The 1,133,151-nt window shown below is 53.5% G+C and overlaps 15 protein-coding genes, 1 long non-coding RNA gene, 3 other non-coding genes and 8 pseudogenes across 43 annotated transcripts; 15 read left to right on the top strand and 12 right to left on the bottom strand.

The window, feature by feature from the left end:
* The first annotated feature begins 163,714 nt into the window (after positions 1–163,714).
* On the top strand, positions 163,715–164,302 carry LOC101430192 (sorting nexin-7 pseudogene; annotated as a pseudogene).
* Positions 164,303–164,469: 167 nt separating this feature from the next.
* LOC139436145 (sorting nexin-7 pseudogene) lies at positions 164,470–165,371 on the top strand (annotated as a pseudogene).
* A 13,942-nt stretch (positions 165,372–179,313) lies between these two features.
* SLBP (stem-loop histone mRNA binding protein) lies at positions 179,314–190,410 on the bottom strand. 6 transcript variants are annotated; one of them, XM_058301666.2, is made up of 8 exons: positions 190,228–190,410; positions 189,922–190,137; positions 187,670–187,774; positions 184,659–184,718; positions 184,223–184,360; positions 183,622–183,771; positions 182,313–182,394; positions 179,314–180,185 (listed from the first exon to the last, which is right to left on the bottom strand). In XM_058301666.2, exons 1-8 carry the CDS (start codon positions 190,269–190,271, stop codon positions 180,069–180,071), a joined length of 912 nt encoding a protein of 303 aa, XP_058157649.1. In that variant the 5' UTR covers positions 190,272–190,410; the 3' UTR covers positions 179,314–180,068. The 6 variants fall into 6 exon arrangements, with proteins under 6 accessions (XP_058157649.1, XP_058157665.1, XP_004455881.1 ...); XM_058301682.2 differs by having other exon boundaries at positions 184,244–184,360; XM_004455824.4 differs by having other exon boundaries at positions 189,997–190,137.
* Positions 190,411–193,571: 3,161 nt separating this feature from the next.
* On the bottom strand, positions 193,572–197,901 carry TMEM129 (transmembrane protein 129, E3 ubiquitin ligase). Its single transcript, XM_058301660.2, has 4 exons — positions 197,593–197,901; positions 195,603–196,077; positions 195,010–195,169; positions 193,572–194,935 (listed from the first exon to the last, which is right to left on the bottom strand). Exons 1-4 carry the CDS (start codon positions 197,795–197,797, stop codon positions 194,687–194,689), a joined length of 1,089 nt encoding a protein of 362 aa, XP_058157643.1. The 5' UTR covers positions 197,798–197,901; the 3' UTR covers positions 193,572–194,686.
* A 471-nt stretch (positions 197,902–198,372) lies between these two features.
* On the top strand, positions 198,373–214,598 carry TACC3 (transforming acidic coiled-coil containing protein 3). 2 transcript variants are annotated; one of them, XM_058301642.2, is made up of 16 exons: positions 198,373–198,479; positions 200,263–200,425; positions 200,564–200,706; positions 206,404–207,372; positions 207,910–207,985; positions 208,123–208,225; positions 210,868–210,920; positions 211,271–211,398; positions 211,605–211,692; positions 211,816–211,920; positions 212,645–212,721; positions 212,804–212,847; positions 213,605–213,765; positions 214,041–214,147; positions 214,233–214,353; positions 214,424–214,598. In XM_058301642.2, the coding sequence occupies exons 2-16, from the start codon at positions 200,264–200,266 to the stop codon at positions 214,487–214,489; spliced, it is 2,403 nt and encodes an 800-aa protein (XP_058157625.1). In that variant the 5' UTR covers positions 198,373–198,479; position 200,263; the 3' UTR covers positions 214,490–214,598. The 2 variants fall into 2 exon arrangements, with proteins under 2 accessions (XP_058157625.1, XP_071073711.1); XM_071217610.1 differs by lacking the exon at positions 198,373–198,479 and adding an exon at positions 198,863–198,947.
* Positions 214,599–259,067: 44,469 nt separating this feature from the next.
* On the top strand, positions 259,068–276,284 carry FGFR3 (fibroblast growth factor receptor 3). Of its 12 annotated transcripts, XM_058301580.2 has the most exons (18): positions 259,068–259,195; positions 259,538–259,743; positions 264,727–264,996; positions 265,178–265,231; positions 266,768–266,940; positions 267,601–267,724; positions 269,417–269,607; positions 270,395–270,545; positions 271,673–271,863; positions 272,125–272,273; positions 272,497–272,618; positions 272,716–272,826; positions 273,317–273,507; positions 273,617–273,739; positions 273,944–274,014; positions 274,203–274,340; positions 274,423–274,528; positions 274,635–276,284. In XM_058301580.2, the coding sequence occupies exons 2-18, from the start codon at positions 259,635–259,637 to the stop codon at positions 274,779–274,781; spliced, it is 2,421 nt and encodes an 806-aa protein (XP_058157563.1). In that variant the 5' UTR covers positions 259,068–259,195; positions 259,538–259,634; the 3' UTR covers positions 274,782–276,284. The 12 variants fall into 12 exon arrangements, with proteins under 12 accessions (XP_058157563.1, XP_058157594.1, XP_058157591.1 ...); XM_058301611.2 differs by lacking the exons at positions 259,068–259,195; positions 270,395–270,545 and adding an exon at positions 271,133–271,277 and having other exon boundaries at positions 259,541–259,743; positions 266,771–266,940; positions 272,128–272,273; XM_058301608.2 differs by lacking the exons at positions 259,068–259,195; positions 270,395–270,545 and adding an exon at positions 271,133–271,277 and having other exon boundaries at positions 259,541–259,743; positions 266,771–266,940.
* Positions 276,285–280,047: 3,763 nt separating this feature from the next.
* Positions 280,048–344,861, bottom strand: LETM1 (leucine zipper and EF-hand containing transmembrane protein 1). 3 transcript variants are annotated; one of them, XM_071217581.1, is made up of 14 exons: positions 344,691–344,861; positions 337,967–338,023; positions 312,738–313,188; positions 308,506–308,649; positions 307,795–307,932; positions 306,162–306,365; positions 292,928–293,047; positions 291,359–291,490; positions 290,766–290,909; positions 290,221–290,355; positions 286,646–286,780; positions 283,198–283,379; positions 282,698–282,836; positions 280,048–281,790 (listed from the first exon to the last, which is right to left on the bottom strand). In XM_071217581.1, exons 3-14 carry the CDS (start codon positions 312,789–312,791, stop codon positions 281,641–281,643), a joined length of 1,677 nt encoding a protein of 558 aa, XP_071073682.1. In that variant the 5' UTR covers positions 312,792–313,188; positions 337,967–338,023; positions 344,691–344,861; the 3' UTR covers positions 280,048–281,640. The 3 variants fall into 3 exon arrangements, with proteins under 3 accessions (XP_071073682.1, XP_058157551.1, XP_058157553.1); XM_058301568.1 differs by lacking the exon at positions 344,691–344,861 and adding an exon at positions 344,258–344,547 and having other exon boundaries at positions 337,967–338,027; XM_058301570.2 differs by lacking the exon at positions 344,691–344,861 and adding an exon at positions 344,258–344,547 and having other exon boundaries at positions 290,221–290,352; positions 337,967–338,027.
* Positions 301,106–301,841, top strand: LOC139438721 (protein SGT1 homolog pseudogene; annotated as a pseudogene).
* Positions 344,862–353,296: 8,435 nt separating the features above from the next.
* On the top strand, positions 353,297–357,418 carry LOC131279844 (cofilin-1 pseudogene; annotated as a pseudogene).
* A 16,040-nt stretch (positions 357,419–373,458) lies between these two features.
* Positions 373,459–462,704, top strand: NSD2 (nuclear receptor binding SET domain protein 2). Of its 2 annotated transcripts, none has more exons than XM_058301535.1 (22): positions 373,459–373,524; positions 392,410–393,033; positions 395,298–395,460; positions 406,120–406,286; positions 406,751–407,230; positions 415,891–416,035; positions 418,186–418,304; positions 420,385–420,466; positions 422,601–422,725; positions 432,393–432,524; positions 433,096–433,219; positions 434,018–434,215; positions 434,945–435,124; positions 435,311–435,467; positions 435,609–435,814; positions 436,798–436,901; positions 438,147–438,416; positions 439,205–439,321; positions 458,245–458,386; positions 458,496–458,602; positions 458,967–459,171; positions 460,095–462,704. In XM_058301535.1, the coding sequence occupies exons 2-22, from the start codon at positions 392,497–392,499 to the stop codon at positions 460,358–460,360; spliced, it is 4,026 nt and encodes a 1,341-aa protein (XP_058157518.1). In that variant the 5' UTR covers positions 373,459–373,524; positions 392,410–392,496; the 3' UTR covers positions 460,361–462,704. The 2 variants fall into 2 exon arrangements, with proteins under 2 accessions (XP_058157518.1, XP_058157531.1); XM_058301548.2 differs by lacking the exon at positions 373,459–373,524 and having other exon boundaries at positions 392,410–392,553; positions 392,663–393,033.
* Positions 439,450–443,942, top strand: LOC139438718 (methyl-CpG-binding domain protein 2-like; annotated as a pseudogene).
* LOC111764487 (small Cajal body-specific RNA 23) lies at positions 458,023–458,146 on the top strand. The gene has a single exon (XR_002797079.1). It is a non-coding gene; the product is annotated as a small Cajal body-specific RNA 23 (non-coding RNA).
* A 178-nt stretch (positions 462,705–462,882) lies between the features above and the next one.
* Positions 462,883–491,200, bottom strand: NELFA (negative elongation factor complex member A). Its single transcript, XM_058301553.2, has 11 exons — positions 490,749–491,200; positions 469,299–469,470; positions 468,646–468,807; positions 467,750–467,839; positions 466,119–466,249; positions 465,975–466,044; positions 465,670–465,758; positions 464,916–465,024; positions 464,447–464,715; positions 463,843–463,942; positions 462,883–463,752 (listed from the first exon to the last, which is right to left on the bottom strand). Exons 1-11 carry the CDS (start codon positions 490,956–490,958, stop codon positions 463,568–463,570), a joined length of 1,587 nt encoding a protein of 528 aa, XP_058157536.1. The 5' UTR covers positions 490,959–491,200; the 3' UTR covers positions 462,883–463,567.
* A 47-nt stretch (positions 491,201–491,247) lies between these two features.
* Positions 491,248–495,801, top strand: LOC139439695 (uncharacterized). The gene is made up of 2 exons (XR_011649710.1): positions 491,248–491,541; positions 493,509–495,801. It is a non-coding gene; the product is annotated as an uncharacterized lncRNA (long non-coding RNA).
* A 5,376-nt stretch (positions 495,802–501,177) lies between these two features.
* NICOL1 (NELL2 interacting cell ontogeny regulator 1) lies at positions 501,178–503,205 on the top strand. The gene is made up of 4 exons (XM_058301563.2): positions 501,178–501,274; positions 501,586–501,724; positions 501,994–502,082; positions 503,099–503,205. Exons 2-4 carry the CDS (start codon positions 501,607–501,609, stop codon positions 503,162–503,164), a joined length of 273 nt encoding a protein of 90 aa, XP_058157546.1. The 5' UTR covers positions 501,178–501,274; positions 501,586–501,606; the 3' UTR covers positions 503,165–503,205.
* A 5,059-nt stretch (positions 503,206–508,264) lies between these two features.
* NAT8L (N-acetyltransferase 8 like) lies at positions 508,265–516,319 on the top strand. The gene is made up of 3 exons (XM_058301502.2): positions 508,265–508,921; positions 509,674–509,838; positions 511,918–516,319. The coding sequence occupies exons 1-3, from the start codon at positions 508,537–508,539 to the stop codon at positions 512,283–512,285; spliced, it is 918 nt and encodes a 305-aa protein (XP_058157485.1). The 5' UTR covers positions 508,265–508,536; the 3' UTR covers positions 512,286–516,319.
* A 2,412-nt stretch (positions 516,320–518,731) lies between these two features.
* Positions 518,732–785,363, bottom strand: POLN (DNA polymerase nu). The gene is made up of 24 exons (XM_058301524.1): positions 784,687–785,363; positions 768,035–768,114; positions 763,589–764,086; positions 761,488–761,687; positions 758,270–758,382; positions 752,901–753,058; positions 749,241–749,309; positions 747,797–747,857; positions 746,933–746,997; positions 731,153–731,236; positions 730,772–730,867; positions 698,422–698,478; positions 697,195–697,248; positions 696,649–696,714; positions 636,194–636,251; positions 635,182–635,259; positions 634,024–634,138; positions 573,500–573,582; positions 542,372–542,503; positions 528,630–528,740; positions 525,724–525,802; positions 520,519–520,586; positions 519,838–519,881; positions 518,732–519,029 (listed from the first exon to the last, which is right to left on the bottom strand). Exons 1-24 carry the CDS (start codon positions 784,820–784,822, stop codon positions 518,868–518,870), a joined length of 2,667 nt encoding a protein of 888 aa, XP_058157507.1. The 5' UTR covers positions 784,823–785,363; the 3' UTR covers positions 518,732–518,867.
* On the bottom strand, positions 538,031–538,108 carry TRNAG-ACC (transfer RNA glycine (anticodon ACC)). Its single transcript has one exon. It is a non-coding gene; the product is annotated as a tRNA-Gly (tRNA).
* On the top strand, positions 542,594–548,008 carry LOC139438716 (heterogeneous nuclear ribonucleoprotein A1-like; annotated as a pseudogene).
* Positions 785,364–785,470: 107 nt separating the features above from the next.
* Positions 785,471–800,219, bottom strand: HAUS3 (HAUS augmin like complex subunit 3). Of its 4 annotated transcripts, XM_012526188.4 has the most exons (6): positions 800,113–800,219; positions 799,601–799,657; positions 798,110–799,157; positions 796,655–797,091; positions 795,078–795,306; positions 785,471–786,436 (listed from the first exon to the last, which is right to left on the bottom strand). In XM_012526188.4, the coding sequence occupies exons 3-6, from the start codon at positions 799,016–799,018 to the stop codon at positions 786,203–786,205; spliced, it is 1,809 nt and encodes a 602-aa protein (XP_012381642.1). In that variant the 5' UTR covers positions 799,019–799,157; positions 799,601–799,657; positions 800,113–800,219; the 3' UTR covers positions 785,471–786,202. The 4 variants fall into 4 exon arrangements, with proteins under 4 accessions (XP_012381642.1, XP_023445326.1, XP_071073662.1 ...); XM_023589558.3 differs by having other exon boundaries at positions 798,110–799,657; XM_071217561.1 differs by lacking the exon at positions 799,601–799,657 and having other exon boundaries at positions 800,113–800,212.
* A 3,891-nt stretch (positions 800,220–804,110) lies between these two features.
* On the bottom strand, positions 804,111–816,415 carry MXD4 (MAX dimerization protein 4). Its single transcript, XM_058301509.1, has 6 exons — positions 816,157–816,415; positions 815,975–816,074; positions 813,156–813,185; positions 808,134–808,248; positions 807,265–807,427; positions 804,111–807,011 (listed from the first exon to the last, which is right to left on the bottom strand). The coding sequence occupies exons 1-6, from the start codon at positions 816,398–816,400 to the stop codon at positions 806,872–806,874; spliced, it is 792 nt and encodes a 263-aa protein (XP_058157492.1). The 5' UTR covers positions 816,401–816,415; the 3' UTR covers positions 804,111–806,871.
* Positions 816,416–822,347: 5,932 nt separating this feature from the next.
* ZFYVE28 (zinc finger FYVE-type containing 28) lies at positions 822,348–946,934 on the bottom strand. 2 transcript variants are annotated; one of them, XM_058301470.2, is made up of 13 exons: positions 946,842–946,934; positions 898,982–899,122; positions 897,105–897,242; positions 887,035–887,237; positions 885,689–885,778; positions 882,453–882,542; positions 864,607–864,708; positions 854,579–855,595; positions 829,241–829,410; positions 828,715–828,831; positions 825,928–826,032; positions 823,984–824,087; positions 822,348–823,579 (listed from the first exon to the last, which is right to left on the bottom strand). In XM_058301470.2, exons 1-13 carry the CDS (start codon positions 946,878–946,880, stop codon positions 823,448–823,450), a joined length of 2,448 nt encoding a protein of 815 aa, XP_058157453.1. In that variant the 5' UTR covers positions 946,881–946,934; the 3' UTR covers positions 822,348–823,447. The 2 variants fall into 2 exon arrangements, 1 of the variants encoding a protein (XP_058157453.1); XR_011649702.1 differs by having other exon boundaries at positions 823,478–823,579; positions 823,984–824,136.
* Positions 909,360–916,237, bottom strand: LOC139438712 (putative monooxygenase p33MONOX pseudogene; annotated as a pseudogene).
* A 479-nt stretch (positions 946,935–947,413) lies between the features above and the next one.
* On the top strand, positions 947,414–1,004,863 carry CFAP99 (cilia and flagella associated protein 99). Its single transcript, XM_058301460.2, has 16 exons — positions 947,414–947,519; positions 956,313–956,436; positions 961,771–961,915; positions 961,988–962,082; positions 976,656–976,768; positions 977,877–978,054; positions 981,355–981,435; positions 981,726–981,800; positions 982,358–982,429; positions 982,599–982,687; positions 983,382–983,586; positions 1,000,013–1,000,154; positions 1,000,407–1,000,558; positions 1,001,110–1,001,315; positions 1,003,605–1,003,758; positions 1,003,873–1,004,863. Exons 2-16 carry the CDS (start codon positions 956,326–956,328, stop codon positions 1,003,969–1,003,971), a joined length of 1,917 nt encoding a protein of 638 aa, XP_058157443.1. The 5' UTR covers positions 947,414–947,519; positions 956,313–956,325; the 3' UTR covers positions 1,003,972–1,004,863.
* TRNAG-CCC (transfer RNA glycine (anticodon CCC)) lies at positions 951,291–951,362 on the bottom strand. Its single transcript has one exon. It is a non-coding gene; the product is annotated as a tRNA-Gly (tRNA).
* A 2,648-nt stretch (positions 1,004,864–1,007,511) lies between the features above and the next one.
* RNF4 (ring finger protein 4) lies at positions 1,007,512–1,042,088 on the top strand. The gene is made up of 9 exons (XM_012521054.4): positions 1,007,512–1,007,631; positions 1,011,056–1,011,148; positions 1,020,717–1,020,876; positions 1,028,329–1,028,443; positions 1,030,261–1,030,340; positions 1,038,102–1,038,111; positions 1,038,573–1,038,726; positions 1,039,311–1,039,359; positions 1,039,855–1,042,088. Exons 3-9 carry the CDS (start codon positions 1,020,868–1,020,870, stop codon positions 1,040,002–1,040,004), a joined length of 567 nt encoding a protein of 188 aa, XP_012376508.1. The 5' UTR covers positions 1,007,512–1,007,631; positions 1,011,056–1,011,148; positions 1,020,717–1,020,867; the 3' UTR covers positions 1,040,005–1,042,088.
* On the bottom strand, positions 1,027,079–1,028,004 carry LOC139438709 (vacuolar protein sorting-associated protein 33A pseudogene; annotated as a pseudogene).
* Positions 1,042,089–1,133,151: the final 91,063 nt, after the last annotated feature.

The following is a 1,133,151-nucleotide window of genomic DNA, read 5'->3' as shown; positions in this document are numbered from 1 at the left end:
ACAGGCGTGGACTGATTTAGTGGTCGGAGCCCCGCGCCCCTCCCGCCCGCCGCGGCCCCAGGGACGCGCCAGGCTTATTATGGGATGGGGTGGGTGGAGGGGGTGGGCGAGACGGGGGCGGGGCAGCGCCGCAGGGCTGGGGCCCAAGGACCAAGCCCCCCCCCCCAGGCACCGTCCTCGGACTGGCACGGCCCCGGCCTGGGGCTTCTGTTCCTGGGCCTCAGTTTCTCTGTCTGTAAAGTGGGGTGCCCAGCCCGGCCCCAAGCCCCCGGCCCTGCCCTGGCGCCTCTTCTCCGCGGGTGGTGGTAAGAAGACAGCGGCAGCCAGGAGGCAGCTGCCCGTCACTTGGGGTTTCGATGTTCACCCGGATTTCGGTCCACTTCTCGTCAGCCGCGGCATGGGCGTGCCTCAGTTTCCCTAGTGGGAAATCCATGGGCCCGGGTCCCTGGGGGTGGGGGGCAGCCGGGACCCGGCCCCCTCCTGGGCCGGCCTTGCTCCGAGTGGGGGGCGCCCCACGCCAGGGCCAGGGTGGCGCTGCTGGACGCCACGCGCAGGACAGCCCTGCCTCGCGGTGACTGGGGGCTCGGCGGAGGAGCCGCCGTCCCCGAGGCTCGGGTGAGGGTCCCTGGGCCTCAGAGGGGCGCCCAGGCCAGGGGCCAGGGAGGGGGTCCGGCCCCGCCCCGCCCCGCCTGTTGCCGCCCGTGACGGATGCGGTGTTTTTTGTTTGTTTTCGCAATCAGGATGAGCGCGCGTTAATATATATTAAATGGTGACAGATAGGGGTCCGGGCGGCCAGCCTGATGCGGCATTTGTCTTTGAGGAAGCGGAGATTGATAACGCGCGGGCGGCGTGAAAAATCAGGCCGAAGCCGCGGGGCCGTCCCCGGGCGCAGCCCACCCTCCCGCCGCCAGGTGCGCAGGCCACACAGGCGGCCCCTGGCCCCGCCGCCCGCCCTGCTCTCCCACCTGCGCCCGGCCCCCCATCAGGCCGTGTGTCCCGCGGGCTCTGGGCCATGCTGGCGATGGCAGCCTGGCCGGGGCCACCACGCCGGCCGCAACCCCCAGTCCCCAAGGTCACTTCCGGGGTGGGGGCGGGCCGGGGGGCGGCAGTCCCAGAAAGCTCCTCCTCCCGGCTGGCCAGCCCGGCGCCCCCTCTTCAGCCTCAGAGGAGGGGGGCCCCTGCCGCGTGGGCACAGGTGCTGCCGCGGCCCCTGCCCCTGCCCTGCCCCTGCCCTGCCCCTGCCCTGCCCCTGCCCCTGCCCCTGCCCTGCCCCTGCCCTGCCCGTGCCCTGCCCCCACCCCCGCCCCTGCCTCGCCCCCGCCCCCATCCCTGCCCCTGCCCCTGCCCTGCCCTGCCCGTGCCCTGCCCCTGCCCCTACCCTGCCCCTGCCCTGCCCCTACCCCTGCCCTGCCCCTGCTCTGCCCTAGCCCCTGCCCTGCCCCTGCCCCTGCCCTGCCCCTGCCCTGCCCTGCCCGTGCCCTGCCCCTGCCCTGCCCCTGCCCTGCCCTGCCCCCACCCCCGCCCCTGCCTCGCCCCTGCCCCCGTCCCTGCCCCTGCTCCTGCCCTGCCCCTGCCCTGCCCCTGCCCTGCCCTGCCCGTGCCCTGCCCCTGCCCTGCCCTGCCCTGCCCTGCCCGTGCCCTGCCCCCACCCCCGCCCCTGCCTCGCCCCCGCCCCCGTCCCTGCCCCTGCCCCTGCCCTGCCCCTGCCGCTGCCCTGCCCCTGCCCCTGCCCTGCCCCTGCCCCTGCCCCTGCCCTGCCCCTGCCCCTGCCCTGCCCCTGCCCCGCCCCTGCCCCGCCCCTGCCCCTGCCCTGCCCCTGCCGCTGCCCTGCCCCTGCCCCTGCCCCTGCCCCTGCCCTGCCCCTGCCCCTGCCCTGCCCCTGCCGCTGCCCTGCCCCTGCCCCTGCCCCTGCCCTGCCCTTGCCCCTGCCCCTGCCCTGCCCCTGCCCTGCCCCTGCCCCTGCCCTGCCCGTGCCCCTGCCCTGCCCCTGCCGCTGCCCTGCCCGTGCCCTGCCCCTGCCCTGCCCTGCCCGTGCCCTGCCCCCACCCCCGCCCCTGCCTCGCCCCTGCCCCCGTCCCTGCCCCTGCCCTGCCCCTGCCGCTGCCCCTGCCCCTGCCCTGCCCTGCCCGTGCCCTGCCCCCACCCCCGCCCCTGCCTCGCCCCTGCCCCCGTCCCTGCCCCTGCCCTGCCCCTGCCGCTGCCCCTGCCCTGCCCCTGCCCTGCCCTGCCCGTGCCCTGCCCCTGCCCCTGCCCTGCCCCTGCCCTGCCCCTGCCGCTGCCCCTGCCCCTGCCCCTGCCTCGCCCCTGCCCTGCCCCTGCCCTGCCCTGCCCGTGCCCTGCCCCTGCCCCTGCCCTGCCCCTGCCCTGCCCCTGCCCTGCCCTGCCCGTGCCCTGCCCCTGCCCTGCCCTGCCCCCACCCCCGCCCCTGCCTCGCCCCTGCCCCCATCCCTGCCCCTGTCCTGCCCCTGCCGCTGCCCCTGCCCTGCCCCTGCCCTGCCCCTGCCCCTGCCCCTGCCCTGCCCCTGCCCCTGCCCCTGCCCTGCCCTGCCCCTGCCCTGCCCCTGCCCTGCCCCTGCCCCCACCCCCGCCCCTGCCTCGCCCCTGCCCCCGTCCCTGCCCCTACCCTGCCCCTACCCCTGCCCTGCCCCTGCCCCTGCCCTGCCCCTACCCCTGCCCTGCCCCTGCCCCTGCCCCTGCCCTGCCCCTGCCCTGCCCTGCCCCTGCCCCTGCCCTGCCCCTGCCCTGCCCCTGCCCCTGCCCCTGCCCCTGCCCTGCCCCTGCCCTGCCCCGCCCCTGCCCCTGCCCTGCCCTGCCCCTGCCCCTGCCCTGCCCCTGCCCTGCCCCTGCCCTGCCCCTGCCCCTGCTCCTGCCCTGCCCCTGCCCTGCCCTGCCCCTGCCCCTGCCCTGCCCCTGCCCCTGCCCTGCCCTGTCCCTGCCCCTGCCCCTGCCCCTGCCCCTGCCCCTGCCCCTGCCCTGCCCCTGCCCCAGCCCTGCCCCTGCCCAGCCCTGCCCTGCCCTGCCCCTGCCCCTGGCCCTGCCCCTGCCCCTGGCCCTGCCCCTGCCCCTGGCCCTGGTGAGGCTCATGTCCACACAGGAAGGCCAAGCCCAGGTCGGCGGCGGGGAGAGCCGCGGGGTGCAGCGCAGCCACGCTGTGCCACCTCCTGTCCCTCCTGCCCTGAGCCCTGGGCCCCGGACTCTGCATTTGGGGGGCAGTGTCCACTCCCCACGTAGGCCCCACGTCCCTCCGCCAGCCAGAGCAGCACCGAGACCCCCGCCGCGTCCTCATCCCCGTGGCGTCCTCAGCCTTGCTTGGAGAACAGCCAGCCCCCACGTCCATGTGTCCATCTGCCGTCCGGGCCCCCCTGCGGCTCCCCCCTCGGGGGCCAGGGCGCCCCTTCAGTCCTCGTTCCACAGAGGCTGGTTGAGCTCAGGCCGCTCACCACCTGGGTGGAGACACAGCACGCTGCTCCAAGGGCGCTTCCGGGGGGTGCAGACATGGAGCAGGTGGGGGCAGAGACGGGCAGGGGCACCACCGGGGGAGGGGGCTCGGGGGGGAAGAGCCACCCCCAGCCCAGGCGGAGGAGGGGTGGGGCCACCGGGAGAGCTGGGAGGGCCGAGCTTCCTGTGGAGAGGCCCGTGTGCAAAGGTCCTGGGGCAGCTCGGGGCGGGGGGCGACGCGGGAGCACGAGGCTGGGCGGGGAGCAGCGAGGGCCTCCAACAGGAAGTGAGGGGACCCCACGTGGGCGGGGAGGCGTCCGTCCATGGGGCTGCCGTGGGGGCCGCGGGGGCTGCTGCAACTGGGCGGGGCTCCCTGGAAACAAACCACAGGGGCAAGCACTTAGCCCCCAGACTCAGCCACGGCAGGGGGCTGGCGCTGGCCGCGTGGGGCCGGGCGCCCTCGGGGACGGCCGTGGGTGGGCACCAGGAGGTGCCGAGGAGGCCCTCGGCCAGCCGACACCGAGGGCTGGATTCGAAACGCCGCAGACGGGGTCCCGGGAAGCTGCCCGGTGGCTCTGCGCCCGCACAGGCTTCGGCCAGCGCCCCAGGACAGGGCGCCCCAGGCCCCGGAGCCGCGGCCGGGCAGGGGTGGGCGTCGGCGTTAGAGACCCCCGAGTACACGCACTCAGGGTCTGCCAGTGCTGGGGCAGGGGTGTGCTGGGGGCTGGACTGGCCCAAGCCCTGTCGTCCAGGTCGTCCCACAGGAAGGCTCCTGAGCACGGGGGACGAGGGGTCCGCGGGGGCCGGGGGTGCCCCGAGCAGCTTTGCAGAGGAGGTGGCGGGGGCTCGGCAGGCAGAGTGCAGCGCCGCGTCGAGCGGGGGCTGGCCGGGGGCCGCGGGGGGCTGGGGCAGTGCTTCGAGCCCTGGACACGAGCCCCGGGTCTGCTCAGCCTGAGAGGTGGGTGCCCGGGCACCGAGCACGTGGCATCTGGGAGGCCCGGGGGCAGGCGGAGTGGCCGGAGCGTGGCCGGGGTCCTGCGGCCGGGGCAGGGGAGGCAGCGGCCTGGGCAGGCAGGGGCCTTGTCCCCCAGGGTGACCGTCCCCCATGCCGCTGCTTGTTTGTTTCGAGGTGCTCTTTCCTTATCAAGGACCTTCGCCTCGTTCCTCTCGGCTGTGCTGCCCCCTCCCCGGCCCTGTTGGGCTTTTTGAGGGGCGGGGGTGCTCTTGGCCGTTGAGAAACGCCCCGTGCCTCTGGCTTCTTCTGCGGTGTCTGGGTCGTGCCGCTCAGGTAAGTGCGTCCCTGAGCGGTCAGTTGTGGGCGGGGGCGGGGCTTCCACTGCACCCTCGCTGTCCTCGGCCGCCCTCCTGCCCAGCAGGGGCCTGGGTCTCCAGCCCCTCGCCCACTGCCCTGCCGACAGCCACGCCTCCTCCACGGTCCGGCGACACATCTCGGTGTCCCGCCCGCGGCCAGCGCCTCGGCCTTCCCCCACTGCCCCGGGCGCCACGGCCCGCAGGGTGCTGTCGGGGGGGCACTTTAGGGGGAACCGACGCCGAGGACCTGCAGCCCCGCCGCTCCTCGGGGCCCCTCTTCCTCGCCTGGGGCCGGCGCCCCCTGCCAGGCCTATTCCGGGGCCTGCGGCCTCTCTCGGTTGTTTTCTCCGACTGACCAGCCCGCGCGCCTGGCATCCGGCGCCCTTCCGGAGCCGTGACTGCCGGGCAGTTTGGCGTCCTCTGTGTCACAGCACCCCCTGCAGAGGATGGCCCCGTCCCCCCACTTCTCAGCACCTGCGCCCTGCGTTTTCTCTCGTCTGGTTGCTTGGGCGCTGCCCAGAGCGGCGCGCGGCGTCCCGGATGCACACCCGTGTGGCCTCTGCAGGCCTCGCACGCCGCCCTCGGGGCCCCGGGAGCACGTGTCGGGGCCGGGCATGGGGGGGGGGCCCTGGGAAGGCAGAGTCCGGGGGACTGAGGCGGTGGCCGGGGGCTCCGGGACGGGACCGCGGGATCGTGGCCGAGGGCCGGACGCGAGCAGGGGCGCCGGGAGCTTGGGGCGCCCCTCGTGCCTCGGCCGCTGGCGAGTGGGGGTCCCTGGGTCCTGCTCCCACCGGCACTGGCTGGGGGCGGCCGGCCTGGGGCGGGCCTGGCGCCTGGGCGCACTATATAAATGTAAATGTCCCTCCCTGCCCCGCACCAGCCGCGTTCAACGAGCCATCAGCGCCCGTCACTCCGATTCTTCACACTCTGCGTCTCTCTCCTGCGGGGGCACCGGCCGCCTCGGCCGCACGGCCAGCAGCTGGCGACGCTCAGCCGTGCAGAGGCGACAGGCCCACCCAGGGGCGCTGTGCGAGGGCGGCCGGCTCACGGGGGGGGGGGGGTGGGCAGCGGACGCGCTGCGCAAGTAGCCTGGGGGCGGCGCCCTGGGGAGGGACGGCTGTGTCGTGGGGGGCGCTGGGCCACTTCCCGGGCACCCCGCGCCCGGCGCCTCCTGCCGTTCCCGCCTCGTGGCCCCCCGTCCAGGCAGGAGCAGGGCAGGGCACAGCGCCCCTTTACGGGCGGGGACACCGAGGCTGGGGACCGAGGCCCTGGAGGAGGGGACGGCGGGAAGGGCAGTGCGTTCCCGCCTGGGACCCCGCTCTGGGGACCTAGAGGCCGATCCAGCCCCGCTGGCCCCCGGGGCCACCTGCTCCCCTCGCCCCCCGCCCCCTGGCGTGCCGCTCCCCCGTGCGCTCTGCTGCCACAAGTACCCCCTGCCCAGCGCCCCGCGTTACTGCCCACGCCTGCTGGGCCGCTCACTCCCCGGCTTCTGGAGGCCGGAGCCCCCGGTCAGGCCAGGAGGGAGGGATGGAGGAAGAGGAGCTCAGGCGGCCAGCGCCCGGGAAGGCTTGGGCAGGTGCCAGCAGGCCCCTGGCCCCGCGGCCGGGCAGCCCCGGGGAGGGCGTGTGTTTTCTCAGCGGCTTTACCGAAGTGTCATCGACAGACACCGAAATATGTATGCCTTCATGGGAGTGACATTTCTTTATGAAACCACAGCCCCAAACTAGGTAAAGACCATCTCGATCGCCCGCGCGCTCGCCTCTCTCACCCCCGTCCCTTCCATCCCCCCGACCCTGAGCAACCTCTGATCTACTTTTTGTCATTACAGATTATTTCCTAGAATTTTAGGCACATATACTTTTTCCCTCTGGCTTCCTTTACAATCATTTCAATATTCGCTCACATAACAATTGTTTGTTCTTTTTCAGTCCATTGTTTGGATGTCATACAATTCACTTATCCATTCACCTATTAATGGACGTTTGGGATCTTTCCAGTTTGGGGCTATGACAAATGCGCACTCCTGCGCAAGAGTCTGTGGACGTGTGCTTGCGTTTTCCCCGGTCAAGCGCTCGGAGTGGAGTGGCTGCGTCGCGCTAGATGTACCCTTGACTTTTTAATTAGCGTGCGGCTCTTTTCCAAGCGGCCGCACCGCCTAGACCCGCGCCGGCTGCGTAGCAGAGCTCAGCCCCTCGGCCGCCTTCGCACGTCTGGGTTTCTGCCGTTCTGCTGGGCGTGCGGCACGTCGTCACGGCGCTGCTGGGCATTGCCCTGGCGACGCCCTCCCCGTGCCTGCTTGCCGCCTGTGTACCTTGCTTGGTGGAGTGCGCCAATCTTTGGCCCTTTTTCTTTCTGAGGTACCGGGACGGGGGACTGAGCCCGGAGCCTCGTGTGTGGGAAGCCGGCCCTCAGCCACCGAGCCGCAGCGGCAGCCCTTCCGCCCGTTTTAAACGGGATCGCTGGTCTTTATTGAGTCTAAGACATCTTTTTTCCTGTGTGTTGTTGAATTGAGGTGTGAATCCGACACTAAAGTCACCCTTTTCAGGACCCTCACAAGGGGAGGCTCCAGCTGCACCCCGATGCCAGGACACCTTCCTCCGCCCCCCCGAGGGTGACCCCAGCCTCAGAGCCCTGCGCCCCGGCAGCCCGCGCCCTGCCTCCCGCCCCACGGGTGCGTCTCTTCTAGTTCACCTGGGGCGGCGCACGTGGCCTCTGTGCCTTCGCGCCACGTGCCAGGCTCGCGCCAGGCCGTCCTTCCTCCCCGAGGCTGAGTGATGCCAGCGCGGCGGGGCGCAGTGTCCCCCGCATCGCGGACGCGCGGGACCTGTGTGAGTCAGGGAGGGCGTCGGCGCCGCGGGCTGGACTGGCCACCAGCGAGCGGTGCGGGCCACAGGACCCCCAGACCACCCACCCCGCCCCGCGCCGCCCCGCACTACCGCAGCGCCGTCCTCTAGGCCGCCAGATGGGCGGCGCCCAGCACTCTTGCCCCTGGGAAATTGGCAGGGCCCCCCAGACCCCCAACTCGCAGCTCCCCCCCAGAACCCCAACCCTGCAGCCCCCCAGGCACCGCAGCGCCCGGCCCGCGTCAGCCGGTCCGGGAGGCGCCATCGAGCGCGATGCGCACAGTGGCTGGGCCTCGTCTGCACGGACCACCCGCCGGGAAGGAGCGCGTGTGCGGGCCAGGGCGGCTCCCCCGGGACCCCGAGCTGGGGGCGAGGCCTGGAGCCCGAGGCGGCTGCCAGCGGAAGGGAAGGGGGTGGGAGGCGGCTGCCTCGGGGCCACTGCCCCCCCCCTCCGCCAGACTCTCCTGGGCCTGGCCCCGCTCTCGGCAACGCCTGCGCCGCCCAGTTCCCAGGGCAGAGCCCAGCCCCGAGCAGGTGACAGGCGCCCGGGGTGTGCGGGGGTCCTGGGGGGTTCTGGGGGGGTCCTGGGGGCATCCCGGGCAGCCTCACGGGGGTCCTGGGCCCTCACGTGGGTCCTGGGTGGCCTCGGGGCACCTTCGGGGTGCGCTGCAGAGGCAGGGGAGCTCACTCACCAGAGCCGCCGGGTGGAGCGCGGGGAGGAGGCAGATGGAGTGGGGAGGGGGCTGGGAACGGGGCAACGGGGGCTGGGGGCATGAGGACAGGAGGAGGGGGAGAACATAAGGGGGTGGGGGGGATAGAGGGTGGCATGGGGGGCGGGGCGGGGGACGGGGGGAGGGCGGCTGGAGCGGAGCCCGCCCCCACCCAGCGGACCCCAGCCGCAGGCCTCCCTGCCGGGGCAGGGTCTGCGACTCCCACCTGGAGGCGGTGAGGGGGTGGGTGCAGCTCCTCGGGGACCCCTCCGCTGGGCCCTGGCGCAGCAGGCACCTGCCCGGCCGCCCACCCTCGGCCTGATTTATACGGCGTCTTGGCTGCAGGTCACTGGCCTCCAACGGCTGCGAAATCTAATTGCTCTCTGAAGGGAAAAAACACCCCAAATAACGCCGGTAATGCCAGCAAGCCGCGGCCTGCTGGGCTTCCCGGCGCCCAGGGCGGCCGCACGCGCGGAGCGGCGAGGGGGCTGCGGGCGAGGCCACCGCAGCTCTGCCAGGTCAGCCGGCACGGGCCAGCGCGGCCGGCTCTCGGGGGGCTCCGAGGTCAGGACCCTCCCCCCAGCGCCCCCTGGCCGGGCGGTTAATTGGAATAACAAAGTCGATACAGGCGGCCACAGGGGGACACAATCTTCGTTTGATCTCTCTCCTGGGCAGATTAATTAAGTGTTATCAATTAACAGCCCTTGCTCCAGGGGACGCGGGTGCCAGCGCTGTCGAGGGCTGTCCGGCCTCAGGGCCCCGTGGTGAGCCCGGGAACACCCAGGGATTTCCCTGGAGAGAGCAGGGAGGCGAGGGCCGCTGCAGAGCCAGAGCTGGGCTCACTGCTCCAGCCACACCCAGACGGGGACAGGGACCCGGCCTCTGCCCCAAGAGCCCCCCCCGGCTCCCGAGCCGGCACGCCGCCCTCAAGCGCGCCGTGTGGATTAAAGCCAGCGGGACAGAAGTCGGCAAGTAGGCACGGCCCCTCTAGCAGGGAGCTCAGACAGTGTCCCTGGGGGGCACAGCCGTCGGGCGGGGGCTCTGCAGGCCAGTGGTCCCACCCTGGGCCAGGACTCGCTGGCACCGGCTCCCCTCAGCCTCTGAGAAGGCGCCCCTCCGGGCAGGGCAGCAGAGAGGGCCGCCCGCGGGGACGGGGCTTCTCCGCGGGATCCCGCTCCCTGCCCTGGGCCAGGGCCGTGGCCGGGGCAGGTGTGTCTCTGCTCGGGCCGGAGGCCGCGGCCACCCCGAGGTGACCTCTTGGCCTGGAGTGGAGCGGGATGCCGAGTGCAGCGTCCAGCCGGGCGGCCGGGACCCTCGGTGAGTGGACAGAAGCAGAGCCGAGGGGCCAGCGGCGTGCAGCCCCATTGGGTGGTCCCACTTCTGCCAAGCCCCTACCCCCAGCCCCTGCCTCCACCTGCCCCCGTCACCCTCAGCATCTGTGGATGCCATTTTAAAACTAGGGTGCTGTGAGGGACAGCTGGCCTCATGCACCCCAGTGCTGACTTGGAGCCCTGGCTTGTGGCCCCCGTACGAAACCAGAGCACCATGTGGGGACCTGGGGGCGGGGCGAGGGTGGGGGCTGTGGCCACGTGGGCTCCTCGGGTCACACCCCGGGGCTCACGGGTGAGGCTGCGGGGGAAGCCTCCTGACCAGCCACTGTCCTGCTCTAGCTGGGTGGCCCTGTCCTTCCCCCTTGGGCCAAAGAGTCCTCCAGGCAGGATGAGCCTCGTGATGGACTGCTGTGGGTGGCCCCCAGGAAATTCTCTTTCTAACACTAATCCATTTCTGTGGGTGTGAGCCTCCTGTGTGCCGGAAGTTCCCATTGCGTTACCTCGGTTACAGGCCTCTGATTAGGGTGCCACAGTAAGGAGGGCAGGTCCTAATCCACTTACTGGAGTCCTTCATAAATGGGATGAAGACAGAGAGACAGGAGCTCAGAGAGGAACCCACAGAAGCTGGGAGAGAAACCCACAGGAGGAGCAGGCAGAAGCTGAACGCAACGGGGCCCAGAGGAGAAGGCAGAGACCGGCAGACGCCACCGTACGCCTTGCCACCGGAAAGAGGAGTTCAGGGTCACCCAGAGCCAGTCTTCAGGGAGGGAGCGTCGCCTGCTGACGCCTTGGCTTGGACACTTCTCTCAGCATTGGCACCGTGAGCTTCCAAGCCAATAAGCCCCATCATAAATGCCAACCCATTCCTGGCATAGTGCTTTAGGCAGGTTTTGGCAAACTAAAGCCATTGTTCTAAGCGTTGGAGAAGGTGGGAGACAGCTACCAGATGGAGCTGGACAAGACCTGAGCAAGTTGCTCCACCTCTCTGAATTCCAGCCTCTTCATCTTGCAGCGCTGTTTTGATTAGTGAGAGAGCAGATGTGAAGCAGTAAGACATGCCGATGGCCATGATGATGCTGGTGGTGATGGAAGGTGTGGCAGTGATGGTGGTGATGGTGATGATATGAGTGGTGGTGCTGATAGCCATGACGGAGGTGTTGGTGGTGATGGTGATGAAGATGGTGGTGGCAGTGGTGGTGGAGGTGATGGTGGTGGTGGTGATGATGGCGATAGTGATAGGGTGGAGATGGTGATATGAGTGGAGGTGATGGTGGAGGTGATTGTGGTGGTGATGGTGGTGGTGGTGGCGGTGGAGGTGATGGTAGTGATGATGGTGATGGTGATGATGACGGTGGTGATGGTGATGGTGGTGGTGGTGATGGTGATGATGATGGTGATGATGGTGGTGGAGGTGATGGTGGTGATGATGATGGTGATGGTGATGATGGTGATGATGGTGATGGTGATGATGATGATGGTGATGGTGGTGGAGGAGGTGGAGGTGATTGTGGTGGTGATGGTGATGATGGTGATGGTTATGGTGGTGATGGTGGCGGTGGAGGTGGAAGTGATGGCGGTGGAGGTGATGGAGGTGATGATGATGGTGGTGATGATGGCAATAGTGATAGGGTGGAGATGGTGATATGAGTGGAGGTGATGGTGGAGGTGATTGTGGTGGTGATGGTGATGATGGTGATGGTTATGGTGGTGATGGTGGTGGTAGTGGTGGAAGTGATGGTGGTGGAGGTGATGGTGATGATGAAGATGATGATGGTGATGGTGATGATGATGGTGATGATGGTGGTGATGGTGATGGTGGTGGTGGAAGTGGTGGTGGTGGAGGTGATGGAGGTGATGATGATGGTGGTGATGATGGTGATGGTGGTGGTGGTGGAGGTGGAGGTGATTGTGGTGATGATGGTGATGATGATGGTGATGATGGTGGTGGTGGTGATGGTGATGATGATGGTGATGATGGTGGTGATGATGGTGGTGGTGGTGATGGTGGTGATGGTGGTGATGATGGTGATGATGATGGTGATGATGGTGGTGGTGATGATGGTGATGGTGGTGGTGGAAGTGATGGCGGTGGAGGTGATGATGATGGTGGTGATGATGGTGATGGTGGTGGTGATGGTGATGGTGATGGTTATGGTGGTGATGGTGGTGGTAGTGGTGGAAGTGATGGTGGTGGAGGTGATGGTGATGATGAAGATGATGATGGTGATGGTGATGATGATGGTGATGATGGTGGTGATGGTGATGGTGGTGGTGGAAGTGGTGGTGGTGGAGGTGATGGAGGTGATGATGATGGTGGTGATGATGGTGATGGTGGTGGTGGTGGAGGTGGAGGTGATTGTGGTGATGATGGTGATGATGATGGTGATGATGGTGGTGGTGGTGATGGTGATGATGATGGTGATGATGGTGGTGATGATGGTGGTGGTGGTGATGGTGGTGATGGTGGTGATGATGGTGATGATGATGGTGATGATGGTGGTGGTGATGATGGTGATGGTGGTGGTGGAAGTGATGGCGGTGGAGGTGATGATGATGGTGGTGATGATGGTGATGGTGGTGGTGATGGTGATGGTGATGGTTATGGTGGTGATGGTGGTGGTAGTGGTGGAAGTGATGGTGGTGGAGGTGATGGTGATGATGAAGATGATGATGGTGATGGTGATGATGATGGTGATGATGGTGGTGATGGTGATGGTGGTGGTGGAAGTGGTGATGGTGGTGGTGGAAGTGGTGGTGGTGGTGGTGGTGATGGTGACGCTCTGTATTTAGTGACTGTCCGCCATCAGCATAGATTATTTTGCACGGTCTCTAGGGTCAGGCGTCTGAGCGCGGCCTCACTGGCTGCTCTGGCTCAGGGTCTCTTGAGAGGCTGCAGCCACGTTGCGTTTCACTGGCCGCGTCTCCAAGCTTGTCTGGGGGTGGATTTGCTTTCCAGGTTTCCCCCAGGCCTGCCCAGGGCTGAGGGCCTTTGTTACCGTCACCTTGGGCTTCTCCAGAGGCCGCCTGAGTGACTCCCCGTGGCAGCCACTTGCCCCTGAGCCAGTGGCTCGAGAGAGAGGAAGTGCCCGAGGCCGGCCGCGTCTGGCCAGAAGCTCCCTCAGAGGGGACGCCGGTTCCTTCTGCCGAGCTCTGCTCACCCGCAGCAAGTCGCCGTGGCCAGCCCCACCGAGAGGCAACCGGCGGGGACAGAACACCAGCAGGCGGTCCTGGGGGCGTCCCCACAGCGAGGGGCAGGCCGAGGAGGGGCACGGGGCGCCTCTTCCAGCCGGAGGCGGGCACGGGGGCCTGGCAGGGCTCGCGCTGGGCGCAGAAGCAGGACGGCCTCACCGGGCGGCCTGGCCGTGGCCTCCTGGGCGGGAGGGAGGGACTCCCTGGGGTTCGCGCAGGGCCTGGGGCAAGCATGGGGGGAGCAGGGGGCGGGGGCGCCAGCGCAGGGGGAGGGCAGACGCCGGGAGGGGGTCGGGCCGCCCCCTGGAACGGAGGGGACCCAGGCCCTGCCCCGGCGCCCCCAGTGCCGCGGTGATCAATCCCCCTAACGGCCTCCCACCTCCGCCGGCTTCTGAGGAATGAACGCGGGTCTCCATAACTTCCCCGGCGCTGCCCGCTGGGACAGTTCGTAATAAAATTGCTTCTAAAAACATATTTGCAAGTCGCCGCCACATTTTTTAAGCGGAACGCCGCCTCGCCGGGCTCTCCGTCTCCGTGATTAAGGAGCGACCTCCCTCCATACATCCCGCCTCCGCGTCTCAGCCGGGCCGGGAAACGCCGCCTCTGCGCCGCCTCCCTGAAAACGGGGTTTTGATGGGTGATCTACGGGGTTATCTGATGAATCCCCTCCCTGCAGCAGGGTGACAGGCGGGCTGTGGCGACACGGTGAGGGGTGGGTGGCCTGCGGGCACGTCCCATGCCAGGGCGGGGCCGGTGGGGCGGGGAGGGAGGGTGACTCCAGGAACGCTGGGGGGGGGTCCTGCCTGGGGTTACCTTGGGTCACCCACACCTGGGATAGGTGTGAAGAGTCACTGGGTGGGGTACCACCCCCGGCACCCCCACCGGGACCCCCTGCCTGGACCTCACCCCCTCCCCAGCTCAGGGAAATGGACAGCACTGGGCAGGGGGCAGGGGCGGGGAGCAGGGGGGGCAGGGACGGGACACGGCCAGGCATCCCCCCACCCAGGGAGCGGCAGCTTTGTGCCCAGGAGAGCCACTGTCTGCAAAACCCACGCGGCAGCACTGCAACCACCAGTCCCGCTTCAAGCTGGGGAAACTGAGGTCAGAGGGCCCCTGGGCTCTGCTCCCTGTCGATGGGCTCTCGAGGTTCCTGTCGGCCACCGGGAGAGAGAGAGCCCCCCGGCACAGCCCACGTGTCGCCCCTGGAATCTGCTCCTTGCATCAGCCCTGGGCGGGGGCGACCCTGCCCTTGGAGCAGGACGGGGAAGGGTCTCCACCTTTGCCACCCAGCAAGGGTCCCCAAACCCTGGGCAGCGCCAAGCACAGGGAGCAGCCCCTCCTCGGCCTCGCCGGCGCCCTGGGGTCTCGGGGCGTCACTGCTGTGAGTCCGGGTTGGGGGGGCGGCTGGGGCACCCGGCAGTATCCTGCCCCTCCCCCAGCGTGCCAAGCCCTGGGGTGCCAGCCCCCTCGGGCGCTGGGCCCCCTTCTCCCAGGGCCTGGCTGGTGGTCTGGGAACCGTGCAGCCGTCCTTGGCCTTTGGGTCTTCGCTCTTGGGACACCGGCCGCGCTGCCCGCGGTGCTTTGGGTTTGGCCGCGCCGCCCACTCGCCTTGCGGACCCTCCACTTCCCGAGGGATGAACCCCGTTCTTCAGAAACAGCTGCCCCACGGGGTGCCCCATGGGGTGCCCCACTGGGTGCCCCACGGCCGTCGTCGCCGCGCCTGGAGGCTCAAACCCGGGGGCGTGAAAGGCGGGCGGGGTCCCTCAGCCACAGCCCTGCGCGCCACGCGCTCCTGCGGGGGACGGGCTGGGGGCGCGCGCCCTGTGAGCCCCCCCAGGGGGCCATGCGAGGTCCAAAAGGTGGGGCAGACGGGGGCGCTGGGTCCCTGGCCCAGGCCGAGGGCGGGGAGGGGGCCAGGTGGTCAGGCTTGACTCTGGCCACTCGGCCTTGGGCGGGGGTCCCACGGCGCCTGATCGGCCAGAGCCTGTGAGCAGCCAGGCCAGCGTCGGCAGCCCGGCCCCCCACCGCGCACCCGACCCCTCAGTTGCACTGCGGGGTGCCCTGACCCCCGCCGTCCCTGAATGGGGGTGTCTCCTGCAGTTGGGGCACCGCAAACCCCCCAGCTGCCCGGTGTGTACACGCACACGAGGGTCCACGCGCGCGGGGCGTGAGCGCGCAGCCCTGGGCTCCAGGGAGCGTGTGGGTGGCGGTGGGCTGGTGGTCCCTGGCGGGGAGCAGGGTGAGCCCCCCTCCCCGACTGCGGGCCCGCGCCGCCCCCGCCCCCACGGGGTGGACCTGTGCAGGCCAATCCGTTTCCCCACGGGTCCGCGCCCCCCACTGTCACGGCCGCTCGCAGAAGCTCAGGTCTGCTTCACCGCTGAATGTGGGCAAGGGGCGCTGCCCAGGCAGGCGCGGGGGGGCGGGGGGCGCGATGGGGCCGCGCCGGCGACCCCGCCTTGTCACCCCGCGCCTTGTCACCCCGGGCTGCGCGCGCGGCTCGGCTGGGGCGCGGGAGGGTCTGCGGGAGCCCGGGGACCTCGGGCGGGCCCGGGGAGGAGTTCAGCCGAGGCGGCGCGTGAGGAGCGGGGCCGCTCCCCACGGGCAGGGGGCGCAGGGCGGGAGACCACTGTCCCCGCGGGGGGCGTGGCCTGGGAGGGCGGCCCGCCCAGCCCCTGTCCCCCTGCCCCTGGCCGAGCCATTCCTGCCTGCGCCCCTCCCTCCCGCGTCCCCGCGGGGCGGCCAGGCCGGGAGGTCCCGGCAGAGCCCCAGCCCCGGCGAGGTGGGCCCCTGCCCCACAGCCCCGCAGTCCCGCGGGCCGGGCCCCCCATCCTCCTTAGAGATATATTAATTATATTTCTCCCCGTTAATAGGCTGCTTACTTTATGACGTGGGGACACAAAAGTAAATTTTAAAATCAATTACACAATTACATATGTAGTAATAAGAGAGCACACAGCTAATCTCCGCCGGGTCAGGGACGCAGCCCTCCAGTAGCGCAGGTTTCATTAGGAAAGGCCATTATTGCCTTGAATTACAGAAATAACGGGAGTGGGTGTATTCAGCGAGAAGTAACAAATGAGGCTGCTCTAAGATAAGAGCGGCGCGGCGGCCGGCGGGAGCGCGCAGAGCGGGCGACATGGGGGTCAGCGCCCCCCGCCTGCGGCCCAGCGGGAATTAATTTTAGAGCTTCCTGGGGCTGGTGGCCGTGCGCGGGGGGGGGGGGGGGGGCGGTGCTGGCGACGCTCCCGTCCTGCGCCCTGGCCCCCCCCAGGCTGGGGGACGGCCGGCACCCCAGCTACCTGTCCTGGCACCCCAGGCTGCAGGGTCTCCTGCTCTTGGAGGTTTGGGAACCTCACCTCGGTCCTCGGCGGCCACTGCCTCTGCCGGGGGCTCCAGCAGCTCGGCCTTCCGAGGTCCGTCCAGGTGCTGGTGGCCCAGGAGCACAGATCGTGGTGCTGGTAAGGGGGACGCAGAGTGCGTAGGTGGCGGCTGACTGAGGCCCCCGCACAGGGCTCGGGCACTTCCTCGGCTCCCTCTGGGGTGGCCATTCACGTTCAGAAGAGAGCCGAGGTCAGGCTGGGGAGTACAGGCAGGTGGCCCAGGGGAGCGGGGTGGGGGCTGCCGGCACAGGGCAGCAGGAGGAACCGATGGCTCCGTGCTTGGCCTGCTGCAGCGGCAGAGGAGGGGCCCTGGTGGGACTGGGGCCTCCGGGCCAGAAGGACACAGCCAGGGGCTCTGGTGGGGTGAAGGGGTGGCAAGAGACGCCACCTTCAGGGAGCCTTCCCTGCCCCACCCTGTGAGTGGAGCAGGACATCGGGGTCAGTCCTAGGACCGGCTGCTGATTCCAGGAAGTTATTAAGCAGCCATGGAGAGCTGCACACAGATGTTGACCAGTGACTGCTGGCAGTGCGATTCAGCAGGCAATGCACCGATTGCCCCAGTGATCACTGCCCACAGTGCTCTGCAAAGGGGGGGGCTGCTCAGGATGGGGCAGGTGGCCGTCCCCAGGGCTGCATCCTCATTCCCCGAAGAAGTGGGTAGGGCAGGGGCATGGGTTGGCAGAGGAGACCAGCTGGGTCAGGGAAGGCCGAATGGATAGGCTCCAAGTGTGACCAGGACAGGGCTCAGCATGTGAGCAGATCAGTGCTCAGTGTGTGTCGGGATCAGGGCTCAGCATGTGTCAAGATCAGTGCTCAGTGTGTGATTAGGATCAGGGCTTAGTGTTTGAACAGATAAGTGTTCAGTGTGGGACCAGGATCATGGCTCAGTATATGACAGGATTAGGGCTCAGTGTGTGCCAGAATTAGGGCTCAGTGTATGACTAGGACTCAGTATGTGACAGGACTAGGGCTCAGTGTGTGACCAGGATCAGGGCTCAGCATGTGTCAGGATCAGTGCTGTGTGTGATCAGGATCAGGGCTCAGTATGTGCCAGGATCAGGACTTAGCGTGTGCCGGGATCAGGACTCAGCATGTGTCAAGATCAGTGTTCAGTGTGTGATCAGGATCAGGGCTCAGTCTGTGAGCAGATAAGTGTTCAATGTGGAACCAGGATCAGGGCTCAGTATATAACAGGGTTAGGGCTCAGTGTATGACTAGGACTCAGTATGTGACAGGACTAGGGCTCAGTGTGTGACCAGAATCAGGGCTCAGCATGTCAGGATCAGGGCTCAGCATGTGTTGAGGGTCAGGGTTCATCATGTGACCAGGGTCAGGGCTCAGTGAGTGACCAGAATCAGGACTCGGTTGTGACCAGGGCCAGGGCCCAGCTGTGAGCAGACCAAGGCTCAGTGTGTGCCCAGGGCAGGGCTTCGCCTGCGATCAGGTCAGGACTTGGTGTTTGCCGGGGGGCATCTGCCCTGCTGTGCTCCCTTGCCACGGCTCTGGGGTCCTCAGCCAGCTCGGGACGGTCAGCATGAGGTCTGGGACCGTCCCAGGCAGCGATGCAGCCAGTGCTCTTGGAGCCTGGAGATGGGTCAGCGTCCCGCTGGTCCTACCGGGTCCTGGGTGGGCCGCCCGGCTGCAGGAGCGACACCCCACACTGTGAGGGGCCTGGGGGCGGAAGGGGTCCAGGGGCACTGGACAGTGGGCAGGTGTCGGCACCCATGGGCCTCCCTGAGGAGTGGGCGGCAGGGGCACTGCAAGCCCGGCCCCGGGGTGTGGGAGTGGGTCCTGGCTGGGGCGGCCGACCCCAGCCGGCGCGGGGACCCACGGACACGGGGCTTTCCGCAGTCAGTGGGGACTCGGCCGCGCCCAGCCCGCGGGGCCTCCCCGCAGGCCGCGCCTCGCTCCAAGGGAGCCCCCCGGTGGCTGCCACGGCCCTGGCCAGCCCCGCCCCAGGCCCGCGGGGGTGACGGGGGAGGGGACGCCGAGCGTCGCGGGCGATGGGCAGCCGGGAGCCGCGGGACGGCGCGGGAGGGAGAGCAGCGCGGCGCTCCACGCGCCTTCCCGGCCGCCGGCCCCGCTGAGGGCGTCTGGGTCCCCGCGGAGGACGCGCGGCTGCGGTGCGAGGGGCCACGGCGGGGCGGGGAGGGCGCGGCGCGGCCCCTCTGCTCGCCCGCGGAGCCCTGCCCTCCCGGCCGCGCCTCCGCCGCGGCGCTATCACTCCATCACCCGGGAGATCACTTCCAAATTAAATTTTATGGTCCATTACTTACCCGCGCCGACACCAGTCTAATGGAATCTTAAATGGAACCGACTTGCTCTGCGTGGGGCCGGCCTCTCAGTTAAGACGTTATTTAGTTCTAATTATCAGATAATGAACTCAGGAAATTTAATTTTTAATATTTATATGTCAAAAGTCCATTGTGCTTTGGCTAGAGACTTTAAATTAAAAGTTAACGCAGGGCGAAAACAATCCGAGCAGGTCCCGCTCTCCCGCCCCAGGGCGGGGCCAGGGAAGCCCTACTGTGTGCCGCCCCCAGCTCCGCGGCTGCCCCCCAGAGACCCACAGGGGAAACCCGGGGGGCTGCCAGGGGGAGGGGGCGACTGCGGGGACCTAGAAGGAGGGCAGGCTTTGGCAATAGCGTGATGGACAGGAGGCAGAGGGACAGACGAGGGGACAGGGTGGGTGCGGGGCGAGGGGCTGCAGTGGGGGAGGGGTGGGGGTGGGGAGCAGACGGGCTGGGGGAGGGGCCTCTGGGCGGGGACACGACGGGGCGGGGCTCGGCGAGCTGGCGAGCAGGCTGGTGAGGCGTCTGGGAGGACAGCGGGGTGGGCAGGACCCCCGCCGCCCTGCCCCCGCCGGGGTGCCCTCCCTGCCGCAGGTGGGGGCGGCGCCGGGCGGGTGGGGCCCGCGGTGAGAAGGCGCCGAGCGCCCCCAGGACCACGTGGTCGAGGCCCGGGGCGGGCGGGGAGCCCCTCGCTGGGTGTAGCTGGTCAGAGGGAACGCGCGCCCTCGGCCGCCGGGAGCCCCTCGCCGCGCCCCAGCTGCGCCCGCCCCAGGCTGGCAGCGGCTTCCGGGGCGCCCACGGGCCGCGCGGACAAGGGCGCCCGGTTCGGCCCCGGGGGCAGGGGAGGGAGGGCGGGCGTCCTCGGGTCTCGGGGTCCCGGCCCGGCCGCCGCTGGGTCACTGTCGCCGCCGGACCTCCCACCCGGAGCTCAGCTTGACGCAGCACAGCGGTCGCGCGCTGGCAGAGTCGCGCCTCCGGGCGGGGCAGCCCGCGGCCTCCTCGTGGCCCGAGCCTGTGTGCGTGGGAGAGACGCGGGGGCCTGCGGGGGCGGCGGGAAAGCACCCCCCCCCCCCGGCCCCGGGAGCCCCCAGGCCCGGCAGGCCGCAGCCTCGCTGCCCCAGTGGGTCGCCTGCCGCTCAGAACCGGGCTCCCCTCCCTCCCCGCCCCCACCCATGCCCTCTTCCTTCCCAGCCTCCCACGCCCACCCTCGGCCTGCGGGCAGCCGGCTCCGCTTCCTGCTCCCCTGTGCCACGGGCTTTCCCGGGCTGCGAGCCCTGCAGCCCCTCAGCGCCCACGGCGGCTGCTCGCTGCCCCCTCCCCGCGTGCGCGGCCCCAGCCCACGCCCTCGGCAGCGGTTGGTTCCCTGGGCTACCCAGCTATGGCACTGGGGGCACGAGCCTGGCCCCTTCACCTTCACGTCACCGTCACAATGGAATGTGTTGTGTGTCTGCTGCAGGCTCATCTCCAGCTCGTTGTTCTTCCAGGATGTGCTGTCATCTGCCGGGAACTCAGCTTCCATGCTTTTAATCCTCCTTCAACAAGTTCGCAGGTGGACATCCTGATTGTTACTACTGCTTGTCTTTTTCCCAAAATCATAGTTCAATACAATTTCTCTAATTATCACAGCCAGGAACAAAAGAATAACTTGCATCCTTCTCATGTGAGACACAGACATGGTTGTAAAAGACCTTGGGGGATCTGGGGTGTAGATCCAGAACAGAGGATGTCAACAGGATAACAACAATGATGACAGCGACGATGATGATGATGGTGATGATAGTGATGATGACAACGGTGATGACAACAGTGAGGATGAAGATGATGATGGTGATGATAGTGACGACAACAATGATGATGGTGATGGGACAAGAGTGATGACAATGATAATGATGACAACAACAGTGATGATGAAGACGATGATGGTGGTGATGGGGACAATAGTGATGATGATGATAACAATGATGATGGTGAAGATGACAATGACGATCATGATGAGGACAGCAATGATGATGGTGATGATGAAGACGATGGTGATGACAGCAATGACAATGATGCTGATGACACCATCATGAGGACAGCAATGATGATGGTGATAATGGTGATGACAACAATGATGATGATGGGGACCATAGTGATGACAATGATGATGAGGATGATGGGGACAATAATGATGTTGACGATGATGGTGGTGATGGTGGTGATGATGGTGACAACAATGATGATGATGGTGATGATGACGATCATGATGAGGACAGCAATGATGTGATGACGATGGTGACGAAAGTGATGACAACAATGACAATGTTGATGACAACCATTATGATGAGGACAGCGATGATGGTGATGATGACGATGACAATAATGGTGATGATGGTGATGACAATGATGGTGATGACAACAGTGATGAAGATGGTGATGATGGTGATGACAATGATGGTGATGACAACAGTGATGAAGATGGTGATGACAACAATTACAATGATGCTGATGACACCATCATGATGAGGACAGCAAAGATGGTGATGACGATGACAGTAATGATGACAGTGGTGATGATGGTGATGACAATGACGATGATGCTGATGACAGCCATCATGATGAGGACAGCGATGATGGTGATGATGACGAAAATAATGGTGATGGTGATGATGACGATGACAATAATGGTGATGATGGTGATGACAATGATGGTGATGACAACAGTGATGAAGATGGTGATGATGGTGATGACAACAATTACAGTGATGCTGATGACACCATCATGATGAGGACAGCGATGATGATGGTGATGATGGTGATATGGCGGCAACGGTGATTCTTATCAATGCAAATCTTCAGGGGTCATGCTCCTGCCCAGAGAGCTGCCCGCGTGGGGGCTGCGCAGCCCTGCCCCTCTGCTGCCTCAGCAGGGCCAGTCCACGACAGCGTCTCCTGACACTGGTGAGGGGTGGCCTCGGCTCAGACGCCACGAGGCAGTGCTGGCACGGCCTGGTGAGCACGCTGGAGTTCCTTCTAGGCGGGGCCCGAAGGAGACCCCATCCCACCAGCGGCTCTTCCCGTGGCCCCTCCCATCTCCTGGCCGCCACCGGGCTGCTTTCTGTCTGTGGCTACAGGGCTGGACGTTTCCTCGAAGGGGACTCCTCCAGTAAACCCAAGGTCTGTCAGTTTTAATACAGCAGAGGAGAAACCCGAGCACATCTCAGAGGGCCACACGTTTGTGGGTAATGCGCGTCCTTGTTTTCCTCTGTCCAGCTGGCCCAGGGTTCTGCCCTCGCCACATGGAAGGTGGTGGCCCCAGACCTCCCACCTGCCCAGGCTCCCAGGTCCCCTCCGCAGACCCCGCCCAGCTCACCTGCAGCCTGCAGTTTCCAACCTGTCTGCACTGCCCGTGCTCTCCCAGCCCCCTGGGTGCTACCCCCTGTCCCCACCTGCTTCCCACCCACACCCACAGGTGACCCCCTGCCTCCCAGGGACTGGACTACTCCTTCCCCTTCTCCAAGGCCTGATCCTTCCAAGCCTGTCCTTTCCGGGGACCCTCTCTCTGCCAAAGCGGAGCCCCTGCTGAAGTCCTTAAGTCTCATCGCTGCTCTTCTGTCCGGCTGACGAGTACCTTGAACTTGCCCTGGCAGATCTACTGCGCTCCCACCTCCTGACTGGACCCAGGCTGCATGAGTCTCCAAACCTATTCAAGGTATTTCTAGAACACAAACAGAAAGGTGCGTCAAATGTGTGTGCTCCACTCCATCAGTCATCAGAAAACGAACTCCGCGTAACTGCCGCCAGGTCAAGAAACAGAGGGTCTCCAGCCCGCCTGGTGCTGCCGGCCGGCACTGCCTCTCCGTGTCCCTCTTCCCCGGGGAGCACCGTCAGTCCGCCCTGCCTGGTGCTGAGCTCGGTTGGGTGCCTGGCTGCTGGGACACACAATGCGTTTCGGGAGCTCGACCCTCCCCAGTGGCGTGCCCCGCGCCCAGTCTGCCCTAAGCGGGGCGCTTCCCCTGCCCACTCCCGCCACAGCGGCCACTCGGGCCCGAGCCGGAGCTGGGAGCACGCCCTGTGGTCGTGCGTAGCCGGGCATCGCGCATTTTCATCTGCAGCGTGTCTCCCCAAGTGGACATGCTGCAGGGAATCCCCCGCTGCTCCGCTGTGGCGTTCGGGGCATTTTCTAGTTTGGGCTGGTGGTGGGTTGAATCGTGCACTCTGGTTTGGGCCTGTCTTGGCCGGCTGCATCCTGGCGGGTGTGGACGAACACAGCAAATAGGACCTCTTCAAGGTGTCCCTTCTGTGAAGGGGTGGCCTCGCCAAACCAGGTTGGGTTTTTCTTTCTCTCTCCCCCCTGTCCCCCCCCCCGTTGCCTGCTCGCTGTGTTCATTTGCTGTGTGTTCTTGTGTCCGCTTGCTTATCAGGACGATGATGATGATGGTGATGACAATGATGGTGTCTCTTTTTTGTTGCGTCATCTTGCTGTGTCAGCTCTCCACGTGTGCGGCGCCATTCCTGGGCAGGCTGCACTTTCTTTCGCGCTGGGCGGCTCTCCTTACGGGGCACACTCCTTGCACGTGGGGCTCCCCTACACGGGGGACACCCCTGTGTGGCAGGGCACTCCTTGTGCGCATCAGCACTGCGCGTGGGTCAGCTCCACACGGGTCAGGAGGCCCGGGGTTTGAACCCTGGACCTCCCATGTGTAGGCAGACGCTCCAGTTGAGCCAAATCCGCTTCCCCAGGCTGGACTTCAATCAGGACGACTGGAATCCTTGGAAAGTGAGTGAAAGCAGGACAGAAGCCCCGGGGAGCTGCAGAGCCTGGAAATAGTGGAACCCGAGAGAGGAGACGACACTGATGCGTGCTCGACTGTGTGGCGGCAAAGCCAAGGCGCCCCAAAGCTTGCTGGCCAGGCAGAGACCCCAAATGGAGCAAGCCTTCACCCTCTGAAACTGCGGGCCAGCAAAGCCCTGCTGCTGAGCCTCCCGTCGTGTCAGCAGCCGGAAGCTGCCGCTCCCCCAGGACGCGCAGCCAAGACCCTCCTGGGCGCATCGACGTTGGTGAGCGCCGTGCGCCTGTCTGCTGGGGTGCATCTGGGGTGGACTTGTCGGTCGGCTTGCCACCCCCTATGCTGAGCTCTGTGGACATCGCCAAGTGGCTTTCTGAGGTGGTGGCTCCTGTCCCCACCCCCTTCAGCAGTGTGGGCCCCCAGCTCCTCTGCGAGCTGCAGCCGGCTCACACTGGCTGGCGAGGGACACAGCACTCGGGCTTTCCAGCTCCATGTTTGGTCACATGCGTAGCTTGAAACTGGCCATGGTGGGAGCATTTGCACCTGGGAAGTGGTCAGCACAGCACACCAGGGCTCTTCCCCCCCCTCAAAGAGCCAGTCCAGATACTCGCCAGCACCGTCCTGCTCCACAGCTTTGCTGGCCTTCGAAGTCTTTTTCACTTTGGTGAGTGCTGGAATCTCCCCGAGTGTGCAGAGATCTCCCTGAGTGTGCTGGGATCTCCCTGAGAGTGCAGAGATCTCCCCAAGTGTGCTGGGATCTCCCTGAGTGTGCAGAGATCTCCCTGAGTGTGCTGGGATCTCACTGAGTGTGCAGAGATCTCCCTGAGTGTGCTGGGATCTCCTTGAGTGTGCAGAGATCTCCGTGTGTGCTGGGATCTCCCTGTGTGTGCAGGGATCTCCCTCTGTGCAGAGATCTTCCTGAGTGTGCTGGGATCTCCGAGTGTGCAGAGATCTCCCTGTGTATGCTGGAATCTCCCTGGCTGTGCTGGAATCTCCGTGTGTGTGCTGGGATCTCCCTGAGTGTGCTGGGATCTCCCTGGGTGTGCTGGAATCTCCCTGGCTGTGCTGGAATCTCCCTGGCTGTGCTGGAATCTCCCTGGCTGTGCTGGAATCTCCCTGGCTGTGCTGGAATCTCCCTGAGTGTGCTGGAATCTCCCTGGCTGTGCTGGAATCTCCCTGGCTGTGCTGGAATCTCCCTGGCTGTGCTGGAATCTCCCTGGCTGTGCAGAGATCTCCCTGAGTGTGCTGGCATCTCCCTGCGGCTTCATTTGCTCCTCCTGCTCTCTAGAGCTGAGCATCTCTTTGTGTGCTTATGGCCATTACTGTCCCCGTTGGTGAAGGGTCCGCTCGGGGCCCTTGCCCATTTCCCACTCCACCTTGCCTTGCTCCGCAGGTGTGTCACCGTCTGTCCTGTGGATTCAGGCCTGAAGTTGACGACACACCCTCCGAGGCTTCATTAAAACGGTGGTTTTAATGAAGAAAAGGTCTGAATTTCTAGATTTGTTTTAGAGTTGTTAAGTATGTTTAAGAAATACTTTTCTACCCTAAGGCCATGAAGAGAGTTTCTGATGGGGTCGTTGCTTTATTCCATGTGGATTCCAGCTAGCTCAGCATCACCTAAGGACAATGCCATAAAAAATACGGCTCAGTTGAGTCTTTTTAAATTACTAATTTTACCTGGAATGCAAAAGGCTCTCCCAGTCTCAGCAAAGACTTATTCCGCCTTTTTGAGGTGAAAGTACATTATTCATTTTTAAACTTAGTTAACAAATAAAATTTCAAGCATAGATAAGTTGTAAAAATACTACTAAGAATTACCATAGATCCTTCCCCAGATTCCCCCAATGTTAGCATTTTACCTTATTCGTGTCTCTTTACATGTATCATTTTTTTCTGAATGTTTGAGAGTACGCTGCAGACACGTTGCCCTTATGCTGTTAAACACCCCAAAATGAGGACTTTCTCTTACGCAACCACAATGCAGTCATCCGAAGTAGAACTTTAAAGTCAGTCAAATCATCAGAGAGAGTAGAGACTTGAAATTTTGTCACTTTTCCCACTAATGTGAGATTATATAAAAAATACCCACACGCCCAGGCACCGTCAGAAATCTGTCCCTTCGTGCGAATATTGCCGGGCTCCGCGGCTGAGCGGGCGGTACGGGCAGCCACGCCGGCAGCAGGGAGCACCGCGGTGTATGTCCCCCGGGCGTGTGGACGGTCTCGGCTCTCGCGCGCTGCGCCCTGGGGAGGGTGGCCTCCTCCTGTGTCCCTGTCTCCTGCGAGCCTCCTGCTGTTGGAATCTTCTTTAAGAAATCACTGACCGTCACAGCTGGAGGTCAGCCTCCACCTTCTCAGCCCCTCTAAAAGCGGCCTTGGCGAGCCGGGGCGAGGGGCGCTCTGCGGCAGCTCGCACAGGGTGGGTCGAGCGGGAGGAAACCCCAATAAAAGCAGCGTGCCTAGGGGAAACGCCTGCTTCTCCCTGGGGTTTGAACCTGGGAGCCAGTCTGCTAAGGAGAAACCACCATGGCTGCAGCTCCTCCGCCCCAGAGCTTGACCCCCAGCGCTCTCCAGGAGGGTCCAGGGCGGGCAGCCAGGCCCCTGCGGGCGGCGTGAGCCGCGGGGCCCTCGAGAGACGGGCTCTTAAAAAAAATGACCCCGTCCTTTTAATTTCTATTTTCTTTTATTAATATGTGAGTACATGCATATGGCTTATAAATAAATATACTTTTATATTTAAAATGTATTTATGGGAAACGGACTTTGGCCCAGTGGTTAGGGCGTCCGTCTACCACGTGGGAGGCCCGCGATTCAAGCCCCGGGCTTCCTTGACCCGTGTGGAGCTGGCCCATGTGCAGTGCTGATGCGCGCAAGGAGTGCCCTGCCACACAGGGGTGTCCCCCGCGTAGGGGAGCCCCACGCGCAAGGAGTGCGCCCTGTAAGGAGAGCCGCCCAGCGCGAAAGAAAGAGCAGCCTGCCCAGGAATGGCGCCGCCCACACTTCCCGTGCCGCTGAGGACAACAGAAGCGGACAAAGAAACAAGACGCAGCAAAAAGACACAGAAGACAGACAACCAGGGGAGGGGAGGGGAATTAAATAAATAAAAATAAATCTTAAAAAAAAATAAAATAATAAAATAAAATGTATTTATGACTAACTTTCAGAATATGACTAAGAGTTCACAAGAAAAATAAAGTTACATCACTGTTTTGATAGTATGCTCCCCTGGATTAAAAAAAATGTTTATTGATTTTTAATTGTGGTAAAAGACACATAATATAAAAAGCATTTTAACTGTTTTAAGTGGACAATTCTGTGGCATTAAATCCACCGACAAGGTCGTGTGACTTTGACCATGACCTATTTCCAGGCCATTCTCGTCACCCCAAACCAGAACGCGCTCGCGCTTAGCCTATCAGCCCCTCCCCTCCCCGCTCCCCTGGGAACTCCTCGGCTTTCTGTCTCTGTGGATTTGCTTATTCCAAGTGTTTCATTTAAGCGCAATCCTGCATTTGTCCTTTCGTGTCCGGCTTATTTCCCTCACCATGGCGGGGTCAAGGTCACCCACGCTGTAGCAGGAAGCAGCACCTCGCTTCTTTTTAGGGCTGAGTAATAGCCCACATTTTGCCGACGCCTGCCTTCCTCTGCTGATGGGCCCTTGGGTTGCTTCCATCTCTTGGCCGCTGTGAGCAGTGTTGCCACAAGCCCTGGTGTGCAAGTGTCTCTCCGAGTCCCTGCTTTCAGGGTTGGGTGGAGACGGAGCAGCAGAATTGCTGGGTCAGGTAGAAATTCTATGTTTAACTTTCTGAGGAACTTCCAAACTGTTTTCCACAAAAGCTGCACCATCTTGCATCCCCACCGACAGTGTCCGAGAGCTCCTGAGTCTCCTCACCAACAGCTACTGGTTTTTTTTGTTTAGTTTTAAATAATCGCCACCCTTGGGGGTATGATATGGTATCTCATTGTAGCTTTCATGTGCATTTCCTGTAATGATGTTGAGCATCTTTTCACATGCTTATTGAGCCATTTGAATATCTTCTCTGAAGAAATGTGTATTCAAATCCTTTGTCCATTTTTAAATTTAACTTTTTGTTGTTGAATTGTGGGAGTTCTTTATATATTTGGATATTAAATCCTTATCAGATACCTGGTTTCCAAATTTTTTCTCCCATTTTGTAGGTTGTCTTTTCCTGTCTTGATAATGTCCTTTGATGCGCAAAAGTTTTTAATTTTGATGAAGGCCATTTTGCCTTTTTTTCCTCTTATATTACATGTGATTTTGGTGTAAAATCTAAAAATTCATTGCCTACCACAAGGTCTTGATGATATTTCCCTATGTTTTCTTGTACGCGTTTTATTGCATCTCTCTCTATTTTGGTGGCTGATCTATTATGAGTTGAGTTTTGCACCTGGTGAGAGGTAGGGGTTCACGTTCACTCTTCCACACGCGGATTTGCAGTTGTCACAGCCCCATTTGTTGAGGAGACTCTCCTTTCCCCATAGAAGGGACTTGGCAGCCTTGTCGAAAATCAAGTAGCCGTAGATCTGTGGGCGCATGTCTGAACTGTCAGTTCTACCCCACTGGTCTCTGTGTCTACCCTTTAGGCCACTGTTTTAAGCCCTGCAGTTTGTAATTAATAGAGGCGGCCCGAGTCCTCCAACTCTGTTCTTCTCTTCCAAGATTATTTTGGCTACGTGGGGATCCTTGCAATTCCATATGAAAATGAGCATCAGCCTTTTTGTTTCTGAAAAATAAGAAAAGTTGAACTCTTGCTAGGACTGCATTGATTTCAGAGCTTGCTTTAGGCAGAATTGACATCTTAGCATCATTGTCTGCCAAACCATGAACATGGGACACTGTGACAGTATGAAGCTGAATGGACCCCAGAAGGTGATACCCTTAAAGCTAACCCATTCCTGTGGGTGTGGCCCTATCGTAGGTAGCACTTTTGATGCGGTCACTTCACTTGAGGGCCCTTCGGTTGGGTTACTTCCGTAAGGCGTGGTCAGGGTGGGCCTTTATCCTCCTCCTGGAGTCCTGTATGTACGGGGTGTATACAGAGACAGAAGCAAAGAGAAAACCAAGGAGCGGACAGAGGAAGGCAGGGGCTGAAGCAGCAAAACCCAGAAGAGAAGGGAGAGCCCAGCGGGCGCCACCATACGCCTTGCCGTGTGGCAGAGGCGCCCAGGATGGCCCGCAGGCAGTCTGCAGGGAGAAAGCATCACCTGGTGACGCCTCGATTTGGACTTTTTCACACCTCTGAACGGTGAGTTTATAAGCTAATAAATTCCCATCGTAAAAGCCTACCCATTTCTGGTGTGTTGCATTTCTATGAAAACAGATGTCTTTCCATTTATTTAGGTCTGCTTAAATTTCTTCCGCAGTGTTTTATGTTTTCAGTGTATAGGTCTTTCACCTCTTTGGTTAAATATATTCCTAGAGGGAAGTGGACTTGGCCCAGTGGTTAGGGCGTCCGTCTACCACATGGGAGGTCCGTGGTTCAAACCCCGGGCCTCCTTGACCCATGTGGAGCTGGCCCACGTGCAGTGCTGATGCGCGCAAGGAGTGCCCTGCCACGCAAGGGTGTCCCCGCATAGGGGAGCCCCACGCGCAAGGAGTGCGCCCCGTAAGGAGAGCTGCCCAGCACGAAATAAAGTGCAGCCTGCCCAGGAATGGTGCCGCACACATGGAGAGCTGACGCAGCAAGATAATGCAACAAAAAGAAACCCAGATTCCCGTGCCGCTGACCACAACAGAAGTGGACAAAGAAGAACACGCAGCAAATAGACACAGAGAACAGACAACTGGCGTGGGGGGTGGGGAAGGGAAGGGGAGAGAAATAAATAAATCTTAAAAAATAAATAAATATATTCCTAGATATTTTATTCTTTTAGATGCATTTGTAAATGGAATTTTCTGTATTTCCTTTTCATATTATTAAACTTGTATATGGAAACCCTACTGACTTTTGTATATTTACCTTGTGTCCTACAACTTTGTTGGATTTGTTTATTAGTTCTAGTAGCTTCTTCTGTATTCTTGGGGATATTCTCTATATAGGATCATGTCATCTGAGAATAGGGATGATTTTACTTCTTCATTTCCAATTTGGATACCTTTTATTTACTTTTCCTGCCTAATTTCTCTGGTTAGAGCTTCCAGTGAAATGTTAGCCATGGTGACAGTAGCATCGTCGTCTTGTTCCTGATCTTGGGGGAAATATTTCAGTCTTTCACCATTGGATGTGATATTTGCTGTGCGTTTTTAATAAATGATCATTATCATGTTGAGAAATTTCCCTTCTATTCTTAGTTATCTGAGTGTTTTTTGTCATGAAAGGATGTTGAATTTTGTCAAATGCCTTTTCTGCATCAAGATGATTATGTGGTTTTATTCCCTTCATTCCATTAATGTGGTATATTATATTGATTGATTTTCTTATGTTGAACCAACCTTGCATTCCCGGAATATATCTCATTGGTCATGGTGTATAATCCTTTTAATATACTGTTGGATTTGGGTTGGTAGTATTTTGTTGAGTATTTTTGCATCTATATGCCTAAGGGATATTGTCTTATAACTTACTTGTACTATCTTTATCTGGCTTTGGTAGCGGGGTAATTCTGAGTTCATAAAATGAGTTAAGAAGTAATCCTTCCTCTCCTATTCCTGGGAGAGTTTGAGAAGGAGTGGTGGTAAATCTTTGAATGTTTGGTAGAATTCAGCAGTGAAGCCATCCAGTCCTGGACTTTTCTTTGTTGGGAGGTTTTTTGTTTTGATTATTCAATCAGCTTCTTTTTCTTATTAAAGGTCTGTTGAGATTTTATGTTTCTTCTTGGGTCAGATAAGGTAATTTATATATTTTTGGATTTCTCCATTTCATCTAGGTTTTCTAATTTGTTGGCATGTAATTGTTGATAGGTGTCCTCTTATAACCCTTTTTGTTTCCATAAGGTCAGTGGTAATGTCCCCACTTTCATTCCTGATTTTACTTATTTGTATATTCTTTCTCTTATGCTTTGTCCTTTTCTGGCTAATGATTTGTTGATTTTGTTCATCTTTTCTGACACCAACTTTTGGTTTTGTTGATTCTCTCTATTGGTTTTCTATTTCATTTATCTCTGCTTTAATCTTTACTATGACCTTCCATTAATTTGGGGTTTAGTTTGTTCTAGTTTCTTTAGGTGTGAAGTTAGATTTTTTATTGTGATCTTTTTTTTAAAAACTTTTATTTTATTTTTTTAAAGAAACCTTTTTGTAATGTAGTCATTTAGAGCTATATATTTCCCTCCGAGCACTGTCTTTGCTGCATTCCATAAGTTTTGGTATGTTGTGTTTTCATTTTCATTTGTTTCAAGATATTTCCTAATTTCCCTTACGATTTCTTCTTTGATCCATTGGGTTTTTAACAGTGTGGTGTTTAATTTCCACATATTTGATAAATTTTCCAGTTTTTCTTCTGTTACTGATTTCTAGCTTTATTCCACTGGGGCCCAAGAAGATACTTTATAGGATTTAAAAATATATTTTTAAAAATTTATTAAGATTTGATTTGTGGCCTAAGGTATGGTCTAGCAAGGAAAATGATCCACGTGTACTAGAGAAGATGTGTATTCTGCTGTTGTTAGGTGGAGTATTCTACATATGTCCATTAGGATCGATCAGTGAATAGTATTGCTCAAGTCCTCTATTTCCTTATTGATCTTCTGTTTAGATGTTCTATCAATTATTGACAGTGGTATATTGAAGTCTTCAACTATTATTGTGGAACTATCCAGTTCTACCTTCAGTTCTGCCCATTTTTTGCTTCATCTATTTTGGGGCTTTGTTTTAAGGTATAAAGATGTTTCTAATCATTCTGTCTTCTTGCTGGATTGAACCTTTTGTTTTACATGATATAATATCCCTCTTTTTCTTTTGTAATCTTTTTTACTTAAAGTCTGTTTCATCTGACAATAGTATAGCCACTCCAGCTCTCTTTTGATTAGTGTTTGCATGGATTATCTTTTTCTCCACTTTCACTTTCAACCTCTGTGTCTTTCTACCTGTGTGAATTTCTTGTATGACAGCACCTAGATAGACCATGCTTTTTCATCCAATCTGCAAATCCTGCCTTTTAATAGGGGAATTTAATCCACTGACATTTAAGATTATAACTGAGAAGGAATCATTTAATTCTGCCATTTAGCTATTTGTTTTCTGTATGTTTTATGTTTTTGTTCTGTAATTAATCCATTTTTGTCTTTGTATATTTAATGTTTTTTTGTAGTGTGCCATTCTGATATCCTTTCCTCTACATTTTCAGTTGCTTTCTTAGTGGTTACCTTTATAATTAACATTAACAAACATCTTAAACTACTAGCAACCTTGTTCAACTAGTACCAACTTACTTCCAGTAGCATACAAACTCTCTGCTCCTAGAAATCTGTCTCTCTCCATTTTTATTGTTACTGTCTCAGATTGTATCTTTTCCTTTTTTTTTTTTTTTTTGGAGGTACCGGGGATTCAACTCAGGACCTCATACATGGGAAGCAGGCGCTCAACAACTGAACTGCATCTGCTCCCCAGTGAGAACTGTTTTTTCATTTGTTTGTTTGTTTTTAAGAGGTGCCAGGGAATGAACCTGGAACCTCACACATGGCAAGCGGCTCTCCACCACTTGAGCTACATCTGCTCCCTCGGATTATATCTTTATCCATCGTATGCTCATTAACCTAGATCTTAAATATTACACATTTGCCTGTTAAGTCATGTGGGAAGACAAAGTAGTTACAAACCAAAGCACACAAATACAGGATTTTGTATTTATCTATGTAACTATTATTACTACTGTTCTTTGTTTCTTCTAGGGCTTCGACTTACTGTCTAGTGTCTTTTTATTTCAGCCTGTGGGGGCATTTTTGGGACTTGGAGTTGTCCTGAATGATATTGCAGGGACAGACGCAGGACATTATATATCCTGCCATAAACCACTGAATGGACCGGGGGAGAGTGTCAACTACAATATAAACTATAATCCATGCCATGTAGCAGTGCTCCAAAATGTACTCACCAAATGCAATGACCGTACCACACTAATGAAATAAGTTGTCGATGTGGGAGGAGTGGGGGGTGTGGGGAGTGGGGTATATGGGAACCTCTTACATTTTTTAATGTAACATTTTGTGTGATCTATGTATCTTTTTTAAAAAGATAACAAAAAATATGACGGGAAATAGAACATTAAAAAAACGAATACTCAACTTGGAAAAAAAACCCAAAACTCCAAATATCCCATCCCACTGTCTTCTGTACTCCATGGTTTCTTGAGAATTCCACTGTTAATTATATTGGGGAATCCATAGTATGAAACAAGTCATTTCTCTCTTTCTGCCTTCAAAAACCTCCCCCTTTGTCTCTGGAGTTTGACTTTGGACGTGACTTGGTGTAGCTCTTAGAGTCTATCCTGCTTGAAATTTGTTGGGTTTCCTGGAAGTGTCTATTCATGTCTTCATCCGATTTTGGAAGTTTTCTGCTGCTTTCTCCCTCATCCTCTGTGGCCAGGGACGTGCATGTTGTGGATACAATGGTGTCCCCAGGTTGCTCGGGCTCTGTTGCGGCTTCTCCACTCTGCTCCTCGCACTGATTAATTTCAATTCTTACCTTCAGGTTTGCTGATCTTCCCTCTGCTTGTTCAAATATGCTGTTGAATCTGTCTCGTGAGCTTTTCATGTCAATGACTGTACTTGACAGCTTCAAATGTTCTGTTTGGCTCCTTTTTAAAATTTCCCTGTTTTCATTTTGTGCAGGTGACATTGTCCTGATTTCCTTTATTTCTTTGGATGGATTCCTTTAGCTCATTGACCGTATCTGAGATGGGTGATTTAAAATCTTTGACTGCTAGCTCCAGTCTATGAGCTTCCTCATGGATGGTCGAATTCTTTTTTTCCTCGACTATGGGCTGTCCTTTCCTGTTTCTTCATATGTTTTTCCTCGACTATGGGCTGTCCTTTCCTGTTTCTTCATATGTTTTTCCTCGAGTATGGGCTGTCCTTTCCTGTTTCTTCATATGTTTTTCCTCAACTATGGGCTGTCCTTTCCTGTTTCTTCATATGTTTTTCCTCGACTATGGGCTGTCCTTTCCTGTTTCTTCATATGTTTTTCCTCGAGTATGGGCTGTCCTTTCCTGTTTCTTCATATGTTTTTCCTCGAGTATGGGCTGTCCTTTCCTGTTTCTTCATATGTTTTTCCTCGAGTATGGGCTATCCTTTCCTGTTTCTTCATATGTTTTTCCTCGAGTATGGGCTGTCCTTTCCTGTTTCTTCATATGCTTTTCCTCGAGTATGGGCTGTCCTTTCCTGTTTCTTCATATGTTTTGATTTTTTTTGTTGAGAACTGGATGGTCTGAGTATTGTGTTGTTACAACTGGAAATCTAAGTTCTCCCACTGCTAGGACTGCTGGGTTGCGGTGTTGTTGTATTGTTTTTGGGGGGGGGGAGTGGCTAGAGCCCTCAAGTTGTGACTTTTCCAAACTAGTTTTGCTCCCAAATGGGGAACTGAAAGAAGAAAGAGAAAAAAGGAGGGAGGGGCGAGCTCTTTGGGACTCCTTTCCTGCTGTGCCTGGGGGGCTTGGAACAACGGCCCTGAGACCCAGCCCCCCAGTGATGAAAAGGCCTCGCAGCAGCCGCGCCGCACCCCTGGGATTTGGAGGCGAGTCCTCCCAGCCCCTTGCCCCCCGCAGGCTCCCCAGGAGCTCAGGCTGCAGCCCCCACTGCTGCCCGCCTGGGGGGGGGCAGGACGGGGGCTGCTGCTGGAAGGTGACATTCACCAACCCTGACCGCGTTTCCAGCCTCTTCCTCCCTCTCCTCTCTGGATGCAGCAGTGTCCCTCTAGACTCCAAATTTCAGAACAATTGGTTCCGACAGCCCCTGACAGTGGCGCCGTGGTTTTGGTGGAGGCACTGACTCCGGAGCTTCCTGCCACGATCCTGCAGTCTTCAAAAGGCAGGTCCTGAGTCTCAGGCTGCGCTCCCGGGGCTGTGAGCTCGTGCGCCAAGGGGGCCTTCCGCAGACGTCGTCACGAGCCCGAGCGTGGCCAGGGGAGGCCACAAACCATCAGCTGGCACAGAAGACACGGAGAGCGCACCGTGATGGTGGCCGCCCGGGACAGATGGCGGGAGCCCAGCACTGACGCCCGGGCCCCTGGGACCTGCTCCGGGGGCTGGGGCCCAGGGTGCTGAACTGGCCGCGCCCCACCGCCCGTCGCCCCTGCCCGGCCCTGCAGAGGGAGGTGGGCCCAGAGCTCACGCATCCGTGTGACGTCGTGGCGCAGGTGTCCTCCACGGCGGGGGCAGGGCCTCCCCAGGCCAGGCCGAGCACCGGGACCCCAGGGCAGGTGAGATCTGGAGGGCAGTGCTGTCCGTGGCGAGGCGTGGGGGGCTCTAGTGTTCGTCCCGGGCGCCCTGTGGATCTGGGGGAGCCGCTGTGCGTGGGGGGCTCCCACGGAAGGAGCGTGGCGGGCACTGCGTCGGTCACGCAGGCGGCTCGGTCACAACCTTCTCTTGGCTGCATTTGCCCCCACACTGGGCTGGATAACGTCCCCCAAATTCATATCCACCTGCACCCTGTGAGGATGACGGACAGGAGAAGGCACTGCCGACGTGATGCGGTGATGACGTAACGTGGGATTGTGTCCTTGGGGAGGGGACACAGGCACACGGATGATGGCTGAGCGGCCAAGGGGCCAAGACCCAGTGTGCCACCACCAGCCAAGGCCAAGGCCGCCAGCTCCTCCCCGGCCCCTATGCCGCCCCCCCACACCCCTGCACCCACCCACCCCACCCGGCTTGCTCCGCCTCGTCCACTCTGAACCAGCGGCCTTTCGTGGCCGGCCCTGGCTGACCCTGCCCTGCCCTCACTTCTCCCGTGTTTATTGACGGGGTGGGGGTGCAGGCTCGGGTGGGCCTCCCCGGGCAGGCCGCGGGGCCAGGGCAACACTCCCCCCCCCCCACCAGCACAGGAGGGCTCCAGGGCCCCGCGTGCCTCACCTGCCCACTCGTGTTTGTGCTCTTAATTGCAATCAATGCGCAGAGAAGCGGTTCGAATCTGGCGTGACCGCAGCACCCGCGAGGGGGGAGTAACCGCGGGAGGATTCTGCAAGTGTGCGGCCGGGGCCAGCCGTCCCCAAATCACCGCCCCGGCCGCGCCGGCGTAAATCACCTCTCGTTGCCGCCACTGTCCGGTGGGCGGAGAGCGTGGCCTCCGTGCGGCCGCAGGGCTGGTGATGGATGCCCGCCCCGCAGAGTGGAGCCGCCAGCTGCGAGCGGGGACATAAACTTGGAGGGAGCGTGTCCTGCTGGTTTTAACTGGTCTAATTTACGGCGCACAAGCGGAGGAGCTGCGCGCCCGCCAAGTTTCTCCCCCCCACCTCCCAAGCCACGGCCGGGCCACACAGGCCTCGCCCCACGCCACGCGGGCCGCCGCCACCCCGACAGCTGCGGGGAAGAGGGCCGAGGCGAGGCGCGGCCGCCCGGAGGAAGGGAAGCCAGCTCTGCTCCCCGCCAGGCGTGATTTTAATTACAGGAACTTTCTCCCTGAGGCCGGGGCCTCGGGGCGCACCTCCGGGCCGAGTCCCGCGAAGGGGCGGCCGCTCTGCCCGCCAGAGGGCCGGTGGCCGGGGCACCCGCTTGTGGGCCTCCCTGACCCCTGTGGCACTGGGGGGCCCGCCGCCCCCACCTCATCACCTTGGACTGGGGTCCCACCGTGTGGGTAAGCCGAAGCCCCCGGGCCCCCCGCCCAGGGCTCTTCTGCATGGGGGGTCCTGGGGGTGGGGTGGGGAGAAGCAGAGCCTGCCAGGTGGGGACACGCCCCGGCTTAGGGGCAGCGCTGAGCTGGCCTGGCCCCTCCTCCAAGAAGATCCCCGACCTGTGCCCCTGACCGGGGTTCGCAGCTGCCTCCCCGGGGAAGCCAGGGCAGCCTCCACGGCTCCCGGGCCCCCGACTCAGAGCTCAGCAACGCCGCCCCTGCCCCCTCCCCGAGCGGAGCACCCCTGGGGAGCCGGACTTGCGGGGGCGATTGCGGCCTGGGGCCTGTGCCCGCTCCCCGGCACCCTGGCACGGGGTGGGGCGGCGCGCACTCAGCGCAATGTGAAGGGGCCGGCGGCGCTGTTGGGGAGGGGGAGGGGGAGAGGGAGGGGCCCCCGCCCCGCGCCGGGATGGGTGAGCCCCGTGGGAGGACACCCCAGAGTGGCAGCACGTGCCCGGCGTGCATCGTGAACGCGCGGTCGCCCACCCCCTGCGCCCGACGGGCCTGGAGCGGGGCAGCGGGTGTGCGCGTGCGGGAGCGAGCAGGCAGAGTACATGTGCACACGAGTGTGCCGGTCCACCTGCACGTGGGCGGCGTCTGTGTGTGCACCCACGTGGGGCTGGGCTGTACCTGGGGTCCGGCCTGGGAGCCCCCGGGCCGTCCCGCCCGCCCCCCCTTGAGCGCCGCGGGTGGGTGCCTGCACGTGGGCTCCCCGCTTTGGCGAAGCGCGTGAAGGACGCCAGGGGGGCAGGCCCAGCGCGTCCCCGCTCAGCCGCGGGAGAAACGGCCGCGAGCCCCGGGAGAGCCTCTCGGCGGCGGCGCCCGCAGCCCTGGCCGCCCGCAGCCCTGGCCGCCCTGCGATTTTTCACTGATGAATGAAGCTACCGGAGTCGGCTCCGTGTTGCTGCGCCTTCACCCGCAATAACTTTAAATCCCATTATGATCACCTCGTTTTACAACATGCTGTGGCCCTGGGATCAATATATCACGGAGCCGAGGGCCAGCCGCCAGCCGGCCTGGGCGCGCGGGGGAGGCGCACGGGGGGGGGGGGGGGGGGTAGGGGGGGGTAGGGGGGGTGGGGGGGGGCCGGGCCGAGCAGGGGCGCCAGAGGGGACCGGGCGGTGGGAGCCGGGGCGACCCGCAGCCAAGGCCCGCGAGGGCCGCCTGCGCCCCAGGGCTTCGCCTCTCACCTCGGGGAGGGGGCCCACCTTCCTCTAGCCGCCTGGCAGCCTCGAGGCCCATCTGCTTGCGGCAGTAGGGGTGCCCCAGCCCCTCCTGCCCGCCCCCACTGGGAGCTCGGCCACCCGCCCCCTGCCCACGCACCACGGGGGGGGGGGGGGGCGTGCACCGGGCCGCCAGCGCAGGGAGCAGAGCCTAGGGGGGACTGTGGGCGGCCCCTCCTCCACGGGCCCCTCTGGAAGCCCCCTGGGTGCCCACAGTGAGGGGCACGGAGGCAGCTTCGCTTTTGCTCAAAAACGCATGGAACAGCGATTTGGCCCCGTTTCTGCGCCCGGCCGCCGGGGCCTGGTGGTCAGGGGTCTGGGGAGTTGGGGTCCCTCGCCCCCATGCCCCCAGGGTGGGCTCAGAAAGGGGCCTCAGGGGTGTGGGGGCTGCAGTCCAGACAAGCCTGACCGTCCCTTCACCTGCGACCGGGAAACCGAGGGGACAGCGGCTCCAAACTCCAGTGACCTCTGCCGGACTCTGAGCCCAGGCCAGATGGCCGCGCTCCGCCTGCCCGCAGGAGGCAGCCTCGGGCCTGGGGCCGCGCCGGGCGCCAAGGGGGGCAAAGGCCCACCCACCGGCAGAGGCAGGCGGGGGCCAAGGTGGGGGAGGGGGCGGTGAGCCAGCAGCCTGGGTGGGCGGTGGGGGTCATTGCTGGGGAGAGGGCTGGTGGAGAGGGAGCTGCACCCCCGTGGGCTGGGCTGGCAGGAAGGGGCAGCAGGGGCCGGACCACCTGCCGGGCTGGGTCCCCGGCAGCCCCCCCCACGGCCCCACCCCCGCCCGTCCTCCTGGCCGGGCTGCACCCCTCGCCCTCCGCGGCCTCAGGCCTTTCCTGCCCCCCGGGCCCGGGCTTGGCAGTGCGTAGCTGTGGACACTTGGCGATGGCCAGGCGCATGGCGAAGGGCCTGGCATGTCTGCGTCCGGCTCCTGCAGCTGCCCCGGGCGTGCGCTCGTCCAGGATCCCACCAACTGGAGCCGCAGGGCGCCCCCCCACCCCATCCTCCCTGCCCTGAAGAGGGGCTGCTGCGTAAGCAAGTCCTGGGCTGAGGGGACGCGGGGAGAGTGCTGGACACCAGGGTGGTCTGCGGGAGGTGGACGTGGGTGGGGGGTAGGGGGAGGCTGGGAACAGGCAGCGTGAGGTGGGGGTGGCAGGTGGGAGATGGAGGGGGGAAACCTGTGGCGAGGGGGTTGAGGCGGGGGGAGGGGGGAAGGCCGAGGGAGGTGGGGGGAGGTGGGGAGCGTGGGGTCTGGGGCCTGGACAGCCGAGGGGTGGGGCAGTGGTGGCAGGAACAGGCCCCACAGCCCCCCGGGTTCCTAGGGGTTGGGGTCCACGTGCACGCCTGGGAGGGGCTGAGCCAGGGCGCGGAGGCCACCAGGCCGGCAGGGCGCTGGGGACCCTGGAGACCCTGGAGCGTGGGGCGCCCGGCCTGCGGCGGCCTGGGCCGGGGCAGGTGGGGGGTGGCGGCCTCTCCGGCCGTTCCCGGGCGGATGTCCTGGCGCTGCCGCCCCTGCCCGCGGCCGTCTTCCGTGATTTGGAAGTGTAGAAAATGGGATTACTCAGGAACAGATGTGCACAAAAGGGGTGAAATGGAATGTGCGCGCCGGCCGCCTGGCTTGATTACCTCTGACCGGCCCGCGCTGCCCGCGCCCCCCACCGCCCACGGCCAGGCCCAGCCTCCGCCGGCCTGAGTCCTCATTGAAATTGAATTGATATTTTGTAAACTTCATTTGTGCATAATGTGATCTGACAGGGACAAATGTGACGGGGAATTGTTTTCAAACCTCCTCCAAATGGAACTTATTACCGGGTAAACGCGCTCCCTTTGTCTCCGGCCGCGCGCCCAGCGCGGGGGCGCCGCGGCCTGAATATGTATCAGCCGCGGAGGTAATTGAATTGCGGGCCGGCGGGCGGGGCGGGCGCGGGGCGGTGGTCGGAGCCCCTCGAGGCGCCCGCGCCCGCGCGCCCGCGCCGGCTCAGATGGCTTCCACATTAATTTCCCCTCGCGGAGCGTCCCCGGGCGCGGGCTCAGATCCAGTTAGCGGGATTGATGAAAGTGGCAAAAGGATACGACACGTGCTGATTCCCCGCTTTCAGCTTCGATTAGCTCAGGCCGGCGGCGCTGCCGTCGGCGCCCCATTACCCGAGGACGGGCGCGGGCGCAGGGCGGGTGCTAACAGGTCGCCCCGGAGGGGCTGGGGCGCACCCTGCCCGCGGGGAGGCTCGGGAGCCGCCTGCACCCCGCGGCCCAGGGCCCTGCCCGCGCGCAACGCCGCGCCTGACCTCGTTGGTGGCGGCGGGATCTCAGCGCGGACCGTGGCCTCCCGGGGGCCTGGCTCCCCACTCGCTGCCGTGTGTCGCCGCAGCCTCTGCACGCTGGGAAGCAGAAGGCGCGTTGGCCCGGTTGACTCACGGGGAACCGCGCTGGGAGGTGGCCGGGAGTCCCACGCGGGCCCGGCCCACAGCGGAGCTGCCTCCCGGTGCGCCCACCCCCTCCCCGCCTGGTCCCCTCCACAGTCCACCGCGCTGCAGAGCGGACGACAGGCTGGCCTGGCCACGTCCCTGATGCACCTCCCAGGACAGAGCGGCCGAGGCTGCCCCTGAGCGGCAGGGGGCGTCCGGGGACACAGAAGGTGCGTGCCCGGGCCGGGGCGGCCTGCAGAGAGGGCAGCCCTGACAGGCCAGGAGCCTCGTCCTCCCACCAGCTGCCCGCAGGCAGCCGGCATCCCGCCGGGATCCCGCCTTCCCCGCAGGTGCAGCTGCAGCCCCAGGGGCCCTGAGGCTCTCGCGGGCAGGCGCTGCAGGGCGCCACCTCCCTGCTCCACGCACGGGCACCAGACGCCAGGGCGAGAATGGGTGCCATGAAATCACAGCTCTCCAGCAAGGACGCACTGGGCTCTGCAAGTCCCCCCCAATGCAGAGACGTCAGGGAGCAGCCAAGCGGAGTGCAGGAGGGCGAGTGGGACGAGCCCAGGAGGAGGCGTCCTGTCCCCCAACATCGTGTCCCGGGGGACTCCTCCCCCTGCAGTTTCCGGAATGCGGCTGGCTTTAGGGGTGATGAGCCCATGGTTGGGCCGGGGGTCCCCAAGGGAGGGGATGGGAAGGCCCGTCAGCAGGTGCTGGCCAGAAGGTCTGCAGGGGCCAGAGGGGACCCCGCTCCCTCCTTCAGACCAGCAGGGAGGGAGGGGCAGGGCAGGGCTGGGGGCAGGGGGCCGGGCCAGCTACCCTCGTCCCCTCTCGCCTCTCCCTGCCCTCTCCCATCCGAGTCACTGCAACAGCCTGTCTTCACTCATCAGCCTCCTCACCTGTCCACCTCACCTGTTAGCCTCCCCACCTGTCCACCTCACCTGTTGGCCTCCCCACCTGTCCACCCCCCCCCCCCCGTCGGCCTCCCCACCTGTCCTCACCTGTTGGCCTCCACACCTGGCTCCCATACAAGCCACACTTGGTTGTGCAACAGCCTGTGTGGATTTTCCAGAGTGGAGACCGCCAAGCCTGCCCCTGCCTGAGCCCGTCCTCACCTCCGGCCTCTCGCCCCGGCCACACCTTCTGGAACACAACGTGCCTTCTCAGGGCACACACCACGGCGCATGCTGTTTCCTCTTGCCTTTTCCTCCAACTGGCAATATTCATCTCTTAAGACTCAGCTTATATTGTCCTTCATAAACCCTTTTATTGTTATTTTATGCCACCAACCAAATTGGGATAAATATGGGCAAAATGGTGGCAATTTTGGGGTATGCCGCCACCTGTGGGAAAGCAGGGGTGATGCCAGCCTCAGGGTCATACGAAACCAGACACCTTTGTGCACAGGCCTGTCTCCACGCCCTCGCTGCCGCAGGGGCAGCCACGGGCCGGGGGTGGCGGCCAGCTCCCTCAGCAGGGGCGGGGCAGCCCTCAGCGCCCGCTTGGAGGCGTCTTGGAGAAGGTCGTGATTCACCAGCTTTGGTCTGTGCCTCCCTCAGGGCAGTCAGTGTGGGCAGGGGCTCAGCACCTCTGACTGGTGGCCTCCACCAGAATCTCCTGCCTAGAGGAGGACCCCCAAAAAAGCGGGGTCCGGTGGTGCAAGGCATGTTCACAGACATGGCTGTGTGTGCGTTAGACGCTGGCGTGAGCTAGGACTGCCCACCTGCACTCTCACCCCAAGGACAGCCCTGCCTCTGCGCGTTCTGGCTGGACAGGAATCACCTGGCAGGGAGGGCTGACTCCCACCCAGGCCCCAGCTGGGGAAGGGGTGGGCGGAAAGATGGATGGGTGGAGGGATGAGTGGATGGATGGGTGAGTGGATGAGTGGATGGATGGATGGGTGGAGGGATGGATAAGTGGATGGGTGGAGGGATGAATGGATGGATGGGTGGATGAGTGGATGGATGGGTGAGTGGATGAGTGGAGGGATGAGTGGAGGGACGGATGGGTGGATGAGTGGGTGGGTGGAAGGATGAGTGGAGGGATGGATGGTGGATAGATGAGTGGATGGATGAGTGGGTGGGTGGATCGTGGATGGATGGGTGAGTGAGTGGATGCATGGGTAGAGGGAGGAGTGGATAGGTGGATGGATGAGTGGGTGGATGGATGGGTGGAGGGATGAGTGGATGGATGAGTGGGTAGATGCACAGGTTGATGAATGGATGAATAGAATGATGAATGAGTAGATAAATATGGGGATGGATGGATGGATGGATGGATGGATGGATGGAAGAGAGAACAGCATAGTAGATAGATGGAAAGAAAGGTGAAAACCTGGGTGGATGGATGGCTGGGTGGATGGAGCGTTGGGAGCAGATGTCTGTAGAAGACTTGCACTTCCTAAGTGACCTCCCCCCAGGAGGAGCAGTGCCAGCCCTCCCGCTCCCCCACCGCAGCCTGCAGGGTATCCTCCCATCACGCTCTGCCGTCTCCTCTGCTGCCCTGAACACCCCTATCCTTGAAGGAGCACCACTCCTCCTGTGGACTGAGCAGGATGGCCCTGCAGAGGGACCCCCTTCTGGATGCCCCTCTGAGTGCGGACTCAGGCAAGGAGCAGGCTCTGCGGGCACCTGCCTGCCACCTGCCTGGCACTCCCTGGGCACTCCCTGGGCACCTCCCTGGGCACCTGTTGGGCTCAGTCCCTGCTCTTGCCGTGGCCGCTGCCTCCCACCCCCGCGTGGTCCATTCCCCGACAGCAGAGGCGTCTCTCAGAGCAGCCACATCATGCCGCTGTCAGAAACTGCTGCGGGCATACCCTGTCTGGCAGCGCGACCCCAGCCCCACGGCGTGCGTGGTCAGGGGGCTCAGGCTCTGTTGGAGCGAAGGTGTCATTGCCCCTTCGTCCTGTCTTACCCTGAGGGCCTGCGGTGCACGGGGGAGAGGCCGCAGGCTGCCAGGGGCCCGGGGGGCCCGCCGGCCCGGGGCTCCTTCCCACTGCCAGGGCCGTGAATCGTGGCCTGGGGGACGCTTGCACAGGCAGCCAGGCGGCCACCGTGCCCCAGAGCTGCAGGTACAGACACTTTGCCCCGAGAGAGGTGGCAAAGCGGGGAGCACAGCGAGCCCCCAGCAGCACTTAGACGCTTGTGGGGACGTCCTGGGGACACGCGGCACACCCTGGGGGGAGCAGCAGACTCAGCCAGAGAGGGGTATGGGGCAGGAGCATGCAGCATGGATGGGAAAGGGGCCTCGTGGAAAGTTCTAGCAGGGTCTGAGTTCAGCAGCAATGTCCTACCGTTGACTTCCTGTTCTTGATACATGAGGGAAGCGAGAGGAACATGTGGCAACGCTTTAGACTGCGTTTGAAATTAGTTCCAATTAACACTAATTTGTGTAAAATGAGTTCAAAATAAGCCTCTTTTGAAAGTTAAAAAGGCGTCTCTGTGGGCCTGTGATTCGCTTTCATTTCGACCATGGAAATGGGTGGAGAGGAGGGGAGGGTGTGTGGGTGGTGGGCACGGGGGCTGCCCTGGTCTGCGCAGGCGCCAGCGGACGTCCCCCGCGGCCTGTGAGCCCGCCGTGGGCTTAGCCCTGCAGGGGACCCCTTCAGGCCCAGAAGCACCGCCACGCGCCCAGCCCCAAGAGGGTGCCCGCAGGCAAGCCTGTGTCTTCTGTGGTTGCGTGAATGTCCTGCGGCTCGAGAGGTACAGTTTCACTTCCCGCGTAAGGGATGTAGCGTGAGCGACCCCCGCGCAGGGGCTCCCGGGCGCTGGCCGGCTCCTCGGGCAGGGGTCTCGCCCCACCCGGGCCCTGGCCTGGGGGCCCAGGCAGAGCTGCTTTGGGGATGAGGTTGCCTCGGGGCCAGACCCCGCCGGGAGCCGCCGTGTCATGCTGGTAACTTGGGGTCAAGCTGCAGGCCTGGGGGTGCCGGGCAGGGAGCACCACGGAAGAGCCCGGAGCCCCAGCGGCCACCCCGTGCTGCGGGCTCTTGGTGAAGGGGCGCAGACGTCCTCGCTGCCGGGGGAACTGCGCCCCGAGCTTTGTCCTCTCGACGGTGGCGACTTCCTGGCTCGGGGCGCGGAGCGGCCGTCCCCCAAGACGCCCCGTCCTGCGGGTGGAACAAGGACTCACTGAGCAGGGCCCCAACGAGGCTCCTGCGAGTCCCCCAAGCACGGAGCTCCTGGGGTGCCGCGTGGGGCTGCCTTCCACAGCCGCGCGGCCCCGACCCCCGGCTGGGGTCCTGCCCGCCGGGCCTTTCCGGGCCTCAGTTTCCCCATCGGGCAGGGCCGAGCAGGCGGCGGCTGTTTCCTGAGCCCCTTCCGTGGACAGGCACGGCCCTGGGGGCTGGAGCCATTGCACCCGACTCTGGGGGCGGGGCTGCTGTGGCCACAGGGACGGCAGGACAGGGCGCCTGCTGCGTGCCCAGCGCCCTGCGGGGACCGGAGGGCACGAGGGGCCCCGCCTCTGCCAAACCAGCAGCGACTGCGCCCCACGGCCCTGCCGGTGCCCGGTCTCCCCACTGCACCCCCAGCCTGCCCTCCCCCTGGAAACCTTCCCCAGAGCCGGGGTGGCCGGCCACCAGACCTAACCCCAAACCCGGGCCGAGGCGCCAGGCCCACGCCGCCGTGCCCAGCGCAGACGGGGCCCCCGGGCCTGCCGCCCACCCACGGGGCGGCCCCACCCAGCGTGGACGCGCGGAGGCAACTCGGCGTCAAAAGTTGCTCTTGAAGGCCCTTCTGGTTTTTCCATTTGTAGAGCAGAGCGAGGTTATAAATCAGAAAAGTATTTACGAAGACACGCAGCGCGCGATGACAGGTTGGAGTGGCCAGTGCGCCTCTGCGGCTATTTCATCTTCCACGCTAACTTAAACACGAGAAGAAAAGGCTTTCCAGCGCGGCCCGCGGCGCGCCGGGGAGATGGAGTGGGCTTTGCAATAATTCATGGACTTCTCACTTTCATTTTTTTGCCGCGGAGGAATTGCATCGTGCTGGTTAAGTGCGCCTGCGCCGCGCTGGTCCCCGTGCGTCCCGCGGGAACCGAGAGCCCGGGCTGGGGGCGCGGCCCAGAGTCCAGCCCCCGCGCCGCCCCCTGCCGGCCGCCGGGCGCGCTGCGGGCTGCGCGCCTCCCCGGCTCCGCGCCCGTCCTGGGGGGCCCTGGGGGGAGCGCAGGGCGCCAGGCCCAGGTGGGAAAAGAGGCCGCGAGGGGGCCTTTTCTAGGGGCGCCTGAGAGTCTCAGCTGCTGCTTCCGGAGCCCCTTGTGTCCACGGCGTGCGGCCGGGGGTGGAGTCGGCCCCCTCCAGCTTCGGGGCGCACACGTGACCCAAAGGAGAGGAGTGGGGTGCCCTCCAGGATTGGGGGAGCAATGCATGGGCTTGGGCGGGGGACGGTCCCCGGGGCGCGGTCGGGCCTGGGAGCAGGGCCGGTGGGTGCCGTCAGCTTCCGCCGGGGTTTCGTCACCCCTGGAGGTGTCTCAGCAGGTGCTGGGAATGGCCTGGGGACGGAGCTGGGGCTCAGACCCCGCCCCCGTGGGGCCAGCCCACGGCTGCAGCCGGATGGGGTCTCAGGGCCACCCTCACTGCAGACCCCAGGGGGTCGCCCCAGCGACAAGCGCCCCCGGCTCGGGGGTGGGGGCGGCCGAGCGTCCCTGGGGAGCCCTCGTGGTGGGAGCGCAAGGCCAGGCGGGGCCCGGCATGGGGGCAGGCGGGCGGCCGGAGGCAGCAGGGCGCGGCCGGGCAGCGGGAGGGGCCGCAGCGGCCACCTCGGTCTCCTCGCCAGGCCTCACGGGGGTCGGGGAAGGAATTCTGACAGGTGCTCTTTGAGGGGAGAGTATGACCGCAGGGGTGAACTCGGGAGAGCTGGCTTTCGGGGTGTCCGGCCAGGAAGGGTGATGCTTTTGGGGTGTCCGGCTAGGAAAGGTGATGGCTGGTGAGGCCCGTGGGCGGCGAGGGGTCCCAAGCTCAGGGAATCAACTCCGGGCATGGCACCCAGGCCACCGCCTCCAGAGAGCCCCCCTGCCTGCCCTGCTCTGAGCACCTCCAGCCTGGCTGCAGTCACTCTCTGCCTGTGTGACCATTTCTGTCCCCTCCAAGGCCGGGCCGCCTCAGGGACGTGCCCTCGGGACAAGGCTCTCCAGGGAATATTTGTGGAATGAATGGACAAGGAAAGGAGCGAAACCGGCCCCAGGACCCCTCTCTGCAGCGTCCTGCTCCACGGGGTCTCACCTGCCACGTGCCCGCCCAGCCCGCACCCCGAGGCGCCTTTCAAAGACCCCGGCTGGAGCAGCCCCCTGCAGACCCCACGGCGGGAGCAGAGAGACGCAGTAGACATGGGGCCAGCGCCGGAGAACCCGTGGCCTCCGTGCCGAGCGGGACCGCCTGCTGGACCAGGCGAGTTACACCCGTGCAGCCGCCCTCCTCAGTCCCAGGGACGGGGGGACCCTAGCCTTGTCCTCACTGGCCAGGCCCCCTGGGAAGGCCGGTCCTGGATGTGAGGCCGCTCCCCACCAAGGCACAAGCAGCTGCTTCAGGGCCGACGTCAGCCGTCCAGCCACGAAACCCCACGGAGGCCCGAGTGCGAGGCTGAGCCTAGCTCCCGGCTCGGGGACTTGGAGGGGGCTCCACCCTGGGGAAGGCTGGGAGGGCCCCAACCCGGAGGCCCCATGGAGAGCTTCCCAGGCCCCGCAGCCTCCGTTCCAGCCTGGAACCCCCAGGCCCAGCACCCCACGCTCGCCTGGCCAGCTGAGGGGCCCTCCGAGCCCCCCGGAGTCCGACCTCTCGTTTCTGCAGTGCGCTGCAGCGGCCGTCTCCCCGGAAGCTCCAGCGAGCCGCAGAGGTAATGACAGGCGCGGTGCTGAGCAGTGGGCCGGCCGCGCTGTGTTTCCTCCTTCCTCGCGGCGTCGGCGCGGGATGGAGATGCGGGGGCTCTCGGGTACCGCGCCGCTGGGCTGCCGTCTGCGCCACGGTGAGGGCCGCCACGCCGTGAGTCAGTGCCCGCCGCGCCATCCCTTTACACGAGGCGTCGGCCCAGAAAGGGCCCCGGCACCCACGCAGCTGGAAGCGGGCACCCGAAGGTGGCTGAGAGGCGAATCCCCAGGGAAGGGCCCCTCCCTCTGCCCCCGGGGTGTTATGGCCACAAGACTGGAGGGTGCAGATGTCCAGTGTAGCCCCAGCACCCGCTGATAGGGAAACTGAGGCAAGGGTGAGCCACTGCGAGGATGTGGGGGGAGCATGTCCAGCCCAGCCACGAGGGCCCCCGGGAAGTGAGGAGCCAGCAGGGTGATGATAGGGTACAGGACACGTGCCCCTGGCTAAACAGGGGAGGGGTGGGGAAAAGACGCCCGCCCTGCACAGCCCCTTGGCACCCCCAGGCCTGGCCGGCGCGGTCGGGGCAGGGCCCTCCCCGCCGGCCCGGGGTCCCTGCGCCCGCCCTGGAGGTCCCTGCGCCCGCCCTGGCGGCCGCGGCTCAGGAGCACAATGTGCCCGCGCTGTTCACAGAGGTCTTTATGGTTTGGAAATTTAAACACCGCGGAGCCGGCACTGAATTGGAAAGCAAAAGTCTCTAAGCTTGTACATCTTAGAGAAAAAAATTCAATTAAGTGGGATTTTAGCTGTTTCAATGCAATTGGCCTCTCCTTTTCAAGATAAGAGCTCGCCAGTGCAGGAACCTCCCGAGCCGCGAATATCCACTTCTACTAAACGCGTAATCCTCGCCCGCGACACAATACCCACTGCAGGAAATCAATGTATAGGCGAATCAATTTGAAAATATAAAATAAACTAATATATGAGTGGAAAATTGACTTCCTATGGATTAAAAGCAGCACAAATGGTAGAAAAACCTGGCTTTTAGCAGGAGGAAGGGGGGGCGTGGAGAGTGCCCGTGCAGGGGCTGCTGGGGACGGGGACGGCTGCGGAGCCCATTAGAGCGCGCTCGGGGCGGACGCGTGCTGCCGCGGCCAGGGACAGCCCGCGGCGCCTCCAGCCCTCGTGCCCTCGGCGGGGCCACCTCAGGGTCTCCTGGCCACGGCCGGCAGTTCCGTTCGGGTGTCCGCCCCGGGCAGGGCTGAGGATGGCGCATGCTGAGGGCTGACGCTCCACCCGGGCGGTGGCCGCGGCGACGGGCTGTTCCTCTTCTGTGTCGCCCCACCCCAGGGTCCAGAGCCTGGGAGACGCAACCCTGAGCCCTGTCCATGGGGGCAGGCCCGGCCAGCTGGCAGGGACCCAGGAGCGCCGGACGGAGGGACGGAGGGACGGAGGCCAGGCCAGAGCACGCATCCGGGGTGTTCCACGCGGCCGCCGGGCGCCCCACCCTGCAGCCTCCCACCACCCCGAGCTCACTGCTGCGGCCAAACTCTCGCCCTGCCCAGCCCTGGGCTCCCATTCTCCAACCCACCCCCAGCCCCCCACGGGCCAGCGCCTCCTGGCTGAGCACCCCGATCCACCCAGCCACCCACTGCCCCGCCTCCCCAACCCTCCCGTCCTCTGCTTTATCTCTCCAGCCCCTGCCCCCACCACCAGCCACAATCCACCCGTCCAGCCCCTGCCCCCCCACCCACAATCCACCCGTCCAGCCCCTGCCCCCCCCACCACCCACAAACCACCCGTCCAGCCCCTGCCCCCCCACCCACAATCCACCCGTCCAGCCCCTGCCCCCCCCACCCACAATCCACCCGTCCAGCCCCTGCCCCCCCCACCCACAATCCACCCGTCCAGCCCCTGCCCCCCCACCCACAATCCACCCGTCCAGCCCCTGCCCCCCCACCACCCACAATCCACCCGTCCAGCCCCTGCCCCCCCACCCACAATCCACCTGTTCAGCCCCTGCCCCCCCCCACAATCCACCCATCCAGCCCCTGCCCCCCACCACCCACCCACAATCCACCTGCCCACTCCGTCCGCCCCCGTCCGCCCACTGCCCACCTAGTCATCCTCTGCCCTCATCGCAAACCCCTCTGCCCACAGTCCCTCACTCCCCCACCAGCGCCTAGCCCCCCCACATACATCTGGCTGTGCTCAGTCCTCTGTTCTGCCCCCTGCCCCGACTCGCTCCCCACTCGCCTCCCAGGGAAGCCATTTCCTCCGTGTGCCCCGAGCCCCCAGGCTGAGCAGGCGTGCGCCGGACATCAGCCCCACACAAGCTCCCGGCTGTGCGCACAGCCCCTCCTGGGGAGCCCCACCCTCGGCCCCCCACGCACTCAGCACCCCGGGAGCTTGAGAGGACGCAAGGGGGGGCACCAGCACCCAAGTGCCCTTCGTGGCACAGGCCAGGGGCCGAGCGTTGTTCTAGCACCTTCCTGCATAGTAACTGACCACAGCCGAGCATTGTTCTAGCACCTTCCTGTGTACTAACTGACCATGGCCGAGCGTTTTTCTGGCATCTTCCTGCATAGTAACTGACCACGGCCGAGCGTTGCTCTGGCACCTCCCTGCGTGCTAGCCTGGGTGTGCCCACACACGGTGGCCACTCAGCACTACGGGCTGTGCCAGGCCTGTGGGCAAAGCAGATGGAGCCTGCCTTGCGCTCGATGTCCTGAGGGAGAAGGTGTCCACCCGGCTATCAGACGAGAAAGCCACTCCCCCCAGCCACAGCGTCCGTGGCGGCGACACGGCTGGGCAGGGGCACGTCCCCCAGAGGCTCCAGCGGGACCCTGGCCCTGACAGTGTCTGTGGGACGGGCCCTTCGCCCATTCTACCACGGAGCCAACCGAGGCCCCTGGACGCCGTGCGGTCGCCCAGGCCAGGCTCCCGGCTGACTACTCTGTCTCCCAGAGAAGGGAATTTGTTGGAAGCAGCGCAGGGCCCCGACCCCATCTGCAGGTGCGTTTCTGAGCCCGCGCCGCCTTCCCAGTGCCACCTGCTCCCTCTGCCCCGTCTCCCTCCGTGTGCGCTCCCGGCACCCCTGCACGGGGCCTCGGCCAGTCTCTCCCTGCAGACTGCCCCTGGGGGAGGCCACTGCCCACAGCCCCCGGGGGGCCTCGCCTCCATCCTGGTCACTGCCAAGCCTCGACTGTGCGTCCACAGCCGGGGAGGCCGAGGCAGGGCTGGTCAGCTGCAAGGGGCGGGGCTCGGGCCCCCAGGCCGGGCTGCCCTCCTCCCGCCCGTTTCCTGGCAGAGGAGGAAGTGACAGCAGCCCCCGGGCAGCCTCTGGCCAGCAGTGACCTCGGCAGCTGCTGCCTGCGCTGACCCTCGGGCCCCCTGGGTGGCTGGGGAAGCCACAGGAAAATAGCCTCAGCCACGGCGCGTGGCCATCCTCCCACGCGGCCCCCGCCACTCCCTGTGCCCCCAGGCGGACGGGCGCGGAGGGTGTCCCGGGGTGGGGGTCGCCCCCTGCAGGGCCCTGGAGGAGGGGTGGACACGGAGGGAGGGGTCGGGGTCGGCGCCACGCGGACAGAAGGTGAGGGTGGGGCCCCGAGAGGGTGGGGCGTGGGGCCGGGCCAGCCAGGCACCCGGGGCAGCCCCCCAGCACCCTCACCGCCGAGGACTGCGCCAGCCTGAAGGCCGCCCCAGGGCAGAGAGGACCCCCAGACGCCTCCCTCCGCACGAGCGCCGCGGCCCCGCGAGGGCACGGGCCAGGCAGGCGGCGGGGCGGGGGCTCCTGGGCTCGCGGGGAGACGGAGGGGCCCGGGCGCCGTGGGGGACTCAGGAGGGCCCCCCCATTCACGCCCACCCAGAGCCTGAGGATGGGGGTTTCACAGAAGCAGGGGCTCTGCGGAGGTGGCAGGTCAGGCACGGGCGGGAGCGCCCTGGACTGGGGGGTGGGCCAGGGGGGCTGCCTCTCCAGAAGAGGGGCGGGGGGGGCTGCAGCCGCCAGCCCAGGGATGCCCGGGCCCCCAGGGCCGGAGAGGCAGGAAGGAGCCTCCCGGGGCCTGAGAGCACTTCTGGGGCTCGAGGCCCCCGTCTGCGGGATTTGTCACGGCGGCCACAGCAACGACCCGCGCCCCAGCCGCTCGGGGTCCCGGGGCCCCGCCTCCCCACGGCCCCCACTGTCCACCCTGCACCCCGAGGCACGGCCACTCCCTCCTTCAGACTCCTCCTGCCGCAGACCCCTGCGCACCCCCTCCTCCAAGCAGCCTCCAGGGCTGCTCCAGCCCACGGCCTCTCTCCTCTCGGTCTCCATCTCTCCCTATCTCTCTTTATCTCTGCAACTCTGTCCCTCTGCATCTCTCTGTCTCTCTTTCCTCCCCCTCCCCTCTGTCTCCCCATCTCTCCCCGTCTCTCTCTGTCTCCCCATCTCTCTCTGTCTCTCCCCATCTCTCTCCGTCTCTCCTCCCTCTCCGTCTCTCCTCATCTCTCTCCATCTCTCCCCATCTCTCTCTCTTCTCCCCCTCCCCTCTGTCTCCCCATCTCTCCCTGTCTCTCTCTGTCTCCCCATCTCTCTCTGTCTCTCCCCCCCTCTCTTTTGTCTCCCCGTCTCTCTGTCTCTCCCCCCTCTCTCCATCTCTCCCCCCCTCTCCGTCTCTCCTCGTCTCTCTCCGTCTCTCCCCATCTCTCTCTTTCCTCCCCGTCCCCTCTGTCTCTCCGTCTCTCTCTCTGTCTCCCCGTCTCTCCCCGTCTCTGTCTCCCTCTCTCTCTCCAGCTGCTCTCCGGCCTCTGCCTCACCTTGCTCTCTTCTTGTTTCTCGTTGACCCTCCTCAGTCGAGTCCCGTATCCGGCTCCCCGCGGACCACCCGGCCCGGCTGGATGTGTGGGTCCAGGGAGCACACGGGGCCCCTGCGCAGCCTGGACGCGCGACAGGCTCGTGAGCGGAGCGCACCATTGGCATAATGCGGGGAGGCTGGACTGCGCACACCCGGCCGAGGGGAGTCGCGTGGCAGCACCGGCTCTGGGCTGCGCTGGGGCGTCGTTAGGCCCTCCCAGGCTATCGGGAAGGACGCCGCCGCGTAGGCAGTGGGCGGGAGAAGGACCGCAGGATTTACAAAGCGCCCGCTGTTCGCAGATGTGTGCACAATGCTGAGTGCCGGGGGCCTGGCGCGATCGGCACGTTACCTCCCCGGGAGGCCCAGGCCTGCGTGTTAACTAAGGCCCGCGCTTTAATTGGAAATGGAACGGACCAAATTGTAAATCGCTTTTCTGTCATCCGTCTCTGTCTGCGAGGCCAGCTCCAGCCGGGAGGGCGGGGAGGGCAGGCGCTGCCACCTGATGGACAGCTGGGGGGCCCTGAGCCGCCGTTGATCCCCGCCCCCCAGGCACACACACCCTCCCGGGGTCACGCGCACCCGCCTGGGGTCACGCGCACCCGCCCCCCGGGGCACGCTTACCCCACCCGGGGCACGCTCATCCCACCCAGGGCACACACACCCACCCCCCAGGGCACGCTCACCCACCCGGAGTGCATGCTCACCCGCCCGGGGCACGCTCATCCCATCCCCTGGGACACACACACCCTCCCGGGGCATGCTCACCCGCCCAGGGCACGCTCACCCCGTCCCCTGGGACACACACACCCACCCCCCGGAAGCATGCTCACCCGCCCGGGGCACGCGCACCTGCCCAGGGCACATGCACCCGCCCACGGGGCTGCCGGCCGAGGAAGCTCCGGCCTGAACTGGCGCAGCCCTGAGCCGTGCAATCGGCCCCTAAGTGGGCTTAAGGGGCCGGGGCCGCGCTGGCAGAACCGCGGCGTTACGGAAGGGGTCAGAGGCCTCTCTGACAAGCGAGCGCGCCTCGCGGGCCCTGCCTCGACCAGGCTATTAAAGCGGGGAGGGCAGGGGGGGCCGGGCAGTCGGGCGAGGCTGGCCCCGGGCGGCGTGAAGCCCCAACAAGCACCCGGGGGACCTGCCCGGCCTCAGCCCCGCTCACCTGGGGGTCCTCGTGCCTCAGCGCCGTCTCCGCCCCATCTCCAGGCGGCTCTGAGCCCCTCGGACCAGCTGGTTTGCGGGTGGGCAGCAAGCCCGGAGGGGCCTGCAGACGCTTCTCAGCGTCCCTGAGGGCCCGGGGTGCCCGGTCACCTTCTCCCCTAAAGGGGAGCAGCCTGTGGGGTGAGGACTGTGGGGGAGAAGAGGAAGGGGGAGAAGACAGTGAGGGGAGAAGATGGGGGAGAAGACTGGGGGGAAGAAGATGGGGGAGAAGACAAAGGGGGGAGAAGACGAAGGGGGAGAAGACTGAGGAGGGAGACTGTGGGGGGAGAAGACCAGTGGGGGGAGAAGACTGAGGGGGGAGAAGACTGGGAGGAGATCAGTGGGGGAGAAGACCAGTGGGCCCCCCCCAGTCTTCACCCCCACAGACGCCCAAGGAGGCCTGGGCAGTTCTGCCACCCGTGGTTGTGGCCAGTGGCTCTGGGTTGGACCCATCCGTGAACCATTCATCAATACACGTTTGCACCTTGGGTGTTCAGCTTGCACAGACCCCAGGCCCAAGGACCCAAGAGCCACGAGCGACCAACACTGCCAGTGACAGTGTGGACGCTGCAGAGCTCGCTCCTGGGGCAACGTTGTTCTTTTATTGGTTTGTTTCTTCCACCATGGCACAGCTTGCATGAGTGCACACAGGCGTAACATTAGAAGCTCACACTGTTGTCTTAAGTCCAGGGAGACCTTCTTGTGTCTTCTTGAGAGCTCAAGCTAGTCTTTCTCATCATCTCAGGACAGAGGTGGCTGGAGAGCAGACCCAAAATAGAATCCGTGCGTTTTAGAAACAGCATAATTCAAGGACCCAGCCTGGTAATGCTTGTGTGGGGAAAGGGGTGGGCCGTAAAGCGTGGGTGGAAACATTTGGGTGGATTCAGAGGAAGCTGAGGCACTCAGTGCCATCCCATCCCCGCACACTCCTGCCCAGACCTGGTCGGCCGTCCTGTGCTCAGGAAGGGGGGCGCCCACAGTGCCACCTGTCCCCCCTCTTTGCTCCCAGCCATGAAACTGGAGCCCCACACTCCAGAAGAACTGTCGTGATGTCTTCTCTGAGCCCCACAAAGGAGAGCAAGACTGTGCCGGCGGGGCCAGCAGGGAGGCAGGGAGAGGGGCAGTGGTTCTGAGGGCTTCTACACCTGATTACGTAGCACACCTGCCACATCTGGACTTAATTTCCATCTCCCAAGCAGCTGAGAGTGGCTCTAGCAGGGCTCTTGGACCCAGCAGTGGCCTCCTTTATAAGAAGAGAAGCTAAGATGCCAGGGCCTCCCTGCTATTCTGCAGAGAACAAAGTCCAACGCTAAGAGTGACTTGAGGGCAAGAGCACACAGAAGACAAGGAGCAGGTGAGGGCAAAAGTACACAGAAGACAAGGAGCAGATGAGGGCAAGGTACACAGAAGACAAGGAGCAAATGAGGGCAAGGTACACAGAAGATGAGGAGCAGGTGAGGGCAAAGTACACAGAAGTCAAGGAACAGGTGAGGGGAAGGGCACACAAAGACGAGGAGGATGTGGGAAATAGCTGCAGCCTTGCGAGGAGTGTCGGGCTGAGTCTGCTGGAACTTGCACCCTTTGTGTATGTGTCTGTTGTGGACACAGTTTTCCTTCCCATCCTTTCTCCCTTCCTACCGTTGATTCTTGTCTTAGTCTTCGGTTACCAGCTGTGCAGGTGGAGTCACGGCAGAAGAGATGCTCACATCCCACAGTGGTGGACGTGACAGGTGTGGGGTCTTGTGACTCCTGTCTTGGGCAGCAGGGCAGAGTACCTCATCCCCACGTCTGCCAGGCTGCTGTGACAATCCACCGAGGGGTGGTACAAACAAGCGTTTGCTGTCCCGTGGTTTTGGAGGCTGCAAGTCCAAGCTCAAGACAACAGCCATGCCGCACTCCCTCCGGGTCAGTGGCGCCCGGCCCAGCTCCCCCGGGTGCCCAGGCTCTGTCTCCCCCTCCCGCCCCTCCACCCGGTTACGCCAGGAAGGCAGACCCCGTGGGCGGGCCTGGGGGCGGGCGGGGGCCGGCCACGGTGGGGACCACAGGCCCTGGCGGGGCACGGCAGACGTGAGGAGGCTGTGATCGGGTGGGCGGCAAGGCAGCCGTGGTGGGCACCGTTGGTGAGCGCTGCGGTGCGCGTGGGCGTGAGAGGAAGCAGCGGCTCAGCTGGCCCACGGCATCAGCTGTGCCCGGAAGACAGGGGCCCCTCGCTGAGGTGGCAGAGGCTGGGGACAGGTGGGGGTGAGGGCAGCTGGATGCGGAGCGAGATGCCGGGGGACGGGCGGGGAGGTCCAGCGGAGGCAGGAACACGGAGGCAGCGCAGCCTTGCGCCGTCAGATGGGCGGGGTCGGGGCCTGCCGGGGCCTAGGGCGGAGTAGGTGCCAGCTCAGGAGGGGGCAGGCAGGGGGCACGGCCGGGAGGGGCCGGGGCCGGCGGAGCACGGACGCTCGCCCTGAGTGCCCGTCTTGGTTGTGTTCGTGGCCGTGTGTCTGCATGTCCATGTGTCTGTGTGTCCATGTGTCTGCGTGTACGTGTGTCTGTGTGATGCGTGTGTCCGTGTCTGTGTGTCCATGTGTCTGCACGTCCGTGTGTCTGTGTGTCTGTGTACGTGTGTCTGCATGTACATGTGTGTGTCTGTGTGTCCGTGTGATGCGTGTGTCTGTGTCTGCGTGTCCATGTGTCTTCGTGTCCATGTGTCTGTGTGTACATGTGTCTGTGTGTCCATGTGATGTGCGTGTCCGTGTCTGTGTGTCCATGTGACGTGCGTGTCCGTGTCTGTGTGTCCATGTGTCTGCGTGTCTGTGCATCTGCACGTATCTGTGTGTCAATGTGGGTCTGTGTGCCCTAAGGTCCATGTGTGTCTGTAGGTCTGTGTGTATCTGCATATGTTTGTGTGTCCCTGTCGTCTGTGGGTCTATGAGTCTGTACAGCCATGAGCCTGTAAGTCTGTGTCCGTGCATCTGTGTGTCTGTGTTTCTGTGTGTCCGTGCATCTGTGTGTGTCTGTGGTCTGTGTGTCTGTGTATCTGCGTGTGTCTGTATGTCCCTGTCATCCATGAGCCTGTAAGTCTGTGTCTTTGTGTCTGTGTGTCTGCATGTGTCCATGCGTCTGTGTGAATGTGTGTCTGTGCATCTGCATGTGTCTGTGTGTCCGTGTGTCTGTCTTTGTGTGGCTATGGCTGTGTGTCGTGTGTCTGTACATGGGTCTGTGTGTGTCCGTGTTTTCATGTCTGCATGTATCTGTGTGTTGGTGTGTGTCTGTGTGTCTGCAGGGTCCATGTGCCCATGTCTGTCTGCACGTATCTGTGTGTTCCTATGGTCTGTGTGTCTGTCTGTTGTTCCTGTGTGACCCTCTGACTCTAAGTCTGTCTCTGTGCCCCTTGTGTCCGAGGGTGTGAGGCCACGGGTCCGTGCGTCCATGCATGTCCGTGCCTGCGTCCTTTTGGGGGGTGGGGCTAGGGTGGGCAGCAGGGTCCGGCGGGTGGGCCCGGGGCACCCGGTCCTGAGGGCCTCGGGAGCCCTGAGGGGTGAGCAGGGCCAGGGCATGGCCGCCCAGCGCAGCGGGCTGGGGGCTGCGGTGGAGCCAGGCCCTGCCGCGCCCTCCCCCTCCCCGGGCCCGTCGCTCTGGGCGGGGCGGCGGGGGTCCCAGGGCACGGGGCGCCGGCGGGCGGGCTGCCCACGCGGTCCTGCCGGCCTCCCCGTCTCCTGCCGCCTGCCGGCCGGGGCGGCCTCCCGGCACCGAGGCTGCGTAACCGACTCACTGACCACCCCCGGGGTCAATTAATTAATTAGGGCGGCTGCGGAGGACAGTGGGCTGGCCCCGGACGGCCCCCGCGGCTTTATTAGTACATAAAACGAGTGTTTAAAACCCACACGGCGCGAGCACGCGGCGAGGCTTTTCATTAAACAAACCCATAAAATCACTTGCCTCATTATGTATTTCGCGACTCTGCCTTCGTGGCCCCCCCACCTGCCTCCCGCCTGGACCCCTTTAAGTGCCTATTTGAAATCAATTTCTCTAATAATGGACTTAATGAGCTCATCAATTAGGGCTGCCATAACGAAGCTAGCCGCGCTCTCCCGGTTATCAGTTAAACTCTGGAACTAATTTCCATGCTCCATCTATCACGGGACGGCTGCGACATTTGGCTGCTGCTCCGGGACGATAGGGAGACCTGCGGACCCCGTGAGAGGGCACCGGCGGGGCGCCCGCCCGGCGGCGCGTGCGTGAGCGGAACGCACGACAGCGCGGCTGGCCTGACCGCCGTGCCCCTGGACGCCCGCCCGACCTCCACGCGCCCCTTCCAGGACGCGCCCTTCCAGGATGCGCCGCAGGCCGCTGCCGGGAGCGACCCCTGTCCCGGGCCCCCGGGCCCCTGGCCTGGGCCGGCCGGCCAGGCAGGAGGGAGACCTGGGCCCTCTGGGGGCGGAGAGCCGGGCGGCAGGCGCTGGTTGCTGACCGCCCGTTCTTGGGGCACAGCCCGGGCTCCGCGGAGGCTCGGTCCACACCACGGATGGACAGACGGAAGGGCCTGTGCCTGCCCAGCTGGGGGGGCCCCCCGGGGGGAGGCTTGGTCATGCTGGGGCCCCGTGCCGGCCCCCACCGTGCACTCGCACCCTGTGCCGCCCCCCAGCTGGGCACCGCTGCCCCTGAGGGGGAGGGGACTTCCTCTTGGGCCGGGCGAGGTGTGGGAATGGGGCCCCCAGGGCCCCTGGGAAACCGCGGCGCAGAGCGTGCGTCACCCGCCCGAGCGGGAGGCAGGCCGGCTGCACGGCCACCTGCGGCCATCTCGGGGGGCGGCCGGGGTCCCCGCAGACACCCCAGGCTGGCTAGGCCCAGGATCCTGGGCTGACCACCCCCCCACTCCATCCAGGACCTCCGACTGAGCCAGCCCCCAGGACTCCCCGGGGCCATGCCCACCACCTCGGGGCTTATCTGGGCCTCCCACCCCCACCCCGGGGCCAGCACGGACCTGGGGGCCTCTCACAGGGGAAGCGCCATGTGGCAGGGGGACACAGGAGGGGGGCGGGGGCGGGGCAGGTGCCTCGGGAAGGAGCGCCAACCCCACACCCAGGCCCGGGGGGGTGCCCCGCATGGGGTTCTTGGCCCTGCCCCCCCCACCCCGAGGTCCACTGGGCAGGGTGGGGTTTGGGGCTCCCACGGGCGCCTGCCCAATGCTGGGGCTGGGGGCGGTCTCCCTGGCGCGAGTCGGTGCGTGTCGCCGCTTAGCCCGCTGCTCCGGGCGATCTGTCATCATCAGCCGGCGCCTCTCATTAGCGGGAAGCCATTAGAGGGGCTTTATCAGCCGCCGCGGGGCTGCCGGCACCCGGGGGCCCTCCCCGAGCCGCCCCCGCGTGCCCGGCATTGGGGCAGGTGGGCTCGGTGGGCCGGAACCGCCCCGCCCTTCTGCGGCTCTGGCTCTGAGCCCTCACCTGCGCTGGGCATGTGGGGTCCCGGTACCCCACCCTCCTTCATAGGACAAGGATTCATGTGTCCCCACTGGAAGTCCCCAGAGGCAGGGGCAGCAGGTGCACAGGGTGAGGTGATGGGAGGCCCCCAATGCTTGGCCTGTCAGCAGGGCAGGGGGCTGGTACGGGGGTGGGGCTGGCCTTGGGAGGCCATGGTCAGGGCCTGGCTTCTGCTGGGTGAGACGGGCCAGAGGGGCTCTGGGCAAGGAAGGAGGGGGTCTGGAGGGAGGAGGGGCACCTGCAGAGGAGGAGGGCGTCTGGAGAGAGGAGAGCACCTACAGGGGAGGAGTGCACCTGTGAAGGAGCAGCAGGGCCCAACGGCTTGCCAGCACCTCCCAGTGAGCACAGGAAAACCAGCATCCTCATCCATGCTGGCCACTCCCCAGCAGCACTGCCCCTCTTTGGCCACCATCTTACTGTGGAGGCAGAGCTGGGCAAGGGGGTGTCCCTGGTGGCTGGACTGCTGCCTGTACTGCACTCGCCAGAGACAAGGTGGCACTCTGATTTCCACGGGAGTTGAGATGGTGCCCTCAGGGGTCCTGGAGCACTGACTTCTGCTCCAGCCAGGCTCTGCCCCCAGTTCCTGGGCAGTGATGATGATGGATCCAGCTCTGCAAGGGCTCAGCTCCCAAATTTCACATAAGCTCCTTCCCCACATTGGGCTCATGCACAGAGACAACACGGCCAAACCCCGGGACCAGTTTCCCTGATTGTGAAATGGGAATGGTAAGAACACCAACCTCAGGATCATGAGGATGATGTGAGATGACCTAACGGCAGTGCCAGGTGCCATGCCTGGCACAGAGAAGACACTTGACGATTGGTGGTGGTGGTGGTCCAGATGGTGATGGTTATGGGGATGAGATAGTGATGGTGATGATGGTGATGATGATGGTGATTTTGGTGATGGTGATGATGATGATGGTGGTGATGGAGGTGATGGTGATGATGGAGGTGATGATGGTGATGGTGGTGGTGATGATGGTGATGGAGGTGATGGTGGTGATGATGGTGATGATGGTGATGGTGGTGGTGATGATGGTGATGGAGGTGATGTTGGTGATGGTGGTGATGATGGTGATGATGGTGATGGTGGTGGTGATGATGGTGATGGAGGTGATGGTGGTGATGATGATGGTGGCAGCGATGGTGGTGGTGATACTGGTGGTGATGGTGGTTCTGTCGCTGCTGCTCTGATGACAATGTTGATGCTGCCATGGAAGAGGTTAAAGCTCTGGAGTGCGGCTGCCCAGCCCATTCACGGCCTCATTGATAAAAGGCGGGGGAAGAATGGAGGCGTTGGTGAGCGGAAGGATGGATGAGCAGGTCAAGGCAGCTTCACCTGTGGTCAGAAGGAACCTGTAGGGCAGAAAGCCTGTGAGAAGGGGAGGGAGATGCCAGGTGGGGCTTGAGTCCCCCTCCTTAGGGGCAGGGAAGGCCTGTGGGTAAGCCAGGCCCTCCCCTGGGACAGCCTCCTGAGCAGGGGCCTCGGCCATGGGGGTCCCCACCGAGCCCCACGCATGTCCACCTCCCTGCTGACGCTGTGGACGTCAGGCTCTCGGCCCCGAGCCTCTCCCCAGCCCTGCCCCTACTCTCGCCTCCAGCCCTGGGCTCAGAGCACCCCACACCCAGCCTCACCTCCGAGGGGCGGGCCTGCCAGCCAGCAGCTTGTGGGGCCACCTTGCCCAGCCCCTCCACAGGGACCGCAGCTCCAGGGGCGGGGGCTCTCCAGAGGGGGGCACTCAGCCGATGGCGGGGGGCAGTGTCCTGGGGCTGTCCTTGCCACAGGCCGGGTGTGCATGCTGGGCCTTGCTCACCCTGCAAGGATTTGGGGCAGGAGTGACGCTGCGGTGACGCTGCAGTGACGCTGGGGTCAGAGTGAGCCACCTCACTCTGGTGCTGGGGGCCCCTGGAGACGAGCCCACCCCTGAGCTCACTCCTCTCAGCCTTCCTCCTGCTGCACCCCCTCCTCTGGGGGAGGATTGGGGTCCCCCCACCCTGCACCAGAGCCCCTGCCTGCCCCCTCCCATCGTTCCGGCCCCCACCCAGCCTGCCTCCCGGGAGCCCCAGGCCCACCTCCCAGCGAGCGGCCGAGCCCTCCGTGCTCCCCTCGGCATCTGCCCCAACCTGACTGAGGCCACCCCAGAGCCAGATCTGGGGGGCTGAGAGGCCCCCCCAATGCCCATCTGTGCTTGGGCCCAACCCCCAGCCCGAGGCCACACCTCGGAACCTTCTGGGCCAGGCGTCCTCTCTGCTCTTCAGTTCCATCCCCGGCCTGGGGCGGCAGGCGGGGAAGGGTCCACAGCCACTGAGGCCCCGGAGGGGACCCCCGCCCGTCTGCCCAGCCCTGGCAGTCACCACCCTCCGGGCCCCCCGGCCTGCTGGCTCGGCCCCTCCCCGGCCACGGTGGGGACGGACCCGCTGGCCTTGAGCGTGTGTCCAGCAGAGGGGCGGCCTGGGCAGGCCCAGCGGGCCCCGGCAGGGACAGGGTTAAGAGCGGGACGTCTGCGCCCCCTCCCTCCCCTCCTCTTTCCGTTTGAAATGGCTCCCTGGTTCCAGAATGACTCTGGCTTCCCTTCTTAATCTGTATTTTACGAGTGAGAAGCTTTGCATTATGCAAATCGTTAGATAGGAACAGGTGACATTTCAGCAAAGAACATGAGCGGGCGCCGGCCGCCGGGCGGGCTGCTGATTTAGACATTAGTATCTGTCACCCGGGCGGCGAGGGCGGCGGGCGGCGGGCTTCTTACACCTTAAGGTGGAAGCTGCACTGCGACAGCTCGGCCGGGCGCGCGCCCCTGCCCCCGGCCTGTCCAGCCGGCCCGTGCGCAAACGGCGGCAGGCGCCAGGCGCCACCCTCACACCAACACTCAGCTCCCGGGGCGCCCCCGGCAGCCCCCGGACAGGACCAGCGCAGCCCCGTTTTACAGATGAAGACACTGAGGCACAGAGAGGCGATGGGACAGGCCGGGACGCCCAGCGGGTGAACGGAGCAGATCCGGGGGGCTGGCGGGCCCTGGGGTCCTCGCCTCGTGCCCAGCGGGTCCTCTCCGCGGGCTGGCCCGCTCCCCGCTGCGGCCGCACAGCTCAAGGCACGGGCCCTGCCTGGCAGCCCCAGCCCTGCTCGGCCCGCGGTGCCGACACCTAGCCCCTCGCCCCGGGTGCACCTGCTCCTGCTCCCGCGGTGGTCCTGGGCGGCTGCGAGGGGCTCCCCGAGGCTGGGGGGTGCTCCTCAGCCCCCATGCAGACGCACCCACCTCGTGTCCGAGGAGCTGTCTGGGAGGAAATGGATGTGGCGGGGGGCCTGGCCGTGCCCTGGCGGCCGGCGCTCGCCGTCTCCTTGGCTCTGCTGGCAGGACGGACGTACGGAGCCTGGCACGCGGGAGCGGGGGAGTCCACGGCAGCCCCCTGGGCCAGAACCCCCAGCTCAGGCCAAGCAAACGTGGCCCTGGCGTCCACACGGCAGGTGCAGCCCATCACCGGCCCAGGGCGGGGGGGGGGGGGGGGGGGGGGGCCCAGTCCGGGCTGGGCAGGCGGTGGGCTGTGCCGGGAGTGGGGCTAGGCCAGTGGCTGGGGTGGGGGCTGCCCCCTGAGCCTGGGACCCCCCAGAGCTGCTTGGAAGCAGGTTCCACCTGAGCCCTGGCCTGCAGGAAACTGCAGAAGCCACAGGCCTGCTGACCTCAGGTGACCTGGAGGCCACAGGCCGCCCCAACCCCTCGTTCCCGGGGGGCAGATACTGCCCTGTCGCCAGCACCTCGTGTGGTTCGTCCAGGGGTCCCGGGGCCCCAGAAGTTTGGGTGGTGGGTGTCTGTCAGGGCAGGACGGGGTCACAGAATATAAGCAAGCACTCTTTCAACCGCTCCCTCCTCCCCAAAGCCAGCAGGGACCCCCGCCGCCCGGGTGGGGCAGGAAGGGGCGGTGTCTGCACCGCCCGGCCAAGGCCACGGGACAGGGCGTGCTGGGGCCCGGCCGTGCCCGATAGGGCAGCAATCGCGGGGCCGAGCCCCCGGGAGCCTCAACTCTCACGGCCGCCGGTGGGGCAGGGCGAGCACCGGCCGCAGCGCCTCGTGCCTGCCCCTTCCCGGGCGCCCGGCCCCAAGCCGGCTGAGGGCCCCAGGCGCCCCTGGCGCCCCACGCACGGCCCCGGCCCCCTCAGTGCGCTCGGGGCCCCGGAGCTGCCCCAGCCTCTCCTCGCGTCCTGCCCGTCTAATCCCCGTCCAGGCAGACGGCGTGGAGCCGCCCACGCCAGCCAGGCCGTGCGGGGCCCCGGGCCTCCACCCCAGCAGCGGGCTGGCCTCGAGCTCAGGGAGGGGGACGTGCTCCCCAGAGGGCAGCTCAGCCGACAGGGAAGGGCTGGGAATGTTCCAGAACATTCCAGCGAGGCCGGCCTGCGCAAAGCCAGGTACGGGAGGGGTGAAGAGGAGGCGGGGCGGCTGGGCGTGTGCTGGGGGGAGGGGCCGTGGCACGGGCAGGCCTCTGGGCCTTCACCCGCTGACCGCCAGTGCGCCCTGCAGGACCTCAGGGGCACCCCCAGCTCCCGACACCCTGAGACCCGGGGCCTGAGGAGGCGGGAAGTGGGGTCCGTGCACCTGGGGGGAGGGTGGGCCCCTCTCCAGCCGGGCCCAGGGTGGCCGCCGCGCCCGCTTTCTCACCTGGAACGGGCACAGACGTGGCCCCGACGCGATGTGGACGCAGCCTCGTCTCCGCTGGGGCGCACCCTGCCGGCTGGGGGCGGCGGCCCGGGTCTGCTCTGCGGAAGAGTGGCGGGGGCCCCTGGCCCCGGGAGGCGCCCCGGATGCGGGCAGCGGCAGTCCTTCTGCATCTCCTTCTGCAGTGACATTTAGGACGGAAAGGGGGCTGTGCCCGCTGACGGGGATGTCGGGGTTGAACTTGGCAGCGGAAAGGAGACGGCGTCCCTTCGGGAGGCCCTGCCCTCCCTCTGGCTCCCCTCCCACCCCGCCCGGGCCCCGCTGCCCGCTGCCCGCTGCCTTCAAGCGCGCCAGCCTGAGGCCGCAAAGGGCCCGGGGCCCTTGTAAATGGGGTCCTGCCGCGGGGGGCGTCGCAGAGGGAGCCGGCCCCCGGCTCAGGCGGGCAGGCCGGGGTGAGGGGTCTGCGTCGGGGACACCTCAGGCTCAGGCGACACCCACCAGACCCTCTGTGCACCGAGCAGGCCGGTGGGGCCGGGAGAACGCACGGGTTCAAGAACTGTGAAGAAAAGAGTGACGTGGCGGGGGCCGGTGGCCGGCTTTGAGACGAGGCCACCAGGCGAGAGGACGCGGGTGCAAATCCCGACTCTGCAGGCAAGCACTGCGCCTCCAAGCCCCAGCCCAGCCCCAGCTGCAGGCGCTTGCAGCAAAGGCCACCGCCGAGGCGTGGAGGGGGCCACACGGCCACCATGCGGGAGACACCATCGGGCAGGTGGGGGTCCTCGGGGGAAGACGCCCCTCCCCGCTCCCCTGTTTCAGCCAGGAGCTCGGCTGGCCACGGCCCCCAAGACGACCTGGGCTCGAGCCCTCCAGAACACACACGACACACACATGCACCAGCACACACGACACACACGTACACACTCGCATCTGCACACACTCGCGCTGGGCCGGGCTGCGCTCACCCTGCCTCTGGCTGGTGCGGCGTCTGTGAGTGGAAAGTGCGGCCCTGCCTTCCGCGGGGGTTCTGAGAGCTGGAGGCGGGCGTGCCGCAAGAGGTCAGCGTGCCAGGCAGGCAGGGAGCAGCAGAAGCTGAGGCGATGTGGCACAAAGGAGGGGGCAGGCGTGGAACGGGCAGACGTGGCACAGGTAGACATGCTGCGGGGAGATATGCTGCAAATAGACATGGCACAGGTAGATGTGTCAGAGGTAGACGTGGCGTGGGTAGACCAGGTGCAGGTAGATGTGGCGCAGGTAGACGTGGTAAGGTAGATGTGACACAGGCAGATGTACAACAGGTACATTTAGTCCAGGTAGACGTGGCACAGGTAGACAGGGCACAGGTAGACAAGGCACAGGTACACATGGTGCAGGTAGAGGTGCTGCAGGGACGTGGCAGGGTAGATGTGGCACAGGTACGCAGAGCGCAGGTAGACGTGGCACAGGTAGACAGGGCACAGGTAGACAAGGCACAGGTACGCAGAGCGCAGGTAGACGTGGCACAGGTAGACAGGTGTCCAGGAGGCAGCTGTGGAAGCCCAGGGGGCACGTTGGCCCCACAGCCCCTCTGCCCCCTCCACCGTCCGCCCACAAGGGAGCCGAGGGAAGCTTTTGGTTTTTGCCATCTTTTGGACGTTTTCTGCTGAGAGGACTTTCGATTGACACGAAGTCGTGAGGATGGCGCAGAGAGCCCCCGAGCCCGGCGCCCGCCCCCTCAGCTGAGCCCTCCTCACTGCGGCACGCCCGCCACAGCTGAGCGGCACCCCCGGTGCCCCCTCCTCACGCTGCGCCAGCCTCTGCCGGGACCCCCAGCTGCTCCCGCACGCCCCATCTGCAGGCCTGCCCAGGACCCCGCCACTGCCCGCTCCGGCACTGAGGGCCCTGGGCCCCGCGCCGCCCCTGCCACCTGGGGTCATCCTGTCGGCACGCCCCGGCCTCGCAGACGCCCAGCTCCCAGGCAGCCCGCGGGAAGGCGCGGCCCCCTCACCACGCCCCACAGCCCCGATTCCCGGGGGCTCTGCCAGCAGCCCCCGCATGCGCCGACCCTGGGCGCAGCCCGCGGGCCTCCCGGAGGGGCATCTGCACGCACGGCCAGGACGCCGCTATGGGGAGGACAGTGGCGACGCTTCTACCACCTCAAAGGCCCTTGGTCCCTGGGGCCTCGACACCAGCCGCCCCAGACCCCCTCGTGGTCAGCCACCCCCCGCCTCGGGCCGCCCTCTCGCTGCCTCCTCGCCGGGCGGGGCCCCTCGGGGACGCCGGCCAGCAACAGCGAGGGCAGCTACTGCTACTGGCGGCGGCCAAGCCGGCTCAGTTTGCACCAACGGAGGCGCGATGGGGGGGAGCAGGGACAGGGATTAGGGCTGAACGGGTGGGGGGACGGGGAGCAGCTGGGTGGTAGGTGGGGAGGGAAGGGCTACGCGGGTGGGGGTGGAGTGGGGAGTGGGGCGGTCGGGCAGACCTGGAGGGGCCCCGCCCGGGCGCGGCTGCTGCCCCCACACTTGCCGGGCGCTGCCTCGGAGTCTGGGCCCCCAGCCGCCCGTCCAGGCACGACGGCCGAGCCCCTGGCCGAGGACGGCGTTGCTCCCGCCTCGTCCCCGCCTACTCGACGTAAGAGGCTTGAGGCGCACAAGGGCCGCCCACCTCGCAGAGCGGCCACGGGGGCTCCAGGGCCACTCGGCGAGAGCAGCTGTTGATGGCAGAAAGAGCAGCTGGCCAGGCCTCCCCGGGGCACCTGTCCCTGGTCGCTGCCCCATCCCCCACCCCGCGTAGCGTCCGGCGCCCCGCCTGCCGGGCGGTGGGCGCACAGCTCCCCGTGGGGAGGCCGCGAGAGACGCTCAGACGGCCCCGGCCGGGCCAGGCGCTGGCACCAGTCAGGACCCTGAGCCTCTGCCACGCGGGTCGGATGCCGGCTGGCCGGGCGCCCCACATCCTCCTCCGTCCCCACCGAGCTGGGCCCTGACAGCCAAGGGGGCGGAGCCGGGCCAAGCAGGGCACCCAGCAGAACGTGAGGTGCTGCCGGGAGGGAGGGGCCAGGACCCGCCCCCCGGAAAGGTGGGTGGGCTCTGCCCGGCGGGCAGGGGTGTCCTGAGCGCGAGAGGACCGGGCACCAGGGGCCAAAGGGACCAGCTGCAGTTCCCTTCCCGGAGGTGAGGGACTGGTCAGGCCTGGCGGGTCTCACCGGCCCCCAGGGGTCCCGGCAGGGGAGGGAGGGCTGCCGTGGGCGAATTCCTGGCCCCCGCACCCCACACGGCGTGGCCCCGATTCCAAGTGGACCACTTCCCGCCCTTGCCCGAGAGCATCAGCCTGAGCTGGGGCCTGGGGGGAGCGAGCCAGGGCGATCCCAGCCGGAGCGGGCGCCGCAGCCGCCATGCCCGAGGGGCCCAGGGGGGGCGGCCAGCACCGGGGTGGGGCTGAGGGGGGGCCAGGCCCAGCGGCCCCGCCAAGTCCACCTTAAGGGGGCCAGGGGCCGGGGCACGGGCAGCGCATGCTAACACAGCACCCATCGGGAGCGCGCGGGACCCCGGCAGGTCCTGAGCCGTCGGAGCTGATGGCTGCAGGAGTCATAAAGATCCCATTTAATCTCGCGCCGATCTATCACGCCGACGTCTTCATCCTCTTTGTGCCCGGGTAATACGGGCTCATTACGGAAGCAAAACAGACCTGGCATGAAAAAGCGGCCGGTGACAGCATGATCAGTGGCAGCGGTAATCGGAGAGAATCGAGGGCTAAATTATTCCATAACCGTGATTTGAGGGGACAGCCCCAAGCACCCCCACAGCTGCCGCGCGGCCGCAGTGCGGCCTGATAAAACATCCTTCCCAATTTACGGGCCCGCGCTTGACTAATCCTGCGCGGCCGCGAGGGCTAATCACGCCATCAGCGCCGCCGAGCGGAGGCGCGGGCCGGGCGCAAATGAAAGGAGATGGGAAAACGACCCTCGCTGGAAATTACATCTGTAAATGAGCCGGAGTCGCGGCGCGGCGGGGCGGGAAGCTGCGGGGGTGGGGGGCACGCCGGGGGGCCGAGCCGTCACCCTCTGACCTGGTCCTGCGCGACCGGAGCCTCTGAGCCAGGACCACAGGGGGTGGGGCGGCCCTCAGAGTCTGGGGATCCGGGGTCCGGGGTCCGGGGTCTGGGGTGGCCAGAGGGAGCGGCCGGGGAGACTGGCAGCCGCTGCGGGGCGGGCTGCTCCGAGAACCCGGGCTCAGGGCGGGCAGGGGCCCCCGGCCACCCAGGAGGGGCCCCCCGCTGGCCCAAGCCGTGGCCCGAGAGCTGGAGCAGAGGTATGGGCAGGCTTTTATGTAAATCAAGGCCTAATTAGCCCCCGGCGCATTGGGGGAGAATATCATTTTTTTAATTACCGCCGGGCAGGTTCGTGACCGCCTGTTGTGGGGCCAATTACCATAAATCCCCTGGTAACAATTAACAAGGCCAGCGCGGCCTGCATGTATTTCCGATGTTATAATTATGCTCGGTGCTTGTTAATTGGCCTATCTGACTCTTTACTTTTTATGCCGCTCATCTGCTCATTACCGCAGCCATTTAATTCAATTAGCACCTTAATTAGACGAACAGCCTTGTCCAATGTCGGGCCTTGTCAGGGACCTGCTGGGTGAGCAGAGACAAACACGCCCGCCCTGGCAGCCAGGCGGCGGGAGGCCTGCGGGGGCCGGGGCTGGGGCTGGGGGCGCCGCCCGCGGGGTCACCCCGCCTCCCCCAGACCCGGCCAGCCCCGGGAACCGGAGGCCGCTGGGGGCAAGGCCAGCCCCCCCCCACCGGAGCCCCCTCCCCACCTTGACCTTGGAACCTTGGAGCATCTCCGCAGGCCAGTCCCTCCACCCACCCACCCCAGACGCAGCCCCCGGGCTGGCAGTGTCCGAGGCTGGGTGTTTTTGTGCCAGTCTATTGAAATCACGTTCCCTGCCTATTAATTCTCCTAATTAGAATTAAATGAAGCATGCTAAATTGCTAGATTAACCAATAATTAAGCAGCCACTGCACTAAAACCGGATGCCCCAGCAGCTGGCCGCCCTCCACCTCCTGCCCCAGGGGCCCGGGCCGGGCAGCGGGCAGCGGGCAGTGCGTGTGCGCAGGGCCTCTGGAGAGGGCAGGAGGAACGTTTCGGCGACAGGGACGCACGACTGACGCCCGCCCCGCGGGTGCACTCCGTCCTGGTGGGTCCCACTGCGGCGGGCACCCCAGACCCACTGTCCAGCCCGAGTGACGCTGACCTCGCGCCCCCACGAGGCTGGTGGGTCCCCCAGGGTGAGTATGGGTGAGTGTGCAGGGCAGTGAGGGTGTCTGCGTGTGTATGTGAGAGTGAGCACATAAGTGTGCAGGGTGTGTCAGTGTACATCAGGGTGTGAGACTGTAAGGGTGTTTGCACCAGTGTGCACGGTGGGGCACACTTGTATGGGTGTGCACAGGTGTAGTGTGTATTTGTGAGTGTGACTATGCACGTGTGGGTGTGCGAGTGTGACTAGGCGAGTGTGCATCTGAGTGGCACGAGCATGTCTCCGGGCGTGAACATACGTGTACTGTGGGATCTGTAAGTGTGAGCATGTATGTATGTGGGCGTGAATGTGAAAGTGTGACATGCACACAAGTGTGGGTAAGTGTGTGTGTGAGCATGGACATGTGGCGGGATGATCATGCGTGTACGTGAGTGAAGGTGAGGAAAACACGCATGTGCAGAGCGTGGGTTTAGCGTGAGCATGTGTGAGTGTAAGCCTATGTGGGCGTGTGTGCACAGATGTGCGGGTGTCTAAATGCTCATGAGTGTGTGAGTGTGAGCTGTAAGTGCACGGTTAGGGGGCGCGAGCCGCTGCGGGCCGTGAGCGGCCCACCTCCCCGGCCCTCCCCGGGAGTCGGGGGTCTGAGCCCAGCACGAGGGGGCAGTTGTGCCCGAGGTCGGCCGGGTGCCCCGCTTGCTCTGGGGACACCAGGGGCTCGGCTGTCCCCACTGCTGGCCCTCCTGGGACCTGGCGACAGGAGCAGACTGGAGACAGGCTCCCGGGAAGGAAGCCAGGGTTGGGGACTGGACGGGGGCTCTGGGGGGTCTGCAGGAGCGGGGAGGCCCGGGGGGCTGGCATCAGGGGGCCACCCTGCTGGGTGCCTGCGGACCCCAGGGGCGAGCGCCGTCCTCAGCGCCCTCCACCCAGGCCTGACCCTCAACCCCCTCCACGGGGCAGGGCGGGAGGGGGCGGGAGCAGGGAGGGGGCGCTGCTGAGGGAAGGCCCGCCCCTCGCCCCACACGCCCCCGCCATCCGCCCCCGGCCCTCACATCCCCGCCCGGGACGCCCCAGCCCCGCGCGCCCCTCCCCACATCCCCCCCAGCACGCCCCCCGCCGTCCTCTCCCGCCGGGCCCCGCACGCCCCCCCACGACCCCCCACGCCCCCTCCTCTCCGCGGCGCACCTCCCCCACGCAGCGGAGCCCCCAGCCCTGCCGGCCTCCCGACCTGCCCCCAGCCCCAGCCCCGCAGCCCCGCTCCGCTCTGCGCCCCCAGCGCCGCCACAGCCCCGGGAAGGGGCCGGCTCTCCCCACGGACCCTCCGGGCTCGCCCCGTGAGCCGCCTGCGGGCGAGGGCGCCGCTTCCTTCAGCCGCGCGCGTCCGCGCCCAGGAGCGGGTCCCCCCGCGGCGGCCCCGGCGGCAGGGGCTGCGCCCCGTCCCCACGCCCCCTCCCGCGGCCCCCGTTCCCGGGCGCCCTCCCACCGGGTCCGGCGCAGCGCCACGGCGGCAGGGAGCCCCCCGGTGGCCGCTGCTGGACCTTGCCAGGGCGGCCACCTGACACCCCCTCGGAGACAGCCCCTCCCCATCCCAGCCGCCCTAGAGCCCCCAAGGGCCCCCTAGGGGCGGGGCACCACGTGGGGCCAGCCCCACCCCCTCTGCCCAATCCCGGGGTCCTGGGTGGAGGCTTCCCGCTCAGCCTGCCGGGGTCCCCTCAGCCCCTGTAAAACCATACCAGGTGGCCCTCTGACCTGCTGAGACTGTGGGCAGGTTTCCTGACGCCCCTGTGCCTCAGTTTCCCCAGCTGTAAAGAGGGGGTGCCCCCTCCCAGGGCCGCTGTGAGGATCGATGAGGCTGGGATGGCCTGTGACCCGACCTCCGCGGACGCCCCGTCATGCTGCTGGCACCCAGGACGCCCCTGGCGGCCCCGACGTGGGCGTGCCCAGGAGGGTGGCGAGCGAGGACGGGGCGGGGGCGGGGGCGCGGGGGCGGGGGCGCAGGCGGGGGCCTGCCGTGGCCTTGGCTCGGCGCCCTCGTGGTCAAGCTCACGGGTCCTGGCCTCCTGGGGAGCCCCGGAGCCGCGCCCAGGTGCTAGGGCGGGTGGCGGGTGGCGGGTGGCAGCCGTGGACCCTGCCCCCGGGGGTCGGGGCGCCCCCAGCAGCGTAGAGCCGAGTGGGGGGCAGACTTGGGGGCCACCCCTTGCGGACCCTCTGCCCTCTCGCCGGCTTGGCCCCACCGCCCAGCATGGCAGCCCTGGGGCCACCTGTCCCCGAGGCAGGAGGCCCCTGGGCCTGGCCGTAAACCTCCCCTAACAGCCGCCTCCTGCAGCCGGGAGATACCGACTCCAGCAGGGACAATGGCACGAATAAAATAAAAATAAAAAAGTTAATTATCCTTTGTGTTTGTAATTTAATTAAAGATGCAGTAAAGTTTTACTGTTTTTCCAGGTGATGATGTTTAGAGCCCGAAAAGCTATTTGTGCTGGTGAGATTAAAGTGCATTTTAAAATGTTCCTCGAGTACTTTCACATTTGTTGATAGATTTTTAAATTAAACTTTAAATTGTAATCTAAATTACCTCCAACAATTCATGGTCCCTGTAATGAACTCCCACCGTTCCCGCTGTCATCTGTCGATGATGGAGTGTGAACGCACCCGGCTCGCGGGCCGCGGGCAGCGCCGGCACCCAGGACTGTGCCCGCCGCGCCGCACCGCGCCTGTGGGCAGCGCGCGAGGGCCCCCTCGGCCAGGGCTGCGGGGTCGGGCCTCTGTCGCGGTGAGGAGCCCGACCCCTCCCACCCACCACCCGGCACAGGGGAGAAAACGCATCAAGCCAGAAAGATCCAGAAGCCACAGGCCACCCGTGCCGCCAGAGGGTTTCAGGGGCCGTGAGGGCGGCTGGGACCAGAATCCAAGGCAGGGGCAGGCCTGGGCGACGGGGCCTGGGGAAGCGTGCCCGGCCGGGGCCAGCGAGCGCCCACCTGCCCCTGCCCGCCCCCTGCCCGCCCCCGCCACGCCCCACTGGCCCCTTACACCGAACCCGAGGCTTCGTGCAAAGGCCCAAGAGTGTTAAACGACGCTCGCCCGGGGGTTTTCATTTTTTCCAAACACACACTCCCGAGTCGGTAGTTTTTTTTTTTCAGGTTTCTTACCTGAATGTCCTTTTCCCCATGGCTCCACCACAGCGAGCCATGTTAGACGGCGCGCGTTTACGTCCGGGCAGGAGAGGCGGCTGTGCACCGCGGCGCGTGGAGGGCTGGCCTCCGTCGCCCCAGGAACGGGCGCTCACGCGGCGGCGGCACCTCCTGGCCCGCAGCGCAGCGCTTCGCCTTTCCTTGGGCAGCGGCACCCGGTGGTCAGGGCTGCGGGAAGCAGCGTGGCGGGCGGCGCAGCCTCCGGCCCCTGCCCGGGTGCCGCCCCGAGCCGGGGACAGCGACCACGGGGCCGTCGGGGCGGTGAGGGGCCGCCTGGGCTCCCAGCGACAGGCGATTGGAAACGACGCAGGGTTCCGAAATCGGGGGCAGGGACACAAACTGGGGGTGCAGCCACGGGAGCAGAGGCAGCGCCACGAGGGGCGAACTGCCCCCCAATGATACGGGCACGCCCCACACGGGGCCTGGGCCTTGGCCCCTGTGGCAGGGGGCGCTTTGTGGGGGAAGTCGGGGCAGTGAGGCGGGGGTCCCATGGAGAGGAGCCCCAGTGGGGGGAGCATGTGAAGATGCAGGGGCGGGGGGCCCCCGGGGCTGCGGGGATCCGGGCTGCCGCTGGGGAGCCCGTCCCCGCACACAGAACGCCAGCGTGTCTGGCAGCACCGTCCCCGCTGCCCTGCTGGGGCGTCTGGCCGAGGACACGGGCGCGCCGGGCACGAGGCCAGCTGCGGCTGCCAGACGCGGGGGCGCGCCGCGCAGAGCCTGCCGGCATTCGGGCTCCATTCGGCCGGTGTCCGCCCCCTGCCGCAGGGAGCCGCTCCTCTCTTCCTCCCCTCGTCCTGGAGGCCTCTGCTGAGCAGGCGGCTGGCCTCACCAGCAGGGCCCTGGCGTCCCCCGAGGCGGAGCCGGGCAGGCGCCTGCTCTGCTGCTCGGTGGCTGCCGCTCCTCGCGGCTCCCCACAGGAAGCGCCATCTCGCGCTGGCAGAAGGGAAGCACCTGGACTCCGGCCTCCCAGCCCAGCCGGCCACACGTCCCTGCTGACCTCCTCCGTGGGCAGGGGCATGGGGGCCCCAGGCAGCCCTGGGGGAGGGGCAGAGCTGGGGCCAGGCACAGGGGGGCCCTGGTAGACTGGGGGGGCTGGTACAGGCACAGGTGGGCTACTGGTAGACTGGGGGGCTGGAAACAGGCACGGGGGTCCTGGTAGCCTGGGGGACTGGGGACAGGCACATGGGGGGCCCTGGTAGACTGAGGAGCTGGGGACAAGTACATGGGGACCCCTGATAGACTAGGGGAGCTTCTAGAGTCACATGGGGGCCCCTGGTAGACTGGGGGGCTGGAGTCAGGCACAGGGAGATCCTGATAGGCTGGGGGGCTGGTACAGGCATGCGGGGACCCCTGGCAGCACTGGGGGTGGGGGAAGAGGGCTGGGTCTGTGCAGGGGCAGAGGGCCCTGGGCAAGTTGCCAAGTGGCCAGGGCCTCTGTTCCCAGTGGGACAGGAGCCCCCTGCGACACTGGGGGGGGGGACACGAAACAGCGGGGCCGGAGGGAGCCCGAGCCTGGCCAAGGCGCCGGCCGTCTGGAGCAGCCAACTCTGGGCCTGAGCCCGAGGCCCCAGGGTGAAAGGTGGGGCCGGCTGGACGGCCCCCGTGGGGCCGGAGACTCGCACTCAGGGTCCAGGCCAAGCCAGGCCAGGGAGGGGGATGGGGCCGGGAGGCCTGCAGGGCCGGAGGGGAAGGGGAGCTGGCCAGCGGTGCGGGCAGAGGCCGTGGACGGGGGCTCGGGTGGGCTCTGAGCCTGTGGACTTGTAAATTTTTCTTTCTTTGCGCTTGTAAATTTTTTAGTGGAAGCCCCAGTGCTGCAGGGCTGCTCCTCAGACTTGGAGGCCAGCCCGCCGCCCCCAGCCCCCCGAGGAACCCCACCCCTGCCCCTGCCCCCGCCCCTGGCCCTGCCCATTGCCCGCTTCACACTGCGAGGGTCCATCGGGGAGGGCAGTAACATGCCCCACAGTGCAGAGGCCGGCTGAGGACCCCAGTGACCCCAGAACCCCTTCTCCATCCCCTGCCCAGAGGGGGAGGGGTGCTCTGGTGCCGGCACCAGCAGGGTCGAGTCGGCTGAGCTGACCTCGAGGGACCCCGTGCTCCTCTTTCAAGGGTGCACTACCCTTGGGGCCAGCCCCCTGCCCCCCAGCCCACAGGCCTGGCCCCCACCCTCCTGCACACTCTGTGGCCCCCATCGTCCCGCTCAGCCTGGGGGAGCCCCGTGGCCAGGAGGTGGCCTCAGGGCCCTGCCTCTGCAGACACCACATCCCTTCGGGCCGGCCCCCGGCCCCATGGCCCCCGCACACCACGCCTCACCCCTTTTGCCCAGGGACAGAGCCCAAGGGTGGGTCCCCCAGAGTGGCCGAGCCCCTGAGGGAAGGAGGCCGAGAGACCGAGGGGACCGCACAAGGCATGCCCGTGGCTGGAGTAGACGCCCGTGGGCCCCACCCCCAGACCCAGCCGACGGCGCTCGGGGCCCTCGGTGCCCGCCTGCACCCGCCTGGACAGGATGTGCTCTCCCGAACATCCAGGGGCGGGACCTCCCTGCCGGCCAGCCTCCTGGACGCAGCCCCGCTGTCCCTGTGGCCGTCCTTCCCCCGAGGACGCCGCCGTGCTGCCCCGGGCCTGAGCCCCACGGCCGCAGTGCCGGGGACCCCGTGGGGGCCCAGGACGAGGCGTGGAGGCCTCCAAGGCTGCCAGACGCTGTCCCCCGCCACCGGCCGCCCTGGAGCGTCTCCGGGAGAGGACACTGCGTGGAGGGGCGTGCGGGGAGAGCCCCCGGTGAGGGGCCCCAGCACAGCCCCCGGTGTCCTGATGGGACCCGGCAGAGCCGCCCGCCCGCCCAGGGACACCCGAGGACCCTGCAGCCAGCTGGGCTGGGCGGCCCCCCAACAGCACACAGTCAGATGGCGGCGGCGCACTCAGGGCCGCAGGTCCAGGGCTCACCCAAGCCGCCCAAGCGGGTGCCAGGCCCCTCGCCCTCCGCCACACTCGGCCACGCGGAGGGAGAGGAAAAGGCTGGGCATAGTTGAAGGGGGGCTGTCGCCGAATACAGACAGTGGCCGTACAATAGACCCCCGCCCGGGGCAGCCCAAGGCAGCAGAGAGGAGAAATCCCCCAGCGGGCAGGGTTTTGGCCAAGGACCTGGTTGTCCACTTTGAGTGGAAAGAGAAGTGGCCCAAGGTCAGAGGTAAGTGGCCGTGGGCAGGGGAGGACGGCTTGACTGGGCGGTCAGGGGCATGGAAGGAAAGAGATGGAAGAGCAGGCCAGGGGGGTCCGGTGGACGCCCAGATGTGGACGTCACGTGGGGCGAGTCTTCTCTGCACGGAGACCCCGCCCTGCGGCCCCGAGCTAGCAAGTTGGCAGGGCGGCCTGGCCAGCGTCGGTGGCCTCAGCTGGCACGGGGCCTCACGGACAGAAGTGACTCCACTCACCGAGGCTGACCCAGCGACTGCCAGGGCCAGGTGGCCACCTGTGCCCGACAGGTGCAGCCCCCGCGGACGTCGACCAGCCACTGGCCCCCATGGACCCTACCTCACTGTGGATCTGAGCAGGGGACAGAAATCGCAAAGTGGTTTGAGCAAGGGACGTCCAAGGTAGAGAATTTAAACTACGATCCAGGTGTAGTCAGATGTCAGAGAACCCCGCATGCCCGCTTAGGCTGGGGGAAGTCCCGGGAAGGACAAACATGGAGGGAGGGGCCCCCCCAGGCCTGGCAGTCAGGCCCTTGCTGGAGAAGCGCGGGTGCTGCCCCCAGAGGGCGGGCAGCTGCCGGGCAAGCAGGAAGCAATCTTCAGGGCACAGTGAGCCCCAGCTGGCGGCCAGGTGTGCAGGCGTGCAGAGACGTCTGGGGCGCCAGTGGGAGACAAACCTTGGGGGGCTGCAAGGCCGAGGTGTGCAGGGAGGCGGGGGGCCGAGAGGTTGTCCAGGAAGTCCTGGCGCTCTCGTCCTGGTCGAGGACACCCGCGGAGCCACGTGCACGGGCTCGTGGCCTTCTGCAGCAGCCACGTGTGGCGCCATCTTGGACTGGGACTCTCTCCCGATGGTGCGGCCAACACTTCAACTCGGCTTCCCAAGAGACTCTGAGCCGGCAGTACTCAACGGAGCTGCCCCCAAACCCCGGTCCAAGGAAACCGAGACGAGCCGCTGTACCCTCCTACATTTGGGGTGATTCGTTAACGGGCAACGAACATCTGTGTCCCTGAGCCTTGCTGAGCTCTCTTAGAGGTCCTGGGGTTCATCTGCTGGTTCCGCTGGTTTTCCCTAGAAAGGTGTGTCAGCCAGAGGGTGCTGCGCACAATGCCAGAAACGGGTTAGTTTTTATAAAGGGGATTTAATTGGGGCAGGAGCTTACAGACACCAGGCCATAAAGCATCAGTTACTTCCCTCACTATTTCCACATTGTTGGAGCAAGACGGCTGCCAACGTCTGTGAGGGTTCAGGCTTCCTGGGTTCCTCTTTTCCCAGGTCTTCTTCTCTCTGGACTTAGGTTTCCTCTCTTCCTGGGGCTCCAGCTTAAGGCTTCAGCATCAAACTCCACCATCAAAACTCCAATATCAAAACCCTTTATAAAACCAACCCGTTTCTGGTATTTTGCATCAAGACCCCTTTGGCTGACTAATACAGAATTTGGTACTGAGGAGTGGGGAAGTGCTTTCACAATTACCGAAATGCTGGAACAGTTTTATACATGGTAAGGGGTATTTTTTGGAGAAATTGTAAGATGCTTGATGGAAAAGGCCTAGATCACTTTGAAGAGACTGTTGATAGCAACATGGATGCTAAAGAGACTTTTTATGATGCCTTAGAAGTAAATCGTGAAACTGTTACTGGAAACTGGAGGAAAGGTGATCCGTGTTTTGAAGTCACAGAGAACTTAGCAAGATTAACTCCTGGTGTTGTATGGAAGGCAGAATTTGAAAGTGGGGATCCTGGGCATTTAGCTGAAGAACTTTCCAAAGTAAACGCAGAGAATGTGGCTTGGCTTCTGCTTGCAGCTTATAGCAAAATGCTAGATGAGGGAGATATGCTGAGGACTGAACTGTTGGGCACAAAGAAAACAGAAACTGATTCTGGAAAGTCCAAGCCTCTGGAAAGCAAGCCCTGGAAAGAGGACCTGAGCCAGGAGAAGAGTATAGAGGAATAGAGATGGCTCCTTAGACACAGCAGAAACCCCAGGGAGAGAGACAGAGCCATTCACCTAATAGTCTACAGCTGACCTTGTGGAGGAAAGAGGGGAGCTGAGCCCAGAGGAACCCAGGAAGCCTGAGCCCTGGCAGACGTCGGCAGCCGTCTTGCTCCAACACGTGAAAATAGACTTTGGTGAGGGAAGTAACTTGTGCTTTATGGCCTGGTACCTGTAAGCTCCTACCCCAAATAAATACCCTTTATAAAGACCAACCAATTTCTGGTATTTTGCATCAGCACCCCTTTGGCTAACTAACACAGTAGGTAATCACAGCATCTGTGTATAATAAGTTTGTTCCCCCCTTTCCAATCCCATACCTATTTCTAATTTCTTGTCTTATCCATCCTTCAGGATCTTGGCACTCAGTTTCAGCAGAAGAGATGCTGTGTCCTTTTCTTATTCATGAGCTTTAGGGGAGGCTGTGTAAAGGTTTTCTAATAAGTGGTAATGTTTGCTGTCAGTTTTTAAATCAGTGTTCTTTGATCAAGTTAAGAAAATTTTTCTATTTCTAGTTTTCTGAGAGTCTAAATGATATATAGGCATCGAATTTATCAAATCTTTTTCCCATCTATTCAGATTATCATGTGATTCTTCTCCTTTAGTCCATTGTGAGGTGAATCACACTGATGGCTTTTCTTATGCTGAATGATCTTTGAATTCCTGAAATAAACACATTTGATAAATAGACTAGGATTTGGTTTTTGTGTGTGTGTGATTTTTTATTGAAAAGGCTTACAGTTGTCTTGTCCTTTCTTTTCTGATTTTGAAATCAGGGTATTAGTAGTCCATAAAATGTGCTACAGAACTTTCCCTTGTTTTCTATCCTCTGAATGAGTTTGCATAAGAAATAATTTCTCTTTCTTGAAGGTTTCAGTGGGGAATCATTTGTTTCCTATTTCAATTTATTTAATTGGTCTGTTTCAAGTTTTCTATTTATTTGGGTGTTAACTTTAGCATTTTATATTATTACAGAACTTTATTCATTTTATCTAGGTTTTCTGAATATACTGGTATACAGTCATTCATGATTTTTAAAATTATTTTTCATCCCTGGTATGCCTTCAGTTATTTTCAATTTTTCATTCGGTTCACTTTATTTGCTTCTTCCCTCCTTTACCATCAGTCTTGCCAGAGGTTTGCCTATTTTCATATATCTTCTCTGGCTTTTTTAATGTTAAAGATGTTCTTTGTTTCATTGATTTCTCTTCTTACCTTTTTTATTTTCATCTTGTTTCCTTATATTTATTCTTTAACTCTCTTTCTAGCCTCTTGAGTTGGATGCTTAGCTCACTGCTTTTCAAACTTTGTTTTCTGGTAAATATATTTAAAACCATATTTTTTCTCTAGATACTACTTTAAGTATAGCCTACAAATCTTGACAGCTTTAAGTGTTTTATAAGTGCCTTATGATTTTCTCTTAACCCAAGGATTATTTAATACTTAGGGATCTTTTCCTACCAAGACATCTGGAACTTTTTTCACTATTGTTTTTGTCACCTATTTCACTACATTACAGTCAGATAATATAGTCTATAAATATTTAATCATATAGTTCTCTTGGTAATTTTCTCAGTTGCAGTTTTGTGTATTTGAGACTACATTATTTAATACATATATTTATGATTAGTGTATTTTCTTGCTTCCTTATTTCTTTGAATCAGTGCCTAATAAACTTTGTCCCTTATGACTTTTTGGCCTTAATTCTATTTTGTCTGATAGAATTATTGCTCCGAATTTGGGGGAGTTATTTTCCTGATATCTTTTTTCCATTCCTTGATTTTTAATCTTTCTATATCCTTTTCTATAAACCGCATATTGCAGCATCTTGTTTCTCATCCAACCTGCAAGTCCCTGCTTTCAGACCAGCAAGTGTAACTCATTTACATTTATTGTACTCACTCTTATATTAGGCTTTGTTTGTGCCATCTTGTTCTGTGCTTTCTAATTTCTACGCTTTGTTTTTCTTTTCTCCTTTCCTGCCTCTCCAGGGCTGCGAAACCCTCCCCTCTCCCCTCCTTGCTCATGATTCTCCAGGCTGAGCAGCCTCCTTCCTGTCTCCATTCCTCACTCCCCCCGGCAGGCCGGCCCCTCCCTGGACACACTGTGGCCTCTGGATTCCAGGAGCGCCGCTCTTCCTGGAGAAGCCAGCCATCCCCACGCTCGCCAGGAAGGGAGCGGACAGAGTTCACCTGGCCATAGCAACGCTCCCCCGGTCAGCGCCTGCCGAGCCCCGTGAGCCCCAGGAGGGCAGAGGCTGGCTTCCCACGGCCCCCGTGGCCCCAGCACCGAGACTGCCGCACATCCAGGGGCTCAGGACTGCTCATCAGGCGCGAGTGCAGGGCCGAGGGGGTCCCCTCTCCTTTTGGACACGTGGCCTGGCCCGGGGGCCCGCACTGGCTGTGGCTGCCTCCGGGTGGGATTCGGGTCCACCCAGAGGCGGTCAGGAGGGGACTTAGCAGCGGGGGGACCCCGGAGGCCCCGAGCCGAGGGCCAGCTGAGCTCGGCCGAGGGTCCTGGCCACGTGCCCACCCCGCTGGGCAGCTGGCCAGGTAGGCTTCTGGGCGCAGGGCGGCAAGGGAAGACCGGACAGAAGGCGAGGCGGACGGACAAGCAGGTTGCTGGGCCGCGGGCGTGGTCCCTGCGCCCGCGCCGGGGTGATAAGTGGATGCTATTTTTAAAAGGGAGATGCTGCGAAGGCCCTTCCGATTTGTTTTCCGGGGGGTCTCGTCTGGGCTGCCGAGCCTCTGTGTTCACGCTACTCTCTGAGGAAGATAAACCGGCAAAGCTGAGCCCTGAGCCCACCTGATACCATCAGGCACTACAGGGGAAAAAATGCCGCGTAATATCTTGTGAAGGTTTTCTAAATTAAGACCAAACAGATGACCCACGCCCTATCGCTCCATCAGCCGCGTCGGACACGGCGCTCCCATCCATCAGCACGGACGCCGAGGCGTCCAGACGCCCTCCTGCCACGCGGCCAGGAGGGGTCCACGTGCAGGGGCAGGGGCGGTGGGGCCGAGGCCATACAGGCAGCCCTGGTCCACCCCGGGGCGAAGCAGGGGAGGAGCGCGCAGGCCGGGACCCCGGGGAGGGGGCTGCCGCCGTGCCCCGTCTTGAGCACCCGCTTGGGAGGGTCCTTGGGAACAGCCGGCGGTGGCGCCGCCCGCTACACCCCACACCAATGTCTGCCCCCTGGAAGACACCCCTGCGCGCGGTGGGCGCACCCCTGCTCCCACCCAGTGCGCCCGCTACGGGGCTCCGCGGTCAGAGGGACAGGGATGGCACTGGGGGCGGACGGGCAGGGCCACCGCTTTGAGGAGGGAGCAAGTCTGACCACAGGCTGGGAGCGGAGGGGCCTGGGGCCGGGGAGCCCCATGGAGGAAGCAGCTCAGGAAGGGTGGAGGGTCGTGGGCTGTAGGGGGTGGGGGCAGGGACAGGGAGGGGCAGGGGGCAGGGCACAGGTGGGGCAGGGGACAGGTGAGGCAGGGGACAGGTGAGGCAGGGGACAGGTGGGGCAGGGGGCAGGGGACAGAATGGAGCAGGGAGCAGGGGATGGGGCAGGGAGCAGGGGTGTGGGCAGGGGCAGGGGTGAGGCAGCCACCTGGCATTGGGCGGGCATAGAGCCTGGCTGTGTGCAGAGGAAGGAGGGAGCCCTCTCTGGGGGCCAGGGTCCACAGCCCACCCACCCTCACCCACTGCTGAGATGAGGGGTGGTCTCTGGGGCACCGGCCGCAAGTCCACACGGTGGCGAGGACGGGGCCTGAGCGGCTGTGCGGTCGACCCCAGGCCCCCGAGCAGTGTCCGGGCAGGAGCCCTGGGCTGGGCCGCCCTCCCTCCCCCGCGGGGACCCAAGTCCAGGCAGGAGATGGCTCCAGGCCCGGCTTGGCCTCCGCTCTCCTCACCCGGCACCCGAGACCCCCCCACCCCCCAGCCAGGCTTTCCCGTGTGCCTGGGGGCTTTGGGCCACAGGCCACGGTGACGGTGACTCCAGAAAGCACAAAACCCACCACTCGCTTCTGGGGCCTCCCGGAGTCCACCGCCAGGCCCAGCCACCCGCGCCCACCCCCACGGGCCCCGTGGGAGCCGCCGGCCGGGCGTCGGGGCTCCCTCCCGGGCTCAGCACCCAGGGCGCCGTGCCCACCCGCCCAACACGGAGGCGGGCAGCGCCGGCCGCACCCAGATGCCCTCCATCCACCCGCCCGCCCAGCAGGCCCCCTGTGCCTCCGTCCAGGGCAACCGCCCACCCTGGCTCCATGCAACACAAGGCCTGCCCGCCTCCCACCGCAGCCCCCCAGGGCCGGCAGCCCCGTGCCCGCCCCCCTGCACCGAGCCCGGCGCCCTGCGGAGGGTCTGCGCCCATCAGAAGAGCGGACAGGGGTCCTCGAGCAGAGCAGGAGGTGCGGCCGCGGGGTCAGGGGTCCGCCCGGGTCAGGGGCGGCGGCCGAGGCGCGCACCTGCAGCCAGGCGGCCGGGGGCCGGGCGGAGCCGTGGGGTGCCCCCCGCAGGGGCTGCTCCGGTGGCCGCTCGGCCGCGGGGGGCGCCCCTCGCCGTCCCGCCCGCTCGGCCTGGCTCCCCCGCGGTAGATCAATAGCTCCGGAAATCTGAAAAGAGCCCAAACAAAGAAGTGGGCTTGTAAGCACCGGCTCGTATCAGCTGATAAATGGCCCCCTCTTTAGGGGACTTATCTCCTCGGGACTTGCGGATGAGGGATGGCGTCATTTGTCCTGTTTGCTCGTCTGGCCCAGCCGAGCCGGATCTATTTAAAAGATAGTGAGATACCGTCGACAGCAGGAGACAGGGTAATTGCAGAGCGCCGGCCGGGGTATAAATTACTCGGCTCTAAGTGGTGAGTGGCCGCGCGCGCGAGGAGAAATTCCTGACAATTTACTTGTCCCTCTGCCCCGCCGCCTGCTTATCACAGGCCAGCAGAAGAGACGCGCTCCGGGTGAAAAAATTAAGTATTGATCAAATTAACAGTTTTTACTGATCTTTTTAAGGGAGAAAAGGAGGGCAACAATTAAATTTAGAACACAAAAGACGGGCAGGATAACTCCTGACCCCAGCGTGGCAAAATCTGTGACACCAACAAGCAGAAAATATAGTCTCGGGCAGGCTGTCGGTCCACCAGCGCCAACGTGACGCAGCGTGGGCAGGGCCAGCACCACGCGGCCGCCGCAGACCCGTCGGGACCAGGCTGGGAGCGGAGGGCCGGGTGCCAGGCAGGGGTGCCTCCGAGGGGGTCCCAGAGTGGCCCCCAGGCGGGTGAGCCGGGCAGGCCCCCAGCCCACAGGCCCCTGCTGGCTCAGCCCCTCCCCGGGGCAGACCCCCCGTTCCCCCTGCTCCGGGGCAGGCCTGGGTAAGGAGCAGGGCAGGGGGCCCTGCAGTGGCATGAAGGGTGAGGGTCAGGAGGGCTTCCTGGAGGCAGAGGCAGGCTGGCCAGAAGGGCAGGTGGACAAGGAGGCTCAAAGGGGAGAGGAGGAGAGGGGCCCGGCACTCACCCCTAGCCCTGAGGTCAGTGTGCACCCCCGCCTCCTCCCTGGGGTGCCCTGGGCACAGACACCAGCTGCTCCCGGCTTCAGTTTACCCTCGTGGGAAAGAGAGGATGATAGTGTCCCTCCCAGGGGCAGACGACAGATGCCCAGTGAGTCGCTCACCATCACCACCACCATCATCAGTATAGTCACTGTCATCATCATCATCGTCATCAATTTCATCATCCTCAGCCTCATCATCATTGTCACGGTCATCATCATCATTGTCACCATTGTCAGTGTCATCACCATCATCACCACCATCACCATCATCACCATCGTCATCATCACCATCATCACCACCATCATCATCGCCACCATCACCGTTGTCATCGTCATCACCATCAGCGTCAACCATCACCACCATCACCACCACCATTGTCATCATCATCTTCACCACCATCACCATAGTCATCGTCACCATCATCACCATCATCACCACCATCGTCATCACCACCACCACCATTGTCATCGTCATCACCATGATCGTCATCAACCATCACCATCCTCACCATCGTCATCATCGCCACCATCACCGTTGTCATTGTCATCATCACCACCATCATCGTCACCGCCATCATCATTGCCACCACCATCATCACCACCACCACCATTGTCATCGTCATCAACCATCACCACCATCACCATAGTCGTCACCACCATCACTGTCACCATCATCGTCACCACCATCGTCATCATCACCATCATCTTCACCATCATCATAGTTATCACCATCATCACCATCATCGTCATCAACCATCACCACTGTCACCATTGTCATTGCTGTCATTGTTGTCCTCATCATTATTTTAGGTCCTTTCCTCCATCACCTCAAACACCCAGTAATGTGTCTCCATGACCTAATAATGTTTAAAGACGCTTCAATTCTAGAAATTTCATATCTCCTTTGTAAGTGTCCAGGACAGCTGTCCGGGGGGAGGGAAGGCTTCGGTTTGGGGGAGAAAATCCATTCTTCCTGCAGACGTTGCTGCGCTCGATCTGGGCTGGCCCAGCCAGGGGAGGCTGCGCCCGCACCCAGCGCCAGGACCCGGCGTCGGAGCCGCCTCACTCCCTCCTGCCTGGCCCTTGCCACCTGCGCGCATTGCTCATGGGAGCTGGAAAAGTAGGTCAGTTCAGCAAGGGCCACCGAGGCACTGTGGGGCCGGCAGGGACAGGGGGCCAGCCAGACCACAGCGGGTCGGGGACGAGACACTGGGCACCCTCGGGGTGACAGGTGGGCGGGAGCTGCGGTCGGAGTGGGGGAAGACGCCAGCCACTGTGGTGCCGACATGGGCCCTCGGGCCCTCCGTGTGCCCGGCGCCCTGCAGTGGCCACGGGCGCAGGACAGCGTCCCCCAGTCCACTCCCTGGAGCGAGCCCTGCATGGGGAAGATGCAGCCAGGACCCATCCAGGGCCAGCAACACTCTTCCCGGTGCGTGCAGCAGCCTGAGGCCGCAGAGCGGGCACGGGGACCCTAGACTCGCAATTCAAAGAGGCCAGCCCCTCCCGCAGGCAAGTGGGTCACTCCCAGAAACTGGGTCTGGTCCCTACCAATCCTGCTGGTGGAAGGAGCACTGGACTTGGAGTCCAGAGAACTCCAGTTCCACTCCACACTGCAACTTTAACACCCTGAGAGGCCTCAGGTGGGTCCATCTGTGATCCACTTGGACCCTTTGTCTCTTCTTCTCCACTGGCCTTTCAAAAGAAGAGCCCTACTCCTGCAGCCCAGCCAGTCCATGGCCAGGCTGCTCCCCTGTAGCCCTGGTGCTGAGTGGGGGTGCCAAGGACTGGAGTGGGGCTCTTGGGTCACCACCGCCAGCCAACACAAGGCTGAGCTCACAGGACCATCTCCCGACGGGCGACCAGTGAGGGTCACAAGCCACGCAGCTCCACCCCCTCCCGTGGCCCGTCCCTGCTCCCAAGCCAGGCTAGAGGCTCCCACAATGACCGAGGGGCTCGGGGAGGTAGAGGCACCAACACCGGCCTCAGGGGTGCCCCGTCCTTGTGGCCTCAGCCCGGGGTCCCTCTGCGAGCGTGCCAGGCCCATGGCCGAGCCGTGGCCAGTGCTCCCAGGAAAGTGCTCCCAGAGCGGGCACGGCGCCCACCCACCCCTGCACACTCTCCACCCCCCAGCCCGAGACTGGCTTCCCTAAAGGGGCACCCCCAGAGCCCCCACCCCTCCCGCTGGCCCGGCCGGCCCGTGGTTGCTGAGCCGGGCACGGCTGCGTCCCCACCGAGAACCACCCGCCGGGCGCCCGGAGGCTCGGGGGGCCACGAGCGTGCTCGCGTGCGTCCGACCACGCCACCCCCCCAGACCCCGCCTCCTGCATCAGCGGGATGGGTGGTCCGTCCGTCCCCCTCTGCCTCTGGAAAGGGGGGTCCAGCCCAGCAGGGGAGGTGCTGGGGGGTCCAGGGCCCCAAGTCTGCCCGTGGCCGCCTGAAGGCCCCCCGCCAGGACTGGGGGTCCCAGGCAGCAGGGGGGCCGAGGCGGACCCCCGGGGGAGCTGGGTCTGCGCCCCGCATGCCCAGGCCTGTGCGTGGCAGGCAAGGACCCACGGCCCTGCAGGGACAGATGGACAGAGGCAGAGAGAGAAAGAGGCCGGGGGCTGCCGGAGCGCTGGGCGCGGGCGGCTCGTCCCTCAGCAGACGATTTTTAAGCGTGAAGAATTGCTGTCTCCGGATGCTTCTGGAACGGGGCGCCCCCACCCTGCGTTCAATGCCTTTTCTCTGCATAGTAATGTGTCTTTTAAAAAAAAAAGCCACTGATATATGTTACAAGAAGTGTATCTCTTTCACGGAGACAGAACATTTTAATTCCCCGACACCTTTTAGTGATTGCTTCAATTTCCGAAGATTTTGATAAAATCATGCGGCTTAAGAGCAGCAGGCCGGCGCGCTGGCGCGGGCAGCCGTAATGAAACGCTCGCGTTCCGCAGCCTCTTGTCTGACAGAGCCCAGCTCCGGGGCTCATAAACGCCGCGTGATAAATGTTGGAGCCGCGATTGTAAAAATATACTTGTAATTGGGTTAATATGCCTTAAAATACTACCCATCAGTTATCTTTCTCCTCCCTCTCTGCGGCGCGCGCAGGGGTGCACGCGGCCCCGCCAGCCCCTGCTCCCCGACCCCGTCCTCCAGCTCTGGCGGAGAACAGGAGCTCGGGGGGCTGTGGGGCACAGCCGGCCGCCCGGGACCCCGGCGGGCACAGGCCCGGGAAACCCACGCGGAGCTCGCAGGGCCGGGGCCTCAGCTGGAGTATCGGGGTGCTCTCGAGGCAACGGGGCTCCGGTGCCTCCCTCCCTGCCCCGTGCCGTGGGGCCACCCGCCGCGGCCCTGTCCACCCGCCCTCGGCCTCTGCCAGGTAGGAGCCCGGCAGGGGCTGGGGGGTGTGGTTGCAGGGGCCCTGCGTCCTTCCAAGGGGCTCGTCAGGCAGGGAGGGGGGAGGCACCGGTGAGGATGAGGCTTTCTGCTCAGGAATAGTTGAAGGAGGCGCACGGAAGCCGGAGCCGGGGGCTCAGGTGGGACCCCAGGATGTCCTCCAGGAGGGACCCCTGTACTCCAGGGTGAGGCCGCCGGGCTCAGCCCGCCCCCGCTCTGCCCTTCCGCTCCCCTTTGCCACCGTCCACGCTGGTGAAGTGGAGTCGGGAGGCAGCACGGGGCTCTCGCAGGGCTGAGCCCCTGGAAGGCACTCCCTGGGCATCCTCGGGACCAGGCCACAACCCGCCCCACCTGTGCCCTGCGCATGTGAGCGGAGTCGTTGATCAAATGGATGGATATGTGGATGGGTGGATGGGTGGGTGGGTGGATGGATGGGTGGATGGACGGGTGGGTGGGTGGATGGGTGGATGGACGGATGGGTGGGATGGACAGGTGGGTGAGTGGGTGGATGGATGGATATGTGGATGGATGGGTGGATGGATGGATGGATGGAAGGATGGGTGGATGGGTGGATGGATGAGGAGATGAATGGATTGGTGAATGGATGGATGGATGGGTGGGTGGATAGGTGGATGGATGAGTGGATGAATTAATGATGAGATGAATGGATGGGTGGGTGGATGGCTGGATTGCTGGATGGGTGGGTGGATGGGTGGGTGGGTGGATGGATGAGTGGGTGGATGGGTGGATGGGTGAATGAATGAGGGGATGGGTGGATGGGTAGATGGATTTGTGGATGGACGGGTGTATGCGTGGACTGATGTATGGACAAGTGGACAGGTGTATAGATGGGTGGATGAATGAATGGATGGGTGCATGGGTGGGTGGGTGGATGAATGGGTGAGAGGGTGGGTAGGTGGATGCAGGGTGGATGCATTGATGGATGGGTGGGTAGATAGGTGGATGGGTGGGTGGATGGGTGGATGGGTGGGTGGATGCGGGATGGACCAGTTGATGGATCGATGGGTGGGTGCTTATTCTATGTGAACATAGACACACAGGCACACCCACACCCACATCATAAACACACAAAGATGCCACATTCACACGTGTTTGCACTCACATGCCACTTGTACACAAATACACATTCATATACATGCACAGGCACCACACATGCTCCAACACCTGCCACCCACAGGAGAGCACTCACCCCCCGACGTGCACACTCACCCCTGACGTACACACTCACTCTGACGTGCACACTCACCCCCAGACATGCACACTCACCCCGATGTGCACACTCACCCAGACATGCACATTCACCCTGATGTGCACACTCACCCTGACATGCACACTCATCCTCAGACATGCACACTTACCCCAGACATGCACACTCACCCCTGACGTGCACACTCACCCCCAGGCAGAGGGCGGCAGGGACGGCGAGGGCCCTGGGGTGGTGGGGGGTGGGGGGCGGCACAGCAGCCACGGGCAGGAAGGCCTGGGAGTGCCCACGTGTGCACGTCGGCCTCGTGCGGCTGGACCAAAAGGGGAGCAGCCTTGGCTCAGACCCCCTGCCCCAGCGTCTGGCCCCAGGATGGACTCAGCAGTGCCCTCTGGGGAGAGGGGCCGTGCTGAGCAGGAGGCCCCGGGCCCCGATGCCCGGTGGGTCTGCGCCCCCCCTCCACCGGGGCGCCCCGGGGGGCCTCACCCCGCCAGCACCAGGCTCCCTGGCGGCCCAGCCTGCGGCCCCGGGATCCACTGTGGCTGCTGGGGACGCCCCCTTGCAGGGCCCATGGCCTGGCCCTCCGGGCGCCCCGTGGCCCTGAGCCTCGTAAGTCCCTCCGTGTGCTCCTCCCTCGTGTGCGCAGTGTAGGAGGGACTCAGTCCCTGGGGAACGAGGCGGGATTGGGCATAAGGACACACATGAGAACCCCCCCCCCTGCCTCCGAGCGACCCCAGTCCTGCCCTTGGGCCTCGCGGGTGGGGGAGGTGCAGGGGGGCCCAGGGCGCCCACGCCAGCAGAGGGAGGCCCCAAAGGCCCCAGCGCCCACGGGGCCACACCTGGGGGACCCAGGCTCCGTTCGCCTCCTCCGCTGCGTCCCCCCAGCTCCAGGCCCCCAGCCCGCCTCACCCAGGTGCCCCAGTCCATGCACGCGTCGCCCGCGAAGTCCTCCTTAGAGCACAGCTCGAGCCCTACGCGCTGCACCCGAGGGCCCGTGCCCACCCCACCCCCGGCCTGCCCACACTTGGCCCCGAGCCCCCCACCCAAACGCCTCAGGGTGCCAGGGACGCCCCCGGCTCCACCCCCGGGCCAGGCTCGCCCCCGGGCCGCAGCGCGGCACCTCCCAGCCGCGGGGGCCGCGAGTTGGTGAATTCCATCCTGCAGGGCCGTGCAGAGGGGCCCCCCAGGGCCCAGGCCGCGCTCCCAGAATTGCCGCTAAACGCGAGTCTGTTTAGGCGGCGCGGGAGCCGGGCAGGGCGGGGGCCACCGGGGGCTCGCTGTCAATTCCCAGGCCGGGGAGGGGCCGTCGGGGTCCCTCGCCCGCACAGAGGCTGCGGCAGATGAAATGGCATTCGCCTGCTTACGGGAAGAGTGATGGAACTTTAAATGAATCGCTGACCTTTCTGGAATGACAGGCGACCCGCGCATATCGGAGGTGGTGTCCGCAGCAGCCTCGAAAATTGCTGCCGCTGCCCGAAAATAAACAATAAGAGAGCAAATGTGCTTGGAAAGAATTGACTCGCTTCAGCACTGGGGGGGAGAGTGAATTATTTCAGGCCGCCAGTCAAAGCCTGTCGATGGCCCCCCTGCTGGCGGGCACGGCGAGGCCAGGCCGAGCACGGGGGCCCCGTGTCGGGCGCCGTGAGGCCGGATGCGGCCCCCACAGAGGGGGCGCGGGGAGCCCCCCTGCCCGGCTTGTCCCAGCTGCACAGACGGCGTCCTGCCAGCATGGGCTGCGCTGGTGCCTGCCCGGGGTGCAGTCCACCACGGCCGCCCGGGCCAGCCTCTGGGCCCCGCATCCCGCCACGTCCTGGGACTCAGGGCTCCCCGTTTTCCAGCTGGGACTGAGTTCCGGGCAGAGGCCTTGGCCCACGTCCCTGGAGGTGCCGAGTCAAGCCCGGCTCCCCAGGATTAGCGGGGAACGCGGGGCTGGAGAGGGCCCTCCTCGCGCCTCAGTTTCCTCGAGTAAAACCCAGGAGGCGCCCGGCCCTCACGGCACGGGGCTGCGGGGAGTCGGCGCCAGCAGACACCCTCGCAGGGTGCAGCAGTGTCACGCACCGGGAGGCGGTGGGCACAGGCTCAGGACCCTCGGGCATCTCCACCCGCAGCAGCCCCGGTGGGCGAGAGGGTCAGCTGCTCTGTAGGTGGGGAGGGGGCTAGGAGCACGGCGGGAGACAGTGGGCAGCGTCACAGCCAGGACCGTCCCACCCAGCACCCAGCACTGCCATACCCATCACTGTCACACCCAGCACTGTCACACTCAGCACCCAGCACCCAGCACCCAGCACCGTCACACTCAGCACCCAGCACCCAGCACCCAGCACTGTCACACTCAGCACCCAGCACCCAGCACCCAGCACTGTCACACCCATAGCCATCACATCCCACACCCAGCATCCAGGACTGTCACACCCAACACACATCACTATCACACTCAGCACCCAGCAGCATCACACCCAGCATCCATCACTGTCACACTTAGCACCCAGCACCCAGCACCATCACACCCAGCACCCAGCACCATCATACCCAGCACCTAGCATCCAGGATCATCACACCCAGCACCCAGGACCCAGCATCCAGGGTTTTCACACCCAGCACACAGGACCCAGGACTGCCACACTCAGCACCCAGCACCCAGCACTGTCACACCCAGTGCACAGCACCCAGGACCCAGCATCCAGGGTTTTCACACTTAGCACCCAGCACTGTCACACTCAGCACCCAGCACCATCACACTCAGCACCCAGGACCGTCACACCCACCATGCCCACCCAGCATGCCTGTCTCCCACAGGGTGCTGGGCCCGGCCTCCCTCCGCCCTAATGCCCACTGCTGGGCCCTGCGCAGGGCATGACATGCCAGGGCAGAGGGCGCCGCCTGCCACCAGGGGCATCGGGCCAGGTCATGGCCACGGCTCTCGGGTCAGGGTGCTGTGGGCTGCCACCCCCTCGCCACGGGGTTGCAGGCCCCCACATCCTCCACGGCACCCACGCAGCCTCTGTGACCTGCCAGGAGGAAACCAGACGCCGGGGGAGACCCCGACCCCGCGTGCCCAGGCCCAGTGGGGCCCATCAAGCCGCTGGGTGGTCCAAGTGGGGTCTCCCCGGCCCCGGCCACCCAGGCCTCCCCTCCAGACCCCGAGGGCTCCTCCCCCCAGGTAGCCCCCACACCCCCGGCCCTGAGCCGCGCGTGAGAGGAAAGCGGGCTGGGGGCTGCGCGTTCACAGCGCGACGGCGCGAAGCACTGATGTCCCCCCGCGTGCCTCGGGGCCCCCCTCCTCAGACCCCGAGGGTGGACGGCGTGAGCGCCAGGGAGGGCGCCGGCCGGGCCTGGGGTGCCCGAGGAGGGGGGTGGGTGCAGAGGGCGGGCTCGCCAGGGCGGAGGCAGCCACGGCCGGGAGCACGGCGTCCAGGAGGCGGGGAGGGGCTGCCCGCCGGCCCACGCTGGGAAGGGGGGGCCCTCGTGGGTCTGCGTTTCCTTCCTCGCCCCCTCAGCCTCTGGTCCCTCGTCGGCCCCTCCCCCCAGCTTCGGTCAACCCTCCCCGGACGCCGGAGGCTGAAGCCCCCATGCGGCCGCCCGGCCCCGGCTGAGCCCCCGCTCTGTCCTGCCCCCTCGCCCGTCTCCCCTCCACGTGCGCCCGTCCTGGCTTCCGGTTCCCGGGCCACGGAACAGCCCCAGCGCCGTGGCACCCACCAGGGCGTCGCCCGTGCTCAGGGCCAGCAGCCGGGGTCCGCGCACGGCGGGGCTGCTCCGGGTCTGGGGGGCGGCGCGGGGCGGGCAGCGGCGCCCAGGTGGGCTCGGCGCGGGTGTCCACTCGCACCTCGGGGGGCGTCGCTGGCTGACGGACACTCTGCCGGGGCCGCTGCCCGGAAGGCCCCGGGAGGCCCCTTGTGAAACCACAGGGTCCAGCAGCAGCGCTTCCCCGGCCGGCCTCAGGGGTCCCACGTCCACGGGGCGCCGGCCACCCCCTTGCAGGGGAGGGCGCGTGGACACTGGATCAGCGTCCTCCTCGTGCAAGCGAACACCATGCCACGGCGTGGCTGAGATGACGGGATTTACTCGTGCATGGTCTTGAGGCCGGGAGAACCCACAGGCCAGGCATCAGGGCGACACCTGCTCCCAGGGTGCTCTGGGACCGGTGACGCACTCTGCACGTGACGGCCTTGCCCTGCCCCTCCCTTCTTCCACATTCTAGTAACTTCCAGCGTCTGGCAGCTCCTGGCTCTCTCATGTCTGGATTTCGTTCTCTTATGAAGAACCCCAGTAGTGGAATTAAAACCACTCTGACTGGGTCTCACACACTTTAATTGAAGTCACCCCATCAAACGTCCCGCTGACGGGGAGCGGGCGTAGCTCAGGGGTTGAGGTCCCGGGTTCGATGCCTGGTAGCTCTTTTTTTTTCTTAATTAATGTATTTATTTTTAATGTTACATTAAAAAAATATGAGGTCCCCATATACCCCCCACCCCCCTCACCCCACTCCTCCCATAACAACAACCTCCTCTGTCATCATGGGACATTCATTGCACTTGGTGAATACATCTCTGAGCACTGCTGCACCTCATGGTCAATGGTCCACATTACAGTTTACACTCGCCCCCAGTCCACCCAGTGGGCCATGGGAGGACAGACAATGTCCAGTAACTGTCCCTGCAGCACCACCCAGGACAACTCCAAGTCCTGAAAATGCCCCCACATCCCATCTCTTCTTCCCATTCCCACCCTCAGCAGCTACCGTGGCCACTTTCTCCATCTCAGTGTTACATTTACTTCCATTACTAATCACATTAGTTCATGAATAGAATATCAGTAAGTCCACTCTAATCCATACTCTGTTCCTCCATCCTGTGGACCCTGGGATGGTGATGTCCACTCCACCCCTCTGTTGAGAGGGTGCCTCGACTCCACTTGGACGATGGATGCGATTCTCCTGTTTGCAGGTGTAGGCACTCTTGCCTCCCTGGCCGGTAGCTCTTAAAAACAGAAACAAACAAATGAAAAAACCAACTCTCATCGGGCAGCAGATGTGGCCCAGTGGCTGAGCACCTGCTTCCCACCTAAGAGGTCCTGGGTTCAATCCCTGCTACCTCCAAAAGGTCCTACTTACAGTGGGTCCCCACCCACAGGAACGGGTTAGAGCTAAGAATGTGCTTTTCTGGGGTCCACGCAGCCGCCAACCACCGCGCCCACTACGGCAGGGGTCAAGGCGCGTGGGAAGGAGGCGACGGCGACCGCGGCGCGGCCGTTCTGAAGCCGGGCGGGCCCAGGCCCCCGCCGCGGTTTGTCCCCGTCCTTCCCGGCGGCTCCTGACCCGGCACTTGGGCTCCTGGTTCAGCCTCTCGGTCACCCTTCTCTTTCCGTAACACGTCGCCCGTGTTGGCTACAAGCTTTCTCAACTTGCTTCCGCCCGTAGGGGTCCCAGCGCCTTTTCGTCCAGCTGGAAGCGGTGTCTTGTTTCTGAGCATTTATTGAGGTGTGAGGGACATTCCGCGAACTCCGGCGGCACTGGAATAGAACCGGGTCTCCTTTGCGCCATGTGACGAAAGCCACGACCACAGCTCTCTCAAGATAAACTCTTGGCTTAAGACAACCCCCTGTGTGGTACTTCTTTTAGCAGCTAGAAACTAAAACACAGAACACCGCGTTTGTTTATCCACTCACCTGCTGAAGCACACTTGGGTTAATTCCACCTTCTGGCAATTTTGAATAACGCTGACGTGAACGTTGGCGCACAGCATCCGTCCAAATCCTTGCTTTCAGCGCTTTTGGGTGTACACCTCGCAGTGAGATTACTGGGACGTTTGGTAATTCTACGTTTAATCTCCTGAGGAAACACCAAACTATCTTCCACAGCAGCTCCTCCGTTTTACATTCCCACCAACTAAGTAGAGGAGTTCCTATTTCTCCTCAACCTTGCCAACATTATTTTCATGTTTAAAAAATAATAGCCATTGAAGGGAGTGTGAAGTGGTATCTCCTTGTGGTTTCAATTTGCATTACTTTAATGGCTAATGACATTGACCATCTTTTCAAATACATGTTGATAATTTGAGTATGTCCTTCGAGAAATGTCTGTTCACGTTCTTTATCCATTTTTAAAATTGGGTTATTTGTCTTTTTGTTGTTGAATTATAAAAATTCCCTATATATTCTGGATATCAAACTCTTATAAGATATGTTTTCTCTCATTCTGTAGATTGTCTTTTCATTTTCTTGGTACTACCCTTTGATACACAAAAGTTCTTAATTTTTATGAAATCCGGGAAGCGAACTTGGCCCAGTGGTCAGGGCGTCCGTCTACCACATGGGAGGTCCACGGTTCAAACCCCGGGCCTCCTTGACCTGTGTGGAGCTGGCCCATGCGCAGTGCTGATGCGCACAAGGAGTGCCCTGCCACGCAGGGGTGTCCCCCTCACAGGGGAGCCCCACGTGCAAGGAGTGCGCCCCGTAAGGAGAGCCACCCAGCGCGAAAGAAAGTGCAGCCTGCCCAGGAATGGTGCCACACACATGGAGAGCTGACACAGCAAGATGACGCAACAAAAAGAAACACAGATTCCCAGTGCCGCTGACAACAACAGAAGCGGACAAATAAGATCACGCAGCAAATGGACAAAGAGAACAGACAACTGTGGGGGTGGGGAGAGGGGAGAGAAATAAATTTTAAAAAATAAATAAATCTTTTTAAAATTTTTAAGAAAGAATTTTCTTTCATTGCATGTGCTTTTGGTGTAAAATCTAAAATCCATTGGAATTACTCCATTGTTGCCTTATTTTACTAGTTGCCCTTTTTTTGTGTGTGGTGTATCATTTGATTCCCTTCTTTCCTTTCCTCTGTGTTTTTTTAGAATTTTCTTAGTGGTTATCACTATAATTACAATTAGCACCTTAAATTAAAAACAAACTGATTTGACTAGTACCAACTGAATTTCAGCGGTATACAAACTACTCCTATATATTTCCTTCCTTCCCACTTTATATTGTTATTAATTCCGATACATCTTTATACATTGTCTTCCAATTAACATAGATTTATAATCTGATTTTGCATATTTACCCTTTAAGTCGTATGGGGTAGGAGCTGTTACAAACCAAAAGTACAATAATTCAGGATTCTATATTTACCTATGTAGTTACTTTTACCAATGTTCCTTATTTCTTTGATGACTTTGAGTTACGGTATAGGGTCCTTTTATTTTAGCCTGAAGAACTCCCTTTAGCATTTCTTATAATGAACTCTTTCAGATTTTGTTTATCTGTAAGTGTCTCTTTTGTTTTTTAAAGATAATTTAGCCAGATAAATAGAATTCTTTGTTACAGTTTTTTTTTCTTTAAGGACTTTGGATATGCTGTTCCCCCGTCTTCTGTCCTCCATGGTTTCTGATGAGAAATCTGCTGTTAGTCTTACTGGGGATCCCTTGTATGTAACAAGTCACCTCTGCTGCCTTCAAAATCCTCTCTCGTGGGCGCTCTCTCTCTTTTCTTTCCTTCCTCTGGATTTTGGCAATTTTGCTATCATGTGAGTAGATGTGGATCTCTTGGAGCCCACTCTGCCTGGAATTCTTTGAGCTTCCTGGATGTGTGCACTCCTGCCTTTAATCTCCTTTGGGAGGTTTGGGGCCATTATTTCTTCAGCTACTTTTTCCGGCCCTTTCCCTCTCTCTTGTCCTTCTGTGACTCCAGTGATGCACAGACTGTACATCTGATGGTGTCCCACAGATGCCTTGGGCTCTGTTTGTTTTTCTTCGCTATTTTTTCCTTCTGCTCCTCACCTTAGTTAATTTCAATTTTCTCATCTTCAAGTTTACTGGTACTTTCCTCTGCCTGTTCAAATCTGCTGTGAACCCATCTAGTGAGTTTTACATTTTAATTACTGTGATTTGCAGCTCCAGAATTTCTTTTATTCCTTTTTATTATTTCCATCTATTTTTTGCGTGTTCAGACAATATTTTCCTAATTTCCTTTAGTTCTTTTTACATGGATTCATTTAGCTCACTGACCACACTTGAGACAGCTAATAGTGCCACTGTATGAGCTTCCTCAGACTGGTTTCTGGCAGATTATTTCTTCCCCGTGAATGGGCCCTCCTCTCCTGTTTCTGTGTTTCGTGATGTTTGTGGAGGACAGGAGAGTCTGAGCGTTGTGTTATACCTGTAAACCTGGGTCTCCCGCTCCTGGCACTGTTAAGGTTGCTGTTGTTGAGGGCTGGAGCTGTCAATTTGTGACTTTTCCAAACGATTTTTTTCCCAAACAGAGAATGTGAAGAGAAAAGAGAATATGCCTTGCCTCCTGAAGACTCCTCGGCTGCTTTTCCTGACGGGGAGGGCACGATACCCACCTCAGAGCCGGCCGTCAGCCGTCGGAAGTAGCTGACGACAAGCAGTGACCACCGACCAGACCTCTCCCCCCAGATTTTGGGGGACAAAGTGGGTCATGCCCACCCAGCACCCGCAAGAAGCCCCAGGAGCCGGTTCCAGCTCCCACTGCTGCCACCCCGAGGCCGGGAGAAAGGGGCTGGGCGCTGCCGCAGGAGGGGGATTCATGCATTCATAGCAACTTGCCAGCGTCTTCCTCTGGCGCTTCTCCGGATGCGACACACTGTCCCACTGGACCCCAGAGCTCCAAAGTCCCTGATTCAGACAGTCCCTGCCAGGTCATGTTCTCTGGTGGAGGGACTGGCCCCCGGAGTTCCCCATCCTGCCCTAGCCTCCTCTCCACTGCTGTAAGTTTGGCCGAGGTGGGAGCGGATGTAACTCAAGTGACTGAGCACCTGCTTCCCACGCACGAGGTCCCGGGTTCAATCCCCAGTACCTCCTAAAAACAAAACAAACAAATGAAAAAACAGCTCTCATCGGGGAGCGGCTGTAGCTCAGTGGCTGAGCGCCTGCCTCCCACATACAAGGTCCTGGGTTCAATTCCCAGTGTCTCTTAAAAAAAAAAGAATTGGCCACGGCCATGATGCCTTTGACCTGGGTCTCCAGACTTGAACCCCCTGAGCGTCAGCCTAAGACGCCACCGCCACCTGCACAGCACTGCCCCCGAGTGTCAGGTCAGCCAGGGGACCCCGGCACCCCCAAACCCACTTCTGCCCGCCCCTCGCCCCCGTCCACATCAGCCTCGTTCTCCGTCTTATCCTCGGTCCAATCAACGAAGTGTCTCCGGGGCAGGCTTGGCGGCCTCTCCCCGTCATCTGGCCACTGCCCCAGCACCCACCTCATCCCTGCAGCCGTGAGGGCCCATCCACGGACTTCCTGGAAATGCCGGCACCCCCACGAGAGCGGGGGGCCCGTGTGAGCCCCTCGGCCGTCCCCCGAGTCTCTGAGGCCCCACGTGCTTCGGCACGTTTCTAAGAGGGGAGAGACTGAAGCGTGGCCGTCAGGAGAGCGCGGTTAGCACCGGGGACCCTCGCCACGCAGCCTGGCCCCTCGGGCAGCCGCCTGCCCCAGCCACGTCTGCTGAGCCGCGCGGTCTACGTGTGACGCGTCGAGGCCTGGCTGAACGCCCTCCCACCACACGACCACCTCGGCCAGCCCCCGCACTCCGGCCACGTGGCCCCTGCGAGTCCCACACCTGTGTCCTGAGACCCCCTGGCCGCCCCCGTCCTGCTGACCTCAGGTCCAATGTGGCCGCCCGACCAGCCAGGGGGATCCCCCACCTCGGAACGTCCTTCTAGCAGCAGCTTTGACCTGAGCGTGTAGCTTGCTTGTTCCCACACCCTCTGCCCACCCCTGTCTGGGCGTCAGCCAGGGAGGGGCCTCGGCCTCTCACTCTGCTCTGCCCCGGGGGCCAGGCCGGCGGGCGCCCACCCCAGGGCAGGACGAGCCAGGCGTGCAGAGCTGGGGCGGCGCAGAGCAGCTGCTCCGGGAAGGCTCCAGCGTGGCATGAAGGATTCAGAGCACCCAGAGCGCACGTGAGACTCAGCGTCCACCAGGGAGAGGTCAGCGAGTGCCGCGCAGGACCCCGGGTGGACGGACGGATGGACAGACCGGCGTGCCAGCAGAGGGAGGGCCCTGGAGCCTGGCAGGCAGTGGGACTCGACCAGGGCACTCTGGTCAGGCGGAAAAGCAGGTGCAGATGTGAGCAGGGGTCCCCAGAGCTTCAGGGCTTGGCGGCCCCTCTGGGTCCTGTCCCAGGATTGAAATCCCACAAGGCAGGATTTGTATGGATGAGACCCCCAAGAGGGCACCCAGATCCCCACGAGGGCACCCAGACCCCCCACGAGGGCACCCAGACCCCCAGGAGGGCGCCCAGACCCCCCCACTAGGGCACCCAGACCCCACGAGGGCACCCAGACCCCCCAACTAGGGCACCCAGACCCCACAAGGGCACCCAGACCCCCACGAGGGCGCCCAGACCCCACGAGGGCACCCAGACCCCCAGGAGGGCGCCCAGACCCCCACAAGGGCACCCAGACCCCCCACGAGGGCACCCAGACCCCCCCACGAGGGCACCCAGACCCCACGAGGGTGCCCAGACCCCCACGAGGACACCCAGACCCCCACGAGGGTGCCCAGACCCCACGAGGGCACCCAGACCCCCCACGAGGGCACCCAGACCCCCCCATGAGGGCACCCAGACCCCACGAGGGTGCCCAGACCCCCCCATGAGGGCACCCAGACCCCATGAGGGCACCCAGACCCCACGAGGGTGCCCAGATCCCCCACGAGGGCGCCCAGACCCCCACAACAGCACCCAGACCCCACAAGGGCACCCAGACCCCACAAGGGCACCCAGACCCCCCCACGAGGGGACCCAGACCCCCCCATGAGGGCACCCAGACCCCACGAGGGTGCCCAGACCCCCCCACAAGGGCACCCAGACCCCCAGACCCCCACAAAGGCGCCCAGACCCCACGAGAGCACCCAGACCCCCAGACCCCCACGAGGGCACCCAGACCCCACGAGGGCACCCAGACCCCCCACGAGGGCACCCATACCCCCCCACGAGGGTGCCCAGACCCCCCCACGAGGGCACCCAGACCCCCAGACCCCCACGAGGGCGCCCAGACCCCACGAGGGTGCCCAGACCCCCCCACGAGGGAACCCAGGCCCCCCACGAGGGCACCCAGACCCCACGAGGTGCCCAGACCCCTCCACGAGGGCACCTAGACCCCCACAACAGCACCCAGACCCCACAAGGGCACCCAGACCCCCACAAGGGCGCCCAGACCCCCCCACGAGGGTGCCCGGGCACAGGGACAGAGGCCTCGGCACCACTCCAAGCCCAGCCTTCCAGGGTCAGGTGCAGGACGGTCCAAACGGGCACCTCCATGGGGTCCGGCCCGCCCCGGGCACCTCCATGGGGTCCGGCCCGCCCCGGCCACCCAGGACGTCGCAGAGGCCCTGCCCGGCCCTGCCCAGCCCTGCCCCCAGCACAGTCCTCTCCCTGCTCACCTGGCCAGGCAGGTGGGCCGACCACCCACCCTCGGCGCCCAGCAGCTCGGCCGTTCGTCGCCCTCTGGCCTCCACGGGCCGCTGCTCCTCGCCGGGGGAGGGCCAGTGGGACCTGCCCGAGCTGAGCACGACCCTCCCGTGAGCCCGCGGCTGATGGACCATCTGGGGCTGAGATCAATAGGGCTCCGCCCTCCATCCCCGGGGCCCCCTGTGCACGGGGACGCACGCCGCGAGGGCGCCGTGGGAGATGCGCGACCTTGGGGTGGCCCGGGGGGGCGGCGAGCGCTCCCGTCCTGCAGGTGCCGGCGGCCGAGCTCCAGGGCGCTCCTGTGGGCACCGGGCTGCCTTGGCCGTGACCTTGCCCCAGGGGTGGAAGCACCAGGAGGGCCTCGGGCCGCGCGCGGCTGACTGCCCACGCGCTGGTCCTTCAAACCTCGGGGACGGGGGCCTCGCCTCAGGGCGGGATCCTGCCAAGACCGCTGCCCCCGCCAACCCCGAACCCCATCCCCATCGGCCCGCGCCCCTTTGTCCCTCTTGGCCATTCCACACCCTCCCCAGGCCCTCCCTCCACAGCACTGAGACCACCAAGGGGCGTGGACAGATGCATCCTCCGAGGCTTTCCTGAGCTTGTGGCCACCTGAGACCCTTAGATCATCGTCACTGAGCTTCCTGCCCGCGCACCTTTCCTAACCGCGGCGCTGAGGATCCGGAGCCCCATCCGCCCAGCTCCTGGCCCCATCTTAGCTCGCCACAGCGCTGCCGATGCCAAGTACCGGGAACGGGTTTACAATGGGAACGGTATTAGGGGAGAAGCTTACGGTTCCGAGGCCATGCCAGGTCCAAATCAGGGCACCCTGGGAGCTGCTCTCTCACCAGGCAGCTTGGGTGGCCCCAGGGCCCTGCCACGTGGCGAGGCTAGATGGTGTGTCAGCTGGTCCCTCTGCTTTCCCCGAGCCCAGCTGAGGACAGCCAGGCCCACGGCTCCCGGCTCGGCCTGAGCTGCCCGAGGGCCCGGCCTCGGGGTCCCTGGTCCCCCACACGGCGGGTCGGGTGGTGGCTTCCCTTCTCAGCTGTCAGACCCCGTGAGCGGGTGGAGCCCCCCCTCAGGCCTCCTTGGGCATCCAGGCGAAGGCCCTGCACTGACCCAACCAAGTCCAGGAGCCCAGGCCCCGGGACCGACCAGCTCCCGAGCAGCCTATCCCGTTCACACGACCCAAACCCACCCCGGCCTCCGGACCTCCCGGAGGGAACAGGGCCCAGCCCGCGGCCTGCGGGCTCACGTGACGTGTGGCTCCCTCTGGGCCACCGCCTGGTCCATCTCCAGGGGCAGCGTCTCCAGGGGCAGCGTCTCCAGGGGCAGCGTCCCCACGTGCAGCGTCCCCAGGGGCAGCGTCCCCACGTGCAGCGTCCCCAGGGGCAGCGTCCCCACGTGCAGTGTCCCCAGGGGCAGTGTCCCCAGGGGCAGCGTCCCCACGTGCAGTGTCCCCAGGGTCAGCGTCCCCACGTGCAGCGTCCCCAGGGTCAGCGTCCCCACGTGCAGCGTCCCCAGGGGCAGCGTCCCCACGTGCAGTGTCCCCACGTGCAGCGTCCCCAGGGTCAGCGTCCCCAGGGGCAGCGTCCCCACGTGCAGCGTCCCCAGGGGCAGCGTCCCCACGTGCAGTGTCCCCAGGCGCAGCGTCCCCACGTGCAGCGTCCCCAGGGTCAGCGTCCCCACGTGCAGTGTCCCCAGGGGCAGTGTCCCCAGGGGCAGCGTCCCCACGTGCAGCGTCCCCAGGGGCAGCGTCCCCACGTGCAGCGTCCCCAGGGGCAGCGTCCCCACGTGCAGCGTCCCCAGGGGCAGCGTCCCCACGTGCAGTGTCCCCAGGGGCAGCGTCCCCACGTGCAGTGTCCCCACGTGCAGTGTCCCCACGTGCAGCGTCCCCAGGGGCAGCGTCTCCAGGGGCAGCGTCTCCAGGGGCAGTGTCCCCACGTGCAGTGTCCCCAGGGGCAGCGTCCCCACGTGCAGCGTCCCCAGGGTCAGCGTCCCCACGTGCAGTGTCCCCACGTGCAGTGTCCCCACGTGCAGCGTCCCCAGGGGCAGCGTCCCCACGTGCAGCGTCCCCAGGGTCAGCGTCCCCACGTGCAGTGTCCCCACGTGCAGCGTCCCCAGGGGCAGCGTCTCCAGGGGCAGCGTCTCCAGGGGCAGTGTCCCCACGTGCAGTGTCCCCAGGGTCAGCGTCCCCACGTGCAGTGTCCCCACGTGCAGTGTCCCCACGTGCAGCGTCCCCAGGGGCAGCGTCCCCACGTGCAGTGTCCCCAGGGGCAGCGTCTCCAGGGGCAGCGTCTCCAGGGGCAGCGTCCCCACGTGCAGCGTCCCCAGGGGCAGCGTCCCCACGTGCAGTGTCTCCAGGGGCAGCGTTTCCAGGGGCAGCGTCTCCAGGGGCAGCGTCCCCACGTGCAGCGTCCCCAGGGTCAGCGTCCCCACGTGCAGTGTCCCCACGTGCAGTGTCCCCCACGTGCAGCGTCCCCAGGGGCAGTGTCCCCACGTGCAGCGTCCCCAGGGGCAGCGTCCCCACGTGCAGCGTCCCCAGGGTCAGCGTCCCCACGTGCAGTGTCCCCACGTGCAGCGTCCCCAGGGGCAGCGTCTCCAGGGGCAGCGTCTCCAGGGGCAGTGTCCCCACGTGCAGTGTCCCCAGGGTCAGCGTCCCCACGTGCAGTGTCCCCACGTGCAGTGTCCCCACGTGCAGCGTCCCCAGGGGCAGCGTCCCCACGTGCAGTGTCCCCAGGGGCAGCGTCCCCACGTGCAGTGTCCCCAGGGGCAGCGTCTCCAGGGGCAGCGTCTCCAGGGGCAGCGTCCCCACGTGCAGCGTCCCCAGGGGCAGCGTCCCCACGTGCAGTGTCTCCAGGGGCAGCGTCTCCAGGGGCAGCGTCTCCAGGGGCAGCGTCCCCACGTGCAGCGTCCCCAGGGGCAGCGTCCCCACGTGCAGTGTCTCCAGGGGCAGCGTCTCCAGGGGCAGCGTCCCCACGTGCAGCGTCCCCAGGGGCAGCGTCCCCACGTGCAGTGTCCCCAGGGGCAGCGTCCCCACGTGCAGCGTCCCCAGGGGCAGCGTCTCCAGGGGCAGCGTACAGCGCAGGTGAGCAAAAAGGGAGCAAGTGGACAAGCAGACGAACGGACGAATGAATGCTGCGATGGACGAGCGGTGAGCGGCGACTGAAGGGCGACAGACCACCGAGCCCCACAGGAGGGGGTGAGCGCAGCTGAGCGCTCCAGCCATGGTTTCCAGGCAGCAGACCCCAGCCCAGGGCCGGGGGGGCCACGGGGAGCCGACAGAGCCCAGGGCAGGGCCTGGGACTGGGGGTCTGGGGGATGGAGGGGGACGGGGAAGGGGATGGGGTGCAGGAGGGGTAGGGAGGCCTATGGTGACAGTGGGGGGGGGTGGAGGTGGGCGTGGGCATGGGCGTGGGCAGTCCCCCAGATGGACAGGGCCTGTGGGGGGTCCAGCCTGAGGACCCCTCCCCAGGCTTGGCACATGGTCACAGGGCAAAGCGGAGGAGCTCGAGGTCAGCGAGGGTGCTGGGGGTGCTGGGGGTGCCTGGGGGTGCTGGGGTGCTGGGGGTGCTGGGGATGCTGGGGTGCTGGGGTGCTGGAGTGCTGGGGGTGCTGGGGGTGCCTGGGGGTGCTGCGGTGCTGGGAGTGCCTGGGGGTGCTGGGGGTGCTGGGGTGCTGGGGTGCTGGTGTGCTGGGGTGCCAGGCTGTCCTGGAGCAGCTGGGGCTGAGCCCCTGCCCCCGCTGTCCCCGCGGCTCCCGCCATCCTCTCCTCCTCCCCAGGTCAGCATCCCTGGAGATGGGCCTCCCTGCCCCCACCCAGAGCCTGCCCTGGGCGTGACCTTGCGGACCCCAGGCTGGACCCCAGGGGTGGCTGCGCCCGCAGACCCAGGCCCAAGCTGGAGCCAGAGGGGCGGTCTCCAGGGCCCCTCCCCAGCCTCTCTGCACCCCACTTCCCTGCATCCTGCACCACCCAGACCCCAGCCCTCAGCCTGTCCTGGGGGTGCCAGTGGGTGCTGGGGGTGCTGGGGGGCCCTGTGGATTCCTGGGGGTGCTGGGGAAGCCTGCGGGTGCCTGGGGGTGCTGGGGGTGCCTGGGGGTGCTGGGGTGCCGGGCTGTCCTGGAGCAGCTGGGGCTGAGCCCCTGCCCCACCCTGTCCCCACGGCTCCGTGTCCCCAAAGCTCCCGCCATCCTCTCCTCCTCCCCAGTTACCCCGGAGCAACCCCCTGCCCCTACCCCCCCCACAGCAGCTGCACCCAGCGCCCCTCCCTGACGGCCCAGAGCTCAGAGCCCTGCGCCAGGCTGCTCGGCAGGCGGGGGGCTCCGAGCCCACACCCCACAGTGCCACAGCCGTCCTCGGGGCTTGGAACCCGGCCGGGGGCCTCCTCTGGGAAATGGGGCGCAGAGCAGGACCCCCGGCAGCACACATGCACGCACTCGGCTGGTCCTCGGAGACCCTCCTGCTGTGGACACCGCCCCTCTCCCAGGAGCCCCGGGGCCCCCGCAGCTCTGCCCGCCTTCTCATTCCCAGAGACCTGCCCTCGGAAACGGGGTGCCGGCTGGCCGGGGGGACAGCCCCCCGGGCCTCTGCAGGGTGGGCCCTGGTGCTGGAGAAGGCGGGGCCTCCCTAGCCAGAGTCGCCCGAAGAGGCCCCCACGGGCTGGGAGCGGCCCCACCCGGGGGCTCAGCGCGGCGGGGGCCGGTGGGCTGGGGGTGCTGGCCCGGAGGTCCAGGGTCTCCGGGAGCCGTGAGGGGCCCCGGCCCGGCCTGCCAAGGCCCCCAGCACGCGGTGGGCCCGCGCCGAGGGCGATGACGCGGCCGAGCGCGCCCGACCCACCCGGGGGCTCCGGGCGTCGAGTCCCTTGACCCGTGCCGGGCCGGGAGGCGGTTTTATAGGCGCCATTGACCGGCCACATTGATCCCTGAGAATGTATCGCACAAATCATTTTGCACTAAACTGCGGAATCGATGAAGAAATCTCCCGGAAAATTTATATTAAAAGTCTCTGTTTGCCTAAATGAGTTCCCTGTGCCCCATATTGAATATTTGGCTGATGAATTGAATGGGTTTAAATTTGAACATTGCAGACCCATTAAAGAATGAATTCTTAAATCAAACCCTGCCATTTATGATTGAAATGAGATTTCCTCTGCGATGGACCAGCTACGATATAAATCAGCTGTGCGTTTTATACTGCACCATAAACAAGATATAATTCTTTTAAATACACAACAGGTGCCTTAAATCTCTTGATGCATCTTGTATTTATCTGACGGTGGAGTACGGTATTTCCGCCGGGTCGTGCAGGGGCCCTCGGCCGGCGCTGGCCGGTGAAGGTGAAAGCGCCCGGGGGTCCCACGCGGGGGGCTGGGCCTGCCGCTGCACTGGGCCGAGGCGCACAGGTGGGGCCAGGTGAGCCCAGGCCACCCGCGCCTGCAGCCGGGGGTCCGGCTGCCTAAGCTCAGGCCCCTCCCCGATGGCCGTGCACACTCATGCCTGCATGCACTGCCGCACACATGCACACACACCTCGCTCCGAGGCACGTTCACAACGGTTCCTCCGTGTGCACACACACACAAGCAAGCACACGCTTGCACCTACACCTAGGCACACACAGGTAGATGCACAAATGTAGGGGACAAACGCCTGCACCCCTTTATCTGCACAAGCATGCACATACATGTGGGCCACCCAGGTGTGCTAAATACACACACGTGAATGTGCTTACAAACGTGAACACACACACTGACACACACACAAGGCAGATGGCCAGACACACAGGTATTCACACATGTACACACATGTGCACCCACCCATACACAGCACAAACTTCTGTACATGTGTGTCCACACATGCACATGCCCACACAGGCAGGTGCACAAGTGTAGGCGTGTAAACACCTGCACGCATTCCCCTGCACAAACGTGTGCACCCGCGAGGACAGCACGCGCGTGATAATAGCCTTCCCGCCTGGACAGAGTCGGAACAGGCGCCCCTCCCCACCCAGCTGTCCCTGGCCAGCGCCCGCCTGGCCCCCTCCTGGCGACGTCCCAGGACTGTGGGCTCCCCCCACCTAACTTAGGTACTCCCCCACCCTGCGCCCCGCTCGAGGAAGAACCCTGGGTAGACCCTTGAAGGGTGACCCTCAGGGCCACCAGGTGGGCAGGGCCTCCCGGAGGCTTCCAGGGGGCGGCGTGGCGCCGAGCCCAGGGCGAGCGGTCTCACCACTCTGCTTTCCCGCCCCCGGGGGGGCGAGAAGGAGCCGCGCCCTCCACCCCGCCCGCCGTCCACCCCACGGGGGCTCGAGGCTCAAGGCTCTCAGCTGACCACCTTGGCTGAGGGGGCTCTGCCGGCCACCAGCAGCAGTGGGGTCTCCCCAAGGACGAAGCCTCAAGAGTCCAACCCCCACTGCAGTGACATCGGGGCCTGGAGGCGCCAAGAGGCAAACGGGCGCCGAGTGCGCAGACCCCAGCACCTCCTTCGGGCAGAGTGTCGTGCAGGAAAGGAAACCTGCCAGCTGGAGGTGACATCGGGTCCCAAGGAGCACAAACCACCTTTATGGACATAAAAAGGTGCTGTTTGACTCCTATCGATTGGACAAGGATTTGTCGTCCCACGGGAGCGGGTCTAGGGTAGGTGGGCTTAATTTTGTATCGAGTCAAACGTAATTGGCTTGACTGGCCATCTGGGTCACTGCTGTGACGGCTGAGTTAATGTGTCACCTTGGCCAGGCGGGGGTGCCCGGTGGGCTGGCAAGCCCTGGCCCGAGGACATTTCATGATTTGCTCTTCAGCCAGGTGGGTGCACCTGCGGCCGATGACATCCAGTCAAGGAGACTGCCTTCAGCAACGAGAGGCGGCTCATCCGGCCAGGCCAAGGCCTTGGAGGAGCAGGGGAGATCCCAGCAGGCAGGAGGGAGAACTCCCATCCCCACGCCGGCCAGCCAGCCTCCCCCGGGAATTCATCGAGGACCTTCGCCAGGGCCCCCGGCCTGTGGCCTGCCCCACGGGATTCTGTTTTCCCGTCCCCATGGCCATGGGAGCCCATTCCTCCTATAAATCTCATAATATTTACATTATATATGTACTGCCAGCTCTGTTTCCCTAGAGAACACTGACCAAAACAGATTTTGGAGAGTGGGTGCTGCTATCGCAAATCCCAAAATTGTGGAAACATCTTTGCAAACGGGTAGTGGGTAGCAGCTAGAGAACCGTGAGGTGCCTGATAGAAAAGACCTAGAGTGCTTCAAAGAGACTTTTGCTAGAAATATGGATGCTTAAGGCACTTCCAACCAGACTTAGAAGGAAATGATGAAAGTGCCGTTGGAAACTGGAGGAAAGGGTTGAAAGTGGCAGGGAACCTGGCAAAATGCGGTTCCGACGTCAGACAGAAGGCAGGACTGGCCATTCAGCCGAGGAGATTTCGAAGCTAAGCGTGGAAAGCGCAGCCTGGCTTCTCTGGGCAGTGTAGAGTAAAATGCAAGAGGAAGGGACAAGCTGGGACCCGAGCTCCTGAGCACAAAGAAACCAGAGGTGATGGTCTGGAAACTTCGGGGCCCTGCCCGGCGGGCTGGACCCTGTGAGGAGCCGCAAAGCCAGCGGGTTTTTTGTGAGATTTGTGTGAGCAGAAGCACTGCCAGCCTGGGCTGTGCGGGGCAGAAGAAGCTGAAGCCTGGCTCCCAGGGCAGAGCACGGAAGCGGGGGTCTGGACGGAAGGCGTCTCGTGGGCCAAGAGAGGGACCACCCACCAGGAAAGGGTGTGTGTGCCCCCGCGCTGGGAGGGCTGGACACTCCAACACGCTGTTCAGGAAGGGAGGCTTGGCAGGGGGGCCCTGTGCCCCGGGGTTTGCCGAGAGCCCGGCCCCTCTCCAAGGACTGGAGAATGGGGGGAGCCTTCCCCCGGGCCTGTGACGAGCAGGGCCACTGCCCGGGCACGTGGACAGCAGGTGCCTCCATCAGGCGCAGAGCACAAGGCACCCTTCTCTAATGACCGTCAGACCTTGAGATAAGGAGCTCGCCCACTGGGTGTGGGGGGCGTGGGGGCCCGCGGCCCTTTTTCCTTCCAGTACCCACTGTCCAGAACGGACACATTGATCTGACACCTGTCTCTCCTAGGTAGACTGGAAGCAGGTCACTTGTCCAGGTTTCCCAGGTCCACAGACAGCGGGGACGTGCCCAGTACAGATCACCTAGCACTGACTTGAGCGAGACTCTGTTTCTGAAATGACTTCAGGCTTTGGGGACATCGTGATGGAAGGCATGTATTTTGCACGTAGAAAGAACGTGTCTTTCTGGGGCACAGAGGGTGGAGTGTGGTGAACTGAAGCTGTGGGCACCCCACAGAAACACGCTCTTACACCCACCCGGGGTGAGCCCACGGTGTGAGGCCCTTTGGTGAGGCTCCTTCAGCTGGGGTGTGGCCCGGCCCGAGCAGGATGGGGCTTAGTGGGTTTGCTGGATCCGTAAGAAACAGTGAAACTCAGACACACGGAGAGAAAGCCGCAGGGGCGCAGACGCTGGCGGCCAGCAGGACCCCGAGAAGCAGCGCCTCGCAGAGGCCACCCCGCGCCCTGCCAGGTGCCCGGCTGAGGACCGAGGCTTGCCGGCAGCCAGGGTTTGGGGAGAAGCATGGCTTGAACGACACCTTGATTTGCACTTTTTCCCAGCCTTAACGGTGAGTGACTAAATTCCCATCTACCCAGACCCATTTCAGGGTATCTGCTTGGGGAGCCGAGGACAGGAAAACAGCTGCCCTGGGGGGAGTTCACATTTCAAAAGATGTCAAGAAACTCAAGAGCATTCAAAGAGGAAGTGAAAGTTTTGTTTTTGTGTTTGCTTTTATTTGTTTTGGTTTGGTTTGTTTGGCTCAGAGGGGCTCCCAGGGCTTTCTCTATACAATTTTATCAGTTTCCCCATTTTGGTCATTCCTCCATTACCTTACAGGGGCTTGACCAAAGATGTTGTTCACCCCTAAAAGTCTCTCGTGCGTCTTCGCGGATTTCACAGGCAGCTGAGGTTTTGTTTTGTTTTTTAAAGATTTATTTATTTATTTCTCTCCCCACCCCCGCTCCAGTTGTCTGTTCTCTGTGTCTATTTGCTGCATCTTCTTTTTGTCCACTTCTGTGGTTGTCAGCGGCACGGGAATCTGTGTTTCTTTTTGTTGCGTCATCTTGCTGTGTCAGCTCTCTGTGTGTGCGGCACCATTCCCGGGCAGGCTGCACTTTCTTTCGCGCTGGGTGGCTCTCCTTACGGGGCGCACTCCTTGCGCGTGGGGCTCCCCTACGCGGGGGACACCCCTGCGTGGCAGGGCACTCCTAGTGCGCATCAGCACTGCGCATGGGCCAGCTCCACACGGGTCAGGGAGGCCCGGGGTTTGAACCGTGGACCTCCCATGTGGTAGACGGACGCCCTAACCACTGGGCCAAGCCCGCTTCCCGGTAGCTGAGGTTTGAGATTTGTGTCGTCCCACTCGTGCTGCTTTGGTACCGTCTGTCATGTCACTTGTTGAGTGAGTGGCTGTGTAGTAGCATTTAAGAGTAGAGAGATCAGACGCGACTGAGGGATGGTACAAAGGTGGCTAAGAGGATAACAAAGGCCCCTACTAGGACATCTCTGAACCAAGGTCCCCGTGACTCTAGAAGTCAACCCCAAAGAGACTCGGCTCAGCGAGACGCAGGAGCCGTGTCCGCTGAGGTGGGGCTGCTCGGGCGTGGGCTTCAGCGCCCCTGCTCTTGGTGAACTTCCTCTTGACCGTCGCCTATGAACACCCAGCCCCGGGCCCCGCTAGTGCCCGCGCACCTCCTTAGAAAGCCAGAACATTCTCTAATGCTAATCGATTTCCTAAGTGATTCTGCAAATTCCACTACTACGTCAGCTAGCGAGCCGAGGGCCCGCCCGCGGTGCAGGACGCATTTCCCTAACTCTGAAGCTACCTTTCCCGATACCACCTAGTCTTACAGCGTAGCTCCCAACGGAGGAGATGCCTGCCCCGCGACGGGAGCAAAACCAAGAAAGAATGCCCCCTGAGTTCATGGGTTTTTCTTGACCCGTTTGCAGCCGTCTCTGGTCTGGCAATAGAGCTTTCATGAGTTTCTGTAGTGTGGGAAGAGGTCCCAAGAGCACTCATGTTCCTGATTTTCCCTTCTGGAACGTTATTGTAATTAGCCACTTGGGCAGGAGAATCACCACCGTCATCTCCATTGTTACCTGAGATCTCAGCTCCATTTAACCACAGCTTCCTTGGCCTGACTTCCAGCCCACCAGAAACCTGCACCTTGAGTGGGCTCGGCTCTTCTGTAATTAAAACGCGGGGATGCTCGAGGAAAACGGTGTCCCGACAGGGGTCTGGCCCCCCCAGTGGGCTCCTGGCTCTGAGAGGAACAGGAGACTTGCCCTCGAGAAGCCGGGTGTTTCTTAGGCCCCACAGGATGGCCATTCTTATCTGGTAGTTTCTAGTAAAAACCACCTTCCTTGGGTGAGAGAGTCCACGTTGTCATCGCCGTCTGGGCGGCTTGCAGGGCGCAGCCCGGGGTCATTCCAGAACGTGGATCTGCCTGCCTGGGGAGCCGACGGCGTTTCCTGTCGGGGCCAAGTCGACGGGTGCAGGGCAGGTATTACTAGAGGAATGACTGCCGTGGGACTCGGGTGGCACAGACCCCCCAGCTACCAGGACGGGTTTCGTCTGCTCTTTGGTGTTTTAGAAGGACAAAGCAATTGTGTCCAAGATGGGAACACACAGGGCAGAAACAGGTGACGAGGAGACTTGGCAGTGTCCTGGCGGAGGTGCAGTCACGGGGACGGGGCTGGGCAGGCACAGGGCACGGGTAAGACACCACGCAGGCAGAGGATGCAAAGGAGAGACTGGGGCTCAGATATGAACAGGAGAGACTGGGGCTCAGATAAGGCAGGCCAGGCGGGTCTCGACCCACGTCCGGGGCGTCTTCTACTGGTTCTGATGTCTTGGGCAGGAGCTGCCTGCTTCTGGGATCTTCGTCCAGCAGTCAGTACCCTGCGGTTTTACTGTTGCACTGTGGTCAGCAAGACTTGAGGCGCTCCTTTCCCCCCAGGCTCTCCAGCAGGCTTTTGCTGATGTCTCTCCCAGCACGGGAGGTCTCCAGGCTGACGGTCAGGTTGCGTGTGCTGCAGGGGAATCTCGTAAAAGGCAGCGGCAGTCCACGAATGGGGGACCTGGGCATGTGATTAGCCCCTTACAGTACTTAGCAATTTCACAGTGTAATAGGTTAGAGTCTGTGACAGTCTGATATTATTTATGAATTCCAAAAAGAGATATTGATTAGGTTTGTGAACTGCTCTGTTCCTCTGGGCATGATACCCTTTGATGGATTTAAATTCAAAAGCTTTATGTTTACTTGATTAAATCAAGACTAGGGCTTTGATTCGACCGCGTCGTTAGGGCATGCGGGGCTGCGTCCCCGTCCCCTTGGTGGGCTGTGTAAACAGACGCTCCATCAAGAACTCAGAAGTAGATACACAGAGGAAGCGAGACAGCTCACAGACACGGCGGGGGCCCCGGAGGAGGGACGAGCCACTCGCCTGAGAGTCCACAGCCGACCTTGCAGGAGCGCAGAGCAGCTGAGCCCGGAAAGAAACGAGCCCTGGGGAGAGAGACGCGCCCTGGGCCAGCCCGCAGCTGAGGTCGGAAGAAGCTGGACCCACGAAGCCTGAAGAGGAAGAGGAAGGCTGAGCCTCGCCGACGCCGCCCGCCGTCTTGCTTTGATACGTGGCCACAGGGTTTGGTAAGGAAGTGACCTTGAGCTGGATCTTCAGGGCCTTGCGACCGTCAGCTTCTACCCCAAATAAATGCCCTTTATAAAAGCCAGCTTCTGGGACTTCACATCCGCACCCTTTCGGCTGACTAATGAAGTCAACAAAGCAGAAGAAATAGAAGCCTCGGGGATCTCCCCACCGGCTCACAGGGCTCAGCCGGGCTTTCCGTGGGCTGGGTCTCACGGCCACCAAGGCAGGGGGAAGAACCCCAGGCCACGCTGGACGGAGGGTCCAGGGAGTGCCGCTCGCTCCTGTGTTAAGACGCCGTTTGTTGTTTGACCTCTCCTGACCTTGAGGGGGGTGGGCACAAGAGGCTTTGGGCTGGGGGTGCGCCTTGCTGGGTCCCTTCACTGGAGTTCCAGAACACTGGGAGCCTCCATCGCTCGCGAGAAGCGCAGGACCCCCGGGTGGGGAGAACGGAGCCGAGTAGCGTTTAGCTGCCGCCGGGCCTTGTAGACGTGTGCGGTGGCTGGAGGCTGTACGGACCCCAGAAAAGCATGCGTGTCGACCTCGTCCCTTCCCGCGGGGTGAGCCCGCCGGACGTGGGGCCGTCGCAGGAGGCTGCTCCAGTTAGGGGGGCCCAGCGTCGTCAGGCTGGTCTCAGTCCCATTGCCGGGGACCTTGGACCCCTGAGGCCGCCCACCCCCCAGCCCCAGGCTGCTGCAGGCCTCTGGGCAGGCTGGGGTCTCAGCCCCCTCGTCCCCCCGGGCCCTGCCGCCCACAGCTCTGGCTGCATTCCGGGCGCCGTGGCTCGGACGCTGAGAGCCGAGCTGCAGCGCGCAGGCAGCCCCAGCCCGCCCGCCCCCGTCCAGCAGCACCTCCCTCCAGGCTCCGGACTCTCCGCTCAGCCCTGCCCAGGCTGAGGATTCCCTGTACCCCGCCCCTCATCACCCCCACAACCCTCACTCAACAGGCTCCCCGCATCCGCTTCCGCCGCTGCAGCAACCACAGCTAGCTCCCCAAAACAGCCCAGAAGCGGGTCTGTTTAGAAGGAAAAGCCCCAGAGCCGGGCGGCTGTCCAGGCCTCTCCCAGGCATCAACAAGCCCTGCCTGATAAAAAGCCGTTCCAGGGAGCCAGAGAGCAGGAGCTGCAAGTCTGCGGAGGCCCAGGGCCCAGCTGGCACATGGCCTGACCCGAGATTCAGGTCTCCTGAGCATCCACCAACCCCAGCGCCAACCACAGGTTCCATAAAAGGACAGAGGAGGCCTGTGAGGAGAGGCCACATCTGAGTCCAAGTCAGGAACACAAACTCCAAAGTAGGGCCCGCTGGCAAGGCGCTGAGCTCCAGAGCCAGCTGCCATGAACGCAGGGCCTGGGTGTCTCCGAGCCCTCAGGAGCGCCTCTACCTGGGGTCATGTCTACTCTGACTGTCTCTGGGACCCTGCTGAGGCGTGCGTAAGCGACACCCTCTGATGACCTCCCGACTCCCAGGTCAGCTAAGAGGGAGGTGAGGATGGTCAACCCCCACACCAGGGAGCCGAGAGAGTCTACAGCTGCAAGCAGGAGAATCGCATCCATCAGCCATGTGGGACCTAAGCCCCCTCTCAACTTAGAGGTGGAGTGGACATTGCCATCCCAGAGTCCTCAGGCTAGAAGAATAAAATATGGATTACAGTGGACTTACTGGTGTTCTACTATAGAATTATTGTGACTCTAGCAATGGAAGAAATTATATCATTGATGTGGAGACAGTGGCCACAGGAGTTGCTGAAGGCAGGGAGAGGGAAAAAGAGGTGTGGTATTAGGACATTTTTGGGACTGGGAGTGGTCTTTGATATTGCAGGGACAGATGCAGGACATTATATATCCTGCCATAACCCCCTGAATGGGCTGGGAGAGAGCGTGAACTACGACATAAGCTATACTCCATGCAGTGCAGCAGTGCTCCCAACTGTCCTCATCAAATGCAATAAATGTGCCACGCTGATGGAAGAGGTTGTCGATGTGGGAGGAGCGGGGCTGGGGGTGGGGAGTGGGGTATATGGGAGCCTCTTACATTTTTGAATGTAACATTTTGTGTGACCTATCTTTTAAAAAAAAGATATTTTAAAAATGGGGGGAAAAGTTCAATATTTTTTAAAAAAGCTGTTCCAGGAAACTGAAAAGAAGGAAAGCTCCCTCCTCGACTCACAGGTGCCAAAATCAAAGCACAAGGAGAAGCAACGTGTCCTCGGATGTCCCCCAAGGACAGATGCACAGCTTCTAGAAGAAACCCACCAACCTGCAAGGGTGTTTCTGACCCTGTGCCTCGCCCAGAGGACGTTGGGTGTCCAGGGTGGCCCCCGCATCACGTGACTTCACCCCATGAAGAGCCCAGAGGAGAAGAGTCACAAGGATCCCAAAGACTCGCCTGTGTCCTGGATGAAGCTCAACGACTATTTGCGGTTTTCAAAACTCTCCCAAACTGGGGATGAAAAGGAGCTGGCTTATCGCGCTGGGAAACCGCAGCTGCATTCATCCCTCCTGCCGTGTGCGAAGACCGGGTGGACGCTGCGTGGACCGGTTTTGGAAACTGGTAAGAAAACGTCAGAGAACTGGCCAGCGTCGCAGTAGCGGCGAGAAAGGCAGCTCTGCGGGCGTGGCTCCCGTAGGAGGCCGGACACCTGCTCGCCGGCGGCCTCCCGGAGCGCTGGTGAAGGCGGGGCCGGAGTCCGAGCTCCACGGGGTCTGGACCGCGGCGCGGCAGGTGCCGTCGTGAGGATGTAGGAACGCTGGTGTCTGGGGAATGTGAGCACAGTGGTGTGGCCAGAGTACAGAGGCACAACTGCAGAGGGACCCCACGTGGGGGGGAGTCTTTGCCTCCTACTTCACCACCAAGTAGAGTCTATCTAAGCCTTACGGCATAGTCAGAATATTATTTTCTGGGAAGCGAATGTGGCTCAAGCAATTGGGCTCCCGTCGACCATACGAGAGGTCCAGGGTTCAATGCCCAGGGCCTCCTGGTGAAGGCGAGCTGGCCCGAGTGGAGAGCTGGCCTGTGCAGAGTGTCCCACACAGGAGTGCTGGCCCGAGCGGAGAGCTGGTGCAGCAAGATGACAAAAAGAGACACAGAGGAGAGACAAGAGACGCAGCAGACCAGGGAGCTGAGGTGGCGCATGAGAATGATCAACTCCCTCCCAGTCCAGAAGGTCACAGGATCAGTTCCCGGAGCCGCCTAATGAGAATACAACAGACACAGAAGAACACACAGCAAATGGACACAGAGAGCAGGCAACGGAGAGAGGGGGCAGAAATAAATTTTTTAAGTTAAAAAAAAGTCAGAGAACATACCAGAACAAATGAGCAAAACAGAGGTGGACACAGGAACCAGAGGCAGCTCTGAGCGGAGCGGGGGGCGCCAGGAAGCTGGCAGGAAGGGGGCAGGATGGCAGCCAATCCGGGGAGGCCGCGGGGCCTGGGGAGGTGGGAGCGCAGACCGGGCGCCACGGCCAGGCTCGAGGAGGGGTTGGCGGGCAAGGCCGAGCGGAAGCAGAGGGAGCTCCGGGGAGACCCTGGAAAGTGGAGCGCCCAAGGGAGGCAGGAAAAGCAGGAAACGGCCGGCACGTGAGCGGCAAGGCTCACTGTCCAGCGCGCTTTCAAATCCCCACGGGGGAGCAGGTGTGGCTCCAGCAGGTGAGCGCCCGCCTCCCACGGGGGAGGTGCGGCTCCTCGTGCCTCCAAGAGAAGAGGAGCAGGCGGTGAGAGCCACCTGGGGGGGAGTAATTAAGTAAATCTTAAACCACATCCGGCAAAGACACACAAAAGCTGTAGCGGGTGGGGGGCAAGCAGGCGAGGACAAGGTACGGGCCATGTTTTAGGGACCCCAGGTCTGGTCGCTTTGATAGAGCCCAAAGGGCGGGACTCGGCACCCGGCGAGGATACGAGGGGGCGTGGCCACTGGGGGCGTGGGCATTAGGGTGCGGCTAGGAGGGGTGTGGGCATTTGGGGGCGTGGCTACGCTGGGGCGTGGGCATGGGGGGCGTGGCTATGATGGGGCGTGGCCGTTAGGGGTGGATACGAGGGGCGTGGCCCTAGGGGGCGTGGCTACGATGGGGCGTGGGCATTGGGGGCGGGGCTACGATGGGGCGTGGGCGTTAGGGGGCGGGTACGAGGGGCGTGTCCCTAGGGGGCGTGGCTAGGAGGGGCGTGAGTATTTGGGGGCGTGGCTACGATGGGGCGTGGCCCTAGGGGGCGTGGCTACGATGGGGCGTGGGCGTTCGGGGTGGATACGAGGGGCGTGGCCCTAGGGGGCGTGGCTACGATGGGGCGTGGGCATTGGGGGCGGGGCCACGGTGGGGCGTGGCCCTAGGGGCGTGGCTACGGTGGGGCGTGGCCCTAGAGGCGTGGCTACGGTGGGGCGTGGGCGTTAGGGGTGGGCACGAGGCGTGGCCCTAGGGGGCGTGGCTACGATGGGCGTGGGCGTTAGGGGTGGGCACTAGGGGCGTGGCTACTAGGGGGTGTGGACAGGGGTGTGAGGGGGCGGGGCTACCAGGGGACCTTGGCAACGCCCTTTCGCAGGGGAGACACAGAGGGAAGATGAGATCAGCTGACAAAAGACGTGCAAAGCAAAATAAAATACAAAACAAAATATAAAGTTAAAACAGGGCTAAATAAAACAAAACATAAAATACGATAAAATCAAAAACACGAACTATGCCGTCCTCGGACTAATGATGACAAAGCCAGGGCAGCTGAGGGGAACCCTGGACTGAGCCGGGCCTGAGGCTGGACGCCGAGGGAGGCTTGCTGCGCCCCCACCCCCCTCCTGCCCTCCCCGCCCCCCCTGCTTCCCCCCTCCCCCCTCCTGCCTCCCTCCCCCTCCCTCCTGCCCTCCCTCCTCCTCCTCCTGCCTCCCCCCTCCCTCCTGCCCTCCCTCCTCTTGCCCCTCCCCTCCCTCCCCTCCCTCCTCTTGCCCCTCCCCTCCCTCCCCTCCCTCCTCTTGCCCCTCCCCTCCCTCCCCTCCCTCCTCTTGCCCCTCCCCTCCCTCCCCCTCCCTCCTGCCCTCCCTCCTCCTCCTCCAGCCTCCCCCCTCCCTCCTCCTCCTCCTGCCTCCCCCCTCCCTCCTGCCTCCCTCCCCCTCCCTCCTGCCCTCCCTCCTCCTCCTCCTGCCTCCCCCCTCCCTCCTGCCCTCCCTCCTCTTGCCCCTCCCCTCCCTCCCCCTCCCTCCTGCCCTCCCTCTCCCCGTCCTGCCTCCCTCCCCCTCCCTCCTGCCCTCCCTCCTCCTCCTCCTCCTGCCTCCCCCCTCCCTCCTGCCCTCCCTCCTCTTGCCCCTCCCCTCCCTCCCCTTCCTCCTCTTGCCCCTCCCCTCCCTCCCCCTCCCTCCTGCCCTCCCTCGCCCTCCCTCTCCCCCTCCTGCCTCCCTCCCCCTCCCTCCTGCCCTCCCCCCTCCTGCCCTCCATATCCCCCCTCCTGCGCGGGGAGGGGTCACATGCACCCGGGCCGTGGCCAAGTGCGCGGGAACCGGCCTCTCCCTGCTGGAGAAGGAGCCACCAGTGAGGCGGGGGCGGCCAGGGGTCTCCGCGGTGGTCCCCGGCCCCGGCCCGGATGCACTTCAGGCGCCGGCGAGGCCCCTCGCATCCCGGCCCACGAGTTCCAGGGCCGCTAGCTGTCCCCAGCCCGCTGTTTACTATTCAGCAGCCAAGTTTCCTATGTATAATCCTCGCGATGTCGCTGGTTTCCAAATTGCCTTTAATGATCCTTTTGTTTCCTCTTTGTGTCAGTGGTTACAGGGGAGAGAGAGATTAAATTTTAAAATGGCTGTGGAGCTGTTTTGGTTGTTTCAGCTTTTGTTATTGATCCCAGTGTTATTATATTGCAGTCAGAGAATATAAATGGTGTATCTTCTGTTTGAGGAATTTATTGAGATATTCTTCATGGACCATTAGGTATCTCTTTTTAATAAATGTCCCTTAAATGCTTAAAAATAAAAAGTCATCTGAATGTAGGGTAGGAAATTTGATACAAGTGCACATATATACATTAAATTATCTCTGAGAAATTTTATTCAAATCCTACTAATACACATTTGCTTTTATATGCCTGATCTGGTCAAAGCTTCCCACGAACAACTGTGTTCACATCAATGTTTTCTTCTATAACAGTTTTTTCTTTAATATACTTGGATGTTATATTGTTCGACGTGGCAGAGTTATAGCACTAATCTCTTCATTGTAGATTTGACCTCTTATCAGTATGCATTTATTCTTTCCCCATTTTAATGTATTTTTACTCTAATTATACTTGATTTATGGGCATTTTAAAAAAATAGATTCCGGACCCCCCCCAAAAGGCTCCCTCATCTGTTTGTTGTTTTTGCTTTTTGTCTGCTTATTGTCTGTTTTTTTCTTTAGGAGGCACCAGGAACCAAACCCAGGACCTCCCATGAGGGAGGCGGGTGCCCAACTGCTCGAGCCACATCCGCGCCCTGTGGGCATTTTTAATGCTCCTCTTCTCTCCTGAAGGTGCGTGAGGCTGGACTGAGCGGCTCGCCTCCACTCGCTGTGAGTGGACGTGATGGTGCGTGTGGCTTCCCACTGCACCTGCCCTTCCTCTCTCTTTCTCGCTCTCTCAGGTCCCCTGCCCTGGGGGAAGGCGGCCACCCCGGCGTGCAGCACTGTCATGCCAAGAGGCCACGAGGCAGGACAGCTCTGCAGCCCACGGCCGTGCGGGCAGACCCCCAGCCCCGGTTGAGCCTTCAGACGTGCAGCCAGCGCCTCGACCCTGGAGATCCAGAGCCGGAACCCCCTCCGCCACCCCAGAAACTGTGCAGCGAGGAATATTTATTCCTTTAAGCTGTAAATTTTGGAGTAATTTAATATACAGCAAAATATAACTAACACAGTTTGATATTATTATTTATACCATGTGGCCTTTTATGGCTCAACATTCATCTAAGACTTTCACTCTCCTTTAGATGTAATTAAGTTTTAGGGGTATCTGTCAGTTTAACAGCAGGAAACAGACAGTACCTCATGCACTAAGGAGAAGACTGTAAAGAGGGCATTTGCAAAGTCGAGGGTGGGCTAAGGGAACCAGCAAGGGTTGGCTCCGCGTGCTGGGAGGGAGGGCGTGGGGCGCTCCTCACGCCGTGCAGGGTGCAGGAGGGGCAAAGCTGGACCCGGGAGCAGCAGAGAAGACCCAGCAGAGTCTGTTCTGTGAGACAGAAGATGCTGCACCTTTGGACATGAGCACAGCCATTATGCCTTCCAAGAGGCGTTAACTCATTCACATTTATTGTAATGTGCAGTTTGCTCTCACTGCTACAATATTCTTCCATGCATCATGTTTTTATACTTGCTTCCTGGTCTCTTAGCTTCTGTGATTGACTTAAGAGTTGTGCTTTCTTCACTTTTTTCTTACTAGAGCTTTTTAAAGCAAACAGACATCCTGCTTTTTAAAAATCATATATTGATTATATTTACCTTAAAAACTATGAAACTTGAACTAAATTTCTCTGTGGATCGATTATTCTTGTTTTGATTCATCTCTCACAAAAATATCTTTGAGAAATTTTTTTGGGGGGGTTGCCAGGGAATGAACCCATGACCTCATACATGGGAAGCAGGTGCTCAACCACTGAGCTACAGCCACTCCCCTCTTCAAGGAATTTGTAAAGGCAGGGACATTGGGCGATATCCTCAGGGTCCTTTCACTGTAGAGAAGGTACTTCTCTATCTTACACACTAAGGAAAACTGCTCTACATAGAATTACTGAATTGTAACTTTTGTTTCAAAATCTTACAGCTTGTTGCTAAATGAAATATTTGTTTCTGTAGTGAATCCCAACTTGGGAGGAGCCTCTCAGTCGCCCCCAGGACCCCCGCTCTGGTGGCCACGCCCTCTGGAGCACGGACTCGACTTCCACCCACTTCTAAGGACTAGAATACGGCAGAAGAGATGGGCGGTTGTTCCAAGACCCGGCAGTCGGCGGCTGTGCTTCCGTCTCGGGCACGCTCTCCCTCTGGAGCCACTCACGCCGGGGTCACCCGTGGAGGGGCACAGGTGCGTGGGCTTGGCAGTGGGTCTCCCGAGGCTGCCGGCACCACGAGAGAGAGAGCTCGGGAGCGAGTCCCACCCCCTGCTGAGCTCTCAGGTGAGACCGAGGTACCAGCTGGCCGCTTGACGGTCCCTCGTGGGAGACCTCGAGCCAGACGCCTCCAGCCAAGGCCCTCAGAAATGTCTGCACATAACCTTTGGGGTAATTTGTGATGCAGCAAGGGATAACTAATACACCGAGAAATCTGCAAGGCAGCTACTAGAGTGAATAAATCTATCTGGCAATATCACAGGATTCAGGGCAAGAAGCAAAACTTGATTTTATATCTATAAACAGGAGCAAACAATTAGAAAATTGAAATTTTTAAAAATCTATTTTAAAAGGCATCAAAGATAGATAAGAACAAATTTAATAAAATGTCAGGGAAGCGGATGTGGCTCAACCGACGGGGCTCCCGTCTGCCATGTGGGAAGCCCTGGGTTTGCTTTCCAGGGCCTCCTTGTGAAGGCGAGCTGGCCTGCGCCCTGCGGAGAGCTGGCGCAGCAAGATAGCGCAACAAAGGGAGACAAGCAGACACAGAAGAACGCACAGAGAATGGATACAGAGAGCAGACAGCAAGCAAGCAGCAAGGGGCAGAGGGATAAATAAATTTAAAAAAAAAATCAAGGCCTCCACACTGATGGCTGAGTAAAATTAAATAAGACAGGTAAATGGAAATAGACCACATCCTTGGATTGGAAAAGTCGCTCGGGTGAAGACGATAGTTCTCCCTGATATGTTATACAGGGTTAATATAATCCTAATCAAAAGACAAACAGCCTTTTTATTTTTTAAAAACTTGCCATGTTGATTCTAAAACCTACACGAAAATCCAGAAAACCCAGGATAGCCTAAACGTTTTAAAGAGAAGAGCAGACGTGGAGGCCTGACACGACCTTTGTCAAGGCTTATCCTGAAGCTAGAGCAATCAAGAGAGTGGGACGGTGGCAGAAAGACAGATAAATGAACACAACAGATGCTCTAGAGACAGGCCCATGGGCGTTCAGCCCGTTTATTTTTACAAAGACACCCATGCTCTTCAATGGTGGAAGGGAAATATTTTTTAAAATTCGCACTGCAACAAGTTGACAAATTTATGGGGCCAAGGATGAACTCCAATTCCTACCTCATCTCATCCCCAAAATTAATTCAAGATGGAGCCCAGGCCTAAATCCAAAACTAAAATTATAAATCTTCCAGAAGAAACCTAAGAGAACAACTTCACGACTTTTAATCTCTTTAGAGGGAATACAAAAAACACCAAAGAACAAAACTGGTAATTAAAAGCTTCCTTTCCAGGTCACAGGATCGGTCCCCAGAGCTGCCTAAAGAGAAGACAAGCAGACACAGAAGAACACACGGCGAATGGACACAGAGAGCAGACAATAGGGGGGTGGGAGAGAAATAAATAAATCTTTAAAATAAATAAATAAAACCATCCTTCCCTAAAAATGAAGCCCTTATAAAATGAAAAGAAAAACCACAGACTTGGAGAAAATATTTACAATACATATAATCTGACAAAAACAAAAAACTCGTATCCAAAATATACACAGCATTCCTACAAACCAGTATCAAAAAGACCAAAGCAACTCAAAATATGAGCTGTGCACTTGAAAAGACCCTTGACTAAAGATGACCTACGAATGGCCAAGAACACGTGAAATTAAGAAGTGTCAACATCTTAGGTATGAGGGAAATAAAAATGAAAAGCACAATGACAATACATTTCAAACACACAAGAGTGGCTGAAATTTTTAAACAGTGGCAACGCTGAGCGCTGAGAAGTTTGCAGAGCTCCTGGAACTCTTGAATCCTTGCGGGAGTGTAAAATTGTACAATCACTTTAGGAAACTTTTGGAAGTTGCTTAAAAATGGATACCTACCATTCATAGGTAAATTTTACATGTGAACGTGTACCAGCCCACCGCCTATCCATTTCACTCCTCGGTAGTACCTGAGAGAAATGAAAACACGTCCGTAAAAACAGAGCTGTGCGAGGACGTTGGTCGCTCACCGCCGGGAGCAACGGGAGCATTCATCAGGGGGCGCGGGGGACGCGGGCGGGACGTGCCACCGACAGGCCCTGACCCGGCAGCAGGAAGGAGAGGCCGCTGCCCCCGCAGGAAGGGGCGGCCGCGAGCCCCCTGCCCAGCAGGGGAAGTCAGACGCAGGGGTGTGGAGAAGGAGACTCGAGGCGAGCTCTGGCGGGGAAGTGGGACAGCGTCGCCGCAGTGGCTTGAGCTGACTTGCTCCTGGTGTCCCGGGGAGCGACCGCTGCCAGGGCGCCTCCCGAAGGCGTTCTTTTGGGTGAAGCTCTGGCTGACAAGTGAGGCAGGCCTGAGTCTAGCTCCCCGGAGTCCCTCACAAGCAGAAGAATCCAGAAATAGAGAAAGATGCCAAGATGAGGAGCCGGAAGTCACCAGAACCCAAAGGCACCCGTGACGGGAAAGCCAGAGAACCCAGGGGTGCCACCAGCCAGCTCCCCAGCAGCCCCGAGGGGAGGCCAGCCTTCCAGCCTCCAAAAGCGCGGCGGTGTTTGTCGTAGCAGCTTTGGGAAACCGTGACGGCTGCACCTGGGGAGGGGCGTGGGGTAGGGGTTGACCCGGAAGGGGCTTGAGAGAACTTTCTGGGGGAATGGAAATAGTCTCTATTCTGATGGTGTGGTGGTTACAAGGCTATATGTACCTGTCAGAACTCATCAAATGGTAGGCTTGACATTCGTGCATTTCATGAAATGTAAATTTTACCTAAAAAATAAACGCCATTATCCCATGTCTTCTGGTGATGAGTACTGCCAAGAAGTCCAAAACCGGCCGCTTGCTACTCCTTTTTGGAAAGCCAGCTTCCACGCAAGACTGTGGAGTGAGCACATCCAATGACCACCGATGCCCACACCACCACCATTTCCCGACCCTAAAAAAGAAGGAAAAGTGTGAATGTGGCCAAGATTGCCAGCTCCTCACCAAAAGCATTTGAACGTCTTTCTACATGACCCTTGTATCTATTTGCATCCTCTTTTTATTCTGCCAGCCTTAGTAGAGGTTTGTCCAGTTAATTGATCTTATCAAAGAACCAGCTTTTTATTTCATTAATTTTCTCTATTTTTTCTGTTTTTGAGTTCCCTGATTTTTACTCTTATAATCACTATTTCCTCCCTACCACTTACTTTGGTTTATTTATTTCTTTTTATAGAATCTTGAGATGGGACCTTTGATTACCGATTTGAGAGCTTTCCTCATTTTTAATGCAAGCATTTAGTGCTATAAAGTTTCCTCTCTGCACTGCTTTTGCTGTGAACTACAAATTTCGTTATGTTGTATTTTCATTTTCATTGAGTTTGAAGTGTTGTTTTATCTCCCTTAAGGCTTCCTCTTTGACCCACGGCAAGTTTAAACGTGTGTGATGTAGTTCCAGATGTTTGGGAAACTCCCTGTCTTTCTGTTATTGAGCTCTAGTTTGATTCCATTCGGCCAAGAACACGCTCGCTCTGATTTCAATGCTTTTCCTTTGCTGAGGCTTGTTCCATGGCCCAGGATTCGGTCTGTCTCGGAATACCTTCCGCGGGTGCTTGAAAAGAATCCTGTTCTGCTGTCGGGCTCTACAGGTGTTGATTCGCTCTGTCGGGTGCTGACGTTTTTAGGTCTTCTACATCCTTGCTGATTTTCCATCTAGTTGTTCTATCGACTGCTGAGAGAGGGTCGTTGCAGTCTGCGATGATAACTGTGGCTCTTCTGTTTATCCCCTCAGTTCAATCAGCTTTTGGCACATATTTTGCAGCTCTGTTGTTTGGTGCATGCACATGTAGGATTGCTACGTCTTCTTGGTGAACTGGCCATTTTATCCTACATAATGTCCCTCTCTCTCGGTGATTTTCTCCGCTCCAAAGTCTACCTTACCTGACAGTAACATAGCCACTCATGCTGGTTGTTTGCCTGCCCTGTCTTATTCCATCCTTTCGCTTTCAACCTACATATATCACTACATTTGAAGTGATTTTGTTGTAGACAGAATTGAGTTATTTTTAATCCACTCTGCCAACCTCTGTCTTTTAACTGGCAAATTTAGAGAATTTGCATTTAATGCAATTATTGAAATGTTCAGCCTTAAGTCTGCCATTTTATTTTTTGGTGTGTTTGTTCTCTCTGTTTTTTATTTCTCTGTTTTCCTTTTGCTGCCTTCCTGTGGGTTACTGGAATATTCTTTAGAATGTTTTTAAAACAAATAAGTTCTATTGATACATATTAATAAAGCATACAATTCATCCAAAGTGTACAACCAATGGTATTTGCTATAATCACATAGTTGTGCATTCCTCACCTCAATCATCATTACAGCATTCTCATTATTGCAATAATAATAATAAACAAAAAACAAACTAACAAGAAAATTCTTCACCCCTCGATCTCTCTGCTTCCCCTGCTGTACATAGCTGCTATTAATATTTCTGGCTATTCTTGCACAATTATTTCTTTATTAAGCAGTTTATTGAGGTATATTCATATACCATATGATCTATCCAAAGTATATTTAGGGAAAGCAGTTATGGCTCAACTGATAGAGCGTCTGCCTACCAGATGGAGGGTCCAGGGTTCAATACCCAGGGCCTCCTGACCCGTGTGGCAAGCTGGCCCTTGTGCAGTGCTGCCACGTGCAAGGAGTGCTGTGCCACGCAGGGGTGTCCCCCGCATAGGGAGTGTGCCCTGCAAGGAGAGCCGCCCTGCGCAAAAAAAAAAAAGCACAGCCTGCCCATGAGTGGTGCCGCACACACACACAGAGAGTTGACACAGCAAGATGACACAAGAAAAGCAGCACAGTTTTGACAAGAATGTAAGCGAATACAGAAGAACACACAGCGAACGGACAGAGAGCAGACAACAGAGGGGATGGAGAGAGAAATAAATCAAATAAATCTTTTAAAAAAAGTATATTTAGAATTTTATTTGCCTCATCTATAGTGTTTTCAAATGTATCTCTTTGTATAGCTTTTTTAGTTGTTGCTCTAGGTGTACATCATTTCTCCATGGCTTAGCAGAGTCAACCCGTGTCAACCTTTTTCCAGTTTGAGACAAATGTAGAAACTCATCACCCTTTACATCCCTTTATCCTCCCCCATTTATCATTATCTCAAATATTTCCTTTATATTCATTGAGAATCTTACCAGAAAGCAGAATAATTTTTGCTTCAACTGACAAACATAATTTAGAAAGCTCAAGAGGGAAAATCTGTTGCACACGCCCTTGATTTGGCTTCCCACGTCCTCTCTTCCTCCCTCATGTCCTCCTTTTATTGTTTCCATCTCTTCAGGGAACCTCCTGTCTCCAGAGACACCGGAGGGCCCCAGGGGTTTGGGGCAGGGTGAAGCCTGCCCCCTCCCCACCCGCGTCCTCGGCAGAGAGGACAGGGTGCGGCCACCCCTGAGGCTGGACAGGGCACGTGGCCATCACCAGCCGGACCACCCGGCCCCCGCCAGCCTCACGAGCCGGCGCGCGTCCCAGGGCCAGCAGGTGCGCAGGTCGGGCCACACATCCGGGTGACGTCCCCGCAGCCCCGTAGTTACCTGAGGACACTGCGGCCTCGAGCCGCACCGCCGGCCCTGCGTGGAGCTCCCAGCGCTCCGGGACGCCTCCCAGCTTGGGGGCAGAGAGCAGAGAGGACGGGCGGGGGCAGCTCCGAGCCAGCCCTCCAGCCGACCCATCTCGAGTGGGCACTCTGCAGACTCCTTCCTGGGCCACCGGGCTCAGCTGGACCCCCTCACACCGCCCCACCCCGGGGAGGTGTCCCCTGCCGCCTCCTTCCCCGAGCCCCCGGCCAGCCCTGCCCACATGGGCCACAGGGCAGCCCCTCCCCCGGCCAGGCCCTGGTCTGGGAGTTGGACCCCGCCTGTGGCCACTCTGCTTCTCCAGCCAACTCCAGAGCCAGCTCTTGGGGTGTCCAAGAAGCCCCTCTCCCAGGCCAGAGGCCAGCAGGGGCCCAGGACACAGGCAGGCCCCCCACCTGCACACACCTTCCCCTCCTGAACCCTGGGGTGCTCCCGGGCCCTGCTGCCCTGCTCGGCGCTGGGAGGACAGTTCCCTGCTGGTCAGGGCACCAGGTCAGCCCTGTCCTGCAGATGGGGAAACTGAGGCACAGCCACACCCTGGATGGTGCGAGCCCTACAGCCTGACGCCCACCCCATGCCAAGGAGCACTTGGGCAGGGCAGGGGGCTGCAGAGGGGGCTGCCCCAGCTCATGCACTGCCCACCTGGCACCCCCACCACTAGCCGCGGACACAGGCCGGCTGCTCTGTGCTGACAGGCAGGTGTCCTGGCACCCCCAGACCCCCGGCCGATGGGGTGCCTCAGGCCGCCCAGAGCGCAGGGGTCCAGGCCCCTCCAGGGACCTTCGAGGCTGGACCACCGCCTCGCCAAGGCGGGGCCCGGGGATGTGGCCTGGGGACGCACGACCCTGGCGGTCATCAGCCGGGCAAGCCGGGGACTCCCGGGCCGCCCGCTCCCCGCGCCCCCCACGGCCGCCCCTGCCCGGTCCTGGGAGCCCCCGGCGGGCGGCGGCGGCGCCGGTGACCTTGTGATAACCCGGGCGCCATCCGTCAGCGGCCAGCGGCCAGGCTCCGGAGCGCGGCGGCAGCTCATCTGAATTCAAATTACCCCGGCGCGGCGGCGGCGGCGCCCATAACTCAGCGCCGAGGAGGAGCCGCCGGCCGCGGGCCGGCCACCATACATCCCCGGGGCGGCGGACAGCGCGCTAATGAAAATATCAATCAAAGGCCCCGCTGACTTAATGGTCAATTTAAATTAATTAATTGGGGAGGAGAAAAAAGTTGGGGAGGGCGGCGCAGAGGGGTGCCCTCACCGCCGGGCGGGAGGAGCCGGGTGCCTGGCGTGTCCGCGGCCGGAGGGAGGCAGGGCGCCCCTCCCTGCGCCTTCCGGGGGCCCGGGGCCGGCGGGCGCCCTCCTTGGCGGCTGGCCACGTGCCCACAGCCCGCTCTGCCCAGTGCCGCAGTCGCTGGCCCTCCCGTCCAGGGGGTGGCAGGTCCTGCGGGACACGGGGCTGGGTGGCAGACGGCAGGCCAAGGGCCCGCATCGCGTGTAACCGCTGCCCTCCGTCTGTGCCCCAGGCTGCTGACCAGGGCATGGCGGAGACCACGGACCCCCAGGCCCGGCCCGCCCTGCGGCCTCGCTGGAGGGCGCCCGCTGCCCCCGCCCCTGACTGCCTGGCATGGCAGGCAGTTACACACCCAGCCTGAGCAGCCGCCCGGTGTGGACAGCGTGGAGTGTGGTGCACACTCACACACGCCCATACGTTCACACGCACACCACATGTGTGTGCCACTTGCAGGTGCAGAAGCACACTCACAGGGCCACTCGTGCACACATGGGCCCATAGGTGCCCCTGCACACAAACCTGCACACTCACAGTGAGCACACATGCATGTCCCCTCAGTACATGCATTCACCTGTCCACTCACATATGTGCACACTCACACATGCATGCACAATCACATGGCACACATGTCCTCTGTGCTGCAGCCATTCAGATGCACACTTGCACATGTGCGTGCACATTCAGTGTGCACGCATACCCCCTTTGATGCAGGTATTCACGTGCACTCACCCACATGTGCATGCACGCTCACATGGTGCACATGCACATGTGTCCCCTTGGTGTGTCCGTGTGCACACTCACTGCACCCGCATGTACCCTCGGCGCATGCATTCACATGCACTCACCCACATGTGCACACTCACGTGTGCATGCATGCTCACATGTGTCCCCATGTGTCCATGTGCACACTCACTGCACACACATTCCCTCAGTACATGCATTCACATGCACTCACCCACATGTGCACCTCACGTGTGCATGCACGCTCACATGGTGCACATGTGCGTGTGTCCCCTTGGTGTGTCTGTGTGCACACTCACATGTGCACGCTCACTGCACACACGTTCCCTTGGTACATGCATTCACATGCAGCCACACGTGCACACTCACGTGTGCGTGCACACTCACACGGTGCACATGCACACGTGTCCCCTTGGTGCACACTCACTGCCCACACATGTCCCTCAGTGCAGGCATTCACGTGCACACTCACATGTGCACACACACAGTGCTCACACCCTCACGTGCTCATGCCCCGTGCGCCCTCTGCACCCACACCTCAGCTCTGCACACGCCAGCCTCTCTGCCCACCACCCTCTGTCCCCTGCCCGACTCCCGCCCACGCCACGAGCCTCCAACCAGGCGCCCCAGCGCAGGCACGGCGGCTGCGGGAGGCGTTTGCTCAGTGCGCAAACGGTGGGGCAGGAAGGAGCTGTCCTCACGGGACAGCAGGAGGTGGCCCTGGCTGAGGCTGGCGCAGGCTGAGGCCCCAAGTCAGGGGCAAGGTCCCCTGGACATGACAGTCCCAGCTGACCCCTGCACACCCCAGTGGGAGCAGAGGGGAGGGAGACCGAGGGCAGCTGCCACTCCCCGTGGACGAGATGGCGGGCCACGGGGTTGGCCCTCAGTGGCAGCAGGGGGCTGAGCACCCCAAGGGCCAGAAGTCCCCTTGAAACGCTTGTAAAGGCCATGACTCCCTGGCCACGCACTGGGCAGCGCCATGTTCCATTGGAGAGGCAGCTGCCAGGCTCCATGGGGCAGGGGGCAGGGCTGTAAAACAATGAGGAGACCGAGGGTCAGAGAGGGCCAGCCATGACCCGAAGGGCACCACACGACCACCCACCCCCCAAACCCAAATATGCGGGTCCAGGGACACCCAGGCCCCTGGTGGTGAGAACAAAGCCCGAGAGGAAGGGTGGTGGGGAGACCCAAGTGGGTGGCCAAGAGCTCCCTGCAGTCCAGGCCACTTCCACAGAGGTCACCCAGGCCCTCTGGGGCAGGGCGAATCCTCAAGCGCAAGGGCAGACCCCACGGCAAACAAGGAGGAGGGGAGTCCAGCGACCGGGTCGGGCACCGGCCCCAGGGCACCTCCCAGGTCAGCTCTGCTCCGCAGACTGTCACTGCTGCCCGCCGCTGGCCAGACACTCCCCACTGAGCAGGAACTGGCACGCAGCCTTCCCCAACGCCAGCCAGAAAGAATGGCCAAATGTCCAGGGTCTCAGCCATTGTGGTCAGGGGCCAGGGCCAGGTGGGGCCCCAGGTGACCCCCAGGTGGCTGCTGGTGGAGCCGCAGGTGAGCCCCAGGTGGAGCCCCACGTGATCCCCAGGTGAGCCGCAGGTGAGCCCCAGGTGATCCCCAGGTGAGCCACTGGTGGAGCTGCAGGTGGAGCCCCAGGTGAGCCCCAGGTGAGCCCCAGGTGAGCTGCTGGTGGAGCCGCAGGTGGAGCCCCAGGTGATCCCCAGGTGAGTCACTGGAGGAGCTGCAGGTGGAGCCCCAGGTGAGCCTCAGGTGAGCCCCAGGTGAGGCCCTGGAGGATGCCCAGGGGAAGCTCCCCTTGAGTGAAGCACTGAGGCCCGCCAGGTGGGGTGAGTGGTGTCTGGGCAGCCACCCCCCACGTCCAGAAGCAGGGCTGGCAATAGCATTACACACCCCAGCCTTTGCAGGTGCCTCTGCAGAGCTTCCTGGAGGGCTGGCCAGGCCCTCCTCACCCGCTCGCCTGGGGCTTGGCCGAGTGCCCTGACTTGGCCAGCAGGAAGCGGTGGACGTGCGGCAGAGGCCTCGGCGGGCTTGCTCGGTGCGGCTGCTGCTTGCACGGCTGTCTTGACTGAGAAGAGCCCACGAGCCACCGGCCTGGAGGGAGGGACCCAGCGTGACCCACGGCCCATCCCAAAACCAGCTGAGCGCAGGTGGCCCGCACCATATGCCCAGCCCCTAAGTGTTTGCTGTCACGGCCACGGAGACATTAGGGCTGCCCGCTACACGGCAGCATCGCAACAGAAACCTGACTGATACAAGCAGAGAGTCCCAGGAAACAGACTGGAGGCAGGCGCCTGGCTCCCGGGCAGGGGTAGAGCACCCCACGTCAAGAGGGTGCAGCTGGGGAGCCCAGGATTCTGAAAGGCAGCCCGGCCAAGCCGCCCAGCCGGAGCCCACCCGGCCTGCAGGAGAGGGGGTGGCTGAGCAGGTGACGGTTGAGGGCCGAGCCCCCTTGGCATTCAGCACGTGCCACCCGAGCCCGGGGGCAGGGCCGGGGACGCCGGCGGGGGTCGGGGGTGGGGGTGGGGGGCTGGGCTTGAGCACACACACCCGTCCTCAGCAGGGCCCCGGGGCGCCGTGTGGCAGGGGGTTCAGGAAGGGGGAGAGGGTCAGGGATATGGGGCAGGGCCGGGGGAGGGGGGCGTGGCGAGGGGGGGAGGTGGGGGGGGGGCCCTTCACAGCTCGCCTGGAGCGGGGAGGGGCGACACCTCGCCGGCACACAGACCCCAGGAGCAGAGCCTCTGCCCACCAGCCCCGGAGACCCCTCCCCCCAGGACCCCCCGGCCCCTGCGGGGTGGTCACAGCAAGCCCCCGCGGCGGCGGCCACCACGGGGCAGGCCGGGGCAGGGCTGCTCAGGGAGACGGGGTCCCTTCCTGCCCCAGGGCCGCCCTGGGCTCGCTCTGCTGGGGGCTTCCCTGGGACCAAGCGAGGCGAGCCCCCTCCCCGTGCCAGCAGGCGCCGCCCACCCGCCGGCAGCTGCTGCCTGCTGGACCCGGGCCCTGGCCCCGGCTGGGCCCCCCCGCGCCCTCCTGGCCTCCGCCGCCCAGGGCCGAGCTTTGCTGCCACCCAGCGGCCGCCGCGGGGAGCGCAGCGCGGAGCCCCGGCCGCTCCAGGCCGCTCCGGGCCGCGGGGTCCCGGCTGGGGAGGGGCAGCCCCGGGTGGGCCCCGCTGCAGCCCGCGCTGGGGGTCCTCGGAGGAGGCGGGGCCGGGGGTGCCAGCTCCTGCCCCCGAGGTCGGATGCCCGCCGGCTCCGCGCCAGCCGTGCACACGCGTCCAGGCCCCACTCAGGACCCTCTGCCGGCAGCCTGGGGGGCGCGGCGGCCCTGGGTGGGGGCCCGGGGCGCCGTGGGGCCGGCCCTCCCGCAGGCACTGGTGGGCGAGCGCGGACCCCGCGGGCAGAGGCGGCCTGGGGGGGCCGTGGGCTCGGGGCCAGGGAGGGGCTCGGGGGTTTGGGGCCCCCAGGGACGTGATTTAGGAGTCGCGGGGGCCGCGGCCAGCGGGGGCGGGGGGGGGGGCTGCGGGGCCGTCAGCGGGCAGCCCCGGGCCTGAGCCCCAGCCCCTCGCCCCCGCTGCGCCCCCGCTGCGCCCCCGCTGCGCCCCCGCTGCGCCCCCGCTGCGCCCCCGCTGCGCCCCCGCTGCGCCCCCGCTGCGCCCCCGCTGCGCCCCCCGCTGCGCCGTGACCCGGCCTAGCCCGTGCTCCCCGGAAGCGCCCTCCCACCCAGGCATGGGGAGCTCCGCCGGGGCCGCCCCCTCCCCAGCCAGCGCCGCCTCCGCCTATCGCAGCTGCTGCGCCCCCCCAGCCTCCGCTGCCCGCCCCGGGCCCCTCCCCCTCCCCCTCCCCCTCCCCCTCCCTCTCCCCCTCCCCCTCCCTCTCCCCCTCCTCCCGCATCTCCTCCCCTTCCCCCCTCCCCCCTCCTCCCCTCCTCTTCCTCCCCCCCCCAGGGCCTCCGCCGCCCACCCCGCCGAGTCTCAGTCCTCGGGCAGACGCTGTGGGGCTGCGCGGGGACCTCTGGAGCCACTGGGGCTCTGGGGGACCCCCCCCCCCCCCGCCCGCGCCTGGCCAGGGCTGGACCTGCCCCTTCCTCCAGGAGCAGCTTGAGGGGACACCGGTGCCTGCTTTAGGTCTGGGGGCCACGCTCACACTCACACACACTCAGACACACTCAGACACACTCAGCCACGCTCACACGTTCAGACACGCTCACACACTCAGCCATGCTCACACTTACACTCCGACACACTCAGCCATGCTCACACACGCGCACTCAGACACACTCAGACACACTCATGCTCACACACACTCAGACACACTCAGACACACTCAGCCACGCTCACACTCAGACACACTCAGACACACTCAAACATGCTCACGCTCACTCACACTCAGCCACACTCACACTTACATTCAGACATGCTCAGACACACTCAGCCACGCTCACACTTACACTCAGACACACTCAGCCATGCTCTCACACACGCACTCAGACACACAGACACAGCCACGCTCATGCTCACACACACTCAGACACACTCAGCCATGCTCACACACATGCACTCAGACGCCCTCAGACATGCTCACACACACTCACTCAGACACGCTCACACCCACAGACTCAGACACAATCGGCCATGCTCACACTCACACGCACTCACACTCAGCCATGCTCGCACTCAAACTCAGACACACTCAGCCACGCTCACGCTCACACTCAGCCACGCTCACACTCACACACTCAGACACACTCAGCCACGCTCACACTTACACTCGGACACGCTCAGACACGCTCACACACGCTCACTCAGCCACGCTCACACACAGACACACTCAGCCATGCTCACACACACTCAGCCATGCTCACACTCACACACTCAGACACACTCAGCCATGCTCACACACAGTCACTCAGCCACGGTCACACTCACACTTACACACACGCTCACACACACACTCCCCTGGACTCGCTCACACCCATGCACCGACGCTCCGGGCATCCCATCTGTGGGGCCCCTCCTGGACAGTGGGGTCACCTGTGGAAACCAGGCTGGCAGGGGGAGGTGGGCCCAGAGCTGCAGCCTCTCCAGAGAGGGGTGGGGGGACGCGGCGCTGCAAGCTGCTGGGTGGTGCCGGCCGCCGGCCCTCTGAGGCCTGGCCTGGGCCCGGCGCTGCCGTCCCGGACGGGTTCGCAGAATCTACGTGCTGAGAGGCAGCCCGGCACGCCCCCGCCCCAGCTTGGCCAGCCCCCTGCCTTAGGCTGCAGTGCGAGGGCAGGGGCAGGAGGGCCCCTGCCTGCAGGTGAGACCCGGCCCCGCCCTGCTCAGCACCCTCGCGGCCCCTTCCCCCCCAGGGCAGAGCTGGGTCTCAGCTGGACCAGCCAGCACCTCCTCAGCGCCACCCCTGCGCAAGCGCGGTGGGGTATTCCCACTGGAGCCCTGCCTGCGTGTGCACGTGTGACCCCCTGCCGTGCCCACGTGTGACCTGCTTGAGTGTGTACATGTCACCTGCCTGCTGTGCCCATGACCCGCCTGCGTGTGCACGTGTGACCCCCTGCTGTGCCCACGTGTGACCCACGTGTGACCTGCTTGAGTGTGTACGCGTCACCTGCCTGCTGTGCCCGTGACCCCCTGCTGTGCCCACGTGTGACCCCCTGCATGTGCCCACGTGTGGCCCCCTGCATGTGCCCGTGACCTTCCTGCTGTGCCCATGACCCGCCTGCTGTGCCCACGTGTGACCCCCTGCATGTGCCCGGGACCTTCCTGCTGTGCATGTGACCCGCCTGCGCTTGCCCGCCATGCCCAGGCACGTGTTCCGTGTGTGTCTGTGTGCTCTGAGTTCGCTCTGCCACGTGGCAGTTACATGGGGTGGTCACGCCACGAGGAGGGAACGTGGGGCCGGGCTGCTGGGGGCAGCCGAGGCTGAGCACGGACGCGGCGAGGGGAGGGGAGGCCGGCAAATGGGGGCCGGAAAGCTGCTCCAAGCCAAGGGGGCGGCGCGAGCGCAGGCCCCGGGCACTCGAGGGCACCGGCGGCGGGCGTTCCTGCCCTGGGCCCCCATCGTCACCGGCCCGGGCTGGCTCCAGGGTCTGGCCCTCGGGGCCCAGGCTGCCCCAGCACCACCCCCACAGCCCACGGGCCCCTCCTCCAAGTGTGCACCCCGAGCCCTGGAGGCCGCCGAGCAGCTGCCTGCCCCTGTGTCCCCAAGCCCAGGGCCCTCCACCCCTCCGGCCTGCCCCAGGAGTGACGGTCAGCGGGGGCCCGAGAGGCAGCCCCTCGGGCAGGGATGGAGGCCAGCGGGGGCCAGTCTCCTCCCTGCCCTGGCCCCAGCCCCGCGGCTGACCAGCTGGACCCCAGGACACCCTGAAAGCAGGGTACCCACCACGCCGCGTGGCACCCCACTTGGCGGGCGAGGTGGGAGGTGGGAGGTGGAGCACGTGCCCGGGGCCCGAGCCGGGGGCTGTCCTCTCCCGGTCCCCGGCCTCCCGTCCCCTCGCGGGCAGTGTCTCCTGGGCAGTCACCCGGCCTGCCCGCCCGCAGCGCCTCCGCGACAGCGGCTGGGCCTGGAGCCCCTGTGAGGCTGACACACGTCACCCACCGGGAGCTGGCCGGGGCCACCCACATGGGCCGGCACAGATGCTGGGCCCCAGGAGCTGGGGATGGGGCCGCCGGACCACAGCCACAGGCCAGTGCGGGGACCGACTGTGCCCGGGGAGAGAGGGGCCCAGCCGGGCCTGCTGGGCGGCCGCGCAGCCAGAGCGGCCGGGGCCCGCCCAGAAAGCGCCCGGTGCGGTGTGTGGCAAGCTCCCCCGTAGCAGGCCAAGGCGCCCGCGGCCTCCGGCCATCACACACCCCTGCCGCTGGGGACACAGCACAGAACTTACCGCCACGGTGGTGCTCTGATAAGTCTTACTGTGTAAACGCAGGCGGCGTGGGCGTGGGGGACGCGGAGGCAGGGGAGGTCCTGGGCAGGACTCAGCGGCCTGTGCTGCCCCCAAGGCAGGGTCAGGGGGGCCCCTCCCCACCGCCAGCCCTGCGGCTCCCATCCCCCAATGAGGCCAGAGCAAGCCCCAGGCCCGATCTCTGGGACCCGAGACCTCAGACCTGCTTCTCTTCCTGTTTCTAAAAGATTAATCGATTGATTTCTCCCCCCTATCTCCCTGCATTGTTTTTTGCACTTGCTGTCTGCTCTTTGTGTCCATTTGCTGTGTGTTCTTCTGTGTCTGCTTATCTTCTCTTTCAACATCTCCAGGAACCGATCCTGAGACCTTCCGGAGTGGGAGAGAGGGGATCATTCTCTTGTGCCACGTCAGCTCCCTGGCCGGCTGCGTCTCTTATCGTCTCTCCTCTGTGTCCCTTTTAGTGGCGTCATCTTGCTGCACAGCTCTCCGCTCCGGCCAGCTCGCCGCACAGGCCAGCTCGCCTTCACCAGGAGGTCCCGTGAATCAAACCCTGGACCTCCCATATGGCAGGCGGAAGCCCAGTCGCTTGAGCCACATCCGCTTCCCTAGAACCTGCTTTTAAAAACAGTGGAAGATCCATCAGCCATGTGGGATCTAAGCCCCTCTCGATTTAGAGGTGGAGTGGACATCGCCATCCCAGGGTCCACAGGATGGAGGAATAGAGTATGGATTAGAGTGGACTTACTGGTATTCTACTATAGAAATATTGAGACTCTAGCAATGGAAGAAATTATATCATTGATCTGGAGAAAGTGGCCACACGAGTTGCTGAAAGCAAAGAGAAGGAAGAAGAGATGTGATGTGGGGGCATTTTGGGGACTTGGAGTTGTCCTGAATGGTACTGCAGGGACAGATGCAGGACATTATATATCCTGCCATAACCCCCTGAATGGACTGGGAGGGAGTATAAACTACAACGTAAACTGTAATCCATGCTGTGGAGCAGTGCTCCAAGATGTGCTCGTCAAATGCAATGAATGTGCCACACTAATGAAAGAAGTTGTCGGTGTGGGAGGAGCGGGGAGTGTGGGGAGTGGAGTATATGGGAACCTCTTATATTTCTTTTTTTTTTTTGATATTTTTTTCCCAAATTCTACTCAATTTATTTTATATTTCTTATTGTAACATTTTGCATCATTTATGTATCTTTCTTTAAAAAGATAATAAAAAAAATTTTTAAGCACAAAAAATTTTTTAAAGAAACAGTGGAGGGAAGTGGGTGTGGCTCAACCAGTTGAGCACCCACCTCCCATGGGAGGTCTCCAGTTCGGTTCCCTGTTCTTCCTAAAGAAGACAAACAAACAACAAGCAGACAACAAGCAAAAACAATGAGCACAACAACGAGCAAAAACAAAATAGGAGCTAGAGAGCAGATTTGGCTCAAGTGGTTGGGTGCCTGCCTCCCACAAGGAAGGTCTTCCTAAGGAAAAAAAGCAAAACAGCAGAAGCCAGGCACAACAGGCTGTTTACATGGGATGCCCGAACAGGCAAGTCCACAGCCAGAACACAGCCTGGGGACACCGGGATCGGGGGGAGCTGGTGCCCATGGGACGGGGTCTCTTCCAGGGTGAAGAAATGTTTTGGACCAGACGGAGGTGAGGCTGCGAGCCTTGGGCACACACTGAGTGCCGCTGACACAGACTCTTCAAAATGGTTTACGTTACATGGATTTCAAGTCAATAAAAAAATATTTTTAAAAAGTTCAGATACAGAGCAAAGTACAAAGATCAATATCAAAATCATTAAGTTTCCTCCACACCAGCAATAAAAAGGATGTTTCCAATCAATGCCCGTAATGCTGGAGAAAACCATGGCGAGAGGAAGTTCCCTGCGGCTGCGCCGGCTCCACCGCACCTGCCCTGGGCTGCGTCTTCCTCGGCAGGCCAGGTGGGGACCTCAGCCCGCGCAGGTAAGTGCAGGTGCACCGGCCTGCGCGGCCTGCTCGCCCCGGGAGCGCTCACCTGCCCGGGCGCCGCTACGTGAGCCTCTCCAGGAGCAAGGACTGCACCCCCACCCCACACGGCTCTCCACGGGGTCTCGTCGCCCCACTTCACAGTGCAGGTGACCTCCAGGGGCCGGCGCCCAGCCCCGGCAGGTGCGGGACCCACCCTCCTGTGGGTCCAGGCTGGCGTCACGGCGCCTCACTTCTCGCCTGGCATTGCAGCCTCGTTTCCCCGAGTGTGTTCCTTGAGGGAGGGGGCTCAGCTCCCCCAGGCCAGCACGAGGCACACAGCGCGCCCACAAGAAGCGCCTCGGCCCCCCAAGGGGATGGCTGCTGCGAGGAAGGCGCCCCGAGGCCCCGCCTCCCGGGTTCCCGCCCTGGGTGCAGAGCGCGAGGTCGTCACTCCCAAGATGATGCTCGTTCTGGGGACGGCAGCTGCTGCGTCATGAGCGTTCCTACAGGAGGCCCGGAGCGCGGGGAGAGGGGTGAGGAGAGGAAATGCACAAATGGAGAGCAGTCCACCGGGGAGCACGGGGGAAACTGAAATGCCATAGCTGGAGGGTGACGGGAGAATAACGCCCTGTGGAGTTAAAGAAACAAGGAGACCACGGCCCGCGACAACAGGACATGGAAACCAAGAGGCAGCTCCGGAGTCCACGGGCCCCAAGGCTCTGCGGCCACTCAGGCGGGTGTAGATATTGACTCACTTTTTTAGATAAGTGAAGGGTGTACATTACAATCTCTAGGGCACCCATTTTAAAAGAGAAATAGAACTGACAACATCCCAATAGGAGAAGGAGTAAAAGGGCACAGAGTAACATGATAGAAATAATTATAATAAATGTAAACGGACTAAATGCTTGAGGTAAAAGCTGAAGACTCTCAGGTGGGATTACAAAAAGCGCTCTAGGCTGTTTACAAAACGCCTGATATATAAGAATACAGGGAGATTGAACATAGGATGGAAAAATATGTGTCTGATGACATATGCTTCTGGCTAAATATAGAAAGATGCCAAAGGCCTTTGCTCCTTTGGTAACAAGAAAACTCAGAAAAACTAAAACCATGTTTTTCTATGCTACCAGTGACGAGCAGTGGATACAAGGACACCTTGACAAAATGAACTCCAGAGCACAAAGGAGCCTTTCCCGGTGGGCAGAGGGTGGTAGCAGCTTTGATAGTAGGGGTGGCTTCTAGCTGGGGGCAGTGGATCTGCCATAGATAGAGACGTTTTGCAGGGATTGGGTGGATCAGCCAGGCTGGCAGAACTTCAGTAGTCTTTCATATGTGAAACTAGAGTCCCAGAGGGAAGGAGAGAGAGAATAGTACAGAAAAAAAAAAAAAAAAAAAATTAACCAAAGATAAAGAGAAAAAAATTAAAACCTTCCAGAAAAAGAAAAAAGAGAAAGACATATTACATTCAAGAATACAATTTTAAAAATTTTACTTCTGACTTCTCATTAAAAACTATGCCACCCAGAAGAAAGTAGAATCACTTCTCAGGAAGCAAATGACAAACAGTCTTCAAAATTGAAGGTGAAATGATTTTTCAGATAATCAAAGCTGAGCCAGTGGACCCCACTGCAGGGCAGCTCGACAGAGCCCTGGCCGAGAGTGCGTGACACCAGGAGGACCCAGGTCACCTGAAGGAACGAAGGGCACTGGGAACGGGAAACACGTAGTTAAAAAGAAAACAGAAGTGCAGACGCCAGGCAAAGACGAACAACAACAACAACAAAAGATGGCTTATCTTCATAACACTAGACAAAACGGAATGGAAGGCCAAAAAATGTTCCTGGAGACCAAGAGGTTCGACTCCTAATACCCAAGGTTTGATTCAACAGAGGACACAATCCTTCTAAACTAAAACTACAGAGCAACGCAGACACCAAGACAGCTACCCAGAATTCTGTTAGGTAGACAACAAAATAACTAAGGAGATAGAAGATGGGGAGTAAATCTAGATCTTACAGACATACATAGAAGCTACAGATAGCTTCAGAATATAGAATCTTCCCAAAGCACATTGGAATGTTTACAAAAAATGACTATATCTTGGACTGGAGTTTCCAACAAATTTCATACCATAATTTAGGCAAACTAGCATCCATAACAAAATAGAAAAAATTCCATGGGCAACAAATACTTACAATCTTACACAACTCAGGAGACGGTTACAAGGGGAACACTCCCCAATTCATTTTAAGAGACCAGAAAGACATTGTTAATCAAAACCTGAAAAAATATATATGTAAATCTTAGATATCTATGAGCAAGCCACATGTAGCAACATATAAAAATACATAAACCGGGAAACGGACTTTGGCCCAGTGGTTAGGGCGTCCGTCTACCATATGGGAGGTCCGCGGTTCAAACCCCGGGCCTCCTTGACCCGTGTGGAGCTGGCCATGCGCAGTGCTGATGTGCGCAAGGAGTGCCGTGCCACGGAAGGGTGTCCCCCGCGTGGGGGAGACCCACGCGCAAGGAGTGCGCCCCGTAAGGAGAGCCGCCCAGCGCGAAAAAGTGCAGCCTGCCCAGGAATGGCACCGCCCACACTTCTCATGCCGCTGACGACAACAGAAGCGGATAAAGAAACAAGACGCAGCAAATAGACACCAAGAACAGACAACCAGGGGAGGGGGGAAATTAAATAAATAAATAAATCTTTAAAAAAAAAAAAAATACATAAACCATAATCAATCTGGGTTTATCCCAGGCATGCAAAGTTTATTTAACAGTAGGAAAATCAATTAAAATCTAATTGGTTTTGGGAGGCACAAGTGGCTCGAGTGATTGGGCTTCTGCCTACCATATGGGTGGACCTGGGTTCAATCCCTGGGGCCTCCTGGTTAAAAAAAAAAAAAGAAAAAGCTTGCCACGCAGCAAGCCAGTGCCCACATGGAGAGCTGAGTGCCCGCTCGAGTGTCCGCGTGGTGAGCCAGTGCCTGCACAAGTGAGTCACGCAGCAAGATGACGACACAACAAAAGAGAGACAAGGGGAGAGTCAAGGTGAAGCACAGCAGAGACCAGGAACTGCGGTGGTGCAATTGACAGGGAACCTCTCTCCACATCAGAGGTCCCCAGGATCAAAACCCAGTGAGTCCTAGAGGATAGAAAATGAGAAAAGACAAAAAGAGAGATAGATACAGAAGATCACACAGTGAATGGACACAGACAACAAAAGCAGCAGGGAGGGGATGGGGGCAAATAACGTTTTAAAAAACAAATTGGTTTTCATGTACTACAAAAATGAAATAAAATACATCAAGGTCAGGTAAAATCAAGTAGTGCATTACATTAACAGATGAAGGGAGAAATAGCGATAGATGAATAAAAAGTGAAAGTCGCCCTCCCCAGTGACCACTCACGCTGGCACTAGGCCGCGCTGGGGCCGCGCAGATGCCCCGAGCCCCTCGGCCATCCCAGGCCAGGACGGGCAGCGCCGCGTCTCTCAAGGTCCCGCAGGCCCACGCAGAGCGGCACGCGGAGAAGGAGCAGAAGGCCCAGGATTTGGGAAGAAGCCGCAGCATTGTCATTTTCTGCAGATGATCTAAGAGTTGATGTTAAAAAGTGAAAAGCTTTTCTGCAGATAAAGTTAGGATTTCTGAGAGGGTGCAGCCTGGCTGCCAGATAGTAAATCAATGCATGAACATCAGGTGCGTTTCTACACCCCGGCAGCAAGCAGTGTGAAAACACAGGGAAACGTTATCTTCGAAAATGGAAAATAAATACCTGGGGACACGCAAGAACTCCACGACGGTCAGAGTGCGCCGCGGAGACGGGACGGAGGAAGCAGAAGTGGCCTCGGGCCATGAGCCGCCTCTGGGAGCCAGGAAAGATGAGCAGACCTTCAGGAAGCTTCCAGAAGGAGCGCGACGCGGCCCACGCCTCCATCTCGGACTTCTGACCGCCAGGCCCGACCGAGGACAAAGCCATGTTGTTTTGAGCCACGGGGCCGTGGGCTTCCACCGTGGACAGCGCACGTGGACGCATGGCTCACCACGACTGGCCGTCTCCCACCTACGGCCGCCCGCAGAGGGTGGCCGGGCGCCCGGGAGCCGCCAGGGTGGCAGAGAGGACCACAAACCCCTGGAGGGAGAGGAGGCCCCCTGGGCGGGAGCAGGCAGAGCGCAAGAGGGCCTCACGCAGACGCGCGGCCGTGGGGTCTCGGGGGGCGAAGGGCGGGCAAGGGGGCCCTTCCCGGAAGGGACAGGCAGGCCGAGGCCCTCGGCTGGAGAGCAGAGCGCCCGGGGGGGCGGAAGACTGCAGGGACGTGGGTGGGCGCGGGGGCAGGGGCTCGTGGCCTCCTGGCAGGAGGAGCTGGGGGGACGGAACCCGCGCCCCAGCAGAGAGAGCGGGGTTACTCAAGGGGAGTGCTGATGAGGCAGCGGCCGCAGGCGCCGCCCCGCCGTGGGTGACCGGTGACCTCTTACTGACCCGCGCCGGCCCGGCTGGGACCTGCGGGCTGGACAGACGGGGGAGGGGCGCGTGTGGACATCGATGGGGGGGGGCACGTGTGGACATCGACGGGGGGCCTCGTGTGGACATCGACTGGGGGGGCGCGTGTGGACATCGACCGGGGGTGTGTGTGTGGACATCGCCCGGGGGGGGTCGTGTGGACATCGACAGGGGCGCTCGTGTGGACAAATGACCGGGGGGGGGGCTCGTGTGGACATCGACGGTGGGGGGCTCGCCTGGGGCTCACGTCCTCCCCTGGTGCCCTGGACGGGCAGGCGCTCACAGAGCCCTGAGCACACGATGCAGCACACGCCCTCGTCAGCAAACACAAAAGGTGATGGACACGCAGGCATGTCGGCAGACGTGTTCACACGTGCACACAGGCACAATGGTGCACCCAGGGGCGCGCACACACCTGCACACACGGGCATGCTGCACACAGGCACACGTATGTAGGCACGCACGTGTCCATACATGCACGACACGTGTGTGGGCACACGCACACTTGCGTGCACCTAGGCGTATGCGTATAGGCACGCACGCACGAAGTACAAGCGCACACGCACTGGGGCCGTGTGTGGGCACACAGGACATGCATGCACGCGCACGCGGCCTCGACGCACCTCAGTGGTTAGCGTGTGCAGGCTCGTTAGCGAGACTAACACGATGAGCCTAAAAATTCCTGAGAGGGTCAGGAAAAGCAGCCAAACTACTTGGAAATTCAAAGACACTTTCCTAAACATGTCCCAGGTCAGAGAGTAAATAAACGTGGCGGGCAGACTTTTACAATTACACGGAGAGAGAAACTGCACGTCTGCTCAGCTTCGGAGGAGCCGGAGGAGAATTCACGACCTTAAATGCTTTTATTACTGAGCAAGAGGGACTGAAAATAATGAACTAAACATTCGACACAAGGAGGAAAAACAGAACAATAAAGTAAATCCCAGAGAGGCGGGGAGGGGGGATAAAGATAAAGGCGGAATTAATGAATTGGAAACAAGAAAAACAGCAGAAGCCGTCGGTAAATCCAGAGCCGCTGCTTTGCAGCAAATAAATAAATAAGGCAGGCGAGCCCCCGCCGAGCCGGCAGCAGAGGCAGAGGCACCCGGGGAATGAGAACGAGGGCTCAGGGCGCCGAGGAGATGGAAACCGACAAGTCCATGCACTGGGTGTTCTTGATGAAACTGACAACTCTCCAAGAAATATGAATTACCAAAATTAACTGGAAGAGGCTTCAGACAAAACTGGACCCACACCGCGGGTGCCAGGGCAGGGCTCCTCGGGGCCGCAGCTGGGACCCACTTGCTCCCGCACGCCCGGAGCAGACCCGCCATTTGACGCCCATGAGGCCGCGGGGGCCGAGCGTCCACCCCACGAGCAGGGCAGGAGGGCCGGCGCATCCACACCGGGAGGCCGAGAGGCTCCGAGAGGAGGGGAGAGTGGAGGAAGTGGGAGGGGGCAGGGGCAGGGGGCAGAGAGGGGCTGGGGTGGGCAGGGGCCGGGGGAGGGTCGGGGCGGGCAGGGGCAGTGGTCAAGGGTCGGGGTGGGCAGGACCCAGGAAGGGCAGGGGCCAGGACACAAGGTCGAGGTGGGCAGGGGCCGGGCGGGCAGGGGCAGTGGGCTTGGGGTGGTGGGGGCGACAGGCCAGGCCAGGGGTCCCCACGCCCAGAGCAGTGGGAAGTGACCAGCTCGGGCACCTGTTTTCGAGGGTCAAGGCCTGGGAAGGAGGCGCGCTGGGTGGCACAGAAAGCGGCAGGCACTGCGCAGCCTGGTGCCTGCAAGCCCCAGCCCCAGAGCTGCCTGCAGGGCCGGGCTGCTCTCGGGGGTCCCGTGGCCCCTGTACTGCTGGGGCCCATGCACAGAGCGAGGAGGAGGCAGGAGGATGCAGAGGGGGCAGAAGTGGGGGGCCCGGGCACTTCCTGGCCCACTCGAGGGGTGGTGACTGAGGAGCCTGAAAAACCTTGGCGACTGGGGGCGACTGGGGGCGACTGGGGGATGGGCACAGGGCAAGAAAGGGCTCCCAGAGGAGCGGGGAGGGGGCGCTGGGAGCAGGACCCCAGGCCCCGAGGGCCACCAGCAAGGGGACAGCTGGCCGTCCTGGGGGCAGGGACAAGCCCCCCATGCCCAGCGGGACAGGCCCTTGAACGGGCACCGGCTGGGCCTGGGCTCCCGGCTCCCAGGGGGACCGTCGGGCCCGCTGACGGCAGACGCGCCCCCGGGACCCGCCCCACCCGGGGCAGGAGGGAGGGGCCGGCGTGGCTCACGGCCTCGGGAAGGACAGACGGACGGAGAAGGACCCCCACCCCGAGTACAGGCCGCTCAGGCCCGCGACGCCGCCGGCAGCACCGCGGCCTCTCAGGGGAATCGAGATGAGTCCCCCAGGATCACCAAGGCGCCTGTCTCGGCCCAAGTCCCCGCTGAACCCCGAGGCCGCCCGAGCCAGACCGTCCACAGCCCACCCGCTCCGCCCTGTGGCTCGGCGGGGACAGGGGGCTGCACTCTGGAAAGCCGGGGCCACCTGGGAAGCAGCAGGCCGCCGCGCACAGCCCGACGGGCCTCCGACGTCCAGCACAGCCGGCGCTGGCCGCGCTGCTGCCGTCCACCTCAGAGCAGCCGCGACACCTGCGCCCCCTGAGGCCGCAGAAAGCACAGCCAGGGCGGGCGGGGGTTCTTGCAGCCTGACCCCGCTCGAAATAGGGGACCCGGGCAGCCGCTGACCGCCAAGTTCCAGGCCCGCCGTGGAGAGCGGACACTCACTGTGCGGGATGGCCACCAGCCCCTGCCGCGTCCCTGCACGCTGCCACACAGCGCACCCACCGTGCGCTATTTTTTTAATCTCCTACCGAAGACGGCCCCCTTGCCTGTTTGCTCATTGCTTTAGCTCATCGTCTGCTCGTTGTGTGTTTGTTTCTGCTGTAGGAAGCACCTGGAACAGAACCTGGAGCCTCCCCTGTAGGAGGCGGGTGCTCAACTGCCCAAGCCACATTCACTCCACTTAAAACGTGTCTGTTGGCACAGGGTCTGCTTGTTAAACGTTTAACAGAACAGCCTCCCAAAACCTCATTTCAAGGGAAGCGGACTTGGCCCAACGGATAAGGCATCCGTCTACCACATGGGAGGTCTGTGGTTCAAACCCTGGGCCTCCTTGACCCGTGTGCAGCTGGCCCATGCGCAGTGCTGATGCGCGCAAGGAGTGCCGTGCCACGCAGGGGTGTCCCCCGTGTAGGGGAGCCCCACGCGCAAGGAGTGCACCCCGTAAGGAGAGCCGCCCAGCGCGAAAGAAAGTGCAGCCTGCCCAGGAATGGCACCGCCCACAAGGAGAGCTGACACAGCAAGATGACACAACAAAAAGAGACACAGATTCCCATGCCACTGACAAGAATGCAGGTGGTCACAGAAGAACACACAGTGAATGGGCACAGAGAGCAGACAACTGGAGGGGGAGGGAGGGCAGAGAAATAAATAATAAATCTTTAAAAAGAAAAAACACCTCATTTCAAAATAGAGTAGCTTTCCCCAGAACGTAAAAGCCACCAAATGCAGGACACTTCTTGAAGAAAACTCTCATCAAAATTAAGCCTCGATGCTCCAAGGCCCAGGGCAGCCGGCCTTCCGGTCCGGGCTCAGGACCCCCGGGCCCCACGCGCCACCCACTCGCCCGCGTTCCGGCTCCCGCACTCTCAGCGGCCACTCAGGCCGCCTCCACCCGGTCTGCTCCGAGCTCCGAGCTCGAGAGAGCAAGAGCTTTGGGCGCTTTTATAGTCTGCAGTGACCAGGGCGCGGCGTGGGGCGTTCGCAGTGTCCGTGGAGGCAGCTCCGCCGGCACCCTCCCCCGCGCCCGTGGCCTGGCCGCGCCTGGCTGCGCCCAGAGGTGCCGCCAGCGTCCGTGGCAGAGCGCCCGGCCGGGTGCTGGGTCGCGCATTCCGGCGCCTTCCAGGCCTGGCACCTCCGGGGCGTGCGACGTGGTGCTGGCGCCCGCTGTCTCCACTGCGCCCGTGCGCCCAGGGCGCCCCGTGTGGGCTGTGTGCGCCGGGCAAATGGAGGGCCAGGAAGGGCCGCGGCCCCCTCCACTCAGGCCCCTCGCAGCCCTGCACCCCCGCGCGGCCCCTGCCTCCCGCCCGCTGCTCCCCTCTGCCCGGACACCCACCTCAACCCGCACTGGCCTTCTCCCTCCTGGGTGCCTCCTCTTGGCTCCTGATAACAGCAGGCCAAACTCCAATCTTAAAATACCTGAGGCACCGTCGCCATGGCCGCCCCCCGTGTGCAGGCGAGCCCTCGCCCCTCCTCCTGCGCAGCTGCACCCAGAGCCCGGGGACCCCTTCCCTGCACTCGCCCCTGCGGCCTGACCCCCTGGCTCCTGTCTCCCCCGATTTCCAGGTCCCGCCACCCCAAGCCCCTGTGGAAGTTTGCCCCCCACCTCGTGTCTCTTCCCCCGGCCCACGTCGCGACGCCGTTCGGGGCTCCAGCGGGCCGCTCGGTCCCCAGCACGGCGCCCGGCGCAGTCCTGGCTGCTGGCTACCCGCCGGTGACCCCGAGGCCACTGCGGCGTGCCCGGGGCGCGGCCGCTTCCTTAAGCTGGCTCCCAGCAGCACCGCCCACTTAAAATCGTGGGCTCAGGACAGCTCAGCAGCTCGACACCCCGCGACCCGGCCCCCGAGCCCCCAGCCCTAGAGCCACGAAACCCCCCCACCGTGGGTATCTGCTTGGGCTGGAAAGTTCCCTCGAGACAGGTCCGCGGGGAACTGGGGTAAATAACCGCTCTCCAGCAGGCTTCTGACATCCGTGCCTCAAGGACGTGACTCGGCTCCGCAAGACAAACTGCCGCGTCTTAGCTTCGGCTGTTTCCTCGAAAAAGTGAATCACTGAGAAGTCGGTGTCCTCAAAGACACAACTGCACACACGGTCCCAAAAGGAGGAAGCGGGGATGACCCGCTTCCAGCCGGCCCCGGGGCAATCCGGCTGTCTACACCGCCCGGCCCGGCCGCTGGACGTGACCTCTTCACGGCCGAGCCCACGGGACCCGACGACCCGGCGGCCGTGGCCAGCGCGCTCAGGCCGGGGGTGTGCGCCTCCGCTCCTCCACCCTGTCCCCGGCGTGCGGCTTTAGGAGCTGGGGTGCCACACCCGCTGGCCACGTCTCCTCGGGGACTTGCAGCCCCCGCCGAAGCCCCCGCCCGTGAGCCGGCGCTGGGCTGCGGGCACGTCGCAGGCTGCACCTGCGGCCACACACGCCGCCGGGCGTCCTGCGGCCCCGCCTGCTGCAGCGCACGGGAGGTCGCCACCCCACACCGCTCTCAGCCAGGCGCGCCGAGGGGACACGGCCCCGCCCCGGGGCAGCGCCACCTCCAGCCGGGCAGGAGCTGCTGTGCGAGCCTCCAGCGCCCGGGACCAGCTCCACGTGGGACAGGGGAGCCGCTGGGACGCAGAAAGCCAATGCAGACCCCCGGGAGCGCCCCGAGGCCTCGGCCGCCCCCACCCCGCCACGGCTCTCCCCGCTCCGCACGACACGCTCTCATAAACGCACCGCCCCCGCCTCACCCAGGGCAGCCCCAGGCTGGGACCGTGCAGGGAGCCCAGGGGCCCGGGGACCCCCGCTGCTGGCCGGGGCCCGGGGAAGGGGCCGACGTGACTCGTCCTCCCCTGGCCAGGGAGGGGCCAGGCCTCCAGGGGGCGGGGGTAAATTGGCCCAAAGGTAGAGGGAGGGGCTGCGACAGGGAGCCCCTTCTGCCCCGCCCCACCCTGAGCAAGCCCCCTCCCCATCCCTCAGAAGAGGCTCTGCTGGGGGTCTCTGGGCCGGGCAGCAGGCAAGCTGAGGAAGGGGCTGTGTGGACACCACAGTGGACACCTCCCCACGCGGCCCCCCACTCTCCAGGGGGGGGCTGGTGGGGGCTTCGTGGGGGCCTGTCCAGCCCCAGTGGAAATGCCCAGGCACAGGGCCACCATCCTCCGCCGACCCCTGAGGGGCTTCCGGACGCGGCTAAAGGCGGAGGGGAGGGAGCCCAGAACCAAGCTCACGGCCAGCGTCCCCCGGCAGACGTGCCGGGCCTGAGCAGCCGTGGAGGGCGGGGACCACGTGGGAGCGTGGCTTCTGCCCTGGCAGGGAGTCCGTGAGCACAGGACCACGTGGGGCACGTGCAGGACGGGGAGCCCACGCAGCCTGGCCGGGCCCGAGCGCAGGGAGAGCCGCTGAGCTCCACGAACACCTGCGCTGGTGGACACGGGTGCTGGGCCCTGGACACAAGCCTGGGAGGCCTGAGCTGCGCTCAGGGGCCGAGTCGAGGGGCCCCTTCTCTCGTTACCCAGCTCCTCCGTAAAAGTAAGTCAGGAAACCAACGCGCCCTCACAGCAGCCGGGGAGCCTGCAAAGGAGAGTGGCCTCTTCAGTGGCTGGCAGCGGAGGTCGAGGCACGTGGGGGAGGACGCAGCGCCCCCGCCCCGCCCATGGCAGAGGGGAGCCGAGGGGGAGCCTTCCACACCCACTGCACCAGGCTCGGCCACGAGAGCCGATCTCGGGTTCCGATTCAACTACAGACGCCCCCTCTCAGGGCAGGGAGCACAGCACCCCCCCCCCCGGCCCCCCACCCAGGAGGCCGTGGCCAGGCTCTTAGGACACCTGCCACTGACTCCAAAAGGGCAAGCTGCCCTTGGGCTCGGGGTCCCAGCAGCACACTGAAAGAGCAGAGAGCGAAGTTCCCCTACCCCGGCCCTCGCGTGGGCTCTGAGGGGCAGCACCTGCCCGGCCAAGAAACACCTGCTCCCCTCAGCACGCCGACTTCCAGAACTTCTTGGTGATTGAAAAGGACATCTGGGATACATTTTGTTCTTGATGATATTTTCTGCAAAGTTCCTACTGATGACAAATGAATAACCACGGGCTGCGAACATCTCACGCTGTACGAGATTCTCTAGCGTTCGTCTCACTTCTTAGCAGATTCCGTTCGGGTTGCGTTGCACTCGTGTTTCCTCGACTCCTGTGGAAAGAGCCAACGGCCGTGCAGATGGACTCGGAAGCTAAACCCTTGACCCCTTCACACCTCAGACAGCAACCGCACAGGAAGGGTGGCCCCAGCCCACCGAGGGCCCCAAGGAAGACACGCGGAGTCATCTGCTTTCCTTTTCGCCTCTTCGTGTTGCTTCCAACGCCTCGGCTCTCGGAGCACCTGCCCTCGCCCGGCCTGACGTTTTCGGGGCACATCGTTTGGCTGCCGCCGGTCAACCAACCTAAGTCGCCCCCAGCGAACGGCTGTCCTCACCGCTTAGTTTTCCCGGCTGCTTCGGCAAACGCCAGGGCGCGGTGGCTTCAGCCGCGGGACCTTCCGGTCCCACGGTTTCAGAGGCCCAGGGCCGGCGGCCTGGCTGCCGCAATAAAACAGATGAAGCGCTGCGGTCCAGCGAGGCGTGGCCGAGGCACAGCTGCCTCCGCGCGGTTCTGGGGGCCGTGCGGCAGCGCAAAGTGAAGGACACACGTGTCCACCGCCGTGACCACTCAGCCCTGCCGTCAGCACGGAGGCGGCCGGCGGCGATGCGCCCACGAGCAGGTGGGGCTGCTCCAGGACGTCCTAGTCACGGGCCTGACTTCTGAAGCGCTGTGATTTTCAGGGGTTCCCAGATACTACTCTTCTTGTTTCCCCAAACATTTTTTTTTTTTAAGATTTTTTTTTTTTTTATTTCTGCCCCCCGCCCCAAGTTGTCTGCTCTCTGTGTCCATTCGCTGTGTGTTCTTCTGTGACCACTTCTATCCTTATCAGCGGCACCAGGAATCTGTGTCTCTTTTTGTTGCGTCATCTTGCTGTGTCAGCTCTCCGTGTGTGTGGTGCCACTCCTGGGCAGCTCTCCTTACGGGGCGCACTCCTTGCACGTGGGGCTCCCCTATGCGGGGGACACTCCTGCGTGGCAGGGCACTCCTTGCGTGCATCAGCACTGCGCATGGGCCAGCTCCACATGGGTCAAGGAGGCCCGGGGTTTGAACCGCGGACCTCCCATGTGGAAGGTGGACGCCCTATCCATTGGGCCAAGTCCACTTCCCATTCCCAATGTAAAGACTGCTCTGGGCTCACAGTCATATGGAGTCAGGTGGGCAGCCAGGCGTGGCCACGCAACCCTGTCCACCGGCCCCGCCAGGGGCGGCACTGGCCCAGGAAGCGCCTCCGACCTCCTGGGAGCTTGTGGGCCGCGCTGGCGTGGGGTCCGAGCTCTGATTCCCAACAAGCGGCCAGGAGCAGGCGCCCACGGCTCCCATGCCAGCGCAGCCCCCAGCCCCCAGTCCCGCAGCCCCGCAGCCCCGCAGCCGTCCCGCCACCCCATCAGCGCCGCCTTTCGCCAGCCAGACGGGCCGCGCGTCCTCTGAGGAGCCCCCGCGGGTGGGGCTCAGCTCCGTGGCCTGGCAGCGCCCGTGGGAAGCCGAGCTCCAAGGGGAGTGACGAGCTCGGTCCACGGCCCCGCAGCCACGCTGAGGCGGGCCTGTCCCAGGAAGCGCAGGCACCCCGTCCTGCCAGAGAGCCCCCCGGCAGCGCGGGCGCCCCCTCGGGTCCTCCGGGCCTCCTGTCCCGGCCGAGCTCCCCGCAGCCCCCCAGGGGACCTAGTGGCAGGGGCTGGGCCTCGGGGCCCCGGGGGCGTGTAACGAGTCGGGGGCTCGGGGAGGGGGAAGAGCAGGGGCAGGGGGTCGCCTGGACCGCTGCCCCCTCCCGCCCGGCGCCGTCGGCCCTGGCAGCCCTCAAGAGCAAAGGCCCGCGGCGGCCCTGACCCCTGGCGCATTCGCTGAGCTCACGCCGCGCCCGGCGCGGTCAGGCCCCCGCAGGCACCCGCACGCCGCCGGGCTCCGACCTGCTGACCCCGCTCAGGCCCTCGGCCGGGCAAGCATTCGGGAGGCCGAGCCTGCAGCGCCCAGCGCACAGCGGTGCCCGGCCCAGGCTGGACGGCGGCCTGGCGCTGCGCGCTGGCCAGGGCAGGGAAAGCTTCAGGGTCAGAGGGCTCTAATTTATTTAAAACTAATTCATTTATTTAGGTTTTAAAACTGATGCTCAATTCTGTTGTAGGAAAACTTTTAAGTATGTTTAGAACATGGATGCAGGAAACTACTTTTTCAGCTACAGATTTTACGGAATCTTAACGTAGATCAAGCATTTCTGTAAGTGTAAAATACACACTAGGTTTTAAAGGCTTGGTTTTTAAAAACGTAAATTTTGGAGGGAGCAGGTGTAGCTCAGTAGTTTGAGCGCCTGCTTCCCGTGTGCGAGGTCCCGGGTTCAATCCTTTATACCTGTTTACAAAATAATAAAAATAATAATAAAGACCTAAAAAATACTTAATGTAACTTTTTGGTGAATGCCAAGACAACTGAATGGGAAAGAATCGTTTCTCAGCAAACGGAGCTGGGACAGCTGGACAGCCACATGCAGGACAGTGGGGTGGCCCCTACCTCACAGCACACACAGGAATTACCCCGGAGTGGGTCACAGGCCTCCAGGCGGGGCTAGAACTAGAAACCCTGGGAGGACACGGGGACACATCGCAGTGGCGTGGGCCGGGCAGTGGGCTCTTGGACAGAAGGACAGAGCACGAGCAACAAGGAGGAGGAGAGCCACGTGGGGCTTCACCCACACGCAGGGCCGCCGTGTTCAAGGCCGTCAAGAAGCGGGACACCTCCCTACAAGGCCTCTCCGTCACTTTTACTGCACCTGTGGCTTTGCGGTTGGGGTACACTCAGGAGACCTCAATCGCTGGGCTGTCCATGTGACGGCTGGGCCCTGAGCCTTAGCAGACTTGCAGCTCCTGCTCTCTGGTTTATTGGACTTACCCCACTAAGTTAACAGGGAGGTGAAGAAGGTCAACCACCACACCAGGGAGCCAAGAGTGCCTGCAGCTGCAAGCAGGAGAATTGCATCCATCATCCATGTGGGATCTAAGCCCCCTCTTGATGTAGAGGGGGACTGGACATCACCATTCCAGGGTCCACAGGATGGAGGAATAGAGTATGGATTGGAGTGGACTTACTGATGTTCTATTCTGCAACTATTGTGATTAGTAACGGAAGAAATCGTAGCGTCGATGTGGAGGAAGTGACCACGGTAGCTGCTGAGGGCAGAGAGAAGGAGGGAGAGATGTGATGTGGGGGCATTTTCGGGACTTGGAGTTGTCCTGGGTGGTGCTGCAGGGACAGATGCTGGACATTGTGTGTCCTGCCGTGGCCCACTGGGTGGACTGGGGGGGAGTGTGAACTACAATGTAAACCACTGTCCATGTGGTGCAGCAGTGCTCCAGAATGTATTCACCAGGTGCAGTGAATGTGCCACGATGATGAAAGAGGTTGCTGATGTGGGAGAAGTGGGGTGGGGGGGGTGGGGATATATGGGAACTTCTTATATTTTTTGAATGTAACATTAAAAAAAATAATAAAGAGAGAGGAAAAAAAAATGGCCTGCAGAGCCAGAGCTTCGCCCTCACGCAGGGTGAGCCGCTGGCAGCCGGCGCACGTAGACAGCTCAGCCGTGGAGGTGGGGGCAGCGCGCAGCGCACGGCCCAGCTCGGGCGCCAACGGCAGCGCCGCGCTGGACGGTGCCGCTCGGCCAGCAGGCCCACGGCCCGACCTGAGCCTGCTGCACTGGCAGTGACCGCCTCGGCGGCCCTGGCAGCGGGCACAGGGGTCAGATCCCACCCCCACGGAGATGCGACCCGGTGCTGACGCCCGGCCGGGGCCCTGGGGAGGCGGAGGGTGGGCCCGGCCCCCCCGAGAGCAGCCCCCAGGAAGGAGGCTGAGCCTGAGCCCCCGAGGCGACCGCGGACTTCGGGGGAAGCAGGGCCCACCGACGCCGCGGCTGGGCGGCCACCCTGGGACCGAGGCGACAGGTCCCGCATCTGCGGCTTGCGCCCCGCTGGCGCGCGACAGGGACAGGGCGAGCGCTCACTCTCACACGGTGCCGGGGAAGGGTCTGCACGTGGCGAGGTAAAATCCGAGAGGGGGTCCCAGGGGAGGGGTCTGAGCACTGGCCTCACGCACGGGCGTCCACGGCTTCCCGGGAGGGGCTTACACTTGCTCAAAGTTTGTGTCTCTCAAAACGAGGTCGAAGGCCCCGTGGTGACGGTGAGGGCTTGGCCCGCGTTGACCGGCCGCCCCTCGGCCCCTCGGGCCTTGACCACTGCCCGCCCTTGGCGCCCCGTGGGCCCGCGGGCCGGCCCCCAGGCTGGTGGAGGACTTGCGGCCAGGCTGCCCGGGCCGGCCCCGCTCTGCGTCCCCACGGCCGGCGTGGCGTCCCGCGCCCTGGACGCAGGTGGCCGAGGCCGGCCCGAGCTACCTCTCAAGGCCACGTGGGCGGTTCACAGAGGAGCCCTCCACCGCCACGGCGGCGTCACGGCCTGCGTCAGGCGTGACAACACGCCACACTCTCCGAGGTACGTGCGGAGTGTGCGCGTGAATCACACCCACGACTCAGCCCCGCGCAGCTCCGTCCCCTGGGAACCCGAGCACGTGGTCTGCCGGAAGGCGGGGACGCACGGACGAGGCCCTCCCCCCACCAGACAAGCCACAGGGAGGCGGCGCCAAGCCCACCCAAACCAGGTGCCAGCGCCACGACGGGGAAACGGCGGGGAACGGCAGCAAGGCGCGGGAGCTGGAAGGCGGCTGGAGGGCAAACCCCCGGCCAGCAGGTGGTCCTGGGAGCAGCCCGGCCTGAGCTACTGCACCCCCCCCGGGGGCCACGCACCCACCACCCCCACCCGTGACTGCCCCACCACACCCTGGGCCGCCCCACCCCCACCGATGAGTGCCCACCCCCACCCGTGGGCCGCCCCTCCCGCTCACCAGCTGAAGCTCTGTCTCAAGCGGCTGCACACCTGTCCCCTCCCCGTGTCCAGGTGGAGGAGCCCTGCCGCCCCCCAGCTGAAGGCGGCTCCCCCAGGGGGGCGCTGCTGGACCGGGCGGAAGGGGAGGGTGGGCTGCGAGCGGGCGGGGGGGCCGTGGTCTGTGCCGAGCATGGAGCCGCCAGCCCCTCGGGTGGGGCCCAGACACGCCTGCCGGTGGAGACGGGCACCGCGGTGGGCCCTGGACGCCCACGAGGACACCCCTGAGGTCCAGCAGGGCAGAGGCCTGCGGCCAGCACGTGACGCCCCGGACGCCCCCCAGGCCCGCCCACGGAGGGGCTGCCAGCTGCCTACGCCACGACTTGGGGGTGAGCCGTGCCCGAGGCTGCCGTGCGGGCAGGGACAGGTGAGGAGGACACACCAGGGAGGGGAGGAGTGCGTCAGAGGAGGACAGTCCTCAGCGCCTGCCCAGGGTCCTCGGAGCGCTCCCTCCCCCGCGTGGACAGACCCCCGGGGCGGGCGGAGGCCGTGCCTGGAGGAAGGGTCAGAAATCCCCAGGAGAGGCGCGTCCGGAGGCCCAGGGCCCCTGGCAGTGGACGCCGTGGCTGCGTCCACCCCTCGCCCCCTGCCTCAGCCCCATTGCGGCGTCCTCCTCACGCAGAAAAGCATGAGGCAACACCCACCCCAAGCCTCGGCGTTCCCGGGTGGCCTCTCCCCGGGGTGGTAGGCGGGCACCCACCCGACAGAGCTCGGCTCTGCTGGGAAAGCAGGGCTGGCTCCCCACCCAGGGCCCCAGGAATTGTAGCCATGGATACAACTTAGATCCCTATCAGTACACAGCAACGCCCCTTAATAGGACACCCCTGGGGTCACGCGCTGACAGGTTGTGACAAAATTCAGTACGACTAGGGAAACGGACTTGGCCCAGTGGTTAGGGCGTCCGTCTACCACATGGGAGGTCCACAGTTCAAACCCTGGGCCTCCTTGACCCGTGTGGAGCTGGCCCATGTGCAGTGCCGATGTGCGCAAGGAGTGCCCTGCCACGCAGGGGTGTCCCCCGTGTAGGGGAGCCCCACGCGCAAGGAGTGCGCCCCGTAAGGAGAGCCGCCCAGTGCGAAAGAAAGTGCGGCCTGCCCAGGAATGGCGCCACACACATGGAGAGCTGACACAACAAGATGACGCAACCAAAAGAAACAGATTCCCAGTGCCACTGATAAGGATAGAAGCGGACACAGAAGAGCACACAGCGAATGGACACAGAACAGACAACTGGGTGGGGCGGGGAAGGGGAGAGAAATGAAAAATAAAATCTAAAAAAAAAATTCAGTACGACTTTTCATTTATTTAATACGTCCAGACGCGCGTCTCAGTGGGACTCAGCGGATACTTCCTCGACACGCCTCTAAACACGGGCCAAGAGCCGGCATCTCTCTGGGGCCAAGGACGCCGGCTCAACACACGGCGACGCACACGGGCCACAGCCTCCAGCCAGCACGTCGGGAAAAGACGACGGGAGTGTGCCTGGAAAAGACAAGCTCCGGGGGACGTGAGGGCACACGTGGGAGGAAGCAGGAGTATCCACCGAGGCTGCTTCCAAAGAACTCAGAAATTAACACCCAGAAAGCGCAGCCTTCACACAAACCCACAACCAGCTAAAAGACACGATTACAACAGCTACTAGAGATGAATGTTTTCCGTACAGAGGAAGCTTGACAAAGCACACGAGCACACGAGGGTCAGCGCAAAGGAGAAGACGCCGTTGCGTTTTGGCTGGCGTGTCAGTCAGCCAAAGGGGTGCTGGTGCAAAATACCAGGAACCGGCTGGTTTTTCTTTTTATTGTTTTGTTCCTTTTTGGTTGGTTTCTATAAAGGGTATTTATCTGGGGTAGGAGCTTACAGATACCAGGCCCTAAAGCATAAGTTACCTCCCTCACCAAAGTCTATTTTCACGTGTTGGAGCAAGACGGCTGCCGACGCCTGTGAGGGCTCAGGCTTCCTGGGTTCCTACGTTCTTCAGGCTTCTTTTTCCTGGCTCAGGTCCTCTCTTCCTGCGGCTGGCTTCTCTTTCCTCTGTGTGCTGACTTCCTGGGGCTCCAGCTCCAGACTCCAGCAACAAAACTCCAACGACAAAACCTCCGAGTCTGTCCTCTGCCTTTTATCTGGGAGTCCCCACCCACCAGGAGGCAGGGACTCAACACTGCCTCAATCAGTATCAACATACTGATATGGCCCAAACAAAGCCCTGATCATTACTTAAACAAGTAAAAGTAAAACCCTGAACCCAATCCACTCTAATATGCCCAGAGGAAAAAACCAGTTTACAAACATAATCCAATATTTCTTTCTGAAATCCATCAATAATATCAAAAACTGCCGCAGTTGGGAAGGTAGCGTACAGAAGTCCGTTTTTGCAGGTATCTTATGTGATGGTTTAGGCTTAAGGGACTCCAGGAAAGTATCTTCTGAGCTGCTGCGTTCCTGCGGGTGAAAACCTACTGGAAGTGGGACCTTTGGACGAGGACACGGCAGCCAACGCATGGCCTGGAGTGGGGCTTCATCCTCTCTCGGGGGTCCTTTATAGGAGAAATAAATTCAGACGCAGAGAAGAGGAAGCCACGGAAACAAGGAGCTGAAGCAACGGAAGCCAGAAGAGAAGTCACCCCGGCCTGGCCCACAGGGCTCAGGTGTGGGCAGTTCAGGTGTGGGCAGGTGAGATGTCAGTACTTGGGAGTCCCCATGGCCCTTGACGGGAATAGCTAGGTAAATGTGCTTCAGTCATTCTTTGTAATAACTTACAGACGTTTACCCCCCAAAGAGGCACCCAGTCTATCTGTGACTCAGAGGAACTTGCTGACCACAGTGACAAAACACCATGTGGGCTGCAAATGGAGCACAGGTAATCCAGGAGAGGGGCACAGGTATGTACGGAGAGTGGCACAGGTACATCCAGGAGAGGGGCACAGGTAATCCAGGAGAGGGGCACAGGTATGTACGGAGAGGGGCACAGGTAATCCAGGAGAGGGGCACAGGTATGTACGGAGAGGGGCACAGGTACATCCAGGAGAGGGGTACAGGTACATCCAGGAGAGGGGCACAGGTACATCCAAGAGAGGGGCACAGGTACATCCAGGAGAGGGGCACAGGTACATCCAGGAGAGGGGCACAGGTACGTATGGAGAGGGGCACAGGTACATCCAGGAGAGGAGCACAGGTACATCCAGGAGAGGGGCACAGGTACGTCCAGGAGAGGGGCACAGGTATGTCCAAGAGAGGGGCACAGTTACATCCAGGAGAGGGGCACACGTACGTCCAAGAGAGGGGCACAGGTACATCCAGGAGAGGGGCACAGGTACATCCAGGAGAGGGGCACAGGTACGTCCAGGAGAGGGGCACACGTACGTCCAAGAGAGGGGCACAGGTACATCCAGGAGAGGGGCACACGTACGTCCAAGAGAGGGGCACAGGTACGTCCAGGAGAGGGGCACAGGTACATCCAGGAGAGGGGCACAGGTACGTCCAGGAGAGGGGCACAGGTACGTCCAAGAGAGGGGCACAGGTACATCCAGGAGAGGGGCACAGGTACGTCCAGGAGAGGGGCACACGTACGTCCAAGAGAGGGGCACAGGTACATCCAGGAGAGGGGCACAGGTACGTCCAGGAGAGGGGCACAGGTACGTCCAAGAGAGGGGCACAGGTACGTCCAGGAGAGGGGCACAGGTACATCCAGGAGAGGAGCACAGGTACGTCCAGGAGAGGGGCACAGGTATGTACAGAGAGGGGCACAGGTACATCCAGGAGAGGGGCACAGATACATCCAGGAGAGGGGCACAGGTACGTCCAAGAGAGGGGCACAGGTACATCCAGGAGAGGGGCACATGTACATCCAGAAGAGGAGCACAGGTACATCCAGGAGAGGGGCACAGGTACATCCAGGAGAGGGGCACAGATACGTCCAGGAGAGGGGCACAGGTACGTCCAAGAGAGGGGCACAGGTACATCCAGGAGAGGGGCACAGGTACATCCAGGAGAGGGGCACAGGTACATCCAGGAGAGGGGCGTCCAGGAGAGGGGCACAGATACGTCCAGGAGAGGGGCACAGGTACGTCCAGGAGAGGGGCACAGGTACGTCCAGAGAGGGGCACAGGTACGTCCAGGAGAGGGGCACAGGTACGTCCAGGAGAGGGGCACAGGTACGTACGGAGAGGGGCACAGGTACGTCCAAGAGAGGGGCACAGGTACGTCCAGGAGAGGGGCACAGGTACGTCCAGGAGAGGGGCACAGGTACATCCAGGAGAGGGGCACAGGTACATCCAGGAGAGGGGCACACGTACGTCCAAGAGAGGGGCACAGGTACATCCAGGAGAGGGGCACAGGTATGTACGGAGAGGGGCACAGGTACATCCAGGAGAGGGGCACAGGTATGTACGGAGAGGGGCACAGGTACATCCAGGAGAGGGGCACAGGTATGTCCAAGAGAGGGGCACAGGTAATCCAGGAGAGGGGCACAGGTATGTCCAAGAGAGGGGCACAGGTAATCCAGGAGAGGGGCACAGGTATGTACGGAGAGGGGCACAGGTACATCCAGGAGAGGGGCACAGGTACGTCCAGGAGAGGGGCACAGGTACGTCCAGGAGAGGGGCACAGGTACATCCAGGAGAGGAGCACAGGTACATCCAGGAGAGGGGCACAGGTACATCCAGGAGAGGGGCACAGGTATGTACGGAGAGGGACACAGGTACATCCAGGAGAGGGGCACAGGTACATCCAAGAGAGGGGCACAGGTACATCCAGGAGAGGGGCACAGGTACGTATGGAGAGGGGCACAGGTACATCCAGGAGAGGAGCACAGGTACATCCGGGAGAGGGGCACAGGTACGTCCAGGAGAGGGGCACAGGTATGTCCAAGAGAGGGGCACAGGTACGTCCAGGAGAGGGGCACACGTACGTCCAAGAGAGGGGCACAGGTACGTCCAGGAGAGGGGCACAGGTACGTCCAGGAGAGGGGCACAGGTACGTCCAAGAGAGGGGCACAGGTACGTCCAGGAGAGGGGCACAGGTACATCCAGGAGAGGAGCACAGGTACGTCCAGGAGAGGGGCACAGGTATGTACGGAGAGGGGCACAGGTACATCCAGGAGAGGGGCACAGATACATCCAGGAGAGGAGCACAGGTACGTCCAAGAGAGGGGCACAGGTACATCCAGGAGAGGGGCACAGGTACATCCAGAAGAGGAGCACAGGTACATCCAGGAGAGGGGCACAGGTACATCCAGGAGAGGGCCACAGATACGTCCAGGAGAGGGGCACAGGTACGTCCAAGAGAGGGGCACAGGTACATCCAGGAGAGGGGCACAGGTACATCCAGGAGAGGGGCACAGGTACATCCAGGAGAGGGGCGTCCAGGAGAGGGGCACAGATACGTCCAGGAGAGGGGCACAGGTACGTCCAGGAGAGGGGCACAGGTACGTCCAGGAGAGGGGCACAGGTACGTCCAGAGAGGGGCACAGGTACGTCCAGGAGAGGGGCACAGGTACGTACGGAGAGGGGCACAGGTACGTCCAAGAGAGGGGCACAGGTACGTCCAGGAGAGGGGCACAGGTACATCCAGGAGAGGGGCACAGGTACATCCAGGAGAGGGGCACACGTACGTCCAAGAGAGGGGCACAGGTACATCCAGGAGAGGGGCACAGGTATGTACGGAGAGGGGCACAGGTACATCCAGGAGAGGGGCACAGGTATGTACGGAGAGGGGCACAGGTACATCCAGGAGAGGGGCACAGGTATGTCCAAGAGAGGGGCACAGGTAATCCAGGAGAGGGGCACAGGTACGTCCAGGAGAGGGGCACAGATATGTCCAAGAGAGGGGCACAGGTAATCCAGGAGAGGGGCACAGGTATGTACGGAGAGGGGCACAGGTAATCCAGGAGAGGGGCACAGGTACGTCCAGGAGAGGGGCACAGGTACGTCCAAGAGAGGGGCACAGGTACGTCCAGGAGAGGGGCACAGGTACATCCAGGAGAGGAGCACAGGTACGTCCAGGAGAGGGGCACAGGTATGTACGGAGAGGGGCACAGGTACATCCAGGAGAGGGGCACAGATACATCCAGGAGAGGGGCACAGGTACGTCCAAGAGAGGGGCACAGGTACGTCCAGGAGAGGGGCACAGGTACATCCAGAAGAGGAGCACAGGTACATCCAGGAGAGGGGCACAGGTACATCCAGGAGAGGGGCACAGGTACGTCCAGGAGAGGGGCACAGGTACGTCCAAGAGAGGGGCACAGGTACGTCCAGGAGAGGGGCACAGGTACATCCAGGAGAGGGGCACAGGTACATCCAGGAGAGGGGCGTCCAGGAGAGGGGCACAGATACGTCCAGGAGAGGGGCACAGATACGTCCAGGAGAGGGGCACAGGTACGTCCAGGAGAGGGGCACAGGTACGTCCAGTAGAGGGGCACAGGTACGTCCAGAGAGGGGCACAGGTACGTCCAGGAGAGGGGCACAGGTACGTACGGAGAGGGGCACAGGTACGTCCAAGAGAGGGGCACAGGTACGTCCAGGAGAGGGGCACAGGTACGTCCAGGAGAGGGGCACAGGTACATCCAGGAGAGGGGCACAGGTACATCCAGGAGAGGGGCACACGTACGTCCAAGAGAGGGGCACAGGTACATCCAGGAGAGGGGCACAGGTATGTACGGAGAGGGGCACAGGTACATCCAGGAGAGGGGCACAGGTATGTACGGAGAGGGGCACAGGTACATCCAGGAGAGGGGCACAGGTATGTCCAAGAGAGGGGCACAGGTAATCCAGGAGAGGGGCACAGGTACGTCCAGGAGAGGGGCACAGGTATGTCCAAGAGAGGGGCACAGGTAATCCAGGAGAGGGGCACAGGTATGTACGGAGAGGGGCACAGGTACATCCAGGAGAGGGGCACAGGTACGTCCAGGAGAGGGGCACAGGTACGTCCAGGAGAGGGGCACAGGTACATCCAGGAGAGGAGCACAGGTACATCCAGGAGAGGGGCACAGGTACATCCAGGAGAGGGGCACAGGTATGTACGGAGAGGGACACAGGTACATCCAGGAGAGGGGCACAGGTACATCCAAGAGAGGGGCACAGGTACATCCAGGAGAGGGGCACAGGTACATCCAGGAGAGGGGCACAGGTACGTATGGAGAGGGGCACAGGTACATCCAGGAGAGGAGCACAGGTACATCCAGGAGAGGGGCACAGGTACGTCCAGGAGAGGGGCACAGGTACATCCAGGGGAGGGGCACAGGTACGTCCAGGAGAGGGGCACACGTACGTCCAAGAGAGGGGCACAGGTACGTCCAGGAGAGGGGCACAGGTACGTCCAAGAGAGGGGCACAGGTACATCCAGGAGAGGGGCACAGATACGTCCAGGAGAGGGGCACACGTACGTCCAAGAGAGGGGCACAGGTACATCCAGGAGAGGGGCACACGTACGTCCAAGAGAGGGGCACAGGTACGTCCAGGAGAGGGGCACAGGTACATCCAGGAGAGGGGCACAGGTACGTCCAGGAGAGGGGCACAGGTACGTCCAAGAGAGGGGCACAGGTACGTCCAGGAGAGGGGCACAGGTACGTCCAGGAGAGGGGCACACGTACGTCCAAGAGAGGGGCACAGGTACATCCAGGAGAGGGGCACAGGTACGTCCAGGAGAGGGGCACAGGTACGTCCAAGAGAGGGGCACAGGTCCATCCAGGAGAGGGGCACAGGTACATCCAGGAGAGGAGCACAGGTACGTCCAGGAGAGGGGCACAGGTATGTACGGAGAGGGGCACAGGTACATCCAGGAGAGGGGCACAGATACATCCAGGAGAGGGGCACAGGTACGTCCAAGAGAGGGGCACAGGTACATCCAGGAGAGGGGCACAGGTACATCCAGGAGAGGGGCACAGGTACATCCAGAAGAGGAGCACAGGTACATCCAGGAGAGGGGCACAGGTACATCCAGGAGAGGGGCACAGGTACATCCAGGAGAGGGGCGTCCAGGAGAGGGGCACAGATACGTCCAGGAGAGGGGCACAGGTACGTCCAGGAGAGGGGCACAGGTACATCCAGGAGAGGGGCACAGGTACGTCCAGAGAGGGGCACAGGTACGTCCAGGAGAGGGCCACAGTTACGTTCAGGAGAGGGGCAGGAACACACAGGAATGCAGCACAGGTGCGTATGGAGAGCGGTACGGGTAGCTAGAGAGGTGGATGAGCCAATCGAATCGACTTCCCTCCACCTGGCTCGACCCTGCACCCCAGCTCAAGCGCAGCACCGCCGGTCAGGACACCAACAGGGCCTGAGCAGGCAGCTCCCACTTCCCACATGCCTCTGCACCCCTCAACCCAGCACCCCCAGAATATGGCACCTTTAGAACAAAAAGGGGGTCGCATTGCCCCGACCCTCACAAGGACGCTTCAGTGGCCCTGAGGACCAAGGCCACATAACCCCTGGGCCCCCCAGCCCAGCAGGGGGGTCAAGCACCTGTGCCCCCCACCCCCGCCACGCCCTCATCACCTCCACTCGGGCCCTGGGTGTGTCACGCACACAGCAGGCGCTCGCACGTCCTCACCACCCGCTCTGCCTGAATCCAGACGTTCCCGCTGCGGGGACTGAGTCCCACCTCCTGCCCGGCTCCCCGGCCGGTTCCTTCTCCAGGAACCCGGCCTCCAAAACCCAAGCACCCAAGTGCTCTCTCCTTTGTGCTGTTCATTTCATAACCTCAGAGCAGTCTGGAATTTGCAACGTTTTAAATTAAGGGAACACAGACACTGCTTCAAATGCCAGCACTACCCTGTGCTCCTCCAGCATGTCGAGCTGTGCCTCCCACAGAGAAGACCCGGCCCTGAGAGCTCAGCGCATGGTACTTACTGCCTTGGGGGTGGTGCTCGGTACTTGGTACTTAGTTCTTGGGGGATGGTGCTCGGTGCTTGGTACTTGGTTCTTGGGGGATGTGCTCGGTGCTTGGTACTTAGTTCTTGGGATGTGCTTGGTGCTTGGTACTCAGAAACTGGCAGGCAGTTCTTGCGATCAGGGCTCCCCCCAGCCTAGGCACGTGGTGTTTCCTGGCAGCCGTCTTACACATCACCTACTGGCTTATATCTCGCCAGGTATCCCCACACACTCCACCTTGAAGGGACAAAGACCCTTGTGAAAAATCAACAGGCTGGAGACAACCAGCAAGATGGCACAGAGTGAGGAGCTCCTAGAGTCAGCTCCTGCTCCAGGGCAAAGCTCTCTAAACCAGCTGTTTGGGGGCCCCAGGAGACCAGAAGAGCATCCTGCCACATCCTTGAAGGAATGGAAGGAGGAGACGACTTGTGAGTAGAGGCTCCACGCCCCGGAGACCGGGGCCATCCTCCACTGGAGGCACAAGCTGCCTCGGGAGCTCTTCCGTGGCAGGAATGGAAGCTCCACTTCTCAAAAACCGGGGAGGAAGAGACGGCTGCGCGCCACCTTCAGCTACTGAGGAGTAAACTCAGCGGGTTACAGTATGATCCTGAGAACAGCTCAAGGTTGAGCTTGTCCGAGTCAGAAGGAGGAGAGAGCCACCATCTTAGCTCTGCCCCCAGCCGGAGGGGAAGCAGGGCTGACTGAAATCACAGCGCTGGTGGGAACCGGCTTCTCTCACCCAGATCAGCCTGCAGCTCTAGCCTAGGCTTCAGCCCACCTCTGGCAGGGGGGAGGCTGGCGGGGGCTGCTCCAGCCTATCCAGGTAACTGCAGGCACCTTTGGCTAGCACAGACTGAACAGTCCAGTGTCTCTCGGGGCAACTGCGGTCATCTTGGACCCGCATGGCATAGACTGCTTCCCACACCTGCAGCTCCATCCCTGCCCCAGGCAGGGGAGAAAGGGGCGTGAAGCTTCGTCAGTCTTTCTGGGCAACTCCAGTCTAGGCCTGCATGACTTGCATTATTCCACACAGCTGTGACTCTGACCCTTTCCCTGGCAAAGGAGAAAGTTGGAAGAAGCTTCATCGGTCCCTGAGGCAACGAGGGCAAGCTTGAGCCTCCACAGCTTACAGCACCAGCTACAAGCAGCAAGGAGAAAAGGGCAGGGAGTTCTAAATTAAAGAGAAAAAATGCACCCAGAATAAATACTTTAGTAAGCTAGATGCCAAGATACCAATAAAAAATTATAATCCACACCAAGAGACAGGAAGCTATGGCCCAGCTAAAGGAGGAAAATAAGCCTCCAGATGACATAAAGGAGTTGAGACAATTAATTATAGATGTTCAAACAAATCTCCTTAATAAATTCAATGAAATGGCTAAAGGGATTAAGGATATTAAGAAGACATTGGATGAGTACAAAGAAAAATTTGAAAAGCATAAATAGAAAAATAGCAGATCTTAAGGGAATGAAAGGCACAATAAGTGAAATTTAAAAAATCTTTGGAGGGAACAGATGTGGCTCAAGCAGGTGGGCTCCCATCTACCATTTAGGGGGTCCAGGGTTCGGTGCCCAGGGCCTCCTAGTGAAGGAAAGCTGGCCCATGCGGCAAGCTGGCCCACATGGAGTGCTGGCCCACACAGGAGTGCCCCCCCACGCAAGAGTGCCGCCCTGTGCAGTGGTGCCAGCACACAGAGAGCTGGCACAGCAAGATGATGCAAAAAGAGACACAGAGGAGAGGCAATAAGAGACATAGCAAAACAGGGAGCTGAGGTGGTGCAAGAGAATGATTGCCTCTCTCACACTCCAGAAGGTCCCAGCATTGGTTCCCAGAGTCGCCCAAGGAGAACACAAGCAGACACAGAACACACAGAGAATGGACACAGAGAGCAGACAATGGGGGGAGGGGGAAATAAATCTTTTAAAAAATACATATTGGAATCATATCAGATTTGAAGAGGCAAAGAAAGGATTGGCCTCTAAAAGTGAACATACAAAAGAACAGATGAAAAATTGAAAAAATTGAGCAAGGTCTCAGGGAACTAAATGATAGCAAAAGACATACAAACATATGTGTCATGGGTGTCCCAGAAGAAGAGAACAGAAAATGGGCACCAGGATTATTTGAAGAAATAATGGTAGAAAATTTCCCAACCCTATTGAAGGACATAGATATCCATGTCCAAGAAGCACAACATACTCCCATCTGAATAGACCAACTGTGAGACACATACTAACCAGAATGTCAAATGCCAAAGACAAAGAGTATTCTGAGAACAGCAAGAGAAAAGCAATGCATAACATATGTGATGGTTAGGCTATTGTGTCAACTCAGCCAGGTAACTGTGCCCAGTTGTTTGGTCAAGCAAGCACTGGGCTAACTGTACTACAAGGGCATTTATGGACTTTAGTCACCATTGACTTTTCTGCAGTGGTAAATCACAGATAGCTGGTTATAATTACATCAATCAGGGAGATTGCCACCAGCAATGAATGACCCTTAACCCAATCAGCTGAATCCCTTAAAAGGAGAAGTGATTCCAGCATTGAGAGAGAATTTCCCAGCTCCTCTTTGGACAGCATCTCCCAGAACTCGTCAAGAACCTTCATTGGACTTTCATTGCCTGCCTGTGGAACCTGGACTTGTGCATCCCCACAGCTGCATGAGAGATTCTTGTATAATCGCATACTATTGACAGATATCTCTTATTGATTCTGTTTCCCTAGAGAACACTGACTAATACGACATAGAAGGGAGCCTCAATAAGATTAAGTGCTGATTTCTCACCAGAAACCATGGAGGCAGGAAGACAGTGATATGATATGTTTAAAATACTACAAGAGAAAAACTTCCAGCCAAGAATCTTATATCCAGCAAGACTGTCTTTCAAAAATGAGTGCGAGATTAGAATATTCACAGATAAACAGAAACTGAGAGAATTTCTAACCAAGAGACCAGATTTTCAGGAAATACTGAGGGTGTGCTAGAGACTGAAAAGAAGACAGGAGAGGCCTGGAAGAGAGTCTAGAAATGAAGATTACATCAGTAAAAATAACTAAAAGTGTCAAAAGAGTGGTGAAAATAAAATATGACAGAAAAATTCAATTAGTAATAAACTCAACCAATGATGTAAAGCACTTGTATTCAGAAAATTGCAACTCATTGTTAAAAGAAATTTAAAAAGGCCTAAATAACTGGAAGAACATTCCATGCTCATGGACTGAAAGACTAAATATCATTAAGATGTCAATTCTACTCAAATTAATATACAGATTCGATGCAATCCTGATAAAAATTCCACCAGCACTTTTTTTTAATTGAAAACACGATTATCATATTTACTTGGAAGGGTAAAGGGTCCTGAAAAGCCAGAAACATATTGAAAAGGAAAAGTGAACCTTCATCTCCAGACTTTAAATTATATTACCTAGCTGTGGTGGTAAAAACAGCATGGTACTGACATAAAGACAGACACATAGACCAATGGAACCAAATTTATGGTTGAGAAACAAACTCTCATACATACGGTCAAGTGATTTTTGACTAGCCTGTCAAACTCACACAGCTCAGGCAGAAATATCCTTTCAGCCAATGGTGCTGATAGAATTGGACATCCATAGCTGAAAGAAGGGAAGAGGACCCCTATCTCACACCTTATCCAAAAATTAACTCAAAATGGATCAAAAACCTAAAAATAAAAGCAAGAACCATAAAGCTTCTAGAAGAAATTGTAGGAAAATATCTTCAAGACCTGGTGGTAGGTAGTGGATTCTTAAAAGAGATAACAGGAGGACTGAGATGGACTATTGATGTTTATTGTTGTAGAAGTTTTCATTAGCTTTACTGTAAAAATGTGGAAATGTATACAGCAGATGGTAACAAATAGTAATAGCTGGTTTATAAATGGGGATGTAGCTGAAAATGGTAGTCTAGGTATGTAAATGCCAATTGACAGAATGCTAGAGAATAATCTAGGAACTGAATAGCACAGTAAACCCAGAGGTGGATGAGAATTGTGGTTGATGGTACAGATGCAAGAGTGTCCTTTGTGACCTAGAGCAGAAATACGTCACTATTGCAGGGTGGTGGGAATGTGGAGAAGCATGGGAAAATACAGCTGGAGTGGCCTATGGACTGTGGTTAGTCATAATAAGGTAATATTCCTGCATCTATGCCAACGATGTGCTGTGTTGATAATGAGGGAGTATGGGGAAAGTGTGCCAAATGTGCACTATGGACCTGGTAACAATCAGATAACATTATCTCATAATCTGTAACCAATGTTCCACCACAGTGTGCTGTGTTGATGGAGGGGTGCTGTTTGGGAATTCTGCACATGTGCGTGATTGTTTTGTAAGTTTACAACTTCTGTCATAAAAAATATATCCGAAAAAACAGTAAGCACGCTCGGGGGAGCTGGGCTGGCCGGGCTCACACTCTCGGGATGGAGGGCAAGCGCCGGGCACCACAGCCGCGCTCCGTGGGCCTCCCGGCCGGGGGCACCAGCGCCAAGAGCCCAGGAGGTGGCGCCCGGCTCGCGGGCAGCAGCAGCTCGTCCGCCTGCTGCAGGCCAAGGTGCTGGGTCTGGACGAAGACGAGGAGAACCTGGAGGAGTTCAGTAAGAGTGCTTCGTTGAGAGACATGAATTCTTCCCGCCCTGTGATGCCAACGTCCCCTTGATCAATGATAAACCAAATCGAGTCTGAAGATGAGCCAGATCTGAAGGCCCTGTTCATTAGCTGATGAACCTGAGGCCACGTTACTACAATCGAGACTTTGATTATTACAGGATCATCACCAAGACATCTCGTGGGGAGCTTGACTCCAGTGAATTTGAAGTTAGAAGACGTTACCAAGACTTCCTTCGAGAAAACGTGAAGAAGCACATCTTACCCTGATCATTCCACCATGGCCAGAAAAGTTCATAGTGGAAGGAATGGTGGAACACTTTGCTGATGAGTTCATTGAGACGCGCAGGCAGGCATTGCACAAGTGTTTTGTTTTTTTTTTCCAGGGAACAAAAAGGCTTTAATTCTGTTGTTGAGCAAAAGTTGTCAATAAAAGTCATCACCAGAGAGCAGTGAGAAAACCTCCACACTGATAAAAACACAGCACCCAGGTAACAGCCACAGATAATCAGCGGTCATTAGCCTGTGTACCTCCTTGGGACTGGCAATGGGCTTTTTTTTTTTTTTTAAGATGCATTTGATTTATTGTAAAACCAGAATTGCTGCTCACCCAACTTTCACACTTCATCAAGACTTCAAAGTTTTTCTTGCTGCACAAGCTTGGGGACTCTCTTCTCACCAGAAGCAAGGCCCTGCTGAGTCGAATGGGGCAAACATCAGAGCTGTTGCATTTTCAATGAGAGGAGTTAAAAACCGCTCCAGAGGAGCATATCCAGAGGAGCTCATGGATATGCATAGTCTTATTGAAACATTTAGCCAGAAAATAAATTTGATAGATAAAGTATCACAGAGAACTTACAAGGAAGAAAAGGAACGTTTTGATGAAATGAAAGAATATGGCCCAATTCATAGCCTGTGGCCGGCAACAGAAGAGGATCTCGTGGACGCCAGGAAGGTGCTGCTGCCTGCATCGGTAAACGCTCTGAAGCCGCTGAAAATCGGATGTAGGGACGCTCAGAAGCCCTGCCTCCTGTGGTCCACGAGTATGTGCTTTACAGTGAAATGTTAATGCGTGTTATGAAAAGAAGAGACCGAGTTCAAGCAGAACTGGATTCCAAAGTTGAAGCTTTGCCCTATGAAAAGGCGGATATTGATCTGCTTAAAGAAGAGATTGGAAAACTTGAAGATAAAGTGTAATGTGCTAATAATGCTCTGAAAGCAGATTGGGAAAGATGGAAAGAAACTATGCAAAGTGGTATCAAGTCAGCATTTACTGATACGGCTGAGGAGAATATCAGCTGCTCTGAACAGTGCCTTGCTCTATGGGAACCCTTCCTGACATCACGGACTGACGTCCACCTAGAAGAAGCCCTGAAGGCAAGTCTTAATCCTGCTGAGGACGTCCGCTCATCTTTGGGGAGAGCGTCTATCAACCACAGTCGTTCTTTCTGGATGGGCTGTGTCCTCCATTAAGTGGATGAAAAATGTTTCACACCATCTGGAAACCAACAACTTGGTAACTCAGGTATGCCAGGGTATTGACATGAATTTGGATATATATATATATAGCTTAGTTCTGATTATATTCTTAATTTTCTGTGCCAATAATTGCATATGGAATTTTTTTAAAATATACATTTGTGGGACATGACATTTTAAATATGTTGTAAAGATTCAGTTTCAAAAAGAAGTTTAATATGAAAAAAATAAAATACAAAAATAAAAAACAATAATAGGGAGGAAAAATACACCAAATGTAAGAGAAGGACTATACGTAGTAGGAAGATTGTGACAATATTCTTTCATAATTAGTAATAAATGTCTCACAACAATGCAAGGTGTTGGAGGGTTACTATTTGGAACCCCGTATGATGTTATGCTTGTTTGCTTTTAAGTCCACAACTTTTACTGTACACTTACTGTTCATGTATGCTCATATATAAGTGATATAAAGATAATAATAATAGGGTGGGTTGGGGGAAAAATACTTTGGTTAGTAATAATATTTTGACAATGGTCTGTAATCTTAGTCAAAAATGTTAAACAACAATGCAAGATATTGGTGGTGTGGCAAGTTAAGAGAGACCCATGTGATGTTTGTTTTGTAAGTTCACAACTGTTACTATACACTTATTGTTTATGTATGTTTATGTATGAGTGATATACTTCAATAAATTTTTAAAATTAAAATAAATAAATAAATCAGCAGGCCGCAGACGTGTGGGTCTAATGCTGGGCTCTCGGTTCTATTCCCCAAACTACGCGTCCATCCTCTTACCAGTGCCACGCTGATTTAATTACTGTAACTTTGTAGTAGGTTCTGAAATCAGGAAGAAAGGGTGAGTCCTCCAGCTCTGTCGTTTTTTTCAAGACCGTCTTTGCTATTTGGGGTCTCTTGCAATTCCCTATGGGTTTCAGAATTAGCTTTCCATTTCTGCAAAAAAAGTATTGTCAGATTTTTGGTAGGGATTGCACTGAATTTGTAAATTGCTTTAGGCAGAATTGACATCTTAACAATATTTAGTCTTCCCATCCATGAACCCTGGAGGTCTATCCATTTATTTAGGTCTCCTTTAATTTCTATCAATGATGTTTTGTAGTTTTCAGTGTACAAGTCTTTCACCTTCTTGGTTAAATTAAACCTGAAATATTTTATTCTTTTAGGTCTTATTGTAAATGGAATTGTTTAGGTATCTTTTCAGATTGTTCATGACTAATGCATAGAAATCCAACTGACTTCTGCATGTTTATCTTGTATCCTGCAACTTTGCTGAATTCTTTTTAGTTCTAGTAGCATCTCCGGGATTTTCTATATACAGAATCATGTCCCCTGCGAAGAGGGATAATTTACCTTCTCCTGTTCCAGTTTGGATGTCTTTTATTTCCTTCTCTTGCCTGATTGCTCTCGCTAAAACTTCCAGCACGGCGTTGAATAACCGTGGGCACCCTTGCCTTGTCCCTGATCGTAGGGGCGAAGCTTTCAGCTTTCACCGTTGAGAATGATACTTGTGGGTTTCATGAATGCCCTTTATTGTGTTGAGAAAGTTCCCCTCTATTCCTAGTTTTCTGAGTGTTTTTATCATGAAAGGACGTTGGGTTCTGTAAAATGCCTTTTCTGCATTAATTGAGATGATTGTGTGCTTTTTTTTCCCTTTTGTTCTATAAACATGGATTATTACATTGATTTTCTTATGTTGAACCATCTTTGCAGTCCCAGAATAAAATCCCACCTGGTTATAATGTATAATGCTTTAAATATGCTATTGGATTAGGTTTGCTAGTATCTAGTTGATGACTTCTGCATCTATATTCAAAAGGAATATGGGTTTTTAATTTTCTTCTCCTGTGCTGTCTTTATCTGGCTTTGGTAACAGAGTAATGCTGACTTCATAGACTGAGTCGGGAAGTGACCCCTCCTCTTGGCTTTTTTGGAAGAGTTTGAGAAGGACTGGTGTTAAATCTTCTTTAAATGTTTGCTAGAATTTAGCAGTGCACCCATTGGGTCTTGGACTTTTCTTTGTTGGGAGGTTTTTCATTACTCATTCAATCTCTTTTCTTACTATAGGTCTGTTGAAATTTTCTATTTCTTCCCGCATCAGGTTAAGTAATTTACATGTTTCTAGGAATTTGTCCAATTCATCTAGGCTATTGTTGGCATATAATTGTTCATGGTGCCATTTTAATCCTTTTTATTTTATAAGGTCAGTAATAATATTCCCATTTTCATTTCTGATTTTAGTTATTTGTGCCTTCTCTCTTTGCCCGTCTGGCTAAAGGTTTGATGTTTCAAAACACCACCTTTGGGTTTTGTTGACTCTCTCCATTCTTTTTCTAATCTCTGTTTCCTTTATCTCTGCTCTAATCTTTACTATTTCCTGTTCTAGTTTCCTTAGGTGTAAAGTTTGGTTATTGGTTTGTGATCTTTCTTTTTTAACATAGGCATTTGCAGCTACAAATTGCCCTCTGAGCACTGCCTTCTCTGCATCGCATTACGTTTTAGTATTTTGTTTTCATTTTCATTGTTCTCCCTTCTCTGTAGTGCAGTTTCTCTGGGCAACATCCTACTGACGTGGGCCATTCGAAGCCTTAATCATTATTTAATCAAGAAAGAGTGAAACCTCTGAATCCAATATAATCTAATATGCCCAGAGGAGCAGACAAGTTTACAAACATAATCCAATATCTATAGTTGGAATGCATAAATAATGCCAAAGTGCTACAACTAATGTGTTAATTTCCACATATTTGTAAATTTTCCAGTTTTCCTTCTGTTACTGATTTCTAGCATTAATCCATTGTGATTCGAGAAGATACTGTGCAAGATTTCAATATTTTCTCACTTACTAAGATTTGATTTGTGGCCTAACCTATGGTCTGCCCTGGAAAATGTTACAGGTGCACTTGAGAAGGATGTGTATTCTGCTGTTGCTGGGTGGAGGCTTCTAAACATGCCCGTTTAGGTCTGTTCAATGCTGTTGTTCAAGACCTCCATCTCCTTAATGAACTTCTGCTTAGATGTATTATCAGTTATTGAAATTGGTGTATTAAAGTCTACAACTACTATTGTAGAACTATTTTTCCCTACAATGCTGTCAATTTTTACTTCATATATTTTGTGGCTCTGTTGTGAGATGCATATATGCTTATCACTGTTATACCTTTTTACTGGATTGACCTTTTATCAATATGTAATATCTTTTTTCTCACATTCTTTTTTGACAAACTCCATTTTGTCTGATAATAATAAAACCTCTCCAGCATTACTGATTAGTGGAATACCTTTTCCACCCTTTTACTTTCAATCTCTTTGTGTCTCTGTCCCTAAAGTGAGTCTCTTCTGAAAAACATAGATGGACCATGCTTTTTCATCTAATCTGCCGATCTCTGCCTTTTATAGTGGGAATTTAATCCATTGGTATTTAAGATAATATTAATAGCTGAGGAAGAAGGATTTACTTCTGCTATTCAGCCATTTGTTTCCTGTACATCTTGTATGTTTTTCATTGTTCAATTACTCCATTCCTGCCTCTTTTTTTTATAATTTGCTGCTTTTTCGTGGTACACCATTTTGATTCCCTTCTTTCTTTTTCCCTCTATATCTTAGTTATTTTCTTAATGGTTATCTTTGTATTTACCATTACATCTCATATAACAATTTAATTCAACTAGTAACAACCTAGCTTCAGTAGAATATATATGCTTTACTCCTATATATCTCCATCTCCCCCTCTATTATATTATCATCTCAGGTTACATCTTTATACATTGTTGGCCCATTAGCATAGATTTTAAATATTTTTACACATTGGCTTATTAAGTCATAAGGAAGTATAAAGCAGTTATAAACCAAAAGTACAATAATCCAGGATTTCATATTTACACATGAACCTTTACCAGTGTTCTTTGCTTCTCTTATGGCTTCAAGTTACCATCTAGTGTCATTTTATGTCAGCCTGAATGACTCCCTCTAGCATTCTTGTAGGGCAGGTCCTCTCATAACAGATGCTTTTAGTGTTTATCTGTAAATGCCTTAATTTCTTCTTCATATTTACAGGATAATCTAGTCAGATATATAATTCCTGGTTGACAGTATTTTCCCCAAGGACTTTTAATACACCACCCCACTGCCTCTGGCTTCCTTGGTTTCAGGTGAGAAATCAGGTAATCTTGTTGAGTCTCCCTTGTACATGACAAGTCACTTCTCTCACTGCTTTCAGAATCCTCTGTCTTTGGATTTTGACAATTTTCCTACAATGTTTTCATGTAGATCCCTTATAGTTTATCCTGTTTGGAGTTCCTTCAGCTTCCTGGGTGTGTATATTCATGTCTTTCATCAGATTGGGGAGATTTTTGGCCATTATTTCTTCCAATACTTTTTCTGCCCGCTTCCTTCTCTCTTGTCCTTCTGTGACTCCAACATGCACATATTGAACATGTGTGTCCCACGGGTGTTTTGGGCTCTGCTCATTGCTCTTCATTTTTACTTTCTGCTCCTCACTCGGGATTTCAATTGTCTTGCCCTCAGGTTCACTGATCCTTTCTTCTGCCTGTTCAAATCTGCTGTTGAATATTTCTGTTTTAGTTTGCCAGAGGGTTGCTGATGCAAAGTACCAGAAATGTGTTGGCTTTTATACAAGGTATTAATTTGGGAGTAAAAGCTTACAGTTCCGAGGCCATGAAAAGTCCAACTCGAGGCACCATAAGAGGTGCTTTCTCACCCAAGTCTGCTGCCACGTGTTCAAGCAAGAGGGCGGCGGTCTCCACCTGGACTCTGCCTTCCCCTCCACCTCCCAGAGCTCTGCGGAGGGCAACCAGGCTCAGAGCTTGTCTCCTACCAGGCCTCTTCTCTCAGGCTTGGCTGCTCTGCTTTCTTCCGGATTTCAGCTGCAAGCTGTCAGGCAAATGTCTCCTCTCCCCCCAGGGCCTCAGCTGTTGAATCTCTCCTTTCTGTCACATGGCAGGATCAAAAATCGCAGCGCTCTCTTTTCCTGTGTCTGTCTGAGTCTTTGTGTTTCTGTTTATATCAGAACCAGCAAGAGGGCAGAGACTCAACTTGAGTCACACCTCATTGATATAGTCCAAACCGAAAGCCCTAAATCAATCATACCAAGGAATCAAATCAAAGGCCCCTCGAGTGAATGTAATGCAATCAAAGGGTATCACTCCCAGAGGAATAGATTAGTTCACAACATATTTCTCTTTTTGGGATTCATAAAATAATTTCAAACTGCCACACCATCAAATGAGTTTTTTATTTCAGTTACTATACTTTTTAGCTACACAGTTTGTTTCCTTAATTCCCATCTCTGACCATACTTGCCTGTGTTATGTGTTCTGTAATTTTTTTTGTTGATAGCTTGTTATTCTATGTATTATGTTGTTATGACTCTGGAATTCTAGTTCTTCCATTCCTCTGGAATTGCTCAGTTTTATATTGTTGAGGGCTGCAGTTATCAATTTGTAACTTTTTCAAACTATGTTTGCTCCCAAACAGGTAGTAGAAAATGAGAACAGGATAAAAAAACAGACACTGCCTCCTAAGACGCCTCTGCTGCTTTTCCCTGAGGGGTGGAACGAGGCCACCTCCCTCTCAGAGGCAGCCCCCAGCCATCTGAAGGAGCTGACCAAAAGCAGCGATCAGGGATCAGACCACATACCCTGGCCTTGGGGGGCCGGGTCTTTGTAGCCCACCCTGGCACCGGCAAGCTGCACCAGCCAGGCTGCAGCCCCCACTGCTGCCGGCCATGAAGGGGGTGGGAGATGGCAGCTGCTGCACGGAGGATGCGCAGTGCGCACCACAATTTACCAGCCTCTGCATCTAGCTCTGTTCTGGATGCTGCAGAGCATTCCATTAGACTCCAGAGTTTTTAAATAGTTGATTCAGACAGTTCCTGTAGCTCAGTAGTTGTTTTGGAAAAGCGGACTTGGCTCAACAGATAGAGCGTCTGCCTACCACATGGGAGATTCACGGTTCAAACCCAGGGCCTCCTGACCCATGTGGTGAGCTGGCCCATGCACAGTCCTGATGCACTCAAGGAGTGCTGTGCCACGCACGGGTGTCCCCTGCATAGGAGAGCCCCATGCACAAGGAGTGCACCCGCAAGGAGAGCCGCCCAGTGCAGAAAAAAGTGCAGCCTGCCCAGGAGTGGGGCTGCACACACGGAGAGCTGATGCAGCAAGATGACATAACAAAAAGAGACACAGATTCCCAAGCCACTGACAAGAATAGAAGTGGACACAGAAGAACCCAAAGCGAATGGACACAGAGAACACACAACTGGGGCAGGGAAGGGGAAGGGGAGAGAAATAAAAAAAAAAAAAAAAAAGTTGTTTTGATGGTGGGACTGATTCCTGGAGCTTCCCACTCTGCCATCTTCCCACAGTCTTCCTTACAGCCAGTTGATTTTTGGAAAGGGTGCCAAGGGCACTAAATGGGGAAAAAATAGTCTTTCAACAAATGATGCTGGGACAACTGGAAATCCACTTACAATACAATGAAAGTGGAAAGTGGACCCTAACCTCACACCATATTTGAAAATTAACACAAAATTGATCAAAGATCTAAATATAAAAATGAAAACTATAAAACTCCCAGAAGAAAACATACAGGAGTATCTTCAGGTCTTGAATTAGACAATGGATTCTGCAACTTCACACTAAAAGCACAAACAGCAAAAGAGAAAATAGATAAATGGGACATCCTCAATATTAAAAATCTTTGTGCATCAAAGGACATTATCAAGAAAGTAGAAAGACAACCTACAGAATGGAAAAAAATATATTTGGAAGCCATTTATTTCATAAAGATTTAATAATCACAATATGTTAAGAACTCACACAACTCATCAAGAAAAAGAAAACCCAATTAAAAATTGGCTAAGGACTTGAATAGACATTTCTACAAAGAAGCTATACAAATGGCCAGTAAGTACATGATAAAATGCTCAACATCATTAGCTATTAGGGAAATGCAAATCAAAACCAAAATGAGATACCTTTTCACACCCACTAGAATGGCTACTATTAAAAAAAAACAAAAACAGAAAATTACAAGTACTAGAGAGGATCTGGAGAAATAGCAACATTCATTCATTGCTGGTGAGAACATAAAATGGTACAGCCACTGTGGAACACAGTTTAGTGGTTCCTCAATAAATGCAGAAAAGGCATTTGACAAAATCCAGCATCCTCTCTTGATAAAAATACTTCAAAAGATAGGAATAGAAGGAAAACTCCTCAACACGATAAAGGGCATATATGAAAAACCCACAGCCAACATTGTACTCAATGGGGAAAGGTTGGAAGCTTCCCTCTGAGATCAGGAACAAGACAAGGATGCCCACTGTCACCACTGTCTTTCAACATTGTGCTGGAAGTTCTAGCCAGAGCAATTAGACAAGAAAAATAAACAAAGGTATCTAAATAGGAAAAGAGAAGCAAAACTCACTATTGACAAATGAAATGATCCTATATTTAGAAAATTCCAAAAGGTCTATGACAAAGCTACTTGAGCTAATAAATGATTTCAGCAAGGTGGCCAGATACAAGATCAATACACAAATATCTAAAATTTTACATTTGTAAAATTAATATATTGTACTGGTACAAAATAATTTTAAATTATATTTACAAAAGCTTCCAAAAAAAAAAAAACACACAAATATCAGCAGACTTTCTATACACTAGCATTGAACAATATGAGGAGGAAATCGGGGGAACATCCCATTTACAATAGCAACAAAAAGACTCAAAAGACCTAAACAAATGGAAAGACATTTCTTGTTCATGGATTGGAACACTAAATATTGTGACAATGTCAATCCTACCCAAACTGACATAGATTCAATGCAATACCAATCAAAATTCCAACAGCCTACTTTACGGAAACAGAAAAGGCAATTACCAAATTTATTTGGAAGGAAAAGTGCACTCAAACAGCCAGAAACAGTATAACAAAAGAACAGTGATGTGGGGGGACTCTCACTGCCAACCTTGAAATGTGTTACAAAGTTACAGTGGTCAAAACAGCATGGTACTGGCGTAACTATAGATACATTGATCAGTGGAATAGAATTTAGAGTCCAAAAACAAACCCTCATATCTATGGCCAACTGTTCTTTGACAAACCTACCAAGTCTGTTACGGGGACAAAACAGTTCCTTCCACAAATGGTGCTGGGAGATCTGGACATCTATAACCATAAGAATGAAAGAGGGCCCCTATCTCACTCCCTACTAAGAATCAACTCAAAATGGATCAAAGACCTAAACATAAAAGTCAGGACCATAAAATTACTAGAAGAAAATGTAGGGAAACATCCTCAAGATCTTGTGGTAGGGAAGCGGACTTGGCCCAATGGATAGGGCGTCCGCCTACCACATGGGAGGTCCGTGGTTCAAACCCCGGGCCTCCTTGACCCGTGTGGAGCTGGCCATGCGCAGTGCTGATGCGCGCAAGGAGTGCCGTGCCACACAGGGGTGTCCCCCGCATAGGGGAGCCCCACGTGCAAGGAGTGCACCCATAGGGAGAGCCGCCCAGCACGAAAGAAAGTGCAGCCTGCCCAGGAATGGCGCCGCACACATGGAGAGCTGACACAACAAGATGATGCTATGAGAAAAAGAAACACAGATTCCCGTGCCACTGACAAGGATAGAAATGGTCACAGAAGAACACACAGCAAAGGGACACAGAGAGCAGACAATGGGGGGGGGGGGGGAGGGAGGGCAGAGAAATAAATTTAAAAATAAAATAAAATAAAAAAAAGATCTTGTGATAGGTGATGTTTTCTTGGACCTTACACCCAAAGCATGAACAACAAAAGAAAAAAATTGATAAATGGGACCTCCTTAAAACTAAACACTTTGTACCTCCAAGGACTTTGTCAAAAGGGTGAAAAGGCAGCCAACTCAATGGGAGAAAATATTTGGAAATCACATATCTGATAAGGGTTTAATATCAAAAATATGTTAAGAGGGAAGCGGACTTGGCCCAGTGGTTAGGGTGTCCGTCTACCACATGGGAGGTCCGCGGTTCAAACCCCAGGCCTCCTTGACCCGTGTGGAGTTGGTCCATGAGCTGTGCTGATGCACGCAAGGAGTGCCCTGCCACGCAGGGGTGACCCCGCGTAGGGGAGCCCCACGTGCAAGGAGTACGACTGGAAGGAGAGCCGCCCAGCGCGAAAGAAAGTGCAGCCTGCCTAGGAATGGCGCCGCCCACACGTCCCGTGCCGCTGACGACAACAGAAGCAAAGAAACAAGACGCAGTAAACAGACACAGAGAACAGACAACCGGGGGAGGGGGGGAATTAAATAAATAAATAAATCTTTAAAAAATATATATATATACGTTAAGAGATGCTACAACTCAAAAAGACAAACAATCCACTTTAAAAATGGGCCAAAGACTTGAATAGACATTTGTCCAAAGAAGAAATACAAATGGCAAAAAGCACATGAAAAAATGTTCAGCATCACTGGCGTTCAGGGAACTGCAAATCAAAGCTACAATGAGATAGATAGCATTTCACACCTATCAGAATAACTACTATTAAAAAGCTAGAGAACTACAAGTGCTGGAGAGGCTGTGGAGAGATAGGAACACTTCTCCACTGTGGTGGGATGCAGATGGTCCAGCCATGGTGGAGGGGTCTTTGGCAGTTCCTAACGTTGTTGAACGTAGACTTGCCATGTGACCCAGCAATACCACTACTGGGCCTATAGCCAGAAGAACTGAGAGCAGGGACTCCAACAGACATTTGAACATTGACGGTCTAGCACCATTTTCACACTTGCCAGAAGATGGAAGTAAACAAAAGTGTCCATCAACAGATGAATGGAAAAATAAAACGTGGTCTATACATACGTATTAGTCTGCCAAGGGGTGCGGATGTAAAGTACCAGAAATCTGTTGGCTTTTATAAAGGTATTTATTTGGAATAGCAGCTTATACTTAAAGGCCCTAAAGAGTCCAACTCAAGGCTGCTTGCTCACCAGTCAGAGTCATGTGTTGAAGCAAGATGGTCATCAAAGGTGCCAGGGAGGGAAGCAGATGTGGCTCAAGCAATTGGGCTCCCGCCTACCATATAGGAGGTCCAGGGTTCAACGCCCAGGTCCCCCTGGTGGAGGCGAGCTGGCCTGTGCGGAGAGCTGGCCTGTGCAGAGTGCTGCCCCACGCAGGACTGCTGCCCCGTGCAGGAGAGCTGGCGCAGCAACATGACACAACAAAGAGAGACACAGCGAAGAAACAAGAGACACAGCAGACCAGGGAGCTGAGGTGGCTCAAGAGAATAATCGCCTCTCTCGCACTCCAGAAGGTCCCAGGATGGGTTCCCAGGCCACCTAATGAGAAAATAAGCAGACACAGAAGAACACACAGCAAATGGACACAGGGAGCAGACCATGGAGGGTGGGGAGAGAAATAAAAAAATAAGTAAACCTTAGGGGAAAGAAAAGGGGGTGCTGGGGAGACGGCAGTGGAGGGCGGAACTGTGGCTCATGAGCCTCAGAGGACAGGAAGGAGTACATGGCTCCTGGACACAAGAAAGTTGGGGAGGGGGGATGACAACCCTGATAAGCTGACCACGTCCTAACCGGCAATAGGAAAACGAATGAACCACCAACGGGAGCGAGATAGCCATCGGCCGGGACTAAGTGGAATTAATCATGCTGGACAAACTTAATTTAGCTCTGACAATTCTCGGCTCGATGTACACGAGTCAAGAGTAAAGACAGCTCAATCCCAGCCTACCAGTGATTTGTAACCCTCATACGGAAAACGTCAGATTCCGGTACGGCATTGAGAGGCAAGGACCAAACTCTTCAGACTGATGCCCAAGGTGCGTGAGAGCATGCCGAGCGTCAAAGTGCAGCAGACGCGAGCCCGAGTGGGACGGACCGCGCGCAGCCTGCCCAAGCGCCCCGGCTGCCTCACGCCCTCGGCGCAAGCCGGGTCTGTTCGGTAGAGGCCCTGTTGCCGCTGTAGCCGTTTAATTGATGAATTCCAAAAAGAAACACTGGATTATGTTTGTAATCTGATCTGTGCCTGGGCGTGATTGAGCTATGATTAGGGCGTTGTGTCCCCACCCCTTGGTGGGTGGAGACTCCCAGACAAAAGGCAAAGGGCAGAGTGGGAGCTTTTGATGCGGAGATTTCTGATGTTGGAGTTTGATGCTGAGGACCCAGGAAGTCAGCACGCAGAGGAAAGAGAAGCCAGCCCCAGGAAGGAAGGAGCCTTGAACCCAGAGAGAAGCCAGCCCCGGGAACGTAGGAGCCCAGGAAGCCTGAGCCCTCGCAGACGTCGGCAGCCGTCTTGCTCCAAGGAGACCTCGGTGAGGGAAGTCACTTGTGCTTTATGGCCTGGTGTCTGTAAACTGCGACCCCAAATAAACACCCTTTATAACACCCAGCACCCTTTGCTGGCTAATACCCCCACCTTGCTGTATCCTGACCCCACGACAGCGCCCCTGGCCACCACCTCCCCACAGTCCTCCCAAATGCAGGGCCTCCAGGCGCCCTCCTCCGACAGCGCCGGCCCGAAGCCCCGAGCGGGCGAGGCTCCTGGGGTAGTTCCAGCGCAGCTCCTCGCCGTCTGAAGACCTGGGAACCAGAGCCGTCACCGTGCACCCTCACGCGTCCCCAGCGGGCAGTGGGGCGGGGTGGCGGCCCGGCTTGTGGCCCCGGTTTGGACACGCCCCGGGTCTCGCCCACGTCCTGGGGGGTGTGGGCACAGTCACCGAGCTTCCTTCCCCGTGACTTAGTTAGGGTGCGTCCAGCCGAGTCGGTCGGCCGTCAGGCCGGATCCCCGGGCCCTTCGTCAGCCGGGTGGCAGAGAGAAGCCACAGGGCAGCCAGACACCCACAGAACCTGGGAGACGCCGCCTCTTGAGTGGCCACTGAGGGAAAAGCCACGGAAACCCAAGGACCACCGGCAGCCGGAGGTACCGCCCCGGGGGAGGGGCGCCTTCTGGCCTGGGGAACCGACAGCCGGTCAGCTCCTGTCAAGCCGCCTCATCAAAGGAAGTCTGGGAAGGAAGCACACATGGCACGGGGAGCGGTGAATGGGGAAGGGTTTGCGAGGCCGCCAGGCTCCGCGGCTTCAGAATCGGCGGGGAGGGGCGGCTGTGGAAGGAGACCCGCGAGCAAGACGCCGTCGGGGGCAGCCGCGCAACCCGCTGCACCTGGACGCATAGCGGCAGGGCCGACACTGCCGCGGAGACCTGGAGGCCACCAAGGGACAGCACGATGTCACGCCTGTCCAGGGGGGCACGAGGACCTTCTGGACAGCAGCTGTCCCTGAGATGACCCCTGGCTCATAAGGGGCGTGCCCAGACCTCTGGCCAAGGGCAAGGGCAGGTCCTGAAACAAGCGAGGGTCAGGCCGAGGGTCAGGCCAGGCCGTGGGGACTGCCGCCAGGTGCAAGCTGCCCCCAGACCCGCCCTTCCTGGCCTCGGGCTCCCAAAGGCCAAGCGCTCAAGCGCTGCAGAAGCACGTTGCCGGGCAGCTCGTCGGGCAGCCCGTCGTGGCTCTCCGAGATCGTGGGGGGCTTCACAGACACGCCCCCCGGCTTCATTCACCGACCAAGCTTCTCGGCTGTGCCTGGGTTTGCGTGCTCGGAAGCCACATCTTGATTTTAGCATTTTTGCTATCTTGGGTGGAAATAAAACTCAGAGCCACTAAGTACCGGCCCCTGTGCGCCTGCCTGTGTGAGCTTCCCGGCTGCTCAAGCTAATGCCGTGCACTCAGGCGGCTTAAGCAGTGGGGTTCACTGGCTGGTGGGAGCCCAAATCCAGGCATGGGCGAGGCACCGCTTTCTCTTCAGGCTTTCTCTCCAGACTGGAGCTCCGGGGCGGCCGCCAGCCCCCGGGGTCCGGGCCCCCGTCTCCCAGCACCGCATGCAGCGGCCTCCACTGACCTCCAGCGTCTTGCTCCCCGAGGCGGTCATCTGCAAGGCCCGCAGGGTCCCGAGCACCGGTCCCGAGGCAGGGTACGCGGCCAGAGGTGCATCGTCCAAAGGGCCTGCTGGGGAAGGCTGGACGCAGAGGGTGTTCTGTCCCAGCCTTCCCCGGGGCCGGGAGCCACACCGCGGGCCTCCCTCTGCCTCACTGCTTCCCTCCTGCACTCAGTGTGCGCTGCGGACTCCAGCCTCCCTCCTCACCCTGGACCAGCCGGTCATGCGGTGGGACTCCCACGCCACCCCCCTGCCACAGGCAGCGCTGTCACCAAGCCTCCCAGCGCTGCCCGGGACCCTCGTCCAGGGGCGCGGAGCCACACCAGCCCCACGGGCCTCGGCCTACTGTCCTCTGGGGTGAGGACGGCGCTCTCCCAGACACGTCCCTGCTCAAGTGGCAGCCCCCACCAGCCCCTCCAAGCCCCGCTTTGCTGCTCCCGCTGACCCGGCGGGACGCCACTCGCCTGCTGCTGCGCTGCCCCACCCACCAGCACGGTGCGCAGAGCCCTGGCCTTGCTTCCCGCCTGCCCCAGGCAACTACACGGCAGACGTGTTTCAAGCGCATCACATCCGGCAAGCAGACAAGGGTTTCGGGCCGTTAGATCGCCTTGGACTAAGCTGCCCGAGACAGCCCGCTGCTTGAAGCGCAGCCTCGGGCTTCCAGCATTGTCTGGAGAGGCGGCAGGCAGGTCCCTCTGCACCAGGGCCCGCTGTGCCACCCTGCTGCCCGTGCTGCCCGTGGGCACACCCGTTGTGGCCAGGCCGCCACGGCCTGGGGCTCGTGCCCTGGCTCCATCTTGAGCACGTCTGCAGACGGTGCGGCACGAAGGCACCAGCCCAGGGCGGAGCGGCTGGCTTCGGCAGGCTGCCTGGACAGCACGCGGGCGCCCCGGCGAGGAGACTGACGCCAACAGCCGGTGACACGTGCCTTGAGGCGGGCTGCCATCTGGCAGTTCAATGATTCCACTAAGTAAGAGTCCTTCTTTTTATTTTTGCAATACCATCCATACAAAAGCAATAGAAACGTAAGCGTTAAGAAGTTTACAAACTGAGTATTTGAACTGAAAATCTGTACACATCATCATTTACAGCAATTTTACACGGAACTGGTTATAAAAGCAGGCTCCTTCGGCAGCCCTCCTGCTGCCTTCACTCGAGCACTGCAGGGGGACTGCGGGCAGTGCCCAGTCGAGACCGTACAGCGGCCGTGAAATGCGCTATCGGGACAGCTCAGCTGAACGTGACAACTCAGGGCTCTGGGAGAGGAAAAACCAACCTCGATGTCTTAACAAAAGGCCAAGAATTAAGTTTACATAAAGCTATTAAAGCATCCAGTTCTGCAAATATTTTTCTTGTCGGACAGCAGTAAAGAAAAGCTGGCTCTCCACTGATCCATGAACACACGGTAAAATCCAGCCTACCAATGTGACAGGTGGCAAATTAAAGTTAAAATACATGTGGAAAAACACTTCAAGTTACTTGCATGTGACCCTGGAGGAAAACAGAGATTAAGCAATCACACTTGTTGCAAGATTGCTACAAATTTCTTGTCTTGGATTTAATCCCATTTACAATTTAAAACATGCAAACGCTCACTATACATAAAATTAACACTGCTTAAGAAAATAAGGCAGAACTCCAATTCAGCATGGGTAAGGAACTGAGACAGAAACCCGCCCGTCAGGTGGTGCAGGAACGGGGCGGCCGGGGCTCCAGCGGGCACTGGTCAGCTCGCGGCAGAGAAGTCCCTCACCGGCTCCATCAGGCAGGCCTCCAGGTCAAACCCGTCCCCCACCTCGCAGGCCACGTGCCTGGCCTTGGCGGGCGTGCCAGAGGACGCGTCCTGCAAGACACAGGCGGGGCCTCAGCAGAGGCAGCCAGGACCTCCCCGGCAACAGACAGCAGGCGACGCCGCCCTGCGCCCAGCGTGCCGAGACGAGGCGGCAGGTTACCAGCCGACAGCGCGGACCAACTCAAGAACGTTCTTAAAAGCAAACGCAAGATATCCAGCTAATTAAACCCCGTGGATTACACCTAACTTCTGTTTTAGCTTCAAGGGTCAAACTCCTACCCACTCCACCCACTCACCCCTCCTCCCACCTTAAAACTGACTTCTCACCTCCCAGGAGCTGCGGGCAGGGGTGGCGGGTGGGCACGGAGCCCGGGGGCTGACGATGGCCCTCCCCGGAGCCAGGTTCACCCCTGAAAACAGGGCACTTCCCACACCCCAAAGCTGTGAGAGCCACAGGCGGTACCGCACAGCAGAGCCGTGCACCCTGCGCTTGTAACCCGCAAGGTCTAACGTCACGCCAAAGGGACCGTGTGGCCTACGCAACGGCCCCGCCTGAAAGAGCCGTGTGTGAACCCAGGCGTGTTCCAGACACAGAACTCTAAGAGGTTAGGCAAGCAGCTAGGGACAAGAGTGGCCGTTTAACGTGACACATTCCGGATGGCTCTCATGAATGTGTTCCTTCTTAAATCAAAAATTTCAAATGGAGAGCTCATACATTCAAATGTTGCAGTTTACAAATTAGGAATTTAGACCAAACTGAAGCCCAGGATGTTTCACCAATAAAACAAGACTTTATTGGGATGTTAAAAAAACTAAGTTACAATAAAATGAAAGCTCCCATCTTCAGGACACAGATTCTGGCGCATGCCACCTTCACCGAGTCACACCTAACGTGGCAAGTGCAGGGCAAGCGAGGGCGCCATCGCCGCGTTCCTGTCCAGCGGGTCACCTGACGGACCCTCGAGGGGAAGCGCCAGGGTAGAAACATCCTGCCCAAACACCTGAACGCTCCCCAAGGGCCAGCGTAAGATAAGAAAGAGAAAAGCAGAGAAGTGCTGGGCTGTGGCACGTCTGGGCGCTCCTGGCCTTGGGACTTGGGGACAGCAGCAAGTGCCACCCGCCCTCTGGAGCCCTGCTGAGGCCACGTGGGTGCCCGCGACGGCAGGCTTGGAGTGGCCCTTTCCTCATCACGTACGTGCGCAGAGCCCTCTCCCCGCCGCACACCCAGCCACCTGAGCCCCCACGCCAGGACCCCTGCCTCCAGCCTGCCCCCGTCCCTGCATGGGCTCTTCCGTCCAGCTCCCACCCGCCACCCGTGGGGTCAAGTCTCCCTTCACGGCCCTCCCAGGACCTGTCTGCATACAGCGTTAGAACTGCAAGGGGCGTGCTCACAACTGGGTTCTCAAGCTGGAGAAGGGCTGTGTTTTCACAAAAATTATGAAAGTGGGATGCTGACGGGAGTCTCCCTTCCAGACCTCCGTGTGGCTATCCAGAGCCAGGGCCGCCTCCTGTATTTACGTTCACGGGCCCCCGTGGGGTCAGATGGTCTTGGCGAACGCCGCCTTGCCATCCTGGTGGCGGGAAGCCTCCTAAGGCAGGGAGAGGCAGCGCCCGTCGCCCGACAGCGGTCTTAGCTAAAGCAGGAGCCTTTTTACGAGTCTACGAGCCACGCCTCGCTTGGCGCGCTGCCCGTCTGTGCAGGTACTGGGCACGCTCCCCTGAAAACGTCCAGCACTCCTGCTTGGTCACGTGCTGTCCAGAGGAACAGGCACCAGCCATCGGCTGTGTTAGACACAAGGCCATTTCTTTCGACCTTTGATTTTTTCCCCCAAAAGCACAATCTTTAAGTCCCGAGGCACAGAGCGTCCCCTCCTCCAACACAGTGGGCAGACAATCCCAGCACTGGCCATTCAGCAGCGCAGACGCCCCCGCCCCGCAGCTGTGCTCGTGGGCTGTGGGCTCTGGGGGAAGGGAGATGGGGTCGGTCCCTCGGATTTAACCAAAAAAATCTAAACTAGGCTCACTGCCCAAGAATTCAACCTATGATCAAATACGATGTTCCGACGATGCGAGCGCGGCAGGAGCCCCTTCGCTCGGAAGCCGGCCTCGCTCCTCCGCTCAGACCCCCACACGTGGCGCACACAGCGACCTGCCACCCGGCCCCGGGAAGGCACTCACAGCGGCATCCTGGGAGCTTGTCTGCGACTCGGAGCTGCTTTCCGCAGACTCGGTCTCCATCTCCCCGAGGTCCACGGGGTGTCTGTGAAGTCAAAGGCAACAGGCACGTCAAGAACCCACAGGCAGTGCGACACACGGAGCCTCCACAGCGCAGCACGATGCCGCCACCTGGACACGGCGCCGAGGCCCTGCCCGCCAGAGCCTCTGCCCACAGCACAGGGAACCGACCACTTCATATGGCGCCACGTGGTGGGGGAGGAAACACGAGCAGCCCGGGCAGAAGGGCAACCCTGGGACAAGCACACCACGCGGCACCGCCAGGCCACCTGGTCCTGCAGGGGTGACATGACAGCGCCACACTGGAAAAGGGCTTGATGTCTGAGAGGCCCAACTCAAAGCCCTGCAAGAAATGGCCTCAAATAAGGAAGAAACTTACTCCCAGTACAACTTAGCAGCTCATTTCTAATAAACTCCTCGGCACGAGGTGGAAACCCCAGCGCTGTGACGTGCGCGTGCTCCCCACAGCCTGGACGAGGGGACGAGAGCAACGCCACAAGGCTGCTCCCCAACCCGCTCAATGGGGACCCGGCACCACTGCTGGCACAAGTCTAAACCGCCCTCGGTTAAAAAACGCCTTTCAGGGGAAGCGGGCTTGGCCCAGCGGTTAGGGCGCCCGCCTACCACACGGGAGGTCCGCGGTTCAAACCCCGGGCCTCCTTAACCGTGTGCAGCTGGCCCATGTGCAGTGCTGATGGGCGCAAGGAGTGCTGTGCCACGCAGGGGTGTCCCCCGCGTAGGGGAGCCCCACGCACAAGGAGTGCGTCCCATAAAGAGAGCCGCCCAGCGCGAAAGAAAGTGCAGCCTGCCCAGGAATGGCGCCGCACACACGGAGAGCTGACACAAGATGACGCAACAAGAAGAGACATAAATTCCCGTGCCACTGACAAGAATACAAGCAGAAACAGAAGAACACACAGTGAATGGACAGAGAGAGCGGGCAATTGGGGGGGCGGGAAGGGAGAGAAATAAATTTAAAAATCTTATCTTTTTTAAAAAAAAAAAAAGCCTTTCATTTTCATAGCTCAGTATGAATGACTCAAGCCCTCCTAGCTACGAAAAGTGAGTTCAATCCAGAGAAGAGACCCCTCCTTGCCGCTCCAGGGCCACCCCCTGGCTTTGAACACACAAAGCCAGGTGACACAGAGCTGGGACCGGCGGCCGCTCTGCCCCAACGTGGGCGGTCAGGACCCCAACCGCCTGCCGCACGGTTACGCCCGGACCTCTTAAACCACCAGATGTGCAGACGTACATTTCCTGCAGGTCGCATCCTTCCTCGGCTGGAGGATCCCAGAAATGCAGCGCCACCTTCCAGAGCTTGATCTGCTGGTCCCACGACCGCCGGCTGTACTTCTTGAATTTGTTGGGGGTCTTGGGATGAACGCCAGGTTGTCGGAGGTGCCTACAGGAGACTGAGGTTACCTCAGCACGCACCACTCCCACCTGCTCAGGTAAGCGTCAGTCTGAAGGTTTCAGCCAAACTCTGAGATGAGCATTATTTTAAAAACTATAGCTCAACAGAAGACCCACAAAACAGGCAAAATGACGCATAACAAAGCACCACCCCTTAAGTTCCGTTACTCCTTTGCAACCTAAGTTCCAAAGCACTGAGCCTTCGGCTCTAACGCTGCCAAGGGGCTGGAAAGCCGAGGCTTCCCCCCCGCGAGCACCCGAGGCCTGCCCGCCGCCTCCAGTTCCGGCTTTACCACCTTCACTTGAGCTTTCCTTTTCTCCCACTGCGTAGTTTAATACTTCCCATCGTGTTATTTCCCACCTCCGTGCCCTTGGAAGCTGCAGGCCTGACCCGCCCGAACCCGCCCCGAGGGCGTGCGCGGTGCCGTGGGCCGGGCTACCTGGGGACCTCGCGGATGTACCGGTCGTAGGCAATGGTGTTCTTCCCGTAGTTGATCTGCTTCTGTCTCCTCATCAGCACGCTCTCATCGGTCTCCAGGTCCGCTGGCACCGCGGATGCTGACTCCTTGGAATCAGAACTGCAGGAGGCAAGAGGTGAACAGAACAAGCCTTGCCATTAGGGTCACTTGTGAGCGGACCCAAGGAAACAATGAAGGAGGTTTGATCCTCTGGATTCCAAACCATCGTAATCCCAGGACAGTCGAGGATCTTTGCGAGATTTTAGGGCACAACAGAAATGATATTTCAAATCAGTGAACAAAGATCGGACTAGCTGGTACCTGCTAGCCAGTCAATCAGCACTTCTACACTCGCTTTTCCCATTAACAAATTACGGGTCTATTAAATTACAGAAAGTAACGTGGATGGGGCACTTACCTTCCCGATGACGATTTTCTCTCTCTTCCAAAGTCATTTATGAGAAGTTTCCTTTTATATCTGAGAACAAAATAAACACTGCTGCTTTTAAAAAGGCATAAAAATGAAGCTACCTCAGTACCTTCAGGGCCAGGCGGTCCCGTGGTTTGCACAAAGCCTTCCTCCTGAGTAAGGTGGCTTGGGGCAGGAGCACAGGCTGCCCTCACTTTCTGCCTCCCTCACCTGGTTCCCCCAAGGGCTGGCAGAGTCGGTGCTCAAAGGAGCCGGGCTTGGAGAAAACGCCATCGTTTCTATGGAACAGACTTTCCCCAGGCCAGAAGGAGAACTCAACATGAAAACCTACACGCACGCACGCACGCACGCACGCACCCGTTTTAGTGGTCCTTGAAAAAATAAGCAGCTGAAAGCCTTTCCTTAACTGACCCCACTTCTTCCCGGGCAGGGTGTGCAGCCCGCGGGGTCCTGTGCAGCCCCCACCCTTGCAAGGGCAGAGACCACCCCTCCCATTCCTCACTACTTCTGACCACGGCCCCCCAAAGCTCTGCAAAGGCAGGACGTCTCCAGGGGAGGGCCAAGTCCATCAAGGCTGGGCCACTCGAGCCAGCAGGGTGCCAGCCCCACATGCGAGCCTGCAGCGGTGCCCCAGGGCCCCTCCCGCATGCCCGGACGGCACTAGCTCCACGCCCCCCAGTGGGGATGGAGAGCCACCCTGGGGGCTGACTCCTCCTGGGTCCCAGGGCACTGCCGGCCCCACGACCCAACGAGGCTGCCCCAGTGAAGGCCGCCAGGCCGTCTTCTACCAGGAAAGGGTGCGGCCAACCGACTGGCCAGACGATGTCTGGGCACGGGCAGACCTGGGCAGTCCCCGGGGAGTCTCGGACACACTGCCATGCAGACTTTCTGGTGGAACACGGAACCTGCACAGAACAAGCCAAAGCTTCTGATTTTCCACTTAAAAAAAGATGGAGATCTCTGTTAAACAACTCCTTCCGCACTGGCTCGCACACCTGTCACTGCCCGTTCGCACTCTCCACCCAGCACACACGTTCTTCTCCTGCCGCAACCTGCCTGGACGCCCAGGACGACCCGTGCCCGACCCTCGAGGCAGCCCCAGGCAGGGTCTGAGCACGCTCTTCCGAGGTACGGACTAGCAGACCCCATCTGGTCAATGACCGCTTGGTCCAACACACTCCAGCCACTTGCACAGCCCTCGGCACGCCCACCGGGCAAACATCCAGGCCGACGGGGAAGCCGCCTTCTGAAGGCCCCTAAGTTGGAGATTTATCAGGACAAAGGGTGGAACCTTCGCTCTGAACCTCTGTGGATTCGACCTAAGGCGTCTCCACCAGCCCAGGAAGCGCAATGAAGGCAGGTGCCGGCTTCGGATCTCATGCCTGGTTTCGTGAACTCATCCCCTGGCCCGGGGTCAGTGAGTCTGTTTGCTATGAACAGGAGACCAGGAACAGAACCAACTAATTTCACTGTGCCCACAGGAAAAGAGCATTCTGACACACCCAAGTTCATCCTTTCTTCGCATTCCAGCAAGCCAGTAGCAAAGGAGGCGACAATCTAGTGGGAAAACAGTCAGTCTTGCAATGGGGAAATCAAAAGACACAGCTGAGAAACAATTAGCTAAAGCTAAGGCAGAAACCTTTCTTTAAGGTATCACTGTCCCACAAAACCCGCCTGGGACGAAGGGCAGAACCCCAAGTGGCTGAGGCGATGGAGAGACCCACAGGCTTGCCAGGACCCCGGAGGCTGGGGACCTCTCTGGACAGCAGTCAGATACTCTATTGGGAAAACATAAAACTTTTCTTACCCCTTCTTACTTTTTGGCGTGTAAAGGCGGCCTTGGGGATATAACCAAAATACGGAAAGTGATTATTTTGAACAAGATCATAGTGCTGCAAAAGCAGAAAAAACACTAGAAACTCCCACAAACCCACAAGGGGGAGAAAGACTAGGCCAACGACGGCGGCTCCATCCCAGGTGCGTGGCGACGACTGCCCATGTGGACCGCCAAGGACCCTGAGAGGGAAGTGTCCAAGCACCCCCCTCATCCCGTCTCCCCTCCCCACACAGGGAGGCGGAAATGGAAATCAGGAGAGGACAGGAAAGGAAGTGACCCCACTGAGCCCCGCCTCCCTGGCTCCGTCACTGCGCACCAAGCGCGCTCTGGGCTGTGCAGACCCCATGGACACCTATGCAGACGAGTCCCCCGCGCCCCCCGGCCATGGCACCGCCCAGCGTGCTTCGTGACGCACGTGCAAACGTGGGCACCTTCCATCACTCATCACGCTCACGGCCCTGTGGGCGGCACCCACGCAGGCTCCAACCACCACCCAGAGAACTTGTCCAGCACCTCAACAGGCTGCACCCCGTCAACAAGCACCTCCCACCGGGGACCATCATCTGACCTTGACCACCACATCACTGTGTCTGCTCTTAACTTTTGTCTGGAGTCCTTTACTCAATTTTCTCTGACTCCTCCCTGTTCTATGAAGCTTCAGCGTTTTCCTGTAGCACAATACTCCATCACAAAACACAGGATTATGCTAAACCACAACTTAGCCATCGAGCTGGCTCCCAGCTTAAGAGGCTTTGGCCCACCCCAGAAGGGTTAGGCCCCGTTTTCCATTTCCAACCAGCTGGCGAGAGGTGCTGATTCTGCAGGTCTGGGGGACGACACTGGAGAACCAGGCTCGGGACAAGCTCCTGTCTAGCAGCACCGCCCCCCACTGTGTCCTCCCCCACCCCAGATGGCCCCCTCATGTGTTTGCACTCATTTTCCTCGGTGTCTGCTTGTTCTTTGCTCATTGTCTTGCTCACGATCTGCCTGTTATTTTTGCTCCTTGTTTGTCTTCTTTAGGGAACACTGGAAACCAAACCCAGGACCTCCCGTGTGGGAGGTGGACGCTCAACCACTTGAGTCACATCCACAGGCACCATTTTCAGGCACGGTACCCATTCAACACAAATGAAACCGTTTCCAGGTGGCCTAGAGGCAGTACCTGGCCATCTCCTTGCTGACCGTGCTCCTCATTTCGTCCTCCTCGACAGCGCTCCCCCAGTCCACACACCTGGCCCGGGGCTTCGGGCCTTCAGGAGTGGTGAAGCTGCAACGCAAATGAGACGCACCTTGGCACCAGGACGCACGCCACCTCAGGAAAGGCGCAGGGGCTGCAGGATGCTGGGGCTTCTGCCGCGTGCCAGTGTGCCAGCAGCGGTGGGCACGCAGTCCAGGGGACAGACAGGGCCCACAGGGCACCCGGAGTCGCTCCCCGAGGACCTGTAGAGGTTCCCCCCAACTCTGTGGCATGGTGCAGCTGTGCCTCGTGAACAGTCAGAACGTGTGACGACTGAACGGGGCAGAGGCAGCAAGCTTACACGTCCAGACCTGCGCTGCCTGGTACAGGCCCAGCTGGGGCGCTTACGCCTAGCCCAGCACCTCCGCTCGAGCTTGGGGCAGCCTTCGGTCAAGACGAGGCTATGTGAGAACTGAAGGCTCTGAGGCCGGGACCCGGCAGCAGGAATGACTGACGCCTGCTGTTTATATATTAGAGCTGAGCTGTTTAGTTTTCCTTGCCTACTTTTCTATTAGCTGCCTCTGGTATACCTAAAGTAGCTACTACTAAGTTCAGCTGCAATAAGAAAGTTCGTATCTTTCAGCTACAAGCCAAATAGTGTGCTTTGAAAGTGCACTCTTTCTTTACAGAAACACAAGTCAGACTTCTAAAAGCAAATTTCTAGACCTTAAAGATGATTGTAAAGTCTGAAATTGAGTTAATTGGTTAAAGTTAAATTGACCCGGTAACTGCCTAGCACATCACGACTGGAGCCAGGTGAGGCACATCGGGCTCACACACCGACCTCCCAGGCAGCGCGTCGGGGCCTCCTACAGCCCACGCAGGGGCCACTTGCAGGAGGCCCGAGGCCGCGCTTCCGTGCTGCCCGGCATGCTGGTGGGGTTGCAGGGCCGCAGGGCGTGTGGCTGTGGAGCGAAGCAGCTCAGTGCAGGATCCCCAGTCCCTCCCTCTCACCTGAGAATGAGAGCACTTAGGGGAAGACCGCCCCAAAGGAAAACAAAGCCTGCCACTTCCCACAGGGCTCCAGACCAACTGTTCCCAGCTCTTCCCACTAAGGAGCACCCTGCCGACTGAGGCAGGAGCCCCCGAGCGGCCTCGCCCTTCCCAGCCCACTCCCCAGCCTGGGTGTAGGCAGGAGGCCTCCTCACCCACTTCCAGGCCACTCTCTCTTTCCAGCTAGCGTGTCCATGGCTGACCTCCCGGGCACTCCACCTTGCGTGGGGCCTACTGCCACGCAGGTAAACGCCCTACGACTCGACTCGTGCACCCCCAGGCTCTTGCTCGTGTGAGCTCTCGTGTGTGTAGACGACAAGGGCACGGGCAGAAGAGCTTTAGGCGGTGGGCCCTGCTGCACAGGTTCGGTGGGATGGCCGTCTCTGACGGGGTGCTCCTGCCACAGAGGACCAAGGCTGCTGCGGTGGCCCAGCAGGCCACCCCTGGAGGGCTCCGAGTCCCATCAGGGCCTGGCCTCCCACGCCTGCCTTCGCTGCCTCTAGGTCTAGGGCTCTGCCAGTCCCTCAGCGCCCAGGCCTGGGTGCCTCCCGCCGTCCTCAGGCCTAGCCACGCCAGCCTGCCTCTGTCCTCCCCATCCTGGCATGCAGCTCCCCGGCCACGCCACTGCTCAGGCCTTCAGGCCGGCTTCCTTCTCCCCCCACCCCACTGCCCCCCCCTCAGCAAATCCTACTGGCTCTGCCTCCAGACCCTGTCCTCAGACCACCCTGCCCACCTCGGCCCCTGCCCGGCCCTTTCTACCGGCACCCTCACAGCCCAGCTTCGTCCTCCTCTGGTCCATCTCAGCAGGCCAAGCGCATCCCCACCTGAGGGCCGGCGTGGGAACCAGACAGGACAGGCCGGGCCTGCCCACAGCCCCCAGCCCCTTCCTTCAGATGCATCTGCTCTGCTGACCCGCCCGCCCAGGCAAGGTGCCTGGAAGAGGCTCCAGAGGACAGACTGTGCTGGGGGGCCGACTCTGGCGTGGGTCATGCAGCTCCTGGGCCGGCACTCCCCGCTGGCCAGCCCCTAACCCCTGCTCAGAGCAGGACAAGAGCCGGGGCTGGCCGTGGCCCCCGGACTGGCCCGCTGGCTCCGCTGCCCCTGGGCCTGCAGGGCCCCCACCCGGCCTGGGGACCAGCGCCCCGAGCTCCGCCCGCTCCACCGCCGCGGGCTCCTCCTCGCACCTGCCAGAGGCCAAGCCCGGGCCCTCGAGGCAGGCCCCCGGCGCGGGCAGGGCCCGGGCGTCCCCCCGCTCCCACCTCTCCGGCCTGCGGTCCGCCCTGCCGGGCGCGCTTCCGTCCAGACACGCGGAGGTCGCCGGGTCCTCGTCCTCGGGCTTCCTGCGCTTCCCATCGGCTCTGCGCTTCCGCCCCACGGGCCACCTCGCCGGGGAGCGCGGGCTGCGGCAAGACAGCGCGGGTCAGCGGGCCGCAGGTCAGCGGGCCACGGGCCCCGCGCCCGAGGAGGTCCCGCTTCGGGCCCGGCCTCACCTGGCGTCGCCGTACCTGGGGGGACTTGGCGGTCGGCAGGCCATGGGGCGCGGGGAGCGCGGGGGACGCGGAGGGGACGTGGGGGCGCGGCGAAGCTGCGGTCGCGGCTGAGCGGGGCTGGTCGGGGCCGGTCGGGGCTGGTCGGGGCCTCCGGGGCCGCGCTCGTCGCGCTGCGCTGACAGTCTTTGCGCGCGCGGCCCGCCCCCAACTGCTCTTAAGCGGCCGCCGGGCCCCGCCCCCGGGCTCCCGCGCGCGCCGGCGCCGGGCGAGACCATCGGGTCCGGGCGGAGGGGGACCGGCCGGCCGTGCGCGCCTGGGTGGCTGCCTGCGCGTGGCCTGAGTTCCCGGGCCCGCGGGGAGACCCGGGGCCACAGCTCCGTGCGCGGCTTGAGGGCAGGCGGGCGCCGCTGACCCGCGCCCTGAGGAGGGCTCCGAGGGGAAGGGCACGCTCTCCCCCGCGGCTGGAGGCGGCCGGGCCGCCGCGGCGCCCTCAGACGCTGATTGGCCGCGCCTGCGCGGGCGGGGGGAGGGGTATTGGCGGGAGATTCGGACGCGCGCAGCGCGGGCGCTCGGAGGGGGCGCGCGGTGCGTCTCCGATTGGGCCCGGCTCGGGTGGGGCGCGCCTCCTATTGGCCCGGCCCGAGTCGGGGAGCTCTCCAGCGGGCCCGTTCCAGGTCGGAGCGCTTCTCCAATTGGCCCAGCCCAGGCCGGGGCGTGCCCCCGTGCTGGCGGGAACCTGGAACCCGGAAGGCTCCGTCCTTTCGCCAGCTTTTGCTCAGACCTCGCGGCGGAGTGACCCGGGAGTTCGCGCGGCCGTTGCCGCCGCAAGGCCCAAGGGCGCGTTTTAGCCCGTCTGACCGCGAGGCAAGTAGGGCCGGAGTCTGCCCCAGACTCGAACATGCGTCAGAGGGGGCCGCGGAGGCTGGAACTGGAACCCGCCGGAAGGGCGCGCGGGACAGCATGTGGGGCGGGGAACGGCGCTGGGGGTGCACCCGAGTCTGCCGGTCTCACGCTCAGCATCGTGGGGCGTCCTCCCCCAAAGCTGTGAGCGACTCCCAACATCTGGACTGCCCGGGGAAGCCCTAGAGGCAAGGATTGTTGTGGTGAGCTCGCCCGCCCTCCTGCACTCTTCAGGCTCTGCTGCCGCCTCAGTTTCCCTCCCCTTATCCCTTAACTGGATCCCAGGTGTTCTCATGCCCCCCCTCCACCCCCAGAAACTTCTGGGAGGCAGGGTCTGTCAAACCCCTCTGTATACTCTGTATACACCTTTGCTCACCTTGCACCTAGGATAAAAGCCACACGGTGTCCCCAGCCTTGCTGGGACCATGCCACCCTCCCCACCCAACCACCCACCTTGTCCTGGAAAGCCTCCTTTCCCCTCTCCTGCCTTTGCCGCCATTTTTACTCACTGGAAAACTTGTCCCAGCTTTTTGCATGGCTGGCTCCTTCCTTGTCTTTTGTGATTGATTCCGCTCAGCTACCCCCATTTTTGAGAAGCTTCTAACAGCTCTTCTGAAGGTGACCCTCACCTTCCTGGTGTGATAGCTAGCTTCCAAAACGGGCCCCCAGGACCCCCACCTGCTAGTGTCGTCCTCTCCCACCAAACAGGGTGGGCCTCTGTATAACAGAATATGACGAAAATGGAGTGTGACCCAGGAAGCTGGGCTGCTGAAGACAGCAGACTGTGTCTTGCCCTCTTCTGGATCGCTGGCTCTGGGGCAGCCCTGGAGAGATCTGCCGAGAGCCAGTATGAACTTGCCAGCACTGAACAAACTGTCTTGAAAGCATGTTCTGCAGAAGTCAAACCTTCAGGCTACAGCACAGGCCAACACCCACACAGGTCTCGGGGAGACCATGAGCCTAAGCTGCTCCTCAACTCCTGGCCCCCAGAACCTGAGATGTTTGCTGTTGTTTGGAGCCACAGTTGGGGGTGTTTTGCTCTGGAGAGGTGGCTGACCACCGCTGATTCTCAGGTTTCCTTGCACAGTCCTTATCACAAGCTGAACACGCAACTCCTGCCTTTTTCACGGCCTGCCTGCCTGCGCCAGCTTGGAAGGCCAGGCCGCCACCTCGTTGCTGTGCTCACTATGCCCCGCATGTCACAGGTTCTCAGTACTGCTGACCGGAGGACTCGTCCCCTGCCTCTCCCTGGGGCCAGGTCAGCATCTTGCAGAAACTGGTTCAGTGGGCAGGTCCCACAGACCACAGGAGCCCCACTCAGGGCTGAGGGGCCCACACATCCCCTCCTCTCCCCTGTCCGTCCTGTCCTGCTTCTCAGACTGGAAGTGGAAACAATCAGTGCCATGGTCCCCAGAGCTGCCCAAAGTGAGGAAAGTGGCCAGGGGAGCAGACCTGCCTGCCTCCAGCAGTCACCATCCCCACTGTCCTGCCCAGGACGGGTGGCACACCCAGCCCCACCTGTGCTGTGGCCTAGTGCAGACTGCAACATCCAGAGTGAGGCCCCTGCAGCTCCTGTGGCTGCTTGACCCGTGTCCTACCAGTCTGTCAGCAGCACTACTACTTTAACAAAAATGAGGGTGAGAGCTCCAGGTTGGAAGTAAAACCAGTACACGGGGATCTCAAGTCTCTCTTTCAACTGGGTTGTGAGTCCTGCCGATTAAGGAACGGCGCCGGGGACGCAGCCAACGTCCTGAGGGTCCTCTGCAGGCCAGAGCGGCACTGCTGCTCCCCTGGGGCGGGGGCTGCGTCCTCTTCTGGCTGGTGAGGGACCAGGAGCACTGGCCAGAGTGGCACTGCTGCTCCCCCCAGGGGCGGGGGGCTGGGTCCTCTTCTGGCTGGTGAGGGACCAGGAGCACTGACCAGAGCGGCACTGCTGCTCCCCGGGGCGGGGGCTGGGTCCTCTTCTGGCTGGTGAGGGACCAGGAGCACTGACCAGAGGGACACTGCTGCTCCCCCGGGGCGGGAGCTGGGTCCTCTTCTGGCTGGTGAGGGACCAGGAGCACTGACCAGAGGGACACTGCTGCTCCCCCGGGGCGGGGGCTGGGTCCTCTTCTGGCCGGTGAAGGACCAGGAGCACTGACCAGAGCGGCACTGCTGCTCCCCCGGGGCGGGGGCTGCGTCCTCTTCTGGCCAGTGAAGGACCAGGAGCACTGACCAGGCAGTGCTGCCCCCCGCCACATTGGAGCTGACGCGTGCGGCCTGTGAGGGCCCCAGCGTCCAACGGACACAGCGTAAGGACCACTCACGCTTGACCTCAACACCCCATCCAGAACCTGGCGGCTCCCACCTGCCCCTTTCCATGAAGGAGACCAACGCCAGGGAGGAGGGGCTCCTGCCCAAGAGTTACAAGAGCTGGAACTCACACACACAGTAGGACTCCGGAAAATCATACAACCCAACTCATATTTAATACTGCAGCACTCAGCTACAACTTATCTTTATAAAACTAAGTAACTGTCTTCCCCACCCACCCACAGCAGCACCTGAGCCAGCTCCTGTCTGCTCCCCTCCAACTGCCGTCATCTGAGTGCCCACTGGGGGTCCAGAGCGGGGTCTCCTGCTGCCAAATCCCAGGCCACGGGGGTCAGGTGGAGGGAATGGGGAGCAGAGGGCCGGGCCTGGCATGTCTGTCACCCTGGCCTGAAAAGCCGCCTGAGGTTCGGGGTCTTAGGGCTGCACACGTGGGGCCTCAAAAGCTGGGGCAGGCTCCTCTGCTCGGCCGCCAGCCCCCTTGCCATCTGCCCCCATCCGTGTCCTGACCACAGGCACAGCCCCTTCTGAACCTCACGGGCCCTGGGCTTGCAGTTTGGAGAAGCCTCTGTCAGCTCATCTCTGGATGGAGAGTTGGGATGTCCCCACAGAGCTGCAGGCTCGACCCCAAGGCTGCCGAGCTCAGGGAGCAGCCAGAGGCACCAAGGACAACATGAGCCCTCCAGGAGGCAGGGCAGCCCCCCGCGGGGATGAGTGCTCACAGTCCATGAGCAGGGAGCGAGCAGGGGCTGGGGTGCCCCCGCTGCCGCCCACATGTACGGCAGTCCCCGAGTTCTCCCAGCCCAAGGCTCCTCTGGGCAGCCCCCACACTTCCCTAGGCGGCTGGGGGAGGGGCAGCTCCCTTGGGCCTCGTGCACAGCCAGAGGCAGCCCCGAGCCCGCAGGGAAGCTGGAAGAAGCTCACCTGAGGGGCAGGTATGTTCCCCACGGTAAGGACAGGGGCCCAGCCAGAGCCACATGGGGCCCAGCGTGGGCTTGGGGGCAGGCACCTGACCCTGGCAGAATGGGGAGAGGGTGGTGAGGAGGCACTGCAGACCCTGTGGGCTGTAGGGACAGAGAGGTCCCACGTGCTTTGAGGGGACCCTTTGCTGCCAGCCCACCAAGACCCCCCACAGCTCCGCCCTCAGCCAGCACTGAGGCCCTGGTGGTAGAGGGGGTGAACAGGAAGGTTCTGGAATGGGCATGGCTGGCCCAAGGCACCCCGCCCCCGGAGGGCCTCCCTGGCCTGCTCAGCGGACAGCGCACACGTCCAGGATGCAGAAGCGGGCACGGCAGGTAGGGCAGGGCACGCGGCTCGCCAGCCAGGTCTCGGGGTGCTGCTGGTCCTGGCGGCTGGCAAACCACTTGCCCAGGCAGGGCAGGCACCACATGGGCCGGCAGTAGCACTGCTGGCACTCGCCCACGCCCGCCTCCTGGCATGTCTTCACCAGCTTCACGCTGGCCCGGCTCTGCATGCAGCCAATGCATGCCTCCAGCTCCTGGGGGGTCAGAGGGAGGTCAGGGGAGGCTCCGGCCCACCCTGCCGCCCCACGCGCCCCACCCTGCTCCCCACCTGGCTGCTGGGGACGGCGTAGGCCGGGTTGACCTCCACCAGGGACGCGAACGTCTCCAGGAACAGGTCGCCCAGGCTCTGGCGGATGACGACGTTGGCAGCGCTGCGGATGGGCGCGTGGAGCTTCTCACACAGTTCCCCGTACTCTGCAGAGTTCAGCCTGCGCGACACGGGGGCTGCTGGGCCAGGAGCCGTGCCGGGCCGGGAGGGGGAGCCCATGGAGACCCACCTGAGGTCTGAGTCGGGACGGTGGAAAGAGACTGGCCTGGCACCTGGGGTTCAGCATATCCCCAGGTGGGACAAGAGCAGCAGGAGGCCAGCCACGCCCTGAACAGGACAGAGGCCGCAGGGCCACAGCTGCTGTCCCCTGTAGGGTCCCCAGATGTCACAGCACACTCCCCCGAGAAGGAAGCACTGCCCATCTAGGAACTGCAAGGGGCCAGGAGCACGCACCAGCAGGCAGCAACGGTTCCTGGTCTGGCTTGTTTCTGTTCTCTGGTCTGTCAGGTCTGACAGCTGCCGCCCCCTGGTCCCCAGGTGCCCATGCTCCCCCACACCCCCAGCCTGGCTCCCTGCACCCAATGTGGCTTTACCGAATGTCGAAGGCCTTCACGTAGGGGTGAACGCTGGCCACGCGGATGGTGAGGAACTGCACAGGCAGGTTGGAGTCTGGGGAGAGCTCGTGCTGTCGCGACCCAGTCACCGTCAGGTGCACGTCCTGCTGCTGGGCCACATGGACGCGGTACGTGGTCACCTTCATCACCCAGGTGTCCGTCACAACCACACGGGCACCCGGCGCCCCGGTGGCAAACTTGTCAATACGCCGGAACTCAGTGTTGACAGAGGAGGCAACAGCTTGCCAGCCAGACTGTGGCAGAGCGTACAGCGCCAGGGTGCGGGACAGCGGGTGGTGGGCCCAGCGGTCACGGGCCCAGTGGCAGATCAGGGCACAGGTCGCGGTAGGCAACGTCAGTGCCAGCAGAAGAAAGAGCCTCCAGGCCTCCGGGGCCTGGCCGGGGGCAAAGAGCCCCTCCTCTGAGGCTGCGAAGCACAAGCCCACATAGTAGCCTGGAGGGAGAGGCGGCTGTCAGGGGCAGGGCTGGCCCAGCGTGCCCACCTCCCAGCCGGTACCCCTGCCCAGCCCTGGTGGGCTCCTGGGGTGAGCCAAAGTCCTGGGCGGTTAGGAGGTAAGTTAGGGGGAATAGTTTTAATTTGCTTCAGTTCTATATAAACAACACATGAGCACAGAAAAAATCAGATAAACCCAGAAAAGCAAAAATTAAGCTAACGATGTGGCTTCGCCTCACAGAGACAGCGACTGGCGCAAGCCTGGCTGGGGGCAGCCACCGCAGGGCCCATCCCACCGAGGGCCCACAGGAGTGAAGAGCCGTTCCAGAGCCAGCTAGGCAGCTGGCAGAGCAGCCTGCCCAGGCCTGGCTTGGCCCCAGGCCATTGCCCAGCACTACCTGCTCCCTCCCTTGGTCATGTTGGAGTACCTGGCCTGGAATCCCCCAAGCCCCATCTCCACCTGCTCTCTGTAACTTATCTTCTAAGATCACGAGTAATTCCACCTCCTCCAAGAAGCCTTCCAATCCAACCTCTTCTGATGGACTCAATTAATACATTCCAAGGACTACAGACTTCTGGAAGCTTGCGTGCTTTTCTCATACAACTGCCCCCCACCCCTGCCCCACAACAAACAGCAGGCTGCCAGGGCCACACAGGACCCCAAACTATCACAGCGAAGCTACGTTTGGAGGCTCAAGTGCACACGCCCAGACCTATCTATAAGATGCACTCCGCTCAGAGGCTCGCAGTGGACTGGCTGTCTCGGGCACGCTGAGCCCCTAGCCCGTGCTGTGCTCCCCATGCCACATCAGCCATCCTGACACCCAAGAACCAGCCGGCAGCACCAAGGACCACCGCAGGAAAAGCAGGGCTGACCCCAGGCCCCGTAGGAACTCGCCAAACACAGGCCAGCCAGCCCTGGGCTGGGGCTGTGTGCCTGGAGACCCTGATGTGGAGTCACAGTCCCAGCCTGAGCCAAGGACCTGCCACCAAGAGGGTCCATCAGTGAGCAGCACCCCAACTCAGGAGGGCCGTGGTGGCCCAAGGTACCCAGTGGGCCATGGCCAGGACTAGGCCAGGCAGGTTGGGAGGTGTGGGTGGGGCAGGGTCTGGGGACTCAGGTGGGCACAAAGTATCCTGGTGACATAAGAGGTCTTTTGGGGGATGGGGGTCTGGGTGTAGGCAGGAAGTTGGAGGTAAGGATGGAGTCTGGGGCAGTGACAGGAATCTCAGTGGAGACAGGGTCTCAGGCAGGGATGGGGTGGCTCTAGTGAGGTCAGGTGGTCTGGAGCACGGCAGAGTCTGAGGCAGGGACAAGGGGGTCTCAGCCAGTACAGGGTCTTTGGTGGGGAGTAGGTATCCTGGTGAGGGGTCTTGGCGCTATCAGAAGTCTGGGTGAGGACCGGATCTTGGTGACGATGGAAGTCTGGGCGGGAAGGGGGGGTCTCATGGAGGGGGCGGGGACGGACGGAGGTCCAAGCGGGAACGGATGCGCGTGGGCCGCGGGCGCCTCACCGAGCGGCAGCAGCGAGTGGCACAGCAGCGTGGCGGCCGTGCGGCGCTGGTGGTAGGACACGAAGGCGGCGTCCTCGCTGCCCAGCCAGCCCGACAGCAGGTTCTGCACGGTGAGGCCGGCCGAGTGGAACTCGTTGGGCGTGAACACGAAGCACACGGCGAAGACCAGGTAGGCCAGGGTGAAGGTGACCTCGGGGCTGTCCATCGCGCCGCCGCTCGAGAGAGGCCCGCCGGCCCCGGTGCGGCCTGGCTCGAGCGTCCCTGCCCGGCCCGTCGGATGTGGCCGCTACGGCGGCCCGCGGGCGCGCTGGGAGACGGCGCGCGGGGCACTCTGGGAGACAGTCTCAGCCGCAGGGCGAGCTGGGAGACGTAGTCCCGACCCCAGCCAGCCGCGGGGCGCTCTGGGAGACTGAGTCCTCACGCCGATGGCCGCCGGGATGGTCTTCCTGGGGGTGCGGTCCCGCCCCACGGCCCGCCCCGGAAGGGGCGCCGCAGCCGGCCCCACTCCACAGCTGAGGCGGCTGGAGCCCAGCGAGCGGCCCCCAGGCCTGCACCGCCCACGCAGGCCGCGCGGCCGGCCACGTCCGCCGCGGGCCCGACCCGCGGCCCCACCCCGCCCCTGACCCCTAGCGACCCCGCGCCCGGAAGCGGAACTTGGCGCGGGAGGGGCGGGGCCGGCGCGGCGCGGCGCTCTATTGGCCGCCGGCTGCCCCCTGGCGCCCGCCCCCCCGCGCGCTGATTGGCTGCGCGGGACCAACCGTCCGTATTTGAATCGGGGGCGGCGGGCGCGAGCGGACTCGGCGGTGGGACGGGTCTCCGCACGGCGGAGCGGCGCCTCTCTGCCTCTCCCTTTCTTTCTTCTCCTTGTGCTTCCGCCCGGCGGGCAGGTAGGCGGCCGCGTCCCTGGCCCGGTTCCCGCGCGGTGGGGGGCTGGGTCGGCCCTCGCTGGACTCGGTCTCCGCCCTCGTGGGCTCGGGGCCGCGCCCCCCGCTGCCCGGGCCGCGCGCCTGAGGGGAAGTGGAGCCCGGCGGGCCCGGGGACGGCGAGCGCGGATCGCGGGGCGGCCGCAGGCTCCCCTCGGCCCCGCCCCGCTCGCCCCGGGTGTCCTCTCCGCTCCCCGCCTCCTGCTCGGGGTCCGCGGCCCTGCGGAGCTTCCCCGAGGGCCCACCTTCCCTTCCGGAGCCGCTCCCGCCCCTGGAGGTCCTCCCCGCGCCTCTCTCCTCCCCGCTGGCAGGGTCTCGCTCCGGGGTCCCGGATCAGCATATCCACAGAGCGGAGCCGCTTTGTCCCCCACCTCCTGAGGCTCGCTGTCCTCACGGCCCCTGCAGCTCTCGTTCTCCCTCCGGCCCACTCCGGTACGGCTTTTGCCACCCCCTTCCAGTGGCCCCCTGGCACCGCGGTCGCCAGCGGTCAGCATATTGGCACCTCCCGTGTGGCTCTTGGTCCTTCTCCTGCCTGGCCGTGCCCTGGATCTGGCCGGCTTGTTCCTTTCCGAGATGCTTCTCACCTGCCTTCTGAGACCCGGGCTCGTTATCCGGGCCCCACCCCCTCGCCCTGGGTCTCCTTGGTCCGTCCCCCTTCTGATGTCCCACACCTGGACCTTGGGTGCTGCCCACGGGCCTTGCCCTCCTACTCCCTGGGTGACGTCATGCGACCTCGTGCAGTGTCTGGACTGGTAAACCGTAAAGCCTGCCGCCCCAGACTCCCCTGCCCGACCGCAGCTGCCCCACTTGACCCAAGCCTGGACCCCTCCTCAGCCCCTCATGGCTGCACCCGGGGCCCAGCTGCTGGCTCTCCCCAGCAGCCACTTGGCTGGGTTAGAGTGACTTCTGAATGCAAGCTCCAGGCGCCCCCATGGCTTCCCACCCGGTCAGGGTGAAGGCCAAACGCTCTGCCCATATTCCTGACTTGTCTGTCTCACAGCAGTTAGCACTCCTCGCTCTGTTGTTTGGACCAGGCCCTGAGACATATGCCTCCCGCGTAGCCCAGCAGCCAAGCTGGGCAGCTGCACTCCCTCTGGTTGCCTTGCCCTTCACCGTTCCTCCTCCACTAACGGGAGCCGCTTCTGTTGCTCACCCCCAGCAGTGACACTCAGGCAGCGCTGGGCCTGTCCTGGAACTTGCCAGACCCAACTTGAGGCTGCTGGGATGGCTGCTAGGTCCCAAGCCTAGTGGTGGAGGCTTCTCAGCACCCCAGCTACTCCTGGGTGTCCTCGCCCATTCCGCTTCTGTTCTTCCTCCTCGGCCTCCGGGCCCTCTGCCCCCCATTCCTGTCGGGCACTTCTCTCCTGACTCGAAACCTGGGGTCTGGCTCCTAAGCCGAGACACAGCCGCACACAGCCCTGGCTGCTCCCCGTGTCCCTGCCCCCCTGAGATGAGGCAGGCTTGGCCTCTGGGCTTTCTGCCAGACCAGTGCTTAGTCTTCTCACCTGTGACCCAGCCCAACAGCCCAGGTGCAGGCTCCTCACATGGTCAGTGTTTCTCATCTTGCTCCCGTGGAGAATCGGTCTCTGGAGGGGGAAGAGGCCTGCTGTCCCACTTGCCCAGGGTGCTTTGCGTGAGGCGTGAGTCCCGGGCAGGAAAGGGGGCGCCCTCGGTCCAGTCCCTGTCTGGACGACACTGTCCCAGCCTTGTTGCCATCCACAGACACAAGCACTGTCTGCTTTTCCAGAATGAGTCTGCAGATCTTAAATGATGAAAACGTCACTGGTGACAAAGCCACCGAGAATTGCGACTTCCTCTTTTCACCACCAGAATTAACCGGAAGGTCTTCTGTTCTTCGGCTGTCACAGAAAGAAAATGTGCCCCCCAGAAGCGTAGCCAGAGCTATGAAGGTGGGCCTGCCTGTCCCTGTGGAACGCGGCACGTGCCCAGGCCCTGCTCTGCTGGCTGAGCCGGCATACCACTGCCCACTGGACTGCGGACACCCTGAGCCTTCAAACGGGCATGCCTTCCCTCTCGCTCCCCCACAGGTGACCTTCCAGACACCTCTGCGGGATCCGCACACGCAGAGGATTCTCAGTCCTAGTGTGACCAGCAAACTCGAGGCTCCTTTTGCTCTGGATGAGACCGTTGGACGGGCAAGCCTTCCTCCCAGCTGGACGGAGAGCGAACAGTAAGTGTTGACGCTGTCCTGTGCAGTGCTTCCAGCGCCACCAGCAGGCCCGCTGGGCTTGGGCCTCTCGAGGCCTCTGCTCGTGTTCCCGTGGCACCTGGCCAAGCACTCAGCTCTGGAGGCCGTCTTCTGGTGGGACAATGAGGGGTCAGGGCCCCCTGCCAAGGCTGGGCCTCAGTGCTGGTGCCTCTGTGCCTCTCTCCAGGGAAGCACCCTTCTGGAGCTTCATGTTGTGTTCCACTCGTCTTCTCTTCTTTTCTGCTATGCCAGGACTTGGAGAAAGCTTACGGGTACTTGTTTTTTAAAGGGAGACAACTGTATGTTATATAACCTAGTGGTGAGAGTAAGTGTGAGGTTGGTATTTAACCCCCCAATTGTAGTTGGGGACGTGTCTCTGCAGCCTGGCAAGGCGCAGGTGGTGGGCTGGTGCTTGGCCCTGCGGCCGGCAGCTGTCTGGCCGCAAAGTGATAGCTGTATCTCTTCCTGTCTTTGCCTGGAGAGGAAGAGAGAGTGTCTCGGTTAGCCCAGGCCTGCCAGTGCTGATACCAGAAAGGGGCTGGCTTTCCTAATGGGGTTTTATTAGGGGTAAACACTTAACAGTTCCAAGGCCATGAAATGTCCAAATCAAACCAATTTCAGAGCTGCTTTCCTACCCAAGTCAGCTGCTAGTGATCCTGGGGTCCTGCCACGTGACAAAGATGGCGATCGTCTCTGCCAAGGGCCCCCCTCCAGAGTCTGCCTTCTGGAGCCCAGCTGAGGGCAGCTAGGCCTCGGGCTTGTCTATTTCCAGGCCGCCTCCTTCAGTCTCTTGCGGCTTCTCTGCCTGCCTGCAGCCATGGCACACCTGAAGTCCTCTCACACATGGCAGGACCAAAAATAAGTCAAAGGAGTGGGTGTAGCTCAGTGGTTGAGCACCTGGTTTGCATGTATGAGGTGTCCCAGGTTCAATCCCTGGTACCCTCAAAGGGCAGCTTCCTTCCCCTCTGTGTCTCCATTTGTATCAGCTCCAGTGAGAGGGCAGAGTCACACTCCACGGGCACAGTCCTGTCACCCAGGCCTCACACCCACAGGAAGGGGTAGTTCAAAAACACAAGCCTTGTCTTTTTGGGATTCTTAAAAGAACTTGGAACTGTCACACGGGGGTGCTCAGAGTCTAGGCTGTTGACTGAAGAGCAAGTCACTCAAAAATGAAGTCTTCAGGGGACATTGGCTGGGGAGGGGCTGGGGGCTCGCTTAGGATGGATCTCCGGACCTCCCACCACTACACACTCAGGTGTGCATCTGCTCCCCGGCCACAGGTGAGGACACAGACCTAAGGCCTGCCCTTGGCAGGCGGGTGGGAGCCCCTCCCCCAGGAGAGAGGCTATGGTCAGGCAGGACCCCAGAAGGCAGGCTGTGCCGTCAGCCCCTTCCAGGCCACCTGGGAGCGCAGCTTCTATGATGGACGGCATGTGTGGGAGAGCCCAGGCCCCCCCGGCCCCCCACCCCACGTGAACTGCCACGTGCTGTGCTAGCAAGAGAAACCCCTCCACCCCCTTCCCTGGATGGTCAGGGGCTTCCGAGGGTCGGGGAGCTGCCTCTCTGGCCTGTTTTTGTCCTGCCTTTGCCGGTTTAGCTGTTTATGACTTGCTTTTTCTGTTAAACCAGGTTTCAGGTGTACAAAGGTTTAAAGAACAAAAGTACGTTAATAACAAGTCACCAAAAAAGGAGAAGGTCCTTGGGCCCCCAGACCACGGGCCCCTCCCCCAGAAAAGACTTCTGTACCTATTTTATTACTTTACTTTTCAGCTTAATTTTTGCTTTTTTTTTTTTTTTTGCTTTCTTTTTAATTATGGTAAGATATATGTATCATAAAAGCTCTTTTAACTGTTTTGGGTGGACAGTCCTTTGATGCTGAGTTCCTAGACAATGCCATTCCTTCCCCACCCCCACCCCCCAACCACTTGTCTGCTTCTGTCTATGGATTTGCTATTAGAAGTATTTCACATAAGGGAAATCACTCGAAGATTTGTCCTTTTGGTATCTGGCTATCTCCCTCAACATGTTGTCTTCAAGGTTCTCCGTTTTCTTTGTAATGGCTGGATACTATTCTACCGCATGTCGCTCATCCATTTGCTGGTTGGTGAAGTCTTGGGTTATCTCCCTTTCGGCTGTTGTGAATATGCTGCTGTGAACATGGTGTGTGGATATCTGCCCAAGGCCCTGCTGTCAGTTCTTTGGGTCTATATCTAGTAGCAGGATTGCCAAGTCATATAATTCCATATTTAACTTCCTGAGGAACTGCCCAGCTTCTGCAGTGGCTGCACCATTTGACTTACACACCAACAGTCTAGAAGCATTCTGGTTTCTCCACATTCTTACCCACGCTTTCTCTTCTTGGGTTTTGTTTTTGTTTGTTTGTTGTTGTTGTTTTTAAAGATTTATTTATTTATTTATTCTCCCCTCCCCCAGGTGTCTGTTCTCGGTGTCTATTTGCTGCATCTTGTTTCTTTGTCCGCTTCTGTTGTCGTCAGCAGCCGGGAAGTGTGGGCGGCGCCATTCCTGGGCAGGCTGCTCTTTCTTTCGCGCTGGGCGGCTCTCCTTACGGGTGCACTCCTTGCGCGTGGGGCTCCCCTATGCGGGGGACACCCCTGCGTGGCAAGGCACTCCTTGCGCGCATCAGCACTGCGCATGGGCCAGCTCCACACGGATCAAGGAAGCCCGGGGTTTGAACCGCGGACCTCCCATGTAGTAGACGGACACCCTAACCACTGGGCCAAGTCCGTTTCCCTATTTGTTTGTTTTTAAGATTTATTTATTTCTCTCCCCTTCCCCCCCACCCCGGTTGTCTGTTCTCTGTGTCTATTTGCTGTGTCTTCTTTGTCCGCTTCTGTTGTCGTCAGCAGCACGGGAATCTGTGTTTCTTTTTGTTGCGTCATTTTGTTGTGTCAGTTCTCCGTGTGGGCGGCACCATTCCTGGGCAGGCTGCACTTTCTTTCACGCTGGGCGGCTTTCCTTACAGGGCGCACTCCTTGCGTATGGGGCTCCCCTACACGGGGGACACCCCTGCGTGGCAGGACACTCCTTGCGCACATCAGCACTGCGTATGGGCCAGCTCCACACGGGTCAAGGAGGCCTGGGGTTTGAACCCCGGCCTCCCATGTGGTAGACAGACGCCCTAACCACTGGGCCAAGTCTGCCGCCCTCTTCTTGAGTTTTTTAGTAGCCATTCTCGTGGGTGTGACGTGGTATCTTGTAGATTTAGTTTGCATTTCTCTAAAAGCTAATGATGTTGAACATTTTTTCATATACTTATTGGCTATTTAAGTATCTTCCTTGAAGAAAAGTCTTTTCGGATTCTTGGCCTGCTTTTTAACTAGGTTGTCTGTCTTTTGTTGAGTTGTACGAGTTTTTTATATATTCTGGATATTAGACTCTTATAGATACATGGTTTCCAAATATTTTCTCCCATCCTGTTCACTTTTAGTTAATATCCTTTGCATAAAACCTTTTAATTCTGATGTACATTTATCCATTTTTCCCCTTGTTGCCCTTGCTTTTGGTATAAAATCTAAAATTCCACTGCCTAGTATACGTCTTTTTTTTTTTTTTTTAAGATTTATTTTGTTCTCCCCCCCCCCCCCCTCCATTGTCTGCTCTCTGTGTCCATTTGCTGTGTGTTCTTCCGTGTCTGCCTGTATTCTCATTAGGCAGCTCTGGGAACCGATCCTGGAACCTTTTGAAGTGGGACAGGTGTTACCATTCTCTTGCACCACCTCAGCTCCCTGGTCTGCTGCGTCTCTTAGTCGCTCTCGTCTGTGTCTCTTTATGTTGTGTCATCTTGCTGTGCCAGCTCTCTGCGTGGGCCAGCTCGCCACACGGGCCAACTTGCCTTCACCAGGAGGCCCTGGGTATCAAACCCTGGACCTCCTATATGGTAGGTGGATGCTTGAGCTATGTCCGCTTCCCCTAGTCTGAGTCTTGAGATATTTTCCTGTGTTTCATCGTTAGGAGCTCTACTGTTGGTCCATTTTGAATTAACTTCTGCACCTGGTGAGAGGTAGGAGTCTGCATTCGTTCTTCTGCTTGTGGGTTTCCAGTTGTCCCAGTGTTTGTTGAGGAGACCGTTCATTCCCATGGTATGAACTTGGCATCTGTTTTGATTTGCTAAGAGCTGCCACGGCCGTACACCACACGGGGTGGCCTTCACAGCAGGGGTTCGTTAGGCTGCAGGCGTGCACCAAGGCTGTTACGTGTCCCCATCAGGGCATCGCCAGGCATGCTCCTTCCTGAAGACCAGCACGTGGGGCCTCAGCTGGTCTCCCTTCTCCTCCAGGTCTCGTTGCTGCAGCTTCCGGCTTCCTCTCTCCCGGGTTCCCTGGACTTCGGCTCCTTGCCCTTGTGGCATTCTCTCTCTGCCCCTGTGGCTTTTTCTGTGTGTGTCAAAATCACCTGGCCATCTATGTGTGGGTTCACCTTTGTCCTCACAGTTCTACTCCAACTATCTGTACGTGTATCCTTCTGTAGTACCACACCGTTTGAATTATTGTCATTTTGAAATTGGGAAGGGTGAGTGCTCCAATTCTGCTCCTTTTCAAGATCATTTAGGCAGTTTGGGACCCCTTGTAAATCCACATGAATTTTAAGGTCAGCTTTTTCAGTTCTGCAAAAGCGGCAGCTGGAATTTTGATAGGGATTGTGTTTGATTTGAATTACCTTCTTTTGGAACTCAGCTAAATGAGGTTAGGGCAAATCAAATATTCTTCCAAAACAGCTCCCAAAAGGAAAGGAGGTTTGGCAGCTGGGAGAAGCTGCCTCCTGGCTCCCGTGGGCCTGGCTTCAAGCTGCCCAGGGCTCCTTCAAGGACAGGCAGTGAGGGTCAAACAGGACCTGGGCAGGCTGCCCCAGGTGGGCGTGGGCCGCGAGCCTGTCCTTGCTGGTGGCGTGGCGGCTCAAGCCCGCACGTGCGATGGCGAATGTTGTGTCGCACTGTCTGTCCACTTCCTGGGGCTGGCAAGTGTCCAGGTGGGAAGCTCCCCAGCAGAGGTGGTGGTTTGGCAGGAACAGGCCCTGAGCAGGTCGTCTTGTGGCCCTGGCCGCTAGTGAAGACGGGCCTGGCCAGGATGACCCCTTTGTGAATGGCTGAGGGGATGGCCTTGGGGATCAGGGCATGCAGACGGGCTTGAGCTGAGCTCTCCGTCCCCCGGCACAGACAGCGAGTGAAGGAGAGGCAGCTTAGCTACACGGTTCAAGGAAGGACAGCAGGCTGGCCCTTCACCTGCACCCCCGAGACGTCCCCACACCCGGCAGCTCGCACCCTCCCGTGCAGGGTCACACCGCCCTGGGGTCCCCCCAGCCCTCCTCAGGAGCAGCCTGGGTGAGCCCAGCCTCACGCCGGAAGCCCAGAGCCACCCTGGAGGCAGGCGGGGCCCTGCCTGTGTCCATGGCACCGCGTCCCTGGGGACCCACACTTCAAGGGAGATGGTCAGGGCAGGAGACCTCAAGCAGCTCGCGTCCCGCCTCTGCTCTCAGAAGCCCACGTGTCCCCCGACGGGTACGGCGTTGGTGTTGGTGCACGTCAGGGGAACCGAGGAGAGGATTGCCCGAACATTTTTTCTCTTTTTTTTCCCTGTCTTTAGTTAATGTTTTCATGAGGACTAAAGTCTGACTAGAAAACTGACACCCTCCTTAGCACTAACCGAGTCTGTTTCTAAAAAGGCAACAGCTGCCCGAGGCCGTGGACGCTGGGACTAACGGAGGGACCCAGCAGCAAGCCGGGGCCGACGCGGCCCCTCCCGCACACGCCACGAACCCGGAAAGCAGCCGCGTCCAGGACCCAGGCTCTGTCCTGCTCGGGGAGGGGGCATCGGCGGGCTCCTGCATCCCCGAAGGCCCCCAGAGCCTGCCAGTGCCTCCCGGACCAGTGCGGGGCAGCCCCGAGACGGCCTCGGGGGAGGGTGTTGGTTCCTACTCCGTAGATAAAAGTGTCACAAGTGCTCCCGAAAGCCTGGAGGACTGGGCGGGAGCCACGGGCCTAGAAGGCGCAGAGAAGCCTCCCAGGGCCGCAGAGGGGAGCCCAGATGGCCAGGTCTCCTCAGCCATGGCCGCTTCACCTCTTGGGGGGCGACGAGGGGAGACACTCCCCATGGACCTTCCCAGAGAGGCCCCGGCCTGTCCCATGGACGCCCCCCCGAGGGAAGAGCAGAGGCCACCAGCCGGCACAGCGGGTGACACCAAGGCCCCCAGCACGCCTGTGCCCACAGGCCCTGCCCAGCCCCCGCCTGCGGGCCCCCCCAGCCCTGGCCCCAGTGCTCAGAAGGGCGAAGACACTGGGCACGCGGCGGCCACGCAGAGCGAGCCAGTGAGGCTAGAGATCGGCTTCTCTGACCACCCTGCCGACGGAAAGGCGCCTCCGCCACGGAGGCTGGGCAAGCGGCCCGGCACCAAGCCCCCCGTTCAGAGGCCAGAGGCGAGACAGAAGGCCCCCAGGAAGACAGGAGAGGAAGGCGCGCACCGGGGGTCCGCTGCCCGCGGGTCCTATAGCCTGGACTGGGACAAGCTCGACGATCCCAACTTCAGCCCGTTCGGAGGGGGCTCCAAGTGTGCTGGCGGGGAGGCCCGGCCCCCTCCCACGGCCGAGCAGCCGGGTGCTGGGGCTGCAGCCGCTGGGGACGCAGCCCAGACTCGGTAAGTGCCCTGGGCTGGGGGTCCTGGGGCAGCTGAGCCTTGAGGCCGTACCCGTGCCCCCTGAGGGGCCTCAGGGCGTGCGGGCCAGCCAGGAAGGAGCCGAGGGCCGGGCTGCGGCAGGGCCGGGCCCCCAGTCCCGGGGTGACAGGCTTGAGTTGCCTCAACATGGCCTGAGCTTTGAAACACCCATTGTATTGTGAAATAGCCGTGCAGGAGCGTGACTTACCTGCAGACAAGGAGGCAGAACAAGCGGGCGGCCACCTGCCCCGGGGGCCCTGTCCCAGGGTGCTGCCGGGTCCTGGCCTCCGGCTTTTACCTGGTAGCCGAGTGCGTTCCAGGGACGTTCTTCGTGGTAGACCTGGGCAGTCTAGAAAGGTCTGCAGGAGAGAAGCGGCCCTGCCGTCCAGCGGCTGTGCTGTCCTCTGCGCCCGCGAGCCGTGGCAGTGCACGGGGTCGCTGTGAGGACGACTGCTCAGGACCGAGCTCCGGCCGCACAGGGGTGGGGTGGGCCGCACAGCTCTAACACAGTCTCTCCAGGCAGGTGGTTCGAGCCTCGGCCGAGGACGCACCTGTGCTCCAGGGTGCAGCGCAGACCCCACAGGCCGCAACCGAGGTATGCTGGGGCCGCCCTGGCTGTGCGGGCTGGAAAAGTGGCGGGACCTGGGGGCCTCCTGGGGCGAGGCGGCCGCTGCTGTGCGCTCGCTGCTGTGCTAGGCCCTGGCTCGAGGTGTTCTCTGGCCTTCCTTTCAGGAGGGAGCAGTGAGCCGCCTGGGCAGTGAGCCAACAGCCCTCCCCACACAGCAGGGTCCAGCCTTGGACATGGCCGCGGAGACCTTCAGGGACCCCACGGAAGGTAGGTGGCCCAGGGCCTGGGCCTGTCCTGAGCACTCACTGGCTGAAGTGTGTTCCGGGCTGTTCCGGCCTTCCGGGGTTCGCGAGGACTCCCGGTCCACCCCCAGGAACAGGGCTGATGCCACTCCTGGGAGCCGAGCTGCAGGCGACAGGCATGCTTAGGCCAGAGAGCTGGCCAGGCAGCGCCAGGCAAAGACAAAAGGCAACAAGCCGGGGTCTCCCCTGCCCGCCCCGGGCCTTAGAGGAACTGGGGCCCTTGGGCTTGGGTGGGTTGGTTTTTTTGTTTTGCTGACCCAGGAGATTTTTTTTTAAATAGCTTTATTGAGATACACTTCACCCATTTAAAGGGTTCTTTTTAGGGGAGCAGGTGGAGCTTGGTGGTTGAGCACCTGCTTTGCACATACGAGGTCCTGGGTTCAGTCCCCAGTACCTCCTAAAAAATTAGAGCGTCCCCTCTAGCCGTGCCCCCGACCGCCGCCCCAGCCCTGGCCAGCAGAGGGCACTTGCTGACGGAGCCCCGCCCTGGACACTTCCTGTGCGTGGCGTTGCACAATCGCGTGCTCCTTTGTGACCGGCTTCCTGTACATGAGCTGGTTCCTCCGTGGAACTTTGTTCCTGTTCTGGTTGAAGAGCGCCCGGTTGGCGGGGACCCGGGTGCTGGTCGCTCTCTGTGGGGGGCGGTGGGCGCGGCCCCTCTCGGCCTGTGAGCCATGCCGCTGTAAACCTCGGCGCCCAGGTTTTCCTGGGGGCGTGGGTCCCCCCTCCCAGGCGCTGCCGGGTCACGTGTGGTTCTGAGTTTGAGTGTCGGAGGAACTGCCCGGGGCGGCTGCCTGCCTCCCGCCCCTGGCGCGTGCGGGTTCCCACTGGGCGCGTCCTCGCCAGCACCCGTCGCCTGGCTCTTGGGCTCCAGCCGTCCTGGCGGGCGAGAAGTGGGTGAAACATGACAGCGCGTGTCTGTGCTCTGCTCCCTTCATTTGTAATTTTTAATTGTAAATGATAGATAACACCTAACGTTCTAAGTGGACAATTCTTTGACCTAAATACATTGGCGCTACTGAGTAACTTTCCCCACTGTTTCCAGGTTATTTTCCTTATCCTAAACCAAATTCCATACTCCGCATGATTGCCCCCTCCTTCCCCTCCTCATCCCCTCCCCGGGAACCACAGCTCTGCCTCTACGTCTGCTTGTTCCCTGTGATTCTCCAAGAGGAACCGCACGTTACCTGTCCCTTTTCGTCGGCTCATTTCACTCAACGTGCTCTCTTCAAGGCCTCCCTGTGTCACATGTCACCAGCACGTCCTCGTCCCGGCGAACGCCGCGTGCCCTGGTGCGGGCGGGCCACGCGCGCGTGGTTTGCTTGGCGCCTCCCTAGTGGCTGACGGGGGTACCGCTTTCGTCACTTTTGGAGAGATGTCTGTTGGAGTCTTTTGTCCATTTTTTAATTGAATTACTTGCCTTTTTATTTTAACTGAGTTGTAAAAGTTCTCCCCATGTTTTAGGTACAAATCCCATGTTAGGTACATGATTTGTAAATATTTTTTCCGTTTTGTGGGTTGTTTGCTCACTTCTGTTATAGTATCCTTTGAAACACAAGTCTAGTTTTTTCTTTTTTTGCTTTTTGAGGCACCCGGGCCGAGGGTTGCGCCAGGACCCTGTATGTGGGGAGCTGGAGCTCGGCCGCTGAGCCACGTGGGCTCCCTGCGTCGGGTTTCCCACACTAGGGGTCAACCCGGGACCTCCCGTGGGAAGCAGGCACACAACCAGGCGGGCCCCCCCCATCCCCACAAGTTTAATTTTGATGGCGTTTAATTTTTTTTTTTTTTTTTTTTATAATGGAGTGAAAATGCCAACAAGGACTTTTTTTTTTTTTTTTTTAGATTTATTTATTTATTTTCCCCCCCTCTCCTGGTTGTCTGTTCTTGGTGTCTATTTGCTGCGTCTTGTTTCTTTGTCCGCTTCTGTTGTCGTCAGCGGCACGGGAAGTGTGGGCGGCGCCATTCCTGGGCAGGCTGCTCTTTCTTTTCACGCTGGGCGGCTTTCCTCACAGGCGCACTCCTTGTGCGTGGGGCTCCCCTACGTGGGGGACACCCCTGCGTGGCATGGCACTCCTTGCACGCATCAGCACTGCGCATGGGCCAGCTCCACACGGGTCAAGGAGGCCCGGGGTTTGAACCGCGGACCTCCCATGTGGTAGACGGACGCCCTAACCACTGGGCCAAAGTCCGTTTCCCATGATGGCGTTTAATTTAATCTCTCATTCCTCATGCTTCTGTTGGCCTACCTGGGAACCCCCCACCTGGTCAGGGTTGTGAGGGTTTGCCCTGAGTTTTCTTCTAAGCATTGTACACCTTTTGCCCTCAGGGTTCAGTGTTTGATCCGTTTCAAGGTAACTGTTGAACTTGGCACCTTTAGGTCTTTTTAGCCATATTATCAGATGTTCGAGCATTTTCCTAGGGCAGCTTTAAAGCAACGCTGACAACCAAGGACAACTATCCTCCCCCCTGCGCTGCTGCTGCCCCCGCGGGGCTGGGGGTGGGGGCTGGGGGCCACTGTCCAGGCACCTTCCCTGCAGAAAGGCGGCTGGGAAATGCTGCCCATGGGCAGGGCGGGCAGGGCGGGCAGTGGCAGTGACGCCCCCTCAGTTCTAGGCACTGGCGCCGAGGTGGACTACCTGGAGCAGTTCGGGGCTTCCTCGGTAAGTGTGCGCAGCAGAGCGCAGCCTCTGCTCGGGGGGCGCCTTGGTGGTTGGGTCACGCTGGAAAGCCACACAGTGTTCGGGCATTCGTAGCTAGCGTGCTTGAGGTCACCTCGTGCCAACTCATGCCTAAGTCTCTCCAGGGCCCTTTTCCCAGTTTCCCTGGGAGGCCACGTCCAGGCCCCTCCAAGCAATCAGAGCGCATGCGCGCCGAGCAGGACACCTGACAGGGTCTGCTGGCTGGGGAGGGGCACCGTGGTTGGGGGGCCGGGGGCTCGGATGGGCCCTGCTTGCCCTCACCAGGGCCTGCGGGTGGGCAGGTGCCCAGTTGACAGGGCTGCCCCCCTCAGTTCCAGGAGTCAGCCCTTCGGAAGCAGTCCCTGTACCTCAAGTTTGATCCCCTCCTCAATGACAGCCCCCGGCGGGCGGTGGTCCCCACAGCGGTGGTGGCGGCAGCAGCGGCGACTGAGACTGATGGGTGAGTCTGTCCAGGGGCATCTGGTGAGCTGAGTTCTCTGAAGAGCTGCTCTCGGCCTTGCGCTCAGGAGCAGAGGGACAGGGGCGGCGGGGCTGCCATGCTGTCGGCGCGTGCCCATAGGGCCTGGGCCGAGCGCTCCGCGGGGCGTGGTGAAAACCAGGGCCTGCCTGGCGCCCGCTGTGCTCAGGCCGCCTCTGTCTTCCCAGGGCTCCTGGCGCAGACACGCCCCCCGCAGTAGGGCCAGCCCCAGCCGTGCTGGTGGACGTGGACTTCCTAGGCGCGCTGGATGTCTCCGTGAGCCCCTGCCCCGCTGCACCGCCTTTCTGGGGTCTGGACAGGCGCAGTCCGTGCCACTCGCCTGTGGGGGTGAGTGAGGGCGCAGCGCAGGGCAGGCGCTCAGCCAGCTGTCCCTTGCAGGTGCCAGGCCCCTTTCCCTGTGGCCTGGGGCCTGGGCTCCCGCCCCTGCCCGCCGGGCCCATCGTGGATGTGCTGCAGTACAGCCAGAAGGAGCTGGATACCGCGGTGAGTGCGCCTCGCTGTCCCTCCGACCCTCGCGTCCCCGCACCCCGGCACAGCACACCTGGTTGGACCCTTCCAGGTCCCTCTGGTGGGACAGGCAGCACAGACTGGAGCCCTGCTCACCAGAGATGGCAGGCCCAGGGCTCCCCAGGCAGGCCGGCCCCCCGGCCCCCGCCAGGCTGCATCAGAGCCGCCGAGCCCCCACGCCCTGTGTTTGCCGCATTCGCCTCTCTACCGCACGTGGGCGAGGGCACCCGGCCACCACCAGGCTTCCTGCCCGCAAAGGCTTCTGGGCCAGGTCAGCTGGAGCCAGTCCGAGGCCCCATCCTTCTCTAAAGCGAGGGGCGTCCCACGTTCCTCCCAGGTGTTTGCCGAGTTCTGCTGGCCACATGCTCCTCCCTCCTGCCAGCCTGGTGACGTGTGGGACATGGGAACTAGTCTGGGGCAGGCCCCGGCCTTCTGGGCTGCCACAGGCTGTCAGGCACTGACGGGCCTGGGGGCCACCGGGTCCCCTTGGAGAGCTGGGGTCTGTCAGTCTGCGGCCACGTGGAAGCAGTGCCGCAGTACGCATGACTCAGGGGCGTCACTCCAGAGATCCTGGGCCCAAGGCCCACCTGTGCCGCCAGGCAGCACTTCCACGCCTGGGGTCCCAAGCCGCCTCATCCGCAAAGGCTGAGCGGCCTATGGCCAGCTCTGTGCCGACAGGTACCCTCCCCTCACTCCACAGGTGAGAGCTGTGCAGGTAGAGAACCAGGAGCTGAAGAGCAGGTGTGAGGAGCTCCAGGAGAAGAACCGGGCGTTGGGGTAAGGTCACTGGTTGGCCGTGCCCGGGTGGCCCGCCCTCGCCTCTGCGCGGTGGTCACGGCCTCCTCTATGCTCCCTGCAGGAGGATCATGGACGAGTTTGAAGGGGTCGCGCAGCAGGCGATGGGTACGTGCCGGCCGCACGCACACGCTCCCCAGCAGCGTCAGGGGCGCCATGACGAGCGCAGGAGAAGCTGATCAGCCAGCGCCGGGCATCGGGGGCGGGCAGCTCTTCAGGGATCCCTGCGGCCCCAGAGCTGGCCGCGGGCCATGGCGGGGCAGGCGCTGTCCCTGCAGTGGGCATGGCACCGCGTCTGACCTGCCGTGGCCAGCCCCTGCTCGGCCATCTGGGGCTGGGTGTGCTGGGCTCCCTCGGGCCCCGGCCGGGATGTGGGGAGAAGGCGGCAGGTTCCAGAGGGGTCCCTGCAGGGACCTGCCCTGGGCACGAGGCCACTGTCCTCTCAACTCCCGACTGCCCAGGGCACCACCAGGCTGTCCGGAAGGTGACAGCAGATGAGGACCTGCCGTCCTCTCCCCAGAGTGGCAGGTCACAGGCCTCGGCCACCCTGACGGCCGCCTCACCTCCTGGCCCTCCTGTGCCGTCTCAGCTCACTTGCTGATTGCCTCTGGCTCCACGCTCATACGTGGCTTTTTTTTTGTAGGTACCAGGGCCGGGGAATGAACCCGGGTCCTCATATGTGGGAAGCTGGCGCTCAGCCGCTGAGCCCATCGGCTCCCGAGAGGGCTTTTTCACGTTCATTTTCACTTGCTTGTTTTCCTTAGGAGGGACCGGGACCGGGACCCAGGACCTCCCTTGTGGGAGGCAGGTGCTCAGCCACTCGAGCCACATCCCCACTGTGAGCCTTTGCTTTTCTTTTCTCAAGAGGATTCGCAGAAACAGAAGGAGCTTGCCACAGCCGAGGTCCAGAAGGTGACGGAGGAGCGAGACCAGCTCGCCGCAGACCTGAGCTCCTTGGAGAAGTCCTTCTCTGACCTCTTCAAGCGCTTCGAGAAGCAGAAGGAGGCCATCGAGGGCTACCGCAAGGTGCGTGGGCTGGCTGGGCCCAAGGGCGCTGGGCACAGGCCCGCCCTGGAGCTGGCCAAGCCCGAGGCCCCACACGGCCCCCGAGGCCTGTCCCCCTCAGGGATTCCTGCGGCGTCCGCGAGGAGGACCCTAGGGACGAGCACCAGCAGAGACAGGCTGGGGCACTCACCAGCCTCGTCGCCCAGCCAGGGTTCCCAGGAGCCGCTCCCCAGATCCAGGGCTGGGCGCCTCGAGCCGCAGGGCCGATCCTAGCGGTGTTTTCTCTCTCCCGGAAGAACGAGGAGTTGCTGAAGAAGTGTGTGGAGGGCTACGTCCAGAGGACCGAGCAGGACGGCCAGCGCTACCAGGCGCTGAAGGCCCACGCGGAGGAGAAGCTCAGGCTGTGTGTGCTGGGGCGTGGGGGTGGCCTGCGGGGCTTGGGCCGCGCCCCCTCGAGGGCCCGGGCTCACTGCCCTCCGCTCCTCCAGGGCCAACGAGGAGGTGGCGCAGGTGCGCAGCAAGGCCCAGGCAGAGGCGCTGGCCCTGCAGGCCAGCCTGCGCAAGGAGCAGATGCGTGTCCAGTCACTGGAGAGGGCCGTGGAGCAGAAGGTGTGGCCGCGGGCAGGGCCTGGGGGAGGCAGGCAGAGGGCCGCAGCCAGCTCCTCTCCTTTTTCCTCAGACGAAAGAAAACGAGGAGCTCACCAGGATCTGCGATGACCTCATCTCGAAGATGGAGAAGATCTGACGCGGCTTCCGCGGCCTCTGTCCTCTCTGTCTGTAAGCCTGTCCCATAGATTTTTCTCTCGCCTTAGGAAGACGACCAAATAAAGTTCCCCTTAAGTTTAAGCTCTGAAGTCAAGCGTCTCCGGGCTTGATTGAAATGGCGGTTTCCGGTTTGGGGCTGAACCGAGCCCACCACTGCCGCCCCCCTGCACCCGCCTCCTGTCCCCCCGCCCGCGTCGGCCTCTGTGCCCCCAGCCTGCCTGAGAGCATCCGCAGCCCACGAGGCCTCCAGCCTCACTCCTGCCCGGTCTGCCCTGGCCTTCGGGGCCACGCACGAGGTGCTGGGGTGGGTGCACACAGACCAAGGGGGCTCAAGCTTTGGTGTAAAAAAGCTGAACCTCAGTGTGATGGCCAGTCCTCCGTGCCCACCTGGCTAGCGGCAGTGCCCAGTTGGTCAAACGTGGGTGACGCATGGGAGCTCTGCACATTGTGCATGATTGTTCTGTAAGCTCACAACTTCTCTAAATAGATGTATAAAAAGCCATATAAATTCAATGGATGGAAGTGATGTTTTTATGCTTAAAAAACATGAATCTGGGAGACGTGTGGAAACCATGTATCTGACAAGGGTTTGCTAGAGTATGTAAGGAACAACCACTCAAGGCAGCCCGATGAGAAATGGGCAAAGGACTTGACCTTTCTCCAGAGAAGATAAACAGACGTCCAGTAAAGACGGTCCACATCGGTGGAATCAGGCGTGCACAGCACAGCCACAGAGATCCCGGCACTCCACACCCGTGAGGACAACCACTCGAAAGAAACAACCAAAGAAGGCTGGCCGCGTGCAGAGAAACGAGCCGCTGTGTGTGGCTGGTGGCAATGTAGGCCGGCCGGCCGCTGCGGGAGACGGGTGAGCAGTTTCTCAAAGTTAAACCACCCCCACATGCCCCCGCGGTCCCACGCCTGGGTTTGCACCCAGAAGAAGTGAGAGCAGGACTGACATCGCGCCCCCACGGCCACAGTGGCGTTACCCACAACTGCGAGGAGACGGAAGCAACCTGAGTGTCCATCGGCAGGGGACACACAGACGTGGTGTGCGCACATCACACGTCATCTCACGGTTAAGGAATGGAGTCCGGACACGCAACAACACAGATGAACCTCAGAGATGCCGTGTTGAGTGAAAAAAAGCCAGGAGCAAAAAAGCAAATGTCGTATGACTGCACTTATATTAAACAACAAGAATACACAAACTTTCAGAGAAGAAAGGCCTGGCAGGAGGGGGAAGGGAAGGTAAAACAGTGGGTGCCGTTTCTGATTGAGCTTCTAGAGACGTGTGGGGGAGTGGGTGTGGCGCAGTGGCTTGGGTACCTGCTTCCCATGTTCCCACATTCCCACATACAAGGTCCTGGCTCATTCCCCACTACTTCTTAAAAAAAAATCCTTGGGAAACAGACTTGGCCCAGTGGTTAGGGCGTCCGTCTACCACATGGGAGGTCCACGGTTCAAACCCCGGGCCTCCTTGACCTGTGTGGAGCTGGCCCATGTACAGTGCTGATGCGCGCAAGGAGTGCCCTGCCATGCAGGGGTGTCCCCTGTGTAGGGGAGCCCCACGCACAAGAAGTGCGCCCCGTAAGGAGAGCCGCCCAGCGCGAAAGAAAGTGCAGCCTGCCCAGGAATGGCGCCGCCCACACTTCCCGTGCCACTGACAACGGAAGCGGACAAAGAAACAAGACGCAGCAAATAGACACAGAGAACAGACAACCGGGGGAGGGGGGGGGAATTAAATCTTTTTAAAAAAAAAAAAGCCTTGTGAATGTAACAGCAGTGAGTTGTGCTCTTGCTGAAATGGGGAATTTCACGTTGTAGATGTTGGCATAGCTTAACGGCTGCAGCCCCGGCTCCTGCCCGAGTCTGGCCGCCAGCGCCACCCCCCCACACACACACACACACACGGATTCCGGGCTTCCCAGCTCCCGCCATCGTACAGGCCAAGTCCTCGAATCAGCGTCTATGCGGACAGCGCCTTCCTGTCAGCTTCGCTGGAGAGCCCCGATGGGTGCCCAGGGCAACCAAGGAGCAGGCATTTCAACCTAAAGGGAAAGACAAGAAGTCCTGGCACAGGGGGGGTTCTCGGAGCAGGTGCAGCTCAAGTGGCTGAGCGCCTGCTTCCTGTAGACAAGGCCCTGGCTTGGATCCCTGGTAACGCCTAAAACCAAAATTTGAAAAAAAAAGCTCCTCACTGGGGAGTGGATGCTCAGTGGTTGAGCACCTGCTTCCCACGTAGGAGGTCCTGGGTTCAATACCTGATTCCTCAAAAAAAAAGCAGTGGGGGCCCTCAGGGTCGACACCTCCCCCTCCCCAGCCTGCACTTGGCGAGGTGTGCTTCCTGGAGGGCCCTCTCCAGGTGCCCGTCCACCTGCACACGGCCAGGCACTGCCCAGCATCCTGAGGTTTGAACCCAAGTGGGGGGCGGAGGCTGAGGGGGGACTCGCAGGGGCGGCAGCAAACACCGGGCCAGGCCCCAGGAGCCCTTCTGGATGGGGCAGAGGCTCGCCCGGCCAGGGCATCCCAGGGCAGAGTGGACACCGGTCACTCAGCTCAGTGGCCCTGGCCGGAGGCACAGGAGCCTTGTCGTGAGGTCCAGTAGGCCCAGGCGGCTGGAAACCTGAGTTCCAGCACGTGCCCAGGGGCCGCTGCACCAGGACCTCGCTGAGAGCGCCACAGGCAAGGGTGCAGGGCGGTAAGAAACTGCGACGTGGACCCGAGTGAAACGACAGAGGTCCTGGAAGGGACCGCGGACTTGACAACGGGATTTGGACACGACAAAAGAAAAGCACTAACTTGGGCTTCATTGCAAATAAGCACTGGTGCATCAAAGGTCATGCTCAAAACCTACACAATGGGAGAAAATACTTGCAAGTCATGTATTTGATAAGGAATTAATATCCTGAGTATATACAGAAACTCCTGCAACGCAGTAACAATCATGATAGTTAAATGGGCAAAGGATTGGAATAGACATTTCTTCAAAGGAAATATAAAAATAGCTAATAAGCACGAGATGTTCAACATCATTAGCTATTAGGGAAATGCAGACCAAAGCCACAAAGAGGCCCCATTTCTCACATGCTAGGACAGTCATTAATTTTTTTAAAGATTTTTTTAAAATTTCTCTCCCCATCCCCCCCACCAGTTGTCTGCTCTCTGTGTCCACTTGCTGTGTGTTTTTCTGTAACCACTTCTATCCTTAGCAGCAGCACCAGAAATCTGCTTCTTTTTGTTGCGTCATCTTGCTGTGTCAATTCCCTGTGTGGGCGGCACCATTCCTGGGCAGGCTGCATTTTCTTCCGCGCTGGGTGGCTCTCCTTATGGGGTGCACTCCTTGCGCGTGGGGCTTCCCTACGCGGGGGACACCCCTGCGTGGCAGGGCACTCCTTGTGCGCATCAGCACTGCGCGTGGGCCAGCTCCACACAGGTCAAGGAGGCCCGGGGTTTGAACTGCAGACCTCCCATGTGGTAGACGGACGCCCTAGCCACTGGGCCAAGTCTGCTTCCCCGTTATTATTTATTTTAAAAACTGACACAGGAAGCAGATGTGGCTTAGGCGACTGGGCTCCCACCTACCACAGAGGAGGTTGCCGGTTCAGATCCCAGTGCCTGCTAAAGAAGCCGTGAGCTGGTGCTGACGGGCAGGCACAGCCGGCTGGCACGAGAGGCACGAGAAAAAGAACAGTGGGAGACACAGCAAAGCAGGGAGCAGAGGTTCCCAGCGCCTCTAAAGAAGACAGCAACTTGACACAGCAGACCTGGGGAGGGAAAACGAGGGCCACAACAGAGCAGGGAGCGGAGGTGGCTCAAGCCATTAGGTGCCTCCCTCCCACATGGGGGGTCCCAGGTTTGGCGCCCGGTGCCTCCTAAAGAAACAAGGAAGATGCACAGACACAGCAAGTGAAAAACAACAGGGGAGAGGGGAAAAATATTAATACATCTTTTCTAAAAAACCTGACAGTATTGGTGATGATGGGAAGAAAAAGGAACCCTCATCAGTGGTTGGTGGGACTGTGACGCGGTGCAGCGCTGTGGAAGACAATGTGATTCCTCAGGAAGTGAAACGCAGGGCCAGCGCGTGACCTCTAGTTCCCCCCCACGGGCACGCCCCCAGGAGCCGAGCGCAGGGCCTGGGCGCGCGGCGCGCGGGCAGGAGCCGTCCACGGCAGCCCAGAGGGGGCGGCCAGGCTGCCTCTGCGCGGGGAAGGACAAAGGCGCCCACCCACGCCGCGGCCCTGCCCAGCCCCAAAAGGAAGCCGCTGCCCCAGCCAGGCCGGGAGGGCCCTCGAAGCCACGCTGTGACGCGGCCCCACACGGGACACGAGGCACCCGGGCTAGGGGCCCGTGGGGCCAGAAAGCAGCCGCGAGGCTCCGGCGGGCCGGGCGGGGGCGGCCGAGCTCTGCAAACGCCGAGCGCATGCGGCGCCGCGGCCACCCTTGAACGGGGACAGGGGACGCTGGATCTGTGCAGCCTCAGCTCAAACCAACCCGCGCCGAGCGCCTGGGCGGGAAAAACAAAACCACCCCAGGGTGGCGGGAACCGAGAGGTGCCGGGCGGGGGTCGGCCGGCCACGGGACCCCGCGCCGCGAATGCTGGGGCTCTGTTGTCTCCGGGACGCGGTGCGGGGGCGGCCCCCGGGATGGGGGGCGGGACAGGGCGCGGGGCGGCCCACGGGATGGGCGGGGGCCGGGGACCCGGCGTGGGGAGACCGTGTCCGGGGGCGCGGGGGCGGGCGCGGGTCCCCAGCGCCGGGCGGGCCCCCTCAGAGCAGGCGCCGGCGGCCGCGGTGCATGCGCGGGGCAGGGCTCTCGGCGGCCGCGCGGGTACCTGGCCCACCCCGCGCCAGGCTTCCGGCCCCCACCTTCTCGACCCTTCTCCCCTGCACGGCCACGGTCTGCTGCGGCCCCGTCGCCTTCCCTGGATCCCCGCAACACCCCCTGCCTGGCTGCGGAGACCCCGCGCCCGCCCGCCCACCTCAGCCCGCCAGGGGCCCCTTGCCCCCCCCCACGCCCTGCTCCAGCTGCCCCCGCGGCGCTTCTTGCCAACGTCAGCCAAACAGGGCGGGGGGCACTGCCCAGTAGGCAGAGAGGCCCAGGGGGCCCAGGCCACACCTGCGGGACCGCACCTGGGGCTCTGGGGGCGCGCGTGCACCCCTGGCAGGCAGGTGCGGGGGCTCCCAGGCTGCCCCCTGCTGCAGAGCACGTCGATCCTGGAGAGCAGACGCCAAGGGCAGGGTCGGGGGAGGAAGGATGCGGGGCTCACCGTCCCGCCCCCTCTGTCCGCGCAGGGCCGGGGGCAGTTCTGGGGTCTGTGGCTGCCTCGGCACCCAGAGGGCGGCCACCGAAGGGCAGGCCTGGGCGGCCAGGGGCTGTGTCCTCCAGCCAGGTTCTGCCAAGGAGGGGTCAGAGGACCCCCCCAGGCACGCCCTCCCCCTGCAGCCACCTCATGGGACCTGAACAGGCCCCGCCCTCCCCTGCCGCCCGCAGCCCCCACGTTCCAGCCCATGACTCACCGCCCCTGCACGCCCCAGTGGCCTTGGAGGGAGACACCGGGCGGGCAGCCTGGGGCAAGTGGCGCTCACCCAGGGCTCACCCCCGGGGCCCACGCGCCAGGGGGCTCTGGTGTGGGCGGCGGGAGGGGCCGTGGCGTCCGCGCTGAAGACTCTGAGTGCCACTGCCCGCCCTGCGATGGCCACACCCAGGAGCTGGGTGTCAAACCCCCCCACCAGTGCTGAGGGTGGCACGGGGGGGGGGGGTTACCACGCCCTGGGCGCGGCCAGGCTGCCATCTGCTGGCACCCACCCCTGGCGGGGGCCCCCGCACCGCTCCAACCCTGCACGGGGACCCCATCCCACCCTGCCCTGGACGGGGATGGAGCCGAGGGGCCTTCGAGAGGCTGTGCTGGGCCCCCCCCCCCCCCGGGACCAGTGGCCAGCGGGGGGCAGAGCCGGGGCCAGTGTGGGGGGTCTGGGGGGGGCTAGGGGCCCCCGGCTCGCGGTGGAGGCAGTGGCCGAAGCCCATGGAGCTCATCAGCTGGCCCTTAGGCTCAGGAGCCTGCGAGGGCCACGTGGCCCCCTGGCCCCTCCCCTTCCTGCAGCGCAGCTGGGCGGAGCCAGAGGGGCAGTCCCCTGGCCGCAGGCCCCTCCCCCTGGCAGCGTCCCGCCCACGGTGCTGGGGCAGGCCGCCAGCACCCAGTGTCCCGCTCACCACCAGGCCCCACCTGGCCTCTCCAGCCCCCCCACCGAGCACACCCGGGCCTTGTCCAAGCCGAGCCCGGCGTCCCTCCCGGCAGGCCGCAGCGGGGCTGGCTCGTGGCCGCGCCGAGGACACGGGCCGCCGGGCAGCGTCCTGGGCCGGGAGCCGCTCCCGGCACAAAAGGGCCTTGTGTGGCCGAGCGGTGTTTATCCTGGAGGCTGGGGCCGCGCCGGGCGGGGGCGCTGGCAGGGCCTCCCCGGGCAAACACGGCCCGAGCTGGGCACGGCGCAGGGACTTCCGCGCCCTGCACTGCCGGCACATCGCGTGCTGGGCGCCGGGCGGGGCCTCTGCCCGGTGGGGGTCGGGGGTAGTGGGACTGCCCGGGGGCAGCCTCTGAGCCCCACCCCTGAGGCCCCAGCAGGGACCCAAGAGGCTGCCCTGGGCCAGGGTCCCCAACCTTCCCAGAGCGCGGGGAAGGAGGGCACAGAGCTCACCCCGCGGCGAGGGCGGCCAGGGCCCGGGCCAGGGGCCTCACCCCATGTGAGACCCCGGCCAGCACAGGGGGCTGCTGCGCCCACTGCCTCCCGGCTGCCCGCCACAGCCCCGTGCTGCCTGCGGCCCGCTCCACTGCCCGTCCACTGCCCGCCCCAGTGCCCACCGTGTGCCCTGTGTGCCCAGTATGTGCCCTGAGCATGCCCAGTGTATGTCCTTTGTGTGCCCAGCGTGTGCTCTGTGTGCCCTGTGTGTGCCCAGCGTGTGCCCTGAGCATGCCCAGCGTGTGCCCAGCATGTGCCCTGTGCACCCAGTGTGTGCCCTGAGCATGCCCAGTATATGCCCTGTGTGTGCCCAGCGTGTGCCCTGAGCGTGCTGTGTGCCTTGGGCCCCGTTGGCTCCCCAGCTGGGCTCTGAGCGCACCCCCCATGGCTCCCTCGTGCTGGTCCGTGGGGCAGCCCTGGGTGGTGCCCAGGAGGGCATGCGGGCAGCAGCAGCCGCCGCGCTGGCTGGGAAGGGGCTGCCAGGCCGCGCTCGCCCACAGCCGCTGGGGCTCCCTGAGCCCAGGCCTTCCTGGGGGCCGTCCCATGTAAGAGGGGACGAACGTGGGGGGCTGGCCCCTGGGGCAGAGGGTTGTCGGGGACCCAGCCCCGGGGACAGGCGTGTGTCCCAGGCCGTGGTGGCCACGGGGTCTGCAGGGGGCGCTGTCGGGCCGCCGCGAGGCTGGCCAGGCACTGCCACTGGCTCGGGGCCTCCAGGTGGCCGCCTGCAGGCCGGGGCGCAGCTCGGCCTTCGCCCCCACCCTCCCCTCTCCGGGGCGCCCTGTGTGCTCGCCCCGCCCCGGGGCTCCATCAGGCTGGAATGTGGGGGAGCCTATGGCAGGTGGGGTGGGGGTCGCCGGCGGGGGGCGGGTCAAGGCCTCTTCCCAGCCCGGTCCAACTGCACCGGGGGACACCCAGCCCTGGGGCACGGCCCCGCCCGGCGCCTGCTCCCCCCCTGCCCAGGACCCCGGGCCCTCACTGCCCCCCGTTTCAGGGGCGCTCTGGACGCCCCGTGACCCCCTCCCCGACTCGGCAGCACGGACGGTTCTCAGGGTCAGAGGTCAGAGTGGGCACGAGGAGGTCCCAGGCCTGTGGGCAGGGGCTGAGGTGGGCACCTAAAGCCCCCCGATGCGGGCCGAAGGTAGGGGCGGGGGACACTGAGCAAAGGAATGCAGCCACGCTGCCGGGGCGGCCCCCACTCGCCCCGTGGCCTGCCGGTCTGTCCGTCTGTCTCTCCACTGCCATCCCTCCACCCGCCTGGCACAGACGCACAGCCCCCCCTGGTTCCCAGGGACGTCGGAGCCCGTTCTCCAGGGGGGCACACAGGTCGGGGTGCAGGCAGCACTTGGCAGGGGCACCCCTGTTTATTTTTGATAGGAAAGCGGATGAGAAGGCGACGTGGCTGGGCCTCGTGGCCCTCCCGGCCTGTGAAGAAAGGGCCTCTGTGCGCCCGGCGAGGTGTGGCGCTGACGGGGACGGCCGCGCGCCCGGGGGGCCGGGCGGGGCCCCGGAGAACCCGCAAGGCGGAACCCGGCCCGCTGGGCGCCCCTGGGCCCACCCGAGGGCACTCCTCCCGGAGCCCGGCCTTCCCAGGGGCCAGTGCTGGACGTGGGCTGGGCCCGGCCCCCTGTGGGGCAGCCTGGAAGAGCCCCCCATCCGGAGCCCGCCTGCCCGCCCCACACCTGGCCCTGCCCACTGAGCAGCCCCACCCTCCTCCCCAGGCCGTGGGCAGAGGTGGGCACGGACACGGGGGGGGGAGCGGGGCCAGGAGTTGGCTCCGCGTGGACCCCACTCAAGACCCCTGCGGACACGACCCGTGTCCCTGTCAGTCCACAAGGGGGCGGGCTCTGGAATCTCCCCACACGCTCGGTCATCGTCCACAGGCCGAGCATGTACTGAGCGCCCCTTCTGTTCCAGATGCTGTTCCAGGCCCTGGGGGTCCGGCTGGGGACAGGGAGGGGACAGGCTGGAGCAGCCCCCGCCTGAGGGAGGGAGGTAAAAGGACAGTTTGGAACGTGTTGGGAGGGCAGTGTCACGGGGGAAGGGGGGTGGGCACATCCTGGTGGGCTCAGCCCCCCATGGCCAGTAAAGCCCCTGCCCCCACCCGCCACACACCCATGTGTCCCCCGGGGGGGAGCTCGAGGAGGAACGTGGGAGAGGAGCTGGGGTGGCCCTGCCGTCCCCCGCAGGATGGACTGCAGGGAGGGGTCGGCCCCCGTGGGCACGGCAGCTGCCCTGGGGCGGGGGGGCGGGGGCTGAAGCCATCCAGCAGGCTGGTGGGTGGGCTGGGCCTGCCTCCCCCGCCCCAGGGCCAGGTGGGCCTCCAGCCCCTGCCCTGCCCCGACCCCCGGCCCAGCGGCTCAGAGCACTCGGGCCCCCTCAGAGCTGGGTGGCCGTCCCGAGGCAGGCCGGGAGGCCGCGGGGGGCACCTCCTGGAGAGGCCGCTGGAACCAGAAAAACACGGCCAGCCCAGCACCCAGCGCCCAGCACCCAGCACCCGGCACCCGGCACCCAGCACCCAGCACCCAGCACCCAATGCCCAGCGCCCAGCACCCAGTGCCCAGCACCCGGCACCCAGAGCCCAGCACCCAGCACCCAGTGCCTGGCACCCAGCACCCGGCACCCAGAGCCCAGCGCCCAGAGCCCAGCACCCAGCACCCGGCATCCAGAGCCCAGCGCCCGGCACCCAATGCCCAGCACCCAGCGCCCGGCACCCAGAGCCCAGCACCCAGCGCCCAGCACCCAGAGCCCAGCACCCAGCACCCAGTGCCTGGCACCCAGCACCCGGCACCCAGAGCCCAGCGCCCAGAGCCCAGCACCCAGCACCCGGCATCCAGAGCCCAGCGCCCGGCACCCAATGCCCAGCACCCAGCGCCCGGCACCCAGAGCCCAGCACCCAGCGCCCAGCACCCAGAGCCCAGCACCCGGCACCCAGAGCCCAGCACCCAGAGCCCAGCACCTGGCACCCAGAGCCCAGCGCCCAGAGCCCAGCACCCAGCACCCAATGCCCGGCACCCAGCACCCGGCACCCAGAGCTCGGCACCGAGTCCAGCACCCAGCCCCACCACCCAGCACCCGGCCCTACTGCCCAGAGCCCAGCACCAGGAGCCCAGCACCCAGCACCCGGCACCCAGAGCCCAGCGCTGGAACCTGGCACCCAGTGCCTGGAGCCCAGAGACAAGTGCCCAGAGCCCAACGCCCAGAACCTGGCACCCGGCATCCAGAGCCCAGCGCCCAGCACCCGGCCCTACTGCCCAGAGCCCAGCACCCAGAGCCCAGCACTCGGCCCTCAGTGCCTCCTCCCAGGCTCGGCCCCCCGACCCCGCCAGCCACCGGCCCGCGGCCCCTCCACCCCCCAGTGTGCGGCAGCTCCCTGTCGTGGGGGCGCTCGCGGGCTCAGGCCCCTGCGTGGAGGAGCTTCTCAGGGAAGGGCCCAAGGGGGCTCGAGGACGAGTGGGCATTTCCAGGCGGGGGCCCTCCTGGAGGAGGCGTCGCCACTCAGCTGCCCTGGGGTTCGCTGCGTCCCTGGGCCCCACCCGGCCGGGGGCCACTGGGCCAGGCAGGTGCAGGCCGGGTCTGCGCCCGCCCCGTCGTGCCCGCCGGTCGCTGGCCTCCCCCCGCGCTCCCCGCCCCACAGCCGTACAGCCCTGCCCCGGGACCCGGGCCCTGCAGACCGGGCAGGGGCACGGCGGGGAAGAAGGCAGCGCCTGGCGGCCGCAGTGGGCGCTAAAGGCCGGGGCAGGGCCATCCCCCACGGGGCTCGGGGGTGCCCGGAGGCCCCCCGAGGTGGCTGCCCTGCGCTCTCCAGGCTGCCACGTGTCTCCAGCCCGGGGCGGCCACCTCCTCTCCCCAAGCAGGAAGCGCTGGTCTCCCCGCGGGCTGCCCGCCAGCCTCCTCGGCGGCTCCGGGAACCCTTCCCCGCACGCCCAGAGAGCAGGAATGCGCCCGCACCCCTCGCCCGGGCTTGCCCGCCCGGCTGCCCCAGGAGACCCAGCAGGGCTCGCCCCCCCAGCGGGCGGCGGCAGGCGAGCCTGGGGAGCAGCGGCAGGGGCGGCCTGGGGCCGCGTAGACGCGCCGGGGCCCTGGGCCTGAAGGGTGGAGGCCCGGGGGGGCCCCAGGCAGTACCCGTCAGGCCTCAGGGGGAGCGGGCGCCAGGCTGAGTCGGTGGCAAACACGGGGCTGGGCGAGGGGACGCGGCCGGTGTCCAGCCGGCTCCCGGGACCCTGGCAGCAGGGGGCGTCGTCGGGCGCAGCCGGGCTCGCCTGGACCCGCCCCTCCAACTTGGAGCCTCCTGCTGGGCGGCGGGTCAGGCCAGGGGCACCCTGTCACCCATCCTGAGGTTGGACAAGCCCCCCGGGGGGGCTACCCGCCTGGGGCCTGTGCTGAGGGTCCCCCATCCAGACCACTGGGGAGGGGCTGGGGTCAAAGCTGAGGCCCAAGGGGGTGGGGGTCATGAGGTGGGCGGGGCCCGGGGCGCTGGGTGGGGACGCAGCTACGCAGAGCAGTCACCAGCCCTGCACAGCAGGCACACAGCAGGGCACACAGTAGGGCAAGCAGTAGGTGCCAAACGGCACATAGTAGGTACCGAGGCAGGCACACAGGAGGGGCACACAGCCGGCGCTCAGCTGGACACACAGGAGGGGCACACAGCAGGCATCCAGCTGGACACACAGTAGGGGCACGCAGCAGTCGCCCAACTGGGCACACAGTAGGTACTAAGCCAGGCACACAGTAGGAGCACAGAGCAAGCCCCCGCTGGATACACAATAGGTACTGAGGCAGGCACACAGCAGGTGCCCATCTGAGCACATAGTAGGGGCACACAGCAGGTGCCCAGCTAGATACACAGTAGGTACCGAGCCGGGCACACAGTAGGAGCACACAGCAGGCGCCCAGCTGGGTACACAGTTGGTACTGAGCCGGGCACACAGTAGGGGCACCCGGCAGGTGCCCAGCTGGCACACAGTAGGTACCGAGCCGGGCACACAGTAGGGGTACACAGCAGGCATCCAGCTGGACACACAGTAGGGGCACACAGTAGGTACCGAGCCGGGCACACAGTAGGGGCACATGGCAGGCACCCAGTTGGCACACAGTAGGTACCGAGCTGGGCACTCAGTAGGAGCACACAGCAGGCGCACGGCGGTTTCCTCGGGGCTGGAGATGGACTCGCGCCCGCGCCCTGCCGCCCGTCCGGTTACGGGGCTGCTCGGGCCGCGGGAGGGAGCCCGTGGCCGAGCTGGGCGACTTGGCCTGCACAGGGACGGTTCCAGCAGGGATCTCCGGGCACCGCCTCCCGGGAGCCTCCAGCCAGACACCCCAGGCGGGGCTGCCGCGGCGGGGGGCTGGCGGGGGAGGCGCGGCCTGCGGCTGCCTTGGCCGCAGGGAACTTCCTGACCAACGGGGAGAGGTGGGAGGGCTGCCTGGAGGCGGAGGCGCTTCTGCCGGGAGCTCCCTCCGCGGGAGGCGTCGGGCATGTGCAGGGCCCTGAGGGGGCTTCTGCCCAAACTGCTGTCCCTGCCGGTGTCCCCACCCAGGGCCCCCCCTCCCCTCCCCCCCCATCGGGAGTCCCCAGTTTCTGAGGCTCGATGGGTGACCCCCACCCGCCCCTGGAGAGCACGGCCCGGTGGAGACGGGGGCTGGGGGAGGGGCAGCACAGCGGGGCAGGAGCCTGTCCAGGACGCCCCCTCGCACCCCAAACCCACCCCGAGCCTTGCCAGCCCTCGGGGTCTGGGACCTCTCCCAGACAGGGCCTGATCCAGCACAGGGGCTCAGCCAGGGAGACTTCCTGGAGGAGGCGAGCCTGCAGGACGAAGAGACGGGTGTGGGCGGGAGTAGGGGACTCACAAGGGGAGCGGCCGGGGCCCCTGACCTGGGGGGACCGAGGGCAGGGCTGGCCCTGGCACCTGGCCCGCCCCCGGCCTCAGCGCTGGCCCCGCCGTGGGCTCTGACGCGGCCGCGGAGGCGCGGGGCGGCCGGGCGGGCGGCTGTCCAGTCCCCTGCCCGCCCGCCGTGCCCGGCGCCAGCGACCCAGTTTCCTGAGCCGCTGGATCCCGCCCCGGCCGGGGAAGGAGCTTCAAAGCCCCACGCGTCTTAATTATATCTTTGAGGGCCCCTGGCGCAATCGTTTCCAGATGGGGCCCCCGTTGACGGCCCGGGGGGAGGCGGCCCCGGCACAGGGCTGCCCACAAGGCCCCGCCGCCTGGCGCTGCCCCCGTCAGCCCTGGCCGGGCTTTTGTGTCACAAGTGGGGAAACTGAGGCTGGGAAGCAGGCCTGCAGGGGTGAGGGCAGGCGGGGAGCGCCCCGGGGTGGGCTGGGCCCCCAAGCGGGCGAGCAGTCGGCCCCACGCCGCCCCATCTGGAGCAGAGCCCACGCAGCGCCCCTCCGCAGGCCAGGCAGGCACGCTGGCCTCACCTGGCTGCAGGTGAGCCGGGCAGGGCCCCCACCGAGCCGGGAGCATGCCCAGAGGCCCCCGAGGGGCTGGGGAGGGCAAGGAGCAGGGGCCGAGGTGCTGACGGCAGGGACGGGGGCTGGGGGCACAGGCAGGGTGGGCAGCCTCCGGCTCCCAGGCCCACCGGGGGCTGGAGGGGTCACTGGGTGGCCAGTGTGGGGGCTTCGGAAGTTCGCCGGCCAATGAGACGGGCCCACTCTGCCTTGCGGCTCCTCCTGGGGGGCTGGCATCCGCCCGGACCCCTCCCTTGCTCCTGCCCGGTTGCACCCACTGCCCCCCCACCCGGCTGCCCTGAGCAGACAGGAAGGGCGGGCCGGCCAGAGCGCAGCCCCAGGGACGCAGGACGTCCAGGTGCCTCGCACGGCCATCCCGGGGCTGGGGGCAGGGGCGCCGGGGCAGGGGTCGGGGGGCGCTTCTGGCCTTGAGGCCGCCTGGCACCCCAGGCCCGGCCGGGTGCTGTGGGCCGAGCACTGGGGCCTCCGGGCCGAGCTCCCCCGTGCCGGGGGCTCCAGACAACACAAGCTCGTCCTCTCACGGACCCGGGACCCCCTCCAGGTGGGCAGACCTGAGCCCCTTCGCACGGCAGCCGCGGCCTTCCCTGGCTGTGGCCACAGCCCCCCGGCTCGGCCTCCGTGGGCACGAGGCCGCCTCCTGGTCGCAGCCTCGAAAATCTCCCTCTCCTTTCTACTTACTTTTTTCCACGATAGTAGCTATGTTTATCTATTGCTGGGCCTTAAAAGCTAGTTGTTCTGTCTTCTTTGGTTGTTACAAGTCGCCCCACCAGACGCCTCCCTTGACTGTCTGTCGTTTTTGGTTATTGTCTTTGCTCGTTGTTTGCCCTCGTCGTCTGTTTGTTGTTTTTTGCTCACTGTTTTTTTTTTTTCCTGTTTTAGGAGGCACCAGGAACTGAACCTGGCACCTCCCATGTGGGAGGCAGGAGCTCAACTGCCTGAGCCACATCCACTCCCTGCTTGTTTTTTTTTTGCTCAATGTTTGCTCATTGTCCTGCTCGTGCTTTTTTTGCTTGTTTTTTCTCACCTGCTCGTTGATTTTGTTTCTGCTCATTGTTTTGCTCAATGTCTGCTTGTTGTGTCTTCGTTAGGAAGCACCAGGAACCGAACCCAAGACCTGCCACGTGGGAGGCAGGCGCTCAACTGCTGTAGCCCCATCTGCTCCCTCTTCTATCTTTTTGATTCTCACAATTATATTATCAAAGTCATATAAAGTTGTATCACATTCAAACGTTAGAGCATTACACACCAAAGAACAGAAATCTCGCGCTGCCCCTTCTCTCCAGGTACACTTGGAGGCTGAGTCACGACCCCACGGGAGGCGAGCTCAGGTCCCAGCCCCGCCCCGTGGGCCCCTGAAGGTGTTACCAGGTGAGGGAACCCGTCACCCGCACGGCTGGGGTGCTTAAGCCGAGGGGACTGGGGCGCAGGCAGAGGCGGAAGCCGGCGGAGCCCGCGAGAGGGAGACGCCGCGGGACGGGAAAGCCAGAGGCCCAGCGTGCGGACGCGCACTCTGCAGCCGCAGCCCAGGCCGGCGTGCTCTGCTCACACTTACCGCGCCGTCACGCTCGCCTTGCGCGAGCGAGCTCGTTCCACTTAGGACCCCCTAAGGGGCTGAGCAAGGGGCGCCGGCGTTTCGCATCACCACGGCAGCGACGCCGCGGCCCCCCCCACGGCGTCTCCTCAGCCGCAAAGACCCCATTTCCAGACCGGTCCGTGGCTGTGAGTGGACGAGGACCCGGGGACGCTGTCCGTCCAGCGCCAGCGCGGGGCCGCCCGGGGCCGCCGGGGGACGTGGGAGCCGCCCCAGGCCTACAGGTCCGAGGTTGGATTGGCAGATGCGTGAACGGCAAAGCCTCCCGGGCCGGCGGGGAGCTCCGCACGCGGCTGGGAAGGGCAAGGCTGTCGCCACACCCCGGGACGGCCTTGGCCCCGGTGGGGTCGCCCCAGCAGCGCCAGGTGGGTAGGCGTCGGGGGGCCTCAGGGCCGGGGCTGCCAGGGCTCCGGCCCTCTCACCTCTCACCTGCCACAGGGCAGCTCTGGGCTTGTGAAGAGGAAGCTCTACCTTTGGGATGGGGGTCCATGGGGGGGCCAGCTCAGCCTGTGCACAACCCCCCAAAGCACACGCACAGCCCAGGTCACCTCCAGGGCCCACCTTTCAGTCAAGCTGGCAGGCCTTGGGTCGGCCTGGCCTCAGTGTCCCCTCCCACCTCTCAGGGCTGCAGGGAGGGGCTGGGGCAGGGGGTGGCAGAGCTGCAAAAGCCCTGGGGGGGCCTGGAAGGGCGGCCCCTACCCCCATACTGACGTCTGGTCTCCCCCCTTCCACGAGGAGCCACAGCTGTGGCAGGACCCCCGGGCCAGCCGCTGCCCCCGGGGCTCAGGACAGACCACCGCGAGCGGTCCGGTGTGGGCAGCCAGGGACCCGTGATGCGCCCCCCCTGCCCCGCAACTCAGCGGCCCCGAGACGGGGGCCCTGGCCCATCACGCACGCCACCCCTGGGCTCCGGCCGGACGCCTGCACCTGCCGCTGGCCCCGGGCAGCCACGCTGCACGCATCGCCGTGGGGGCGGTGGGACGCCCCTGGGCCCCCAACAGCGTGGGTGCTCGCTCGCTCCAGGTCCCCGGGGCTGACGGCCCCCACGTCCGCCCCAGGTCGGGGATGCGGGTGCTTGTCTCCTGAGCGTGGCGCCCGCTGTTCCCGGCACCCCCGGCCTCCGTGGTTTGGGCCCCCCGCGGCGAGCGCGGCCACTCCCGTGACACGGGTGCTGAGCAGGCCCAGCCGCTGCCCCTGGACTGGCACCCCGACCTCGGCCGCTCCGAAGCCACACGTTCCGCAGCGGGAGGGGCCGACTCTGTTCCCAGCCCACCCCCTCCCCCGCCTCCACATGCCCGCCCTCCCGTCTGTCCAGCCCCCCATCATTCCTGTCTTTACCCACCTGCCCACTCATCGTCCACCCATCTGTCCACTCACCCGAAGTCCATCCACCCATCCATCCACCCCCCCGGAAGTCCATCCATCTGTCCACTCACCCAGAAGTCCATCCACCCATCCACCACCCACTATGCCATCTCTTCACCCATCTGTCCACCCATCCGTCACCCGTTCTCCCACCCATTCACTTCCACCATCTCTGTCTCTGTTACCCACCCGCTCACCCACAGTCCGTCCCTCTGTCCACTTGCCTATCTGTCCCCTATGCACCCAGCCACCCATCCGTCCCCCGTCCTCCCTCCAGCCGTCGTTCCATCCACCTCCACCTGCCATTCCGTCCTGTTCATCCTTCCACCTGTCAGCTCACCCATCCACTCTCCTGTCCCTCCGTCCATCTGTCTGTCCACCATCCGGCAGGCATTGCTGACCAGGGATGCCCGCCCCAGGCTCTGTCACTCTGTCAGGACGCGCGTTCCAGACAACCAGCTCGTGTCCTCGCGGAGCACCCAGGCTAACTGGGGACCCCATGACAAGGGACAGGGGGTCAGGGGCCTGCGGCTGAGACCCCGGTCACAGGAGGAGCCCCAGGTGGGGCACCCCGAGGTGGGCGGGAGGGGGGCCCTGGAGAGCCCCAGCAACGAGGCCGCGGGGGGCGCAGGAGAGGCGGCTCTGGGAGAGCGCGGGGCTGGCGAGCGCCGCTGAGTGCCCGGAGCCCGGAGCCCTGGGGGGCGCAGGCACCTGGCCCAGCCGAGGCAGGGGGTGGACCTCTCAGGGAAGGGTCCCCTGCACCCAGGCCTGCGGGCCCCTCGGGGTACAGGCTGCACAGAAGGTCCCCCTGGAAGTCAGGACAGTGGCCCAGAGCCGCCCCCGCAGCTGGGGTTCAGGGAGGGCCCGGCGTGGGCAGGCCGGGGCAGGCTGTGGCTCTAACGCACGCAGGGCCGCCCCGGGCGCACAGCTGGCATCTCCGCTCCCCGCCGCCCGGCCCTGGCCCGCCCCTGCCCGCGCAGGAACCCGCCACGGTGAGGGGCCCCAGCCCCTGCCCACGTAGCTGGGCACGCCCGTGCCCGCAGCCCCGGCACAGCTGCCTCCGAGCCGGGCAGCGAAGGAGAAACCGGGTGTGGTCCCCCCGGCCCAGGTGCTCGGGAAAGACCCCTCCTCCAGGGCGTCCACGACCGCCCACCCCCGTGTGTGCTGGGGGGCCGGGCGCCTCCAGCAGCCGAGGAGGCCGCCTGGGAGCGGAGCCCTTGCCGGGTCACAGAGGGCCAGGGCCACCCGGCTGCCCTTGTCCCCGGGGCCCGCCGCCCCCCGCGGGCAGGTCGATGCGGCGCGAACCCGGGACCCAGCGGCGATAAGGGCCGATTAGCGGCAAATCCCAGGAAGTTGCCGCCCCATCCTGAAACCCCATCTCCCGCTGCCGGCCCTAATCCCGCCGCGCCCGTCCTGCCGGCGCGCCCGGCCGCCCTCCCCGGCCGCACCCCCGGGGCGGGGGTGACCGCAGCCGCCCAGCAGCGCAGCCCCCAGCGCGCCGCGTAGGAACGGGGGACAGGCCCCCAGGGGCACCCGCGGCGGGCGCCCAGACGGGGGTCCCAGACCCTGCCGTGGCTGGGCCAGGCACCCTGGGGCGGGCAGGGCACAGGGCCGGACCCGCCAGTGCCCCGTGGTGCGGGTGGGGTGCCCAGGCGAGGGGGTGGGGGGTAGCTCCCCGTGTGCCCAGACACCCCGCCGTCGCCCCGTCACCCCCAGCCCTTGCCGCACCTGCCCTTCCCGTTGCCGGGGCCGTGGGGGGAGGGGGCTCGGCGGGGCCCTGTTGGCACAGACCAAGCCCACCAGGGGCCCCCTGGAAGGTATCTGAGGGGTCCCCAGGGAGATGAGAGCAGGGGGAAAGGGCAACGCGGCTGGGGGCGCGGGGACCGCCCACTCGCTCCTCTCGGGCAGTGCCATCGGGGCGGGGGCCGGGAAGAGGGCGCACGGTCCCTCGTGGACCCGGCACCCCCAGGCAGGTGGGCCCCTGCCGGCCGCAGCCCAGCGGGCGAGCGCCTGGCCCGGGCCCCTGCACCGGCGAGCGGCGTGCGTGGCGCGGAGGGCGGGTGACGTCACCGCGGCGGGCTCTGCCCCCACCCCAGCTCCTAGCAACCTGCAGCCGAGCGTGGGCAAACGCGCGGGCAGGCCCGGGGCCGGCCAGCGCGGGCCTGGGAACGGCTCGGGGGTGGCCGCCGGGCGCGGCCGGGGTGGATCCGGGTCGGGCTGGGGGCGCCCGCCCGGTCCGGCCCGTGCCAGCCCCCCAAGGAGGGCACACCGGGCGGGGCTCACAGCCGGCTTCCTGGCAGGGCGGCGCCAGGGCCGCGGGGCCGGGGATGGGGGCTTTGTACACTGTGTGCCCCCTCTTCCTGCCTGCCCACCCCCCCCCCCAGGCCGATCCTGTCAGAGCCTTAGAAAGTGAGACAAAGGGCCCGGGAGGCCCCGGGAGGGCTGGGACACAGGCAGGAGATGGCGTTTTAATGACTGCGCGGCGAGGTGGGAGCAGGGGCAGCCGCGGCTCGTTAACCCTGTCGGGCCCTCGGCCTGGGCTCGCCGGCCCCCCCACCCAGCTGCCGCCCCCGCGGCACGGCCCCGGGACCCCAGAGACTAGGTGAAAGTCTCATCTCCCAAAAGACGGAGTCGGGGGTCCCGGCTCACGACGTCACCTCGGGCAGCACTGGGCGGGCTGGCGGGCAGCGCGTCCTCACCGCCCTCTGCCCTCGCCATCCGCCCACTGTGGCCTCAGAGCGTCCCCTCGACGGGGAGCCCTCACAACGGGGTGCGGCTGCACCCCAGAGGCCGTGGGAGCTGGGGCGCTCTCTGCCCACCTCCCGGTGCCCTCGCAGGCCTCCAGCTCCCCGCGCTCCGTGGTGCCCCCGCCTCCGAGATGGGGCGTGGGCGGGGAGCAGGCCTGGCGGTGTCCAGTGGGTGCTCCGTCCCTCGTGGCCGGGTGGGGCGCAGGGCGGGGTCGTGAGCAGGGGAGGGGTGCTGCTGCGGACCCCCGCGGCCTGCCCGCCGCCCCCCAGGGCCCTTTTGGTCCCCGGCCCCCCGAGGCTCTAGGGCGCCGCCCTCCCCCCCACCACGGGTCCCGGGGCCGCGCCGGGCAGCCCTGGCCGAGCCGGCTCGCCGGCCTCACACTGCGGGGCCCTGGAGGGCCCCGGCCCCCCGAGCCGCTCCACCGAGAGGCGTCCAGGGGCCCAGGGCAGAAACGGGGGGCAGACCGAGGTTTCCGGGGTCAGCCTGCGAGCCTGGGCTGGGGGCGGGCTCACAGAGTGTCTGCGGGGCGATGGGCCCAAGGGCCAGGGTGGGAGCCCCCCAGTCCCGCCCCCAGCATCCCCGGAGTGGGTGCCCGAAGGCACCGATCCCCCTCGGAGATCCACTTCCTGTACCCGAACCCACCCGGCCCCGTCGTCAGCCTGGGGGCAGCACCCGGCTGTCCTGCAAAACTGAGCGGAACCACAGACGCGGGGAACGGCCCCTCTTGGGCTGGCTCCCGAGGGGGGCACAGGGTGGGCAGAGGTCAGAGGTCAGCCTTCCCCGGAGGCCCCTCTGCCCCCGGGAGCCCAGCCCTGGTGAGAGCAGAGGGGGCCGGGGTGGGGGACCAGGGAGATCAGGCGAGGGTGACGGCGACGGCCCCCGAGAGGCCGCGGTGGGGCCAGCAGCCCCAAGGCGAGGGGTGGACCCGGGGGGCCCGGCCGCTGGAAGGACGGGGCGGCAGCTACTGGGACAGGGACAAGCTCAGGCTCCCGGTGTGCGTGCCCCAAGCCGGCCCGAGCCCGCAGCTGTGTCCAAGCATGCACCATGAGTGTGCCTGTGAGCGTGCCTACGTGCAGCGCGTGTGTCTCCATGCGCCCAGGAGCCTGCGTGTGCACGTGTGTGTCCATCGCGTCCCTCTGTGTGTGGCTGCCTGTGTGTGCCCAGGACGCTGCATGTGCGTTTGTGTGCTTATTCTGTGACCCTCTGTGGCTACATGGGATTGTGCATGTGCAAGCGTGTGTCCATATGCCCAGGAGCCTGTGTGCACGTCTGTGTCAATGGTCCTCCTCTGTGCGTGGCTGCGTGTGTGCTCGCTCACGTGTGTGTCCAGGAGCTCGTGCGTGCACAGTGTCCCCGTGTGAGACTGCACGTGTGCTCATGTGCATGTCTGTGTGTGCGTGCCCAGGAGCCGTGTGTGTACGTGTCTGTGTGTCCATGGTGTCCCGTTGTGTGGCTGCATGCTCATGTGTGTGCACGTCTGTGCCTGTGTGTGCTCAGGAGTCTGCATGTGCCTGCACGTGTATTATGTGTCCCTCTGAGGCTACATTGTGATCGTGCATGTGCAAGTGTGTGTCTGTGTGCCCAGGAACCTGTGTGTACATGTCTGTGTGTGTCCACAGTGTCCCTCTGTGTGTGGCTGCACGTGTGTGCATCTGTGCACATGTGTGCCCAGGAGCTCGTGTGTGCACGTCTGTGTACACAGTGTCCCTGTATATGAGATTGATTGTGTGTTCGTGTGCACGTGTCCAGCAGCCTGTGTATACATGTCTGTGTGTGTCCACGGTGTCCTGTGTGTGGCTGCATGTGTGTGTCTGTACATGTGTGTGCTCAGGAGCTCGTGTGTGCATGTCTCTGTGCACACAGTGTCCCTGTGTGAGAGAGCTTGTGCGCTCGTGTGCATATCTGTGTGTGCATGTCCAGAAGCCTCTGTGTCACTCCACAGTGTCCCGCTGCGAGGCTGCATGCTCCTGTGTGTGCACGTCTGTGCCTGCATAGGAGTCTGCACGTGCCTGCACATGTATTATGTGTCTCTCTGAGGCTACATTACAATCATGCGTGTGCGCCTGTGTGTCTGTGTGCCCAGGAGACTGTGTGTGCACGCCTGTATGTGTCCAGCACCCCTTTGTGTGTGGCTGCACGTGTGTGCATCTGTGCACGCGTGTGTCCCCAGAGCCTGTGTGTGCACGTCTGTGTGTCCTGTTCTCCTGCATGCGGTTGCATGTGCCCCTGTGTGTCCAGGCCTGGGCCCTGGAGGCGCCAAGTGTGTCCACGACCGAGCTAACGTCCAGGCGCGGTGTCCCTGCGCCACGACAGCAGCGCCTTGCGAATCCTGTGGGCCCCTGCCGTCGGGTCCACGTGCTGCAGCCGCATGCGAGGACCCCTCCCGGCACCACGCCCTCCGCTGTGGCCTCTCTCTGACCCCCACGGGAGGCCCCCCACCCTCCGGGCCTCGCAGCTTTGGGGGCAAAGAGGTCCGCACGCCCCTGCCCCCCGGGCACGGCACCCCCAGCCCCCCCAGCCCAGGGCAGGGCTTCTGGCCCGCAGAGGGCACCGCTGCAAGGCCCGGCCTCCACGTCCACCCAGGGCGGCCCCATGCGCCCGGCCTCCTCACCTGCGGGCCAGGCCCCTGGGGGGCCGTGGGGGGCCGCGGGGGGCCGAGGGCCCTGACAGGAGCTCAGTCCTCCCCGGCTCCGCGGTTTCCCAGCGTCTCAACGAGGCCCGCGGCGCGGGCGGGGGCGCCCCGAGCAGGGCCAGGGCGCTGCGGCCGCGCCATCAATGGCCCCAGTCATGGGCGCGGGCGCGGGCGGCGGAGCCGGGGCTATAAATTACCGCGGCCGGGGCGCGCGGCGCGGGCGGGCGGGGCGGCTCCGTAAATGGCCCTTTCACCACGGGAGGCCGCGCGCGAAAGAACAACTTTGTTTTATTAAAGCAACATCAGGGCCGCGGCCGCCGGGCGGGAGGCGCCAACAGCGGCAGCGGGCACCAGGCCGGCGGGGTGAGGGGTTCCCGCCGCAGCCCGGGCCGCCGGCAGAAAGGCCCCTTCAGGGCCGGGCAGCAGGGGGCGCGGGGCTGGGCGGGGGCCCCGGAGACGTGGGGGGTCCCGCCGACGCCGAGCCAGCCCGGAGAATGCCCCTCCAGGCGCGGGCTCCAGGCTCCCACGCCCCCGGGCAGCCCCCGGCGCCCCCCGCTGACACTGAGCCCTGGGCCCGGGACCCTCATCCGGCCTGAGAGCCACGTCCTGGGAAACCCAGCCCTGACCCCGGCCCAAAGGCAGGCCAGCCTCGTGGGCAGCCCCGGCCAGCTCCAGCTCCAGGGGCCCGGGAGCTGAGGCGCTGGGGGCTGGACGTGCGGCCCAGGACAGAACGTGACGGCTTCGCAGAAAGGGATGAAAATGGAATGGGTCTCCACTCGCCCACGGTCGCTCCAGCTCTCACTTAGCGAGCTCCTACTCAGCCCTCAAGACCCAGTCCAGAGGAAGCCCCCTGACTTGCTTGGGCTGCCCAACCTCACCTGTTCTCTGGGCCTTGCCCTGTGCTCCTGCCACGTGGCTCCCGCCCTCTCCTCGTGGCCAAACCCCGCAGGGGACCGGGCGTGGCCTGTGGCCTTGGCCTGGCGGAGCAGCCCCCCAGAGCCCCACTGAGGGGCCCCGTGCCAAACGCCCCTTCCCAGCACACCGTGCGGGTTGCTCCGGCGTCCCGTGACCACTACAGCAGCTGCGTTGTGCGCAGCTGCCGCATCAGCACAGCCAACACAGTGAGGGGCTCCCCCTTCACAGGCTCAACCCCAAAGCCTGGCGTCCGCTCTCACCCTGGGTGTGGGGTACCCCTGCCCTCCGCAGCTGATGGCCCCGCGGGGAGAGCAGGGGGCTTCCTGGGTTGACTCCTGGAGCAGCACTGAGGCTAGAGCGGGGAGGGGGAGGCGAGGGGGGCCGCGGAGGTGGCAGGGCTCTACGGGGCCCTTGGCTGGGACCAGAGGCCCCGGAGGGACCCTTGCCTGCCGTGGGCCGGGGGAGCAGGGCGGTGGGCAGGGGCAAGGGGGGGACTCCAGGCCTCTGTTCCCAGGTGCTGCGGCTAGGACCCCCTCCCTCCTCCCTGACGGCTGCGCCTGGAGCCACCCAGCCCGGCCCCCGCCCCAGCAGGCCCACCAGTGCCCTTTGAGGTGGCCCAGGTGGGCGGGCGCCGGGCACGGGGGTGGAGGGGGGTTGGTGCTACGCGGGGGAGGGGCTGCCTGGGCCCTGGCCACCCTCCCAGAGCCCCACTGCCATGCCTGTGCGCCCTCTGGGACCGCAGCGGGCAGTGGGGACGGCTGGGCCATTCCGCAAAAGGCAGACCCAGGAGTGCGCCTCAGGAGAGCCCCCTGGGCAGCCCCAGGAGGCCCTGCGGCCGGGGAGGGGGCACGGCTCCCGGAGTCCCCCCCTTGCCGGGTCCGTCCTTATCGACTTGGGCCAGGCACTGCCAAAGTCCCCAGCGTCCCGCTTTCCCTGCACCCACAGCCCGGGGTCCAAGGCCGCGAGGGGCGGGCTGCAGAGCTGGGGGCGCCCTCGGGGTGGGGAGCACAGCGCTGGGGGGGCGGCGCTGCCTGGGAGGGGTCTGCCCACCCCCTCGGGCGGCCCTGCCTCTGGGCCCCTGCCAGGCAGGGACGGACAGACTGCGCCCAGGACATGCGGACAGGGGTGGGGCCGGTGCTCCCTGGGCCCGCCGGGGCAGGAATGTTTGCCTTCACTGTTTGCTCGGGGGGTGCCCGCTGGGCCCCTCCCGGGGGGCCCCTCCCCGCGCCGCCGCGGCCCAGCTGAGTCCACAGCCCGGGTCAGCCGGGGTGGGGGGGCGGGGGAATTCCAGGGCGGCTTTGCCCAGGGAGCCCCCCGCCCGGGGAGCAGGGCCCCCCCCACCCCCGGGGGCTTCCCAGTCGCCGCGCGGAGATTATGCAAATGCCCGGTGCCTCCTTAATTAAATCCCTAACGAGGCGCTGGGGCCGGGCCAGAGCGGCGCTGAAAGCCGGGGTCACGCTCCGGAGGGGCCGGCCCGGCTGCGACGTGAGCCCCCCACCCCCAGCCCCTCTCGGTCCTGGGAACCGGGGCGCGGCGGCGGCGGGGGGTGGGGGGTGGGAATGAGGGGCGGCGTGGGGGGCGGGGAGGGGTGGGGGGCTGGGTGGGCGGGGAGGGGTGGGGGGCTGGGGGGCGGGAAGGGGGTGGGGGGGGCTGGGGGGGTGGGAAGGGGCGGGGGGCGGGGCCGGGACCCCCGGGCCGCCGGGGGAGGGCCCCTCGGGCCTCAGTCTCCCCACGTGGGGCGCGGGCGCGGGGCCGGGCCGCCGGGGTCGGGGCGGGCCGCCAGGGGCAGCCCCGGGCCCGCGCCCCCCGCGCCTGCTGTTGGGCCAACAGCCCCGCGCGCCTGAAAGGCCGGGATTAGCGGCCATTAGCGGCGCTTTGCCGGCGCCCGCGGCGCCCCGGGCCACGCCCTCGCCCTCGCCGGCCGGAGCCCCCCGGGCCGGGGGTCGGGGCCGGGGGCGGGGCCCGGGGGCTGGCGCCCTCGCCCCCAGGAGCGCGCTCGGGCCCGCGCAGCCCCGGCGCGTCCCCGCCCCCGCGGCCTGGCGCTCCCCGTGGGGGGCCTCGGGCGGGCCCTGGCTGGGGCGAGGGCTACAGCCCGGGGGTCCCGGGCCCCAACGAGGCCGCCCCCCGCCCCCGCCCCGCTACTGAGCCTCCAGGGCTTTCGGGGGGCTGGCGGGGAGGTGCAGAGAGCCCCTGCCCGTGGACCCCTTGGTCCCCCCAGCCCCAGCTGCTCCCCAAAGGGGAGGAAGGTGGCCTCTCCTGGGTGGCTGCAGGCGGCGGCCTGGCCCTCAGTGCCCCCCTGCCCCCCTCAGCCACTGGGCACCCCCTGCCCCAGTCCCACCTGGCCCCGCCAGCCCAAGAACTGCCGCCTCCCAGCAGCCCACCGGGGCTTCCAGGCTGAGGCTCTTGGGCCGCCGGACCCTGCCTGACCACTGCCCTCCAAGGTCACGGGTGGGGAAGCCCCTAGGCCCACTTCGCAGCCTGCCTCGCCCTTCCTCCCTTTCCTACTGGAAGAATCCTCGCCTGCGGGGAGCCTGGGCGACCCAGGGCCGCTGCCCCCGGCAGAACTTGGGGCCACCCCCCTTCGCTGAGGGCTGCAGGCACTTGACTCAGCCCTACGAGGAGGTGGGTGTTGGGATCACCCCTGTTTTGCCAAGAGGGAAACCGAGGCCAGGGGACGGGCCCTGGGCCCCACGGCAGCCGCCCGGTGCCGTCGCCCGCCTGGCCTCCCCTGCCTGCGCCGCAGCTCTGTACCCGGGGCTCGGGGGTGTCCACAGCAGCCCTCCCAGCAGCCACTCGGTCGTGACCCGCAGCGTGGGGGGCTGGCCCGACCCCCCTCCCCCGGCCCGCACAGGCGCCCACACGTGTCCGCGCATGTGCTCACCCCCGCCCCACAAGAGTCAACATCCCGGCCAGAGGAAGTAACAGGCCCTCCAAGAGAAAAAATGTGGCCAAACCTGACCCGGCCGTGTCTGCGGGGAGACGGTCGCCCCCGGGGCAGGCCCCCACTCGTGCTACCACCCGGGAGTCACGATGGCCTCTCAGGTTTGGTGGCCCAACGTTGACAGCCCACCCCCCACTCGCCCCCCCCCTGCCCGGCTCCCACGCGGGCCCGTTGCTCTGGGGAAGAGGGCGGCCTGCCGCGGGCAGGGGTCCGACCTGTGCGCCCCCCACCCCGTGAGCGTCCTGGGTGCCGCCTCCACCCTCCGCCAGCCCTGGGGATCCTGGGCCAGCCCGTGGGAGGGGGCTCCCCAGGAAGGCCGGGTGCCCCACCCTGCACCAGGGGGCCTCAGGACCAGCGGGCGGGGGCCTCCGCTGGCTTGGCCGGGGTGAGGCGCCCCCCGCCCCCCGGGGCCCCGTCCTCCCCCTGGATCCTGTGACTCTGGGGAGACCACAAGGAGCCTGGGGTTTGCAGCGCGAAACCCGATCGAGTAATGACAGGGTTGGCTGGGGTGCCGGCCGCGGAGAGCCACCGCACGGGCCTGCCGGCAGCGAGGGCCCCCCGCCCCCCGCCGGGGAACGCCAGAGGCCAGGCCAGCCTCTCCTCCTCCTGGGCCTTGTGGGTCGGCGGGCACTGCCCCTTGGGGGTCGCCCCAGGAGCCCCCGGCCCCCCCCTTGGCCTGCGGCAGCCCCTCCGCCCCCTCCCTGAGCCCCGGGGGAGGGCCCTGGACGCAGGGGAACCCGGGGAGGCGGTGAGATGGTGCGGGGGGGCCACGCAGGACTCAGCCGCGCAGCCCCGCCATCCCGGGGGGGCGCTGCCGCTCCAAGGCCACATTCGGGCCCCGCCACGAAGCCCGTCTCACCCCCCAGAACACCCCGCGCTGGGGCAACGTTAGCCCAGTTTCAGAAGGGTAAACTGAGGCAGGCTCGGCGCTCAGCGGTGGGGTGAGCGGGGCTGTGGCCTGCGGGGCAGCGCGCATGGGTTTATGAGGGGTGGGGGTGGCCGTGGGCCGGACGCCAGGACACCCCCTCGCCCGGGTCCTGCGTGTCCCCCGCCCCCGCGCGGCGGGCAGTTTTAATTACCGCTCGCTGGGCCCATTGAGCCGCGCTAATCCGGGGCCGCCGCCACTGGCGCCCCAGGCGGGCGCCCCTCCCCCGGGCCGCCCGGGCACGGGGTCCCCGGGTTCTCACGTCCCGCCGGCCCCAATTAAAGCGAGCTCGGCGGGGCCGCCAGGACGCTAATGAGCTCCGCGGGCGCCTGGGCTGCGCGCCAGAGGGGAGCAGGGGGGCGGGCGGCGGCTCAGGGCGGGGGGGGGGGGAACCCGGGACCACTCCTCCGGGGGGGCCCCCACCCTGCATTACCTGCACCCCGGAAAAAAGTGAGGGCGTGGGGTGGGCAGCACTTTCCCTGCAGGGCGGGCTGGGCCGGGACGGGTGGGGGCTCGGTGCCGGCTGTACTGGGACCTCTGACTGGGGCGTCCTCTCGGCTGGAAGGTGGGGTCTCTGTGCTGTCCCGGGGGCCCTGGGGACCAAGGCTGGGGCCTGGCACGGCATGGGGGCGCAGGCACCCCTGTGCCCTCTGCACTTCACACGGAGGGAGGCTCTGGGCAGGGGCCTGTGGGGGGGAGAGCAAAGGGGGGGTCACTCCTGGCCCACAGGCTCCATGTCCATGGCCCTGGGCAGCCGGGGGCCTAAGGGGCTTTGCCAGAAGCTTCTCAGGCCTCCTGGGGTGACCAGCTCCGACTGGGGGGGGCAGCCCTGGGAGGTCCCCGGGGGGCGCCATGAGGTTGGCAAACCCTCTCCCAATCCCAAGGGCCTTGGGGCCAGGCCAGAGCTCTGGCCAGAGTGACCTGCGCCCAGCGCAGGGGACGCTCGCGTGGCTCATGGGTACGGGGGGGGGGGCGGTCCCTGGGAAGGTCCAGACTCGGTGCCATCAGGTGGACGGCTGGGGGTCCCGGGTGAGGGATCCAGGGGGCGGGCCCAGCTGGGTGCCCCCTGCCTGCCTGGCCCTCCGCGCTGTGGCCCCGGAGGCCGCCCCCCTTTCCCGCCGGCCGCTGGAGGCTGGGCTGCAGTTGGGGCCCTGCAGGGCCGGGATTGCGGGCGGGGAGCCCTGCTGCCCCGCGGAGTTGGGGGACACTCCTCCCACCCCCTGCCCGGTTAGGGGCCCCTCGGCGCTGGGCCTCGCGGCTCGGCCCCGCCGTTGTGTCCCCGGCTTCAGGGCCCCAGACTCCGGGGGGGCCAAGTGGGGGCCTTGGCGGCGAGGCCAGAGGGGAACAAGGGCACTTTGGGGGTTTCCAGGGGGCTGCTCTGTGGCGATCAGGTGCAGGGGACGCTGTGCTCTGGGGGGAGGCCGTCCCGAGTCGCCTCCACCCTCACCCGTGCTGGGGGCTGTGACCGGGTGGGGACGGGGATCTCTGCCCCGCCCTGCTGCCCCCCGCCCCGTCCCCGCCAGCCGGCGAGCGTCGGAGGTGCGGGCAGGATGGACTCCGCGCCCGGGCAGGTGTCGGCGCCTGGGAAGGGGCCAAGTGGAAACCCAAGCCTGCCAGCCCCCTCGTGGGCCCGGGGGGGGGCCGTCCCCCGAGACGCCGCCCCTGCCCCTCCCGGGCCGATCTGCCCCAGATACGGCAGGGCGCGGGCCTGGCGCCGCCTCCAGGGGCAGGGGCGGGTGTCCGGGTCCCGGGCTCCCATCTGCAGGGCAGGGGGGGCCCGAACCCCAGCTCCGGCCCTTCCTGCTCAGATGGCGGCGAGATCTGGGTCGGCGCGTGGGAATGGCGGGGCGCCCGGTGTTGGCTTACGCGCCCGCTCTCACACCTGCTCCCCGCCCCAGCGTCCCAAGGCCAGGCCGTCCCCGGGGAGCGGGGGGCTGGCCCGAGAGGGGCACTCGCAGGCCTGCCCGGCTCTGCCCACCGCTCAGACCCCAGCAGGGCTGGGGCCCGCTCTGGGAAGCCCCTCCCGGGACCCCTCGCTGCCCACGACGGCTTCTGGTCTGCGCCTCGTGGGGCGCCCAGGGACCTGTCCTGCTCCCCCATGGCCGAGCGTAGCGGCCCCGGGGATCGGGGAGAGCCGGGCTGGGGGCCCGGCCAGCGGCAGCCCAGCCTCCCGGAGCCGTAATCCCGGGCGAGCCTGCCTTGAGGCGTGGGGGCCCAGAAGGCCCCCCGAGGCTGGAGCCCCCCAGGCCTTAGGCCTGTCCTCCACCCTGTGCGCGTCCTCAAGCGCCACCCCCTGCCCGTCGCCCTGGCGTCTCCCCAGCTCCCCTGCCCACCGTCCCTCTAGCCCGGTTTCCCTCCTCCCCACATCTGACGTACACCCTGGTCCCCTGCGCCCCCCGGGGTCTCCGCCCCGCTGTGCCCCTGCTGGGGGAGCTGCCCCCCAGCGCCTCTCTTGCCCCCTCCAGGAAGCCCCCAGCCCCTGCTCCGCTGCCCCCCGTTTGACCATGCCGCCCGGCAGGCTGGCCGAAGGTCCCACACGGTGCAGGGGCCCAACCTCCAGCCTGTTGGGGGGCTCGGCCGGCCATTGGCCGGGTAACCCGGGTGGGGAACCCACTGGTCATCGGAAGGCCACTTCCGGGGCCCAGAACGAGGCTGGCGAGGGGCAAGGGCGGAGGAGGGGCCGAGGGGCAGCGGGTGGCGTCGGGGCCCTGGCAGGCAGGCGTGGCAGCTAGAACACCCGGACGGACCTCCGGGGGGCGGCCTGAGGGGCTGAGACCCCCCGCCCCGGGCTTACCCCGGTTGTGCCTGACCAGGCCTCGGCCTTCGGCGATGTCCCCAGGGGGAGCTGGCCTTGGGGCGGGCTGGTGCCTCCGGCCACGCGGCGCTGCGGGCCGCCTCCTCGCCCTCGACCGTCCTCCTTGGCGCCCACCTGCCCCCTCCTGGCTCGGAGACCTGGACCCGGCAGGAGGCACCGCCCTCCCCGTCGCTGTGGACACGTGGATGCTACACGGACGCCCTGCCAGGCCGCGGCTCAGCACCGAGGCCTCCCAACGCGCAGCCGAGGGCGTGGATGGCGCAGGCGTCGGGCAGGCGCCAGGCCAGGCGGCCCGTGCTGGGTCAGCCTTGCTCCGCTGTCCATGGAGGGCCCAGAGAATGGGCCCCAGGGGGGCTGCCCTGTCCTCAGTGGTCAGCTGTGCCACCCTTGGGCCACAGCCACAGCACGCCTCCACCAGGAAGCCCTCCAGGGGAGGAGATGGCCTCTGCCCCGCCCAGCCCCGCAGGGGCGTGGGCCTCTGTGCCCACCTGGCAGCCCCCCTGCCCTCCTGGAGCGCGCTCCGTGGGGTACTCGGGGATGGCGGGCGAGGGGCCGCCCACCCTCCTGAACCCCCACTCGCGCTCCCCCTCACGCCGCCGCTCGCCCGTCAGCAGCTCCCCTTGGCCCTCCCGCCACCCCTGCGCGGGGGCCCCTCTCCTCTCGCCGGGACCCTGCGTTTGCCTCCTCACTGCGCTGGAAGACCACCCCGCGCCACACGCGGCGGCCCTGCCCGGCCCCCTGCCACGGGGACGGCGGCCGCGAGCGCGAGCCCGGGGGCCACGGCCCTGCAGCGCTCCTTCCTGGGGCCGTGGCCGCGAGCGGTCAGCGTGGGGTGTGCTGGGGCCCGGGCCCCTCCCCCAGCCGGGCTCCCGCGCTGGCCGCGCGCCCCATCTCCGGCCCGGACCCCGGCCCCCCCACGCTAGACTTTCCTCAAACACAACTCCTTTTCCATTCGCGCGATTGATTGTCTGGGCGGACAAAGGCCTCTTTCAGGGACGTCAGAGGTTCAGCAAATAAATAAATGAATGAAGTTGCAGGCGGAGGAAGAAGCGGTGGGAGGGGGCTGGGGGCGGGCCGGGGCTCTGTCAGCTGGCCCGGCTGCGCCCGGAGGTGCTGAGGGACGGCCTGGCAATCGGGGAGTGGGCGCTGCGCGCAGAGGGGCAGTCCCCGCGGAGGCGCCCAGGGTCCCGGTCCAGCCTCGGGTGCAGCGGGAGGGCTGGGTCGGAGACCCCCAGGCCTGGGCTGACGGCGGCCCCGGAACTGCAGGGGACCCCCTCGGCGAGCCCAGCTGGGGTCCCTGCGTGAACGCGGGGGCCCCGGGGCGCCGTGGCGGCAGGGCAGGATTCGGGGTCTTCCGGGGGGGGCGGCCCGAGCAGTACGGGGGGAGCCTGCAGCTGCACACGGGGACGCCACCCGGGGCCACGGCCGGTTCCTCCCACCTCCGCCCGTCAGCTCCCTGCTCCAGGCCTGGGGACGCCTTGGGGTTCAGCCCAGGCCCCCCCCCAACGATCTTAGTGGCCACTGGGACCAAAGGTGCCCAGACACCCATGCTGAGCCCCTTTGCCCTCCTTTCCTGGCCCCCCCATCCCTCTGGAGCGAGTCAGATGAGGGGCAGGGGCTGTTTCACAGATGGGTCTGGGAGATGAGGGGGCCAGGCCCCCCCCCGGGGAAAGGAAGTGCCACCGTCAGGCCTCAGTCCTGGGCCCCCACGGGCAAGTGGAGGGCATCCGGCCCAGGCCAGGCAGGACCCGAGATGGGCAGCTTGCAGAGATAGCTGGAGCCTCCCCGGAGGGCTGCCTGGAGGAGGGTGCTGAGGGGTTGGGTGGCGTGCAGCGGGCCTCACTGGCCACCGAGGCCCAGGCCCCCAGGGCAGCGCTGACTGCCGGCCATTCTGGGGACAACAATGGCCGGCATTTAAATTCCAACTGAGTCAGCCTGAGTGGCCGCGGGCGTGAGAACGGGCGCCCCCACCCCTGGCCCGCGCCCCGCCCGCCGCATTCCTGCCTCCCCGGAGATGGCCTTGGCAGGCTGTCGCCAGGGGGCCGGGAACGCGGCGCTCAGCGGCCAGGGACAAGAGCCCATTGAGCGGTGACGGGCGGGATTGAGCCGTCAGCGCCCCCCCATCGGCCGCCCGGCGGACCCGCTCTCACCCCCCGGCCGGCTGCTCCCCTGGACCCCAGCTCTGCCTTTGGCCCCTCCCCAGCCGGCAGCCAGGGACGAGCCAAGGCCTCAGTCAGATCACGTCCCCCTGCCCGAAGCCCAGGGCTGTCCAGTGCGCCAACTTGGCCGTGCTCCTCCTGAGCCGTGCTCCTCCTGAGCCGCTCCTCCTCGGCCGCTCCTCCTCAGCTGCTCCTCCTCGACCGTGCTCCTCCTCGGCCGTTGCTTCTTGGCTGTGCTCCTTCTCGGCCGCTCCTCCTGAGCCGTGCTCCTCCTCAGCTGCTCCTCCTCGGCCGCTCCTCCTCGGCCACTCCTCCTCAGCTGTGCTCCTCCTCGACCGTGCTCCTCCTCAGCTGCTCCTCCTGGGCCATGCTCCTCCTCGGCCACTCCTCCTCAGCTGTGCTCCTCCTCAGCTGCTCCTCCTCGGCCGCTCCTCCTCGGCCACTCCTCCTCAGCTGTGCTCCTCCTCGACCGTGCTCCTCCTCAGCTGCTCCTCCTGGGCCATGCTCCTCCTCGGCCACTCCTCCTCAGCTGTGCTCCTCCTCAGCTGCTCCTCCTCGGCCGCTCCTCCTCAGCTGCTCCTCCTCGGCCGCTCCTCCTCGGCCGCTCTTCCTGGGCCGTGCTCCTCCTCGGCCGCTGCTTCTTGGCTGTGCTCCTCCTCAGCTGTGCTCCTCCTCAGCTGCTCCTCCTGGGCCGTGCTCCTCCTCGGCCGCTCCTCCTCAGCTGTGCTCCTCCTCGGCTGTGCTCCTCCTGGGCCGTGCTCCTCCTCAGCCTGCTCGGGGGCTCGGCATGTGCTCCCCCAGCCCACCAGCCCCCTCTGGCTTCGTGTCCACGGTGGGGACCCCCTTGGCTCTGGATCCAGCCCTGTCCTGGAGGAGCAGGGAGAGCATCGGCGCGGACTCGAGGAACCGGGGCTTTGTACCACGAGCACTGAGCAGGTGAGGAACATTCTGGAAGGCAGGAGCTCGACGTCAAGAAATGAGCTAACACCGTGACCCAAGGCTCGGAGGTAGCTAAGTGAGAAACGCTGCCCTGCATCCGTGTTGTGATCTATATACATATGCTACCCCAATAAAATGTGTTGAGAAGCGGGGGCCCATGCGCCCAGGGCCTGTGGTTCATGCTCCCCGGGCCCCAGGCCCCTCGCACCCCCTCCAGACAGAGCAGAGCGCCCGCACAGCAGCGTCCCCGGGGGCCCCCCACCCGCGGCTGCCGCTTCCTCTAGTGTGGACGCCTCGTTTCGGGGTCAGGGCAGGAGAATGTCGGGTAGCGGGCCAGCGGCCTGAGCCTGGGGAGGGGCGGTCCCCAGGGGCGGGTGGGTGACCAGGAGCACAAAGGCCCTGGCGGGGGCCCCGGCCTGGGCGAGAGCTGGGACTGGAGGGGGCTGGCGTGGGGCCAGGGCGGCGGGGTTTCGGGAGAGGCCCGCAGACACCTCTCTCCTCCGGGAAGATGAGCTCGCCTGCCCACCCCTGGGGTGCCTGGGCCGCCGGCCGGCAAAGCACCAGGGGTGCCGTGGCCGGGATGGGCGTCCCGATGGTGTGGGGTCTGGTGACCACGTGGCCATCCCTGGGCCTGGCCGGGCATGAACTGCTGCAGGTGAGGGGCCGTGCTGCGTACCCCCACCCCCACACGCCCACGCCCGCCCTCAGCCCCACCCTGCTGGCCTTCCCGCAGAGCCCAGCTGCTGCCCGCATGCAGTAGCCCCCGGGACGAGGGCAGGCCCCTCAGCCCCCCAAGTCAGAAGGTCCCTGAGACCCCTGCCAGGGTCAGCCCCTCCTCCCCTGGGCTGCCATCTCACTGAAAGGAGAAGCCGCGTCTGTGACGGCACGGCCCACCACCTCCCAGGCCCTCCGCCCGCCTGCCCGGTCCACTGCCCTGCTGGACTTGCAGGCCTGCCCCAGGGCCTTTGCACGTGCCTTCCCTCTGCGGGGAGTGCCCCTTCCTAAGCTCAGGACTGCAGCCATTGGCCCAGAGGGCGGCCTCACCAGCTGCCGGTGGCCAGAGCCCCCCCCCCCACTCCACAAAACCACCTGGTCCTCAGGGCAGCTGCAAGCACGTCATATCCCCAGGGCCACGGGCCATGCAGGGTACACAGGAGGTGTTAGTGCGTATTACAGGGATGGGTGGATGGATGGAGGAATGGGTGGATGGAGGATGGGTGATGAATGGAGGGATGGGTGGGTGGATGGGTAGATGGATGGATGAGTGGATAATGGATGGATGGTGGGTGAGTGGATGGATGGATGTGTGGGTGGATGATGGATGGATGGGTGGATGGGTGGGTGAGTGGGTGGATGGAGGGAGGGATGGAAGGAGGGATGGAGGGAAGGGTGGATGGGTAGATGGATGGATGGGTGGGTGGATGATGGATGGATGGGTGGATGGAGAGATGGTTGGGTGGGGGGATGGAGGGATGGGTGGGCGGATGGATGGATGGGTGGGTGGATGGGTGGGTGGATGAGTGGGTGGAGGGAGGGAGGGATGGAGGGAGGGATAGAGGGAAGGGTGGATGGGTAGATGGATGGATGGGTGGGTAGATGATGGATGGATGGATGGGTGGATGGAGAGATGGTTGGGTGGGTGGATGGAGGGATGGGTGGGGTGGATGATGGATGGAGGGATGATGGATGGATGGGTGGGTAGATGGATGGATGAGTGGATGGATGGATGGATGATGGATGGATGGTGGGTGGGTGGATGATGGATGGGCGGGTGGATGGATGAAGGGAGAGATGGACGGATGGGTGGGTGGATGGATGGTTGGGCGGATTGGTGGGTGAGTGGGTGGATGGAGGGATGGAGGGATGGAGGATGGGTAGATTGGTGGATTGGTGGGTGGTTGGGTAGATGGAGGGAGGGATGGAGGAATGAGTGGGTAGGTGGACGATGGATGGATAGATGGGTAGGTGGAGGATGGATGTGTGGATGGAGGGATGGGTGGATGGATGGAGGGATGGGTGGGTGGGAGGTTGGGTTCAGCCAAGACATGGGTCTGAGCACAGGCCAGAGCCCTCCAGCCAGCCATGTCTGCCAGGTACCCCTGGCATGGCCTGTCCTCCGGACCTCTCGGGCATGGGGCACCCCACCAGCTTCATTTTGGAGGGGAAGCCTGTGGCCAGCTCTGCTAAATGTCCCTTGGCTGTCCAGAGGCCAAGGTGGGGCCCAATCCCAGATCCAGTGATGACCGTGCATGTGGCTCTGCCCACTCTGTCCCAGGCCACCATGGGTGGCTCCGCAACCTCTGCAGGGCACTCAGGGCTCCCCTGGGAGGGGAAACATGGCCACAGATCACCCAAGGACAGGGTCTAGGACCTTCCTCCCCACCAGCCGAGCCCTCCTGCGCTGCCTGGTCACGGGCATCGGAGCTTCAGCAGTGTCTTCTTTCTCTCTTTGCCCAGGTCGCCAGGAAGCTCAGGATGAAGCAGGGGCCTCAAGTGCTGTATCCTACCCCAGGTTCTTTCTTTGGCCGACATAAATGCAATGTGTAAAAGACACGTTTTCTCAGCAACTCAAAGTCCCAACCTGCCCAGAGACGTGCCTGTGTCCCTGTCATGTGCTTCTTTGTCACGGAAGCTGGGAGGAGCTGGGTTGACACAGATCCCGCCCGCCCCCCAGCACAGCCCCCACCCGCTGCCCAGACATGCCAGCCCCTGCCCCGGGTCAGGCTTCGCGGCCGGGAGCCAGGTCAGGGCTTGGCAGCTCTCAGCTTGCTCGTGCCGTTCTGGAGACGTGAGCTCCTGGCCCCTGGGAGGCCCCAGGCCCCATCCCGTGCCACAGGGCCTAGGCACACAGCTCACCTGTCCGCACAGGTGGCCTCTGTCCTCAAGGACGTGGGTCCTTCCCTGCGCTTGGGGCCACCCCCCCTGACGGAGGGGGAGCGTCAAGACACGCAGAACCCCGACACCCGGCCCACGCGGGCCTCACTGAGGTCCGCCCCGCGGGGTGCCAGCTCACCAGTCACCCGCATGCCCCCCGAGGGCAGGCCCCGGGGTCGGGGGTGCTGGCAGGGGGGCGGGCGGGCACCCTGGACGAGGGCTGCCGGCTTGGGCCTCTGTCAATGGGCCGTTGTGCTCCTCGAGGGCCGCTAATCTCGCCCGCCTGGCAGGACAGACGGGCTCCAGCTGGCGGCAGCTGGAGGCTGTGCGCGGCCCGGATGTGGCGTCTGGGCCAGAGAAAGCATGCGCCCTGGGAGCCCTGGGACCCCCACCCACAAGAGAGGGCGCCCTCTCCTCCACTGTCTCCCAGCACGGGGCCAGCCGTCCACGCAGCCCACTCGCAGGGGGCAGGGGTCGGGGCAGGCGGGCGGCCGATCCCCGGCCTGAGGCCTGAGGCCGACCCCAGTGTAACGGCCCCTTCCTGACCCCAGGGCACCTCTGCCGGTGCGCAGGGGGCTCGAGCAGCGCCCTCGGCCCCCTGCCCCCCCGTCTTGGATGAGTGGGTTGGGGTCTGCGGAAGAGCCCTCAGAACAGCATGAGAGACCCGGAGCAGTGGGTGGGGGCACCGCGCCCCACAGTGGACGCCCTTCCCGGGCCGGCCTCGGGCAGCTGCAGACAACGACCCGGGTTCGGCCCCGTTTTGGGGGCAGCGGCTTGGTGCGCCGCGTAGAGCGGGGAGGTGGTGCCGCAGTTGACTGGTGATGTCTGCCGGGGCGCGGCAGAGCGGGCGGCGCGCGTGCCATGGAGGTGCCGTCCTGGCGTGATTCTGAGCCCCCCACCCCCGGCTGGGCCTGCAGACGTCCTGGTCCCCCCGAGCTCCTGGTCCCCGCGCTGCCCATGATGACGGGACGAGGACAGCGCCTGCTCTGGTCCGGGTGCCACGGGAGCGCCCCGCAGGCCCCCTCGGGAAGCCCCTCTGCCCCCGGGCCGTGTCTTCATCGTGCCCACCGCACCAACGACGGGACGGAAGCCGCCCAGGCCCGCAGCTCGTGAAGGTGGAGCCGCCCCGGGCCGTGGACCCCCCCGGGGACGGTGGTGGTGGTCGGCGTTGGGGAGCGGCAAACGGGGCGAGGGTCTCAGGGTCCAGCTGATGTCCAGAGGTGGCGGAGGTGCAGACGGGGGTGATACTGAGGCCTCCGGGTGGGCACTGGGAGGTCGGGGGGAGCGGAGGCTGCGGGTCGGAGGCAGCGAAGGGGCATGTGGGGGGTGGCGGGCGGGCACACAGGGGTCTGGGCACCGGCACCCTGCATGGCCCGCCTGCACCCGGGGACCTGCGCTGGGGTAGGGTCCTCGGGGGGGCAGGTGGGGCAGCCTGGGAGAACCTAAACGAGAGGCCTGGCAGGGGGGAGCAGGCAGAAGGCGGGCAGGGCGCGGGCAGGGGCGCAGGGGGCGGGCAGGGGTGCAGGGGGTGGGCTGGGGGCAAGCAGGGGGCGGGCAGGGGCTCAGGGGATGGGCAGGGATCGGGCAGGGTGCGGGCAGGGTCAGGTAGGTGCGTGGGCAGGGGCGGGCAGGGAGCGGGCAGGGGGCAGGTGGGGATGGGCAGGGCACAGGCAGGGGCGCAGGGGCGGGCAGGGACGCGGGCAGGGGCGTGGGCAGGGGGCGGGCAGGGGCGCAGGGGGTGGGCTGGGGCCAGGCAGAGGCGCAGGCAGGGACGCAGGCAGGGGTGCAGGGGTGGGCTGGGGCTGGGCAGGGGTGCAGGCAGGGGTGCAGGGGGTGGGCTGGGGCCGGGCAGGGGTGCGGTCAGGGCGGGGGCAGGGGCGCAGGGGGTGAGCTGGGGGCGGGCCGGGGCCAGGCAGGGGTGCGGTCAGGGCGGGGGCAGGGGCGCAGGGGGTGAGCTGGGGGCGGGCCGGGGCCAGGCAGGGGTGCGGGCAGGGCGGGGGCAGGGGTGCAGGGGGTGAGCTGGGGGCGGGCCGGGGCCAGGCAGGGGTGCGGGCAGGGCGGGGGCAGGGGCGCAGGGGCCGGGCAGGGGCGCGGGCAGGGCGGGGGCAGGGGGTGGGCTGGGGCCGGGCAGGGGCGCGGGCAGGGGCGCGGGCCCGCCTCGTCAAGTTCCCGCCTGCCCGCCCGGCCGGCTTCTGGCACGACCAGTTCTGTGAGCTGAGGGGCAAACAGCCCAAACTCTTTCAGCTCTTGACAAGGAAGACATGGTGCCTGTGCCGTGTGCGCACGTGTGCATGCGTGTATGCCCACGTGAGCGGTGCATGCGGTGCATGTCTGCGGGTGTGCACATGCACGTACGTGCGCACACACAGGTGTTGTGTGTGTGCCTTGCGCGTGGGCAGGCACGTGTGTGCACACGCCTGTGTCATGCACATGGATGTGCATATGAGCACATGCCTGTGTGCTGGGTGCATGCCTGTGTGGGTGTGCATATGCATGGCACACGCCTGTGTGTGCTGCGTGCGTGCCTCTGTGTGCACATGCATGTACGTGTGCTCATGCATGTTTGCGTGGGTGTGCCTTGGGGTGGGGTGGGGGGCGTCCACCGGCACTCCCTCCAGGTCCTGTCCTTCTGGGTGGCCCAGGAACCTCCAGGAGTGTGGGAGGGGAGGGGGCGCAGGGCCCTGGGGGCTCTGCCTGGGGGGCGGGGCGGGAGGCGGTCCTGCCCCCAGGCCCGTCCTGTTTACATGTCACCCCGAGGCTGGACCGAGGGGGAGGCGCTGGCTGGGCGGGTGGTGGGACAGGGGGCATCTCCCGACCCCCCACTGCTCCCCTAGCCCTCAGTGGGGTGGACCCCGACGGGGTGGTGGGAGGGCCCGCCCAGAACTGGGGGGCTGGCCCCCCCCAGCAGGGCACCCGGACAAGCCCACTGTCCTGGCCTTGCGGCGGCGTCCTCAGCCCCACGCGGCTGGCCCAGGGCTGGGCCGGGCAGGGCGCAGACCCCAAGTCCAGGCCCTGGGGGCTGGAGTGTGGCTGCCCAGCGGAGGGGGAGGCTGGCAGCCCCCAGACCACAGCCACCCCTGGGCGCCCGCCCCGACTGGCCCAGCTGGGCGGGGATTGGAGCAGCTCCCCCGAGAATAAACCTGAGCGCCGGAGCATGGGGGGGCGGAAGGCGGCAGAAGGGGCCGCTCGCCGAAACCAGCTACCTCCTGAGGCTGCCGTGCAGGGCGCGGCGAGGCAGCCGGGGCCCGGGCCCAGGGCGAGGCTCAACCCAGGGGTCAGCCCGGTGGAGGCACCGCAGGCTCCAGCCAGGAGCGGCCAGGGGCCTTGGGGCCGGCTGGGTGCCAGGGCAGGTCACTCCTCCTTGAAAACTGCTTCCTCGTCATCCCCCCAAGGTGGCTCGTCTCGGTCCCCAAGATCCTCGGGGTGGGAGCAGGGAACCCCTTTGGGAGCTGGCCAGGGCTAGCCTGGGCCCTGGGCTAGCCTGGAGCCCGCTGCAGGCGCTGAGCCAGGCCAGGGACGTGTGGGGCCGGGGTCCCGGGGCGCCGAGCGGAGGCCACGAGCCTAAGCCCCTGCCCCGTGGGCCTGACAGCCCCGCGCACAGGGCCCGGGCGGCAGGGGGGCACCCTGGCCTCGGGCGCAGTCGGCCGGGGTGTGGCGCCGCGCGGGCCTGCCTGGCCCTGCTCTGACCCAGTTTCCCGCCCTCCGCGCCCGGGGGTGGCCGTGCCGGCAGCAGCGCTGCTCACGGAGCTTCCTGCGGGAGACAGCTGCTCCCTGGGGACGCCCGGGGCCACGCGTGCGGACCCCCCACGTGTGCTCGAGGGGTGGGGGCTGTCCGTGCGGGGGGGGGGGTCATACCCTGGGCCTGCGGCAGCCTGCCCTCGCCCCCCGCCCCTGACGACGGCAGACCATGGCCAGGCGTGTGGGAGGAGAGGGGACTGCGGCCCGTGGAGGCCGGGGCGGGAACGGCAGGCAGCGCGGGCCGTGGAGAAGCCCCTCTGATCCGCACTGGATTGGAGCCCACCCCCACCCACCCACTCTGGCCCCGGGGTGCAGGCTTGGCTGAGGGGGTGCCAGGGGAGCCCCCCCGGGAAGCCGAGGGGCCAAGGCCTGGTGTGGGGAGGGTGGTCCCCCACTGCGCCCCGGGGCAGCCTGCCCCTCCAGCCCTGGCCCTCGGACCCCCGCTCCGCCCCCCCGCCCCCCGCTCTGCTCTCTGTCCCCCCTGGCCTGGAAGGGGACCCCCACCCCTCCCGCCCCACTGACTCCCCGCCCACCCTCTCACCCTGGCCCCGGGGGCCCGTGACCCTGCCGTGTGTGCCACGTGGGCCGGGGTGGGCAGGTCTGTGCTGCTCCCCGGGGGGCGGTCAATGCCCCCCAGCCCAGGGCCGGCTGCCTCCGCCCCTCGCCTGCCGGCCAGCGCGACAATGAAGCTGTCAGCGGCCTCGGGCCGCAGGCGGCGGGCGTGGCGGGGAGGGCGGCTGCAGGACGCCGTGGCCAGACGTCTCTATCAGGGCTGTCGCGCTGGCCCACGAGGTGGGCAGCCCCTCGGCCCGGGCCACGGGGCCTCCCTGCCACCAGGCCCCGGGGGACCCCCGGAGGGAGGCCACGGGCTGAGGCCAGCACGCGGGCCGGCGTGGCCAGCGGGGGTCGAGGCGCAGACCCCCATGGCCCCCGAGAGCAGACCCTCAGAGGGGCTCCCCTGAGGCGTGAGACGGTGCGGGCCGGCCACGCGGGGCAGCTCTGCGCCGAATCCCACGGTGGCAGATGCGGGGATCCCCGCCACGGTTTCCCGTTGGAGTGGGCCGCCCAAGGGAGCCTGGTTTCGGCCGTCGCCCCGCCTCCCCCCACCCCGGCCAGGGCAGTCGAGACCCCCAGTCGCCAGCGAGGCCCCTCCTCTCGGCAAGAGGCCACCTGCACTTCTGAGAACAAGGCCCAGCGGCCGGGCTTGGGGGCAGCTCCTCGGCGGGCCAGCCGCGCCCCCAACCCCTCCCGGGGGGCCAGAGAGGCCGGGGGCACCCCAGGGCCTGGCCCCCGCTCTGGACCACCCCCAGGCCTGCACCTTCTGTGGCCTGTGCTCCAACTCAGGTGCCACTCAGATGGGGAAACTGAGGCTACTGCCCAGAAGCCCAGAACCGGGCTGGAGGAGGCAGAGGCGGCTCAGGTGATTGGGCTCCCGCCTACCATATGGGAGGATGGGTGGGGGGCTGCACCCAGACAGTCGGGCCCTGCCCCGCCTCGGCGCGTGCGTGCTGCACGCACTGCCCCCTCCGATCGGCCCCGTGGGCTCCGCTTGCCGACACCGGCTGGCGGCGGCAGGGGTGGATCGGCCCTCCTGGGACTGCTGGGCCCCCGCCCGAGGCCAGGGGGTGTCCAGCCAGCTCGCCGGACTCCCTCGGCGCGGCCACACCCGACTCTGTGCCTCGGTTTCCCCACCTACCCAGCGGGGCTGATGTGAGGGCACAGCGCCCCAGAGGCTATCAGGGGTGCCACCGCTGTCTCCCCCTCCCAGCCCCAGAGGCCACGGGGCCCCCCAACCCCACCGTGTGTGGGGGGCAGGGCCGGGGCTCGGCTGGGGGCTCGGCGGGAGGCGGGCCCAGGCCGGGGCAGGCAGGCTCCACGTGGCTCCCGGAGCGCAGGGGCGGCGCCAGCGCCGCAGGGGGAGGCAGGGGACGTCCCGGGGAGGGCCGGGGCCCGCGGAGCCCGCTCGCTTATTCTTGGCAGGAAGGCCGGGGTGGGGGTAAAGCCTTTTCAACATCGTCATAATAAAAACGCTCATTTAGAAGGCTCCCGAGGCGCGCCGGGCTCCGAAAGGGTCTTGGAAAAAATGCTGAGAGGGTTGAAGTGTAAATGGACCCAAAACATCATAATTAAATTTCCCTTAAATCTACCAGAGTTTGGGGTCAAAGAAAAAAATAAAACTTAGGGAAAATACACTTGAGGTTTCAGGCAAATGCCAAGTGCTTAGGAAAATAGATTTCTGAGCTGCTCAGCGGCTACTGGCCTGGCCCCCGCCCGCACCGGAGCCGCGGAGCCCTCAACCCCTCCCTGGCCACGTGGCCTCCTGGCCCCCACGCCCCCCACCTCCGCCGCCCGCCCTGGGGGCCTCGGCCACCCCCCGGTGGGCACCCGAGACCCCCTGGCCAGGCCCTCTCTGGCTGTCCGGGCAGCGGCTCTGGGCCAGGTTCAGGAGGGGGCCTGGGGCCCCCCCCTCTGCCTTCCTGCTCCCCCCGGGGCCCGACCTGGAGCCGGGGGGCGGGGCCTGGGATGCCCACCCCCCCCCCCCCGCATCTCTGGCAGCCCCCCTCTCCTTCCCCTGCTCACCCGGAGCAGCCACGGTCTCTGAAACGGAAGTCAGGGCTGGGGGTCTAGTGGGGGGTGGTCCTGCATGTGCGAAGGGATGGGCTCCCGCCAGCCCCTGAGTCGTGGTTGCCCTCCTTGCGTGGCTGGCCAGGGAGCTCAGGGCTAAGGTTAAGGCCCGTGCACAGTAGCTACTGCTGGCTGAGAGCTTTGGGGATATTTTCTTTTCTGCTTCTCCACTTCTGCTATAATGAGTAAATCAAACATGTTTTTTGTTTCGTTTTGTTTTAAGCTTTAATTCTCAAATTCTCTGAGAATAAAATAGACAGGAATTACCCATGAGCCACGACAGCTACAGCTCCTGTCAAACCTGCCTCGCTCCCTCCGAGCCCGGGCCAGCCACGTGGCGGGGGGGGGGGTTCCTGCCCACAGGTGGGGGTCCTGCCTGCGGAGCTGCCCAGGGAGGGGGTGCACGCTGGGGGGAGACGGAGCTGCCCTCCCTTGGGGGAGGGCACTGGGCAGAGGGGAAGGCCCCCTGGGACCGTGGCCTCCCCCATTCCTGCACGCAGCCGTGGGGGGCTTGGGGAGGTCCGACCCTGGGGCAGGAACCCCACCACAGACCAGTCGCGGGGTCTCCAAGCCTCGGCCTCGCCGCCCCACCCCACCAGGTAGCCCCCAACGGGTATCCCCACTTGCAGATTCAAGGGTGCCCAGGCCTCGCACGGGAGGCGGCAGGCGGGGGGAGGGGGGCGCTCCCCGGCCCAGGGTTCCCCCCCCCCCCCCCGCGCCCCTCCCCGCCTCCACGGGCGGGCGCAGGCTGCGGCAGGCCTGGCCGCCCAGCATGAGTCACCCCCGCCCGGCTGCGCTGCCTCCAGCTCTCCCTCTCCCTCCAGTCCCTCGCGGCCTGGGCGCCAGGCGCCCTGGGGAGCGGGGAGCAGGGGGCGGGCAGAGGGAACCCACCACCCCCTCCCTGCTCCCCGCCGGGCTGGGGGGCTCGGTTACTGGTGCGTGGAGGAGGGGGCCGGCCGAGGGCCCTTGGAGACTGTCGCAGAGAACGACAGGAGTCGAGGAGACGCGGCGTCGGCCACCGCCCGGGCCCAGCCTCGGCCTCAGCGTGGAAACACTAACTTCAAACAATAAAATTATTTCGACGATAATAAACTCTCCCTTTGGAGGCGGCCGTCCCGCCGGCGGGAAGGGGGGGCTGGCAGCGCCCGGCCCCGTGGCCGGTGGCCCTTCGGCAGCGATTCCGCAGAAAGAGCCAAGCGTTCAGGAAGCATGCCCGCCCTTTGACCCCGGCACCATCGAGGCAGTCCCACTGGGAGAGCCCGTCACGAGGGTCTCAGGCGACGGGGCGTGGGGTGGGTGGGTGGCAGCCCCCAAACGGGCCGGCGCCTGGCCCCAGGACCTCCTTTGGAGACAGCGTCTGCAGGTGCTCAGAGGCCTCTGGAGTTGGCGGTGGGCCTGGCCCAAAACCGCGTGGGAGACGACGCAGTGCCCGGGGAGGGGGCGGAAGAGAGAGGCTCTGGGCGGACAGAGGGCGTTCATTTTCTTCAAGGCCCCCTGGCGTGGGGAGTTGGTCACGGCTGCCCAGCCTGGCAGGAAAGGGCAGCCCTGGCCGGAGCTGCAGCCCCCACGGTGGACGGAGGGGCTCCCCTCCTCCCACCGTGCTGCCCACCGGCCAAGCCCACCTAGAGGCCGGAGGCCCTGGGTGCCCGGAAAGGCACTGGGAGGGGGGCAGGAGCTCAGGACGGGGGGGCAGGAGCACACTGAAGCCACGAGCACAGACCCTGGGGCCCCCTCAGCCCCCGGCGGGGACAAAGCAGAAAGCCATGGGCTCGGAGATGGCCACTCCCTGCAAGAGGCCAGCAGGCAGGGGACAACGGCCCTTGTGCCTCGGGGACAGTGGCCAGAGTCCTCCCTGTGCCTCAGGATGGCCCAGCGGATGGCCAGCTCCCGAGCGCCCTGTCCAGAGGCTCGCCCGTCCTCCCGCCCCACCCCAGGCTGAGTCCTGCCCCACCTGCCAGCACCTGGAGGAGGGGGCCCGGGGTGGCCCCCACCAGCCTGCCCACCAGGTAACTGGTTGGGAGGGGGGCTAGAAGATGAGGGCAGCGTGTGCCGACGTGGCCCCCGGGAGAGGACGTCCTGGGATGGGACATGGGCAGGGGATAGGAAGTGGCCAGAGCAGGCGACAGGCCTGCTTGCTGCAGGGGTGCTAAGTCGGCAGGTGCGTGCACGTGGGGGGTGTGATGACCCTCTGGGGTGGCCTGAGAGCCTGGGGTGCCAGGCCCGCCCATGGCTGGACAGTGGCTAGTCACAGAGCAGCTGCCATTGCCCATTTTCCTGGTGGGCAAACTGAGTCCTGCAGCCACAAGCCAAGGGGCCCGGGGTGCGGGGCAGGGCAGCTCCCAGCGCCAGGCGGCCCCCTCCCCTCCCTGGCTCTCAGGCCTCCGCCATGAGGGCCCCCCACTTCCCTAGGTTGGGGGACGCGGACACCCCCGAGGCTTCTGCAGGAAGCTCCCCACTGCCTGTCGGGGGGCCGGGGGTCAGGCTGGGGGGCCTCTCTGGAACGAGTCAGCAGCCCCCACTCCCTGCTGGGGACACCAGGGCGCCCAAGGCCCCTGCCTCGCGCCCTCTGGGTTCAAGCCAGCGATTCCGGGCCTCGGCCCGTCGCAGGTCCCGGCGCCCCGGGGCTCGGTGCCCACCCGGCCTCTGCCTGGGGACCCTGCCCACCGCAGGGCGCAGTCTAGGCCGCTCCTCCTCAGAGGCGCCTCCCCGGGCGACACCCCTCTCTCTAGTCCGTTCTTACCTCCACCCCGGGCCCCGGCCTCCCGCGCGGTGGGGGGGGCGCCTGGCCGCCCCCCGCCCGCGCTCCCACGCCCCCACGCCCTCGGAGATCGCCCGGCGCCCCCGCCCCCCGCTAATCCCCTCCTCGGGCGGGGGCGGGGCGAGCTGGGCCCCGCCCCGGGACCGTCCCCGAGGGGGAGGGGCGAACCCCGGCCCGAGTGGCCGAGCAGGGGCGGGCCGGGGCGGCGGGGCCGGGGGCGGGGCCGGGGGCGGGCGGCGGACCCGCCCCCTCTGGCTGCCGCGCGCCGGGCCGCCCCGGCCCTCAGTGCGCGGAGGTGACGGCGGCGGCGCGGGCAGCTGGCGCCGCGCGGTCCTGCTCGCGGGGCGCACGGACCCACGGGCGGCCCGACGGCCGGAGGGACGGGGCGGCGCGGGGCCGGCGGGCCGCGAGCCGGAGCGGGAGCCGCGCGCAGGGAGCCGAGCGCCGGCGGCCGCCAGGTCAGTGCGCGGGGCCGAAGCGGGGCGCGGGCGCGGGCGCCGGGCGGGCCGCGGGGCCGGGGAGGCCGGGGGGCGCGGACCCAGAGCGGCCCCCCTGGCGGGGCCGGGGCCGGGCGCGGGCCTCCCGCTCCGGGAAGTTTGCCGCCGCCGCCGCCCTGGGAGGGCCCTGCCGAGCCAGGAAGAGGGGGAGGAGGGAGGGCCGCGGCGGGAGGAGGCGGCCGGCGCCAGGCAGCCCGGGGGCGCGGGGCGGCGGCGGCGGGCGGGGGCGGCGGGGGCCGGGGGCAGCGGCCGGGGCCCGCGCGCCGCCGCCCCGGTGACGCGCCGCGCGCCTCCTGCCCGCAGACTCGGGAGCGGCGCCCTCGTCCCGCCGGTGCCCGGGCCGTGGGGGGCAGCATGCCCGTGCGCGCCGCCTGAGGACGCCGCGGCCCCCGCCCCCGCCATGGGCGCCCCGGCCCGCGCCCTCGCGCTCTGCCTGGCCGTGGCCGTCGTGGCCCGCGCCACCTCGGGGCTCCCGGGCACGGAGCTGCGCGTCGGACGCAGAGCGGCAGGTAAGGAAGAGCCGGGCGCGCGGAGGGAGGGCGCGGGGTCGGGGCGCGCCGGCGTCGTGCGGGCTGGCACCGCGGGGGCAGTGCCCGGGGCCGCGCCCTTCCCCGAGGCTCGCGGCGGAGCCGGCGCGGCCGCTCGAGGGGCGCCCGCAACCACACGCCACCCAAGTGCGGGGCTCCCCCGCGGTCCCCCGGCGCCGCCGCCACCATCCGCGCCGTCGGGCGGGAGCCGAGTTTCCGCGATTCCCATTGTCCCGCGAGGTCCGCATGGACGGAAAGTTGCTGTCGTGGCCCCCGGGCCCGGGTCCTGGCCGGCCTCCCGCCTCGGCCGAGGCGGGCATGGACGTGCGGCCGCCGGGCCGGGCTCGCAGTGGCGGCGAGACGAGGTGCCACCTCCTGGTGCGCCAGGGCTCCCCCCCAGGCTCTCGTGCCCGGCAGCCCGCGCGCTCGGCGAGGGGCTCCGTCCCCAGTGCGCGTCGAACGCCGGGCGGGGGCGCCGGGAGGCGAGCGGGGTGCTGGGCGCCCGAGGGCCTGGGGGCCGCGGACCCCGGCTGGCGGTCAAGGTCGGGTGGGCGGCGAGGATCCCGGAGCAGGGCCTGGGGCGGCGAGGGCCTCCGAGGGGCGGGAGCGCTGCTGGGCCCGGCCCCGCCCCCGCACACGCGCCGCGGCCGGGGGTACCGCCCGCCCTCGGCACGCGCGCTGCGGGGCCCGGCGCCCGCGGGGACCCGCTGCGGCCCTCTCGGGAGCTGGGCCCCGCGGACGGTCCCCTCGGGGGCCCTGGCGAGGCCCGCGCCCTCCCGCGCGCAGGGCGGCCCTGGCTGGTGAGCGCCCGGCCCCCCGCCCGGGCCGAGGCCCCAACAGCCGCCCCTTTGTACGGCGACGCGGCCGCAGGCGCGCTTGAGGGCCGCGGCGCCGGGAGGTGTGAGCCGAGTGGCCGCGGGCCGGCGTGCCGGGGAGGCCGGGCGCGGGCAGGAGGGAGGCAGATGGCGGCGCCCCTCCCCGAGCCCCTCTCCCCGGCGGCGGCTCGAGCCTCACCGAACAATGTCATTTTTTTATGAATGAAAGTGGCCCGGCGCTTGAAAGTGCGTGTCATTCAGCGGCGTGACAGAGGCCGCCGGGAGGTCAGCGCGCGCTTTTAGCGCCTGCTCCGGCGCGCCCCCCCCTCGGGGGGCTCCGAATAGGCAGCCCGGGGGGAGCCTCGCATTAGCATTCACATTCAGATAAAGATATTACTCCCTACCGCCAGGGAATGTCAAGTAGCCCCGGGGGAGGGCGGCGGGGCGGGGTCAGGGCTTTCTCCCAAGGCTGCGCTGCGCCCTGGGGGCCACCGAGGGGCCCCCCTCGGGAAGGAGGAGCGGAGAAGCATTTGGAGGAGCCGTTTCAGGGCAAAGCCGCTGGCAGATGTGGGCCCCCAGGTGTGCAGGCAGTGGGTGTGCCCGCTTCCTTCCCCCCCCCCCGCCCCCCACTGAAGCTCGTGGAACAGGTAGTGAGTGGACCGTCTGTAAACCCCGTCCTGTTCCTTAACGAGATGGGCTGGGCAGTAGAAATGCAAAGGCTTGTGACGTTTACGGGTGCTTCCCCCAGAAATGCTGGAGCGGGGGTGGGCTGGGGTCAAGGGCTGACCTCCCCAGGCCTCCCTCTGATGTGGGGCCACATTCCAGCTGGGGGGCCCCCGAGTTGCACTTGGCTGCACCCCAAGCCACGGGGAGGTTGACGAAGGGCTGCTCCGGCGTGGATCCCCCGCCTCAGCCAGGAGTGACCTGCGGGGAGCGGGCACTGCCCTGCAGCTCCCCTACCCCCACCCCTGCAGGGGCGCTGGACTTTGAGCCCCCGGCTGTTGATTAACCGGCGCCTGGGAGCTCTGAGCTGGACGGGGAGGGCTCCCCGCGCCCCTCGGCCTGCCCCAAGGCCCTCAGGTCCTTTTATCAGATGACCCGGGGGGAGGGGTGAGATGGAGTGTGCCCCAGGCGTGGATTTGGGCAGGGTCCCTCCAGTCTCTCTCGGGGCTGCCTGAGCCGTTTACAAGTGAAGGAGCTGGCATGGGGGGGTCCTGGGAGCTCGAAACTGCCAGCTGCCCGTCCTGGGGCTGGGGGGTCCCTTCCAGCCTGTTTCCTCACCTGCTTGGGAGGGCAGGTAATGGCAGGGTCGTTTTGAGGCCGGAGCCGGGTGAGCCGGCGTCATCCCACCCACCTGCCCCCTTCCCGGGTTTTCTCCCGAAACCTTGGGGAGCGCTCCCTGGCAGAGCTTGAGCCGTGGGCAGCTTCCCCGCTGGACCGTCCTGACGTGTCCCTGGCGCACTGTCCTGTACCCCTGGAAGCCTGTGTGCTCCCCGGAAGCCCCAGCCCGCCCTCCCGGCCCCCGTTGTCCTTCACCCAGGCTTGGTGGAACGGCCTAGCCGGAGGTGGTTCTCTGGGGCCGCCTCCCAGCCCTCCCGACGGGGCCCCCACTTCCCGCCACTAGTCCGTGGGGTGGGGTGGACCTCCTGGATGCAAGCTGGGAGGAAGGAACCCAGGGCAGGGAGCCCTGCCCCCACGCAGAGCCCCCCTGCCCGTGGGTCCCACCCCCACTTTCAAACGCTTGGGTCTGCTTTGGTGGACGCTGGTGGCCTTCTGGGCCCCAGTCCTGCCAGGCAGCCCTATGGCCTGTGCCACAGCAGGGGAAACGGCGGCACAGGGCCTGTGGGCGGCAGAACCAGGTAGACTGTGGCAGCCCAGGGCTCCTCTGGCAGGTGGGGCAGGGTCCCCTTTTGTTGATGGAGAAGCCCACAAGTGCCCCCATCTCCCAGGCCCCCCAAACCCTCACCTGGGCCTGCCTAGCCCCCGCATGTCAGCAGTACCCCCCACCCTGGGACCCCCTGCCCTACGTCCCGGGGTGCTCCCTGGCCTCTGTGGGTACCCAGGGGATAGGGTGGTGGTGGGCAGATGAGGGGCCGGCCCTGGGTGAGGCCCCTGCCCCAGCTCGGTGGGCCTGGCACCCCCTGCCTTGGGTGGCTGCCTGGCGTGGGCCGCCTGGGGGGCGGCTCGGGACCCCACGGCCTGGGCGGCCGCACCCCAGGCCCTGGCTGGACCTGGTTGAAGCAAACCCTTGTGCTGCTGGCCGGCCCGCCGTGCCCGTTGCCGCCCAGACCAGACCGGAACCGGCTGTTGCCCTTGGCCGGCCCGGGGCTGAGGCCACCACGACCAGCCGCTCTCGGCCTTCTGGGGGGTCTCGAGTGGCACCCGGCGCTGGGTGGTCCCCACAGGACACGGCGGTCAGGGCTGGAGGGCGGGCCAGGCGCCCCCTGACCGCTGGCCCCCTCGAGGGCGGCCTGAGCCGCGGGTCCCTGGGGGCGCGTGGGGTGGGCCGGGCAGGGCTGGCGGGAGCCGCGTGGCCGAGTGGCCAGCTGGGCCCTCGAATCTAGGCCGTGCGTCCGCGGAATGACAAGTAAGGGGTGAACGGCCCAGCTGGGCCTGGGAGGGGGGGGGAGAGCGCCTGCAGGACCACCCACCCCTGCCCTGGGCCCCGAGCCCAGGCTGCCCGCTCGCCCATTGTCTGGCCCTGGCAAGGGGGCCTGGGGTGATGGGAGCCCCGCGGTGGCTCGGCCCTGCCCCCGGGAGCTGGGCAGCCCGCTCGGAGGGGCTCTTGGTGGTGGACCCCCCCCCTCGGCACCCCGCCCTGCTGCCCGGCCCCCACCTGCTCGCCCGCCGGCCCCGGACGGCTGCGCCCCCTGCCTCAGTTTCTTCCTCTGTTGAGCGGGCTCCTCGGTCCCCTGCAGGCAGAAGCCGGCCCACCAGCTGCCCGCGAGGGCCCAGGGGCCCCCTCGCCCTTCCGGCCTTCCTGCCTGGTGCTGCAGCCCTCCCTGGCTTTGGGCTCTGCCGTGGCGTCTTCTCGAAGGGCCTTTGCTGATGTGTGTTTGGCACGCGAGGTTCGAGATGTGCAAACGGGGCCCTTGGCAGCGTGGCCCCTGCCCGCGTCAGGGGACGGGCCACTCTGCTTCAGGACAGCTGTGCTGCCGCCCCTGGCCCCCCCAGGCCGCCTCGCCCCTGCCCCAGTCCTTCTCGGTGGCTGCCGCAGGGGGCACGGTGGCCCGGCTGGCGCGCGGGGGGTGGCAGCTCCCTCCCCTGGGCTGCGGAGCTCTGCACTGTGCCTTCTCCTGACCCCAAGTGTCCTAGAGGGACCCCCAGTGTCCTCTACACCTCAGGGCTTCCGTCTAAGCGCACGGACCGTGGACTCCCCACCCAGCCTGCCCCGTGGGTCCACGGCCTTTAAACGGTTTCTTTTATAAATTTTTTTTTCTCTCCCCTTCCCTGCTCTCCCTCCACCCCATTGTCCGTTCTCTGTCCATTCGTTTTGCTTCTGTGTCTGCTTGTATTCTTGTCAGCGGCACCCGGAGTTTTTGTCTTGTTTTTGTTGCGTCATCTTGTGTCAGCTCTCCGTGTGGGCGGTGCCATTCCTGGGCAGGCTGCACTTTCTTTCGCGCCAGGCGGCTCTCCTTACAGGGCGCACTCCTTGCGCATGGGGCTCCCCTACGCAGGGACACCCCTGCGTGGCAGGGCACTCCTTGCGCGCATCAGCGCTGCGCATGGGCCAGCTCCACATGGGTCAGGAGGCCCGGGGTTTGAACCGTGGACCTCCTGTGTGGTAGACGGACGCCCTATCCGTTGGGCCAAATCTGCTTCCTTAAATAGTTTCAAAAGAATGACGCTTTGTGCCACGTGGGAAGGATGAAAGTCAGGCATCGCGTCCATGTAACTAAAGTTCTGTCGGAGCGATGGCCCAGAGGCGCGCTGCTGTCGGCGTCCGCCCGGCCGAGCAGAACACACTGGCCAGCAGGCCCTCGGCCGGCAGCTCGGCGCCGGGGGCGGAGCCATCCCCGGGGCGGGGCTGGTTCTGGGCGCAAGGCCTCGTCCTCCTGCCGGCCCCCCCAGTGTTTCTGTACCCCCTTGGGTGTCGCGCCCCCACGTGTGCTGGCGTGGGGGCCGCCTCACGCTGCTGTCTCGCCCACAGAGGCCCCGGGCCCAGAGCCCGGTCAGCAGGAGCAGCTGGTCTTCGGCGCTGGGGACGCCGTGGAGCTGAGCTGCCACCCGCCCGCCGGCGGCCCCTCGGGGCCCACCGTCTGGGTCAAGGACGGGGTGGGGCTGGAGCCCTCCGAGCGCGTCCTGGTGGGGCCGCAGAGGCTGCGTGTGCTCAATGCCTCCCACGAGGACGCCGGCACCTACGGCTGCTGGCTGCGGCTCTCCCAGCGCGTCCTGTGTCGCTTCGCCGTGCGTGTGACAGGTGAGCGCTCTGGGTGCCGGCCGAGTGAGGGGTCCCGGCCCGTCGGGGGACAGCGGGACCCTCGGGGAGCCGCAGACCGAGGCCCAGAGGGAGAAGGTGTGCTCTCGCGGCTGGGACTCAAGGCCTGGGGCTCGGCCACTCGCCAGCCGTGGCCGTCACTCATCACGCTCCCGTCTCGCAGATGCTCCGTCCTCGGGCGACGATGAAGACGGAGAGGACGAGGCCGAGGACACGGGTGAGCACACAGGCGCTGGACGCCAGGCCCTGTGGTCCCAGGAGGCCGGCTGGGGGTGGGGGGGGGCCCTGTGCTGCTGACAGGGGCCCCCGGCAGCGAGGACGCCCGTGTGCGGCCGGAGCTGGGGGGTGAGGCTCGTGACCTTGGTGTTAATGGACAGGTGCACCCCAGCTGTGAGCCGGGCACGGGCGGAGGTGGGACGAGTGGGCCCAGGGTGAGGGTCCCGAGAGGTGGCCACGACCGTCCAGGCCAGGGGGTGGTTGCCGCGGAGGGCCAGGGGCCTGCCTGGGCGCCCGTGAAGGTGGCAGTAGCCGTTCCCGGTGGACGGGCCACAGGGCAGGTGAGCTGTCGGGGGAGAGGCAGGTGGCCAGATTTGGAGATGCCCGGAGGGGCGGCCAGGGTGGACTGTCCCCGGGAGGGGAGTGGATCCCGGTCGTAACTCGAAAAGGTGCCAGCACGGGGACTGACAGACCGGGCAAGCAGAGGGGAGGGAAACCCCGGCCGGCAGGCGCGGGGGGCGTGGGGGTGCCAGCGGCCGGGGCGAGCCGGGGCGCAAGTGGCCGCGTGAAGCCCGCCCGGTTAGGGCTCCACATCCCGAGGGGCCCCTGGGCTTTCCTCTTTTCTCTTTGGTTGCCAGGAAGTTCAGACCCAAGGTCCCGGCTCGGCCGCCGCAGCCCCCCTGCCCCCCAAGCGCACCCCCTGGCCCCGCTGGCCTCTGCCTCCTCCCGTGTCCTGTTTCCCTGCCCGGCTTGGCCGCTGGGGGCTGCGCCTCGCGCTGCCGCCCCGGGGGATTCGGGGGCTGCCGGTCACTGGCAGGACAGCCTGGGGGAGGTGCCGCCCGCAGCGGGCAGCTTGGGGTCAGCGCCCTGGGAAGACAGGCCCCATCGGCCACCTGCCCTGGGAAGCACGGAGGGACGTGGCCGTGGGAGCCCCTGCCGTGCCCACCACACTTCCCGGAGGCACCCCCCGGGAACGGTGTCCCCCTGGGGATGCCGGCCCATCTCCCCATGGGCCCCACCCCTGCCCCACGCCCGCCCCGAGGAAGGAGAAAAGCCAGTTGGGCCATGAGAATGGGGTGACGGCCACCCTGGAGCCAGGAGCGAGGGGGCAGGACCCCGGTCCACTGGCGCCCCGAGCCCCCCAGGCTCCGGCGGTGCTAACGGTGGATGGACCCTGTTTCCCGGCTCTGCTCGGCCCCTGGGCGTAGTGCTCCCCGGCGCGTCTTCCCAGCCCCAGCGCCGCGCAGCCCGAGCTGGGCAACCCGGCACACCCTCGCGCCAGGCGGGCACCCTGGCCCCCCTCCCTGGGGTGGGCTCTCAGAGGAGGCGCAGCGGGCAGAGGCCCCACCGCCGGCGAGCCTGGCCCCGAGAATGCCAGGGAGGCGGGTGGTGGGGCTCCTGGGGTCCGGTCCAGCCCAGGCAGGGGCCCCCAAAAGGCGCCCCCTCAGCCCACGTGTCGGGGGGCAGTGGGGCAGGTCTCGGAGGGGGTCAGCGGCCTCCAGGCCCCCTCCTCGCTGAACCGCCATCCCCCCGCCAGCAGGGGCCCCTTACTGGACACGGCCCGAGCGGATGGACAAGAAGCTTCTGGCCGTGCCGGCCGCCAACACCGTCCGCTTCCGCTGCCCGGCCGCCGGCAACCCCGCGCCGTCCATCTCCTGGCTCAAGAACGGCAAGGAGTTCCGCGGCGAGCACCGCATCGGGGGCATCAAGGTGCGGCCGGCCTCGGCGCGCGGGTCCGCGGGGTGCCTGCACCTGCTTGTGGTGCGCCCACCTCCCCTCCGTGCGCCCACTGCCCCTCCGTGCACCCACTGCCCGCTAGACCGCGCACCCACCACCTCTCCATGTACCCACCATCAGCTTGCCCGTGCACCCACCACCCCTCCATGTGTCCACTGCCCACTTGCCCGTGCGCTCACTGTCCCTTCCGTGTGCCCACCGCCCGCTTTCCCGTGTGCCCACCGCCCGCTTTCCCGTGCGCCCACCACCCCTCCATGTGCCCATCGCCTCCTTGCCCGTGCACCCACTGTCCCATGTGCCCACCGTCTGCTTGCCCGTGCACCCACTGTCCCTTCTGTGTGCCCACCGCCCGCTTGCCATGTGCCCACCGCCCCTCTGTGCCCACCACTCGCTTGCCTGTGCACCCACTGCGCCTTCTGTGTGCCTGCCACCCCCTTGCCCGTGCACCCACTGTCCCGTGTGCCCACCGTCTGCTTTCCCGTGCGCCCACCGCCCCTCCATGTGCCCACCGCCTCCTTGCCTGTGCACCCACTATCCCGTGTGCCCACCGTCTGCTTGCCTGTGCACCCACTGTCCCTTCCGTGTGCCCACCACCCACTTGCCATGCGCCCACCGCCCCTCCTGTGCCCCCAGCTGCGCCACCAGCAGTGGAGCCTGGTCATGGAGAGCGTGGTGCCCTCTGACCGCGGCAACTACACCTGCGTCGTGGAGAACAAGTTCGGCAGCATCCAGCAGACGTACACGCTGGACGTGCTGGGTGAGGCACAGGCCGGAGGGCGGGGGGCGGCAGGTGGACTCGCAGGCGGGTGGGCTTGTAGGCAGGTGGGCTCACAGGTAGGTGGGCTCCCAGGCTGATGGGCTTGCAGGTGGGCTCACAGGCGGGTGGGCTCAGAGGTGGGTGGGCTCGCAGGTGCACTACAGTCAGGCAGGTGGGCTTGTAGGCGGGTGGGCTCACAGGTGGACTTGCAGGTAGGTGGGCTCCCAGGCTGGTGGGCTTGCAGGCGGGTGGGCTCGGAGGTGGGTGGGCTCCCAGGCTGATGGGCTTGCAGGTGGCCTCGGCAGTGGGTGGGCTCACAGGTGGGCTCGCAGGTGCACTGAGGTCAGGCAGGTGGGCTTGCAGGTGGACGGGCTCATAGGTGCCGGCTTGCAGGTAGGTTTGCAGTCAGGCAGGTGGGCTTGCAGGTGGGCGGGCTCGCAGGTGGGCAAGCTCGCAGGTAGGCTGGCTCGCAGGTGGGTGGGCTCGTAGGTGGGTTCGCAGGTGCACTGCAGTCAGGCAGGTGGGCTCGTAGGCGCTTTGGCTAGCAGTGGGTTTGCAGGTGAGTGGGCTTGCAGGTGGGCTCACGGGTGGGCTTGGAGGTGGGCTTGTAGGCAGGTTGGCTCGCAGGTGGTTGAGCTCGCAGGTGGGCTGGCTTGCAGGTAGGTTTGCAGTCAGGCAGGCGGGAGAGTTCGCAGGTGGGCTGGCTCGCAGGTGGGCTGGCTCACAGGTGGGTGGGCTCACAGGTGGGTGGGCTCGCAGGTGGTTGAGCTCGCAGGTGGGCTGGCTTGCAGGTAGGTTTGCAGTCAGGCAGGCGGGAGAGTTCGCAGGTGGGCTGGCTCGCAGGTGGGCTGGCTCACAGGTGGGTGGGCTCACAGGTGGGTGGGCTCGCAGGTGGTTGAGCTCGCAGGTGGGCTGGCTTGCAGGTAGGTTTGCAGTCAGGCAGGCGGGAGAGTTCGCAGGTGGGCTGGCTCACAGGTGGGCTGGCTCGCAGGTGGGTGGGCTCGCAGGTGGGCCGGCTCACAGGTGGTTGAGCTCGCGGGTGGGCTGGCTTGCAGGTAGGTTTGCAGTCAGGCAGGTGGGCTCACAGGTGGGTGGGCTCGGAGGCAGGCAGGCTCGCGGGTAGGTGAGCTCCCAGGCTGATGGGCTTGCAGGTGGCCTCAGCGGTAGGTGGGCTCGTAGGTGGGTTCGCAGGTGCACTGCAGTCAGGCAGGTGGGCTCGTAGGCGGATTGGCTTGCAGTGGGCTTGCAGGCTCGCAGGCTTGCAGGTGGGGTCACAGATGGGCTCACAGGTGGGTGGGCTCGGAGGTGGGCTCGTAAGCGGGTTGACTCGCAGGTGGGCTCGCAGGTGGGTGGGCTCACAGGTGGGCAGGCTCGCAGGTGGGCTGGCTCGCAGGTAAGCGGGCTCATAGGTGCCGGCTCGCAGGTAGGTTTGCAGTCAGGCAGGTGGGTTCGCAGGTGGGCTGGCTCGCAGGTGGGTGGGCTTGAAGGTGGGCCGGCTCACAGGTGGGCTGGCTCGCAGGTGGGCTGACTTGCAGGTAGGTTTGCAGTCAGGCAGGTGGGTTCGCAGGTGGGCTGGCTCGCAGGTGGGCGGGCTTGCAGGTGGGCCGGCTCGCAGGTGGGCGGGCTTGCGGGCTGGGCAGGGACTTGCGGGGGGCCGGGGCGGCGGCCCCTGACCGCCTGTCTGTCACGCAGAGCGCTCCCCGCACCGGCCCATCCTGCAGGCGGGGCTGCCGGCCAACCAGACGGCGGTGGTGGGCAGCGACGTGGAGTTCCACTGCAAGGTGTACAGCGACGCGCAGCCCCACATCCAGTGGCTCAAGCACGTGGAGGTGAACGGCAGCAAGGTGGGCCCCGACGGCACGCCCTACGTCACCGTGCTCAAGGTGGGCGCCGCCGCCGGCCGGGTGCCCGGGGGGGCCAGGGGGGGCGCGGGTGGGAGCCTGGGGCTCGAGTCCTAGCCTGCCCTGGGCCTCAGGCCGCGCTCGGCCCTCTGAGGGGCCTGGGTTTCCCCGCCTGCTCCTTTGGGTCGGCCGGAGCCCACCGTGCAGGGCCGGCTCGCGTCGCCGTCCAGTTCTCTCCGGCTGGGCTCAGGGCGCGGCGACAGCGCCGGGCCGGGGTGGGCAGAGGCGGGGGGTACCTGGGCAGCAGCGTCCAGGCAGTCGGCCGCAGGGACGGGGAGGCGGCTTCAGAGCCCCGTCACGTGCCGGCATGGGGACTCGCCGCCTTGCCCGCGGCCCCTGGGCCAGCGCCGCCAACCTCGTCACTTCAGCTGCACCAGGCGGGGGGGCGGGGCGGGGAGTGGGGTTCACACAACGGCAACAGAGGCACCGCCTGGAGATGAGAGGGGCCGCAGGGGGCGGGGGCAGGCACCGTGGCCTCGCCCAGGCCCTGGGGAGGCAGCACCCCGCGGGCACCGGCGGCCCTCCCCGGGGGGCGACCGCCGGCAGAGGCTCTGGTCTCGGGGCTGGACGCGGGGCAGGCGCATCCTGTAGAACTATGCGCGCAGCGGCCAGGCGGGGCCCGCACGCGCCCGCCCCACAGCCCCCGCGCCTCGGGGGCCCACGCCTGCCTGCCTCGCTCCCGCCGCCGGCCCGGGCTCGCACCCGCACGGCTGCCCTGAGCCCGGCTGGGCCGCGGGGGGCGCCTGAGCCGCGTCTCTTGTCCCCGCAGTCGTGGATCAGTGAGAGCGCAGAGGCCGACGCGCGGCTGCGCCTGGCCGCCGTGTCGGAGCGGGACGGGGGCCAGTACCTCTGTCGGGCCGCCAATTTCATAGGCGTGGCCGAGAAGGCCTTTTGGCTGCGCGTTCACGGGCCCCGAGCAGGTAACGACTCTGTCCCACGCCTGCTGGCTGGCCGAGCTGCGGCGCCGACGCCCCCCACACGTGCCCATGTGCCCGCACGCCCGCTCCCGCCCGCTCGCTGTGCCGCGGCCCGCTGCCCCGACGCGGCTGCCTCCGGACGCCGCCACCCCCGACGGCAACCTGCCCCGCTTCGGCCCGCAGCCTGCGCTGACCCTGCCCCCCCTCACGTGCACCCCCCAGCACCCCGCACCTGGCGGCGGCTGTGCCCCCCACCCCGCCAGCACCCACCTGCCCTCCGCCTCTCTCTCCGGCCCCTGGCTGCACTGCCGCCTGCCTGCCCCGCTCTGCACTAACCCGCATGCTGCTGCCTCGGCCGCTGCCGGCCGTGCACCTGCTGCTCACCTGGGACAGAGGACTCGCCGGTGGAGGGACTGGCTTTGGGCTCGATGCCGACGAGAAGGAGGAGGCGGCCACGGCGGCCGTGGCCGCTGCGTGTCGCGGTGGTGGCGGCGTTTCCCTTGCAGCCTGGCGGATCGGCGCGTGGCCTCGGCTGCGGTGGCCTGGGGCGGTGCTGGCGCTCGCCTACCGTGCTCTCTCCTTTCTCGTAGACGGCGGGCGCCAACAGCACCGACAGGGAGCTGGAGGTGCTGTCTTTGCACAATGTCACCTTTGAGGACGCGGGGGAGTACACCTGTCTGGCGGGCAATTCTATCGGCTTTTCCCATCACTCTGCGTGGCTGGTGGTGCTGCCAGGTATCCGCGCCTCGCTGCTGCGCTTGCCTGCTCTGTCCTCTCGGGGCCGGGGCACGGGCTTCGCGCACACCAAAGCCGCCGGCCGCGCAGGGCACCTGGTCTCTCGGCCGCCCGGCGCTCCTCCTCTTTGGGCCCGCGCCGAGCCGGCCCTATCTGGGCCCCGGGCCACCCCCTCCCAAGTCTCATCCAATCGCCCGTGCCGGCGGCCTCGGTGTTGCTCGGGTGCTGGGTGGCGGTACGGGCGCTGCGGCTCGCTGGGCCCCTCTCTCCTTGTCTGTCCTGGCTTGTGGTGCTTCTGGCCGCAGGACCCTCGAGAGTAGGTGGAGGCGCCGTGGCCTCCGTGTCCTCCCCCCCCCCCCCCCGGGAGCCCTGAGCCCAGCGCCGTGTCTTTGCAGCTGAGGAGGAGCTGGTGGAGGCCGACGAGGCGGGCAGCGTGTACGCGGGCGTCCTCAGCTACGGGGTGGGCTTCTCCCTCTTCACGCTGGCGGTGGCGGCCGTGACCCTCTGCCGCCTGCGCAGCCCACCCAAGAAGGGGCTGGGCTCGCCCGCCGTGCACAAGGTCTCCCGCTTCCCGCTCAAGCGACAGGTAACACACAGTAGGGACCAGGCCCCCCCCACAATACCCCGGGGCCTGCCCCCCGGGGACGCGGTGCCCTGCCCAGCCCCCTCCCCCGTGTCACCACGTGGGTTTCTCTGCCGGGGCACAGAGCCCTCCCTCCTTCCGGCCCCCGCCCTGCGTGGAAGTCACCGCATCCCTGGCTGCGGTCGCCAGGCGGGGACCCCAGCCCCGGCCGCCGCCAGCCCGCCCGGCGGCCTGCGGCACCAACCTGGCCCTGCCCGACCCAAGCAGGTGTCCTTGGAGTCCAACTCGTCCATGAACTCCAACTCGCCGCTGGTGCGCATCGCCCGCCTGTCCTCCGGGGAGGGCCCCGCGCTGGCCAACGTCTCGGAGCTTGAGCTGCCCGCCGACCCCAAGTGGGAGCTGTCCCGGGCCCGGTGAGCGCACACCACGGGGCGGGCGCTGGCGCTTCAAGGGCGCCCGGGGCAGGTGGTGAGGAGGTGCCAGGCGGGACACGGGCACTGAGGCCGTGGCGGGTGTCGGGTGTGGGGAGGGGCCGGGCGGGGGGGGTGGCGCGGCAGGCGGGCCGGGCTTCCCAGGTGGTGGCGGTGGGCAGGACGGGCTGTGGGGAGCGCTCACGCCGCGCCGCCCCTGCGCCAGGCTGACGCTGGGCAAGCCGCTCGGGGAGGGCTGCTTCGGCCAGGTGGTCATGGCGGAGGCCATCGGCATCGACAAGGACCGCGCGGCCAAGCCCGTCACCGTGGCAGTGAAGATGCTGAAGGGTGAGGCCGCCGCGGAAGGGGCGGGAGTCCCGGGCTAAGCTGGGCGGGTGGGGGCGCCGCTGCCTGACCCCCCTCCTGATGCCTCCTCCTCGAGCAGACGACGCCACGGACAAGGACCTGTCCGACCTGGTGTCTGAGATGGAGATGATGAAGATGATCGGGAAGCACAAGAACATCCTCAATCTGCTGGGAGCCTGCACGCAGGGAGGTGGGTGGGCGGGGCCTGTGGGGAGGTGGGCGGGGCAGGGGCGGAGCCGGTGGGTAGGGGCGGGGCCTGTGGGGGAGGTGGGCGGGGCAGGGGCAGACCTCCGGGATGGGCGGGTTAAGGGCAGAGCCTGCATGGGGCGCTGGCTTGAGTTGGGAGGTGGGCGTGGCAGGGGCAGGGCCTGCGCGGGGAGGTGGGTGGGCGTGGGTGGATGGGGGCAGGGCAGGGTGGGGTCTGCTCCCAGGGAGGTGGGCACGGTGGTGGCGTGCATGCAGGGTGGGCAGGGAGGCACCTGCACGCAGGGTGGGCGGGGCGGGGCCTGTGCGCAGGGAGGTGGGCGGGGCCTGGATGGGGGCGGGGCCTGCATGATGGAAAGTGGGTGGGGTGGGGCGAGGCAGGGGCGGAGCCTGCGCATGGGATGGGCGGGGCAGGGAGGGGGGGCCAGGGCCTGAGGCGTGGGCCTGAGGCGTGGGCTGAGGCGTGCACCCCGCAGGGCCCCTGTACGTGCTGGTGGAGTACGCGGCCAAGGGCAACCTGCGGGAGTACCTGCGGGCGCGGCGGCCCCCGGGCATGGACTACTCCTTCGACACCTGCAGGCTGCCCGAGGAGCAGCTCACCTTCAAGGACCTGGTGTCCTGCGCCTACCAGGTGGCCCGCGGAATGGAGTACCTGGCCTCCCAGAAGGTGGGGGAAGGGCGGGGGGCGGCAGGGGGTGGGGCCGGGTGACCTGGGCAGCCTGGGGGGGCTCAGGGCGCCTGGGGGGCTTGGCCTCAGTCCCTGGCCCCGTCCCCAGTGCATCCACCGGGACCTGGCCGCGCGCAACGTGCTGGTGACCGAGGACAACGTGATGAAGATCGCGGACTTCGGCCTGGCCCGCGACGTGCACAACCTCGACTACTACAAGAAGACGACCAATGTGAGCCAGGCCTGGGCGGGGGGCAGCTGGGGTGGGGGTGCCGACAGGGGCTGAGGGGGCAGCTGGGGTGGGGGTGCTGACGGGGGCCGAGGGGCAGCCTGGGTGGGGGCACTGACGGGGGCCGAGGGGGCAGCCTGGGTGGGGGCGCTGACGGGGGCCGGCTCCCCTGGGACCCTGGTACCAGCACCCCCACTTCCCACGCAGGGGCGGCTGCCAGTGAAGTGGATGGCGCCCGAGGCCCTGTTCGACCGCGTCTACACCCACCAGAGTGACGTGTGCGTGTCCCTGGGCGGGGCGGAGGCACACCGGGGGCCTGCGGGCGGCCACGTTTGCCCACGTCCCAGGGTCCCAGGCGATTCTGGGGCAGGAACCCAGGGGAGCTCTGAGGACACGGAGCCGAGACCCCTCGCCCCGCTGGCGGACCTGTCCTGGGCAGCGCGGGCTGACTGTGCGCTCCCCGCAGCTGGTCCTTCGGCGTCCTGCTCTGGGAGATTTTCACCCTGGGCGGCTCGCCGTACCCCGGCATCCCCGTGGAGGAGCTCTTCAAGCTGCTGAGGGAAGGCCACCGCATGGACAGGCCGGCCAACTGCACGCACGACCTGTGAGCCTCCTCCCCGCGCGTCCCGCCCCCAGCCCCACGCGGGCGGCCCCCCGCAGCCCCTGAGCCAGCCCCCGGCCCACAGGTACATGATCATGCGCGAGTGCTGGCACGCGGCGCCGTCCCAGAGGCCCACGTTCAAGCAGCTGGTGGAGGACCTGGACCGCGTCCTGGCCGTGACGTCCACGGACGTGAGCGCCGTCCCGCTCGGGGCTCCCCCCGTCCTGGGCGCTGCGGGCCGGGGGGCTCGGGAGGGCCGGGCGTGAGGGCGGCGGCGCTGACCGGGCCCGCCCGCAGGAGTACCTGGACCTCTCGGTGCCCTTCGAGCAGTACTCGCCCGGCGGCCAGGACACACCCAGCTCCGGCTCCTCGGGGGACGACTCCGTGTTCGCCCACGACCTGCTGCCGCCCGCCTCGCCCGGCGGCGGGGGTCCGCGGACGTGAGGCCCCGCCCACGGGAGCGCGCACCCTGGACCACCCCCGTGCGGCCGCCAGCCCCGGCCTGAGACCGGTCGGAAGGAAAGCGGGGCCTTCAGGCGCGTGTGTGTGAGAGAGGGCGCGTCTCGGGGTCCTCGGTGCAGGGGTCCCCTCAGGGTGCCCGAGCTGCTGTGCAGAGACCCGCCTGCGTGGCGTTGGTTCTGGGGATGCTGAATGTAGAATGTAAGGGGCCCGCCACCCCCCAGAGCCTCTCGGGGAGGGAGGGGGCCGGATGCCACGGGCCCAGGTCTCGCCCCCCAGTGCCGCCTCCTGGGGCACTCAGCCAGGCCTGGGGTCTGCGGAGGGTGCCCCTCCATCCGCCCTGAGCCAAGTCCGTGGGCAGCCTCTCCGCAAGCCAGGGTCCCACCCACGTGGCACCTAGTGCCTCCCCCCACACCTCCAGGACCCCCCGCTCCCACCAGCCCCTCGGGCTGAAATTACGGGTACCTGAAGGCAGGAAGCCTTTACCTTCTATCCGAAAGGTTTATTCCAGAAGCGAGTGTACATTTATATAAATAGATGCTGTGTATATGGTCTATATACATACATATACATATATAAATATCTATTGGGGGAAGAGGAGGCTGGCACAACCGAGGCACAGGACCCCAAGCGGGCCAGAGGCAAGGCGGGGGTGCGGGGAGACCCCCGCCGGGGATTCACGCAAGGCCAGGGGCCGGAGGGGCTTCTCTGACATTGCGGTTTTGTTTAAAAAATTGCACCGGGCCCTGTACATGTGTAAAGATAATTTATCGGAGTCCCCGTCCAGGCCACGTCCATAGCGTTTAACCAGCCGAGCGGCAGAGAGATTTAAGTTTTAACTTATTAACAGCCGAGAAGGTTTACAGGGGTCGCGGAGGACAGGTGTGCTGGGCACGGGGTCCCCGAGGCCAGAGTTGGGCCCCAGCAGCCCGAAAGGGCCTTTGGTTGGTGTCCCCACGCGCATCTGCTTCTTTTGGTCTCTTTTGCAGGGGAATTAGATTTCTATAGGGTGTTTCTTTAGGAGATTTATTTTTTTGGACTTTAAGACAAGTTGGTATTTTCATACAAGTTCTAATTGCTGCGTGGGCCGGGCGTGGGGGTGGCTTCCAGCCCAGGAGCCAGCCCGCGAGCAGCCTCAGATGTTATTAGATGTTACAGGTTGATATCTATCTATCTATATAATTTATTGAGGTTTTACAAGACGTATTTGTTGTAGTCTTAACACTTCCTGTGCAACGCTTCTAGACTGGGTAGCCTGACTGCCTTTGGGGACAGAGCACTGTGAATTCAGCTGTGTCCCTTTCTGTGCTGCTCCCGCGGCCCTGGGTTTGGGCGGCTGCCCCCCCCCCCCCGGACCCGCGGACGGGCTGGCGGCGGGGGGGGGGAGCTTGGGTGGTATGGGGCCCCACCGTCACCAAACCAGCAGACCCTGCTTGTTACCCCGGCAGGTGGACTTTGCGAAAAATAAAGAGCGACGACTGGTTCGAAGTGCCTCTGTGCTTTCTTGCTTCCGGGCAGCCCCTGTCCCTTGGGATGGGGTCGGGCGTTTGACCCCCAGGGAAGGAAGGGGTCGCCAGGGGCATGGGGAGCAGTGGCCCTGGGGGCCCCCTGGCAGAGAGTGCCGCTCAACAGGGGTGAGGGGGGATTGAATGCTTGGCCCCTGTCCTTGTGGGCAGGTGCCTGTGAGCCTTGGGGAGGGCCACGAGGGAGAGTTGGCCGAGCCACGGACCCCCCCACCCCCACCCGGCCCTGCTGGGGCAGTTTGCCCGGTGGAGGTACCTCCTTGGTTTACTCTGCAGGGGGCAGTTCCTGGGTGTTCCCCTCAGGGCTCCCAGCCACCCTGTGAACAGCGCCCATCCTCCCGCAGCCCCTTGTTCAAACCGGACCCCGGGAGGGTGCAGTCCACACTGGGCCCCCATCCACCCTCCCCCTCAGGCCCCGTGCCCCCCACCTGGCCAGACGGTGAGGCCCAGCGCCCTCCCCGCCAGGAGCTCACCCCCAGGGGCGGGAAGTCCGGAGGCCGGTAGGCCGAGCCCGCGCCCCCCCTGCGCCCCGGGGCTGCCCCTGGCCGAGGCGGCTGGCGTCGGAGGGAGCTGCTGTCCCCACCCCGGTCCCGCTCCCCTGTGCGCGCCCCTGCCCAGCTCCCGGGGCCCTCCCGCGCCGTGCTCCCCGCACCCCGGGCTTCCACAGGCCGCTGGGCGCGCCGAGCCCCGCGCGGGGCGCTGGGACCCCGAGGCCGGCGGCGGGGCGCAGGCCCGGGCGGGCCAGGACGGGGGCTCGGGCCCGGCTCGCGGCGGGGCCGGCGGGCGGTCGTCCCGCGCGCGCTCGGAGCGTGGGCCGCGGGCGCCCTCTAGCGCCGCACCCCGGCTCTTCCTCGCCGCCTCCCGAGAGCGGCGACCCGGGCCGCCGCGCGCCCCGACTGCGCCCGCACCTCCGTGCCCCTCGCGGCCCCACGCGCCGTCCCCGACTCGGCTCGGGTGGGCGCTCGGGTCTGCCCAGGGGCAGGGGAGCCTGGGGACGGGCAGGGCCTGCCCCCACGGAACGCCGGGCGCGGGCGCTGGCCGGGGACGCGCGCCGGGGTCGCGCGCACGGCGGTGGCAGGAGCGCGTCTGGTCGCGGCGCCGCGGGTCCCGGGGCGCACACGCCACTCCGGACGCTGGCGCCCCTCGGTTTGAACCGCGAACGTTCTCGTCCGTGACGTGGGTGGCCCCGGGCTCTGTTTTGTCGGGGAATCGGGAGGGCTGGCTTTCTGCGTGACCCCAGCCAGGTCAGGGGCCCGATTGTGCGGCCAGACCCCGCAGAGCCCCGGCTGGGCCGCGGGCAGGGGTGCGCGGCCGCCCCGCCCCTTCCATGTAGCCCCGCCCCTTCCCGATGGCCCCGCCCCTCGCGCCCGCCCCGGCCCAGTCCCCCTCCTCACGACCCCCTGCTCCTCGCGCGCCCCGGCGCCCGAAGAAGAGGCCTTGCTGCAGGGGGGCGTGCGCGCCCCGGCTGCCCGCGGCCCGTCCCTGCTGCTCCCGGCGGCCGCAGCCCCTGGCGCCCGGGCGCTGCTGGGTGGTCGCTCAGCCCCGCCTGCCACCCGGGTGGGCGGGGGGTCCCGTGAGGCCGGCAGTGCTTCTGCAGAGGGTGCCCCCGGACCCCCGTCCGCGGACCCCGCCCCGCCGAGAGCGTCCCGGGCGGCCTGCGCCTGCGCCTGGGGCGGGGGCGCGTCGCTCGTTGCCCTTCGTCGCCAGCTCCCAAGCGCAGGCAGCACGTGGCCGGCCCCGGGGCTCCTCTTCCGGTCCCGCCGCCGAGGTTCGGCCTCTCCGGGCCTGCGCTCAGCTCCCGCCTTGGTGCTTACGCGGGCGGACCCGCCCTGCCCAGGCAGGGGCCCCTGAGGAGGACCCCCCACCCAGCGCGCCGGGCCGCCCCCACCCCGCCGTTCCCCCACCGGGCCTCGGTGGGGCCTGGGGTGCTGATGGTGTCCCCGTGCCTCCCGGCTGTCGGCGGGCCCTGGGTCAAGGGCAGCCAGCCCCCAGGGTGGGAAGTGTGGGCCCACTCCTCCAGCCCCCAGCGTCCAGGCCTCGGGGCAGGGCACCCCGGAAGCCAGTCGGGGGCCAGGCAGGGGCCGCCCACAGCGTTGAGGTGGAGGGCCAGGCCACCCGGCAGGGGTAGGGACACCGCGAGGCTGGAAGGAGAGGCGGGGGCGCCTGCGGAGCACTGCAAACACGCAGGTTGAGGAACTGGGCCACTGCCTCCTTCCTGCGGCTGGGACCCCTGCCCTGTGTCCCCCGAGGCCGGCGGGCCGCAGTTCCTCACTCCTCAGGGGAGGGTGTCTTCTCCAGGCGCCCAGACATGGGGTGGGCCAAGCGGTCTGAGGCCCATGGCCAACCCGTGGGGGCTGGGCGCTGACCACTGCCCCCCATCCCTCAGGCCACCCCGAGGCAGCCCACAGCCTGAGCAGGGCTGGGTGCCCCCACCCCCGGGGGACCCCCCAGGGCCCACTGAGCCTTCCGAAAGGCAGGCCTTGCTGGGTAAATGCTCAGCCAAGGTCCCATGCCCACCCAGGAAATGGGCTCCAGTGCCAGTCCCCAGCCACCTCTGGGGGCCTTGGGCTAGGCGAGGGGTCTGGGTCTGACCTGGGACGGGGTTTCCCGGGGAGACCGGGTCAGACCACCGCCCTTCCACATGACGGGCCCCGTCCCACCCTGACTCCTGCCGCTCACTTCAGAGATGCCACCTCGAGCTGCTGCAGAATGTGGGTTTACTATTTTTTTTTTTAAGATTTATTTATTTATTTAATCCCCCCCTCCCCCGGTTGTCTTGTTCTCTATTTGCTGAGTCTTGTTGTCGTTTCTTTGTCCGCTTCTGTTGTCGTCAGCCTCACGTCAAATGTGGGCGGCGCCATTCCTGGGCAGGCTGCACTTTCTTTCGCGCTGGGGGCTTTCCTTAGGGGCGCACTCCTTGCGCGTGGGGCTCCCCTACGTGGGGGACACCCCTGCGTGGCAGGGCACTCCTTGTGCGCATCAGCACTGCGCGTGGGCCAGCTCCACACGGGTCAAGGAGGCCCGGGGCTTGAACCGTGGACCTCCCATGTGGTAGACGGACGCCCTAACCACTGGGCCAAGTCCGTTTCCAGGGTTTACTATTTTAATAGAAGTACCCTTTCTACACCATGCTGCTCCTCGGGCCTGGGGGGAGCCCTGAGTGCCCACAAGCAAGGCCAAGTGGGCAGGCTGGGTGGCCCAGGAGCTTGGCCCCAGGCGGTGGTGCCCCGTGGCCGCGCATTTGCAGCCTGGACCTGCTGCTCTAGAGTGGCTCCGGGAGGCCCTGCTGCACCCTGCGCCCCCGTTTACTAGGCGGGCTCGAGGCGGAGCGGACGAGGACCTTGCCCTCCCCCCTGCGGCAGGCAGGGACCCGGGGGGGCCCCACGGGAGCTGGGCAGGGAGCCCGCGGCGGCTTTCTCAGGTCTGGGGCCATGGGGTCTCAGAGGCACCGGAAGCGCTTTCAGCAGCAATGGTGCTGACGCCGGCCTGGCTGTGCAGAAGAGCACCCAGCTCAGGCTCAACGCGCAGGCTGCTGGGTCCCGAGCGGTGGGTGGCAGCTGACGGCAGGAGGTGGGGGGTGTAGGAGCCGCCGACCTTCAAACCAGGCCCCAGGTAAGAAAGCACAGCTTGCTAGGAAAACCTGCCTTTGAAGGGGCACATTCGGCAATCCCAAAGCTTCTTTCCAAGAGATAGGTACGCTTTTATAACAGAGAACGAGGCAACCCAACTAAGTTTAAAGTCATTTATAAATATTAATTAAGCATCCAAAACATACTTCTTTCTCAAATAATGGAAATTAAAAAAACCTTTGGGACCCAAACATCACTTTACAACAAAGGTTTACATTTGAGAATACATCTTATTCCTATTTTGTGAAATTCCTCTTTCAATGGCCAAGAACGAGCATGTCTCCGGTCGCTCACAGGTGGCCATCGCCGCGCCTGCAGGCTCCCGTGTCTGGGCAGCACGGAAAGGTCCCAGGCGCCGGGCCCGCACCCAGCCGCGGGAGGGCAGGAGCCCCAGCAGCACGCGCCCTGGATCCCAGGCTCAGGGCTGGCCGCGCCCCTCCGAGGCGCCGAGTGGGCCTCCGCCTGCAGGCAAGCGCCCCCGCCCCGTGTGCTGGCTGCGCGGGCCACGCCTGGGGTCCAGGGCTCCGAAAGGTGCCTCGTGGCTCCAGATACAGCAGCGTCCACCCTTCCCAGGGGCCAGGAGTGCGGCCACCCTGCTCACCCTGAAGGGGCTGGGGACCTGCCCGTGGTCCAGGGGCGCTGCTGTGGGGCTGCTGCCCAATTCCTGGGCAGGCTGTGCCTCGCATTCACGCAGGGAACCCCGAGAAGCCCCAGCTGCTTCAGGAGTGCTGGCAGTGCTGGGGATGCACACCTGGACACGGCCCCCAGGACCGTCCTCCAGGACACGTCCCCCAGGCGTGCGTCCCCCAGGAGTGTGTCAACTAGGAAAACGCCTCCCGGGAGCGCATCCACCAGGTGCACCCAGCGAGGGTGCCCGCCTGGCCCCCCAGGTCGGGGGCCCACTGCCCTGACCCCCCAGCAGAATACCAGCCAGCAGTCCACGCTGAACGCTTCTAAACTAACACGGGAAGCTGCTCCAACGTGACACGCTGACTTCCCTCGGGCTTCACCGGGAAGTGACGGCCCTGGGCACGCGGGGCTCGCCCAGGAGCGGGCGGGCTGCTAGTGCGGGAGAACCCCGGGCTAGTCAGGGACGGGGCAGGTGAGTGTCGAAGGCGAAGGCGAGAGACACCACCGTGCCTGGGCGGGGTCTGTGAGGAGAAGCAGGGACACTCCAGGCCGCTGGGGGCAGCAGACGCCGTTTCCTCAACAGTTACAGACTGGACGTTGGAAACGTGTAGACAGAGCACATCTACAGCTACACTCGGCGCTGGGTCCCCATGGCCTGTTCCACGCAGGCAGCAGGTGTGTCCACGCCGTCCACTCTCCTCCAGGAGGAAGAGCGTCGCCACCTAGTGAGGCCACGCGGACCAGGGCGGGTGCCACACCCCGGCCGGGCTGCTGCAGGGAGGGTTCACGCCCGCCTCTGGGGCCGGGGGCGTGTGTGCAGCCGCGAGCCCCCCGGCCACTGGCCACACGCTCGCTCAGCCACCACGGACAGGCTCGCACAGCATCTCCCACGGCGTGGATCCTGGACGGGCTGCAGGGATTCCAGACTGACTGGGTCTTCATGGAATGACGGGAAATTAAAAATTACTTGGATCATGGGAAGTTTTTGGTTTATTCCAGAAAATACATTAGGTGCTGCCGCCAGGAGCTGCTCCGGCCTCACACCCTGGTCAGCGCCAGCGGCTAGTTCTTGGCCTCCATGGCCTCCTTCTCCGCCTTTTCCTTGGCCTTCTCCTTCTCCTCCACCTTCTCCTCCTTCTCCAGGGTCGCCACGATCTCGGCCACCTGGCTGGTGGAGATGTGCGTGTCCTCCTTGTCGACCAGCTCAATCACCTGCACACACGGGAGGGAAGAGCCGCTGCTCCCACACCAGGCTGGGTCACGCAGCGCTCAGCAGGGGACAGGGGGCTCCAAGAAGCCTGTGTGCCACGAGCCAGGGGGCTGTGGCGGTGCCCGGGAGGGCTCGGGGACGGGCCTGTCACCTCCACGCCTTGCCACTGAGAAGTGAGCCGTGCTCAGCAGCCGGGCCCGAGGCTGCCTTGCCGTCTAAGGGAACTGAAGGGACCGGCCGAGGGCCTGGCGGACGTCGGGAAGAGCACTCACTTGTCAACACAACATACACAGAGCCGCCAGGGCTTCCTTCTCAGCAATGTCATAACGTAGGAGAGCAGGTGAGCGGAATCTGTGGCTGGAATCTGTGGCTGCCTCGTGCGAAAGCCCATCCCAGGCCTGCCCCAGCTGCCAGTGTCCCCAAGGCTGACCCCTGGCCTGCCCCAGCTGCCCCGACCTCCAGCTGCCAGGTGTCCCCAAGGCCTGCCCCAGCTGCCAGTGTCCCCAAGGCTGACCCCTGGCCTGCCCCAGCTGCCCCGACCTCCAGCTGCCAGGTGTCCCCAAGGCCTGCCCCAGCTGCCCCCAGGTGTCCTGACGAGCCTGTGCTTGGACGTCCAGGGCTGCGTCCATGACACCAGGCCCCGGGAGGCTGAGCCGGCCATGCCAGGGATGCAGCAACTGAGTCATGCCCACGTGCAGGTGGCTGCTGCCAGGGGACACTCTCACTCCGGGAGGACGGGCCTTGTGGGCGGCGCCCAGGACAGGCAGGCAACACCCTCCGGGTGAGGAGACGCAGAGACCGAGACGGGTGCTGTCACCCGGGCTTCAGGGTCACTCCCTGGCCTGAGCTTCCTAGCTCCTCGCCTCCCGCTCCGGTCCCTGCTGGCTGCCCTAGCCCGGCCCGGCCCACCTTGGCGAAGTCGTCGATGTCCACCCTGCCGTCCTTGTTCTCATCCAGGGCCGAGGCCAGGCTGATGAGCTTGTGTTCCGGAATGTGCTTGATCTGCTTCAGGGCACTGACGAGCTCCGCGACGCTCATGACGCTCCCCCTGGGGAGGCACCGTGGCATGGGCCTGGCGTCTGCACCAGCCCGACAGCGGCTGCCCTTCCAGCCCCACCCCAGCCCCGCCTGCTGCCACCCAGGCACCCAGGGCCCCGCAGGCCCTTCCTGCCTGGAGCGCGGCCAGCTCGGACAGTACATGGATGCTGGCCCCGAGGCAGCCATGCTCGCAGGCCATGGGCCACACCCTGGCGCCTCCCGGGCCCCTGCTCCTCGCAGCACCCCCACCACCCTCCTGCCCTCCCCTCCTCGCAGCAGCCCCCTTCGGGTGCCCCCAGCACCCGTCTTCGGGCCCACGCTGCTTCCCCTTCCACAGCAGGCTCCTGGTGAAGCCTCTCCCACACGCTCACCCCGCAGGCCCCGCCTGGGCCAGGCTCTGCGCCTGTGGGTGCGCCTCCAGCTGTGAGATCAGGGTGTCCATCTGCCCGATCATCTGCTGCACCCTCTTGGTCAGCCTCTTGCTGGCCGGAGACTCTTCCACCAGCTTGTCTTCACCAGTCTTTGAAAGCTCCTTCTTGATCTCTTGCAAATCCTAATGAAATTATTTTTTAGTTTAAAAAAAATTTTTATTTTTAAAAAAAAAAGGAACCTTAAACTTAACTTCAATTTTTAAAAGTAATTAAATCAATGCAAACTAGCATCATGAAGATTAAAATTCTGGGCTGATCAGAAACCAGGGAGGCAAGATGGCAGTGGGAGGCCAGATTTAAAGTGCTGACAGTAAACAACTGCCAACAAGAATTCCACACCCTTTCAAGAGCCAGGGAGCGATGAAGACACTCGCAGATGAACGAAAGCTGAGGGAGTTCCTCGCCACTAGAGCGGCCCTGCAGGCCACGGGCGTTCCACAGGCTGAAGGGAAAGGCCCTGGACGACGGGCTGAGGCCGCGCGAGGAAATGGGGCGCCTGGTACATGCGACGACAAGGCTAACTACAAACACGAGTACTGCTGGGCTTTTAACGTGTAACTCCACTCTTTACTTCCTACAGGACCTAAAAGGCAAATGCATAAAAAGTAATGGCAAACCAACGGTTTTGGACGTAGAAGATATAAACACGTAATCTGTGACAGGAACTACACAAAGGCGGGGGGACAGAAGGTAGAAGAGCGTGGTGTGTATGCGCCACTGAAACGAAGGTGGTATCAAAGCAAACAAGACTGTTCTACATTTAGGACATTAAGTTTAAGCCCCGTGGGAACCACACAGAATATCAGAAAAACATTCATAGAAATAAAAATGAGAACACGTTCTAAAGGCTTCACTACAAAAGATCAACTAAATACAAAAATAGGCAGTAATGGAAGAATTGAGGGACAAAGAAGGTATAAGACTTACAAAAACCAAAGACCAAAACGGCAGAAGAAAGTCCTGCGTTAAACACAAAACTACCACGTGACCTGGTAGCTCCCAAGAGAAAGGACAGCAAGGGCTCGCACAGATGCTTGTGCGCCGACGCTCCCTGCGGCACCACGCAGGACTGTCAGGAGGAGAGAGAGGAGCCGCATGCTGAGGGCCACAGTGCAGGACCCCAGGAGCTCCAGTACCTGATCTGGTGAGAAAACATTCTCTTATGGTACCCTGATTTGGATATTGCACGGCCTTAGAACTATGAGGTTTTACCCTAAATAAAACCCACTTATAAAAGCCCACCCATTTCTGTTACTTTGCACTGGCAGCCCTGTGGCAAACTAAGGCACCCAGTGTCCATCAATGGATAAGCAGACAGACAAAATGTGGTGCAGCCATACAATGGAGTACAACTCAGCTGTAAAAAGGAGTGGGGCGCTGGGCAGTGCTACAATGGGGTCACCCTTGACAACACCGTGTTAGTGAAATAAGCCGGACACAAAGGGACAGGTACTGTACGATTCTCCGGACATGAAATAGGAAGAATATGCAAATGCACAGAGACAAAGTCGAGTTGCCAGGGACGGGGGGCAGAAGGGGGTGAGTGAGTGGCGGGTGCAGGGCTTCTGGCTGGGAAGGTGAAGTTTCAGCAGGAAGGTGTGAGGGCACCCAACACTGTAATGGGGTGAACCCCACGGGATGGTCTGCTTGGGGGGCGCTGGGATGGCAGTGTTTATGTGCTATAAATGTTTCCACATTTTTTTAAAAAAGAGCAAAAGACAATGACAATCAAATGCAATAGACGATCCTGGACAAGAGGAGAGAATGGCTCAAAAGGACATTATTGGGAAATATGAAAAAGCTGGACTAGAGATTCTATATCAATGCTAAGTTTTTTAAACTTAAGGTGTTTATGTAAGTGAAGATCCTTGTTCTTAGGAAATGTCTGTGGCAGCAGTAAGTGTTCAAGGAGCATGATGTATACAATCTACACTGAAAGGTTTAGAAAAAAGATAAATGGACGGATGGATGGACTGATGGACAGATGGAGAGAGGTCAAGCAAACGTGGCAAAATGTCCAATTTTGGAGGATCTGGGTGTAAGTGTATATTGCTGTACTCTGTATGGACTTATATTATTTTTGCAACTGTCCTGTAACTTTGAAATTATTTCAAAATAAAAAGCTCAAGGAAAAAAATTTTTTTTAAAAGTTTCAGGCTGCACACAAAACAGAAATCCATTAATTTCAACCAAAAACAGTTGCAAGGGCTTATTTGTATTTGTCATACACGTTTTTCTTTATGATGATTTATTTATGCCCCCCACCTCGGTGTTTGTGCTGTCTGCTGTGTCCGTTTGTTGTGAGCTCATGTCTTTTTTAGGAAGCACCAGAAACTGAACCCAGGACCTCCCATGTGGGCGGGAAGCACCTAATCACTTCAGCCACCTCCACTCCCTGCTTGTTGTGTCTCTCGCTGTTTCCTCATTGTGTTATCTTGTGGCGTCATCTAGTTGCATCAGCTTGCCATGTCAGCTCACTCTCTCGCTCATTTTCTTTAGGAGGCAGTGGGAACTGAACCTAGGACCTCCCTGTGGTAGGCAGGCACCCAACTGCTTGAGCCACATCTGCTTCCTTCATACACATTTTTAAGTTTTGCAAGCTCAAGCATTTTTGTAGCAAAAGAAAAGAAATCTATGTTGTATCTTGACTTTCCTCGTATTGGTTAAATAAATAAATGAAGGCTAGAGTTGAGGCCTCAACTCTTAGGCATCTCCTTCAATTCCAAGCCAGCTCTCAGCAGTGAAGGCACTGCAGTGGGGTAGGGACACAAGGAGGCAGGCCGAGGTGCCGAAGGCACCCCGTTTCCAGCAGAGACCTCGCACAGCACAAGGGCTGTGAGGCCAGAAAATGACCATGTTTTCACCAGCCTCAGAATCAGTCATCGTTTCCCAACAGAGCCATAGAAACGTGGTTCTTTAAAATCAGATTAAGAAGTAATATTTATAAATCTGAGAGATGTGTTTTTCTTTAACAAAACAAAAACTATCATTAAGGAAAGAAGTCTCTTTGGGGGAATCATGAATGAAATTATGTCCGTTCGACGCCTGCCTGTGTCTAAGCAGTGAGGGGCGTGCACCTGCGATCTCGGGGCAAGTTCTGGGAGCAGAGGCCATGGGAAAGCCCCTGAACAGACTCGTTTGTAAGTCCATGTTCTCTCTGGCCAGCTTAACAATTTAACGGAGATTTTATTAAACACTCCTGGGCCCAGTAATGCTATGTATGCTCCAGAGTCTGAGCCTCAGGGGCCAATCCCACCGGCTGGGGTGACCGCCATCGGTCCAGACGTGGCTCTCGCCCAGGGCAGGGAAGGTAAAAGCCGCCTGCCCCGCTGAAGACGCGCCCGAGCCGGCGCGCCTCCCGCCAGGAGGCCCTCCCCGCGGCCCCCACCTCGCTGTAGTCCTGCACGTCCTCCTTCAGCAGCTCCAGCTCCTCCTTCTCCTTCTTGAGGGCAAGCTTCTGCTCCTTCAGCTTCGAGCAGGCATCGCTGATGATGTCAATTTCTTCCTTAGTTATTTCCTCCCCCTGGAAGCAAAGCAAAACAAAACCCCTAAGTGAAAGGAAACACCTGGCTTGTCTGCTCGCGTCCCCCGGGCGAGCGTCTGGTAGCACAGAGGCTCGCTGCTCACACTTGTGCCCTGGTGGGCAGTGTGATGGCCCCGGGCTGTGCCGGCAGACGGCCACGCCGGGGTCCCTGTGCGTCAGGCCACATGCACTGAAGGGACGAGTCTGGGGGTGTCACACTCACGGCCTCACCATGAGGGAACAGGCAGCCACCCCCAAACGCTTCCCTGTGCCCGGTGTGTGTTCCACCCCAAGGCTCAGGCATTCACAGACCCGCCTTCTGCACCACAGACTGGCTTGCATTTTCTAGACTTTTCTAGAAGTGGACTCGTTCTCCATGTATCTCTCTGGTCTCACTTCTTTCACTTGGCATTGTCCTTGGAGATCCATCCACGCTGAGGTGAGCCTGTCCACTGCTGGATGTATTCGCGCTGCAGGATACACCAATGCTTTTCATCCATGGACATCCACAGCCACCTGCCTCTCCCCAGTTTTGCTCCCGTAACACCCATGTGAAGTCTTCGGGTGGACATAAATTCCACGTCTCTTGGGGAAATAACTAGCAGTGGAGCTTCGGGGCCGCACGGTGGGCACCACGCCTGGCTTCCAGAACAGCGGTACCGCACTCCAGCAGGAGCCAGGGGCTCCAGGCCTCCACGCACCCCAGCGGGCAGCCGACGCCACTAGCTGTGTGGTGGCTTCTCACGGGGCATCGAGGCTGCGCTCCCTAAGGGCTAATGGCGGCGTGTCTTTCCACAGCTGCCTGTCTTCTCCGTGAACTGTCACTTTAAACTGTTTGCTAATTTTAAAAACCAAATTACCTGACACCTATGTATTGAGCTGCAAACATTCTCCCCTGTGGCTTGCCTTTGCATATCCATAACTGTTCCCCACCCCCTAGCAATTACTTGCCCTTGAAATCTACAAAAGCATGGTCCAACAGAGATTAGGAAATCAAAAAGAAACAACAAAAAGCTGGTTCATCACCATGGACAGCGTGCCAACTACTCCGTGCTTCCTGAAGGCCAGACGGGGCGGTGACATCAACGGCAACGCTTTGCTAGCTTCTTCCAGAATGGGCTGTCTGCCCGCAAGCAGTGTGCTCCCGGGTCTGCCTCATGATCTTCCCCTGCTGCCACTTTAGGCGACAATTTGGGGGCATCCATCTAGGGCAGTCGCAATGCCGTGCAACCACGGCACCCCCGGTTTCAAAATGTTGCCGTCTCCCCAGAAGAAGAGCCCGTATGTCAAGGACCAGGTGCACTCCGCCCCCTCCCGGCCCCTGGCCCCGTTCATCTGCTTCCTGGGTACTTCCTGTAAGCGGAATCACAATGACCGCCTGCGCCCGTTGTCCCCTTGTGTGGCATCTTCAAGGTCCCCCAGGTGGCAGCACATGTCAGACTTCATTCCTTTTCAGGGTCAAGTAACATTCCGTTGAGCGGACGCCACAACTCATGTGCTCAGCCATCAGCTGAGGGACCTTGGCGCCACCCCTGCCTCCCAGCTACGAGGGCCAGTGCGGCCGTGCCTCTGTGCCCAGCCTCTCTGTGCAGGTGTCCCTTCTCAGGTCTAGACGCATGGGTGGCCTTGCTGTCATTCGCTGTCAATGCACAGTACCAGAAACCTGCTGGTTCCTGTAAAGGTATTTATTTGGGGTAGAGCGTGCAGTCACAAGGCTGTGGAAGCCCAGCTCCGAGCTGCTCTCTCACCGGTCAGCCGCCCCGTGTTGACGCGAGAGGGCTGTGATCCCCGGCTGGCCCCTGCCTCCCTCTGGGCTTCCTCTTCCCCGGGTGCTGCGGCCCAGCGAGGCCCGCGCGCTCCCGACACAGGGCTGTTTCTTTCTGGGCCTGCGTTATCAGTCCTGACTGTTTGCTCCCTCCCAGCCTCAGCAATAAGTTATCAAGAAAACGGGTCCTTACTCCCTTTGGCTGGTGAAGCTTCTCCTTCCTGTCACACGGCAGGATCAAAAATGACTCTCTTCTGTGTGTCCTCTTGAGGGAGAGTCCGTTTCGATCAGACCCAGCACGGGGACGGGGACTCACCCTGAGCCACACCCCGACAGCCAGATCAGAAAAGCCCTGATCCTACAGTAATCTAGTCAAAGACGTCACAACTGAATTCAATACAATCAAAGGGTAGCACACCCAGAGAAACAGATGGGTGGACAACCAGAACCCTTCTCTCTTCCAGATTCATAAAATAATCTCAAATCACTACAGACAGCCAAACCCTAGGTTTAATGTTCTGAGGAACTGCCAAACTCATAAATACTTCTTAAAGCCAAAGTTTTCAGCTCTGATGGAGCCCAGCACACTGATTTTCTTCTCTTGGTCACTTTTCACAGCCTCAGCTCCTACCCTGAAGCCCGTGGTCCACAGAGCTGACCGCGGCCTGTGTCCAGGAGAGCGGCTGTCCAGCACCTCCCTGTGGAGTGCCCTGGCACCCTGGAGAGTGCGCCCGTGTGCGCCTGTGATGTGTGCATGTGCGTGACGTGCGTACAGCTTTACTCTGGGCTGCCTTGAGGCACGAGCAGCTGTCCTGACCGCCGTGGCCCCTGGGCCTAGCAGTCAGCCACATCAGGACCCCATGCGGTTCTTTTCAATGGTTGTCTTGGCCACGAGACCTGGACCCAGCGGGACACTCCCAACAAGGTCTGCGGGCTCTCAGGTGGGTGTCGATGCTGTAGACCCTTCTGGGGAGCACTGACACGCTGACAGCAGGGGCTCCCCCCTCAAGAGGGCAGGAGTTCCTGTCTGTACTTCGCCTCTGCGTGCGGTGCAGTATTCGATCTCATACAGGCCTCGCGGGCCTCTGGCCGGCGTTTCTGGGATGCTCTTGTAGGCGGTATGCTTTTTAAACAGCACCTTCTGGTGGTTCGCTGGACTCTGCATCTGACCACGTCCCCTGGGAGCAGACAGTTTACTTCTTCCTTCCCAACTCCCTTCCCATCCTGCCCAGGCCGGAACCTCCAGTACCATGTAAATAGAAGTGGCAGGAGCAGACCCCTTGACCCCTTGCCAACGCTTCACCAGTCCTCTTCCCAACACTCGCTGCTCGGCAGCCTCCTCTGGAGTCACGGCCTGGAAGCTGCCCCCTCCCCGTTGCTGGGAGGCGCCTCCTCCACCCAACATGCCCGAGGCCGGACTCCTGACAGTGGACCCTGAACCCGCCCTCCGCGCCCACCTGCTCCAGGCCCACCTGAGCTTAAAACAAGGCGCCAACCAGGGGCCTGGCGCAGCCACGCAGGGCCGGCAGAGCTCCCAGGCCACGTGGGCAGCATCTGCTCCTGCCTCGCGCCTCCCTTTCCCACCCCACAGTGTCCATCTCCTCCCGTCCCTGCAGGGCCTGGGGACACAGCCCGGCCTGGCGCCACCCGTCTCCCCACGCTCACGCAGTGCTACCTTCACGCCCTCCAGGACAGGGGCGGTGTCCCGCAGAGTCTCCTCCAGCACGGCTGCGCTGGCTACTTCTGCCTGCGGCTCAGCTGCCAGCCGCCCGGGAGAGGCTTCCACCGCCACTTCCGCCTCCACTTCCTTCTGTAACGTGAGGCCACAGTGCTCACCGCCGCCCTCCCCGCCCTTTCCGCACCGCGAGCCGCCGAGCCCTAGAAGGCCCACACCGTGGCGGCTGGGCAGCCAGAGTGCACCGGCCGCCTGCCTCTGTGCTCAGAGCCGCCCCCGGGTGGAGGCAGGCCGAGCCTCCCTTCTCCCCAGGCCCTTCCTGGACAGGGTGGTCGGCGTGGACCGCGAGCTCCCGTCCCCTGCAGGTGCGCCCAGGAGGGAGAGCCTGGGCTCTGCGCGGCGGGTGGCTGCGGAAAGCTTCCCGAGCCAGCGGCCCAGGCCGAGGGGACGGGGCACGTGCCGGGCCCACCCTGCCCGGCGCCCCAGCGAGGGAGAGCCAGGCAAGCGCCCACCCCGGGCGAGAAAGCAGGAACAGCAGTGCTCACGGCCGCCTCGGCGAGCTTCTCCAGCTCCTTCTCCTTGTGCTCCTGCCTGATGGCCGCCTCCTCCTGCAGCGTGGCCTCCAGTTTCGCCTTGTTGTCCACCTGCTCGCCCTCCACCTCGGCCACCTTGACCTGGGCTTCCTTTGCCTGGGCAAGGAGGGACGTCTGAGCGGGCACGGGAGGGACCATGCCACAAGGGCAGAGGGTGTCTGTGCACCTGGGGACGCTCTGACGGGGGGCCTGCGCTACGGGGACCCCAGCTGGGTAACACTGGACGGCAGCCCAGAGGTTCTCCTTCCACTCGCCTCCCCGAGTCTCTGATATTCTCAGAGAAACCAGATGCAGCCCGACTAGCAGAAACCCTGCCGCTGAGCTCCAAGCCCACCTTGCACGGCCAGCAAGTGTGCGCCCAGCGTCAGCCTGCGGGAGGCGTGAGGCGGGCGGGCCGGGAGGGGGCAGCGGGATGCCGGGTGTGTAGCGGAGAACCAGGGGCCCAGGGCCCCTGGGGCAGCCCTCGGGGGCAGAGACGTGAGTTTCTGCGCGCCCCACCTGCCCCCAGAAGAGGGGCCACCTTCACGGGCAGGCGCAGCACATACCACAATCTCAGGAAGTGTCTGCAGCGTGGACTTGAGCTGGTCAGCAGGTGACAGGGTGTCCGGAAGGTACATGGCTCGGGACAGGATCAGCAGCGAGGTGGGGATCTCCTGGTTCAGGTGCAGGTCCAGCCACTGCGGCCAAGTGCACTGTCAGCTCGCGCCCGCCCCGCCTACCACGGCCAAGCGCGCCGTCAGCTCGCGCCCACCCTGCCCACTGCCGAGGGCCCTGACCCCAGAACTTCCTTCTGCGATCCTGCCTGGGTGTGGCGGGTAAGGCAGGCCCCGAGCAGGCCCCGAGCACGTCTGTCAGGTGGGGCGGCTTCTCCAAGAAGACGTGCTTGGAGGCCCGAGAGGCCGACCTGCCGCTGCTCTGCAGCATCGTGTCCACCGCAGTCGACCAGGGCTCACGATGCCCAAGGGCACCGACCCAGCGAGGCCACTGAGCACGCCTCCGTCATGGGCTGGGAGGCTCTCTGCTACCAGAGGGTTCATGCAAACGCAACGGAGGCAGCGCGCGGGCAGCCTCCGACATTCACACCTGCGCACGCCTCCTCTGGGCCCAGCCACGTTCCAGGCTATTTCAAGGCACTAAGACAAACCCTGATAGCGCATGAACACAAAGATGAATGAGAAGAACACTAAAAATAGAGAAGTTGCTAGAAGCAAAGTACACTAAGGGGACACCTGGGCTCCACAGCAGAGCACCCCGCCGAAGCCAGGCTCTCTCGGCCGGCGCCACGGGCTCGCAGGTGGGCGGCAGCCACGTGCTGGGGTCTCTGCAATGCCGGCGCGGGGCCACTCATGCCCTGAAGGTGCGCCGGCAGAGGCTGGGTGCGTGCCAGGGGCACTGTCGGGCAGCACATATAGCACAGGGAAGGTGCCTGCCAGGGCTTGGGTCCAAGGCAAGGTCGGGAGAACACGGGCGAGGAGGGCGCAGCCCCACTCGGGTCACGGGGGGAAAAGTCATAGGTGTCTTTGTCCCCACACATCAAGGTGCCCCGGAGGGTCACACGTGGGACTGAACATGCACATTTCGTGGCGCACATTTCGTGGCGCATGTAGAGAGCAAGGAGAGGCTCAGGGCCGCCCCACCCCCTTACCCTGGTTTTCAGTCTACTTGAGGGTGGCCCTCAGGCTCCCCGGCTAAGCTCTCACCCCGTCCTCAGGCCACGCCCACAAGGGATGGGTGCCTCAGGCGTCAGGAGCAGCCTGCAGCCTCGTCCCACAGCCCCCTGCTGCCACTGGACTCTGGTGGGCCCCTGGTGCCCCCCGAGGCGGAGGCCTGGTCAGGCCAGGCCACACCCACCCAAACCTCCTGCAGCCTTGGCTGGCAGGCACATCCAAGATGTGCGCAGCCCCAGAAATTGCAAAGGCACCGGGCTACCTGGGCGAGAGCGCAGGCCTGAGCGTGTGCGTGTGAACTGAGTGAGCACGTGAGTGTGCGGCCCACCAAGAAGGCTGTGCCGGAGCCAGCCCCGGGGCCGGGGGCGCTGCGGGGGCCGGGGGCGCCGCGGGGGCCGGGCGCAGTCTGCAGCCCCCGAGGAGGGTTGCAAGGGCCGAGCCACGTACCTGCTTCAGCTGCTCCCGCAGGCGGTCCTGGGTGACGCCCAGCGCCCGCATGCCCCGGGCCCGGCAGGCCGCCTGCAGCTCCTTGACGTTCAGGCTGTCCACCCCTTCCGCTGTGATCAGCTGCAGGAAGACCAGGGAAGGACCTGTCAGGCTCCGCTGCGAGTTTCTGGTGGGCACTGCTGGGAAGGGAGTGTCTGACGAGAATCCACTTTCCCAGGTACACGCTGCTGAGCCCAAGACACCCGAGCAGAGCTCCGGCCCTGGGCTGGGAAGACGCGAGGCACTGACCGAGCCTCAGAGGCTTGAGACAAGCCCAGGCCCAGCTGGAGGAGAAGGGCGCTGGTGCAGCAGAGCCCAGGCCTGCCCCGGCACCGCCCGGCGTCCTCCGTGCTCTCCTGACCCCATGGCCACTGCCAGGGCCTTCTTGTCAGCGCTGATCAGAGAAGGAAGGGCTGAGGGAGGGAGTGGAACATGCAAGCTCCGAGGCCCCGCCCCCTCCGCCTGGGACGCTGCTTGGGCCAAGGAGAGACGAGAGGACCCAAACCTGGAAAAGCAGAAGGGAGCACCAAAGCCTGAGGATGCAGGGCTGGCGGAACCCGCTCGCTGTGGGTGCGTGTAGGGCCAGGAGAGAGGAGGGAGAGGGGGGCCGCCCGGCCCTCGCCCGATGGGAGGCGCAGGGCCGCCCGCACCCTACGCCCCTGCTTTTTGGTCCACTGACGGCGTCCCTCGGGTCCTCGGCCTCTGTCCACTCGCTTGTCCTTTCTTCTCTGCTCCTCAGCCTGGAAGATTTCAATAGTCGTATCTTCAAGTCCTTTGATCCTTTCTTCTGCCAGCTCCAATCTGCGGCTGAACTGCTCCAGGGAATTTTTAATTTCTGTAACTGTGGCCTGCAGCTGTTTTGGTCCTTTTTATAGCTTCCATCTCTCTGTCAATGTTCTCTTTGTGTTTGTCTTTCATTTTCCTGCTTTTCTGTAGTTCTACCTTCTTTTTGAGCATATTTAGGACCATTTTTTAAAAGCCTTTCTCTGGAATGTCCCAGGTTTGATCCTCATTGACGGTTACTGATGCTTTCATCTCCTTTTCCTGGGCCAGCTACTTCTTGTTTATTTGTCTGTGTTGAAACCTGGGCATTTTGGTATTTTGCTATGTCACTGCTGGACTTCAGACTCTGAGGCACCTATTCCTTAAGCTTGTCTCCAGCCAGTGTCCAGAGCTTTCTTTGAACACCAGGAGCTAACAAAAAAAGAAAAAAAGGAAAAGGAAAAACCTTCCCAGTGTTCACAGTGGGCCTGAGCAGTGCTCTCCCTCAGGGCTCATCCACGCGGAGTTGAGAGCAGCTCGAGGCCACAGCGCACGGCCTCCGACCCTCTGTGCACCTGGCCGTGGGTGTGCGTGGTGGTCTGGGACTTCCTCCACTCACACGGCGGGAACGTCCCCGCTTCCCCGGGAAGCATTTCCGCAGGGTCCGGGGCCTGCACTGAGTGTCCTAGCCAGCCACCCTGCCCCAGCCGCCCATGGGGGCTCCACGAGCCGCCTTCCACGCTCAGGAGTCTCGGGCTCAGGAGTCTCGGGACGGCGAGCGCCTCAGGCCACCAGCAGGCAGGCTGGGTCAGACGCGCGCTCCCGCCGGAACCGGAGCCAGGGGTCCGTGCTGGGTGCACAGGCCGCCTCCACACAGCAGCGCGGGACGGAGGCGCCAGCCAGGGTGACTGTGTTTAAGTACCAGCCCTGTTACTGCATCCTGCACCTGTTCTTGGAACTTGGAGAAAGAGGTTTCTGCCAGTTGTCCCCGGCTGGCCCAGGCTCCTGCATGGGACGGAGCCCTGACACTTCCTGCTCTACAGTCGTGACTGGGAGCTCCCTTAGCCGTCCTTTCAGGGCACGTCTGCTGAAGACAAACCCCCTTAGTTCCCCACCTGAGAAGGTCTTGACTACCTGTCCGTTCATGAGGTCTGCTTTTGCTGGGTATCTTTTAGCCTATGAAAAAGACTGTGCCACTTCCCTCTGGCTCCACAGAGTCTGATGAGCCATCTCCTGTCCCCTGAATTGTTTAAGGGGTCACTTCCTGCTCGCTGCTTTGCAGTTCAACTATGATGTGTGTTGTTGTGGATTTCTTTGGATTTATCCTGTTTCAGGTTCACGCAACTTCTTAGATTTGTAGATTTAGAGCCTTTGCCGAATTTGGGATGTTTTTCAGCTGTAATTTCTTTGAGTTCTTTTTCAGCCCTGACCTCTTTCTCTGCTCCCTCTGGGACTTCAACAACACAACTTTAAGATTTTGTGGTATGTCCACAGGTCCCTGAGGCCATTGATTTTTTAACCAATCTATTTTCTCTGTTTAGACAGAGTAATTTCTATTGTTCCACCTTCCAGTTCACTGATTCTTTCCTCTGTTCCCACCATTCTGCTACTGAGCCTATGCACTCAGTTCTTTATTTCAGTTATTGTAATGTTCAGTTCTAAAATTTCCACTTGGTTCTTTATATTTTCTTCTCTTTTGCTGAGACTGTATTTTTTTGTTTCAAGTGTATTTGTACTTGCTTGTCTAGGCATTTTTATGACGGCTGCTTTAAGATCTTTGAGATAATCTTCATAATTTTGACAATGGCATCTATTGTCTTTTTTCATCCAATTTGCAATCGTCCTGATTCTCAGTATGACAAGTGACTGTCTACTGAAACCTGGACACGGGGAATTATGCTATGACGCTCTGGGTCTTATTTAAATCTCCATTCTTCACTTTACGGGAAGTTTTGGATCACAGAGTGGTTCAACAATGGCAGCGGAGGAATACTGATATGGGATGTTATTGACAGGATATATATGGTTGACAGGGAGTTATACAGGGCATATGCCCAGGGTATATGGTAATATCTATATATACTCATAGTGGAAACAATTAAAAACAACAGCTGGGGGGGTACTGGGCTCCTGGCCGGGGGGTCACTGTTGTGGGCCCTGGGAGAGCAGCGGCAATCCTCCAGGTGCAACGGCAAGAACCAGGAAGGAAGGAGGGCCCAACAGTGGGCTCTTGATACTAATGGCTACACTTTTGAGCCTATGCACCTGCAATAAGAACAAGGCCTAGAGTAGCATTGTGCCTGGGGGTTTCCTCCTGACAGCCTTCATGTTACTCAAATGTGGCCACTCTCACAGCCAAACACAGCGTGTAGATGTGATGCATTCCCCCCAGCGTGGGACACGACACCTGGGGATGAGCCTCCCTGGCACCGAGGGATCACTACCACATACCAGCTGAAGAAGCAACTAGAAAATGACCTTGAATTAAAGATTCAATGCGGAACAGCAGAATATACCTATCTACATATAATAACATGACTTCGGGAAGCGGTTTGACCTAATGTAAGGGGGAAATGGAAAAGAGAAATGAGATTATAAGGCTGTGAGTCTCTAAAAAAGAGTCTGGAGGTTGTCAGAAGGAATACCCCTATGTACAACTGAACAGAGTCTAAGAGACAGATAAGATAGATACAACCCCAGGTATTGGTTCTTTTGAGGGATAAAGAGACCCACGGGTTCTATGGTCATGGCAGAAGGGGTTCACTGCCATGACAGATGGCCCTTCTTTGGAGCTGGTGTTTCTGCGTGATGGAAATGGACTCAGAGGGGATCTCTTTTCACAAGACTTGCATGCTACTTTATTGGAATTGTAGTTGGTGCTGGGTTTAAGATATATGTAGGGGATTTGAATCTCTGGACTGATAATATGACACCCAGGCCCAGAGCCTCAACAGACTTCAGCTCCTACACTTTGACTTATTGGACTTACTCCACTCAGCTAACACGGAGTTGAAGAAGGTCAACCACCACAACATGGAGCCTAGAGTGTCTACAACTAGAAGCGGGAAGAGTGCATCCAGTACCCATGTGGAATCTAAGCCCTCACTTGACATAGGTGTGCAATGGACACAACCAATCCAATGTCCACAGAGAAAATGTGGAATGGGTGTGGGAACGGTAGTCATGGGGGCTGCTGGGTGTGGGGAACGGGAGGAAGAGATGAGATGTGGAGGCGTTTTCGGGACGTGGAGTTGTCCTGGATAGTGCTTCACGGACAATTACGGGACACTGTAGATCCCCCCAGGGCCCACTGGATGGAACGTGAGAGAGTCTGGGCTATGATGTGGACCATTGACTATGGGGTGCAGTGATGTTCAGAGATGAACTTACCAGGTGCAATGGATGTATCACGATGATGGGAGAGAGTGTTGCTGTGGGGGGAGTGGGGGGCGGGGGCGGTGGGGTTGAATGGGACCTCATATATTTTTTTTAATGTAATTAAATAATAATAATAATAATAAATAAATATTTAAAAAAAAAATAAATAAATAAATCTCCATTCTAGCTGGCTTCCTTTGACAGCACTCTGGCATAGGTGTGCGGGGGGGTTCTGACCGGGAGGGGGAAGGTGCCTCTTTTGCCCCGTGTGGCAGAGAAGGCCCTGCTGCTGCTGGGCGGTGGCTCCGACTCCACCAGCCTCCTCTGATGTCACCCCAGCTCTGAGGAGGGTTGGATGTCCAGTCACCCCAGGGCCTCCAGTAACTCATCAGCCTGGACAGGGCTCCAGGCTCCCTGCACAGCACCGCTGGATGGTGGGCTGGAGCCACAGGGTTTTCGGTGCCGGGTGCTGGAGGAGGGCAGCCAGCTCCTGGAAGCCTTCGTCCGGCTGGGCTGTCCTGATCCTGGGCCTTGGACTCTTGTTGTCTTGGACTGTGCTCACTGCTGCTTGCGGTTTGCCGGTTCCTCTAGCAGCCAGTCTGGGAATCCCAGAGAACTCACCACCCCACTGTTCTTGGGTCCTGAGACTAGCGGTCTGTCTTCCTCCCCCCGCCCCCCAAAGTCTTCTTGCATTTGTTTCCTGCAGAAGCCACAGCGTTTGTGGCTGCTCTTCAAGGGAGGACCAGGGAGAAGCACCTGCACGCTGCGCCCCCGCAGTGGGCATCCCGTTGCTCTCCCCTCTTACAGTCAAGGAACTGGAGGCACTGAGAAGTTCAGTAACTCGCCCGCGGTCACAGAGCATGACGCGCCAGGCCAGGACACAGGCCTGCACAGCCTGCGCTCGTGGCTGCCCTTCCCACGGCGGGGGCCGAGGGGCCACAGAAGTCACAGGCCAGGGCCCATGTGGTGTGCCATCGGCTTCCCAGAGGGCTGGGCAGCAGCGGCAGACCCACCATGGACTTCACGCCAAGCGCCTCCGTGCGCGCCGTCTGCCCTCTGGCCTTCCTCGCAGCCTAATTCAAAAGCAAGGACCCGCCACACAAGCCGAAGGCAGCGGGTGCCAGGGACACGCTTTAAGGAACGCAGAAACCAGGTGACGTTTCTGTTTTACAACACTGGTAACAGAAAAATTATGAGAAGGAAAGATCACCACATTTGACTCTATGAAAATTAAAATTTTTTTGTTGAAACAAATTCAAATGACAATCTAGCAGGAAAAATGGTTTGCAGTATATAAAAGAAAACTCACTAGTTTCTTTACTACAGAGTCTGACTACGTAAATGAGTCAGAAAAAAATGATAGAGGAACAGACAAAAGATATGAACGCACAGTTCTCACACCAAGGCCCAGGGGCTGAAAGCCAGAAAGACGCTGCCGTGGCTCCCGACACACGCATGGCAGGGAGGCGCGGACCAGGGTCACCAAGACCCAGGCGCCCGGTGACCTGCGTGCCGGCCGGGCAGGAAGATGCGCTGAGCGCGCAGACGGGACGTCGGAGGCTGCTGCCAGGAAGGGAAGGGAGCTCTACCAGAAAGAAGCCCACCCCGACTCGGCACCCACACTTCACCTACGGACAGACCAGAACCGCTGCACAAACATGCGCACTCAGTGATGTCACTGCAGCACTTTCCACCGCAGCAAACGACGAGGAACACAACCAGAGTCCTTGCTGCGGATGGATCCCGTGCAAGGCCCCTCTGTACATGCCCCTCTGTACGTGCCTCAGGCCCTTGCAGTGCCCGGAGCTGGAGAGCAGAGACATTCTCGCATGCAAACCACATGCATCAGCCAGAGCCGCATCTCCAGGACGCAGCGAAGAGCCTCCCGAGCAGTGTGGGAGTGGGGATGGACGTCCAAATGCTACAGCTCAAGGGACGAAGAGATGTAATGCAAACCCAGTTAAGTCCCCACTTAATTTTTAATGTAGAATTTGACACATCTGATTATAAAATTTAGTGGAGAGAAAGTGAAGCGGCAATCTTTTTTTTCTGGTCTTTGAGTGCTAGCCTGATTCTCCTTCTTTCTTTCTCTCCACCCCCCACCCCGTTGTCTGCTCTCTGTGTCCATTCACTATATGTTCTTCCGTGTCTGCTTGCATTTTTGTCAGCAGCACTGGGAATCTGTTTCTCTTTTTATTGCATCATCTTGCTGCATCAGCTCTTCATGTGTGCGGCGCCACTCCTGGGTGGGCTGCACTTTCTTCACATGGGGCGGTTCTCCTTGCTGGGTGCACTCCTTGTGCGTGGTGCTCCCCTATGTGGGGGACACCCCTGCGTGGCACGGCACTCCTTGCTCACATCAGCACTGCGCATGGGCCAGCTCCACACGGGTCAGGAGGCCCTGGGTTTGAACCCTGGACCTCCCATGTGGTAGGTGGACACTCTATCAGTTGAGCCAAATCCACTTCCTGGATTCTCTTTTGAGATGTCACTCTACCTTGTAAACAACCTATTCAGCTGGTCCCACATGGAGGCAGGTCAGTAGATGGGCTGAAGGGAAATGTACGGGGCCAAAGCTTGGGAAAGAGTAATTCAATCAAAACTAAACATATTTCTTTTCACAATACTCTTTTGTCTGTAATAATTTTCTTTTAAAAGTAGAGTGAGGGTTGGGAAGACATTTGTTCTTCAGGTAGCAAAACTTCCCGAGAAGCCTACAGGAACTCGCAGTGCCCAGCAGTGCGCTCACGTCTGGATGATGACAGGCGCTCCAAAGCCCGGGGAGGAGGTGCAGGAGTGGGAGCACAGCGGGGACACAGCAGTGAACACACGTGACTTCTCACCACTCACAGCAACTGCCGGCATGCCAGGTCTAGGCGGGCAGAGGTCGCTTCCGGAGCACGTGGCAGCAAGGGCAGCAGCAGGCTGTGCGCACACGGGCCCCGCTAGACACACAGCGACGGAGAGGCAAGGTGCAGGCCCACGACACGGCAGCCCATGAGCTCGCCATTATTTCTACAGCAGAGCCAGAAACCCATGCTTTATAAAAGCAAAGAAAAGAGCTGGAAGGAAATCGTGCTCTGAGCGCCTCCTAGATTAACCTCCAGGGGGAAACACAAGATTGGGAGAGTAAGCAGATCAAGGAGAGTTGACTTTTTCCCAGAGAAAATATCCCTGCATTACTGTACAACTGGAAATGAATTTTAAAGAATGCCCTGACTTCACTTTCGAGCACGACAGCAGACTAGACCTCCCTCCCAACGGAAAAAGCCACAGCAACCTCGAGGCTCTTCACTTCCATCTCAGCCGTGATGAAGGACAGTGGTGGAACGGAGCACCAGGAGCTAGCGATACGCGGCATGGACCACCCCTGCCGCCCTACATTTCCGAAGGAGAGTAGAACGTTACAGAAGTGCTTCTTAGCCGCACGCTGCACGGCTGCTCGCTGGTGTTCCTCCAGGAGCCCCTGGGCGGCGGTGGTGCTGGAGTCCTGTGGCAGGAGCTCCGGCAGGAGTTAAGCTGGTTATTAGGGATGGCGGCAGCTGCAGCAGGACCTGCAACACCCCAGAGGTTCCTCCGGAGCCTCAGACGCTCTGACTGCAGAGGACCCCCAGGCGGCATTCGAGGCACTGACTGAGGCTTGGAACGGAAACCAGGCGACGCATAGTGTTACTGTCAAAGAGCTCATCGTCGCGTTCTTGGGGATTACTGTGGTGCTGCTGCTGATGTAAACAAGTCTCTCAAACTCAATCCAAATTATTCCCCCGCTATGCTGCGGGAAGGACGTGTGAAAACCATGAAAAAACTATGCTGCTGCTCTAGCAACTTTCAGGACAGCAATTAGATAGTACAGATGCTAATTCCATTATCCAAAGATTAGACGGTGTCAGGATCAGATCAAAATGGATCAAAACCTGAGGCGTCTGCACCTGAGCAGACACATGGGTAAAATCATGTGTGACGGGCATCAAGCGGAACCTGGGTGACCGTGAGACTCTGATGAAGGAAGTTCAGGACAGTGACGGACACAGAGCTCAGTTGACCACTACACGTGATCAAGGACATTCAGAAGAACGATGGACACAACCTCAGGTGACCACGAAATCATCTTCAAGGAAGTTCAGAAGCACAGAACCTCAGGCGATCCTGACACTTAGCTCGAGGATGTGCCGAAGAGCAAAGCACATGTGGAGTGTTCAGAAAAAAGATTTTCCTCTTTGGTGAAACCTCTTTCTAGAGAGGATTACAGTTTGAGACTGAGACTTCTGCACCCTATGATACCAGAACAGAACACATTTAAAGTACTTTCAAGAAAGATTGAAATTAAAATGGAAAAGCAGAGGCTGTGACATGGGAAAAGCTAGAGGGAGGAGACATACCTAAGCCAAAACAGTTTATTGCGATGTAAAGAACCTATATCCATTATCACCTCATTACACAAAAAAATGGGATAAATTGGTTAGCAAGATCAAAGAAAAGAATGAGAAGCTGGAGGGAGATGCAGAATTAAACAGATTGTTTCAGCAAATCTATTCAGATGTTTCTGACGAAGTGAAACGTGTCCTGAACAAATCATTTATGGAGTCTAGTGGCACGGTTTTGAGTACCAACTGGTCTGATGTAGGTAAAAGGAATGTTGAAGTCAATCCTCCTGATGATATGGAATGGAAAAAGTACTAAATCATTTTCCACCACTGTAAAAAAAAAAAAAAAAAAAAAAAGCGGCAAGCTTCCGCGCAGCGTTATAACAAGGAATTGCTTCCACCAGACGGGTGCCCCTGCCAGAACGGAGCTGACTAGCCAATCAGGCAGAACCACACGTCTGGAGGCATCCGGAGCGGCACAGACCACCAGAAGCTGGAGGGGAGCAGAAGGTTCTGTAGCGGGGGTAGACCAGGCAACCACAGAGGGGTGCTACCTGCAGACCCCTGGGGACGCTGAAGACGGCCAGTCGGCACGAGGCCAAAGGTGCCTTCAGGTGTAGAGACACCAGCAGAGGGCTGTCATTCTTACAAGGCCAAGAAGTTAACACCTGGAGCCGAGGGGCTGCTCAGACTGAGATCCGGGCGGTGCTGAGGTAGAGGCGGTGGCCTCGTAACTCTCAGGCTCTCAGCTGGACCCTGGTGGCTGCCACCTGGGGCAGGGGCAGACCAGGCATGGCAGACCCAGCTGCCAGCCGGCCCTGCCCCCAGACCTGCGCTCCAGAGGCTTGGAGGACCCTTCCTGGAGGACCACGGAAACAAAGGAAGACGATCCACAGATGATCCAGCTCTCGGAGTAATAAGACCTGAGCTACAATGGCAAGTTCAAGAGAACAGGTGGCGTGACGGATGCCAGAGAACTGAACTCTTAGAAAAAATTTAACAGGGTTGAAAAGGAGGACTAAGAAGATGGGTGTAGGGGCAGCTGAGACCAGCAAAAGCGATGACTATTAAACCCAACAAACGTGGATGAAATGAGCAAACGGGACGTGTGGGGAAAAGTCTCAAGGACGAGTAAACGATCCCCCAAAGGGAGAAGCCCCCCTGGATGAGAGGGAAGCCCCGTGACCCGTAAGCAGGTAACTACAAAGACACACCTGGACACCTGCCGTGAAACTTAAAAACCAAAGGGAGGACAGGCTCCGAAGTCACGTGGACACGTGGAGAAGACCGCCTAACTTCCCAGAACAGGACCAGCCTGGCAGCTGACAAGAAAGAAGAGAACTACAAACCTACGACTCTTTACCCAGGAAAATATGCCCCACAGACATGCAAGGGAAATAAAGACACCTCCATACCAGCAAAAGGAGTCATCACGGCAGACCCGCCTCGGACAGGGGGAGAGGCCTCGGGTGGAAAAAGAGACGCACGGGTGGGGGCAGCGGCGGGTGGACAGGGTGCCTGGGATTCAGCGTAGGCTGCAGGAGGCAGCAGACGTCTTCAGGGCTAGGACAGCACCGAGGGCAAGAAGAGGACAAACGCACGAGCGCGGACCGGGACAAGGTCCAACTGCAAACTCACATCAGACACCCAGGCAGCCTGCCGGACAGGCTTGGGGCGTCCAGTCACAAGTAAGTGACGAGTTGATGGAGGGGAGTGAATAGTAAGGAATACCCGGTTCATACGAAAGACGGCAAGAAAACCCAAGTGCAGCGTAACGCAGGTGGGGCACACAGGAAAAAGAAACGGACTAGTTTGACCCAGAAGGCACGGCTGTCAGACTCGACTGCACAGCAGCACCCTGGAAGCAGCAGGCACGGCAGGGGCCAAGTCAAGGATGGACAAAGCCACCCACAAGGCTGCAGGGGAAACCGGGCGGCTACTGGACACCTGCAGACTAGAAGGCAAGAAGCATCATGAGAGAAGGGCCGTTTTCTGAGGAAAGTAACTGCACCTTTCTATGCACCCAGCCACAGAGCTTCAAAACTCACAGTGCAAACCACGACAGAACTACCAGCACAGGCAAACGCCAACCGTAACAGGACTGACCTGGTGGCTACAGCGGCGCAGAAGGCAGGGGGCAAACGTGGCCAAGCTGACAGGGACAGGACACAGCCCAACACGAGCAGAATTCACACAGAGCATTTACCATCATCAACTCACACAAGTCAGTCTCAACGAATTCCAAAGGAGTGAAGTGGTTCAGGATATCTTTTCCAACCACAGGGGACTTAAGCTAACGATCATTAACAAAAAGATAATTATAAAATTCCCAGAGGAAGCGAATGTAGCTCAGTGGCTGAGCACCTGCTTCACACGTACGAGGTCCAGGGTTTGATTTTTAGTACCTCCTAAAAACAAACAAACAAACAAACAAAAAACCAATTCTTATTGGGGAGCGGATGTAGCTTGGTGGTTGAGCACCTACTTCGCATGCAGGAGGTACTGGGGAGTCAACCCAGGACCTCCTAAAAAAAAAAAAAAATTCCTACCCACAGGAGTTCAATGGAAAGCAATATTGAAAAAATGTCAATTCTTCTAAAATTAATCTCAAGATTCAGTGCAATTCCAATAGAAACCTCAGTTACTTTCCTCAGAAAACGCAGGTCTGTGAAGGCCACCAACAGAGAGGACATGACATCCAAAGGGCTGGGACCTGGAAAAAGGCGCCGGCAGAGAAGAGGGAGGCCGGGGCAGGGGCCTCGCGCGAGGGAGCAGCGGCGGCCCCCTCCCACCTCCTCCCCACACAGCAGGGACCACAGGGCGGAGCCTGCACCCGGACTTCTGTGACCACGAGAGCGCGGCGAGCTCCGCGCAGGCGGCGGGGGGCAGGCGCCAGCAGCTTCCCGCTGGTATTTATCATCGTGTCTGCGCCTCCCGTGGGCAGCCTGCAGTGGTCTCCATCCAGGCCCACCAGACCCCACGGACAGCTGCCACGCTGGGGGGAGACATGGCAACAGCAAAGGCCCCGAACGCCACGCAAACACCGGCTCCCGACGGCCCGGCACCCAGTGCTGTCCAGTCTCTGTGAGCTGGGCCCTGCTGGCTGCTGTGAGGAAAGGAAACGCCACGTGGGCATTAACGAGGCCCAGGGTCTGGCTGAGCTCGCGGAAGCCCACCAGCAGCCCGGGGGCACGAGAGCCTGCCTGCCAGGAGGGCGGTGTGGCCGGGGCTCGGACAGCCCCAGGCCAGGGTGACTGGGAAGTGGCCACCACCAGGAGCTGGGAAGCTCGCCGTGCACGCCCAGGCTCCCCAGTTTTAAACTGTCAGACCAACACCCAGGACACAAGGGCGCTAACTCAGGTTAGTGGGGCCCTCATCAGGTGTCGACAGAGCATTTCCACCTCTGATTCTTCCACAGAAAAGTGCTCCTGGGAAAGCGCCACCGCTCGCAGCCAGGGGCGCCCGGCCGGCCGAGGCGGGAGGTGCCAGGGGCTCCTCTGGGAGGGGCTCTGCAGGAGGCCGAGCCGGGTTTTGACCTCCTACTCTTTGACCCAATTCGTAGTCACCATTTTTAAGGAAATTATCAAAGATCTGGGGCAAAAATTCATGCTAAAAGATTAATGGTAAAAATGAGCTAAAGGGGGAGTGGACATGGCTCCACCAGTTGAGCACCCTCTTCCCACATGGAAGGTCCTGGGTTTGGTTCCCGGTGCCTGCTGAAAACAAACAAAAAAAGCAAACAACAAGCAAATGAAAATAATTTTTAAAAATTCAGGGGAACTAATGTGGCTCAGTGGTTAAGCGCTAGCTTCCCACATATGAGGTCCCAGGTTCGATCCCCAGCCCCGATACCTCAGAAGAAAAAACAGCTACAGAAATGATTCATTCATGTGATGAAATGGCAGGTGACCATTAAAAGGTGATTTTCTGGAAGTGGATGTAGCTCAACTGATACAGCGTCCGCCTACCATATGGAGGGTCCAAGGTTCGATACCCAAGGCCTCCAGACCTGTGTGGCGAGCTGCCCATGCACAGTGCTGCTGTGCACAAGGAGTGCCGTGCTACGCGGGGGCACCCCCACGTAGGGGTGCCCCATGTGCACGGAATGCGCCACGTGAGGAGAGCCGCCCAGCGTGAAAAAAAGTTCAGTCTGCCCAGGAGTGGTGCCACACACATGGAGAGCTAATGCAGTAAGATGACACAACAAAAAAAGAGATGCAGTTTCTCACTGCTGCCTGACAATGCAAGCAGACACAGAACACACAGAGAATGGATACAGAGAGCAAACAACTGGCGGGGAGGGTGAGTGGAGAGAAATAAATAAAATAAATCTTTAAAAAAAAAAAGGTGATTTTTCTACGAGTATTTACGGACACGGGAGGACTTCATAACTGTGTGCCAAGGGAAAATCTTACGGGCTGTGATTCCATACCTACTGCTACAGACACACAAACGCACATGAGCATGCACGCCCAAAGACATGCGCACAAGTACACACACGTCATGCTCACACACGTGCATAGACACACACCATTCTCACACGACACACCATGTCCACACACTTGCACGCGTACACACCATGCTCACACACGCACACACGGGCGGTCTGTGTGCACACAGAGCATGGACGGCAGTGGTTCTGTTCCCGAACCCCGGCGTGCACGCGGCGCACGCGGGCAGAGGGGGCTCACCCTGTCGTCGGCCTTGATGGATCGCAGCCTCATGATGAGCTGGAAGCGCAGGAAGTTGTTGGTGCCGATGGACTGCAGCTCAAGCAGTTTGCACAGCGCCACCAGCTGCTGCCGCGTGAGGTTGTCCAGGGTCAGCTCGTCCTCAAAAAGCTTGGAGAAGCGCATGATCTCCTCGTTGCTGGGCCTTTCCCCGGTCTCCCGGATCTGCAAAGCAGCCGGAGGGTCACCCGCGGGCATTCTGGGGTCAAACACCTAAAGTGACAGCAGCTCCCGAACACCTCAGAGTGCGGTGGCCCCAACTCGATCCCACCAGGGCTGGCTCAGAGGTCCCAGCCCTGGGAGCCTCGTGCTGGATGTCTGCCCTCTTACCTGCGCTGCTACAGGGCATGCACCCCACTCACCCCCAGGCGCTAACCACTGACCGGGCAGGGACAATGGAGGGGGGTGGGGAGGCTGGAAGGGCGGTGGGGAGGATGGGGGTGTGGGGAGGGTGGGGGTGGGGAGGAGGGACCCTAACCGTCCTGGTCCTGTCGACCCAGTGGCCCAGGGTCCCGGCAGACAACAGCAGGGGACCCACCTGACCTGGTGCCCTTCCCCAGGAGCCCCAGCCAGGTCACGGCCCACCCAGGCCAGGCCCCACAGCCCACCGGCGCCAAGGCCACCAGGGTGCTTGGGAAAGGGGCCTCGTGCGCCTCTGGGGGGTCGCCACGCACAGCCGAGCACGGGCCTCCTTCTGGGGCCATGGCGAAAACTCAGCCCCTCCTGCTGCACAACAGCCCCTCCAGGCTCAGCCCCCCAGTTCCTGCCCCACCTGACCTGATGGGCTAAGACACCCCCACCTCCCGATCCTCTGCTGACTGCTGCTGCCTGACCTTTGCCCTCCCCATGCCCCCAAATTGCCCCTGAGGACTGGCCGCCTCCTGTCCTGGTGCCTCCGGCAGCTCTCCAAACCCCAGGTGGGCGCCCCCCGCCGGCTGCCCTGCGTGGCCGCTGTCCTTGGGCAGCTCTCAGCGCCCACGGCCGCAGCCGCGTGGACCCTGCTTCTCTTCCAGGCCCTCACGCCGTCCTCCCCACCCTCCCCAACCTCCCCACCCCCTCCATCCTCCCCCGACGCCGACCTCCAACAAGCCAGACCAGGAGCGTGCCGGCTTCGGCCCCGACACCCTGCTCTGTCGTGCAGGCCACTGGCCGCTGGCCCTGCTCTGGACTCCTCGGCTGCAGGTGTTCCTGGCTCTAGAAAGCAGCCCCACACACCCTGGCTGCCCCCGCTTGTCCTCACAGCCCCAGGCCCTCCCGCCCGGTCCTGCCCCTCACCCAGGCCTCGGGAGGGGCTTTGTGGGGCTGCCCACGGCCGCCCACCCACGGCTGCCCCAGGCCCCTCGGGTGGGCTCTGGTCTCGAGGCTGCAGCCCCAGCCACGCGGCAAGTGCCCCAGGTCTCAGGGCCCTGGTCCGCCGAGCTCTGCCCGCCCCCGGCACTGGGGCCTGGGACCCCCGACTGCGGGGCCATCTCGCTGCAGACGCGGGCAGGCGGCTCGTGACAGGCCAGGCCTCCCGGCCGCTCCTCCCGGGTCTCCCTGTCTGCTGAGGACCCCCAGCCCGCCCGAGGCACCCGGGGGCTCGGTGGCACAGCACCTTCTGGAAGAACGCCGAGAAGTCCTTGGTGGCATTCCCTTTGGCGGCTTTGTTCTTCAAGGCCATCTCCTCAATGGTGTCCTGAAGGAACTTGGCCAGCTCCAGCTTGACCCGCAGCTCCTTCTTCATCTTCTCCTCCTGCAGGGCGAGGACCGTGCTACTCCCCAGGCCCACCCGCCCCGCCCTGCCGGGGCCCTCCCAGCTGCACCCACGTCCCGCCCTCGGGCCACCAGACCACGTCCAGGGTGGTGGCTTCAGCTCCTGACTGCCACCCTGAGTAGGAAGCACCCTGCACGCCTCAAGGCAGCGCGCATGTGCTGCGCACACACATCACCCAGGGCGACGGGGCCTCTCCCTGGAGAGGGTGTGCGGGGCTTCCTACTTCTCGGCCTCACGGGACATCTGCGTGTCCCCAGCCCAGCTGCTGGCAGACGCTTCCCGTAAAGGGGCAGAGCAGGGACGGGGGCTCTGACCAGGGGTCTGCCCCAGGCCCTCCCATGCTGCCACAGCCCCCCACCCACGCCAGGCAGACGCCCCCGCCCGCCCACGGTGCTCAGCTGTGCTTCCAAAACCCTGCCCTCGAGAGCCTGCTCGGGGCCATCTGAGAAGGAAGAGTCAGAAAGCCAGGCTCAAGCCACCAGGGCAGCTCACGGCCCGACAGCCGGGCCGGGCCAGCAGACAAGGAGCCGCCTGGCGCCCGGCCACCCGCACCTTGACGGACTGGGTCTCAAACGTGGACGGCAGCATGTTGGGGAAGAGCTTCACGGCGACCGGAAGCAGGAACTCCATGAACGGCACCACGACGAAGACCAGGAACGGCACCAGGCGGAAGAGGTCGGCACAGATGCGGAGAAACTGGGGGGCAAGGCCGTCAGTGCGCAGCAGTGAGAGGGGCCGCATGCACCCACAAGCTCTGCTCAGAGAGCAGCGCTGGCCGTGCACCTCTCTGGTTACTGGTTAAGAGGATTAGATTTAAGACTAGAATACAAAGCAATAAACTTTTGAAATTCCTTATCAAAATTCCAGCAGGGAGTGGACGTAGCTCACGTGGTTGAGTGCTTGCTTCCCATGTACAAAGTCCCAGGTTTGATCCCTAGTACCTACTTAAAAAAGAAGAAATTTACAGCAGATTGCTCTGTGGAATTGGAAAGAGTCATCCTCAAATTCACAAGAAAGCATACGGGGCCGAAGCAGCCAGTCACCTTGAAGAGAGGAACGAAGCCCGTGGCCTCACTTCTCCCAACTTCAAACTACACGCAAAGCCACAGTCCCTCCATCAGCGTGATGCTGGGTAAGGACAGACACACAGACCAACGAGCCAGAGCTGAGAACTCAGAAATACACACACATGTCTGTGACCAACTGGTGACAAGGCCAGTCCATGAGGAGAGAGAAGTCTCTGTAACAGAAGGTGCTAGGAAAACTGGAAACCCACACGCGAAACAAAGAAGAGAGACTTCCTCACACCAGATGCAAAAATCAACTCAAAATGGGCCAAAGACCTAAATGTAAGAGCCAGCACCAGACAAGCCTTAGAAGGTAACAGGGGAAGCACCAGGACCCTGGGATTGGCCATGGGTTCTTAAACATTACACCAAAGCACAAGCAACAAAAGAAACAAGAATTTCAACAAAATTCAACTCTTCCAGAAAGTGAAAAGACAAAACTATAGGAGAAAATAGTTGCAAATAAATATATGATAGGGTTTAATTTCCAAAATATAAAAAGAACTGCTACAATCCAACAACAAAGAGACAAACAACCCAATTTAAAAATGGGCAAAGGACTTGAGCAGATATTTCTCCAAAGACACAGAAACAGCTAATAAGCATATAGGAAAAGATGTTCAACATCATTAGCCGTTAGGGAAATACAAATGAAGAGCACATTGAGAAACTACTTCACACCCACGAGGAGGGCTAGTATTAGAAAAACGGGAAAAGAAAATTGAAAGCATGGACTCAGACAGACGTTGACACCTGTGTTCACTGCAGCATATTAAAAAATCACCAAAAGGGGATGCAGTGCAAGTGCCCATCAATGGATGAATGGATAAACAGAAGCCGGTCTATCCATACAATGGACTATTACTCACCCATGAAAAATGAACGAAGTTCTAGGACACATTACCACATGGACAAACCCTGAAGAGATCATGGTGGGCGAAATAAGCCAGACTCAAAAGGGCAGACACTGAATGATTCCACTTACATGAAATATCTAGAATAAGCCAATTCACAGGGGCTGAAGTCAGAATAGAGGTGTCCAGGGGCCGTGGGGGAGCAGGGAGTGGGAGGGGGAGGCGTTGCATCGTGGGGCGGCAGGGTAGGGAGAAGAGCTGGTGATGGTGGTGGAGGCAGCACACAGGAAAGGGGACGAAAAGCACTGCATTCTGTATGTGGATGTGGTTAAAGGGGAATGTGAGGTTGTAAATACGTCATTTGAACAAAAGTTTAAAAAAAAAAAAGAAAGAAATGCAACTGTATAACCCAAACTGTGATTCCTAAGTTAAACCATGGACTACAGTTAACAAGACAATTATAAAAAAGTATGCTCATCAATTGTAACAAACGTATCACACCGCAAGGTGCTAATAATAGGGTGGTCTAGGTGAATCTGTATTTTAGGCATGATTGTTATGTAAACCCACAACTTCTTTAGTTAAATAAATAAATAAATAAATAAAGCAAGCTAGAGTAGCCATATTATCAGACAAAATAGAATTTAAGTCAGAAAAACTTACAAAACACAAAGAAGGCATCATATACTGATAAAAGGTTCAAGCCAGCAGGAAGATACAACACGCCTCCCAGAGGCCAAAGGCCACGACAGGAACACTGACAGAACTGGAGGGAGAAGCCGTGCAGTCAGAGCTGGAGGCTTGGTGCCCCTCTTTCAGTAACGGGAAGAACGGGAAGAACACCTGTGCAGACAGCCAGCGAGGAAGTCAGTCGGGAAACGCAGGCCTTGAGCAGCCCCGTCGGCCAAGCAGCCCGAGGGACACACGCAGAACACTCATCTTTCTCAAGTGCCACAGAATATTTTCCAGGCTAGACCATGTTAGGCCACAAATCACACTTAAAATGAAAACACAGCATATCAAACTTACAGGATGTAGCAAAGGCAGTGCTTGGAAGAAAACTGAAAGCTCTAAATGTTTACATTAAATAGGAAGAAAGATCACTAATCAATAACCTAATTTCACACATAAGGAAATTAGAAGAGAAGCAAATTAAACCCAGAGTTAGCAGAAGGAAGAAAATCATATAGAATAGAAGAGAAATAAAAGAAATAGAAAATATAGAACAGTAGAGAGAACCAACAAAATCAAAAGTTTTTTTAAAAAACATAAATAAAATTGACAAACCTTTAGCCATACTGACAAAAAGAGAGGACCCAGCTAAAACCAGGAATGAAAGTGAAGATAAGACTTCTGACCTTACAGAAATAAAAAAGATTATAAGAGAGTACTATGGACAGTTATGTGCCAAAAAATTAGAAAACCTGGAGAAATGGGCATATTTCTTAAAACACACAAATTGTATAATCTGATGCAAAAAGAAATAGAAAATCTCAACAGACCAATAACTGGTAAAAAAAAAATGGGATCAGTAATTAAAAACCTCCCTTCAACAAAGAAATCACTGCTGAGCTCTACCAAAGTTTTAAAGATGATTTAACACCAGTCCTTCTCAAACTCTTCCAAAAAAACCTGTTTTACTTCCTAACTCATTCTTTGGGCCAGCATTCTGATACCAAAGCCAAAAAAATCAACACAGGAAAAGAAAATTATAGACCAATATCTCTTATGAATCTAGATGCAAAAATCCCCAAGAAAATACTGGCAAACTGAATCCAACAGTACATTACCAGATTATATACCATGTCCAAGCAGAATTTACTCTAGGAAGGCAAGGATGGTTCAATATAAGAAAATCAATCAACATAAAACATATAAATGGAATGAAGGAAAAAACTATGTGATTATCTCATTTGATGCAGAACAGGCACTGGACAAAACCCAACATCCTTTAATGATAAAAACGCTCATAAAAGTAGGAGGAGGAAGGAACTTTCTCAATATGATAAAGGGCCTTTATGAAATCCCACAGCAGACTGAAAGCTTTCCTGCAAAGACTGGGAATGAGGCAAGTATGACGGCTCACTACTGTTACTTAACACTGTCCTGGAAGTTCTAACAAGATCAGTCAGGAAAGAGAAAAAAAGAAAAGGCACCCGAATTCGAAAGGAAGAGTTCAAATTACCCCAATTTGCAGGTGACAGCTGTACAAACAGAAAATCCCAAAGAAGCCACAAGAAAACTACCAGAACTAAGAAATTCAGCAAAGCGGCAAGGTACAAGACAAGCACACACAAACTACTGGGTGTCTATGCACCAGTAAAGAACAGTCTGAAAAGGAAATCAAGAACTTTGCTCCTGGGAGTGGAGGTGGCTCAAATGGCTGAGCTCCTGCCTCCCACATGGGAGGTCCCAGGTTTGGTTTCCAGTGCCTCTTGAAAAAAATTGAAACAAACAACAAGCAAGACAAAATTTAAAAACCAACTCCGGGGAGACAATGTGGCTCAGTGGTTGAGCACTGGCTTCCCATACATGAGGTCCTGGGTTCATCTGCTGACCCTGGCACCTCAAAAAACTAAAACTAAAACTAAAAAAGACACCTCGCTCCTTTTGTTCACCCGCTGGTCTGCTGCCAGACGCTGGGCTGCTCCCACCTCTCGGTGGGTGGCCGGCGCCACTGTGAGCACTGGGGCGCAGAGGCTGCCCGGCTCCTGCTGTGGGTTATTCTGGGCGTCCGCCTAGCAGCAGGTGGCCAGGCCATAGGGCAGCTCTCAGTTTCGTTTTCTGAGAATCCGGCAAGCTCTCCCAGCAGTTCACCTTCACACACTCAAGTCTAACCTTCTGAACCATCTCCTCAGTTTACCTGCCTGCGCTCCCTGCGCGTCAGTGTGTGGCCGTTGAGGATGCGCCAGAGCATGCGCGCGGCGATCTTGGTGTCGATCCAGAGCAGGCGGAAGCCGTGGTAGTAGTGCTTCAGCTCGTCCAGGACCCTCTGCCCGAGGGACCTCTTTGCCGGCACCTCCACGGCGGGACTGTACACGGGGCCGCCCTCCTCCAGCTTCTTGTTCTTGTCCTTCAACGACTTGAGGGACTTCTCCACAACGGAGTCGTCGCAGAGGGCGCGTGACGAGTGCCAGCCGCGCACGGACAGGCACTGTGGTCCCGGGAGAGCCCAGCCCGCCGGGCCTGGGGCCCATGGCGTCCTCGCTAACGGGCGTGTGCGCGCAGGCCTCGCAGTCCAGCAGCTGAGAGGGTCGTTTCTGAGGGAACGGGAGACAGGGCGGAGCAGAGCGCAGCAGCCAAACCGAACACTCCTGCAGGAAGAACAGAGGGACGGGCAGTGAGAGCCCACACAGGGCTTCCGACTCGAGACCAGCACACCACACCCGGGCCTCCATGGCCGCCGCCCCCCCCCAGCAGGGCCTGGGAGGCTGCACCCCCAGCCAGAGGCCCACCCTGCAAGGGCCTAACTCCCGCAGGGTCAGCACCTTGCCTCAACATCAGCCCTTCCCACTGGTCCTCGAAAAGCCCGGCACTGGCGAAAAGCCAAGTGTTTCACAACTGCCTTTAAGGTGGAACTGGGTCCCCCCAAAAGGCCCGGTAGAGCAGCAGATGTAGCTCAGCGGCTGAGCGCCTGCTTCCCAGGTACAGGGTCCCAGGTTTGATCCCGGGTACCTCCTAAAAACAAACGACTAAACCACTCTCACTGGGGAGCGGACGGAGCTCCGTGGCTGAGTGCCTGCTTCCTGTGTTCAAGGTCCAGGATTCATTCCCCAGTCCCTCCTAAAGAAAGAAGAGACGCGTCGGGCCCTGACCCTGGTCCCATGAGCACCGTCTTCCTTGGAAAGGGGCCCTGGGAGGGCAGTGCGCTGAGAGAGGCTGCTGTCCTCGTGAGGAGCATGGACACATGTGCAGAACAGAGAGGGGCACGGCGTCGCGGCCAGGGCCAAAAGCCCGAGGCACAGAAGGCTTCTCCCCCACAGCTGCAGTGGGAGTCCAGCCCCCGGTGCCCTGGACTTGGGACGGGGCCTCCAGCCTGCGGGGACATGATTCTGCTGCAGGAGCCCCTGGCGAGGCAGCCACAGGAAGCTCAGCCTTCCACTGGCCCTTCCAGGAAGCCGGTCTCTGGACCCCTCTTTCTGAATGCCACTAAACTAGCCACGTGGTGCTCAGGCACAGGGGTGCAGTGGGCTGGGGGCCCGCAGGCCGGAGGCCAGCACAGTCCTCACAGGGTCCCAGTGCAGGTACGTCAGAAAGCATCCGGGCCCCACAGGCTGGAGACATGGGGCTCCTCGACTCGGGCCAGCAAGTTTGCTGAGAAAACCTCCTGTCCTGGCTGTAGGGGCCGCACTGAAACGGGGACACTGATCGTGGGAGAGCCCAGGTGGGCAGAGACGCATTCCGACGGGGCACTGGCAGGGAACACATCCTGCCCAGGCGCCTGCACGTGGCAGGATGGCCCACGCCAGTGGCAGAGCCAGACTCACAGGGAGCGCACAGCTTCTGCTAGCAAGGTGAGCCGATCCCACGCCAGCCTCTCTTTGGCCCCCAGTCCCACTCGGGGGGACACAATCACGATGGCAGAAACTGCCTTGGGGTTTCATCACCAACACACACATAGAAGTTGTGAACAACTAGCAAGAACTGCAGGAACAACTTTCTAAATCCAGAAAACTGGTAAAGGAGGAGCGAGTCAGTGTGCAAACAGTGCAAATCGCTGGTTCCTGCTCCAGAGGACAGAGGGAGCCTCGTGCAGCACTGGGAGGACGTACTTCGGGCCCCTGTGTCCGAGGCGGCCTGAGGGACCTGCCCTGTGCACACAAGGCACTGCCCTGGGGGACAGCCGTTGAGTGGCCGCCTGGGGAAGAGGAGGCCGGCTCCAGGACCCTCAGGGCAGTGCAGTGCCCCAAAGAAACTGGTTCCCAGGGAGGGGGGACGCTAGGACCCAGGTGAGTCAGGCAGCTCCCAGGGCCACACCTGCCTGCCCAGGTGAGCCTGGAAAGGACCAGGGAGGCCCGAGGCTGTGGACCGGAGCAGATCGCGGAACTCATAGCACAGAAGGAGAGCAGTGCCCAGGCCCACCTGCCAAGACGAGGAAGGCGCTGTCTGTTCACTCCTTCTCTTTCGTTGTTGCTGGCTCCTGGCGTTCAAGGAAAACTCTCCTTAACACTAGCCGGACACAAGCTTAAGGAACAGGTGACTTAGAGTCTAAATTCTAACCCGTGTTTTAACCAATGGTCACCAAACATACAAAGAAACAGGCAGACAGCCCAAGCGAAAGAGAACATAAAAGCATTAGAAAACATCAATGAGGAGAACTACAGCTAGGACGTACTAGACAAAGACTTTTTAGAAAATGGCCCTAAATATGTTCAAAGAGCTAAAAAAATATATATATATGGACAAAGAACTAAAGGAAATGAGGAAAATGACAGAGGAAGACAAAGAGAACATCAGAACAGAGATAGAAATTATGAAAAGAAACCAAACAGAGCTGAGGACCACAGTAACAGAACTCTAAATTGCCTAGAGAAGGGAAGCGGACTTGGCCCAGTGGTTAGGGCGTCCATCTAACACATGGGAGGTCTGCGGTTCAAACCCCGGGCCTCCTTGATCCATGTGAAGCTGGCCCATGCACAGTGCTAATGCGTGCTAGGAGTGCCCTGCCACACAGGGGTGTCCCCGTGTAGGGGAGCCCCACGCACAAGGAGTGCGCCCCTTAAGGAGAGCCGCCCAGCGCGAAACTAAGTGCAGCCTGCCCAGGAATGGCACCGCACACACGGAGAGCTGACACAACAAGATGACTCAAGGAAAAGAAACACAGATTCCCGTGCCGCTGACAACAACAGAAGCGGACAAAGAAAAATACGTAGCAAAAAGACACAGAGAACAGGCAACTGGGGTGGGGTGAGGTGTGGAGGGGCGGGGAAGGGGAAAGAAATAAATAAATAAATCTTTAAAATAAATAAATAGCCTAGAGAAGACTTCTGGGAAGGCAGGCAGGGCTCAACTCTCATGAAAACAAGGGAGGAAGGCTGTCCGAGGACCTGCTTTGGGGATGTGCAGACCAGGAGAGCACTGCGCACATCCAGGAGGGCGAGGGACGGGGGTGACTAGCCCCCACCCCAAGGCCACCAGCCTGGATAAAACCCCAGGGTCACTGCAGCCCGGTGAGAGGGGAACACATGTCCTCCTCCCTGGGAAGAGGGACGGTGTGGTGTTGGCAGAGAGTGGCTTCTCTTCAGTGAGACTGGCCAGCAGAGCCCACTGCGAATCGGCTCTGGGCAGACCAAAGTCAGGGCAAGTGGAGGCTGAAGGACACGCCTCCCTCTGCTGGCTGGCCAGGAAACTGCAAGGAGGAACCGCTTCTAGGACCCTGTCCTCACAACCCTTGGGTGCCATCTGCACCCACTGGTAAGGCCCTGGCCCTATTCTGATAACTTAAGCTGGACAACTTTAAAGACTTAGAATGAGCTGAACAAAAAATGAAAGATCCATGAAACAAAACCACTAGGCAGGATAGAGAAATTGACTATCAGAGTAAATGCCCCAACATATTCAGATGCCTACACATCAGCAATAATTTACAAGCCATACTAAGAAACAGGAAGAGAAGGCCCAGCCAAAGGAACAAACCAAAATCCTGAGGAGACACAGGATTCAAGACAACTAATCAATTATAATCACACAAATCTCCTACACTAATTAAAGGAATTGAAGGAAAATATGACTAAAGAGATAAAGGATATTAAGAAGATACTGGCTGAGCATAAAGAAAAATAACAGAGCTTATTGGAATGAATGACACAATGGATGAAATTAAAAATACATTAGGGAAGCAGATTTGGCTCAAGCTGAGCCTACCACATGGGAGGTCCAGGGTTCAAACCCAGAGCCTCCTGGCCTGCGTGGTGAGCTGGCCCATGCACAGTGCTGCCGTGCGCAATGAGTGCCGTGCCACGCAGAGATGCCCCCTGCATAGGGGTGCCCCACACGCAAGGAGTGCGCCCCTCAAGGACAGGTGCCCTGTACAAAAAGCGCCCACCCAGGAATGGCACCGCACACAGAGAGCTGACACAGCAAGATGACGCAACAGAAAGAGACACAGATTCCTGGTGCCACCGAGAACGCAAGCGGACACAGAGGAGCACACAGCAAATGGACACAAAAGAGAGGACAACGGAGGTGGGGGGAAGGGGAGAGAAATTTTAAAAAATACATTAGATGTATATAACAAAAGATTTGAATTTGTGGAGGAGAGAATTAATGAATTTGAGGACAGAGTGTCTGAACTTGAAAAGACAGAAAAGCAGAAACAGAAAAGAATGGAAAAAATGGAACATGGTTCCAGGGGACTGAATGACAATACAAAATGCACAAACATACACATTATCGGTATCCCAGAAAGGGAAGAGAACAGAGAAGGGGCAGAAAGAATATCTGAGGAAATAATAACCAAAAACTTCCCAACCCTTATAAAAGACATACATGTCAAAATCCAAGAAGGACAACACACCCCAAATAGGAAAAAACCGAAGACTTACCCGAGACACCGAGAATTCAGAATGAAAAATACCAGAGGTAAAGAGAGGATTCTGAAAGCAGCAAGAGAAAAACAATGTGTCACATACAAGAGAGCCTCAGTAAGACTCAGTGCCAACCTCACATCAGAAACCATGAGGCGAGAAGACAGGTATGATGTATTTAAGGTACTGAAAGAGAAAAACTGCCAGCCAAGAATTCTTTAGCCAGCAAAACTGTCCTTCATAAAGGAGGTTGAGTTCAAAGTTTTCACAGACAAAAATTGAAAGAGTATGTTACCCAAAGACCTGGTTTACAATAAATATTAAAGGGAGTGTGGCAGTTTGAAAGGAAAAGACAACAGCAAGTGACTTGGAGAAGAATGTAGAAATGAAGATTATTAGTAAGGATAACTTAAAGGATAAAAAGACAGACAATAGTAAGATATGACAATGGAAAGACAAGGAAAAAAAATGGATGAATTAAGTAATAATGCCTTCGCCACAATAACACTGCGCGTCAATGGCTTGAACTCCCCAACTGAAAGACATACACTGGGAGGTGGATGTGGCTCCAGTGACTGGGCTTGCATCTACCACATGGGAGGCCCCAGGTTCGATTCCCAGCACCTCCTGGTGAAGGCAAGCTGGCCTGTGCTGCCATGGAGAGCTAAGAGCAGACAGCAAAGGCAAACAATAGGAGGTAGGGGGTGTGGATAAATAAAAGTAAAATAAAATAAATCTTTTAAAAAAATAGACAAACAGAATGGATTAAAAAATAAGAGCCATCTATAGGACGTCTGTAAGAGACCTCAGACATAGGGACACAACCAGGTTGAAAGTCAAAGGTTGGAAAAAGATATTCCACACCAATAATTAAAAAAAAAAAAGACTGGAGTAGCAATTTTAATATCAGAAAAGATAGATTTTAAATGAAAAACTGTTATAAGGGATGTGACAGTTTGAGATCATTTAAGAGCCCCAAAAAGAGAAAGATTATGTTGTAAACTAATCCATTCCACTGTGAGAGCTGCCCTTTGATTAATTAGATTAGGGCTTTGATTCGACCATGCAGTAAGGCGTGAGTCAGGTTGAGTCTCTGCCCCCTTGGTGGGCTGATATAAATGCAAACTCACTCAAGAAGACACACCAGGAGAGAGCGAGCTTGGTCATGCTTGATCCTGGGGCTGCGGGGAGAGAGGAGCCATTGGCCTGACAGCTCATAGCTGAGACTGAGCAGCAGCTGGGTCCACGAGGCCTTAGAGGGAAGAGATACCCAGGAAGGGGAGAGCGGGCAGAGGTCTGCGACCGTCTCGCTTCAACATGTGGCAACTGACGTTGGTGAGAAGCAACCTTGAGTTGAACTCTTTAGGGCCTTGTAACTAAGCTTTTACCCCAAATAAATAACCTTTAGGAAAGCTAACAGATTTCTGGTACTTTGCATCAGCACCCCTTTGGCAGATGTGGCAGTTTGAGATTATTTATGAATTCCAAAAAGAGAGATTATGTTTGTAAACTGTTCTTTTCCTCTGGGTGTAATACCCTTTGATCGTATTACATTCAGCTGAGATGTCTTCGATTAAATTATGTTAAGATCAGGGCTTTGATTTGACAGCGTCAATAGAGTAATAACTCAGTTTGAGTCCCATTTCCTTTGTGGACTATATAAATGAACACTTAAAGGAAACACACAGAAGTAGATACACAGAGGAAGAGAGCTCCATAGACACAGCAGAGGTCCCTGGAAGAGAGACAAGCCATTCGCCTGATAGTTTACAGCTGACCTTGTGAAACAGAGCAGCTGAGCCCAGAGACAGAGATGAGTCTTACGCCAGCCTGCAGTTGAGATAGGAAGAAGCTAGACCTACAGAGCCTTAAGAGAAGGAGGATGGCTGAACCCCCCCAGACGTCGCCCCCCATCTTGCTTCAACACGTGGCAACAGAATTTGGTAAGGAAGTAACCTTGAATTGGATTCTTCAGGGCCTTAAAACTATAAGCTTTTGGGCGGGGGACTTGGCCCAGTGGTTAGGGCATCCGTCTACCACATGAGAGGTCCGCGGTTCAAACCCCGGGCCTCCTTGACCCGTGTGGAGCTGGCCCATGCGCAGCACAGCGCTGATGTGCGCAAAGACTGCTGCGCCACGCAGGGGTGTCCCCCGCATAGGGGAGCCCCACGAGCAAGGAGTGCGCCCCGTAAGGAGAGCCGCCCAGTGTGAAAGAAAGTGCGGCCTGCCCAGGAATGGTGCCGCACTCACAGAGAGCTGACACAACAAGAAGCACAACAGAAAGAAACACAGATTCCCATGCCACTGACAGCAACAGAAGCAGACAAAGACGCAGCAAATAGACACAGAGAACAGACAACCGGGGTGGGGGGGGGGAAGGGTAGAGAAATAAATGAATAAATAAATCTTTAAAAAAACAAAACAAAAACACTATAAGCTTTTATCCCAAATAAATACCCTTTATAAAAACCAACAGATATCTGGTACTTTGCATTCAGTATTCCTTTTTGGCTGACTAATACAACAGACTAAGACAAGAGATGAAGAAAGTCATTACTTATTAATAAAAGGGATAATTGACCAAGAAGAAATGAGTACAATAAATATTCATGCACCTGACCTGGGTACCCCAAGATACATGGGCAAACACTGGCAAAACTGAAGGGAGAAACAGACATCTCTACAATAATATTTGGAGACTTCAATATACCACTCTCAGCACTGGATAGAACATCTGTACAGAGGATAAGGAAACAGAGAGCTTGAATAATATGACAAATGAACTAGTCCTAACAGTCATTTATAGATCATCAAACTCTAAAGCAACAGGATATACATTCTTTTCAAGTACTCACGGATCCTTCTCCAGGATAGACCATATGTTGGGTCATAAGACAGGTCCCAATAAATTGAAAAACATTAAAATTATACAAAGCACATCGTCTGATCATAATGGAATGAAGGTGGAAATCAATAACAGGTGAAAAAGGGAAAATTCACAAATATATGGAAATTAAACAACACACAGTGGGTCAAAGAAGAAATTAAAAGATAAATCAGTAAGTATCTTGACACGAATGAAAACGAGAGCACAACATATCAAAATCTACATGATACATCAAAAGCAGTGCTGAGAGGGAAATTTATAGTCCTCAATGCTTACATTAAAAAAGAAGAAAGAACTAAAATCAAAGGCCGAACTGCACACTTCGAGGAACTAGAAAAGGAACTTTAAAGTAATCCCAAACCAAGTCAAAAGACAGAAATAATAAGATTCGTGCAAAAAAATAATCAAGAGAATCAACAAAACCAAAAGATAGACAGAATGACCAATGGAACCAAATCAAGAACTCAGAAATAGACTCTCACATCCATGGTCAAGTGATTTTTTTACAAGTTTGTCAAGTCCACCCAGCTGGTCCAGAAGAGTTTATTTGACAAATGGTGCTGCAAGAACTGGAATATCCATAGCCAAAAGAAAGAAAGAGGACCCCTACATCACATCTTATACAAAAATTAATTCAAAATGGATCAAGAACCTAAATATAAAAGCTTATAACCATAAAACTCCTAGAAGAAAATGTAGGGAAATGTCTTCAAGACCTTGTGGTAAGAGGGTGTTTCTTAAACCTTATACCCAAAGCACAGGCAACAAAAGAAAAAAATAGATAAATGGGGCCTCCTCAAATTTAAACACTTCTGTTCTTCAAAAGACTTTGTTAAGGGAAGTAGCAGTGGCTCAAACAGATGGACTCCCCCAGGGGTCTCCTTGGGAAGGCAGGCTTGCCTGCACGCCGCTGAGAGCCAACTCAGCAAGGTGACCCAACAACAACAAAAAAAGGGAGACAAGTAAAAACACAGAAGAACACATAGCGAATGGACACAGAGAGCAGACAGCAAGCAAGCCACAGGTGGAGGGGGGGATTAAAAAAAAAAAAAAAAGACTTTAAGAAAGTAAAAAGGCAGCCTGCTCAATAGGAGAAAGTATTTAGAAACCACATATCCTATAAGGGGGTGTCCTTTATGTTATATATAAAGAGATGATACAAGTCAATGATAAAAAGACCAGCAACCCAATTAGAAAATGAATAAAAGACTTAAATAGACATTTCTCCAAAGAGGAAATACAAATGGCCAAAAGGTACATGAAAAAATTGTTCAATATTACTAGCTATTAGGGAAATGCAGATCAAAAACTACAATACCATTTCATACCTCATAGAACATCCATTATTTAAAAACAGAAAATTACAAGTGCTGGAGAGGACTGGAGAAATAGGAATACCCCTTCATTGTAGGTAGGAGTGTAAAATGGTACAGCCTCTGTGGAACACAGTCTGGCAGTTCCTCAAGAAGCTGAATACAGAAACTGCTGTAAGATCCAGCAATCCCATTACTAGGAACATACTCAAGAGAACTGAAAGCAAGGACGTGAACTGACACACGATGTTCACAGTAGCATTATTCACAATTGCTAAAACATGGAAAGAGCCTAAGGGTCCACCAACTGATGAATGGATAAACAAAATGTGGTATATATAAACAATGGAGTACTATTCAGCTGTAAGAAGATGAAATCAGGATGTATATGACAACACGGAAGAACCTTGAGGATATTACGTTGAGTGAAATAAGCCAGATACAAAAGGGCAAATATCGTATGTCCTCACTAATACGAACCAAATACAATGGGTAAACTCACAGAGGTAAACTCTAGGAGATAGTTGAGATGGGAGCTGCTGCTTAATGTACATAGAAATTTTAATAAGGTTTACTGGAAAAGTATGGAAACAAAAAGTATTGGGAGTAACACATTATAGTGAGTAAAATACAATGCTGATTTATAAATGTGACTATTGCTGAAAGGGGGGAGTCTGTGGACATAAATGTCAACTGAAAGGAAACTAGAGAATAATTGAGGGAATGTATAACAGTGATTTAGGTGGTGAATGAAGATTGTGGTTAATAGTATAAATATAAGAATGTTCTTGGGAAGTAATGTGGCTCATCTGATAGAGCCTACCATATGGCCCGTGTGGTGAGCTGGCCCACATGCAGTGCTGCCACGCAAGGAGTGCCGTGCCACGCAGGAGTGCCCCCCACATATGGGTGCCCCCAACACAAGGAGCGCACCCCACAAGGAGAGCCGCCCCACGTGCCCAGGAGCCGCACACATGGAGAGCTGGATGCAGCAGATGACGCAACAAAAAGAGACACAGATTCCTGGTGCGACCTGACAAGAATGCAAGCGGACACAGAAGAACGCGCAGCAAATCAACACAAAGCGCAGACAACCAGGGACAGAAGGGAGGGAAGGGGAGAGAAGTAAATAAAAAATAAATCTTAAAAAAAAGTTCTTATTTTACAAAGTGTTAAGAATATAGAGATACAAGGGAAAATTACAACAAATGTAACTTATGGACGATGGTTAACAGTAATATTGTAATATTTTTGCAGCACTGGAAAAGATATACCAATTCTAAGGGACAACAATAGGGAGGTATAAGAGGGTATATGGGATTTTTCCTTTTGGAGTAATGAAAACATTCTAAAATTGACTAAGGTGATGTCAGCACAACTCTGATGAAACTGAGAGCTACTGAGGGTACACTTTGAATGGACTGTACAGAGCATGGGGCTGTAGACACGAGGAATCTGTGGTGGAAGATGGACTCTGGCTAACAGGACAAATATGAGAATGTTCTCTCATGAACTACAAGTATATAATATTAATACAGGATGTTAATAATCAGGTGGGTTGGAGGAAAATACACCAAATGTAAGATATTGGCTATGGTTAGCAGTAATTTTAAAAAAAAATTATTGAAGTATCTCGCTCATACATAAATGTACATAAACAATTGTATAGTAACAGTTGTGAACTTACAAACATATATAACATCATACAGGACTCTCATTACTCAACCTATCACCAATACCTTGCTTAGTTGTTAAACATTTTTAACTAATAATTAAAGAGCACTGTCAAATTATTATTACTAACCAAAGTATTTTCCCCCCAACCCACCCTATTATCTTTATATCTTTTATATATGAATATACATAAACAACAAGTGTACAGTAAAAGTTGTGAACTTACAAAGCAAACATGCATAACATCATACAGGGTTCTCATACATCAACCCTCCACCAACACCTTGCATTGTCATGAAACATTCGTTACAAATTATTAAAGAATACTGTCAAATCTTACTACTAATTATAGTCCTTATCTTACATTTGGTATATTCCCCCCAACCCATCCTATTATTTTTTAAACATATTTTTTATGACAGAAGTTGTAAACTTATAAAACAATCATGCCTGTGAGCAGAATTCCCAAACACCACCCCTCTATCAACATACCACACTATGGTGGAACATTGGTTACAGTTAATATCATCTGATTGTTATCATGTCCGTAATGTACATTTGGCTCACATTTTCCATACTGCCCCATTATCAACACAGTACATCTTTGGCATAGATGCAGGAATATTATATTATTACTGCTAACATGGTCCACAGGCTACTCCAGTTGCATTTTTCCCATATTTCTCCACATTTCCACCATCCTGCAGTAGTCATGTACATTTGCTCTAGCTCACAAAGGATACTCCTGCACCTGTACCATTAACCACAATTCTCATCCACCTCTTGGTTTACTGTGCAATTCAGTTCCTAGATTATTCTCTAGCATTCTGTCAACTGGCATTTACATACCTAGACTACCATTTTCAGCCACATCCCCATTTATAAACTAACTGTTACTATCTGTTACCATCTACTTTTACAGTAAAGCTAATTAAAACTTCTACAACATTAAACATCAATAGTCCATCTCATTCTTCCTCTTATCTCCTTTAAGAATCCACCACCTACCACCAGGTCTTGAAGATATTTTCCTACAATTTCTTCTAGAAGCTTTACAGTTCTTGCTTTTATATCTAGGTTTTTGATCCATTTTGAGTTAATTTTTGGATAAGGTGAGAGATAGGGTCCTCTTTCCTTCTTTCAGCTATGGATTTCCAGTTCTTTCAACACAGTTTGTTGAATGGACTGTTCTGCCTGAGCTGTGTGGGTCTGACAGGCTAGTCAACAATCACTTGACCATACATATGAGCACCGTTTCTGAACCATAACTTTGGTTCCATTGGTCTATGTGCCGTCTTCATGCCAGTACCATGCTGTTTTAACCATGACAGCTAGGTAATATGATTTAAAGTCTGGAGATGAGGGTTTACTTTTTCTTTTTAAGATGTTTCTGGCTATTCAGGACCCCTTATCTTTCCAAATAAATTTGATAATCAGGTTTTCAGTTTTTAAAAAATGCTAGTAGAATTATCAGGATTGCATTAAATCTAAATATCAATTGGAACAGAATTGACATCTTCATGATATTTAGTCTTCTAATCCATGAGCATGGAATGCTCTTCCAGTTATTTAAGACTTTTTTATTTCTTTCAACAATGAGTTACAGTTTTCTGAATGCGAGTGCTTTACATCATTGGTTAAGTTTATTCCTATTTGAGTTTTATCTGTCACATTTTATTTTCACCACTCTTTTGACACTTTCAATTACTTTTATTGACATAATCTTCATTTCTAGACTCTTCCAGGCCTCTCTCTCCTGTCTTTTCTTTTCAGGCTCTAGCACACCCTTTAGAATTTCCTGAAAATCTGGTCTCTTGGTTAGAAATTCTCTCAGCTTCTGTTAATCGGCAAATATTCTAAACATGTCCTCATTTTTGAAAGACAATCTTGTCGGATATATGATCTTGGCTGGAAGTTTTTCTCTTGCAGTATCTTAAAATATATCATACCACTGTCTTCTTGCCTCCATGGTTGCTGGTGAGAAATCAGCACTTAATCTTATTGGCTATCCCTGATATGTTATGCACTGCTTCTCTCTCTTGCTGTTCTCAGAATTCTCTCTTTGTCTTTGGCATTTGACATTGATGAGTATGTGTCTTGGAGTTGGTCTATTCGGATTTTTTCTGAGGGAGTACGTTGTGCTTCTTGGACATGGGTATCTATGTCCTTCAATAGGGTTGGGAAGTTTTCCACCATATTTCTTCAAATATTCCTTCTGCCCCTTTCCTTTCTCCTCTCCTTCTGGGACACCAATGAACATATGTTTGCATGTCTTTTGCTGTCATTTAGTTCCCTGGGACCTTGTTCAATTTTTTCCATTGTTTTCTTCATCTGTTCTTTTGTATGTTCACTGTTCAGAGGCCATTTCTTCAAGCTCACCAATCCCTTCTTCTACCTCCTCAAATCTGCTATTATATGATTCCAATGTATTTAAAATTTCATTTATATTGCCTTTCATTCCTATAAGATCTGATATTTTACTATGTATGCTTTCAAATTCTTCTTTGTGCTCACCCAGTGTCTTAATATCCTTTATCTCTTATTGAATTTATTAAGGGGATTTGTTTGAACATCTGTGATTAATTGTCTCAAATCCTTATGTCGGGAAGCGACCTGGCCCAATGGATAGGGCATCTGCCTACCACATGGGAGGTCCGTGGTTCAAACCCTGGGCCTCCTTGACCCATGTGGAGCTGGCCCACGCGCAGTGCTGATGCATGCAAGGAGTGCCGTGCTACGCAGGGGTGTCCCCCGTGTAGGGGAGCCCCATGCTCAAGGAGAGCATGCCGTAAGGACAGCCGCCCAGTGCGAAAGTTCAGCCTGCCCAAAAATGGCACAGCACAGAGAGCTGACGCAGCAAGATGATGCAACAAAGAGAGACAGATTCCGGTGCCGCTGACAACAACATAAGTGGACAAAGAAGAACATGCACGCAGCAAATGGACACAGAAAACAGACAACGGGGGGGGGCCGGAAGGGGAGAAAAATAAAAATAAATCTTTAAAAAAAACAAATAAATACAATCCTTATTTTTTTTTTTTTTAACTTTTTTTTTTTTAAGATTTATTTAATTTCCCCCTCCCCCGGTTGTCTGTTCTCTGTGTCTATTTGCTGCGTCTTGTTTCTTTGTCCGCTTCTGTTGTTGTCAGCGGCATGGGAAGTGTGGGCGGCACCATTCCTGGGCAGGCTGCTCTTTCTTTCGCGCTGGGCAGCTCTTCTCACGGGTGCACTCCTTGCGCGTGGGGCTCCCCTACGCCAGGGACACCCTTGCGAGGCACGGCACTCCTTGTGCGCATCAGCACTGTGCATGGGCCAGCTCCACACGGTTAAGGAGGCCCGGGGTTTGAACCGCGGACCTCCCATGTGGTAGACGGACGCCCTAACCACTGGGCCAAGTCCGTTTCCCAATACAATCCTTATGTCATCTGGAGGCTTATCTTGTTCCTTTAACTGGGCCTATCTTTCTGTCTTTTGGTGTGGATTGTAACTTTTTGTTGGTGTCTTGGCATCTGGCTTCCCAGAGTATTTATTCTGGGTGCAGTTTATCTCTCTAGTTGAGGGCTTCCTGCTCTTTCTCTCTTGCTCGTTGCGCAGTAGGAGCCAAGCATGTAGCTGGTGATAGAAGCTGTGGAGGCTCAAGCTGCCCTCATTGCCCCAGGGACTGATGAAGCTTCTCCCGACTTTCTCCTTTGCCAGGGGTAGGACAGAGTCACAGCCGTGTGGCATAATCCAAGTTGTGCAGGTCTAGACGGAGTTCCCCAGAGAGACTGATGGAGCTTCATGTCTCTTTCTCCCCTGCCTGGGGCAGGATGGAGCTGCAGGTGTGGGCAGCAGTCTATGCAGTGCAGGTCCAGGATGACTGCAGTTGCCCTGGTAGACTTCCGATTATTCAGTCTCTGCCAGTTAAAGGTACCTGCAGTTACCTTTAAGCTGGTTCAGGGCCCACCGGCCTCCTCCCTGCCAGAGGTGTGGCTGAAGCCTAGACTAGAGCTGCAGGCCAATCTGGGGGAAAGAAACTGGTTCCTACCTTCACTGTGATTTTTGGTCGCCAGGCTTTCCCTCATGCTGGGGGCGGAGTCAAAATGGCAGCCACTGGTCTCTTTCTGACTTGGACAGATTCACAGCCTAGCTGTGACTATCTTAGCCAGTTGAGTCTACTACTCGGTAGCTGAAATCAGTGGCCAATCGTCTCCTCCTCCCATTTTTGGGAAATGGGGCTTCCAATTCCAGCCACAGCAGAGCTTCCAGGGCAGCTTGCACTGCCAAAGCAGGACAATCACTGGCCTCTGCGGCTTGGCCAGTAATTTTTCAGAGAGCCTGGCGCAGGTTCCCCCAGCTTCCTCCCTGCCAGAAGTAGGTTTGGGCTTAGGCTAGAGCTGCCATCTGGCCTGGATGAAAACAAGCCAGTCCCTATGAACAGTGATTTTCAGTCCACCCTGCTTCCCCTCGTGCCAGGCGCAGAGTTAAGATGGCAGCTCCTGGCCTCCTACCAACTTGGACAGGCTAAAATTTTAGCTGTTCTCAGGATTATACTTTAGCCCACTGAATTTACTCATCAGTAGCTGAAGCTGGTGCCCAGCCATCTCTTCCTCCCCCATTTTCTGGGGAGTCAAGCTTTCAATTCCAGCCACAGAAGAGCTCCTGAGGCGACTTGTGCTTCCAGTGGAGGATGGCACTGGCCTCTGGGGCATGGAGCCCTCTACTTATGAATGTTCTCTGCAGATGGGCAGTCTCCTCCTCCCATTCCTTCAAGGATGTGGCAGGATGCTCTTCTGGTCTCCTGGAGCCCCCCAGACAGGTGCTTCAGCAGCTCCAGAGAACTCCGGGTGTTTGCTAACTGCCCTGGAGCAGGAGCTGACGCTAGGAGCGCCTTACTCTGCCGCCATCTTGCTGGTTGTCCAGTATTACTATTTTGATGATGCTCTTTCATAGTTTGTAACAAATATTTCATAATGCAAATGGTGGCGGGGTGGTGTGTGGGAGCCCGTATGATGACATGTATGTTTGTAAGTTCATAACTTTTACTATACTTACTGTTTACATATGTTCATGTATGAATTATTATTTCAGGAATTTTTTTAATTAAAAAAAAGTTAAAATTTATGTTTAAAAAATATTCCCTAGAGGATTTCAACAGCAAATTGGAGGTGGCAGAAGTAATAATTAGTGATCCTAGAGATATGACAGTTGAAAGTGTATGTACAAGGAACAGAAAGAATGAAGTGAAGCAGCAGAGCCTGCGCGACCTAGAGCCATCAGGCGTAATAAGCAATATGTGCACTGCAGGCATCCCAGAGAAGAAAGGGGCAGGCAGCGAGAATATTCAAGGAAGTAATTGCTGAAAATTCCCCAAATCTACCAAAAGACACAAACCCATCCAAGATGCTCGACAAACTCCAAACAGGTTAAGCTCAAAGAGACCCACACCAGGCCATGTTATATTCAAACAGCTGAAGGCGAAAGAGAGAATTCTGAAAGACCGCAGAGAAGCCACATATCAAGAACAAGGAGCCTCCAGAAGATGAAGGGCTGAGTCCTCATCAGAAACCACGGAGGCAAGAAGGCAGTGGACGACAGATCGAGGAGTGCTGAAAGGAAACTGGGGGGGAGAATACTCCAAATATAAGAGACGGGCTGTACTTAGTAGTAACGTTTTGAGGATGCTCTTTCATAATCTGGAACAAGTTTCACAGCGATGCAAGTGTTAGTGGATGGGTGATGTAGGAGCCCTGTATGAATTATGCACGTTTGTTTTGTGGGTTCACAACTTTTAGTGTACACTGATTGCTATTGTAAGTTCATGTGTGAATGATATACTTCCTAAAATTGCTTATCCAAGTTTAGTTGGTATCCAAGCAAACGAGACTGTTATAGACTTAGGATGTTAAACGCAAGCCCCATGGTACCTGTAAAGAAAACACCAGCGAACAGGCAAGCTCAGAGACAGAAATTAGAGCACAGGCAGCCAGCGGGGCGTGGGGTGGGCACGGACGCTAATGCATTATGGGTGTTGGTTTCTTGTTTGGGAAGATGGGAACGTTAGCCATGGAAGGTGGAGAGCACCACAATAACGTGAACGGTACACCTGGGGGGGTTGAGATGGGAAAGCCGATTTTTAAAAAGCACAACTAAAGAGATGAATGGCAATTAAAGGCAAAGCATGATCCTGGACAGGTTCTAGCAGGGGAGGAGAAAAGGCTCAAATGGACATTATAGGGACACATGAAAAACTGGAATACAGACTGACATTTATGCCAATGTTCAATTTCGTGAACTTGACACTGCACTTAAGGTGGTTATATAAGTGAATATCCCTGTTCTTAGAAAATATACATGGCAGTTTTAAGTGTTCAAGGAGCATGATGTACACAACATACACCCGAGTGGTCAGAAAACGGACTGTTAAATAGACAGATAAACAGAAAGCATGATGCAGCAAATGCAACAAAACATTAAAAGTGGTGGATCTGGTGTCTGGAAAAGGGGTTTGCTAGAGTTCTCCGTATGGGTTTGTATTCTTTTGTCACTGTCCCGTAAGTCTGAAAGTATTTCAAAATAAAAAGTTTAAGAAACAAGGGCAGGAGCTGTGCTGTTTTCAGAAGCCCGCACCCAACGCGCTCTCAGCCGGCCTGGGCCCTCTGGCTGCGTCCTCCCTCCTCCCGCCTCGCTCCCCTCCAGTGCGGGACATCAGCGTCACATCAGCGTCACATCAGCAGCACAGCTCCACCTGCAGCATCAGGCTAATGATGCTCCAGCCTTCGGGTGGCAAGGGAGGCACGGCTTCCAGAAGGCAGCACGCTGGCCAGCGCAGGGCAGCGCAGGACTACAAGCCCAGCAGCACAGGGCGGGCCGAGCAGACACGCTGCTTCCAGCACATTAGAGAAACTGCTACTGTTAAAGATACGTCACTGAGCAGGAGAAAAGGCTTCCCTGTTTTCAAAAAGCACTGTAAAGTTACACATTACATTACCGTAAAGTTCCCGTAAGAGAAAACACCTGGGGCGCCGTGGGCTTCCTGCGAGCAGGCTGGGACGCACGGCAGGTGAGGAAGGCCACGTCACCCATGCCCAGAATTGCCAGCGCCCCCAGGAAGCCCCTCACAGGCCCGTGCACCCACCGCCGGCTGCCAGGCGCTCTCCAACTTCCTCTTTCCCTCCCTCCCTTTTGGATAAAACCACTTTTCAAGTGGAGGGAAAACACTCAGAGGATGAGAAACCTCCACAAAAACAGACGGCCTGAGGAGACCCCACCGCGCACGTGTGTGTCACTCTGCCTTCGGAAGAACAGTGACCGAGGCCAGCCGGGGGCACACCCTCAGGGGTCCAAAGCGATGGCCTCCAGCCTCACAGCGCGCTTGAGGGGCAGCGCAGCTGGCGGTGCAGGCGCCTGGACCAGGGCAGTGAAGCCGCGGACCGAGGGACAGTGCAGAGGAGCCCCTACCACCTGCTGGGCAGACACGACCCCGTCACCTCAATGAGCAGGAGGCTGAGCAGGGACACGCCAGGAACAAGACGGAGCGAAGGAAAGGACACTGTGGAAAGAGCCATGATGGCCGGGAGGAGGCCGTTCTCCCCCGCCAGCACCTGCAAGAGGGGAGAGGCCCCCCTGGGTGCACGCTCCAGCGTCCCCGAGCAGAGCCCACCTCCAGGGGCCAGGAATTGGCCTGCCGTCAACCCCGCGTGCTGCACGCGCATGGGCACTGCGGGACAGGAGCGCCCCCGCACAGGTGACCCTGCTGCATTTCCACTTCACCATCAGGCACAGCTGTGGGTGCTTCCTCTCTGCCTGTAGAGCTGTGACAATGCCACCAGCTGTCGGTCGACGTGGGTGATGCCATCTAGGGGAAGAGCCCACTCGCCTACCCCTCGGGGTCTGGAGCAGTTTAAGTGCAGACCAGACCAGACCAGGCCGCACAATCAAGCTAGAAATTACCGCATGCGGCTACTGCTTGCAAATACTTGTTTGTATGACTCAAGTTTTTTTATTGCGATCAAAATTTAAAAAACACAATTTTATTGGATGCTGGGGCAGGTTGAGTCATGTGCCTCGGGGAAATTAAAAAAACCAGAAACAGCATGCTCTCCTGTTCTCAATCAGCCCATCCCAGAGGGTGTGAACCCCTGAACAGGACTGTCTGAAGGAGCTGGTTCTGGCTGAGGGGCACCCACGGAGTGAGCACGGCGTCCGCCCCGCTGGTGGCTTCGTGGAGAGAAGGCCGTGGGGGCCGAGGCTGGAAGGAGCTGGACCCAGCAGGCCACGGCGAGGACGCGCTGCGTGGGGGGAAGCCCAGGGCTGACGTGGCTGCCACGGCCCCAGGGTGCCACGGTCTTTGGGGGAGAAAGCATCGCCTTTTTGACTCCAAAATTCTGGATTTCCTAAGCCAATAAACCAATCTGCTTGTGATGTTTCTCACAGCAGCTGGGAAACCGAGCCAGATGCTGTGGTAGATCATTTTGAGTGAAATAAGTCAGGCACAAAAGGCCGCGTATCGTGTGGTTTCTCTCAAGTGCAAAACCTAGAACAAGCAGAGGCTGAGGGACAGGGGCAGGACCGTGGCGGGCAGGAGTGGAGGGGCAGACAGACTCACCGCCAGGGAGCAGGAGGCCTGGTCTGGGATGATGAAAATGCTCTGGAAATAGCGATCAAAGTTACACAATACTGTCAAGTGCTTAATGTCACAGAACTGTTTACCTAGGACAATTTTTATGTTGTATATATTTTACCTCAATTTTAAAAAATAAATTAAAAAGTTGTAAGAGATCTGTGTGTGAAATGGCCAAACACAAAAAAATATATACAAATTAGGAACTGACATAGCAGCAATAATCACTTAGGAAAGATCATCAAAAAAGCAGCTATATAGCACCCCCAAATGTATCAACCAGTGTTGCTTCAGAGAGCAGATGGTCCAAGAGAGGATGGCACAGCTTGTTCTGTGAGGACAGGAAAGGTCTTAGTAATGAAAGCAACTGACACGTGGAAAGACACAAATTACTTTAAAAAACCAACATTCTCAAATTATCATATAGGTCTAACGACCAGCAGTTATAATTCCAAGAAGGTTTTTATGGGTCTGAAACAACTCAAAAGTCTACCTAGGGAAGCAGACTTGGCCCAGTGGTTAGGGCGTCTGCCTACCACATGGGAGGTCTGCAGTTCAAACCCCAGGTCTCCTTGACCCGTGTGCAGCTCACCCATGCGCAGTGCCAATGTGCACAAGGAGTGCCCTGCCACGCAGGAATGTCCCCCACACAGGGGAGCCCCACGTGCGCCCATAAGGAGAGCCGCCCAGCGCGAAAGAAAGTGCAGTCTGCCAAGGAATGGTGCCACACACATGGTGAGCTGACGCAACAAGATGACGCAAGAAAAAGAAACACAGATTCCCGTGCCGCTGACAACAACAGAAGCGGACAAAGAAGAACATGTAGCAAATAGACACAGAGAACAGACAACCAGGGTGGGGGGGGAGGGGAGGGGAGAGGAAAAAAAAAGTCTACCTAGAAGAATAAACAGACAAGAAAACCAAAGGTCTGGAAAAGCCACGTGCACATCCAAGTGGAATCAGTGTGGTGGCTGAGCGCCAAGGGCATGCAGATGCCCCCTTGAAGAGGAGGGGGCGGCACAGCCGGGATTGCCCGCAACACCCCTGAGCCGAGCGGGGCCCGGGAGCCAGGCGAGGTGTGCTCCAGCAGGGACCGCCCTGCGGCCCCGCCCCGGCCTCGAGGTTGGGGGCCTCCTTGCCTCCACTTGTTGAGATCCAGCAGAGCACACGCCGGCAAGCGGCACGCTGTGCCGAGCCCCCCGTCACGGCCCGCATCATCACAAAGCACATTCCAGGGCAGAAAAGGCCCCTAAATGAAGAGCAAAGCCCAGGGGGCAGGTGCAGCTTGGTGGCTGAGCACCTGCTTCCCAGGGGCAAGGTCCCAGGTTCAATCCCTGGTACCTCCTAAAAAAAAAGAGCAAAGCCTAAACCAGCACTGGGCGTTATGGGAGGTCTGCAGAGGCTGTTGGGGAGGGGGGGTGCACGCAAGGGGGGCCACAGGCAAGGGGGGGCACAAGCAAGGGGGCGCAGGCAGCGGGGAGCCCACGGTGGCCGCCTGGGCACCCCCGACCAGCCAGGTGAGTGCTCTTTCTTTTATAATAGCAGGTTTCCCAGTCAGTTTAGGGCATTAAATGTGCCCCGGGAAGCAATGCCTGGAGAAGCTGTACAGCCGCCAGATGGGAGCCTCAGCTGGGAGGAGAGGGGACCCCCAGACTGGGAGCCCACGGTGGGGGGCAGGACCCGGCCGGGGGTGCATCTGTTCTCCCCCTCCCACTGCCTGCCTCTTTCCCTGGTGGACACCTGGCTGGCAGTGGCACCGACCTGTCGTTCAGGAGTACCCGGGATCCCTCTGTCTGTCTCTCACAGGAGCACTCGGGGTCCCTCTGTCTGTCTCTCACAGGAGCACTCGGGGTCCCTCTGTCTCTCACAGGAGCACTCGGGGTCCCTCTGTCTCTCACAGGAGCACTCGGGGTCCCTCTGTCTGTTTCGCTCAGGAGCACTCGGGGTCCCTCTGTCTGTCTCTCACAGGAGCACTCAGGGTCCCTCTGTCTGTCTCGCTCAGGAGCACTCGGGGTCCCTCTGTCTGTCTCGCTCAGGAGCACTCGGGGTCCCTCTGTCTCTCACAGGAGCACTCGGGGTCCCTCTGTCTGTCTCTCACAGGAGCACTCGGGGTCCCTCTGTCTCTCACAGGAGCACTCGGGGTCCCTCTGTCTGTCTCTCACAGGAGCACTCGGGGTCCCTCTGTCTGTCTCTCACAGGAGCACTCAGGGTCCCTCTGTCTCGCTCAGGAGCACTCGGGGTCCCTCTGTCTGTCTCGCTCAGGAGCACTCAGGGTCCCTCTGTCTGTCTCGCTCAGGAGCACTCGGGGTCCCTCTGTCTGTCTCGCTCAGGAGCACTCGGGGTCCCTCTGTCTCTCACAGGAGCACTCGGGGTCCCTCTGTCTGTCTCGCTCAGGAGCACTCGGGGTCCCTCTGTCTGTCTCGCTCAGGAGCACTCGGGGTCCCTCTGTCTGTCTCTCACAGGAGCACTCGGGGTCCCTCTGTCTGTCTCTCACAGGAGCACTCAGGGTCCCTCTGTCTGTCTCGCTCAGGAGCACTCGGGGTCCCTCTGTCTGTCTCTCACAGGAGCACTCAGGGTCCCTCTGTCTGTCTCGCTCAGGAGCACTCGGGGTCCCTCTGTCTGTCTCTCACAGGAGCACTCAGGGTCCCTCTGTCTGTCTCTCACAGGAGCACTCGGGGTCCCTCTGTCTGTCTCTCACAGGAGCACTCGGGGTCCCTCTGTCTGTCTCTCACAGGAGCACTCAGGGTCCCTCTGTCTGTCTCGCTCAGGAGCACTCGGGGTCCCTCTGTCTGTCTCGCTCAGGAGCACTCGGGGTCCCTCTGTCTGTCTCGCTCAGGAGCACTCGGGGTCCCTCTGTCTCTCACAGGAGCACTCGGGGTCCCTCTGTCTGTCTCTCACAGGAGCACTCGGGGTCCCTCTGTCTGTCTCTCACAGGAGCACTCGGGGTCCCTCTGTCTGTCTCTCACAGGAGCGCTAGGGGTCCCTCTGTCTGTCTATCACAGGAGCACTCGGGGTCCCTCTGTCTGTCTCTTACAGGAGCGCTAGGGGTCCCTCTGTCTGTCTATCACAGGAGCACTCGGGGTCCCTCTGTCTGTCTCTCACAGGAGCACTCGGGGTCCCTCTGTCTGTCTCTCACAGGAGCACTCAGGGTCCCTCTGTCTGTCTATCACAGGAGCACTCGGGGTCCCTCTGTCTGTCTCTCACAGGAGCGCTAGGGGTCCCTCTGTCTGTCTATCACAGGAGCGCTCGGGGTCCCTCTGTCTGTCTCTCACAGGAGCGCTAGGGGTCCCTCTGTCTGTCTCAGGAGCACTCGGGGTCCCTCTGTCTCTCACAGGAGCACTCGGGGTCCCTCTGTCTCTCACAGGAGCACTCGGGGTCCCTCTGTCTCTCACAGGAGCACTCGGGGTCCCTCTGTCTGTCTCGCTCAGGAGCACTCGGGGTCCCTCTGTCTGTCTCGCTCAGGAGCACTCAGGGTCCCTCTGTCTGTCTCTCACAGGAGCACTCGGGGTCCCTCTGTCTGTCTCGCTCAGAGCACTCGGGGTCCCTCTGTCTCTCACAGGAGCACTCGGGGTCCCTCTGTCTGTCTCTCACAGGAGCACTCAGGGTCCCTCTGTCTGTCTCGCTCAGGAGCACTCGGGGTCCCTCTGTCTGTCTCTCACAGGAGCACTCGGGGTCCCTCTGTCTGTCTCTCACAGGAGCACTCAGGGTCCCTCTGTCTGTCTCGCTCAGGAGCACTCGGGGTCCCTCTGTCTGTCTCGCTCAGGAGCACTCGGGGTCCCTCTGTCTGTCTCTCACAGGAGCACTCGGGGTCCCTCTGTCTGTCTCTCACAGGAGCACTCAGGGTCCCTCTGTCTCTCACAGGAGCACTCGGGGTCCCTCTGTCTCTCACAGGAGCACTCGGGGTCCCTCTGTCTGTCTCTCACAGGAGCACTCGGGGTCCCTCTGTCTGTCTCTCACAGGAGCACTCGGGGTCCCTCTGTCTGTCTCGCTCAGGAGCACTCGGGGTCCCTCTGTCTGTCTCTCACAGGAGCACTCGGGGTCCCTCTGTCTGTCTGTCACAGGAGCACTCGGGGTCCCTCTGTCTGTCTATCACAGGAGCACTCGGGGTCCCTCTGTCTGTCTCTCACAGGAGCGCTAGGGGTCCCTCTGTCTGTCTATCATAGGAGCACTCGGGGTCCCTCTGTGTGTCTCTCACAGGAGCACTCGGGGTCCCTCTGTCTGTCTCGCTCAGGAGCACTCGGGGTCCCTCTGTCTGTCTTTCACAGGAGCACTCGGGGTCCCTCTGTCTGTCTCTCACAGGAGCACTCGGGGTCCCTCTGTCTCTCACAGGAGCGCTAGGGGTCCCTCTGTCTGTCTCTCACAGGAGCACTCAGGGTCCCTCTGTCTGTCTCGCTCTGGAGCACTCAGGGTCCCTCTGTCTCTCACAGGAGCACTCGGGGTCCCTCTGTCTGTCTCTCACAGGAGCGCTAGGGGTCCCTCTGTCTGTCTCTCACAGGAGCACTCAGGGTCCCTCTGTCTGTCTCGCTCTGGAGCACTCAGGGTCCCTCTGTCTGTCTCGCTCAGGAGCACTCAGGGTCCCTCTGTCTGTCTCTCACAGGAGCACTCGGGGTCCCTCTGTCTGTCTCTCACAGGAGCACTCGGGGTCCCTCTGTCTCTCACAGGAGCGCTAGGGGTCCCTCTGTCTGTCTCTCACAGGAGCACTCAGGGTCCCTCTGTCTGTCTCGCTCTGGAGCACTCAGGGTCCCTCTGTCTGTCTCGCTCTGGAGCACTCAGGGTCCCTCTGTCTGTCTCGCTCAGGAGCACTCAGGGTCCCTGTCTGTTTTGCTCAGGAGAAGTCGGGGTCCCTCTGTCTGTCTCGCTCAGGAGAAGTCGGGGTCCGTCTTTCTGTCTCTCACAGGAGCACTCGGGGTCCCTCTGTCTGTCTCGCTCAGGAGCACTCGGGGTCCCTCTGTCTGTCTATCACAGGAGCACTTGGGGTCCCTCTGTCTGTCTCTCACAGGAGCACTCGGGGTCCCTCTGTCTGTCTCGCTCACAAGCACTCGGGGTCCCTCTGTCTGTCTCGCTTAGGAGCACTCAGGGGTCCCTGGAGGTGAAGGAAGGAGTTGCTCAGAGAGCTCTGGGGTGGGCACAGGCCTGGATCCCAGGAGAGGGCGCGGGGGGTCAGGAGAAAGGCCATGGGGAGGGCAGGGGGTCCTGAGTGGACGGCAGGGGCGTGGTGCCCTCTCCCCGGCCCCCACGGCTGTGGCAACCTGCTCATTTCCTGGCATCATGAGGGAAGGCCGAGGAGCACAGCGCCCACTGCGTGTCCCCAAGTAGGCATGGGGGCAGCCCCTGCTCGCACCCAGCAAGTGTGGATGGGCACAGGGGGTCCCCCCCTGCGGCGATGGCCTCTGCTCACAGACAGGGCCCAGCAGCTGCACACGCCTGGCATGGCCAACTACTTTTTGCAGGAATAAATGAAAAGTCGCTAAAATGGCAATTGTATGGAAGCAGGAAAAGGGCACCAAACTAGAGGGAGAACGCAACCACAACGGCACCTAGAAACAGGCCCAGCGCTCTTAGGGAGAGGAGAACACAGGGACAGCCCGCAGGCCTCACGTGGATTCTCATGTCCTGACCTTGGAAACTGTACTTTGCGTGGCTGCGTGAGTTAGAATCCTGGTTTGTCGAAAGCGCAGATGGACGTGCTTGGGGGGGGCGGCGTGTGCAGCCCGCTTCGGGGTGGGGGGCAGGGGCCAAGGTGGCAAACGCGCGCCGCGCAGGAGCTGAGTACCGGAGGGGAGTGCTGGCGTTCTCGCACGCGGCTTGCATTATTTTTGCAACTGTTCTGTAACTGTTGAAATTATTTCAAAACAAAAAGGCCACAACTAAAATAATAAACTAAAACTGGAGGCAAAAAGACAGACAAAACCAGATCTGTGAGAAGAAGACCAGGACAGCGTGCACCAAGTCGCCAGCACTCCCTGACGGGGCTGGGATTCGAGGGCTCCTTTGTTTTCTAAAGAGGGGAAAGTAGGAATAGTTTCCCTCAAAATCCAGGGTGAGACGATCCTCTCCAACATCTGCAGACAGACGTGTGCTTTTACTTACGCGTGGCTCGCCAAGCCCAGGGTGCTGGTGCAGCCGAGACAAGCGCTGGGGCCCAGGCTACCTACGAGAGAAGCAGAGCCCCGGTCAGCGCCAGGCCAAGCACCAGGCCACCCCCACGCGGCCCCTGCGCCTGGCTCCCCCGCGGCCTCCCCAGCTGCAGGTTCCAGAGGCCTGTGAGTGCTGGCGGTCTCGGGGTGTAGCTAAGCCAAGAGTCAGTCCCAACAAGGAAGGGAAGCGTCTTGGGGTGGCTCTAGGGAAAGGGGGCCAGCACGAGGAAGCCGAGGGCCGCTGGCGAGGCCAGGCCGCTGCGCTTCCACTGGGGCACGTGCCTCCCAGGGAGCGGGCCAGGGTGCCCACACTTCCAGTGCCAATCCAGACAGCCCCTCCGAGCAAGGCCCGGCCCAAATGGCCACGGGGATGGGGGCAAGAGCGTGCGAACCAGAAGATGACCCCAAAGAGAGCACACAGCACTTCAGGATCGGGTCGTCCTTGCCGTCAGCCCCGTTCCCTTCTGCTCAGGGCGCCGGGCTCGGCTGCAGACTGGGGAGACGAGAGTAGGCCGCCGCCCAGAGGTCAGGGTGGCACAAGCGGCTGCCACAGGCAGCGGGTGTGGGGCTCCACAGGGCACCATGGCCAGCTGTGAGGAAGGCTCTCCGCGGCCACCACTCAGCTGGGAAACGCTAGCGCTGCTGAGTGCTGGGTTCTCAGCCTTCCAAGAGGCTGTGCGCACGCCCCGTGTCGGAGGTTACGCGGTACCTGACCCCGTAAAGCACGCGGCTCTGCACTCACAGAGCCCATCTCCCTGGCCAAGGGCCTGGGCCTCTTTCTCCCCAAACAGCAGCCACGAGAGGCGGCCATGGCACAGGCTCCATCTGGGGCCCCTGGTGTCCCCTCCTGTGGCGCAGTCCCCCCTCCCAGCCTAAAGCCTGCAGGTGAGAAGCGAAACCTCACCTCTGGGGGTCCTGCCTTTGCTGTCCCGGTGCTCCAGCCCCCACAGGGCTGTCCCTGGCACTGCCGGCCTCCGCCTGGGTGCTGCTCAGGGCACCTGTGCTCCGCCCCCTTTGTGAGCACTGTCTGTGGCCGCCCTCCTTCTAAGCTCTTTCTCCCCCTGAGCACCACCCCCCACTGCCCGACCTGCCCGGGCTGCGCCCCCTGCTCCCCCCACCTGGAGGCCTTGCTGGCACCTGATGTCTGACGGCTCCCCACCTGCCCCTTCCCAAGTCTCTCCTGGGGACAAATGGCACTGCCACCCCCGCATTCTGGCAAAGCCCGGGACCTACCCTGACCCACCCTTCTCCTGCCCAGGCCCGGGCGAATCCAGCCCGCCCTGCGGCAACAGCAGCTCTGCAAGCGAAGGCTGCCCATAGCAGCTCCTCCCAAAGCACAGGTGCAGACAGGGCAGGGAGGGGCAGGGAAGGCTAGAGGGCAGAGAGGGGAGGGTGTGCAGGGAGGGCTAGAGGGCAGGGAGGGGACGGTGGACAGGGAGGGCAGACGGGGGCAGGGAGGGCTAGAGGGTAGGGGGGGTAGGGAGGGTAGGGAGAGCAGGGAGAGCAGGGAGGGGCAGGGAGGGCAGGGAGGGCAGGAAGGGCAGGGAAGGGGGGCAGAGAAGGCAGACAGATGGGGTGGGGGTGGGGCCGCTCTCCAGCGGGGCCCTGACCAGATGGTGGGGGGCAGTACGCGCAGGACGGGGCCTGTGATGTCGGACCCGGTAGGCTGTGAGGGGCACCTGGCCTCAGCGGCCTGCCTGCAGCCTACCCAAGAGGCAAAGGTCCAGCAAACCCCACCAGCGGTGCCCGTGGCCTGAGCGTGCTCCGAGCCGTCAAGGCGACAAGGAAAGGCTGAGAAACGAAGGCCCAGCGCGCCGCGGGGTCAGGATGCCGGGGCCCTGTGGGGTGCTGGCTGGGCACAGGGGAGGCCTCCCGCGGCAGCCAGAGGTCATGGCATTAGTAAGCGAGAACGAGCCTCTGGGCGTGGCCCCTCTGACTCAGCCGAGCGGCCTCTGGTTAGATGGCTTTAGGATGGCCTTAGGGCTGCTGACACCAGTCAGGGAGGTGGCACCCAGGGTGAGCCCTCTCCTCCCGGGGTCTGATACACGCCGACAGACACAGGAAAAAGGAAGCCGCACTGCTGCTTCCGCCCCGGGAGAGGGGGCTGCAGGAAAACAAGCCCCGAGAGGCGGAGGCTGGGCCCAGGCGGCAGGTCCGGGGGAGACCAGCCTGCCACCTGCCCGAGAGCACCCAGCCGGACGTGGACGGGAGCGGAGGGGCCCAGGTGGCCAGGAAGGAGGTGAGCTGGGCCTGCCTGGCTGCCCTCGGCTCAGCGCCAGTAGGCGGCACAGGCCAGAGGGGAAGGCAGAGACCAGGCCGAGCTCAACGCATCTGCTTCAGCACGTGGCAGCTGACCGGGGGAGAGAAAGCGCCTCTTTCGGTGTCTGGTTTGGACTTTTCACAGCCTTGGAACTGTCAGCTTCTACCCCAAATAAATCCCCTTTATAGAAGCCCACCCATCTCTGGTACTTTGCATCGGCAGCCATTTGGTGGACACCAGTGCCCCACGCACACCCACCACAGCAGTTTGATATAGTTATGAATTCCAAAAGTAGATACTGGATTATGTTTGTAAACTGGTCTGTACCTGGCCATGATTAAATTATAATCAGGGCATTGATTGGGCCACCTTGGGGTGGGAACTCACAGATAAAAGGCATGGCAAAGAACAGAACTGGAGCTTTTTGATGCTAGAGATTTTGATGTTGGAGATATGATTTCGAGTTTGATGCTGAAGACTTAAGCTGGAGCCCCAGGAAGTCAGCACACAGAGGGAAGAGAAGCCAGCCCCAGGAAGGGAGGAACCCTGAGCCAGGAAAAGAACACAGAGGAATAGAGACGGCTCCTTAGACACGGCAGAAACCCTGATAGTTCACTGAGAGTCTATGGTGGACCTCGTGGAGAAAACAGAGGAATCCTGAGCTCAGAGAGAAATGAACCCTGGGAAGAGAGGAGCCCAGGAAGCCTGAACCCTCGCAGGCGTCGGCAGCCATCTTGCTCCAAATAGACTTTGGTGAGGGAAGTAACTTATGCTTTATGGCCTGGTGACTGTAAGCTCCTACCCCAGATAAACACTCTTTACAAAAGCCAGCAGAATTCTGGTGTTTCGCATCAGCACCCTTCGGCGGACTGATACGCCCATCTCCGTGCGCGGCTCCGGGGCTAGCCAGGCCCCACAGGTTCAGGCCGCCCTCCTGAGACCCCGGCCCAGGCCGCCACACTCAGGCTCAGGGCTGCCCACGCCCAGGGCTGGGTATCGGTGGAACGGCTCGCAAAACCCCCGAGAGGGCTGGCCTCGCAGTGAGTTTTGTCCAGTGGCAGGACACCGAGCAGAAGCCCAGGGAGAGATGCCCGGGGGGCCGGTCCCCACCCCTCCAGGTCCACGGGCCAGGATGCCCACCCAGTGCATCTCGACAGATGGACTAAAGACACCGCATCCCGGGAAACCCCAAGGGGTCAGAGGTGACCCAGCAGAAACCAGAGGCAAACCAGCCACGTGCTTTATGACACGGCCTCAGCAGGCCGGAGGGCAGCGAGACTTTCCGGAAGAACGTACCAACACACGTAAACTTGGGAAGAACCAAGGTCTTCACAATATTCGCTCTTCACATCTGTAGTTACAAGGTAGCTCTGCATTTACTTAGGTCTTTTTAACGTCCTTTAACAAAGCTTTAGCATTTTCTTTCTACCAACAAAACACAAACGTATGGAGGCTGGCACAGTAACTATAACAGACGCTGAGGAGAGGGCAGGAGAGGGGAAGCCCCTGCCTGGCCTGCGAGTCAGCCTCCCAATTTCCAGGGAAGTCTTCAACCAACCAAGCTCTACTCCCGGCCCCCCGGCCCAGGTCCTCGGGCTGCGCCTTCCCCCACACCCGGCTCTGCCGCGCCCCGAGCCGTCTCACGAAACTACCACGGCCCTCCAGCCATGCCCCACCTGGGCACAGGCACCTGCGCTCACCTGCCTGGACTGCCCCCGCCCCTCCGTGCCTGGCCTGCTTCCCTTGTCCCCACAGCCCTCTCCAGGGGAGGCCGGTGCCCTGCAGTCTGCTGCCCCTGGCAGCCACGACAGGCAAGGCAGGGGTGCCAGGGGTGCCAGGCGCTGGCCTGGGCGCCCCCACTTCACCAGCAAGGAAACTGCGACGCAGCAAGGTGGAGGCAGACAGCAGGACGTGGCACGGGCGGGAAACTCCGCACAGGGCTGCTGACTGCGCTAAGGGCACGCTGGGGTCTGGGGGCCGGACCGCTCAGGGAACCTGAAGAAAACAAGGCACCGCCCCAGACAAGGGCCTGAGTATGCGCAGCTGGGGGGTTCACACCCGAGGGCCTGGGGAGCGCCCAGGTCCAGCCCCGGCCCACAGGACGACCTAGCAAATGCAGGCTCTGGGGTCCCTTCTGGTCCCAGCACAGGGTATCCGGAGAGCCCGCTGGACAGCTCCCAGCAGCAGCCTCTGGGATGACTCAGGACAGCCCGAGGGAATGCCTGTGCTCCCGGGATGACAGAAGGACAGCGACACCCGAAAGATGAGGTCATTTCTAGCCATCAACACGCTCTAGAAACGAGCTGGTGAATGGACAGGGCACCAGCCTTAATGGTTCAAGACAGACACACAGGCCGCTGTGATGACAGACAGGAAGGCTGGACGCTGAACCAGAGGTGGAACCGGCTCGCCCCCTTCTCGTCACAGCCCCAAAGGCTCAACCGCGACCTGCTGTCACTGCTGACAAGTACAAGGACCGAGTTTCTTCTGGTGGATTCACAAACTGCAAAACACCTTTATATGATCTTACCTGAAGTCTCTCAACTTAAGGAGCAAGAACAACTCAGAAAGGTTAAATATTCAAAACAAGGAGACCTACAGGCATTGTCACTGGTGATGGTTTGAAGTTGAACGGACCCCAGAAATTTATGTTCTTAAAGTCAGTCCATTTCTGTGGGTGTCCACTGCTGTAGGACTTTTTGATGGGGCTACCTCAATTAAGTTGTGGCCTGGGGGGGGTCTTAATCCTCTTATTGGAGTCCTTTAAAAGAGGGTTCAACACAGAGAGAAAGAGAGGGTGCAAGCCGTGGAAACCAGAGACTGAAAGCCAGGAAACCCAAAAGAAGCGGGAGATGAGCAGATGCTGCCACGTGAAGAGGAGTCCAGGATGGCCAGCAGCAGCCTTTAGGGAGAGAGCCCTGCTGAGGATGCCTTGATGTGGACATTTTCCTCAGCCTCAAAACTGTAAGCTCGTAAGATAATAAATCTCCATTGTAATAACCAACCCATCTCGGGTATGGTGCTTTCAGCAGCCCAGCAACTAAAACACCAGTTAAATCAGGAAGCCAAGGACACACTAGTATTTGGCTCTCTTTTATGGCACCCCTAACCTCTCTGATACAACAGATGTGGGAAATGAGGAAGAGTGTCAGTTGTCCTTTGCAGATGACAGAACTGTCTGCCTATGAAACCTGAAAGAACCAGTTTAAAGCGTAATAGGAACACTCTGTAGGGTGACACACATGAAATACATACCACGTTCCTGTAAAGATTTTGGTGCTCCCCAAGTCAGCCCACAAACTAAATTTGTAAAAAGTTATGTCAAGGTAAGTTTTGAGAGAGAGAGCACGCCCGCGTTTATGCCGGAACTAGTAGGTTAACCCCTGAAGAGGCCCGAGGTGTGATGCGGGGCTGCCCGGGGTCACCGCAGGGCCTGGGCGGGGCTGCGGGGGCCGGAAGCGGCTGCCCCTGGCCCGCTGGGGCCAGGCTGCGGCCCTGGAGTCCGGCAGGTGCGGCCTCCTACTGCGGTCGCCGACCTTGGCGATGCCCTCCCAGCAGGTCCAAGGGCTCCGCGTGCGCACCCCTAGGCGGTTAGCCGCGCCCCCTCGCCTCCTGGCCTCGCCGTCAGGGTCCGCAGCCAGACCCCTGGCCTCTCCCCACAGGACCCGACCCCAGGCGGCGGCGCCCCAAGCCCCCTAACGAGATCGGGGTAGTCGGCACCGACCTCAGCAGGTCCCAAGGATCCTGCCACCCGCCCAGGCCACCTGGAGTCCCGTGCCCCCCGGGCAGGGCCGCCCCCACGTGCGGACGCGGCGGAGCAGAGCCGGCCGGGTCTGCCGCCGGGGCACCCGAGGTCACCGGGGGACGGAGAGGGCGGCGGCGCGGCCCGCTCTCGTCCGCGGCGCAGCGGGCGCCCGCGCGCGCCCCGGTGCCCGCCGTGCGCCCCTCGCGGGCTGGGCCGCGGCGCCCGGGCCGGCCGCTTACCCCTCGGGAGGCGGGCGCGCCCCCGGCAGCTCCTCAGCAAGATGGACGCCATGCGCCCGGCGGCGGCCCGCGGGCCTGCAGCTGAGGCGGCGGCGGCTCCTCGCCCGCAGGGCGGCGCCTCGGGCGGCCGGGCGGCCGGGCCCGCGCGTTCGCGCGGCGGGGCGGGCGGCGGCGGGCGGCGGGCGCTCAGCCCAAGGACCCGGCACAGGCGGCCATGTCCCGGCACAGGCGTCCGGCGGGCGCGGGGCGGGGCGGCGGGAGGCCGTTCCCACTGGGCCTCGCCCGCGCCAGGGGCGCGGACTACAGCCCCCGGCGTGCACCGGGCGGCCGGGCCCGGGAGCCCACGCCTTCGCTCGGAGAGCGGGGCCTCGCGTGCACCAGGGGGCTCTAGATGGATCACGCCTGGCGACGAACGACGGGGCCCCGTGCGTACCCGGGCGGCCTGGCCCGTATCTGACGTAGAACTACATGTCCCGGCGTGTCCCGGGGCAGTCTGGCCGGTTAAGGAGGGTGGCCGGGCTCGTGTCTGCCGTAGAACTACAACTCCCGGCGTGCCCCGGGGCGGCCCGGCCGACTAAGGCTGGTGGCCGGGCTCGCGTCTGCCGTAGAACTACAACTCCCGGCGTGCACCGGTGCGGCCTGGACCATGGCCGCTCTCGTGTGACCGCTCCCGGCGTGCTTCGGGACAAGCTGGTCGGCTGAGGGTGGGGCCTGGGCGCGCTGCATCTTGGGTTTCGTAGTCTTGGAGCACGCCACGGCCTTGGCGCCTGCGCGGTGGTTTCCCGTTCTCGCCCGCGCGGCAGCGGGCGGTCCTGCAACCTTGTACGCTCAGCCGATTGCTCCTGGGACGTTCTGGGAAAAGCGTCAGGTGGGGGCTGGACCCCGGGTCCTCAGCCCTGTGGGCCTTCTCCGAGCGCGCTTTCGTTCTGAACCGCGGCCCTGCCCGCGGGGTGGCGGCCCAGCGGCCAGATCCTTCTCTGTGCGCCACGCCCTCGGGCTGTCTGTGGCCTGCGCAGTCCTCCCCGGGTACCCGGGCGGGGCGAGGGCGCCGCTTTCCTGCTTGGGCCGTGCCCTGGAGTGGCGAGGCCTAGGCCTTCTGGAGTTGAGAGTGGAACCCGGGCCCCCAGGCGAAGGACGGCCGCTTCCCCTCCCAGCCTGGCAGCCAGCCCTGCCCGCTCCAGGCCGGGAGACCGGGCAGCCTTCTAGCAGTCCGTGACCCCACAGCCCCACCCCCCTTCGTAAATGGAGATCACATACCCAGGAGTCGTAGAGGGATCCATTGAGGTGACCCAGGGGGTGCAGGCTGGAAGAAATGTGGGGGCCTGGAGCCCAGTGAACCTCCAGCCCTCTTTTGCTGCTGGAAGTCTTTCCCCGCCATGTCCACTCACACAGGCCTGTGTGACCAGGCCAGGGACACCAGGACTGGCCACCCTAGATCCCACTGCCAGCCTTAGCCCCTGTCGGCCCTTCTACCCACAAGGCTTGCCCTCCTCCTTGCCCTGACCCTTCTAGTCTGTCTTGTTCCCTGCAGCAGGCCCCTTGAGCTCCGTGCAGGACTGAGAGCAGTTCAGCGGGATCCACAACTCGGGCACTGCTGATCCCAAACTCACCAGCCATTGCCCAGCCCAGCTGGAGAAACCTAGCCTGGGCCTCCCTAAAGGAAGACCACCCGGTGGTGTGACCTGGGGCGGACTTGAGCCCCAACCCGCTGGGAGGAGACCCTGCATGATGCTGGACATTTTGGTGCAAATGGCTGCATCCAAACTCCAGGGCAAGCACCATTGGCACTGAATGCACAGTGACCTAAACTCACACCCACCAGGGCCTCTGGCTGCAGGCAGCCCAGGAAGACTGCCTCCCTTTGCACCCACCCGCCAGGAGGCAAAGGGGGCTAAGGAAGGACAGTGCTTGACCCTCTTCCCCATCCCAGTCCCTCCCGGGGTGAGGCTTAAGCCAGAGCGGACAGGACGGGCCTTTTTAGACCAAAGGTAGGTCTAGTAGCTGACATGGACCAGGGAGCTTTCCACGACCCTGCCCCAAGCCATCGAGGGGCAGGGAAGGAGACCTTGTGGAGGGGGTGAGAACCAAGGCCGCCCCTGGTGATGCTGCAGGATTCCTGCCAGAAATGGGCCCCGCGGCCAGGCAGTGCCTAGCCCATCTGCATGAGCCCCTTTGCAACAATGGACAATGGGGGGGGGGGGAGGGAGAGAAGGGGAAGGGGACACCAATTTCTGCATTCCCTGAGACCCTGGGGTTTGAGAAAACCCAGCAACAGGACTTAGGACAAGATGGTGGATTAGTAATACACAGGACTCTCTTCTCTTCCAGAAAAATAGCTAGAGGACATGCAGAAGTGGCCTGGAAAGAAATGTTCTAGGGTATATGACACCAGGAGAAGACTGGACACCACCCTCAAGAGAGAGGGGCACAGAGGGGAAAAGTCTCGATGACAAGGCCGTGAGTAATTGCAGCTGCAGCCACCAGCACTTTTCTCCCACTCTATATGCAGTTTTAATTCTCTGGCCTTGGGCCAGCAGCTATAGACAGACATCTCCCCAGGAAACAGGAGAGAGAGAGGGACACAGCCTAAGGCAGATTCAGTTTTTGGCCAAGAAATTGGGTCCACGAGCCCTTCCGGGCGGCGAGGGACTGTGCCATTGCTTGCCTGGGGAGCCCGCTTGCGACCCTCTCAGTCACCTTCCCAACAGATGAGAACTGGTGGTTGAGGACACGGAGGGGAGTGGAATTAGCTCCTACGTGGGAAAAGGGAGGGGGCTGAGAGGGCTGTTGAAGAGCACCCTCTGCTGTGGGACCGAGGAAGTGCATGAGAGGAAACTAAAAGTAAATAAGAGGGGCTTTTTCCAGCCTTTCCAGCCAGCGTCCACCAGGCCCTTGGAAGCTGGGCTGCAGCAGATCACTGGGTCCACAGCCCATATTTGAGCAACTAACAGGGCCAATCCTAAAGCCCAAGAACGCGTTGAAACAAGAATCAAGGAATGGCAACATACAGCCTCCAGCCACTAAATCCCTATTAAAGAGAGAAACTGAGCATCAGCATAAGCTCACCGACATAATTAGATGCCTAGACATCAGCAAAAAATTACAAGTATACTAGGAAAATGGAAGAAATGGACCAAGGAAGGGGATATATCAGTGTCCCAGATAAGATACGGGATTTGAGGCAACTGATCAATGAAAATTAAGGAATTGAATGACAATATGGCTAAAGAGATAAAAGATACCAAGAAGGGAGGCAGCTGTGGCTCGGGCGACCAGGCTCCCGCCTACCACATGGGAGGTCTCTGGTCAGATGCCAGTGCCTCCTAAAGAAGACAGTGAACTAGCATGATGGGCAGGTGCAGCAAGCTGACACAACAAGAGAAACAAGAAGAAAAAACATAATGAGAGACACAACAAAGCTGGGGGCAGAGGATGCCCCCAGCCTCCTAAAGAAGACAGAGCGCTGACGTGATGGGCAGGCGTGGTGAGCTAACATGACAAGATGTTGCAACAAGAGACACGAGGAGGAAAAAAGGTGATGAGAGACACAACAAAGCAGGGAGCGGAGGTGGCTCAAGCAGTTAGGCACCTCCCTCCCACATCAGAGGTCCCAGGTTCAGCTCCCGGTGCCTGCTAAAGAAACAAGGAAGACAAGAACAGACAGCAAGTGAAAGACAACAAGAGGGTGGGGAGAAATAAATAATTAAATCTTTTTAAAAACACGAAACACCAAGAAGACACAGTGAGCAAAAGGAAGAATTTGAAAACCTGAATAGAAAAATGAGAGCTCATGGGAATGAAAAACACAATAGGTGAGATCACGAACACATTAGAAACATACAATAGCAGGCTCAAAATGATAGAAGAAAGAAAAGGTGATACAGAAAACAACAGCTGAAATGGAAGAGAGAATAACAGAGAAAAGAATGGGGAAAAAATCAAGCAGGGGCTAAGGGAGTTGCACGATAACATGAAGCAAAACAACACATGTGTCATGAGAGTTCCTGAAGGAAAAAAGACGGGAAAAGAGGCAGAAAAAATATTTAAGGAAATAATGGCTGAAATTTTCCCAACTCTCATGAAAGAAATGAATTCACATGTCCAAGAAGCACAGTGTACCCCAATCAGAATAAATCTGTATAGACCTACTCCAAGACACATACTGCTCAGGATATCAAATGTCAAAGATAAAGAGAAAACTCTGAGAGCAGCAAGGAAGAAACAAACCATCACATACAATGGATGCCCAGTAAGACGTGGTGTGGATTTCTCATCAGAAACCACCAAGGTGAGAAGACAGTTGTATGGTGTAATTAGATGCTGAAAAAGAAAAATTGCCAGCTGAGATTTCTTTTTTTAAGTTGTTTTTTCCCCTTTTACATCTTTTTTAAACTTTATACATTTAATAATTGGAAATTTAAACAATAATTAAAATGAAAATACAGTTAATAAAAACATACACTTGTCAGATGAACTGAATACATATAAATTTCTTTTTTGAATTATACAATTCAAGTATATAAACCAAATTTATATATGTGGTTCATACACAGTCATACAATACTTGCCCTTTTATGTCTCGCTTGCTTCGCCCAACATAATGTCCCTCCAGGTTCATCCATGTTGTCATATAATTTATGACTTCATTTCTCCTTACAGCTGCATAATATTCCATCGTGTGAATACACCACCGTTTGTTTATCCATTCATTGGTTGCTGGACACCTGGGTTCTTTCCAACTTTTGGCAATTGTGAATAATGCCACCGTGAGCATAGGGGTGCAGATGTCTATTTGTTTGACTGCTCTCAGTTCTTCTGGGTATATACCCATTAGCAAAATTGCAGGGTCATGTGGCAAATCTATATTCAAATCTATATTCAACTTCTTTTGTCTTCCACAGTGGCTGCATTCCCACCAACAGTGAATAAATGTTCCTATCTTTCCACATCCTCTCCAGCACTTGTAGTTCTCTGTCTTTTTAAGAGTGGCCATTCCGATAGGTGTGAAATGATACCTCATTGTAGTTTTGATTTGCATTTCCCTATTCGTTAGTGATGCTGAGCATTTTTTCACGTGTTTCTTTGTCATTTGTATTTCTTCTTTGGACAAATGTCTATTCAAGTCTTTTGCCCATTTTTAAATTGGCTCATTTGTCATTTTATTGTGGAGTTATAACATCTCTTCATAAATCATGGATATTAAACCCTTATCGGACATGTGTTTTCCAACTATTTTCTCCCATTCAGTTGGCTGCCTTTCTACCTTTTTGACAAAGTACAGTGAGATGCAAAAGTGTTTAATTTTGAAGAGGTCTCATTTATCTCTTTTTTTTCTTTTGTTGCACATGCTTTCAGTGTAAGGTCCAAGAAACCACCACCTACCACAAGACCTTGAGGATGTCTCCCTACATTTTCTTCTAGTAGTTTTATGGCCCTGGCTCTTATATTTAGGTCTTTGATTCATTTTGAGTTGATTCTTGTATGGGGAGTGAGATAGGAGTCCTCTTTTGTGGGAGGAGGGGCGGGGTCCCTGTTATGGGACGAGCGGGGTCCCGTTGTGGGACGAGAGGGGTCCCTGGCGTGGGGAAGAAAGCCTCGTACAGCCGCTGAGGCTTCCCTCGGGGGCTCCGAAGGCGTGGAGGGCACACGACCCAGGAAGAAGTCGCGGAGACAGGCTGATGGCACAAGTCTGGTTTATTGTGGAAGGGGATGCAGATTTATAGGATTGGGGAGTGGTGTGGCAGGTTCTGATTGGCTAGGGCAAATGCTGTTTCCATATAAGGCAATGTTCTGGCATTGGGCTAGTGAATGGCCAGTAGAGTATGTGCTAACTCTTGATAGGCTGACACTGTTACTAAGCTGATAGGTGGTTGTAAGCTGTTGCTGGGCAAACAGCGTACTAAGAGATTAGGTTTAAGGGAGGGGGGAGGGGAAGTGAGAGCTGGGCTAGGCGGGAGATAGGAAGGGGGAGGGCGGTGCCGGCTAGCCGTTAGCAGCAAAGGCCTAGTCAGGCGTGGTCACCTTGTCTAGGCCCAGTGGGCAGAGGCGGTGTCACCTCTTGCCACACTGTTTGCCACTGAGGCAAGCCGGGTGCCCCTCCTCCCACATCTCCCCCTTTGTTTTTAATATGCCGGGGCTCTCGACGTTGGGGGGGGGAGGACGCGGAGGGGAACAGGGCTAACATGAAAAGTAGAAGAGAGCGTAGATTTTTAGGTTTCTTGTTTGAAGCCAAGGTGTGGACAGCAAGTTGTACTAGCTGTCCAAGGAGGAGGGTGTCATGAACTGGATCCGCGGCCACGTTCAGCCTCTCCATCCGATGGGCGAGTGCTCTCATCATCCATCGTTGGGACCTGCTGCCGGCCGGTGGCGGATTTGATGTTTCTCCCGGGGATCCAGAGTGGCTGGGAGGCATTTTGTGGGGTTCCCGACGCTGTAGGGCCTTCAGGCGGTGGCGCTTCCTCCTCCCTAGTTTCAGCTGCGGTGGCAGGTTTGATGTTTCGGCCTGGGATCCAGAATGGTTGTGAGGCGTTTTCTGGAAAGACAAGCGGGGGCGGCGGAACCGGGCGGAGCGGAGCCATAGAGGCTACGGGAAAGGGAGGACCCCATGCCGGGAGCAGAGATAGGTAAGGACTAGGGGAAGGGGGAAGACGTGCTGTAGTCCAGCCCAGAGGGCAGACGCGAAGAGTCCGGTTCCTAGAATCAGACGGCGAGAGTCCGCACCTCAGCTAGAGGGGGACGCGAGTCCGGCCTGAAAGGGTCGGATGGCAAGAGTCCTGCCCCGGGCGATTAGCGGTCCCAGGGATGGATGAGAGTCCAGTGGACGGGAGTCCTTACCTGCCAGAGGAGGGAAGCGAGGAGAAGGGCACAAAGGGGCGAAAGGAGGAGGCAAGGGAAAAGGTTGCTGGGGCTCATGAGCGTCCCACGGCAGAGCAGTAGCGGCAAGGCAAAAGGCAGAGAGTAGGACTATGAACACAAAGGTGACGAGAACAGGGGAGGAGGCAGAGGTGAAGGCAGGGGTGGAGGTGCTCAGGCACGCGCTCCTGAGAGTTTTATTGGTGCCTCTTGATCATAGCGGGTCGGTATAAGCCCCCGACATGGAAGGAGAAAGCCATCCAGCGATTCTCCCAGACCGCCATGGATTGTATGAGGTTGCCAAGGTTCAGGAGCAGCAATGCAGAGCGAAAAGATAGGGGTGAGAAGAGAGGGGGGGGGACCGCCAGGTTATGGAGTGAGGCGGCGGAGGTTCTCAGGGCCCTTACCCTCGGAGCGGTGCAGTGGTGGGGTTGCTTTGGCCCCACGTTGGGCGCCAGCTGCGACGGTTTGCTTGGTCGGTAGAGGTGGGGTCTGGCTGCGGACGAGGGGTCGGTCCAGCTTGGGACAAGGGGTCGGTCCCGCTTGGGATGAGGGGTCGGTCTGGCAGCAGACGAGGGGTCGGTCTCACAGGGGTTGCGTGGTTTGGCTGACGGGGTCGCCCAGCAAAGCCGGCGACGAAGGGGTCGCCCGGAGAAGCAGGCGACGAACTGGGGACAAGGGAGGCCAGGCCCTTGTCGGGGGCTCTCAGGACTGGAGGGCGCACGGCAGAAAAACTACTGCGGAGACAAGGTAAACACGCAAGTCCACTTTATTGAGGGAGAGGCAACAGTTTTATAGGGGCTGGGGAAGGCTGATTGGTCGAAGCCACGCCCTGTTCTGATTGGTTGCCGGGGAAAGGTCAGTGGGCGGTACTGGACGGGGGAGGGGTGGTGATTAGGGATTGGCTGTTGCTGTTGCTGGGGGAAGGGGCAGGGTTTAGGGATTGGTGGCTGCTGTTGCTGGGGTGGAGGGCAGACTTGAGTTTCCCGCCCACGCCTGGCTGTTGCTGCTGTCGGGGGGGGGGGGGGGGGAAAGGGCAGACTGGATTTTTCCGCCCTCCGCCTGTGCAGGGAGAAAGAAGAAGGGTGCCGCCCCACAAGGCATCGTGTGGCGCCATCCGGGAGGAGGGGCGGCCGCGGAAGCATGGCTGCCGAGAAGGGGAGACCCGAGGGCACTCTGCGCCCATGCCGAGCTTCCTTCAGGGGTGGCGGTGGGCCCGACCAACCACCCTATTATGGGGGCAGCGGAATTAGGCCTACCGCGGCCGCTCCCCCGCCAGACCAGCAAACCACACTTCAGCCCGAGGGGTGACCGCACTCTTTCATTTTGTGGTTATAGATATTCAATTTTCCCGGCACCATTTGTTGAAGAGATTGTTTTGTCCCATTAATACTGACTTTGTAGGTTTGTCAAAAACAAGTTGACCATAGGGAAGCAAACTTGGCCCAGTATCGGGCGTCCGTCTACCACATGGGAGGTCCGCGGTTCAAACCCTGGGCCTCGACTGTGTGGAGCTGGCCCATGCGCAGTGCTGATGCGCCCAAGGAGTGCCGTGCCATGCAGGGGTGTCCCCACGTAGGGGAGCCCCATGTGCAAGGAGTGCACCCCATAAGGAGAGCCGCCCAGTGCCAAAGAAAGTGCAGCCTGCCCAGGAATGATGCCACATACACGGAGAGCTGACACAACAAGATGACACAACAAAAACACAGATTCCCGTGCTGCTGACAACAACAGAAGCAGACAAAGAAGAACACACAGCAAATAGACACAGAGAACAGACAACTGAGGCTGGTGGGGGGAAGGGGAGAGATAAATAAAATCTTTAATATATGCTATTTTAAATGGAATTTTTCCTATGATTTTCTCCTCAAATTGTTCAGTTCTCATGTACAAAACATTACTGATTTTGAGTGTTGATCTTGTATTCCGCCACTTTGATGAACTCATTAGCTCAAGGAGCTTTGTTGTGGACACTTCAGAATTTTCAAAATACAGAATCATGTCATCCACAAGTAATGAAAGTTTTACTTCCTCTTTTCCTATTTGGATGCCTTTAATTTTTTTTTCTTGTCTAATTGCCCTGCTAGAACTTCTAGCACACTGTTGAATAACGATGGTGACAGGGGGCGTCCCCGTCTTGTTCTGGATCATAGAGAGAAAGCTTCCAACCTTTCCCCAATGCGTACGATGTTGGCTGTGATTTTTTTTATATATACCTTTTATCATACTGAGGAATGTTCCTTCTATTTCTGTCTTTTGAAGTGTTTTGTCCAAAAAAGGATGCTGGATTTTGTTGAATGCCTTTTCTGCGTTAATTGAGATTATCATGTGTATTTTTCCTTCAGTTTGTTAATGTGGTATATTATGTTCTTTGATTTTCTTTTTTTTTTTAGATTGATTTATTTTTTATTTCTCTCCCCTTCCTTCCCACCCTAGTTGTCTGCCCTCTATGTCCAGTTGCTGTGTGTTCTTCTGTGTCTGCTTGTATTCTTGTCAGTGGCAACTGGAATCAGTGTCTCTTTTTGTTGCGTCATCTTGCTGTGTCAGCTCTCCGTGTGTGCAGCACCACTCCTGGGCAGGCTGCACTTTTTTCACGCAGGGCAGTTCTCCTTATGGGGTGCACTCCTTGCGCGTGGGGCTCCCCTATGTGAGGGACACCCCTGAGTGGCACAGCACTCCTTGCTCGCATCAGCACTATGCATGGGTCAGCACACCAGATGGGTCAGGAGGCCCTGGGTTTGAACTCTGGCCCTCCCGTGTGGTAGGTGGATGCTCTATCAGTTGAGCCAAATCCACTTCCCTGATTTTCTTATGTTGAAATAGCCTTGCATACCAGGAATAAATCCCACTTGGTCATGATGTATAAATCTTTTGATACGGTGTTGGATTCCATTTGCAAGTATTTTGTTGAGAATTTTTGCATCTATGTTCCTTAGAGTGACTGGTCTGTAATTTTTTTTCTAGTAGTATCTTTATCTGACTTTATATTAGGGTGATGTTGGTTTCATAAATTGTGTTCAGTAATTTTCCCTCCTCTTCAAATTTTTTACACGAGTTTAAACAGGATTGATGTTAATTATTTTGAAATGCTTGATAAAATTCCCCTGTAAGGCCATCTGGTCCTGGACTTTTCTTTGCTGGGAGATTTTTGATGATGGATTCAATCTCTTTAAATGTGATTGGTTTGTTAAGTTCTTGTATTTCTTGCAGCATCACTGTAGGTTGTATGTTTCTAGGAATTTGTCCATTTCATCTAGGTTGTCTAGTTTGTTGGTGTATAGTTTCTCATAATATCCTCTTATAATCCTCTTTATTTCTGTGAGGTCAGTCATAACATCCCCCTTGTAATTTGTGATTGTGTTTATTTTTTTTTTTTAAGATTTCTTTCTTTCCTTCCCCCCCCCCCCCCCCAATATCTGCTCTCTGTGTCTATTCACTGTGTGTTCTTCTGTGGCTGCTTGCATTATCCAGTGGCACTGGGAAACTGCATCCCTTTTTTGTTGCATCATCTTGCTGCATCAGCTGTCTGTGTGTGCAGTGCCACTCCTGGGTGGGCTGCGCTTTTGTCGCATGGGGCCGCTCTCCTTGCAGGGCGTACTCCTTGCATGTAGAGCTCCCCTACGTGGGGGACATCCCTGAGTGGCACAGTACTCCTTGCATGCAGCAGCACTGCGCGTGGGCCAGCTCACCACATGGGTCAGGAGGCCCTGGGTCTCAAACCCTGGACCCTCCATATAGTAGGTGGACGCTCTATCAGTTGAGCCTCAACTGCTTCCCTCTGATTGTATTTATTTGAATTTTCTCTCTTTTTTTTTCTTTGTTAGTCTGGCTTGGGGTTTGTCAATTTTATTTATCTTCTCAAAGAACCAGCTTTTGGTAATGTTGATTTTCTCTATGGTTTTTTGTTCTCAATTTCATTTATTTCTGTTTAATCTTTATAATTTCTTTCCTACTGCTAGCTTTGGGTTTGGTTTCTGTCCTTTTTCTAGTTTCTCTAGTTTTTTAGTTAAATATTCAAGGTTAGCTCTTTCTTCCTTAATACAGGCATTTAGTGCTATAAATTTCCCTCTCAAATCTGCTTTTGCTGTATCCCATAACTTTTGTTGTGTTCTAGTTTTCATTGTTGCAATATATTTACTAATTTCACTTATAATTTCTTCTTTGACCCACTGATTGTTTAGGAGTGTGTTGTTTAGCCTCCACACATTTGCAAAATTTCCCCTTTCCCACCTGTAGCAGTTTGATATTGTTTATAAATTTCAAAAATAGATATTGGTTTCTATTTGTAAACCAGTCTGTTCCTCTGGGATATTAGATTGTACTGGATTCAGAGGTTTCACGTTTAATAATGATTATAGCTTTGATTGGGTCACGTCAGTCGGACTTTAGTCCCTGCCCCTTCGGTGGTTGGGAACTCAGAGAAAACCACATGGCAGAGGAGTTAGCTGGAGTTTTTATGCTGGAGCCCCAGGAAGTATGCGGGAGAAGAACACAGAGGAATAGAGACAGCTCCAAAGACATGGCAGAGGCCCCAGGAAGAGAGAGAGCCTGGTAGTCTACACGTGGCCTTGTGGAGAGAAGAGCAGCTGAGTCCAGAGAGAAACAAGCCCTAGGAAAGAGACAAACCTACTGGAAGAAGGTGGGGCCACAGAGCCTTTGGAAGAAGAAAGCAGGCTGAGCCCTCGCAGACGTTGGCAGCCATTTGCTCCAACACGTGGCAACAGACTTTAGTGAGGGAAGTAACTTACACTTTATGGCCTGGTAACTGGAAGCTTCTATAAATACCCTTTATAGAAGCCAACATATTTCTGTTATATCGCATCAGCACCCCTTTGGCTGACTAATACACCATTTATTAAAGATTTCCAGTTTCATTCCATTATGATCTGAGAAGGTGCTTTGTGTAATTTCAGGCATTTTGTTTTCTTGTGACCCAACACGTGGTCTCTCCTGGAGAAGGATCCACAGGCACTTGAGAGGGATGTAGAACCTGCCGCATTGGGATGCAGCCTTCTGTATATGTCTGTTAGGTCTAAGTCGTTTATCATGGTGCTCAAGTTCTCTGTTTCTTGTTGATCTTCTGTTTAGTTGTTCTATCTAATGATGTGAGTGGGGTGTTGAAGTCTCCAACTATTACTGTAGAGATGTCTGTTTCTCCCCTCAGTTTTGCCAGAGTTTGTCTCACGTATTTTGGGGCACCCTGGTTAGGTGCACAGGTATTTATGACTGCTGTATCTTCCTGGAGGATTGTCCCTTTCACTAATATATAATGGCCTTCTATATCGCTTACAACTGTTTTGAACTTAAAGTCGGTTTTGGGCGCTCAGTCGGATTCCGGCAGCGGTGGTAGCGGCTCGCCTCGGCTGGGTCTGCCTCCTCCACCCCTTGCGCTTCCAGAAACGTGGCCTCCGGCGTCATCAGGGCGTTCAACGACTCGAAGGTGCGCAAGTCATCAACATCAGAGGAGGTGAAGAAGCGCAAGAAGGCTGCGCTTTTCTGTCTGAGTGAGGACAAAAAGAACGTCCTCCTGGAAGAGGGCAAGGAGACCCTGGTAGGTGATGTGGGCCACACCGTTGACGACCCCGACACCGCCTTCGTGAAGGTGCTGCCAGACAAGGACTGCCATTACGCCCTCTGTGACGCAACCTGTGAGACCAAGGGGAGCAAGAAGGAGGGCCTGGTGTTTATTTTCTGGGCCCCTGAGTGTGCACCCCTCAAGAGCAAAATGATCTATGCTGGGTCCAAGGATGCCATCAGGAAGAAACCGACAGGAATCAAGCATGAATTACAAGCTGCTACGAGGAGGTCAAGGACTGCTGCGCCCTGGCAGAGAAGCTGGGGGACAGTACTGTCATCTCCCTGGAGGGCAAGCCTTTGCGAGCCCCTCCAGTCCCCTGCCTGGGGCATCCGGCAGCCCCAGACCTGACCATGGGGGTTGCAGGCTGCCCCCTTCCTGCCAGACCAGAGGGGCTGGGGCAATCCCAGCAGGGGGAGGGCAGTCCTTTCACCCCAGTTGCCAAGCAGTCCCCCTACCCCCTGGACCTTCCTTCTCCCCCCACTCCTGGCAGTTCTGGTCTCCCCAAACTTCTTTTATCTTCTGATTCCTTTCGGGTTGAAGCAGACCAAGTCCCACCCCACCCCCAGGCACCCCAATTTGGGAGGGCCTATGTATTTTTTTAATGACTGACATCTTCTCCTCATCCATTCCTTCCTCGCCCTTCCCGTGCTGCCAACTTCTAACCGCAATAGTGATTCTGTGCTTGTCTGTTTAGTTCTGTGTATAAATGGAATGTTGTGGAGATGACCCCACCCTGTGCCCACCCGTCTCCTTCCCCTCTTCTCTTGGTCCTGGCTGCTCTGGTGGACACAGGACCAGTAAGGAACCCCCAAATAAAAACAAAAAAAAAAACAATAAAAAGACTGACAATGGGGGAAAAAAAAGTCGATTTTGTTTGATATTAGCGTAGTTAACCCTGTTCTTTTTTCATTACTATTTGCGTGGAGTACCTTTTTCCAATCTTTCACTTTCAGCTGGTTTGTATTCCTGGGTCTAAGGTGAGTCTTTTGTAGGCAGCATTTGGATGGCTCATGTTTTCTTTATCCATTCTCTCAGCCAGTATCTTTTGATTGAGGAGTTTAATCCATTCACATTCAATGATATACTGTAAATGCATTGTTTATTTCCTTCATTTTATTCTTTGGTTTTCATATGTCATATCCTATTTTTGTCTGTCTTTTTACTCTTGTGACTGTCCTTTCTGCTATTCTTTCTTCTATACTCTCCTCCAAGCCTGTCTGTCCTGTTTTTTTCTTTCAGGCTCTAGGGCTTCTTTTAATATTTCCTGCAAAGGTGGATTCTTTTTTATGCACTCTCTTATTTTCTATTTGTTATACTCACCTTCATATTTGAAGGACACATTTGCTGGATAAGGATTCTCAGCTGGCAATTTTTCTTTTTCAGTATCCTAATTGTATCATACCACCATCTTCTCACCTTCATGGTTTCTGATGAAAAATCCTGACTAAATCTTAGTAGTCATCCCTTGTGTGATGGTTTGCTTCTCCCTTGCTGCTCTCAGGATTTTCTCTTTGTCTTTGATGTTTGACATTCTGAGTAGTGTATGTCATGATGTAGGTCTATTTAGCTTTATTCTGATTGGGGTATGGTGCACTTCTTAGATATGTAAGCTCATTTCTTTTGGGGAAGTTGGGAAATGTTCTACTATTTTTTCCTCAGATACTCTTTCTGTCCCTTTTCCCTTCTCTTCTCCTTCTGAAACTCCCATGACATGTATGTTGTTGTGGTTCATATTGTTATTCAACTCTCTGAGCCCCTGCTTGATTTTTTCCATTATTTTCTTTCTCTGTTCTTTTCTCTCTTCAATTTCAGCTATTGTGTCTTCAGTATCATTTATTCTTTCTTTTATCATTTTGAGCCTGCTGTTGTATGCCTCTGTATTAGTCAAAGGGGTGCTCATGCAAAATACCAGAAATTGGTTGGTTTTTATAAAGACTATTTATTTGGGATAGGAGCTTACAGATACCAGGCCATAAAGCATAAGTTACTTCCCTCACCAACGTCTTTTTTCACGTGTTGGAGCAAGATGGCTGCTGACGTCTGTGAGGGTTCAGGCTTCCTGGGTTCCTCCCTTCCAGGGTCTTGCTTCTCTCTGGGCTCAGGGCTCCACTTTTCTCAGGGCTTGCTTCTTCCTGGGCTCAGCGTTCCTCTCTTCCTGGGGCTTGCTTCTCTTTCCTCTATGAGCTTACTTCCTGGAGCTCCAGCTTACGGCTTCAGCATCAAACTCCAACATCAAAACTCCAACCTCAAAACCCCTCAACTCTGTCCTTTGCCGCCTTTTATCTGTGAGTCCCCACCCCTCAATGCCCTATGACATAGACCTATCAAAGCCCTAATCATAACTTAATCACGCCCAGGTACAGACCGGATTACAAGCATAATCCAGTATCTATTTTTGGAAATTCATAACCGTATTAAAATGCTACAGACCCAAGAATACAAACCAGGTGAAAGTGAAAGTTTGGAAATATACTCCACACAAATAGTAACCAAAAAAGAGCAGGGGTGCCTATACTAATATTGAACAAAACAGACTTTAAATGCAAAAATTATAAGTGATACAGAAGGTCATTATATATTAATAAAAGAGACAATCCACCAGGAAGATATAGCAGTCATAAATATCTATGCATCTAACCAGGGTGCCCCAAAAGACATGGGCAAACACTGGCAAAACTGAAGGGAGAAATAGACATCTCTACAATAATAGTTGGAGACTTCAACACACCACTCACATCATTAGACAGAACAACTAGACAGAAGATCAACAAGGAAACAGAGAACTTCAACAAGTTTAGACCTAGCAGACATATACAGAACGTTGCATCCCAAATCAGCAGGTTATACATTCTTTTCAAGTGCCTATGGATCTTTCTTCAGGATAGACCAGGTATTGGGGCACAAGAAATATAAAATGATTGAAATTATACAAAGCACCTTCTCAGATAATAATGGAATGAACTTCAAAATCATTAATAGATGGGAAAGGAGGAAATTAGAAAATGTGTGGAGGCTAAACCACACACTCCTAAACAATCAGTGGGCCCAACAAGAAATTATAAGTGAAATTAGTAGATATACTGAGATAATGAAAACAAGAACACAACTCATCAAAACTCTTGGGACACTGCAATGCAGTGCCAAGAGGGAAATTTATAGCCCTAAATGCCTATCTTTAAAAAGAAGAGTTAAAACCATCTGGAAGCGGACTTGGCCCAGTGGTTAGGGTGACCGTCTACAACATGGGAGGTCCGCGGTTCAAACCCTGGGCCTCCTTGACCCATGTGGAGCTGGCCCATGCGCAGTGCTGATGCACGCAAGGAGTGCTGTGCCACGCAGGGGTGTCCCCCGCGTAGGGGAGCCCCACGCGCAAGAAGATCGTCCCATAAGGAGAGCCGCCCAGCGCCAAAGAAAGTACAGCCTGCCCAGGAATGATGCCACATACACGGAGAGCTGACACAAAAGGTTACACAACAAAAACACAGATTCCCGTGCTGCTGACAACAACAGAAGCGGACAAAGAAGAGCAGCAAATAGACACAGAGAACAGACAACTGAGGCTGGTGGGGGGAAGGGGAGAGATAAATAAAATCTTGAAAAAAAAAACAAAGATCTAACAAAACAGCTGGAGTAACTAGATAAAGAACAGGAAACCATTCCCAAACCAAACAGAAGGAAAGAAAAATTAAGATTTGAGCAGAAATACATGAAATTGAGAACACACACACACAAAGAGAGAAAATCAACAAAACCAAAAGCTGGTTCTTTGAGAAGATCAATAAAATTGACAAACCCTTAGCTAGACTATCAAAGAAAAAAAACAGAAGATGACAAATAAATACAATCTGAAATGAAGGAGGGGAAGTTACAATTGACCCAACAGAAATAAAAAAGATCATAAGAAGATATTATATTATGAGAAACTGCATGCCAACAAACTAGACAACCTAGATGAAATGGACAAATTGCTAGAAATGCACAAACTACTTATATTTACTCTACAAGAAATACAAGAACTTACCAAACCAATCACACTTAAAGAGATTTAATCAGTCATCAAAAATCTCCCAACAAAGAAAAATCCAGGACCACATGGCTTCACAGGTGAATTATACCAAGCATTTTGAGAAGAATTAACACCAATCCTGTTTAAATTTTTCTAAATAACTGAAAAGGGGGGAAATTACCTGACAAATTTTATGAAGTCAACATTACCTAATGAAAATTATAGATCAGTCTCTCTAAAGAACATAGATGCAAAAATTCTCAAAAAAAATACTTGCAAATAGAATCCAACAGCATATCAAAAGAATGCTACACCATGACCAAGTGGGATTTATTCCTGGCATGCAAAGGTAGTTCAACATAAGAAAATCAATTAATATAATACACCACATTAACAAATTGAAGGGAAAAAATAAACCCCAGATGATTATGTTAATCGATACAGAAAAGGCATTCAACAAAATCCAGCATCCTTTCTTGATAAAAACACTTTAAAAGATTGGAATCAGGGAAGCAGATGTGGCTCAACTGATAGAACTTCTTCCTACCACATAGGAGGTCCAGGGTTCGATACCCAGGGCCTCCTGGCCTGTGTGGCAAGCTGGCCCACATGGAGTGCTGCCATGTGTAAGGAGTGCCACCCTGCACAGGGGTGCCCCCCGCGCAAGGATTGCAGCCCCCTGCAGGAGTGCAGCCTCCCAGGAGTGACACCGCCCACATGGAGAGCTGACGCAGCAAGATGACACAACAAAAAAGAGAGAATATGAGACACAGAGAACTGGGGAGCTGAGGTGACACAAGAGAATGATCACCTCTCTCCCACTCTGGAAGATCCCAGGATGGGTTCCTGGAGCCACCTAATGAGAATACATCAAACACAGAAGAACACACAACGAATGGACAATGGGGGGGGGGTAGGGTGGAGAAATAAGAAAAAAAAAAGGGATCAAAGGAAAGTACCTCAATACGATAAAGGATATATATGAAGAACCCACAGCCAACATCACACTCAATGGGGAAAAGTTGAAAGCTTTCCCTCTAAGATAAGGAACAAGACAAGGACAAGGATGCCCACTGTCACCACTGTCATTCAACATTATGCTCGAAGTTCTAGCTAGAGCAATTAGACAAGAAAAAAATAAAAGACATCCAAATAAGAAAAGAGGAAGTCATACTCTCACTTTTGGTAGACAACTTGATCCTATATTTAGAAAATTCTGAAATGTCCACAGCAAAGCTACTTGAGCTAATAAAGAAGTTCAGCAAAGTGGCAGGATATAAGATCAACACACAGAAATCAGTAATATTTCTGTACATGAGTACTGAACAACCTGAGGAGAAAATCAGGAAAAAAAATTTCATTTACAATAGCAACAAAAATACTCGAATACCTAGGAATCAATTTAACCAAAGAAGTACAGGACCTATATGCAGAAAATTACAAAACTATGCTAAAAGTAATCAAAGAAGACCTAAGCAAATGGAAAGATATTCAGTGCTCATAGATTGGAAAACTAAATATCATGATGATGTCAATCCTACCCAAACTGACTTAAAGGTTTGATGCAATACCAATCAAAATTCCAACAAGCTAACTTACAGAAATAGAAAAGGCAATTACCAAATTTATTTGAAAGGGAAAGTGCACCCAAATAGCCAAAAGCATCCTAAAATAGAAGAGTGACATATGAGGACTTTCACTGCCTGACCTTGAAACATACCACAAAGCTACAAAACATACTACAAAACATCATGGTATTGGCATAAAGATAGACACACTGATCAGTAGAATAGAATTGAGAGCCCAGAAACAAACCCTCACTTTTATAAGCATCTGGTTTTATAGAAACCTACCAAGTCCATATTAGTAGGACAAAATAGTCTTTTCAACAAATGGTGCTGGGAGAACTGGATCTCCATAAGCAAAAGCATGAAAGAGGACTCCTATCTCACACCCGATGCAAGAACCAACTCAAAATGGATCAAAGACCTAATTATAAAAGCCAGGACCATAGAACTACTAGAAGAAAATATAGGAAACCATCTTCAAGATCTTGTAGTAGGTGGTGGTTTCATGGACCTTAGACCCAAAGCAAGAGCAACAAAAGGAAAAAAATAGATAAATGGGACTGCCTCAAAATGAAACACTTTTGCACCGCAAAGGACCTTGTCAAAAGGGTGAAAAGGGAGCCGACTCAATGGGAGAAAATATCTGGAAATCACAAAATGGGTAAGGGTTTAATGATAAATAAAGAGATTCTACAACTCCACAATAAAAAGACAAACCAACCAATTAAAAAATGGGCAAAAGACTTGAATAGATATTTGTCCAAAGAAAAATTACAAATGGCAAAACAAAAAAAAAACACATGAAAAAATGTTCAGGGGATCAGATGTTGCTCAGGCAGTTGAGGCCCTACTTCCCACATAGGAGGTTCCAGGTTTGGACCCCGGTGCCTCCTAGAAACAAAAAGGAAACAAGCAAGCAAATAAAAAAGCCAACCCAGGGAGCTGATGTGGCTCAGTGGTTAAGCGCTGGCTTCCCACATACAAGGTCCCATGTTCAAACCCGGCTCTGGTACCTCAAAAAAAAAAAAAAAAAAAATTCAACATCACTAGTGGTTAGAGAAGGGAAAAATCAAAACTACAGACAGAAAACTACATGTGTTGGAGAGGATGTGGAGAGACAGGAACATTTATTCACTGTTGGTGGGAATGCAGAATGGTGCAGCTACTGTGGAAGACTGTTTGGCAGTTCCTAAAGAAGTTGGATAGTTTTGCCATGGGACCCTGCAGTACCACTAGTGGGTCTGTATACCCAGAGGAACTGAGAGCAGTGATACGAACAGACACCTGCACATCAATGTTCATAGCGGCGTTATTCACAATTGCTGAAAGCTGGAAACAACCCAGGTGTCCATCAACCGATGAATGGATAAACAAATTGTGGTGTATTCACATGATGGACTATTATGCAGCTGTAAGAAGGAATGAAGTCGTGAAGCACATGACAACATGGATGAACCTGGAGGACAGTATGTGGAGTGAAGCAAGCCAGACACAAAAGGACAAATACTGTATGATTACGCTCTTAGGAACTAAATGTATTTTTGTAAACTCATGGAGTTCACTAAAATATGGGTCACCAGAAAACAGAATGAGATTAGAGAATGGAAAGCTGAGGGTTAACTTGTACAGAATTGGTAAAAAAAAAAAAATGTGTATTCATCTTTGGAAATGAATAGGAAAGGGGAAAGCACAACATAATCTTTGTAACTAGCTGTACTATTATATGCGGATGACAGTGGTTGAAAGGGAAAGTCTAAGGTCATGTATGTTACTAATAGGAAAGCTAAAAAATGTACGGGACTGGATAGCATAGTAAAACCACATGTGAAATATGAATGTGGGTAATATTGCATATATGACGGTTTTTCTTCGAAAGTGAACAAATGTATGTTAATGTTACAAGATGTTAATATATGTGAAAATATGCTAAGTGAAAGAAAGCAGACAAAGTACTCCATATTGTATGATTCCATTTATATAAAATGTAAATATAAATCTGTTTATAAAGATGGAATTAAATTAGTGGTTATGTAGGGCTGGGGACCGATAGAGGGATTGAAAGGTGACTGCTAAGGAGTGGAGTTTTTGTTTTTGGAGTAATGAAATTGTGCTAAATTTTTTTTTGTGATGATGAATGCACAACACTGTGATTATGCTAAAAGCCACTGATTGTACACTTTTGATAGATTGTATGGTATGTGAATATATCGCAATAAAGCTGCTTAAAAAACACAACACCATCCAGCCAGACACTGCTCACCTGCCTGTGGGATACTCACCTGTGGCCTCCGACCAGGTCAGGTGGGAGGCAGGAGCCAGCAAAAGCAGCCCTGATGGGAAGGGGGATGGTAGAGAGAGTCATACTGAAATTAACTTTTTTGGGTTTTCTGATTATCTTAAGAACACATGGGGGCAGCAGACTTGGCCCAGTGGTTAGGGCGTCCGTCTACCACATGGGAGGTCCACAGTTCAAACTCCAGGCCTCCTTGACCCGTGTGGAGCTGGCCCATGTGCAGTGCTGATGTGCGCAAGGAGCGACCTGCAACGCAGGTGTGTCCCTGCATAGGGGAGCCCCATGCACAAGGAGTGCGCCCCATAAGGAGAGCCGCCCAGTGCGAAACAAAGTGCAGCCTGCCCAGGAATGGCGCCACACACACGGAGAGCAGACACAACAAGATGACGCAACAAAAAGAAACACAGATTCCCGTGCTGCTTACAACAGAAGCAGACAAAGAAGACGCAGCAGATAGACACAGAGAACAGACAACCGGGGTGGGAGGGGAAGGGGAGAGAAATAAATAAATAAATACATCTTTAAAAAAAAACACATGGGAATATATGAGAACTCTTGCTCATGTTTTTTCTGTAAATCTACAACTGCTCTAAAAAAGAAAACTCCTAAAGCTTAAACGCAAAAATAAGACACGCTCCGTGTGGCCCTTTCACAGTATAAAGATAATGAAAGAAACACAAAACTCTGGAGTTGCCCGTCCCCCACCCACGCCCCCCGCCCGCCCCGGCGCTCGGGCTGGGGAGGGGCCCAGGCTCTTCCCTCTTCTCTCATGCTGGGGGCTCCCGCCCGCCCTCTGCACGGTGCACCCCCTTCCGCAGTCCCGTGCGCTGGCAGGAGTGGGCAGTGCCTGGAGCCCCTCGTGGTCAGGGAGCAGGGCGGGGGGCCCACGGGGAGTGGGCAGCGGCCGCCATGGGGCGAGGCCTGGCTGGGTACTGAGGCAAGGGCAGGTGGCAGCACCCCTGGCCATGGCTGGAAGCTGGCCCAAGGGGGATGCCCTCGCTGGGGCTGGTCCAGGAGGAGGGCCTGAGGCCAGTGGGCGAGAAGAGGCAGCCCTGGGCACCAGCCGCGGGTGGCGAGGGGCAGGCGGCGAGGGGCAGGTCCTGGGCACTGGGCACCGGTTGCAGGTGGTGAGGGGGTAGGCCCTGGGCAGTGAGAAGGCAGGCCCTGGGCACTGGCCGCAGGTGGCGAGGGGGCAGGCCTCCGGCACTGGCCGCAGGCAGTGAAGGGCGCCCCGGTTGGCCCCCACTGCAGCTGCTCCTGCCCAAAGCCTGCTCTTCCTGGGCACCTCACCAAACGCTCCCTCGCCAGCCTCACTGGCCACTGGGTCTAGCCCCCCGGGAGAGAGCTCCCCGCGCGAGGTGGCCCACTCGCCTGCTCCGTGGCCCGCTCACCTGCTCCATGGCCCGCTCGCCTGCTCCGTGGACCGCTCGCCTGCTCCGTGGCCCGCTCGCCTGCTCCGTGGCCCGCTCGCCTGCTCCGTGGCTGGCCGGGCACCGCGGCCAGACAGGAAAGGAAGAGCCCGAGAGCACCTCTGGGAAAGGGAGTCGCTGCAGGGGTTCTTGGAGCTACAGCTGTTGGATGCTTGGTTCGGCCGTTCTCCATCCCGTTGACATGAGCATTCCTGTGGAGGAGAGCTACAGGCCAAGGGGCGAGCGCACGTTCTTGGGGTTCTCCAGAGCACGGCAGCAGTCTGCCTGCCCCAGGCAGAGCAAGTCTGCCCCACCCTGCCAGGGCTTACTCAGGGGATGACTGTGATTTAAATAATCCTGCAGGGCGTGAGGCGAGGCAGGTCGTGCTTCCATCTGCGTTTCCCGAACGGCAGAATTCCCTGTGCTTTTGACCACTTGGAGCTCATCTCTTGTGAAGTGCCGGCTCAAGGCCATTTTTTGCCCATTTTTCCCTTGGGGCATCAGCCTTTTTTCCTACTAATTCGTAAGAGTGTTTTGTATATTCTGGACAGTGGTCCTTAGTCAGATATATGTATTTCAAAATATTTTCTCCCACTTAGTGGATTACTATTTCAATTCTCTTAAAGGTGTCTTGAGGAATAGAAGTTCCTGATTTTAACGAAACCCAGTTCATCAAGTGTGTCCTTTTCGGTGTGTGTTTCTTATTATTTAAGAAATTGTGGCCTTCCCGAAGGTCATGAGGCCATTCTGTGTTTGTTCTAGAAGATTGGCTATTTTACCTCTCACACGTGGGTTTATACTCACTTGGAATAAGAGCTTTCGTTTTTCTCTGTGATGTGGAGTAGGGGTGCCCTACGGGTACCAAATCGATCCAGCACCATTCTTCACTCACGGTAGGCTGAGTGACGCCCCCCCAAGATGGTGCACCCTAATTTCCAGAGCGTAGGACTCTTCACCTTCCGAGGCAAGAGGGATTTTGTGGGCGTGAACTGAAGGGAGGATCTGGAGTTGGGGGGTTTGCTGGATTACCCGGTCGACCCAAGGTCACACGCGGCCTTCAGAGTGGCAGGGGGGCCGAGGGGTCCTGACCACTGGGAAGGCACTGCACCCCCCTGCCCTCGGCTCCCTCGCTGGCCACGAGGTCGGGGGGCAACGAGGTCGCGGAGCCCCGGGGCCACCCTCTCTTTAGACCAGCTGGCTACAAAGCTGGGGGTCCCTCTGACAGCACTCGGTTGATACTTCACTAGACCCCCGCACAGAACTCAGGAAAAAGCTACCTCGTGAAGACAGTTTCAGCATCGCGAGAGGATGTGGTCAGAGTCAGCGAAAGAAGGGGCCCGTGGAGCCAGGCCGCGGGGTCCGTGCCCTCTACCAGACAGGGCTCTGTGCTCCCCATCAGGGGCGCTGGCCGGAGCCCCCGCGCGCAGGCTTCTCCCTGAGGCTTCATTTCATGGGTGCGGCTGGTGGACTCATCACCCACTTGGTTGAATTCACCCTCCGGCCCCCTCCCGAATTCCCGGCCCACAGAAAGCGGGAGATCATAAAGGGTCACCGTTGGAGCCACCGGCTCTGAGACGCAGCACTGGAGAAGGCACGCAGCGCGCGGCCCAGGAAGGCCGTGCCCTGGGAGAGGGTCTCAGCAGGACACCGGGGATGTGCAGGAGGCGGCAGGACATGTCTCCAGCCGGGCCGGGCTGAGGCCCCGTGGCCACTAGCACTGCTCAGCCCCTGGTACCGAGTCAGCTCCCAGAGCTCTGCAGGGGCCCTCTGGCAGGTCCAGTGGTGCTGCCCCCGGCGCCTGCACCCGGCCTCAGTCCAAGGCTCGGTACGGCACGGCTGCGTCCACACGCACCCCTCCCCGGGAACCCAGCTGGGCCCCGCCTCGGCGGCTGGGTGGGCCCCGTGCCCTGCTCCACTCCCTCTCCCTGAGCACGGTGGGAAACTTTCCTGCTAGCCTCCTGATTTCTCTGCCCCCGGGGCCCGGGGTCCCCGGCCTCCGTCTTCCACCTCCTGGAAACGGCCACCTCGTGTGCTCTGTTCCGGCCTTCCGGCTGGAGGCCTGCAGCCAGGGTCTCTTGATTTCCGGGAAAGCCGGTGCACGCTCAACCTGGAGTCTGGTTAACAGGAAGTACCATCGCTGGTTTCGACAAACGCGCCGTAGACACGAGCGGGGTTAACAACGGCGCACCTGGGAGCTCTATTATCTTTGCAGCTTTTCTGCAATTTAAAAATTATTCCAATATACATGTATTTTAAAACTATTTTAAAAAGTCCTCCTGGACAGGGGCCGCGGCTCCTGCAGGCCCGGACGAGCCCCAGCCCCGGCTGGCGGGCGCGGGCGGGTGCGGGAGAGCAGGGCCAGGCGCCCCAGCGCCCCAGCGGCCCCGCGGGGCTGCAGGCCCCCGGGCGAGGAAGGGCTTTCGCTTTCAGTTCCTGCTCGTCTGGGTTTTAATCAGGAGGAAAACGAGCCCAAGCCGGAGTGAGGGGGCGGCGCGGGCCGGGGGCCCGGCCGCGGGGGTCGCGGTGCGGGCGGCAGGGCGGAGGTTCGCGCCGGCGGCCTCGGGGGCGCTCGGAAGGCCTCGGCGCTGGGGCGGGCGAGCCCGCGGGGGGCGGGGCCTGGCGGGGCCCGGGGCGGGGTTCGCGCGGCGCGGCCCGCGGCAGGTCCCTATCCTCCCCGCCCGCGGCAGGCGGGCGCCCTGAGGGCCCCGCGGGTGTCTATCCGCGCGCTCGCCCGCCCCTCCTGCCCCGCCCGGAGCGCAGGTGCGTCGGCCGGCCTCCTCCCGGCGGCGGCCCCTGCGCCCCGCGCGCTGGTGCGGGGCTGGGGGGCCTCCGCGGTGCCTGAGCACGCCGCCGGCCGCACGCGCGTGCCGCGGGAGGCTGTCGGCGAGAGCGCACGGGCCAGGGCCCTGCACGCGGTCTCGCTGCCGCGCTCGCAGCCCCGCCGGGGTGGTCGCCGCTGGCCATGATTGCCCCCGCCTCACACGGCGCCTACCGCCTGCGCAGGGACGTGCAGCCAGAAGCGAGGGAGCCGGGATTCGAACCCCAGCAGCCCAGCCCTGGAAGTAGCAGTTAGCAGTGCTGCGACCTAACCGGCGGGGTCAGGGTGCTGGCAACCCGGGGACTCAGCCCGGCCTTGGCGGGGGCGGGGGGGGGGGGGGGAAGGCTTCTGGGGGAAGGAGGATCTCAGCCAAGATCAAGCAAGGGGGGGGGGCTGGTACCGGAAGAGAGTGGCTCCCCCTGGGGCTTGGGGGAGAGGGCGGACCTCGAAGGCCTCCGCGTCCTTGGCGGACCAAGGTCAGGCTGGCTGGGGGGCAGGCTGCGCGGGAGGGGCCCTGGGGAGCCACAGCAAGCTGTTGAGCAGGTAGATGACACGATCCGTGGTTTAGAAAAATGAGCCCGTCTGGGTGCAGAGAACAGACTCGAGGGGAGAAACTGGGGCTACCTCCTAACTCTAGGGGGAAGCTGCACTCGGGCCCTAGCAGCCATGGACAGTGTGGCAGGGGCAGAGTGACGCTTAGGAGGTGGAATCCAGTCCGGGGGGGGGGGGGAGGTCTGGGGTGGGTCCCGGTGGAGTCTCCGGGCATCCGGGCAGTTGAGGAGAAAGATGCACCTGCCCCTGGGACTGGCATCTGTGGTTTGTTCTTCGAGGTGACCGCTGGGGCCCTGGGGGGCAGCAGAACTGAGAAAGGGGGGGTGGGGGTGAGGTGCGAGGCCCCTGCTTGGCCTCTCGAACAGGTTTCAGGCCCCACGTCCATCTCCCCTGCCCGGCGGGACCCCAGCTCGGCGGAGGGTTAGCACACATGACCTCGAGAGACCTCGCGGGGCTGGGGCTGCTCCAGTGGACTCGACCGGTCCTTGGGCTGGATGGGAGCCTGGGGGCAGAGCTGGGCCTTGGGAAAAGTGAGCTGCCAGTGCCGGCAGGAGCTGGGAGAGTGGAGGGGTTGGGGCTGGGAGGGGGCCAGTGGGGGGGGGGGGGACGGGAGGCCCCCCTGGCCTCGTCGGGACTGGTCCCCACCGCTGCGCAGCTCTGCTTGGACTCGGCTCTTCTGGGGCCCTCTCTTCCCCTCCTCTTCTTGGAGGTGGGGGCCACCTGGGGCCCAGGCGGAGGGGTGGCTTGAGACTGCCGGTTTCCACTTGGAAGCCCTCTTTATTTGGCCAGGGATGGAGAAAGGCTGGGGTCAGAGTGCACACATCCCCATGGCAACAGCAATGAGCCTGGCCCCTGGGGGACCCTAGCCCTGGCGGGGGAGGGCGAGGCCAGGTCTGGGTCTGAGGGGCTCCTTTGGGGAAGGGGGACTGGGCCTTGCCTTCAGCAGCAGCCCTTACAGGGGGGCCGGGCCGAGGCTCTGAGGAATAGGGAGGCAGAGGGGGCTCCCTCAGGGCTGCACAGAGCACGTGGCGGGGGAAGAGCAGATCCCACCACGAGAGGCCCGGCAGAGGCGGTGGCCCTTGGCCCAGGGCTGGGCAGCCAGTCCTGGCCACAGGCAGGCTGGGCACACCCTGGTCCCGCGTGCCTGCTGGGCACGCCTGCGCACTTGGGGGAGGCAGCAGGTGGCGCGATCGCAGAGGAGACAGACACCTGGATGGGCGTCGCCCTGCTCTCGACGGGGGGAAAAGGCCTCTGTTCTGTGACTGCCGCTTTCCACCAAGACTTTTCTTCCCACTGGGGAGGATTCTCCGTCTCCCTGTCCGCCACCCGCCCGCTTTGAGTGCAGAGTGTTCATTAAGAGCCTTCTAGAGTTGAAAGCAGGCTCTCTGAACCCCGGCTGCTTGCCTGGGGCTGGTCCACCCCAGAGCCTCTCTCCTGGCCAGGACACTACCGAGGTGTTCCGAACGGCCAGGCTGGAAGTGTGCCTCAGTGGTAGCCCTGTGGGCCAGAAGCACCGACGTGGGCACAAGGTGCCAGGAAAGCACCTGCAAATGGGTCCCTTTTCCCAGGAGTACACCTGCCACGTGTTTCAGAAGCCAAAAGGAGGGCTTCTTTTTTCCTGCCCCAAACGACCACTGCTCTGCACCCTGGCAGAGGGGGGGTGTCCCGTCGTTGGAAGTGGCCTGGCCTGGGCAGAGCCTCGGTGGGTGCAGGGTGGGGGCCAGGCGGGCTTCACTGATCCCACGCCTCTGCCTCTGATAGGCTCGTGTGCTGGGCGGGAAAAGACCAGCTAGCCCCAAGCAACTTTCTTCAAGAAAATCCAAACACACACACTTGAATGGTGTTTTGAATAAATTTACATGTTGATTGCACGACTCTCTTTTTAAAAGGAGCTCTAACTCCAAATATGTGAAAACCCAAGTGGGGGTGGGAATGCCTTGATCTGCAGGGATTGACGGGGAGCTGGGGAGGCAGGCGGCTAGGCTGGCAGGGTGTCCCCCAGGGGGACCCACGGCCGGAGATGTTTGGCACAAGCAAACGCCTCCCCTCCCCCAGCTGGGCTCCCTGTGGCCCGAGGGCAATCCTGGCCAAGAAAACCGCCGGGCAGGAGCCCAGGACACTGCTCAGGGTACAGCACGTGCATGGCAGGGCCTCAGCACACACACACACACACCCTGGATGAAAGGGGAAACAATTCTGCCCTCCCTTCCAGCGGGGACCCTCGGCCAGTCCCTGCCCCCAAATCCTGCCTGCTGTTGATGGGCCAGCGTTGTTCCTGTACGTGCAGCTCCCACCCAGCCCAAGGAGCGCCGACTTAACACTCCAAAGTTTGGGGGCCACTCAGAAGCTTCAGGAGCTGACTGGGCCGGGGGCTGGAGCAAGGGGCTTGCCACGTCCTGGGCCGCAGCGCTGGCCCCAATACCCGAGCATGGCGGGGGCGCCTGTTGTACTTGTGGGTGACCTGAGCATTTTTGTGAGGGGCACCCAGCAGGACAGGCCCTGGGGTGGGACTTGGGGTGCACAGGCTGTGGCCTGCAGCTGAGTCCTCTGTCCCTTCTGCTTCCCTCAGCAGCACGGGGCCTTGGGGCCGGGTGGGAAGGAGTGACTCCAGGCCAGACACCAGGTGCCAGGGCCCGGGCTGGCTTCCTTGATCTCACACACAGAGACCTCGCAGCAGCTTGGCCTCTGCAGTCAGGGCGGTCGAGGCTGAGGCTGGGGGTCTAGCCTTGCACCCAGGGTTCTGAGTGTGGGGACTGGCCTGGTGCCCATCTGTGCCTCCCGCTGCGGGTGCTGCCCCGAGCTTGCCCCCTCCCAAACCTCGCGTCCCCCGGACACCTCTACCTCCACTGCCCCGGTTGCCGCTCCCCTGGGGCCTGCATCTGCAGTCCAGCCCCCTTCAGCTGTCACGGGGCTGGGTTCTTTGGAAGCAGAGCTGAGATGGAGGTTCCCTGGGGATTGCACTTGGGAAGGGCAGAAGGGGCCGGAGGAGGAGCAGGACCATGGGCAGACCCCCCAAGCCTTGGCCAGCCAGCGCCCACCAGAGTCCTGCAGGGGCTGAACTGACCAGGCCTTTATACTGCAGCCCGCGGAAGGGTGTGAACTGGGGCGAGGGGGCTCTCTGCTGCCGAGGGGATGCCGGAGGCTGGACAGCGGCTCCGCAAAGGGGAGCCGGGAGCGCACGCGTTCCCGCTGTCCTACAGCTGGGCCCCACACCGAGGACCCCTGGCCCTCTTCCTCTTCCCAGCGCCCCCCCTCAGCCTGAGGGAGGGAGCCAGCCTGCGGCCGCCGGGGTCCAGGCAGCCCACGCCGGCCAGCTCTGGCCGGGGCCCTTCGCTCTCCGGCCTGTTTGCCCTGCTCCCGTGGGCGCTGCTGACCCCGTCCCAAGTTTAGCTCTGGGGCCAGGAGCGCGGGGGTCCGGGGGCCCCCGGGGCCCACGCAAGGACAAGGGCTGCGGCCGGCGGCTCCTCTCGGCGCCCGGGCCCCGAGCGCCCGCCTCGCCCCGCGCAGGCCCGCGAGCGTCCAGGCCCGGGCGCCCCCGTGGGGCAGGCCTCCCGCGCGCGCCCGCGGCCCCCGCCGCCCCACGGCCGTTTGCGCAGCCCCCGGCGCCGCGCGCTACGTCACCGCTCCCACGGCCGCGCGCCCACGGGCTCGGTGGCGCCCGCGCGGGGCCGGCTGCGGGCGCTGATTGGGCGCGCGGGCCGTGACGTCACGGCGCCCCCGGCCGCCTCCCCCCCCCCCCCCAGCGCCGGCCCCAGGTTTTCGACTCGGCCGCCGCCCGGCGCGCGCGCGGCTGAGGAGAAGGCGCCGCGGCGGGGCGCGCGCTCGGGCGTTGCTCTGAGGCGGCCGCGGGGTCCCGGCCCCGGCCCCCAGCCCGCGCTCGCCGCCCGCGCCGCCCCCGCCCCCGCCGCCGCCCGCGCGCCCCGGCCCCGCGCCGCGCGGATTTGAAAAGCCCGGTCCGCCGGCAGCGCCAGCGCGGCAGCCAATCAGCGGCGCGCGCTTTTCCCGCGGCTCCGAGGGCGGCGGCGGGCGGGGCGCGGGGCCTGGGCCTGGCCGCGCTTCGCCGCCGCCGCCGCCCCCTCCCCGCCGCCCCGCCCGCCCGCCCGCGCGGCCCCGGCCCCCGCCCGGCCCCGCCGCCGCCGCCGCGCCCACGGAGCCCCGCCGCCGCGCCCCGGAGGAGGCGACGCACCGCAGGTCACTGGGCGGCCGCCGGGCCCGCGCTCCCGCCGAGCGCCGCGCCGGGCCGGGGAGGGCGGGCGGGCCTGCTGGGCCGCGGCCTGGCGGCGCCGCGGCCCCGGGCGGGCGGGCGGGCGGGCGGCCATGTTGGGCCCGGCCGGGCCGTGCACCTGTGCGGGGCCGGCCCGGGCGGCCGCCTTTGTTCGCGGCGGCGCCGGGCGGGCCGGGCCGGCCTTTGTGCGGGGCCGCGGGGCCCGGGGCCGCGGGCGGTGGGAGGGGCGCCGGGGGCCGCCGCCGCGCCGGGCGGACACGCGCGGGCCGTTTGTCAGCCGCGCGGGCGCGGGGCCGGCCGGGCCGCGGCAGGTGGCCGGGGGCGTGGGGGGCCCGGCTCGGGTCGGGGGGGGGGTGGGGGGACCCGGCCCGGGGGTACCTGACTGGGGAGGGGGTGCCCGGCCTGGGAGGGACGCCGGCTGAGGAGGGGCGCGGGGGGCAGCGGCCCGGCCCGCGGGGTGGGGGGGCCTGGCGGCGGCGGCCGCCCGCGCCGCCTCGGTAAAACCTCGACATTTCCGAGAGGCGACGGCGAGCCTCGGCGAGCGGGAAAAGCATGGGGGGCCCCGCCGTGCCGCCCGCGCCCGGGACGGAGGAGGCGCGCTTGACGGTCGCTTGAAACTGGTGTCAGAACCGCCCCGCGACCCGCAGCGTGTGGGGGCGGCCAGTGGGGCCCTTTACTCCTCGTTTTAAACAGACCGTGCGAGGCCGCCCGGGTGGGGAGGCGTGCATGCAGAGCCACGGCAGGAACGCGCTTCGCTCCTGCCCTCCGCCTGCGAGCAGAGGTGTTCAGCGCTCGCACCTGTGGTTCTGATCCCCGGCCGCCCGCCTACCTCCGTTTGCTGTCACCGCACTGTGTATTTCTTAATAGTGCAGTGGAGATGGACAGTTCAGTGGGGGGGGGGGGCACCTAACCTAAAGCTGGGGCTTGAACGGTGTAATTTTTCCCGATGTTTTTCATGTTCTGGTTATGTATTTCAATATGTCGAGGACATTGCTGTTAAAATGCACCTCTCCAATCCATGGCAACAGAAGTCCTTTTGTGGGGTGTTTTCCCTCTGCTGCCGCCCCTCTCGACTGCTCCTGCCCTCCCAGCCCACGGTGATAGCTCCAGTCTGAGCCGCTGGCTGGAAGCGAAGGGCTCATGCCTGAGGCACGAGGACTTTGAGTCATTTCCTCTCCTCTCCTTTCCTTCCATTTTCTCAGCCGCCCGGCAGTCTTGGGTTTGGGGCCAGTGGCTGGCCAAGCGAAAGGCCACTGCAGGGTCGTGCGTTTGCACGAGCGTTTGCGGAGAACTCTTGTCAATTCCGTACAGAAAGGGTTCCGTCCTGACCGCAGAGCTACAAAGCGGGCAGGCCCCTGGCCGCCGCGGTAAACACCCGATGGGGAGCAGATCAGCTACGTCCCAAATTTCAGAGGCTGAGCAGCGCTTGACTCGCATGTGTGCGCGTCCGTGACAGAGTCCCGTGTCATTTGTGAACTCCATTACCTTGGGCCCTGTGGAGACACAGAGAGCACAACAAACTGGTGGAAGGCTGCCGGGCTTGGTGGCGGCCCGGGGCCAGTACCTGCCGAGAGGAGGGGCCGAGGGAAGACGTCGGAGTGGCAGTGCCAGCCTGCGGACTGGTGAGGCGCGCCCAGCCCTCCTGAGGCTTCCTCCTAGAAGGCATCAGCCTTTAAAAGGCGCACTGCAAACTAATTAGCCACTTCCTTTTTATGGTTTGACGCTTCAGTGTCAAACAAGTAAAAGTAGGTGGAATTAGACTTTACTGAAGAGTGCCACTGAGGAGATGGAAAGTACTAGAATGAAACGTGTGCTGTGTGTGATGCAAGATTCTCGTCACCAGATAGGAGCGCCCATGAGCTGAGATGGGGCCAAAGTTAACCCAGGCTTATTTCTCCCCATCCTTTTTAATGTGGGCAAATAACCTTTCAGAGCAAAAGCTCTAATTAATCAGGAGGAACGGAAGATTTGGGCTTTGTCATCGTGTGTTGTGATTTCGAGTGTTTTTTTCTTTTTCCTAACCCTCGCCTGTTTGTGGCTGAGGAATGTGTGCCGCTTTCGGGAAGCATCTTAACCCCCCAGACCTCACTGTCCCCTGGCCCTGCTGCGGTAACCGTGTCCTTGTTCCTACACACGTGGTGCTCCTGCTGCCTCCAGGCCCTTGCCTGGCTGTCCTTGGGCATGACCGCACGGTCCTCCCTCTGCACGGCCTTGCAGTGCCGTGTGTCCCCCCTCGGGTTCTTGAGGAGGTAGGACTCTGCTGTCACTGTGCTCCTTACCGCAGGTCCTCAGTAAGTGCTGACCAGAGGCACGGGGCCCAGGGCCAAGAGCCCGTCCTCAGGCGGTGGCTGCCTCTCAGCCACGTTGGAACAGAGAGGGACCCTCGCGAGAGCAGGGGCTGGCCTGGCCGAGGCCACGCACCCCGCTTTCGCCAGGGCGCCTCACCCTGTGTGCCAGGCAGCCCTGCCCTTTCCTCCGCCTTTTCCACCCCAGCTGATGTGAATGCCGAAGGAAAAGTCATTGTGAAACACCACAGAAGTGTGAGTACAGAGGGAGTCGGTACTGCCTCCGCGGGGAAGCAAGCCGCGTGCCCTGCTGGACCTCCTTGCGCGCCCCTTTCTCTGTCCCCGGCAGGGCGAGAGCCTAAAGCACCTGAAGTGCAAGGGCAAGGCCTGCAGGATCCCCTCTCCTCCCCTCTCACCTTACCAGCTGCATTCGTGTGACTTGTTCCTTCTTTTTCCGAGAACGGTGACTTACAGTATGTACGTGGGAGAAGAAGACTGCTGTCGGCTTCCTAGGGACTCTGGCATTTTTCATTTGTCTTTTGGTTGCAGGATAGCTTTTAAAGGAGTTGCTTGATTTGATGAAATTTGATTTGCTAGTTAAAAAATCAAGACAAGCCTCAAATGAATTTTTCCTAAAACCAAATGGTCATGGAGGAGTTTTCAAAGTATTTTGATTTCTGTGCTACATGGTTTCAGCAAAATGTAAGAGGATAGAAATTTTGGAGTGTTGGTCGAGCTGAATGGGAGACTTCCAGCAGGTGTGCAGGGAAAAACTGCTTTTTCTTGTTGGAAAGAGTTGAGACGTCAGTTTTTGAGTTGACTGGGGCTGGCATGGAAAGAGTTGATGATACGAATTGTATTTGTTCTGCTGTTTAAGTGTCTGTCCTATCAGCAGTGTTCCCACAGTCCACGTGTCATGTCCTCATGTGGGTGTTTGCCGCTCTGTCCTGGAGGCCTCTGGTTCAGAACCTGTTGGTGCCCCTGCGGTCCACGCACCAAAGCCGGGCTGGTCTTTGTAGAGGCAGGTACGGTCCGGAAATGCCCTGCTCGGCTCCCTGCCAGGATCTCCACCGCCTGTCGGGGTTCAGGTCCAGTCTTACTGGGCTTTCTGCTTCCATGGCACTTGGCACGCGGCCCTCCCCCGGGTCTCTGCGTGGTCAGTTGTTATATCACTGCTCCCCTTGGCAGCTTTCTTTTTATATATATTTTTTTACTAAAGAAGTTGTGAGCTGCGAAAACCATCATTCATAGTGTGCAGAATTCCCATACATCACCCCTACACCAACACGTTGTACTGTTGTGGCGCATTCGTTACAGATGATGAGAGAATACCATCGCACTGTTACCCTAACGGGTCCAAAGCGTGCCTTTGGTGTATTTTTTCCATGCCCCCCCATTACTAACACAGCACCTTCCTTGAGGATGCAAGACTATTACAATATTGCTGCTAACTGTAGTTCATAAGTTACATTAGTTTATTTTCCCTTGCTTCTCTGTGTTCTTGCCACCTTGTAATAGTGGGGTAATCTGCTCTAGTTTCTGGAACAGTCTTGTTTTTTGCTGTTAACCGCACTTGCACCCAGCTCCGGGTTCCCTGTGCTACTCCGTGCCTAGGCTGTTCTCTGGCTTCTTTCAGTTCCTATTTACGGCCCTGGGCGACCCCTCTCCTGCCATCTTTTCTCCTTCCTCCTCTCCCCTGCAGGCCTCAGGGGGCCCCCCTGCTGGACTGCCGTCACCGACGGCCTGGGCAGGTCTCCTGGTGACCTCAAGTACCTTGTGCTTCTCTGTGTTGCTCTGCTCCAGCCTCAGACCACCGTGCTTCCCCAGAAACCTGCTGGGCGCACGCTGCACCTGCCCCCGGGCTTTGCTCAGCCCTCCCCTCCTCGGGGCGCTGGCCACTGCCGTGCGCTTTCTCCACAGCACTCTTGTCCTCTGATGCTGTCTCACCTGTTGGCCATCTCCTGCCCACCTGGGTCTGTCTGCGAGGGGGATCAGATCCTCAGTGCTGGAATGTTCTGTGTGGCTACCAGGATGCAGGAATCCTCCTCCCCTTGCACAGTACCAGCAGACACTGTGTTTTCAGAAGTGGGTGCCTGAAAGGAGGGCGGGAGGACACTGTGCAGGGTCGGGGCTTGGCCAGCACCAGGGGTGCGGTGGGTGGCCTTAGGCACAGTAGTGGGAGTGGGGTGGGCAGTGGCTACGGCCTTGATGGGGCTGTGGCACGGCATGAGGGGAGAGGTGGCTAGGATGATCCTACCACTTAGGGTCTGAAAGACTGGCCGGTGGGCTCTGTTTTGCTCTCACTGTGACCCAGTGACAGCCAAGGGGAGCAGAGTTCTGATAAACCTCTCCTTCCTTCCAAAGAGAGCCTCTTGTCCCACCTACCTGCCTAAAACATGGCCCGTATGCTGCTCTGTTCACCCAGAAGAGGAAATCCCATGCCTCGTGCATGGCATGGGGCTGCCCGTGGCCCTGGCGTCCTCGCTGGCAGGTGCCTGGGCTGCCTGCGGCTCCTGTCAGCCGCGCTGCCTGCAGCGACCTTGCCCGCTGCCTCTGCTCCTGGCAGCTCTCCTCGGTGGCTGCGTCCTCAGGGTCCCTCGGTCCAAGGCTCTCCTCATCCCCACAGGTTGCGGGACCCTGAGCTCCGGGCCCTGGGATGGCAGCTAGCACAGGTGGGGTCTTGCCCACGGCGAGGGCCCCTGACTGTCCACACCCTCTGGGCTTCCCGCAGTGCCTGGAAGGCACCCAGTTCACAAGTGAAGATCGCTCTTGGGTTTTCTTTTTTCCTAAGGATTTTTAGTTGGTAAAAATGTGAAATTCCTAGGTTTTTAAAGCGTTGGAGATAGGAGGCTTCTGTGCCGACACGGGTGCCCTGTATGGAGCTTGGCGCGGCAGCGAGTGTCCTCTGCCTCTCCTCTGGGGGCCCTCGCAGCAGAATGGAGTCCCCGGGAGGTCAAATAAGAGTGGCAAGCATACGCGAGAGCGCCAGAGCCCCTGCCGCTGAGCCAGGGTCACGCTGCTCCACCTCTCGGGGGACGTTGGACACAAGCTGCCTCTGAGCGGAGGGGCTCCTACACTTCTGTCAGCGCGGCAATGCCCTTTTCTTCACTCGTTGAACAGATAGGCACATATCGACTGTATGCTGGCAGAGCAGAGACCTGAGCCTGTGGCCTCGTGGCACTCACAGGCCCGTGGGGCAGAGAGTCAGGAGAGAGATGGGAACCATGGCCCCCATCTGTGGAAACCTTGGGATAATAGTGCCAAAAAACCACATCTGAGTCTGATGAAACCTCTATACCCAACAGCCAGTTTGCAAGTAATGCAGAGAAGAGAGAAACGTGCTAAATTACACCACGGGGTTGCTCTTAGCAAAACTCAGAATGTGGGAAACTACAAGGCCAATTACCTGGTCTTTTCAACAATTTAAAAAAATGCAAGGAGCTCTGGATGACAAGAGATTGGAGGCCTATCGGATAGTTGGAATAGATAGAGCTTATCTGTGGCTGAGTCAGACTGAGTATAGCTGTAGAAACACAACAACTAGATACCACTTATGATGGGTGAGATAATTATAATTTTGAACGATGACTAGATTTGTTATTGGAATTTTTTTAAGCTGTGCTAGTTGTTTTGCTGTGATGTTTGAGAAAAGCATTCCTAACCCTTTAGGGGTGCATACAGGTATTTTCAGGTGAAGCAACACACCACCTGGGATTTGCCTCAAGGTTCTGTGGAAGAGGGAGTTGGCGAGGGCGTGGCTGGAGTGGGGCTGGCCTAGGCTGGTGGTAGCTCTGGTGCCTGAGGCCACTGTTGGGTCTTCCTCTACGTGTGTTCCGAATTCTCCCTAAGAAGCAGCCGAGAGAGAGAGCTGGGAGGGAAGGACCAGGTGCTGGGAGTGGGAAAGGCCTCCCAGCGTCCCAGTGAGGACGACACTGGACCTGAGAGCCGAGGGATCCACAGGGCGGGTGCCGGTACTACAGGAGGAGGAGCTGCCTGTGCAGAGACCTGGGTCAGGGCGAGGGGCAGATGAGCACAGCAAAGCTGACAGGCCTGCGGGGTGCCCGTCCGGTGGTCCTCAGGCTGCTTCCAGACTGGCAGCGCTGGCTCCCCTGGGGACCTGTTAGAGAGGCAAATTCTCGGCCCCACCCCTCACCTGCTGGAGCACACGCTTGGGTGGGGCCCATCAGTCTGCGTTCTGGCATGCTGTCCAGGTGCTCGTCGGCCCCTCAGAGCAAGGGCCTGCCCGGGGTCTCCTGAGGGGAACAGCCGGCAGGGAGTGGTGTCTGTCCAGGTGGGAGAGGAGGGGAGAGGAGGCACAGCTGGGCAGCCGCTGGGAGGACGATGCGTCGGGCAGGTCAGGCGGGTGGGAGGGGCACGATGGCCCCTGAGTTTTTGTCTGACAGAACAAGGAGGATGGAGGGCACTCACTGGCCCCATGAAGGGTTCTGGAGGAGTGTTTATTTTTCCCAGGGTTCAGAAGCAAGTAAGGGGAAGCCTGGGGAGGAGAGAGGGAGGAGTCGCTGGCCCCGTGGCCTGAACGTCAGCTCCTCGTTGAAGCCCACGCTGGGCCCCGGGAAACTGCGTCCCCCTGCCTGCTGTCTCCTGGTCCTGCTCTCCCCTTTCCGCAGCAGCGACCACCCTCTTTGGTATGTTTGACTCGGCTTGCTTGTCTCTGCTGGCCCGTGCTCCCGGAACTGAGCTAGCCTTGGCGGGAGCCTGGCGTGTGCACGCTGGGAGTGCTGGGTGGGTGTTGTGTGTGGCGGTGTCGCCAGTGCAGGTCCAGCCCCTGCGGTCCCCCTCTCAGCAGACCAGAGAGCAGGCAGCGTGCGTGGGGCTTGGGGTGGCAGGGAAGGGCCGCTCAGCAGAGCCTCTGGTGTGGGCTGTGGGCATGCTCCGTGCACAGCTCTGCCTGCTGCCTGGGCGAGGAGGCCCCTTCGGCTTGGCCGCTGCCCCTGCTGCTATGTGGTGGCTGTGGAGGGGCTGCCACCTGGCGTGAGAACGTGGAGAAGCCTCTGTCCCTTCAGGCAGCGTACTCCTCTCACAGGGAGAAAACCGAGGTGCCAGTGGGGCAGCACCCCCTCAAATGAAGGGTCACACAGTGAGACTTCTGTGAAAGCTGCATGTGGAAAAGTTAGGTCTCTCCCCTTTGGCCTTCCCCTGAAACTGTGTGCTGAATCTGTGAGGGATGAGTTAACGGTCTGTGGTCCTTTTCTGTTGAGTTCTGAGATCTGCAGGTGAAGCACTGGTTTCCTTAGAGTTGAGCTGCCTGTAGCAGCCGTGATTCTTGTGGGTAGCGCAGGTCTTCGGAGCTCTCAGTGGGGTCCACTCTGCTCCGAGGGAGGGCCGTGCATCAGCAGGGTAAGCCGACAGCAGCCGAGGCCTCTGGCCCGTCCCTTGTTGTGCTGTTGGGGTGTGGGTGGTGGCTTGGAGGAAGCAGTGACAGAGTAAGCCGCCGGCACTGCTTCTCGCAAGCTTCTAAGACAGAAGGAATCTGTGTCTTGCTGGCGCGTTGCGGGGAGACTCGTTTTAACGGGGTACTGGCGCTGCATCTCTGTTCCTTGGAGCCGTGCACAGGGGCCGCCCTGGTCTAGCCCGTGCCCTCCTGGTGGGTTTCCCTTGTTGCATGGGTGCCTTTGTGGCTCCCATGGAGTCCCCAGCCTCTCCTTTGGTCCTGAGGCCTTGTGCCGCATCTCTGTTGTGCCGTGCCCTTGACTGAGAGCTGGGCCACTGGCACAGGAGGGCTGGGCAGCATGCAGCAGAGGCAGGCGCCAGCGGTACACATGGAAAAAGAGAACGCTCAATTATTGTCAATAATTTTATAGTCAGGAAATAAAATATACTAATGTAATACAAGAAAGTGGAAAGAAAATTGTAATGGTAATATTACCAACCTTAACATTTAGGTGTATGTCAGTAGATCTTTTCCTCTATCAACCTGAAACATGCACATTAAAGACAGTTTGTTCTATGAGGGTCATAGCTCAAAACAAACAGTCCTTTTTCCACTCTGCTAGGCAATCTCTTTGCTCTTTTAACCGTTTCTTTTGGTATTTATCCACCTTTTTAATAACAACTTGCTTATTTTGCTAGTTTTAGAACTTCCAGTCTTGACAATTCTACGTGAAGCCTCACCCGTGGAAGGCGATGACTCTGCTTTCTCATACCACTTGCCTCCCCTCGCCCTCCACTGCTTCCCAGTCTTGGTGTTGCTGTCATCTACTGCTGCATGACCAGCTCTTCCCGAGTTTAGTGGACAAAAACACTGCAACAGCTATCGTTTACAGTTTTGCAGTTTGGTTGTGGTTTCCAGGGCTGGTTTCTCTTGAGTGTGTGGCATCAGCTCATTTCACTCAAATGGCTGGTGGTACTGGCTGTGGCTATGGGCTGTGGCACTCCCTGGGGTGGGCTAGTCCACGAGGCTGCTTGGGCCTCCTCACCGCCAAGAGGGAGGAAGGAAAACCTGCCAGACCTTTGGAAGGCTGGCCTGGGAGCTGGTATGGCATGACCGGCCAGGTCCTGGCAGTGGAAGCAGTCACGGGTCAGGCCAGGCTCCAGGGCATGGAGAAATCGGCTTCCGCTCCTGGTGGGTGAGCGACGGCGAGTGTGGACCGCCTTTTCTTCACCTCAGCTTTGTAACAGTTTTTGGTTAAAATTAGTATTTGTCAATTATTTTACTCATCTAAGCCATGCACTGCAATTTTCTTTCTTGCATGCTGTTTTGTTGTTCTGGTGTGTAATGACAGCTTTCTGTTAGCTCAGTTTTCCCCGTGGTGACTCCTAAGTCAGCCCCAGGTTTTCCAGGTGAACTGCATGGAAGGCCTTTGTGACGCACGCAGCCACGCTCCTCCATGCTTGACCTCCTGCTTCTAGGCTCCACCTGTCGAGGTGCAGGTCCTCTCCCGTGTCCGCCATCCTCTGGGGGTGGAGCAGCGCTTCTGTGATGGCCTGTCTTCCTTGGCTTCCCTTCACGTTGTCCTGGCACACCTGGTGGTTACCTGTGGTGGGCTGTGTGGGAGGTCCATTCCTGGGGCTTACAGGCCCGACCTCCTGTGCTGGGCTTAGGCTCCTCCCTCCCTCCCTCTCTTATATCCTTGATTAAATTTATTCCTAGATATTTGATTCTTTTAGTTGCTTTTGCATGTAGAATTTTTTCTCAATTTCCTTTTCAGATTGTTTATTACTTGTGTATAGAAATACTACTGGTTTTTGCACCAGTTTGCTGAATAATAAGCCGTAGTAGCTTTTGTTGTAGATTTTTCAGGATTTTCTGTAGATAGAATTATATCATTTGCAAATAGGGAGAGTTTTACTTTTTCCTTTCCTGTTTGGAGGTCCTTTATTTCTTTTTTTTTGCCTCTTTGCTCTGGCTAGAACTCCAGCACATTGCTGAGTAACGGTGGGGACAGCGGGCATTCTCGTCTTGCTCCTGATCTTACAGGGAAAGCTCTCAGCCTCTCCCCATTGAGTGTGATGTTGGCTGTGGGTTCTTCATAGATGCCCTTTATCGTGTCGAGGAAGTTTCCTTCTAGTCCGAGTTTTCTGAGTGTTTTTTATCAGGAAGAGCTGAATTTTTTTATCAGGAAGAGCTGAATTTTGTCATACACCATTTCTGAGTCAATTGAGATGGCTGGAACCTCCAGTGCCATGTGGAATAGCAGAGTTACAATGCTTCCTGATCTTAGAGGGAAACTTCCAGGCTTTCACCATTAAGATGTTTGCTTGGGCTTTTCATATATGCCCTTTATCATGTTAAGAAAGTTTCCTTTTATTTCTATTGTTCTATCAAGATATAAGTATTTTATCAAGAAGAGGTGCTAGGTTTTGTCAAATGCCTTTTCTGCATTGATCAAGATGCTCGTGTGTGTTTTCCTTCACTCTGTTAATGTGGTTGATTAATTTTCTTACGTTGAACCACTCTTGCATACCTGGAATAACTCCCATTTGATCTTCGTGAATGATTCTTTTAATATGCCGTTGGAGTCGATTTGTAAATATTTTGTTGCATCTGTATTTGTGAGGAATGTTGGCCTATAATTTTCTTTTCATGTGATTTCTTTACCAGGCTTTGGTATGAGGGTGATGTTGGCCTCAGAAATAGCCTGGGAAGTGCTCCCTCTGCTTCGCGTTTCTGGAAGAGTTTGAGGAGTGCAGGTGGTAGTTCTCCTGGGACTGTTTGGTAAAGTTTCACCAGTGAAGGGGTCTGGTGCTGGTCCTGGGCTTTGCTTTGCTGGGAGGTTGGTTTTTGTTTTGAGGTACCAGGGCTGGGGATTGAAACCTGGTGATGGCCCAGTGGTTAGGGTGTCCACCTACCATATAGGAGGACCACGGTTCAAACCCCGGGCCTTGACCCGTGTGGAGCTGGCCCATGTGCCGTGCTGATGCGTGCAAGGAATGCTGTGCCACGCAGGGGTGTCCCCGCATAGGGGAGCCCCACGCGCAAGGAGTGCGCCCCATAAGGACAGGTGCCCAGCGTGAAACAAAGTGCAGCCTGCCCAGGAATGGCGCTGCACACACGGAGAGCTGACACAACAAGATGACCCAACAAAAAGAAACATAGATTCCCATGCTGCTGACAACAACAAAAGTGAACAAAGAAGAACACGCAGCAAATAGACACAGAGAACAGACAACTGGGGAGGCAGAGGGGAGAGAAATAAATAAATAAATCTTTAAAAAAATATTTTAAAAAAAGAAACCTGGGACCCCCCCATGTGGGAAGCAGGCGCTTAACTGCTTGAGCCACATCTCTTCCCTGTTGGGAGGTTTTTGTGTTTTTTTTAAAGATTTATTTATTTACTTTATTTCATCCCCCTACCTCCCCAGATGGTTCTGCCGTTTGCTCATTGTTTGCCCTCCTTCTCCAGGAGACACCAGAACCAAACCTGGGACCTCCCACATGGGAGGCGAGTGCCCAGGGGCCTGAGCCACATCAATTCCCCATGGGTTGTGACATCTGCTGGCTTGTGGCATCTCCTCTTTAGGTGTCTGCTCGTGTTTGTGGCAGGTGTGACATCTGCTCACCTTCTCCAGGAGGCACCAAGACCCAAACCCAGGACCTCCCATGTGGTAGGCTGGTGCCCAACTGGTTGAGCACATCTGCTTCCTCTGTTGGGAGGTTTTTGATAACTGACTGTTCAACCTTTTGGTCGTGGGACAGCTTATTGAGTTATTTCTTTGGTAGTTTTTAACCTTTGATTTCTTTTTGGAACTCCTATTATGTGAGTGTTTGATTGGCACAGTCCTCAGATTTTTTTCTTTATCTCTTCTATATTACTCCTTTCTTTCCTCTCTCCCTTCTTTGCTTCCTCTTCGACCTTTCCTCTCTCCTCTTCTTTGCCTTCCAACTTCTTCCTCTCCCTCCTTCTCTTCCTCCGCCCTTCCTCCTCTCCCTCCTTTCCATCCCCTTTTCTTCCTTTCCACCCTTCCTTTGTTCCCTACTCCCCCCTCTTCCCCTTGTCCTTTTGCCTGGGCTTAGGGAGCATTTGGCAGGACTTGAGGAGGCCCATGGGACTTGCTCTAAGAGTGCGTCTGGTGCGGCTGGTGGCCCCGTGGTTGGCTGGGGGCGGGAGCTGGTGGGAGGGCCTTGCTGAGAGTGGTGGGCTCCGCGACGTTCCCTGTCCTCGGAGGCATCCTCTGGCTGCTTGGGCTGAGGGCCAGTCAGGTCACCCCTGGACTTTGCCCACGGCTGGATCTTTTCCCGGCCCCTTCCCCTTCAGTGTGCCCCTCCCTGGACTGAACCTCCAGGCTTGCTGCACTGGAGCGGGGTTGGCTGCCAGGCTGCGGGGCACGAGGCGGTCTTCCCTGACTTTGATGCGAATCTTCTTTAGATGAAGAGCGTTTCAGGTTTGGGAGCAGATGCCTCTGCTCTATTCAGCACGTCGTCTTCTTGCCTTAAGTATGTCTGCGAGGGGAGACAGGGAGAGGATGGTGCTAAAACATGGTGCTACAGCTTAACAGTTTAATACCTTTCCTCTTCTACGAAAGAGTTTACGTGTTTAAAAAATTGAGACAAAATTCACAGAATGTAAAATTCACCATTTTAACCAGTCTAATCTGTACAATTTGGTGGTGTTTAGTAGATTCCCCGTATTGTACAACCATCACAACTGTCTAATTAGAGAACTTTGTCATCATCCCAAAAGGAACTGTTAGCAAGAAAGCTGCACCTGTAAGAGAACAAAATCTCACCCAATTGTGGAGGAGAAAAGAATTTTATTAATGATCTTGCAAGAATGGGCGCACGACCTAGATAAAATGGCCGGAGCACCAAACAGCAAGAAATACTAACATTTATACCCTAAACCTAACACTCAGGTCCCTCCTCTGCCCCCCATTGATTGAGTCCTTCAGGGGTTACAGCCTATCCGAGAGGTCTGACTAATCTGGTTCCTGCTCTGAGTCGCTGCTCCCCAGTTCCCTACACTCCCAGGCTGGTGCCGCTTTCCCTCCTGGCGCTGCTTTCCAAATTCCATGCCACTTTCACTGTTGGTCCCGCCCTTGCTTCTCACCATTGGCCGCCCTCGCTTTGGCCCCGCCCTTGCTTTGGCACCACTTTTCAAATTCTTGGTGCCAAAGCTGCTAGAACCCCTCTCCATCCCTCATCCAACTGCAGAGCCAGCTCTGGCTTCCCCTTTATGTGAAAGTTAAACTTAACCCTTTCCTTACAAAACCGTGTACCCACGAAGCAGTGGCTCCCCCTTCCCTCCTTCCCTCAGCCTCTGCAACCCCTGATCTACCTTCCGTGTCTGGCTTTGCCCAGACGGGACGTTTCATAGAAACAGGATCTTACAGTATGTGGCCTTCTGGGTCTGCTGCTTTCACTTAGCTTAATGTCGGCGAGGTCATCCGTGTCGTCTCGTGTCAGCCCTTCTTTCTTTATACGGCTGAAGACTGCTCCGTTGTGAGAACGTACCGCACTTTGCTTGGCCAGTCCTCGACTGATGGGCACTGGGGTTCCTTGGGGCTGTTAGGAGCAAATCTGCTGTGCATGTTTGTGTCCAAGAGTTGTGCGAGCATGTGTTTTCAGTTCTTCTGGGAGTGGAGTTGTTGGGTTGTGTGGTGACTCTGTTTAGTTTTTTGAGGAACTGCCAGCCTGTTTTCCGCAGTGGCTGCCTTATTTTACCTTGCTGCTAGCAATGCATAAGTGTTCCAAAGATTTGACATTTTACACTAAGAAATATAGAGTAAAACAGAAAAACCAGTAATTGGAACCACAGAAAGTGCCAGTTTATGTGTAATCACGAGGTCCAGGTTGAGGTTGAGGGGAAGGGATGCAGGACATATGTGTGCCCACAGCTCGCGCTGCCTGGCCTGCAGCTCCTGGCTTCTTCGCAGCCCACACAGCCAAGGAGACAGGTCAGCATTTCTGCAGGAGAAGAAAACGTGTGCTCTGAGCAGCCTCCACATTTTCTGGAATGATGCTCTATCGGGGGAGTTTAGAGGGATAGCACAGTCTGGGTCCCCAGCCCCTGTCCTGGAGCCAGCTCTGTGCTGCCTTGTCGTTCCTCTCGTACCGTTCTTTCCAGTTAGGGTTCAGCAAGGGCAGGCCAAAGTGTGTTTCGGGTAGATCAGTGCGAGGTGCTGGAAATAAGGGCGTCTTAGGGGTCACACATGCAAACTCCCGGTTCCCGGTTAGTCCCTCCCGTGCCCTGGACCCTCTCCTGGCTCTTGGGAATGTCCTGAAGGCCTGTCCTGGCAGCGAGGCCTCCCCCGGGGCCCTGTCCCCTCACTGCAGTGGCTGGACATCTCCGTGAGTGGGGCGGTGGGGCCTTCAAGCCCGGAGGAGGGCGAGCCTTGGAGCTGAGCGGCCGGGTGCAGCGGGGAAGACTTCCCTCCCCTCCTCCTCTTCCCTCGCCCTCCCGAGGCCTCCGGGTGTTTCTCTGGCCTCTCTCTCCCCTAGCACCTGAGCTCCCCAAGGAAGCCAGGAGTGGGTTCTCCTGCCGTCCCCCCAGGCCGGGCTGGGGTCTGGTCAATTACAGGTCCCGAAAATGCCCGTTCTCCCTGTCCCTGCCCTCAGAACCTCCAGTGCTGCTGCCTTCACATCAGTGGTGTAATTTCGTCCATTGCTAGAATCAGAGTAAGTCTGTAGCAGAATCCCAGGAAGTCCCTCTAGTCCATCGTTCATTCCCCAGGCCGGAGGGTCCTCGAATGGAGAGGGGCTTCAGTCCGTACAGCTGAGGGGTGGCACTCTCTTGTTTGCAGTCGTAGGCTCTCTTGGCTCCTCGGTGTGGTGGTTGTCCATCATCATCTCCTTGTTAGTTGTCCTGGGTGAGTCCACTGAGCTGGAGAGTAGGTGTTGCAACGCCGTTGAGGCTCAGGGCCCAGCTGGCACATGGACAGCCCAGAGATTCAAGGCTCTTGGACGTACACCTACCAACTCCAGCACCTACTATGAGTTCAAATTAACAGTTACTTTAAAGATACTCCATATTCTTGTATTTACTTCTTTTCCCTTGCTGAAGTCTAGCAATTAACTTACTCTTTTTTTTATATGTAGATTTTTATTCTTTTCTAAAAAATTTTTTATTCCCTCCGCCCCCCCTCCCATGTCTGCTCTCTCTGTCCATTCACTGTGTGTTCGTCTGTGTCTGTTGTATTTTCGTTAGGTGGCTCCAGGAACCCATCCTGGGACCTTCAGGAGTAGGAGGGAGGCGATCGTTCTCGTGAAACCTCAGCTCCGTAGTTCGCTGCATCTCTTATTGTCTCTTCTCTGTGTCTCTTTTTTGTGTCATCTGCTGGGCAGGCTGCACTCTTGTGTGGGGGACCCTCCTTGTGCGGGGTGGCACTCCTATGTGGGGGCACCCCTGCATGGCACGGCACTCCTTGCACGTGGGCCAGCTCACCACACGGGCCAGGAAGCCCTGGGTATCGAACCCTGGACTTCTATATGGTAGGTGGATGCTCTATCAGTTGAGCCACATCCGCTTCCCTAAATTATTCTAAGGTTTTAAGATTTTCCTTCTATTCTTAATGTTCTGCAGTTTCAGTACAATGTATCCAGGTAAGGATTTGTTTTCATTTATTTTGTACAGAACCCTGGGTGCTTTTTTTTTTTTTTCACTTAAACATTTAATTTTGAAATAACTTCAGATTTACAGGACAGTTACAAAACATTTGTGAAGAGGTTGTATATGTTATGTTCCTTTTTTTTTTTAAGATTTATTTTTTATTTTGCTCCCCTCCCCACTCTCCCCACCCCCCCGTTGTCTGCTCTCTGTGTCCATTCGCTGTGTTCTTCTGTGTCCGCTTGTATTCTTGTTAGCAGCACTAGGAATCTGTGTCTTTTTTTGTTGCGTCATCTTGCTGCATCAGCTCTCTGTGTGTGCGGTGCCATTCCTGGGCAGTCTGCACTTTTTTCCGCATTGGGTGGCTCTCCTTGCAGGGTGCACTCCTTGCACATGGGGCTCCCCTATGTGGGGGACACCCCTGCGTGGCAGGGCACTCCTTGTGCGCATCAGCACTGCGCGTGGGCCAGCTGCACATGGGCCAGGAGGCTCTAGGTTTGAACCCTGGACCTCCCATGTGGTAGGCGGTTGCTCTATCCGTTGGACCAAATCTCCTTCCCTGTTTTGTTCCTTGAACGCATAACACTTCCCTGTACGTTTCTGGAAATAAGGATATTCACTTATGTAACCACCTAAAGAAATCTAACATTGATTTAAGGCTTTCAGTCTGTACCAGAGGTTCTTAACCTTTTTTGTTCACTGGACCTTTTTGCCAGTCAGGTGAGCACCACCTAATCCTGTGTGTTATTTAATAAATATGTCATACCTGCACCAACACGTCCCCACAAGAATAACGTTTTCTTGAATTTCTACTCAAGCTCATGGACCCCTGGTTAAAAACCCTGGTCTACACTTCAGTTTCTTTTCCTGTGTCCCAGTAATGTCCTTTTGGGCCTTTGTCCTGCTGCTGCAGGCTCTTCGTGGGGTCTGGGCCGGTTAGGCCCACGCTGCGCCCCAGAGCCCGGGCTGCAGGCCGCCTGCATTCCCAGCCCAGACTCCCTCTTCTGCTTTGGCCTAGCGTAGGCCTCTGCCTTTTCCCCTTGACCATGATGTTTTAGCCACCATCACCAAATCTGCAGTCTGTTACCACAGAGAACTCCTGAGCGTGGCTTGGGTACGCTTGTGGCTAAGTCCTCTTCGGCTCTGGAAGCTAGTCTTTTCATGCTTGGCTCAATCTGATTTACTTAGAGTTTGATGATTTTTTACAGTCATACTCGACTGATCTGGGCCTCTAGATTTTTTTTTTAATTGAGCTAAAATTCACTCAACATATAATTAACTACCGTAAAGTGTACAAACCAGTGGCATTTAGTACACTCACAATATAGCTTTGTTTAGTATTCTGTCTTTTCTGGTTTTGGTATAAAGATGACAGTGTTGTATCATGTTTTGGGAAACTCTCCATCGTTTTCTATGTTCTGGAATAATTTAATAGGAATGATATTTATTTATTTATTTATTTATTTATTTATTTTTTTTTTAAAAGATTTATTTATTTATTTAATTTCCCCCCCTCCCCTGGTTGTCTGTTCTTGGTGTCTATTTGCTGCGTCTTGTTTCTTTGTCCGCTTCTGTTGTCGTCAGCGGCACGGGAAGTGTGGGCGGCGCCATTCCTGGGCAGGCTGCTCTTTCTTTTCACGCTGGGCGGCTTTCCTCACGGGCGCACTCCTTGCGCGTGGGGCTCCCCGACGCGGGGGACACCCTTGCGTGGCACAGCACTCCTTGCGCGCATCAGCACTGCGCACGGCCAGCTCCACACGGGTCAAGGAGGCCCGGGGTTTGAACCGCGGACCTCCCATATGGTAGACGGACGCCCTAACCACTGGGCCAAAGTCCGTTTCCCTATTTATTTATTTTTTATTTATTTATTATTTTTTTAAATTACATTAAAAAAAATATATGAGGTCCCATTCAACCCCACCGTCCCCGCCCCCCACTCCCCCCACAGCAACACTCTCTCCCATCATCGTGATACATCCATTGCACCTGGTAAGTTCATCTCTGAGCATCACTGCACCCCATAGTCAATGGTCCACATCATAGCCCAGACTCTCACGTTCCATCCAGTGGGCCCTGGGGGGATCTACAGTGTCCCGTAATTGTCCGTGAAGCACTATCCAGGACAACTCCACGTCCCGAAAACGCCTCCACATCTCATCTCTTCCTCCCGTTCCCCACACCCAGCAGCCCCCATGACTACCGTTCCCACACCCATTCCACATTTTCTCTGTGGACATTGGATTGGTTGTGTCCATTGCACACCTATGTCAAGTGAGGGCTTAGATTCCACATGGGTACTGGATGCACTCAAACGTTTTGACCTGTGTCTCGGTGTTAAAAGGTTGTCAGTGCACGTTCAACTGACCTGGAACTTGAGCTCTTGTCTTCCTTGGGGCCCCTTCCTCCGCTGCCGGCTCCCACCTGCTCTCCCTGTCTGCGGCTCCCCAGTGCTGCTGCTGGGGCTTGGGCTTCCCAGCCAGGCTCTCCGTGGCAGGGCCGCCTTCTGCACTGCCTGATGGATGTGCAGCCGCCGCCTTCCGGCCGCGACCGTCCACACTGTCTCCAGATGGGTTTCTGTGGGGTCAGGGAGCAGTGTGGGCTCTGCTTGAGGACCGCTGCCCCCACTTCTAGGTGTCTGCAGACCTCTCATCCTCACCTCCTTCCTGCTTGCGTCTCCAAGGGGCCTCTCGGGCACCAGTGATGGCACGTTGTGGATGCTTCCTCAGCCTGGTGGGAGCCTGCCTGCCCTTTGGGGTTCTGACCCATACCCCCTGCTCACCTCACTGGGCATGCCCTGCCTGAGGCTGCAGCTGCTTGGCCAAGACCCGGGACACCAGGGCTGCGGGGCCTCTGAACCCAGCACCTGGGTGGTCTGCCTTGGCTGCTGGTGCTCTGGATTGGTTCTTTTCTCCACATTGCAAAGTAGAGGGTGTCAGGGCCCCTCAAGTTGCCCTTGACTAGTGAGTCTTCAGGTCGCAGCTAAGTATGGCGTCCTCTGCTGCAGTGGTCTTGTCCTTTGGACTGCTCTACTCAGCGCCAAACCAGAGCTGCCTGAGTTGTCCTCCCTTGGAGAATCTCTGGGACTGGTCCTGCATGAGGAGTGGGTGGGCCGGCTTTGCAGCCTGTCTGACTGCGCAGCAGGGCTGCTGAGCCTCTCCTGTACTGGAGCAGATGGGCAGAGCGCCCCCAGGACTGTATGGCCGCCTTCCCGCGTTGGTGCTTGCTTTTCTGTGTCTGCCCCTGGGTGGGTCCCAGGGAAGAGGCGCCACTGAGTTGGGCGCCTACGGCCACGTCGCTGGTTAGCGGCAGGGCAGGGCTTGCAGTCCGTGTCCCAGACCAACCTCCGTGCCCCTCCGTTTTGTTGTTGTTCCTCGTTGCTTTTCCTTTTGACTATCATTTTGAGATTATGTCATCTCGTCGTATGAGAGCTGCCTCCTGCAACCCAAATAGTTGTAGGAAGCATTGTCAGTGGCTTCAGGAAGACGCAGTGTTGTGAAGGGTTGGCGTGCTTCTCCTAGGTTCTAGACCATAATATGTCTCTCCTCTCTCTTTAACGCTGCAGTGTTCTAAGAGCGGAGGCACTGGGCTGCATGGGCTTCCGCATCGGGAGACGCTCTCCTCAGCTCAGAAAACTGTAGAGCGCGCCAAGATGAAGCAGACGCCGGAGGTCCTCGGAAGTGCGGCTGGAAAGACTCAGGCCTGTGAGGTGAATCGGGAGTGTTCCGTGTTCCTCAGCAAAGCCCAGCTTTCTCCCACGCTGCAGGAGGGGGTCGTGCCGAGGTTTAACGGCCACGACGCACTCCCCTTTATTCCAGCTGAGAAGCTGAAAGACCTCACTTCCCGCGTGTTTAACGGAGAGCCTGGCGCTCATGATGCCAAATTGCGGTTCGAGTCCCAGGAAACGAAAGGAATCGGGACACCACCTAACACTACCCCCATCAAAAATGGCTCTCCGGAAATTAAGCTGAAAATCACCAAAACATATATGAATGGGAAACCGCTCTTTGAATCTTCCATTTGTGGTGACACTGCTGCAGATATGTCTCAGTCAGAAGAAAATGGACAAAAAGCAGAAAACAAGGCCAGAAGGAGCAGAAAGAGAAGCATCAAGTATGACTCTCTACTGGAGCAGGGCCTTGTCGAAGCAGCTTTAGTGTCCCAGATCTCAGGGCCTGCTGATAAAAAGGTATTTCTGAACGTCTCTGTCGGGCCGGGTGGGAAGCAGCAGCACGGGACCGGGAGCAGGCGCCCTGAGAACTGCGAGGGAGGCTGCTTGCGCAGAGCAGGAGGTGGCGACTGCACCCCAGGACACCTCGAGCCGCACCCTGAGGCTGCGCAGCAGCTGTGAGGCCTAGAGGTTGACTAAGAGTCCACGTGAAAATGTCCAGGAAGAAGCAAAACCAGTTTCTGGCCAGGTCTGGCCAGTTCCAGAACCCTTGACCTTTAGTTGGTCCTGATTTCCTGGTTCTCGTCTCCATTTAGGGTCATTTGAGATGTGTTGGGATTTGGCGTGGGGCTTCTGACCCCTGCACCGGGGCTGGGCGGGAAGCAGAGCTGTGCAGACGCCTGCCCTTGCCCGGGTTCCCTGTCCTTCTCAGGGCCTGGCTCCTTCCAGCTCCAGCCCAGAGCCTGACACTTTGAACTCCTTGTCAGAGACTGAAGGGAGAACCTTGTCTTCATGACAGAAGCACACTCGGCGGTGCCATCTTGTCCTGCCTGGTGGTCTGTGCCACTGTGTCTTTAAAATGGCCCTCAGATGGTCTTAGGACTCAAGTGGGTGTAAGCTGTGAAAAAGCTGAGGCCACTTGGCCTTGGCCGATGGGAACAGGGCGGGCAGCATAGCCTCCTGCACTGTGCGTGTGTCGGGCCTGGCTGCCTACAGGGCGCCTGGTGCCCTCCTTGGCTCAGCGTCGTGCATGGCCTCTAGTTGCCACTCCACGTCCACTTGCCCTGCAGCGGTGGTGGGCCGGGGCAGGAAGGTGGAGCCAGCGAGGGGCATTGTCACCAAGGTTGGAGTACTTAGTTTAAATTACGGTTGAGGGATTTATTTAGGGTTTCCACAGAAAGGGAAAGGCTGGAATTTCTTTGAAAGCATCAAAGAGCTTTGAAGCTTTAAAAACTTGTTTTTCGTGTGCTTGGCAGTTGGTTATCCCATGCTGATAATGTATGCAGCAGCGAATTTTTTTTTTCCTACCTGGTTGCATCCTCGCCTTTTCGGTGCGTTGCTTTATGGCGGGGCCTGTACCTCTCCGTGCAGGTCTGGGACACCTTTTTTCATTTTTTTATCAGGAGGTCCTGGGGACTGAACCCGGGTCCTCCATATGGTAAATGGGAGCTCAATTGCTCGAGCCACAGCTGCTTCCCAGCAGTGAACTTTTTAAGAGCCCAGTAATTGGGGCCGATGGAGTGATTTTGCGAAGTGCCCAGGCTGTGGGGCAAGGCTTCTGCTGGAGCTGCCTGACCTGGCCTTCACTCCTACTTCTGCTGCGTGGCTTTTGTCAAAATGCGGGTAAGTGGCTGGATTTCTGACTCCTCGTCTGCCAAATGGAGATGGCAAACCCGCCTCCCGGCGGTGTCCTGTGCCTTAAATGAGACAATGAAAGTGGGCACAGGGCACACTTGGACAGGCAGATTGTGGCAGCTCTGTGCCTGTGTCACCAGCATGTGGCACTAGCCCCATTGCACAGATGAGGAAACTGAGGCCTGGCGAAACCCAGTGATTTGCCCAAGAATTAAGAGTGGAGGATCAGGAGTTCACACAGGGGCCTTTCTGGTGTGAGCGCATCCTTTCCTTGCTGCCCTGTAATACGAATTTTGCATTAGCTGATTAACTTCGCAGTTCGGGAGCCTGCAGGCTCACTCAGGAGGGAGGAGAGGGAGGCGTCCACGCTCTCTGTCCTCTGCCTATCTAGCCATAGGTGCCGGGCCTGCCCTGGCCTTGCAGCTTCCCCCTGGAGGGCAGAGCTGGGAAGGTGGGTGGAGAGAAGTTCGCCCTTGCTGGATTGTTCCATCTCATAACCAGCCCCTTTCCTACAGGTGAAGAAACTGAGACTTGGAGAGTTCCTGACCAGATGACCAGAGGGGAGCTGGGCTCGGCTCCCAGCCTTCCCTGGGCCCTTGCCTCACCCAGGGGTCGTGGCATTGTGGGTGACGCTCGTTTCCAGCCCGTGGCTGTGCAGTCAGGGTTTTTGAGTAGGCGAATAAGGCACCATTGAAGCCTGCCTGCGGGCCGGGGCCCTGGACATCTTTGTGCAGTGGAGCGCCGCTGTGTGCCAGGCCCCGCACAGCCATTTGGCGAGGGCAGGGGAGAGCCGGGGGCAGGGTCGGTGGTGGGCTCTCTGGGGAGTGGGAGCTCTTTCGGGGGCGTGTGGAGGCCTTCGGCTGCACGCCGGGCTTGGCGGCAGCTGTTCGATGTCTCAGTGTTTGGTTTCTGATGACGTTCATTTTCAGGTGCTAGGTAAGAAAGAGTCCTGTCCAAATGTTGGCCGAGACAAAGACCATCTGCTCAAGTACAGCGTTGGCGACTTGGTGTGGTCCAAAGTGTCGGGGTACCCCTGGTGGCCGTGCATGGTGTCTGCCGACCCGCTCCTCCACAGCCACACCAAGCTGAAAGGTACGCACGGGCCTCCTTCCTTGTCACCTCCAGGTTTCCTTTTCCTGTAAGTGGCCCTCCTGGGGTTCATTTTACACCTTCACGTGAAGTTAGCGATTAATTCGGATGTGACCTATTTCCATTTATATTCAACTTAGAATTGTATTTCATCTGATTGAATTTAGTTAGAGGCATTGACAGAGAAATCGGTTCTTCCTTGTATTGGTTTTTAGGTTTACGATAAATCATTTATTATACTTAAAGTGACTGCTTATTTCATCATGACTTGCAGAAATAGTACTTCATACGAAGTTTATGTGAGAAAAATGTCCAAGTTTATTTTGTTAGGCTTGTGGGAGGAGGGAAAAAACTAGAAATTATCTTTGGTCTCATGAATTTGTACATTTTACAGCTAAAGCGTGTGTTCAAAGTGCAATAGGTCATTTATACTAATTCAAATAATAAATGGACAATGTATAAGTGAGTTTTCGGAGGAAAGCAAACCAGGGTATCAGGAGGTTTGAGGTTTTTAAGTTCTTCTGGAGTAAAGTTTGAATTTAGTTTGGGAGGATGAGCGGTGGTGAGTAAACAGTTGGAGCTAAGCAAGCAAGCTCCCTGGAACCTGTGCTCCTTCAAAAGCATGCAGGTATTGCCATTCTGCTTGTTTGTTTGTTCTTTTTAAAGTATTCATTTGTTTGTTTAAAAAACTCTGACGCTTACAGTTCAAAGTGGAGCAATACAGGAGTGTACAAGTCTAGCCTCACCTCGGTCCACCAACTTTTATTTATTTATTTAAATATTTTTTAAAGATTTATTTATTTCTCTCCCCTTCCCCCACCCCGGTTGTCTGTTCTCTCTCTCCATTTGCTGCGTCTTCTTTGTCCGCTTCTGTTGTTGTCAGTGGCATGGGAATCTGTGTTTCTTTTTGTTGCGTCATCTTGTTGTGTCAGCTCTCTGTGTGTGCGGCACCATTCCTGGGTAGGCTACACTTTCTTTCGCGCTGGATGACTCTCCTTACGGGTCGCACTCCTTGCACGTGGAGCTCCCCTACGTGGGGCCACTCCTGCGTGGCACAGCACTCCTTGTGGGCATCAGCAGTATGCATGGGCCAGCTCCACACGGGTCAAGGAGGCCCGGGGTTTGAACCGCGGACCTCCCATGTGGTAGACGGACGCCCTAAACACTGGGCCAAGTCTGCTTCCCCAACTTTTATTTTATTTTTTTGAGGTACTGGGGCTAGGGATTGAACCTGGGACCTCGTATGTGGGAAGCTGGCGCTCAACCACTGAGCTACATCAGCTCCTCTGACGTGGTTTTTTCATTTGTTTGCTTGATTTTTGTTTTTAGGAGGCACTGGGAACCAAACCCAGGACCTTCCATGTGGGAAGCAGGTGCTCAACAGCTTGAGCCATATCAGCTCCCTCACCTACCTTTTTTAAAAAAAATATTTATTTGTTTTTACTATTTATTCCACTACCACCCCCTTTGTTGTTTTGTTTTTTAAAGATTTATTTCTCTCCCCTTCCCCCCCACCCGGGTTGTCTGTTCTCTGTGTCAATTTGCTCTGTCTTCTTTGTCCGCTTCTGTTGTCAGCGGCACGGGACTCTGTGTCTCTTTGTTGCGTCATCTTGTTGTGTCAGCTCTCCGTGTGTGCAGCGCCATTCCTGGGCAGGCTGCACTTTCTTTCGCGCTGGGCGGCTCTCCTTAGGGGGTGCACTCGTTGTGCGTGAGGCTCCCCTACGCGGGGGACACCCCTGCATGGCACGGCACTCCTTGCGCGCGTCAGCACTGTGTATGGGCTAGCTCCACATGGGTCAAGGAGGTCCGGGGTTTGAACCACGAACTGCGAACCTCCCATGTGGTAGACGGACGCCCTAACCACTGGGCCAAGTCCGCCGCCACCCCCCCCCCCCTTGTTGTTGGCGCTCACTGTCTGTTCTCAGCTCTCTGTGGTGGTGCGCCAGCTTGCCTTCACCAGGAGACCTCGGGTATCGAACTTAGGGCCTCCCATATGGTAGAAAGGAGCCTAATCCCTTGAGCCACTTCTGCTTCCCTCCCTGACTTGCTTTTAATGTCTTGTTATACCTGCTCCATCTCTTTCTATAAAAACACTTGCCCTTTACTAAATGATCTGATGGCATCATATCATGGCCTTCTTCCCTAAGTATGCCAGCAGGGGCCTTCCAAGAGCAAGGACAATTTCTGACCCACCCATACCTACCTGTACCCATACTTAACGTAAATGTATCCCCAGAATTGCCTCTGCCACTTTTCCTTCAGTCCAGGATTGGGCCAGGGTGTGTGCATTGCATTTGGCTGCCATGCCTCTTCAGCCTCTCTGTCTACGGCACTCCCCAGCCCAGTGTCCGTTCTTCTCAACGACGCCCTCCTGGTCAGTCCACAGAGCCTTGTGTGCTCCTCATGGTCTGGTGAGGGCCAGGATGACCGGGCAGGGCGCCACTTGGGTGATGGAGGTGGTGGTGGGAAAAGCAGCTCAGACTTGGGAACCTGCACTGTGGCTCTGCAGGAGGAGGGACAGCATCCCTTAGCTGGAGGCCAGCATTGTCCTGCCTCCGCCCTCCAGGGCAGCCACCCACCTGGGGAGGGCGCAGGTGCAGAAGGCTGACACCTGCACGGGAAAAGCCGTTCGGAAGGAGAACTGGAGCCGTGTAGTGGCCCCGGTCAGAGAAGAGCATGCACAGGGGGGTGAGGGAGGGCGTGGGTCACAGTTGCCTCAGAGGCCATGCTGGCAGCTTCCCACAGTCAGGGGAGAGCCTGGTCCCCCGTGGTTATTGACGAGTGAGGGGCACGCCCAGAGACCAGGCTTCCACCCAGCTTCCCCACAATTTGAGCATTCTTGGTGATGCTTATCTGAATTGCTTATTTGTTGGGTTATCAAATGGTAACTCTTCCCTTTTATCTTGCTTTCCATGTTTAATTTGCTGTTACTTTTCTGTGAAAATGAGCTTCCCTTTTAAAAATTAGTTTTCTGTGTTTACAGTCCTTGTTCTTTTGTTTCCCTTTTATATTTTTTACTGTGGTAAAATATATATAACACAAAAAATTCTAACCATTAAAAAATTTTTTTATATCAATGAAATCAATATCAAATTTTTTATACCAATTATGCAATGGTTCCTTAGCACCAGGTAATAACTACAATAACAGAAGAACTGTTGTAGTCAATGGTTACACTGATTGTTCATACCTCAGTCCTGGGATTTGGGACAGTGGCTACTCTGACGGGTTCAGGCTGAGAAAGGGCTGAGATGTGATGAGCAGACAGATGGAATAGCTTGGCTTGCAGTTGACACTTCTTGCTTTTTTTTTTTCAAAGATTTATTTATTCCCCCCGCCCCCCATTGTCTGCTCTGTGTGTTCTTATGTGTCTGCTGTATTCTTGTCCTGCAGCACTGGGAAACTGTCGCTTTTTTTGTTGCATCATCTTGCTGCGTCAGCTCTCTGTGTGTGTGGCACCACTCCTGGGCAGGCTGCGCTCTTCTCTCAAGGGGCGGCTCTCCTTGCAGGGCGCACTCCTTGTACGTGCGGCACCTCTACCCGGGGGACACCCCTGTGTGGCACGGCACTCCTTGTGTGCCGTAGGACTGTGCATGGGCCAGCTCCAAACGGGTCAGGAGACCTGGGGTTTCAACCCTGGACCCTCCATGTGGTAGACGGACGCTCTATCAGTTGAGCCACAACCGCTACCCGACACACCTTGCTTTTGGGCTGGGGCTGGTCCATCTCCATCGTTTTGTTTGCTGTCCAGGGCGGCCGAAGAACTGGAGAGTAGGCGCTGACTGCAGCTCTGCAGTCATTGAGGGCTGCCCCTGCAGAGGGTGGGGCTAAGGGTTCTAAGTCCCTGAGACGTGCACTTAGCAAGTTTATTGAAAATTATAGGTTGAAATAAAAAGTAGAAGAATCTCGATTAGGTGACCTACACTGGAGTGCAACTATGTTGACGTGTGTAAATAGCTTTTCCTGTGTTTCCAGGTAGAGCCCCTAGGGGTGTGGCTTTCACGAGGCCATGTGACTTGCCTCTGGTGTCTGGACCTCCCTAGAGCCCTCGGGTGCACTTTTTTTTTCCCCTAATATTACAGGTTTTCTTTTTAACTTTTTATTTTGAAATACTTTCATACTTATGGGACAGTTCTTTATAAGTGTCCAAAACATATAGGACAGTTAAAAAATAATACAAATCCCATACAAACTCCAACATCCCCCTAGCTCCCCAGATACCCATATCCACCAGTTTTAACATTTGGCCATATTTGCCATATCATTCTGTCCATTTATTCACCTATCCAGCCATCTGTCTTTTTGTCTATCAGTTCATTTTCTGAACACTTAAGTGGTAGGTTGTATATACATCATGCTCCTTGAACACTTAATATCTCCATGTACATTTCCTAAGAACAAGGATATTCACTTATGTAACCACTAAGTACAGTGTTAAGTTCAAGATATTTAACATTGGTATAAAGCTTACAGTCTGTATTCCAATTTTTCTTATGTCCCAATAATGTTCCTTTGGGTATTTTCTCCTTCCATGTTAGATACTATGCAGAATCATGTATTGCATGTAATTGTCATTGTCTCTTTAGTTCTGTGGCTTTTTAAAAATTGTGGGAACATAAATACAACATAAACTCCCATGTCAACCTCTCCCAAGCATACCATCTATGGAATTAATCACATTCACAGTATTACAGTACCCTCATCACCTTCCGTCATTAAACTGTTCTTCCGTCTCCCCAAATAGAAATCCTACACCCATTGTATTAGTCAGGGTTCTCTAGGGAAACAGAATCAATAAGAGATACCTGTCAATAGTATGTGATTTTATAAGAGTCTCTCACGTGACCGTGGGATGCACAAGTTCAGGTTCTGCAGGCAGGCTGCAACCAGGGGCTCGATGAAAGTTCAGTGAAGGTTCTTGACAAGTTCTGGGAGATGTTGGCTGTCCAAAGCTGAGCTGGGAAATTCTCTTTCAATGCTGGAATCACTTCCCCTTTTAAGATGGTCAACTGATTGGATAAAACGTCACTCATTGCTGATGGCAATCTCCCTGACTGACGTAATTATAACCAGCTATCCATGATTTACCACTGCAGTCAAGTCAGTGGTGACTAACGTCCATAAATGCCCTTGTAGTACAGTTAGCCCAGTGCTTGCTTGACCAAACAACTGGGCACAGTTACCGCCGAGTTGGCACAATAGCCTAACCATCACATCCATTATGCAATAACTCCCCATTGTCCCCTCCCCTGGCATCCTTTATTCTAATTTCTGTCTCTGTGAACTTGCGTATTATCCAGTATTTTCTTTGTAGTTAACATGGGGCTTAAATTGAACATCCTAAATCTGTTACAATCTCATTTGCTTTGATACTCACTTAACTTCAACAGTATACACGAGTTATGTTCCTGACCCCTCTGTCCCTCTTCATGCAGTTCTTGTCACAAATTACGTATTTAGACATCGTGAGTCCAAAGCCATTGCTTCATCATTACGTTTTACACATTTGCTCTTTAGATCTTATAAGAAGTGAAAAGTGGTGTTACAAACCAAACATACGCTATTATACCTGCATTTATATTTACTTGTGTCCTTTCCCTCACTGGAGACCTGTATTTCTTCATGTGGCTTCAGTCTAATGTCTGTTGCCCTTTCCTTTCAACCTTCAGAGCTCTCTTAGCATGTCTCAGAGAGCCTGTCTAGTGGTGAACTCCCTCAGCTTTTGTTGATCTGGGGGTGCCTTAAATTTTCTATCATTTTTTGAAAGACAGCTTCGCGGGATATTGACTTCTTGGTTGGCAATATTTTGCTTTTAGCATTTTAAATAAGTCATCTTCCTGCCTTCTTACCTCCATGGTTTCCTATGAGATATTGGCACTCTGTCTTATTGAGGCCCCCTTGTATGTAACATGTTGCTTCTCTCATGCAGCTTTTAGAATTCTCTCTTTATCTTTGGCACTGAACAGTTTGATTATAATATGCTGTGGTGTGGGTCTGTGTGGATTTATCCTGTTTGGAGTTCATTAGGGGGTCTTGGATGTGAATATTCATGTTTTTGTTAAATTTGGGAAGTTTTCAGCCCTTACTGAATATCATTAAATATTCTCTCTTTTTTCTCCTGGGTCTCCCGCAGTGTGCATATTGATATGCTCCATGGCATCTCCCAGGTCTCTCCGGCTCTGGTCACTTTTCTTCATGCTTTCTTCTTTCTGTACCTCAGACTGAATGATTTCAGTTGTCTTACACTCAAGTTCTCTGATTCTTCTTCTGCCAACTCCACTCTGCTATTGAACCCCTCAAAGGAATTTTAAATTCTGTTGCTGTGGTCTTCAGCTCTCTTGGGTTCTTTTCACAATTTCCTTCTCTTTATTGATACTCTCTTTGTGTTCTTAATTGTTTTCCTTAAGTCCTTTAGTTCTTTGTCCATGTTTCCCTTTAGCTCATGTGTCACCCTCCTCATCGATGGTTTCTAATGCTTTAATCTTCTTGTTTGCCTGGGCTGTTTCTTTGTTTTGTAATTTTTTACTGAAACTTGGAAATTTTGATATTCTAAGGTGTTATCACTGGAATTTAGAACCTGAGCCGTCTGCTCCTTCACTTGACTCCAGCAGTGCCCTGACAAAGCTTGACTGGGCTGGAGAGATGGAAACAGACTCCACGGAGGAGGTCTTGGAGGGCTCTGGCGGGTAGAGATTCAAGAATGGGTGCCCCAGAGCTGCTGGGCACCCCCAGAATCACGTCACGCCATCAGTCTCCTGCTCCAGGTGCTTTTGGCCATCTTATTTGAGAAAGTAGCAGAAGTTCCTCAGGAGGGAAGTGTGACATTTGTTAGCTACTGTGCCGGCGTCTGTCTACCCAGAAAACACGCCTGTGACAACAGGGATGCCTTTGTATCTTGGGGAAGTATGTAGCTAGCTGACTTTCAAGCTTCCTAAACACCTGACCACAGAGACAGTGTCAGTTCCAGGGAAGTTTGGTTGTTCACTCAGCACCATGTCTGCCAGGTGGATCCATGTTGTCGCATGTTTTAGAACTTTAATCCTTTTCACAGCAGACTGGGATACTGTGGTACAGATGGGCCACATTTATTTATCCTTTTACTCGGTGGACTCTTGGATTGTTTCCACCTTTCGGCTCCTGTGAATGATGCTGTAATGAACCTTGGCATATAAGTATCTGTTTGCGCCTCTGCTTTCAGTTCTCTTGGGTATATACCTAGGAGTGGGATTCCTGGGTTGTATGGCAGCTGTCTTAATTTTTTGAGGAATTGCCAAACTGTTTTCCATAACAGCCCCACCATTTTACATTCCTTCCAACAATGTACAAGGGTTCTAATTTCTCCATATCCTTGTTAACACTTACTTTCATTAAAAAAAAAAATAGCCATTCCAGCGGGAGTGAGGCGGTATCTCATAATTTTGAACTAGCCCTAATGGCTAATGATATTGAGGTCTTTCATGTGCTTATTGGCCATTTGAATATCTTCTTTGGAGAAATGTCTATTCAAGTCCTTTGTTTAAAAAAATATTGTAACGTATATTCAACATAAAATGTCCATTTTAACCACTTTAAGCATGTAATTCAGGGACATGAATTGAATTCTTTGTCCATTTTTAAATTGGGTTTTTCTTTTTATTGTTGAGTTGTAGGCATTCTTTATATGTTCTGGATATTAAACCTTTATCAGATAAACGATTTCCAAATATTTTCTCACATTCTTTAGGTTGTCTTTTTACTTATTTTTTTTTTTAAAGATTTATTTATTTATTTCTCTCCCCTTCCCCACCCCCACCCCGGTTGTCTGTTCTCTGTGTCTGTTTGCTGCGTCGTCTTTGTCCGCTTCTGTTGTCAGCGGCACGGGAATCTATGTTTCTTTTTTGTTGTGTCATCTTGTGTCAGCTCTCCGTGTGTGTGGCACCATTCCTGGGCAGGCTGCACTTTCTTTTGCGCTGGGCGGCTCTCCTTACGGGGCACACTTCTTGCGCGTGGGGCTCCCCTACGCGGGGGACACCCCTGCGTGGCACGGCACTCGCTGCGCGCATCAGCACTGCGCATGGACCAGCTGCACATGGGTCAAGGAGGCCCGGGGTTTGAACCGCGGACCTCCCATGTGGTAGACGGACGCCCTAACCACTGGGCCAAGTCCACCGCCTCTTTTTACTTTTTTGATAACAGTTTCCAGTACACAAAAGATTTCATTTCTTCGAAGTCCAATTTAATCTTTCTTTTCTGCCTGTGCTTTTGGTGTAAAATCTAAGAATCTGTTGTCAAATCCAGGGTTTTAAAGATTTTCCCCATCTTTCCTTCTAAGAGATTTATGGTTTTATGCTTATATTTTAGTCTTTAATCCATTTTGAATTAATTTTTTTATATGGTGAGAGGTAGGGGGTCCAACTTCTTTCTTTTGCTTGTGGATTTGCTGTTGTCCCAGCACCATTTGTTGAAGAGACAGTTTTCTCCCCATTGAATGAACTTGGCATCCTTGTCTAAAATCAACTGGCCATAGATGTGTAGATTTGTCTCTGGGCTCTTAATTCTAATTCTATTTGTCTATCTGTCTCTCCTTATGCCAGTACCACATTATTATTGTTTTTTTAACAAATTAATTTTGATACATATTAATAAAACATACAGTTCATCCAAAATATACAATCAATGGTATTTGGTATAAATACCATTGATTTATACCAATGGTATAAATTAATTTATGCTGTTCATCACTTCAATCATTATTAGAGCATTTTCATTATTTTGATAATAATGAAAACAGACAAACAGGAAAATTCTTACCCTTTCAGTCTCTCTCTGCTTCCCACCTCATTGTTTTAATTACTGTAGGTTTGCAGTAAGTTTTGAGATCAGGAAGTATGACACCTCTAACCTTGTTCTTTTTTCAAGATTGATTTGGCTATTGGGAGCCCCTATGCTTTCCTATGAATTTGAGGATCAGCTTCTCCATTTCAGCAAAAGAGAGTGTTGGGGTTTTGATAGGGATTGCGTTGACTCTGTAGATCCCACTGGATAGTATGCCAATATTAAGTCTTCACTTTGTGAACCCAGAATAGCTTTCTATCTATGTAGGCCTTTAATTTTTCTCAGAACTGTTTTGTAGTTTTCTGTGTCCAGGTCTTTCATCTCCTTGGATAGATTCATTTGTTCTGTTAGATGCTGTTATAAATGGAATTGTTTTCTTAATTTACTTTTCAGATGGGTTCATTAATGGTGTGCAGACCCTGTATTCATTTCCGAGTGTTGGTCTGTAGGCAGGCCCCAGAGGAGCTGAATGGTGGCTGTGTTCTCGGGGTGGGCAGGTTGTGAAGAGGGGGCATCTTCTGGGGTGCAGCTGGCTGAGAATGGCATCTTTTCTGTAAGATGAGACCTCCTCACTATGCCCCAACTCCCACCCCAAATTCTCTTTATTATCTGGGGTATGTATACTTTCTTTTATTTATTATGCTTGGGATTTATGGACCAGCTTGAATGTGTGGGTCTAGTAATGTACCTAATAAACTTTTTAATTGAAATATAACATACATGCAGAAGAGAACACCACTCATAAGCTGCAGCTCAATCTAGTTTCTTTCAGAAGTCCAAATTTCCTTTGAAAATCTGAGTGAATGGAAATCTCCAGAGTTGTATGATATATAGCAGACAGAACTTTTCTTGGCTGCTGTCTGCCAGGGTACCTGGTGGATTAGCAGCTTTGAGATCTGACCCCTTGAGGTGGAAACAAAACAAAGGTATATTTAGACAAAGGTATATTCATAGTACACTGTGAAGAAAACTGGACTGGGTGGCCGCTGGGAACTTCACCATCTGCAGTGGTGTACATCTTATGCGCTGTTACACGTTTTCCTCGATATAAATAATTCTCTGGCATATATCTGTGTGTATTCATTTGTGTGACTGAAGAAAGTTCTTCCAAAATGGAAGAGCTCACAAATCCCTTGACATTAAATCTTTGGTATTTTAAAATCAGAGACATACACACTTAGAAACAAGTCAGATTATACTGAAATAATACGAGTGAAAAAGAGTCCCTGTCCTTACTCCCCTATAGAGGTATTAATTTTTAACTCTTTCAACATCTTCTTCTAGCTTTAAGTGCTGTTTTTAAGTTTGTCATTTACACATTTTCTGTTGACCTTTTATTCTGGAAAATGAAACGATCTCTCCACTCCGCTTTCCTCAACTCGGTGCCGTCTGGCTCACTAGGAAGGAGCTGCTTCCTGTGTGCCCCTGGCTGCCCTCGGGTGAGGGGGTGGGGTGTGAGCCAGGGCCCTGTCCCCAGGACCTGAGCCTCCTAACCTGTCTCGGGCCTTTTCTATGGAAACGTCCTCTCTTGTTTATGGACTCAGCCTCTTCCCAAGAATCCCGGGAGGGAGAGGAGACCCAGGCGTGTGTGCAATCTGCCCTGTTCCAGCCAGTTCCAGCCTCGCCTTAAGGTCTCCTGTGCATGAGCCAGTGGAGTGTCCCTCCCTTAACCCAGAGCAGGGGAGAGTGAGAGGGAGCAGGTGTGTTTCCAGGTTAGCAGACTCCAACAGCTCCCAGTAAGACAACTTCAAAGCAGCCCCGGCTTCCCAGTAGGAATTACTGATAGTTTTGCCTAATTTCATCCCAAATTCTAACTTCCAATTTCTAACATTTTATTTTAAAAACTAGGTCAGAAAAAGAGTGCACGCCAGTATCACGTACAGTTCTTTGGTGATGCCCCAGAAAGAGCTTGGATATTTGAGAAGAGTCTTGTAGCTTTTGAAGGAGAAGAACAGTTTGAAAAATTATGCCAGGAAAGTGCCAAACAGGCACCCACGAAAGCTGAGAAAATGAAGGTGATGTGTGTTTCTTATATTAAGTAAAGTTTTAGACAAAAAATTTTTTTTATTCTTTGAGTTGTTATTTATAGTGTTTCGAACGTATGGTTCCTTAAAATATCATAAACTTCTTATTTCTGTTTGTAATTGTTTACTTTTGCCCAAGTATGCTATCTTATGAAATATGACAAGTTCTTAGGTTTACTTATTTGATAACTCACAGAGATTAATTGGTTTTGTAACTTTTATTCTTTCATTTTTCTTTGCATGTATATAGATTACAGTAATGTAATTGGAAATGATTTCTTTTTTAAAGAAACAACATTTTATAATATTGGGCTATTATGTTGAGCTGTATTCTGTCTAAATCCTTTTATAGTTTTTGAGTTTTTACGTAACATTTTAAAGTATCCTTCTTTAAAGTTCATTAATTTTTGTGTTTGTGTAATGAGGTTTATAATGTTAAATGTCTTTCTTTTCAGCTGTTAAAACCTATTTCAGGAAAATTGAGGGCCCAGTGGGAAATGGGCATTGTTCAAGCCAAAGAAGCGGCAGGCCTGTCGGTGGATGCACGGAAAGCCAAGTTCACCTTCGTCTACGTGGGCGACCAGCTTCACCTCAACCCTTGCTTGGCCAAGGAGGCCGGCCTTGCTGCCGAGTCTCCAGGAGGAGGGGCCGACCTTGCCGGTGCCCAGGGAGAGGCGGTGGGCACCCCCAAATCAGAGGCAGAGGAGGGCGCGCCCATCAAGAGGAGGAGGAGAGCCAGACCGTGCAGCTCTGCTGAGAGCCGGGAGAGCGATCCCGGGGTGGTGGAAGCCCCCCCCCAGAAGACGGCTGGTGCAGACCCCAAAAGAGGAGTGGGGTCTCCCGGGAGAAAGAAGGCCCCGGCCTCCACCCCACGAAGCAGGAAGGGAGACGCGATGTCCCAGTTTTTGGTCTTCTGTCAAAAGCACAGGGATGAGGTCGGTGTGGCCGTGGTCCCAGGGGTTTCTGAGTGGAGGGGGCTTGCTGGGCGGGCACCTAGGGCTCAGGCTTGGCGGGGCCCCTCGTGAGCAGTGCCGACGCTTAGTCTTGGACTGCTTAGCTCTAGGCGTGACAAAGCTTCCCGTTCTGGAACAGGCTTGTTGGCCCTGAGGGGTAAGGCTACTTTCCCACCTTTGGGTTCCTGAGATGCTGCTCAGAGCGAGGAGGAGGAGGAGGAGGAGGAGGAGGAGGAGGAGTGGGGAGAGCTGGAAGCTGACTCTAGCGCGCTGCGCCCCCCCAGGCGCTTAGCCTTTCCTTCCCCTTCCCGAGCCGCGGGGCAGCTTTCCTCCGGGTTCCACTTGCTTGGGTGCTTCCAGTGTGTTTCACACTCAGACATGCGGCGCAGCTCCCGGCATATAGTGCACTGAGGACTCGCTCCCTGTTCCTTAAACACGGACGGCCGCGTGCCAACAGCTAACACCTTTCAAGACTTGTCTTAATCATTTTCTTAAACTATGTGCTCTGTTAGCACGTAGTAAAGGCTTGTTCCATTGTGACGAACCGAAGGGACCAGGCCCCCTGTTTTCTGTTACGTTGACTGTCACTTGCAGTAAGTGGCTTAAGTCTTAAGTCTAGGGCTTACGTCTTTTTTGTTTCAGCATTTATTTTAATTTTATATTCTTGAGAATTTTCTGTTCACAAGTCTAAATCTATATGGTGATTAAAATTACCAGTAGAGGAGGCAGAGTTGGCCAAGTGGTTAGGGCATCCGTCTACCACATGGGAGGTCTGTGGTTCAAACCCCGGGCCTCCCTGACCCGTGTGGAGCTGGCCCATGTGCAGTGCTGATGTGTGCAAGGACTGCCGTGCCACACAGGGGTGTCCCCCGTGTAGGGGAGCCCCATATGCAAGGAGTGCGCCCCGTAAGGAGAGCTGCCCAGCACGAAAGAAAGTTCAGCCTGCCCAGGAATGGCGCCGCCCACACATGGAGAGCTGACACAACAAGATGACGCAAAAAGAAACACAGATTCCTGGTGCCGCTGAAAACAACAGAAGTGGACAAAGAAGACACAGCAAATAGACACAGAGAACAGTTAACCGGGGGGTGGGAGAGAAGGGGAGAGAAATAAATCTTTAAAAAATAATAATAATAATAAAATTACCAGTAGACAAGCATGTTGGCTTTCCACAATTCATCCACGAATGTTTAATCAGCACCTGCTTATGGCAGGTAGCCCGGCTCAGTATGGGACCATGAGGCATTCAGATGGAGATGCGCAAATGAATGGTCATGAGGCTGTGGGTGTGATGCGACGTTTCAATCTCCCTTTATATTGGCTTCCAGAGAAAGACATTTGAGTGGTGCCCTCAAGAACAACCAGGAAGTGTTTTCTCACATATGCAAGGGTAGTTTAACGTCAGAAATTCTGTTACTATGATTTACTTTGATAGCAGATTAAATGATCATCTCAGGAGATGGAGGAAAAGCATTTGGTAAAATTCACTGTCTTTTCATGAAAAAAAAGTCAGCAAAGCAGGCCTGGAAGGGGGCTTCCTTCATCTTCTGAAGAGTATCTGTCAGAAACTTGCAGCAAGCGCTGTGCTTACTGGTGAGACCTGAGCAGCATTCTCCTTACAGAGTCACACCTTCTGTCCTCAGTGTCAAACACTGCATGAACATGCCAGCCAGGGCGGTGAGACAAGAAAAAGAAGTAAAAAGGCATCATTGTCAAGGAAGAACCAGCGCTGTCATTCGTGGTTATGGTGACTACTCAGGAGAACCTGCAGCTAACCTTTGGGATTTGTAAGGGCTCAGTGCGATTGGTGGATAGAACATCAGTACAAGGTGGAAGAGCAGTCAAAGGAGGAAATGGAGGATTGAAAAATAGGTTACGGCAGCAAAGGCCACGTGTGATACTGAGGCGAGAATGTCATGAAGGGTGGGTGTGACTTTGGAGAAGAGCAACTTTTTAGCAGACCTAGATAAGTAGAGCTGCCATATTCATGTACAGGAAGAATCAGTATTACAGAGTTATCAGTTCTCTCTATATTAATCTATAAATTCAGTATAATTCTATTATAAACCCCAAGAGGACTTTCTTTGAACTTTATAAGCAAATGCTAAGGTAGCCAAATCTGACTACTAGAACTGATGTTTATGAATTCAGCAAAATTGCAGGCTACAAAATTAACACACAAAAATCAGTTGTGTTTCTATACACTAGCAAAAACCAATTGAAAATGGAAATTTAAAACACCATTTCCAGGAGCTTCTAAAAGAATAAAATATCTAGGAATAAATTTAACCAAGGAGGTGAAGGACCTGTACAAAATTAAACACCGCTGAAAGAAAGACCTAAATAACCGGCAAGACGTCCGTGCTCGTGGACCAGAAGACCTGCCATGTTCTGAAGGCGGCCCTGCCTAGAGCCTCCTGTAAGCACAACCCAATCTCTCAAAATTCTGGCCCCCTTATTGCGGAAATAGAAAGGCCGATTCTCAAATTCATATGGAATCACAGGGAGCCCCAAATAACCTAAATCATCTTGAAAAAGAAGAACAGAGTAAGTTTTGTATGTCAAAGGTCATTACCTAGAAAGTGGAGGGAAACGGATATGGCTCAAGTGAGAAGGCCTCCACCTACCATATGGGAGGACCCAGGTTTGATCCCTGGGGCCTCCTGGTGAAAAAGAAGAGAAAGCGTGCCTGCATGGTGAGCCAGTGCCCACATGAGCACCATGTGGTAAGCCAGTGCCTGCGCAAGTGAGTCACACAGCAAGATGATGACGCAACAAGAGAGAGACAAGGGGAGAGTCAAGGTGAAGTGCAGCAGAGACCAGGAACTGAGGTGGTGCATTGACAGGGAGCCTCTCTCCACATCAGAGGTCCCCAGGATCGAATATCTCTGAATCCTAGAGGAGAAAGATGAGAAAACAAAAAGAGAAATGGATACAGAAGATCACACAGCGAGTGGACACAGACAGCAAAAACAGCAGGGCAGGGGCAGGGGGAGGGGAAAAATAAATAAATCTTTAGAGAAAAACAAGAAAGTGGAAAGACAACATACAGAAAGAGGGAGAAAATCATTGCTAACTATATATCCAGATCAAGGTTTAATATCCAGAATATATAAAGAACTCCTTTAACTCAACAATAAAGACAGACAACCCAGTTTAAAAATGGCCAAGGATTTGAATAGACATTTCTGTAAAGAAGATAAACAAATGGCTGATAAGCTTATGAAAAGACGTTGGCAGGGAAATACCAGTCAAAACCAGAGCGAGGTGCCACTTCACAGCCACTGTAGCTGTGGCTATGAAGGGAACATGTGTTGGCAAAACTATGGAGAAATAGGAACCCTTGTTACATTGTTGGTGGGAATGCAACATAGGTGGAAAACAGCTTGGCGGAGTCTCAGAAAATTCAACATGGAACCATATGATCTGGCAATTCCGGTCCTTGGGTAGATAGCCAAAAATAACTGAAAGCAGGGATTTGCACAGAAATTTGCACACTGATGCTCATAGCAGCATTTTTCACAATTGCCAAAAGGGGGAAGGAAATAGTCCAAGTGTCCACCTGTAGGTGAACAGAGAAAGTGATCATACATACAGTGGATAGTAGCCATCAAAAGGAACGGCATTCTGCAATGTGACAACATGGACAAGCCTTGAAGACATCGTGTTGAGTGAAATAAGCCAGAGACAACAGGACAAAAATTATATGATCTCACTTGTATGAAATACCTAGAGAAAGCAAATTCACAGAGGTAGAAAGTAGCCTGGAGGCTCTGTGGGGCTGGCAGGGAGGGATGGGAGTTGTTGCTTACTCAGTGCAGAGCTGCTGTTGGAGGTGATGGAAAGATGCTGGTGATGTAGCATTAATACTACAGAATTGTACACTTGAAAGTGGTTAAAATGGAAAATTTTGAGTTTTATGTGTTATGCAATAATAAACAAATAGCCAAATTTGAAGAGAAGCTTGGCCTGAGGACTTGCCTTACTAGATCTGAAGTGTTAGTCTTTGAAAGAGCAACCTTGGGCAGGGTTGGAGGGAGCAGTCGCTCAGAGCTGAACCTGGAGCAGAGGTGAGAATGTGGAAACTTATGGGCGCAAAAGGGCAGGAGGGGCTGGGGAGGCAGGGCCAGGGTCGGGCGTGCTCGGCCGCAGTGCCAGGCCTGTGGGGTCAGGGCCCGGGCGGGGAGAGTCTCTTAGAGAAGCCGGCTGTACAGGGATGGTATAGACGTGGAAACTGTTGTGCGGAGGATCCCTTGAGTGGAAGGGACGCGCTCGACAGAGACCGGGACAGTTCAGAAGGAGCAAGGGAGGAGGGGGTGGCAGCGGTGACCCCAGGAGGCACTGGAGGAGACGCTCAGCCTCCGCGTGCTGGGCCCATGGGGCCGCCTCCGTGGTCTTCAGATACGCCCAGGAAAGCTCGCCGGGGTCGGGCAGGAAGAAGAGCTGCGCGCCCGCCGGAGGCTCCTGCCAAAACTGCTCTTGAGAGAAATTTGGCAATGTCTGGTAAAGAAGAATCTGCACGTTTTCGTCTTACACTTTCCCTTCTAGGTGTCTGCCTTGGAGAAACTTCGCCCTCACTCCTGCGGAGATGAGGCAGGCAAGCCAGCTCTGTGTTCAGGGAGCGCGTCCCGTGCGGAAGTTGACGTGGGTGTTGAAGGGGAAAGAAGCGGCCGCAGGACATGCATGTTATATCACCTTTACCGAGTTTGAAAAACGCATCCTAACTGGACTCTACCATGTCCATCCCGAGCGGTGGGAGCCGAGGCAGAGCTCCTGCCGGGCGCTGAGAAGACCCCCAGGGAAGAGCCGACATCTAGGAGAGGGGCCGTGGCCCTGCAGGTTGTGGCTGGGACAGGCGTGCTTGCAATGCCAAGGCGACATGGCTGTGGCGACTGGGGCGCCACCCACCCCTGACAGATGTGACCTGTGACTGCACCGGTGAAGAGCCAGGCCCACTCCGCACTGGGAAGGCAGGCAGGAGTCCTGCTGACAGCCTTTCTCCGTGGTCTCCCATGTATCATTTGAAAATACTGAAGAAAAGCCAGGACCCAAGAACTCAAACAATGATCCACAGGCCACCCTTTTGTTTTGGGGGGCCCACATTAATCACTGGCTGCCTCTCTGGTATCAAGAAACGTGCTGAGGACGAGCAGGCCCTTTTCTCCACATGTGTGGCCCAGCTGGCTCAGGCCCCCATGACAGCACGTGGGGCGTTCGCCCTCCGGAGGCTTCCAGGCTGGCTGCTGGGAGAGAGGCGACTGCCCAGGGCCTCACCGTGCTTGTGCCACAGCTGAGCCTCCCCTGTTCAGCTGCCACGGGTGCCACCCACTCTGGGGACGCGCATGAGGTGTGCACTGCCTGCCATGCAGTCTCAGTGGGGCTCACGGGGGCCTCCTACACCCTGGCCATGCACAGGCGCTGGCTGGCTCTGGAGGCTCTGCCTTGTCAGGACAGCGCCTAGCCGGCTGCGTGCTTGTGCTGGCTGTGGAGTCAGGCCGTCTGGCCTGGAGCTGGAGAAGCTGCTCCCCGCTGCTCCCCGCTGCTCCCCGCTGCTCCCCGCTGCTCCCTGCTGTCCCCTGCTGCTCCTGCAGAAGGGGCCGGGTCTTTGGGGGGGGCGGTACACTTGAGGATGGCCCTTGTTTGGCTTCCGGTGGCCAGCGCTGTGGGAGGAGTTGGATGGAGCCTCCTCCCTCCGTGGGTGGAGTTCAGAGGATGGAGCTGCTTATGCCGGGCTGCCTTTCCAGTCGTCTTTTCTCTCCTTCGTCGGTGGGCCCGCTGCGCCCTCCTCTTCTGGGCCCCTGGGTTGGCGGCCAGCACTGCTGAGCGTGGCTGCTTGTCCTGCTGGCAGCTCTTTGCAGGGTGTCTTAGTTGCCGAAGCTGCTGCGACAAGCACCCTGCTGGTTGGCTCATCGGCAGGGGTTTACAGTCTCATGTCTCAGAGGTTCGGAGTCCCAAGTCAAGGCAAGTGAACACTGCTTCTCAGCTGGTGGCTTCCTGGGGCTGGCTGCACGCAGCACTCTGCCGCGTCACGCGGCCCCGCCTCTCTGGCTTCTGGCTGACAGATCGAGTTGCACCAACATTGTAAATGGTCCTGTTTACAAATGGGTTCACACGCCCGGGGAGGCGGTCAGAGGATGAATTTGTCCTCTTGGGGACGTCATTCAGTCGCCAGCAGGTTGGTTTCCAGCTTCCTTCTTGTAAACGAACAAAAGGATTACGCTTCGTGACGAACTTGAGCCAAGTTGAGTCTTAGTTAAAGTGTCTTGCCATTGTGTCCAGTAGGCTGCGTGTAGATGTGGTCTCTGAGTGTTTTGTGACGTTCCTGGAGCTGAGATGGAGAAGGTGCTGGAGTGGCGCCTGCGGAGACCCGGAGGCCGTGTGCCTGGCCTGCTCCCCTTGTTTTCTTTGGCACGTGAGGAACCTAAGAGCAGCCACGCCAGGGCCTCTGCCGTCGTCGGAACCCCAGGAAGAGCTCGCCGAGGGCACCCGTGTTAGGACCTCTGCAGCAGCCTCTTCTGGCCCGTTTCCAAGTCAGGAGTCCTCTGCACCTCCTCCGCTCCTAACTCGAATAGGTGCTTTAGGCTCGATTCAGTTCTTTGTGCCTTTTTTGTATTAGCCTCCTAGTGCTGTGTAACAGTTGTCTCGAGATTCCATGGAGTAAAACTGCCTGTTTATTATTGCGCAGTTCCGCAGGCAGCTCGGTGGGGGCATGAGCCCCTGGAGGCGAGGCTCGTGGGCCGTCCAGGGGTGGCAGACACGGTCCTTCCCAGACAGCTGGGGGCAGCAAGAAGCTCTAAAGGGTGCAGGCATGAGGTGTGGCGAGCGGGTGCTGTGGACAAAGGCAGTCTCTGGGGATTTATTTTTCCAAATGTTTTTGTCTGTCTGAAATCGTTCATTAAACGTGAACCAGGTCAGGCACCTAGCCAGGACGTGCCAAGCTTCCTCGCAGCGCCCTTCAGGCACCTGGAGGGTGTCCTGTTTTATGGTGAGCACGGAGACGGGTGCTACTGAGGGCTTGGAGCATGCCACCGCCCCCATGCCTGCCTCCTTGGGGAACCACGGGCCTTAGTGAGAGCCTCAGCCTTGTCAACTGGAGAGGATGAGAAGGACGCCGTCCCTGTGCCTTGGGGTGTGCAGTGTAGTGGGGAATGAAAGACGGGCACCCTGGCCCACTGGCAGCGAGCCTGGGGCGGCCTCCTTTACCACGGCCCAGGGGCTCCGTGGATACCTGCTGACCAGCAAGTGTTTCGGGGAGCAGGCGTAGGACACAGTGGCGCCGGGGCCACATGAGCTCTGGGGCTTTAGGCGAGCAGTGATGTGGAGAGGGCCGTGCGGGACCTTGGGGCCACGCTGGGCTGCTGCGTTGCACACTGGTCTCTTGGCAGGGGCGGGCTTGGGGTGGGGTGTTGGGTGTGATGGTGGGCCGAGAACCGGGCAGGTGCTGCTGGGCCCTGGCCAGCACTCGGGTGGCTGGAAGGAGGCAGCCTGCATGTAGCTGTGGGGTCGTCTGCCCAGGGGGCTCCAGCCGGCGGGCTCCGTGTCAGCGTGCCCAAGTCAGGGCTGGGCGCCAGGTGCTGGGGCAGAGGTGGAGGCCACGCAGGGCCACGCATGGACGCGCCCCAGTGGAGAGGCGCAGAAGCCCCGTGTGGAGACCTGTGCCGGACACAGGCCTGAGACCCCGGTGCCGGCTGAGTGGGCATGGGCAGGCAGAGGGCGGTGCTGCAGAGCTGAGGGGCGTGGCTTGGGGGTGGCGATGGCAGCCCCACCTCGGGGTTAATGCAAGGGAGAGCCCTGTGCAGGTGGAGCCGGGCTGAGCGTATGAGCGCGGCAGGCATCCTCGCACTAACTGCGCAGGCAGGACGCCCCCACTCTGGAGGTGGGCGGGTGTTGGGGTGCCCGTGCTCCAGGCAGAGGGGCGGCGCTGGTGGGGGCGGCCCCTTTTCTGGGAGGGCCTCACTGGGGCACTGACTCCTGGGTGTGACAGCAGAACACTGCTGGTTCAGCAGGACCTCGTTAAGATGCTGGTGCTTGAATTCCTGTCATTTTCTGGGGTCAAAAAGCATGTTTTTTTTCCTCCACCCATTTACAAATGTAGAAACCACCTGAGCTTGCGGGCAGTCCAGGCATGGCGGTAGCTGCATTCCGCCTGTGGGTCCCGCCCTGTGAGCGGCTCCTCTCAAGGCCTGCCTAGGTGCTGGGCGAGGCTCTGGGTGGGACTCCAGAGTCCCGGCACTTAGACCTCCCAGGGTCCTTCAGACATGTGGCCGAGTGGGTGTGTATGGGTCCCCGAGACCTTGGAAGTGCAGGGTGCCGGCCGGCATGTCCAGGGCGCTGACCCGGGCCAGGCAAGGCCTGTCTTGGCTGTACCAAGGCACGTGATTGGAAGCAGGAATGTGGTCCAGCCACTGTGAAAACCAGGGCAGGGGCTCACATCTGCAATTGTGGAAAACTCATTTTGATTTCCTGCGTTGATCTAAATAGATTATCTTCTCTGGCACTGCTTTCATCTGGGAGTTCTCAGCACAGTCCTGCGAGCCGAGCCCTGTTCTCTTCCAAGCCCTTCAGGGCCCACGTTCTGGGCTGCAGGGTGTGGGCGGGTGCCTGGTTGCATGGCTCCTCACTGCATTGCCGTGTGTTTGCAGGTCGTGGCCGAGCACCCAGATGCTTCCGATGAGGAGATCGAAGAGCTGCTGGGGTCGCAGTGGGGCATGCTCAATGACAAGCAGAAGGCGCGCTACCACACCAAGTTTGCCCTCGTGGCCTCCCCCCACCCTGAGGAAGACACTGGTAGGTGGAGCCGCTCCCGTGTGCTCTGCCTGCACCCGCAGCGGGTGGTGCCAGGCCCTTCCCTGGACCGCCGGGGCAGTGCCCACCTCTACCTCCCATGTGGGTGTGGTGCCAGCCAGGGGGCTGCGCTGACTGTGCGTCTCCATTTCCCGTGGCTTGTCGTGCTCGCTGTGCCACGTGCACCCTGGGCCTGACCTGTGGGGACTGCCCTGGCTGCTCTGGCTGCCGTGGCTGGGCCAGTTGTGTGAGGGAGGTGGGAGAAGGAAGGGCACCGTCCTGTCTGGGAACCTGGGCTGATGGGACTCGGCTGGCCAGGTGAGCAGGCTGCCCCCAGCGGCGTGCGCGGCTGCTCCCGGGCTGTGCCCTGCCGGCGGGCGGTCAGGGGCGTCTTCCCGCCTGTTGCCGCGAGATCCCAGGAGGAGCAGGGCAGCTCTGGGTGGCCTTCGGTCTGTGTTGGTCCTTTGCAGGCCTTCACTTTGAAAAGTCGAAAGTGCTCCTTCGCTTTGGGCAGTGGTGAGACGAGGGGGCTGAGGGACTGTGAGGTCTGAGAGGACATGCATCTGGACATGGGGCAGTTGGCATTTTTAATGTGGATGAGTCCACTTGAGTCTCAACGTAAAATACAGAATGGTCTGTTTCTCTTATGGCTCATCATTGAAGAGCTTTGGAGAGGCCAGATGTCCAGTGTGGCCAGACTTGCCTGAGGGGCGGCCGAGGCCCAGGAGGGGACATGCTCCGCCCATGCGGCCTGGCTGCACTCCTGGGCTGGCACTGTTGCTCTACGGTGACCAACGTGCCATGCCACCTTCCTGCTTTCCCACGGGGGCTTCCGTCTTGAGGTCGGCCCTTCGCGGGCCTCCACCCCAACCACCTGCCTCCTAGTGTTGAACTCGGCTCGGCTGGCTCAGTGCTGGCGCCTTTGCCGAAAGCGCGAGCAGTGAGGATGCTGAGCGTTTGCGGACTTCCTTTAAGAGGCGGCAGTCCTTTTGGACATTAGTACACTGAATCAGAAGTGTCACTTCTCCACGCCTGGCTTATGTAAGAAATGAAGCCAGGTGCACACACCCTGGAGGTGTGAGCTGTGGTGTGACCATGAGCTGCCTCCGCGGTCGCTGTGAGGAGCGGCTGGGCGTCTCGGGCACGGCGGGCTCCGGGGGCTCTGTGACATCCTGACAGTCTGCACGGTGCTTGGGGGACGGCCTGTCCGTGGAGAGCCTGCGCCTCTGCCCAGCAGGCCTGCCGCGAGCCTGTTGGCCCTGCTCCCTTGGCCTTCCCTTCTGCGGTTCCGTGCTGGCCTCGCGCCTGCTTCCTGGCCAGTGCCTTAGGTCTTGGGAGGCCTGGCAGTCAAGCCCTGCGCAGAAGGCCCTTGGCTTGCAGGAACAGCTGTAAAATGGTTCTTTAAGGAACTGCATACAAAGTAGCAAGTTGAATGTTGTTTTCAAATTCAGTTTAAATCCCACTAGTCTTTCAATGTCAGGAAGTAAAGGACTTTCTCAATCTGGGTTGTGTTTAAACTTAAGGCTTTTTTTATTTTTATTTTTTATTTCTCTCACCTTCCCCCCTCAGTTGTCTGTTCTCTGTGTCTATTTGCTGTGTGTTCTTCTTTGTCCGCTTCTGTTGTTGTCAGCGGCACCGGGAATCTGTGTTTCTTTTTGTTGCGTCATCTTGCTGTGTCAGCTCTGTGTGTGTGCGGCGCCACTCCTGGGCAGGCTGCACTTTCTTTCGCGCTGGGCGGCTCTCCTTACGGGGTGCACTCCTTGCGCGTGGGGCTCCCCTACGGGGGGGACACCCCTGCGTGGCATGGCACTCCTTGCGCGCATCAGCACTGCGCATGGGCCAGCTCCACACGGGTCAAGGAGGCCCGGGGCTTGAACTGTGGACCTCCCATGTGGTAGGCGGACGCCCTATCCGTTGGGCCAAGTCTGCTTCCCAAACTTAAGGCTTATTAGCACGTTTCATGTCAGGATAGCCATTGCCAGCGCCGTGCTCTCCAGGTTCGATGGTGACTCCTGACCCGTGCTTGCTCGGGGGGTTGGTTCAGGGGTCTGTAGGTGGGAGGCCTTGTCCATCGAGTGCCCTGCGTAGGGTTCCTTGCTGTCCAGGGCGGCTTGGCGAGTGTTTTTCATGGGAGTTCCCACCCCTATTCCAAGGTAACCTGAATGGAAAGAGAAGGAGCCACACAAAGCGGACGCAGGACGCGGCTGAGGACTCGGAGGTCGAGGCTGCACCTAGGAAGAGGCCCAGGACCGACAGGCACGGTCTGCGGAAGGTAACGGCGGCGCGGCTGGTGTGTCCTCAAGGGCGCACCTGGGCGTGTGGGCGGTTGCCTGTGGCGAGCCCCATTCTAGGTGCTCCAGGGCTGGCTTCTCTGCTTGACACTCCACAGCCCCTGAGAGGGGCTGCTGGAGAGGGTAGGCACATCCCAGGACGCTCCTCTCCAGGGCCGTTCACCCCGAAGCTGCCAGTGTGCTTGTCCAGAAAACACACATCCAAACACTTGGACTTACACATGCTCTTTAGGTTTGACAGAATTACATGTTAAAAATGACCCTTATCTGTTGGGCTTTATTTTTCAATGTGTAAGTGATAAGTTGACTTGAAAATATAAAAATCCATTAGTGATACATTATACTTGAAGAAAAAGTGCTAAAATACCCATTAAAGGTGTTGGCATGGACTTAGCGAGCCCGCTCGGTTTATTAGTGACCCTGCCCTCGACTGGAGGGCAGCTGGGCCGCGCCGTCCTTGTCGGAGGCAGAAGGAAGGGAGCCTGTGACAGGAAGGTCCCCTGGCCCCGCAGCCTCAGCCCGCAGCCAGCGTCTGCCCAGCGGGCAGCGGGGCGAGTCTGCTTGGCAACTGGCGGTGAGTAAACTCACCTGCACTCAGGGAGCTGATGGGAGCTGCATGCGCCTTGTCTGGCATCTGGAAGATGTGCACGCTTCCTACAGGCTGCGCGATGCAGTGTACTTTATTTCAGCTGCTCAAAGACCCTGTGAACCTCTTCATGCACCGGGAGTTTAAATAGACTTTGTACCTCATATTTGAATTTACAGTTACTTTATCATAGCTTTGATAGGGTAGTTACATACTTAGAACTTTGAGTAAAGTTTCATACTGCCTTTTGCTCATCTAAATTAAGATGTTGCTCTGTGATACTTTTATTTTGAAGAATGGAAAATAAGCCTGACATACAGATTGCTAAAGCGTACCTTTGTGGTTGCCACAGCGTCTAACATATTTAGGTTGCATTTGCAGTTCAGAGGCACAGGCAACCTAGCCCTGCTGCTGGCCCTTGGAACCTTCTGGGCACCTGGTGTCAAGTGGGCCGTCAACCAGCTGCCCAGCAGTGAACTGGACTAGATCTGCCCTGAGTCAAGAAATCACACAGTTCTCAGGAAGCACACACCCCGGGGGAGCTCCTCTGGTCGGCGGCAGCCGTGCGGAGCCTTACTTTGAGATACTTTGAGATGTTGGCAGGAGTGATAACCTAAAAACAAAAAAGTGTGTGTGATCTTGGACATTTGAAATGTCAAAACACATTAAATGGTTGTGGGAAATGTTTTCTTACCAAATAGCTCAGGAAATAGTACCTGCCCTCTTCCCTGGCTGGGGTTTTTTTGTTTCAGGAGACGTTGAGCCCTTCTGCTGCCAGGTGCTCTTCGAGTGCCGTGTACCTGTGAATCTGTCCATGGGCCTCGTGACCACCTGCCAGGAGGCCAGTCTACTGGCGCAGCTCCCAGAAGTGTGGCTGAGCTTGAGGGGTGGGCCTTGCTGTTGGGCAGTACTCCCCACTGCCTACAGCCTTTGAGAGGACGTTTTCAACTATGCTCTTCAAATCCTGAGAGCAGACAAAGTGTTCATGGTCTCTCTCTAGTTCCCCTTCTGTTTTTATCAGCTGTAAAAAGTGTATTATTGATGGTCTTTATTTGTGACGTTTATCCCAAGCTGGTCTCAGCATTGGACCTTTGGAAATTGTCAGTAGGGCGAATTGAAGCAGCGACGCTGATGCGCACGTGACAGGGTTTCTCTTTAAACGGATTGGGCACCTTCAAGGGCAGGAGGTCGGGGTTCCCCCAGGTTACAGTCCGCCTGGAATCAGGGGAAGCCTGGCACATGCTCCCGTGGGCTGTCTCCAAGGCCTAACTCGAGCACCACGGGAGTGGGTGTCCGCAGGACGGGGCCCTGTTCTCAGAAGCCCTGTGGGGCGGCCGCCAATACCCGTGCGTCCTGGAAGACGCCTCTGTTGTGCGACTTTTCAGCCATCATTCCACCTGTGTTCATTCACATTGGGAGATTTTTTCCTTTCCTTTCTTTTTCTTTGTTCTTTTTTTTTTTTTTTTTAATAACAGAGAGAGACTACCACTGACAAAACAGCCAGAACAAGTTCCTCTAAGGCCATGGAGGCGGCCTCCTCGCTAAAGAGCCAGGCAGGTAATGTAGTCGGCACCCCACCCTCCTGGTCTGCCGGGCTGCGTGGGGCTGGGTGCTCGGGGGCGCAGGGCAGACCCCCGTTCATGGAGCCTCTAATCTGAGGGAAGGGCCTCGGGCAGGCAAGGGGCCCAGGTAGGAGAGTGACGGGAGACCCTGGGGCTTAGTGAAGACGGGGAGGGCTGGGCGGGGGGGCCCAGGGAAGCCCCTCTGTGGAGTCGGCCGGGACAGCCCCGGAGGGGTGGGAGAATCCAGCTGGGGGCAGGGGGTGCTCATGCAGTCTGAAAAGAAGCCAGTCGAGTATGGGAGCTGTGTTCAGGACTCAGCTAAATTTTATTGAACTCACTTTTCTACTAATTCCTACTTGATTTTATTATTTTCAATGTAAAGTTATAGTGGAGAGGTGATTTAAAACGGATCTTCCCAGGTTTCCTACTTGAATGGTGCCAGTTGTCACTATAAATTCTCTCTGCTTCAGTGTCCTGGTCCTCCGTGTATATTCACCAGAAATAGAAGTGGGGACTAGTTGTTTCTGGTTCACACATTGAAGAAACTAACCTAAAAGTTTTTTGAAAAGTAACTATCAAAACAGTTAAAAGGGTAGTCAGAGTCCCCTTTACTTGTCATCAGTTACCCTTTGGTGTTCTTGTCTGAACTTCGTTAGGGCACGCTTCCCACCACGAGCTCTTAGGAAGGCAGAAGGAGTGGAGGAAAGAGCTGGTGGAGACAGGGACGGCTCTCTCTCCTTGTGGGATGTGAGGCTCAGGCTGTTCTTAAAAACCAGTTAGACTCACCTTTGAAGAAGACTTGTGAGCAGTCAGTTTGAACACTGAACATTTGATGAGATAAAGGGTTTTTTATTTTAAGTATGATACTGATATTGTATATATAAGTGATACTTTATTTTTTAGAGATACGTGTTGAATTAAAGTTTTTTATTTAAGTATATCATTCATACAAGAACATATATAAACAACAAGTGTATAGGAAAGTAGTGAACTTACAACGCAAATAGCTAAACGTTATACAGGGGTCCCAGACTTCCCCCTCCACCAACACTTTGCATTGCTATGAAACATTTGTTACAAACTATAAAAGAGCATCGTCAAAATGTTACTGACTGTATTCCATATCTTACGTTTGGTGATTTTTTTTCCCCCCAACCCACCCCATCAATATTATTTACTTACTTATTTTTGAGGTTCTGGGGCCAGGGATTGAACCTGGGACCTCTTACGCAGGAAGCCAGTGCTCAGTTACTGAGCTACATTGGCTCCCCTGAGGTGGTTTTTTCATTTGTCTCCTTGTTGTTTGTTTTTGTTTTTAGGAGGCGCTGGGAACTGAACCCAGGACCTCCCATGTGGGAAGCAGGTGCTCAACTGCTTGAGCCACATCCGCTCCCCTAGTTTTTAAAATATGTTTTTATTACAGAGATTGTGAACTTATGAAACAATTGTGTACATGTGTAGAATTCCTGTGCAATACCCCTTCACCAAAACACCGCACTGTGGTAGAATATTTGTTTCAGATTATGAGATAATCAGACTATTACCACCAACCATGGTCTGTAGTGTACATTTGGCACACTTTTTCCATACCCCTCATTATCAACATGGTACATCTTTGACTTTGCTGCAGAAATACTACAGTATTACTATTAGCCATAGTCCACAGGTCACTCCAGCTGTATCTTTCCCATGCTTCTCCACATTCCCACCCTGCAATAGCGATGTACATCTGCTGTAGCTTACCAAGGACACTCTTTCATTGGTACCATCAACCACACTTCTCATCCACCTCTGGGCATGTTAACGTTTTTAATGGGTGAAATGGTGTGTCTGGGATTTGCTTCAAAAAAATTTGGATGGGGACGTGGAACTGGGCCTGGGCGAGGCAGTGCTGGCCGGGCGGATGGTTGTTGGAGTCAGGGCTGGGTGGCCACAGCCAGGGCTCCTGGTGGCTCGTCTGCTTCTGTTCACATCCGGTTTTCCTGTGATGGAAGTGTAGTTCTTAGTATGACAAAGGAGCCCAGAAGATTCGTCTTTAGATCCTCGTGTGTAAGAGGGATGATGATGAAATAGTAGGTTGAGATTGTAACATTTCAAGCTTTACTTTATAAACCAAAATTATTTTACAGCAATGAAAAATCTGTCTGATGCATGCAAACCACTGAAGAAGCGAAACCGGGCTTCCGCAGCTGCGCCCTCAGCTCTTGGGTTTAGCAAAAGTTCATCTCCTTCCGCATCCTTAACTGAGAATGAGGTAAAATGCTAATAATGGGGATTACCGTGGCATTCATGGGAAGGCCACTCAGTTACCTATGGGAGTGGGAGTGGAGTCAGGCTCGGGGCAGAATGTTTGAGTTCCCAGAAAAGTAGGTGAGTCCGAGGCCCTCTGAACACCATCCGAAATCCATGCACTGGGACACCAGCCCTGGCGCCTGTCCAGGCATGTCCGATGTCCACACGCTGGCACGCAGGGTGTGCGCTGGCGCGCAGGTGCGCGTGGGCTGTTCTGAAACCTGTGCCCCCAGCGTGCCAGCTGAGCCGACCTCTCCCTGGTGCTCGGGCCTCGTGCCTTCCTCGCTTCCTCCTTGTACCCCCTTAGCTCAGGCCGCACACTGCGTCCTCCTGAACTTTGCTCTCTTAGAGACCTGAGTGCTGAGACGAGACACAACTACTGTTGTGAAACGACTTGTATTTTCTGGACACGTGAAATATGTGATAGCAAACCGTAGCTGTCTGAAGCTGCTGCCTGCCTTCGTTGTAACACGACATCCAGACTTCGTTGTCCGAGCTGAAGTCTCTGCCATTGATGAAAACAAAACAAAAAGCACCTTGAGACACAAAAAGTTCTTTAAAAAATGGAGATGAGACAGACTGTAATTTTTTCCTAATCTTCAGAGGTAGTTTTGGATTCCTGATTTTAGGGACTGCCTTCATGGAGCTCCGTCTCAAGGGTTGGCTACTCTGTAGCTTGTTTCCCGTGGTTCTGTTCTTTTAACTGCACAGCATTAGTGAGAGGGGTCAACCCGGGGGCCTTTGTGGGACAGGGCAGCGAACCAGGGGTGGGCCTCGCTGGGGCCTCTGCACTCTGACCCCATGGATCGCGCGGTGTGGCGCAGTGCTCAGAGCGCTCTGAAGATGACGATGCCACCGGAGGCTGCCGCTCGCAGCTCGGGGCGTCCTCGGCCCTCGGGCCCTTAGGCCGGCGAGGGCTTGCTCTTCAGATGCAGTGAGAATTTGTCACTGAACTTCTAGGAGCTTACTGAAACACAGAAGAAACTTACTTTTACTTTTCTCCCTCTTATGGCTTGTCTAAGTTGAGGTTAGGAAGCTAGACAGTTGAATGAAAGGTGATCTATAATTCCCAAGAAATATATTAAAAATAAAAAGCTTCAGTTCTGTAGACCCTTTCACTTAAGTTGGGCTTTTTTGTTAGCATATTCTTTAATGAGTTTTTCTTGCATCATATTTTGGCCCACTTACTCAGTTGAGTTTTTACTTGTACTGTTGTCAGATGCATTTGGAAGGAAAAAACGGAGGCTCCTGAACTCTTACCTGTGGTTCCTGACCCGGAACCACGTGGATAAAGGCGGGGCTTGGAGCAGCGCACGGCAGGGCTGACGTGGCCGGGCTTACGACACGCCTCAGTCCTGCCCAGGGTCCAGCATTAAGTTTAACGGATCGATACAACTTCTGGCTTAGACCTTTGTTCTGAACTTGGGAAAACTGAGATGAATCATTTTATAATCACTAGCCTTAATTGACTATAAATTCCGTAGAACCTGGAGGTTGATAGATGATTAAATATTAGAGAATGCCCTTCCTACGTCTGGAGGTGACACACAGACCCTGTAGATTGCATTTGGCCCCCAAAGTAGAAACGTTGAACATGCCAGGCCTTTCCCATTAGATCACCTTTGTGTGCTTTCTACGAAGCTTTCATTAGAGTTTATTTGTACAGAATTAGACTGTTCACAGAAACAATTGCAGATGACTAGAAAAGACTTGTCAGTTATGTATCAGTGGTAACTGAGCCACGCCAAACATTTATGCTGTTTGGGAAAAGTGCAGCCAACAAGGCTGAGTTGCCTGTAAGCATATGAGGCCAAACGTAGCGTTATTAAAACCCCTGTGAACAGCTGGGTCCAGCTGTGACGCAGGCAAGGCAACGCGGGAGTTCCTGTTTGCCGGGGCTCCAGCGGCCTCCTTCCCCAAGTCCCACACCTGCCCAGGGGTCTCTGTTTTCTTCCTCTTACCATGTTTGATTGAAATAAGGTATTTTCTTAGGGTTGGTATTTCAAGACATGTTAGGTTGTAATGTGGCTTAAATTCTTCTCAAAAAAGGTGTCTGACAAGTAGAATTTGTGTTGGAACCATCAGACTCCATTGTGCTAATCGCCTTAATGAAGAAAGTAGATTAAAATTGTCCACATGTGCAACAAAGGCGTGACGTGAGTTTTCTGTCACGTCGTTTCTTCTCCCCACGGTAGAGCCAGTTCTCACCCTTCTTGCCTTCACTGGCAGCGGCTCCTGCAGGGGCCCCTGAGCCTGCCCTGCCCCCACCTGCTTGTGTGGCTCTCATCGCACACTGACACCTCTTCCTGCCACAGCCCTCTGTTTTTACCGGGTTTTAATAAACGCATAAACAATGAAGAAAGCAGATACATGTTCAGACCAAGGTAAGAGACCTAAGTAAGGCCATTTAATTGGTCATGTTCATCTCGTAATAAAAACACATTCCTACTCCAATAGGAGTGTAGATTTCAAATCGAGAAGGGACACCATGAAATCGTGGCTCTCAGAGATGTGGCCATGATGCCACATCGAAGGCAATTCATCTCATTAGAGGTAGTTTTTCTCTTTTAGTTCTTTACTTCATTGTTACTGGAAAAAGTCAGCATCGGTACCTTCAAAAACAAAAAACAGCACACATTAAAAGGAGTACTTGTTAGATATTCTCATTGCCAATGAAATGTATTCAATACTGTAGATATTAAACTAATTTCTGACGTAAAAGGCAGGAAAAGTTTTGCTTCTGTCCTTTTTTACTAAGCAGTTTTACTATGAACTAGACAGAGTACATTTTTAGGAGGAATTATCACTTACAGTATCGTGTGAACCATTTAGCCCTCGCCTTTTTATTCAGTGACCACTGTTGGCGGGTTGCTGTAGTAGGCGCTTGGTGCCACCCAGCTCGTCAGGGGCTCATGTTGGAGCACGAAGTGTTCATTTGCCATCGTGCTTAAATGTTGGTTCTCCGGCGGCCGGCCTGGGTGCCGTGCCTGGGCTTCTGCACGTTTGCACGGTGAGGACGTGCCCCTTTCTCTTCAAGCTATGGAAGCAGGGAGCATGTGGTTCCCGTCAGCTCCAGCCCTGGGTTCCTTCCCTGCAGCCTGCGATGGAAGGTGCCCGCTAACGCCTCTGTCCTTAAACGCCCCGTGTTGAGATGCACGGACAGCGCCTCGGGCGCGGGCGCCAGCGAGGACTCCGTGCTCACTGTCACGACGGGAGTTATCATGATAAAAATAATAAAATCACCATTATTCCATTTTTGTCCAAAAGTATACGTTTTGCTTTGGCATGAAAAGTGACTCTTTTGACTCGATTGTGTACGTGGGGATAAAATAAACCTAGAAGGGGCGGAACGCCGGGTTTGCTTGTGTAGCCTTGTCGGGGACTGGCCTGTGCTGAGAGTGGCTGGGTGTTCCCTCGGTTCTGCTCAAATGTCGTGGAAATACCTGGTGTCAAAGATGGCCCCCGGGCAGCCTAAGCCATGATATTCCCAAAGGACCAGAAAGGTACAGGATCTGGAACTTTAAACGGTCACTGAGTTAAAGTGTCAAGTGGAGGGAGTCAATGTAAAAAATGGCCTGGCCCGCAGTGGGGGTGGTAGGCCAGAGGGCTCTGGGAGAGAGCTGAGGGTGTCGTTTGAACCTCACGCCTGCTAAGTGGTGGGAGGGCTGGCGCGTGATGGTGCCACTCCGTGCGGACGTCGTCGGGGGCAGCCAAAGAAGGCGGCAGCCTTTGGGGACTGGTCAGCATGTCCGCAGAGCAGTGCCAGGTCAGCGTCAGCTGAGCCCCAGAAGACACGGGGGCCGGGGGGGAGGCATCGTCTGCCGGGGGACGCTGGAGAAGTGACGAGGGAGGCAGGGCAGTGTCTTTGCCTCCTGCAGCGAGAGGCCCCTCACCTAAGGCAGGGCTGTCCCGATCCTGAGGCCTGGGGGTGGGCAGCTGGCCCAGGCGGGCGGCGCGGCTTCCTGAAGGCAGTGAGCTGGAGGGGTTCCTGCCCGAAGAGCCTAGGAAGGGCAGTGTTGAAAAATCGATCCTACTCCTCGTTTAATACGGAATTCCTTCATTTCCCAAACGAAGCGAGAATGAGTGCATTCTGGTCCAAGACATCTGAGCTGCCCGTTGGTGGGATGGTTTTTGCTTACGTTATGCATAGCATCACTGCAGAGATTCCGTTTGATTTTCTTCAAAATGTCTCTCATAAGCCACGTCTGTGCCCGTCATGCTGAGAGAGCCGTGGGAAAGAGCTCACTTCTATAAAACTTGGAGGCATTCATAAGAAAGAGAGCTTGTCTGAATGTGTAGAACTAGACTGGCTGTTCTAAACGTGGATGTACGCCACTGTAATGGGGCAGGGCCGCCAGAGTCCTGCCTCGCTTCTCTAAGTCAGGTCCAGAGCCACGGCCGAGCGAGTCTGCAAGCACCTGCTTCCCAGCTCCGGGGAAAGCCGAGCCCCTGTAAGACAGGGTTCCCTCCCCTCCCAAGCCTGTCTTGCTCTCCTGCAAGGGCTGTGGGTTCTTCGCAGTCATCTCCTTAGGATGTATTTTATCTATTAGTCTTGCCTAGCTGAAAATAATCAGTGTTTTTAAGAGGATGTTTCTGAAAACTGGTGGAAACCCAAGTGAAGATTCACAGTAAGGAAGCAAGGTTTCGTGTGGGGCAAGGCAGGGTCTCTTTGCAGGAGGTTTCGGGGCTCGCCCACACCCCTGCCCCTGCCCCGAGTGGGGTTGGCCTGCCTTGCCGCGGGAGGCAGGCCCGTGATCCCTGCAGGGTCCCCTCCAGCTTGACGTCAGAGTCTGTAGTTTTCATTGAAATAGGCCCCTCGGGCATAAAAGGGATTAAAACGGAGTTCTTGGGATTTGGGAACAGGGTCAGGGAGACACCCACTTACAGACCGTACTGAGTTGGGGCCCCTCGCGGTAGTGGAGGAAGCGCTGCGGGAGACCTGAAGCTGCGGCCTGTGCCTGGCCCGCTCCGCAGGCTGCGGCCGCGGGTCCTGGAAAAGGAGAACAGGACGGTCGTCAGGGGGCCTCTAGTGCAAACTGTTCTTGCCGTGTATGTGCACGTAGTGAAGACGGCGCCAGCCCTTGAGCGTGTTCTTGGCCTGGCGGGGTGGGTGGCCCTTGGGCTCAGTCATCTCATCATGATCTCCCCTGGGAAGCAGTTTTCCAGGGGAAGGGAAGTCTTTCCTGCACTCTGTCTGACTGGGTAGAAAAAGGAGAGCTGGGCGAGCCATTCTTGGATGACGTATGTGAATCCACATTGGGAAAACGATCCCGTGTGTGGCTCTGAGAAGGTTGGTTTAAAACAGACTTCTTCTCTTGTCTAGTGGGGGTTGGGGAAAAGTACACTTATTCTAACTTTGGCACAAATACTCGTTTCCTTTTCATTTGATTTTTAACTTCACATACTTCTCAAACATACCTCCTCCTCTAAGTTATAAATTCCTTTTAAAGGCTTTGTTTTGGTCAAACTTTTTGTATCTATCGTTTGAGGGCCCTTTTGATTTTATGTAAAACTTTGGAATTCTTTTAAAATTAAAATTCGTCACTTCAGTTTATAAAAGCATGAAAGAAAAAGTTGCTGAGGGCTGCTGTTTAATCTGGCCTTGCTCTGTGTCTTTGCAAAAAGATCCCACACCCGTCCCTCACTGGGCAGGTCCCCTTGACTTGCTCTCAGGTCCCCTCCTGCCTTCCTGTCTGCTTTTAAAGTGGTCGTTTGTAAAGAAGCAGATGGCCTCCTGCCCACTTCAGTGGTCAGTGAAATTGATTTTGACCGGTCAGCTCTGTCGTCGGTCCTTTCGCTGTTCGGCCTGGAACGGTGGAAGTCACTGCTGACCCGTCAGCCAGAGATTGCTGTCGGCTGCCGGCACGCGGGGAGCTGCCGTCGGGGCCACCGGCCGCAGCGGGCGGGCACTCCTGGCCCTTGACCAGAGGGGGTCGGCTGAGGCTCGGCCGCCCCCATCCGCTGGACACCTTTGTACTAAATGGTTACAGCCTAGGCCCACACTTACAGTTCCACTGGCCTCTTTTGGGTGGGAATATACATACATTTGGGCCTTTGGTGTTTAACTTTTTGGCATCCACTCCAAGGCACGATAACCCTCAGGCCTGCTTTAGCCGAGAGAGCTGTCAGGTGTGGGCAGGGGCGCCCGTCCCGCAGGGCAGGGAGTGTCTCCCCCCGCACACAGCCGCACGCAGGCCCGTCCCTGCTGCCTGGTGTCTGGGGTGAAGCTGCAGCGTGGCTGGCAGCCCCGGGCCCTCCCCATGATGCTCCCCACAGCCGACCTCGCCAAGGACGAGGTGGTCACGGGCGGGTGGGGGGCCCAGAGGCCCGCTTTGCTTTTGAGGAGGGCAGGCTTGGAATCAGGTGCGTGCCACGTGATGCTCTGTCAACAGAAGTTCTTGACGGCCCTGGGCGGCCCTGACCGTAGCCGCCGCGTCTCGGGGGCAGGCAGGAAGGCTCTGGTCAGGGTAGCTGAGGAAGGCTGTCCTGGTCAAACTCCCGTGAACTGTAGCGCTTCAGGTGACGGACGACTAGTTTTAAAGTTACTTTAATTACTACTCTAATATTTTACTGTGATGTTAACTCGGTAGACCTGTTAGACATTAATTTTTTGATTTTAAGCTCATTAAATATGCTGAGCACAAGATTCTTATATTTGTAAATCCAAAACACTGTGTGAACGTATTTCTAGTTATTGATTTTTTCCTTTACAAAACGTAAGTTAAACATGACAATAATAATATTGGTATATACAAGTATTTATTGTCCAAGGTCTGTAATTGTATTTTGAAAATGATGTGGTACTCAACTTGTGAAGGGATTTGCTTTGTCATAAAACTGGGTTCTGTTTGTGTCCTCCTGCCCCGAGCAGAGGTCAGGGGCTGCTTCCAGCCAGAGGGCAGACCTTGGCTGCAGACCCTCCGCACGGCTTGTTGTTCTAGAAGTTGGTTCCAATGTGTTGTCCAGGTCACCCTCTGTTCTGTAACCTCATCATGGAAAACCCTGTACCTGTATCAAGGAGCCTATGCCCCCTGCACCTGAAGTCATGTATTTCTAAGGCAAATGGGCAATTTGATAAAACATAATGAGTAGAGATTAGAGAAAGTATTTTCAGATTCAAGAAATGTTTCAAAAGTCAGGAACTCCACCGCTTGAGAGCCAGTTCCGCAGAGCAGCTCTGGAAAAGGCGCAAGGCAGCTGGCAGGAGTCCTGCCAGTCTTGTGTCTGCTCAGTTACTGCGTTTTCCTTTTCCAAACGCGTCCTGCTGGACACGGAGGAGCTCATAAATGTCGTGTTCTGAGCTGTGGGATGTGTGGACGGGACCGTGAAGGTGAATGTGCTGCCTTCACAGATGGCCTCTCGGAGTGAGCACCCTGCCCGCGCCCAGGTGGACGGCCTTGGCGCACCGTGCCCCTCCCTGGCGGGTGGCTGACCAAGTGGAGCGTCAGACACCTGCTGTGCACTGGTGGGCCGTGGGGGCTGGCAGGGGGCTGGTGGGAGGAAGGCAGAGGCCCCTGCATTGCTGTGCTCAGACTGTGCAGCCATGGGGCTCCACACGGGGCCGTTTGTATTGCCACTCGAATGTGTACTCCATGTTTATTTCCTCAGAACCGACTTTGTTATCTAGGAAGTAACTCCAAGTGGAAACATGCTAACTTTTTCTGTAAATCTTAAATAAAAGGTGCTGTTCCTTCCTCTGACCCAGGACTGGTCTGTGTTTTCTGTCTTTCTCTCCATGCACTTGTTTTTCTTTATTGGCTTTGCGGTTTGCTCCAGCCACACCAAGGGGAGAACACGGGTTGGGGCAGAGCCCGGCACCCAAGCCCGCATTGAAGCTTTCTTTCTTTGTGCCTTGGTTTCTCTGTCCGTGAGCCGCCCGCCGCACGGGGTCCAGGCTGGGTGCCCCGGGCGGGCTCCCTGTGTGCCTCCCGGGTACACAGCACCCCACCTGGGCCTCGCGGGACGTGAAACATTGAGGTGTGGACTCAGGGCGTGTGTCCAGTGGCTTCCTTTGTGGGTGCTGAGGTGAAGGAGGGGGGCGAGCCGACAGGTGGCCCCTGCGGACCTCTGCCCTGCTGCGGCCAGTCTCGGGGCCACCAGCCTTGGCTCACAGTGCCGCGGTGACTTGGCGTTGTTGAGCGCGGCAGGTTCCACCCTGAGCGAGCCTCCGAGGCCACCGTTCCTTAAACCTTGCTCCTGTCACGCACGTGCTGGGCACATGAGAGGGAGACTGGAACGCCGGGTGCAGGTGTTACCCCAGGGCGCACAGGCACAGCCACCTCGGCCAGCGCGGGGCAAGGGTGGGCAGGAGGCAGGGCCGAGGCGGGGGGCTGTGGAGGGGACACACCCCGGTTTGGTCAGCACTTGTCCAGGGAGCTCCTGGGAGGGCTGCGGGATCAGCTGAGCTCCCCGTAGTGTCTTGCTTTTTTTTTAAGATTTATTTTATTTATTCATTCCTTCCCGCCCCCCATCGTTGCACGTTGTCTTCTTGTCTCCTTTGGGAGGCATGGGAGCTGACCTGGGACCTCAACGTCGGAGGGAGGCGTCCAGTGGCTCAAGCCAGCCCCACTCCCTCCCTGTAGTTCTGACGTGGCTGATCTCAGGGTCCAACCTGAGACCCCCAACACGCGGGGCCGAGGCTGTCACACCTGTCTGGGCGCCCGAGGTAGGGGAGGCGGGGCTTGTGCTCTCACTTTGTTCCGAACTCCAGAGCGCAGTCTTCAGCATTCCCTTACAAGACTTTAACCCCCGAAACCCAAAAGCGCTTTTAGTTTATTTTTGTTGAAACCAATTTGGAAAGCAAGACGTTTTCCCCATTTTCTTTCTTGGAACATTTTTTGATGTTGCTGGTCAAGTAAGAATGATGTGTTTGTATGCTGTGACCAGGGTGAGGTTTTAGCCCGGTCTTAAAAGCGCTCTGTTACATGGAAGAAATGGCGGCGGCGAACGAGGTACGGCCAGCCAGGCGTCACGTCACACGTGCACACGCCTCTGCGTCCTTCCCGGTGCTAGCAGCAGGCGGAGCTTACCTGGCCTTTTCCCGTCTGCCCGGGGTGGGCGGTGGGCGGGAGGCAGGAGCGAATGAACCGAGAGAACGAGCATGGGGGTCAGGAGAAGAAGAGAGGGGGCCGGCTCGACCTCGGGCAAGGACTGTGGACAGCTGCCGCTGCCCGGGGCCAGCGTGGCCTTCCAAACTGGTACGGCCTGCAGCAGTAAGAAACTTGTATTTTGACACTGCATTTCGGTTCCTCTAAAAGCGTAATTGGTATTAACGTGTTTCTCTCACCTCGAAATAGTCGGACCTGAAGAGATCGGGTAAGAAAGGCTGCCCTCCTCGCGTTAGTCCCCGTTAGAGCACGGGGTGAGGACTGTGAGGCGGCGTCACATCTCACGCCTCTCATGCGCACGCGTGCTTACTAGCCCACAGGACGAGGCCTGGCACGAACTCAGTGATGAGCCGTGTCTCCAGAGAGCCTGGCCGGCGCTCCCGCTGTACGCGGCCAGAGAAAGGGCCCGCAGCCTCGTGGCCCAAGGTGGATGGTTGCGTTGCAGAGCGGGTCTGTGGTGGCATCAGCCCGCTGCTCTCCATGGGCCGCCCGTGACCTGCCACCCTCGTCCTCCCTCTCCAGGTCTCGGATTGCCCCGGAGATGAGCCCTCGGAGTCCCCGTACGAGAGCGCAGATGAGACGCAGACCGAAGCGTCCATCTCGTCCAAGAGGTCGGAACGTGGAGCGACAGCCAAGAAGGAGCATGTGTGCCAGGTGAGGTGAGGGGGGCGGTGGGGCGCGGCACGGCACTGCCCCCAGCCCCGCCCCTCCTCCCTTCACGGCTTCCGACTGAAGGAGCTGCGTGCCTGGAGAGTGCCCTCCGCCTGCATGTGGAGCATGGGCCTCGGGGGGCCCTGAGCATGCTCATGCGCGGACCGACTTCCCGTAAAGGGCAGACACGGGGCGGGCCATGGTTCAGCCGGTGTGGGCGCGGGGTCCTTGGAGAGGGCGCAGGATGGCGTCCCCGGGTGGGCCCCATGGCCTGCCTGTGCCCTGTAGGGCCATGGGGAGGCTGCACAGTGCTGCGTGCGTGTGGCCCTTGCTTGGCCCCTGAACCTTTGCTGGGATCTTGGTTTCCGGGGAGACTGGGTTTCCTGGTGTCGGAATCTGGTCTTGAGCACCTCGCGCGTCCTCTGGTGTTTCCCTGCTGGCTCCCGTTCTGAGGGTCCTCTGAGGAGCACCTTGCCTGCTTTTTGTTGGACGTCATGCCGACGTGGGCTGTGCCACGTGGCTTCAGGACGGGCGGGTGCTGCTGAACGGCTGACAGGCGCTTGTGTCCCCACAGCTGTGCGAGAAGCCTGGCGGCCTCCTGCTCTGCGACGGCCCGTGCTGTGCTGCCTTCCACCCCTCTTGCCTGGGGCTGGCCCGGAGCCCGGAAGGGAGGTTCACCTGCAGCGAGTGCGCCTCAGGCAAGTCCTGCGCTCGGCCGCCATGGCGACGCTTGTTGTGGAGTGTTGGCTGTTTTCTGCGTCAGCTCTTAGCACGAGTCCTCCTGTGCTGTCTTCACGGAGAGACGCTGGCCTTCACTTGTGACCGCACCTTCCCATGGCCCCGGTGCCCTCCCGTCAGGGTCGGCAACGCTGCCTTAACTCAGGCTGTCTTGGGGAGGGCCTCTCAGTAGGGGTGCGAGGGCAGAGCAGCAAGGGAGTGGGTGCGTCGTCCGAGAGCCTGGGGTGCCCCACCCAGGTGCCCGGCCGAGCCCCCGAAGGCGCGTGCACCTCCTCACGAGCTCCGGCCCCCACAGAGCGGCTCTGAGCCCTGCCACCCTGGCCCCCATGGGGCTCGGGCAGGCAGGGGCCGCTGCCTCCCGCCTCCCCACTGCCCGGCCTGTCCCGTGGCAGCAGGGTCCCTGGGGTCTTGAGTTCCCTCAGCCCAGGCGGCAGGTGTACACCTCGCTTGCAGGCACATCTGTACGCCCAGGCCAGGACGAGGCCATGCCCGTCACACCCCATCGCTCGGCTGCGGGCTGGCAGCTTCCGTGACAGGGTCGCAGAGTGGCGCGACTGCCTGCCTGTCCGAGTGGTGCGCCTCTCCTGGGACAGTCTGCAGCCAGGCGTCCCTTGGCGTCAGAGTTCCAGGACTGGTCAGCAAGGCTGGTGCAAGAGCCGGCGGCTGCCACGGAAGAGGGCTGCTTGGCTTTCCTGACCTGGGAGCGCCAGTTTAATCCCTTGCGTCTCTCCCCCACCCCTTTCTTATCCCTGTGGCAGGGACTCACTCGTGTTTCGTGTGTAAGAACAAGATGGGCGTCAAGCGCTGCGTCGTCTCTCAGTGTGGGAAGTTCTACCACGAGACCTGTGTGCGGAAGTTCCCTCTGACGGTGTTCGAGAGCCGGGGCTTCCGCTGCCCACTGCACAGCTGTGTGAGCTGCCACGTTTCCAACCCCTCGCACCCAAGACCCTCCAAAGGTACCGGGAGCCCTTCCCTCTGCCAGCCCAGGGCCGCCACACGAGGCCTGTCCCAGGAGATGGCTGCCGCCTCTTCCCCCGCGGGCAGCTGCTGCCTGTCACTGCCCGTCACTGGCCCGGTGGGGTGGGTGCTCCTTGGCAGAGGGCCTGCACCCCCTCTCCACTTCTTCTCCTCCTCGAGTCACTTCAGAGCCTTAATCGTAGGGGAGGGACTTCTGTCTCTGAACCTTTTGGTGGGTTTGGTTTGTTCTGGTTTCCAGGGTCCTGTATATTTAAGAAAAACACTTTGAAAGCAAACTGCATCTGCGCAATTCGCTGCTAGGTGGGTGGGGTGGGGTGGGGGCCACCCCTGTGTGTCAGCCCCAGCTGTTGTCACGGTGCGGTTACACCCTCCGGGGACATCCCATGCTTGGGGTTGCTGGGGGGATGCTCCGGGCGTCAGGCAGCCCCCATCCCGCTGCAGAGTACTCGGCCCAGGTACCGGGGGCAGGCCCAGGGCCCGGGCATGGCATTTCAGACGCTCTGAGTGAGCTCCCGGCGTGTTCTTGAGACACATTGGCCCTGAGGAAGCGTGTCTTCATTATTTCCACGGTGCCTCTAGCGTGAGCTGCCTCCGCCCATTTGAACTGTTTTTCTGTTACTGCTGAGGGGCCTGGCCGCTGGAGCCGGGCTGTGCAGAGCTGCGGGTACGCCCAGTGGGGCTGCGAGCACATGTGTGTTTGCCTCCAGGTAAAATGATGCGGTGCGTCCGCTGCCCCGTGGCCTATCACGGAGGGGACGCTTGTTTGGCGGCGGGCTGCTCGGTGATCGCATCCAACAGCATCATCTGCACGGGCCACTTCACTGCTCGCAAGGGGAAGAGGCACCACGCGCACGTCAACGTGAGCTGGTGCTTCGTGTGCTCCAAAGGTGAGGGCCTGCCAGCATTGGGGACACTCTCTGTGGTTTACACTGAGGGGCTTTACAGGACCAAGGAAGTTCCTCGTGAAGGAAGCGTTTGCATTTTGCCTGCTTGCAGAACGCTCTTTCAGAAGTAGCGCTCAGGGCCGGGGTGGGGGCTGCGATGCGGGGCCGACTGGGCTCCCCCTCTTGCAGGCGGAAGCCTCCTGTGCTGCGAGTCCTGCCCGGCCGCCTTCCACCCCGACTGCCTGGGCATCGAGATGCCCGACGGCAGCTGGTTCTGCAACGACTGCCGCGCGGGGAAGAAGCCGCACTTCCAGGACGTCATCTGGGTGAAGCTGGGGAACTACAGGTGTGAGACCCAGAGCCCTCCCCGCCTACGCCTTTTTGTTAAAATATGTTCATTTCACTTAGACTGAAGTACTTAAACTGTTGACATTATCCTTGCTCTTTCTGAAGACTCTGTGAACCCTGTTTTTAATATTTATAATAGATGGTGGCCGGCAGAAGTTTGCCATCCCAAAAATGTTCCCCCAAATATTCAGAAAATGAAGCACGAGATTGGAGAGTTCCCTGTGTTTTTCTTTGGGTCTAAAGATTATTACTGGACACACCAGGCTCGCGTGTTCCCGTACATGGAGGGAGACCGGGGCAGCAGATACCAAGGAGTCAGAGGGATCGGAAAAGTCTTCAAAACCGGTACCAAGACGGCGCGCGCAGGGCTGTGCAGATAGGGGGCAGGCCGCGCCGCCCGCTCCGGGCCCTGGGCCGGACTGTGTGCTGCCTGTGCCCGGGCACGAGGCGCAGATGGGAGCTGCCCAGGAACTTCCATCCTGTTGCTTTGTGGCTAATTTCACCCATGGGCTTTCAGGCCCGCTTTTAAGAAGTGCACTGAGGACTGCTGTACAGTTTTACATCCCTGCCCCCGTGGGAGAGGGAAGTACAGGGAAGCCTTTCCTGCTGTGTGTCGGCCTCGTGCGCCCGAGGCCGCCTTGCTCGCTCGCCTCCGGCGTGCCCGGGGTGGGGTCAGGTGCCAGGAGTGAGCAGGCGGGCGGGCGCTCTGCTCCAGGGCCCGGCCCGCATGGGGTGGAATGCAGGCAGGCGAGGCCAGGACTGTGGGGTGCAGGAGGGCAGCGCGGGTGCTGGTGGGCCCAGCACCCTAGGGCTGCGTGGGAGCGGCAGGCTCCTGGGCTTGCCAGAGCTGTTCACTGGGATGGAGGCTGGAATGGCAAGGCGGCCGGCTTGGCCAGGCTGCCTTCCACCGCGGGGGGCGGGGCCAAGTCTGAAGGTCCTGCGGCAATAGCCCGCTGGCCCCGGGCGGCCAAGGCCCTCCGCCTGGACGCCGGCCCCTTGTGTGGGCGCCTGCTCGCCCCTCAGAGCCCTTTCTGCTTTGTGGTGAACAGAATGAGGACAGACAGCCCCACATTCGGCGCTGGCGACCCTGCCCTCACATAGCCCTTCTCACATCGAGCTGGGGCCAGGCAGTGCGCAGGCTCCCGGGGACGCCCTGTGCTCTTCCCGTGGCAAGCGTCTTGTAGGATTTAAACAGTCCATGGCAACTAGAAATTACACTTGGCAGCAAAATGAAAATTTAAAGTAAACTGTTAAAAAACACAGCTGAAAGGGTAGGTGTGTTTCTCCACTAAAATTACCTACTAATGTTTTATTGACTTTCTTTTTAGCACTGCAAGAAGCTGAAGCTCGTTTCCGTGAAATAAAGCTTCAGAGGGAAGCCCGAGAAACGCAGGAGCACGAGCGCAAGCCCCCGCCCTACAAGCACATCAAGGTGATGCCCGGGACGCCCGCGTTGGGCAGGGCCTGTCTAAGGTGGTGGTGGGCTCCCTGGGTGCTGGCGGAACGGCACCGCAAGGAGTCGGAGAGACAGCCGGCCGACGCCCGCCACGCCCAGGCCGCGGAGCTCGCGAGGCGCACAGCAGGCGCCGACCCACCAAGAAGGTGCCCTGCTGACCTGAGAGCGGGCGCCAGGCAGGGCGCAGCGCAGGGTGGCGTGGGAGCGTGTCTGTGGGGTCTCCCAGCGCGAGGCTGGCATGGTGGAGCGGGATAGGAAGGCTGGTGCTGACGGGCTCCCCAGAGTAGGGGGATGCGAGCCGGCTGCCCCGGCTGAGTCACGCGCCCCCCGAGCACAGGGAGGCCTGGGTGTGAGATGGCCGGCGCGCCGCAGCTCCGCGCAGTGCTGTGTTGGCTGGGTTGCCAGGGGCCCCTACAGAGCATCGTTGTCAGAGCACAGGGGACAGGGTTGTAGGGGCCATGGGCTCGCTGAGGGGCCGCAGGGCAAGAGAGGGACGGCCGCCGGCCTGCCAGCCTCAGGTGTGCGTGCGCAGGCGGGGTGCACGGGAGCCCCTACCTGGGCCTGGGGCCCACCTCCCCTGCTGTCCTGGCGCTGTTCTTAGGCCGAGCGTGGCCAGGGCTCACTGGTGCCTGCTGCCGTCTGAAAGCGCCATCCCTGCCTGGCCTGTGTCAGTGCGCACAGGAGGCGGGGTCCCTGCTGGCCTTGCCCTCCAAGGTGCCTCGACCCACGGGTGCCGCCACCTTGGGTTGCGCAGGCTCCGGGGTGCCACGCTCACTCGTGCTGTGTGTGCACGTCCTTGTGTGTGTGAAGGGGGACTGGCTCCCAGGAGCAGAGGGGCCGAGCCAGAGAGCGCGGAGAGCTGAGACCCTTGTGACGCCTGCCAGCGGGCCCCGAGGGCACGCGTCCCTCCTCGTGCATTCCCGGCTCAGTGTCTTTTCGATTCTCTCTGCTACTTTTGTCATTTCCCACCTGCCTCTCGGCTTCTGTGCGGGCCCTCAGTGGGCACTGCCAGGAGGGTCGTGCGTGGTCGGGGCACCACAAAGGGGCCCTCTCCAGGCTCTCCCGTTGGGCCCTGCCGCCCTGGGCCGTCTGCACGCTGGGTTTGGGGCCTCTTGGGCGCCCTCCCGGGCTGGCCTCGGTGCGCTGCGTGAGTGCGAGTGCGGGCGTGGAACCTCAGTGACCCCGGCTGGGTGGGCTGAGGCAGCTCTTTTCTCCCTGCAGGTGAACAAGCCTTACGGGAAGGTGCAGATCTACACAGCAGACATTTCAGAGATCCCCAAGTGCAACTGCAAGCCCACGGACGAGAGCCCCTGTGGCTCCGACTCGGAGTGCCTCAACAGGATGCTCATGTTCGAGTGCCACCCGCAGGTGTGCCCTGCCGGCCAGCACTGCCAGAACCAGTGCTTCACCAAGCGCCAGTACCCCGAGACGAAGATTGTCAGGACCGACGGCAAGGGCTGGGGCCTGGTGGCCAAGAGGGACATCAGGAAGGTGGGTGCGTGGCCACCTCGCCAGGTTTTGACGTTCACATAAAGGTGGTCTCTTGAGAAGTGTAGGGTTGAATTATGTAAACCTGTAGGTTACATGAGAGAGTTGTCAGAGTAAAACACGTTCCTAAGACAAGTCTTAAGCCAGAATTTATACTGTTTGCTTTTGCGAAACGGAAGCTCTGAGGAGCCCACGTCTGCCATGAGCGCTGTCGAGGGCTGGGGGGACGGAGTCCTCGCGGACACGGCCTCCACTTGCGGGTGGGAGGGCTTCTCTGGCCGCTCTGTCTCCAGTGTGCTAAGGGGCGGGCTAGCGCGGCGCCAGGTCAGCGCCCAGGGCTGACCTGGCCCTGGGAGGGGGAGGCCGCGGGCACCCCCTGCGGCGACTGTGAAACACACAGGCCCCGCCTCCCGCCCGAAGCCCAGGTCGTGCTGATCCAGGCCAGTGCCCAGTAGCCGGTTGGTTCTTTCTGGTCCTCTTTGATGGGGAAAGCGGTCCCTAAGGCGTGAGTTGAGGTCACGGCACACCCTTGAGAGCAGCGGCATAGGAAGCCAGGGCGAAAGTGTTGCTGCTTCAAGAATCAAACTTGAGTAGATTTTTTATTGATGACCTTTATTTGTGAAATACGTGTAAAATCACTTAAACTCGCTTGGACCTAGAAGGGCTGTGTGAGGCCTCGCCCTGCTGAGGTTGTTTCCGAGGCACCTGTTCTGGCTGGTCCGGAAGCTGGGAGGGTTCGGCCCTCAGACCGGCCAGCACGTTCATCGTTGTCGCGTTCCTCTGGCTTGCAGGGGGAGTTCGTGAACGAGTACGTGGGGGAGGTGATCGACGAAGAGGAGTGCATGGCGAGAATCAAGCGCGCACACGAGAACGACATCACGCACTTCTACATGCTGACCATAGACAAGGTAAGGCCGGGCGTGCCCCGCGGAACCTGCGCAGCCCCGGATGGCCTCCTGCGGGCGTCGCCCCGTCTTCACTGACGGCTGTCCGTGAAAGTCTGGTGTTTTCTCTCAAGCGAGCAGTGTCCTCGGGCATGCGTCTGAGCAGGGGTCGGAGCTGCTGCCTCTCACCCCAAGGGAGGTGCTCCCAGAACCACTGCGTGTCCCAGAAACCGGTGAAGAACGTGCCGGACAGAATGCCAAGGCTGTGAGGACAGTTGTTGCCCCGTCAGGTCGCATGGTTGTTCACTCCTTGCCTAAAGCTCTGGCTTTTACTAGCAGGGGAGCACAGATCTGCTGGAGGGGCTCTGTTCTCAGAGACAAAGCTGAATGCAGATGCTGCGTGTGCAGGAGGTGCTGCCATGGGCGTCCAAGCGCGCCCGAGTGCGGCCTCGGCCGCTGGTCCTGGGCTGATGGCCACGGGCTCACTTGCCAGCCCCCTCACATTCACGGCCCACCCACCTGTGCTCACCTTTCACAGGCGAGGCTGCAGCTCTCGCTCGCTGGGGTCGGGTCAGGGCCAGGCCCCGCAGAGCCCCTGCCTGAGGGTCGTCACTCCTGGTTCCTGGGGACGTACTGGCCGTAGCTTGGCTATGGCTTGTCAGGGCACAGCCTTCACCTCTCAGCCACAAGAGAAGGCAGCAACACCTCGTTAGCAATGCTGGCTGCGTCGTCCAGCGAGAAGCGCGAAAGGGAGGGCGATAGTATTTGAAACAAGGGCAGGGACCCCAAGCTCACGGTGGGTAGAGATGGGATGAGCTCCCAAGAGCAGTGACTGCCGTGTCCACGAGGAAGGCAGGGACGGCTCCGGGCACCACGTCGGGGTCACCCAGCCAGGGAGCTGCCCAGTGGAGCCCCGGGCTCCGTGCCATCCGCCGGCGGGGGCATCTGCTGCACGGCACAGACGCTGCCACAGGCCGTGCTTCAGAAGTGCGAGCTCCTGGATGAAGAGAGGCTGCAGACACGCCCAGAGCAGGTGTGTGCTGCTTGATTTGGACCTTGCATCGGGGGAAAAGCCTTCAAGGGCATTTCTTGGACAGCGAGGGGAGTTCGGATTGGGACGAGGCGCTGCTCCTTACGTCCAGCCTGCCGGGGGTGGAGGGAAGCCCGCGCGAGCGTGCTCGCGGTGTCTCGGGCCGTGGCTCACTGTGCCGGGCCAGCACCCCTCCCGCGTGCACACGTGGAGTGGGGCGGAAGCTGCTGGTGAGAGGACAGCAGTGGGGGAACGCGCCAAGGACCCAGGAGTGCTCTTTGTGTTAGTTTTCCTTTTCTTCCTGTATGTTTGAAAATGTTCGGAATTTAAAAATTGGTTTAGAAGCATGGGAGGGAGCTAGAGGGCCGCGTGGTCCCCCCTCGGCTCGCTCAGGAGCCCCACCCAGGCCTCCTCAGGACCCTGCCTGCGTCCGGGGAGGCAGGTGCTGGTGTGACTCGAGGCAGGTGGACGGGGATTCTGAAGTGCAAAATGTACAGAAAACCAAGAGTCACCAGCCGTAGGTGAAAGAGCACCGGCGGACGAAGCCGCTGGGACGCTCCAGCAGCACATTCAGGACAGTGGCTGAAAAAGCTGGACTGCTCAGGGAGGCAAGAATGGTGGTGGGGGTGGACCACAGACCCAGGAGCAGGTACTCACTGCTGCTCCAATATGGAGGCCGTGGGGACTTGGCCAGGCGGAGGCCCGAGGGCTCAAGGCCGGTCGCCTCAGAGCAGGGAGCAAGTGAACGTGCAGCAGGCGGCAGGCAGGCTTGTCTGCCAAGCCTCTGCCACAGGGCGAGGGGCGTGTTTGGTTGGGGAGAGGTGGTTTTGTTAAACCTGCTCTCTAGGCCTGCGCCTTCTTACCGTGTTTCTGAGTCAAATCTCAGTTTTAACTCCTTGCGTGTAGTAAGAAATGTATGTAGTAAGCGTTTTGATCCCAGAAATGGTAACTCATCTGGGCACCTGGATGAAGCAAAGCTAAAACCTTCTGGAAAGACACTCAAACAATTCAAACCTCATGTATTTCCTGTGAAAAGAAAACAAATAAAACCTAGGCCCTGTAACGTTCACAGGGGCTGGTAAGCAAGTCTCTGCAGGAACAGACCATCCAACTAGAAGGCCCAGCTCGGGAGAGCCTGAGGCGACGAGACCCCGGCCTGAAAGGGACAAGGAGGCAGTGTGCTAGCAGTGGCTGCAGCCATGTGCTTCCAGAGGCTTCCAGATCACAGAGAGCGCACGACTGGGAGCAGCCGACGGGGGATGGTGATAGAGCTACCGACACCGACCCAGTGGGTGGGTCATGGAGAAAGAGTCTGTGATGGGGAAAACTGCCACAGCGGGAGACCCCAGCCGAGAAGTCCCCTTGGTTACAGCACAGAACGTTCAAGAAGCGGGAACTGTGAGAAAGGCTGGGAGACATGGAAGAGAGAAAGGTTCAGTAGCTGATCCGAAAGGAAAGGCGGCAGAACTGGAGGATATGGGGTATAAGAAGAGAATCTTCTGCAGTCTTTGAGACACGTATCATCTTACTGATGACACTCACTGGGGTTTTGTTGTTCTTTTTTTTTATCCCCCTCTCCCCCAGATGGGTCTCTCATCTGTCTGTCCATTGTTTGCTCATCCTCTCCAGGAGGCACTGGGAACTGAACCTGGGACCTCCACAGGGGAGGGGCGTGCCCAGCGGCTTGAGCCACGTCTCTTCTCTGTGGGCTGCGGCATCTGTTGGTCTTCTTTAGGAGGCACCAGAACCAGAATCCGGGACCTCCCATGTGGTAGGCAGGCACCCAACTGGTTGAGCCACATCCGCTTCCCCCTCACTGGGTTTCAAGCAGGATAAATCAAAGTAAACCTATGCCTAGACATGTTTTGAAACAACGTAGGATGCCAAAGACTTCAAAGATTAAAAGCAACCAGAATGAAAAATATATACCAAGGAGCAATGGACAGTCAGGATTCTCAGAGCATGACAGAAGTGAGAAGACAGTAGATGAGTCGCTTCAGAGTGGCGGAGAAATAACTGTGACCCGTACTCGACACCTGCTAGCCTGTGGCTCCAGACACAGCCTGGGAGAACTGGCCATCAGCATAATTTGGCTGAAGGAGATAATGAAGGAGGTACATCTGGAAGAAGGAAACTGTACTTGGGAAGCTGAGTGAGCTGGGGGAAGGAATGTTGAGCAGATGAGCTTGCAGATAAGTGGACATGCCCGGGTAAGTTCCTGTTGTGTAAAATCGTGGCCAGTGATGCGGCTCGGCAGGAGAGGGGCAGCCTGAAAATAAGGGTACCTGGTACCTGCCGGGAGCACGGACATCGGAAGCACGACCAGGCCCAGCAGGAGGTTCTTGTTTTGGAGGGTGAAGGGGACAGATTTCTGTTAGTTTTAGACTGTCAGGTCTACGAGCGGAAAATAAATGGAAAATTACTAAAGGAATGTAAATAGAAGGTGTAACTTCCAAACCGTTAAAGGGCAGAAAAAAAAGATGTAAAGACAACTTGAGCACGCAGCGGGCGGGTGGGGCGGGTCTCTGGGATTCCAAGGGCTCAGTTACAAAGAAGCGCAGCGCCGGCCAGGGAGGGGGCTGGATGCGAGCGCACCCGGGGGAGGCCGGGGAGGGGGCTGGATGCCAGAACACCTGGGGGGAGGCCAGGGAGGGGGCTGGATGTGAGTGCACCCGGGGGGAGGCTGCCGCTGCCCGGAGCAGGTGCCGACTCCGCCGTAGAGCAAGGGCCCAGGGCAGCCCTGGCCTGTCCCCAGTGAGCGGGTGCGCAGGGAAGGCGCTTGGGGCTGCGGCCGTGGCCGGTGGAAACAGGTGAACAGGGGTGGCGGCATTTGTGGCCGGGGTGGGCTGGAGCTGGGGCTGGGGCGGTGGTGGGCGCCTTTCCAGTTGGGGAGCGTGCGGCTGGGGCCCAGGGGACCCCGGGCCATGGAGAGCAGGAAGAGGATGGACGGCCTGGCCCTTCCCCCGGATGGGAGGAGGAGGAAGTGATCCCAAAATCCAGGCTCAGTGCAGCCAGAGCGAAGTCTCCCACTTCAGTCCTAGTGGTAAGAAGTTCAGAAGTAAACCTCAGCTGGCAAGGTACTGGGAAATACTGTTGAACTCAGCAGTTTTGACTTCAGAACTGGAAAGCTGATGCCTAGGAAGTTACAGAAGAACAACAGAGACTGCAGAATGATCCTCTCATCAAAATAAGTTTGTGTGCACCTTTATTCTCCAGCTGCGCTGACTGTTCCTCCTGCACCACGGCATGCACTTTCAAGATTCTGCTTGCTCATACGGAGTCTCCTCTGCTTGGAATGTGCTCCCCCCTCCCCTCCGTCTGGCGAACTCCTGCTCATCCAAGGCTCAGCTCCATTGTCTCCATCTCTGTGAAACCTGCCCTGCGTGCTGGAGGCAGAACCAGTCCCATCTTCTGTGGTGCTCTTGGTGCTCTGCCATTGCATTGGTGATTGTCTGCTTTGTTTAGAGTGCACATCGTGAGGGCAGGGACCATGACTTTTATTTTGTCTTTGTATCTCTAGTCCAAAACTTAACATGTGGTAGGTATTTAATAAATGTTTGCTTCATATTTAAAAAAAAAAAAGACAACTTGGACATTCCAGCTAAAGGTGAGATAGGAGGGGGGAGCAAAAAGAAAGAAAGGATTGTCAGTAAGAAGCACAAGATATGATTTAAGAAAATACAAGAATGTTGGTGTAGCAGATTGAGCTCTGGACCCAGGAGAAGCACATCCTATGGATGTGAACCCGACTGTAAACAGGACCTTGGGAGGCTGTCACTTGTAGGTAAGATGCGGCCCCTGGAGCACCTTCCGCAGGATCTCTGGAGCTGTACCGAGAGCGCCGGGAGTGGCAGGGATGGAAGCCAGCGAGCCCCAGGACTGCAGCACATCACCGCAGGAGCGCTGCTGCTGGGGGAGAAAACACAGGCTTGCTAGCGCCTTGGTTTTGAACTTCTAGCCTCTGAAATTGTGAGACAGTAAGTTCCTGTTATCTAAGCCATCCCATTCTGTGGTGTTCATCAGAGCATCCCGGCAAACTAGAACAATCAGTAATCCTAATAAATGTAAATGGCTTAATTTGGTAAGTGAAGACTAAGACTCAGATGCCAAAATATGAAAGTCTAACTTTAAGCCCTGTAACTTAACGGTAATAAAAATGAACCAGGTGGGCTGTAAGTAAGAGTATTAAGAATATCAAAAACAAAAGAACAAACAAAAACAAAAACAAAAAAACTTGGCAAATCCTAACCCAAAAAGGAGGCTGTAGCTGTGAGCCTAGCACGGCTAAAAGGCTGGAGAGGTTGACAATAATACGATCAGAAGGAAAATCCCCCGCCACAACCCCAGGCCTCATGCTGTGTGCAGGAGGCCCTTGACGAGCGTCCGAACTTGCCATGGTATTTTCATGGTATTTTCTGAGGAGGTGGCCCTGAGAGAAGGAACTGCCACGTACGACCTTCAAGAGCGTTCTGAAAAGTTGTGTGCAGTGACGACACGGAAGCGAGACGAGGCCTGTGAGGGGGGAACCCCTGCCGTCGTCTGCTCACAGCCTTGTTGGAGATGGCGCCGCGCAGTCTCAGAGCCTCTTGGAGCAGGGGCACACAGAACGCATCTTCCGGAAGGCTGGGGTCGGAGGGCAAGGATGCAGCAGGGGTGGAGCCCGGCACAAGAAGCAGACCTTCCTTCCTGGGGGCAAGGACCCCCAACCCCAGAAGAAGTGGCGACTGGAGCAGGACCTTGGTTTCAGGAGGGAGGGTGCCGAGGGCAGCCGCGAGAGGACGCGTGGGAGCCTCGGAAGCTGAGGGGACGGTCTCAGAAAGGACGCTCTTCTAAAAATAAAGCCACATTCCGGAAGGCTTTGGGGGGGCCACCTGCAGAGAGGGGCGCCTTGAGACAAGGGGCCTGGGAAGCCCCCTGCCCAGCCAGAGTCCATCTGTAACTGCTCCAAGGAGTCTAGTTATGAGAAACGAAAGCCCTCCAGCCTGGAAAGGAAGGAATAAAGCTCTGCCTGTTTGCAGATGACAAATCCTTTTCCACAGCAGCTGCACCTGCACCCTGAGGGTTCCTGTTTCTCCACATCTGTGCCGAAACTTGTTACTTTTCTCTCTTTTAACAGTCGTATCCTAGTGGGGTGAGGTGGTAGCTTGCGTGGTTTGGATTTGCCTTTCCTAAACGGCAGTGATGCTGAGCACCTTTTCCTGTGACTGTGGCCGTTGTGTATCTTCTTTGGAGAGATGCCTATTTAAGTCTTTTGCCCATTTTTAAATTGGGTTGTCTTTTTGCTGCTGAATTACAGGGGTTCTTTTTTTTTTTTTTTTAGTTTTTTTAGTTGTTAAATATTTCTCCACCTCCCCACCCTGCCTACATCAGCTGCCTGTGCTCTCTGTCCATTCGCTGCACATTCTTCTGTGTCTGCCTGTCTTTTCTTCTCATCTTCTCTTTAGAAGGCGGCAGGAACTGATCCTGGGACCTCTGACGTGGGAGAGAGGCACCCAATTGCTTGAGCCACCTCAGCTCCCTGGTCTGCTGTGTCACTCACTCTTTTTTCCGTGTCTCCCTTTGTTGCGTCCTCTTGCTGTGCCATCTGTCTGCGGTGTGAGCCATCAGCTCTCCACAGCACAGGCCAGCTTGCCTTTACCAGGAGGCCCTGGGAATTGAACCCAGGGCCCCCCATATGGTAGATGGGAGCCCAATTGCTTGAACCACATCCACTTACCTTTTTTTAATGTATTTTTATTACAGAAGTTGTGAGCTTACAAAACAATCACAATCATGCACATGCATAGAATTCCCATACAACATATAGGGCCTCTTTTCATAGTCTAGATATTAAACCCATATCAGCAAAGTGGTTTCCAAATATGTCCCCCCTTTCTGTAGGCTCTCTTTCCACTTCCTTGATGTATTAGTCAGCCAAAGGGGTGCTGATGCAAAATACCAGAAACTGGTTGGTTTTTATAAAGGGTATTTCTTTGGGGTAGGAGCTTACAGATACCAGGCCATAAATCATAAGTTACTTCCCTCACCAAGGTCTATTTGGAGCAAGATGGCTGCCGACGTCTGCGAGGGCTCAGGCTTCCTGGGTTCCTACGTTCCTGGGGCTTGCTGTCCTCTGACTTCAAGGTTCCTTCCTTCCTGAGGCTGACTTCCTGGGTCTTCAGCATCAAATTCCAACTTCATAAACCCTCAACTCTGTCCTTTGCCATGTCTTTTAATGCCCTAATGACGTGGCCCAATCAAAGCCCTAATTGTAACTCAATCAGGCCCAGGTACAGAAGAGATTACAGACATAATCCAATACCTATTTTTGGAATTCATAACCATATCAAACTGCTACACTTGATAATATCCTTTGGTGCAGAGAATTTTTCAACTTTGATGAAGTTCCATTTATGTTTTTTTCTATTGCTCATGCTTTTCTTGTAAAGTCTAAAACCCAAGCTTCTTAAGATGTCCACCTTTGTTTTTGTCGAGGTGTTCCATAGCTTCGGTGCTTATGTTTAGGTCTTTGATCCACTTTGAGTTAATTTTTAAGTATGGTGTGAGGTAGGAATTTGACTGGGATTGTGTTGAATCTTTTTTTTTTTTTTTAAAGACTTATTTATTTATTTCTCTCCCCTTTCCCCCCATGCCCCAGTTGTCTGTTCACTGTGTCTATTTGCTGCGTCGTCTTTGTCCGCGTCTGTTGTTGTCAGCGGCATGGGAATCTGTGTTTCTTTTTGTTGCGTCATCTTGTTGTGTCAGCTCTCTGTGTGTGCGGCACCGTTCTTGGGCAGGTTGCACTTTCTTTCGCGCTGGGCGGCTCTCCTTACGGGGTGCACTCCTTGCGTGTGGGGCTCTCCTACGCGGGGGACACTGCTTCATGGTACAGCACTTCTTGTGCACATCAGCACTGTGCATGGGCCAGCTCCACACGGGTCAAGGAGGCCTGGGGTTTGGAGGCCTGGGGTTTGAACCGCGGACCTCCCATGTGGTAGATGGACGCCCTAACTACTGGGCCAAGTCCACTTCCCTGTGTTGAATCTATAAATTGCTTTTGGTACAGCTGACAGCTTGATAATCTTTAGTCTTTTTTGGTTCCATGAACATGGAGGTATCCTTCCATTTAGGTTTTCTCTAATTTCTTTCAGCAGTGCTTTGTAGTTTTCAGTGTACAATCCTTCACATCCTAGGTTAATTTTATTCCTAGATATTTCATTCCTTGAGTTTCCATTGTAAATGGAAATGCTTTCTTGCTTTCCTTTTCAGATAGTTCATCACTAGTGTATAGAAACACCACCAGTTTTTCCATGTGCTCTTATACTCTGCTACTTTGCTGAATTAGTTTATTAGCTCTAGTAGCTTTGTTGTGGATTTTTTGGGGATTTTCTATAGATAGAATCATGTCATCTGCAAGTAGGGAAAGTCTTATTTCTTCCTTTTCAATTTGGATGCTTTTTTTTTAAAAAACATATCAATTTTATTTATACATGTTAATAAAGCATACAGTTTATCCAAAGTGTCCAGTCAGTGGTATCTGGTATAATCACATAGTTGTGTGTTTATCACTTCAATCATTATGAAAGCGTTTTCATTATTTCAATAATAATAATGATTAAAAAAAACCAGACAAACAAAATTCCTTACCTCTCAGGCTCTCTTTCCTCGGCTGTACGTAGCTGTTCTTTCTGGCTCTTCTTACATGATTATTTATTTGTTTATTAAGAAGTTTTATTGAGATATATTCACATATCATATACTGTATCCAAAGCATATAATCAGTGGCTTTTAATATCATCACAATGTGTTGTACATTCATCGTCTCAAAAATTTTAAACAATTTCATTACTCCAAAAAGAAAGCCTCCATACCCCTTAGCATTCCTTCCTCAGCCCTACGTAACCACTAATTTAATTTCATGTTTATAAATTGATTTATATTTATACTTTATATAAACGGAGACCTACGATATGCGATACTCTGTGCCTGGTCTCTGTCACTTAGTATAATGTGTTTTTTGGTCTGATATTAACATTTGTATTATTAATCTACATTTGTTCAGCTTCAAAGAAAAACAGTCTTATATATGCAATTTTACCCATATTCATATTTCACATAATATATTTAGTTCATAATAGTACATTCATACAGTATTTGTCCTTTTTTTCTAACTTGCTTCACTCAACACAATGTCCTCCAGGTTCGTGCATGTTGCCATCTGCTTCATAACTTCATTTCTTACAGCTGCATAGTATTCCATCATGTGAACAGACCACAGCTTGTTTATCCATTTGCCTGTTGATGGGCTCCCGGGTTGTTTCCTCTTTTGGCAGTCGTGAATAACGCCGCTATGAGCGTCGCTGTGCAGGCGTCTGTTGGTGCCACTGCTCTCAGTCCTCTGGGTGTAGTAGACCCAGCAGTGGTCCTGCAGGGTCACGGGGCAAGTCTGTAGTCGCTCCTTCAGGAACCTCCACACAGCCCTCCACAGCGGCTGGAGCGTTGTGCATCCCACCAACAGTGGACAGGTGTTCCTCTCTCTCCACAGCCGCTCCAACACTTGTGGTTTTCCGACTTTTTAATAGCAGCCAGTCCAACAGGTATGATGTGATACCTCATTCTAGTTTTTATTTGCATTTCCCTAATCGCTAGCGTTGGATGCCTTTTGTTTCTTTTCCTTGCCTAATGGTTCTGGCAAGAACTTCCAGGATAATGTTGAATAACGGTGACAGCGCGCCTCCTTATCTTGTTCCTGGTCTTAGAGGGAAAGCCTTCAGTCTTTCCCCATTGAGTGTGATGTTAGTGGTGGGCTTTCCTAGAGCCCCTGATCATGGTGAGGAAGGTCCCTTTTATTCCTGCTTTTCTGAGAGTTGTTCAGGTAGGGGTGCTGGATTTGTCAGATGCCTTTTTCAGCATCCATCGAGATAATCGTGTAGTTTCCCTTCATTCTACGAATGCCATGTGTTAGGTGGATGGACTGACATTCACACGCTGAGCCACCCTTGCGTTCCTGGGACGGATCCCATCCGATCCTGTGTCATTCTTCCAGGACGGTGCTGGAGTCTGCCGACTATGTTTTGTTAGGAACCTTGCACCTGTATTCATCAGGGATATTGGACCGGCTTCTGTGCTCTCCTCCTGACTTTGGTATGAGGGTGCTGTTGGCCTCATAGCATGAGTCAGGGAGTGTTCCACCTCCTCAGGGTTTTGGAGGCCTTTGAGCCAGGATAGGTGGTCCCTCACCCGTTTCCTCGGCCCTCCCTCTTCCCTCCGCCTTCAAAGAATCAACAGTTGGCTTAGTCGATTCTCTGTTGTTTTTTCCTACTCTCCCTTTCATTCATCTCCACTCTAATCGTTATTTCTTTCATTCTTCTTGCTTTGGGTTTAGTTTGCCCTCTCTCTAGTTCCTCCCAGTGCTAACTGAGGTCACTAATTTGATATGTCTTCTTTTTTTTAAATGTTGTTAGTATTTAGAGCTATGAATTCCCCTCTCAGCACTGCCTCTGCTGTATCTATAAGTTGTGGTATGTTATCTTTTTGTTTTCATTTGCCCGAAGATATTTCCTAATTTCCCTTCTGATTTCTTCCTTGACCCACTGGTTGTGTATTTAATTTCACATATTGATGTATTTTCCAGTTTTCTCTCTGTTGAGTTCTAGTTTCATTTCGTTATGTTTGGAGAAGATAAGTTGTATGATCTCAGTCTTCTAAAATTCTTTGGGAGGTGTTTTGTGACCATAGCATTTGGGGCATCCTGGAGAACAGTCCAGGTGTCACTGGAGCAAAGTGTGTCCTGTGCGTCGAGCGTTCTAGGTGCACCTGTTAGGTCCACTTGGCCTAGCGCGTACTCAAGTCTTCTCTTTCCTCCTTGGTCCTCTGTCAGATGTTGTATCCATTATTGAAAGTGCTGTACTGAAGGCTCCAACTGTTACTGTAGAACCATCTGTTTCTCCCTTCAAATCTGCCAGTGTTTGCTTCCTATGTTTTGGGGTTCTGTTAGGTACATAAGTATGTATAATCTTTCTGTTGGACTGGCCCTTTTATCAGTGGGCACTATTTTTCTTTGTCCCTCATGACGGATCTTGACTTAAGGCTTCTTTCCTGATGCTGGCGCAGCCACCCGCATTAGTTTGGGCCCTCCGGGGAACCCTGAGGAGATGAGGGTGGGCGTTGGGGCTCGCGTGAGCGGGCCTGGCCGGGCTGACTCCGCAGGGCAGGCTGCATGCCGGGGGCTCCGTTGGGCCTGAGTCCAGGAGGAGCGGGCCTGAGGAGGAATGGCACTTCTCTGACTGCTGAACTGCTCGGCTCTCCCTTGGGGCCTTGCGACTGGAGGGTTCCCCGTTTCCCCTCAGAGCAGGAGGCTTGCTGCTGTGCGGCTGGGCTGCTGAGCGGCCTGCGCCTCTTTTGTCCCTTAATTCTTACGTTCTTGGGTCTTTTCTAGCAAACAATTTTAGGCCTATTTTTCAGATTTCTTTGTGTGTGTGGTTACCATGGTGCTTAAATTTAATATTCTAACTCTATGGTAATCTCATTTGATTTGAAACCAATTTAACTTTAATAGCTTAGATAAGGTATGTTCCTATATTCCTCTAGCCCCTACCTTTATGCTTTACTTGCCACAAATTTTATCTTTATTCATTTTGTTTCCAAATCCATAGACTTATCATTACTTCTTTTCCCCCTTCCCTGCCCTCCTGTTTTTGCTGTGTCCATTTGCTATGTGATCTTCTGTATCTGTTTCTCTTTTTGTCTTCTCTTCTCCTTTCTCCTCTAGGACTCACTGGGATATGATCCTGGGGACCTCTGAGGTGGAGAGAAGTTCCCTGTCAGTTGTGCCCCCTCAGTTCCTGGTCTCTGCTGCGCTTCACCTTGACTCTCCCAGTCGTCTCTCTTCTATTGCATCATCATCTTGCTGCGAGACTCACTTGTGCAGGCACTGGCTCACTGCCTGGGCATGCAGCTTGCTGCACAGGCATTTGCACGGGCACTGGGCTCGCCGTGCGGGCACGCTTTCTCTGCTTTTCCAGCAGGAGGCCCCAGAGATCAAACCTGGGTCCACCCTGAGGGCAGAGGCCCCATCACTCGAGCCACATCTGCTCCCCATCGTTACTTTTTAAAACATTTGCATTTTAGATCCTTGAGAAGGAAAAAGTGGAGTTACAAACAAAGCGTGTAATAATGCTGCCATCGGGGTTCCCGCGTAGCCCCTGGCCCGCGCCCTGGCTGGGCTGCTCCCGCCCACTGGCTGCGTCCTTTCCCCTCCCACGGCTTTTCGGGCAGGGCTGCTGGTGCGGCGCTCCCTCCACTCTTGTTCATCTGGGAAGGTCCTCACCTCATTTTGAAGGCAGTTTTGCCAGCTCTAGCCTTCTCGTCTGGCAGTTGTTTCCTCTCAGCTTCTAAGTACTCATCTCACTTGAGTCTTGCCTCCGTGGTTTCTGATGAGAAATCACCACTTCGTCCTTCTGAGGGCTCAGACCTGACATGCGGGCTTCTTGGATGTGTCTGCTCACGTCCGCTGTTAAGTTTAGGAGGCTTTCTCCGTCGTTTGAAGATTCCTTTTGCCTCTTTCTTCTCCTTCTGGGACTCCCTTGAAACGTGCATCGACATGCTTCCTGTTTCCCAGCAGGCCTCTCCGCTGCTGTGCTCCGCTCGCTCGTTTTGCTCTTAGGCCATTTTTGCTTTGTTCACTCTTCTTCCTCCTCAGCCTGCATAATTTCAATGGTCTTATCTTCAAGTTCCCTGATTCTTTCCGCCAGCTCCAATCTGCTGTTGAACCCCCTAAAGAACCTTTAATTTCTGTTATTGTGGACTTCAACACCAGTATTTCTGTTTGTTTCCTTTTTGTAATCTCTGCCTCTTTACTGAACATCTTCTTGGGTTCACCTCTCCTTTTCCTGGTTTCCTTTAGTCCTTAGGCCATATGTAAGAGCTTCCAGGGGTCTGTTCCTTACGTTTGCAGCCCGCTGACGATGCAGGGGGTTTCCTGAAGTGCCGGGAGCTAACGGAGACAGACGTGGGGTGGGCAGGCTCTGTCCCCCCCGGAAGCTTTGAATGGCCGGGAGGAACTGGCAGGAGCGTCCTTCAAGCCCCTGAAGCCGGTTAAAGGCCCGCAGTGGCAGGCAAGCGCTGGGGAGGAAAGGGGCCTCCTGACAGCAGGGGGCGTCCTGGTCCCTGGCCGGCGCCTCCCGTCCACCTGTTCAGTGCCGCTGGCTGCCTGCCAGTGCGGGTCCCTGCTCGCAGCCCTGGGGGAGCCCAGGGCCTGGGGCACACCCTGGGAGCACGTGTGTCCGGCCCACTCTGTCTGGCATGGCCTGAGCAACTCGCCATCCCAGAACTGGCCTGTGTGGAGGAGGTGGCTCCCGGAGCCCCCTCAGGACGCTGGGGGAGCCGTCGGCTGCCTGGGACAAAGGGGCTGCTGGCCGAGGTCAGAGTGCAGCGCCCGGACTGTGTGCAAGCCGCTTCCCAGGAGGAGCAGCGCTCAGCACGGCGCAGGAGGGGGCCCCCCGAGGGCCGCACCCGCCCGCCAGGCAAGAGCCGCATGCCGAGAGGAGCAGGGAGCGCCTGCGTGGCCCGAGCTGGGGCCCAGGCTCGTGGTGTGGACACGTGCTCAGGAGAGCCCGCTCGGTCCCTGCAGAGCCCGGGGGTGGCACCCTCTGCCCTTCGGCCCTTCTTGTGTTGGCTCCTGATCCTCAAGGAAAGCTCTGCTTCACACCAGCTCGATTCAGCGATTACATTAAAGCATCAAAATGCCAGGTTCCAGCAAAAGATGAAAAAACATACACAAAATAGGAGGTGACAGTCTAGGTGGAGGAGAGGGGAAAGCACTGGGAACCTCCTTTGAGGAGCAGCAGAAACTCCAAAAATAAAAGGCAAACAGGAATAAAGAACCAGAGGAATCAGGACAACTAGAGGTGAACACAGAAAGGGAAATTAGAAAAAGGAACCGACAACCACAGGCCACAGGGACAGAATGAAAAGCTCCCCGCGGGCTCAGCAGCCTGGAGCGGGCAGGACTCGGAGCGCGAAGACGAGCTCCGTGTGGACCCGGCTGAGCTCGGGGCAGGGAGGGAAAGCGGCAGCTGGCGGCTGGGGACGCCCCCAGGTACCCTGTCACTGTGGGGGCTGCCGCAGCGAGGGGTTGAGGGCACGGGGGAGCTTCGCAGGGGTAACGGGAGCACAGCCTCCGTGCCAGGGACAGGCCGTCCGGGCCATGAGGTGGCAGCGAGCCGCGTCCCAGGAGCCTCGCCAGGACCGCGCACGATTCTTCCTCAGAAACCAAGGAGGCCGGGAGGCGCTGGGACAGCAGATTTCCAGTGCTGAAGGCAGGAAGTGCCAACCAGGAAGTCTCTGTCTGGCCAAAGCGTCTTTCAAAAACGAGGAGAGTAGAGCTGGTGTAGTTCGGCAGTTGAGTGCCCGCTTCACACGTACGAGGTCAGGCCCTGGCACTGCCTTAAAAAAAAAGACAAGTGACAAACAAGGGAAAGATGACAACCCCGCCAACGAGCCAGCTGGGGCGAGCTGCTCAGGACGGCCTGCAGGGTGCAAGCAAAGGACCCCGCGCGGCTGGGCACAGCCACGCGCAGGGACGAGGGGTAACTGCAGATGGCAGGACGACTGTGCTGTTGGCCCGTGACTCCACTTTCTCCTGAAGTGCCAGGGCACAGACTAGTGGGAGGGCAGTGGTTCTGGACTCTCGGTGGATCAATGAGTCGTAGGTGACAGGAAGTTCGTAAAGGTGGGGGGCACAGGGGGCCGGACAAGGTTGTGTGGACTCTTGAAGTTAAATTGTTTTCAAGGCAGATGAGATTGGTGTAAACTTAGGATGCTAAATTAAATCCTGATGGTAACTACAAAGGAAATGCCACAGAGTACAAGTGCAGGTGAAAATCAGAGCACAGGTAGGTAGGGGCAAGGGGCAGGGGTGGGGAGTTAACACATAAAGGGTATGTGGGGACGCGGCTGTGGCTCAACAGACCGGGCTCCCGCCTGCCATACGGGCCTCCTTGTGAAGGCCGGCTCGCCCGCATGCCATGGAGAGCTGATGGCCTGCGCCCACGGAGAGCTCACGCAGCAAGATGACGCAACAAAGGGAGACACGCAGACATGGAAGAATGAGCGAATGGACACAGGAGGACGGCAAGCAAGCCGCGGGGGCGGGGGGGGGGTAAATAAAAAATAGATAAAGGGTGTGGTCCCAGAGCAGGGAGGTGGGAAAGCTGCGGTCACGGGAGGGGCGTGGTCCCGGCACCGTGGATGGGATTCACCCACGCGTGGTCTGCCTGGGAGGGCGGTGGTGGGAAAGTCGGTGTCATGCGTGTTCCCACAATCCAAAAGTGAACTAACGAGACGGGGACAAAGGCAAAGCATGACCCTGGGCGGGAGCAGAAAAGCCTCAAGGGACGTTACTGGGGCCTAGGAGATAACTGGAACGTAGACTGCACGCTTTCTCCCAGCGTTCAGTTTCTTGAACTTGACACTGCACTTTTGGCGGCTCCGTGAGTGAATACCCTTGTTCTCAGCAAATGGACGTGGCGGTTTTGAGTGTGAGGAAGCGTGATGGACACAGCCCACACACAGGTGTTCTGAAGAGGGGCCGACAGTTGGATGGGCTTATCAATACCCGTGACACGGCCAACAGGCCCAGCTCGGGGGACCCGGAGAGCTGGCGGAGGGGCCAGGGGGGTGGCCTGGAGAGCTGGCGGAGGGGCCAGGGGGGTGGGCCCGGAGAGCTGGCGGAGGGGCCAGGGGGGTGGCCTGGAGAGCTGGCGGAGGGGCCAGGGGGGTGGGCCCGGAGAGCTGGCGGAGGGGCCAGGGGGGTGGGCCCGGAGAGCTGGCGGAGGGGCCAGGGGGGTGGGCCCGGAGAGCTGGCGGAGGGGCCAGGGGGGTGGCCTGGAGAGCTGGCGGAGGGGCCAGGGGGGTGGGCCTGGAGAGTTGGTCGAGGGGTGGGGGGGGGGCATTGGAGTTGCCTGTATGGGATTTCTATTGTTTTTGTAACAGTAAAGTTATAAAATTTAAGTGTTTACACCAACACTCAAGAGGCTTTTCAGCTCTTCCAAACCGGCCTTCAGGACTGGCCCCTGCTGGGCTCGGCTGTCCCTCATCCCTTGTCTCTTGCTGCGGGGCGGCCGCCCTGGAGGCTCCGCAGCCTCTCCTGCCTGTCCTGCCCTCCCTGTGGCTGTCCCGCTGTCTGTCTTGGTGCCAGGCTGCTGCGGCCTGACAGCTTCTCACCTGACTTAACTGCCTGCAAGTGCTGCTGTGCGGGAGCGCGTCCTGGAAGGGCGAGCTCGGGCTGCCCTGAGAGCTTGGCAGGGGCCGCAGGGGCGCCCAGAGGGTCTCCTGCCGTTTCTAAGCTGCTGTCCCTTGCTCAGTGCTCGCCCAGTTTCTGTGACCTCTGAATGGTTGCTGAGTCCTGAGAAAGTTGGCTGCCGGTGTTTCTAGAGGCTCAGATTCCGGGAGGGTGCTGGGTGCTTGGAGGGTCTCCCCACGCCATCATGGTGCCTGGAAGTCCCAGGGTGACTCCTCGGAGCCAGCAAGGAGTGCTGAACTGGGACGTGGGAGGCTCGGGGAGGAGGGAGAAGGGACCAGCGCCTCCAGAGCCCAGGCTGGCCCCCCCAGAGCGCAGCACGCGCGAGTTGGAGGGGGGGGGGGCGGGCACCAGGAGTTCCGGCGGTGACGGCGCACTGCCTTTCGGGACGTTGCCCCTGCCCTGCCTCCTGGGCCTGCTGGCCGTGGAGGTGGTGTCCCAGGCCTGCCGGCCGTGAGAGCTGCGCAGTAAAGGTGTCTGCGCGCTCGTGTCCACACGTGCCCTTCGGACATTCACAGGTGGGAGCACCCCCAGGGCCACGGGCCCCACACACCCCGCCGCTGTGTCGCACAGGCGCAGTCGGGTGCGGTCGCTGCCCGGCCTGCCTCGCCTCCCCGGCCCGGCCAGGCTGGAGGTCTGGGGGCTCCTGTCCCCTCCCTGGCTGCTCGGGCATGTCGACCAGCTCGCGGCTCCGCAGCTGAGGAACGCCCAAAGCGGCAGCAGCGGGTGATGCTTTCTCCCTGAAGGCTGGCTGCCAGTGATCTGCGTGGCTGCTGTCCCTGCCCTGGTCCCCCCACGGCGCCTGCTGGTCTCTATCTCTTCTGGTTCTGTTGACCTCTAGCTTCCTGCTTCTGTGGCTTTCCCGCCCCCTCCACCTAGGAAGGACCCCACCCTGACTGCTGGGCCTGCCCTCACTGCTGCAGCCTCAGCAGGAGGCCCCGCCGCCCTGGGTGCACAGCCTCCGCGTGGGGTGGGCCTAAGAACACGCTTTCCTGGGAAGCGGATTTTTCTCAACTGATAGGGCGTCCGTCTACCACCTGGGAGGTCCACGGTTCAAACTCCGGGCCTCCTTGACCCGTGTACAGCTGGCCCATGCGCAGTGCTGATGCGCGCAAAGAGTGCCGTGCCACGCAGGGGTGTCCCCTGTGTAGGGGAGCCCCATGCGCAAGGAGTGCGCCCCATAAGGAGAGCCGCCCAGCATGAAAGAAAGTGCAGCCTGCCCAGGAATGGCAGCACACACACGGAGAGCTGATGCAGCAAGATGACACAACAAAAAGAAACAGATTCCTGGTGCCTCTGACAGGAATGCATGTGGACACAGAAGAACACACAGCAAATGACAGAGAGAGCAGACAATGGTGGGAGAGGAGAGAGGAAAAAAAATCTTAGAAAAAGAAAGAGCACGCCTTCCTGGGCGCACACGGCTCCCGCCCAGCCAGCTTTGGGGTGAGGAAGGGGTGGCTGTGTTCCGCGGCTCGCCAACTCCCAGCGTGGCGGCTGGCCCCGAGCTGTAGGTCCAGGCGGAGTCGCCCCCATGCGGGTGGCGCCAGCGTGCGTCTCATTGCTCTGCCTGCTGTCACCTAGCGTGGCAATTTGGTATGGTTTATGAATTCCAAAAATAGGTATAGAATTCTGTTTGTAAATTGGTCTGCTCCTCTGGGCTTATTAGAGTGTATTAACTTCAGAGGTTTCATTTTTACATGATTTAATTATGATGAGGGATTTGATTGGGCCACATCAGTAGGACATTGAGTCTCTGCCTACCAAGGACTCAGAGAAAACGACGGGGCAGGAGAGAGTTTCAGTTTTGATGCCGGAGCCCTGGGAAGTAAACACACAGAGGAGATACGTGAGGAAAGAGAGGGCTCCGTAGACACGGCAGAGGCCCTGGGAGGACAGTGTCCCGCTGGCCTTGTGGAGAGCAGAGCCGCGGAGTCCAGGAGGAGCAAGCCCTGGGGAGAGGGGCCTCCAACCCACAGCTGACGACAGGCGCTGGGACTGCGCGCCCCAGGAGGCTGCCGGAGGCCAAGCCCGCGCAGAGGCGCGTCCGCTCCAGCACAGGGCGCAGACTTGGCCGAGTGAAGTCGCTTAACTCTGTGGCCCCCGACTGCCAGCTCCTACCCCAAATGAGCACCCCGTATAAATGCCCACAGACTTCGGTGTTTCGCGTCAGCACCCTGTGGCTGGCTGACACCTCTCGCGACACGTCCGCCTCTGCCGCCGGGCGTCGGGGTGTGAAGTTAGACTTGGCTGAAGTGCCATAGGCGTTTCCTCAGCCGCCCTCGGGCTCGCTGGCCATCTGGACGTGGACTGTGCCCGCAGGTCCATTGTCCACTGCAGGCCGCGGTGCTCGTTTACAGCCGTCCAGTAGCCTGCCGGGTGGCGTCAGCATGCTGCCCACCTGCCTGCGCGTGCCAGCTCTCCTGGGCTCGGTCCTCTCCACGTGGTCCCGACCGGCCCACAGCGAGCGAGAGAAAGGGACTGGTTTGGGGGTGTCCCACCCAAGTGGGCCTGGGCCACCACGGTTTCCGGTACGACAGCGCGGCTGTGACGGGGAAGTGTGTCGTGGGAGGGACAGGCCTGCGAGGGCGCGAGCCGCGCCGGCACACGGGCTGAAGCGCGCGCCTTCTCTTCCAGGACCGGATCATCGATGCCGGCCCCAAGGGCAACTACTCGCGCTTCATGAACCACAGCTGCCAGCCCAACTGCGAGACGCTCAAGTGGACCGTCAACGGGGACACGCGCGTCGGCCTGTTCGCCGTCTGCGACATCCCTGCAGGTGCGCGCCTTGCGCTCGCCAGGGCGGGTGGGCTGGCGGTGGCATGGGGGCCTCCGGGATTTCCTTTGGCTGCGGTGTTTTAGTGACGTGCCTTCTCCTCTCCTGCCAGGGACGGAGCTGACTTTTAATTACAACCTTGATTGTTTGGGTAACGAGAAGACCGTCTGTCGGTGCGGAGCTTCCAACTGCAGTGGCTTCCTCGGGGACAGGCCCAAGGTGAGGGCAGCGTGCCTTTCCCCAAGGCCCCTGGGCCATGCGCAGCAGCAGCCTGTCTGTCCTCAACCTGACCCGAGGCCACGGCCACTCGATCAGGCAGTGACCCTGGTTCTCGGCTCTGCTGAGGCCGTGCTGCAGGGCTTGCGCCAGAACTTGGGCTTGTTGTATTGTGTGTCCGAGTCTTTTTAGGTTAGTGAAGTGAGGCTGGCAGCATGTGGGGCAAGCCTGTGGGCCCGGGGAGCTGCTGTGGACCCCCAGGCCCCGAGCCGGAACTGTGTCTCTGCCCCGAGCGCCTGCCTTTTCTCAGCGCACAGGCCAAATCGTCCCTTTCTTTCGTGAACTGTTGTCTCCTTCTTGATTCTAGACCTCAACTTCACTTTCCTCAGAGGAAAAGGGCAAAAAGACCAAGAAAAAACCCCGGAGGCGCAGGGTCAGGGGTGAAGGAAAGAAGCCGTCGGAGGACGAGTGCTTCCGCTGCGGTGACGGGGGCCAGCTGGTCCTGTGCGACCGCAAGTTCTGCACCAAGGCCTACCACCTCTCGTGCCTTGGGCTGCCCAAGCGGCCCTTCGGTGAGTGCCGGCCACACGCCCTTCCGCCCGCGCCCCTCCCTGGGCCGCGCTGCCTGGGGCGTCGGCTGCCGTTCTGCCCACCTGAAGCGCCACACACGGGATAAGGACCCCCTGGGAGCTGGTATAGGTGTGGTGGGCCCTGGGAGCTCCAGGTGAGGGGAGACGCCAGGGCGCGCCTGCACGGAGGAGGCCACCCGTGCAGGGAGCGTTTCCCAGGAGGAAGCAGCCACGGCAGCCGTGCAGGCCTCCCGAGGCAACTGCTGGATGGAGCCAGCTTCAGGGAGGGACCCTGGCCAGGAGCCCCTTCCTGTCTGAAGGAGCCGGCCGGCTACGGCGGGCTTCGGGCCTGGTAGTCCCCACTGCTGCCACACGTTTCAGGTCAAAGAGGGCAGGTGGCAGCATCAGGAGCTCAGCCCAGAAAACCTAAGAAGCCCCTCAGAGACTAGAAATCCAAAAGCTGTTAGAGGTGCTCAACTCTAAACAAAAAGTACATGGCCGTGTGGCCAAAGGGAACAGGCCAAGGTCAGCAAAGAGGAAAACCTGTGCTCAGTGAAGGAGGTAGTTCCCTGGGAGTAACCAAGAGCCTTTACGAGCAGCGCCCAGGAGGGGGTCAGCGCCCAGCGCGAGGCGAGGGCCGGCAGGGACACTGAGGGGAGCCGTGCGCTGCCCCTGCCCAGACGGAAGCAGGTCTCCTGGGCGTGGGCGGGCAGGCGCACCCCCGCTCACCCCTCATCAGGGGCTTCCCGGGAGGTCACCAGTGCTCCCAGCACATGGCTCCCAAGCACCCCTTTTACTCGTGGTGAAAACCGGCCTTGCTTTCCTTGGTATTTGTGCCACGAGCTCTTGAAAGGTGTTTAAACCACGAAGACATTGAGCTGCTCCGCGTCGCCGTGTCCGTCTGCTGATGCTCTGTCTCGTTGCAGGGAAGTGGGAGTGCCCCTGGCACCACTGCGACGTGTGTGGCAAGCCTTCGACTTCCTTCTGCCACGTGTGTCCCAATTCTTTTTGCAAGGAGCACCAAGAAGAGATGGTCTTCAGCGCCACGCCAGATGGGCGGTCCTACTGCTGCGAGCACGACCTGGGGGCAGAGCCGGCCAGGAGCCCCAGGCCCGAGGCCTTCCCGGGGCCAGGGGCACCCAAGGCCCGACGGAGGCGGCGCTGCTGGCGGAGGGCCTCGGACGGCAAGTAGCCCCAGGCCACGCTTGGCCACGCTCCCGCCTGGGGCGCCTTCCCCACGGAGCCGCCGACAGCGCCCGTGGTGCCCGCACTGAAGTCCACCTGCCAGCGCTCCCGGCACAGCCGGTGCCAGCGAGCCCCTCGAAGCACCAGTGGCCTCCGGTGACCTCCCACCCTGTGTTTTTAGGTTAAAGTTACCGTTGAAATTTAATTGGCGTATGAAATGTTTTTATCTCACCTGAAATGCATAGAATAGTATTTTTCTACAGGATCACTATTAACCCTTTAGCCCTGACCCTGTCCAGCCTCTGCTCGCTCTGGCCGCCACTCAGGAGAGCCCAGGCCGCGGCCTGGCCCTGGCTGGACACTGTCGTACAGGGTGGCCATGGCTTCTGTTCTAATGTGAAACTTCTGGGAAAGCCTCCCCCACCGGGCAGGCGCCCAAGACCCGCCCCGCGGCCTTCGCTGCGCCCTGGTCAACACACAAGGCTCTCGCTATGTTCTGGAAAAATGCTTTGTACCGTTTTTTCATTGGGCTTTTCCTTAAGGTTTCTGGCTTTTATCCTCAATATAGTTTTGCTAAACTCGTGTCCACCTGCCGACTGAGCTCTCTTTGCTGAGGCACCGTCCTCCTGCCGTGGCCCCTGTGCTGAGCGGGCAGCACCCTCGCCCTGATAGGCCTGGTGGGCAGCAGCTCGGCGGCCAGGGTCCGAGGGGGCGTGGGCTCCTCCGGCGCCTGAGCCGGGCACCCGTCTCAGCCCGGGCTCATGCCACCCCATGTCTCTCTCACAAGAACAGGCCCAGCCCACGTGGGAGAAACGCCCGAGAAGCTGAGTGTCCTGCAGGAGCAGCTCCTCTCGGCGCCATCAGAGTGGGGTCCTGTCCCCAGGGTGGGTGGCAGCACCCATGGTCGGGAAGGAGCCGCCCCTCCTCGAGGGCCCCGGGAGCCCGTGTGCAGGGCAGGCCGCGCTCCACAACCACTACTGACCTCCCGTCCCTTTTTCTTGTTTTGTTTTCTGCTTTTACATGGGTGGGGTCTGTTCGACCCCCGTGCCCACGGGGAGGGGCTGCCCCTCTGGCCCCTCTCCCGGCCATGGTGCTGAGAAAACCGTGCACAGGACCAAACACGAGTGCCTACGGGGCGCGCTGGCTGCAAGGGCGGGCCCGGGGCTCTGCCTGGGAACCCCGACCCTCTCCAGCTGCGCAGGACCATGAGCCACACTCCTCACGCCTTAACTGAGGCTGGTCCAGGGCGGGCGGCAGGTGCTCCGTCTTGGGGCGCTCAGGCCGGTGCAGTGCACTCGGCGAGCACTGACTGGCTCGTGTTGGGCAGTAGAAAGATCTGGGGAGTTCTGACTCTCACTGACACCATTCCTCAGTCCTGCTGTGATCTTTCTGAAGGAAATACTGCAAAGGTTATTTCAAATGTGGTTCCCCTCTCCCCTAACTGCTAAACTAAGGAGAAACTAACACTATCTCTGCAAGTCCTGGGAAGAGTTCGTGCCGGCTGAGCGGAAAGGCGGCTTGGGAGCCACAGTGTGAGCGGGGCCGCGCCCAACACCCACCGCCCGCACCCCAGAAGCCCTGCCGGACTTTGCTTTTGCGGGTTCAGTGACTAACATGGCATCAACCCCTTGTCAGTAATGTGAAGCAGAACAGGACACGACAGGAGGCGGCAGCCCTGGAGCCGCGGCCCGTGCCGAGGCCTGCCCGCCCCTGCCTTGGGCCAACGTGCCCGAAGCCCCGCCTGCCCGCCCTGTGCTGGTCCCGGGGCCGGCCTGGGGCCCGGAGCAGCCCTCGCAGGGGCGAGTGGGCGAGGCGGGTGCCCGGGCCCTGGGTGCTGCACACACTCAGGTTTGTGCCTCTGACTTGTTCCGAGTATTTATCTTGATATGTAAACTGTGCGTGTATAGTGTCCATCTTCCAGAACTACCTTATTTTCAGAAATTAAAGATAAACCCTTTCAATTAAAGTTAATGCAGAAGACTGTCAGTTGCCAAATATCTCGATCCTCTGAGAAATCAGGTGCATGGTGGCGCTGCGTGGCGCCGGTCAGCAGTGAGCCCCGCCCCCGCGCACCTGCCCGCCCTCTGAGCTGTGAACTGCCTGGTTGGAGAGGCCCTGGGGGGCTGGTGCCTGCTGGCGCCCTCCTGTTAGGAATAGTGGGTGCTCTCACCAGTTCTGGTAGTTAGACTTAAAAACTTGAAATTAACTTTTGGGGGAAATATACTGAAGTGTAGATTTGAGCATTGCCAGTTGGGGACAATAGCATTTAAAATGGAAAGCTGTGTTTGGAAAATTGTGTATGTGTGTATTTTTGTATTAAAACATTTTAAAGGCTTTTTTCTTAAAACTTATTTCCTGTGGGATTGTGTTTGGAAGCTTTGTCACCCGCCTCTGCCCTTCAGCACTACAGGGGTCTGGCACGCTGCCCACCCCCTGACCCCCAGATCGCCAGCCCAGAGAAGCAGCAGCTCCAGAGCTAGCAGCTGTAGATCGAGTTATTTTGGGGGGGGGGGAGGAAAAAAAAAACTATTCTCTTTTTAAAAAAATTTTAGTTCCAAATACCCAGTACAAGTAAAATGGTCCCAGGAGTCAAACTGCTAGTTTTTCCCAGTTTGCTAATAAAGAGCTTTCGACCATCACCCGCAAATCAGCATCCTGAGCCCACCCTGCAGTCTGGGCGGCGGGAGGCCCCCCAGCCCGGCTGCCTGGTTCCCCACCCAGGAAGGGCTGAGGAGCAGGCAGGGCCAGCTGGCCCCAAACACAGCCCTGGGGCTCTGTAGAAAATCTAGGCTTTAATTATCAGCTGGTTCTTACAAAGACAAGCACCTGAAGACGCCTTCAAGGTCACGACTGTACAAAGACACTACAAAAGCCCCGGGGGGCCTTCTTTGGAATCGCCAGGCGCCCCCGCCTGCTCCCCAGCAGCGCGGGGCGCCACCCTTGGTCCCTCCACCTCGGAGAGCGGGAAGGGCACCCCACCGCCAGGACCAGCCCTGTGCCGTGGGCGGTGGGGGTCCTTCAAGAAGAAATAAGAAAAGGTAAAAGGCTACAGGCAGAGCTGTCACTAAACTTAGCAAGTTACAACTTTTTTGGTTAACTTTCAAAACTGTAGCATCGAATCCAAAAGAGTATCTTAAATCACACACAAAAATAACGCATATTAAAATTTAAAAAACCAGCCCGGCCGCCCCGCCGCGGCAGCGGCGCTCGCGCGCTAGGAGCCGTTGGTCATGGGCTTGTACTTCTTGAAGCGCGTCCACTGGCCCGTGGCGTAGTTCATCTCGAACACCGTGTCCACCAGCATGGTGCTGCTGCCCTGCCCGTCGGCCTTGGGCAGGTCCTCCGTGTGCTCGCTCAGCTTGATCTGGATCACGTCGCCCTGCTCCTGGCACGGGTTCTCTGCGCGGGGGCGGCACTGCTGGGTGGGCGGGGGCGAGGCGCCGGCCCGGGGGCGGGGGGCGGGCGGGGGCGTGGGGAGGGCGCACCTACCTCGGGAGCCCGCCATGAAGCCCAGGATCAGGGCCTTCTCGGGCCGCGTGACCTTGTTGGCCGTCTTGAACATCTCCTGGGCGGCGAACATCTGCTCCCGCTGCGGGCAGGGGCAGGGGCCTCGCCAGTGCCGCGCCCGCCGCCCCAACCCCGCCGCCAGGCCCCGCCGCCACGCGAGGCCCCGCCCCGCCGCCAGGCCCCGCCCCACGCGAGCCCCGCCCACCGCCGGGTCCCGCCCCACACGAGCCCCGCCCCTGCCAGGCCCCCACCCCACATGGGCCCCGCCCTGCCGCCAGGCCCCGCCCCACGCGAGCCCCGCCCCCGCCACCAGGCCCCGCCCTCTGCCGCCAGAGCCCCGCCCACCACCAGGTCCCGCCCGCTGTCAGGCCCCGCCCTGCCGCCAGGCCCCGCCCCACGCGAGCCCCGCCCTGCCGCCAGGCCCCGCCTCACACGAGTCCCGCCACCAGGCCACGCCCCCGCCACCAGGGCCCCGCCCCCACGTGAGCCCCGCCCACCACCAGGCCACGCCCCAAACGGGCCCCCACACGAGCCCCGCCCCGCCGCCAGGCCCCGCCCGCCTGGGTGGACCCGCCGCGGCCCCTACCGTGAGCGAAAGGCTCTTCTTGGGCTGCTGGGCAGGTGGCTGGGCCTGTGGGGTCACGACGGCCACCGGGGGCGTCTGGGCGGTGGGCGCAACAGCAGGGGGCGTGGTGGGCGTCAGGGGAGAAGCAGGCGCGGTGGGCGTGGCGGGGCCCAGGCCGCTGCTGTACAGGGGGGCCCTCTGCTTGAACTGGGCCGGGAGCGCCGGGCTCGGGGTGCTGGGCTCCTCCGGGGGCCGTGAGGCCTGCAGGCCGGCTTCCCGGGGCGATGGCGCTGCCGGCGGAGAGCGCGGTCAGCGGGTGGCCAGCAGGGTGCGGCGGGAAGGTCAGCGGGCAGTCGGCAGGGCGTTGGGCGTGGCTGGGGCTGTGGGCGTGGTGGGGCGTGGCTGGGGCTGTGGGCGTGACCGGGCTGTGGGCGTGGCCGGGGCGGGGCGTGGCCGGGGCTGTGGGCGTGGCCGGGGCGGGGCGGCTCACCCGGCGTCTCCCCGCTGGGGATGTAGGAGGAGGCAGGGACCACGCTGGGCGTGGCGGGCAGGTAGCTGGTGGAGGGCAGCGCCGGCTCGCTGGTCAGGGCCCCGAGTTTCTGGAAGACAGAGGCCTGGTCGCTCCCGGAAGAGGCCACTCCCCCGGGGCAGAGGGCGCCTGCTCCAGGCCGCCAAGGAAGAGCGAGGGCACTGCCCTTTCTTACCCAAAAGCACGTCATGAAAGGAAGGCAGGTTTTTAGGGGAAAACCTGAAAACGCTACGCAACTAGGAGGAAAGCGCCCACTCCCCACCAGAAAGTGCCGGCGGTGCAGGCCACGAGCCCCTGCCCACCCCCAGCCCCCTGCCTGTCCCCCAGTCCCCTCGCCCACCCCAGCCCCCACACCCGCCCCAGTCCCCCTCATCCACCCCCCGCCCCCCACGCCTGCCCCCCAGTCCCCCTCTCAGCCACCTGCAGGGGCCATCACACCCATCTGACAAAGGGGAGATGCAGGACAGCAGTGAGGGCGCTGCCCCAGAAGCCCCCGGGACAGCGTGCTGGCAGAAACGCGCCTGCAGCCCACGAAGGCGCCAGGGTTCTTCGGCCTGCACCGCGCCTCGTACACATGTGCATATATATACACACATACATACACACGGCGCTGCACAGTATGGACGCACGTATATATATGCACATATATACTCGGTGGAAGCAGCCAGGGCCAGCGCGGCGGCAGGCGGGCGCGAGGGGCGGCGGCGGGCCCTACCTGCGTGGACACCAGGCCTGCCGCGTAGTCCGGCGTGGCGTTCTCCACCACCGTCTCCTCCTTGGCCTGCTTCTCCACCACTTCGGCATCTGCGGGCAGAAGTCGGGCCCTCGTGAGCCCAGGCGGCCCCCCAGCCCCAGCCCGGACCCCCGGCCGGCTCAGCGTGGCTGCGACGATGGCACCCCGAGCTGCCCCGCCCCTCATGACCAAGCAAGGGTGCAGACGCCACCCCGAGGGGCGGTCCGGGCACGGCCTCCCCACGCCGCTGGGGGCTTGCGCACTCCCGGGGTGGGGGGGGGACCCACCGAGCGTCTTCCTCCTCCTCTTGGCCTCACGGCCGGCGCCCACCATGTCCAGCTCGGAGATGTCGAGCAGCTGCCAAGACAAACAACGGCACTCAGCCGGGGCCGGCGGGGGGCGCTGGCGGCGGGCGCGCGCGGCCTGCCCACCTTCACTCCTCGCTCCTTGCGCAGGGGCGTCCTCGACGGCGGGATGGGGGTCCGGTTCCCGGCGGGGCTGAAGACACTGGGGGCGGTGGGGCTCCTGAAGGGCGCCTGCTTGGGGATGCCTCGCAGAGGGGCTGCGGGGCCGGACCGTCAGCGCCAGGCGCCCCCTGGGCACCCACCCTCCTTGGGGCACCCAGCCGCCCCAGCACGTGCACCCCATTCCTCCAGCCGGAGGCACAGCCCCGGGCACAGGCAGGGGTCCCCGGGCAGGCCGCGCCCCGGGCCCGCCCCCACCGTGCGCGAGCTTTCCACGTGGGGCTGGGCAAGGAACGGGAATGGACAATGGCTCGCCTGGACCCCAGGGGCACCGCCGAGGACCAACACGCACGACAGGTGGCCGGCACGGCGTGGCCCTGCGATGAGCCCTCCACGGCTGCACAGGAAGGGCCTGAGCCCAGACGTGGGAAGGGACAAAACCCGCACGACTTGGGACACGTCCACTGCACGTTGGGCAAGATCAGGCATGGCTGCAGGACCCAGGTACTTTCCTGCAGCCAAGCCCACTGGGCCGGACGCTGTGCGCCAGTGTGGCGTGGGCACCAGACCCCCTTGCACCGTCGATGGCCCCTCGAGCCGCACGGAGTCTGCCAGTGCTCGGCGGCCACACAGCCCCACCCTCCCGCACCAGGACCCCCAGGGCACCCGGCTGCCGCCACGAGGATGCAACCCACGGGCCTCGCTGTGGGCCAGAGTCCTGCGCAGTGCACTAGACCAGGTCCTGCTCAGCGCAGCAGGGGAAGGTCGGACACACGACGGGCCTCTGGGCCACCCTCCACCCAGCCGGGCACCTGGCGAGGGTCTCTGAAAGGACGGTGGGCACAGTACTGAGGGTGCAGGAGCAAGGAGCTGGTGGCCGCTCCAGGGAAGGGTGAGTCGGGCAGGGCCCAGGCCTCGGGGAAGGTGGAGGCAGGCGACGGCCGTGACGTGCTCGGGACCTCTGGGGCCGGGCTGAGCCGCGTGGGGGACGGTGGCCAAGCTGGGGCGCACCCCATGTGGTGAGTGGTGAGCAGCGCCGAACTTGGGCAAAGCCACTTGGACAGTGGGCCCCCGCCACCCGCACACGCCAGGCCCAGCCGTGGCTTCTGGGCAGCAACCCGCTTTCTTGTCAGAAACCTCCTGTCTGCTAAGTGAGCGCCAGGGGGCTTTGCGCCCCCTCTACCAAGATGGACGCCAATGGGAAGGGTGCGTGGGCGCAGGCCGCCCGCCCGGCCCCGCTCTGCAGGCGCGTTTCCGGGCCTCGGGCCCAGCGGGAACGCCATCGGAGCACAAGGCGACCGTGCGGGGAGGGCAGCGGGCATGGGCCCAGGTCCGGACACAGCAGGAATCAGGCCCCCAGTTAGGGTGGCCCCCCAGGGACTGGGCTTAGAGAAGGGAGGGGCTGAGCGGACGCGCAGGCGGGGACCTCGCCACGGAGGAGCGGGGCGGTGGCTGGGCTGCCCCAAGCGTGCCCCGCGGCTCGAGCGCAGCCCCCGCCTGGCCGCCCGCAGGGGCCGTCAACCCCGCCCGAGGCCGTCCGAGGCCGCACATGCCCTTCTGGCCGCCAGGGCCCCGCCAGGAGGGCAGCGCGGCCTTACTTGTGGTGTCCATCTTCCGGAGCAGCCCCCGGCCCTTGGCGTGGCAGGGCACCCCCGCGCTCCTCCGCAGCTGCTGGGCGGTCTCGGCAGCTGCAACGAGAAGGGCCACGTGTGGGCACCGAGGCAGGTCCCCGCGCCAAGGGCAGCAGCTCCCTTGGCAGACTTTCTCCTCTGCCCAAGAGGCGTGCCCGCCCGGGCCTCTGGAGGCAGGACAGCAGTCTGCGCCCCGGAGCCGTGGGGACGGCCTGGCGGACGCCGCCTCCTCTTGCGGGGCCTGCGTGTGTGCAGGAGACAGCGTCCTGGCCAGGGTGGGAGGGGAGGGGCGGGCTGTAGCCACGGGGGACAGAGCCCCGGAAGCTCCTGCTGCCGGCCAGGCGTCCCCCTCGCCCCTGCAGGCGGCGCCCGGGAGCCTGAGCCCACGGGGAAGGACGCTGAGCCTCCTGCCTCGGCCCGAGGACCCGCCGCCCGCTCGTGGTGCTGCAGAGGCTCCCGGGCGCCTGGTTCGCTCAGCGCAAGCTGCTGCCAGGGCGTCGCTGAGCTCTCAGGACACACACCGCATGTTGTGAGCACGAATCCTGACCACCCACGAGAGAACGTGAGGCGCAACCTGACGCTTCTGCCTGATCCTGGCCCCCTCCCAGGCAGCGCCCCCCCCCATGCAGGATGAGCCCCTCCTTGGGGACACTGAAGAAAGGACAGAAACCGAGGAGGGTCCCGGGATTCCAGGGGCGCCTGCAGGCGGGGCGGGGCGGCACTCGGCCGCTCAGGCACGTCCCGCCGCTCCGGAGCTCCTAAGGCGGGTTTTCGGAACCGTTTTGCGCTGGTCCCGACCTGCCTTCCAGCGCCCGCAGCCTGACCCCCGCCCAGGGGAGCGGAGCGCCGGCCGCGCCACTCACACTTCTGCAGCAGCTCTGCGCGCAGCGTGGCGCTCTTGGGCTTGCGCTTCAGCTGGAAGTGCTTCACGGGGGGCGTGAGCGGCCCGGCCAGGGCGGCCAGCGCGTTCTTGTTCAGGTACTGGCACTCCAGCGGCAGCATGGCCGACGCCTCGCACTCGCCCACTGCGGGCGACAGGGGGCGACAGGGGCGTGAGGGGCGCCCGGCCGGCCTGCGCTGCTTGGGCGCCCCCGACGGCCCCTCCCCAGCCTCCCGTCACCCACGAATCAGAGCCACACGCGGGCTCAGCCCGTCCAGGGCGCGCGGCGAAGAGGAACGCCCGGGCGGCGGCGGGAGGCCGGAAGGTTCTGCGGGTGCGGCGAGGATGCCCCGGCCCAAAGCAAGGGCCCTGCTCAGCGCGGGCCTGGGGGCCGGGCTGCCGGGCGCCTGCCCTTCCCTCAGCCTGGAGCTGGCGCGGGAGCCCCAGGGGCGCCCCATTGCCCACGCCGGCCCACGCCGGCTGCACCCGCGCTGCCTACCCCGGCAGAGCCCCAGGAAGCCCCCGGCTGGGCACGGGCTGCACGCTGCTGTCCACGCTGGGCACGGGCGGCTGCGGCGGGACCGCGGGGCAGGACGCGGGAGGCCGAGGAGCGGCGCGGCGCGGTGCAGCCCGTACCCTTCTCTCGGAGCTCCCCCAGGATGTCCTGGACGCTGGGGTTCTGCTCCTCCAGCTCGAGGTTGAGTGCGCCCGTGTCGGGGAAGGACTTGAGGATGTCGGCCACCATGAGCACCCAGGGGTCCGAGTCCAGGGCGGCGAGCTGGACGATCTCCGTCAAGGCGCCCTTCATCTGCCGAGAGGGGGCATCCTCAGGGGCCGCCCGCCCACAGGGGACCCTCACCCTCGGCTCTGAAGAGCCCCCGCCGAAGCCCCCGTGGGCGCGGCGCACCCAGACCTGCTGGTCCACAGGGGGGCCGCCAGGACCGTCCCAGGGCGTCTCGTCAGGCCACGTCCTTGAGGAACCCTCTCCCGGTGCTGCCGCCTGTGACAGCCCCCGCCCCTGCACGTGACGCAGCACGGCCCCCCAGCACCCAGAGCAGGCCTGGTGGCCCACGAGGCACGTGAGCCCTGGATGGGCTGGACGGGAGCACAGGGCTGAGGGCCTGGGGCCGGCGCTCGGCCAGGGGGGCTGCTGAAGGCGTGTGGGGGTGTAGCGCGGGGCCCAGGGCTGGCCCGGGCAGCACCAGGCCGCGGCGGCCCCCAAGCGCCCCCATACCCAGCGGCGCCAGGGCAGGGAGAAGGGCCAAGGGGGCGAGGGGCCCGAGCTGGGGGCACAGCGGGGGCCAGCCCACCTCAGCCTGAGCTGCCTCCGCGGCCGAGGGGACGAGAGGGATGGGCTGTGCCCAGCTGGGGGCTCCGGGGCCACCAGAGACCAGGAAGCCACGAGCCCGAGGCCCCGCTGGACCGGAGCAGCCTGGAAGCCGCAGCGTGTGCGCTCGTTCACCTGTCTCATGGTGTGAGGGTGCCACCGGGCACCCAGGGCAGCCAACAGGCCACCCCCAGGACAAAGGTAGGCAGCTCCCCTCCCCTCTGCTGCGGAGCCACGGCTCCAGCGGGGGCTGCGCAGAGCACGACGGGGCTAATCCCCGGGGGGCACGCAGCCTGAGGAGAGAACCCCGCCATGGCAAGCCACCGAGATGGTGGGGCTGCTCCTTACGCAGTGCAAACAACCGGTCCTGCCTGATACAGACGGCAAGCCAGATGCTCACACCTCCCCACTCCTGCCCTCCAGCCGCTGAAGCACCAGCTGACGGGGACCTGCGACCAAAGCAGGCCGCCACCACGCCCCATGGCTCCCTGTCTCACCCTGTCTGACCCACTCTCCTCACCTAGTGAGGTCTTTCAGGAACTCACACCTGCCCACACCCACCCGCCCACTGAGAGCACGTCCCTGCCCCTGGCTTCCTTCCCTGGCTCAGAGGGCGCCCGGGAGGCGAGCCCTGCCCACCGCGCCAGCCCCCTTTCTGTTCAGCCCTTGGTCACAACTGGCTGAGCCTGCATGTCCAGGGCCCTTGGGGACCCAGTGTCCCTGCCTCCGGGACCTGAGACGCCCCAGAGGGGAAGGGCGGCTTGCCTCCGCCCACCTGCAGGGAAGCCCTCGGCGCTCAGGCGCACAGCCCCCGCCTCGGGCTTCTGCTCGGCAGGGCGCTGACCAGGCCGGGGGGCTGCGCCCCGGTCAGCCCTCCGTCCAGTGCGCACAGCAGCGCCGAGCCTTCAGGAGTGGGCGCTGGGCGCTGCCCGCTGGGCTGTTCCAAGCAGCCCTGGCCCGGGTGGAAACGCTGCCTGGACAGGGGCAGAGCGCGCCCAGCGGTGGCTTCGGGCTGCGCTCTGGGAGAACGCCCCGGCGGCCATCCCCCCCTTTACTCCACTGAGCTCAAGTTTTCTACTTAAAAAGGGGGAAGGAGAGAAAAATGAATAATTAAACAATTTTATCAGGGTAAAAACGTGTCTCGGGAAAAGAAAATGATGTGAAAAGCTTTCATATCCTATCAGCTTTAAGTTGCCTCGTGACGAGGACAGGTGCCCGCCATGACCCTGAGGCTTCCAGGGCAGGACGCCAGCGCGGCTGTGTGCAGGGAGGCGAGGAAGCGCCCACAGCCCCGGGCGCCGCCTCCCCCAGGACGCTGTCGCAGGAGGACGCGCAGGGCTGGGGACGCCGCACTGCCGGGGCGGTGTAGAACGGTGCAGCCGTTTCGGAAGAGTCTAGCAGTTCCTAAAAGGTTATACAGTTGCCACTAACTTCCGTAGGTAAAATGGTCAACAATAAAAAAAGGCTAAGCAAATGTGGTAGTAGTTTGAGTCCTTTGTGGACCCCATGAAATCTTACAGCGGCCCCTTCCCGAGGTGTGAACCTGTGGTTAGACCTCGGCCGGGGCCACTGGGCTCGATCCGCACGTCCAGTGTAGCCCAGGGTGGGTCTCAGCCTCTCCCCGGCGTCCTTTATAATTGGGGCCGCAGAAACGGAAAGAAACCCCCAGAAGGTGAGAGAGAAGACCCCGGGGCCCAGAGGCCGACAGCAACAGCTCCTGCAGGGGAGGGGAGAGACGCGCGGATGCCGCACGTGCCTCGCCAGGTGCCTCGCCACGCGGGAGAGGAGCCCAGCGGCCCCCCAGAGAGCTCTGCCTGACGCCTTGACGTGGTTATTTCACGGCCTCGGAACTGCAGCTGCCAGGTTAATGAACCCCCGTGGTGAAAGCCGGCCCATTTCTGGGGCGCCCCCTTCCCCTTGGCAGCCTTCAGCAAGGAGACAGCAGGAACCACGTGGCGCGGTAACTCCACTTCTAGGCGCTCGCCCAGGAGAGACGGAAACGCAGGGACGCGAGGGCAGTTACCCACAGCGCCGGAGGGCGGAAGCAAGTCCAATGCCCATCAAGTGACAAACGGATCAAGCACGCGTGGAGCACCGATCAGCCACAGAGAGACGGGCTCATGCTGCGGCCCGGGAACCCCGAGATCACCACGCAAAAGGCCCCGTTCGTGCGACTCCACTTTAGAAACGTCCAGAGCAGGCTGACCCCAGAAGGGGAAGAAAGGAGGTCCACGGCTGCCCAGGACTGGGGGGTGAGGGTGAGGAGAGATGCCAGCGGGCACGGGCATCCTTCTGCGGGACGAGGTTCTCATATTAGATGGTGCTGACACGGGCGCAGCTTTGTGACAATACCAAAAAGCAGTGGATTGTGCATTTTATGCACAGTTTATGTGAAATTTTATATTCAAAAGTGTATTTCATGAGATGTGAAATTATATCTCGATAAAAAAAATCATGAGAAAACACGGTGGGCAGCACCTGAGGTGGCACCCTGCGGCGGAAGCCTGTAGGCGCCCCCATGGCAGGCGCCACCAGGGCCCAGCCTAGGCTCCTGGGAGCACCTGCCCGGGGCCTAGCCGGGGCAGCTGGGGAGGCGGGACTCGCCCCCGAAACCGGAGGCCACGGCCCCCACGCGCTCGCGCGCTCTGTGTCAGTCAGGCGTGGGGTGCCGGCGCCCAGGGCCAGGCCGCGGCTGGCTTTACGGTGGGGTCACTTGGGGAGCAGCTCACGGTCGCCAGGCCTGAATGAGTCCAGCTCAAGGCTGGCGCCTCTCCCCAGTCCGATGCCACAGGGGGAAGCGCAACACATGCAGCGAGCTTGCTGGCCTCCGCCTTCTCGAGGCCCGTGGGCCCAGGGCCTCGACGCAGGCCAGAGGCGGGCACGGGCCGTCCCTCGGGGCTCCTCAGCTGCCCTGCGGCCACCTCACAGGTGGGCGGTCCACGGCCCCGGCGGCAGCTGTCCGAGCCTCCTCTCCACTGGTGTCTCTGGGTCCTTTCCTACCAGCCCACCAAGGGGACAGGGACACGACCCTGAGTCAGGCCCACTGAAGCCAAGCCCCAAACCTAACCGAAATTTTTTGTCTTTTTTTTCCTTCATTTAAAAAAAAATGTTATATTAAAAAAATATGAGGTCCCCATATACCCCCCAGCCCCCTCACCCCACTCCTCCCACATCAACAACCTCTTTCACCATCATGGGACATTCACTGCACTTGGTGAATACATCTTGGAGCACTGCTGCACCTCATGGATAATAGTTTACCCTGTAGTTCACACTCTCCCCCAGGACATTCAGTGGGTTATGGCAGGATATATAATGTCCAGCATCTGACCCTGCAATATCATTTAGGACAACTCCAAGTCCCAAAAATGCCCCCATATCACATCTCTTCTTCCCTCTCCCTGCCCTCAGCAGCTACCGTGGCCACTTTCTCCAAATCACTGCTACAATTCCTTCCATTACTAGTCACAATAGTTCTATAGTAGAATACCAGTAAGTCCGCTCTAATCCATACTCCATTCCTCCATCCTGTGGACCCTGGGATGGTTATGTCCGCTCCACCTCTATATTGAGAGGGGGCTTAGATTCCACATGGATGATGGATGCAGTTCTCCTGTTTGTAGTTGTAGGCACTCTTGGCTCCCTGCTGTGGTGGTTGACCTTCTTCACCTCCCTGTTAGCTGGCTGGGGTAAGTCCAATAAACCAGAGGGTAGGAGTTGCAAGTCTGCTGAGGGCTCAGGGCCTGGCTGTCACATGGACAGCCCAGAGATTCAGGTCCTCTGAGTATACACTACACCCCAGCGCCAACCACAGGTCCAGTAAACAGGAGAGGCTTGTTAACAAAGATCACATCTGAGTCCAGCTCCATCACACTCAGGAACACAAACTCCAAGGTAGGGCCAACTGACATGGCACTGAACTCCAGAGCCAGCTGCCTTGACCACAGAATCTATGGGTCTCCACAGCCCTCAGGAGAACCAGTACCTGAGCTTCTATCTACTTTGGCTGTCTCTGGGACCCTGCTGAGGCACGCACAAATGTGACCCCTCTGATGACCTCCCGCCTCATTTTTGGAGACTCATAGCCATATAAACTCATTTGTCTTTCCCATTTCCCCCTTTTATCCAAAGTCCTAACAGGGAATTTAATCAGACATCTCAGCTGACCCTAACGCATCAAAGGGTATCCTACCCAGAGGAACAGTTTACGAACATGGTCTCTTCTGGGGGATTCACAATCATTTCCACTGCCACGCACCCAGGGGGGTTCTGCCTCCTCCAGCCGTGCAGCGCCCTGACAGGCTGGGCCGCAAGGGTCCCTTTCATTCCTGATGAGCGGCCATCAAGAGAAGCAGCAGAGGACGGACCCGTCATGAAAACAGGTAGGGGTCAGTCAACACCAATGGCAGGCAGTCTACAAGCAGATGCCCACAGCGGCCAGGCAGTGCCATGCGCCCTCAAGATGATGAAACGAGGACGTGAAGCAGGGAGAAACGAGACGTGAAGCAGGGAGATGGGCTCAAGGAGGGCACGGCAGGGCAACGGGTGATGGCCAAGCAGCAGGAAAGGGAGATGGCACCTGCCAATGAACTTACAAACAAACCACAAACAATCTAGAAGACACTGTAAATGACGAGGAACCGAAGATGACGCAAACAGACGAAGAGGCCCAGAAAGACCCCACGCCACCGGCCTGTGCTCCTCGGTCGTACATCGAGGACAACCCACCCGGGTCCCAAAAGCTCTTCACAGAACTAGACCACCTAATTCTAAGCTTCCTGTGAGAAGACTGACAGAGGAGAGTAAGCTGAACAGAGACCCCTTCTCCCTGACGCTGAGGGGCCCTCAGTCCTGTGTGACTATATGAGCCCCTCACCTCGCGCTTTACACCAAAAAAACCTCAGACGGAACCAGTTTTGATAAGAAAAGCAAGATCATACAAGGCCTAGCAGAAATCACTGGAGTCCCCTCTTTTTTATGACTGCTAAGTGAGAAAGGCCTTGTAAATATGATCCCAAACCAGGAACCATAAAAGAAAAGACAGGAAGTGGATTTGGCTCAACGGATAGAGCGTCCGTCTATCACATGGGAGGTCCAGGGTTCAAACCCCGGGGCCTCCTGACCCGTGTGGAGCTGGCCCATGCGCAGTGCCGATGCATGCAAGGAGTGCCGTGCCACGCAGGGGTGTCTGCCGCGTAGGGGAGCCCCACGCGCAAGGAGTGCCGTGCCACACAGGGGTGTCTGCCGCGTAGGGGAGCCCCACGCACAAGGAGTGCCCTGCCACGCAGGGGCGTCTGCCGTGTAGGGGAGCCCCACGCACAAGGAGCGTGCGCCCGTAAGGAGAGCCACTCAGCGCAAAAAAAGTGCAGCCTGCCCAGGAGTGGCACAGCACACACAGAGAGCTGACGCAGCAAGATGACACAACAAAAAGAGACACAAATTCTTGGTGCCGTTGACAAGAATACAAGTGGACACAGAAGAACACACAGTGAATCGACACAGACAGCAGACAACTGGGGGGGGTGGAGAAGGGGAGAGAAAAAAAATACTTTGAATTTTACTACATACATATTTTTACATGGGGGATGGGGGGAAACCAACACCAAACCCTAAAAAAACCCATAAATGAAATTAAAAGGAAAACAACAAACTTGGGAGAAATACTTGCAACTCATCTGGGAAAAAATACTTGTGTGACTCAAATCACAGGCAAGAAAGAGAGGGTGAGAGGGAGGAAGAAAAGGAGGGCATTGATCCTTCGCACCAATAAGAAAAAACTTACATCATTAGAAAAATGCAAAAATATACGCAACCGCATTCAAAATAAGAGAAACACAAATTGAAACTCCCAGAGCGGCTGCGTCCCAAGGACACCCCCTGCTGTGTCTGGGCAGGCGCCATTCCGGCCGTGTCCACACATGCAGGGACCGAGTCCCCACGGTGAAGTCCAGGGACCCGGCACAGGGGGACAGCAGCGGCTGGTGCCGGGGACGCAAACTGCTCTCCCCTCTACCCAGCTTCCTCAGGGAGCGCTTTCGAAACGCACCATGCATGGCACTGGGCAGGCCCCTGGCACCTGTAAGCCTTCGGCCAAGGGATCCGGAAGGGCCCCTCATGAGCAGCCCTGGGAGGCGTGCCCTCGCCTGCGCGGCAGCCTCGACGCGTCAGGCCTGCCTCTACCTGCCTTGCGAAGGCCAGGCAATTTCCCAGGAGCTGCCGGGCGCGCCCAGGGGAAGGCTAGTTCAGTGAGGCTCCAAAAAGCCTGAGGGGAGGAGGCAGCGCAGCTGCCAGCGTGAGCGGAGGGAAGGCACGGAGGCGAACGCGCAGCACGGCTTACGCTCCGCCGGCCTCCCCAGCCCGCCAAGAGCGTCCCCCTGCTTTCCTCCGCTGGACTCTGGGCCCCAACAGCAACTGCTGGCACGGGGGTGACAAACTCCATGGGGCGCCCCTGGAGGGTGGCCTCGTGCCAGCTGCTGGACCCCAGGCACCAGCAGGCCCGCGTGTCCCCGAGGAGAGCCGCGTGTGTGTCCCCGAGGAGAGCGCGCGTGTGGGGGCCGGGCCCCCCTGGAGGGTGGCCTCGTGCCAGCTGCCGGACCCCAGACACCAGCAGGCCCGCGTGTCCCCGAGAGCCGCGTGTGTGTCCCCGAGGAGAGCGCGCGTGTCCCCGAGGAAAGCGCGCGTGTGTCCCCGAGGAGAGCCGCGTGTGTGTCCCCGAGGAGAGCCCGCGTGTGTGTCCCCGAGGAGAGCGCGCGTGTCCCCGAGGAGAGCCCGCGTGTGTGTCCCCGAGGAGAGCGCGCGTGTGGGGGCCGGGCCGGAGGCGGCGGCCCAGGTCCGGGCGGCGCCCGGCGGGGTGGCAACGCTGCCAGGGAGAGGGGCTGAGGGCACAGAGCCCCAGGGCGCACCACCCAGCGCTGCTGTGCGTCCGGTTGGAGGCCCTGTGCAGCGAGGACACACGGGAGAGCTGCCCACCGGGGTGGGCACGGCGGGAGGCATCGTGACCCCCCAGCCAGCTGAGGTGTGACATCCCAATGCAGGGCCGCCCGGCGCCACTCAGGAGGCGTGACGCCACAGGCAGCAGGCGGTGCTGTGCGCAGGCCGCGGAGGCGGGGGTGGGCGGCAAGCCCCGAGCACGTGAGCACGGCACGTCCGCAACCAGGGGCACAGGGACCTCCGGCATTCTGGTGGTGGACACAGGCCGGGCCGGGTCCACGGGCTCACGGCGAAGGCAGCTCAGCAAGCGCAGGCCGCGCGGCCGTCTCCCACAGGCCTTCCCAGCAGCCCCAGGGGACGTGGTGTGCCAGTCGGCCGAAGGGGCACCGATGCAGAGTACCAGAACCTGCTGGCAGCAGTTACGAGGCCCCAACGAGTCCAGCTCAAGGCTGCTCTCACGGAGCTCGGCCTCCGCGTGTTGAAGTGGGACGGTCGCTGCTCGCGGGGGCTCCGGCCCTTGGTCTCCCCGCAGCCGCAGGCTCCCGCGCCGGGGCCTCAGGGCTCCTCTCCTGGCCCAGGCGCGCGCTTTCCTGGCCTCCTAGGGCAGCCTGGCTCTCTCGCCAAGGTCAGCTGTGAGCCATCGGGGCAGTGGCCCCGGGGCCAGCGGTTTGCGCCTTCTCTCTTCCGTCATGCGGCAGGATCGAGAGTGCCAGTGCTCTCTTCCCAGGTGTCTTCTTGGGGGTCTGTTTACATCCGCCCACCGCAGGGCGGGGATGCGGGGCGGGATGTGACCTGGCCACCCCGCACTGCCCAGCGTCAGAAGCCCTGAGTTGATTTTTCGGGTCTCCTTCAGCAGAGGCCCCTCCCGGAATCTAAAGGCACCACGGGATCACACCCAGGAATACGCCAGTGTGCACACAAGCTGTCTCTTTTTGGATTCACAAGTAATCTCGCCCTGTGGCAGGTGGAAGGTGTGGCAGCTGGCGGCGGCGGCAGGGCGAGCAGCAGCGAGGGGGCGGGAAGGGGCACTGCGGCCTTGGGCCACCTCTGCCCGTCCCTGTTGCCTGGTCACAGCCCAGCCAGGACGGCCCACCCTGCGGGCTCTGCCAGGATAGGCCGTGCCAGACGCCAGCCCCCGAGTCAGGGCGGCAGAGACAGCCACCGTGGAGAGTCGTTTTTTTTTTTTAACAAAAGAACAAACAGAAGGGGGTACACGAGACAATGTAATTTATACCAATTAAAAGCACGTGTCCCAGTCAACATTATTAGTCATTAGGGAAATGCAAATCACAACCACGAGATGCTACTTCACGGCCACTACAGCAGCTGGTGTTTTTAAGGCGGCAAATAAGTGGCGGTGAAGAGGCAGAGAAGTGAGAGCCGCGCGCGGCGCTGGCAGGAGCGCCGGGGGAGCTGAACGCTGAGCCCCGGTGTGCCCGGCGACCCCACCCACGTACACGCCCCACAGACCCGCAGTTGGGCGCGGGCAGGGGTCTGCACTCCAGGGCGCGGCGGCCACCAGGCGCCCAGGGCGGAAGCCACCCAGCGCTCGCGGCAGCACAGGCGAGACGCACGCGACGCGGGCCACCCGGCGAGCCCCGAGGACGGCAGGGGCGGTGAGGCACGCGGCACAGCAGGACGCGCGACGCGGGATGGTGGAACGGCCATCCCCAGCCTCAGGCCCGGCCGGGCGGGCGGGAGCGGGGCTCAGCGGGGGGGAAAGCCACTGAGTTCAGCTGGTCCTGCCAGGTCACGCTCTTAGGAGTTACAACAGCAAGTTGTGTGTTAGGTACAGGTTGCCACAATAAATAATTATTCTTAAAAAATACATGCCCCAAAAGACTTGAGCAGACACTCCACAAAAAAGACTGACGGGTGGTAAGCACAAGGGCAGGCGTCCCGCCATCTGTCACTGCGGAAACGCGAATTAAAACCACCACGTGCCTTGGCCGTCAATTTAGAATGTCTGGAACTAGAACATGGCACAGCCCCTTGGAAAGCGGCGCGGCAGTTTCTAGGAAAACTAAACGTGCACCGCACGGCCTGGCCATCCTCTGGCAGGTGTTTCCCTGAGAGAAATGAAACAACGTCCACCCAGGGCAGGCCCGCGTGCAAGGCCACCGACACACACAACACAGGGAAGCCGAGCGAGACGCCAAAGAGCACGGAATGTGCTGGAACGTGCAACCAGTGGGCAGTGCCGGGAGAGCTCGTGGTGCTGAGCGTGGGCTGAGGGGTGGCGGGGGGCTGCCAGGGGCTCCGGGGGCCTGCGGTGAAGCGCTGCCCGTTCTGACTGTGCTGATGCTACCCACCCGTGCACTTGACACACGCGCAGCTTACCTGACGTCAGCTGCACCACAGGAAGGCTCTGAAAAGGGCCCCGAGTGCCACGCATTCTTAAAGGCCAGAAGGAAAAGCAGGAAGCGGAAGGGAACGGCTGCCGCCTGCGGGCAAGGAGGACCGCAGAGAAGAGAAGAGGCTTCCCAAGCAGGGAGAGCGAACCGTGGAGGAGAGATGCACCGCGGGGCGACTGCCACGCGACCTGGCTGCCCGAGGGGGCGCGATGACTGCGTCCCCAAGACCTCCGGTGGCAACTTCCCGAGTTGGACAAGTGTGCACATTAAACAGTTACCGCACAGTTGCCTCTGTTCTCGCTAAAACTTCTCTTGGTGCCTGAGTGGAGGTCTTAGGCTGGATGGCTCACTGGTTTTACCCAGCAGCAGTGCTCAGTATTTTCTCAAAGCCTCTTCAAATACAATCAAAACACCCGAAGTCAGCACTTACATTTTTACAACACTTTGTAGTTAGGAAAACACTTTCAGCCACATTATATCCTGGAATAATTTGCCTCAGATCTCAACATAGCATTCTTAGTTCCCTAACCAGCTAGTAATTCTTCGTAAGGACCCTAATGTTTATTAACCAAATAAACTAAAATACCGGATAACTGAAATTTCTCTTCTTCTTCCCTGCTTCTGGCTAGGAACAGCTGTTTGCCTAGCTTTGAGGAGGAAGAAGCACGTTCCAAAACCAGGGAGGTGCTTTCAGGGTCTCACTCAGAAACAAGCCGGAGCCCGGCTCTGGAACTCACCCTGCCCAGCCGTTCACTTCCCCTGTACCTGTCGTCCTATCGCCAAAAGCTTACTCTCCAGAGCGATGCTCCTAACATACCAGAGCCTTAAATAACTGAAGACAGACAACCCGACAGAGAAGTAGAACGGAATGCTTAGAAAGACATTTTTACTATCAAGGGAAAAACAAAAACAAACAACAAAACATGCTTCTCACAAAAGTAAGTTGCCCAGAACATGGTGGTCCTTTCACAGTCGAGTTAAACGAGGTCTTTATTATGGTTTGTTGTAACAGGTACCGACAAAGTCCAAGAATAAACTATCTGTGTTTAGAAAAATAATGAAAAAAAGCTGGCTTACCTATCGTAAGGCTAGATAAAAAGTCTTTAAGAATAAACATTGCCACACACAGAACTCTCCACCTACATATTCATGGCTCCGCTCACCTGGCAACTATAACAATTCTAAATTCGTATGCACCTAATAACATAGCCTCAAAACACATAAAGCAATAGCTGACAGAACTATAAGGAAGAACAGAGAAATCCAGGGTCATAATGGGGAAATTAACACATTCTCTCTCCCTAACTGACCAGATAAAAGAGAGCAGTATGAATGCCGTGCACGTGAATTGACTGCTAATGAAGGTACTGCCAGGGTGGAGCTAGCGGCATGCTGAGAAGAAAATTTACAGCCTCATGTGTATGTATTAGAAGAAAAAAGAAGATTGAAACATGAGGTCAATGTTCTTTTAAGAGGCTAGAGAAAGAACAATATAGAAAAAAAAAAAACGAAGGAAGAAAATAATGAAAGTCCAAAATTTAATGAAATAGAAAACAAACACACAACAGAGAACATCAATAAAAAACAAAAGTCAACACTTTATAAAACTGACAAATACTGGGTACATGGATCAAGAAAAGGGAAAATGAAAAAGAGCATCACTACATATGCTTCTGACATTAAAAAGCTAAGAGAATATTATGAACTACTTGATGCTAATAAATTTGAAATTTTAGTAGAAAGGGAAAAATCATTAGGGAAAACTGTAACATCAAAACTTAAAGAAGAGTTCTGGGAGGACGCGCTGGAGTAGGTAGACAGGGCTCAACTCTCAAAAAACCAAAACAGCGGGCGAGACAAGCTGTGCGAGGGGCCCGCGCCGGGGTCAGGGGACCAGGACAGGCTGCGCAGCGCCAGGAGGGCGAGGGGGGGATGAGACCCCGAAACAGCCACGGGAGGAACCAGCCCGCAGCGGCCGGGCAGGCGCCCACCACACCCTCCAGACCCCCGGGAAAGACGCCCTCTTCCCTGCCAGCTGCTAACGGGGAGAGGGAGGGCGAGACGGGGGCTTCTCTCAAGGGACTCGGCCGAGCCTGCCTTGCCCTGGGCTTTGGCCAGCCTGGAAACACTGTCAGGCCAGGGTGGGAGGAAACGCCCTGGGAGGAGGTTCAGACAGCACCACGTGCTGGCTGGCCAGGAAACTGCACAGAGCAGACTCCCTGTAGGTCTCAAGCCCCGGGGGGAGAGCCAGGCCCCATCAGCGAGTCCCTGGCCCAATTTTGACAACCTTAACTGGGCGATATTTTTTTAAAAATGATTTATTTTCTATTTATTTCTCTCCCCTTCACCCCCCCCAGTGGTCTGCTCCCTATTTCCATTCACTGTGTGTTCTTCTGTGTCCGCTTGTATCCTTATCAGCAGAACAGGATTCTGTTTCTTTCTGTTGTGTCATCTTGCTGCGTCAGCTCTCCGTGTGTGCGGCACCACTCCTGGGCAGGCTGCACTTTCTTTTGCACTGGGCAGCTCTCCTCACGGGTCAAGGAGGCCTGGGGTTTGAACCGCGGACCTCCCATATGGTAGACGGGCGCCCTAACCACTGGGCCAAAGTCCGTTTCCCATCCTCCCTGGTTTCTGATGAGCGGTCGGCACCGAGTCTTACTGAGGTGCCCTTGTACGTGATGCTTTGTTTTTCTCCTGATGCATTCAGAGTCCTCCATCTCTGATACTTGTCGTTCTGAATAGTAGGTCTGTCAGGATTTATTCTGTTTGGGGTGTGTTGTCCTTCTTGGGTATTGACAAAGGGTTGGGAAGTTTTCGGTCATTATTTCCTCAGATATTCTTTCTATCCCTTTTCCACTCTCTTTTCCTTCTATGACACCAGTAATGTGTTTTTGTTCATTTTGTCTTGTTGTTCCATTCTCTGAGACCCTGTTCTGTTTCTGCCATTCTTTTCTCTTTCTGTTCGCCTGTCTTTTCCAGTTCGGATGTTCTATTCTTCAAATCACTAATTCTGCCTTCAAGCAATTCAAATCTGCTGTTACATGCCTCTTTTTTTTTTGTTTTTAAGATTTATTTTTATTTATTTCTCCCCACCTCATTGTTTGCGCTTGATGTCTGCTCTCAGTGTCTGTTCGTCTTCTTTTTTTAGGAGACATTGAGAACCGAACCCAGGACTCCCACGTGGGAGGGAGGTGCCCAATTACTTGAGCCACCTCCACTCCCTGTTTACTCCCGTGATGTTTCCTCATTGTGTCATCTTGTTAACTCAGTCCATCGAGTCAGCTCATCTTCTTTAAGAGGCACCAGAAACCAAACATGGGACCTCCCATGTGGTAGGCAGGAGCCCAACTACTTTAGTACATCCACTTCCCTCTAATGTACTTTTAATCGCATCCATTGTATCCTTCATTCCCATAAGCTCTGTTACTTTTCTTTGCAGGCTTTCAAATGGTTCTTTGCTCACCTGGTGGTTTTTGTTGTATTTTAGGTACTGGGAACCAGAAATAGAATCCAGGACCTCATGTGTAGGAAGCCAGTGCTTAACCACTGAGCCGCATTGGCTCCCCGAGTCGGTTTCTTCCTTTGTTTTTGTGGTTTTTTTGCTTGTTTTGGTGGTGGTGTTTCAGGAGGCACTGGGAACTGAACCCAGGACCTTCCATGTGGGAACTAGGTGCTCAAATGCTTGAACCACATCTGCTTCCCCAGTGCCTTCTTAATATCCTTTATCTCTTCAATCACACCTTCTTTCAGTTCTTTGAATTGATTTAAGAGATTTGTGTGATTATCATTGATAAGTATTCCTAAATCCTGTACCTCTTCAGGATTTTTGGTTTGTTTCTTTGGCTGGGCCATCTGTTTCTGTTTCTTAGCATGGCTTATAATTCTGGCTGATGGGGAAGTATCTGATTTTACTCTGATAGTCAATTTCTCTCCTTGTCTAGTGCTTTTTTCCCCCACAACTTTTCTTTGATAATTTGGTTCAATTTATTCTAAGTCTTTAAAATTACTCAGTTAAGGGAAGCGGATTTGGCTCAACAGATAAGCATCTGCCTACCACACGGGAGGTCCACAGTTCAAACCCAGGGCCACCTGACCCGTGTGGAGCTGGCCCACGCGCAGTGGTGATGCGCGCAAGGAGTGCCGTGCCACGCAGGGGTGTCCCCCGCATGGGGGAGCCCCACGCGCAAGGAGTGCACCCGTGAGGAAAGCCGCCCAGCGTGAAAAGAAAGAGCAGCCTGCCCAGGAATGGCGCCGCCCACACTTCCCGCGCCGCTGACGACAACAGAAGCGGACAAAGAAACAAGATGCAGCAAATAGACACAGAGAACAGACAACCAGGGGAGGGGGGGAAATTAAATAAATAAATCTTTAAAAAAAAAAAAGAAACCAGGGAGGTGAGAAGATAGGGTATGATGTATTTAAGGACTGAAAGAGAAAAACTGCCAGCCACAAATTCTGTATCTGGCAAAACTGTCCTTCAGAAAGGAAGGTGAGTTCAAAGTCTCTGAAACAAAAACTGAAAGTATGCTACCAAAAGGCCAGAATTGTAAGAGATACTAAAGGAAGTGCTACAGCCTGAAAGGAAAAAACAAGGGCAAGAGACTTGGAGAAGAGTGTAAAAATGAAACTATTAGGAAGGGAAAGTTAAAAGAGTAAAAAGTCAGACAATAGTAAGATATGACAACAGAAAACCAAAGGAAAAAATGAAGTAATGCCTCTAAAGTAATAACACTGAGTGTTAATGGCTTGAACTCCCCTATCAAAAGACACAGACTGATAGAATGGATTTTTAAAATGAGCCATTTATATGCTGTCTACAAGAGTCTCAGATGTAAGGTTAAAAGTGAAAGGCTGGAAAAAGATATTGCATGCAATAGTAACCCCAAAAGAGCAGCAGTAACATCAGACAAAATAGATTTTAAGGGGAAATTCACCAAGAAGAAATAACTATAATATTTATGCACCTAACCTGGGTGCCCCAAGATATACGCAGCACACACTGGCAAAGCTGAAGGGAGAAACAGACATTAACAGACATGAATAGTTGAAGACTTCAATACACCACCCTCCCACTGGATAGAACATCTGGACAGAAGATAAGCACACAGAGAGCTTGAATAATATGAGAAATGAACTAGACCTAACAGGCATCTATAGAGCATCAAACCCTAAAACAACGGGATACATGTTCTTTTCAAGAGCTCATGGATCCTTCTCCAGGACAGACCATATGGTGGGACACAAGGCAGGTCTCAATACATGTAAAAAGACTGAAATTATACAAAACACTTTCTCTAACCATAACTGAATGAAGCTAGAGATCAATAAAAAAAAACAGAAAAAGGGAAAATTCATAAATCCATGGGAGGTTAAACAACACACTATCTTAAATAATCAGGGGGTCAAAGAACACCTTGCAAGAGAATTCAGTGTGTCTTGAGATGAACAAAAATGAGAACACAACATGTCAAAACCAAAGGGACACAGCAAAGGCAGTGCTGAGGGGGATTTATAGCCCTCAGTGCCTATATTAAAAAAGAACGAGCTAAAATGAAAGAGTTAACTGCACACCTGGAGGAACTAGAAAAAGAACAACAAACTAATCCCAAACCAGGCCAAAGGAAAGAAATAATAAAGATCAGAGCAGAAATAAATGAAACTGAGAACAAAAAACAATAGAATCAACAAAACCAAAAGTTGGTTCTTTGAGAAGATCGACAAAATTGACAAACCCTTAGCTAGGCTGACAAGGAAAAAAAGAGAGAAGATGCAAATCAGAAATGAGAAGGGGAACATTACCACTGACCCAGCACAAATGAGAGAGCTCACGAGAAGATATTATGAACAACTATATGCCAAAAAATTAGACAATGTAGAGGAGATGGACAAATTCCTAGAAATACATGAACCACCAATACTGACCCAAGAAATAGAAGACCTCAACAAATCAATGACAAGTGAAAAGACTGAAACAGTCATCGCAAACCTCCCAAAGGACCAGACGGCTTTACGAGAGAATTCTAGCAATCATTCAAAGACAATCTAGTACCATTTCTGTTCAAGCTCTTCCAGAAAACTGAAGAGGAAAGAACGCTACCAAATATTCTATGAAGATAACATCACCCTAATGCCAAAAGTGGATAAAAAAAGAAAATTACAGACCAAAATCTCTAATGAATATAGATGCAAAAACCCTCAAGAAAATACTTGCAAAACAAATCCAAAACCACATTAAAAGAATTATACAGTGGAGTGGGAGGAGCTCAGTGGTTGAGTGCCTGCTTCACACGTAAGGCCCTGGGTTCAAGCCCCATTACCTCCTGCGGAAAAAAGAAAAAGGAATTACATGCCACAATCAAGAGGGTTTTATCCCAGATATGCGAGGGTGGTTCAAAACAAGAAAATCCATTAGTATAATAAACCACATTAATAAACTGACTAAGAAAAATCACACGATCTTCTCGATTCATGCAGAAAAGGCATTCAAAATACAGCACCTTTCTTGATAAAAACACTCCAAACGATAGTAATAGAAGGAAGCTTTCTCAATATGGCGAAGTGCATATATGAAAAACGTACAGCTAGCATTGCACGCGAGTAAAAGACTGAAAGCTTTCCTGCTGAGATCAGGAACGAGACAAGGATGTTGTCCGCTGTCACTACTGTTATCCAATATTGTGCTAGAAGTTCTAGCTAGAGCAATCAGACTAGATAAAGAAATAAAAGACACCCAAATAGGAAAGGATGAAGTTTCATTACTCACTGATGATATGATCCTATATCTAGAAAATCCTGAAAACTCAACAACAGAGCTGCTAGAACTAAGAGATGAGTTCACCAAAGTAGGACACAAGATGAATATGCAAAAATCAATAGTATTTCCATACACTACTCATAAGCAATCTGAGGAGAAAATCAGAAAAAAAGTTCTAATTTATAATTGCAAATTAAAAGAAACAATATTGGGAAGCAGACTTGGCCCAGTGGTTAGGGCATTCGTCTACCACATGGGAGGTCTGCGGTTCAAACCCTGGGCCTCCTTGACCCGTGTGGAGCTGGCCCATGCGCAGTGCTGATGCACACAAGGAGTGCCCTGCCATGCAGGGGTGTCCCCGTGTAGGGGAGCCCCACGCGCAAGGAGTGCGCCCCATAAGGAGAGCCGCCCCGTATGAAAGAAAGTGCAGCCTGCCCAGGAATGGCGCCGCACACGGAGAGCTGACACAGCAAGATGATGCAACAAAAAGAAACACAGATTCCCATGCCGCTGACGACAGAAGTGGACAAAGAAACAAGACGCAGCAAATGGACACAGAGAGCAGACAACTGGGCGGGGAGAAATAAATAAATAAATCTTTAAAAAAAAAAAAAAGTATAAAATACGGTGTTACCATGGGGCCCGGTCCTAGGCACATTCCCGAGGGAGGTGCAGGCACAGGTCCACATTCCGAACACGCGCGCCTAAACGCGCAGAGCAGCGCTGCTCGTCAACAGCCCAAAGCGCAAACAACCAAATGCCGACCAATTCCATTTATTCATGAATGGTAACAAAATGTGGTCTGTCCACACATGGAATAGTATTCAGCTGTACAAAGGAGTGAAACACTGATACATGCTCCAGCCAGGACGAACCTTGACAACGTTACGCTCAGTGAAAGAAGCAGACACAAAAAGCCACATACATGACTCCATTTATATGAAATGCCCAGAACAGGCAAACCTATAGACAGAAAGGAGATCAGTGGCTGCCTAGAGCCAGCAGGGCTGCTAATGGGGACAGGATTTTTGGGGGAGTGAAGAAAATGCTGGGTGAGGGTTACAATTCTGCAAATATACTAAAACCCACTGAATTGGCAATTTAAATAGGTGAATTGTGTGGTATGTGAACTATATCTCAATAATGCTATTAAAAATTCATTTGTGATTAAAAGAATAAAAACAAACAAAAACCTAGAAGAAAACTTCCTTAACCAGATAAAGGATATCTATCAAAGGCAACAGGAAACATAATAATTATTGGCAAAACATTCAAAGTTCTTCCCATGTGACAGAAACAAGAAAGTATCTATTTTCTTTCTATTTGACAACAAACTGGAGGTTCCTGGTGAGTACAGTAAGGCAAGAAAAAAATAAAACTTAAAAGGTATAAACATATGAAAGAGAAGCAAAATAATATTAAGTACACAGAAAAATAGATTCTCCAAAAAAATCACTGTTATTATTAAGACTTTAGCACAGACGCTATTCACAAACTCATTACCTGAAAATCAGCTGCAGGTTACCAGGGGCTGGGCTGGGGCAGGGAATGCGGAGTTCATGCTCAATTGGTGCAGAATTTTTGTTTGGGAAGATAGAAAAGTTTTGGGAATGGATGGTGGCAATGGTAGCACAACACTGTGAATGTTATTCACACCGCTGAATTATCTATTTGAATACGGTTAAAAGGGGGAAATTATGGGTTATACATGTCATTAGAATAAAAATTAAAAAAAAACAAAACACTGTAGACCCATAAAACACAAACAGTGAATCCTAAAGTAAACTATGGACCACAGTTAAAAGTATAATAATAATAATGTTTCACCAGTTGTAACAAAGATACTAATGCTAAGTACTAGTAGGGAAAACTACGGGGGAAGGGTGTATGGGAACTCCGTATTTTCTACGTGCTTTTGTAAACCTATGACTTCTCTAATAAAAAAATTTAAAAGTCAATTGCACTTCTATAAATCAGCACCAAATAAAATAAAATTCAACAGATACTATTTACAAGAGCATGAAAAAATACAAAGTACCTAGAAATACATCTGACCTAAGACGGGACGCCTATACAGAAAATCACACAACTTTAATGGCATATATTAAAGAAGATCTAAGTAGGGATATGCCCTTATTCACAAATGGAAAGTTTTAGTAGGAGGAAGGTGATTTCACCCCAGAATGCACTATACATTCAGCTCAGTCCCCAAGACTGTGTGTGTGTGTGTGTGTGTATGACCTGAGGTGACATGTCTGAGCGCACCAGCTGGCTTAGTGGTCACAGCAGGAGCCACACAAACGGACCAACAGAAGCCACAGGGAAGGACGCTCTTTCAACAAGTGGGGTGCGATCACCAGCCAGCCACATGGAAAGCGGTGAAAGAGGGCTCCTGCCTTCCCATGGCGTCAGGTCCAGGGAGACTGAGGACTCAGCGCGAAGGGCAAACCACACAGCCTGGACAAAGAAACGCGGGGGGGGGGGGGGTCCCAAGCCTCTGGGTAGAGAAGTGCTTCCTAAAGAAGACGATGACAGAAACGACCCATGTTTCTCTCTACATTAAAGCGAAGCACTTCTCTTCACCCAAAACTTCAACAGGAAAGCTGGAGACGCCGAAACAGGAGGGCATCTGAAACAGGAGAGTATCCCTAACATACGTAACTGAACAGGGACTGGCACCCAGCATTTACTGTAAAAGAGAGAACACTCCTAGAAAGCAATGAAAAAAGACTACCAGGAAAAAAGGGCAAAAGATGTGCCCAGACGAGTCACATTCAAGAAGAAAACTAAAAGTGAACAAGCACAAGAGAAGCTGCTCAACCGCGTTGGCAAGAAGGCAGGGCACAAATTAAACCCCGAGCCAGGGCCGTGGGGCCCACCAGACCCGCAAGTTTGGGTGAGGCTTCGGAAAACCAGCTTGGCCTAATCCTCTGACCCCCACACCCCTCTCGGCGGTGGCTCACCCAGGAGAAGCGGGTGCTCACAGGCTCCTGACACAGCAGTGGCCTGACGGCACTGCCCACAGCCCCGGGGGGGGGCCTCCCCAAGGCCTTCCTTTAGGGGGACAGAGCTGCCCACTCATGCAGCGGCCACGGGGCAGTAATGGAAGGTCAGCCACCTGCTCCTGGACCAATCTCCCAGCCAAGGTGTCGACCCAGAGAAGACACAGCCCGATAAGCACACGGGACACCACGGTATTGATTAGATTCACAAGCAGGCACAGCCAGACTCTGCCGCTGAGGATGTGTGCGCAACTGAGGCAACCGAGGAAACTACCAAGAAGGACAGAGACGATTACCTGCGGGGTGCAGGCGGGAAGGAGATGGGCCCCTGGGGATGGGTGGGAGGGCTCCTGGGCATGGCCCGCCCGCAACAGGACCCCCGCCCTCGACTCGTACTTGCTAAATGGAACAAATATGCTTCATGCGCTTTCTGTGTACATGTTATACTTAGGATTAAAAAATCAGTGTAAGCTAGAATAATGTAGTGATTGCAATAGTAACTGGGTTTAAGTTACTATGACATTCTAAAAAAACAACTATTTTGGTTGTATTTGGCACAAAAAGTGACACAACATGAAGGAAAAAGCAGAAAAGAAACCTCACAGACCCATTAACTAGGAAGATGCAAATCGAATGGACCCAGGGGACCGCACGGGCTCCTGCCTGGGGGAGGCCACACCTGCGCTGACATCCGGAGCTGGCCCCACACCCCACCCCCGGCCCCCCCAACCCTAACCCCGCGCCCCCCTCGGCCTCCCGGCCCCGCGCCCCCCTACCTCGGCCTCCCTAACCCTAACCCCGCGCCCCCCTACCTCGGCCTCCCTAACCCTAACCCCGCGCCCCCCTCGGCCTCCCGGCCGGCCCGCGCGCCCGGCTTCCCCACCGCTCTAAGTCGCCCCTCTTTCCCGGCCCCCGAGGTGCTGAGCCCCGTTTTCTTCTGGACGCAGGCCCCCCGCCCGCTCCCCGCGCCCCCGCCACCAGCGCCTCGGGTGGCGCCCCCTCCCGTCCCCGCCCCTCCTCGCCCCCGCCCCTTTTCCAGGCCGGGGCGGCGGCGCCTCGCGTTCCCACGACTCCTGTCTCCAAGAGGGCGCGCCCCGCCGCCGGGAGTGGGGTGCGGGTGCAGAGGGGTGAGGGCGGGGGGGTTAGGAAAGGGTCCAGAGGTGTGAGGGCCTGGGGGGGCGCGGGTCCAGAGGGGGGGGGGCGAGGGTCCAGAAGGGGGAGGGCGGGGGGGAGGGCCCAGAGGGGGTGAGAGCCTGGGGGGCGGGGCGAGGGTCCAGAGGGGGTGAGAGCCTCGGGGGCGGGGCGCGGGTCCAGAGGGGGTGGGGGGGCGAGGGTCCAGAGGGGGTGAGAGCCTGGGGGGCGGGGGGGAGGGTCCAGAGGGGGTGAGGGGGGGAGGGTTCCGAGGGGAAGGAGGGCGGGGGTAGCGAGGGTCCAGAGGGGAAGGAGGGCCCGGGGGTGGGGTGGGCGAGGGCCCGGACGAGGGTCCAGAAGGGTGAGGGCGGGGCGGGGGGCCCGGGGGCGGGACTAGGGTCCAGTGGGGTGAGGGGCGAGGGTCCAGAGGCGGGTAAGGGTCCGGGGGGCGGGTCCGGGGGCGCTGAGGGTCGTGGGGATGAAGGCCCGAGGGTCTCCGGCCGGAGGGAGGCGTGGCCGGCAAGGCGCAGGGCCGGCCCCCGCGGCCCCCGGCCCCACGCCCGCCCCCGGCCCCACGCCCGCGCTCACCTCGTCCACTGTGCGGCGCGGGAGGTGCAGCGTCCCGAGCAGCAGCTTGAGCTTCACGGCGGACGAGAGGCCGTGGAAGCAGAGGCGGATGTTGTCGATGACCGCGGCCGTGAGCAGGGACGCGATGCTGGGCGGCGCCCACAGCTCGTCAGTGGCCCCGAGCTTGTTGTGCAGCCACAGGCCCGTGTCGCTCTCCCGCATGGACGCCATCTTGGAGGGAGAGCCCCGCGCGGCCGAGCCGGCATCTTACGAAGACACCTACGCGCCCCCGCGAGGACCCCGCGACATGGCGGCGCCCGCCCGGGCCGCGGGCCGCGACCGCGTCCTGGCGGCTAGGCCTCCCCAGGGCGGGGCTCCGAGCGAAACGCTTCTGGGTGGCCGACGCGCCTCCGGGAAGCTTCGTGGCGACGCCCGAGAGCCCGAGCGACAGGGGCGCCGCCGCTAGGAGGACTGCCGGCTTCCGTAACGCATCATGGCGGCGCCCACGGAAGATGACGCCAGAAGGTGGCGTCGCGTTCTCGAGTTGGGCCGACTGGCCCGGGCCCGGGGGCGGGCGTCGCGGGCCGGCTCCCGGGGACCCAGCCTCCTTCCCGGGTGGCGGCTTCCCGGCTTCCCCCGCGGAATGCAGAACCCGGGTGGGCCGAAGCTCGCGGCGCCGGACGCCTCGCCGTCCCGCCCCGTCTGCTCTTCCTCCGGGTCTCAGCGAAGACCAGGTGGCCGCGCCCACGGTGGCTGTCCACGGAAGTCCGCGCAGCTGGACAGCGCCGAGCAGTGCTCGCCGGGGGAGGACTCGGTGAGACGCGGGGCCGCCCCTGCACCATGCCCCCCGCGGCCCCTCGCTCTGGCCTGGCCGTACCCGCGGCCCACCCCCTTTGCGGGGGTCTGGGGGTGGCTAAGAGGCAGGTTCACATCGTTTAGCCCCCACCTGTGGCTCGGCGGAGGACCTGGGTCCCCTGACCGCCTCCTGGATGCCTGGCCCCGTTCTGGGCCTGGGGTCGGGGGCCACTGCAGCTTCAGGAGGCACAGGCCCCGGCAGAGGCCACAGGAGGGAGGAGGCCAAGGTCGGGAAAGTTTCCACCGGGGAAAACGTGTGAAAGGGAGCCTGCTCGGCCCAGCTGTCGTTGGCTCCCTGGACGTTCCAAGTCCACTGAGCACCTGTTGTGGTTCTGGCTCGGGTCGCAGAGGCAGTGACAGCCCTCTCACGTGGCGATGGGTGGGTGCGGAAGAGCTGGGCGGAGGACCGATGGCCAGGGCGGCTCTGAGGTGCGCGGGAGGGACTGGGCAAGCTCCGGCCCCAGGGCCGTGTGTCCCGGGCAGCTGCTGGGAAAAGAAGGACCTTCTGTTCGCTGCGCCTGCAGCGGCTCCGTGCTCCGGGCAGGCGGCCTTGCGGGGAGCCTCGACGCTGCACCTGCGCAGTTTGGGGCTGCATGTTCCACGTGCGCCAGGTTCCAAGCGTCATCCCCGCCGTCCCTTTGAAAGCAAGTCACAGCCCTTCCTTGGGGAGAAGGGGTGTCACCTCCCACCTCACCACCCCCAGACTGGAGCCAGCCTTGGGGAAGACGGAGGAAGGGACACAATTGAGGCTTCAGCCCCAGGTGTGTGCTTCGGCCCTGGCTCCCTCCGACCAGGTCAGCCTTGTCACCTGGCTGCCACGGCCGGGGCCTTGCGCTCAGAGCCACCAGATCAGGCCCGTGGTAGTCGAGGACAGCCACAGACAGAGAGGAGCAGAGGTTATCGACAGCAGAGTGCTCAGGCCACCCCTCTGAGAAGTGGACATTAGCAGGGGCTCTAAAAAGCCTATAGGCAGGGGGCAGAAAGGCGACCTGGCTCAGGGAGGGGCCTCCCGGCCCTGGCTTCCCTTCCTCCTCCCACCCCCCGAAACAGCCTGGACCCCACCACTTCCAGAAACACCCTCTGCCCACCCTCCACTTGAGACCTCCCCTCTGCTCGCCATGCCCACGGGCCCACTTTCCAGGTCACAGAGACCACGGGGGGAGGGCAGTCCCTCCTTCTCCCTCCCCCCTTCTCTTCAGATGAATGTTTTTTAAGGAGGTATCAGGGCTTGAGCCTGTCACCTTGTTCATGGGAAGCAGGCGCTCAGCCGCTTGAGCCACGTCCACTCCCCAGCAGATGAATTTTATTGCCTCTTTCCTGCATCTCATCCGTCAGCTTGCTGAGCTCCTTCAGACGCGGGACTATCCAAACACTGCTCTCCTTTCATTGTTGTTGTTTTTAAGGAATTTTATTTTATTTGTGTCTTTATTTTTTTAATGTTACATTAAAAAAACACGAGGTCTCCATATACCCCCCACCCCCCTCACCCCCCTCCTCCCCCCATAGCAACAACCTCCATCATGATGAGACAGTCACTGCGCTTGGTGAATACATCTCTGAGCACCGCTGCACCTCATGGTCAATGGTCCACACCACAGCCCACACTCTCCCCAGTCCACCCAGTGGGCCACGGCAGGACACACAATGCCCGGTAACTGTCCCTGCAGCACCACCCAGGACAACTCCAAGTCCCGAAAACACCCCCACATCTCATCTCTTCCTCCCACTCCATACCCCCAGCAGCCACCATGGCCACTTTCTCCACACCAAGGCCACATTTTCTTCGATTACTAATCACAATAGTTCAGGAATAGAGTATCAGTAAGTCCACTCTAATCCATACTCTATTCTCCATCCCATGGACCTTGGAATGGTTGTGTCCACTCCACATCTGTATCAAGAGGGGGCTTCTCTCCTTGTTTTCAGCTGCTGTGGCTTGCCGGATTTGACTTGAGTTCAGTGTCTTCTCCTCCAACGATTCTCTCCTCTCTCTGGAGTTGAGATACTGAACATGCAACGCCTGGCATCACCTGACCCCTGAGGATGCATCTTTTGCCCAAGACACTTCCACCTTCAACAAGGGACCCTCTCCTGAACACCGACATTGAAAGGGAAGCCGGCAGCCCTCCACAGGAGGTCCTGGCAGCCCTTGGGGCACCTGTCACGCTCGGTGGCGGCGGCAGAGGGCACCCTGGAGCCAGCTTCTTTCCCTGTCCCCACGACCTCCGTCCTCAAGCCTCTTCCTCTGTTTCCATGTCAATGGGCACGAAGTCCCCTCCAGGCGCCTCTGGGCATTGCATAGTAACACGTGTCACTTCAGCGTGAGGTCGGCAGAAGTCTGTGATGGTGTGATCATCAGAGAGAGCACAAAAAGGGAAAAGAGCCACTATAGCTGATATGTCCGTTTGGGAAGGTTTCAGGACACACGGTCAAATTTTTAAAAAGTCAGTGGTCTTATATACCAGCAACAAACAACCAGACTTTGAAATCTAACGAACAATGCCATTTATGGTAGCTCCAAAATATTAAATACTTAGGGATAAGGTTGACAAAACATGCAGGAGCCATAAAACGTTGGTGAGAGAAGTTCTGAAAACCCGAGTAAATGGAGAGAGATACTATGTTCATGGATTGGAAGACTTGATATTTTTAAAATGTCAGTCTTACCCCAAACTGATTTACTGATTCAGAGCTCTCCCAATCAAAATGTACAAATCAAAATTCATAGAATTGTTTAGCTTATTCTAAAAGGTATATGGAATTGAAAAAGTTCTAGAATAGCCAAAACATTTTGGAAAAAGAGGAATGAAGGGAGATGATTCATGCTATTTCATTCCAAGTGTTAAAAAGCTGTTGGATTCAAGACCGGACTGGCTTTGTCATAAAGGCAGATGTGTGGAGGCCGAGCAGCACAGAGTGGGCCCAGCTTGTAGAGACAGTGGATTTTCGACGAAGGCACGAAGGAAATTCAGAGGGTAAAGAACATCTTTTTAAGAATTGCTGCCAAAGCAATTCAGTAGCCATGTCCAAAAATAACCTGCAACAGTTACTTCATACAAAAATTAATTAAAAGTGGATCAGAGACCTAAATATAAGAACAAAACTTTAAAAACTTGCAGAAGATAGCACAGGATAAAATCCGAATGGCGTTGGCAGTACGCAAAGATTTCTTTAATAAGACACAAAAAGCCTGAAGTAAAAAAATGCAATAAGTTGGACTTTACCAAAGTTAAACACTTTCGTTATTCAAGGAAAAACAAAAACACCCTGTTAAATAAAGGAAAAGGCAAGTCACATACATTTGCAAAACCATATATTGAGCAGAGAAGTTGTGCCTAGAACATGGAAGGAAGTGTTACAGCGTGTAAACAAGAATCCATAAAAAATGGGCAACACAGCAATTCCACTCCTAAGTGTAAAGCCAAGAAGATTGAAAACCCATGTCCACACAAAAACTTGTGCAGGAAAACTCATGGTAGGATTATTCAGAATAGCCAGAAGGTGGGAGCAGCCCAGCCTATCACCTGATGTGTGGCTGCGGTGGAAGAGTAGCCATCGAAAGGCCTGAGTCCTGGTACCTGTGGCAGCGCGGATGCCCCTGGAGACCTGCTGCCGAGGGATGAGCCAGACTGGTCCCATTTAGGCAGGATGTCCCGAGCAGGCGAACCTGCAGGCACAGAAAGCAGGGTGCGGGTTGCCGGGGCGGGGGCGGGGGCGGGAGTGGGGAGGCAACACCGCGCGGTACCAGGCTTCTTTTTGCAGTGATGAAATTGTTCTGGAATTGGAGACGGGTGGTTGTCACACAGCTCTGCGAACAGACTTCAGAACGCTGAACTGAACACTTTAAAAGGGTAAAAGCGATGGCGCAGGAATTGTATCCCAGTCAACTGTACAGCATAAAAAGGGACTGTCTATTGCTACACGGGACAACACAGATGAATCTCAAGATAATTACGCTGACTGAAAGAAGACAGGCGACAGAGAGAACAGATTGCGTGATTGCATGTATATAAAACTGTAGAATGTGCTAAGCAAGATACAGTACCAGAAAGCAGCTGAGCAGTTGTCTGGGGATGAGGGTGCCGGGAGTGGCAGGAGTGGGGGAATCCAAAGGGGCACGCGGAAACTCTTGCGGGTGATGGTGTGTGCATTATCCCGACAGTGGCGATGGCTTCACAGGTGCATGTGTGTCGAAATTAAATTGTATGCTTTTTTTAAAGTATTATTTATTTATTTCTCTCCGCTTCCCTTCCGTTGTCTGTTTTCTGTGTCCATTCGCTGTGTGTTCTTCTGTATCAGCTTGTATTCTTGTCAGCAGCACTGGGAATCTCTTTCTTTTTGTTGCGTCATCTTGCTGCGTCAGCTCTCCGTGTGTGCGGCACCACTCCTGGGCAGGCTGCACTTTCTTTCGCCCTGGGTGGCTCTCCTTACAGGGTGCACTCCTTGCGCGTGGGGCTCCCCTACGCGGGGGACACCCCTGCGTGGCATGGCACTCCTTGTGCGCATCAGCACTGCACGTGGGCCAGCTCCACACGGGTCAAGGAGGCCCGGGGTTTGAACCCTGGACCCTCCATATGGTAGGCGGACGCCCTATCCTTTGAGCCAAATCTGCTTCTCTAAATTGTACATTTATTTTTTATTTTTATTGACTTTGTAATAATATTACATTAAAAAAATATATATATGAGGTTCCATTCAACCCCACCACCCCCACCCCACCACTCCCCCCCCAGCAACACTCATTCCCATCATCATGACACATCCATTGCATTTGGCAAGTACATCTTTGGGCACCTCTGCACCTCATGGTCAATGGTCCACATCATGGCCCTAAATTGTACATTTTTAATATGTGCAGTTTATACTATCAATTATACATTAAATGTGTAAAATGGTGTAAAAATAAGTTTAATAATCTTCACCGTCTGCTAAAAATACCGGTCCTTTGGGTCCCCGATCTAGGACGCTGGTCCTCCATTCCCCCTTCTTGGCTATATGGTGTCACGTACTTTAACGCCAGGAGCACGGCAGCCTCGGGTGTCCTGTCCTCGCTGCTCCGTCCCTTCCCCGCCAGGTGCTCCCTGCCCTGCTCCCCGCGCATCCTCACACCCACACCCGCCCCCTGAGGTCTGTCACCGCAGCCTGAAGCCTGAGCTGCATCCTTCAGAATTCCCTCCGTGAGGACTTTCTGGTGACAACCTCTGAGGCTCTGAATGTCACACACACACACACACACACACACACACATACATAAATGCATACACACGCCTACATGCAAACTTTTAAAAAACCAAGGTATGCAAATGACACCCCTGGGAGCGCCATCCTGGCTCATCGGGCCACTCCAGGCCACGCAGGGCTGAGGCGCCGGGCCGCCCTCGGCCATGGGAGCTGTGGCCGTGGTCCTCGGCACCCTGGGCCTCCAGCCTGGCTGCTGGCCGGTCGCTGTCGGGTCAGGGCTGCTTTGGGCAGCCTGGTGGCGTCCTGCAGCCGGCAGGGATAGTGGGTGCCCCGCGTTGCCTGCCGTCCTACAGGCCCCTCTGGGTCAGCTGCAGGGCCGGGGCTGCAGGGACCGGTCTCCAGGAGAAAACGTACCCCAGGTCGATCCCCCGAAACCCCACTCGAGTCACACCACAGGGGTTAAACAGCATGTGCTAAATGAAGTGGCTGGAGGCACAGGGAACCCACAAACGGGCACAAATCATCAGCGCACGGCTGAGCTCCCGCAGAGCAATCCCGCTGCCTCCCCAGCACGTGAGCCTGGGGGCACCCCTCGTGCGCCCTTCCCGGGCACCCCCGGAGCGAACTTCCGCCTCCTGGCACTGTAGACGCGCAGTGCGGTTCTGACGTCCCCATCGGCGTCTGAGGGCCGTGTGCTTTGAGCCTGCTTTACGTCACTGTTTTTGGTGAGATGCACCCGCGCCCTGGAGTGTAGCTGTGGGTCCCTTGGTCTCGTTGCTACACCCTAGCAGGCGTACGGACGTGTTGCAGTGCATTTTTCATCCTTTAGAGTGGACAGCGCTGCCCTGAGCATTGTTTTAAAGCAGCTTTATGGAGCAGTCACATCCCCTACGGGCCATTCGGAGTGGGCACGCAGGGGCCTCGGTGTGGCCGCAGGGGTGGGCATTCGTCACTGCCGTCGGCGTCAGAGCATTTTCAGTGAGGAGTTTCCAGCATGAACCCGGCCCTCAGCAGTCACCTGCCAGCCCTGGCTTCCTCCCCTGCGGCCGCCCGCCGGGTCAAGCCAGCGCTCGGGGCGCCTCTGGGGGGGCCAGGAGGCTGCTGTGGGGCGGCGCGGGCCCGGTGCGCTCTCCAGCCGCTTTGCCAGGCCCAGCGCCCTGCTCCTGCCCAGCGGCTTGGGCAGCAGCGGCTGCGGGTGCACCTGGCAGCTCCCGAGGTCAGGCCCCCGAGACCCTGTGGGTGGCGTCGGCGTCACAGGGGGTGCGTGGGGGGGGCGGTGCTCGCGGAGCGCGGCCAGAGCCCAGGCCCGGCAGCCCCAAGAGGATGCTGTGACCTCAGCCCGCGCCCCTGCCCTGCACCCCTGCCCTGCACCCCCTGCCTCACTCCCAACTACCCCACGGCCCCCTGCCCCGCATCCCCCCGCCCCGCCCTTCCTTGCCCAGCTCCCCCTGCCCCGCGCCCCCTGGCTCAACCCCTCCCGCCCCGCACCCCTGCCCCGCCCTTCCTTGCCCGGCTCCCGCTGCTTAGCTCCCCCTGTCCCGCATCCCCTGCCTCGCTCTCCCGGCTCCACATCCATACCCCGCCCCTCTCTGCCCCTCACCCCCTGTCCAGCGCCTACCTGACCCGTTCCCCCTTGCCCTGCTCCCCCTACCCCGTGCCCCTACCTCATGCCCCCCTGCTCCACATCCCCTGCCCCATACCCCCTGCCCTGCAGCCCCCTGCCCTGCTCCCCCCTACCCCGCACCCCTGCCCCACACCCCCCTGCTGTGCACCCCTGCCCCGCACCCCCTGCCCTGCTTCCCCCTGAGCGCCCAGCCCTCCCCACCCAGTTAGCTCAAGTCCGGCCCCCCCTCCCTGTCGCCGCCCCTGCGCCCCAGCCTGGGCAGGGCCTTCCTGGCTGCGCCTGGCCAGCGGTCCCCGAGGCCCGCGCAGGTGCCCCCCACGCTCACCCAGCAGCCCCCCTTCCACGTGCAGATTCCGGGGGCCGCGTGTCCTGGCGAGGGGGTGGCGGGCTGGGCCTCCCTGCACCTGCTCCTGACGGCGGTGGCAGCCCGGCTGTCCCGGGCCTTGGGGGCTGGCGAGCACCACCCCCACCCCCCGTCCTAAACCTCCCCACGTGTCCCTGCAATTGCCAAATGTCCCCAGGTGGCAACATTGCCCCCCCCCCCAAGACCACTGGTTAGAGGGAGCGTATGCAGTAAGGTCAAAGGTGAGAAAGGTCAAGAAAAATGGGAGAAAACAAGGAGGGCGGGGTAGGAGGGCCCAGGGGGAGGGCGCATGGCCTGGCGGTCAGGGTGGCCGCCCTGAGCCCCGGACACGAGGCGCGCCCCTGGTGGGGTTCTGCGGGCACAGTGCTCCCGGCCGGGGACAGCCCGTGCAAAGGCCCTGTGGCACGAGCAGGCGCAGGCGTCCGAGGGCGAGTGGGCGCCCCGGGGGGCTGTGACAGGAGGGGCAGCTGGGCTGCGCAGAGCAGCTCCCTGCGGCAGGCGCTGCCTCGAGTTCCGGGAAGGGACGGGCCTGGCGCGCGGGCGGCCGGGAGCAGGGCTGGGGTGCTGGGGGTGCTGGGCCCCGTGAGGTGGGCGGAGCATTTCAGGGCCGCTGCCCGCGAAGGTGTCGCCGGTGTCAGCCTGGACACGAGACCCTGCGAGGTCTCCGCCCGCATTTGCCCGCGTCCTGGGCGGCGGGAGGGGCGCGGGGAGCTGCGCGGACGCCCCGGCCCCGGACGCACCTGCGGGTTCTCGGCGGCGCTGCTCCCCGCCAGGATTCTGGAAATCCCACGCGGGAGCGCCGGCGCGGGGCGGGGCGCGGGGCACAGCCGGAGGGAGCCAGGCGCGCCGGGCGGAGGTCAGGTCGGGGAGCCTGAGGACCCCACCCCTGGGTGCATGGGGGGGGCGGGGGAGGCCGACCCCGCTGCCTCAGGGGAGGAAGCGGGGGGCGGGCGAGGAGGCTCCAGGAGGTGCATCTGGTCTACGGGAAGGAACCCGTGCCCCCTTGCCTGCTGAAGACAAGCAGCGGGCGCAGCCCAAGAGGAGGGGGCGCCCGTGCGGGGGACACGTGTCCTGGGCGGCTCCTTCGGGCGCCCGTGCGGGGGACACGTGTCCTGGGCGGCTCCTTCGGGCGCCCGTGCTGGGAACGCCGTCCTGGGGTACACCTGTCCTGGGGACACCCGTGCTAGGCGCCTAGGGGCGGGAGGGGCCCAGGAGCCGACGAGGGGCCCCAGGCGGAGGTTGGGGTGCCCCGCCCTCAGGCGCCCTTCGAGGGGCGCACGCTCGCGGTGGGGACGGGCCGAGGGCGCCGGCGGGCAGTGGTGGGCGCGGCGAGCGGTGTGAAAAGGGGCCCCGAGAGGCCCCCGGGTGCGTGAAGAGGGGAGGGCGCGGGGCCGTGGCTCCCACGCTGGAGGAGGAGGAGCCGCGGCCCCGCAGGCCGGCGAGCGGGAGTGGGGAGCCGCGGGGAGCGCGGGGGGCGCATGGTCCCGACTCTGGGGCGTAGCGGCGGGCTCGGCAGGGTGAGGGGTGCGCAGCGGCGCCGCCCGGGGTCCCGCCAGCCTCGCTGCTGGGCAGGGGCCCTTTCCACGTCGCCCGTGTCGCACGGCCTCCCGACGGCCACACCCGCCCCGCCGCGCCCCCGCCGCGCAGGCCCCCGACCGCTGCATTTTGGCGCGTCGCCTCCGCCCTGACCGCGCCTCTGGCCGCGGAAGGAGGGTGTCCCGGGGCGCGCCGCGTGTCTTGCTGGCCCGAGGTCCCGGCTGAGGGCACCCAGGGGTGCGGGCGGGGCAGGGTGCCTGAGGCGAGGCCTGTCGGGCGGAGGGCCCGGGGGCCGCGGCTGCCGACCCCGTGGCGGGGGCTGCGGGGGTCGGGCGCCCGCGGGCTCTGTCTGCCCAGCACTCTGGGCGCGCGGGAGACGCGCAGAGGGCCAGTGGGTCCCGCGGCCACCCAGCCGGGAGGCGGCGTGCGGGACCGGGGGCGGGGCAGCCAGGAGGGGCCCGACAGGCCTGTGAGCCCCGCACGCGGCCTCCTGAGGGTCCAGGCGGCGGGCGCCACCCGCGCGCCCTGTCCACGGCGCAGTCCCACCCCAGACTCGGCTCCCCGGCCTCGCAGCGCGGGCCGCGCCCTCGCGTCCACGGCGCCGCCTCGACGGACGCTCCCTGGGGACATCGGGCCTCGCCTTTAAGATCGGCCCCAAGGACCCCCCAGACCCGGACCCCCGAGCGCCGGCCGCCGCCCGCGGATTTCCACCGCCTCACCTTTGCGCGGGCTGGCGAGACGCGCCTCCTCCTCCAGGCAGTCTCCCTGACTGCCACGCCGTGCGTCTGGCCGGGGCTGGGCACGCCGGAGGCCCGGGGCGGGCTCTGTCCCTTTAAACCGGTCGCTCGCGCAGTCTTGGGGTTTCCATGACGACGACGTTGACTGGGGGACCCGGGCGGGGTCGCGCGGGGCGCATGCGCGATGCGCGCCGGACGCTGATCGTCTTCCGAGTCGCCGGCGCTGCTCGTCGCGGGGTCCCCGAGCGCGGTGGGGGCGGGCGCCGGGGCTTCGCGGGGCCGGGGGGCGTGGTGGGGGCCCGAGGCCGGGGAGCGGGCGGGGGTCACGGCCCGGGGGGCGGGGTGGGGTCCGAGAAGCCCTGGGGCGCGGGGTGGGGGGTGGGGACCCGGGGGGCGGGACGGGGCCCGGGGGGTGGAAGGGGGTCTCGGGGCCGCGGGATGGGGCGGGGCGCGGGGCCCCGGGGGCGGGGTGGGGGCCCCGGGGGGCGGGGTGGGGGGCCCGCGGGCGCGGGGGGCGCGGGGGGCGCGGGGGGCGCGGGGCTGAGCGTCCCGCCGCTGCAGGCCCCGCTCCTCGGCTCGGCCATGGCCCGCCCGCCGCCGCGCAGGTCGCCGCTGTCGCCGCTGCTGCTGCTGCTCGGCCTCGCGCTGCTGGCCCAGGCCCGCGCCGACCCCGCCGCCGGCAGCCCCGTCCCCGCGCAGAGTAGGTGCCGGGCGAGCGGGACCCGGGGCCGGCCTTGCGGGGGCTTCGGGCCGAGGCTCGCGGCGCCCGAGGGCACGTGCGGGGGGCGGGGGGCTGCCCGCGCCTTTGTTCCCCCGAGCGGTCCCCGCGGTCCGACCCCTGCCGGCGGGCTGGGGGGGGGGGGTGGACGCGGGTGGGGCGGGGTGGACAAAGAGCTCGGGTGGGCCCGGCCCGAGCGGGTGGGAGCCCAGACCCCCCTCTCCATCCTGCCCTGACCCGCGCCCCCGCAGGCCGCCCGTGCGTGGACTGCCACGCGTTCGAGTTCATGCAGCGCGCGCTGCAGGACCTGCGCAAGACGGCCTCCAGCCTGGACGCGCGGGTGAGTGGGCGGGCAGCCCCGCCCCCAGGGTGCCCCCTGACCCCGGAACACCCCCGCCCTGCCCCCAGGGCAGCCCCCGCCCCAGGCCTCCCCCTGTCCCTGGGGCACACCCCCCAGGGCAGACACCCCCTCAGGCCTCCCCCTGTCCCCGGGGCACCCCCAGGACAGATCCCGCCCCGGGGGTGTCCCCTGCCCCCGGGACACCCCTGCCCCCAGGCCTCCCCCCCCAGGACAGACCCCGCCCCGGGGGTGTCTCCTGCCCCCGGGACACCCCTGCCCCCAGGCCTCCCCCCCATGCCCTACCCCAAGGCCTCCTCCCTGCCCCCAGGGCACCCCTTGCCCCCAGGCCTCCCCCCTGCTCCCCAGGCACCCTCCTGCTCTCACCTGGCTCCTGGTCCCCCGGGTGCACCTTCTGGGCTCAGGGCTCACCCGGGGGCCCCCCAACCCAGCCTCTCTGGGCGCTGCTCTCCGTCCTGGTCTCTGGAGGGCTGTGGCTTTGGGCAGCCCCGCCCTGATGACCCCAGTCAGGACCCCCCGGTGGGGTGATGGGGCCCCCCAGGCAGGAGAGACCCTGAGGACCAGGAGCAGGTGTCCCATTAGGGAGCCCTGGGTGGGAGGGCCTGGGGAGGGACCGGCGCTCAGGGCCAGCAGGGCAGGCTGGGAGGTGCTTTCTCCAGAAAAGGGGACAGGAGGGAACAGCCTGCGGCCCACTGCCACCAGCCTGCTGCCCTGCCCTGGCCATTCCAGAGTGACCAGAGGCCCCCCCAGGGACCAAGGGGCGGGAGCCCTGAACCTGCCCCGGGGGGGCATAGAAGGCAGGGAGGGGTCACCCCGACGTGGGGAGCAAGGGCTGGGTGCGGTGGGGGGGCCCCCCAGAGGGCCTGGGGGATGGTGGGGGGGCACAGAGGGCAGGGGTAGCCCTGCAGGAGGCCGGGGAAGCATGGGGCTGAGGGGGGCTGGAGAAGAGGGGGCGCGTGGGGGGCTGGGGGGCCCTCACGCCCTCACTTGCTTCGCAGACGGAGAGCCTCCTGCTGCAGGCGGAGCGTCGCGCCCTGTGCGCCTGCTGGCCCGCGGGACGCTGAGGCCCCGGCCCCGCCACCCCAATAAACGCCACCCAGCCCGCCGCCGTGTCCTGTCTCCCTGCTCCGGCCGCTCCGGCAGCCCTGGCTGGGGCCTTTCCAGGCCTCGGTTTCCCCAGGGTCCCCTGTGGCCACCTCCCCCTGGGCACCTGCCCTGGCCCCAGCAGGGTGGAGGCGGATGCGCCTGTGCGTCAGCACCCGGGCCCTTACCCACGGGGGCCGCCCCCGTGGGCTCCCACGCCACCTGCTCTCAAGCTCTGACAGAGCCGGGGGCGCGAGGAAGCTGGCCCGGGGCCCCCCTCTCTGTGCCCAGGGGTGGCTGCGGTCGGGGTGCTCCCCTCGCGGAGGGGGGCCAGGCTGGAGGCTGCCCATGTGGTGGGGCCGCTGGGTCAGCTGCGGGTACATGGTCAGCCGTGGGCACGTGCCCCCCTGGCCCCCCGGGTCCTGACCACGGCGCTCGAGCCCCCCCGGCCGTGCAGAGGCCCAGGTCGCGGGGCCTCCCGGCCGCAGCGCGGCGCCTGCCCCGCTCCCTTCCGTGCAAGTGCTTTCAAGTACAACGGCGACCTGTCACCAGAGGAAGACAGGCTCACGGCGAGACGCAGATGCCGGCGCTCGGCGGGGCGCTGGGTCAGCAGTGGCCGCCGGTGGCCATTGCCCGGCCCCGGGCCCGCGTCTGGGTCCCTGTCCTCTCGGGCCATAGCCTCCTGAGAGGACGATGAGGTTTCAGCTCGCGGTTCCCGCCGCCTGGTCAGTGATGTCGTTTTTATTGCTCTGTGGATTACCTTTGTAACCACCAGACAGACGGGTGGTGGGCGGCAGGTCACAGACACCCCGGAAGCAGCTGCCCTGCCCTCTTCGCCCCGCCTCCCTTCCGTGGACCTGTCCTGTCCTCAGTGCTTTTGCGTGTGGAAGGGCCAGGAAGAACCGCTCTTGCCACGGTGGGGGGACAGTTAGCCGACACTGCAGAGCCCCAGAGCAGCCAGAGAACCCGGGGGGGGGGGGGGAAGGTCCCGGGACCCAGGCCCAGCCGGCCCCCAGGCCTGGCACAAGCAGGCGTGGCCAGGACCAGTGTGCAGAGAGGGGCGGGGCGGGGTGGGGCATGGGCGCCCCTCCTGGGACGCGGCATCTACACCGAAGACGACCTGTGCACCTGCTGCTCAGGTCTCCCTGATGTCCCGTGCTTTACCGGGTAACTCCTCTGAGTCCTGCTGCCAGTCGGGGGTTCTGTTCCCACAGGAGATGGGGGGCGGTGGAGAGTGCTCGTCTTACCGCTCAGGAGGTGCACTTTGGGATGAAGTGGGGACACAGGCCGGGGGGGGCCCAGGTGGGGAGCCAGGAGACTGCGAGTGGGGGGGCTGCAGCTCGTGGGGAGCCTGCAGGGTCCGGGGCAAGGGGGCCCCAGGGGCCGTGGCGTTGGAGCAGGAGGCTGCTGGTGCTGCTGGCGCTGGCCCGGGACGGAATCGGGACCTGAGGAGGCGACTGTGCCCATCAGAGCAGAAGAGGATGGAGGCCGGCCCGGCGGCGCCCCCAGCCGCGGCGCGAGCTTCCAGATGGGCTTGAATGTGGACGCAGCGGCCGTTGCGGTGGGGGAGGGGAGACGAGGAGCTGGGCGCTGGACGCCTGGGTTTGGGCAGCGATGGCTGGGGGTTCCTGGACGGGACATGGGGGGCTGGAGAGAAGGTGGGGCCAGCAGCGCCAGCTCAGATCCCCACGGTGTGGGGTCCCTGCAGTGCCGGGGAGGCCCCCAAAGGAGGACACTGAGGGTGCGTCCCCACAGCAGGGTGGGGGCTTGGGGAGAAGGGGCACTGGTGCATCACACATGGAGGTCAGCAAGACTCGGGCCACTGGACTTGGCGCCTCTGGCCGCTGGTGACTTTGACATGCAGGGCGGGGGTGGGGGTGGGGAATTGGTGGGGTTCCTGGGAGCGTAGGAGAGTAGTGAAGACGGAGTGGGCAACTCCCGCGAGGACAAGCATGGACAACGCCAGTCCCCACCCCGTCCTGTGGCTGTCGCTGAGCTTTCCGGCTTGTCTGGAGGTGGGTTCAGTCGAGCTGCCTCCATCACGACTGTCAGCGGGGCTCGAGGCACAGCCGAGCCTGGACCGATTGTGTCATCCTTCTGGTATGCTTTTTGTTTTTCCAGGACTTTAAGTTCGCCTTTCTTTTCTCCCCAACATTGTCAGTTTCTCGCCTACCCTCCCCTTCTCCAGCTGTCAAGGCATCCCCTGTTTCTTGGAGCCCCCTATGTCCCCCCCAAGGCCCCCCCAGACCCCCCCCCCAACCTGCCTTTCCCTTCCTGCTTGGAGCTCCTGGCTCCTGTATCCCATAGTCTTACCTTTGGATCTTTTCCTTCGTTTTGCTGTTGCTGGTTTTCAAGTAGCCTCCCAATAAAAGAGTGTGTGGGAAACAAACTCTCTGAGCCCGTCTGGAAATATCTTCTGCTGGCACACTGGAGTCAAGGTGTAGCCAGCCTTTGCACCTGCTGTGCCCGCTTCGCCAGGTGCCCCGTGGGCACTGCCTCACTGCAGCGCCCTGTCCGCCTTCTCTTAGCGCCTCCGTCCCTGGTCCCCAGGGGAGCTGGTGGCTGCCTCCGTGCCTGTGATTTTTCCAGACACCCCCACTGGACCATCAAGCCCAGGGGGCTTGTGCTTTGTTCTTTCTGGGGCCGACCAGGGTGGGACCTCATGGGGTCTGTGCTGACCACAAGGATAGGTGGTGAGGGAAGGAGTGGGTGCCTCCCAAAGCCCCTCCCCTGCCGGGGCCGCTCTCCCAGCCTTCTTGCCCTCCTGCCCTCTCTGGGAGCCACTGGGCACCCCCCACCCTTAGGACGTACGTTCCCCGGGACGTGCGTTGGGGGACCTTTGTGCACGCAGGGCACTGGGCAGGGTGTAGGCTGGGTGCTGAGTGGTCGATGGGGAGATTGGGGGGCCCTGGCCCTCCCGTTGGTCGCACGTTGGGCCTTCTGTGCAGGTCATCCGTTTTCCTTCCTTCCGGGTGTTTTTGTTTTACTTTCTGGGAGAACCCTACATTTCCTTCCAGCTCTGCCCACCTTGGGGGGCCCAGTGGCCCACGCACCTCCCCTTTCCTGGGACATGGTCTCAGATGGCCCCTCAGTGGCCTGCTGGCTTTCCCCACTCCCCTTGGGGCTGGGGACATGCCTGGGGGAGGGGCTGCTCTCCCCCTCCCCGGGCTGCTGCCTTGGGGGTGGGCTCCTAAGTCCTGCTGGAGAGCTACCTTTGGGGCCCGCTCCTGCACCCCAAGGCCCCCAGCTCAGCGGGGCCCCGGGCCCCTCCCTGCCCGCCTCTGAAATGTGGGGTGGGAGTCTGGCTGCAGCGCTCCCAACACCCCCCCCCCCGGGGGCCTCCACTCTTTGAGGACCAGTCCCACCCTTGAGGCTTCTGAGACCCTGCCTCGGGGGGTCGCGGGTGGGGAGGGGCCTCGGGGAAGCAGAAGCTGCAAGAAGGGGAGCGACTTCGGCAGCAGCAGTTGGGGGTTTGCGTGGCGCGCATAGGGCCCGCTGTCATGTGCCGCCGGGGTCCCCCTGGGCCGGGGGTCTGGACGCGGGTTAGATGCCTGTAGGGGGATCCCCAGACACCGAGGCCCCGCAGCCCGCTTCTCCCCGAGGCCGCGGGCCACCCCGCTTCACCGGCAGCCTTTCCGCCTTCCCCTTCCCGGGCCTGGGACGCCAGCATCCCCAAGCAGCCACCTTCAGGGCTCTCCCCCTGCCCGAAGGAGGCGCCCCTTCCCTTCCAGCCGCTACTCCCAAGAGCGGCTCAGGCCGCCCGTCCTGCCCCAGCCTGGCCCTGGCCCTGCCGGGCATTTCTGGACCAGGGGCAGGAGCACCGGGCTGGCCACTGGGGAGTCGCACGGACACGGGATTTGGGGGACCGGGGTGGGGTGGGGTGGGGGCGCTGAAGAGCGAGGTCAGGACCCCTACAGGAGGCAGCTGTGCAGAAGGTCGGGGCCTCGGGCCTGGGGCGGAGCAAGCTGGGGGGCTGGATGCCCTGAGGCCTTGGGGCCTTTCACCCCCGGTTGGGGGTCGGGGCCTGCTCCCGAGCAGGACGTTTCAGCGGGGACCCCGTCCCTGGCTCCCGTCGGCCAGCCGGGGTTCGCCTCTCCTGCTGGACCCTCCCGCGCTGAGCTCTGCCGGGACGCGCTCCCCGGGGACGCGGCCTGGCGACACGCCGAGGTCAGGGCCCGACCCTGCGCCCCCTCACCGCCTCCACACGGGCAGGGCCGCCGTCTCCAGCGAGGACACCCCATCCCGACCCCTCGCCGGCCCCAAGGCCACGAGCCCCGCGGGTGGGGCGGTTCCGGCAGGGGCGCGGGCCTCCGGGGCCTCCGGGCGGGCTGCCTCGCGGGGGTCAGCCCGGGGAGCGCGGGGCGACGCCGGGAGCCGGGCGCGGCGCGGCAGGGGGCCGGGCTCCCCTCAGGGCGGGGGGCGGGAGCGCTGCCCCCTCGAGCGCGGGCGAGGGCGCGGGGCGGGGTCTGCGGCCCCTTCCCTTCCCCACCGGCCGCGTCCGCAGGTCCTGCTCGCGGGGGCCCGGAGGACGCGGCTCGGCGCCGGGGCACCCCCGCAGCCGCCCCGCGAGCACCTGCACCGAGGCCGTGGGGCGCATGCGCGGACCGCGGCGGGCGGGGGCCGGGCCGGGAGGGGTCCTGCGGCCTCGGCACCCCCCCCCACCACGCGGGGAACGGGTGTGCGGGCTGGCGCCGGGGCTGCGGGCGGCCGGGGCGTCGGAGGCCTGCGGACGACCCCCCTCCCGCAGGTGCGGCCCGGCCGCCCCCTCCTCAGGGCCCGGCGCCGCGTTCAGACAAAGGGGGCGGGAGGCCGAGCGTGAGGGGCTTCCGAGACTGCGCCCGCGGCCGAGCGGAGGCGGGGGCGCGGCGGGGCCGCGGCCCGGGGGCCCGGGCGCCCCCCAGCTCGCGCGCGACGCGGGGGGCGCAGGGGCCGGCGGCACCCTCCCCCGCGCCGCCCCCCTCCCCGGGGCCTGCCGGAGCCGGGCCCCCCGGGGCGGCCCCCAGCCCCCCAGCCCCCCAGCCCCGCGGCCCCGCCCCGCTCGCCGGTGCCCGGGCCGCCGCCAGCGCCCAAGTGTGCCAGCGACGCGCGGAGGCGGCCCCCCCAGATCACATGGTGACCCTCGGCAGCCAATGCAGTGGACGCTAGGACCCTGCGGGACCCCGGGCGCCGAGATTGCACCGGCTCCGCGGCGTTATAAATCCTTCTCCAAAATGCGGCGCAGCTCCCCGCGCGCCCCGGCCGCCCGCCGCCTCCGCGCCGCGCCCTGAGCCCCGCAGCCGCCCGCGGTCGGGAGGCGCCGCGCCCTCGCCCGGCCGGGCCCGCTTCTCCGCGCTGCGCCTCCCGGCCGGCTTGCATGCGGGCCGGGCCGCCCGACATGGTCTGCGAGACGAAGATCGTGGCCGCCCGCGAGCCCCGGGCGCTGCCGGGGCCGCCGCGGGCCGCGCGCCTCGGGCCCGCCGCCGCCAGGTGGCCGCTGCCCCCCGCGCCCGCCGCGCCCGGCGCCCCGCCGCCCGCCCCCCAGCCCCGCGGCAGCCCGGCGGGCGCGGGGGGCGCGGGGGGCGCGGGGGCGGCGGGGGGCGCGGGCGGGCGCGGCGTGTGCATCCGCGAGTTCCGCGCGGCCGAGCAGGAGGCGGCGCGCCGCATCTTCTACGACGGCATCAGGGAGCGCATCCCCAACACGGCCTTCCGCGGCCTGCGGCAGCACCCGCGCACGCAGCTGCTCTACGCCCTGCTGGCCGGTCAGTGCGCGCCGCCCGCGCCCGCCGCCCGCGCCCCTGCCCGGCCCGCGCCGCGCCGCCCCGGGGCGGTGGGGACGCGCGGCAGCCGCGCCGCGGGCCTCGGGGGTGGGGACGGGGGCGGGCGGGAGCGCCCGCTGCGGAGGCTCGCGCGGGTGCGGGGAGCTATATATAGTCCCGGGGCGGGGCAGGCCGCGGCGCCCAGTGCTGATTTAGGAGGGGAGGACAGCCGGCCCCCCGGGGCGCCGGGGGTCGGGGTGCGCGGGGAGGGGGAGGGCCGGGGTGCGGCGGCCCCCAGGCAGGGGTCTGGGCGCCCCCCGGGCGGGTCTAAGGTGTCTCCCTCCACTTCCCCGATGGGGAGCCCGAGGCCCGGCGGGGGGCGCCGCTCTCCCCAAGGTCACGCCGCACCGGCCCCTTGCCCCGGGCGCGCCCGCCGCCTCCGCAGCCCAAATGCGGGCGTCCCCCCGCTCCTGAGGCCGGGGCGGGGGCGGGGGTCTCAGCCTGGCGGGGCCCCCGGGGGTGGGCGCGCGGTGGACGGTGGCGGCCAGGGCCCCCGCCGCGCTGGCCGGGCCCACGTCCCTTGGAGCTGCCCTTCAGCTCGCGGTTCTAAAGGGGACGCGCACTGGAGGTGGGAAGTCGGGGGGCCGGGAAGGGCCCGCTGCCCTGCGGAGCGCGGCGCTCTCGGCGGCCCCGCGCTGGCGGCGCCCGGCTGGGGAGCTGGCGGCCGGCGCGGGCTCACGCGCGCTCTCCCGCAGCGCTCTGCTTCGCCGCCACGCGCTCGCTGCTGCTGACGAGCCTGCTGCCGGCCGCGCTGCTCGGGCTGCGCTACTACTACAGCCGCAAGGTCATCCTCGCCTACCTGGACTGCGCGCTGCACTCGGACATGGCGGACATCGAGCACTACTACATGAAGCCGCCCGGTGAGCGCCGCCCGGGCCCTGCTCCCTGCGGGGGTCGGGGTGCGCGCCTGGGAGCCGGCCTGGGCCCCCGGCCTCCGTCCTGGTGCTGGCCAGGGGCCTGGCATTCCCTGGGTGCCAGGCATGGCCTGCGAGGTGCTGGGGGACAGAGCACCCTGGGGTGGGCCTTGCCCCTGCTTCCAGCCTGGGCCCTGTGTCTTGGTTGGAGGCAGGGTGTGGGGGCTCCTCCTGGCCCCTCAGGGGAGCTGGCGGGGAGGCCCGGTTGGCCCGAGGGGCAGGCCGGCCAGGAGGCTGGGTCCCGCCGGAAGCGGGCTCTCTGGGGAGCGGGGGAGAAGGGGGCGCCGGGTGCGAGAGGCAGGGGGGTGCCAGGTGCCTCTCCAGCACGACGTGCCCTCCTGGCCCTGCCAGCTCCGTGCCCGCTGGCTCCAGTGCATTGACTCCTCTGGACTTGTCCCCCCCGGCCCCTGCCCGGCTGGGTGCCTGCCCCTCTCCTTGACTCTCCCCCAAGTGCCCCAGAGTGCCTTCTCGGCTCCCCTCTGTCTCGGGCTCCTCTGCTTCCAGGAGCCGTGGGGTGCCTTCTGGGCAGGGGACAGGTGCAGAAGCCTCGGGGAACAGCGGGGGGCTGTTGGTGGAATGGCCGGTGAGGCTGGACCCCTGGCCTGAGGGCACGACGTGGGTCCCGGCCAGGGCGAGGTTGGAGGGGACCCTCTGACAGCCATGTGGGGACAGTGAGGGGGCCCTTGGAGGGGGTGCTCTCCCGCTGGCACGACCCCTGCTCCTGAAGCCCCTGGCCTTCCCCGAGGCCCCCGGGTGACCCCCCACCCCGCCGTCACCAGAGGCAGCCAGGTGGCCCCTGTGCCCCCCCCAGCTCTCCCACCCCCACGCCCCCTGCCCTCTGCCCTCTCCTCGTCGCCTCACCCTGCCAGCCGCAGTGGGCCTGCGATTGGCCTGGGCGGGGGGTGGGACGCTGCTCTGGCCAGCGGGCACGCTGCCCAGGAGAGGCCGGGGTCAGGCTGGCCGCGCGGAGGCGCCTGTGCTGCCCGGCCCGGGCGCCCGCTTGGACTGAGGTCCCTGCGTGCAGACGTCCGTGATGTGCTGGGACGCAGTCCCCCCCCTTCTGTCCTGACACCAGGCAAGACAGGAAGGCCCTGAGGCTGGGGCCCCAGTGCAGCCCCCAGGGGGTGGCCCAGGGCGTGGAGGCCCCAGGGCAGCTGTCCCGCCCACCACCGAGGTCAGCCTGGACTTGTCCTGCTGCCCTAGCTGTCCTCCCGGGGCCCCTACCCCCACCGCAGGAGTGCCCGGCTGCTCGGCACGACCTTGCCCTCTCTGGGCGCCTGGAGCCGTGCGTGTGGGGAAGCCCATGTGCCTGCAGGTGGCCGGGGACGCGGCGGGTGGGCAGGGCTCTCAGCCGTCCCAGGCACTTTGGGGTGGCTCGACTGGGCTGGGTCCCACTTGCCAGAGGCCTGCCGGACCCTTGGTCTGTGGGGGTGGGACGCTGCTTCCTGCCACTGTCCTGACCAGGGCAGCCCGGTTTTGGGGCTGAGCGGTCCTGGCTCTGGTGTTTGGCAGAGCCTGGCACTGCAGGCTGAGATCCTGGGCCAGTCCAGCCCCAGCCCGGAGGAGGTGGAGGCAGAGCCCTCAGGTGCCCTGTGGTCCTGCCTGGGGTGGGCGGTTTCACTGATGGAGACGGAGGTTCAGAGTGGCTCAGGGACATCACGTGCCAGAGGTGGGAGGGAAGCCCCTACTGCTCGCTGGGGCCTTCTTGTCACGCTCACAGTGGGAAGGGCTGCGCTGAGCAGGTCTTCACCCAGGGAGGCAGGCCCAGAGAAGGCTGGCGCCGGTGCCAGGAGGGTAGAGAGCTGCACCCCTGGCCCCAGAGCCCTGCTCTGCCCAGCCCGAGGTCGGATGAGGGGCCTCCCGGGCGGCGGTGGGCACGCCTGGCCCTGGCTCTGGGGTGTTGATGGAGGGGTCTGTGTCCTAAGGTCCCAGTCCAGCCAGCAAGAGGGTGGGGGCCTGGGCGCCTCGAGGAGAGGGAGCTGCCGGGAGAGAGGCGTCCCCCCCTGACGGCCCTGTCTCCCGCAGGCTCCTGCTTCTGGGTGGCCGTGCTGGACGGCCACGTGGTGGGCATCGTGGCGGCGCGAGGCCGCGCGGAGGACAACACGGTGGAGCTGCTGCGCATGTCGGTGGACTCGCGCTTCCGCGGCAAGGGCATTGCCAAGGCGCTGGGCCGCAAGGTGCTGGAGTTCGCCCTGCTCCACGACTACTCGGCGGTGGTGCTGGGCACGACGGCCGTCAAGGTGGCCGCCCACAAGCTCTACGAGTCGCTGGGCTTCAGACACATGGGCGCAAGTGACCGTTACGTGCTGCCCGGCATGACCCTCTCGCTGGCCGAGCGCCTCTTCTTCCAGGTCCGCTACCACCGCTATCGCCTGCAGCTGCGCGAGGAGTGACCGCCCGGCCGCGCGCCCACCCGCCCACCCCCCGGCGTGGCCTGCTTTGGACACTCGCCTTGGCGCTTCGTGTTGGGTTCTTCCTTGTCCACCATCTCACGGCTCGCTGGCTGGCTCCCGGGGGCACGGGGCAGCTGCTCGGGCGCCACACTCTGGGGGGTCGTCGGCAGCCATGGCTCCTCCCCCTTCCCGCGCCCCGAGGAGCAGCCAGGCGCACGACGGCTGCACGGCTGGCCGGCGAGCCCCCTGCTGCCCGGGTGCAGCCGCAGGATGCTTCTGCGGGTGGCGTCCCGGGGAAGGGCCAGCCGGCTGGCGCTGCCCACTGAGCCCGGTCCCCCGCCGCGCGGTCTGCAGCCGGAGGGCCCCGCGTGGCCTGACCCTGACCAGGCAGCCGAGGCTCCGGCCGGCCCCCGGGGGTGCCGAGCAGGCCGCGGCCCCGCTTTGCCCCGCGCATGCCGAGCAGGGGGCCTGGCCCTGCACGCCGCGTGCCGCAGTCCCTGCCCTGCCCCGCTCGGCCTGGACCCCGCGACCTGCGCTGGCGACGGGGCCGTGCTGCCGTCCTCCCCCTGGCTGTCCCGCCCCCCTGCCCCCCTGCTTCGCCCAGTCGGGCTTCGCTTTGACATCACCTCTTCTTTCCTTTGGGTGCGCCCCCTCCTCCCGGGGCTTCGCTGCGCAGTGTGGCCCAGGCCCCTCGGGACGGAGGCGGGAGACCCGCCACTGCTAGGCCAGCACCACCCCCTCCAGGGCGCCTCCCTGCTTCCCGGCTCTGGGCCGGGCCGTGACTTACCCAGGCTGCTGCTGCCACCCTCCGAGCCCACAGCTTCTCCCAGCCTGAGGCCGAACCCGTTTTTTAATAAGTTATTTAGACAGAATAGCAACCTGCATGACTTTAACTCTTGGGACAAACGGTAGCTGATCCCTTGAAACACACGCGCCTCGTGTGGCACCCAGTGTTAGCGGGTGGGTGGTTGGGTGCGCGAGGGCCCGGGGATCCAGAGCTTGGAGGGGGACCCTGGCTGGGCCCCTGTGGCATGGTGGGGGCCAGCAGGATGTCTGGCCTGGCGGGTGGGCCCGAGGGCTGGGTGGCAGGTCCCCATGGCTGGCGAGGAGGAAGGGGGGCTCTCCAGGACTTTCCCTCGGGGGCAAGGGCGGTCGGGGCAGGAGCTGCAGGGAAGAGAGGTGGGCCTGGCAGCGTGGCACGGGTGCCCTCCGACCGCCACGAGGGACTTGGGGAGGGGGAGAGGGGGTGGCAGCCACGTGGTGGGGCCCCAGCCACCAGCGTCCGCGGGCAGGACCACGGAGGGGCTGCTCTCCAAAGGCGCCGCAGGACCCGTGACTCCTGGGCTCGGCTGGGCTGCTGTGGCCCCACGGGGTGGCGGCAGGGTCCTGTGCAGACCCGCTCCCCTGTACGCTTTTCCCTGGAGGCACCCGGCCCCGCACGGGGTGGGGTTTTGTAGACTGTACAGAAATCGGCACCCTATTTTCTTGCAGCTGTCAGATTTTGTTAATCTGGATTATACAGACAGACGTAAAGTGTTTTAGCAAAATGGAAAAGTTTGTGCCTTCTTCCTCCTCCCGCTGGGTGAGGTTTCGGGGCTGGTCGTGGTGTGGGGAGTGGCGGGGGCTGCTGGCCGGGCAGGGCAGCAGGGTGGGGTGGGAGCGTGGACACCCGCCAGCTTTCTCTGTGCCTTGGAGGCTCCAGTCCCCGGGACGGGGGCGCCGTAGAGGCTGGGGTTGAGCCTGGGGGCATCAGGGCAGCCCACGTCTCTTCAACACTGACCCAAGCCCCTGACTGGCATTGCTGCCAGGGTGGGTGGGTGCCAGGGGCCTCTCACTGCAGAGTCTCCTGGGGTGGGCCCTCCACTGTGCTTGTCCCCAGCCACGGGGGGGCAAGGCGGGCTCCCTGCGTCTCCCTTCAGTGGCACTGAGGTCTTGGAGGGGACGCCGGGGGGGATGTCCGGGGGGCAAGCGAGGCTGGGTGGGGTGGCTCTGCTCCTTGGCTTCCGGGAGGGCAGAGGGGCCACTTCCGCCAGGCTTGAGTCCACCCTGCGCCCCTGGGCTGAGCCCTTGCCAGGCTGGTGGGCCCCTGAGAACTCCTGGGGTGCGGGAAGCAGACTTCCCCATCGCCCACTCAGGCCAAAGGCGGGATACTGTGGGTGGGCCCGTCCCCCACTAACCCCAGTGCAAACCACTGATGCGCCCTGAGATGTGAATTTTATTCTGTTTGTAGAAGTCCTGAAGTCACGTCCACTACCTCTGTGCCGTGTCCCTGGGGCTCTGCTCGCCCTCTGTGTGGGCAGCCCAGGCCCCTCCCCTGCTGGCCTCTGGGCTCTCCCTGGGAGGCCGGCACCCAGGTTCACCGCTTGGCAAGGTGGAGTGCGCCAGCCTGGCTTTGGAGGTACCCAGGTTCCCGTGGTGTGAGTTTGGGATGGGGGTGGTAGTCGGAATGTGCCGTTAGGTAAGCCTGGCAGACAGGAGTGGCCATCAGCCCGGGGCCGTGGTGTCCCCAGTGCCTGGGGCAGAGCCATCGGGGTCCTGGGTGTGCAGCTGCTGGGCTATCCTGGGGCACCCTCCACTGCCCATGGCGCTGTGTGGATGGCCGACACACATGGCGCACGAGTGATGGCGCAGCAGGGACCTGGCCCTTGAGTGCGGAGGGGCAGTCACTGGCGTCAGCGAGCAGCTGTGGGCAGCGGCCCCCTGCCCTGGCCCCCGGGCCTGGCTTCCCACTGGCATCTGCCTGGGGGCTGGCTGGCAGTGGCAGAGGCCATGGGGGGGCGTGGGGTCCCCTTTCCTGCCATGGTGGGGGCTGGAGGCCGCTGGGCCTGAGGGGTGGCGCCTGGCGCTGGGAGCTGCCTCTGGCTGGGACGTCCTCGGGGCAGCTGGCCCAGGATGGCGCAGAGCCCTGTCCGCTCTGGGCACCCTGCCTCAGGCCTGCAGGGAGTCCCTGGGGTGCCCTCTGGGGCTGTGTTGCCGCCGGCCCAACCTGCCTAGCTCTTGCTGGAGTGGGCTTCCAGGCTGTGGCAGGGGTCAGGGGTGGGCGGAGGCGGCCGCCCAGCATGCTGACCCGCCGGGGCCCAGGTGACGGTAGGACAGGCCCCCTGCGGCCCAGCCTGGGCGGAAGCAGCTGCCGGGACCTGGCCTGGGCCTCGGCGCTGCCCCGGCCCTGGAGCTCCGGCCCTGTGGGCCGGGCTGGGGTGGACTGTACGGGGGTGCTTTTGCTGCTTGGTGCCAAGTGCAGTTCCCCAAGGGGTGGGGATGTGGCAGGAGAATGGCCAGAGCCCCCGGGGGCCCTGAGCCTGGGCTGGAGAGGAGGCCTGGTCCGAGCCCCTACAGGGGAGAATTTTTTAAACAGCAATAATTAGCCATTTTAAAGACGTGTGTGCGTGTGCGGGCACGTGCGTGTGCACGTGTGTGGTGGCAGAGAGGGGCCTGGTGGTGAGGGCCGGGGCGGGAGGCCGACGGCTCGAGTGCCCGCCGTGCTGCTGCCCGCTGCGCCTGCCCAGGCCCTCCAGGCCCGACCGGACCTGCGGGCACGTGTGGCTCTCGCTCCTTGGCGAGGCAGGCCGGGGCCTTGCTGTGGAGCGGCGGGAGGAGCCCCCGGGGGCCGTGGGGGGCGAGGGGGTCTCCTTCTCGGGGGCTGCTCTGCGCCCTGTTCCTGAAGCCTGTTCACCCAGCCCGGCGCTGAGGCGGGGCTGGCGTGGACGCAGTGTGGGTGGGTGCACGAGATCCAGCACGCAGGGGGGTGTCGGCTGGCTGACACATCCTGGTCTGCTCCTAACACTGTACCGTGTGACCACGACCGGGTGATTGTTCCCAGAGCCAGGAGGTGCCGCCCACGCCGAGGGCCTGGGCCACGCGGGGGCTGGTCCTGGAGACAGAGCGGCCGGCAGGGTGGCTCGAGGCCCCAGGGGGTCCTGGGGGCCCCGGCTCGGCTGGCCTGGCAGGGAGTGTGAGCAGCAGCACAGGGAGGAGCGGTGTGTGCCCCCCAGCTGCCCCCCAAGCTGTTTTCAATAAAACCAGAGCTGAAGGAACCCGGCTCCGAGCGCTTTCTCGAGGTGCTGCCCCAGGGGCAGGGGGTCTCCCTCCCAGGATGCGGGTGGCTGCTGGGAGGCCCCTTCCCCTGGGGGTCAGGCCGGGACTGGGGGGGCTGCGTGGAGGGCAGGAGCTGGGCTGCCCCTTGAGAGGGGTCTGTGGGCTGAGAAGAGGCAGGGGACTCAGACGGGCCCCTCCCCATGCTCTGGCCCCCCATGCCAGGTTCGGCGTGCCTTGGCACCTGCTGCCCTGCCCCCTGCCCTGGTGGCAGCCCCAGCCTGGCACGGGGCCTTCTGGGCCTGTGTCCACGTAGTGCTGACTCTGTGTGGCAGAGGGCCTGCCCTCTGCCTCCCTACTCAGCCATGGTGGAGCCTGGGCCCCCAGCCCTCCTCACCCCTCACCACCCCCACAGGCCCCTGGAGCAGGGAGGGCCCATGTTGCAAGGGGAGCGGGACGGGGCTGTCTGGGGCCTGGTGGGGAGGGTACAGAAGGGGTCCGGGGGGCACGAGGAAGGGGCTGGGGGTCAGGGCACAGAGGAGGCTGGCCTCAGGGCAGTGGGCTTCAGAGACGGCTCCCCCAGATGCTGGTGTGGGGGCATCTCGTGCCCCTGAGCTGCCCGTCTGGTTGGCAGGGAGCCTGGGAGACCCAGGCCCACAGCGCTGCCCGGCAGCGTTCCCGGGACCCCAGGCTTCTTTTCCTCTGCCCGGCTCATGCCCTGGGCTGTACACCCTGAGTGCCCTCACCTGGCCCAGAGCCGGGCTAGAACTGACCCAGAACATTCCCCTGAGCTGCTCCCTTGGCACCGCGGCGCCCCCAGAGCTGGCGAGGGGCGCGGCGCTTCCTGTGTTGGCCCTCGGGTGACAAGCAGCGCAGCCCAGGCCTGGCGCTGGACCTCAAGCAGCACGCCGGTGGGTGGGCCTGGATGCCTGCGGGGTTCCAGGGCTTGGCACACTCAGACAGCCTGGCCCCCCGCTCTCCGTGGGACCCGCCTGGGAGGGCCGCGGGTTTCACTGCGGCGAGCTGCTCTGGCGGAAGCCTGGGACGGAGAGGCAGGGAGGTCACTGGGGGTTGTTCGTGGGGTCGCCAAGGGTCTTGTGGCCTCGGTGCGGGAGGCGTGGCGCGTGCACATGTGCGCCTGCCAAGCAGAGCTGGGCACAGTGGCGGTCTGGAGCGGCTGGCAGCAGCCCTGGGCCAGCCTCCAGGCGCTGGAATGTGCCCCCCACGGCGCTCACGCGCTCAGGCGCTCAGGCTCAAGCCAGCGGGAACTCACCTGGAAGCCCTGAGAGAAGGCGGCCACCTGTGCTCCCGTCTGTGCGCAGACACCAGCCCCCGGAGCCCTGGAACAGGCAGCCTCACCCTCTGGGTGCAGGCAGGGCCAGAGGCCGCGGGCACCTCTGTGGGTCAGAGCGTCCTCCGGGCCCCACGTGGCACGGGGCACACACAGCTGTCCCATAAGCGCCGGTAGAATGCAGGTGGAGGTGAAGGAAAGGGCTGCCAGAGCTCTGGGGCGCGGGCGTGGGCCGCAGGGGTGGCCCCGAGTGCCCCCGGAGGACGGTCATGTCGGTGCACTCTGTGAGGCTGGGGTGTTAAGATGTGGCTGTCCTTCCCAGAAACAGAAAGGGCCCTGGTGGGGCCCCGGCCTCGAGCCTGAGTTGGGGGGCTAGTTAGTTGGCATGCCCACCCAGCCTGGCCAGGCCACGGGGACCAGCGACACTCACGACTGTCCCCAGGGAGACCCCTTGGTGAGCAGCACAGAAGCTCAGGCCCAGTGGGGTGCACGGGCCACAGCACTCAGGGCTGGGTGTGACCCCGTGGGGGGACGGGCAGGGGCTTGGGGGACCGGGCAGCTGTGCCAGCGCCAGCCAGTCCAGTGCACAGATTTGGGCAAAGTCCCAGCACTTGTTAGCCACAGGAGTGTGTACCAGTGACTTAGCCTTCCTGTGCCTCAGTTTCCCCACTGTGAAAGAGGACCTGCCGGCATGTACCTCCTGGCGGGGAGGCACTGAGGGAGGTGAAAGGCAGGGGTCCTGGCCGGCTGGCTGCAGGGGGAGGGGCAACGGGCTGAAGCTCATTCCTGGGGGCACCCGGACTGCCCAGATGCTGGAGGGCAAATACCCGAGGTGCACCCCGCCGTGAGCGATGCGCGGTTCCAGGGTCACCGCTGCAGGAGGGCCTGGGGGAGGGCCCGCGGGCTCCGAGTGTGGCCACAGCCTGGAGTCGGGCCCTGTGGGTGCTGTTCTTGGGGAGGCCAGGCAGAGGCGCCGAGGGGGGTGGGTGCTGCCGAGGGACCCCGTGAGCAGCCCTCCAGGGAGGGGCCCCCCCCACGCCGCGGGCCCTGGCTCTGGCGCGTGGCCAGCTCTGTGAATCGGCGCCTCGCATCCACGCAAAGAATTCACGCGCACGCCGCCAGCTCGGCCTTGCCTGAACCCTTTACTCCCGGGGCGCGCGGCGCAGGCGGGTGGCGCGCTCCGCGGCGCGCTGCTCGGGGACGCGCCGGCACAGGGCAGCTGCGGGAATCCGGCGCGCGCCGCCCTCCGTTGCCCGGGGCTACCGACGAAGAGGCGAGAAAGGCTCGCGCCGGCGCGGGGCGCTGCCGAGGGCCCCTGCGGCCCGGCTGTTGCTTGGAGACCGGGGGCTGCGCGGGTCGTCGGGCAGCGGGGCCAGGCGGCCCCACGCGCGGCCGGCGCTCAGGCTCACCTGCAGGGGCACCTGCGGGCGGAGGCCGGGGCTGGTCCGGCAGGCTCAGCGCATGGGACGGCACGCAGAACCCAGGACGGGACCTGTGCACGCGCACACGCACACATGCACACGCACTCACGTACTCCGCACGACGGGCGTGCACAAATATGCGCACACATGCACGTGTGTCACACGTGTGCACAGGCTTGTCCAGTAACAGGCGTGCTCTCGCCTCACCCCAGCTGGCCGCCCACCTGCCCGGGCCTTGGGAAGGGGCTGGGCCAGCTCCCAGGGCCCCGAGGGAGGGGAGTGGAGGGGCGGCCGGCAGGTACAGCCCTGACCCCGCAGAGCTGCTGGGGGGCCGCTGGTGCCTGGGGCCCCAGGGACAGGGCTTCTGGTCCCCGTCTTGCTGACCTCCCCAGCTGCCCTCTGCAGATGGGCCATGGCTGCGGCGACAGGCGCTGTGGGGATGCTGGGAAGCAGACCCTTGCAGGGGGGTGCGGGCAGCTCTGGCACGGAGTAGAGCTAGAGGCAGCCTTTCCTGCAGCCTCTCTAGGGTGCCAGGGCTGCCCGCTCCCCTCTGGTCCCACTCTGGGGGCTGCAGAGACTCATACTCCCTCGTTGCCTCCTTCCTTGTGCCCATGGCAGAGCCTGGACGGGGCCCCAAGCTCCACGGGGGGAGTTGCTGGTGGGGATCGCCCAGCCGCGGGGGGCCAGGGCAGTGTGGGAAGGGCTGGGGCTGTGCCCTCCTCCCCAGGGAGTCTCCTGGCCCAGCACATGCGCTGGACATGGCTGCCGAGGCTGGGGGAGGCCTGGGATTCACGTGTCACGCCCTTACCTGCAAATGCAGCTGCGACGACTCCATGGCCCTTCTGACCAGAGCTGCAGGAAGAGGGGGGACAGGCAGCTTCTGAGCCTGCCGGGGCCACAGAGGACACCCAGGCCGGGCTCTCAGTGCCCTGGGGACTGTGCCCTCCACCAGCCAGCTTCCCGGGGCCACAGTCCCACGTGGAGCCCCAGAGTGCTCCGTGGCTGGTTCCTGCTCCAGCGGCCTGGTCCACGGCCCAGGGTGCTGCTGAAAGGCCCTCGACGCTGCCCGAGGGCGGGCCCCAGGGCCGGAGCGCGGCTACGCCCTCGCGGCATCTGCTCTCCAGCCCCTGCTCCTGAAGCAGGGTGGCGTCCCAGCCGCCTGCCCCGCCCCCGCTGGCCCGCACGCTCACCCGCCAGCTCACCCCAGGCAGGGGCTCCACACCCCAACTGCCCACCTGCCTGGCCACAGCACCAGGGCTGGGGAGGAGGGGGAGGGCCTCAGAGACAGAGCCCCCAGATGCCCCTCCGGCCTTTGCTGAACTCCCTGTGTCACCGAGGTCCCCAGGGCCCGGGCACCTGGACCTCTGATGCCACTTGGCAGGGCAGCTGGCCCCTCTGCCCTGCCGGGCTGCGGTGGAAGCAGGCCGGCACGGGGGGCTTCCACTTGTGCTGAGGGAAAAGCGCCCGAGGTGGCTGCACCCGGCCTCACCTGCAACCTCGGGGACCTGGGAATCCTCCACTTCAAACAGCAGCTCATCGTGAATCTGGGCGACCAGCCTGGAAGACACGGGGTGGGGTGAGTGACCCTGCCCAGCAGGAGGGCCACCAGCCCTGGGGGTGAGGGGGCGGGGCCTGGGGTTGCTGCTGTCACTGGGTGGGGGCCTGGGAGGACAGCTGGAGGGGGGACGAAGTTCAACAGTGACCCGGGCCAAGGAGCGGGGGACCCAGCTCCACACCCCAAATCTCTGGATCAGAGCCAGCCAGTGCTGTGCTTCTGGGCCTCTCGCCAGGAGAGGAAAGCCCCTCTCTTGAAGTCCGAGCCGCTGCAGCTGCCTGTTACAGTGGCCGATCACACGCCATGGTGCAGCCCGCAGCGCAGGCGGGCCCAGATCCGCAGCCCAGGTTCCTGGGGCTGCCTCCAGGGAGGTGGTCTGGATTTCAGGCTGGGGCACTGCCCGTCCAAGCAGATGGGCATGGAGGCGATGAGGGGCCGGCTGGCCACGTGGCCTTGGCATTTGGAAACTGACTTCAAGACCGTGGAAGGCCAAGATAATTTAATTTTCAAATGGGCAGAAACCTCAAAATAGTCACTTAAATTTTTTTCCAAATTTAGAAGAAACAGTGTTCACACCTCTTGAGCTACTGTTGCGGCACCACCTAAGAATAGGTTTGGAATTGTTAGTCAGGCACATGTCATGCTCACAGCTGAGCAGAACGCTGCCCCCCACTTCTCCGTGGAAACCAGGGCACAGGAAACAAGAGTTCCAGAGGCCACCGCAGAGGGCGCCGAGAGCCCCGGGCCTCAGGGCGCTCCCTGGAAGGGGCTGGCGCTGATGGAACATGCCGCCCGCTCCAGAGAGGAATGTTCCAGAAAAGCTGCACCACATCGCGCCTCGGCCTGTCCCTGGGGGGAAGTCCTTCCGAGTCACATGGAGGCGGCCCCCCGGTCCGGCTGTTCTCGTCCAGGCCTACTGAGCCTGGTGCCGTGCCCTTCTCCACTGGGGGGCTGAGCGCGCCCCTGGCTCCCAGGGACTCTCAGCCTCCGCAGCCGGTCCAGGCCCTCGGAGACGCCCATGTCCTTGGACCCCAGGGGTGCCCCGCGCAGTCCTGCAGCCTGCGCCTCCCTGGATGGCCTCCTCTCAGCACCCCCTGAGCGCTCGCGAAGGGCATGCGGCAGACGGCGGCAGACGGCGGCAGCCGGTGCCGGGGACGCGGGGCCTTGGGGGCCGGGCAGGGCGGTCCAGGTAGGGCCGTGGAGGGGGTACCGGGAGGCGGAGGCGGCTCTCACGACGGCGCTGCAAGATGGACCTGGTGGCCGCAGGCCGGCAAGCGCGGGAGGCCCAGGGGCCCAGGGGCCGGGGTCAGGCTGCGCTGCTGGCGCTGAGCTGCAGGGGCCGCCTGCGTCCCTGCTGCACCCAGCATCCCTGTGGCCTGATGACACCTTAAACCTGGACACTGGGACCAGGCAGCTGGGAGGTTCACGGCGGGAGCTCTCGGTGGACATCCCCCTCCCTGGCCTGAGCCGTTGGCCTCCTGGGGACCCGCCTCGAGGGGCTCTCCTCCCCTGCCTTTTTTTTTTTTTAACAAGTCAATTTTATTGGTACATATTAATAAAGCATAAATCCATCCAAAGTGTATAATCAATGTATTTGGTATAATCACATAGTTGTGCATTCATCATTTCAATCATTATTAGAGCATTTTAATTATTTCAGTAAGGATTAAAAAAAACAGACAAGAATATTCTTCACCTCTCAATCTCTCTGCTTCTCCTGCTATATATAGCTGCTACTTCTCGCTATTCTTGCACAGTGTTTATTTATATTTTCAGCAGCTTTATTGAAATATATGCACATACCATATGATCTATCAAAAGTGTATAATCAATGGCTTTTAGTATAATCACAATGTTGTACGTTTATCACAACAACAAATTGTAGAACTATTTCATTACTCCAAAAAGAAAGAGTCCATACCCCTTAACACGACTTCCCCAGCCCTGCATAATCACTAATCTATTAATTTCATCTTTATAGATTGATTTATATTTATACTTTATATAAATGGAATCATATAATTTTTATACACAATGTGTTTAGTTTATAGTGCTGTAATCCTACAGTATTTGTCCTTTTTTTCTAACTTGCTTCACTCAACACAATGTCCTCCAGGTTCGTGCATGTTGCCATCTGCTTCATAACTTCATTTCTTACAGCTGCATAGTATTCCATCATGCGAACAGACCACAGCTTGTTTATCCATTCGCCTGTTGATGGGCTCCTAGGTTGTTTCCTCTTTTGGCAATCGTGAATAACGCCGCTATGAGCATCGCTGTGCAGGCGTCTGTTGGTGCCACTGCTCTCAGTCCTTCTGGATAGACCCAGCAGTGGTCCTGCAGGGTCACGGGGCAAGTCTGTAGTCGCTCCTTCAGGAACCTCCACACAGCCCTCCACAGCGGCTGGAGCGTTGTGCATCCCACCAACAGTGGACAGGTGTTCCTATCTCGCCACAGCTACTCCAACACTTGTTCTTTTCTCTCTTTTTTTTTCCCTCCCCCTTCCCCGCCCCCATCCCCCAGTTGTCCGCTCTCTGTGTCCATTCGCTGTGTGTTCTTCTGTGTCCGCTTGTATTCTTGTCAGCAGCACGGGAATCTGTGTCTCTTTTTGTTGCATCATCTTGCTGTGTCAGCTCTCCATGTGTGTGGCACCTCTCCTGCGTGGGCTGGACTTCCTTTCGCGCTGGGTGGCTCTCCTTACAGGGCGCACTCCTTGCATGTGGGGCTCCCCTATGCGGGTACACCCGAGTGGCCTGGCACTCCTTGCGCGCATCAGCACTGCGCATGGGCCAGCTCCACACGGGTCAAGGAGGCCCGGGGTTTGAACCGCGGACCTCCCATGTGGTAGGCGGACACCCTAACCACTGGGCCAAATCCATTTCCCTTTTCTGTCTTTTTAGTAGCAACCATTCTGAAAGGTGTGAAATGATATCTCATTGTAGTTTTGATTTGCATTTCCCTAATCATTAGTGATGTTGAACATTTTTTCTTTTTCTTTTTTGCCATTTGTATTCTTTGGACAATATTCAAGTCTTTTGCCCATTTTTAAATTGGGTTGTCTTTTTATTGTTAAACTGTAGCATCTCTTTGTATATCATGGATATTAAACCCTTATCGGACATGTAATTTCTAAGTATTTTCTCCCATTGAGTCACTGCCTTTTTGCCATTTTTACAAAGTCCTCTGAGGTGCAAAAGTGTTTAATTTTGAGGAGGTCCCATTTATCTGTTTTTTCTTTGGTTGAGCATGCTTTGGTTGTAAGGTCCTTAAGATGTTTCTCTACATTTTCTTCTAGTAGTTTTATGGTCCTGGCTTTGATCCCTTTTGAGTTGATTCTTGTATAGGGAGTGAGATAGGGGTCCTCTTTCATTCTTTTGGTTACAATATCCAGTTCTCCTAGCACCATTTGTTGAAAAGATAGTTTTGTCCCATTAACATGGCTTTGGTAGGTTTGTCAAAAATCAGTTGGCCATAGACTCCCTGCTTTTTTTTTGTAATTTTAAAAAAAGATTTATTTTTTATTTATTTCTGCCTCCCCCCCCCAGTTGTCTGCTCTCTGTGTCCATTCACTGTGTGTTCTTCTGTGTCCGCTTGTATTCTTGTCAGCGGCACCCGGAATCTGTGTCTCTTTTTGTTGCGCCATCTTGCTGCATCAGCTCTGTGTGTGTGTGGTGCCTCTCCTGGGCAGGCTGTGCTTTTATCATGCAGGGTGGCTCTCTTTGTGGGGTGCACGCCTTGTGTGGGGGGCTCCCCGATGTGGGGGACACACCTGCGTGGCATGGCACTCCTTGTGTGCAGCAGCACTGCATGTGGGCCAGCTCCACATGGGTCAGGAGGCCTGGGTTTGAACCCTGAACCCTCCATATGGTAGGTGGATGCTCTATCAGTTGAGCCATGTCCTCTCTCCCCCTCTTTTGAATGCTTTGTGCTGTGAGAAATGAAGTGGTCATTTGCTGAAAGTATCTCTGATGCCTGAGCCTGTGTTCTCAGATACATCCTTCAGCAACTCACTCCACGGTGGCGGTAGAGGTCTGAGAACTGCGCAGGGGGAGCTGGCAACCCCGCCTTCTGCAGAGCCCCTGCGCCTGCTGCTTGTTCTCACAGCCACAGGCAGAGGGCAGCTGTCTTCCCATGAAGCTGCCATGGTCCCTGGAGGGCAGACAGGTGTTTTGTTTTCTGAGCATCACACCCAGGCTGGACACACAGCCACCAGGGCAGCGTGGGGCCCACAGCTCTACCGCCTCGGGGCTTAGTGGGGACAGTGTCCCGGGGTGGGGTGAGAGCAGGTGTCGCTGGTGGGTGCAGCTGGAAGAGGGCAGCAGTGGCGAGCAGGTCAGGGCTTCCCGGCGTGGCTGGCGGAGGCAGCCAGCGCGCCTCTACCTGGCAAGCTTCTGTGGCCGACGTGCTCCTGTGACGGGGCTGTCGGGAGGGGCCTGCGGAGCCGCGGCCCGTCTTGTCATCTGCAGAGGCTGCACTGAGCGCCACCGGGGGCTTCTCTTCCCAGCGGTGGGAACTGCTGGGAGGTGCAGGCGCATCCGGCCTAAGGCGCTCTGCGTGTGGCCGGGAACTGGAGGGTCCCTGGGCGGGGCGGGCAGAGGTGCAGGCTGGGTGGGGGCCGGGGCACCTCTGCCCTCTGGCGCGATCCTGCACTCAGTGCCGGGACCTCAGCTGGCCTGGGGTGGTGTGGACGCCCGGGTGGGGGCGGCCCCGAGGAGGCCGTGCCCCAGGAGCAGCCGTGGAGCCCCGGCCAGGTGTGTGGAGTGCGGGCGTCCTGCACCCCTGGGCCCGCGGATCCTGCTGCAGGGCTGTGGGGCCACCGCCTCGGAGGGGCAGCTGCCGGGAAGGGCCTGGGGAGACGGCGCCGCGCCTGCAGAGGGTGCAGAGCCCATGGCCCTGGCTGGGCAGGGCCCGTGTGTGTGAGGGGCCTGGGGACGGGGAAGCCCCAAGCCCGGCAGTGGCTGGGTGCTGAGAATAAAGCAGCGCCGACGGCGTGGCAGGCTTGCTTGGCTTTTGGGAGGGGCGAGCTGCGGGGCAGTCCCAGAGGGTCCCCCCAGGGCAGGCCCCCCTCTCCCCTGCCAGCCCCGGAGGAGTCGGGCGGCGCCTGGCCTGGCGCCGCAGGCTGACCGCCCTCTCACTGACCTGGCCGTCAGGGTGGGGGAGGCGGCGACTGCGGCGAAGATGTGGACCATGGCCAGCTTGCAGAGGTCAGCGGCCGAACCTGTGGGCACAGAGGTTCTGTCTCACCAGCAGTGTGAGGCGGATGGCCCCCCTGCCAGGGACGGTGACACGGGACGTGGTGTTAGGCTTGAGGCCCCACCCTTCGGGCCCCGGCTTCTCGGCTGGGAGCCCAGCACCGCCAGCCGAGGTGCGGGCTGCTGTGCCCATCTGAAGGCACGACTCAGGGACGCGTGCGCCTCCTGTGGCCGCTGCCTGCCGGCCCTCAGCCCCCTGCCACGGCACCTGCCCAGCACGCGGGGCCCCGGGCCTCCTCGCTCCCGCCTCTGGCTCTGACTCGTGAACCCTCCCGAAGGCCCGCCCAGGATGCGAGCCCTTTGGGGCTGGGGCCTCAGGATACCTGCGGCCCCTCCGCCGTGGCACGGCTGATGACGGGAGTGGGATTCCACACAGTCCAGGCTCTACCCACCCTTGAGGGGGTGACGGACAAGTGGGCGCCCCCCCTAGCGCCCCCACCTGCCAGCGCCTGGCCTCCCTGCAGTGCCGCGCGCCATGTGCGGCAGGTTGTGGGCTGCCCCAGGCCAGCCGTTTGGGTCACCCAGCGTGAGCGCGGCACTCTGCTTGGTGCCGGGCAGCCTGGGGCCGGCTTGTCCTCGCACAGGCTCGCAGGGCCCGGGGACGGGCTGACGCTGGCCGCAGACGCGGGGTTCAGGTTTCCATCCGTGTCGCACACTGCTTTAAGCGCTCACGCTTCCTGGGGTTACTGAAGAAGTGAAAATTCCTGGTCTGTGGCCCACTTCCCTCTGTTGCAAAACAACTCTCCTCAGAAGAAGCTTGATCCATTTCTCTCCAGCTCTAGGAGGCCAGTCAGGCCTCGGGCGTGGTGAGGATGAGGCGCATCCAGCCCCTCCTCTGCGCCAGAGGGTCTGCAGGGGTGGGCAGTGGCAACCCCCAGAGGTCCCAGGAGGCTGCCACCGGCCTTGTCCTCCCTCCTACCAGCCTTGGAGAAGAGACCCTGGCTCTGAGACAGTCACTTTCCTGGGGTTGGACTGATAGCGACTGATTTTAGACAAAACATTCTCTTGCAACTACTCACTTCCAAAGTCTGCAACTCATTGCAAGGGGCACGCTGGCCCCACGGAGAACCCCGCGCCCGCGCTCAGCACCTGGGCTCTCTCTGGGGGTGCCTTGGTACCAGGGGCTCCTCCTTTAGAATCGACCCGGCCAGAAGTCGAGCAGTGTACGCGCTGGGGACCCCCAGGCAGGCGCCTCTCCTGGTGAAGAGCGAGGCCTGATGTCAGCCGCGAGAAGGGTCTTGGCCGTGTGCCACGCAGGAAAGGCGGCGGGTGGCACAGGCTCGCTCGCTGACTGCTGGGACGGCAGCGCAGCAGCCAATGCTGGCTGGCGCTGGCATCACCGCAAGCTGGGAAGATTCTCCTGAAGGGAAAGCAGCCGTTGCCTACGTTCTGGGTGAAGCGGCCTTGTGGAGAATGTGGCCTGGGGACAGGGCCCCTTGGGGACAGGAGTCGTGGAGCGAGAGCCTTCCTGAATCCCGGAGGGGCTCCTGGGCCTGGGGCCCAGAAAGCCACCAGGCCGGTGGGCCCTGCTGCAGGCTCCACGCGGTGGGTGGGCGCCCGGGGACGTGGGGGCAGTCGCGGCAGGCGGCAGCTCCGCGGGCGTTTGTAAGCAGACGGCTGGCAGCTCCCTGTGAGGGGACCTGTCGTGCAGGGAAGGGGCTGGGCCAAGAGCTGCCGGGGTCTCCTCGGTGGCTGATCTCACAGCTAATCCTCCTCGTGAACGCTTGCGGATCCTTCTAAGGCAGTTTAAACTGCACCCTGAGCTGGTCAACAGGCGTGAGATCACGCCTCCACAGTGTCTTCGTGCGCGAGAGCCCGCAAGACCCGCAGGCGGGGCTGGAGCCTCCCGGCCCCAGGGCTGCAGCTGCCACGAGAGGCAGGCCCGGGCGACTCCGTCCCACGGTGGAGCCAGCCACCCCTCTGCTGGCTCCGTCCTTGCCGAGCGTGCCGTCTCCGCTCTGCAGAGGCGAGTGTGCCGCGCCTGCCCGTGCGCACAGCTCGTGGGCTCCGTGGACTGGCGCCTCGGTCCCCGCCCAGCCGCGCCCTCCTGCACCCCGCCTGCTGGGCCCCTGGGCTTTCCGGCCCCTGCTGCTCTCTTGTGCGGGGTGGGCTCCACTGCACAGGCCTCTGGAGGTGACGTGGCACCTGCTTGGAGGCTGGGCCCAGGCCTCCTCTCTGGGCCCTGGGGTCTGGGCTGTTCATCTCAATCTGGGGGCTAGGACCCCCAGGGTCACATGACTTCCAGGCAGGGATGGCTGCATGTTAGGAGTTCTCACCGCAGGGGCAAACGAGACCTTCCTCCTTGCCCAGCCGCCTCTTCCCTCCTGGGGCTGTGGCTACTGCAGGGCACCGCTGGGTGCTGGAGGCCCGGTCCCAAGGTCTCACACCCCTGGGGGGCCTGACAGGGGGTCCCCAGGCCGAACGTCAAGAGACTGAGCCCAAAGCTGGCTGAGTAGACTCTGAAGCCTCAGGGTCCCCTGTGGTTTTGGGGCCGCACTGCTCAGACCACCTCCCGGGAAGGCCGTGGTTCAGAGATGGCCAAGCGCCAGGCACCCGCCCTGCCCAGGGCGGCCTTGACACCTCCCACTGCCACGGCCATGAGGCGGCGAGGCCCATGGAGTTCTCTGGAGGAAGGCTAATGGGAGCCAGGGGCAGCTTGGCACCAACGCAGGGGTCAGGCCCAGGCCTGTGCTGCTGAGAGCCAGAAAAGGGATGGCCACAGAACCGCCGGGAAGGAGCCAGCGGGCGCAGGCTGCCAGCGCTGCCCGCAGGCCTGCAGGGTGCGCACGGTACCTTGAAGCACGAAGTTCACCGCCTGCCGCTCTGCTTGGGCCCGAAGCTGCTGGTTCTGTGCGTGGATCCTTGGCAGGGGCCTTCTCCTGCCCATGATGGAAGTCACGTAGCCTCGGGAGACGCGAGAAAGAAGCAAGTGAGTGACAGGCATCACCAGGTAGCACTGCTCTGCAGCGCCCAGCCCCCTGTGGGGTGGCTCCCCTCCACGACTGGAGGGCTGGCCCCGAGACCACCACTGGGCTCTCACAGAGATGCCTCCTGATGGACCCCAGGGCCCGTGGGCCTGGGGGAGGGGAAGGACCCTGCAATAGCACGGCTTCTGCTTGCCTGGCGTCTAGATGGGCTCAGATCTGAAATGGGGCAGTGCAGGCAGGGTCTGCCCTGCAGACGTTCACGTCCACCTGCGGAACAATGGGGGGGAAGGGGTTCTGAGCTGCGTGGCCGCTGAGGGGTGGAGAAAGGCAGCCGCGAACGCGGCCGGTCATCGGCGGATGGAAGTCTGTGTCTGCGTGCACGTCCCTCCACGTGAGGGCAGACCCAGCTTTATGGGGCCTGCAGCTCACTTGACCTGGAGCACAAACGTGCTTTGCTGGCCGAGTGTGTTCCTGACCACTGAGAAGTGCTTTAACTAGGTTGGTGAGAACTAAATCCTCCTCTTATGAGTCTACCTGTCTGGGGATTGAAGTACTGTCCTCATATGTAGCAATTATAACAGTGATAATGATTGAACACCTACTCTATGCCTGTCAATGCATAATTAAAGTCTCCTGAAAGCAGCTGGCAATGAGGAGAAGGAAGAGCTGTGTGTCTGACTTGAGGCCTTTCAGTCTCTGCATCTTCGCATACCTAGTGGTTCTTTAAGTTGCTGGCTGTTGTGAACGTCACGTTGTCGAGTGCTGGATTTTGCTGTTTTCCTCTAACGAGTGCTTCGGCAGGCTGTTCCGATACTTGCAGAATAGCCTGATCTTTCCGAGGCCCATTCAAGGCTTTGTTAAAGTGGGTTTCGAGTGGCCCTCAGGCCAGGGCTAGCCCACTACTAGGAGGTGGCCCTTGTGGGCTCTCCCCCAGCGTCCAGACGTTCAGTGGCGCCTCCTCACCCTGGACGGTCAGAACTCAGGCGTCTCCCAGCGTGTGGAGGTGCTGGACCTGCTCAGCTTGCTGCTGCCCAGCAATTATTCTGCTCAGTCCTGGAAAGTTCCACCCTATGTATGTGTATCTTAGTACTCCAAAACAGACACAAAGGGGGAAAGCTTCACAACCTGGGGTTTGGTAGTGATTTCTCTGATATAATACCAAAGGCAGGAGCAACAAAATAAAAACATAGATAAAATGGACTTCATCAAAATTTAAAATTTTTGTTCATCAGAGGACACTATCAAGAAAGTAAAAAGACCATTTATACAAGGGAGAGAAAAATTGCACACCACAAATCTGGTAAGGGTTTAATACTAAGAATATATAAAGAATTGCTACCATTCAACAACAAAAAGACAACCTGCTCAAAAAATGGGCAAAAGGATTGCATAGACATTTCTCAGCCAACGCTTATAAGACAATTTGATGACACATGAATGCTTCTTCACAGTATCTGCCTAGAATTATAGCTGCAGGGCCAAAGGGAATGTATACTTCAAGTCTGGATACATAATCTCCCTGTGCCTTAAAGTTAGCTACAAGGCGATGGAGCAGTGCCGTGGAGCTGAGAAGACCGTGCTTCTGCAGCCCAGCTGCTCTGCGTGGACCTGGCTCTGTCACCTCTGAGCTGTGCGAGCTCGGGGCGCCCCTCAGCCACTCGGGGACTCGTTTTCCTCATCTGTGACCTGGAAGTGAGAGCACTCTCTTCTGAGGGCTGCAGTGAGGGGGACGTGAGTCCACGCACAGAAGGCACTTGCACTTGAGCCTGGCAGGCAGCGGCTTCAGTGAGGGCTGGGTGGCAGCAGGGGAGGGGGTGTGCGCTCCTCAGCTCGCCCCACAGGGGTCCAGGGAGCCCGAGGCCTTTAGACATGCGGGAAGGGCAAGGTGGACCTGCTGTCTTGTGCTGCCCGGAGGGGCAAGGTGGACCTGCTGTCTTGTGCTGCCCGGAAGGGCAAGGTGGACCTGCTGTCTTGTGCTGCCCGGAAGGGCAAGGTGGACCTGCTGTCTTGTGCTGCCCGGAGGGGCAAGGTGGACCTGCTGTCTTGTGCTGCCCGGAGGGGCAAGGTGGACCTGCTGTCTTGTGCTGCCCGGAGGGGCAAGGTGGACCTGCTGTCTTGTGCTGCCCGGAGGGGCAAGGTGGACCTGCTGTCTTGTGCTGCCCGGAGGGGCAAGGTGGACCTGCTGTCTTGTGCTGCCCGGAGGGGCAAGGTGGACCTGCTGTCTTGTGCTGCCCGGAGGGGCAAGGTGGACCTGCTGTCTTGTGCTGCCCGGAGGGGCAAGGTGGAGCTGCTGTCTTGTGCTGCCCGGAAGGGCAAGGTGGACCTGTCTTGTGCTGCCCGTGCAGGAGAGTGGGTGGGGGCCAAGGCCACAAGGGCGAGCTCTGGCTGGCCATGGCGTGCACAGAGGCCCCACCCCCATGGCCGGTGCTTCACGGGCAGGGCAGAGGGTGCCCGGGTTCCAGGCTGCAGCCAGGCCAAGCTCTCAGGGCTGATCTGTGGGCTCCAGGTCCTGGCAGGGATTCCAGAGGAGGAGGCTCCCATCGGTGGGCGCCCAGATATTGCCTGCACTGGGGGAGCAGGCGGAGCACGTGGGAGGCTGTATTAGTCAGCCAAAGGAGCAAGACGGCTGCTGACATCTGCCAGGGTCCAGGCTTCCTGGGTGCCTCTCTTCCCGGGTCTTGCTTTTCTCCGGGCTCAGGGTTCCTCTTTTCCCAGGGCTTGCTTCTCTCTGGGTTCAAGGTTCCTCTCTTCCTGGGGCTGGCTTCTCTTTCCTCTGTGAGCTTACTTCCTAGGGCTCCAGCTTAAGTCTTCAGCATCAAACTCCAACATCAAAAATCTCCGACTCCGTCCTTTGCCATGCCTTATCAGCACCCTACTGACGTGGCCCAATCAAAGCCCTGATCATAATTTAATCACGCCCAGGTACAGACCAGATTACAAACATAACCCAATGTCTATTTTCGGAATTCATAACTATACCAAACTGCCGCAGAGCCGCTGTGGATGCTGACGGCAGCGTGCAGGCCGCGGCGGGGCCCTAGCTCCCAGTTACCACTCCTCCACCTCCTCTGCCCACCCCGCCTCTTCACTTCATCGTCGTGAGTTTTCAGCTTTTCACTCCTTCACTCTCATTTCAGAGGAGTCTCGGAAGGGAGAGGAAAGTTCTGCCTTGAGCCCCAAAGTCAGCGTCTTTGGAGTGCAGGGATTGGCAGGCCCGTGGTCACTGCGGGCCTCGGGCACTGGGCCGGCCGCCAGCTCGCCCGCCTCACCTCGGCCCACAGCTCCCACTTGGTGACAGGAAAGGAGGGAAATACTTGAACACAACAGAAAGCAAGCATGCTTCCTGAAAGTCCTCCCTGCTCCAGCTTCTCAGGAAATGGACGGGCGCCGCCTGCCCTGCCGGTGAGAGCAATGGCAGCAGGGATCGGCCTGAGCCACGGGGCCCTGCCACAGGCCGCCCTCCAGATGCCCGTGCCCTGCAAGCACCAGCACGCGCCCAGGAGGGCACCCCAGCGCTGTTTCCCGCCCAGAAAGCTGCTGTTCTCGGGGTGCCCTGTGTGTCATGAAACACAGAACTTTAACCTACCAGGTGCAGTGAGAACTGCGTGGGCCCTGGCGGAAATTCTCCCACCACAGGCCCAACCCAGGCGGTGGCGGGGGGGGGGCACGGGGAAATGGGGGCGCCAGGAGGCGCCCGGGCTCAGCAGCGCCCTGGAGGGCAGGAGGGGCAGAGCCCCAAGGGCACTGGCATCAGGGCCTGCTCACTTACTGTTCTTTTGTCTTTTTGATACAAGCATCCACATGGAAAGTGCTGTTGTGAGCCCCAGCACACCCCCTAGCCAGCCGGGGCAAATCCTAACACGGCCCTGTGCCGACAGCACGTCCTGGCACAAGCGGCATGGGTTCGGGGCCCAGGGCCCTCTGGGTCACGCGCGACAGCATCTGCAGGCAGCCCCAGCGAGGGGGTGACTCAGCTGAACCAGAGAGTGGTTCCCCAGAACCAGCATCTAGGGGCCCAGGGTGCTCGCAGGCGGCCCCCTCTCAGTGGGGGCCCTTGGTCCGCAGGGCCGCCCCGGGAGGTGTGTGCCCATTCCAGGCAGGACGAAGGGATGGTGAAGGTGAAGGGCAAGGGGTGCTGGCTGGGAGTCTCTCTCCTGCTTCCCTCCCTGCTCCCTCCCTCCCCGGCTTCCTCCCTTCTGTCCGCAAACAAGAGCTCCCTGAAGGCCCACTGGCACAGGCTGCCCGTTGGCTGGGAAGAGCTTGCAGGCCCATTAGTTTAGGGGGAGCCGCGCAGATGGGCGCTTCAGCAGGGCCACTGCTGCTGCCCCAAACAAGTCAGGGGTCCTCGGAAGAGGGGGTGGGCCGGGGCAGGCTGCCAGCGACGATTTCGCCCCTGCTCCTTATCTTTGCCTACACGTGGTGTGCCAGACTTGACAGTGTTATCTATCTGACATGTGCGTAATGCCATCTTTTTTGTTTTAGTTTCACTTCCCAGGCCACTTGTGAGGTTAAGCATCCTTTCACGAGGTTATTAGCTCTTGAGTTTTCTCTTCTAGGAATGTGCCAAGTGATAGCCTTTGTCCAGTTTCCTGTTAACGTGCTTGTTCTTTTCTTACCGACGTGTGGAAGTTATTTTACATTATGGATAATAATATCTTTGTCCAGTGTGTGGTGCTTCTTTTTTCGGGGGGGGGGGCGGGGGGCAGGATTTTAAATTTTAATGTAGTACAATTTATCATTTTTTTCCTTTGTGCTTTTGGGATTCTTGTATAAGAAATCCTTCCCTACTCTGAGGTTATAAGGATAGTCTATATGTTCTTGTGAAGTTTTAAAGTACTTTTTTTCTCAGATAAGGACTTTAATCCTATATTTTAAAAACTTTTTAATTGTGATAAAATATGCATAACATAAAAATCATTTTAACCAATTTAAGTGGAAAATTCTTTGACATTAAGTGTACTGACAATACTGTGAAACTTTTACCACTATCTATTTCAAGAGCATTTTCATCATCCCAAACCAAAACTCATACTCCTTTAGTAACAACGTCCCACCTGCTCCTCTCCACCCCTAGGAACCATTGTTCTGCTTTCTGTCTCAGTAAGTTCGCTTGTTCTAAGTATTTCATATAAGAGAAGCCACAGAATGCCTGCTCTTTTGTGTCTGGCTTATTCACTCAACATGCCGTCTTCAAGGCTCATTCACGTTGTAGTGTGTACCAACATTTCCCTCCTGTTTATGGCTGAATAAAGCTCCATTGTACAGGTGGGCCATATGTTGCTTCTCCACCTTGTCTGTTGATGGACACTGGGGTTGCTTTTACCTCTTGGTAATGCTGCAGTGAACTCTGGCATGCCAATATCTGTCTGAGTCCCTGTTTTCAGTTATTTGGGGTATAAACCAAGGAGTGGAATTGCTGGGTCATATGGTAATTCTGCATTTAAATTTCTGAGAAACCACCCAACTGTTTTAAATAGCAGCTGTACCATTGTACATTTCCAACAATGTCAAGAGTTCCTGCTTCTCTGCATCCTTGTCAACACTTGTTATTTTCAGTTTTTAAAACATACTAGTCATCTGGTGGTTGTGAGGTGGTATTTCATTCTAGTTTTAATTTGCATTCCTCTAATTGCTAATGAAGTTGAGCATCTTTTATATACTTATTAGCCATTTAAATATCTTTTTTTGGAGAAATGCCTATTCACACCCTTGGCCCATTTAAAAAAATTGGCTTGTCTTTGTGTTGCTGAGTTGTACTTCTTTACGTATTCTGGATATTACATGCTTATCAGATAAATTGCTTCCAAATATCTTCTCCTATTCTGTAGTTGGTCTTCACTTTCTTGACAAAGTCCTTTGATGCATGAAAGATTTTAGTTTTGATAAAGTCCATTTTATCTATTTTTTCTTTGGTTACTTTTGCTTTTGGTGTAAAATCTAAAAATTCATTGCCTTCTACAAGGTCCGGAAGATATTTCTCAATATTTCTTTTAAGAGTTTTATACAATTAGCTCTTATATTTAGGTCTTTTATCCATTTTGAATTAATTTTTATATATGGCGAGAGGTAGGGGTCTACTTCATTCTTTTGCATGTGGATTTCCAATTGTCTCAGCACCATTTGTGAAGAGACTTTCTTTTCCCATTGAATGGATTTGGCTACCTTGTTGAAAACCAGCCGGCCATAGATGTGTTGATTTATCTCTGGGCTTTGAATTCTATTCCATTGGTCTTTATGTCTGTTATTCTAATTTTTGGAAGAGGTTGAGAAGGATTGGTGTTAAGTCTCTAAATTGTTGATAAACTCAGACATTAAACTATCTGGTCCTGGACTTTTCTTTGGGAGGTTTTTGATCACTTTACTTGCCATAGATCTGTCAAGATTTTCTATTTCTTCTTGCATCAGATTAGGTAATTTGTCAGTTTCCAGGAATTTGCCCATTTCATCCAAGGTTTCTAATTCGTTGGCTTATCGTTGTTCATAGTACCTCTTGTAATCATTTCTACTTCTTTAAAGTCAGTAGTGATATCCCCACTTGCACTCCTGATTTTAGTTATTTGTGTCCTCTCTCTCTTTCTCTTTTTGTCAGTCTGGCTAATGGATTCTTTACTGGTCTTAAAGGAAAACAACCAACTTTTTGGTTTTGTTGATTCTATTGTTTTTCTATTCTCTATTTCATTTATTTCTGCTCTTATCTTTACTATTTCCTTCATTCTACTAATTTTGGGGTTAGTTTGCTTTTCTTGTTCTAATTTCTTTAGGTCAGAAGTTAGTTTTTTGATTTGTGATCTTTCTTCTTTTTTAAAGTAGGCATTTAAAGCTAGAAATTTCTCTCTGTGCATTACCTTTGCTGTATCCCATAAGGTTTTGTATGTTGTGTTTTTGTTTTCATTCATCTCAAGATATTTCCTAATTTCCCTTGTGGCATCTTATTTGACTCACTGGTTGTTTAATAATGTGTTGTTTAATTTCCACATATTTAAAAATTTCCAGATTTCCTTCTGTTACTGATTTCTAGCTTTATTTCCTTTGTGTCTGGGAGGCCACTTTATGATTTCAATATTTTAAAATTTAGTAAGGTTTGATTTGTGGCCTAACATGTAGTCTGTCCTTGAAAATGTGCCAGGTGCACGTTCTCTGCTGTTGCTGCTGTTGTTTGGTGGAGTGTGCTGTGTGTGTTCATTAGGCCTAATCGGTTAACAGTGTGTTCAAGTTCTCTATTTCCTTACCGAGATTCTGTTTAGATGTTCCATCATATTGAAAGTGGTGTATTGAAGTCTCTAACTATTATCGAAGAACTATTTCTCCCTTCACTTCTGTCCTTTTTTTGCTTCATATATTTTGGGGCTCTATTGTAAGGTGCATATATGTTTATGATCTTCTCACTGGATAGAACATTTTATGAATGTATAATATTCTTGTTTCCTCTAATATTTTTACTTAAAGTCTATTTTGTCTGCCAAAAACATAGCCTCTAAGGGTCTCTTTTGATTACTGTTTACATGGAATATCTTTTTCCACCCTTTACTTTCAACCTCTTTGTGTCTTTGTAATGCACATGAATCTCCTCTAGACAGCACATAGATGGTTCATACTTTTTCTTACAATCTGCCAATCTCTACTGTTGAATAGGAAAAGTTTAATCCATTGACATGTAAGATAATAAATGAGAAGGAAGAAGTTACCTCTGCAATTTAGCTATTTGTTTTTTGTATGTCTTTATGTTTTTTCTTTCTTGATTTCTCCATTATTGCTTTTTTTCTGTATTTAGTTGCCTTTTGTAGTATACCATTTTGATTCTAATATTGTTTTCTTTTCTCTGTAATGTTTAGTTATTTTCTTAAGGGTGACCTTTGTAATTATAATTAACAGCTTAAACTAAAAACATCCTAGTTTGACTAATACCAACCTAATGTCAGTAGTAAACAAATTCTCTACTACTAGATATCTGTCCCTCCCCCCTTTATATTAATACTGTCTCAGATTACATATTTATACATTTGCATGCCCATTAACATATTTTACATTTTTGCTTGTTAGGCATATAGGGGGTAAAAGCAGTTACAAACCAAAAGTACAACTATACAGGATTTTATATATACCTCTTGTAGTTACTGTTACGAAAATGTTCTTTATTTATTCTTATGTCTAGTGTTCTCTTACCTCATTCAGCCTGAAAGACTCCGTTTAGCATTTCCTGTAGGGCAGGTCTTCTGGTAATGAACTTTCAGCTTTTGTTTATCCGTAATTGTCATAATCTCCTTCATTTTGAGAGATCATTTTGCTGGATATAGAATTTTTGGTTGACAGTCCTTTTTTTTTTCCTGGGAGGAGCTTGAATATGCCCTCTATGGTTTCTTGCACGTGACAAGTCACTTTTCTCTTGTTCCCTTTAAATCTTCTCTTTGATTTTGGATTTTGACAATTTTACTCTAATGTATCTTTGTGTAGCTCTCTTAGAGTCTATCCTGTTTGGAATTCATTGAGCTTCCTGGATGTCTATATTCATGTCTTTCTTCAGATTTGGGAAGTTTTCAGCCATTGTTTCTCCACATACTTTCTCTATACTTTTCTCTCTTGTCCTTCTGGGACTCTGAGGATGCATATGTTGGGATGCTTGAAGGTGTCCTACAGGTAGCTCAGGCTGGTCCATTTTTCCTTATTTTTTCTTTCTGCTCCTCACACTGAATAATTTCTATAGTCTTATCTTTCATTTTACCTCTCCTTTCTTCTGTTGGTTCAAATCTGCTTTTGAATCCATTTAATGAGTTTTCCACTTCAATAAAGTATACTCTTCAGCTCCAAAATTTCCGTTTGACTCCTTTTTGTAATTTCCATCTCTTAATTTGCCCAGACAACACTTCCTAATTTCCATTAGGTTCTTTGTCTGTGGATTCCTTTAGCTCATTTAACATGTTAAGATGTTTTTTTTTCCCCAAAGATTTATTTATTTATTTCTCTCCCCTCCACCCCACCCCACCCCACCCCACCCCAGTTGTGTGTTCGCGGCTTCTGTTGAAATCCGCAGCACGGGAATCTGTGTTTCTTTTGGTTGCATCATCTTGTTGTGTCAGCTCCCCGTGTGTGCGGTGCCATTCCTGGGCAGGCAGCATTTCGTGCTGCGCGGCTCTCCTTACGGGGCGCACTCCTTGCGCGTGGGGCTCCCCTACGCGGGGGACACCCCTGTGTGGCATGGCACTCCACCCCTGTGTGGCACGGCACTCCTTGCGCACATCAGCACTGAGCATGGGCCAGCTCCACACGGGTCAGGAGGCCCGGGGTTTGAACCCTGGACCTCCCATGTGGTAGACGGACGCCCTAACCACTGGGCCAAGTCCGCCTCCCCAAGATGGTTGATATAAAGTCGACTAATAGCACCAACATATGAGTCTCCTTCAGGGCTGGTACCTGGCAAATTCTTTTTTTTTTCTGTGAATAGGCCATACTTCTGTTTCTTCAGGTGTTTCTTAATTTTTGTTGAAAACTGGAAATTCCAAGTATTTTGTTTCTATAATACTGGAAATCTAGTTTTCTCCCTGCTCTGGAATTGCTAGTTGTTATTGAGGGCTGGAGTCATCAATTTGTGACTTTTCCAAACCAATTTTTGTTCTCAAATGGGGAATGGAAGGAGAAAAGATAGAAAAAATAGGTCTTGCCTCCTTAAAGCCACCTCTGCTACTTCTCCGTGTGAGTAGTTTGAACAGTGGCTCCCTCGGAGCCGGCCCCCAGGCATCTTAAGTAGCTGATCGAAAGCATGATCGACAATCCCACCACACTCCCCTTACAGCCCACCCTGGCACTAGCAAGCTGCTGTCCCCAGTGCCGACAGCTATGTGCCTGGGGGTGGGGATGGTAGCTGCTGAAGGAGGGTGAAATGCACAGTATTTGTTGCAGTTTACTAGCCTCCTCTTCCAGCTCTTCTCTGGATGCTGCACGATGTTGCACTAGACCCCACGTCCCCAAAGTGTTGATTCAGACAGTTCATGCCTGTTCAGTGGTTGTTTTCATGGAGGGTCTGGTTCCTGGAGCTTCCTGATCTGCCATCATCCCACCATCCTTTAATGAGAATATTCTTAAAACCTCATTTGAGTCCACAGAGAAAATGTGGAATGGGTGTGGGAACGGTAGCCATGGGGGCTGCTGGGTGTGGGGAACGGGAGGAAGAGATGAGATGTGGAGGCGTTTTCGGGACGTGGAGTTGTCCTGGATAGTGCTTCACGGACAATTACGGGACACTGTAGATCCCCCCAGGGCCCACTGGATGGAACGTGAGAGTCTGGGCTATGATGTGGACCATTGACTATGGGGTGCAGGGATGCTCAGAGATGAACTTACCAGGTGCAATGGATGTATCACGATGATGGGAGAGAGTGTTGCTGTGGGGGGAGTGGGGGGCGGGGGCGGTGGGGTTGAATGGGACCTCATATTTTTTATAATGTAATTTTTAAAAAAATAATAAATAAATAATTAAAAAAAAATAAAACCTCATTTGAAAGTATGCTGTTTACAATTGGTGTTTGATAGATTACCTTTGTCAGGTTAAAGACTATCTTTTCTAGTATTAGGTTTGCTATTTTTTTAAATCACTTGTGAGAGCTGAGTTTTGTGAATACATTTTCTGAATCTACTGTTGAGTGTTTTTTGCTATTTCATTAATTTCTGCTTTTGTATTTATTTCCTTCCTTCTTACCTTTACTCTGCTGCTCCAAATTTCTTGCATTGAATACAACTCGCTTATGTTCACATATTTCTTTTTTTCTTTTAAAAATAAGCCTTAATAATATTCCCTTACGTCTAACTGAAGCTCCAGCTTGGCCATGCCCCACAGTCTATGATATGGGACACTTCTACTGCCATTCACTTTAGGAATAATTGAATTTATTAAATTTTATAATTTTCTTGGGATTTCTTTGTCCAAAATTAAGTTATTTAGGAGTGCAGTAAATTTCCAGATAGGTAGGTGGATGAATAGGTATGCACATATAAATAGGTACAAAACTACCTTTATATTGCACTGGGGTCAGAGACCATGTTCTATTTGATTTTCTTTGAAATTTTGGTGTTTTTTTTTTGTGACAAATTTGTGGTGAAACTTTAAAAATATAACAAGTGTTTTTCATAAGAAGATGTGTTAACCATTTATTAGTACAGCATTTTATCTTTCTGTATCTATCTGTCCATCTCTCATCTGTTAACTCAAGCTTGTTAATTTTATTTTTCAAAATTTCCATATCCTTATATTAAATCTTTGTCTGCCTAATCAATTTCTGAAAGGGGGTTGTTGAATGTCCCACTTCATTGTAGGTTGCCAAATTTCTTCTTGTAATTATAAGAGTTTTTGCTTTATATATTTTGAGGTTATGTTAGGTACATGTACAGGTTTGAGTTTGATGTATCTTCTTTGATAACTGTTTAGATTATGTGTTGTCAGCCCTTATCTTCATTATTTCTTTATTTAAAGTCTATTTTGTCTTCTATTAGTACATATTTTTTATTCTATTAATATTATAACATCTTTTTTTATTTTTAGGGTAGATAGTTCTCTATTTTTTACGTTCAGTGTCTCTCTGTGATAGTATTTTAGGATCATTGCTTATAAACACATAATATATTTAAATTTAAAAAAACCCTCCCTGATAATTTGTCTTTTAATATGAAAGCCTTTTCCATTTAAAAGTATTATGATTATTGGTATATTTGGACTTCTTTCCACCATTTTTTTCTGCTTATAATTTTCCCTTTTCTTTTTGTTTCCCCAATTCTGTCTTTTGCTAGATTAATGCATTGTCTTTTTCACTCTTCTTTCTTCCTTCTGCTGATTTGGAAGCTATCGACTGTATTTTTATTACTTTTACATTTATATGAATTTTCAGGATATTTATCTCTCTCCTGATTATGAAAAGAGACTTGGTGAATTTTTAACTACTTAATGATATCCATTACTCCATCATTTTATTGTTTAGCATTACAGTTTAACTTTTTAAAAACACCAGAAAAGTAGGTTTTTAAATGGTCAATAGCTACAAAAATTACTGACATCTTAAAAGATAAATCTGTTTTGGGTCTCACTGTTGCTTCACTTATGGGTTAATTTTTCTTCCTGCTGAAGTGCATTTTCTAGGTCGTTTGTGAGGGTGAGATGGTAGTAAACTTCCTTCAGCACTTGTCTGGAAAGGGCTTGCTTGCCCCGCTGTCTCAGGTGTGGCTGGTACAGCTCTAGGTTGGCAGCTGCTTCCACTCAGCAACGTGAAGCTAGGACTCCACTGTCTTCCAGCACCTCCTGCCATTGATGACCAGTCGGGTCAGTCTAGTTCTGCTCCCTTGTAAAAAATCTGTCTTTTTTGTTCCCATCAACTTTAAAAAGATTGTCTCTTTATTCATTTGTCTGCAGTTTCTCTTTGGGTCTAGGTGTGGGTTTCATGTTAGCCGTCTTGCCTGGTGCAGTGTGCACTTTGATCTGGGGACTCAGGCCTTTTTTAAACTCTGAAGAATTCCCAGCTATTACATCCTCAAATGTCAGGACTCCACCATTCCCTCCACGCTCTTCTGAAAATTCTAGCTTTACTTGCCTGGATCCTCTCACTATGTTCTCTGTGTTTCTTACATGCTCTTGTTTGTGTGACTTATTTGTTTTTCCCCTTTGCTTTCTATACTGCATTCTAGATGAGTTCCTCAGTATTTTTCATTCAATTCCATAATTCAATCTTTAATTGTGTCCATTTGAGTTTACCTCAGCTATTGTCTTTAATTTTAATGTACTTTCTCTAAATTTTAATATTTTTCTTTTTGTTTGTTTGTTTTATTTTCTAATATTTTTCATAGTCACCTTTTCTTGCTTTGATTCTGTTTTTGTTCTTTATTCATTATTTCAAAAAAATAAGGTTATGCTATTATCTTTTAAAATATTTGAAGCCTACTTATTCCATCTGGAATGAATTCATGTTTTGGTAGTTGATTTTACTGGCTGCTTTCATAGTGTTAAACATTATATATTTTTTCACTTTTGGTTTGTGGGCTTATTTTGACAGGAGGATTGCTTGTTTGTTATTCTCTCTCTGCCTACTTCCACTCTTACTCTCCCCCTCCTTCATTCTGTGTTCACCTCCTCTACATCTAATGGAATAAGGCATTAAAATGGTGATTTTCAAGTTATTGCTTTGGGATGATTCTGGGGACATCTCAAATCTAGTCACCTGGACAGCAACGGCTTGTTTTAATTCCTGGTCATAGGCTGTGTCTGTGCTTTTTGCCTCCAGGTCACAGCTCACCAGGAGGCAGAGACCAAGTGGCATCTGAAAGCATGTTTAATTTGGCTCCATCCATGGAGGGGTGGGAGTGGTGGGGACTGGAAGGCCCTTCCAGCTCTCAGCGTCAAGTGCGTGGAGCACTTTCACTCTCCTCGTCACCTGGACTCTCACTTGGCCATCGGCCACTCATCCAGCCACCCAGGCAGCCTCCACTGATGCAGACACCACCAATTCACAGACTCGTCTACCCATCTGTTCAACCCACTGGAAGAGCCAGGAGCCTGGACATCCCCTGGCCACTACATCCCCTGGCATGAGGAGAGTGGGAAATTGCCAATAGTTCTGGCTGCAGCTGGCTTACCTGTCTGGTGACACTTGGCAATGGTTGCTTGGGAAAAGTCCTTGATTTTCTTGTATTTCTGCAAAAAGCTCTCCAAAAACTGGGCAGCTTCCTGAACAGTGACTCTCAGGCAAGCAGCAAGCCGCTCCTTCCCTGTATGAGTCAGAAAAAATGCACATCAGAGTCAGCTCCTCACTCACACCCAGAGAGTGCCAAGAATTCCCGAGTCCAGGGTGACTAGCCATGCACAGAAGTGAGCCACCAGAAGGGCTCTTGGGTGACCGGGTGGATCGATGTCCAGTTAGCACCACTGGTCTTTCTTCTCCACCACTTCCTTCTAGGAAATGCACTGGTCAGGACAGTGTTTGGCTTTACAAACTGAGGTGCTAAGAGCTGGAGGTGAAGCAATGAATGCAGTGGGTGTGGTCCCTCAGGTGGTGCTCTCAGGTGGTCCAGGGGAAGACCAGGAGAAGCTGGAGGGGGGCACAGAGAAACAGAGGCAGAAAAGTTCCATTACCAAACTATGAGAAAATGGCTCTTGGGGGAGTCGGTCCTTGGAATTTTCAAGATAAACATCTCTGGTGTAATACACACACAGGCCTGGTTCTGATTCTAGCTCTATCACCCATGGGAGGTTATATGCTATCTGAGGAAGCTACCTGACTAGTAATAAACTCCGTTTCCTCATCTGCAAATTAGGAATAATACTCCTTACCCACTCCACAGACATGTTCCTAATCTTAATTCACATTTCTGTGGGTGTGAACGTATTTGTAAATAGGACCCTTTAAAGATGCTATTAGTTAAGGTATGGCCAACTGAATCAGAGGGGGTCATAATCCATATTACCGGAAGCTCTATCAAGAGAAGGCCATAGGGAGGACTCAGAAGCTGGAAGTCAGGGGAACTGGAAGAGCAGACATGAGGAATGAGCTCACCACATGACAGGAGGCAGAGATACAAACCAAGGAACCCAACGGCTGAAGTGCCAGAAGGCTACAGACTTCGGGGAGAAAGCAAACCCTGCTGATACCTTGATTTTGGACTTCTAGCCTTCCAAATCATGAGGCAAATAAGTTCCTGTTGTTAAGCCAACCCAGTGTGTGGTATTTGTCATAGCAGCCTGGCCAACAGAGATACTCGCCAAGGTGGTCAAGAAAGCATGACGAGCCAAGGCAGGTAGCGCTGCAAGAGTGCCTTCGTCCCACTTTGTGCAGTTGTTCCCTTCCATTTCCTGCATTCCTGGGGGTGCTGCAACTGGGGCCAGGAGTGGGCCTGCCTGTCTTCTGCACTGGCTCAACTCAGGTCACATTAGAGGCTACACTGTGTGACCTCTGGACAACACAGTCCAGAAATGATGGCTTGGGGTGGAGATGTGAAGATGAGAACTCTCGGGAGGGTCAGGCTGGCTGACCTCTCCTGTCCACCTCAGTTGGTCTGGACAGAAGAGTGCTCAGGCCTTGGGACAGTGAAGGGCAAGCATTGCTTTTCTGGCTTGGCCAGGAGGAGCAGGAAATTTTGGAAGAGAAAGCCCTTTGTCCCACCTCTCTGCCCATGTCTACCTGCCTATATCAGGTCATTTGGCTGGAAATGAAAAAAACTCCCATTTCCGCTTTAGGGCTGTGGGCTTAATTAAGACCGTGTGATAGCTTCATGAATAAGTTATCATGTGTTTTTCTACATTTTAATGCAACAATCCTTCCACACCTCTTTTCTCTCTGCGACATTCCAGCCCCAAGCCTGCAGCTATTACACCTAATGGAAAATTCCATTGGCTCTCAGAAAGGAGTCAGAGAGAGCTGGTTGCCTCAGACAGGAGCTGGGCTCCACCCCAGGGCTCCCTCGCACCCTGGAGCCCAGCTCAACTCCAGGGCTGGATTGTGTGTTGGGCTGACCATCCTGGGGAGAAGGATGGGAAGTTTGAGGTGGGCCACCTGCAGCTCTTCAAGGGCTTGGCTTTCAAGCTGAACCCCCTCACTCAGCACTCCCTGGCTCTCAGCCCTGCTTGAGCCCTGAGAATTTCCAGGCAAGAGCTCTGGCTCCAGCCATTCTCCTTTGAGCTAGACTTCTCACTTACGTCTCTCTTAGGCATCTCCAGCTCAGGACCCCCATCACCTTCACAAGTTGGCTCCTCCCTCAGTGCCCCCAGCCTGACCCATCTCCTACCTCCTGTCTTATCCTTCCAACAATCTACCCTGACACTACTGCCAGAATAATTCTACTAACATGTGAATTTGATCATGTCATTCTAATGTTTGCAACTGTTTACAGCTTCTCAGGATCCACAGGCGAATGCCCAGGTTCCTCACCTGGATAAAGTCCCTCTGTGACCCAGCTCCTGACTCCTTTCCCAGCTTCGTCTCCTGCCTCTGTCTGCCCCTACATGGGTCCTGCCACGTTAGTTGGTGCTCATGAAAGCCTAATGCCTTGCACTCAGCTTCACGCTCTATCGCTACAGCTGGCAAGGCGCACCTGTGCACCTGGGCTGCTGCTCCCTTGGGCCTGTGCATGGGGCTGTCCTCCTGCCTGGTACCCCTCCAGTTCCTGTCCTCCCTGGGCAACTACAGCTAGTCCTTAACTACTTTGCTAGGGCATCATTTCTTGGTGAGCTCTGCAGGAGGCCACTGTGGTGGTTTGGGTGAACGGGCTTCAACATCCACACCACCCTCCTCTGCATGACCTAGGCCAGAGAGCCACCAGTTTTAAATTCTATGAAAAATTATTGGCGGGTTTAGGTGGTGCAGTGATGGGATCTAGTCTGTGTTTTAAAGATCTTTCCAGCAGCTACATGGAGACAAGAGTGTAGGAGAGCATGGGAGGCAGCAGCAGACCAGTGAAGTGTCTGATAGGGAGGAAGGCACTGCAGAGGCAGAGGTGAAGGGAAGTGGGCACACGTGGAAACCAGTTTGGAGGTAAAGTTGACAGAGGCTGTTAACTGCCTGGAAGTGGGGGAAGAGGGAGAAAGAGAAGCAAGGAGGACTTCTTGATTTTTGGCCTAAGAAACTGGGCAGCTAGTGGTGCCCTTCATGGAGGCTGGGGAGACTTGGGAGGAGGACCCAGGGAGAAGGGCTTCCGGGACCCTGCTCTGAGCCTGTCACAGAGAGCCCACCGTTTGTAGTGGCTCTCCTGTTTGTTCCACTTGCCCCCAACTGCCTTCTTCCAAAGGCTCATTTCCCCTGAACTCCACTGTGGGAGTGTCACTCTAGCTGGCCTCTGCAGGCTCTCCTACATAAAATGCCTTCATTTTTGAAGGATATTGCCACTAGTTATTGAATTCTGGGTGGACAGGTTTCTTTTTTTTTTAATTTCAGCACTTTAAAAATGTGTTCCACTGTCTTCTAGCCTCCAAAGTTTCTGAGAAGTCATGAGGAATCTGAAATACTGTTCCCCTGTATGTAATGTGTCCAAGAATGGACTGCTTTCAATATTTTCTCCTATTTTTGGTTTTCAGCAGCTTGACTATGATGTGCTTAGGTGTGATTTAAAAGTCTTTAACTTTTTTGGAACCTCCTAGGCTTCTTAAACCTGTAAATTTATGTCTTTCACCAAGTTTGAGTGAAAGGCACTATTTCATCAACTAAGTTTTTCTGCCACAGTCTTTCTCTACTCTTTTTTTTTTGAAAAGATTTATTTATTTTTCTCCCCTTCCTCCCTCCCCCCACAGGTGTCTGCTCTGTGTCCATTCGCTGTGTGCTCTTCTGTGACCGCTTCTATCCTTATCAGCGGCACCGGGAATCTGTGTTTCTTTTGTTGCGTCATCTTGTTGTGTCAGCTCTCCGTGTGTGCGGCGCCATTCTTGGGCAGGCTACACTTTCTTTCATGCTGGGCGGCTCTCCTTATGGGGCACACTCCTTGTGCGTGGGACTCCGCTACGCAGGGGATACTCCTATGTGGCACGGCACTCCCTGCGTGCATCAGCACTGTGTGTGGGCGAGCTCCACAGGGGTTAAGGAGGCCCAGGGTTTGAACCGCGGACCTCCCATCTGGTAGGTGGATATCCTATCCATTCGGCCAAGTCCAATTCCCTCTCTACTCTTTTTTTTGGGATTCCAACTAGACCTGTTATTATTGCCCTAAGGTCCCTGAGGCTCTGTTCTTTTTTGTTTGTTTACTTTCCCTTTATTCTTCAAATTGAATGATTTCTATTGCTTGGTCTTCAAGTTTACTGATTCTTCTTGTTGTTATCCTCAATCTTTTAAGCCCATCCAGTGAAAATTTTATTTCAGATATCATAGGTTTCAGTTTTAAGATTTCCATTAGTTCCTTTCATTTGCTGAGACTTCCCTTTTTTTTTTTCCATTCATTAAATGCATGTTTTCCTTTGTATCCTTCAGCATGGTTATAATAGTGGCTTTAAAATGCTTGTTTGCTGCCTTTCTCTCGTGGACGCTGCTGAGGAAGCATCGTTAAAGTTTTTCCTCCCACTGCAGTTGTGTCTAAGTCAGAGTCTCCTAAAGAGCCTGAACAGTTGCGGAAGCTCTTCATCAGAGGATTAAGCTTTGAAACAACCGACGAGAGTCTGAGAAGCCACTTTGAGCAATGGGGGACACTCATGGACTGTGTGGTAATGAGAGATCCAAACACCAAGCTCTCCAGAGGCTTTGGGTTTGTCACATTTGCCACTGTGGAGGAGGTGGATGCAGCCATGAATGCAGGGCCACACAAGGGGGATGGAAGAGTTGTGGAACCAAAGAGGGCTGTCTCAAAGACCAGGTGCCCACTTAACTGAAAAGGAGCTTTGTTGGTGGTATTAAAGAAGACACTGAAGAGCACCACCTCAAGGACTATTTTGAGCAGTTTGGGAAAATTGAAGTAATTGAAATCATGACTGACCGAGGCAGTGGCAAGAAGAGAGGCTTTGCTTTTGTAACCTTTGATGGCCATGACTCTGTGGATAAGATTGTCATTCAGAAATACCCTACTGTGAATGGCCACAACTGTGAAGTAAGGAAAGCCCTGTCTAAGCAAGAGATGGCCAGTGCTTCATCTAGCCAAAGAGGTCAAAGTGGTGCAGGGAACTTTGGTGGCGGTCATGGAGTTGACTTTGGTGGGAATGACAACTTTGGTCCTGGAGGAAACTTCAGTGGTCGAGGTGGCTTTGGTGGCAGTTGAGGTGGTGGTGGATATGGTGGCAGTGGGGATGGCTATGATGGCTTTGGTAATGATAGTGGTTACGGAGGCAGCCCTGGTTACTCTGGAGGAAGCAGAGGCTGTGGAAGTGCTGGACAGGGTTATGGAAACCAGGGCAGTGGCTATGGCAGGAGTGGCAGCTATAACAACAGAGGCAGCCTTGGCGGTGGTAGTGGAAGCAATTTTGGAGGTGGTGGAAGCTACAATGAATTTGGCAATTACAACAATCAGTCTTCAAATTTTGGACCCATGAAGGGAGGAAACTTTGGGGGCAGCAGCTCTGGCCCTTACGGGGGTGGAGGCCAATACTTTGCCAAACCACAAAATCAAGGTGGCTATGGCGGTTCCAGCAGCAGTAGTAGCTACAGCAGTGACAGAAGCTTTTAATTACTGCAAGGAAACAAAGCTTAACAGGAGAGGAGAGCCAGAGAAGTGACAGGGAAGCTACAGGTTACAAAAGATTTTGTGAACCCAGCCAAACACAGTGGTGGCAGGGCCTAGCTTCTACAAAGAAGACGTGTTTTAGACAATACTCATGTGTATGGGCAAAAAACCATGAGGACTGTATTTGTGACTAATTGTATAACAGGTTATTTTAGTTTCTGTTCTGTCGAAAGTGTAAAGCATTCCAACAAAGGGTTTTAATGTAGATTTTTTTTTTTTGCATCCATGCTGTTGATTGGTAAATGTAATAGTCTGATCATTATGCTGAATAAATGTGTCTTTTTAAAAATGTGCTGTGTAAAGTTAGTCTACTCTAAAGCCATCTTGATAAACTGCCCAGTAGTAAAAAGCTAGAATTCCTTCAGGATGATGCCAGGTTCCATTCAAATTCATTTACAGTTTTAGAAGATTGCTTGTGTCTTCAGAAACCTTGGTGTAGTTGAACTGACCGTTACTGTGCTGTGATCTGGAGTTCATTAAAAGGTCACCCAAGCAAAATTACAGAATTTTATTTGGTTATGAAAATGATTGTTGGCACATCCTATGCAATATATCTAAATTGAATAATGTACCAGAGGAAGTTATAGGTGGTAAATGAAGTTTTTGTATCATCCATATCATGTGTAATCAATAAACAATTTGATATCCTCTTGGAAAAAAAAATGCTTGTCCGCTGATTCCAACATCTGGATCATCTCAGGGTCTGACTCCATGATTGTCTTTCTTCTTGGTGTGGATCAAGTTTTCCTGGTTCTGCAAATATTTAGTACTTTTGAATTATATTGATATTGTGAATGATATTTTGTAGAGACTGGATTCTGCTATGTTCTCAGGATAATTGAATTTTTAAAGTGGGTAGTAATTTGGCTAAACTCAAGCTTCAATCTCTATCTCCCTGGTGGTGGGCAGCAGCTGAAATCTCAGATGAGTTCTTCAGCCTTAGCTGGTATGCTTGAAGTCTCCTCCACTCATGCATAATTAAGGGTCAGCCAGAGATATGGGCAGAATTCATAGGCAGAATTTGGAGCCCACCCTCTGGGCTCTTTCTCTTTCTTAATAATCTAAGTTATTTTTAAAAAAATATTTTGAAATACTTTCAAACTTACAGGAGAGTTACAAAAATAATACAAAACCACACAGAGAACTTCAATATATTCCAACCTCCCCAGATATGCAGATCCACCAATATTAACACTTTGCCACATTTTCCATATCATTCTATCTAACCATCCATCTAGCAACCCATTTTCTGAGCACTTGAGTAAAGGCTGCATTCTATCATGCTCCTTGAATACTTAATATTGCCATGTGCATTTTCTACGAATGAGGACATTCACTGATGTTACCCCTTAATCAAGTTCAAGAACTTTAACACTGATATAAAGCTTAGAGTCTATATTTCTTTTTTTTTTTTAAAGATTTATTTATTTATTTCTCTCCCTTTTCCCTCCCCACCCCGGTTGTCTGTTCTCTGTGTCTATTTGCTGTGTCTTCTTTGTCCACTTCTATTGTTGTCAGTGGCACGGGAATCTGTGTCTCTTTTTGTTGCGTCATCTTGTTGTGTCAGCTCTCCATGTGTGCGGCGCCATTCCTGGGCAGGCTGCACTTTCTTTCGCACTGGGCGGCTCTCCTTACAGGGTGCACTCCTTGCGCGTGGGCTCCCCTACGCGGGGGACACCCCTGCGTGGCAGGGCACTCCTGGCACGCATCAGCACTGCGCATGGGCCAGCTCCACACGGGTCAAGGAGGCCCTGGGTTTGAACTGCGGACCTCCCATGTGGTAGACGGATGCCCTAACCACTGGGCCAAGTCCGTCGCCCTATATTTCATTTTTTTCATGTACCTTTTGAGTCTTTTCCCTTATAATATCTCATCCAGGGTTATGTATTGCATTTAATTGTTATTGCTTTTTAGTTGCTCTTTTTTATATATATAACATAAAATTTCCCTTCCCAACCCCTCCCAAGCATATGAAGCAAGCGTTCACAATGTTGTGGTACCCTCACCACTTTCCATTACTAAAACTTTCCTATTCCTCAAACAGAAACCCTACACCCATAATGCATTAACTCCCCATTCTCTCTGTCCCCTGTCTCTGGCAACTTGCACTCTACTTTTTGTCTCTATGAGTTTGCATATTCTCTCATATTTTCTTTGTAGTTACAAAAGGGCCTAAATTTAGCATCCTAAATCTATAACAATCTTGCTTGCTTTGATATCAACTTAATTTTCATAGTAGACGCAAACTATGCTCCTTTATCCCTCCATTCCCCCACCTTTACATAGTTATCATCACAAATTACATATTTATACATTTTGAGTCCAAAATCATTGATTTATCATTATATTTTTTGCATTTGCCTTTTAGATCCTGTAGAAAGTAAAGAGGTGGAGTTACAAACCAAAAATAAAATAGTATTGGCATTTATATTTACCCAAGTCATTACTGTTACTTGGAGACCTTCACTCCTTTTTAAAAAAAAATTTTTTTATTAGAGAAGTTGTGGATTTACAGAACAATGAAGCATAAAATACAGGATTCCCAAATGCCACCATCCCACTATCATCATGCATTGTTGTGGAACATTTTTTTACAACTGAAGATAGCACATTTTCATAATTGTCCAATTAATTAAAGTCCATCGTTTAAATTAGGTTTCCCTGTTTGTGTAGAGTAGTTCCATGGATTTTTTTAATTTTTAAAATAAAATTTTATTGAAGTATATTATTCATACATGAACACATATAAATAAGTGTATAGTAAAATTTGTGAATTTACAAATATACACATCGTCATACCAGGATCCCATACATCTCCCCACCACCAACGCCTTGCACTGTTGTGAAACATTTGTTACAAACTATGAAAGATTACCGTCAAAATATTACTATTAACTATAGCCCATATTTTACATTTGGTGTTTTTTCCCCCAACCCACCCAATTATTAACACTCTATTTTAGTATTAGGTTTTTGTTATCATTCACGAGAAAATGTTCTCATATTTGTCCTTTTAATCACAGACCCTCATCTACCTCTGGATTCCCTGTGTTATACAGCTTTGTGCAATCCATTTAAAGTATACACTCAGTGCCCTCACTTTCATCACAGAGTTGCACTATCATCAACTCAGTCAATTTTAGAATGTTTTCGTTACTCCAAAAGGAAAACCCCATACTCCCTTATACCCCCATCATTGTATTTTAGTATTGAAGTAATATCTTCTTGCCATTGCTGCAAAATATTACGTTACTGTTAACTATTGTCCATAATTTACATTAGTTGTAATTTTCCTGTATATCACCATATTCTTAGCACTTTGTAAAAGAGCATTCTTATATTTATATTATTCTACAATCTTCATTCAACACCGAAATCACTATATTATACATTCCCTAGATTATTCTCTAATTTCCTTTTGATTGTCATTTATGTCCACAGACTACCCCTTTCAGCCACAATCACATTTATAAATCAGCAGGTTTTTTAAAGATTTATTTTATTTATTTCTCTCCCCATTCCCAGTTGTCTGCTCTCTGTGTCCATTTGCTGTGTGTTCTTCTGTGTCCACTTGCATTCTCGGCGGCACTGGGAATCTGTCTTTTTTTGTTGCGTCATATTGAGTCAGCGTTCCATGTGTACAGTGCCACGGTATGGTACATGTGGGGCAGCTCTCCTTGCAGGGCGCACCCCTTGAGCGTGGGACTCCCCTATGTGGGGGACACGCCTGTGTGGCAGGGCACTCCTTGTGCACAGTAGCACTGCATGTGGGCCAGCTCACCACACAGGTCAGGAGGCCCTGGGTTTGAACCTTGGACCTCTTACATGGTAGGCAGACGCTCTATTAGTTGAGCCACATCTGCTTCCCAGCAGTGTTTTTTACACTCACTACGTGTTACTCCCAACTCCATTCCTCACTTTGACAATTAATAATGCTACATATATTAAGCATCAGTTTCCATTCTCAACCTGTATTCTATTTCCTAGTAACCTATACTCTAGAGTTTACCTCCACGTGTTTATTCATTATGTTTAGTTCATATTAGTGGGACCATACAATATTTGTCCTCTTGTGTCTAGCTTATTTCACTTCACATAACATTCTCTAGGTTCATCCATATTGTTACAGCAACCTGATTTCATTTCTTCTTACAGCTGAATAGCATTCCATTTTATGTATATAACACCTTTTGCTCTGTTTCATCAGTTGATGGACACCTGGGCTGGTTCTGTGTCTCAGCAATTGTGAATAATGCTGCTGTGAGCACTGGTGTGAATAGATTAGCTCGCATCCTTGCTTTCAGTTCTTCTGAATACACTCCTAGCGGTGGAACTGCTGGACCACACAGCAGTCCTATATTCAGCTTCTCGAGGTGCCACCATGCTGTCTTCACAGAGGCTGCCCCGTTTTATATTCTCGACCACAGTGCAGGAGTGTTCCTGTTTCTCCACATCTTCTCCAACACTTGTAGTTTACCGTTTTTAAAATAATGCCCATTCTAAAAAGTACGAAATAATATTTCATTGTAGTTTTGATCTGCATTTCCCTCATGTGCTTTTTGGCTAGTTGTATTTATTCTTTGGAGAAATGTCTATTCAAGACTTTTGCCTATTCTTTAATTGGGTTGCTTGTCTTTTTATCATTGAGTTGTGTGATCTCTTTATATAACATAGATATCAAATCCTTATTGGATATGTGGTCTCCAAATATTTTCTTGCTATTGAGTAGGCTGCTTTTTTTACTTTCTTGACAAAGTCTTTTGAAGAACAACAACGTTTAATTTTGAGGAGGTCCCATTTACCTATTTTTTCTTTTATTGCTTGTGCTTTGGGTTTTAAGAAACTACTCCTTACCACAAGATCTTGAAGGTGTTTTTCTGTATTTTCTTCTAGGAGTTTTATGGTTACAGCGTTTTATATTTAGGGCCTTGATCCATTTTGAGTTATTTTTGTATAGGGTGTGAGGTAGGGGCCCTCTTTCTTTCTTTTGGATTTGGATATCTGGTTCTCCCAGCACCATATTTTGAATGGACTGTTCCAGCCCAGCTGGGTGGGTTTGACATCCTTGTCAAAAATCACTTGACCATAGATGTAAGAGTCTATTTCTGAGTTCTCAATTAGGTTCCATTGGTCAATCAGATTATCTTTATACTAGTATCATGTTGTTTTTTTTAACCACAGTAGCTAAGTAATAAGCTTTAAAATCAGGACATGACAGTCCTCCAACTTTGTTCTTCTTTTTAAATATATTTTTGGCTATTTGGGGTTCCTTACCCTTCCCAATAAATTTGATAATTGACTTTTCTATTTCTGCAAAAAAGCCTGTAGGGATTGCATTGAATCTGTAAATCAGTTTGGGTAGAATTGACATCTTAACAATATTTAGTCTTCCAGTCCATGAACACAGAATGTCTTTCCATTTATTTAAGTCTTCTTCAGTTTGTTTTAGCAGTGTTTTGTAGTTTTCTGAATACAGGTAATTTATGTCCTTGGTTAAGTTTATTCCTAAATATTTGATTCTTTTAGTTGCTATTATAAACGGAATTTTTTTCCGATTTCCTCCTCAGATTGCTCATCAATAGTGCATAGAAATGCTATTGATTATTGCATATTACTCCTGTATCCCATCTCTTGGCTGAACTTTATTAGTTTTAGTAGCTTTGTTGTGGATATTTCATGGTTTTCTAGATACAGGATCATAAATCAGTGAATAGTGAAATTTTTACTTCTCCCTTTCCTATTTGTGTGTCTTTTATTTCTTTATCTAGCCTAATTGCTTTATCTAGAACTTCTAGCACAATATTGAATAACAGGAGTGACAGGCAGCCTTCCTTCTTTTGTTCCTGATCTTAGCAGGAAAGCTTTAAGTCTTTCCCTATTGAGTACAATGTTAGCTGTATATTTTTCATATATGCACTTTACCATGTTGAGAAAGCCCTTCTATTCCTATCTTTTGGAGTGTTTTTATCAAGAAAGAATGCTGGGGAAGCAGATGAGGCTCAAGCAATTGAGCTCCTGCCTACCACATGGGAGGTACTGGGTTCAGTTCCAGTGTCTCCTAAAGAGGACAAGGAAGACAGCAAGTTGATATGACAGGCAGGCATGGCAAGCTAATACAACAAGATGATGCAACAAGAGACACAAGGAGGAAAACATAATGAGAGATACAACAGAGCAGGGAACAGAGATTCCCAGTGCCTCCTAAAGATGACGAGCAAGACAGTGAGCTGATGCAACGGGCAAGCGTGCTGAGCTGATGCAACAAGATGGTGCAACATGAGACACAAGATGGAAAAACATAATGAGAGACACAACAAAACAGGGAGCAGAGGTGGCTCAAGCAATCAGGTGCCTCCTTCCCACATGGGGGGTCCCAGGTTTGGTTCCCAGTACCTCCTAAAAAAAAAAAAAAAGAAGTCCAGTGCATAACAAAACAAGACACAGGAAAATGCAAAAACAACAAGGGGGTAGAGAGAAATAAATAAAAAAAATAAATCTTAAAAAAAAAAAGAAAGACTGCTGTATTTTGTCAAATGCTTTTCCTGCATCAATTGAGAGGATCATGTGATTTTTCTTCTTCAATTTATTAATGAGGTTTATAACCCTAAATGAGTTTTTTCGTGTTGAAAATGCTTGCATACCTGGGATAAAACCCACTTGATATGGTGTATTATTCTTTTAATGTGCTTTTGGAATCATTTTGCAAGTATTTTGTTGAGGATTTTTGCATCTGTATTCATTAAAGATGTTGATCTGTTATTTTCTTTTGTTGTAGTCTCTTTTTAAAATTTATTTTTATCTTTTTTAAAAGATACATAAATTACACAAAATGTTACATTAAAAAATATATGAGGTTCCCATATACCCCACATCTACCCCTCCCCCTACTCCTCCCACATCAACAACTTCTTTCATTAGTGTGGCATATTCATTGCATTTGATGAGTAGAGTATGGAGTACTGCTACACAGCATGGATTATAGCTTATGTTGTAGTTTACACTCTCTCCCAGTCCATTCAGGGCGTTATGGCGGGATATACAGTGACCTACATCTGTCCCTGCAATATCATTGAGGACAACTCCAAGTCCCAAAAATGCCCTAATACCACACCTCTTTTTCCCTCTCCCTGCCTTCAGCAACTCCCATGGCCACTGTCTCCACATCAGTGATATAATTTCTTCCATTGCTAGAGTCACAATATTTCTATAGTAGAATACCAGTAAGTCCACTCTAATACATATTTTATTTCTCCATCCTGAAGAAACTGGGATGGTGAAGTCTACTCCACCTCTAAATCAAGAGGGGGCTTAGATCCCACATGGCTGATGGAGGGAATTCTCCAGCTTACAGCTGTAGACTCTCTCAGTTTCTTGGTGTGGTGGTTAACCATTGTCACCTCCCTGTGAGCTGACTTGGTAAGTGCAACAAACTGGAAAGTAGGCGTTGCAACTCTGCTGAGGTTCAGGGGCCAGTTGGCAATGGACTGACCAGAGATTCAACTCTTCTGAGCATACACAAACCCCAACACCAGCCATAGGTTCAGTAAAAGTGACAGAAAAGGCATGCATAGAGAAGTTACATCTGAGTACCACTACATCACACTCAGGAGCACAAATTCCAAAGTAGGACCCACTGGCAAGGCACTGAACTCCAGAACCATCTGTCATGACCATAGGGCCTGGGTGTCTCTGTAGCCCTCAGGAGCACCACTACCTGGGGTTGTATATACTTTGGCTGTTTCTGAGATCCTGCTGAGATGTGCATAAGTGCGACCCCTCTGATGACCTCCTGACTCATTTTGAAGTCTCTTAGCCATATAAACTCATTTGTCTTTACCATTTTCCCCTTTTATTCAAGGTCTTTTTCTAGTTGCATCAGCAGCTGGTACTTGGTAGTAATCCCTTGGCACCAGGGAGGCTCATCCCTGGGAGTCATGTCCCATGCTGTGGGGACGGTAATACATTTACATGCTGAGTTTGGCTTAGAGAGTGGCCACATTTGAGCAACACAGAGGCTCTCAGGAGGTAACTCTTAGGCACCCTGCAGCTCTAGGCCTAGTTGAAATTTCAAGCACACAGGCTCCTAAGCATAGTCATCAGTATCAAGGGCCCATCATTGGATTTTCCTTCTTCACTGGTCTTTGTCCTTGAATTTGGGCGATTGTTGATGCTCCACCAGGGAGTGCGACAGAGTATTTTGGAATGGGAACTCAGCACTCCCTCAGTTGTCATGTGAAACTCTACCCCTATGTCAATAACCAACAAACATCTGAACATATCTATATACTCTGTCATGCCCTGAAGAACTCCCTCCCACCCATGCATTCCCCATCAATGACACCCCACATCAGTGCTCCTCCCTTGCCATAGTTGAACCCCTCTGTGATCCAAAACTTCTTAAATCTAATATATGGCCAAATGCAATTAATAGGAAAATGAAATGGTAATGATAGATTTAAAGATTAGAAATAGAATATAAAATAATTTAGGAAAACTAAAATAAAGTAAAAAATAGACTGGCATGTAAGAAAATGAAAAATATCATAAGAAATTCTTTTTTGATATTTTGCCTTTCATCACTGTAACAGGTGTTGCCCTGTATGTACAGTGGCAAGGCAATATCTTCCATTTCTTCCTCAATGTCTACATCCTTTTTAGTATATTTAATTGGTTTTGGTATAGGGTGATGTTGGCTTCATAGAATGAGTTTGGTAGCATTCTCTCCTGTTCAGTTTTTTGGAAGAGCTTGAGCAAGATTGGTATCAGATATTTTTGAGTGATTGGTAGAATTCACCAGTGAAGCCATCTGGTCCTGGGCTTTTCATTTTTGGGACATTTGATTGCTGTTTCTCTTTCTTTACTTGTGAATGGTTTGTTGAGGTCTTTAGGCTGTTCGTGTGTTTCTAGACATTTGTCCATTTCATCTACATTGCCTAGTTTGTTGGTGTAGAGTTGTAAATAGTATTCTTGTATGATCTCTCTTACTTCTGTGGGAGCCATGCTAATAACCCCCCTCTCATTTCTGATTTTATTTGCAAGTTCTCTCTTTTTTTCTTTGTCAGTCTAGCTAAAGGTTTGTCAATTCTTTTGATCTTCTTGAAGAACAACTTTTGGTTTTGTTGATTCTAATTTTTTTTTTTTCTCAATTTCATTTATTTCTACTCTGATCTTTATTATTTCTTTCCTTTGGCTTGGTTTGAGATTAGTTTGCTATTCTTTTTCTAGTTTGTCCAGATGTGCAGTTAGGTTTTTTTATTTTGTCTCTTTCTTTTCTTTTAATATAAGCATTGAGGGTTATGAATTTTCCTCTCAGCCCTGCCTTTGCTGTGTCACATTGGTTTGATATGTTCTGTTCTCCCATTTTCATTCATCTCAAGATATTTACTGATTTCTCTTGCAATTTCTTCTTGAACCCACTGATTATTAAAGGGTGTATTGTTTAATCTCCATGTATTAGTCAGGGTTCTCTAGGGAAACAGAATCAACAAGGGGTATGTGTCAATAGTATGTGATTATATAAGAGTCTCTCATGCAGCCGTGGGGATGCACAAGTCCAGGATTGTTAGGTAGGCAATGAAAGTCCAATGAAGGTTCTTGATGAGTTCTGGGAGATGTTGGCTGTCCAAAGAGGAGCTGGGAAATTCTCTCTCAATGCTGGAATCACTTACCCTTTTAGGGGATTCAACTGATTGGGTTAAGCATCACTCATTGCTGATGGCAATCTCCCTGATGAAGTAATTATATTTACCACTGCAGTAAAGTCAATGGTGACTAAAGTCCATACATGCCCTTGTATTACAGTTAGCCCAGTGCTTGCTTGACCAAACAACTGGGCAAAATTACCTGGCCAAATTGACACAATAGCATAACCATCACACTCCATATATTTATGAATTTTCCCCTTTCCATCTTTTATTGATTTCCAGCTTCATTCCATTATGATCAGAGAAAGTGTTTTGTATAATTTCAATCTTTTAAAAAATGTATTAAGACCTATCTTGTGACCCAGCATATGGTCTATCCAGGAGAAGGATCCAGAGCACTTGAAAAGAAAGTATATCCTGCTGTTTGGGGTGCAATGCTTTATAAACGCCTGTTAGGTCTAGTTCATTTATCATATTATTCAATCTCTGTTTCTTTATTTATCCTTTGTCGAGATGTTCTATCCAGTGCTGAGAATGGTGTATTGAAATCCTCAACTATAATTGGAGAGACATCTATTTCTCCCTTCAGTTTTGCCAGTTTGTGCCTCATGTAAATTGGGGCACCCAGGTTACCTGCATAAATATTTATTACAGTTATTTTTGTCTAGTTGAATTGACTCTTTTATTAATATATAATGACCTTCTTCATCCCTTATAACAGTTTAACATCTAAAATCTATGTTGTCCAATATTAGTTTCACTACTCCAAATCTTTTTTGGTTGCAACTTCTATGGAATATTTTTTCCAACCTTTCACTTTAACCTGGTTGTGTCCTTACACCTGAAGTGAGTCTCTTGTAGACAGCATTTGATGACTCTTATTTTTTTATCTGTTATACCAGTTTATGTCTTTTGACTGGGAAGTTCAAATCATTAACATCCAATGTTATTACTGTAAGGCATTACTTACTTCATCCATTTTGTCCCTTTGGCTTTCTGTTGTCATATCATACTATGTTTGTTTTTTACCCTTTCATTTACCTTTTCTAATAGTCTTCATTCCTTCATTCTTCTCCAAGTCTCTTGTACTTGTTTTGTCCTTTCAGGCTGCAGCACTCCTTTCAGTATTGCTTGTAAATCTGGTCTTTTGGTAATACACTCAGTTTTTATTTGTCTGTGAAGACTTTAAACCCACCCTCTTTTGAAGAACAGTTTTGCCAGATACAGAATTCTTGGCTGGCAGTTTTCTCTTTCAGTACTTAATTTATTTTTAATATACTTAAAAAAAAAAAAGATACTTAGATTAAATAAATGTTACATAAAAAATATAGGGGATTCCCATACGCCCTGCTCCCTACCACTCCCACATTTTCCCACATTGACAACATTCTTCATTAGTGTGGTACATTTGTTACAATTGATTAACACATTTTGGAGCATTGCCACTAGGCATGGATTACAGTTTACATTGTCGTTTACACCTATATTCTAGGTATTAACTCCATGACTTTACACAATGTATTTAGTTCACAATAGCACAATCAAACAGTATTTGCCTTTTTTTAAAAAAGATTTATTTTATTTCTCTCCCCTACCCCGCCATTGTCTGCTCTCCATGTCCATTTGCTGTGTGTTTTTCCGCATCTGCTTCCATTGTCAGGCGGCACTGGGAAACTGCATCTCTGTTTTTTTGGTTGCGTCATCTTGCTGCGTCATATCTCCGTGTGTGCGGCGCCACTCATGGGCGGGCTGTGCTTTTTTCATGCAGGGCGGCTCTCCTTGCAGGGCACACTCCTTGCTCGTGGGGTACCCAGCAGCACTGTGCATGGGCCAGCTCACCACATGGGTCAGGAAGCCCTGGGTATCAAACCCTGGACCCTCCATATGGTAGGCTTATGCTCTATCAGTTGAGCCACATCTGCTTCCCAGTATTTGTCTTTTTGTGTCTGGCTTACTTCACTCAATGTAATGTCCTTCAGGTTCATTTTACTGCCATATGATTCACAACTTCATTTCTGTTTTGTCCCAGTCTCCCCCACAATTTTGTAAGTTATGACAAGGTAGATAATGGCCTATATCCATCATAGCAGGTTCAAGACAATTCCCAAGTCCTGTCTTTCAGTACTTTAAATATATCATACCTCTTTCTTTTTGCCTCCATGGTTTCTTTCTTTTTTTAAAAACAGTTTTATCAAAATATAAATGCATTCCATCCAACACCTATAATCAATGGCTTTTAGTATACAATCAATGGATTATAACACAGTGTCGGGCATCATTACCACAAAAATTTTTAAACAATTTCATTACTCCAAAAAAGAAAAACTCCATGGCACTTGCCGTCACCTCTCAATCCCATCCCTCTATCCTTGCCTAGCCCTACATAACCACTAATCTAATTCTGTCTTTATAAATTGATTTATATTTAATATAAATTGATTTTTATTTTACATACATGGAATCATACAACATGTAGTACTTTGTGTCTGCTGTATTTCACTTAGCATATTTCCCCCCCAATAGTAACAACTTGGAACATTAACATATTTATTCAGTTTCAAAGAAAAGCAGTCTTATATATACACAATATTACCTATGTTCATATTTCACATGAGGTTTTACTATGTTACATTCTTTTGTTTTCCTTCTAGAAATAGACATGACCTTAGACATTCACTTTCAACCACTATCATTTCCAGATAATAGCACTGCTAGTTACAAGCACTATGATTACTTTTACCTTTTTTGTTCATTTACAAAGATTAATAAACAACATTTTTACCACTTCTGCATATATTAAACCTCAGTTTTCCATTCTCTTACCTCATTCTATTTTCTGGTGACCAATATTCTAGGTATTGATTCCATGACTTTATACAATGTATTTAGTTCATAATAGCACAAACAGTATTTATATTTTTGTGTCTGGCTTGCTTCACTCAATGTAATGTCAGTATGGATTCAGGTTCACCCATACTGTCATATGCTTTGTCACTTCATTTCTTCTTACAGCTGCATAATATTCCACAAACACCACAGGTTTTTTATCCATCCATCGCTTAAGGGACACCTGGGTTGTTTTCCTCTTTTGGCAATTGTGAATAACACTGCTATGAACGATCGTTGTGCAGATATCTGTTCATGTCACTGTTCTCAGTTCTGGGTATATACCCAGTAGCAGTATTGGTGGGTCAAGTGGCAAATCTATATTCAACTTCTTTAGGAACTGCCGAACAGTCCTCTACAATGGCTGTACCATTCTACATTCCCACCAACAGTGAATAAGTGTTTCTATTTCTCCACATTCTTTTCAACACTTGAAGTTTTCTGTCTTTTTAATAGTGGCCATTCCGATAGGTGTGAAATGATACCTCATTGTAGTTTTGATTTGCATTTCTCTAATTGCTAGTGACATTGAAGATTTTTTCATGTGTGCTTTTGCCATTTGTATTTCTTCTTTGTACAAATGTCTACCCAAGTCTTTGGCCCATTCTTTAATTGGGCTGTTTGTCTTTTAATTGTTCAGTTGTAGGAGCTCTTTATATATCATGGATATTAAATCCTTATCAGATATATGATTTTCAAATATTTCCTCCCATTGAGTTGGCAGCCTTTTCACCCTTTTGAAAAAGTCCTTTGAAGTGCAAAAGTGTTTAATTTTGAGGAGGTTCCATTTACCTATTTTTTCTTTTGTAGCTCATGCTTTGGAGGTAAGATCCAAGAAACCACCACCTACTACAAGATCTAGAAGATGTCTCCCTACATTTTCTTCTAGTAGTTTTTTGGCCCTGGCTATTATAGTTAGGTCTTCGATTCATTTTGAGCTGATTCTTGTACAGGGAATGAGAAAGGGGTCCTCTTTCATTCTCTTGGTTATGGATAATGAGTTCTCCCAGCACCATTTGTTTAAGAGACTGTTTTGTCCCAGAAACATGGACTTCGCAGGCTTGTCAAAAACCATTTGGCAGTGGAGGTGAGGGTTTACTTCTGGACTCTCAATTCTATTCCACTGATCAATATGTCTATCTTTATGCCAATACCATGCTATTTTGACCATTGTAGCTTTGTAACATGTTTCAAGGTCAGGCAGTGGAAGTCCTCCCATATCGCTCTTCATTTTTAGGATTCTTCTGGCTATATGTATGCTCTTTCTGTTCCAAATAAATTCGGCAATTACATTTCTGTTTCTGTGAAGTAGGCTGTTGGAATTTTGATTGGTATTGCATTGAATCTATATATTAGTTTGGGTAGGATTGACATCATGGTATTTAATCTTCAATCTATGGACACAGAATATCTTTCAATTTGTTTAGGTCTTCTTGGATTTCTTTTATCATTGTTTTGTAGTTTTCTGAATATAGGTTCTGTACTTCTTGGTTAAACTGATTCCTAGGTATTTGAGTCTATTTGTTGCTACTGTAAGCAGAATTTCCCCCGATTTCTTTCGCAGATTATTCAAAACTGGGTATAGAAATATTACTGATTTTTGCATGTTGATCTTGTATCTGGCCACTTTGCAGAACTTTATTAGCTCAAGTAGCTTTGTTGTAAACATTTTGGAATTTTCTAAATATAAGATCATGTCATCTGGCATAGTGAGGGTTTTACTTCCTCTTTTCCTATTTGGATGCCTTTTATTTATTTATTTTTTGTCTAAATACTCTAGCTAGACCTTCTGTGACAAGGCTGAGCAACAGTGGTGACGTGGACATCCTTGTCTTGTTGCCAATCTTAAAGGGAAAGCTTCCAGCCTTTCCCCATTGAGTAGGATATTAGTGTGAGTTTTTCATATTAGCCCTTTATCATATTGAGGAACTTTCCTTCTATTTCTATCTTTTGAAGTGTTTTTCTCAAGAAAGGATGCTGCGCTTTGTTAAACGCCTTTTCTGTATCAATTAAGATGATCACATGGTTTTTTTCCCTTCAGTTTGTTAATGTGGTGTATTATGTTAATTGATTTTCTTATGTTGACCCACATTTGCATACCAGGAATAAAATCCACTTGGTCATGGTGTATAATTCTTTTGATATGCTGTTGGATTCTATTTGCAAGTATTTTGTTAAGAATTTTTACATCTATGTTCATAAGAGAGATTGCTTTGTAACATGCTTTTCTTGTAATAGCTTTATCTGGCTTTGGTATTAGGGTGATGTTGGCTTTATAGAAAGTGTTGGGTAATTTTCCCTCCTCTTCAATTTTTTGGAAGAGTTTAAACAGGATTGGTGTTAATTTTTCTCGAAATGCTTGACAGAATTCACGGGTGAAGTCATCTGGTCCTGGACTATTTTTTGTTGGGAGTTTTTTTTTTTTTAAGATGCATTTTTTATTTATTTCTCTCCCCTCACCCTCACCCCATCTGCTCTCTGTGTCCACTCGCTGTATGTTCTTTTTTGTTCGCTTGCATTCTTGTCAGCTGCACCAGGAATCTGCGTCTCTTTTTTTTATTTCTCTCTCCTTTCCCCTCCCCCACCCCACCCCAGTTGTCTGTTCTCTGTGTCTATTTGCTATGTGTTCTTTCTTTGTCCACTTCTGTTGCTGTCAGTGGCACAGGAATCTGTGTTTCTTTTCGTTGCGTTATTTTGTTGTGTCAGCTCTCCGTGTGGGCGGCACCATTCTTGGGCAGGCTGCACTTTCTTTCACGCTGGGCAGCTCTTCTCATGGGGCACACTCCTTGCGCGTGGGGCTCCCCTATGCGGGACACCCCTGCGTTGCAGGGCACTCCTTGCACGCATCAGCACTGCGCATGGACCAGCTCCACACGGATCAAGGAGGCCCTGGGTTTGAACCGCGGACCTCCCATGTGGTAGATGGACGCCCTAACCACCGGGCCAAGTCTGCTTCCCTGTGTCTCTTTTTGTTGCATCATCTTGCTGTGTGAGTTCTCCGTATGTGCGGTGCCATTCCTGGGCAGGTTGTGCTTTTTTCATGCAGGGAGGCTCTCCTTGAGGGGTGTACTCCTTGTGCATGGGGCTCCTGTATGTGGGGGACACCCCTGCATGGCACAGCACTCCTTGTGTGCATCAGCACTGCACGTGGGCCAGCTCACCACATGGGTCAGGAGCCCTGGGTTTGAACCCCGGACCTTCTATGTGGTAGACAGGAGGACAGTTGCTTGAGCCACATCCACTTCCCTGATTCAATCTCTTTAAATGTGATTTGTTTGTTGATTTTTTTGTAGAGTCAGTGTAGGCTGTTTGTGCATTTCTGGGAATTTGTCCATTTCATCTAGGTTGTCTAGTTTGTTGGTATATATTAATAAGTTCTCATAATATCCTCTTATGATCCATTTTACTTCTGTGGGGTCAGTTGTAACTTCTCCCTTTTCATTTCTGATTTTATTTATTTGCATCTTCTCTTTTTTTTTCTTGTTTGTTTGTCTAGCTAAGGCTTTGTCAATTTTATTGATCTTTTCAAAGAACCAGCTTTTGGTTTTGTTGATTTTCTCTATTTTTTCTTGTACTCAATTTCATTTATTTTGGCTCTATTGTTTATTCTTTCTTTCTTTCTGCTTGCTTTGGGATTGGTTTGTGTTCTTTTTCTAGTTTCTTTAGTTGTTCACTTAGATCTTTGATTTTAGCTCTTTCTTCACTTTAAATATAGACATTTAGGACAATAAATTTCCTCTCAGCACTGCATTACTGTATCCCATAAGTTCTGATAAGTTGTGTCCTTGTTTTCATTCGTCTCAATATATTTACTAATTTCTCTTACAATTTCTTCCTTGTCCCAATGATTGTTTAGGAGTGTGTTGTTTAGCCTCCACATATTTGCAAATTTCCCCCTTTCCCATCTATTATTGATTTCAATTTCATTCCATTATGATCTGAGAAGGTGCTTTGTATGATTTCAATTTTTTAATATTTATTGAGAACTGCCTTGTGACCCAACATATGGTCTATACTTGAGAGCACTTGGGAAGAATATATAAGCCGCTGATTTGAGATGCAAAGTTCTGTATATGTTTGTTAGGTGTAACTTGTTTAACATACTGTTCAAATTCTCTGTTTCCTTGTTGATCTTCTGTCTAGTTGTTCTATCTAATGATGTGAATAGTATGTTGAAGTCTCTAACTATTATTATAGAGATATTCATTTCTTCCTTCAGTTTTGCCAGAGTTTGCCACATGTATTTTGGCACAAACTGGTTAGGTGCATAGATATTTATGACTGTTATATCTTCCTGGTGGATTATCCCTTTTATTAATATATAATGGACTTTTGTATAGCTCATAATTTTTTTTTTTACATTTAAAGTCTGTTTTGTCTGAAATTACTATAGCTATACCTGCTCTTTTTTGGTTACTGTTTGTGTGGAGCATCCTTTTCCAATCTTTTACTTTCAGCCAGTTTGTAACCCTGGTTCTAAGGTGAGTCTTTTGTAAGCAGCATATGGATGGCTCATGTATTTTAATCCATTCTGTCAACCCATATCTTTTGATTGGGGAGTTTAATCCATTCCCATTCAATGATATTACTATAGATGTGTTATTTTACTTCCAGCTTTTTATTCTTTGACTTTCGTATGTCATATCCTATTTTCTTCTTATTTTTACTCTTCTGGTTATCCTTTCTGCTAGTTTTGCCTTCTACCCTCTCCTCCAAACCTTTCTGTCTTTTTCTTTCATGCTGTAAAGCTCCCTTTAATGCTTCCTGAAAAGATGGATTCCATGGTTTCTGATGAGAGGTCAGCACTTAATCTTATTGAGGTTCCCTTCTATATGATGCTTTGCTTTTCTCTTGTCGCTTTTATTTTTATTTTTTTAAAGATTTATTTATTTATTTCTCTCCCCTTCCCCCCCATCCTGGTTGTCTGTTCTCTGTGTCTATTTGCTGCGTCTTCTTTGTCTGCTTCTGCTGTCAGCAGCATGGGAATCTGTGTTTCTTTTCTTTTTTTTTTTTAGATTTATTTATATTTATTTCTCTCCCCTTCCCCCCTACCCCCCCCGCCCCCAGTTGTCTGCTCTCTGTGTCCATTCACTGTGTGTTCTTCTTTATCCGCTTCTGTCCTTAGCAGCAGCACCAGGAATCTGTGTTTCTTTTTGCTGCATCATCTTGCTGTGTCAGCTCTCCATGTGTGTGGCACCATTCCTGGGCAGGCTGCACTTTCTTTGATGCTGGGCGGCTCCCCTTACGGGGTGCACTCCTTGTGCATGGGGCTACCCTACGTGGGGACAACCCTACGTGGCACGGCACTCCTTGCGCGCATCAGCACTGCGCATGGGCCAGCGGCCAGCTGCACACAGGTCAAGGAGGCCCAGGGTTTGAACCGCGGACCTCCCATGTGGTAGGCGGACGCCCTAACCACTGGGCCAAGTCTGCTTCCCTCTGTGTTTCTTTTTGTTGCGTCATCTTGTTGTGTCACTTCTCTGTGTGTGTGGCACCATTCCTGGGCAGGCTGCACTTTCTTTTGCACTGGGCGGCTCTCCTTACGGGGCGCACTCCTTGCGCGTGGGGCTCCCCTACACGGGGGACACCCCTGTATGGCATGGCACTCCTTGTGCGCATCAGCACTGTGCATGGGCCAGCTCCACACGGGTCAAGGAGGCCCAGGGTTTGAACTGTGGATCTCCCATGTGGTAGACAGATGCCCTAACTATTGGGCCAAATCCGCCGCCCTCTTGTTGCTTTTAGAATCCTCTCTTTATATCTGATACAGGTCATTCTGAAAAGTACGTTTCTTGGAGTAGGCCTATTTGTATTTATTCTGTGTGAGGTGTGTTGTCCTTTTTGGATATGATATTTATGTCTTCCATAAGGGTTGCAAAGTTTTCTGTCATTATTTCGTCAAATATTCTCTCTGCCCCTTTTCCATTCTCATCTTCTTCTGAGACACCTATAACACATATATTTCTATGCTTCATGTTGCTGTTCAAGTCTCTGAGACTGCAAAAATGTTTCCATTCTTTTCTCTTTCTGCTCTCCTGTTTTTTAACTTCAGGTGTTCTGTCCTTGATATCACCAATTCTGTCTTCAATCAATTTGAATCTGCTGTTACAAGCCTCTAATGTATTTTTAATCTCATCCATTGTGTCTTTCATTCCCATAAGCTCTGTTACTTTTCTTTGAAGGCTTTCAAATTGTTCTTTATGTTCACCCAGCTTCTTCTTAATATCCTTAATCTCTTTAGTCGTATTTTCCTTCAACTCTATGAACTGATTTAGGAGACTTGTGTGATTATCATTGATTGGTTGTCTTACATCCTGTATCTCATCAGGGTATTTGTTTTTTTCCTTTGACTGGGCCATATCTTCTTGTTTCTTAGTATGGCTTGTGTTTTTTTGCTGATGACTAGGTACCTGAATGTGTTAGTGAGTATACTCTGATGGCCAATTTCTTTCTCTTGCCTAGTACTTTTTTTTTCACAGATCTTCCTTGATTTTTTGGCTTGACTTATTAAGTCTTTAAAATTTCTGAGCTTAAATGATCAAAATCAGGCTAGGGACTCACTAATGGTATGCAGATTTTTCTCTCAGGAGTTTGGGATAAGAGAGATGCAAAAGCAGTTTTCCACACCGCAGTTTCCTCGCTGGCCAGCAGATGGAGCTCACTAATGAACTTTCCGCAGCGGTGTCTCTTTCAGCCATTACTTACCAGTGCTTCTGGTCTGGCCAGAACCAAGATTCAAAGTGGGCTCTGGTGGCTAAATTCCCTGTAGAGAAACCACTCTCCTCCCTCTGACGCACCCTCCCTCTTCCCAGGGAGGAAGATGCCTGTTCCCCTCCCAGTTGGCTGCAGAGAGTGCAGGCTGAGTGCAGGGTGGGGGCTGAGGGCTATTCCCAGCCACCGCGAGGGTTTAGTAACGCTCAGTTGTCACTTTGGGTTCTTTGTCTCTCTGTTGCTTGCCCTCCTGAGGGTTGGTTGTGCAGCACTGTCCTCATCTGCTGACTCCCAAAGTAGGTCCCTTGAACAGCTTTTTGTCCTTTCTCCATTGTTTTTGTGAGAGAGTTCAGCTCTTGCCTCCTTACCTCAATGTCATCTTCCTAGAAGTCCTCTTTTCTTTATGTGGCTTCAATTTGTTATCTATTGTCCTTTACTTTCAACCTGCAGAAGCTCTCTTTAGAATCTCTTATAGGGCAGGGTTTTTGATGATGAATTCTTTCAAGCTTTTGTGTATCTGACAATGTCTTTATCTTTCCCTCATTTTTTTTTCTATGTTTTTTTTTAATTGATTTTGTAATAATATTACATTAAAAATATATATGTAAGGTCCCATTCAACCCCACCCCCCCACCCCACCTCTCCCCCCCACCCCCCAGCAACACTCGTTCCCATCATCATGACACATCCATTGGATTTGGTAAGTACATCTTTGGGCACCACTGCACCTCATAGTCAATGGTCCACATCATGGCCCATACTCTCCTCCATTCCATCCAGTGGGCCCTGTGAGGATTTACAATGTCCGGTGATTGCCTCTGAAGCACCATCCAGGGCAGCTCCATGTCCCAAAGACGCCTCCACCTCTCATCTCTTCCTGCCTTTCCCCATACCCATCAGCCACCATGTCCACTTTTCCCAATCCAATGCCACCTCTTCTATGTGGGCATCGGATTGGTTGTGTCCATTGCACCTCTATGTCAAGAGGAGGCTCAGATTCCACATGGATGTTGGATGCAATCCTCCCACTTTCAGTTGTAATCACTCTAGGCTCCATGGTGTGGTGGTTGTCCTTCTTCAACTCCATCTTAGCTGAGTGTGGTAAGTCCAATAAATCAGATTGTAGGTGCTGGAGTCTGTTGAGGTTCAGGACCTGGCTATCACATTGTCAGTCCAGAGATTCAAATCCCCTAAATATATCTTAAACCCCAACATTAACTGCACCTCCAGCACATTAGCATGAAAGTCTTATGAAGGAAGATCCCATCTGAGTCCAGATTCATCACACATAAACACCAGTTCCAAAAAGGGGCCATCTGACCTGGTAGTTAACCCCATCGGCCATGACCATAATTCCCATGGGTCTCTTTAGCCCTCGAAGGAACCGATATCTGGGGGTTGTATCTGCTTTATCTGTCTCTCTGACTCTGCTCAGTTGTGCATGAGGGCAATCCTTCTGCCAGCCTCCAGACTCTTTTTTAGAAACTCGTAGCCATATAAACTCATTTCTCTTTTCCATTTCCCCCTTACTTTAGGTCAAACAGCATTTTAAAGTCATGTTATTTTATGTAGACAGGGATATTCTGCTGATCCACGTTGAACCTTCCGTATAAGGTCATTTTCCAGTTGCATCATCAGTTGGTAGTTGATAGTGGTCCCTCGGTGCCAGGGAGGCTCATCCCCGTTTCCCTCATTTTTGAAAGTCAGATTTGCTGGATATAGAATTTTTGGTTGGCAATTTTTTGTTTTCAGAACTTTAAATATGTCATCCCACTGCCTTCCTGCCTCCAAGGTTTCCAATGAGTAAACAGCACTTAATCTTACTGAAGCTCTTTTGTACATAATACATTGATTCTTTCTAGTGGCTTCTCTCTTTATCTTTGGCATTTGACAGTTTGATTATATATTTCAGTGTGGGTCTATTTGGGCTTATTCAATTTGGAGTTCATTGTGCATGTACCTACACATTGGATATATATGTTCATGCTTTTCATTAACTTTGGGAAGTTTTCAGCCATTAGTGCTTTGAATATTCTCTTGGCCCCTTTCTCTCTTCTCCTTCTGGGACTCCCACAAAATGCATATTGGTATATTTAATGGTGTCCCACAGGTTCCTCAAGCTCTGTTCACTTTTCTTTCTTCTTTCTGCTTCTCAGACTGGATGATTTCAATGGCCTTATTTTTAAGTTCACAGATTCTTTCTTTTGCCAGCTCCAATGTGCACTTGAATCCCTCTGAGGAATTTTTAATTTCTGTTACTGTGGTCTTCAGCTCTGTTTGGTCTGTTTTATAATTTCCATCTCTCTATTTATACTCTCTTTGTGTTCATCTGTTGTTTTCCTGATTTACTTTAGTTCTCCGTCCATATTTTCTTTTAGTTCTTGAAGCATATTTAGGACCATTTTAAAAAGTCTTTATCTTGTACGTCTCAGGTCTGATTCCCCTCACTGATGGTTTCTAATGCCTTAATGTCTTCTTTGCCTGGGTCTTCACTCCTTGTTTCTCTGTATGTTTTGTAATCTTTGTTGAAATTTGGGCATTTGGGCATTTTAACATGTTATCACTGGAATTTAGACTCTGAGGAGTCTATTCCTTAAGCTCGTATCCAGTTAGTGTTATGACAGAACTTTCCTTGAATGCAAAAAGCAAAGGAAAAAAAAAGAAAACAACTTTCCCAGGCCTTGCAGATGGACACATGTGTGTGTGCTCCTTAGGGCTGAGCCATATAAATTTAGAAAACAGCTTGAGACCAAAGTGTATGGACCTCCCTGATCCTTTCTTTGAACACTTCATATCTTTGACATGCATGTGTGGTTCTAGAAATTCCTTCATTTATACAGATACAAATGTCCCCTCTTCCCTAGGAAAGTCTTCTCATGGTCTTGGGCACTGGACTGTATGCCCCCAGCCAGCGGTCCTGACTCTCTACCCCCGTGCAGGTCAGGGCCCGCCTCTGGGCCCCGTGGTGCCCCGCAACACTCCTACATGTGTCCTCATCACACAGTGGTGTAGCCTCAGGCTTACTCGTGGGTCTCTTTTGATAGATTCAAGTTCCTTGGGAGCAGGAACTGGGCCTTCTTAGGGTTCAGAATGGAGCCTGGCATATAGCAAATACTCAATAAATGCTTGCTGATTAAATGATTGGATGTGGAAGCCAACTTAAGAAGGTCAAATAATTAGAGAAGAATCAAGTGCCAAGTGGATTCTAGGAGACACAGGGCTTGGAGCAAGAAAGGAGGAGTAAGAGGCTCCTTCCTGGGGGAGGCAGATTCCCGACGCGCCCATCAGCGGCCACGAGCAGGGTCTTGGGTGGGGAGGTGTATCATTTGTTGGAAGATGTCTGCGCTTAGTTGGCTGAGGTCCGGGCTGGGAACCAATGAGCTGGCCCTCAGGTAACTGCTGCTCTGTAGCTCCATGTGCTGGCCCCTCTTCCTGGAAGGGAAGGGCAGATCCAGCCCTGGAGAGGCTCCTAAACGCCAGATGAGTGAGTCTGAGGGTGGCACGGGGCCCAGGCCTGCCCATGGACACAGGGGACCAAGCTCACAGACATGGCAGCCCTTTGAGCATTTTCTCTCATTTCATAGTCCTGCTGCTGCCTCTACTGTCATTTGTCACAGTCCGTGCAACTACCATGTCAACAAAGCACCTTAAAACTTCGTAGAAAGGTGGCTCCAAGCCCCTAGCATTCACATAGCAGCTTCCAGACCCTTCAGTGATGTGCTTACACAAATATCTCTCATTGCAACTCAATCGAAAATCAGCTTGCCCAAAGCCCCTCTACTGCATTTCCAGAGGGTTGCATGACAGCCAGGAGAAGTGACGAGTTCACATGGCTGTGCAGCCCCAGCTCATTTGGTTCTGATGAGGCTCTGGGTGCAAACACAAGGAAAAGAGCGACTTAGCCCCTGAGCCGACACCAGCAGATACACCATAATTCTGGCTGTCAAGCTGGAACAACAGAGACAAGGCTTAGGGTGGGAACCTCTGTGTTACTGTCAGGGCTAAAAGCAACAAAATTACCCTTTTCACAAGCGTCAAGGCTAATGACTCACTGCTTATTTACAAAGTGTAGCTTTTTCCTCTCCCCCAAAAAAGTTAAACCCCCCAGAAGGTGCCAAAGAGACTAAAAGAGGTATCTGTGGGAAGAGGGGCAATTCCACCCTCCTTGTCTGACCCTGCGGGCCCCACAGAGCAGAGCCTCCCACGCCGCAGGCGCTCAGCTGATCTGGGGGGAAGGTGCCAGGCGGCTCACTCACCTGGAGAACGGTTACTGAAGCACTACCTACTTGAAATAGGTCCCAGACAGGGAGCCAGATGACCGAGAAGCGAGTCAGCCACATGCCGGGTATTGCCCCAACTGTACAAGACAGCGGTCACTTCCACCCCAGGCAGAGGGCCTGGCTGCCTGCTCAGGAGGGCCGGCAACATTCTCCCTATGGAGCCGGGGCCGAGGTCGGCAGCACGTGATTCTGAAGGACACGTGACTTCAAGGCCTCCTATGATCTGGCAGAACGCTGTCCCCCAAGCTGGAGGCCTGGGAGGGTACAGGGCACAGCAGAGAGGAAGCAGAGGGGAGGAAAGGGACCAAGGAACTCAGAGAAGAATCAGTCCAATGTCGTGCCACCACCACTCACTGCATTTAGTGCTTCAAAACCAAGTATCTTAGACTATTTCCCAAAATCTGTATACACAAAATATTTGCAAAAGCAGAGATGAGAGACTACCAAGTTCATTTACTTGTTGAAAAAATACTTATCAGGTGTCTACTCTATGCCAGGCAGTGAGCAAAAGAGACAAGCATCCTGCCTTCAGGAAGCTCACATCTGAGTGGGGAAATGAGACCGGGACGGCCGAGTCAGCAGAGCAGAGCATGTCGGAGTGGACAGGGCTCTGGGGGAGAAGAGCAGGAAAGGGGCAGGCTGCTGTGGGAGGTGGGAAAGGTGTTGTCTTTGTAAGGTGGGTGCGGCAGGCAGGCTCCAGAGGCGGCCGAGACCCCCAGCTCCCGTGTGCCTGCCCTTGTGTGTGGGCAGCACCCGTGACTGGCTTCCAAGCAGTGTAACAGGGCACAGGGGCTGGGGCTACACGGTTATGCGATGGCGTCAGTGAGCCTGCAGCCCATCTTGCTGGCGCCTCCCACTGCCTTGCCGCCCTGGGAGGCTGCCCTTGGGGGCCCACGTGGTATGCTGCAGCGGGCAGCCCCAGCCATGCCAGGAGGGAGCCCGCAGAGGCCCAGCACTTGCGCCGAGGCTCCTGGCCCACAGAACTGGGAGGTCACACACACATGCTGCCTTAAGATGCTACGTCCATTGGCCCAGTGGATGGAGCATCCACCTACCACATGGGAGGTCCACGGTTCAAACCCAGGGCCTCCTGACCCGTGTGGAGCTGGCCCATGCGCAGTGCTGATGTGCGCAAGGAGTGCCCTGCCACGCAGGGGTGTCCCCCGCGTAGGGGAGCCCCATGCGCAAGGAGTGCACCCCCTGAGGAGAGCCGCCCAGAGCAAAAGGAAGTGCAGCCTGCCCAGGAATGGCACTGCACACATGGAGAGCTGACACAGCAAGATGACGCAACAAAAAGAGACACAGATTCCCGTGCCACTGACAACAACAGAAGCGGGCAAAGAAGACACAGCAAATAGACACAGAGAACAGACAACCAGGGTGGGGAGGGGAAAGGGGAGAGAAATAAATAAATAAATAAATCTTTTAAAAAAAGATGCTACGTCTGGAATTTGTCACAGAGCAATGATAACTAACACAGTGGTCAAGGAAGGCTGAGAATGGGACATATGTGCAAAGACCTGAAAGAGATAAGGGGCGAGCCATGTGGACACATGGGGAAGGTGGTCAGGCAGGGGGCAGGCTGCAGGGGAACCAGGTGCCCACACCTCCGGCCTGCACCACTCGCTGGTGTAGCCCCCCTCTCCCAGCCCGAGGCTGGCTCTGGGGTCTGGGGGGCTCCCCGTGGTGTGTGCCAGCTGGGTGAGCACTGTGAGATGGGTGTGTGTGGAAAGGACACGAGTCAAACTAGAGGCCTTCTCCAGTTGCAACGTGAATTTAAAAACAGGCTGTGTGGGGGTGTGGGGGTGTGGGTGAGGGTCCTGCTGGGGGTTTCAAAGCACAGCAGTGGGTGTCAGGGTGGAGCCTGCACCTCAGCTTCCCCAGACCCCGGTCCTGCCCCTCTGGGCCCCCGTGCTCTCACGGAGAAGGCCACCGTGGTGGGTGGCAGCGTCTGGGCATGCCAGTGTCCCTGAAGTGACCGTCAGCACCACATAGGACACCTGCCCAGTGAGTACTCCTGGTCCCCGTGGCACGCCTCAGTGGTCAGCACCTACCTGCCCCGTAGACTGCCGCGTACACCACCTTCTTGGTCTGCTCCCTGTCTGCGCGCGTCACGTGGCCCAAGGGAACGTTCTTCCTGTGAGGGGGAAGACGGAGGGTGTCAGGCAGCTTGGCCAGGCGGGCCCAGGTGGCAGGACTGGCCATGCTCTCAGGGGCCAGGCAGCCCGTCTCGCCTCCCCAAACGGAGAGGCCAGTGGGACCTGTCTTGCGGCCACAGCCCTCAGCTGAGACACTGGAGAGGCCCAGGAGCTGGAGGGCTCCTGGCCGCCCACAGGCCACTCCTCATGGAGCACTGGGCACGGGTGCAGGGAGTCCACGCCCCTCCTGCCTACTGCTGGCCCCGATGCCAGGCTCCCCAGGGCTCGCTGGGCCTCCAGCTAGTGCTGCCCTCCCTGGCCAGCTACTGAGCCTCTCAGGGCTGCACTTTCCTCACCTGCAAGGAGGGGCTGCTGTGAGGGCCAAGTGGCCTGCCGAGGCCAGCACTGGCATGGCCCCATGCAGGCACAGCCTATGCCCGAGGGCAGCCGTCCAAGGGGCCTGCTGGGGCTGTGTCCAGAGGGTGTGTGTGCAGCCCAGCAGCCCAGCCAGGAGGGCCAGCCTCCCGCCAGCTCCTGCAGGAGCCAGCCCGACCCCGGGCCTCGGCAGCACCCAGACCACATTCGTCCCTGGTGGCCTCTGGCCAGCGCGGGGGCTCCTGTGCAGGATTGTCCTCGATGTCCCTGGGAGGACGTTCTGGGGTGTTTGTTTATGCAGCTTCCAGGCTTACACCCCCCACAAAGGCAAAGAGCCTGGACTTTACAGCTGGCAGGGCCCTCGGAAACCTCCTGGGGCAGTGCCTGCTCCTGTGCACGCCTGACAAAGGGAGTCTGGGGGGTGCAGTCATCAGCAGGGGGAAAGGCTGTGGCTGCAGGAGCGAGCGTTGGGCCTCCCCCTCTCAGGGCTCTGCCCTGAGGGCTCACGGGAGACTCTCCTGCTGACATCCTGAGGCTCTGAGAGGCAGCTCTGCGGGCAGCCTGCCCTTGGGTCCTGGGCGCTTCCCTGGCAAGCCCAGGTCATGGCCACTGCCTCTGAAATCTAAACAGAGCATCTCCCACTGTCTTGCCCTGGGGTCTGCACTGTCTGGCTTCCCGTGCTCCACATATCGCTAGCATAGTTCTTGGACACAGAAGAATTAATTACTTGAACATAAGCCAGTGATTATTCAACTGTAAGGGAAATTCAGGAAGAGTGGCAACCACTGCTCAGGGGCCACCGAAGGGAGAAAGTTCCAGTCTTCGGACTTTCTGGAGGCTTACCGCCTGCCAGGTGCTGCTTGTATGTAGTGCAAAAACCCACATCTGTTCTATAGGAGAGGAAACTATGACACACGGGTTTGAACCCTGGACCCTCACTCCAGAGCCCACGCTCTTCCCATGATGCTGTGAAGACCATGGGACATGCTCACTTTGCAGGGAGGCTGCTGGCACTCCTCAAGCCCCCTGGTGCCCTGGAGGCCAGCCAGCTGGGCCCAGAGCTGTCCTCTCACCAAGGCAAAGAGGAGACTCTGAGGATGAGGAGAGACCGCTCTCTTGTTTGTCAAGGTTTGCTGGGTGGTAATATTACATAACTCCAAAGGTAATTTTGGCAGACTGCATTTTATGCAGTGGGAGAACACTAGGTAAGATGATGCTCACCTGAAGGAACCTGGAAAGAGGTGATGCACCTGGGGACTGCTGAGCTTTAGTTAAAGAGGTTGGAAAACCGAGTGATAGCAGCTTGTGTTGGCTGCATTTGACAAGGCATGACGAGAAGCATGTCAGCTCAGACAACAGACTGCTGTACAAACCGACGTGAATTGGGATAGGCAGAGACCAGAAACCTGGTGTCTTGAAAGGGCTGGAAGAAATATTCTTCTCAACCCCAAAGAGTAAAAGATAAAATTGAAAAATGCTTTAGGGAACAAAACAGGATTAAAACTCAGCCTGGGGGGAAGCGGATGTGGCTCAACTGATAGAGCATCCGTCTATCATATGGAGGGTATGGGGTTCGATCCCCAGGGCCTCCTTCACCTGTGTGGAGCTGGCCCATGCACAGTGCTGATGCGCACAAGGAGTGCTGTGCCACGCAGGGGTGTCCCTGTGTAGGGGTGACCCAAGCACAAGGAGTGCACCCCACAAGGAGAGTCGCCCCATGTGAAAAAAGTGCAGCCTGCCCAGTAGTGGCACTGCACGCATGGAGAGCTGATGCAGCAAGATGACGCAACAAAAAAGAGAGAGTTTCCCAGTGCTACCAGATAATGCAGGCAGACGCAGAAGAACCCACAGCAAATGGACACAGAGAACAGACAACGGGGGATGAGGAGGAAGGGGAGAATAAAAAATAAATCTTTGAGAAAACAAAAAAACAAAAATCTCAGCCTGGGGAAGCCTCCCCAAGGCTGTTGATGGCCATCCCACCCACTGCTGAGTCTGAGAGGGCTGGAGCCTGCCGGGGACTGAGACAAGGTGTGCTCGCCAAAAGGCTGACAGGATCATGGACCTGCAAAGAGAAAAAGTCACCCACATTTCTTGTGCACCCAAAGCAATCCCTGGCCCAGACTAAAAGAGAGTTCAAACTGATGACATTGGCCGTGACGTCCCACAGTCAGGGAAAGGCAGAGAAGCCCCCATGCAGGAATGCTTTCCATGCCCTCAGAGACTGGGAAGGATGAGGGAAAAGGAAGGGCCTCTTGGGGTGGAGCCCAGCGCAAGGGCAGGATGGGAGCTGAGGTCAGGTCAAGGCCACTACCTGGGTAGACCAGATCACCCCAGGCAGGGAGTGCTCTGGGTTCCCTTCTCCCTGGTCAAATGAGAATGTCTATGTGGCTATCCAGGGCCCACTCCTCAACTGTACACTGAGGAGGCAGACAGCTTATTGCTTCAGATCTCTGGGTCAAGAGACAGTGTAAACACCTGATTTAGAGACCACCGTCCATCATCCTGAAGCAGAAACCAATAGCACTTGTGGATACTGATGGGCAAACTCTACAGAAAATTGTAGACCACAGACTCCAACAATAGCCCATGTCCAAGTGGAGTTCATTCCAGGAAAGCAAGGATAGTTCTATGTTAGGTCTAAGGAGAAAATTATATGATTATCTCCATAGGTGTTGAAAAAAAAGTTCACAAAACTGAATACCTATTCCTAACAGACAGGCTTGAGAAAATGGGAATGGCGGGATATTTCTTTAAAATGACAAAATATGTACTTCAAGCCTAACTCTAGCATCTTACTTAGTGGGGAAATACGAGAGGCATAGCCACCAAGATCAGGAACAAGGCAAGGATGCCTATCATCTCCACTACTATTTAACATGGTTCTGGAAGTATCGGCCAACACAATTAGATAAGAACAAATAATTAGAGAATAAGAATTAGAGAAGAAAAATAAAACTATATTAGTCAGGGCTCTCTAGGGAAACAGAACTGACAGGAGGTTTCTGTAAATAGAATGAGATTTTATGAAATTGTCTCATGTGACCGTGGGGATGCACAAGTCCAAATTCTGTAGGTCAGGCTGCAGACCAGGGGCTCTGAGGAAGATCCTTGAGGAGTTCCCCAGGAAACGCTGGCTGACTGAAGCAGAGATGGGAATTCTCTCTCTGAATGCTGAAATCACCACCCTTTTTAAGGTCTTCAACTGATTGGATGAGACATCACTCATTGCTGATGGCAATCTCCTTAGTTGATTGTAGATATAAACAGCCATCTTATGTAATCAACTCACTGATGATTAAAACCCTTGTATTACCCTTGTAATGCCCTTGTATTACAATTAGTTCAGCGTGTGCTTGACCAAACAACTGGGCACCATTACCTGCCTGAGTAGACACATTAGCTTATCACAGTCCACCCCTTGTCAACTTGGCAGTCACACACATCACCTTAAACCATACTTAGTCTCTAAATAAAAACAATAACACACAAACATATATATTTCTGCCTAGCTATATTGAATTGCCCTGCATACAACTGGAAACCCACTAAATCCTTCCAGAAGAGGGTGCAAGTCCTTGGGTAATATTCACTCTTATACTTGATACCCTTAAATATCATGGCATGAAATTAATACAACTTATGTCATATGATAAGGGGAAAGGTTAAGGAAGAAAACAAAGATATTCTTTTTATGTACATACACAAATATACTCATAACAAAACAAGGAAGAAATATCCATGACCATTATAGTTACCATTTCTGTAACTGGTTACATGGTCAAGGTTCATATTTATCACTACCTTCTTCCACTCCCTATTCCAATCATCCTTTACCCTCAGCAAGCACCTAAGCTGGTTATGGTTCTTTGCCCAGGGTGAGAGGGGTTACCCAAACTTTCATTCTTGAAGATTCTGGGCCATTGTGAGTCCTGCTCGGATTGGGTTGTTGCAATTTTCCATTGACTTTAACCACAGGTAGTACTTAATGATGCCCTAGGTGGTCTCCTGTATTCCAAACTCTTCTTTGCCTCCATGTGCAGGTACAGTCTATTTCCCCTTGATAGTCAGGATCAATCACCCTAGCCAGTACAGTAATTTCCTTCATTGTCTGTTGACTCAGACATAAGGAGCCCAAAGTGGCCAGGTGGCAGTCTTAACTTCCAGTTCAATGGAATCATTGTTGTGTCATCTGGTGGAAGCACTCCTCCTTTTGGAATCAAAAACTGTAGATCAGCAGAGCTTAAGATTGCAGGGACAGGAAGCAAAATTTTCCTAGTGGGTCACTACGGGTAATAGTGAATGGTGCTATTCCCATTTCCACCACTTGATTTCTTGACCCATGATCCTGGCTAAGGGAGAAACAGCATCACAGAGTGGACACTGATTTAGAGCATTCACAGCCTCCTGGAGAACAATGCCCCAGCCCTGCAAGGTAGTGCAACCTAGTTGGTGCTATGATTGAGACTTCAAAGGCCATTCCACTGTTCTATCAATGCAGCTGCTTCAGGATGATGGAGAACATGGCAAGATCAGTGAATTCCATGAGTATGTGCGCATTCCTGCACATCATTTGCTGTGAAATGGGTTCCCTGACCAGAAACAATGCCATGTGGAATACCATGGCAGTGGATAAGAAATTTGGTAAGTACACAGATGGTAGTTTTGGAAGAAGCATTGTGTGTAGGGAAGGCAAACCTGTATCTGGAGCATGTGTCTCTTCTAGTTAGAACAAACTGCTGCCACTTCGGTGATGGAAGTGGTCCAGTGTAATGAACCTGCCACCAGGCAGCAGGCTGATCACCTCAGGGAATGGTGCCACATTGGGGGCTGAGTGTGGGTCTCTGCTGCTGGCAGATTGAGCACTCAGCAGTGGCTGTAGCCAAGTCAGCCTTGGTGAGGGGAAGTTCATGTTGCTGAGCCCATGCATAACCTCCATCTCTACCACCATGGCCACTTTGTTTATGAGCCCATTGGGCAATGATAGAAATGACTGGGGAAAGAGGCTGAGTGCAAGCCACAGAGCGGGTCATCTTTTCCACTTGATTATTAAAATCTTCCTCTGCTGAAGTCACCCTCTGGTGAGCATTTACGTGGGACACATATTTTCTTTTTTTCTTTTTGCCCATTCAGAAAGGCCTATCTACATAGCTCTTCCCCAGACCTCTTTGTCATCAATTTTCCAATTATGTTCTCTCCAAATTCCTGACCGTCCAGCCAAACCACTGGCAACAGCCCATGAATCAGTGTACAAACAAAACTCCAGCCATTTTTCCTTCCAAGAAGAATGAACAAGGTGCACTGCTTGATGTTCTGCCCACTGGGAAGATCTGCCCTCACCACTGTCCTTAAGAGATATCCCAGAAAGGGGCTGCAGTGCTGCAGCTGCCCACTTTCAAGTGGTATCTGCATATCGTGCAGAACCATCTGTAAAAGAGGTCCAAGTTTTCTCTTCCTCAGTCAGCTGATTGTAAGGAACTCCCCAAGAGAACACAGCCGTGGGTGGAGAATGAGAAGGTAATGTGGCAGGAGTGGTGACCATGGCCATTTGGGCCACTTTCTTATATAACTTGTGCCTTTAGGACCGGCTCAAGCCCTATCTCATATATACCACTTCCACTTTATTATGGAGTGCTGCTGTGCACACCCAACTTTATGGTTAGGTGGATCAGACAGTACCCAGCTCATGACAGGCAATTTAGGTCTCCTGGTAACTTGATGGCCCATGGTTAAGCACTCAGTCTCTACTAAGGTACAGTAGTAGGACAAAAGCTGTTTCTCAAAAGGAGAGTAGTTATCTGCAGAGAATGGCAGGTCTTTGCTCCAAAATCCTAAGGGTCTTGCGGCGGTATGCTCGGTCGGTAGAGGTGGGGTCTGGCTGCGGACGAGGGGTCGGTCCAGCTCAGGACGAGGGGTCGGTCCCGCTTGGGATGAGGGATCGGTCCCGCTTGGGACGAGGGGTCGGTCCGGCAGCAGACGAGGGGTCGGTCTCACAGGGGTTGCACGGTTCGGCTGACGGGGTCGCCCGGCGAAGCCGGCGACGAAGGGGTCGCCCGGAGAAGCAGACGACGAACTGGGGACAAGGGAGGCCAGGCCCTTGTCGGGGGCTCTCAGGACTGGAGGGCGCACGGCAGAAGAACTACCGCGGAGACAAGGTAAACACACAAGTCCACTTTATTGAGGGAGAGGCAACAGTTTTATAGGGGCTGGGGAAGGCTGATTGGTCGAAGCCACGCCCTGTTCTGATTGGTTGCCGGGGAAAGGTCAGTGGGCGGTACTGGACGGGGGAGGGGTGGTGATTAGGGATTGGCTGTTGCTGTTGCTGGGGGAAGGGGCAGGGTTTAGTGATTGGTGGCTGCTGTTGCTAGGGTAGAGGGCAGACTGGAGTTTCCCGCCCACGCCTGGCTGTTGCTGCTGTCGGGGGGAGGGAAAAGGGCAGACTGGATTTTTCCGCCCTGCGCCTGCGCAGGGAGAAAGAAGAAGGGTGCCGCCCCACAAGGCATCGTGTGGCGCCAGGAGAAGGGTGCCGCCCCACAAGGCATCGTGTGGCACCATCCGGGAGGAGGGGTGGCCGCGGAAGCATGGCTGCCGAGAAGGGGAGACCCGAGGGCACTCTGCGCCCATGCCGAGTTCCCTTCAGGGGTGGCGGTGAGTCCGACCAGCCACCCTATTATGGGGGCAGCGGCTTGGAATTAGGCCTACCGCGGCCGCTCCCCTGCCAGACCAGCAAACCACACTTCAGCCCGAGGGGTGACCGCAGGGTCTGCTTACAGAGGCCTGCGAAAGGCTCCAGGTAGCATCTCTATTTGCCATTGACGCTTACAGTACAGCTGGATTTGCTGGATCATATGGTCGAAGTGTGAGTGCAGCTTGCACAGCAGCCTGGACCTGTTGCAGAGCCTCTTCTAGTCCCCATTCAAAACTAGCCGCTTTTCTGGTCACTCAGTAAATGGGTCAGAATAGCATACCCAAATGAGGAGTATGTTGCTTCCAAAATCTGAAGAGACCAACTAAGCATTGTGCCTCTTTTTGGTCATAGGAGGGGCCAGATGCAACAGTTTATTCTTCACTTTAAAAGGGATACCTCGACATGCTCCACACCATTGGACACTAGAAATTTCACTGAGGTGGAAGGCCCCTATATTTTAGTTGGATTCATCTCCCATTCTCTTTAATGCAAATGCCTTACCAATAAGTCTAGAGTCATTGCTACTTCTTGCTCTCTAGGTTCAATCTGCATGATACCATAAATATAATGGACCAGTGTGATGTCTTGTGGGAGGGAGAGATGATCAAGGTCCCTGAGGACCATATTATGACATAGGGCTGGAGATTTGATATACCCCTGAGGCAGGACAGTGTGGCAGTCTGATATTATTTATGAATTCCAAAAAGAGATAATGATTATGTTTGTAAACTGGTCTGTTCCTCTGGGTGTGATACCCCTTTGATTGTATTAAATTCAGAGGTTCACTTTTCCTTTATTAAATCAAGATTAGGGCTTTGATTCAACCATGTCATTAGGATGTGAAGGATTGAGTCCCCACTCCCTTTGTGGGCTAGTAAATGGAGATGTTCAATCAAGAACATGATAATAGGTACAGAGAAGAAGAACACAGAGGAAAAGAGAAAGCTCCATAGACACAGTAGGGGCCCTGGGAAGAGAGATGAGCCTGATAGTTTGCAGCTGAAGAGAACAGAGCAGCTGCAAAGCCCTGAGAGATGAGCCTTATGCCAGCCTACAGCTGAGATCAGAAGAAGCTGGGACCATGAAGCCTTAGGAGGAAGAGGAAGGCTGAGCCCTCACAGACATGGCCCACCATCTTGCTCCAACATATGGCAAATGACTCTGGGTGAGAAAGTACTTTTTATGGTACCTTGAGTTGGACTCTTTAGGGCCTTGTGACTGTAAGCTTCTACCCCATAAATACCCTTTATAAAAACCAACAGATTTCTGGTACTTTGCATCAGCACCCTTTGGCTGACTAATACAGACAGTGAAGGTATACTACTGGCCTTGCCAGCTGAAAGCAAACTGTTTTTGGTGGTCCTTGATACTGGCAATTGAGAAAAAAAGCATTTGCCAGGTCAGTACCAGGTACCAGGGGATATGTTGATTTGCTCAAGCAATGATACCACATCTAGAACAGCAGCTGCAGTTTGAATTACCGCCTGGTTAAGTTTATGATAATCCACTGTCATTTTCCAAGATCCATCTATTTTCTGCACAGGCCAAAGAGGAGAGTCGAATGGGGATCACCACCCCTGCATCCTTCAAATCCCTGATGGTGGCACTGATCTCTGCAATCCCTCCAGGAATTGGTATTGCTTTAGATTTACTATTTTGTTATGTAGGGGCAGTTCCAGTGGCTTCCATTTGGCCTTTCCCGACCCCAGTGTGGCTATTCTAAGACATCATAAGAGGAAGCAGTTGGTCTAGATGCCATAAAATTCTTTATCTCCTGTTCACTGACCTACTGACTCAAGGATAGGTGTGTATTAGTCAGTCAAAGGGGTGCTGATGCAAAATACCAGAATTTGGTTGGTTTTTATAAAGGGTATTTATTTGGGGTAGGAGCTTACAGATGCCAGGCCATAAGCATAAGTTACTTCCCTCATCAAAGTCTATTTTCACATGTTGAAGCAAGATGGCTGCTGGCATCTGCCAGGGTTCAGGCTTCGTGAGCTCCTCTGGGCTCAGCTCCTCTGTTTTCTCCACAAGGTCAGCTGTAGACTATGAGGTTCTCCAGACTTTGCCTCTCTCCACAAGGTCAGCTGTAGACTATCAGGTGAATGGCTGTGTCTCTCCCTGGGGTTTCTGCCATGTCTAAGGAGCTGTCTCTATTCTTCTGTGTTCTTCTCTTGGCTCAGGTCCTCTATTCCTGGGGCTGGCTTCTCTTTCCTCTGTGTACTTACTTCCTGGGGCTCCACCTTAAGGCTTCAGCATCAAACTCCAACATCAAAACTCCAACATCAGAAACCTTCAACTCTGTCCTTTGCCTTGCCTTTTATCTGTGAGTTCCCACCCACCAAGGGGTGGGGACTCAATGCCCTAATAACATGGTCCCATCAAAGCCCTAATTATAACTTAATCATGCTCAGGTACAGACCAGATTACAAACATAATCTAATATCTATTTTTGGAATTCATAGCTATATCAAACTCCTACAGGTGCTAAATAAATCTCTGCTTTCAAAATGACAGAAGGAAAATGGTCCTGTGAGAAAGAATGGAAATCTCCAAAGACCCCAGGTTAACTTGAAGAGAGGAAAGAGGATGGAGTCCTTCTTAAACTGAGTGGGTCACCATTCATTCCCAAACCCAGACCTGCCAGCTGCTCCCTTTTGTGAACTGCTCTGAGACAGCCACAATTAGGCCTGCTACCTCTCAAACCCTTCAGCTGGCATATTTCCTTTTGGTCTGATCCAGCTGCTGATAATCTGAGAGTAAAAACTGTTAAGCTGAGGAATTCCAGGAAATGGGGGGTAAGAGAATCTTTGTATGCACCCTAATGGGAGTGTGCACTGGTCCAGCCATTCTGGAGAGTAGCTTGGCACTACTTGGAAAATATGAATAATATTCCAATTGCATGGATGATACCACATTTTGATGATCCATTCATCCTCTGATGGACATTTGGGTTTCCTCTTTTTGACTAATATGAATAATGCTGCTATGAATATTCATGTGTAAGTATTTGTATGGACATGTTTTCAGTTCTTTTGAGTTCATACCTAGGGGTGGATTTCTGGACCATATGGAAACTCCTTGTTTAATTTTTTTTTTTTTTACCTTGTTTAATTTTTGTGAGGACTGTTTTACACAGCAGCTGCACCATTATACATTCCCACCAGCAAGGTATAAGGGTTGCTTACTTTTATCTTATAAGATAGCAGAACTGAAAATCAGTCCTTGACCTCTTTATTCAAATATTTCCCAGAAAACACAATCCTGAAGCCTTTAATGAATAATTAAAACTCTTTTGAGAGAAATATGATTGAATGGTTGACTATTCCTTTGAGCAGCACATACCAGTGCTGTCTCTGAGCCCATTAGAGCCCCAGGGGTAGTGCCTCCCTCTTGGCAGATAAGAGCCTCATAGAGCTATTGCTGCCCAGGGCCAGACCACATGATGGTTGACAGTTGGAGCTGCGGCTGCGGGAGGAAGCGGGGCCTTGATGCATAGATTATGGACACGGGTCATGGAGCAGGGCTGCCCACTCCTCTCAGCTTCTGGGCTCAGACTCTGAGTTCTAGCCAGACTAAGATGAAACAAAGTTCACAGCTGTCACCTCCCACTCACCCCATCCTCCAAATCATTGGCTTCCCTACTGCATGCTGCCCACCCATTTATTGGAGGTGTGTCCTGTGCTAGGGCTGCTAGGGAGTCGAGTGAACCAGACAGGGCATGCACGTGCACATAATTCAGTACACACCAGGGCAACAACATAACAGTTACCATTTACTGAGTGCCTACCAAGTACCCTCCAGATCTCCCCCTCTGAGCATTAGTCTTGTAAACTTAACTGCCTGGTTGGACATTTCCATATGGATGCTACATAGACACCTCAAGTTCAACATGTTCAAAACCCACTTCTCAACTCATCTCCACTTTCAATAAATCATCACCCCCCAGCTGCTCATCCTTGACTCCCCCTGACTTCCCCTCTCCACATCAAGACCATCACCAAACCTTGCCAATTCCACCTGCTAATAAATCTAGACTCTGGACCTTTCTTGCCATCTCTCCTGAACTCTCCCTGACAGCTATGGTGTTTCCCACCCCTACAACCCATTCTCTGTTCAGCGGCCAGAGTGCAATGCAAAAGCTTCCCTAAAGAAAACCATTTTTTATGCTTCTAGTTAAAGGTAGCTAATTATCATACATCTAACTCTGCTCCATCCTAAGATTCCACTAAGATAAAGCAAAGGAATAAAAAAGTACAAATCTATAAGAAAAAATAGAGTAGGAGAGGGATTACCAGCAGGCAAGAGAATTCAGTATATTTATGAAAGATGGGGAAAGGCTGCATTTGCAGGCTAATAAAGCTGTGTCTGAGAACATGCATGAGAAGATGACAGCTGAGAGGGACACACTGGCCCAGGGACCAAAGGAGGCTTGGAAATTTGAAATGCCACATACAGCCCAAGGCAGGAGAGAGAAGTTGGGGCTGAAAATGGGATGAGTGTTAATTAGAGTTTAAATACAGAATAGTTAAGCATCCTTTCTCTGACTCACAACCCATCACTCCCTACCCCAAACACATTCAACGTAAATCCAGCCAGGCAACTATTTTCAAAGGCAAATGATGATGATGATGATGATAAAAATAAATCAAAGGATTCTTTTTAGGAAACTAATGGCCCTAGAAAAGAGAACGCCACATTTACAGTGTATTGGGGCCTGATTACTCTAAAACGATGCCTCCAGGTTAACAGTCCTTGTTTATTGGACAAAGAGTTCTGGTCAATGTTTTCACTACCTCACTCTTAATGATAAATGGAGAGCCGAGGATCACCGGGCCTGGAGGAAACCTGCATTCTGCCCTCGCTGCTCCTGAACCTGGCCTTGACGCGCTCGTCAGTGACCTCCATATGTGCTGAACCTGACAGTCAGCAGCAGTGCTCAGCTGACTTGAAACGTCACAGGAGCAGAAAGCATGCTATGTGCTGCTCATTTGCAGGCTTTTCTTAATTTCTTCTAGTAAAATTGATCTGCACCTTTTGCATATAATGTTAACTAATGAAACTACAGAATGTGGCCTTAAAAATGCAAGTCCACATCATTAAAAAAGGAGTCTAGGCAAAAACTGACAGAGATGTTTCCTACACCCTGTAGCTGTGGAGGAAGAGATAAGAAGTGAAAGGTGTCAAAAGGGGAACAGTCACATAACTCTCCATCCTGGTGCCTGTGAGACAGGAAAACTGGGTGACCAGCCTTGACTGCCGGCACCAACTCTTAGCAGTTATTATGTATCTTCCTCGTGAAGTCCTATAAGATTCTCAGACTTGAGAATCCTTGCTATGTTCTGTAAAAAAGGAACTTGAAGAGACTCCTGTCATTTTGTTGTCTTACTTGATACATTTTTTTTTTACTGAGAATAATGTTGTGATTGTATTCCTAATTCACTTGAATATTTTTTTTTTTTATCTGCCAGGCTCTGTGATGCTGTTTATTTTATTTTTTTTTAATTGACTTTGTAATAATATTACATTAAAAATATATATGTGAGGTCCCATTCAACCCCACCCCCCCACCCCCCCACTTGAATATTTATAAGATTTTGCTGTTAAATAAGCAGAGCCTCCCTGGTACTCTACTCCTCCAACATGTGCATGGTGAGTTAAATTAAAAAAACATGATTCAGCCAGATTATTATTTAACAAATAATTGGACAATTTGTTTTTCACTTAATGTTTGCTTTTTTATATATGAAGTTTATATATATATCTATATCTGGACTTTTTTTTTTCTCTCGATTAACCAGGTTTGTATCAATACCACAGTGTTTTAGTAATTGTGGTATGATGGTTAGGCTGATGTGTCAACTCAGCCAGGTAATTGTGCCCAGTTGTTTGGTCAAACAAGCACTGGGTTAACTGTAATACAAGGACATTTATGGACTTTAGTCACCAGTGACTTTACTGTACACATAGCTGATTACATGTACATCAATCAGGGAGATTGCCATCAGCAATGAGTGATGCCTTATCCAATCAGTTGCATGCCTTAAAAGGGGAGGTGATTTCAGCATTCAGAGAATTTCCCAGCTTGTCTTTGGCCAGCCATCAGGGACCTTCACTGGACTTTCGTCAGAGCCCCTGGTTTGCAGCCTGCCTGTGGAACCAGGACTTGTGCAACCCCACGGTCACATGAGAGACTCTTATAAATCTCATACTATTGACTGATATCTCTTGTTGATTCTGTTTCCCTAGAGAACCTGATTAATACACGTGGCTTTATAATATATTTTTAAATTTTTCATGATTTTTATGCAATATTAAAAAGATTTATTTTTAGTTGTGGTGAAATATATATAACATAAAAATAATTTTAACCACTTTAAGTGACAATCATTTGATATTAAGTACAATACTGTAGCAATACTGTATAGCTTGCACAACTATTTCTAGACAATTTTCTTCAGAGCAAACTCAACTCATACTCATTTAGTAATAATTTCCCATTCCCCTGACACCTCATAACCACTGAACCTGTTTTCTGTCTCTATGAATATGTTTTTTCTATGTATTTCATGTAAGAGAAATTATACAATATTTGTCCTTTTGTGTCTGGCTTATTTTACTCAATATGATGTCTTCAAGGTTCATCCACGTTGTTTCACATTATCAGGACTTCATTCCTTTTCACAGGGGAGTAAAGTTCCATGGTATAGATAGACCACATTTTGTTTATCCATTCATGTGTTGACGGACATTTGGGTTGCTTCTATCTCTTGGCAACTGTGAATAATGCTGCAAGGAACACTGGTGTACAAACATCTGTCTGAGTTCCTGCTTTCAGGATTTGGGGTATAAGCCTAGGCATGCAATCTGGGGTCATAAAGTAATTCTATGTTTAACTTTCTGAGGAACTGTCACACTGTTTTCCACAACAGCTGTACTATTTCACATTCCCACCAACCATGCATGACAGTTCCTATTTCTCCACATCACCCTCTCCCCCACAACACTTTTCAGTTTATAAAATAACAGCTATCCTCATGGGTGTGAAGCAATATCTCACTGCAGTTTTCATTTGCATTTCTCTAATGGCTAATGATGTTGAGCATCTTTCTATAAACTTATTGGAGTTTATATAAAGTCCTCTTTGGAGAAATGTCTATTCAAATCCTTGGCCAATTTTTTTTTTTTTTTTTTGAATATAAGAAGACTTTTTATTTAGTTTATTTTTCCTCACAACTTCCAGCAGAATTCTAATTGATTTTTTTTTTTTTGCTTTTTTAATGTTTTTATTTTTTTAAACTTTATTTTGTACATTTAATAATTGAAAATATAAACAAGTAAAAATAAAAAGAAAACACAGTTGAATAAAAGCTCACATTTTTCAATTAAATGTACTGGATACATATTAATTTTTTTTTTTTATTTTTTATTTTTTATTGACTTTGTAATAATATTACATTAAAAATATATATGTGAGGTCCCATTCAACCCCACCCCCCCACCCCCCCTCTCCCCCCCCCCAACAACACTCGTTCCCATCATCATGACACATCCATTGGATTTGGTAAGTACATCTTTGGGCACCTCTGCACCTCATATACATTGGTTCACATCATGTCCCATACTCTCCTCTATTCCATCATGTAGGCCCTGTGAGGATTTACAATGTCCGGTGATTACCTCTGAAGCACCATCCAGGGCAGCTCCATGTCCCGAAGATGCCTCCACCTCTCATCTCTTCCTGCCTTTCCCCATACCCTTTGTCCATTATGTCCACTTTTCCCAATCCAATGCCACCTCTTCTATGTGGACACTGGATTGGTTGTGTCCATTGCACCTTTATGTCAAGAGGAGGCTCAGATTCCACCTGGATGCTGGATGCAATCCTCCCATTTTCAGTTGTAATCACTCTAGGCTCCATGGTGTGGTGGTTGTCCTTCTTCACCTCCATCTTAGCTGAGTGTGGTAAGTCCAATAAATCAGATTGTAGGTGCTGGAGTCTGTTGAGGCTCAGGATCTGGCTATCACATTGTCAGTCCAGAGATTCAAATCCCCTAAATATATCTTAAACCCCAACATTAACTGCACCTCCAGCACATTAGCATGAAAGTCTTATGAAGGGAGATCCCATCTGAGTCCAGATTCATCACACATAAACACCATTTCCAAAGAGGGGCCATCTGCCCTGGTAGTTAACCCCATCAGCCATGACCATAACTCCCATGGGTCTCTTTAGCCCTCAAAGGAACCAATATCTGGGGGTTGTATCTGCTTTATCTGTCTCTCTGACTCTGCTCAGTTGTGCATGAGGGCAAACCTTCTGCCAGCCTCCAGACTCTTTTTTAGAAACTCGTAGCCATATAAACTCATTTCTCCTTTCCATTTCCCCCTTACTTTAGGTCAAACAGCATTTTAAAGTCATGGTATTTTATGTAGACATGGATATTCTGCTGATCCGCATTGAACCTTCCGTATAAGGTCATTTTCCAGTTGCATCATCAGTTGGTAGTTGATAGTGGTCCCTCGTTGCCAGGGAGGCTCATCCCCGGGTGTCATGTCCCACGCTGGGGGGAAGGCATTGCATTTACATGCTGAGTTTGGCTTCGAGACTGGCCACATTTGAGTAACATGAAGGCTGACAGAAGGAAATTCCCAGGCACAAAGTTGCTCTAGGCCTTGTTATTATTTTGGGTTTATCAGCTCACAAGCATAGTCATTAGTATCAGGGGCTCACTGTTGAACCTTCACTCCCTCCCGGTCCCCACCACTGTACCTGGGAGACTGTCGCTGCTCCCCTAGGGACCACGACAGAGCACCACTGGCCGGGAACCCAGTACCCCCCCTACTGTGGTTTTTAATTGTTGCCACTATGAGTATATCCAAACATTACCATGCACCCTGGACATATGTTCTGTACAGCTCCCTGTCAGTCATATATCATCTGTCATTGGTATCCCATACCAGTATCCCTCCATTGCCATTGTTGAAACACTCTGTGATCCAGAACTCCCCGAAATTTGAAGCCCAATATAATGTCATGGTCCCTTACTAGGGAATGGCATATAGCGATGAGTTTAAAGGATAGATAAAGAACTTGGATAAAGTTAGATAAAGAACTTAGATAAAGAATGTTGACTTGAAAAAATTCCACATCCTATTTTTTTCTTTTTTTTTTTTTTCCCCCCCCCCCCTAATTATTCAGCTTTTCTTCACAGGAGTCCTAGACCACAGCAATGTATATATATAATATACAGCACTCCCACATATCCACCAGAAAACCTTTTCCCTTCCACAGTGATACTCTTACGCCCTATTCATATCATATTTACTTAAAGTGATGTACAGAGTCTGAGACATTAGCTTTCTAACAAGGTGACATCTGTATTTACATTATGGTGCATACTTTAGGATACACAGTTCTTTACATTTTTAGTTATCCTATGTTTTACATTATGGTTTACATTATCAGTCCGTCATCTCCTATATGTTATGGTGTAATATTACATGTTTTATATCCATCCTTGTGTACTTTCAAGAAACTCCTCTCTTACCCCCCATTTACTTTGGTTCCACACATTTAACGTCCATTTTCCCTTCCACCTTAGTTCCTTGGCCAATTTTTAAGTTATGTTGTCTTTTTGTTGCTGAGTTGTAGATATTCTTTATGCAATCTGGATATCAGATATATGATTCATAAATATCACATCTATGATTTACAAATATTTCTGTTTTCACTTTCTTGGTAACTTTCCTTTGATGAAAAATCTTAAATTTTGATGAAGTCTATTTAATCTATTTTTTTTTCTTACTTATGCTTTTGGAATAAAATGTGAAAATCTATTGCCTACTACAAAGTTCCAAAGATACTTTCATATGTTTTTGTGTAAGATTTTTATAGTATTAGCTCTTATATTTAGGTATTTGATCCATTTATTTATTTATTTATTTATTTATATCCCCCCCCACCTGTTCTCTGTGTCTATTTGCTGTGTCTTCTTTGTCCGCTTCTATTGTTGTCAGCGGCACGGGAATCTGTGTTTCTTTTTGTTGCATCATCTTGTTGTGTCAGCTCTGTGTGTGTGTGGCACCATTCCCAGGCAGGCTGCACTTCTTTTGCGCTGGGCGGCTCTCCTCAGGGGGCACACTCCTTGCGCATGGGGCTTCCCTACGCGGGGGACACCCCTGCGTGGCACGGCACTCCTTGCGCTCATCAGCACTGCACATGGGCCAGCTCCACATGGGTCAAGGAGGCCCGGGTTTGAACTGTGGACCTCCCATGTGGTAGACGGACGCCCTAACCACTGGGCCAAGTCCGCCGTCCCTCTGATCCATTTTTAATTAATTTTTGTATATGCTGAGATGTCCACATTCATTCTTTAGCATGCAGACTTCTAGCTGTCCCAGCAGTATTTGTTGAAGACACTATTATTTCCCCATTGAATGGACATGGCACCCTTGTAAAAAAAATCAACAGGCCGTAGATGTATGGGTCAATCTCTGAACTTTCAATTTTATTCAACTGATCTAAATACTGTCTGTTCATATGCCAGTAGCCCATTGTTTCAATTACTCTTGCTTTGTGCAAGTTTTGAAATCATAGTCGAGTCCTTAAACTATGTTCTTCTTTTTCAAGGTTGTTCTGGCTTTTGGGGGGCCCTTGCAATTCTATATGAATTTGATGATCAATTTCTCCATTTCTGAAAAAAAAAAAAGCTGCTCAAATTTTTATAGGAATTACATTGAATGTGTAGATAACTTTAGGCAATATCGGTATACTGACAACTTTAAACCTTTTAATCCATGAACATGGGATGTTTTTCTATTTATTTAGGTTTTCATTAATTTCTTTCAGCAAAGGTTTGTAGTTTTCTTTTTTCTTTTTTAAGATTTATTTTTATTTTTTATTTAATTCCCCTCCCCTCCCCCGGTTGTCTGTTTTCTGTGTCTTTTTGCTGCGTCTTGTTTCTTTGTCCGCTTCTGTTGTCAGCAGCAAGGGAAGTGTGGGCGGCGCCATTCCTGGGCAGGCTGCACTTTCTTTCGTGCTGGGTGGCTCTCCTTACGGGTGCATTCCTTGCGCGTGGGGCTCCCCTACGCGGGGGATACCCCTGCGTGGCATGGCACTCCTTGCGCACATCAGCACTGGGCATATGCCAGCTCCACACGGGTCAAGGAGGCCTGGGGTTTGAACCGCGGACCTCCCATGTGGTAGACGGACGCCCTAACCACTGGGCCAAAGTCCGTTTCCGGTTTGTAGTTTTCAGTGTACAAGTCTTTCATTCCCTTGGTTAAATTTATTCCTAGGTATTTTATTTATTAATTGCTATTGTAAATGGGATTGTTTTCTTGATTTCCTTTTCACATTGTTCATTAATGTTGAATGGATGCCTATGGACATCCGATGTTTATCTTGTATCTTGCAACTTTGCTGAATTTATTCATCTGTTGTAGTAGCTTTCTTTTTTTTTTTTTTTAAGATTTATTTATTTCTCTCCCCTCCCCACCACCCCAATTGTCTGTTCTGTGTCTATTTGCTGCTTCTTCTTCTTTGTTTGCTTCTGTTGTTGTCAACAGCATGGGAATCTGTGTTTCTTTTTGTTGCGTCATCTTGTTGTGTCAGCTCTCTGTGTGGGCGGCACCATTCTTAGGCAGGCTGCACTTTCTTTTGCACTGGGCGGCTCCCCTACACGGGGGGACACCCCTGCATGGCACGGCACTCCTTGTGAGCATCAGCACTGCACATGGGCCAAGGAGGCCTGGGGTTTGAACCGTGGACCTCCTGTGTGGTAGATGGACACCCTAACCACTGTGCCAAGTCCACTTCCTGTAGCTTTCTTGTAGATTGAGATTTTCTATATACAGGAACATGTCATCTGCAAATAGGGATTTTACTGCTTCCTTTCCAACCTGGAAAGGAAGTTTCTTTCTCCTGTTTGATTACTCTGGCTAGAACTTCCAGCATAATGTTGAATAATAGGTGAAAGCAGGCACACTTGTCTTGTTCCTGATCTTAGGGGGAAAGCTTTCAGTCTTTCACCATTGATAGGATGGTAGCTGTGGGTTTTTCATAAATGCCCTTTATTATGTTAAGAAAGTTCCCTTTTATTCCTAGTTCTGAGTTTTATTTATTTTAAAGACTTCTTTTTTATTTATTTCTCCCTGCCCCCCCAGTTATTTGCTCTCTGTGTCCATTCACTGTGTGTTCTTCTGTGTCCACTTGCATTCTTGTCAGCAGCACCACCGGGATCTGTGTCTCTTTTTTTGTTGTGTCATCTTGCTGCGTCAGCTCTCCATGTGCACGACACCACTCCTGGGCAGGCGGCACTTTTTTTGTGTGGGGCAGCTCTCCTTGCGGGGCACACTCCTTGCACATAGGGCTCCCCTATGTGGGGGACACCCCTGCGTGGCACAGCACTCCTTGCACGCATCAGCACTGTGTGTGGGCCAGTTCACCACATGGGTCAAGAGGCCCTGGGTTTGAACCCTAGACCTCCTATATAGTAGGCAGACACTCTATCAGTTGAGCCAAATCTGCTTTCCTGAGTTTTATTTTTTATCATGATAATATGCTAGATTTTGTCAACTGCTTTTTCTGATTAATTGAGATGATCTTTTCTTCCTTCATTCTATTAATGTGGCATATCACATTGATTTTCTTGTGTTGAAACATCCTTGCAACCCTAGAATAAACCCTACTTGGTCATGATGTATAATTTTTGAATATACTATTGGATTCAGTTTGTCATTTTTATGAGGATTTCTGCATTAATATTATTAAGGGATATTAGTCTATAATTTTTTTTGAGTTGCTGGGACTGGGGATTGAACTGGGACCTCGTATGTGGGAGGCCAACACTCACCCACTGAGACACATCAGCTCCCTTAAGTTAGCGTCCTCACTGTTTGCTTGTTGTTTTGCTCATTTGTTTGTCCATTATTTTGCTTGTTGTTTGTTTTCTTTAGGAGGCATCAGGAACTGAACCCAGGACCTTCTATGTGGGAGGTCTTGCTTGAGCCACATCTGCTCCCTAATTTTCTTTTCTTATGCTGCTTTTACCTGGCTTTTGTATCAGGATAATTCTGGCCTAATAGAATGAGTTAGGAAGTAATTCCTCCTCTCCCACTTTTTGGAAAAATTTGAGAAGGATTAGTATTAAATCTTTAAATTTTTGGTAAAATTCAGTGGTGAAAACATCTGGTCCAGGACTTTTCTTCGTTAGGAGGTTTTTAACTACTGATTCAATCTCTTGTTATAAATCTGCTGAGGTTTTCTATTTCTTCTTGCATCAGATTAGGTAATTTGTGTTTCAAGGAATTTGTCTATGTCATCCAGGGTTTCTAATTTGTTGGCATATAATTATAATCCTTTTTGTTTCTGTTAGGTCAGTAGCAATGTCCCCACTTTCATTCATGATTTTAGTTATTTGTGTCATCTCTCTCTTTTTCTTTTGTCAGTCTGGCTAAAGTTTTGTCAATTTTATTATCTTTTCAAAAGACCACTTTTTGGTTTTGTTGATTCTATTGTTTTTCTATTCTCTATTTCATTTATCTCTAGCTTTATTCCATTGTAATCTGTAAGGACACTTTTGTATGATTTCAATATTTTTCAGTTTATTAAGATTTGATTTATAGCCTAACATATGGTCTATTTTGGATCTTGTTCCATGTGTACTTAAGAAAAATGTGCATTCTGCTGCTGTTGTGTGGAGTGTTCCATATATATCTATTAGGTTTACTTGATTAGTAGGTGTTCAAGTCCTCTATTTCCTTATTATCTTCTGTTTAGATGTTCTATTAAATTAATGAAAACAGTGTACTGAAGTTCCAACTATTATTATAGAATTGTCTGTTCTCCCTTCGATAGTGTCAATTTTTGCTTCATATGTTTTTGGGCTGTATTGTGAGATACAAATATGTTTGTAATCATTTTAACTTCTCTACCTGGAAAGTAATCTTCCCCTGCACCTCATTCCTATGAGCTCAATCTGGCCTCACTTCTTCAAGGAAGACTCTCCTGAGTCCAGGCTAGATTCTCTCTCAGTACCCTATACTTCTGTGTAATCTGATTAAAGAAATGGCTGCATTATTTAATGGTCATCTTCCAACTGACCTCTTTCACTGTGGCATCAACCCAGGAGAGGTGTTCAGTTAATATTTGTTGAGTGGACAATTAGAGGAATATCTTGGGAGGTGTATTATTTCTGCTAAAGGGGTGATGATGTGAAGTACCAGAAATCTGTTGGCTTTTATGAAAGGTATTTACTTGAAGTAAAAGCTTACAGTCCCAAGGCTGTAGAAAGTCCAGCTCGAGGCACCATAAGAGGTGCTTTCTCACCAAAATCAGCTGCCACATGCTGAAACAAGATGAAGGGCTATCTCTGCCTGGTCCTTCCTTCCCCTCCAGGTTTCCTCTTCCTCTTGAGCTCCGTGGGCCCAGTATCTTGAGGTTTTGTGCCTAAATGATCCTATAGTCCTCTCTCTCCTGGTATAGGACTTGTTTCTTTCTAGGCCTTTTATATCATTCTTGGCTGGGCTGCTCTCTCGCCAATCTCAGCTGTAAGCTATCAGGCAAAATAGCTCATCTCTCCCTGGTGCCTCAACTGATTGAGTCTTCTCCTTTCCGTCACACGGCAGGGTAAAAAATGACAGAGCTCTCTCCTCCTGTGTCTGTCTGTCTGTGTAAGTACATTTATATTAGATCCAGCAAGGGGGTGGGGACTCAACCTTAGTCATGCCTTACTGACATAGCAGAAAAAGCCCTAAAGCAAATTTAACAGGTAATCTAATCAAAGGTCCCTCAGCTGAATTTAATGCAATCAAAGGATATCACACTCAGAGGAATAGATTAGTTTACCAACATAATCTATCTCTTTTTGGGATTCACAAAATAATCTCACGGAAAGCGGACTTGGCCCAATGGATAGGACATCCGCCTACCACATGGGAGGTCCACAGTTCAAACCCAGGGCCTCCTGACCCGTGTGGAGCTGGCCCCTGTGCAGTGCTGATGAGTGCAAGGAGTGCCATGCCACGCAGGAGTGTCCCCTGCATAGGGGAGCCCCACATGCAAGGAGTGCACCCCATAAGGAGAGCCACCCAGCACGAAAGGAAGTGCAGCCTGCCCAAGAATGGTGCTGCACACACGGAGAGCTAGCACAAGATGATGCAACAAAAAGAAACATAGATTCCTGGTGCTGCTGCTAAGGATAGAAGTGGTCACAGAAGAACACACAGCGAATGGACACAGAGAGCAGACAATGGGGGGGTCTGGGGGGGAAGGGGAGAGAAATAAATAAAAAGTAAATCTTAAAATAAATAATAATAATAATCTCAAACTGCCACAGGAGGGAAGTGCCTCACTCCCCTTCTCAAATGAAAAACCTGAGGTCATACATGGTGAATCGGAGGCAGAGGGAAGGGTGGGTGGCAGGAGATCCTTCTGGGAGGTGCCTAGAGTAGGGAGAGGCTCAGGAGAAGCTCTGGCAATGTGGGCACAGAGCAGCAGCCATCCTGGCCTCTTACAGGCCAGGAGGGGCATCTCCATGGACTGGGAGCTCCATGGGCTGGGGAGAGGACAGAGCTTATTGCTGCGGCCTGCTGGGTCCCCTCGGCCCAGGAGCCGTGCGGCTGGTCTGTTCTCCCGAGGCAGGGAGGCTTCCTCAGTGGACGAAGGGCTGGGCTATTTGGTAACATAGGTCCCTGGGACCACAAGCAATCCTGCACTTGAGTCCATCCCACCTCAGAAATAAGGCTCATGAGGTCAGAGTCATAGGCTTGACTCCAGACCCCCGGCACAGGGGTTCACAGGCTGTTGTCCCTGCTTTCCCTCCAGACCCCTGTGCTGCCCTGTACCCTGAGCCTCTGGCTGGCTTGGGGTTTGGACAAGTGCACACAGTGGAGGAACGAGGGTCCAAGGGTCCCTGCCCTTCTCCTGGGGCTGAAGCTCCCACAGTGCCTCTGACCCTCGCTTCTGCTGCGTTTCAGGGGCGGCCAGGTCCAAGTTGCACTTCTGCCCTCACCCAGGTCGAGGCAGCAGCCACTTCCCGCCGTGGCTGGCCTGCTGCCCATTCTCCCTGCCTGGCTCTCACCCCATTTTCTGTAAAATCCCATCTGAGGTCCCCCTCCCCATTTCCTTCCAACAGGATTCCAAACAAAGGAGGCTAAGAAAGAGGCTGAGAACCCCCCCCCCCCCCCCCCCAGAGTTAAGAGCAGAGGCTCTGGAACGCACTGTCGGGAGAGGACGGGCTCCCTGTCCTGCAGGACGGCCGAGAGGCCGGGGCAAGTCGCTCGGTAGTATCTACCTCACAGAGGCTGTTGGTGTGAATGAGATGTGCTGAAAACAACACCTGGTTTTCACACCTAGTACTTAAACCTAGTAAGTACTCAATAAAGAGTAGTTATTTTTATTGTTGAAGAGACAGAAAGCAGAGAAGAAAGAGAGAGTGTACCTGGCCACAGAAGGGAGAGCATTCTCAAGGTGGTCAGAACAAAAAGATAAACTCAGTGACTTGTTCTGCTAATCCCCACGACAGCTCCAGCATGTTGACGCCTACTAAACGTAAGGATCCTTTAGCTGTGCTTTTGCTACAGTGATTCTCTCCTAGCTCTTCTTGGCATGTGGGTTCTGTGTGCAACCCGGCCCAGCAGTGCCAGGGGGCTGAGGCCGTCACCTCCCTGCCCTGGTCCCCTCCTCTGCAGTGCTCACCCATTTCCAGCACCTCCACAGGATAACCAAGGAACAACCAAAACCACCAGGCATAAGGAAACTCTCTCCCTTGACAGTGGAGAAGTAGGCACACTTCCCGAGCAAAGTGAGGTTCTGCTCGTTAACAGCATCTTGCTTTGCCTAGCGATCTGTGCATGTCACTAGCCTGCCGTTTTGGACAATATTTAACACCAAGAAGCATCGAGGGCTGATAAAACACCAAATTGTTTTAAAACTGTCAGTGCGTGTAGGAATACTGTAAGAATTAAATGTGCCGGATCTGATCAACTTTCTAATAGAAGAATCTGAAAGATCAAGCAATACCATTTAGGAGGAAATGGATGACTAAGGGAAAAAAAACCCTCTGAAGCAGAACTAATAAAGAGAGATTAGAGTAGTCCTTCATTATAATTAATCATCATGACAGAACATTCTTATGGAAAGCATGCAGGGTCTGGGAAAAGTAATAAAGTGTGGTAATGAAACCACCACTTACTAACCCACTTTTCAGAGCGGCCCTCTCTTACCGGTTTGTAGCAATTTCTACTTCCCGTTTTTCAAGAGCCCACCTCCTCATGTTTATTCATAGGAGGCTTGCTTTCTCTGAGATAGGTTACTGTTTCTTCTCTCCCGTGCAGCGCTCACTAAAACCAGCTCCAACCAGTTCTAGTTCCTGAGCTGCTAGGCCTCCACTTTAAGGCCAAGCATAACTTGCAGCTGAGCATGCTCTGTTAACCCCGCCTGTTCCAAGCAGGACTGGCCTGCATCTCCGTAACCATGCCATTCAGCAGCCTCTCCCAAACTGCATTTTGGCAAATGCCTTTTCTGCATTGATTGGGAAATCATATGGTTTTTCCCCTTCATTCTGTTGATGTGATGTATTACATTAATTAATTTTCTTATGTTGAACAAACCTGCATACCAGGAATAAATCCCACTTGATCATGGTATGTAATTCTTTTATTATGCTACTGGATTTCATTTGCTAGTATTTTGTTGAGGATTTTTGCATCTATATTCCTAAGAGATACTTGTCTGTAGTTTTCTTTGTGATATCTTTTTCTGGCTTTGGTATGAGCATAATGTTGAACTCAGAATTAATTAGGGAATACTCCCTCTTCTTCAATTTTTTTTGGAAGAGTTTGAGCAGAATTGGAGTTAAATCTTCCTGAAATGTCTGGTAGAATTCCCCTGTGATGCCATCTGATCCTGGGCTTTTCTTTGTTGGGAGGTTTTTGGTTACTGATTCAATTTCTTTACTAGTAATTGGTTTGTTGAGATCTTCTATTTCTTCTTGAGTCTATGTATTTTGTGTTTATCTAACAATTTGTTCATTTCATATAGGTTAACCAATTTATTGGTTTACAGTTGTTCATGTATCCACTCATAGACCTTATGATTTCAGTGTGATTGGTAGTAATATTCCCATTTTCATTTCATTTCTTTTCATTTTCATGACTTTGGTCCTCTCTCTTTTTATTCTTTGTCAGTCTAGCTAAAGGTTTGTTGATTTTATTGATCTTTAAAAAAAAACTAACATTTGGTTTGTTGATTCTATTGCTTTTTTGTTTTGTTTTCTATTTCATTTACCTCCACTCTGATCTTTGTTATTTCCTTCCTTCTGCTTGCTTTGGGTTTAGTTTCTCTCCTTTTACTATTTTTTTTCCCAATTTTAGGTTAGGTCTCTGATTTGAAGTCTTTCCTCTTTTTAAATTTCCCTCTCAATACTGCCTTGCTGCAGCCCATAAGTTATGGTATGCTAGATTTTCATTTTCATTCACCTCAAGATATTTCCTAATTTTGTTTCTGATTTCATCTTTAACCTATTAGTTGTTTAAGAGCATGTTATTTAATTACCACATTTTAAAAATTTTCCATTTCTCCCTCTGTTATTGATTTCTAGCTTCATTTCATTGTGATGGAGAATATGCATTGTATGATTTCAATATTTATGAATTTATTGAGACTTGTTTTGTAATCTAATATATGGTCTGTCCTGGAGAATGATCCATATGCACTTGAGAAGACGGTGTATTCTGTTTTTGTTGGGTGAAGTGTTCTATATATATCTGTTAGGTCTAGTTGGTTTAGAGTTATCATTCAAGTCTTGTCCTTCATTATTGATCTTCTGACTAGATGTTCTATACATTATTGAGAGTGGTGTATTAAGGTCTGCTACTATTAATGTAGAACTGTCAATCTCTCCTTTCAACCCTGTCAGTATTTGCTTCATATACATTGGGGCTCTGCTGTTAGGTGCATACATATTTTAATCATCACAACTTCCTGTTGAGTTGTTCTCTTTATTGGTATGTAATTATCACCTTTGTCCCTCATAACTGTTTTTGACTTAAAGTCTACTTTATCTGATATTAGTATACCCACCAGATCTCTTTTGGTTACTACCTACATGAAATATTTTTTCCATCCTTTTACTCTCAATCTACTTGTTTAATTGAATTTAAGGTGAGTCTCTTGCATACAGCATAAAGTTGGGTCATTCTTTTTATCCATTCTGCCAGTCTCTGCCTTTTGACTGGAAAGTTTAATCCATCTACATTTAAAGTCACTATTGACAATTCAGGACTTTCTTTTACCATTTTGCTATTTAGCCATTTTTTGTCTCTCATTGATATTAATGCTTACTTTTTATATTTATTTGCTTTTTTTGTGCTGTACCATATTGAGTGCCTTTTAATTTTTATTGGGATATATTTTTTCTTCTATTTTCCTTGTGGTTACGATAGGATTAAAATTTAACATCCTAGGGAATTGGATGTGGCTCAGGTGACTGAGATACTGCCTAACACGTGGAGATCTGTGGTTTGGTTCTTGGTAATTCCTAGGGAAGACAGTGAGCTGGTGTGATGGGCAGGTGTGGTGAGCTGACAACAAGATCACACAACAAGAGACACAAGAAGGAAAACATAAGAGACACAACAAAAAAGCAGGGAGCAGAGGTTCCTGGTGCCTTCTAAAGAAAAAACGAGCAAGACAGTGAGCTGATGTGATGGGCAGGCACAGCAAGCAGATACAACAAGATGATACAACAAGAGATACAAGAAGAGAAAACATAATGAGAGACACAGTAAAACAGGGTACAAAGGTGACTGAAGCGATTGGGCACCTCCCTCCCACATCAGAGGTCATGGGTTTGGTTCCTGGTGCCTCCTAAAGACACAGCACACAGCAAATGCAAACAATGAGGGGTGGAGAGAAATTTAAAAAAATAATAAATCTTTAAAAAAATTATTCTAAATATATAGCAATCATATTTAGTTTGAAACTAACTTAACTTCAATGACATATATGTATACTTTTCCTGTGCCCTTCTGCCCCCCCTTTTTTGTACTTGTTATCACTTGTACCTTTATACATTGTATTCCCAAACACATAGATTTATCAGAACTTTTTATGCATTTGTATTTTAGCATTTGTAGGAAGGAAGCAGTAGAGTTACATACCAAAGAATACACTACTGGCATTTATAATTATCCCAAAGGTTACCTTTACGCAGGTCTTTATTTCTTTATGCCACTTTATCTGGCGTTCTTTCCTTTCAGTCTAAGAATTCCCGTTAGCACTGCGTGTAGGGCAGGTCTAGTGGTGATGAACTCCCTCAGCTTTTGTTTATGTAGGAATGTCTTAATCTCTCCCACATCGTAAGTTATCACTGGATATGAAATTCTTGGCTGGCAGTTTTTTTTCTTTTTTCGTTCAGCACTGCCTTCTTGCCTCCACGGTTTGATGAGAAATCAACACTCAATGTTGTGCAATGGGACTCTCTTGCATGTAACATGTTGCTATTTTTTGCAGCTTTCAGAACTTTCTCTTTGTCCTTTGCATTTGATAGTGTGATAAATATATGAAGTAATTTTCTGCCATGTTTCTCCTGTTTGGTGTTCTCTGGGTCTTGGATGTGCATAGTCACATATTTTGCTAAGTTTGTGAAGTTCTCTGTCATTTTTTTTTTTTTTTTTTTACTATTTCTTCTGCCCCTTTCTTTCCTTCTGGGACTCCCATAATGTATACATTGCTGTGCTTGATAGTGTCCTGAGGTGTCTTAGGCTATTTTTGCTTCTAATAATTCTTTTTTCTTTCTGCTCCTCAGCCTGGTTCAAGTGCCATGTATTTGAATTCACTGATTCTTTCTTCTGCCAGCTCCAATCTGCCCTTGAAACCCTCCTGAGCATTTTTAATTTCAGTTACTGTGGTCTTCAAATCCAGTAGTTGTTTAGTTCCTTTTCAAATTTTCTATCTCTTTAGAAATGACTTCTTCATTGTTTTCTTGATATCCTTTAGTTCTTTCTCTGTATTTCCCTTCATTTCCTTGAGCATTTTTAAGATCATTTTGTCCTGAATGTCCAGATTCTTGTCTTCCTCATTGGTGTTTTCTAGATTTTTATCTTCTCCATTATATGAGCCATTAATTTGTGTTTCTTTGTTTGCTTTGTACTCTTTTGTTGGTAACTATACATTTTAATATTTTAAAATGTCAACTTGAAAATTTATTCCCTGAAATGTCTCTTTCTTGATTTTGTAACAAGCTGGTCATAAAACAGATATTTTTCTTGAGCTTTAGCCCACCTATCAGGAAGGTCTGCCCAAGGCAAATGCAGTGTGCAGGGCTTTCCTTGTCTTTCTGGGTCTCCATCTTGTCTAGGTCTTTTGCTTGTCAGTTGTTTGGAGTCCCCCATTTACAGGAGTTTGGGTATCCCTCCCTGTTTCCCAGGAGACAGACCTTCCTATCTTGGGTGTTTAAAGCTGGCAGGACTTTGGCTTAGATTATCTGGCTCTATAATTTTTTACTCCTTTCACTGTCTCAAGGTGCTTTTGGCCTTGATGGCAAATTCTTGGAGGAGAGGCATGCTAGAAAGGTCTTTCCCAAGTCAGTCTTTCTCAGACAAACAGGGATCCAAAAAGGTGGCAAAGACTGGCTCCTAACTGTCTTGGGAGGGCATTAGGAAGGGTGCCAAGAGCTTCTTCAATGGCTTCTCAAAACTGAGCTTTCCCAAATACCATTTATAATAGTAAATTAAACAATCAAATACCTAGGAATAAATTTAACTAAAGATGTAAAAAACTTATACACAGAAAATTACACAACACTGTTCAAGGAAATCAAAGGAGACCTAAATAAATGGAAGAATATTCCCTGTTCATGGATAGGAAGACAAAATATTATTAAGATGTGTATCCTACCAAGACTGATCTACAAATTCAATGCAATCCCAATAAAAATGAACATATCATTCTTTAAGGAACTAGAAAAACTATGAAATTTATTTGGAAAGGAAAGAGGCCCCGAATGGCCAAAAACATTGGGAAAAAAACGAAATTGGAGGAATCACACTACCTGACTTCAAAACATACTACAAAGCTACAGTAGTGAAAACAGCATGGTATTGGCACAAGGAGAGACACACTGACCAATGGAACCGAACTGAGAGTTCTGATATAGATCCTCATATATACAGTCATACAATATTCGATAAAGCCACCAAACCCTCTCAACTGGGAGAGAATGGTCTATTCAACAAATGGTGCTTGGAGAACTGGATATCCATATGTAAAAGAATGAAAGAGAATTACCAACTCACACCCTATACAAAAATCAACTCAAGATGGATCAAAGACCTAAATATAAGACCCAAGACCATAAAGATTTTGGAAAGCAGTGTAGGGAAGCATCTACAGGACCTTGTAATAGGAAATGGCTTCATGAACTTCACACCAAAAGCACGAGCAGCAAAAGAACAAATAGATAAATGGGACTTCCTCAAAATTAAAACCTTGTGCACCTCAAAGGAGTTTGTCAAGAAAGTGAAAAGAGAGCCTACACAATGGCAGAAAATATTTGGTAACCATATATCTGATAGGAGACTTATAACCTGCATATACAAAGAACTTATATATCTCAAAAATAGAAAGACAAACAACCCATTTAAAAAATGGGAAAAATATTTAAACAGACACTTCTCCAAAGAAGAAATACAAAAGGCTAAAAAGCACATGAAAAAATGCTCCATATCTCTAGCTATTAGGGAAATGCAAATCAAAACTACAATGAGATACCATCTTACTCCCATAAGATTAGCAGCTATGAAAAAAACAGAAGAATACAAATGCTGGAGAGGATGTGGAGAAATGGGAACACTCATCCACTACTGGTGGGAATGCAGAAGGATCCAGCCATTCTGGAGGACAGTTTGGCCGTTTCTCAAAAAACTAGCTATAGATTTGCCATAGGACCCAGCAATTCCACTGCTGGGTATATACCCAGTAGAACTGAAAACAAGGACACAAACAGATATATGCACACCAATGTTCACAGCAGCATTGTTCACTATTGCCAAAAGTTGGAATCAACCCAAATGCCCATCAAGAGATGAATGGATAAATAAAATGTGGTATATACATACAATGGAATACTACGCAGCTTTAAGAATGAATACACTACAAACACATGTGATAACATGGATGAATTTTGAAAGCCTTATGTTGAGTGAAGCAACCCAGACATTGAAGGAAAAATACTACATGACCTCAATGATACGAAATAAGTAAACCAAGCTGCCTCAGAGAGCTAGAGACTGGATGATAGGCTTAAAGGAAATTGGGGGGTAGAGGAAGGATGCAAGCAGACACCTACATGGGTGAAATCTATGATAAGCTGGAGGTAAGTATTTGTACAAGGAAGGGATAAAATGGGGGCATAGGGTTACCTTTGGGTGGGGCTTTGCGGGCTTGAGGGGGGCTAGGGATGGGAGGATGGGTAATATTGCCCAAGAAATTGGGGGGAGGGTAGGGGAACATACAAACATACGAGATTGTCAGGTATTTGGTTGAGAGTATAATGCTGAGAAAACTTTCAAAAATATAATAAGGAAGGTTATCTGTTTAAGATGCTTAAAGGGGATAATCTGACGCAGGACAGGCTTCTTGGGAGTGTGTGAGTGCTCATTTTGCCATAGTGGATTATATCATTGGACAAAAACCCATATAATGAGAGTGAAGGTATACCCACATCCTGGGGAGAACTGATGTTCTCAAATAGAGGGAATTGTATCTCTCCAGAGAACCGGTGGCTCCCAGTGCATTAGGGCAGATGAGCATGTCAAGCCCTCAACACTGTTGCAAGTATCTCTGAACATGACCCTTCAAGCAATGAAGATTGACTGTCATTGTGAGCCCTGAAGGGAGTGGGAAAGAGGTATTGAATAGATGGAATCAATGTAACTGTGTGGGCAATAGAAGTGTTTCACAAGATTATGCAAGGATGGATATAAGATGTGTTAAATTACACCAAAAATGTATAGGGGCTGATAGGCTAAAATGTAAATCATAATGTAAAACATAAGATAACTAAAACTTCAGAAAATTTTATAGTCTAAAATATGAACCACAATGTAAACCCAAATGTTACCTTGTTTGAAAGCTATTGTCTCAATATCTGCACATCAGTTTCAGTAAATATAGTATGAACACGTAAAAAGATTATTGCTGTGGAAGGGAAAAGGGTTTTACGTTGCATATGTGTATATATGAACTACTGTGATCTAAAACTTCTGTGAAGATAAGCTTAATAATTAGGGGGAAAAAAAAGAAAAAGAAAGGACATAGACACTGAGGAAAAGATGGAAGAAGTTGCCTTGCCAATTTGCATACAGGGCAACACTTATTGCAGTGATAGAAGGCAAAACATCAAAAACAAAGCTTTTGCATTTTAAAATTTTTTGATACCCCAATTTAGTTTTACCTTAATTTTTCTAAAGTAATATGTATTCTATATCTAACCTTTAAACTCATCACTATATTCCGTTTTCTATTAATGGAACCTGGCAATATACTGGGCTTCATTTTTGAAGAAGTTTTGGATCACAGAGAGGTTCAATAATGGCAGGGGAGGAATACTGGTGTGGGACGTTATTGACAGGGGACACATGGTTGGCAGGGAGTTCTACAGGGCATATATCCAGGGTACATAAAAATGTTTGGATATTTTCATAGTGATTACAATTAAAAACAACAACTGAGGGAGTGCTGAGTTCCTAGCCAGGGGAGCTCTATCACAGTCCCTAAAGGAACACCAATAATCCCCCAAGGGCAAGCACAAAGACCAAAAAAGAAGGAAGATCCAACAATGAGCCCTTGATACTAATGACTATGCTTGTAAGCCTGTGCACCTGAAATAAGAACAAGGCCTAGAGCTTCAGTGTACCCAAGAGTTACCTCCTGAGAGCCTCCGTGTTGCTCAAAGGCCAGTCTCAAAACCAAACTCAGCATGTAAATGTGTTGCCTTCCCCCCAGCGTGGGATATGACTCCTGGGGATGAGCCTCCCTGGCACCGAGGGATTACTAACAAGTACCAGCTTGTGACATGGGCCAGCTCGCCCTCACCAGGTGGCCCCAGGAATCAAACTCTGGACCTCCCATATGGTAGATGTGAGCCCAATCACTTGAGCCACATTCACTTCCCTCTTTCAGCACTTTAAGGATATTATTACATCATCTTCTGGCATCCACTGTTTGTGGTAAAAAGTCAACTGTAATTTGTATTCTTCTTTCCCTTGTATGTAATGTGTCTTTTTGTCCCCTCTGGCAGCTATCAATATTTTCTCTTTATCTTTGGTATTTAGCCCATTTGGAGTTAGTTGATATTTTGGGGTATATAAATTGACATCTTTCATCAATTTTGGAAAATTCTCAGTCATTATATCTTCAAATATTTCTTTTACTGCATTCTCTCTCTTCTCTCCTTGTGCAACTCCAAAAATACATGTTAGACCATCTGATATTGTCCCATAGATCATTAATACCCTGTTCTTTTCTCCCCCACTCTTTTTTTCTCTTTGAATTTCGTGGTGGTTTAGAACTATATGTATCCCAGAAAATCATGTTCTTAATGCTAATCCATTCCTGTAGGTGTAAATCTATTGCAAATAGGACTTTTTGAAGAGGTTACTTTAGTTAAGGCATGGCTTGGGGTGGGTCTTAATCCTCTTACTGGAGTCCTTTATAAGAGAATGAAAATCAGACAAACAGAGAGAAAGTTATGGAAGCAAGAAGCTGAAACCAACAAAAGCCAGACAAGAAAGGAAAAATCAGCAGATGCAGTCATGTGCCTTGTCATGTGACAGAGGAGTCCATGATCTCCAGCAGCTGGACTTCAGGAAGAAAGCATCATCTTCTCCTGCCCTGACTTGGACATGTCCATGGTGTCAAAACAGTAAGCTTATAAGCTAATACATTCCCATTGTTAAAAGTCAACCCATTTCATGGTATATTGCTTACAGCAGCCTAGCAAACTAAAACACATTTCATACTGGACAATTTCTATTAAGCTGTCTTCAAGTTCACAGCTTCTTTCCTCCCCTAAGTCCAGTCTGCTGTGATGTTCATCCAATGGATTCTTCATATTTGATATTTGATATCTGATATTTCTTACAATTCTACTTGATTACTTTCCATAGTTTCCATATCTCCATTTAATTTCACCATCTCTATACATATCATTCACCTTTTCATCTTGATCCTTCAGCATTTTTAAAAAAGATTTTACTTACTTTTTAAAATTTTTATATACACCCTTTCCCCCAGATGTTTCACTCATCTGTCTGCTCATTGTTTGCTCGCCTTCTCCAGGTGGCACCTGGAACTTAACCCAGGACCTCCCATCTGAGAGGCAAGTGCCCAATGGCCTGAGCCACATCCGCTCCCTGCAGACTGTGGCGTCTGCTGGCTTGTGGCCTCTGCTTGTTGCAGCGGGGGTATACTCTAGCTCATTGTGGTGGGAGGTGGTGTCTGCTCATCTTCTTTTTAGGGGGAACCAGGACCTGAACCCAGGAACTCCCATGTGGTAGGAGGGCACCCAAGTGGTTGAGCCACATCTGCTTCCCCCTTTAGCATTTTTTATCATAATTTTTAAAAAGTCTTTTCTGAGAGTTCTCAAGTTTAGATCAACTCTTGATTAGCTTCTATTAACTGTTTGCTTCCTTGATCACAAGGCACACTTTCTTGCTTCTTCTCACATCTTATACATTTTAAAATGTTAGACAATTTGTATAAAAGAAAAGTAGAGACTGAAGTAAATATTTACTTCCTAAAAAGAACAAACCATTACTTGTGTTAGGTCACTCGAGTTGTGAGCAAAGTCAATTTGATCTGGAGTTGGGCTGAGTGTAGATTTTGCTGAAATTTGTTTTACTTCAATTCACTACTGGTTTCAAATGTTTTGAGAGTAGGATCATAACTTTCATTTCTATGGGGTTTGGGATGTGAGAAACTAGCACAACTCCAAGAATTTTTTGGAGATTTACAGCTAAGCTCTCAGCTTTTCAAACCATATGAGTGTTGTCTCTCTCTGCTTTGTAGACCATTTGCCAGCTTTTTGGGTTGCTGGGTAGTACACTTTGCCTTCTAATCCCATTCCAGACTTTGTGCACTTTGGGAGATCTTTCTCCTACCAGAAAGTCTGGAGAGGTTTTTTTTTCAGCTTTCCTGTCCTCTCCTCAGCTTTTGTCAGCATAAAATCTGGTAGCTGTGGGTTGATTTCCTTCAGCTCTCCTACCTTGCCCTCAGCTTTGATATACTGCCCTTAAATACTCTGAAAAGACTCATGGGAAGGTTGGCAAAGACATGCTCTCTAGCTGGGGGTCCTTGGAATTCTAATTTGTCACGTCAACCCACATGTTAATTAAAGGTTTAGCTGGTTTATTCTTCTCCCAGTTATGGCAGATTTCCCCTCCTTCTGCCATTCTCCCAGGGATGAGAATAGCCATGGGTTTATTCTTTTCTGTGAAGGGATCAATTTTTTGGAGTTCTGTTCACTTAGCTGGGTCCTCAGCTCTCTGCTAAGTTCAGAAAAATGAAATTTGTAGCTTATTCAGCTTGGTTTGATTATTAAAGTTAGAGCAAGAATATTTGCAATTTTTAAATATCCAAGAATCTTTTGTGGTTTTTTAAATACCCAAATAAGAAATTCATCCTTTAATTTTATTTTATCATGAATTTAAAATTTCAAAGAACTAAAATGGCCATATTTTGTAACACCTAATCAGTGCAGAACAAGATGCACACTGGGAGAAAGGCGCAGGGGAAATCATGCAGTCCTGCAGGGAGATCTGGCCCATTAACTCAGCTCCTTTCTCACTGTGAAGTATGACCTGGGTCTACAAGCCAAAATGTTGCAAGGAGATTTTTCAGCATCTATTAGCAGTGAATCAGCAGAGCCCCCCTCCAAAGTTGTGCTTGGCCTTCCAGGGAGAGGTCATCTCAGAAGGTACTTAAAAGCATTCATGTAATTCTCTGAACACTAATCTGTATAACTGATTAACGAAGCAGATTGGAAGTGGGATTTAATTTCATCTTTGAGGGAGACATATGTCAATAATGACAACAGAGATGGTTGCACCTTTCCTGTACAGTAAGAATAGGCAATGCTTTGTTTAGGGGACTACATAAACAAAGGCTTATTTCTTGCTCATGCAACAGATTAGATGAGGTTCTGCTCCATGTCATCTGACTTTATGATCAGGATTGTAGACCAGCTTCCATCTGGATCAATGATGGCTGTCATGGCAGAAGAAGAGAACATGGAAAACCATGTGCTGGCTCTTAAAATTTCTTCCCAGCAGTAACACATCATTTCCACTCACATTTCATTTGCCAAGGCAAGTCACATAGCAAAGCCTGAGTCACTGGGGCAAGGAAGTATACTCTCTTCTAGGGAGGGTGTCTTAGGTTCCCTAATGGTTTTCAGGCTAGGAGAAGTCCAAAATTGAAGTGTCAACAAGGCGATTTGTTATCCCTGAAGACTGTGGCATTCTAGGGTTGGCTGCTTGCAGTCCTTGGAGTTCCATGGCTTTTCCATACATAGCAATGTTGTCTCCTTTTTCTTCCTGGTTCCATTGACTTCTAGCTTCTTCTGGTTTCTCTCTCTATGTCTTAATTTCATTCTGCTTATAAAGGACTCCATTAATCGAGATTAAAGCACAACTTCATTCACTTGGCCACACCTTAACTGAAGATAACATCTTTAAAAGGTCCTATTTGCCATGGGTTCACACCCACAGGAATGGGATTAAGATTAAGAACATGTTTGTTTTCTTTCCCCTTAGGTACCTAATTCAACCTACCATAGAAGAATAAAAAATACTTTGAATAATAATAGTCTACCACAGTCCACCCTTCCAATCACAAATATTTGCTTTCTACTCCTTCACACTCATCTTCTTCCCCAGGGCGACAGTCCCAGAGTACCATCCACTCAGGGCATCTCGTTCAAAGTCCAGGATTTTGGGATTATTTCTATAATAATTCCTGATGTGCTCCTCTTAACTAGAGACCTATGAACTAAAAAGGCAAGTCTATCTTTCATCTCACATACATAATATGCAATGCAGAGAAAGAAAAAGGATGACCACAATAAACACTTCTATTTGGAAGTGGGAAGAATGGCAGACACATAGCAGTTACTGGTCCATAGCAATTCAGAATCTTCACTGGGTAGTGGGTAGTGTTGAGGGGTGCTCTTCTCTAGGGTTGGAAAGGGTCCTTGATTAAGCCCTGAATCTGTTCCCTGAAAGTGCCTTCCCAAATCACTATTTTCCATAGGCTTTCACTCCACCTTCTGAGGCTTCCTTCTCCATTAGCTTCTTAGTGACATGTAAAATGGGCATTGAAGAATTTGCTTTTCTTATGGATGAACAGATTTTCTAGAGTGCTTCTTGCCTATAGAGGATCAAAGGTTGCTTTAAGTCTCAAACAATCTCAGTATCTTTTAGCTCAAACTGGTGGTTCTTTGGGAAGTATCTCTCTTTCTCGGAAACGTGATCTACTTCTTACTGATTTGACTGATCAGCTCCATGTGCCAGTGGCCACACCGACAGTTCATTTGGAGACATATTCCTCTCTCTGGACTTCCTAGTCTAGTTGCAAGTAACTTGAGTTTATCAGATGTCTGTGGGAGAGCCACTCTTAGTGTTTTGTTTTTCCTAGAACTATGTTGACCAATTCAAAGAATTTATGGGTGCCACCTTAATTCTTTCAGAGATGTTAATAGTATTTATTACCACATATTTGATTTGTTTATAGGCTGTGTTTTAATTGGCCTTTCCTGCTCTAAGGACTTCTCAGATTTATAATTTACTGGTTGGAGATGAAACTCATTTGTATATCAAAATATGCAGGTCTCCAAATTTCTAGACTCTATTCCCTGTCATTTCTATATTGGCCAATCTTTTTCCAAGTTTGTCTCTTTCTTGTAGCACCTTGTCAAGAACAGATAATAGCAATCAAAGCATGTTTGAAAATTTTGTTGACCTGAAATCGCAGGCTATAAAACAATTTTATATCAATGGCTATAAAACACATGACAGTTTTACCAAATATTTCACAATTACAATACATGGGTTGTCATCCTCCTGCCGTCAATAATCATTTATTCACTGGCTGCAACTTAGTATTGAAGCCAGTATCACACATTTTAGGATCTGTTATGGAAACTCTTTACTTCTGGTACTGAGTTCTTTAGCTACTATGATAGGCCAAGTTATGCTGCCACACTAAAATCACTCCAAAAGCTTTGTGTCTTACAAAAAGAACAGTTTATTTCTCACCCTCACTAGATTTACATCAGAGTTTGGTCTACCCTTTATAATGCAGTATGAGGGAACAGATATTTTGCCAATTATTGCAACAGAGGTAAAAGAGAACATAAGGAACCACGTGCAGTTTCTTAAAGCTTCAGATTAGAAGTGACAGATGTCTCTTTTATTTCATTAGCTATGGCAAGGCACATGGCCAAGGTGCACATCTACTGGGTAAGGAAGTACTATCTTCTCCCAGGAAAGGGAAGTGGTAGACAATAATAGTGTTTACCAAACTTGCCTTACCAAGTGTAGCAGTTTGATATGGTTATGAATTCCAAAAATAGATATTGGATTATGTTTTTAATCTGATCTGTACCTGGGCCTGATTGAGTTATGATTAGGGCTTTGATTGGGCCATGTCATTAGGGCGTTGAGTCCCCACCCACCAAGGTTGGGGACCCACAGATAAAAGGCGAGGCAAAGGACAGAGTTGAGGGTTTCTGAGTTGGAGTTTGATGCTGAAGCCTTAAGCTGAGTCCCAGGAAGAAAGCACACAGATGAATAAGAAGCAAGCCCTGGAAGAGAGGAACTCTGTACCCAGAGAGAAGCAAGACCCTGGAAGGGAGGAACCCAGGAAGCCTGAACCCTCGCAGACGTCAGCAGTCATTTTGATCCAACATGCGAAAATAGACATTGGTGAGGGAAGTAACTTATGCTTTATGGCCTGGGATCTGTAAGCTCCTACCCTAAATAAATACTCTTTATAAAAACAATCGATTTCTGGTATTTTGCATCATCACCCCTTCGCTGACTAATACAGAATTTGGTACCAGGAGTGGGGTAGTAACTTTGCAATTACCAAAATGCTGGAATGGTTTTGTAAATGAGTAAGGGTTATTCTTTGGAGGAATTGTGAGATGCTTGGAAGAAAAGACCTACAGTGCTTTAAAGAGACTGTTGATAGCAATATGGATGCTAAAGAGACTTTTCATGATGCTTCAGAAGTGAATGATGAAACTATTATTGGAACCTGGAGGAAAGGTGATCCATGTTTTAAAGTTGCAGAAAACTTAGCAAGATTAACTCCTGGTGTTTTATGGAAGGCAGAATTTGAAAATGGTGAGCCTGGACATTTAGCTGAAGAAATTTCCAGAGTAAACCCAGAGAACATGGCTTGGCTTCTGCTTGCAGCTTATAGCAAAATGCTAGATGAGAGAGATGCTGATGAGTGAACTGTCGGGTTCAAAGAAAACAGAAACTGATTCTGGAAATTCCAAGCCTCTGGAAATCAAGATCCCAGATGAAAGTGCCCCACTGGAGAACTTAACTAAACTTGGAACTTGTAAATCAGGATTGAAGATTCAGTTATCTCGGAAAGACTGCCTGATGGCTTGGACTCCTGCTTCTTGCATGCTAAACCAACAAGGTTTTTGAGAGAGCTGTTATGAACAAAACACTGTAGCCTAGAATAAAAGGGATATGGAAAGGAGGGATTGAAGGGTAAATGACTTCAAGACGAAACCATGGAAGCTGAGATCTGTAATTAAAACATCACCTTGGGCCAAAAGAGGAACCCCACCCATCTGTACAGAGAGGGTGAGTTTGCCCCAGCACTTGCAGAGGGTGGATGTTCCCACCCAATATTCTGGGAGAGTTTAGCCTTCCCAGGGTACAGAGAGGGTGGAGCACATTCCCCAAGGATTAGGGTGGTTTAGGTCAGCACCCCACAGGTCTGAGAGGGGTGGGCCTGTCCCCTAAAGCTTAGGGAAGGCCAGGTGGTCAACTCTTTGCTCTGAGAGGGTTGAGCCTGTATGCCAAAGATTAGGGGGAATGTTGTCCTCACACCGCTGTGCTAGGGGGTTAAGATTCTAACCCAAAGATTGGGTAAGGTGTGGCAATTACCCCAACACTCTTGGAGGGAGAGGTCTGGAGCTTGGTTGGCACTCAGATACTTGATGAGGATGGAATTAAGAAAATGACCATTGGGTAAGGCTATGGAAAGGGTGAATTTCCATAAGGTACCAGGGAGAAGAAACCATCATCTTAAGAATGATTCTCAGACTGAAATCAACTGGAGGATGCCCTGCAGGTTTACTGAACTGTAGAGGACCTGTGAATCATGTTTCCCTCCAAATTTCTCCTTATTGTAATGAAAATGTTTATCTTTTGACCATTTGTATATTGGAAACAGATCAATTGTTTTGTAAGTTTCAGAGGTCTATAGCAGACAGGACTTTGCCCAAAGACAAACTGTATTTCTTTAAAATGATTGTGATATGATTTAGTACTTGCATTGCTACTAATTTAAGGGTCTTTTTTTTTTTTTCAAATATTGTAGTGTATTTTTGAAATTCAGAGGGTGGAGTGTAGCAGTTTGATATGGCTATGAATTCTAAAAATAGATACTGGATTATGTTTGTAATCTGGTGTGTGCCTGGGCATGACTGAGTTATGATTAGGGCTTTGATTGGGCCACTTCATTAGGGCATTGAGTCCCCGCCCCTTGGTGGATGGGGACTCACAGATAAAAGGCATGGGAAAGGACAGAGTTGAGGGATCTTAATATTGGAGTTTTGATGTTGGAGTATGATGCTGAAGTCTTAAGCTGGCGCCCTGGGAAGTAAGCAACAGAGGAAAGAGAAGCAAGCCCCAGGAAGAAATAAACCTTGAACCCAGAGAGAAGCAAGACACTGGGAGGGAGGAAGCCAGGAAGCCTGAACCCTGGTAGATACTGGCAGCCATCTTACTCCAACATGTGAAAACAGACTTTGGTGAGGGAAGTAACTTATGCTTCACGGCCTGGTATCTGTAAACTCCTACTCCAAATAAATACCCTTTATAAAAACCAACCGATTTCTGGTATTTTGCATCAGCACCCCTTTGGCTGACTAATACACTGACTAATACACCAAGTTTAAAATATCTCGGAGAAATATCACAAAAGAAGGTATCTGATCACAGGAAAAACTAATATACGTTACAATTAATTATTTTTCTTTTACCTTTCACTCTGAAAATGTTTCAGTTGAAAATGCACAAATGAGAAAGGAATGTTCTTTAATCTGCATTTTGTAAAACTTCTAGGAAACTATCCAGTTAGGTGGTAGAGATCACTGGGAAGAAGAATGCCTCAGGAGACTGACTTGGCCCCTAGCAGTGCAGAACGGCTTTGTTTTTCATAGGAGTTTCAAGCCCAGAAGCTGGAGTCAGCAGCTCTGAGGTTAGGTCCTGGCTCTGATGTGGACTTCCTGGCAAATCCCAGCTCTCTGGGATTCAGGCTACTCTATCAAATTAAAAGTTTATAGGTGATTTCTTAGATTTCCTCCTAGCCCTCATTTTTATAATCTTAAAGGTGTTTCAAGGAAATTATTTGAAAATGTTACTAAATATTTCATGATACCTAATTACTTTTTGATTTTTCTCTTTCAAACAATAACACATTTACATGAAACAAACATTTTTAAAAGAGTATTTGACCTTGTTGCTTTTTTACAATAAGCAACTAATTACAGTATAAGTTATATGCTATTCTAGTCCTCTTTTGTAACATTAAAATAATTTCCACAGCAACTAATTATAGTATAAGTCACAAGTGTTGGATTACTACTCCTGGCAGGGAATTAGAAACAACCACCATCCAAATAGTAAGAGATTCTTATTTTTTACGTTCTCTGAAGAATTAATACAAGCTAATAAAATGCATGAAAGATATACACAATATCTAATATAAACATGAACTTTTCAGGTTGACTTTGAGTGGTCAGTATATGAATTGAAGAGAATTCTTTTCTGCCTGACACTGCACCTTTATCAAAAATAAGTTGAGCAAATTTGTGTGGGTCTATTTCTGGCTTCTCTTTTCTGTTCCATTGATCAATATGTCTTCTATCTTTGTCAACACCACACTGTCTTGATTATTGTAGCTATCTTGATTATTTTATCAGGTAGAGTGATTCCTCCCACTTTAGTCTTCTTTGTCAAGATTATTGCAGCTATACTAGGGCCTGTGCTTTTGAACATAAATTTTAGACTAAGCTTGTCTATGTCTAAAAAAAAACCTTGCTTGGATTTTAATAGGGATTTTAATAAACCTTTGGATTAGTGTAGGGAGAACTGACATCTTTACTATGATGAGTCTTCCATTCCATCAACACAGTAGGAGTCTCTACTTACTTAGGTCTTCTTTGATTTCTTTTATCAGCATTTTGCAATTTGTAGCATAGAGACCATGTACATATTTTAAGTATATACCCAAGTATTTTATTATTCTTGGAGCAACTGTAAATGGTATTGTGTTTTAAATTTTGGTTTCTGCATGTTCTTTGCTAGTTTATAGAAATGTGATTGATTTTTGTGTATTGATCTTGTCTCTTTCAACCTTGCTGAACTTGGATATTAGTTATAGCAGGCTTTGTTTTGTTTTGTTTGTATTTTCCTTGGGATTTTCTACACAATCATGTCACCTACAAATAGAGAGTTTTATTTCTTCCTTTCTAATTTGTATGCAGTTTATTTCTTTTTCTTGTCTTATTGCAGTGGCTAGAACTTCTACATTGAATAAGAGTAATGAGAGAAGGCATTCTTCCCTCATTTCTGATCTTGGGGGAAAGCATTCAACTTTTTACCAGTAAGTGTGAAGTTAGCTGTAGGTATTTTGTAGATGCTTTTTTTTAATCAAATTGAGGTAGTTCCCATCTGTCACTAATTTGCTGAGAATTTTTACCATGAATGGGTGTTGGATTTTTTCAAATGTTTTGTCTGCATTGATTTTATTCTTTAACTTGATGATATGGTGGTTTATATTTATTGACTTTCAAATGTTGAACCAGGCTTGCATACATGGAATAAATTCCCCTTGGACATGATGTATAATTCTTTTTATACATTTTTCGGTACAGTTTGCTAATACTTTGTTAGAGATATTTATATCTATATTCATGAGTGATATTGGCCTGTAGTTTTCTTGCTTTTGTACTGTCTTTGTATGATTTTGGCATGACAGAAATGCTGGTTTCATAAAGTAAATTAGAAAATGTTCCTTTTCCTTCTATTTTCTGGAATAAATTTTGAAAAACTCATGCTAATTCTTATTAAAAAGTTTGATAAAGTACTTCCACGAAGATGGCATTGGAGTAAGTAGGCAGTGTTCAACTCTCTTACAAAAACACTGAAGAAAGGGCAAAAAAGTTGCCCAAGGGAGCTTCTTTGGGGATCTGCATACAAGGAGACTGCTGTGCATCATCCAGGATGGCAAGGGACATACAGACAAAGAAGCCAAAACAAAAACCATGGGTGGTAACTGTACCCACCTCTCACCCTCATGGTGAACAGCCTAGGTAAAACCTGTGGCTCACTGCAGCCAACTGACAGGAGAAGAGACATCTTTCTCCTTGGGAAGAGGGAAGGTACAGTGGAGGGTGGAGAGTGGTTTTGCTTCAGTGAGTTTGGTCAGCAGAGCCTACTTTGAGTATCAGCTCTGGTCAGAACAAAATCAGGGCAAGTGGAGGTTGAGTCACCTCCATGGAAAGATTTGAAGAAGATCACCATCTGCTGGCAGGCCTGAAAACTGCAGGAAATAAAAAAAAGCTTTTTGAGTCTTTGATATCCCAGACATCTTGGATCTCATGTGTGTCCTATTAGTGGGCCCCTGGCCCAATTTTTATAACTTAAGTTGGGCAATTATAAAGACTTAAAGAAGAGCCACGAAGAAAAACCAATAGGCAAGAGAGTGAAATTGATGAATAGAGCAAAATATCAACACAAGCAGATGCCTAGACATCAGCAAACAATTATAAGCCATACTAAGAAACAGAAAGAGATGGCCTAGCCAAAGGAACAAACCAAAAATCCTGACGAAATACAGGATTTAAGACAACTAATCAATGATAGTCACGATAATTCTCCTGAATCAATTCAAGGAGTTGAAGGAAAATATGGCTAAAGAGATAAAGGGTATTAAGAAGCACTGGGTGACATAAAGAACAACTTGAAAGCCTATGAAGAAAAGTAACAGGGCTTATGGGAGTGAAAGATACAATGGATGAGATTACTCCCAGGGATGAGCCTCCCTGGCACCAAGGGATTATTACCAAGTGCCAATTAGCAATGCACATGGAAAAAGACATTAACCAAAAGGGGGAAAGGTAAATACAAATAAGTTTTTATGGCTAAGAGATTTCAAAGTGAGTTGGGAGGTCATCCCAGAGGTTACATTTATGCATGTATCAGCAGGATCTCATTGACTGCCCAGGAAATATTGTCTTAAAAATAGCAGGGCTCCTGAGACATCCAGACATTATAGGCAGGGCAGCAAGCTCAGGAGTTTTGCACCCTGCCAGTGGGCCCTACTTTGGAATTTATACTCCCCAGTGTGACAAAGTTGGATTCATTCATGGTTTCCCTACTGTATTAGTCAGCCAAAGGGGTGCTGATACAAAGTACCAGAAATCTGTTGGCTTTTATAAAGGATATTTATTTGGGGTAGAAGCTGACAGTCACAAGGCCATAAAGGGTAAGTTACTTCCCTCACGAAAGTCTGTTGCCATGTGTTGGAGCGAGATGGTTGCCAGTCTCTGTGAGGGTTCAACCTTCCTTCTTTCCTCTTAAGGCTCCATGGTCCAAGCTTCTAACAATCTCAGCTTAGGCTAGCATAAATCTCATCTCTCTTCCTGTGGAGTGCCTCTTTCTGGGCTCAGCTGCTTTGCTCTCTCCACAAGGCCAGCTGTAAACTATTAGGCAAATGGCTCAGTTCTCTTCCCTTGTCTCCAGCATCAAAACTAAAACTCGCTGTATTCTCCTTCTCTGGGTATTTACTTGCATGTGAGACTCTGTTTTATCCCCACCAAAGGGGTGGGGACTCAACCCTGTGTGCCCTAATGACATGGTCAAATAAAAGCTCTAATCTTGATTTAATAAAGTAAAAGTGAAACCTCTGAATCTAATAAAATCTAATACACCCAGAGGAACAGACCAATTTGCAAACACAATCCAATATGTTTTTTTGGAATTCATAAACAGTACCAAACTGCCACACCTATACATGGGTCTTTTGCTTCCTTCTATTTGAACCTATAGTTAGTACTAGAATCGATAGGTGTATGTCCAAGAGACTTAAATCTTTCCCTTGTTCATGAGACAGTTGGGCCCTGAATCTCAAAAGAGATGCAATACCTACTCTCCAGTAAACTGGACTTACCCAGGATAACTAATAAGGAGATGATGATGAACTATGTCCATCCCAAGGAACATAGAGAATCTCCAACTGCAAGCAAGATGGTCTCATCCATCTGCCCCATGGGCTCTAAGCCCCCTCTCAATTAGAGGCAGAGTGGGCATCACCATCCCAGAATCATCAGGATTGGGGAAATGAACACTGGACAAGATACTGTTATTCTACTATAGACTTACTGTTATTTTAGCAATGGAAGAATTTTTTTTTTTTTCTTTTTTTTTTAAAGATTTATTTATTTAATTTCCCCCCCTCCCCTGGTTGTCTGTTCTTGGTGTCTATTTGCTGCGTCTTGTTTCTTTGTCCGCTTCTGTTGTCGTCAGCGGCACGGGAAGTGTGGGTGGCGCCATTCCTGGGCAGGCTGCTCTTTCTTTTCACGCTGGGCAGCTTTCCTCACGGGCGCACTCCTTGCGCGTGGGGCTCCCCCACGCGGGGGACACCCTTGTGTGGCACGGCACTCCTTGCGCGCATCAGCACTGCGCATGGGCCAGCTCCACACGGGTCAAGGAGGCCCGAGGTTTGAACCGCGGACCTCCCATATGGTAGACGGACGCCCTAACCACTGGGCCAAAGTCCGTTTTCCCTGGAAGAATTTTTATCAATGATGTGGAGGCAGTGGCCACCAGAGGTTCTGAGGAGAGGGAGAGTGAAAACAGGAGGGGGCATTTTTAGGATACTAGAATTGTCCTGAATGATGTTGCAATGATGGATCCAGGCCATTATAAATATTGTCATAACTTACAAAATTGTGCAGGACAGAGTATAAACTATAATGTCAACTATAATCCACACTTTGTGGCAATGCTCCAATATGTGTTCATCAATCATAACAAATGTACCACACTAATGAAGGATGTTGTTAATGCGGGAAAGTGTGGGAGGGGTAAGGAGTGGGGCATATGGGAATCCCCTATTTTTTAATGTAACAATTATGTAATCTAAAGCACTGAAATTTTTAAGTATGAAAAAAATACATTAGAGGCATATAACAGCAGATTTGAAATGCAGAACAAATAAATGAGAGCAAGGACAGAACATCTGAACTTGAAAAGACAGAAAAAAGAATGGAAAAAATTGAACAGAGTCTCAGGGACTTGAATGAAAACATGAAACACATGAATAGACATGTTTAGGTGTTCCAGAAGGAGAGGAGTATGGAAAAGAATATTTGAGGGAATAATGACTGAAAATTTCCCAACCCTTAAGAATGACATAGATGTCATTATCCAAAAATGTTAATACACCCCACAAAGAATAACTCAGAATAGACTTACCCTGAATCACCTACTATTCAGAATGAAAAATACCAGAGATAAAGCAGTGAGAGAAAAGCAAAGTATCACATACAAGGGAAACGTGATAAGATTAAAAGCTGATCTCTCATCAGAAAGAATGAAGGCAAGAAAGCAGTGGTATGATATGATGTATTTAAGGTACTGAAAGAGAAAAACTGCCAGCCAAGAATCCTATATCTGGCAAAACTTTCCTTCAAAAAGGAGGGTAAGCGTAGTCTTCACAAACAAAAACAGAGCGTATGTTACCAAAAGACCAGGTTTTCAAGTGATTCTAAAGGGAGTGCTACAGCCTGAAAGGAAAAGACAAGGGCAAGAACTTGGAGAAAAGTGTAGAAATGAAGACTATTAATAAGGGTGACTTAAGGGGTAAAAAGACAGACAACAGTAATAGATGACAATGGAAAGCCAAAGGATAAAATGGATGAAGTAAGTAATGCCTTTATGGTAGTAACACTGAATTTTTTTTTAAAGATTTATTTTTTATTTATTTCTCTCCTCTTCCCCCCACCCCAGTTGGCTGTTCTGTGTCCATTTGCTGCATGTTCTTCTTTGTCCGCTTCTGTTGTTATCAGTGGCACAGGAATCTGTGTCTCTTTTGGTTGCATCATCTTGCTGCATTAGTTCTCTGTGTGTGCGGTGCCATTCTTGGGGAGGCTGAACTTTCTTTCACACTGGGCAGCTCTCCTTACAGGGTGTACTCCTTGTGTGTGGGGCTCCCCTATGTGGGGGACACCCCTGCATGGCAGGGCACTCCTTGCATGCATCAGCACTGCACATGGGTCAGCTCCACACGGGTCAAGGAGGTCCAGGGTTTGAACTGCGGACCTCCCATGTGGTAGGCAGATGCCCTATCCGTTGGGCCAAGTCCGCTTCCCAACACTGAATGTTAATGGATTGAACTCCCCAATCAAAAGACATAGACAGAAAGAATAGATTAAAAAAAATGAGTCATCTAATTGCTCTCTACAGGTACTCACCTTTGATATAAGGATATAATCAGGTTGGAAGTGAAAGGTTGAAAAAATAAATTTCATGCAAATAGTAAGCAAAAAAGATTTGGAGTAGTGATATTAATATTGGACAAAATAGATTTTAAATGCTAAACTGTTAAAAGGGATAAAGAAGGTCATTACATATTAATAAAAGGGGCAATTCAACAAGAGGAAATTATTAGAATAAATATTTATACACCTAACCTGGGTGCCCCAAGATACATGAGACACCCACTTGCAAAACTGAAGGGAGAAAGATGTGTCTACAATAATAGTTGGAGACTTCAATACACCATTCTCAGTATTGAATAGAACATCTGGACAGAGGATAAATAAGGAAACAAATCTTGAATAATGTGATAAATGAGTTATATCTAACAGACATTTGTAGAGCATTTTTTTTAAAAAGATTTCATTCAGTTCTCTTCCCTTCCCCCCTGTTGTCTGCTCTCTGTGTCCATTTGTTGTGTATTCTTCAGCATCCACTTGCATTATCCAGCAGAATTGGGAAACTGCATCTCTTTTTGTTGTGTCATCTGCGTCAGCTCTCTGTGTGTGCAGCACCACTCCTGGGCGGGCTGTGCTTTTTTCACGCAGGGTGGCTCTCCTTGCGGGGCACACACCTTGCACATGGGGCATCCCTATGTGGGAACGTCCCTGCATGGCACGGCACTCCTTGCATGCGGCAGCACTGTGCCTGGGCCAGCTTACCACACCAGTCAGGAGGCCCTGGGGATTGAACCCTGGGCCCTCCATAGGGTAGACGGATGCTCTATCAGTTGAGCCATGTCCACTTGTCCATCTGTAGAGCATTAACAACCCCAAATAAGCCAAATATACACTTTTCTCAAGTGCTCATGGATCCTTCTCCAATATAGACCATTTGTTGGGTCACAAGCTCAATAAATTTTAAAAGATTGAAATTATACAAAGTACTTTCTCTGATTATAATGAAATGAAGCTGGAAATCAATAACAGGCATAAAAAGGGAAAATTCACAATATATAGAGATTAAACAAACAACACACTTTAAATAATCAGTGGGTCAAAGAAGAAATAGCAAGAGAAATAAATAAATATCTCAAGACAAATGAAAACAAGAATACAACATAACAAAATCTATAGGGTACACTGAAGGCAATGATGAAAGGGAAATTTACAGTCCTCAATGTTTACATTAAAATAGAAGAAAGAGCCAAAATGAAAGAACTAACTGCACATCTGGATGAACAAGAAAAAGAACAGCAAACTAACCCCAAAGCAATCAGAAGGAAAGAAAAAATAAAGATCAGAGGAGAAAGAAATGAAATTGAGAACAAAAACCAATAGAGAAAATCAACAAAACCAAAAGTTGATCTTTGAGAAGATCAAAAAAGTTGACAAACCTTAAATAGACTGACAATGAAAAAAAAAGAGAAGGTGCAAATAAATAAAATAAATGAGAGGGGGAACATCACCACTGTGCCCACAGAAATAAGAGAGATCATAAGAGGATACTATGAACAAAAAACTAGGCAAGGTAGATGAAATGGACAAATTCCTAGAAACACATGAACAACCTACACTGAACCCAGAAAAAAACAGAAGCCCTCAACAAACCAATCACAAGTAAAGAGATAGAAACAGTCATCAAAAACCTTCCCAAAATGAAAAGTTCAGGACAAGATGGCTTCACAAGTGAATTCTACCAGTCATTCAAAGATGATCTAACACCAATCTTGCTCAAGCTGTTCCCAAAAAACTGAACAGGAAGGAATGCTACCAAATTCATTCTATGAAGTCAACATCACTCTAATATCTAAACCAGGTAAAGATACTGAGAAAAAAGAAAATTACAGACCAATATCTCTAATGAACATAGATGCAAAAAACCTCAACAAAATACTCACTAATTGAATTCAAACACACATTAAAAGAATTATACACCACAATAAAGTGGTGTATATCCTGGGTATTCAAGGGTGGTTCAACACAGGAAAATTAGTTAGAGAAATAAACCACGTTAATAAGGTGAAGAAGAAATATCACACAATCATCTCATTTGATGCAGAAAAGGCATTTGAGAAAATACAGCATCCTTTCCTGATAAAAACACTACAAAAGATAGGAACAGAAGGAAGCTTTCTCAATTGGTAAAGTATATATATGAAAAACCCACAGCTAACATTGTTCGTACTGGAGAAAGACTGAAAGCTTTCCTGCTGTGATCGGGAATAAGTCAAGGATGCTCAATGTCACCACTGTTATTCATTATTGTGCTAGACATTCTAGGTAGAGCAATTAGGCAAGAAAAAAAAATACAAGGCACCTAAATAGGAAAGGAAGAAGGAAAACTTTTGCTATTTGCTGATGATTCTATACCTAAAAATCATGAAAAATTCAAAGAAAGTTACTAGAATAGATGACTTCAGGGAGTGGTGGGATACAAGATTAATATACAGGGAAGCAGACTTAGCCCAGTGGACAGGGCATCTGTCTACCACATGGGAGGTCCACGGTTCAAACCCTGGGCCTCCTTGACCCGTGTGGAACTGGCCCATGTGCAGTGCTGATGGGTGCAAGGAGTGCCATGCCACGCAGGGGTGTCCCCGCATAGGGGAGCCCCAAGCGCAAGAAGTGCGCCCCATAAGGAGAGCCACCCAGTGTGAAAGAAAGTGCAGCCTGCCCAGGAATGGCGCTACACACATGGAGAGTTGACACAGCAAGATGACGCAACCAAAAGAGACACAGATTCCTGTGCCGCTGACAACAACAGAAGCGGACAAAGAAGAACATGCAGCAAATGGACACAGAGAACAGCCAACTGGGGCGGGGTAGAGGGGAAGGGGAAATTAAAAAAAAAAAAGATGATCATGTGTTTAAAAAAAAGATTAATATACAGTAATTAGCAGCATTTCTGTACACTACTAATGAGCAATTTGAGTAGGAAGTCAGAAAAATCCATTTATAACAGTGGAATCCATTTATAATAGTGAATAAAGGATCAAGTATTAGGAATAAATTTAACTAAGGACATAAAGGACCTGTATTCAGAAAACTATAAAACATTGTTAAAAGAAACTGAAGAAGGCCTAAATAAATGGAAGGATATTCTGTGTTCATGGAGTGGAAGACTAAATGCCATTAAGACCTAAACTGATTTACAGATTAATGCAATCCCAATAAAAATCTCAACAGCCTTTTTTGCAGAAATAGAAAAGCCAATTATCAAAGTTTATTTGGAAGCATAAGGGGCCCAAATAGTAAAAAGTATCTTTTCTTTTTCTGAGGTACTGGGGGCTGGGGATTGAACCCTGGATCTCATGTGTGGGAAACCGGCTGAGCCACATCAGCTTCCCTGAGTTGGATTTTTGTTTGTTTTGTTTGTTGTTGTTTTTTCAGTAGGCATTAGGAACCTAACCTGGGACCTCCCATGTAGGAGGCAGGAGTTTAACTGCTTGAGCCACATCCCAAAAATACCTTAAAAAAGAACGCAGTTGGAGGTCTCTCGCTTTCTGACTTTAAGCATGTTACTTAGCTTCTGTGGTAAAAACAGCATGGTACCAGCATAAAGATAGACATCTTGACCAATGAAATCGAATTGAGAATTCAGAAAAAGGCCTTCACATCTAAAGTCAAGTGCTTTCTGACAAGGCTGTCAAACCCACCCAGTTGGGTCAGAACAGTCTATTCAACAAATTGTGCTGGGAGAACTGGATATCCATTGTTAAAAGAAAGAAAGAGTGCCCCTTTCTCATACCCTAATGAAAAATTAACTCAAAATGGATCAAGGACCTAACGATGAAAGCTAGAACCACAAAGTTCCTAGAAGAAAATGTAGGGAAACATCTTCAACACCCTGTGGTAGGTGGTGGCTTCTTAAACCTTACATCCAAAGCAAGCAATGAAAGGAAAAATAGATAAGCGGGACCTCCTCAGAATTACACACTTTTGTGCTTCAAATGATTTTGTTAGAAAGGTGAAAAGGCATCCTATTTAATGGGAGAAAATTTTCAAAAACCACATATCCACTAAGGGTTTGATCTCCATGTTAAATAAAGAGATCGTACAACTCAATGATAAAAAGACAAGAAGCCCAGTTAAAAAATGGGCAAAAGACTTCAACTGACATTTTTCCAAAGAAAAAATACAACGGTCAAAAAGCACAGAAAAAGATTCTCAACATCACTAGCTATTAGGAAAATGCAAATCAAATGTACAATGATATCATTTCACACCTTACAGAATGGCCATTATTTAAGAAAACAGAAATCTACAAGTTTAGGAGAGGATGTGGATAAATCCAAACACTCCTTCACTGTTGGTGGGATTGTAAAATGGTGCAGCCTCTGTGGAAGACAGTTTGGCGGTTCCTCAGGAAGCTAAATATAGAACAATCCCACTACTAGGCAATCCCACTACTAGGAATATATTCAGAAGTGAAAGCAAGGATTTGAACAGACATTTACACACAGATGTTCATAGCAAAATTATTCACAATTGCTAAAAGATGGAAACAACCCAAGTGTCCATCAATGGATGAATGGATAAACAAAATGTGGTAGGGAGTGGATGTGGCTCAGGCAGCTGAATGCCTGCCTCCAAAACGGAGGTTCCAGGTTGGGTTCTCTGGGCTTCCTGAAAAAAATAAAAAACAACAACGAGCAAAACAAATGCCAAAACCAACTCAGGGAAGCTGATGTGGCTCAGTGGTTGAGTGCCGGCTTCCCACATATAAGGTCCTGGGCTCAATTCCTGGCCTCTGGTACCTCAAAAAAAAAAAGTGTTATATACATACAATGAAGTCATATGAAGTCAGGAAGCACATGAGAACATGGATGAGCCTTGAAGACCTTATGGTGCGTGAAGTAAGCCAGACACAACAGGACAAATATTGTGTGGTCTCACTAATATGAACTAAATAAAATGAGTAAACTCATTAGAGTATAAGTTACTAGGAGTGTAGGTTACTACGATATAAGAGTGTGGGTTGAGAAGAAGGAGCTGGTGGTGAATGTAAGTAGAATGTATAATTAGGTGGATTGTAAATGTGAGGAAATGGATAGAGTTGATGTAACACATTATAGAGTATAAGAGGATGGTCTAGGGAGGCTAATGTCAATTGAAAGAAAGCTAGAGGATAATCTAGGGACTGTGTAACAGTGATTTTGGTGATGGTGATGATTGTGGTTAATAGAACAAAACACAAGAATGTTCCTCTATTACAACGTGTATTAAGTCAGCCAAAGGGGTGCCAATGCAAAGTACCAGAAATCTGTTGGATTTTATAAGGTGTATTTATTTGGGGTAAAAGCTATACTTACAAGGTTCAAAAGAGTCTAACTCAAGGTTACTTCCTCACCAAACTCTGTGGCCATGTGAAACAAGATGATGGGTGATGTCTGATGAGGGTTCAGCCTTCCTCTTCCCTCTTAAGGCTCCTTGGTCCCAGCTTCTTCTAATCTCAGCTGTAGGCTGGAGGGCTCGTTTCTCTTCCCTGGGCTCAGTTGCTGTGGTCTCTTCACAAGGTCAGCTGTAAACTACCAGGTGGATGGCTCGTCTCTCTTCCCAGGGTGGCAGGATATCCTTCCATGTCCATGCAGCTCCCTTCCTCTGCTTATATCTTCTTGACTGAGCGTCTGTTTATATAGCTCTCCAAGGGAGCAGGGACTCAACCCTGCATGCTCTAATGACATGGAGAAATCAAAGCCCTAATCTTAATGTAATTTAATCAAAGGCATCTCAGCTGAACCTAATACAATCAAAGGGTATCATGCCCAGAGGAACAGACCAGTTTACAAACATAATCTTTATCTCATTTTGGAATTCATAAACAATATCTAACTGCCACATAAGGTGTTAAGAATCTGTAGATACATGGAAAATACAACTAATGTAATGTATTGACTATAGTTAGTAATATTGTAATATTTTCACAGCAATGGCAAAGAAGGTACTATATCAATGCTAAGGATCAATAATTGGGGTGTATAAAGGGGTATGGGATTTTCTTTTTGGAGTAGTGAAAACGTTCTGAAATGGACTGGCTAATGACAATACAACTCTATGATGAAATTAAGAGCCACTTAATGTACACTAAGGATGGATTGTTCTAGGTAGGGGACCGTATAACACAGTGAACCCCATGGTGACAGATGGACTGTGGTTAACACCAAATATGAGAATGTTCGCTCATGAATTGTAACAAATGTATAATACTAATACATGGCGTTAATATGATGGTTTGTGGGAAAAATAACACCAAATATAAACTATGGACTATAGATAGCAGTAATATTATGATGATGTTCTTTCATCAATTTTAACAAATGTAACACAACAATGTAAGATGTTGATGGTGGGGTATGGGAATCCTATATGGTATGCATGACTGTTTTGTCAACTACAACTTCTCAAAGTAAAAAAAATTATTTATATCACTCCACTCCCCCCGACACACACACCACAGTGAACCCTAATGTAAACAATGAAGTATAATTTTTTTAAAAGTTTGATAAAATTCTCCAGTGAAACTTTCTGGACCTTAGGATTTCTTTTCAGAAACTTTTAAACGACAAATTCAATTTTTAAAATTATTATCGGACTACTGAGGATATCAATTTTATCTTGGTTGGTCTGGTAGTTGTAGTTTTCAAGAAAGAATTGTTTTGTTTCTTCTAAATTGCTGATTCTATGAATGAAAGTTGTTCATAGTATTCCTTATTATCCTTTAAATGTCTGTAGGATCTGTAGCAATAGCCCCTATTTCATTCTGAAGATTGGTACTTGTATATCCTCCACTTTTGTTTTTGTCAATTTAGTTAGAGTTTATCAATTTGATTGTTCTTTTCAAAGACCAGTTCTTTATTTCACTTATTTTCTCTATTGTTTTCCTATTTTCAATTTCATTGATTTCTTCTTTTACCTGTATTATTTCTTTCCTTCCCATATTTTGCTCATCTTCTCCTCCTCCTCCTTCTTCTTCTTACAGTTTCTTGATACAGAAACTATGATTAGACTTAGAGATCTTTCCTCATTTCTAATGTAAGCATTTAGTGCTAGGCTTTTCCCTCTTAGCATTGCTTTGCTGCTTCTTCTGCCCAATACATTGAAAAAAAAAAAAAAAGTTTTGGTGTAATATTTAGTTATCAACAGCCAGAGTCACTTTGGGCTCACTGAACAAGATAACATGCTTGGGAAACACACGTCCATCTACCACATGGGAGGTCCATGGTTCAAACCCTGGGCCTCCTTAATCCGTGTGGAGCTGCCCCATGCTCAGTGCTGATGCACGCAAGGAGTGCCATGCCACGCAGGGGTGTCCCCCGCATAGCGGAGCCCCATGCGCAAGGAGTGCGCCCTGTAAGGAGAGCCACCCAGCGCAAAAGAAAGTGCAGCCTGCCCAAGAATGGCACCACACACATGGAGAGCTGACACAGCAAGATGACGCAACAAAAAGAAACAGATTCCCAGTGCTGCTGATAAGGATAGAAGCAGTCACAGAAGAACACACAGCAGATGGACACAGAGAGCAGACAACTGGTGGGAGGGGAAGTGGAGTGAAATTAAAAAAAAAAATCTTAAAAAAAAAAAGATAACATGCTTGAAGATCTATGCACAAATACTTAATTTGAATCATATATAGATTCTCTCACACATACTAAAGAAGAATATCCAGGGCACTATTCATCAAAGCATTAAGATGGCAACAAATCTTAAGAGTTAATCAAATAAGAAAAATATTCTTCCTGCCTAAACAAGAACCATCTTCTAAGACTTTCCATACCTCTGGAAAAAGGGGAAGGATGTTACTTAATCTATTACATGCTTTACAAATTTCTACCATTATCTTAAATCCTAACTGGAGGGAAAGTGAAACTGATAAGAAAGAATATCTTTTGGGAGAAAGTACACAGAAGAAGACAGAGCAAAACCCCACAAGGTATATACACTGTGTTCAGGGTAGAGTAGGGGAAAGAGACACAAATAAAGAGTAAATGGGGAACACATGAAAAGATTCTCAACATCAGTACTCAAAGGGAAATGCAAGTCAAAACCACAATAAGAAGCCACTTCACACCTATTGGGACAGTTACAACCCAAAAGACAAAAACAAATTTCAAGGTTGTGGAGAAACTGGAACCTTCATATATTGCCTGTAGGAATGTGAAATGGTACAGTCACTTTGCAAAACAGTTTGGAAGTTCCTCAAAAAGTTGAACATAGTTGCCACAGAACTGTACACTAAAATGGCAAATTTTATATTATATGTATTTTACCTACATTTTAAAAAGTTAAAAATAGAATTACCATGACTCACCACTTCCACTCCTAGAAATATACACCAAAGAAGTGAAAACATATGTTCTTACAAAAACTTGTACATGAATGCTTATAGCAGCATTATTCATAATAGCCAAAGAAAAGTAAACAACCCAAATGTCCATCATTGATGTATGGATAAACAAAATGTGGCCTGTCCATACAATGGAATATTATCAGCCATAAAGAGTAATGAAATTCTGGGAAGCAGATGTGGCTCAAGCAGTTGGGCAGCTGCCTACTACACGGGAGGTCCCAGGTTTGGTTCCCAGTGCCTCCTAAAGAAGATGAGCAAGCTGGTGCTGTGAGCTGATGCAAGAAGATGACTCAACAAAGAGACTCAGTGAGGAAACACTGAAAGACAACGAGCGGGAGAGGAGGTGGTTCAAGCCATTGGGTGTCTCCTTCCCACATGGGAGGTTCCAGGTTCAGTTCCTGGTGCCTCCTAAAAAGAAGATGAGCACACAATGAACAGACACAGAGAGCAGACAGCGAGCACAAACAATGAAGTATGTATGGGGGGAGGGAGAAATAAATAAAATAAATCCTTAAAAAAAAGTAATGAAGTTCTAATACATGTTACAATATAGATGAACCTTGAAAACATTATGCTAAGTAAAATAAGCCAGTCACAAAAAAGCCACATATTGTATGATTCCATTTACATGAAATACCCAGAATAAGCAAATCTATTTAGAAGGAAAGTAGGTTAGTAGTTGCTAGGTGCTGGGGTGAATGAGAAGTCAATGTTAATGGGTACAGGATTTCTTCTGGGGTGATGTAAATGTACTAGAATTAGAAGTGGTGTTTGCAGAACTCTGTGAATATACTAAATACCACTGAATTGCAAACTTCAAAAGGGTGTGTTTTATGGCATGTGGATTATATCTCAATTAAAAAGAAAAGAATAAATGGTGAAAGGTGTAGGAACAGAAGGAAGAAGCGTTTCCATGGGAGTGGTGGTCCCAGAGGCCAGGAAGAGCACCAGGATGAGGCGGTCCCGAAGGTGCTGGGGGTCCGGCCTGTGCGCACAGATCCCCGGAGCCTTTAGCTCTTCTGACCTTGCTGGCCGTGGGGTGGCAGGGTCAGAGCCTTTCCTTGCTGGCCTTGGGTCTCAGGGCCAACAGCACCCTGAGGAAAGGCAATCATTGCCTTAGATGTGAGGAGTTCCAGTTTCCAAATCGAAAGAAGAAAAACATAAGCAGGTAACCATGAAATTTTATTTTTAAAAGAAAGAATGAGATATAGCGGGAAAGTATAGGGAGTAAGTGCACACTTATTTTGCACCAAAATAGAAAACGGTTTTTTTTCAGGTTACGATCAACCCTAAGCAGTTTTTTTCAGTAGAGGTGCAAAAGTAGGACTACAAGGGAATACTGACAATGCTAGAGTGAAATCGGAAAATAGAGGAATATGCAAAAATGCTGATGAACAACACTCATCCCAGGAAGCGGACAGTGTCTGCAACTGCAAGCAAGATAGCGCCATCCATCTGCCCCTTGGAATCTAAGCCCCCTTTCAATCAGAGACAGGGTGGCTTCACCACTCCAAATCCTCAAGACTGAGGAATGAACAAACACAAGGGGGGAATGCAACTATGGACTAAAGTAGACTTATTGTTACTCTAGCAATGGAAGAACTTTCATCATTGATACAAAGGCAGGGGCCACCAGAGGTTCTGAGGGGAGGGAGAGGGAAGAATAGGTGTAATATGGGGGCATTTTTGGGACACTGGAATTGTCCTGCATGACACTGCAATGATGGATACAGGCTATTATACATTTTGTCAAAACCTATAAAATTATGTGGGGCAAAGTGTAAACTACAATGTAAACTATAGTCCATGGTTACTGGCAATGCTTCAATACGTGTTCATCAATTGTAAAAAATGTACCACATTAATAAAAGATGTTATTAATGTGAGAAAGAGTGGGAGGGGGATGGGGTGGGGAACATAGGAATTCTATCTTTTTAGATTTATTTTATTTTCCCACCCTCTTGCCACCTGCGCTCACTGTCTGCTCTCTATGTCCATTCATTGCACTTTCTTCTATGTCTGTCTTCTCTTCTCAACTTCTCCTTAGGAGGCACCAGGACCTGATCCTGGGACCTCTGACATGGGAGAGAGGCACTCTATACCTTGACCCACCTCAGCTCCCTGCTTTGTTGTGTCTCTCATTCTTTCCTCTGTGTCTCTTTTTGGTTGCATCATTTTGCTGTGTCAGCTCACGGTGCAGGCCAGCTCTCCGCGTGGCATGGGCCAGCTCCTCCTTGGTGGTGTGGGTCAGGTCTCCACAGCAACATGGGCTAGCTTGCCTCCACCAGGAGGTTCAGGGAACTGAACCTGGGACCCCCCATATGGTAGATGGGAGCCCAATAGCTTGAGCCACATCTGCTTCCCTTCCCTATATATATTTTTTTCTCTCTTTAACAAATTAATTTTAATAAGCAATTACTAAATTGGATTTTTTTGATCTTTATTTTTTTAATGTTACATTAAAAAAATATGAGGTCCCCATATACCCCCACCCCCCTCACCCCACTCCTCCCATAACAACAACCTCCTCCATCATCATGGGACATTCATTGCACTTGGTGAACACATCTCTGAGCACTGCTACATCACATGGTCAATGGTCCACATTATAGTTTACACTTTCCCCCAGTCCACCCAGTGGGCCACAGGAGGACATACAATGTCCAGTAACTGTCCCTGTAGTACCACCTATCCCTATATTTTTTGATGTAATATTTATGTAATCAAAAGCTTCTTTAAAAATAAAAAATACATATATTTAAAAAAAGAAAATAGAGGAATATGGATGAGGGTTGCTATGCAGGGTAGTGCTGGTTGTGTAATGCACAAGTCTAGGAGGTGCTTTACAGTGATGCCCAAATGTGTGGCAACCCCTAAAGATGTGCAATCCTCAGTCCTCATCTGATAGAGGCAGTAGAGGATGCTTGTTTTGAGACAGGAATCTTCAAAGAGTGGGAGGACGGCATGTAAAGAAATACCAAGACAGTGGAAGGAAGTTCAGGATTTCGTGTCTGAGGCCATCTACTTTGTCGTTCAAGTAAGAGGGAAGGTCCTCTTTGAGATTAAGAGAGAACGGTGTGCATTTGTGGAAAGTCAAAAAAGGTTTGAGCAAGGTGAAAGAAGATGAAGAGACCACAAAGACCCTGCTCAGATCAGATATATCATGGACTAACGGCTGGTTTAGGACTCTCTCTAGCACCTTACAGTGGGCGATGGGAACACAGACAATGGGGGCTACTCTGGACAAGAGGGCAGGCCAAGGAGCATAGTGTCCTAAGGGGTGGCTGAAGGCTGAGTGGAGAGGCAAGTGTGTCCATGTGCTTCTTCACTGGCTTATTGACTGACCCAGTTCCCAAGTGCCCAGAATTTGCCAGGGGCTGGCTTGACTCTGGGAAGATCAAACGTCAAGAAGACGTGGTCTGAGTCCTCCCGGTTCACCACTTAGGGAAGGAGGGAGGCTGATACACATCGCCATTGAATAGGCTAAGCCACAGAACTATGCACAGGGCCTCTGAGGGCAGAGGGAGGGCTCGGGGGATGAGACATGGCCAATGAGAACAAAAGCAGATCTGATTGAAAGGTTCAGAGGCGGGAGGTCAGGGCCAGACCAGACAATCCAGCCATGCTTTATTATTATTATTATTATTTAGATTTATTTTATTTATTTCTCTCCCCTTCCACCCACCCCACCAGTTGTCTGCTCCCTATGTCTATGTGCTGTGTATTCTTCTGTGTTCACTTGTATTCTTGTTAGCAGCACTGGGAAACTGCATCTCTTTTTTGTTGCATCATCTTGCTGCGTCACCTCTCCATCTGTGTGGTGCCACTCCTGGGCAGGCTGCACTTTTTTCACGTGGGGCAGCTCTCCTTACAGGATGCACTCCTTTGCATGGGGCTCCCCTACGCAGGGGACACCCCTACGTGGCACAGCACTCCTTGTGCGCATCAGCACTGCGCATGGGCCAGCTCCACATGGGCCAGGAGGCCCTGGGTTTGAGCCCTGGACCTCCCATGTGGTAGGCAGACTCTCTATCAGGTGAGCCAAACCGCTTCCCAGCCATGCCTTATTGAGCTGTGGGTGCTGAGGTGGATCAGGGTGGAAGTCACTCAAGTTAAAAAGGGAGCAGGACAGTAAGGTTATGCATGGGGAGGGTCAGGCCCCAGGAGAAGGGTAGAGGACAGGGTGGAGAGGAAAACAGAGAGGAAGCACGCAGGACCCAGGAGGTGCAGGGATGCAAAGTTCATGCTGTCACACTGCACTCTCCCTCGTTTTACGGCTTTCCTCTGGAGAGGGTCTTAGTCATCCAGCACAGCTCATTTCATCCTTTGCAAATATTTCCTTAGTCTTTGATTTTTGTAGCCTTCCCAGGTTGCTACCATCATAAATATAATTTCTACCACTACTCTTTAAAATCAAGCTTAGTATACACTAACATTCTCATTCTTCTGTCACCTTTACATAAACTTTTTTTTTTTTAAAGTTTTTGTTCAAATGCGAGCCTTATAGAGACAGTATTTTTTGGAGAGGAGATGTTCTCCGGTCAAAAGGAAAGTTTGGATACTATTCTATTCATTCATGCATTCACAAATACGTGCTGAGTCCTCATGATGAGCAGGACCCAGAAGTGAATAGAGCAGTCGTGGTCTTGTCCTCAGGGAGCTGACAGTGGGGTGGGGGCAGGGGAGGAACAAAGGGACACGCATTATACCAAGCCGTGGTCTTGCCAGGAAGGAAAGACAGGGCATTTGCTGACTTGCCCGACAGAGCCAGGGCTGTCTGCTCTGGAATTCTCTTTTACTTCCAACCACTGTCCTTATGGTCTAAGCCATTGTTGGGCAGGGACTGTCACCTGCAGCCAGGTGCATGCCTTGTCCATCTGATGGGGCAGCAACACCAACATCCCCTTTCTTCTGTGGGGCGGGAAGCTCACACTCCAGCACCACGGGGCTTTGTTTACTTGTGTCCACACTCATCTACAGGGCACATGGGACTGGCACTTTTTGTTTTTCCAATATTTCTATTACATTATCTGTCATAGGGAAAGCTATCAGTTCTTTCATAATTATGAAACTCTTGGCATCCTGGTTATCTACTCTTTTCAAAATGATTAACTATTGAAGAAAAATGCAATTTTGTTCTTATGAAAATAGCCTTGGAATAACTTCAGGCTGTTAAAATTGTGCCAGCATTCTTGCAGATCTGATAATATTATGAGCTCATGTATCTTACCACTGTGAAGTCAGGGTTGAAAATACATCATCTCTTTCAGGTTCCTGGAATAACTTCAAAAGTTCTGGATCCCCAGATAAGTGTGCAAGAATGCGCAATTCAATCTGTGAAAAGTCTGTTATATAGAGTTCTGCATTAATTCAGAATCTCCCGGTGATATCCTTAATTGTTGCTACCTCCCCTGCTTCCCCCCCAACCCTCAAACTTCCTACTGTTCTGCTTCCCCTTGCTGCTACATCAGGGCTCAACATCCCCATATCCCGCCTGCTGGTTCCTCAGTCTAGGGCCACCAGCCACTCCCTGTCTGCAAGTCCAAGAAGCTTCTCACTGGCTCCTGTGGGGCCAGCAAGGCCTCCAGCATGGCTGCATTGCTGTTTTCCTCCCTCCCTCCCTCCCTTCCATATTCATTCATTGATAAAATACACCAATATTTTATAAAGGGCCTTCTATGTGCCAGGCTCTGTTTTTGGTATATACTGAACAAAAGAAACAAAAATCCTTCCTTCATACACTCTAGAAGGTGGAGAGAGAGTAAATTATTCAGTATGTTAGAAGATAATAAATGAAATGGAAAAAACAAAGCAAGGTAAGGGGCTTCAGGAGGGGAAGTGTGTGTGTGTGTGTGTGTAAACTGCTGTTGTAAATAGGGATGTCAGCATTAGGCCTCATCGAGAAGGTGTTATTTGAGCAAGCGCACAAAGGAGGCGAGGGGGAGCCAAGTTGATTCCAGGGGTAGGGGGTGAGGGGTGGGGGCTGTTCCAGCGGTGGAACAGCCTGGTCAAAGGCCTGCAGCCAGGTGCATGCCATGAAGGCATGTCTGGCTGTTGGAGGAACAACCAAGTGACCCGCGTCTGCAAAAAGCGAGCAAGGCAGAGAGCAGCAGGTGAGGACAGAGAGCAGAGAGGGAGGCACACAAGAGGGGCTGAGGGGTACTTAGGGTCTACTGTGGGAAAGTGAGGGGGCCCTCAGAGCTCCCAGAAGCAGAAGATCTGCTATTTACTGCAAATAAGAAATCTTTGAAGTATTTGTCTTAGGGTTTATTTTAGAGAATAAGTTCTGTAAGTACGCTTATTCAATTTCTGAATATTTTGAACTAAATGAAAACACCTATCAGGAGCTACAATTACACACCACATCTCTTCAATTGTTTGCAAGTACCTGCTGCCAGGAAGGTGTGGCCTTCAGAAGAAACAAACATGGTCCTGGGAGAGATCGTGAGGATTTCATCTTCTGCACCTGAAGAGGCATTTAGAGAGCACTTGGGGAATTTGGTTATGAATTGCCTCACTAGTCCTCATACAAAATTATTTTAACACCATTCTAAAGTCAAAAGAGCCTAGATTTCTAATATTTTTATTAAGGTAATTTTAACATATAACTACAAAAAAATTAAAGGCTACTAAGATTTTCTGTTCTGTTTAGAATTTCTTAATGAAGAAAAGAAAAATGGGACATTGATAACATTCCAGGAAAAGCAACCCGGAGACTCTCTCAGCCTTATTGCTTTAGGAGACCGACGCTGGGTGAGCCCTCATTCTTAGTCCCTCCGAGTCCACTGTAAGGAGACAGAGGAGACAAAGCTGCTTGTAAAGGCCCCCACAGTCCCGCTGAAGCCAGACCCCGCCTGTGTCTGGAAGGCCACTCACCACGCTCACTGTTCTGCCATGGCTCCGGGCGGCCGGGCCCCAGGCACCCACAGGGCGCACAGAAGGTTACCGGAAATGGGCAAGAGAAAGCAAGATCTGCTCAGATTTGAACTTTCTCTTTCTTAGAAATTTAATCCTCATCATTACAAAATAGCTTAAAATAAAGAAGAGTTTTAGTATGTTCTATAAACATTTCAAATTTTCAGACTTTAACAAAAGCCAGTGCTATTCTGTGTTTTGTTTTTTCTTTATTATGAAGTTGGTGGGGGAAAGATGGTAGGAGTAGAGCTACTTTCTTTGTATAATTACCATCTATTTTAACTTGTAAACTGCTAAAAGGGAGGTACCATATCTCTTTAGCTTTGTTCCTTTCCCTCAGTGTATTTTTAAATCCTGGTCGTGAAAATACAGAAGAGAACTTTAGGAAAGTGAAGAAGTTAGTTAATACAGAAAAACTATTACAAATACGTCTAAAATTTTAGAAAAATGTTACAAGATTTTAGCAAAGTAGAAAAAAATGTTACCTTTAAAGTTTTGGGGCTTAGTGATTTGAATTGGCTGTTTGGAGATTCCCTGGATGTTCTGTCAATGATAAGAGGAGAATGCTTTAACTGAAATAGATATTCAAATTAATCTGTACCATTTAAGGTTATTTAAAGTATGTCACATCATATTAAACATTGACTAGATAAGGGCTGCCAGTGGCTACTGTATAAACATACTAATATTTAATACAACATATAATTTTGAACATCATGCTGATGGGAACCATGTACATGCAGCAACTCCAAGAACAGGAACTGTGACTACGCAGGAATCACACAGACAGCACTGCTTTTACTAGCAGCCTAAATCATGAACTCAGACAACTTCTTTAAAATCCTATAAAATATGCTAAAAGTAGATTTCTATGAAATTTGTATATTGTACTTTCACCTAAAAATGTATTTTATGGAGAGGACTGTGGGAAGATGGCAGAGTAGGAAGAGCCAGGAGATGGCTAAAGAGATTAAGGACATTAAGAAGACATTGGGGCAGTGGACTTGGCCCAGTGGTTAGGGTGTCCGTCTACCACATGGGAGATCTGCGGTTCAAACCCCAGGCCTCCTTGACCCATGTGCAGCTGGCCCAAGCGCAGTGCTGATGCACGCAAGGAGTGCAGTGCCACGCAGGGGTGTCCCCCGTGTAGGGGAGCTCCACGCGCAAGGAGTGCGCCCAATAAGGAGAGCCGCCCAGTGCGAAAGAAAGTGCAGCCTGCCCAGGAATGGTGCCGCACACACGGAGAGCTGACACAACAAGATGATGCAACAAAAAGAAACACAGATTCCCATGCTGCTGACAACAACAGAAGCGGACAAAGAAGAACATGCAGCAAATAGACACAGAGAAGAGACAACTGGGGCGGGTGGGGGGGGAGGGGAGAAAAATAAAATAAATAAATCTTTTAAAAAAATAATGTATGTAGAAGTTTTAATTAGCTTTACTATAAAAGTGTGGAAATGTATAGAGTGGATGGTAACATACAGTGAGTAACAGCCAGTTTATAAATAGGGATGTGGATGAAAATGTTAGTCAAGGTATGTAAATGCCAATTGACAGAATGTTAGAGAATTATCTAGGAACTGAATAGCACAGTAAACCAAGAGGTGGATGAGAATTGTGGTTGATGGTACAGACACAAGAGTGTTCTCTCTTAGCTAGAAAAAATGTACATCAGTACTGCAGTGTGGTGGGAATGTGGAAAAATACAAATGGAGTGACCTATTGACTGTGGTTAACAGTAATAATCTAATATTCCTGCATCTATGCCAAAGATGTACTGTGTTAATAATGGGGCAGTGTGGAAAATGTGTGCCAAATGTACACTATGGATGTGGTAACAATCAGATGATATTATCTTATCTGTAACAAATGTTCCACCACAGTGTGGTGTGTTGATGGAGGCGTGTTGTTTGGGAATTCTGTACATGCGCATGATCGTTTTATAAGTTTACAACTTCTGTCATAAAAAATATATTTAAAAAATAAAAATAGGGTGCATTGGGGGGAAAATACACCAAAATAAGATAAGAACTATAATTAGTAGTAAGATTTTGACAATATCCTTTCATATTGGTAACAAATGTTTCATGACAATGCAAGGTGTTGGTGGAGGGTTGATGTATGGGACCCCTGTATGATGTTATGCATGTTTGCTTTGTAAGTTCTCAACTTTAACTCTACACTTAATTGTGTATGTATGTTCATATATAAATGATATAAAGATAATAATAATAATTGGGTAGGTTGGGGGAAAATACTTAGGTTAGTAGTAATATTTTGACAATGCTCTTTAATCAATAGTTAAAAATGTCTAACAACAGTGCAAGGTATTGGTGGTAGGCTGAGTTATGAGAGTCCTGTATGATGTTATATACGTGTTTTGTAAGTTCACAACTATTACTATATTCTTATTGTTTATGTATGATTATGTATGAGTGATATACTTCAATTTTTAAAAATGGAAAAAAAAAACCCAATGGAATCAACAAGAGTTGTTTTTGTTTTTTTAAAGATCAATAAAATTGACCAGCCTTTGGCCACACTGACAAAGAAAGAGAAAGGACACAAATAACTAATATCAGGAATTAAAGTGGGGACGTGTCTTAGTCTCCCACAGAGCTGCCAATGCAAAATATCAGAAGTGGGTTGGCTTTTATAATGGGAATTTTATTTAGGGTAAAAGCTTACAGTTCTGAGGCTGTGAAATGTCCAGATCAAGGCATCAGCAGAGATGCTTTCTCACCAAAGTCAGCCACTGGTGATCCTGGGGTCCTGCCACGTGGCGAAGCAAGATGGCCACTGATCTCTGCGGAAGTCCCTGCCATCCCCTTCAGAATCTACCATCTCCCAGAGCTCAGCTGTGAGCAAACAGGCATAGGTCTTGCCTATTCAGCCTTGAGTGGCTACTTGGGCCAAGCCTCTTATGGGGCTTCGTGCTTAAGCTTTGCCTGCCAGCAATCCTCGTGTCCTCTCTCACATGCCAGGATCAAAAATGGCAGAGCTCCCTTTTCCTATGTCTCACTCTTTGTGTCTCCATTTATGTAAGACCCAGCAAGAGGGCAGGGACTCAGCATGAGTCATGCCTCTCTGATGTAGTCCAATCAAAAGGGTCTCACACCCACAGGAATGGTTTAGTTCAAAAACAATCTTTTTCTTGTTGAGATTCATAAAAGAATTTCAAACGGTCAAAGGACATTATTATCGACCTTACAGAGATAAGAAGGTACTATGAACAATCATATGCCAACAAATTAGGAAACTTAGATGAAATGGAAAAATTTCTAGAAACATACAATCTGATGCAAGAAGGAAAACTGCAACAGAACTATAAAAAGTAAAGCAATTGAGTCAGTAACTAAAAACCTCCCAACAAAGAAAAGTCCAGAACTGAATGGTTTCATTGCTGACTTTTACCAAACATTTAAAGGATATTTAACACCAACCCTTTTGTATTATTCAGCCAAAGGGGTGCTGATGCAAAATACCAGAAGCATGCTGGCCCTTATAAAGGGTATTTATTTGAGGCAGGAGCTTACAGGTACCAGGCCATAAAGCATAAGTTACTTCCCTCACCAAAGTCTATTTTCACGTGATGGAGCAAGATGGCTGCTGACGTCTGTGAGGGTTCAGGCTTCCTGGGTTCCTCTGGGCTCAGCTCTTGTGTTTTCTCCACAAGGTCAGCTGTAGACTATCAGGCGAACAGTTCTGTCTCTCTCCCTGGGGCTCTAGCTTCAGCATCAAACTCTAACATCAAAACTCCAACATTAAAAGCCCCCCACTCTGTCCTTTGCCGTGCCTTTTATCTGCAAGTCCCCACCTACCAAGGGGCGGGTACTCAACACCCTACTGACACAAGAGGTTTACTTAAGTAATCAAGTAAACCTCTGAATCCAATATAATCTCATATGCCCAGAGGAAAAGACCAGTTTACAAACATAATCCAATATTTCTTTTTGGAATTCATCAATAATACAACTTCTGAAACTCTTCCAAAAAATAGCAGAGAAGGGATTACTTGTTATTCATTTTATGAGGCCAGTATTACCCTGATACCAAAGACAGAGCACAAGTAAAGAAAATTACAGATCAATATCCATTATGAATATAGATACAAAAATCCTCAACAAAATATTGGCTCATCAAATCCAATACCATATTACAGGTATTATACTCCAGAACCAAAGATTTAGTCCATGAATTTATTTATCTGCTCTAGAAATGCAAGGATGGTTCAACATAAGAAAATCAACCAATGTAATGCAACACATTAATAGAATGGAGTAAAACACCATCACTAACAAGAACAACACGTGATCTCAATTAACACAGAAAAGGCATATGACAAACTCTAACATCCCCTCATGATAAAAACACTCAGAACACCAGGAATAGAAGGGAATTTTCTCAACATGCTAAAAGGCATTTATGAAAAAATCTACAGCAAATATCATAATTGTGAAAGATTGCAATCTTCCCTCCTCCTCCAAGATCAGGAACAAGACAAGGATAACTACTGTCACCACCGCTATTCAACATTGTACCAGAAGGTTTAGCCAGAGCAATCAAGCAAGAGAACAAAATAAAAGGCATTAAACTGGAAATGAAGAAGTCAGTTTATCCCTATTTGCAGATGACATGAACCTATATATAGAAACCCAAAAAATCCACAAGAAAGCTACTAGAACCAATAAATGAATTCAGCAAAGTTGTAGGATACATGAGAAACACATAGAAATCAGCTGGGTTTCTATGCATTACTATGAACAATCTAAAAGGGAAATAAAAAAAAAAACCAATTCCATTTACCTTAACTCTAAAAGAATACAATACTTAGGAATAAATTTAACCAACAAGGTGAAAGACCTGTCCACTGAAAACTACAAAACATTACTGAAAGAAATTAAAGAAGACATAAATAAATGGAAAGTCATCCTGTGTTCATGGTTTGGAAAAAATACTGTCTAACACAATGTAAAATTCAATGCAACTTTTATCAAAATTCCAGCAGGCTTTTTGCAGCGGCTTGCTCGGTCGGTAGAGGTGGGGTCTGGCTGCGGATGAGGGGTCGGTCTCACAGGGGTTGCGCGGTTCGGCTGACGGGGTCGCCCGGAGAAGCAGGCGACGAACTGGGGACAAGGGAGGCCAGGCCCTTGTCGGGGGCTCTCAGGACTGGAGGGCGCACGGCAGAAGAACTACTGCGGAGACAAGGTAAACACGCAAGTCCACTTTATTGAGGGAGAGGCAACAGTTTTATAGGGGCTGGGGAAGGCTGATTGGTCGAAGCCACGCCCTGTTCTGATTGGTTGCCGGGGAAAGGTCAGTGGGCGGTACTGGACGGGGGAGGGGTGGTGATTAGGGATTGGCTGTTGCTGTTGCTGGGGGAAGTGGCAGGGTTTAGTGATTGGTGGCTGCTGTTGCTGGGGTAGAGGGCAGACTGGAGTTTCCCGCCCACGCCTGGCTGTTGCTGCTGTCGAGGGGAGGGAAAAGGGCAGACTGGATTTTTCCGCCCTGCGCCTGCGCAGGGAGAAAGAAGAAGAAGGGTGCCGCCCCACAAGGCATCATGTGGCGCCATCCGGGAGGAGGGGCGGCCGCGGAAGCATGGCTGCCGAGAAGGGGAGACCCGAGGGCACTCTGCGCCCATGCCGAGCTTCCTTCAGGGGTGGCGGTGGGCCCGACCAACCACCCTATTATGGGGGCAGCGGAATTAGGCCTACCGTGGCCGCTCCCCTGCCAGGCCAGCAAACCACACTTCAGCCCGAGGGGTGACCGCAGCTTTTTGTAGAAATGGAAATACTGATTGTCTTACTTACTTACTTATTTATTGATTGATTGATTGATTGCTTTATTGCAAGGAGCCATGCATAGTCAAAACATTCTTGAAGATGAGAATAAAGTTGGAGGACTCATACTTCTTTATTTCCAAAATTACTACAAAGCTACTGTAATTGAAAAAGTGTGGTCCTGGCATAAAAACTGCCATAACCAATCGAATACAATTCAGAGTTCAGAGATTATCTCACACATGTATGGCCTGTTGATTTTGGATTAGGGTACCACATTCAACAGAGAAAGAATAGTGTCTTCAACAAATGGTCCTGGACAATTGGAAATCCACATGTAAAAAACTGAATGTGAACCCCTACCCATCACCATATATAAAAAATTAATTCAAAATGGAACAAGACCCAAATATAAGAGTTCTTACAACAAAACATAGGGAAGTATCTTCAGGACCTTATAGTAAGCAATGGCTTTTTAGATTTTACACACACACAAACAACAAAAGAAAAAAATAGATAAAATAGACTTCACCAAAACGTAAATCTTTTATGCATCAAATACCATTACCAAGAAAGTGAAAAGACAATCTTTACAATGGGAGAAAATATTTGAAACTACATTCTTGATATGTGTTTATTATCCAGAACAATCAAAGAGCTACAACTCAACAACAAAAGACTCTTCTCCAGAAAAATAGCTAGAGGACAGGCTGAAACAGCCTAGGAAAGTTCTTCTAGGGTTTAGGACACCAGGCCAAGTCTGGACACTGCCTAGAGGAGAGAGGGACAAACGAAGGAAATCGCAACTATAGATCTGTGAATTGAAACTAGCAGCTGCTGCTGCTGGCATTCTGCCCCACACTAAAGACACTTTAGAATTCTCAGGTCTTTAGGCCTGAGGCTACAGACTCAGGGGGCTCCAGGGACCTACTACCCCAGGAAAGGGGAGAGGGACATAGCCAAGGGGGGCTCAGCTTTTGACCCACAAACTTGGTCTGCAGCTTCCCAGGAGCCCTTCCAGGTTGGGTGGGGCCATGGAATTGTTTAGTTGGGAACCCAAAACAAACTAAAGAGATCTGACCTCTCAATCTCCTTCTCTACTAACCTGGCCTGATTGTTGAGAACCCAGAGGGAAGTAGAAATATTTCCTAGCCGGGAAAAGGGGCTGCCAGAGATGGCTGGAGGACTGTCTGAGAGAAAGCTTGGAAGCTCTATCACATTGATCCAGTCTGTGTTGCAACAAATGCACTCCAACCAAGCATTGAACTAAGCACTGCAAAAGAGCACCATCTGCTGGCAGACCAAGAAAGTGCAGGTAAGAAAACTAAAAATAAGTAGGAGAGGTTTTTTTCTGGCCTCTACCGCCTCCCTTCCCAAGGCCCTAGGAAGCTGGTCTGCAACCAATTACTGGGTCCAGTCCCCAGTTTTGAACAACTTGTAAGGACAATCCTAACAATCTATGTTGAGCCAAGAATCAAAGAGCAGTGGTATCACACAGCCTCCTGCCACTAAATCCCTACAAAAGAGAAAGAAACTGAGCATCTGAGCAAACTACATCCTAATCAGATGTCTAGATATTAGCAAAAAATTACAAACCATACTAGGAAAATAGAACACATCACCCAAGAAAAGGAATATATCAAAGCCCCAGAAGAGATGCAGGATTTCAGGGAGCTAATCAGCGAGATGAGCACAAATTTTCAAAATCAAATTAATGAGTTGAAAAACAATATGGTCTATGAGATAAATGACAGTATGGTTAAAGACAATGAGAAAATACAAAGAAGATTTTGAAATTTTGAACAGAAAAGTAACAGAATTCATGGGAATGAAAGACACAATAGGTGAGATCAAAAACCTATTAGAGGGGGAAGCGGCTGTGGCTCCATCAGCTGGGCTCCCGGCTACCATATGGGAGGCCTTGGGTTCGCGTCCCAGGGCCTCCTTGTGGAGGCAAACTGGCATGTGCACCACAAAGAGCTGATGGCCCATGCACCATGGAAAGCTGGCGCAGCAAGATGATGCAACAAAGGGAGACAAGCAGATACAGAAAAAATGTGCAGTAAATGGACACAGAGAAGAGACAGCAAAGAATGGAACAAGCCACAAAGAGGAGAATAAATACATTTTTTAAAAAAACCATATCAGAGGGATACAACAGCAGACTTGAAATGACAGAGAATGAATAAGTGATACAGAAGACAGAAGAGCTGAAATTGAAGAAAAAAAGGACAGAGAGAGAAAAGAATGGAAAAAACTGAGCAGGGTCTCAGAGAGTTGAATGACAACATGAAACACAGCAACATATGTGTCATGGGAGTTCCAGAAGGAAAAGAGAAGGAAAAAGGAGCAGAAAGAAATTTGAGGATATAATAACTGAAAATATCCCAACTCTCATGGAAGAAATGAACTTATGTGTCCAAGAAGTGTACCATACCCCAATCAGAATAAATCTGAATAGACCTACTTCAAGACACATACTACTCAGAATGTCAAATGTTAAAGATAAAGAGAAACTTCTCAGAGCAGCAAGGGACATGCAAACGCTCACATACAAGGGATGGCCAGTAAGACAGCACAGATTTCTCTTCAGAAACCATGGAGGCAAGAAGACAGTGGTATAATACAATTAGGATACTGAAAGAGAAAAACTGCCAGGTGAGAATTCTTTATCCAGAAAAATTGTCCTTCAAATATGAAGGTGAGTATAAAATATTCACGAACAGAAACTAAGAGAGTTTGCAAAAAAGAATCCACTATTGCGGGAAATATTAAAGGAAGGCTTAGAACCTGAAATAAAAAGACAAGAGAGAGGGGCTTAGAGGAGAGTATAGAAGAAAGAATAGCAGAAAGAATAACCAAAAGAGTAAAAAGACAGATAAAAATTTCATATGACATATGAAAACAGAATAAAGCGGAGGAAGTAAATAATGCATTTACAGTAGTATCGTATCATTGAATATAAATGGATTAAACTCTCCAGTCAAAAGATACAGGCTGACAGAATGGATTAAAAAAATGAGCCATCCAAATGTAGTTTACAGAAACTCACCTTAGACCCAGGGATATAAAATGGCTGAAAGTGAAAGGTTGGAAAAATATACCCCATGCAAATAGTAACCAAAAAAGAGCAGGGGTAGCTATACTAATATCAGACAGACTTCAAATGCAAAAAAATTATAAGAAATACAGAGAACTATTATATATTAATAAAAGGGCAATCAACCAAGAAGATGTAACAGTCATAAATATCTATGCACCTAACCAGGGTGCCCCAAAATACACGAGACAAACTCTGGCAAAACTGAAGGGAGAAATAGATATCTCTACAATACTCATTGGAGACTTCAAGACCCAACTCACATCATTAGTTAGAACAACTAGACAGAAGATCAACAAGGAAACAGAGAACTTGAACATTATGATAAACAAGTTAGACCTAACAGACATATACAGAACACTGCATCCAAACATAGCAGGTTATACATTCTTCTCAAGTGCGCATGGATCTTTCTCCAGGATAGACCATATGCTAGGGCACAATGCAGCTCTCAATAAATATGAAAAGATTCAAATTATACAAAGCACCTTCTGAGATCATAATGGAAAGAAACTGGAAATAAGTAATAGACAGGAAAAAAGTAAATTAACAAATGTGTAGAGGCTAAACAACACACTCCTAAATATTCAATGGGTCAAAGAAGAAATTACAAATGAAATCAGTAAATATATTGAGACAAATGAAAAGGAGAACACAACTTATCAAAACTTATGGAATATAGCAAAGGCAGTCTTGAGAGGGAAATTTATAGCCCTAAATGCCTATTAAAAAAGAAGAGCTAAACTTAAAGATTTAACTGAATAACTAAAGAAACTAGAAAAAGAACAGCAAACCAATCCCCAAGCAAGCAGAAGGAAAGAAATAATAAAGATTAGAGCAGAAATAAATGAAATTGAGAACAAAAATAACAAGGAGAAAATCAACAAAACCAAGGGCAATTCCACACTTAGGTTTATAACCAAAAGAAGTGAAAGCAGGGAGTTGGACAGACATTTGTACGTCAATGCTCACTGCAACATTATGCACAATAGCTAAAAGGTGAAAGCAAATCGAGCGTCCATCAACAGATGAATGGTTAAACAAAATGTGGTGTATCCATATAACGGAATGTTATTCATCCAGAAAAAGAAATGATGTGATGTGCTGGTACATGCTACAACATGAATGAACTCTGAAGACGTCATGTTGAGTGAAATAAGCCAGACACAAAAGGACAAACATCTGATGATTTTTCTTTTCTGAAATACTCAGAACAAGCAAAGTCATAGAGACAAAACAGAATAGTGATTACCAGGGATGGGGGATAGGGAGAATGGGATAGTATTGCTAAGTGAGTATGAATTTTGGTATGGGATGATGAAAATGGTCTGGAAAAAGACAGCAGTCAAAATTACATAGTTATTGTCAATGTACTTAATGTCAAAGAATTGCCATTTTAAATGGTAAAAAAAAAAAGGGACCAAAATTAGGTAAATATTACATTATTATTCTTTATATCATTATATTTTATCTTTACATTTTTATTTTATATTGTACCATAGAAAACAATAAAATATAAAAAAATACACTCAAAATGTATTTTAAGATAAAGATTTTCATCTTTTCCCTCACAATCCTTCACTCACTCCTCAGGTGCTCTTGCCACTTGGTACTTTCCTCTGCCCTGGGCCCTGTGACTTACCCCATGACTGGTGACTTATGCATCTGCATCCCCTATAAACACTCAGTGTGCAGTTGTTAAGGCCCTGTGCACCTTTATGCCTTGGGGAAATGTGCAATAGGTCGACAGGTCACAGTCCCTCACAGAATGGACTGATGGCTGGCTGGCTGGCCAGTTACTATCCTGTCTCCACTGTTCAAATCATGATGATTTCTGTCACAGTATTCTTGTGATTCTTGGCAGCCCACTGAGCAAGGGCTCACTTCTCTGTCTGGTGATAGAGCTTCTTGGGTTCATCCTGACCCCCTACCTCAACCTGATGAATGGTGCTACAGTGCAAACTGCTCACAGGTGACATGTTTTGGGCTCTGCCAGCAGCCCCAGGAGGCAGTAAGGAAGGTATTGTCATCCTTATAGTTTTAGATGAGGACACTGATGCCTGGAGATGCTAAGCTACAGGCTCTCAAGCTTCCTATATATTAGAATAAAATGGTACCTTTAAAAAAAATACCAGATACTCACAGCTGAACAGTAGAATGAAGGTGAAAGAAAAAGGAGCCAGAGATCTTAAAGAGAGACCAATAGAAACAATCCAATCTGAAGAAAGCAGAAGAAAAATGTTGAAAAAAACCCCCAACACATTGCCTTACAGACCTGTGGGATAAGATAAAAAGGACATTATCAAGGAAGTGGATGTGGTTCAACTGATAGAGCGTCCACCTACCACATGGGAGGTCCAGGGTTCAAACCCAGGGCCTCTTGGCTCATGTAGTGAGCTGGCCCACGTGCAGTATTTTCTAGGGGTGTTTTTTCAATGTATGTCAATATAATGCATTAAACAATTATAACATGAAATGGTAAAGTATTATCACTAAGAATATTATGAAAATTAGGGTCTATCTATCTATCTATGATATATTGAAGACACTTCACGATGTGTTATAATTTTTGCTTTCAATAGTTCCCTATCCAATAGCATTTTAAAACAGATCAAATCAGAATGCAGCTAATGTATGCAGATAAAAGCTCTTGGGGAGTTCCGTGAGATGTCAGGGCCAGCCAGCAAGCAATTCCTAAAATCATTTCCCACAGAATAGAAAACATTAGTTTTAATGAAAGCTGTTTTACCAGAGGAAAAGGGCATATAAAACCTTCTGATTTATGCTAAGAAAGCAGTATATATTAAATTTACATCATTTACTTTTTGATTAATATGAAGGAAAACTTTTAATAATAGTGTCAATTTTTATGTTTCACATATAACAAATATTATGACAGTAGAAACTTCACCAAATATGTAATTTAATTTAGTTAGCACACTTTGTTAAATATATTCTATAATTTGAACATTTTAGGAAATGCTAAAGCAAATATTTTGTCTTTTGACCATATGGTAGGACATGATCTTTCAAAAGGACTTTTTTTTTCTTTTCCAGACAAGATTTAGCTTGCTCTCTCGCTCTCTTTTTTCCCCTAATTGCTGACAGACATCAGCCCAACCCTGGGCACTCCCACTCATCTCACACGGTGCTTTCTTTCCTGTTTGCTGCAGTGATGTTCTGTCACTGGCGACCTGCTAAGGCAGAGCGCTTCGGCACTTGACGCAGCAGTGACACCTCGACCGCGGTGTTCTGCTCTTGAGCTACGGGAAGTGGAGCAAGAGCAGTAGTGCACCTCACCCCCAAATCTAATAACAACGCTCTTCACTCTGATTTGAGGCTAGAGGAAGAGAGAACCTCTAAACAAGAAAAACTGAAATATTTTCTACTAGGACTGCTTTTTATGAAAGGTCCCAAAATGTCTAAAGAAAAGCGTTTTGGTTAAAACAAAATAAACCAACTGTTAAAAATAAAACAGCTTTTTTGGCGATAAGTACCAAAAGCATCCTGATGTCTACTATCATGCTAAATACTTTTTTAAAATAAACTTTTTGATCCCCAAGTTTTTTGAGGATTGTGGGAAGATGGTGACAGACTAAAGGCAGAACTCAATGCTCTCACAAAAATAACAGAGAAAGAGCCAAAAGCTGTCCAAGGGATCTGCTTTGGGGTCAGTGCTACACAAATCCCAGAACAGAGAGGGTCAGAGAGATGAAAAACCTGAAACAACAAATATGAGTTACCAAGCCCCCACGGTGGCTGGAAAGGGTTCCCCACCTCCATCCCCAAGATATTAAGCTGGGATCAACCCTGGCTCACTGCAGCTGACTGAGTGGGGAACAGACTTCTTCCTCCTTGTCAGCTGTTTAAGAGAAAAGTGAGGGGGAGTCCTGCGGCTTCTCTTCAGTGCATTCGGCCAGCAGAGCCTGCTCTGAATCTGTTCTGGAGAGTCTACACAGGAACACAGGAAAGCCCAGACTGAATCACCTCCGTGGAAGGGTGTGCTGATGAGCGCCGTCTGCTGGCCGATCTGGAAATTGCATGGACAAAACCTGTTCATGGTACTCTCTGTATCCTACCCCTGGGAGAAAATCTGAGCTCCTTTAGTAAGTCCCTGGCCTGATTCGTTTTTCATTTTTTATAAAATTCATTGAAGTGTATCACTTCTACATAAGCATACATAAGCAATAAGTGTATAGTAATAATTGTGACCTTAATCTGGCCTAATTCTGATATCTTAAGCCAGGCAATTTTAAAGACTTAGAATAAGTTGAACCAAATATCAAAGAAGAGCTGTGAAAAAAAAAAAAAAACACAACACAACAACAATAGGCAAGAGAGATAAACTGGCCATCAGAGTAAATTCACCAATTCAGATGCCTGGACATCAGCAAAATGTTACAAGATATACTAGGAAACAGGAAGAGATGAGCCAGCCAAAGGAACTAACCAAACATCCTGAAGATATACAGAATTTAAGACAATTAATCAGCGACAATCACACAACTCTCCTAAATCACTTCAAAGAATTAAAGAAAATATGACAAAAGAAATAAAGGACATCAAGAAGACACTTGGTGAGCATAAAGAACAATTTGAAACCCTGTAAAGAAAAGTAACAGACCTTTGAGAATGAAAGACATGATGGATGAGATTAAAAATAAATAAGAGGGGAGCATCTGCCTATCACATGGGAGGTCTAGGGTTCAAACTGAGGGCATCCTGACCCGTGTGGTGAGCTGGCACATGCACAGTACAGATGCGCGCAAGGAGTGCCGTGTCACGCAGGGGTGTTCCCTGCATAGGGGAATCCCACACACAAGGAGTGTGCCCTGTAAGGAGAGCTGCCCCACATGAAAAAAAGTGTAGCCTGCCCAGGAGTGGTGCCACACACACAGAGAGCTGACACAGCAAGACAACACAATAAAAAAAGAGACACAGATTCCTAGTGCTACCAACAAGAATACAGGCAGACACAGAGGAACATACAGTGAATGGACACAGAGAGCAGACAAGCGGGGGTGGGGAGGGGAGAGAAATAAATAAATCTTAAAAAAAAAAAACATAAGAGGCACATAAGAGCAGATTTTAATTGCTCAAAGACAGTGATTTTGAGGACAAAACATCTAAACTGGAACAGACAGGAGAACAGACAGAAGAGAGAATGGGAAAAATAAAACGGAGTCTCAGGGAATTGAATGACAATGTGAAATGCACAAACATTTGCGGTATAGATGTCCTAGAAGGAGAAAAGAATGGAAAAATGGCAGAAAGAATATTTGAGGAAATAATGAGCAAAAACTTCCCAGCCCTTATGAAAGATATAAACATCAATATGCTAGAAGGACAACAAACCCCAAACAGAATAAATCTGAATAGACCTACCCTGAGACACTTACTATTCAGAATGGCAAATATCAGAGATAAAGAGAGGATTCTGAAAGCATCAAAAGGAAAACAAAGCATCACATACAAGAGAAAATTGATAGGATTAAGCACTGACCTCTCATGAGAAACCTGGAGATAAGTAGAAAATAGTATGATGTATTGAAGGTACTGAAAGAGGAAAAACTGTCAGCCAATAATTCTGTGTCTGGATAAACTGTCCTTCAAAAATAAGAGTAAGTTCAAAGTCTTCACAGACAAACAAAAACTGATAGAATATGTTACAAAAATACGAGAATTACAAGAGATACTAAAAAGAATGCTGCAGCCTGAAAGGAAAAAACAAGGGTGGGAGATTTGGAGAAGAGTATAGAAATGAAGATTATTAGAAAGGGTAAATTAAAAGGTAAGAAGACAGACAATAGAACAATATGACAACAGAGTGCCAAAGGACAAAATGGATAAAGTAAGTAATGACTTTCATTGAATGTTAATTCAACTCCCCAATCAAAAGACATAGACTGATTGAATGAATAAAAAAATATGAGCTGTATGTATGCTGTCTAGAAGAGACCCACCTCAGATGTAAGGACACAACCATGTTAAAAGTGAAAGGCTGAAAAAAAAAAAGTGAAAGGCTGGAAAAAGGTATTCCATGCAAATAGTAACCAAAAAAAGAGCTGGAATAGAGATAGTAATATCAGACAAAATAGATTGCAAATGCAAACCTGTTATAAGGGATGAAGAAGGTAATTACAAATTAATAAAAGGGGAAATTCATCAAGAAGTAACAACTATCTGAGTTGGGTCTCTTTTAGACAACATACAGACAGTTCATATTTTTTTAATCCATTCAATCGTTCTATGTCTTTTGATTGGGGAGTTCAATCCATTAACATTCAATGTTAATGTCCTCCAAGTTCATCCACATTGTCATATGCTTCACAACTTCATTTCTTCTTAGAGCTGCATAATATTCCATCATGTTTATATACCACAATTTGTTTACTCATTCATCAGTTGATGGACACCTGTGTTGTTCTAATTTATGGCAATCATGAATAATGCTGCTATGAACATCAATGTGCAGATATCTGTTCGTGTCTCTGCTCTCAGTTCTTCTGGGTATATACCCAGTAGTGGTACTGCAGGGTCACATGTTAAGTCTATATTCAACTTCCTTAGGAATTGCTAAACAGTCCTTCACAGTGACTATACCATTCTACATTCCCACCAACAGTGACTAAGCTTTCCTATTTCTCCACACCCTCTCCAACATTTACAGTTTTCTGACTTTTTAATAGAGGCCAGTCTATTATACTGAGTGAAGCAAGCCAGACACAAAAGGACAAATACTGTATGATTGTACAATTATGAATGAAAAATACTGTGTAAACTCATGAAGTTAATAATTAGAATATAAGTCACCAGAAAATAGAAGGAGGGTAGAGAAGGAAAGCTAAGTGTTAATCTGTGCAAAATTGTTAAAAAGGTTATTTGTAAATCTGTTGAAATGAATAGAAATGGTTAAAGCATATCATGGTGCTTGTAACTAGCAGTACTATTGCATGGGTATGACAGGGGCTGAAAGGGAAAGTCTAAGCTCATGTATGTTACTAGAAGGAAGGCTAAAAACTCTAACATGGGACTGTATAAGATAGTAAAATCTCATGTAAAACTCAAATATGGGTGATATTGCATATATAAAAACATGTCTTTATAAAATATAAATACAAATATACTAAAGAGAAGGAAAAAGAATATAACGGGAAGCGTAGAAAGATTGATAGGTGATGAGTTTTGGTTGCTGGTTTTTTTGTTTATTATTATTATCGGAATAATGAAAAGTGCTCTAAGAATTACTGAAGTGATGAATACACAAATATATGATTACTCTGAATACCACTGATTGTACACTTTGGATGGATTTATGCTTATTCATATGTATCAATATAATTGATTTGTTAAAAAAATAACCTTTTTATTTTAGAATAGTTTTACAGTAAAGCTGCAAAGACAGTACAGAGAGTTCCTGTGCTCTGCCCACCCGGTTTCCTCCCTTGTTTCATCTTCCGTTGCTGAGGCAATTTGTCACAACCAAGAAACCAGCAGGGATATATTACTATTAGCCAAACTTTGTATTTTATTTGGATTTCACCTGCATCCCCTAATGTCCTTTTTCTGTTCCAGGACCCTGTCTAGGACATCACATGGCATTTAGTCATCATGTCTCTTTAGCCTAGCTTCTCAGAGTTTCTTCGTTTTTCATGGCCTTAACAGTTTTGAGGGGTAGTAGTCAGGAAGAATGGTTGGACTGGGGTTGTGGGTTTGGGGCATGAAGATCCCAGAGGCGAAGTGCCCTTTTCAAATGCTGAGAAGGGTCCGTGCCATCAACAGGACTAGTCGCTATTGGAGTTGACCTTGACTATTTGCCTGGGGTGGGGTTTGCCAGCTTTCTCCACTCTATTAATTTTTTATTGTTCCTTTTCTATACTCTGCATCACTAGATGTGGCCTATAGTTAAGGGCTAGGAAGTTATCACACCAAGCATTTTCCTATGTGCAGTGAGAGAGACAAAACGAGAGAGCAGTGTTATAAGAAGTTTACCATCTGGTAGAGAATGCAGATGGGCCAAACAGCAAACCAAATGTGCAAGGAGAAAATGGCAGAAGGGCAGGACATGCGTGCAGTGTTGAGGACTGCCTGCACAGATGGGGGCTGCAGGTCAGGTGAGGCTGTAGTGGCAGAAAGTAAATTTAGGCTAGCTAGAGGCCCAAGACTTTCAAATTCCCTTCTGAGTACTCTTTCAACTACACTGTAAAGGAAAACAAGCACTGGAGGTACCAACATTTTGGGTGATAAGAGAAGGAGTTTGGCCTGCGGCATTTCTCAAATTTATTCCATGATGAAATCCTTTTTTCACAGAATGCCTTTTAGCATCTCATAGAACATACATTCCTTCTGAGCTGATCCTGACTTGGAACCTTTGACTTCTTGGCCCCTTGGCCTGGAATATTTCTTTCCCCCAGACCTTAGCAAGTTCAGCTCCTTCTCAACATTCAAGCTGCAGTTCAAATGTTACCTCCTCAGAGACACCCTCCCAGAACACCTATACCACAGGAGCATCCCTTCCCTTTCCTCTACCATTTCTGTGTTCATTTTCTTCATGGCACTTACACACTATAAATGTTATTAATTTACATGATGACAGGTTGTCTTCCCCACTAGGTGAGTGAATGTATGAATGAACCAACTAACAAATGGTGCTGCCATTCCAGCGGGTTCCCCAAGTCTTAGAAAGGATCGTGCAAGACTCTTCATGTCCTCTTACCTCCCCGCAAAGTTCTCACCCGTATCACCTACTGGATGTCTTCCAGTTCACTCTCTGCCTGCTTCCTACTGTCCATGTCATAGCTCAATTTCTGGTCATCTCTAACTTGGATTTTTAACACTCTCCTAGCCTTGAGTGAATCTATCATTCATTCCTTCAACTAACATTTTTTCTGGGCACCTAATCTATTCCAGACACTATGCCAGGAGCTGGGAAAGCCAGTGGTGGGCAGGACAGGCAAAGTTCCTGCCCTCACGGAGCTTCATTATAGTGGGGAGAGACAAACCATAAGTAAACAAGACAGACATAGATTAAAGTTCCCCAACCTATAGAAATTGGAAGCAAACCGGACAATTGTAACCAGATTTTGTCTAGATTCTTGACTATGCTGCAGAAATGAATTTCAAGAACATGTCAGGTTAGTTAAGTCAGTAATTTATTAAGGTGAGGAGGTAAGAGAAATGGGAGAAAATAACAGATCTGGTGTCCCAGGTATAGAGGAAGGAGCTGAAGATTGATAAATAGGGCTGATTTACAGACTACAGTTCCATAGTATAGATGATAAATGTCCAGGTTTTACTTGTGTGGTGACCATGGCAGGGGAAAAATGGTGAGAGCAGGGCACAGAAGGCAGCAACAGGCACATGGACTGGCACCAGGACAGGCACTGGGACAGGGCGAAGGCAAGAGAACACAATAGAGCAAGATGTCTTTGTGCTTGATTTTTAAACCATTAATTATTCCACCCCTTTGCTAATGGCAGGGGAGGAGTTCCAGCTGTTTGCTGTTTCGATTGATTACCCCACCCAGCAATATCCCCGAAGGGCCCAATGATAAAGTCCTTGGGGAATCTCCAGGGCTTCTCCTGGCTTCCGGAGGAAATCTTGTTCTGAATTGGATTTCTCATAAGAGTCTTTGAGCAGCCATCTTGGGATTATTGATTTCCACGTGGACTTCTTGCCAGGTTCCAGATCCATCTATTGATTCTCTATCTTTCTAGTCAGCTTCACAATTTTCTCCCAATTATATTCTTCTCTAAGGTATTATTTCTCTGTGAATGTGAACATCAAAATGTATGAAAACCATTTCCAAGCCCCTGTACAAATAAGCCCAGCTGGACTCTGCAAACTCTGAGGCCCCTTGGTCAGGGTGCCTGGTGCCCCACACCTGTCCTCGCCCAGGCGCCTGCCTGCAGCTCTGGGTAGCCAGGCCTCCCATTAGTGACTGGAGGGAAAAGGGCTATTCGTAATAGCTGGGCACACTCCTACCGTGTTTTTCCATGATGAACTTTGGTGTATTTATAAAAATAGGACAACTGAACTAGAAAAATCCAGTGTTAGCCTTTATTTCACATTCAGCAAAAGGCGAGGTGCTGAGGTAACTTTTTAGTTATACAATTCAGCATCTGTTAAAATGTCAGTGGTTGGAAGTGAAAATGCTAAGCAGGGAATGGCTTTAACTACGGGTGAAGGCAGGGCTGCCCTTGAGTTAAATACTGTCCCATCACCCTCCTACTCAAGGACTGCGCCAGCCTGGGGATCTTCATCAGTCTATCTGGCCAATGCTTCTACACCAAAGACGCAATACCTAGGAAGTGACAGAAATCTAGCAACAGTTATGACAGCCTTGTTTTTCCTTTATTAACTATGTCCTTGTAACCTGTGGAATGAAGCTGAATGGAACTGATAGTCATGATAACTTTTGCATTGGTTCCCAGGGCACGGTGACTTTGCATTTTGGTTGCTGTGTGATCACAGCAGAAGCAGCTGCGGGGGCAACGGTGTCTTCCCGGCACAGTATTTGGTGGCTTATGGGTTGCTGGAAATGAATGAATAAACTGTATTCCACCAACATGCATGCTTCAGGGCAGGCCCAGGCCAATGGTTTTGCCGTTGTATCCTCAGCACCCATGCTACACTTGTAACACACAGAAGGAGTCAATAAATATTAGTTGAGTGAACAAAGTTGTAACCAAGGGTTAAGAATTAATTATGATTCCTAAATCATTGTATAGATGGCTTTATATTATAAAAAAGCAAAAGGTTAATACCTGAAATTACTAAAGCTGGCAGGAGTGGTCCCACCCGTTTCATGGTTACTCTGGACTTACCCTCACCTTTGTGTATGCTTCCTACTGTGATGGTGAGTCTAGACTGAATCACGCTTGTGCCTCCTTATTACTGGGATGGTTACCACTCCACCCACCTGTTTAATACCCATACGGAAGACCTTGTACCTGACCTTTGTTCTGTACGTCCCTATCCCAAATCCTTGCGACTGACCCTGGTTTGCTACCCCAGCCCTACCTGTCCTTTTTGGCCCTTTAATGTTTATTAATGAAGAAACTTGTGTTAAGCTCTGCCCCAATTATTCATTAGCACCCCAGTGTTATAAAATACTAAAATTTCTGCAGACCAGGGAAGCAGTTTTGGGCCAGAAGGCCACTGTGTTCCATTGCTGTGCAACCATTAAAATTCTTTCTCTCTTTGAAACCCTAGTCTCTCAGGAATTGGCTTTAAAGACGCAGTGGGAGAAAAGAACCCACTTTTGTGTGGTATCAATTTGGCAACCCAGATGGGACTGAGTCCCTGAATGAGTCCAACTGCCTGAGAGGTAAGCACAGTAATGGAGATTTCTGCAGCCACTAGACCCTCTTGGTCTAAAGCGCGACAATTGGATTTCTCCTACTTCGCTGGCACTCCAGGCCCTAAAGATGCTTTAAAGCTTCCAAGAGAGAAACGGTTTCTGCCCTGAGTCCAGACATCTGAGTGAGCAGGTCACCAAGGTAAAATGAACTGGTAAGGTAGTTTAGCAGTTCCAGTCCCCTTAAACTCCCTTCAGAATGACTCCTCTTGCTCTGACCTCTTCACCTTTTCCAGTTTTTCGTCTGTTTGTTTGTTTGTGGGGGGGATTGGATTTTTTTTTTTTTTGGTACCATTCTGTCTGAGGTTCAAGTCCCTACCTTAAGTCTGTCAGTTATGCATACTCCTGAACTTGAGTCTGCCTGTTAAGTATATTCCTGAAAAGTATTCCAGAATATAAAAAGTGCTAAATGTCTGTTCCTTAAATGGTGTGTGTTACTTAGGTATAGTAAATGTTCAATGTCTGCCTAAACTGCGAAATTAGTGTTTAACTGCATTTATACTGCTCAGGTATTCCTAATTAGTTACCGATTACTGAAATTCTTTAAAATGGGAAATTTTAATTGCATTAGCATTCCTAAATGTAGCCCTTTGTCTGTATTTTTTTCCTCTCCACTACCTCCCCTTCCCTGCTGTTTTTGCTGTATCCATTCGCTGTGTGATCTTCTGATCTATTTCTCTTTTCTTTTTGTCTTCTCATTTTTTTTCTTCTGGGACTCACCAAGCAAGATCCAACCCTGGGGACCTCTGCCGTGGAGAGAAGTCCCCTGTCGATTGTGCCCCCTCAGTCCCTGGTCTCTGCTGTGCTTCACCCTGACTCTCCCTTTGTCTCTCTTTTGTTGTGGCATCATCTTTCTGCGTGACTCACCTGCATGGGCGCTGGTTCACTGCATGGGCACCTGCCTTGCCATGCAAGCATTCATGTGGGCACTCAGCGCACCACATGGACATTCGGCTTGCTGTGCAGCACTCAGCTCGCTGTGTGGGCACTGGCTCACCGTGCAGGTACCCGGTTCGCCATGTGGGCACTGGCTCACCGTGCAGGCACACTTTCTCTTCTTTTTTACCAGCAGGCGCCAGGGATCGAACCCAGGTCCTCCCATAGAGTAGGTGGAGACCTTATCACTTGAGCCATATCCACTTCCCCTCTGTCTGTTTTTATTATTTTTTAAAAATTTCTTTACCCCCCCTCCCCTTCGGCTTGCTTGCTGTCTGCTCTCTGTGTCCATTTACTGTGTGTTCTTCTGTGTCTGTTTGTCTCCCTTTTTATTGTGTCATCTTGCTGCACCAGCTCTCCGCAGGCGCAGGCGCAGGCCGTCAGCTCTTTGTGGGCGCGGGTGCAGGCTGTCAGCTGTCCGCAGGTGAGGGTGCAGGCGTGGGCTGTCAGCTCTCCATGGGTGTGGGCCAGCCTGCCTTCACAAGGAGGCCCTGGGACGCGAACCCAGGGCCTCCCACATGGTAGATGGAAGCCCAATCAATTGAGCCACAGCCACTTCCTCTTTGTCTGTATTTTGAAAGACAGGAAAATCTTAGCCAAGAGCCTATGAAAAATAGGAAATAGTTTTTTTTTTCTCAATATAACCTAGAATCAGGAAGTTCATGTGGACATCAGTAATCCCAAGATGGCTGCTGGAAGACTCTCGCAAGAAATCCAGTTCAGAACAAGCTTTCCTCTGGAAGCCAGAAGAAGCCCCAGATATTCCCCAGGGGCCTTAGCATTGGGCCCTCCTGGGAGATTGATGGGTGGGCTAATCAATCAAAACAGCAAATAGCTGGGATTCCTCCCCTGCCATTAGCAAGGAGTGGAATAATTAATGGTTTAAAAAGCAAGTGCAAAGGCTGAACACACTCTCTTGCCTTTGGACCCCTGTTCTTGCCTTCTGCGCCCTGCTCACACTGTGCCCCCCTGCATGAATCAACATGCAAGTAAAACGTGGGCATTTATAATCTATAATGAGAAATTGCAGTCTTTAAATCGGCCTGCTTTATCACTTTTCAGCCCCTTCCTCTCTACCTGGGACCCCTGCTCTGTTATTTTCTCCCATTTCTCTTCCTTCCTACCTTAATAAATTACTGGCCTAACTAACCTGATGTGCTCTTGAAATTCATTTCTGCAGCGTAATCAAGAACCTGACAAAATCCAGTTACAACTTGAGAAGGTAAATGACACTACTCAAAGCTCTAGCAAACCCAAAACAATCAGAACAAGACAGTCTCAAAAAGGTAAGACCCCTGAACCCAACCTCCACTCCTCCAGGGAGGAGTGAAATTTCTAAACTAAGAACCTATCAATGTGCATATGGCAAAGAAGGACAATGGAAAAGGTATGATCCTAGATGTCCCTGGGGAAAATCCCAAGAACAGCTAGGTGGGAACCCACAGAAACCTGGAATGAAAGGGTCCTGGGGGAGGGGAGCTTTAGTACTGATTTAAAACCAATTTTTGAAGCAAAGCTCCTAAATGTACCTTCCTTGATAAAAATCTGTTAACCAAATAATGCCCAGATAACTTTTTCTCCAATTTATATATATATTAAAGTGTTTCCAAGAACGAGCTTGTGTATTATAGACAACACTGATCCCAGGGGAGATCTTTTTTTTTTTTAAAGATTTATTTATTTATTTCTCTCCCCTCCCCCCCCACCCCAGTTGTCTGTTCCCTGTGTCTATTTGCTGTGTCTTCTTTGTTCACTTCTGTTGTTGTCAGCGGCACAGGAATCTGTGTTTCTTTTTGTTGCGTCATCTTGTTGTTCAGTTCTCCATGTGTGCAGCGCCATTCCTGGGCAGGCTGCACTTTCTTTCGTGCTGGGCAGCTCTCCTTACGGGGGTGCACTCCTTGCGCATGGGGTTCCCCTACGCGGGGGACACCCCTGCGTGGCATGGCACTCCTTGCGCGCATCAGTACTGCGCATGGGCAGCTCCATACGGGTCAAGGAGGCCCAGGGTTTGAACCATGGACCGCCCATGTGGTAGATGGACGCCCTAACCACTGGGCCAAGTCCGCCGCCTGGGAGATCTTAAAAGTAATAAAAACCACTGATGTGGATGATGGAAAATCTGGAGCCAACCATACCAAAAGAGTGAGAATGACAATTAAATTAGTGAGTTTTTATGTTTCTGTTGGTGTGTCTAATTCTATTTGTGTCTCTTTGTTCAGTATATATTTTCTTATCTCCAGATGGCAATATCAAATTAACAAATGAAAATTTTATTCAAATTCTATTCAAATCACTAAAAACTAAATAAGCACTTATATATGTAAACGAATATTCCTGGAGCCCAAATTAGAAAAGCCAAACAAGATGAAAAAGGTCACATAAAAGTCTGACTAAAGAAACAATTGAAAGGGAAAAAATCTAAAAACCTCCTGAATTCTTCCTTAGTCTTTCTATAGCCTAACCCCTCCCCCAGGGTCTTCTCCTAACCTTGACTAAATTTGAGTGAATCATTAAAACCTGGCTAGGAAACTATGGGGGATGGGCTGGATGTGGAAAGACAGGGGAGATGTGAGTTTAGCTTAGAATTCTGTCTACGAAGCCTGGAGGTTAAACATGATAGGGGTAGAGGGGATACTACAGAATCACCCTTGTCTGTATAGTCTGTCCTGTAATTCCCCAATTAAACTTTAACAGCCTTGAGATGAGAGCAACTAATAACCCAGTGGCAAAATTTCAATAAGAAAAAGTAATTGAGAGCTAGGAAAATGTTTTTCTTAATTATGATTAAGGCAAATAAAATAATTATATTCTCCAGAGCCTGATAGTAAGCTTTTGAAGTTATTTATAACTTGAAGGTATTATGGAAACAAAGAAGTGTTAGCCTATGGAGGAAAAGAAAAAAGAAAACATTTCTTACATAAACTATCACTACTTTGACTGTATTCTACTTGGATGTAATCCCCGTAGGTTTATATGGATATTAATAAGTTAATGTTATGTTTGTTGAATCTTTAATAAGATAAAATTGTTAAGTTTTTACTAATGAAATTCTTATAAACATCTTTTTAAAAATAACTGTTTTACCTAAAGTAAAATGACTAGTTTTTCACAGAACAGAATGAGAGATATAAGACAAGACTAAATGGATATGAAAAGAAGTAGAAAGTTTCAGAAAGCTTGTTTAAGGGAGTATGTTTTGTCCTAAGATAAGACAGCTGGTTTTCATAAAATCAGGGTGGAAATATGTAGGACAAGACTTGAATGGATATGGAAAGTTGAAGAAGGGTAGTGGCAGTAAATTTCGCTTATTGCTGACTGTAATTCATTAAGCTTATTTAAAGGTAAAACTTGTCTTTATGTTATATATGGTTATAACAGATTATAGGAAATTACAGAGAGATTTCAATGTAAGTTGCTGATTCTGGGAAGCCCTTATTAAGTAAAAATCTATAAGTTGATATTGATAACAAAAAGTAACGTCATAGCAGAAAAACCTGCCAGATGCCACCTCAATCTGTTATGATCTATGCTAACTAAGATTTGTTTACTGGATAGTGTACTGATGCAAAACTAAAATTTGGCTTTCTCTGTTAAAGTAATACAATTTTCTTAAATGGCTGCTCTGATGTGAATGGAGGGATATAAAAGTGCTTTTGAGACCATCTATATATAAAGAACCAAGAATCTGTGGTTTATCAGAATGGCTTCAACATATTCTTAATGGTTTAAAAAAAATACAGAGCTGCTGCTATTTGGAAGTTAAATCTTTTCCAAACTATTTTATTAACTTATTTGTCACTGTGATAAATAGAGGCCTGTTTACATATAATGTTCAGATCACAACTTTTAATATTAGAATAAAACTCTTTTTTTTTTCTTGCAGGTACCCGGGATTGAACCTGGGGCCTCGTACATGCAAGCAGGCACTCAGCCACTGAGCTACACCCGCACCCCTCTAATAAAACCCTTAAGGGTATCTTTAACTGCAAACTGTTATAAAAGAATTTGTCCTTTCACCTTGTAAAAAGTGAGGTGCTTAAATATATGTGCTTATGAAGATTAATGTTATCAATATATTTGTATTTTAATTCACAATGGAAAAATATATTCCAAAACTGAAAAAACAATACTTGTGTATACTGAAGAAAAGTTCAAATGGAATGATATTTTGACAACGTTTTAAATTTTAGTCACATTAAATTCTGATCAGAATTTTTATCAAGGTGTTAAACTTTCATTTTTTTCTTTTTAAAAACTGGTTTGCCATTAAATATTGTGCATAATCACAGTATTTATTTTCTAAGTATTGCGAATATGTAGACTTATGTTTACTGCTAAGGGAAATCACTTAATACTTGCAAAGATCCAATTACATTTACCATTCTGACATTTTAAGGAATCATCATCATATTGAAAGTAATAAATTCTTAGGGTCAGTATACTAACGTTCCAGTAAGTGTGCAATTATATTAAGGTAGAGATAACAATGGTAATAGGAAGATAATTTGATTCCATTGGGACTCAGGTGTTCTCATAAGATTTACTAGAAAAATAGTTTTCTTCCAGTATTGCCTAGGTTTCTTTGTGGTTAACAGTATCTTTCTAAAACAGAAAACATGAAGGAGAAATTAAATTTGTAATCCACATATGTATTGGGATTGTATAAAATTCTTAAAGACTTTTAAAGTTCTCACTGTCTATTCTATCCTAATACTGGTCTGCATGATATTCTTGGTTATAGTTTTAGTTATTAACATTTTCTCTGATGTTATGAAAATGAAAATCTCTTCTTGGTTATACTGTTCTGCTCTGATGCCTCTCTAAAAAAGCATGCAGTCACCCCATCTTCAACAAAAAGGAACTTTAAAGGAAAAGCAAGGCAAGAGTCTATAAATTATATTTTGCCTGCTGATTAACAATCTTGGCAACAGTGAAAAAATGAAACGAAACTCTTACTATGGTCTGTAGTTAATGGTCTCTAGAAACTGCTTTATTTAAAATGCTCATAAGGAAATTAGGGTCTAGATTGTAGACTCTTGCTCCAGTCATATTTATACCTGAGATCTCTAATTGTTATTTTTAAGTCCTTAGATGCTTTATTTTCTTTTTTTTTAAAGAAGGTACCAAGGCCGGCCCCTGTGCCTTTCTGCGTGCACTCATGTCCTCGCAAGGTGGACCGTGTGCTGCGCACCTTCACTGGTTCCACTGTGCCCTTATGCAACTTTCTCTGCTTCTTCCTGTTCCAGTTGATGGCTTTCTTACTTAATAAATTCTAACATTCATAAAAAAAAAAAAAAGGTACCAAGGATTGAACCTGGGACCTTGTACATGGGAAACAGGAGCTCAACCACTGAGCTACATCCACTCCCCAGATGCTTTACTTTTTGTGTATAAACTAATGCTCCCTAGAATTTTTAAGGGCCTGTACAACATTTGGAATTTATAGCTAAAGTTAACAAGCTCTAAAGGTACTGAAAAAGCAGCATTAATTCTAAAAGTCCACCCCAAATAAAGAAGCTAAAAGAATTAGACTTCAATTAAAAGGTAAATGGAGTTAATCTAAAGACTGTTGAGAATCAGGATACAAGGAAAAATGTAATATTATCAGTATTTTAAAACTTTAACTACTATGGGGACCAAAAAGAAGAAATTAATTTTGTCAAGATACTTCAAACTTCTGTGGAGTACCATCTAATTTAACCTGACTAGACTAGTTAGCTTATTTAAATCGCAGAGCTAACATGGAACCTAAAAGAACGAATGAGATTGTGATATTCAGCACAGAGTGGTTGTAATACCCTGATGCATTTCAATGTGTTTTGGGCATAAGATAGAAAGGTATTTGCAAAGTCCACTAAGGGACTGGGGAAAATGTAGAATTAATAAACTTCAAATGGGAAGTTCCTATTACTCTGTCAAACAATAGGAGCTCCCACTTCATTGAAACAGGAGAATTTGGCAAGGTAAACCTTTGAAAAAGAAACACGCTAGTAAGCTGTGCCTCAATCTCAAGGCTTGAACTCATGAAACTTATTTCTGTAAAGACAAGGATAGACCTAACTAGGGAAGCAGATGTGGTTCAACTAATAGAGTGTCTGCCTACCATATAAGAGGTACAAGGTTTGAACCCAGGGCCTCCTGGCCCATGTGGTGAGCTGGCCCACGTGCAATGCTGATGCACCCAAGGAGCGCTGTGCCACGCAGGGGTGTCCCCCGCATAGGGGAGCCCCACACACAAGGAGTGCACCCTGGAAGGAGAGCCACCCCATGTGAAAAGAGCACAGCCTGCCCCAGAGTGATGCTGCACACATGGAGAGATGACACAGCAAGATGACACAGCAAAAAGAAACACAGATTCCTGGTGCCGCTGAGAATGCAAGTGGACACAGAAGAACACATAGTAAATGGACACAAGAGAGCAGACACCGGGGGCTGGGGGTGGGGGTGGGGATTGGGAGGGAGGGGAAGGGGAGAGAAATTTTTAAAAAATCTTAACTATAATTAATGCCTAAGAATCATCCCTAGAGAACTTCTTTGTTACTCAAATGTGGCCTGCTTCTCTAAGCCAAACTCTCACTACCACCTCGCCCCATGTGGGACTGGATTTCTAGGGATAAATTCTAGGATAAAGGTTGGACTCATCACTCAGCATGCAGGGCTCTTGGTAGTCTGATCCCTGCCTCCTCCTCTACCCCATTTCCCACCACAGCCTGTTAAACATTTATTGAGCATTTACTGTATGCCAGGCCTGTTCAAGGTGCTTGGGCTGTGTCAGTCAAAAGGAGTCACGGAAACTAGAGTGGAGGGTAGGGGGGTTGGAGACAGACAAGAAATAGGTAATGATATAGAAGATGATAAAATATAGAGTCGGGGGATGGAAAAGAGTCAAGAACTTAGCAGGAATGAAATTTTAAAGAGGAGAATCAAGGTAGAATGGGTTTTAGGTGACAATTGAGCAAAAGCATTAAGGAGGTTTTGGAGATGGAATCTGGGTGGGGAAAAGCAAAAATGGCTGGAAATGGAAAAGTGGGAATGCGAAGGGCAGGATAACAGAACCAGGAGGCAGGCTCCGGGGAGCCTGGAGATCGCTGGATGAGGCCCCACGTGCAGGAAGGGCCGACTTAGCCTTAAAGTGGTGACATCAGGGTGCCTTTTTTCTTAGATTCCTAAAGTTCAATGGAGAGAGAGTTGAGACTTATTAGCACAGAATGGAAATGGAAGCCACCCTGACTGAAGGCCCTTGGGGAGAGGGCTCAGAGGGAGAAGGGAGGAGGATTACAGACATCCAAGGAATGGCTGAGGAAGAGTCCAGGAAGGAGAGCAAGAAGGAAGGACCAAGAAAGATAGAGGAGATCCAGAAAAGTGCAGCAAAAGGAGGAACGAACCGTGCTTGGCAGCCAACCCATCAGCGGGGAGGTGAGCAGACTCAGGGGAGAGGAAGCTGGGGGCACTGGCAGGGGGAGGCCTGGCTGGGAGGAAAGGCCAAGCAGCTCCCAGCCCCAGCCCCAGGGGCAGCTGCAGGACCACAGCGGAAAATGGCTAGGTCATCAAACAGCAGGGGAAGCTTCTGCCAAGTGAGGGTAGGCCACCAACCCTGAGGCCCTGCATCTCAAGCCAGGGGCCAGGTGGGACTGGTCACTGTCCCGTACATGGGTTTTGGGTGGCCACACTTTCACTGGCAGGTCACAATCAACACTTGGAAAAATGACATGGAATAGAATAGAAAATAACAGTGCGCATTGCACTGTGGTACCCTGGTCTTAGGATACTGTAATTACCAACGTCCAATGAGATGCATGGAAAGGTCTAGAATGCCCAGGTCCTACAGTGAAGGTCTATGGAATAGAAGGGGACTGTTTATTTTATGCTTAAGAAATAGGAAAACATTAAATCACTAAAGTGAAAAAGTATAGTGATAAGCTCATTCAAATTTCAAATAGTGGTACAGATTTAGCAATAAATATTTATACAATTCATGAAAATTTTGCTAGTATTTTGATAAATATTTTACATTATATTATGTGGAAGAATATTCATCAGCAAAGCAGAAAAATAACATGCCAAAAATGTAAAGACCTTGGTTACAATTATTTCAAATTATAATAGCTACTGTAACATTTATGTAGGTAGATCCTGATGAAAATTAGATTTAAATATTATACCAAGGAAAGCAAAGATCTCTTCATATGGTGTAGTCTGTGCCCCGAAGAAAATTTCATAAGAATATCATCAAATAGCAACTTATGAATGGTTGGCACATAGAAATAGAAAATAGAACTTTTTCCATGAGAACTAAAAAAAAGGAAATAACTCATTGTTTTTGCTGCATTCAAAGACAAATTAGTTATTTTAAATTTACCTTATGTAGTAGGTTTAGAATGTATAGCCCTCATTTCTGTTGATGGCAGAAAGGAAACCAAAAAAATCTTGCTACCTGTGGAGGATGGTGGCTCTTTGGGGCCATGCAGTGCTCTCTTCTTCCGTCTTCGGGAAGTGGAACTCAGATTCTCATTAAGGCACTGCCAGTCAGCAGACCCTATTTTCTAACCAAGCCCAGCCCAAGGACGGCCTGTTTTAGGCCATGCAATACAAGGGGGTACTCCTAAGGGCACCTGGGAAAGATGTTTCCTCGCATGTGAACACAACATGGAAGTTAATGGAGCAAGTATCTCCAAGAGCTGCTGGGACTGTTTACATGGGCAGGAGGAGGAGGCCAACCCAGAAAGGTGCTGAGGCATGGAGAGACTGGGCCTGCCCATGCAGGTTAGGCCACCACACCAAATTTTAATAAGTCAGGTAAGCCAAGAGATGCCTTAATTGCCAAGACCAGTTTGAATTTGGTTTTCTGTTATTTACAACTGAAAGTACTTGAATGAATACATGGATATTTTAATCACCCAGTTTAGACTCTGGGGAAGGGTTACTCGGTTACTGTGAGATTCAAACTCAGTCAAATCAAAGCTCAACTGAAATTTCCCCTCAGTCACTCTCCCTCCATTCATGCTCTTCCTTCCCAAGGTGTGTCTGGGGGAGAGGGGTAGCATATATAACCCCGTGCCTGCCTAACTCTGCTGGTTTCCTACAGAGGCTGCAGGAACTCTCCACCTCTCACTTACACCCTTTTAGAGCCATGGGGAAAGGCTTGGCAGGACAGAAAAATTTCAGGCTCCCTCTGCCCAAACATTCAACATCCTGTGTTGGTTTAAAGCTCTTGGAAATGCATCCAATGCTCAAGACAAAGAAAAAATTCTAAAAGCAGCAAGAGAAAAGAAAACCATCACATACAAGGGAAACTCCATAAGATTAAGTGCTGATTTCTCATCTGAAACGATGGAGGCAAGAAGGCAGTGGTATGATATAGTCAAGGTACTAAAGGAAAAAAATCTCCAACCAAGAATACTCTATCCAGCTAAACTAGCATTCAAAAATGATGGAGAGTTCAAAATATTCACAGATAAACAGAAACTGAAAGAGTATATCAACAAGAAACCTCCCCTTCAAGAAATTCTTAAGGGAATTCTGCAGGAAGAAAGGAAAAAACAGGACAGTCAGAGATGGAGGAGAGTGTAAAAGCAACAAGAAAGACAAAAATAGAAGGGGAAAATAAAATAATACAAACAAAATATAACAAACACAAATCCAACCAAAATATGGCTACCATAAATAACTCTCTAAACGTAATAACACTGAATGTCAACGGATTAAACTCACCTATCAAAAGATTCAGACTGGGACACTGGATAAGGAAATATGACCCATCTATATGCTGCCTACAAGAGACACATCTTAGACCCAGAGACTCATGGAGGTTGAAAGTGAATGGCTGGAAAACAATCATACAAGCAAACAACAACCAAAAAAAGGCAGGAGTAGCTATATTAATATCAGACAAAATAGACTTTAAATGCGAAACAATTGTGAGAGACAAAGAAGGATACTATATTTTAGTGAAAGGGACAATTTGTCAAGAAGATCGAACAATCATAAATATTTATGCTCCTAACAAGGGCGCCTCTAAATATGTGAGGCAAACGCTGGAAAAACTAAGTGAAAGAATAGATGCATCTACAATTATAGTGGGGGATTTTAATACACCACTATCAACTCTGGACAGAACATCTCAAAAGAGAATCACTAAAGAAACAAAACATTTGAACAGTATATTAGAAGAGCTGGATCTAATAGACATATATAGATCATTACACCCAAACACAGCAGGATATACATTTTTCTCAAGCGCACATGGAACATTTTCCAAGATTGACCATATGCTAGGCCACAAAGAAAGGGTTAATGAATTCAGAAAGATTGAAATCATACAAAACAATATCTCTGACCACAGTGGAGTCAAGCTGGAAATTTGCAAGGGACAGAGACCCAGACTTCACACGACAATCTGGAAATTAAACAGCACACTCTTAGAAAAACAGTGGGTCAAAGAGGAAATCTCAAAAGAAATCAATGACTACCTTGAAACAAATGATAATGATAACACAACATACCAAAATTTATGGGATGCAGCAAAAGCGGTACTGAGAGGGAAATTTATAGCCATAAATTCATATATCAAAAAAGAAGAAAGAGCAGAAATTGAAGAATTAACTGCACATTTGAAGGAATTAGAAAAACAACAACAAAGTAACCCAACAGGAAGAAGAAGGAAGGAAATAACAAAGATAAGAGCAGAACTAAATGAAATAGAAAATAAGAAAGCACTTGAAAAAATAAACAAGACCAAGAGCTGGTTTTTTGAGAAGATCAACAAAATTGACAAACCTTTAGCGAGACTAACAAAGAAAAAAAGAGAAAAGATGCAAATACACAAAATAAGAAATGAGAAAGGTGATATCACCACTGACCCCACAGAAATAAAGACTATCATAAGAGGATACTTTGAAAAACTATATTCCAACAAAAAAGACAATTTAGAGGAAATGGACAAATTCCTAGAAATACATAAGCAGCCCATACTGACGAAAGAAGAAATTGATGATCTTAACAAACCAATCACAAGCAAAGAGATAGAATCAGTCATTAAAAAATCTCCCAACTAAGAAGAGCCCAGGGCCAGACGGCTTCACAGGTGAATTCTACAAAACATTCCGGAAAGAACTAACACCAATCCTGTTGAAACTATTCCAAAAAATCGAAACAGAAGGAACACTGCCTAATTCCTTCTATGATGCCAACATTACCCTAGTACCAAAGCCAAACAAAGACACCACAAGAAAGGAAAATTACAGACCAATTTCTCTAATGAACCTAGACGCAAAAATACTTAACAAAATACTTGCTAATCGTATTCAACAACACATTAAACGAATTATACACCATGACCAAGTGGGATTTATTCCAGGTATGCAAGGATGGTTCAACATAAGAAAATCAATCAATGTAATACACCATATAAACAGATTGAGAGAAAAAAACCACATGATTATATCTATAGATGCAGAAAAGGCATTTGACAAAATACAGCACCCCTTCCTGATAAAAACACTCCAAAAGATCGGAATACAAGGAAACTTTTTGAACATGATAAAGAGTATATATGAAAAACCTAAAGCCAACATTGTTTACAATGGCGAAATCCTGAAATCCTTCCCTCTAAAATCAGGAACAAGACAAGGATGCCCATTGTCTCCGCTCCTATTTAACATTGTCTTGGAAGTACTGGCTCGAGCACTGAGACAAGAACCAGATATAAAAGGCATTCAAATTGGAAGGGAAGAAGTCAAAATTTCATTATTTGCAGATGACATGATCCTATATATAGAAAACCCTGAGAGATCTACAACAAAGCTCCTAGAACTCATAAATGAGTTTAGCAAAGTCGCAGGTTATAAGATCAATGCGCAAAAATCAGTAGCATTTCTATACACCAATAATGAGCAAGATCAGGAGGAAATCAAGAAACAAATACCATTCACAATAGTAAATAAAAAAATCAAATACTTAGGAATAAATTTAACTAAAGAGGTAAAAAACTTATACATCGAGAACTATACAAGATTGTTCAAGGAAATCAAAGAAGACCTAAATAAATGGAAGAATATTCCCTGTTCATGGATAGGAAGACTGAATATTATTAAGATGTCTATCCTACCAAAACTGATCTACACATTCAATGCAATCCCAATAAAAATCAACACAGCCTTCTTTAAGGAACTAGAAAAACTAACTATGAAATTTATTTGGAATAAAAAGAGGCCCTGAATAGCCAAAGACATATTGAAAAAGAAAAACGAAATAGGAGGAATCACACTTCCTGACTTCAAAACATACTACAAAGCTACAGTAGTGAAAACAGCATGGTACTGGCATAAGGAGAGACACACAGACCAATGGAATCGAATTGAAAGTTCAGATATAGAACCTCATGTATATAGCCATATAATATTCGATAAAGCCACCAAACCCTCTCAACTGGGAGAGAATGGCCTATTCAACAAATGGTGCCTGGAGAACTGGATAGCTATATGTAGAAGAATGAAAGAGGATTACCATCTCACACCTTATACAAAGATCAACTCAAGATGGATCAAAGACCTAAATATAAGAGCCAAGACCATAAAGACCTTAGAAAGCAGTGTAGGGAAACATCTACAGGACCTTGTAATAGGAAATGGCTTCATGAATATCACACCAAAAGCACGAGCAGCAAAAGAACAAATAGATAAATGGGACTACCTCAAAATTAAAGCCTTCTGCACCTCAAAGGAGTTTGTCAAGAAAGTAAAAAGGGAACCCACACAATGGGAGAAAATATTTGGCAACCATATATCTGATAAGAGACTTATAACTTGCATATATAAAGAACTTATAGATCTCGAAAACAAAAAGATAAACAACCCATTTAAAATATGGGAAAAAGATTTAAACAGACACTTCTCCAAAGAAGAAATACAAATGGCTAAAAAGCACATGAAAAAATGCTCCAAATCCCTAGCTATCAGGGAAATGCAAATCAAAACTACAATGAGATACCATCTTACACCCATAAGATTGGCAGCCATGAAAAAAACAGTAGAATACAAATGCTGGAGAGGATGTGAAGAAAGGGGAACACTCATCCATTGCTGGTGGGAATGCAGAAGGATCCAACCATTCTGGAGGACAGTTTGGCAGTTTCTCAAAAAATTATCCATAGATTTGCCATATGACCCAGCAATACCACTGCTGGGTATATACCCATCAGATCTGAAAACAAGGACACAAACCGATATATGTACACCAATGTTCATAGCAGCATTGTTCACCATCGCCAAAAGTTGGAATCAATCCAAAAGTCCATCAACAGATGAGTGGATCAATAAAATGTGGTATATACACACAATGGAATACTACTCAGCTGTAAGAACCAATACACTACAATCACACGTGATAACATGGATGAACCTTGAGAATCTTATGTTGAGTGAAGCAACACAGGCTTTGAAGGACAAATACTATATGACCTCAATGATATGAAATAAGTTAACTGCCTCAGAGAGCTAGAGTCTGGAAAAGTGGCTTACTGGAAATCGGGGGGTGGAGGAAGGATGTGAGTTAATGTCTGTAGGGGTGGAATCTGTGATGAGCTGGGGGTAAGTATGAGCACAAAGAAGGGACAAAATGGGGGCAAGGGGTTACCTTCGGGTGGGGTTTTCTGGGGATGGGAAGAGGGGTAATATGGTCCAAGAAATAGGTGGGAGGGAGGGGCAACATACAAACATGGGAGAGTGCCAGAAGTTCATTGAGAACTAAATGTTGAGTAAAACGTACCAAAGTATAAGTAGGAGGGTTACCTGGTTAGGACGCTCAGGGGTTATGGTCTGATGCGGGAGGACTCCGGAGGGAATAGCTGAAGGCTCATTTTGCCAAGGTGGGTTCTACCATTGGGTGGGGTGGACCCATATCCTGGGGAAGACTAATGCCGACGAATAGAGAGAACTGTATCTCTCATGAGAAAGGATGGCTCCCAGGGCATTAGATTGGCAGGCGTTGTGGGCCCTAAGGGGAGGGGAAAATGGACGTGCAATGGATGGAACAAAGGTAAATAAGGGGGCAAAAGAGGAGTTATGTGAGAGTACACGAGGATGAATATAAAACAGCTAATATTACACCAAAAACATATAGGGGACGACAGACTAATAAGGAAAACCATAAGACAAAACATAGGATAACTAAAAAATTTAGAAAACTGTACAACCTAAAGTGTGGACCACATAGTAAGCACAAATGTTACTTTGTTTGAAAACTATAGTTTCGGAATCTGTACATCAGTTTCAGGAAATATGATATGAATAAGTTAAAAGATTATTGCTGTGGAAGGGAAAAGGTTTCATGGAGGATCTGGGGAAATACTGTATATTGTATAAATGAATTTTGGTGATCTAAGACTCTTCTGAAGCTGACATTATGTTGGGATTCACTTTACGGGAAGTTTTGGATCACAGAGTGGTTCAACAATGGCAGCGGAGGAATACTGATATGGGATGTTATTGACAGGATATATATGGTTGACAGGGAGTTATACAGGGCATATGCCCAGGGTATATGTAATGTCTATATATACTCATAGTGGAAACAATTAAAAACAACAGCTGGGGGGGTACAGGGCTCCTGGCCGGGGGGTCACTGTTGTGGGCCCTGGGAAAGCAGCGGCAATCCTCCAGGTGCAACGGCAAAAACCAGGAAGGAAGGAGGGCCCAACAGTGGGCTCTTGATACTAATGACTACACTTTTGAGCCTATGCACCTGCAATAAGAACAAGGCCTAGAGTAGCATTGTGCCTGGGGGTTTCCTCCTGACAGCCTTCATGTTACTCAAATGTGGCCACTCTCACAGCCAAACTCAGCGTGTAGATGTGATGCATTCCCCCCAGCGTGGGACACGACACCCGGGGATGAGCCTCCCTGGCACCGAGGGATCACTACCACATACCAGCTGAAGAAGCAACTAGAAAATGACCTTGAATTAAAGATTCAATGCGGAACAGCAGAATATACCTATCTACATATAATAACATGACTTCGGGAAGCGGTTTGACCTAATGTAAGGGGGAAATGGAAAGGAGAAATGAGATTATAAGGCTGTGAGTCTCTAAAAAAGAGTCTGGAGGTTGTCAGAAGGAATACCCCTATGTACAACTGAACAGAGTCTAAGAGACAGATAAGGTAGATACAACCCCAGGTATTGGTTCTTTTGAGGGATAAAGAGACCCACGGGTTCTATGGTCATGGCAGAAGGGGTTCACTGCCATGACAGATGGCCCTTCTTTGGAGCTGGTGTTTCTGCGTGATGGAAATGGACTCAGAGGGGATTTCTTTTCACAAGACTTGCATGCTACTTTATTGGAATTGTAGTTGGTGCTGGGTTTAAGATATATGTAGGGGATTTGAATCTCTGGACTGATAATATGACACCCAGGCCCAGAGCCTCAACAGACTTCAGCTCCTACACTTTGACTTATTGGACTTACTCCACTCAGCTAACATGGAGTTGAAGAAGGTCAACCACCACAACATGGAGCCTAGAGTGTCTACAACTAGAAGCGGGAAGAGTGCATCCAGTACCCATGTGGAATCTAAGCCCTCACTTGACGTGGGTGTGCGGTGGACACGGCCGGTCCAGTGTCCACAGGGAAAATGTGGAATGGGTGTGGGAACGGTGGCCGTGGGGGCTGCTGGGTGTGGGGAGCGGGGGGGGGAGATGAGATGTGGAGGCGTTTTCGGGACGTGGAGTTGTCCTGGATGGTGCTTCACGGACGGTTACGGGACGCTGTGGATCCCCCCGGGGCCCACTGGATGGAACGTGGGAGAGTTTGGGCTATGGTGTGGACCGTTGACTATGGGGTGCAGTGGTGCTCAGAGATGAACTTGCCGGGTGTAGTGGATGTGTCACGATGGTGGGAGAGAGTGTTGCTGTGGGGGGAGTGGGGGGCGGGGGCGGTGGGGTTGAATGGGACCTCATATATTTTTTTTAATGTAATTAAAAAATAATAATAATAAATAAATATTAAAAAAAAAAAAATAAAGCTCTTGGAAATGCTACAGTCTCCCAGGATTCTAGGCTAGAAGCACAGCCTCAGAGCCTACTGTGTTGCGGAGGGCGAGTGTATTCCCCACCTCTGGCTTCCAGCCCCACCCTGTTTCTATCCCAGAGCCAGAGTCCTTTCAGAGATACCAAGATACACCCCGTGTGCTCCACTCTCAAGCCCTCTTAGGACCTCTTTAAGCCCAGAAGAAGTAGAAGTGCCCATACATCATATCTGTCTTACTTTATAATTTCAAACTTGGAGAACATGAGATTCTAAGTCTTGTAATTTAAAGGGAGGTTTCTGAAGTTCAAACATTTTTAAAAATCACTTTAAAAAAAACTCCAATGCTGGATGCTTATTGAAGGCAGAAAATGTATCTAAACAAAAGTAGTAAGAGCAACTGTTTGAAGGCAATAGAAAGCATAAGGGGTGAAGGTATGATAAAGTATATCAAATCATTACCATAACATGACAAAATATTAATAATTTACTTCAACTCAGTTATATATAAATCTAGGATAAACTATATAAATCTAGTTTAAACATGCCAGTAAAACACTAAACTATATAGTTATAAAAATAAAGAAAACTAAGGGGTAAAAAGACTCACTAACAAAGCAGCCAACACATTTATTCAGCTAGATAATTCTTGACTTTAACATGTCCAATCAACACAGCTGCAGCAGTAAAAAAAAATTAAATGCTAATCTAGAAGAAGAATGACGACTCAGGATATCAAAGAATTCATAAAAATACAATGTGAAGGTCAGGCATTTTGCATTACAAGATACTGGTAAATTCATATCACAAGAGGCCCTGTAGTGAAATAAGGACATTGACAAAAACGGGTACTGCTGACATAGAAATATTAGAACAGACATCTAAAGCCACAACTGATAAGAAGGTATTAAATGATGAAAAAATGGTAAGAATGTGGCTCTTGGCAGAGTAGTAAGAATAGAGATCCTCAGCACCCTTCCATGAAGAAGGCCTTTGTGAAAAACACAAAGCAAGGACTGAAACCAGGCAAGAACCCTAAAGTGTCTGGGGATGGAGAGAGAGAGGAGGACCTGATGACCAGCCTAGACGAGGGCAAAGAGTGTGACAGTGTGGCATGGGGAAGAGACTTGGCCCACACTGTCAACAAGCTGGACTCATTTTTTTGTTTTCTTTTGAGAAGCTGTGGGTTTACAGATCATGCATAAAATACAGGATTCCCATATACCAGCCAACTACCAAAGCCTTCAATGGTGTGGAACATTTGTTACAATTGATGATAGCACCATTTTATAATTGTGCTGTGATTAACAAAAGTCCATGGTTTAACTTAGGGTTCAGTTTGTGTAGTGTAGTTCAATGGATTAAAAAAATATATATTGTTACCACATACACAATCTAATATTTTCCATTTTAACCATATTCATATACATATTTCAGTGCTGTTAATTGTGTTCACAGTGTTACGCTACCATCACCACCATTCATGACCAAAACATTTCCATCATTCCAAACAGGAAACCTGAACATTGTAAGCCTTAACTTCATATTTTGTTTATCCATTCATCAGTTGATGGACACGTGGGTTGCTTTCATGTTCTGGCAATTGTAAATAATGCGGCTATGAACATCAGTATGCAAATATCTGTTTGAGACCATGCTTTTTCATTCTTTTGGATATATACCTAATATTAGTATTGCTGGGTCATATGATAATTCTATATTTAGCTTTCTGAGGAAACACCAAACTGTCTTCCACAGTGGCTGCACCATTTTACAGGCTGTTTTGATTACTGAGACTTTGTAATAAGTTTTAAGATCAGAAATTGAGTCTAACTTCATTCTTCTTTTTCAAGATAGCATTAGCTGTTCGGGGCCCCTTAACCTACAATAAAAATTTTATGATTAGTTTTTCAATTTCTGCAAAGAAGGTTGTTGGAAATTTGATTGAGATTGCATTGAATTTGTAAATTGCTGTGGGTGGTATTGGCATATCAGTGATATTTAGTCTTCCAATTCATGAACACGGAATAGCCTTCCATTTATTTAGGTGGTTTTTAATTTCTTAGCAGTGTTTTGTAGTTTTTGGTGTATAAGTCCTTTACATCCTTGGTTAGATTTATTCCTAGTATTTGATTATTTTAGTTGCTATGGTAAATAGAATTTTTTCCTTGATTTCTTCGTAAAATTGTTTATTGCTTGTGTAAAGAAACACTACTGATTTTTGGGTGTTGATATTGTACCCTGCAACTTTGCTGAATTAATTTATTAGCTCTAGGAGCTTTGTTGTGGATTTTTCAGAATTTTCTGTATTTAGGATCAATATCTGAAAATAGGGAAAGTTTTACTTCTTTCTTTCCAATGAGGATAGCTTTCATTTCTTTTTCTTGCCTAATTGCTCTGGCAAGAAATTCCAGTATAATGTTGAATTATAGTGGTGACATCCTTGTTTTGTTTCTGATCTTAGAGGGAAAGTTTTCAGTCTTTCACCATTAAGTAGGATTTTAGCTATGGGCTTTTCATATATGCTCTTTTATCATGTTGAGGAAGTTTCCTTCTATTCATAAAGTTCTAAGTGTTTTTTATCAAGAAGGGGTACTGATTTTGTCAAATGCCTTTTCTTTTTTTTTTTTCTTTCTCTCCCCTTCCCCTCCAACCCCCATTGTCTGTTCTCTGTGTCCATTCGCTGTGTGTTCTTCTGTGTCTGCTTGCATTCTTGTCAGCAGCATTGGAAATCTGTGTCTCTTTTTGTTGCATCATCTTGCTGTGTCAGCTCTGTGTGTGTGTGATGTCACTCCTGGGCAGGCTGCACTTTTTTTGTGTGGGGTGGCTCTCCTTACAGGGTGCACTCCTTGCGCATGGGGTCCCCTACGCAGGGGGCACCCCTGTGGCATGGCACTCCTTGCGCACATCAGCACTGCATGTGGGACAGCTCACCACATGGGTCAGGAGGCCCGGGGTTTGAACCCTGGACTTTCCATGTGGTAGGCGGATGCTCTATCAGTTGAGCCAAATCCGCTTTCCCAAATGCCTTTTTTGTGTCAACCAAGATGATCATGTGGTTTTTTCCCTTCATTTCAGTAATGTGGTGTATTTTATTAATTAATTTTCTTATGTTGAACCAACTTCACATACCAGGGATAAATCCCACTTGATCATGGTCTAATTATTCTAATTTACTGTTGGATTTGGTTTGCAAGTATTTTGTTGAGGATATTTGTGTATATATTCATAAGAAATATTGTAGTTTTCTTTTCTTGTAGTATCTTTATCTGGCTTTGGTAGGTGGGTGATACTGGCCTCAAACAATGAGCTAGGGAGTGTTGCCTCCTCTTCAATATTTTGGAAGAGTCTGTTCCGAATTGGAATTAACTCTTCTTGCAATGTTTGGTAGAATTCCCCTGTGAAGTCATCAGGTCCTGGGCTTTTCTTTTTTGGGAGGTTTTTGATTACTGATTCAATCTCTTTACTGGTAACTGGTTTGTTAAGATCTTCTTGAGTCACTGTAAGTAGTTTGTATGTTTTTAAGAATTTGTTCATTTCATAGAGGTTTTCAAATTTATTGGCATAGAGTTGTTCACAGTATCCACTTATATCCTTTTTCTTTCAGCAGGGTTGGTAGTAATGCCCCCTTTTCATTTCTTTTACTTTTATATTTTAGCTCTCAAACCTTAAGTCACTGCATTTATTAAGAATTAAGGAGAGAGTTAAAAATAAAAAAGCTACTGTCACATTCCAGAGAGAGGGAAAGCAACAAATACATTAAAGTTGATTTAACAACAGTATGTTTAACCTAAAACTTTTTGAGAAGCTTAAAATTATTTCATTTTTTTTTTTACTGGAAAACTGGGATTATTCGGTAATGCTTTTTTACTAGTAGTAAACAATGAGGGGAAAACCAAAGAAACAAGTAAGGCATATAAAATAGATTTTAGGACGTTATCTGAAAAATTCATGATTTTCAGAACAGTTATGTCCCTATGTTGTTTATGGGAGCCAAAAGGACATTAAATACTATCCATAGACAACCAGCAAGACAATGGCGGCAGAGTAAGGCGCTCCTGGAGTCAGCTCCTGCTACGGGGCAGTTAGCAAATGCCCAGAGCGCTCTGGAGCTGCTGAAGCACCTGTTGGTGGAGGGTTGATGTATGGGACCTCTGTATGATGTTATGTGTGTTTCTTTCATAAATTCACAACTTTTACTATATACTTATTGCTTATGTATGTTCATATATAAATGATATAAAGATAATAAAAATAGGGGGGTTGGGGAAAAATACTTTGGTTAGTAGTGATATTTTGACAATGGTCTTTGATCATTACTTAAAAATGTTTAACAACAATGCAAGGTATTGGTATTAGGGTGAGGCATGAGAGTCCTGAATGATGTTATACATATTAGTTTTGTAAGTTCACAACTATTACTACACATTTATTGTTTATGTATGTTTATGTATAAGTAATATACTTCAATAAATTTTTTTAAAAAAAGCTATCCATATACTCACAGGAAGATGGTGGACTAGAAAGACATGGGACTTTCTTCTCCTCCAGAAAAATAGCAAGAGGACAGGCTGAAGCAGCTTAGAAAAAGATCTTCTAGGGTTTAGGACACCAGGCAAGGGCTGGACACCACCCAGAGGACAGAGGGACAAAGGAAGGGAATGGCAACTAGAGAACCCCAAATTGAAATCAGGGGCTGCTGCTGCCGGCACCATCCCCCACACTAAAGACACTTTAGAATTCTTGGGCCTCTGGGCATGTGGCTACAGACAAAGGGGGCTCCAGGGATCTACCACCCCAGGATAATGGAGAGGGGGGCACAGACAGGCTGTCGCAGCTTCTGACCCACAAATTTGGTCTGCTGTGTCCCACCGTGTCATTGTATGATTTAGCTAAAGATATCTGGCCTTCCCAATCTCCTTCTCATATCTTGAGACAAACGAAAACTAGAATACATGTGCAGCTAAGGCAGTGCTGAGAGGGAAATTTATAGCCTTCAATGCTTACATTAAAAAGGCAGAAAGAGGGAAACGGACTTTGGCCCAGTGGTTAGGGCATCCGTCTACCACATGGGAGGTCCGTGGTTCAAACCCTGGGCCTCCTTGACCCGTGTAGAGCTGGCCATGTGCAGTGCTGATGCGCGCAAAGAGTGCCGTGCCACGCGGGGGTGTCCCCCGCGTGGGGGAGCCCCACGCGCAAGGAGTGCGCCCGTGAGGAAAACCGCCCAGTGTGAAAAGAAAGAGCAGCCTGCCCAGGAATGGCGCCGCCCACACTTCCCGTGCCGCTGACGACAACAGAAGCGGACAAAGAAACAAAACGCAGCAAATAGACACCAAGAACAGACAACCAGGGGAGGGGGGGAAATTAAATAAATAAATAAATCTTTAAAAAAAATAAAATAAAAAATAAAAATAAAAAGGCAGAAAGAACTAAAACCAAAGACCTAACTACACAGCTGTAGGAACTTGAAAAGGTACAGCAAACTATTCTTAAAGCAAGCAAAAGGAATGAAATAATGAAGATCAGAGCAGAAATAAATAAAATTGAGAAATCTTTCCACAGGTCTTTTTGGGGAGAACTCCTTGGTTAAGAACCCCTACCCTCAAAGAAGTAGAAGATTTCAACAAACTAATCAAAAGTGAAGAGATTGAAAAAGCCAGCAAAAACCTCCCAAAGATAAAAAGCCCAAGACCAGATGGCTTCACAGATGAATTCTACCAAGCACTGAAAGATTTTGTATCAGTCTTAAACTCTTTAGAAAAATTAAAAAGGAAGAAAAGCTACCAAATTCATTCTATGAAGCCATCATCACCCTAATACAAAAGCCAGATAAAGATATTATGAAAAAAGAAAATTACAGACCATTTCCCTAATTAATATAGATGCAAAATTCCTCAACAAAATACTGACACATTACACATGATTGTTTTGTAAGCTCACAACTTTTAAAATAAATATATATATATATTTAAAACAAAGGCAAAATAAAAAAATTTCAGGAGTAGAAAAGCTTAAAGTTTTAAAAAACCACAGGCCCATACTACAAGAATTATTGAAAGATATCCTTAAGGTAGAAGAATAATGATACCAAATGGAAATGTGAACCTATACAAAGAATGAAGAGTGTCAGAATCGGTAACAGCATGAAAGGTGATCTAAGATGGCATTGGAATAGCTCAGGCAAGGCACAGCTCTCTTGCAAAGTAGGGGAGAAGGCATAGAAGTAGTCTAAGGGGTCCACTTTGGGGAAATGATGCATTTGTCCAGGAGGGACTAGGGGCGAAGACACAGAGAGGCCAAAGAGAAAACCATGAGTTGAGAGCCTGCAGCTGTGAACACCGCCCAACCCCATCCCCAAGGAGAACAGCTTTGGTAAAACCTGAGACAGAGAGGCCAATGGGGAGTAAAAAAGACAGAGTCTTCCCAGGGAAGAGGGAGGGCTGACGGTGGTATCTCTTCAGCAAATGTAACTATCATAACTTGCTAGCTCAGAAGAGGTATTAGAAATTGAAGGATTCATCTCTGTGAAAGGGTATGCTGAGGAGCACCACTTGCTGGCCATCCAGGAAAGTGCAGGAAGACAGACCGGTCTCTCCTGATATTTTCCGAGGCACCAGTACCTGCTCAGGCCCCACCAGCAGCTCCCTTCTATAGTTTTGCCTACTTAATCAGGGCAATATTAAAGTTGTAGAAAAAATGTAATGAAAAATTAAAGAAGAGCTGTGAAATCAAACTACTAGGTAAGAGAGAAGTTGATCAACAGAGCAAAATCATCAATATAAGCAGATGGCTAGGTATCAACAAAAGATAACGATCCACACTAAGAAACAGGAAGAAATGGCCCATTCAAAGGAACAAGTAAAGAATATAGATAATGGATCACAGAGTAGTTTAACAAAGGCGGCGGAGGTATACTGGTATGGGATGTTATTGACAGGCTATATATGTTTGACAGGGAGTTATACAGGGCATATGTCCAGGGTGCATGGTAATGTTTGGATATACTCATAGTGGAAACAATTAAAAACAACAGCTGGGGGGTACTGGGTTCCTGGGCGGGGGTGCTCTGTCGTGGTCCCTAGGGGAGCAGCAGCAGTCCCCCCAGGTGCAACGGTAAGAACCAGGGAGGAATGAGGGTCCAACAGTGGGCTCCTGATACTAATGACTATGCTTGTGAGCCTATACGCCTGAAATAAGAACAAGGCCTAGAGCAGCATTGTGCCTGGGAGTTTCCTCCTGACAGCCTTCATGTTACTCAAATGTGGCCAGTCTTGAAGCCAAACTCAGCATGTAGATGCAGTGCATTCCCCCCAGCGTGGGACATGACACCTGGGGATGAGCCTCCCTGGCACAGAGGGATCACTACCAAATACCAGCTGAAGATGCACCTAGAAAATGACCTTGAATTAAAGGTTCAAAGTGGATCAGCAGAATATCCCTGTCTACATATAATAACATGACTTTAAAATGCTGTTTGAACTAATGTAAGGGGGAAATGGAAAGGAGAAATGAGTTTATATGGCTATGAGTCTCTAAAAAAGAGTCTGGAGGTTGTCAGAAGGATTGCCCTTATGCACATCTGAGCAGAGTCTCAGAGACAGATAAAGTAGATATAACCCCAGGTATTGGTTCTTTTGAGGGCTAAAGAGACTCACAGGTTCTATGGTCATGGCAGATGGGGTTCACTGCCATGTCAGTTGGCCCTTCTTTGGAGCTGGTGATTCTGTGTGATGGAACTGGACTCAGATGGGATCTCTTTTCACAAGACTTTCATGCTACTTTACTGGAATTGTAGTTGGTGTTGGGGTTTAAGATATATTTAGGGGATTTGAATCTCTGGACTGACAATATGATAGCCACGCCCTGAACCTCAACAGACTTCAACTCCTACACTCTGATTTATTGGACTTACCCCACTCAGCTAACACGGAGTTGAAGAACGTCAACCACCACACCATGGAGCCTAGAGTGCCTACAACTGAAAGCAGGAGGATTGCATTCAGTATCCATGTGGAATCTAAGCCCCGTCTTGACATAGATGTGCAATGGACACAACCAATCCAATGTCCACAGAGAAAATGTGGCATTGGTGTGGGAAGGGTGGCCATGGTGGCTGCTGGGTGCGGGGAATGGGAGGAAGAGATGAGATGTGGAGGCGTTTTCAAGACTTGGAGTTGTCCTGGGTGGTGCTTCACGGACAATTATGGGACATTCAGATCCCCCCAAGGCCCATTGGATGGAACGTGAGAGAGTGTGGGCTATGATGTGGACCATTAACTATGAGGTGCAGCGATGCCCAGAGATGTACTTACCAAATGCAATGGATGTGTCATGATGATGGGAGAGAGTGTTGCTGTGGGGGGAGTGGGGGTGGGGGCAGTGGGGTTGAATGGGACTTCATATTTTTTGAATGTAATATTTTTAAAAAAATGAATAAAAAAAAAGAATATAGATAAGATTCAGGATTTAAGACAACTAATAAATTATGTAAAGAAAAACTATTTAATAAATTTAAGGCAGGGGTTCTTAATGGGTTCAAGACCTTGAATTGAAATTAAAAAAACATTATTCTTGTAGGGACATGTTGGTGCAAGTGTGACATATTTATTAAATAATATACAGTATGGTGTAGACTTAGTAAGGAGTTTGTGGCTGGAAAAGGGGTCCATGGAACAAAAAAGGTTAGGAATCCCTGATTTAAGAAGAAGAGGGAAAATACGACTAAAGAGATAAAGGGTATTAAGATGACACTGTATAAGGAATAATTTCAAAGCCTGCAAAAAAAGTAACAGAGCTTATGGGAATGAAAGACACAATGAACAAGATTAAACATACATTAGAGGCATATAACAGCAAAGTTGAAATGATAGAATAATGAATAAGTGAATTCAAAGATAGGATATTTGATCTTGAAAAGATAGGAGAAGAGACAGAAAAGAATGCAAATAATTGAACGGGGTCTTGAGGAACTGAAGGATAACACAAAACACACAAACATATGTGTTATAGGTATCCCAGAATAAGAAAAGAACAGAAAAGGGATAAAAAGATTATTTAAGGAAATATTGACTGAAAATTTTCTAACCCTTATAAAAGACATAAATATCAATATTCAAGAAGGACAATGTAGTAGTTTGATATTGTATATGAATTCCAAAAATAGATATTGGCTTATGATTGTAAACTGGTCTGTTCCTTTGGGTGTATTAGATTGTATTAAATTCAGAGGTTTTACTTTTACTTGATTAAATAATGGTTAAGGCTTTGATTGGACCACATCAGTAGGATGTTGAGTACCCACCTACCACGTAGAAGGATGAGTCCCCTTGGTGGGTGGGGACTCACAGAGAAGATGACACAACAGAGGAGAAAGTGGGAGTTTTTTGGAGTCCTAGGAAATAATACACGAGAAGAAGACAGAGGAATAGAGATGGCTCCACAGACACAACAGAGGCCCTGGGAAGAGAGAAAGACTGATAGTCTATAGCTGACCTTGTGGAGAGAACAGAGCAGCTGAGCCTGGAGAGGAATGAAGCCCGGGAGAGAGACGAGACTTATCCCAGTCTACAGGTGAGATTGGGAGAAGCTGGGACCACAGGGCCTTTAGAGGAAGAGTCCCAGGAAAGAGAAGAGACTTATCTCAGCCTACAGCTGATATTGGAAGAAGCTGGGACCAAGGAGCCTTAAGGAGAAGGCAGGCTGAACCCTTGCAGATATTGGCAGCCATGTTGCTCCAACACGTGGCAAACAGACTTTGGTGAGGGAGGTAACTTACACTTTATGGCCTTCTGACTACAAGCTTCTACCACAAATAAATAACCTTAATAAAACCCAACAGATTTCTGGTACTTTGCATCAGCACACCTTTGGCTGACTAATACAGACTACATACCACAAACAGAATAAATTCCAATAGACCTACTCTGAAACATCTGCTATGCAGATTGTTAAAGGTGTAAGATAAAGATAGAAAAGCAATGTATTATTTACAATGGAGACCTAAGGCTAAGTGCCAATTCCACTTCAAAACCATCAAGGCAAGAAGGCAGTAGTACGATATATTTAAGGTACTGAAAGAGAAAAACTGCCAGCCAAAAATGCTTTATGCAGCAAGACTATCCTTCAGAAATGAAGGTGAGTTTAGTCTTTACAGATAATCAAAAACTGAGAGTATGTTATCAAGAGACTGAATCTACAAGACATATTAAAGGGTGTGTTACAGTCTGATAGGGAAAGCAAGGAAACAAACACTGGAGGATAGTGTAGAAATAAAGAACATAAGAGAAACTGAAAGGTTTAAAAGACAGACAATAGTAAGACATGACAACAGAAAGCTAAGGGATGAAATACATGAAGTAAGTAACACTTTTACAGTAGAGTAACACTGAATGTTTATGGATTGAACTCCTCAGTTAAAAGACATAGACTCAAAGAATGGATTAAAAAAACATGAGTCATCTATTTGTTGTCTACAAGAGATTTACCTTAAATGCAATGACATAGCCAACCTAAAAGTGAAAGACTGGAAAAATATATTCCACACTAAGAGCAATAAAAAAAAGAGTGGGTGTAGCAATAATAATACCTATTAAAAATAGATTTTAAGTCTATTAAAAATCGATTTAGGGAAACGGACTTGGCCCAGTGGTTAGGGCATCCATCTACCACATGGGAGGTCTGCGGTTCAAACCCCAGGCCTCCTTGACCCATGTGCAGCTGGCCCATGCGCAGTGCTGATGTGCGCAAGGAGTGCCGCGCCATGCAGGGGTGTCCCCCGTGTAGGGGAGCCCCACGCGCAAGGAGTGAGCCCCGCAAGAAGAGCCGCCCAGCGCGAAAAAGGGTGCAGCCTGCCCAGGAATGGCGCCGCCCACACTTGCCGTGCCGCTGACGACAAGAGAAGCGGACAAAGACAAGACGCAGCAAATAGACACAGAGAACAGACAATCGGCGGAGGGGGGAATTAAATAAATAAATCTTTAAAAAAAAAAAAGATTTAAAAACTGTTATAAGAGATGAAGTAGGTAATTATATATTAATGAAAGGGACAATTCACCAAGAAGAAATAACAATATAAATACTTATGCACCTAAAATAGGTGTACAAAAATATGAGAGATACACATTGGCAAAACTGAAGGGAGTGGGAAGTGGATTTGGCTCAACTGATAGAGCACTTGCCTACTGAGGGCCTCCAGACCCACATGGTGAGCTGGGTAATGTGCAGTGCTGAAGTGCCCAAGGAGTGCCGTTCCATGCAGGTGTGTCCTTCACGTAGGGGAGCCCCATGCACAAGGAGTGCACCCCATAAGGAGAGCTGCCCTGTGCAAAAAAAGCACAGCCTGCCCAGGAGTGGCACCGCACACACAGAGAGCTGATGCAACAAGATGACACAACAAAAAGAGACACAGATTCCTGACGTCACTTACAAGAATTCAAGCGGACACAGGAGAAGGTTACTAATAATCAGCCTGCCTTCTCCTTAAGTGTCCATAGTGAATGGACACAGAGAGCAGACAATGGGGGGGGAGGGGAAGGGGAGAGAAATACACTTTAAAAATTTAAAAAAGATAAATCTTTTTAAAAAAAGGGAGAAATAAACGTCTATATAATAATAGTTTGAGACTTTTAACACTTCACTCTCAGCATTAGATATAACATCTGGACAGATGATAAATAAGGAAACTGAGAGCCTGAATAGTATGATAAATGAACTAAACCTAATAGACATATACAGAACATTATATCCCCAAACAGCAGGATATATATTCTTCTCAAGTGTTCATGGATCTCTCTCCAGGATAGACCATATGTTGGGACATAATCAGATATCAATAAATTTAAAAACATTGAAATTATATAAAACACTTTCTCTGATCATAATGGAATTAAGTTGGAAGTTAATAACACGTGGAAAAGGGAAAATCCACAGATACATGGAGATTAAAAAATACACTCAAATAAGCAGTGGGTTAAAGTAGAAATTACAAGGGAAATCAGTAAATACCACAGGACAAATGAAAATGAGAACACAAGATTCCAAAAGTTATGCTCTCTCAGCACAAAGGCAGTGCTGAGAGAGAAATTCATAGCCTTCAATTCTTACATTAAAAAAGGAAAAGCTAAAATCAAGAATCTAACTATACACCTGGAGGAATTAGAAAAAGAACAGCAAACCAATCCCAAAGTAAAGAGAGAAATAATAAAGAGTAGAACAGAAATAAATGAAATGGAGAAAAAAAAATAGAGAAAATCAACAGAACTAAAAGGTAGTTCTTTGAGAAGAGGAAGGAACTTTAATTTAATTAAAAAAAGAGAGGATATAAATAAATAAAATCAGAAATGCGAAAGGTGATGTTACCACTGACCCAGCAGAAATAAAAGAGATCATAAGAGGATATATGAACAAATGTTTGCCAACAAACTGGACAACACTGATGAAATGAACAAATTTCTGGAAACACACGAACAAACCGCATTGATTCTAGAAGAAATAGAAGACTTCAACAAACCAACCACAAGTAAAGAAACTGAAATACATTAATACATTGAAGAAAAAAATCACACAATAATTTCAATAAAAGCTGAAAAAGAATCTGACAAAATACATTAGTTTTTCTTGATAAAAACCTTCCGAAAGACAGCAATAGAAGGAAAATTTCTCAATATTATAAAGGGCATATATGAAAAGTTCATGGCTAACATTGTACTTAATGGTGAAAGACTGAAAGCTTTCCCACTCAGATCAGGAACAAGACAAGGATACCCACAGTCACCACTGTTATTCCATGTTATGCTAGAAGTGCAGGCTAGCACAATTAGGCAATAAAAAGAAATAAAAGGCACCAAAACTGGAAAGGAAGAACTGAATCTTTCCTTATTCACTGATGATATGATCCTGTACTTAGAAAATCCGGAAATATCCACAACAAAACTATTAGAAATTATAGATAATTTCCACAATGTGGCAGGATACAAGATTATTATGCAAAAATCAACAGCATTTCTATACATTACTAATGTGCAATCTGAGAAGTACATCAGGAAAAAAATTCCATTTATAATAGAGACTAAAAGAATCAAATATTTGGGAATAAATTTAACCAAGGATATAAAGGACCTATATTCAGAAAACTATAAAGCATTGCTAAAAGAAACCAATGACGATCTAAATAAATGGAAGGATGTACTGTGTTCATGGGTTGCAAGACCATGAAGATGTCAGTTCTGTGGAGGTGAAGAAAGTCAACCACGACACCAGGGCGCCAAGAGTGCCTGCAACTGCAAGCAGGAGGAGTGCATCCAGCATCCATGTGGAATCTAAGCCCCCTCTTGACATAGATGTGGAGTGGACACAACCATTCTAAGGTCCACAGGATGGAGGAATTGAGTATGGATTAGAGTGGACTTACTGATATTCTACTATGGAACTATTGTGATTAGTAATCGAAGAAAATGTGGCATTGGTGTGGAGAAAGTGGCCATGGTGGCTGCTGGAGGTAGGGAGTGGGAAGAAGAGATGAGATGTGGGGGCGTTTTTGGGACTTGGAGTTGTCCTGGGTGGTGCTGTGGGGACAGTTACCCGACATTATATGTCCTCCCATGGCCCACTGGGTGGAATATGGGAGAGTGTGGGCTATGATGTGGACCACTGACCATGAGGTACAGCAGTGCTCAGAGATGTATTCACCAAATGCAATGAATATTTCATAATGATGGAGGAGACTGGGCGAGGATTGGGGTGAGGTGGGTGGGGGGTATATGGGGACCTCATATTTTTTTAATGTAATATTTAAAAAACAAAGACCAAAAAATAAATAAATAAATATGTAGCTGGGGGAAAAAAAAAAAAAAAGATGTCAGTTCTTCCCAAACTGATCTACAGATGTAATGCAATCCTGATAAGAATTCCAATATCCTTCTTTGTGGAATTGGAAAAGCCAATTATCAAATTTATCTGGAAGGGTGAGAGACCCATATAGCCAAAAATATCTTTAAAAAGAAGAATGACTTTAAAGTCACTTCCAGACTTTAAAGCTTATTATCTAACTATATTGGTAAAAACACCATGGTACTGAAATAACGATGGACAGATTGACCAAAGGAATTGAAACAAGAGTTCAGAAATAGACCCTCACATCTATGGTCAAGTGATTTTTGAGAAGGCTGTCACACACTCAGCTGGCTCAGAATAACCTCTTCAAAAAATGGTGCTGGGAGAACTGGATAGCCATAGCTGAAAGAAAGAGAAACTTTATCTCACACCTTATATAAAAATTAACTCAAAATGGATCAAAGACCTAAATATAAAAACTATAACCATAAAACTCCTAGAAGAAAATATAGGAAAACTCTTCAAGATCTTATGCTTGGTGGTGGTTTCTTGGGCCTTATACCCAAAGCACTAGCAACAAAAGAAAAATAGATAAAAGGGATTTCATCAAAATGAGAGACTTTTGTTCTTCAAAAGACTTTTTCAAGAAAACAAACAGGCACCCTACTCAATGGGAAAAAACCTTTGGAAACCATTAATCTGATAAGGAATCAATCTCTATGTTATATAAAGAAATCATGCAATTTAATAACAAAATGACAAGCAACTCAATTAAAAAATGGGCAAAAGAATTGAATAGATATTTTTCTAAAGTGGAAATACAGATGGCTAAAAGACACATGAAAAGATGCTCAACATCACTAGCTATTAGGGAAATGCAGATCAAAACTACAATGAGATAGCACCTCACACCAGAAAGAATGGCCATTATTAAAAGAACAGAAAACTTCAAGTACTGGAGAGAATGTGGAGAAATAGGCACACTCCTTCACTGCTGATGGGACTGTAAATGGTGCATCCTCTGTGGAAGACAATCTAGCAGTTTCTCAGGACACTAAATATAGAACTGCCATATGACAAATCTGCTACTAGGAATATTTGCAGAAAAACCAGAAGCAAGGATGTGATCAGATTTTGCACACCGATGTTCTTAGTGGCATTATACACAATTGCTAAAAGATAGAAAAACTTGGGGCATCCTTCTACCACATGGGAGGTCCGCGGTTCAAGCCCCGGGCCTCCTTGACCCGTGTGGAGCTGGCCCATGCGCAGTGCTGATGCGCGCAAGGAGTGCCGTGCAGCACAGGGGTGTCCCCCGCGTAGGGGAGCCCACGCTCAAGGAGTGCGCCCAGTAAGGAGAGCCACCCAGCGCGAAAGAAAGCGCAGCCTGCCCAGGAATGGCGCCGCACACATGGAGAGCTGACACAACAAGATGATGGAACAAAAAGAGACAGATTCCTGTGACGCTGACAACAACAGAAGCAGACAAAGAAGACGCAGCAAATAGACACAGAGAACAGACAAGTGGGCGGGGGGGAGGGTGAGGGAGAGAGAAATAAATAAATCTTAAAAAAAAAAAAAAAGAAAAACTTCAGTGTTTGTCAACTGATGAATGGAAATAGAAAATGTGGTATATTCATACAATGCAATATTACTCAGCAATACAAAGAAATCAATTGGGGAAGCACATGAACAACATGGAGGAACTTTGAGGATATTATGTTAGGTGAAATAAGCCAGACACAAAAGGATAAATATTGTATGGTCTCACTGGTATGAATTAAATACCACAAGTAGACTTACGGAGTTAGGCCACAAAGTATAAGTTGGTGGGAAATAGAGCATGGGATGAGAAGGGGGAGAAGATGCTGGGTATATGTAGAATGTTTAATAAGGTCAAATGTAAATATATGGGCTTGATGGTAACACAGTATAATGAATGTAACAAACACTGCTGATTTATGGATATGATTGTGGCTGAAAGGAGTAGTCTAGGAAGATTAATGTTAGTTGGAAGATAGCTGGACAAAAGTACTGGGAAAGTATAAATGATTTTGGAAGTAGATGCAGATTATGGTTAATAATATAAATACAAGAATGTTCTTCAATTACAAGATATTAGGAATGTGGTGATTCAAGGGGAAAATATAACTAATGTAATTTATGGACTATAGTTAACAACATTGTTATGTATTTGCAGCAAAAGCAAATTTGGTATTATGTTCATTCTAAGGGTGAAAAAAAGAATATTGGGTTTGGTTTTGGGAGATATGAATATGATTAAGCATTTTATTCTCTTCATTTTTTTTTCATTAAAAAGGAGGCTTTGACTATGTCATTTAATTAATCTGTGTTCATCTGTGTATCCTTCTGAATACTAGAGGAACAACTGAATTGGCAGTTGGAATTATATGATATAAAAGTGCCTGAAAAAGAACTTTTGAGGAGTAATGTTTCCATAACTTGTTGAGCTACCTTTTTCTGTTATTTTTGTGAATTTGAAATAAAGTTGAAGAGAAAGAGAGAGAGAGAGAGAGAAAGAAAGAAAGAGAAATGGTAACACCATAGGTAAATATTTAAATTTTTTCTTACTGTTTAAATATATTTAAAAGGTAATCCCACTGCCTTGTATACACCAAAGTGTTTGAAAACAGGGACTTGAACAGATATTTGTACACTAATGTCCGAAGTGGCATTACTCACAATTGCCAAAAGATGGAAGCACCCTACATGTCCATTAGCTGATGAATGGATAAATAAAATGTGGTACATACATACAATGGGATATTATTCAGCCATAAAAGGAATGAAGTTCTGACACATGTGACAACATGGATGAAACTTCTTGACGACATTATGCCGAGTAAAATAAGCCAGACACAAAAGGATATTTGTATGATCTCAATTATAAGAAATAATTAGAATAAGCAAATTAACAGAGTCAGAAACTAAAATTTAGTTTACCAGGACTAGAGTGGGAGTAAGGAATGTGGGATTAATGCTTAAATTGTACAGAGTTTCTTTTTGGTAATGGATGGTGGTGATGGTAGCATGATGGTAGCACGACATTGTGAATGTAATTAACAGCACTGAATTATATATTTTAATGTGGTTAAAAGGGGAAATTTTTGTTATATATATGTTATTAGAATAAAAATGTAAAAACACAAAAAATAGGACTGTACAGTGAACCATAATGTAAACCATGGACTACAGTTAATACTACCGTCATAAAAATGTGCTTTCATCAATTGTAATGAATGCACCATGCTAATGTGAGGTGTTACACATAGAGTGGTATATGAGAACTCTATTTTATGCATGATTTTTCTATAAACCAACAATTTCTCTAATAAGAAATTTAAAAAGTAAAACTAGGGTGCTTATTTTAATATTAATATTAAATTACATTTTGATATTATATATTTATAAATTTTAACTAATTTTATTAATTAATACTAAATCAATATATTATTAGATGAAATATATTTCAAAGCTATGCCAGTTTGAGGCTTTTTGTGGACCCCAGAAAAGATCATGTTATTAAAGCTAATCCATTCCAGTGGTTGTGGGACCCTTTGATTTGATTGGATTCGGGGGGGGGGGGGGCTTTGATTGGATCACTTCAGTGAGGTGTGACCCAGGCAGGGTTTTGGTCTTCCGGCCAGAGTTCTTCATAAACAGAAGAAATGTGCAGAGACACAGAGAGAAAAAGCTGCAGTGATGGAGAGAAGGAACCCAGGAGATCAGAGAGAACCTGGAAGAGAGAGCCCAGAAGGAGCAGCCAGAATGGGAAGCAGTGAGACCTGGAGGAGAGGCAGAGCTGCAGTGCGTCTTGCCACTACCATCAGCAGCCAACCTGTGGTGATACAGCATCTGTGATCATGCCTTGATTTAGCCATTTTCACAGCCTCAGAACTGTAAGCCTTTAGCCTAATAAATTTCCATTATAAAAGCCAACCCATTTTTAGTATATTGCTCCCAGTAGCTTTTAGCAAACTTAGTCAAGAGTCAAGAATGTTACCCACAGAGCCTTAAGAGGGAAGAGGAAGGCTTGAACCCTCGCAGACATCGACCGATGTTTTGCTTCAACACGTGACCAATGACTTTGGGTGAGAAAGTACCTTTTATGGTACCTTGAGTTGGACTCTTTAGGGCCTGGAACTGTAAGCTTCTACCTCAAATAAACACCCTTTAAAAAGCCAAAAAAAAAAAAAAAAAAAAGAATATGACCCAAGATAAAGAAGGTCATTTCATAAAAATAAATGAATAATTAATCAGGAGGACATACAGTTTAGGATTAAACATTTTGGCCCCTAATAACAGAACTTCAAAATATATGAAGCAAGAACTAAAAGGTGACAGAGAAAGAACGGCTATAGAAACAGAAAATTCCACAATTATGGTTGGATCTTTCATTTTTGCTCTCTCAAAATTGACTGGGACAATCAGACAGAAAATCAGCAAAGATATTGCAGACTGGGACAATACTATCAACCAACTTGATCGCACTTACAGAACATTCCACCTGACAAGAGCAGAAAACACATTCTTTTCAAGCGCACCACATTTACCAAGATAGAACATCTTCTGAGCCATAAATGTCTGAATAAATGTAAAAGGACACAAGTCATGCAAAGTATACTCTCTGACAACAGAGGAATTAAATTTGAAATCAATAAAAGGTCTGGAAACTCACAAAATATTTGGAAACTAAATTTAAAACTTCTAATACAACCTATAGCTCAAAGAAGACATAAAAGAGTACTAGAACATTTTTGAATGAATGGAAATAAATATACAATATATTATAATTTATGGGATGTCATTAAAGCAATACTTGAGGAAAACTTCAGTAAACCGAGATGATAACATGATAGTCAGAAATTAGAATACAATGGAAGAAGATGCAGCTCAAGCAGTTGAGCTTCCACTTACTGCATGGGAGGTCCTGGGTTCAGTTCCCGGTGTCTCCTAAAGAAGACAGCAAGCTGGTGTGACAGGCAGGCACAGCAAGCTGACACAAGAGATGCAAGAAGAAAAACATAACAAGAGGACACAACAAAGCAGGGAGCAACAGTTCCCAGTGCCTCCTAAAGACAAACATGCTGACATGATGGGCAGGGTGAGGCAAACTGATGCAACAAGGATGATGCATCAAGAGACAAGAAGAGGGAAACGGACTTTGGCCCAGTGGTTAGGGCGTCCGTCTACCATATGGGAGGTCCGCGGTTCAAACCCCGGGCCTCCTTGACCCGTGTGGAGCTGGCCCATGCGCAGTGCTGATGCGCGCAAGGAGTGCCGTGCCACGCAAGGGTGTCCCCCGCGTGGGGGAGCTCCACGCACAAGGAGTGCGCCCGTGAGGAGAGCCGCCCAGCGTGAAAAGAAAGTGCAGCCTGCCAGGAATGGCGCCGCCCACACTTCCCCTGCGCTGAAGACAACAGAAGCGGACAAAGAAAACAAGACGCAGCAAAATAGACACCAAGAACAGACAACCAGGGGAGGGGGGGGAAATTAAATAAATAAATAAATCTTTAAAAAAAAAAAAAAAAAAAGAGAGAGTCAAGAAGAAAAAACATAATGAGAGACACAATAAAGCAGGGAATGGAGGTGTCTCAGGCAATTAGGTGCCTCCCTCCCACATAGGAGGTCTGGGTTTGGTTCCCAGTGCCTGCTAAAGAAAGAAGGAAGATGAACAGACATAGCAAGTGCAAACAATGAGGGGGTGGGGAGAAATAAATAAATAAAAGTAATCTTAAAAGAAAAAAAAAAAAGAAATCAGAATACAGGCTACCAGGGGCTAGGAATGGGGAATTAATGCTTAATTGATAGGGAGGTTTGTGTTTGGGGTGACAAAAAGGTTTGATAATGGATGGTGATGGCTCAACATTGTGAAGTAATTAACACCAGTGAACTGTATAACTGAAAGCAGATAAAATGGGAAACTTTAGGTTGTATATCTGTTACCAGAATAAAAATTTTTAAAAACTCATAAAGCTGTATATCACAAAATGTGAAACCTCATGTGAACTATGGAGGATAATTAATGGTATAATTAAAATAATATGCTTCTTGTTTCATCAATTGTAACAAAGGTACCACAGTAACACAAAATAGTTAATAATGGGGAAAACTTAGTGTGAGGGAGTGGTATGTGGGAACTCAGTATTGAATGATTTTTTGTAATACTTCAACTGTTGTAACATAAAAAATAAAAGTTAAAAAAAAGTTTTAAAGGATGGAAAAGATACACCATACCAACATAAATCAAAAGCAAACAAATAGCTATTTTACCTTCAGACAAAGTAGACTTAAGAGCAAAGAAAACTATCAGGGATGTTACATAATGATAAGTATGCCAATTCCCTAAGAAGACACATTAATTCTAATTGTGTTTGCATGTAATAAAAGAGCTTCAAATTACATGAAACCAAAAAAGTGACAGAACTGAAAGGAGAAATAGACAGACAGGGAACACAGCAGACAACGTCCCTATTCTCATATGGCTTACATTTCTAGGTGTGGGACAAAATACAAATAAAGAAAATGCTGTGCTATGATGAATATAAAACTTGAGCTGCACTAGAGAGTAACTAGTTGAATGGTCAGAAAAGGTCTTCCCGAGGAAATGACATTTAAGCTTCCATCTGAACAAGAGAAGGAAACAACCGTGGGAAAACCTGAGGAGTCACAGGAGAGGGCCAGTGTGGCCCAAGCAAAATAAGCAAGAGGAAGAGAGGTGCCAGGTGTGGTCAGAAGGGCAGCGGAGGAACAGGCCCGGCAAGATTCTGTAGACCAGTGTAATGTGTTTGGATTTTAGTCTAACCAGGATGGGAAGATTTTAAATAGGGAATGACTTGATTTTGCTCACTTTTTAACTGGGCTGCTTGTCTTTTTATCATTGAGTTGTATGAGCTCTTTATTTAACATGGAGATAAAAACCTTAGTGGATATGTGGTTTTGGAAAATTTTGTCCCACTGAGTAGGATGCCTTTTCACCCTTCTAACAAAATCATTTGAAGCACAAAAGTGTGTAATTCTGAGGAGGTCCCACTTATCTATTTTTCCTTTCATTGCTTAGTTTGGATGTAAGGTTTAAGAAGCCACCATCTACCACAGGGTCTTGAAGATGTTTCCCTACATTTTCTTCTAGGAACTTTGTGGTTCTAGCTTTCATAGTTAGGTTCTTGAGCTATTTTAAGTTAATTTTTTATTAAGGTGTGATACAGGGGCCCTCCTTCTTTCTTTTAGTAGTGGATATCCTGTTCTTCCAGCACAATTTGTTGAACAGATTGTCTGACCCAACTAGGTGGGTTTGATAGCCTTGTCAAAAAGCACTTGACTGTAGATGTGAAGGCCTTTTTCTGAATTCTCAATTTGATTTCACTGGTCAATATGTCTATCTTTATGACAGTACCATGCTGTTTTTACCACGGTAGCTAAATAATATGCTTTAAAATTAGAAAGTGAGAGACCTCCAACTTCATTCTTCTTTTTTAAGATATTTTTGGGAGCAGATGTGGCTTAAGTGGTTGAGCTCTTGCCTCCTACAATGGGAGGTCCCAGGTTAGGTTCCTAATACCTCCTGAAAAAACAAAAACAAACAACAAGCAAAACAAACCAAAAACCCAACTCAGGGAAGCCAGTGTGGCACTGGCTTCCCACATACAAGGTCCTAGTTCAGCCCCCAATCCCCGATACCTCAAAAAAAAAAAAAAAGGCAAAAGAAAAATGGAGAAAAATGAATTCAACGTTTAAAAAAGAGTTAATCTTTGTTATGTAAGGAGACTTTCCATATCAATAGGGAAAAAGGAACATCCTCCAGAAAAATGGACAAATGATAACGAATGGGCAATTCAGAGAAACTTCTTTTTTAAGGTCAACCTCATATAGTTTGTTTTTCTAAAGATTTATTATTTATTTCTCCCCCTCCCTCCATTGTCTGCTCTGTGTTCATTTGCTATGTGATCTTCTGTATCTGCTTGTATTCCCATTGGGCAGCTCCAGGAACTGATCCTTGGACCTTCCAGAGTGGGAGAGAGGCGATCCTTCTCTTGTGCCACCTCAGCTGCCTGGTCTGCTGTGTCTTGTATTGTCTCGCCTCTGTGTCTCTTTTTGCTGTGTCATCTTGCTGTGTCAGTTCTCCGCGTGGGCCAGCACTCCTGCTTGGGGCAGTGCTTCGCATGGCCCAGCTCCCCACATGGGCCAGCTTGCCTTCCACCAGGGGGCCCTGGGTATCGAACCCTGGACCTCCTATATGGTAGATGGGAGCCCAATTGCTTGCGCCTCATCTGCTTCCCAACCTCACATAGTTTTTAAATGACTAGATATTAAAAAGAGATGCCAAACCAATCAAGTCAGGAAATAGCAGCCAAAAGGAAAATATTGGCAAAGGTGTTAGGAAACAAGCATTTCACATACTCTGTGGTAGGAATGTAAAATAATTATTTATTCTGGAGGACATCTGGCAACGTATAACAAAAAACTGAAAAATGTGCATATCTTTTGACTCAGCGTTTTCTACTCCTACGAATTTATTCTATGGAAATCATCAGGAAAATATACCAAAACTGTGCATACAAGTATGTTTAGTGCATTTCTGTATAAAATAATTAAAACTGAAAATGATCTCAAGAACCATCAATAGGGACGATGAAGAGAATTGAATACAGCTATTAAAATGATGATGTCAACTTGCAGTTAAAGATGGCTGAACATACACATTCTGTTTGCATCTTCTTCTGCCAAAAGATTTAATTGAAATAACAGAAAAATAAATAAGTAAAACTACAGCATCACTGAAAAGTTGAAAGAACTGATACACACAATCCAGAACCACTGGAAATTTCTGGAAAAGACTGAAGCACAGCAAAATATAATTCTGTAAAAATAATAGAAGGAACTTAAAATCTCCTACAGACAAAAAAGCAAGGGCCTCCATGAAAAGTGAATTTTTCCTGTGGAATCTCTAAATCACTCCTTGTTGAAGAGAAGAGGTGCAGCAGGCACAGTTGCTGAGAAATTAACTGAAGGGCAGTATCAGTTTCAGAATTCATATGTATATATTATGTGGTATATGTTTAAATTATTCACATATTTAAATCTAAATATAGGTTCAGATTCACATTTATTGATGCATAATGATATCAAGAGATATTAAATGAAATTTTAAAAAGCATTAATATAAAACAGTATGGTTTAATTTCTGTAGAAATAATAGTATTTTATAAATACATGTGCATAGCAAAAAGTCCAGAAGAACAGATGGCAAAATATTAACCTCAGTCAGTTCCACATGGTAGAGTAGCAGCAGATTTAGACTAATTTCCTTAGATTTCTTTTCTGTATTTAGGGAATGTATTGGAATGAGAAAATCATCTCTTTTAGTTAAAAAATATAGACCTCTTTAAAAACAGTCGATAGTTTTTAAGTACTATTACAGCTACATCATAAAAATTCAAGGGCATTTATAGCTTTTTTCATCAGAAAAAGTCTTCAGTAGAAAAATGGAGGGTGGGGTCACCAAATCATAAGATATTTTAGCCCACTTCTGGGAGTTAGAAGCCATCTGTCCAGCACAACCCTGAAAACAAAGACCGGGGAGTGGGCGGGAGCTGTGCCCTCGGCCGTGCCGGAGTGTGTGGTTGTCCGCACATGGGGAACCCCTTGCATGTGCTTCCGGAGGGTGAGGCGCGTGTGTCTTGTTCCCCCACTACGCTCCTAAGACATAGCGGGTGCTAAATAAATATGAGCTGATGAATGAACAAAATAAAATATACTTTATAAGATATAGTGGTCTCTTTTATAAATGGATAGCTTTGAATCAGAAGTGCACAGGTAGACACACATCTAGGCAAAACTTCAATTGTGAGGCAAGGAAATTGGCATTGAAAAAAACAAAGCTAACTTACAGGATGCTTGGCTGAAAGTCTCCCCGTCACAGTTCCAGTTTGATTCCACGAAGAGGAAATGAAGCCCTTTATAGATCAAGAGGAATTATTTTAAACTCTGAACAGTGAGAGGATGAATCAAGAACATGCTCAGTCCCTCCAGTTCTTCGCCTACAGTATCCACTTGCTACACTCCCACAGAGGTCACAGGTTGCTAGTCCCAAACTCCCAACCCTGAAATGGGTAGGGATTACAAAACTCCTGAAGCACGCTCAGGGACAGAGGTGGAGGGAAGCTATTCCCTGGCCCAGGAGGAACTGCAACAAGGAGAGAGGCCTTCACGCCGTCTCAAGTAGCTGGTGGACAGCTCTGTCACTGTGTACCCTGGAACAGGTCACAGATCTTCTCTGCCTCAGTTTCCTCATCTGTGAACTAAACCACAAAATCATGGTTTCTATATTCAAAAATACTAGATTTCATGATTTACTAAAATATTTTTTAAAGTATGCTTGTATCTGAGCTCCTAGGTTAACTATATTCTTAATCACAGTATTATTTTCTTGTTACCTTTTTCATGCATGCTAGCAATCCATCTACAAAGGTTGACTTGATCTTGTGAACCTAAATTACAAAAACAAGGGTAATCCTTTTTTTTTCCTTTGAACTACTGACATAGATACAAGCTGCTGAGCAGTGTCTCATACAGTGCTGGGTAGATACCCTGGGTATCACCTTAGATGACTCCGGGAGGCCCTGAAATGACCTCAGATGGTGCCCAGCATTCAATAACTGACCCACAGGAAAAGATGCCACCCCTATGTCCTTTTAAATAATTTTAAATTTTGGAATATTTTAGATTTACAGAAAAGTTGCAAAGATAAGAGTTCCTGAACATCCACTTTCCACTGCAGGTGTCCCCTTGCAGTTCTCTTTCAATTCTTGAGCCACTTCAGGGAGAAAGAGCCAATTGGTACCAGCACGCTTTCCAACAAGACAGAGCAGGCCAGCAGTTGAGTTGATAATAGCCCCAATGGTAGGGAAATGGGAAAAGCTATCTACGTTCACGAATAAGAGGGTGTCTGAAGTAAAAGGAGGTACACGAAGAGAGGAGGAAAGGGGGCATATCAGCAGTCACGAGTAAAGGTTCATGCAAGACCACAGAGCACTGTGCAGAGTGCTTCGGCCAGGCTGGAAAGAGGGAGGAGCGGAGGCTCTGAGTCCTCTGAATGCCACACGGAGCGAAGTTTACTCCCTACTAAGTCACATAGTAAAGACTTGCCAAGTGTTTCCTTCTGAATTTTTACTAGCCCTCTCCCATCCATGACTCCTGGATTCCCAATGCAGAACAGGGCTGATTAGACTTGAGTAAAATCATGTCAGAGTACAAGGAGGCAATGCTAACATAGAGGTCACGGGAAGCAAACAATACACATATGTGGTACCAAAGCCTCTTTACAAAATAACTCACTCAGTGTGGCCCACATTTATCTCAAAAGTATATACACCCACAGGGGTTCTTAATAAGGGGTCTGTGAGCTTGAATTGAAATTCAAAAACACATTATTCTTTTGGGGCCATGTTGGTGAGGGTGTGATATATTTGTTAAATAATAAACAATATAGTGTGGACTTAGCAAAGGGTCTGTGGTTTTCATCTGAATGGCAAAGGGGTCCATGGAACAAAAAAGATTAAGAACCCCTGCCTTAGAACAATGTCAGGGTTATTTCAGTGAGGAAGGAATTTCCCCTTCATTACCAATTTATCTGCCAGAAAAAAAAAAAAAGAGTAACTTACCTGCCTATATTCCAAAATTATCTTGGGTAATGGATGAAAGTCTTGCAGAACATTTAACTATAAAGTAAAAATAAAATATCACCAATATAAATCCCTGAATTTTAATATTTTTACATTTCAAACACTTATTTTGAAATGCAATATTCACATTTTAACATTTCAAATGCTTATTTTCAGCTGGATACAGTCCTCATAATAAATGCTGTAACTTGAGCATACTACTCCAAAAGGAAGATTCATAATAAACTCTATCAGGTGTCATAATACTAATTCCTCCCAAATTCATTCCATTGTCTATATGGGAGCTAAAGATACTTCACACAATATTGGAAATAAGATTCTACTTGTGACTTTTTTAAAAATTATTATTTTACTGCTACATTTGAAATGAAAATAAACTGTGAGAAGTCGCTAGGCATGCAACTTCCTGAAAATTATGGAACTGTGTGGGCAATAGAATACTCAAGGATGAATATAAGACATGTAAAATTACACCAAAAATATATAGGGGCTGATAGGCTAAAATGTAAATCATAATGTAAAACATAAGATAACTAAAAATTTAGAAAATTGTATAATCTAAAATATAAACTATAATGTAAACACAAATGTTACCTTGTTTGAAAGCTATTGTCTCAATATCTATACATCAGTTTCAGTAAATATAGTATGAATATGTAAAAAGATTATTGCTGTGGAGAGGAAAAGGTTTTATGTTGGATATGTGGGAATACTGTATATTGTATATATGAATTACTGTGATCTAAAACTTTTGTGAAGATAAGCTTAATAATTAGAAAAAAGAAAAGAAAAAGATAGGACATAGACACTGAGGAAAAGATGGAAGTAGTTGCCTTGCCAATTTGCATACAGGACAATACTTATTGCAGTGATAGAAGGCAAAACATCAAAAACAAAGCTTTTGCATTTTTAAATTTTTTGATACCCCAATTTATTTTTAACTTAATTTTTCTAAATTAATATGTATTCTATATCTCACCTTTAAACTCATCACTATATTCCATTTTACTATTAATGGAACCTGGTAATATATTGGGCTTCACTTTTCAAGAAGTTTTGGATCACAGAGAGGTTCAATAATGGCAGTGGAGGAATACCGGTGTGGGATGTTATTGACAGGGGACACATGGTTGGCAGGGAGTTCTACAGGGCATATATCCAGGGTACATAAAAATGCTGGGATATTTTCATAGTGGATACAATTAAAAATAACAACTGAGGGAGTGCTGAGTTCCTAGCCAGGGGAGCTCTATCACAGACCCTAAAGGAACAGCAACAATCCCCCAAGTGCAACGGCAAAGACCAAAAAAGAATGATGGTCCAACAATGAGCCCTTGATACTAATGACTATGCATGTGAGCCTGTGCACCTGAAATAAGAACAAGGCCTAGAGCTGCAGGGTGCCTAAGAGTTCCCTCCTGAGAGCCTCCGTGTTGCTCAAATGTGGCCAGTCTCAAAGCCAAACTCAGCATGTAAATGTATTGCCTTCTCCCCAGTGTGGGACATGACTCCCGGGGATGAGCCTCCCTGGTGCCGAGGGATTACTACCAAGTACCAGCTGATGATGTAACTAGAAAATGACCTTGAATAAAAGGGTCAACTTGGACCAGCAGAATATCTCAATCTACATATAATACCAGGAATTAAAAATGCTTTTTGACCTGAATCAAAGGGGGAAATGGAAAGGACAAATGAGTTTATATGGCTATGAGTCTCCAAAAGGAGCTGGGAGGTTATCAGAGGGGTTGCCCTTATGCACACCTCAGCAGAGTCCCAGAGACAGATAAAGTAGATACAACCCTGTGTATTGGTTCTTCTGAGGGCTAAAGAGACCCACAGGTTCTATGGTCATGGCAGATGGAGTTCAGTGCCATGTTAGTTGGCCCTACTTTGGAGTTTGTGTTTCTGTGTGATGGAGCTGGACTCAGATGTGATCTTTGTTCACAAGCCTCTCTTGTTACTTTTACCGGAACTGTAGTTGGTGCTGGGGTTTAATATATACCCAGGGGACCTGAATCTCTGAACTGACCATGTGATAGGCAGACCCTGAGCCTCAACAGACTTCAGCTCCTACACTCTGGTTTATTGGACTTACTCCACTCAGCTAACATGGATTTGAAGGCCAACCACCACACCAGGGAGCCAAGAGTCCCTACAACTGAAAGCAGGAGGATTGCATCCAGCATCCATGTGGAATCTAACGTCTCTCTTGATATAGATGTGGAATGGACACAACCATTCCAAGTCCACAGGATTGAGGAATAGAGTATGGATTAGAGTGGACTTACTGATATTCTATTCATGAACTATTGTGATTAGTAATTGAAGAAAATGTGGCATTGGTGTGGAGAAAGCGGCCATGGTGGCTGCTGGGGGTAGGGAATGGGAGGAAGAGATGGGATGTGGGGGCATTTTCATGACTTGGAGTTGTCCTGGGTGGTGCTGCAGGGACAGTTACTGGACATTGTATGTCCTCCCATGGCCACTGGGTGGAATGTGGGAGAGTGTGGGCTATGATGTGGACCATTGACCATGAGGTGCAGCAGTGCTCAGAGAAGTATTCACCAAATGTAATGAATGTCTCATGATGATGGAGGAGATTATTGTTATGGGGCGAGCAGTGGGGTTAAGGGGGGGGTGATATATGGGGACCTCATATTTCTTGAATGTAATATTAAAAAATAAATAAATAAATATATATATATATATAAAAAAAGTGACCTAACTCAAGGAAGCGGCTGTAGCTCAATCAGATGAGCTCCTATATACCACATGGGAGGCCGCGGGTCACATCCTGGGGCCTCCTTGTGAAAGCAGGTTCGCCTGCGTGCCACGGAGCGCTGCCCAGCCCACAGATGCTGCAGTGGGCTGACTCAGCAAAGTGATGCAACCAAAAAGAAGAGAGACAAGCGAGAACACAGAAGAGCCTGCAGTGAATGGACATAAAGAGCAGACAGCAAGCAAGCCGCAAGGGAAGAAGGGGAAATAAAAATAAAATAAGGGAAACGGACTTTGGCCCAGTGGTTAGGGTGTCCGTCTACCATATGGGAGGTCCGCGGTTCAAACCCCGGGCCTCCTTGACCGGTGTGGAGCTGGCCATGCGCAGTGCTGATGCGCGCAAGGAGTGCCGTGCCACGCAAGGGTGTCCCCCGCGTGGGGGAGCCCCACGCGCAAGGAGTGCGCCCGTGAGGAAAAGCCGCCCAGCGTGAAAAGAAAGAGCAGCCTGCCCAGGAACGGCGCCGCCCACACTTCCCGTGCCGCTGACGACAACAGAAGCGGACAAAGAAACAAGACGCAGCAAATAGACACCAAGAACAGACAACCAGGGGAAGGGGGGAAATTAAATAAATAAATAAATCTTAAAAAAAAAAAAAAAAGAATTTAAAAAAATAAAATAAAATAAAATAAATACAGACACAGAAGAACATACAGCAAATGGACACAGAGAGCAGATGGCACACAAAAAGCCGCAAGGTGGGGGGGGATTGAAAAAAAAAAGTGACCTAACTTGAAGGGAGCACAAGGACTACATACACCAAGATCATCAATGGTGAGATTACTGATAGCATCAGCCATCTGGGATTTTTGCACCTATGAGAGTGTGATGGTTAGGCTATTGTGTCAACTCGGCCAGGTAATTGTGACCAGTTGTTTGGTCAAGTAACCACTGGGCTAACTGTAATATAAGGGCATTTGTGGACTTTAGTCACCATTGACTTTACTGCAGTGGTAAATCATAGATAGCTGGTTTTAATTACATCAATCAGGGAGAGTGCCATCAGCAGTGAGTGACACTTAACCCAATCAGTTGAATCCCTTAAAAGGGGAAGTGATTCCAGCACTGAGAGAGAATTTCCCAACTGGTCTTTAGACAGCCAACATCTCCCAGAACTTGTCAAGAGTCTTCACTGGACTTTCATCAGAACTCCTGGTTACAGCCTGCCTGTGGAACCTGGACTTGTGCATCCTCACGGCTGCATGAGAGATTCTGATAAATCTCTTATTATCGACAGATAGCCCTTGTTGATTCTGTTTCCCTAGAGAACACTGACTAATACATGACTAATACAGGGAGGTTTTTTGTGTTTTTTTAAAGATTTATTTTTTATTTATTTCTCTCCCCTTCCCATGCTAACCCCCCCGTTGTCTGCTCTTTATGTCCAGTTTTGCTGTGTGTTCTTTGTCCGATTCTGTTGTTGTCAGCGGCATGGGAATCTGTATTTCTTTTTGTTGTCACCTTGTGTGTCAGCTCTCCACATGTGCGGTGCCATTCTTGGGCAGGCTGCACTTTCCTTCGTGCTGGGTGGCTCTCCTTATGGGGTACACTCCTTGCGTGTGGGCCTCCTTTACGCAGAGACACCCATGCATGGCAGGGCACTCCTTGTGCGCATCAGCACTGTGCATGGGCCAGCTCCACACAGATCAAGGAGGCCCAGGGTTTGAACCGCGGACCTCTCATGTGGTAGACTGATGCCCTATCCACTGGGCCAAGTCCACTTCCCAATACAGGGAGTTTTAAAATGAGGGTAATGGAGTATTGCCTATCCCAGACCCCTTAACTAGTGAGTATGGATGAGAAGATAGACGATGCCTAAATTCTCTACAAACACATTAGTTTACAAAAAAACAATCCTATAGCAAAGACACCCAGACAATGCTGAAATTTGCTCTAGCAAGGAGATCCCCATTTTATGATGTTTGAACACATTCTTTCTTCTGCTGGATAGTTTCCTTTGATGGGACAGTATTTTTTTCTTCAGTGTTAGTTTTCTTCAGTCTTGACCTGTTGAACTTCTCCACTTTGGACAAGTCCGGCTTATCACTCATCTTGCCTGAAGGCTTTAAGATCTGTTAACAGACAACTACTGGACTTGACAGCTCCTCACTCTGGGCGAGGTTTGCCTCTGCTTGTGATTTAAGGTAGAGAAATCTAATCCAATGCATGTGAATTACCACACAGTGGTGTAAACAGAGAGAATACTTAAAAATGTACAATTAGTTTAAACAAATCCAACATTTGAATCATGGTTTCCTGGCATAATTTCAGAAGTTAACATTGGAATATGATTATTATTTTTTAAAACCTTTTATAGGGGTGATATTCACATAAAATTATTGTACAGTGTACAATTCAATGACATTTTAATACATTCACAATTTTGTGCAACCACCAGCTATATCAAGTTGCAAAATATTTTTGAAATCTTGAAAATATATTTTGCCAAATGCAAGAAGCCAGATATAAAATCATAAATGGTATGATTCCACTTATATGAAACACCAAGAATACCTAAATCAATAGAACATAAAGCAGATTAGTGGTTTTCAGGTGCTGGAGAGGCAAAAATGAGGAGTAACTGTTTAAATGTTATGAGGTTTTATTTTAGGGAGATGAAAATGTCTTTTTAGGGAAACGGACTTTGGCCCAGTGGTTAGGGCGTCCGTCTACCATATGGGAGGTCCGCGGTTCAAACCCCGGGCCTCCTTGACCCGTGTGGAGCTGGCCATGCGCAGTGCTGATGCGCGCAAGGAGTGCCGTGCCACGCAAGGGTGTCCCCCGCGTGGGGGAGCCCCACGCGCAAGGAGTGCGCCCGTGAGGAGAGCCGCCCAGCGCGAAAAGAAAGTGCAGCCTGCCCAGGAATGGCGCCGCCCACACTTCCCGTGCCGCTGATGACAACAGAAGCGGACAAAGAAACAAGATGCAGCAAATAGACACCAAGAACAGACAACCAGGGGAAGGGGGGAAATTAAATAAATAAATAAATCTTTAAAAAAAAAAAAAAAAAAATGTCTTTTTAAAAATAAACAATTTCAAAAATAAAATTTTTTTTTAAGTTTAGTTTATTTTTTGTTGTGTATAATTTTTATTCCTTTTTTTCCTTTTTGTATATTATCAGTTGCTTTCTTTGTGGCTATCTAGGAGATTACAATTTACATTGTGAGCTTATAACAACCTAGTGGGAATAATATCAACCTAGTTTCAAAAGTGCATACTCTGCTTGCACACATCTCTGTCCTTCCCTCTCTATATCATCATTGTTTTAGATTACATCTTTATATTATTGTGGATCCATTAACATATATTTATAATTATTGTTCTATGTATTTGCCTTTTAAATCATATAGGAAAAAGAAGTTACAAATAAAAATATAATATAATAACATTATTTTTCATATTTATCTATGTAGCTACCTTTAACAGTGTTATTTCTTCATATGGCTTAGAGCTACTGTCTAATTTCCTTTCATTTCAGCCTGAAGAATGCCCTTTAGCATTTTTATAGGGCAGATTTCCAGTAATGAGCTCCCTTAGCTTTTGCCTGAGAATGTCTTCATTCTTTTTTTAATATATTTTTTAATAATTTTTAAATTTTTAAAAAATACTTTAGATTACATAAATGTACTTTGTCTTTTGGCAGTTTTATTACAATGTAGCTCAGTGTGGATCTCCTTCTGTTTATCCTTTTAGGAGTTCTTTAAGCTTCTTAGATGTGTAGATTCATGTTTTTTATAAGATTTAAGTAGTTTTCAGGCATTATTCTTAAAATATTATTTCTGCCACTTTCTCATTGCCTTCTGGAATTCCCATAATGTATATCTTAGTATTCTCAATGTTTTCCTACAGGTCTCTTAGGCTCTGTTCATTTTTCTTCATTCTTTTTAATTTTTATTCCTCAGACTGCATACTTTCAATTGACCTATCTTCAAGTGCACTGATTCTTTCTTCTGCCTGTTCAAATCTACCATTGGAAACCCCTACTGAAACTTTCACTTCAGCTATTGTATTTATCAGTTCTGGGAATTTTGTTTGGTATCTTTTAAAAATTTCTATCTCCTTATGATATTCCTATTTGTTTATACATTGTTTCCCTGGTTTCCTTGAGCAATCTTGTGCATATTTAAGACAGATGATTTAAAGTTTTTGTACAGTAAGTCCAATGTTTGCACCTCTTCAGGGAAAGTTTCTGTTAATTTCTCCTGTGAATGGGCCATGCTTCCTTGTATCTTTGCACACTTCATAAGTTTTTGTTGAAAACTGGACATTTTTCAAAACATATTTTTAGTAGAGAAGTTGTGAACTTAAAAAACAATCATGCACATGTGTGAAATTCCCATACAACATCCCTGCACCAACACACTACATTGTTTTGGAACATTTGTTACAAATTATGAAATAATATTTTTTCATACCTATTATTAACATCTTGATGTAAGAATCTTACAGTAATGCTGTTGACTATACTCCATAGGTTATATTAATTTTATTTTTCCCATGCTTCTCTACATTCTTACTGCCTCGTAATAGTGATGTACATTTGTTCTAGTTCATAGAACATTACTGCATTTGTACTGAAAACAGGGTATTTTGAATATTATAATGTAGTAACTCTGTTAACTTGCTGCAGCTCTGTGAGCTTCATCAAACATTCTCTTGTTAGCTCCATAACACTGCATTCTCCTGATATCTTACTCTCTGGCTGTAATCTCATTGGCAGCTCTTTTCTCTGACCCCTCAATGTCAGCTTTTCAGGGTTTGGGTCTGGGCTTCTTCTGTTCTCTGTCCACACTCTTCACCTAAATCAGTGGATGCCAATGCAGGCTCTACATTAAAATAACCTGGGAGCTTCAAAAATCCTGCCTATGCCTGGGCCACCCAGCCCAGGGATTCTGATTTAGTGGATCAGTAGCAGGCCCTAGCATCGGTGCGTTTCCAAAGATCTCAGGGGATTCTAATGTGCACCCAGTGTAGAGAACCAGTATTCCAGAGTGACTCTAATGAAAATTGCTGACAACTCCTAAATTCCTAGCTCTAGCATAAAGCACGTCCGTCTTCCTGTCTGTCACGATGCCCCAGATCCCTGAGCAACACAACTCCCTTCCCATTTAACAGCCTGATTCCCCACTCCAACATTCCTGATCTGCCCATCCAAATTACCCTTCCAGCATTTGAACCTCTATAACATTCAAGAGAAAATGGGATTTCACTGGAGAATAAATGTCAGGGCCGCCTTAGGTGTGTTGCCAAGGAAGAACATTTGTGCCCCACCCCCCACCCCCCCAATTCCTAGAACAGAATCCCCACTCATGTCTTGCTGGAATGCATAGGGGAAGAACTCTACAGCATCATGTCCCCCAGGTACAGAGTACACAGTCCCCCATAGCTGCAGACCACATGCTCTTCCATTATGCACTACATCTATGAAAGGTGACTGTGGGCATGGCCACAACTATAAGATCCATCAAAGAATTAACATACAGATCATGCTCTGACCACATGCATTTAATTTAGAAATGAACACAAAGTATCTAGAAAGTCCACAAACATTTGGAAAATCCAAAACATCCTTGACTCAAACACAACTCAATGGTAAAAGAATCAGAATAGAAATGAGAAGATATTTGGAATTAAACAATCAGAAAACTATTACATAACAAAACTTGAGGGGAGAACCACAGAAGACGGCAACAGAGGAAGGAGCTCCCAAGAGTCAGCTCACTCTACAGTGCAGTTAGTCATCACCCAGAGCTATCTGAATCATCTGTTTAGCAAGTCCAGGAGACCAGAAGAGCATCCAGCAACACTGGCAGAATGGAAGAAAGAAACTGCCCGTCTGCAGTGAAGATTCATGAGTAGAGCACTCCATGCTACAGAGGCCAGTGCCCATTCCCTGCTGGTGGTGCAAGCTGCCTTGGGAGCTACTCCCTGGCTGGAATTGGAAGTTCCATATTCCAAAAATGGGGGAGGAAGAAACAGGTAGGTACTAACTTCAGCTACTAATCAGTAAATTCGACTGGCTCAAGTCTAATCCTTAGAACAGCTACAACTTGAACCTGCCCAAGTCAGAAAGAGGCCGGTAGCCTCCATTTTAACCCCTGGCTTGACGGAAAGCAGAGCTGACTGAAAATCACAATGGCAGTAGGGACCAGCTTCCTTCCACCAAGGTCTGATTGCTGTCCTGGCCTGGGCTCCAGCCCCACGTCTGGCAGGGAGGAAGCTGGGGGGAACCTTCACCAGCCTCTCTGAGCAACTGTGGTCACTTTTGGCATAGGCTAGATTGTTGGGCACTTGTGGCTCCATCCCTGTCCCCCAAGAGGATAGGAGGGGGCAGTGTTTCTTCAGTCCCTCCAGTCATCCTCACCCCAAACAGGACAGAGGAGGGACAGTGTGCCCTCAGCCTCTCCAGGCAACTGTAGGCATTTTCAGCCTACATGGTCAAGATGTTTGACACTCCTATGTCTCTATCCCTGCCCCTGACAGGGCGGGAGGAGGGATAATGCTCCCTCAGCCACTTCAGGCACTGCAGCCACTTTCAACCTGCAGACTAGACCACAGGACACATCTTTGACTCCATCCCTGCTCCAGAGCGGGGAGGGGTAGTGCTCCCTCAACATCTCTGGGCAACTGCAGCTGCTTTCAGCCCACATGAACTAGATTATTGGACATATCTGTGGCTCCATCCCTGCCCCTGAGAGAGCTGGAGGAGGGACAGTGCTCCCTCATGGTCTCTGGGCAACTGCAGTCACTTTCAAACTGCACAAACTAGATTATTGGGCACCTGAGGTTTCACCATGCCCCTAGCAGGGGAGGAAGGCGCTGGTGCTTCATGAGTCTACCTGGGCAACTGCAGTCAGTTTTGACCTACACAGCATAGTTTGCTGCCCACACTTGCAGCTCCGCACCTACCCCAATTAGGGGAGGAAGGGGTGTAGAGCTTCATCAGTCACTCCAGGCACCTACAGATGGTCTTGGCCTGCACATCTTGGATTACTACAGACAGCTGTAGCTCAATCCCTACCCCCGGCAGGGGAGAATGGTGGGAGAATCTTCATTGGTTCCTGGAGCAAGGCAGGCAGCTTCAACCTCCACAATAAGCAAAGGAGAAAGGGCAAGAAACAAATGGAAAGGAGCTGAAAAAATTCAGATCGACTAAACATGAGCCACTATAAGGCTCCCAATTAAGTTGAACCAAGTATCAAAGAGGGGCTGTAGCACAAAGACAATCAAATAGAAAGCCTCAGATTAAAGGGAGAAATCGAGCTTAGAATAAATACAAGTAAAGCAGATGCCAAGATACTAACAAAAAATTACAACCCAAACAGGAAGAATAGTCTAGTGAAAGGAAGAAGCTAAGCCTCCATATGACATAAAGGAGTTGAGACAACTATTCATAATGTTCATTCAAATCTCCTTAACAAATTCGAAGAGATGGCAAAAGAGTTTAAGATTATTAAGAAGACCCTGGGTGAGCCCAAAGAATTTGAAAGCATACATAGAAAAATATCAAAAAGAAAAAAAAAAAGAAAATACCAGACCTTACATGAATAAAAGGTGTAATAAATGAAATTAAAAATACATTGGAGGCATTTAACAGCAGATTATTTAAAGAAGCAGAAGAAAGGATCAGTAAGCTTGAAGGCAGGGCCTCCAAAAGTGAACACACAAAAGAACAAATAAAGGAAGGAATGGAAAAAATTGAACAGGGTCTCAGGGAACTAAATGACAGCAAGAGACATGGAAACATACGTGTCATGGGTGTCCCAGGAGAAGGGAAAATGGGCAGAAGGAATATCTGAGGAAATAATGGTAGAAAATTTCAAAACCCTACTGAAAGACATAGATATTTGTGTCCAAGAAGCACAATGTACTCCCCTCTGAATAAATCTGAATAAACCTATCCCAAGACTCATACTAATCAGAATGTCAAATGCCAAAGATAAAGAATCCTGAGAGCAGCAAAAGTAATTCATCACATACAAGGGATGTCCAATAAGATTAAGCACTGATTTCTTTTCAGAAACCATGTAGATAAGAAAACAGTGGTATGGTATGTTAAGATACTGTAAGAGGGAAGTGGATGTGGCTCAAGCAATTGGGCTCCCATTTACCATATAGGAGGTCCTGGTGAAGGCAAGCTGGCCTGTGTGGTGAGCTGGCCCATGGCACGCAGAGTGCTGGCCCCTGCAGAGTACCACCCTGCGCAGGATTGCTGCCCCACACAGGAGTGCTGGGCCATGCAGAGAGCTGGCGCAGCAAGATGACACAACAAAAAAAGACACAGAGGAGAGATACTAAGACGCAGCAGACCAGGGAGCTGAAGTGGCGCAAGAGAATGATCATCTCTCTTCCACTCTGGAAGGTCCCAGGATCGGTTCCCAGAGCCACCTAATGAGAATATAAGCAGACACAGAAGAACACACAGCAAATGGATAGAGAGAGCAAACAATGGAGGGAGGGGGAATCAATCAATCAATCAATCAATCTTTAAAAGAAAAAAAGATACTGTAAGAGAAAAACTGCCAGCCAAGAATATTATATCTAGAAAGATTGTCTTTCAAAAAATGAGAGTAAGTTTAGAATATTCATTGTATTAGTCTGCCAAAGAGGTGCTGATGCAAAGTACCAGAAAGCTTTTGGCTTTTATAATAGGGATTTATTTTGGGGTAAAAGTTTACAGTTCCAAGGCCAAATCAAGGCATCACCAGAGACGCTCTTTTGGAAAAGTTAGTTACTGTTGACCCCGGTGTATTGCCACGCAATGGCTGCTGAGCTCTGTGAGGTTTCAGCCTTCCCCTTTGGGCTTCTCCACGCAGGTTCAGCTGCTCTGCTTTCTGATATAAGCTGTAAGTTATCAGGCAAAATGGGTCATCTCCCTCCTCTGTCACATATCAGGATCTAAAATGACAGAGCTCTCTTTTTCTGTGTGTCTTTGTGAGTGTCCATTTATATGAGGCACAGCAAGGGACTTGTAGCAGTTTGATATGGTTATGAATTCCAAAAATAGATATTGGATTATGTTTGTAATCTGGTCTGTACCTGGACATGATTGAGCTATGATTGGAGCTTTGATTGGGCCATGTCATTAGAGCATTAAGTTCCCACCCCTTCGTGGGTGGGGACTCACAGATAAAAGACATGGCAAAAGAAAGAGTTGGAGGGTTTTTGATGTTGGAGTTTGATGCTGAAGCCTTAAGATGGAGTCCCAGGAAGTAAGCTCATAGAGGAAAGAGAAGCCAGACCCAGGAAAGAAGGATCCTTGAACCCAGAGAGAAGCAAGACCCTGGAAGGAAGGAACCCAGGAAGCCTGAACCCTCACAGCTGTCAGCAGCCATCTTGCTCCAACACATGAAAATAGGCTTTGGTGAGGGAAGTAACCTACACCTTTATAAAAACCAATCAGTTTCTGGTATTTTGCATCAGCACCCCTTTGGGTGACTAATATAGGACTCACACTTTACTGACATAGTCAAATCAAAAAGCCCTAAATGCATTCTTAACAGGTAATCAAATCAAAGGCCCCTCAACATAATTTAATACAATCAAAAGGTATCATACTCAAAGGAATAGATTAGTTAACAAATATAATGTTATTGTTTTTGGGATTCATAACTAATCTCAACCTGCTACACACAGATAAACAAAAACTGGGAGAGTCTGTAAGCAAGAGACCAGCTTTGCAGGAAATACTAAAGGGATTGCTACAGCCTGAAAAGAAAAGACAGGAGAGAAAGGCTTAGAAGAGAGTCTAGAAATAAAGATTATATCAGTAAAAGTAACCAAACATGTTAAAAGACTGATGAATATAAGATATAACAGATAAAACTCAAAGGTCAAAATGAGTAAGAACTCATTAGAGTAATAACATTGAATTCTCCCCAGGAAAAAGACAAACTGTCAAAAGGGATAAGAAAACATAAGTCATCTATCTGCCGTCTACAAGAGACTTGCCTTAGACCCAAGGATACAAATAAATTGAAAGTGAAAGGCTGGAAAAAGATATTCCATACATATAGTACCAAAAAATAAGCTGGACTAGCTAGACTTACATCAGATGAAATAGACTTTAAAAGCAAAGCTGTTGTTAGAGACAATGAAGGCCATTATATATTAATGAAAGGAGCAATTCACAAGGAAGAAATAACAATAAAAAACATATATGCACATAACCAGGATTCCGCAAATTACACGAGGTAAACCCTCATAAAACTGAAAGGAGAAATATATGTCTCTACAAAAATAGTTGGGGACTTCAATACACCACTCTCATCATTAGATAGTACATTTGGGCAGAGGATCAATAAAGAAACAGAGGGCCTGAATTATACGATAAATATACTAAACCTAATAAACATATATAGAACACTGCACCCCCAAACAGCATAATATACCTTCTTCTCAAGTGTTCGTGGATCCATATCCAGGATAGGCTACATGTTGTGCCACAAAACAGATCTCAATAAATTAAAAAAGGAAATTATACAAAGCACTTCTTCTGATCATAGCGGAAGAAAGGCGGAAATCAACAATAGTCAGAAAAAGGGTATAGCAGTTTGATATGGTTCATGAATTCCAAAAATAGATAATGGATTATGTTTGTAAACTGGTCTGTTCTTGGTGTCATGTCAGTAGGGTGTTGAGTCCCCACCCCTTGGTGGGTGGGAGTCACAGATAAAAGACATGGCAAAGGACAGAACTGGAGTTTTGATGCTGGAGTCTTGAGCTGGAGCCCCGGGAAGTAAGCACAAAGAGAGAAGTTCGGTTGTGAGGAAAGAGAAGCAAGCCCTTGAAAGAGACAAAACCTGAGCCTGGAAAGAAGCAAGCCCCAGGAAGAAAGGAACCCAGGAATCCTGAACCCTGGCAGACATCAGCAGACATCTTGCTCCAACATGTGGCAAAAGACTTTGGTGAAGGAAATAACTTAAGTTTTATGACCTGGTAATTGTAAGCTTCTATGCCAAACAAATACCCTTTAAAAAAAAAACAACTGATTTATGGTATTTTGCAACAGCATGCCTTTGGATGACTAATACACAGGGAAAATTAACAAATACATGGAGGTGAAACGACACACTTTTATCAGTGGATCAAAGCAGTTAATTGCAAGAGAAATCAATAAATATCTTGAGACAAATGAAAACTGTAGCTGAGCGAGAGGGTTTCGTCCTCGCTCAGGCCCAAGAGTCGGGGGGGCTAGCTCCTGCAGAACCGCCGGCGGGGGGTGCTCCACGAGGAAGCACCGGTTCTCCAGGCGTGGGGGGACGCGCGGTTGGGGAAAAACCACGGAGACCGCTTGAGCGCAAGAACAGGTCTGCTTTATTACGGAAGTACACTTAGCTATATAGGGTTGGGTAGAGGGAGGGGCGTGATGAAGGGAGGGCTGGCTAAGGGGCGGCTGTGGACAGGCTGAAGCTGATGGATAGACCTGAGGTAAGCAGTTACTGGGGAAGAGGGCAGATTGTGGGTTGGCAATATGGGCGGGACTGGCGGGAAGGACGGCGGGAGCTGGAAGGGGAGGAGGGGTGGAGAAAGGCGGCAACAGAAAACAAGAACACAACATATCAGAACCCATGGGATACAGTGAAGGCAGTGCTGAGAGGCAAAATTATAGCCTTCAATGCTTACATTAAAAAAGAAAGCTAAAATCAAAGGCCTAACTGCACAGCTAGAGAAACTAGAAAAGGAACAGCAAACTATTCCCAAAGCAAGCAGAAGGAATGAAATAATAAAAATCAGAGCAGAAATAAATGAGAGAGAACATAAAAGCAATAGAGAGGATTAACAAAACCAAAATTGGTTCTTTGAGAAGATTAACAAAATTGACCAGTGCTTACCTAGACACAAAGAAAAAAAGAGAAATTGCAAATAAAATCAGAAAGGAAAACAGGGACATTACTATTGAGTACACAGAAATAAAAGATCATAAGAGAATACCATGAACGACTGTATGCCAAGAAATTAGACAACACAGAAGTGAACAAATTACTAGGAAATGGGAAGCGGACATGGCTCAACTGATGGAGCGTCTGTTTACCATATGGAGGATCCAGGGTTCGATCCCCAGGGCCTCCTGAGTCATGTGGTAAGCTGGCCCACATGCAGTGCTGCTGCGTGCAAGGAGTGCCATGCCACGCAGGGGTGCCTCCATGTAGGGGTGCCCCACGTGCAAGGAGTGTGCCCTGCGAGGAGAGCTGCCCCATGTGAAAAAAAGCGCAGCCCACAAAGGAGTGGCACTGTACAAATGGAGAGCTGACGCAGCAAGATGACACAATAAAAAAGAGATGCAGTTTCCTAGTGCCGCCGGATAATGCAAGCGGATGCAGAAGAACACACAGCAAATAGACACACAGAGCAGACAATGGGGGCGGGGAAGGGGAGAGAAAAAAAATCTTAAAAAAAAAATTACTAGGAAATTATGAACAGCTTATACTGACCCTAGCAGAAACAAAAGACCTCAACAAACCACAAATAAGGAGATTGAAATAGTCATCAAACAATTCCCCAACATGAAAAGCCCAGGACCAGATGGCTTCACAGGTGAATTCTACCAAGCAGTCAAAGGAGATTTAATACCACTCTTATAATCTTTCAAAAAAATTGAACAAAAAGGAACACGACCACACTCATTCTATGAAGTCAATATCACCCTAATACCAAAGCCAGATAAAGATATTACAAAAAAAAGGAAAATTACAAATCAGTTTCCTTAATGAATATGGATGCAAAAATCCTCAACAAAAAAATACTAACTAAATCCAACAACCTGAAAGAATTATTCGTCATGATCAAGTGGGTTTTATACCAAGCATGCAAGGGTGGTTCAACACAAGAAAATCAATCAGCATCATATATCAGATTACAAATCAAGGAAGAAAAATTACCTGATCATCTTGATTGACACAGAAAAGGCATTTGACAGAGTATAGAACCTTTTCTTGAAAAAAATAATCCCAAAAATAGCAACTGAAGGAAACTTTCTGAACATGATAAAGAACATACATGAAAAACCCACAGCTAACATTATACTCAATAGTGAAGGAATGAAAGCTTTCTTATTAAGACAAGAAAAAAACATGGATGCCCATTGTCACCACTGTTCAATATAGTGCTAGAGGTCTAGCTAGAGCAGACAAGAAAAAGAAATAAAAGATGTCTAAATTAGAAAGGAAGAAATAAAACTTTCACTATTCACAGATGATATGAAACTATACCTGGATAGTCCTGAAAAATCTGTAACAAAGCTACTAGAACTAATAAATGAGTTCAGTAGAGTGGCAAGATACAAGATTAATACCCCCAAATCTGTAGTGTCTCTATGCACTAGTGATGAGCTACCTGAGTAAGTCAGGGGAAAAAACCTCCATTTACAATAGCGAATAAAAGAATCAATATTTAGGAATAAACTTAACCAAGGATGTAAAGCACTTTATTCAGAAAACCACAATGCATTGCTAAAAGAAATCAAAGAAGACCTAAATAAATGAAAGAGCATTCTGCGTTTATGGACAGGAAGAGTAAATATTGTTAAGATGTCAATTCTATCTAAATTGATATACAGATTCAGAGCAATCCCAATAAAAATTCCAACAGCCTTTTTTTAAAGAAATGGGAAATACAATTATCAAACTTATTTGGAAGGGTAAGGGGTCCTGAATAGCCAGAAACAACTTTAAAAGAACAAAAAGGACTCTCACTTTCAGGCTTTAAATTACATTACCTAGCTATAGTGGTAAAAACAGCATGGTATTGGCATAAAGAAAGCCATAGACCAATGGAACCGAACTGATGGTTCAGAAACAGACCCTCACATCTATAGTCAAGTGAGTTTTGAAAGGCTGTTAAGCACACCCAGCTGGGACAGAACAGTCTATTCAGCAAATTGTGCTGGGAGAACTGGATAACCATATCCAAAAGAAAGAAAGAGGTCACCTACCCCACACCTTATACAAAAACTAACTCAAAATGGATCAAGGACCTAAATATAAAAGCTAGAACCATAAAATTCCTAGAAGAAAACATGATGGTAGGCAGTGGTTTCTAAACCTGATACCAAAAGCAGGAGCAATGAAAGAAAAAATGTTCTTCAAAGGACTTTATCAAGGATGTGAAATGGCAGTCCACTCGATAGGAGGAAATATTTGGAAATCACATATCTGGTATGTTATTTCAGAGCTATATAAAGAGATTATACAACTCAACAATAAAAGAGCAAGCAATTTGTAGCAGTTTGATATTGTTTATGAATTCCAAAAAGAAACACTGATTATGTTTGTGAACTAGTCTGTTCCTCTGGGCATATTAGATTGGATTGGATTGAGAGGTTCTACTTTTACTTGATTAAATAATGATTAAGGTTTTGACTGGGCCATGTCAGTAGGACATTGAGCCCCTGTCCTCTTCGTGGGTGGGGACTCACAGAGAAAACGACATGGCTGAGGAGAAAGTTACAGTTTTGATATTAGAGTCCCAGGAAGTAAACACACAGAGAAGCAGATACGTGAGGCAGGAAAGGTTTCATTAGACACAGCAGAGGCCCAGGGAAGACAAGCAAATTGTTAGCCTGATAGTCTACAGCTGGCCTTGGGAGAGAGCAGAGCAACTGAGCCCAGAGAGGAATGAGCCCCAGGAGAGATGAGACTTACCCAGCCTATAGCTGATAATGGAAGAAGCTGGGACCATGGAGCCTTAAGAGGAAGAGGAAGCCTGAACTCTTGCAGATGTTGACAGCCATCTTGCTCCAACACATGGCAACAGACTTTGTTGAGGGAAGTAATATACACTTTACAGCCTGGTAACTGTAAGCTTCTACACCCAATAAATACCCTCTATAAAAGCCAATAGATTTTTGGTATTTTACATCAGCACCCCTTTGGCTGACTAACACACAATCCAATTAAAAAATGGTTACCAAATATTTTCTCCCATTGGGTAGGTTGTCTTTTCACTTAAAAAAAAAAAAGATTTATTTATTTATTTATTTCCCCCCACCTCCCATCCCACCGCCCACCCCACCCGTTGTTAGCGGCAGGGCAATCTGTGTGTCTTTTTGTTGCATCATCTTGTTGTGTCAGCTCTCCATATGTGCGGCACCATTCCTGGGCAGGCTACACTTTCTTTCGTGCTGGGCGGCTCTCCTTACCAGGTGCATTCCTTTCGCATGGGGCTCCCCTATGCGGGGACACCCGTGCGTGACAGGGCACTCCTTGCGTGCATCAGCACTGTGCATGGGCCAGCTCCACACGGGTCAAGGAGGCCGGGGGTTTGAACCGCGGACCTCCCACGTGGTGGACGGATGCCCTAACCACTGGGCCAAGTCCACTTCCCTCACTTTCTTGATAAACTCCTTTGAGGTGCAAAAGGTTTTTATTTTGAGGAGGTCCCATTTACCTATATTTTCTTTCATTGCTTGTGCTTTGGGTGTGAAGTTCATGAAGTCATTTCCTATTACAAGTTTCTGTAGATGCTTCCCTACATTGTCTTCCAAGGTCTTTATGGTCTTAGCTTTTTATTTAGATCTTTGATCCATCTTGAGTTGATTTTTAAGTAAGGTGTGAGATGGCATTCCTCTCACATCTCCAAGCACCATTTGTTGAAGAGGCCATTCTCTCCCAGCTGAGTGGGCTTGGTGGTCTTGTTGAATATCAGAAGACTGTATATGCGAGGATCTATATCTGAACTCCCAATTCGGTTCCATTGGTCAGTTTGTCTATCCTTCTGCCAAAACCATGCCATTTTGACTACTAGAGCTTTGTAGTATGTTTTAAAGTCAGGTAGTGTGATTCCTCCAATTTCATTTTTCTTTTTCAATATGTTTTTGGCTATCTGGGGCCTCTTTCCCTTCCAAATAAATTTCATAGTTTTTCCAGTTCATTAAAAAATGCTGTGTTGATTTTTATTGGAATTGAATTAAATATGTAGATCAGTTTGGGTAGGATAGACATCTTAATGATATTTAGTCTTCCTATCCATGAACACAATATTCTTCCATTTATTTAAGTATTCTTTGATTTCCTTTAACAGTATTGTGTAGTTTTCTTTGTATAAGTCTTTTACATCTTTAAATTTATCCCTAGGTATTTGATTTTTTTTTTATTTACTATTTTAAATGGTATTTTTTCTTGATTTCCTCCTCAAATTCCTAATTGTTGGTGTACAGAAATGTTTATTTTTGCACATTGATCTTATAACCTGAGACTTCACTGAACTCATTTATAAGTTCTAGAAGCTTTGTTGTAGATTTCTCAGTGCTTTCTATATATAGGATCATGTCATCTGCAAACAGTGAAACTGTGACTTCTTCCTTTCCAATTTGGATGACTGTGGGAGGGAGTTTTCTAGCGCATGCATATAAGGTATATAGAAATGTTCGGATATTCATTTGGTATTGACATACTGGGTAAAGTTTTACATAACAACTGAGGAGTGCTGAGTTCCCATACTGGGGAACTCTGTCACACTTCCCAATGGAGCAGCAACAATCCCCCAAGTGCAAGTGCAAAGACCAGTGAGGAAGGATGGTCCAATGATGGACCCTTGATATTGATGACGATGCTTATGAACCTGTGTGCTTGAAATTTCACCTAGGCCTAGAACTGTAGGGTGCCTAAGAGTTACCTCCTGAGAGCCTCCATGTTGCTCAAATGTGGTCACTCTCTAAACCAAACTCAGCATGTAAATGCATTACCTTCCCCCCAGTGTGGGACATGACTCCTGGGGATGAGCCACCCTGGCGCCAAGGGATTACTACCATCACCAACTGGTGATGCAACTAGAAAAACACCTTGAATAAAAGGGGGAAATGGTAAAGAAAAATGAGTTTATATGGCTAAGGGACTTCAAAATAAGTTGGGAGGTCATCAGAGGGGTCACACTTACATGTCTCAGCAGGATCTCAGAGAGAGCAAAAGTAGATACAACCCCAGTTAGTGGTGTTCCTGAGGGGCTATGGAGACACCCAGATCCTATGGTCATTACAGATGGCTCTGGAGTCCAGTGTCTTGCCAGCGGGCCCTACTTTGGAATTTGTGCTCCTGTGTATGATGGAGTTGGACTCAGAAGTGACCTCTCTATACTTGTCTCTTCTGTCACTTTTACTGAACCTGTGGTTGTACGGGGATTGGTGTATGCTCAGGAGACTTGAATCTCTGGACTAACCATGTGCCATCTGGTCCCTGAGCCTTAGCAGAGTTGCAACACCTACTCTCTGGTTCATTGGATTTACCAGGTCAGCTAACAGGGAGGTGAGGATGATCAACCACCACACGAGGGAACTGAGAGAGTCTACAACTGCAAGCAGGAAAATCCCATCCATCAGCCATGTGGGATCTAAGCCCCCTCTCAATTTAGAAATGGAATGGACATCGCCATCCCAGGGTCCTCAGGATGGGGGATAAAATATGGATTAGAATGGGGGGGAAATGGGCAAAAGACTTAAAGACATTTCTACAAAAAGGAAATACAAATGGCCAAAAAGCACATGAAAAAATGTCCAATATCACTAGCTATTAAGGAATTGCAAATCAAACCTATAAGCTATCATTGAGTGTGGGGAGCCACCCGCTGTGAGACCTATCTACAGCCTCCCACAACATGGCAGATCTCACAACATGGCGGAGTTCACAAATCTGCCCTGTCATTTCCTTATTCTTCTCCTCCCTGTTTCTTTGTTCTCCCCTTCCCGCCACTACTCAGGTGACCACAGCAATACCCATGCGCAAGGCACGAAACTACGCAGACCCGGCACAAACTTTCAGCCAATCCCCTCCTTGGACGTCTGCCACCCACAAGACCAGCCTATCAGCTATGTACACGTTCCCTTCCCTCTCTATATATCCCCATGTTCTACCCCCAATAAACGAGGCTTGATCAGAATCCTGTCTTGCCTCCATTCTTCTCGTCTCCTGCCTCCATCCCCCCTTTCCCCCCGCTTCTTCCCACAGGCCCCTGGAATCTGCCCCTGCCGGTTTCGGATAATTGAGCACCTCAAAAATTGGCCATTATTTTTTAAAAAAGAAAAGAAAGTAAAACAGAAAACAAGTGCTGGAGTGGATATGGAGAAATAGGAACATTCCTTCACTGTTGGTGGGAATGTAGAATAGTGCAGCCTCTGCGGAAGAGTTTGAGAGTTCCTCAGGAAGGCTAAACAGAACTGACATATGATCTGGCAAACCCTCTACTAGGAATATATCCAGAAGAACTGAAAACAGAGACACAAACAGACATTTACACATTTACATAGCGGCATTATTCAAAATTGCCAAAAGATGGAAACAACCCAAGTGTCCATTAACTTATGAATGGATAAACAAAATGTGGTATAAACATACAATGGAATACTATGCTCTTTAAAAAGAAATGAAATTGGGACATATATGATAACATGGATGAACCTTGGGACATTATGCTGAGTGAAATAAGCTAGACACAAAAAGACAAATAATGTATGGTCTCACTGATACAAACTAAATATGAAGAACAAACACATAGACTTAAAACCTAGAGTATAGGTTACTAGGAGATAGGATGAGGGTTGAGTAGGGAGATGCTTAATGTATGTAGAATTTTTAACTAGCTTGACTGTAAAAAATGGGGAAATGGATAGAATTGAAGTGACATATTATTCTAGTGAGTTTAATTAACATGACGTTTATAAATGGGATGGTGGCTGAAAGGGGTAGTCTAGGGATGAAATGTCAATTGAAAGAAAGCTACAGAATAATCTAGAGACTGAATAACACAGTGAATCCAGAGATGGAAGAGTACTGTGGTTAATAGTACAAATTCAAGAATGTCCTTCTATGAACTAGAACAAAAGTATGTCTCTAGTACAAAGTGGTAAGAATATGGTGATGCATAGGAAAACTACAGTTAATGTAACTTATGGATGGACTATACTTAACAGCAATATTGTAATATTCCTGTATCAATATCAAAGTTAGTACTATACCAACCCTAAGGTCAATATTGGAGGGTATGAGATTTTTTATTTTTTGTTCAATTTGTATGTGGGGGGTGGGTTTAGAGAGATTTTCTCTTTTTGACTAAGGAAAACACTCAAACTTATATCACAGCCCCCTCTCAATTAAAGGTGGAGTGGGCATCACCATCCCAGAATCCTCAGGATTGGGGAATGAACTATGGACTAGAGGGACTTACTGGTATTCTACTATAGACTTATTGTGATTCTAGCAATGAAAGAAGTTATATCATTGATGTGGAGGCAGTGGCCACTGGAGGTTCTGAGGGCAGGGACAGGGAAAGCAGGTGTAATATGGGGGCATTTTGGGGACTTGAGAATTGTCCTGAATGACATTGCAATGACAGATACATGCCATTATATATCTTGAAATAACCTACAGAATTGTGTGGGAGAGAGTGTAAACTACAATATAAACTATAATCCATGCTTAGCGGCAACATTCCAAAATGTGTTCCTCAATTGCAATGAATGTACCACACTAAAGAAGGATGTTGTTAATGTGGGTAAATGTGGGCAGTGTGGGGAGTGGGGCATATAGGAATCCCTTATATTTTTTATGTAACATTCATATAATCTAAATATTTTTGAAAAAAAAAAACAAAAAAATTTATATCACAAAAATGTGATAACTGCACGTCACTGTGACAAAAGTGAGAGCCACTGAATGTACACTTGGATGGACTGTACAAGGCATGGGGCTGTATAACACAGCGAACCATGTGGTGGAAGATGGACTGTGGTTAACAATACAAGTAAGAGAACATTCTCTCATAAACTATCAAAAATGTACAATACTAATACATGGTGTTAATAATAGGTGTGTATGGAAAAAATACACCAAATGTACACCATGGACTTCAATTAGTAGTAATAATCTGATGATGGTCAATCTGTAACAAATACCCCACAATAATGTCAGGTATTGGTGGGGAGTATTGTATAATTCTGCACATTATACATGCCTGTTTTATAAGCTTATTAACTTCTCTAAAAAAACATATATATTTAAATGTGGAAAAAAAACTTGAGGGACTCAGTCAAAATTTATTGAGCATCCACAACACCCCAAGCTTTTCTAAGCACTGGGAATACTGCATTAATCAAATAAAGTCCTTGCCCGCCTAGAGCTTAAATCTAGCCAGGATATCTGAGTGAGTCAAGGGGTGTGAAATGTCAGCACTAGTTCATCCAATCATAGTAGTGCCATGGAGGAAAATAAGCGGGCAGCAGGAGGACAGACAGTGCTGGGGTGGTGGAAGGAGTTGCACCATGAATGTGGGCGCACATAGAAGGCAGCAGCAACAAGGTAACCTGGGAGTAAGGCCTAAGGCAGCGAACAGGGACCTCTGCAAAATCTGGGGAAGCATTCTAGGCAGAGTGGGCAGACATCCAAAGGGCCTGAAGCTGAAGAGCCTGGTGATTCCAAGACAACCAGAAGGATGACAGGCTGAGGGAATGGTGAAGGAGAGAATGGGAGGGGCAGGGCCAATCCACTTTGGCTTGACCCAGAAGGAAATGGAAAGCCACTGGAGAATTTTAAGTAGAGTGACTCCATCTGACTTAGATTTTAATAGGACCCCTTTGGGTGCAGGTGGCTGAAGTGACATGAAGCCAAAGAAATGTGTGCTTACGATAGGACTGAGCCAATAAACGGAAAACTGCTGGGACTGGAGAGAGGAAAGAGAACTGCTAGAGGAAATAAAGAAAAAAATACTGCTGAAAATGTAAAAACTGCTCCCTTTTATGTTGAAAATGTCTGCGTGTGAAACCTAGAGAAAAAGACAGACAGGGAGATGTCTATCTCCTGTGTCATCAGGTTGTTCATGACACATCTTCAAGTATAAAGGCAAACTACAGATGGCACACATAGAATGACTGCTACACACCAAAACCCCTCCTGTGCGTCTGCAGAGGTGCATGTGCTTGTGCAGGTGAGAAGGAGCTGGGGAGTTTCAGGGGACGCTGTCTGACTCTAATGCTGGTCACCTCAGGGCTTGCGGGAGGGGAGATCACCTTGGCTTGATGCACTTTATATTGTTAACTATATACCGTGACTTTAATTTGAGAAGTGTGACATGAAAAATTTACGGTAAAAAGAGGTGGGCTGAAAAAAGAGACATGTGAAAAGGAAAGCAAGGTCCAACAATTGCTTTTGAGCCTCTAGCTGACAATCTTCTGCTTTAAATGAGTTTAGGACTAGAAAGAGGTATTTATCTTCCCAAGCAAAGGCCAAATCCCACCCCAAAAAGAACAATGCAACTTTTAAAAAATGTAATGTGCTTCTCCACATTAAATGAAAAAAGGTCATTATGTGTTACCATGTGTGTGATAAAAGGATATGTATTTTAATGTAGTTGGATGTGCAGTAGAAACCCTGGAAGAAGACATAAAATAAACTTGTCATCCTGGCCTTTTCTGGGAAGGAAAACAGAAGGATGGAGGAAAACAGAGGGAAGGAGCCTTAAGTTTGAACTGAGAATGAAGGATATGCATTACCTAATAAAGGATAATAATTTTTAAATGCATAGAATAAACCATGCGACTTAGTTAAATAAGAGGGTAAGGCTAATATGATTTATGTTGACTATGTCTTTGTGGAAAAAATTAAGGTCAAATTGTCTTAATTCTTTCTAAAATAAAACACCTCAAAACAGACCAGAGTTATATTTCCTTTCTTACAGTGAAGAAAGGGACAATACTGCCAGCTGGTGCCAGGACAGAAAATAAATCATGCTTGTGGCAGTAACAGCCCAAAACCATTCACAACTCAAGTGCAGACCAGAGCAGGAAATGTTTGACATTCATTGTTTTGTTTTTTTTAAGATTTATTTATTTATTTAAAAACCCCCCCCCCCCCGCCCCCGGTTGTCTGTTCTCTGTGTCTATTTGCTGCGTCTTGTTTCTTTGTCCGCTGCTGTTGTCGTCAGCTGCACAGGAAGTGTGGGCGGCGCCATTCCTGTGCAGGCTGCACTTTCTTTCGCGCTGGGCGGCTCTCCTTACGGGGCGCACTCCTTGCACGTGGGGCTCCCCTACACGGAGGACACCCCTGCGTGGCGCGGCACTCCTTGCGCGCATCAGCACTGCGCATGGGCCAGCTCCACACGGGTCAAGGAGGCCCGGGGTTTGAACCGCGGACCTCCCATGTGGTAGACGGATGCCCTAACCACTGGGCCAAGTCCGTTTCCCCTCATTGGTATTTCTTATTGCTAGAATATCAAGTGGCAGTTAACATCTTAAGGGAAATAAGTAATGGAGTTCAGGGAAGTGGGGCAGAAGGTGCTAAAACCCAAGCCAGAGTTTCTCATCAAGATGGAATTCTGTGTTCCAGAGCCACCCACTGCTCCAGTGTCCAGGGAAAAAACAGCAACAAGTATTAATATCTCAGCTCTGATATGTGCCAGCTCCAGGCCATTTTTGTTTATTTTTAATATTTATTTTATTTATTTACCCCTCATTGTTTGTGGTTGCTGTCTACTCTCAATGTCCTTTTGCTGTGTCCTCTCTGTGTCTGCTCATCTTCTCTTTAGGAGGCACCAGGATCTAAACTGGGGACTTCCCATGTGGAAGAGAGGTGCTCAATCACCTGAGCCATCTCAGCTCCCTGGTTTGTTGTGTCTCTCATTGTCTTTCTTCTTTATGTCTCTTTTGTTGCGTCATCTTGTTGTACCTGCATGCCAGCTCGCCTTCTCTAGGAGGCACAGGGAGCCAAACCCAGGACCTCCCATGTGGTAGGCGGAAGCCCAATCGCTTTTGTTTTGGTTCTGGGGAAGCAGTGAACAAATCAGATAAGGCCCCTGATTTCAACAACCTACATTCTAGTGGAATACATGAATCACTGAGATAACTTGAGGCAATGGTAAGTTCTGTGCAGAAAATAAATCAGGGTAAAGACAGGTAGTGATTGGGGACCAGAGAAAGCCCTTCTGAAAATGGTATTTAAGAGGACAAACAGAAGCCATCTGGGCAAAGCCTGTGGAAGAATCTTCCAGACTGAGGACAACGCTCACGCAAAGACTCACGGCTATAGCAAACATGTTCCTGTCTGGGACAGAAGGCCAGGGCAGCAGGGTACTGTGAAGAAGGAGAACAGTGTGATGTGAGGCTGGAGAGCACTCAAGAGCAAGGGTTTTACTCAAGTGTAATGGGAAGCCCTTGGAAGCTTTAATCAAGAGACTAACATGGTTGTTCTAAGGTTTGTTTTTAACTTTTTAGAGTTGCAACTCCTACTCTGGTGTGTTGGACTTACCAAAGTCAGCTAAGAGGGAGGTAAAGATTGTTAACCACCACACCAGGGAATCAACAGTGCCTACAACTGTAAGCAGAGGAATTGCATCCATCATCCATGTGGAATCTAAGCCCCCTCTTGATCTAGAGGTGGAGAGAACATCACCATTTCAGGGTCCACAGAATGGAGGAATAAAATATGAATTAGAATGGACTTAGTGCTATTCTACTATAGAACTACTGTGATTAGTAATAGAAGAAATTGTAGCACTGAGGTGGAGAAAGTGGCCACAGTAGTTGCTAAGGGCAGGGAGACGGAAGAAGAGATGTGATGTGGGGGCATTTTTGGGATTTGGAGTTGTCCTAAATGATATTGCAGGGTCAGACACTGGACTTTATATACCCTGCCATAATCCACTGAAATGTACTGAACTACAGGGAGAGAGTGTGAACTACAGGGTAAACTATTATCCATGTGGTGCAGCAGTGCTCCAAAATGTGTTTACTGAGTGTGATAAGTGTGCCACAAGGATGGGGGAGGTTGTTGGTGTGGGAGGAGTAGGGTGGGGAGGTGGGGGGTATACAGGAACCTCTTATGTTTTTTAATGTAACATTTTTCGAGACATGTATCTTCAAAAAAATACAATTTACAAAAATGATGGGGTTGGGGGGTGGGGAGTGGGTTATATGGGAACCTCTTATGTTTTTTAATGTAATGTTCTTTGTGATCTACTAACTTTAATAAAAAAAAAAAAAGAAATACTTTCAAATTTACAGGACAGTTTTAAAAATACATATAAATCCTGTACAGATATATTAGTCAAAGGGGTGTAGATGCAAAATACCAGAAATTTGTTGGTTTTTATAAAGGGTATTTATTTGGGGTAGGAGCTTATAGATACCAGGTCATAAAGTGTAAGTTACTTCCCTTACCAAAGTCTGTTTCCACGTGTTGGAGCAAGATGGCTGCTGACATCTGCGAGGGTTCAGGCTTCCTGGGTTCCTCCCTTCCAGAGTCTTGCTTCTCTCTGGGTTCAAGGTTCCTCTCTTCCTGGGGCTGGCTTCTCTTTCCTCTGTGTGCTTACTTCCTGAGGCTCCGGCTTAAGACTTCAACATCAAACTCCAACATCAAAAACCTTCTGCTCTGTCCTTTGCCATGTCTTTTATCTGTGAGTCCCTACCCACCAAGGGGTGGGAACTCAACACCCTAATGACATGGTCCAATCAAAGCCCTAATCATAACTTAATCACGTCCAGGTACAGACCAGATTACAAACATAATCCAATATCTATTTTTTAAATTCATAACCATATCAAACTGCTATAATAGAGAACTCCAATATACTTCAACCTCCACCACAAACAACCAGATCCACCAATTTTAACATTCTACCACATTTGCAGTTCCATCTTTTCCTTTCCCTTCCCTTCCCTTCTCTTCCGTTTCCTTGCCTCCCTCCCTCCCTCCCTTCCTTCCTACTTTCTGAAAACTTGAGTGTAGATTGTTACATCATGCTCCTTGGGCACTTAAAACTGCCATGTACACTTCCTAAGAATAAGGATATTCATTTATGTAACCACCTTAAATGTAGTTATCAAGTTCAAGATATTTAACACTGATATAAAACTTAGTCTATATTCTAACTTCTGTATGTGCCCCAAAGATGTCCTTTTGATCCTTTTCTCCTACGTTGTTAGATCCCATCCAGGATCCTGTAGTACATTTAACTGTCATTGTCTCTTTAGTTGCTCTCTCTTTTTTTAAATTGTGGGAAAATATACACAACATAAACTTTCCCATCTCAACCACTTCCAAGCATACCACTAAATTGGATTAATCACATCCACAATATTGTCAGGACCTCACCACTTTCCAGTACTAAAACTTTCCCATCTTCCCAAACAGAAATCTTATATACATTACGCATTAAGAGTTTGCATATTCTTTGACATGTTGTGGTTACCTTGGGCTTAAATTTAATATCCTAAATCTGTAACAATCTTGTTTGCTTTGATATAAACTTAACATCAATAAATTACACAGGGAAGCAGACTTGGCCCAGTGGTTAGGGCGTCCGCCTACCACATGGGAGGTCCGTGGTTCAAATCCTGGGCCTCCTTGACCCATGTGGAGCTGGTCCATGTGCATTGCTGATGTGCGCAAGGAGTGCCGTGCCACACGGGTGTCCCCTGCGTAGGGGAGCCCCACGCGCAAGGAGTGCGCCCCATAAGGAGAGCCACCCAGTGAGAAAGAAAGTGCAGCCTGCCCAGGAATGGTGCCACACACAGAGAGCTGACACAACAAGATGACACAACGAAAAGAAACACAGATTCCTGTGCCGCTGACCACAAGAGAAGTGGATAAAGAAGAACACGCAGTGAATAGACACAGAGAACAGATAACTGGGATGGGGGGGGAGGAATAAATAATTTTAAAAATAATAATAATATACACAAACTATGTTCTTATACCCCTCTATCATCCCACCTTTATGTGGTTCTTGTCATTTATATTGTGTGTATATTTTTATTTATTATGGGACCAAAACCACTGATTTGTCATTACATTTTATGCATTTGCCTTTTAGATCCTGTAAGGGGTAAAAGTGGAGTTATAAACCAAAAAGAAAATAGTATTGGCATTTTATTTACCCTTATCATTGCCCTCATCAGAGAGCTGTGTTTCTTCAAGCAGTTTTGATTTATTGTCTATTGGTCTTCCCTTTCAACCTGCAGACCTCTCTTGAGCATCTCTTGTAAGGGCTGGCCTAGTGATGACAGATTTCCCTCAGCTTTTGTTTATCTGGGAATGTCTTTTTTTTAATTTTTATTTTTTTATCTGGGAATGTCTTAATCTCTCCCTCATATTTGAGAAACAGTTTTGGCTGGCACTTTTTGTTTTCACCACTTTAAATTAATCATCCCACTGCCTTCTTTCCTCCATGGCTTCCGATGAGAAATCAGCACTTAATCTTATTGAGGATCCCTTGAAAGTGACACTGTCACTCTCTCTTGTGGTTTTCAGAATTCTCTATCTTAGGCATTCATGAGTTTGATTATAATATGCTGTGGTATGGGTCTATTTGGGTTTATCCTGTTTGGAGTTCATTGAGTATCTCTGATGTATATATGTCTTTTGTTAAATTTGGGAAGTTTTCAGCCATTGTTTCTTTGAACATTCTATCTCCTCCTCTCTTTCTTCTCCTTCTTTGACTCCCAAAATGTGTATATTGGTATGCTTTATGATGTCCCACAGGTTCCTCCGGTTCTGTTCACTTTTTCATTCTTCTTTGTGCTTCTCAGACTAGATGACATCAATAGTCTTATCTTCAAGTTCACTGATTCATTCTTCTTCCAGCTGCAATCAGTGGTTGAATCCCTTTAGGTAATTGTTGATTTCTGTTACTGTGGTCTTCAGTTCTGTTTGGTTCCTTTTCATAATAACCTTCTCTCTATTTATATTCTCTTTGAATTCATCTATTATTTTCCCGATTTCCTTTAATTCTTTGTCCGTGTTCTCCTTTAGCCTTTGAGCATAATTAGGACCATTTTTTTTTAAGTCTTTGTCTGGTATGTCCTAGGTCTGATCCTCCTCAATTCTTGGTCTCTAATGGTTTACCCTTCTCTTTTACCTGGGCCATCACTTCTTGTTTCTTTGTATGTGTTGTAACTTTTATTGAAACCTGGACATTTTGATATTTTAAAGTGTTATCACTAGAATTTAGAATCTGAGTAGTCTTTTTTTAATTATTATTATTTATATATATATTATATATAATTATTCCCCCATCCCCCACCCCCCCATTGTATGCTCTGTGTCCATTCACTTTGTGTGTTCTTCTGAGTCTGCTTGCATTCTTGTCAGTGGCACCAAGAATTTGTGTCTCTTTCTGTTGTGTCATCTTACTGTATCAGCTCTCCATGTGTGTGGTGCCACTCCTGGGTAGATTGCACTTTTTCCCACATGGGGCATCTCTCCTTGCAGGGCGCACTCCTTGCGCATGGGGCTCCCCTACGCAGGGTACAGCCCTGCATGGCACAGCACTCCTTGTGTGCAGTAGCACTGCACATGGGCCAGCTCACCACAGGGATCAGGAGACCCTGGGTTTGAACCCTGGACCTCCCATGTGGTAGGCAGATGATTTATCAGTTGAGCCACATCTGCTTCCCGAGTCTGTTTCTTAAGCTTGTATCCAGCTAGTGTTATGCCATAGCTTTCCTTGAATGTCAGGAACTAACAAAAAAAAAAAAGGAAAAAGGAGGGAAAAAAAACACCTTTCCCAGTCTTTGCGAGCTCTCCTTCAGGGCTTAACCATACAAGAAGTTTAGAGAACAGCTCCAGGGCCTCCTTGGTCCTTACTGAGTGTGCCTTGTCTTGGGCATGTGCATGTGGCCCTAGGATTCCTCCTGTTTACATGGTTTCAAGTTTCTCCCTTTCCCTAAGAAACAGTTTCCTCATGATCTTAAGCACTGCACTGTATGCCCTGTAGCCAGCAATTCCTTGCCACAAGCAACATGACTTGACTGCTCAGCCATAGTGTTCTGTAGAAAAGCTCTGTGTGCCACCTTCTACACGCAGCACAAGTACTGGGATGGTGAGTCCCTCAGGCCACCATGAGACAGATTGTGCCAGACATACATGCTCCCACTATGTGCATGAAGGTTGCTTTGCTGCCTCTGGAACTTGGACCAGGGACCCAATGTGGGTAGGAGTGAGGAAGCAACCAGCCAGGACACCACAAGGTATGGCTACTTTTAAGTAGCCTTTTTCTTGTTTCGGTGTTTGCCCTGTTAGTGCAGTTTTGGGTTTTTTTAAAGTGTTTTCTGAAGCACTGAGAAAGATATTTCTGCCAGTTCTTGACAGATATTCAAAGCTTCTATAAGGGGATGGAGCGCTGAAGTATCTCACTTTGCATTAATGTTCCACTGTTTTTAAATCACCACTCTGTCTGGATGTGAGGAATGACTAGCAGGGGTGAGACTAAAAACCAGGAGACTAGTTAGGAGGTTTCTGAAGTGATCTAAGTGAGAGAAGACCAAGGTGATGACCATGAAGATGGAGAGAAGTAGGCAGGCTCAAGATATTTTGTAGGTAGGGATTATAAAACTTTCTATGGGGTGAGATTAATAGAAAGTCAAGGATGACTCCCACGTTTTTGGAGTAGAGTAGTTAATACTAATTGCTAGTATCTATTGATTTTTGAGTGTCTGTGTTAGGCATTGTCCTCAGTACTGTTATACACATGTATACACACACATACTCATTGAATCCTCATAAGATTCCAGTAAGGAAAGTATTATCATTACCTTTCTTTTATGGATCAGGAAACAAAGGCACAGAGAAGGCAAGTAATTTGGCCAAATCTTGCTGAGAGACCCTGGAGACCCACTGTGACCCTGACCATTATGCTATCCTGCCTCCGGAGGGCCTGGATGGAGGTGGACCTTTCACAAAAAAAAAAAAAAGACTCAAAGAAGAACAGGTTTGGAAGAGGGCAGTTTCAAGTCCCCTTCAGGGAAAACCATCAATCAACAGAGTCCTTTGTCCACTCAATGCATGGTGACTGAGAGCCAATGGAGGCCTGATATGAGGGAGTCAACCAGTTGGGACTCCGCAAGGCTGGGTTCTCTAATGTTCAGGTGAGCAGAAAAAGGGCTTGAAGAGGTAACATAGACAGGAAAGGGGTCTAGAAGAAAACCTTCCTTTCTGTAAAGTCAAGCAAAGAAAGAAAAAATTTGGACCTTTAATATGTGGCTTTCACCACAATAACATCCACTGACCCTCTGCTCTGCACTCTTAGTAATATTACCTACTGACTTCTGAATATCTACATATGCCTGCCACTCTAATAGAGTAGAATTTCACTTCTCCTGTCTTTTCAAATATTTATTCCTCTCAAGAAAAGGTAGCTAAAATTTTCTAAAACAACAAGCGGATACAGGAGAAGACTAACAATCTTTCCCATTTCTAGGTCCATTTCTTGCTGGGGCATGAAACAAAGGGGTCACGACTGGATTTACAAGAAAGTGGTTTTCAAAACAAAATTCTACCGAATTATCCATTGCAGGAAATTATACCTATTAATTGCTTCTAGAAAACTTCATTGTCTGCACTTTTTCCCTTGATTCCTAACTAGGAGAGTAATCTGGGGATGGGTGGAGCCCCTCCTCTCCCCTCAAGGGGAAATGACACATTAAAGTCTTCCTGGTGGCTACAGGGGTGAGGCAAGGGTAGTTTCAAGTGTGACTGACTGGCTTTCCCTCAGGAAGCCGAGGACTGGCTAGAGAGTAGGGCCATGTGTGTTGTAGCTGAGTTATTCCAAAAGAAAAAGAATGATTTTCAACCTTACCACAGCTTCTGAAGTGGAAGGGTGCTTCTGCAGGATGGTTTTGGGAAGAGTCTTCCTTTCACATAGCAGGTGTAGCTTTAACTTGCCAAATAAAATCTTCAATGAAAGCAATTTATACATGATGAGAGATTTCCAGATTTGAAAGAAACCAAATATTACTGCAACAGAATTAGAGCATACAGACAAAAAGACACACTTGATTGAGCAAAATGCTCAAATTCTGATTTAGTATTTCTCTTGGATTTACTGGCTCTGTTTAAGGGCCCTCAATATGTTCATTCCTTGTAAAAGAATATGAACTTGCATACTTTTCAGATAACTCAATCTCCCTCTAATATTTATAAGAAATGTATTTTACGAAGGAACCAAAAATAGCTTTACCTCTCGAAGCTGATTACTACTTGTTATAAGAAACTTTTCTCCTGCAACAAAATGGGCCTCTTGCTCCAATTCCTTGAGACGAAACTGTGAATGTGATAAACAAAATTCATCTCATTAATAATTTTCTCAATTTAAAATTATTCAATTGTTCATCATATAATTCTTTATAAAACCAAAGCTTTTAAATGAATAAAAATAATCTATGATTTACCAAAATGGACATTTAAATACATATTTTGACTCACGGTAGAACACGCGGGCCCAAAAGAATAGCTTTTCCCTAACCTAAGGAAAAAAACTGAAAAAATAAAAATGAGAGAAGAAAATCATGAATTCTCCAGCAATAGAGAAAAGAGAGCCAACATCAAAATTCAAAACATCCACTAGAAAAAAATAGAAAAGGGACCCAATATCAAAACTCAAAGCTTCTACCAATTACCCCAAGGACCAGACTGGATGGTGACCAGTGTAATGGATAGTGGCCACTTTCCCCCAACTGAAGGAATAGCTCACAGGGGAAGTAAGTGGAAAAAGTTCTGGAAAACTGTACAAGATCTGAATTGGGACAACAGCCTGGTCAAAGGGTGAGGAACTGGGGATGGACCAGGCAATAAGACTGAACAAACCTCATGAAAGCCATCCCCACCACAGCTGATAAATATAATGATGAGCAGAGCAGTGGGGCATACCGAATTGAAACTCCTTTGTCACTTTGGTAGAAGAAAGGTAGAATAAAAGCAGGACATTTAAAAACCAATTATGAAAACAGAAACAGCAAGATGGCGGCAGAGTAAGGAGCTGCTAGAGTCAGCTCAGACTACAGGGCAGTTAGCAAATACCCAGAGCTCTCTGAAACTAGCTGAAGCACCTGTTTGGGGGCTCGAGGAGGCCAGAAGAGCATCCTGCAATGTCCTTGGGGGAGTGGAAGGAGAAGACTGCCCATCTGCAGAGAAGCCTCATAAGTAGAGCGCTCCACGCTGCGGGGGCCGGTGCCCGTCCTCCACTGGAGGCACAAGCCTCCTTGGGAGCTGTTCTGTGGCTGGAATTGAAAGCTCCACTTGCCCAAAATAGGAGAGGAAGAGACAGTTGGGCACGCATTTCAGCTATAATGAGGAAATTCAGTGGGCTACAGTACGATCCTGAGAACAGCTAAGGTTGGAGCCTGTCCAGGTGGCTGGGAGGCACCATCTTAACTCTGTACCTGGTATAAGGGGAAGCGGGTGGTTGGAGAATCCCAGTGCTAGTGGGGACCGGCTTCTTCCCGTCCAGATCATATTGCAGGCCTAGCCTAGGCCCCAGTGCCACCTCCAGCAGGGAGGAAGCTACGGGGACCTGCGCCAGCCTCTCTGGGAAATTACTAGCCAAGCCACGGAGGCCGGTGATTGCCCTACTCTGGCAGCACAAGCTGCCCCAGGAGCTGTTCTGTGACAGGAATTGGAAGCTCCATTTCCCAGAAACAGGGGAGGAGACAGTTGGCTACTGATTTCGGCTACTGATTGGGAGACTTTGCTGGCTAAGAGATAACCCTGGGAACAGCTGGGGTGAGAACCAGCCCAAGTCAGAAAGGGGCCAGTAGCTGCCATTCTGACTCCGCCCCCAGCCTGAGGGGAGCCGCGCTGACAGTTTCTTTCACGCAGATCAGTCTGCAGCCCGCCTAGGCTTCAGCCCTACCTCCGGTGGGGAGGAGGCAGAGGAGCCCTGCACCAGCCTATACAGGTAACTGCAGGGAAGTTTAGCTGGCATAGACTGAAAATCGGAAGTCTATCAGGGCAACTGCAGTCATCTTGGACCCACACTGCGTAGACTGCTGCCCACACCTGTAGCTCCATCCCTGCCCCAGGCAGGGGAGAAAGGGTTGTGAAGCTTCATCAGTCTCTCTGGGCAACTACAGTCTAAGCCTGCATGTGGATTATTCCACACAGCTGTGACTCTGTCCCTACCCCTGGCAAAGGAGAAAATTGGAAGAAGCTTCATTGGTCCCTCGTGCAATGAGGGCAGCTTAAGCCTCCACAGCTAACAGCACCAACTACATGCTTGGTTCCTACTATACAACCAGCAAGGCAGAAAGGATAGGAAGCCTTAAACTAAAGAGAAAAACTGCACCCAGAATAAATACTCTAGGAAGCCAGATGCGAAGACACTGACAAAAAATTACAATCAACTCCAAGAAACAGGAAGCTATGGCCCAGTTAAAGGAACAAGATAAGCCTCCAGATGACATAAAGGAATTGAGGCAGCGAATCATGGATGTTCAAACAAATCTCCTTAATAAATTCAATGACATGGCTAAAGAGATTAAGAATATTAAGAAGACATTGGATGAGCACAAAGAAGAATTTGAAAGCATACATAGAAAAATAGCAGATCTTACGGGAATGAAAGGTGCAATCAATGAAATTAAAAAAACATTGGAATCATACAATAACAAATTTGAGGAGGCAAAAGAAAGGATTGGTGAGCTTGAAGAAATGGCATCTGAGAGTGAACATACAAAAGAAGAGATGAAGAAAAGAACAGAAAACACTGAACAAGGTCTCAGGGAAATAAATGACAGCAAAAGGCATGCAAACATATGTGTCATGGGAGTCCCAGAAGGAGAAGAGAAGGGAAAACTGGCAGAAGGAATATTTGAAGAAATAATGGTAGAAAATTTCCCAACCCTATTGAAGGACATAGACATCCCTGTCCAAGAAGCACAACGTACTGTCATCCAAAAAAATCCAAACAGACCAACTCCAAGACACATATGCATCAGAATGTCAAAGGCCAAAGACAAAGAGACAATTCTGAGAGCAGCAAGAGAAAAGCAATGCATAACATATAAGGGATATCCAATAAGATTAAGTGCTGATTTCTCACCAGAAACCATGGAGGCAAGAAGACAGTGGTCTGATATATTTAAGATACTACAAGAGAAAAACTTCCAGCCAAGAATCTTTTTTTTTTAATTTTTTTATTTTTTATTGACTTTGTAACAATACCACACCAAAAATATATATGTGAGGTCCCGTTCAACCCCCCCCACCCCCCCCCACCCCCCAACAACACTCGTTCCCACCATCATGACACATCCACCGGACCTGGCAAGTACATCCCTGGGCACCTCTGCACCTCATAGACACTGGCCCACATCATGGCCCATACTCTCCTCCACTCCATCAAGTGGGCCCTGTGAGGATTTACAATATGTCCGGCGATCACCTCCGAAGCACCACCCAGGGCAGCTCCATGTCCCGAAGACGCCTCCACCTCCCATCCCTTCCCGCCCTTCCCCACACCCCCCGTCCACCATGTCCACCCTTCCCAATCCAATGCCACCTCCTCTATGTGGACACTGGATTGGTTGTGTCCATTGCACCTCTATGCCAAGAGGAGGCTCAGATTCCACCTGGATGCTGGATGCAATCCTCCCATTCTCAGTTGCAATCACTCTAGGCTCCACGGTGTGGTGGTTGTCCTTCTTCAACTCCATCTCAGCTGAGTGTGGCAAGTCCAACAAATCAGATTGTAGGTGCTGGAGTCTGTCGAGGCTCAGGATCTGGCCATCACATTGTCAGTCCAGAGACTCAAATCCCCTAAATATATCTTAAACCCCAACATTAACTGCACCTCCAGCACATTAGCATGAAAGTCTTATGAAGGGAGATCCCATCTGAGTCCAGATTCATCACACATAAACACCATTTCCAAAGAGGGGCCATCTGCCCCGGCAGTTAACCCCATCGGCCATGACCACAACTCCCATGGGTCTCCTCAGCCCCCAAAGGAACCAATATCTGGGGGTTGTATCTGCTCCATCCGTCTCTCTGACTCTGCTCAGTTGTGCATGAGGGCAAACCCTCTGCCAGCCTCCAGACTCTTTTTTAGAAACTCGTAGCCATATAAACTCATTTCTCCTTTCCATTTCCCCCTTACTTTAGGTCAAACAGCATTTTAAAGTCATGGCATTTTATGTAGACATGGATATTCTGCTGATCCGCATCGAACCTTCCGTATAAGGTCATTTTCCAGTTGCATCATCAGTTGGTAGCCGATAGTGGTCCCTCGCTGCCAGGGAGGCTCATCCCCGGGTGTCATGTCCCGCGCTGGGGGGAAGGCACTGCACCTACATGCTGAGTTTGGCTTCGAGACTGGCCACATTTGAGCAACATGAAGTCTGACAGAAGGAAATTCCCAGGCACAAAGTTGCTCTAGGCCTTGTTCTCATCCCGGGTCCACCAGCTCACAAGCATAGTCATTAGCATCCGGCAGCCAAGAATCTTATATCCAGCAAGACTGTCTTTCAAAAATGAGGGTAAAATTAGAATATTCACGGATAAGCAGAAACTGAGAGAATTTCTAAGCAAGAGACCAGATTTTCAGGAAATACTAAAATTAGTATTTAGCGCCTGAAAAGGAGACAGGAGAGAGGGGACTGGAAGAGAGTCTAGAAATGAAGATTATATCAATAAAAGTAACTAAAAGGATCAAAAGAGTGGTGAAAATAAAACATGACAGATAAAACCCAAAGGTCAAAATGGGTGAAATAAGAACTGTCATTATAGTAACAACATTGAATGTTAATGGATTAAATTCACAATCAGAAGACACAGACTGGCAGAATGGATAAGAAAATATGAGCCATCTATTATATATGCTGTCTGCAAGAGACTCACCTTAGACCCAAGGATACCAATAGATTGAAAGTGAAAGGCTGGAAAAAATATCCCATGCATTCAGAAACAACAACAATAAAAAAGCCGAAGTACCTATACTTATATTAGATGAAATAGACTTTAAAAGACACTATTAATTGTGCAATCTGAGGAGGAAGTCAGGGGGAAAAATTCCATTTTCACAATAGCGACTGAAAGAACCAAATATTTAGGAATAAACTTAACCAATGATGTGAAGCACTTACATTCAGAAAACTACAACTCATTGTTACAGGAAATTTTAAAAGCCCTAAATAATTGGAAGAACATTCCATGCTCACAGATTGGAAGACCAAATATCATTAAGATGTCAATTCTACCCAAATTGATATACAGATTCAATGCAATCCCAATAAAAATTCTACCAGCATTTGTTAAATAAATGGAAAACATGATGATCAAATTTATTTGGAAGGGTTAGGAGTCCTGAAGAGCCAGAAACATCTTAAAAAGGAGAAATGAAGTTGGAGGTCCACTTCCAGACTTTAAATCGTATTACTTCACTACAGTGTTAAAAACAGTATGGTACTGGCAAAAAGACAGACAAATAGACCAATAGAATAAAATTGATGGAGAATAAAATTGATGGATAAGAAACAGACCCTTGGAAAAGGACTTGGCCCAGTGGTTAGGGCGTCCGTCTACCACATGGGAGGTCCGCGGTTCAAACCCCGGGCCTCCTTGACCCGTGTGGAGCTGGCCCATGCGCAGTGCTGATGCGCGCAAGGAGTGCCCTGCCACGCAGGGGTGTCCCCCGCGTAGGGGAGCCCCACGCGCAAGGAGTGCGCCCCGTAAGGAGAGCTGCCCAGCGTGAAAGAAAGTGCAGCCTGCCCAGGAATGGCGCCGCCCACAGTTCCCGTGCCACTGACGACAACAGAAGCGGACAAAGAAACAAGACACAGCAAATAGACACAGAGAACAGACAATGGGGGGTAGGGGGGCAGAAATTAAATAAATAAATCTTTAAAAAAAGAAAAAAAAAAGAAACAGACCCTCACATCTACAGTCAAGTTATATTCGACAAGCCTGTCAAACCACCCAACTCAGACAAAACAGTCCATTCAACAAATGGTGCTGAGAGAATTTGATATCCATAGTCAAAAGAAGGAAAGGGACCCCTATCTCACACCTTATATAAAAATTAACTCAGAATGTATTAAAAACCTAAATATAAAAGCAAGAACCATAAAGCTTCTAGAAGAAAATGTAGGAAAATATCTTCAAGACCTGGTGGTAGATTCTTAAAGGACATAGGAAGAGGACTGAGATGGATTACTGATGTTTAATATATGTAGAAGTTTTAATTAACTTTACTGTAGACGTTTGGAAATGTAGACGTTGGTAAAATATAGTGAGTAACAGCTAGTTTATAAGTCAGAATATGGCTGCAGGGGTAGTCTAGGGATGCAAGTGCCAATTGAAAGAGGGTTGGAGAATGGTCTGGGAACTGAATAACACAGTAAATCCAGAGGTAGATGAGAAATGTCGTTGATGGTACAGATCCAGAAGTGTCCTTTGTGAGCCAGAGCAGATGTACGTCACTATTGCAGGGTAGTGGGAATGTGAAGAAGCATGGGAAAAATACAACTGGAGTGACCTATGGACTGTGGTTAACAGTAATAATGTAATATTCATGCATCTATGCCAAAGAGGTACTGTGTTGATAATGGCAGAATATGGAAAAGTATGCCAAGTGTACGCTATTGACCTGGTAATAGTCTAATGATATTATCTTATAACCTGTAACAAATGTTGCACCATGGTATGGTGTGTTGATAGAGGGGTGTTATATGGGAATCCTGCACATGTGCATGATTGTTTCCTAGGTTTACGACTTCCGTCATAAAAATATATTTAAAAAAAAATAGGGTGGGTTTGGGAAAAATACACCAAATAATAAGATAAGGACTATAGTTATTAATAGTAGTGAGATTTTGACTATATTCTTTCATCATTTGTAACAAATGTCTCACAACAATACAAAGTGTTGGTAGTGGGTTGATGTATGGGATCCCTGTATGATGTTATGCATGTTTGCTTTTTAAGTTCACAACTTTCACTGTACACTTATTGTTTCTGTATGTTCATATATAAATGATATAAAGATAATAATAATAGGGGGGTTGGGGGAAAAACATACCAAATGTAAGATACTTTGGTTGGTAGTAATATTTTGAGGATGCTCTTTAATCATTAGTTAAAAATGTTTCACAACAATGCAAGGTATTTTTGGCAGGGTGAGGTATGATATCCCTGTATGATGTTATGTATGTTTGTTTTGTAAGTTCACAACTACTACTATATATTTATTGTTTATGAACATTTATGTGTCATATACTTAAATTTTTAAAAATGAAAAAAAAAAATCAATGATCTACCAGCTCTCTTCTTATGAAAGACCTTGTATGAATCCATTGCTTTATTTTACACCTCACTGCCTTCCTCTTGTCTGGCCTCCAACTTAGCTTGTTTGCTACTTCCATCCTCTCTGTGCTCCAGTCCATGGTACTGACCACTTCCAGGTTCACCATGCAATTCTGACTTCCCTGTTGCACCTGCCTGGTCCTCAGACCCTTCCCTGCTACAGCTCATGCATTCCTCTCCTGGCTCACATTCTACTCCAGTAGGCTTGATATCCATACTGAGCCCTGAAGAGGCCACTTCCACTCCAGCCTGGTTCTTCAATCTGCCTTGTCTCCTTTTCGTGGACAGTGCTCAGCTTTTTTTAATTTAATTTTTTTTACCTGTATCTAGAGTCTACCTCAAATTATGCCTCAACCACACCCTGCTCCAGGCAGACTACAAGTGCTTCAGCTCATACTGCTCTCTCCTTCAAACCAAAACACTTGTGGTCTGGTTATTCACTTTTGCACTGAATCATGGTTCATTGTCATCACTGTATTGTTCATTCAAACTCATTGATTCTTCATCTATTCCTTTACCTATTACATCATCTACTCATTAAATACTTCGTGGTAGATGCTGTGAAGCACAGTACAGACCCCCCTCTTCAGGAATCCCTTTTGGAGATTGTCACAGTTGAAAGGAGCCACCTGGCCCAGGGTCGCATCCCTTTTCAGTCAGCCTGCATGCAATGACTAATCCTCGAGGAGGGTACCTCAATTCAGAATAATTCTGAAGGCCCATCCCAGCCCTAAAGCTCCCTGCAGGGTTGGATGAGGCTTTTATTGGGACTGGATCAGAGCTCAGCTTCTTTCTCTGCCCAATCCTGCTTCCTGCCCCTTCCTTTCCCTGGTGCTGATTCCAACTCCATTCCCTAAATTCATCCTCCATGATAAAAATAAAAAATGAAATAATGAAAGACTAAGCTTACATCTCAAGGAACAAAACAATAATAAAATTAAATCCCTCAACTTCCGGCAAGATGGTGGCTGAGTGAACTTGCCTTGCCGTCTCTCCTGGGAAGAGGAAGCTGGGCGCCGCTGGAGGTTCACCAGGACCAGGCATTTTCGGGATTTTTGCAGGGCAGGAAGTGTCTGGACATTGATTTGGTGGGAAGGTAATGGAGAGGATTGGTCTATAAGATATAATGTGGGTTCTATTGCCCAGAGGTGAGACCTGCACACGGGCTGCTCCCTCCTTGGGGGCGGGCGGAGCCGCGGAACCCGCACTTCGGCCGCGCTTTTTGGTGGCTCTGCGGTGCAGGGGAATTCGAGAGTCCTGGGCGGGCTGCTGGGGGGTTGATGGGACGGGACGCCTTTGCGGATCGATTTGGGGAGACAGACGGTGTTTTGTTGTGAAGCGGGGAAATTTTTGATTGCGGACACAAATAATAGCGCTTCCGCCTGGAGCCCCGCCCCCACAGGCCCGGCTGCCGATCTGCAACGGAATTAGATAGCTGAATTGACGAAATATCCACATAAATAAACCCTAGTGAGTAAGTGAATCACAGGGTTCAGACATAATATAGAGTCTGCGGATCTGACTTCCCCCAGAGGGCTGGCACCCAGCTGCGCGGATCCCTGAGGGCTGCGCTACACTGTGGGGCTCCTAGGCTTCCTGTTGACCAGATTGGAGGTTGCCAGGTCTGAATCCCCTAAACTCTGGTGGCCCACACCCCAGAGACTCACACCTCTTGAGTCTTCAATATCTCAGACTTTCCACCCCTGAATCCATCATGCCGAGGTCCATCTGAGGTCCTTGAATGCCCTAGCCTTCAACGTTTGCATTTTTTCTTAACCGTTTCATTTTGTTTTGTTTCTATTTTCATTTTATCTTATTTTTTACTTTTTTTAATGTCCTGAGTGCTAATATTGCATTATCCCCTAGTCTTTTCTCCCAGCGTATTCCACAAAGTCTTTTTTTATTCAGTTATTTAGGGTTTTTGTTGTTGTTGTTGTTGTAGTTGGTGTTGCAATTGTGGTTTGTGTATATCTGTTTTTTTCTTTCCCCTACCTGTTCCCCACCCTTTACCCACCCCCCCTTTTTCTTTTTTCCTTTCTTCTCTTCTTTCTTTTTTTTTCTCTTCATTTTTTGTTTTTTCTTTTTCTGTTTTCGCTCTCCCTCTTGTCCCTCATTTTCTACTTATTTTATTTCAACTCAATTATACAATAGGTGCTGCAGGAAACACCTCATATTTGCTGGGTTTTCTCATCCTCCACTGCCTCATTTCTATGTGAACTGATTTAGGCTACCTACATTACCCCCTTTCCCCTATATCTTGATATCCACCATCATCTACTGTCTCTCCTATATTCCACCTCCCATCTCCCTTTCTTTGATCCACAAAGTATCTAACTCTTAATTCCTAATACCCTTGCTTTGTTTTCTGTCTGTTATCCACTCTTGAAACTATTACCTTTCTTTTCTCTTTCCCTCTCTCACGAAAGCAATAGCTTTTTAGCTCATACCATATTCCTCCCATATTCAGTCAGCTACCTCATAATAGGTACTCTACCTACTGCTATAACTCTACACAATTTTACATGAATCTAACCTCCATCCTCCCAGATCTCATATTCTTGCTTTGTTAACATATATCACCAATACTACTTTACACTTTTTCCTTGCTTACACAATTACCTTTCCCCGGCACTAATACTTTCCTTTAAAGTGAACTTAACCAGCAACAAGAAATTAGAATAAGAAGAACAAAGTGAAAAAGAGAAGATATAACACTTACGCAAAAACAACAGCTAATTAATCTCCAAGAGTAGACAAAGAAGCTAAGGAACTGATTAAACCCGTCAAGATAAAATGATGACCAGACAGCAACAAAACCTACAAACCAAACCAGCAATCAGGAAAACATGGCTGAATCCAATCAACAAACTAAAAATCAGGAAGGGGAGCAGAACTTCGCTCAAGCAATGAAAGATTTCAGAACATTTATCACCGACAAATTTGATGAAGTAATGAAAGAGGTTAACAACATGAAGACAACAGTCGGAGGGGAAATTGCAGACATACACAAAAAGATAACAGATATGATGGGAATGAACACCACAGTTCAAGAAATAAAAAATACACTTGCAGCAAATATCAGCAGACTAGAAGAGGCAGAGGAGAGAATTAGTGATGTGGAAGACAGTACATCAGAAATCAAACAGATAGTAGAAGGGGTCGATAAAAAGATACAAAAAATCCAGCTAGGACTTAGGGACCTGAATGACAATGCAAAACGCTCAAACATACATATTATAGGCATTCCAGAAGGAGAAGAGAAGGGAAAGGGGTCAGAAGGAGTGTTGCAGGAAATAATGGCTGAAAACTTCCCAAATCTACTGAAAGAGACAGATGTACATATCCAAGAAGCACAGCGCACTCCACTAGTCATAAACCCCAACAGGCCCACCCCAAGACACATACTTGTCAAATTAGCCAATGCTCAAGACAAAGAGAAAATCCTAAAAGCAGCAAGAGAAAAGAAAACCATCACATACAAGGTAAGCTCCATAAGATTAAGTGCTGATTTCTCATCTGAAACCATGGAGGCAAGAAGGCAGTGGTATGATATAATCAAAGTACTAAAGGAAAAAAAATCCCAACCAAGAATACTCTATCCAGCTAAACTAGCATTCAAACATGATGGAGAGTTCAAAATATTCACAGATAAACAGAAACTGAAAGAGTATACCAACAAGAAACCTCCCCTTCAAGAAATTCTAAAGGGAGTTCTGCAGGAAGAAAGGAAAAAACAGGACAGGCAGAGTTCGAGGAGAGTATAAGAGCAACAAAAAAAGACAAAAATAGAAGAAAAAAAAATACTAACAAAATATGACAAACATAAATCCAATCAAAATATGGCTAACACAAATAATTCCTTGAAAGTAATAACACTGAATGTCAACGGATTAAACTCACCTATCAAAAGATTCAGACTGGGTCACTGGATAAGGAATATGACCCATCCGTATGCTGTCTACAAGAGACACATCTTAGACCCAGAGACGCATGGAGATTGAAAGTGAATGGCTGGAAAACAATCATACAAGCAAACAGTAACCAAAAAAAGGCAGGAGTAGCTATATTAATATCAGACAAAATAGACTTTAAATGTGAAACAACTGTGAGAGACAAAGAAGGACACTACATTTTAGTGAAAGGGAAAATCTATCAAGAAGATCGAACAATCATAAATATTTCTGCTCCTAACAAGGGTGCCTCTAAATATGTGAGGCAAACGCTGGAAAAACTAAGTGAAACAATAGATGCATCTACAATTATAGTGGGGGATTTTAATACACCACTATCTACCTTAGACAGAACATCACAAAAGAGAATCACTAAAGAAACAAAACATTTGAACATTATATTAGAGGAGCTGGATCTAATAGACATATATAGATCATTACACGCAAACACAGCAGGATATACATTTTTCTCAAGCACACATGGATCATTCTCCAAGATAGACCACATGCTAGGCCACAAAGAAAAGCTTAATGAATTCAGAAAGATTGAAATCATACAAAACAATATCTCTGACCACAGTGGAGTCAAGCTGGAAATTTGCAAGGGACAGAGGCCCAGGTTTCACACCAAGATGTGGAAATTAAACAGCACAATCTTAGAAAAACAGTGGGTCAAAGAGGAAATCTCAAAAGAAATCAATGACTACCTTGAAACAAATGATAATGATAACACAACATACCAAAATTTATGGGATGCAGCAAAAGCAGTACTGAGAGGGAAATTTATAGCCATAAATTCATATATCAAAAAAGAAGAGCGAGCAAAAATTGAAGAACTAACTGCACATTTGAAGGAATTAGAAAAACAACAACGAAGTAACCCAACAGGAAGAAGAAGGAAGGAAATAACAAAGATAAGAGCAGAACTAAATGAAATAGAAAATAAGAAAGCACTTGAAAAGATAAACAAGACCAAGAGCTGGTTTTTTGAGAAGATCAACAAAATTGACAAACCTTTAGTGAGACTAACAAAGAGAAAAAGAGAGAAGATGCAAATACACAAAATAAGAAATGAGAAAGGCGATATCACCACTGACCCCACAGAAATAAAGACTATCATAAGAGGATACTTTGAAAAACTATATTCCAACAAAAATGACAATTTAGAGGAAGTGGACAAATTCCTAGAAACACATAAGCAACCCATATTGACGAAAGAAGAAATGATCTTAACAAACCAATCACAAGCAGAGAGATAGAATCAGTCATTAAAAATCTCCCAACTAAGGAAAGCCCAGGGCCAGACGGCTTCACAGGTGAATTCTACAAAACATTCCAGAAAGAACTAACACCAATCCTGCTGAAACTATTCCAAAAAATCGAAACAGAAGGAACACTGCCTAATTCCTTCTATGACGCCAACATTACCCTAGTACCAAAGCCAAACAAAGACACCACAAGAAAGGAAAATTACAGCCCAATTTCTCTAATGAACCTAGACGCAAAAATACTTAACAAAATACTTGCTAATCGTATCCAACAACATATAAAACGAATTATACACCACGACCAAGTGGGATTTATTCCAGGTATGCAAGGATGGTTCAACATAAGAAAATCAATCAACGTAATACACCATATAAACAGATTGAAGGAAAAAAATCACATGATTATATCTATAGATGCAGAAAAAGCATTTGACAAAATACAGCACCCTTTCTTGATAAAAACACTCCAAAAGATTGGAATACAAGGAAATTTTTTGAACATGATAAAGAGTATATACGAAAAACCTAAAGCCAACATTGTTTACAATGGAGAAATCCTAAAATCCTTCCCTCTAAACTCAGGAACAAGACAAGGATGCCCATTGTCTCCGCTCCTATTTAACATTGTCTTAGAAGTACTTGCTCGAGCACTGAGGCAAGAACCAGATATAAAAGGCATTCAAATCGGAAAGGAAGAAGCCAAAATTTCACTATTTGCACATGACATGATCCTATACAAAGAAAACCCTGAGAGATCTACAACAAAGCTTCTAGAACTCATAAATGAGTTTAGTAAAGTTGCAGGTTATAAGATCAATGCGCAAAAATCGGTAGCATTTCTGTACACCAATAATGAGCAATATCAGGAGGAAATCAAGAAACAAATACCATTCACAATAGTAAATAAAAAAATCAAATACTTAGGAATAAATTTAACTAAAGAGGTAAAAAACTTATACACTGAGAACTATACAAGACTGTTCAAGGAAATCAAAGAAGACCTAAATAAATGGAAGAATATTCCTTGTTCATGGATAGGAAGACTGAATATTATTAAGATGTCTATCCTACTAAAACTGATCTACACATTCAATGCAATCCCAATAAAAATCAACACAGCCTTCTTTAAGGAACTAGAAAAACTAACTATGAAATTTATTTGGAAAGGAAAGAGACCCCGAATAGCCAAAGACATACTGAAAAAGAAAAACGAAATTGGAGGAATCACACTACCTGACTTCAAAACATACTACAAAGCTACAGTAGTGAAAACAGCATGGTATTGGCATAAGGAGAGACACACAGACCAATGGAATCGAATTGAAAGCTCAGATACAGAACCTCACATATATAGCTATATAATATTCGATAAAGCCATCAAACCCTCTCAACTGGGAGAGAGTGGCCTATTCAACAAATGGTGCCTGGAGAACTGGATAGCCATATGTAGAAGAATGAAAGAAGATTACCATCTCACACCTTATACGAAGATCAACTCAAGATGGATCAAAGACCTAAATATAAGAGCCAAGACCATAAAAACCTTGGAAAGCAGTGTAGGGAAACATCTACAGGACCTTGTAATAGGAAATGGATTCATGAATATCACACCAAAAGCACGAGCGGCAAAAGAACTAATAGATAAATGGGACTTCCTCAAAATTAAAGCCTTCTGCACCTCAAAGGAGTTTGTCAAGAAAGTAAAAAGGGAGCCAACACAATGGGAGAAAATATTTGGCAACCATATATCTGATAAGAAACTTATAACTTGCATATATAAAGAACTCCTATATCTTGAAAATAAAAAGATAAACAACCCATTTAAAAAATGGGAAAAAGATTTAACAGACACTTCTCCAAAGAAGAAATACAAATGGCTAAAAAGCACATGAAAAAATGCTCCAAATCTCTGGCTATCAGGGAAATGCAAATCCAAACTACAATGAGATACCATCTTACTCCCATAAGATTGGCAGCTATGAAAAAAACAGAAGAATACAAATGCTGGAGAGGATGTGAAGAAAGGGGAACACTCATCCACTGCTGGTGGGAATGCAGAAGGATCCAACCATTCTGGAGGACAGTTTGGCGGTTTCTCAAAAAACTAACCATAGATTTGCCATATGACCCAGCAATACCACTGCTGGGTATATACCCAGCAGAACTGAAAACAAGGACACAAACCGATATATGTACACCAATGTTCATAGCAGCATTGTTCACTATTGCCAAAAGTTGGAATCAACCCAAATGCCCATCAACAGATGAGTGGATCAATAAAATGTGGTATATACACACAATGGAATACTACTCGGCTGTAAGAACAAATACACTACAAACACACGTGATAACATGGATGAATCTTGAGAACCTTATGTTGAGTGAAGCAACCCAGGCATTGAAGGACAAATACTACATGAACTCAATGATATGAAATAAGAAAGCTGCCGCAGAGAGCTAGAGACTGAACGACAGACTTACAGGAAATCGGGGGGTGGAGGAAGGATGTGAGCCGACGTCTGCAGGGATGGAATTTATGATGAGCTGGCGCTAAGATGGAGTTGAAGAAGGACAACCACCACACCATGGAGCCTAGAGTGCCTACAACTGAAAGCAGGAGGATTGCATCCCAGTATCCATGTGGAATCTGAGCCTCCTCCTGACATAGAGGTGCAACGGACACAACCAATCCAAGGCCCACAGAGAAAAGGTGGCATTGGAGTGGGAAAAGTGGACATGATGGCTGATGGATATGGGGAGTGGCAGGAAGAGATGAGATGTGGAGGCGCCTTTGGGACTTGGAGTTGCCCTCGATGGTGCTTCAGGGGCAATCACCGGACATTGTTAATCCTCCCAGGGCCCACTGGAGGGAATGTGGGAGAGTATGGGCCATGATGTGGACCATTGACCATGAGGTGCAGAGATGCCCAGAGATGTACTTGCCGGGTGCAATGGATGTGTCATGATGAGGGGAGTGAGTGTTGCTGGGAGGGGAGTGGTGGGGTGGGGGTGGTGGGGCTGAATGGGACCTCATATATATATATATATATATATATTTTTTTTTTAATGTAACATTTTTACAAAATCAATTAAAAAAATAAATAAAATAAAATAAAACTTAAGAAATAAATAAATAAATAAAATAAACCCCTCAAAAGTAGGAGGAAGACCATAATAATAAAGAGCAGAAATTTATAAAATAGAAAGCAGCTATATGACAGGATATGAGAAAGCCTGAAGCTGGTTCTTTGAGGAGACTTACAAATAATAAAGCCTTAGAGCAAGACTAAGATGTGCTTGGCACTACCCTGTATAAGTCAAAAATAAGGAAGAACTGCATTAACATTAGCCTGGGGCAAACAAGGAAGGGAAGAAAAGGGATCAATTCTAGAATTCTCCTGCAGGAGAGATGACAAACACACAGCTACCAGAATAGTAATTTACCCCAAGGAGTGCTGATGTTCTCTCCATTTCTTCTTTGTTTATCCTCATGTTATGACTTTCCATCACTGTGAGGCAAAAACCAAATGGATAATATATGCATTGCATTAATAAATATCATTTTTCAGCAAAAGAATAAAGGGCAAGAAATAACCTTGCTACTCTGATAAGGACAATTGTGACAGCAACTAACATAAACTTAGCATCTCCCACATGCGGCCTCTGCAAGATGTCCACTGTAATTCTTGTCTCACCATGACCAAGGAGGGGCTCAGAGAGGTCACATACTCCACCTACAAAGCAGTGGTGGAGCCAGGACTCACGCCTAGCAGGGGCTCAGGGGCAGTGGGAATGGCCGTGCACTGTACACCCTGAATGGAGAGGAGCCCTGCCAGTCAGCCGGGGTGCAGAAGCACGGGGTACAATCAGGACCTAGGACAGAGCAGGGCTGCTAAGAGGCAAGGACAGACCAGAGCCCTACCGTCCTTCTATGGAGGTCCTGAGCCTCCATCACGCTAAGCAAGAGAGAGTTAAAGTACAACAAACAGGGACCAGAGACAAATACAAGCAAGTAAATCACCTAAAGAGGACTCCTCTTTGGCTCTGCTGCTTCTCGGGACTGTGGGGTTAGGGTGGGCTCGCCCTCAGCCACAACACCCAGCAGAATGAGACATGACCTTCTAGTCCCTCTAGTCCCTGAGAGGTGATGCAATCAAACCCCTCATGTGACAGAAAGGGAAATAAAAGGCTTCCTATCTCTTCAGGATAGATAATCTCTAAATAATCTGAGGAAAAAACATGCACTCTCAAACAATGTAAGGAATTCTCCACAAAGTGACTCTACTTTATCTTTATAGTTAACCTTACCTGCCAAAATTGGTATCAGAGGAAGCTCCAAAGTACAAAATAGTTGCCATAAACCATAAACCTATTTCATGGGAAGAAATCATATCAACATTATTTTAAATTAATATTTCTATCTGCATTTTGCTAAAAAGTCTGCTGAACTTCCTAGAACTAGAATGAAGGCCACTCCCACACTGGACAGGGTTGGTCTCCTACCCAACAACCACTCCTCTTGCCCTTCCTCCTCCCTAACAAAATTTCACTCAAGTACCCTATTTTTATTTCTAAGACCTGACAGTCTTCAGAAATATCAGGGAGGGCAAGTTCTGCCCCCACCCTTATTCATTCTTTCTCATTTTTAAGATTGATTCGGGTATTTGCAGACTTTGAGTCTTCTGTTTTAACTTCAGAATAAGATTATTGAATTCCCCTTGATTTTTGCATTGACTTTATAGATTAACTGAGGGGAGAACTACAATTTTTATATTAGGGCATTTCAACCAAGAGCAGGAAATACCTCTGTTTATTCAGATGATCCCATCCTTTGTGCTGGAGCTTTCATCTTTTTTTTTTTATTCATTCCAGCTGCCATCTGAGGAGCCCTCAGCCTCATCTTCCAACTTGTTCTTTGCTCTTCAAGTGTGCTCTGGTGTTCCCTGCCTAGTCTGCTCCCCAGGCCTCCAGATCCCTTTTCAGTCCTGCTGTTTGCCAGGGGTGAGGGTGGGGCTGAGTCCCACCAGACCACAGGTCCTGGGCTCTCTGGTCCCTAGCTGACTTGCTCGCTTGGGGGCATTAGCAGGAGAATGGAGGGCAGGTGGGAAACTAAGTGGATTTTCCCTGTCCTCTCCCTCTCTCCGCCCACTCTCTGCTCATAGCCCAAGCTTCTGGCGTCCAGCTCCTGACCAGCCACAGCTGCCACTCTCCTGGGCTTCTGTTAACAGCTTGCCCTCCAAACGCAGGCTAGAGCCAGTCCCTGACTGCTTCTCCCTCCCTTGCTGGCTCCCTTAGACCTTCCCACATAGCTACAAATGTCCTGTTCGACTACTTTTCAGTTATTCCTTTGAATGGCCGACTACCACCCTGTTAGACACAGGCTGAGTTGAGCTGTGTCCACTTTGCTATTAACTAAAATAAACTCTCAGCTTTTAGGTTTGCAGCATCAGAAAACTTCTGGCTGAAACAGAAGCTTCCTCACATTTGGAAAACGCTAAATTGTAAATGTTACAATTGTTTTCAACCTGTAGAAAACACATTTCAAAACTTGAGGTCTCATTCTGGATTAACTTGATGAGTGGCATGCAGGTTATGTGGGTCTTAGAACTCAATGTTTTATTTTCCTTCACAGTCAAAGACCCTGAAAATATTGCTTCCTGTAAGTAAGAATGTAAATGAAGAGACGACTCTTGATAAATGAGAGCAAGCAAAGAGTTTCTGTTAACCAAAAATAATTTTTAAGAAGTCTTGCCTTCAGTTTAGAGCAAAGGTCCATCGTAAGTCTGTAGAGTATCCTCAGGTTCACACATACATTCTGGTTCTTTAAAAAAGCAAAAGTATTAAAAATTAAGCAAACTTGGTAGCAATGCCCATAGCTATGTAGGAAGTAACACAACTCACGAAAATGGTCACTGGCTAAATTCTGACTTGTCTTTCCATGTGATGCTATCTATCTGATGGCATCACTAGCCATTGCCTGAACGCTATCAGTTTTAATGCAGTACAGTGCACTTTGGGTGTGTGTGTGTAAGAGCAATCTATCTGTAGCCTGGCATCTTCTCCTTAACCCAAGGTTTTCTCATTTTACAGATTAAGAAACAGAACCACAGAGAAATTCAATGTCCAAGGTCCAGTGATTGAACAGTGACAGACAGGAGGACAAGGAACTAGCCTCTCCTGGCTCCACAGTCCACCACCCTCTCAGCTTCTCATTCTGCTGCTCACATGCCATCAAGTCGAGGAGTCATGATGCCTGCCTCCACCCTCCACCCTCTCCCCCCTCCCCACTCTCGCATGGAATGGACAAACATAGAGGCCCTGGATGATAAGTAGGCAGGGCCTGTACTCAACTGAGAAGAACAGAAGCTGGATTGAGACACAGCCCTTAGAAGTGCAGTCTGGTGTCACCCCACGCCCCCCACTTTGACCTGGAGCTCCAGGATGCCCTAGTGACAACCTTACTCTGTCTGGTGACTCCCAGAGTCTAAGTCCATCATTTTGTTTCTCTACTAGTGAACCAGTGGCTGGCTGCACTTGTCCCAGCATTCATTTCTGGTCATTTCTTGGTCTCAATCTCCTAAGAACTGCTGACACTCAGGGAAGGAGGCACTGCAAATATATCATGTAAAGTTCTTGACTGCTACCTGGTAGAATTCTACACTGTGCCAGAATGAGTTTTCTAGACCACAAGGCTGTGTGACTCTCCACTTTAAGTAATTCTCCAATCCCAAAGCTTCTCCAGGACAAGATCAAACTCCTTAGTGTGGCTCAAAAGAGCCTGCATTGTGGTCCCTGCCATACTCCTTTGGCTGCCCCATATCCATCCTTCGTTCTCACTGTGTGTTGTTGGGCTATTTCCCCAAAGGAGCCACATTCTCTCATACCTTCTATCTTTTCCATGCTGTTCCCTCTGCCTAGAATACTCTCTCATTTTCTGAACAAGTCATATCACCTCTTCAGAGAAGTGTGGTGCAGCAAATCCCAGCTTCCATCCCCTGGTCCTCATGCCTGACACTGTTCTGCTTTTGAACCTGTGAAAAGCACATGTGCCTGGCAGCCTTCCTTACAGCTAAGTGGCTGGGACACACATTTCTGGCTATTAAGATATAAACAGAACTTCACCTGAGGCTGCCTCTTTTTTGCCTGAGTGTGTCTGAGGGGCTTGAGAAGCTTCCCTTGAATAAAGAGAGCAGACAGCATGTTAAGAAGAGACATAGGGAAGCCGACTTGGCCCAGTGGTTAGGGCGTCCGTCTACCACATCCTTGACCTGTGTGGAGCTGGCCCATGCGCAGTGCTGATGCGCGCAAGGAGTGCCCTGCCGTGCAGGGGTGTCTCCCGCCCGCGTAGGGAAGCCCCACGTGCAAGGAGTGCGCCCTGTAAGGAGAGCCGCCCAGCGTGAAAGAAAGTGCAGCCTGCCCAGGAATGGCGCCGCACACACGGAGAGCTGACACAACAAAAAGAAACACAGATTCCAGTGCCACTGACAACAACAGAAGCGGACAAAGAACACACAGCAATATATAGACACAAAGAACAGACACAACTGGGGTGTGTGGGGGGCGGAGAAATAAATAAATAAACAAATCTTTAAAAAAAAAAAAAAAAGAAGGGATACATTCGAAGCTCTGACAGCACTGCAACCGGCTGCCCGAGTCCTGTGTGAAGCACCATCCGACTTCTGGTCATGGGAGAAAGTACCCACTACAGGTAGCTGGCTTTTGTTTCTTGCAGCCATCCCCATTCTAACTCATACAAATGTTTACTAGAAGGGAACTGGACTTTAAAGTCAGAAATCGGGAAACGGACTTTGGCCCAGTGGTTAGGGCGTCCGTCTACCATATGGGAGGTCCGCGGTTCAAACCCCGGCCTCCTTCACCCTTGTGGAGCTGGCCCATGCGCAGTGCTGATGCGCGCAAGGAGTGCCGTGCCACGCAAGGGTGTCCCCCGCGTGGGGGAGCCCCACGCGCAAGGAGTGCGCCCGTGAGGAAAGCCGCCCAGCGTGAAAAGAAAGAGCAGCCTGCCCAGGAATGGCGCTGCCCACACTTCCCATGCCGCTGACAACAACAGAAGCAGACAAAGAAACAAGACGCAGCAAACAGACACCAAGAACAGACAACCAGGGGAGGGGGGAAATTAAATAAATAAATAAATCTTTAAAAAAATAAAAAATAAAAAAAAATAAAGTCAGAAATCCAAAATATATCTCATGGCTTCAGCTTGCATGGGGCCAAGGTACATGTTTGTTAACTTTCTGCATTCAGTCTTCTCATCTGTAAACTGGGCCTGCTAACTGCGAGGGGACGGCTCCTTCCAATAATCACATCTTGCCTCCTCTTTGGGGCACTGACCCTCGCTGACATCATGGACACGATGTAGGACTGCCAAAAGGGCAGGCGTGTGACACAGCAATAAGCACTGAACACTCAGAATCTGAAACTTGAACAAAAGTGACATGAGGATAGACAGGGTCGTAGGTCAGTGTCGGCACAGGCCTGTGGGTCTTGCTTCCTGGATTCCCATAGCCGACTGGCTCCATTCTTCCCAAGGTCTGCTTCTGCTCTCCTGGTTCTGTGAGCGACCTCATGTCTTTCTAATAAGACTATTTTTAAAATTAAAGCAGAGTGAGTTTCTGTTATTTACAATCCCAAACCCCTCACTGACACAAAAATATCTGTCTCACAGAACGCCTGTGAGAGACAAGAGCACTATGCACATGCTCAGCCCAAAGCCTGCAGAGTGAAGCACAGGCGCCCGCTGGGAGCGCCTCTGCTGACACCTCCGTCCCAGGCAGCACATTGCTCTGGATGTACAGCTGCTCATTTACAGCTGTGAATGCTGAAGAGAGGGGTTCTGATTATACTCCTGTAACACTTCTCCTACTGTGGCCAGATGTGGCCTGATGTGGCCATGGTGATCCTCTGTGAGCTCTGGGCACAGTTCTAGGAGCTGTCAGTGCCTCTTCTCAACTTCAAAGGGTGTTCCTGGCAAGTAAGTGCATCTACAGGACAGTAACACTTGGAGAAAGACCCAAGGCAGCCTCAACAATCCTTCCCTTGGGGACTGCCGAGTGGCCGAGTGCAGGGGTGTTGGTCTGCTGTAGCCATGCCACCAGCTCTCAGGAATCGTGAATGAGCAGCTCTCTCCTCCAAGAGTAGGTGACTGTGACGTCGGAGAAGCTGCTTAGGAGAATCACATAATGAACTAGATTTCTCAAGGACAGAAGTCAGCCATCCTTATTCAACATCCTCCATCAGAAGGCTTAGAACAAAAGTATTTGTGCTGGATAAATGCAAAGGAATGTTGGCAATGTTCTGTTTACTATCAGACCATCTATGAAAGAGAAAAGGTTTCTAAAAATATTGCATTAAGGTTGCATTAAGGTTGATACAACTTTACCTTAAAACAACTCACCACAGTATTTCCTGAGGAATTTCCGTATGTGCTGTTCACTTGAACTGTGACGGATTTTTCAAAGTATTTTGTCACCAAATCTTCAAAAGAAGGCTCAGCATCACCAGGATCTATAAGCCATGCAGCAATTCTAGGATCTAGCCCTATAAAATCAGCAACTGAAAAGAAAAAGGTTAGTTATCTCCCTAAGAAAAATGACTAATTGTATTTTTTCTGATTTTTCAAGGTTTTCAAGGTTAAAGTGAGCAATAGTGTTACAATGTCCTCAAAATAGCTGAGCTAAGTACAAAGTGAGGCTACATCAGTTGAGATACAAATTTGAGATAATTGAGACTAAGCAAAAACCTGTAGTTTTGAATTAGAATTCATTAGAATGAACTCATGAGTTATTGCATCTTAAAAAAAGACAAACTTACATTTTTGCTTGCTTCCATTGTCATTCACTTCATTCTTCTTCCTTATCTTCTTCCCATTCTCTAACTGCTCTATTTCTATTCCTTTTCTCACTTATAGTTCTTTCCTTTCTTCCTTAATGAGATATATATTATTTCTAGATTCCACATCAGTTTAGCCCAATTTCTCTACTGTTTGCTTCTCATTCTACTCATGATTCTTTACTTCGAGGTTCAAGACATCATGTAGAGTAAAATAAGCCAGATACAAAAGGACAAATATTTTAAGATCTCACTGATAGGAAATTAGCAGAATAAGTAAATTCATAGAGTCAGCATCTAGAAAATAGATACCAGGGGCAGGTGGGGCTAGGGAATAGGGAGTTATATCTTAAAATGTTCAGCGTTCCTATTCGGAATGAAGAAAATATTTTGGTAATGGATGATGGTGATGGTATCTCAACATTGCGAACATAATTAACAACAATGAAATATATATCTGAAGGTATAAAAGGGGAAATAGGGAGGTGGCTGTGGCTCAATCACTTGGGTTTCCATCTACCATATGGGAGGCCCTGGGTTTGCGTCCCAGGGCCTCCTTGCGAAGGCAAGTGCACCGTGGAGAGCTGGTGCAGCAAGATGATGCAACAAAGGGAGACCAGCAGATACAGAAAAAATGTGCAGTGAATGGACAGAGAGGAGAGAGCATAGAATGCAACAAGTCACAAGGAGGGAGAGTAAATAAATAAATAATCTTAAAAATAAATAAATAAAAGGGGAAATATTAGGCTATATATATGGAAATAGATTAAAATTTTATTAAAAAATCCAAGAAAGTGAACTACAGAAGCTGAACTCTAAGTTAAACCACGGACTTTAATTAATTACAGAAAATGTGTTTTCATCAATTTTAACAAATGTACTACATCAATGCAAGGTGTTAATGGGGGGGAGGGTGTATTAGCCAAAGGGGTGCTGATGCAAAGTACCAGAAATCTGTTGGTTTTTATAAAGTTCTTCTGAGGGCTACAGAGACCCACAGGTTCTATGGTCATGGCAGATGGAGTTCAGTGCCATGTCAGTTGGCCCTACTTTGGAGTTTGTGTTTCTGTGTGATGGAGCTGGACTCAGATGTGATCTCTGTCCACAAGCCTCTCCTGTTACTTTCACTGGAACTGTAGTTGGTGCTGGGGTTTAGTGTATACCCAGGGGACCTGAATCTCTGGACTGACCACGTGATAGCAAGGCCCTGAGCCTCAACAGACTTGCAACTCCTACACTCTGGTTTATTGGACTTACCCCACTCAGCTAACTTGGAGGTGAAGAAGGTCAACCACCACACCAGGGAGCCAAGAGTGCCTACAACTGAAAGCAGGAGGAGTGCATCCAGCATCCATGTGGAATCTAAGCCCCCTCTTGATATAGATGTGGAGTGGACACAACCATTCTAAGGTCCACAGGATGGAGGAATAGAATATGGATTAGAGTGGACTTACTGATATTCTATTCATGAACTACTGTGATTAGTAACTGAAGAAAATGTGGCATTGGTGTGGAGAAAGTGGCCATGGTGGCTGCTGGGGGTAGGGAGTGGGAGGAAGAGATGTGATGTGGGGGCATTTTCGGGAGTTGGAGTTGTCCTGGGGGGTGCTGCAGGGACAGTTACCGGACATTGTAGGTCCTCTCATGGCCCCCTGGGTGGACTGGGGGAGAGTGTGGGCTATGACGTGGACCATTGACCATGAGGTGCAGTGGTGCTCAGAGATGTATTCACCAAGTGCAATGAATGTCTCATGATGATGGAGGAGGTTGTTGTTATGGGGGGAGTAGTAGGGTGAGGGGGTTGGGGGGTATACGGGGACCTCACATTTTTTTAATGTAACATTAAAAAAATAAATAAAGACAAAAAAAAGGGGGGGACAGGGACTCAACTCTGAGTCACCCTAATCGTAACATAATTTAATCAAGACATCTCAGCTAAATCTAATATAATCAAAGGGTATCACCCCCAGAAGAAGAGATTAGTTTACAAACATAATATCTCTGTTTAGAATTCATAAATAATATCAAACTGCCACAGGGGGTATATGAGAAACTTGTGTTTTATGCATGATTGTTCTGTAAATCCAGAACTTCTCTAATAAAAAATATATATGTGGGAAAAAAACCAATTCCTAATCTAGAAACAAAGACCAACCTAGTAGCAGTATACAAGCCTAGTAATCAAACCCTAAATACTATTTTCTCTAAATGCCATTTTCCACTAAAGTAAAGGACCCCTTAGCAAAATGAGCCTGGCCTCTCTTGTCAGACCACAAATCAGGGAAGAGACCCCAGAATACTAGGCTTGTATGACAAGGACTCACCTCCTAAGTGGTCAAAGTATACATGCTCTCACCTGTGCAATGGGTTGAAACTCATCAAATGTATTTACATCCACCTGTTCATAAGGACACTAAAATAAAGTACATTTTTCTCACTTCCAATGTATTCTAGGGAACAACTAATTATTTTGAAGATGTAACTAAAGGGAGACTGAAACTTCAATCTTACCTTTTCTATATGAATTATAGTTAGGGTAACCGAATAGATAATGGGGAAGATTCCTCTTTACAGAAGTATTTTGACTAGTAAATGCAGAAAGTATGACAGATCTGAAATAACACCATTTTGCAACATCTCTTTAATTTATAAGCCTAGAAAATGATCCTCAGTAACTTGTAACATCCTAAAAAGATAAGCAACCAGACATTATGTCCCCTGACAGAACTGCCCAATTCCATCTGTGAAGTGGACTTGCTCCTCCAAAATCTAACCCACATCTGACCAAGCCTCTGGATCTAACTGCTAGTTCACTGGAAAAAAGGAGGGAAAGAACATGTTAAATGACAGGAGATGCAATCAATAAAATCCAGACTGAGGGAAATCCTACAGGACAAAGAACTTGGCTTCTTTAATAACAACAAAATGCAAGGAAATAAAACAGATGAAGGAAGAACATAGAGATTTAAAAGAGAATTAAGACATGCATTAGCCTATCCCAAGGTACAGGCCTAGTTGAGATCCCAATTCAAACAAACTGAAAAACAAAACAAAACAAAAAACACAAAAAATCCAAAGCAACCAAAAACATGGATAGGACACTTGGGGAAGTGTAAACACTGATTGGATATCCAATAATACTAAGAAATTATTGCTGACTTTTTTTTAGGATGTTCTGAGAATTGAACCACTGAGCTACACCTGCTCCCCAATGAGAGCTGGTTGTTTTTTTTGTTTGTTTGCTTGTTTTCAGGAGATACTGGGGATCAAACCCAGGTCTTTGCACATGGGAAGCAGGCGCTCAACCAACGAGCTACATCTGCTCCCCAATGAGACTTCCATGTTTTTCTGTTTGTTTTGTTTGTGTTGAGGAGGTACTGAAGAACAAACCTGAGACCCTGTACATGGGAAGCAGGCGCTCAAGCATTTAAACTACATACGTGCCCCTACTGCTGATTTTTGAGGGGCATAGTGTGGCCTTGGATGTATATGGAGCTATGGAGGAAATAAGACTGGTCATAAATTGACAACTGTAAACACTGGGGTGATGGGTACTTCTTCATAAGCTGAAAATTGTCTATAATAAAAGGGGGTTTTTCAATGTTTTATTATGAATATTTTCAAATATACAGAAAAGTTGAGAGCCATCTAGATTTTACAATTAAAATTTAGTTGCATTTTCTTGATCATATCTGTCAACCTAGTAGAAAAAGTTTTTAAATTTTTTCTCTATTATTTTAAATTAAAGTATCCTATATAGTTGTTTTTTTTAAGATTTTCCCCTCCCCCACCCCCACTCTGCTGTTTTTGCTGTCTGTGTCCATTCACTGTGTGATCTTCTGTATATATTTCTCCTTTTTGTCTTCTCTTTTCATCTTTCTCCTCTAGGATTCAGAGGGATCCAATCCTGGGGACCTCTAATGTGGAGAGAGATTCCCTGTCAATTGCTCCACCTCAGTTCCTAGTCTCTGCTGCGCTTCACCTTGACTCTCCCCTTCATCTCTTTTGTTGCATCATCTTGCTGTGTGACTCACTTGCACAGGCACTGGTTCACCACGCAGGCACTGGCTCACCATGTGGGCACTCGTATGGGCACTGGCTCACCATGCAGGCATGCTTTCTCTTCTTCTTTTTCACCAGGAGGTCCTAGGTATTGAACCTGGGTCCTCCCATATAATAGGTGGAGGCTTTATCACTTGAGCCACATCCACTTCCCTCTATACAGTTTTTTTATTTTAAGATTTATTTTTTATTTATTTCTCTCCCCTATCCCCCCCCAGTTGTCTTCTCTTTGTGTCCATTCGCTGTGTGTTCTTCTGTGACCACTTCTATCCTTATCAGCGGCACTGGAAATCTGTGTTTCTTTTTGTTGTGTCATCTTGCTGTGTCAGCTCTCCGTGTGTGCAGTGCCATTCCAGGCGAGACTGAACTTTCTTTCACGCTGGGCGGCTCTCCTTATGGGACGCACTCATTGTGTGTGGGGCTCCCCTACGCGGGGGACACCCCTGCATGGCACAGCACTCCTTGCGCGCATCAGCACTGCACATGGGCCAGCTCCACACGGGTCAAGGAGGCCCAGGGTTTGAACAGTGGACCTCCCATGTGGTAGGCGGATGCCCTATCCATTCAGCCAAGTCCGCCTCCTCTATGTAGTTTTGATGTTAATTATACTATAGTTTAATTCTTAGAAAAGTTAAAGTCATATATGGTAACAATAAATCCTACTCTGACTATGTTGCATAAGTTAATTTCCCTTTTTTAAAACTGTAAAAATAACATATACCTGTAAAAATTCATGTAACATAGAAATATGGAGGGAAAGAACCTCCTCTTCTTTACGACATGAGACTGTGCAGGCCCCTGGAGTTGTACAACCACTCATCAGCCTTCATCAACCTTCCATTCCTAAATGGAATCATAAAAACTATAACTTACCATGTTTCCAACTGCCATCCTCACCAAAGAACTGGAGCACTGTTCTCACAAAATCCTTAGCATTAAAACAAATAACAGGACATCCACCTCTCAGCATTTGAAACAACACTTTCCTAGAAGATAAAAAGAAATTCATTGATTTAGACATTGCTTTAGAACTTTTGGTCTTGGAAAAGTATTATTACTACTGCTTCTAATAGCTATCACTTATATGTAGCCCTACATGCCAGGCATTCTTCTAAACAATTTACATAAATTTTAAAAAATCCTATGAGGTATGTATGATTTTCTATCTGAATTTTACAGATGATGAAACTGAGACAAAGAGGTTAAGTAACATACCCAAGATCAGAGAGTAGATAAGGCTTATCTTCTTGCCTAAAATTCTTGCCCCACAATTTCTGCAAAACTGCCCATATGCCATGTCTTCAGGAAGGTGTGTCCTGCTTCCCTGCTCTAATGCTGCTTCTGCACAGCCATCCATGTTCTAGCACAGTAGTGATCACAGCCATGTCTTAAAAGGTTGCTGCCCCCATTCCCAGGATTCACATTAGTTAACATTTATTAAACATGTACCATATGCAGGCACTGTGCTAAGCACTTTGCAAAGACTGCTGCATTGAAACCTCATCATGATCCTATTAGGCAGACACTAGATCCATTCTACAGATGAGGAAATTGAGGCTCAGAAAGAGTAAGCTATTTGTCCAGGGTTACATAACTGAGAAATGGCAAAGCAGCTCTGCTGCTGCCAGAGCCCAAACTCTAAGTCACCAAGCAATAAATCCCCCTTTCCAGTAAATGTGTATTAATACATTAATGAGGTTCTTTGGACAGAGCTGAAGAAGAAAAAATCTAGAAGCCCAATTAGCTCTGCTTACTAAATTGATCTACAGTTAGATTTGGCTTATCTTAAGCTATTTTTAGGCTTTTTGCACTTTCTTATCTTATTTCTCTTTAGTTTCCCTTGAACAGGTAAGCATGGAGAGCAGGGAAAGCAAAATACCAACAGTACTGTTTCAGGTCCTGGTTTGACTGGATTGGGAAGAGGATGCACAAGGGAAGAAAAATGGAAGAGGGGGTGAAAAGCTTAAAAGGGAGAAGAACTAGGGTCAAATGGTGTGCTCCCTTTCAGTTGGACGTCCTTTTATACTTGAAATCTGGAGGTCCTTAATGAGGTGCTCTAATAACTATAATATCTTCGTGTGGGTAGAGCTGCCGAAACCTTCAGTCTTGCTGTGCTGCGCACCGCCAGATGAGCAAACTCTCAGGCGTACACGCTTTAGGGCACACCCTAAAGATGGCGCACTGGCAGAGAGTGGAAGCGATCAAGCGCCACCCTCCTGCCTCCATCTGTTAGCATACAGTCCAATTAAAAAATTACACATAAAGCTACACTGCGCTAGCGCCAATAGCTAACCGACACCCCGCCATTCATTCTATGTAAGCCGCTGATGCTGCGCAATAAAGTAGATTCGTGTCTTGAACCTGTCTCTGGAGTGTGTTTACCTCCGTCGGCCTCACCCCAGCGGGTAACCGAGTTCAACATCTTCAACTAATAAGAGAAACAAGCTGGTTGATTTTTATCTTGAAAAGACAAAAAAATACTTTTTAAGATAAAACAACTACAGAACACTGTTTTATAAGTCAGTTATGTTATTTGCAAAACAAAAAGTTATAAAATAAAACACCTAGAGTCAGGAAAGTTGAGCTCAAATCTCAAGACTGATATATAACTTTGTCTACCTGAACCTCAGTTTTCTCCATGACAAATTGGAATAAGACCTAACTGAGAGTTAATGTGAGGATTAAACGAGATCATGTATGTGAAAAGACCATGCACAGTTGTTTAATAAATGTTATAAATATTTTTACATAATAAAATTATTTATTAATTTAAATATGATTTATTTAATAATTTATTAAATTCATTTTGAACCTCAAAGATACTACCATAGAATTGGATTCCTCCCAATAATACGGTATTTGAGGCAGTATCTTAATATAATCCTTCTGGAACTTAGAAAAGTTAAGACCCAATATTCGTTCATCCAACAAATAAATATTTATTAAGCACCTGCTCTATGCTGATTACTGCTCTTGGGGAAGGTGATTCAAATCCTGGAGCAGACACCCAAGAAAGGCTTTGAAACCTCAATCTCAGAAGCTTTTGTGGGAGAGAGGGTCCAGTGTCTGCAGAGGTTGAGGGAAGGATCCAGGAAATTTGTTTGGTCCCTGTCATTTTTTCACTTTAGATGCATTTTATTTTACATGCCTCTGTATGAAATGTCTAAAAATTTAAATCATTAAAATTGGAATTTGCATTTGGACTCATAACGAATAAATACGTAATTTGTGAAAAGAACTATACTATATGCTACTGAAGTTGTTTAGTTGGTATCAGAGCAAATGAGAATGTTATAGATTTAGGATATTAAATTTAAGCCCTATGGTAACCACAAAATATATCAGAAAGTATGCAAACTCATAGAGACAGAAAGTAGAATATAGTTTTACAGGGATGGGGAAAGGGCCAATGGGGAGTTAATGCAAAATGAATGTAAGGTTTATGTTTGGAGTGAAGGAAAACTCTTAGTAATGGAAGGTGGTGAGGATCCCATTCCACTGAATGGTTTCTTGGGAGAGGTTGGGATGGGAAGATTTATATTGTATATAAGGAAGGGAGGAAGGGAGGACGGGAGGACGGGAGGAAGGAGGACAATTAAACACAATACATGATATTGACTGGGATTTAAAACAGAGGAGAAAAGGCTAAAAAAGACATTACTTGGACATAAGAAAAAACGAAATTTAAAATGCAAGCTTTTTATGAACAGTAAACATTTCTTGAATTTGATAACAGCAATTAAGGTGATCACATAAGAAATATACTCGTTTGTAGGAAATGTACATTGAAGTATTATGTATTCAAGGGTATGATGTACACAACCTGCTTTCAAATGTTCAGGAGAGAGAGAGAGAAAAATGATACAGCAAAGTGACAAAATGCTAAAATTAGTGGACCTGAATATCAGAGGGGGGTGGTAGATAGGTTGGAGATCTTTGTATGGGGTTTGTACTATCTTTTGCAGCTGCCTGGTGAGTTTGAAATTATTTCAAAATAAAAAGTTAAAAAAAATGGGTAATTTGGGTAATTTTGAATTAGAATAAAGTAGACAGGTAAGTAGAATATAAGACAACTACTAAAGGTTTCTTACCAGGCGAATTGATGATGTGCCTCTTGTTCTTTGCCCCAGACAGAGGAGTGTCCCACTTTTATGTAGATGCACCCACCACCAGAAGAGTGTGCCTCTGCAAGGATGCCCCCAGAGGCTGAGGTGTCCAAAGGAGGACCACTGTCTTCCTCCTCATGGCCCTTCAGTGATACTACAATTCCTTTAACAGAGGAGATTAGAGCCTGCAAATACACAAAAGGACAAAATTTCAAAAATTAAAAACAGACTTTTACTCAAAGAAGATATGTTTTATAATTAAGCAAAATGAAAACACCCGAAATTAAATGTGTAAATGGACAGCTCTTTTAATGACCATTAAGGCCTAAAGCCAGACCCATGATCTTACCCTCAAAATCCAGTCTTCTCCCTATTCAACATCATAATGGAAGTCTTAGCCAGTAAAATAAGGCAGGAAAAAGAAATAAAAGGCAGATAGATTGAAAAGGAACAATTAAACTGTCCCTTTTCAGAAATGACATGTCAAAAATCCCAAGGAATGTACAAAAAAAAAAGCTTCCTAGATCTACTACGTGAGTTCAGCAAGGTTTCAGCATGTAAAATCAAAACACAAAAAACTACTGTATTTCTTTCTATTTGCTAGCAAAGTACAACTGGAAACCAAACATTTTTTTTTAATTTATAATAACTCCAAAAATGAAATTCTTAGTAAAACAAAATACGTATATGATTTGTATGCTTAAAAGTATAACATGCTAATGAAATCAAAAACCTAAATAACAAAGGGACATACCATGTTAAAGGACTGGAAGAGTCAACACAGTAAGTATATTCTCCCAAGTTAATACACAGAACTAAAAAGATCAATAAACCCCAAGCAAAAAAACATGAAGGAAACCACACTCAGGTACATCATAGTCAAATTGCTTAAAACCAATGATAAAAAAATCTCGAAACAGCAAGAGAGAAAATCAAATGACAGAAAAATAAAGAAAAAGGTTTACTGCAGATTTCTTGTGGGAAATAAAGCAATGTCAAAGCCAGTGGAGCAACATTATCAAAGTACTGAAAGAACAAAACTGTCAACCTACAATTCTTTAGCCAGCAAAATAGCTTTCAAAAATGAGAGGTAAAGCAAGACATGTACAATGAACACCATAAAACACTGCTAAAAGAAATCAAATAGATAAATAAATGGAAAGACAACCTGTGTTCATGGATTAGAAAACTCAACAGCATTAAAATGGCAAATATCCAAAAATAGTCTACAGATACAACACAATGCTGAGCTCCCGGGATTTTCTCTTTGTCTCCTATATATCCCAGATTGGGCAGTGAAGAAGTCCACAAGACTCCCCAATGGGTGGAGACAAAAGAAGTCCCAAGAAAAGCCTGCTCTCTCAAGTCCAAGGACCAGTAAAGAGGCAGCCAAGCAAGCCAGAAACCGTTTTTGACATTATCTGTCCTACCCAGCCAAAGTCCAAGGAAACTGCACCCCCATCAGTGGAGGCAAGTGGAGAGCCTACACGTCCACTCCTGCCTTGGAGTAACAAGACGCCTCTTTCCCTCCCAGAGGGCCCCCTACCTCCTTGCAATGTCAGTGAAGGCCAGGTAGGGAGATGGGACTTCCACCCCGCTCTTGACAGTAATAAGGTGTTACCTTCCTTCCCCCACCTGTATGGAATCCATGAAGGTCTGCCAGAACAGAAAAATATAAGATCTAGAGTTTCATAATATAATGCCCAAAATATCCAAGATACAATAAAAAATAACTCATCATACCCAAAATTTTAAAAATCTCAACTTCAATGAGAAAATAAACAATAAATGCCAACATCAAGTTTACACAGATACTAGAATTATCTGTCAAGAATTTAACGCAGCTATCCAAAATTGCTCCATTGAGCAATTATGAACACACTAGAAACAAATGGGGAAAAAAAAAAAGTCACAGCCAAAAAAAAAAAAAGAAGCTATAAAGAAGAATCAAATAGAAATTTTATAGTTACAAAATACAATAAATGAAATAAAATAGCTCACGGGATGGGCTTCTGGCTTCTCTTATACTGCCCTTCCCTCCCCCTCTCACCTGCCCAAATAAACAAAAAGTCCACTCTCTACTGACCTGGTTAGTACTTAGCTGGGTTGAACCATCCTTATATACCAGAGTTACCACCAGGGCTGCTGCCTGTTCGAACATTTCAACCAGCTGGCTTTTCTCAAAATCTTTCAAATACCTAATGTCACAAAAATGGTTTTTAAATGCTCTCGACTTCCCAGAATTTAGGTAGGAGTTAACCTCCTCATCATCTTCTAGAGCCATATGATTACTTGTTTTCTCTATTGAATTATTACATATAATATGTTTTCTTTTAAGATTTGTGCTTCCCTTGTTTTCACTATTTATATTTTCCTTTAGGAGATGCTTTCTTGTGTGTTCCATTTTCTGTAGAACTGAAGCCTCCAGACTGCACTGTGGAATTATACTACTGGAAACAGGAAATGAGCTGATGCTCTTCTGCTTTTGGTCAGTAGATAGCTGGTCTATGGGTCTGGCTGTGGAGGAATGAGGAGGCAGTTTGATGGAAGCTCTTAAGGTCTGGCTTGTTAAAGAATTAAGATTCTATAGAAGAAAAGACAATATTCATTAGAATATGGATTCAAAAGACAGATCCAGAAACCAAACTAATTTCTAAGGTAACAAGGGTATAAAAAGCTTCAAATTATCTATGCTCAAACTTTCTAAAATGAAACTAATTAGTGCCTTCTAGAGTAGTGATTTTTATGGAACCAAGGTAGGAGTGCATATATGAATCACAGGGCTGAGTAAGCAGGAGTTCAAACCACCCCATCCCCAAAGCTGTTCTGGGAATTGCTACATGTAATGAGAGCAGCTCTGGAAGGGAGTGTGGAATGAAGGGTAAACAATTTACAACATGTAAGTAGAGACCCTTTATGGAGAAAATGAAGTCTCCCAAACCATTTGACACGCTATTCTGTTCATTTACATGATTTATCACTCATTTATTCTATCAGTTAGAAGTTGGTTTTGATTTTCTAGTAACCTCTTAGCACGGCTCCAGCCCACATCTTTTCAAAGAGGCCTATTCCACATGAGTCCCCTAAACTCTACTATTCTACTATCTCTTTCCCATTCCTGCCTACAAAGGTCCCCCCCCCCTTTTTTTTAAGATTTATTTTTCCCCTCCCCCCCACCCACCCTGGTTGTCTGTTCTCTGTGTCTATTTGCTGCATCGTCTTTGTCTGCTTCTGTTGTTGTCAGCGGCATGGGAATCTGTGTTTCTTTTTGTTGCGTCATCTTGTTGTGTCAGCTCTCTGTGTGTGCGGCACCATTCCTGGGCAGGCTGCACTTTCTTTCGTGCTGGGTGGCTCTCCTTATGGGGTGCACTCCTTGCGCGTGGGGCTCCCCTACGCGGGGGACACCCCTGAGTGGCACGGCACTCCTTGCGCGCATCAGCACTGCACATGGGCCAGCTCCACACGGGTCAAGGAGGCCCAGGGTTTGAATCCCAGACCTCCTATGTGGTAGACAGACGCCCTAATCACTGGGCCTAGTCCGCTTCCCTGTCCCCCCCTCTTAAAAGAAAACTCCTCCTTGGCCCCCCATACACTCCCTCACTCAGTTCCCATCAAAGGCAGACTTCTAGGAAGAGAAGTCCATGCTCCTGGTCTATAGGGACCTGCCCACTGACCCTCTATTTATACCACAGCCTTCCAAGACTGAACTTTCCCACCCCCTCCCTCCCATTCCACTCCCCTCCTCCACACAAACTCTGAAAAGGTTACCACTAGGGTCACCAATTTTGAATTCTGTAGGCGCTTTTGTAATTCTACTAGACAGTGTAACTTCTGGATCTATTCCCCATGCGTCAACTTTGATTTCATTTGTTTTTCCCATACAGAAGTATAGTATCAATGGCATGGATTCTGCAGTCAGACTGCCTCAGTTCACATTTCAACTATATTTACTTACTACTTGTATGACCATGCCTGTTTGCTCACTGGGAAAAAAAAAAGGGGGGGGGGGGGGGAAACCAGTAAATACTTCATAGGGTTGCTGTGAGGACTCAATGACAATATACTTAAAGTGCTCAGAATGGTAAATGGCACATAAAAAGTGTGTGCAGGGGAGTGGATGTAGCTCAAAGCAGTTGAGTACATGCTTCCCATACACGAGGTCCTGGGTTTGAGTCCCAGTACCTCCTAAAAACAAAACAAACAAACAAACAAATGAAAAAACCAATTCTCATTGAGGAGTGGCTGTAGCTCAGTGGTTGAGCACCTGCTTTCCATGTGAGGTCCTGGGTTCAATCCCTGGTACCTCATCCCAATTTTGCAAGAGTTTAAGTTAGTTAAAATAGGTTGGGATGGGCACATAGGTAATTTGGCTCCAGAGGCCGAGATCTTACCAATATGCTGCCCCCATCCCTATTTCATACACAGTCATTGAAGATAAGACCTTTGCTCATCTCTCCTCTCCAGCCCAAGCCACATAACTCAGCCATTGTGAATTTTTTTTTTTTTTTTTTTTTTTTGCGATTTTGATGATTTTATTGAAAATCAGTTGGCTTATAGTTAAGCGAGCAGTTTCATTAAATCATCATAAATACCACAAGGCTGGCACTGGCAGAAAAATAGAATAATTCTTTAGGGAGAAAATAGTCTATATCTAGTATGCTATAATGCAACAACTACTGTGCTGGGAATAAGGAAAGGAGGTGGTTTTAAAATCAAACAGAACTTGCTTCTAATTAGCTATGGAGCCTTAATTTCTTGATCTGTAAATTGGGAATAATCATATCCACATGTAGAAAGCTTTGCTGTTATTCGCCAACATCCGTTCTCTCCTTCCGAGCACATGGGAGAGTTATACTTCCCTGCTCCCTTGACGTTGGGCACGTCCATGTGGTTTATTCTGGCCAATGAGATGTAAGAGGAAGGGCCATGTCACTTCCAAGTGGCAGCATTTAAGAATCACAGTTGGAGACTCATTCTTTTATTTTCCCTGGAATTAATGTTGAGATGGAGGAACCATAGGATCAAAGCAGCCCGTAACGTTGGTCCGGTGCTGGGAGAGTTACTCAGACCCAGAGCCAATTCACCATCTCGTCTTAAATTCCACCCCTGCAGACATCGGCTCATATCCTTCCTCCACCCTCCGATTTCCTGTAAGCCTATCGTTCAGTCTCTTGCTATCTAGGGCAGCTTGTTTATTTCATATCATTGAGGTCATGTAGTATTTGTCCTTCAATGTCTGGGTTGCTTCACTCAACATAAGGTTCTCAAGATTCATCCATGTTATCACATGTGTTTGTAGTGTGTTTGTTCTTACAGCCGAGTAGTATTCCATTGTGTGTATATACCACATTTTATTGATCCACTCATCTGTTGATGGGCATTTGGGTTGATTCCAACTTTTGGCAATAGTGAACAATGCTGCTATGAACATTGGTGTACATATATCGGTTTGTGTCCTTGTTTTCAGTTCTGCTGGGTATATACCCAGCAGTGGTTGGTATTGCTGGGTCATATGGCAAATCTATGGCTAGTTTTTTGAGAAACCGCCAAACTGTCCTCCAGAATGGTTGGATCCTTCTGCATTCCCACCAGCAGTGGATGAGTGTTCCCCTTCCTTCACATCCTCTCCAGCACTTGTATTCTTCTGTTTTTTTCATAGCTGCCAATCTTATGGGTGTAAGATGGTATCTCATTGTAGTTTGGATTTGCATTTCCCTGATAGCTAGAGATTTGGAACATTTTTTCATGTGCTTTCTTGCCATTTGTATTTCTTCTTCAGAGAAGTGTCTGTTTAAGTCTTTTTCCCATTTTTTAAATGGGTTGTTTATCTTTTTATTTTCAAGATATAGGAGTTCTTTATATATGCAAGTTATAAGTTTCTTATCAGATATATGATTGCCAAATATTTTCTCCCACTGTGTGGGCTCCCTTTTTACTTTCTTGACAAACTCCTTTGAGGTGCAGAAGGCTTTAATTTTGAGGAAGTCCCATTTATCTATTAGTTCTTTTGCTGCTCGTGCTTTTGGTGAGATATTCATAAATCCATTTCCTATTACAAGGTCCTGTAGATGTTTCCCTACACTGCTTTCTAAGGTTTTTAAGCCATTGTGAATTTTATACTCCAGCCTTTCTATTTCCACTTCCCCAAAGTTCCAAGGTATCTTCCATTAACCTAAAAAAAATTCCTTAATACCCTTCCCTTGTTCTGATCTTTACAATGACCAACTCAGATATAATTTTTATACTTCAGAAAGAGGATTAAAGGTCCTCCTGTTGTTTCCAGATTACCCTGTATTTACTTCTCTCATGGTACTTCTCACACTGTCCATAGGGACCGAGTGTACTTCTCTGTGTTCCCCTTCCCTGCATCTAAATCAGATTGCTGGTTCTTGAGAGTAAGAACTCTTTTTGCTTTTTTCTTTACCACAGTATCCCCAGTGCATAGTATATGGTTATATGGTAAACATTTAATAAGTATTTGTTGAATAGTTGAGGATTATGTTTAGAATTATTCATATTTGCAATGACCTACCTTCTTTTCCAGTGACTGATTCTTCCCATCCTCCAGTAATAATGAATACTTATCATTGGATTTGTTCCCCACTCCTGCAGCTTTTAAAAACACACACAATAAAACAGGGCATTAAAGAACCACTGAAATCTAAGTTATATAACTAGCTAAGCATTGAAAACAGCCTCTGAAATAAATCTATTCACGCATTTCTAATTTACTTAAAACAATGTAAAAAAATTCACAACCAAATGCATATTACCACTGTAGTAAGTATTTATGTTAAGTATTTTCAAGTTAATTGGAGACAGGTCCATGTACTAGTGAAATATTCATTGATAATAATTTGTATTTGCATTTGATTACTTGATTCTGAAAATCCAAGGTCAACATTTTAAAGAAAAGTTATAAAGGTTTGAGGAAATTTCTAGGCTGAATAATATTGTAGTGAACAATTAGTTCAATAAAACATCATTAATATAAACACCCCGTTTATATTTTAATTTTAATAAACCTGGGCTGAACAATAAGTGATGAAACCAGAATCCAAAAGCAGCAACATGACACTGGAGTCTGTGCTCTTAACCACTATGACATGCGGTCCCACTACAGCAGCTATATCAACCAAGAAAGTCAAATGGGGGGGTATTCCTTTACAAAAGAAAAAACTTACACGTAGAATAAACTTAAGAAAGGCAGAATGCCCTAAATGATGAAAACTTAAAATCTTATGAAGAGGTATAAAATAAGATCTGTACAAATAGAAAGACAGCATTTGGGTACGTATATATAATTTTTAATTTTCTCAAATATAGGTTTCATGCAATTCCAGTTAGAGACCCTAAAAGTTTCTTTTTAATTGAATGAAATAATTTCAATGTACATATAGAACACTGAATATCAAAAAAGACAAGAAATGTCAGTTAAAAAAATTAGACTTGTCTTATCAGATTATCAGAACATACTATAAAGCCTCTGTGATCAAATAGACATGGTATTTTAATAGGAATAAATGAAAACAACGCTGGGAAAAAAAGACCATCCAGAAACTGACCTCAGAGCTTATGAGAATTTAACATACAACAAAGATGGTATTTCGATTCCGTAGAAAAGGACAGATGAATCAATAAGGCTGAGTACAACCTGCACCACATCCGAAAGAAGGTAATGCTTTGGAAAAAATATTTGCAACAAAATGGCAATGGGTTAATAGCTATATTATAGAACAAGCTCTTACACATTGACAAGAAAAGATGGACAACCCACTAGAAAACTGAGGAAAGGATAGGTACAAGCAATACCCAAAAGGGCAAATACGAAACAGCAAACAAACATGATCTAAAACGCAAACTCACTGGTAGTTAGAAAAATGAAAATGAAAGTGAAAATAACCAGGGATAGAAGGGAAGAGGTAGTCTCATGCATTGTCAGTAAAAAATGTGAATTGTTAGAAGCATTTTAGAAAGCAAACTGTCAATATTTATTAAAATTAAAAATAAATATAAATTACAGGGGGACAGGGTGGGGTAGTGAATAGGGAGTTAAGGCTTGAAATGCAGAGTTTCTTCTATTTGGAACAATGGAAATGTTCTGCTAATGGATGGTAGTGATAGTAGCACAACCTTGTGAGAGTAATTAACAGGACTGGTTTGTATCTGAATGTGGTTAAAAGGGGAAATGCTAGGCTGTATACATGGTACTGTTTGTTTTTTTAATCATGAAATTGCACAGCACAGTGAATGTTGATTTAAATCATGGATGACAGTTAACAGTACAATTATAAAAATGTGCTTTCACTAAAAAATGTGCCACACCAATGCAGGTGCTAATAGGGTGGTTATGGGAATCCTGTATTTTATGTATGATTGCTTATAAACCCACATCTTGTCTAATTTAAACAAGAGAGAGAGATAAAGGAAGACAACCAAGAAAAGTACATTGTTACTATTAAAATGAAATACTATTAAATGATGTAATGATGTAATACATATATATTACTTCTAAAGAAATAAAGCTAGCCTAGTTGTTTTTAAATAGTAAAATTTAGCATGGTGATAAAACATTTTTATAATTACCTGCTGAAAATGATAAATATATATATCACCAAGTCTTCTGAAGGCTAACAATAGTTTAAATTGGAAATGAAAGTCAACAAGGTAGAAAGTCAATTTATTAACATTTATATAATAGTTTTCTAAGTACCTTGCTATTAATATATTGAACTGTATATAACTTTTTGCAAAGCTAACAGAGGTTTAAGGGTTACTTTTTTGTATTGAAAAATAGGAATACTGATAAAAATTAGAATTAAAAAAAATACATATATACATGATCCTTGGGAACTGGGAGGAGGAGGACTTTGCCAAAGGGTACACAGATGGGCTTCTGGGGATAGTGGTGATGTTCTGTTTCTTGATCTGGGTGGAGATTACACATATATGTTCAGAATGTCAAATTTTGAGCTATAATCTGAGGATATGTGTACTTTTTCATGTGTGTATATGACACAGCACAGAGGGAGGGAGAGAGAGAACATCAATAGGTAGGTAGGAAGGAAAGAAGGAAATACATAAATCATCCAACAAAGCAATCACTCCTGGCTGAATTCTTATAAATATAGGCTACAATACATACATTTAAACCAAAATATTTATCACAGTATTATTCTTTATGGCAAAAAAAAAAAAGATCTGAAACTGACTAATAAATTAGGTAACATTTACACCAGGAAGTATATAAGCATTAAAAAATTAATGAGAGAGAAGAGGATTTGGCTCAACTGATAGGGCATCCGCCTACCACATGGGAGGTCCAGGGTTCAAACCCAGGACCTCCTGACCCATGTGGTGAGCTGGCCCACATACAATGCTGATACGTACAAGGAGTGAGTGCCCTGCCACGCTGGGATATTTCCCACGTAGGGGAGCCCCACGCACAAGGAATGAGCCCCATAAGGAGAGCCGCCCAGCACGAAAAAAAGTTCAGCCTGTCCAGGAGTAGCGCTGCACACACGGAGAGCTGACGCAACAAAAAGAGACATAGATTCCTTGTGCCGCTGACAAGAATACAAGCGGACACAGAAGAACACACAGTGAATGGACACATAGAGCAGACAACTGGGGGGGCGAGGAGGGGAGAGAAATAAATAAAAAGTAAAATAAAACTTTAAAAAATTAGTTTTAATAGTTGACTTAAAGGTGCAGAAGTCTGTGAAAATATGCCATTTTTAAAAACAATAAACAAATATCCCCATTTATGTATATAAATATGTAGTTTAAGTACACAGGCCTAGCTCAGGTTTCCCGAATGCCAGACACAGATCAAGTTTGCATTCAGGTTTCCTGGGGAGTGCTTTCAGGATCAACATCTGTGGTGGACTGAAGGAAGCAGGACTGGACCAAGGAGATTCCCTGGGAATGGGCAAGGCAAACCCATGCCTGAAATACATGTCAAGTCCAGTCAAAATCAATCTCTGGACCTTCCGGAGTACAAAGGGTTCAGCATTACCAACTTGCCAACATGTAACTGACTGTTCTTGACAAAGGATGGTATTATTAGGGCCCTAGCATTTGGTCTCTGTTGTTGGAAAGCTGGACGTTCAGCAGAGACGAAAGCTAGATCAGTTGTGGTGAGTGGGCACACTCTGCTGTAGGACCCAGACATGGCCTCTGCCTCAGCCCCATGCGTACTCCATTAAGGAGTAATGTCCAGCACCAGACTAGCAGGTGAGAGAGGGTGGCCAAATCATTCCACTAACATGGTTGCTTGGTGCCTCCTCTGTGGTCAATGTCCTTTGGTGGGATAAACTTCATGTCCATTCCCACCCATATGCCTTGTTTCAAGACCTCCTTGTCCCTGATCTTCCAGTCTCTCTTATTCCAGGTCCCTGAATAACCAGCCAAGTCATCCACTGCCCAGAGGCCCAGATGTTTTCTAACTATAGGGTGAGTTCTCTTTCCACACAATGTAGATGATCAAGTACACTGCCCAGGGCGGAGGACTTGGCCCAGTGGTTAGGGCGTCTGTCTACCACATGGGAGGTCCGAGGTTCAAGCCCTGGACCTCCTCGCCCTGTGTGCAGCTGGCCCACGCGCAGTGCTGATGCATGCAAGGAGTGCTGTGCCACGCAGGGGTGTCCACCGCATAGGGGAGCCCCACATGCAAGGAGTGCACCCTGTAAGGAGAACTGCCCAGTGCAAAGAAAGTACAGCCTGCCCAAGAATGGCACCACACACACGGAGAGCTGACACAAGATGACGCAACAAAAAGAAACACAGATTCCCATGCCGCTGATGACAACAGAAGCAGACAAAGAAGACGCAGCAAATAGAGAGAACAGACAACCAGGGTGGGGGGAGTAGGGGAGAAAAATAAATAAATAAATCTTTAAAAAAAAAAGTACACTGCCCAAAGCTATCCCTGAGCAGTCTCGCAGAGCTACCAGAGATGGGCTATGGTGCACCTGCAATTAATTTTTGGGTTACATCTAATGAGTTGACACATTGTGAACCAAGCTCAACAATTTCCCTCCTCCATCTTGTCCCCCATATGAGGTACCAGTAGCAACAGTGATGGTGTCCTGGGCGTTTGGGCCACCTGCTCATGCAACTTAGCTGTACCTGCTGGCCCACTTATGCCTAATACCAGATGAACCACTTCCAACTTACAATGGATTGCTGCAGGCCCACCTTACTTTATGATTTGATGGGTTGGACAGAACTAGCTCATGATAGGCAGTCTGGGTTTTGATGATCCCATGGTCTCATGCCCCCTCTCCACCAGGGGCCAGTAGTATGGCAAGAGTTATTTTCCAAAAGTAATTCACCGCAGATGTAGGCATGATATTCCTTTTGGCTTTGCAATAAACGTCACATGACATCTTTTCCACCACAGATACTTCTACTACTACAAGATCTGTTGAGTTGAAAGCCCAAGTGGCTGGGCTGCTTGCGCCACGATCAGGCCTTCCATAGGGCCTACTCTGGACTCCACCCGAAGCTGGAGGCTTTCGGTTTCACCCAGTATATGGTTTGTAACAGTATTCCCAAATGCAGAATATGCTCACTCCACTTCCAGAGCCTAAAAAGGCCTATCAGATGCTGTGCTTCCTTCTTAGTGGCGGGAGGTTAAAAATGCAGTAATTTGTCCTTTATATAGAGGAGGACATCCTAATAAGCCCCAGACCACTGTACTCCCATGAACATCTTACTTGTGTATGCCCTGGATCTTCAAAGGGTTAATGCAGCTGGTGACCTTCATGCTCATTTACCATTCTGAAAATCTTAGGGCCCTTAGGAATTACGTTAAATCTACTCTGCCTATGCCCTATAAATGGAACAAAGACTGGATGACAGCCCATGTGTTTACAACATGGTTTATTGAATATTTTATGACCACTGTTGAGAACTACTGCTCAGGAAAAAAGATTCCTTTCAAAATAATACTGCTTAGAGGCAGATGTGGCTCAAGTGACTGAGCTCCCGCCTACTGCATGAGGCGTCATCCCAAGTTCAGTTCCCAGTGCCTCCTAAAGAAGACAGCAAGCTAGAGCAGCAGGCAGGCATGGTGGCTGAAGCAACAAGATGATGCAGCAGGAGACACAAGGGGAAAGACATAATGGGAGACACAACAAAAGCAGGGAGCAGAAGTTCCTGGTGCCTCCTAAAAGGGATGGGCAGGATGGCAAGCTGACGCGACAGGCAGGCACAGTGAGCTGACACAATATGACATCAGAGACACAGAAGAAAAAGTATAATGAGAGACGCAACAAAGCAGGTAAGAGGTGGCTCAAGAGATTAGGCACCTCCCTCCCACATTGGAGGTTCTGGGTTCAGTTCCTGGTGCCTACTACAGAATCAAAGAAGATGAACACACACAGTGGGTCCAGACAATGGAGAGCGTAGGGAGAAACAAATAAAATCTTTAAAAATATATACCACTGCTTGTTGGCAATGTATGTGGTCACTGATCACCCAAGAGCTCTGATGGAGATGTCCGAGATGAGTGCTGTTTTCATGCCTGCTAATACATCCACACTACAGGCCATGCATCAAGGAGTCATTTTGATTCTTTCATGTCTTATGATTTAAGAAATATACTTCATAAGGCTAGAGTTGCCGTAGATAGTGATTCCTCTGATGGATCTGGGCAAAGTAAATTGAAAATCTTCTGGAAAGGAGTCACCATTCTAGATGCCATTAAAAACACTCCTAAAAAGGGAGTGGGGCAGGGAACAGATGTAGCTCAGTGCTTGAGCACCTGCTTCCCATGTACAAGGTCTTGGGTTCAATCCCCCATACTTCCTTAAAAATAAAACAAATAAAAATTCCTGATTCATAGGTGAGGGTCAAAATATTAAAATTAACAGGGATTTGGAAGAAGTTGATTCCAGCCTTCATGGATGACTTTAAGGGGTTCAAAACTTCAGTGGAGGAAGTAACTGCAGATGTTGGTAGAAATAGCAAGGGATCTAGAATTAGAAGTGAAACCTAAAGATGTAACTGAATTGCTGTAATATTGTGATAAAATTTTAACAGATGAGCTGCTTCTTAAGGAGGAGCAAATAAAGTGGTTTCTTGAGATAGAATCTACTTCTGGTGACGATGCTGGGAACACTGTTGAAATAACAAAGGATTTAGTATATTACAACTTAGCTGATAAAGCAGTAATAGAGTTTGAGAGGACTGACTCCAAATTCGAAAGTTCTACTGTGGGTAAAACGCTATCAAGCAGCATCACATGCTACAGAGAAATCTTTTTTGTAAAAGGAAGAGTCAATCAATATGGCAAGCTTCACTGTCACCTTATTTTAAGAAATTGACACAGCCACCTCAACTTTCAGCAACCACCATCCTGACCAGTCAGCAGCCATTGTCATCAAGGCAAAACCCTCCACCAGCAAGATTTTGACCTTCTGAAGGTTCAGATGGCATTTTTTAGCAATAAAGTATTTTTAAGGTATGTTTTGTTTTTTAAACATAATTGCTATTGCACATTTAATAGACTACAGTAAAGTGTAAGCATAAAACTATATATGCACTGGAAAACCAAAAAATTTGTGTGGCTTAATTGCAATATATGTTTTATTGCAGTGGTCTGGAATCAAACTCCAATATCTCTGAGGTATGCCTGTATTATTCTTTTCCCTCCATGTATAAATTATCAGAGTAAACAGCAACAGGTCCCTCTGGGGGAAGGATTGAGAGAATAATTACCACAAACACATTTCTATATATTTTTTTGCAGTCCTGGCCTCTTCTCAAGGCAGGTATAAACCCACTCTTTATAATAGTGCCTACCCTGCTTTTGGAAAGTTAACCTGGCCTCTAATTCAGGGTCCTATCACCCCTACTTCTATTAGGGACCATCTCCTACCATCAACCATAGCCTACAGAGAACCACCGCCACTAAGATTCTCAGTGAAACTGAAATCTTCACTGAGAAGATTACTAGGAAGCAGAGCATGCTTTATTGCTTTGATAAATGGAGTGTCTTGCGGACTCTCCTGAACACCTACCTGCTGAGTTTTCCAGCCTCACATAACATGAGGTACTCTAGCATGTCCCCTCTCTGAGGACTTTCATCCCTCTTCCACCATCTGCCACAACAGTACCAACATTCCTACCTCACTCAGAATGAGCCATCTCCTAAGGTACCAGTAACGATTCCAGCAGCATGTTAGTCTGTCTCTTGGGATAATTTTTCAGGGTGTTAAAACCTACATCCTTAAGAGTGTTCTCATATCAATAAACCCTCTCTTACCCAACCCTTAATTCCATCCCCCTTGATCCAGCACCTTCAGATTTCAGTCCCATAAATAACTCTCCCAGGCCCTTCTTGTACAGGCTGCCTAGGTTCTGCAGTTCCTTTGGGGGCAGAGGCTCTTTCCTCTCTGTACTAGTTATCAATTTATTGTCCTGCTTATAGTATTGGAGTGGATCCTATAAACATGTCTCATTTGACAGCAGGCACCATGCTAGGCTCTGTCAGTAGAGGGTGCTAGAAGAGCACAAGAGGAAGTGACTCCTTTTCCTGCTGCCTGTGTACTTGCCTTTCTTCTTGCTCCCGCCGTTCTTGGCCAGTACACTAGGAACCGAGAGGCACTCACGTCCCCAGCTACTTTCAGCAGCATCCACACAGGCAGCTTCCTACCCAGGCCTGCAAGTGCTCCAGCCAGCTGCCTAGCAAGTGCCAACAGACTGCTATGGGCAGCTTCCTGTGAATTCCACAGGCACCCCAGCCAGCTTCTAAAGGTGTTCAGCAATACCTGACACCCAGTGGGTGGTTTCCTGCTTGCCAGACTTAAGTCTGTGGAACCTCAGCACATTTCTGGCTATATCTACACACTTGGCTACATCCACACACTATATCCACACCTCTGCAACAAGGTAAGTATCTCAGCTTTGGGGGCAGTGCCTCTTCCAAATTTGTTCTTTCCTTCAGTGATGTACCTCAGGCCTACGTGTGGTAGCTGCTCCCTTTATCTGCTTTTCCTGTGTTTAGAGTTCTTCTTTACTCTGTGGTAGCTAATTACACTATTAATTAATAATTTTTTTTTCAGGTTATGGGGGCCAGGGATTGAACCCAGAACCTCATAGGTGGGGAAGCCAGTGCTCAACCACTGAGCCACACTGGCTTCCTGAATTGTTTTGCTTATTGTTTGTTGTGTTTTGTTTTGTTTTTTCCAGGAGGCACCAGGAACTGAACCTTGGACCTCTCATGTGGGAAGCGGGCATTCAACTGCTTAAGCCACATCTGCTCCCCAATTAATAACTTTTTACCTTAAACTTTACTTGTTTAAATTACTATATGGTTTCTGTTCTGACTGGACTATGTCTCAAATACCTAGCAGGCCCAGGATCTTAACCAAGCTATGCAGTAACTTAAGGGCCAGGAGGGAATGAGGTGGCAGATCCCACCTCATGTCTTGAACATGCTTTTGTATAAGACAGAAGCCCCTGCTCAGGTCAAGAAGGTTCAAATCTGGAATTCAAGATTTGAATGCATCACCCCAAATTTTCCATTCTGTATCTCAGAGTCTGGTCCCTCTTCTTTCTGATCAAGGTACCTTGAAAAGGCAGATCCAAATGGGCTGAGAATTCAGCTTTTTTATGGAGCTCTGCAATTCTTAGGATGAAGTCCTGAGGCTGCGGCTGCACGTAATCAGTCTCTTTAAAGGATGCCAAGGAAGCGCTCCAGCTTTCACATTTAGCCTTTAATTGCTTATTAATCACCCTCAGCCTTTGCCTCTTTTCAAAGGATCTACTATCCTCAGCAAAGCACCCAATTCCACTGTCTTCCACTTTCTGTACTTCTCATACAGCTGTCCCAGTCAGTGCAGTTCCCTCCAACTGGTATGCCAGGCCAGCCCTTCTTTGGTGAAGTTTTAATTGCACTTCCAGACTATGGGCATTCCACCTTGTGGAAAATTTCTTGTGATGAAATTATCATTACCAGACTGCCTGAGAAAAATCCAACTCCAAAATCCCATGTCTACTTTCTCAGCCCACTCCTGGCACCAATGATAACAGATTAGGATCCCCAGGAATCAGATGAAGATGTGTGCAGGAAGTTTTAACAGGAGTGCTCCTGGGGTTCAAAAGGACTGGGCTGAGGGGCAAGCTGCAAAGGCCTCAGCCAATCCTATTGGAAGAAGAGTGGTCTGGATGGCAGAGACAGCCTCACACCCATACACGCACACACACAAACGCTTGCAAACTATAATTATAATCATGGAAAAATATGGACAAAAACATAAAGGATACATATTAAGTTGTTAACATGAGTTAAGAAGGGGAAGATGCAATGTAAAGTGTAAACTATAATGTAAACTATAGACCATGGTTAGTAGCAATGCTTCAATATGTTCAATTGTAACAAATGCACCATACTAATGCAAGATGTTGTTAATGGGGAAAAGTGGGGGAGGGAGGGGGATGGGGTATATGCGAATCCCCTATATTTCTGATGCAACATTTATAGAATCTAAAGCTTCTTTAAAAATTAAAATATTGAAAAAAAGAAGGGGAGGAGCCCAAACAAGAGGAAAAGTCTGAACTAAAAAACCAATGTATAAATGAACCCTCTCACAATTTTATATAAAATGATGTGTATGTAAAAAAAATTTTAAGAAAATGTGGGCTTATACTTTTTCAAACAAAAATAACACTTTTCCTAAAGTATCACAAAGATCCCCAAAAATGTTGAAAATATTCAATAACATATATAACAAAATATTTAAGTCCTTCACATGTATATTATATATGTACAAGTCAGAAAGCATCAAATTCATAGTCCCACCTACAGTTATCCCCTGCATCAGTTCTTGCTCCAATCCAGAAAAGAAGTCTCAATCAGCACTGAACAGTCTCACCCCCACATTGGCAGGGATGGGGAGGGGGGCAAACGTTATACCACCAGGCAGGAGAAATAAAGTCATCTAACCAGGAACCACTTTGCCCTTCCAAATCTCTTTTGCTATAAGAGGTACTAAGCCCTGGCCTGACTGAAATGCTGGAACCCAGGCTAGTTTGTACCTCTCTTCCTCTCTTCCCTAAGGAACCTGTCTCCCGTGCATAGGCATATAAAGGCAGAGTTTCAGTAACTGACTTCTTGCCTTACTTCCAAGTGTCAGTGGTAGCAGAGTAAAGTAAGGACGACTTGTCACTAACAATTAACAACCTGGGTTCAAAGAAGACACAACCACTTGACTTGTTTCTTCACTAAAACTGGTACTTCCTTCAAGGGCTTTCATGAGGAATACAAGAAATAAGCTATATAAAGCAATGTCTGGCACATAACTAAGCCCAATAAAAATACAGGCTAGTAGATAACCAAAGTTAGTGTGGTAGTATTTCTGATTGCTGACCTTCTGAACTGGCTTTGCCTGGGCCAACCTCAGCATCCAACTTACTTGCTTTTGGTCCCCTTTTATCCACCATATAATACCTTGGCTCTATCCCCATTTCTTTCATCATATATAGATAATACAGCTATCATAGATCATGTACCATTAGGAGCTATGAAAAAAATGCAAAAGAACTCTGCACCTTTCAGTGGAATTTATAGCCTTATTGGTGAGATTTTTAAAAAGCAAGCAATTAACCAATACAGAATCATATCTGAATGCTTGCCGTATTCAAGGCACCAGAGAAGCACTCGAAGATGTACAGAACACCTCATCTCTCTTCAAAGAGCTCAGAATCTACCAAGAATTAAACTATTACACAAATGAGCAAAAACTACTTCTTAGTAAGTTCTGTAACTGAGTTGTATATGAAGTAAATGCAGAGGAAAAGTTCACTTCCAAATATGGAATTCTAGCAATGGACAATGAATTATTGAGCAGAACCTTGCAAAACAGTTTGATTTCAACACTCAGAGTTGTAAGAAAAGGGTAAAGAATGAAGACAGAAAATGTCATCTGTTTGAAAACAGGTCACATTTAAATGGGGTATAAAGAGAAGGAAAGTGGTGGAATGTAAGACTGAAAAGGAAGGGCTGGGGCCAGATCACCTGAGTTATTGTTTTTTTTTCAATTACTTTTGCAGAGAACAAGGACAAGAGCTGAGCTAATTCTAGCAATGGTGCATAGAAGAGGTCAAAGTGGCAATAAACCTAAGACAAACAACAGTTAGGAGGCTCTTACAAAAACCCAAGTGAGTAGGAATGAGAGTCTGAATTAGGGAAGGGGCAGTGGGAACAAAAATCTAAAATGCTGCAGGTTTGGTAACCGTACCTAAGAATTTTATATTTATTTGGTAAAAATAATATGTGTATCCATATACTTCTAATTAGAATGGATATAATCCCAATAGCAGATCTATTCTGTTACTTAGGTTTATATATCTGTCTCTGAAATTACCACTAGGCAGGAATAAAGACATAGTTTACATTAGTTGTATTTACAATATATTTACCCTTAGGGGTCTCAGACTTTTATTAATTTGTAATATAATAAAAATACCCTTATGCCACCAGAAAATGCCAAGTTTGTCTCTAAGCTCTAAGAAATTAAAATATAAAAGAATCCGAATAAATTTGTACTAGAAACATTACTTATTTCTATAGCTACTTAGACAAAACAAAGACCAATATATACCAATAAATATGTGCATAATAATATACATAATCCTAAACATATACCACCAGGTCAGCTGACAACTCTGAAATCATCCTAAAAACTGCTCCTCCCGCAAAGCCATTACTGAACAATGAAATGACAATGAAAATTTAGGTCAAGTAAACCCAATTTTGAATAGTTTATAAAGGTGTTTGAGTTATAAAAAGCTAAGCCTCAGTCACAAAAGACCCAATATAATGACTTAACAAAAAGAAGTTTATCTCCTTCTCTTATTTGGAGATGGGCTCCAGCTGGTGATGCAGCTGTTTGATGAAATCACTCAGTAACCTGAGTTCCTTCCAGCTTCCTCTGGGACACTGTTATCATTCACATGGTTGGTTGGAAAGGAATCAATTCAGGTTCCAACTGGTAGGATGGAGAAAAACCACAGAGCAAGCAAGTCCACTGTCCTCAGGCCTCACCTGGAAATGACCCACACCACCTGAGCACACATTCCATTGATAAGAACCTGACCATCTGGTCACACCTAACTGCAATGAGACTGAGAGATGCAATCTAATCACATACCCAAGAAAGGAAGAATGGATTCTGAGGTGGTAAACAACCAGTAGTCTCTGCCAAAAAGGTCTGTGGAGCAATATTAAATGCCTATGATGAGGAAGTGGCACCCATTAAAGAGGATGGTTACCTTGAAGCAGGGAGATGGTTGTAACTGAGAAGGAAATTCTGAGGTGCTGGCAATGTAAGTCGTAGTTACATGGACATTCTTTATATTAATTCATCAAACAGCATTTTTAAAGTTTTTACATTTGTAAATTTTTATTTTCACAACAAAGGGTTTTATATCAGGAAAAGAAAGTTGTCCAATTTTTACTGGGTTTGCATTTCACACAGAAAACTGTAACACAAAGTGACATGTACCAGTTTTAATATTGTTCAGGTTTACTTAAGAGTTTGTAAAAGCAAGTATTTTTTACTTACTTCCATTAATTTTTATGTTCAATTTTGATATTTATTCAACATGAAATGGGTTTGAGTTACAGTATTTAACTTTTAAGAAGAATATGACATAGTGATAGCTAAGTATGTGGCCAAAGTCCAGAAATCAATTATGTCTTAAGTCCAGTATTACCCATGAATTACTTACGAGCAACCCAACTTTGTATGTACAAAAGACTACAATGTCAGTCTTGCTAGGGAAACTATCTCTTGCTGGCTTTGAAAAGATGGGGAGGGCCATCCAGAAAGGAAGTCAAGGCAACATCCAACAGACAGCCTGCAAGAAACTAACTCAGTCTGAGAACCTGTAAGAAACTGAATTCTGCCAACAGCCATGCAAGCTCAGGATTGAGTCCTTTCCATATGGGCCTCAGATGAGACCCCGGGCTAACTCCTTGGTTGCAGCCTTGCCTGACAAAGAAGCTGTGAAATAATAAATGTGTTCCTTTAAGCCACTTGACTTGTAGTACTACTGTTACATGGCATAGGTTAATACAGATCCCTTAAGAAAATGTCACTATTTTCCCATACCTAAGAATACCTGAGAGAAAATTGATACCTTATCTTCTCAATAATCTTTACACAAAGTAAGATTTTAAGAGGATATTTCAGGAGTATGACAGAAGAGTTGACGTAAGATGAGCTGAACACCATGACATTTTCTCAGGAGACTCACATTATACCTACCAGAGGTACTTCATTATTCTTCTCAGTTTTTGAAGTATACTTCCACTGTCAAGTGCTACTTGCTTTTATTTTAGAAAGCTAAGTAAATGAAATGAAGGAGAAAGCTCAATGATGTTCGTGTATTTATCTTTCTTTAAAATCCCCTGCATTCTTCCCAAAACACTATCAATTGCTAGGTATGTAGTATACACAAAAAAATTCTTTTTTACTCCTAGATATATATCCAAAAAGAATACATGTACAAGCATTTTCATAGCCAAAAAGTGGAAACAGCCCAAATGTCCATCAATGGATGAAGGGATAAACAAAGTATAGTACAATGGAATATTATGCGGCCATAAAAAGAAATCAAGTGGACCAGGTATAGTTCAGTGGCTGAGTGCCTGCTTCACATGTACAAGGTCCTGGGCTCATTCCCTAAAAATAAAAAAATAATTTTAAAAAGTTTTTAATTTAAAAATAAATCAAATACTGCTAAGTTCTACAATTTGGATGAGCCTTGAAAACATGATGTTAAGTGAAAGGAGTCAGAACATTAGTCCATATAGAGTGGGATCTAAGTCCCCTCTTGATTGAGGGTGGAGGGTATATCACCATTCCAGGGTCCTCAGGAAGGAGGAATAAAATATGGACCAGAGTGGACTTACTGGTATTCTACTATAGAATTAGTGACTCTAGCAACGGAAAAAAATGTATCACTGATGTGGTGACAGTGGCCACAGGGTAGCTGAGGGCAGGGAGAGGGAAGAAGAGGTGTGATGAGGGGGCATTTTGGAGACTTGGAATTGTCCTGAATGATATTGCAGGTAGAGATGCAGGACATCATATATCCTGCCACAACCCACTGAATGGACTGGGGGAGAGTGTAAATTACAATGTAAACTATAATCCATGCTGTGCAGCAGTGCTCCAAAATGTATTCATCAAATGCAATGAATGTGCCACAGTGATGAAAGAGGTTGTGGATGTGGGAGGAGAGGGGGTGGGTGGGCTACATGGGAATCTCATATTTTTTAATGTAACATTTTGTGTGATCTATGTACCTTAAAAAAAAAAAAAGACAATAAAAAATAAAAATAAAAAAGTCCACATAAACTATGATTCTATTTATATGAAATATCCAGAATAGCTAAATTCAGAGACACAGCAGGCAGATTGGTGGTTACCAGGGCATGGACGAAGAGGCAAATGGAGACCTGATGCTTAATGGGTATGGGGTTTCCTTTTGGGGTGATGAAAATGTTTTGGAACTAGATAGAGTTGGTGATCACACAACATTATAAAAGTACTAAATTGCACATTATCAAAGTACTCTGAGGGGAGCGGACTTGGCCCAGTGGTTAGGGCGTCCGTCTACCACGTGGGAGGTTCACGGTTCAAACCCCGGGCCTCCTTGACCCGTGTGGAGCTGGCCCATGCACAGTGCTGATGCGCACAAGGAGTGCCGTGCCACGCAGGGGTGTCCCCCACGTAGGAGAGTCCCACAGACAAGGAGTGCGCCCCATAAGGAGAGCCGCCCAGCGCGAAAGAAAGTGCTGCCTGCCCAGGAATGGCACCGCACACACGGAGAGCTGACACAGCAAGATGATGCAGCAAAAAAACACAGATTCCTGTGCTGCTGACAACAGAAGCAGACAAAGACGTTGCAGCAAATAGACACAGAGAACAGACAACCGGGGTGGGGGGGGGCGGGGGATAAATAAATCTTTAAAAAAAAAAAAAGACTTTCTAAAAAAAAAGTACTCAACTGTTACTTTAAAATGGTTAAATTTATGTTAGATGAATTTCATTTTTTAAAGTCAAAAAAATCTGTTTTTTAGTAGCTTTTGCTTAATATTTGTAATAATCATTACACCTCTTAAAAAAATAAAAATTATTTCACCTCTCAATTATATCGCAATCACTTATAATTGACTGTAGGAAAATAACAGACAAGTTACTGGCACAGATTTACAAGTTTAAAATTTCCAACATTACAGCTGTGATTATGAGCATGTCACTGCTTTTACTATCATAAATATCACATGTCATAAGCATATATATCCACAAATCCACTCATCTTTGGCATGAAAGAGTTTACATTTCTACTGAAGTATTATATTATCAGTAACACTTCCGTTGTTCACCACACACAAAATACTCTGGACAGTTCAATGACCTACAGGCCAAGGCTGAAGCAAGAGGCACTATGATAGAGCTCATCTCTTTTGAGGATAAATATCTGATCCAAATTCTAAGGGATGTTTGACGGAAAAGGACTGGAACAAGGAAGAGAGTTACATTTTTAAAGAAATGAGGATTAAGGGAATATAAAATTCAGTAAGGGGAAACGGACTTTGGCCCAGTGGTTAGGGCGTCCGTCTACCATATGGGAGGTCCGCGGTTCAAACCCCGGGCCTCCTTGACCCGTGTGGAGCTGGCCATGCACAGTGCTGATGCGCGCAAGGAGTGCCGTGCCACGCAAGGGTGTCCCCCGCGTGGGGGAGCCCCACGCGCAAGGAGTGCGCCCGTGAGGAAAGCCGCCCAGCGTGAAAAGAAAGTGCAGCCTGCCCAGGAATGGCGCCGCCCACACTTCCCGTGCCGCTGACGACAACAGAAGCGGACAAAGAAACAAGACGCAGCAAATAGACACCAAGAACAGACAACCAGGGGAGGGGGGGAATTAAATAAAATAAATAAATCTAAAAAATAAAAATAAAAAAAAATAAAATTCAGTAAGTTCAGTTAGCATTAAGCAAGGGGTCAGTATGGGGACAGCTGGGCTTCATTTGTTTGCAGATAATGGGATATTTTCCTACACAGTATAAAGTTCTATGGAATAGTTTTGCTACATTTCATTTTCAAACCTTAGCCCTCAAAATAATTAACATTCAAGGTAAAAGGTAGGTTCATAAAAATTACTCACTCTTTTCACTCTCTGTCTTCCTAGAATCCACTAAATCAACTGAATGCATAGCAGACATAATCTTCTGGGCAATACTGGAGAGTGGGGTCTTAGAGAGATCAAAGCCTACTAATGCCTCATAATTTTCCATTTTCATAAAATCCTAAACATAAGATAGATATCCATATATTAATTCTGAGGCTTCAAAATAAGAAACATAATTAAGTTACTTGAAAAAATAGATTTACATTTGATTAATGTGTATGGTTACTACACTAATCATAATCACAGGAAATACGTATTACTTACTCCCATAGCATTGATAGGATAGTTAAGAGTAAGACAATGAAAGGTTAGAGGCTCCATCAGGGTATTATGATAAACAAACAGTGAAGTAAAGAATGTTTTTATTTAATCAATTTTGAAGCAGGCTATCTATTCATATACTTCCTGAAGTTTGAAAATGGCTATTGATCTTTAAATATACAAATCTAATTAAAAAATCATTTATAACTGAATTGGGTAATTATGGCAGACACACGACCAGCCATCCTATTAGTCCTGCTGATGAACTCCACGGGTCTCTGGCTGCATGGCTGAAGTTGGCATAGGGGCTAGTATAAATCATCAAGCATTTGGTCACACATCTAATATACCAGCAGACACAAACCTAAACAGAATTTGCTACTGAGCCAAGAAACCAAGTGATGTATTTTTCCACAATACTGGAGAAGAGATAAAGTAAATGCTCTATTCCAAGGCAGAACAGGAAAACAACACAAGCAGTCACTCAAGTGACCAGCGGTTGACAAAATCTTAAACAAAATTTATTGTTACAAATTTTTCAAGTATATCAAGGTCTACTTCATAAATACAAATCCTTAATGTACAAATTCAGCAACTGGCAAAAACATTTTTGGTCAATGGAGTAAAACAATCAAGAGGCTCACTGGTCACCTAAGCACATCCATTTTCTGACAGTTATGGCTGAAAGATAATTCCATAAAGACCATCTAAAATGTATAGATTTTACCTTGGCATTCCATAGTAAAAGGCAATTTCTTGAAGGTAATAGTTAAGCCTTCTCTTTTCTCTAAAGTTCATATGGTATTTAATACAGTCCATAAACTGGGCACTGAAGCAATTGATGTAATATCTGATAAATAGGCAAACTATTTTATATCATCTCTCAAAAAAATAGTAAAGGAAAGATATAATCAATTGTATTTTTTAAAATTACATTATATAATAATGCTTTTTCCCTGTAAGTGAAAAATATCAGGACTAAGTATCTCACACTCTGAAGTGCCAGCAAGCAAATGTTCAAGACATAAAAAGCACTGGGGTACTTTGAACATGTTACATGAGGAAAAAAACTGATGTCATATATGAGTTCATTAAATAAAATGTTCCACTGACAGTGAATTTAAAAATTTAGTAGTGTTTTTTACATGATATATTGTCCTCCTAGTATGTAAAACATTAAAACACAGCATATTTGAAATCAATACAGTAAAGATGCAGATCTTAGTAATTTTCAATCTTCAAGACCAACAGCTTTCATCTTTGATTGATTTTCTAAATTTTCCACGATATCTTTCAGATAGTCTCCACCTTTTGAAAAATACACATATAATTCTCTTTCCACTTGATGTAGTTTATTAGCTGCCAAAGATTTCCTTTTTGCCTTCACATCAGCAAGAATATCAGTAAGGAGACGATTTAACTTATTCAATTGAGATTCAACTTGATGAAACTGCTCCGTTAGCTCCTAAAAGAGAAAAATATTCAAAACTTTATTCATAACACCAAAAATAAATTTTAAATGTAGTTTACATTGGAAAGAATCTAAATGATTAAATAACTATTCCCACAATCTTAACAATGAACCTCAATTAAAAATTGACACTAGGTTTAATATAAAATGTACAATCATGTACAATCAATTGCAACAACTTTTGATAGGTTATTTAAAGATATTCAAAGCAAACTCTTACTTTCTCCTGGAAAGTACTTATATGTTCTGCATATTAATATAATTAACAAATATGACTGACTGCCTACCATACATCAAGCACAGGTGGAAAAAAAAACAAGATTTCCCTCCTGGAGTTTACATTCTGCTTTTTAAATCACACCCACCTGATTTCTCTTTACTCTAGAACCAGGAAGTACCCAGAAAGCCTTAAAATGAAGCAAGTACCAATAGAAAATAATTACCTTATTGACAAAATCCCATTTTTCTTTTACCATTGGTATAGAATTTATGTGACATTCAACAACAAAATCCAGATTTACCACATAAATTCCCTGCTCAAGAACCCAGACCTGCTGAACCTTTTACATTTAATAAATTCCTCACTTCCTAGCATTTAAAGCAGTCTGTTAACAAGTTTCCATATCTTCCTAATTATATATTCTTTCCTTGTAAATTTTCAGCCAGTATCAACACAGGTTTTCAGAATATCTATAGTTCTGCCTCTACATTGTACAGTTTCTTAGTGTGATATCACAAGTGTGTATCACCAGCATCATAGTCATATGGGGTGCTTGTTATGCATACAGATTCCTGTACCTCACCTCACTGTAGAAGAAATGACTCAGTCTTTGGGGACAGGGACAGGAATCTGCATTCTCATTAGGCTCCCCAGGTGATTTACTATACAAGTTCTGGGATGACTACTTAAGATCGTCGTGCCTGTTTCACAGAACAATACTTTGTAAACTAAATTGAAAAAAAATCCATTATCTACCTTACACCCATATTAAGCGCTTGCCTTTTTGAGAAAAACCTAGTAAACTCAATACACTGAAAAACAAGTCTCACCTTTAATTTCACTTAAAATTCTAAAGATCTTAAAAGTTGCTAAAATAATACTCCTTCGGATACTGAAAAATGTTCAAGTTCAGTAATAAAGATGCAAATTAAAAACTGATATAACATCGTCGAGCTAGGGTAAAATGTTAAATAATACCAATAAGATTATAGTGTAATTTGCCATACTTTAGTGATTCTACAATACAAGTTTTCAATTTTAAGATATCTGAAACCAAAATGCATCATATCAGGAGCACCATGTGACCACTTCATCACCATAACTCTTGATGTACAGTGTGGAAAAACACAGGCAAAAAGTGAGAATCAAAAGGTAATTTAGGGAAGCTGATGTGGCTCAAGCAATTGAGCTCCTGCCTACCACATGGGAGGTCCCTGGTTCGGTTCCTGGTGCCTCCTAAAGAAGACAGCAAGGAGGCGCACTGGACAGGTGAGGCAAGCTGACACAACAAGAGACACAAGAAGAAAAGCATAATGAGAGACACAACAAAGCAGGAAGTAGAAGTTGCCAGTGCCTCCTAAAGAGCAAGAAAGTGAGCTGGTGCGACAGGCAGACACAGCAAGGTGACATAACAAGGCAATGCAACAAGAGACACAAGAAGAAAATCACAGTGAGAGATACAACAAAGCCAGGAACAGAGGTGGCTCAAGCAATTAGGTGCCTCATTCCCGTACTGGAGGTCCTGGGTTCAGTTTCCGATGCTCCTAAAGAAACAAGGAAGATGAACAAACACAGCAAGTGCAAAACAATGAGGGGGTGGGGAGAAATAAATAAATCTTTTTTTAAAAAAGGTGATTTAGAAGAACTGGACATTGAATGTGAAGTTTTATAAATACTTGAACCGTTTTAATTGGCTTTTTTCCTTTTAATGTATGTATGTTCAAGAATGATGATAAAATCTGTATCTACATAAATCTAAAAAATCTCTTCTATCAAATATGAAATAATTCTTAAAAGGAAAGCACCCTACCAGTTTGTCAGTTAGTTCTTTCTAGAGCACATGGGTAGGCTGGTAAAATGATAGTGTAATATATGATTAATAGTATCAAACAAACACAAATAGTGATTGTAACACTGCAAAAAGAGAAGAAACCCAGCAACAAGCTATCAGCACAAAGATGTACATGATTTGGTTCAAGAGTAAACAAAAGAAAAAATGAAGACTATCAAATCCAATAGTGTAGCACAGTAATTAAATCAGAGAGAGTAAGACTAAAAATTAAGAAATTTATAAATTGAAAATGTTTATTTCATAGTGTTAAGTTAAAAGACAGAATAAAAAATAAGTAGAAGTATTTACCTTCTGAATACTATCCAAAAAAAAAGCATAGGAATATTAATATCAGACCAAGAATGTTAAAATGTTAAGTCATTTTCTATTCCTATTTATAGGAATAGAAAGGATCATTATTTAATATTAACTGTTTACTCTACTGCAATTTTGAACCTGAGTTTAATTTATAAAGTAGCCTCAAAATACATAAAAAAAAATTGATAGAACTATAAGGAGAAATTTTCAAATTCACCACCAAAGTGGAAATCTTTACACAATCTCTCATATACTAATAGATCAATTAGACAAAAACCAGTAATGGGAGATTTTCTTAAAAAACCTGCTCTGAGGAAAGGTAGGCTAGATTTTCAGATCAATCCTTGCACATGAAAATAACTTTAAAAGCCAGCTGAAATATCAGCAACAAAACAAAAGCAATTAAGACTTAACAAGACATTAAAAGGAATTATGAGGAATTATAAACAACCAGATTGGTTAAGGTAGGCCAGGCACAGTTTTTGCCCTAGGGGCAACTGCAAAACTTGGAAAATTAGAACCTTTGTTTTGTGAGCTTTGCAAGGTGACTGGGAGGAAAATCAGAGCCCAGGGTCCACAGGAGGAGGACAGCCAAACAGGAGACCCTCTCCTGTAAGAGAGGATCCAGAGGGTAACAATCTGAATTTCAGGATGATCAGAGGGGAGGAGTCCTTAGAATTACGCCCACAAAGGAACCACTTGTGTCCTCCAAGACCTCAGGCTTTGAACGTGATTTACTGCTCAGAACTAGTAGAGCCCCTGGTACAGGGGTTCTTAACAAGGGGTCCATGAACTTGAACTGAACTTTAAAAAAAAAACATTATTCCTGTGGGGATACGTTGGTGTAGGTGTTATTAATTTATTAAATAATACACAGTATAGAGTGAATAAAGGGTCTGTAGTTTTCACCTGACTGGCAAGGGGTCCACTGAACAAAAAAGGTTAAGAACGCCTGCCCTGGTGTCTTTTCAAACATTAGGATAAAGAAAAGATTAAGTAAAACATGTACAATGCTAAGCAAAAAAAAAAAGAATTATGTTACTATGTAACAGACATGAGGGTAAAAAGCATTTAAACTTCATTTCATACTGATAAGAGGGTTCCCATCACCAGAAAGATAATGATTTTAAATTTGTATGCCCCAATAAATGGAGATGGGACAACCTAGTTATTCATAGACAAAAAAAATAGATAAAAGTAAAATTAGAACTCTAGCTCATATTATACATAAAAATAAGCAAGAGCATTAAAGACTTGAAATTGAAGAGCAAAACTTTTAAGAATAAAAGGGAGTAACAGTAAGATGTCAAGGGAGACGATTTCTTCAATAAGATATTAAAAAGGGCAAAACAAAGTGATAAATGACAAAACAAAGTGATAACTAGGAAGTGGATTTGGCTCAACTGATAGAGCGTCTGCCTACCATATGGGAGGTCCAGGGTTCAAACCCAGGGCCTCCTGACCTGTGTGTGGTGAGCTGGCCCACATGCAGTGCTGATGCATGTAAGGAGTGCTGTGCCATGCATGGGTGTCCCCTGCATAGGGGATTCCCACACGCGAGGTGTGCGCCCCACAAGGAGAGATGTCCTGTGTGAAAAAAGCGCAGCCTGCCCAGGAGTGGCTACGCACACAGAGAGCTGACGCAGCAAGATGACGCAACAAAAGGAGACAAAGAATCCCAGGGCCACTGACAAGAATGCAAGCAGACACAGAAGAACATATAGTGAATGACACAGAGAGCAGGCAACGGGGGGCGGGGAGAGAAATAAATCTTTAAAAAAATAATAATAAAAAGTATACATAGGGAAACCGACTTTGGCCCAGTGGTTAGGGCGTCGGTCTACCACATGGGAGGTCCGCGGTTCAAGCCCCGGGCCTCCTTGACCCGTGTGGAGCTGGCCCATGCGCAGTGCTGATGCGCGCAAGGAGTGCCGTGCCACACAGGGGTGTCCCCCGCGTAGGGGAGCCCCATGCGCAAGGAGTGCACCCATAAGGAGAGCCGCCCAGCGCGAAGGAGGGAGCAGCCTGCCGAGGAATGGCGCCGCCCACACTTCCCGTGCCGCTGACGACAACAGAAGCGGACAAAGAAACAAGATGCAGCAAAAAGACACAGAAAACAGACAACTGGGGGAGGGGAGGGGAATTAAATAAATGAAAATAAATCTTTAAAAAAAAAAAAAGTATACATATATATACACACATGAGATATCTAGTCAGGCAAGATGGCAGGGTGAGACACTCCAGGGTTCCATTCCCCACAGAATCGTTGAACAAAAACAGGCAGGACCATCTTCCTCAGACCTCCAGAAAACAGGTGAAGGGTTGCAGAAACTAGCCAAGTGCCAAGTCAAGAACAAGACAACTTAAAATAGCAGGAAAACCTTGTGGCACCCTTTCTGGCCCGTCTCTCACCACATCCCCAGCTCGGTACTACACTGTACTCTCAGTGCAGGTCCCTGGTCCTGGTTCCGGAGGGAAAAGAATAACCCCCATGCACAGATGGAGTGCACGTATGTCTCTGCCAATCTATCTGGTGGCAGCCTGAAAAAGTGAACCAGGACACCCCTCTCACATCACCATCCCAAAACTTGCCCTGCACACAGAAGTAGCTCACTGAAAGCTAATTCAGCGTAAGACACAATAAAATCACAAGTGGCTAGAGCAAAGGTTTATCAGTTTCAAGGCATACAAGAGTTCCCAGGACAAGACTATTTCATACAAGGCATACAAGAGTTCCCAGGGCAAGACTATTTCATAGAGAGAAGAGGGGGAATTCGGATGAACTGACATTTGACAAATGGCAACAACAACAACAATAAAAGGCATATGACAAAATCAAGCACTACTTCTTGATAAAAACTCTCAAAAAACTGAGTACAGAAGGGAACTTCCTCAACATGACAAACTATGGAAAACTCATAGCTAACATCATACTCAATGGTGAAAAACTGAAAGCTTTTTCCTTAAAATCAAGACAAGGATGCCCAATATCACCCACTGTTATTCAACATTGTCCTGGAAGTTCTAGAATAATCAGGCAAGAGAAAGACATAAAAGGCATTCAAATGGGAAATGAAGAAGTAAAACTTTCCCTATTTGCAGATGACATGACCTTACATATAGACTATAGCAGTTGGATATGGTTATGAATTCCAAAAATAGATACTGGATTATGTTTGTAATCTGGTCTGTACCTGGGCATGATTAAGTTATGAAGGTTTTGATTGGGCTGTGTCATTAGGGCATTAAGTCCCAATCCCTTGGTGAGTGGGGACTCACAGATAAAAGACATGGCAAAGGACAGAGTTGAGGGTTTTCTGATATCGGAGTTTTGAATGTGGAGTTTAATGCGGAAGTCTTAAACTGGAGCGCCAGGACGTCAGCTCACAGAGGAAAAGAAAAGCAAGCCCCAGAAAGAGAGGACCTGAGCCAGAAGAACACAGAGAAATAGACACAGCAGAAACCCCACGAGGAGAGACAGAGCCATTCACCTGACAGTCTACAGCTGACCTTGTGGAGAGAGGCAGAGCCTAGAGAGCCTCATAGTCTACAGCTGGCCTTGTGGAGAAAACAGAGGAGCTGAGCCCAGAGGAACCCAGGAAGCCTGAACCCGCATAGACGTCGGCAGCCGTCTTGCTCCAACATGTGGAAATAGACTTTGGTGAGGGAGGTAACTTATGCTTTATGGTCTGGTAACTGTAAGCTCCTACCCCAAATAAATACCCTTTATAAAAACCAACCAATTTCTGGTATTTTGCATTAGCACCCCTTTGGCTGACTAATACACGGATGATTTAGAAAAATCCACAAAAAAGCTACTAGGGCAAATATACAAATATTTGCAAATATACAAATATTTGCAAATATACAAATTCATCCAAGTGGCGAGACACAAGATAAACACACAAAAATCAGTGGTTATTGGGGGGGGGCGGTGTAGCTTGGTGGTTGAGTGCCTGCTTCCCATATACAAGGTCCTGGGTTCATTCCCCGGTACCTCCTAAAAAATAAAAATTAAAAAAAAATTTTTTAATTAAAAATAAAAAATATCAGTAGTTTCTATATACTTCTAATGAACAAGCTGAGAAGGAAATTAAGAAAAATATTCCATCTACAATAGTAGCAAAAAAACCAAGTATCTAGAAATAAATTTAACCAAGGTTATAAAGAACTTGTAAATGAAAAACTACAACACATTGCTGAAATTAATGTCCTAAATAAATCAAAACCACAAGGAAATACTGTTACACATCCACTAGAATGGACACTATTAAAAAACCAGAAAGCAACAAGTGTTGGTAATGATGTAAAGAAACAGAACCCTCCTACACTGTTGGTGGTAAAATGATGCACCGGTTATGAAAGACAATTTGGCTGTTTCTCAGAAAGTTAGGCAGAGAATTACCACATGACCCAGCAGTCCCACTTGTAGGTATATACCCAATAGAGCTGAAAGCAGGTAATTGATATTTGCACACCAATGTTCACAGCAGCATTGATTCACAACTGCCAAATGGTGGAAGCAACCCAACTGTCCATCAACAGAATGGATCAACAAAATGTGGTATTTCCATACGATGGAATATTATTCGACAATATAAAGGAAGTCCTGATAGATGCTACAACATGGATGAACCTTGAAAACACCATGCTAAGCGACATATAATCCAGGCACAATCGGACTAATACTGCATCCTCTTGACATGAGATAATGAGAATGTGCAAATTCAGAGTCAGAAACTAGAATACAGTTACCAGTGCCCAGGGTAGGGGTGGAGGTGAGGGATGGGTGGTTAATGCTTAACTGGTACAGTTTTTCTGTTTACCGTCACCATAATGGCAGTGGTGATGGTAGCACAACACTGTGAATGTAATTAACACCAATGAACTGTATACTTGAAAGTGGTTAAAATGGGAAATTTTATGCTGTTTGTTACCTCAACAACAAAAAACTATGGCACTGTAAACATAAAGAGTGAATCCTAATGTAAACTATGGGCTATAATTAATATAATTAGAATAATATTGGTTCATCACTAATGCAAAATAATAAGAAAATCTATGCACTGCTTTCTGCATGATTTTTCTGTAAACCTAAAACTGCTCAATAAAAAATGAAAAAATACATCAGTAAAAAAGGTGAAAAGAGATGCCACAAATATGGAGTATATATACATAAAACGTAAAACAAAGGATTAGCATTTGACATAAAGTACTCCTACAAATGAAATTAAAAAAAAAAATTAAAAAAAAAAAAAGTACTAAAAAATGGGCAAAAGAGATGAAGAGACCATTGACAGAATAAGCTGAATGGCCAGTAAATGGAATGGACCTCAATCTCCCTACTACTCGGGAAAATGCAAACTATAATCTCAGCGGGACACCATTTTAGACCCACAGGGTTGGCAGAAATTTATAAATCAGACAATGCCATGCTATGAAAAGAATGTGGATAAACAGCATCTCTGAGACACTGCTGATGTAATCTGGTACAAAAACTTTGGAAGGGGAACAGAGGTGGTCAAGCAGTTAAGCACCTGCCTCCCACATGGGAGGTTCCAGGTTCGGTTCCCGTGTCTCCTGAAAAAAACAAAAACAAACAACAAGCAAAACTAACGGAAAGATCAACTCAGGGGAGCTGATATGGCTCAGTGGTTGAGTGCCGGCTTCCCACATGAGGTCCTGGGTTCAATCTCCAACACCTGGTACCTCAAAAAAAAAAAAACAACTTTGGAAAACAATTTTGTATACCTTCTTAAAGTGAAGATGTACATACCCCACATCCCAGCAAGTCCCCTCTGGGTGTATACCAGAAAGTCTTACAGATGTACTACTATAGCACATACAGACTATCCATAATAATATTATTTTTCATAATGAATACTGGAAATAATCTAAATGTATTCATATAATGGAATACTAACTAAATAAAAAAGTATGAATGAAGCAAAGTTTTACACGTATCACATGGATGAACCTCAAAAACTTAAGGTTAAGAAAAAAGTAAGCTCTACAAAATTTAAGTGTACAAAGAGGGTTTTAAAGATGTAAGGGCAATTCTTCAAGATGGTTAAAAAAAACTCCACAGTGTTTTCATTATTTTTTTTAATACTTAGCATATTTTTACATTTGTGCATCTGAAATATTAAAAAATTTTTAGTTCTTTGTACACTCACAGAATTATCTGAAAAATGTTTATATGTGACCACAAACCAGAATATGCAAAAAATACACTTTACATTCAGGCAATAAATCTGGGCACCCACCTGATCACTAAGCAAAAGCTGATTTCCCCCTTGATACAAAGCATCACAAAGCATGTCCACACTAGCATTCAATTTGGACAGAAAGAAAGAATGTTCCTGAACAGATGTTGCCAGCTGGTCTTGTACTGAAGAAATATCCTGCTTCAATTTCTCAACCACTTCCTCCAAGTTACTATGGGTTCTAAACAATTCTTTTTTCTTATTCTCTCCTTCTAAAAGTTGATAAAGCCTAGAATGTGAAAATAAAAATTAGAGAAAAGAATTTTCAAATCAGGAGAGTTTTCAACATTACAATCCACTGTTATGGAATATACATTTGGGCATACTTCAGCAACATCTTGAAAACTCGTCTGCTCCTAAAGCAAGTAAATGAAACCATTCCAACTATAATACCATTTTAGTACAGAAATATATAATCTAACTATGAATCACCATCTCCCAAATTTTAGATATAAAATTCTTCATGCCTTTAACTGCCATTAAGCCTCCTTCAAACAAGTGTGTTTCAGAGATACCTCACAAAAAACTCTTCTTTCATCAAGTCCAAATATGATGTAGTAGAAATAACAATGAACTTCAAACAGAAGACATAGGTCTGAGTTCTGACCCTACAAGTGATCTAGGGCAAATCTTAATTTAATACATACCTCTCTTACATGATTTTCGGGGGATTAAAAGAGAAAAAGTAAAATGTGAAATGTAAAAAAATAAGAAAAGAGTGACATAAATAATAATAGTAAGCTTTTGCTATGCCAATCTTGCTGTCCATATTTGACTGACAAATGAAAATCTTGATGAGTCTGAGACTACTTTAAAAGTTCAATATCAATGGCATTAAAAATCCCTCATCCTATAAAGGCAAATGGAAAAATACAAGGTGGCACTTCCACACATACCTGACAAAAAAACTGTTTTTCTTCTTAGAATCAAAAAAAAAAAAAAATTTAAACAACTGCAATAAATTTCTTAAGACTAGTCCAAGCCCAAGGCTGCCAATTATGGCCCAGTGAGATGTGACAGACCCTGATGTCAATGGCACCCCCTGAAATTGTGCAATGAGGCAGCTCTATTCAAGCCCCTCATTTTATTAATAAGGATTAGATGATTTCATGCGACTCCTAGGATAAAATCAGGAGCAGAGTCCAGATTTTTGTGGCCTGAGACTACTTAAACCCTCCCATTTCAGTAGCCCTGTGCTATCAATTATTTAGACATTCAGAAAACGACTGGGAATTAGCATTCACTCTTAGTGACTCACCTAACTATACAAGAGAAATGAAGTATTTTCTCTCCTCTTTTACCACTACTTTCTCCAAATTCAGTCAATCCCCTGCCCAACAATGCCTCCTAGGTCGCTGCCACAAATCTAAAATAAAGCAGTTAAACAATGGTTCCTAAAGAGGAGTAAGACCTTGTATATATTCATTCCTCCAACCGTCCTCAGCTTTAGAGGAGCTACTTCCACATTTCAAATGAATGGAACAGGAAGCAAAAAATTAAAGTGAAAGCCTCCATAATTTTAGTTCGAACTCTCTCTAGTATTTCACAAAAACAAAAAGTTCACTAAAGAAACATACCTCTGAGTAGAATAATCCTTGGTATCAATAGTGTTCCTTGGATTTATCTGCTGTAGTGATGAGCCTGTTAGCATTTCTAACCGCTGGCAGAGTGCTGTATTACTTTGACTAAGTTCTTTAACCAAATTTTCAAGTTGATGATATATATCCCAATGCTTTCTCAATTCAATTTCATATGCTATCTGTAGAAGTTCAAATGATGCCTTTTGCTTTATTAACTGATTTAAAACTAATTCTTGTCTTGCTGTATAGTAGTCTTGTTTAGCAATCTGCAGATCAAAATCTCCCTTTACAACTGGCATGTTCAACAACTGGGCATTCTCTCTTACAACTGCAGGCAAACTTTTGTCTTTTATATGAGTGATTTGTTCTTCAAGTTTCAGAATCTCACTGGTCAAGCTAGAGATTTTAGCATCCAAATTTTCTTTGCCAACAGCCTACACAAAGAAAAGCAATTATATTTCAAACCGTAGGTATAAACTTGAAATAGTTTTTAAATTCTCACTTTCCATTTTAGATGATCAGATAATATGCTTGATGAATAAAAACTGATTATATTAGTACAAGCCAAAATATTAATATTAAAAAGAAAAATATACTGTTAAGTACATTTTTCAAGGCAAATTACAATCTAAAAAGTAAAAATGTAGACTAAGTCAAAGGTAAGGCCAGAATGAATTACTAATTGTAATGCTATTACTACCATATATACACACAGAGTAATGGTTAACAAAATAGACTTATCAGCCTTTGTTTCACTTAATAAAAACCATAACTAGCACACTACTCAATGAATGAAAATTAAGTATTTAACATTAAAATAATCTGCGCAGTTATTCTCATTGCCAGTTGATTTTAGTACTGCTACACAATTACAGGACTTCTTATATTCTTCAAAAGTTCATGTCAGTTATAGTAACTAACTTGGTGCTAGGGTTTAGGGATTCAGAAAAATTCTATTTTTACTCTACTGCCTTTCGATTACATTCTCTGCAGTACAGATGTACATTCTCAACAAGGAATCAGGGTTTCAGTCCACTGAACCTTGACCTCTGACTTCATTAACACCATTTTCTGGTCAGAGCAAATAAGGCAGAATAACGACAGCACAGAAAAAAAAAAAAAAAAGGCTAGTTATCCCTACATCATAAAAGAGTCAATTTAGGTTTAGTCTGTACATGAACTATCACAAATTTCAAATTCAGAATGTAAATTCAAGAACTTTTATTTAAAATTCTGTGATAAGATTGAAGTTATAATTACGATTTCTGCCTCCCATTAATATGAGGACCTATTTGTACAAAACACCAAGATATATCACAACTAAGAGCTGAACAAAGAGAAAATAAAATGTACTAACTCGTTATATCCCCCTTTCTTAAATACTTTAATGGCAATATTATACTCTCCATCTAACAATTACAATATGAACCAAGTCTCATTTCTTGTATTTACCTTGTTGGTTAGGCTATGAAGATTCTCCTCTGCCCATTTTATACTTGACTTCATGCTCAAATTACTTGCTTTTAGTTGAATTAACTGATGCTGCACACAAATATATGCTAACTGCAGCCTGGCCATCTCTAGCCGTCTCTCCTCAAGGATTTCTTGATTATCACAAATAGATGGTGTTTGCATATCTAATAGTTGAAAGTTTTCTTCATTTGAACTTTCAACTACTTCGTGTATACCTTGAAAGAACTGTTTTTTGGTATATAAGGTTAATGCTGCTGTGCTTTGCTCCTCCTGGCTTAGATACTTTTCCAAGGAAAACTGAGATAAAAACACCATAGGATTTGTCCCTTGCCCTAAATTAGAATGTTTGAAGAACATCATCAATTTTGCAACTCCATCAGTAAGAGCGTGAAGGTCATTACTGATTTTAGTATTCACAGCATTGAGAAATTTTTGACTCTCCTTCAGCTTTTTAGTGGCTTCTTCTTCTTTGGCATTTAACCTCAGACATTTGTGGCTAGTTACTGAAGCCATCAACTGGCATTTATTACGTCGCTGAAGTTTTAGGTTCTTTAACTTCCGCAGAGTTTGAATTTCATCCTCTAATTTCTCTAGTTCTTTGTCATCCAGACTAGGTGTCTTCAAATCAGAAGCTTTACAGGTTTTAAGAACTTCATCCAATGCGGCTTCCTCTAGGATGGGCTTACCTGATTTTTGAAGAGTGCTAAAGGCTTGCAATTCTTTTTCAGACAACACGTTCTGTTCATTCACATTCCCACAAAACCACTTCAAAAACGATTCGTCCTCAACAGTCTCAAACAACCAGTCAAAATCTTCTCCATTAAGAACATCGGCCTTGGGATAACCAATTTTTTTTAATGTTTCCACAAATTCATTTCCACAACTCATTTTTTTGGAACTAATTTTTTTAAACCAATATGGGTTTATGATATTGACTTTAGAAAATAAATCCAAATACAAACGAAACTAACTTTAAGTTCATAGAGAAGGGAAAAAATATTTTTAAAATCTATAATAATGATTTCTCCTACGGGGAAAAGAAACAAGTATTAGACCACAAATAAACAAGATGACTGAATTTTTAAAAAGAAGTAAATATCACATGATATTTGGGAACAAGCTAACTGAAAGACGGTCATAGCTGAAATGTTTGAGGAAAAGACAGAGATACCTAACAATCAGGGTATTACTCGATACAATGAAACAGTAATGAAAGCCTATTAACAAGGAAATCTTAATTTTTCCAAAAATAAATTGGCTTGAAAGTCATTTTTTTTTAACAGAGCAGCAATTCAGGTATTTTGTTTTGTTTTTAGAATCCAGTTTTGAATTCAGGTAAATGGATCCAAACGAATCCAAGCCATCATGTGGCTAAGCAACCTCTTTTGCTTGCCCATCTTAATTAAGAAAATAAAAGTAAATATGGCAACACTTTTGAGGAAAGAAAATGAGAGTCCGCTTACTATCTACCTCGATCGCCTAATTATCCACGTTACGCACAAGAACCCGTCTGGAGAGACAAGCAACCTATAACAGAGAAAACCAGGTTCCAGGTTTTAAAGCTTTAGAAGCACCAAAGAACAAAGCAGCCACTACGTGCAGACACAGCAGGCCCGCATTTTCGAGAAACGGCCGGAGCCGTCCTCGCGGCCTCGCCCACAGACTGAAGACGGTGGGCTCACCAAGCCCTTGCACGCCTGGGGCAGAATCTCGGGGGTGGGGTGTGATTAAGTTATAACACGCACGTCAGTAAACGTACATGCACAAAACGCCCCCCTCAGCGTCCAAAGAAACCGCGCCACTTCCACCCGCGAGACCCTCTCGCGGCGCCGTCGCCCGCCATCGCCTCAGGGCCGCGGCCCGCTAGCGGCCGCCCGGCTCCCCCGCCCCTCGCTACCGGCCCCTTTCCCGCAAGCCCCGCGCCCGGGTCAGCCAGTAGGACACGCGAGTGAAGGAGCCGCCAAGACCGCCGACCGCCTCACCTCACGCAGCTCCCGCCCGAGTCCTGTCAGAAAGCCGAGGCCGCCGCCCTCCGCGCCCGGCGCGCCCCGCACTGCCTCACGGGAGCACTGCGAAGGAACGCCCCGGGCCTGCCTCCCGCGCACGCGCAGTGGCCCGAGGCGGGCGTGCGCGGAAGGTCTGCGCCCGGCGCCTCCCCGCAAGGAGGGCGCTGATTGGCTGTCTCCCGGGGCGGGGCGAGGTCGAGGCAAGCGTGGGGCGGGCCGGGCGGCGCGTGCGCCGGGGGGGGGGGTGCGGCGGACGCCTGCTCGCCGCTCCTCTCGGTTCTCTTTGCGGTTCTGCCTTCCCCAGTACCCCAAATCCCAATCCTATTATGATACTTTCTTTGGGGAAAAATAAATGTCTAGCTCAGCAGTTAGCAGCACGGCCTGGAGCCAGAGGCCCGGCCCCAGCCCAGCGGGGCTGCTCCCAGTCGCGGCGCCGGGGCCCAGGCTGCTGCGGTGCCCGTAACAGTGCGGCTCTGCCGGTGGCCCCGGGGGCCCGCGAGGCCGTTTATGCAGACAGCAGAGCCCAGTCCGCGTTAAGGGAGCAATTTTTTTTTTTTTTTTTTTTTGGTTTAAGGGCAGGAATTGATTGAGTCACAGTTCCAGAGGCGAGAAGGCTTGCTTCCTCCAGGAGTGGGTACCTTGGCCCGGTAATCTTGGGATTCCTCGGCTTCTGTGTCACAAGGCAGTGTGCATGAGGGCATCTTCTCCTATCTCTTCGGGTTCCAGCTTCTGGCTGCTCCCTGGTGCTTCTCTCTTTTCCTCTAATTTTCTTTGCTTGTAAGGATTGCAGCCATATTGGACTAAGGCCCATCCTTCAGTTCGGGCACGCCTTAACTAACAACTTCTTCAAACGCCTATTGCGCTGACAAAAGCCGACAAAGAAGACGCAGCAAATGGACACAGAGAACGGACAACCGGCGTGGGGGGGAAAGGGGAGAGAAATAAATGAATAAATAAATCTTAAAAAAAAAAAAAAACAAACATGGAAAAAAAATTCGCAGAGTGGTGGCTGGCTTGGAGGCAGGGAAACCTGGGGGCTTCCACTCTGGGCTGGCCTGGGAGAAGGTCAGCCCCTCCGGCGGTGAGAGGGAGGCTGGCATCCGGCCAGAGGCCCCTGGCCTGCCTTGGGAGGTGGGGCCCGCGGCCAAGCACGGGAGGAAATTGAGGAAGTGGAGGCTGTGCAGGCGGATCCGAGAAATTTTGCTGAGGAGGCAAAGATTGAGGGGGAGAGAGGGAGAAAAATAACACGAAGAGGGGGTGGGAGTGCAGGGCTGAGGGCAGGATTTTTGGTTTGGTTTTGTTCTAAGATGGGAGGAACTTGGAGATATTTATAGACTGTGAGGGGGAACTCAGAGCAGACAGAATTAAACGTTGCCAGGGAGAAAGGAGGCTGGGGGGGGGGGGGGGGTGAGATCCCGTGCAGGGAATCTTTCTAGAAGCCCCCTTTTTTCTAGTAGCTCCTGGGCAGCTTCCTGGGCACGCAAATTCTCCATAAGAGTTTGAATTGCTGACCTTAATTATTTGTTTGAAGGGTGTTTATGGGACCATTAAATAAAAAACATAAATATAAAAAGGAGTAATTATAACTGTACTCGCCCCCATAGCACAAATGACAGACACAATAGTTTTAATTGTACAACACCGAAATTTGTCTTTGAAATTTGATTTAAAAAGCGTTTTAACACAGAGTTGCGTTTGGAGTTTAAGAAAGCAAGTATGGTGTTTATTTCTAGGACAAGTTTTCTTTCCTCCAAGAAAAACGACTTTGTGGTTTTAGTAGGGTGTACCAGGGGTCCAAACAGACCAGAAACCTGGAGGAAACCTTGAGTTATAGGGCAAAAACTCAAGGAGAGAGCTGGGGGGAGCTAGCGTTTTTGCTGCCTTCCTCCTTTAGGATTCTGTTTCTTCTACTGATATTAAAGAACGTTTTTAAGTTTTCGAGAACGACTTTTCTGACTTTAAACTTGAGAAGTGGCTGCCTGATGGTCAAGATGACTTATTTTAAGACACAGTTTCAGTGAAGGGGGTGGGGCACTGATGGGCGTTTCTAAGCAGGGATGTAACATTCTCAGAAGTGCGTCTTAGAAGCATGGGTTGCAGTAAGGCAGAGAGGGTGACAAAAGGTGGCAAGAGCCCCCATGGGCACGTGGGAGAGAAGGCGGGGTCAGAGCCACGTGGGACGCTTGGGCCGGGCGGGGAGAGCCCCTCAGGTGGGCTCGGGTTTCCAGCTTGAACAAGACAGAACGGAGGACAGGAATATACCCGGGGGCTGTGCACTGGGGGGCTGTGCACTGGGGGGCACTGCCAACTGAGGGGCAGGCTTGGGTCAAGGCTGCTGGGAGAGGGCCGTCCCAGCCAGGGGGGCTGGAAAGTGGAGGGGGGAGGTGGCAGGGGAGCCCGCAAATGAGGGTGGGGTCTCCCAGGGCCTCAGGACGGGCGAGGGCAGAGGGCACTGAGGAAGAGGGGCTGCGCGCTCCAGGGGCGAGCCGTGGGACCCCGTTTCCATTCGGGAGCGCTCCCTGGAGGGCTGGCACTCACCGGGGGGAAGGGGGCAGGAGGAAGGCCGTGAGCCCAGAGGAGCCGGCGTTAAGCCAGGCTAGACGGTGAGGGGAGGGGGCTCCCGCCCAGCCCCCGAGGAGGCCGTGGCCGAGCTGGGCGGCAGGGACGAGGCGTGGACAAGGCTTGGCTGGCGCAGAGGGGCCGTCGAGAAGGGCAGCGTGGCGGGCCGGAGGCTGAAGCCAGCGCAGGGGTGGGCGCGAGTCGAGGGCACGAGCGAGAGGCGGGCATCCGGTTTTGACCCTGGACGCCGTGGGGGCCACGGGAGGGCTTTGGGGAGAGGAGCAACAAGACCAGCTCCAGGACATTCTGCTGCTTCTCAAGAAGAGCACGGCGGCAGGAGGCCTGGGGAGGCGTCTCATTTGGGGGTCACCTTCTGTGACCCCAAATATGGCCACGGAGCCAGCAGGGGTGTGGCGAGGTGCTAACAGGGGCCCAGTGGTGCCGGGTCCTCCCCTCTTTAGGGGACCTTCCCAGAGCCTCAGTTCCCCCCGTCTACAAAACGAGCCCAGTTCAGCACAGCTGCTGGAACCCACGCGCCCTCGATAAAAAGTGGTAGCAGTAATGATTTAAATAATAACAATATTGTCAACAGAATACGTTCTGTAAAGCATAGTATATATGTAACAGCTATTTGAATAATACTCTTTGGAACTCAAATCCCCACACTGACATCAACGCGCCATCTGAGTTCCCAGGAACTGTCTTCCTTTCTAGGGGAGCCCCCACTGTTCCCAGGGCTGCAGGGGTAGGGGGCTCACACCGGGCGGGCAGCTCACAGGTTCTAGAATCTACACGCCTACTGCTCCCCACAGGCCCCCTCCCACAGCCACCCCAAAACCTGCCTCCCTTTGGCTTTCTCAACACTGCCTGGCGTGGTGTACCCCACGTTTTCCTGAACACCAGGTCCAGCCAGCGGCTCCATCCCTCGGGACGGGCTGGGGACAGGGGCAACGCGTGTCCCGCCTCTGCCGGCCCCAGTGGAGCCCTCCGGGGGGACAAGTGGCTGCGCCCGCGCTGCCCCCCAGCCCTGGTCCTCGGGCAGACACTAGCCGGGGGATCGGCGTGCTGCCCACTCGCTCCCCGCTCACCTGCATTTCTTCCCCATCACATCTAACTGCCCCCAGGATAGGCAGGGCTGTGGGGGACGCTGGAGACGGGTGCCAGGAGGGCCGCCTGTGGGCGAGAGAGGGTGCAGAGGGCGGGCAGCCTGGGGGTGCTCACCAGTCACCAGGGGAGGCAGGCGTGAGGGGTGCCAGGCCTGGCCGGCCGACAGGTGGACAGGGCCGCCCCGGGCAGGTGGTGACCGCCCATCCCCACGTCGGACAGCTCAGGCTTCTGAGCCAGAGGCGAAGGGGAGGGAAAGGAAAGTTAGAGCGCAAAGCAGAGCGAGAGAACACACGGGAAGCCAGCCCGACTCGAGGTATAAAAATCTGTATTTATATTACAAAGACAGAACGATACAGCACAGTCCCACCAGTGGGCCGGGGGGTGGGGGGCCTTTTCCACTCTCCAGCGAAGGCCTGATGGCACAGCCACCTCGCCAGCACCGGCCCCTGGGGGCCCCCACGCTCTGGCACAGAACCCGCCCCGGTGCCCCCGACGTGCCGGGCACCCACCCCTCCGCGTGAGAAAGAGGCGGGGCTGGGGGCAGCCTGCCTAGCCCCGCAGGGGGAGGCGCGGGGGGCCGTCCGCCGCTCGGGCAGGGCTCGGCGCCGAGGGACGCCCCCCCCGCAGGCGGCTGGGGCTGCACCAGGACAGCAGTGGCCGGGCGGGGCTGCCGCCCTCAGCGAGGGTGAGTGGACCCAAACATGAGCCTCGGGTCCCCGGGCCTCAAGGCACCGTAGCAACCCACGTGAGCACGAGGGGCACCCGGGGCCCCGCCCTGGTCCCCGTGGCTTTCTGCAGTCGCCACACCTGGCAGCCCTGAACCCACCCGGCACGGCCACCGGCCAGGCCGGCCGGCGGACCAGGGGCAGCCTGGCCACCAGCCCCATGGACCGGCGCCCCTCAGCCCGGCGAGGGACAGGGCGGGCCAAGGCCAGCTCGCCTGTCTGCTGGGGGGCGGGCTTCCCAGACCCCACGCCTGTGTGGTCGACGGCGCCAGCCCCCAGCCCAGACGGGAACCGAGGCCTGCGAAGCCCCAGGCTGAGCCGCGCGGCTGGGAAGGTCGGAGTGGCCGCGGCTGGCCCCCCGGGCTGGCCCGCCCTGGCCAGAGGTGGGCAAAGGACCCACCACAGGGGAGGGGATGGGGCGAGGAGCTGGTGCTCCGAGAAGGCGGAGCACCCCCCACCCCGGGGCCCCAGGCTTCACCCGGCCCTTCAACCCGGGAGCTTGGGTGGCAATGCCCAAGCAGGGGGGAGAAGCCCCTTTCCCGGCAGCCCCTCCCCACACCCACCACGAGCTGTCCCGATGGCCTCCTGACCCCGGAAACTCCACTGGCCTGCGCCTCCCTGGGAGCAGCCCCCACCGCCCGCCCATCCGCGCCCCTGCAGGGCAGGTTCTGTGCCAGAGCTGGTCAAAAGCCCCCCCCCGTTCTGCCTCAGGCCCCCCCCCCCAGGGCCCTCCCTCGGCGTGACGCAGGACATCCGTTCTCCCATGATTTGGGAATTGGTTAAAATGCACCGATGGGTGGTCCCGCGGCCTGCCCCCCGCGTATTGCTGAGCCGGTCCCAGGGACCGGGGCGTGGGAACAAAGGCCAGCGGGAGGCGCCGGCCACTTGCGCCGCACCCCCGGGGCATCAAGACCGGTGGCCGAGGCCCGGGCCGGGGGGACGGGGTGGGAATTGGGTTCAGGCCGAGACCCTACTTCTACGAGCTCCCGGGGCGGCAGCGCAGGCAGCCGCCGCCGGCCGGGGACAGGGTGGGGGTCACAGAAGGCAGGCGCGCCCGCCGCGACTGCGGGGGGGAGGGCAAGGGGGCCCCGCTGGCCGGGCCTGTGGGCACCCCTGCGCCCGGGAGGACGTGCCGGGGGGGTGCCCGGGCCGCACGCAGGCACGAGGCGCGCGGTGGCGGTGATGGGCGAGTCCCTGAGACACGGGGCACCCCACCCTCAGCACACAAGGACAGGACAACAGCTAGGAAAATAGAGTACAAAAATCTCGTTCAGGAAATAGAGGCGGCACAGGCTGGCGCGCTCGGCTGGCCATCTGTAACGCCTTGAACTCTTAAAAAACGGTTCTCCCTTCGCTTTTTGGGGAGAGCCTCTCTCCCTCCAAGGCCTGGCACAGGCAGACCATGCGAGGGAGCCCCTTGGGGGGGCTCGAGGGAGAGGCCCGTTTGGGGCCCCCGCCGGGGTGTCTGGGGACTGGAGCATCAGGCAGGGAGCAGCATTGCTTTTTTTTTGTTTTTTGCTTTTTTTTCCCAAAGGTAAGGAGGAAAAACCCCCAGTGTCTCAGGGGCTGCACGCTGCCCGCCCAGCTCGCCCAGCCCCCGCAGGGAGGCGCGGGCCCTCGTCCCTGCGCGGGCCAGCCGGGCCATCCGGGCAGGTGCGCTGGGGTGGGGGTGAGGGGAGAGCCAAGGCCAGCGTTTGCCCAAGGGCCCCTGCAGGCTGGCCGGCCCACACCCTCTGGGCTCCAGGAGCCACTGGGCCTGGCGTGCGTGGGCGCGTGGGTGTGTGCCGAAGCGTGCACGTGCGTGTCTGATGCGTGGGGGTCCCCGGCCACTCCTGACAGCACAGAAGCTCCCAGCCGGGTGCCGGGAGCCCCCCCTTGTTCCCCCTCAAGCGCCCCAGGGTGCTCACCCGAATCCCGCCCTTCACGGCCCCTCTGTCCATGCCTCAGGAGCCCACATGGACCGACAGACGGACGGATGGACGGAGAGCCGCTCCTTCCTCCTTCCTTCCTCGGTCCACTCCTTCCTCCTGGGATCCGGGGCGGGGTCTGCGACCCCGAGGAGTTGATTAAGCCCTCACACGGCGCCCGCCGAGGTTTGCAGCAATGACATTTAATACTTCCGGAATGATTAAGACTCTGAGAACAGACTGCGGGCGGCTACGCTGGGCTCCCGGGGGTGGGAGCTGGACCCTGCCTCCCGCAGGGGGCTCTGCCCGGCGGGGAGGGGCGGGCGGCCCGGGCAGCGGCTGCAGCTGCCGGGATGGCCCAGTGGCGGCCCGTGGAGAAGTCTGGCACCGGTCACAGGGAGGCCCGGAGGGCTGAAGTACGGGGCCCGAGGCCGGGCCTAGGACAGGCCAGGGCAGCCCCGCCGGCAGGGGGGCCCCAGGCCGCTGCTCGGCAGGCCGCAGGGGTCGTCGGCGTCACTGCTGCTGCCAGCGCTGTCCAGCTCGCCCGGCCCGAACTCCATGCCCTCTATGTCCACCTCTGGGGGACAGAGAGGAGGGTCAGCAGAGCCAGAGGGCAGCAGCCCAGGCTCTGCCCCGTGTTTCACCGACTGACATGGGAGTGGGGGCCCCTGCCCGAGCCTGGGGCAGCAGACGGCCGGGCCTGGGCAGGGGGCCTCGGCGGGCCACACGGCCCACGCCCTTCCCCCTGCCCCGCGGTGTTCGGCGCCCACTGCCCGCTCTGCCGGCCCCCCACCCCCCCTCCCCGCCGACGGTGCCGCCCCAGCTCCCACCTTGCTCGGAGTCGTCAGTGGAGATGGCGGAGCCCGTGCTGTCGGTGCGCACGCGCTCCACGCTCTGCAGGGACAGCTGCTCCAGGCGCCGCTTCAGGAAGCGGTGCTCCCGCTGCAGCTGCTCCTTGATGCTCAGCGCCCGGCGGTCCTGCTCCTCCAGTTTCTGAGGGCGCAGGGGGGGCCGTGAGCCGGCGGGAGGCCCCCGCCAGCCCGGAGAGGCCTCGGGGAGGGCTGTGTCCCCTTCCGCAGGCCTGAGGCGCCCACCCCATGGCCGGGGCTGGCGGTCACACCGGGGGCCACCTGCCGGCTCCGGGACCCCACAGGCACCTGCCCGGGAGGGCTGGAAGCCCTGGGGCAGCTTGGCCCCCGGCCCTGCCCGCTGACCCCCCGGCCCCCATCCCGCTGACCCCAGCCCCCGCCAGGCTCTCTCCCACACCTTCCGGCTCAGCCGCCTGCTCTGCGCTGGCTTCGAGGGCCCCACCCTCGAAGGGCCTGTAGTCCTGCCCCGAGGTACCAGGACCCCCAAACCAGCAGGATTTGGTCCGGAGCCTTTGGGAGGCGGCTCTGGCCAGTGTCCCACACGGCGACGTCCCACCCCCAGCCCCGGTGCCCGATCCCCACCCCAGAGATCACCGTGGCACCCCGGGCTACGTCATTCCCACCTGCCGCCTGCTGGGGGACGGCCCCCCTCCAGTGCCTTCCAGCTGCTGCTCCTTCACCCGGCGGGGGCGGCCTCCCCCTCCTCGCCCCCACGCCGCCCACCACCGCCACCCAGCCAAAGCCCGAAACCCACGGGTGACCAGCTCCCGCTGCCCCCCCCCCCACCGCAGGGCCTCCCAGCCCCCGCCCGCCCCGCCGCGCCTGCCCACCTTGATGTGCACCTTGGCGCGCTTCAGGAGGCTCAGCGTGGTGTGGCGGGTGCTGTCAGGGCCCAGGGGCACCAGCTGCTTGAGCTGCTCCAAGTACAGCCTGAGCTTGGCCCGCCTGCAAGAGCCAAAGGCGGCGCGTGGGGCGGGCGGCCCTGCCGCAGGCGCCGAGGGCCCTCGGCCCAGCCGCGAGCTCACCCGCCCCCAGGAGCAGCCCGTCACCCCTACCAGCCACCCGGTGCCCCCGGGTGCCCACCGCCCCAGCTCGCTGCTCCCCAACCCCACCACTTCCCGGCACAGAAGGCCTGGGGCAGGCAGCCTGGAGGGAGGCAGGGGCACGGGGGCTGGTCTGGAGATGTGGGGGCCTCGGAGAGGATCTCGGACCCTCCCCACCTCCCCCAGGCGCGCTGCACTCTGCTCCCACTTGTCACCACGGAAAGAGCCAACCCAGGTGGGGGCGGGGGCCGGGCCTGCAGCCCCCACCCTGAGCTCCACATCCCTGTCCCCGATCCTGCACGGCTGGTGGCTTATCCCTGCACAGAACTGGAACCGGAACACCCAGTGGCTTTGCCTACAGGCCGTACCTCACGGGGACTCGCAGCCCAGACGCCAGCCGGGCTGGGGCTGTCTGGACCTGCCCTTGCAGGAAGCACGCTGGCCAGTCGGCGGAGACCCCAGGCGGCTGAACCCAGCCCTGCCCTCCCTGCCCAGTGACAGGCTTTGCTTTCCCGTGCAAGGTTCCTCCAGGGCCATGGGCAACCCCGGAGCGCTGGCGTATTTACCGCGGAGGGGTTCCAAAACTTCCTACTCGGCCCCTGCAGGGCACTGGAGGAGGCTTCCTAGAGCATGGAGATCCATTTAGGGTAAATTCTTACAGATGGAGCAACAAGGTCAGGTGAAAAGGCAGGAATCTTTTTTTTTTTTTTTTTTTTTTGAGGCTTTGGAAAACCTGCTCCCAGAACTACCTCGCCAGGGAGAGCCAGCTTCTCACAGCGGTGCCTGGCTCCTCACCTTTCAGCCCGGGCTCCCTGCTTTCCAAATCCCCTGCCAATCCACCACCTCTTTGGGTCTTCGAGACCTGGGAGCCGGCTAAAGTTGGGGGTTCTCTAGAGACGAACCCCTTCTCCCACCTACACGGACTCGGGGAGGGCCAGCCTGGGCTGGGTAAAGGCCCCGGGACTGATGCTCCAGGACTCAGCCACTGCTCCACCTTCACCTCCAGAGTAGGCCAGCACCCCTTCCCTGCCCCCCCGCCCCTGCAGAGAACACTGTTGAATGAGGCTGGGCCCCACCCACAGCATGCGCCACCCGCCGGCAGGTGGGGCCCCTGCTGGGACCCTCTGTTCCCTGTCCACTCACTGTACAGATTTTACAGTCTACCATTCAGTCACTTAAGCAGTAGATGCTACTTATGGCAAAACTACAAAAAGCAAATCAAGAAAAAAAAGAACGTCATCAAGAAGTACCCCAACGTCCACCACCTAGAAACAACCATGTTACCGTTTTAGCATACTCTGCATTTTCACAGCAGAAATGTCACGTGGGACCATCAGGAGACAGGACCTCGTATGTAACAAGTAACCCAGTTTTGTTTAAAAAATAAAAAATGGACGCACAGAAAAGACTCAACACGACACCACGAACACCGACAGCCAGCATCTCTGCACGATGCGATGGGCAATGTTTATTTTTTTTGGTTTTGTGCTTTTCTGTATTTTCCAGATTTTCCAAAATTAAAAAAAGAAAGACCACATATTACTTTTACAATCAGAAAGGACATGTTTGTACAAGAAGGAAAAAAAAAAACAGCAAAACAAGACAAGTAACAGAGGAAAATATTTTGCAATACACATAGAAGACAAACAGTGCTCTTAACGCCGTGAGCGTGTACAAATCGAAAATGAGAAGAAGCCTCCGATGTGAAACAGGCAGAGGAGCCCGAGAAGCCGGACAGAGCTAAGCCACCCTCCAGCGGGGCCCCGCCTCCCGGCAACCAGGGAAGGGATCGCCCAGACAAGAGATGCCCATGTCCCCCCTTTGCACGGGCCGAAATCCAAAGGCGTGCGCGACAGCGGGGCTGGCGTGTGGGGACGGTGGTCGTTTGTCCAGCCCGGGGGCTGGGGGTGGGGCAGCCCAGCTGCAACAACCAGAGCTAAGTGAGTTCAGGCCCGACCGCCCACGACGGCCCGGGAGCTGGCGGGAGGGGGCCGGCTAAGGCCCCGGTGGCACAGGGCGTCCTGTGCAGACGGCAGAGACCAGGCAGCGGGGGGCACAGGGACTGGGCGGGCAGCGCTCGCGGCGTCCAGCAAAAGGGCGCATCGCGAGGCAGCCCCAGCGAGAACCCGCTCGGGCCAAGTACGAGGGTGCACCGCGCCCACGTGGAAGGCAGGGTGCGGGCGCGGGCGGGGCTGCCTCCGGTCCGCGCGGGCAGGTGCTCTAGGAATCGTGCCGCAGAGGTTTCCACGAGGCAGGGTGAGGCCATCCGCCCGCGGACCACCTCGACACGTCGCCCCGGGGAGGCACGGGGCCGGGCTGAAGGACCCGGGCTCAGCCTGCGCAGGTGCTGGCAGGACCTTGCTCTGGGCTGGCACTGGGCCGTGCGTGGGTCCCTGCCCTGCTGCGGTCCCTCCTGATGCCGTGTCAGCGCCCCAGGCCCCCCGTCGGTGACTGGGGCTGCCCCCAGCTGTCCCGGGAGCTTTTAGGAACCCTCCACACGCCCTCACCGCCAGCCCCGGCTGCTCTGAGGACGCACAGGCTCCAGGAGGGCAGGGCTCCCGGGCCAGGGTCCCGGCCAGCAGGGGGCTCAGAACCCACGAGGAAAGAGGCTGCCTTGGGGCGGGGGGCACAGAGGGAGCGTGCCTCCCCCTTCTGTCAACCCGGGCCTTCTAAGGTGTCCTGTTGACAACCAACATACAACCCTTGTGCAGTTTATAAAAGCACAGAGCAGAGGGGGCCGTGCTGGGCAGCTGGGGAGGGGCATGACGGGAGGGGGAAGGGACGGAGGCTGCACCCCGCGGGCCACGGGGGCCATGGCCAGTCTCCCCCAGATGGGCAGGCAGGTCCCGGGTGGAGAACTCGATGCCCCCCGGAGTCCTGGACGGCAGTCTCCACGCCCGAGAGGGAATGTATGGGCAGGGGGGCTGGCGGGGGTGTAGGGGGACCAGGGGGCCTAGGGCCGGGGCACAGGGCGCCGGGGGCCAGGCTGGGGAGCTGGGGCGGCGGCCCTAGAGCAGGGGCTGGGGCTGTGGGGCAGGGGGCAGAAGCAAGGCCAGCCTTCAGGCTGAGCTGACCACCCCCCGGGGAAGGCCTCAGGACCACCTCCTGTGGGGGGGGGCAGTAAGGAGGGCTGAGGCCCCCCCACACCACGGCCACCAGCCTGAGGAACGCCCCAAGGCAGCAGCTGGGCGCGGCCGGAGCCGGAGGAGACCTGCAGGACACCAGCCCTGGGCAGGGAGGAAGGGGGGGTGGGGGTCTGGGGTGGGCCGAGAGCCGGGGGCCAGCCTGCGGTTCCCACCCGGCCCCCAGCTGAGGGGACGCTTGGGGACGGCATGCCCAGGCCTCCTGGGCCACCCAGCCAGGTGCTTCCTTCCTCCCTGCAGCCAGTGGCCAAAGCATCCAGCCGCAGGGCCAGCCCGGCCGAGGTCCCGCCAGGGCCCCAAGCTCCAGGCCCGTGGGCTCCCCAGTGCCATCCTCACCTGCCTCTCGTCAGCCAGGAACAGAGCACCCCTCACGGGGCTTGAGGGGCCAGAGACCCCAGGCTGCCCCCCACCCTCTGCTCTGGTGTCTCAAAAGGAGCCCACGAGGCCCAACCAAGGGCAGACTGACAAAGGCAAAGGGACCATGGCCAAGGCCAAGGACAGCGGACGGCGCAGAGGAAGGAGCCCACCCCGCCCGCCCAGCATCGCCCGGCTCTGCCCTGCTCTCGTAAAGGGGCTGCTCCCGGCGCCGCCTCCAGGAGGCCCTCCCGGAGCACCACGCCAGGCCTGCCCAGGTGCTGGCCAGGGCAAAGCCCCTGGCCGGCGAGCACCCCGGGCCCCGCCGGGCTCTCCTCGGCCCCCGCCCCTGCCCCACCTCCTCGGCCTCTAGGGAAGCCCCCCCACACGCACACGCCCTTCCAGGAAGCTCCTCCAGGGAACACGGCGTTCCGCCTCGGCCCGGCCGCCGGGCCGGGATCCCAGGGGAGCGGAAGCTGGCGCTGCCGTGGGCGCAGACGTGGTGGGGGAGGGGCGCAGAGCACTGGCAGAGCTCCAGAGCACCCCCCCGAGCAGGCCCAGGCGGGATCCCGTCGCCCCCAGACCCAGACCCCCCAGCCTGGGCGGGAGGGAAGAGCTGCCCGCTGCACAGCCACAAGCCAGGGTCAGGCTGACGGGTGGGTCGCCCCTCGTCCCGGTAGTGGCGGCTGCCTCTGCCCATCAGGGCTCCTGCGGCTGCCCAGCAAATACACCTCTGCCCCCCACTGCGGAACCAGGAAAGGGACCCCCGGCATCCTGCGCAGGGCCCTGCGCTGGCTTGAGACTCAGGCCACCCTGCTGCCAGGGCCCTGCCCTCAGCCAGGGCTCAGCTCAGACTCCTGCCCATCCAGCCCCCTGCCCCTCAGGGCACTCGGGCCTTGCCCCTTGGAAGGCAGGCCCCAAAAGACGTGGGGGGGGGGGGTGAGGGGGCAGGAGGCCCAAGCCACAGGCCAAGCCCTCCTGGTCAGAGACCACCATTTCTGCAAAGGGAGCTCAGGCCGCCCCACCCTGGGCCACCTGCCCCCAGAGGCCACGCGGCATGCGGCCCCCTGCCCAATGCCCCGACCCCACCCGGCCCCGGCCCCAGGCTGAGCTCCAGGGGAGCCCCTCAGCCCCCTCCCCGTGCCTCCCAGCCCCAGCCGGGGCCCCCGCTCTCAGGAGCGGCCCTTTCCAAAATCAAGCCCAGCCCGGCAGGGGCAGAGAGCTCAGCTCTACCCAGGTCAGGTCGAACAGGGGTCGGGGGGCCAGAGGCGGGCTGGACGCGCCAGGGGGGGCGTGGGCGGCGGTCACTCACCTGTGCTTTTCTAGTTCGTTGTGTGAAGACCTGCATAGAGACAGAAAACAGCGTTCACTGCACTGCCTGCCCACGGGTGCGAGGAACGACAGGCACGTGGGCCCCAGGGACGGGTTGGGGACAGCAAGGGCCAGAGGCAGCACCAGGGCAGGGGGTGCAGGGGGCGTCCAGGGACCCCTGGAGCCACCCAGCTTGCTCAGCGCGGCCAGGAGGGCTCTAACAGCATAAGGGTGCAGACCCGGCCCAGAGGGGCAGAAAGGCCAAGGAGCCACGGTGGCCACCGGGTGCTGACCCACCGGGGCTGTCCTTGGCACCTGGGCCAAATGCAGGCTGCCCGCCAGGACGGAGCCCCGTGAAACTGGGGCCCCAGGAGAGGGGCAGTCCTGTCCCTCACCCCGGCCCATGGGGACAGCGGCTGGGCCTGCAGCCTGCCTGACGGCAGCCCCACCCTCCCGAAAGGACACCGGGACGAGCAGTCCCCGCCGGGCCAGCCCCAAGAGGACCATCTGCACAGGACGCTGCTGGACCCGCGAGGGCAGCGCGGGCAGGAGTGCCCATCGGTCCCATTTGGACGGTCACAAAATGCCGAGTGCTGCAGTGGGTGGTGCCACCATGTCGGCCCAAGGGGACAGGGGAGCCGCGGGGCCAAGCGCCAGGCCTGAGGCTGGGGAGGGGACAGGGCCTTAACGAGACAGGGACCCCCTAGGCCGGGCAACCGGGTCCTGAGCCTCCCAGGTGGCTGCACACGTGAGCAGAGCGGTTTGAGGGGCCCAGCCCACGGGGTGCACCCAGAACAAGCGCTGCCCCCCGCCCCCCGATGGCCACCCACACTCTGGCATTGCCCACGGACCCCCGCCACAGGCGGGGCTGCCCACCCAGCTGCCATTCTCGGGGGCACCCGCGGCATAGCCTGGACCCAGCGAAGAGGGCAGGCCACACAGCAGGGGCACAGCCGGCAGCCTGGACGCAGGGGACACTCCCTGGGCGGCCTGCGGGTCGAGGGTCCCCCAGCCTCTCCCGGGGCTCTGCGGGGGCGTTGTGGGGGCAGGCCTGCCGCACGGGGCTCCTGGCAGAGGCGCTGCAGGCCAGGCCCCGGGGCGTACCTGTGCAGGGACCGGGGGCGAGGTGGGAGGCCTGCTCGGGCCCTCCCGGCCGCTCCTCCCCGCACAGGAGGGTCTTGCGCAGCCAGCTCGCAGGCCCGCCGCCCTGGAGGCCTTCCTGGAGCCCCAGCCGCCCGCCAAGCTGCCCGCGGCCCCAGCTCTGCCCTGGCCCTCTCCTCTCCTGCGGCGGGCGACAGGCCTCACCGGTCAGGGCTCCGGGGACCCTGCTGTGCCCCGGCCCCTGGTCTGGGGCGGCCGAGGCCCCGCTGGCCAGGACCGCCACAATCACCGCCCAGGATGGAGGCGACCCGGGAAGCCTTGGCTGACTCTGGCCCTGGGGGGGGTCAGGTCCTGAGGGTTAGTCAGGCCCCGGAGAGGGGGGGGGCGCCAAGGCGCAGGAGACCCCCACCTTCCTTCTCCTGGCCCCTATCTCATTAGACTGTGGGAGACCAGGAGCCCCCTCAGGACAGGAAGCACCCACAGCGGGTGTGGGGGTTGGCCCTGCACCAGTAACTCAGCCCGCTGTGCCTCGGTTTCCTCGGCTGAAAACCGGACGTCACTGGGTTTGTGGTGAAGATTAAGCAGTTGCGCGGGCGAAACGCTGAGTGCGTCGGAAACCCCGCGGTGCCTTCGCTGGGGCTCTGGGTGCTGCATGCCGCGGGAGCCTGAGGACGCGGCCCGGAGCTTTCCGTGGGTGGCAGGGCCCTGACGACAGTGAAAGCCAGCAGCAGGAACCTGGCTAGCCGAGGGCTGCAGGTTGTGCCTCCCTCGCAGCCTGCCCCAAACTGTCCCAGCAGGGGGCCAGGGCCCGGGCACCGAGTGCCCGCCCGGCCAGGGACCAGCACGTCACACGAGATGGGTCCCCGTGCCAGCCCGTTTCCCAAGGACCCGCAGGCCACAGGAATGAGCCCGCCCTCTGCCAAGGGGCCCAAAGCCCCCGCGAGCCAGGCTCCTGGGGAGAGGCCCGGGAGCAGCAGCAGGCCACCGTGGGCCCCTGGCAGGCACCCGATAGTGGAGCCCCCGGGAGCCCCGCCCGGAGTACAAGGGCTCCCGACCCCGGACGTGAACGCGGCTTCCGGGCTTCTGCAGCTCAGAGGGCAGGGCCAGGGGGACACAGCCGAAAAGGCCGGGGTCACAGCCTGTCGTCCCCCAAAAGGGCCTCCTGTCCCACAAGAGCACCCCCTGCGCTGGTGGCTGCCCTCGGGCTCCTTCATGAGCCGGACAGGGAGGGGTGCGCACAGGGGTGGGGGAGGGCGGGGGCGCCCAGGGCAGGGCTGCCTTTGTCCAAGCAGCAGAAGGGCCAGGACTGGGGGGCGGCGGGTTCGGGGGGTCAGGGCCGGCAGCCTCGCCGAGCCCCGTACTGAGTCTCAGTTTCCCCAAGGACAACTTTTTTCCTTCCCGGAAAAGTGCAGGAGGCCCGGGGCGGGGAGCGGCGCGGGCCGGGACCCCGGCGGCGGGCGCTGTACGCGTGGCACTGTTTACGCGAGAGGCCGGGAGGCGCGGCCGCGGGAAGATGGCGACGGGCGGGCGGGGCCGGCGGGCGGGGCCGGGCCGGGCCGAGCGCCGCCTCCTCCAGGCGGGCCGCCGGGACGCGCTGCGCTGCCGGGGCCGCGCGGGCCGGGGTCGGGCGCCGGGGGGGGGGGGTGGTCCGGGGGCCGGCGAGCTGGCCGACCCCTCCGGGCGCGGCGGTGCGGGGGGCGGCGGCGCGGGGGGCGGTACCTGTTGTTCGGGGCCTTGCGCACCAGGCCGGCCGCCTTTGTTTTCTTCCTGCCGAAGTCGCCGTCGAAGGGCAGCACCGAGGCGTAGCCGTGCTCGGCCTCTGCGGACAGACGGCGCGGTCAGCGGAGCCCCGGGCCCCCCCACCCCGCCGCCGGCGCACAAAGGGGCGCGGCGCCGGCTACCTCGGTCCCTGCGCTCCAGGTACTCGGCCGCCTCCAGCAGCATCAGCAGGGAGTTCAGCTCCATCCTCCGCGCCCGCCCGCCGTGCTCCCGGGACGGCGGCGGCCGCCCCCGGCCCGGCCCCTCCCGGCCGGCCCCGCTCGCCGCCCGCCCGCCTGCGCGCCCCGCCGCCCCGCTCCCCGAGCCCGAGGTCTTCCAGCGCGCCCGGCCGCCACCCTGCGCCTCGGGCTCCGCAAATTGACACATCAGGCCGAGCGGCGGCCGACTCGGCCAATAAGGGCCCGCGCTCCGGCCCGGGGGGGCGGGTGCCGAGGCGGACCGGGGCCAATGGGGACCCGCCGAACGCCTCGGGCCGGGGCCGAGAATGTTGACAGATCCGAATCTCGGCTGGGATAGGCCGGCCGCGGTAGTAACAATTTAGAAGCCCAAGCTTAGCAACAGCACGTGGTGGCCCGGGCCCCCTCGCGCGCTGACTGGCGGCCGCCGTGCATGTTAAGTAGGCGCCGTACGCCGATTGGCTCAGAGGAGTCTATGTAAAATAGGGACCGCGGACCAATGAGCGGCCGCGAGGCGCCGGCCAATGACGGGAGCTGCGGCCGGACGCGTTGCTGAGAGGAAGGGGAGCGGGATGCGGCGCTGGCCCCGCCCCGCCGCGCCCGCGGGGGCCGCCGGGACCCTCGCCCGCCGCCGGGAGGTGCTGCGCCGCGCGCGCCCCCCGGCGCACCGGGCCCCGCAGCCCCCGGGCCGGCGGCAGCGCGAGAGGGTCTCGCGGCCTCCGGGGGTCCTCCATAGGGCTGCAAAGCGAGCCCCGTCCCCGCGGACGCACACCGAGCCGGGGGGAGGCCGCGGGTCCGGGGCGGGGCGCAGGGCGGTCGGAGCCCACAGCCGGGCCTCGCGAGGGTCTCGGCGAGGAAACTGAGGCCCAGGCGGGGAGCGGGGGCTCCCGGAGCTGCCCCCTGCAGCCCGGGCCTGAAACGGGGGTCAGGGACCCGCCCCCGCAGACGGCACAGGCCCCAAGGGGGGAGGTGGGGCCCCTGCGAGCGGTCCGCGCGGCCCCTCGGCCGGGGAGGCGCTTCTGGCTCCGGCGAGGGTCGGAGCTGAGGTCCCCCCTTCTGGCGGGCGCGGCCCTCGGGCGCCTCCACCCCCGGCAGGGCCGGGGACAGGGGCCTCCCTGCCCGGGGCAGCCCGGGGCCTGGGCGGGTCCCGAGCGCCCCCCCTCCTCTCCCCGAGGGCTGGTTTTCGAGGTCCTGGCCTGGGGCGGCTGGACCGCCACGTGAAGTTCTAAATGGGGGAGAGGGTGGCGCTGTTGCTACTACCAACCAAACAACAAAAACGGTATTTTAAAAACAGGCTAAACGTCTCAGCACTTCTGGTCCCGGGACCGCGTCAGTAGCGGTTGTGTGTGCTTCCTGCTGGGTCCTACCCCCAGTTCCCAGGGAGGGGCACTGGGCCTGGCAGCGATCCCCAGCAGAAGGGGAGCCTGGCCCCACGGGGGTCCGCTCGTGAGATGGGGGGTGGGAACACGTGCTCCGGCCAAGCGGGGCGGGCTGCAGGGGAAGCGGGGCCCTGCCCTCGGCCGGCCTGGCCTGGCCAGTAGCGAATCCTGGCCCTTCTGCACAGCCCCCCCCCCAAGAGCTCTGCCGTGGCCTGGAGGGCAGCCTGCATGCAGGCTAAGGGGGCACCTCCCCCTGGCAGCTGGGGTGTGCTCTGGCCCTGGAGGGAAAGGGCCCACCTGTGGCGTGGGGTGCGCTCTGTGCCAGGGTGGGCAGGGTGCCTGCCTGGGTCTCCCGGCCAAGGAGAGAGGGGGCCGTCCCCACTCCGCTCCCCCCCTCGCCACGCCCAGCACCGGCACTGCCCGCTGGGCCCCAGCCGGCCTGGGCGCCTGCACCCCGGAGAGCAGCGGGAGGTGGCCGGGGCCGACGGGCGCCGGGAGGGTTGGGGAGGGGCGGGGCGGGGGCGCGCGGGCCGAGGAGCGCGCCGCGGGGCCGGACGTGGGGGGGGGGAGCGCGGGCACGTTCCAGCGCCCGCGGTGGGTGGTGGGGGGGGGGAGGCCTGACTTGGGCGGGGGCGGGGCGGTGCTGGCGTGCGGGGCTGGAGTCCTCCGCTACCATCCGCTACCCTCCGCCACCCGCGGCCGGGTCTCGGCACCCATCGGGCGCCGACGTGCCCCGGAAGATGGGGCGGAGGCGCCGCGGGTCAGCGCTGCCGGGCCACAGTTTCCACGGAGTCCCCGGGGTGGAGGCAGGGAGGGCGCTGGCCCTTCCGTGGGAGCCGAGCCTCTCCAGGCGAGTCTCAACTCTGGGCCCGTGTGGCAGGGCCGGGGTCCCTCCCAGACTGGGCCGGGCGCCCACTCACCTTCCCAGCCTGGCAGCCCTTCCCCCACAGTAGGGACCTGTGGGGTGAACTTGCGAAGCCCTTGCAGCAGAAGGAAGGTACAGCTCCCCTGCCGCCTCCCTCTGCAAGCCCTCCAGTAGCCCCCCAAGTCTGACCTCCATATAGAACTGGAGAAGGGGACCCTTCCCTAGTCCCACACTGCCGCCTCCTCTGCAAGCCCTCCAGTAGCCCCCCAAGTCTGACCTCCATATAGAACTGGAGAAGGGGACCCTTCCCTAGTCCCACACTGAGCATGCTGTCGCCCCCCACGGTGCGCACAGGCCCTCAGGGCCCCCTCCAGGCAGCCCTCCCTGGACCCAGCCCGGTCCCTGGCTCCTCTCTGGGCGGTCTGAACTCCCTCGCTGCCCCCCATTCTGATTCTGGGCGATAGCAGGGCAGCAGGCCTACCCGAGCTTCCAGGGTTTCCTGCCTGATCACGTCCTCCAGGACCCAGGGAGAGTCAGACCGCCTTGGACCCTGATCTGGCCACGAGACCTTGGATGAGTTGCACGACCTCTCTGTGCCCCATTTCTGTAGCTGGGACACTGGGGGATGCTTGGAAAGCCCTGAGCTGGGCATGGGGGTAGGCAGAAAGTGTCAGGAAACGCTAAGGTCAGCACCCAGTCCAGCGCGGGCTTCGGACCCAGGCCCTGCCCAGGCAGGCGGGTCTGGGAGGCAGCACCCGTCCGTCCCAGTCGGCCAGCTGGGACCTGAGGTGGGGCAGCAGCGCCCAGGCCAGGCGCCCCAGCTCTTGGGCGCCTTCTTAAAAGTTTGACGCTCAAAAAATGTCTCCAAAAGACAAAAAGAAGACAGCAAAATCAAAATTAATGAAGATGTAATTAAATGGCCATATAGCCTAACATGATGCTGCATTATTTTTTATTTTTTAAAGGAATAGAATAAGTTTATTTTATGTATGAGCAATTCGTTGAGTAGATTGCTCTCACCTTATCAGGTTTTCTCATGATGATGGATAACTCCTGGGACAAATTAGTTGTCAGTGAAATGAATCACTTTTAGCCGAAAGTGTCCAAAATCAAAACAATGAAATTTCCTTTCAAATTCTTTTATAGGAATGAAAGAAAAGTTACAGATGAGGGATGTGGACGCAGGTCCTTGTACCTGCTGTGGGGCCAGGGCCGCTCGCCGCCTGGCCAAGCTCAGGCTGCCCCAGCCCCGCCCTGCCGCCGCCCCAGCGCCCCGGGGAGCTCCCTAGGACTGGGGAAAGGCCTGGGGTGTGCGTGCAGGCCAACCTCCCACGAAGGGCGGGTCCTCGGGGCTCGCCCCCACACCCGTCTCCCAGTCCTGCCCCTGCGAGATTCTCTGGGATGCCTAGGGGTGGAACAGGCTCTCCTCCTCCAGGAAGCCCTCCAGAACCCCCAGGCCACACTGAGGGGGCCTTCCCTCGCCCTGGTTACTGAATATGCACCAAAGTCGGGGGCGTCCTCCCTGCTCAGGTGGGGGCACTGAGGGCTGAGCCTGGGGCCCCAGCCCCCCACCCCGGCTGTCTTTAGACACAGTGGGCAGTGTGCTTTGTCAGGCCCACGCACCTGGGCTGCCCATCTGGCCCAGCTCAGGCCCCCGACACTTCCAGGAGCAAATGCACCTCCCAGCAAAAAACCCGACGCCCTCCCTCGAGCTGGCCCAGAGCCCCCGCCCCAATCTCAGAGACAGGAAGGAGGCGCCGAGGGGTCACTGATTCCTGAGGAAGGACCCCAGGCCCTGCCCTGGGGCCACTGTATGGCAGGACTGTGCCGCTGAGAATGGGGGAAGGAGGCCGTGGGGAGGGGCCACTGCGTCTGCCAGCAGGTACTGCCACCCCACCCCCGGGGTTCTGGGAGTCCAGCTCCCCAAGCACCCGGGTTGCCCAGCCTGGCTGAGCCCTTGGGGGCCCAAGCTCCCTGCCTGCCGGCTGTCTCCCTCCTGCAGGACGCTGGGGACCATGGCCTCAGGGAGCCCCCCCACAGCTCAGCCCGGGGCCTTGTCCCGAGGTGGGGCAGCAGGTTGGGGCGCCCCCTGGTGGCCATCAGGGCTGCTCCCGGGGACCCTCCAGGAGCCCCACCTGCCACAGGCTCCTCTCACACAGTGCCCACCCTCTTCACAGACGTCCGCCCAGGGGCCTCTGTACCCACACTGACAGCCCCCCTAGGTCCACATATGTCCCCAAAAAGGGCACAGGGCGGCGTGGACTTGCCCAAGGGCGCACAGCCAGCTGGTGTGTGGGGAGAGCCGGCTGCCCCCCTCGCCAGGACTGGGTGCTGGCCTGAGAAATGTGGGGGTGGGAGGAGTGGACGTCCACAGGGTGCTAGCCGGGCATCCTGCTGCCCTAGGGCTTGTCTGTGGGACAGAAGAGCCACCAGGGCGGGGGGAGCAGGCAGCCGGGTGCATGTGAGTGTGGGGTCTGCAGCCGCCTCTGCTGGGGGGGTGCTGAGCCTGGGTGAAGGGGCTGCCCTTCCCGGCAGAGGTTTCCTCTGGCCTGGGGCCTCCAGGTGGGTGGCAGGGGATAGGGAGCTGCAGGGCATCTGGGGTCCCCCCTTTGGAACGCTCCGGCTGCTGCCCTCCCAGGAGAGCTGGCGCTGCCAGGCCAGGGAGGGCGGGCGCTGCGGGCCCTGCTGGGCCAGCACAGGCATCGCCAGGGGCCCCGGCCCTGGCCTCCAGCTGCCTGGCGTGTGCAACGCACAACAGGACCGCGGCCGACGCTTCCCCCTCCACGGGGCTCATCCGCTTCCGCCGCTCGTGTGACCCTGCCCAAAGCCAGGGCCCGGCTCGGCCACACATTGGCCATTTTCCCTGCTCCCTTGGGGACGGCTGAGGCCAGCAGATGGATGGCCTGAGTTCAGTTGGGGACAGAAAACGTCATGGGCAGGATGGCAGTGATGTCAGGGAAACCGAGGCTCAGAAAGGCTGACCTGCGCAAGCGCCAAGGCCGGGAGCCCCCAACCCAGGGGCTCCCGACCCAGTGTCCTTGCTGTGGGTGGGCAGCAGGCCGCCCTCCCTTCTCCCAGACCCCCACCCCACCCGGGTCCCAGCTCCGCCCTCGGGTGGCTGCGGTCCCGCAGAAGGGAGCTTCAGGAGACCCCTCGGTCCCTGGCGCCCCAGGATGTTTGGGCACCCTTGTTGGGGGTGACCCCCCAGTTGCCACCTGGGCAGCCCCCAGGGCCAGCTGTCCTCCCCAGCTCCTGCCTGGCCCTCTGGAGGGCGGCTCCGGCCTCCGCTCTGGGTGTCCATTTCCTCTCCCCCCTCCAACCTGGTGGGCCGGGAGGCCTCGTGCCCCATGTCAGGAGGGTGACAGACGAGGGGTGCCCGTGAAGAAGGGAAGCTGCCAGCCCCTGCAGGGGTGACCCTGCTCCTCCCCGCAGCCGATGATCTCAGAAGGCGCCGTGGTCCAGCCGGCGACAGGCCGCAGCCGCCCGCGGGCCTGCAGGAGGGGCGGGGAGCGGGGAGCCCCACCTCGGGCCCCAGATGCCCTTTCTCTTCCGCCCCCAGGGACCCTGGCTGCTTGGAGGACGCCCCCAGCCGCTGAACGCTTTCTCACCTGGCGGGAGCAAAGCGGCCGCTCGGGCCTTTCCCAGCCCCGGCCCACCCCCCCACCCCCGCTGCCTCCTCTCAGTGACCGGGCACACACAGTCCGAGGGCTTGAGCGCCGCGGCCACCCCCGCCGGGCACTCCACAAGGCCCTAACCCGGGCCGCCAAGCTGGGGTCCCGCAAGGGCCGCCTGCCCCCAGAGGCCAGGGGTCCAGCCGAAGACCCAGCTTCTCAGAGGCCGCGTCCTCCCGGGCCAAGAAAACAGAGTCTGTTCCCTCGAGGAACGAGAGTGCCTGCAATCCTTAAATAGATTTATGGAAACGGCTTCAAGTTACAGCGTTTAGAAAATAAAAATCATCTCCGATACATAAGAGTCCCTCCGTAATATATATACTTTCCCTCCCACGGAAGCTGTTCTTGTGCGTGTCTGTTCCACCGCTGAACGGTAATTGGATTTTTACCCTATAAAAGAAGCCTTAGGTGTGTCCCCCTCTCTAAAAATAAAACTGCAATCATCATTGCAAAATAAGCCTGAGATTTAAGCCTGAGGAGGTGCCCGCGCTGCGGCCGCCTCAGCCTGGCCCCGGGCCGCTCCGGGGTCTGAGCAGGTGGGCCGGGGGTCGGGGGGTGCAAAAGCCTAGTGGTGGCCGAGGGGGCACCCCGCGGTCCTTGGCTGCCCAGCCTGGGAACCGGGGGAAAGCGCCGCCTGGGGGCCTCTGCCATGCGGGCCCGGCCTCCTGCTGGCAGCGGCAGTGGTGAGAACCCTAACCCCGAGTCCCCCTCCCGCGCTGCCCCCGGGGGAGAAATGGGATGCGTGTTGCTTTAGCCGCGGTCCTGAGGCAGGACGATGGGGCGGGGGTGGCCCTGGGGACGGGGTGGGCACTGCAGCTCCAGGGCCCTTGGAGGACGGCCGTTTCTGGTCAGTGGGGGCAGGGCGGGGCTCGGGGAGCCCTCCGGGGGCTGGGGCCTCCAGAGCCACCCTTGCTCCAGCTTCCGGCCCCTCCAGAAGGGGCTGCACCCAGTGGCCACTGCAGGGCAGCAGGGCTGCCTGGGCTTGGATAGAGACCCCTCCCTGCCAGAGTTAAGAGAGGGTGCTAAGGCTAGGCAGGGCAGGGGACAGGTAGGGGGAGGGCCCCATCCCTGCCCAGGCAGACCCCTGCCCGAGGCAGCCATCGGGCACCCCAGGGCGCCTCGCTGGCCAAGCAGACCCCCTGTCAGCGCCAGCCCTGGGCCTGGCTGGGGTCCCGCCGTGGGCGGCAGCGTGGGGGGCCGAGGCAGCCCTGAGCCCTGCGGCGTGGCTGGCTGGACGGGGGAAGTGGGAGCCCGTGGCCTCCATCCTGGGGTCCTGGCCGGGTCCTCGCCACCTCTCCCGTGGTGGGCGGTGCTGGGCGCTGTCAGACGCCCGCCTTGTCGCTGCAGAAGGGCGTGACGTGGAGCAGGTAGCAGTGGGTGCACACGCGGGCCGGCTTCATCTGCCCGTAGCGGGGCAGCGGCGCCGAGTGCGAGGAGCAGCGCGAGCAGAAGATCTGGGCACAGGAGCAGCGGGCTGGGCCGGGTTTGTGGGCAGGGTCCCACACAGCCCCCCTACCTCCAGGGCCCTCTCCCCAAGCCTGCTCTGCCCAGAGGGACAGTGCGGCAAGGACAGGCGGCCCGGGAGCTCCCCTGCAGATGTGGCTGGGTGTCAGCAGCGGGGGCCGCCTGGACTCGGGCCGGGGGCTGGGGACGGGGCCCCCCTCCAGGGCGGCTGGCCGGCCCCTCTGCCCACTGCCCTCCCGCCCCCTCCCCAGCTCTGTGGCGCCTGGGTCCCCGGGACCGCCCCGGGCAGGGGTCGAGAGCCTGGACGGAGGTCGGGGCTCCCCGCGCCTCACCAGCCCCCGTGAGGGGCCCTCCTGCTCCCCACGGCCCAGGACCGCCCGGGGCGCTGGCCCACCTTCCCGCAGCTGCGGCAATGGTGCTTGCGGCGAATGACGGTGAAGGGCGCCTTGCAGGCGGTGCACAGGGCGCAGGCCTCATCCGGCACCCACTCGGGGGGATCTGCCACAAGGGGGGAGGGGCACGTCGACAGGGGGCGCAGGCGCCGCGGCTGGGGAGGGCATCGGAGGCTGCGTGCGGGCGGGTGTGCAGGGCCGGGCGCCGGGCCCGCTCCCGCTGCGCTCCTGCCCTCCCACGTCCCTCCCTCCCACTCAGTCGGCAGCTTCGACTTGGGGACGCTGAAGCAGCCGTGGACGGGTCGCCCCGCGCCGCGCTCGGCAGTGCCCGGCCACCTGGACGCAGGACGTGCGGCCTGGGCTTCCTGCTAGACGGCCATGCCTTGGCAGAGGCCCTCGTCCAGCCCTCCCCGGCCAGCGCCCAGCCCGGCAGGGCCACCCACGTCAAGGCCGTCGGGCGAGGAAGGGGTGGGGGCTGGGGACGGCGGGACGCGCTGGGTGCTCAGCCAGGAGCCCCTGGTGGCCCCGCGCTGGTGCTGCCCTATGCCCGGGCCTGGCTCCGGGGAAGCCCTAGGGGCGCGGGCTGCCATGGCCCGGTGGACGCCCTCCGCGCAGAGACCCCGGCTGGCCCCGCCGCCCTGAGCGCGGGTCCCACCTCTGGCTCAGCTCCCAGGGGCGGCCCCTGCCCCACCCCGAGGCCCCCCAGGCCTGGACTCCACTGTCTTCTGAACAGTCCCAGCCCCGTGACGCCCCAGGTCACTCTCGAGGGCCCTCATGGCAGCGCCCGACAGTGCGCTCTGGGGTCCCGGGGGGCACTGTGGGAGGGAGGGAAGCTCCCGCTCGTGAGCGCGCCTTCCTCCAGTGCCGGCACCGGGCAGCCTGCCCTGCCGAGGGGCCTCTGCATGCTAACGCGGGCCACAGAGCGCCCTTGGCCTCCAGGCCCGACCCCGAGTGGGTGCTGCCCGCACCGAGCCTCCTGCGGCCCTCTTCCCCCTCCTCACCCTCTGCCTCCACCTTCCCGCGGGTGTGGCCGCTGCTCCCCTTCCTGCCTGCTCAGACCCCTACAGCGCCCACCGCCCTCCTTGGCCCCCGTCCACAGGGACGAAGTGCTCCCCGTGGCGGTCAGCCCGGAGCCAAATCCTTCCCTGCCCAGGGGGCCATGGGGGCTCTGCAGGGTGGGGGGCTCCTGCTGTGCCAGCCCCCGCCCAGTGAGGATGTCCGGCCCCCCCTCCAGGCCCTGCCGAAGCTCCTCGTGCCCTGGGCCCCGTGGCCGGAGGCTCGGGGGTGGGTGAGGCGGGCAGTCAGGGAGCAGGGCCAGGCAGTTCTGCGCCCCCCTCTGGCAGCCTCTGCCCCCCGCCGCCCGCCTTGGCCCTATCCCCGGCTCCAGGAACCAGCCGTCCCCCCCCATGGCCTCGGGGCGCCCACGCCCCAGAAATCCCTCCCGCGATGTTGCCCAGCGCCACATCCTGGGAGCTCCGCTCAGTGGGAAGGGGCTCGCGGCCCCCACAGACCCCGCGAGGAAGGCGCCCTGTGACCCGCCCACTGCCCCACGCACCTTCCAGGGGTGCTCAGGGTACAGCCAGGGGTCAGCCCTCCAGGCCCAGCCCCGGCTTTGCCCCTCGTCCCGCAGCCCCAGGTCACACGCCCGAGTCCGGGGGCAGGAGGGCAGCCCGCTGGCCGTGCCCAAGGGCGGGGGGGGGGGTTCTAGCAGGAAGCGGGGAGGGCCTGGGGCAGGAGGAAGGCCACAGGCCGGGCGGGTGGGCCTCGAGTCCCCAGGGCCCTGCAGCGCAGCCCCCGCCCACCCAGTCGCAGGGGGCGTGGCAGGAGGGGGGCTGGAGAGCCGCCTGCAGCTGGCCACCGGCCACCTGGGTCCCGGGCAGAGGGGCAGACGCGTCCAGAGAGCCCCCCCGCCGCCGGGGGCTCGGGCCGCGGCGCCTCCCACATACCTTCGAAGTCCCCGTCGCGGGCCTTGGCGGCGAGATCGGAGGACGACAGGGTCTCCTGGCACAGCGCGCAGTCCTCCAGGGCGGCGCACCGTAGGGTCTGGGCGACTGGGGGAGAGCGGGCGTTGGGGGGCGCTGCTCCCGCCGTCCCCGAGTGTCCGCTGGACCGCGCGCTGGGTGCTGCCCTGGGGCCGGCCCCCTGCGTCCCCCTCAGAAGAGGGTCCCTGCCGTGGGCCTGGAGCCCCCGGCCCCCCGAAGGCCGCCCTCTGGACCCCCCGGCCTCGGGCTCTGAGAACGCAGCCTGCCAGGACCCCCGCATGCACCCTTCAGCCCTCGACCCTGTCAGGGTGCCGCGGCGGCAGCTCTGCTCCCGCGCAGGCCTGGGGGGGAGGCGCTGGACCCCGGCCGGGCCCTCGGGGAGGGGACATCGGGCTCCACGGCCAGGCCACGGCATCCGGCTGACCCTGACCACCTGCGTGGGCCACGCTCGGGGGCATCAGGGCCCGCCTGCTCCTGAACCTGCACCTCTGCGCCAGCTGCGGGGGCCGCCTCCCGCTCTGGGCCGTGCTTCACCCCTCCGCGCCCGGGGCACGGTACACGCAGGCAGAGGGCCCGGCCCTGCTGCCCACCCCGCGCCCAGCCTTGCCCTGTGCAGGTCCCCGGGGGCTCGGGCTGGCCCGTCGGCACAGCGTGGGGCCCAAGGGACCCACGGGCCGGGGTCAGCTCTCCGCGCTGTGGCCCCAAGGCATCGGGCTTTGTGCGCTGAGCGGCTGTGCCAGGCTGCCCGGCCCGGGGTGCGGGGCCCTTGCCGGCAGGAGCGGCCCGTTCCACGTGCCTTCTCTGAACGGCGCCGCCCGAGGCCCCGCTGAGCGTCCCTGCAGGCGAGGCAGTGCGGCCAGGCTCATGGGCTCTGGGAGCAGAGGAGGCCAGTGGCACCACTGACCCCACAAGGACGGGCCCTGCTGGGCTGGGCCCCACGTGGGAACCCCAGGGGGACGAGTCCCGCAGCACGGGAGCGGGCCGGCACCCAGGGCCCTGCCACGGCCCCCACGGAGCCAGAGGCTGACCCTGGGCTTCAGCAGTCCTGGTCCGGAAGCTTCTCCCTTGCCGAGGAACGCTATCGTGTGTGTGTGTGAGCGTGTGCACGGCAGCACACGGGCACGTCTGTGACGTGTGCGTGCACGTACCTGTGATGCACCTGGGAGTGTGTGTGCCTTGTGTAAGAGGACACGTGTGCACTGACGTGTGGGCAAGCACGTGTGCCTTGACATGCACGTGCACCTCGGTGCAAGAGGACGCGTGTGCCTTGACACGTGAGTGTGCTCACGTACCTTGGTGTGTATAAGAGGACACGTGTGCACTGACGTGTGGGCAAGCACGTGTGCCTTGACATGCGTGTTAGCATGTGCATGTGCCTCGGTGTAAGAGGACACGTGTGCACTGACACGTGAGTGTGCTCGCGTACCTTGGCGTGTATAAGAGGACACGTGCGCACTGACGTGTGGGCAAGCACGTGTGCCTTGACATGCGTGTGTTAGCATGTGCGTGTGCCTCAGTGTAAGAGGACACGTGTGCACTGACGTGTGGGTAAGCACGTGTGCCTTGACATGCGTGTTAGCATGTGCATGTGCCTCGGTGTAAGAGGACACGTGTGCACTGACGTGTGGGCAAGCACGTGTGCCTTGACATGCATGTGCACCTCGGTGCAAGAGGACGCGTGTGCCTTGACACGTGAGTGTGCTCGCGTACCTTGGCGTGTATAAGAGGACACGTGTGCACTGACGTGTGGGCAAGCACGTGTGCCTTGACATGCACGTGCACCTCGGTGCAAGAGGACGCGTGTGCCTTGACACGTGAGTGTGCTCGCGTACCTTGGCGTGTATAAGAGGACACGTGTGCACTGACGTGTGGGCAAGCACGTGTGCCTTGACATGCACGTGCACCTCGGTGCAAGAGGACGCGTGTGCCTTGACACGTGAGTGTGCTCGCGTACCTTGGCGTGTATAAGAGGATACGTGTGCACTGACGTGTGGGCAAGCACGTGTGCCTTGACATGCACGTGCACCTCGGTGCAAGAGGACGCGTGTGCCTTGACACGTGAGTGTGCGCGCGTACCTTGGCGTGTATAAGAGGACACGTGTGCACTGACGTGTGGGCAAGCACGTGTGCCTTGACATGCACGTGCACCTCGGTGCAAGAGGACATGTGTGCCTTGACACGTGAGTGTGCTCGCGTACCTTGGCGTGTATAAGAGGATACGTGTGCACTGACGTGTGGGCACGCACGTGTGCCTTGACATGCATGTGCACCTCGGTGCAAGAGGACGTGTGTGCCTTGACACGTGAGTGTGCTCGCGTACCTTGGAGTGTATAAGAGGACACGTGTGCACTGACGTGTGGGCAAGCACATGTGCCTTGACATGCGTGTGTTAGCATGTGCGTGTGCCTCGGTGTAAGAGGACACGTGTGCACTGACGTGTCAGTGAGCATGTGTGCCTTGACGTGTGTGAACATGTGCGTGTGCGTTGGTGTGGGAGAGAGGACACGTGTGCCCTGCCATGCGTGTGTGAAAACACGCACGGCCTATTGGCGATGGCCAGGGGCTCTGCCCTCCTCCCCGGCTCTGGGACGCTGAAGCGGGCGGAGCAAGGCTCTGCTGACCGTGCTGGGGCGCGCGGCGGGCGAGCACGGGCTTCCCGCATCGGCACCGTGGGGCTTCCCGGGGGAGGCGGCGGCCGCGGCAAACCCGGGCGCGGGCTCCCCGTGGTGCGCCGGCCCGCCCGGCGCTCACCCTTCTTCAGCTTCTCCTTGCCGTCCACCTCTGGCTTGGTGGCCATCACTTCAAACAGCGTCTTGAGGATGCTCCTGAGGTCGCTGGCGTAGTTGGTCTGCAGCTGGTCAGCCACGCCTGGGGGCGGGGGGCTGGTAAGAGCAAAGGCCGGCCGGAAGGACGGGCCGGCCGGCTCCGGAGGCTCCTCGCTGGGGACAGGCGGGGCATCGAGAGGACACGTCCGTCGGGGGGCCGGCCCCTTCGGCGGCAGGCGAGAGAGGGTGGGGGGCGCAGAGCTGCCTGGCACAGCGCGGGGCCAGCCTGCTGCTGCACACGGGTGGCAGGGACACGCCGCGTCGAGAGGCCGCCCCGGTCCCCGCCGGGCGCCTCAACAGGGCCCGCGCCCTCCGGCTCACCGTCGGACGGGACTGCCTGCTAAGCCTGCCCGGGCGACAGGACGACGGGGCGGACGTGGGCCCCGGGCAGGGCCGGCACGGGGACCCCTCCCCCCCACACCCGCTTTTCCCAGTGGGACCCCACGTCTCACCTGAGATGCAGACGAAGAGGCGGTGGATCAGGTCGTGGCTGCTGTGGAACCTGGACCGGATCTTCTCTCTTGTGGCCACGGGGGCCAGGGAGGCCACGGGGGCCGGGGGGACTGGGGCGGTCGCCTCAGGCCTGGCCTCGTCTGAAGAGCAGGAGCCAGCCACGGAGCCGCTGCAGGGACAGAGGGAGAGAGGGGGCACGGTGGGCCTTGGGGGGGGGGCCGGCGGTCAGCAGGCAGCACAAAACCTGTGTGCCCCGGGGCTCCCCGGGAGTGGAGTCGCCCTTGACTTCCACCCTGTCCCTCCCAGCCCCTCAGTGTCACCTGCTGACTCCCATGGAAGGGGCGATGCCCTCTCCTGTCCCACGTCTCGTGGGGACAGGACGGCACCCCAAGGGCACGTCCACACCCTACCCCCCAGGTCCTGTGCAGGGACCGCGTCTGGGGAAAGGCTCTCTGCAGGTGCCTGAGAGGAGGAGGTGGCTTAGCCGGTGGGTCTGAGTCCAAGGACAAGTGTCCTTGGGAGAGACAGAGGAACGTGGGAGCCACCAGGCAGGGGACACGGGGCTCGGGTGCAGAGGCGAGGATGGGATGTCCCCCAGAGCCGTTCCGCTGGGCTTGGGGCTCCGCCTCCAGAACTGGGAGAGCCGGCCCCAGGAAACAGCCCCCCACCCCTTCCGCTCCCCCTTCCCGTGTCCCTTTTGACGACCCTCCCTGGGGGCCTGGAGCAGGGCCTCGCAGCGGAGCCAGGCAGGCCATCCCCGGGGCGCACCGCTCTCCACCCTCCGTCTCTCTGTCCTTGTGTCCTAAATTCTAGGAAATTCCCTCAACCTTTTCTTCCCATTTCCCCTCGATATGTTTCTTTCTACTATTGGAGTTTTCATTTCCTGCTCTTACTGGTATTTTCCAAAAAACATCATGCTTCATGGATGCTGTGCGTGCCCCAGAAACACGTGCTGTTAGGCTGACCCGCCCCCGCGGTGCACGCACCACCGTGCGGGCAGGCCCTCGCGTGCGGGCAGGCCCTCAGGGCAGGCTGCTCAGGGACGGCATGGCCCACCCTCGCCGATGGCTCCATCCTCGTACTGGAATCCTCTACAGGAGACTGGAATTCAGAGTGCGGCCCCGGCAGGAGCCAGTGACTCGCAGGGCTGGAGCTGCACTAGTGCGCGTTGTTTGCTCGAGCAGCCAAGGCAGCTAAAGCAGATGCTGCAACTTGGGTCTGGAAACGTTAGTTGTAGTTGTTTCAAGGTCTCCGCCGGCTCCCGGCACAGCCCGTGGTGATCTTTCCTGGGGGGTGGGGTCGGTCTGTCTGGCCTGTCTTCCCTCCAGACTCTGGCCTCAGGGTCTGGGATCCTCGCCTAATCCTCACCTATTTCAGGGGAGACGGGAAAAGCCCCTGGGCGGGAGCGGAAACTCTCACGCCGCTGGTGGGAGTGTAAATTGGCACAAGGACTCTGGGCACCCGATTTGGCATCATCTCGGTGAAGTCATAGCGGCCCGAGCCGGGTAGCCGAGGAGGCCGGGTATTCCAGCAAACCCTGCACGAGTCCCGGAGCGGGGCGGGAGATGAACCGTGAGGCCGCGTGCGCCGCAGGCACACGGAGCGCCCACCTGCGCTTTCCCCACGCTGCTCTTGTGGTCTCTGACCCCCCAGGACCCCAGCCCCTGGACAGGCAGTGAGCTGCACGGCACCTTGTTTGGGAAATGAACCAGGATGCAATCGCCGAGGGGCGCTAAGACCGCCCTGCGGCAGCGGGGGCCGGAGGGGCCCGGGGCCTCTTCTGCTGGGGGGGGGGCCCAGGGGTGTGCCTCGAGTTGTCATGCTCTGGTACAGCGCAGTCATTTATGAGCCCTGACCATTCGCGGGGATGCCGGCAAGGATGGAGGCTGGGCTGGGAGGGGGTGCCGGCTGCGGGGCCGGGGCAGGGGTCCTGGTGATGACGGCAGGCTCACCTCCCGCCCGTCTTTGCAGAGACAAAACCCCGACTTCAGCCTGGGGGTGTGGACCCGGCTGGCCCTAACCTGGGCACTGAGCCAGTGGGGGCCGGGACTCCCCTGGCCAGGGGACTCAGTTCACGGCCTCGCCCGAGCACGCTGTGGGGGTCCACAGCCTGTCCCTTCTGAAGCCTCTCATCCAGGACTCCAGGTACCACCTCCCGCTGCGGCACCTTCCGAGGTCCGGTTGTCCAGTGCCTGAGCCCCTGGGCGTCTCGGTGCCTGGTGCTCTCCCCACCCCCTGCCCTGCGTCCACCTCCTACTCCATTGTCCTCCTCCATCCAGGCCTCGAGCCTGCCCTCGCCCCCCAGGCTCTGTGTCCATGCCCACCTGGCCCCTCCATACCACTTGGTGGGGGTGGGTGGGCTACAGGGGGCTTGTGTCCACGGGGCTCCCACAGCACTCTGGCCTCTGAGGCCGACAACCCCCGGTGGACTTGGCAGTGCCCTGCCCTGAGTCGGTCCCGGGACCAGTCACCCTCTGTGGGCGACCAGTGCTGGGGCTGCAGGGCTGGGACAGGAGCTGCCACTGCTGCGGGACCGGCCGCTCTCACACGGACCACCCAGAGGGAGGCTCCAGCTTCTGACAGCAGACAGCCGGGGTCTGGCAGGTGCTGGGCGGGAGGCCAGGGGGGCGGGGAGCCCCCAGGAAGCTGCTAAAACACCGAGAGGCTCTCTGTCACCACCCCAGCAGCCACCGTCGGATCACGTGGCTGCAGCCCCCTTGGGTGACGGACTCCCACGAAGCTGGGGTCCGCAGAGGGCAGGTGCTGGCAACGCGGCCCGGCTTGGAACCGTGAGTCACAGGCCTCCCAGGGTCACGGCCATGTGACCTTGGGTGGGCCGCCTGCCTCTGGGCGCCCTGGTGAGGACTGCGTGCCTAGAACATGCAGGCCCCATGCCACGCGCCCTGCCAGGAGCACCACGTGCAAGTGTGTGTACCCGCTGGAATCCTCACAGCCGCGCAGCGAGGCCAGTCTTACATCTTTTTACTGTTTTTCAGATGAGGAGCGCAAGGCCCAGAGAGGTTAAACAAGTGCCCAGTGGGGCTCGACCAGCCCTTAACCACCTGCTGAGAGGCGGAAGCCGGGAGGTGAGCTGGCTGGAGGCCACAGCCAAGGCTCGGGCATGGCTGGGAGGTCGCCTGGGTTCAACCTTGCTGTACTTCTCCAGGCCACGGGGCTTTGGGCAAACAACCTCAACGCTGTGTGCCTCAGTTTCCTTTCCTGTGAAATGGACAGGTTGCTACAGAATTAGAGCAGGGTCTGGGCACTGTAAAAACACAGTGAATGTGGGCTAATGGTGTTATTTTTAACCCAAATAGAAAACAAAGCCAGCAACATTTAAAAAGGGTTATGCACCACAGCCAAATGGGATTTATCCCCGGTATGCAAGTGGAGCTCAACGTGTGGACATTAATCCATGAAATATACCAAATTAATAAAGGACAAAAACGACATGATGATCTCAATAAACACAGAAAAGCACTCAACAAAATCCAACCTCTTTCATGATAAAAGCATTCAACAAACTGGGAATAAAATGAAACTTCTGCAACCTGATAAAGGCATCTAGGAAAAGCCACAGCCTACGTTATATCTAATGGTAAAAGACTGAAGACTTTCCTACTGAGAACAGGAGGTCTGACCTGGCTGCTTCTCCTCAACACTGTACTGGAGAGTACTAGCCGAGGCAACAAGGCAAGAAAAAGAAATTTTTAAAAATTCCAGTTACAATAGCATGAAAAGAATAAAATACTTAGGAATAAATTTAACAAAAAACAGCAAGACTTCAACAGTGTGACTATACTAAAGCCATTGATGGTTAAAAAAAAAAAAGTGCAAGACTTGGATACTAGAAGCTACAAATCATCATTGAAAGAAATTAAAGCAGTGGAAATAAGGGGAAAGCCATCCCATGTCCATGGATTGGAAGACTTACTGCTGTTAAGGTGGCAATATTCCCAAGTCGAGCAATAGATCCAACACAATCCCTATTGAAATCCCAGCTGATAAGTTTGCAGAAATTGACAAGCTGATCCTAAAATTCCTATGGAAATGCAAGGAACCCAGAATACCTAAAACAATCTTGAAAAGGAGGGCGAAGTTGGGGAACTCACACTGATGAATTTGAAATTTAATACAAAACTACAGTAATCTAGATCGTGTGGCACTGCTAGCAAGACAGACATTTAAAATCAATGAATTAGACTTAAGAGTCCAGAGATAAATCCATATATTCATGGGAAATTGATTTTCAGCAAGGGTGCCAAGACCATTCAATGGGGGAAGAATTGTCTTTTCAACAAATAGTGCTGGGAAAACTGGGTGTCCATACCATATACACAAATGAAGTCAAAACAGATCACAGACATGAATGGATGAGATAAATCTATAAAATTCTTAGAAACATAGGATTAAATCTTCATGACCTTGGATTAGGCAACAATTTCTTAGCTAGGAACAACCACATAAAAACTAGATAAGTTGGTGTAGCAGTTTGAAATTGTTTATGAAGTCCAAAAATCTTTATTGGATTATGTTTGTAAACTGGTCTGTCAGAGGTATCACTTCTAACTGATTAAATCATGATTAGGACTTGATTGGGCCATGTCAATAGGACCCTTGGTGGGGGGAACTCACAGAGAAAAGACTTGGCAGAGGACAAAGGTAAGAGTTTTGAGCTAGAGCCTGGGGAAGTGAACACACAGGAGAAGAACACAGAGGAGTAGAGATGGCTCCTTAGACATGCAGAAGCCCGGGAGAGGCAGAGCCATTCGCCTGATAGCCTACAGCTGGCCTTGTGGAGAGGGCAGAGTGGCCAAACCCAGTGAGAAACAGAGCACTGGAAGAGAGGAGCCCAGGAAGCCTGAGCCCTCACAGACGTCGGCAGCCGTCTTGCTCCAACACGTGGAAAAAGACTTTGGTGAGGGAAGTAACTTATGCTTTATGGCCTGGTATCTGTAAGCTCCTACCCCAAATGAATATCCTGTATAAAAGCCAACAGATTTCTGATATTTTGCATCAGCACCCCTTTGGCTGACTAATACAGTTGGATTTCATCAAACTATAAAAACTTCTGTGCTTCAAAGGATACTAACAAGAAAGTAAAAACATGACGCCCAGAATGGGAGAATTTTTTTGCAAATCATATATCTGATAAGGGGCTAGTATGCAGACCATGGAAAAGAATGCTTACAACTCAAAAATTAAAAGAATTAAGGGAAGCAGATGTAGCTCAAGTGATAAGGCCTCTCCCTGCCATATGGGAGGACCCGGGTTTGATCCCTGGGGCCTCCTGGTGAAAAAGAAGAAGAGAAAGTGTGCCTGCGTGGTGGGCCAGTGCCCACGTGGTGAGCCAGAACCCACGTGGCAAGCCAGTGCCCACATGGGTGCCCACGTGGTAAGCCGAGTGCTCACACAGCAAGCCGAGTGCCCGCATGGTGAGCCAGTGCCTGCACAAGTGAGTCACGCAGCAAGATGATGACAGAACAGAAGAGAGACAAGGGGAGAGTCAAGGTAAAGCACAGCAGAGACCAGGAACTGAGGTTGTGCAGCTGACAGGGAACCTCACTCCACATCAGAGGTCCCCAGGATCAAATCCTGGTGAATCTTAGAGGAGAAAAAATGAGAAGACCAAGAAAGAAATAGAAACAGAAGATCACACAGCGAAAGGACACAGACAGCAAAAACAGCAGGGCGGGGGAAGAGGGAAAAATAGATCTTAAAAAAAAAAGAAAGACAACTCAAATCAAAAATAGGCAATGGATTTGAATAGACATTTCTCCGAAGAAGATAAATGACTGATAAGTAATGAAAGATGTTAGGCATTCTTAGCCATCAGAGAAATCCCAATCAAAATGACATGGGGCCCCCCTTCACTCCAGTAGGATATGTGCAATCAGAAAGACACAGAGGAAGGTGTCGCAAGGATGACTGGACTGGCATGCTTTGCTGGTGAGAAGGTGAAACAGTGCAGCGGTTCCTCAAGAAGCTAAACACAGAGTGACCATATCACCCAGCAAGGCCACTCCTAGCGATATACACAGAAGAGCCGGACACACCATCCACGCAGAACTTGTACACGAAAGCCCATGGCAACATTGTTCACAATAGCCAAAGATGGAAACAGCCCCCGGGCCCGGCGGCCGAGGAGCGGATAAACAAAATATGGCCTACCCGCACGACGGAATATCATTCAGCCTAGAAAAGAATGAAGTGCTGGCAGATGCTACCACACGGAAGCACCTTGCAGACGTGATGCGAAGTGCAAGAAGCCAGACCCAGGAGCCCCGTACTGTGTGGCTCCATTTATATGAAATGTCTAGAATAGGCCAAGCCATCGAGACAGAAGGGAGAACAGGGAGCAGGGGGCTGGGGGCGGGAAACGGAGTGATCGCTAAGGGATACGCGGCTCCTTCTGGCGGCATGAAAACGTTCTGGAATTAGAGGGTGATGATGTGTAGGGCCTTGTGCATATACCGAAGACCCCTGAGCTGTGCACTTTAAAACAACAGAAGAGAATGTTTTTCCTGTGACCACTTAGCAAACTCGTGTTCAAGAAAGAGCTCCCAGCTAAACGTCCGAGAACGGTGGCCGGGCGCGATGAGCTCGGCCACACCCGTGTCATGCTACCTATGTGCATAAACAAGAAGCCGGGAAGCAGACTCAAGGCAAAGTCTCGAGATTTCATTTATCTGACTAGGAGGACTATGGAAAAATTATTATTTTCCAAAGTCCCTTCTACGACCAAGCATTATTTTTGTGGTCAGAAAAATAAATGTTATTTCAGGAAAGGAGAACAGCGCCTGCTGGGAGCAGATGGCACCCAGGCCTGGCCTGGTCAGAGTTTGTTTCTGAGTGAAGGTAAGAAGGTGCAGGGAGCAAACTGGAGGCGCGCTGGGTCAAGAGTCCCTGGTGCGGCTCTGGAACCCCAGCCCGTCAGGAAAGCTGCCCGGGACAAGGGCCCGGCGCTGGTGCGTAGCCCAGCAGGAGACACCAGGGGAGGGGGCCGGCACCCTGCGGCAGGCAGAGAGCAGCTAGGTCTTCCAGCAGACCAAGGAGAGGGCGGGGCGGCGGTTCCTGGGGGGGCAGCCCCCGCCTCTGCTGCCTCAGCGCCCCACCAGGAGAAGCCCTGCCCCGCCCCTGACTCTGCTCTGCCATATTGGCTTGAAGCTTCTGGAAGAAGGTGGGGTTTGCCCCGGAGACAGACGGCCAGCGCCCTGGAGGCAGGGCCAGGATCTCACCTGGGACTGAGCCCCAAGGGTCGCAGGGACAAGCTCTGACCGGCCGCTGCCCAAGGCCGCCTGGAAGGGCTCGGCGCATGCTGTGGGCAGCAGCCAAGGGACTCCGCGGGACAGAGCGGAGAGCCCAGGGAGAGGGCCAGGGGTGGACCAGACACTGCGTGTGTCCCCCAAAGCCCGGGCTGGTGGCCTGTGACGGTTAGGGTCAGGAGTCACCTTGGCCAGGCGGGGGTGCCCAGTGGGCTGGCAAGCCCTGGCCTGAGGACATTTCATGATTTGCTCATCAGCCAGGTGGGTGCACCTGCAGCCGATGACGTCCAGTCAAGGAGACAGCCTTTAGCAACGAGAGGCGGCTCGTCTGGCCAGGCCAAGGCCTTGGAGGAGCAGGGGAGATTTCAGCAGCAGGAGGGAGAACTCCCATCCCCACGCCGGCCAGCCAGCCTCCCCCGGGAATTCATCGAGGACCTTCGCCAGGGCCCCCGGCCTGTGGCCTGCCCCACGGGATTTAGACTTGTGCGCCCCCACGGTCGCGTGAGGCTATTCTGTAAATCTCATACAACCTACGGATGTCTCCTGGCGGTTGTTTCCCTAGAGAACCCCAACTGATAAACACAGGGGTCCACACACAAGAGCCGGCGGGCGCGACCCTGCGGCGAGTGCGGACACAGGGCAGAGCTCGAGGCACAAAAGGGCAGCGAGTGGGGGGCTGCGGAGTTGGGGGGTGAGGGGCACCCCCCCCCCCCCCCCCGCCAAGGGCTTCCTAAGCTCCACCGGGGAGCCTGAGCTCTCGTCACCTGCTCGTCTACCTGATCAACGTGACTCCAGCACATTCGCCTGGCGTGGAGACACCCAGTGCCTTCCGCGGCTGCGGACTCCGGCAGCCACTGCCCGCCTGGACTCTGCCTTGTGCTGCGCTCTTTTGCAGAAGGGAGAGTGCGTTCTATGTCAGCGTGACGCACTGGCTCAGTCACCGTGAAGGGCCGTGGTGTCAGGCGGGAACACGGCAGCTCTAAGCGTCCATCGACACCCGCGGCCTGGGCCCGCCCAGGCTTTCAGGCAAGGGCGGGACAGGACACGGCGGGGAACTTCCCAAGGTGCATTTCCAGGCCGGCGCACGTGGAAAGAAGCACGTGGTTCCATTGCCAGAGGGGAAGCGGTGGGGGCAGCCTCGGAAATGTGGGGGAAACTGGGCATACCTGAATTCGGCAATTTAAACCAAGGCGTTTTACTGAACTTAAAACTTCGATTCCAATTGCTTTTTAAAAGGAAGACCATAGCAAAGCCTGACTGAGTCTGAGGCAGGCAAGAATTTAGTAGCTGCATGTACACAGAAAAGGGGACTTGGTCACCTCGAGACTTTAGGAGTCTGAAATAAGAGAGTGCCAATTTGGAAAAACCAAGAGCACTGTAAGATGTTTCTTGCTGTAACGGCAGATAGAATAATCTGTGAGCCACTGAAAGCCTTTGTGAGCCTAATTAAGAGAAAAATAGAGAAAAGGAGTCATTAGTAGGCTCCAGAGGCAGGGCTTAAGTGTGCTTGGGTGGAAAATCACAGCCCGGGCATTTGCACAATCACATACCAATTCTAAGGAGCCACCTTTGACCCTCATGTAGATGGTGGCCTGGCTGCTCCCAGAGGCTCGGAAAAGCCACCCACCCATCCATCCACCCACCCATCCATCCACCCACCCATCCATCCACCCACCCATCCACCCACCCACCCATCCATCCACCGACCCATCCATCCTTCCACCCACCCATCCATCCATTCACCCATCCACCCATCCATCCTTCCACCCACCCATCCATCCTTCCACCCACCCATCCATCCATCCACCCATCCACTCATCTATCCATTCATCCATTTACTCTTCCATTCACCCATCCATCCATTTACCCACATCCATCCATCCACCCATTCACCTATTCAATCACCCATCCACCCATCCAGTTATCCATCCATCTGTCCATCCAATTATCCATCTATCCATCCACCCACCTGCTCTTCAAACACATACTAAGTACCTACTATGAGTAGAAATTGTGTTGGGTATAGCTTAAAAGTTGTCAAGGAGCTCACAATTTGGTGGGAGAGACAAATAGATGGACAGGCAATCATTCCACAACATGGAAAGTGTAGTGGCAGAGCCCTGAGCAGGGTTGACATGGGAGGACAGTGGACGGACTCCTCGCCCAGGCTCGAGAGAGGCCGAGGGCATCAGGGAGACTTCCTGGAAGAGGCGGTGGAGGATGGCTTGAGCAAAACCCACGAGCCGGGAAGCAGCCCGTAGCCTGCGGGGAAGCCCAGGCACCCCGGTGACGCAGGGCGCCGTCTGACGGAGGTGGAGGCCTGGCGCAGAGGCCCCCCAGTCAAGGCTTTTGACTGTGTCCACAAGCTTGGCCTGCAGGTCAGCATTCCCCATAAAACACGAGTTCTGCAAGCTAGCCTCAAGACAGGGGTTCCAGAATCAAAACACTGCGAGAAACCCGGCCCACAGGCTGCTTCCGGCTCCCGGACACCCCGTGTGGGGTCTGACGTGAAGTGGCAGGGCGCCCCCCCACTCCAGGCACGGCGGCCGCGAGGGGGGAGGCAGTGGGAGGCGGGCGCTCAGCCTGGAAACAAAGGTCAGGGAATGAGACGATGTCACGTGGTGAGGAGTCCACCAAGACGGGGAAGAGGGACGGAGGGTGGCAGCAAGGCAGTTGGGGGCTGGCCGGAGGAGGGGACACGCTGGCCAACGAGATGGAGACATGCACGGCCAGCTCGAGGTCAGACACGAAGTGGCCTGCTGCCCTGGCCACTTGGGCCGCTGGGCCGGGGCCAGTCCCACCATCTGAGACCCTCGTTCCTGAGAGGAGACGCGGAGGCGCGCGGGTGTCCTGTCCCCTTGCGGCTTTCCCGGAAGGCGAAGACGGCAGCTTATGTGGGAGGCCTGGCCCGGCTCCTCTGTGAATAGCGACGTGGTTCCTGGGCTCCCCGTCGTGGGCGTCTGGCGGGCAGCCCCCCTCGGAGCCCGGGCCCCCAGCACGGCGCGCAGGCCACCGCAGGGGCTGCCCGCTCCCTGGACGCGCCGGCCTGGGGTCGGCTGGGTTCAGGGACACGCGAGTACCCCGACCACCCGGGCTCAAACCCCGGCGCCCCCCGTGCTGCCTGCGAGACCCCCGCTGGCCGGAGCCCACGGTGCCCGCTCCTGCCTTACCGTGGAGGCGGAGTGTCGGGGGCTGCAGACCCGGAGCGGGAGGCTGGCCAGCACAAGGCCTGCGCCGCCGATTCCTCGGCCAAGGGACGGCCGGGGGGCTCTGCCAGGGTGCAGCTCGGTGGCCGTGCGTGGGGGGCAGCGCTCGTGCCGGCTCGTGGCCCTCGGCAGCCGCGCCAGGTGGTGTAGGGCTGCCCGGGGCACCTGCGGGGGACGTCTGCTGCCCTGGGCCCAAGGCCTCGCCAGGAGCCGGGGCTGCCACCTTCCCGCCCTCTCTCTGGCCACCCTGCTCGGGGTCGCTTCAGGCCCCCCAGGGGGTGGGCTGCACCTGCTCCCCGTCCTTGACCCCAGCCCTAGCCGAGGCTCCCCCACCCCCACGTCAAGAAGGAAGCGGGGCTGTCGGGGGCTTGAGCCTGCCCGCACAAGCGCCTGCACCCTCCCCGAGGGGCCCCGCCTCCCTCGCTGCCCCGTCCCCTCCTCCACGCGTGTCCCGCCTCCCCCACCCTTGGGGTGCAGGCGCCTTGCAGCTCCTGTCACCTCCCAGCTCCAAGGCCACCTCGATTGGCCTCGCGGCTTGAAATTGCTGTCCCAGCCGGGTGTCGGGTGGAGCCTGCGCCCCCTGGGAGCCTCTCGGGTCCAACTCTCCTGCGTCCCCCCAGGCTGACCACAGGCCGCCCCATCTTCAGCCTGCGCCCTCGGCCCCAGCGCGGGGCCAGGCAGCAAGCCGCCACGGGGGCCACCCTTCCCCAGGGGCAGGAGCCCGGTGGTGGCGCCTCGGAAGGAACACGCACGGCTGGCAAGGCCTCGCAGCTAACGCGGCCCCACAGAGGAACCCGCGGCCCCTGGGTTGGCTCGGCACGGGCTTGGCCTGGCTGGCTCCCAGGTCAGCTGGCCCCCAGGCAAGGCTGGCCCCAGCGCACGGCTGAACTCCATGCATGGCTGGCTCCCGGGCACGGCTGGCTCCCGGGCACGGCTGGCCCCAGGGCACGGCTGAACCCCAAGCATGGCTGGCTCCCGTGCATGGCTGGCTCCCGGGCACAGCTGGCTCCTGAGCACAGCTAGCTCCCAAATCAGCTGCCTCCCGGGCGGCACGGCTGCCTCCCGGCCACGGCTGGCTCCCAGGTCAGCTGGCCCCGGGGTTGGCTCAGCACCGGCTCAGCCTGTCTGGCCCCCGGCACAGCTGGCCCCTGGGCAAGGCTGGCCCCCGGGTCTGCCCAGGCGGGCGGCAGTGGCCCTCGTCCCAGGCCCGTGCTGAGCGTGGGGGGCGGTGCGCTCCCCCTCTACCATGAAACCAGGAGCCGGATCCACCCGCAGGCTCTCAGCCGACAGCACGCGTCGGAGCTTCCGGAGAGCCCGACCCATCCCTCCAGCAGGGAGCCTGTGGGGAGAGGGTGGACGAGGCCGTGGGCAGAGGACAGCCAGGAGGACGGAGGGACAGGCTCGCCGCGGAGGCCAGCGTGCGGGAAGTCGCGGGTTCAGGTGTGCCCCCCCAGTGCTGGGCCCAAGCCCCAGGCCCCGCGAGTGGGACTTGATTTGGAAATGGTCATTCAGGTGTGAGTACGTAAATTAAGAGGAGGCTGCGGGGCGGGTCCTTAATGACAGACGGACAGACAGGAGAGAAGACAGCGTGGTGGCCGAGGCCGCGCAAGCCCGAGGTTCCCAGCCACCACTGGAAGCCGGAAGGGCCTGGAAGGGCCACCCCCGCCTGCCTGGTCTCCGGCCCTCGAGACCGTGGACTCTGCTGCTCCAAGCCCCGCTCTGTGGCCTTCGCTCCAGCGGCCCCAGGGGACCAAGAGCACGACCCACCTTGAGAAGGTCCCTCGGCTGAAGGGGGACCCCCTGACGGCGCCACCACTGGCCACAGGCACCCCGATCGATTCCACCCCTGGAAGGGTCTCTAGGCCGTTCTTCGAGCCCAGAAATTCCCGTCGCTGCTGGAGAGTGAAGAAGGTTCCAGATGTCTGTGCAGCTGGAGGGGAAGGGCTGGCTCGGTGGCTGCCGTGACCCCACATGGGGCAGGCGTCCACGCGCCCCTGGAGAAGACAAGGCGCCAGCGTGGCGGCGCGGGCGGAGGCCCTGCTGGGCAGGCCGGCCTCCTGGGCCACGGGGACGCACAGCCCAGGCTCCGCGGCGCCGACGGCGGGATTTACTGGTCCTCCATTGGGGCATCGGTGGGATCTGGCTTCCAGCCCGACACGAAGGCGGGCGGGACGTTCACGGCGCTCTGGGGGCGCCGGCTTCACCTGCTGCGTCTACACAGCTGGGCGTTCCAGCGTCTCCCGGGCGTGCTGCCGGCGAGGAGCACGCAGAGCGTGGGAGCAGCCCACGGAGGGGGCCCGGCGGCCCTGCGAGGACGCGTGAGCCGGCACCCTACACGCCCAGCCTCTCCTCTTGAACCCCGGCCCAGGCCTGGGAGAAGGTGCCCGTGGGGCAGACAAGGGCGAACACAGGGACGTGCTGCTGGCGGAGCGGGATGTGGAGAGCGCGCGCAGCGATGCCTGGTTCCGAGGTGGTGACCTGCGCAGCGAGACACGGGCTCCCGGCGCGAAGGTGACGCGCAGTTGCGCCAGGTGCGCACACCTCGGAAGGAGCCAGCCGGACCCACGGCCTCCGGAGAGTGCCCCCGCCCCAACCCAGATCCCGAAACCTGGGCCTTTGTATCAGTCAGGATGGCCTCAGCTGTGCTGCCATGACAAACAGCCCCAACGGCACGGCAGCCTGCCACTGAACGGCCCGCTCCCGCCCGGTCCGTGGCACACACGGGGGAGGCTCCCGGCAGCGTCCTCTGCGTGGTGACTCGGCAGTCCAGGAGCGTCGCCTGCTCCGCTGTCTCCACGGGAGGCCCTTTCCACCCCTCATTCGCCCTTGCTCCTCTCTCTTTCCGGAGCAGCATGCAAGTAGACCTGGGACCCGTAATCTGTTATTTTCTTTCTCTTCTCCCATTTTCTTAATAAACTCCAGGCCTAAGTAAACTGGCATGTTCTTAAATTCTTTTTTGTAACATCTCCAAGAACTTGGAGAAAACCCGGCGATGCTGACCCAGAGGGGCAGTCCTGGGGTCAACAAAAACCAACAGATCCACGGAGTAGACTGGACAGTCCAGAAACAGACCCACACGCATGGGCAACTGATCGTTGGCAAAGATGCAAAGGCAGTTCCGTGGAGAAAGGACGGTCCTTCTCAGCAAGCAGAGCTGAAGCAGCTGAACACCCATATGTGAAAAACACCCAAACCAGCACGGACCCATATCTCATCTACATGTACTCAAAACGGATCACAAACCCAAACGCCAAACTCGAGAAGAAAACACAGGAAAAGGCTTTGTGGCCTTCTGTTAGGAAAATATTCTTGGATACAATACCAAAAATAGGTGAATCTTTTATGACTCATAAAAGAAAAAACAAATTGGACTCCATCAAAATTAAGAACTTCCGCACTTTAAAAGATACTGTTAGGACAAAAAGACATGGACAGCTTGGGAGAAAATATTTGCATACCACATATCTGATAAAGGACTTGTAAGCAGAATATATTTTAAAAACCTCTCAAAACTCAATTAGGAAACAGTACAATTGGAAAAAAAACAGCAAAAGATTTGAAAAGCACTTCACCAAGGAAACACGAATGGCCAATGAGCACACGAACAGACGCTGGACTTCACTAGACTAGGGAAAAGCCAGGTGTACGGCCACCCCCAGCCCATGCTCGACCCGGTTCCTGCCCTTGTCCTCGGAGCCCCAGGACAGCCAGCGGGGGTGGCAGGCCAGGCGGGGCTGGGAGTGGCCCTCGCGTCTTGGCTCCCTGAATGGCGCCTCCCTTGACCCACACCCGAGCTTTCCAGGCCCAGGCCCCCACCTCGTCAGCCCTCAGCAGCCCTTACTACGGGCACCAGCCGCTGAGGCTCTTGATCACGTCCTTCCAGAGCTGTCGAGGTGGCAGGGCAGCAGTGGCCATGGGCACAAGGGCCACCGGGCACTGAGCAGCCGGCCGGACTCCTTCAGCTGGACGGGCAGCCGGTCAGTGACGCACGCGCAGGGCACACGGGGGTCGGTGACGCACGCGCAGGGCACACGGGGGTCGGTGACGCACGCGCAGGGCACACGGGGGTCAGTGACGCACGCGCAGGGCACGGGGGTCGGTGACGCACGCGCAGGGCACACGGGGGGTCGGTGACGCACGCGCAGGGCACACGGGGGGTCGGTGACGCACGCGCAGGGCACGTGGGGGGTGGCGATGCATGCGCAGGGCACATGGGGGTCTCTGGACGGGCGCCTTGCTCCTTGGCAGTTCTCTCCTGGGCAGCCACATCTGCCCTCCCCTGGGGGCTGGCCACTGCAGGAGCCCAGGTGCATCTCAGACACTCTTCTCCACCTGGGAGGAGGGTGTGTGGGGCCTCGGGGTGGCTGTGGGCAACCTGTAGCAGCACAGGCTCCTTGCTGCAGGGGCAAGGGGCTCAGGCCAGACCCCAGGGCTTCATCTGGGTCTGGCACTCCCAAGTCGAGGTCCCCATCGCCCGCAAAGGGCAGAGAAGCTCAGGAGGAGCAGCTGAGGACCATGATCTGAGCAAGGCGAGGCACCTGGGAGCAGAGGGGCCAGGTGGGGGCAAGGTCAACGAAAAGGGAAGCTGGGATGCGAGGAGCACTCAGCCAGAGGATCAGAGCCGTCTTCTCTGTGAGCGTAAGGACAGAGCACCCAGGGCTGCTTAAAAGCACCTGGCAAGTGGGGAGGTGAGGACGGGAGAAATTCAGGCAGGAAACAGTGATGCAAGGGATGTGACAGAGGAGGCAAAGGCGAGACTAAGCAATGGTGAATAACAATTAGGAGCAATGACAGCGAGTAACGGTGGTGATTGGCAGGGGTGAGTACTGATGGTGAGTAACAACAGTGAGTAACGGCAGTGAGTAATGATGGCAAGTAACAGTGGTGAGTAACAATGGAGAGTATAGTGGAAAGTAACAGTGGTAATGATGGTAACAGTGGCAACAATGGTGAATAAGCTGGTAAGTACTGATGATGAGTAACAGTGGTAATGGTGGTGAATAACATTCGTGAGTAATGGTGGTGAGTAACGATAATGAGTACTAATGATGAGTAGCAATGGTGAGTAATGATGGCAACTAATGGTGGTGATTAACAGTAGTGGTCCAGGGTTCAAACCCCGGGCCTCCTTGACTCTGTGTGGAGCTGGCCCACGCGCAGTGCTGATGCGTGCAAGGAGTGCCCTGCCATACAGGGGTGTCCCCCACATAGGGGAGCCCCACGCACAAGGAGTGCACCCCGTAAGGAGAGCCGCCCAGCATGAAAGAAAGTGCAGCCTGCCCAGGAATGGCGCCGCACACACGGAGAGCTGACACAAGATGACAAAAAAGCAAAAAACAGTAGTGTGTAATGATGGCGAGTAATGATGGTAAGTACTGATGATGAGTAATGATAGTGGGTAATGGCAGTAATGATCATAAGGATGGAGAGTAACATGGTGAGTAATGATGGCAAGTAACAATGGTGAGTGCTGAGGAAGAGTAGTGACAGCGACCAACAGAAGTGAGTAAAGATGGTGAGTACTGACGATGAGCAGCAGCAGTGAGTACTGGTGGTAAAGGTGGCAAGTAACAGTGGTGAGTAGCAATGATGAGTAACAACAGTAAGTGGTAACAGTGGTGAGTGACAGTGGCGAGGAATGACAGTGTGGTAGTTTGGGATTATTTATGAATCCGCAACAGGGAGATCACGTTTGTCAAGCGGCCGTTCCTCGGGGCGCGCTACCCTTGGACTGTGCTAGATCCGGTAGAGGGGCCTCTGGTTAAATCCTGCTATGATCAGGGCTGTGACTCGACCACGTCAGGGGGGTGTCCCTCGGGTTACGTCTCCACCCACTGGGCTGACAGACCCGGACACGGGAGAAGACACGGGGAGAGGGAGGGAGCGCGCCGCAGACGCCAGAGGAGAGAACTTCATCGTGTGACAGAGAGAAGGCCCGGGAAGAGGGATGCGCCCGCGCCCGGGGACGGCTGACACGGAGGCGCTCGGCCCACGGAGCCTCAGGAGGAAGAGGGCAGGTGAGACCAGCCGCTCGCGCCACGTGGCTTCAACACATGCGCAGACTCGGGTGCGGAGCTGGCCTCGAGTTGGCCTCGTTCGGGCCCGGGGACGGGATCTTCTCCCCAAGGAAACCCCTTAATAAATGCCAGCCGAGGCCTGGCGCTCGGCGCTGGCCCCCCTTGGCTGACCACACAGACGGCAGGCTCGCCCCACACCCGGCCCCTCGGCTCCCCCTTGGGAGGCCACGTGAGCCGGCACGGGAGGCCACGTTGGCCGGCACGGGAGGCCACGTGAGCCAGCACGGGAGGCCATGTGAGCCGGCATGGGAGGCCACGTGAGCCGGCACGGGAGGCCACGTGAGCCGGGCCCTGCGTTAGGCCATCTGTGGCTGGGGAAGTGGCCGGCTGGCCAGCCTCAGGGCGAGCGGTCAGTGAGCGTGGCCCCAGGCACGCGTTCTCGGCCAGGCTGCCAGCCTCGTGGGCCTCCCTCACCCGTGGGTCCCGCTGGGCTGCGCGTGACGCAGTACAGGACACACTCCAGCGCCGCCGCCCAAGAGGCAAGAGCAGGCCACAGCACGTCCCCCGCGGAGATGCCCCCGCGCCAACTGCCCGCCACGGCCTGGCTCCGGGAGGCGGCAGCATGGGCCAGAGTGGACGTCGCCTGCTGCGGCCAGGGGCTTGGAAGCCCACGCAGAGGATGCCCCGTCAACACCAAAACCCAACCGGGAAACAGGCAGAGGACACGGACAGCCATTCACGCACTAAGCGTGAAAAACACTCGTGTTCCCACCGTCAAAAGCGAGCACGTGAAAGAAGGACGTGGGGACTCCATCTCTGCCTGTCGAGTTGGGAAACGCGTCGTGAGGTCTGTGTTGGTGTGACGCTGGGTGGCGGTCCCGTCCCACATGGCTGGGAGGACAAATTGTTATTTTTCTGGAGAGCGATCTGACAGCTAAGTAGCAAGAGCTTAAAGAGTTCTTACCTGTGACGTGGTAATTCTACTTCCAAGGCTCTCTTATCAAGGAATAAGCCGAGATGAAGACAAAGAACCAGAAAAGAGATTACAACTCCCCGAAGCCATGTCCAACGTAGGAAAAAATGATGGAAATGGGAAAATGTATAGTAAATGTAAAATGTTACAGTATGTCCTTATGATCTTATGATTAAAATCATGTTTTCAAAGAGCTTCGTGAGGAAATGAACACTCAGTGAAAAAGTAAAAAAACTTCACAGGATTTGGGATGACTTGTATTTCTTTCGTTTACTTTCATGCTTCCACAGTGAACAAGCATCACAGATAAAATAAGAAAGAGATGTCAATGCCTTTTATTTTTTCAAGAAAGCAAAAGGTTTTAAGCATTCTTCAATAAAACATCCATGGAAAGGAAAAAAGTTGAACTTGAAATGGGGCACGATTCTGTTTTGTTTTTGTTTTTATCCCCCCCACCTCTGCGGCTTTTTGCGTGCTGTCTGCTCTGTGTCCATTCGCTGTGCGTTCTTCTGTGTCTGTATTTATTTAATTTTCCCTACCCCTTTGCCACTTGCTTGCTGTCTGCTCTCTGTGTCCATTCACTGCACACTCTTCTGAGTTCTCACTTGTCTTCCTTCTTTTCTTTTAATTTTTAAAATTTATTTCTCTCCCCGCCCCCCCCCACCAGTTGTCTGCTCTCTGTGTCCATTCGCTGTGTGTTCTTCTGTGTCCATTTATATTCTTGTCAGCGGCACTGGGAAACTGTGTCTCTTTTTGTCACGTCATCTTGCTGCGTTAGCTCTCCATGTGTGTGTGGCACCATTCTGGGGCAGGCTGCACTTTTTTCACGTGGGGTGACTCTCCTTGGGGGCACACTCCTTGTGTGTGGGGCTCCTCTATGCGGGGAACACCTCTGCGTGGCACAGCACTCCTTGTGCGCATCAGCACTGCTCGTGGGCCAGCTCCACACGGGCCAGGAGGCCTGGGGTTTGAACCCTGGACCTCCCGTGTGGTAGGCGGACGCTCTATCAGGCGAGCCACATCCGCTGCCCTCCCTTCACTTTGTTGCGTCACCTTGCTGAGTCGGTTCTCCGCGGCACCTGCTGACCAGACAGTGCTCCAAGGCGCTTGCGGGCGAGCCTGCCTTCACAAGTGCCCCGGGCCGTGAACCCAGGGCCTCCCATGTGGTAGGCGGGAGCCCAATCGGTTGAGCCACAGCCGCTTCCCATGATTGTTATTTAGACTAGTAAGTTATTTAACTTGCTTTAACAGTACGGAAAATTCTGAATAAGGTAAAGGTTGGGCCTGGAGGAACACGCTTTTACACAGTTTTTCAGTTTTTCTCAAAAAGTTCTTCTGTGACCCCTGAAAAGGTACACGAGAAAGTCGTGAGAAGGACAGAGCTGAAGGCCGGGTCCTGGGCCCTCCCATGCGCGGGGCCTGATGAGTGTGGTGAGGAGCCCGCCGGGCGAAGTCCGGCCACGGCATCCGGGAGCCGCCCCGGAGAGCGGCCTTTCTGGCTGCGTCTCGCCCTGAGGCCCACATCAGCCCTGTGCCCACCTACCCGTGGCCCCAAGTCTGCCCTCCGACCACCTGCCAGGCCGCAGCCCCACGGCCTCCACGCGGCCGCTCCTCCCCGAGGCGGGCGCCGGGGCTCCTCGGGTCCTGTGCGGCCCCTGCCTCCACCACCAGCTAACAGAGGCAGAGGCTGGACCCCGGCGTGCCGGCGGCACCGGCCCATGCTCTCCCACACATCCATCAAAGGCGTGCCTCGTTCTCCAAGTCCCAGCCTGTCCATTCGCACAACGGCGCAAGGCCTGCCGCCCACCCATGCCAGGGAGCCCACCCAGGAGTTCCTGGGCAGCGCGAGGGCCGCGGGTCAGCCCTGCCGTGGAGGCCACTCCCGGGCATCTGCTTTAACACAAGCCCCTGCCCTCGGCGCGCGGGCCTGGGCCGGACTCGTGTCTGCCTCGGTGCCCAGGAACGGGCACACAGCATGAAGGCACGAGTGACCACTCGGATGGGCACGCGGCCCCTGCCTCCCAGCTCCCCGCCTGGCACGGGCCTGGCGCCAGGACCCACGCGTCCTCAGCGGCCACCGGGCTCCCTCGGCTCCTCTGTCCCTTCTGGGGCGCTTGGCAGAAGGCGGGATGGCCCCCCGAGGCCACTCCCTGGGTTTTCCTTCCCTTTCTCAGCTGAGCTTCAGCTCCCGGGCCGAGCTGGACGAGGGCCGGGAGGCTGACAGTGAGACGGAAACGGGCAGGGGGCACACATCGGGGTGAGGGGTGTCCAGCCAGGGCAGGGGCCACCTGCTGTCACCTGGACAAACAGCCAAGAGGGAGGGCAGCAAAACCTGAGCCTCCTGCGGCCTGGGAGAATCTGTGATGGCTTCCCAGCACCCTTGTGGACAGAGCCCACTCACGGGCCGGCTCCGGCCACTGGGTCTGAGAGCCCTGGGCAGCGCCCCTGGGCTGGGACGGGGCTTCGTCCCGCTCGGACCCTGCGGCACGGCCGGGGGAGCTCGGGCCGCCTCCCCAGGAAAGGCCTTGTGGCGACCGGAGGAGACGCGCCAGGCTGAGCAGCGCCGTAGGCGACAGCAAAGGTTGGCGACACCCCCGCAGCAGCTGCAGGGGCTGGCGGAGCCCGACGCGCTGTGCAGGAAGGTGGGACCCCCGCTAGAAACGGCCGGGGCCTCCGCGCCGAGGACAGGGCGGCAGGGAGAGGGGCAAGCCCAGGACGCGGCCCTTTCCCCGCACGGGCGGAAGGGAGCGACGCGTGCAGACGCCCTTGCGCGTATTTTACGAATGGAAAGCTAAGCCACAGCAGTTTCTAAAACTACTGCCTTGGGGAGGATGACGAACGGGACAGATGGCATGTCTCTTTTTGGTTTTGTTTTTAACCAGCTGAGGGGCTGGAGCCGGAGATTGGACCCAGGACCCCGTATGGGGGAAGCTGGTGCTCAACCACTGAGCCACATCGGCTCTCCTAGTTGTTTGTGTTTTCATTTGTTTGTTGTTGTTATGTCATTTGTTTTTTTAAGGAGGCGCCGGGGACTGAACCCAGGACCTCCCATGTGGGAAGCAGGTGCTCAACCGCTTGAGGCACACCCACTCCCTATTATATCTTATTTTATAGACTTGACTTGGAACCATGTACATCTTTTACATAATTATGAAATGCACCTAAATATAAAAGGCGCTCGCTAAACATCTAATCCTAAATGAAACACACGAACTGCGCGCTAAGTAAAATTGGTGGCATTACCTCAAAGGACGGACTTCTTTCAAGGGACTGTGATGGTCGAAGCTCCCTGCACACTCTACTGAGAAACGTTCTCAGGACAGAAAGACCTGATTTAAAAAAACTTCACCAGGGAAGCGGATGTGGCTCAACAGATAGGGCGTCTACCTACCACATGGGAGGTCCAGGGTTCAAACCAGGGCCTCCTGACCCGTGTGGAGCTGGCCCATGCGCAGTGCTGATGTGCGCAAGGAGTGCCGTGCAACGCAGGGGTGTCCCCCACGTAGGGGAGCCCCACATGCAATGAGTGCGCCCCGTAAGGAGAGCCGCCCAGCGCGTAAGAAAGTGCAGCCTGCCCAGGAATGGTGCTGCACTCACAGAGCTGACGCGGCAAGGTGACGCAACAAAAAGAAACACAGATTCGTGGTGCCGCTGATAAGGATAGGAGCGGTAACAGAGGAACACACAGCGAACGGACACAGAGAGCAGACAACTGGGCGGTCACAGAAGGGGAGAGAAATAAATAATAAATCTTAAAAAAAAAAGTCAGTTGGCTGCACACTCTACTGAGAAATGTTCTCAGGACAAAAGAACTCATTTTTTAAAAACTTGACCGATAACAAGTGTTGGCGAGGATGTGGGCAAACAGAGCCCACAGGCCGGTGGAGGTAGAAAATGACGCAGCAGCTTTGGAAAGGTCTGGCAGTTCCTCGAACGTTGAACCTAGTTACTGCGTGACCTGGGGTGTGCCAGGAGAGCTGGGCACACACGTCCACACGGGACCCGTACGAGAACGGGCAGGGCAGACCCATTCAGCAGACGGAGAGGAAATGACCCCAGGCCGCCAGCTGATGGAGGGATGAGCAGAACACGGTCTAGCTGGAAAAAGGAGCACGCGCTGGTCCACACAACAGCTGGAGGAGCCTGAAGGCACGGGGCTGAGAGCCCGGGGCCGCCGCCGGGCAGCTGGCGGAGCTTGTGGGGGTGGGGAGCCGGCCCTGGGCACGGGGTTTCTCCTGGGGGTGATGGAAACGTCCTGGCAATAATTTGTGATGATGTTCTGCAGTCTTATGACCACATCGAAAACCACTAAGTGGAATACTCAAAAAGGGTGAATCTTATGGTACGTAGATTGCATCTTTTTCAAAAAGCAATAGGATTCTGTACAGTCGATACCTAACTAACCAGTGTGACCAGTTGTCATTCTTTGTAATACTTTGCTTATCCTCCTGGGTTTTCCAAATAAACCATCACATCGTTAGAGTAAAAGAATAACCCTGAACTATGTCCAGCCATTGAATTACAGGTGAAATCCTGGTATTGGTGTGCTAGACCAGTACGTAATAGGTGGGTGCCCTTGAGGGTTGGGACCTTCCACAGGGGAGAGGGAGGGAAGGGTAAAAGATCGATGAGGCTAAATAAACACCACGTCAGTCCTACCCTAATTGGAAGTGGCAAAGAGAGACGCAGCAAGTATTTGATCTTTAAAAACAGGAACAAAAGCACGGCCTTCCCTAGCTCTGTTCACACGGCCCTAGAGCCAGGGACTGCCCCGGCTGCCCCTAGACGCTTCCCGGGAATGGAGCCCGAGCCCCCTGAGGGGAGGCTGGTCTGAGGATGCCCTGTCACGCCAGAGGGCAAGGAAGCTGCCGGAGACACCGGGGCCGCCGCAGGGCCAGGGTCGCTGTGCTCTCGCCAGCCAACGGCGGGCACGGTGGGCGCTGAGCGTGAGCCGCAGTGGACCGGAACGCATCACACGCACGCAAACACGGCGGTCCTGGAGAAGCGCACGTAAGGAAACAAGCTTCCTTATCACTTTCACAGGCCGGGAGGGCACTGCCTCAGGGTTTTGAACCTTGTAAGTAAACAAAAAAAATCAGAAAGCAATCCCACCTCTCCTCCACAAACTGACTCGGGATAACCAGGTCCAGGGCGGGGGACATGGTTTCTGTCAGAGTATCCCAGCCGAAAAGTCAAGCAGGATGCCAGAATCGAAGATTCAGCAAGAGAACGGATCCGGCAGGGACGGCCAGTGGCGGTCAGCACGGCAGGGGGTCAAGCAGATGGGTGTCCTCCGGGGCACGGGCACGGAACCCCTGGGAAGCAGTCTTTTTTTTTGTCTTTATTTTTTTAATGTTATATTAAAAAAATATGAGGTCCCCATATACCCCCCACCCCCCTCACCCCACTCCTCCCATAAACACAACCTCCTCCGTCATCATGGGACATTCATTGCACTTGGTGAATACACCTCTGAGCATCGCTGCACCTCATGGTCAACGGTCCACATTACAGTTTACACTCGCCCCCAGTCCACCCAGTGGGCCAGGGGAGGACAGACAATGTCCAGTAACTGTCCCTGCAGCACCACCCAGGACAACTCCAAGTCCTGAAAATGCCCCCACGTCACATCTCTTCTTCCCTCTCCCTGCCCTCAGCAGCTACCGTGGCCACTTTCTCCACATCAATGCTACAATTTCTTCCATTACTAATCACATCAGTTCCAGAATAGAGTATCAGTAAGTCCACTCTAGTCCATACTCTATTCCTCCATCCTGTGGACCCTGGGATGGTTGTGTCCACTCCACATCTATATCAAGAGGGGGCTTAGATTCCACAGCTCACTGAGCCCGGCCGAGCTCTGGGCTGTGCGTGCGGGGCGGCAGCCGAAGCCGCGGGGGCCGCTGTGTTTCCGTTAGTTAGGATGAGATAAAACTGCAAGTCTGCAACGCGCATCAGACACACGCCACGCGCGCCGCAGCCACCGGGTGGAGGCCCATCCCTGCAGAACGTTGTGGCGGACGGCGCCGCTCTGGATCTACCACGTCGCAGGAAGTACAGGGGACGGAGGAACGTGCTAAACGACGCCCCGGGACGTGAGGGGCAGGAGCTGCGCGTACCCCAGGCGGACGTGTTCTTAGCCCTGCTCCACCCCTGGGGGTGGGAGCCCCCCGTCAGTGGGAGCCTCCGATGAGGTCACGGTCGCTAAGGTGCGGCCTCAGGATGGGTCCTGATCCTCCTCCTGAGTCCTTTACCCAAGGAACGAACGCAGAGCGAGAGGAAGCGCGGAAGCCGGGGCCGGGAGCAGCGGGCCCGGAAGAGGAGGGAGAGCGCGCGGGCGCCGCCTGCGCCTGGCCCCGTGGCGAGGAGCCGGGATCGCGGGCGGCCCCCGAATGCGGGTCTTCAGGAGGAAAGCGTCGCCCCGACGATGCCTTGACTTGGACTCGCTTTTAGCCTCAAAACTGTGAGCTAATAAATTCCCGGTTTAACCCGTTTCACGGCATTGGCTTAAGCAGCCCTGGACAGTAAGACAGGATGTCACCAGCAAAGTCCAGGCCCGGGGGGCCCACAGGACAAGTGACCCAGGCTTCTTCAACCAAGGATTTTAAGTAAAGACAGGGAGGACTGCAGGGAGGGGGAAGGGGGGGAAGAAGGGAGAGAGGAAGGAGGGAAACGGGAGGAGAAGCGGAAGAGGCTTGAGGTGTGTCAGCCAGCCCTGAACGACGGACTTGAGCAAAGAAAAAAAGACGAGACAGCGGGGGCTTTGGCCGCCGACTGGCTATTTGCTGACCCTAAGGAACAACTGTTAGCAAACTTTTAGACGGATCCTGGGCCTGTGGTTGTGTTTCAAAATACATAAATATTTTTAGGAGGTTCTGGAGATGGAACCCGGGACCTCGTACATCGGAAGCAGGCGCTCGACCACGGAGCCTCGCCCGCCACCTTGTATGTTTTTTACTAGAAAAGCTGTACGTTTCCTGACAAATCACGCAGAACGCGGAGTTCCCATCCACCCCTGCACACGGTTCTCCTGCACCTAACGCTTTCCAGTCGTCAGCGTGGCCCCTGGTTACAACGGATGAAAGGATGCTGCGAGTTACGAGATGAGCTCTAGTCCACGGTTTACGCGGGGTCCGCTGCCCACCCGGGGGTCCGCGTCTTCACAGCTTGGTCAGAGCAAGACAGGACCCTGCACTTCTCGTGGCCCGCCCGGCTGGGCCGGGGCCCGCTGCGGGCGACAGGCTCCGCCACCCACGGAAACCAGCAACGAGTGGGGCCGTCTGAGGGCATCTGCAGGAAGAGGGGTCGTTTGGAACGCGGCGTGGGTGGGAGTGAGGGGTGCAGGAGGAGGTGCTCGCGGCGTGCCCACGGGGTCCCCTGGCCTGCCCAGGGGTGACGCCCTCTCGCTGACCAGGAGCCTGAGATGCTGAGGGCGCAGGCAAGGGCGCGGGAAGGGGCGCGGCCGGCAGCTCTGCCTTCCACCACGGGCGCAGGGGCGGCTGCGCCCAGAAACGGGCTGACACCCCGGGGCCCACGCCTGGGGAGCAACACGATTTGTGCGGCCCATGTGTCTCCCCAGAAGTTCGGATTTCACGGGGAAGGTCATCCTGGGGCCAGGGCGGCTACTGGGGATGCGGGCGGGCGGGGCATCGGCCGCGCACATTCTGGAGCCTGCCGGGGTGCAGAGGGAGCCCGCCCTGCGCCCAGAAAGAGCTGCCCCTGCCTGAGGACCACCCCCCCCCCCCCGCCTTGGCCTGCCTGCCCCTCGCCCGAACGAGGTCCTCATGTCTCCCCCACCCCCCGTGCCCGGCTCGGGGGCTCCTCTGGGGTCACCTCTCCACGGCCCACGGCAGAGGGGAAGGGGCGCGCCTCCTACCTGGGGCCGGCCAGGCGCTGCCCGCTGGCCTCGGAGGCGCTCCCGGCGTCCGGCTTCCCGTCCTCGCGCTCTCCCTGCTGAGCGGCAGGGGCGCCTTCTCCCTGCGGCCCCGAGGCGCCCGCCTGGCACGTGCCCGCGGGCGGTGCCCCCAGGGCCGGCCAGGCCCCGGCCAGGGGCCCACACCTGCCCTGAAGCCGCTCGACGGCCTCCTCCGCGCCGTCCCCGCAGCTCGCGCAGCACACGCACGACGGGATGAGGCCGTTGGCGGCCGCGGGGCCCAGCTCGGGGGGGCCGGGCTCGGGGTTCGTGGGGGCCTCCAGGGGGGCGGCCGGCGTGGCCGGCAACTTGGGGTTGAAGATGACGGTGGCCGAGAGCTTCATGCCGCCCGTGCGGTGGGCGATCCTGTCGGCCGCCTGCGCGTCGTCGGCGCCCGCCTCGCCGTCCAGGTACAGGTGCGCGGCCGGGCAGCGGCAGGGGTGGCGCCCCGCGGGCCGCACCAGCTCGCCGTCCACGCTGTTGTCGCTCGGGTCCCGCCCCTCCGCCGCCGCCTCCCTGCTCGGCCCCGGCTCCTGCGCGCCGCCCGGCCACGCCGCGGCGTGGGCCTCTGCCGGGCCCTCCACGTCCTCCATGAAGAACACCCTGTCCTCCTCGTCGCTGACCGCTGGCGGCCGCGCTCCACCGGGAGAGGCCGTGGCGCGGGGGCTGGCTGCGGCACCCAGCCCACGAGCCGGGGACTGGCCGGCACTGGGCGGCGAGAGGAGGGAGGACATCTCGTCCCCGGCCCTGTGCACCAGGCGGTCAAGCTGCTCCAGCTCCTGGTCGTCGTACTGCATGGAGCAGGCCAGCTCGGCCTCGGGCTCCGCGGCCCGGCCGGGCAGCGGCTCCTCGGGGGGCAGCGGTGCGGGGAAGGCGGGCACCGGGGCGGCGGCGTGCCCCGGGAAGTCGGCGTCCTGGGAGATGCAGAGGTTCCGCTCCAGCGTGTGCAGCTCCTCCTCCGAGAGGGTCTGCAGCAAGTCCCTGCCGAGGCCGAGAAGAAACAGGGTGACCAGGTGACCAGGTGGGCTCCCCCACCTCCCTGAGGCCGGCGCCGGACGCGCCAGCCCAGGGCCCGGGCGCAGCAGCCCTCGCCCCGCGGCCAGGCACGCGGCACTGCGATGCGGCTCCCACGGCACGGAGCGCGCGTCCTCCACGGGGCACGGGAGCGAGGGTCTCTGAGGCCCCCTGGGGGCCGTGGTCAGAGGCCGGTGACCTAGGACGGCTCCTCGTAAAAGAAAGACCATGAACACGCTCGCTGAACTCGGGGGAGACCTGACTCCCAGGGATGTGCGACTGCTCTGTAGCAGTTCAATATGGTTCTGAATTCCAGAAACAGATCCTGGATTATGTTTGTATCTGGTCTGTACCTGGGCGTGACTGAGTTACGATTAGGGCTTTGATTGGGCCACGTCATTAGGGCGTTGAGTCCCTGCCCCTTGGTGGGTGGGGACTCCCAGATAAAAGGCAGAGGACAGAGTGGAGGGTTTCTGATGTTGGAGTTTTGAAGTTGGCGTTTAATGCTGAAGACTTAAGCTGGAGCCCACAGGAAGTCAGCTCGCAGAGGAAAGAGAAGCCAGCCCCAGGAAGGGAGGAATTCTGAGCCAAGGAAGAAACAAGACCCTGGGAGGAACCCAGGAAGCCTGAACCCTCCAGACGTCAGCAGCCATCTTGCTCCAAATAGACTTTGGTGAGGGAAGTAACGTATGCTTTCTGGCCTGGTATCTGTAAGCTCCTACCCCAAGTAAGTACCCTTTATAAGGGCCAGCAGATGTCTGGTGTTTTGCATCAGCACCCTTTGCTGACTAATACCTGCTCTGATAAAACCTGAAGGAGGGAAGGAGCCGCAGTGGCTGGCAGCTGGACCTGCCTCCATCCACGTGGCCCGGGAGCCCACAGCGGGCTGAGGACCCGCCCTGCGGAGCTGCCCCGGCCGAGGGCAGGCGACAAACATCTTCACCTGAATGTGTGCGTCACTCACAGTAACAGCTGCAGCACAGGAAGGGGCAGCTGCTAAGGAGGCGGGCAGGTCACCCAGCCAAGTCTGGGGAGACTCCCTGGAGGAAGAGGCACTAGGCCTGAGACCCGAAGGTGGAGCTAGTTAGGGACAAGGGTGAGACGCGTCTGTGAACAGCCAGGGCACGTCTGAGGTCCCCACGCCCCATGACACACTCCAGAGCGGTCGTCCACAAATAGAGAGGTGCCCGCCCCAGGATTCGGCAACGCAGCCAGGTTTTCCCAAACTGAACACGCCCGTGTAAATAGCACCCAGACCAAGAAACCAACTTTGGTGGGAGCCCTTCTCCTCTGGCCCCTTGTCACCGCCACGGGGCGATGGTTTCACCTGTGCTGACTCATAAACGGAAGGGATTACGCAGCTTGCCCGCTTCTGTGTCCAGCTTCTTTGGTGAAATGCAGGATGGCTCACCTGGGATAAACGTACACTGAAAAACTATTTGTTGGGAGCCGGTGAAGCTCAGTGGTTGAGCACCAGCTTCCCACAAACAAGGTCCCGGGTTCAATCCCCCACCCTGGTACCTTAAAAAAAAAATGTTCATCTGAACTCAAGGTCGCCTGGGTGCCCTGTGTTCCTCTTATTTTCCCTAAGTCTGCTGCCCCACTTTGTGACATCCATCCTTTAGGATGCCTGTGGTCAAGCTCCTTCAGTCTCACGGTGGCCAGGCTTCCACTGGGTGAATTTGCCTTTTCTCTCAGATGGCGGGGGCTGCGGGCACAAGCCGCCTCTCCATCTCATCTCGGCACGGGTCTCCGGGGAGCGCACCCGCAGGGTGAGCTGCCGAGCCAGCTGTACCGGCCAACGCCGCCGCAGGCTTTCACAGTTCTGCTTGCCCCACGCCCTCGCCAACACCTGGCATTTTTTTCACCCTCTCTGGTGACAATGTAATGGCATCATATTGGGGCTTTAACTGCGTCAGCCCAAAGACTGACGAAGTTGAGCACCGCCTGTGCGTCCTGGCCTGAGCTGGTCTCTACTGCGAAGCACCTGTTCGAGTGTTTTGCCCATTTTTAATTGGGCTGTCCATCTTTTCCTTATTGATTGACATGAGTCAATTTTATTGATTGACAGGAGTTGTTTCAATATTCTGGAATTTTTTAAAGTAATAAAAAAACCAACAAAATTTTTTTTTTGATTTGAACCCTTTGTTGGATATATCTGCACGTATCATGAAAATGTGGTTTTCATAAAGTCCATTTTTTCTTTATGTGAGTGCTTTTACGTCCTATTTAAGAAATCCTTACCTAGTCCAAGGTCACAAAGACGTTCTCCTTGATTACTTCCTCTAAAAGCTTTATTACTTTGCTTTTCAAATTTCTACCCACGATCTGTCTGGAGGTGACTTTTGTACGTGATGGTGGGGGGGTCCAGGCACACCTTCCCCCACGTGGGTCTCCGCTTGACTCAGCCACTACCCATCGTCCCGCAAGGTCGCGCGGCCAGGGCACCTCGCGCGGCCAGGGCACCTCGCGCGGCCAGGGCACCTCGCGTCTGTCTCTGGATCCGTTCCCTTGAGGAAGGTTGACGTCCTCCTGCTCTCGACCCTGCCACACCTGCACTCTGCAGATCGACAGCGTCCCCGCGGGAAGCATTGGCGCCACGGCGTCCCCGGGGGAAGCGTCGGCTCTCCACCTCGTCCTCCGCTGGGAAGACCACGCCGCAGAAATACCTACATGTGGTCACAAGGGACGTGCACAAGGACGGTCGCCCAGGACGCTTTGTGGGCGCCCCCAAGCCCGGCAGAGCAGACGAGACAAGCACGCTCTTCTCTGTTCTTCCCCTCCTGCTCCTCCTCCGTCTTGGCAGCTCTTGGCCCCTTGCATTTCCATATGAATTTTAGAATTTATTTGCCAATTTGTGCTGAAAAAAAAAATACCCTCCTGGGATTTTGATGGCGACTGCCCTGGATTCAGAGATTAGAAAATAACTAATATCTTCAGTTGAACACACATTGAGTATGGAGTGGCTCTCTATTGGTTTAGCTCTTTTTGGTTTTATATCAATAATGTTCTATAGTTTTCTGCTGAGTCTTCCACATCATTAGATTTATGCATTAGGGCTTGATATTTACAGATATAATGTTGTAGGTGGTATTTTCACTTCATTTTATGTTTGTTTATTGCTGGTATAGGAAATAACATTTATTTTTGTATGTTGATCTTTTTATCCAATAACCTTGCCGAATTCACTCATTATTTCTAATAGTTGGAAGATTTTTCCTGGATTTTCTAGATAGCACAATGGTTTTTTGGTTTTTTTTAAAGATTTCTTTCTTTCTTTCTTTCTCTCTCCTTCCCCCTCGCCCCAGTTGTCTGTTCTCTTTGTCTATTTGCTGTGTATTCTTCATCCCCATCTGCTGTTGTCAGTGGCATGGGAATCTGTGTCTCTTTTTGTTGTGTCATCTTGTTGTGTCTGCTCTCCGTGTGTGCGGCGCCATTCCTGGGCAGGCTGCACTTTCTTTCGCGCTGGGCGGCTCTCCTTACGGGGCACACTCCTTGCACGTGGGGCTCCCCTACGCGGGGGACACCCCTGTGTGGCAGGGCACTCCTTGTGCGCATCAGCACTGCGCATGGGCCAGCTCCACACGGGTCAAGGAGGCCCAGGGTTTGAACCATGGACCTCCCATGTGGTAGGCGGACGCCCTAACCACTGGGCCAAGTCCGCTCCCCTCGACAGCACAATGTGAATGGAGGTGGTAAAGAGCAGACATCCTTATCTTGTTTGCAGTTTCATGGGAGAGAGTTTTCAGTTTTCCCTCATGGATAGTGATGTTTGCTGTATGTTTTTAAATATATGTTATCTTCTGTGAGACTAAGGAAATTTCCTTTCTATTCCAAGTTTGCTGAGAGATGTTTTAATCATAAAATACGTATGAATTTTTTCAAAGTTTTTTCTGAATCTTTTAAAATTTTATGATTTATCTTCCTCTTTTTAATTAATGTGGCAAAATACCGCTTGGTTTTCAAATGCTAAACAAATCATGTTTACCGGGAATAAATTCCTCTTGCTCATGATGTATTATTCAGTTACATATGGTTGGATTCCATTTGGCATTTTTTAAAGAGTATTTGTATCCATGTTCATGAGAATGCATGGTCTGCAATCTTCGTTTCTTGTAATATTCCTGGTCAAGTGTTGATGATAAGATTATGTTCACCTCATTTGAAAAAAAAGAGTTAGGAGGTACTCCCTTTTTCTATTTTCTGGAGGCATTTGTGCAAGATTCATGCTATTTCCTCCTTAAACATTTAGAGGAATACGTAAGGGAAGCCACCTGGGCCTGGTGTTTTCTTTGTGGGAATATTTTTTAAATAGAGATGCAATTTCTTTAATAGAAAATGGATTATAAAAAGATTTTCTATTTCTTCTTCTGTCAGCATTGATTAGCTGCTTTTTTGAGGAATTTTTTTCATTTCATCCAGACTGTCAAATTTATCAATATAAAGTTGTTTGGTGCATCCTCTTATGATGTTTTAGATGGTATCTGCAGGATCTGTGGTGGTGGCCTCCCCCCATTCTGAGTTTTCTCTTTCATCTTGATTAGTCTTTTTAGGGATTTCTCAATTTTATTGATCTTTCCAAAGAAACCACTTTGGGTTTTGTTGATTTATCTCTACTCTAAATTTGTTTTCTATTTTATTGGTGTTTTTATATTACTTCTTTTCTCCTACTTTCTTGAGGGCCTACCAACTGCTAATTTCTAGTTTCTTCAGATGGGAATTTCCATAACTGAGCATCATCCTTACTTCTTTTCTGATAAATGCCTTTAAGGTTTTGAATTTCCCTCAAAGAATGACTTAAAGATTCATCTTAAAATTTTTGACATACCATATCTTCATTATCTTATAGTCCAAACTATTTTTTAATTTCCATTTTTACTTCTTCTGTGACCAAGGAATCATTTAGAAGTGTATTGATTAATTTTCATATAATTGGGAGATTTTCCATTTGTCTCTGTTTTGAGATCTATCTTAAACTCCACGTGTTAGAGAATGTACTCGGAATAACTTCTGTCTCTTGAAGGCGTGTTGTGGCTCTATTATGATCCAGCACATAGTCAAGTTAGATACATGATCCACATGCATTTAAGAATGTGAGTCCTGTCAATTGTTGGGTGCAGAGTTCTACCTGTCAATTAGGTCAGATTTGTTAGTTTTGTTATAAAGATTTTTTAAATTTTTTAGTTTTTGTCTGCTAGTTCCATCAGCTCTAGAGAGAGGTGTGTTAAAGTCTTCCACTATGATTTTGGATTTGTCTATTCCTGTTATTTGGCACATATAGATTTGGAACTGTGAAATCTTCCTATTGAAATCATCCCCTTATCAGTGTGAAATATTTCTCTTCATCTCTAGTAATGTTTTTTGCCTTAGAGTTTACTCTGTCTGATATAAGTATAGCTACACCAACATTCTTTGGAAAAGTGTTTGCATGGTACATGGTTATGCCATCCACTTATTTTCAGCCTTTTAATACCCTTATATCTGGAGAGTGTCTCTTATCATAAGATATAGTTGCGGGAAACGGACTTTGGCCCAGTGGTTAGGGCATCCGTCTACCACATGGGAGGCCCGCGGTTCAAGCCCCGGGCCTCCTTGACCCGTGTGGAGCTGGCCCATGTGCAGTGCTGATGCGCGCAAGGAGTGCCGTGACACACAGGGGTGTCCCCCGTGTAGGGGAGCCCCACGCGCAAGGAGTACACCCATGGGGAGAGCCGCCCAGCGCGAAGGAGGGAGTGGCCTGCCGAGGAATGGCACCACCCACACTTCCCGTGCTGCTGACGACAACAGAAGCGGACAAAGAAACAAGATGCAGCAAAAAGACACAGAAAACAGACAACCGGGGGAGGGGAGGGGAATTAAATAAATCTTTAAAAAAAAAAAAAAAAGATATAGTTGGGTTTGTTTTTAAACCCAGTTTAGTAATATTAGTTTTTCCCTTGGACTATTTAATCTATTTGCATTCAGTGTAACTACTGATATTGTTGGGTTTATGTCTACCATCTTATCTTTATCTATTTGGTCTACTTGTTTTATGTTTTTTTTTTCTCCTCCTTTCTTGCTTTATTTCAGATTTTCCTTCTTTGAATTTGCTAGTTAAATATTCTTTTACTATTGTTTTAGTGTATCCTAATATTAAAACAGGCATCCTTGGTTTACTAGAGTATAATGTAATTTTTTTTTACCACTTCTCTAATACTGCTTGAGATTTACAACTTTTAAACTCCATTTACCTCCTTTCTATCTTTTCTGTTATTGCCATCCGTTTAGTGCTATATGTAAATTAAGCCCCACAGAAATAACTGCTTTGCCCAGCCAGTAGTCATTACCCCCATCACATTCTTCCTTCTTTTTGCATTTCCCCGTTTCCATCCAGATCGCTTTCCTTTACCCAGAGAATTCTAATTAGTTTTTCTTTAAATGCCGGCTGCTAGGTAACAAATGCCTTCAGTTTTGTGTTTCTAAATAACCCATTATTTTACATTCATTTTTTAAAAAAGATTTATTTATTTCTCCCCACCTCCTCATTGTTTGCACTTGCTGTGTCTGTTCATCTTCCTTGTTTCTTTAGGAGACACCAGGAACCGAACCCAGGACCTCTGATGTGGGAGGGAGGCACCCAATTGCTTAAGCCACCTCCACTCCCTGCTATGTTGTGTCTCTCGTTCTGTTTTGTGTCTCTTATTGCGTCTATCACATCAGCTCTCCATGCCTACCCATCACGCCAGCTCACTGCCCTGATCATTCTCTCCAGGAGGCAACAGGAACCTCTGCTCCCTGCTTCGTTGTGTCTCTCACCATGTTTTCCCTCTTGTGTCTCTTGTTGTGTCATCTTGTTATATCACCCCGCCACGCCTGCCTGTCACATCAGCCTGCTGTCTTTAGGAGGCACCAGGAAGCAAACCACGGACCTCCCATGTGGTTGGCAGGAGCGCAATTGCTAGAGCCACATCCACTTCCCTCACATTCATTTTTTAAAACACATTATGATTTTTACATATGATGATTTAATAGCTGTTACACTTCATTTTTTTTCTCTCCCCTACCCCCCCTCCGCCCTACCCATTGTCTGTGTCCATTTTGCTGTGTGTTCTTCTGTGTCCACTCATTCTTGTCAGCGGCACAGGGAATCTGTGTCTCTTTGTTGTTGTTGTTGCGTCATCTCACTGAGTCAGCTCTGTGTGTGTGTGGTGCCATTCCTGGGCAGGTTGGACATTTTTTGCACTGGGTGGCTCTCCTTATGGGGCGTACTCCTTGCGCGTGGGGCTCCCCTACGCAGGGGACATGCCTGCGTGGCAGGGCACTCCTTGCGCACATCAGCACTGCATGTGGACCAGCTCCACACGGGTCAAGGAGGCCCTGGGTTTGAACCGCGGACCTCCCATGTGGTAGGTGGATACTCTATCCATTGAGCCAAGTCCACTTCCCCACATTCATTTTTGATGGATATTTTTTGTTGATTAAATTCTAGTTGGCAGCTATTTTCTTTCAGCACTTTAAATATATTATTTCATTGCCTTTAGCTTTTTATTATAATTTATTTTCTTTTTACAAGAGTTGTCATTCTTGTATTCCTTTCAAAATTATATGTCCCTTTTCTCTGGCTGCTTTTTAAGAGTTTTCTTCTTTGTTTCCAGCACAATGTTACTATTATCCCTGTTATTTTTTATCTTGCTTGTACTTTTCTTAAGCTTCCTTAATTTGTAGATAGGTATTTTTTCACCATTTTTGGAAATTTCTTGTGCAATATTCTTTTAATATTGCTTCTGCCCCTGCTTTCTTTGGTCTCCTTATGGGACTCCAATTATGTAGTTAGATCTTTGAGAAGGTCACATGTAGCTCTTATGCTCTGTGTTCTTATATTTTCTGCATGTTTCATTTCCCATTCTTTTTTCTCTCTGTGCTTCAATTTGGGTCTCTTCTATTGACCTGTACTCAAGTTCATTACTTCTGTTCTGCTGGGTCCAATCTATTATTAAACCCATCTACTGAACCCTTATTCTCAGACTGAGGACGTTCTTAGTTCTAGAATGTCCATTTGACTGTTTTATATAGATTCCAATTCTCTGTTGAAATTTTCCAGGCTCTTATCAAATTTTATCTAATCCCCTTTCTTCTATTTTCTTCAACGCAGTAATCAAAATTGTTTTAAAGTCCTTGTGTGTTAACTCTAATATCTGAAGCTTCTGAAATCTGCATCAATTATCTGGCTTTTCTCTTGACCATCAAACACGTCTTCCTGCCTCTTTATACATTTGGCAGTGTTGGATTACATGTGAGACACTGGATATAAAAGAATCGTGGAGGTTCCCGATGATGTTTTCTTCCACCAGAGAGACTGCTTCCCTTTTCTCCATTAGGCAAAGGGTATGAGGGATCAACTGCTGCATGCCACTCAGAAATAGAGCATTTTGCCGGAAATTTTGCCATTCCCTGCAGGAGATGTTTGCACGTATCCCTTGACTCCTCAAGACTCAACGAGTGTCCCACTGCAGTCCCCCCAAGTTCCCCATTCGTTAAAACAGCCTCTTGCTATTAGGCTCTCCTTCCCCCAGCAGAAAGTCTCTGCCAGGGATGCCTGAGGCCTAGTCAAGCCTCAACACCCACCTGGAACCATCAAATGCTCCCTGGGGAAAAATAAGCGGAGAGTGCCCAGTCCCCCCAAAAGGTTCTACCCCTCTCTGGAATTTTGGTTGATCTAATCCTCACTTCCATGGCTCACAGACAGACTTAAACTAGGATTTTTAAAATGTATCGTTTCTTTCTAGTTGCTGTGGCTGGAGAACTGGCTGCTGCCACCTCCGACACTGTCCCAAAGCAGAAGGCTTGTCCATGGTTTTTTAAAAAGGAGAAGGTGCACGGTCACGCGTGCCTGTATGCAATAGCATTCACTTTATTACAACACCCCTCTGCTTTCTCCCCTTCCCCATTTCCCCCCACCCCACCCCAGCCTCCCCCCACCCCCACCCCCCCACCCCCACCTTATCTTCCGCAGCAACGTGTGGAAGGGCCTGAACAGCTCGGACATGTCTTCCACCTTGCGGTCCAAGTTCAGCGGTCCATCGGCGTAGACCACGAGGCCGCTGTATTCAAGACACAAAAGCCAGTCTGCGTTACGGCCTCGGCAGACCCCTGGTGAGCCCAGGACCCCAGGTGCAAACACCTGACCCCCAGGTGCAAACACCTGAAATAAGGCGTATACTCAGGGACTCCCGGCCACACACCCCCAACACCGCTCATGCTCCTGACTTTTTGTGGTTGGATCTTTTTTTTCTTTTAGGTACCAGGACTGGGGATTGAACCTGGGACCTTGTATGTGGGAAGCCAGCGCTTAACCACTGAGCCACATGGGCTCCCCTGTGTTGGCTCCCACCTGTTTGCTTATTGTTTTTTTTCTTTTTTTAAAAAGATTTATTTTATTTATTTCTCCCCACCCCTACCCCACCCCCATTGTCTGCTCTCTGTGTCCGTTCGCTGTGTGTTCTTCTGTGTCCACTTGCATTCTTGGCAGCACTGGGAACTGTGTCTCTCTTTTTGTTGCGTCATCTTGCTGTGTCAGCTCTCCATGTGTGCGGCGCCACTCCTGGGCGGGCTGCACTCTTCATGTGGGGCGGCTCTCCTTGCGGGGTGCACTCCTTTTGTGTGGGGATCCCCTATGCGGGGAACACAGGTCAGGAGGCCCTGGGTTTGAACCCTGGACCTCCTATATGGTAGGCAGACACTCTCATCAGTTGAGCCACATCCACTTCCCTTTTGCTTATTGTCTGTTCATTATTTTAGCTCATTGTTTTGCTTGTTGTTTACTCATTTCCTTTAGGAGGCACTGGGACCCGAACCTGGGACCCCCCATGTGGAAGGTGGGCACTCAACTGCTTGAGCCACACCCACTCTGTGACTGGATCTTAAATTTGGATAGGATGAAAGCAATTAAAATTATAACAGAACGTGTATGATCTTTTGCAGTTGATCAGCTTATGTTCATTTGAGAGATCATAAAGTAATCATTAAAAAATATATATATTTGTAAACCCACAGCTAACATCATACTCAGCAGTGAAAGAATGAAAGCTTTCCCCCTAAGATCTGGACAAGATAAGGATGCCCACGGTCATCACTGTTATTCAACACTGCGCTGGAAGTTCTGACCAAAGCAATTAGGCAAGAAAAAGAAATAAAAGGCAACCGTATAGGAAGGAAGAAGTAAAACTTTTCCCGTTTGCAGCATATATTATTCTACCTATATAAAAATCTTGAAAATTTCACAACAAAGCTACTAGAGCTAATAAACAAGTTCAGCAAAATGGCAGTTAGGGACGTGCTTCTTCCCACCAAGATCAGATGCAGCCCTGGCCTAGGCTCCAGCCCCACCTCCAGCAGGGAGGTAGCTGGTGGGACCTGCACCCGGCTCTCCAGGGAAGTGCAAGTGCCCTCCACTGGCAGAGGCTGAATAGTCAGACACCTGGGGCTGCATCCCCACACCGCAAGAGAACAGGAGAGGAGTTGGGTATCCTCGGCCTCTCCGGGCAATGGCAGGAGTTTTCAGCCCACACAGACAGGTTTGTTGAGTGCCTTTGAGATGATCTCCACCGCTGTCCCCCCACAGGATAGGAGGGGGCTGGTGTTGCCTCCACCTCTCAGGGCAACAGTTTTGGGCTGCACAAGCCTGATCGTTGGGCACCTGTGGCTCCACCTCCATCCCCACTAGGACAAGAGATGGACTGTGCTTGCCCAGCCTCTCTGGGTAACTGCAGGTGCTTTCGGCCCACACAGCATGGGCTGGGGGGTACTTGTGGACCCACCCTCACCCCCCAATAGGAAAGAAAGGGGCTGGTGTTTCCACAGCCTTTTGGGGCAACAGCAGACCTTCAGCCTGCCTGGACTGGACTATTGGATGCCATAAATCCACCCCAACCCCAACAAGGATAGGAAGGGTCTGGTGCCTCCACAGCCTCTCTGGACAACAGTGGGTACTTTCAGCCAACAGGGACTGGACCTGTCGGGTGCCTGTGGATCCAAGCCCATGCCTTAAGAGGATAGAAGGGGGCTGGTGTTTTCTCAGCCTCTCCAGGCAAGGGCAGGTATTCTTGCCCTAAAGGGACTGAACGGTTGAGCGCCCATAGAACCACCCCCGCCACCCAATAGATAGGAGGGGGCAGGCGCTTCCTCAGCCTCTCCAGACACAGCAGGCACTTTCAGCCTGCAGGACTGAACTGCTGAGCATTGGTGGTTCCGTTCCCACCCCCTAAAGGGCAGAAGGGACAGTACTCCCTCAGCCGCTCAGGGCAACTGCAGGCGTATCTGGCCCACAGAGATTAGACTGTTGGGCACTCCAGAGGGTCCATTCCCACCCCTGGCAGGGAGAGGGTCCGGTGCTACATCAGTTTACCTGAGCAACTGTGGTCATTTTGGACCCACACAGCATAGTTCCCACCCTGCCTAAGGTAGGGGAGGAAGAGGTGTGAAGCTTCATCAGTGTCTCCAGGCGACTACAGAAAGTCTTGTTGTGCCCAACTTGGATTATTACACATGGCTACAGCTCTGTCCCTACCCCTGACAGAGAAGGTGGGAGAAGCTACATCAATTCCTGGGACAACATGGGAGCTTCAGCCTCCACAGCTTACAGTACCAACTACATCCTTGGTGCCTAGTACACAACCAGCAAGGGAGAAAAGACAAGAAATCCCTAAACTAAAGGGAGAAGCAGCACCCAGAACAAATACATCTAGCAAGCCGGAAACACCAGCAAAAAATTACAATCCATACCAAGAAACAGGAAGAGGTGGCCCAGTTAAAGAAACAAGATAAGCCTGCAGATGACATAAAGGAGCTAAGACAACTAATCTCAACTAATCACAAACAAATCTCCTTAATAAATTCAATGAGATAGCTAAAGAGATTAAGGATATTAAGAAGACTTTGGGTGGCAGGAAGAGGGAAGAAAAGATGGGATGTGGTGGCATTTTGGGGACTTTGAGTTGTCCTAAATGATATTGCAGGATCAGATGCTGGACATCATATATCCTGCCATAACCCACTGAATGTACTGGGGGAGAGTGTGAACTACAGGGTATACTATTATCCATGTGATGCAACAGTGCTCCAAAATATGTTCACTGAGTGCGATGAGTGTGCCACAATGATGGGGGAGGTTGTTGGTGTGGGAGGAGTGGGGTGGGGAGGTGGGGGGTATACAGGAACCTCATGTTTTTTAATGTAACATTTTTTGAGATGTATATATCTTCAAAAAATACAATTTACAAAACAGATGGGAGTGGGGGGATGGGAAGTGGTTACATAGGAACTTCTTATGTTTTTTAATGTAATGTTCTTTGTGACCTATTAAATTTAATTTTAAAAGTGTTTTAAAAAAAGATGACTTTGGATGAGCACAAAGAATTTGAAAGCATACATAGAAAAACAGCAGACCTTATGGGAATGAAAGGTGCAATAAACGAAATTAAAAATACACTGGAGGCATATAACAGCAGATTTGAGAAAGCAGAAGGATCAGTGAGCTTGAAGACATGGCCTCCAAAAGCGAACATACAAAAGAAGAGATGAAGAAAAGAATGGAAAAAAAATGAATAGGGTCTCAGGAAACTAAATGACAGCAAGAGACATGCAAACATACCTGTCATGGGTGTCCCAGAAGGAAAAGATAAGAGAAAAGGGGCAGAAAGAATAGTTGAAGAAAAAATGGTAGAAATTTCCCAAACCTACTGAAGGACATAGACATCCATGTCCAAGAAGCACAATGTACTCCCATTCAAATAAATCCAAATAGACCAACTCCGAGATGCATACTAATCAGAATGTCAAATGCCACAGACAGAGAATTCTGAGAGCAGCAAGAGAAAAGCAATGCATAACATATAAGGCACACCCAATAAGATTAAGTGCCGACTTCTCATCAGAAACCATGGAGCCAAGAAGGTAGTGGTATGATATATTTAAGGTATTGCAGGAGAAAAACTGCCAGCCAAGAATTTTATACCCAGCAAGATTATCTTTCAAAAATGAGGATGAGATTAGAATATTCACAGATAAACAGAAACTGAGAGAGTTTATAACAAAAAGACCAGCTTTCCAGGAAATACTAAAGGGAGTGTTACAGCCTGGAAGAGTCTAGAAATTACAACTGTATCATTAACAGTAATTAACAGTGTCAAAAATAAAATAACAGATAAAACACAAAGATCAAAATGGATGAAATAAGAACTGCCTTTACAGTAATAACATTGAATGTTAATGGATTAAACTCCCCAATCAAAAGACACAGATTGGCAGAATGGTTAAGAAAATATTAGCCATCTTTACGTTGTCTACAAGAGATTCACCTTAGACCCAAGGATACCAATAAATTGAAAAGGAAAGGTTGGAAAAAGATACTCCATGCATGCAGTAACCAAAAAAAATCTGAGGCAGCTATACTTATATCAAATGATATAGACTTTAAAAGCAAAACTGTTATTAGAGAAAAGGAAGGACATTATATATTAATAAAAGGGATGATTTGCCAGGAAGAAATAACAATCATAAATATCTATGCACCTAACTAGGATGCCCCAAAATACATGCGGCAAACACTGGCAAAACTGAAGGGAGAAATAGACAACTCTACAGTTAATAGTTGGGGACTTCAATACACCACCCTCAGCATTGGATAGAACATCTGGGTAGAAGATCAATAAAGAAACAGAGAGCTTGAATAATATGATAAATGGACTAAACCTAACAGACATATACAGATCATTGCACCCCAAAAACAGCAGGATAGACCTTCTTTTCAAGTGCTCATGGATCTTTCTCCAGGATAGACCATAAGTTGGGTCACAAAACAGATCTCAATAAATTCAACAAAATCGAAATTATACAAAGCACTTTCTCTGATAATAATGGAATAAAACTGGAAATCAACAAGCGGCAAAAAAAGGGAAAATTCACATATAAATGGAGATTAAACAACACGCTCTTAAATAATCAGTGAGCCAAAGAAGAAATTTCAAGAGAAGTCAATAAATATCTCGAGATGAATGACAACGAGAATACAACATATCAGAACATTTGGGATGCCATGAAGGCAGTGTTGAGAGGAAAATTTATAGCCCTCAATGCTTCCATTAAAAAAGAAGAAAGAGCTAAAATCAATGCAGTAACCGCATAGCTGGAGGAACTAGAAAAAGAAAAGCAAACTAATCCCAAGTCAAGTAGAAGAAATGAAATAACAAAGATGAGAAAAGAAATAAATGAAATTGAGAACAAAAAAACAATAGAATTAACAAAACCAAAAGTTAGTTCTTCGAGAAGATTAACAAAATTGGCAAACCCTTGCTAGACTAAAAAAAAAAGAGAGAAGATGCAAATAAATGAAATAAAAAATGGAAAGGGCAAACTTAGTACTGACCCCACAGAAATAAGAGAGATCATAAGAGGATATTACGAACAACTTTATGCTAAAAAACTAGACAATGTAAATGAAATGGAAAAATTCCTAGGAATGCACAAACAACCTACACTGGCAGTAAAAGAAACAGAAGACCTCAACAAACCAATCACAAGTAAAGGATTGAAACAGTCACCAAACAGCTCCCCAGAATGAAAAGCCCAGGACCAGACGGTTTCACAGGTGAGTTCTATCAAGCAATCAAAGAAGATTTAATACCAGTTTTACTCAAGCTTTACCAAAAAATTGAACAAGAATGCTACCAAACTAATTCTATGAAGCCAATATCACCCTAATACCAAAGCCATATAGAGATATTACAAAAAAAGAAAATTGCAGGCCCTTTTCTCTAATGAATACAGATGCAAAAATCCTCAATAAAATACTTGCTAATCAAATCCAACAATACATTAAAAGAATTATCCATCATGATGAAGTGGGTTTTATACCAGGCAGGAAAGGCTGGTTTAACTCAGGAAAATCAAATGCATTATATACTACATTAATAAATCAAAGAGGAAAAATCACATGATCTTATCAATTGATGCAGAAAAGGCATTTGACAAAACACAGCATCCTTTCTTGATAAAAATACTACAAAAAATAGGAGTTGAAGGAAACTTTCTCAACATGATAAAGGCCATATATGAAAAACCCACAGCTAACACTGTATTCAATGGTGAAAGACTGAAAGCTTTCCCACTGAGATCAGGACAAGACAAGGATGCCCATTGTCACCACTATTGTTCAGTATAGTGCCAGAGGTTCTAGCTAGAGCAATCAGGCAAGAAAAAGAAAAGGCATCCAAATTGGAAAGGAAGAATTAAAACTTTCACTATTCACAGATGATATGATTGTATATCTAGAAAGTCCAAAAAAAATCTACAACGAAACTTCTAGAACTAATAAATGATTCCAGTAGAGTGTCAAGATAAAAGATCAATATGCAAAAACCAGTGGTGTTTCTATACACAAATAATGCGCAATCTGAGAAGAAAGTGAGGGGGAAAATTCCATTTACAATAGTAACTAAAAGAATCGAATCTTTAGGAGTAAATTTAACAAAGGATGCAAAGCACTTGTATTCAGAAAACTAAAAAGTATTGCTAAAAGAAATTTTTAAAAAGACCTAAATAATTGGAAGAACATTCCTTGCTTATGGATTGGAAGACTCAATATCATTAAGATGTCAATTCTACCCAAACTGATATACAGATTCAATGCAATCCAATAAAAATTCCACCAGCCAATGGAAAACAATTATCAAATTTATCTGGAAGGTAAGAGGCCCCAAATAGCCAGAAACATCTTAAAAAGGAAATGTGAAGTTGGAGGACTCTCACTTCCAGACTTAAATCATATTACCTAGCTACAGTGATTAAAACATCATGGTATTGGCATAAAGATAGACACACAGACCAATGGAACTGAAATGATGGTTCAAAAACAGATCTTTCCATCTATGGTCAAGTGATTTTTGACAAGCCTGTCAAGCCCACCCATTTGGGGCAGAACAGTTTATTCAACAAATGGTGTTGGGAGAACTGGATATCCATAGCCAAAAGAAAAACAAGAAGACCCCTGTCGCACATCTTATACAAAAATTAGCTCAAAATGGATCAAAGACCTAAATATAAAAGGAAGTACAATAAAGCTCGTAGAAGAAAATGTAGGGAAACATCTTCAAGACCTGGTGGTAGGTGGTGGATTCTTAAACCTTACACCAAAAGCATGAACAATGAAAGGAAACATGGATAAATGGGACTTCCTCAAACCTAAACATTTCTGTGATTCAAAGGACTTCATCAAGAAGGTGAAAAGGCAGCCCAGTCGATGGGAGAAAATATTTGGAAACCACTTATCCGATAAAGGTTTGATTTCCATTCTATATAAAGAGGTCATACAACTCCACAATAAAAGAGCAGGCAATTCAATTTAAAAATGGGCAAAAGATTTAAATAGACATTTCTCCAAAGAGGAAATGCAAATGGCCAAAAAGCACATGAAAAAATGTTCCATATCACTAGCTATTAGGGAAATGCAAATTAAAACAACAATGAGATATCATCTAACACCACATATAATGTCCATTATTAAAAAAGCAGACAACAGTAAGTGCTGGAGAGGATGTGGAGAAATGGGAAAACTCCCTCACTGTTGGTGGAAGTGTAAAATGGTGCAGCCTCTGTGGAGGACAGTTTGGTGGTTCCTCAAGAAGCTAAATATAGAACTGTCATATGATCCATCAATTCCTCTACTAGGAATATATCCAGAAGAACTAAAAACTATGACACAGACAGACATCTGCACACCAATGTTCATAGCGGCATTATTCACAATTGCCAAAAGAAGGAAAAAACCCAAGTGTCCACGCACCAATGAGTGGATAGACAAAATGTGGTCTATACATACGATGGAACACTACGCTGCAGGAAGAAGAAATGAAATTGGGACACATGTAATAACATGGATGAATCTTGAAGACATTATACTAAACAAAGTAAGGCAGGCACAAAAGGACAAATATTGCATGGTCTCATTAATATGAACTAAATTCAAATAATAAACACATGGAATTAAAACCTAGAGTATAGGTTATTGGAGATAAGATGAGGGTTAAGAAGAATACTGATGCTTAACATATGTAGAAGTTTTAATTAACTTGACTGTAATTACATTACAGTGAGTATTAACTGGTTTATAAATGAGACTGTGGCTGAAAAAGGCAGTCTGGGGAAGTAAATGTCAATAGAAAGAAAGCTAAAGAATAATCTAGGGACTGAATTACACAGTGACCCCAGAGGTGGATGAGGACAGTGGTTAAGGGTAAAAATGCGAGAGCCCTTCCGTGAGCTAGAGCAGGTGCACATCACTGTTGCAGGGTGATGGGAATACGGAGAAGCAAGTTGGTGTGACCTACAGACTGTGGTTAACAGCAGTACTATAATATTCTTACATCAATGCCAAAGCTGTGCTGTGTTGATAATGGAGGTGTATGGAAAAAGTGTGCCAAATGTACGCTATGGACCATGATTGGTGGTAATAGTCTGATATTATCTCATAATCTGTAACAAATGTTCCACCATGGTGTGGTGTTGTATGGGAAACCTACACATCTGTATGATTGTTTTGCAAGTTCACAACGTCTGTAACAACAACAACAAGATATATATATATATATATATATATATATTTTTTTTTAAATAATGTGGGTTGGGGGAAAAATACACCAAATGTAAAGTAAGGACTTTGGTTGGTAGTAATATTTTGACGATGCTCTGCATAATTTGTAACAAATGTTTCACAGCAATGCAAAGTGTTGGTGGAGAGGTAATGTGAGACCCCTGTGTGACATTATGTATGTTTATTTTGTAAGTTCACAACCTTTACTATACACTTATTGTTTATGCATGCTCATGTATGAATTATATACTTCAATTAAAAAATATATATATATATATATAAACTGGGCAAAAGCCTTGAACAGACATTTCCAAATAAGATATAAAAAATGGCCAATAAGCACATGAAAAGATGTTCAACATCATTAGCCATTAGGGAAATGCAAATCACAACTATAATGAGATACCATTTCACACCCATTAGAATGGCTACTATTAAAAAACAACAACAAAACAGCAGTGTTGGCCAGGATGTGGAGAAATAGGGACACTCATTCATGGCTGGCAGCAAAGTAAAATGGTGCAGCTGCGGAGGACAGTTGGGCAGTTCCAACTAAAGCTAAGTACAGAATTACCAAATGACACAGCAATCCCAGTTCTAGATATATACTCAAGAGAATTGAAAGCAAGGACTCAAACAGATATTTGCACACCAGTGTTCATAGCGGCATTATTCACAATTGCCAGAAGGTGGAAGCAACGCAAGTGGCCATCAACTGATGACAAGGTAAACACAACGTTGTACAGACACACAATGCAACATTATTCTGCCATAAAAAGGAAGGACGTTCTGCTACATGCGACCACATGGGTGAACCCTGAGGATATCGCGTGCGGTGAAATAAGCCAGATACAAAAAGACAAATATTGTACGATCTCAAGTATATTAAATTAGAATATGCAAATTCATAAAGTCAGAAATTAGAATACAAGTTATCAGGGCCTGGGGAGGAGTTAAGTCTTTAATTGGGGGGAAATCTGTGTTTGGGGTGACAGAAAGGTTTGGTAGTGGATTATGGCGATGATGACACAACATTGTGTATGTAACTGGACACCACCAATTGTATAAGTGAAACTGGATAAAAGAGTACATTTTAGGGTGTCTATATTACTAGAATAAGAATATTAAAAAAATACAATGGAGGGTAAAACACAGTGACCCCTGGTGTGAACTGTGACTCTAGTTCATGTTCCAACTATAACAATACTGTTTCATCGCCACATTGTTACAAAGGTATCACGCTGGATGCAAAGTGCTAATGAGAGGGAAAGCTGGGGGGGGGGACATAAGGGAACTCTATGATTTGCATGATTTTTCTGTAAACCTACAACTTCTCTAATAGAAAGTGATAACATATATAGACAACTCTTCACATCACCATTGCAATCACATAAATGGGCTCCAAGATTTGTTAGTAGAACCTCCTTGGGAAAGAGAAACTTTGTTTCCAACTTTTCCTAGATAGATTCTGCTAACAAATCTTGGGGCCCATTTATGTGATTGCAAGGGTGATGTGAAGAGTTGTCTGTATATGTTATTATTACCACTTTTTTTTTCCTAGAGGGGTTTATCAGGAAGAGACCTGGAAGGGCTTCTGGCCACAGCAGACCCAGTCTGCTCCAGGATGGAGGTGAGGAGTGACCACCTGCTCAGGGACAGAAGGTGGCCTCTCCCTCGAGGCTGCCAGGGCCCCGGGGCTGCCTGACTCCCAGGGAGGGCTACCCGCCCTGCTGGGCCCTGCGGGGCTGGGGGCACAGAGGGGCAGCACTTTGCCCACGGAGCCCTCCGGGCTGGCCTCACTGGACCTGCCTGCCCCACCTGAGGTCCAGGTGTGCCCGAGCCTCTCCCACCCACAGTGACCACAGCCACCCCCGCTCCCCGGCCTGCCTGGCTGTGCCCAGCCCAGCCCCTCCCCTGAATCTGGGGGGTCCCCACCACGGGCCGTGCGCTCTGTGCCTGGCGGTCCCCACCCCCGCCCGGAGTACCGTCCCCTCCAGGCCGTCGGGCCCAGGCTCGGTCAGCAGCTAGGTCACGCAGCGGCCCACACTGCCTCCCGAGCAGGGTGGACGCCGGCTCCCGAGACCCACCGTGGCCGGAGCCCCGCCTTGCTGGGGGCGGCTCCTCCCCCGGACAAGGGCCTGTGAGGCTGGGGCTGCCTTTCCTCACTGCCCCACCCCGGCGTCCAGCTCAGCGTCTGCTCGAGGCTGACCCCACTCGACGCCACCCCACGTGGCCTTGAGCCGGCGGGCAGCGCCACCTCCGTGTCCCCGCACACTGCCACGCCCCTGCCCAGCACTCACGTGCTGTGGTCATCAGCCCTGGGGCCCCTCCCCGGAGCCCCCGTCCCTCAAGTACCAGCCCTGGAGTACCCCAGCCCTGAAGGAGCCATTCCTGCAGGGTCGTCCCTGAGACACAGATCCTTGGGGCACCGTCCCTAGAGGACCTTCCTTGGAAAACTGTCCCTGGAGCACCTCCTTGGAGCACCATCCTTGGAGCACCATCCCTGGAGCACCGTCCCTGGAGCACTATCCCTAGAGGACCTGTCCTTGGAGCACGTCCTTGGAGCACTGTCCCTGGAGCACTATCTTTAGAGGACTTACCCTTGGAGAAATGTCCCTGGAGCACTGTCCCTAGAGGACCTGTCCCTGGAGCACTGTCGCTGGAGCACCGTCTTTGGAGCACTATCCCAGGAGCACATCCTTGGAGCACTGTCCCTGGAGCATCATCCCAAGAGGACTTATCCTTGGAGAACTATCCCTGGAGCACCGTCCTTAGAGGACCTGTCCCTGGAGCACCATCCCTGGAGCACATCCTTGGAGCACTGTCCCTGGAGGACTTATCCTTGGAGAACTGTTCCTAGAGAACCGTCCCTAGAGATCTGTCCTTGGAGCACTGTCCCTGGAGCACATCCTTGGAGCACCATCCCTAGAGGACTTATTCTGGGAGCGCTGTCCCTGGAGCACCGTCCCTGGAGTGCCATCTCCAGGTGCCTCAGCTCTCCTGGGTGTCAGGGCTGCCTGCCTGCGAGCACAGCCCCTGTGCGCCGCGTCCTCACTGTGGGGCAGTCGGGGCTGTGGGCTCGCCTGCGCTGGCGGAAACGGCTCTCTGCAGAGGTGACCGGGCTCACCGCAGGCATCGGGGCTCAGGATTCGTCGGCCCACGTGGCGCCCTCGGCAGTTCTTTCCAATTCGGTGAGAATCGCTGATGGCAGAACGGGGTGACGGGCTGTTTTTCCTTAGAAGGGGTTTCACGTGCAGGAAGATTCAGAGGCCACGGGGTCCTGGAGGCCAGCTGGGCTGGGACGTGGCCCCAGGGTCCGGGGACACGCTGGGCGGTGCAGGGGTCCTGGGTGCGAGGGGCTGCGTCCTGAGCCGCAGGGGGGAGGGCCAGCAGAGGGGAGTGCGGCAGCGGGGTGGGAGGACTCCCCGGCTTAGCGGGGGCAGCGGCGTCCCTCCGCGTCCTGCAGCCCCGCAGCCGGGCCCTCCCGCTCAGCAGCCCCAGGACGTGCGGAGGGCGAGCACCCAGGGCAGAGGGGAGGCGCGTGGCTGCCCGGGCTCCCCGTGTCCCAGTGCCCATTGGCACAGGCCGCGGCACAACAGGCAGGCATGGGGTGGCTCCGTGGGCAGGGGCTGGGCCCACACTGTCCACAGGCGCCGTTCTGGAAGGATGGTGGGAGCAGGAGGCCTGGGGGCCACTCCGTGGCCCGGAGGAAGCTGTCGAGGGAGCGCTGACCGACAGGCCGGCGAAGTGCAGCGTCCTGCCACCCGTCCCAGGCTGCGCGGGCCCAAGACTGCGAGGCCGGCGAGGGGCCAGGCAGCCCCCAAAGCAGGGCCCGGCCGGCAGGGGCTGGGCCCCGGGCGCCTCAACCCGTCGGAGGCATGGGGCGCACAGCGATGACCGGGGGTGCCTACCAGGTCAGTGGTCAGGTTTCCCTCGGTGGCAGCGCTTCCTGCTTTGGTGTCTGTTTACGCTCAAATGGTAAGAAGCTGTGTGGTGTGCAGGCATGCAAGTTTTTAAAAAAATTCATTTTATTTATTACTTTTTTGAGGCATACAATTTTGCAACAATATTTTGCATTTAATATTTCAGGAACATTTTTCCATGGCATGAGGGACCCGTCTCCAACATGCCACTAGTGGCCGACACGTCATCTGCTTGTTTTGTGAGGCGGTGGCCATCAAACCTGCCATTTAACCGCTTTAAAGTGTACAATTCAGTGGCAGCAATTCCACGAGTTTCGACGACCACTATCCACTGCCCAAACTCTTCCATCACCCCAAACAGAAACCTGCACCCAGGAGGCAAGAGCCCCCACGGAGATGTCCCCTTAATCGAGCCTTACTTTTGGATTCCACGCCCTCCGCCTGCCAGGGTTTCGTGATTACAAATACTGCTTCAGCGAGAATCACCTCAAACACAGTCGTGCACCCGTGAGATCCACTCGCCACGATTCCACACAAGTGCACGCCCCGTGAGTGTGCGCTGGCACCGAGGAGGATAGCGGGGCATGTCCTGCCCCCACGGCGGGAGCTGAGCTGGGTGTCTCGGTCTGCCAGGGCTGCTGTAACAAGCAGCACACACCAGGCGGCTTCGGCGTCAGGAGTCCACCATCTTGTAGTTTTTGAGGCCTCAAGTCCAACACCAGGGTGCCGGCAGGACGGATTTCTCTGAGTCTGTGGCATCCTGGGGTGCCACGTCGCGCAGCCACCTGCCTCTGTCCCTTCCTCGCGCCCGCTCTTTGGCCCAGATTTCCTCTGCTTGGAAGCGCTCCAGGCGCGCCGGGCTCAGGCCCACCTGACTCAGGTTGGCGTGGCCGTAACTGGTAACATTGTGCCAGCCCATCATGTCAGCTCGCTGTCTTTCTTGTTTTCTTTAGGAGACACCGGGAACCAAACCTGGGACCTCCCACGTGGTAGGCAGGTGCCCACCTGCTTAAGCCACATCCACTTCCTGAAATTGTATTTCTCTTCTGACTTCATGAGACATGACTGGATCCCGAGTCCTGTCTAATCTCTCAGCAAGTGACTCTAGAGCCACGCCTTCACAGAGAGCCCCATTATCTGGGGACTCACCTCCCAGGAATCTGGGAGTGTGCTATCAGGACTGCTTCTGGCCCGAGTCTCAAAGCACACTATTAGAGAGGCCGAGAAGCTTCCAGATCAAGTGCTGGCTCCTTTGTGCATCACAGTTCAGTCCTCAGCTTACCCGTCTCCTCCCTCATTTTACCAGAGGCAGCAAGGAGCAGCTAGGCTTTGGAAACTTTGGAATCTCAGCTAGATCACCAAGTTCATTGAAAATTCTGCCTCCCATCCAACATCAGAACTCAGTGACGCCAAGTTCCCTGCCACTTTACAACAAGGCTCGCCTTTCCCCAGGGTCAGTGACGCATTCGTCATCTCCTAGAGCCTCACTGGAAGCGCCTTCCAGCTCCGTGTTTCTAGCACTAGTCTATTCATCATGACGTACATGTTCCCTGAGACGACAGGAACTTTCTCTGAGCTCTCCTCGCTTCCAAGTCCTCCGTATTTTATAATTTTTTTTTGTTTCTTTTTTGTTTTCTTCTTCTTTAGGTTTTTTGTTTTACCTTTGTTTCGTTTTCTTCTCCTTTTTATTGTTATTTATTTGTGTCTCTGGTTTTTTTTGGTGTACTTGTGCCCTCACCTTTAATGTCCGTAGCTCTTGACAGTCTTGGCCTCTTCTATCAAGTGCCCTCACAGCCCTTCCAGGATCTCCCCATGACCCAATTCCGAAGTCACCTCTGCACTTTCAGGTGTTTGCTACAGCAGCACCCACGTCCAGGAGCCTTTTCCGGGGCTGCTATAGGAAAGCACCGCAGAGCAGCCCACTTCAACGGCAGGAACTCACCGCCGCGCAGCAGGGGACAAGGTCCAAAACCAACCGGGACCACGCATTCATCAAAGCCCAAAGCATCTGGTGGTGGCTGGCCGGCGACCCATATGTCCACCTCTGCCCCATCCCAACGGCCGTCCACTGCTGCTGCCTCCTCCCTGTCCCCCTCCCCTCCCCCACTTCCTCCCCACCCCCCTCCCCACCCCCGTCCCCTGTTTATCAGGCCTCCAGTCACACTGGACCAAGGCCCACCCTGACTTGGCCTCATCACGTGGCCTTAGCTAATCACACCTTCAGAGTAGCCTGGAGAGGGAGGAGCGGCGGGGGGGAGGAGGGGCAGGGGGAGCTCATCCTGGACAGGCCGACCCCCTGATGCATCTCTCTCTGCGCATGAGATGAGCCGCAGAGCCAAGTGTGGGGAGAGGGGTCAGCAGGAGCTGCCCCACGTGGCCGTGGCCGTGGCCAGTGCTCAGAGGCAGGGCCCTGGCGAGCTGGCCCTGGGAGCAAGTGCGGACAGGGGCGAGGAGGGGCAGGCGTGCAGGGCTGGGGCCCAGGTGGCGAGAAGGGGCTGCCTGGCAGGAGTGTCCAGGGCTGTGGGTGGGGCAAGTTGGTTGAACCCAAGGAGGCATCGCTGGACCTGGGGTTTTGTTTAGCTTCTTCAATCCTTTAGGACAAAGTCCTGAAGGAAACCCCTTTGTCCAGGTCCCTGCACCCTGCAGTTGTTCATTTCCTCTGGGATAGTCAGCCAAGGGTCTGGGCAGCGGGCCAGGCTCGGGGACCCAAGGGTGGCCTGGGAGCAGCGAGGCTGTGGGGACGAGCTCAGTGAGAGCCAGAGCCCGTGGGAGGCGGCGGGTGAAGGGGGGGGCGGGTGGGGCTGGCTTCCCGGGAGCCCACGGCGACAGAGAAGGCCGGCAAAGAGCTGCCGGCCGCGGCGCCTGGCAGTCACCTCCACCTGCAGAGAGCTGGCCTTGTTCTGAGTCACGCGCCACAGGCTCGAGGCAGGAGGTCTGTAAACGCAGCGCGGTGGTCACGGGACAAGCCTTGGGGGTGCCACGAGGACATCGGCCCGTTTACGTCCCCCGATTCCGGGACGCTGCCCGGCCGTCATGCCCCACGAGGCCGAGACCTCCCGACACCCTGCAGCTGCTCTGGGGGGGGGGGGGTCACCACGCTGCCACCGGGACACGGCACAGCAGGACGCCGGCGCCTCGGGAGGGGCCGGAGGAGCCGGGGCTGGGAGCCCAGCGGGTAGCAGAGCAGGGGCTCGGGGGTGCCGGACGCCGCGTGATTCCTGACGGCCGCACCGGGCCCAGAACTGAGGGGACGCGACGCCCAAACGCGCCATTGGTTTCTTCAGACGTGGTTTGGCCTTAGAGAGGCAATCATGAAGTTCCCCTCTGTATGAGTTTCCTGCAGCCAGTAACAAAGGGCTCAAAACTGGGGGCTTGAGCACCCCAACTTCAGTCCCTCACATCCTGGGCTCAGGTGTGGGCAGGGCCGTGCCCTCTGCAGGCTCAGGGAGGCGCCTTCCTTTCCTCGTCCAGCTTTGGGGGGTCCCAGGCATTCCTGGGCTTGTGGTCACATCACTCCAATCTGTCCCACCTCCACATGGCCTCCTCCAGTGGGCCCGCATCTTCACATGGCCTTCTCTCCCATGACTCCCCATCTTCATGTGGCCTTCTCCAGTCTGTCCCCACCTCCAAATTGCCTTCTCTCCTGTGGGTCCCCATCTTCATGTGGCCTTCTCCAGTTTGTCCCTGTCTTCACATGGCCTTCTCCAGCATGTCCCCATCTTCACGTGCCTGTCGCTTCTCAAGCCTGTCCCCACCTCCACATTGCCTTCTCTCCAGCGTGTCCCCATCTTCACGTGGCCCTCTCCACTATATCCCTGCCTTCACGTGGCCTTCTCCAGCATGTCCCACCTTCACGTGGCCTTCTCCAGCATGTCCCACCTTCACATGGCCTTCTCCAGCGTGTCCCACCTTCACGTGGCCTTCTCCAGTTTGTCCCTGTCTTCACGTGGCCTTCTCCAGCATGTCCCTGTCTTCATGTGGCCTTCACCACCGTGCCCCGTCTTCACGTGGCCTTCTCCACCATGTCCCTGTCTTCACGTGGCCTTCTCCAGTGTATCCCCGTCTTCATGTGGCCTTCTCCAGCGTGTCCCCGTCTTCACGTGGCCTTCTCCAGTGTGTCCCACCTTCACGTGGCCTTCTCCTCTCTAGCTCTGTGTCTCTTTTTCATATCAGGACATTGGTCACACTGGCTTTGCGCCCATCGACTCCCTCTTAACTCGGGCACACCTTCCAAGACCCTATTTCCACCTAAGGTCCCACCACAGGGACGGGGGTCAGGACCAGAGCCAGGGCTTTTAGGGTCACACTTCAACCCACAGTCCATGGGGGGAGGCGGCAGTGCAGGCGCAGCTCTTCACACACGGATGGACCCCGAGCCCCCCTCGGCCGGGCCTGGGGGGACACCACCCACCACCTCCCCGCTCTGCGGGCAAAGGGATGGTCTCAGGCCCTGATGTCCGAGGAGGGCCTGGGGCCCCGCCAGCCCGCTTTGAGGAGACAACACCTTGCTGAGGCGAGAGGGGAGGTAAGGGCCGTGGCGGTGAGCGGGCGCCCGAGACAGAGGGGCTGCTGGCTGAAGGGACGCCCGCAGGACGCACATGCCACCCCCCCACCACCCAGAGAAGCCGCAGGGGCGTCGCAGGGCCGGACACTGCGCCTGGAGGTGGCCTGGGTCACCGCCGAAAGGGGCCAGCTGCCAAGATCCTGCTTCTTCAAGTGTCCATAGCAGGGCCCCTTCCCCGTACCCTTGCCGGCTGGCTGGAGCAGGCCCCTCCTTACGCAACCCTGCCTGGCTGGCCGGAGCAGGCCCCACCCCCAAACCCCTGCAGGCCCCTCCCCCGCACCCCTGCCTGCGGCCTCTCCCCCTCCTGCACACAGCACAGGGCCAGGCCAGGGCTCGGCCTTGAGGGCAGCTCTCAACTTCTGCAGCCCTGGAACCAGACCCACTGCACCCCCACCTCTGCACCCCATCTCCAACTGGAGGGGGGCCCCCAGTGCCAGGACACTTCGCAGACCGCCACGTCCCTCGTGGGCCCCTGCGGGCGAGGACCCCGTGCCCGCGCTCTGCCCACAGGTGACTGCTGGACGACCCCCTGGCGTGGGTGCGACAGGCCCTTCCATCGAGCGCCCACGGCCTACCTGCTGCCCCTCCTCGGACTACCCCACCCCCAGGACCCCTCACCCCGTGGAGGGGAGAACCCGCCTGGGCCCCTGCCCGCTGAGGGCCGGCCTGGCCTGGCTTCGGGGCCCTCCCTGGGCCCGAGGGGCCTGGACTCACCACACGATGGCCAGCCGCGGGATGGTGAACATGAGGGCGGGCTCGTAGTCGTCGATCATGTCCTGGGTGAGGTAGCCGCGGCCCAGCGCCCTGCGGGAGAGAGCGCGGTGGGCAGTGGGCCGGGCGGGCAGCGCGCTGGCCCTGTCCACGGTCAGCAGAGGCCGCCTCGCCCTCCCCGGCCCAGGGCTGCCGCTGGGCGGCCGCGTCCCGCTCTGGAAGGCTCCAGGCAGGGGCGTGAGCTTGGCCTTCCCCATCCTAGCAGACCGCCTGGCCCCACCTGTCGGTGGAGGGGCCGGGGAAAGCGGGGTGTGGATGAAGCGGGCGCTTGCAAGAAGGGCTGGGAGGACATGGGAAAAACAAGAGCTGCCCCCGACCCGCGAGCGCAACGAGCACTAGGCGAGCGCCATGAGCACCCAGGCGAGCGTAAACGAGCACCCAGGCGAGCATAAACGAGCACCCAGGCGAGCATGATGAGCACCCAGGCGAGCGCGATGAGCACCCAGGCAAGCGCGATGAGCACCCAAGCTAGCATAAACGAGCACCCAGGGGAGCATAAATGAGCACCCAGGCAAGCGTGACGAGCATGCAGGCAAGCATAAACGAGCACCCAAGCGAGCATGATGAGCACCCAGGCGAGCACGACGAGCACCCAGGCAAGCGCGATGAGCACCCAGGCGAGCATAAACGAGCACCCAGGCGAGTGCGATGAGCATGCAGGCAAGTGTAAACGAGCACCCAGGCGAGCGTAAACGAGCACCCAGGCGAGCGCGACGAGCACGCAGGCAAGCATAAACAAGTACGCAGGCGAGCGTGATGAGAACGCAGGCGAGCATAAACGAGCACCCAGGCGAGCGTGACGAGCACCCAGGCAAGCGCAACGAGCACCAGGCGAGAGCGACAGGCACGCAGGCGAGCATAAACGAGCACCCAGACGAGCGCGACGAGCACCCAGGCAAGCGCGACGAGCACACAGGCGAGCATAAACGAGTACCCAGGCGAGCGCGACGAGCACGCAGGCAAGCATAAATGAGTACGCAGGCGAGCGCGACGAGAACGCAGGCGAGCATAAACGAGCACCCAGGCGAGCGCGACGAGAACGCAGGCGAGCATAAACGAGCACCCAGGCGAGCGTGACGAGCACCCAGGCAAGCGCGACGAGCACCAGGCGAGCGCGACAGGCATGCAGGCGAGCATAAACGAGCACCCAGGCGAGCGCGACGAGCACCCAGGCAAGCGCGACGAGCACACAGGCGAGCGTAAACGAGCACCCAGGCGAGCGCGACGAGCACGCAGGCAAGCATAAACGAGTACGCAGGCGAGCGCGACGAGCACGCAGGCGAGCATAAACGAGCACCCAGGCGAGCGCGACGAGCACCCAGGCAAGCGCGACGAGCACGCAGGCAAGCGCGACGAGCACACAGGCGAGCGTAAACAAGCACCCAGGCGAGCACGACGAGCACGCAGGCAAGCGCGACGAGCACCAGGCGAGCGCGACAGGCACGCAGGCAAGCATAAACGAGCACCCAGGCGAGCGCGACGAGCACCCAGGCAAGCGCGACGAGCACGCAGGCGAGCATAAACGAGCACCCAGGCGAGCGCGACGAGCACCCAGGCAAGCGTAAACAAGCACCCAGGCGAGCGCGACGAGCAGGCAGGCGAGCATAAATGAGCACGCAGGTGAGCATAAACAAGCACCCAGGCGAGTGCGATGAGCACGCAGGCGAGCATAAACAAGCACGCAGGTGAGCATAAATGAGCACCCAGGCGAGCGCGATGAGACCCAGGCGAGCGCGACAAGCACCCAGGCGAGCACGACGAGCCCCAGGCCAGCGTAGACGAGCACCCAGGTGAGCGCGACAAGCACCCAGGCGAGCTTAAACGAGCACCCAGGCGAGCGTGATGAGCACCCAGGCGAGTGCAGATGAGCACCCAAGCGAGCACGACGAGCCCCAGGCGAGGGCTCAGCTCCCAGAATGGAACCACTCAGGAGCCCCGCGAGGAGCAAAACGCCGCCCGCCCACTTCACGCCCCCTGGGGGCTGCAGCCACTCCCCAAGGCGCGCGCTCCCACCCAGGAGGACGCCGGGGCCCGCTCCGCCCACGGGGCCTTTCCACGGGCAAGTCCTCTCTGCCTCCTATTCCCGGCCACAACGCGCCTTTCTTAAACAACAAACCGCAATGTCGCATCAGTGCTGAACCTCATCTGAGGCCACAGCGCTGGTCAAGTCAGAGGAACCAGGTCAGCTCTCAGCCCAGGAGAAAACCTGACCTCAGCTCCCTATCCAGATCCAACAGCAATATGGACGAGTCACCCCAAAACCCAGCTCAGCAGGAGTGGGGACAAGCAAGGCCCATTCCAGCCTGTGCAAGTGGAGAGGAGAGCAGGTGAGGGGAGAGGGGGAGAGGGGGGAAGGGGAGAGGGGCTGAGAGGTGAGGGGAGGGGGGAGGGGGGAGGGGATGAGGGGGAGAGGGCTGAGGGGAAAGGGGTGAAGGGGTGAGGAGAGAGGGAGAGGGGACGGGGGAGGGGAGATGGGGTGAGGAGGGGTGAGGGAAGGGGGAGGGGAGATGGGGTGAGGAGGGGTGAGGGAAGAGGGGAGAGGAGGGAGGGGTGAGGGGGTGAGGGGAGTGGGAGAGGGGAGAGGGGTGAGGAGAGAGGAGGGAAGGGGGAAGGGAGATGGGGTGAGGAGAGTGAGGGGATGAGGGGTGAGGGGAGAGGGGTGAGGAGAGAGGAGGGAAGGGGGAAGGGAGATGGGGTGAGGAGAGTGAGGGGATGAGGGGTGAGGGGAAGGGGAGGGGGGAGGGGAGAGGGGCTGAGGGGGGAGGGGGGAGGTTGTGAGGGGGTGGGGGGTGAAGGGAGAAGGTGAGTGGATGAGAGGGAGATGAAAGAGGGGTAAGGGGGAGAGGAGGAGAGGGGATGAGGGGAGGGGCAGAGGGGTCAGGGTGAGGGGGTGAGATGGCAAGCAGGCATGGCGGTGAGGAGGTGAAAGCGTACCCTCCAGTGGGGCTGGGCCAGGGCAGGCTGAGCCTGCTCCCTAGGGCTCCCCCTTTCTCCCTGGGGGCCCCCTCCCCAGGGATCCCCCCTCCCCGGGGCTCCCCCCCAGGGCTCCCCACCCCGCGGGGTTGAGCCGCCTCGGCCTGGTCCCAACGCGCCTCCTTCGCTGGCAGCTCTGCCCTGGGGGTCCCGGGCAGGTGGGCACGCCAGGCCTCTGCCCCCCGCTGCCTGCGCCAGCCCCTCACCTCTCCACGGTCTCGCAGAAGAGCACGACGACCTCCTGCTGCACATAGTACTCGCGCGGGGACTTGACGGGCACCATGGCCGACACGTAGCTGCGGGCAGCGCGGGCGTCAGCAGCCGCCCCAGGGACCTGCGCAGCCCGGGGCCGCCGCGCTGCCCGTCCCAGCAGGAGCTGACGCGTGGCTCCTCCGGCCCGGGGCGCCCCCACCGTGACCCCGCCGCGACGGCGAGGCTGGGGGTGCCCGAGGGCCCTCGTCCGGTGGCTCTGCTGGGCAGGCACCAGCGGCCACCCCCGGACAGGGCACCCAGCGGACACTCCCGGCCGGTCACCGAGCTGGACTCAAGGGAGCAGGGTGCCTGCCCCGCCGCTACCCAGGGGAGAACGTTTTTCCTCCAAGTTAATAACTCTAATTTTTTCTTAGAAGAAAACCCTAAAGTTTTCTAGAGGAAACTCCCTTTAGAAAGCTCAGGAAGAAAAGTAGAAAGAAGAGCGCAGGCCACCCGTCGGACCCGCTCCCTGGGCCGGCCCGGGCGTGGGGCTGGCCTGGGGGTACCAGGGGGCAGGCCCTGGCCAGCTGGGGGCCTGTGCGCTCCACGTCGTGCAAGGACCCTGCCCGAGGCCCCGCGCGCAGGACGCGAGCGTGCAGGCTCAGGCGGCGCTGGGCAGAGGACCAGTGCGGGGCAGCCGCAGAGGGTGGCCCAGCGGAGCTCGGGCGCCGGTGTGTGTCATGTGTGCGTCCTGCGTGTCAGGGTGCGTGTTCTGTGTCAGGACATGGTGTGTGTTGTGTGTGCCTCACGTGTGTTGTAAATGTCAGGGTGTGTCAGTGTGTGTGTCGTGTTTGTGTTGGCCCATATGTGTCAGGGTGCATGTGTGTGTGACGGGGCTGGCCCACAGGCTGCTCTGCCTGGTCCACGCTGTCCCCAGACCCGCCCAGGGCCCCACGCCCACAGGGAACCCCCCCCCGGGGGGTCTGCAGGTGGGGCCGGCCCCGCCCGCTGCGGTGCACAGGTAAGAGCCGTAGGCAGGGCAGGGGCAGGGGTGGGAGGTCGTAGGGGGCGGGCAGGGGCAGCGGCGGCGGGGGTGGACCTGGGGGTCTCCTCTGCCTCCCCGGAGAGGCCCCCTAGCCCCGGCCCCACTCGAGCCCCCCAGGCTCCCCCGCCCTGAGGGCCCGCCCGGCACAGGCTCGTGGGCGGCTCCCGCCTGGGCCACGGGCTCCAAGGAGCCCCGCAGAGCTGGCCCCGCCCCGCACCCCTGCCCAGACTCAGAAAGCAGACGTGGGGGCCACCCAGTCCCCAAGGCCTGGGCCCCGGCCCCATGCCACCCCACCCCGGCCCGGCACGCGGTCACCTGAGCTCGAACTCGGCGAAGAGCTCGTCGAAGTGCCGCAGCGCCTCCCGCAGCTTCTCGGCGTAGGCGTTCAGGTCCCGCAGCGCCTGGTCACGGAGGGCGCTGCGCACGTCCTCCAGGCTGCGGGTCAGCTGCTTGGCCAGAGGCCGCATGGCCATGCTCTCCAGCTCGCGGTTCATGATGATGGAGCCGGCTGCCAGGCACTGCGGCGGGCGCGGGTCAGCATGGGGCTGGGGCCTCCCAGAGCCCCCGTGCCCTCCTGTGCCCGCCGTGCCCCCAGCGCCCTCCCAGGACCCCCGCTCTCCCCTGTGCCCCCCGTGCCCTCCTGTGGCCCCAGCGCCCTCCTGGGACCCCCGCGCCCTGGGCCCCGCGCGGACACGGTGGGGGCTCTAACACGGTCAGCCCACACCAGGCCGCGTCCTGGTCACCCTGCCGGTGTGGTCGCCGGCCCTGGGACCTTCTCGGGAGCCCCCACCCCACGTAGGAGTCTTCTGTGCCGGCCAGGTGTCTCCAGGCCCGGCTCCCTGCTGGACACACTTGTGTTCTCTGAAATTCCCTAGAAGTTTCTCTTGAATTCAAAGCAATCACTGTGGCAAAAACAAGTGTCTGCACTGCTGGGCCCCACGTGGCTCCCGCGTGCACCCACAAGGCGAGCTGGGTGGGAGGTGCCAGAGCAAGGCCCTGGGGTCTGGGGGCTCCGTGCAGGGGGCCCCCAGGTCACTTGTGACTCCCTGTCCAGACACCCAGAGGGCTCTGCTGGAACCACCCGTGAGCTCCAGCTCAGGGCAGCCTCGGCTCCTGAGCAGGTGGGGGGCCCTCTGCACCCACAAACCCACCCAGGGTAGCCTTTGGCCCTGGGAGGCAGTTTCCTGGGACGACACGGGCTATTTCCAGAATGAATGTGCCCCATGTGTCAAAGCTGGCTGTCGCAGGCTCAGCACCCGGGGAGCTTATCGACGCGGTTCCTGGTGGGGGAGGGGCAGAGCTGCTCCCCATCCCCACGGTGCCTGCTGGGGGCGTCAAAGCTCACAGCTGTCCCCATCCCACCTGCAACGCGTGCTGCGTCGCCAGGTTTAGGGCAGAAGAGAAGAAGGGGGGCTCTAAGACGGTGGTGGGGGAGCTCAGGCAGGGCGTAGCTCTCTTGCTCAACAGGGGAGAAGGTGTAGAAGGCACCAAGGGAGCTGTTTTAGGGACCTGCAGACTAGGAAACGGCAGGAAGAGCTGTGAAATAAAACCACTAGGCAAGAGAGAGAAATTGGTCAGCAGAGCAAAATCACCAACATAAGCAAATGCGGAGAAGTCAACAAAAGATGACAACCCCACTAAGAACCAGGAAGGTAAGGGCTGCTCAAAGGAGCAAGCCAAGGTACAGAGGAGACTCAGATTTAAGACAACCAGCAAAAGGTGTTCACACAAACCTCCTTCATCAGCCTAAGGAATGAAGGAAAAGATAACTAAAGAGATCAAGGATACTGAGGTGACACTGTGTGAGAATAAAGAACAATTTGAAAGCCTGCCAAAAAAGTAGCAGAGTTTTTAGGAATGAAAGACACAATGGATGAGATAAAAAATAAATTAGGACATACAACAGCAGATTTGAAATGTTAGAAGAATGAATAAGTGAATTCATAAGGCAGAACATTTGAGCTTGAAAAGATAGGAGAAGAGACAGGATAGAATGCAAAAAGTTCAACAGAGTCTCAGGGAACTGAATAACAACACAAAACATGCAAACATATGCATTACAGATGTCCCAGAAGGAAAAAAGAACAGAAAAGGATAGAAATAATATTTGAGGAAATATTGACTGAAAATTTTCCAACCCTTATGAAAGACATGGATATCAATATTCAGGAAGGACAATGTACCACAAACAGAATAAATCCGAATAGACCTACTCTGAGACATCTATTATTCATAATGTCAAAGGCCAAAGATAAAGAGGATTTGAGAGAAGCAAGAGAAAAGTAAAATATTATTTAAAAGAAAGCCTCAATAAGGCAAAGTGCCCATCTCACATCCAAAACCACGGAGGCAAGAAGGCAGTGGTACTACATATTTAAGGTACTGAAAGAGAAAAACTGCCAGCCAAGAATGCTTTTTTCACCAAAACTATCCTTCAGAAATGAAGGCACGTTTAAAGTGTTTACAGACAAACAAAAACTGAGAGAGTATGTTAACAAGAGACTGAATCTATAAAAGATAAAAGGGTGTGTTACAGCCTGACAGGAAAAGACAAGGGCAAGCACCCTGGAGAAGAGCGTAGAAATGAAAAGCGTAAGTAACAGAAACTGAAAGGGTTAAAAGACAGACAATAGTAAGATATGTCAACAGAAAGCCAAGGGATAAAATGAAAGAAGTATGTAACACCTTTAGAGAAGCAAAGTAATAAAAGTAGTAATTCCTAATTAAAAGACAAAGACAAATAGAATGGACAAAAAACAAACATAAGCCATCTATTTGTTGTCTACAAGAGACTCACCTTAGATGCAAGGACACAATCAGGCTGAAAGTGAAAGATTGGAAAAAAGATACTTCATGCTAATAGCAATCAAAAAAGACTGGGTGTAGCAATTTTAGTATCAGATAAAATAGAATTAAAATGCAAAACTGTTATAAGAGACGAAAAAGGTTACTACATATTAATAAAAGGGACAGGGAAGCAGACTTGGCCCAATGGATAGGGCATCCGCCTACCACATGGGAGGTCCATGGTTCAAACCCCGGGCCTCCTTGACCCGTGTGGAGCTGGCCCATGCGCAGTGCTGATGCGCACAAGGAGTGCCGTGCCACGCAGGGGTGTCCCCCGCATAGGGGAGCCCTACGCACAAGGAGTACGCCCTGTAAGGAGAGACGCCCAGTGCGAAAGAAAGTGCAGCCTGCCCAGGAATGGCACCGCACACACGGAGAGCTGACGCAGCAAGATGACACAACAAAAAGAGACACAGATTCCAGGTGCCGCTGATAAGGATAGAAGCGGTCACAGAAGAACACACAGCGAATGGACACAGAGAGCAGACAACTGGGGCGGGGGGGGGGGGAGAAAAAAAATAGGGAAATAAAAAATAAGTAAACTGTTGCCTTTAAAAATACTAATAAATAAATAATAAAATAAATAAATAAATAAAAGGGACAATTTTCCAAGAAGAAATAACAATCATAAATATTTGGCGGCGGATTTGGCCCAGTGGTTAGGGCATCCGTCTACCACATGGGAGGTCTGCGGTTCAAACCCCGGGCCTCTTGACCCATGTGGAGCTGGCCCATGTGCAGTGCTGATGCATGTAAGGAGTGCCCTGACACGCAGGGGTGTCCCCCGCATGGCGGAGCCCCACGCGCAAGGAGTGCGCCCTGTAAGGAGAGCCACCCAGGGCGAAAGACACCGCAGACTGCCCAAGAATGGCGCCGCCCACATGGAGAGCTGACACAGCAAGATGACACAACAAAAAGAAACACAGATTCCCGTACCACTGACAACAACAGAAGCAGACAAAGAAGACACAGCAAATAGACACAGAGAACAGACAACTGCGGTGGGGGGGAAGGGGAGAGAAATAAATAAATAATAAAATAAATTTTAAAAAAAATAAATAAATATTTATGCACCTAACATAGGGGCGCAAAATTCATGAAACTCACACTGGCAAAACTGAAGGGAGAAATAAAACATCTCTACAATAATAGCTGGAGACTTCAACACTTCACTCTCAGCATTGGATAGCATATCTGGAGAGAGGAAAAATAAGGAAACTGAGAGCTTGAATAATAGGATAAATGAACTGGAGCTAACAGACATTTATAGAGCATTACACCCCAAAACAGTAAGATATTCATTCTTCTCAATGCTCATGGGTCTTTCTCCAGGATAGATCATATGTTTGGACATAAGTCAGATCTCAATAAATCTGGAAATATTGAAATTATACAAAACACTTTCTCTGATCATAATGGAATAAAGTCGGGAATTAATAAGAGGCAGAAAAAGGATAAATTCATAAATATATGGAGATTAAACAATACACGCAAATAATGGGTGGGTTAAAGAAGAGATTGCATGAGAAATCAGTAAATGCCTCAAGACAAATGAAAATGAGGACACAACATATCAGAACACATGAGATACAGCAAAGGCAGTGCTGAGAGGGCAATGCATCACCCTGACACTTATGTTAAAAAAGAAGAGCTAAGGTGAAAGACCTAACTGCGCACCTGGAGGAATTAGAAAAAGAACAGCAAGCAAATCCCAAAGCAAGCAGAAGGAAAGAGAGAATGAAGATTAGAGCAGAAATAAATGAAATGGGGGAGGGGGAACAATAGAGAAAATCACCAGAACGAAAAGCTGGTCCTTTGAGAAGATCAAAACAATCAATAAACCCTAAACTAGATTAACAAAGGAAAAAAAAGAAAGAGAAGATGCAAATAAATAATGCGACATTACCACTGGCCCAGCAGGAAAAAAAAAGAGATCGTAAGAGGATACTATGAACAACTGTATGCCAACAAACTAGACAATGGACAAATTTCTGGAAACACATGAACAAACCACACTGACCCTAGAAGATACAGAAGACCTCAACAAACCAATCACAAGGAAAGAAATTGAAACATCAAGAATGTACCAAACTAAAGAAAGAAGTTGATGTGGGTAAAGAGGGGGATGTGGGGAGTGGGGTATATGGGAATCTCCTATATTTTATTTTTTAAGATTTATTTATTTCTCTCCCCTTCCCCATCCCCCACCCCAGTTGTCTGTTCTCTGTGTCTATTTGCTGCATATTCTTCTTTGTCCGCTTCTGTTGTTGTTAGTGGCACAAGAATCTGTGTTTCTTTTTGTTGTGTCATCGTGCTGCGTCAGCTCTCCGTGTGTGTGGCGCCATTCCTGGGCAGGCTGCACTTTCTTTCACGCTGGGCAGCTCTGCTTATGGGGCGCGCTCCTTGCGCATGGGGCTCTCCTATGAGGGGGACACCCCTGCGTGGCACGGCACTCCTTGCGCACATCAGCACTGTGCATGGCCAGCTCCACACGGGTCAAGGAGGCCCGGGGTTTGAACCACGGACCTCTCATATGGTAGACGGACGCCCTAACCACTGGGCCAAGTCCGCTCCCCATATTTTTTAATGTTACATTTTGTGTGATCTATGTATCTTTTAAAAACAAATAAAAAATATATTTTAAAAAAATCTCCCAAAGTGATGGGAATTCTGCACATTATGTATGATTGCTTTGTGAGCTCACAACTTCTCTAATAAAAATTTAAAATAAAAAAAAAATAACTTTTTAAAGAAGGTGGCAAAACAAAAACTCACCAAAATGAAAAGTCCAGGACCAGATGGGTTCACAGGTGACTTCTACCAATCATTTAAAGAAGATCCAATACCAATCTTACTCAAACTCTTCCAAAAAATTGAACAAGAAGGAATGCTACCAAACTCATTCCATGAAGCTAACATCACCCTAATACCAAAGCCAAATAAATACATTACAAAAAAAAGAAAATTACAGGTCTCGATAAAACACTAGCTAATGTCACGATCAAGGGGGCTTGTAAAGGTATGTAAGGATGGTTCAGCATAAGAAAATCAATCGGTGTACTATACCACATAAATAAACTGAAGAAGAAAAACCACAGAATCATTTCAATAGATGCAGAAAAGGCATTTGACATCCTTCCTTATAAAAAAAAGAAATCACTCCAAAAGACAGGAATAAAAGGAAACTTTCTCAATATGATAAAGTACATATATGAAAACCTCACAGCTAACATTGTACTTAATGGTGAACGAGTGAAAGCGTTCTCTCTAAGATAAGGAAAAAGCCAAGGATGCTCACTGTTACTTGATACTGTGCTAGAAGTTCTAGCTAGGCCAATCAGGCAATAAAAAGAAATAACAGGCACGCAAACAGGAAAGGAAGAGGTAGAACTTTATTTATTCACTGATGATAAGATCCTATAGGGGGAAGCGGACTTGGCCCAGTGGTTAGGGCATCCGCCTACCACATGGGAGGTCCGCAGTTCAAACCCCGGGCCTCCTTGACCCGTGTGGAGCTGGCCCACGCGCGGTGCTGATGTGCACAAGGAGTGCCCTGCCACACAGGGGTATCCGCGTAGGGGAGCTCCACGCGCAAGGAGTGTGCCCTGTAAGGAGAGCCGCCCAGCGCGAAAGAAAGTGCAGCCTGCCCAGGAATGGCGCCGCACACACGGAGAGCAGACACAACAAGATGACACAACAAAAAGAAACACAGATTCTGGTGCCGCTGATAAGGATAGAAGCAGTCGCAGAAAAACACACAGCAAATGGACAGAGAGAGCAGACAGCTGGGGGCAGGGGGGAGAAATAAAGAATAAATCTTAAAAAAAACACAACAGATCCTATACTTAGAAAATCCTGAAAAATCCACAACAAATCTTAGAACCTGTAGACAATTTCGGCAACATGGTGGGATACAAGATTAAAATGCAAAAATCAAAAGCAATTCCATACACTACGCATGAGCAATCTGAGAAGGAAGTCAGGAAACAATTCCATTTATAATAGTGACTGAAAGAATCAAATATTTAGGAATAAATTTAAACAAGGACATAAAGAACCTATATTCAGAAAACTATAAAACGCTGATAAAAAGAAATCAATGACAATCTAAATAAATGGAAGGATATTCTGTTTTCATGGGTTGGAAAACTGAATATCATTAAAGTGTCAATTCTACCTAAAACTGATCTACAGATTTAATGCAGTCCTGATAAAAATTCTAATATGCTTCTTTGTAGAATTGGAAGAGCCCATTATCAAATTTATCTGGAAGGGTAAGGGCCCCCAAATAGGTAAAATACCTTAAAAAGGAAGAATGCAGTTGGAGAACTCTCATTTCCAGACTTAAAAGCATATTATTTAGCTACAGTGGTAAAAACAGCAGGGTACTGGTGTAAAGCTAGACAGCTGACCAATGGAATCAAATCGAGAGTTCAGAAACAGACCCTTACATCTACAGTCAAGTGATTCTCGACAATGTAGACAAACCCACACAGCTGGGTCCAAACCGCCTATTCAACAAACAGTGCTGGGGAAACTGGACTTCCATAGCTAAAGAAACAATGGACCCTTATCTCATGCCTTATACAAAAACTTACTCAAAATGGATAAGAACCTAAATATAAAAACTAGAACCATAAAACTCCTAGAAGAAAATGTAGGGAAACATCTGCAAGATCTTGTGCTTACTGGTGTTTTCTTGGCCCTTACACCCAAAGCACGAGCAACAGAAGAAAAAACAAACAAATGGGACTGCCTCAAGATGAAATATTTTGTTCTTCAAAAGACTTTGTCGGGAAGCGGACTTGGCCCAGTGGTTAGGGCGCCCATCTACCACATGGGAGGTCTGCGGTTCAAACCCCGGGCCTCCTTGACCCGTGTGGAGCTGGCCATGCGCAGTGCTGATGCGTGCAAGGAGTGCCCTGCCATGCAGGGGTGTCCCCCGCATAGGGGAGCCCCACACGCAAGGAGTGCACCCCATAAGGAGAGCCGCCCAGCGCGAAAGCAAGTGCAGCCTGCCCAGGAATGGCGCCGCCCACACTTCCCGTGCCGCTGACGACAACAGAAGCGAACAAAGAAACAAGACGCAGCAAATAGACACCGAGAACAGACAACGGGGGTAGGGGGGGAATTAAAAAAAAAAAAAAGACTTTGTCAAGAAAGTAAAATGGAAGTCAACTCAATGGGAAAAAAATCTTCACACACCATATATCTGATGAAGGATTGATCTCCATGTCATATAAAGAGATCACACAAATTAATGACAAAAGGATAAGCAACCCCATTTTAAAAATTGGCAAAAGAATTGAACATTTTTCTGAAGTGGACATACAAATGGACATACATGAAAAGGTGTTCAACATCACTAGCTATTATGGGAATGCAGATCAAAATTACAATATCATCTCACACCATACAGAATGGCCATTATTAAAAGAACAGAAAACTTCAAGTGCAGGAGAGGTAGGGAAATAGGCACACTCCTTCACTGCAGATGGGACTGTAACATGGTGCAGCCTCCGTGGAAGACAATCTAGCAGGACACTAGATAGAGAACTGCCCTGTGATCTGTCAATCCCACTAGGAATACATTCAGAAGAACTGAAAGCAAGGGTACGAACAGATACTTGCTCACCCGTGCTCATAGCAGCATTATTCACAACTGCTAAAAGATGGAAACAATAAGTGTCCTTCACCTGATAAATGGACAAACAAGATGTGGTATATTCATACAATGGAATATTTCTCAGCTGCAAGAAGACATGGAGAAGCACATGACAACATGTGCTGAGTAAAATAAGCCAGGCACTAAAAGACAAATATTGGATGGTCTCACTGATATGAACTAAATACAACAAATAGACTTTCAGAGTTAAACTATGGAGCACAGGCTGGTGGGGGATGGAATGTGGGATGAGAAGGGGGAGAAGATGCTGGAAGTGTGTGGAATGTTTAATAAGGTAGAATGGTTGGACTTGGTGGTACCACATGATAATGAATGTAGCAAACACTGTTGACTTATAGCTGTGACTGTGGCTGTAACTAGTAGCCTAGGAAGAGGAATGTTAGTTGGAGGCCAGCTGGAGGATAACACTGGGAATGCACAACGATGATTTTGGAAGTACTTGAGGGCTGTGGCTACTAATATAAATACAGGAGTGTTTTACTACAGGGTATTAAGAATGTGGTGATACAAGGAGAAATATAACTGATGTAATTTATGGACTATAGCTAATAACATTGGTATAATGTACCATTACAAAAGCAGAGTTGGTACCATATAAATTCCAAAAGTAAAAAAAAAAAAAGAATGTGGGATTTAGTTTTGTGAAATAGGAACATGATTAAGCATTTTGTCTCTCTCTGTTTCATTAATAGGAACTTGACTATTTCATTTCACTAATCTGTGTTCCTCTGTGGTTTCTGAACGCTAGAGAACAACTGAGTTAGCAGTTGGAATCAGATGAGATTAAAGCGCCTGAAGACCTTTTCAGGAGTAACATTTCCCTGACTTGTTGAGCTGCCTTTATCTGTTCTTTTATTTCTGTGAATTTGAAATAAACTTGTTTAAAAAAATTACCAACCACTTATTCCCTCCACACTCCAACGCGCTCGCACTCAGCCCCGAGGAGCGTGACGCCGACCCCCGCAGCCACGGCTTCACTGTGGTCCTCGCCCCGTGCCTCCAGTAAGGGCTCTAACAGGGGAGCGGGAGCGGGGCACAGAAGCCACGCGGGGGGCCGCGTGAGAGCCGCTGCTTCCGGGGCCTCACCCTGGAGGGGTCAGCGCCTGCAGCACCAGGACAGTCACGCTGACCGCCCTCCCTGCCGCCTGGAAGCCCTCCGCTAACCGGAGAGCCCCGCCCGCCACCTGGGGAGCCGAGCGCCGTCAGCTCTGACCGCCCTCCCTGCCGCCTGGAAGCCCCGCCCACCACCTGGGAGGCCCGCCCACTGCCCCGCCCGCCGCATGGGAGGCCCGCCCACTCCCCGGGAAGCCCCGCCCGCTACCTGGGGAGCCCAGCGCGGTCAGCTCTGGCCGCCCTCCCTGCCGCCTGGAAGCCCCGCCCACAGCCCCGCCCACCGCCTGGAAGCCCCGCCCACCGCCTGGGAGGCCCGCCCACTGCCCCCGCCCGCCGCCTGGGAGGCCCACCCACTCCCCGGGAAGCCCCGCCCGCTACGGGGGGGGGGGGGGGGGGACCTGGTACAATCGCCTCTGACCGCCCTCCTCCCCGTCTGGAAGCCCCGCCCACAGCCCCCCCCCCCCCGCTCACCACCTGGAAGCCCCGCCCACTACCTGGGAGGCCCGCCCACTCCCCGGGAAGCCCCGCCCGCTACGGGGGGGGGGCCTGGTGCAGTCAGCTCAGACCTCCCTTCTCCCCGCCTGCAAGCCCCGCCCACTGCCCCGCCCACTCCCCGGGAAGCCCCGCCCACTCCCCAGGGAACCTGGTGCGTCAGCTCTGACCTCCCTCCTCCCCGCCTGGAAGCCCCGCCCCCACCCAGGGAAGCCCCGCCCCCAGCCGGGGCCGCCCGACCCCCCACCTCCGCGCCGAACCACAGCTGGCCCGCCAGGTTGTCGTGGCGGATCTCCTCCGGGAACTTGACGCAGAAGTCCCGCGGGGCGCGGTCGTGGGGGATGCACTCGTCCATGATCTGGTTGATGATGTTCAGCACGTTGTCCTGGAACAGACACGACCCGCTTGCCGCACTCCACGGCGGCCGTCCGAGGTTCCCGGCTCGCAGAGGGTCCAGGGCTGACCGCCCCAGCCCTCCCGCCGGTGGGCCTCCACGCGGTCATCTAGGACCGGGGGCTCTTCTCCTCCAAGGACCGCGGAGGCCCTTGCCTTCGCCCCTGGCAGCGGCAGCTCCGCCTCGCCCCCCAGGCCCCCTGCAGCCTCTGCCTCGGGGGCTAGCGGGGTCTCCCCAGGACACGAGCACAAGGGACTGCCTAGGGCGGAGCTGCAGAACCGGGCTTGCTAGGTGGACACGCCCGGAAAAGCTGCCGTACTTCCTTCAGGTGTGCTCGCACCTGCTGCCCAGGTGGCCGCACTACCTGCGTGGGCTAAGCCCCAGCACCTGTGGACGGGCCTTATTTGGAAAGCAGGTCTTTGTGGAGGAACGAGGCAGGCGGGGCCTGCCTGCTTAGGGTGGGCCCTACAGCCAGTGCCAGTGTCCTAGGGAAGAGACAGGTGCACAGGTGAGAAGGCGCACTCAGGTGTGATGACGGGGCAGAGATGGGAGCGCGGGGGATGGCAGCCGTGGCAGCAGCCCAGGAGGCGGGGCCGGAGACCCCTCGAGCCTGGGGCGGAGTGGCCCTGTGCAAGGCTGGGTGCCGGACCTCCAGCCCCAGAGCTGGGCGCGTCCATCCCTGACGTTCCCGGCGCCCGGCCGGGGGTGACTGGTCACGACATCCACAGAAACCCAGCCAGCCACCCCGTCTTGTCCCAGAAGCGACCCGCCGAGCCCTGCGGCCCTGGCAGGCGGGCGCCCACCACCCCAGCGGCCCAAGAGCTGGGCTGTGCCGTGCCCACGAGACCCTCACCCGCGTCAGCGCCCTCAGGGCGCGCTGGAAGCAGCATCAGCACCTGGCCTGTAAGAACCCACCCGGGCACAGGGGTCTCAAGAGGAGAGAGCCCCTCCCCCAGGAGGCCGCCGCTGGCAGCCCCCCTCACGGCGGGACCCGGGCAGGCCCCTCCTCAGCTCCACAGGGGTCCTGGGCAAACACTCACGAGCTCCCGGGAGCTGGGACTGGTTTGGGGGCCCCCGAGGCCTGTCCTAGGAGGGGCCGGAGACCACCATGGGGACATCTGATGGACACACAGTGGGCAGAGGCCACCACGGGACTGCTCGGAGGAAAAAGGAGGCCTGAGCCCGGGGCCGGGCACAGGCGCCTGGCCCAGACGCGGGGGCCGTCCCTGCCGTGGCCACACACTCGGCCCGGGCCAGTGCCGGGCGGCCGAGCTTAGCCACGCGGAGCGGGGCGCCAGTGCCGGGCTCCCCGCTGCCCCCGGGGGCAGGCGGGTGGGCAGGGCCCAGCAGGCCCTTGCGGGGAGAACCGACCGAGGGCGTCCTGGTAATCTGTGAAGATGGGGCACCTGCCAGGCGCTCGCTGCCCACAGACGTGGTACAGGACAAAGGCAGTGTGGCGGGCTCGAGGTGCCCCCGGCGGCTTCCAGGGCCATCTGGGAGCCAGCTCGGGGGCGTGGAGCCCCCGCAGCGTGCACCAGCGTCACGCTGCCCTGTCCCCACAGCTTCGGCCGGAGCTGGGGCTCGGCCTGCCCTGCCCCCCTCCCCACACCGTCCTGGTTGATACCGCCGCCTCTCCCTGGTCTTGTTCCTCCGGCCCCCAGGGTGGGGACCGCCCCTGGCCCGGGCCCGTGCCCTCCGCCGCCACCCCACCCCCAGCCAAGGCCACTCACCTGGCAGGCGCGGAACTGGCTGACCAGCAGCGTGCACCTCTGCGGGTCCTTCCGTCCGTCCAGGCTGTCCAGCTCGGCCGCCACCTGGTTCAGCTCCTCGTCCGCATAGTAGAACTGCGCGAGCAGCTGCGGGTCCGACCTCTGGGGGGACGGAGGCGGGGGTGGCGTGTGACCAGGGGCGCCGCAGGCCCACTGCCCGCCCGCCGCCCGCAGGGCCTGGGGCAGGGGAGGGGAAGCGAGGGAGTGTGGCCTTGGGGGGGCGTCGCAGGCCACCGGGCCACGCCCCACGCCCCTCTGTGCTCGCCCGACGGGACCCTGACGCCTGCCCCCCGCCGTCCTAGGCGCTTGTTCTGGAAGGCCACCCCGTGGCTGCGGTGAACTGGCCGCCAGGGAGGACGGCGTCGCTGTGGGAAACCAGGCGGTGCTCCCTCCACCCCACACTCTGTGGTCTAGAACGTTCTGCGGCGGAGGCCCCACAGCCAAGAGGCTCTGGAAAGGGCGGGTCAGGGGGCGGGGGCTGGTGAAATCTGCTCTTAGGAAACTGTGTTTATTCACAAAACTAACAGTCAAGGCAAGCGGACTTGGCCCAATGGATAAAGCATCCACGTTCCACATGGGAAGTCTGCGGTTCAAACCCCGGGCCTCCTTGACCCGTGTGGAGCTGGCCCATGCACAGCGCTGATGCGCGCAAGGAATGCCCTGCCACACAGGGGTGTCCCCCGCATAGGGAAGCCCCACACGCAAGGAGTGTGTCCCATAAGGAGAGCTGCCCAGAATTGGTGCCGCACACATGGAGAGCTGACGCAGCAAGATGACAGAACAAAAAGAGACAGATTCCTGGTGCCGCTGACAATACAAGCAGACACAGAAGAACACACAGCGAATGGACACAGAGAGCAGACAACTGGGAGGGGGGAGGGGAGAAAATTTTTTTAAATTAAAAAATCTTAAAAAAAATAAAACTGTCAAGATGGCCACTCAGGGGGCGGCGGACTTGGCCCAGTGGTTAGGGCGTCCACCTACCACATGGGAGGTCCACGGTTCAAACCCTGGGCCCCCTTGACCCGTGTGGAGCTGGCCCATGCGCAGTGCTGATGCGCGCAAGGAGTGCCCTGCCACACAGGGGTGTCCCCACGTAGGGGAGCCCCACGCGCAAGGAGTGCACCCCGTAAGGAGAGCCGCCCAGCACGAAAGAAAGTGCAGCTGCCCAGGAATGGCGCCGCACACACGGGGAGCTGACACAAGATGATGCAACAAAAAAGAAACACAGATTCCCATGCTGCTGACAACAACAGAAGCAGACAAAGAAGAACACACAGCAGATAGACACAGAGAACAGACAACCGGGGCAGGGGGAGAGGAGAGAAATAAATAAAGAAATAAATCTTAAAAAAAGATGGCCACTCAGGAAGCGGCCCAGGCTGGCAGCTGCGTTTTACTCGGCTGAGTGAAGAGCGACTGGCGGTCGTGGTCAGTAAGCGGCCGTCCCCTGCTCTAGGAGCTTCTCCACTGGGCCCCGGGCTCCACGGTGCTGGAAGCACCGGGCCCGGGCAGGGGCCGAGCCTGGGCCTGGTAGCACGTCCAGCACACTCGGGACCAAGGCCAGGCCCCCGCGCACCAGCCCCTCCGCCCCCTTGCTGGTGGGCTGGGGCAGGACACTCGCCTCCCAGGAGCGTGGAGGCACCCACCAGCACGTTTTCATAAGGAACACGCTTCCCGCTCAGGCAGCGAAAGACGGAGGAGGGGGCGGGAGCTGCTTCCCACGCGCATCCAGACGTGTGGCAAGATCACACGTGTGCACACGGACACACACCAACACATGCACCCACATGACACAGATGCGCTCACATGCACGTGTGCACACACAGGCGCACCCCATGGCACACACACATGTGCACGCACACACGACACAAAATGAGCACTCGAGACACTCACCATCCCACCTAAGACCCAGCAGCGGTTGCCACGCCTGCCGCTAGCAGATGAGCTTGTTTTCATCATTTGTCACTTCCCTCCCGTCTTAGCTCTTTCCTCCACTTCCGGCGCCTGCCCCTCTGCCTGATGGCCTCATCCCAGGGCTGCTCCTCCCCTCGGCCATGGCCACCCGGACCTCCACCCCGCCGGGGCCCCCAAATGAGGTGGAGCAGAGCAGCGGGGTACCCAGCCCCCACAGTTCCCAGAGGTGGCTGCGCGGCCCCTGGGAACCCGGAGGACCTGACGGCCACCCGTGCCCCCACTCCCCAGCCCCCGAGACAGACGAGGGGCGGGCGTGTGACCCCGGTCCTTGTGTGGCCAGTGAGGCTTCCCCCGGGACCCTTCACGCAGGCCTGGAAGACCCCACGAGCCAGCACAGTCAGCCTGGGAGAGGCTGGAGGCATCGGCTGCAGGGGGCCCGTGCGCAGGAGGGGATGCAGGCGCCTGCCCTCCCTCTGCCCCTTTCCTCCTTCCCCCTCCCCTCTCCCCTCCTTCCTCCCCCTCCCTCCTTCCCCCTTTCTCCCCCCTACTTCCTCCCTCCCTCTTTTCCTTCTCCCCTTCCCTCCTCCTCCTCCCCCATCTCCTTCCTCCTTCCCCCTCTTGCTCCCTCCCTCCTTCTGTCCTCCTTTTTCTCACCAACAAGCTGCCTGTACCCTACTCCCCACCCAGTCCTGATGCAGACCAGATCCAGCAGGGCAAGTAAGACCGAGCCCCAAGCCCTGGTGGGCACTCGTGGCTGCCGAGGGCACACAGGGGAGGTGGAGGTGCAGCGCTGCCCCTGCTCCCCCCTGCCCCAGTCCCGCGGACACAACACCTCCACCTTCCCTGGTCCTGGACACCCCGCAGCCCCATCCCCCCCACCCGCCGCTTTCTGTCTCCCCAGGAGCCTCGGTGGCTAGCGCGGGCCAGCCCGCCTGGGCTGGCTGGTGACTTCCTGCAAGGAGCCCTTGGTTGGAGGACGAATCAGAAACGCGCAGGTGGACACAAGTCTCCAGAAGCCCTGGGGGGCTGGCGTGGGCCTCCCAGTGGGCCCCGAGGACCCCCGCCCACCCCGAGGCACGCTCCTGGGCTTGGGCCTCCAGGCAGTTCGACCCCCCTCCCCGCAAAGGGTCAGGCTGAAAACGACCTTCGAAGCTCCAGGGGGGGGTGTGGGCAGTCACTGTTTGGGGGAACCGTGACGTGTCAGGACACGTCCGATGCTGAACTGGCTTCTCGAACCCAACCCCCCCCAGCCCCCCACCCCACAGCGATCTGGGCGGCGCACCCCTGCCAGGCTGGGAGGAAAGCACGTTTTCCCAAGCCGGCCTCCGGCTTCCCCTGCGCGGGGCGGGCGGCCCCTCGGAGGACCCGTGTGCACGGACGCCTCGGGCTGCCTGGCTCCGGCTGCCTGGCTCCGACCGCCACCGGCCCACGGCCCCACACACCGGCGAGGAGAGCCGAGGTCACACACGCCAGCAGGCGCCGTCGGGGCCAGGGCACGAACGCACCGGCCAGGGCCTCTCAGGTGAGCCCTGCTGTCCTCTTGCTGCAGGGGCCCCTGGGTGCCCGGGCCTCTGGCCCGGCTCTGCAAACGGAGGCACCAAAGCTCCCTCCAGAGGCCGTGGGCCAGGACACGAACCCTCACCGACTGCGTCAGTTGCCCGCCGCGGACCCCAGGCGCTGCTTGGACCCCAGCCCCACGAGCGATGCAACCTCCAGGCAGGGGTCCTGGGAAGTAGATGAATGAAACTTGTAAACCAAACTCGTCCTGATGAACAGAATCCAGCAAGACTATTGCATTAGCCAGCCAGAGCGGTGCTGATGCGAATACCAGAAATCAGTTGGTTTCTGTAAAGGGTATTTATTTAGCACAAGTTACTTCCCTCACCAGAGTCTATTTTCACGTGTTGGAGCAAGACGGCTGCCGACGTCTGCAAGGGTTCAGGCTTCCTGGGTTCCTCCCTTCCAGGGTCTTGCTTCTCTCTGGGCTCAGGGTTCCTCTCTGGGGCTGGCTTCTATTTTCTCTGTGAGCTGACTCCGCAGGGCTCCAGCTTAAGGCTTCAGCATCAAACTCCAACATCAGTAACCCTCAACTCTGTCCTTTGCCATGCCTTTTATCTGTGGGTTCCCACCCACCAAGGGTGGGGGCTCAATGCCCTACTGGCACAAGAGGTTTCCCTGATCACTTAACCAAGGAAACCTATGAATCCAATATAATCTAATATGCCCAGAAGAAAAGACCAGTTCACAATCACAATCCAGTATTTCTCTTTGGAATTCATCAATAATATCAAACTGCTACAACTATCTTGGTGCTAAATTTCCATTTCTACGTATGCAGAGTACGAGGTGATGACAATTGCGGTCTGGGCGTGTGGTCACTCAGGCGGCCACAGGCACGCGCAGACAGAACCGACGGCCTTGCGCCTCTGTCACGCAGCCAGCCTTAAGACTCCACGGCTTTCCCACCCCGTGGCAATGCGCACGGCGGCGTCTTCTCCCTCCGGTTTCACCAACTTCTGGCTTGGCTGCTTCCCGGGGTTTCCTCCCTGGGCCTGCCCTGTAAGGTCTCCAGTAATGGATTAGGACCCATCCTGGCTGAGGGGGCCACCAAAAACAGGACAATCAAAAGGCCCTGGGGGAGCAGATGTGGCTCAACCAACTGGGCTCCCGCCTACCACATAGGAGCTCCAGGGTTCGATCCCCAGGGCCTCTTGGTGAGGGCGAGCTGGCCCACACAGAGTGCTGGCCCACATCGGAATGTCACCCCGTGTAGGAGTGCCGGCTCACACAGAGAGCTGGCGCAGCAAGATGACCCAACAAGAGACACGAAGGAGAGAAAATAAGAAGACATAGCGGAACAGGCTGCTGAGGTGGTGCAAGAGAGTAACTGCCTCTCTCCCACTCCAGAAGGTCCCAGGATGGGTTCTGGAGCCGCCTAATGAGAATACAGCAGACACAGAAGAACACACAGGAAATGGACACAGAGACAGACAACTGGAGAAGGGGGGCAGGGAAGGAGAGAAATAAATAAATAAATCTTTTTTTTAAAAAGGAGCTAATAGAGGGAAGTAAATGTGGCTCAACTGATAGAGCAACTGCCTACCATGTAGGGGTCCAGGGTTCAAACCCCGGGCCTCCTTGACCCACGTGCAGCTGGCCCATGCACAGTGCTGATGCGCGCAAGGAGTGCTGTGCCACGCAGGGGTGTCCTCGCGTAGGGGAGCCCCACGCAAAGGAGTGCGCCCCATAAGGAGAGCCGCCCTGTGCGAAAAATACAGCCTGCCCAGGAATGGTGCCGCACACACGGAGAGCTGACACAGCAAGATGACGCAACAACAACAAAAAGAGACAGAGATTCCTGGTGCCGCCTGACAAAATGCAAGCAGACACAGAAGAACAGGCAGCAAATGGACACAGAGAGCAGGCAACGGGGAAATGGGAGCAACGGGGGAAATGGGGGGGGAGGGAGAAATTTTTTTTTTAATCTAAAAAAAAAAATGCCCTGGAGAACAGATGTGGGTCAAGTGGTTGAGCGCCTGCTTCCCACATGGGAGGTCCTGGGTTTGGTCCCTGGTGCCTCCTAAAAACAAAAAAAAAAAACCAACAAAACAAAAACAAGCAAGTAAACAAATGAAAAATGAACCCAAGGTAGCCGATGTGGCTCAGTGGTTGAGCGCCAGCTTCCCACATACAAGGTCCCAGGATCACAGGCCCCGGTACCACAAAAAGAATAAATAAAAATAAGTTTACAATGGGCTCACAGAGTCGATTACGACTAAGTGCTTGCTTTTCTCGGTGCACTCTTTGATTCGAATCAGCCAGCCTTTTCAACATTTTACATTAAATTTTAAATTGAATGTTTGAAATCCATAAATGAAATTTCCACCAGAAAGGAAAACCATTGATATAAATAGGAACTCATCCTGTTAGGAAATGGAACCGAAAATTCATAAAAAGAATAAATTAGAACCCCACAGAAACGGCTTTTAAAATCACATTCTATCAGTATTTACTCAAAGCTAAATTCATAGCAATGAACGTCTTCGTTGTTAAAAGACGACAAAAACAAAACCTAGACAGAAGCATTCCCTCTGGAGACCAGCCTGCTAACGGAAGGGCAGCTCCGAGGAGGCGCCAAGGGGGAGGGCCGCAAGCCCGAGGCCACGGTGTGCGAGTGGCGCCTGTTTCGTGGTTGATTCCTGAGTTGAGCTCCCGCTTGCTCCTGGCCTGAGCTGGGCTGAGCAGGGCTGGGATGTGGGTTTATAAGGACAAGTGCTGACACAGGATGTGGGAGGCTAATGGGGGGGCTGGCAGCTAACACAGGGCACGGGAAGCTAATGGGGGGCACTAACGCAGGGCGTGGGAGCTAACGGGGGCATGGACGGGTGTGGGAGGCTAATGGGGGGCGTGGACAGTGTGGGAAGCTAATGGGGGCGCTGATGTGGGGCTGGGAAGCTAACGGGGGCGTGGACGGGCGTGGGAAGCTAATGGGGGGCATAGATGGGGCATGGGAAGCTAACAGGGCGTGGGCGGGCGTGGGAAGCTAATGGGGCGTGGGTGGGCGTGGGAAGCTAATGTGGGTGTGGACGGGCGTGGGAAGCTAACGGGGGCGTGGACGGGCATGGGAAGTTAATGGGGGGCATTGATGGGGCGTGGGAAGCTAATGGGGGCATGGGCGGGCGTGGGAAGCTAATGGGGGTGTGGACGGGCGTGGGAAGCTAACGGGGGCGTGGACGGGCGTGGGAAGCTAATGGGGGCATGGGCGGGCGTGGGAAGCTAATGGGGGCGTGGACAGGGGTGGGGCTCGGGCCCACCTGGGGCACCCCACCAGCGTGCTGAGCGCTGGGTCCCGCAGTCTTGCCAGCACCTGCTACTTTCCGTCCTCTGAGTCTGGTCTCCCAGCGCGGAGGAGCGGGCCCGCATCATGGCTCTGACGGGCACTTCCCCAGCGACCAAGGGCGCCAAGCACCTCCTGCACTTGCTGGCCACATGCAGATCCTCCTCGGAGGAAGGCTCCTGAGTGGTGGTCCTGGGAGGCCCGTCCCTGGCCGCAGTCCTCACAGGGACACGGGGACACGGGGACACGGGGAGTCAGGGCCTGGAGCTGCTCTGGCCGGGCTGCTTTCCCACGTCCACCCAGGAGCGCCGCGGGCTGCTCTAGACTGGACACAAGGAAGTGCTCCCGGAGCACTCAGGGCTGCAGCAGTGCCGCCCGAGGTGACCGGCACAGGCTGGGGGGACGGTGCCTTGTCCTGCGTTGTTCGGGGGGGCCTGAAAGGCCCTTCGCTTTGCAGCATTTGGTTCGTTTGTCTATGAATTGGCCTGGCATCGGTCCAGCTGACAGCCCCCCAGACACGCCAAGTGGAGAAGGACGTGCCCTGGTTCCTGCACGGGAGCCTGGCTGCCTCAGGCCGTGGGACGGGAGTCCTGGGCTCACGCCCACCCAGGTCACACCTGCCCCCACACCTGGGGGGTCATGGGGTTCCCTGTGTCTCCAGCCCCTCCAGGGCATCACCCTACCAGCCAGGTGCTCTTTAGACAAATTGTGTTGCTGAGGGGGGACACAGAGAACAAGACCCAGCCCCCCCAGAATTCTGCTCACTCAGAGCCAGAGCCGAGAGTCTAGAACTCAGAGCAGAGTCCAGAACCCATGGTCTAGAACCCACACCCAGAAGCTGGAGCCCTAAGTCCAGAACCCAGAGCAGAGCCCAGGGCCAAAAAAACAGAGCCAGAGACCACAGCCTAGAACCAAGAGCTCAAAAACCAGAGCCCGGGCTCAGAAACCAGAGTCTAGAACCCACAGCCAGGGGTACAACCCGGAGTCTAGAGTTCAAAACCCAGAGTCTAGAACCCACAACCAGAGCCAGGAGTCAGAGCCCAGAATCCACAGCCCAAAGCTGGGGCCCAGAGTCTAGAACCCACAGTCAGGGCCAGTTCCCAGAGTCTAAAGCCCAGAACTCAGAGTCCAGAGCCCAGAACCAAAAAAGAGAGCCAGAGTGTAGAATCCAGATGCAGGTCAGAAACCAGTGCCCAGAATCAGAGTCAAGAGCCCGGAGCTAGAGCCCAGAGCCCAGAACCCAGAGCCCGAATCCAGAACCCAGAGCTAGAGCCCAGAGTCAGAGTCCAGATCCCAGAGCCCAAGTCCAGAACCCAGAGCTAGAACCCAGAGTAAGAGTCCAGATCCCAGAACCCAGAGCCCAAGTCCAGAATCTGGAGCTAGAGCCCAGAGTCAGAGTCCAGAACCCAGAGCCCAAGTCCAGAACCTGGAGCTAGAGCCCAGAACCCAGAGCCCGAGTCCAGAACCCGGAGCTAGAGCCCAGAGTCAGAGTCCAGAGCCTTAGGCCGTGCCCGAGTGCACCGTGGATGCTGGGAGGAGCTGAGTGAAGGCTCTGTGGGCTCGCCGTGGCACCGGCCCTGCTCTGCCCTCGTCAGGGCGGTGGCAGCTCCTGTTCATCAAAGGCCGTGGCCAAGGGGGTCCCCTGTGCCACGTCCTCAGCCCCTCGCTGCCCACCCCACTTCCCAGCTCCCGCCTGGCCATGGGCACTGGGCGGACGGTGCTGCCAGCTGCAGGGCATCCGCAACACGGTCCGCTCAAGTGCCGAGCCAGCGCCGCTTTCCTTAACACGCTGCTCCCCAAACGTGCTAGGTTATGGGGGTGCGGTAAAGTGACTTGCAGAATAGCAGTCACGGGCCTGTACTTTCTTGTGACGCATTTTTAGAGGAAAATACGTACACGGATGCCCCTCGGGCTCGGCAGACGGCAGAAAGAGCCGCGTGGGCGTCCGCTCGGAAAAGGACGTGGGCAAGGGAAGAACTCAGGTGCGCGTCCTCCAGTCGGGGGTTAAAGCACACACAGCAAACGGAATAAAGGTCGCCCTTCGACGGGGCGGGCAGGGAACACAACTTTTCGAGTGGAGCCTCCGTGCGCCGCCCCTCCCCAGGGGACGGTGGCCACCCTGCACCTGCTGGGGCAGGGAGCCAGAGCCGGGGGCTGCTGCCCACGGCGTCTGCAGTGGTCACTGCCTGCCACCCGCCCCCGGAAGGTCTGGACGGGGGACCCGGCAGGGCGGCCCACTGGACGGGGGGAAGAGCTCAGGCCCGTCCATGAAGTGAGCCCGCCGGAGGGGCACCATAGGGGACGGCTGGGGGTGGCCCAAGGCAGCCGGAGTGGCTCTAGGGGGGGGTCGTTCCCCTTGATGAGAACCGGGGACTACTTTTCTTCCAGGGCTGCTTTGCTGTGGTGGGCTGAGCATCCCAAGCTGGGAGAGGGCGGCCGGACCACCCTCAGCTGGACCGGGGACCCTCACTGGACCCCTCCTCGAGCCGCCCAGGGGCAGCGGGTCCAGGGCCTACCCCTCCCCAAGGCACCCGCGGGCTCTGGGCACCGCGGGGGAGGCCCTGGGGTCCACATGTCCCCCGGCAGGAACTTAGCCCCCACCCCACGACAGAAGGCTCGGGAGCAGGCGGCTGGCCAGCGGCTCCCTCCAGGTGCCCAAAGGTGAGCCAGAAGGTTCCATCTCAACTCCCGCCCCAGCCTTCTTGAAGAACGCCTCGGCACGCCCTGCCTGCAAAGTCGAGCTCTGCTGAAAACCGTGCCGAGAACACAAGGCAGTCCTGCAGCCACAGCACCGTCCATCCTGGCCTCAGCCCGGCGGCCCTGGGACCACCGGCTGCCCACAGCCCCTGCAGGGCCAACCACGCCATTATGCCCCGCGTTCTCCGCCGCGCCCCTCGCCGGGGGTTCAAGCCCTCGTAAAAGCTAGAGGCGGCGCTGAAAACACAGCATGGCTTAGAGTCAGTCACGGAAAATGAAAGGGCAGCGCGAGCCACAGCCCCTCTGCCTTCTTCCGGCTTTGAAAAGCAGAAGCATGTGGGCAGCTCAGCAAAAGGCCACCTCTGAGTAGTTCTACTGACTGTCCCTTTAGTTATCATCTGCAACTAGGTAATAAAATACGAGAAAAATGACAGTTTAAAAACCTGAGCACCAATTGGGTCTTTTTCCAGAAGCAGCCCAGCCCCCTGCTTCCAGCCGTGACCCCGAGGCTCCTCCAGGCCCAAGCGGGCGAGGGAGAGAGCCCAGAGACTGTTCAACAGGGAGGGAGCAAGAGGAGGTAACCTCCTTTCTTTCCGTTTGGACTATTGGCACGACATCCTTCTGCAACCAAGTTCCCAGGTGCTGTTCCAGTCTGCTGGGGCACCGCTGCAGGCACCACTGCATGATGAGGCTGTGGCGTAGCCCTGGGCTGCTGCCCCCCCCAACACACACACCTCCCACCCCATCCCTGCCCTCCCGGGGCCTGGCCTCCCACCCTCCCTGCAGTGGCCCTGGTCCCCCTTGCTGACTTCTGAGTGGGCCCCCCCTGCTCAGGCCCGGGTCCCTCCACCTCCTGCACCTGGAAAGGTGTTCTGTCCCATTCAGGCCTCAGCTCAGAGCTGCCTCCTCCAAGAGCCTCCCCAGGCCAGCCTCACAGCAGCCCCCGCATCCTCTCTGCCAACGGCTCTCTTGGTTCTCGGCCTCGTACTTGTCTCCTTCCGGGATCTTCCTTGTCTGTCCGTTTGTTTTTAGAGTATTGGGAAGGTCAGCCCCAGACGAGAGGGAGCGGGTCTTGCTCAGCAGTGAGTCTGCAGAAGCCAGGGCAGTGCCTGGGTCCTGTGGGGGTGGTGTGAAGGGGCGAGAGGATGGAGAGGAGGGCCTCCTGGTGGCCAGCCTGGAGGAGGGGACGTGGGCAGGAAGGGGGCTCACTGAGAGGGGCCGCCCCGGCACCCAGACGCTCCCTGGACCCCTGCCCTCCCGACCTTGGGGTCCAGCCCCAGCTCCCCCAGCCGCGGGCTCTGGTTTCCTGCCCCCGCCCTCACCAGGGTCCCCTGGCGCTCCGGGGCCCTGCACAGGGTCCTCAGCCAGCCCCAATGCTGTGTGGCAGGAAGGTCGCTGTTGAGCCTGAAATGAGGACGTCTGTCCATCCACACGGAGCGGCCCCAGGGCACAGCTCCCCAATCCCCAAGACGCGACAACTGGAGCACGATTCACCGAACAAAACCCAGCAGGCGCGGGGGTCCCCAGACACGCCGGCACCCCGGCAGCGGGCTGCTGCTAGGGGCAGACGGCCGTCGGGGACTGGCGTTTACAAGGGGGCCTTCCTGCCTCGACACGCCTACAGCCTAAAAGGTGTCCACGCAGACGCGGGCGTCCAGCCACCCCGGCCGCCTCCACCCCCCACACACGGCGGGCAGAGGGCCCTGTATGCGTGTTTCCACGCATCGCGCGCTGCGTCCGCGTCATCCCCCAACGGCCGTGCCGTGGCCACCTGGGCTCGAAACTGATCCACAGGCACAGGCGGGCCTGGCGGGGAGCGTGGTGGCCCAGCCCGGAGGGGAGCGGCGTCCACACGTGGGCTGGCCCGGCCCCCTACCCGCAGGCTCCGCTTCCCGCCTCGGGCCTGCTCGAAACCGCCGACGGCAACGTGGAGTCCGCGGGACGCCCGCCTCCAGGGCTGGTCCGAGGTTCTGAGGGCACCTGCTGGGGGTTGGCATGTCCACAAGCGGCCCCGGGGCCACGGCATGGCCCGCACACCCTCCCCGAAGCCCGCGGCGGGGGGCTTGCTCTAGCGCCGCGTCGCTCAGCGTGCGCTTTCACAGGAGATAAACGCCGCCGGGACGCTGTCCCTGCTCACTTGGGGCAACGTCGTGCTGCGCGGGGGCCGGGGTCAAGGGGTCAAGGTCGCAGGTCACCAGCATCAGGCAGGGACATGGGGACGGTGCCCAGGCGGCTTCATGGCCACGCTGAGCGAACTTCACTCGTGGGGTCTGCCCCCAGGCCGGCCCTGGGCAGCCACGCGGCGGGGCCGGGGTCCACAGAGCACAGGCGAGCCGGCGCCCTCGTCCACGCCAAGCCTGCGCTGAGCTGCCCCGCGCCGAAGCCACAGCACCCGTAGTGACCACAGCACCCGTAGTGACCCGTGGGGGCGGCCCCCCTAAGAGGACCCGAGACGACCGGCGGGCTAAGGGAGGCCACGCCGAATCAGGGCACCCGGATGCACCTGGAGCCCACATGAGTGGGAAATCTGGGCACGGGGCAGGCGGGAGGGACGGGCCGTGCCGGGCAGAGATGTGGCCGTCAAGCCAGGGCGCCACCCGCTCCGGAGAGGGACACTGCACTTGGTTTGGACATCCCCAAACCCGTGAGGCGTCAGCTCCCGCTTGAGCTGTCCAGGGATGCTCGAGCGGCCGAGGATGCACTCCCCAAACGCCCAATGCCCGAAGCTTGGGCCTGGGGAAGCGGCGAGGAAAGCAGCGTGCACCCCGACATGGGGCAGCGCCACCCCCCCTCGGCCCGGGCTGGGGAGCCCAGTCCCACCCAGGGGGCACCCCGACAGCCAGTGGTCACTGCAGCCACGTGGGCTGGTCCGAAACGAGGGGACTGACAGCATAAAACAGCAGCTGGACTTCTACATACAAAAAAACAAACTATAAGCTCAGAATTCATTCACTGAGTGAGAACATAATACTGTGGATGCATTGGGCTAATTACACTCTATTACCACAACTTCACCCACGCCTTACCTTTTTCCAATGCAGCTGTTAGAAAGTTTAAACCTACATGTGCTGCTTGCATCTGAGACACCGTCGTATCTCTATTGGACAGCACTGGTCTGGAGCCTCAGTTTTCTCTTTTATAGACATAATTTATTAAAGAATCAATAGCTAATTAAGGTTGCTGACATTTCATCAATTCCCGCCCTCGCTGCCGTTTCTTTCATCCCGTCGTCTTCTCTGAGACATGCATCCTATAATAATCCTTTTTTTTTTTTGAGAAAGGAGTAAGGATTTTTATTGTCAAGACAAGTAAGAGAAACTAAGCAAAAGAGAAGACACAAATAAATTAATTGCTCTGATCGTGCTAGATTCCAGGACCCCTCTATGGAAGGTCAGGGCTCCTTAGGTAGATAAAATAATATCCAAACACGAAACCGCAGGCATTTGAGACAGGGCTCAAGGCAGTGACTGGACAGTAACAGCGAGAAGAAACAAAGGCAGCTTCCTCTCCCTCTCTTCGGTAAGGTATATATGTGTATAAAGGTAAGGGGTTCATTTTGGGGGGAAATGCTTTCATACAGAAATCTTTTTTTTTTTTAGATTTTTTTCCTCTCCCCTTCCCCCCCTACCCCCAGTTGTCTGCTCTCTGTGCCCATTTGCTTTGTGTTCTGTATCCTCCTGCATTCTTGTCAGTGGCACCAGAAATCTCTGTCTCTTTTTTGTTGTTGTTACGTCATCTTGCTGCATCAGCTCTCTGTGTGTGCAGAGCCACTCCTGGGCAGGCTGCACTTTTTTCACACGGGGGCTCTCCTTATGGGGCACACTTCTTGCGCGTGGGGCTCCCCTACGCGGGGGGCACCCCTGAACGGTACAGCACTCCTTACACGCATCAGCACTGTTCATGGGCCAGCTCCACATGGGTCAGGAGGCCCTGGGTTTGAACCCTGGACCCTCCATGTGGTAGGCGGATGCTCTATCTGTTGAGCCAAATCCGCTTCCCCAGAAATCTTAATTTCCTCCACCACCCAGAAAAAATGGTTTCAGGTCTTGGGTTAAACAAAGAAATCAAAATAGGGTAATAACATTTTCACAGAAACCTCAAGACTATAATCTGACTGTGGTTACCATCTTGTTGACTTTAAAAAAGCTTAAACATCCATGGATCTATAGAAAGCCTCAGGAAGTTTTCAACCAAATTGGAGTTAAATTAAAATTAACCTCACTTCATTTATTTTTCTAAAGATTTATTTATTTCTCTCCCCTTCCCCCCGCCCCACACCCCAGTTGTTTGTTCTCTGTGTTCATTCTCTGTGTGTTCTGTGTCCGCTTCTATTCTTGTATTGTCAGCGGCACCAGGAATCTGTGTCTATCCTTGTTGCGTCATCTTGCTGTGTCAGCTCTCCATGTGTGAGGCACTATTCCTGGGCAGGCTGCACTTTCTTTCGTGCTGGGTGGCTCTCCTTATGGGGCGCACTCCTTGCGAGTGGGGCTCCCCTACGCGAGTGAGCATGGGGCTCCCCTACACAGGGACACCCCTGCGTGGCAGGGCACTCCTTGCGCACATCAGCACTGCGCATGAGCCAGCTCCACATGGGTCAAGGAGGCCCGGGGTTTGAACCGCGGACCTCCCACGTGGTAGGCGGATGCCCTATCCACTGGGCCAAGTCCACTTCCCTAAAATTAATCTCACTTTACAGTGCAAGAAAGGATACACAAGACCTGGGTTTGCTCGGTGACACATGGAAGGGAAACGCCCCTCCAATGGCACCGACCCAGGAGAAGCTGCGCACAGCACGGGCCGCAAGATGCGGAGATCCCTCAGGTCTCCCCAAAAGGCTGAGAGTCCAGTTCCAACAGTAGGAGGAGAGGTCCCTGACCAGACTGGCTTATGTCTGTACCAGCATCTCAAACAGATCTGAGGTCCCCCGTCCCCTGCAAGGCCAGGTCGCAGGAGCAGCACAGCGTCAAGAGGGCGGGGGGGGGGGGGGGGAAACGGACTTTGGCCCAGTGGTTAGGGCGTCCGTCTACCATATGGGAGGTCCGCGGTTCAAACCCCGGGCCTCCTCTACCCGTGTGGAGCTGGCCATGTGCAGTGCTGATGCGCGCAAGGAGTGCCGTGCCACGCAAGGGTGTCCCCCGCGTGGGGGAGCCCCCATGCGCAAGGAGTGCGCCCGTGAGGAAAGCCGCCCAGCGTGAAAAGAAAGTGCAGCCTGCCCAGGAATGGCGCCGCCCACACTTCCCGTGCCATCTGATGACAACAGAAGTGGACAAAGAAACAAAAGCAGACAAAGAAACAAGACGCAACAAATAGACACCAAGAACAGACAACCAGGGGAGGGGGGGAAATTAAATAAATAAATCTTTGGAAAAAAAAAAAAAGTGCGTATTTTCACCGTTGACTTTCATTGTCCAATTGGTATTGCGGCCACACAGAGTTTGAATAGAAAAAAAAAAAAAAAAGAGGGCGGGGGCGGCTTTAACCCGCCAGCAGGTGCACTGCGCCTCGACTTGTCAGTGCTCACCTGCTCCTGGTAAAGGAATCAAGCAGGAACCTGGGTTTTGCAACATCGCTAACATTATTTACCTAGTAAGCAACAATTAAAGCTCTTGTCTAGGGTACGTGATATAAAAATAGGTGACGAGGGCCCTGGCACACTACGGCTGAGGTCAGTTAGTCTAACTTTGAACTAAAGTAGAACAAATGGCTTCTTCCACACAAAAAAGGCAAGCTAGGTGCTAATGTTTCTGAAAAGCCAACTCTGTCTCCAGCTCTAGCCTCAGTTTAATAGGGTTTTTTAAAATACACTTTTGCTATGTCAGAGCCAAAGTAATATGAGGTACGGAGCAAGACGCCCCTGATCCAGAGCCCCCGGCTCCAGAAGCCGGCGGGCGTGAGCACGTTTGAGTCCCAGCGTTTGAGGTTATGAGTCCGTGCCGGCGGTCTCCTCCCTTCCATCCCCGGCACGTGCGTCCTGGGTGGCAGGAGGACCACCGGGTCCCCCGCTGTGTGGGATCTGGCCCATTGGAGAAGCCGTCTGCGCTCCTACAGACCTGGGTGGCCAAGCCCCCGAACCAGATTTCTGGAGGGATCTGGGGCCAAAGAGGCTCCACGTTCCTGATGAGTTTCTGTCCTTTTTTTTTTTTTTTTTTTAAAAGATTTATTTATTTAATTCCTCCCCCTCCCCTGGTTGTCTGTTCTTGGTGTCTATTTGCTGCGTCTTGTTTCTTTGTCCGCTTCTGTTGTCGTCAGCGGCACAGGAAGTGTGGGCGGCGCCATTCCTGGGCAGGCTGCACTTTCCTTTCACGCTGGGCGGTTTTCCTCACGGGGGCTCCCCCACGCGGGGGACACCCTTGCGTGGCACGGCACTCCTTGCGCGCATCAGCGCTGCGCATGGCCAGCTCCACACGGGTCAAGGAGGCCCGGGGTTTGAACCGCGGACCTCCCATATGGTAGACGGACGCCCTAACCACTGGGCCAAAATCCGTTTCCCAAGTTTCTGTCCTTAACCCCACCTCTGGAATCCTCGATGCTAGAATCTGGGGCCAGGTGGGAGAACCAGAAGCGAGCCAGCCTCGGGCTCTCTGTCCAGGGGCAGAGTGGGGGGCGCTGCTTGGAGCAGGCTGGGCCCACACAGGCTGCTTTTCTTCCTTGATTATCTCTGCGCCCTGAAGCTTGGTGCGTGGAGAGCTCCCGCCACGCGCAGGCACCCGGTGTCCTCGGAGGGAAGGCCCTCGTGGGGTGTGCAGCCGGCATCTCAGCCTGCCTGTGGCTCAGAATGCTGAATGCTCTCCTGGGTCTGCCCTTGATCGGAGAACTCATGACGACATGGGCAGCTTTGGCTCTCACCGCTGGGACCTCGTCCACACTGTCAGTGGCCGGTGACGGGGACACCTGGCCTCTCCTTCCTCTACCTTGGCAAGGCGCTCACACCTGCGCTCTGGAGTCACGGGCTTCCAGGACATGCTGCCCACGCCTGATGGAGGAGGAGCTGTGGGCGAAGGGTCCTCGAGGGCCCAGTGGCACGTCCCCATGGCAGGGACATCTTGCCCAGAGGCCCGCTAGGCTCAAGAGCAGGTGCTCTGGTGGCGGACCTGGCCCAGTGGTTAGGGCGTCCGTCTACCACATGGGAGGGCCATGGTTCAAACCCCAGGCCTCCTTGACCCGTGTGGAGCTGGCCCATGCGCAGTGCTGATGCGCGCAAGGAGTGCCGTGCCACGCAGGGGTGTCCCCCGCGTAGGGGAGCCCCACGAGCAAGGAGTGCGCCCCGTAAGGAGAGCCGCCCGGCGCTAAAGGAAGTGCAGCCTGCCCAGGAATGGCGCCACACACATGGAGAGCTGACGCAGCAAGATGACGCAACAAAAAGAAATAGAGATTCCCGTGCCGCTGACAACAGAAGCGGACAAAGAAGAACATGCAGCAAATAGACACAGAGAACAGACAACCAGGGTGGGGGGCAAAGGGGAGAGAAGTAAATAAATAAATAAATCTTAAAAAAAAAAAGAGAGCAGGTGTTCTGGTTGTCTCAAAGCCCCTGAAAGACTGGGGCACAGGCGCTTTCTCTAGACAGAATTCCTGGGCTGCGTCCCTGCCACCACAGTGGAATGCTGTGACGATTACGCTGACACACAGATATTAATGAGGGGCACTGTCCAGCCACAGCAAATTAGCAGCTTCCTAGGAAGAGCCCATCACGGGTCCTGTTCTCCACCGCCCCCGGGCAGCCTGCGGCCCGAGCTCCGCACTGACGAGGTTTCAAGGACCCGCATCTCTCGAGACACGGTGGCGCGGCCCGACCCAGGCCACGTGTGCGTGGTCTTGTGCTGGCGGCAACACTGAAAGTCTTGGGTTCGTACCTGAGCGCGCAGGCTGTGAGGTGTGGCCTGCGTCCTCCAGGGCAAGGCCTCTCAATAGTCCACTTTTTTATTTATTTATTTACTTAAAGATTTATTTATTTATTTTTAAAGATTTTTTTCTCTCCCCCCACCCCCACCCCGGTTGTCTGTTCTCTGTGTCTATTTGCTGCATCTTCTTTGTCCGATTCTGTTGTCAGCGACACGGGAATCTGTGTTTCTTTTTGTTGTGTCATCTTGTTGCGTCAGCTCTCCGTGTGTGCGGCACCATTCCTGGGCAGGCTGCACTTTCTTCCGCGCTGGGTGGCTCTGCTTACAGGCGTACTCCTTGCGTGTGGGGCTCCCCTACGTGGGGGACACCCCTGCGTGGCAGGGCACTCCTTGCGCGCATCAGCACTGCACATGGGTCAGCTCCACACGGGTCAAGGAGGCCCGGGGTTTGAACCGCGGACCTCCCATGTGGTAGATGGACGCCCTAACCACTGGGCCAAGTCTGCCACCGTAATCCACTTTTTATGACATCTGCCTGAACACTGCCTTTGCTTCCCCCGCCCTCCTCGCGGTCAGTTTATCTGGACACAAAGTGCCACTGCAGTCCCTGGCCCTGCGAGCAGTCTCCCTTTGCCCAGTGGGTGTTGAGAACTCTGCCGGGCGCTTTCCTCCCTCTGTAGCTGGTCTTTTCTGTTAACTTTTAAGAATTGTACCCAAGTACCTCGTTCATGCGTGAGCACCCACGAGGTGGACGGAAGCTGTGGACAACGCCACGGGCTCCACGCACCGCCCCCCGCCTACGCACGCACTGCTGTGAATCCTCTGTTGACCTGAGGTGTCCTCTCCGTCCCATGCTCTGTCCTCAGGCGTCTCGGCGTCCTCATCCTCGGCACACACAGCGTATCTTCCTCCGGGGACGCGTGTCTTTCTTCGGCGCAGGGAAGCCCTCGGCGGTCATTGCTTCGGCGTGGCTCTCCCTCCTGCAGGACACTGGCTGGAGCCCCTCGGCCGCACCCTGCCGCTTTTATTTCTGTTTCTACCCCAGGGGAGCCCCCCCCAAACTCCCCACTTGGGCACGGCCCGCGCACTTCTCAGAAGCCGCTGCCTGCCTCCTCTGCGCGGCCTTCCTGTTTGTCACTAGAGTGGGTCACGGTCCCGCACGGCCCACGGCCAGGAGGCGGGCGTATCCGCGGGGCCTGCTCGGTCCTCCCAGGGCGGGCGTCCACCCGCGCCCAGAGCCATCGCCGCTCCTGCCCTCGGCCACCTGGTCACACCGCCAGGGGCAGCCAGACCACCGCCTTGCATTTACGCCCAGCGTCTTCGTTCCCCGAGGACTGCCACAGATCTTGACTATTCCCAAAGAAAAGGGAGAGGCGAGGTGAAGCCTGTCAGACTCTGAGGGCAAGTCCCTTCCCAGGCCACCCCCGACTGCCCCAGGTGGGAGCCCCATGCCGCAGGCTCAGCGTGGGGGCTCCGGCCCCAGGGGCGGGGGGGGCTCAGCATGGGGGCTCCGGCCTGGGGGCAGATGGGGGCTTGGAGTGGGGGCTTGGCATGAGGGCTCCAGCACCGGGGCAGGTAGGGGCTTGGCATGAGGGCTTGGCATGGGGGCTCCAGCCCCGGGGCAGGTAGGGGCTTGGCATGAGGGCTTGGCATGGGGGCTCCGGCCCGGGGGCAGGTCGGGGGCTCAGCGTGAGGGCTCGGCATGGGGGCTCCAGCCCCGGGGCAGGTCTGCACTTGATGCCTGGGAGCTCCAGGAGGCTGGGTGGGCATGAAGGCAGCCACGGCAGCAGGTGGTCACCCAGCAAGCCACAGGGCCCACTGACTGGGTGGCCACAGAGCCCGGCCCAGGGGGAGAGGGGGGCAACTCAGGGTGGCCGTGACCCCAAATGCGCATTCCTGCAGTGGAACCTATGCCAGGAAAGGGGCGAGGCAGGGCCCTCCAAAACCAAAGAGCGGCAAAGGGTGGGACTTGGTTTCCTCGGCTGCCGAGACTCCACCGTGAACCCGCAGCACCCGGTCTTCAGAGCCAGGAAAGATGAGCTGACAGCCACGTGCTCAGGAGACACTCCCAGAACGGCAGGCGCTGGACCTGCCAGCATGTCACACTGACCGACATTCAACGATAAAACTGACCCATCGCTCCTGGGCTCCAAACGGCTCGGTGATACTCAGGGATGCTCCCCTCTCGCCAGCAAGCGCGGGAGGCTCAGCCCCAGCCCCGCGCCTTCTGGGGTCTGCTTTCCACTCCACGCCCCCTGCGTTTCTGCGTCCCCATGTGCCTCTTCGGGTCTCCCGTGAGTCTCCTCGCACGTCCCCCGTGCAACTCTACCTTCAGGTAATACATTTTTATGTCTGAAAGTCTCTGTTGATCACCTAGCAAGCATCCCAGCAAGGACAAATATTTAAATTGAATTTAAAAATTTTTAGCATCTTGCGACTATGAGGCTCCAAGCATGAAACCATTTTATTTTTTTTTCTTTAAAGATTTATTTATTCATTTATCTTCCCCCTCCCCCCTGTTGTCTACTGTCTATGTCCATTCACTGTGTGTTCTTATCTGGTGGCACTGGGAATCTGTGTCTCTTTTTGCTGCTGCATCAGCTCTCCACGTGTGCGGCACCACTCCTGGGCAGGCTCTTTTTTCACGCTGGGCAGCTCTCCCTGTAGGGCGCACTCCCCGCGCGTGGGGCACCTCTATGCAGGGGCACCCCTGCATGGCGCAGCACTCCTTGTGTGCGGCAGCACTGCGCATGGGCCAGCTCCACACGGGTCAAGGAGGCCCGGGGTTTGAACCGTGGACCTCCCATGTGGTAGGCGGATGCTCTATCAGTTGAGTCAAATACACTTCCCCAAAAACTGTTCTAGATGGAGTTCCCGTCGTAGTAGTAGAACACAATTGAGCAAAACAACATATGTCTAAGAGGAGTCCTGAAAGTTGTTTCACAGTAGGGTTATATCAGAAACCTGCTTCTTACTGGGATAGAAACATCTGGGTCTTTCTGGACAACGTGTCTACGGATAAATCGCACATTAGAGAGTAAACTGGATTCAGCCTCGAGACTGCCTTTACGTTTTGGTGTGCACGTGTCCTCCTGGCGAGGTCAGCGGTGGCCAGCGAGCCGCAAGCACATCTGGGTTCCTGAGCGCCTTCCGAGGGGCGTGCTGTTGTGGGGTGCATCCCGTCCCCGGAAAAGAAGTGTCGGCCCTACACCCAGTGCCACGGGCTGGGAATAGTCCTTACAGGTGAAACGGGGTGGGTGGGTCGCCTGGGGGTGGCCGTCCCCGGGCCCTGCGATGGAGGAAGAGGGAGGCAGACAGACCCCGGGGGCGGGGCGGGACGGGGCTGCGGGCCCAGGGCCCCCGGGCAGAGACGGGAGCTCAGCGCCACCTGCTCGGGCCGTCAGCCTCGAGCCCCAGGAGAGGCGTTCCCGAGTTCCCAGGCGCGGACCGAGCCTGCGGAAGCCAAGGGGTCCTTGCCGGCGGCGGGGCCAGCGACTCCACGACGCCCTGCGCCCGCCTCAGTGGGGCCAGCCCAAGACTCCGGGGGTGCCGGCCGTCGCACATCCCCGTGCCACCCCCATGCTGACCCCGCGCCGCCCCCAGCGCCCCCCACAGGGGCAGGGTCAAGGGGAGCCGTCCCCGGCCCAGCGCCCCCGGCCCGCTCCCCGCTCGCCCTCCCGTCGGTGGCGCAGCAGGCACGTCAGCCCCGCGCCCTCCTCCCGCCGGGCAGCCCAGGCCGCTCCCCCCCGCCCCCCGCCTGCACCCGCGCGCTCGAGCCCTGCGCGGGGGGGGGGGGGGCGGCACGCTCCTTCCCTGGGTGGTCGTGCTGGCAGGCCCGCCCCTCCAGGCCCCGCTGCCCCCCGGCGCTCGGGCCCACTGGGGTCCCACCAGGACGCAGAGGCCTCCCCGCATCTACCGCGGGCAGCCACGGGGCCAGAGGTGGGCGGGACGCGAGCGCAGGGCGTGGCGCCAGCACGGGCACCCGAGCCCAGCACCGAGGGGGGCAGACCCGAGGGCCGCCCTCCCTGGGCCCCCAGCGGCCAAGCCCGGCCGGAGGCCCACCAGAGGGGCCTGAGGACGCAGGTGGCCAGGGCCAGGCCCCCACCCCGACACGGAGCTGTGGGGCCTGGGCATGTCCAGGACTCCAGGGAGAACGTGTCTAGGGCCGAAACCCTCGGGGGAGAACGTGTCTGGTGGGCGAGCACTGGCTTCTGAGGCTTGTCAGGGGTTTCCCCTTTGGGGCACTTGACCCCAACTCTGCCCCCATTCTTCCCACTGGAGCAACAGACCCCACTTCTCAGCCGCTCACCCGGCTCCCTGGAATAAAACTGTATTTCCCAGCCTCCCTTGCAGCCAGATGTGCTATGTGATTTAGGATCTGGCTAGTGGGATACGTGAAAGCAGAGACAAGCCTGTCTTCCAGGCTCCTCCTTCCTGACAGCTGGAATGCAGATGTGATGACTGGCCCTTAGCAGCCATCTGGGTCCCAAAATGTCACCCCTGGGGCTGTTTTCCACCGCGTGCCTCTGAGCCTAATCATCGTGGGGGCCTCGTCCTCTGCCTGTGTTTCCCAGGGCACTCCTAGTTTTCTGATTCACAGGAACTTTTATCCGTGCCATTCTTCCCCCTTTTGTCACGTGGCTTTTAACTTTGGGGCTGTTTTCTGCCACGGGGGAGCCACGCTTGGAAAGGCCCCCCCACCCGCATTTCCTCTGTGGTTCTTCCTTTCAGTACAAAGGTTAGCCCGTCCAGAGTTCACCATCCTCTAGGGCCCCGGCAGTGACCTGCTTTCATTCCTTTCCTGACAGTAAGTATCGATTGTGGTGGTCACTCCCAGAGCTCCCCTGGAAACAAAAGCCTCCAGGGTCCGGGGGTCAGTACAGAAAGCCCAGTCGAGTCCCGAATGTGCCATGGCCACCGTCGTGGGGCCTGCGTGGCCTCAGCTCCTGACCGCCCCTGATGCGGGGTGTCCCACAGCAAGGGGCAGGGCCCCAGGGACGGGCTGGCAGGCCTCCGCCTCCCTTACTTCCGCAACGACGTGGGCCCCAGGGGCACCCGATGAGCCACGCGGCCTCGAGGGGCTTCTCTGATGTTAGAGGGCTCGGCCTGGCCAGGCCCGGCCCACCCCGCGTCCCTCCCAGCCCCCCAGGCGCCCGTGGCCCAGGGGCTGGCTCCCTGGGAAGGAAACGCCCCGGGGGATGCTGTCGGGGGGTCTTGGCTCGCAAAGGGGGTTTCTTGAGGGTCTTGCCACAACACGTCGGTGCAGCGAAGCGTGAGCTCTGCGCCAAGAGCCTGGCCGTGTTCCTGCGCCTTTGGGGTCCCCAAGCACTGGGAGGTGTTGTGACTCTGGGGTCACACTGGGGGTCTATGCTAATGAGCAGCGCGGGGGGGGGGGGCGGCACGGAAAGGCCAGCGCTGTGACGGGGGGGGGGGGGGGGCCCACAGGCCTGGCCACGGCAAGGACGGGACGGGAAGGCGTGCAGAGAAAAGGGGGCTGCGGGGCCTGGGCCGCAGCGAGCCCACCAGAGGACACGGCCTGGGGCTCCGCCAAGAGGGTCCGCAGAAGAGCGAGTGCGACGAGCCTGCGGCGCCCGAGCCCCCAGCCCCACCCAGGCTTCCTCCAGGTGGAGGGCCTTTTAGGGAAGGAAGCGCCGCGGCAGGGCGGGTGCTGGGGGACCGAGAGAGACGAGCGCCGGGAAGCCAGAGGCCGAGCCGCGCCCGCGGGGGCCACCCCTGCCCACCTCCAGGGGACGCCCACGCGGGAGCCGGGGCTGGGCCCCCTCCCCCGGGAAGGGACGCCCCCGGAGCGCAGCCCAGCCCCGGCTCCTCAGGCCCGGCCGACCCCATGAGCCCTGCCGAGCCCGAGCGGCGACCGCGGCCATCGAGACCTCACCCGGGCGCTCGCCATGCGCCGGCCACACCCGGAGGGGCCACCAGCAGCCACGACCGCGGAGCCAGGGCGGGGGCCCCAGGGGCCATCAAGGGAGCGTCTTCCCAGAACCCCTCCTCCCCGGAGCACCCAGGAAGCCCGCCCCCCGCCCACCGCCCGCCTGCCTCAGTTTCTCTGGGAAGGCAGCAGGCGGCACTGAGGCCAGCGCAGAGGACTCGGCGCTCCTCCAGGAGCCTGACTCAGGGCTGGGAGGCTTGGCGAGCCCCCAGACCCCGGGCAGGGGGGCTGCGGTGACACCCCCAGCCCCCGGATCTCTCAGGCGGACCCAGCCCTTCTAGGGGGCCAGCTCCTGGGATCACAGCAGGGAACAAAGCCTCGAGGGGAGGGGGCATCAGAGATGCCCCAGGCACTGGGCGGGACGTGAGGCACCCACTGGCCTCTAAAGCACCTACGCGCTGCTGATAAGAACACACACGCCACAAGCAATGTACATGCACAAACGTACACACGTGTGCACGCACCCCACGTGCACATGCCCACACGTGTGCATGCATGTGTACATACATAAGCGCGTGCAAGCATGCACCCTACTCACCACTGTGGGGGGTACACGTGGGCACTCGGACCCTTGAGCCTCGGGCCTGCACCCACCCATGCCAAGGCCACCTTCCCCCACCCCGTGCCATGGTCCCCGAAATTGTCTGCCTGGAACCTGCAGCCGGGAGCTTATTTGGAACGAGGGTCTTTGCTGCTTTGTTGCATTAAGGGCTGTGAGATGAGGGGGGGTGGTCCCTATGACCCAGTGGGACAGATCCAACGACGAGTTCTCAAAAGAGATGCAGGAGGAGGGACACAGAGGAGGCCATGGGGAGGTGGAGGCCAAGGGGAGGCAAAGGCCCTGGGGAGGCGGAGGCCACGGGAGGCGCAGGGCACGGGAGGGGGAGGTCACGGGAGGCAGAGGCTGCAGGGAGGAGGAGGCCGCAGGGAGGCGGAGGCCAGGGGAGGCAAAGGCCCTGGGGAGGCGGAGGCCATGGGAGGGGGAGGCCACGGGAGGCAGAGGCTGCAGGGAGGCGGAGGCCAGGGGAGGCGGAGGCCGAGTGCAGCAACGAGCCACGCGCCCGGGGAGAGCTTTGGCGTCCTGCCCCAGAACGAGGAGCACAGTTCTGCTGTTTCAAGCTGCCCTGTGTGAGGGGGACCCCGACAGCCACGGCCACCCCCGGAGGCCCCCTGCAGTCAGGGGGGCAGCTGAGCCCCGGCCAGGAGGTGACGGCCCAGAGCAGGAGCCCCCACATCCGGCAGGGGCCCAGGAGAGGGAGGAGGCAGCGCCGCCGCGGCCAGGGGCTCGGCGCTCCTGAGGGAGACGAGAAGCGACCCGCAGGGCCCGGACAGCGCTCCAGAAATGTCCCGAACACGCGCGCTCGCTCACCACACAGCTGGAAGGGCTGGAGAAACACCTGGGAAAGGTGCCCCAGGACGCCCACGCGGGCCTCTGCGGCAGCTGCCCTCAGCCCTCGCGCCTGCGGCCGGGGTGCCTGTGACGAGCGTGTCCCTTCCCCAGGTTTAGGCCACGATGCGGGGCGGGGGTGTTGCTTTCACTCCTGTAAGGAGGCCCACCCTGGCCTCAGGCCGTTCCACCGTGACCCCTAACGAGCCAGAGCCATTCTCACCGAAGGATGCGCCTTCGCTCGGGGAAGCGGGGGAGGCGGGCCCGAGAGGACACAAGGAACCGCAGGTCCTCAGAGAAGTTTCTGGAAGCCCAGGCAGAGCTGGACGACCCGCGGGTCCAGGGCACCAGCCACGTACCAGTTTCTCGCCTCAGGCGTCCCCAGCTCCAGGGGAAGGAGCCTGCGGGGGGCCAGCCAGGGGCCCCAGCGCAGAGGGCGCGGCGAGCCAGGTCTCCCCCTCGCCAGGCGGCCTTCCCACACCCACCCCCCCTGCCCCAGAGAAGACCCCACGGCATGACGCTCCCCACCCAGACAGACGAGGACCTGCGCTCCCACCCGCAGAGGGCGGCCCGGGATGGGGGGGATAGGGGCGCCGGCCGCAGGGGACAGGCCAGGCTGCCCCCAGGGCACTTGGCGCCAGAGCCTGACAAAAGGGACAGCGGGTGGTGGCCTTGGAGATCCCCGCAGGGGCAGGTGTGCGCTCCAACCCCGGGTCCAGGGAGTGACCGCCGCAGCACTGGGGCCCATGGGGGGTGTGTCCCCACCCCAAGCTGACAGAGTGACCGCCGCAGCACTGGGGCCCGTGGTGGACGCAGGACCCCGCATCCCTGAGGCCGGGGAGTGACCGCGGCAGAGCTGGGGCCTGCAGCTGCACAAGGGGCTGAGCCCTGCCCTCCAGCCTGGCCCCTGGCTGGCCGAGGCCCCTCAAGTCCCGTGCAGGCAGCGGGCACCAAGGCCCCCAGCCAGCACATGGAGAAGTGCCAGGGCCTGCCCAGGGCCTCACAACGGCCAAGGAGCGGCTGGACTCGGTCGCTGTCGCCGCATCTGTTCTTTGTCCCCGTTTTACCCTTGTCCCACCTTCTGGATTCCTCGTGGGTATTTTTACAACTCCACTCCACCCCCGCTGCCGGCCACTGCGCACACCTCATTCCTGAGGTCTCGTGGCCGCCCTGGTTTCCAGCCCACACTGCAGCCCCCAGGCCACGTCACGCTTGCCAGACCACCCGGCGCGGAGTAGGACCACATCCAACACAACGTCCCCCGCCCTGAGGCCACTGTCGCCACAGCCAGCGCTTACTATGAGATCGGTTATCTTTCTTCTTTTTTGTTTAAAGACGTGTTTATTTCCCCTTCCCCACCTCCTGCCCTGCTGTTTTTGCTGTCTGTGTTGTCTTCTCATCTTTCTCCTCTAGGATTCACCGGGATTCGATCCTGGGGACCTCTGATGGGGAGAGAGGTTCCCTGTCAATTGCACCACCTCAGTTCCTGGTCTCTGCTGTGCTTCACCTTGACTCTCCCCTTCATCCCCCTTTTGCTGCGTCATCATCTTGCTGCGTGACTCACGTGCAGGCACCGGCTCGCCACGCGGGCACCGGCTCGCCACGCAGGCTCTCAGCTCGCCACGCGGGCACTCAGCTCGCCGCGCAGGCACCGGCTCGCTGCGCAGGCATGCCCTCTCTTCTTCTTCACCAGGAGGCCCCGGGGACTGAACTCTGGTCCTCCCATATGGTCCGCTTCCCAAGAGATGAGTTACCTTTAAGATCAATTATCTTCCAAAGAGAATACAGATAAGAAGCAGCATCTCGTCTGGTCATTTCTGAGCACCCAAGGCCCGGGGAGAAGAGCTCGAGGGAGCCCCTGGCCTGTGTCGGGGCGCCCTGGACTCTGAACGGCCACGACGCTGTACGATGTGTCGAGATCCCTGGTGCTCTCCTCGTACCTGCTTATGGTGGCCACGCCCTTGTCCTCCCACGTGCTGCCAAAGTGAAACTGCCCGCGTGGGCCTCTCCTGAGGGCGTGTCCCCGGGAGCCCAGTGCACCTGTTCCCTGTGGGTCAGTCTCCTGTGCTGTGTAACAAACGAGCACAGACTTGGCGGGTAAAAGCAACATGCACGGATGGGCGCCCCGTCTGCAGGTCAGATGTCCAGCGCGGCGAGGCGGGGCTCCCTGCCCCAGGCACCGCGAGGCTGGGATCAAGGCGCGGCTGGGGGGTCTGGGGAGACCCCACTTCGGGCTCGTTCAGGCTCTGGCAGAACCCAGCTCCTCGCGACCGTAGGTCTGAGGCCCCACTTCCACATCAGCAGTCGGCCGACGGCCTCTCAGCCCCTCCGGGGCCCGGTGCCCCTTCCCAACGCCCCACCTCCAAGCCCCAGGGCTTCGACGCTCTTGGACAGCCTGCCTTTTTTTTAAGATTTATTTTTTATTTATTTCTCTCCCCTTCCCCCCTCCCGTTGTCTGCTCTCTGTGCCCATTCGCTGTGTGTTCTTCTGTGCCCACTTGTATTCTTGTCAGCAGCACCAGGAAACTGTCTCTTCTTTGCTGTGTCAGCTCTCCGTGTGTGCGGCACCATACCTGGGCAGGCTGCGCTTTTTTTGCACTGGGCAACTCCTTACGGGGAGCACGCCTTGCACATGGCCCTGTGGGGGGGACACCCCTGCGTGGCAGGGCACTCCTTGTGCGCATCAGCACTGCGCATGGGCCAGCTCCACACGGGGCAAGAGGCCCGGGGTTTGAACCGCGGACCTCCCATGCGGTAGGCGGACGCTCTATCTGTTGAGCCACATCCACTTCCCCATCCTGCTTTTAAGGCGCGTGTGGTGAGGTCAGGCCCACTGGGCTCCCCGCCGTGTCTCGAGGTCAGCTGTGTCCTGCAAGACGACACAATTGCGGAAGGGCACCCCACCCTCGGCACGAGCCCGGGGCCGGGGTGGGGAGCCGGGGGCGTTTTCTGTGCTCGAGCCCCCCGACGAGTTCGAGGCCAGTTACGATGAGCAGGCCATCATGTTCTCGCGTCGCTAGGGTGGCGCGGCGCCTCCTCGTGCTGGTCTCACGGGGCACGCCGCGGCCCTCTGATGTCACGAGGCCTTCAAGGGCATCACAGCGCCAACTTCTTGCTTAAAAAGCAGCGGCGTGGGGTGAAAGGCGCGGCCGCCGTGGAAGACGGTCTGGCGGCTCCTCAAAGAGTTAAACTAGAACGGCCTCACGGCCCGGCATCCCCAAGCAGATACGCCGCGGGGTTAAGTCCGTGGGACAAAGGGACAGACAGACACGTGGCGAGCCCACACGGGGGCCCCGTCCAGCTGCAGAAAGGCATGAGGGGCCAGGGACACGACGACACAGAGGGGTCGTGAAGCTCCACGCTGAGCGAGAGCCTGGGCCACGGGGGCAGAGGGGGCTGGCTCCAGGCACACGAAACGTCCGTAGAGGCCAGAGCGGTGGCCGGGGCGGGGGGGGGGGGGGCTGGGGTGCCTGCTAGTGGGCCAGGGCTCCTTTCGGGGAGATGACAATGCTTTAGGACTGGACAGAGCTGGTGGGTGTCATCGCAAACCCCCTAAACGCTGCTGAATTGTCCACTTTAAAAGGGGTGCCTTTAGGGGAGCAGACGTAGCTTGATTGGTTGAGTGCCTGCTTCCCACATCCGAGGTCCCAGGTTCAATTCCTGGTACCTCTTAAAAAAATAAAAATTTTTTTTAAAAATTTTAATGGATCCTTTTAGGTTATGGGAATTTCACCTCAATTTAAAAGAAAACAAAGCAATGCACTTGGTTGGCAGTGAACCCACTCCTGTGGCCTGGCACATTCCAGAGAGAAGCCCCCTCCCTCCAGCCCACCCCTACCCCACCCCCCTAAGTGGCACCCTGCTGTGCTCCTTGGGCCTCTGTCTTCTGTAAATTATCTCAAGCAGTCACTCTCAGGCCATACGGAGAATCCATCCAATGCCTAAGTATCTTTCACATTAGGAAAAAAATGGAAACAAACAAACAAAACACAAAAGAATAAACAAGAAACCACCAGCAAGATGGTCGCGGAGTAAGGCGCTCCTAGAGTCAGCTCCTGCTCCAGGGCAGTTAGCAAACACCCAGAGCTCCCTGGAGCTGAAGCACCTGTATGGGGGGCTCCAGGAGGCCAGAAGAGCATCCTGCAATGTCCTTGGGGGAGTGGAAGGAGGAGACTGCCCATGTGCAGAAAAGACTCACAAGTAGAGGCTCCACGCCCCGGAGGCCGGTGCCATCCTCCACTGGAGGCACAAGCCTCCTCGGGAGCTGTTCTATGGCTGGAATTAAAAGCTCCACTTGCCCAAAATGGGGAAGGAAGTGACGGCTGGGCACCGACTTCAGCTACTGAGGAGTAAATTCAGCAGCTACAGTATAATCCTGAGGACAGCTAAAGTTTGAGCCTATCCAAGTCAGAAAGTGGCCGCCATTTTGACAGCACCCACAGCCTGAGGGGAAGCCGGGCTGACTGTAAATCACAGTGCTGGTGGGAACCAGCTTCTTTCACCCAGATCAGCCTGCAGCCCCAGCCTAGGTGAAGGCCCCACCCCTGGCAGGGAGGAGGCTGGGGGCCCTGAACCAGCCTAGCCAGGTAACTGTAGGTACCTTTGGCTGGCACAGACGGAATAATCGGAAGTCTACCAGGGCAACTGCAGTCATCCTGGACCTGCACTGCACAGACTGCTGCCCACACCTGCAGCTCCATCCCCGCCCCAGGCAGGGGAGAAAGGGATGTGAAGCTTCATCAGTCTCTCTGGGCAACTACAGTCTAGGCCTGCACTTGGATTATTCCACACAGCTGTGACTCTGTCCCTACCCCTGGCAAAGGAGAACGTTGGGAGAAGCTTCATCCATCCCTGGTGCAATGAGGGCAGCTTGAGCATCCAGAGCTTACAGCACCAGCTACATCCTTGGCTCCTACTGCACAACCAGCAAAGATGAAAGGGCAGGAAGCCCTAAGCTAAAGAGAAAAACTGCACCTAGAATAAATACTCTAGTAAGCCAGATGCCAAGACACCAACAAAAAATTACAATCCACACCAAGAAACAGGAAGATACGGCCTAGTTAAAGGAACAAGACAAGCCTCCAGATGACATAAAGGAGTTAAGACAACTAATCATAGATGTTCAAACAAATCTCCTTAATAAACTCAATGAGATGGCTAAAGAGATTAAGGATATTAAGAAGACACTAGGGGAGCACAAAGAATTTGAAAACATACATAGAAAAACAGCAGATCTTATGGGAATGCAAGGCACAATAAATGAAATTAACAATAGAATGGAGGGAAATGGACTTTGGCCCAGTGGTTAGGGCGTCCCGTCTACCACATGGGAGGTCCGTGGTTCAAACCCCGGGCCTCCTTGACCCGTGTGGAGCTGGCCCATGCGCAGTGCTGATGCATGCAAGGAGTGCCGTGCCACGCAGGGGTGTCCCCCACATAGGGGAGCCCCACGCGCAAGGAGTGCGCCCCATAAGGAGAGGCGCCCAGCGTGAAAGAAAGAGCAGCCAGCCCAGGAATGGCGCCGCCCACACTTCCCATGCCGCTGACGACAACAGAAGCGGACAAAGAAACAAGACGCAGCAAATAGACACAGAGAACAGACAACCGGGGGCGGAGGGGGGGAATTAAATAAATAAATAAATCTTTAAAAAAAAAAAAACAGAATGGAATCACATAATAGCAGATTTGAGGAGGCAAAAGAAAGGATTGGTGAGCTTGAAGAAATGGCCTCCAAAAGTGAACATACAAAAATAACAGATTAAAAAAAAAAAAAAGGAAAAAATTGAACAAGGTCTCCAGGAACTAAATGACAGCAAGAGATGTGCAAATATACAAGTCATGGGTGTCCCAGAAGGAGAAGAGAAGGGAAAAGAGGCAGAAGGAATATGTGAAGAAATAATGTTAGAAAATTCCCCACCCCTACTGAAGGACATAGATATCTGTGTCCGAGAAGCACAACTTACTCCCATCTGAATAAATCCAAATAGACCAACTCTGAGACACATACTAATCAGAATGTCAAATGCCACAGACAAAGAGAGCATTCTGAAAGCAGCAAGAAAAAAGCAATGCTTAACATATATAGGATACCCAGTAAGATTAAATGCCAATTTGTCATTAGAAATCCTGGAGGCAAGAAGACAGTGATATGACACATTTAAGATACTACAAGAGAAAAACTTCCAGCCAAGAATCTTATATCCAGCAAGACTGTCTTTCAAAAATGTGGGTGAGTTTAGAATATTCACAGATAAACAGAAAATGAGTATTAACCAAGAGACCAGCTTTACAGGAAATACTAAAAGGTGTGCTACAGCCTGAAAAGAAAAGACAGGAGAGAGTGACCTGGAAGAGAGTCTAGAAATGAAAATTCTATGAGTAAAAGTAACTAAAAGTGTCAAAAATGGTGAAAACAAAATTTGACAGATAAAACCCAAATATTCAGGAAAAAACTTAACCAACTATGTAAAGTACTTGTATTCAGAAAACGATTACTATTGATAGAATAAAATAAAAAGACCTAAATAATTGGAAGAACACTCCATGCTCACAGATTGGAAGACTAAATATCATTAAGATATCAATTCTACTCAAATTGATACACAGATTTTATACAATCCCAATAAAAATTCCCCCAGCACTTTTTAAATAAATGGAAAACATGACTGTCAAATTTATTTGGAAGGGTAAGGGGTCCTGAAAAGCCAGAAATATCTGAAAAAGGAAAAGTGGAGTTGGAGGACTCTCATTTCTGGACTTTAAATCATATTACCTAACTCCAGTGGTTAAAACATCAAGGTACTGGCATAAAGACAGACACATAGACCAATGGAACCAAAGTGATGGTTCAGAAACAGACCCTCACGTGTATGGTCAAGTGATTTTTGACTAGCCTGTCAAACCCACACAGCTCGGGTAGAACAGTCCATTCAACAAATGGTGCTGAGAGAACTGGATATCCATAGCCAAAAGAAGGAAAGAGGACCCCTATCTCATACCTTATCCAAAAATTAAGTCAAAATGGATCAAAAACCTAAATATAAAAGCAAGAATCATAAAGCTTCTAGAATAAATTGTAGGAAAATATCTCTAAGCCTTGGTGGTAGGCAGTGGATTCTTAAAGGAGGTAAGAGGAGGACTGAGATAGAATACTGATGTTTAATGTATGAAGAAGTCTTAATTAGCTTTCCCGTAAAAGTGTGGAAATGTATAGAGTGGATGGTAACATTATAGTGAGTAATAGCTGGTTTATAAATGAGGATGTGGCTGAAAATGGTAGTCTAGGGATGTAAATGCCAATCGACAGAATGCTAGAGAATAATCTAGGGACTGAACAGCACAGTAAACCCAGAGGTGGATGAGAATTGTGGTTGATGGCACAGATGCAAGAGTGTCCTTTGTGAGCTAGTGCAGAAATACATCACTATTGCAGGGTGGCGGGAATGTGGAGAAACATGGGAAAAATACAACTGGAGTGACCTATGGCTGTGGTTAACAGCAGTAATGTAATATTCCTGCATCTATGCCAACGATGTGCTGTGTTGATAATGAGTGAGTATGGGAAAAGTGTGCCAAATGTACACTATGGACCTGGTAATAATCTGATATTATCTCATAATCTGTAACAAATGTTCCACCACAGTGTGGTGTGTTGATAGAGGGGTGTTGTATGGGAATTCTGCCCATGTGCAGGATTGTTTGTAAGTTTACAACTTCTCTCACAAAAATATATTTAAAAAATAATAATAGGGTGGATTGGAGGAAAAATACACCAAATGTAAGATAAGGACTATAGATAGTAGTAAGATTTTGACAGTGTTCTTTCATAACTTATAACAAATGTCTCACGACAATGCAACGTGTTGGTGATGGGTTGATGTATGGGACCCCTGTATGATGTTATACATGTTTGCTTTATATGTTCACAACTTTTATTATACACTTATTGTTTATGTATGTTCATGAAAATGATACAAAAATAATAATAGGGTGGGTTAAGGGAAAAATATTTTGGTTACTAGTAATATTTTGAGGATGCTTTTTAATCATTAGTTAAAAATGTTTCACAGCAATGCAAGGTATCAGTGGTAGGGTGAGGTATTAGAATCCTGTACAATGCTATGTATGTTTGTTTTGTAAGTTCACAACTTCTTTTTTAAAGATTTATTTATTTATTTATTTCTCTCCCCTTCCCCCCCCACCAACCCTGGTTGTCTGTTCTCTGTGTCTATTTGCTGCGTCTTCTTTGTCCACTTCTGTTGTTGTCAGTGGCACGGGAATCTGTGTTTCTTTTTGTTGCATCATCTTGCTGCATCAGCTCTCCGTGGGTGCAGCACCATTCCTGAGCAGGCTGCACTTTCTTTCGCACTGGGCGGCTCTCCTTACGGGGTGCACTCCTTGCGCGTGGGACTCCCCTACACGGGGACGCCCCTGTGTGGCAGGGCACTCATTATGTGCATCAGCACTGCGCATGGGCCAGCTCCACACGGGTCAAGGAGGCCCCGGGGTTTGAACCGCGGACCTCCCATGTGGTAGGCGGACGCCCTAACCACTGGGCCAAGTCCACTTCCCCACAACTATTACTATACACTTATAATTTATGTATGACTGATATACTTCAATAATTTTTTTAAGAAAAGAATAAGCAAAACAAAACGACAAAGAAAAAGGTACTAAAAAGTGTAAAATAGGCAGGGCTTTCAAAAAAATAAAGAGGGGAACACGGATGTAAGGCCATTTTTTCAACAATACCTCCCATCGTGTAATTCGGGGGAGAGGTGGTTCAGAGCCAGCCCCTCTGGGCAGGTCCGGCTGGACGGCACCTCAATTCCCGGTCGTTCCTAAGACCCTCTCGTGCTCCGCTGTCCCTCTCCTCACACGCTCGTGAGGCACCTACATTTCGCGCTCTCCATGCATCGTCTGTGCCTTCCCGCCCTTCGCTGGGCTCTTCTAGAACTCCAGGGAGGTCGGCAGAGGAGGCACCCCCAGGCCTCGGTAGCCCCTGCCCAGCTCTCGGCGCCCACGGGCTCCCGGAACCTTCCGGAACCTTCCCGGCACGGGGGCTTCACGAGAGCCGAGCCTCGTGCACCTGCGCTGACAGAACTGACAGAAAAGCCGAGAAGGACGTCCTGGGAGATGGGTCCGGAATTCAAAGGAGAGAGAGGACAGGAGGGGGCGACCCCTTCCAGGTCCAGCTCCACACGCCGGCGGTGTCGCCCGGCTGGGAGGGGGGCGCAGGCAGGGCCTCTCCCGAAGGAGACCACTGACCCCCGACGGCAGTGACGGCGGCCACCTGGCCCGCGGCCCTCAGACCCCGGCCCTCCCGCTACCCACAGGACCGGCCTCCACACGGAGCGCTTTCCTCTTTCAAACACTACGCAGCTTCACACCAGCTTACAACTGGGGCGGGGGGCCCTTGGAGGGAGGCGGGTCACAGGCGAAAAGGCGCGTGGGGAGTCGTTAGTTCCCGCGTGTCCGTGGACACCCTCGCGTCCCCTGCGCGGGCACCTGACCTGGAGGGTGTATTAGCTCCCTGCTGCCGCGGGACAAGTGACCCCAGCCTGGTGGTTTAAACACCAACTTACTCCACAGTTCTGCAGGTAAGACTCCTGCCTGGCTCACCGCGCTCAAGTCCAGGTGCTGGCAGGGCAGCGCTCCTTCCCACCAGACCCTGTCCTGCGCAGCCCCCGCCGTCAGACACGGCCCCAGGCCCCGCGCCGCCTCCACCGTCAGACACTGCCTGCACTGCCTCCACCATCAGACACTGCCCCCCACCACCCTGCACTGCCTCCACCATCAGACACTGCCCCCTTCTACCTGGCACTTCCTCCACCACCAACACTGCCCCCCACCACCCTGCACTGCCTCCACCATCAGACGTGGACTTACACTGCCCCGCCCTGCCTCCACCATTAGACATAGACCTCCACTGGCCTGTACTGCCTCCACCATCAGACATGGACTCACACTGCCCCCTATTGCCTCCACCATCAGACACTACCCTGTTCTTCCTCTACCACCAGACACTACGCCCCACCACCCTGAACAATCTCCACCATCAGACACTGCTCTGCGCTGCCTCCATCACCAGACACTGCCCCCTTCTCCCTGGCACTTCCTCCACCTCCCTGGCACTTCTCCCTGGCACTTCCTCCACCATCAGACACTGTCCTCCGCCGCCCCACAGTGCCTCTCTTCCACTGGACAACCCCCTTCCGCTGGCTGAGCCCCCACACTCTCGGCAGCTGGAGCGCTGAGGAGGGGGCTGGGACAGGAGAGGGTCCCACTGCGCCCCACCCAGGGCACCCGGTTGCCACGTCATGGGCGGCTTTGGAAAGCGGCATGTGCGCCTCCACCAGGGAGACGGTTGACCCAGGAGACCCTCAAGACAGCAGCACTGCCCACGGAGGGGCCACGGCCACGGCCACGGCGAGCCAGGCCTCGGGGGACGAGCCCCGCCTCAGGGGGCAGCGGGTCCCGGCGGAACGCCCTGCTCACCCCCAGAAGGCGCGGCACGGCGACCGGCCCCCGCGAGCCCCGCGGCGCACGCCCTGCCCTGCTCGGCGGCCACGCTCCGCGTCAAGAACCACGACGGGAAACGGCCGTGAGTCTCCACGGCCCCGCCCGGGTGCCACCCACGAGGACGGAGACGTGTGGCATGAGACGGGCACAGGGTCACAGCTGTTGTCCCCACGCGCAAGGCGGAAGCAGCCCCATGCGCACCAGCGGGCGGGTGCACGCGGGGACCAGCACCGCAACATGCAGGCCGTGGGCAGCGGGGCGGGCCTGGGGGCCGTCGTGCCGAGCAAGGGGCCGGGCACGCGGGGACATGCTGCGTGGCTCCTTCCACATGAGATGCTGCAGTGGACAAACCCGCAGAGGCCGGAGGAGGGTGAGCGCCACCTGGGCCAGGGGCAGACCGCGGCCTGGGGACCACGGTGTCCCTTCAGGGGATGACAGCCTCGAAGCCAGAGAGCGAGACACGGAGGACAACGGAACACCAGTACCCCGCGCAGTCCACAAAGCGTGACCGTCCCCTCAGTTACAAGACACACAGGGAGGCGGACGTGGCTCAACGGATAGGGCGTCCGTCTACCACATGGGAGGTTCAGGGTTCAAACCCCGGGCCTCCTTGACCCGTGTGCAGCTGGCCCGTGTGCAGTGCTGAAGCGCGCAAGGAGTGCCGTGCCACGCAGGGGTGTCCCCGCATAGGGGAGCCCCACGCACAAGGAGCGTGCCCCGTAAGGAGAGCCGCCCAGTGTGAAAGAACGTGCAGCCTGCCCAGGAATGGTACCGCACGCACAGAGAGCTGACACAGCAAAATGATTCAACAAAAAGAGTCGCAGTTTCCCAGCGCCGCCTGACAATGCAAGTGGACACAGAAGAACACACAGCAAATGGACAGAAAGAGCAGACAACGGGGGCAGGGGGGGAGAAATAAATAAATCTTCCAGCGATGATGCGCGCAGCCCGCACGGAGGGGCCGGTGGGAGGTTCTGCCTGGCCCGCGTGGACAGGGCCGCCCCCGAGGTCATGCACAGACCTGTGGGCCGCCCCCGGCTGCCCTCTGTCAGCCTCCGGTCCCTCCAGGGGTGACGCCGATCCCCGTGGCCCCCCATGACCCACACGACCTGGCGTGGCCCCAGGAGGACGGCCTTAGGGGGCTTGCAGCCCAGGGCGCGGGGGTCACGTCCAGGGGCCGGGCAGGGCCAACCGTTCCTGGGCGCGTGCAGCTCAGCAGCCGGGGCCCGCCGAGTTGCCCACCCACGCACAACCCCACCAGCGCTGCGCAGCCTCCAGGCTACGAGGGGGCCCCCGAGGACAGGGCCTCTGGAACCTGGACCCGCCTTGGCAGGGGTCGCTGCCCGCGACGTCTTCATTTCTAATCGAACAGAAAAGTCTAAACTCACCGACAGCACGAAACAACGTCCATGGAGAGGAAACGTGCTGGGGCCGAGGCGTCCTCCACGTTTGAGGATCCCGTCCGCGGGCAGCGGCCCCCGCATGCCGTCACCCCCTCCTCAAACACAGAGGGGCCTCGTGTCCGCAGTCGGGGACATTCGGGAGAAAGCAGGGACGGCCACCTCTAATGGGCGCGACGCCAGCACCCGCTGGCCAGTGCTCACGACGCACCTCCTGGGGTCGGGCAGCCATGGCCCCTCCTGAGGCGCCCGGTCGGCGCAGGGGACCAAGCGGTCAGCGCACGGCCGCGGCACGGCACGAGGCGGCAGCACGGAGGCGAGAAGGTGGGACCGGGGCGCAGAGGCGGATGCAAGGGGGCGCGGTGAGGCCCTGTCCGATGCTCTCCAGGACCGCCCGCCCAGGGCGCGGCCTCCACCCAAGGCCACGCCGAAGGGCCAGGCCGGTCTCCACGCCCCCGGCAACAGCTGGGGCCTCAGTTGTGACCCCGCCGCGGCCCAGCTTCTCCCCCTGCCCGTCCTGCCTCCTGCACCCCATTCCTTCCCCAACAGCCTCCTGTCTCGGTTTGCCGCGCCACTGTGACAAATACCCCCCAAGGGCTTGGCTTAGACGGGGAGGTACCGTCCCGTGGTTTGGGGGCCGGGCGTCCAGTGCGGCGGCCTCCACGGGCCATGCTTTCTCCTGGGGCCCGGGCGTCGCAGTGCTGGCTCACTGCGCCCCCAAGGACCCCAGCTTGCGCCCCTGCCCCCGCGACGCGGAGATCTGCCTCCCTCTCGGCCCCCTGCGTCCTTCGGGCTGCGTCTGAATTTCCTCCACTCATGGGAGCCGGGTTTGGGGGTTCAGGTCCGTCCGAGCAGGCACCCCGAGAGCCTCACCTTGGCCCGGAGCCTCAGCCAGGGTCCACGGGGTGGGGCTGGGGCTTGGCCCAGCTCCCGGGGGGCGACTCGACCCCGACACCCACACCAACCCTCTGTGGGCGAATCTCCAGCCTGCCTCCCGGGGCCCACGGGCAGGAGGCCACACGTGGCCCCGGGCTCCCTGCCCTGCAGGAAAACCTGCTGCCGTCGCAGCACGAGCAGAACCAGGAGGCAGTCACCGGCCTAACGCCCCGACAGACGGGCCCTCGCTCTGGGCTGGCCGTCCCTCAGCCGGCCTGTTCCCGGCCCTTCGACCGCTCTGCAGATGCTGTTTCGTGGCCAGGTCCCGTGGCCAGGACACACCGGGCCGTTTAAATCCCCCCAGCGTCCACCTCGGAGCAGCAGCTGATCCCCGTTTGCGTTTACTGCGGCTACAGGTACAGCTGCAACCATTTCTATAGCTTTATTTTCTTTTTATTCCCACCCCCCCCTTGCGCCTTGCTTGCTATCTGCTTTCTCCGTCCATTCTGTGCATTCTTCTGTGTCTGTGTTTATTTTTATGTCTCCCCCCTTGTGGCTTTTTGCTTGTCGTCTGCTCTCTCTGTCCACTCGCTGCGTGCTCTTCTGTTTTTGCTTGTCTCCCTTTTTGTCGTGTCACCTTGCTGAGTCAGCTCTCCGCGGTGCTTGCAGGCTGGCAGCTCTCGGCGGCGCTTTGCAGGCTGCGTGGCTCTGCACGGCGTGCGGGTGAACCTCCCTTCACAAGGAGGCCCCGGGACGTGAACCCAGGGCCTCCCATGTGGTAGACGGGAGCCCAGCTGATTGAACCACAGCTGCTTCCCTAGAGCTTTTTCTTTGCTTTAAAAAAAAAATTTTTTTTGGAAGTATCAGAGCAGGGAATTGAACCTGGGACCTTGTATGTGGGAAGCCGGTGCTCAACCACAGAGTCACACTGGCTCCCTTTTTAACAATCTCCCGTGCATTTTGCTTTGCCTCTTCCCCCGCCCCCTTTCCTGCGTTCCGCTGGGCTGGTTCCACCTTGTTATCCTCCTCTACCCCTTTTCCCGTCCTGTCTTGCTCTCGTGCTCACCCTGTGTGAACTCAGCTCTCAGCCCAACGGCTGAAGCTAAGCCAGCACCCCCACACCTCCGCGGCCCCACAGCTAGCTCTGACGCCCTCCCCCTCCGGCCCCTGCCGTCCAGCGTTCCCACCCGGGGCCTCTGAGGCTCCTGCCAAGCCGCCCTCTCCGCCCCGCTCCTCACCGCCCCGCTCGCACGGAGGTCCGCGCGGCCCCACCCACCCCGCACCCCTGCTTCTCGCCTCCCACTCCCTCCGCCTGCGCGCTCCCTTTGGAATATGTTTCCCGGCACTTCTCCAGCAGGGGTTTGGGGGCGGCTGCTTTTTGTCTCCATCCAAACCGCCTTTCGATGCGCTCTCCCGGGTGACACACCACCAAGCCCAGAAACCTGCTCGGAGACGCAGCTCCCGGCCCGGCCTCGCCGCTGAGGGCAGATGTGCGCCGTCTCTGGCCCTCCCAGCGGGCCTCGGAGACGGGCACTCTGTCCCCCGCTGCGGCCGGCTGGGTACCGAGGAGCCTGCGTTCCGCTCGGGGCTGGCATCTCCTGAACCTTCCCCAACCCAGGAAGATTCTCAGCCACGAGCTCTGAAAACCGCCTCCCCTCTCCAGTCTCACTTCCGGAAACCCCATCAGCTACACTTGGGCTCTCCCGTCCGTCCTCTGGGTCTCAGGCTCTCTCTTCCAATTTCTTTTTTTTTTTTTTTAAGATTTATTTTCATTTCTCTGCTCTCTCTGCCCCCTTTGTCTGCTCTCTGTATCCATCTGCTGTGTGTTCTTCTGTGTCCGCTTGTATTCTTGTCAGCAGCACCAGGAATCTGTGTCTCTATTTGCTGTGTCATCTTGCTGCATCAGCTCTCCATGTGTGCGGTGCCACTCCCGGCCAGGCTGCACTTTCTTTCGCGCTGGGCGGCTCTCCTTGCAGGGCGCACTCCTTGCGCGTGGGGCTCCCCTACGTGGGGGACACCCCTGCATGGCACAGCACTCCTTGTGCACATCAGCACTGCGCATGGGCCAGCTCTACACGGGTTAGGAAGCCTGGGTTTGAACCCTGGACCTCCCACATGGTAGCTGGGTGCTCTATCCATTGAGCCAAATCCGCTTCCCCCAATTTCTCTTTATTCCTCTGTGCTGAACGCTGACAACTTGCACATCACTGACCTCGGCAGTCGTGTGTCCACAGCGTGGCTGTGTGAGCGTTGAGTGTGAGTGCGTGGTCGTGTGTCCATGGCATAGCTGCGTGTGTGAGTGTGTGGTTGCACATCCACGGCGTGGCCATGTGCGAGCATGTGGTTGTGAATCCACGGTGTGGCCGTGTGTGCGTGTGAGCACGTGGTCGCGCATCCACGGCGTGGCCGTGTGTGTGAGCGTGTGGTCACAGGTCCATGGCGTGGCCATGTGTGAGCATGTGGTCGTGCATCCACGGTGTGGCCATGTGAGTGTGAGCACATGGTGGCACGTCCACAGTGTGGCCGTGTGTGCGTGTGAGCACATGGTCGCGCGTCCACGGCGTGGCCGTGTGTGTGTGCGTGTGGTCACAGGTCCATGGCGTGGCCGTGTGAGTGTGCACGTGGTCGCGCGTCCACGGCGTGACTGTGTGTGTGCACGTGGTCACGCATCCACGGCATGGCCGTGTGTGTGTGTGTGAGAGCGTGGGCACATGGTCATGCCGTCACCATCCTTCCAGTTCCTAGTCCTCCTCGGCTCGTGGCTTAGAGGGCCGTGGTTTCCCTCGTGGTTCCCGCTCCTCCTTCTCTAGAATGGCTGTAAACAGGTGCGTGCTGGAGCCTCTCCCAGGGCCCCATCGGCCCCGCATGCACCCTTGTCTTGTTTGCTGATTCTTGCTCGTGGCAAACCCCTTTCCCGTGTGTTTTGAAACTTTCTCGGTGAACGCCCCTTCGGCGCTCACAGTCCCCGCAGGACGGCTTTGCCCATTATCTCCCGGGTGCCCCGGCGACTTGAGCCCCCGCCGGGCTGAACTGGAGCGGGTGTTGTCCTGGGCCCACCCCCAAGGCACACGGAAAGCCCCTTGCCCAGCGCTGGACCCCACGCCCCCAGCACACGCCCCATGCTCTGCGCCTCCCAGGGGCCGCCAGGCCGGCACGCAGCGCCCCGAGCAGGCACCCCCAGGCACATCCTTGGCAACGTGACCCAGCTGCTCCCTCCCTGGGAAGCGGAGCCGGCCGCCCCTGCCCTGGACGTGGCCCCCCCCGGCTACAGCAGAAATGACTGTGACCTCGGAGCCGGGCCCACTCTCCGCCTGCCTGGAGACCCCCCAGCGAAGGCCCTGGACTCAGCCTCCTTGCGGACAGGGGACCACGGAGGAGGGCCCAGCCGACGGCACACGAGCCCCCCGCCCAGCCCAGCACCCGTGGACCGGGCAGTGGAGCCAGCACCCGGCCGGCCACACCCACCCAGAACCCAGGCAGCCAGCGCCGAGCTCTGGGGCATCCTGGCAGCCAGACGTCACCTTCACTCGGCCCTCCACGTGGCTGGAATTGGGGTCCCCGGTCCACTGTCCTCTCCCCCAAACCCCACGGCCGTTCCACGGACACCTTAGAAGCATCAGTTCAAAGCCGGCCCCGGCTCCCAGCAGCACCCAGCCGCGCCCTCCCCTCCTCACCCCCATCTGGGCCCCCGGCAGATCCCACCCAGCTCCTCCCACCCCGGGCCCGGGGCCACTTCTTTCCTCCCGTTGTCATTGACCGCCACGCTCTCAGCACAGCCACGGCCACGGCGTTCTCGCTGCCCAGCCTCCAGCCCTCACCCTCCAAGCGGCCTCCCGGCAGGCCGGGAGGGAGCCCCAAAGAGCAGCGTCGACCCCACAGTGAGCCCCCCGCACGGACAGCCTGGGGGGAGGTCCCCCCGCCCCAGCCAGCGGCCCCAGCCCCCGCCTCCAGCGCGCCTGCAGATCTTCGCGGGCTCCCCCTTCCCGTGCTGCGCGCAGCCTCACCCCTGCAACCCCTGCTGCGGCCACGGCCAGGCTGCCAGGGCGCGGAGGCCGGCGCTGGGCACGTGCGGGTGGCGGAGTGCGGCGACATGCGCGGGCCCTGTGCCATGGGCTCGGGCTGGGGTCAGGGACTTGACGGGATCGGCCTCTCGCGACCCAATCCCAGACCCGCTGATTCCTTCAGCGCGGCTTCCCCAGCGCCCAGGAGGCCCCACTGCGGCGCAGCGGGGTTGGCGGGCGCAGTGGGGTTGGCGGGCGCGGGGGGCTGGCAGGAGCGTCCTGGAGGGAGGAGCTTCTGGAATCCTCTCGAGAGGCGAGCAGGACACGGCTCGGCAGGGGGGCTCCCGCGGGCCTGGAAGTGGGGCCGGGCGACCACGTACCTCGCGCAGCAGAGCACCCTTCACCTGATGCTGAACAGCCTCTCCAAAAAGTGCTGCGACTCTGAAATGTACCTAGACCTAAGTAAAATCCATTCCGCTTTGGGCCTTTTTAAAAATAATTACGGGGAGGCAGACTTGGCCCAGTGGTTAGGGCGTCCGTCTACCACATGGGAGGTCCGCGGTTCAAACCCCGGGCCTCCTTGACCCGTGTGGAGCTGGCCCATGCGCAGTGCTGATGCGCACAAGGAGTGCCCTGCCACGCAGTGGTGTCCCCCATGTAGGGAAGTCCCATGCGCAAGGAGCGCGCCCCGTAAGGAGAGCTGCCCAGTGTGAAAGAAAGTGCAGCCTGCCCAGGAATGGCACCGCACACACGGAGAGCTGACACAGCAAGATGACGCAACAAAAAGAAACACAGATTCCCGTGCCACTGATAAGGATAGAAGCGGTCACAGAGGAACACACAGTGAATGGACACAGAGAGCAGACAACTGGGGAGAGGGAAGGGGAGAGTAATAATTAAAAAATAAATCTTTAAAATAATAATAATAATTACGGTATCCCTCAAAACAGTTGGAAACATTCTCAAAACCTGAAACCCAGTAACATTTACAAAAAAAATAGAAAAAATCCCTGAAACCCAGAGGGAAAATGACTGCCCCAAAGCACCATGCCCGGGTCGGGCGCGCGGCCCCGCTCTGTGAGAACCGCGGGGGAAGGACCGGCCCCGGCCAGCCTGGGGGACGTTGGGGCACGAACCCCGCTGTGGGCAGGCCCTCAGGCCCCCCTAGAGAGCCCCGAGGCTCTTAGCGAGCGCCCCCCACCCCCTGCCGACTCCCCAGCAGGAAAACAAAGCGGCGCGGGGGAGCTGGGGCGCGCCTGCACAGGGAGAGGCTTTCTGTGCCTCTGCCCGACGACGCCACATAAATCACCATAATGTAAAACGTTCCCTTCTGCTTCCGCTGAATCTATTCAGATCCGTTTAAAAAAACAACACTCGTTCCTGTCCCTCCTCCAGAGCCCTGAACTTCTTCTCCACCTGAGTATCTGCAATTCCCCGGTGGAAAGCACGGGAGCGACAGCCGGTGGCAGCTGCGGCTCCTTCTTGGGAGAGGGCGGTGGCCGACCTGCTCCCCGGGACGTCTGGGCCGGCGGGGTCCAGCTCCGCGGCCAGACAGGCCTGAGTTCGAATTCCAGCGCCGCCTCTTCCTGCCGCGACCCGTGTGGCACCCGAGCCCCCGCCTGTAAAGCCCCAGGGCCGCGGGCGGCGTGTCGCCGCGCAGTGCGGGTCAGCGGGGGGGCGGGGGCCTCACGCCAAGCTGCCGTTCAGGTCCCAGCCCCGCGGCCCTGGACCCCTGCCCCGGGTCCCGGGGGGGGGGGGGGGGCCGAGGAATGGGCACGGAGGCCTGAGGGGCCCGAGCCCGCTCCTCACACGGTGCATCTGCCAAACCGGAAGCCTCGGTGCCTCTGGGGCTCCAGGAAGCGCCGGTGCTGACCCCTCCACAGCCGGTGCCCGTGTCCAGAACGAGCCCATGCCCTCGGGCGCGCTGTCGTTCTTCACACCACGACCGTGGAAACTTTACAGAGGCGCCCCGCAATTCCACGAGGCGCGTTCCACCGCCGCCGCTGGACAGAGAGGGAAACTGAGGCACAGGGCGGGGGAGGGAGTGCAAGGAGTCTCTCCCCGGTCCCCACCCGGAAGGCCCTGCTGCCCTGGCTTGGTGTGCGGGGGTGAGCAGGGTCCCCCCAAAATTCACGACAACCTCGAACCTGAGAATACGCGTGTTTGAAAGGAAAAGGGCCTTGGCGGCCACGGTCAGCTAAGGTGAGGTGGACCCTAAGGCGCACGGCTGGTGTCCTGGGACACAGACACACCGGGGGGATGGCCACGTGGTGCCGGAGGCAGAGCTTGGAGCCCTGCGGCCACGAGCCACAGAGCCACGAGGCCGGGGGAGGCCAGGAAGCCACCTCCAGAGGGGGGGCAGCCCGGCCCTGCCCAGGGGGGCACCTCTGGAAAACACCTGCCGTTTGCAGCCCCCCAGCTTGGGTCACTTGTGACAATGGCCCAAGGCAATGAGACAACGGCACGGAGTTTTAGACACGTCAGCCGCAGCAGGCAGCAAGGGTCAGGACAAGGAGAAGCTGGGAACACCCTGGGTGCGTGTTTTCACTTGAACTGGGGTCGAGCCGGTTATCGCGCCCACGGCACGCCCTGGAGGACCGCGGCTGCACAGCAAAGCTGCGGGGGGCATTAAGCCTCTGGGGGGTCCTCGGGGAGCATCTGCCCACGCCCAAGGCCAGCTTCCTGGGGTGGAGGAGTCCACGGCGGCTCGAGCCACGCACCGAGGCGCCCTTAGGTTGCTCACCTCCGCAGGGCGGCAGAGATGCCCGGAACGCACCCCGCATGAAGCGGGGCCACAAACCGCAATCAGGACAACACCTCAGAGGCGGGCTGCGTCTCGGCCCTTAGCTCGGCTACTGGGCACTGGTGGACTGGCCGGTAGTTAGTATCAGATTCTGAGCGCCGGGCACAGCGGCTGCCCCTGGCACAGGCGCCCGGCTGAGCACGAGGGGGACGGCAGCTCGTCCCCCAAGCAGAGCAGGGTGCCAGGGACGCCCCCTGCCCAAGGCCACTCTCCCGGCCAGGTCCCGGGGCCACCCGGGTGCTAGGAAGAGGATGCTCGCTGCCACCCCCACTGCCTCGCAGCGCTCCTGCCTCGGGGTTTTGCTGACTCACGGCTGTTTCTAGAAGTCACCCGCCCCCGGCCATCCATGGGGGGGGGGGTGGGGGGAGGACCATGGCGCCTGCGGGGGGAATGCATCACGGCCCCGCCGGCCCCTGCCCCTGCCCCTGCCCTTCCAGGCCACTGCCCCCCAGGCGCTGGCCCGGCCCCCCGCAGGCTGGGCTAGCAACAGTTCTGCAGGCTCTGCGGAACGCCCGCCCCAGCCTGCGCCCAGACCGCGCGCTGGGGACCCTTCCTTTACGAAGCGCTCGGCCGGCAGGCCCGGCGGGCTCACGGCCACTTCACGCTCCCTGCAGCCGGAGCATTCACAGGAAGCGCCCGGAGCCCCTTCCTTATGAGGAGCCTTCCCCCACGGGCAGGGGACAGGGAGTGCTGGGGTGCAGAAGAGGGGGTGCTGCGTGCAGCGCGAGGCCGAGGCCAGGCGGCAGCCGCCAGCCGCGTCGCCCAGCCGCGGGTCACTTCTGCCTCCAGGGTGGAAAACGCCAACTCATCCTGGACTGTCCTTAAAACGCCCTTTGACAGTGGACGAGGAATCTCGGGGCCGCGGTCCCTGCCCTGGCCGGGATTTCAGCGCTGCTGCCCGGCCCTCGGGGGCTTCTTCCCAGTCCATCGAGTGAGGAACTTGAAACCAAACAAGACACACAGACATGGACACGTGAGCTTCAAACAAGAAGCGCTGTTCCTAAACTTTCCATCATCCTCAAAGCAGCACCTCTCCCTGGGGTGGGCTTTACGTTAAGAAAAGCAAAACCCGATTTCACCAGCATCCACCAAGGACTGCACCGTTTTGGAGTCAGCATTTAACAAGACCTGAACACTTTACACCGAGTAAACTCATACTGGGATTTAAAATACCAATTTATAAGAAATGAGTGAATATACAATAATTTTCTAATTTCCTTTTAATGCTAAAATGCATTACATGGCATTGCACGGCATTGCGTTATACAGGAGATATTTTTTTACTCAACTTAAGTAGTTATTAATGATTGACACATCAAAACTTTTAAATGTCATAGAAGACTCTCTGAAGCACCTCCGATCCTTTTTTAGAACTATAGGAACGACGAGTAATATTTTTGGTTTCGTAGTGTTTTCTACGACAGCGTGATGAACAATCAGCTCAGAGCTGGGTTTTAAGCCAAAGCATAGATTTACGATGCGAATCTCTATGTCCAAAAAACAAACAAAAACAATCCTAACTGCAGGCAACAACCTCCCCCCAGTTCAGGTCATAACCTGAAGCAAAACACTGAGCTGACATAGCTACAGGGTGACCTAGCCCACGCCCGCCCTGCAGATGAGCAAGATACTCAGCTCCAGACACGGACCCTGAATGGAGGCGCCGGCGGGGCTGGGGCAGGCGGCAGGGCGCCCCGCCCGGGGACCGGGGGCGCAGCGGCGGGGGGCGCAGCTGCCGCCAGCCCAGGGCCAAAGCGTGCCGATCCACAGGCGGGCCAGGGAAGAAAGGGAGGGCTCCGCCTGGCTGCCCCTCTCCAGCACGAGGCTCTGCCGCTCACGCCCGCGCCCCCCGCCCTGGGCGCTGCAGCCCTGGAGCCGCCTGGGGGGCAGCAGCCCCTGCGGAGGGCAAACGGGTCCAGATTCTGTAGGCGAATGTTTCCACGTGCAAAGCCGTTCACCTGAACTGACACACGGGCGCGCCGCGGCCGTGTCCTGAGCCCTGCGCCATTCCTTTCCCTTCTCTCCGGGCAGTGAAGGGGAGACCCTGGAAAGAGGCCCCTCGGGGTGGTCTCTGCCAGCCCTGGACGGCGGCTGGGAAGCCCCACTAGTGTTTACCAGGAGAGCCTGGAATCGCGCTCCATCTGTGACAGAGTCCCACTGCCCGGCCCTGCCACCATCGGGGGGAAACGCTGCTGCCCACCCAGGAAGCTTGGGACAAGCAGCCTAGGTTTCTCCTTAACTGCTGACCAAGAGTCACGCACAAAAAAAGGCACCGTGGGGCATACAGCGGGCACAGGGGCGACCCGCACAGCGGCCGCAGGAGGCAGAGCACCGGGCCTTCCAGGGCCCGCAGAGGGAGCGCCGCCCGCGGAGCCCCCGACACACCCAGCGCCAGGGTGGCCGGCTGCCCGGGGCACGGGGGCATCGGGACGGGAGCGCAGGCCGCCAGCTCGAGGGGCCCTGAGTCACCGCCCGGCAAGCCCAGGGCGGCCCGGCGGTCAGCCCCCAGCCCCAGCGCGCCCTGCCTCCCAGGGCCACGGAGCACAGCCCTCGGGGTCCCTGCGCTCGCGCCAGGAAGCGCGCGTGCCGGCTTTCCAAACCCACCTACTGCTCCCCGAAACGCGGCCCAGGACGGCCCGGGACGGAATGAAAGATGCACCCCAAGAGCGCGCCCCCGGAGTAGGGGCGCCGGAGCAGGGGTCGCTGCGGGAGGGGTCGGTTCCCCAGGTCCGCAGCCAATGCGGCTGCCGCGGGGATCCGAGGCGCCCGAGGCTCGGGACACGCTGTCTGGCCGGGCTCCGCCCCAGGGACCCCACGCGAGCCGCGGTGCCCCCGGTATCCCGTGTCGGCCCCTCCCGCGGCGCCGGCCCCCAGCGGGCCGTCCCTGGACGTCGCGGTGCGCTCCACACGGCGCGCCCCCATCTCAGCCGCGGGTCGCCGCTCGGGGCGAGCCCGGGGCAGGCGGCGGGGACGCGGCGCCCGCAGTGCGACTGGCGCAGCCACCGAGGCGCGCGGCGCGCGCCGCCCGGACCCCGACCCCGCGGCGCGAGCAGGGGCGCCGAGGGCAGAGAGGGAGCCGCGCCGCCTCCCGGGCGTGGGTCTGCCCCGCCTTGGGGAGGGCGCGCAGCTGGGGACGCGCCGGGACAGCGGGAGGGGGCGCAGCTCGGGACGCAGGCCCCGCGGGGACCAGGGAGGGAAGGGGCTGCCCCGGAACCTGGAAGTGGGAAGGAGAGGGGGCTGCAGGATGCGCGGGCAGGGCCCAGAGCTCGGGGCCGGGTGGGGACCAGCCCAGAGGCGCACGGCCCCCCGGGACCGCCCGGCCTGGGGCGACGAGGGAGGAGCGGCGCTGGCCGCGGGCAGAGGGGCAGGGAAAGCCCGCGCCCCCCCCGGGGGCCGAGAAGCAGGGTCGGGGCCAAGGAGGGGGGCGGGCGGCGAAGGGCCACCCAAGTCGCGGCGCGGAGGGCGGGGGTGCCGCGGGGGGAGGGCGCGGCCGGCGCGGCCAGGGAGGGGGCGCGGGGTCAGCGAGGGTCAGCGAGGGGCCGCGCGCGGGACGGCCCGGGGGCAGAGGCGCGGGGCGCGGGGCGCGGGCGCTCACCTTGGGCTTGTACAGCCACTTGCGGAACCTGTTCATCATCGCCGCGCCGCCCCGGCCCGGCTGCGGGCGGCCTCGCCCTCCCGCGGCGGCTGCGGAGCGCGGGGCGGCGCGGAGGCCGGGCCGGGGCCGGGCCCGGGGCGCGGGGCGCGAGCGGAGCCGGGGCTGGGGCGGGCGGCGGCGGCAGGTGCGCGGCAGGTGCGCGGCAGGTGCGCGGGGCGGCCCCTCCGAGCCGGGGGCGGCCGGGCGGAAGGACGCGGGCGGGGGGCGCGCGGCTCCTCGCCGCTCCCCGACGCCCGCGCCTCGGCCGGCCTCCGCCGCACATGCGCCGAGCGCGCCGCGAGCCCCCAGCCCGCCGCTCGCCGCGGGGCGTGGGGGCGCCCCGGGCCGCCCAATCACGGCGCTCCCCGCGGGCCCGAAAACTACACGTCCCGGCGGGCCGTGCGGGCGCGGGGCGGGGCGCGGCGCGGCGGGCGCGCGCGGGGCGCTCTGGGGCTTGTAGTCCTCCGCGGGGGCGCCCGCGCGGCCGGTTGCTAGGCGACGAGCCCCAACGGCGCCCGCGCGGCGAGGTCCGCGGCCACCGCGGGTGAAGGGGCCGGGGCTGCGGTCCCCCCGCGGTCCCCCCGCGGCCCCCAGGACCCCAGGTCCCCAGCCAGGCAGCGCCCGCGGAGCCCCCGGCAGGTACGCGGCGAGCAGCGAACCGGGGCGGGGGTCCGCGCCCGGGCTAGGGAAGCTGCCCTCGGCGCACCTGCCCCCAGCGGCTGCAGGCCCGCCCCGTCACGCCCGGCCTCTCCTCGGCGGGCCTCGGCTCCCCACCCCGTGGCTCCCCACCCCGTGGCTCCCCACCCCGTGGCTCCCCACCTCGTGGCTCATCACCACCTTTTGGCTCCCCACCCCGTGGCTCCCCACCTCTTGACTCCCCACTCCGTGGCTCCCCACTTCTTGGCTCCCCACCCCGTGGCTCCCCACCTCTTGACTCCCCACCCCGTGGCTCCCCACCTCTTGGCTCCCCACCCCGTGGCTCCCCACCTCTTGGCTCCCCACCCCGTGGCTCCCCACCCCGTGGCTCCCCACCTCTTGGCTCCCCACCCCGTGGCTCCCCACGTCGTGGCTCCCCACCCCTTGGCTCCCCACCTCGTGGCTCATCTTGTGGCTCCCCACCTCGTGGCTCATCTTGTGGCTCATCACCTCGTGGCTCATCGCCACCTTTGGCTCCCCATGTCGTTGCTCCCCATCTCTTGGCTCCCCACCTCATGGCTCATCCCCACCTCGTGGCTCATCGCCACCTTTTGGCTTCCCACGTCGTGGCTCCCCATCTCTTGGCTCCCCACCTCGTGGCTCCCCACCTTTGGCCTTTCCCCACTCCCCCGTGAATGCTAAGGATTTTGTCGTCTGTTTCTGTCTCGCCACAGTCAATCGTGCTTTTTTAAAAAAGAGACTCTCCCTTGTGCGCCGCTTCCCCCAAGCGGGCCCTAATTTGGATCCATAAAAACGGTCACCAAAATCCGAGCGCCTGGTAGGTGCCAAGCACAGAGCTGCGACGGATACGTTGTCTCGCCTCAAACTCCCCCTTAGAGGGGAAGAAACGAGAGCAAACGACGAGGCACCGGGCTGGGGGAGGCGCCCGACTGGGGGAGGCGAGCCCGGCGCTGGGCCAGGTGTGCCCGCCCGCAGGAGCCTGGCCCTCCCGCCGCCCACCGGGCGCCACCTTGCACCCCTCCTTCCTCCAAGGAACCGAAATGTACAGATGCAAGGCGAGGCAGGGACTCGGGGCGCCGTGGATGAACCTTGAAGGCGTCCTGGCGTAAGCCAGAGGCAGGAGCCGGGAGAGCTCTGAGCTCCTTTGCAGGAAATAACTGGAACATGCAAATTCCTAGAGACAGAAAGTAGCTCCAGGCGGCCGTGGGCCGAGGGGAGGCCATCGGGGAGTTACCATTCAAGGGTGCAGAGTGTGTTTGGGGTGATGGCAGCACAGCATTCCGAGTGGAATTAACACAGCAAGTTGTACACTCACGTGGTTAAAAAGGGAAGTTTCAGGTGGTATATGTCTTACCACGCTAAGTACCAATAAACAGAATTTTCAAATAAATAAAAGTCGAGGCAGAAGAGGAAGGTGACGGCCCCCTTGATACAGACTCGGTGTGAGTCCGGGCAGGGCCACCCCTGAGCCCCGCTCGTGCTCTTTGCTGAGCGCCTGATGGGTCCTGCCCACCCCCTCGAGCTCCCTGGAAAACGAGACACCTCCAGGGCTGCCTCCGGTCCCTTCTGGCCGTGAGCCCCCGACTCCCTGCAATCACAGTCCCGGTCGGTTACCTCTGAGGCTCTCCGCCCTGGACGTTGCTGGACAGTGGGTCCCAGCGTCACCTCCTACGGGAACAGTCAGCCGCAGGTGACTCGGCCGGCCATGTCCGCGCTGGCACCCTGGCCTCCCCTGCCTGGCTGCGGGTCGCCCGCAGGGCTTCTCCTTCTCCCTGGCTGCTGCCTCTCCATCTCCTTGCCTGGAGCCTCCTCTTCTCCCGACTTCTCAGCCCCAGAGGCCGGGAGGCCAGTCCTTGGAAGCCGCGCTACCCACCCCTCTCCTTGGGCGAGTCCCCGCGGTGCCAGCCTTTTCCTCCCTGACCTGTCCAAAACTTACTCTCCAGCCTGCACCCGGCCCCAAACTCCAGACCCACTGGCCTGCTCAGCCCCACTCAGATGTCCCCTCAAACTCAGGTGTCCGAAACTCCACCCTGACATCTTCCCTGGAAAAATCTGCTCCTGCCCCCCCGCTATTTCCTCAGCCAGACTCAGGGTAGGCACTGGGTGGGCTTGTCTCTGGGCATCTGTCTTTGGCTGAAATCAAGGGCTGCAGGCGTTGGTGCTGCTCAGGGCCTCCCTTCCTTGCTTCCTAGTTCAGGACGAAGGCTGAACTCTGGGAACTGGGTGCATCACTTAGGACTAGGTTCAGCTATCACAGAAAACCCCAAACAAGCTTCTTGGTGTCTCTGCAAAAGAGGCCCATAGGGAGGCAATCCTGGGGGGGCCGTAACAGCCCCAAGGTCATTGGACACCAAGGCTCTTCTAGTTTGCTCTTCTACCATTCTGAACGTGTTTCCTCGTGGCCAGGGTGACTGCCTGAGTTCCTACCATTACCTCCTGAGCCTAGGCAGCAGGGTGGAAACAGGGAGAAGGGTATGCCCTCCCCTTCCAGGGAGACTTTCTAGAAGTCTCCCACCCTGCCCCTTCTTGGTGGTGGAAGAACTTAGGTACCCAAGCACACTCAGCTGCCAGGGAGGCTGGGAAACAGCATTTTCCCATTGGACAGCAGTAGGCCCAGCTGCAAAGCAGAGTTTCCTTGCCCTGGGGGAAAGGGAAAGCGGAGCCTGAGAAGCAACCAGCAGAGCCTGCCGCGGGAGGCTGTGCCTCGAGCACCCGCCACCGGAGCCCGGCTTCCCCCCTGGGGAAAGAACGTGTTTTAATTATCGCACGTCTGGGGTCCCAGGTAAAGGGAGCCTCTCGAGAGGCTGAGGGCATTGAACAGGTGAGCCTCTCATGGAAGCGAAACCTGGCTTTTAATCTCATTTCTGTCAACAAAGGATTTGCTCATAAAAGGGAAACCGTGGTGCCGCGCGTGGCGGGGATCCCGAAGGCGTGAGCACCGGGGCCTGCTCAGTGGACCTAAGCGCTGCGTGGCAAGGAGAGCCACGTGGTTAGGGATCAGCTCCGCTTCCCACGGAGCAGATTTCTCGGCGTTAAGACAATCTGAGCATTGGGACTGCTGAACGTCGCTACCTCCTCCCCAGACAGGTAGTTTTTGGGCCGAGCCCACGGGCCACCGAGAGCTCCGGCGCTCCTTTTCCTGGCGCCCGCCCTGTGCCGGGACAGGGGGCTGCAGAGCCCCCGAGTGGCACATGCCCCGCTCCTCCCCGACCCCTCGGGAGACAGTGCACGGGGTCACACTCGGGGTGCTGTGGGCCAGGCTGGGCCTCGCCCTCCTGCCCGCCCCCCAGTGCCCTGGGTCCCTCTCCCTGTCGTCCACTCTGGCTCCCCTAAACGCTCCTTTCCTTCCGGGGCCTTCCCTCCTGGACTCTTCCCTCCTGGACGCCTCTGGACTGGGGGGGGGGGGCGAGCTTGGCGTGCTGGGCTCCTGACCGCCGTTGGTTCGTGGGCTCCGGGCTCAGGAAGGCGGGAGGGCAGGGCCCACACACTCCCGTGCTCTGGGCCGGCGTTCGCGCACGTGCCTCCCGGCGGGGCGGGCTGCTGCCGCGGGGACCCCCCGCCCTTCTCGGGGCGCTTCTCTTTCATCCCTTGCCTTCCCGCGTCTCGGGGCGCCCTTTGCTCTGAGTGCTCACGCGCCCCTCAGGAACATTCCCTGCCCTTAGCAGTGGGGACGCTGCGGACTCCTCCAGATTTGCCGAGTCCCATTTGTGGGGCGCTCCTTGTGTTCGTGGGTTTGCTTGCTTTTATGTTTTCAGGAGGGGCTGGGGATCGAACCCAGGACCTCGTACATGGGAAGCAGGCGCCCAACCACTGAGCTACACCTCCTCCCCAACGAGAGTTGGTTTTGTTTTGGGGAGATACCAAGGAACAAACCCAGGGCTTCGTGCGTGGAAAGCAGGCGTTCAACCACTCGAGCTAATCCGCTTCCCAAAGCGTGGATTTATTTTATTTTATTTTATTTTAGGAGGTGTCGGGGCCTGAGCCTGGGGCTTGTCCGTGGAGGCAGGCGCCCCCCCCGCTGAGCTCCACCTGCTTGTGCGCTCTCCTCTCTGAACATTCCCTGCTGCCCTCAGTGTCACTCTCTTGCAGAGCCGCATGACGTGACCAAAGGAGCGTTTTCCAAAAGGCGGGGGCGGGGCTCCGGTGGCCCCGGGGGGCTCGCACAGGTAGAGGGTCCTCCTTGGAGCCGGGAGCCAGGCCCCCTCCCCGTGTCCCCGACGCCCCCGCTCCCCTCGGCTCGGCACGGGCCTGGCCCTGCGCCGTGTTGGTTTTCTTAGTAAACGTTACGGCAGCGTCCGTTATGGTACAAACCGCATGGGACGGTCACCCTGAACCCGGCCGCGCTCCAGGGACGCGGGAGTGGGGGTTCGGAAAAGCAGCCACGCTGGCCCTCGCAGAGGCCTGTCTCTGGGCGTCGGAGCTCAGTTCAGGGTCCTTGGTCCTTTCTTACAGCTTTGCCTTCGTCATCCATTCCACAGACATTGGGGCACTGGCTGGCGCCAGCTCCAGGCTGGGAGCCAGGAACTCGGGATGATAAAGCAGGGCCCCGCCCGAGGCGCTCCCAGCCGGCCAGAAGTGGCTTAGGAGAGGTTCAAGTGAGGTCAGAGGAGGCACAGGGCCAGGCGAGCTGACGGAGGAGGCCAGTTCCCTCGGAGACAGGCTTCCGAGGTGGTGAAGTCTGAAAAGGGCGTTGAGGGATGCTTAGGAGCTCACCAGGGGGAGGAGAAAGAAGAGAATTCTCTTTTCAGGAGACTGGCGAGAAGCCCGAGTGGCTGGAACTGGGGTGCAAAAGGGGAGGGGTAGGAGGGCTCCAGAGACTGGGGGTCAGGCTGTGGGGGGTCAGCTGTGTGGCGGCACCACCAGGTCCCACCCGCAGCCGCAAAACTGCGGGAATTTGTCAGCGGTGGAGAGTGGACCGAGAGTCCCCCGGCCAAAAGGACCCCTCCCCAAAGCACCCTGCTGCCCCCGCACCCAGCAGCAGCCCTCCGTCTGGCCCCGCCCCCTGCCACCCCCAGCCTCGTGGTCCCCGTCACACGCGGCTCCAGTGCGCCCCCTTGTGGCCGGCATTGCCCGGTCACCGCAGCGCCCAGGGCCGGCCCGGCCACCCGCAGGGGACGTGGGCGGGGCCTGTTAAAGCGAGGGCTGCGCCGAGGCCACCGCGTGCCGGGGTGACGCTCTCGGAGGGTCACATGCGTCTGCCGCGTCCAGGTCCTCCTCGCCTCGGGGAAGGCCGGCCGGGGCCGGGGAGAGCCGGCGCGGGCGCAGAGCGTGGGGGCTGCCCGGGGAGGGGCCGGCCTAGGGGCCGCGGGCGAGGGTCGGGCCGGCGTCGCGTGGTCTGACCGCGCAAGCCTGGGCAGCAGCGGCCCAGGACCTCACGGCCATCAGGTGTGGGGTCACAGCTCGGGGGGCCTGCCTGGGGACTCAGCCAGACCGCCCACAGCGACCTCTGACCCCTCGAGCACCCAGCCGCCCGCTGGGCCTCGGACGCCACCGCCCGCCCCCCCACCCCGGTGGCTTTCGCTCCCACCTCCCAGCTGCCGAGGCCAAGAGGAGCAGGGCCTGGCCGGGCGGTGGGCGCGGGAGGGACCCCTTTCCAGCACAGGGTGGGCCCAGGCGCGGGGTCCCATGGGCTGGGCTCAGGGAAGGGTCCTGGCTCCAGCCCCCGGCGATGGCCATCTGCCCACGTGGCCCGTGGGTCTCCCTCCACCTGCGCCTGCTCCACACCACCACGCTCCCTCCCCACCCTGCAGGGACCCGGGGCACAGAGAGGTTAAGCAACTGACGCTCAGCCACGCAGCAGACCCGGGCCGAGCCTCCGTGCCCCATGCTGTAGCCCCCACCCCACGCCCCGCTCACCCTCCAGCCACGGGTGCCCCCCACTCCCCTGCCAGCCTCCACCTGCTGCAGGTGTCCACGGACCCAACCTGCCGGTGCCCAGCAGGGCCCCCAAGGCCCAGACCACAGGCCTGTGCATGCAGACAACGGGGTGCTTCCTGCTCTCCCCGTGGCCCCCCTCCCGAGGCCGCACCCCGGAAGACACCGCTGGCGGCATGGCACCCCCTGCCCTGCCCGGCTCCAGGGGTGCTGGGTCCCCCCGCTCCGGTCACGGCACCTGAAGCCCGCCGTGGAGTGCGCCATCAGGCTGGAGAGCGTCAAGGATCTCCTCGATGCGGTGCCGCCCACAGAAAGAGGGGGACAGGAAGTGGGTCTCCGGGACCCCCCTTTCCTGTGCCTGCGGGGGGCGGGTGTCCTCCCAGCGATGCCTGAACAGAAGCCACGGGGCAGAGCCCCAGGAAAGCGACCCCCAAACCAGCGCCCCCCGGCCCTCCGCCACGGGGGCCCTGGCCTGTGGGGCCTGCAGGAAAGGAGTGGCCACAAGGCACAGGGCACAGGGCCTGGCTGTCCCGAGGCCTGAGAAGGGCCGCTTGGCGCTGCTGGCACTGATGACCGGCAGCAGGAGCCCAGGGTGGTGCCGGCGGGGGGAGGCCCCGGGCGGGAGAGGGGGGGGGGGGGGTGCGGCTCCGCGGAAGGGCCCTGGAGGCCGCCCGGAGCTCTGAGGGAGCCCCCCGCCACCTCCCTTGTCTGGTCCGGGCCGAGCCTGGCCTCAGAGCCTGCCCCAGCCGTCATCCCGCCGTCGAGGCTCGCGGCATCCAGGGCCCCCGGCAGCCGGGCCCGTGGCCTGGTGCCCCCAGAGCAGCGTCCTCGGGCCTGGTGAGCCCCTCCGGCCTGTCCTGCCGCCCTCGCGGCCGCTGGCCCCCGGGCGTCCACAGCGCGGCCACCCAGCTGCTCTCCAGACACGCCGGGCGGCCCCTCGGTCGCAGGCCACGCACGCCGGGCAGCAGGGGCTTCTGCGGAAGCGGCACCTCCGGCCGTCACCCTCGCGGTCCTCAGCCGTGGACACACTCGCCGGACCGGTGCCCGGGCCTCTTTGGCCAGAGCTCTGCGCTCCAGGAGAGGCGAGGCGCCGCAGGCCTCGGTGCCAGTGCTGGCCAGGCGCAGCCCTGCACGGACGCCCCGAGGCGGCCTCAGCCCCTGGGGGCCGGTGCCCGGAGGTGCAGCCACCTCGCCTCGGCCCTGCCACCTGCCCGGCCCTGCCACCTCACCCCGGCCCTGCCACCTCACCTCGGCCCTGCCACCTGCCCGGCCCTGCCATCTCACCCCAGCCCTGCCACCTCGCCTCGGCCCTGCCACCTGCCTGGCCCTGCCACCTGCCCGGCCCTGCCACCTGCACGGCCCTGCCACCTCGCCTCGGCCCTGCCACCTGCACGGCCCTGTCACCTCACCTCGGCCCTGCCACCTGCCTGGCCCTGCCACCTGCCCGGCCCTGCCACCTGCACGGCCCTGCCACCTCGCCTCGGCCCTGCCACCTGCACGGCCCTGTCACCTCACCTCGGCCCTGCCACCTCGCCTCGGCCCTGCCACCTCCCCTCGGCCCTGCCACCTCACCCCGGCCCTGCCACCTGCCCGGCCCTGCCACCTCGCCTCGGCCCTGCCACCTCACCCCGGCCCTGCCACCTGCCCGGCCCTGCCACCTCGCCTTGGCCCTGCCAACTGCCCGGCCCTGCCACATTCCTCCCTGGACTCCCCCACGAGATGTGCCCCCTCCGCTTGGGCGCCTTTCAGCTCCTGATCGTCTTTTGTGTTATTTCTTTGCTAATTCTCATCCCTCTTTTCTCTCTTCTGTCTCTCTGGAACTCCTGTTACTGGAAATTGGATGATTCCCTAATTTTCTTAGTTCTTTCCCCCCGGTTTCTCTGGCTTCATCTTCTGCTTTCGGGGATTTCCCCACTGTGTCTGCTGCGCCTCCTGTCTTTATCTTCAGTTCTGCCAGCACGTTTTAGCTCCCAGGACCTCGCTCTCGTCCTCCGTGCCCCTCGGCGGCCGGTGGCTTCCAGCGCTCTCCTGCTTCGCGCTCGGCTGTTTCCTCGGGTTCCTCTCTTGGGGGTTGCTTTGTTTCCACATGTGGGCTGGAAGCGTCTCTAAATTGTCCGACAGGGCTTGGTGGCCTCGGCACGGAGGGCTGGGCAGCAACTGGCCACGACTGGCCACGACTGGCCGCCCCGCGGGGACCCTCCCATGCGGCACGTGAGATTTTCTTGGTCATCGTGCCTGTTTTCCCCGGAGCCGGGAGGTCTGTGTCTGCGGGCCGCCCTCGTTGGCTGCCCCAGCTCCCTGGGGGGCTGGAGGGGGTGGGTGGGGGCCACCCCCGGCTTTGCTGCCCAGTCAGGGTGGGACGAGGGGCCGGGACGCCCAGCTGCAGCCCAGGTGTGCCCGCCGCAGCGGCTCGAGGTCCCCCAAGGGCCGTCTGGTGGCCCCTCTTGTCGTCACAGCCGGTGCCCTTGGCCGGTGGGCCTGGGGACGCTCGGTCCCCGTCCCAGGCCTGGCGGCTACTCGGCTGCGCCCTGCTCTGGGCTCCGCTCCTCCGCCTATGAAGGGGTGTGGCCGGCGGCCCAGCCCCCCGCGGTGCTGGGCAGGGCTGGGGCACAGGGTGCCGTCAGCTGCAGGGCCGGGGCACGGGGACAGCTGGGGCCTGGGGTCACCGGGCGGGGCCCTGGAGCAGCAGAGGCCCGTGGGACCCAGCCCAGGACGCCGGCCTGGCGGTGCCTGGAGCCGGCATGCCCCCTCGTCCCCCAGGGCCCACGGCTGACCGGGGCTCTCCCCGCCAGTGTGGGCGACGGGCCGCGGCCACTGGTGCCACCGGCCGAGCCAACCACCCGCGGGCGTGGCCTGGCAGGCGCCGCTGCGCAGCCCGACCTTGTGGCCCTTGGCTTTTAGGACCCCCGTGGAGATGGCCTACGACAGGAAGTGCCTGGAAGCCGCCAGCGCACAGCTCAACAAATTCCGGCCGGAGAAGGACAGCCCCGAGCAGTTCCTGGAGGCAGCGTCAGCCACCCTTCAGGTAGGAGCGTGCCACGCCCCGTCAGCACGCCCCTCTCCCAGGAGCCGCGCCCCTCCCCGCAGGAGCAGGGCCCGCCGGCAGCCCCCGCCCCTGGCTCGTCCAGGGTCGCCCTGCTGGGCCGGGGTGTGGCCACACCACACGTGGTGGCCAAGCAGCCTCGTCTGCTGCACACGCACCAGAGGGCGGCCGCCTCCCAAAGGCCCAGGCCCTGCTGGCGGGGGCACACGGGTGCCGCCTCGCCGGGGAGCCGTGGGGCCGCGGGCCCTGAGGGCGGCACTGGCCGGGCCACGGGCAGCCCTGGGGACAGGGCAGGGCCGCCCCCGCCCCTCCGTGGCGCCAGGCACTTCCGCGGGCCCCGGGCGGGAGACGGGCAGGGCCGGCCGAGAGCGAGCGTCCAGGGCCCCCAGCTGCTCCCACGCCCCGGCCCGCGGGTGGGCCCTGCCGCTGCTTCTCAGGACCCCCAGCCCTTGACGCGGGCACAGAGGGCCTGGCAGGCGGCGGGCCCCAGACCCGGGCGGGATTGCGCCAGCTTTCCAGGGAGCGAGGCTCCGGCGACCGTCACCACCGCGGGCCTGACCGCGCCCCCCGCAAGCACAGGGCCGGGCAGCAGCCCCGACTGGAGGGGCCCGCCTGAGGCCTGGGGGTGCCGGTCCCTCCCACGGCCCCCGCAAGGTCCAGCGGCCTCCAGCGCCACCCCGGGCCCGATGCTCCCACAGCCGCGCCCACCGCCGGGGCCCAGCGCGGGGCATGGGGGCCACGTCCACCCCCGCTGCACCGGCTCAGGAGCCCCCGGCCTCTGCTGAGTCCAGGCCCCCGGGTGGGCCCCTCCTGTGGGGCCGGCCGGCTGGGGCAGCCCTCGCCAAGGCCCCCCTGACCTGCTGGTGGCCCAGCCCCTCTGGTCCCGCCCACCTCCCAAGCCCTGAAGACACCTCGCTGGGCTCCCTGGTGACCGCAGCCAGGCTGCCCTCCGCCTGCCCCCCTACCCGCCGGGATGCCCGCTGCCCCCTGCCCCGCCGGGACGCCCACTCCCCCCGCTCCCTCGCCCCCTCTCCTGCTGACAGCTTCCACGACACCCCCTCCGGCCCTGCCCTCCCCCAGCCCCAGCTCACGAGTCTACAGGCAAACTCGCATTTGCAGGGAGGTGGTGAGCCTCCCGTCCCACCCTCACGGGCCACCTCGCCGTGGGCCCCCCTCGCTCCCCGTAGGCTCCCCCTTGCTCCCGCCAGCTCCTCCTGCAGTTTTGCTCCACTCCAGCTCTTTCCCCTCCATGGGCCACTCTCCAGCCCGTTGCCAGAGAGAATGTGCTGAAACCTGAGCCGCCGGGCTCACCCAGGGTGCAGGCCCTGTTCTCCCTCCCACCCGGGCCGCCTCTCGTTTCTGGAACATGCTGCGTGCCCCCCAGGACTTCCAGCTGGAACCCTTCCCCAGCTGCTCACGGGGCTTCCTCAAGCAAAACCTTGAGACGTTGATGTCCCTGTTTCTCAGTAGCAATCACTGCAGACAATTGGGTTTGTTGCAGCAAAAAGTTTGGATTTTTTTCAGCACTGCCGGTTATCGGTGACCGCACCCCGGCACTCAGTAAGCCTGTCACTCGGTGAGCCTGTCACCCGGCTCTGCCGGCCAGCGGCCACCCCCGTGGGCTCCGGCCGTGGCAGGGTGGCCGGCTCGCTGGGCTGGCACCCTTGCACGGTGCCCTGGCCGCTGCAGAGATGTGAGACGTGCACGGCCCTTGCGGCCTTTCTCCAGGAAGCCGTGCTGGTGGGGGCCCTCCGGCCGTCCGGGACGCCGTAGCAGGCCCAGGTGACCGCCAAGACCGCCCCGTGAGCCGGAAGTGTCCAGAAAACAGCCCACAGGGAGGGCCGGCGGCGCCAGGCTGGAGTGGGGCTCCGCCGCTCCCAGAGTCCTGCAGAAAGGCTGGGCCCCGGGACCAGGTGGAGGGGACGGAGGCTGGGACCCGCTTGGCCCCCAGGATTTGTGGCTTTGGGGCAGGGGTGTGGCTTTCCACTCCACATTTACATCTGCCCCCCCTCCCCCCATGGCACTTGCACGGCCCCAGGTCCCCAGGTGACACCTGTGCACAGCCAGCACATGGCTGGGAGCAGTGCTCGTAGCGCAGATTTTGGTCTGTTGATCAGAAAGGTTGCACTGGCTGTTGAGAGAGACATTTCCTCTGTGACCCTGTGCCCGTGGGAAGCTGAGGTCCCTCGAGAAACCAGTCTCTGGGAGAAGCTTGGGCCAGCATTCTAGAAAAACAGGCTGCAGGCAAGAGTCAGCATTCTAGAAAAACGGGCTGCCGGCAGGGTCCAGAGTTCTAGAAAAACAGGCTGTGGGCACCTCCCACACCCTCATGGAAGAGAGGCCGGGACAGAGGGAGGGTGGGAGGCAGGGACTGCAGGGAGAGAGGGGGCGGAGGGGGAAGGAGGGGGAGGGGGAGGGGGCGGCAGGCTGAACGGGCGCTGCAGGGGCGGCCAGAGCAGGCCGACCCCAGGAGGACGAGCTCCAGTGAGAGGGCAAGCCCCTGGCAAATGCCCGGCCGGGCCGCAGAAGCCGGGGTTCCCTGGGGGGGGCCTGGTGGGGCCCGCGCAGCCCCCACGGGGCGCACCCCTCCACCAGCCACGCTGGGAGCAGGTGCACGTTCCCTTCTGCACACGGTCCCCCCTGGTCGCTTATGCCGCTTGCGGGTGATGTCCCTTAGGCCACCACCGTGAGGGAGCTCCTCCCCCGTCCCCACGCTTCCAGGACCCCCACACCCCCCGCAGCTCGGGGCCAGTGGGCCGGGGGCCCAGGGGGCAGCTTGGGGTCCCCGACAGGCCGTGAGCATTGAGCCACTGGCCCTGCCGAGGAGGCGCCACTGGCAGAGGGGCCTGTGCAGGCTGCACCCCCGCGGCCCGGGCGCTGGCCTGTGGCCGCAGTGAGCCGTGGGGCGGGAGGCCGGCCGGAGACCCGGGGCCAGCGCCCGCGGGGCCCGTGGAAGGCAGCGAGGGAAGGCGCGACGGCTGGCACGAGGCCCCGTCTCCCAGCAGGCCCCGCGCAGTGGTAGCAGCCACTGCACCGCGGTGAGGACGCCGGCCGGCCGGAGCGGACGGGCTGGACTGAAACCGGGTTTCCCGGGCCGGCGGGCGCTGCGGGAGCTGCGGGGAGCCGCGCATGCCGTTTGGCTGGCGTGGGCCTGGCGTGGGAGCTCCGGCTGGGCCGCGGGGTGGCCCCGAGCGCGGCCCTGGACCCCGGGGCCCGGGCAGTGTGAGAGGGGAGCAGCTGCGGCCCTTTCCAAAGCGACACCCAGGATGTGCTGGCTTACAAAACGGAGGCCGGGGCTCCATGGGGTCGCGGGGACCCCAGACCCCCCGGGTGACGTCGCGCCGTCATGTCCCCAGCACCGGAACAGCAAAGAGGCCACAGCGGACGAGATCAGCAGTTCGGCCTCAGAAAGCGCCAGCCCTCTCTGTGCCGTCTAGGCCGAGAAAACATTTCACACGAAATTAGAAGGCGGGTTATGAACCCGCGACACCAACGCGCCAGCGACCCTGTCGACAGGGTAACACAAAAGGAGCAGGCAGGAGCAGCAAAGGAAGGCGCCGCCAGCGAAAAGGAGAACGTGCGTGTCCAGGAAATATGACGGTTTCCCTGCCGATAAAAAATTCAGAATAGGGGAACGGACTTGGCCCAGTGGTTAGGGCGTCCATCTACCACATGGGAGGTCCACGGTTCAAACCCTGGGCCTCCTTGACCCGTGTGGAGCTGGCCCATGCGCAGTGCTGATGCGCGCAAGGAGTGCCGTGCCACGCAGGGGTGTCCCCCGCGTAGGGGAGCCCCACGCACAAGGAGTGCGCCCCGTAAGGAGAGCCGCCCAGCGCGAAAGAAAGTGCAGCCTGCCCAGGAATGGCGCCGCCCACACTTCCCGTGCCGCTGACGACAACAGAAGCGGACAAAGAAACAAGACGCAGCAAATGGACACAGAGAACAGACAACTGGGGGAGGCGGGGGGGAATTAAAGAAAGAAAGAAATCTTAAGGGAAAAAAACCCTTTAAAAAAAAAAACAACAAAAACCCTTTAAAAAAATTTCTGACTAAAACGAGGGGCTGCAGATATTTACTTACCAGGTCAGCAAAGGAAAGGCCTCGACGGCTGCTGGCGGGGGTCCCCACGCGCACGGCCTTACGAGGGGGTGGGACGCCCGCGCTTGTGGGGGGGCGGCTGGGGGAGCTCAGGGGCGGGTTTACTAGGACAAGCCGGCGGCAGCCGGGGGGGGGGGGAGCGGCGGGCAGGGGACGGAGGGCAGGGTGTCCCCCGCCAGCACCCGCAGGCCCAGGCGGCCTCCCTCTGCGCCCTGTCTACACCCGCCTTAGGTCCCTGTCTACACTTTAGATCCCTCGGCTCCCTGGTTTACACACACGCCTGCCCTCAGATCCTTGGTCTACACCCTCGTCCTCAGGTTCTTGGGCTACACTTTAGACCCCTCAGGTGTCTGGTCTACACCCCCGCCCTGCGGTCCCTGATCTACACCCCCGCCCTGGGGTCCCTGGTCTACACCCCCGCCCGGGGTCCCTGGTCTACACCCCCGCCCTGGGGTCCCTGGTCTACACCCCCGCCCTGGGGTCCCTGGTCTACACCCCCGCCCTGCGGTCCCTGATCTACACCCCCGCCCTGGGGTCCCTGATCTACACCCCCGCCCTGGGGTCCCTGGTCTACACCCCCGCCCTGGGGTCCCTGGTCTACACCCCCGCCCGGGGTCCCTGGTCTACACTTCTCTTTCACATTGTTGACTGTTTAGTCAGCTCTTGGGCTTTCCAGAATGCTCGTTTTAAGGGCGCACAGACCCCCGCGACGCCGAGGTCCTCCGTCCGCCCGTCCCCCCACTGCGCGTTCAGCTGCTCCCACTTCACGCGGGCACGCGTCGCCCTGCCTCACTCATGCGTGGGTCTTGCCACATTGCCGGGTGCTTGGATGATTCCTTTGGGTTCCTGGAGGGGTGACTCCTGGATTAAAAGGCGCTTAAGCTGCGCTCCGGCCACTGTCTAGGAGACCCCCGCCCCCGGCCGTCAGCCCCCGCCGCTGCTTTGTGGTGCCGCTCTTCTCTCCTCCGACGCTTTCCGGGGTAACACGCGCCATGCCAGGGTCCGAACCCCACAACGTCCCCGGGGTGGGGGGAGCCGCCCCCCGCCCCCGCCCCCCCGCCGGGCGCCCCCCCCCCCCTCGTCCTCCCGGCCCGCTTGCCCCGGTCTTCCTTGGCTCCGCGCGACACCCCCGGCCCGGCCACCAGGGCCCAGTGCCTGCGGACCACCCTGGGTGGGGGGAGGTCCCCGCGCGGCCTCCCTGTCACCCCCTTCTTGCAGAGCCTGAGCCCCCCGCGGCGGGCATGCGTCCTGGAGGTCCTGGCCGGGTGCCTGGAGCACCGGCGGCTGCTGGAGGTGGTGGTGGACGCCTTCTACGCGCGCGACGGGCGGCTCTGCCGGGGCGCCGACCGCGGCCTCTTCCAGGGTAGGCGCCCCGCGCCCCGCGCCCCGCTCCCCGCGCCCGCGCCCACGCCCTCACGGCCGCCCTCCTCCGCAGTGGTCTGCTACCTGGCCACCTTCCAGCTGGAGGAGCTCGGCTTCCCGCTCTTCTGCGAGGTCGTCGCCTCCCAGCCGCTGGACAAGATGCTCAAGGTGAGCCCGGGCCCCCACCGCGGGGCGAGGCACAGGGGGCGCTCGGCCTCCCGTCCCCTCCCGGGCCCACCCTCAGGAGGACGGCGGGGCCCGGGGCCTGGGGCGCTGCAGACGCGCTCCGCTCCACCCGTTCCCTTCGGCAGGGGTGGCCTGCCGAGTCCAGTGACAAGGCCGCTGACCACTGCCCTCCTGACCCACGAGCAGCCCCCAGGCCCTGTCCGGTGTCCCCCGCTCCGGAGCAGGCCCCGCATGCCGGCAGCCCTGTGACACGGCAGGGTACAAACCCGGCCCCCTGCTCCCCCCTGCCCCCCCGCGCCTTGGCTGGGCCCCTACTGTTCCTTCACCCTCACGAGGACTTGCTGAGCTGTCCCTACTCTTTGGAGGGAAGTGAGGCACAGAGAGGTTCAACAGCTTGCCTAATGTCACACAGCGAGTCGTGCAGGCTGCTACGACCGGCTTGCTGCACCTTACTCGGCTTGGAAGGCAGGGGCCCCTCTCCGGGAGAGCAATAGCGGTCCAGGGTGGGGGAGCATCCCCGCCCCCCAGCACACACAGAAGGGGGATCCTGCAGCTGCAACGCCCGCCAGGGCTCAGCCCAGCCAGCCTGGGCCCGGCTCTCCCAGCGCCTCGGCCGCCTGGCAGGGGGATGAAGAACAACGCTGACTGAGGCCAACGTTTTGTCCTTCAGCGATGTTGGGGAAAAGGGGGTGCCCACTGGGACGTGGGGGCCGATTGCAGCAGAGCTTCCGGGCACGCTCTCTCGACGGAGCGGGTCTGAAGAGAGACCTCAGCCCACGCCTGGAAGGGGGATTTGAATTTATTCCGTACTTTCCTAGGCGGGGAGATGATAGTCGGTGGGAGGGCCGGGGATCCGAGTGAGGTGCGGGGGCCAGTGGGGAGCCCAAGAGGCAAAGGTTTCCCCTCGTATGGCTGGGCGTGGTGGGGGGTTAGGTGTCCTGGAACGCTGGAGGAGCAGGTGTTGCTTTGATCTGCAGGGAGTGAAGGTCTCCCTCTCCCTGTACTCCCGTCTCCACGTGGTTTCTTTGTTCAACTTTTGGGGAGGTGCCCTGCTTTCAGACACATAGGCTTATGAGGGGGCTTGTCTTTCCTCAACATATATCAGGGGAACTGAGTCACAGCTTGTGAATTATTGCAAACCTAGTGAGGAGGAACCTCTAAGAAATTACTTTTTTTTTTTAACACTTTTTGTTATTAAAGTTAATAGATCACAAAGAACATTACATTAAAAAACATAAGAGGTTCCCATATAACCCACTCCCCACTCCCCCACCCCCATCATTTTTGTAAATTGTATTTTTTTGAAGATACATACATCTCAAAAAATGTTACATTAAAAACCTAAGAGGTTCCCATATACCCCCCACCTCCCCACCCCACTCCTCCCACACCAACAACCTCCCCCATCATTGTGGCACACTCATCACACTCAGTGAACACATTTTGGAGCACTGCTGCACCGCATGGATAATAGTTTACTCTGTAGTTCACACTCTCCCCCAGTACATTCAGTGGGTTATGGCAGGATATATAAAGTCCAGTGTCTGACCCTGCAACATCATTTAGGACAACTCCAAGTCCAAAAAATGCCCCCACATCACATCTCTTTTTCCCTCTCCTGCCCTCAGCAACTACTGTGGCCACTTTCTCCACCTCAATGCTACAATTTCTTCTATTACTAGTCACAATATTTTTGTAGTAGAATACTAGTAAGTCCACTCTAGTCCATATTTTATTCCTCTATTCTGTGGACCCTGGGATGGTGATGTCCTCTCCACCTCTAGATCAAGAGGGAGCTTAGATTCCACGTGGATGATGGATGCAATTCCTTTGCTTACAGTTGTAGGCACTCTTGATTTCCTGGTGTGGTGGTTGACCATCTTCACCTCCCTGTTAGCTGACCTGGGTAAGTCCAACGAACTGGAGAGTAGGAGCTGCAACTCTGCTGAGGCTCAGGGCCCAGCTGGCACATGGCCAGTCCAGAAATTCAAGTCCCCTGAGTATATACCATCCCTAGCGCCACCCACAGGTTCAGTAAAAGTGACAGAAGAGGCCTGTGTCACACCTGAGTCTAGCTCCATCACACTCAGGAGCACAAATTCCAAAGTAGGGCCCCCTGACATGGCACAGAACTCCAAATCCATCTGCCATGACCATATGCCCTGTGGGTCTCTGTAGCCTTCAGGAGAACGAGCACCTAGGGTTGTATCTACTTCGGCTTTTTCTGGGGTCCTGCTGAGGCGTGCATAAGCATAACCCCCTGATGACCTCCCGACTATTTTTTGAAGCCTCTTAGCCATATAAACTCATTTGTCTTTGCCATTTCCCCCTTTTATTCAAGGCCAAACAGCAGATTTTAACACATGATCCTACATATAGACTGAGATATTCTGCTGGTCTGAGTTTACCCTTTTATTCAAGGTCTCTTTTTAGTTGCATCACCAGCTAGTAATTGGTAGTAATCCTTCAGCACCAGGGAGGTTCATCCCTGAGAGTCATGTCCCACTCTGGCGGGAAAGTAATGCATTTACATGCTGAGTTTGGCTTAGAGAGTGGCCACAACAAATGACTTTTTTAATCTATGTATGTGTCTAAGAAATTCATGGTAAATATTTGTACAGTTATCTTAGGCAAAGGCTTCCTTTTTATGGGAAAAAAAAGAACAGCATTTTCTGAGAGATGCATTGAGACTGGCCCAAGGCTTCCTGGACCCCATAGGGCCCCGCCCAGAGGCAACCCCTGCTCTGAGGGCCCTGAGCCCAAGGCCCCACCCAGAGGGACCAGCACCTGCTGTGAGTCCTGAGGTCCTTGGTGGTAGCTCAACTGCAGCTCCACGTGTTGGTCTGCACCTGGGGCAACAATGGCCCCGTCAGCCATTGGATCCTGGAGGGGTCAGCAGGTCCCTGACATGTGGCCCTGTGCAGGTCCACTGCAGCCAGGACAGTCGGTGCCCAGGGGCCTGCACTCGGGCACACTGGGCCTGCACAGGGAGATCTCCACTCCGTAGACCCCAGCGGACCCAGGAAGCTGCAGGACAGGGTGCTGGCCGAGCGGGGCCTTCCCTCGTGCGATGCAAGCCACCCCCCACTCCGCATGGCCGAGCCCAGAGGCCGGGGCCAGCCCACACGGGGGTGCCCCTGGAGGGGACACTCTGCCCGCCCATGGGGCTCATTCCCATCCCCACCCCTTTCCAGCATGTTCCCTGGTGACGCTGCTGCCACACCCCCCCGAAGAAGCACAGCAGCGCTCGGAGAGCCCTGTCCGTTGTGGGATGCGGCTGCGTCCCTGGGGGGCCCAAAATGGGGTGGGACAGGAGCCCTCTCCCCACCTGGGCACAGCCAAGTGGGATACCAGGAAGAGCCGCTGGGATGTGACAATAAGGGCCGCCGGGTGGAGGGGAGTGGACGCCTGGGTACCCAGTGTGGGGGGTAGCGCTGGGGCGGGGGCAGGGGAGGGAGGCCAGGCGCCAGGCGTGGCAGCCCAAGGGGCTGAGCTTCTGGAGGGAGGCAGGGGGGCCGCGGCCGCAGGGTGGAGGCGGCTGCAGTGGAGGGGGACACAGCTGCGACCAGCGGCTCTGCCTGGTGCCCCCTGGAAGCCGCGGCTCATGCCCACCTGCTGCCCCCTCGCGCAGCCCCCGCTGAGCTCTCCTGCAGCTGCCATGGCAACTACCAGGGGCCCCCTCCCCCAGCAGCCCACCCCAGGGGCCCCGTCTTGGCTGCCCCCTGGGCAAGGGTCTCAGGGCTGCTTCCCTGGGCCTCGGCCACGTCCTTCCAGCTGTGCAGAGGTCAGCTCCCGGGCTGCGGACGCCCCTGCTGCCCCTCCGTGACCCCCGAGAAGGCGTCTTCAGCCTCCCAGGTGCCCGGGCTCAGGGGAGAGGCGCAGTGCGGCCTGTGTCTTCTTTTCTGTTTTATTTTTAATGCATCATTTGCTTTTTTTAACAGTAGGGAAATAGTTTATTACACGGATGTCTTTTTTTGTTAATTAAAGTAGTTGCGGGTTTACAGAACAAGCATGCATGGAATACAGGATTCCCACAGCCACCCTAGGAATTACTCCCTGCGCTGGCGTGCTGCATTTGTTGAGTGGAGGGAAGCACATTTTTATAATTGTACTTCTAATATAGTCCATGGTTTAGCATAGGGTTCACTGTGTTGTGTAGTTCCATATTTTTAAAATTTATTCTACTGCCATGTATGTGACCTAAAATTTCCCTTTTTAACCACATTCAAACATATGAGTCAGTGCTGTTAATTACCTTCCTGGTGCTGTGCTGCCATCACCCCCAGCCATTACCACAACGCTTCCATCCTCCAAATACAAGTTCCGAGCCTGTTAAGCCCCAGCGCCCTGTGCCCTGCCCACACTCCGCTCCCTGGTGACCTAGATTCCAGATTCTGACTCCAGGAGTTCTCTTCTTCTAATTGTTTCCTACCAGTGAGATCACACAACATTGTCCTTTTGTGCCTGGCTTGTTTCACTCAACACGAGGTCTGCAGGGTTCCCATGTTGTCTCACGAATCAGAACTCCATTCCTTTTTTTTTTTTTTAGGAGCTCCCAGGGATCGAACCTGGCACCTCGTCCTTGGGAAGCAGACAGTCAACCACTGAGCTAAACCCACTCTCCACCTTCATTCCTTTTTAATGCTGGATAATATCCCATCTTATGTATGTAACGTATTTTGTTTATCCATTTATTGGTTGACGGACATGTGGTTTCCTTCCATCTTTTGGCAATTGTGAGTAATGTCGCTATGAATGTCGATGTGCAAATATCTGTTTGCGTCCTGCTTTCAGTTCTTCTGGATATATACCTGGAAGTGGGATTGCCAAGTCCTGTGATAATTCTATACTTTCCAAGGAACTCCAAACTGACTTCCACAGTGGCGGCTCCGTTTTACATCCCCACCAGCGACACACGAGTGCTCCTGTTTCCCCTCATCCTCTCCAGAACTTGTAATTTTCCATTTTTTAATAGTAGCCATTCTGGGAAGTGGATGTGGCTCAAGTGATAAGGCCTCCGCCTACCGTATGGGAGGACCCGGGTCTGATCCCTGGGGCCTCCTGGCGTGGCAGCCCAGTGCCCACATGGAGAGCCAGGTGCCCACATGAGTGCCCGCATAGTGAGCTGAATGCCTGTGTGAGTGCCCGTGCTGCAAGCCAGTGCCCACACGGCAAGCCGAGCGCCCACATGGCAAACCAAGTGCCCATGCAGCAAGCCGAGTGCCCATGCAGTGAGCCAGCGCCCACGCAAGTGAGTCACGCAGCAAGATGATGACACAACCCAAGAGAGACAAGGGGAGAGTCAAGGCGAAGCACAGCAGAGACCAGGAACTGAGGTGGCGCAGGTGATAGGCAGCCTCAGAGGTCCCCAGGATCAAATCCCAGTGAATCCCAGAGGAGAAAGATGAGAAGAGAAGACACAAAGAGAAATAGATACAGAAGATCACACAGTGAATAGACACAGACAGCAAAAATAGGGCAGAGGAAGGGGGGAGGGAAATAAATAAATTTTTTTAAAAAACAGTAGCCATTCTATGGTCATTGTGGGTTTTTTTCCTTTTTTCTTTTTTTTTTTTTGAAGATTTATTTTTTTAATTTATTTCTCTCCCCTTCTTCCCCCCTCATTGTCTGCTCTCTGTGTCCATTTGCTGTGTGTTCTTCTGTGTCCGCTTGCATTCTTGTCAGTGGCACCAGGAATCTGTGTTTCTTTTTGTTGCGTCATCTTGCTGCGTCAGCTTTCTGTGTGTGGCGCCACTCCTGGGCAGGCTGTGCTTTTTTTTTTCTCTTGGGGTCGCTCTCCATGCGGGGTGCACTCCTTGTGCATGGGGCTCCCCTACACAGGGGACACCCCTGCGTGGTACAGCACTCCATGCACACATCAGCACCACATGTGGGCCAGCTCCACACAGGTCAGGAGGCCTTGGATTTGAACCCTGGACCTCCCATGTGGTAGGAGGACACTCTATCAGTTAAGCCAAATCTGCTTCCCCATTGTGGTTTTAATTGCCTTATATCTAGTGATGTTGAGCATCTCTTTCTTATGCTTATTGGCCATTTTACATCATCTTTGGCAAAATGTCTATTCAAGTCTTCTGCCCTTTTTTTGATTGGACTGTTTGTCTTTTTGCTGTTGAGTTGAAGGATTTTTTAAAAAAATTCCAGATATTAAACTCTTACCAGATATATGGTTTCCAAACATTTTCTCTGAGTGTGTAGGTTGTTGTTTTACCGTCATGATAAAGCCCCTGGAGATGTGAGTTTTAAATTTTGATGAGGTCCCATTTATCTAATTTTGTTGCTTATGCTTTTGCGTAAAGTTTAAGAAACCATTGCTCCACACAAGGTCCTGAATACGCTTCCTTATGCTTTCTTCTAGGAGTTTTTATTCTGGGCTCTCATCTTTAGGTCTTTTATAGATTTTTAGTTAATTTTTGTATATGGCATGAGGTGGGGTCCACCCTCATTCTTTTGCATATGGAGATCCAGCTTTCCCAGCACCATTTGTTGAAGAAACGACTCTTTTTCGATGAGTGGACTTGGCAGGCGTGTCAAAAATCAGTTCGCCATATGGTTTCTCAAGGAGCTAAACACAGAACTGCCGTATGATCCAGCAATCCCTCTGCTAGGAATATATCCAGGGCCCCTGAAAGCAGGGACGTGAACAGAAAAGCAGATTTGCCCACTGATGTTCATAGCAACAACTGCCAAAAGAAGGAAACAACCCAAATGCCCGTCAACCAATGAATGGATTAAACAAAATGTGGTGTATACATACAATGGAATGTTATGCTGCTGTAAGAAGAAATGAAATTGAGACATATATGATAACATGGATAACCTTGAAGACATGCTGAGTGAAATAAGCCAGACACAAAAGGACACATAATGTATGATCTCATTAGTGCTAATTAAATAAGAACAAATACATGGCATTAAAACCTAGAGTTTAAGTTATTAGGAAATAGGATGAGGACTGAGAGGGGATACTGATGCTTACTGTATGCAGCATTTTTAATTAGACTGATGGTTAAAGTGTGGAAATGGACAGAGCTGATGGTAACACATAGTGAGTATAACACAGCTGGCTTATAAATGTGATTATGGCTGAAGGGGGTGGCTAAGGACATAAATGTCAATTGACAGAAAGCTAGGGGATAATCTAGGGACTGTGTAGAAGAGTGAACTTGGTGGTGGATGGGATTGTGGTTAATAGTACAAATACAAGAATGCTCTTCCACAAACTAGAACAAATGTATATCATTATTATAAAGTAAGAATACGGCGATACATGGGAAAAATACAATTAATATAACTTACGGACTATAGTTAACAGCAATATTGTGATATTCTTCCATCAACATCAAAGAAGGCCCTATATCCATGCTAAGGGACAATATAGGGTATGGGATTTTTTTATGGGACTAAGGAAAGTGTTATAAAATTTACCAAGGCAATGATTGCACAACTCTGTGATGAAAGTGAGAGCCACTGAGTGTACACTTTGGATAGAATGTACAAGGCATGGGGCTGTATAACACAGTGAACCATGTGGTGGGAGATGGACTGTGGTTAACAGTGCAAATATGAGAGCATTCGCTCAAGAACTATCTTAAGTGTACAATGCTAATTAGTATATGGTCTTAATAATAGGGGGTGTATGGAAAAAATATACCAAATGTACACTAAGGACCACAGTTATAAGTAATAATCTGATGACGTTCTGTCATAGTCTGCAACAAATGTTCCACAACATTGCAAGCTGTTAGTGGAGGGGTGTTGTATGGGAATTCTGCATATTATGCGTGATTGTTTTGTTTTGATTGTTTGTTATTTATTTAATTTTTTAAATTGTCTCTCTTTTTTTAAAGATACATAGATCATAAAAAGTGTTACATTAAAAAATATAAGGGGTTACCATATACCCCACACCCCAACCCCCCACTTCTCCCACATCATCAACCTCCTTCATCATTGTGGTGCATTCATAGCATTTGGTGACTACATCTTGGAGCACTGCTGCACCATATGGATTATAGTTTACATTACAGTTTACACTCTCCTCCAGTCCATTCAGTGGGTTATGGCAGGATATATAATGTCCAGCATCTATCCCTACAATATCATTTGGGACACTTCCAAGTCCCCAAAATGCCCCCACATCACATCTCTTCTTCCCTCTCCCTGCCCTCAGCAGCTACCATAGCCACTGTCTCCACATCAATGATAAAATTTCTTTCATTGCTAGAGGCACAATAGTTCTCTAAGAGAATACCAGTAAGGCCACTCAAATCCATATTTTATTCCTCCTCCTGTGGGCCTTGCAATGGTTATGTCCACTCCACCTCTAAATCAAGAGGGGGCTTAGATCCCCCATGGCTGATGGATGAGATTCTCCTGCTTGCAGTTATAGGTACTCTCAGCTCCCTGGTGTGGTGATTGACCATCTTCACCTCCCTGTTAGCTGACCTGGGTAAGTCCAACAAACAAGAGAGTAGGTGTCGCAACTCTGCTAAGGCTCAGAGCCCAGCTGGCACATGGCCAGTCCAGAGATTCAAGTCACCTGAGTATACACCAACGCCTACCACAGGTTCAGTAAAAGTGACAGAAGAGGCATGTGTAGAAAGGTCACATCTGAGTCCAACTCCATCACACTCAGGAACACAAATTCCAAAGTAGGGCCCACTGACAAGGCACTGAACTCCAGAGCCATTGCCATGACCATAGAATCTGTGTGGCTCCATACAGGAGCACCAGTACCTGGGGTTGCATCTACTTTGGCTGTCTCAGATCCTGCTGAGACGTGCATAAGCATGACCTCTCTGATGACCTCCCAACTCATTTTGAGGTCTCTTACGCATATAAACTCTTTTGTTTTTACCATTTCCCCTTTTATTCAAGGTCTTTTTCTAGTTGCATCACCAACTGGTGCTCAGTAATAATCTCTCAGCACCAGGGAGGCTCATCCCCGGGAGTCATGTCTCACTCTGGGGGGAACGTAATGCATTTACATGCTGAGTTTGGCTTAGAGAGTGGCCACATTTGAGCAACATGGAGGCTCTCAGGAGGTGACTCTTAAGCACTTGCAGCTCTAGGCCTAGTTGAAATTTCATGCACACAGGCTCCTAAGCATAGTCATCAGTATCAAAGGCTCATCATTGGACCATTCTTCACTGGTCTTTGCCCTTGCACTTGGGGGATTGTTGCTGTTCCAGTGGGTAATATGACAGAGCTCCCCTGGCTAGGAAATCAACACTCCCTCAGTTGTCGTTTGTAACTCTACCTACTATGTAAATGTCCAATGAATATCCAAACATTTTTATATACCCTATATACATGCCCTGGGGAACTCTCTCCCAACCATGTGTCCCCCATCAATAACACCCCACACCAGTGTTCCTCCCCTGCCATATTTAAACCCCTCTGTGATCCAAAATTTCTTCAAAAATGAAGCCTAATATTTTGCCAAACTCAATTAGTAGGAAAATGAAATAGTAATGATAGGCTTAAAGATCAGAAATAGAATACATACTAATTTAGAAAAACTGAAATAAAGTAAAAAATAAATTGGGGTATTAAAAAATGAAAAATATCATAAAACTGTTTTTCACATTTTGCCTTTCATCACTGTAGTAGGTATTGCCCTGTACAGTGGCAAGGCAATTTCTTTCATTCCTTCTTCAGTGTCTACATCCTTTTTTTTTTTAATTTTGTCTTCAAAAAAGTTTTAGATCACAGTAAAGTCCACATATACAGTATAGGGGACTCCCATATATCCAACATCAAACCTTTTCGCCCTTCCCCAGCAATGATCTTTTTACATGTTCATGTTATATTTGCTATAGCTGATACACCAATATTAAAACATAGCTACCAACCATGGCTCCATTTTGGTTTGTGTTATGGTTTATATTTTAGACTATACACTTCTATAAATTTTTGATGGAATTTAACATGTTCTATATCCATCATTGCATGATCTTGTGGAACATTTCCATTGCCCCCTGGTTACTCTTGCTTCCATCTATTCTCTTCCTCTCTCCCTCTCCCCTCAGGGCCCACAGTGACAACCATGCTTCACTGCTTGAAGGACCAGATTCACAGATACTTGCAACAGTGCTGAGGGCTTGACACACTAGACTGTCCTCATCCGTTGGGAGACACCAATGCTCTAGAGAGACACCCTTCCCTCTGTTTGAGAATATCAGGCTTCTCCAGGATGGGGATACACCTTCACACTAATTGTATGGATCTCCACCAAATGATGTAACACACTATGACAAGATGAGCACTCCCAAACTTCCTAGAAGCTTGTCCCTGTGCCAGATGCCCCCATTAAGCACCTTAAACAAGGAACCCTTCCTTATTATATATTCTAAAGAGTTTTCTTAACATAGTTTCAACCACATACCCAACAATCCCCCATGTTCATCTGCCCCCCAACCCTCCGCCCAATTCCTTGGGCCATCTGACCCATCCTCCCAACCCTAGCCCCGCCTCAAGCCTGCAAAGCCCCTCCCAATAATATCACTAAATGCATGATTGTTTTGTAAGCTCACCACTTGTCTAATTTAAAAATCAGTTGGCCATAGATGTTTATTTTTGAACTCTCTGTTCCTTTTGTCTATGTGTCTGTCCTTGTGCCATTAACATGCTGGGTTTTTTTGAAAGATTTATTTTATTTATCTCCCCCCACCCCCCCTTGTTCTTTGCATTTGCTGTCTGCTCTCTGTGTTTGCTTGTCTTGCCTTTAGGAGGCACCAGGAACCTAACCTGGAATCGTCCAGGTTTTTTCATAAATGCCCTTTATCATGTAGGTGGGAGCTCAATCACTTGAGCCACATCTGCTTCTCTCCATGCTGTTTTGATTACATTGACTGTGTAATAAGTTTTAAGATCCAGCTTTGTTCTCTCTTAAGATGGTTTTGGCTTTTCGGGGCCCCTTACCCTTCCTTGTAAATGTCATGATTGGCTTTTCCACTTCTGCAGAGAAGGCTGTTAAAATTTTGATTGGGATCATGTTGAATCTGTAAATCACTTTCGGTAGAATTGACATCCTAATATTTAGTCTTCCAATCCATGAACAGAGAATGTCTTTCTGTTTATTTAGGTCTTCTTTGATTTCTTTTAGCAATGTTTTGTAGTTTTCTGTGTACAAGTCCTTTACAGGTTTTGTTTTAAAATGTGGTAAAATATGCCTAACATAGAAATCATCCATTTTAAGTGAACAATTCTTTGGTATTATGTACATTGACAATACTGTGTAACTTTCATTATCTATTTTTAGACTATTTTATTCATCCTAAACCAAATACCCATTTAGTATAACTCCCCAATCTCCCCTTCCCACCCCTAGTAGCCACTATTGTACTTTCTGACTCTATGAATTTGCTTATTCTAAGTATTTCATAAGATAAATCATGCAGATTTGTCTTTTAATACCTTCTCTTTTTTTTAATTTATTTCTCTCCCCTCCCCGCCCCAGTTGTCTGCTCTCTGTGTCCATTCAATGTGTGTTCTGTGACCACTTCTATCCTTATGGGAATCTGTGTTTCTTTTTTTTTGTTGCGTCATCTTGTTGTGTCAGTTCTCCGTGTGCGCGGCACCATTCCTGGGCAGGCTACACTTTCTTTCGCGCTGGGCGGCTCTCCTTACAGGGTGCACTCCTTGCGCGTGGGGCTCCCCTGCGTGTGGGGCTCCCCTGAATGACATGGCACTCCTTGCTCGCATCAGCACTGCTCATGGGCCAGCTCCACACGGGTCAAGGAGGCCCAGGGTTTGAACCGCAGACCTCCCACATGGTAGGCGGACACCCTATCTATTGGGCCAAGTCCGCTTCCCTTTCCTTCCTTTTTATACATTGGTTTACATGTTCTTGATAATGTCCTATGATACACAAAGGTTTTTAATTTTGATGAAGTTCATACTATTTTTTCTTTAGTTGTTCATGCTTTTGGTATAAAATCTAAAAATCCATTCCCTACTGCAATGTTGTAAAAATATTTCCTTATGTTTCTTTGTAAGAGTTTTATATTATTAGCTCTTATCTTTCTGTCACTGATGCATTTTGATACAATTTTTGTGTATAGTGACAGTAGGGGTTCACATTCTTTTTTGCATGTGGATTTCCAGTCTTCCCAGCACCATTTGTTGAAAAGACCATCTTTCTCCTTTGAATGGACTTGACATTCCTGTCAAAAATCAACTGGCCATAGATGTGTGGGTTTACCTGTGGCCTCTCAATTCTATTCTAATTGGTCTATATTTCTGTCTTTATGTCAGTACCACACTATTTTAATTACTGTAGCTTTGGAGTAAGTTTTGAAATTAGGAAGTAAAAGTCCTCCAATTTTGTTCTTCTTTTTCAAAATTGTTTTGGCTCTTTGGGGCCCCTTGCAATTCCATTTGAATTTGAAGTTAAGCTTTTCTAGTTGAACAAAAAAATTAAAAAGGTGCTAGAATTTTTATAGGAATTGTGTTGACTTTGTAGATTGCATTAGACAGAACTGATATCTTAGCAATATTAAGTCTTTCAATCCATGAACATAGGGTATGTTTCCATTTATTTAGGTCTTTAATTTTTTTCAGTACTGTTTTATAGTAGTTTTCAGTGTACAAGTCATTTACCTTCTTGGTTAAATTTATTCCAAGGTGGGGTTTTTTCCTTTTAAATGCTGTCATAAATGCAATTATTTTCTTGATTTCCTTTTCAGATTGTTCATCACTGCTGTATAGAAACCAAACTGACTGGTGCATATTTATCTTGTATCCTGCAACTTTACTGAATTCATTTATTAGTTCTAGTAGCTTTCTTATGGAGCTTTAGGGATTTTCTACATATAGGATCATGTCATCTGTGAATAGGGATAATTTGACTAATTTCTGTATAGTTTGGATGCCTTTTAATTCTTTTTCTTGCCTGATTGCTCAGGCTAGAACTTCTAGTACAATGCTGAATAACAGTGGTGACAGTCTTTCACCATTGAGTGTGATATTTGCTATGGTTTTTATTTTTTATTTTTTATTTTTTTTTTAAGATTTATTTATTTAATTCCCCCCCCTCCCCCGGTTGTCTGTTCTTGGTGTCTATTTGCTGCGTCTTGTTTCTTTGTCCGCTTCTGTTGTCGTCAGCGGCACGGGAAGTGTGGGCGGCGCCATTCCTGGGCAGGCTGCTCTTTCTTTTCACGCTGGGCGGCTTTCCTCACAGGCGCACTCCTTGCGCGTGGGGCTCCCCCACGCGGGGGACACCCTTGCGTGGCACGGCACTCCTTGCGCGCATCAGCACTGCGCATGGCCAGCTCCACACGGGTCAAGGAGGCCCGGGGTTTGAACCGCGGACCTCCCATATGGTAGACGGACGCCCTAACCACTGGGCCAAAGTCCGTTTCCCTGCTATGGTTTTTTATAAATCCCCTTTATCATCATGTTGAGAAAGTTTCTATTCCTAGATTTTTGTGTTCTTATGATTTATGTGTTCATAAGAAATGATGTTGAATTTTGTCAAATGCTTTTTATGCAGCAATTGAGATGATAGTGTGCTTTTCCCTTCATTCTATTAATTGTGGCATATTTCATTGATTGATTGATTTTCTTATATTGAACTACCCTTGTGTCCTGGAATAACTCCCACTGGATCAAGGTATATGATCGTTTTAATAGACTGTTGGATTCAGTAGGCCAGTATTTTGTTGGGGATTTTTGCATGCATGTATCTAAATAAGGAAAATTGGTTTGTAATTTTCTTCTCTTGTGTTTTTATCTGGCTTTGGCACCAGGGTAATGCTTGCCTCATCAAGTGGATTAGGAAGTAATCCCTCCTCTCCTACTTTTTAGAAGAGTTTGAGAGGGAGTCGACATAAATCCTTAAATGTTTGGTAGAATGCATCGTGAACCCATCTGGTCCTCAACTTTCCTTTGTTGGGAGGTTTATGGATTACTGATCCAATCATTTACCTGTTATGGGTCTGCTGAGATATTCTATTTCTCAGATTAGGTAGTTGGCCTGTCTCAAGGAATTTGTCCATTTTGTCCACAGTTTCTAATTTTTTGGCATACAATTGTCCATAGCATCCTCTTAAAATCCTTTCTTGTCTGTAATGTTGGTAGTAACGTGCCCTGCCCTGGGCAGAGGGTGGACTGCAGAGCGTGTGGGGCAAGGAGGAGGAGGGGGCATCTGGCTGCCCCGACAGCCCACTGGGAGTGGGAGCCCCCGGGGCCTGGAGAGCAGGGCTGGTGCCCCAGGCCGGCTCCCCCCACCCCCCCGCAGCAAGGGCGTGCCCTGCTGGATGCGGTCAGCTCCAGGACACGGCAGGCTGGGCCTGGTGTGGACGCCCGGGGCCCGCAGGCCCTGCTGGCTGGCCCGAAGGCCCCCTGCCTTCCCACCGCCCCTCCGGGTGAGCAGTGGGTGATCTCTTCCCACCAGTGCTCGCACCCGCAGTGCGGCTGTGACCCCAGCAAGTCCCCCCTGCCTGACTCGCCCTGGTGGGAGGACGGGGCAGGAGAGGCTTCACCAGGGGACCCTGACCCCAAGCCCCCCTGAGGCCTCTGCTCCCCCCCAGTTCCTCCGCTTCTTCTTCAACCCGTTAAACCTGTGCTCGTGGATCAAGGACGAGTGGAGCCTCGTCTACGACGGGTCCCACGTGAAGGAGAGCTGGATCGACCCGCTGATGAGGTGGGTCGGCCGCGGGGCGGGGGTGGGGCCGGGGCGGCCACAGGCGAGCAGCCGCCGTTGTCCCCTTTCTCGCACGCAGAGCCCCGCCCGGCCCCTTCACCGTGGAGCCCCGGCAGAGCAGGGGCCCCGGGCAGGGAGGACGCGGGTGCCCCCAGGCCGCGGCTGCCCCCAGCCCTCGGCTGCCCCCAGCCCCGTGGGTCCTGCGGGCTCCGGCTCTCCCCCGGGGTCTGCGCGGCCCAGAGCGCAGGGGTGGGGTGGCCCTGCGGGGGTGGCGGCTCTGCTCCCGGGGCACGTCTCCCTCCCCGACGCCCGGCACTGCCCCGGGGTGAGGCCAGCGGCCGCCCCGCCTCGCACCAGGGGCTCTGGCAGCCTCAGAGCTGGCTGGATGCAGGCTGGGCGCGGTCAGGGGGTCGGCACAGCCTCCGGGGGCTGGGCCCCGGGGACCGAGTGGCCCTGCCCTGCCCCTTTCCTGGGGGTCCCCAGTGCCGGCAGCTCCCTGCGGGCAACTGGGGAGCAGGTGGACAGCCCTGTGCACCCCCCACCCCCAGGCTGGAGCTCTGCCTCCCACCCACCACCCCGGAGACCGCGGCCCCTGCCCCTCTGCCCCCCAGGCTCGTCCTGGGGCCCCACTGCTGGTGGCTCATCCAAGCCCCCTCCCTCCCGGCGCTCAGGGCTTGGCAGGAGCCACTGCAAACCTGGGGGTCTCCCGGGAGCCCCCGAGCTTGGGGGCGCAGCAGGGCCTACCTGGTCTCAGGCTACCCAAGACTCCACCTGAGCTGGGCCTCCAGGGAGCAAGGGCGGAGCTCTGCACTGCCACACCTGCAGCTCCACTGACCCATCCCCACCACAGCGCTCTGGGGACGCCCCCGGAATGGCCGACAGCGTGGCCTGGGCGGAGGGTGCCTGGGCTTTGAAAGGCATGTGCTGGCGTGGGGGCCTCTGGTCTGCCTCCTGGGGGCGCTCGGTGGGGAGGGCTGCCGGTTCCACCAACACCCCCCAGGAGGCAGGCCCCAAGGGCCGGGGGTCTTTTGGAGCCCACGGGCCCAGCCCCCTTGTTGCCCTGCCCGGGCAGGAACCTTAGGCGGCTCCCCCCACTTTTGGCTCCAAGATGGCAGCCGGAGGTCCAGAAGCTCATCCGCCAACTGCAGGAGGCGTTGGCCAGCCAGCACCTGCCTCAGAAGACCAAGGCCAAGGTCACGGAGCCCCGGGGCTTCAACCTGACCCTCCCCAAGCCCCGCGCCCTCCCCATGCCCGAGCCAGTGCCCAGCTTGGCCAAGCCTAGACCGGTAAGTGCCGTCCACGTAGCCCTGCGGCCATCAGGCTGTCCAGGCCAGGAGAACTGACCACATGGGCCGGTGGGGTCGGGTCTCCCCCGGGCCAGGGGTAGGCGGGACCAGACCCAGCCTCCTGTGTGGACCCCACCCCACCCACGCCTCCACGGGAAGGCAGCCCAGCCGGCCAGCGCCTGCCCAGGAGACCCCTCCACTGCGGTCTCAGCGCTGCTCACACCTGCCCGGAGGCGGAGCTTGGAGCCCACCTGTAAGCACGTTCGCCTCCCCACGCCCAGTGGATATACTCGTGTAGACCACCGACCTCCTCCTCCGGCCACGGGCAGGCAGTGACACCTGCCTACGTGAGCCTGTCCCACCGCAGGGCCTCTGCTCCTCTGTCGTGTCTGCCTGGAGCCCCTTCCCCTCCCTCTCTCTCTCTGCCTCACTGACTTCTTGTATCAGTCAGAATGCTTTATACTGCAAGTAACAAAAAAGGCAATTCAAGTGACCTAAGCAATAGAAGACTTACTGCTCTCACGGCTGAAGTGGGGTAGGCTTCAGCACAGCTTGATCAGGGTTCCAGTTCTGCTTCTCCAAGGTTCTCTCCACCCCTCTAGAGGTGAACTTCATCTTTTGGGCAATTTCTCTTATTGTAGCAAAAAATCCAACCCTCATACCCACACTCTAGGACATGAAGACATCTAGGGCCAAGAGTATTTTGGTGAAGTCTTACTGGGGATCATTGTGACCATGGCACAGTGTCCCAGTTGGCTGTGGGCTCTACCCTGAGTGCCTGGGGGGGCTCAGCTACCCAGAACTAATCCGGTTCCCCAAAAGAACTAAGGACAGTATGGAAAGATCAAGTGATTGTGCAGGGAAGTCCCCGAGGCCTGCCCCACTCCCTTCATCTCATTACAATCTCTCTTCCTAGGGAGACTTTCCAAGAACCCCTCAGCTGAGTCAGGTCCCTCACTTAGCTTCCTCCTCTTCAATTCCGGCTCCTTTTCTCTACACCATCAATTAGAGTTTATAGTTGTTTACTTATTTATGGTCTGTTTATTGTCTGTCTGTACCACAAGTCCTCATCCAGCTGATTTGCCCTGAATTCACAATACCTGGCACAGTCTTGGCTTAGAGCACAAACTCAGCAAATGGATGGATGAATGGATGATGGGTGAATGGATGAATGGATGGGTGAATGGATGGCCAGATTGAAGGATAATTGGATAGATGATTGGGTGGAGAAATGAATAGATGGATGGATGAATGGATGGATGGATGGATGGATGAATAGATGGAGAGTTGGACAGGTGCTTGGATGGAATGGATGGATGGATGGATAATTGTATGGATAGATAAATGTATGGACAGATGGATGGATGAGTGGATGAGTGGATAGATGGATAAGTGGATGGATAGATGGATAGATGGACAGATGAATGAGTGGATGGATGGATGAGTGTATGTATGGATACATAGATAAATGGACAGATGGATAGATGATTGGATGGAAGGGTGAATGGTTGGCCAGATTGAGTGATAATTAGATAGATGATTGGATGGATAGATGGATGGATGGATTGATGGATCAATGGATGGATAGATGGATTGATGGATTGATGGGTGGATTAATGGATGGAGGATGGATGGATAATTGTATGAAGAGATAAATAGATGGACAGATGGCTGGTGGATGGATGGATGGATAATGATATGTAGATGGATAAATGGATGGGTAGATTGATGATTGGATGGAAAGGTGAATGGGTGGATGGATGGATAAATGGATGGACAGATGGATAATGGGTGGGTGGGTGGATGGGTGAGTGGATGAGTGGGTGGATGGATGAGTGGGTGGATGGATGGATAATTGTATGTAAATGGATAAATGGATGGACAGGTGGGTGGACAGATGGATGGATAGATGGATGGATGATAAGGGCCTTGTTGCTGAGCAACCCCACAGTTACCCCATCTGCAGGACCTTCAGCATTTCAGGTCCCGCTCATCCTGTCAACTGCACCTCTCTCTGCCTGTCTCTGCCTGGCCCAGCCTCTGTCTGGCCCCTTGCCATGCCATACCCTGTTTCATAGCTGTGTGCTCCCCAGCAGGAGCTGTGGGACAACGGTGATCACTCCGCTCCCGTGGGGTCTGTGACGTGGCTGTGCTGGGACCTCAGGCTCATTCTCTTGACCCTCCCTGCCAGACCCATCTAACACCCCTTCCCCCTGCTTGGTTCAGGGCCCACTCCAATCACTCATTCATTCATTCAACAAACATTTACAGAATGTCTCCCCTTGTGAAATGCCTTCTAGTGGGAGATGCAGACAAGAGATGGGATAAGTAAAATGTGTAGGGTGCTTGTGGGTGATAGTGCTGAGGAAACAAAAAAAAAATACGTGAAGTGGGGATAAGAAGCGTTGTAGGGGTTCCAGCGCTGGGTAGGGGACCAAGCAAACCCTTGCTGAGAAATGCTGTCAAGAGCTGGAAGAGGCGAGTGATCCACGGGCTCTCTGGGGAAAGAGTGCCCCAGGCCGAGCGTTGAGGACAGCCAGGAGGCCACAGTGGCTGGAGTGGAGGGAGAAGGGGCAGAGGCGGAGATGAGCTCTGGGGTCCCAGTCCTAGAGCCAGTGGAAGGAGCTGGACGGGGCCGGGCATGTGCCGACAGGTCTGGGGCCCTCGCCTGAGCAGCAGGGGAGTGCAGCGGGTGGGCAGAGTTTGCAGGTGGGTGTGGGTATGAGCAACAGGGAGGCACCGACGAGGACGCTGAAGCCCTGGCATGGACTGGAGGGGCAGTCAGGCCAGCAGGCGGGAGACGAGTGTCGGACGGACCCTGTCCAGTTTGCAATGCCCGGTACTCGCTGGCTGAGAAGGCGTGGCCTTTGGAGGGTGGGTATGGGGGTCCGGGCTCAGGGGTGGCCGGCTTTCACCAGCCCCTGGATGGGCCCAGCTCCCTCCGAGACCACTGGGGGCATCCCCTCTGGCCCTCTTCCTCCCTCAGCCACCCCAGCTGTCCCCCGAGCCTGTGAGCCGAGGCCCCGGGGTGGACGCCTGCCCCCTCCCTGCTCGCTGCGCTGGGCCAGTCCAGGCTCATGGCCCTCCTGCGCTGCCAAACCCGCCGCTCCGTCTCCTGGGCCCCCCAGCCGCACGCCTGCAGCCCCCGCTGCCCCTTGTCCGCCCCTCCCGCGCTGTCGCGGCCGCCTCCTGCCCTGGTCCCATGCCGCCCCAGCCCCACCCTCCCCTGCACCCCAGCATTTCCAGACCCCCTCCGGACTGGCGCCGGCCCCTCACGGCCCTTCCTCCCGCGCCCTCCAGGTCCCGGGGAGCACCTACCAGGTGCCGGAGGAGCAGCAGCGCCTAGAGATGATCAAGAGATTCAACCGCTGGAAGGCCGAGGTAGCCGGGGGCCACCCTGCCCAGCGGGGCGCGCTGACGGTGGGGGGGGGGAGGGGCGCCCGGGGGAGGGGCCCCCACGGCTGTCCCGAGGGTGGGAGGAAGCCATGGGACGCCCAGGGTGCTGGACTGCCCGCCCCCCCCCAGGGCCAGTCTCAGCCACTGTCACCCCCCAACCCCACGAACCCCCAACCGCGGGAGGGGAGCGTGGCTCCGGGCCGAGGGTTTCCCGGGGCCCGCGGGGGGTGGGCTGCTGGAGCGCGGGGCACTGGGCGCGCCTGCTGTGCCCACAGGAGCTGCTGCTGCGGGCCAACGTGGAGGAGCTGCGCTGTGCCATGCCCCGGGCCCGCGCGGGGTCCCCCGGGCAGGTAATCCAGCCCTGTGCCGCCGCTGCCACCGGGCCAGGGGTAAAAGCGAGAGCGGCTCCCCCGTGGCTCCCGTCGCGGGCTGCGGGGAGCGAGTGTTGGTGGGAGCGTGCCCCCACCCCACCCCCGCCTTGGGGAGGGGAGACCGCGGGCCCTGGAAGTGGACGTGGTCGCGAGGCCGGGCTGCCCAGGCCCCAACAAGGGCGGGGGCGTGGGGGGGGGGGCACCTGCGCGGGGCGGGCACGAGGACAGCGGCTGGGGGGGCAGAGGCAGCAGGCCCAGCAGTGCAGGCCTGGGGGTGCAGCGGGCCCTAGGGGGGGAGGGTATGGGCCTGGGGGAGCAGCGGGCCCTGGGGGTGCAGGTGGGGGCGACAGCCGGCCCAGGAGTGCAGATTTGGGGGGCAGCGGGCTCAGGGGTGCAGGTCTGGGAGTCAGCGGGCCCAGGGGTGCAGGTCTGCGGGGGCAGCGGGCCTGGGGGTGCAGGTGGGGGCAACAGCCAGCCCAGGGGTGCGGGCCTGGGGGGCAGTGGGTCCCGGCGAGGCCGTGCTCTGACTCCCGCAGGGCTCCCAGGCGAAGCCGCGGCTGCGAGCCCCACCCCGGATCCGCAGAACCCCGAAGCTGACCTTCTACAGGGTAAGGGGCGCCGCGGCCGGCCGGGCAGGGCGGGGCGGGGCCCAGTGGCCTGGGGAGAGCCCACGCTTGAGGCGAGCAAAGTCCCTGGGGGCGGGTGTGCGGAGCAGGAGGCAGAGGGGCGCTTGCTGCTGTGCCGCCCCCTCCTCACCACCTCCCCCCACCCCCGCAGCCTGACCACGTGCCGGTCAAGCTGAACACCGCGGCCATCCTCCGGGAAGGGGCCTTATACCAGCGGGAGGTGGAGAAAGAGCTGCAGAGGTAAGGGCCCCCTCCCCGCCTTCCCCCAGCAGGGCCCGCTGAGCGCCCCGGAGGGGGCCTGGTGGCTGGGGCCTCCGGGAGAGGAGGCTCCTGCGGGGTCAGTGACAAGCAGGATGAGAAATCACGATGGGGGTGGGGGGGACGTAGCAACCCCTGGCCCAGCGCTCTGCGGACCTTCCTCACGGCCCTCCTCTAGACCACCAGGGGTGCAAGCCCCTGGGTGCACCCCACAGCACGTAGCCGTCTCTCTCCATGTCAGTGAGTGGGACTGTGGGTGGGAGCTTGGGTGGCTGACCAGAGGACAGAGAGGGGGGCAGAGGGATGATGGACAGACAGCTGGGTGGACAGCAGAATGGTGGGTGGATGGATGGATGGGTGGATGGAAGGATGGAAGGATGGGTGGATGGGTGGATGGGTGGATGGATGCATGGGTGGATGGGTGGATGGGTGGATGGATGGGTGGGTGGGGGCACAGAGGGATGGTGGACAGACAGGTGGACAGAGGGAGGTAGTGGGTGGATGGGCAGAGGGATGAGTGGACAGGCAGATGGGCGGACAGCAGGTGTGGGTGGACAGATAGGTAGGTGACGAGAAGGGTGGGGAGGAGTGCTGATGGGTGGGTGCCCAGGAGGGGACAGGCAGACGGCGGGCAGTGGAGAGGGCCTGGTGGCAGGTGAGGTGGCCCCTCCCCCAGGGTGGACAAGCTTGTCGACGGGGCCGGGGACTTCTCCGAGTTCCTCGAGTGGCAGAAGAAGATGCAGGCGAGGGACAGGGAGGAGCAGCTGGTGGCGGACGAGTGCCGGAGGCTGCAGGGCAAGCTCAGCCACGAGGAGGCCGCCCTGGCGCGGCACAGCCTGGTGCAGGAGAACAAGCAGAAGGCGGACCGCAAGAAGGAGGAGGTGAGGGTCCAGCCGGGCAGCAGGCGTGAGGGCACAGCCCCCGGGGCCGGGGCTGCAGAGACGCCCAGTGCCCACACTGCTGCCGGCCATGGGCTTACAGGCTGGCCCGGTCATCTCCTCCCACACCCCGGGGGACAGCGGCTTCTCTGTCTCTGCCTTGCAGTGGCTCTGAAGGTGCTTCATGAACTGGGCTAAATGGACCAGCTGGCCAGCACTTCCAGCCCAGGGTCCCGCACACTGCCCCCCACTGCTGGGTTGTTCAGTCCACACGTACTTCCAGGTGCCCCTGAGGAGAGACCTGTGGTTCTGGCAGGAACTTGTAGGAGGCTGAAGCGTTTGTGGACGTCCACTTTAGCACTTCAGAAGCACCTGAAGTCAGTCCTGGCCCTTCCTCCTCCTGGGTTGAATAAAGCTCCTGGCGGGACACAGTTCAACCCAAAGCATCCACGTTATAGAGAAATTCCCTCGTGTTTTTCTCTAGTACCTATGTGGTTTATTACTACATCTGGACCTCTAATCCACTTGTGCGTGGAGTGACATCTGGGTCCACTTTACCTTTTCAAATGGCCAATCCATAAGCAACACAGAATGGCCCTCCTTTTCTTTTAGATCTTTTATTTCTTTCATCTTTGTTGTGTAGTTTCCAGCATACAAGTCCTGTACATGTTTTTTTAGATTTGTGCCTAGGAATTTAATTTTTAAAATTTAATCATAAATGTATTTTTAATTTCAGTGTCCATGGTTCCTTGCTATATATAAAAATGCAGCTGATTTTGATTTTGTATCATCCAAAGCTGAACTCACTTGTTCTTGTTTTGTTGTAGATTCCCACATTGACCATCATATCACTTGAAAATAGGAACCATTTTATTTCTTCCTTTCTCACTAATGCCTTTTATTGCCTCTTCCTGCCTTATCACATTGGCTCAAACTTCCAATACTATGTTGCATAAGAGAGCTGAGAGCAGACATCCATGCCTTGTTCCTGACCTTAAGGCAAAGTATTCCGTCTTTCACCATTAAGTATAATGTTAGACTTGGGTTTTTTGTAGATGTGTCCTTTATCAAGTCAGCAAAGTTCTCCTTTATTACTGTTTACTGTTTTCCTCCTCTATTACTGATTTTTTAAATCATGAATAGGTGTTGAATTTTGCCAAATACTATTTTTGTATCAGTTGATATGGTCATGTGATTTTTCTTCTTTAGCCTGTTAATATGGAGCATTACAGTGATTGATTTTAAAATATAAAACCACCTTTGCATCTCTAGAATAACCCCATTTGTATTATAGCATATAATTCTTTTATGTATTGCTGAATTACATTTGCTAACATTTTTAATTTGTTAAGGACTATTGTGTCTATATCCACAAGGGATATTGGTCTGTAGTTTTCCTTGTGCATGTGTGTATGTGTGCATGTAATGTCTTTGTCCGGTTTTGATATCAGGGTAATACTAGCTTCAGAAAACAAATTTGCAAAAATTATCTCCTTTTTTATTTCCTGGAAGAGATTGTGAAGCAGTAGTGTTAATTCCTTAAAGACTCAATAGAATTCTTCAGTGACACCATCTAGACCTGGAGATTTATTTTATGGGGGGTTTTAAATTGCAAATTCAATTTCCTTAAAAGTTCTAGGACTAATCAAAAGACCTCTTTCCTGTTGAGTGATCTGTGGTAGTTTGTGTTTTTTGAGGAATTGTTCCATATCATCTAGGCTGTCAAATGTCTGTCTTAGAGTTCTTCATAGTATTCCATTACCATTGCCTTGATTTCTGCTGGGTCTGTAGTAATGTCCCCTGTTTCAATCATGAGAGTGGTAATTTGTGTCTTTCTCTTTTTTCCTGTCAGGATTGCTAGAGGTTTGTCATTTTTATTGTTTCATTGAATTTTTTATTGTTTTTGTTTTCAATTTAACTGATTTCTATTGTTTATTATTTCCTTCCTTCTGCTTGCTTTGAGTTTATTTTGCAATTCTTATAGGTTCTTGAGGTAGGAGCTTAGATTACTGATCTGAAACTTTTCCACCTTTCTAACCTAAAAATTTAATTCTATAACTTTCCCTCTCAGCACTATATTAGCTGTGCCCAACAATTTTTGATATGTTGTATTTTCATTATCATTCAGTTCAATGTCTTTTTTCATTTCCCTTCAGACTTCCTCTTTGATGCATGGATTATTTAGGAGTATGTTGTTTGTTTCCAAGTATTTCCTCTTATCTTTCTGTCATTGATTTCTAGTATGATTCCATTGTATTTGAAGAATATGCTCTATATTATTTCATTTCTTTTAAATTCATTGAGGTTTGTTTGTTTAGCCTAGAATGTGGTCTATGTTGGTGTATGTTCTGTGGGGACTTGAAAATAACATGTATTCTGCTGCTGTTGGGTGGAAAATTCTATAAATGTCTATTTAATACTGCTGGTTGATGGAGTAACTGAATTCTTCTACAGCCCTCCTGATTTTTTGCTTAGTTTTTGTCAGTTTTTTAAAGAAGGGTGTTGATTCTCCAACTATAATTGTGAATTTGCCTAGTTCTCTTTCCTGGTCTATCAGTTTTTGCTTAAAATTTTGCAGCACTCTTGTTTGGTGTATACCCATTTAGAATTGTTTTTTATTATTACCTAATGTCCCTCTCTATCTGGTAATTTTTGTCACTCTAAAGTCTACTTTACCTGATAGTAATATAGCCAGTCCTGCTTTCCTTTGATTAATATTTACACAATATGTTTTCCCATCCCTTTACCATCTATCTATATCACAATATTGAAAGTGAATTTCTTGTAGACCGCATATAGATGGGTCATGTTTTTTAATCCACTGTGCCCATCTCTGTTTCTTAATTGGTGTATTTAGTCCATTTACATTTAATGTAGTTATTGGTATGTTAGGCCTTGTCTGCCACTTTATTTTGTTGTTGTTGTTGTGTCATCTTGTGTGTCAGCTCTCCGTGTGGGCGGCGCCATTCTTGGGCAGGCTGCACTTTCTTTAATGCTGGGCAGCTCTCCTTACAGGGGTGCACTCCTTGCATGTGGGGCTCCCCTAGGTGGGACAGGGCACTCCTTGCACGCATCAGCACTGTGCATGGGCCAGCTCCACACGGGTCAAGGAGGCCTGGGGTTTGATTTTGATACTCCCATGTGGTAGACAGTCGCCTAACCACTGGGCCAACATGGTTCCCTGCCACTTTATTTTTGTTGTTTTGTTTTCTGTTTGTTCCCTCTATATTTTTGCTCTTTTCTTTTTCCTGCCTTCCTGTGAGTTTCTTGAACATTTTTAGAACTCCATTTTATTTATCACTAGAGATTTTTTAGATGTAGTGTGTCTCTATATATAGCTTTTTTAGTGGTTGCTTTAGGTATTGCATTGTATCACTTATCACAGTCTACAGGTATCATTAATTTTACCAGTTCAAATGAATGGCAATAACCTTCATTTTGAACCATGTCAGTATTTCAATTTTTGCTTCGATCATCAAACATAATTGAGAAGATTCAAGAGGAGAAGGAAAGTCTATTTTGTTTACCCATATTTTTGCTTACCATATTCTTTCTTCCTCCCTGATGTTCCAAGATTCCTTCTCTTATTTTCTTTCTGTTTAGAGAATTTCCTTTAGCTATTGTTTTAGCGCAGGTCTACTAGCAAAAAAAAATTCTCATTGTTTTCCTTCATCTGAGAATATCTTTATTTTTACTTCTTTCCTGAAGGATATTTATTTCTGGGTATAGGATTCTGTGTTTACAGTTATTTTCTTTCAGCAACTAAGAAATATTGTGCCTCCATGGTTTCAGATGAGAAAAACACTGGCATTTGACTTGTTTCTTCCTTATGCGTAAGGTGTCATTTTTCTCTGGGTGCTTTCAAGATTTTTTTTCTTTATCTTTGGTTCTCAAAAGTTTAATTATGATGTGACTTGGTGTATCTTTGGGTATATCTTACATGGAGTTCAATCAGCTTCTTGTATCTATGGGTTTATGTCTTTTGCTAAATTTGGAAATGGTTAGCCATTATTTTAGTAGTTTTTCAACTCCACCCTCTTTTTTTTTTTTTTAAAGATTTATTTATTTATTTAATTCCCCCCCCTCCCCCGGTTGTCTGTTCTTGGTATCTATTTGCTGTGTCCTGTTTCTTTGTCCGCTTCTGTTGTCGTCAGCGGCACGGGAAGTGTGGGCGGCGCCATTCCTGGGCAGGCTGCTCTTTCTTTTCACGCTGGGCGGCTTTCCTCACAGGCGCACTCCTTGCGCGTGGGGCTCCCCCACGCGGGGGACACCCTTGCGTGGCACGGCACTCCTTGCGCGCATCAGCACTGCGCATGGCCAGCTCCACACGGGTCAAGGAGGCCCGGGGTTTGAACCGCGAACCTCCCATATGGTAGATGGACGCCCTAACCACTGGGCCAAAGTACGTTTCCCAACTCCACCCTCTTTCTTTCCTCCTTCTGAGGCTCTTGATGACTGGAATGTCAGATTCTTTGTTATAGGCCCATGGGCCTCTGAGGCTCTGTTCACTTTTTATTTAGTCTGTTTTCTCTCTGTTATTCAAATTGGGTAATTTCTGTTGTTCTATCTTCAAGTTCACTGATCCTTTCCTCTGACCCCCACCCCCTCCTTTCTGCTGTTGAACTCATCCATTGAGATTTTTTTTGGTAAAGTCATTTATTGTGTTTTTCAGTTCTAAATTTTCCATTTGGTTCTTTATGTCTTCTGTTTCTTTGCTGAGACTTTATTTTTTCCATTTGCTTCATGCATGCTCATAATTGCTTGTTAAAGCATCATTCTGATGGTTCCTTTAAAATCTTTGTCTAATAATTCTAACATCTCATCTCAATGTTGGCACTGGTTGTCCTTTTACATTCAGTGTGAGATCTTGGTATGATGAGTGATTTTTATTGAAATCTGGGCATCTGGGGTCTTATGAAACTCTGCCTTGTTTAAACTTCCATTTTAGCTGTCTTCCTCTGGCATCACCCTGGCAGAGGAAGAAGGGTGCCGCCTTGTTACTGACACATGGGTTTACAAGTTCAGCTTCCCCAGTTGGCCTCCACTGACCTCTGTGGAGCGGGAAGTGGGGGGGGGGGGTCCTCATTACTGCTGAGGGGTAAGAATGCTGACTCGGCCTCTAATGATACCTCCTTTTCTGGAAGAGATTAGAGGGCCTTGTATCCGCATCCTTGTGGCCTCATCAACATGAGGGCAGAGTGAAAATCCCAGCTCTCCACTGGGCCCTCTCCAATACCACTCCTGGGGGAGGTGGAAGAGCAGGTTCCTCAGGGCTCTCCACTGACGTCGTGGAGAGCTCCCTGCTTGCCTTCTCTGGCACCCCCCCTCCCAGCAGGGCAGCAAGGCACCTCCTAGCAGACTGGCAGGTTGGAAGCCTAGTGCCCCACTCAGCCTTTGCTGATGTCAGTGGGGGTGTGGCCACAGTTTTTTCTCTGACGTATGTCTGGAGTAGAGCAGTGATGTTCTAAAACTTTGTCTTGCTAGACCATCCCTTTCCTGGCCCTTTGGCTAGAAAGAGCAGGCTCTTTTGTCTGCATCAGTGTTGTCTCTGGGTTGCAGGCTTCTCTTGTACCCTGTATGGGACATACGGGGCTAGAAGAAAGCCCAGGGGATGTGCCCCTATGTTGTCCTTCAGGTTCCAAGATCCCCAGCTAGCTTGCCTTCTAATGCTTGTCTCATATGTAATGTCCAGGGTTTCTAGCTGTACTCCTGGGAGGAACAGGGAAAAGCATGTCCACTCCAACTTCCCAGAAGCACAAGTCCCTGGTATTGAGTTTTGATAAAGACTTTTCAGCATCTGTGGAGATAATCATATTATTTTTCTCCTTAACTCTACTTATATGGTGAGTTCTGTTAATAATTCCCTAATATCGAGCCATCCTTGCATTCCTGGAAGGAGCCCCATGTGGTCTCTCCTGGAGTTTGAAGATCATGGTGACCAAGCGCTTACCTTTTCCTTGACCAGTGCATCCCCCACAGGTGCTGTAATGGTCACCCCTCACAGTGCCCCACCTGGTGATGGCAGAACAGGCGCCAAGCTTGAGGCTTGCCCCAGTGCCCTCTCCTAAGCTGCCCCTCAGGGCAGGAAGAGCAGCTCAGCTCAGGGAGGAGAGGCGCGGGGAAGAAAGCAGTGCCCCCAGCCCTCCCCAGGCGGCTTCCCCCTGTGGTGGGATTGGAAGGAGGTTCACCCCCTACTCCACAGGACTCGGTATTTCTGAAATGAGGCTGTCATGTGACTGAGCACGAGCCTGCCCAGGTGCCATCCTGGAGACGAGTTCCCTCCCACCCCCGAAGCCAGCCCCCCGGAGAAGGTCACAGCAGCTGGCCCCTGCCCCATCCTGGACATTATCCCCCACACACTGAGTGACGTCCACTCTCCCCCGGCACCTCGGCACTAACTCGGAATGAAGGACCCCTGGGTGCACTTCTTGGGGGGGTCTCTGCAGCCCCCACACACTGCGTTTTCCTGACTGTGGGGCGGGCACTCACGCCCTTCTCCAGCGCCTTGTGGTAACTGAGTGCAGCCCCCTGGCCCCTGAGGGCTCGTGAGGAGCGGCTCCCAGGAAGCAGCCAACGGGGCTGCAGGCCACAAGGAGGGACATGGTGGGTGCCACGCTGCCGTGCCTCGGCCTTGGCAAGACAGACTGTGCAGCCAGGGCCCGTCACGGGGGCCGAGATGGAGCCCAAGATCTGGGTGCTGGGGGCCTTTTCTGGTTCCTTCCACAGGTCCAGCGTGAAGGCTCCACCAACAGGGCTGAACACGGGTGGGTTCCACGCTCACGCGTGCAGCACTGACGTTCTTAAGGTGGCCCTCACGGTCTTGCAATAAGCTGCTTGAATATTTTTTCACTTAAATAATTTTATCCCGTTTTCTTTTTTAAAAACACAAATCAATTTTATGAATATATATTAATAAAGCATACAATTCATCCAAGTGTACCATCAGTAGTATTTAGTGTGATCACATTGTTGTGCAGTCATCATTATTAGAGCATTTTCATTATTTCAATAATAATAATAATTTTAAAAAACACAAACAAACATGAAAACTCTTCACCTCTCAATCTCTCGAGGCTTCCCCTGCTGTACATTGCTGCTATTTCTGGGTATTCTTGCACAATTACTTATTTATTAAGCTGTTTAATTGAGATATATCACATGCCATATGAGCATTTAAAGTATATAATCAGTGGCTTTTAGTATAATCACAATGTTGTGCATTCATCATCACAAAAATTTTTTTAATTATTTCATTAGTCCAAAAAGAATCTCCACACCCCTTAGCATGCCTTCCCTAGCCCTACACAACCACTGAACAAATTTCACCTTTAAACTGATTTATATTTACATTTTATATAAATGGAATTTTTTTAAACTTTACTTTGTACATTTAATAATTAAAAATGTAAACAATTTAGAACTGAAAAGAAAACACAATTGAATAAAAACACATTTCTCAATTAAATGTAATACTTTTTGTTTCAATCATACACTATGTTACACAATATATTTGGTTCAGAGTAACACAATCATACAGTATTTGTCCTTTTGTGTCTGGCTTGCTTCACTCAACATAATGTCCTCCAGCTTCATCCATGTTGTCATATGCTTCACGGCTTCATTTCTTCTTATAGCTGCATCATAGTCTATCGTGTGAATACACCACAGTTTGTTTATAGATTCCTCAGTTGATGAACACCTGGGTTGTTTCCAACTTTTGGCATTCTTGAATAATGTCACTGTGAGCATCGCTGCGCAGGCGTCTGTTGGTGCCACTGCTCTCGGTCCTTCTGGGTAGACCCAGCAGTGGTCCTGCAGGGTCACGGGGCAAGTCTGTAGTCACTCCTTCAAACTCCACACAGCCCTCCACAGCGGCTGGACCGTTCTGCATCCCACCAACAATGAGTAAATTTTCCCCTCTCTCCACATCCTCTCTGGCACTTGTAGTTCTCTGTCTTTTTAATATTGGCCATTCTGATAGGTGTGAAATGATATCTCACTGTAGTTTTGGTTTGCATTTCCCTAATCATTAGTGATGTTGAAAACATTTTTCATGTGTGTTTTTATTTTGCCATTTGTGTTCCTTCTTTGTATTTCTTAACCATTTGTATTTCTTTCATCTGTTCAAGTCTTCAGCCCATTTTTTAATTGGATCATTTGTCTTTTTATTGTTGAGTTGTAACATCTCTTTATATATCATATTAAACCCTTATTGGACATGTGATTTCCAAATATTCTCCCATTGAGTCGGCTGACTTTTTACCCTTTTGACAAAGTCCTGTGAGGGGCAGAAGTGTTTAATTTTGAGGAGGTCCCCTTATTTTTTCTTTTGTTGTGCATGCTTGGGTATAAGGTCCAAGAAACCACTACCTACCAAAAAGTCTTTAAAATGTTTCCCTACATTTTCTTCTTGTAGTTTTAAGGTCTTGGCTTTTATATTTAGGTCTTTGATCCATTTTGAGTTGACTATTGTACAGGGAGTGAGATAGGGGTCCTCTTTTATTCTTTTGGTAGCTATCCAGTTCTCCCAGCACCTTTTGTTGAAGAGAATGTTTTTTTCCTGATAACATGGACTTGGTAGGTTTGTCAAAAAACAGTTGACCGTAGAAGTAAGGGGTTAGTCATGGACTCTCAATTCTATTCCCGACCAATGTGTCTACTTTATGCCAGTACTGTGCTCTTTTGACCACGGTAATTTTGTAGTGTGTTTCAGTGTTGGGCAGTGAAATTCCTCCCTTGTCCCTCTTCCTCTTTAGAACGCTTTCAGCTATTTGGGTGCATTTTCCCTTCCAAATGAACTTGGTAATTGTCTTTTCTAGTTCTGTAAAGTAGGCTGTTGGAACTTTGATTGGTATTGCATTGGATCTATAAATCAGTTTGGGCAGGATTGACATCTTCATGGTATTTAGTCTTCCAGTAGATGAACATGGACTGTCTTTCCATTAGTTTAGTTCTTCATTGATTTCTTTTAGCATTGTTTTATCGTTTTCTACATATAGGTCCTGTAATTCTTTGGTTAAATTGATTTCTAGGTATTTGAGTCTTTGTGTTGCTACTGTAAATGGAATTTTTCCCCCTGATCTCCTCCTCAGATTGTTCAATACTAGTGTGCAAAAACATTACCGATTTTTGTGTGTTGATCTTGTATCCTGCCACTTTGATGAACTCATTTATTAGCTCAAGTAGTTTTGTTATAGACATTTCAGAATTTTCTAAATATAGGATTATGTCATCAGCGAATAGTGAGTTTTACTTCCTCTTTTCCTATTTGGATGCCTTTAATTTCTTTTTCTTTCTTTTCTTTTTTTTTGTCTCGCTGCTCTGGCTAGGACTTATAGTACAAGGCTGAGTAACAGTGGTGACGTGGGCATCCTTCTCCTGCTCCCTATCTTAGAGGGAAAGCTTCCAACGTTTCCCCATTGAGTATGATGTTGGCTGTGGATTTTCCATATATGCCTTTTATTATTATTCCTATCTTTTAAAGTGTTTTTATCAAGAAAGGATGCTGGGTTTCTGCCATATGCCTTTTCTGCGTCAACTGAGATGAACATGTGGTTTTTTCCTTCAATTAGTTGATGTGATGTATTATGTTGATTGATTTTCTTATGTTGAACCAATCTTGCTTACCGGTAATAAATCCCACTTGGTCATGATGTATGTCTTTTGATATGCTGTTGTTATCATTTTGGAAGTTTTTTTTGAAGAATTTTTGCATCTATGTTCATTAGAGAGATTGGTCTGTAATTTTCTTCTCTTGTAGTGCCTTTATTTGGTTTTGGTATTAGGGTGCTGTTGGCATCATAAAATGTGTTGGGTAGTTTCCCATCCTCTTCAATTTTTTGGAAGAGTTTAAACAGGATTGGTGTTAACTCTTTTCAAAATGCTTGGTAGAATTCACCTGTGAAATCATCTGGTCCTGGACTTTTCCTTGTTGGGGGATTTTTGATGACAGATTCAATTTCTTTAAATGTTACTGATTTAAGTTCTTGTGTTTCTTGTAGCATCAATGTAGGTTGTTAGTGCATTTCTAGGAATTTGTTCCTTTCATCTAGGCTGTCTGATTTGGCATATGTTTCTAATAATATCCACTTATGATCCTTTTTATTTCCGTGGGGTCAGTTTTAACTTCTCCCCTTTCATTTCTGATTGATTTTATTTACATCTTCTCTCTTTTTTTCTTTGTTAGTCTAGCTAGGGGGGTGTCAATTTTATTGATTTTCTCAAAGAACCAGCTTTTGGTTTTGTTGATTTTCTCTTTTGTTTTTGTTGTTTTGTTGTTCTCATTTATTTCTGCTCTAATCTTTATTATTTCTTTCCTTCTGCTTGCTTTGAGATTGCTTTCCTGTTCTTTTTCTAGTTTCTCTACTTGTGCAGTTAAATCTTTGAGTTTAGTTCTTTCTTCTTTTTAATATAGGTGTTTAGAGCTATAAATTCTATACATTTCCATCACAAAACTGCCTTCACTGTATTCAATAAGTTTTGATAGGTTGTGTCCTCTTTCTCATTTGTCTCAGTATATTTACTGATTTCACTTGCAATTCTTCTTTGACCCACTTTTTATTTAGAGGTGTGTTTAGCTTCCATACATTTACCACTCAACCTCTTTCCTATTACTGATTTCCAGTTTCGTTCCTTTTTTTTTTTAATTTTTAAAAGATTTATTTATTTCTACTCTCCCCGCCCCCCATGTTTGACATCACTGTCTGCTCTCTGTGTCTCTTTGTTGTGTGCACTCTGTGTCTGCTCGTCTTCTAAGAGGCACTGGGAACTGAACTTGGCACCTCCCATGTGGGAGGAAGGTGCCCAATTGCTTGAGCCACATCCACTCCCTGCTTGTTTTGTCTCTTGTTGTATCTCCTTGTTGCATCATTTTGTTGTGACATCTCGTTGGGTCATATCATTGTGTCAGCTCACCGCGCCAGCCTGTCACATCAGCTCACTGTCTTACTCGTCTTCTTTAGGAGGTACTGTGAACCAAACGCAGGACTTCCCATGGGAGGCGGGCACTCACCTGCGTGAGCCACATCTGCTCCCCAGTTTCATTCCACTAGGATCTGAGAAGGTACTTTGTATAATTTCAATCTTTTTATATTTATGAAGAGCTGCATTGGACCCTAACATATGGTCTATCTTGGAGAAACGTCCATGGACACTTGAGAAGAATGTATAATCCGCAGAGTTTGGATGCAACGTTCTATATGTGTCTGTCAGGTCTAGCTCATTTATCATATTGTTCAAGTTCTCTGTTTCATTGTTGATCTTCTGTCTAGTTGTTCTGTCTAGTGATGTGAGTGGTGTGTTGAAGTATCCAACAATTATTGCAGAGATGTCTATTACTCCCTTTAGTTTTGCCAGAGTTTGCCCCATGTATTTTGGGACATGCTGGTTAGGCACTTAAATATTTATGACTCTTACATCTTCCTGGTGGATTTCCCCTTTTATTAATATATAATGGCCTTGTGTATCTCTTATAATTTTTTTGCATTTGAAGTCTGTTTTGTCCAATATTAGTATAGCTAGCCCTGGCTCTTTTTTGGTTACTATTTGCATGAAGTATCTTTTCCAACCTTTCACTTTCAGCCATTTTGTATCCCTGGGTCCAAGGTGAGTTTCTTAGAAGTAGCATTTGGATGGCTCATGTTCTTTTATCCATTCTGTCAGCCTGTATCTTTTGATTGGGGAGTTTAATCCATTCACACTCAATGACATTACTGTCAATGCATTATTCACTTCCACCATTTTGTTCTTTTGTTTTCCTATGTCGTATCCTATTTTTGTCTGTCTTTTCACTCTTTTAGTTTTTTTTTTAAAGACTTATTTATTTATTTTAAGCTCCCCCGCCCCCGGTTGTCTGTTCTCTGTGTCTATTTGCTGCGTCTTGTTTCTTTGTCCGCTTCTGTTGTCGTCAGAGGCATGGGAAGTGTGGGCGGCGCCATTCCTGGGCAGGCTGCACTTTCTTTCGCGCTGGGCAGCTCTCCTTACGGGGCGCACTCCTTGCGTGTGGGGATCCCCTACGCGGGGGACACCCCTGCGTGGCAGGGCACTCCTTGTGCGCATCCGCACTGCGCATGGGCCAGCTCCACACGCGTCAAGGAGGCCGGGGTTTGGACCGCAGACCTCCCATGTGGTAGACGAATGCCCCAACCACTGGGCCAAGTCCGTTTCCCTAGTTATCTTTTTACTATTCTTTCTTCTATATTCTCTTCCAGGCCTCTCTCTCCTGTCTCTTTATTTCAGGTTCTAAGGCTTCCTGTAATACTTCCTGCAAAGGTGTATTCTTTTTCCCAAACTCTCTTAATTTGTTTGTTTGTGAATATTTTATACTCACCTTCATATTTGAAGGACAATTTTGCTGGATAAAGAACTCTCATCTGGCAGTTTTTCCCTTTCAGTATCCTGATTACGTCGTACCACTGTCTCCTGCTTCCATGGATTCTGAAGAGAAATCTGTGGTCTTACTGGACATCCTTCGTGCATGATGGTTTGCTTCTCCCTTGCAGCTCTCAGAATTTTCTCTTTACCTCTGACATTTGACATTCTGAGTAGTAGTATGTGTCTTGGAGTAGGTCTGTTTGGATTTATTCTGATTGGGGTATGGTGCACTTCTCGGACACGTGAGTTAATTTCTTTCATGTGAGTTGGAAAGTTTTCTACTATTATTTCCTCAAATCCTCTCTCTGCCCCTTTCCCCTTCTCTTCTCCTTCTGGAACTCCCTTGACACATGCTGTCGTGTCCCATGTCGTCACTCAATTCTCTGAGCCCCTGCTCGATTTTTTCCATTCTCTTCTTTCTCTATTCTTTTCTCTCTTCAATTTTAGCTGTTCTGTCTCTGGAATCACTTATTCTTTCTTCTCTCATTTCAACTCTGCTGTTGTATGCTTCTAATGTTTTTGATCTCACCTATCGTGCCTTTCATTCCCATGAGCTCTGTTACTTTTCTGTTCAGGATTTCAAATTCTTCTCTGTGCTTGCTCCATGTCTACTTGACGTTATAGATCTCTCTAGCCATATTGTCTTTCGTTAATTTGGTTTTGGAAATTAGTGCGCATCTCGTTAATCAGTTCTCTCAAGTCCTGCGTCTCTTCTGGGGCTTTGATATATTCCTTTCCTTGGTCCATGTCTTCCATCCTCTTAGTACGGCTTACAATTTTTCTGCTGATGTCTAGGCATCTTATTAGAATGGTAGTTTTCTCAGATGCTCAGTTTCTTTCTCTTTTGCAGGGATTCAGTTGTGGGGGGCTGTGTGTTACTGCTGCTCTTTGATTCTTGCTTCGAGCTGGATCGTTAGGGTTGTCCCTGTTGGGTGCTCAAAGCTGGGCTCTGGACCAAGTAACGGGTTGTAGACGTGCCTCCAGGGCCTTGGGGAGGGAGGCTGTAAAGGCGGAAAAAGCCTCCCTCCCTTACTTTTAACGTCCTCACGTACACTTCCTCCGTCTGCCAGCAGGTGGTGCTCTTCGGCAGCCCTCTAGAGTCCGTGCGTAGCCGAGCGCTTGGGTTTTGCCCTTGCGATCTCCTCCTGTGTCCCTCTCTCGTCTGGGCGGCGTCCAGCCTTTGCTGGTGTCCTCATCCCTAGAAGATCCTTTTCCAGGCCGTTTCAGCCTGTCCTCCAGCTGTTTTTCTGGAGAAGAAGAGAGTCCCGTATCTCTCTAGTCTGCCATCTCCCCCCAGGTCATGGATTTTAAGGCTCAGAAACAGAGCCCAGCGGGTAGACTGACTGCAGTTGCGAGAATTAAGAGAGCGGGGTGGGAAAGGGTCACCCCCAAAGATGTGGTGGGGGCTCCATAAACACTGGAGTCACTACATCTGGGCAAAGAGGAGACCAGCTCACTGGGAACTGGTGGCTTCAAGCCTTCACTGTCCAATTCAGTTCAGCCCGCTTTAAAGAATTCGATGAACAATTTGAATAATAACGAGGTATATTGAACAAAGCTAACGAAGCCACATAATGACCTATTTTGCTACCCCATCGTCACTGTGAAGCTGATCCAGAAGAGCGGTGCCCCCTGAACGCTAAAGCCACATTCTGCTGTCGGGGCGGCGCTCCTCAGGTGCACCCCTCACCTGGCCCGGTGCCACCCCCCGAGGCACCTGCAGCGCTTCTCCCTGCGCCTGGCCCGGTGTGCTCTGCGGGGTTCGAGTGCGGTGTTGCGGAGGGGGGAGGCGTGCAGGACGCCCCCGCGGTGCACCAGGCGGCCTCCGGCCGCGTGGCCTCCAGGCAGGGCCATCGGTCGGGGTTTGTATCAGCACAGTCAGAGCCAGCGCCGGACCCTGGACGCCCCCGTCACCCGTGGGCCCCCCGGGGTCCACACGCTTGCCACGCCCTGAACACCCTGTCCAGGAGGCGGGCTGCCAAGAGGGGAAGCCCAGGGGGCCCGCAGCTGGTCTGCTGGGGGGGTGACCCCTCCTCCCCCGCTGCTGCTCGCCCCACCCTGCCTCCCTGTTCTGTGGGTTCACGAAGAGCCCGGGGGTGCTGCCCTCGCCCCCAGCTGTCTCCCGGAGCGTGGCCCGGGGGCGCCAGGCTGGGGGCCCGGGGGGGGACTCGCCCTGTCCGCTGACCCGAGCGAGGCCCCTGTGTCCCGTGGCTGCCCACCCTCTTTCACCAAATCTGTCCACACGAGCATTTCCCCAACTCACTGCGAACTCTCCAGAGTGGATTTTTAAACTCAGCTCTGTTAGACCGGTTGTACAGCGAGGTTGCAAAGATGGGGCAGAGTTCCCGGGTCTCCGTGCCCGGCTGCCCCATGGTCAACCCTGGCCTCACCCTGGGGCGGCCGTCACCCCGAGACCCAGCAGCGGGACCCTGCGGTTCACTCGCCCCGCTGTGCTCAGATGCCCGGGGCCGCCCCTCACGCCTTCCTCCGTCTCGCCCAGGGCCCCACCCTGCATTCGGTCGTGGCACAACTGGTCTAAAAGTGAGAGTCGAGTTTAAATCCACTCTGGAGAGTTTGCAGTGAGTTGGGGAAACGCTTGTGTGGACAGATTTGGTGAAAGAAGGTGGGCAGCCACAGGACACGAGGCCTCGCTCGGGCTGCTCTGGGAGGGGCAGCGTCTGGCGGCCTTGACAGTGGCAAGGGGCCTTGACAGTGGGTAGAATACCTCTGCTGGGCTGCGCCCCGTGTTTCCTCAGGGGGAGACTGGGGCACTGGGGAGGAAGACTCAGAGGGAGGGGCCCTTCCCCTCACACCCATCACCGTGACTGGTCACCAAGGCTGCAACCGAGGCCACTGGCCGAGGGGGTGCCCGCCAGGGCTCTCCGCTGCCCACAGGCGTCGCCGAGCGCTGCCTGCACACGAGCAGGGCATGGCACACAGTGACGTGGACTCCTCTTGCACGGAGATGTCTCTTCTCCCCATGATTAACTCATCCTGTCACTTGTTCACGTCTGCCTGGGCGAGTGGATGTTTGTTTTGTACTCTGCGTCATAAGCCAGTGCTACGGGACTTTTTTTGTTGCTCACATGGCTTCAGCTGCAGGCACTGGCAGCTCTTCCCGGTGGCTCCCGTGTCTTTTGACCTGCCCTACTTTTTTTTTTGGTCTTCGGAGCACTACCTTCCTTCCTGATACTAGAAGATGCTACAGGCTCATCTGGTATTCTCCTTGGCCCAGCCCTAAAACAGCCATTTCTGCAAGTGCCCTGGTTCCTTTTCTTGGAGGATGGCACCGAAGTAATTTTAGTAGATTCCCAGAAGCCCACGCCGGGGGCGGTGGCAGGAGGTACGTCACAGATGTCAGATTTCCTGGAATGACGTTGCACACGATGGAGAGGGACGCCCTTTTCTCAGCTCTGTTTTATGAAAGGATTGCAGGGAGCAAATGTGGCTCAAGCAGTTGAGTGCCTCCTTTCCCCACTGGAGGTCCTGGGTTCAATCCGTGGCCCTGGCACCTAAAAAAAAAAAGGGTTGCATTAGGCACGGTGCCTCCACCTGGGCTCCACGCTGCCCGCAGGCCGCTGCTGGCGACTTCGACAACGGGTGACCGCATGCCCAGGATGCCAGGGGCCCCTGGCCACGCTGGGCACTGGCCGGAGCACAAGCCCCACAGCCTCAGACCAACCTGATCAGGCCGGTCAGCACGAGGATCCCAGGGCTGTGCGCCAAAGCAACGCGCAGGCACAGCGCGCAGCGGGCCGCACCGCGGGCCACTGGGCAGCTGAGTCCAGCAGACACGGCCGAGCAGCGGGGCGACACGTGCCAAGGGCGGGCACGGCCAGCCCGGGCTCTGCTGTTCGGCCGCGGACTTGCACGTCCAGGGGTAAAGAAAGGCGTGGGACTGGCTCGCGGGACGAGCGGGAGCCGGCTGCTTGGCCCCGGGTGTCCCAAGTGACTCGGGCACAAGGCCTGGGTCTCTCCCCCCGACCTCCGGCTGCTCCCTGGGCGTGGGCAGGCCACGGCAGCCCTGTCCACCGTCCCCTGTCCCCTGTCTGGGCAGACAGCAGAGCTGATGCAGCAGCGGGCCGAGCAGCGCCTGCAGGAGGAGAGGGCCGCCAAGGAGCTGGTGGGGCAGGTGGCGGAGACGCAGAAGAACGTCAAGGCGGCCCAGGCGAGGCTCCTGAAGGGCCGACGGCAGGCAGGTAGGCGGCGGGCTGGGGGCCACATGGCGGGCTGGGGGAAGGCAGGTACGCGGCGGGCCGGGGGCCACGCAGTGGGGGCCACGTGGCGGGTCGGGGGGGGGGCACGCAGGCCAACCTGGGCAGTTTCCTGGGCAGGAAACTGGTGGGTGCAGGCCAGGGTGGCCTCCACTGGAGCTGCGCTGGGCCTGAGCCCAGGGGGACTGCCCCCCTGTGGGGCCGCCCGCCTCCCCTCAGCCCCCGCCTGGCCCCCAGCTCAGGAGCTGACGGACGAGAGGCGGGAGCTGCTGCAGCGCAGCGCCCAGGCCGCCGCGGAGGAGCGCAGGCGGCGGGGTGAGGCCGTCTGCCTGCTGCGGGCGCTGGAGACCCGGCCCACGCGCAAGGGCAAGGCGGTGGACCTGACCCAGGTGAGGCTGGCCGCCGACCCCACGAGGAACGGGCCCTGGCGCCCGCTGCCACCCGGCGGCCCCCGAGAGCCCTGGAGTCGGCCTCCCTGCGCTGCCCTGGGGGTCGGCCAGGGTCCCCACCAGACGCCGGGGGCTCCCGGGGCACGGACCCCTGACCTCTGTCAGCCTGGGACGCGGGCCGGGAGCCCCCTTGGGAGCCGCGCGTTGAGGGAGGCCAGGAGCTCCCAGCAGTGTAGGGAGAGGGTGGGCGACCGAGAGCCGAGGCGGCGCAGAGCCGGTGGGCGCAGAGGGCGAGGCCGGGGGAGGGGGCAGGCTGGGAGTGGGAAGGAGGGGCTGGCCCTGTTCAGGTTGGGGGGGTGTCTGCGCGGGCTCCCTACCTGGGCCTGGGGTCTCCCCCCCGGGGAGATGTCCATTCAGCCCGGGCAAGGCCCTGGGCCGCAGGGTCCGCGTGGGGCACGCGCCGCGGGGCGCACCCAGGCCACGCCAGGACGCGGCGCGGGGACGGCGGGGACCCCCGCCGCCGCCGCCACGCCCGCCCCCGCCGCCCGCAGGTGGCCGGGCACGGCCTGGAGGGCGAGATGTCGGTGGTGGAGCTGCGCGAGCGCCTGGCGCTGCTCGGGGAGGCGCGGCGGCGCCAGCAGGAGGAGACGCGCGACCGCATCGTGCGCGGCCGGCGCGCCCGGGGCCGAGAGCTGCGCGCCACGCTGGAGCAGATCGCGCTGTGCCGCGCGGCCGCGGGCAGGGCCGCCGCCCTCAGGTGGGTCCGCGCCCCGCCCCGCCCCAGCCGCGGAGTCACGGGCACCCCACCCTCCGCGCGGGGAAGCCGTCGCCCGCGGAGCCCGCGCCGCCACCCGGGGAGGGGAATGCGCGCAGAGCCCGGAGCGCCCCGCGCGGCCCAGGGCCACAGAGTGCACTTGACCCACGAGGCCCGCGAAGGTTCTAATCTAGAGCGGCGTCCGCGCCCGCGCACCCCTTCTTGTTTCTCCTGGGCACTCTTTTTTTTTTTTTTAAAGATTTATTTATTTATTTGTTTCTCTCCCTTTCTCCCCCACCCCCACCCCGGTTGTCTGTTCTCTGAGTCTATTTGCTGCGTCTTGTCTGCTTCTGTTGTCAGCAGCATGGGAATCTGTTCCTTTTTGTTGCATCATTTTGCTGTGTCAGCTCTCCTTGTGTGTGTGACCCATTCCTGGGCAGGCTGCACTTTCTTTCGCGCTGGGTGGCTCTCCTTACGGGGCGCACTCCTTGCGTGTGGGGCTCCCCTACGCGGGGGACACCCCTGTGTGGCAGGGCACTCTTTGCACGCATCAGCACTGCGTGTGGGCCAGCTCCACACGGGTCACGGAGGCCCCAGGTTTGAACCGCAGCCCTCCCATGTGGTAGGCCGACGCCCGAACCACTGGGCCAAGTCTTCCGCCATCCTGGGCACTCTCTGATGGCCTTTGGCAGCCCCCTGAGCTTGTCCCGAGCAGCCTGGCCAGGCACCGGCTGGGGTCACCCCTGGGTCAGGCAGGCCTTTGGGTGCTGACCTCACGGGGAAGGCCCCAGGGGACGTGGCTGCCCAGCTCGGCAGCTCAGCCTGGTCCAGGGGCTGGCACACAGGTGACTCGGTGTCAGAGTGGGCCTGGGGTGGGTCAGGATGGGGGTAGGTGGGTGGAGAGGGACGGGCCAATTCACCGCCCTTGAGAGAAGAACCTTCCCTGATGGGGCAGTTTCTACTTGTTTGCTCATTTTGATTAATTATCAGTGAGACCGTACAATGCATGTCCTTTGCGTCTGGCTTATTCCACTCAACATGCCCGCAAGACTCATCCGTGACGGTGTGTGTATCCGAACGCCATCCCACGTTACAGCTGCATAGCATTCCGTCGTATGTCTATACCATTTTGTTTGTTCATTCATCGGTGGGTGAACACCTGGGGTGCTTCCATCTCCAGGCAATTGTGACTAACGCCGCTATGAACGTGGCGTACAAATATCTGTTTGAGCCCTTGCTTTCAGTTTTTCGGGGTATACACCCAGTAGTGGGACTGCTGGGTCATGTGGCAGTTCTTTATCTAGCTACTGAGGAGCCACCAAACCCTTCTCCACAGCGGCTGCACCACTTCACATTGCCCCCAACACCTGTAATTCCCGCCACGTCCTTTCCAACACCTGTAATTTTCCATTTTTTTGTTTTTTAATAGCAAGCATTCTAATGAAATGGTATCTCATTGTGGTTTTGATGTGCATTTCCCTGACGGCTAACGGTTTGGGGCGTCTTCTTTACGCTTTCTGGCCATTTGTGTGTCTTATTTGGAGAGACGTCCATTCAGGTCTTCTACTGTTGTCAAGTTGAAGGGTTCCTCTTATGTGTTCTGCATACTGAGCTTTTATTGGATACGTGGTTTCCAACTATTTTCTCCCATTGTGTAGTCTGTTGTTTTACTTTTGTGATTAAGTCCTTTGAGGTGCAAAAGTTTTTTACTTTGATGAACTCTCATTTATCTAGTTTTTCTTTTGTTGCTTGTGCTTTGGGTGTAAAGACTAAGAAACCATTGCCTAACTCAAGGCCCTCAAGGTGCTCCACGTTTTCTTCTAGGAGTTTTGTGGTTCTGCCTCTTGCGTTTAGCTCTTTGTTCCATTTTGAGTTGAATTTTTAGCTGGTGTGAGCGACTGTCAGCCTCTATTCTGCAAACAGAGCCAGGCGTCCTGGACCATTCCTTGGAGAGGCTGCTCTCTCCCCACAGGATGGACTTGGCACCTTGTCCAAATCAGTTGGCCAAACAAGTGAGGGTTCATTTGTGAGCTCTCAGTTTAATTACATTGGTCTCTGGGTCTGTCCTTGTGCCAATGCCATGCCGTTTGGATTACTGTGGCTTTGTCATGCGTTTTAAGATGGAGTTGAGTCCTCCAGCTTCATTCTTTTTCTAGATGGCTTTGGCCGCTCACCGCCCCTCGCCCTTCCTGGGGGGCTGCCTTCTGTCCCTCAAGTACTCCCCAGCTAGGCAGGGCTCCCCCTGGGCCGCCTGCCCGGCCCTCTCCTGAGCTCTCCTGACCGCCTTCGCAGGTGGGAGGAGAAGAAAGGCCGCTCGGCGCAGCCCTCCCAGGACGAGCGGGTGCTGGCGCTGCGCCGCCGGGTGGAGGAGAGGGCGGCCGAGCGCCGCAGGCAGGGGACCCTGCTGCAAGGGTCGCCTCCGCGGGCCTCGCGCCCCCGGCCCCGGGTGAGTGGGGGGAGCCCGGGCGGCCGGGGGGCGAGGGGACGGGCGGGAGGGGGTGGGCCGGGTGGGCGGGGGAGGCAATGGGGCCCCCCGCCGATACCCGCCCGCGGCCCGCAGGCGCAGCTGGAGGCGCAGCACTGGCTGGAGCTGGAGCAGAGCGGCGAGCGGAGGCTGCGGGCGCTGCAGCCGAGGAGCCCCGCGCGCGAGGCCGCCTGAGCCCCCCGGGCGCCCGCCCGGCCTCCTGCGCCCCCCGCCCCAAAGAAGCGTGCGCGGGCCCTGAGCCCCTCTTCCTGGGCCGCGGCGCCCGCCCCCGCGCGCCCCTCCCCAGCCCTCCCCGGCCCCCACCCGCCCCGAGCCGAGTGGCCGTGGGAAGCAGGACGCCCAGTGACCGCGTGGGACCCGGCCTCGGCCTCACGCGTCCTGCCCTGCGGCTCCGCCCCCAGCCCTTCCAACGCCCCGCGCGGCGCGGCTGAACCCGGGGCCCAGGGACGGGAGTGGTCGCCTCGGCGACGGGCGTGATCCGCCCGAGGCCCGGGCCCCCCGCCAGGCCGGGCTGGCCGCGGAGCCCGCCGCCCCCACCCGCCCCGGCCAGCACCCCGGAAGGAGCCGGGACCCACCAAGGTCAGGGCCCCTGGGGGCACGAGCAGGCTCAGGCTCTTTCTCCAGGGCCCCCAGACCCAGGCCGGGCGGGAGGGGCGGAAGTGCCCGGGGGGACCGCAGCCTCCGGAAGGAAGCTCCCGGCGCAGCGGGCAGGGCAGCCCGCGGAGGGGGACGGACAGACTCCTGGAGAGAGGGTTCCTGACCCAAACGGAGCTTGGGCCTGCGCAGGTGATGGACCTGGGTGGGGACGGTGGCTGCGTGTACCGGGAGGCTGGACCCCAGGGCACAGTTAGACCAGGAGGGCGGGCATTTCAGCAGCGACAAGGCTGTTCCCCCGTGTTCAGCACTGTGGGAGCCCCAGGGCTTTTCCCCTAACCCAGGCTGGTAAGGAGAGGAATTTCCCATCTTGCGTGGAATGAGGGCTGGGAGCAGATTCCATTTCATTTAGAGAAATAAACATGGCATTTCTTATCTCTGGTGTTGCGCAATAAAATATGCAATCATTTAATTCGCTTATGGGAATGCATTAATGATGACTTGCCCAGAGTCACCTTGGGAGCTGAGGGAACGCGTTCCTATTCAAATGGGCTTCAGTAGCAAGTGACGGAAAACCCATCTCCAGCTGGCTCTGCAGAGCAGGTTAATTAGCTCACTTAATCGGCAGCCCGAAGGTGGATGGAATTCAGGATGAGCCTGATCCAGGAACTCTGACCTCAGGCTGGTGGCAGTCCGAGCCTCAGGACATCCAGAGGAAAGCCTTCTTGCCCTGGTGGCACTCTTGGGGAGGAAACTTCTTCCTCAAAGTCCCCACTGGGCCTCTGCTTACTGGCCTGAACTGGACCTGCTACTGCTGAGCCCACTCCTGCAGCAGGGGGAAGTCTGCACGGCCTCTGCGGCGAACACTATGGCAAGAGACTACCAGGCTGGCTCCAGGGCAGGGGGCAGGGGCGGTGGCAGTATTGCTGGCTGGCAACCACCAATCCCCCCACCTTGCCCCACCCTTAGGTACCTGGACAGGTGCCCAGAGCTTGCGAGCACCTAGGGCCTTTACTGCGGACCCTGCTCTGTGCACACCTGGGTGGCAGCAGGTCTTGGACTGCACCTGAGGTGGGCCCTGTGTGGGAGATTGGTGGCCTCTTGCCATGTGGCCCTGCACCTCCTCCCACTGAGAGGTGTCTCCCCAGCCCTTGAATATGGGCTGGCCTCATGGCATGCTTCGGCCAACAGCGTCCAGCAGATGTGGCCACAGGCCTCAAGTGGCCTAGCACCTCTCCCTCACTGTCCGAGAGTCCTGCCTGGCCACCACGTGAATAAGAGCATGCCCAGGTGGACCCTGTGGCGACTGCCCCGGCAGCGGCCATCCTAGACCACCCGACAACCAGCTGAGTCCCAACACGTGAGCCCAGCCGGGACCGTGAACGCAGTCTATGCAATGACTTTGTTTTTCAGTGCCAGCTCTTCAGTGTATTAAAAGTTACAAACAGAAAACTCTAGCATTTTCTTAAGATTGGAAATTCAAATTACTTAGTCTATTTATAAGTATGTTCATTTCTCACAATAATTTTGATTATATGGCCCTATTTATAAACTGAAATTCCTTAGACATTTTAAACTGCATTTATATATGTAAAATCTGGTTTTATTTTTCAATGTTTCAGTTGTCTGGCTTACCAAGTATTTTAATTCCCAAATGTATTGCATTTATACATTTATCTTAAAGTTGTTCTCTTAGTTCAATTATGACCATAAGTCTAGAAATTCTTACACCTTTCTACGTAAAATCACTATGAAAATCAAATCCTCAACTCATATTTTATATGGACTCTGGAGATTTCTGTCCAGATACTACATGCTAAATTCCCTTACAGTTACATAAAAATCAAGCAGATTGTTCATAAACGCAACTCAAAACGAATGCTCCGGTTTTGAGCCGCTTGTCCTGATCCACACCCTGCTGAGTCTTCCTGGGTTAAAGACCCCCTTTAAGGAGACAGCTCGCGCCCAGGGACCAGAGATGACGGCCGTGGCCTTCAGTTCGGGACCTCTCCGGACAACAGGGACAGGCTGGGCTCTCTTTGCTGGTTGCTGTGGCAACAGGCACCTCCACGCCCAAGTCCAGGCCTGAGGCCTGGACTCCGGGCAACCACCACCACCGCCGCCTTCGCTAGTCCGATTCCGGCGCGCACCCCCGAGCCAGGTCCGGGCAGGCCCCGTGCCGCGCTCTGGTGAGCCTGAGGATGAGCGAACTGGTGAGACCTGCTTAAACGACGGCGCTAGGATTCAAAGGCAGGCTGGAGGGGTCCGGGGTCTGCGCTCTCGTCCCCTGGAGTTGCCCAACGTGCACCCGAAGCGCCCGTGCGCCCCGGGCCTCGGCCAAGCCTCCCCACAGGCTCGGCTCTTCCCCGCCCGCCCCACTGGCCCGGGGACGGCCCAGACGCAAGCTAGTCCCCGGCACGCCTGCTCCCCACTCCCCGGGCCTGCCGGGTCAGTCTCGCCCCAGCCCAGGCGCGGACACACGGCGCCCTCCCCTCCGGGGCGCTCTGCCCGCCCAGCTCCGCGACGTCCGGGCCGCGGGCCTGCTCTGCGTTCCCGCTCCTGCGCTTCTTTCCGAGACGCCTGCCTCCGCCGCCGGCCCGCGAAGGAGTCCGGGGATCAGGCCCTCCCGGGGGAAGGCCTGGCTCCAGGAACATTCTTCACCAAGGCCTAAATAACGTGCAGGGAAACTGAGACCAGAGAGGGCCGGGGGTGGGCCCGGGGACTGCGGGGCTCACGCCCACTCGCCCCCGTCGGCCCCGCGCGGGTCCCTGACCCGCGCAAGGGCAGCCGGGAGCCGCAGGGCCTTGGGACGGCGAGCGGCCGCCTCAGCCCGCGGAGACGATTGGCTACCGCTAGGTCGCGTGCCCCAGGCCCGCACACCACAACTCCCGAGAGGCCTTGCGGCAGAAGGGCGGCCCGACCGCTGCTCTCGCGAGAAGGCGGGCGCTCGAGCACGCGGGAGTGGGTGGGGCCGGAAGGAGGTGCGTTTCAAAGGAGTAATAGATGGTTTTCTCAGCCAATAGGGTTGGAAACACGCCTCCTCCGCCCGTTGGCCGAGGGCGTAGGGGCGGCGGCAGCCAATGGGGACGCGCGGCGGGCGGAGCCGAGGCCTCCGGATCGGAAGTGGACTTCTGTTTAGGCGGCGGCGTCTTGCTTGAGGAGTTCCCCTCGGCGGCTGCGGAAGGCGCTTCCTCTTTTGGGTGCGTTGGCGTTGGAGCTGCGGGACTAAGCCAGCTCCAAGTAAGGCCAGGCTTCGCGGGAAGGGAGTGGCAGGTCGGGGTCCCGGCAGATCCGGGGTTCAGGCCGCCTCGCGGCTTTCACAGGCCCCGCGCAGCTCAGGCCTGCTCGGACCCCAGAACCCGGGCCGCCGCCTCCTCGGGGATCTGGGCCTCACCCGCCGGATCTCGGGGCCCGCACGGATTGACGGAGCCCGGCGCGGGCAGCGGAAGGTGGGGGCCTCGACCGGGCTCGGCGCCCCCCAGCGGGCAGCAGCCGCAGGGCTCAGTCTGTACCCTACGAATGGAAACTGAGGCTTGGGGAGGGCGCGGGACGGGCCCAAGGTCACTCGGAGGGCCTGGGCGGGCCCAGGGCTCAAGGCCCGGGCCTGTGCGGAAGGTTCCGTGGGAGCCTCGGTGAGGTTTTTGTTCCCCCTGGCGAGACTGCCTTTGTGTGCTCGCGCTGCTGCCCTCGGTCTCCGGGCCTGTGCAGCTGCCTGCATGCTGGCTCCTGGGGCGGATCCTTTACCAGGCTCTAATGGGGTAGCAGAGGGTGGGGCCTGGCCTAGAGACCGCCCGTCTGCCCGCCGCCGAGCACCTAGTAGGCCCTCAGCTTCGAGTGCCTTCCCGTCCCTTGGTTGGGGAAACTTGCGACTGCTGAGGCCAAGCCTCCGCCCAGGCGCTTCCATGGTCAGGGGTATGACAGTCAGATTCTTGGAAGGTCTGAGACCCGAAACGCTATATTCAATAAATACCTCCTAATACGTTCAGGGAGAAGGAAAGAGAATGGACCTGGGGGGAGCCTGCGGTAACTGCTTTTTGTGGATTTCGGCTTTTGTCTTATCCTGGCCACAGCCCATCAGGTTCCCAATCCTTCCTCCGTTCAGCGTCTGCACAAGTCCTCAGAGATGGACCCAGGGTCTCAGCTCTGTGGTCTTGGACACAAATTCAGTCCACCTGAGTGGTTGGGGAGACTGAGGCCCAGAAGGTAGAGAGATCTGCCAGCCAGTTGGCAGAGAAGAGTCTAAAGCCCAGGTTTCCTGGCTGCAGGACGAGGCTTGTGATGTCAGAGACCAGAAGTGCGTGGAGACACTGGGAATGACAGGCGGAGATGTTGAAAAGAATCGTTTTTATGATGGTTTGCATTTGAAGGGGTGGGAGACTTGTTGGGTTCAATTTTATCTATGAATTTGAAATGAAATGGGAGCATTGAAGTGGAAGTATTCATTGCTGGCCATTGTGTTGCCTGAACTGGAGCTTCCAAATCTGATTCAAATAGTGTTTCTCACCTTTTATTTCATTATCCCCTCCCTAAGGCCCTTTTAGACTTTTTTCCATAATCACTTCTTCATTAAACTTCAGCGTCTTGTATATACTGTTGATTTTAACGTGCTGCATGCATATCTGTGCTTTATCAGTAAAGGTTTTTAACCTCCGTTGAGGGTGCAAGCCAAGTCAGCACGTTTTTTGAGCTCTTCTCTATGCTGAGCTATCTGCTTGGGTGCAGCGGTGAACAGGATAGGCATGGGTTAGTGCTTGTGGAGCTGAGGAGTGAAGGTGGAGGCAATGAGAAATTCTCTGCAGTTGAAGTACAGGTTGTGAGAGAGATGGTGTAGCAAGAGATGGGACTGCATAGGTGAGCAGGAACCAGACCGCCAAGGAGCTTCAGTCTTTCGGGAAGGAGTTTGGCTTTTATCTTAAGGCCACTGGGAAATTACTGAATTGAGGTTTTTGGGGTTTGTTTTGTTTTGAGGTACTGAGGCCGGGGATTGGACCTGGGACCCCATATGTGGGAAGCTGGTGCTCAACCACTGAGCTACATCAGCTTACAGGGTAGTTTTTTTGTTCATCTGTTTTATTTTTAGGAGGTATAGAAATCGAACCCAGGACCTTGCGCATGGGAAGCAGGTACTCAACCACTTGAGCTACACCTGCTCCCCTGAACTGGGTTTTAAAGACGGAAGTAACACAGTTAGGTTTACATTTTAGAAAAAAATCAGTGCTCTATGGAAGAATGAATTAGAAAGGTGGACAAGCCCAGGGACCAATTAGGAGAGAGAAGAGTGGTTTGTGGCTTGGGCAGGGATTGGGATTGAGTGAAATGGTAGATTCGAATCAATAAAACTAAGTGTCTGTGATTGTTCGTTGACGGTTCCTCAATGGCTGTATACTTAAAGGCTGATAGATAGCAAAACCTGGGTTCAGTGTTTTATATCCCCATTAATTTCTGGAAAAGATCTAGTTGCTACTCATTAAACGTATGTGTCCAGTAGAGTGGATGTAGTTGAGTAGTTGAACACCTGTTTCCCACGTACAAGGTCCTGGGTTTGATCCCCAGTACCACCTTAAAAAAAATTATATGCACAAAATAATTGGTTTATATGCTGTATAAAAAATTGATTTGTATTTTTTTTGCATGTATTATGTAGTTTTATTTTGAAATGATTTGCCTACATCTTTAACTGTCTCCAAATGAGTCATCTTTGAAGGATTAGGTAGCTCATGTAAAATAAAGGGCTGACCCTTCATCATTGAGCTATAACTCCTATCATTGTCCTTTGAACTTGTCTTTCCTAAAGGTCTTGCTTTTCACCTAAACCTTGGAAATTGTAGAGCAAGGCATTTTGAGGTTTCTTCTGAGAACAAGGGCCCAGAGCACAGATACTGCTTTATCCTGAGATCAGAGTTCAAGTTTGAGAAATTGTGTATAGAGATGGGGGAGTGGGAGTGGAGGGTGCTGCTGCAAGGATCTGGAATTTCCTTTGGAAGAGTTTTTCTGGCATAAATAAGAACTGCCATGTTTATTGAGCATCACACATGAAGGGTAGGGAAGACCTGGGAATTGCTCAAAATGGGTATTTTTGGTAACCAGCTGTGTGAGAGAAGCTGTGACCGTAAAGCCTTTCTGGAGTATTCTTACGCCAGGTGGTTTCCTGGTATGTCCAGTGGGTACTTAACTGCAGAAAGTGCCTCCAGGTAGCTGGCTGGATACATTGCTTCTCTTGATAGGTTTATTTGATGTGTGCCAATTTAAAAGTAAAGACTAGCTGCTAAATGAAAACTTTTTATTTTGGAATCCTGACAGCAATTCTTTCTGATGTTAGAACTGTGACATAGTTGTCTGTAGGGGTTAGTTACTCTTGGCTTGTGAGGTGATAGATGCTATTACTGTTTAGTGAGTGCCTACAAGTGGGTGTGGTTATGCCCATTTCACTTGTCCTGAGGCCTGGGAAGATCAGGGTCACTTGGCCAAGGTCACACAGTAACAGAGCCAGGATTGTGGCCCCATCCTAATTATTTGCTCTTTTTTGCTGGACTTTGTTGTGCCACCCACATTTTCTCGAGTGGGAAAGCACACATCTGGTTTTTCTAGTAACTTCAAATAGTAAAAATAAAACTTAGAAGTGGAGAATATGATCTTTATTTCTATGTTTCTTTTTATTTCTCAGTAACATTTACCCAGGGGGCTGATAATATATGCTCTCAAGAAACTTAATTTTCGGTGACCTTGTGTTTCTGAAGAATCTCGTTCTCGTTCCTGGGTGAGTCTCCCTTGTCTCCCCAGCTAGGGGAGATGGTACTAGGCCCCCACCCCACCCCCCTGTGTTCCTGTCTTTACTTCCTTCAAACTGTTGCCAAATTCTGCATATTGTGTCAGGCTCCATAATCAGGACTAGAATTTACTTCCCTTTTAAACACCTTCTTGATGTTTTTCAATTCTTAACAGTTCCGGCCTCCTCCCTCCAAGCTGAAAAAGCCTAAGTGCCTTGGGTAAAAATATTCCCCCCATTTTTAAATCTCCCTTTGTTTCCTGATGGTGACTGTAGCTTTACTTGCAAGGCTTGTTTTCCCCACCCATCTCTGAAATTAACACATTTATCATGTTAAGGGAGTGAGTGCAGTAAAAGAAATGATTAAGTTAGGACCCGGAGGAGCTGGAGAAGTGGCAGTAGATAGGCCTGAAGGGTTCCTCCAAGTGCTGGACCTTGCGCGGGGAAAGACCACAGTGAGCGGCAGGCCCCTGGCGCCCCGGAGTAAAGTCGCATAGGTTCTGCTTTAATGCCTGTTTGGAGCCGTGAATTTGTTCCAGCAGGATAGATATATTAGGGAACAATTTGAAGCAAATGGGAATTTCACGTTTGCTTGTGCAGTTTCCTCTGTGAGATAGTAGGTGATTAGAGAAAATTGAACCCAGCTGAAGCAAGCCGCATAGGCATACGTAACCCACACACCTCAAACGCCTGCCAGCTGCCTCTGCTGACGGTGCTCTCATCCCCACGCAGGAGCCGCAGGTGCTGCAGCTTTCCCCCTTCTTCCCTGCTTCACAGCTCAACAAGTGCAGCCCTGCCACGGCCACTGCAGCGTGTGTGTATTTCTTAACTGTTTATATAATTCGTGCTGATTTCATTAAGTTCTTTTCTTTTTTTAATGTGTCTGACAAGGTTTTTGTTCGTTGTGTCCCTAATCCTATTTTTGCCATAAGCCTTGTATATTTATGCATAGTGTGGTGGGGTTTAGGAATACACATGAGGCAGGTGGGGAAGGGGAGTCGGCTACCTTGTAAAATGACAAGTCGGCCCTTATTCTGTGGGCAAGGATGTGCAGTCAGCAGCATTAATAAAATTTTTGGGTTTTTTGGAGTCTGGTGATCTTTTTTGATTTCCTTAGACCATTATACCTAAGTCCTTCCGTTCTCCTTGTGCTTTTCCTGTATCCATTGAAACATTTCCATTATCACGTGCTGTTTTTTTGGCTGTGTTTGTCCTGGCGACCCAGGGCCTTTGACTCTGATTTTCTCGCATTTCACCACCAACAAAGGGTGTTGAAGGAGAGTTGAGGTGAGCCTGCATTAGGGGCTTCGTTAGTGCTGGGGCTGCAGCTTACAAGCCCAATCCCACTGCCAAGAAGAGTGCCCCTGAGGGAGTTGTGTTTTGGTAGCTCTTTGGTGACAGCGGACATCCAGTCACTAACCAGCCACAGGGTGGAAGGGAATGCCTGAGCCAAGGGTCCCTCAGAGCCACACCAGTTGAAATCGGCCCCCTAGGTTGTGCATGTGAGGGAATTCCCACTGGGGGCACTGCTCAGCTGCTCTCTGCTGTTGGTATAGGACAAGGAACCGAAATTGTCACTCCCTGCCCTACCTGGCCCGGGTCTGCTGATGTGGACGGTTGAGCATTTCTGCCCTCTGTCCACAGTCACATGATCCCACTCATACCTGGGTCTAGTCAGCTAAGTTTCCCAGCTGGCCCTTTGGGTGACACCATACAAAGGCATCGGTGGACCCTGGGCTGGCAGCTGGGCACGCTGTCCTCCTGTGCATTCCAGGGCCGGTGACAGGGCCCTGGGGAAGGGTGTGAGGTTGTTGATGGCCTGGAGGGCCTGAGTCAGATGTGCCCCATTTGCCTCCTTGTCTTTCATTCTCTGTGGTGGGGTGGATGCTTAGGTTTCCTTCTTTTAAACCTTAGCTCCTGGCCCCTGGTCCTGCTGGCTGAAAGAAAAATGAGGAGTTAGGCAGGAAGGTGGGGGAACCACGGAGCTTCCCTGCTGTCCCAGAGAGGCTTTTATTTTTTTATTTTTTTATTTTGAGAAGGAAAAATGGTTTATTGATCCAGAGAGGCTTTTTAAAAAATATTTTATTTATTTATTTATTTATTTCTCCACACCCCCTTGTTGTTTTTCATTTGCTACGTCTCTTTGTCTTCCTTGTTTCTTAAGTTTTTCCTCCCTGTGCCTCTTGTTGTGTCATCTTGTTGCCTCAGCTTGCCACGCCTGCGGGTTGCATCACCTCACTGTCTTCTTTAGGAGGCACTGGGAACCTCTGCTCCCTGCTTTGTTGTGTCTTTCATTATGTTTTTTCTTGTATCTTTTGTTGTGCCAGCTTGCCGCGCCTGCCCATTGCACCAGCTCACTGTCTTCTCTAGGAGGCACCAGGATCCAAGCCAGCGACCTCCCATGTGGTAGGCAGGAGCCCAGTCACCTGAGCCACATCTGCTTCCCCCAGAGAAACCTTTTTACAAGGGGGTAATTCTAGAGACCCAGTACTCAGGTTCTTGGCACACTGAGTAGACTAGACTTGATGTCTTCGAATATCCCTCTTGGTTCTGAAAAATCGTCTAAATCAGTTACTGGTATAAGTTCATCAGACATGGCTGTTAGAGAAACCCCAGGCTCCAGGGGTTTCACTGACAAAAAGGTCAGCCTCCTGTTTGGGGGGAATTTTTCATTATATTCCCTTTGAGAAGGGAAGGAACAGAGCTCAGCCTTGGCCACCCAGCAGGAGCCAGCCATGCAGTAGTAGAGGAAGGCTCGCAGTTCCTGCTGCAAGAGCATTTCCTTACAGAACAGAAGCCCTGTCCAGGTAAAATGCCTAGTTCTAGGCCCACAGGCCTCTGTGGAAAAGAACACTACATGAAGTTTAATTTTCATATTTAATATTTTTCATTGATTTTGGAAAAGCTTAAATCCATTCTTAATTATTGGCCCTTAATTTCAAGACCTGGGTCACATAAGCAGGACAGCTCTGCACGGGCAGCTCTTCTTTCTGTCTAGTAGAAACAAAAGGCTTTGTTGATGGGCCTTGTGGTTGGAGAACTGGAAAGGATTCCCCTGCCGATCCGTGACAAATCCCTGAACAGGTCATTGTAGAGGTACCTTGGCTCTGGTGCTCCTTTTAGGCCTCGGGGCATTGCTCTTGTAGCCTGATGGCGGCACTGGCTTCTTCGGGGTCAAAAGAGAAATTCGAGAAAGATATGGTTTAGCTAATGCAGCAGCTGAGCCTGCCTCCTCTCCAAGCATAGTTTGCTGCTTTCCACTTTTAGCAAATTCGTTCACCTAGTCCCTGTGAAAAAACTCTGGGGAGACCATTGTTCCTAACTCTGAGCCTCTCTAGGAATGAGTAACTCTGGGAAAGGGCTGCCCCTACACCTCTGTGCCCACTGGCTTCAGCCTCTGGAGTTCTGAGCCTAAGAAGTCTTGATTAGCTACATCCTGCCACGTCTTTTCTGGAAATGAATAAAGCCTTGCTCAGAGCCAGAAATGTTTGCACACATTCTCATTCCAGTTCCATTTGGGAGAGAAGGCTTGCTTTGCTCTTATCTTGGTGCACTCCACCCTTGTAAGAAGAGTTTTCTGGCTTCTGACATAATATAAACTGCTGTTATTTACTTTATTGTCTTTCTAGTTAGAATATGCTCTTCGTGAGTGTCTATTTGGTTCACTTCTATACTTCTAGAACCTGCAGCAGTGCCTGCCCCAGAGTAGCACCCGTAATAGTTCTTCAGTTAATCGGCTGCTGGATTTGCCTCCTAAGCCTGAGAAATTCACTGTTTCTGTTTGACTTGGGTGAAAGCTGCAAGGGCAGGGATGTGTTTCCCACATTAAAAATGAGGGCACGGTGTGGATGTAGTTCAGTGGTTGAGTGCCTGTCTCCCATGGACGAGGTCCTCGTTTCAATCCCCAGGACCTCCTGAAGAAAAAAAAGAGGCACAGGGACAGTATTTTCACAAGGCGGCAGGGCTGACATAGCTGGAGCCTGGATGATTTGATTGCCTACTTGGCTATGCAACCTCATTTGTATAACAAGCAAGAAGCGCCTATTTTTTTTGGTTAGTAAAGCATGGTTATTGATGTGATGGCTTCACAGTTGCAATTAAGAAGCTTTAAAATGGAAGGTGGTGACTTGTAATGGTCGTGCCCAGGGTCCAGGAGGCGGGCACCACCTGCACTGGGCGTGGCCAGTTAACTGTGTGCAGCAAGAGTCTTTAGAAATTCATACTCTTTGACAGGCGCTCAGTAATTCTATTTTTAATATTCCATCTATGGAAATTTTTAAAACATGGGAAAAGTTACGTGTTTATGGTTTCATCAGTAGGGAGATGGGAGCTAGACATTCAGTACAGCCCATACCTGGTCGGGGCCTGACACTGGCATGTCCTTGATGGAACGAGAGGATTTAGGCTTCTCTGCTTTCAGCACACCAGTGTGAAAAGAGGTGGTCCTGGCTGGCTCATCCAAGCTCAAGTGTGTCCAAAGAGCTGTTGACAAATTTGCAGTGTGAACTCCAGTGTGGTGGCCACACTGGATGTGGTGCAGTGTGCCAGTGCAGCGTCTCCCTGGGAAATGCCCAGGAAGTTCCATTGGGATTGGCATTGCTCGGTGATCATGGTGCCAGATTAGTGGGATTTGGGGCCCTGCTTTTCAGTGGTCGGTTGCGTCCAACTCGGCAGGCCTGGCCCGGGCTGGCCTGAGAGCCCTCTGTATTTGCCAGGAGACTGGGCTGACCTGAGCTGTACCTTTCGGACTTTAGACAAGCTGCGTAGTTGCTGCTGGCCTGCTCCCTTTTCTGTCTCACCTCCCTTTCATTGGTTGTGGCAGTGACTGGTGATAGAATCCTCGGTCCCACTAGCATTCTTCCTGTTTTCTGCCTGCATAAGAAGCTATTTCTCACCATTAAGTACTGGTCTTATTTGTCAGATTCCTACTGAAGTTTGGGTGGTTGGAAGAGGGTCATTCTCTCAAGTATCCGTGATGGCTTGTTGGAAATAGTTAACCTCTAGCAATAAGTGATTAACCTGTAAGAACCCAGGAAGCATGAGCGCATCACCCCCCTCTCCCCATCCAGCTGGTCACCTCTCTCTTCCTCCTTCGCTCTCCCGCTGCCTCTGAGCCAAGCCAACTTTTTCTGTGCCTGGATTCCTATAAGTCTTCTCTTAACCAGTGACATTGAACAGTGTCTTGGTCAGTGTCCCGTCTGCCCTCACAGCACAGAGGTGACACAAGCACTCACTCTAAATGCAGGTCATAAATGTCTGTTGTAAAGCCCTTTGGATACGGTTTATGCGGCTGCTGGCGCTCCAGACCTTGCCTCCTGCTGCTCTGCCTCCTCTCGCTTCTCCCGCACAGTCGGCGCCTGGGATGTCCTCTTCCCTGCCCCCATCACTTCTTGAGTTACTGCTCCTGCTCCTCGGGCTCGTCTCCAGTGGCACCACTTCCTCCAGGAAGCCTGTCTTGACCCCAGATACAGTTTGGCTTCGGGGTCCTGCAGTTTGGCTGCTGTTCCCACTTGCCGGGAGTGGCCCTGTGTGGTCAGCAGTAGCCTGCTTCCTTGGGGTGGAGGCCGCGGGTGTCCTTAGTTCTCCCCGCCGGTCATCACTTCTGACTGTTTGCTGCTGCTTCCTTGAAAGTCTGGATTTTGTCTTAATATCTCCAGCTTCTCTAATTTTTTAATTCACTTTGGCCATCTCTTTCTCTATATTTTCACATAGAATCTGATAACTTGATCCACTTGAGTTCTCCAGAGGTTTTTTACTGCCTCTTTGACCATTCTCCCTGGATATCCCGCACTCAGCATTTGTCAAGCTGCGATTCTTTACATCCATCATCTGCTGCTTCTCTGCCTCCCCTAGTTTGCTTTTACCTTGTCGCTTCTGTAGAGTACAGCTAGATGCCTTCGCATGAGTTGTTTCTGTCCCACCCTCCTGTCAAAGTCTGCCTTGGAAATTCCTGGCCTCTGGCATTGCGGGCCATTCTCAGGGCTCCTGCCCCGGCCTTTTCTTAGTGGTGGGAACGCCATTGACCATCCCCAGCCTTGACCCCTCAGCCCTGAGTCAGTACTTTGCATAAACAGACACTGAACCTCTCCTTTGGGCAAGGCACTGTTTCTGCCACGTAGATAGAACCCCCGTGGCTGTGGGACATCTGTGTGAGGACGTAGGAGGATGGCAGTGCTGGTGGCTGAGGTGGAGGGGCACTGGCAGGTCGGGGAGGGAGTCCAGGCGCTGGTATTTACTAGTCGGCGTCAGTAGTAAAACTCGGGGGTTTTATTGTTCTGACTGCCTCTGCCACCTGATCTAGAACCTCGTGGCTGACAAGGGACCCCGTTCCCACAGACCTCCACCCTCCCCTCCATGAGCCCACACTAGTGCGCCTGGAGTACCCCCTTCCCGCCCGATTCCCTGCTGAAGTCAACTCTTTGGTAGGTTTTCCTCAGGCCAGCCTTCCGGCTTTATCTGTCCTTCTGACCACAAATTCTTTATTATTCCCAAAAGAGAAAAAAACAAATTTGTCAGGAATGGCCAGATTGACCCTGGGCATGGAGAGGCGTGAAAGGCCCTAAGAGCTAGAAGCCCAGAAAAATCTCCCAAGGGGCGAGGGGTCCATGGGCCCCCGGTGCACAGCAGTGTCTTGGGAGAGTAGTGCAGAGCCTGCAGGCCGACGGCAGAGACCAGCCTCTCGGACAGCCACACCTTTAACAACCACATTTGAAAAGCTAAAAACCTACTGAGCGAGACGCCAGAGGCCTCTGGAAGAGCTGTGGTGCGTGCATCCGGTCAGCGACATCTTGATTGGGTTTTCTCAAGTCTAAGATGATTTTTCTAAGTCTGGATGATTTTTCAGAAAGAAAAAAAAAGGAGAAACTACATTATAGGGGCATATCCAAGGTAAGGCGCTCCTGGGATCAGAAAAAACATGAGCATCAGAACCCAGGAAATGTGGCATGTCTGAGACCGACCCTCGGGTTTGGAGTGCCACTCTCTGTGTCCCTGCGGCATGGGAGCGTGAGTAGGACGGGCTTTGCTCCAGCCAGAGCCCCAGCCTGAGGGCCCACCTGGATGAAAGAACCAGCGGGCGTGGTGCTGGCTGCTTTGTCATTCTGTGCTGTGTCATTCTGAATGCCTGAGCTCATCAGTGGTCCCGTGGCAGGGGCTGGGTTGGAGGGGTGTCAGGAGGTGTCCTCCCACATGCTGGCAGCCTGTGGCAAAGTCCTGGGGTTCTTTCCTCTAAACCATTCAGAGTCAAAACAGAGGGTGTCCCCGTAGACCACAGAGTGCTGGAGAAGATGGCTGGGCTCAGGCTGGATGACCCCTTTGGGCGTCTGGAAACCTCTGGCTTCTTGTAAAATTAAGCCCTGTCCTGTGCTCCTTTCACACCGAGTTCATGTGCACGGGTCGTGACATAGACCTTAGCTGCCTGCCAGCCCTGCACCCTTGCCCCTGCGTGAGGTAGGAAGGTGTGCAGCCCTGGTCTTTTGTGAAGAGCTGGGTGGGCTGCGGCAGTGGTGTGGAGCCGGGTGGCGGGAAGCCTTCTCGCTGTTCCCAGTGCTGTCTTTGTATCTGCCTGTACTCGGATGGTCTTCACAGGTCCATCGAGGGAGCTGCATAGGTGAAGAGGAGACCGCCTTGCCCAAGGCCCAGGCACTTGGATTCAGTCCAGGCTGTTTGCAGAGTCGTGCTCTAACTGCAGGCAGCACTGAGCTGTTGGGACTCAATGGGAACCTCACAAAGTTGGCAGTGGTTAGATGTGTTCCAGAAAGTTCATTTGGCTGTAGGTAGGAGACCAGTTATGAGGAGGCTGTGGTAATGGTTAGGGGGAAAGTTGGGACAGTGGTGCTGGGGGTGAAAGAGGGATTTGAGATTTGGTGAGACTTGCGCTGCCTAGGTGTGCCTCATGTAGGTCTCTGTCTCTTCAGCCCCTTGGCCATTGTTGTAGCCCAGTGCTTCCCAGGGAGCGACCCCTGGAGCAGCACCACCAGCAGCACTCCCTTTCCAAACCGCAGAGAACTTCTCTTAAGTAGACTGGACCCTGCCGTCTTGCCTGTGTTGCCAACCCCTACCAAATTTTTAATTCTTACATTTTCTTTCAATATTTGGCTGCAATTTTCCACACTAACATTTTCAGTTTTCCTCCTACCCTTACTAAAAACTAAAACCTGACTGCCAAACCCTTAGGAAGACTGGATTGTCTTGTATCCGGCCTTTTCCCCAAAAGAGGTCTTGATACATACTTCAGGGACTCATCCCTGCAACAAACCATGTGTGGGCTGCATTTCTCTGTGGACAAGCCACCTCTGGGTCACTAAAAAAGTGATAAGTCATGCATGCCCTTATGTGAGAAGTAGCCTTGCCAAGAACATCTAATCTCACTTCCCAAAACTCAAAGAACAGTGTTGTATAGTCAAAAGATTTTATCCACCAATCTCTTTGACTTTAATATGTTAGTATTTTTTTCCTTTTAGACATCTGTCTTTTAAGGTTCCTGACCCTAAAACAACTCCTTTACCAACACCTCTCAACAAATGGTTCAGTTTGCCCTTAATGTTTTTCTTGAACAAGAGGAAACACTGTTTTCTTTCTCTTGACCCAGCTGCCAGCCCTACCCTTTGTGCCCCTACCAGCTCACTTCCCCATCCTGACTGCCTTGAAAATACTCCTGCAGCTGTGGAACAGCAGGAAAAAAAAACTCAGACTGGGGGGGGGTAGAGATTTCAGACTCTACTCTAAATGTCAAACGGGCTCTGGGCCTCCCCCTCCTCTCCCTCTCATCCTGGCCACCCAGGCACCCACGAGGCTCTTAAATGGATAGTTCTTATCTCCCTCCTCGTCTCACCCAGCCTTTACTCACTCAGGGGAGCCTGATGACCACACAGGAAAACATTCCGAACCTAGAGATCCTAAGGACCGAGTGGTCCTAATAGTGATCTCTGTAAGTCCTTCACCCCTTCCATTAAGCAGCCCCCCTCACTGTCTTGTGGGACTTTTTCTCCACCTACTTCCAGTCCTTTAAAAGCTGGCTGTCCTTTCTTTGAGCAGAGTACAGCTCTCCTCTCCCCCTTGCTGTCACAGCCCCCTGAATGAAGTTATCCTTGCCCCATGACATTGTCCAGTCATGTTTTTTCCACTGGCAAGCCAGGGGTCTGGGCTTAGTTCCTCCCTTTGTACAATGAAACAGTCATCTCTGAATCTCTGTTGCTTTGCAGTTGCTATGAGGCGTAGGTGAGCTAATGTGTGAGGAAACAGCTTATTTTTGTTGTGGCAGTTCTAGTTCACTTATCTAATCTCTTGGCTTCTTTCCAGCAGCTGGTATAGTACTTTGCTAGGGTTTCAACAGTCAAAAATTTGGAGAGTAGTAGATATAGCATAATGGTTGTCATTATAAACTTTGGGATCAAGTAGTCCTGTATTCCACCAGAATAATGTGGGAATGCATTAAAGAAAGTATATGAAGTGTTTGACAAAGAACCTACGTTATAGAAGGGTTCAGTAAATTACTGAACCAAGCTTTGTTATTGATGCAAGTGGCAGCACTGACCAACACAGTGTCTTTGTTTTTCAGGATTTGAGGGTTCTGGAAACCTAGCTGGCTCCAAACTCTTCAATGCAGGCCAGAGGCTGACAGACCTGCCTGTGAGGTGTTGAGAACTTCAGCTCCTTGCAAGCCGGGTTCGGACCCCTTCCTGTTCTGTAGGTCAGAGCCAAAGTACACAATGAGCACGGTAAGTTGTGTCAGCGTTGGGGTTTGTTTCAGAGCTGAGCAACTACCCACTTAATAGGAGGCATGTTAGCAAAGTATCATAAAGGTTCTTCTAAGTAACCCTAGTCCTTGTGTACAGGGAACCCTCTGGTAGTAACTCCAGCTTTCCCTTTTTTTAATCCCAAGCTGAATTCAAAGTGTCAGGGGTGGAGCTATGGCTGCGGGAAGACAGAAGGCTGAGAAGGAACGGCCTCAGGTTTTGAACCTTAATACTGTCTCAGCAGCTGTCAATGTCCTGCAAATATTAGGGCTCTGTGGTTTCCTTCAGCAAGCATTTATTTAATCATTCACAAACCTATTTACAGTTTTCCCTTCTATTTTCCCCCCACTTAATTTTTGATCCAGTGTGAGTGTATTGGTAGTAATTGGTAGTGAGAGTTTTCTTATATTCAGCAACCAAAGTTGATGGATCATTAAAACTACTCTTAGGGCTCTTATCAAATCTCAGAAGCAGCTCTTGTTTGGTGTAACCCCCATGTCACCTGGAGCCCCCTGAGTTGTAGAGAAGACAGCCTGGAAGTCCTCCCTGCTGACAGTCACAACACATTCCTCACCGTTGCTCTAAGGATCATAAGCTCAAAACATGTTTCTGAGGTCTAAATTCATTGTCAGGTGGACCAGATATAAGACAGCCTTGTTAGCAAGAAAGCTGTACCTGCTGGGAAACAAAAGCTCACCCGATTGTAGAGGAGAAAAGAATTATATTAACGATCTTGCAAGAACCGGTGCAACCTGGATAAAATGACTGGTACACCAAACAACAAGAAACACTGACATTTAAACCCTAACCTAACGCGCAGGTCCCTCCCCTGTTCCCCATTGATTGGGTGCTTCAGGGGTTCCAGCCTGTCCGAGAGGTCTGACTGGCTGTCACGGTTCCTGCTCTCAGTCACCACGTCTGTGTTCCCTGCGCTCCAGCGGGCTCGGCGCCACTTGCACTCCTGGCTCCACTTTTCAAGTTTGGCACCGCTTTCACTGTTGGCCCTGCCCTCGCTTCTCGCCATTGTCGCCCCTCGCTTTGGCCCCGCCCTTACTTTGCTCCATTGGCCACACACCCCCCTTGGCACCACTTTTCAAATCCTTGGTGCCAAAGCCACTAGAACCCCTTTCCTTCCCTCCAGTGGCAGAGCTGGCTCTGGCTTCCCGTTTGTGTGAAAATTAAACTTAACCCTTTTCTACAGCCTCATCATCTAGCTGCTTCTGGGTCCTGTGCTGAATCTCACCTACATTATCTTGTCCTTCCACAGTTACCAGGAACAAAGTGGCAAACAATCCAGGATGGGAAGAATGATGTAGTAAGGAACTAGAGTAATAATAATGTCTTCCATCTATCCTCAGTGCTTTGCAGCCGTTCATCTCCTTTACTCCCTGTAACATCTCCACAGGGCAGGTACTGCTGAGGACGTTTAGGCTAAGAAGTTAAGTCACTGTCCCAGGTCACACAGTAGGGAGGAGTGGAGCTTTGTGAAGAACTGGCAGGTCCAGTGTCAGAGGGAAGGAGCACCGAACCTCAGGGAGCCCAGGACCAGTAGGGGCGGTGCAGGGAGGCAGTGGCCAGGGGCAGGCTCAGTTGTCAGTCTCTGTCTCCATTGGGAAGGCTGGGGAAAAGCATATTCTCAACCTTGGGGCTAACCAAGTCAGAAATGCAGGGCATCTTGGCAACCAGTGCCCTAAGAATGTGGAAGAAAGGCTGCTTTAGAACATGTGACCTGCAGCCAGGTGTGGAGAGCCTGAGCCTTCCCAAAGGTATAGTAATGAGGCGACCCACTGGGGGCCCAAGGCCCATCCAGATGGAGTAGACTGGCGTAAAGCAACTTTGGTTCCTAGAGCTGGGGTGAGGAGAGGAATGAATGTAAGGGTGCAAATCACACTTGACAGTATCCTTGAAAAGTTGGAGACCACGTTTCTTGGAGAAAGACCTGCTTTCACAGTGGATATAAACTCAAGAGACTGGTGTTCTTCGGTCTAAAATACGAAACAGGATTTGTAAGGCTGAACACAGATTCAGGGAATATAGGTCTATACAGTTGTTTAAAGGAAGGGGTTCCCAGGGCATCCGCTGCCAAGGCCAAATCCTGACATGGACTAAGAAGCTTCCAGAGAGGTAGTTGCCATAAACTTTAAAAAATTATCTATTGTTGTTATTATTATATATTTTTAAATATATGTTATATATTTTTAGAGAAGATGTGAGGTTACAAAACAACTGTGCATAATGTGCGTATTCCCATACATCGCCTCTTCACCAGTGCCTGACATGTTGTGGAACATTTGTTACAGATGATGAAAGAACATGATCGGGCTGTTACAACTGTGGTCCATAGCATACACTTGGTATATTTTTTCCATATGCCCCCTATTATTAACACTATTATTAATATTGCATGTTTGTTCTAGTTCATGAGAGAACACTCATATTTGTACTGTTAACCAAAGTCCGTTTTCCACCACAGAGTTCACTGTTACCCAGTCCCGTGCCTTGTACTTTCTAACCAGTGTGTACTCAGTGGCTCTCAGTTTCATCACAGACGTGCAGCCCTCGCCCCAGTAAACCTTTGAACGTTTTCCTTAGTCCAAAAGGAAAGATCCCACTCCCCGTTACTGACCCTTAGCATGATATAGTAACTTCTTTGACATTGATGTAAGAATATTACAATTATTGCAGTATTTAACTAAATTTATTACTATAGTCCATAAGTTACATTAATTGTATTTTACCCTTGTATTACCATATTCTTTCCGCCTTGTAATAATGACATACATTTGTTCTAGTTCATTAAACATTCTTGTGTTTGTACTGTTAACCACAATCCCATTCACCGTCCAGTTCACTGTGCTGCAGTCCCTAGGTTATTCTCTAGCTTCCTTTCAATTGATGTTTCTGTCCCTAGACTTCTCCTTTCGACCATAATCACGTTAGTTATACTCACTATGATGTGTTACCATCAACTCTGTCCATTTCCACACTCTTATAGTCAGGCTAGTTAATTCTGTAAACATTAAGCATCAGTTCCCCTTCTCAGTCCTCATATCCTGGTAGTGTATAGTCCAGGTTTTACCTCCCATGTGTTTATTCTTCAGATTTAGTTCATGTTAGTGAGAACATACAATATTTGTCATTTGTGTCTGGCTTATTTCACTTAGCATAATAGCCTCCCAGTTCATCCATGTTACCATATGTGTCCCAGTGTCATTTCTTCTCAGCAGTGTAGTATTCCGTCGCATGTATGTGTACCACACTTGCTTATCCATTCGTCCGTTGGTGGACACTTGGGTAGTTTCCTTCTTCTGGCAACTGTGAAGAAGGCTGCTATGAACATCAGTGTGCAGATGCCTGACTGCATCCCTGTTCAGTTCCTCTGGATACATTCCTGGTAGAGGGACTGCTGAGTCATGCTGCAGTTCTATAATTAGCTTCTTGAGCAGCTGCCAGCCTGTCTTCCACAGACAGCACCATTCCACACTCCCACCAGCAGCGAAGGAGTGTTCCTATTGCGCTACAGCCTCGCAAGCACTTGTTGTATTTTTTTTTGTTTTTTTTTAATAATGACCATTCTGTGCCATGTGAGATGGTATCTCATAGTAGTTTTGATTTGCTTTTCTCTAATAGCTAGTAATAGTGAACATTTTTTTTCATGTGTTTTTTAGCCATTTGTTTTTCCTCTTGAGAGAAATGTCTAAGTCATTTGCCCATTTAATTGGATTGCTTGTTCTTGTATTGTTGAGTTGTATAATCTTTTTCAAGTTTCATTTTTTAATTTTTAATTTTCAAAGATTTATTTATTTATTTCTCTCCCCTTCCCCTTGTCCCCCATTGTCTGCTCTCTGTGTCCATTCGCTGGGTGTTCTTCTGTGTCCACTTGCATTCTTGTCTGGTGGCACTGGGAATCTGTGTCTCTTTTTGTTGCATCATCTTGCTGCGTCAGCTTTCCATGTATGCAGCCGCCATTCCTGGGCAGGCTGCGTTTTTTGCGAGGGGTGGCTCTTCTTGCAGGGTGCACTCCTTGTGCGTGGGGCACCCCTGTGTGGCACAGCACTCCTTGCATGCGGCAGCACTGTGCATGGGCCAGCTTACCATCTTGGCCAGGAGGTCCTGGGTATCGAATCCTGGACCTCCTATATGATAGGCAGATGTTCTATCAGTTGAACCATATCCGCTTCCCTCTATAATCTCTTTATATAGCATGGAAATTAAACCTTTATTGGATAAGTTTTTTCCAAATGTTTTTTCCCATTGAATGGAGTTCCCTCTCTGTCTTTAACAAAGTCCTTTGAAACGCAAAAGAGTTTTAAGTTTGAGGAGGTACCATTTATCCATTTTTTCTTTCGTTGCATGCTTCAGGTGTAAGGCTCAAGAAATCATCACCTACCACCAGATCTTGAAGATGTTTGCCTACATTTTCTTCTAAGAGTTTTATGGTTCTAGCTTTTATATTTAGGGTTTTTTATTTATTTTGAGTTAATTTTTATATAAGGTGTGAGGTGTAGGGATCCTCTTTCTTTTGGATATGGATATCCAGTTCTCCCAGCACCATTTTGTTCCTGTACAGCTGGGTGAGTTTGACAGCCTTGTCAAAAATCACTTGACCATAGATGTGAGTGTCTGTTTATGAACCATCAGTTCGGTTCCTTTGGTCTATATGTCTCTTATGCCACTACCATGCTGTTTTTTTACCTCTGTAGCTAGGTAATATGATTTAAAGTTTGGAAGTGAGAGTCCTCCAACTTCATTCTCCTTTTTAAGATGTATCTGGCTCTCAGGATTCTTTTTTTATCTTTGGCATTTAACGTTCTGGTTAGTGTATGTGTTGGAGTAGGTCTGTTCGGATTTTTTGAGTGGGAGTAAGTTGTCCTTGGACAAGACTGTCCATGTCCTTCAAATGGTTGGGAAATTTTCTACCATTATTTCCTCAACTATTCCTCCTGCCCTTTTTCTCCCAGGATACCTATGACACGTATGTTTTCATGTCTCTTGCTGTCATTTAGTTCCCTGAGACTGTTCAGTTTTTTCCATTCTTTTCTTTGTTCTTTTGTATGTTCGCTTTTGGAGGCCTTGTCTTCAAGCTTACTGATCCTTTCTTCTGCCTCTCCAAATCTATCATATGCCTACAGTGTTTTGTTTTGTTTCTTACTTGCTTGCTTCATTTATTTATATTGTAGTAAAATACACATAACATAAAATTGATCATTTAAACCATTTGTAAGGGCACAATTCAGTGGCATAAAGTACATTCACAGTGTGTACTGTCATCACCATTCTGGTTCCAGCACTTTTTCATCCCCTGTGGAAACTTGTACTTGTTAGCACTCACTCCCTCATCCCTGCTCCCAGTGCCTTGGCACCCACCTTTCTGCTTTCTGTCTCCCTGGATTTGCGGCCCACCTTTCCTTGGCTCCCTCTGACGTGACTCAGGATGGAGCTGAAGTGAATGAGGCCGGGCAGGAACAGAGGGAGGACGGGGACTGTGGTGAGCTGGAGGGCAGGGCCTGGCTAGGGGACTGAGAGCTTCAGATATTTTTAAAGACATGCCAGAAATCTGAATCACTACTAAATTTCTCAAACTTTAAATGTTGGCAAATAACCAATTTTTTAAAAATTGGATAGAGGGATGGAGGGGTGACTGTTAAAGGGTATGGAGTTTTTCTTCTTGGAGCGATGAAATTGCTCTAAAATGTCTTATGGTGATGAATGCAAAACACTGCGTTTATACCAAAGCCATTGATTATACGTTTTGGGTAGATTGCATGATATGTGAATAGATCTCAGTGAAACTGCTTTAAAAAACCAAAATCAAACAAAATTATCATGTGGTCCAAACCCAAAGAAGCAAAACAAAACACCTGTGTGTGACCTCTGACCTAGTAACCAGACAAGCCTAAGCTCCAGATGTCCTTCCAAGGCTTCCACCCAGCAACCCCAACCTTTTTCCCCAGTGTGCTCTCTACTTTCTCAAGCTCCCTGCCCCTTGCCAGCATCCCCTTCTAAAGTCTGCCCCTCTTTCAAAATTCAGCACCAGGGCCACCTCTTCTTGCAGGCTCTCCTCACCTGTGCCTGCCAGCCACAGCGATCTCTGTGCTTTAAAGTGCAGTGCCACGTGCATGTGAGCCCACGGTCTCCCCTTGTGAAGGGACAAGCCCTTGTGTGGGAGACATCAGCAGCTTGCTCAGGCATCGGCTAATCTGCCCTGAATGCCGTTGATTTCATCAATGTGTTCCTTGTATGTAAGCTGAGTGGCAAGAAGCATTAATAAATCCACATTGTGATGAAGCAGCAAGACATCAAAACAAGGAAGTACTGCATTTTGGCTTCCTGTAAATTCTCTCTTCATCCTCATCATCCTATTGACTACTTGTCGTACACATTCTCCCTTCTTGAAGACCTCGGGGGCGGGTCTGTACAGAGCCTGCAAGGCCCTCAGCCCCTGGGCTGTGTGGTGGAGGCTGGTCTGGTCGCTCTCCAGGTAGCATTCTCTGAACGCGCTCTCTGACTCCAGGATAAGAGATCCCCGCCGAATGGAATGAGAGCCAGGCTGTATTCCTCCCTGTGAGTGAAGGATCCCGAAGCATCCAGATCCTTCAGCTGCTACTCACGTAATAAGCTACAGCGCAGCACAAACACGATGTGGAAATCTCGCACTGGGCCACACCTGTCTTCACTGAGCACGTTTACAGCAGTGATACCATCAATTCTAGCCTGGATCTAATGAAAAAAATAATAGTCTTGACGTTAGCTGCTGCCAAACGACATAAGAATGAACGTTTTTTCCGCCTCATGTTCCTGCAGTAGTGAGTACTGTGCATTCAGCCCCAGTGGTCCTGCAGGTGCTCATCCCAAACCATCGCCTTGCTCCCTGTGCACCTGTCCAGGAACTCGTGCAGGTCGCCCACACGTGGCACGTGCACATTCACTCGTCCATAGGACAGGTGGGCCTCCGTCTTTCCCACCACCCCTTTTTCCCTTCCAGTGTATTTTCACTGTCATTTGTTGTGCCTTTCATTCCTGTAGGAGCTGCAATTGTGTATCAATGCTTTCAAATTCTTCTTTGTGCTCACCCAGTGTTTTCTTGATGTCTTTTATCTCTTTAGTCATCTAATTGAATATATTTGGGAGATTTGGTTGAGTAGCTATAAATTGTCTCAACTTGTGTATTTCTGCCATATTATTTGATATTCTGAAAGTCTGTGGAATTTCAGTTCACTATGTTTTGGGTGATTTTTTCTTTATAAACATTCATTCACTGTTCTGGAGTCTCAAGTTTTGAAAGGCCCGGACCTCAGGTCTCCGTATAGTCTTCTTAATGAGTTGAAACATTGCTGTGCTGGCCTTTTTTCCTTTTACTTGGACTCCTTGCTAAAATTTTACCAGTCAGGAGCTCGTGTGAATGTTTGTTTCTTTTCCCCTCAATACCTACAGAGAAAGCGCCGCGGTGGGACGATACATTCTAGACAAGCCCAGAAGCGAACTCGGGAAGCAGCCTCCACGCCCGAGGTGGCCTTGGAAGCAGAGCCTATAGAGCTCGTGGAAAGCGGTAAGAGTGCCGGTGGTCCTCGAGCCCGGGGCTTTTGGAGTGGGGGGGCCGCTGAGCATGGTGGGCTGCGTGGGCTCTGGGACCATCAGTGCCCGACACTGCCGTTTACAAGCTGGAGGGCCTTGTGCAGCTTACGTAACTTCAACTTCTGAACCTTAGTTTCCTCATCTGAAGTAGAGGATGATGCCAGTACTTGCTGCGTAGTTATTAAAAGGGAGAGATGAGTCAGTCCATAAAGCCCTTAGACCCGTGCTTGGCAGACAGCCCTGATAACACAAGGGTTAGCTACTCTATTAAGGGTGTCGCTTTTAGGACCTGCAGGCTAGGACCCCTCTCTCCTCCATGCTCAAAGCCGAGGCCCTGCTGAATCCTGCCATCCTTCCAGGGAGTCGGGAGGAGAGCTAGGCAGCCAGGACAAAGAAAGGGCATTGGTGTGACCAGATTGGATGCCTAGGATATGTTACGTTTTTTATTCCTGTGGAACTTCTTAAGGTCAGGAAGTAAAACAAGTTAGAACGTGTTAAATTGTATATCACTTTCTCCAAATACATATTAGATAAACTTTATTTCTAAAAATCTTACCTTCCTATGTTTTAATGTTAGTAATAGTAGAAAAAAAAGTAATTCTAGTTTTTTTCAGTTCTATATGAAAGTTGTCCTCTGCCCATTCCCACCTGCCAGGTAACTGTGGTTCACAGCTTGGCCCATGTCCTTCCTGGCTCTGTCCTGGCCACCTGTCGACATACACAGTATCCCCTAGAGCTCAGAAGACGCTGCAGAGCAGAGGCCCAGCCTGCTGACGTGGGCCAGGGCTCCAGGGCTCAGCAGATAGCTAACGCCCCTCTTCAGCCCCCTTGGTGAGCACTTGAGAAACGAAGGGAGATGAAATGCCCACTCTAGACCAGAGGGAGTTGCCAGGCCTAGCAGGACTTGAAGTCTGTGGGTCAAGCAGCAGCCCTAGCTGCCGTCGCCTCCCCCTGCAGGGAGGAGCAGAGGTGGCAGCCCCCCATCCCGAAGGGCAGGGCCCCTCACCAGCCAGCCTGGTGCGCCTCGCTCGCCCGGTCAGGTAGTCCCTGCCTCCCCCCTGGGAAGAAATAGGTAGGGCAGAGGCCCAGCCGTGTGGGCATGTGATGTCAGAGGGAAGGAGGTGTGTATATACTGCACAGCCAGTGGTCCGTTTGTAAGAGCCCTACACGCTCGCTCAGCACGACTCTGCAAGGACTTTTTTTTCCTCGCCCCACCCCACCCCGCCCCCCATTCTCCCAGTTGTCTGCTCTCTGTGTCCATTCGCTGGGTGTTCTTCTGTGTCCTCTTCTATCCTTATTAGTGGCACCGGGAATCTGTGTTTCTTTTTGTTGTTGCGTCATCTTGTTGTGTCAGCTCTCCGTGGGTGCGGCACCATTCTGGGCAGGCTGCACTTCTCTTTCGCGCTGGGCGGCTCTCCTTATGGGGCGCACTCCTTGTGCATGGGGCTCCCCTATGTAGGGGACACCCCTGCGTGGCAGGGCACTCCTTGCGCACATCAGCACTGCGCATGGGCCAGCTCCACGTGGGTCAGGGAGGCCCGGGGTTTGAACCACAGATCTCCCATGTGGTAGGCGGACGCCCTCTCCATTGGGCCAAGTCTGCTTCCCTGCAAGGATATTTTTGACTGTCACTCCTGAAAAGGGAGATTGGCCCTGATGCTTTTGCATCATATTTTCCAGGGCAGTTAGTTTTGTAGGAGCCTGTACCACTTCTGGAATCATATTACTAGAGCTTAGATTGATACACCATCCCTTTTCTGCTAATGCTTATTAAAATGTTTCATTTTGAAGCTGGAGATGAAATCGTGGACCTCACCTGTGAATCTTTAGAGCCTGTGGTTGTCGATCTAACTCACAACGACTCTGTCGTGGTAAGTGTAAGATTGAGAGAGGTAGCTGTTCCCCAGCGGTGGGCCCCCTGCCCGCACCGGGCTCTGAGGCCTCGCTTACAGCGCATGCCAGAGAGTCTTGTGAACACAGTGACCGAGGCTCACCAGGAGAAATGCTGCAGGAAGCCTCTGGTTGCCCTGTTGCCGTGCACATAGGTCTGTCAGTCCTGCCTTTCCACAGCTGGACACCGGCTTCATGAGGCCAGGCCCCCTCCGCTCTCTTCAGGTCCTGATCCTGCAGTTGCGCCAGCTGTGTGACCTTGGGCACATGGCCCCACCTCGTTTACTTCCCCTGTAAAATGGGGTGGAGTCATCCTTGGAGAGGTAGCTCACCGTGAGGATGGGATGAGAGCCTGGCCTGCATTTGAGTGCCTGGCACCCAGGTGGTGCCCAGTAAATGGGTGTCTCTGTCCTCGCTGTTGGTGGGAAAAGAAATAATTGCTTAGCCTGCCAGGGGGAACTCTCTCGAGTGCATGTGGTCCCGGTGGACGCAGAGCAGCCCGCGTTGCCAGCTGGTGCTCGGGCGTGTCAGCACTCCAGGGAGAACGAGGCCTGGAGGCTGCCCCTGCCCTGGGACCAGCGGTGACTGGCAGGGAGGGCGTGGCCCCAGGGCAGACTCCTCGGGGCAAGGGGCATGCACGGCCGGGCATCTGGCCAGCCCACGCGCTGAATTCTAGGGCAAGCTTTGCCTCTCTGGAGAACACTACGTCAGCTCCTTGGTATGACAGGATTGCAGTTGGTGGGGCAGAGGGCAGAGGGCACATGGCGCATTTGGCAGTGTTGGGGGAGTGGCAGCAGGTGCTGCTGAGGGGGGAGGGTGGCGGGGGTTGCTGGTAACCGAGCCTGCCGCTTGTAGTCCCAGCACTGTCCTCATTGGCTGCTGTCGACTGTTGGCACAGGCACAGCCCATTCACTGCAGAGCTTCAAGACTCAGAAAAAGAAGAAAGGAGGGTCACACTTGACAGATTTAGCGTCTGGTCTCTGGTTGAAACCACTTGGTTGCCCTGTCCCTGACCCCAGATCCCAAAGGGAAGGCAGCTGCCCTTGCGGAGCTGTTAGATCGCCCCTAGCATGATGAGATCATGGGCAGATGACGAAGGGGACATTAGCTGCCAAACCGGAGCCAGTGGTTTCCCTCAAGATTGGTTAGAACTTGGTGAGATCTGTGAAGCAAGCGTGGGTTAGCTTGCCTGTGGGCCCTGCTTCTTCTGATACACAGAAGCTTCTCTGTAAGTCTGGAAACCTAGCTTCATCTGGTATCTTGACCTGAGCCTGCAGCCCAGTTGCTCATTAGCACTCACCAGTGGTGACAGATCCTTCCTGTGTCCAGTGCTCAGTGACCACCTGCAGTGCCGGCTACCTCTCTGTTCTGCCCGGGAGGCCTCGTGGGGGCGGATGGTGTGGCACTGCTGAGAGCACACCTGGCTTCGGGCGTGTCCCCTTGCATGCCTTTTTTTTTGTTTGGATGAACAGATTGCTCTCACTACATGAGCTGCTTCACGGAGCTTTCCCACCTTTTTTCTTTTCCCCTGGACTTTGTCTCCATACTCTGGCACCTCTACTCCCAGCTGACTTGGGGTTAACCCTTGTTGGGTCTGTAGTTGGGAGAACAGGGAGAGGATGCAGGCACTGGGGGAGCTGTGGGCCAGAAGCAGCTGGCAGGCGCTGGGCGACCACGGCTGGGAGCGTTCCCATGCCCTCCCCACTGGGCCATTTGGACAGAGGATTTGCCTTGCCTTGGCTTTTTTGTTGTTTATTTTATTAAATCCAAATGCCAGTTTATTGATTGACAATGAAGACTACCCCTAAGATTGAAATTCTTACTCTTCATGTAGATCTCCTCAGGGAGCTGATAGTATTGACTCTGGACGAACTTTAGGAGCGGAATTAGGTGTTCAGGGTGGCGGGAGAATGTGAAATGGATGCAGTTATGTCCCTGCCAGGTGGACACAATCTTACCAATTCCAGCGGAATATTGCAACAGGTTAAGTATACTGTTTTAATCCTGAGAGCAGCTCTCTATCCTTACGAGAGGAAGAAGTTTCTGGATACTGGGACCCACAGGCGACCTTCAGCACGTGTGAGCCTTCTGAAAGGATGTGAATATCTTTGCATATAGATTTGTGCATTTTCTCAACTCTCAAAGGAATCCACAGCCCGTAAAGAATAAGGAAAAATAAGAGGCTAGTAAAATGCCATGAAACTTTATTCATCTCTGCTTTGAAAGTTTCCCCCTAAAATTAACATTTATGCAAAGAACAGCCATCTTTGATTTTTACTAGATAATGCCAGAATGATTTCCAAAGGGGTGGTGGTTTACATTCCCACCAGTGTCTGGGTCCTCTTTGTTCCACAGCCTCATTACCAGTCCGGTGGTTGTTGGCTAGCAGGATCCTGCTGTGGCTTTCACTTGTGTCTTCCTGATTACAAGAGAGATCAAACACCTTTTCATGTATATTGATATGTCTCCTTTTTTGTGAAGTGCCTGTTTGAATCTTTTTCACTCATTTTTCCATTTGGATGGCAGTATTTTTCTTTCTGATTTCTAATAATTTTTTGTAAGTTCTAAATACATTCTGCCATTAATATTTTGTATCTTCTACTTTGGTTTGTGTTGATAAACTGAAGTTTCACATTTTAGTACAGTTGAATTTACCACTTTTTTGACAATCTTTCCCTATTCCATATTGTAAAACTGTTTTCCTGCATTCTACAAAGTTTTACAGTTTTGCCTTTCATGTGTAGATTTATAATCCACCTGAACTTTTTTATTTGGGTGTGGTTTGAGATGGGGTCTTCAATATCTCTTAGTGTAATTTTTTCTGTGGAGGTTTTCTAAATTTTTGTTAGGTTTATTTCTAGATGCATGATATTTTAAGATACTATTAAAGCTGGAATTTTAGAATTTCTTTTTTTTTTCCTATTAGCCTGAAAGAAAAGAATGGTTTATTTTATCTACTGGCTTGGCTTTTTAAAAATATAGTAACTTTCAATCCAAATCTTTGGGATTTCAACATACCCAGTCATATCATGTCAGCAGATGACAGTTTGGTTTCTTTTCCATTTCCTTTTGTTTCCAGACTTAGTGCTTTGGCTATACCTTTTTTGCTACACTGAATGAAGTGATGATGGACATTCTCATCTCATTTTAAAACCTTTCAAGGATTCACCATTAAATAAGATCCTTGCTGTGTTTTTTGGTTGTTTATACCTTTTCTTCAGATCAGAGAGATTCCTCTCTGTTCCTTATTTGGCTACAAGTTTTTATATGAATCGTTGAATTTTAACAAATGCATCTACTATTTTTCTCTTTAATATGATGAAGTGGAAAATTACATTGTTTTCCAGCATTAAAGCAGCTGAACTTATTGTGGTTGTCGAGCATTATCTTTCTCTACTCATTGCTAGATTCAGCTGTTACAGTATTCTGCGTGTGACTTTTGCATCTCTGTTCATGAGTGAGGGTGGTCTGTAACTTCTTTCCTGCACCTTCTTTGAAGGGTATTGGTGGCTTTCTCAAGCGAGTTTGGGAAGTGCACCCTTTTTTTCTCTGCTCCAGAACATTTCTAGGATTGGAATTCTTCCTTCCTTGAATGTTTGGTAAAATTCTGCTGTGAAGGTATCTGGGCCTAGAATTTTAATCAGTTTTGGTAAGTTACAGTTTTCAGGAATTTGTTGATTTCATCTAAAATTTTCACATTTATTGGCATAATTTGTTCATAATGTGTTCTGATATTTTTGTGGAATCTGAAGTGTGGTGTCTCCTTTTTTCATTTCTGATACGGTTATTTGTGTTTTCTGTCTTTTTAGATTAGTATCTTTGGAGATTTATCAGCTTTATTAGATCTTTCAAAGAACCACCTGTTAGCTTTGTCGACTCTTTCTCTTGTAAGTTTTTATTTCATTGATTATTTCTTTCCTCCTTTGAGTTTATTTTGCTCTTCTCTTTTCTTATTTGTTGTCATCATTTCTTTTCTAATAAATGCATTTAAGATTATATTTCCTTTAGCTGCATCCAGCACACTTTGGTATGTGGTATTTTACATTCAATTTAAAATATTATGAAATTTCTTTGATGTCTTCTTTGGCTCCGGGGTTATTTAGAAATATATTTCTTAGCTTCCAACCAGCCTTATGGGGATTTTCTTATCTTTTTTGTTACTGATTGCTTTCATTATTGCATTATCAGAAAGCATATTCTGTTTGAGGTGAATTCTTTAGAATTTGTTGCAACTTGCTCTAAGGCCCCGCTGGCACAGGTAGCCTTGGCTGTGGTAACCCGTCACCCCCACACATGCCAGGCCTCCGTGGGTCCTCCTGACGTAGGCCCAGGCTTTGGCTTCTGTCCTCTGTGAGCCTTTCAGGAGAAGGCACTCTTCTGTGCTGATTCCCCTGGGTTATTGTTTTCCTTTCAGTTTTGACCTGCTAATTCCTTATTATTTTGTCACTTCTTTGATTTAAAAAACATTTATTTTATCTTGCTTTTGGTTGTTTTCAATGGGAAAATTGATCCAAGTATTGAGCCTGCCGTTTATGTTTTCTCTTCGGCTTCCTGCAGTGACTGGGTAGATTGACAAAGTCCATTTTTCAGCCCGTTTTTCTTGAGTAGTCACACCATGACGTTTTCTGTTCTGATAGGAAAAGTGATGAGTTATTACAGATGTTTCTTGCTTGGGCTGTTTTTCTTCATTGGATTCCCCAAGATTGTGTTTTTTCATGTTTTCCTGGCCTCTTTTTTTGGTCGTTTCCATAGCGTACTAGTGAATCCTGCTGTTTGTGTTCATAATCTGTGTCCTTCCTGGCAGGACATTCCAAGGCGGTAGTGAAAGCATCGCTCGAGGGCCTTTGCAGGAGTTGCAGTGTCCTGTCCACGCCTGTCTGCCCGTCGTGAAGGACTGGCGGGCACCCAGGAAGTGCTGGGGCGAGGGAGCCAGCAGTTAGGCGGGAAGAAACGTGCAGCAGGCCCGGAGCCTGGACGCCATGTCCGAGGGCGAGGGCGAGGGCAGCAGCCGCCCGCGGGGGGAGGGATCGAGGGCTTGACTGGCACGTCAACGGCAGCTCGTGTCTTCCCGGAGGCCCTGACGTGCCGCCGTCGCAGTCATCGTCTGTGCCTGTGCCCTGGGCCACTTCTGGATGTAAAGAGTAGGCTTTTATGTGCGTCGTGGTTGGAAATGGCTCTTTTTTCCATGTAGCAGTAGAAGCGTGTGCGGTGCTGCGAGCAGCAAGGTCTCCGTCCTCAGCCTGATGAGCATGCCGGGAAGCACTGGGGATCCGTTGGCGCCTAGGGACACCAGGGTTCTTCCTAGCTGGCCCCGGCCTGTGGCTGCATCCACAGCAGTACTCAGAACGCCTGGCATGCTGCCGTGCCCGGCACCAGAAGGGCCTGTCTGCCCACCTGGAGTCTGTGGCATGGCTGCAGCCCTCGCGGGTGTTCTGAGGCTCGCGTGCTTCAGAAGGATGCAAGGCTCTGGGGTAACCGAACTCCTGTCATAGTTCCCAGAGCAGGCCCCAGGTGTGCCCGCTGGCAGGTTTTGTTCCCAGCTGGCCAGTGAGGATGCTCAGCCCCAGGAGCGGAGGGCCGGGCGCCGAGCTCTTACAGGAGCCCGAGAGCGCCGCGGCTGGCAGTGAGGGAGCGCGCGTGACTGTCTGACCTTGGGCCAGCTTACAGAAGTACTCCAGCTCTTGAGACCAGAGGACTGGTTGGTTTTGTGGAGATTTTGGTTTTGTACTTTTAAGAACTCAGATAGAGCAGAGATCCCCGAGGCCCATTTCTGAAGCCCTGGTAACCTCCCTGCCTCCAGCTCCTATGCCAGGCAAGCACTGCTGCCTGCAGGACTGCCGCCTTGAGGGGAGCATTCCACCGCACAGCCCTTGGATCCTGGCCCTTGGGTGGAGAGAGTGCCTACTGCGGAGCTGCTGTCTTGCACACATAGTGACAAGGTCCCGGGATTCCAGGAGGCACAGGAGCTGAGCCAGGTGGCTGGTCGCTGCCTGGGAGGCTCGGTGTTCAGGCCCGACCTGCGTTTGGTGGGACCAGTTCCCGCTTACTGGTTGCCAAGGGACCAGGGCAGTGGAAAGGGGCCGGCTCTGGGCAGCCCAAGGTCACCCCTACCTCCGCAGACCGTGCTGCAGCACTGGGCACGCTCGGTGCTGGGGCCAGCCTGGCCCCCCGTGGGGCTGCTGCCCTCGAGGCATCGTGTGGACAGTGTTTCCATCCCAAGTTTTTCTTGACGTAAACGTGTTGTGCATGAGGTTGACCTCCCGGATGGGTGCCCACAGCTCCACGTCCACCCTCTCGAGCCACCTCTCCGGGCAGGCCCGGGTGCTGCCCGGAGGTCCAGGCACAGGGATTGTTCTCGCTGCAGAGGGAGGAGCTTTAGCCTCAGACCTTCCTTCCTAGGTGGCCAAGCAGAAAGCACTCTGGCTCTCAGGCAGGTCTGGAAGAGGTACAGGGGCGGACGCTGGCAGGGTCTCTAAGGAATGGCTCCCGGGACATCTTGGCAGCAGCCCACCAAGGTGCTGCTACTCTGCAGCCCTTAGACTCTGAGTAAATACAGCTGTGGCCTCTTTCCAGGGACGAGGAGCCTGGGCTTGGGTGTCGCTATGTCCACCAGAACTCCTCAACTCCAGTGGCTTTGTCAACCAGCACAGCCACCGCAGCCACCAAAAGCAGCACTCCCCTTCCTGCCTCCAGCCGGTGTGCATGCGTCTGAGTGAGAGGGCTGCTTTCACGGGCAGAACCCCAGTGGCAGGGAGGTCAAGATGGGAGAGACCTTCCCTCCTCTGCAGGGTGCTGAGGCCAGGAGGAGCCAGTGCCCACCCCGGCCCCCTGCCAGCACGGGAGGGGGGTTGCTCCCGGTGCTGTCTTAGCTGTGGTCAGCTAGTGATATGGGAGGAGGCTTGACGTGAGCTGGTTTGAAACTGTCGTAGCAGAGGCAGCGCTCTGAGCCGGCTGCTGCGCGTTGTCAAGCTCTTGTTCGTCTGGTTGGCCTGGCTGTGCTCGGTGGGCTTGTCGCGATCCTTGTCATGCTCATCTGTGGTCCACACGTGGCCTACTTTGGTTTCTGTCTTTAGCCCGTTGTTTTTAATCACATAGTTAATAGTGGGACTGCACACCTGCTTCTCCAAATAAAGAAGGGCTGGGCCTTGGCAGTAGCTCTGTGGACTACCCTTCTGTGGGTGACGTGGGTCCAGGTGGGAGTGGCTGCAGGCAGGGTCCTGAGCACTGTACCCGGGCACTGTGGAGCAGTGGGCGCTGTGTCGTTCAGTCCCCACCGCGTCCTGAGAGGGGAGGCACTGTCGCCTCGTGTTTCAGAAGAGGAATCCGAAGCCCCAAGAGGGTAAGTCACCCCCAGGTCAAGCAGCCGGTCCGTGGTGAGGCCGAGGCTTGTGCTCCCACCTGGCCGAGCCCCTCGGGCCTCCATGGGCTCTGCTGTGCCACCCAGGCAGGAGGAAACGCGGCGTGTGTGCCTTGGCGCTCAGGTGGAGGCCACGCTCTGCCCCGTGCAGCGGGAGGCTCTGTGAGGGGCCCTTGGCTGACCACAGGAGTGGGCAGGGGCCAGGGGCTCCCCTTGCAGAGGGCCAGGGGTGGGGCGCTCTACTGGGCTCCAGGGGTCCCATGGAGCGGCTCTCACCTTGGAAACAGGAAATGCTTCAGTTTTGTCATCAAAGAGTTTTTTAAAATTTGAGTATTTTATGTCAAACTGATTGTTTCTTTCTTGTTTTTCCCCTTCTTTTTAAAAGATTGTTGACGGTGAGTGGTTTCATCTCATTTTTTCGCTGGATTTGAGTAGAGAGCTGACTGAGTGAGGATTGCAGCTGTGGAGGCCCAGCCAGGCAGACCCCAGGAGTGGAGGGAAGCCAGCGGGGAGGGAGGCCCTGGGAGTCTGTGGTCACGCCTGCCACACCAGGTCTCCCAGCTGCAAAGGGAACTCCCACCCCGAGCTGAATGACAGTCCTGCCGTGGGCTGGCTGGACCTTGGAGGAAGCTGGCTGCCGTGGAAGGGGCACCACTCAGGCCGCTGCTTGAGGGGGGGTGTCTCCTGGGAAGGAAGGAGGCGGGGCAGGGCTTTCTGGGCTCTAGCGGGACGGGGCAGCAGTGTCTCCCTTCTGCACTGGGAGGGAGGGGCGAGGGGGGCAGCCAAGACACCAGGGCCCCGGTGAGGGCAGTGGGAGCGGGGCGGCTGCGGCCCTGAAAATTGCCTCAAACCTTAGAAAGAAGGCGGCCACGGAGGACTGGGCGGCGCCTCTGCCAGGACCATGGTGACAGCTGTGTGGTGAGCAGTGATGACGAGGAGCTGTCCAGGGACGTGTACGTGACCACCCACACTTCTAGGAACGCCAGGGAGGAAGGAGCCGCGGGACTCAGGTACAGAGGGCCACTGCCCTGCCCGCGCTGCCACGGTGGGGCCGTGGTGCGTTCGAGTGCCGTGAGCCCTGCATGGAAGGGCGCGCCTCCCCGCATTCAGCACTGGGTCCAGAGCTGGGGTCAGCAGTTCCACAGTGATGAGGTGGGCAGTGCTGGCAGGGCCAGCCCTGGCTGCTATCATCCCTGCCACCTTCTGATACAAAGAGCAGATTCAGGGAGTCCAGGCCTCTGGGGGTTCCTGAGCTGCCTCCAGATACCCCGTGAGGTCACTGGGGGTGGGTGGGGCTGGTGGGCGCTTTGTGGGAAACAGCGGTGGGTAGGGTTGTCAGTGCCTCCGTTCGTCCTGGGCTCTCTGCTCCTCTGCTCCTCTCCTTTGTGTGGCCACCCTGTGGGAGCAGCTGGTTTGCCTGCAGGCCTCCTTGGGTGCCTGAGCTAAGGCAGGGACAGAGAAAACCAGGAAGGAACACGCAGGAGACCCTGGGGGGTGCCGTGGGCTGTTGGGCTGCTTCTAGGAAGCAGGTGATACCATGTAAGTGAATGTTTTGAGTTTGCTGAGAAACTGATGTGAAACCCTGTGGTTTTAGACCTTCTGGTACTGTCAGTTGTCCGATCTGCATGGATGGATACTCCGAGGTAAGCAGACCTAGCTGTGTCTTCCCTTTTGGTTTCCAAAATGCTCCAATGGAAAGAGTAGATCAGATAGGCTGCTTTTTTGATTAATCAGGTGGCCTTTGAACACCACCCACCTTCAGCCAGGCCGGCACAGGGCTTGCGGTGCCAAGGGAGAACGTGCTTGTTTCTCCTTGGGCCCTTCCGCCCCTGCCCGTGCAATACCATGGCTTCCTCCACAAGGCCGTCAGCCTTGCGTGTTCCCCATCCTGGCTCTTAGCAGAAGTTGCTCGTGTTTTCTGAGACCCCCTGGCCCTCTCCACTTGTTACTTCTGGAAGACTGGCCCCGCCCCCTGCCCTCAGGTCCCCTTCTAAGATAGTAGCAGCCATCTGTCCTCAGCCCCAGCCTGCGCTGTCCATGGTGATGCCGGGGGCGGGCAGGATGGGCAAGACCAGGGCCTGCTGCTGCCCTGGGGCACCAGTGAGCTTGACGGCTCTTCCTTTCTTACTGTTTTTTAGATTGTTCAGAACGGACGTCTCATTGTTTCTACAGAATGTGGCCATGTCTTCTGTAGCCAGTGCCTCCGTGATTCCCTTAAAAATGCCAACACTTGCCCAACTTGTAGGAAAAAGATCAACCACAAACGGTACCACCCCATTTATATATGAAGTGTACAGTGCTGCTCAGGATAGATGGATGGACAGACAGCACGGCTGGATTCTTCCCGCAGTCTCCTCCAGGATCTGTGGGTATCTGCCTCCAGTTTCCTGAGCTCAGAGACTCGTGTCTGCTATGTAAACTGCTCTTTTGTTTCCAACCCCTTCTCAGACCTTTCTTTTACCCAGTTTGACGCTGTGGGGCTGGGCCGGGCCCTCCTAGGCCGGCGCTGCACCTTTGCTCCTCTGGGTGGTCTGGTCCAAGGCAGGAGGAGGGGGGTGGCCCCTCTGGCCGCCCTTCCAGCTGGGACCCCAGGCTGGCTCCCTGGGACCTCCTGGCTCCGGGTCTGGCCTGAGAGCCCCCGGGCATATCGGAATGGAGAATCGTGGTTCCAGCCTCTTTCTGGAACCTGTATGTATTTTTGAGTTTTCCCCATAAAACCGTTTCCTCCCGGCCGTGGCCAGGGAGCTAGCAATTCTCTCTGCGTGTTCCTGGGCTACCGCCTTCACCACAGGAGTCTGCCAGTCGACCGTCTGCTCGCCACACTGTGACCCAAGCCAGATACCATCCACCTAGCCCAAGGATCCCGGCTGCAAAAGCAGCCCCCGCCCAGGTCCTGGAGAGCCAGGCCACCGCGGTTCCACCTGCACCGGAGTGTTGATGTGCTTTGATCTCTGCGAGTTAAGAGAACCTCTGCAGGGAATCTCGTTTCCTTACGAATGAAAATGTGCAATAAAGCCTGTTCTTTCTTCCTTTTCAGCAGGCCGGAGATGTAGCACTGTCAGCCTGTGGAGCAGTGCCCTCCCTGCCCCACCCCTGCTCACCCCCTGTTCTCAGGAACCCTACCCATGCCCCAGAGGCCTTCCCTGGGCCCAGGATCTCAAGGCACACAGGGTGGGTGGCCATCCCGTGTTCGCCACGTGTCCACTGCTCCTCAGTTCCCACCTGATGTCTCCTCGCCCGAGCGTGGGTCCTGGGAGGTGGTGGCATAACGGTGGCCTTATCGCCTCTCCCTTCCACGCTGCTGCCCTCGCTGTACAGAGCTTTGCCCACCTGAGTTGCTGGGCTGCTGCCCGGCTCTCCTCTCCTCCGATGATGATGTGTTGCCGACTTGCTCCTCTGGCTGTTGGGCTCTGATCCTTTGGGCTTTGACTGCTCCATAGATTTTGGTTGGCAAAGCACGGTGGCATCTCCTCCCCCAAGGAGCCCCGATACGACCCTCTGCTCTGCTCCACACAACATGTGTGAGCCCATCCGTGTGAGCTCAGTCTCTGGGAGGTGGCCCGAGCCACCTTGACAGCCCGGGGCAGGGTGGGTCACCAGGGAGCGGCCTCGTGGGGCCAGCCTGCCTCCACCCCCACTCCCTCCTCCCTCGGGGGGCTTCAAGCCACCCCGCGGCCTTCTCACGGGGCCTACCCTCGAGCTGGGAGAGGGGCCCTCTGGCTTTGCTAGCAATAATTGACCTTCAGCTGACCCTTCTGAAGGAGCAGGGACTCAGCACAGAATTCACTTTAAACGGGCTGGAGGAGCATCCCTCCTCCATGTGGAAAGAACCATTTTATTCTTCAGTCTGACTTTCTACCTGTTTGGCTCACTTCCAGTTAGTTTGAATAAAAGTGACCATTTTCTACGTAGAGTCACGGCGGGTAAGAGCGTCGCAGCTTGTATCCACAGGGCGTGTTCCAAGCGACCACCTTCCGGTGGAGCCTTGCTCCAGTTCTCCCTGGACTTCGTGTAAATGGTTTTTCTTACATTTCAAGAACACCCAGACTTCATGAGCCAACAAGCTGACTAATAATACGATGATACTCATTTTAAAAAATCTTTAGTTTTATGCTTAAAGGCAACGCAAGTGGTTGATCATAAATGTTGTGTTACTTCACCCTAGGATTAAATTGGAAAAACGTCTATGTTTAGTTTCTACTTATTCAGAAACTGCAAAATAGGAAGTTTGTTATAGAAGAATCCCTTTACCTTCTCCGTGTACATAGTTCAAATCTTCCTTTGTTACATTTAAATAACATCCATGTATGTCAGTCTGTTTTTGAACCCCTCTGCTAGTGTTAAAAGATGGAAATAAAACCATTAATTTGAACCAGGTGTATTTACATGCGTTCATGTGATCTGAAGTGGTTTCCTCCCTTTTTATTAGTTGCGACATTCTCGTCCACCTGGTGTTTACGTGTACTTCGCCTCTGTGTATATGGGGAGATCCCGCTTGTCCAGCTGCTGGCCCGTACACCAGCAGGTAGGAGAGGCTCGCCTCACGCGCGACGAGGAGCCTCCGGAGCCCAGAGGCCCTGGGGAGGGCCCTGTCCCCCAGCACCCAGGCTTCCGCCCGAGCCCCTCCAAGAGGCTGCTCTTGCCACAGGGCCCGCAAGCACAGGCCCCGGGATCACCGGGAGAGCCCAGTAGTAGCTCAGCCCTCACGGGTGAGGTTGGCTTGAGGGGCTGGGGTACAAGACTGGTGACCACGGGCAGGAGATGAGCTGTAAGATCTGCACAGCTTGGGCTCGACTGCCCCAGGAGTCCAGCGTCCTGCACGGCGCCTTCCCAGCCACACGCGTACAGAGCCCTCGGTGGGCACTGGCCCAGGAGGGCATGGGCGGACCAGACGCTACCTCCCTTCCCTGCCGCCCACCCGCCTGTCACGGGCAGTACCAGGGAAACTGAGAAGAGAAAGTGGTTTGGGTTTCCCAGTTTTTGACTCAGGTAAGACTTAACTTGCTTTCCACCTCTGTCCTTGCCCGTCTCCAGCCAGGCGGTCTCTTCCCAGATAGAGGGCTGCCACGTTGCGTAACGGGCTCTGAGCACCGTGGTCGGTAGCTCACGGAGGTGGTGGCCATCTGCATCGCTGCTTCAAGGAGCACGTGTTTAGGGGGAGAGAGCCATTCAGTCCCCAGACCTGTGGCAAAGGTCAGACAATTCCAAGAGGGCCTGAGACCAGAAGTGCGTCCTGTAAGGAAGGTTTCTCTGAGGATCAGGCAGAGTTGCCACCCTGAAGGTTCTCTAGGAAGAGAGAATTCTGAACAGAGAGCCCAGGACCACGGTCCAGGGGAAACCTGTGAGACCTTCCTCTTACTGGCACGTAGTAGGGCCTGCTGTCCTCCATGGTAACTGAGGGTGTTGACTGACGCTTCTGGAGAGTTGCCCTGACCACGGCAATACCCTTTTCCCTGGTGCTGAAGCAGGCACAAGCTGAGGCTTGTCAGGAGAGTCCCGCAGCAGAGGGGCCAGTGGAGGGCCCGGGGCCAAGCGTCCACGGGCTGGGCAAGTGGGTGGGCTTGCTGCTGCGGGAAGACGGAGACCCCAAGCTGGCTGTGTGAAGGGATTGTTCGTGGGACTTTCATTTTTGAAACTCATAAATGAGTGTCCTTTCGTTGGCGCCGTGTAGAAATGCAATTGATTTTTTTCTTTGTAGTACTGTATCATAAATTTTGCCATTTTAACCATTTGCGAGAATATAATTCAGGAGCATTAATTTTACAAGGTGCTACCATCACTACCATCCATTAACAAAGTTTTTCATTGCTCACAACAAACACTGTACGCGTTGAGCAGCAACTCCCCATTTGCCCTCTCCCTAGCCCCTGGTAACCGCTCATCTACTTTTGGTCTCTGAATTTGCTTATTCTAGATATGAATGGACTTGTAAGATTCTCCTTTTCTGTCACTTTTCTTCAGTTTTCTTTTTTTATTCAAGTCTTTCTTGAATTTTTTTTTCATTTTTCACATTTCATTTTAAAAGTACATTTTTCTTTATTTTCTTTTAAATGTTACATTCAAAAAATATGAGGTCCCCATATACCCCCCTCGCCACCCACCCCACCCCTCCCACATCAACAACCTCCTCCATCATTGCGGCACATCCACTGCACCTGGCGGATACATTCTGGCGCACGGCTGCACCACATGGACAGGGTTCCACAGTGTAGTTCACACTCACCCCAGTCCACCCAGTGGGCCACGGCAGGACACAGAACGTCCAGCATCCATCCCTGCAGCACCACCTAGGTCAACGCCAAATCCTGAAAATGCCCCCACACCATATCTCTTCCGTCTCCCTACCAACAGCAGCCACCGTGGCCACCCTCTCCATATCACTACTACAATTTCTTCCCTTACTAATCACAATAGTTCCTCACAGAACACCAGTAAGTCCACTCTAATCCATACTCTATTCCTCCATCCTGTGGACCCTGGAATGGTGATGTCCAGTCCCCCTCTACATCAAGAGGGGCCTTAGATTCCACATGGATGATGGATGCAATTCTCCTGCTTGCAGCTGTAGGCACTCTTGGCTCCCTGGTGTAGTGGTTGACCTTCACGTCCCTGTCAGCTGGCCAGGGTAAGTCCAACAAACCAGAGGGTAGGAGCCACAAGTCTGCTGAGGCCCAGGGCCTGGTCATCACATGGACAGTTCAGAGATTCAGGTCTCCTGAGTATACATCAACCTAAATGCCAGTCTCGGGTCTGGTAAAAGTGACAGAAGAGGCATGTGTAGAAAGGTCATATCTGAGTCCAACTCCATCACACTCAGGAACACAAACTCCAAAGTAGGGCCAACTGACATGGCCCTGAACTCCAGAGCCATCTGCCATGACCATAGAACCTGTGGGTCTCTGCAGCCCTCAGGAGAACCAGCACCTGGGTTTCCATCTATCTTGGCTGTCTCTGGTACCCTGCTGAGGTGTGCATAAGCATCACCCCTCTGATGACCTCCCGACTCTTTTTTGGAGACTCATAACCGTATAAACTCACTTGTCCTTTCCGTTTCCCCCTTTTATCCAAAGTCAAAGAGCAGTTTTTAACACCTGATATTACATGTAGGCTGAGATGTTCTGCTGGTCTGAGTTCACCTCTTTATTCAAGGTCTTTTTTCTAGTTACATGATCAGCTGGTGCTTGGTAGTAATCCCTCAGCACCAGGGAGGCTTATCACTGGGAGTCATGTCCCATGCTGGGGGGAAGGTGATGCATCTACATGCTGAGTTTGGCTTAGAGAGTGGCCCCATTTGAGCAACATGGAGACTCTCAGGAGGTAACTCTTAGGCACCCTGCAGATCTAGGCTTAGTTCATATTTCAGGCACACAGGCTCATAATCTGAGCCATCAATATCAAGGGCTCATCATTGGAACATCCATCTTTGTTGGTCTTTGCCATTGCACTTGGGGGATTGTTGCTATTCCATTGGGGAATGTGATAGAGCTCCCCTGGCTAGGAACTTAGCACTCTCATCTGTCGTTTCCAACTCAAACCACTATGAAAATATCCAAACATTTCTATGTACCCTGTATACATGCCCTGGAGAACTCCCTCCCAACATGTGTCCCCCACCAATAACACCCCACACAAGTGCTCCTCCCCCACCATAGCTGAACCTCTCTGTAGTCCAAAACTTCTTCAAAAAGGAAGCCCAATATATTGCCAGGTTCCATTAACAGTAGAATGGAATATAGGGATGGGTTTAAAGGTTAGATATAGAATACATAGTAATTTAGAAAAAGGAAAAATAAATTGGGGTATCAAAAAAATGAAAAACTGAGAAAGCTTTGTTTTTGACATTTTGCCTTTCATCACTGCAATAGGTATTGCCCTGTATGTACAGTGGCAAGGCAGTTTCTTCATTTCTTCCTCAGTGTCTACCTCTTTTTTTTTTTTTCTAATCATTAAGTTTGTCTTCACATAAATTTTAGATCACAGTAATTCACATATACAATATATGGTACTTCCACATATCCAACATCAAACCCTTTGTCCCTTCCCCAACAATGATCTTTTTATATGTTCATATTATATTTGCTGCAGCTAATGTACATATATTGAAACAATAGCTTTCAAATATGGTTCCATTTGGGTTTATATTTTAGACTATACAATTTTCTAAATTTTTAGTTATCTTATGTTTTACATTATGGTTTACATTTTAGCCTATAGACTTTTATACATTTTTGGTGTAATTTAACATGACCTATATCCATCATGGCCTGATCCTGTGAACACTTTCATTGCCCCACAGTTACACTGGTTCCATGTATTCAACACCTCTTTCCCCCTCCCCTCAGGGCCCACCATGACAATCAATCTTTGTTACGTGAAGGACCATATTCAGAGATACTGCAAAAATGTTGAGGGCTTGACATACTTGACGGCTCTAACCCATTGGGAGCCACCAATTCTCTCGAGAGATACAATTCCCTCTGTTTGAGAACATCAGTCCTCCCCAAAATGTGGGTATACCTTTACTCTCATTGTATGGGTCTCCACCCAATGATATAACCCACTATGACAAAATGAGCACTCACACACTCCCCAGAAGCCTGCCCTGTGTCAGATGCTCCCCCTTAAGCATTTTAAACAGGTAACCTTCAGTATATTTTTTAAAGAGTTTTCTCTGCATTGTAATTTCAACCACATACCTGACAATCTCTTATGTTCAAATGTTTCCCCCACCCTCCCCCCAATTTCCAGGGCCATCTGACCCTTGAATTGTTTTAAGCTCACTGATTTCCTTTGCAATATCCAATCTTGCCATTGAACCTATTTAGAAATTTTTAAATTTCAGTTAATGAATTTTTCTGTTCTAGACATTCCCATTTTTTCATTATTTCTGTTGCTCTGTTGAGATACTTTCGGCTCAGTTTTGAGTAGAATATTTTGATCATATTCATAGTAGCTTCTAAAACAATGAACTAGCAAGAACTGCCTGAATCAACTATTTTGAAACTCAAGTTGGAGGAACACTGTGGCATCCCAGGAAGAGCAGGATAAAAAGGCTGGCAAATTGCAGAAAATACCAGTGGTTTTTCACCTTCCCTGCAGTGACTACCCTTCCCCTTCCCCAGCCTCGTAGCAGCTGCCCAGGATCCTGGCACAGGTGCCCAGTGCCGGGTGGGTCACGAAGACCTCCAGGCTCAGGGGTGTGTGGTCTGAAAGCTGATCACTGCTTTTGATCAGCTGCTGGAGATCACCGGAGGGCTGACTCTGAGGATTACCATTGTTCCAATTCCCCACAGTCAGAAGCTTCAGAGGCATCTTAAAGACAGATTGAAAGAATTTAGAAGAATTCCTCAAAACTATAGGAACAGTTGAAGGGCTGCAGTAACATTTGCCTTATTTTATTTATTATATAATACCACTTCTTACAGGTCTTAAATGCAAAGGCATTAAAAACAGTGATTTTCTCGATAGGAAGTCTAAGCTCTGAAGGAAACCGCCAGCCAAAGCTGAGCCAATCTGTAAACACTGGAAGATGCTTTCTGCTTTTCTTGGTTTGTTTTGGTTAATTCCTGACAAGAAAATCTGTCCTGTCACTAGCTGAATACAAACTTAAGGAACAGACAACTCAGGAACTAAATCCCAGAGGTAACACTAGTAAATGTACCATGCACAGCAAAATATTAACAAGACAGACAAAGAAACAGAAAATGATAGCCTATCCACAGGAACAAAATGAAAATCCAGAAAGCATCAAGAAAGAGGGCCAGACTTTGGATATATGGGACAAAGACTAAAATCTTAATATACTCAGGAGATAAAGGGAAACACAGAAATAACCCAAGGATATGAAGAAAACACTGAGTGAAAGGTGAGTCTTCTTGAGTTTCTCAATTGGAACCAAACCATTGAGCTCAAGACCACCATAATGAAAATGGAAAATGCCCTGGAGGGTTTCAATAGAAGATCGGAGTCCACAGAAGAAAGAATCAGTGATCTTGAAGACAAGATGATTGAAACAATTCAGGCATAGGATTGGAAAGAAAAAACAGTTGAGCCCAAGAGACCCATGGAACACCATCAAGAGTTCCAGGGTATGCATTATGGAAGTCCCAGAAGGAGAAGAAAGAGAAAGGGACAGAAGGAACATTCAAAGAAATAATACTAGAAAACTTCCCAAATTTAACCAAGACATGAATATACACATTTGAGAAGTCCAAACAGGGTAAACTCAGAGCCATTCCCAGACACACAGTATTCAAAATGCTCAATGCTAAGGACAAGGAGAAAGTTCTGAAAGCTGCAAGAGAAGAGCAATGTATTATATACAAGAGAATCCCAGTAGGGTTAAGTGCCAATTTCTCATCAGAAACCATGGAGGAAAGAGGGCAGTGGTATGAAGTATTTAAAGTGCTGAAAGAAAACGATTCCAAGCAGGGATTTTATATCTAGCAAGACTTTCTTTCATCAGAGAGATGAAGTTACTCCCAGATAAAGAAAAGCTGAGGGAATTCGTCACCACTAGACCTAAGCAGTCTTAAAGAGTTCTTCAGACCAAAATGAAAGGACACTAGACAGTGGATTGAAGCTGCAATAAAGAAATAAAGACCTCCAAAAAGTTAACCATATGGGTAATTTTAAATGCTAGTGTCATTATTGTATTTTATTTATTCCACTTCTTACAGGTTCTTAAATGCAAAAGCATTTAAAAAATGATAACTCTGTATTTGAACATGCAATGTAGAAAGATGTAATTTGTAATAAGTACTAGAGAAAGGGGGGATGGTGAAGTATAAGAAAAGTGTATGTGTATGCTACTGAAGTTAAGTTGGTATCAAATCAGATATAGATGTTATAGATTTAGAATGTTAAATTTTTAAGTCTACGATAAACCACAAATATGTGAAAAAATATACTCAGAAATGAGAAGGTACTCAAATGGAAACAGTACAAAAAATTCAAATAAATAGGAAAGTAGACATTAATGGAGAATTGAGGGCAAAAAAAAAAAAAAGGTATAAGGCATATAAAGACACAAAAAGTAAAGTAGCAGAAGAGAGTTTATTATCAGTAGTTACTTGAAAACTAAGTGGCAGAGATTGGGAGAATGGATAAAAAGCACGAACCAACTATTTGCTGTTCCCAAAAACCTCAGCTTGCTTCCAAATACACAAGTAGGTTGAAAGTGAAAGGATGGGAAAAATATGTACCATGCAAAGAGTAACCAAAAGAGAGCTAGGGTAGCTATATTGATATTAGCTAAAATACAAACTTTAAGTCAAAAACAGTGAAAGAGTGACAAAGAAGGTCACTGATCACTATATATGGATGAAGGGACAAGTTGGAACAATTATACGTAACAATTATAAATATATCTATACCTAATGGCACGGCCCCAAATTATAAAAACAAATATTGACAGATTTGAAAGGAAATATAGATGAATCTACACCACTCTCCAAAATGGATAGAATATCTACACAGAAGATCAATAAGGAAATAGAAGACTTGAACACCACTCTAAACCAACTAGACCTTACAGGTATATGTAGAACACTAGCCCACAGCAGCAGAATACACATTGTTCTCCAGTGCACATATATCATTCTCCAGGATAGACCATGTGATAGGTCACTAAGCAAGTCTCAACTTCAAAAATAATGAAATCCTATAATGTAGCATCTCTGATCACAATGGAATTAAGCTAGAAATCAACAGAGAGACATGGATAATTCACCAATTTGTGGAAATTACCAATCTTTTTTTCTCTTCTTTATTTTCTTTTAAATGTTACATTAAAAAAATGAGGTCCCCATATACCCCCCACACCCCCTACCCCACTCCTCCCACATCAACAACCTCTTCCATTATCGTGGCACATTCACTGCACCTGGTGAATACATTTGAGAGCACTGCTGCTCCACATGAACAGCTGTCTACATTGTAGTCTCTTAACCAATGGGTCAAGGAAGAAATTTCAAGGGAAATTAGGAAATATGTCTTGAAGCTAATGAAAATGAAAACACAACATACCAAAACTTATACAGTGCAGGAAGGGTAGTGCTGAGAGGGAAATTTATAGCTGTAAATGCATACGTTAAAAAAGAAATCGCAAATCAGAGATGTAACCTCACAACTGGAGAGTAGAAAAAGAAGAGGAAACTAAACCCTAAGCAAGCAGAAGAAAGAAAAGAAAGATTAGAGGAGAGATGAATGATTAAAAAGAATAAAAAGCAATAGAGGGAGCAGATGTAGCTCACGTGGTTGAGTGCCTGCTTCCCATGTAGGTCCTGGGTTTAATCCCCCATACCTCCTAAAAAACAACAACAACAACAACAACAACACACAAAATAGAAAGACTCAACAAAACCCAAAGTTGGTTCTTTGGAAAGATCAATACAATCAGCAAGCCTTTAGCTAGACTGACAAAAAATGAGAGGACAAAAATCAGAAATGAAAGGGGGACTATTCCTTGAACTGACTGAAATAAAAAGGATTACAAGAGGATACTACAAACAACCAAATTGCAACAAATTGGATAACCTAAATGAAATGGACAAATTCCTAGAAACACAAACTACCTGCACTGACTCAAGAATAAATAGACCTTGATGGACCAATAACACTAGCAAGGAGACTGAAACAATAATCAAAAACTTCCCAACAACAACCAAAACAAAAAGCAAGAGAACCCCAGGACCCACTGACTTCACAGTGGAATTTTACCAAACATTTCAAGAAGATTTAACTCCAATACTGCTCCAATTCTTTAAAAAAAAAAAATTGAAGATGAAGGAATACTTCCTAACTCATTCTATGAGGCCATCACCCTAATATCAAATACTGCTGGAAAAGAAAATTATAGCTCAATAACCCTTATGAATATAGATGTAAAACTCCTCAACAAAATACTAGAAAATTGAAACCAACAACACATTGAAAGTATTATACACCATGACCAAGTGGGATTTGACTCAAATATGCAAGGATGGCTAATATTAAAAATTAATTAATTAATATAATACACCATATTAACAGAATGAGGGGAGGAAAAAAAAACATGATCAGGCGGCGGACTTGGCCCACTGATTAGGGCATCCGTCTACCACATGGGAGGTCTGCAGTTCAAACCCTGGGCCTCCTTGACCCGTGTGCAGCTGGCCCATGCCCAGTGCTGATGTGTGCAAGGAGTGCCATGATACGCAGGGGTGTCCCTCACGCAGGGGAGCCTCGCGCAAGGAGTGTGCCCCTTAAAATGCAGCCTGCCCAGGAATGGTGACGCACACACGGAGAGCTGACGACAACAAGATGACGCAATAAAAAGAAACACAGATTCCTGGCCGCTGACAACAACAGAGGCAGACAAAGAAGACACAGCAAATAGACACAGAGAACAGACAACTGGGGTGGGGGGGTAAGGGGAGAGAAATAAATAAATCTTTAAAAGAAAAAAGAAAGAAAAAACATGATCATCTGAGCTGATGGAGAAAATACATTTGTCAATCTATCAACGTGTCTTGATCAAAAAAACATTTAGAAAACTGGGAATATAAAAACTTCCTGGGGGGAAACAGATGTGGCTCAACCATTGGACTCCCATCTACCATACTGGAGGTCCAGGGTTTGGTGCCCAGGGCCTCCTGGTGAGGGCAAGCTGGCCCACGCAGGAATGCCGCCCTGTGTGGGGATGCCGCCCAGCGCAGGAAAACTACCCCATGCAGGAGTACTGGCCAACGCAGAGAGCTGGTGCAGCAAGATGACCTAAAGAGACACAGAGGAGAGAAAATAAGATGTAGCAGAACAGGGAGTTGAGATGACGCAAGAGAGTAATCACCTCTCTCCCACTCCGGAAAGTCCCAGGATCAGTTCCCAGAGCCACCTAATGGGAATACAAGCAGCCACAGAACACACAGCGAATGGACAGAGCTGATGACAGGGGAGATGGCACAGGGGGAGGGGAATAAATAAAATAAATCTTTAAAAAAAAAACTTCCTGGGACTTCTGGGAAGATGGTGGACTCAAAAGACATGGGACTTTCATCTCACCCAGAAAAATAGAGGACAGGCAGAAACAGCCTGGAAAAAACTCCAGGGTTTAAGACACCAGAGGAAGGCTAGACTGCCCAGAGAGGAACAAAGGGAAAGAATTGCGACAGGAAAACTGAGTTAAAAACTGCAGCTGCGGCTTCCAGCACTCTACCTCACACTAAAGGCACTGATTTCTCAGGCCCTGGCACCCAGGGACCCAGGGACCCACCTCCACAGGAAAGGGGAGAGAGAGGGACATAGCCCAAAGCTGACAGCTTTTGGTCCACACATTTCGTCTGCTGTGTCCCATGAGCTCTTCCGTGGGAGCCACGTGGGCCTAAAGAGAGCTGACCCAATCAATCTCCCTCTCTACTGACCAGGAATAGTTGTTGAAGACACAGAGGGCAGTGGAATTATTTCCTACCCAGGAAGAGAGAGGGGCTGCTAACAAAGGATGGACAACTGCCGCTAAATAAGGTTGAATTACAAGGGTCTCAACCTCCAGGCAGGATCCTCTATCATACTGATCCTTCCGTGTTGCAGCAAACACACTCCAACCAGGCTTCGAATTGAGAGGGCCAGCAAAGAGCACCATCTACGCAGACCGAGGAATTGTATGTGAGGAAATTTAAAGGTAAATGATCCATGCTGCTGTGTAGCAGTGCTCCAAAATGTATTCATCAAATGAATGTGCCACACTAATGAAAGAAGTTGTTGATGTGGGAGAAGTGTGGGGATGTGGGGAGTAGGGTATATGGGAACCTCATATTTTTTAATGTAACTTTTTGTATAATCTATGTATCTTCTAAAAAAAAAATAAAAAGTAAAATAAGTAAATGAGAGGCTTCTTCTGGCCCTTATAGCCACCCTCCCCAAGACCCTTGGAAGTGGGCCTGCAACCTATTACTGGATCCAGGGCCCAGATTTGACCAACTAACAAAGACAATCCTAAGATCCAGAAGCGATTGAACCAAGAATGAAAGAACAGCCGTAACTCACAGCCTCCCACCACTAAATCCCTACTAAAGAAAGAAATTGAGCATCTGAGTAAACTCACCACCCTAATAAAATACCTAAAAAAAATTACAAGCCCTACTAAGAAAATGAAGGAATGAACCAAGCAAAGGAATATATCCTGCCCCAGAAGAGATGCAGGATTTGGGACAACTAATGAACAAGATGCACACAAATTTCCAAAATCAAATTAATGAGTTGAAAGACGATATGGCTAAAGACATAAATAACATCAAAGAGGACACTGAGTGAGCACAAAGAAGAATTTGGAATCCTGAATAGAAAAGTAACAGCCCATGGGAATGAAAGACATGATAGATGAGATAAAAAACACATTATAGTCATAAAACATCAGAATCTAAATGATAGAAGAAAGAGTAAATGATACAGAAGACAGAACACCTGATATTTCTTTTGGTCTTTTTTTTTTTTTTTAAGATTTATTTATTTATTTATTTCTCTCCCCTCCCTCCCCCCTCAGTTGTCTGTTCTCTGTGTCTATTTGCTACGTCTTCTTTGTCTGCTTCTGTTGTTGTCAGCAGCATGGGAATCTGTGTCTCTTTTTGTTGCATCATCTTGTTGTGTCAGCTCTCTATATGAGCGGCGCCATTCTTGGGGAGGCTGTACTTTCTTTTGCACTGGACAGCTCTCCTTACGGGGCTCATTCCTTTCGCATGGGGCTCCTCTGTGCAGGGACACCCCTGCATGGCACTCCTTGCATGCATCAGCATTGTGCATGGGCCAGCTCCACACGGGTCAAGGAGGCCTGGGGTTTGAACCACGGACCTCCCATGTGGCAGGCAGATGCCCTAACCACTGGGCCAAGTCCGACACCCAGAACACCTGATATTGAAGACTGAAAAGATGGAAAAAATGGAGCCAGGTACTTGGACAGTTGAATGATAACATGAAATGCAACAACATACAGGTCATGGGAATTCCAGAAGGAGGAGAGAAGGGAAAATGGGTCAGAGAGAGTATTTGAGGAAATAAGAGCTGAAAAATTCCCAATTCACATTAAAGAAATGAACTTACATGGCCAAGTAGCACAGCATACTTACCCCAATCAGAATGAATGTGAATAGGCCTACTCCAAATCACATACTACTCAGGATATCAAACATCAAAGATAGAATTCTGAGAGCAGCAAGGGAGAAGCAAACCTTCAAATACAGGGCACCCCCAGAAAGACTTTGTAAGGACAGAGTTCTCATCAGAAACCATGGAGGCAAAAAGCCAGTGATATGATACAATTAGGATACTGAAAGAAAAATTGCCAGGCAAGAATTCTTTATCTAGCAAAATTGTCCTTCAAGGGAAACGGACTTTGGCCCAGTGGGTAGGGCGTCCGTCTACCATATGGGAGGTCCGCGGTTCAAACCCCGGGCCTCCTTGACCCGTGTGGAGCTGGCCATGTGCAGCGCTGATGCGCACAAGGAGTGCTGTGCCACGCAAGGGTGTCCCCCGCGTGGGGGAGCCCCACGCGCAAGGAGTGCGCCCGTGAGGAAAGCTGCCCAGCGTGAAAAGAAAGAGCAGCCTGCCCAGGAATGGCGCCGCCCACACTTCCCGTGCCGCTGACGACAACAGAAGCGGACAAAGAAACAAGACGCAGCAAATAGACACCGAGAACAGACAACCAGGGGAGGGGGGAAAATTAAATAAATAAATAAATCTTAAAAAAAAAAAAAAATTGTCCTTCAAGTATAAAGGTGAGTCTAAAATATCCACACACAAAAACCAGGAAAATTCATAAGAAGAATCTGCCTTTGCAGAAAATATTAAAGAGAGCCTTACAGCCTGAAAGAAAAAGACAGAAGAGAGGGCTTGGAGGAGAGTATAGAAGACAAGAGTAGCAGAAAGGATAAACAAAAGAGTAAAAATACAAAAATAAGATGTAACATATGAAAGCCAAAGAGTGAAATGGTAGAAGTAAATAATGCATTTGCAGTAATATCATTGAGTGTGAATGGATTAAATTCACCAATCAAAAGATCCAGACTAACAGAATGAATAAAAAAACATGAGTCATCCATATGTTGTCTACAAGAGACTCATCTTAGACCAAGGGATACAAAATGGCTGAAAGTGAAAGTTGGAAAAAGATTTCATGCAAATAGTAACCAGAAAAGAGCAGGAGTAGCTATACTAATATCAGACAAAACAGACTTTAAATGCAAAAAAGAGTTTTAAGAGATAGAGAAGGCCATTATTATATATTAATAAAGTTGACAATCCACCAGGAAGAAATAACTGTCATAAATATCTATGCACCTAACCAAGGTGCCCCAAAACACATGAAGCAAACTCCGACAAAACTGAAGGAAGAAACGTACCTCTACAACAATAGTTGGAGACTTCAACACATTACTCACATCACTAGATACAAGACAGAAGATCAACAAGGAAACAGAAAACTTGAACAATATGATAAATGAGCTAGACTGACAGACGTATAAAGAACATTGCACCCAAACCAGTGGGTTATACATTCTTCTCAAGTGCTCTTGGATCATTCTCCAGGATAGACCACCTGTTAGGTCACAAGGAAGATCTCAATAACTATACAGACTGAAATCATACAAAGCACCTTCTCAGATCATAATGGAATGAAACTGGAGATCAATAATAGGCAGGAAAGAAGTAAAATCACAAATATGTGGAGGCTGAACAAAACTCCTAAATAATCAGCGGGTCAAAGAAGAAATTATAAGTGAAATCAGTAAATATATTGAGACGAATGAAAATGAGAACTCAATTTATCAAAACTTGTGGGATACAGTGAAGGCAATGCTGAAAGGGAAATTTATAGCTCTAAAGGCCTATGTTAAAAAGAAGAAAGAACTAAAATCAAAGATTTAACTGAACAACTGAGGAAACAAGAAAAAGAACAGCAAACCAATCCCAAAGAGAGCAGAAGGAAAGAAATAATAAAGATTGGAGCAGAAATAAATAATATGGAGGAAAAAATAGGTACAAATTTTTAAAAACAAAAGTAAGTTCTTTGAGAAGATCAATAAAATTGACAAACCCTTAGCTAGACTAACAAAGAAAAGAAGGGAGAAGATGCAAATAAATACAATCAGAAATGAAAGGGGTGAAGTTACCACTGACCCCACAGAAATAAAAAGGATCATAAGAGGATATTATGAGAAACTGTAGGCCAACAAACTTGACAACCTAGATGAAATGGAAAAATTCCTAGAAATGCACAAACAACCTGCACTGATGCTACAAGAAATACAAGAACTTAACAAACCAATCACATTTAAAGAGATTGAATCCATCATCAAAGATCTCCCAGAGAAGAAAAGTCCAGGACCAGATGACTTTACCGAGCATTTCAAGAAGAAAAACACCAATCCTATTTAAACTCTTCCAAAAAATTGAAGAGGAGGGAAAATTACCCAATACATTTTATGAAGCCAACATCATCCTAATAACAAATCCAGATAAAGATACTGCCAGAAAAGGAAATTACAGACCAATCTCTCTAATGAACACAGATGCAAAACTTCTCAACAAAATATTTGCAAATAGAATCCAACAGCAGGGAAACGGACTTGGCCCAGTGGTTAGGGCGTCCGTCTACCACATGGGAGGTCCGCGGTTCAAACCCTGGGCCTCCTTGACCCGTGTGCAGCTGACCCATGCGCAGTGCTGATGTGCGCAAGGAGTGCCCTGCCACACAGGGGTGTCCCCTGCGTAGGGGAGCCCCATGCGCAAGGAGCGTACCCCGTAAGGAGAGCCACCCAGCGCGAAAGAAAGTGCAGCCTGCCCAAAAATGGCGCCGCCCACACTTCCCGTGCTGCTGACGACAACAGAAGCGGACAAAGAAACAAGACGCAGCAAATAGACACAGAGAACAGACAATGGGGGGTGTGGGGGGGTGGGGAATTAAATAAGTAAATCTTTAAAAAAAATAATAATCCAACAGCATATCAAAAGACATACACCACAACCAAGTTGGATTTATTTCTGGAATGCAAGGCTGGTTCAACATAAGAAAATCAATTAACATAATATACCACATTAAAAATTGAAGGAAAAACAAATGCATGGTCATCTCGATTGATACATAAAAGCCATTTGACAAAACCCAGCATCTTTCCTGATAAAAACACTTCAAAGTTAAGAATAGAAGGAAAATTTCTCAATATGATAAAGGGCCTATATGAAAACTTGTACCCACAGCCAACTTGTACTCAGCGGGGAAAGGTTGAAAGCTTTCCCTCTAAAATCAGGAACAAGACAAGGATGCCCACTGTCACCACTGTTATTCAACATTCCACTAGAAGTTCTAGCTAGAGCAATTAGACAAGAAAAAAATAGGCATCCAAATAGGAAAAGAGGAAGTAAAACTCTCACTATTAGTGGATGACATGATCCTATATTTAGAAAATTCTGAAATGTATGGCAAAGCTACTTTAGCTAATAAATGAGTTCAGCAAAATGGCAGGAATCAAGATCAACATATAAAAATCAGTAGTGTTTCTGTACACTAGTATTGAACAATTTGTGGTGGAACTCAGAGGGAAAATTCCATTTACAATAGCAAGTAAAAGGCTCAAATACCTCAGAATAAATTTAACCAAATAATTACAAGATCTGTAGGCAGAAAACTACAAAACAATGATAAAAGAAATAATGAAGACCTAAAAAAATGGAAAGACATTCTGTGTTCATGACTTGGAAGACTAAATATCATGAAGATGTCAATCCTACACAAACTGATTTATAGATTCAATGCAATACCAATCAAAATTCCCACAACCCAGTTTACAGAAACAGAAAAGGCAATTATAAAATTTATTTGGAAGGGAAAGTGCACCCAAATAGCCAAAAGCATTCTTTTTTTAAAAAGATTAATTTTTAAAAATATTTATTATTATTTCTCTCCCCTTCCCTTCCCCCAGTTGTCTGCTCTCTGTGTCCATTTGCTGTGCTTCTGTGACCGCTTCTATCCTTATCGGCAGCACCAGGAATCTGTGTTTCTTTTTGTTGCGTCACCTTGTTCTGTCAGCTCTCCATGTGTGCAGCGCCATTCTTGGGCAGGCTGCACTTTCTTTTGCGCTGGGCGGCTCTCCTTACAGGGTGCACTCCTTTGTGGGGCTCCCCTACATAGGGGACACCCCTGTGTCGCACAGCACTCCTTGCACGCATCAGCACTGTGCGTGGGCCAGCTCATCACACAGGTCAAGGAGGCCCGGGGTTTGAACCGTGGACCTCCCATGTGGTAGGCGGACGCCCTAACCACTGGGCCAAGTCTGCTTCCCCGAAAGCATTCTAAAAAAGAAGAGCAATGTAGTAGGAGTTTCACTGCTTGCCTTTGAAACGTATTACACAGTTATAGTAGTCAAAACAGCATGGTATTGGCATAAAGAGAGACACATTGATCAGTGGAAAAGAACTGAGAGTCCAGATAAAAACCCTCACCTCTAGGGCCAACTGGTTTTCAACAAACCTACCAAAGCCATGTTAACGGGACATAACAGTCTCTTCAACAAATGGTGCTAGGGGAACTGGATACCCATAACCAAAAGAAGAGAAGAGGACCCCTATCTCACTCTCTATACAACAATCAACTCAAAATGGATCAAAGACCTAAATGAAAAAGCCAGGACCATAAAACTACTAGAAGAAAATGTAGGGAAACATCTTCAAGATCTTGGGATAGGTGGTGGTTTCTTGGACTTTACACCCAAAGCACGAGCAACAAAAGAAAAAATACATAAATGGGACCTCCTCAAAATGAAACACTTTTGCATCTCCCAGGACTTTGTCATAAGGGTGAAAAGGCAGCCCACTCAATGGGAGAAAACATTTGGAAAGCACACATTCAATAAGGGTTTAATATCCATGATATATAAAGAGATGCTATAACAATAAAAAGACAAACAAGGGAAGCAGACGTGGCCCAGCTGATAGAGCGTCCACCTACCATATGGAGGGTCCAGAGTTCAAACCCAGGGCCTCCTGACCTGTGCGGTGAGCTGGCCCATGCACAGCGCTGCTGTGCGCAAGGAGTGCCATGCCTTGCAGGGGCACCTCCACGTAGCGGTACCCCACGTGCAAGGTGCCTCCCACAAGGAGAACCACCCTGTGTGAAAAAAGCACAGCCCACCCAGGAGAGGCACCACACACACATAGAGCTGATGCAGCAAGATGATGCAACAAAGAGACACAGTTTCCCAGTGCTGCCTGATAATGCAAGAGGACACATAACACACAGCAAATGGACACAGAGAGCAGACAACCGGGGGGATGGGGAGAGAAATAAATTTTTAAAAATCTTTAAAAAAAAGACAATCCTGTTAAAAAATGAGCCAAGGACTTGAATGGACATTTGTCCAAAGAAATACAAATAGAAAAACACACACACACACACACAAACATGTTCAACATCACTAGTAATTAAGGAAATGCAGATCAAAACAACACCTATTGGGAAGGCCTCTATTAAAAAGTAACAGAGGGAAGGGGCTGTGGCTCAATCAGCTGGGCTCCCGTCTACCATGTGGGATGCCTGGGTTCGTGTCCCAGGGCCTCCTTGTGAAGGCAGGCTGGCCTGTGCCCATGGAGAGCTGGTGCAGCAAGATGACGCAACAAAGGGAGATCAGCAGACACAGAAGAATGTGTAGCGAATGGGCACAGAGAGCAGACAGCAAGCAAGCCACAAGGCAGAAACCTATTAGCTTTTATAAAGGGTATTTATTTGGGGTAGAAGCTGACAGTTACAAGGCCCTAAAGAGTCCAACTCAAGGTACCCTAAGAGGTACTTCCTCACCAAATGTCTGTCGCCACGTGTTGAAGAAAGATGGCAGGTGCAGTTAGTAATCACTCAGAGCTATCTAACATACCAGTTTGGGGGAGCCCAGGAGACCAAAAGAGCCTCCTGCAGCATCCTTAGAAGAACGGAAGTTGGAGACTGCCCGTCTGCAGTGAAGATTTGTGGGTCAAGTGCTCCACGCTCTGGAGGCTGACGCCCCTCCCTCACTTGCAGTGCAAGACACCTCAGGAGCTATTCCCTGGGTGGAATTTGAAGCTCTATTTCCCAAAAACAGGGGAGGAAGAGATGGACCGTCACTGACTTTAATTACCGATTAGAAAATTTGGCTGGCTAGGCTCTAATCTTAAGAACAGCTGAAGTTTGAATCTGTCCAAGTTGGAAAGTGGCGGGTAGCATCTACGGACTGATTGAAAACCAGGGACCATCTTTTCTCTACCCGGGTTGGATTAGAGCCCTAGCCTAGGCTTCAGACCCACCTCTGGCAGGGAAGAAGTCGGGGGGATCTGCACCATGCTCTCCAGGCAACTGTAGCCACTTTTGGCCCCCACACTCTAGATTCTCGGGTACCTGTGTCTCCATCCCCACCCCGTGATAGGACATAAGAGGGGCAGTGTGTCCCCTGCCTTCCCAGGACATGCAGCTGCTTTTGGCCCACATGGACTATGTGGCCATGGACCATAAGTGGGCACACCAGAGGCTCCGCCCCTGCCCTGACAGGAGAGGAGGAGGGGCTGTGCGCCCTAGGCCTCTCTGGGCAACGGCAGCCACTTTTGGCCTGCAGGAAGTAGATTGTTGGACACATCTGTGGCTCCTTTCCTGCCCCAGACTGAGCAGGAGGGGGGACAGTGCTCTACTTTTCATAGCCATGAAACTAAGCTCTTAACCCCCCAAAAATCTCTTTTATAAAAGCCAATACATTTTCTGATACTTTGGATTGGCAGTCACTTGGCGGACTAAAAACAAATCAATAATATCTCAAGAAGAATGAAAATGAGAACACAACATCTCAGAACCTATGGGATGCAGTAAAGGCAGTACTGACAGAGAAATTTATACCCCTCAATGCCTACATTAAAAAAGAAGAAATAGCTAAAACCAATGGCCTGACTACACAGCTGGAGGAACTAGAAAAAGAACAGCATACTATGCCCAAAGCAAGCAGAAAGAATGAAATAACAAATATCAGAGCAGAAATAAATGAAACTGAGAACAAAATAACAATAGAGAAAATTAACAAATCAACAGTTGGTTCTTTGAGAAGATTAACAAAATTGACAAACCATAACTAGACTGACAAGAAAAAGAGAGTAGATGCAAATAAATAAAATCAGCAATGAAAACTGGGACATCACTACTGACCCCAGAGTAATGAAAAAGATCGTAAGAGGATACTATGAATAACTGTATGCCCATGAACTAGACAATGTAAATGAGATGGAAAAGTTCCTAGGAACATACAAACAACCTACACTGACCCTAGAAGAACCAATCACAAGTAAAGAGATTGAAACAGTCATCAAACAACTCCTTATATGAAAAGTCCAGGACCAGACAGCTTTACAGGTGAGTCCTACCAAGCATTCAAAGGAGATTTAATACCAATCTTACTCAAACTCTCCCAAAAAATTGAACAGAAGGGAATACTACCAAACTCATTCTATGAAGCCAATATCACCTTAATACCAAAGTCAGATAAAGATATTACGAAAAAAGAAGGGAGGGCCAGTGGCGCAATGAATAACGCATCTGACTACGGATCAGAAGATATTACGAAAAAAGAAAATTGCAAACCCATTTCCCTAATACATGGATGCAAAAATCCTCAATGAAATACTTGCTAATTGAATCAACAACGAATTAAAAGAATTATTCATCATGATAAAGTAGTTGTTATCCCAGGCATGCAAGGTTGGTTCAACACAAGAAAATCAATCAGTGTAATACACCACATTGATAAAGCAAAGAAGAAAAATCATGTGATTATCTTGATTGACACAGAAAAGGCATTTGACAAAATCCAGCATTCTTTCTTGAAAAAATAAAAGCACTCCAAAAGATAAGATTTGAAGGAAACTTTCTCAACATGATAAAGGGCGTATATGAAAAACTCACAACTAACATACTCAATGATAAAAGACTGGAAGCTATCCCATTGAGTTCAGGAAAAAGAGAAGAATGCCCACTGTCACCACAGTTGTTCATGCAGTGCTAGAGGTTCTAACTAGAGCAATCAGGCAAGAAAAAGAAAGGAAAGATGTTCCAACTGGAAAGCAAGAAGTAAAATTTTTGCTATTCACAGATAATATCCTACACCTAGAAAATCCCAATAAATCTACAACAAAGCTACTAAAACTAATAAATGAGTTCACCAGAGGGGCAGTACACAAAAATCAGCAGTGTTTCTGTACACTAGTAATGAGCAATCTGAGGGGGATGTCAGGAAAAGAACTCCATTTACAATAGCAACTAAAAAATCAAATATTTAGGAATGAACTTGACCAAGGACTTTAGAAAATTATAATGCCTTACTAAAAGAAATCAAAGAAGAGCCAAATAAATGGCAGACCATTCTGTGTTCATGGATGGGAAGACTGAATATCATTAAGATGTCAATTCTACCCAAATTGATACACCATCCTGATAAAAATTCCAATAACCTTTTTTAAAAATGGAAAACCCAATTATCACATTTATTTGGAAGGGTAAGGGGCCCTGAATAGCCAGAAACACCTTAAAAAGGAAGAACGAAGTTGGAGAACTCTCACTTCTGGGCTTCAAATCATATTACCTAGCCACAGTGGTAAAAGCTGCATGGAACTGGCATAAAGAGAGACATGTGGACCAATGGAATGAACTGATGGTTCATAAATAGACCCTCACATCTATGGTCAAGTGATTTTTGCCAAGGCCGTCAAACCTACTCAGCTGTGTCAGAACAGTCTATTCAGCAAATAGTGCTGAGAAAACTGAATATCCATATCCAAAAGAAAGAAAAAGGACCCCATTTCACACCTCGTACAAAATTTAACTCAAAGTGAATCAAAGACCCAAATATAAATGCTAGAATCATAAAACTCCTAGAAAATGTAGGGAAACATCTTCAAGACCTGGTGGCAAGTGATGGTTTCTTAAACCAAAACCCAAAGGTACAAGCAACGAAAGAGAAAAAAAAGGATAAATGGGACCTCCTCAAACTTGAACACTTTCATGCTTCAAAGGACTGTCATGAAGGTGAGAAGGCAACCCACTCCACGAGAGAAAACATACGGAAACTGTATATCAGATAAAGGTTTGAGTTCCATGCCATGTAAAGAGATTATACAACTCAACAATAAAAGAGTAAACAATCCAATTTAAAATGGGCAAATGTGGGAGCGAATGTAGCCCAGTGGTTGAGCAACTTCCTCCCACATATGGGTTCAATCCCCAGTACCTCCTAGAAAAAAAGAAGAAGAAAAAAAAGGACAAATGACTTAAATAGATATTTCTCCAAAGAGGAAATACAAATGGCAAAAAAGCACATGAAAAAATGTTCAATATTACTAGCAATTAGGGAAATGCAAGTAAAATCTACATTGAGACATCATTTCCCACCATACAGAATGGCAATTATTTAAAAAAAAAAAAACAGAAAACAATAAGTACTGGAAGGTTTTGTGGAGAAATAGAAACACTCCTCCACTGTTGGTGGGAATGTAGAATGGTGGACCTCTGTGGAAGACAGTTTGGTGGAAGGTAAACGTGGAACTGCCATATGACATGGAGGCAGTCCCTCTACCAGGAATAGATCCAGAAGAACTGAACACAGTGACATGAACAGGCATCTGCACCTGACGTTCATAGCAGTGTTATTCACAATTGCCAAAAGATGGAAAGAACCCAAGTGTCCATCAACTGATGAATGGATAAGCAAAATGTGGTATATACATATGATAGAATATTATGCTGCTGTAAGAAGAAATGAAATTGGGACACGTGAGAACATGGATGAACCTTGAGGACATTAAGCTGAGTGAAATAAACCAGACACAAAGGACAGATACTGTAATTCATTAATATGAATTAAATATGAAGAATAAACACATGGAGTTTAAACCAAGACTATAGGTTACTAGGAGATACGAGGAGGGCTGGGAAGGGTTACTGATGCTTAATATATGTAGAACTTTTTTCTTTAAAGGTTTGTTTATTTATTTATCACCCCCCCACACTCCCCCTCTTCTTGCCCTGCTGTTTTTTCTGTCTGTGTTGTCTTCTCTTCTCATTTTCTCTCCTCTAGGATTCACTGGGATTTGATCCTGGGGACCTCTGATGTGGAAAGAGGTTCCCTGTCGACTGCACCACCTCAGTTCCTGGTCTCTGCTGTGCTTCACCTTGACTCTCCCTTTGTTTCTTTTTTGGTGCATCATCATCTTCCTGCGTGACTCACTTGCGTGGGCACTGGTTCACCATGCGGGCAAGCTTTCCCTTTTTTTTTTAAATTCTTTTTTTTTAGTTTTTTTTCCCGCCCCACCCAGTTATCTGCTGTCTGTGTCATTTGCTGTGTGTTCTTCTGTACCACTTCTATCCTTATCAGCAGCACCGGGAATCTGTATCTCTTTTTGTTTTGTCATCTTGCCGTGTCAGCTCTCCATGTGTGTGGCGCCATTCCTGGGCAGGCTGCACTTTCTTTCGTGCTGGGCGGCTTTCCTTACGGGGTGCACTCCTTGTGCGTGGGGCTCCCCTACATGGGGGACACCCCTACGTGGCAGGCACTCCTCGCGTGCATCAGCACTGCACAGGGGCCAGCTCCACATGGGTCAAGGAGGCCCGGGGTTTGAACCGCGGGCCTCCCATGTGGTAGGCGGACGCCTTATCCATTGGGCCAAGTCCACTCCCCATGCTTTCTCTTCTTCTTTTTCACCAGGAGGCTCCAGGGATCGAACCCAGGTCCTCCCATATGGTAGGTGGAAGCTCTATCATTTGAGCCGCATCCGCTTCCCATATGTAGAATTTTTAATTAGCTTGACAGTAAAAGTGCGGAAATGGTTAGAGTTTATGATAACACGTTATAATGAGTATAACTAACATGGCTTACATCTGGGATTGTGTCTGAAAGGGGGTAGTCCCAGGAAAGCTGTTCTCTAGCTTTCTTTTAAATGCCAATTGAAAGAAAGCTAGAGAATGATCTAGGAACTGAAAAACAGTGAACCTAGAGGTGAATTAGGATTGTGGTTAACAGAAATACAAGAATGTTCTTCCATGAACTAGAACAAATGTATGTCACTATTACAAGGTGGTAAGACTATGGTGATGCATGGAAAAAATACAATTAATGTAACTTATGGACTATAGTTAATAGCAATATTGTAATACTCTTGCATCAATATCAAAGCAGGTACTATATCAATGCTAAGAGTAAAAAATAGGGGAATGGGGTTTTTTCTTTTGGGCTAAGGAAACCATTCAAAATTTACTGAGGCAATGACTGCACAATTCTGTGATAAAAGTGAGAGCCACTGAGTGTACACTTTCAATAGATAATACATGCATGGGACAGTATAACACAGTGAGCCATGTGGAGGATGATGGACCGTGGTCAACAGTGCAGATGAGCGTGTTCTCTCATGAACTACGACAAATATACAAGAGTGTTGCATGGTGCTAATAATAGTGGGTATGGAAAATACACCAAATTTTCAAAATATATTTGATAAGCTATTGACCATAGTTAGTGGTAATATTCTGATGATATTCTTTTGTAATCTAACAAATGTTCCAAAACAACGTAAGGTGTTGGTGGTGGGGTGTTGTATGGGAATTCTGCATATTCTGCGTGATGGTTTTGGGTTTTTTAAAGATGTATTTATTTTTATTTATCCCACCCTGCCCCCTCATTGTTTACAACTGCTGTAAACAATCATTTTCACTTTAGGAGACACAGGGAACCGAATCCAGGACCTCCCATGTGGAGGAGAGGCTCTCCCTTGTTTGTTGTGTCTCTCATTGTCTTTCCTCTTTGTGTGTCTTTTGTTGCTCATCTTGTTGCATCAGCTTGCTGAGCCTGCCCGCGGGGCCAGTTCACCTTCTCCAGGAGGCACCGGGAAATGACCCCACAACCTTCCATGTGGTAGTAGGTGGAAGCCCAATCCCTTGAGCCACATCTGCGTTCCAAGCTCACAATTTCTCTAATAAAAAAATGTGTAGGGGAGCAGGTGCAGCTCAGGTTCATTCCCCAGCACCTCTCTTAAAAAAATCATGTAGAAGGACAGGGGGCCCTGAATAGCCAAAACCGTCTTGAAAAAGAAGAGCAAAATTTTGAGGACTCTTAAAACAAAGCCACAGTAATCGAAACAGCATGGTACTGGCACAAGGACAGACATATGGACCAAGGGAATAAAACTGAAAGTTCAGAAATAAACCCTCACACCTATGGCCAACTGAAGTTTGACAAGGGTTCCAAGTCCACTTAATTGGCAAAGAATAGTCTCTTGAACAAACGGTGCTGGGTAAACTAAATATTCATATGCAGAAGAATGAAGCTAGACCCCTACCTCAGGCATTTACAAAGATCATCTGAAATTGGTTCAAAGACGTAAATATAAGACATGGAACAATAAAACTCCTAGAAGACAAAATAGGAAGGCCTCTTCAGGGCCTTGTGTTAAGCAAGCGTTTCTTAGGCCTTACTACAAAAGCATAAGCAAAAAAAAAAGAAAAAAAAAAAAAGATATATGGGACTTCATTAAAATTAAATTTTTGCATATCAAAGGACTTTATCATGACAGTAAAAGACAACCTACAGCATGGAAGAAAATCTTTGGATGCCACATAAGGGTTTAATATCCAGAATATATAAAGAACTACAACTCAAAAAAGACCAACAGCCCAATTAAAAAATGGTAGAAGACTTGAACTGACACCTTTCAAAGAAGATACACAAATGGTCAAAAAGCAGATGAAAAGGTTCTCAACATTATTATCCATTAGGGAAATGCAAATCAAAACCAGAATGAGATACTTTTTCACAACCAATAGAATGTCTACTATTGACGGCGGACTTGGCCCAGTGGTTAGGGCGTCCGCCCACCACATGAGAGGTCTGAGGTTCAAACCCCGGGCCTCCTTGACCCGTGTGGAGCTGGGCCATGCAGTGCTGATGCGCGCAAGGAGTGCCCGCGTAGGGGAGCCCCACACGCAACAAGTGCACCCCGTAAGGAGAGCCGCCCGATGCGAAAGAAAATGCAGCCTGCCCAAGAACAGCGCCGCACACACGGAGAGTTGACACAGTAAGATGACGCAATAAAAAGAAACACAGGGAAACGGACTTGGCCCAGTGGTTAGGGCGTCCGTCTACCACATGGGATGTCCGCAGTTCAAACCCCGGGCCTCCTTGACCCGTGTGGAGCTGGGCCATGCGCAGTGCTGATGCGCGCAAGGAGTGCCCTGCCACGTAGGGGTGTCCCCCACATCGGGGAGCCCCACATGCAAGGAGTGCACCCCATAAGGAGAGCCACCCAGCACGAAGGAAAGTGCAGCCTGCCCAGGAATGGCGCCGCCCACACTTCCCGTGCCGCTTACGACAACAGAAGCAGACAAAGAAACAAGACACAGCAAATAGACACCGAGAACAGACAACGGGGGGCGGGGGTTGAATTAAATAAATAAATAAATCTTTAAAAAAAAAAAGAAAAGAAACACAGATTCCCGATGCTTCGGACAACAACAGAAGCGGACAAAGAAGACGACGCAGCAAAGAGACACAGAGAACAGACAACCAGGGTCGGGGGGCGGGGGGAAGGGGAGAGTAATAAATAAATAAATCTTAAAACAAAATTGGCTGGTATATGGGAATCCTGTGTTTTATTAATGATCATGTATTCTGTATGATTTTTCTGTAAATGGTTTACAGCTTCTCCAATAAAAAGATTGACTATAGGTATATAGCCAACAATGATATTAATGTCTACAACAAAAAGAAACCAAGAATTTTTACTAAAATGCTGAGGAGTTGATACTCGCTCCTTTTGCCAATCTGTCCATGCGCAGACCCGTGAGGAAGGACATCGCGCCTGCATACGTGATAGTTTTGGCAATTTGATCGGCACCATCCACTGAGGAAAGGGAAGAGTTGATGCTAACTGGGATTCTAGAGCACACCATGGCTCCCCTAGGAGAGCAAAGCTTTTTGACAGGCAGCAAGTAATAAGAGGCGTTCTGTCCCCAGATCAGACACCCACCTGGTTCTCCAGTGTAGAATCGTAGTGCACATACTCAGCAACTGACCGACTGGGAGAAGGTGCACCTACTTGTCCCTTAACCCTTCAGAGGGTGTGTCCTAGTATGCTATTTGGGGTAGCTTGGAGCTGTTTGTACCCCCAGAAAATCATATTCTTAAATCTAACCCACTCCTGTGAGTGTAAATCTACTGTGAGTAGGACCTCTTGATTAGGTTTCTTCAGTTAAGGCACCATCCAGAGTGGGTCTTAATCCTCTCCTGGAGTCCTTTATACTCGGGGTGAATATAGAGAGACAGCTCACAGTACTTGCTACGTCACGTTTAACCGGCCCATTAGCCTGGTATCATTAATAGAGAGGGCCAGCATTGTATTCTCTGGAAATTCAATATGATTGAGGTCTCTGCAGATTTTACTACAGAGAGCTGGAGAGTCAATGTGGCTCTGAACACGATAATGACAGTGCATTGCTGTCGTGGCCATGTAAGGGTCACTGTTCTTGGTCATTCCTAGTGATGGGGATTGACAGGAATGTGCTTTTGAGATCAATATCCCCATCCCAAGTACTAGAAACTGATAAACTGCTCCAGTAGAGTCAAATCCAGCATCGCAGGGTCAACTGGTACTACCACCAGCTTAAAATTACACTGCTTCCCCACCACTGTCACATATTCTCTTGGTTTTCCCAGGCCAGACAGGTGAAAAGAAGAGGGATTTAACGGAGCTACAACCTCTGCATCCTTTCGCTTTGAGGGTGGCAGTAATCTCTGCAGCTGCTCCTGGGCTATGTTATTGCTTCTGATTTACTGTTTTTGGGTGAGGATGAGGCTTGTTGGTAGTGGGCTTAGCTTTGTCCTTACAGCCATGATGAGTCTTCCTCTATGTAGCAGGAAACCACTGTGAGGATTCCGCCAGCTGCTTCATTTATCCATCCCATCCCAGGTATGTGTCCAAGGACCTAGGAAATAAAAACATGGTAGCTCTGCAAACCCATTAGGGCCAACATGAGATGGATTGGGGTCAGAATTCCATTTATCCTTGGTCTTCCGTAAGCCCCTAATCTAAACAGGGGACCTCATTGCCAGTTTGGTTTCCCCCAATTAGCACCAGTTTACACTTTCTATCCACCAGCCCGCAAAAAGTTCTTATTGTTCCCTTTTTCGCGTTGTAGAGTTATTTTGTAAATGGCCCTGGAATTCCTTGGAGGAAGAATTGTGGGCTTGCAGGGTAATTCTTGTTTAAGGACCCCTGAGTTTCCCTGTGATCCATGGTCTCTGGATCTGGGACCTGGATGAGGGATTCCTATTTCCCAGTAGGGAGGCCGTCTTCAGATTTCTGCTTGAAGATTCTGCTTTTTGTTTTTCTAATTGAGCAAGTCAAGCAGCACCCTAATTGACTGCACCCCTGTCTTGCCCCCTGGAGCACCATGGTCTATTAGAGTGCACCTGAGATGTCTGTGGATCAGAATACTCATTATGCTTGTCATGTTCACCCTGCCTCGTAGGTCCATTCGCTCTAAGGAGCCCAGGCTCTTGGCAACACCTAGTGTTAGTCTGGACGTAAGAGAACAGGCACCACCAAGCTACACAGTAACGCTCACTCTATCAGCCAAAGGGCGCTGATGCAAAATGCCAGAAATCGGTCGGCTTTTATAAAGGTATTTATTTGGAGTAGAAACTTTCAGTGTAAGTTACTTCCCTCACCAAAGTCTATTACCATATGTTGGGGCAAGATTTTTGCTGACGTCTGCCAAGAGTTCAGGCTTCTTGGGTTCCTCTCTTCCCAGGGCTCCATTTTTCTCTCAGCTCAGCTGCCCTGCTCTCTCTACAAGGCCAGCTCTAGGCTATCAGGTGAACAGCTCTGTTTCTCCCCCTGGAGTTTCTGTTGTGTCTAAGGAGCCGTCTCTATTCCTCTGTGTTCTTCTCCTGTGTGTTCATTTCCTGGGCTCCAGCTCAAAAATTCCCAACTCCGTCCTTTGCCATGTCTTTTCTCTGTGAGTCCCTGCCCACCAAGGGATGGAGACTCAATGCCCTACTGATGTGCCCCAATCAGAGTCCTAACCACAATCAATTAAAAATGATACCTCTGATGATTATATGATTATATGAAAATATATGTCCAACCAAGTGCCTAGTACATTGTACTCATTAAATTGCACCAGCAAGAAAAAAAAAAGATTCCTCTGGGAAGCAGATGTGGCTCAAGTGATACCACATGGGAGGACCCGGGTTCAATCCCTGGGCCCTCCTGGTGAAAAAGAAGAAGAAAATGCATGTCTGCACAGCAAGCCAGTGCCTGCATGGTGAGCTGAGTGCCCAAGCAGTAGCTGAGTAGCCTGCATGGTAAGCCAGTGCCCACGCGATGAGTCAGTGCCTGCACAAGTGAGTCACACAGCAAAATGATGATGTAACAAGAGAGAGATGAAGGGGACAGTCAAGGTGAAGCACAGCAGAGACCAGGAACTGAGGTGGCACAATTGACAGAGAACTTCTCTCCACATCAGAGGTCCCCAGGATCAAATCCCAGTGAATCCTAGAGGAGAAAAAATGAGAAGAGAAGACAAAAAGAGAAACAGAAGATCACACAGCAAATGGACACAGACAACAAATGATACCTCTGACAAATCGGTTTACAAACATAATCCAATGACTATTTTTGAAATTCATTAACAATGCCAAACTGCTATACTCCACCCTCTGAATTCCAAAAAGACATTACAGGGAAGTGGATTTGGCTTAACTGATAGAGCATCTGCCTATCATATGGGATGTCCAGGGTTCATACCCAGGGCCTCCTGACCCATGCGGTGAGCTGGCCCACGCACAGTGCTGATGTATGCAAGGAGTGCCGTGCCATGCAGGGGAGTCCCCCACGTAGGGGAGCCCCACGCACAAGGAGTGCGACCTGCAAGGAGAGCCACCCTGCATGAAAAAAGCACAACCTGTCCAGGAGTGGTGCCACATACATGGAGAGCTGATGCAGCAAGATGATGCAACAAAAAGAGACACAGATTCCTGGTGCCACCGACAAGAATGCAAGCGGACACAGAAGAACACACAGCAAATGGACACAGAAAGCAGACAATGGGGGAGGGGGAAAGGGACGAGAAATAAACAAAAATAAGTCTTTTTGAAAAGAAAATACATTACAGTGTCTTGGGGCAAAGTCCTGTCTGCAACAGACTTCTGAAACTTACAAAACAATTTATCTGCTTCCAATACACAAATGGACAAAGGATAAACATTTCCATTATAAGGAGAAATTGGAAGGGAAACATGAGCCATGGGTCCTCTACAGTTCTGTAAAGTGGCAGGGTATTCTTCATTAGATTCCAAAGTCTGAGAGTCTTTCTTAAGATGGTGGTTTCTTCTCCCTGTAGCCTCATGAGGAGACACCCTTTCCACAGGCTTGCTTGGTGGCCATTTTCTTTGTTCCACCCTCATCAGGCATCTGGGTGGTGACCAAGCTCCAGACCTCATCCTCCAAGAGCACTGGGGAGATTGCCACACAACCCAATCTTTGGGTTAGAGTCTTAATCCTCCTAGTACAGTAAAGTAAAGACAACATCGTCCCTAACCTTTGGCATATAGCTCAGCTGTCTCAGAGCAATGAGTTGACCGCCTGGCCTTCCCTAACCTTTGGCATACAGCCTCAAACCTCTCAGACCTGTAGAGTGCTGGCCTTAACTTCCCTAATCCTTGAGGAATGTTCTCCACCCTCTCTGTACCCTGGGATGGCAAAACTCTCCCCAAACATTAGGTGGGAACATCTAACCTCTTCAACTGCTGGTACAAACTCACTCTCTGTACACATGGGTGGGGTTCCTCTCTTGACCCAAGGTGATGTCTCACTTCCAGATCTCAGCTTCCATGGTTTTCCTCTTAAAGCTGTTTCTCCTTTAATCTCTCCTTTCCATGTCCCTTTTAATCCAAGCTAACAATGGTTTTGTTCATACAGCTCTCTCAAAAAGCTTGTTGGTTTAGCATGCAAGAAGCAGGGGTCCAAGCCATCAAACAGTAAGACTTTCCACAAGTCTTTCCAAGATAACCGCATCTTCAATCCTGATTTACAAGTTCCAAGCTTAGTTAAGTCCTTAAATGGGGCACTACCTTCTGGAGACTTGATTCCCAGGGGCTTGGAATTCCTAGAATCAGTTTCTGGTTTCTTTGTGCCCAACAATTCAGCCCTCAGCTTATCTCTCCCATCTAGCATTTTGCTATAAGCTGCAAGGAGAAGCCAAGCCACGTTATTCAAGTTTACTTTAGAAAGTTCTTTAGCTAAATGCCCAAGCTTACCACTTTCAAATTCTGCCTTCCATAAAACATCAGGAGTCAATTTTACTAAGTTCTCTGCAACTTTAAAACATGGATCACCTTTCCTCCAGTTTCCAATAATAGTTTCGTCATTTACTTCTAAAGCATCATAAAAAGTCTCTTTAGTGTCCATATTGCTATCAATAGTCTCTTCAAAGCAATTTAGGCCTTTTCCATCAAGCATTTCACAATTCCTCCAAAAAACACCCCTTACCCATTTATAAAACCATTCCAGCATTTTGGTAATTGCAAAAGCATGACCCCATTTTCTGGTACCAATTTCTGTATTAGTCAGCCAAAGGGGCGCTGATGCAAAATACCAGAAATTGGTTGGCTTTTATAAAGGGTATTTATTTGGGGTAGGAGCTTACAGATACCAGGCCATAAGCATAAGTTACTTCCCTCACCAAAGTCTTTTGCCACATGTTAGGGCAAGATGGCTGCTGACGTCTGCCAAGAGTTCAGCTTCTTGGGTTCCTCCCTTCCCAGGGCTCCATTTCTCTCCAGGCTCAGCTGCTGTGCTCTCTCCACAGGCCAGCTGTAGACAATCAGGTGAACTGCTCTGTCTCTCTTCCTGGGGCTTCTGCCATGCCTAAGGAGTCATCTCTATTCCCCTGTGTTCTTTTCCTGTGTGTTCACTTCCTGGGCTCCAACTCAAAAAACTCCCAACTCTGTCCTTTTCCTGTGAGTCCTCACCCACCAAGGGGTGGGTACCCAACACCCTGCTGAGGTGGCTCAATCAAAACTCTAATCATAACTTAATCAATTAAAAGTGATACCTCTGACAGACCAGTTTACAAACATAATCTAATAACTATTTTTGGAATTCATGAACAATGCCAAACTGCTCCCCTCACCACTGCATTGCTCATTGCCCAGTGAAGGAAGCATCTTCTAGGCTCTCCCGGAAGCCATAATCAGGTGGGGGATTCTCCCGTGATAAACCTTCCCTTGTTTCTAGCTCCCCGAATCTTCTAATCTCCTAAGTAAGTCCCAGTATCTCCACCTCATTTATGCTTTGAGGAGACATTTCATTAGCATGTTAAAACCAGGTGTCCTTTCCAGGACAGTAAGTCCTGAGTCCTGGATGTGTGCTCCTGTGGCAACTATCTCACCTCTATCCAGTTTATATTCTACATTCCCTAGTCCAGCACTACCAAAATCCAACCAGGTTTTGCATTTCTTTTTAGAGTAAGCGCTATGCTCCTGGAGCAGGTACTATTATTTTACCATTGGGTGATGCTCTTTAACCCTAGTTATTGACCTGAAGGCCATAAGGCGGGTCAGGGCAGGTATCTTGAAGAGAACGAACATCTTGAGAGAAGACCGACTCAGGTGCGACTCCGTCTGCAGACCATGGAAAGCCGCCCTGCAGTAGGAGGCAGCGGCTGCTCCTATCACCTCGGGAGCTGTGGCAGGGAGAGGAGGAGGAGGCCAAGCTTTCAGGGGCTTCAGCACAGGTCTCAGGGCCACAGCCTTCCTTATCGGGGCTCTGAACTTGCACTTACAAGACTCGCTGAGGCTGAGTGTTCGGTCCACTTTGCTCTCTCAACTGAATCCTAAGCCTGTTCTCAGCCGTTGCCCTCTGGCCATAGAGGGTAAGAACCCTTTTAAACACTGCCATTGAGGCCTTCCGACCGCAACAGGGTGCCCTGAGCTGATGGGTGATTCACCTGCGCTTGTCATTCCCTTCAAAGATTCCCAAGGAGTTAAAAGCCCAGCAACTCCCCAGTCCTTAGCATTGCTGCCTCCCACACGTCCAGGTGCTCGGTCACAGTCTAGCCCAAGAATTCACTGTACACTTGGGTGTTATTCCGCTTATCTGTGGCCAGTGAGAGTCCTAGTGACCGCGATGCCACTACGTGCCCGAGGTCACTGCGGCCCCGCCTGCCAGCTGGTTGGCGATGGCAGAATTCCAGGATTCAACCCGGATGTTTTGCTTTCCGTGGCCGCTTGTGGTTCGAATGTCTTAGCTTGGTCCCTCTGAGAGCAGATCCTGAGAGGAGGACTTGGGCACAAGTCGTTTATTTGGGAGGTGAGCCCAGGGAGCCTGAGGAGGACATCTGGGAAAGTTGTACCAGGATGGAGGAAGGACCAGGGGAAAGGAGAGCTATCAGTGTGCACTGAGAAACAGGCGCGATTGTACCAGGCCCCCCGAGAGGCGTGCAGAAGGGGGAGGCAGAAATGTTTACCAGTCAGTTCCCCTCCCTAATTACTGAGGATGGGCTCTGGGCTAACGTCCGTGAACTTCCAATTTGCCCATACAAGCGTATCTTTTTTAAGTAACTTCACTTCAAATTCAAAAATAAATAAATAACAGATAAAGGCAGCTCAACAAGTTATGGACGCATTACTCCTAAAAAAGTTCTGTCCAGGCACTTTCATTCATCTAATTTCAACTACCAACTCGATTCTTCCTCTAGTGTTCAGAAAGACACACAGATGAGCACAGTTAGTTAAATGGCTTAGTCAATGTTTTCTAACTAATAAAAAAAAAGAGAAAAAAATGAGTAATCATATTCATATCTCACAAAACCAAATCCCTGTTCTTTTTTTACCTTTAGCATTAATATAGTACCAAGTTTGATTTTGCTAAAAAACATTACAATATTGTTAACTATAGTCTATGAATTACATTAGTTATATTTTCCCATGTATCGCCACATTCTTAACACCTTAGTAGAACAGTCCTAGATTTATATTATTAACCACAGTCCTCATCTACTGCCAAAATCATTTTTATAAATTCCCTATATTATCTTTCAACTGTCCTCTAACATTAATCTCCTTAGAATACTCATTTCAGCCACAATCACATCCATAAATCAACAGTGTTTGTTGAATTCATTTTAAAGTGTTACCATCAAGTTCATCCTTTGCCACATATTTACATTTGACCTTATTAAACATTTTACAAAAATCCAGCATCTTCTCCCTCTTCTCATCTCACATTCCATCTCCCACCAACCTACGCGTCATAGTCAAACTCCGTAAGTCTATTCATTGTGTTTGGTTCATGGCAGTGAGGCCATACAATATTCATCCTTTTGAGTCCGGCGTATTTCACTCAACATCATGTCCTCAAGGTTCCTCCATGTTGCCATGTGCTTCCCCAATCGACGACTTCTCACCGCTGAGTAATATCCTAATACACCACATCTTCTTTATCCATTCATCGGTTGATGGACTCTTAGGTTGTTTCCATCTTTTGCCAGAAATGAATAATGTCACTTTGAACATGGGTGAGCAAATATCTGTTTGCATCTTTGCTTTCAGCTTCTCTGAATATGTTCATAGTAGCAGGATTGCTGGATCACATGGCAGTTTCCTGAAGAGCCACCAAATCTTCCACAGAGGCTGCACCATTTTACACTCCCACCAACAGTGAAGGCGTGTTCCTCTTTCTCCACATCTTCTCCAGTACTTGTAGTTTTCTGTTCCTTTAATAATGGCCATTCTGTATGGTGTGAGATGACATCTCATTGTAGTTCTTTTTTTAAGATTTATTTTATTTATTTATTTCTACCCACCCCCCTCATTGTTTGCATTTGTTGTGTGTGGGAACCAAACTTGGGACCTCCCATGAGGGAGGGAGACACCTAATCACCTGAGCCACTGCCCCTCCCTGCTTTGTTTTTGTCTCTCGCTGTGTTTCCTCCCTGTGTCTCTTGGTTGCATCATGTCACTGTGTCAGCTCAGCACACCAGCCCATCGCGTCAGCTCGCTGTCTTGCACGTCTTCTTCAGGAGGCACTGGGAACCCAACTCAGATCTCCGGTGTGGTAGGTGGCAACTCAGTCACCTGTGCCATATCCGCTTCCCCCCAAAAGCTAGTTGAACATCTTTTCATGTGTCTTTTAGACATTTGTATTTCCACATAGGAATAATGTCTATTCAATTTTTTACCCATTTTTAAAAAATTTATTGAAATATATCACTCATACATAAACATTAAGTGTATAATAGTTGTGAACTTACAAAACAAACATATATAACATCAAACAAACATATGTAACATCTCACCCTACCACCAATAACTTGCATTGTTATTAAACCTTTTTAACTAATGATTAAAGAGCATTGTCAAAATATTACTACTATCCAAAGTATTTTCCCTAACAAAACAAAAAAAATAATAGTATTTTCCCTATTATTATCTTTATATCATTTATATATGAACATACATAAACAATTAAGTGTATAGTAAAAGCTGTGAACTTACAAAGCAAACATGCATAATATCATACAGGGGTCCCATACATCAACCCTCCACCAACACCTTGTATTGTCATGAAACGTTCGTTGCAAATTATGAAAGAATGTTGTCAAAATCTTACTACTAATCATAGTTTTTATCTTACATTTGGTGTGTTTTTCCCCCAACCCATACTATTATTACTTAATTTTTTTTTTATGACAGAAGTTGTAAACTTATAAAACAATCATGCACATGTGCAGAATTCCCAAACAACACCCCTCCATCAACACACCGCTCTGTGGTGTGTTATTTGCTACAGATAAAATAATATCTGATTGTTACCATGTCCATAGTATACATTTGGCTCACATTTTCCATACTGCCTAGTATCAACACAGTATATCTTTCGGGTAGATGCAAGAATATTATATTATTACTATCACTCCAGCTGTATTTTTCCCATGCTTCTCCACACTCCTGACACCCTACAGTAATGATAGACATTTGTTCTAGCTAACAAAGGACACTTTTGAATGTCCCATGATGGTGAAAGAAGTTGTTGATTTGGGAGGAGTCAGGTGACGGGGGTGGGGGATATGTGAGGACTTTTTATATTTTTTGAATGTAACATTTTTTAAAAAAGAGAGAGAGAGAAAAAAAGACACTCTCGCATCTGTACCAACAATCACAATTCTCATCCACCTCTGGGTTTACTGTGCTATCCAGTTCCTAGATTATTCTCTAACATTCTGTCAATTGGCATTTACATAACCAGACTACCATTTTCAGTCATATCCCCATTTATAAACTAGCTGTTACTCACTGTGTGTTCCCATCCACTCTATACATTTCCATACCTTTACAGTAAATCTAATTAAAACTTTCACATACATTAAACATCAGTAGCTCACTCAGTCCTCCTCTTATCTCCTTTAAGAATCCACCACCTACCACCAGATCTTGGAGATATTTTCCTACAATTTCTTCTAGAAGTTTTATGGTTCTTGCTTTTATTTTTAGTTTTTGATGCATTTTGAGTTAATTTTTGGATAAGGTGTGAGACAGGGGTCCTCTTTTCTTCTTTCAGCTAGGATGTTCAAATCTTTCAGCACCATTTGTTGAATGAATTGTTCAGCCCGAGCTGTGTGAGTTTGACAGACTAGTCAAAAACCACTTGACCATACCTATGAGGGTCTGTTTCTGAACTGTAAATTTAGTTCCATTGGTCTATTGTGTCTGTCTTTAGGCCAGTACCATGCTGTTTTTACCACTATAGGTAGGTATTATGATTTAAAGTCTGGAGATGAGGGTTCGCTTTTCCTTTTTATGATGTTTCTGGCTACTCAGGACTCCTTACCCTTCCAAATAAATTTAATGATCGTGTTTTCAATTTTTTCTTTAATGCTGGTGGAATTTTTATTGGGATTGCAGTAAATCTGCATATCAATTTGAGTAGAATTGACATCTTGAAGATATTTAGTCTTCTAATCCATGAGCATGGAATGTTCTTCCAGTTATTTAGGGCTTTTTTGATTTGTTTTAATATTGAGTTGCAGTTTTCTGAATACAAGTGCTTTACATCATTGGTTAAGTTTATTTCTGACTATTTGAATTGTATCTTCATATTCTACTTTCACCAGTCTTTTGACACTTTTAGTTACTTTTATTGATCTAATCTTCAATTTTAGACTCTTCCAGGCCTCTCTCTCCTGTCTTTTCTTTTCAGGTTCTAGCACACCCTTTAGTATTTCTTGAAAATCTCGTCTCTTGGTTAGAAATTCTCCCAGTTTCTGTTTATCTGTGAAAATTCTAATCTCACCTTCATTTTTGAAAGACAGTCTTGCTGGATATAAGATTCTTGGCTGGAAGTTTTTCTCTTGTAGTATCTTAAATATATCAGACCACTGTCTTCTTGCCTCCATGGTTTCTGGTGAGAAATCAGCACTTAATCTTATTGGATATCCCTTATATATTATGCATTGCTTTTCTCTTGCTGCTCTCAGAATTGTCTCTGTCTTTGGCCTTTGACATTCTGATGAGTACGTTGTGCTTCTTGGACATGGATATTTATGTCCTTCAATAGGGTTGGGAAATTTTCTACCATTATTTCTTCAGATATTCCTTCTGCCCTTTTTCTCTTCTCTTCTTCTTCTGGGACACCCATGACACATATGTTTGCACACCATTTGCTGTCATTTAGTTCCCTGAGAACTTGTTCAATTTTTTTCCATTCTTTTCTTCATCTGTTCTTTTGTATGTTCATTTTCAGAGGCCCTTTCTTCTGTCTCCTCAAATCTATTATATGATTCCAGTGTTTTTTAAACTTCATTCATTGCAACTTTCATTCCCATAAGGTCTGCTATTTTTCTATGGATGCTTTCAAATTCTTCGTTGTGCTCCTCCAGTGTCTTATTAATATCCTTAATCTCTTTAACCATCTCATTGAATTTATTAAGGAGATTTGTTTGAACATCTGATTAGTTGTCTCAACTCCTTTATGTCATCTGGAGGCTTATCTTGTTCCTTTAACTGGCCATAGTTTCCTGTTTCTTGGTGTGGATTGTAATTTTTTGTTGATGTCTTGGCACCTGGATTACTAGAGTATTTATTCTGGGTGCAGTTTTTCTCTTTAGTTTAGGGTTTCCTATCCTTTCTCCCTTGCTGGTTGTGCAGTAGGAGCCAAGCATGTAGTTGGTGCTATAAGCTGTGGAGGCTCAAGCTGCCCTGATTGTGCCAGGGACCAATGAAGCTTTTTCCAACTTTCTCTTTTGCCAGGGGTAGGGAGAGAGTCACAGCTATGTGGAATAATCCAAGTGCAGGCCTAGATTGTAGTTGCCAAGAGAGACTGATTAAGCTTCACGCCCCTTTCTCCCCTGCCTGGGGCGGGGATGGAGCTGCAGGTGTGGGCAACAGTCTATGCAGTGTGGGTCCAAGATGACCGCAGTTGCCCTGGTAGACTTGTGATTTTCAGTCTATGCCAGTCAAAGTTCCCTGCAGTTACCTGTATAGGCTGGTGCAGGCTCCTCAGCCTCCTCCCCACCAGAGGTGGGGCTGAAGCCTAGGTGGGCTGCAGGCTGATCTGCATGAAAGAAACTGGTTCCTGTGGACACTGAGAGTTTCAGGCAGCCCAGCGTCCCCTCAGGCTGGGGTGGAGTCAGAATGGCAGCTACTGGCCTCTTTCTGACTTGGGCTGGTTCTCACCCTAGCTATTCCCAGGGTTATCTCTTAGCCAGCCAAGTCTCCCAATCAGTAGCCAAAGTCAGCAGCCAACCGTCTCCTCCTCCAGTTTCTGGGAAATGGAGCTTCCAATTCCCATCACAGAGCAGCTCCTGGGGCAGCTCGTGCCACCAGAGTAGGACAATCACCAACCTCTGTGGCTTGGCCTGTAATTTTCCAGAGAGGCTGGCGCAGGTCCCCACAGCTTCCTCCCTGATGGAGGTGGCACTGGGGCCTAGGCTAGAGCTGCCATCTGATCTGGATGGAAAGAAGCCGGTCCCACCAGCACTGGGATTCTCAGTCTGTCCCGCTTCCCCTTGTACCAGGTGTAGAGTTAAGATGGCGGCTCCCGGCCTCTTTCTGACTTAGACAGGCTCAAACTTTACCTGTTCTTGGGATTATACTTTAGCCCGCTGAATTTACTCATTAGTAGCTGAAGTTGGTGCCCTACTGTCTCTTCCTCCCCCATATTTGGGAAGTGGAGCTTTCAATTCCAGCCGCGGAACAGCTCCTGAGGCGGCTTGTGCCTCCAGTGGAGGATGGCCACCGGCCTCCAGGGCGTGGAGCCTCTACTTGTGAGTCTTCTCTGCACATGGGCAGTCTCCTCCTTCTAATCCTTCAAGAATGTTTCAGGATGCTCTTCCGGCCTCCTGGAGCCCCCAAACAGATGCCTCAGCAGCTCCAGAGAGCTCTGGGTGTTTGCTAACTGCCCTGGAGCAGGAGCTGACTCTAGGAGCGCCTTGCTCCGCTGCCATCTTGCTGGTTCTCCTTTACCTTTTTTTTAATTGGGTTGCTTGTTGTTTAATCATTAAGTTGTGTGATCTTTTTATATAAGATGGATATCAATCTCTTATCAGCTATGTGGTTTCCAAAGATTTTTTTCCCATTGAGATGGCTGCCTTTTTAATTTCTTAACAAAGTTTTTTGAAGAACAAAAGTATTTACTTTAGAGGCAGTCCCATTTATCTCTTTTCCTTTTGTTGCTCATTCTTTGGGTGTAAGGTCCAAGAAATTCCACTAACCACAAGGTCTTTAAGATGTTTCTTTATATTTTCTTCTGGGAGTTTTATGGTTCTAGTTTTTATATTTAGGTCCTTGATCCATTTTGAATTAATTTCTGTATAAGGTGTGAGATATCGGTTTTTTTCCTTCATTTTTAAAGTTTTTATTTTTTTTATTAAATTGTCCTTTTTATAAGGTACATAGATCACAGAAAATGTTACATTAAAAAATATAAGAGGTTCCCACATAGCCCACCCCCACCCCCCCACTCCTCCCACATCAACAACCTCTTTCGTCATTGTGGCACATTCATTGCATTTGGTGAATACATTTTGGAGCACTCTGTACCACATGGATAATAGTTTACATTGTAGTTTACACTCTCCCCCAGTACATTCAGTGGGTCATGGCAGGATATATAATGCCCAGAATCTGTCCCTGCAATATCATTTAGGACAACTCCAAGTCCCGAAAATGCCCCCTCATCTCATCCCTTCTTCTCTATCCCTGCCCTCAGAAACTACCATGGTCACTTTCTCCAGATCAATGCTACAGTTTCTTCCATTACTAGTCACAAGAGTTCTATAGTAGAATACCAGTAATCTGTATTTTATTCCTCCATCCTGTGGAGCCTGGGTTGGTGATGTCCACTCCACATCTATAGCAAGAGGGGGCTTAGATCCCACATGGTTGATAGATGTGATTCTCCTGCTTGGAGTTGTAGGCATTCTCGGTTCCCTGTTGTGGTGGTTGACCATTTTCACCTCCCTGTTAGCTGACCTGTGCAAGTCCAACAAACCGGAGAGTAGGAGTTGCAACTCTGCTGAGGCTCAGGGCCCAGCTGGCACATGGCCAGTCCAGAGATTGAAGTCTCCTGAGTATACACCAACCCCAGCGCCAACCACAGGTTCCGTAAAAGTGATAAAAGAGGCATGTGTAGAAAGCTCACATCTGAGTCCAACTCCATCACACTTAGGAACACAAATTCCAAAGACGGCCCATTGACAAGGCACTGAACTCCAGAGCCAACTGCCAAGACTGTAGAACCTGTGTGTCTCTGTAGCCCTCAGGAGCACCAGTACCTGGATTTGTATCTACTTTGGCTGTCTCTGGGATCCTGCTGAGGCATGCGTAAGCATGACCCCTCTGATGACCTCTTGACTCTTTTTTGAAGACTTTTAGCCATACATACTCATTTGTCTTTACCATTTTCCCCTTTTGTTCAAGATCTTTTTCTAGTTGCATCACCAGTTAGTGATTGGTAGTGATCCCTCAGTGCCAGTGCCCATGGTGGGGGGAAGGTAATGTGTTTATATGCGGAGTTTGGCTTAGAGAGTGGCCACATTTGAGCAACTTGGACGCTCTCAGGAGGTAACTCTCAGGCACCCTGCAGCTCTAGGCCTTTTTTCCCTTTAGATGTGGAAATCCAGTTTTCCAAGCATTATTTGTTAAATAGGCTGTTCTGACCCAGATGAGTGGGTTTGACAGCCTTGTCGAAAACCACTTGACCATAGATGTGAGGGTCTATTTCTCAATCTCAATTTGATTCTATTGGTCATTCTGTCTATCTTTATGCCGGAACCATACTGTTTTTACTAATGAGCTAGATAATGCATGTTAAAGTTTGGTAATGAGAATCCTCCAATTTCATTCTTCGTTTTAAAGATATTTTTGACTACTTGGGGACCCCTCCTTCCAGATAAATTTGATAATTTGCTTTCCCAATGCTACAAAGAAGGATACTGGAATTTTTATCAGGATTGTGTTAAATCTGTAGATCAGTTTGGGTGAAAGTGACATCTTAATGATATTTAGCGTTCCCAGCCCATGAACACAGAATATCCTTCCATTTATTACTTCATCTTTCCTTTTTTTTAGCAATGTTTTATAGTTTTCTGAATATAGGTCTTTTATGTCCTTGATTAAATTTATGCTGAAGTATTTGGTTCTTTCACTTGCTATTGTAAATGGAATTTTTTCTGACTTCCTGCTTATTGTTCATTAGTAATGAATAGAAATGCTATTGATTTTTGTGTATTAATCTTGTATCCTCTCACGCTGAAATTGTCTATAAGTTTTAATAGTGGTATTGTGGATTTTTCAGGATTTTTCAAGCGTAAGATCATATTATCAGTGACTAGTGAAAGTTTTACTTCTTCCTTTCCTGTTTAAGTGTCTTTCATTTCTTTTTCTTGCCTAATTGCACTAGCTAGAACATCTAGCACCATGTTGAATAACAGTGGTGACAGAGGATGTCCTTGTGTTGTTCCTGATCTCAATGGGAAAGCTTTTTGTTTCCATTGAGGACAATGTTAGTATAGGTTTTTTGTATTTGGACTTTATCATATTGAGAAAGTTTCCTTCTATTCTTATCTTTTGCAGTGGTTTTATCAAGAAAGGACGTATTTTGTCAAATGACTTTTCTGCAACAATTGAAATGATCATGTGATATTTCTTCTTCAATTTATTTTTGTGGTGTATTACACTGATTTTCTTACGTTGACCCAACATTTCACACCTTGTATAAAGCCCACTTGATCATGAAGTGTAATTTTTAATGTGTTTTTTTATTCAGTTAGTGAGTAGTTTTTGAGGATTTTTGCATCTAAAGTCATTTAAGAAATTGGTCTGTAATTTTATTTTGCTTTGGATTTAAGGTGATGTTAGCATCATAGAGTGAATTTGATAGTGCTCTTTGTTGTTTTGTTAAGAGTATTAAATATCCTTTTTTTTTTTTGATGTATAACATAACCACATTTATTTAAGAATGTATTCTAATATCAAACAGCAAGTTTCAACAAGGCAAAACCGCAATTACTTTTGCACCAAACTAATAGAAATTAAGTTCATATACATATGCCATTGGGGGGGGGCTGTATAAAGTTCATTTGAAGATATCCAAATAGGCCCTGTCAGTTGAGGTATTTGACCATATTCCACTTTTAAAGTTTTACAAGTGTTATGTTAATTGATAGGTGGGTCATTACTTAAAAAGTCTTATTTATTCTCATTCAATTCCTCCACCCCTTTTCTTGGTGAAGATGAAGTTCTGACCTGTTGTTGAGTGCATGTTCTTTCAGAGAAACATCAGAGTAAATCAATGTAACTGACAAGGAAATTTGGTTGTTTTATGGAATGGAACATTTTTAAAAATAACAAAAATTACTAATAACATATATTTCTATTAATATGCAAATCAGTACCAGAACATGTCATGGACAATGAAAATACTGTCAAATCTCCAGGAATTTTATATGATTTATAAAAGGAGCAGCAGCAGTCCCCCAGGAGCAATGGTAAGGACCAGGAAGGAATGAGAGTCCAACAGTGAGACCATGATACTAATGACTATGCTTGTGAGCCTATACGCCCGAAATAAGAACAAGGCCTAGAGCAGCACTGTGCCTAGGAGTTTCCTCCTGGCAGCCTTCATGTTACTCAAATGTGGCCAGTCTCGAAGCCAAATGCAGCATGTAAATGCAATGCCTTCCCCAGCGTGGGACATGACAACTGGGGATGAGCCTCCCTGGCACCGAGGGATCACTACCAAGTACCAACTAGAAAATGACCTTAAATTAAAAGTTCAATGCGGATCAGCAGAATACCCCTGTCTACATATAATAACATGACTTTAAAATGCTGTTTGAACTCTCACAGCCAAACTCAGCGTGTAGATGCGATGCATTCCCCCCAGTGTGGGACACGACACCCGGGGATGAGCCTCCCTGGCACCGAGGGATCACTACCACATACCAGCTGAAGAAGCAACTAGAAAATGACCTTGAATTAAAGATTCAATGTGGAACAGCAGAATATACCTGTCTACATATAATATCATGACTTTGGGAAGCGGTTTGACCTAATGTAAGGGGGAAATGGAAAGGAGAAATGAGATTATAAGGCTGTGAGTCTCTAAAAAAGAGTCTGGAGGTTGTCAGAAGGAATACCCCTATGTACAACTGAACAGAGTCTAAGAGACAGATAAGGTAGATACAACCCCAGGTATTGGTTCTTTTGAGGGATAAAGAGACCCACGGGTTCTATGGTCATGGCAGAAGGGGTTCACTGCCATGACAGATGGCCCTTCTTTGGAGCTGGTATTTCTGCGTGATGGAATTGGACTCAGAGGGGACCTCTTTTCACAAGACTTGCATGCTACTTTATTGGAATTGTAGTTGGTGCTGGGTTTAAGATATATGTAGGGGATTTGAATCTCTGGACTGATAATATGACACCCAGGCCCAGAGCCTCAACAGACTTCAGCTCCTACACTTTGATTTTTTTGACTTACTCCACTCAGCTAACATGGAGTTGAAGAAGGTCAACCACCACAACATGGAGCCTAGAGTGTCTACAACTAGAAGCGGGAGGAGTGCATCCAGTACCCATGTGGAATCTAAGCCCTCACTTGACATAGATGTGCAATGGACACAACCAATCCAATGTCCACAGAGAAAATGTGGAATGGGTGTGGGAACAGTAGCCATGGGGGCTGCTGGGTTTGGGGAATGGGAGGAAGAGATGAGATGTGGAGGTGTTTTCGGGACATGGAGTTGTCCTGGATAGTGCTTCATGGACAATTACGGGACACTGTAGATCCCCCCAGGGCCCACTGGATGGAACATGAGAGAGTCTGGGCTATGATGTGGACCATTGACTATGGGGTGCAGTGATGCTCAGAGATGAACTTACCAGGTGCAATGGATGTGTCATGATGATGGGAGAGAGTGTTGCTGTGGGGGGAGTGGGGGGTGGGGGCGGTGGGGTTGAATGGGACCTCATTTTTTTTTTATGTAATTAAAAAATAATAATAAATAAATAATTTTTAAAAATGCTGTTTGACCTAATGTAAGGGGGAAATGGAAAGGACAAATGAGTTTATATGGCTACGAGTCTCTAAAAAAGAGTCTGGAGGTTGTCAGAAGGAATGCTCTTATGCACAACTGAGCAGAGTCTAAAAGACAGATAAAGTAGATACAACCTCAGGTATCAGTTCCTTTGAAGACTAAAGAGACCCACGGGTTCTATAGTCATGGCAGATGGGGTTCACTGCCATGTCAGATGGCCCTTCTTTGGAGCTGGTGTTTCTGCATGATGAAACTGGACTCAGATGGGATCTCTTTTCACAAGACTTTCATGCTACTTTATTGGAATTGTAGTTGGTGTTGGGGTTTAAGATATATTTAGGGGATTTGAGTCTCTGGACTGACAATATGATAGCCAGGCCCTGAGCTTCAACAGACATCAGCTCCTACACTCTGATTTATTGGACTCACCCCACTCAGCTAAGATGGAGTTGAAGAAGGACAACCACCACACCATGGAACCTAGAGTGCCTACAACTGAAAGCAGGAGGAGTGCATCCAGGATCCATGTGGAATCTGAGCCTCCTCTTGACATGGAGGTACAATGGACACAACCAATCCAAGGTCCACAGAGAAAAGGTGGCATTGGAGTGGGAAAAGTGGCCATGGTGGCTGATGGGTAGGGGGAATGGCAGGAAGAGATGAGATGTGGAGGCGTTTTTGGGACTTGGAGTTGCCCTGGATGGTGCTTCAGAGGCAATCACTGGACATTGTAAATCTTCCCAGGGCCCACTGGATGGAACGTGGGAGAGTATGGGCTATGATGTGGACCATTGACCATGAGGTGCAGAGATGCCCAGAGATGTACTTACCAAATGCAATGGATGTGTCATGATGATGGGAGTGAGTGTTGCTGGGGGGGAGTGGTGGGGTGGGGGTGGTGGGGTTGAATGGGACCTCATATTTTTTTAATGTAATATTTTTATAAAATGAATAAAATAAAAATAAATAAATAAATTTAACAAAAAAATATATAAAAAGACTTTTAATTTGAAAACACTTTTCATGCAGCTCATAAAGTCCAATAAACCTGACTTTATATATAGAACCTCTGATCTTATGGGAGAAAGACAAATGCTTTGCTAGTGCTCTTTGCTGTTCAATTTTTTAAAAAAGAGTTTGAGCAAAATTTGTATTAAATCTTCTTTAAATGATTGGTAGAGGGAAACGGACTTTGGCCCAGTGGTTAGGGCGTCCGTCTACCATATGGGAGGTCCGCAGTTCAAACCCCGGGCCTCCTTGACCCGTGTGGAGCTGGCCATGTGCAGCACTGATGCGTGCAAGGAGTGCCCTGCCACGCAAGGGTGTCCCCCGCGTGGGGGAGCCCCACGCGCAAGGAGTGCACCCGTGAGGAGAGCCGCCCAGCGTGAAAAGAAAGAGCAGCCTGCCCAGGAATGGCGCCGCCCACGCTTCCCATGCCGCTGATGCCAAGAGAAGTGGACAAAGAAACAAGACGCAGCAAATAGACACAGAGAACAGACAACCAGGGGAGGGGGGAAATTAAATAAATAAATAAATCTTTAAAAAAATAAATAAATAAATGATTGGTAGAATTCTCTTCTGAAGCCATCTGGTCCTGGATTTTTTCATTTTCGGGAGGTTTCTGATCATTGTTTCAATTTCTTGTGAGTAGTTTATTGAGATCTTCTATTTCTTCTAGGGTCAGTGAGGCTTATTCATGTTTCCAGGCATTTGTCCATTTCATCAACATTGTCTAATTTGTTGACACACTATTGTTCATAGTATCCTCTTTTGATCACTTTATTTCTGATGGGTCAGTGGTAATGTCCCCCTTATCATTTCTGATTTTATTTATTTGCATCTTCTCTTTCTTTTTCTTTGTTAATCTAGCAAAGGGTTTATCAATTTTGTTGTTCTTCTTAAAGAATCAATTTTTAGTTTGTTGACTTTTTCTATTGTTTCTTTATTCCCTATTTCATTAGATCTGATCTAATCTTTATTATTTCTTTCCTGTTGCTTGTTTTGGGATTGGTTTACTGTTCTTTTTCTAGTTCCTCCAGGTGGGCAGTTATGTCTCTGGTTTTAGCTCTTTCTTCTTTTCAATATAAGCATTGAGAGCTATAAATTTCCCTCTCAGCATTACCTTTGCTGTATCCATGAGTTTTGATATGTTGTGTTCTTGTTTTCATTTGTCTTGAAGTAGTTACTGATTCCTCTTGCAATTTCTTCTTTGACCCACTGATTAGGAGTATTTTGTTTAATCTCCATATATTTGTGAATTTTCCCTTCTCTGTCTGTGATTAATTCCAAACTTTATTCCATTATGATCAGAAAAAGTGTTTTATACAATTCCAGTGTTTTTAAATTTACTGAGATCTGACCTATGTCCCAGCATAAACAAAACCATAGGTAAGAAAAAGAAATTGATCAATAAAGCATGATCACAAACATAAACAGATGCCTAAGGATCAACAAAAAATAACAACCCATACTAAGAAAGAGGAAGTGGTAAATTTATTCTTGGAAATTGGAGGAAAGGCAACCCTGTTACAAAGTGGCAGAGAACATGGCAAAATTGTGTTCTTATGTCAGATTGAAAGAGGAATTTATAAGTGATGCATATGGCTATTTAGCAGAGGTTTCCAAGCCATGTGTGGAAGGTGTGACCTGGTTCTCCTCGCAGCTTATACTAAAATGAGAGAGGAAAGAGATCAACTGAAACCAGCAAATGATGATTTGGAACATTCTGAGCCTTTCCAAATAGTGTGCTCTGATTTTCCAACCAGAAGAGACTCTCCAGGGCTCTCTGGGAAGTGAGGCCCCAGAGAACTGGGCTCTGTACAAGGGTTTAACTGAACCGCCCTCTGATAAGGAGATTAGGTGTTTGGCTCACAGCTCCAGGCAGCCATTTCAGAACATGTCAGGAATGAAAATCCCCTTATCCTGCAAGGATATGAGGAAAGTCCTCGAGTCTGATGGCTTGGAGCCCTGTGAAATGCCGGCAAAGCTAACAAGATTTTTGCAAAATTTGTGTGAGCAGAACCAGTGCCAGACTGGACGGAAAGGGACTGAGAAGGGATTAATTGAAGGGAGAATGATGGTAAGGGCAGAACCATGGAAGCAACGGTCTGGACGGAAAAGACGTCTGCAGGCCAGGAAAGTGGTATCATTTCCTTCCAAGGCCTCCTCAGAGGGACCTTTCACGTCCATGTTTCTACCAACAGTCTCTTGAAAACAATCTAGACTTTTTCTATCGAACACCTTTCAAATATGGCCCAGCCAAAGGGAAAAAAACAATAATCCAGATGAGACATAGGATTTAAGATAACTAATAAGTGATGTTCACCGCAACCTCCTTAATCAGTTTAAGGAGATGAGTAAAATATGACTAAATAGATAAAAGAGATTAAGATGACACTGATAACCATAAAGAACAATTTGAAAGCCTGCCAAAAAAGGTAACTAGTTTATTGGAATGAAAGACACAACGGGTGAGATTAAAAACACATTAGAGTACTTCCGGGAAGATGGTGAACTAGGAAGACACAGTACTCTCTTTTCTCCTAGTAAAACAATTAGAGGACAGTCTGAAATGGCCTGGAAAAAATCTTCTAGAATTCAGGATACCAGGAAAAGGCTGGACACCTCCCAAAAGAGAGAGGGTCAAAAGAGAGGAATCATGATGGCAAAACTCAAACATACTCCAACTAGGCATATTATATTGATATGATAAAAGGCATATATGAGAAACACGCAACCAACATTGTACTCAATGGGAAATGGTTGAAAGCTTTCCCTCTAAGATCGGGAACCAGTGAAGGAGGCCCACTGTCACCACTGTTATTCAATATACTAGAAGTTCTACTGGAGCAATTAGACAAGGGAAAAAATGAAAGGCATCCAAGTAGGAATAGAGGAAGTAAAATTCTCACTATTTTCCAATGACATAATCCTATATTTAAAATATTCTGAAATGTCTATGACAAAGCTACTTGAGCTAATAAATGAGTTCAGCAATCTGGCAGGATACAAGATTAACATGCAAAAATCAGTAATGTCTTTGTACACTAGGATTGAACAATCTGAGGAGAAAATCGGGGTAAAAATTCAATTTGCAATGGCAACAAAAAAACTCAAATACCTAGGAAACAAATTAAACAAAGATATATAGGACCTATATGCAGGAAACTACAAAACAATGCTAAAAGATATCAATAAAGACCTAAACAAATGGAAAGACATTCCATGTTCATCTATTGGAAGATTAAATACTATGAAGATGTCAGTCCTGTCCAAAATGATTTACAGATTCAGTGCAATAATTCAATACCAATCAAAATTCCAACTTCACAGAAATAGAAAAGGCAATTACCAAATTCATTGGGAAGGGAAAGTGCATCTGAACAGCCAACAGCATTCTAAAAAAGAAGAGCAACATGGGAAGAATTTCACTGCCCAACACTGAAACATATTACAATGCTACAGTGTATGTTGGGAAGCGGATGTGGTTCAAATGATAGAGCTTCCACCTACCATATGGGAGGACCTGAGTTTGATCCCTGGGGCCTACTGGTGAAAAAGAAAAGAAGAGAAAGCATGCTCACATGGCAAGCCAGTGCCCATGTGAGTGCCCGCGTGGTGTGCCAGTGCCCCGTGCAAGTGAGTCACGCAGCAAGATGAAGATGCATCAAAAGAGAGGCAAGGGGAGAGTCAAGGTGAAGTGCAGCAGAAACCAGCAACTGAGGTGGCACAATTGACAGGGAAACTCTCCCCATCAGAGGTCTCCAGGATTGAACCCCAGTGAATCCTAGAGGAGAGCAAATGAGAAGAGAAGACAACACAGACAGCAAAAAACAGCTGGGTGGGAGGAGGGGAAGGGGGGGAAATAAATAAATAAATCTTTAGAAAACTTAACAACCAACCCAAAAAAAACAAAACAGTATGCTACTGGCAGAAAGACAGACATATTGATCAATGGAATAGAATTCAGAGTGTCCAAGTGAACCCTCGCCTCTATTGTCAACTGGTTTTTGACAAACCACCAAGTCCATGTTAATGGGACACAACAGTCTCTTCGATAAATGGTGCTCGGAGAGTGGGATATCTTTAGCTAAGGAAATGAAAGAGAACCCCTATCTCACTCCCTATACAAAAATCAACTCAAAATGGATCAAAGGCCTAAGTATAAAAGCCAGGACCATAAAACTACTAGAAGAAAATGTAGGGAAACTTCTTAAAGATCTTGTGGTAGGTGATCATTTCTTGGATCTTTCACCCAAAGTGTGAGCAACTAAAGAAAAAATAGATAAATGGGACCTCCTCAAAATTAAACACTTTCGCACCTTTGACTTTGTCAAAAGGGTGAAAGGCAGCCAACTCAATGGAAGAAAATATTTGGAAATCATGTGTCCAATAAGGGTTTAATATCCATGATATATAGAGATGCTATAACTCAACAATAAAAAGACAAATGACCTGGTCAAAAAATGGGCAAAAGACTTGAATAGACATTTGTACAAAGAAGAAATACAGATGGCATTTAAAAAACACATGAAAAAAATGTGTTCAACATCACTAATGACTAGGGAAATGTAAATAAAAACTACAATAAGGTATCATTTCACATCTTTCAGAATGACCACTATTTAAAAAGATGGAGAACTATGAAAGTGTTGGAAAGGATGTGGAGAGATAGGAACACTTATTCACTGCTGGTGGGAATGCAGAATGGTCCAGCCACTGTGGAAGACTGTTCGCAGTTCTTGAAGAAGTTGAATGTAGATTTGCAACATGACTCTGCAATACTGCTGCTGGGTCTATACCCAGAAGAACTGAGAGCAGTGACACGAATAGACATCTGTGCGACGGCTTGCTCGGTCGGTAGAGGTGGGGTCTGGCTGCGGACGAGGGGTCGGTCCCACTTGGGACGAGGGGTTGGTCCCACTTGGGACGAGGGGTCGGTACCACTTGGGACGAGGGGTCGGTACCACTTGGGACGAGGGGTCGGTCTCACAGGGGTTGTGCGGTTCGGCTGACGGGGTCGCCCGGCGAAGCAGGCGACGAACTGGGGACAAGGGAGGCCAGGCCCTTGTCGGGGGCTCTCAGGACTGGAGGGCGCACGGCAGAAGAACTACCACGGAGACAAGGTAAACACGCAAGTCCACTTTATTGAGGGAGAGGCAACAGTTTTATAGGGCCTGGGGAAGGCTGATTGGTTGAAGCCATGCCCTGTTCTGATTGGTTGCCGGAGAAAGGTCAGTGGGCGGTACTGGACGGGGGAGGGGTGGTGATTAGGGATTGGCTGTCGCTGTTGCTGGGGGAAGGGGCAGGGTTTAGGGATTGGTGGCTGCTGTTGCTGGGGTAGAGGGCAGACTTGAGTTTCCTGCCCACGCCTGGCTGTTGCTGCTGTCGGGGGGAGGGAAAAGGGCAGACTGGAATTTTCCGCCCTGCACCTGCGCAGGGAGAAAGAAGAAGGAGGGTGCCGCCCCACAGGCATCGTGTGGCGCCATCCGGGAGGAGGGGCGGCCGCGGAAGCATGGCTGCCGAGAAGGGGAGACCCGAGGGCACTCTGCGCCCATGCCAAGCTTCCTTCAGGGGTGGCGGTGGGCCCGACCAACCACCCTATTATGGGGGCAGCGGAATTAGGCCTACCGCGGCCGCTCCCCCGCCAGGCCAGCAAACCACACTTCAGCCCGAGGGGTGACTGCACATCTGCACACTGATGTTCATAGTGATGTTACTCATGATTACCAAAAGTTGGAAAAATTCCAGGTGTTCATCAACTGATGAATGTATAAACAAAACTGTGGTGTATTCACACAGTGGAATATTACGCAGCTGTAAGAAGAAATGAAGTCGTAAAGCATATGACAACATGGATGAACCTGGAGGACATTATGTTGAGTGAAGCAAGCCAGACACAAAAGGACAGATAGCGTATAACTGTGTTACTATGGACTGAATATATTGTGTAATATATTGTATGATACATTTATATAAAATGTAAATATAAATCAATTTATAAAGATGAAATTTGATTAGTGGTTGTGTAGAACTAAGGAAGGCATGCTAAGGGGTATGGAGTTTTTCTTTTTGGAGTAATGAAATAATTCTACAAAAAATTTTGATTACAAATGCACAACATAGTGACTATACTAAAAGCCATACACTTTAGATAGATTGTAGGGCATGTGAAAACATCTCAATAAAACTGCTTAATAAATAAATAAATAAATGTGCAAGAATAGCCAGAAATAGTAGCTATGTACAGCTGGAGAAACAGAGATTGAGAGGCGAAGAATTTTCTTGTTTGTCTGTTTTTTTGTTTTTGTTTTTTAAAGATTTATTTATTTATTTTTAATCCCCCCTTCCCCCGGTTGTCTGTTCTCTGTGTCTATTTGCTGCATCTTGTTTCTTTGTCCACTTCTGTTGTCGTCAGCGGCACGGGAAGTGTGGGCGGCGCCATTCCTGGGCAGGCTGCACTTTCTTTCACACTGGGTGGCTCTCCTTTAGGGGTGCACTCCTTGCACATGGGGCTCCCCTACGCAGGGACACCCCTGCATGGCGCGACACTCCCTGCACGCATCAGCACTGCGCATGGGTCAGCTCCACACGGGTCAAGGAGGCCCGGGGTTTGAACCGTGGACCTCCCATGTGGTAGACGGACGCCCTAACCACTGGGCCAAGTCCGTTTCCCTTGTTTGTCTGTTTATTATTATTATTCATTATTGAAATAATGAAAGTGCTCTAATCATTTTTTTTAAAGATTTATTTTTATTTATTTCTCTCCCCTTCTCCACCCCCCTTAGTTGTCTGGTCTCTGTGTCCATTTGCTGCGTGTCCGCTTCTCTTGTTGTCAGCAGCATGGAAAACTGTGTCTCTCTTAGTTGCGTCATCTTGCTGCATCAGTTCTCCATGTGTGTCGTGCCATTCCTGGGCAGGCTGAACTTTCTTTTGCACTGGGTGGCTCTCCTTACGGGGTGCACTCCTTGCGCCGTGGGGCTCCCCTATGCGGGGACACCCCTGTGTGGCACGGCACTCCTTGCACGCATCAGCTCTGCCCATGGGCCAGCTCCACACGGGTCAAGGAGGCTCGGGGTTTGAACCGCGGACCTCCCATGTGATAGACAGACACCCTATCCATTGGGCCAAGTCTGCTTTCCGAAAGTGCTCTAATCATGATTGAAGTGATAAATGCACAATGATGTGATTATACCAAATACCACTGATTTTACACTTTGGATGAAGTATATGCTTTATTAATATGGAACAGTAAAATTGATTTGTTTAAAAAATCAGTATTATTGTTACATAAGCATAACAGAAATAGTTTTAAAATACCTAAATACACAATAATAGTAAATAGAATCCTATCACTCAAAAATAATCATATTCTCATGTATGTTTATTTAGCAGTTTTCTCTGTGTGGTAAGTGAATGTATTTAACATAATTGGATTTTATATTGCACATTTTTTCTCTCTAACATTATACAGACAGTAGTCCTTTCATCATAGAATCTATGCCTTCATGAAATAGACCTACTGTATTGTGATAAAATAATGTGTGCTAGTCTAAAAATATATATCTAACAAAATACATTAGAAGCATAAAATAGCAGATTTGAATTGGCTGAGGACAGAATAAGTGAATTAGAAGACAGAGCTTCTGAACTTGAAAAGACAGGAGAATAGACAGGGGAAAGAATGCAAAAAACTGAACAGGGTCTTAGGGAATTGGATGACAATGTGAAATGTATAAACATATGTGTTATAGGTTTCCAGAAGGAGAAGAAAACAGGAAAAGGGCAGAAAGAATATTTGAGGAAATATTGATTGAAAAATTTCCAACCCTTATGAAAGACATGAATAGCAATATTCAAGAAGGACAACATACCCCAAACAGAATAAATCTGAATAAATCTACCCTGAGACACCTACTATTCACAATGTCAAAGGCCAAGGACATAGAGAGGATTTTGAGAGTCGCAAAAGAATAGCAATGTATTTCTTTTCTTTTCTTTTTTTAATTTATTTCTCTCCCCTTCCTTGCACCGCCCCCCCATTGTCTGCTCTCTGTGTCCATTTGCTGTGTGTTCTTCTGTGTCTGCTTGTCTTCTTGTCAGCGGCACCAGGAATCTGTGTCTCTTTTTGTTGCATCATCTTGCTGCATCAGCTCTCCATGTGTGTGGCGCCATTCCTGGGCAGGCTGCACTTTTTTCTTTTTTTTTTTTTTTTTTTTTTTTTTTTTTTTTTTAAAGATTTATTTATTTATTTAATTTCCCCCCCTCCCCTGGTTGTCTGTTCTTGGTGTCTATTTGTTGCGTCTTGTTTCTTTGTCTGCTTCTGTTGTCGTCAGCGGCACGGGAAGTGTGGGCGGCGCCATTCCTGGGCAGGCTGCTCTTTCTTTTCACGCTGGGCGGCTTTCCTCACGGGCACACTCCTTGCGCGTGGGGCTCTCACGCGGGGGACACCCTTGCGTGGCACGGCACTCCTTGCGCGCATCAGCACTGCGCATGGCCAGCTCCACACGGGTCAAGGAGGCCCGGGGCTTGAACTGCGGACCTCCCATATGGTAGACGGACGCCCTAACCACTGGGCCAAAGTCCGTTTCCCGTGGCTGCACTTTTTTCACACTGGGTGGCTCTCCTTATGGGGCACAGTCCTTGAGTGTGGCACTCACCTATGCGGGGGACACCTCTGCGTGGCAGGGCACTCCTTGAGCCCATCAGCACTGCGCGTGGGCCAGGTCATCACACGGGTCAGGAGGCCCTGGGTTTGAACCCTGGACCTCCCATGTGGTAGGTGGGTGCTCTATCCATTGAGCCAAATCCACTTCCCGCAGTGTATTTCTTAAAGGTGACCTAAATAAGGCTAAGTGCCCATCTACCATCCAAAACTAGGAGACAAGAAGGCAGTGGTATGATAAATTTAATGTACTGAAAGAGAAAAAGTGCTGCCAACAATGCTTTATCCATCAAAATTATTCTTCAGAAATGAAGGTGGTTTTGAAGTCTTTATAGACAAACAAAAGCAGAGAGTATGTTAAAAAGAGACTGCATCTACATTATTATATATCTATATTAAAGGTATTACAGCCTGACAGAAAAGACAGGGGCAAGAGCCCTGGAGAAGAGTGTAGAAATAAAGAGCATCAGTAAGAAAAAGTGACAGGGTTGAAAGACAGACAATAAATAGTAAGACATGACAACAGAAAACAAAGGGATAAAATGGACAAAGTAAGTAATACCTTTATAATAGTAACACTGAATGTTAATGTTTTGCACTTAAAAGACTAGACTGATAGAACGGATTGAAAAACACACAAGCCATCTATTTGTTGTCTACAAGAGACTCACCTTACATGCAAGGACACAATCAGACTGAAAGTAGAAGGTTAGAAAAAGATATCTGACGCTAGTAGCAATCAAAATAGAGTAGGTATAGCACACGAATATCGGATAAAATTGATTTTAAACACAAAACTGTTATGTGATGTAGAAGGTTATTATATTTTTTAATTAATTTATTGAAGTATATCACTCATACATAAAAATACATAAATAATAAGTATATGATGATAGTTGTGAACTTACAAAACAAACATATGTAACATCACACAGGACTCTCATAACTCACCCTACCACCAATAACTTGCATTGTTGTTAAACGTTTTTAACTAATGATTAAAGAGCATTGTCAAAATATTACTATCAACTAAAGTATTTTCCCCAACCAATCTTATTATTATCTTTATATCATTTATATATGAATATACATAAACAATTAAGTGTATAGTAAAAGTTGTGAACTTCCAAGGCAAACATGCAAAACATCATACAGGGGTCCCATACATCAACCCTCCACCAACACCTTGCATTGTCATGAAATATTTGTTACAAATTATGAAAGAATATTGTCAAAATCTTACTACTGGGAAATAGATTTGGCTCAACTGATAGAGTGCCCACCTACCACATGGGAGGTCCAGGGTTTAAACCCAGGGCCTCCTGACCCGTGTGGTGAGCTGGCCCAAGCACAGTGCTGCTGCGCGCAAGGAGTGCAGAGCCATGCAAGGGTGGCCCCCTGCGTAGGGGAGCCCCACACGCAAGGAGTGTGCCCTGCAAGGAGAGCCACCCCATGTGCCAAAAGCGCAGCCAACCCAGGAGTGGCACTGCACACTCAGTGAGCTGATGCAGCAAGACAACCAACAAAGAGTCACAGATTTCTGGTGCCGCTGACAACAATGCAAGTGGACAAAGGAGAATACACACAGCAAATGGACACAGAGCAGACAATGTGGGAGAAGGAGGGTAGGGGAGATAAATTTTTAAAATAAATAAATAAATAAATAAATTTAAAAAAAATCTTACTACTAATCATAGTCCTTATCTTAGATTTGGTGTGATTTTCCCCCAACCCACCCTATTATTATTTTTTAAGTATATTTTTTTATGGGAAGCAGATACGGCTCAACTGATAGAGCATCCACCTACCACATAGGAAGTCCAGAGTTCAAACCCAGGGCCTCCTGACCCATGTTTCCTGGTGCCACCAAGGGTACAAGCAGACACAGAATAACACAGTGAGTGGACACAGAGAGCAGACAATGGGAGGGGGGAAAAAGGGAGAGAAACAAGTAAAATAAATCTTAAAAAAAATAAAAATAAAAAAATATATTTTTAATGACAGAAGGTGTAAACTTATAAAACAACCATGCACATGTGCAGAATTCCCAAACAACACCCCTCCATCAACACACCACACTGTGGTGGAACATTTACTACAGATAAGATAATACCATCTGATTTTTATCATGTCCATAGTGTGCATTTGGCTCTATTTTTCCATACTGCCCCATTATGCACACAGTACATCTTTGGCATAGATGCAAGAATGTTATGTTATTACTGCTAACCACAGTCCATAGGTCACTTCAGTTGTAATTTTCTCATGCATCTCCACATTCCCAACACATTGCAGTAGTGATGTACATTTGCTCTATCTTACAAAGGACACTCTTGCATCTGTACCATCAACCACAATTCTCATCCATCTCTGGGTTTACTGTGCTATTCAGTTGCTAGATTATTCTCTAGCATTCTGTCAATTGGCATTTACATCCCTAGACTACCATTTTCCGCCATTTATAAACTAGCTGTTACTCACTATGTGTTACCATCCATTCTATACATTTCTACACTTTTACAGGAAAGCTAAGTAAAACTTCTACAAACATTAAACATTAGTAGACCATCTCAGGCCTTCTCTTATCTCCTTTAAGAATCCACCATCTACCACCAGGTCTTGAAGATATTTTCCTGCAATTTCCTCTAGAAGTTTTATGGTTCTTGCTTTTATTTCTAGGTTTTTGATCCGTTTTGAGTTAATTTTTGGATAAGGTAGGATATAGGAGTCCTCTTCTCTTCTTCTGGCTGTGGATATCCGATTCTTTCAGCACTATTTGTTGAATGGACTATTATTTGCTTGAGCTGGGTGGTTTGACAGGCTAGCCAAAAATCACTTGACCATAGATGTGGGGGTCTGTTTCTGAACCACCAGTTTGGTTCCATTGGTCTATGTGTCTGTCGTTATGCCAGTACCATGCTGCTTTTACCACTCTATCAAGGTAATATGATTTAAAGTCTGGAGATGCGGGGTCATTTTTCCTTTTTATGATGTTTCTGGCTATTAGGGATCGCTTTTCCAAATAAATTTGATGATCATGTTTTCAATTTTTTAAAAATTCTGGATTGCATTGAATCTGTATATTAATTTGAGTAGAACTGACATCTTAATGATATTTAATTTTCCAATCCATGAGCATAGAATGTTCTTCAAATTATTTAGACCTTTTTTGATTTCTTTTAACATTGAGTTGCAGTTTTCTGAATACAAGTGCTTTACATAGTCGGTTAAGTTTATTCCTGACTATTTGAGTTTTATCTGTCATTTTATTTTCACCACTCTTTTGACACTTTTAGTTACTTTTATTGATATCATCTTCATTTCTAGACTCTCTTCCAGGCCTCTCTCTCCTGCCTTTTCTTTTCAGGCTCTACTATACTCTTTAGTATTTCCTGAAAATCTGGTCTCTTGCTTAGAAATTCTCCCAGTTTCTGTTTATCTGTGAATATCTGAATCTTGCCCTCATTTTTGAAAGACATAAGATTCTTGGCTGGAAGTTTTTCTCTTGTAGTATCTTAAATATATTACACCACTGTCTTCTTGCCTCCATGGTTTCTGGTGAGAAATCAGCACTTAATCTTATTGGATATGTTATGCACTGCTTCTCTCTTGCTGTTCTCAGAACTCTCTTTTTGTCTTTGGCATTTGACATTATGATGAGTATGTGTCTTGGAGTTGGTCTATTTGAATTTTTTTGGATGAGAGTACATTATGCTTCTCGGACAGGGATATCTAAGTCCTTCAATAGGGTTGGGAATTTTCTACCGTTATTTGTTCAGATATTCCTTCTGCCCCTTTTCCCTTTCTCTTCCTCTGGGACACCCATGACATGTATGTTTGCATGCCTTTTGCTGTCATTTAGTTCCCTGAGACCTTGTTCAATTTGTTTCATTCTTTTCTTCACCTCTTCTTTTGTATGTTCATTTTCAGAGACCATTTCTTCAAGCTCTCCAATCTTTTCTTCTGCCTCCTCAAATCTGCTATTGTATGATTCGATGGTTTTTAAATTTCATTTATTATACCTTTCATTTCCATAAGATCTCCTATTTTTCTATGCATGTTTTCAAATTCTTCTTTGTGCTCATCCAGTGTCTTTTTAATATCCTTAATCTCTTTAGCCATCTCATTGAATTTATTAAGGAGAGTTCTTTGAACATCTATGATTAGCTGTCTCAACTCCTTTATGTCATCTGGAGTCTTATCTTGTTCCATTAACTGAGCTATATCTTCCTGTTTCTTGGTGTGGATTGTAATTTTTTGTTGGTGTCTTGGCATCTGGTTTACTAGAGTATTTATTCTGGGTGCAGTTTTTCTCTTTAGTTTAGAGCTTCCTGCCATTTCTCCCTTTCAGGTTGTCAGTAGTAGTCAAGTTTGTAATTAGTGCTATAAGCTGTGGAGGCTCAAGCTGTCCCCATTGTGCCAGGGACCAATGAAGCTTCTTCCAACTTTCTTCTTTGCCAGGGGTAGGGACAGAGTCACAGCTGTGTGGAATAATCCAAGTCATGCAGGCCTACACTGTAGTTGCCCAGAGAGACTGATGAAGCTTCACGACCCTTTCTCCCCTGCCTGGGGCGAGGATGGAGCTGCATGTGTGGGCAGCAGTCTGTGCAGTGTGGGTCGGTTAGAAAGAAAGCTGCATCTGTAAGAAAACAAAAGCTTACCTGATTGTGGAGGAGAAAAGAATTTTATTAATGATCTTATAAGAATGGGCAACCTGGATAAAATGGTTGGCATGCCAAACAGCAAGAAATAGTGATATTTATACCTTGAATCTAACATGCAGGTCCCTCCCCTGTTCCCCTTGATTGGGTCCTTCAGGGGTTACAGCGTATCTGAGAGCTCTAAGTTCCACAGTTCCTGTTCTGAGTTGCCGCTCCCCAGTTCCCTACACTCCGGCAGGCTAGGTGGACTCTGTGCCGCTTTCACACCTAGCACCACTTTTCAAATTTGGAGCCGCTTTCACTATTGACCCCAATCCCAGCACTCACCACTAGCTCCCCCTCATTTTGGCACCACTTTTCTAATTCCTGGTGTGCCTAAGCCGCTAGAACCCCTTTCCCTCCCTCCTGGAACGGCAGAGCTGGCCTCAGCTTCCCCTTTGTGAAAACTAAACTTAACCCCTTCCTACAGGTCCAAGATGACCGCAGTTGCCCTGGTAGACTTCTGATTTTCAGTCTGTGCCAGGCAAAGCTACCTGCAGTTACCTGGATAGGCTGGTGCAGGGCCTGCCAGCCTCCTCCCTGCCAGAGGCGGGCTGAAGCCTAGACCAGGGCTGCCGGCCGATCTGGGTGAAAGAAACCGGTTCCTCCTGGTCACTGTGATTTTCAGTCGGCCTGGCTCCCCTCAGGCTGGGGGCAGAGCCAAAATGGCCTCCACTGGCACCACTCCGACTTGGGCAGATTCACACCCTACCTGTTCCTAGTGTTACCAGATTTTATCTAGGTTCTTGGCCATGCTGCAGAAATGAATTTCAAGAGCACGCTGGGTGAGTTAGGCCAGTAATTTATTTAGGTAGGGAGGGAAGAGAAATGGGAGAAAATAACAGAAAATTATAGAGCAGGGGTCCCAGGTAGAGAGGAAGGGGGTGAAAAGGGATGAAGAGGCTGGTTTACAAGCTACAATTCCCCATTATAGATTATAAATCCCCAGGTTTACTTGCATGGCCACATGGCAGAGGAAAAATGGCGAGAGCAGCACACAGAGGGCAGGGAACAGGTCAGAAGCAGGAGAGCAGGGCAAGAGCGTGCTCGAGCCTCACGGTTTGCTTTTAAACTGTTAATTATTCCTCCCCTTTGCTAATGGCAGGGGAAGGGGTTCTGACTATTTGCTGTTCTGATTGTTTACCCCAGCCATCAATCCCTTAGTAAGGACCCAATGATAAAGTCCCTAGAGAACATCTGGGGCTTTTCCTTGCTCCCAGGAGGAAGTCTTTGTTCTGGATAGCAGAAACCTGGGGGTGGGGGTCCTCCAGCAGCCATCTTGGGGGCTACTGATGTCCACGTGGACTCTTTGCCAGGTTCCAGATCTGTCTATTAATTCCTTATCTTACTAGCCTGCTTCACTAGACCTTAGCCAGCTAAATCCACCCATCAGTAACTGAAATTACTGGCCAACCGTCTCTTCCTCCCCTGTTTCTGGGAAATGGAGCTTCCAATTTCCATCACAGAGCAGCTCCTGGGGCAGCTTGTGCTTCCAGAGTAGGACAATCACTGGCCTCCGCGGCTTGGCTGGTAATTTCCCAGAGAGGCTGGCGCAGGTCCCCATAGCTTCCTCCCTGCTGGAGGTGGCACTGGGGCCTAGGCTAGAGCTGCAATCTGACCTGGATGGGAAGACGCCGGTCCCCAACGGCACTGGGATTCTGTCTACCCCCCTTCCCCTTGCACCATGCGTGGTGTTAAGATGGCGGCTCCCGGCCTCTTTCTGACCTGGACAGGCTCAAACCTTAGCTGTTCTCAGGATTATACTGTAGCCCACTGAATTTACTCATCAGTAGCTGAAATTGGTGCCATCCATCTCTTCCTCCCCCGTCTTGGGGAAGTGGAGCTTTCAATTCCAGCTGCAGAACAGCTCCCGAGGTGGCCTGTGCCTCCAGTGGAGGATGGCCCTGGCCTCCGGGGTGTGGAGCCTCTACTTAGGAGGCTTTTCTGCAGATGGGCATCTCCTCTTTCCATTCCTTCAAGGATGTTGCAGGATGCTCTTCTGGCCTCCTGGAGCCCCCAAGCAGGTGCCTCAGCAGCTCCAGAGAGTTCTGGGTATTTACTAACTGCCCTGGAGCAGGAGCTGACTCTAGGAGCACCTTATCCACCACCATCTTGCTGGTTGTCTCCAAGGTTATTATATATTAATAAAAGGGACAATTCACCAAGAAGAAATAACAATCATAAATATTTATGCACCTAACATAAGTGCCCTAAAATACATGAGATACACACTGGCAAAACAGAAGGGAGAAATAGATGTCTACAGTAATAGTTGGAAACTTCAACACTTCACTCTCAGTGTTAGGTATAACATCTGGACATAGGATAAATAAGGAAACTGAGAGCTTGAATAATTTGATAAATGAACTAGGCCTAAAAGACATTTATAGAGCATTGCACCCCAAAACAGCAGGATATGTGTTCTTCTCAAGTGCTCATGGATCCTTCTCCAGGATGGACAATACAAGTATATGAAGTAAGCTCTGCCAGCGCCCTCCTGTTGAAACAACCCCGGGGCAGATGGGGAAATGCACAGGGACTCCTTGAAGCAAGACACTGTCAGTTTGCAGCATGCCCACACCAAGCGGTGCCCACACCAAGCAGTGCCCACCCCAGCCACTGCTGGAATCTGAGAAGAGACTTCCTGGATGTGACACTTGATGAGTGGGCTAGAGGAGGCATTCCGGTCTCTTTCCTGATTTCAGGAGGAAAGCTTTTCATATTTCAGCGTTTAATATGATGGTGATGTGGGTTTTTTGTAGATGCCTTTTAACAATTAAGGAATTTTTCTTCAATTCCTGGTTTTCTAAGACTTTTAAACTTTAGAATATCACCTATTTAGTTGATCATATGGTTTTCTCCTTTATTCTGTTAGTTTGATAGATTATTTCAGTTGGCTTTCAAATGTTGAACCCCATTCTGCATTGTTGGAATAAACTCAAGTTGATATTGTGTGTGTGTGTGTGCTTTGCACATACAGATGGAAATGGAGGTAAAGAGAGAGAAATGGATTTGAATTTGTTTAGTTTTATTTTTTGAGCAAAATTGACCTGTACCTTTTCTTTTTTATAATATCCTTTTGAGGTTCTTGTATAAAAAATCATGCTGGATGCCTGAAGTAAGTTGGGAAGTTTTCCTCTTTTTCTATTTTCTGAAAAAGTTTAAGATTGACATACTTTCTTCCTTAAGCGTTTGCTAGAATTCACTATCAAAGCTATATTGACCAAGGGTTTTCTACGTGGGAAGGTTTTTAATTAGCGTTTCGTTTTCTTTAATTGATATAGGATAAAAATATATTCTATTTCTTCCTCTTTCTTTTGGAAGGTCTTATTTTTCCAGGACTTTGTTTCAACTAAATTTAAAAATATATTTGTATGTATGTTCATAATATTCTCTTATGAATTTTTCAATATCTGAAGGTTTTATCATGATGACTTTTTTCATTTCTTTTTATCATTTCTTTTATTTTTTCTGAAAATGTTTATTTTCTTTTTTAGAGATAAATAGATCACATTTTTTTCATTTCTGATACAACTATTTTGCCTTCTCTTTTTTTATCTTGATCATTCTTTAAAAAGTTTCATCAATTTTATTAGTTTTTTCAAAGAGCCAGTTTTTACATTTTGTTGATTTTTAATTATTTAATTTCTGATATTTAGTATTTACTCCTTTTTTTTAAATAATTTTCTATTTTTAAAAAAAATTTCTCTTTTTTAAAAAATTATTTATTTATTTATTTTTTAAATTACATTATTAAAAAATTTCTCTTTAAATTAGATCATTGAATACCATTTTATGCTTTTCTAATATCTATTTAAAACTAAAATTTTGCTCTATTCATGAATTTAGCTGAAACCCATAAAATTTGACATGTAGTATCATGCACTTGAAAATATTTCTCTAATTTCCACGATGATTTTTTTCTTTGATTTATAGATTATTTAGAAGGCAATTTCTTAATTTCCAAGTGGTAATGGGTCATTTTATGATTGCTTTTTGTTATTCATTTCATATTGGCCTGCTTTGAAATCAATCAAAGACTGATTTCAAATGTTTGGAATTTGCATATGGAAAATTTTTAATAATGTTTCATTGTGCACTTTACATTTTAATGATAGTGAGTCTTCAAATTTATGAACATGTTATAAATCTTATTGAGTCTTCATTAATTTCTTTCAACTGTTTTGCAGGTCTCAGTTTTGAGGTCTTGGACATGTTTTTTTAGATTTGTCCCTAGTTGATGGTTGTTGGTATTTTTTGTTTTTGGTTCTATTGTAAATGAAGTTTTAAATTTCTGTTTTCTAATTATGTGTTGTTAGTATGTAAAAAACAATTGATTTGAATAACTACAGGTGGCAGATTCACTAAAGAGTCCATTGAATGATTAAAAAAATACAATCTGAGTAAATCAAAAAATCATTTTGAATGATTGTAAATGATGCTGTATTTTGTAGTTTAGTGTCTATGAGTTCATTGTTAGTATATAAAAGTACAATTGATTTAAAAAAAAATACAATTTGGGAAGCAGATGTGGCTCAAGTGATAGAGCTTCTGCCTACCATATGAGAGGACCAGAATTTGGCCCCTGGGGCCCCCTGGTAGAAAAACAAGAGAAAGCAGGACCACTCAGCAAGCCTGTGCCCACGTGATGAGCCAGTGCCCACGTGATGAGCCAGTGCCCACGCAAGTGAGTCACGCAGCAAGATGATGACACAACAAAAGAGAGACAAGAGGGGAGTGAAGGTGAAGCGCAGCAGAAATCAGGAACTCGGGTGGCACAATTGACAGGGAACCTCTCTCCACATCAGGAGTCTCTAAGATGGAATCCCAGTAAATCCTAGGGGAGAGAATATGAGAAGAGAAGACAACACAGGCAGCAAAAACAGCAGGGCAGGAGGAGGGGAAGGGGTGAAAATAAATAAATAAATTTAAAAAAAAATTTTAAATAAAAAAATACAATTTATTTTGTATATTCACCTTTTATCTGTTGTACAAGTCTTCCACCAGTTTTCTGATTTTTTATCTAGCTGCTCTATCAGTTGCTAAGAGAAAGGTGTTAAAATTTTGTAATATGGTTGTCAAGGTTTCTAGTTCTCTTTTTCATTCTGTCAACCTTTGCTTCACGTATGTTGAGGCTCTGTTATTAGGTGTGTACATATTTATAATTATTATGTCCTTCTGATGGCTTGTCTCTTTTGTCGTTACGCTATGCCCTTCTTTAGCTCTGGTGATTCTTGTAGTCTTTAAGTCTTTTGGGGCTTGAGTCAGGTCCTCCAGAAACGGGGTGCTCAGGTCCCAAACCCTGACCATGCGGGCGTGGACACGTTTTTAAGGAGGACCTTTGAAGATGCTCGTTAAGGCGCCATACTGAAAGAGGGTGGGCCTTAATCCAACAGGGAAAAGGAGATTAGACGCGAAGAGATCACCCACGGGGGAACCCGAAGCTGGAAGCCAGTGGAAACCGGAAGAGAAAGGAAAAGGCACTGCCATGTGCGTGGCTGTGTGAGGGAAAAGCAAAATCCCAGAGATTGCCAGCAGCCGGGAGACGCTGACCCGACAGGAAGCAGCCTCTCACCTCCGAAACGGTGAGTCAGTACGTTCAATTCCTCTTGTCAAGAAAGCCCATTTAAGGTATTTGTTTTAGCAGCCAAAAAACTGAAACAGTTTTTAGCACCAGGGAAAGGGGGCGGCGGGGGGGGGGGGGGCTGTTGCTATGAAAAATACTTAAAAATGTGGAAACGGCTTTGAGTAGGAACATGGGTCGAGCCTGGAAGAATTGTGAGGTGTTTGACAGAAAAAGTCTAGATGGCTTTGAAGAGACTGTTGGTAGAAACATGGACGTTAAAGGTCCTTCTGAGGAAGCCTTAGGAGGAAAGCGTAAATTTATTCTTGGAGATTGGAGGAAAGGCGACCCCGTTATAAAGTGGCAAATGAGACAAAATTGTGTTCTTAATGTCAGATTGAAAGTGGAATTTGTGAGACGTGTGGATATTTAGCAGAGATTTCCAAGCCATGTGTAGAAGGTGCAGCATGGTTTCTCCCCGCAGCTTATAGTAAAATGAGAGAGGAAAGAGATCGACTGAAACCAGCAAATGATGATTTGGAACATTCTGAGCCTTTCCAAATAGTGTGCTCTGGTTTTAGGACCAGAAGAGACTCTGCAGGGCCCTCTGTGAGCCTCTGGGAAGTGAGTCCCCAGAGAACTGGGCTGGTTGCAGTGGACTGAGCCGCCCTCTGATAAGGAGATTAGGTGTTTGACGTGTTTGGCTCACAGCTCCAGGCAGCCATTTCAGAGCGTGCAGGAATGAAAATCCCCTTATCCAGCCAGGATGTGAGGAAAGTCCTCGCGTCTGATGGCTTGGAGCCCTGCGAAATGCCGGCAAAGCTAACAAGGTTTCTGCAAAATTGGTGTGAGCAGAACCAGTGCCAGACTGGACGGAAAGGGACAGAGAAGGGATCAATTGAAGGAAGGATGATGTCAAGAGCAGAACTATGGAAGCAACGGTCTGGACCGAAAAGACGTGCTCAGGCCAGGAAAGTGGGTCCCCCCATGTGTGTGGGAGATGGGCCCATTACTTCCCTAGGAATGGACATGACACCAGCCCAGGTACTTGGGTGGGTTAGTCCTCGTACCCATTGGCCTGTGCCGCAGTGTTGGGGAGAGCAAGGCTCTGGAAGGGGTGGGGCTCCTGCTGCTTCAGGGCCAGAGGACAAAGCATCGGTCCACAGAGCATCGGTCCACAGATGCCTCTCAGACCTGGAAGTACAGCGGGGTTTGCCTCTGGGATTTAGGACTTGTTTGGGAACTGTGACCCCTTCTTTTTCCAATGTCTCCCTTCTGGAACGGGAATGTCCAAATCATGCCTGTCCCACTTTTGTATATTGAGAGCAAGTAATCCATTTTCTAGGTTTTAGAGATCCACAGACGGAGAAAAATTTTGCCCCAGGATGGACCACACCCATAACTGATTTTTTTTAGGAGGTACCAAGGATTGGATCCAGGACCTTGACTGTGGGAAGCAGGCGCTCACCCACTGAGCTACATCTGCTCCCCAATGAGAGTTGGGTTTTTTGTTTTTTGTTGAGATACCAGGAATCAAACCTCGGACCTTATATGTGGGAAGCAGGCGCTCACCACTTGAGCCACATGCACTCCCCCATAACTGATTTTGATGAGTCTTTGTCCTTAGCATTGTTACTAAAATGACTCATGGCTTTTGAGATGTCTGATGGAATGAGTGTATTTTGCATGTGGAAAGAAAATGTCTTTTTGGGGGTCCAGATGGTGATGGCTGAGGTTTGAATCATGATTTCCACAAAAGGCATGTTCAGGTCGCAACCTCTGGTCCTGTGGGCGTGAACCCATTTGTGAACAGGACTTTGAAGGTGTTGTTGGATCAGGTGCGCACCCTGAAGGAAGGCGTGCCGTAATTCAATATGGCTGCAGTCCGTGTAAGCAAAGAAGATTGTCCACAGAGAGATCAGCCATCAGGAGCACCCAGAAGCTGCAATTTAACAGAACCCAGAGGAAAAAGGAGAAGACCCTGCCAGGTCCATTGCCATGTGTTTTAGTCTGCCACGGGGCTGCCAATGCAGAGAGCCAGAAATGGGTCGGCTTTCATAAAAGGCACTTATCTGGAGTCAAAGCTTACCATCCCACGGCCGTGACAAGTCCAAATAGGGCCACCAGAAGAGGCGCGTTCTCACCAAGTCAGCTGCCACGGGGCCAAGCAAGGTGGCTGCCATTCTCTGCCAAGTTCTCTCCTTTTCTGCAGCTGTAGGCAAACCTGGCTTGTCTCTTACTGGGCCTCCTCTTGCTCTCTCTGGGCTTCAGCTCTTTGAACCTCTTGGGGGCTTCTTTCTTGGCAGCCTAGCTGTGGGCGAAACCTCTCTCACGTGGCAGGATCAAATACGGCAGTTTCCTTTTCCTGTGTGTGTCTGTGTCTCTGATTTATATCAGACCCAGCGAGAGGGCAGAGGCTCAGCCTGACTGAGTCCAATCAAAAGCCCTAAAGCAATCTTATCAGGTGATCTAATCAAATGACCCTCAATGAGTTTAATGCAATCAAAGGGTATATCACACTGACAGGAAGACATGAGTTTAAAAACAATCTCTTTTGGGGATTCATAAAATAATCTCAAACTGCCACACCATGTGACAAAAAAGCCGAGAAACTCTGACCCCAGGAGGAATCAAGCCTTCTAGCATCTGAAGTCATGAGCCAATGAATTCCTAGTAAGACAATCCATTGAATGCTATTTGTTTTAGCAGCTGGGAAACTAAAGCAGAGTCTTTTTTATCTGACATTAATATAGACACTCCAATCTTCTTATGTTTATTGTTTATAGAGTATATATCTTTTTTTATCCATTTACTTTTTTTTCAAAGATTTATTTATTTATTTATTTCTCTCCCCTCCCCCCAACCCTGGTTGTCTGTTCTGCGTCTATTTGCTGTGTCTTCTCTGTCTGCTTCTGTTCTTGTCAGAGGCATGGGAATCTGGGTTTCTTTTTGTTGTGTCATCTTGTGTCAGCTCTCTGTGTGTGCGGCACCATTCCTGGGCAGGCTGCACTTTCTTTCGTGCTGGGCGGCTCTCCTTATGGGGTGCATGCCTTGCACGTGGGGTTCCCCTACGCAGGGGACACCCCTGCATGGCACGGCACTCCTTGCATGCATCAGCACTGCACATGGGCCAGCTGCACATGGGTCAAGGAGGCCCGGGGTTTGAACCGCGGACCCCCAATGTGGTAGGTGGACACCCTAACCACTGGGCCAAGTCTGCCACCGCCTCTTTTTTTTTTTTTGAGGTACCAAGACCAGGGATTGAACCCAGGACCTCATATGCAGGAAACCACCACTCAACCACTGAGCCACATTGGCTCCCCTGAGTTGGTTTTTTCATTTGTTTGTTGCTTATTTTTGTTTGTTTGTTTTTAGGAAGCACCAGAACCAAACTCAGGACCTCCCATGTGGGAAGTAGACACTCAGCTGCTTGATTCACATCGGCTGCCCTACATTCCTTTCAGCCTGTATCTTTCCTTATCTAGAGTTTTTCTATTTAGGCAGCATATAGCTGAGTCTTGCTTTTTAAATGACTCTGCCAGTCTCTGCCATTTAACTGAAATATTTAGACAATTAGTAGTTAATGTAATTATTGATTATTTTAATATAGATCTACCCTTTTTATTAGTTTTCTGTTTTTACCTTCTGTTTTTTGTTTGTTTCTTATTTCTGCCTTCTTTTGAGTTATTTTAATTTTTAGTATTTTTATTGTTTTTATTTTTTTGTTTTTTATTTTAGTGTTCAATTTTAATTTATCTATTGGCTTCCATGTGTTCTTGAAAAGAATGTATATTTGGAAGTTGTTTGGTTTAGTCCTCTATATATGTAGAGTAAGTCATTTTATTAAGTGTATTGTTTAAATGCTCTATATCTCCAACATGATTTTTATTGATTTACCTATTGCTCCTTGTAGTTCTGCCAATTTTTTTTCTTTGTCAGCTGCTTGCTTTTATTTTATTGCTATTACTTAATATTTTTTAGAGAAGTTGTAGGTTTACAGGAACATAATGCAGAAAGTACGGAGTTCTCATATACCCCAGTCCTCAGGCACAAGGTCTGCCTGCTACTTTTTAAAAATAAATATTCTTTTTTAAAAAAGATTTATTTATTTATTTTTCTCCCCTCCCCCCCAGTTGTTTCCCCCTCCCCCAGTTGTCTGTTCTCTGTGTCTGTTCGCTGCGTGTTCTCCTTTGTTCGGTTCTGTTGTCAGCGGCACGGGAATCTGTGTTTCTTTTTGCTGCGTCATCTTGTTGTGTCAGCTCTCTGTGTGTGCGGCGCCATTCCTGGGCAGGCTGCACTTTCTTTCGCACTGGGCGGCTCTCCTTACGGAGTGCACTCGTTGCGCGTGGGGCTCCCCTATGCGGGGGACACCCCTGCGTGGCACGGCACTCCTTGTGCGCATCAGCACTGCGCATGGGCCAGCTCCACAAGGGTCAGGAGGCCTGGGGTTTGAACTGTGGACCTCCCATGTGGTAGACGGACGCCCTAACCACTGGGCCAAGTCCACTTCCCTGCCCACTACTTTTAATCATTTGTTGATATACCCTGGTAAGGTCAGAGTGTTAGTGCCAATCTTAGCGTTTGCTGGCATCTTATGGTTAATTCAACTCAGAGAAAGATTCAGACTGCTGTGAAGAGAATTACAGAAACAAAACATTTTTCATTATTTTTTCCCAAAAATGATAGGGAAAGGAAGCAGTGCCCAAGAAAGGGATGCCCGTAAGTAACTCCTGTGGCTTGTTCTCTCTAAACACGAAGCCCCCTTTGGCAAAAGAAAACTATTCATGCAAAGCAGAGCTACCTTCAGAGAGCAAGCTTTAATTCTGACCCAGAATTACAATAATCATTTTTATAAAAGTCCTGTCAGTTCCACCGCCCTGTGTAGGAACTACCAGACTTTCTTTCCCCTTAACTTCTGAAAAACTGAAGTGACTGACCATCCCCCGCCTCACCCGACGAAGTAAAATGCGTGTCTTTGTCATTAGCTACCCCAGGTGCCCGAGGAGCAGAGGACGGGGCCGCCGCAGCCCCGGAGCTCCACCGTCCCCAGGGAGGGCGCTGCCCGGGTGGCGCCTTGATGTGGGGCTCCCCCCGCCTCAGAACTGCGAGCTGATGAGCTCCCGTTGTTTCAGCCGCCCTTGCAGGGTCCTGGATGTGGCAGCCAGGACACTCAGACAGTTTTTGGTAGCCGGAGAGAGGGGCGCTGCTATTGGCGATACCAAAAAATGTGGAAACGGCTTTGGAAGTGGGTCATGGGTAGAGGCTGGAAGAGTCGTGAGGTGTTTGATAGAAAAAGCCTAGGTCGATCTGAAGAGACTCGTGGTAGAAATAGGAATTTTTAAGGAACTCCGATGAGGCCTTAGAAGGACGTGATGAATGTGCTCTTGGAGAGGACAGAAGGGGATCCTTGTCTGAAAGTGGCAGTGCCCCTGGCGACGCTGCAAGCTCACGCTGGACGGAGAGTGGAGCTTCCCAGCGACGGACGTGGATGTTTAGACGAGGAGGTTTCCAGGCGAAGTGTGGAAGCTGCGGCCTGGTTTCTCCTCGCTGCCACGTGAAGTGTGAGAGGAAAGGGGTAAGCACAGAGCTCAACTCTTAGGCGCCAGACTTAAGAAACCAGCAATTGATGGTTTGGATATTTCTGAGCCGGATAGTGTGCTCTGAGGCGAGGGCCAGCGTGGTTCCATCAGAAGGCGAGTCCCTGCAGAACGGGCTCCAGGCAGCCGCTTCTGTGGGAATCGAGGCTGGAGGTGACATTGTCCAGGAACCGTCAGTGTGCAGGCACCTGCCGCCTGCTGGCTCGAATCCCTGTTGTAAGAAACAAAAATTAGTTTAGTTTTCACATAAAGGAAGAAAATATCGATTAATGTAACCTGGCAGCCTACTGCCTCAGTCTCCCACTCCCGGGTTAAGCAGGAACAAAGGAAACTAGCTTAAGCCGGTCCTATAAGCAATAAAAAAAGATGCCCAAGAAAGAGCTAAGTCAATACCAATTCAGCACTAAATTCCATTCCTTATTTGGCAAAGGGGAGCAGGTGAAAAGTAAAATGGTTGGAATGTGATGGGGAAGAGGTTAATCACAAACTTTTGCGCGGGAAAGTTAGATCTTCTCGGATAGGCTGTAACCTCTGAAATATCCAGTCTATGGAGAAACAAAGGAAGGGCTTGCGTGCTAGGCTTAGGGGTATAAATTGTGTCATTTTTCTTTGTTGGGGGCGCCAGCCATGTTTTCTGGTTGTGCGCCGCTTCTTGCAAGATTGAGAATAAATTCTTTTCTTCTCCACAACCGGGTAAGCCTTATTTTCTTCCAGAAGAAGATTTCTTTCTAACACTGTGAATTGCATGCAGAGCAGCGAGGTCTTTGTAAAATTTGAACAAGCAGAACCCCTGAAAGAAGGAATGACTTTCTTAAGGCTAGGCCTGTGCAGTTGAGTTCTGTATGGAAGGGGCTGCCTCAGGCCAAGAGAGTGAGCCCACCCATGTGCGTAGAAAGGGCAGGACGACCCCTGCACACGGAGGGGGCAGGCCATCTGCCCTCCCGGCAGTTGGACAAGGGCCTTGCACCCCATCGTTCAGGGAGAATGCCACCACCCCAGTGCGAGGAGACGGCGGGGCCGGTGTCCCAGCATTCGTGGAGAGGCCGGCTGCCATCTCCAGGCTTAGAGAGGGCAAAACCTCCACCCCAGTGTGCGGGGAGAGCATGGCCACTGCGCGAGTGCTTGCCAAGGGTGCGCTGCTCTGGCAGGCCCAGGAGACCAGCGCGCAAGCGTGGATCCACAGACGACTCGCAAGCCTTGACTTCTAAGGGAGCTCGCCCTGCTGGGTTCAGAATTGCCTGGCATCCATGACTCGTGTTTTCCTTCCAATTTCTCCCTTCCGCAACGGTCATCCTATCCCTGCCCCTCCATAGAATATTGGAAGCAGATAACATTTTCTAGGTGTTACAGGTCTACAGATAGGGGAATTGGGGGGGTGGGGGCGGTGGGGTTGAATGGGACTTCATATTTTTTTAATGTAATATTTTTTAAAAAAATGAATTAAAAACAACAAAAAACAGATAGGGGAATTGGGGCCCAAGGCAGACGGCACCCATAGCCAATCTTTTGTACCCTTCCAATGATCTGCATAGAAAAATTTTGCATAATGAATTCATGATGTGTCTACTTGGAGTTTGCTCTTTACACTTAACATTACATCCTGTGCTTTCCTTCTAAGCTATCACAAACCCCAACACAAACATCCTTTTTTTTGTTACAATTTTTTATTTTTCAATTTTTATTCTAACAGCATGTATAAGACCTAAAATTTTCCCTTTAGTCACATTCACGTATATAGGTCAGTGCTGTTAGTTACATTCACAATGTTTGCTACCAAAACATAACCACCAGGCATTACCAAAACTTCACAATCAACCCAAATAAAAATTCTGTACAATTTAAGCATTAACTCCCCACTCCCCACTCCCTACCCCCAACCCAGACCCCGGTAGCCTATAGTCTAGATTCTGACTCTGCGAATTTACTTTTCTAATTATTTCCTCATCGGTGAGATCACACGATATTTGCCCTTTTGTGTCTGGCTTGTTTCATTCGACATGAGGTCTACAAGCTTCATCCACGCTGTGACATGAACCAGAACTTCGTTTCTTTTTTTTTAATATTTACAAAGCAAGATTTTAAAATGCTGACAAGAATAGTTTGCTCCCAAATAGGAAAACTTCACATTGTTTTGTTTCCAAAGGTTACAAATTCATGAGAGCAGATGTGGCTTTTGTGATTGAGTGCCTGCCTCCCACATGGGAGGTCCCGGGTTCAGTCCCCAGTCCCTTCTGAAAAATCAAAAACAAACAACAAACCAAAAAATTAAAAAGTCAACTCAGGGACGCTGATGCGGCTTGGTGATTGAGCACCAGCTTTCCACATTCAAGGTCCCGGGTTCAATCTCTGTTCCCTGGTACCTCAAAAAAAAAAAAAAAAAGGAACAAATTCAGTGAATGAAAGTCCAGCGGGTAAGCAGCAGGACTCACAGAGTCTGTTTTGGGAACGCTGTTAGCAAAGCCAGCAGGCCCCTGGCCAGGAAACCTGTTTTAGGGGGCGGGGGCAAAGGCGGTGGAGGAGGGTGCTAGTTACAGGTCACACGGCGCTTCTCGCCTCAGCCACCCCAGTGCCGCCTGTTCCTCTCCTGACCTTCTCACCGTGGTGGTCAGTGTGGCCGTCTCCCAGCAGGACGCCTGAGTTAGAGGGGCCACCAGCCTCTGGCTTCTCCACCTCGCCCCCCTGAAGGCCAAGCTTTGGGTTCTTCTTTGTTTCTCTGTGTATTAATCAGCCAAAAAGGGGTGCTGATGCAAAGTACCAGGGCTCTGTTGGCCTTTATAAAGGGCATTTATTTGGCACAAGATCTTACAGTCACAAGGCCCTAAAGAGTCGGACTCAAGGTACCACAAAGGTACTTTCTTCCCGGAAGTCCCCTGGAAGACTTCTCCTTCACTCTTTGCATATGGGCATTCAGTTCTCCCGGCACCATTTATTGAGTAAATTGCTCTTGAGTAGACTTGGCAACCTTGTCAAAAATCAAATGGCCGTAAATGCAAGGGTCTATTTCTGAACTCTCAGTTCAATTCCATTTGTCTATATACATAGCCTTGTGCGATTATCATGCTGTTGTGTTTTTTTTTTAAGGAGGTACTGGAGATTGAACCCAGGACCTCGTACATGGGAAGCAGGTGCTCAACCACTGAGCAAGATCTGCTCCCCAGTGAGAGTTGGTTTTTTCATTTATTTTGTTTTTAGGAGGTACCAGGGATCAAATCTGGAACCTTGTACGTGGGAAGCAGGTGCTCAACTACTTGAGTAACATCTGCTCCCTTGTCATGCTGTTTTGACTACGGTATTTTGTAATACTTTTGTTTGTTTGTTTGTTTGTTTGAGGTACCGGGGCCTGGGACTGAACCCAGGACCTCATATGTGGAAAGCCAGTGCTCAACCACTGAGCCACATTGACCCCCTGAATTATTTTTTTGGTTGTTTGTTTGCTTGTTGTTCTTTTTTGTTTGTTCGTTTGGTTTTAGGAGGCACCAGGAACTGAACTCAGGACCTCTTATGTGGATTCAAATACCTGAGCCACATCCACTCCCCTGTAATAAGTTTTATAGTCAGGAAGTGTGGGTCCTCCAAATATGTTTATCTTTTTCACGATGGTTTTGACTTTTATGGCCCCTAATCCATTTCAAATAATTATGATTGGTTTTTCCATTTCTGCAAAGTAGGCTATTGGAATTTTGATTGAGATTGCTTTAATCTGTAAATCATTTTGGGTGGAGTCAACATCTTAACAATTTTAAGTCTTCCATTTCATGACCATGGAAATCCATTTAGAGTGTCCTTCCATTTATTTGGGATTTCTTTGATTCCTTTTAGCAAAGTTTTGCAATTTTTCATGTATAAGTCCTTTACATCCTTGTTTGCAGTTATTCTTATGTATTTGATTCTTTTAGTTGCTATTGTAAATAGATTTTTTTCTTTTTTTCCTCCTCAGATTATTCATTACTAGTGCATAGAAACACTGCTGACTTCTGCATATTGATCTTCTACTCCCCTGCTTTGCTGAATTCATTTATTATCTCTGTAGCTTTGTTGTAGATTTTTTGGTTCTTTCTATATATAAGATCATGTCATCTGCAAATAGTGAAAGTTTTATTTCTTCCTTTACAATTTGGATGCCTTCTATTTCTTTTTCTTGCTTATTTGCTTTGGTTAGCACTTCCAGTACAATGTGGAATAACAGTGGACATCCTTGTCTTTTCTGTCTCTTACAAGGAAAGCTTTCAATCTTTCACCATTATGATGTTTGCAGTGGGATTTTCAAATATACTCTCCATCATACTGAGGAAATTTCCACCTGTTCCTATTTTTCTAAGTGTTTTTATAAAATAATAATAAAAAAAGAATGCTGGATTTTGTTGAATTCCTTTTCTGTTACAATTGAGATGATTATGTGTTTTTTCCTCCTTTGTTTTGTTAATGTGATGTATTACATTAATTACTTTTCTTATGTTGAACCACACTTCCATACCTGGGATAGATCCCTCTTTATCATGGTGTGTAATTCTTTTAATGTACTGTTGGGTTCAATTTGCTATTGTTTTGTTGAGAGTTTTTGCATCTATATTTATAAGAGAAATTGGTCTGTAATTTTATTTTCTAGTAGTGTTTTTACCTGGATTTCATATGAGAGTGGCCTCATAGAATGAGTTAGGTAGTCTTCCCTCTTCTTCAGTTTTTTGGAAGAATTTTAGCAGGATTGGTATTAATTCTTCTTGGAATGTTTGGTAGAATTCACAAGTAAAGTTGTCTGATCCTGGGCTTTTCTTTGATGCTAGGTTTTTGATAACTAGTCAATCTCTTTACCTGTCACTGATCTGTTGAGATTTTTCTCTTTTTCCTAGAGTCAGTGTAGGTTGTTTGTGTGTTTCTAGGAATTTGTCCATTTCATTTGGTTGTCTAATTTGTTGGCATACAGTCTTTCATATTATCCTCTCATGGTATTTTTTATTTTTGTAGGGTAATGTCCTTCCTCTCATTTCCCAATTTATTTGCATCTTCTTTCTTTTTTTGTCAGTATAACTAAGGTTAGTCCATTTTATTGATGTTTTTGAAGAGGAAACTTTTGGTTTTGTTAATTCTCTCTATTGATTTCTATTCTCTAATTTATTTATGCTCAAATCTTTGTTATTTCTGTCCTTCTGCTTGCTTTGGTCTTTGTTTGCTATTCTTATTCTTCTTCCTCCAGGTATGCAGTTAAATCTTTGATTTTAGCTCTTTTCTTTTCTTTTTTTAATGTTAGCATTTTAGAGCTATACATTTCCCTCTCAGGACTGCCTTTGCAGCATCTCATAAGTTTTGATATGTTCTGTTCTCATTTTCATTCGTGTCTAGATATATTACTCTTGTAATTTCTTCTTTGGCTCACTGATTGAGTATCTTAGTTAATTTCCATATTGTATTAGTCAGCCAAAGGGGTGCTGATGCAAAATATCAGAACTCTGCTGGGAATTATAAAGGGTATTTATTTGGGGTAGGAGTTACAGTTACCAGGTCATAAAGATTAAGTTACTACCCTCACCAAAGTCTATTTCCACATGTTGGAGCAAGATGGCTGCTGACGTCTGCGAGGGTTCAGGCTTCCTGGGTTCCTCTGGGCTCAGCTCCTCTGTTTTCTCCACAAGGTCAGCTGTAGACTATGAGGCTCTCTAGGCTTTGCCTCTCTCCACAAGGTCAGCTGTAGACTGTCAGGTGAATGGCTCAGTTTCTTTCCCTGGGGCTCCAACTTAAGACATCAGCATCAAACTCCAGCATTGAAACTCCAACATCAGAAACCTTCAACTCTGTTCTTTGCCATGCCTTTTATTTAGTTATGCTCTAATCATAACTCAGTACAAACCAGATTACAAACATAATCCATTATCTATTTTTGGAACTCATAACCATATCAAACTGCTGCACATATATTTGTGGATTTTCGAGTTCTCTACCTGTTTTTTATTTCCAGCTTTATTCCATTTTGGTCAGAGAAGATGCTTTGTATAAGTTCAGTCTTTTAAAATTTATTGATATTTGTATTGTGACACAACATGTGGTCTATCCTGAAGAATGATCCATTTGCTCTTTTTTTTTTTTTTTTTTTTAAAGATTTATTTTTTATTTATTTAATTCCCCTCCCCTCCCCCGGTTGTCTGTTTTCTGTGTCTTTTTGCTGCGTGGTTTCTTTGTCCGCTTTTGTTGTCATCAGCGGCCAGGGAAGTGTGGGCGGCGCCATTCCTCGGCAGGCTGCTCCCTCCTTTGAGCTGGGCAGCTCTCCTTATGGGTGCACTCCTTGCACGTGGGGCTCCCCTACGCGGGGGACACCCCTGTGTAGCAGGGCACTCCTTGCGCGTATCAGCACTGCGCATGGGCCAGCTCCACACGGGTCAAGGAGGCCCGGGGCTTGAACCGCGGACCTCCCATGTGGTAGACGGACGCCCTAACCACTGGGCCAAAGTCCGTTTCCCGATCCATATGCTCTTGAGAAGAATGTATATCCTGCTATTTTGGGATACAATGTTCTGTATATGTCTGTTAAGTCTAGTTCATTTGTTATATTATTTAAGCTCTGATTTTCATGTATCCTCTGTTCAGATATTCTATCCAATGCTGAGAATAAAATGTTGAAGTCTCCAACTATTTTTGTAGAGGTATCCTTTTCTCTCTGAAGTTTTTCAAGTGTTTGCCTCATGGCTTTTGGGGTACCATGGTTAGGTTCATAAATATTCTTTGTTGCTATTTCTTCTTGGTATATTGACCCTTTATTTATATTATCCTTTTTTGTCTCTAGTAAAAGCTTTTGACATAAAATCTATTTTGTTCAATATTTGTATGGCTACCTCAGATCTCTTTTGGCTATTTTCATGGATTATCTTTTTCCATCCTTTCACTTCCAACCTATTTGCATCTTTGGCTCTAAGGTGAGGCTCTTGTAAACAGCATATAGTTGGATGAAGCTTTTTAAATTTCATTCTGGCAATCTGTTTCTTTTGATTGGGGAATTTAATCCACCAACATTCAGTATTTTTACTTTATAGGCAATACTTCAGCCGTTTTGTCCTTTGATTTCTATATATCATACATTCTTATCTCTTTTTTCTTTATTGCAGTCTCCTTTTCTACATAGTTAGTCTTTTGTAATGCATCTGACTGTTCCCTTTCCCATTTGTTTTTCTATATATTTTTACAATACTTTCTTTGTGGTTACTTCAGAGTTTGTATTATACAACATGTGTATATAAGCTACTTGTTTTAAAAAATACCAACTTAACTTCAATAGCATACATGTTCTCTGCTCCCATATCCCTCCATTTCCCTTCTTTATGTTGTTTTTGTCCCACATTAACTCTTTATATTTTGCATGTTCATTATCAGGAAATATTCCTCTTTCTTGTTCAATATTATTCTACCATTATAGCAATTAAAGATCAGAGTTATATATTGAGGATATAGTACTATTGGGTTTTGCATTTACCCTTTTAGTTACCTTTACTGAAGAGCCTCACTTCTTCACACTACTCCTAGCCACTTTCTTCTGTCTTTTCCTTTTAACCTGAAGAATTATCTTTAACAATTCTTATAGGGCATGACTTTTGTTAATGAACTCTCAGTTTCTGTTTATCTGTGAATATTTTAAACTCTCCATCAGTTCTAAAGGATAGTTTTGCTAGGTAATCAATTTAGGCTGGCAGTTTTTCTCTTTCAGTACCTTAAATATATCATACCACTGCCTTCTCGCCTTAATGGTTTTTGATGAGAAATCGGCATTTAGTCTTACTGAGGTTCCCTTAAATGTTATGAATTGCCTTTTCCTTGCTGCTTTCAGAATTCTCTCTTTATCTTTGGTGTTTGACATTCTGACTGGTATTTATTTTCGAGTAGGTCTATTCAGGTTTATTCTGTTTAGAGTACATTGAGCTTCTTGCACATGTTGTTTATATCTTGCATAAGAGCTGGGAAATTTTTGGCCATTATTTCCTCAAATATTCTTTGTGCTCCCTTTCCTTTCTTCTCTCCTTCTGCGACACCCTTGAGGCATATGCTTGTATGTTTCATGCTGTCACTGAAGTCCCTAAGGCAGTGTTCAATTTTTCTCTCTTTTCTCTTTCTGTTCTGACTGTTCGATTTTATTTTTTATTTTTTTTTAAAGATTTATTTATTTATTTTTAACTCCCCCCCTCTCCCCCGGTTGTCTGTTCTCTGTGTCTATTTGCTGCGTTTTGTTTCTTTGTCCACTTCTGTTGTTGTCAGTGACATGGGAAGTGTGGGCGGTGCCATTCCTGGGCAGGCTGCACTTTCTTTCATGCTGGGCGGCTCTCCTTATGGGCGCACTCCTTGCGCATGGGGCTCCCCTATGCACAGGACACCCTTGCGTGGCACGGCACTCCTTGCGCGCATCAGCACTGTGCATGGGCCAGCTCCACATGGGTCAGGGAGGCCCGGGGTTTGAACCACGGACCTCCCATGTGGTAGACGAATGCCCTAACCACTGGGCCAAGTCCGTTTCCCTGACTGTTTGATTTTAGATTGTTCTGTCCTCTAGTTCACTGAGTCTTTCCTCTGCTTGTTCAGATCTGCTGTTCTATGCCTCTAGTTTAATATCCATTATTGTGCCTTTCATCCCCATAATTTCCGTAATGTTTCTTTATAAACTTTCTAATTCTTTTTATGCTCACATGTCTTCTTAAAATCCTTTAGCACTATATCCACCGTTAGTTTATTACTATCCATATTTTCCTCATCTCCTTGAATTGATTTAAGAGATTTGTTTGAGGAAGCAGATGAGTCTCAAGTAGTTGAACACTTGCTTCCCAAATGGGAAGTCCCAGTGCCTCTAAAAACAAAATAAACAAACAATGAAATACATGGAAGTGCCAGTATCCCACTTACAATCCCTGGCCCTGCTACCTAAGGGGGAAAAATCAGAGAGAGAAAGTCAGAGTTGTTTGAAATTCTTTGATTAGTTGTTCCAAATTCTGTGTCTTCTCTGAAGTTTTATTTTGTTCCCTTGACAGAGCCCTATCTTCCTGTTTCTTAGCATGGCTTGTAATTTTTTGTTGATGTATAAGCATCTGATTATTTTGATGTGTTAATTCAGAAGGTCAGTTTCTTCTTGTTGCCTAGGGTTTTATTGTTGATTGGCTTTGTGTTAAGGCTCTTCTTTGACTCTTCTTCCAGCTTATTTGAGTTTAATTCTTCAGATTTTCTCAGCTCTTCTGAACCTGATTCTTGCCCTGGAAACGAAGTAGAATTTTTAAGATTGCCTTTTTGTGTGCAAATGTTTCACCTCCAGGGGAAAGCTTCATTTCCGCTATTCCTTCTTCAGGAGTCTTGTTCTGTTCTATTTGTTTTAGTGCAGAATTTTCTCCCTGGCTCCTAAGATTTATTTAAATTCTCCCCTTCTCTCAGTGCCCCCTTTTCACTGCACTTTTCAGTTCTGGGGCCCATCCTGTCTTAAAGTGGTTCACCCAGCAGTCCTGACATGGTCCCCCTTTTTTTTTTTTTTCCTGTGGGCACTTTTTTATGTGGCACTCCTCAACCACCTGTGCTCCACCCTGGGCCTCTGTGGACTTGGGTGTCCGTGCCTGGATATATATGAGGGTCTAACTCATTGCTGTGAGTGGCTCTTTGATTTGCATCAGTGGCAGGGGGAACCTGACCTGTGCTGCCTCTGTGTGATTCCCAAGCTGTGCGGGACCAAGTGAGGGGAAGGGGTCTGGACTGTGTGGGTTCAGGATATAAATATCCTACCTGATTTTATTGTTTTCTTTTTCTTCAATTCAGCATTTGTGGAGTCCTTCTCCAGTCTCTATAATTCTCCAGAGACCTAAGCAAGTGGGATTTGTCCCTTTCTTAGTTGATTCTAAGGGGAAACTTTTCCAGGGGATGTCTTATGTTGCCATGCTGATGATGTCACTACCTGTAATCAATTTCGATGAGACTTTGTACTCAGTATTGTTTCTGAAATGACTTCTAGTTTGTGGGATGTTGTGATGAAATGAATATATTTTTTGCATGTGGGAAGAGCATGTCTTTCGGGGATCCAAAGAGCAGACTGTGGTCACTTGGAGCTGTGTACCCCACAAATACATGTTCCTAAACGTGATCCATTCCTGTGGGTGTGGACCCATTGGAAATAAGGTCTCAAGAGGGTACTTCAGATAATTTTAGCCCAAAGGAATCAGGTTGGGCTTTTATCCAGATGACTGGAGTCCTTTATTCCAGAGTGAAAGTCAGATGGAAGAAAAGTCATGGGAAGGAGCCAGGTGTCAACGGAATCCCAGAGAAGCCTGAAGAGGTGGCCGTGTGCTCTGCCATGTGACAGAAACGCCAGTTACCAAGGATTGCTGGCAGCCATCCCCAGAATGCCAGTCTTCTGGGAGGAAGTGTCATTTGGATTTCGAGCCCCTAGCCTCAAAACCATGAGCCAATACATTCCTGTCGTTTAAGCCAACCCAATGTAAGACATCTGCTTTAGCAGCCAGAAAGTAAACCCCACCTATTGCCCCGTCTGTGCCTCTTTATTGTTTTCGTCATCTCTGAAAGTCACATGACGTCACTTCCCTTCTGTCTGAGGAATAGTGTGTTTTTTAACGAAGGGCTGCTAGGAATGGAGTCTATGTTTTATGTTTGTTGGTTGGTGTTTGAAAATACATTTATTTCACTTTCGTTCTTCTTAATTCCATTACAGTATTGTTTGTTTTGAGATTTCATTTTGAAATCCTTTCAAACTTATAATTAGAAATATAAAATAAACTCCATCCAGAGAACTTAAACATACCCACATCCTGCAGATACCCATGTCCATTTACTATAACATTTGCCACCTTTCCCTTATTCTGTCTAGTCAGCTATCACCTATCAATCAAACCATTTTATGACAGTTGAGAGTAGGTTGTATACATCATGCTCCTTGTACAAGGATATTCACTTATGTATCTGCCTTAAGTATAGTTATCAAGTTCAAGAATTTAGCAATGATGTAAAGCTTAGTCTACATTCTGCTTTTTTCATATGTCCCAAAAGTGATCCTTTGAGCTTTTTCCTCTCTTGTTAGATCCCATTGCTTTTAAGTTGTCATTGTCTCTTTAGCTGCTCTTTTTTTTTTTTAATTGTGGGATCATATATACAACATAAACTTTCTCATCTCAGCCACTCCCAAGCATGCCATTCAATGGGATTGATCACATTCACAATGATGTGGTACCCTCACTACCTTCCAATACTGAAACTTGCCCATTTCTCCAAACAGAAACCCTACACCCTTTTCGTATTAACTCCCCATTCCTCCTCCCCCTCTGCCCCTGACAACCTGTACTCTGATTCCTGTCCCTAAGTGCTTGCATGTTCTCCAATATTGTCTTTGTGGTTACCATGGGGCTCGATTTTAACATCCTAAATCTCTAACAATCTCGTTTGTTTTCATACCAATTTAACTGCAATAATATACACAAACTATGTTCCTAATCCCCTCCCGCCCCCACCTTTCTGTGGTTCAAGTCACAAATTATATGTTTATACATTATGAATCTGAAACCACTGATTTATCACTGCATTTTGTGCATTTGCCTTTTAGATCCTGAAGGAAGTAAAATGTGGAGTTACAAACCATATTTACCCCTGCCATCACTCTCGCTGTGTATCTCACTTCTTCATGCAACTTCAGGCTATTATCTTGTGTCCTTTCCCTCAACCTTTTAACTTCTCTTGTAGGAGTGGCCTAGTGATGACAAACTTCTATCTGGGAATAACATCTCTCCCTCGTTTAAAAAATTTTTTTATCCTCCCCCTTGTGGTTTGCTCGCTGTCTGCTCTCTGTTCCATTCGCTGTGTGTTCTTCTGTGTGTATTTATTTTTATTTATTTCCCCACCTTGCAGCTTGCTTGCTTTTTTTTTCTGCGTCCATTCGCTGCGCGGTTTTCTGTGTTTTTACTTGTCTGCCTATTTTTTGTTGTTGTTATTTTGTCACCTTGCTGGGTTGGCTGTCTGTGGCGCTTGGGGCCGGTGGCTCTCAGTCTTGCGCAGGTGAGCCTGCTTCACAAGGAGGCCGCAGCCGCAAACCCAGGGCCTCGCCCCCGGGAGACGCTGTGGGAAATGGTTAAGTTTAATTTTCACGAGGGATAGCTGGAGCTGGCTCTGCTGTTCTAGGAGGGAAAGTAAGGGATCCAGCGGCTTTGGTGGGTCAAGAATTTGGAAAGTGGCTCGGAAGTGAGGGAGAGCCAATGGTGAGTGCTGGGGGCGGGGCTAGAGCAGGGAGAGCCAATGGCGAGTGCTGGGGGGCGGGGCTAGAGCAGGGGGAGCCAATGGCGAGTGCTGGGGGCGGGGCCAGTAGGGAAAGCGTGCCCAATTTGAAAAGCCCCCAGGAGTGAAAGGGCTCTGAGCCCGCCCAGCCCTCCCCAGTGTAGGGAAGCGGGGAGCGGGGAATCAGAGCGGAATGGAGTAAGTTAGTTAGACCTCTCAGATAGGCTGTAACCCCTGAAGTACCCAATCAGTAGGGAACAGGGGAGGGACCTGCGTGTTAGGTTTAGGGTATAAATATCAGTGTTTCTTGCCGTTTGGTGCTACGGCCATTTTATCTAGGTTGTGTGCCCATTCTTGCAAGATCGTTAATAAAATTCTTTTCTCCTCTACAATCAGGTGAGCTTTTGTTTTGTTACAGGTGCAGCTGTCTTTCTAACAGACGGGAGCCCAACTGATTGAGCCACAGCCACTTGCTATCTCCCTCATTTTTGAAAGATGGTTTTGCCAGATATAGAATTCTTGGTTGGCAATTCTTTGCTTTCTGCACTTTAAATATTTCATCTCACTGCCTTCTTGCTTCCGTGGTTTCTGATGAGAGATTGGCACTTAATCTTACCGAGGCTCTCTTGTATATGACATGTTGCTTCTCTCTTCAGGCTTTCAGAATTCTGTCTTTGGCTTTTGACAGTCTGATAATAATATGCTGCCTTGTAGGTCCATTTGGGTTTATCTTGTTTGCAGTTTACTCAGTGTCTTGGATATGCATATTCATGTCCTTTGTAAAGTTGGGAAGTTTTTAGCCACTATTTCCTTGACTATTCTCTCTGTCCCTTTCTCTTTGAGCATATTCAGGACCATTAAAAAAAATTCTCTGCCTGTTATGTCCCAAGTCTGGTTCTCCTCATTGATGGTTTCTTATGCTTTAATTTTCTCCTTTGTCTGGGTCATCACTTCCCGTTTCTTTGTATGTTTTTAACCTTTTGTTGAAACCCGGACATTTTTACATTTCCATGTGCCATTGCTGAGATTTAGACTCTGAGGCATCTGTTCCTTAATCTTGTATCCAACTAGTGTTGTGACATAGCCTTCCCTCAATACCAGAAGCTAGGAAAAAGAAAAGAATTAAAAACATATCCACCTTGCCCAGTCTTTGCAGATTGACCTGTGTGAGTGCTCTCTTCAGAGCTTACACGTACAGTGAGTTTAGGGAATAGATTTATGCCAAAGGTAAGTGCCTCCCTGCTCCTTTCTTTGCACGTGTCTTGTCTTCAGCATGAGTCTGTGGCTCTTGAAATTCTCCCATTTGCACGGATAGAAATGTCCCCTTAATAGGAAACAGCTTGCTCATGGTCCTGGACGCTGTGTTGCATTTCCTACAGCCAGCAGTCCCTTGCCGCAGAGAGCACAACTTGCTGCCTTCTAGATGCTGGCACGTTCTGGGACGTGGCTCCTCAGGCCACCACCACACAGACTGAGCTTGCTATAATGCTCCCGGCCTGTGCACAAGGGCTCCTCCCTCCCCTCCAGACCCTGGGCGAGGCATCCGCACAGCGTGGGCTGGCGCTGAGCTGAGCAGGCGAGGGTGGGGGAGGCCAGGCAGGTGCCACAGGACTGGGATGCCTTCAGTGGCTATTCTCACGATTCAGCCCTCACCCTGTTCGCACAGTCCTTTCGTTTTCTGGAGCTTCTCATATTTTTAATTTTTAAGAGCTCTGTGTGTACTTTCTAAAGGCATTCTGTTCTTATTTACTGAGGCAGTATCTTATCTCTACGAGGAATTTAGTTTTGTTCACTTTAATTGTTTATTTCATTCATTTACTTATACACATAGACACTTATATGTACATATGCATACACACAGAGTTATCCATAAAATTTTTTTTTCAACTGGTTTTAAGTAAGTTGCTGAAATTGATGGATACTTCACGTCTAAATACTATACCATGTATAATCTAAAAATAAGGGCTTTTTCCTACATAACCATAATATCACAATTAATTAATATCATTGCAATATCAAATTTCCCCAACTCTCTCAAACTTCTGTTATAGTTAAAAACAAATCCAGAATCCAAACAAAGTTCACTCATTCCATTTGTTACATCCCTTTAGACTCTTTTATAAATATCATTCTGTTCTTTTCTGACACTGGCTTTTTAGGCCAGTTGCCTTGTAGAATATCCCACATCCTGGATTTATCTATTAACAATAATTTCCTCACAGGCCAGTTAACTTTTTCTTCTATGCCTTGTATTTCCTCGAAAATAGAAATGAGATCTAAATGCTTCATTAGTGGGAAACGGACTTGGCCCAGTGATTAGGGCGTCCGTCTACCACATGGGAGGTCCGCGGTTCAAACCCGGGGCCTCCTTGACCCGTGTGGAGATGGCCCATGCACAGTGCTGATGCGTGCAAGGAGTGCCGCGCCACGCAGGGGTGTCCCCCGCGTAGGGGTGTCCCCCGCGTAGGGGTGTCCCCCGCGTAGGGGAGCCCCACGTGCAAGGAGTGCGCCCCATAAGGAGAGCCGCCAAGCGTGAAAGAAAGTGCAGCCTGCCCAGGAATGGCGCCGCCCACACTTCCCGTGCCGCTGACGACAACAGAAGTGGACAAAGAAACAAGACGCAGCAAATAGATGCAGAGAACAGACAACCAGGGGAGGGGGGGGGAATTAAATAAATAAATAAATAAATCTTTAAAAAAAAAATAAAATAAAATAAATGCTTGATTAGATGCACGTCAAACATTTTTGGCAAGAATAATATATGTGCTCATGCACTTACCATTACCAAATCAAAAGGGAAAATGGCATAACATCTTTTGGAGATTATTCCTTTCTCCATTCCTTATATTTCTTTTTTATATGTTTATTCTGTAGTTTAAAAAAATTTAGAGTTGTATTAATTTCTTTAAAAGGTATAAATCCAGATGGATGAGAAGAACAGGAGACAAGGTAACAGCAGGTTTTGAAAGCTGGAAAGCAAATACCTAAGTGAACCCAGAAATGTGTACCATGCAGAAATATGGAAAACAACCAATTTTCATTGCAGAGTTCTTTTTTCTTCTTCTTTTTAATCATCTTTTTTTTTTTAAAAGATACATAGATCACACAAAATGTTACATTAAAAAATATAAGAGGCTCCCATATACCCCACTCCCCTCACCCCTCACTCCTCCCACATCAACAACTTATTTCATTAGTGTGGTACATTCATTGCATTTCATGAGTACATTTTGGAGCACTGCTACATGGCATGGATTATAGTTTATGTTTTAGTTTACATTCTTTCCCTGTCCATTCAGTGGGTTATGGCAGGATATATAATGTCCTGCATCTGTTCCTGCAATATCATTGAGGACAACTCCAAGTCCTGAAAATGCCCCAATTTCACACCTCTTTTTCCCTCTCCCTGCCTTCAACAACTCCTGAGGCCACTGTCTCCACATAAATGATACAATTTCTTCCATTGCTAGAGTGACAATAATTCTGTAGTAGAGCACCAGTAAGTCCACTCTAATCCATATTTTATTCCTCTAGCCTGAGGACTCTGGGATGGTGATGGCCACTCCACCTCTAAATTGATAGGAGGCTTAGATCCAACATGGCTAATGGATGGAATTCTCCTCCTTGCAGTTTTAGAGTCACTCGGTTCCCTGGTGTGGTGGTTGACCATCTTCACCTCCCTGTTAGCTAACCTAGATAAGTCCAATGAACTGGAGAGTAGGTGTTACAACTCTGCTGAGGCTCAGGGCCCAGCTGGCACATGGCCTGACCAGATATTCAAGTCTCCTGAGCATACACCAATCCTAGCACCAACCACAGTTTCAGTAAAAATGACAGAAGAGGCATGTGTAGAGAGGTCATATCTGAGTCCAACTCCATCAGACTCAGGAGCACAAATTGCAAAGTAGGGCCCACTGGCAAGGCACTGAACCCCAGAGCCACCCGCCATGACTGTAGGATTTAGGTGTCTCTGTAGCCCCAGGCGCACCAATACCTGGGGTTGTATTTACTTTGACTGTCTCTGAGATCCTGCTGAGATGTGCGTAAGCATGACCCTCTGCTAACCTCCTGACTCATTTTGAAGTCTCTTAGCCATATAAACTAATTTGTCTTGACCATTTCCCTCTTTTATTAAGGTCTTTTTCTAGTTGCATCACCAGTTAGTGATTGGTATTAATCCCTTGGCACCAGGGAGGCTCATTCCTGGGAGTCAAATCCCATTCTGGGGGAAAGGTAATGCATTTATATGTGGAGTTTGGCTTAGAAAGTGGCCACATGTGAGCAACATTGAGGCTCTCAGGAGGCAACTCTTAGGCACCCTGCAGCTCTAGGCCTAGTTGAAATTCCAAGCACACAGGCTCCTAAGCATCGTCATCGGTATCAAGGGCCCATCATTGGACCATCCTTCTTCACTGGTCTTTGCCCTTGCACTTGGGGGATTTTTGCTGTTCCATTGGGGAATGCAACAGAGCTCCCCAGGATGGGAACTCAGCACTCTCTCAGTTGTTGTGTGAAACTCTACCCACTATGTCAATACCCAGCAAAACATATGAACAAATTTATATACCCTAAATGTACGCCCTGGAGAACTCTCTCCCACCCACACATCCCCCATCAATGACAACCCACACCAGTGCTCCTCCCTTGCCATAGTTGAACCCCTCTGTGACTAAAACTTCAAAAATGAAGCCTAATATTTTGCCAAATTCAATTCGTAGGAAAATAGTAATTACAGGTTTAAAGATTAGAAATAGGCAGCGGACTTGGCCCAGTGGTTAGGGTGTCCGTCTACCACATGGGAGGTCCGTGGTTCAAACCCCGGGCCTCCTTGACCCGTGTGGAGCTGGCCCATGTGCAGTGCTGATGCGCACAAGGAGTGCCCTGCCACGCAGGGGTGTCCCCAGCGTAGGGGAGCCCCATGCACAAGGAGTGCACCCTGTAAGGAGATCCACCCAGCAGGAAAGAAAGTGCAGCCTGCCCAGGAATAGCACCGCACACATGGAGAGCTGGCGCAGCAAGATGACACAACAAAAAGAAACACAGATTCCCGTGCCACTGACAACAACAGAAGCAGACAAAGAAGACGCAGCAAATAGACACAGAGAACAGACAACCAGGGTGGGAGGGGGAAGGGAAGAGAAACAAATGAATAAATAAATCTTTTTAAAAAAAGATTAGAAATAAAATACACAATAATTTAGAAAAACTAGAATAAAGTAAAAAATAAATTGTGGTATTAAAAAATGAAAAATTTAAAAAAATAGGTATCACCCTGTATTTACAGTGGCAAGGTAGTCTCCTCCATTTCTTCTTCAATGTCTACACCTTTTTTTTTTTATATTATATCTTCAAAAAAGTTTTAGGTGACAATAAAGTCACATATAGAATATAGGGGACTCCCATATACCCAACATCAAACCCTTTTCCCCCTTCCTCAGAATGATCTTTTTTATGTGTAGAAGTTACATTTGCTACAACTGATGTACAAATATTGGAACATCGCTACTAACCATGGTTACATTACTGTTTACATTTTAGACTATAAACTTTTATACATTTTTGGTGAAATTTAACATGGCCTGTATCCATCATTGCACGATCATGCAGAACACTTCCATTGCCCCCAGTTACCCCCTCTTCTATCTATTCTATTCCTTTCTCCCCCTCTCCTCTGGGCCAAGCTTCACTGCTTGAAGGGCAAGATTCATAGATATGTGCAACAATGCTGAGGGCTTGACACACTAGTCTGTCCTCTCCCACTGGGAGCTGCCAATGCTCTCGAGAGACACCCTCCCCTCTGTTTGAGAACATCAGGCCTCCCCAGGATGGGGGCATAACACCTTCCCACTCATTGTGTGGGTCTCCACCCACTGATATAACACACTATGACAAGATGAGCACTTACACACTCCCTAGAAGCCTGCCTGGGTGCACCCTGTGCCAGATGCCCCCTGTCAAACACCTTAAACCCATAACCCTTATTATATTTTCTAAAGAGTTTTCTCAACATTGTAGTTTCAGCCATGTACCTGACAATCTCCCATGTTCACCTGCTCCCCCCAACCCCCCCCCCCAATTCCTTGGACCATCTGACCATCTTCCTAACCCTAGACCCTCTCAAGCCTGCAAAGCCCAACCCAATAATATCCCTATGACCCTGTCTTCCCCCTTCACTGCACAACTACTTACTTCCACTTCATTAGGGTGTTGATTCCCCACCCCTTGGTGGGGGAGGGACTCACAGATAAAAGGCATGGCAAAGGACAGAGCTGAGGGCTTTTGATGTTGGAGTTTTGATGTTGATATTTGATGCTGAAGCTGGAGCCCCAGGGAGAGAGACAGAGCCGTTCACCTGATAGTCTACAGCTGACCTTGTGGACAGAGGCAAAGCCTAGAGAGCCTCATAGTCTACAGCTGACCTTGTGGAGGAAACAGAGGCACTGAGCCCAGAGGAACCCAGGAAGCCTGAGCCCTCGCGGATGTCGGCAGCCATCTTGCTCCAAAATGTGGAAATAGACTTTGGTGAGGGAAGTAACTTATGCTTTATGGCCTGGTATCTGTTAGTTCCTACCCCAAATAAATACCCTTTATAAAAACCAGCCAGCTTCTGGTGTTTTGCTTCAGCACCCCTTTGGCTGACTAATACGCCTTGTGTCATGAGGTTCAGTGACTACCCATTCCATCTCACCGGGATCTCACCAGCCCCATTAGACTTCATCTGTTTAGTCAAAGCCTTGACTCTCAGTCCATTGCCCTGAGAACTCGAAAGCATCCTCAGGGAAACTGGTTCTAGTAGCTTTGGTAGCTTCCAATTTCTCAGACATATGTCTATTTTTTCATATTTTATTTGGATTTTCTAGTTGTTCCTGGTGGGAATATTAGTGTGCTATGATTTACCAAGAAGTAGAGATCATTTCATCTTTAGTTTAAGATGCATTTTTGGGGAAAAGATAAGCATATATGGTCATTTTCCCTTTTTAACCTAACTTCTAAACAATATCCATATGCTTTTTCCCCCCAATCAACGTCACACATTAACTCCTGACTTTCTGTTCTGATAGATGATTCAGCTTTCTTAGAGCACCCCCTCCCTTCCTTCCTTTTGATACATGCATTTCGTAGTTTTAAATTGATAATCATTTCTACATTGTGACTATACATTTTTCCTGTATCAAATAACATCTATGTGATATGCTGCATCTGTCAGCCAAAGGGGTGGTGATGCAAAATACCAGAAATTGGTTGGTTTTTATAAAGGGTATTTATTTGGGGTAGGAGCTTACAGATACCAGGCCATAAAGCATAAGTTACTTCCCTCATCACAGTCTATTTGGAGCAAGATGGCTGCCAACATCTGCGAGGTTCAGACTTCCTGGGTTCCTACGTTCCTGGGGCTTGCTTTCCTCTGGGTTCAAGGTTCTTTCCTTCCTGGGGCTTACTTCCTCTGTGAGCTTACTTCCCAGCTCTTCAGCATCAAACTCCAACATCAAAACTCCAACATCAGAAACCCTCAACTCTGTTCATTGCCATGCCCTAATAATAACTCAGTCACGTCCAGGTACAGATCAGATTACAAGCATAATCCAATATTTGTTTGGAATTCATCAATTATATTAAACTGCTACATATGCTCTATCAGATCTTCCATCTACCTATTCTGTCTCTACTTCAGATACTACCAAATAACGTCAAATGTCAGATATTATTTTGAGTGCACTTTTTCCTCACAGTTTTCCATCTCTTGTTCCAACTTGGGATGGTTTCTTTCCTTGACCCTTTGAGTCTTTGCAGGAGGGCTAGGTGTCACTCTCAGGCCAAGGCACTTTAAAGTCTGTCTCTGTTCTCCACCACTCTCAAGATTGGTGATCCATGAAGTCATGTGTCAGTTATTAGTCAGGACAGGACAACGTAACTGCCTCAGTCTTTTCAGAAAGTAAGACTTACTAGGATTTTAGGGTTTGTTATTATGTTATAGCCTTTTTATCTTGAATGCCCAAAAATGCTTTTTTTTTTTTTTTTTTTTGGTCTCCACACATGGTGATAGTTTAGGTGGTTATAGAATTTTAGATTGTAAATAATTTTCTCTGAATTTTCCTCCACTGTTTGACATTGTTACTGTCAGAAATTTAGTGATTATTTCCTCCCCCCCTTGTAAGTAATTTGCTACTCTCACAGAATTTTTTGGGCTCTTTTGCTTATCTCTGGGTTTCTACAGTTAGTGATCATCTTTGGTGGGTCTTTTCAATCTGAATTCTCATGTCCTTCATTTCTGGAAAATTTTATTGTTTCAAAATTTATTCCTCTTCATTTTTCTTGCCTACCTTTCCTACTCCTGCCTCCTGGATTGAACTTTTAAGTCTCTTTTCTCTCCTGTTTTCTACTATGTCAAATTCTACACAATGAGTTGGCTGAAACATCAGGGATTTATTGGCTCACGGTTTAGCCTTGTTTCCTTCCAGGGTTGGTAGCATCTGGCTGGATGTCACTCTTCATCTATTCTGCACCTCATTCACTTTTTTTGTCTCCGGGTTGGAGGCACGTCTTAAACAGTTGGTGATCCTTGACTGTCTCTTTGTGTTTACAAGTGATATGTTTAATAGCTGATTAGGAGCTCCATACGGGCAGAGCTTACTGATCTGTGGACTTCAATCGTAGTGAGGGCCAAGGACCACCTGATTCTTTGGGAACCCAAACAATATGTCCATCTCCTTTCTGGCATTGTACAGTTTCTGCAGAGACTTCTCTGTGTTCTGCCTTGGGTAGAAATTGCCATGGTTTTGCTTAGGGGGCAAGGGAGTGGCTTGAGTGGAGGTATCCAATTGTTCTGTGCACTTTTAACAAAGTCAGAAAGTAGAAAGTTAAGACTCTCGGGGCTGATCTATTACTATGTGATGGATGTTAGTTATGAATTTGGGGATAATTAAATTCTCGTTTTCCTTATAAAATGATCTGGTGTTACTAGAATGCATTCATATCTTAGTTAATAATATTTACCTTCCTCGAGACTAATAAAACTGCACCTTCACATGAATACCTCATGTCTCCAAGTGCGTTCTGAGAGCGTTCCAGGGAGCTGTGGAGACTTCATGTCCACACCCTCGCAAAGACCACTGACCTCACCCGAGGCCCCCGAGCTCCTGCGGCCTGCGCTCCTCTTAGGCTCCCAGCTTGTGAAGGCCGGTTCAGACCCTGCGCCACGCATTCTCCCTCAAGGGGATGGACACCGGTGCTTGGCAGCAAAAGTCTTAGATAGCACAGTGGTGTGTGGCCCTCCAGAACTCCACTTGCCCGACAAAATCTTATCTTTTCGTATTTAATTTCTCTTTAGGGGGGATGATTTAAAAAAAAAAGTCTAAGACCCACTGCTTTCTGCCTCGGCTTCATCAGTTCTAGCTCTGTGGCCAGGAGTACCCTGTGCACCCTCTTCAAGGGCTCCTGCTCCCCAGAGGCCTCCTCGCTGCTCCCCCAGCCTGCGCCTCTGCCCCTGCAGGCTGCTCTCCACTGCAGCCGAGGTCTCTTGAAAAAGCGCGTCAGGTCGCTGGCATTCCTGCTGAAGGCCCTTCCTGGCTCCCCCCTGCACCTAGGAACCCTCCTCTGATGAGGCCTGCAGCTTCCGCGTTTGGACTTGCTCCGGTCAGTGGCCTTCGCAGCTTCCTGGGACATGCTGACCTCTCTCCTGCCACGCACTGCCGAAAGTTCCTTGCGAGTGGCTGGGCTCCGCTCCTCAGAAGGGCTGCCTCGGACAGCGTCACCCCGTGCGCTGCTGGTTCCCCACAGGCACACCTGAGCCAGGCCCGAGTGGGAATCTGGACCCTGCCTCTGACTCGGTGGGGGGCTTTGTGCAAGCCCCTGACATCTGCAAACCTCAGTTTCTCCTCCATAACAACACAGGGCTAGCAGCCCCTACCTCGAGAGTGGTCGTGGGGATTTAATGAGAGGACAAGGCGGCAGGCACAGGGGCCGGTCATTATGGTCATTTTTCAGCAAATACTGGAGTGCTGTGCGCTCAGCCCTCACTTCCCAGGAGCTGGGGATTCAGAGGGGCCCGAGGCAGACGCTCCCATGCTCTCTCCTT

This window comes from Dasypus novemcinctus, chromosome 1 (genome assembly GCF_030445035.2).
Source record: "Dasypus novemcinctus isolate mDasNov1 chromosome 1, mDasNov1.1.hap2, whole genome shotgun sequence".
NCBI lineage: Eukaryota > Metazoa > Chordata > Mammalia > Cingulata > Dasypodidae > Dasypus > Dasypus novemcinctus.
This window is presented reverse-complemented; position numbering and strand designations above follow the sequence as displayed.

What these genes read in the sequence shown, in the direction of transcription:
- SLBP (XM_058301666.2), bottom strand. Translation starts at nt 190,271, where the DNA reads ATGGCCTGCCGACCGCCAAGTCCCCCCAGGTACGGCGACGCCAG. An exon ending in CCCAGGTACGGCGACGCCAG is followed by an intron (nt 190,138 to 190,227) that starts GTGAGGCCGGGC and finishes GTCTTGCCGCAG; the next exon opens with CCCGCGCTCCCCGGCGAGGT. An exon ending in AGAAAATCGTCATCGGGAAG is followed by an intron (nt 184,361 to 184,658) that starts GTAAGTGCCCCA and finishes TGCCTCCTGCAG; the next exon opens with TTCTGATTCCAAGGAGTCAG.
- TMEM129 (XM_058301660.2), bottom strand. Translation starts at nt 197,797, where the DNA reads ATGGACAGCCCCGAGGTCACCTTCACCCTGGCCTACCTGGTCTTCGCC. An exon ending in GTGAAGGCCTTCGACATTCG is followed by an intron (nt 195,170 to 195,602) that starts GTAAAGCCACAT and finishes CGTGTCGCGCAG; the next exon opens with GCTGAACTCTGCAGAGTACG. An exon ending in ACGCCGTCCCCAGCAGCCAG is followed by an intron (nt 194,936 to 195,009) that starts GTGGGGAGCAGG and finishes CTGACCCCCCAG; the next exon opens with GAGCTGGAGGCATGCATTGG.
- TACC3 (XM_058301642.2), top strand. Translation starts at nt 200,264, where the DNA reads ATGAGTCTGCAGATCTTAAATGATGAAAACGTCACTGGTGACAAAGCC. An exon ending in TAGGCGCGCTGGATGTCTCC is followed by an intron (nt 211,693 to 211,815) that starts GTGAGCCCCTGC and finishes TGTCCCTTGCAG; the next exon opens with GTGCCAGGCCCCTTTCCCTG. An exon ending in CCATCGAGGGCTACCGCAAG is followed by an intron (nt 213,766 to 214,040) that starts GTGCGTGGGCTG and finishes CTCTCCCGGAAG; the next exon opens with AACGAGGAGTTGCTGAAGAA.
- FGFR3 (XM_058301603.2), top strand. Translation starts at nt 264,444, where the DNA reads ATGAAAGTCAGGCATCGCGTCCATGTAACTAAAGTTCTGTCGGAGCGA. An exon ending in GCTTCCCGCTCAAGCGACAG is followed by an intron (nt 271,864 to 272,124) that starts GTAACACACAGT and finishes GCCCGACCCAAG; the next exon opens with CAGGTGTCCTTGGAGTCCAA. An exon ending in TACACCCACCAGAGTGACGT is followed by an intron (nt 274,015 to 274,202) that starts GTGCGTGTCCCT and finishes CGCTCCCCGCAG; the next exon opens with CTGGTCCTTCGGCGTCCTGC.
- LETM1 (XM_058301568.1), bottom strand. Translation starts at nt 344,309, where the DNA reads ATGGCGTCCATCTTGCTGAGGAGCTGCCGGGGGCGCGCCCGCCTCCCG. An exon ending in GCGCGCCCGCCTCCCGAGGG is followed by an intron (nt 338,028 to 344,257) that starts GTAAGCGGCCGG and finishes CTTCTCTCGTAG; the next exon opens with GTAGCCTGGGCCCCAGCGCT. An exon ending in CTGGGCTTGGCGAGCCACGC is followed by an intron (nt 313,189 to 337,966) that starts GTAAGTAAAAGC and finishes TTCTTCCTGCAG; the next exon opens with GAGTGTTCGGTTTGGCTGCT.
- NSD2 (XM_058301535.1), top strand. Translation starts at nt 392,497, where the DNA reads ATGAAGCAGACGCCGGAGGTCCTCGGAAGTGCGGCTGGAAAGACTCAG. An exon ending in CCACCCTGAGGAAGACACTG is followed by an intron (nt 416,036 to 418,185) that starts GTAGGTGGAGCC and finishes CCCTATTCCAAG; the next exon opens with GTAACCTGAATGGAAAGAGA. An exon ending in GCTGCCCAAGCGGCCCTTCG is followed by an intron (nt 459,172 to 460,094) that starts GTGAGTGCCGGC and finishes GTCTCGTTGCAG; the next exon opens with GGAAGTGGGAGTGCCCCTGG.
- NELFA (XM_058301553.2), bottom strand. Translation starts at nt 490,958, where the DNA reads ATGGCGTCCATGCGGGAGAGCGACACGGGCCTGTGGCTGCACAACAAG. An exon ending in CGCAGAGCTGCTGCAGAAGT is followed by an intron (nt 467,840 to 468,645) that starts GTGAGTGGCGCG and finishes TTCTCGTTGCAG; the next exon opens with CTGCCGAGACCGCCCAGCAG. An exon ending in GAGGAGGAGGAAGACGCTCG is followed by an intron (nt 465,759 to 465,974) that starts GTGGGTCCCCCC and finishes TTCTGCCCGCAG; the next exon opens with ATGCCGAAGTGGTGGAGAAG.
- NICOL1 (XM_058301563.2), top strand. Translation starts at nt 501,607, where the DNA reads ATGGCCCGCCCGCCGCCGCGCAGGTCGCCGCTGTCGCCGCTGCTGCTG. An exon ending in CAGCCCCGTCCCCGCGCAGA is followed by an intron (nt 501,725 to 501,993) that starts GTAGGTGCCGGG and finishes GCGCCCCCGCAG; the next exon opens with GCCGCCCGTGCGTGGACTGC. An exon ending in CCTCCAGCCTGGACGCGCGG is followed by an intron (nt 502,083 to 503,098) that starts GTGAGTGGGCGG and finishes CTTGCTTCGCAG; the next exon opens with ACGGAGAGCCTCCTGCTGCA.
- NAT8L (XM_058301502.2), top strand. Translation starts at nt 508,537, where the DNA reads ATGCGGGCCGGGCCGCCCGACATGGTCTGCGAGACGAAGATCGTGGCC. An exon ending in GCTCTACGCCCTGCTGGCCG is followed by an intron (nt 508,922 to 509,673) that starts GTCAGTGCGCGC and finishes GCTCTCCCGCAG; the next exon opens with CGCTCTGCTTCGCCGCCACG. An exon ending in CTACTACATGAAGCCGCCCG is followed by an intron (nt 509,839 to 511,917) that starts GTGAGCGCCGCC and finishes TGTCTCCCGCAG; the next exon opens with GCTCCTGCTTCTGGGTGGCC.
- POLN (XM_058301524.1), bottom strand. Translation starts at nt 784,822, where the DNA reads ATGAAAATGGAAAATTATGAGGCATTAGTAGGCTTTGATCTCTCTAAG. An exon ending in ACCTTTGCTCTAAACTGAAG is followed by an intron (nt 747,858 to 749,240) that starts GCAAGACTTCTT and finishes CCCATGAAATAG; the next exon opens with GTTTATGGTTTATGGCAACT. An exon ending in GACTTTCAGCCAAGCATCCT is followed by an intron (nt 636,252 to 696,648) that starts GTAAGTTAGCTT and finishes TATCATTGACAG; the next exon opens with AACATCCAGGGAATCTCCAA.
- HAUS3 (XM_023589558.3), bottom strand. Translation starts at nt 799,018, where the DNA reads ATGAGTTGTGGAAATGAATTTGTGGAAACATTAAAAAAAATTGGTTAT. An exon ending in TTCATAGCCTAACCAACAAG is followed by an intron (nt 797,092 to 798,109) that starts GTAAATACAAGA and finishes TTCTTTGTGTAG; the next exon opens with GCTGTTGGCAAAGAAAATTT. An exon ending in AGCTTTTGCTTAGTGATCAG is followed by an intron (nt 786,437 to 795,077) that starts GTGGGTGCCCAG and finishes TTTCTCTTTTAG; the next exon opens with GAGCTAACGGAGCAGTTTCA.
- MXD4 (XM_058301509.1), bottom strand. Translation starts at nt 816,400, where the DNA reads ATGTGTCAATTTGCGGAGCCCGAGGCGCAGGGTGGCGGCCGGGCGCGC. An exon ending in CCTGGAGCGCAGGGACCGAG is followed by an intron (nt 816,075 to 816,156) that starts GTAGCCGGCGCC and finishes GTCTGTCCGCAG; the next exon opens with AGGCCGAGCACGGCTACGCC. An exon ending in CACTGACGACTCCGAGCAAG is followed by an intron (nt 807,012 to 807,264) that starts GTGGGAGCTGGG and finishes TCTGTCCCCCAG; the next exon opens with AGGTGGACATAGAGGGCATG.
- ZFYVE28 (XM_058301470.2), bottom strand. Translation starts at nt 946,880, where the DNA reads ATGATGAACAGGTTCCGCAAGTGGCTGTACAAGCCCAAG. An exon ending in AGTGGCTGTACAAGCCCAAG is followed by an intron (nt 899,123 to 946,841) that starts GTGAGCGCCCGC and finishes CCGTCCCCCCAG; the next exon opens with AGGTCGGACCCGCAGCTGCT. An exon ending in CAGCGCCTGGCCGGCCCCAG is followed by an intron (nt 829,411 to 854,578) that starts GTAGGAGGCGCG and finishes CTGTCCCTGCAG; the next exon opens with CGGCTCCGTGGCTGGCTCCT.
- CFAP99 (XM_058301460.2), top strand. Translation starts at nt 956,326, where the DNA reads ATGGCCTACGACAGGAAGTGCCTGGAAGCCGCCAGCGCACAGCTCAAC. An exon ending in CGACCGCGGCCTCTTCCAGG is followed by an intron (nt 961,916 to 961,987) that starts GTAGGCGCCCCG and finishes CCTCCTCCGCAG; the next exon opens with TGGTCTGCTACCTGGCCACC. An exon ending in GGCAGGGCCGCCGCCCTCAG is followed by an intron (nt 1,001,316 to 1,003,604) that starts GTGGGTCCGCGC and finishes CCGCCTTCGCAG; the next exon opens with GTGGGAGGAGAAGAAAGGCC.
- RNF4 (XM_012521054.4), top strand. An exon ending in TATAGAGCTCGTGGAAAGCG is followed by an intron (nt 1,028,444 to 1,030,260) that starts GTAAGAGTGCCG and finishes TTCATTTTGAAG; the next exon opens with CTGGAGATGAAATCGTGGAC. An exon ending in GAAGGAGCCGCGGGACTCAG is followed by an intron (nt 1,038,727 to 1,039,310) that starts GTACAGAGGGCC and finishes CTGTGGTTTTAG; the next exon opens with ACCTTCTGGTACTGTCAGTT.